The sequence below is a fragment of the Schistocerca gregaria genome, chromosome X (assembly GCF_023897955.1).
Source record: "Schistocerca gregaria isolate iqSchGreg1 chromosome X, iqSchGreg1.2, whole genome shotgun sequence".
Taxonomy (NCBI): Eukaryota; Metazoa; Arthropoda; class Insecta; order Orthoptera; family Acrididae; genus Schistocerca; species Schistocerca gregaria.
This window is the reverse complement of record NC_064931.1, coordinates 66,947,328-68,075,534: the sequence shown is the minus strand read 5'-3', so window position 1 is coordinate 68,075,534 and position 1,128,207 is coordinate 66,947,328. Positions and strand designations below refer to the sequence as shown.

General features: G+C 43.0%; 3 protein-coding genes and 1 non-coding gene across 5 annotated transcripts; 1 reads left to right on the top strand and 3 right to left on the bottom strand.

Moving 5' to 3' along the window:
- Nucleotides 1–175,451: 175,451 nt before the first annotated feature.
- Trnas-cga (transfer RNA serine (anticodon CGA)) lies at nucleotides 175,452–175,526 on the top strand. The gene has a single exon. It is a non-coding gene; the product is annotated as a tRNA-Ser (tRNA).
- A 1,820-nt stretch (nucleotides 175,527–177,346) lies between these two features.
- LOC126298684 (potassium channel subfamily K member 1-like) lies at nucleotides 177,347–682,669 on the bottom strand. Of its 2 annotated transcripts, none has more exons than XM_049990121.1 (4): nucleotides 682,464–682,669; nucleotides 232,449–232,589; nucleotides 194,853–195,251; nucleotides 177,347–179,719 (listed from the first exon to the last, which is right to left on the bottom strand). In XM_049990121.1, the coding sequence occupies exons 1-4, from the start codon at nucleotides 682,663–682,665 to the stop codon at nucleotides 179,442–179,444; spliced, it is 1,020 nt and encodes a 339-aa protein (XP_049846078.1). In that variant the 5' UTR covers nucleotides 682,666–682,669; the 3' UTR covers nucleotides 177,347–179,441. The 2 variants fall into 2 exon arrangements, with proteins under 2 accessions (XP_049846078.1, XP_049846077.1); XM_049990120.1 differs by lacking the exon at nucleotides 682,464–682,669 and adding an exon at nucleotides 403,932–404,288.
- Nucleotides 682,670–881,490: 198,821 nt separating this feature from the next.
- Nucleotides 881,491–886,311, bottom strand: LOC126297905 (mucin-19-like; the record flags this gene model as incomplete). The annotated part of the gene is made up of 12 exons (XM_049989214.1): nucleotides 881,491–881,984; nucleotides 882,031–882,234; nucleotides 882,306–882,343; nucleotides 882,473–882,784; nucleotides 882,889–883,111; nucleotides 883,153–883,765; nucleotides 883,872–883,991; nucleotides 884,633–884,889; nucleotides 884,949–885,386; nucleotides 885,553–885,775; nucleotides 885,910–886,146; nucleotides 886,246–886,311. Coding segments are annotated over 12 exons (3,225 nt in total), but the record flags the coding sequence as incomplete, so codon positions are not given.
- A 296-nt stretch (nucleotides 886,312–886,607) lies between these two features.
- On the bottom strand, nucleotides 886,608–892,934 carry LOC126297904 (transcription factor GAGA-like). The gene is made up of 4 exons (XM_049989213.1): nucleotides 892,778–892,934; nucleotides 887,134–887,213; nucleotides 886,886–887,035; nucleotides 886,608–886,784 (listed from the first exon to the last, which is right to left on the bottom strand). Exons 1-4 carry the CDS (start codon nucleotides 892,932–892,934, stop codon nucleotides 886,608–886,610), a joined length of 564 nt encoding a protein of 187 aa, XP_049845170.1.
- Nucleotides 892,935–1,128,207: the final 235,273 nt, after the last annotated feature.

Genomic DNA, 1,128,207 nt, shown 5'->3' with positions numbered 1-1,128,207 from the left:
ACAAGACCATTACCTGCAAGTTAACAGATATAGTTGTGTTTCATAAAGCCAGTAAAACAGGTATGCTTAATGATATTGCAGTTCCACAAGCACACAATATCAAGAAACAGAAAAAGACTGAGGAATTAGACAGCCCAATGAAACACACAGGGATGAAAAAAAGAAAACACCCCAAGAAATGCCTGCTCAAACATAAATCCAGATGCTGCCAAAACCGCAGATTGTGCTGTTGTGTTTGAACGCTGTATGTGCTATGTTCTCAATACAAGTGGCCAAATTGTTGGTGTTCGTATGGTTGATGTTTCTGTATCCAAGGTAGATTAAGTGCTTATTGTTTCAAGAGGTGCTGTATCAAAGATTTATACTACATACAGGGAAAGCTGCAAAACATCATCTACTAAGTCACAACATGGAAGGAAGTGTGTGTCGAGTGTTCATGATGACAGCTGCAAAAGTCAGTGTAGAACTGAGTGTCACACTCGTGGAGCCTGTCAGCACCAAAATATCAGGAAGGAAGCTTCATAAGCAGATAATTGCAGGGTGAGCTGGAATTCCAAAATCATATGCCCATAGCAGGAAAATGTACTAGGGATTGTGTAATATTCCATGGGCTCCTTGGTTACTCCGCAAGGTTGCATTATTGTCAAGGATAAAGTAACCGTTTGGGCTGATCGAGTCCATCCCATGGTAGAATTTTTGTTTTCTGTTGGTGATGCTGTGTTACAAAGTGTTCGCACAGTTTGCATTGTCTAGTTCTAGTCCTAGTCTTGTGAGCACGAGGATGAATTTTTGCATCTGCCCTGGCCACAACAGTCACCAGATCTCAATATTATTGAGCCTTTGCGGTCTTACAAAAGAAGAGTCATGATCACTGTCTACCGACATCATAATCACTTGAACTTGCCACTATTTTGCATGAAGAATGTTATAAGATTCCCTTAAAAACCACACAGGACCTATAAGCTGTTTCCAATGTCAACAGGATTCCTATACTGTATTAGACCTGGTGATGTGTGTTGTTTTTGGCATTTCCCTATTTTTTTTTCAGCCTCTTGCATCTGCAGGGTGGTGGTATAGAAGAATCGTATGCTATGGTAGTTCAAAAGAATTTCCAGAGAAAACATGAAGGCCCGAGGATTATCTGAAAGTGCCTTTAATAAAACATAAATTTTTTAAGTATATATATTTTGAAGAAAGAAGTGGATGCTGGTGAGACATTACCAATACCCCTTCGTGTGATCCTTATCTGATCCTACAATAGCTGTCAACAGATATATCAAACTGGGAATACGTTATGTGTGAAATTTTATGCTTGCAGCTGAAATAATAATTGGTGGCGGTGGCGGCGGCAGCGGTGGTGGCAGTAGTGATGATAGTGATTATTATTATTGTTGTTGTTGTTGTTGTTGTTGTTGTTGTTGTTGTTATTATTTATTATAGTGATGATACAACAGCCAGTGGTTGCTTGCACATTATGAATTTCGTATTACACTCTTATCATTCACAAAACACCAGTAACGCAGAACATTAATCACGAGGTTAAAATAAACAGTATGCAAAGGTATATAAGAAGAGTGACAGGAGAGATGTCATAATTATTTGTGTGTGTCATTACTGACATGCTTCTGTGTTAATTTTGTTGCTTATTTTATTAAGAAACTTCCAAATTGGCCTCACGTAGCTGATTGAACCTATCTCAAGATCTATTGAGTATAGAAAAATTTTAGGTGTTCACTGGAAATTGATTCAAGGACGTCTATGTTAAAGCCAGTAGTGCTCACCACTAACTCGCAGAGGTGGCAGTTGGGAAGGTACTGTACTGTATAAGTGTTGGGCAGTGGTGGCAACGGTGGAGGAGGAGAAGATAATATGCAGTTGACTCTTGATAATGTACTGTTGAATGGATCTCGAAAGTGTTAGTGTGTTACTGAGAGTTTTGAGTTTGATTTTACGACTGTTTAAATGGTCAAGATGGAAATGACAAGAGTTCCCATAATCTGCAGTAACAAGTTATATTGTCACCAGGACAAATTTATGTAACTAGTATAATTTTATAGAGCTCAAAGCCAGTTTATCACTATTCTCATGCAGAAACATATTTAAAAAATTCAGTTTCATATGCATACATATTTTCTTGCAGAGGCTGTATGTTGATTCTTTTTTATTTTTAATTGCTGTTTATTTTGACCTTTTAAAAGAGTAACACATTTGCGTACGTAGGTTACAGAATTTTAAAAGCACATAATAAAACTTTCAGTAATAGTTAAAAAAAAAAAAACACCAGTGACTTTCAGCGTGCTTAATCGAGCCAATTTTCTATTGTGACTGAAGCTGAAAATCATTGCCTACTCGCAGTGTAAAGACGTATGTGAACATCATTTATGATGGTGGCCTTACCTCTTCCAGGGTCATCGATTTAATCAGTGCTCCTCCTCCTCTCCTCCTTCTTGTATCTCTTCTGTTGTCAGATACAGTCAAAATTCCATCATCAATCAGAGCATCCCACATTTCCATGCAGTGATCAAAGTGCACACAATCATTTAATCTCACATTTCCTCCCAAATCAGAAAAAGTCATACAAATCTGAATCCATTTTTTGACTCTTCTGTTGTTGCAGTTAATTCTGTGGCTCCTTGATGAACCTGCATTTCGTTCATGTAGGTCCTCTGACCATCTTCAGTGCTCTCCAGCAGCACTCTCTCAGCTTCTTTGCAGTACACTGTTTTAAAGTTCTGAATCACTTCCTGGTCAAGCAGTTGCGATTTTGAGGTGATGGTAGCAGGCAGAAGATCAAAAAGTGAATATGAATGCACTGAAATAAAATGAATTATTTGATGGGTATGGAATCCATTAAGATGCAATGTTGTGAAATGATATGAGCGCAAACTGTTCAGATGTGCTGAAAATATACTAAGAATTGGGGTATAAAGAAATTAAAGTTCCAGATCTTGTCTGCTGCAAATTTTAAGTTATTACTGTGTGTGTGTTCAAATAAAGTCGCAATGCTTGGAGGTGTTGTGTTGTTGTTATGATGTGTGCTATTGTCCAGAGAAAACCAGAATTTTTTACTTGCTTTTTCGTGTCTTTGGTTATGTGGAACACCTACTTGTTCGACAGTTCTTTCGTCATTCACACATTATTCTTAAAGCGGCAAGACACAAGAAATATACCTTTCAAACATCTATGATAGTAGGTCTTACTGTCAGAAGGGGTACATTGTGATCCATATAAACTTGAACTGCTTTAATGAATCATAACATTTGAACAAATAATGGGGACATTTGCAATTTTGGGAGATAATACACAATTGGCAAATTACATGCAAATTTTGGAAATGTCCTCTATCATCATCATTGCGCAACCATACTCATTTCACCATATTCCGTGATGTTTTGTGAAGTGAATCCTCGCCAGTGTTGCTTATTTTGTGTGTAATTGTCTCGCAGAGTTCTGTAGTTGTCCGTGGTCTATTCTTGTACACACAGGTTTTAAGATAACCCCACAAGCAAAAATCCAGGCGTTTGGTCAGGTGATCGGAGGAGGGGGCAGAGCACAATTTTTTTGAAATTATTTGATCACCAAAGGAACTGGTTACAAGTTACATGTAAGTGTTAGATGTGTGACACATTGCTCCATCTTGTTGGAAGTAAATAAGTTCAGTGTCATCCAGCTGCTCCATAAATGCATGGAATATGCCTGTATAAACTGTAGTTTCTACAGTCATATCAAAGAAAATGGGCCAATGATTCTGCAAGCTGACATTGTTGACTGCACTCCAAGCTTTTCATAATTTGGTGGTATTTTGTGCATGATTGAGGGGGGGGGGGTCTACACCAGCCCAGTATCTGCTGTTTTTTTTTTTTGTGTTTGTGTAACCTCACATGTGGAATAATGCCTCATCTGTAAACAAAGTTATGGAGAGAATGCCTGTACATTGTACATCAAACAAGAAACACCTGAAACCATTGACAATAACACAGTCTTTTCTCATGATCTGTTTCTTGCAATGCTTGAAATAGTCACATAAAGCTTTTGCCATACACCCCTGCCCACTCCATGTCCCCAGGACTCAAATATCTAGATTCTTTTGTAAAAGTGTCAAAAACTTATATTTCTTTGAACTCATTTCTGCAATTGATCAACACGACTGGTAGACAGAGCACGATGTTATTCCATGGAAGCATTAACAACTTGAACACAGTGTTTAAATATCATTCAGCAGGAACCAATTATGTACACACAGAGCTGTAGCAATACGCAGCGAGAAGGGAAGCTGAGCATAGCTCGACTAGCCTTAAATAGACTGGAGGCCAGGGCGAGCTCTGACATATTCTCTCTCTCTCTCTCTCTCTCTCTCTCTCTCTCTCTCTCTCTCTCTCTCTCTCTCTCTCTCTCTCTCTCTCTCTCACACACACACACACACACACACACACACACACACACACACACACACACACACACACACACAGTCTGAGGCTCCCTCTGCAGATGACACAGCACTGCTTCATGCATGGCCTTTTGAAAGCACGCACATGTGTAACTGCATTCCTCCTCTCTTAGGGAGATCACAGATTCTCGAGAAGTCCATGCTAGTCTTCTCATCCGCTGGCCTCTGACTAAGGTGGCATGCTGCAGTGGTAGTGTACGGTCTGAACCGCATGGACATATTCTGTGTCCGTCTTCCTGTGTCAAACCACACGGCAACACCAGCGATGCTGAGACATGTTTTCATGTTGACCTCAGCCATCAGCTCTGGTGGCAGTGGTCACGGTGCTGCTGATACTGGTATCAGCAGTTGCTCAGGAACAGGTGACAGAATCCCTGACCATGGTGTTGTAAGCAATAGAGAAACTGCAGGTTTGGCTACCTCGGACAGATGCCCTTGCCTATGCAGGAATGGCAAATGGGCAGCGGCAGGTGACATGACACCAGGTGTGGACGGGCTCAGAGATGATATGACATCAGCGGATGCCTGGCCATCCACAGGTAGGTGAAGCTGATTCTGGTACCTCGAGCAGAGGACCTTCTCTTTGCAGATGTTGCAGAGAGGCTGCCCTCCATATCTGGCAATGACAGCTGGAATCCATTTGGGGCAACGCCTGAAACCGTGTGCCCAGACAACCAAACCCAGCTGGAAGAGGCACGTCAGCTGTGTGGGTTGAGGTGCAGGTGGAGCAGCGAAGGAAGTGTCGCATTGCTCTTGGCTGGGACACGTGGAGTAGCTACACCAGGCTCTTCTTGCCAAATCGTGTGAAACACTGCAAGAAGAGAAACCAATCTAAGGCAATGTCAGACGAAGAGTTAGCAGTGTACTTTTTCATCTAAGTTTTCCACATTTGTACTGTACTCCATATGACGAGAGAAGGGCTCTGACAGTTGTGGCCATGGAGCATGTGCTTCACGTGTCCACGATGGCCAATCATATCGTGAGCTTTTGTGTACGTTAACGTGGAAATGCCCCAGTGTTGCCGTAGTGCTGGGCGACCGCTGCTTTCAGTCAGTTGTGCCATGTGCTACATTCAAGTTTGTGTATATACATGTGCATTCTGCTACTTCTGTGAGTTTCTTGCTGTGTCCATAAGTGCAAAAGTACGTATAAGTGGAAAATTGCTGTCTGTAGTGCAGAGGAGGGCTTTTTGGAAAGGAGCTACACTGAAATCCCAAGCATGTGAATTTATATACAGATTGTGTGTTTACTTTGAAAAGGGAAAGGGACAATGGTGGGCCTTTGATATCAGAGAGGAAAGTGGTTTACAGAGTGCCAGAAGCATCGAACATCTCTAAAGCAACAGCGAAGAGTGTCACAAATGATAAAGACGTTTCCAATTCAGCTGCGAGCCCTGTTATTGTGACGCCTGGAAAGCAGAGGAAGAGATCGTGTTGTGTGACTGAAACAGACAACTTTGACAAAAGTGCTATCAGGCCACACACACACACACACACACACACACACACACACACACACACACACACACACACACACACACACACACGTACCACAGCAGGAAGGAGTACCCTACACGTAAAAAGTTCATAGCATCACTGTCGGACAGTGGTTTGTTCACAGGCAGAATGAGAAGTCTCTCCATTGTTGTGAACAAAATTGGCTTCCATTGGAAAAAGTTCTCAGGACGAAAGGTATTAATGGAATGCAGAGACATTGCAGCATTGAGATGTCATTTCCTACCCGAGTTGCTAGCAGTGAATCAGGAAAATGTAATATGGATTGACGAAACATGGGTCGACGTGAGTCATGCACGTTCAGTTGCATGGACAGACGACATGCACCACGGAACTGTGAGTGTGCTAACTGGTAAAGGACGACGACTAATTATAGTTCATGCTGGCTCCATGAACGGTTTTGTGCCCGGTGCTATGGTGATGTTTCAGTCAAAAAAACTGTTCAATACCATGAGGAGATGAATGCAGATACTTTCAAAGACTGGTTCGTTACTCATTTGCTACCAAATGTGAGCTCTGGTAATGTTTTTATGACAGACAATGTGCCGTACTATTCTGTACAATTAAATAAGACTGCAAGGAGAGTCAAAATAGCCAGCTCGTTAAAGAAATTAAAATAGGCTTTGAACAGAATATGCAGAAAGCTGAACTTCTGGAATTAGTGAAACGATACAAGCCACAGAAGATTCATTATGTGATCGATACACTAGCAGAGAACCACGGTCACAAAGTTATTCATCTTCCACTGTACTACTGCCTTTACAATGCAATCGAACCCAATTAGGCTTGAATAAAAGCAGATGTTGCGAAGCGAAATAAAACCTTTATGTTGCGAGACACAGAGAGGCTGCTAAAGGAGGCTGTCACACGGAAAACGCCAGAAAATTGGAAGAACATCATGAATTACATGTGGAAAGAGATTACAAGGCCAAACATAGAAGAAGGTGTAATAGATAAATCCATTTATAATATTCTAATTTCTTTATCAGAAATTGAGGACAGCAGCAGCAAAGATACCAAAGAAGATGTGGTTGTGATGAGAGATGACCAACTAGATGATGATGATCTTGGGGTTTCTGTGCTCCCGCATGAAAAATTGAGGTAATATCCTTACTAAATATTTTACACGTAACATTTGTGCAATTTGCTTTACCTTGTTAATGTTGAAAATCTGATTGTGTGTGATTTTTATTTTGTCTGGGACCTTAGTCATGTTAATTTTTTTTTTAATGATGTTAGTGCCATTTGACAGTAATAATTTTTATTTTATTGTTATACAATCCAGAGTTCGGTCATAGGCCATTTTCAAGCACAGTAACATATTGATATGTCATCGTTAAAGAAAATATTTGTGTGTGTGTGTGTGTGTGTGTGTGTGTGTGTGTGTGTGTGTGTGTGTGTGTGTGTGTGTGTTTGTGTGTGTGAATGCTGCTCCTAATGACACAGCATTGTTAGGTTCTGAAGGAGCCTAGTGTTGCCGCGAGCTGTAGGGTGGGACGGGAAGGTCTGTCACCCCGCTCCTCCCACCGCTGGCTTGCTGCCCGTTCGTGTTGAATACTGGAACTGCACTGCCAGCAGTCGGAGCTCTTCTCTCGATCTATGGAGTATAGATGTTCCCCCTCACTGGTAGATTGTGAGTGGAACTGGGGACAAGGATGTGATGGATACCACAGGAATTGCAAAGTGCTGCAAACTCTTGCAATAAAAAATGTGGACCATTATTGGACACTAATGTCGTGGACAAATCTTAGAGTGAAACAATTTTGGACAAGGCTGCAATGGTAGCACTTGTGGCTGGGGAACACAATGAAAAACATACGGAAAATGAGAATGTGTCAATGACTGACAGCCAATAAGTGTTGAGAAATAGGCCAGTGAAATCCAAATGTACATGGTTCCATGCATGTGACAGCATCGGCCAAAGGAGACAGGGCATTGCACACTGCGAACAGAGGGCAACCAGGAGGGTAACATCACTGCCAAAGCCAGGCCAAGGCCTGTCAACCGGCCAACGCTTTTCTGCATGATACACCCCAAAGATCTCTGTGTAATAAATGGAGAACCTCTGAATGAAGTTTGGAGGGGATCACTACCCGAGGGGCCACATGATCTGTGTTTGAAAGCAGAACACTGTCCACAACAGAGAACTGATGTCAACACATGTAATAATTATGGAAGGGGCTGGATGTTCGAGGAAGTGGCGAACCCAGCCAACAATGTTGTACAAGTGTTACGACCTTCCATAAAACGAGATCTGAAGCCACAGCCTTAATGATCCATGTCCAAATTACAAGAAAACCATCAACTGACTGTCTGCTGTGCCACAACATCAATGTGGAAACAAAGGAGTACCTCCTGATCAAACCCTTGGTCCAGACTGGCTGGCAGGTGGGACAAAATGTCGGCATTTGCATGTTGATTGGTAGTGCAGAAATCAATCTCATAGTTGTAATGCAAAAGGAAAAGAACCCTACGTTGAATGCAATGTGCTGTTTTATCTGGTAATGTCGCAGGAGGTCTGAATAGGGAAACTGATTGTTTGTGGGGGGAAACAAAACTTGGAATTTCTTCACTGCATATCGAATGGCTAAAGTTTCATCTTCTATCTGAGAGTACCTAGTTTGAGCAGGAGTAACTGTTTTCAAGGCATAAGCAATAGGCCTCCCGGAGCCATCTGCATATCTATGAGCCAGCACTGCCCCCAACCCGTACCGTCAAGTGTCTGTCGCAAGGAGCAAGTGAAGGTCTGGTTGGTTCGTCACTAAGGAGGCCACAGAGTGCAACATGGTCTTACGGGTGAAAACACAATTTCACAAGCCAGCAACCAGAAACACAGTGTGCTCCCTGCCGCCGTTGGATAAGCAGGTGCCAGCAGAAGCCTTATACTCTTGGCTCACTCATTTGTTACATAGTTTAATTCTCAATTGCTTTGTGTGTTTTTGGGTACTTGCATTGTTTAATTCATAAATTTTGGGCGCACTATAGTATTTGAGAATTGTAGCATCGCATTTTAGTACCTGAATAGTGTAAAATCACGTAGTCTCCTTCTGCCTGCTGAGCAATGTGTCAGTAGTGCCCAAGTAGCAGCATTACTGCATTTACTAGGCAATCTTGTATTTTAATAACTGTTCAATTTTTGTGTTGAATTGTTTGTGCTCTCTGTAGATTAGTTCAGACGTTCTTTGCACAACAGTATTTAGCATAGATAGGGACTGCGACTGCTGTGTTCGGATGCGGGCTGAGTCGGCATTCCTTTGCTTCCGGCTTCAGGCAGTGTTGGCTTCGGTCACACAGCTTGAGGCTGTTGCCAATGGGCATCACTGTGGTGTCCGGATGGGGGTTTGTCGGGGACGGCTAGCTCATCCCACGCATCCCCCTACCGGACTACGGGTGTGGCTGCCCGGGATACTGCCCACACTGAGGCTGACCCCTCACCCGTGGTAGAGTGGGAGGTCGTCTCGAGGTGTGGCAGGGGGGCGAAAGACATTTCGGAGGGCTGAACGGAAGGCCTCTCCAGTTTGCCTGATGAACCAGTTTCAGGCTCTGTCTCTGGCTGGTACTGATCTTTGTCCTATTCCAGAGGTTGCCCCTCAGTCTGCAAGATCCGGGCAGTCGCAGAGGGTGGGCTTACTGGTAGTTGGGAGCTCCAATGTCAGGCACGTAATGGGGCCCCTTAGGGATATGGCAGCAAGAGAGGGAAAGGAAACCAATGTGCACTCTGTGTGCATACCGGGGGGAGTCATTCCAGATGTGGAAAGGGTCCTTCCGGATGCCTTGAAGGGTACAGGGTGCACCCTTCTGCAGGTGGTCGCTCATGTTGGCACCAAAGATGTGTGTCGCTATGGAATGGAGGAAATCCTCTCTGGCTTCCAGCGACTATCTGATTTTGTGAAGACTGCCAGTCTCGCTAGCGAGATGAAAGCACAGCTCACCATCTGCAGCATTGTCAACAGGACTGACTGCGGACCTTTGGTACAGAGCCGAGTGGAAGGTCTGAATCAGAGGCTGATACGGTTCTGCAACTGTGTGGACTGCAGATTCTCGACTTGTGCCATAGGGGTGGTGGGGTTTTGGGTTCAGCTGAATGGATCAGGAGTCCACTACACACAGCAAGCGGCTACACGGGTAGCAGGGGTTGTGTGGTGTGGACTGGGTGGTTGTTTATGTTACATGGCCTTGGGCAAGTGCAGAAAGGGCAACAGCCTCAAAGGGTGCGAGCAAAGTCAGGACATTTGGGGACCAAGCAGCAATCGGTATTGTAATTGTAAACTGTCGCAGCTGCACCGGTAAAGTACCAGAACTTCAAGCGCTGATAAAAAGCACCGAAGCTGAAATTGTTATACATACGGAAAGCTGGCTGAAGCCAGAGATAAATTTTGCTGAAATTTTTACAAAGGCACAGATGGTGTTTAGATAGGATATATTGCATACAACCGGTGGTGGCGTGTTTGTCGCTGTGAAGTAGAAGTGGATAGTTCCTGTGAATTATTATGGGTGGAGGTTGCACTCAACAACTGAGCTAGGTTAATAATTGGCTCCCGTTACCGGCCTCCCGACTCAGCAGCATTAGTGGCAGAACAACTGAGAGAAAATCTGGAATACATTTCACATAAATTTTCTCAGCATGTTATAGTCTTAGGTGGAGATTTCAATTTACCAGATATACACTGGGACACTCAGATGTTTAGGAAGGGTGGTAGGGACAGAGCATCGAGTGACATTAGACTGAGTGCACTATCCTAAAATTACCTCGAGCAATTAAACAGAGAACCGACTCATGGAGATAACATCTTGGACCTACTGATAACAAACAGACCCAAACTTTTCGACTCTGTAGGTGCAGAACAGAGAATCGGTGATCATAAGGCTGTTGCAGCATCCCTGAATATGGAAGTTAATAGGAATATAAAAAAAAAGGGAGGAAGGTTTATCTGTTTAGAAAGAGTAATAGAAGGCAGATTTCAGACTACCTAACAGATCAAAACGAAAATTTCTGTTCAGACACTGACAATGTTGAGTGTTTATTTAAAAAGTTTAAGGCAATTCTAAAATGCGTTTTAGACAGGTACGTGCCGAGTAAAACTGTGAGGGATGGGGAAAACCCACTGTGGTTCAACAACAAAGTTAAGAAACTACTGCGAAAGCAAAGAGAGCTTCACTCCAAGTTTGAACGCAGCCAAAATCTCTCAGACAAACAGAAGCTAAACGATGTCAAAGTTACCGTAAGGAGGGGTATGCGTGAACCGTTCAGTGAATTCGATAGTAAAATTGTATGTACCGACTTGACAGAAAATCCTAGGAAGTTCTGGTCTTACATTAAATCAGTAAGTGGATCGAAACAGCATATCCAGACACTCTGGGATGATGATGGCATTGAAACAGAGAATGACACGTGTAAAGCTGAAACACTAAACACCTTTTTCCAAAGCTGTTTCAGAGAGGAAGACCGCACTGCAGTTCCTTATCTAAATCCTCGCACAAACAAAAAAATGGCTGACATCGAAGTAAGTGTCCAAGGAATAGAAAATAAACTGAAATCACTCAACAGAGGAAAGTCCACTGGACGTGATCCGATACCAATTCGATTCTACACAGAGTACACGAAAGAACTTGCCCCCCTTTTAACAGCCGTGTACTGCAAGTCTCTAGAGGAATGGAAGGTTCCATATGATTGGAAAAGAGCACAGGTAGTCCTATTCTTCAAGAAGGGTCATCGAGCAGATGCGCAAAACTATAGACCTATATCTCTGACATCGATCTGGTGTAGAATTTTAGAACATGTTTTTAGCTTGTGTATCATGTCATTTCTGGAAACCCAGAATCTACTCTGTAGGAATCAACATGGATTCCAGAAACAGCGATCATGAGAGACCCATCTCGCTTTATTTGTTCATGAGACCCAGAAAATATTAGATACAGGCTCTCAGGCAGATGCTGGTTTCCTTGACTTCTGGAAGGCGTTCAATACAGTTCCACACTGTCACCTGATAAAGAAAGTAAGAGCCTACAGAATATCAGATCAGCTGTGTGGCTGGATTGAAGAGTTTTTAACAAACAGAAGGGAGCATGTTGTTATCAATGGAGAGACGTCTACATACGTTAAAGTAACCTCTGGCGTACCGCAGAGGAGTGTTATGGGACCATTGCTTTTCACAATATATATAAATGACCTAGTAGATAGTGTCAGAAGCTCCATGCGGCTTTTCGCGGACGAAGCTGTAGTATACAGACAAGTTGCAGGATTAGAAAATTGCAGCAAAATGCAGGAAGATCTGCAGCAGATACGCATTTGGTGCAGGGAGTGGCAACTGACCCTTAACATAGACAAATGTAATGCATTGCGAATACATAGAAAGAAGGATCCTTTATTGTATGATTATATGATAGCGGAACAAACAATGGTGGCAGTTACTTCTGTAAAATATCTGGGAGAATGCATGCGGAATGATTTGAAGTGGAATTATCATATAAAATTAATTGTTGGTAAGGCGGGTGCCAGGTTGAGATTCACTGGGAGAGTCCTTAGAAAATGTATTCCATCGACAAAGGAGGTGGCTTACAAAACACTCGTTCGACCTATACTTGAGTATTGCTCATTAGTGTGGGATCTGTACCAATTCGGGTTGACAGAGGAGATAGAGAAGATCCAAAGAAGAGCGGCATGTTTCGTCACAGGGTTATTTGGTATGCGTGATAGCGTTATGGAGATGTTAAGCAAATTCAAATGGCAGACTCTGCAAGAGAGGCACTCTGCATCACAGTGTAGCTTGCTGTCCAGGTTTTGAGAGGGTGCGTATCTGGATGAGGTAACGAATATATTGCTTCCCCCTACTTATACTTCCCAAGGAGATCACGAATGTAAAATTAGAGAGATTCGAGGGCGCACGGAGGCTTTCTGGCAGTCATTCTTCCCGTGAACCATACGCGAATGGAACAGGAAAGGGAGGTAATGACAGTGGCATGTAAAGTGCCCTCTGCCACACACTGTTGGGTGGCTTGCGGAGTATAAATGTAGATGTAGATGTAATGTCTGCACTATTGTCACTGCCCCAGGCAAAAATTTATGCTACTAGGCAACTTTGTGTGGAAAAACCTGAAGTTCTTTGACTGACGTAGACCATGTCATTGACACAATAGCAAAAACATATTGATGTGGGGGTTTGAGACCATAGCAAGAAACTCCAACCCAAAGATAAATGATAGAAGTTGGAAAAAATTGACATCTTTTCTAAATTACGCTTTATTCTGACCATTTGGAGGGCAGAAAAAAGAGTATGGAAATTTTGTAAATGTTCTTCAGTCAAGACACTGGAAACTACAATGTCACTCGGATAGTTTTCACAATCTGGCAAAGACCCTGTAAGTTCTTCCAAAAAGAAATGTTGGAAAATAGTGGGAGTGCTGGTTACTCCAAAAGGCAACCACAGGTATTGGTAGAGTCCAAAAGGGCTGTTGACAACTAACGTACTTTGTGACTCTGCTTCTAAAGGGAGTCATAAATATGAATCTGACAAGTCAATTTTTGAGAAATATTGACCACCTGATAACTTTGCAAAGATTTCGTCTGGGTGCGATATCAGGTATGTATCCACTATAGATTGTGTGTTTGTAGAAACTTTGCAATCGTCGCAGAGGTGTAACCAACATGACGTTTTGTTTACTATAATTAAAGGGATAGGGCATTCACTTGATGCAGTAGGCTGAACAATGCCTGATTCCATGATGCAATCTAATTCATCTTTGATGTGTTCCCCCAAGTGCCACTGAACTGGACGAACAAGTAATAAAAGGGGGGGGGGGGGGGGGGACGGCGGCGGCCGCAAGCTGAAGAGGTGTCACGGTAATGTGGGCTTGAAAATTTTTGGCACACCCCAATCCAGGACAAGACAATGAGGAAAACTCAGAACACAATGTATCTAACTCTGTGTACAGAACTTGTTCAGACACTAAATTCACTTAATCTGAAATGGTAAAACCAAAAAACTTAATCATCTAATCCGAAAAGATTCTCCATATGTGTATTACGTACAACAAAAAAATGTAAATGACTAGACTACTGACTTACAGGTCACTGGGGCAGGGAATTGGCTGAGAATAGAAATACTCTGTTTATTGTAATTTACTTTCTTTCGTGACAAAGGGAGAAGCAGAGGGAAGCCCAAGTCCATTTAAGTATGTGGTCTGACAGGGTTACAGCAGCTCCTGTATCCACTTGGATGTGCAGAACTTTACAAAAAACCATAACACCATTGAAAAGCTTGTTTGGAGCAACAGAAATAGCTAGTACAATGTTTATGTCCAATTATGCATCTGGATCATTGTGCTGAATTTTTGCATTACAAACAGAAGCAATATGACCTTCTTTGTTGCAATTATGACAGGTAGCCCAGTGTTTCGTGCTGTCTGGGCACTCATTGTTAATGAAACAATAAAGGCAGGATGGGAGTATGGAATGTGTGTGTGTTGCTGTTTACTGGTCTCTACTCGGATGGTGTGGTTGCTACTGGGAATGAGGCCAGTCGCCTTGACACTGTGATCATGTGCAGACAGACACAACCATGTCTTCCCCTTGCAACCTAGATGAAGCTTGATGTGGAGGAGAGGGTTGGATTGCGGATATCTCACACTGTGACTCAATTTGGTTACCCACAGCTCATGACACCTCAAATGAGTGTGCAATAGCTGCAACCTTGGAGAGAGGCGGATTTGCACACTGGAGGGTGCATTTTCTCATGTCAGGAACCATAGCTATATGAATGATAGTATCTCTCGCCATCTGAATAGCATGTGGCTCTTCAGGCACATCAGACACACAATGCTGACAATGAGTTAATCCATGGAGTTCAGCAGCCCATGCTTGATAGGATTGATGTGGTTGCTTCCTACGGGGGTAAAACTCAGCCTGGAATGCAATAACATGGGTGCACTTTCATCTCCGTGTATTTTGAAAGAAGTTCACACATTTGGTCAAATGTTAAAGAAGACACATCCTGCAAAGGGTCAAGTTCACGTAGGACTCGATATGTTCGTGGTGTTATCTGTGAAAGGAACAAGACATGACATAAAATGGCGTCAGTAATCCCAACAACTTGAAAGTGTTGTTGCAGACATTCCATGTATGTGTCCCATTCCTCAATGGACTCATAATATGTGGAAAAGGGAGCCAGATAAACCATGAGGACTGTGGAAGGTAAAGCAGCAGGTGACACAGACTGATGAGAAGGCCAACTAGCAAAACAGAAGCCAATGATTGAAATAACTGACTCTGATTGTCCAGCACCTGTTATTGGTGGTGCAACACCATGGTGAATGATTTCTGCTGTTTGACCAACCAACCTAAAATGTCCTTCATAACATGAACAGCCATTGTGAAAATAAACGGAGGACCAACCGGAGTAGAAGTTTGCGCAGAGAACAGGACCACACTTGATGCCAGCTGTGTTGTAATTAGGTATGACCAGTAGACTGAACACAGCTTTGTTGCATACAAACATTAACAACTTGAAGAAAGTAAGTAGCATTGAGCAAGAACCAATTATGTGCACAAAGAGCTGTAGCAATATACACAGAGATCTGAGGTTGAGCATAGCTTGGCTAGCCTTAAATAGACGGCGGCCTGTGGAGGGCTCTGAGTGTGCGGACGACATAGCACTGCCACACGCGTGGTCTTTTGAAAGTACACACACACACACACACACACACACACACACACACACACACACACACACACAAATCACTGCAAGTACTTCATGCTTTACTTAATAAAGAAACAAAGTGTCACAAAGAGTTGAATGACGAAACAGTTATCAAAATGACTAATGAAACATTTCAAATAACAGCTATTGACTATGAATTATAATGTGTTTGTGTGCCTTCTGTTATGATGATTATTTTATTGTGCTGAGTGTCCCACAACACGCAGGATTTCTTTTAATTATTGAAGTTTTGTCAAGGAATGGGAAAACTAGTTCAATTAATCGAAAATCAGATTTATTTGAGATCTGAATCAGCAGAAGTTGACTAGTGAATCACAGTTTCAATTTCAGAAAGATTACTGAAATTGAAAATGCTGCTGATAAGTTTCTCAAATATTACAATAATTAAGTAGCAAACAGCTGCAATTGGTTGTTCAATTCCATCGTTTGACAGAAAATCATGAAATTTAGCAAGAAAAACTGAAGTGTAATATCAGTGGCAAACATTGTATTAACCAAAACATAAAAGTGTTAAATTTTTCCTACTGATTGAAGTATAGAAAGTGTAAAGTTTTTGCTACTGATTGCAGTGTAAAAAAGAACAAATTTCTTCTGATAGGTGAAGAGAATTATTATGGCGACTTATAAAGTAAAATTTTAAGCCTGCTGCTGTTTCTCTTACCTCTGAAGTGTTTTTCAATTAATCTACAATGAGAAGAACTAGTTTTTGTTTCCAACATAAACACATTGCCTGAAGGAAAAAAAAGAAAAAAAAAAAGAAAAAAAAGTGGAACACACGGAAGACATTGTCGGATGTCCGTAACGTCTACACCACCAACAACAGGTGTGTAAATGATCAGAGTTGCAATCCTCTGCAACAAGTAGAAAGGTCACCTGAATGTGTTTAGTGTTGTTCATGGTTAGTGTGGTTATCAGGCCCAGTAGGTTATATAAGTGGTCGTGAAGAGAATCAGACAGTTACTGCTCGGTGGACACTGGGATGCTGCATGCTCGTGTGAGACACCGTTATTAGCACCGACAATGTTTGAAAGGGGCATTATTGTGGTCTCCATTTGCCTGGTTGGTTAAATTGCCCAGTATATAGATTTATGGGGCATTTAGATTGACACTGACTCAGTGTTGAACTACATGAGAACGTGAGGGGTCATAATCATTATCAAGGTTCTGGTCTGTTATGTCTGACTCATCATGGGAGGATAGCCGTATTGTGTACCGAGCACATTGTAGCCAATTCACATATGTGCCTGCCATCAGAGAACAAGTAATGGAATCCCTACAAACTTCTGTGTCATCCTACTTCCAAATCTGTCTGATGGAAGACATGTGGGATGAGCTCAGACATCAACCTCGTTCCAGTGCCAGCATGCAGGATATTGAGGAACAGTTGCAACAGTTCTGAGCCTGCTTGCTTCAGGAAATGGCTGTATGATATCCTTTGCAAATGAATCAGTGCAGTCGTCCAGGCTAGATGGGTGTAACATCATACTGGTAAGTGGGCTCATACTACAAAGTTCTTTGTAAGTTTGACTCGATATTGTGATGGTTGAAATAACATCACATACCCTCTCATCTACTGAAGTTTCATATCATTTTCTTTTTCCCTTATGGGTGCTTCACTTTTTTACCAAGTAGTGTTATCATCATAATTTAAGACATACAGCAACAGAAGAAATGGTAAGTAATGTTTGACAGGAATTGTTGATTGGCTTTCAGTGCATATCTTGAGAGAGGTTAAAAATAATTATGAAGTGTGATCAAAAAGTAAATGGAATTTTTTAGTTTCATGGGCTTTATACACATGATTTTCAGAATGTTTTTATCTTGTCCATATGCATGTTCCTGATGTGTGTTTGAATTTTCAGCTATTTTGAATATTTAGTTTATTGCTGCAGTCAACAAGGTTATGTGTGTTTCTGAGTTCTCGGTGAATTTTTACTTACGAAGAAGACTGATCAAAGCATTTACATTAAATTTTGTTTGGAAAATGGAATTAGGTGCAGCACTGTGTTCAAAATGTTGACTGTTTCTTTTGGCATATCTACTATGAACAAGACAAGAGCTTATGAGTAGTATAATTGTTTCAGAGAGCGTTATGATGATGATGATGATGATGATGATGATGAAGACAACGATTACCCTGAATCCCCTAGTACATCAATTACTGATGACAATGTGAAACAAATAAAGAAAATTGTCTTGGAAAATTGCTGAACCACCATCAGAGAGGTTGCTGATGATATCGGCATATCCTTTCACTCATGCCAAGCAATTGGTTTGGATGTTTTGGGCATGAAAAATGTAGCAGCGAACATTGTTCCAAACTTGTTGAATTTGAACCAAAATCAATGTCACATAGACATCGCTCAGGAATTGCTGAATGAAGTTGGCAATGATGCAGAACTTCCAAAGAATGTGACAGGTGACAGGTGAAAGTACAGGTGACGAAACACAAATGTACAGGTATGGTGCTGAAACCAAGGCCCAATGGAAGCTGCCTGAAGAGCCAAGACCAAAAAAATTCAACAAGTTTGATTAATGTGAATGTTCTTATCACTGTTTTCTTCAGTTACAATGGGATAGCACAGGGTCATAATGCCAGTAGGGAATACCTGCTAGAAGTTATGCGCCACATGTAAGAAGCAGAGTTGTGGCGTAACCACATGTGGAAATTGCATCATGATGATGCTCCTGCTCACACCCTAATGCTTGTTTGTGATTTTTTGGCAAAAAACAAAACCATTATGTTGCCTTACCCACCGTCTTTACCAGATGTGGGCCACTGCGACTTCTTTCTACTGTATTCCCAAGGCCGAAGAGAACCACGAAAGGACATGATTTTGCCACCAATGATGAGATAAGAACAGAATTGCTGAAGGAGCTGAATGCACATAAAAGTTGTAGAGTGATTTCCTTCTAAGTTTTACACGACACCTTAATGAACATTCAGACCGACATAGGTTAAATTATAGTATGCAGGTTTTTTCTTAAAACCAGCTGCAGAAAGAAAATGCTACGCTGTGCTATGAAAATACGTGGTCCCATTTTCTTTTTCTGTTTCGGCTGCAACACGATGGCATGTACAATACACCATTAGATAAATTTTTTCTCCAATATTCTTATTTCTCCTCGTGTAGATTTTGAAACAAAAATTGTGTACACAACAATGTGCTGTTATTGATTCCTTCCTCACTGTAGGTTTTCCAGAGAAGAGGGAAGTTTTGTTTACGGCTTATTGGCTTATGTTTAGAATACTACTATGCAACATGAGCCATCTGAAAATTTGTAATCCTATCCATTAATAGATTAAAACAATGCGAAATACTGTCATTGAAGCTACTCTCCTCAAAGAGGCACCAGCTTGGGTGGTTTCTCTCATACCTCATATACTAATCATTCCATCCGAGTTATCCATTCATTTAAAGAGTCTTCAGTACCCAATGAAGGTTCTGTTTCTAACAATAATAATCAAGGCTTCAGGTAAGACACAGAGGAGCACAGAGGTGTGGGGAATGAGGAAGAGGTGATGCACAGAGACAGATGGGGAGGAGGAGAACATGACAAAGAGAGGGGGGATGAGGAGATTGGCCGAGATAATGGAGGAAGGGGTTTTAGGATGTATATTCAATTCTTATATGTATTTAGCAGTTGCAAAGCATAGCTGGGTTTGTTGGTAACAGTAACAAAGATAACAACGAAGGAAATTCCTAGATGAAGCAATATGTAAAATAAGGGAATGGCACTCACTCACCTACAGTGGATCAATGCATGAAGCACAGAAACATGTAGCAGTAACAGCTTTCACATTAGCTTTTGAGAACTAGCTCTTTTTCTAGTAAAAGTACACACATTCACACACAAGTACATAGTAGAAACCCAAATGTACACTCCCATGGCCATAGTGGCGGTTGCCACAATGGTGACAGAAAAACAATCAGAAATGTCAGTCAGGAGGTAATGGGTAATGAGGCAATGGTAACAAAGGCAAAAAGGGGAGAGGCGAGATAACATTTAAAAAAACTGAATTAGTTAAGTTCACAAGTTCCTTTCAGACTATGACACAGACGCAGCACTCTTGAAAGATGTCACTCACTCTCTCTCTCTCTCTCTCTCTCTCTCTCTTTCTCTCTCTCTCTCTCCACACACTAACACACACACAGTTTAGTCAGTCAGTTGCATAATCCATAGATTATTTGCACACACAATTATTTGACACTATATGCAATATGTTTCTAGATAAAATTTCGTCTTGTCAAGGGGAACATAATACAATGGAGGTGTTGTGTGGGGAATAAGAAAGTAAATAAGAACTGGAATACATGCTTAAAATACACACAAGAGATACAAATAGAAATAGAGATTCCACTCGAATAGCAAAAAGGCAACCCCCCCCCCCCCCCCCCTTTTGCCCCTGTTCCTTCTCATCTAGTCTTAACAGACAACTTACTCCTTTAGAAGAATGGTGAATTATTTACAGACAATTTTATTGGAGAAATTTTCAAGGCTAGCTCCGTATGAGCACACTGAAAAATTTAGATAACTTTGACCTACTTATTAACGCCTGACCACATACAGTACTTAAGATTGGTATTATACCCACCAAATTGTTGAACTGAATAAGAGGTGCAATCAAAAAGTAATTGGAATTATTGTTTTTATTAAAGCGTCTTCATTTATTCATCATCATCATCATCATCATCATCATCTTCTTTGTTCCCTTCAAAGTTACAATAAGCTTGTGCCAGTGCTTTTTTTTCCAATCTTGGAAGCACTTTGGAAATCCACTTATGTTGTTTTGTGGCTCTTCCGAAGAGCCACACTTTGCAATAAGTGTTTTTGTTTGGTTGTCTTGTGCATGCAGGTAAATGAAAACCTTAAACAACATATGGCATTGTGGTTGAAGTTCACATGGATTCATCTGTTTTCCTTTCCAAAGTATGATGGTATCTGTAATTTTTACTGTTTTATGTAAATCATTGTGGTGTAAACTGAACGTCTTGCAGGTGTCTACTAATATTGAGTCATTTGTGTTAGCTCTTTTGTGAGCTGGATACTTTCCGATAACTTTTCAGGATGATTTCTCCTTAACCAGCTGTGCACTGAAATCACCTACTATGGTTGTTATGTTGTTCTTGTCATTTTTCAAATACCTGTTTTCCACATCTTCCCAGAAGTTTCCTATTAAGCCTTGAAATCATCTTGTTCTCTGCATTTGCTGGAGCATGCCAGTTGAATATCGAGTAATATTTATTCTTCCATTTAATTGTTACTTTATTGTTCCTATTTATAAAGAGTTGAGTAAAAAATTAATTTGTTTTACATGATTGATTAAGTTTGGTAAACTCGTAACTGATATACAAATACAAGTGAACCTCTACATGCATACGATTAAACCTATAAACATGTCTTCTTAAGTTCAGTTCCCTCCTCAAATAGCACAGAAGGAAACATTCACTGTAGAAATCTAGAATTAAATTTTTGAACAGGCTAGAACTTCATTCTGCTCAAATATTCAGATCTGGATCTCCACTTTTGACAGCAAATGCTCTGTCACTAACTGAGCAGTATGAAAATTTCACAAAGCTCAACTCCAAGCTAAAATGTTACAGTGCTTCTGGATGTAGTTTCATTCTGTTGTGGTTGGCAGGAGAGCCAACACTGTGTTACTAAAGGAGGCCGAAAGGCACATGTTTTAGCTCACGCAGGCTGGCGTGAGGTCTGGAACAGGACAAGGAAATTAGAATTTAGAAAAACGGACGTAGCTGGTGGAATACTTAACTTTAATCCATTAAATGGTGAACGTCGATCTTGATAGTACATGATTCAATATCAATAATAACTGATAATGCACCTTGCTAGGCCGTAGCAAATGACGTAGCTGAAGGCTATGCTAACTATAGTCTCGTCAAATGAGAGCGTAGAAGTCAGTGAACCATCGCTAGCAAAGTCGGCTGTACAACTGGGGCGAGTGCTAGGACGTCTCTCTAGACCTGCCGTGTGGCGGCGCTCGGTCTGCAATCACTGATAGTGGTGAGATGCGGGTCCGACGTATACTGCCGGACGGCAGCCTATTTAAAGGCTACCCTCATGTTGACGTAAGCGACGAGGTGGGGAGCCTAACAACAGGCGAGGCTGTGCCACCCGCATCCTGCCATTCGAACTGCGGGGAGCTAGGAAATGCCTGAAAACCTGCTCCAGGGTGCATGCCAACATGCAGTGTATGTGCCCGTGGAGAGACAGGAGGGGCCGAAGGGTTGACCTCCATCGGGCCAGGGCACCCGATGGGCGAAGACAACACATGGTCCAGAGCGGGCAATGGGTCCATGTCGGAGGACAACTGGTCACGGGAAGCGATTGGCGGTGCGTGACCCAGGTAGGCGCCCAGTGGTTGCAGCGTCGCGTCCACTGCGGGCGTCGCTGGCGGGAGAACAGGCGGAGGCGGCGGCAACGCGTTGCCATGGGGCAAAATGGAAGTCAGTGTCGGTAACACCTGGGGCTGAGGCGAGCCAGCAGATGCGTCCTCGGGGTGCTGACCGGACGGCACCGTCGCTGAAGGCAGACGGCGAGCGGCAGATCCCGTGCGACGACAGAGGCACAGCTAATTGAGATGCCGTCACACGTCGCCAGAGGCCCCCAAAACCAGATACATTGCACGTCCGAGGGTGAACCTTGATAGCGGCAATAGTAGACAACGTCGCCTGGAGTAAAAGCAGGTGTCTGCCGCTGCACAGGAACCTGATGCTGTGGATGTAGCAAAGACATCAAGGTGCGATGAGGGCGACCGTGGAGCAACTCAGCCGGCGAACGACCATCTCGGGCTGAGAGCGATACGAGCACAAAAAGAGCAGTAACACGTCCTCCCGAGAATGCGACTCTTTCAACTTCAACATCTGTGACTTGAAAGTCCTGACCAATCGTTCAGCGGCACCGTTGCACTGCGGCGAAATCGGCATGGACGTCAGATGTGGAATACCATAGGCCTTGCAGAATGACTGAAATTCTGCGGACATGAATTGTGGGCCATTGTTGGAAACAATAGTCTGTGGAAGACCTTCAATGCAAAAGATAGCGGATAACGCTTGAATGGTGCCAGATGACGTTGTGGAAGACATCCGGACAACAAAAGGAAAATTACTGAATGAATCTACCACTACCAACCATCGAGCATTCCAGAATGGACCAGCGAAATCGATGTGTAAGCGTTGCCAAGGGGAAATGGCTTTTGGCCATGCAATGAATTTCCGCAGTGGTGCTGATTGTTGTTTGGCACACACCATGCAAGGAGAGCACATATTCGTAATCGCGGCATCGATTCCGAACCAAGTACAGTGCTGACGAGCAAGTTGTTTCGTTCTCACTATACCCCAATGTCCTTGGTGGAGAAGCTGTAAGACAGAGGACTGTAATGAACGTGGTACCACGACCCTGGACTGATCATTATCACAACGCAACAGCAAAACACCACGTCGTACAAAAAGTCTCTCCTTGTGAGCAAAAAATCGGCGAACCAACGGGTCCCCGATCCGTGACTTTGACAAGGGCCGTTGCGTAGCAACAAAACGCAGATCGGGAGCAAGGACAGGGTCGGCAGCTGTGGCTGTAGCTACATGATGAAAATCAATCTGAAACGATTAGACCACGTCATGGGTTTGCGCATCAATGAACATGCAAGCAAGTTCGGAGGAATCGAATGCCCTATCCTCAGCAACATGCAAGCGGGACAATGCATCAGGGTTTCCATGCTTATCAGTGGACCGATACAAGATATCGTAGCGGTACTGCGAGAGGAAAATAGACCAGCGAATGAATTTCTGCGCTGTATGTGGAGGTACAGGCTTGCTCGGGTGAAAAAGCGATGTCAGAGGTTTGTGGTCTGTGATTATGGTAAAGTGACGACCATACAAGAAATCATGAAACTTTGTAACACCAAATATGAGAGCCAATGCTTCTATCTCGATCTGTGAGTAATTTCTTTGAGCAGACGAGAGCAATTTGGTCGCAAAGGGCGATCGTACGATCCCTTTTTGTGCGCAAACACAGCACCGATCCCGAAATCCGATGCATCCACCATCAACAAGAGGGGCTTGTGGGGATCGAATGGTGTAAGGCAAGTATTGGAAAGCAATGCCGATTTCAACTGACGAAAGGCGCGGTCACATTCCGTCGTCCAGACGAACGGAACACCCTTACGGCGTAAGCGTTAAAGCAGAGCTGAAATGGAAGAGACTTGTGGTATATAACAGTGATAATAATTAATTTTTCCCAGCACACTGTGTAGCTGCTTCAAATTCTGCGGCGATGGCAAGTCTTGTATGGCACGAAGGTGCCTCGGACAGGGACGTATGCTTTGAGCATTGAATACATGCTCCAAGTATGGCAAGTCCCGAGCAAAAAACACACGTTTGTCCTTCTGCAAGCGATGACCATTTTGTCGCAAGACCTGAAATAATGTTCTGAGATTGGCCAAATGTTCTTCTTCTGTCTTTCTGGAGATCACAATATCCTCCCGATAATTTGCTGCGGTAGGGACCAACGCACAAACAGTTTGGAGATATTGCTGAAACAATGCAGGGGCAGATGCACACCCGAATGGCAGTCGTTTGAATCGATACAAACCAAGATGCGTGTTAACCACCAAAACGCGCTGGGATTCTTCGTCCACCGATATTTGCAAGTACGCATCTGCTAGGTCCAACTTCGAAAAATATTTATCCGGGCACAGTTTGTGAAAAAGACTTCCGGGCAGGGTAAAGGAAAAGTTGCAATCACTAGTTGTGGATTCACTGTTGCCTTGAAGTCCACACAAAGTCTCAACTTTCCAGAAGGTTTTGGCAAAATTACTAAGGGTGATGCCCAGAGAGAAGCCTGCACACGTTCAATTACACCTTGTGATTCCAAATCGTGTAATGTTTTTGCGACCTCTTCACGCAATGTGTGGGGAACATTGCGCGCTCTGAAAAATTTCGGTTGTGCGTTTACTTTCAATTCCAAATGTGCTTTATAGTTCTTAGGGCAACCGAGGCCCGGTGCAAAAATGTCTGCAAATTCTTCACATAGACGAGAAACACTGTCTGAAGGCACAGTCTAGTTCAGTGATAGGACCTGATTTACTATAGACAAGCTAAACAACTGAAATAAATCTAAACCAAACAAGTTCACTGCAGAAGAAGAACGAAGGACGTAAAATGAAACAAGTTTTGTTTGTCCTTTGTATGTTGCAAGAAGGCTGCACTGTCCTAACACAGGGATGTTTTGACCTGAATAGCTAGTTAACATTTGCGGCACGCAATGGAGGTGTGCCCAGCAGTTTGTAAGTGTCTTGATTGATCAATGAAACTGCAGCTCCGGTATCGAGCTGGAATGGTATCACTTTGCCGTTAATGTCCAAGTCTACAAAAAGTTTATTGTCCCGCTGACGACAAGAGCGACTGTCTCGTGCAACGTGAACTGACAATGGTACATAATCACTTGCGACTTGACGGGAGTTCCTGAGATGTCGACGGACACTATTTTTGGGACGAACACAGTCACTGTTAGAGAGAGTGGCACTGGACGGAGTGGAATGAACTACATGAATTTCCATGGGCGAAGTTTCGCGAGCCTGAGTATCCTTGGTTCGATTCCGATTCCGGCTCGAAGCAAAGGGCCTGGAACGGTTTTGAGCTTCCGATCTGAGCTTTTTCTGGCAAACACTCTGAACATGTCCTTTTTTATTACAATAAAAGCAAATAGCTTGGCGTGATGGGCAATACTCACACGAATGTTTAGTAGCACACTGCGGGCATGATTTGATCACTGCATTTGCTTGCCGGCGCGGCACACGTGGCTGAGAGCCTGGTTGCAGTGACGCGGCCATGTGCGAGGGCTGTTTACTGCTCCGTGCAGCTTACTGCTCCGTGCAGCTCGCTTGGCGGGCTGGTTAACCTGACACACTGCTGGCGGAGTTTCTAATGATTCCTGAGCATAGTCAAGTGTGTCTTGCCGATCCAAGATGTCCATCACTTGTTGAAGGGAGGGATTTACTAGTTTCAAAATGTGTTCCCTTATACGAACATCAGAAACGTTCTGTGCAATTGCATCACGTACCATAGTATCTGAATAAGGGAGTCCACATTGACACTCAAAAGCACAATCCCTAGTAAGGCCTTGCAAAGTTGCAACCCACTCCCGATTAGTTTGACCTGCCGTATGTTTTGTACGAAAGAAGGTATACCGTTTGGCAACTACATTGACTGATTGTTTGAAATATGCATCTAATGCAGACAAAATTTCTTCGTAGGGCAGAGTCGCTAAGTCGCGTCGGGGAAATAATTTGACTATCACATGGTACGTAGTCACGCCGACCGATGATAACAAAAAATGCTGCCGCTCGTTACCTTGAATTCTGTAGGCGGTGAGATGGAATCCAAATTGGCGTGACGACTCCGTCCAGCGTTCCAGTCCAGCATCAAAAGGTCGAAAAGTGGGTGCAACAGCGTGTTGTGGCTGCGTTAGCGGTGGAGCGGCTGCTGCCGCATTGTTTTGCATCACACGTTGACCCTGGACGAGCTGTCCAAGGGCATCCAGTAAGGCCTGCATCTGCTGATTCTGTAAGCGATAAAATTCGGACAGTACATATGGAGATTGTGGTGAAGCCATTACACAAGTAAATCAGGGCAATTTAGATAAGAACACTTTTACTCTCGTCGCCAATGTTGTGGTTGGCAGGAGAGCCAACACCGTGTTACCCGAGTTGGCCGAAAGGCACGCGTTTTAGCTCACGCAGGCTGGTGTGAGGTCTGGAACAGGACAAGGAAATTAGAATTTAGAAAAACGGACGTAGCTGGTGGAATACTTAACTTTAATCCATTAAATGGTGAACGTCGCTCTTGATATGTACATGATTCAATATCGATAATAACTGATAATGCGCCTTGCTAGGTCGTAGCAAATGACGTAGCTGAAGGCTATACTAACTATTGTCTCGGCAAATGAGAGCGTAGAAGTCAGTGAACCATTGCTAGCAAAGTCGGCTGTACAACTGGGGCGAGTACTAGGAAGTCTCTCTAGACCTGCCGTGTGGTGGCACTCTGTCTGCAGTCATTGATAGTGGCGACATGCGGGTCCGATGTATGCTACCAGACCGCGGCCGATTTAAAGGCTACCACCTAGCAAATGTGGTGTCTGGCGGTGACACCACACATTCTGAAGTTACACTCCGGGAAATTGAAATAAGAACACCGTGAATTCATTGTCCCAGGAAGGGGAAACTTTATTGACACGTTCCTGGGGTCAGATACATCACATGATCACACTGACAGAACCACAGGCACATAGACACAGGCAACAGAGCATGCACAATGTCGGCACTAGTACAGTGTATATCCACCTTTCGCAGCAATGCAGGCTGCTATTCTCGTAGAGATGCTGGATGTAGTCCTGTGGAACGGCTTGCCATGCCATTTCCACCTGGCGCCTCAGTTGGACCAGCGTTCGTGCTGGACGTGCAGACCGCGTGAGACGACGCTTCATCCAGTCCCAAACATGCTCAATGGGGGACAGATCCGGAGATCTTGCTGGCCAGGGTAGTTGACTTACACCTTCTAGAGCACGTTGGGTGGCACGGGATACATGCGGACGTGCATTGTCCTGTTGGAACAGCAAGTTCCCTTGCCGGTCTAGGAATGGTAGAACGATGGGTTCGATGACGGTTTGGATGTACCGTGCACTATTCAGTGTCCCCTCGACGATCACCAGAGGTGTACGGCCAGTATAGGAGATCGCTCCCCACACTATGATGCCGGGTGTTGGCCCTGTGTGCCTCGCTCGTATGCAGTCCTGATTGTGGCGCTCACCTGTACGGCGCCAAACACGCATACGACCATCATTGGCACCAAGGCAGAAGCGACTCTCATCGCTGAAGACGACACGTCTCCATTCGTCCCTCCATTCACGCCTGTCGCGACACCACTGCAGGCGGGCTGCACGATGTTGGGGCGTGAGCGGAAGACGGCCTTACGGTGTGCGGGACCGTAGCCCAGCTTCATGGAGACGGCTGCGAATGGTCCTCGCCGATATCCCAGGAGCAACAGTGTCCCTAATTTGGTGGGAAGTGGCGGTGCGGTCCCCTACGGCACTGCGTAGGATCCTACGGTCTTGGCGTGCATCCGTGCGTCGCTGTGGTCCGGTCCCAGGTCGACGGGCACGTGCACCTTCCGCTGACCACTGGCGACAACATCGATGTACTGTGGAGACCTCACGCCCCACGTGTTGAGCAATTCGGCGGTACGTCCACCCGGCCTCCCGCATGCCCACTATACGCCCTCGCTCAAAGTCCGTCAACTGCACATACGGTTCACGTCCACGCTGTCGCGGCATGCTACCAGTGTTAAAGACTGCGATGGAGCTCCGTATGCCACGGCAAACTGGCTGACACTGACGGCGGCGGTGCACAAATGCTGCGCAGCTAGCGCCATTCGACGGCCAACACCGCGGTTCCTGGTGTGTCCGCTGTGCCGTGCGTGTGATCATTGCTTGTACAGCCCTCTCGCAGTGTCCGGAACAAGTATGGTGGGTCTGACACACCGGTGTCAATGTGTTCTTTTTTCCATTTCCAGGAGTGTATATTTTTATTCAACTCGTTCGTTCTGTCAGAACTGGGACTAATGGCCCACACCACTACATTAATTACAAACCCCAACTGCTCTACCTACATGTTTTTCAAAATAATGGTGAGCTAAAATATTCTATTGCTTCATGATGTGAAGTTTCTTTTCATTACTCCACAAAATACACGTGGTCATCACATTACTGTGACCACCACTGATGTTCAACTTCCGCATGAAATAACCCCTCACATGCCAGGTTGCAGCACTAGCAGTGGAGGGTATATGAAGCATATTGGGAAAAAGGCATGACATTGGCTTTCAGGCCAAATGCAGCAGCTTTTCCAAAACAACTAAGTCTGTAAACTATCCACACTTCACAGTGGTAAAATTAAACTCTTGTGCATTGAGAACTGGTAGTATCCAAATCCGGTGTTGAGACAACTGTGGTGCACCATGGATGATGGGTGAACGATGGTTGTGGCGATGTGTATAGGTGAATAGACATGCAACTGTTGAGCAACTGATTGCCCAGATGAACCAATGGGGCCACCGACAGTGTCTCCTTAACAGCCATGCAGAGAATGTCACTGTGTATGGGTTCCATCGGACGGATGGCCATTTGTGAGTACAGCGTGAAAAGTCTGAAGGCAAACACCCTGCAACAGTTATGGTCTGGGGAATGGTTTTCTGGCATTCCCTTGGTGATCTTTTTATTTTGGAAGGCTCAGTTAGTGGATCATCGCATGCATGCTTCCTTCCCTGGGGATTATGTCTACCCATACATGCAGTTTGTTTTTCCTCAGCATGATGGCATCTACCAGCAGGACATTACAATAAGTCACACAGCTCACAGCGTATATGGTTTGAAGAGCACTAGGATTAGTTTACCGTACTCCCCAGGCCACCAAACTCCCCAAATTTAAATCCAAGCCAGAATCTTGGACACCACCTTAATCTCTCTATTCATGCCGTGGATAATTAATCGACAAACCTAGCACAGATGGCCACGGCACTGAAGTCGACATGGCTCCATATGCTTGTTCATACCTTTCAGGAGCTCACTGACGTTCATCCTGCATGTCTCACTGTGGTCTAAATTGCAAAATGTGGTTACTCAGGTTTTTGACAAGAAGTCACATTAATGTGATCGGTCAGTGTAAATAAAAGGCAAGTCATTTCATATATAGATAACAGATTAAATAGAACTTACCATCCCAAATTTATGGTTATGACAGGAAGAAACCCTTGGCTTGCTATTTTTGTAAGAAAATGCTGTTCTAGTTGCAGGGTTGTTGATCTAACCAGTCTCCTCCTACAAGAGTTAAGCAATTTTTTCCACTAATATGATATTACGTTACTATAGTACAAACTGTTTTCACATGGTCCCAATATAGAAGATTTTCATAATATGTTTGACTCTGACATTAAATTCATGTTACAAATCTTCTGACTGTGTAAAAACATTGCAACAACAAAAGCAAACACATGGAAAAAGATACAGTAATAAAGACACCTACAACTTGCTCTGCCAGAAAAGTCACCCTTCATGCTGCAGGTCTCTCTCCATGAAACCTACCAAGGGAACAAATATGAGTGCAAGGCGTAAATGTCTATCTGTGTCTCAGGCTAACACTGTTAAATCTAGAGAAAAGTAGTTGCTTTCAGGATGAATGGCAAAGCCTTCTTCAAAAGCTGTGGATAACAGTGATGTAATTTCATCAGAAACACTAACCACAGAGACGGTAGTGCTATTGTATGATGTTTCATTCAAAGGACCTCAAGAGTTTCAAAGTATTTCTACCACACCATGGACAAGTAAAAAAAAAAAAAAAAAGAAAAACAACTCCACCACAAGTTTCAGCAATAGAAAAATGAGTTCCAAAGAGAAGCGGTGAGTGTTAATGGCTGGAACCTTCGTGAACACAGCAACCACATCAAGTTGACAAACTTTCAGCTGAAACGTAGGCCATAATATGAACAACCCAGCTCTAGCTAAAACAGTGAAATATGGAGTGAATATACAAAAGGACCAATGTTATGACATTGTAGGTAGCTGAAACAATTTTATTATTTTCCACCAATATATCAGAGGTCACAAAAATAAATTAGCTTTTTTATCTGTAAATGTGGGGATCATGTTAATCATGCATGTGTTTTACATCTTACTGAGCACTATATAACAGTCGGAACTAGGGAGGCTGCAGATTGGTGGGTATGGTTTAGTTACTCACTATTGCAGAACAAGTAAAGAGAAAGTCGGGGCTGTAATTGATATTGATCACACAATTATTTATAACCCTTTAGATTTAAACAGTTGTTGTACTGATCAACATTTTGAAGTCTGTGGTACTGGAATTACTACAAAAGACATGTCTATTGCAGTGCTTACAATTTAGAGAGCAATGGCAGGAAGTTTTGGCTAAACTGTTTAAAAAAAAAGAAATTTAATAGTTACGAAGAAGTTTAATGTTAATTTCACAAGTGATATGAACTGTATAACTCACCTTGAACATCTAATGTATTCTTAGAAACTGGCTGCTAAGGTTAACTTCCCCACTAGAGTTACACAACATTGCAATATTCTTATAGACAAAAATAGAATGAAGAATGCATGTAGTATACGATGTGAAAGTCATACTCTTCTCCCTATAAACTTCAAGATGTCACAGATAGCTGCGAGGCATGCTGCAGCACAGGCCGCTAGTGACTTCTTGGCCATCAATGTGCTAGTTTGTATTTACTTTTATAGTCATAAAAATATTGTAAATCTTAATGTAAAAGGTCATTTTGTGTTCATTCATAGCTTTGCGATAGTGGAAATAAATTCATTGAGCATCAGTTTGCAGTTGCTTTAACACACATGCTGTTCATAATGTTCTTTAGTTTCATCCTATTTCATAAAGTAGTGACTAGTAAAGGTTTTCATTTACTTTACTTATTTAGTTTGAATTCCGTAGATACAGATCATGATGAATCACAAGGTTGTGGAATGAGTCAGGTTGACATTTTTATAAAGATATAGTGAACAAATGTAGATCGTCAAAATTAGCAAATTGGTGAGTAAGCTTAAAAGTTGAAGTAAAATTAATGAGGTACAGTTAAAGTAAACTCCATCCAAACATACCTTGAAAAGCCCAGTGGTACCAATGGACTTATGTGTCATCCTCAGATGATAGGTGTCACTGGATGCGGATATGGAGGTGCATGTAGTCAGCACACTGTTCTCCTTGCCATTGTTAGTCTTCATGGCTGGAGCTGCTACCTTTCTGTCAAGTAGCTCCTGAACTGGTCTCACAAGGTCTGAGTGGATCCCACTTGCCAACAGCACTTGGTAGACTTGGATGGCCACCCATCCAAGTGCTACACACACCCGAAAGCACTTAGCTTCAGTGATTTGATGGGAACTAGTGTTTGCGGGAAGGAAGTTGGCTTAGTTAAAGTGAACATGACATAAGTTAATGAGTACAACTTAATTTACAGAAAAAAAGCAATATTTGTACATTGACCGTCATAAAACAGAAAGACAAATAATGGCTAGCACATAAGAAACTGAAAGTCTTGAAACATAAATAAAAATGACAATACAAATTTACAGAGACTATCATCGATTAAACTTCATGTACTAACCAAGAGAGGTGAATGATGTATACATTAGGTATTTTCTTAATTTCTATTTAAATGTGGGTGGGATATTAATGTAGACTTCAATATCCGTTTGAAGAGAAATGGAAAGTTTTGTGGCAGAATAGTGAACAATACATAGGTATATTTGTATCCTTCTGTAAATAATTTTTAGACCTTTTATTGTATTCATGGTATGTACAATTTGATGTAAAATGATAATGGTTATTGGAAACAAAACTCGTCAAAGAAAATAAGTATTGAGATGTGGTGGTTAATATTTGGAGCTTACAGGATAGGTTTCTGCAAGAATATCTTGGATAATAACATTCTAACTGCTGTTTTTATGTATTTACTTCTTTACACATCAGTTCTGTAGGACCAAATTAAGGAGCAAATCTCAAAGGTCGTGGAACGTGTCAGTACATGAAATTATGACATAAAAGTAATAACAGATAAAAATAAAATGTTTATGAAACCAAAAAAAGTAAAGTCACAAGTTTAAGTACACACAATCCACAATACAACAAGAATCAGCTTAATTTTTCAAGGAACTTCTTGATAGAATAGAAGTAGTGACCCATGAGGAAACTCTTCAGTTTTGATCTGAAAGTGTGTGGATGACTGCCAAGATTTTTTAATTCTTGTGGTAGCTTATAGAAAATGGATGCAGCTGTATACTGCACACCTTTCTGTAAAAGAGTTAAGGAAGTCTGATCCAAATGAAGGTTTAATTTCTGCCAAGTATTATCTGAGTGAAAGCTGCTTATTCTTGGGAATAAGCTAATATTGTTAACAAGAAATAACAGTAAGGAATATATATATTGAGAGGCCAATGTCAGAATACCTAGACTCGTGAACAGGGGTCGACAAGAGGTTCGTAAACTTATACCACTTATTGCCACTTATTGCCTGAATTGCCCATTTTTGAGCCAAAAATATCCTTTTAGAATGCCAAGAGTTACCCCAAAATATAATACCATACAACATAAGCAAATGAAAATAAGCAAAGCAGACTAATTTTCGTGTTGAACTTCAGATATCCTTCGAAAAGTAAAAATGGCAGCACTAAGTCTTCGAACAAGATCCTGAACGTGAGCTTTCCACGACGGTTTACTATCTATCTGAACACCTAGAAATTAGAACTGTTCAATTTCACTAATCATATGCCCATCCTTTGAGGTTAAAACATCAGGTTTTCTTGAATTGTGTGTTAGAAACTGTAAAAATTGAGTCTTACTGTGATTTAGCGTTAGTTTATTTTCTACAAGCCATGAACTTATGTCGAGAACTGCGCTATGTAAAACCGAGTCAATGTTGCGCACCTGTAATACTAGATGGCATTCATTTCTATAAATAAGGAACAGAAGGGGCACCAAACACTGATCTCTGGGGCACCCCAGCCCCTCCAACTTCGGGAGCAATATTTTGTGATCAACACAAATGCCTTAGTTAAATCAAAAAATGTGCCTAGCATTCGAAACCTTTTGTTTAACGCATCCAGTACCTCGTAGAGAAAAAAAGAATGTAGCATTTTCAATTGTTAGACGACTTCTAAAGCCGAACTGTACATTTGATAGCAAATCATGTGATATAAAATGATCAATTATCCTTACATACACAGCCTTTTCGATAACTTTAGCAAACACTGATGGCATGGAAATAGGTCTAAAATCATCTACTTTATCCCTTTCTCCCTTTTTATAAAGTAGCTTCCCCTACTGAGTACTTTAATCATTCAGGAAACTGACCCTTTCAAAAAGAAAAATTACAAATATGGCTAAATACAGGGCTAACATGTGCAGCACAGTACTTTAATATTCTGCTAGGCACTCCATCATATCCATGAGAGTCCTTAGTCTTCAGTGGTTTAAGTATTGACTCAGTCTCCCCCTCGTCTGTATCACAGAGGAGTATTTCAGACATCAATCTCAAAAATACTTTGCCAAGAGAGTTATATGTTTCCATGTAGAATTTAAATTTTTATTTAATTCACCACCAATGCTCAGAAAATGATTGTTAAATACTGTACATATATCTGATTTATCAGTAACAGAAATATTTTTACTACAAACCGACTTGATATTGTCGACCTTGTGCTGCTGACAAGGCACTTCCTTCACAACTGGCCATATAGTTTCAATTTTGTCCTGTGAATTAGCTATTCTATTTGCATACCACATACTCATTGCCTTCGTAATAATCACCTTACAGTACTGTTTGTAATGGGCTACTGTAGCTTCATTGTGAGTACTTCTAACATTTTGATATAATTCCCGCTTTGTTCTACATGATATCCTTATCCCACTAGTCAGCCACCCTGGCTTCCTTTTACTGCTACTACCCTGTTTAGAACATTCTAATGGAAAGCAACTCTCAAAGAGCATGAGAAATGTGTTACGGAAAGCATTATATTTGTCATCTATGTTATCGGCACCCTTGTTCCGTGACGAGGTTTGCAAAACTCTGTATTGCTGTTGGATTAACTTTCCTACATAGTTTGTAATTATATGTGACTTTTGTTTTAGTACAAAAGCCTTTTAGTGTTAAAATTTGTGCATCATGATTTGAAAGGCCATTCACCCTTTTACTAACAGAATGCCCAACTAGTAATGAAGAATGAATAAAAGTACTGTCTATGACTGTGCTACTGTTCCCTTGCACCCTAGTTGGAAAAAAACACAGTCTGCGTTAGATCATATGAATTTAGATCTACCAACATCCATTTTCTTGCACCATCTTATACAAAGTTAATATTGAAGCCACCACATATAACTAATTTCTGGTACTTCCTATAAAGTGAATCAAGAACCCTCTCTAGCTTGAGCAGAAATTCTCTGAAGTCACAGTTAGGGGACATATAAAAAACAGTTAAAAGTTTAGTTTCACTAAATTCAACTGCCCCTGCACAACATTCAATTATCTGTTCAGTGCAGTGCCTCGATACATCTATGGACTCAAATGGAATACTGTTATTTATTATTATTATTATTATAATTATTTTTACATATATAGGCACTCCCCACCCCACTAGGGACTCCTTGAAAAACAGCCAGGTAATCTGTATCCTGGTAAAGGAAGCCTCTGAATTATCAAATTATTTAAGTGATACTCCGATATACTAATAATTTCAGATTCAACATCTATAAGCAGTTCACTAACTTTATCTCTAATTCCTCTTATATTTTGATGAAATATGCTAATTCCTTCTCTGCTTGGAAACATTACATCCTCCGAAGGTGAACCCTTAGCTAGAGGGACTTCCTTTCAGAAGGTATACTTATCAGCTGACTTCAATCTAAAAAAAGTGCAGCTCTAACACCAACTACTGCAGGAATTTTCCCATGAATGATCCCACCACCACCACCACCACCACCACCACCACCACCACCACCTACACTGTTACCTGTAAGCTTTGCCAGCCTCCCATTCCCATACCTTTTGAGGTGTAGGCCATGCCAAGTGAGACCTGATCTACTGATAGACTCAACTGGCACCACTGCAATGTGACCCATGCCCTCGACAGCCCCATGTTAACATGCCTAACAGCCGCATTAAGATGAGGCCGATCATGACGCTGAAACAGTTGCACGAAATGCACACTAGTGCCACCAGTTTGATTAGCTATCTTCACCAGGTCACCACCTACGTCATATTCTCTGTGCATATCAAGCCTACTCCCTGCTCCACCCACTATCGCTACCTGATCCTCCTCAGTAAATATCCTACACAACTCCCGTATGCTGTCAGTCACCTGAGCCAACCCTGCACTAGTCTTCACAATTCTGGTGACCTGGTACTCACTCCCCAACACTTCCTGCAACTGCTGGATTTCACCTCTACCATGCAAACTACCTATCAGCAGAACCTTCTTCTTACTGTTAGACTTTGCAACTGACCTAGGCCACCTAACTGCTGAGGACTGCTGCATTTTCCCTTCACCTACATACACAAGAGGCTCCTCTCCTCTCAACTCCCGACAGTTGGTCAAATCTATTGCATATACACAAAGTATAATGGTTTGAATACCACCTCCTCCTAGCTGCCTTCTTGCCAACTGCTCCCAAGCACCCTTCACCTTCCTCAACCTATCTAGTTGCTCCTTTTTGTGTTGTAATTCTGCTTGAAGGGCACAGATCGTAAACTCTTGTTCCTCTATCAACTTATTTCTATTACAGATTCTGGATTCCCAGGATAGGATATCACTAGAATCCCCACTGGCTTTCCCATTGCATTCTCCCCAATGAAATTGCTTTGAACAAATCCCACACTGTAACCCACTACTCACAAATCAGAGAGATTAGAGCCCACACAGAAGCATACCGACAATCCTTCTTTCCACGAACAATAAGAGACTGGAATAGAAGGGAGAACCGATAGAGGTACTCAGGGTACTCTCCGCCACACACCGTCAGGTGGCTTGCAGAGTATGGATGTAGATGTAGATGTAGAAACCTATGACAGAGCCCACACTTCTCACTCATGATAAAATTTTACACTTACTGAAAAAAACTATACATCTACGTTACCTAAGTTCAGTTACATTAGTAGAACTATTTATAGAACTAACAACAGTGGTCTCAAAATTCTCTCTCTACTAAGAAAGCAACTACTTTTATTAATGCTACTAAACCACAACTAATACCAATACCAACAAAACTTCACAAAATTATTTGCTAGAACCAAAATTCAATAGGCTACTGGAACACTTAGTGAAGTTAAAACAATGAGTGAAAATTTTACTGAAATATTTCACTAGAAATAATAAGAAACGTCTGCTGAAAACTAAAGCATGAAATTTACTAAATACCTTCAACGCAGAGAAACTCTAAAAAACACAGCGAGCAAATGTTTCCAAAACCTAATTAAATTGTTATTTTGCCACAAACAGCACAAAACACTGCTGAAAACAACTGAATTTAATAATTGTATAACAGTGCATGAATAACTTTGTCAGTACTTAACTTTATAACACCTACAGCTGCAATTGCACACCACAAAACAAGTAAACACACAATTGAGGCATAAGGCTTGGACGAATGACGTAAGCACACTCACAAATAACAGACCACTCAAGTCAATAACTTAGGAAGAAATAAATAAAGATAGTTTTGGCTGAAGGTTGATTATCCCAATAAATTATACTATATGACATGATGGAGTGAAAATAGCCAAAATAAGCGGCTTTGGTAGCATTCATGTCACCAACAGGGGTATTTACATGTAGAGCATAAACTACCAAAGTGTCTTTTTGTGAAGATCTAGGATATGCCGAGACCAATTTAACTTGCCATCGATTTGAATGCCCAGGAACTTATAGATCCACAATATAGTATATTTTGTTTATCACAGTCCCAGTGTATTACTTCATTTTCTTGTCCAGATGTATGAAATTCAATATATGCAAAGTTTTCAGTATTTAGTGTTAACGAGTGTAAGATGTCTGCAAGTACATAATTACATTTATTTTCTATTTCACTGATTGTTTGGATTTCAAGCAGAAGTGTAATGTCATCAGAAATAGGAGTAAATTTGCTCTCTGTGTTTGTACAAACTAGGAGAGCATTGATGAAGATAAGAAACAGTAAAGGTCCCAAAATGGATAAGTATGCCACTTCACATTTTAATGCGCCCCAGTCAAATGAAACAGGACAGCCATCAGTACCATCAAGTATCACCTGTTTTATACTATGTAGATATGAATCAGTCCACCTACTAGTGCTATCACTCAAACCATAAAAATCAGCCTTTATTAACATAATGCTGTGGTCTACACAGTCAAAGGTCTTTAACAAGTCACAGAAAGTTAAAGTAGGTGACATTTTGTTATTTACTGATTCAAGACTTTCATCTGTAACAGAAAATAGGTTACCTCCATTGATCTGGTTTTTTGGAAACCAAACTGGTTTTTGTTGAGAATATTAAGGTTGTCTATAATTCTTTTATACATCTGTTTGTCTAATATTTTTGAGAAACAAAATAGCAGAGATATTGAATGGTGGTTGCATAGATTAGTTCTTCCACTCTTCTTAAAAAGTGGTTTTGCAACAGTCAACATTAATCTCTCTGGCACAGTGCCTTGCTGCAAAGATTCATTGAAAATGTGACACAAGACTTTATATATATTATCAGTAAAGTGATTTATAACTTTAGATGAAATGTTGTCAATACCTGTGGTATTTTTAATGCCTTGATTATATTTCTAACTTCACTAATTGTGACTGGAGCTGCACAAATCATGTTATAGAAGTTATGGTCAGCTTGTTGTAATAAATTCGTGGCTGTATGTAATGAGTCCTTACAATAAACATGTTCTGCTGAAGCTATGAAGTGATTGTTAAATATGTTAGAAATTGTAAGAGGATTATGCACCTCCTTTTCATTATAACTTATCTTTTTTGTATTATCATTCTGATAGCTCTTGCCGCACTTTCTCTTTATGATATTCCAAACTGATTTTATTTTGTCCTGAGAGCTATCAATTTCAGAGTTAACATATAAGCTTCTGGGCTTGTTTATCACCCCCTTTAAAACTTTACAGTGCAATTTATAATGATATCTATCAAGGGGATCATCTGATACTCTTGGACATGTAATTCCCACTTACTCTTGCAAGAAATTTTAATTCCTTCAGTAATCCACGGTTAATGTTCTTCCTCGCAGTTCTTTTTGGAATAGTAATTTCAAACAGGAGGATGAATTCATTTGAAGAAATATTAAATTTCTGATTTATATTAGTTATCCAATACATTGTATCCCAATCAACCTGTGACAAATGGCAATTAAAGGCAGAGTGAGTTCCAGTGTTTATATATCTAAAGGATTGATGTGTGGGGAAACTTAATTATCCAAATCGACTTTGACCTTAAGCAGTTGGCCATCATGTACTGGAAGACAGTTTATGGTTTAACTTACACTTGCACTCTTCCATGTATTTTTGTCAAGAACAATATTGCATTTAAGAATTTTGCCGTTTTGTGTAACTCTAGTGGAGAAGTTAACTATAGCAGCCAGGTCATAAGAATTCATTAAATGATTGAGGTCAGCCATACAGTTCATCTAAACTAAGAAGTTAAGAAATGAAGTGCCCTGTAACTATTACATTTATGGTTTTGGAAACAGTTTAGCCATGAGAGGTTCTAACTTATTCATAAAAGTACAAAACTTCCTGCCATAGCTCTCTAAATTGTAAGTACTGTAACAGACGTGTCCTGTGCAGTAATTACAGTAGCACAGACTTCAAAATATTGATCTGTTCAATATTTGTTTAAATCTAAAGGGTTATATATTGTATGACCAATATAAATTACAGCCCCAACTTTCTACTTGTTCTGCAATAGTGAGTAGGTAAACTACAAGCTGCAGACCATCAGTTCTGACCATCATATGGTGCTCGGTATGAATAAAACATATGCGTGATTAACAAGATCCACATCTCCTACATTTATATATAAAAAAAGCTAATTTATTTTTGTGACCTCTGATATATTGGTGAAAAATAATAAAATTGTTTCAGCTACCTACAATGTCGTGACATTGCAGCGGTAAAAATACTTCAACTCCTGAGGTCCTTTGAATGAAACATCATACAACAGCACTGATGTCTCTGTGGTTGGTGTTTCCAATGAAATTATATCACTATTATCCACAGGCTTTTGAAGAAGGTTTTGCCATTCATCCTGAAAGCAACCAATTTTCTCTAGATTTCACAGTGTTAGCCTGAGACACAGATATACATGTACCCTTTGCACTCATATTTGTTCCCGTGGTAGGTTTGATGGAGAGGCACCTGCAGCACAAAGAGTGACTTTTCTGGCATAATAAGTTGTAGGTGTTTTTCTTACTGTATCCTATGTGTTTGCTTTTATTGTTGCAGTTTTTTTACATAGTCAGAAAATTTGTAACATTAAATTAAATGTCAGAGCCAAACTTATGGAAATCTATATTAGGACCCTATGAAAACAGTGTGTACTATAGGAGGCTGGTTAGATCAATAACTCTGCAAATAGAACAGCATTTTCTTACATAAATAGCAAGCCAAATGTTTTTCCTGTCATGACCATAAATTTGCGATGATAAGTTCTTTTTAATATGTTATCTATATATGAAATGACTTGCCTTGTATTTACACTGTCCAGTCACATGAATGTGACTTCTTGTCAAAAACCTGAGTAACCATACTTTGCAACGCAGTCCGCTGTGAGACGTGCAGTATGAGAGAGTCAGTGAGCTCCTGAAAGGTACCAACAGAGATTTGGAGCCATGTTGACTCCAGTGCTGTGGCCAGCTGTGTTAGGTTTCTTAGTTGATGATGCATGACATGAACAGAGAGATTAAGGTGGTGCCACAGATACATGACTGGGTTTAAATTTGGGGCGTTCGGTGACCTTGGGAGTACAGTAAATGTGTTGTCGTGTTTTTCAAACCACATCTACTGCGAGCTGTGTGGCTCATTGTGTTGTCCTGCTGGTAGGTACCATCATGCCGAGGAAAAACAAACTTTATATAGGGGCGGACATTGTTCCCAAGGATAGATGCAAACTTTTGTTGTTCCACTGTGCTTTCCAGAAGATGAGAGCACCCAGGAAATGCCACAATAACATTCCCCAGCTCATAACTGTTGCAGGGTGTTTGCTTTCAGACGTTTCAAGCTTTACACACAAATGGCCATCTGTATGATGGAGCATAAACTGTGATTCATCTCAAAAGACCACTTGTCACCACTCAGTGGACATCCAGTTGTGGTTTGGCATGCAGATTCCAGCCTTTGTAACTCATGATCAGCAACATAGCATGGGTGCATGGAACATGCGCATTCTGTGGAGGTGCATACACAGTAACATTTGCTGAATGGTTGTTGAGGATGCAGTGTTGGTAGCCCTTTGTTTCATCTGGGCAGTCAGTTGTTCAGCAGAGGCATGTGTATTCACCTGTACACATCTCCACAACCATTGTTAATCCAACATCTACTGTCCATAGTGCAGCACCAGTTTTCAATACCACAATTTCGCCATGCACGGTATAGTTTTACCACTGTGACATGTGATTAGTTTACAGACTTAGTTGTTTTTGGAAAAGCTGCTGCATTTGGCCTGAAAGCCAATGTTATGCCCTTTTGGACATTAGATAAATCACTCCATTTCCACATTATGACGCCGACAGCATTGTTTCCCACATTTCCCCAATATGCATTATATACCATCCAGTGCTAGTGCTGCCACCTGCCATGTGAGTGGTTATTTCATGTTGAAGTTGAACATTGGTGGTGGTCACACTAATGTGACTCGACCATGTGTTTTTTGTGAAGTAATGAAAAGAAATTTCACATTATGACGCAATAGAATATTTTAGCTCACAGTTACACTCCTGGAAATGGAAAAAAGAACACATTGACACCAGTGTGTCAGACCACCATACTTGCTCCGGACACTGCGAGAGGGCTGTACAAGCAATGATCACACGCACGGCACAGCGGACACAGCAGGAACCGCGGTGTTGGCCGTCGAATGGCGCTAGCTGCACAGCATTTGTGCACCGCCGCCGTCAGTGTCAGCCAGTTTGCCGTGGCATACGGAGCTCCATCGCAGTCTTTAACACTGGTAGCATGCCGCGACAGCGTGGACGTGAACCGTATGTGCAGTTAACGGACTTTGAGCGAGGGCATATAGTGGGCATGCGGGAGGCCGGGTGGACGTACCGCTGAATTGCTCAACACGTGGGGCGTGAGGTCTCCACAGTACATAGATGTTGTCGCCAGTGGTCGGCGGAAGGTGCACGTGCCCGTCGACCTGGGACCGGACCGCAGCGACGCACGGATGCACGCCAAGACCGTAGGATCCTACGCAGTGCCGTAGGGGACCGCACCGCCACTTCCCAGCAAATTAGGGACACTGTTGCTCCTGGGGTATCGGCGAGGACCATTCGCAACCGTCTCCATGAAGCTGGGCTACGGTCCCGCACACTGTTAAGGCCGTCTTCCGCTCACGCCCCAACACCGTGCAGCCCGCCTCCAGTGTTGTCGCAACAGGCGTGAATGGAGGGACGAATGGAGACGTGTCGTCTTCAGTGATGAGAGTCGCTTCTGCCTTGGTGCCAATGATGGTTGTATGTGTGTTTGGCGCCGTGCAGGTGAGCGCCACAATCAGGACTGCATACGACCGAGGCACACAGGGCCAACACCCGGCATCATGGCGTGGGGAGCGATCTCCTACACTGGCCGTACACCTCTGGTGATCGTCGAGGGGACACTGAATAGTGCACGGTACATCCAAACCGTCATCGAACCCATCGTTCTACCATTCCTAGACCGGCAAGGGAACTTGCTGTTCCAACAGGACAATGCACGTCCGCATGTATCCCGTGCTACCCATTGTGCTCTAGAAGGTTAAGTCAACTACCCTGGCCAGCAAGATCTGCGGATCTGTCCCCCATTGAGCATGTTCGGGACTGGATGAAGCGTCGTCTCACGCGGTCTGCACGTCCAGCACGAACGCTGGTCCAACTGAGGTGCCAGGTGGAAATGGCATGGGAAGCCGTTCCACAGGACTACATCCAGCATCTCTACGATCGTCTCCATGGGAGAATAGCAGCCTGCATTGCTGCGAAAGGTGGATATACACTGTACTAGTGCCGACATTGTGCATGCTCTGTTGCCTGTGTCTATGTGCCTGTGGTTCTGTCAGTGTGATCATGTGATGTATCTGACCCCAGGAATGTGTCAATAAAGTTTCCCCTTCCTGGTACAATGAATTCACGGTGTTCTTATTTCAATTTCCAGGAGTGTATTTTGATGTAGGTAGAGCAGTTGGGTTTTGTACTTAATGTATTAGTCTATACCATTAATCCCAATTCTGATAGAACAAATGAGTTGAATAAAAATATAACTTCAGAATGAAACTACATCCAGAAGCACTGGAACATTGTAGCTTGGAGTTGAGCTGTGTGACATTTTCATACTGCCCAGTTGGTGACAGAGCATTTGCTGTTAAAAGTGGAGATCCAGATCTGAATATTTGTGCAGAATGCAGTTCTAACCTATTAAAAAATTTCATTCTAGATTTCTACAGTGAAGTTTCCTTCTGTGCTATTTGAGGAGGGAACTGAACTTAATAGGGCATGTTTATAGGTTTAATCATATGCATGTACAGGTTCACTTGTATTAGTATATCAGTTAGAGTATAACAAACTTAATCAGTCACGTAAAACAATTTAATTTTTTAATTATCTCTGTATCAATAAAAAGTGATTTAACAAATAAATGTAAGAATAAAGCATTGCAGTATTCATCTGCAATGCTCCAACAAATACGAAGACCATGAAGAATAGAAACAAAGTAGAAAACTTCTGGGGAGAATTGGAAAACAGAAATTAGAACGGTCACGAGGACAACGTAATAATCATGTAAGAGGATTTCAGTGCACAACTGGTTAAGGAGGCATCATTCCAAAAAGATATTGGAAACTATCCAGCTCACAAGACAACTAACACAAATGGCTCAAGATTAGTAGATACATGCAAGTCATTCAATGTTAAAATTATGACAGCACACTTAAAAAAACTACCGAGAAAGTAAAAAATATGAATAACACCAATCATCAATTTATGAGTGTGTCAAATTTGTCATGTGGCAATCTGCAGATACAATTTCAAGCAATCATGAATCTTAGAAGTCAAAAGAGCAATGGAAGTATTCAAATCACTTTCCAACTGATATCCACATGAGATTTATACCAAAACATAATCATGAAACAAACCATTATTACTAAGAGAACTGATAATGAATCTTTGAAGGAAACTGAATGTGCTTCTCAAAAGATTACAAAGGAAGTGACTGTTTATGTGAGCACGTTTCCAGAAAGAATTAAACATATTATGTTTGTTGTAGCATCAGAGGACTAGCAAAGAAAACACTGATTGTGATATAACGTGTGTAAAGTCGTGATAGAGAGATAGAGATAGAGATAGAGATAGAGATAGAGAGATAGAGATAGAGATAGAGAGAGAGAGAGAGAGATAGAGAGAGAGATATAGAGATAGAGAGAGAGATAGAGAGAGAGATAGAGAGAGAGATAGAGAGAGAGATAGAGAGAGAGATAGAGATAGAGAGAGAGAGAGGAACCTGAAACAACTGGTATAGCAGGAAAGCATGCAGTAATTAGATAATGTCAGTTTGAGAACATAAAAAAAAATTAGGGAACAAAAGGAAGTGCTTTTAAATGAAGCAACTTAAAACTATAGAAGAATGCTTTAAAAAATTCTTATCCAGTTTTTCTGAAATTGTAATGATTTGTTTGTCTGTATGTGTACATCACATCTACGTATTTCCATCCCATTCAGAAAATTCTTTCATGGTGCACCATTTTATTTATTTATTTATTTATTTTTCATAGTGTGCATAATACAAGACAGTTATGAAAAATTGCAGAAGTGTATGACTGGGGATATTCCATAATCACTATGCTTCAAGAAAGAATATCGAAAACTCACACTTAACAATGACAAAAACTGTAAGCTACTGCAGAATATTTTGAAAAGCTATTGAACTGTGAAAAACTGACAAAACAACTGGAGTTCCATGATGAATAATCCAAATGAAAACTCAAAACTGTCCAGCATCTATATGCTTAAAAGCTTAATCAAACAATTAAAACACAACAAGGCTCCAGGTAAAGACTACCTCTTAGAAGAAATTCTAAAATGTAATGGAGATACAGGTGTAACCATTGTAAAAGAAATACTGGATAAGATTTGGGACATTGATAAAAAAATTTCAGGACACTGGATGGTTGCAGTAATTTACCCACTTCATAAAAAAGGGAACAAAACAGATATCTCTAATTACAGAAAAATTTCATCACTACCCTTAGAACAAAAAATCATATTGAAAGCTCTTCTGGATTTACTAAACCATAAAGGAATTTGCAGCACGTGGGAGAACTCTGGAAGTAACTGAACAAACTGTTACAAATTCAGTATCTGAAGCTAAAATTCGTGGAAGAACTTCTAGTCGTTTCCAAGTTATATCAGGAGTCAGACAAGGAGACAGTTTGGCACCACTATTATTCAATTATGTGATGGAAAAAGTTATAAGAAAATGGAAAATAGAGGTAGAAAAACAAAAAGTGGCTACTTAAAGCTGCATAAATCAAAAGAAGCAATAACTTGTTGGCCTTTGCAGGTGGTGGTGGTGGTGATGTAATAATAAGTGAAGTGTTGGAGAATACAAAGAAGAATCTAGAACTTCTGAAGGAAATAGCTGAAAAGACAGTTTTACAAATATCATTTGAAAAGACATAATACATGACAAATGAAAGTAACTTGCCAAGAATTTTGAAAACAAAGTATGGCAACATGAAGAGAGAGAGAGAGAGAGAGAGAGAGAGAGATTTAAATATCAGATTAGACATGTAAACATTAAAAGTGAGAAAGACGCAATTAAAATCAGAACTGAAAAGGACAACGAAAGCACATATGAAAGTGAGTGATCTGTACAGTGAAATGTTTATCAAAACATCTCAAATTAAGGAATTATAATACAGTTGTAAAACCAGAAGCCCTCCATGGCTCGGAAGCACTATTTTCATCTGGATGCAAAGTGGCGTTAGGTGATTTGGAAAAGACAGAAAGAATAATCTTGGAAAAAAATGGGTCCAATCAAGAATCAACGTGGCAATTTGTTTTGAGACCAAAGACAGAAATGTACCCATTCTGCCTTAAAGTAAAAGATGAGATCAAGAAAAGACATGTCATACTCCGTGGCCATCCAGTGAGAATTAAAGAAGACAGATTAACAAAGAAGATCTATACATTCTTCCAAATCACAAAAAGAAAAGAAAGAAAAAAAAATGGATTGGGGGGGGGGGGGGGGGGGGGGGGAAGATAGGAAAGTGCTTAGAAGAAATGCAGATGGCCTTATTTAAAAAAATTTAGGCTACCAGTGAAGACATTCAAAGGTTTTCAGGAAGATAAAACAAACAGGAAAACAACTGGAGTCAGAAGGCCGGAAGAGAGGAAGAGAATTCATTAATTCATTTTAAAGAAATGATAGTTTTTGAGAAGGGTGCAGGAAAATGGAGGTAGTTGTCTCGACATACTCCCCACTTGCTCTAAAATGGAAAAAAAAAGAAAAATGTTGATAAGAAAAACAATGGGTAAATATAAGCATTTTATTGCTTGCAAAAGGAGTTCCTGCTTGCTGTAACTGGGAAAATTTGCAGAAGCAGTAAAAATTGGGCAAAAAATTGACTGTGACAATGAATACTGATAATTTTACCAATTGAACTGACTGACTAACTGACCAATTGAACTGACTGACTAACTGTTGGAAAATTACATTTCCTGTCTGGTCAGTAGTGTGAATGCTTGCTCTTTTTCTAGTAAAAGTGCATGTGCATGCCCACACACCCACTCACCGAGATGCATGTACACGCACGCACGTGCAAATAGGCACCCCCCCCCCCCCCCCCCAAACACACACACACACACACACACACACACACACACACACACACACACACACACACACGTATCTGTAGCTCTGGTCACCCCTAAATTGAGCTCGGTACTCTCCAGTTTCTTTATCCAATTGAGGATTTAATATGTCCAGAAGAGCTTTCAATTAGCTTTTGTGTTCTAAGAGAAGTAATGAAATTCCTTTGTAATTGTTGATCCCTGTTTCACTCTCCTTTTATGAAGTGAGTGAATTAATGCAATCTTCCATTTTCCTGGAATTGTTTCAGTATCCCAGGCCTTATCTAGTTTTTCTTTTGTAATTGTGACACCTAGATCTCCATTAGCATTTAGAATTTCTGCTGTCAGATCATCTTCAATTGGGACTTTGATGTGTTTGTTTGCTGGAACTATCGATGGTTGGGTGTTTGGAATTTTTGTTCGGAATATTACCACAGAATTCCCAAGTGTTTGACATTGGTAATCTCAGATTTTTGTCTGAGCCCAGTTCGCTTTAGTTTGAATCAGTTAAATTATTGAGCTACTTTGTGGTATTTGCAATCATGTCCCACTGTTCACAATGACGTTGTTCACAGTTCTTGTGAAATTTGTCCTTAATTTCTCATACAGATTTGTGTATGAGGTTTTTCCTGTCTGGTTTCTCTGATGGATTTATCTATGAGGTTTTTCTTCTTTAGTTTCTCTGGCAGATTTAGCTATGGTATTTTGAATTTTCTTCATGGTGATTGAACCACTGTCTTCAATTGCCAGAGTCCCACCTCAACCACAGATGAACCTCTGAGGTTCTGCTCACGCCACAAATTGTTAGTGAGCCACACTAACCAGCACTTGGTATGTGAAGTATGTTGTTATACCTATTCTTTTGCCATTCTTGCAGCAGGAAGGTGATTTGTTATTCCAACAGGATAATGGTCACCCACCTATTGCACAAAAGACTCGATGTCCTCTGGAAAATTTGCAGCAACTTCTGAGACCAGCATGATCTCCTGACTTGTCTCAAATCAAGCACTTGTGGGATATTGTGGGATGAGAAGTGACCTGTGTGACTCTTCAACAGGCATGGGTTGGTATGTGGAACCTCAGAATTGCTTGTGCTATTGATCTGTAAATGTAATCATTTCATATACTCCATATACACTGTTGCAACAATACATCTTCAGTATATTGGGAACCTCTAAAAGGCTGTACCAATGTTTTCCAGCAGTATACTTAAAACACCAACTCGTGTGTAAAGTAATCAGAAGTTTAAAGGTGTGTTACACAGGGGAGCTGGATTCTTTAAAGAATCATGGGCTTACTGTTTACTTACTATGTGGAAAAAAAGCACTTTGGTGTTAAGAAGCACTTACATAGGGGTGGAAATTAAAAGGAGGTGACATTGAAGCATAATACAGGAAAAACTGGAGCAATTTGAACCAAATTTGCTATGTGCATAACATATTATTTGTATAAATGTGGTGTGGAGGTAAGATTCCCCACTAGCTCTAAGATTGGGATGCAGATTAGAAGGGTGACATAAAAATGTGCAAAACTGGTTTATTGGTATTTATTTCCTGTATTTAGTTAGCTTGGAATACTTTTACAAGTACACAGTGCAATTTATCTCTTATTTGTGGCCGGCCGCGGTGGTTTCGCGGTTCTAGGCGCGCAGTCCGGAATTGTGCGACTGCTACGTCCGCAGGTTCGAATCCTGCCTCGGGCATGGATGTGTGTGATGTCCTTAGGTTAGTTAGGTTTAAGTAGTTCTAAGTTCTAGGGGACTAATGACCACAGCAGTTGAGTCCCATAGTGCTCAGAGCCATTTGAACCATTTTCTTATTTGTGCTGTTTCACTGTGTCAACTAGGTCAGAATAATGAGCCCTGCAGCAACCCAATAATTTTTGTCAACTTGTTCATGTACCTAAGACCAAGCCATACAGTTAAAAACACAGATAAATTCAGCAACCTGTAAGTGATTGTATGATGTAAAACAACAGAGAATCACACACACATGTGAGCAATGTGTGTCACATATGCATATGTTTATCTCCTCCTGGATCAGTTTCAATCAGTCTTTGTACACATATTACTTACAATATGGAAAAAAATACTGTGAGAGTAGAAAGCACCACCCTCCAGTTGTGGTGGAGGTGGAGGAGATAACAGGGTGATGGACGGGGTGGTGGGGAGATGGGCAAAGAGAGGGAGGAGGTGATGGTATTTGGTAATGTTGATGGCAGTGGACAGAGAGATGAGAGAGGAGGAGTTGGACAGATAGAATGAGGATATAGACAGAGAATTTGGAAAGAGGAGATGGACAGGAATGGGGAGGAGTAGGAGTTGTAGGTGGTCTGTGGAAAATGGAGAGAGGGGGAGGAGTGGTGGAAAAAGAAGAAAGTATGAAGAGACTTGTGGAAGATGGAGAGGTTGTGAGGTGGAAGCGGGAGAAGGTGTCTGGAGGCAGGTGGAAAGGGGATAGCGGCGTGGAGAGGCAGGTGAAAGAGGGACATATTGTGAGGAGGCAGATGGAAGAGGGATAGGTTGTGGTGAAGCAAATTGAAAAGGGAACATAGAGATTGGAGGGGGAAGATATATTCTTCTTCTTCTTTTTTCTTGTGCCTGTCCTGCATCAATGTAGAGTTGGTATGGTTATTAATGGATTTGGCACAGTTAATTTAAGGGGTGGTGGGATACCTTTCCTGTTGCCACTTTGTTATCTCCTGGGGTGGAATATTTGTGCCCAAATTGTTTGTGTGAATGTGAAAGTGAGAAAATATTTTCTAAATATTTGTGAATTGTGTAACTTAGGCAGGACATGGGCACTCGCCCAGTATTCACATAGCAGGATGTTGGAAACCACCTAAAAACCCTCGTTGTTAATCTACTGGATGGATTTAATCCAGGGCTGGTGCTGTGGATGGGTACAAAGAGGGGCGGGAAGAAAGAGATACATTAAGGGAAAGATTTAAATTTTTCCTGATTATTGTGTCGAAACAGCGGACATTCAGACGTGTGTGCAACTTGTGTGCAAATGTGTATGTTGACGAAGCTGTAGGTAAAAACCTAGTTCTTAGTAATATGTATAGAGATATATTTGGAAGTGATCTGTGTGTTGATCCATAATTTTTGACCATTGAACTCCTGTTTCATTGGTAATTATATGCATTTGATTGTCAGGTTTCTCGACTTTAATTATGTTCTCAAAAATGGGAACATTTGTGTCATGGATAGCTACTGAAGTGCTTGTGAGAGAATTTTGGTAGGGACTTTTTGATTTGAGAGCAGGGTGGGGGGCAGAATGCACACAATGTCCATGATATTTTGATAAAGCTATTTTGTTAAGCCAATGGTTCATGACTTGCAGGCTTCAGAGTTTCATAATTCTAATATATAATCGTTAACTCTGGGCATGCTTGAGCAACCACTGTGTGGCATGACAAGGAAATATTGTTGCCATCTTTATCAATAGTTTCACCGAACTGCTAATATGGAGCAGGCAGACAATGACAAAACTTTTACAAACCTTACAATAGTTAACTACCTGCAGTCTTTACAGAAAGATAGGTGTAAAACAGGAAGCATAATTGCTAAGATGCACTGACAAAAGCAGTCAAACCAGTTGGCCATTATTTTATATAGTTGTGCCATTTTGTGCAGTTGTCAGCCGATTCAATGGATGGTCTAGGTTGCATGTATTGCTGTTGTTCATTTAGCACTATCTAGGAGGCATGTGTAGCTTAAAAATGGTATGGATAATGAAGTTTGTCTGAACTGCCACCACTCCCAGCCACCATCCCAGCCACATCACCCACCTGCCCCCCCCCCCCCCCCCCCAAAATCCCCTCCCCTCCCCTCCCATCCCACCTCATTGAATCTTACACCCATCATAAGTTCTCCAGTTCTAAATTTTTTAACTGGCACCTTCTCCATGTAGGAGCTGGATTTACCACTGTCTGAAATTTGTGATAGAGGGTGAAGTCACAACAAAATTATACACTCCTGGAAATTGAAATAAGAACACCGTGAATTCATTGTCCCAGGAAGGGGAAACTTTATTGACACATTTCTGGGGTCAGATACATCACATGATCACACTGACAGAACCACAGGCACATAGACACAGGCAACAGAGCATGCACAATGTCGGCACTAGTACAGTGTATATCCACCTTTCGCAGCAATGCAGGCTGCTATTCTCCCATGGAGACGATCGTAGAGATGCTGGATGCAGTCCTGTGGAACGGCTTGCCATGCCATTTCCACCTGGCGCCTCAGTTGGACCAGCGTTCGTGCTGGACGTGCAGACGGCGTGATACGACGCTTCATCCAGTCCCTAAAATGCTCAACGGGGGACAGATCCACAGATCTTGCTGGCCAGGGTAGTTGACTTACACCTTCTAGAGCACGTTGGGTAGCACGGGATACATGCGAACGTGCATTGTCCTGTTGGAACAGCAAGTTCCCTTGCCGGTCTAGGAATGGTAGAACGATGGGTTCGATGATGGTTTGGATGTACCGTGCACTACTCAGTGTCCCCTCGACGATCACCAGAGGTGTACGGCCAGTGTAGGAGATCGCTCCCCACACCATGATGCCGGGTGTTGGCCCTGTGTGCCTCGGTCGTATGCAGTCCTGATTGTGGCGCTCACCTGCACGGCGCCAAACACACATACGACCATCATTGGCACCAAGGCAGAAGCGACTCTCATCGCTGAAGAAGACACGTCTCCATTCGTCCCTCCATTCACGCTTGTCGCGACACCACTGCAGGCGGGCTGCACGATGTAGGGGCGTGAGCGGAAGACGGCCTTAACGGTGTGCGGGACCGTAGCCCAGCTTCATGGAGACGGTTGCGAATGGTCCTCGCCGATACCCCAGGAGCAACAGTGTCCCTAATTTGCTGGGAAGTGGCGGTGCGGTCCCCTACGGCACTGCGTAGGATCCTACGGTCTTGCCGTGCATCCGTGCATCCGTGCGTCGCTGCGGTCCGGTCCCAGGTCGACAGGCATGTGCACCTTCCGCCGATCACTGGCGACAACATCGATGTACTGTGGAGACCTCACGCCCCACGTGTTGAGCAATTCGGCGGTACGTCCACCGGGCCTCCCGCATGCCCACTATACGCCCTCGCTCTAAGTCCGTCAACTGCACATATGGTTCACGTCCACGCTGTCGCGGCATGCTACCAGTGTTAAAGACTGCGATGGAGCTCCATATGCCACGGCAAACTGGCTGACACTGACGGCGGCGGTGCACAAATGCTGCGCAGCTAGCGCCATTTGACGGCCAACACCGTGGTTCCTGGTGTGTCCGCTGTGCCGTGCGTGTGATCATTGCTTGTACAGCCCTCTCGCAGTGTCCGGAGCAAGTGGGTCTGACACACCGGTGTCAATGTGTTCTTGTTTCCATTTCCAGGAGTGTAGATAACATACTGCTACAACTGTGAACCAAATCAAAGCAAACCCTTTTAGAGCTTTTTTAATATAAACTAGCAGGTATGAAAATTTCCGAACTTGGTAGAGAAAGGCAATTATTGTAAGGGTACCATTGTTCATACCCTTACTAAGTAATCATTTATAAACACCTACTTCTGGTGGATATCATATTGCTGACCTCCTGGAAGGATCCAGTATGTAATGGTTCGCAGCAATAGGCAGGGAGTCCCCCTGCACCCCCATTAGATCATACACACCTGGGCAGATGTTGGAGAAGTTTGGTTGGGGCAAGTGCCTAGTGGTGAGATTCGGGGTGTGGCCCCAGTGTCAGAACAGTTATACTGATATGAAGAAATAGCCACATGATTAAGATTTTGAGGAGATTGTGAATGGAGGAAGTAACTCCATAATTGTCGAAGAAGTTTTGCCAGTATATCTGTAAGCAACACAAGTCCGAAGGACTTCTGAACAACATAGGAACTGCAGTATTGTGTTTATCTACTGACACCAGGCAAGCAACTTTCAATAAAGTGTCCCCCTGTATGGGAGTATACATAATGGATGAATGAGTGCAGGTTATAAATACATCCTTGACCATATATGGAAGTTTTAGTCTGGCTATGGAGCATGCTTGGATAGCCGAATGATAAGGTGACTGCTTGCAGGAAGTGGGGAAATCCAGGTTCATGTCTCGGTCCAGCACCAATTTTCATTACCTTAATTCCATTACAGAGCTGATGGTTGTCTATATTCACAACTGCAAATACATTTCATGTATAAATATTGTATGTGTTGCCACCATTAGTGCCATGTGGGTGTCTCAACCTTAACAGCGTTACTGTTAGTATAATCATATCTTGAGAGAAGTTATATTGTGTATCAATAAGTCACTTTAACTCTTCAGAACGTACTTTTCATGGTAAATCTGATGTTGTGGCAAGACAGATTAAGTGCTGTGAACTTGTGTATGAAACTGATTAGAAAACATTTTCTTGTCTAAGGAATTAATAAACTTTGTTCCCATAGAGTGACCCTTACCACTTCAAAAATATCATTAACTGTTGTTGTTGTTATGGTCTTCAGTCCTGAGAATGGTTTGTTGCAGCTCTCCATGCTACTCTATCCTGTGCAAGCTTCTTCATCTCCCAGTACCTACTGCAGCCTACATCCTTCTGAATCTGCTTAGAGTATTCATCTCTTGGTCTCCCTCTATGATTTTTACCCTCCATGCTGCCCTCCAGTACTAAATTGGTGATTCCCTGATGGTTCAGAATATGTACTACCAACCGATCCCTTCTTCTAGTCAATTTGTGCCACAAATTTCTCTTCTACCCAATTTTATTCAATACCTCCTCATTAGTTATGTGATCTACCTATCTAACCTTCAGCATTGTTCTGTAGCACCACATTTCAAAAGCTCCTATTCTCTTCTTGTCCAAACTAGTTATTGTCCATGTTTCACTTCCATACATGGCTACACTCCAAACAAATAGTTTCAGAAACGACTTCCTGATACATAAATCTATATTCGATGTTAACAAATTTCTCTTCTTCAGAAACGCTTTCCTTGCCATTGCCAGTCTACATTTTATATCCTCTCTACTTCGACCATCATCAGTTATTTTACTTCCTAAATAGCAAAACTCCTTTACTACTTTAAGTGTCTCATTTCCTAATCTAATTCCCTCAGCATCACCTGATTTAATTTGACTACATTCCATTATCCTCGTTTTGCTTTTGTTAATGTTCATCTTATATCCTCCTTTCAAGACACTGTCCATTCCGTTCAAGTGCTCTTCCAAGTCCTTTGCCGTCTGACAGAATTACAATGTCATCGGCGAACCTCAAAGTTTTTACTTCGTCTCCATGAATTTTAATACCTACTCCAAATTTTTCTTTTGTTTCCTTTACTGCTTGCTCAATATACAGATTGAATAACATCGGGGAGAGGCTACAACCCTGTCTCACTCCATTCCCAACCACTGCTTCCCTTTCATGTCCCTCGACTCTAATAACTGCCATCTGCTTTCTGCACAAATTGTAAATAGCCTTTCACTCCCAGTATTTGACCCCTGCCACCTTTAGAATTTGAAAGAGAGTATTACAGTCAACATCATCAAAACCTTTCTCTAAGTCTATAAATTCTAGAAATGTAGGTTTGCCTTTCCTTAATCTTTCTTCTAAGATAAGTAATAGGATCAGTATTGCTTCACATGCTCAAACATTTCTACGGAATCCAAACTGATGTTCCCTCAGGTCAGCTTCTATTAGTTTTTCCATTTGTTTGTAAAGAATTCGCATTAGTATTTTGCAGCTCCAGCTTATTAAACTGATAGTTCGGTAATTTTCACATCTGTCAACACCTGCTTTCTTTGGGATTGGAATTATTATATTCTTCTTGAAGTCTGAGGGAATTTCACCTGTCTCATACATCTTGCGCACCAGATGGTAGAGTTTTGTCAGGACTGGCTCTCGCAAGGCCATCAGCAGTTCTAATGGAATGTTGTCTATTCCTGGGGCCTTGTTTTGACTTGGGTCTTTCAGTGCTCTGTCAAACTCTTCATGCAGTATCGTATCTCCCATTTTATCTTCGTCTACATCCTCTTCCATTTCCATAATATTGTCCTCCAGAACATCGCCCCTGTACAGACCTTCTATATACTCCTTCCACCTTTCTGCTTTCACTTCTTTGCTGCGAACTGGGTTTCCATTTGAGCTCTTCGTATTCATGCAAGTGGTTCTCTTTTCTCAAAAGGTCTTTTTAATTTTCCTGTAGACAGTATCTATCTTACCCCTCATGAGATAAGCCTCTACATCCTTACATTTGTCCTCTAGCCATCCCTGCTTAGCCATTTTACACTTCCTGTCAATCTCATTTTTGAGACGTTTGTATTCCTTTTCGCCTGCTTCATTTACTGCATTTTTGTATTTTCTCCTTTCATCAATTACATTAAGTCTCTCTCCTGTTACCCAAGGATTTCTACTAGCCCTCGTCTTTTTACCTACTTGATCCTCTGCTGCCTGCACTATTTCATCCCTCAAAACTCCCCATTCTTCTTCTACTGTATTTCTTTCCCCCATTCCTGTCAATCTTTCACTTACGCTCTCCCTGAAACTCTCTACAACCTCTGGTTTACTCAGTTTATCCAGGTCCCATCTCTTTAAATTCCCACCTTGTTGCAGTTTCTTCAGTTATAATCTACAGTTCATAACCAGTAGATTGTGGTTAGAGTCCACATCTGCTCCTGGAAATGTCTTACAGTTTAAAACCTGGTTCCTAAATCTCTGTCTTACCATTATATAATCTATCTGAAACCTTCTAGTATCTCAAGGGTTCTTCCATGTATACAACCTTCTTTCATGATTCTTAAACCAAGTGTTAGCTATGAGTAAGTTATGCTCTGTGAAAAATTCTACCAGGGGGCTTCCTCTTTCATTTCTTAGCCCTAATACATATTCACCTACTATGTTTCCTTCTCTTCCTTTTCCTACTGTTCAATTCCAGTCACCCATGGCTATTAAATTTTCATCTCCCTTCACTACCTGAATAATTTATTTTATTTGATCATACATTTCTTCAATTTCTTCGTCATCTGCAGAGCTATTGGCATATAAACTTGTATTACTGTAGTAGGTATGGGCTTCGTATCTATCTTGGCCACAATAATGTGTTCACTATGCTGTTTGTAGTAGCTTACCCCCACCCCTATTTTTTTTATTCATTATTAAACCTACTCCTGCATTACCCATATTTGATTTTGTATTTATAACCCTGTATTGACCTGACCAAAAGCCTTGGTCCTCCTGCCACCAAACTTCACTAATTCCCACTATATCTACCTTTAACCTATCCATTTCCCTTTTTAAATTTTCTAACCCACCTGCCCAATTCAGGGATCTGACATTCCGCTCTCAGATCCGTAGAATGCGAGTTTTCGCACTCCTCATAACGAGATCCGAATGGGGGACTGTTTTACCTCCGGAATATTTTACACAAGAGGATGCCATCATCATTTAATCATACCGTAAAGCTGCATGCCATTGGGAAAAATTACATCTGTAGTTTCCACTTGCTTTCAGCAGTTCCCAGTACCAGCACAGCAAGGCCGTTTTGGTTAGTGTTAAAAGGCCAGATCAGTCAATCATCCAGACTGTTACCCCTGAAATTACTGTTAAGGCTGCTGCCCCTCTTCAGGAAGCACACGTTTGTCTGGCCTCTCAACAGATACCCCTCCATTGTGGCTATCTGCCTCGTTGAGGGACGCAAGCCTCCCCACCAACAGCAAGGTCCATGGTTCATAGGGGGGGATCGTTAACTGTGGATTCCTATAATCTTAGGAAGCAGTGTATAGCTTGTTTTCAGGCTACACAGTAAAATTCTGCAACAGCCTACATATCTGGGTATAGCTGCCAACTGTCTTCTCTCATTTGTCCAATTAGCCTAGAGCACTATTAAATAAGAAAAGCGGCTGGTTACATATGGCACTGAGTCACAGGACAGAATTATGCAGTTTTTAAATAAAGTAGTGGAAAAGTAAACACTGTTTTCGATGGGGAAACTGAACAAAGGAACTCAATTCTTCAGTAAAGAAACTGTGGATAAAAGCAGAATTAGAGGAGATTAATCAAAATGCTGTTATGGTAAATCAAAATGGTGCCAAATTTTACGAAAGAAGTTCAGCGGATTAGACTGTGCCATATTGAACTGTGATAACTGTAGCTAGCAAGAATGGTACATGTGTAGGCTGAAAATATAGGACATTTTGGTACAGAAGTGAACTTGAACACTGAATAGAGATGATACGCCACAAAAGAGAGGAACATAAGGCATGAACAATAACTGTGCCAATGTGGGGAGTGTTTTCCATCATTGTTTGGATTATGCAAGAAAGAAGAGCGCAGAATCATCGATGCATCACATCTGGAGTACAGTAGCAGCAATATCATTGCAATGGGCAGACAAAAGTAAGTGTCACAATTAACTGTGCAAAGGGCATAGTATTGCCTGGGACTGCATTGCCGATTGACTATAAATAGTGTGCTGTAAATATTAAAAACATTATTTTGTAGGATAATTTTCTGTACTATTTAGGATCCTATTATGCTGCATAGTATAAAATCTATGTTGGATGACCAATACAAGATGGCTGATACCTAGAATGCAGGCTCATATCAGTTGCGGATATCAGGATAGAAGTGTTGGTAGATTTTAGTTCTGGGAAATATAGTAGGATTGAAGATAGTAATGAAACAAGTAGTACTCCATCGACTGAGATCAAAATTCATCCAGACCACTGTCAAAGACATAGTCAACAAGAAATATGTAAATGTAGACAGTCTAGAGGGTTGAAGATCTACCGAATGTGATGTGATTAATCTTGGAAAGTCAGACTAATCTCGCTTAGAACATGAACAGCTTACGGTAAGAAAGTCTAGACAACCTTAAGAAAACATAATAATCTAGTTAAGGATTTGCTGTTAAAATCAGATTAAGTGAAGCTAACCTTGCTAAGGATTTTGCTGTTAAAATTGGAGAAAATTGAAAATATACCAATAGACAGCTGAAAGAAGTGCAGAGTAATATAGCAGAAGAGTTTAAAGAAGACACACCAGCCTTTGTCCATTATCAGAAAGTGGTAGTAAATAAACTGCAACATGACGTTTCAAAAAGAAAATAACATGCTGTTGAAGAAGTCGGACAAGAACTCATGGATTTTCAAGAACAAGAAGATGACAAATGCTTAGATTTGTCTCTGGAAATAGATAAAACAAGACATGACCTTGAACAACTTATTGAAAATTCTGAAAGTATTGGGGAAGAACAAGGCACTGAGATCATGAATCTTCATTTGATGGTGCAAGAAGTGGCTCCGAAAAAAGGACAACTAATGGCACAATAACTCAGATTACAGAACTCGTAAATCAAGGCAGTTATCATGTGACCTTGGAAAAAAGATACATGCAGGTCCCAAGTACTCAGACTCAAATGCAATCCAAAATGGCCACAAGCATCACTCCGGAACCATCCAAAGTTTTCAGCATGCCGTGCATGCGCAGGGGTAACATAGGGACGCTGAGCAAAGAAGTGTGCATTTTCTACAGAGCATGCAGTTAAATAGATTCAAATACAAAGGAGATGTACATCCTCATGCTTTTATTAGATGTTTTGGAAGTATACTGCCATCAGTATGGGCAGATACTGAAACGATCTCCTTTTGTTGCTAATCGTTTGTATGGAGACAACAATGACTGAGGAATGCAACAACCTAAAGGAAGAATGAGCATTTTGGTCAAAGTACTGGTCAAATTGCATGCAGGATCGCATTTTAGATGGGTTGTATAGTAGAGAACATGGAAGAGAGGCTGATGGAACATTAACTGAATTTTTGGAAAAGAAATTTGGTAATTAAAACACGAGTAAGTGAATGTTGTAAAATGGGCTGTAAGGTGACTTTTTTCTGAAATATGAAGACAGTTGGTGTGAACCATTATCAGTACAACTGATCAGGAGAGGCAGCAAACAAACAAAGAAGAGATAACCACAGGACTTTCAGAGATCTGCTACGAAAAAATAATAATAGTAATGGACCAGAACTTAATCAGCACAGAGATGATAACAGACCCATGTGTTAGCAGAACCAAGACTGTATTAGAATAATCAACCATGATTTCACAAAAGAAGAAGTGATGACTGCAGAGATGATGAGAAAATCAGATTGGAGAAAAAATGACTGAAAATCTATAACATTGTGAGCATGCCTAATTTGATGACAGAAGACCAACCTAATGGGCTGAGACGAGATGAAGGATGTGCTAGAAAATGAGCAATAGTTCTGAATAGGACCTGATACAGAAATTTGTTCATAGGGTTATCATTTTCGAGTAAATGTCACAATGGAAGGCATGTAAACAGAGAAGTAGAACAAGGACAGAGACAAATAACCATGATCGAAGCAGAAGGCCTGAGTAAAGAACAGAAAGAATTAATCCATGAAGAAGAAAAACTAGTTAAGATGGCAGCTATTACTCCTATTACTAAAGCAAAAGTGTGTGGAGAAGGAACTTGTGTTCTCTTGCATTGTGGAAGTGAAGACACAAAGATTTCAAAGCATTTCTACAATAAACATTTGAAGAAAAATGCAGATATTTCTGAATTACCAATTATCAGATTTAAAATTGAAGAACAAATAGGAGAACAAAGACTGCCTCTGAAGAAGCATATTTTATTGGATGCTGAATTGGGAGAGTTGAAGTAAATGTTGATGCGATAGTAAATCGACGTCAGCCTTGTGAGACAATGCTTATTGGTGCTGTTGTATGTCTGAGCATGGAGTGAATTTGAATTTGCTAATGAAACGTGGAAATAAATAATGATGAGACTACAGACATTTTGTTTTATGGGAAGATGAAAGTAGATAAGCTGGATTGGTTCAGGCACCAAATCCATTGATGCTAGATTTCCCCTCCCGCAGCCCCCTCCCACTCCCCACTTGTTTATCATCAGGCATTTGCTGCTCTATGTGCACAAATGAAGGAAGCCACATTTATTTACACTGATGGCTCAAAAAAATCGTTTGGTGTCGGGAGTGCCTATATTGTTGGCGATACCCTAAATCGATTTTGGCTTCCCAACCAGTGTTCGGTTTATACTGCGGAGCTTTACACTGTTCTCCAGGCTGTCCAATACACCTGTCGCCATCAGCGGATACAGTATGTTATCTGTTCAGATTCTCTCACCTCTCTCCTCGGTATCCAAGCTCCCTACCCTGTCCACCCTCTGGTCCACTGGATTCAGGAGTGCCTACACTTGCTCCTCTTGGGGGGGCGTCTCTGTGGCATTACTCTGGATCCCAGGACACATTGGTATGTGTAGGAATGAGGCGGCCGCTACAGCGGCCAAGGCTGCAGTCTCTCTTCTTCGGCCAGCTATTCATACGATTCCCTTCGCCGATCTACGGAGTGTTTTATGTCGTCGTGTTGTTCTTTTATGGCATGCTCATTGGTCGACACTTCCCAATAATAAATTGCGGGACGTGAAAGCTCTTCCCTGTGCTTTGACCTCTTCCTCCCGAACGCGTCGTCGGGAGGAGGTAATTTTAACTAGACTCCGGATAGGGCACTGTCTTTTTAGCCATAGACATATTTTAAGTGGCGATCCTCCCCCACTCTGTCCCCACTGTTCTCAGCTGTGGATGGTAAGACACCTTTTACTTGAGTGCCCCTATTTTACTCCGTTACGCACCCGTCTACAGCTGTTGCCTGATATATCTTCCATTTTAGCAGATGACACGCCCTCAGCCAATTGCGTTCTCGAGTTTATTAGTGCCAGTGAGATGACGTCAGTTATTTGAAGCTCTTTTTGGGGACAACCAACCCCCTTCTATAGTGGTTTTTTAAGCTTTCCTTCTGTTTTTAAGCTTTCCTTCTGTTTTTAGTTTCTCCAATTTTTTGAGTTTTGTTCCCATTGCTGCTGGTTTCCAGTTTTGGTTTTTTACTTTTTCCTTAGTCACAGACCGGGTGCTAATGACCATAGCAGTTTTGCGCCCTAAAACCATTAAAAAAAAAAAAAAAATCAATGTCCAGCGTTATCAAGCAACTTTACAGACCCTTAGACGAGGTATCAAGTCAAAATGCCGAGGCATGTTGTCCAGTGGCATTATCCTCCTGTGTTGTAATGCCCGCCCACTCATGGCCAATGTGGTGAAGACAATATTGCAACAATTTTGGTGACAAATTGTGGAACATCCACTGGGCAGTCCCAACCTTTCACTGTGTGACTTTCATCAGCTTGGACCTCTAAAACAATTTATTTGCAGACATCGATTTGCAACGGGTGATGAAATGTGTGAGTGAGTCCAGGCCTGGATCCAACAGCAGTCTACTAGCTTCAAGGATGGAATCTACTGGCTAGTGCCGCAATGAGATAAATGTGGCACCAGTTTTGGCGACTATTCCGAAGTATGGATACTGTATATAACTACATTTTTGAGTTAATAAAATTGTTACTGTTACTTTACACTAATGACCGGGTTTTATTTGAATGCCCCTTACATTCTCCAATACATCCAATATATTTACTAATCATGTAGCCACCAGTATTACATTGTACACCTGATACATTGGAACAGACATTAATTCAGTATGCAGAATTGTTTCCAGACTAAGAGATTCCACTATCACCAACATCTGCACCACACACTGAGCCACCACTATGGTTCAATGCTGCTATGAAAGTGGTGTTATTCAAAGCAATGTACAAGTTGAATGTGTGTGTAGGAAATATGTTGTTGTAGGCATCTCCTTAAATCTTGAGTTATTAGTAATGGTAATTTTTGACAGTGCACGATTTAGTGGTGTGACTGTAGTGCTTTCAGGCTATGAATGGTATCAGTTATATCAGACTTCAACATAAATAACTGCAATATTCAATGCTCAAATGCCTGCAGTGTTACTAGACTGTCATGTGATATATGTAAGGAGTTATCCAAGGACAGTAAAAATATACAGCAATGAAAATACCACACACCATACTCACTTTCAGGAATCGACATTCAGAAAGTTTATTTGTACTAGTTCAGCCATACACAGTCCACTGCTGAGCATGTTGAATGATGCCACACAGATACAGATTTTTTATAAATTTTGACATGCACTTACAAAATGCGCATGTCAGAACTCTTTAGAAGCATACTTAAGTACAAATTTCTGTGGGTGATGCATCTGAATCATCGCTGTTTGGGATTGGTAGAAAATTACATGCTTATTTAGATTTATGTATGTATGCTACTGTATTAAACCCATTTTTAAAAAAAGTGAAAATAACTATGTCTCTAAACGGTGTTTCCTTTCATTAAAAGCCTAAAACATGTTGAATAAAATATACATTTAATATTAATCAAGTGCAAATAATAGGTAAAGTTCTTTACATATTTCGTAAGCTAGATAATGAGGCACTCGCGACACATCTGTCACCGATGGACTCGAAACATTTGTGTTTGGGCAGGAACATGTAGAACTGTCGCTCAAGTTTAGGCGAATAGTTGTCCATGTACAGGATACATACATGTCTGGTGGAACAGTTCTTGATATTAGAGGACACGAGATCACTGTCAAGTCGTTGCCATATCAAAGAGACTTAGCACATTTTTAAATGAGCCGGTACTTAATGTTTTAGCTGTTGAGTGTGTGATACAGAGATTTAATAGTCAGTGCAAAAAATATTCTGTGTTACACTAAAGCTATAGCAAAATGCCCCATGTCCCACCACTATATGGACTGTGATTGATTAAGAGCAGATGCAAACTGCTGGAGAACCATTTTCAAAGTAAAATTCCTTGTTTCTGATGTAAAATCGAAAATTCGAGTTGCTACTATCTAGACATTGAGAGTCCATAAGATTGAGATGCATGTGGGATAATGTGAAATACACAATTTTCCTGTCGCATCTTGGATGTAAATTGAGTTATTCAGTTTAACAGCGGCACCAATTATAACAGAGTGAGTACAGGTAGATGGCGAGGTGCTGTCAGCTCTATGCATGACTTTCTCTAGCCATTTGACTGACAGTTAGTGTGTGTGTGTGTGTGTGTGTGTGTGTGTGTGTGTGTGTGTGTTAAGGAGGGAGAGGGAGGGAGGGAGGGGGGGAGAGAGAGAGAGAGTGAGAGAGAGAGAGAGAGAGAGAGAGAGAGAGAGAGAGAGAGAGAGAGTTGTAATCTAGCATACAGTTCAGCTGTTGTTAACAACGCTACTGCACCATACTGATTAAATTCAGATATGAAACGATGATACCTTGCATTTGTGTATTTCCACAAAGTATCTTGCTTTCATTGCATTGTCTAGTGATGTGTATTGAAAATTCAGTTTTTTGAAAGTATAAATGATAGGGAATTGTGAAAATCTGGCAATTTACCACAGGCAATGGGTAAAAACCAAAGTATTTTGCAAAATGTGTAGTTGAGATGAAGTACCATCCTTGAGGTTTACATAGATCTGAGAGATGCATCATCAACAAATCTTGTGCTATATGCAGTGTTTTTGGGAAACCACAGCACAAGTTGTTTCGTAGTTCTGTTCGAAAGCGAAATGTATCTCTGAGCGGAGTCAGGCAGGAGACAGTACCACAGATCTACTCTCGTGACATCTATCTGTAAACTATATATGTTCATCATCCTTATTATAGCACTGAGATCAGTGGCTTACAGGTCCAGATGATATTAAACCACAGAAGACAGTTCCAGAAGAAATCCGCTGGGGATGTTGGATATCCTATGTACAACAGAAAACACTTACTATTTATGTGAGGAATCACTTAAAATAACCTTAATAGATCACTTTATCTTTACAGGAGGGATGACTGCAGTTTAGGGTTAAAACATGTAAAATTATCGTATTTTTTCACGCGAAAGTCTTTCACACTTTTTCCGCTTAGTTACAAACATTAGAGAAGCAATTATGTATACCCTGCCAGACTTCATACAACAAATTGTTGTGGTTATCTTATATCACTGTTAGGAATTCCCTTTCCTATCCACTCATAAATGGAGGAATGGGAGACTGATGATGTGCCTTCAAGCATCAGATGTTCTTTGTCAATTAACTTTTAGCATCCAAGTATCATGAAGCTACTCACCTTGCACGTCACATTGTGGATTGCTATGGAGAGACTCAGTCTTAGTGTTGATATGTCTTACACTGCCCTTTGATGATGCTGTCAACGTGTGTTAGAATATAAAGTTGGTGTTCTTGACTTCTGTTTGGTGTTTAGAGCAGTTCCAAGATGTCATTATATGAGCAAAATACTGAATATCATGTCGCAATTATGAATGGGTTGAGGAGTTCCTGGCAAATAGGCTGTTGTCCTTGATGGTTGATACTGATTTAATTAATTTTGGTACTATATATGCTGTTTTCAATGCAAAATTCATTGTTGGTGGTACAGTATTCATTTTGAAAGCATGAGACTTTACCTGGAGAGGGACTTGACACTTCTCAATGTACTAATTTAACTGATTTCAATACTAAAGTCACTGTTTTTGACGCAAAATTCAGTGTTGGTACAATATTCATAATGTTTGTTGATTTCAGAATCAACTAGTCCTGAAAATTCAATAAGTATTGTGTTACCTGATTGTTTTTTTTTTTTTTTTTTTTTTTTTTTTTTTTTTTTTTTTTTTAAGAAAGTGTTACATTGTGCTAGATGAAGAAACTGTTATCTGGATCATCCCATTTTTTGTCATTTTGCAAGATCTTTCATTGCAATAAACAGTAACAAGCTATTATATCACTGCACGTCTTTCAAATTTTACAAGCGCCATAGATACCATACAGTCTCAGTTAACTATAAAGAGGTGCAAGATGTATGAGCATCTTAAGGTTGGACATAGATGATCATGTACTCGTCCAAATATGCACTCGGTTTGGTTGCATGGCATCTTCACTTTCCATGTCTGCATGGAGTACAGCTCTAATGTGTCTGTGAGGCACAACATAGATATGTGACTTCCTGTTAGACCTCTGGCTGCACACTCAAGGTGTAGCATTCATATTCCTTCCACCAGATGGACGTAATGCCCCATAGTGACACCATCAGCCACTGGCGATCAGCAGGCGGCACTGCACGATAGTTCCTGCATATATTTGGTGTATCTGTCATGTTTACCTAGTGACCATGCCTACCTTGTCTCAGTGGGCACCTCTGGCCTTTGCACCTCTCTAGCTACAGGAGGCGTCTGGGTCTTGCACCGAGAACTGTTGACTGTTTTTCGTGTTGAAATGCTGCATATAGTTATGTTTTAGAGCATTCCTCTCATAAAAATGCCATTCTTTTAGACACCTTTATTCTTCACATTTTTAGGTTTTCAAGATTCAGCCTGTCACTTCGTATAAAGGTATTTTGTTCTTAACACCCTTGGTGCACATTTGGTGTATATAACCTTCACATGATGGGTGCAACTGTGGGGCTGCTTATTGACGTATCTGCTGCAAATACCATACACACACCAAATTTCGTGATGAATTTAACAAGCATAATACTTGAAACTATGGAAATCATTTCATTTCATAGTTTCAAGTATTATGCTTATTAAATTCATCACAAAATTTTGTGTGTGTATGGTATTTGCAGCAGATATGTTACTTGAAACTATTTCTTTTGGCTTCAGAGCCATTGCCCAAAATTCCAACTCAGGAGGATATTCAGTTTCCCTGCAGAACAAAAGTGTGGTTATACAGTATGTTATCTTCAGCTTGGGTGAATTTTGAGTTCGTCACTTTCTGATATGGGATAAAGTACAATTGTGCTTCTTGCATGTTTCCCGCTATTTTGATTCAGGTATTCTGAACCCAGTCAGGGTCTTGCCAGTAGGTAGGTGAGCAGTGGTAGCCATTGCGGTCTCACATGTAGCTGGGGCTGCACCACAGTCAGTCTGGCGGGTGATGCTACATTGACCCCTTTAACACAGGGCATGCAGATGTGGACATGGTCAATTAGAAATAACCACATACCTCTGAGTGAATTACAGCGTGGGGAAAACAAGTGAAGTAGGTCAGCAGACTGGCTAAATCCTGTAAAATGAAAACCATCTTCACACTCAGACTTGCATCCTTTGTCCTACTACTGTTACAGGAGGAAGGAGCATGACCTTGGCCTTTGTTCTGAATGGCTGTTTTGGACATGTAGGGGAAACAAACATCCTTTGTCTCAGGGAGAAAACCGAGAAATCTGCCAACAATGCAAGCTGTTATCCTATTACAGGTCATCTATCTTGAATTCTGATGCCATAGAGCTGCACCAGTGTTTCAGGTCAAGCTATCTTGAATTCTGTACTAGCATAGGTGACACACTTCCAGCAGCATAGCCATATGTTATCTTATGTTTCTGAATTTTCCACCAAAATACACTTAGGGAAACAGCCCTACTTCCACAGCAGGTCATAGGAGCAGGGAGCGATCTTGTTGTAGGACTGGGCTGTTTTTTAATTTCTCATCTGTTTTCGGATTAACTGCTAAAATTTGAATTCCACATCATTTTATACATAGGGAACTTGATCTTAGTCAGAAATCTGGCAACAATACATGATATCACTAATGATGTGTTAGAGGGAGGGTTATATCTAGCAACACTGCATTTGGTGTCTGAACCTGCCAAGCCTACCTGCTGACTACCATTATGACAGACTAATTTTTGCAGAAAATGTGATGTAGGAGTAGAAGAGCTGCAAATTACTGAAGATGATGTTTGTGTGGATGTTACTGAAGATTTTGCAGTAGCAGCCAGTCCAGAAGAAGTTGTGATGAATAAGAAAGAACAAATTGTTGACAAACCCCATGGAATCAAAGGAGTGGGAACTGATGTGTAGGACAAAGTATGAATATCTGTTTTCTAAGTTACCATGCAAGATAAAGGACCACAGTATGAGTTTAAGATGACACCACATAAGCCATTCTACACTGCCAGCAAAAATAATTTATACACTCTGTTAGAGGTATCCAATTTCGCCAAGATTTTTGTTGGATCAGATCATATGGAGTACATAATATGATTACATTTACAGATCAGTAGCCCAAGTGGTTCTGAGGTACCAGGAATCGATCATTGCTGAAATACATATACACTCCTGGACATGGAAAAAAGAACACATTGACACTGGTGTGTCAGACCCACCATACTTGCTCCAGACACTGCGAGAGGGCTGTACAAGCAATGATCACACGCACAGCACAGCGGACACACCAGGAACCGCGGTGTTGGCCGTCGAATGGCGCTAGCTGCGCAGCATTTGTGCACTGCCGCCGTCAGTGTCAGCCAGTTTGCCGTGGCATACGGAGCTCCATCGCAGTCTTTAACACTGGTAGCATGCCGCGACAGCGTGGACGTGAATCGTATGTGCAGTTGGCGGACTTTGAGCGAGGGCGTATAGTGGGCATGCGGGAGGCCGGGTGGACGTACCGCCGAATTGCTCAACACGTGGGGCGTGAGGTCTCCACAGTACATCGATGTTGTCGGCAGAAGGTGCATGTGCCCGTCGACCTGGGACCAGACCGCAGCGACGCACGGATGCACGCCAAGACCGTAGGATCCTACGCAGTGCCGTAGGGGACCACACCGCCACTTCCCAGCAAATTAGGGACACTGTTGCTCCTGGGGTATCGGCGAGGACCATTCGCAACCGTCTCCATGAAGCTGGGCTACGGTCCCGCACACCGTTAGGCCGTCTTCCGCTCACGCCCCAACATCGTGCAGCCCGCCTCCAGTGGTGTCGCGACAGGCGTGAATGGAGGGATGAATGGAGACGTGTCGTCTTCAGCGATGAGAGTCGCTTCTGCCTTGGTGCCAATGATGGTCGTATGCGTGTTTGGCGCCGTGCAGGTGAGCGCCACAATCAGGACTGCATACGACCGAGGCACACAGGGCCAACACCCGGCATCATGGTGTGGGGAGCGATCTCCTACACTGGCCGTACACCTCTGGTGATCGTCGAGGGGACACTGAATAGAGGCACGGTACATCCAATCCGTTATCAAACCCATCGTTCTACCATTCCTAGACCGGAAAGGGAACTTGCTGTTCCAACAGGACAATGCATGTCCGCATGTATCCCGTGCCACCCGATGTGCTCTAGAAGGTGTAAGTCAACTACCCTGGCCAGCAAGATCTCCGGATCTGTCCCCCATTGAGCATGTTTGGGACTGGATGAAGCGTCGTATCACGCGGTCTGCACATCCAGCACGAACGCTGGTTCAACTGAGGCGCCAGGTGAAAATGGCATGGCAAGCCATTCCACAGGACTACATCCAGCATCTCTATGATCGTCTCCATGGGAGAATAGCAGCCTGCATTGCTGCGAAAGGTGGATATACACTGTACTAGTGCCGACATTGTGCATGCTCTGTTGCCTGTGTCTATGTGCCTGTGGTTCTGTCAGTGTGATCATGTGATGTATCTGACCCCAGGAATGTGTCAATAAAGTTTCCCCTTCCTGGTACAATGAATTCACGGTGTTCTTATTTCAATTTCCAGGAGTGTATTAATATGTGGTGTGGCTTGCACAGGTGGCAATTCACGACAAGGTTCTGGCATCCACTCGATGCATATACTGTCCTGGGATACGTCATTCCATACCTGCACGACGTGGTTGGATTGTTCTGTACAAGTTATTGGTTGACAAGTCACGAATTACTTTTTACGCCATCGTTCCCACATCTGCTCGATTCCACACAAGTCCGGAGATTGTGCTGACCAGGGAAGTTGCTGTAAATTTTCCAAAGCACACTGAGTTTCTAACACTGTGTGTAACCCCCCTCCCCCCATCCTTGCTGGTCTGGGTGTTAGAATAGGCCCGAGGTATTCCTGCCTGTCGTACAAGGCGACTAAAAGGTGTTTCACATGTTTCGGCCTTTATCTGATGGTCCCCTGTAGGGCTTGAACCCCATTCTTCAAAATGTTCCTGAAGAGCGAGCCAATTGGGGAAGGGCACCTTACAAGGTGCATCATGTCCATTGTGCATTGAGATCTTTAGCCCACTTTTCCATCGTTACATTGCAGTCTTCCCCATTCTCCATCTCTTGGGCAAGGACACCTTCCTGGGTGCATTTTCCACGATGCACTATGCAGTGTCGATTTCTGTATCGATGATGACCATGTACCTGTTTGCACTTGATATCCAACATGGTAGCCAGACCGTTGTGGTGGGGCCACCATGTGCCAAGGGGTAGATGCCCATCCCCCTGGGGCATCGAGAATCCTGGCAATGGCCATCCTGCCAGGTGGCCTTTGCTGCAAGTTGATGGCACCTGTGGGGAGAGACCCTGGTCAGAGTGGGTGGCATCAGGGCAGATGACATGCGATGAATCATAGTCCATCATCTCTTGCTGGTGGTGAAACACCAGCAGTCTGTATGCGATCACAAGCTCATTTCAACGCACAGAAGTATGACCCCAAATCGTTCCCCTCCCTGGCCACACCATGGGAGGAGCATTAGGCTAAGGATGGCAGTGGATCTTATTCGCCTTGTTACCTTGTATGCTTGAGAGCTGATGGGGAATCTTTCATGATAATGAAGCCTCAGTTTTCTGTTGAGCATTTAGAGGACAAGTTTGGGGAGGTGGAGGGCTTGTCCAAAATGAGATCTGGGGCAGTCTTGATCAAAACAGCATCCTCTGCCCAGTCACAGGAGTTATTCGTCTGTGACAATCTGGGGGATGTTTCTGTAGCCATCACGCCCCATAAGAGCTTAAATATGGTCTGGGGTACCATATTTCACAGAGACCTTCTTTTGCAGTCCGACGATGAGCTGTGCACCAATTTAGAGCGGCAAGGTGGACATTTCATCCAGCGTGCCCATTGGGGTCTGAAGAATAATTAGGTTGCCACCGGTGCCTTCATCTTGGCCTTTCAGGGTGATACATTGCCCGAGAAGGTCAAGGTGATGGTCTACCGGTGTGACGTAAAGCCCTATATTCCTCTCCCAATGTGGTGCTTTAAGTGTTGGAAGTTCGGCATATGTCTTCCCTCTGTACTTCCAGCATCACATGCTGAGACTGCAGATGCTCATCACATCCCAATACTCCATGTGCCCCGCCTCCCATCTGTTTCAACTGTGGAGAGCACCAGTCACCTTGCTCTCCTGACTGCAGGCTTCTCCAGAAAGAAAGGAAAATCATGGAGTACAAGACCCTGGACAGACTGACCTACACTGAGGCTAAGAGAAAATTCGAACGCCTGCATCCTGTGGGTATGAAATCATCTTACGCCGCCGCTACAACAGTTCTGGCACCATCAGCTCTGCCAACCCAGGTCACCTCTCAGAGCCGGAAGATTACACCTGCCCACTTTATGGTGGGGGCATTTCCCTCCCTGTTGCTCCTGCACCACCTACTTCGGTAGCAACACCCCACCCCTGCCAACCATCGGGGACATCCGTCCCCACTTCTAAGCTGGAAAAGCACAAGTCTTCTTCGACTTTTCCCGCTAGGAAGGGGTCCCTTGGGTCACTCCCTTCCCAGGTTTCTTCTAGTGGGAAAGACGACACCTGCAGTGGCTCAATAGCCCAAAAGCAGCTGGTTTTAGGGCTTCACGCTCATCCTCAGTCACTGATTGATCAACTCCCTATACCTTTCATACTTCTGGGAGATTTTAATGCCCATAACATGCTTACTAGCTGACGCAGAGATGTCGAAACTTTACTGTCGCAATTCGACCTCTGCCTCTTAAATACTGAGGCCGCCACACATTTCAGTGTAGCTCATAGTAGTTACTCGGCCATTGATTTATCAATTTGCAGCCCAGGACTTCTCCCACTGGGGATCTTTCACCTCTGCTGTCACCGCTGAATCCCTCCCCAGGCGGTAACATCGTTGTGCTGGTTGAGCAGGTGACTAGCACAATTGTTTCTGCGGCATAAAACGGGATCCCTCGCTCTTTAGGGTGCCTGAGGCATAAGGCAGTGCCTTGGTGGTCGCGGGAAGTCGCTGAAACAATTAAGGAGCGTCGGCGAGCTCTACGGCAGCATAAGCGGCACCCTTCCCTGGAGCACCTCACAGCCTTTAAACAGGTCCTTGCCCGTGTTCACTACCTTATCAAACAACGGGAGGAGGAGGGTTGGGAGAGATACGTATCCACCATTGGGTGCCACATGGCACCTTCCCAAGTCTGGGGAAAGATCAAACGTTTTTTCAGGTACCAGGCCCCAACAGCTGTCCCCGTTGTTACCATAAATGGCTCGATTGCCGAGCACTTGGCTGGATCCTCCGCAATGAAGAATTATCCCCCAGCCTTTCGCACTCTCAAATGGCGGCTGGAAGGGAACGTCCTTTCTTTCACTACACGCTGCAGTGAATCCTATAACGCCTCATTTATAGAGTGGGAGCTCCTCTGTGTCCTTGCACATTGCACCGACACATCTCCTGGGCCTGATCGCATCCACAGCCAGATGATTAAACATCTCTCATCTGACTACAAGCGACATCTTCTCATCATCTTCAACCGGGTCTGGTGCGATGGCATCTTTCCATCGCAATGGCGGGAGAGCACCATCGTTCCGGTGCTCAAACCTGGTAAAAACCCGCTTGATGTGGATTGCTATCGGCCCATCAGCTTCACCAACGTTCTTTGTAAGCTGGTGGAACATATGGTATGTCGGTGGTTGGGTTGGGTCCTGGAGTCACGTGGCTTGCTGGCTCCATGTCAGGACGGCTTCCTCCAGGGCCGTTCTACCACTGATAATCTTGTGTCCATCGAGTCTGCCATCTGAACAGCCTTTTCGAGAAGGCAAACCTGATTGCCGTCTTTTTTGACTTATGTACAGCATACGACACGACTTGGCGGCATCATATCCTCGCTACATTGTACGAGTGGGGTCTCTGGGGACCAGTCCTGATTTTTATCCAAAACTTCCTGTCGCTACATACTTTCCGTGTCCAAGTTGGTGACTCATAGTTCCATCCATATCTAGGAGAATGGGACCCTGCAGGACTCTGTATTGAGTGTTTCTCTGTTTTTAGTGGCCATTAACGGTCTAGCAGCAGCCGTCGGCCCATCTGTCTCACCTTCTCTGTATGCAGAAGACATCTGCATTTCGCACTTCTGCTCCAGTACTATTGTTGCTGAGCAGCGCCTCCAGGAAGCCATCCACAAGGCACAGTCATGGGCTCTAGTCCATGGCTTCCAGTTTTCAGCTGCAAAGTCATGTGTGATGCACTTCTGTCGGCGTCGTACCATTCATCCAGAATCTGCGCTGTACCTTAATGATGACCCACTCACTCTAGTGGAGACATATCAACTTCTGGGATTGGTTTTCGACACTCGATTGACTTGGCTCCCTCATCTTCGTCAGCTTAAGCAGAAGTGTTGGCTGCACCTCAATGCCCTACGTTGCCTGAGCAACACCAATTGGTGTGCAGATCGCTTTATGCTGCTGCAGCTCTACAGAGCCCTTGACCAATCCCGAATTGACTATGAGAGTGAGGTTTATGGTTCAGCAGAACCTTCAGCATTGCATTTACTCGGCCCTTTGCACCACTGTGGGGTTCGGTTAGCGACAGGAGCTTTTAGGACGAGTCCTGTGACCAGCGTACTGGTGGGAGCTGGTATCCCTCTACTGCAGATCAGAAGTGCGCAACTGCTCGCCAGTTACGCAGCACACATTCATAGTTCTGCTGAGCATCCGATTTACCATCTCCTTTTCCTGTCCATGGCAGTCCATCTCTCGCATCGACGGCCCAGATCAGAGCTAACGATTGCGCTTCGCTTGTGGTCCCTTCTCTCCAAATTGGAGTCCTTCCCTTCACCACCTCTACTTGCAGTGGTCCGTTCATGTACGTCTCTACATCTACATTTACATTTATACTCCGCAAGTCACCCAACGGTGTGTGGCGGAGGGCACTTTACATGCCACTGTCATTACCTCCCTTTTCTGTTCCAGTCGCGTATGGTTCGCAGGAAGAACGACTGCCGGAACGGCTCCGTGCGCGCTCGAATCTCTCTAATTTTACATACGTGACCTCCTCGGGAGGTATAAGTAGGGGGAAGCAATATATTCGTTACCTCATCCAGAAACGCACCCTCTCGAAACCTGGCGAGCAAGCTACACCGCGATGCAGAGCGCCTCTCTTGCAGAGTCTGCCACTTGAGTTTGCTAAACATCTCCGTAACGCTATCACGGTCACCAAATAACCCTGTGACGGAACGCGCCGCTCTTCTTTGGATCTCCTCTATCTCCTCCGTCAACCCGACCTGGTACGGATCCCACACTGATGAGCAATACTCAAGTATAGGTCGAACGAGTGTTTTGTAAGCCGCCACCTTTGTTGGTGGACTAAATTTTCTAAGGACTCTCCCAATGAATCTCAACCTGGTACCCGCCTTACCAACAATTAATTTTATATGATCATTCCACTTCAAATCGTTCCGCACGCATACTCTCAGATATTTTACAGAAGTAACTGCTACCAGTGTTTGTTGCGCTATCATATAATCATACAATAAAGGATCCTTCTTTCTATGTATTCGCAATACATTACATTTGTCTGTGTCAAGGGTCAGTTGCCACTCCCTGCACCAAGTGCCTATCTGCTGTAGATCTTCCTGCATTTCGCTACAATTTTCTAATGCTGCAACGTCTCTGTATACTACAGCATCATCCGCGAAAAGCCGCATGGAACTTCCGACACTATCTACTAGGTCATTTATATATATATTGTGAAAAGCAATGGTCCCATAACACTCCCCTGTGGCACGCCAGAGGTTACTTTAACGTCTGTAGACGTCTCTCCATTGTTAACAACATGCTGTGTTCTGTTTGCTAAAAACTCTTCAATCCAGCCACACAGCTGGTCTGATATTCTGTAGGCTCTTACTTTGTTTATCAGGTGACAGTGCGGAACTGTATCGAACGCCTTCCGGAAGTCAAGGAAAATGGCATATACCTGGGAGCCTGTATCTAATATTTTCTGGGTCTCATGAACAAATAAATCGAGATGGGTCTCACACGGTCGCTGTTTTCTGAATCCATGTTGATTCCTACAGAGTAGATTCTGGGTTTCCAAAGACGACATGATACTCAAGCAAAAAACATGTTCTAAAATTCTACAACAGATCGGCGTCAGAGACATAGGTCTATAGTTTTGCGCATCTGCTCGACGACCCTTCTTGAAGAATGGGACTACCTGTGCTCTTTTCCAATCATTTGGAACCTTCCGTTCCTCTAGAGACTTGCGGTACACGGCTGTTAGAAGGGGACAAGGTCTTTCGCGTACTCTGTGCAGAAACGAATTGGTATTTCGTCAAGTCCAGTGGACTTTACTCTGTTGAGTGATTACAGTTGCTTTTCTATTCTTTGGACACTTATTTCGATGTCAGCCATTTTTTCGTTTGAGCGAGGATTTAGAGAGGGAACTGCAGTGTGGCCTTCCTCTGTGAAACAGCTTTGGAAAAAGGTGTTTAGTATTTCAGCTTTACGCATGTCATCATCTGTTTCAATGCCATCATCATCCCGGAGTGTCTGGATATGCTGTTTCGAGCCACTTACTGATTTAACGTAAGACCAGAACTTCCTAGCATTTTCTGTCAAGTCAGTATATAGAATTTTACTTTCGAATTCACTGAACACTTCAGGCATAGCCCTCCTTATTCTAACTTTGACATCGTTTAGCTTCTGTTTGTCTGAGAGATTTTGGCTGCGTTCAAACTTGGAGTGAAGCTCTCTCTGCTTTCGCAGTAGTTTCCTAACTTTGTTGTTGAACCACGGTGGGTTTTCCCCATCCCTCACAGTTTTACTCGGCACGTACCTGTCTAAAACGCATTTTAGAATTGCCTTAAACTTTTTCCATAAACACTCAACATTGTCAGTGTCTGAACAGAAATTTTCGTTTTGATCTGTTAGGTAGTCTGAAATCTGCCTTCTATTACTCTTGCTAAACAGATAAACCTTCCTCCTTTTTTTTTATATTCCTATTAACTTTCATATTCAGGGATGCTGCAACAGCCTTATGGACACTGATTCCCTGTTCTGCACTTACAGAGTCGAAAAGTTCGGGTCTGTTTGTTATCAGTAGGTCCAAGATGTTATCTCCACGAGTCGGTTCTCTGTTCAATTGCTCGAGGTAGTTTTCGGATAGTGCACTCTGTCTAATGTCACTCGATGCTCTGTCCCTACCACCCGTCCTAAACATCTGAGTGTCCCAGTGTATATCTGGTAAATTGAAATCTCCACCTAAGACTATAATATGCTGAGAAAATTGATGTGAAATGTATTCCAAATTTTCTCTCAGTTGTCTTGCCACTAATGCTGCTTAGTCGGGAGGTCGGTAAAAGGAGCCAATTATTAACCTAGCTCGGTTGATGAGTGCAACCTCCACCCATAATATTTCACAGGAACTATCCACTTCTACTTCACTAAAGGATAAACTACTACTAACAGCGACAAACACGCCACCACTGGTTGCATGCAATCTATCCTTTCTAAACACCGTCTGTGTCTTTGTAAAAATTTCGGCAGAATTTATCTCTGGCTTCAGCCAGCTTTCTGTACCTATCAGTGCTTGAAGTTCCGATACTTTACCAATGCAGCTGCGACAGTTTACAATTACAATACCGATTGCTGCTTGGTCCCTGCATGTCCTGACTTTGCCCCTCACCCTTTCTGTACTTGTCCGAGGCCATCTAACCTAAAAAACCGCCCAGTCCACGCCACACAACCCCTGCTACCTGTGTAGCCGCTTGCTGCGTGTAGTGGACTCCTGACCTATCCAGCGGAACCCGAAACCCCACCACTCTATGGCGCAAGTCGAGGAATCTGCAGCCCACACGGTCGCAGAACCGTCTCAGCCTCTGATTCAGACCCTCCACTCAGACCTGTACCAAAGGTCCGCAGTCAGTCCTGTCGACGATGCTGCAGATAGTGAGCTCTGCTTTCATCCCGCTAGCGAGACTGGCAGTCTTCACCAAATCAGATAGCCGCTGGAAGCCAGAGAGGATTTCCTCCAATCCATAGCGACACACATCATTGGTGCCGACATGAGCGACCACCTGCAGATGGGTGCACCCTGTACCCTTCAAGGCATCCGGAAGGACCATTTCCTCATCTGGAATGACTCCCCCGGTATGCACACGGAGTGCAAATTGGTTTTCTTCCCCTTTCTTGCTGCCATATCTCTAAGGGGCCCCATTACGTGCCTGACGTTGGAGCTCCCAACTACCAGTAAGCCCAGCCTCTGCGACTGCCCAGATCTTGCAGACTAAGGGGCAACCTCTGGAACGGGACAAGCAGCCACGTGCGGATAAAGATCAGTATCAGCCGGAGACAGAGCCTGAAACCGGTTCGTCAGACAAACTGGAGAGGCCTTCCGTTCAGCCCTCCGGAATGTCTTTCGCCCCCTGCCACACCTCAAGACGACCTCCCACTCTACCACAGGTGAGGGATCAGCCTCAATGTGGGCAGTAACCTGGGCAGCCACAGTCATAGTCCGATTGGGGGATGCGTGGGATGAGCTGGCCGTCCCCGACAAACCCCCATCCGGACCCCACAGTGATACCCATTGGCAACAGCCTCAAGCTGTGTGACCGAAGCCAACACTGCCTGAAGCTGGGAGCGACGGGATGCCAACTCAGCCTGCATCCGAACACAGCAGTTGCATTCCCTATCCATGCTAAAAACTGCCTAGTAAATGCAGTAATGCTGCTACTTGCGCACTGCTGACACACTGCTTGGCGGCGGAAGGAGACTACGCGATTTTACTCTATTCAGGTACTAAAGTATGATGCTACAACTCTCAAATACTATAATACGCCCGAAATTTATGAATTAAATTATGTAACAAATGAGTGGGCTAGGAGTATACGACTTTCTGCTGGCAGTTGCTTATGCAACGGCGGCAGGGAGGACACTCCATTGTGTATGCCTCGGCCACAGCTTCGTGTGGAACTTTTGCATGGCCCTAAGGACTCCATTAACCCGCCGCTCTTCGCTGTCACTTCTTCTCGATTCTTGACGTGTTCCAGGGCTCTGAAGTGTTTTACACCGACAGCTCAATGGCTGATGGTCACGTAGCATTCGCCTATGTTCATGGAGGACATATGGAGTAGCACTCCTTGCCAGTTAGCTGCAGTGTTTTCAATGCAGAGCTGGCGGCCGTATCTCGTGCTCTTAAGTACATCCGCTCATGCCTCGGCGAGTCATTTCTCCACTGTACTGACTCATTGAGCAGCCTACAAGCTATCAATCAGTGCTATCCTCGCCACCCTTGGGTAGCGTCCATTCAGGAGTCCATCTAAGCCCTGGAACAGTCCCGCCATTCCGTGACGTTTGTGTGGGCCTCATGAGACGTCGGAATCCCCGGAAACGAACTTGCCGACAGGCTGGCCAAACGGCGACGCGGAAACCACTTCTGGAGATAGGCATATCCGAAGCTGACCTGTGTTCTGTCTTTGGGAGACGGAATGGCATAACAGCACACACAACAATCTGCGTGTCATTAAGGAGACTATTAATGTGTGGAAGTCTTCCATGCAGGCCTGTCACAGGGAATCAGTTGTCGTCCGCCGACTCTGCTTGGCCATACTTGGCTAACGCATGGTTACCTACACCGTTGCGAGGACCCACCTCAGTGTCACTGTGGCTCTCAAATGAAAGCCGTCCACCTCTTTTTGGACTGCTCACTTTTAGCCGCTATGCACCAGACTTTTAGCTTTCCCAGCACCCTGCCTTAGGTGTTGGGTGACAATGCCTCCACAGCAGCTTTAGTTTTACGTTTTATCTGTGAGAGTGGGTTTTATATTTCTATCTAGGTTTTAGCGCATGTCTTTTGTCCCTCTGTGTCCTCCACCCTAGTGCTTTTAGGGTGGAGGTTTTAATGTATTGCAGAGTGTCTGACTTTCCCTTTTTATTCTCGTGGTTGGCCAGCCAAAGTAATCTGCTTTCATGTTTTACTCTCTTCTGTTCCTAGCGTCTCTGTTGTTTTCTTGTCCTCTTTTCTTCCTTTTAGTGTTCATTTCCTTCCCTTCATTCTTGTGGCTTTTCCTTTCTTTCCATTTGGTGTTATATGTTTTGTCTATTTTATTCTCACACTTGTGGCATTGTGTTATTAGGACCAAGGATCCGATGACCTTGTAGTTTTGTCCCTGCTCCCGCCTCTAAACCAACCAACAAGCATTATCCTGTTGGAACAACACATCACCTTCCTGCTGCTGACAACATACTGCATATACCGAGTGCTGGTTGGTTTCCCCTGCAGAAACGTCAAAGGTAGACAAGGGTTGTAGCTTATTGCACCCCATGCCCCAGGGCCTGGGGTGGGACCAGTATATCTATGACGAACGCAGTCTACGAGACAGGGCTCACCATGTCTATGTCATACATGCAAATGACCATCAGTTGCATTTAAACAAAATCTAATTTCATTGCTGAAGACAATGCCGGACTATTCCATCTTCCAAGCGATCCTCTGATGACACCAGTCGAGCTGTGCTTTTCAGTGCCGACACATGGGTGGAAGACAGGCTAGAGATAGTGTGCCTGTAGTCCCACTGCAAATAACTAGTTCACAACAGTTTGTGTCGACACATCTGGGCTCACAAGCCCTCTTGTGTGTGCTAGGGTAGATGTATGATCTGCCCTACCTACACTTAAAATATGATGATTCTGAGTGTCTGTGCTGAATGGACGTTCAGAAGCGTACCTATGGGCATGAGAACGTTCACATGATCAGTGATGCGAGCATCATTGCACAACTAATGCACCAAGTCCAACTTGTGTGGAAATTCTCTGAATGGACCATCGTGCAACCCAGAGGGCCACAAAGTGCCCCCTTTGAAACTCGCTCTGTTGGCTGTAGGAGGCACGAGTGCATTTCCATGGCATGGTAGACTGCTAGCTTCACACATTTACACCACAGTGAGCCTTCTGGCTGTGCGCAGTCCCTAGTAATGGGTAGTCATAGATGGCGCTCTGGTAACTATGCTGTTGGTAGGCAGATATCTCTGAAACCATTACAAGTACATCTACTATCCCCCAGGTGGTATATGCTATCATTGGATAAAAATCGAAATCGCCTTTCCAGATGTTCTAATATTTTTTTGGCAGTGTTTATTTGCCCATACCAAATACCACAAACCAAGAAGAAAACAGCAGAAAATTAACTACAGAAAATGTTGCTGCCTGGAAGAATACAACACAGTCGTAGGCAACACTGTAATCCCGTATGTATAGTAAATAAAAAGGGATTAAAGGTTAGATTTATGTTGCATGCTAGACAAGCGAATAATATACTGTATTTGAAACAGAAAGAGATCAGCCCCAATATATATATGCTGATACAAAAATTCAAGGGAGCAAAGATATTTAGCTGGGTGCTGTTAAATAGAATTAGGCAAAGAAAGAAATTCATCATTCCAGTTTCGTGTATGAAGGGAAGTGTTACAGGTACTGTAAGCTTCCCTTAAGACTGAGTGTGTCTACATCAGCATTTATACAAACTCCGGACATAGTGTTAGGAGAATGACTACATCTACATCTACATAGATACTCCTCAAGCCACTGTAACGTGCGTGGCGGAGGGTACCCTGTACCAAAAAAAATGGTTCAAATGGCTCTGAGCACTATAGGACTTAACTTCAGAGGTCATCAGTCCCCTAGAACCTAGAACTACTTAAACCTCACTAACCTAAGGACATCACACAAATTCATGCCCTAGGCAGGATTCGAACGTGCGATCGTTGAGGTCGCGCGGCTCCAGACTGTAGCGTCTAGAACCGCTCGGCCACCCCGGCTGGCTACGCTGTACCACTACTAGTCATTTCCTTTCCTGTACCACTCGCAAATGGAGCGAGGAAAAAACGACCGTCCATATGCCTCTATATGAGCCCTAATTCCGCGTATGTTACCTTTGTGGCCCTTACTCGCGATGTTTGTTGTCTGCAGTAGAATCGTTTGGCAGTCAGCTTCAAATGACATTTCTCTATATTTTCTCAACAGTGTTTTCTAAACGAGTGTCGCCCCCCCCCCCCCACTCCAGGGATTTCCATTTGAGTTCCCAAAGTATCTCCGTAACACGTGCCGTTCAGACGTACCGGTAACAAATCTAGCAGCCTGTCTCTGAATTGCTTTGATGTCTTCCTTCAACCTGACCTGGTATGAATGCAAAAGACTCCAACAGTACTCAAGAACAGATCGCACCAACATCCTATATGCGGTCTCCTTTACAGGTTAACCACTGTTTCCTAAAATTCTCCCAATAAACTGAAGTCGACCATTTACCTTCCTACCACAGGTCTCACGTTTTGGTTCCATCTCATATTAGCAACACCTTTTGCGTCTTGCCCACTCATCTCGAATATGGTGCCTAAGGAATGCTGCATTCTCAGAATGCTATATAACAATTCAAACAAATAACATTAGTAGTTTTACTTCTACAAAGCAGAGTGACAATACTTTAATGCACAAAGTTGTCGCAAGCGATGGGCGACATGCAACATAAATCCGAGTCGTTGCTATTCACGATGTTCCTGCAAGTTGACACATGTCACTGATAAATGTTCTCTTAGCACTCTCTGTTAGGCCGAGCTAATACTCTGCGAATGCTGTCCACTGATGTCCGGTCGAGGCTGGCAGGAGCCGTGCTTATATTCACTTCCTGCGGCGGCCGCTCCTGGCGCGGCGTGGTCCTGTTCAGTGGGCTAATGGTTGACGTCGCCTCACCACCTTCTCTGTCTTGCGTTCTTCCTCATCGTACCGACGCTGGTGGTAACACCAGAACGGTCCTCCCCCTAAAGCGACGGACCATCGTCGTGTAGGGAGTGCGACCACGGCAGGAGTGTGGGAGCAATGACTGGCCAGAAGCTGTGACTGCAGGGGACCTCAAGCTTCCTGCCGTACCCAGGCATCTGGCTTGTGCGCTGGTGGAAAAGTCCCTCAGAAAACGACCAGAAGGGTACGCGTCCACGTCCTGCTGCCATGAACTAAATGTAGGGGGCAGTGACTGTTGCAGTGTGGGCAGGTCCAGCTCTATCAGTAGGACGAGAGGAGGCGGGCGACACCCTCTGGTGGCTGCTGTGGCCGTGCTGTCCTCTGGACCCGAGAATCTCGGGGAAGAGAGACTGAAATATCATTGTGTACATGACAGAGGCGATGTTGATTTCGGTGGCGGCCCTGCAAGCCATCTGGACCTGAAATAAGATACATACAAGCGCCAAGTCGACAGATTATTTCGCTATATATTCGAAGACAGTAACTTGTCCTCGAAGGAACAGTTACTGTTGATGACCGTGCAGATTCTCCCTGAAATAAATGATGACTAACTGACAACCTCAGCTGCTGACAGGTGTTGATATACCTCGATGTGGACAGTTGAAAATGTGTGCTCCGACCGGGACTCGAACCCGGGATCTCCTGCTCTCATGGCAGACGCTCTATCCATCTGAGCCACCGAGGACACAGATGAATAGTGCGACTGCAGGGACTTATCCCTTGCACGCTTCTCGTGAGACTCACATTCCCAACTGTCCACAATTCTACATATGTATTGTACCTTACAGACATTTGCCCACCTACACATTACTCGCTATTCATCTGTGTCCTCGGTGGCTCAGATGGATATAGCGTCTGCCATGTAAGCAGGAGATCCCGGGTTCGAGTTCCGGTCGGGGCACACATTTTCAGCTGTCCACATCGAGGTATATCAACAACACCTGTCGGCAGCTGAGGTTGTCAGTTAGTCATGAAAGATTATTTCGCCTCACGCCCACCGTCTGCTGCCTCTAAAAACCCTGTAAAAAACAATATCGTGCGCCGCGAAGCGATACTTGCGGCCTTCCTTCGGCGCTGGATGCCGAGGAAGGTGGAACAGGTAGAGCAGTGTCCGATGGCGGTGGCCGTGAAGCAGTTCCGCTGGCGATGGTCCTTGTGCGCGCGAACGATACGAGACGATAAATAGTTGCAATGCTTGATCCCTGGTGTGTGCGGAGCAGTGTGGTCACCTGCTGCTTGAAGGTGACTGTGGGTGGAATGGTGCACTAGTTATATATTGTACGCCATTGTGTTCACAGAATGTTTCAGATTAATTTGACTGAGGGCCGTTGTCTGACACTATTATTTCAGGTAAACCTTCGAGGCAAAAAATAGAGGACACCACCTGCATTGTGCTATGTGACATTATCGAGTTTATTGTCACAGCGAAAGGAAACTTGGTATACGCTTCAACCACAATCAACCAACGAGTGTTCCAAAAAGGTCGCACGAAGTCTATGTGCACACGTTGCCATGGCGACTGCGACTTAGGCCATGCAAAGAATTTTTGTGGTGGAGTGGACTGATTTTCCGCACATGCGTGACACTGTGACGTCACCTGTTCTATTTGTGTGTCCATATCCTGCCAAGCACAGCGTCAACGCGCTAACTCTTTCGTACGAACAATCCCACATTGTCCTCTGCAACACTCCCTTTTTGCAAAGCGTTAGGGATCAAGACACGTGACTGTCCACTGTCATTTTGAACAAGAATCACACCATTTTGTACAGTGTTGATATGCCAACATGCAAAGTATTGGTGCACTACAGTGTTCGCTAGGCTATTCAATGAGTGAGGCTAAGATGTGCGAATGTACTTGAGCAACATGTTCAAATCTGGATCAGCTTCCGTGGCCTGTGCAATTTTCTTATAGTTCAGCGGAAAAGACTGAAGCAGTTCAGAATCCTGAGCATCGATGTGACAACAAGATGCAGCAGAATCATCAAATTCTGTGTCCGGGCCAAACTGAAGACGTGGAAGTCCATGTTGGGCTGCCGGGCGATGCACAATCTCGTACTTGTATTGAGACAACAACAAAGCCCATCTTTGCCATTTCTGGGCAGTCCGTACGGGAACCAGTTTCGTCAGATGAAACAAGGACTGCAAAGGCTTGTGATCCGTAGCTAAGTAGAGTTTCTGCCGTACAAATAGTAGTGAAATTTGGTGGTGACATAGCCAAAGCCTCTTCTACAATTTGTGAATAGTTACACTGAGCTTTGGACAAGACTTTTGACGCGAAAGCAATAGGTCTGTCTTCATCGCCAATTCTGTGCGGAAGCACTGCACCTATTCCGTAAGTGGAAGCGTCAACGTGTAATACAACGGGTTTGTCAGTATCAAATTGAACTAAGCATTGATCACTGAGCAGTGCATCTTTAAGTTTTTGAAAAGCTACTTGGCACTCATGTGTCAAAACAAAGGGTACATTCTTGCTGTGCAAGCGATGCAATGGAGCTGTAATTTGTGCAGCATTCAGTATAAACAGAATATAATAGTTCATTTTCCCTAAAACTGACTGCAGTTCGAGATATTGCGAGGAACTGGCAAATCTCGTATGGTTAACAAATGTGACTGAAGATTATGTACACCTTGACTGTTTATGACATGACCAAGAAACTGCAACTCAGGTTTAAAAAAGTCACACTTGTCCAGTCTACACTTGAGCCCTGCATCAGATAACACACGAAACAAAGCACATAAATTTGCAGTATATTCTTCAGGTGTACGACCTGCTACGACAATATCATCCAAATAGTTCGAACAGTTTGGCACTTTTGCACTCAGTTGTTCCAAATACCGTAGGAAAATATAGGGTGCAGAAGCACTGCCAAAAGGCAAACTCAAATGTTTGAAAAAACCAAACTGAGTACTTACTATACACACTTTTTGAAATTCTTCATAGAGCGGTATGTGAAGATCTGCGTCGCGCAAATCAATTTTTGAAAAGTAGCGCCCAGGGCCTAATTTGTCCATGAGATCTTCTGGGCATGGCAATGGATAAGTGTCAATGACAGTTTGTGGGTTGACTGCAGACTTGGAGTCAACACAGAGGCGAATGTGACCTGAATGTTTGGGGAGTAAAACGAGTGGACTTGCTCATTCACTAGCTGATACGGGCGCAATAACTCCGTTATCTTGAAATTCTTTAACTTCAGCAATGACATAGTCCCGTAATGCAATGGGAACAGTTATGGCCCAGCAAAATTTCGGCTGAGCATTGTATTTCCGAGTAATGTGTGCAACAAGATTGTTAGCTTTGCCTAAACCTTCAGGAAAGAGTTCTGTGAATTCATTTAGGAACCTAGTTACACTGTCTTTTGCATTGAATGCAGACTCTGACAACACATTGTCCTGAATGTTAAAGCCAAACAAATCAAAAGAATCAAGTCCAAATATGTTCTCACAATCACATGATTGTAGCACTGTGTAAGTCACTGTTCGCGTATGGGAGCGATACATGGCTGGCAAAGTACAAGTCCGAGAACGGGAATGTCTTGTCCATTATAAAAAAAACAAATGTGTGTGAAATCTTATGGGACTTAACTGCTAAGGTCATCAGTCCCTATGCTTAACCTAAATTATCCTAAGGACACACACACACACACACACACACACACACACACACACACACACACACACACACACACACACACACATACATATGCCCGAGGGAGGACTCGAGCCTCCGTCGGGACCAGCCGTGTCCATTATAAGCCATCAGTTGTGTGCTAGTTTTAGACAGGCGTGGGGAACCTGAAAGTTCATATGTGTGACGTTTAGCAATGTGACAGAGGCACCTGTGTTCAACTGAAATTTCACTTTGTGCCTGCACTAGTCAGGGATGTTCTCGTGAGATAGGTCATATATTGGTGAGCAGTATTGTCCTCCATCTTGCTGTTGTTTAGGACTACCAGCAACACTCTATGTGTTGGGAGCAGACTGTGTGTCCTCATGTCCTCATCATACAAATCGATGAGTGGGACAGGCAACATCAGCTTCATGTCCTGCTCTAGCAATGGGCTATGTGTGCTTCAGGAACCCACGTGGTCGCTACAGGTTCAGACGTGCTGGAGGTTATTGCTGTCACAGGTCCAGAGGTTGGTGCAGGTCTCAACAAGATGGCATATGATGTTGCTGCAGTTCCAGACGTGGCACTCGACCCTTCAGGCTTGGATGCATCGAGGGCTACTTCTGAAAAAAAGATGAGGAAGCATTACATATGGACCAAGATGTGAAAACAGCCAGTAATAATAATAGTGCTAACCACAGACAAAGATGTGATAGGGGGTACTTACTTCGCGATTTCTTCCTGTTCTGCAGTTCTGTGTTGGATTGCAACTGCTGTTGATGCTTCATGGTTCTTCTTCTTCTGGTACTGCTGCTGTTCCCTGTTGCTGCTGGCTGACTGAGCAGGACAGAGGTCATGGAGCTGCTGAGCCTGCCCTATACCCCCTCCAATGATGTTACCAGATACTACAATCCTACTAGCTTAAGTCTAACACATGACCATATTAAGGGTTCCTAATTGGTTCCTGCCATTTTTCCCCAGGGGGGGGGGGGGGGGGATGACAGTGCCCTCTGGTGGCGGTACTGTGTACTAGGTCAGTTGGACTCCAGACCTCATGGTGAATACACTTGATGGCCAACTGAAATTGTTTAAATAAACATTGCATGCCAAATAAAGGCTTACGTCTATCCTGTGCAGTAGCCCAGCACAGAGTGAGTCTTTATCCCACCAATTCCAAGGAAGAGGTGGTGGTTGGATGACTTTGGTTAGTGGAGGTAGCCAAATTGACCTAGTTTTCCCCAAAATTTGAACTTCCCCCATGACGTCATTGCGATGTTGCCACATCTATCGCCACTGTATTGGATCCGCCATCTTAAATTAATTTGGCAATAATGAAACGTGGGGCCGCACTGGCCTTGCACTACTATTCCTGTCAACATTGATATTGGACTGTTGATGACTGGAAACATGTTGCCTGGTCAGACGAGTCTCGTTTCAAATTGTATCGAGGGAATGGACGTGTACGGGTAAGGAGACAACCTCATGAATCCATGGACCCGGGCCAAGCGGTTCTAGGCGCTTCAGTCTGGAACCGCGCGACCGATACGGTCGCAGGTTCGAATCCTGCCCCAGGCATGGATGTGTGTGATGTCCTTAGGTTAGTTAGGTTTAAGTAGTTATAAGTTGTAGGGGACTGATGACCTCAGATGTTAAGTCATAGTGGTCAGAGCCATTTGAACTATGAACCCTGCATGTCATCAGGGAACTGTTTAAGCTGGTGGAGGCTGTGTAATGGTGTGGGACATATGCGGCTGGAGTGGTATGGGAGCTGTGATACGTCTAGATACGACTCTGACACTTGACATGCATGTAAGCATCCTGTCTAATCGCCTGCATCCATTCATGTCCATTGTGCATTCCGATGGACTTGGTCAATTCCAGCAGGACAATGCGGCACCTCACATGTCCAGAATTGCTACAGAGTGGCTCCAGGAACACTGTTATGAGTTTAAACACTTCCGCTGGCAACCAGACTCCCCAGGTATGAACATTATTGAATATATCTGGGGTGCCTTGCAACGTGCTATTCAGAGGAGATCTCTACCCCTTCGTAATCTTACGGATTTATGGACAGCCCTGTAGGATTTATGGTATCAATTCCCTCCAGCGCTACTTCAGACATTAATCGAGTCCATGCCTCGTCGTGTTGCCGCTCTTCTGCACGCCCGCGGGGGCCCTACACGATATTAGGCAGTTGTACCGGTTTCTTTGGCCCTTCAGTGTATATACAATTATCTGAACTCACTCATTGATCGACCTAATCACAGCTGACACAAATGAAGTCCCGAGAAAAATTAGTCAGTTACTGTGAATATTTGTATCGAATTTGATTATGTGGCAATATTTATGCAAAGATAAATATAAAAATCCATGGTATTCGTGCTCCTAAAGGAAATTTTTTAGGCTGAAGTTTGTATCTTAGTGATACAATGTACATACAAATACAAAGTGAAACAACAAAATTAATGTTTAAATATTGATGATACAGTTCGCTGAAAGATAAAAGGAAATATGCAGGGTAAGAAAAATTCTCGCACTCGAACGTCGCAGCACGACTCATACTGGCAATAGAAAAATGTCTGTCACGATATTTCGTCCTACGCATATTTCTGGCAGTAAATGGACGTTACAGATTGGCAATCTGGCAACACTGTAATCACGTGTACGGTAACTACCTCTGTCAGGATATAGCAGTAGTGCTGTGCAGTTGGTGCAGTGGGTATGGTTTTGTGTTAGAATGCAGCAGATCGAGTGTTTGATTCTGGGTCGTGTATTATTTGTGTTTGTTTGCTACAAGTAGTCCTCGTGGTGCGGTATCTGGCGTCTTAATCGTCATACAACGACTACAGTGGGTCTTCTACAAAACATTTGCAGTTATGTATTACGAACACAGAAATGGACATACAGTTGTTTTCAATTTGTCAGCTTTTAAAGACATTTTTATGTGTTGTGGACGTGAAGTGTTTCGCACCGCAGCATCTACTTGATTCCAAACTTTGTTTTGTGTGTACCCTTCCCCAATAGTCCCGTAGATTAATACCAACTGTTGTTCTTGCTACGTTCAGGTCCATTACAGTGCGATAGGGCCTTGTATTACCGGTAGCGCTAGGAACGGCTTCGCAAATAATTTCGATGGGACAATTGGGGGAGTGTACATACAAAACAGGTTTGTAAGCTGGTACTTGCAGTGGAACGAAACAATTCGTGTCCACGACGTGCAAAGGGCTTCTTTAAAAGCTGACTAATGAAAACGATTGTACTTCCATTTCCGTCTTCTTAGTACGTAACTGCAAATGTTTTGTAGAAGACCCCTATAATCGCTAGATGGTGATTAAGACGCCAGATACCGTACCACGTCGACTACTGTTAACAAATAAAAATAAATATGCCTCGACCCAGAATCGAGTCCTCGACCTCCTGCATGCTAACCCAAAACACTATCCATTGCTCCAGCAGCATATGAGTGCTCTATTTGTTGACTGAGGTAGTTACCGTACACGCGATTACAGTGTTGCCACCGAGCGAGGTGGCACAGTGGTTAGCCACTGGACTCGCATTCGGGAGAACGACGGTTCAATCCCGCGTCCGGCCATCCTGATTTAGGTTTTTCGTGATTTCCCTAAATCGCTCCAGGCAAATGCCGGGATGGTTCCTTTGAAAGGGCACGGCCGACTTCCTTCCCCGTCCTTCGCTAATCCGATGAGACCGATGACCTCGCTGTCTGGTCTCTTTCCCCTTACAACCCAACCCAGTGTTGCCAGACTGCCAATATTTAACGTCCATTTACTGCCCGAAATACATGCAGGACGAAATTTTGTGACAGACATTTTTGTATTGCCAGTATGTGAGGAACTGGACTGCTAAGTCCGAGTGCGCGAATTTTTCTTCACCCTTTACACCCAACTGATTTCTTCACTGTGAGGTCTTTATTCACTGTATCTGCGCGATTGCGTACTGCACACGATACTCGTCGAGTTTCATAGTCCGATTGTGCGGGTGCTTTTTGCGATGGCGCCTCGACTTACAAGGCGACTCTTCTTCGTTGGCTTACACTGGCATGGCAACTGTGGCATAGGATCGGGTTATGCTGGCAGGACTTATGTTGCGTAGCGTCAGAAACAGGATTTTGACAAAGGTTAACAACGAGTTACATTATGAGGGTGATTGTGCGCCACAACACATGAAACTGGATAATTATCTCACCAGGGGACAACAGTACTGATAGTCCATCGAGAAGTTTCGTGACAAGCTCGGGAAGAAAGAGTTTCTCTTACAATAAAGCGGGTTTAGTGGATCGTGCATTGCCACTACGTGTGACAACGGCACATATTTATTTTTCTCACAAGGAGGCCTTGCACGGTCTGCAACTCGCCGTCGACACACTGGCTGTGTATATAGAAACGGAGACAGGTGTAGGTCATTGTTGCGAACGCTGCACGGTTGGAAGTTATTGTCCATTCGATGACTCTCGCACGTCAAAATGGTTCAAATGGCTCTGAGCACTATGGGACTGAACATCTGAGGTCATCAGTCCCCTAGAACTTAGAACTACTTAAACCTAGCTAACCTAAGGACATCTCTCACATCCATGCCCGAGGCAGGATTCGAACCTACGACCGTAGCGGTCGCGCGGTTCCAGACTGTAGCGCCTAGAACCGCTCTGCGACCTCGGCCGGCTATCGAATTTCCAAAAAGATTTCCGACTGGCATGGTGTCTTGACTGATCTCTCAGTCTCCTCACCTACTCGAGATATGGCTTAGACCTATTCGAGATATGGCTTATCATTAACCACGTGGTGTTGGCCATGGGGTTAGCCAGTCTTGACACACTCTAACACGACTACTCTAACACGACCACGTTCTGGTTCTTGACTTCCCTCAGTCACAATGCTCCAACCTACAGGGAATGGAACTTCTGGCATTGTCTTAGACGATGAGCTCGCCCTAGCACCCTCCCCTTCTACATCTACGCATATATCATCTGAATACAAACATCTTATTACTTGAAAAATACACTTATACTACCTGCTAAACACACAAGACATAGTGACGAAGTTCGACTAACCAGTTAAACAAATATTTAAACTGTAACTCTAAATACTTTATGCAAAGTACAGGACCCTCTGTACACTTCCTGGTACTGAAACCTGTATTGGATCCAGCAGAAACCTAACACTTGAATTTCATTCTTCTCCAAATTTACTCCAAATCTCTTGACTGTGGTACGATGTGATTAGAAGACAGCGGAGTATGCGCTGTAAACTTACCCCACTAAATTCGATAATTTCTAAACGTTCACGAGCTGCACTTAATCCAGTCCTATCATTATAAACCAAATCACCAACTAATCTGTTCTCAACTGGCATCATAAGTAGAAACATTCTAATCTTCGAAAATGCCTGACATATTCAGAAACGTAAATTCATGGTGCCCCAACATACACAGAACAGTGCACTTTCTCAATATACGGAGCCTCTGCAATTGTGAGCACACTCCTCACTGAAATTTGTTTTACTACCTCCTCGTGAACAGCGGTTACCTCCTCCAAATCATAATGATTGGTTGGTACTGTGCCATCTAAACTCTGTTCAAGCATACTAAGCAGGTTTCCTGCAGTAGCAACTGGCACAGCTTTTACTTCTACCACCACTTGCACCTCAACCTGACTTACAGCTTCTTGTTGTGGCACGTCAACTAACCTATTCTCTGTTTCAGACAGTTCCTCCTCGCCACCCCGACCCCGCATTTCCTTGTTTCCTGTAGCTTCCTTTACTTTCCCTGTGCTCTCTTCCCTCCACCTGAGTATCATATCTACTCTAGTTCTCATGTTCCCACAGTCACGGTGCAGTGACTCCACTGCGCCTCGGTTTCCGACAATTATGGAATCAAACTAGGCACCATCATCATCAAATTCCTTTTTAGGTTTCTCGAGCCTTTCCTCAGTTTTTTTGGTACCTTATATCTAACTCCTTGGCTGCTTCGTGGAGCATTCTTCCAGCCTTTTCTCCCATTCGTCATCTTTCTTATCCTTTTCCTCATCTTTCTTATCCTATTTCTGATCCCTTTCCGTATTTTGTTTAATAAGTGCTAACGCTATATCCTTAATTCCGTTAAGCTCCTTTTCTTGTGTTGCCACCGGTGCCACCGTTACTACAGGCTTTCTCATTTGAGCATTCACATATAAAGTATTAGCAATATTCTCGTCTTCCCCTGAAATTTACGACCCCAAAAACATATCATTAAATTCCTTCATTCCTATATCGTCACCTTCTTTGCTATCACCTCCTACGACATCCTTCTGACTTTTCTCAACACCTTCTTTGTCAGAGTCTATCTGTTCTGACCCTTCACACATGACTAAAACCTCCATGCTATCGCCTGCCTCTGCATGCGCGAGCACTGTTACACGCTTCATTTCTGCCTTACCTAGACTCTGGCCTTCTAGTCAACATTCGTACTGAATCTATTAATTTGTCGCCAGAACTTGCCTGTCTCTTCGACGTCTCGAGTATGAAAATTCTCATGTCCTTGTGCACACGACGCAGAAAGCAACAACAAAGTAGACCATGCCCACAGGTTGAAAATAAAAAAACCGAGATAGCACATTAGCACAAGTGCCGCAACTTAGTGTTTAACAATAAAACATTCCTAACAGTACTCAGAAATGATCTTTAAGTTTGTTCCTGCATTACTCAGTTGATTATCTATCTAAAAATTACACCAATATCACATGATGAAAGGTTTTCCGACTGCATCTACAAAAGAACGTAAAATTCTAATGTCACGAAACATCCAGGCAGGGTCACTATTTATGCAAGAAGCCAGGGTTCTGCAACTATCCATTGGCTATTCGAGCGCTTCCTGAACCGACAAGGTAACTTGCTCTTTTCCATAGCACTCGAGATTAAGTTCCACAGGGAGTCTCCATGAAACTAGCAGTCATCTCGGTGAACCAACTGTGCGGATGAAGGAAGTGCCTGTTATCCGACTAGATTTAGTTGTGGCTGTAATTACTAGCTTATGGTGGAAGAATCCGTCGCAATCAAAGTAAGGGTTCCCCTTACAACTACTAAATGAAATTCAGAGACCTGTCAAGACAATTTATTCAATAAGACGACAATGGTTTGACAGTGAGACAAAAATGAATTATTACAAAACAACACAGGATCGTCTTCAGCGGAAATCACTGGACAGTTAATATCCAAATGTTGATTACTAAACAAATGGCGTTAAATTAAACTTTATAAATTGTCAATTGACAGTTACAACAATACAAAACCCACAATCGGGATGCTATGATAAAGGAGGAAATCTACGTTTAGCATCATTAATTTCGCGGCTATCTGCACCATTAATTAATAACATGAGATATTATTCGATCTGTTCCCTCCAAGAAGAGAAATAGAGTAAGAATGCTCGTGCTGCAACTCAGAAGATACGCACTGGAAATCACCGTGAATTTAATTGTTCTAAGAAAAAGATCATCTCCAAACTATTCCACGTTTCTGCGCCAGTCTCTCACACTGCAGTGCCGTCTTGCCACCACTGCATTGCGTTCGTGGTGGCCGACGACACGCCCCTGAGCTACTCCGGAGTGTTGCATTACGCGTGGGCAGGATTGCCCGTACAGCGATGGTACCTGCAGACTTCGCCCTCCATCGTAGCAGATACCGTTCCCAAGGAAAACTTTAAGACTCAAAATACGAAAGTCAAAAAAAAAAGAAGGTTAATATGTGTCTGAATTCCTAAAGGACCAAACTGCTGAAGTCGTCGGTCCCTAGACTTGCACACTACTTAAACTAACTTGTGCCAAGAACAACACACACACACACACACATGTCCGAGGGAGGACTCGAACGTCCGGCGGGAGAGGCCGCGCAATCCGTAACATGGCGCCTCAAACGGCGCGGCTACTCCGCGCGGCACTAGAGGCCAACACACTTAACGTCCCGGAATGAGACTCCCAGTCCTCGCCTCTCTGGCTTCCCATTTAAACTTGGAGCAGCACTCACGTCTCTCTCTCTCACGGTCAGACTCGAAATGCTCTTCCAGTTGTGGGAGATTATCGTGAAATTTTGCCTCCCGCCAAAGTGTTAAATGTGGACTTACTAATCGGCACATTCTGCATGAAGCTGCGGCCAGCTACCCCGAATCCCACTGTATGGCGGTCGTTCACCCTTCTCAAAAGATTTCGGGAAACAGGAATGGAAAATTTTAAGGGTCTACGTTCACGCAGAAGATTCTACCCCTTTGTACCACGGAGTATTCTCGAGACGATATTGTGTATGGTGTCCCGCTGCCTTCCAGCAGAACGTTTGTTTGCTCATTAGGTGAGCTCTCACACACTCCACTTTTGCTTTGGCTAACGGGGATGGCTCGCCTCGCCCTGCCCCCGTGTTTGGTTACACTATTGTGCGATCCGCGTTTTGCTGAAACTGTGACCACAGGTCCAGTTTTGTTTCTGCTGTAAGCGACTTAGCCATGGTCCGGTGAGTGCCAGACTCTTCGTGTCTTGCAAGGGGGTCGTCTGCAGAAAGGATGTTGTGAAGCTTCATCTGTACCAGGCCTATGTCAACCACAAGTTCAAAGACACCCACACCTAGTTCCAGAAACTGTCTCCACATGCAGAAATTTTTGATAGAAAAAACATGTAGCTATGAAAACAGGTTAAAGAAGGTTGTAATCAAGTTAAAATTAAGTGGAGCATCCTTCAAATCTTATAACCACTCTTGTTTCATATCCCCATTAAAACTGGAATGCAAGACTGTATTATTACACGAGATGTGGTTTTACATTGATTAAAAAATAAGAGGAGGCCGATGCCCTACAATGCATAATATATCATCGACCTACAGGAGGACGTTGTTATTAGGAGACAATATATTTTCTAGGTCAGTTGCATACTACATATTCAAAATAAGGCTCAGACTGTCCCCTTGAGATTGTCCTTTAATTACGATACAAGGGCTAAGAAGCGAGTTATAGTGCTGTCGTGTATAAAGTATTCGTTTGGACTGATGGCATAGATATCATGAATGTATATATGTAGTAGCCCTAGATTTCGGAGTTTTTGCGTCAGGATTGGTATCTCCACGTTGTCATATGCTCCATTTACATCAAGAAATGCTACCGTTAGATACCCTTCTTGTACTAGAAATGTGTGCTCGATGTCCAGTGCAGTAACAAGGCGTTCAAAAATTGTTCAAATGGCTCTGAGCACTATGGGACTTAACTTCTGAGGTCATCAGTCCCCTAGAACCTAGAAGTACTTAAACCTACGTAACCTAAGGACATCACAAACATCCATACCCGAGGCAGGATTCGAACCTGCGACCGTAGCGGTCGCGCGGCTCCAGACTGAAGCGTCTAGAACCGCTCGGCCACTCCGACCGGCTAACAAGCCGTGTTTATCTCAACATCACTCCAGTTACACCGTTCAAATGTCTTACAGACACATAACGACAGTGAAGTGGGTCGATAAAGACGCCAAGGATGGATCCTTCCTCTGTTTTAGGATAGGGACGACTATATGCGTGCTCACTCAGCTAGAAATGTACTGGTACTCCACAGTGAATTAAAAATTTCGTTGAGCAATTTTTTTTGCATATCTTGGCAGACTGAGGATCATTGAGTACATTATCTTATAGACTCCTGGTGCGGTATTAGCCCTTGATTCCCATACTTTTCACAACTCTGCTACAGTAAATGGTTTTTCCAAAATCTGCGTTGGCTATCCACGGCTCAAGCGTACGCATTCTACGAGCAGTCATTGCGGGTGCGAGTCTATCTGCCTTTGCCCGAGCGTCAGACAGAGGAGTGTCCTTATTGATTGTCTGACAATACTCACACAACTTTCTCTCTTCAGCTGGACTCCTCGGCAAAGTGGCGGCTGAAGTGTAACGTGTTAAGTTCGACTCGCAAATTTTAGTCGCAATCGAAGGTATTTTAGCAAGTGGTGTTGATCAATACAAGTAGAACTTGTGTAAACAGCAGCGTTCTTTGTAACAGTGCTATTTTTTGCTATGCTCCATCAATACCCACACAGGAAAATGGCAAACAAGAAGCGGGTGAACAGTGCATCCAGACTCGGGTCAGCGGCTGCTCACCTGATGGAAGGTGAGGGCTCAATTCCCGGTACAGCCGTGCTGGTCCCCTCCAAGGTACGTGCAGCGCTTCACGATAAAGGTAATCATCTCATTACTGGCACTATATCACTGTAGTAGTCATAGAAAATATTTGTGTCACTGTTCAGACAAATACAGCTGAAATAGCAGCTTTTAAAAAACTCTGTGTCGCAGTATGAGAAAAAGGCTCAACATTTGGAAGAAAACCTTTTTGCTACGATGGTCAAGTTAGAACGGTACGAAAGGAGAAAAGGAGAAGTAGCCTACGGCTGTTTAGCGTAGCAGAAGATGAGACAGAAGACCCAGACCACCTATTTATACAGGTCGCATGTGAGAAATTAGGCATTAGGCAAATAATGACAGGAGCCATCAGGCGGAACGAATATTATGAGGTGTACAAGACCTCGTCCAATAATTGTGAAGTTAGTCTCATACCGGAAAAGGGCGGAGATCTTTAGCCACAAGAAAAAAATAGCAAGGACAGGACTTACAATAAGAGAAAATCTTACACCAGAACGTCTAAGGATTTTGAAAAATGCGGCATCCGATAGTAGCCTTCAGAATATGTGGACTCAGGATAGTAGAGTAATTATAAAAACTACAACTGGAAAGAAGGCAGTTACAAGCATGGCAATAGTGAATAGCATTAAGTGAAACTGCATGAGCCAAAATGAAAACTTTACATGTCCCACCTTGGTTTAATACTAATTTAGTGTAACATACCTTCTGCTCTAAATACTATCGTGAAACTGAATCAACTCTGTAACTGTCTTTGTATCTGTGCCTTCACTTGCTGTTCTTATAACTGTAACTCTGTAATTATCTGTGTGCTAGTGCCTTCACTTATTGCCCTCACTACCCTTAACTGTAGTGTTCCTTAATTTTTTTCTTTTTTTTTTTACTTTGATCACTATTTGCCTGAGAATTTTCTACTTTGCTTGTAATAGTAGCATTGCAATTACTACTCTTTTTCTGGTTACATTACTCACTCATCTTCCTGGTTTAAACTGCCAAGAACAAAATCGCAGTCAGTGTTATTTTAGTAATTTCTAATTTAATTGTTAACTTTCTGCATTAATCTTTTAGTAATTAACCCTATTTTTCACTGCTTGCAGCATCGGCTTTGTAAATCGCCTGCTTCTCTGTTCCCACCCTGAACTTTACAGTGCACTAACTGCTGTTCATCTTTTAATACAGGAGTAAACTGCTGCTGGAGACGTGGCTGAAGCAAAGTGTCCTTACAGCTCTGTAAGCTTCTGTGGCTACGTCCTTCTGAGACATGACAGGTATAACAGAAGATGTGACGACGTGGCTGCATAAATACCTATAAGCACGCTCTTCAACGTCATGCTCACGTCCAAAAACGAGGACAAACAACCCCAACAGAAGATTGAAATTAAACCTCCCAACAGAAAGCGTCTTATCTATGTACTATACAACAGCCGAAAGCTGGGCAGCTCTCTAATTTTGAATCCGCTCTCTCAGGTCTTGAATATTTATGTGAACACGTAATTATAGTCTGAGATGTGAACGTAAATTATATAAACAACAGTGCTTCAGTTTCAAAATTCAAGTGTATACTTTTTTACGCAAATCCTACACTGCTTCCACTTGGGCCAATTCATCATACAGTAGAGATAAATACATACCTCTAACGGTATTTTTGCAAGCAAGTTTCCAAACACAGTAATTCGAGCTGATCAAATTCCTGCGCCTTGCTTATCTGCTCGTGATATAATCTTCATGACTTACTCGTTGCAGTTTCCAAAGAACAGGCCGCCAGTGGCCATTTTTAGAGATTTTAAGCGCTTGAATATATCTGAGCTTACAATTGAGGCCTACGATATCTCTTGGCAGGGAGTGATAGGAATTAACTTTGACGTAAATTATGAAGTATCTAATTTCATTGAGAGACTTAATTCCTTATGCACGACATACAGAAAATACACTCATGCTCATAAATTAAGGATAATGCTGATACATAGTGAAACAACGCTCTTGTGGGCGGTTAGCGGGTTTAAATCACCTCGGGGTATGACCATGCGGTGCATTTGACCTGTTGTCGCACGGTGGCGCTGGCAGCAGTCCACATACGCAGAGGTGTGTTGGTGCATGTCAGAGTACGGTGCAGCGAGTAAGTGTGCAGACGTTTTCAGACGTGCTAATGGTGACTGTGTGTTGAAAATGGCTCAAAGAACACATATTGATGACGTTATGAGGGGTAGAATACTAGGGCGACTGGAGTATGGTCAAACACAGCAGGTCGTAGCACGGGCCCTCCGTGTGCCACAAAGTGTGATCTGATTATGGCAACGATTCCAGCAGACAGGAAACGTGTCCAGGCGCTACAGTACTGGACGTCCGCAGTGTACAACACCACAAGAAGACCGATATCTCACCATCAGTGCCCGCAGACGGCCACGGGTACTGCAGGTAGCCTTGCTCTGGACCTTACCACAGCCACTGGAACAGTTATCTCCAGACACACAGTCAGCAGACGACTGAACAGGCATGGTTTATTCCCCCGGAGACCTGCAAGGTGCATTCCACTGACCCCTGGTCACAGGAAAGCCCGTAAAGCCTGATGTCAAGAACACAGTACATGGTAACTGGAACAGTGGTCCCAGGTTATGTTCACGGACGAGTCCAGGTATAGTCTGAACAGTGATTCTCGCCGGGTTTTCATCTGGCGTGAACCAGGAACCAAATACCAACCCCTTAATGTCCTTGAAAGGGACCTGTATGGAGGTCGTGGTTTGATGGTGTGGGGTGAGATTATGATTGGTGCATGTGCACCACTGCATGTCTTTGGCACAGGAAGTGTAACAGGTCAGTTGCGACTACGCAACCGAGTTCGTCAGTTGGTGAGATATGCAAAAATGAGGTAAGCCGATTCGTTAACTAAGGACTTTCACAGGGCCTCTGTCTTATGGAAAATTCTACGAGGTCTAGGAACAGGCAAATCTCAATCTTCAGTTGAACCTCTAGTTCCTATTGAGGATTTAAAGGAGTATTTCGCCACACCCACATCTCTACTTGACCACCGCACGAGGACGCAAACCATCGATGTCCTTGAGTATCTGTGGTCGGGACAAATGAATTTTTTTTTTCTACAGCCAGTAAGCCTTAACACAGTCAGGAAGTCAATTGCACGAATTCGTTCTGCAGCTGCAGAATACGACAACAGTATAATAAAAATTACCAGTTTCCTCATCGATCTATTACTGCCCGTAATAACAGATATTTTTAACCGTTTTCTGACCTCCAGCATCTTCCCAATGGCCTGGATAAAGGGGCTCATAAAACCTTTGCCAAAAAAGGGATTTGCCAAAGAAGCTTCTGACTACAGGCCCACTTGCATTCTACCAGCATTAGCTGTGGCTTTAGAATACATAGTTTACGATCAGCTTACCACTCACTTAACATCAGATAACCTTCTGGATGAATACCAGTCTGGTTTTTGGAAAAATTGCAGCATGACAACTACGTTTATAAAAGTGACTCATGAACTGAAACAAGCTATGATATTCTGCTTGCTAAGTTCAAAAGTAAAATCTTTTCTGCAGATGCTGTGCAGTGGATCCACTCATACGTTACATACCATCAGTAGTGTTTAATGATCGGAAGAAAGAGGGCACAGTGGAAGAATGTTGTATCAGGAGTCCCACAAGGATCAGCACTGGGCTCATTACTTTTCTGTGTTAATAATGTGGCAACTACACACATCAAAACAAGTTTTACATCACCTTGGTTCCTGTCCAGAGCTTGTGGTCAAGTGGCTAGCATTGCTACCTCTGGATCACGGGTCCCAGGTTCGATTCCCAGCCGGATTGGGGATTTCCTCTGCCTGGGGCTGGGTGTCTGTGTTGTTCTCATCAAGTCATCATCATTATCATCATCATCACTCGTGCTAGTGGCTAGATTTGATTATGTCAAAAATTGTACTGTGTAAAAATTGATTCTTTGTATGGGCGCTGATGACCGTGCAGTTGAGCGCCCCACAAACCAAAGATCATCATTACCACCATCAACTCGATTCCGAGAGTTGCAGAACCTGTAAAGAAAACTGGAATAGACATCAACATAATCATCATTTCCGCTCTTTTTTATTCCTCATGAAAACCACACATTGCATGTTGTACCACCATTCAGCGAGACCTTCAGAGGTGGTGTCCAGATTGCTGTACACACCGATACCTCTAATATCCAGTAGCACGCCCTCTTTCATTGATGCATGCCTGTATTCGTCGTGGCATACTATCCACAAGTTCATTAAGGCACTGTTGCTCCACATTGTCCTACTACTCAACGGCGATTCGGCGTAGATCTCTCAGAGTAGTTGGTGGGTCACGTCACCCATAAACAGCCCTTTTCAATCTATTCCAGGCATGTTAGATAGGGTTCATCTCTGGAGGACATGTTGGCCACTCTAGTCGAGTGATGTCGTTATCCTGAAGGAAGTCATTCACAAGATGTGCGCGATGGGGGGCGCGAATAGTCTTTCATGAAGACGAATGCCGCGCCAATTTGCTGTTGATATGATTGCACTATCGGTCGGAGGATGTCATTCACGTATTGTACAGCCGTTACGGCGCCTACCATGGCCACCAGTGACGTATGTCGGCCCCACATAATGCCACCCCAAAACAGCAGGGAACCTCCATCTTGCTGCACTCGCTGGATAGTGTGCCTAAGGCGTTCAGACTGACTGGGTTGCCTCCGACGATTGTCTGGTTGAAGGCATATGCTACACTCATCGGCGAAGAGAACGTGATGCCAATCTTGAGCGGTCCGTTCGGCATGTTGGTGGACCCATCTGCATGGTGTCGTGTTTGCAAAGACAGACCTCGCTATGGACGTCGGGAGTGAAGTTGCGCATCATGCAGCCAATTGCGCACAATTTGAGTCGTAACACGACGTTCTGTGGTTGCACGAAAAGCATTATTCAAAATGGTGGCGTTGCTGTCTGGGTTCCCCCGACCCATAATTCATACGTAGCGGTCATCCACTGCAGTAGGAGCCCTTTGGCGGCTTGGGCGAGGCATGTCATCGACAGTTCCTGTCTCTCTGTATCTCCTCCAAGTCAGAACAACATCGCTTTGATTCACTCTGAGACGCCTGGACACTTCCCTTGTTGAGAGCTCTTCCTGGCACAAAGTAACAATGCGGACGCGACCGAACCGCGGTATTGACCGTCTAGGCATCGTTGAACAACAGATAACCAGAGCCGTGTACCTCCTTCCTGGTGCAATGACTAGAACTGATCGGCTGTCGGACCCCCTCCGTCTAATAGGCGCTGCTCATGCATGGTTGTTTACATCTTTGGGCGGGTTTAGTGACATCTCTGAACAGTCAAACGGACTGTGTCTGTGATACAATATCCACAGTCAACATATGTCTTCAGGAGTTCTGGGAACCGGGGTGATGCAAAACTTTTTTTGATGTGTGTATTTTCTCCCATTGCAAATATCATTTAAACGTTGACGACCTTCAGTTATACGTAAGTGCAAGCCCAACAGATTTGCGTATTGCAATCCACAACGCAAATGCTGACTTACTTGCTTTATCATAGTGAATGCAGAACATAGGTTTGAATCATTTAACCCATATAAAACTGAAGCTATCTTAGTCACTCACAAAAGCTTTACCCCTCAGTTCAGAGAATTTCTTCCACCCTTAATCCTAAACACCACAGAAAGGCCTCATCTTCTTCTGCAAAGAATTTGATGATAATTGTGGACCGTATCCTTGACTGGGCTGAACACGCTACGGCAGTCTGTAAGAGAGTGTCAGAATCACTTCATTCACTAAAGAAATATAAAAAAGTATTGCCTCTCTAATTAGAAAGTAAACTTGTAGAGTTTCAATACTCCCCATCCTTGATTATGGTGATCCTGTTCTCCAAGGACTTTCGTATGAGATCTCGTGTTGGCTGGAAAAGGTGATGAATGCTTGTGTGTGATACGTTTGTCATGTACGCTATTTCCACCATATCACTCCTGCCAGGGAACAGTTATCATGGCTGTGTGCTGATTAGCATAGAGATTATCATACCCTGTGTTTGCTGTATCGTCTGCTCAAACATTGAATTACTTCCTATTTATCTTCAACGCTTACACTACTCTCTGAACAACACAGCAGAAATACTCGAACTCAACAAAGTAAAATCGTCTCTTTACCACTACACAACTCTGTCATGTTCTCTAAATGATTTTCTGTACCAGCAACTCGACATTGGAACAGTCTTCCTCAAAATATTACGGAAATTAAAATCCTTTCCAGCTTCAAAAGGCAACTAATGGCCCACATTCTATCACTAATCTCTTCTTGCAGCGCACTCTCATCAACCCTCCCTCCACCTCTACATTTCTGTCTCTCTTGTCTATAGAGTTCTCTTTTGAATTTCCTTTCTTTCCTAGCAGCCATTGACACTTTCGTTTCAATCCTCCTCTCTGTTTCTTCTAATACTAAACAAGGCTTCAAAAGCGCTAAACTAATCAATATCATTCTTAATACTTCCAATACTGTATGCTTCCAATACTGTATTGTTGTTATTAGTGTTACTAATATTATTATTATTTCAAATTATTACTTTTTATTAATAATGAAAATTATAATTATTGAGTTTATTATGTAATAACTAATTAATATTATTCTTAATTCCTCCATTATTTTATCATCTTTTTATTAGTGTTACTATCATTATTATTATTATTGCCAATTATTATTATTGTTAATAATGCAAATTATTGCTATTGCGATGGTTATGTAATATTTTTTGTGTTATTCCTGGTCAGATGTAAGAGAGCGCCTTAAGGCCCAACCAAATATGGTTGGACTTAATTAGCAATAAATAAATAAGTAAATGTGCATTTCACTTTAGCATTTGCTTTTTTATATTTAATTAACTTTTTCTAAGTCTAAGATTGTTTGAATATTTCAACGGATTCTTCTCATTTTGTAATAACGAAGTCACAGTCTTTATTCCACCAGAGTGCGAACGTTCCTCTCGGTATGAGGGCTGGATTAATCGCAGGAATGTGTCATCGCTGCATCACTGATAATACTAAACAATTTATAGCAATCTTCCGTCAGTGAGGATTACGTAGTTAGCATCTCAATCTGGTGGTCTATTAGTCCTTGATATTTCACCCAGTCTGCTTTGTTAACTTTCCACTTTCGATATCTATATCTTTTTATGACCACTGATCTTACGCCGTGCTACGTAACTGCGAGTGGTACACCGTTGTAAACACGTTGGGCATCCGTCTTCATACCCCAGAAAATCGCGCAACTTCATTCACAGTGTGGTCATGGGCATGTACAAACACGTTAGCTCTTTCTGCCATTGTGGCATGTCTTCATATCGAACCACCTTACGTCGCTGATTCCGTGAAATAGTTGGGACATACCCACAACTTTATTTCCAAGACGGACGTCACTGGTATAGGCTCACGAAACCGCCTGGTGCGAGTTCTTCAACATTCTTGCTTCAAATCCTTGAACGATCACCTGCTGACATGCAGGGTCCATGGATTTATCAGGTTGTCTCCATACCCACACACGTCCATCCGCTCGATAATCTCAAACGTAACTAAAAATCACGACCGTTACAACACTGTAATGAGATTGGGCGTAGTGAGTAGATGTTAGTCAAGAATGCCTTTGAGACGAAAAAGACTCCATTACCAACATCTGCCGGCAGGAGTGGCCGAGCGGTTCTAGCCGCTACAGTCTGGAACCTCGCGACCGCTACGGTCGCAGGTTCGAATCCTGCCTCGGGCATGGATTTGTGTGATGTCCTTAGGTTAGTTAGGTTTAAGTAGTTCTAAGTGCTAGGGGACTAATGAACTCAGCAGTTAAGTTCCATAGTGCTCAGAGCCATTTGATCCATTTTCCTCAGACCCATTTGAACCATTATCAACATCTCACTGAGTTTGAACGAGATCGTGTAATAGGGCTACGAGAAGCTCGATGTCCCTTCTGCGATACTGCAGAAAGACTTGTAAGGAATGTAACCACAGTATACGATTGCTACGTCACAAGAAGACTCTGGACGGCCACATGGCACTACCGACAGGGAAGACCACTGTGTTTAGCGTGTGGCTCTGGATAATAATGCTTCTGCAGCAGTAATTTGAGCACCAGCAGGCACCACGGCGACACAACGAACTACTTCAAATCGATTACTTCAAAGACAGCCCCGAGGCAGACGCCTTGTAGCGTGCATTCCTCTGACACAAACCACCGCATTTTGCAGCTTCAGCGGTGTCAAGCGAGAGCTCATTGGAGGGCGGGATAGAGGTATGTTGTGTTTCCTGATGAAATCTGGTTCTGCCTCGATGTCAGTGACGGCCGCGTGTTGGTTAGGAGAGGCCAGCTGAGGGCCTGCAGCTAATCTGTCTTCGGCCGATTTCCTTCTCAATCCTTCCCTAACCCGAGCTTGTGCTCCGCCTCTAATGACCTCGTTGTCGACGGGACGTTAAAACACTAACCACCACCACCACCACCACCACCACCACTAAGTTTCTCGTTGAATGATGGCTCAACTGCTTATTTGCCTAGTTTACTGACCATATAAATCTTTCTGCTTGTTTTATTTTCCCGTTATATTTTGGTAATCATTGTTGCTACATCTGTCTTAAGGTCTGTGATAACTTCTCCGTTCAGCGCCTGTAAGCTCCCCCTTTCTTTCCTTATAGTTACTGATACCAGTTGCGATGTGGATTTCCTCAATGATGTGAGTTCTGTTTTTTTTCCATTACTTCTAATACATTTTCATTATGAGTGGGTTTATGAACTGTCTGTTCTAGGCAGTTTTTGGATAAGACATTTAGAATGTTTCAAAGAATGTCTTGTCACGTCCACAACAAACCTGTTATTATAACAGTTGCTTGTTGGATGATTAAAGTCTCCTCCAATGATTACAGTATAATTGGAGAACTTAGGGTAAGGTGGGGTAAATGCAACCTAGTAATTTCTTGTGGCTATAAAACGCTTATCTGGGGTCGGATCTTAACTTTATATACATTATATTATAGGTAATATACTGGAGCAACTTCTTGCAAAATATGTTTATTATACCATCAATAGTTTTTGAGATATCCGTATTTTAATAAACGTCCACTTTCGCCATTTGCAAAAATGGTGGGGTAAATCCAACCCTCTATTTGTTTGGCTGATTTTGCACAGAAATAGTTCTAAATGAACGGTTTTTCGGGAAATAATTATAAGCAATTATGTTTTTACATAAATGAACAAAATTTAATCAGAAAAATAACAATGTTTAGAGTACTAAATATACTGCAAGTTAAAAGAAGGTAAATTTAATTGAAAACAAGATGATTTCATTGAAGGAGAAGACTTAATTAATTAATACGAGTATGACTGGCTATCTAAATAGCTTATTTGCGAACATTTGGCTCGATTTGAACGTCTGATTGGCTGTAACGTTGATGGTTGTTCGATATTTGTTCGATTATTAGACTTTTTCGGTAACCTTTTTTGTCTTCTTGGCTTTATTGGTGGCCTTCTGTGTTTGCTTCTCTAACCGGTTTCACTCAGCTTCTGCCACTTCAGAAATTGTTTTATCTGAGGTAAGGATGGGTGTTCGGCCAGGCTTACGGCCGCGTTTTGTTCCTTGGCGAGGCGGCCAGCGCAGGAACGGACGAATCGATTGCAATGTCTCGTTCAAACGTTGATGTTGTTGGTGTTGAAGCGGCGAGTTCTGGATTCAATGGAATGGCATCCTCTTGTTCATTACCATTGCCATCATCGACATCTATAGCGACTTTTTCCAGCGGCCGATCAATTGTTTTGCTCGGCATAACATTAATGGCCTGGAACATTTGTGGGTCGATCGGCCAAATGCCACTTGCACGGAATCCAGCTTCAATGTTAGTTTCCGTGACACCGATTTCCAGCTCTCGGTTCACCATTGCCGGTAACACGAAAATTTGGATCGACCGGCCGAGATGCATCTGAAGAAAGTTGAGGCACTGCTGGTTCATCGCTGTTTTGAATGGACCAAATACTGCAACACCGAGCGGTTGGAATCGATGCGAGCAATGGGGCGGAAACGACTTCGCATGAATCCCATTTGTTCGCCAGTATTGCAACGCTGCTAATGACCGGTGGCTTTCATGGTTATCCATGAATAGCAACACAGGCTGATCTGGCGAGCAACGCGTGAAGTCGTGGAAATGCCTTAGCAAGTCCAGAAATAGTTCGTTCGTGATCCATCCTGATGGATGAGCCCCGCCAACGCAACCTGTGGGGCCGCCATTCAAAAAATGAGGTTGGAAACAGGCTCGGAAAAACACGAAATACAGTGGCATCCGCATTCCGATGGCTGAGACAGGCAAAAGCACTGTTAAAAATTTCCCCTTCTCGTCTGGAGCGGTTTGCCCAACATGTCGGTTGCTACAACGAGCAATCACTCAGACAGACCGCTGCTCCTTCGTGACGCCCGTTTTATCGACATTCCGAATATTGTGTGGACCAAATGAATGTATGTTCATCACACATCTGTAGTTTAAAAAAAATTGGCAACATTATGTGGATTGAACGCACTTGCTCTTGCCAAACTGGTTGCTTCTGACTTTCGCAGCGAAAGTGTCGGATGCCGTTACATAAATGTGCAGAACCAGTCTTGTCCCGCTTTCGATTCCCTTTTCCATGAATCGCGGACATTAGCTTTCACTTGTGTGGCGAACTCGAATGTTTATGATCTTGACTGGTTTCTCGTCAAGTCAAGGAAAACATCAGAAGCATACTTCAAATAGTCTTCTAAAGCATTTTCTTATTGTGCGGTGAGCACCTATGAAAAAAGAAGTCGAAAAAGTAAAGAAAAATGCAATAAAAAAGGTAAACAATTTGCTTCGTATAATAAAACCAATAAGACGAAAGTAAAAAACTTTTCCAATCTTACTGTGCTACGGCCTGCGGAAGCTACAACAATATCATTCAAATTGACTTCAGTACGTTGCGTATTCACTTCATTAGCACGGCGGTGCAACAGCAATGTCGATCTCGGAATGTTAAAATCACGAGCGAGAGCTCGTAAAGACATTCCCATTTGCATTGCAGCAACTGCTCGGCGAATATCGTTTTGATTGCGTTTTGTCATTTTTCGTTCGTAATTTCGTACCATTTTCGTAAAAATAAACAAAAATTCACTTTGTTTACATAAATAAATAATTTCATACACATAAAAGATAAAAAATACGCGGTCAGATTTACCCCACCATTTAGCGCTCGGATTTACCCCACCATGCCATTTTTCATGTAACACACATAGAAACAATTTACACGTAGAAGTCAGAGAAAGCTATTTCTACCACATTCTGCAGTCCGTGTAGGGGCTAAGCTGAGTTAGTGTAACAGGAATTTTTTTTAGATCATTCAATGCAAATGGGAACATGTTGTCATAGCTCTGCCAACTTTGTACAGTGTGTAAGGTTGGCGCCAAACGAAGCCCACTCCTGCAGCATGAGGTAGTACAAAGACAGTATGATCAGTTTCTTATCGGGAAAATGTCATACAGAAACTGCACAGATCCGTATCCCTCAGGGTCCATTCACTTCCATCACCCCAACATTCTATCATCGTTATTCTGTACCGTCTAACAAAGAAAAATTACGAACTATAAAAGCTCTACTAACTTCATCCGATAGAGAACTCGCGAAGATTTTTACCACATCTCCCTCTTTCCAAATACCGAAAACAAGTACCGTCTTCACGCCGACATCGAGCGCAGGTTGCGATCCTATTAAATATACAGGTATTGATCCACTGGAGCAGGCGGCCATTGTAAAATGTTAACGCCCGTACAGTAGGAGGATGACCATGTCCTTCAGACTATTGTGTCACAAGAGAGGCTCTCTGTGTCGTTGCTTGAAACATTGTCTTTTTTTCTGCTGTGACACGCTTTGTACACTGCTATACATTTTGTTTTTACCGCCTTAAGATCGAGGTCTGTGTCAGGTTCTAAACTGACATTAACACGATCTGATGCATTGCCTCTCACAGAAAACTAGACGTCGCACAGCGCAAATCATGGTGTTGCTGGGGCTACCACAACACACACACACACACACACACACACACACACACACACACACACACACACACACACATATATATATATATATATATATATATATATATATATACATACTGGATGATTTTAAATAAAAGACAGTCACAACACAAGGAAACTGGAACAGTTTTGCGGTGTTGTGGAGCGTTTCCAAGCTACTGGCCGAAGGTGATTGATGACATCTACATTTAAACTCGTCTGTCACAGTGACGGGATAGCTTATGACTCTGTATTCCATTTCGATTGATTCCTCATATTGCATTCCTCATATTGCAACATGCAATCATTAACATAATCGTTTTTGCATAGTAAGTGGATATTGTATTATAGAGAAACGTGATTGTGATAATTCGTATAACATTTCATTAACGTAAAATACCTCGTATTTACGGGAACGTTTCGATGAGTTAGACATCAGTTCTGTATTACTTGTCTCTTTTGTTTATTGTCGTACATCTTCAAATACTGTGTCATCACCACCCAGAAAGGGAGATCGTTTCAAGGAATGGAGAAACAACAGATCATCCGCAGCAGATGAAGTACGTCTCTACATTTTAATGCGCCCCGGAGATGATGATGACATCTTAAAGTGGTGGAGCAGACATGAAACAGATCTGCCAGGCCTGCCTGCAGTTGCAAGACGCATTTTATGCATCCCAGCAACAATAGCACCTAGTGAAAGATGCTTTAGTAAAGCCAGCATGTTACTAGCAAATCGCAGCAGCCAATTAAATCCGAACCGCGTTAGTAATTTCCTGCTGATCAACAACAACTATAATTTTGTTTCTGTTGCAAACAAGTGAAAAGTATGAGAAGTTACGTCCGTAAATGTTTAATGTCCTTTGTATGCTGTCTTTATGATCTATTGCCTATTAATGAAAGGAAAAATATATCTTCTGTTTGGAAATGAGACTCGTCTTCTATTCGCGATTGTATTGAAATATCATTTTACTTTCCAAGTGCTTTATGAATTTAGCTGCGTCACGTACCCGTTCTTGGAAACGTCACTTTTGTATTAAAAGCGAAAGAGACAGAGATAAATACATTGTGTGTGTGTGTGTGTGTGTGTGTGAGAGAGAGAGAGAGAGAGATAGAGAGAGAGAGAGAGAGAGAGAGAGAGGCGTTGGATTTGTACAGTACAGTGCAGCGAGCCGGGGCGTCTAGGCGCGCAGTCCGGAACCGTGCGACTGCTACGGTCGCAGGTTCGAATCCTGCCTCGGGCATGGATGTGTGTGATGTCCTTAGGTTAGTTAGGTTTAAGTAGTTCTAAGTTCTAGGGGACTAATGACCACAGCAGTTGAGTCCCATAGTGCTCAGAGCCATTTGAACCATTTGAGCCGGGGTGAGGCGAGGTGAGACGTCAGCGGTGACCGGTCATGCTCGGTTATCCGCGTGTCTGGAATCCGGACAACAGACATAGGCTAGTGCGTGACCGAGCCGAGTCGTATGGGGCCGGACACGAGAGGCTCGGTCCCCCCGTCAACAGGTGAACCGTGACCGGTCAAACATTGAGCGTTGCAGCACTCTACTACTTGTAGCTTTGTCACAGAAATGCAAAAAATATAGCCTCCAGCGAGATTGGAGCCACGAGACAGAGCAAACTTGACTTGACAGTAGATCACGTTACCTCAGGGCTAAGGCAAAGTTGCAGTATTCGCCTTTCTCCCATTCTCCCAGTAGTGGCTAGAACAGATAAATCGCATTGTAAAAGACATGATTAGTAGCAGTTTCAATGTGGAACGACTTTCCTGGAGTAAAAATCATAAACTGATAACCTTATATCACACCTTAAGTAAAAATCTTACTGTTTATGCATTGGTAATGTCACGTAAAATCAAGTGAATTTAGCAGGATAATTCTTTATTAAATAGAAAGCAAATGTCACAGAGTTGCCAAACATATTCTGTGTTGTTGCCAAAATTCAGTTACACTACTGGCAGGAACGATACCAGCTGATGAGTTCCTTGAGCTGGTTAGGAAGTGACTACAACTTACATCTCAGCCATGGCTATCGAGGGGCGAAATAGCCGGAGTATATATTAATGAGTCTTACCCTAATTTCTGTCACTTGGTATAGGGGCTACAGCGTTGTTACTAATAATACTCTCAGGCAGCGACTACAGAATCAATAACAGTCACAATTATTTGTTTTCCTGTCTTAAGCGTATTGAAAACTAAAAAGCTTTCAGCAGAACGGTTCACATTTTTAGCGTTCCAGAAGTTATATTGTAATATTATGAGTAGGCCACACTTCTTTTGATCATTATAAACTTTGAAAACATTTTTTCTAAGAAAGCTATTATTGGCACTATCCCCAAAACACAGGAACACAAATGAATAGGCAGCAACTGAGCAAAATGTGAACATCCATAGAGACACTTCATAAGCTTCGAATAACATACTGTTCCATATCAAGAAAGTTTATTGTACATGGATACTATGCTCCATGACTGAAAAAGTGGGCTCAGTATGGAGTGTAGAAGGTTAAACCATCTAACATGAAGAAGAAACAATTGTCACCAGAACGAGGAACCTGGAACACAGAAATATGACAATATTGAATAGAATATGTCATCATGAAACATTGAGAAGACGACAAAGATCATGTACTCGTAGTGATTAAAATATTACTACTTCTGATTCTTAGCCAAAAATGCTAAAATCGTCTACGTTAAAGAGCTTTTGGACTTGTAGTGAGCTTAAGACAGAGAGAACCAAGCTGAGTATGGTGCCAATTTTTTATGCAGAATTTCACAGTCTGTGCGGTATTGTTAATTTATTACTTGATGGCTCCATACGAACGACGCCTCTAGGCTACAACAGTATTCATATGAAAATTATCGAGGTGCAAAGCGACGGTTGTGGTTGTAGGTGGTTCCTTCTGCGACTGCATATTCTGAGGGGAAACATGCTCTACACTTATCCATCCAAATTTCTATTAATTCCTATACAACACTCCACGTCTTCCCAACCCACATTGGGCCAGCATGAGGAGACATGGCCGAAAACTTCCCTGAACGAAAGTGTCGAAGTTTAAAAGAAGTACACTCCAGGCAAGTAGAGCTGGAGGCGTGGAATCTCTCACTAAAACATCAGTCTGTCACCTAGTTTCTGAAGGATGCGGGGAGGGGGGGGGGGAGGAGCGTGCAAAAACTCTACTAATCAAATTAGAAAACAAAATAAACACAGAGGAAATAGTATCGGCTTGAAAAAAACTTCATATGTTGTCCATGTATTATTTCCAGGATGAAACTTGCAGACTATCTCTGCTGTTTGGAATATTAATTGCAGAATATCGAATCGGACATGCTCGGAGTCAGTGATACGAGCTTCAATAACGAAGCTACTACTAGCCTCAAGTTTGGGAACCTCCTATTTGAGAATAACTCAGACGTAAATTCACATATTGGCGGTGTACTTCTGCTAATTCACAACAGGAAAAAAATATTATGTGACCAAGGCCACATCGATTTCAGACAGACAGATTTACGTGATCCTTAAGTTGAGTACTATGACTAGCTTTCAGATCAATTGTGTCTGCACATCTACTTCCACATCAACCGGGGAAGCACTAGAATACTTCTACAAAGACTTGACAACAGCAAAAAGATACAAATCCCACCAAATTTTCCTTAATACTTGGTGATTTTAACACCAAAATAGAAGTTAGCTTCACAGAAAACGATACCTTCATTGGCCATTTGGGGTTTTCAGCTCGTAACCAGAAAGGACAGATGATGATGAATTTTTTTAACAACCAACAGAAAAGTTAAGAGGAATTGAGCTGAACGAGCTCTCGACAGAAATGACGGTCAGTATTGTAACAGAAGAACGTTTATGCTATATCAACATATATTAATGGGAAATCCGAAACTGGGACTGGAGAAGCCACGATGGAATACTTACGACTGAAGTGGATTACATCCTAACATCGGCCAAGCAAATTTTCTCAGACGTCTCAGTTTTAAATCTCTTCCACGCGGGCAGCAACCCTAGGATACTTTGAGCCACAAACCATATTAATACTCAACTAGAGAGAAAACATATGATGGAAAGCGAGATCCGACCAACAATAAATTAGTTGAAAGAGAAAAGAACTCAGTTCAACCAGTGCATAAGCAAGAAAATACCAATAGGAAAGTTAAGGGGAATGCAACTTAATGAACCCTCCACAGACATTATCAACAATATTCGAACAGAAGTAAAGAAAACCGGTGCACTCCTCAAACAGAAAAATCCAAGATTCAACTCTGAAACAGAACTGCTCTGAAACAACTCAAGAATTTGAAGACGCCAGCTGAAGATCAGATCTTGATTGAGGTGCTTAAATTTGGAGAAGAGACGAAGAAGCACTCTAAATGATATTGAATGAATGTCTTGAGGAAGGGAAGATTCCAGAGTCATAGAAAAAACGTAGAGGTCATTCTCCTCTTTAAACAAAGTGACAACACGAACATTGAGAATTACAGGCGTATTAGTCGTTTATGTATATTTTAGAAGCTGTTAACAGCAATCATCACGAACCGCCTGAGTCAGAAATCTGACTCTTACAACCCAATCGAACAGGAGGAATTCAGAAAAGGATCAATAATGTTTACCATATCCAAGCAGTACCCACACCGTGAAAGGTAGGGGTTATAACGTCCCACATCGTATGGCCTTCATAGACACCAAAGGACGTTCAACAGGTTCGAAAACTGGGCAGTACTAAGGTCGATAAACAGAGCCTGCATTGACTACAGGCATACCAAATTAATCCGCTACATTTACGAGAATGCCACTCTACATATGAAACTAAGAAAGTTGTATCACTGAAAAGGATCCCATGTGAAGCGGCGTCAGACAAGAAGACACGATCTCACCTACTTTATTCATCTTCTCTTTGGAGGATATGTTTAAGTGTCTGTCCTCTGGACATAAAAATATCGACATGGAAAACGTCTCAGCCATCTTTGCTTGGCAATTGATAACATCCTATGCTTACATTACGTCATTGGCGGGAGACTAATCTCTTATTATGAAAAATATAATCCTTTGGTTGGAGAAGTTAAATGTCCAGATCGAATGAGTTACATATATGGACGAGTAGTCTCGGCAAACTTTAATTGCTATCCTGTGGTAACAATGACACAAAAGAACTGTCAAAAAAGACGTGAGAACTGAAAGATGCTCCCCATGCTGTAGATCTCAAAATTAACTTTCCAAAGACTGAGGTCACAAGCCCTGTCAATATTACAACCTTCATCTAAAACAATGCTCTGAATGCATTTATCTGGGGCATAGAATTCAACTTGGAAAAGATAACCGGACAGCAGAGATCACCCGGCGAATTGGTCTCACCTGGTTGGCATTCAGGAAACTTGGTTACGTTCTCTGTAAACCGAGTATCCCTATAAATTTAAAACGGAATGATTCAGACACGTGTATTCTGCCAGCAACAGCATTAATGCTCGAAACTATGACACTTACAACAAACAACACAAATCAAATCCGGATCTATCAAAAGACATTAGAGACAGCAATGCTTGGAGAGAGTTAGAGCATCCAACGACATGCAAGAGAAACCTGGATCCAAACGACCCAGAAAAGATCGATATGGAAATCTTTAGAAGCGGTCTATGTCCAGGAGTGGGTATATAGTGGCCGAAGAAGTAGTTGACGAATGCCACGGCACACATGCGCAGACGGTTCTAGAATTTGAAAAGACTATCTACGCACTGCTCTACTTTAACAGTACTATTCTTAGACGTTTTATAACCTAGACTTATGTCTGTGAAAAAAATGCTCAACAGAGTGTGAATAGCATCAATACCCCTGCAACCCACATGCAGCACAGACCCATTATATGCGGGCTCTGTTCGTCGTCCTCAATACTGCTTGGGATTCAATGGTGTCGAACGCCTGTGGGTAGGCCATGTAACGTGGGACGTTACAGCCAGTACATTTCTCTATCAGTGTACTTCTCGGATATAAAGTCCTTTTCTGAATCCCGCCTGTTCGGCTTGCAGGTAAAAGTCAAACTTCAGACTCAGGCGGTTCTTAATGATATTTTAGCAACTAATATCACATAATTTGCTACCAAATTTGCTTCGGCTTTAGAAGTCGTTTAACAACTGAAAATGCTATATTCTCTTTTCTCTGTGAAGTACTGGATGTATTAAGCAAAAGGTATCGAACAATAGGCATATTTTTTATTTTATTTTATTGTGTTGATCACAAAATATTGCTCCAGAAGCTGGACCATTATGGAATACGGGGAGTTGCTCACAATTGGTTCACCTCTTACTTTAACAACAGACAGCAAAAGGTCGTTATTCAGAGTGTTGAGAATGGCTGTGATGTTGGGTCTGACTGGGGTACAGTCAAATGAAGGGCGGTGGTGGGGGTTCCCCTCCTTATTTATATAAATGATATGCCCTGTAGCCCTCTAGTATTACGGGTAATTCTAGCTTGGTAGTAAAGGATGTTGTGTGCAACATTGGTTCTGTTTCTAATAGTGCAGTTCATGACAAAGTTCATGGCTTGTAGAAAATAAACTAACGCTAAATCATAGTAAGACTCAGTTTTTACAGTTTCTAACACACAATTCAACAAAACCCGATGTTTTAACCTCACAGAATGGGCATATGATTAGTGAAACTGAACAGTTCAAATTTCTAGGTGTTCAGGATAGATAATAAACTGTCGTGAAAAGCCCACGTTCGGGATCTTGTTCAAACGCTTAATGCTGCCATGTTTAATATTCGAACGGTATCTGAAGTGAGTGATGGTTCGACACAAAAATTAGTCTACTTCGCTTATTTTCATTCACTTACGTGGTATGGTATTATACACTCCTGGAAATGGAAAAAAGAACACATTGACACCGGTGTGTCAGACCCACCATACTTGCTCCAGACACTGCGAGAGGGCTGTACAAGCAATGATCACACGCACGGCACAGCGGACACACCAGGAACCGCGGTGTTGGCCGTCGAATGGCGCTAGCTGCGCAGCATTTGTGCACCGCCGCCGTCAGTGTCAGCCAGTTTGCCGTGGTATACGGAGCTCCCTCGCAGTCTTTAACACTGGTAGCACGCCGCGACAGCGTGGACATGAACCGTATGTGCAGTTGACGGACTTTGAGCAAGGGCGTATAGTGGGCATGCGGGAGGCCGGGTGGACGTACCGCCGAATTGCTCAACACGTGGGGCGTGAGGTCTCCACAGTACATCGATGTTGTCGCCAGTGATCGGCGGAAGGTGCACGTGCCCGTCGACCTGGGACCGGACCGCAGCGACGCACGGATGCACGCCAAGACCGTAGGATCCTACGCAGTGCCGTAGGGGACCGCACCGCCACTTCCCAGCAAATTAGGGACACTGTTGCTCCTGGGGTATCGGCGAGGACCATTCGCAACCGTCTCCATGAAGCTGGGCTACGGTCCCGCACACCGTTAGGCCGTCTTCCGCTCACGCCCCAACATCGTGAAGCTCGCCTCCAGTGGTGTCGCGACAGGCGTGAATGGAGGGACGAATGGAGATGTGACGTCTTCAGCGATGAGAGTCGCTTCTGCCTTGGTGCCAATGATGGTCGTATGCGTGTTTGGCGCCGTGCAGGTGAGCGCCACAATCAGGACTGCATACGACCGAAGCACACAGGGCCAACACCCGGCATCATGGTGTGGGGAGCGATCTCCTACACTGGCCGTACACCTCTAGTGATCGTCGAGGGAATATTGCACGGTACATCCAAACCGTCATCGAACCCATCGTTCTACCATTCCTAGACCGGCAAGGGAACTTGCTGTTCCAACAGGACAATGCACGTCCGCATGTATCCCGTGCCACCCAACGTGCTCTAGAAGGTGTAAGTCAACTACCCTGGCCAGCAAGATCTCCGGATCTGTCCCCCATTGAGCATGTTTGGGACTGGATGAAGCGTCGTCTCACGCGGTCTGCACGTCCAGCACGAACGCTGGTCCAACTGAGGCGCCAGGTTGAAATGGCATGGGAAACCGTTCCACAGGACTACATCCAGCATCTCTACGATCGTCTCCATGGGAGAATAGCAGCCTGCATTGCTGCGAAAGGTGGATATACACTGTACTAGTGCCGACATTGTGCATGCTCTGTTGCCTGTGTCTATGTGCCTGTGGTTCTGTCAGTGTGATCATGTGATGTATTTGACCCCAGGAATGTGTCAATAAAGTTTCCCCTTCCTGGGACAATGAATTCACAGTGTTCTTATTTCAATTTCCAGGAGTGTATTTTGGAGTAACCCTTGCCATTCTAAAAGGATATATTTGGCTCAGAAACGGGGAGTTCGAGTAATAATTGGTGTAAGTTCGCGAACCACTTGTCGACCCCTGTTCACTTGTCTGGGTATTTTGACTTTGCCCTCTAAATATAAATATTCTTCACTGTCTTTTCTTGTTAACGATATTAGGTTATTCACAAGAATTAGCAGCTTTCCCTCAGTTAATACTATGCAGAAATCCAATCTGCATTTGGATCGGACTTCCTTAACTCTTGTGCAGAAAGGTGTGCAGTATATTGCTGCATCCATTTTCGATAAGCTAACACAAGAATTTAAAAATCTTAGCAGTAATCCACACGCTTTCAAATCGAAACTCAGGAGTTTCGTTAAGGGGCACTTCTTTTATTCTGTTGCGGAGTTCCTTAAAAAATTAAGCTGATTCTTATGTTAATTGCATTTACTTAAACTTATGGCCTGACTTTTTTGAGTTCGTAAACGTTTCATTTTATCTGTTATTACTTTTATGTTGTCATTTCATGTACTGACATGTTTCATGACCTTTGAGATTTGCTCCTCAATTTGGTCCTACGGAACTAGACGTGCAAATAAAAATAAAAATTATAAAATAAAGATGTTGTTATTGTGGTCTTCAGTCCTGAGACTGGTTTGATGGAGCTCTCCTTGCTACTCTATCCTGTGCAAACTTCTTCATCTCCCAGTACCTACTGCAACCTACATACTTCTGAGTCTGTTTAGTGTATTCCTCTCTTGGTCTCCCTCTACGATTTTTACCCTCCACGCTACCCTCCAATACTAAATTGGTGATCCCTCGATGTCTCAGAACATGTCCTACCAACCGATCCCTTTTTCTAGTCAAGTTGTGCCACAAGCTCCTCTTCTCCCCAATTCTACTCAATACCTCCTCATTAGTTATGTGATCAACTCATCTAATCTTCAGCATTCTTCTGTAGCACCACATTTCGAAAACTCCTATTCTCTTCTTGTCTAAGCTATTTATCGTTCACGTTTCACTTCCATACATGGCTACACTCCATACAAATACTTTCAGAAACGACTTTCTGACACTTAAATCAATACTCGATGTTAAAAAATTTCTCTTCTTAAGAAACGCTTCCCTTGCCATTGCCAGTCTACATTTTATATCCTCTCTACTTCGACCGTCATCAGTTATTTTGCTCCCCAAATAGCAAACCTCTTTTACTAGTTTACGTGTCTCATTTCCTAATCTAATTCCCTCAGCATCACCCGACTTAATTCGACTACTTTCCATTATCCTCGTTTTGCTTTTGTTGATGTTCATCTTATACCCTTCTTTCAAGACACTGTCGATTCCGATCAACTGCTCTTCCAAGTCCTTTGCTGTCTCTGACAGAATTACAATGTCATCGGCGAACCTCAAAGTTTTTATTTCTTCTCCATGGTTTTTAATACCTACTCCGAACTTTTATTTTGTTTCCTTTATTGCTTGCTCAATATACAGATTGAATAACATCGGGGACAGGCTACAACTCTGTCGCACTCCCTTCCCAACCACTGCTTCCCTTTCATACCCATCGACTCTTATAACTTTCCGTACAAATTGTAAATAGCCTTTCGCTCTCTGTATTTTACCCCTGCCACCTTCAGAACTTGAAAAAGAGTATTCCAATCAACATTGTCAAAAGTTTTTTCTAAGTCTACAAATGCTAGAAACGTAGGTTTGCCTTTCCTTAATCTAGTTTCTAAGATAAGTCGTAGGGTCAGTATTGCCTCACGTGTTCCAACATTTCTACGGAAGCCAAACTGATCTTCCCCGAGGTCGGCTTCTATCAGTTTTTCGATTCGTCTGTAAAGAATTCGCGATAGTATTTTGCAGCTGTGACTTATTAAACTGATAGTTCGGTAATTTTCACATCTGTCAACACCTGCTTTCTTTGGGATTGGGATTATTATATTCTTCTTGAAGTCTGAGGGTATTTCGCCTGTCTCATGCATCTGGCTCACCAGATGGTAGAGTTTTGTCAGGACTGGCTCTCCCAAGGTTGTCAGTAGTTCTATTGGAATGTTGTCTACTCCAGTGGCCTTGTTTGGACTCAGGGCCTTCAGTGCTCTGTCAAACTCTTCACTCAATATCATATCTCCCATTTCATCTTCATCTACATCCTCTTCCATTTCCATAATATTGTCCTCAAGTACATCGCCCTTGTATAGGCCCTCTATATACGCCTTCCGCCTTTCTGCTTTCCCTTCTTTGCTTAGAACTGAGTTTCCATCTGAGCTCTTGATATTCATACAAGTGGTTCTCTTTTCTCCAAAGGTCTCTTTAATTTTCCTGTAGGCATTATCTATCTTACCGCTAGTGAGATAAGTCTCTACAGCCTTACATTTGTCCTCTAGCCATGCCTGCTTAGCCATTTTGCACTTCCTGTCGATATCATTTTTGAGACGTTTGTATTCCTTTTTCTGCTTCATTTACTGAATTTTTATATTTTCTCCTTTCATCAATTAAATTCAATATTTCTTGTGTTACCAAAGGGTTTCTACTAGCCCTCGTCTTTTTACCTATTTGATCCTCCGCTGCCTTCACTATTTCATCCCTCAAAGCTACCCATTCTTCTTCTACTGTATTTCTTTCCCTCATTCCTGTCAATTGTTCCCTTATGCTCTCCCTGAAACTCTGTACAATCTCTGGTTCTTTCAGTTTATCCACGTTCCATTTCCTTAAATTCCCACCTTTTTTAATAAATATAAAAGACTAATTCTCGATGTTCGTGTTGTCACTTTTTTTGAAGTGAAGAATGGCTTCTGGATTTTTCCATGGCTCTGGAGTCTTCCCTTCCTCGAGATATTTATTTAATAAAATCAGGAGGGATTCGTCTCTCCCCCAGCATCTCACAAGCAAGCTGGTCTCCTAGCACCTTACCATTCTTGAGTTGTTTCAGAGATGTTTCTATTTCATTTTTTTTGACAGGTTGCAGTTCTTCCGATCCTGCATTCATAACAAATTTTCGTAATTCGTCATGCAGACTTTACCTTGAGTGTGATTGACTATAGGACTTCCGACAAAAGTCCTCGACTGCTTTTATAATGATGTCCCTTTAGGTAAGAACTTCTCCTCGGCTATTCCAAATGTTATTGATGATAAGATTGCTTTTTGATTGACTAGAACTAAGACTCTAACGTTCACATTGACGTTGATGGTTTCCTAGATAAGTCCCGTGTTTTGCATTAACTGATTTCTTGTGATTGCCTTCTTTATGTTTTAGCTGAGGTCTCTGCATGTTTGCCTTTCTTCTACAATCTGTTCTTTATGTTTTAAACATTTTGTGGCTGTGAGCTCAGCAACCGTATATGCAATTATATAAAATGTAATATTCAGACAACTGGTTGCATACAATTATAAAAAAAAGAAACACATTAACAAGGTTTCGATAGTTCTAAGACTGTCTTCGTCAGAATGGCAAAAGTTACATGAAATCACATAACAACTTTAAAATTTCAACAACAGTGCTCTCGTCAAAGGACTCGTCGTCTTGACTGATGGAATGCAAACATGTCATTTGACGAGAACACTGTTGCTGAAATTTTAAAGTTGTTATGTGATTTCATGAAACTTTTGCCATTCTTAAGAAGATGTTAGATCTATCGAAAACTGGTTAATGTTCTTTTTAAAAAGATTGTGTGCAACCAGTTGGCTGAATATTACATTTTATATAATAATCTGTTCTGTTTAGAGGCTGCATCTCGGTTTTTTGTCTTTGTGGAGTGCACCGATTTTCTTCAAGTTTCTCGAATACTACTGAAAATTTCTGTCGAGGGTACGTTGAGTTCCATTCCCCTTAACTTTCGTGTCTGTTGTTAAGAATATTGATTATCATTTGTTCTCTCTGGATTCACGTTGCTAGTCCAAAGTTTGCAATGAAGGGACGGTTTTTTGTGGACTTCACCAGTGTCTTTGTACTAATGTCGTCAAGTATTAAGAAGAATCTCGCAGTTTCTGAGTTTTTTGGTGTTGTGAGGTCTTCATAGAACTGTCGTAGTTTTTCACAAGTTGAAGTGCAATAGCTGCATAGGCACGAATGATTTGGAGACTAATCTTACAGTTCAACTCAAGGATTACGTGGATCACTCTGTATGACATGGTCATGGTCTTGGTGATAAAGTGTTTCTTCCTGTTATGAGTTGGCAGAGCTATGCTGACAGTTTACGAATGTAAGTCTGAGTTATTCTGTAACAGGAGCTGGTGCTATATCCTTTGTGTTTATTTTGTTATTTAGTTTGATTATTCAACATTTTGCTCACCTCTTTCGCCTCCTCTAGAATCCATGTGGTAGGCTGACATTTTAGTACGAGATTCCGAGTCTCCAACTCTACTTGTATGGGGTATGCTTGTTTTAAATCTCGACATTTCCGATCAGGGCAAGTTTGGTTCATGTTTTCTCATGCTGGCTCAATGTGGGTTGAGAAGAGATGGAGGATTGTTCAGGAATTAATAGAAATTTAAATGGATAATGGATTTACAGCACATCCCCCTCGGGGTATGCAGATGAGGAAGAAAAAGGACTCATATAGGGCAGGGTCGCCACTCCCTGAGATGACCCTATACCCACCAGTTCGTGAGAGGTAACCACCCACTGTCACACCCGTGGCATTACATCTTGATAATTTTCACTTGAATATTTCTGTAGCCTAGAGGCGTCGTTGATATGAAACAATCATGGAGTAAATAAATAACGCTGCACTGAGTGTAGAGCACTGTACAGAAAATTTGCACCACGCTAATCTTGGTTCTCTCTGTCTCAAACTTAGTGCAAATTGAAAAGCTTTTCAGCACAGACGGTTTTCGCTTTTCTTTGATATGGATGGGAAGTGGTAATGTTGTACTCGTTATGAGTAGAGGATTTTGGTCATTTTTTCAACATTTATATACCAAATGATACTTTTGCTTAACGTGGACTTATTCTACATAATATTGTTCCACGTTCTGGTGACAATTGCTTCTCCTTCATGTTAGCCGTTTGACCTTCTGCACTCCTTTCTGAGTCCACTTTTTCAGTCATAGCGCATAGTTTCCATGTATAATAAACTTTCTTGGTATGGAACATTATGTTATTCGTAGCTTACGAAGTCTCTCTGTGGATGTTCACATTTTGCAATCAATGTTGTGTTGCCGTCCATTCATTTGTGTGCCTACGTTTGGTGGATAGTGCTAATGATAGCTTTCTACTGCTTCCATGCGTATGGAAACGCACTGGTTCTTAGATAAGGAGATCAGCAAACCTGGTTGGACCTGAATTTTCATTCTAAAACGAATTTTCTTGACGGTTGTTCGATAAGGAACGGGGAAGATAAAAATTTGGGGGTGGAAGATTAGAAGAATAATTGCACGACGGATGACTTCCCAAACACAATCCTGTATGATTTTGTTTGAGGCTTCAGCAGAGTGCGTTATGACGTAGTAGGAACATATGATGCGTTATTAAAAAACCTAAGGACATCACATAAATCCATGCCCGAGGCAGGATTCGAACCTGCGACCGTAGCGGTCGCGCGGTTCCAGACTGAAGCGCCTAGAACCGCTTGGCCACACTGGCCGGTGAAAACTAACAGATATAGCTTATTGGTATTACATATTTCATGTTTTTACATGAAACTGAAGACATACGAATTTTCAGCTTTCTGAGTCTAACATTAAGCGGCATGAATTTTTCGTAAAGACACCGATTTTAACCAGAATATTGCTGTGATGGAGTCGAGACTAGCAACATTTAAATGTGACGTACATTTCATATTCTCACCAATTTTTAGCTTTCTAGTTTTATTATTAGCCAACGGCCTTACCGCAGTGGTGACACCGGTCCCCGTCAGATCACCGAAGTTAAGAGCTGTCGGGCTGGGCTAGCACTTGGATGGCTGACCATCTGGTCTGCCGAATGCTGTTGGCAAGCGGGGTGCACTGAGCCCCTGTGAGATAAACTGAGGAGCTACTTGATTTAGAAGCAGCGGCTCCGGTCTCCGAAACTGACATACGTCCGGGAGAGCGGTGTGCTGACCACATGCCCCTCCATGCATCCAGTGACGCCTGTAGGCGCCGCGCTGGATTAGCCGAGCGGTCTAAGGGGCTGCAGCCATGGACTATGCGGCTGGTCCCGGCAGAGGTTCGAGTCCTTCCTCGGGCATGGATGTGTGTGTCTGTCCTTAGGATAATGTAGGTAAAGTAGTGTGTAAGCTTAGGGACTGGTGACATTAGCAGTTAAGTCCCATAAGATTTCACACACATTTGAACATTTTGAACGCCTGTAGGCTCAGGATGACACGGCGGCCGGTCAGTACCGTTGGGCCTTCTAAGGCCTGTTCGGACGGAGAGAGAGAGATTTATTATTCAGCACGACTTACCTTTTTCTTGAGATCGTATATTTTGTCTAACAAATTCATTTGATCATTCTGAGACTTTGCAGTGTTAACATTAACGAACTTGCGAAACACTGAAGAAGCTTGGGAAACTAATTTTAATTTTTAGTTTCACTTTTTTTGTATTATGCATGGGCGCTTTGCGGTGATGTGGCACTGGTAGTGGTGAACTGAGGTAAGACCCTGCACCCTCACTCGCCTCTGTACCCCTTATAAACAGCGCTTGTTTCGCCTCACCTTCACCCCTCTGTTAAATCCAAAGCGAACAATATGTCACAAATATTAAACTTTTTTCCACTTACGACTCTATATTACAACGCTTGCGTAACGTTCATATGTTTGAAGGATGCAAAATTCAATAGGTAACTGCAAGATAAGTGCTATAACTTCAAACAATAAAATGACAGTTGATAAATACAGTCGTAGCGCGACGCCGCGGTCACCTGGTCGGATGGCGGTTGATGTGATGCGGCGGGTGCCGGGTGGCCAGTGGCCAATGACTGCGGTAGGGCGAGGAAACCCTGGAACGTCACTGTTCTGATGTCGGAAACCGTTCTGACTCCGACGCAGCCTCGAGCTGTTGCGTGTTTGAATTGTTTCCGGAAGTTTTTGCTTTTACTTTTATACTTTTGGGTTAGAAAGTGATGCGAATTATCTCCGAAGGACCACCAGGCTGATAACTTCAGCATACAGCCGAGATGCGTTTTAAAAAATATGAGTGTATGTGGACTCGGCCTCTCGACTTTGAGCCTACATTCCGCAACGTTTATCACTAGACCACGCACTCATCCGGCACTGAACCGCTCCAGGAGGAAACTAATTTCCTCCACACATTGCGGAATTCCGTGTTGCCAGATCGAGCATATGGCCGCCCTTCAGATTCTGAGGAGCGGCCGGCTGTATTGGCCGCCTTAAGTGAAGCACTCGGACCTGCTCTCTGCAGTTACCAGCTGGCAGACTGTACATGATTGCCTTAATCAACTTTTTGCTGAGTGATTTATACTTACGTGCTTAGAAGCTCTCTTTGTTTCTCTCTCTCTCTCTCTTTCTCTTTCTCTCTCTCTCTCTTAAGAAAACCATGCGCGCGCAAGAAAACCATGCGCACACACACACACACACACACACACACACACACACACACACACACACACACACACACTCACACACACGCACACATCATGTTAGGGGTATGTATTTTGGTATAATTCATGACTGTATGACTAATGTTAGATTCTCTTGGAGCAATGGTCTAACCTTTAAAATTTGGTTAGTGCACATGTCCATTCACAGAATAACACGCCTCACTGTCAAGGCTCATCTCTTATCTCTGAGCAGTCCTACCACATATGAACATGAATTTGCAAACAAAACTGTCTGTGTCTATCTGGTAGATGAGTAATGTAGCTAATTCTTATCTATGTACTCTTTTCATTGCCTCTGAGACCGTATCTCTCTTAGTCATCTTCATTCTAAGAGAGTGTCCTGTTATTTTGTAGTGTACTTTAGACTAGATATCAAATTTGTTTTACATATATGTGCCACTGATAAGGGTAGTGTCAGGTAATTGACATCACGACATGATTTTCTGAAATATTCCTGTCTGAATTTCTTAGTGCCTGAGAAGTAGATGTAACCATATTGGTGTAGTTCTTGTACAACTTCCATATTAATACTCTGGCTTTGCAGTGAAATTGCAGGTTTATTTACTCATTAAGTTATATTGTCTATTCATAATGGTATATTGTTATTGTTTGTGCTAATAATGTGCTAGCCCTGAGGCAATGAGTTCACATGTCAAGTTACGGCTGCTTTGGCTCGTGGTTACAGTCTCTTTGCAGGTAGATTTTTAGCATGTCTGTAACGAAGCAAATGTAATAGTTAAAGGTAGCAATTTGTCTTCTGTAACTTAATATTAAGAGTAAAAAATCCCAGTTAATTTGAAATAAACTGAAAAGAAATCAATAACGAAACAAAATAAAAATGAAACTGATAACCTGCTTTAGAAACTTCACAGTATGGAGACGAATATCACCTTATTGATGTCGCTCAGTTTGTCACTACCTCTCTACGTCTCGAGTGAGAAAATCTTCGAGGGGTACTTCTATATTTTCTACAGATATTATAGCTGAATTACGATATTTATTATGTTCTAGTATTAATAGATCTTTAGTTAGTGGATGTCTCAGTATATATTGAGCTAATGTAAGTCAGTGCATGTTTTACACATAATCCAATTCTCCTTACCTATGTTACCTATAATATTACACTACTCGCCATTAAAATTGCTACACCAAGAAGAAATGCAGATGATAAACGGGTATTCATTGCACAAATATATTTTACTAGAACTAACATGTGATTACATTTTCACGCAATTTGGGTGCATAGATCCTGAGAAATCAGTACCCAGAACAACCACCTCTGGCCGTAATAACGGCCTTGATACGCCTGGGCATTGAGTCAAACAGAGCTTGGATGGCGTGTACAGGCACAGCTGCCCATGCAGTTTTAGCACGATATCACAGTTCATCAAGAGTAGTGACTGGCGTGTTGTGACGAGCCAATTGCTCGGCCACCATTGACCAGACGTTTTCAATTGGTGAGAGATCTGGAGAATGTGCTGGCTAGGGCAGCAGTCGAACATTTTCTGTATCCAGAAATGCCTGTACAGGACCTGCATTATTCTGCTGAAATGTAGGGTTTCGCAGGGATCGAATGAAGGTTAGAGCCACGGGTCGTAATTCATCTGAAATGTAACGTCCACTGTTCAAAGCGCCGTCAGTGTGAACAAGAGGTGACCGAGACGTGTAACCAATGGCACCCCATACCATCACACCGGGTGATACGCCAGTATTGCGATGACGAATAGACGCTTCCAATGTGCGTTCACCGCGATGTCGCCAGACACGGATGCGACCATCATGATGCTGTAAACAGAACCTGGATTCATCTGAAAAAATGACGTTTTGCCATTCGTGCACCAAGGTTCGTCGTTGAGTACACCATCGCAGGCGCTCCGTCTGCGACGCAACGTCAAGGGTAATCGCAGCCATGGCCACTGAACAGATAATCAATGCTACTGCAAACGTCGTCGAACTGTTCCTACAGATGGTTGTTGTCTTGCAAACGTCCCCATCTGTTGACTTAGGGATCGAGACGTAGCTGCACGATCCGTTACAGCCATGCGGATAAGATGCCTGTCAGCTCGACTGCTAGTGATACGAGGCCGTTGGGATCCAGCACGGCGTTCCGTATTACCCCCCTGAACCCACCGATTCCATATTCTGCTAACAGTCATTGGATCTCGACCAACGCTACGATAAACCGGAATCGCGATAGGCTACAATCCGACCTTTATCAAAGTCGGAAACGTGACGCTACGCATTTCTCCTCCTTACACGAGGCATCACAACAACGATTCACCAGGCAACGCCGGTCAACTGCTGTTTGTGTATGAGAAATGGGTTGGAAACTTTCCTTAAGTCAGCACGTTGTTGTAAGTGTCGCCACCGGCGCCAACCTTGTGTGAATGCTCTGGAAAACTAATCATTTGCATATCACAGCATCTTCTTCCTGTTGGTTTAATTTCGCGTCTGTAGCATGTCATCTTCGTGGTGCAGCAATTTTAATGGCCAGTAGTGTAGTAGCTGAGTACCTAGTGTTGACCGGGTATATATTTATTCTAGGCTTTTATTAGTCCATCTCCTCCTTCCCTCTCTGCCCACCTCACCATCCTCCTCTAATTCCATTTCTTCCTCCCCTCTCCTTGTACATCTCTTCCTCCCCTCTTGCTGTTTTGGAAATTTTTGGAAATTTGTGGTAAGGTGCTATGGGACCAAACTTTTGAGGTAATCGTTCCCTAAGCTTACGCACTACTTAACCTAACTTAAACTAACTTATGCTAAGGACAGCACAGCACACACACCCATGCCTGAGGGAGGACTCGAATTTCCGACGGGGGAAGCGGCGCTGACCGTGACAATGCGCCTCAGACCGCGCAACTTTGCTATTTATTTCCTCCTCCCTCCTCTGCCTCTCCATCTCCTCCTCTTTCCATTCTCTGCCCATCTCCTCATCTTCCCCTTCTCCTCCTCGTTCCTTTCTCTATCCATTCCCTCTTCCACTGTTCATCTCCTTCTCCCTCCCTCTCTCTGTCCATCTCTTCCTCACCCCTGTCTCTTTCCATCTCCTCCCCTGCCCTCTCTCTTTCTGTTATGCCCCCTCTGTCCATCTCCTCCTCCTCCTATATGGGTCCATTTCCTCCTTGCCCCCTCTATTTGTTCATCCCCTCCTCCCTCTTCTTTCTTCATGTTATCACCCAAACCTCAATAGGAGGCTGGTCGTTCTCACCCTCTCAGTAGTTCTTTCGAGACTTAACTAATACGTCTGCCATATTTGATGGAAATCGTTCCATGGGCTTAGTGTGAGCTTTCCCCCCATCAGATGGTCCCATAGCATCTTACCACAAATTTCTAAAAAATTCTAAAACAGCAAGGGGGAGGAAGAAATGTACGTGCTTGCCTATGTAAGCACATGTCAAATATGTTTCACGTACATTTAAAATATCTTACACGTATTTGTACACATATTTCACCTGCATATTTAGCGACTTTCGTACGGCAGTTTCATTTTCACACAACTCAATATTTATGACGTCGTGTCTCCTGAACTATCCATCGAGCAGTAATATGACTTTGTAGGTACATCCAGTGGTGTATGTGTCTACTGTTTGTGAAATGTGTTGCGTATAGAGTGAGTAGTAAAAAAGTAATAAATTAAACATCATGCACGATGCGGAAGTTTTACTGCAAGAACACCGACAATGTGTTAAGCGATAAATTACTTTCCTGTCGTCATTTTCTGGTGGCTGTTAGTGAGAAGTTTCTTAAGTATTTGAAATTATGTAATATGTTTGTTGCAAATCACTATGTGTGCTCATTCTCAAATGAATAACGTGTGGATATTAGAGCGTTGTGGACTACACTGTTTTTTTATCTCCGTCCCCTCCTCTTTGATAGGTATGTGAACATGATATCTGTTCTTTCGGACATGTCCGTTATCTTGCAGCTCTCGAAGAATGAAATTACAATGAACTCAAAACATTAGCTGCTTACAGGCGTTGATAAAAATCAACGGGAATACTTGAAAATGAGTGCACCGACCAGGACACGAACCCTGGAGTTCCTGCTTACATGCCAGACGCTCTATCCGGCTGAGTTATCGAGGACACAGAAGATAATGCGACTGCAGGGACTTACCTCTGGCACGCTCCCCGTGAGACCCACATTTCTAGCTTACTGTCCACACACTTCATTTGATGTGCCCCTGGCCACTATACTCATTATTCATGGTAGTCATTCTACCGATTCCCGTAAGAGTTTGAGCAATGTGAGTGCATTCGCACTGAAGAAGATCATTGGCTGGTAAGCCTTATCTACATGCAGGTGGCATCTGTTCTCTCGGACATGTCTGAAGACTAGTGTTACTGGTGTCTAGTTGTGACGCCTTTACGTTAACTTCTTAAAAGGAAACTGATCGCTGAACTGCAAGAAAAGACGTCTCCTCAAGCAAAGGGCAGTGTGAACATAATATATTGCAGTTGGTGGCTCAATAAGGATGTTGTGCACCACCAAACGCTCCCCAGGGTAGTGTGTATCTTGAAAGCAAGTAAGAACTGTAATTCAGCTTACAAAGATAACCTTAGGACAAAAGTCTGTTTTAATAAAACAGAAAATACTGTAACACGAGCGACCGATAACAGCACAAATGAATAAAATTACTCATTCTGGACTTTGAAACGGTCTGTGTTCATTTGCTGTCCTATGACAAACTGAAACAGTATGGAAATTTGACATTTCAGAGTTATGGTTTATTTATTGATTTTGGATCTGATTGCTTGTTGCCCTGTCACGAAACGGCTAAAAAATCTCGCCTTCAGCAATACTGGAACCGTGACCCATAACAGCGCTTACTTCAGAAACAAACACGTTACCCCTGCCCCACTTTTTTTTTTCTTCTTCTCCATTTTGTTCGTTGTGGATCGTCGTGTTGGTTCGTTGCGGACGTCACATGACATCCGGTCAAGTTCGTTTCACTCAGTTCTTTTTATTACAGAGGCCAACCCGCGCTCTGACCGAACACGCTGAGCTATCGTGCCGGCGACCCCAATGAAGCGCTGCTGTCAGTCTCTCATCTTTATTGTCCCAGTGGTGGCAAGACCTGATAAACTGCAACATAAAAGACGAGATTTGTTTCAATTTCCGCGTCGAATGACCTCCCTGTGCTCAAAATCGTAATTAGAGACACCGATGTCAAACCATTGAAGGAAATGACTCAAGATTATTTAATCAAACTGACAAGGAAATATCAGGTGAATTTGTCAGCATATTCGTATGTCATATAGGAAGTAACTCGGCGGTTACACCATTGACAAACACATTCTACGCTATTGCCAAGTTTCAGTTATACTGTAAGTAGGAAGAATTCGTTTCATCAGACGATGTGACGCCTGGCGTGGAAGTGAGCACCTCTTGTGATTCAAATGGTTCAAATGGCTCTGAGCACTATGGGACTGAACTGCTGAGGTCATCAGTCCCCTAGAACTTAGAACTACTTAAACCTAACTAAACTAAGGACATCACACACATCCACGCCCGAGGCAGGATTCGAACCTGCGACCGTAACGGTAGTGCGGTTCCAGACTGTAGCGCCTAGAACCGTCGGCCACTGCGGCCGGCCACCTTTTGTGTCTCAAAGACGCGGCGAATGAGGGCCTGAACACAGAAAGTATATGTCAATGGATTTTATTCGTGTTTATGAACAACATCATGGTTCCTAATAATGCTCAGATGCTCCGATTGCAGATTAAAGCAGTAACTATCACAATTATGTTTTTGTGATGCAAGCACATTTAAAACTGGAAAGCTAATTCACGAAACGCGATCCACATGTCTGGAGCGTCTGGAGTGGCTGTACTGCATACATTATGAGAAAGTAACGCGTGTTTTGATTGATGCAGACTTTGAAAATGTTTTCTTAAGAATTCTGTCATTGGAACCGTCCCCGAAAAAGAAGAACACAAATTAAAGAACTGCTCAACTTTCAAAGCAAAACATGACCATCCACGGACAGGCTTCGTAAGCTACGAATAACGTTACGATCAAACCCAAGAATCAGTCGAAAAGCGGGCTCAAAAAAAGGTGTAAACTTGACACCAGCGAATATGCACAGTGTTAGTTCGATTCGAACTGCTGGTAACGTGAAGGGAGAACCAGTTGTCACCAGCATAAGGAATAAGGAACGAAAAAATGCAGACAGTAATGTCTGGAATAAGTCATCCTTAAGCAGAACTGTGATTAAGACTATACATACTAAAAGAACAACAAATATCTACTGATAATGATTGTACCACACACAACAAAAAAAGTTTTACATCACCCCGGTTCCCAGACTCTTGAATACAGCCGTCACAGTCCCTTTGACTGTTCAAAGATGTCACTAAACCCGCCCAAAGATTTGACGGGGGGGGGGGGGGGGGAGGGTCCGGCAGCCGATCGGTTCCAGTCATTCCACCAGGAAGGGGGTACACAGCTCGTGTTATCTGCTGTTCAACCACGCCTAGACGGTGAATACCGCGGTTCGGTCGCATTGTTACTTTGTGCCAGGAAGAGCAGTCAACAACGGAAGTGTCCAGGCGTCTCAGAGTGAATCAAAGCGATGTTGTTCGGACACGGAGGGGATACAGAGAGATAGGAACTGTGGATGAGATGCCTCGCTCAGGCCGCCCAAGGGCTGCTACTGCAGTGGATGACCGCTACCTACGGATTAAGGCTCGGAGGAACCCTGACAGCAACACTACCATGTTGAATAATACTTTTCGTGCAGCCACAGAACGCCGTGTTACGACTCAAATTGTGCGCAATAGGCTTCATGATGCGCAACTTCACTCACGACGTCCATAGCGAAGTCTGTCTTTGCAAACACGACACCATGCAGCGCGTTTCAGATGGGCCCAACAACGTGCAGAAGGGAGCGCTCAGGATTGGCATCACGTTCTCTTTACCGAAGAGTGTCGCATATGCCTGAAACTAGACAATCGTAGGAGACGTGTTTGGAGGCAACCCGGTCAGGCTGAACGCCTTAGACACTTGTCCATCGAGTGCAGCAAGGTGGAGGCTCCCTGCTGTTTTGGAGTGGCATTATGTGGGGCCGACGTACGCCTCCCAAGACGCCTTAACGGCTGTACGATACGTGAATGCCATCCTCCGACCGATAGTGCAACCATATCGGCAGCATGTTGGCGAGGCATTCGCCTTCATGCACGACAATTTCGCGCCCCCATCGTGTACATCTTGTGAATGACTTACTTCAGGATAACGGCATCGCTCTAATAGAGTGACCAACATGTTATCCAGACATGAACCCTATCGAACATGCCTGGAATAGATTGAAAAGGACTGTTTGTCAATGACGTGACCCACCAGCCACTCTGAGGGATCTATGACGAAGTGGGACAATCTGGATCAACATCGCCTTGATGAACCTGTGGGTAGTATGCTACGACGAATACAGGCATGCATCAATGCAAGAGGACTTGCTACTGGGTATTAGAGATACCAGTGTGTACAGCAGTCTGGACCACCACCTCTGAAGGTCTCTCTGTATGGTGGTACAACATTCAATGTGTGGTTTTCATAAGCAGTAAAGAGGGTGGAAATGATGTTTATGTTGATCTCTATTCCAATTTTCTGTACAGGCTCTAGAACTCTCAGAACCGATGTGATGCAAAACTTTTTTTGATGTGCGTAACCACTGTTGATTTTTTGTCAATGAAAGTGAAGAGCATCCAAGGTGAAGAGCTTTTCAACTTGAACTATACTTAAGACAGAGATACCTAAAATGTACACGGAGTTATTAACTGACTCACTTACGGTATCATTTATGAATGACGGCTCTATCCCGCCACAGTATTCAGATGAGAATCATCAGTGTATTGTAATACGACTGTCAGTCAATGGCCTTGCTGCAGTGGTAATACCGGTTCCCGTCAGATCACCGAAGTTCGGCGCTGTCGCGCTTGGCTAGCACTTGCACGGGTGACCATCCAGTCTGCCGAGCACTGAAGCGGGGTGCACTCAGCCCTTGTGAGGCAAACTGAGGAGCTACTTGATTGAGAAGTAGCGGCCCCGGTTTCGGAAACTGACATACGGCTGGGAGAGTCGTATGCTGACCACATACCCATCCACATCCGCATCCAGGGCGCCTGTAGGCTTAGGATGACATTGCGGCTGGTCGGTAACGTTGGGTCTTCATGGCCTGTTCGGGCGGAATTTAGTTTTAGTAAAGACGACGGCACAGATGTGCAGACACTTCTAGTACTTGCAGAGACTATCTATACGCCTGCTGAATCACTAAGCTAAATTACCACTACATCGGAATGTAGCTCAGACTTATTTTCTGCTCGTGAAAAAGTTGCTCAGCAGTGGATGAACAGGATTCACACACTGGTACCAAACACATAACATAGACCCATAATATGGTAGTTAATCGCAGTCACCTCGTTTTGGAAACGATAAACAACTGTTTCAGTCTTCCACATCATTATTCACACCCACTCCCTCCCCTCCAAACCTAACAACAACCGTGGATATTTTTTTAGATATTGACATTGGATGCAGTTTCGTACCTACCTTATCGGATCCTTGTTGTCATCTTTTTGAGAGATTAGTCTGCTGTTACTCTGAAGATAAATACGTAAGGTAAGTACTAATATTTTATTGTGGTGAACATCCAATGTCTCCATTCTTGCAGCTCCACCATTCAAAATGCAATGAAAATGATATCGTAAATGCCCTTATGACTGATAAACAATATTATAGTAGTAACTGGCAACTTATGGCGAACTCCATCAGTCATCTGACGATCACAAACTCATGTGTTTCATAGGATTCTTATAGTCGATTTCGTAGCGTCGTTTTCAGTTTAAATGGAGGAAGAGGTAAAACATCTGTCTTTCAACGTACGTTTGTAGTGGGATCTGAATGTAGGGCCACAGTTGCAGCAGGACACAGCTAGTGAGATATCGTCGAGAACGTGAACATTCTCTCATTGCGAATGGTAGGTCCTCTGATAGTGCCATATTTGACAGCATCACTAAACGAGGCGTTGCGAATACGGAGGATCTCTGTGATACACGTAACTGCTAGAGCAGTAGTGATTAGAAAGGAAAAGGCTAAAGACCCAGCATCGCCGAAAAGTTATAGATCTATTTGCTTATTGAACACCTTGGCCAAAGTTCAGGAGCGTCCGATTTGTGAGCGGTTGCAGGCTCACAGGGAGCTTTTGGGTCTAAACCAATGTCATCATGGATTGAGAAAATGGAAGTCTATAGATGATGCGGTTAATAGAGCTCTTCAGATAGTAGAAAATTCCTCGAAGAAGTATTCAATCGCCGTCATGACTGAAATCGCGGACACATTCGATAATCTTTGGTGGCCTGCGATGTTCGCACGTCTTAGAGATCTCAAGGTCCCCAGATATCTGTGTAAGAGCTTTGTAGATTATTGTAGTGGACGTAGCGCACAGTGGCTTAGGGTGGATTGAGGTAATCGAAAAGATTTCCAAGGGTTGTCCTCAGGGCTCCATAAGTGGTCCATTCTTCTGGGATCTTAGAATAGAATCCCTATTACACCCACCAGACAGGCCAGATGCTTCTGAAGTTGTTGAATACGCAGATGGCACACTAGTAGTTGTGTCTGCAGACTCCAGGGAGAGACTTGAGGAAAAGTCGAATTACGTGCTTACGCAGTGGCAGTATTGGTGCAACGGCAGCAAACTGCCTACAGCTGTTCGTAAAACCACATACATACTTTTGAATGGGAGACTTTCTCTTGCTCGTATTAAGGCATTGTGTTAGGTGACGAAAGAAACTCTCTAGAATATGTAACGTCTGTTACTCTGAAAGCGGCTAAAGTTATGCATAAGATTGCCAAAAATGGCTCTGAGCAATATGGGACTTAACCTCTGAGGTCATCAGTCCCCGAGAACTTAGAACTGCTTAAACCTAACTAACCTAAGGACATCTCACACATCCATGCTCGAGGCAGGATTCGAACCTGCGACCGTAGCGGTCACTCTGTTCCAGACTGTAGCTTCTAGAACCGCTCGACCACTCCGGCTGACCATAAGATTGCCCGTTCTGGCACTGCTGACTATAAATTAGCGTTGCATGTGGTACGATCATATCACGTAGCTATCTTCAGCGCCATTGTCGGCTCCGATGCCGGCGACTGGACGCATCGCCTTCGACTAGGCAGCTACAAAACAATGCAGCGACGAATTCAGCGCAGCCTACGTCTGAGGATCACCGGTGCCTTTCGCACTACGCCTGTCGAGGGATCGCTGGTGATTCTCGGGATAAGTCCAATGGATATAGTGGTGCGTTACAGGGCAACGCTGTACTGTTTGGGGCGTGAATAATATGATCGTGTGTGCGAGATCACATGAACTCATATTACTGATAAAAACTTTTACGAACCTGGAAATTAGATGAACGGCAGTCTGACTGGGATACTAGAAGCACCGCAAGGCGGGTACACAGCATATTCCGAAGTATTAGGAACAGGCTCAAACTGTGCGAAATAGCCACTACTCGACGTATGGTGCACCTGTTAACAGGTCACGGTCCATATCTCGAACATCTGCATCGAGTGGGGTGTAGTAACACACCAGTCTGTGAATGTGGAGAGGAAGGTTGCACACATCACGTCGTTTCCAGTTAGCCCCTTTTCCGGATAGGGAGGGACTGCAGAGAATTAGACTGCGATCTGCAAACAGTTGTAAGTGACCAAAACTTGTAGACTACAGTCAATATAGTTAGTATGATTGCAAGTCGAAAATCTAAAAGGCAACTGCTTAACTTTCAGTCTATAAGGTTAAGTGGATGATCTGAATATTAAAACACCTCAACAGATCACAGGACACGTTTCTTCCATTACAGATAAAAAGATAACGATGGGTACATACAACTAAGAGATTTTAAAATACACCTCCGAAATAATGCTATTACCACCCACGTGGTTACGTGTACACTCGAGGATTGTAGGTTTAGAAGTAGGTATAGCTGCAATTAGTTGACTAACCTCAAGTTATTGTGGTGGTGCCAGAACATATCTAGTAACGTTATCTGGAAGGTTTTCACTTCAAACTTGAGTTAATTCTTTTTATTTTATGTTACTTTTAAATTATTTATTTTCAGTATTCTGTTTTATTTCTACACTAACATTATTAATGGTTGTTATTAACATAACTTATTGCTATATACAGTGTAGCCCACATAAATGTTTTAGCGCAAATATCGCTGGAACAACAATAGATATTCAAAAACGACTTTGATGGGTACGAGAGTAAGGCAGGGGCTCATAAGACTAAATTGTATGAGACGCTGTAAAACGTAAGCAAATATAAGTTTCAACATAAACCTATGTTTTTTTTAAATGGACACCCTGCATTATTGCTTTTTCAGTCAATAACATGAAAAACTACCAAAAGAATGGCGTTGGTTGCATCGCAATACGTCAATTACATCCCGAGAAATTGCAAAGCGAAACTTATTCTTGAAACAAGCGAAACGCGCCGCTAATGCACATCCCGAGATGCAAGCGTGATACCCACAGATCAGTGTTTGTGGCAGGAAACCCTATTATTACTTTCGGCCTTCGTGAAAGCAGTAAAAGTATTCATCAGGTTGCCCTCCATGGGGTGGGTACACGCAACGACTGGGGTTGTATTGGGTTAGATAGAGCAGCAATCAGTCGTAGAATTAAGTTGCTTTAATATGACATTTATAGTCACAACGCAGATCAGATGTCGACCTGTGTCAGGTCATTATCAATGCAGTGCGGAATTGTAGCAGCACAACTGCTACAATTCCGCACTGCATTGATAATGACCTGACACAGGTCGAAATCTGATCTGCGTTGTGACTATAAATGTCATATTAAAGCAACTTAATTCTACGACTGATTGCTGCTCTATCTAACCCAGTAAAAGTATTGTCACATACGTCAATCACATCGCGATTATGAGGAACTTGAAGTTCACGCTTGCATTTCAAGATGTGCAATAGCGGCACGTTTCGTTTATTTGAAGCGTCAGCTTCGTTTTACCATTTCTAGGGATGTAACCGACGTATTGCGATGAAACCAACGCCATTCTTTTTTGATTTTTCATATTGCTGATTGCGTAGGAAATAAAATGAGAAGTCCATTAAAAAAAGATTGCGTTGAAACTAACATTTGCTTGCGATTTAGAATGTCTCATAGTATTTATTTTCGTGAGCGACTGTTGTACATACCAGTGAAATTCGTGTTTCAGTGTCTATTTTTGATCCAGATATATTTGAGCTGAAATGCTTAAATGGGCCGCTCAGTATACATAATGTAAAACATTGTATGTCACCATGATTATTGAATTCGTCCGACCTGTTTAGAGTTTCAGGATAACAGGTCTAAAATTCGTGGCAATAAACTACTGAATTGGTACACCAGTGAAATGACGGCCACTGCACGTGTTCTATGTGTTACAATTTGATAAATAATCAGTTCACTGCCACTTACATTTAAATGTTCAGAATTTTACTTATAGTTAACACGTCCTTCACGAAAGTTCTGAAGAACATAATACACATTTGTAGACTCATTCCCGTCTACACCTCACTTTCGATGCACTACCTCGACTTCACAAGTTATCGTCTCTTTACGAAAGCTCGAAACAACTGCCGAAAGCCGAGATACTGGCTGCTCCTCGGTGTTTTATCATACTAGAGAAATGCCTACTGTATTCCAAATATCGGAATGGCTAATTCTAAAACTTTTACACACGGACATTCACCTTTGTGAACTTTTGGACACAATTATATTTTCATTTGAAAACCGAAAAAGAAGAGAGTTGATTCGTTTGAGGTGTAGTTTTACAGAAGAATGATTAGAATTAAGTGTCTGCCGGCCGCGGTGGTTTCGCGGTTCTAGGCGCTCAGTCCGGAACTGCGCGACTGCTACGGTCGCAGGTTCGAATCCTGCCTTGGGCATGGATGTGTGTGATGTCCTTAGGTTAGTTAGGTTTAAGTAGTTCTAAGTTCTAGGGGACTGATGACCACAGATGTTAAGTCCTATAGTGCTCAGAGCCATTTGAACCATTTTAGAATTAAGTGTCTGATAAGATAAGAAATGATCTTCGTTGTAGTAACACCGACGAAAGGAATACGCGGAGAACATTAATTAAAACGCGTTGATATAACACATGTTAAGATAGTAGGGGAAAATAGCCATGGCTCTAGAGATAGCGGTAGAGGGCGATAGCTGATGGGAAGAAAGATATTGAAATACATGCATTGTATCACTGAAAACGCGTAGTTAAAATGGTGTGGTTGCCTCAGGTCGTGACGAGCTGCATCAAACTGTTCAGAAGACCGGAGGGAAAGGATCAATTCACTGCCTATATTGTTGCCGTTGGGGTTTTCAGTCCGAAGATTGATTTGATGCACTACTAAATGCTAATCCAACAAGTGCAATATCTCCACATAACTACCGCAACCTGCTGCCAATTGGGCATTCTTACCACATTCCGTCCGCGGTATTTCTCAACTGTTCTTATTATCTCTCCCCCCTCCCCCCCCCCCCCCCCCCGCACATACACCTCAATCCATTATCAAATGAATGATTACCTGCTGCCTCAGGACGTGGTCTATCAAATGATCCGTACTTCAAGTCAACTTGTAAAATTAATATCTTCCATTCCCAAATCATATCCTTCTAATCTTCAGCATTCTTTCGAAGCACCACATTTCAGAAGCTTCTATTTTCCTCTTGTCTGAACTGTTTATAGCTCACATTTCAATTCCGTTCAAGGTTACGCTCCAGACAAATACCTTCCGAAAAGACTTTCCAAAATTTAAATTTGTACTGGAAATAAACTAGTTTCTCATTTTGAGAAATGTTTTCCTTGCGCCCTGCTTTTTCTGTCCTCTCCACTTCGGCCGTCTTCACTTATTTTGCTGCTTAAATAACAAAACTCATCTACTACATGTAGTGTCCTACTTCCTACTCTAATAAGTGGTTTAATTCGACTACATTTCCTTATCCTTTTTCTACCTTTGTTGATATTTATCATATCACCTCATTTCATGACACTATCCATTCCGTTCAACTGCTCCTCAAAGTCTTTTCCGTTACTGACAGAATTAAGATGTCATCTTAAAACTCAAAAGTTTTAATTTCTTCTCTGAATTTCAATTTCCTTTACAAATGTCTCCTTAGTTCCTTGACTGGTTACTCAATGCACAGACTGAATGATATCGGGAGTAGACTATAACACTCTCCCATTGCCTTCTCCTGCTACCCTTCATGTCCTTCAACCACAAACTGCTTTTTATGCACGTTGTAAATATCCTTTCGATTCCCGTATTTTGTTCCTGTTACCTTCAGAATTTCACTGTGTCTTCCTGTTAACTTTATCAAATATTTTCTCAAAATTGATGAGTGCTGGAAGCGTAAGTTCGTCATTCTTCAGTCTGCTTTCTAAGATAGGCTCAGCATTGCCTCATGTGTTCCTACATTTCTCCGGAATCCAAACTGATGTTCCCTGAGTCCTGCTTCTACTAGCCTTTTTTTCTTCCATACTTATGTATTTTTAAGCATGACTTATTAGATCTATTGTTTGGCAACAGTCTGATCTGTTGGCAACTACCACCTTTGGCACTGGAATCATCAAGTTTTTCTTGAAGTCTGGGGGTATTTTTCCTATATCATATATGTTGCATACCCGCTGGAATAGTTTTGTCATGGTATTTCCTCCGAAGGAACTCAATACTTTTGAGGGAATGTCGTCCTCTTCTCCAAATGCCTCGTTTCAACTTCGTGGGGCAGTGCTCTGTCTATTCAGTTCAGTATCTCGTGTGTTATCCAAGGACTTTATCTGTCACTAAAGCTACTGTCAGTGTTGAGCGTTGCAGCAACAATTCTTAACCGAAGGGATTTAGTTCGAGCAGGAATTTACATTCAGGTAAACGAACAATAGACAGTGTTAATAGTTTGTTTACCAGCTATGGAGGGGTGTCTGTGTCGTATGTGGGGTTGTGCGGTAACATTTAGCTCAGCAACTTTTTCCCTGCCAAAGATTATGTATGAGTTATACTAACGCAACCAAGATCTGCCGTTGAAATGTGTCCAGTACATGTGCTTTTTAGTTTTCAATACACTTAATAAAGAAAAAATAATTACAACAATTTATAACAGCAACTGAATAGATGAGCCAATAATTCCCCATAATCCTAATTTATGGTGTTTAGGCTGCAGTCTGAAAACTATTCGTAACTTCAATCCGTATTCAAAGAAATGCAAATAAAATTCCTTAGCCTATTTATCTGGCTAAATAGGCGGTTGCTTGTTCCATGTGTTTCAAAAGCAAATAGGAGATACACAAGATACAGGTTAGCTGTGGACACATTTTTCCTGCCACTAGCAAGAGACATGACAAAATCCCAGAATATATTTGGCAACACTGTGACATTCGACTTGCTTCCTGAAGTGGCAGAGAATTATTCTGCTTTATTTACTTTATATTTTCTTGACTAAGCAGTCACTTGAGGGATGCTGTAGAGTTAGAAGAGTTATGTTATTTAGTTCAGGAAACTCATTCAGAGCTGGAACTACAATCACTCACGTATTTTACATTGCAAACTATCAGTCTTGGCTACACTGGGGCAAAGAGAGAGTTCTATGTGACAGCTGTCTGCTAGCTCCGTAGTAAAAGTGTTCACCCTTTAAAGGGAATACTGTGAAAGCTGTAGGTTGAAGTGTCGTTGGGGACAAGATTTTAACTTCTTTTGCGATAAAGTTACACTCCGGCAGATCGACACTCAGTAAAGAAATGTTTAGAAAACACTTCCTTCACAAGTTTTTTTGTTGCTGTTTTGATTAAAAAGCTGTAAATCCAAAAATGAAGAACTTATATTTGCACACTCGTTATTTTTGCTCGTTCTGCTTCTGGAGAGATAAGCTTTTATTTGTATGAGTCTACCCACACTGCATAATTTCCATACTTTCGTGATAGTCATGTAAACTGCTTCAGTATGAACATGGACTGCACATTGTCACAGACGGCTTTTATGCCAACAGAGCGTAATATCTTATTAATTCGTGACGATTTGGGGACGCCTGTGTTATGTGTACTTTGTTTTGTTACAGAAGATTTTTGTTGTAAGGTCACCACAGTAGGTTGCAATTTTTTTGTTTTAGTACAGTGTATACATTATAGCGTTTTCTTGTTCTTTTATTGAGTATACTAGATAAACGTAATAAATAAATACATCATCAACAGTATAGGCTCAAATGGCTCTGAGCACTATGGAACTTAACTGCTGAGGTCATCAGTCCCTTAGAACTTAGAACTACTTAAACCTAACTAACCTAAGGACATCACACACATCCATGCCCGAGGCAGGATTCGAACCTGCGACCGTAGCGGTCTCGCGGTTGCAGACTGTACCGCCTAGAACCGCTCGGCCACCACGGCCGGCATCAACAGTATAGTCTCCGACAATATCTAACATTATCGAATTTGTACTATCCTCATTCATTGTTTTTTGAATCCTCTTTTTTAGTCATTGTGAAGGATTTCCTTGCACTGTTTGCTTTTATGATTTGAAACTGTGTGTTATTCGCAGCTTATGAAATACCTTTGCAGATGTTCATGTTTTATAATCAGTGTTACGTTGTTTTCTCATTTGTGTTATTACACGTTAGTGGTGGCTCCAATGAAAGTGCTGTTAAGGAAAACTGATTTAAATGAATAATATTAATTAGAATGTTATTTACACATAATGTTAATAGAGTCAAATGTTCAAATGTGTGTGCTTCCCTAAGGGACCTGAGGACCAACCATGCCCGAGGAAGGACTCAAACCTCCGGCGGGAGGGGCCACCCAAGCCACGCAATCCTTAAAAAAAAAACGGGGGAGGTTGTGAGAAAAAAAAGCAAGGGAGGTTGTGAGTTTCAGGTTATTATTTGTAACGTATTATTCGTGTCACTAGTTTAATAGAGAATCGGCAACATTGTGGAATATATTTGGCAACATGACCGTTGATTTAATTTCTGATGTGGTTCAGAATGATCCTGCTACGAGGGTCGGTCAAAAAGTAATGCCTCCCATTTTTTTTCTACTTAAAAAAATTAAGTTAAGTGAAAAATTTGAATTTGGCGCCATTCCTCAAACCTTCTTCTGCAATCCACTGCAGTAGTAACTTTCTGTGTCAACAGGTGGCAGCACAGCAGAAGTTTGTAAGATGGCCGACATCGATGTTCGTTTGAGACAGCGTTGTGTGATTGAATTCTTGAATGCAGAAGGTGAAACGCCCATACGCATTCATGAAAGACTGAAGAAGGTGTATGGTGTTGTGACAGTGGATGTCAGCACTGTTAGAGGATGGGTTCGTCGTTGTAAGGAAGCTGAAGGGCAAACACCGTTGACTGACGAAAAGCGGAGCGCCAGGCAGTGCAGTGACTCCACACAACATTCAGCAAGTTGATGACATCATTCGTGGTGACCGTCGGGTGACTGCAGATGAAGTGTGTCGCATTATTTCTCTTAGTAAAGGCAGTGTGATCACGATTATTAAACAAATGGGGTGCTCAAAAGTTTGTGCACGGTGGGTTCCAAGAATGTTAACCGATCAGAATAAAGAGGCAAGGAAGACAATAGCCTCCCAACACTTGCAGCGCTTGCGTTTGGAGGGAGATGAGTTTCTGAAAAAAATTGTGACCGGGGACGAAACATGGGTGCATTTTTTTGAACCCGAATCAAAGAGGCAGTCAATGGAGTGGCGTCACACAAGCTCGCCGAGGAAGAAAAAATTCAAAACTGTGCGATCGGCAGGGAAAGTTATGGCAACAGTTTTCTGGGATACAGAGGGTGTGATTCTGGTTGATTTTTTGGAGCAGGGATGCACAATAAATTCTGTTCAATACATCACAACCCTCAAAAAACTTAAAGCACGTCTTCAGCGAGTTCGCCCAACAAAATCAATGGCAGATGTTCTTCTTTTGCATGACAATGCAAGACCACACACCAGTCGTCACACCTCTGACGAGATTGTCAAAATTGGATGGGAAGTTTTGCCTCATCCCCCATACAGCCCTGACCTGGCACCATCAGACTTCCATCTGTTCGGGCCACTAAAAGAAGCTCATCGTGGGATTCATTTTGAAGATGAGGAGGCCGTCAAAACATCCGTGCGTCAATGGCTTAGGAAGCAGAGCTGTGATTTTTACCGTGCTGGGATACATGCCCTTGTTCAAAGATGGTCCAAAACTGTAGAGATGGGCGGAGATTACATTGAAAAATGACAAAATGATCCTCAATGTTGTGGTTTTCAACCTATGTAATTGCATTTAAATTTCCTGACAATTAAACGTAGAAAAAAAAAATAGGAGGCATTACTTTTTGACTGACCCTCGTAAATTCGCTTTATATTTGGTTGTCATTTCCGATAAATAATGTGAATGATTCTTACTTCAGGTGTAACACTAGGATGTCAAATTTATTATTTGATTCTACACAGAATATATAACTAATCTAATACTGAACATCACTAATTATCTCTGTTAATCAACAATATAACAGTGGCAGTGTACTGCTAGCAGCATCAACTCGCTAGCTAAGAGCTGACATTACCGCTTGGTGGAAGGAACACTGGATCAGCTCAAGGCTCTAATCTCACTAGAGGCCTCAACATTTTATCTGATTTTTATTTCCTCTCTTACCAAGCTGTAAGCTTCCAGATCGAAAAGCATTAAGGAAATCTTAACTTTACCATCTTAAGTCTCATTGCAGTTTCGCTTTGGTATCCCTTAGATCTAAAGTTATGATCTTATATTTTGAACTTATATTTTTTTGCTTATATCGCCGGACATCTTAGATTTTTGTGAATACACGAGTCAGTTGATTATGTATGGCACTGAATAATTTGTTAACCGGATTTGATTTTGGATCAACTCTCATTGCAAGGTTTATATGTTTCCTTGGTAATCCTGAAATGCTTCGTGTGCAGGAGAAGGGACTTCATGTAGGCACATGCCACATCGGGTTCAAAAATGTATAATATTGCTAATACGTGATGTTTTGGGCAGGATCGTATACTGATAGCGTTTGTTTTATTAAATTAGACTTTTGTCGCAAGAATCGCCTGGTAAACTGTAATTCTCTCGTATCAGTACAGACAATATTTTCTGTAGCGTCTCTCGTTTTTCTTATTGATGTAACAGGAAGACATTGAAATTAATCATCAACAGTACATCCACCCTCCTTCCCCACCACCAATAACTAAAACAGTCTGATGGTGTCCAGATAGTTTCAGGATTCCATGCGTGTGGAAAGAGGTGAAGACGTCCTCAATCCATGTTTAAAGTGCATTTTCGTCCACAAAGAAATTTTATTGATAGTGTTTTGATAAGGAGCGAGGGCTCTAGGACTTCGGAGCAGGTACAGACAGCGTATTTTGACACCGAATTTTATGTTTCCTTTGTTAAATTTGTGAATCACTTACAAGTAGAAAAACTACTGCTTAAACATGGTTTCCAGGTTCCTTCACGTCACAGAGTTAACTTATAGCCCTCTTTGCGATCGCTGACGTTGAATACCATAATGTTTGTGTGTTCAGCCTGCTTCCCGAGGTAGAAGAGAAAGAGAAGTTGCTGTCCATGCATCAGCACGACTTCAGAAAGCATCGCTCCTGCGAAACGCAACTCGCCCTTTTTCACATGATATCTTGCGAACCATGGGTGAAGGGTATCAGACGGATGCCATATTCCTCGACTTTCGGAAAGCGTTTGTCTCGGTACCCCACTGCAGACTCCTAACTAAGGTACGAGCATATCGGATTGGTTCCCAAGTATGTGAGTGGCTCGAAGACTTCTTAAGTAATACAACCCAGTACGTTGTTCTCGATGGTGAGTGTTCATCGGAGGTGAGGGTATCATCTGGAGTGCCCCAGTGAAATGTGGTAGGTCCGCTGTTGTTCTCTATCTACATAAATGATCTTTTGGATAGGGTGGATAGCAATGTGCGGCTGTTTGCTGATGATGCTGTGGTGTACGGGAACGTGTCGTCGTTGAGTGACTGTAGGAGGTTACAGGATGACTTGGACAGGATTTGTGATTGGTGTAAAGAATGGCAGCTAACTCTAAATATAAATAAATGTAAATTAATGCAGATGAATAGGAAAAAGAATCCTGTAATGTTTGAATACTCCATTAGTAGTGTAGCGCTTGACACAGTCACGTCGATTAAATATTTGGGCTTAACATTGCAGAACGATATGAAGTGGGACAAGCATGTAATGGCAGTTGTGGGAAAGGCGGATAGTCGTCTTCGGTTCATTGCTAGAATTTTGGGAAGATGTGGTTCATCTGTAAAGGAGACCGCTTATAAAACACTAATACGACCTATTCTCGAGTACTGCTCGAGCGTTTGGGATCCCTATCAGGTCGGATTGAGGGAGGACATAGAAGCAATTCAGAGGCGGGCTGCTAGATTTGTTACTGGTAGGTTTGATCAATACGCGAGTGTTACGGAAATGCTTCAGGAACTCGGGTGGGGGTCTCTAGAGGAAAGGAGCCGTTCTTTTCGTGAATCGCTACTGAGGAAATTCAGAGAACCAACATTTGAGGCTGACTGCAGTACAATTTTACTGCCGCCAACTTACATTTCGCGGAAAGACCACAAAGATAAGATAAGAGAGATTAGGGCTCGTACAGAGGCATATGCGCAGTCATTTTTCACTCGTTCTGTCTGGGAGTGGAACAGGGAGAGAAGATGCTAGTTGTGGTACGAGGTACCCTCCGCCACACATCGTATGGTGGATTGCGGAGTATGTATGTAGTTGTAGATGGAAGATGAAACTTCCTGGCAGATTAAACCTGTGTGCCTGACCGAGACTCGAACTCGGGACCTTTGCCTTTCGCGGGCAAGTGCTCTACCATCTGAGCTACCAAAGCACGACTCACGCCCGCTACTCACAGCTTTACTTCTGCCAGTATCTCTTCTCCTACCTTCCAAACGTAGGAGACGAGATACTGCCAGAAGTAAAGCTGTGAGTGCCGGGCCTGAGTCGTGCTTCGGTAGCTCAGATGGTAGAGCACTTGCCCGCGAAAGGCAAAGGTCCCGAGTTCGAGTCTCGGTAGGGCACACAGTTTTAATTTGCCAGGAAGTTTCATATCACCGCACACTCCGCTGCAGAGTGAAAATCTCATTCTAGATAGATGTTTCTCTGAAAGCTATTTTGATTAAGTATAGTGAGCTCAAAAACACTCGCCTTGAACGATGGTCCATCCAGCACTGACTTCATTGTTATAGCGGAGTTCGTTCCGTAGAAATGAAAGGAAACAGAATATTCTGTCTCATTTGCAGTTATTGGTTACCGTACACACGTTACATACAGTGGCCAGGTGGGGAAGTGCTTCTTGTGTAAAGCGAGTGGTGATCATCGTAGCAATTTTCCGAGACGGGTTTTGTTTTACGATCTTCTCTTGAACAGCAACGTAAGTTAACACTGGCGGACCTCGTCCCCTATGGAACTGAATCAGGGGTTGGGCAATATTCTGCTAATGACACCCACATCACGGATTTGAATTTCGCTGCTGGTGATTTTCCTCCTTTACGAACGAAGACTGGTTCTGATGTGACTGCCCATTGCACTGATGGTCAAGTGATCGAAAATAAGAGACGCCGTACACAGGATAGGAATACAGCTAATGTCTTCCCCCTCCCCGCCCCACCCGCCTGAGCCTCGTCCATCTGCTGAGTCTCTGGACGGTAAGGACGGAGTCAGGATTATCGTACCGAAAGTTGAGATAGAGGGTTCGGGTGCCTCTTCGATTTCCGCGGATGTTTCCTGTGAACCTCTGGAGCACTTGGTGTCGATTCTCTTGTCGCCTGATCCGTTGCCCCCCACCTGTTGAGTCACAGCACGACACCGTTCCCTTGTCTAGTACTCCTACGGCGGTTCTATTTCCTTGCTCTTAGAGAAGCCGCACTCGGAGGTAGCTTCACTTGATTTGTCTCCCATGACGCCCTGTCTATCGTCTGATTGTCTTGTTGACGTGGGTCGGTCGCTTTCGCGAGGGGTTCTTCGTGTGCAGACAGCTTCCTATTCAGGGCCGACAGTGACTGACTTGAATGTGGTGAACAATCTTTCCAGCTCGCCAGCGGCGGAGGATAACTTGCAATGCAGCCGACGTAAACAACGAATCCAGCCGGTTCGTGCTGTTGCTCAGATTCGTTGACGGATGAGGCGATGGAATGTGGCGGTCGAGTGGTGGAAAAAGTTACATTTTTTGTTGCTCTTTGTAGTCTGATTGATAACACAAGCGTACACCTTTATTACCCTAAATGTTCATAGAACTGAATCAGATTTACTTCTGATTTCGTTATATCAGTTTATTTTGACTCCTATGCTGATGTACTTTTACAAGAAGTTTTATTCACCAGTTTTGCTCTCCCTGGTTTCCAGGCTGTTTCTAGTGTGGCTCCTGAATCTGCGACGGGTACCGCCGTTTTCCATTGTGAGGGTATTCCCACTGCCGAAATTCATTCTGGTAGGGGGATAGGGTATCGTCTTTTTGACCTCACCTTGGTTGTTTTATATGCATCGTTTGGTTCGGGTCGTACAATGACGCGTTCGCGATTTTACAAAGAGAAAGTTGTCTCTATTTTTCAGAAGAGTCTTCGGCTTCTCACGCTAGGTTGCAATTTTAATTTTGTTTTACGTGCCAGCGATTTGTCCCCACACTATATTTTTTGCCTCGAGAAGTGAATTGGGTCGTTGGACGTGTTTGTGTGACACGTGGGAGCAAGGATATCCCACCTTGGTTAGATACACATATCTTACCGCCACCTCTAGTAACTATGTCGACAGATTTTATTTATCTGATTGTTCATGTAATAAGAGTCTTGTTGTTGACGTTACCCCCGTTTCCTGTTCTGACCACTGTGCTGTGGCGACTAATGTAAACCTTCAACGGGAATCAGCGAAACTGTTTCTGGCACAATTGATTGTCTCTCACCTCACGGACAGCGCGCTGCATGATGTTGCCTCCGGTTCGCTGTGCGTTATACTTCGTTGTTGTATTGGGTGACACATTTAGCTTAGCCGAAGCTCCGTCAGTCCTTAATATCATGCTATGCTGCTCGAGCACAGAACATTAGGAAAACTTACGAATTTTATTACTCCCTTTTGGGTGAACTCTGTGAACGAACAGGAAATGCCACTCTACGGATCCAAGACGTTCGCCGAATTAAAGCAAAGGTGCTGCGGCTCAAGCAGCAACAGATGTAGGGTTAACAGCTCATATCTAAACCTCGGCTCGCTTATTGAAGGGGAGCTGACGTTCTTGTATTACCTACTTTGCCATCAATTGCGACGTTGTCGCTCCTTCATTCTGTCTCTCACACTTGCGGCAGGCCGTCAACTGACTGAGCAAGGTGATATTGTTGGCACTCTCCACCAATACTACGCGGAACTACACTGAAGCCCCAGACAAACTGGTACACCTGCCTAATATGGTGTAGGGGCCCCGCGAGCGAGGAGAAATGCAGCAACACGACGTGGCATGGACTCGACTAATGTCTGAAGTCATGCTGGAGGAGACTGACACCACGAATCCTGCAGGGCTGTCCATAAATCCGTAAGGGCACGATTGGTGGAGATCTCTTCTGAACGGAATGTTGCAAGGCATCCCGGACATGCTCAATAATCTTAATGTCTGGGGAGTTTGGTGTCCAGTGGAAGTGTTTAAACTAAGAAGAGTATTCCTGGAGCCACTCTGTAGCAATTCTGGATGTGTGGGATGTCGCATTGTCCTACTAGAATTGGCCAAGTCCGTCAAAATGCATAATGGACAGTAATCGATGCACGTGATCTGACTGGATGCTTACGTTCGTGTCACCTGTCAGAGTCGTATCTAGACCTATCAGGGCCCCCATATCACTAAAACTGCACACGCCCCACACCATTACAGAGCCCCCACCAGCTTGAACAGTCCCCTGCTGACATGCAGGGTCCATGGATTCATGAGGTTGTCTCCCTACCTGTACACGTCTACTCGCTCGATACAATTTGAAACGAGACTCGTCCAACCAGGCAAATTGTTTCCAGTCATCAAGAGTCCAATGTCGGTGGTGACGGGTCCAGGCGAGGTGTAAAGCTTTGTGTTGTACAGTAATCCAGGTACACCAGTGGGCCTTCGGCTACGAAAGCCAATACCGATGATGTTTGGTTGAATGGTTCTCACGCATTGAAGTTTGCAACAATTTTCGGAAAGGCTGCACTTCTGTCACGTTGGACGATTCTCTTCAGTCGTCGTTGGTCCCGTTCTTGTAAGATCTTTTTCCGGCCTCAGCGATGTCAGAGATTTGATCTTTTACTGGATTCCTGATATTCACGGTACACTCATGATATGGTCGTACGGAAAGATCCCCACTTCATCACAACCTCGGAGATGGTGTGTCGCATCGCTCGTGCACCGAGTATAACACCACGTTCAAACTCACTTAAGACTTCTGATAACCTGCCATTTTAGCTGCAGTAACCGATCTAACAACTGCACCGGCCACTTGTTATCTTGTGTAGGTGTTGCCGACCGCAACACCGTATTCTACCTGTTTACATATCTCTGTATTTGAATACGCATGACTATACCAGTTTCTTTGGTTCTTCAGTGTACATGCAGCAGATAACAATATGAGACCCTTTCCTGATGATACTCATGATGTCTTAGGTGAGAGAATCACACCTATGCAAAACATTGAATTTTTGGGCGCCTTTCACGCAGATGAGGTGCTTACTGTTATTGCTGGTTCCCCCTCCGTAAACCGTCTGATCCGGATGGTCTCCCAAAGCAGTGTTATGTCCGCTTTTACCCCCTCTTGGTGCGACGTTTATGGCAATATTAAACGAGCTTTTGCAAGGGAGAACTATGCCTACTCTCTGACCGTGTCACTGCGGATTCCTTTCGTCCTCTCACTCTGCTTAGTTCTGGTTATAAAACTGTTGTGATGGCAATCAATAGCAGGTTATCTTCTCCGTTGGCGAACGTGATTAGGGAGCATCAGAGTTGCCCTCCTGGTCGCTCGATTTTGACTCCTATAGCGGAGTACCGCTTTGTGATTTCAGTTGCTGCAGTCACTTCTTTTCACTGTACCTTTGCTTTTCTAGATTTTGAGGAGACGTTTGACCGTTCTTCATAGACATTTGGCCCGTATACCGGAGATAATCCGTTTTACCCCCGAAGCTCATGTAGGTCTCTCTCACATGTTTAGGGCATCGAGGGGTAGAAACCTGTTAATAGTCAGCTGACGCCGCCGATCGCTATCTGTCAGGGTGTGCTGCTACAGGGCAGCCCAATTTAGGTATCCTTTTCTGTTCTCTCTCTGTAACCGCTGCTTCGCCGTCTCTCACTTCAGTTACGAATGGTTTACCCTTTCGGTTCGGGCGTATGCCGATGCTGTAGTTGTTTTTCTCCTTCGTCGTGAGGTCCCTTGTTAAAGCCGGAGTTAGAAGATTATTGTCTAGCCTCTAGTGCACGGTGAATGAGGACAAAAGCAAAATTCTTATACTTCCGGGCTTAGATGATGTTGCTGTTCTGTGGATTACTGCAGTAGACTGGCATACGTCATCAGGGGTCATCCTCGATCGTTGCCCTCTTAAAATGGCGACACTTCATTGGAAAACTGTAAATCATGAAATCCATGGGGCCATTCTAGAACACGAGAAGCGCCAAGTTAAAATTATCCAAAAGGTGGCATTTTGGATATGTATGTTCTGTGTAAGGCATTTTACATTGCCCAGTTGTTCACGCCGCCTGCGACGAATGCAAAAAAGTTGCGCTAAATGTCTGGGCGTTTTTTACGGAGACGTTACATATTTAGGTTCTCCTATGCGATCACGACCAAATCACGTACCTTAGGGGGTTCGAGCCCCTCTGACATCAAAACCAAAGTTTCTGCTTTATACATTCACATCACGGTTTTAAGTACTACGTAGGGGTTACATACTTTCATAGATCGGTGTATCATACTTGCTCTGGCTGTTTATGTTGGTCGCCTTAATTTCAAACTACGGCACGTTAGGTAATTTTACCTGCGACAAGCTATTTGGGTGCTGACGTGCTGCGGCGGCCGGTACCTACGACTAGGTCTTGGCTTGCTCGCTGGGAGGGGTGGTCTGTTCCAATCCCATAGTGCTACTATCGCCGTGGATCCCCTGCAAGTCAGTATGGAATAATGTTAGTTTCATTCGATGCCAGTGGCCTCTTCTTAGTATAGTCTTGTAAATAGTTTGATTCCCACTAATGACCATTCACGTAGGATTGGGATCTGTGACATGGACAAACGTAGTAAATGTGCTCCTACAGATACCATCCAGCATCGATTTACCTGCTGTTGACGTTTGGCGAAATAGTATTTGCTCCAGATATAGTTCACTTTCCTTACCCGATCTGTTGACACTGCGTACACCACTGACATTGTTCTGCAGCCCGCAGCTCTGTTCTTTGCAGAAACGAAAAACAAAACAATAACTTGGCTGCTTGGCCATCTTGTACACTTTGTGATTGATCGTGATGGGGGAGACGATCACTTGGCATATCGCCAGTATGTGCAGCCTGCATAGTGGTACAGCCGGCAACTGCCCCGCTATCAAGACTCCTTTACCATGCTCACCATCACATTGTACCGGCAGGGCGTTGGTTGAGGTCAGATGCGGGTACGGAAGGCTCGTGATAACATGTTCTGTGCACAACTGGGTGAAAACATTTATGCGAAAGACGACTCGATTTACGGTAGTGGTTGGTTGTCAGTGGACACGTAACAGTACAGATGTACATTGTGAAAAAATAAATTTAAAAAGTGCAGTAGGTACAGTTTTACGTTGGAGGACTCGAGTTGGAGAGTTGACTGGGTGTAATGTTTCTTATCTTCTGATTTCACACTGTACGAAAAATATGTTTTTAACAATCGAGATCAGTGGTCGTTGGACCACTGGACCGAGCTCAAAATGGTTCAAATGGCTCTGAGCACTATGGGACTTAACTTCTGAGGTCAGCAGTCCCCTAGAACTTAGAACTACTTAAATCTAACTAACCTAAGGACATCACACACATCTATGCTCGATGGATGGATTCGAACCTGCGACCGTAGCAGTCACGCGGTTCCAGAACTGTAGCGCCTAGAACCGCTTGGCCACTCTGGCCGGCACTGGACAGAATGTCGCCCATTTTGTTTTTGTTTTTAAATGTGTATTGTTTCTTCCATGCCGGTCATGTTATTTTGCATATGCGTCATTTCAGAGGTAGTATAGTGGCAGAACGTGTATGTTTGCATGAACTTTTATTGGATTTCTAACTGTGTTTGGCAAGAAAGGAAAAAATAAAAAAGATAAGTAAGCGATTGGTTTCATAGGTTGGACTGGATCGAGTCTCACTCTTGGTTACTTTCTTTTCTTGTTCTTGTTTTTTGTTTGCTATCATGTAGTTCTAATATCGGATTAGTTATGACTGTGAAAATTATGAGTGTCTAAGGAGCTGTTTATTATTTTCATGATCCTTGTACTGAATATTAGGGATTTCTCTAAAAAATAAAAAATAAAAAACGGTAAACTGCATGCCTGGAATACGAGAGGTCGCGGGATCGAGTCTCGGTCGGATCCCCAATTCTTCAGTGTCCGTTTTAACGTAGCCTTCATCTTTCAGCGATGTGACGAGTCAACAGAAACAACAAACTGTTCGGATTCCGCGTTAAATTGTAGTCCCTTTTCCCCGGCCATCTCGATAACTAGGGTAGGTTAGGGACGCGAAAGTCGCCCAAGTGATTTCCAATAGGAAGACTTACACCAATGTACTGAGATACACGAAATTATTATTATTATTATTATTACCTATAAACATAATCAAGTTTGTACGGAAGCCTCAGAGTGCAAGTGTTACTCGAACTTGTCCGGTTTTTTTAGGTGAACTTGGTCCTGCTGGATTACATACAGCAGGTTCTAGGCGCTTCAGTCTGGAACTGCGCGAGAGCTACGGTCGCAGGTTCGAATCCTGCTTCGGCCATGGATGTATGTGGTGTCCTTAGGTTAGTGAGGTTTAAGTAGTTCTAAGTTCTAGGGGACTGATGACCTCAGATGTTAAGTCCCATAGTGTTCAGAGCCATTTGAACCATTTTTCATTACTTGCAATCAGTAAAAGATTTTCACATTAAGAGCAGAAAGTTGGTATTTGAAATTTCGTGAAAAGATCTCGCAACAACGAGAAACGACTTTGCCATCCCAAATATTTTACCATATCCGTGACACTCTCTCCTCGATTTCGCCATAATACAAAACGAGCTGCCCTTCTTTGAACTTTTTGGATGTCCTCCGTAAATCGCATCTGGTAAGGATCCCATACAGCACAGCAGTATTTCAGCAGAGGATGAACAAGCGTAGTTTAGGAAGTCTCTTTAGTGTACTTGTTGTGTCTTCTAAGCGTTCTGCAAATAAAACGTAGTCTTTGGTTTGGCTTCTCCCCAACATTATCTATGTGGTCGTTCCAACTTAAGTTGTTTATCATTGTAGATTCCTAGGTATTTAGTCGAATACTGATTGCCTTCACATTCGCGTGATTTATCGTATAATCGAAATTTAACGGATTTTTATTGTACTCATGTGGATGGCCTCACACTTTTCCTCACTGAAAGACAACTGCCGCTTTCGCATCATTCGAATATCGCGTCTAAGTCATTTTGCAATTGTTTTTGATCTTCTGATACTTTACTAGACTCATTATGTAGTAACTATTTGTTTATTTCTAACAGTTTGATTCCTATTAGTTGTGTTTTGTCAACAGTTGGAAATAGCTGCAGCTTGAAATGTTCACTTACGTCTATTTTCTATACTTGTAAAGTATTATTCTGAAATTTAACACATGTCAATCTCATGTCAATGGTCACGATGTGGCAAAGTTTGGTATCTTGCATCTTCATACGCTTTGTACATACATTTAGTGTTTATTTACTGTGAAACCAAGTGCACTTGAATTGTGTGTGGATGGGAGGGTGAGTGGGAGTGTGTGTGTGTGTGTGTGTGTGTGTGTGTGTGCGTGTGTGTGCACTGGTTGGTAAAATCGGAATGGATTTGTCGTAGATATCATAGGACAGTGTAATGTAAGTATTCTAAAATGTAAGGAACTTCTTGTTTTATAAACAGACGGTTGACTAAATTTCCGCTGTTTCCACCAGTGGGCCTACCATTATCCTAGCGTCTAGCTGCTTTTTGTCCAGATATAATGGTCCTGTATTACTTACATCTGATGATGAGCTTATAGCGGCTCAGAAACTAGTTAATGGTACAATAAATTGTATAAAAAAGGACATAAAATGCCAACATAGAGTATGTTTTGTGTACTTCATGTCAGATTTAGTTGTGGGTTACGACATGTTCTCAGACTCACTGAACCAGATACACGAAAACTGGCAGTTGCAGACTGTTGCCTGCTGGCGGGTAAATCTCTGCGGTCGCCCATGTGCCCTCGAGAGTAATGTGAGCTGCGACTCGGGCGCCGACTCATCTCTGCCAACTGAGGTGCGGCTCGAGTTTCCGTGTTAATTAAACCGAACGGCGACTGGCGGCAGTGAGATACGGTTAGCAGTTTCTTGAGCGACTCAGCACAGGCCGACGTGGCAACTCTCGTCCTTCTCAAGAAGAAGGAAGTTTTGTAAAGTACGCAGGAACTGTGGTAATTAGAATCAGCAAGACATTTTCACGTTCGTGACACAAAACGCTAAGTTGCCTAGTGACTACTTTCTTGTTGAATCAGCAGAAACAAGTGTACGAGTTACTGCCAGTTGTTTGATTCAAATGAGCACACAATAGGCAAAAGTTGGAAATTTTTTTGAGACAGCGAAAAGACATACATAGAATCTGTTTGGGGATTATGATTGATCATACTCTGAACTTTATCTTAGATTTTCAGTATAAAGACAATGGCGCCCGTAATTATGGTTTAATCGAGGGCCTGTGAGTTTGAAGTACGCACACTGCGTGCAGTGCAGCACCTCAGCAGTTATCTGAAATCAAAAATGGATAACAGCAGTCGATACTACATTAAATTTATGGGAGCTTATACCTAACTACAATGAAATAACCTTAAATTTAACGATACGGTACTAACTCGAACTTTGAGTCCGAGGTTTGGGGTTTTTTCACTCTTTATTGCTTAAAAAAAACAGTATACATTAACAGATTTAATGTATTATGGGTATAAGTTCCCAAGAAAAGTGTTTACTTTTCGGGGGTCACAGGTAGAAGTTAATAGGCTGAACATTTTTGACCTTACGCTACACGCAGTTCTGAAAAATTGTTTATCCTGAAAAACTTATTTAAAGTTTAGGGAAAGCTTTTACCTGTATTATTAGTTCAGTTTAGATAAAAACTACGTGTTATTACGTATTGTTGATGTCTCTGAACGTAAATCTGAAGTTAGATTTTCAAAATTCAAAATGACTGTTTTCGGTACTTAGGTTTTGTGGAGAGCAATTCCCTCATTGTTCTTGGGGAGAAAGCCCGATCTGGCGGAGCTGGATATGATGCGTTTGGCAGCCTGCACACGATATTCGTCGGCTTTTTCGGTGAGTATGTTTGCATGCATACTGCAATATAAATAATTTTTTGAACATGCGTCGCGCTACGCCAAGTTCCTATCTGATACGGACGACTCCGTCGGAGAACGTCCCACCGCGGCCTTGACACGACCTCAAACAATGGGATGTATAAACTTTTGTACCCCACGGATTAGAAAACCTTTTTGTGCCAGTTCAATGATAACCTGGCATTAAGCGTGGAACAGTAGGTGGAGATCTTTTATGAGAAGTAGAAAAATCCCAACTTTCAATGTTCTGTCACAAAAAAAATCACCGTTTCTCATAACACTATATAAGACATCTATTGCGAAGTAATATACTATTTCGAACAATGTTCTTCAATCCTCGAACGAAAAATGTAATTTTCCCCAGGGAGAATGTTTTATGTTATTTTATCATGTATCGATCGTATCTATGAATACTTACATAATCCTAAATTGGAGGAAGGCGGGTGGGAGATGAAGCAGGACTAGATGAGAACCAGGGAGAAGATAGCGGTACAGAGGGGGTGTAACGTAACAATGACACACACTTGTTTGTGTTCCTATTCACTATAAACTTACACCGTTTAATGTTTGTAATGTGATCGTATAATGTGTAGCTACCAGTATGACTTGTATTAGATACAGTCGAATTTATTGTTCTGTAGTATAAAAGAAATACTGTGACAACTGTTATGAAATTGTGTCTTAACTGTGTCTTTCCGACGAGATTACTCACCTTCAAAAATTAGCAGTGATACGAATGTTAAATTGCCTCGGATGCAAGAATATGGAAACAAACGGGCCATATTGAAGTTTGCTCCACGATCAGATGATGAAAGACCAAATTTTGAACAGTGGTAACTCTGTGATTTGAAAACGACGGTATAATCGTGTTGAGCTGGAGCGTAGCCGGCACTGGACGATCTGAAAATACTACAAGCTGCTAGGTGAAAACTGCTTTCTATTTTTCAGCTGTAATAAGTAAAGATTATTCACCGTTTCTTTTTAGTTTTGTAAAGGGAGATCAGCTTTCTTCCTTTTCGATTCTAGTATTTGAAAATAACAAGACATTTATTTACCATAAACTTGTCAGTGTATTTGTAGTAATTGAGCTCTATAAATAACGCACAATACTTCTTTTTGTCCCGTTTAATGATTACGAGTGTACTGTTTAACAAAAGCTGTATTTGCGAGATAGATTTGCAGTATCTCGGCTTGGTTTTCATGCTACGTTAATGCTTTAACTTAAGCAATTTTAATGTGTCAACAACAGTAAAGATTATTTTCACCTAGTTCACTTGTAATTATTATATAAACGCGAGACCCATAAAATAAAGTAACAGTTGCTTGAAAGCTGCAATAAAAGATATGTTTATATTCGTTGTTACTCACAAATTTTTTTTACAGGAACTTTCATATATCTTTATCATTCTGTCAACACATTAAGGTTTAACTGATTGTTTTTAATGAGCAAAGATATACTGTTACAGAGTTAGAAAGTTACTGTCTCTTTTATCATATTGGTCGTTATTAAAGTAGAAAAGTTGCGCTAAACAAAAGTACCAGCAACCAGTTGGTTCAAGCATAAAATAAGTCATTGCCCTGTTGGGATTGGGGATCGATCATCATAATCATCATCATCATCATCATCATCATCATCATTTAAGACTGATTATGTTTTTCAGCGTTCAGTCTGGAGCATAGCCCCTCTTATAAAATTCCTCCATGATCCCCTATTCAGTGCTAACTTTGTTGCCTCTTCTGATGTTAAATCTATTACTTCATAATCATTCTTAACCGAATCCAGGTACCTTCTCCTTGGTGTGCCCTGACTCCTCCTGCCCTCTACTGCTGAACCCATGAGTCTCTTGGGTAACCTTGCTTCTCCCATGCGTGTAACATGACCCTGCCATCTAAGCCTCTTCGCCCTGACCGCTACATCTACAGAGTACATTCCCAGTTTTTCTTTGATTTCCTCATTGTGGGCACCCTCCTGCCATTGTTCCCATCTACTTGTACCTGCACTCATCCTAGCTACTTTCGTATCCGTAACCTCAACCTTGAATCCACCCAGCTTTCGCTCCCATACAACAAAGTTGGTCGAAAGATTGAACGGTGCACAGATAACTTAGTCTTGGTACTGACTTCATTCTTGAAGAAGAGAGTAGATCGTAGCTGAGCGCTCACTGCATTAGCTTTGCTACACCTCGCTTCCAGTTCTTTCACTATGTTGCCATCCTGTGAGAATATGCATCCTAACTACTTGAAACCGTCCACCTCTTCTAACTTTGTTCCCCCTATTTGGCACTCAATCCGTTTATATTTCTTTCCCACTGACATTACTTTCGTTTTGGAGATGCTAATCTTCATACCATAGTCCTTACATTTCTGATCTAGCTCTGAAATATTACTCTGCAAACTTTCAATTGAATCTGCCATCACAACTAAGTCATCCGCATATGCAAGACTGCTTCTTTTGTGTTCACATATCTTAATCTCACCCAGCCTGTCTATTGTTTTCAACATATGATCCATAAATAATATGAACAACAGTGGAGACAGGTTGCAGCCTTGTCTTACTCCTGAAACTACTCTGAACCATGAACTCAATTTACCGTCAACTCTAACTGCCGCCTGACTATCCATGTAAAGACCTTTAATTGCTTGCAAAAGTTTGCCTCCTATCCCATAATCTCGTAGAACAGACAATAACTTCCTCCTACGAAGCCGGTCATATGCCTTTTCTAGATCTATAAAGCATAGATACAATTTCCTGTTCCACTCATAACACTTCTCCATTATTTGCCGTAAGCTAAAGATCTGGTCCTGACAACCTCTAAGAGGCCTAAACCCACACTGATTTTCATCCAATTGGTCCTCAACTAATACTCGCACTTTCCTTTCAACAACACCTGAGAAGATTTTACCCACAACACTGATTAAAGAGATACCTCTGTAGTTGTTACAATCTTTTCTGTTTCCATGTTTAAAGATTGGTGTGATTACTGCTTTTGTCCAGTCTGATGGAACCTGTCCCGACTCCCAGGCCATTTCAATTATCCTGTGTAGCCATTTAAGACCTGACATTCCACTGTATTTGATGAGTTCCGACTTAATTTCATCCACCCCAGCTGCTTTATTGCACTGCAATCTATTGACCATTTTCTCCACTTCTTCAAATGTGATTCTATTTCCATCATCATTCCTATCCCATTCTACCTCGAAATCTGAAACATTGCTGATCGTATTTTCACCTACATTGAGCAACTCTTCAAAATATTCCCTCCATCTGCCCAAGGAATCCACAGGATTCACCAGCAGTTTTCCTGACCTGTCCAAAATACTTGTCATTTCCTTCTTACCTCCTTTTCGAAGACTGCTAATTACACTCCAGAATGGTTTTCCAGCAGCTTGACCCAATGTCTCCAACCTGTTTCCAAAGTCTTCCCAAGATTTCTTCTTGGATGCTGCAATTATCTGTTTGGCTTTGTTTCTTTCTTCAACATAACTTTCTCTGTCTACCTGAGTTCTAGTATGTAGCCATTTTTGATACGCCTTCTTTTTCCTTTTACAGGCTGCCTTGACTGTGTCATTCCACCAAGCTGTTTGCTTCATCCTACTTTTACACACTACTGTTCCAAGACATTCTTTAGCCAGTTTTAGTACTGTGTCCCTGTACCTTGTCCATTCCTTTTCCGATGACTGTAATTGACTACATTCAACTAACTGGTACCTTTCTGAGATAGCTGTTATGTACTTGTGCCTGTTTTCCTTATTCTGAAGTTTCTCCACTCTTATCCTCCTACATATGGACTTGACCTCCTGCACTTTCGGCCTCACAATCCCAATTTCACTGCAGATTAAATAATGATCAGTGTCATCAAAGAATCCCCTGAATACACGTGTGTCCCTCACAGCCATCGTGAATTCCTGATCTGTTATTATATAGTCAATGACAGATCTGGTTCCCCTTCCTTCCCAAGTATACCGGTGAATGTTCTTATGTTTAAAAAAGGAGTTTGTGATTACTAAGCCCATACTGGCACAGAAATCCAAGAGTTGTTTCCCATTCCTGTTGGCCTCCATATCCTCTCTAAATTTACCCGTAACCTTCTCATACCCTTCTGTTCGATTTCCAATCCTGGCGTTGTGTGTTTCATGTGTGCCGGAGAAACTATTACCTCACCCCTCATAAATTCCAAGTAAAAACATGGTACACATTTTAAAGAAAGGGATCTCATCTGCTGCGATTGGAAGATGCCAGCCTCCTGGGTGGATTCAAGGAAATCTATTTACAGACTGGCTCAACCACATTATTAAGAATACTAATCCCATGGCAGAAGATCATGTCTTCCTAATTCTTGATGGGTATAACACGGAACGAAAACAAACTGAGTTTGTTAATCTTACCTAGGATAATCATATTACTATCATAAGCCTTCTTTCTCATACAGATCATGCTACGCACCCCTTGGACAAGAAACTTATGAGCTTGTTAAAACATTAATACAGTGAAAATATCCAACAGTAGATGGGCCACAAGGAAAGGCCACTTGGGCCATACGACATTTCAGAACCCTCTGAGAAAGCTTACTCAATGTGTTTAACTGGTATGACATGCTTTTCCCAAAGTTCCCGACAAAACAACGGTATACTTTCCCGAAACGATACAATTGTCATTGAATCTTCTTATGAGGTAGTATCCACTAGTTCTCCTGTCGCCACCGACCGGAGTGGCCGATCGGTTCTAGGCGCTTCAGTCTGGAATCGCGCGACCGCTACGGTCGCAGGTTCGAATCCTGCCTCGGGCATAGATGTGTGTGATGTCTTTAGGTTAGTTAGGTTTAAGTAGTTCTAAGTTCTACGGGACTGATGACGTCAGAAGTTAAGTCCCATAGTGCTCAGAGGCAATTGAACCATTTTTTTCTCCTGTCGCCAAGTCAGATAACTCGAACCGCTGTATTTCACCCAATGCTAAGGCTACAGAAGGAGCTGGTCCCTCCAGACTTTCGTAACCAAAGGAAGAAATATAAAACAGCTGTTTCATTAAGAGATATTTGGCTTATTCCAAAACGCAAGTAAAAGAGAATAAAAAGTCAGCAAAATCTCCCTTAATAGCATCGTCTGCTTATATACTGTAATTAATAGATGCAGAATAGAAGAAAAGAGATAAAGAATGTAGAAATAAGTTCCAAAAAGAAAGACAGAAGAAGAAAACAATTTGACGTGAAAGTATGTAGGAAGAAGTGCGTAGGAGAATGTGTCAACCGTAATAACTGAAGAAAAAAGAATAAAAATAAAATTATTTCCAAGAAGTCATACAACACAAAATTACTTCTCTCACCCAAAGATTTGATACTGAGTCATATCATTCAAATATAGAGTCAGGGAAGTCCGTTCCCGAATCTGCATTCCGTGATAGCATCCCTGTTAAAAACGACACTGCATGCCTTTTTTGTGGAGATACATGCAGAGGGCTCTAGTGGCGAACAGGGACTTACAATGAATGTAAGTCTGACACCTCTTAATAGTGAAACTACATAAATATCGATTTTTTAAATATAAATTTAAGTCTTGGGACAGTGTTCACAATCTCTACATTATACAATATTATAATGTATTTCATTTAATAAAAGTGTCTTCCCTATAAATTGTTTAAATTTTTAATGTATCCCATGAGGTTCAAATTACAAGCACAACTTTTTTTTTGTAAACTGTGTACGGTCCTGTAAAACAAATTATATGTTTTGCTTCGTGCATAATACTTCAAAAATTGTGTAATAAAAAAGCAAAAGGTACGTCGCAGTATCTGCTCAGCAAGTATCAAGTAGACAGAAAAGAAAATGTGGCCGTAAAGATACAAAATGTGACCATTTACACGAGCTCCTTCTCTGTCTGTGTGTAAAAGAACTGCTGTAGGAATTCTGATGCAGTTTTCAGTAACAGATAGATTGATGCACGAGGAAGGTTTGTGCTTATAATTTGTTACCGGTATGCGAGACAAAGTCGGCCCGCGGTATATACTTAGTGCTATCCTTGCACAACCGCGGCAAGTCGAAAATATTACCTAAATATAAAATTACTTTGAATTTGTGTTTTGAAAGTAATTGCACTGAAATTGAGTGTGTTACGCGACTGTCGAGGGGACTGCGCCTACTCGTCATCACCGTTTCGTTCAAATTTCTTATACGCAGCGCATGACCAGAAATGAGTTCAAATGGTTCAAATGGCTCTGAGCACTATGTAACTTAACATCTGTGGTCATCAGTCCCCTAGAACTTAGAACTACTTAAACCTAACTAACCTAAGGACATCACACACATCCATGCCCGAGGCAGGATTCGAACCTGCGACCGTAGCAGTCGCGTGGTTCCGGACTGATGCGCCTAGAACCGCTCGGCCACAGCGGCCGGCTTTCCAGGAAGAATTGAACTGTTTAGGTCACAGGGTATACATCCCACTACATCGCACTTGGCTGGGATCAGAGATCTACTGGCGTCCCGTAACTTTAAGGATCTCCAATCAGTCATGGGGAAACTTACCTATTATATCAAATTTATTCCAAGCACTGCGCAAATTGCTGCTTCGCTTAACTGACTGCGCTGGAAAATATGTTCCTTTCGTGGTGGTGGTGATTAGTGTTTAACGTCCCGTCGACAACGAGGTCATTAGAGACTCCTTTCGTGCCGTCCAGGGAATGCCAGAACGCATTTCAGCGATTGAAAGAGGCATTGTTATGTCGTAGACGTTTGATTCACTTTGACCCGGCTAAGCCTGCAGTGTTAACTGTAAATGAATATTCTTACGAAATCGGAGCTTTGCTCTCCCATAAAATTGGTTCTTCAGACGGTCCTGTTGCTTTTGTCTCGAAAACTCATAACAAAGCGCAGTGTAAGTACAGTGAACTTGAGAAAGAAGTTCTCACCGTTATCTATATTGTTACGAAATTCCACCAATGTTTGTGCTGTCGGAAGTTCTATTTGCTGATAGATCAACGGCATTTGCCGACCTTGTTGAATCCTGCCAAGCCTGTCCCATTTCGGACAGCGCAGAAATTGCGACGTTGGGCTATGATATTGTCTAGTTATCATTATGAATTATTGTACAGACCCATTGCTCAACATTCAAACAGTGAAATGTTGTGTCGGTCACTGATCGGTACAGACACACCATTTGATTGGTCTCAGACATCATGTTCTCACATCGACGATCAGCCGGCTGTGATTCCTCCATCCCTACAGCGGGAAATTTGTTTGTATTGCTCCAACGTCACTCGGACGTAGTTCGCACAAACAGCTCGTCCGCCGCCATTGTATGTGGCAGAGCACGGACGCTGAGATTCAGCAAATGACCATTCACTGCCAAGTTTGTGCTGAAAATCAGTAACACTTTTGAGTGTCAACGTCCGCCCGGACTGTAGCAGCTCATTCGTATTGATTTCGCAAGTCTATTCTGGAATGGTTATTGGTGGTAAATGCTTACAATAAGTTTACTTTTGTTGTCCACATGACATCCACCACTCCTGCAAAGAATGTTGCCAGCTGTGTCTTCTGTTTCTCTCTTGCAGGTTTTACTGAGACCATTGCCTCGGACAATGGTCCACAATTCACGTCTACCGGTTTCAATTCAGTCACACCATGTGACCACCGCATCGTTTCACCCACAGTCTAACGGTGAAGCTGAAGGGTTCGTTCGAAAGGTCAAATGTCACATGGAGAAACGTCTTCCCTCCCAAACACGGGACCAAGTACCGAAATTTTTTCTATTTTTCCACCGCTGCTTGCCATGTGACGGAAAGTCGCCGGCAGAATTGCCTCGTCACTGTACCGAATATTACGTGGCCACATGTCACCAACTTCGAACCGTGCCAAGAACAGAAGAGCTAATTCAGAACGTTGCTCTGGACCATGAGCTTCCAGTTGCTGCACCGTCTGGATCTTGTTTGGGTGCGATTGTAAAACAGACTACAAAATTTTCCACGCTGTTGACCAAGGGATGGACAGTTCTTGTGAGACTGCACGAACACTAGCATTACCTGGAGCACGCGCTGCACAGTCAGTTTCAGCAACAGAAACCTCGTCAATCAGTTCCACTCGGATAGCACGCCTTCCTCTTCCAGATACCACACCGAGCTCACCCGTGTATTCGAATTTCATTATCATCTCCATTATGTCATTTAATAAGATTGGGCCACTTCTCAGACCTTTCAGTCGGCGATACTGTCTCGACGCAGCACTGTATATGCTGTCTTTCATATAAAACAGTTTTACTAATAGCACACGGTCTCTCTTCTCGACAGCTATACTGATCACTCATGTTATGAATTGTCTAATGATAGCATGGATGTCATACCCTCATACAAACACTGTACAGCGCCAAATTTACACCTGGTGGCCACAAGTGGAACTAATTTGTTTTCCAGGTAAGTCGATACCGCCTTAACGTGTTAGCGTATCGATCAATTTGTGCTGCCATACCATACTTACAGCCCACCCTGGACTGAGCAGCTGCACTTTAATTATAACCACCCAGTGTTACATATTCTAAAATCGAAATGTGTATAAATTTATAAATATGACAGCTTAATGTTAAATATCTGTATGTAAAGTTTTTTGTAGTTCTGCTCACTGTATTAGCACTGTCGAATGTACTAATTTGTGAACAGTGTCCAAGAGAGCCACGGAAATGGAAACACCTCAACGCATCACAACGAGACTGCCACGACAGAAGAACAAAGATGCCCACAGCATTTACGAAAAGGCTATGTAACATCAGTATGACCTTATTGTAAAGTTGTTTTTGTAATGACATTTAGCCTGAAGATGCGGTATAACCCACGAAACACGTCGCTAAATAAACTAAATAAATCAGTAATACAATAGTTGAAAAAGTTTGTGGCTGGTAGCGGTAATTTAAAAAAAAAAATTTACAAAATTACAGCAGTTCAGGTACATTGTGACAGTTATTGAATTACATGAAAAAACGTAAATTAATTACAAACTACGGTGTGCATACACTTTATTCAATATGGAAACGTCAATACAGAAATTTGGATTTAGGCTATGACGTGTTCGATATGCCTGCCATCATTGGCGATGACACGTGTGGTGTTTCAAAAGTCTAAGCAGGAAACATCGTGTTTCTTTACCGCTTGAGCAACGCCAGGTAAGAAATTTTAATATATATATATTTGTAGTATGTTAAGTGGAGATTTGTTATTTGAAAAAGGTTTTGTTTCTTTTCTTTAATGTCGAGCGTGGCAGCAAGATGATCCAGTGGTTACTCCAGACGCGGCGGACGACGAGAGCTAACCAGTATTGCATCGCAGTCGACGGCCGGCGGCTGGAAGAACCGTTGAAACATCATACTGACCATTATTAAAATATGTTTTATATTTTTTTATAAAATGAAAAGGAGTCCAATGTTGAATGTGGAAGGATAAAGTTTGTAATTGGATGTCAATTGGTTATCAACTGTTAAATAAACTTCGAGTTGGAAGTTGGAACAGTCATTTGACTCTGTTGTTAAGACATGTATCGTAAATATTACTTATGTGTCAGATTTGCAAGTTTTATTAAAATTCAGACTTCTTGAAGAGTTTCTGGCAGGGTTTTCTCGAGAGTGTGGACGATCTTCAATGGTTGACTGGTTTGAAGTGTTATTGGTGAGAGGTCGACACGTATTGATATTTTGACAACAATCGATACTGTGAAGTGTGTTAGGATTCTGTTTTGAAACTTTATCGGCGATTGTGGTCGGGAGGATCGGTTTTAAATTGGAATATTTCGTTGTATGAGAATTGGATTGATTCTTTTCTGACATTAATTAATTATTTAAGGAAAAATCAAGAGAATTTCAATTTATTCTGGCAAATATATCAAGGAGTGTCAGACCGCACAACGAATATATAGAAACTCTGTGGCTTTGTTGAACTGTCAAAAAATTTTTTTACGATTAAACTTTTCTACAACAGGGACTGGTGAATTTTGCTGCGTCCATCCTTATCTTGTAGGTAGAATCTGCTACAGCTTAATATTTTTCTTTATGGGTTTTTCAAGTAACTGGGAAAAAAACTTATTATTTGATCTGCGCCGGCCGGAGTGGCCGTGCGCTTCTAGGCGCTACAGTCTGGAACCGCGAGACCGCTACGGTCGCAGGTTCGAATCCTGCCTCGGGCAGGGATGTGTGTGATGTCCATAGGTTAGTTAGGTTTAAGTATTCTAAGTTCTAGGGGACTGATGACCTCAGATGTTAAGTCCCATTGTGCTCAGAGCCATTTGAACCATTTTTGATCTGCAGCGGACCATCGATATTGGGTACAAGGTTAGGCTGTTGTGAAGCCTGTTGGTTTGCAGATTGCCTTTCTTTCCCCTCCTGCAGATATCGTTGCTGAGTTGCTGCGACAGGATCGGCGGTTCAGCGCACGGGGCACAGACGAATAGCGAAATTCAGCATGACCCACTGAAGTGTCGGAATATTGATGCTGTCGATGGCTTGGTGTACACCATGCCTTTAATTAAGCCCCTCAAAAAGGAGTCGCATGAGTTCAGATACGGAGAATATGGCACCCAATCGAGGTCCGTGCCAGTGGCCTCTGGGTACTCCAGAGCCACGATGAGGTGCTCAAAGTGCTCTTCCAGGACATCCCTCTCCTGCTTCTATGGGGTCGAGCATCGTCTTGCATGAACCACATCTTGTCGAAATCAGGGTCACTTTAGATAATGGGGATGAAATCATCTTTCAAGTAGCAGTCAGTAGTTATGAATTTCGCACCGATTATTCCGTGACTGGACATTACACACCACATAGTCACCAATGGAGGGTGAAGAGACTTCTAGACTACGAAATGCGGATTCTCAGTTTTGCTTATTACAAACCCACCCAAATGAAAGTGGGCCGACAACAAGAAGACGCATGCGCATACGCATACTAATTCGCATCGCGCCCCGCGGCCAACCGTGCAGTTGGAACGTCCTAACGCAAACCGTTTTCCTGTTCACGGGTCTGATGACTTATTTTAGTGCTTAGAAAAGTATTGCTCATATGGAGCCTCCTTGCCTGACTCGTCTTAGAGTAAGGAAATTCTACTTGTTTTGATGTAAACTAATGAAAGCTGCGTCACAGATGCATATGGCCTACAGTAAGTTGAATCAGTGCCTTGTATTTCAAGTACAGATCCTTTCAACAACTAAGATGAAGCTTTATAAAAATGTACACTCGACAGCAAAAAAATTGGGTCACGCCTGAATTACAACGTGTACGCTGCACCTGAATGTATGCAACCAACATAGAACATCTTTATTCCACAGCGTCGCAACCCTTCACAGTACAATCGTTGTAAGATACACAATGGGTACCGCTAGAGACTACTAGAGAACACACTCCGTCCAGATGCAAAGTAGCACCACGATAGTACAGAATAGATCAGAGAGTCCTTAACGTTTGTAAACTAAACTTAATTACAATAAGTGACATTTCAAACGTTATGAGACAACTGATTTTGTCACATAAATCGTTCAGTAATCCTTAGGCACAATTAAATATTTGAGACAGAATATTGATTTATAAAGTTGTATGGCAATTGGAAACAAGTTCTTTGCTGTCTAAAAGGTTTACCCAACGCATGCTGATCGTTGTTCAACGTTCAACGGGGAGTGGTTTCGCATCAACTTTATTTAATACTAATCAGTTAAAAGAAAGCGGAATTAACGGCGGCAAGCACTCTACGGAAATCCCAACATTAACAGTGAAACACAAGTAATATCATTGGTCACATTACTCATCAACAGTTACTTGTACAGAAAGTTATACTTTAAATGACATGACCAACGTCTTCGTTCTGGATTCGGATGCAAACCCAGAACGTAAAGCCATTGTTAACCAAGTAAAGCTTTGTGCCTTATCGAGACTCGATCACTAGGCAGAAAGAGACGTCAAATATTGACGTTTCCACCAGTATCAGTTATCAATTCTCAACTTGAACGTAAATGACGATAATGTTTGTAGGAAATCAGGAACCCTAACATGACAATTACCTTCTTGGTAATTAACCTCGAAAGACGTTGTATATTGTTGCATTGTCAAGGAACAAAGGATGCACGTGTTTAAAACTGAAATGCCATCATGTATTGCTGGTGACAAGGATTCGAACCCAGACCCTAATCGCATTGTTGAGTAAGTACGTAAAATCAGAATGTAGATATCACAGTTTGTCACCAGTAGTGAGGTTGGAACCTCAAATGACAACTGAAGTTGTATTGCCTGACCGGGATTCAAGCCCGACGCCTACTGCCGCCGTTGTCTGAGCAAGAACAGACGAGAAATGTCCAATGCTGGTCCACCATTAGCGATATGTGCGCATGTGTGACTAGAAATAAGGCGACGAAAACGTCTATACTGACTGAGAGTCGAACGTCGCACACATGGTTATGAAGACACGTTAATAATCAAATTCTTATTCAGTAGTAGTTAGGAGTAGCACTTATAGTTGCAAACTTTAAGCCCTTTCTCATGCCTAGCAACGTGTTGTCTAATATCTGCGATATCATGGTGTTAATGTATTGTTTTAGAGACACTGAGTACATGTTATAAGTGCACAAAACGTGTATTATATACTACATATACACTATTATTTGGAGAAGCTGCCGTGAAACCTGGTTACTTTTACATTCCGCTTAGTTGTCATGGTTGAATACACGTTTTCTTAAGGCAATATCTAATGCTGAGCGCTTACGAGAAATAATAGTTTCCTGCGTCATGCTATTGCTAGCTAGGTGAAATATTTTGTGGTAGCTATGTTTAAAATGAATGTATTGTTCGTCAAATATTTGAATGAATCGTCAACTGTAGGCGTGCCTGCACATGTTATAGCATAATAGCTGTAGCTGCGTTAGTTTATACTACAGACTTGGGTAGGTTAGGTGTAAGTGATCGTGGCCTTGGGGCCCGGGTCTGTAATAGCCGCGGCTCGTGAGCTACGGGCCAGCCAGGCTGGCCGAGGCGAGACGGGTATGAGCGAGCTGGCGGTGGCGTTGGTGGGCCAATAGCCCGGCACGAGCCAGCACGGCTGCACCGCATACCTCTGCCTCCACCTCTGCCGCTCCGTTTGACGTAAATATGTTTACCTCCTCTCCTGGCATCAGAATAAGAGCGGCAAGCAGAAATAAACATCAGGCTCTCTGCCGTAATGGCTCACTAGGAGAGGTCTATTCGAGATAGAGTCGTCGCTCTCATTGAAGGAGGAGGGTGTTCCATCAGAGAAGCTGGCAGAAGGTATGGCGTACCACATACCGCTGCAACGAAATGGTAGAGGATCTGCCTTGAAAGAGGCACCACCAACAGGGCTCCTGGCTCAGGCAGGAAGAGAGTGAGCTCACAGCAGGAAGACAGGGACCTAGTGTCTAGGAGCAGAGAAAATCCCTTTCTGAACGCGAAGCAGTTGCGGCGGGAGAGCAACTTCCCCGGCTCCAGTGACACGATTCGCCGCAGGCTGAGGGACGCTGAAGGGGACTGATGACCTCAGAAGTTAAGGCCCATAGTGCTCAGAACCATTTGAACCATTTGAGGGACGCTGAACTGCATGCACGACGATCCGCCGTGAAACAAGAGCTCAGCGAAGACGACGTTTTATACCGGCTAGCATTTGCGGAGACCCATCTGAGGAGGTCGTGGGACAACGTCATTTTTACTGATGAGAAGGTGTTTTCCACAGGTAACGACGATGCACGAATCGTTTATAGGCGAAAGGGACTCGCCATCGACGCGAATATGTAACCACGACGAGAAGTGGCCGGCTATCTGTTACCTGCTGGGGTTGGATTTCTGCGAGAGGGGCGGGAATTCTGCACAGGACAGAAGGAACTCTGGACAGCGTGCAGTATGCCCACATATTGGAAAATGTGACGCTTCCGTCAGTGCGAATGCTGTACGCAGAAGGGGACGTCACATTGCAAGGGGACCATTCTCCCATTCAGAAGTCTGCATTTGTTCAGCAGTTGCTCTCCATTTTTGGCGTTAGCGTCATGGACTGGCCGCCACGGGCGCCCATGGAAAACATGTGGGCTGAGGTCGCCAGAACATTAACAGAGAACTGGCCACGAAACCAACCAACTACTGCGGACGCTCTTTGGGACTGCGTCCTGGAAGCCTGGGAGGAAGTTGCTTCTCCAGGCTGTTACGTCCGACGGCTTATACATTCTATGCCAAGACGCATGACAGAAGTACGAAATAATGAAGCATTCTGGATAAAAGATTAGAGAACTTAAAATGTTTTGTTATGTCTTCTTTTTCGTCATTTTTCCTCATTGGGAGCTAGTGGAAGATGCAATATGGGTTAGTTTTCCTTTGAGTTGCCTTTTTAATTCAAGTGGGTATCTTTTGAATATACAGTTTGTTAAATATTATATTTTGATTTCGTTTATACCCTGTCTAGATACTTACAAACTAATCAGCGTAGATGGACACTGTCACAGTAGTTTTTGTTATTTCAAATACATCTCTCTCTTCCCCTCCACCCATGAATACACCCTCCGTCCTCCACACAATACGCAAACGATTTCATATTATGTTTACTCGTTGTTAATGTCTCCTCTATTCTCTCTCACACACTCTCTCTCTCTCTCTGACACTATCGCTGCAAATGCCCTTCTGTTCCATTCCCCCAAACCTTTATAAACAAATCTAGCGGTTTCCTTTGACGCTACATTTTCTGTTTTAATTGCTGCTGTCTTTACTCTCTATCATTCCTTTCAACACCTATGAAACCGTATTCTTTGATCTACCCTTCCCTATAACACATTCTTCGTTCTGAAAACAGTCCTTCCTTATATCTCGGTCCTACGATAAAACGAACTGTGGCACACATCTAAGTAAGCAATATTTTGCAAGCATTTCACGCTTATATTTTGCACTTCTGCACTTCTATCCATTCCCAGATCCCGCCCTCCTTCCTGTTACGCGTCCCTTGACATCTGCATCTACATCTAAATGAATACTCTGCCATTCGTAATTATGTGCTTGGCAGGGGTTCTGTGATCTGGTGGATTAATCTTGTATTGATGTGTAAAACATGTAGGTTCACATCTCACGTCAGGCGTAGATTTTTAACACACACAAGTAACTCTCCTTCACCACTAGTAACGCCAAGTGCAGAACGCCAGTAAGCTCCGTAGTTCAATATCCGCAGTAAAGATAACATCCCTTCGCTGCCGACTGGGGCAGAGCGGCATTCGTTTGAGCTATGACAGATGGAGAAACCCTGGAAGGCAGAGACTCTGTCACCAGCAAGCCGTCGTAAACTAGAAAACGTATTTCATTTAATGAACCAATGGCATGTTTGTTCACAAGGCTCTTACTTTATTTGAAACTGAGACGTTGAAAATGGTGGTGCTGGACTGGGATTCGAATTCGATTTCACTGTGTTCTCCAAGACTGCAAACACTTCTAGGCCTCCTCGAAAGGCACCTATCTGGTTTCGAATCCTGATCAGCACAAAATATTCATTATTTCATTTCAAGCCCTAGCATGTTCTCTCCGAACTACTAGTGAAAAATAGTTGCATTTTCAACGTCTCTTCGTGCGTTGTCAACTGTAACGTGTTCGTTGCAACTCACAGCCACATGGTGAGCTTTTTATCACATTACAAGATCAAACGTTTCCTTACATCTTTTCAAGTTAAAACATTGCTCTCCATCCTACTGGCGAAAACGGATTTGGGTTTGACGTTGTGTTCGTTGTGATCACCAACGACGATATGTAGTGGATTCAACTTCTAGCCAGCAGAATATTTTGGATCATATCATTGAAAGTACAAACATGCCACTTCTAGCTATTATTGAAAAAGAAATAGATAGTTAAAGTGTCTTCATGACCACGTGTGCGGGGTTTGAATTCCATTCAGCACAGAACTTTTCGTCGCCTGATGTCTAGCTAAACATGCGAACATCTCGCTACTGGTGAACCAGCGATAGCTATTTATCGTCTGTTGCTGGCTAGAAAACGACGGCACTAGATGCTGGGTTCGAATCACAGTCAGGCAAAAACAATTCTATCGTCATTTAAGTTTCCAACACATTGCTATTGGTGAAAACATTTGATATTTAACTTCTGATTTTACGTACTTCGTTAACAATCCGATTAGGTACTGGGTTTGCATCCCTGTCACAAGCTTTACATGATGGCATTTCAATTTTAAACATGAGCATACCTTGTTCCTTGTGAATGACACCATATTAAACGTCGTTTGGGGTAGTTCCCAGGAAGATAACTGTTATGACAGGATTCCCAGTTCAGTACAAACATTTTCGTCATTTACTTTCAGGATCTGAATTGATAACTGATACTAGTGCAAACGTCTATACTTCATGTCTCTTTATGCCTAGTGATCGAGTCTCAATAGCTTAGTTAGCAATGGCTATAGGTGCTGGGTTTGAATCCAGGCCCAGAACGACATCTACATCTACATGACTACTCTGCAATTCACATTTAAGTGCTTGGCAGAGGGTTCATCGAACCACAATCATACTATCTCTCTACTATTCCACTACCGAACAGCGAGCGGGAAAAACGAACACCTAAACCTTTCTGTTCGAGCTCTGATTTCTCTTATTTTATTTTGATGATCATTCCTACCTATGTAGGTTGGGCTCAACAAAATATTTTCGCATTCGGAAGAGAAAGTTGGTGACTGAAATTTCGTAAAAAGGTCTCGCCGCGACGAAAAACGTCTATGCTGTAATGACTTCCATCCCAAGTCGTGTATCATATCTGCCACACTCTCTCCCCTATAACGTGATAATACAAAACGAGCTGCCCTTTTTTGCACCCTTTCGATGTCCTCCGTCAATCCCACCTGGTAAGGATCCCACACCGCACAGCAATATTCTAACAGAGGACGAACGAGTGTAGTGTAAGCTGTCTCTTTAGTGGACTTGTTGCATCTTCTAAGTGTCCTGCCAATGAAACGCAACCTTTGGCTCGCCCTCCCAACAATATTATCTATGTGGTCGTTCCAACTGAAGTTGTTCGTAATTTTAACACCCAGGTACTTAGTTGAATTGACAGCCTTGAGAATTGTACTATTTATCTAGTAATCGAATTCCAACGGATTTCTTTTGGAACTCATGTGGATCATCTCACACTTTTCGTTATTTAGCGTCAACTGCCACCTGACACACCATACAGCAATCTTTTCTAAATCGCTTCGCAAATGATACTGGTCTTCGGATGACCTTACTAGATGGTAAATTACAGCATCATCTGCGAACAGTCTAAGAGAACTGCTCAGATTGTCACCCAGGTCATTTATATAGATCAGGAACAGTAGAGGTCCCAGGACGCTTCCCTGGGGAACACCTGATATCACTTCAGTTTTACTCGATGATTTGCCGTCTATTACTACGAACTGCGACCTTCCTGACAGGAAATCACGAATCCAGTCGCACAACTGAGACGATACCCCATAGCTCCGCAGCTTGATTAGAAGTCGCTTATGAGGAACGGTGTCAAAAGCTTTCCGGAAATCTAGAAATACGGAATCAACTTGAGATCCCCTGTCGATAGCGGCCATTACTTCGTGCGAATAAAGAGCTAGCTGCGTTGTACAAGAGCGATGTTTTCTGAAGCCATGCTGATTACGTGTCAATAGATCGTTCCCTTCGAGGTGATTCATAATGTTTGAATACAGTATATGCTCCAAAACCCTACTGCAAACCGACGTCAATGATATAGGTCTGTAGTTAAATGGATTACTCCTACTACCCTTCTTGAACACTGGTGCGACCTGCGCAATTTTCCAATCAGTAGGTACAGATCTATCGGTGAGCGAGCGGTTGTATATGAGTGCTAAGTAGGGAGCTATAGTATCAGCCTAATCTGAAAGGAACCTAATCGGTATACAATCTGGACCTGAAGACTTGCCCGTATCAAGCGATTTGAGTTGCTTCGCAACCCCTAAGGTATCTACTTCTAAGAAACTCATGCTAGCAGCTATTCGTGTTTCAAATTCTGGAATATTCCATTCGTCTTCCCTGGTGAAGGAATTTCGGAAAACTGCGTTCAATAACTCCGCTTTAGCGGCACAGTCGTCGATAACAGTATCATTGGCACTGCGCAGCGAAGGTATTGACTGCGTCTTGCCGCTTGTGTACTTTACATACGACCAGAATTTCTTCGGATTTTCTACCAAATTTCGAGACAATGTTTCGTTGTGGAACCTATTAAAGGCATCTCGCATCGAAGTACGTGCCAAATTTCGCGCGTCTGTAAATTTTAGCCCATCTTCGGGATTTCGCGTTCTTCTGAACTTCGCATGCTTTTTCCGTTGCCTCTGCAACAGCGTTCGGACCTTTTTTGTGTACCACGGGGGATCCGTTCCATCTCTTACCAATTTATGAGGTATGAATATCTCAATTGCTGTTGCTACAATATCTTTGAATTTGAGCCACATCTCGTCTACATTCGCATAGTCAGTTCGGAAGGAATGGAAATTGTCTTTTAGGAAGGCTTCTAGTGGCATTTTATCCGCTTTTTTAAATAAAATTATTTTGCGTTTGTTTCTGATGGATTTGGAAGAAATGGTATTGAGCCTAGCTACAATGACCTTGTGATCACTAATCCCTGTATCAGTCATGATGCTCTCTATCAGCTCTGGATTGTTTGTGGCTGAGAGGTCAAGTGTGTTTTCGCAACCATTTACAATTCGCGTGGGTTCGTGGACTAACTGCTCGAAATAATTTTCGGAGAAAGCATTTAGGACAATCTCGGAAGACGTTTTCTGCCTACCACCGGTTTTGAACAAGTATTTTTGCCAACATACCGAGGGTAGGTTGAAGTCCCCACCAACTATAACCGTATGAGTGGGGTATTTATTTGTTACGAGACTCAAATTTTCTCTGAACTGTTCCGCAACTGTATCATCGGAGTCTGGGGGTCGGTAGAAGGAGCCAATTATTAACTTAATTCGGCTGTTAAGTATAACCTCCACCCATACCAATTCGCACGGAGTATCTACTTCGACGTCACTACAAGATAAACCACTACTGACAGACACAAACACTCCACCACCAATTCTGCCTAATCTATCTTTCCTGAACACCGTCTGAGACTTCGTAAAAATTTCTGCAGAACTTATTTCAGGCTTAGCCAGCTTTCTGTACCTATAACGATATCAGCTTCTGTGCTTTCTATTAGCGCTTGAAGCTCAGGGGCTTTTCCAGCGCAACTACAACAATTTACAACTATAATTCCGACTGTTCCTTGATCCAAGCACGTCCTGTAATTGCCAAGCACCCTTTGACATTGCAGCCCATCCCGCACTTTCCCGAGGCCTTCTAACCTAAAAAACCGCCCATTCCACGCCACACAGCCTCCGCTACCCGTGTAGCCACCAGCTGAGTGTAGTGAACTCCTGACCTATTCAGCGGAACCCGAAACCCCACCACCCTATGGCGCAAGTCAAGGAATCTGCAGCCAATACGGTCGCAAAACCGTCTGAGCCTCTGATTCAGACCCTCCAGCCGGCTCTGCACCAAAGGTCCGCAGTCGGTTCTGTCAACGATGCTGCAGATGGTGAGCTCTGCCTTCATCTCGTAAGCAAGACCGGCAGCCTTCACCAAATCAGATAGCCGCTGGAATCCAGAGAGAATTTCCTCAGATCCAAAGCGACACACGTCATTAGTGCCGACATGTGCCACCACCTGCAGTTGGCTGCACCCTGTGCTCTTCATGGCATCCGGAAGGACCCTTTCCACATCAGGAATGACTCCTCCCGGAATGCACACGGAGTGCACACTGGATTTCTTCCCCTCCTTAGCCGCCGTATCCCTAAGGGGCCCCATTACGCGCCTAACATTGGAGCTCCCAACTACCAGTAAGCCCAACCTCTGCGATTGCCCGGACCTTGAAGGTAGAGAATGATCCTCTGAAACAGGGCAGGCAGCTGCATCTGGCTCAGCCAGAGACAGTGCCTGAAACCGGTTTGTCAGATGCACCGGGGAGGCTTTCTGATCAGCCTCCGGGGACGCCTTTCGCTGCCTGCCACACCTTGGAACGACCTCCCAATCAACCACAGGCGAGGGCTCAGCCCCACTGCGGGCAGCAACCGGGGCAACCACAGCGGCAGACCGATCTGGGGACAGACGGGACGAGGTTGACATCCCCGTGATACCCAAGTCCGGCTCCCCATAGTGGTGCCCATTGGCAACAGCCTCAAGCTGCGCGACCGAAGTCAGCGCCAATTGCAGCTGTGAGCGACGACGTTGGCCATGTCATTTAAAGTTCAAATTTGTGTACACGTAGCTGTTGACGTGTTACGAGAACAATGATATTACTGGTGATCCGCTGTTAATGTTGAGATTTCCGTAGAGTGCTTGTTGCCATTAATCGCGTTTTTTTACTGTTTCGTCTAAAATCCAGTTTCTAGAGCCACTCGCCGTTGAGCGACGTTCAGCACGTGGATGGAAAACCTTTTCGAGAGCGAAAAACTTTTTCCCAATTTCCGTACAGCTTTGTAACTCCATATATTGTCTCTAGTATTCAATTTTGACTAAGGATTACTGTACGATATATGTAAAATAATCCATTGTCTCAGAATTTTTGGAATGTCACTTGGTGTAATTAGAGTTAGTTTATGAGTGTTATGGGGTGTCTCATGGCTAAGAACGTGTTTGCTAATGTGTTTTGTATGATGATATTAGTTGACGCTTAGACTGAGTCTAAGAAAGACCTTTGGTCTCTAGCAGTCTCTTGCGGTACCCATTGTGTGTAGTCACCATGGGGTTTTGGTGTTTAGAGGACCTGCAACACAGCTACGTTATGTTGGTTGTATTTGGCAGTGACCCACTTTTTTTGCTGTCAAGTGTACATATCTGTCGCAGCTTGACATTTAATACTCGTTTGCTCCTTTCTATAACATAGTTCACGAGGTGCAGATATAAACCGTACTACTTCCTTTGCCTGATTGAGCTATAATGATTTTTCTACTCAGTTGGTGATAATTTTAAAGAATATTTTGACATTATGCAGTAGAGGCAGATAGGTCTACAATTTTTTATATCTAATCTGTCTTCTTTCTTGCAGAACAGGAATAATTACAGTGCTATTTCAATTTTCGTTTATTGTTGTGTAAAACTATCCTGTATATATTATTTTAAGTGTCGTTTTTATATATTTTGGCCCAACTTTAATCATTTTTACTGAAACACCATCTCCTGACTTCTTCCCTTTGTTCGTATTTTAAATGGCTTCGTACGTCTCACTTGAGATTACATTTGGAATATCATTATTTTCATAGTTACCTCTCTGTATTTCTTATTCATCTCTTTAATTATGCATAACTTTACATAAATTTTGAAATGCTTGTAAAGTTTTCCTCTGTTTTTAGTTACTAAGTCACCCGTCATTTGCCTGATGAAGTGTAATGTCTACCTAACATATGTCTGCATTTGATTTTCTTTATACTTTTATAGTTTTTAATTTTCCCAGTGATTTTTTAAACTTTCTCTGCGAAGGTTTCCAGAATTGACTGAAATGAAGGCGACTGGTCACAGTCAATTCTCAAAACCTTTATTCGTCTTGTCGTAGTGCTTCACATTTGCAGTGGATAAAAGTTAGATTTGTTTGTTATGTTGACAATTTCCAAGTTTCTAATTATGCAGTCAAATTAGTGTTGTCATTTTCCTTTCACGATATTTTGACAACTTTCCGAGTTCTCTTCGTAAGGTATCGAGCACAGATTTCCTTGCTCGCTACTTGGACTCTAAACTGTGAACAGGACATGTTGTGTGTTACCCTAGCGATTACATCCGGCAATTGTAAAAGAATAAAATACTCTCACACAAATTTAACAAAAAACAAAACTGTGCAGCAGACCAGTGTCATATTTTTACAGTCTTCAGCAGACTGTAAAAATATGACACTATTATAATTTTAGTTGCCAGTAAATAATCTCTAGGGCAATGCGTGACATGTCTTGTACACATTTTGGATGTAGTCCGAACAATATGCAATGAAATCTGTTCTCGATTTCTAATGAAGATAACAGAGTCGTCGCAAATTTGTGAAAGCAATTTGACAACAGTGATTAGGCCGAAAATCCATTAACTTGGAAATCAGTTACCATTCATATCATCTTCTCGACATTTATGAAACGTTTTCGTTTAATTAAACATGTTCTATCATAGAATGAGATTTACACTCTGCAGCGGAGTGTGCGCTGATATGAAACTTCCTGGCAGATTAAAACTGTGTGCCCGACCGAGACTCGAACTCGGGACCTTTGCCTTTCGCGGGCAAGTGCTCTACCAACTGAGCTACCGAAGCACGACTCACGCCCGGTACTCACAGCTTTACTTCTGCCAGTATCCGTCTCCTACCTTCCAAACTTTACAGAAGCTCTTCTGCGAAACTTGCAGAACTAGCACTCCTGAAAGAAAGGATATTGCGGAGACATGGCTTAGCCACAGCCTGGGGTATGTTTCCAGAATGAGATTTTCACTCTGCAGCGGAGTGTGCGCTGATATGAAACTTCCTGGCAGATTAAAACTGTGTGCCCGACCGAGACTCGAACTCGGGACCTTTGCCTTTCGCGGGCAAGTGCTCTACCAACTGAGCTACCGAAGCACGACTCACGCCCGGTACTCACAGCTTTACTTCTGCCAGTATCCGTCTCCTACCTTCCAAACTTTACAGAAGCTCTTCTGCGAAACTTGCAGAACTAGCACTCCTGAAAGAAAGGATATTGCGGAGACATGGCTTAGCCACAGCCTGGGGTATGTTTCCAGAATGAGATTTTCACTCTGCAGCGGAGTGTGCGCTGATATGAAACTTCCTGGCAGATTGAAACTGTGTGCCCGACCGAGACTCGAACTCGGGACCTTTGCCTTTCGCGGGCAAGTGCTCTACCAACTGAGCTACCGAAGCACGACTCACGCCCGGTACTCACAGCTTTACTTCTGCCAGTATCCGTCTCCTATCTTCCAAACTTTACAGAAGCTCTTCTGCGAAACTTGCAGAACTAGCACTCCTGAAAGAAAGGATATTGCGGAGACATGGCTTAGCCACAGCCTGGGGTATGTTTCCAGAATGAGATTTTCACTCTGCAGCGGAGTGTGCGCTGATATGAAACTTCCTGGCAGATTAAAACTGTGTGCCCGACCGAGACTCGAACTCGGGACCTTTGCCTTTCGCGGGCAAGTGCTCTACCAACTGAGCTACCGAAGCACGATACTGGCAGAAGTAAAGCTGTGAGTACCGGGCGTGAGTCGTGCTTCGGTAGCTCAGTTGGTAGAGCACTTGCCCGCGAAAGGCAAAGGTCCCGAGTTCGAGTCTCGGTCGGGCACACAGTTTTAATCTGCCAGGAAGTTTCATGTTCTATCATGTTCCTTATATCGCTTGTTTGAAACTCTCACTCTCTCTTTAATTTATGCCTCGTTCTACTTGACGTTTTCTTTTAAGATTTATACAGAAAATATAAAATGACAGTCTGAACACGTAAATGCGTTATCGCAAAAAAAGAAAGTCATGCTTGTAGTTTTAGTAGATCACAGTAGAAACAAGGAAATACACTCCTGGAAATGGAAAAAAGAACACATTGACACCGGTGTGTCAGACCCACCATACTTGCTCCGGACACTGCGAGAGGGCTGTACAAGCAATGATCACACTCACGGCACAGCGGACACACCAGGAACCGCGGTGTTGGCCGTCGAATGGCGCTAGCTGCGCAGCATTTGTGCACCGCCACCGTCAGTGTGAGCCAGTTTGCCGTGGCATACGGAGCTCCATCGCAGTCTTTAACACTGGTAGCATGCCGCGACAGCGTGGACGTGAACCGTACTTGCAGTTGACGGATTTTGAGCGAGGGTGTATAGTGGGCATGCAGGAGGCCGGGTGGACGTACCGCCGAATTGCTCAACACGTGGGGCGTGAGGTCTCCACAGTACATCGATGTTGTCGCCAGTGGTCGGCGGAAGGTGCACGTGCCCGTCGACCTGGGACCGGACCGCAGCGACGCACGGATGCACGCCAAGACCGTAAGATCCTACGCAGTGCCGTAGGGGACCGCACCACCACTTCCCAGCAAATTAGGGACACTGTTGCTCCTGGAGTATCGGCGAGGACCATTCGCAACCGTCTCCATGAAGCTGGGCTACGGTCCCGCGCACCGTTAGGCCGTCTTCCGCTCACGCCCCAACATCGTGCAGCCCGCCTCCAGTGGTGTCGCGACAGGCGTGAATGGAGGGACGGATGGAGACGTGTCGTCTTCAGCGATGAGAGTCGCTTCTGCCTTGGTGCCAATGATGGTCGTAGGCGTGTTTGGCGCCGTGCAGGTGAGCGCCACAATCAGGACTGCATACGACAGAGGCACACAGGGCCAACACCCGGCATCATGGTGTGGGGAGCGATCTCCTAAACTGGCCGTACACCTCTGGTGATCGTCGAGGGGACACTGAATAGTGCACGGTACATCCAAACCGTCATCGAACCCATCGTTCTACCATTCCTAGACCGGCAAGGGAACTTGCTGTTCCAACAGGACAATGCACGTCCGCATGTATCCCGTGCCACCCAACGTGCTCTAGAAGGTGTAAGTCAACTACCCTCGCCAGCAAGATCTCCGGATCTGTCCCCCATTGAGCATGTTTGGGACTGGATGAAGCGTCGTCTCACGCGGTCTGCACGTCCAGCACGAACGCTGGTCCAACTGAGGCGCCAGGTGGAAATGGCATGGGAAGCCGTTCCACAGGACTACATCCAGCATCTCTACGATCGTCTCCATGAGAGAGTAGCAGCCTGCATTGCTGCGAAAGGTGGATATACACTGCACTAGTGCCGACATTGTGCGTGCTCTGTTGCCTGTGTCTATGTGCCTGTGGTTCTGTCAGTGTGATCATGTGATGTATCTGACCCCAGGAATGTGTCAATAAAGTTTCCCCTTCCTGGGACAATGAATTCACGGTGTTCTTATTTCAATTTCCAGGAGTGTATATACTAGTGGACAAATTTTTGTGTAACTTTTCTTGTGATACGCAAAAATAGTAACAATGTGCCTTAAAATAATGGCTTATTCAAACAAAAATGTCTAATGTCTGCGATAGGTATTTTGTATTTGATTTTGAGAAGTGGTCCACTGTCAAACAAGTGGTAAATAATTTCAACATTATTTACACAGACATACTTTATTTGTTCTTATATATCTTCTGTTAAGAGGAGCTACATTATTTATTCTGCTATCACTAATTTCTGTGCAGTAGATGTGGACAGATCTTATTTCACAAGTTCCTGTTACAAATAACCTTCTGTTGATTTGAGAACAATGAATAATATTACCATTTTATTGTCCTGCTAGTGAGTTTTTAAACTAAGGAGACATTCACAGATTTTTTTAAATAGTACATGATTCAATTCCTCTTTCCTCCATGTGGGAACTAATTTATCACAGGTTAGTTACAATGAAAGGCAAGAGATGATGACAGTTGCAGGTATACTTCTAAGTGTGATTAACCAGTGATAAATATATTCTGGCATGACTACTGCTATTCACATAAAGTTCTTTTGAAGGTAATTTATTTTCATTACATGTCTAGAGATATAATATATAATTCAAATTTGACAGTTATGTGAAACACATATGCCTACTGTATATATATATATATATATATATATATATATATATATATATATATATATATATATATATATATATATATATATCTTTTGAATCGCTGCTATGGCTAAAAGCAATAATTAGTGTCTTTAATATATAACATGAACTGCACAGCATTGCAAAATTTTACATTTTTTGGTTAGATTGAAATGGTTTCTTAAAATCCAACATAAAATATTCACAAACTTTATTTACTCATTTCACATCAATCTCATGCAAAAGTTCCACAAGCTCTGATCATTTTCAGTTACCAAAATTCTTTATTTGTATACAGAGCTTCATAAAACAATTTTGAATAATTTTGTGATTGATGAGCAGAAAACAAGTATATAAAGTCTGGCGTCTGAAATACTTCATTTTCAGGTTAAGGGCTGCCTTAAAAATAAAAATATCAGAGATTTTCGTTGGTTCTAAGTCTTGTGTTTTAAGTCTGCTAAACTTTGATTGCAGACAAAAATTCATAGACATTTTTGTAAGCCCTTATTCAAGATACTGAGATACATTTTAGAGTTCAGTGTTGCTTTAGAGACTTCAAACAACATCTTCATTCAAATAAATTAATTTGACACTTAATCATATGCATAGGAACCTAAATGTTCAGATGCAACAAATTTTATTGATGAATTCTATGAATAATCAATTGGTTAGCAGTTGAAAGACATAAGCTTAAATTTTGTAGCAAAAATAAATAAGTTAAATAATTGATAACATGAGCTCATGGATTTGTGTTGAAGGGAATGTCCACTAGATTATTTATAATAAATAAACTCAGGAACATAAGCAGTGAACTTTGTGCAATGAAAGGTTATCATTTATGAGATGGTACACCAAGGAGCTGGACCATTTAAATGTGTTTAACCATAAATTTTTGTCCTTCAGGAAGTACTGTGATTTAAAGAAAATCGGTTGATTGATTCTAAATTCAGGTAAACTATGTACCTACAAATAACCTCAAATTGAAGGATTATTTAAATTTTACACACAATGGTAATTGACCCTAACTCATTTAAAAGTCACAGAAAGACAAGGAATAATTATTTAAATTGAGGCTTTATTCATGTCTACAGTGAGGAACTTCTGCAAGTACTAGCTGACACTCAGGAGTGTAGTGGGGATAAATTACTTAACAAACATCTCAATATTTGCTAGTAACTGTTAATTTTTTAGGTTTTCAGGTAAGGTCTACCTTTTCTTCTGACAATATCAACAGATTAATGGTACTGTGCTTAAAATTTGCTCCATATTTTGATTATTCATCATCCTGATAGTTTACATAATGCTCCAGACACTGCCACAGATTATCTGAGTTGTATGTTTTTAGATAGTCACATGACGGTCTTAAACTTACACATAGGTACTATTCATGTTTAATGGCAAAGTTATAAATAAATATAACATATTTGTAATAAACCACTGCAAAACAATGCCAGTTGCTTATTAACTGAAGGAATTAAGTGCTAATTAAAAATGATCAGACATATTTGCAGTTTCAATGAAACTAAAAATATTCCAAGGAAAGTCACAAGTGGCTTTTTGCTACAAAATTTTCCTTGCTTTCTTTGAAAGGTCAGTAAGGCAGTATGCCAATTTACGGGCGAGCGTGTACAGGTGTTGTGTCTTCAGGGCTAGGAGAATCGTCATGGCGTGACTTGACACGCACCACTGCATGACGTCCTGATCCTCCATCATCCAGCTGCTGCGTATATTTCGGACCAATGGTTCCTGGCGTCTGCAAGCGGACTTTCTCTGGATCTCCAGTTGTTTCATCAGAACGCATCAAGAAGAATAGACCAAAATTCAGTTGGGGGATGTCGTAGAATACAGTCAGTGTCAGCATCATAAATGTCAAGCCCGCAAGAAGATAACCTGAGGAAAAAGAACAGAACTCTTAGCTTAAACCGTTTTTACTTTGGCTATTGGTTGCTCTAAATAAAGATCTCTTTCTTTCACTATCGTTTTGAACAGTATATCAGCTATCTAAATTTACACATGGTAGTAGTGTATTTTCTTGTTCTGTGAAACTAAGTTGGAACATAAGAATTAAAGTTAGTGAGTAAAACACTTGTGATAAGTATGAATGGTGTTTCAGAAATTTTGAAAACTTTAGGCCACACACATAAGATCACGCTTTGTTGAAGGGCACATCCATTTTAACCAGTCATTTAAGATATGTTTACATGCGTGATACAAATCGGTCATTATACGCAATACATCTTAGGAAACTTGTTGTTAGTTGTTATTTTCCTTTAAGCTTTCAGTGTGCCTTACTAATTATTATGGCTTACATATGAAATTCAGGATCCAACGTGGACGGGTGATAATTTGAGTTCATTGGCATGATTATGAGTTACGTTGAGACGGCTGGATATGGGCAGAAACGTTCGCTATAATTACCATTAGCGGTTGCCTAACGGGAGGCATCCGCATGACGGTAACTTTGTAGCAGTTTATCGAAACTAGGAGTCTTCGTCCTGAGTATGTTGGTCGTGGAAGGAGTGATAGAAGTACGCAAGAGTCTGTGGATGTCATTGTACATAGGTGTAGTAATACACCTTGAAGTTGTACATCTGCTGAGTTACGTGCTACGGTGCAGGCCACGTAACCGTTCGGAGAGTATTCTAGGAGTACAGTCTACACGTGGAGCACCTTCAACAGATACAGGTATTAGTACCAACCTATCCTGAAATGCACATGGGACTTGTGCAATGGTATCAATATAAAAATGCCCATTTATATTCGTGGATTGAGGCACCTTGTGTGGCTTATTTTAAAGCTACCCCCATATCTACCTCACTGTTGAGAAACAGGATCATGCATCTGTGTGAGGACGAGAGATTAGGGTGAGGAAACAACAAGCTATGGTAGGTGAAACAAACGATACACTCGTGGCGTTCCTCTTTCTGAACGCTGAGATCGGAGGAAGTGATTTCACGTGATCCAGACACAGTGCTCTGCTCGCCCGGTGAGAGTAAGCCACCGGTGTGCGACGACTGTAGTCGACTGAAATGGAAATGTGTTCATCAAATTTCTATAGTACGTGTTTTATGTCAAAATATGATGGCTGTCTCTATGAAAAGCGTGTGGTTCCTGTTTCAGAATGCTGTGTAGCATCTGAGCTTCTACAAAGGTAATTAGGTAGAGTATTTTTATGTGTTTTAATGGTTGCTGGCTCACCCTGTTTTTACCCAGTGATCAGCGATCACCTTTCCCTGTTGTATTAATTTAGCGAAATGAGTCCCCAACTTGGGAAGTGCCACCACCGAGCTGCAAGTCTTTTCAGTTGCGTGTCGATCATGATGAAATGATGACGAAGAAAACACAACACCCAGTCCAAGAGGAAGGAAACCTCCAACCCCGCTGCTGCATGACAGTCAGATGCGCTGACCTCTCAGCTCAGAAGGCGGATTTATTTTAGCTATTGCATAGTTATCTTACGTGTATTTTAATAATGAATTTTACGAAATGGTTGTAGACTGAGGCTTGTGTACAGGGTGTATCAAAAAGAATAATCCGATTTGGAACATCTATATTTCTGAAAATAATAATCATATACAACGAATTTTGTTTTTTGGTTAAAGAGAAATTAAAAACTTTTTTTATATCTTTTAATAGGTGTTCAATATGCCTCCCTTGACATGCACGGCAATATGTCAATGCGGTATTCAAATTGTTCCCACACTGCAGCGAGCGTGTCTTGAGTTAGAGCTTCCACAGCTGCTGTTATGCGATGTCTCAGTTTATGCATTGCTGCTGGCAACGGACATATATAAACAGAATCTTTTATAAACCACCACAAGAAATAATCACATACAGTCAGGTCCTGTGACCTAGGAGACCAGTAATGTAAGGCGGAATCACATGGTCCAGTGTGACTGATCCATCGTTCAGTGATCGTTTTATTTAAAAGTTCCTGCACTTCCAGAAGCCAGTATGGCGGTGCCCCATCCTGTTGGTAAATGAAGACGTTCGAATCAGTCTCCAACTGTGTGAAAAGAAAGTTCTCAAGTATATCGAGATATGTGCTTCCTGTTGCAGAGTTATCGGCGAAGAAATATGGACCATAGACATTTTCCCGTGAAACTGTACAAAACACATTAAATTTTGGAGAGTCCCTCTCATGTTGTACATCTTCATGTGGTTGTTCCATATTCCATATTCTCACATTATGACGGTTCTCCTTTCTATTTAAATGGAATGTTGCCTCGTCACTATACAGTAAGCATGGAAGAAAACTGTCACCTCTATCTTGCCAAGAATGAAATTACAGAACTCGAAACGTTGTTGTTTGTCACCTTCACGAAAAGCTTGCAGTAGCTGAATTTTGTATGGTTTCATGTGTATTCGTCGACGCAGTACACGCCAGACGGACATCGAGGGCATGTTGAGCTGCACGGTGAAGGGATTTCTGCGGAAGCGTTCTACATCTATGTTAGACACTCGGGGACGGCCCGGCAATTTGCCTTTACACAAACAACCCGTTTCTCGGAATTGTTCATACCATCGTCTAATGCACTGTGCTACAGGAGGATTCACACCATATCTAGTACGAAGATCACGCTGAACAGTTATTATTGACCAGCACTCGCAAAACGTAGAACACAAAACGCTTTCTGTTGTCCCGACACCATTTTTACTAGAACTGAAGTGGGCGCACACTGCTGCTACCTAGCGGGAACCATGTAAAAACTCGAGAGTTTGCTCTTTTCAACAGGACGTTTTTCACGCACATATCTCAAATAACATAATATATATGATTTCCTTAAATTGTATGATTCTTTTTGATACACCCTGTATTTTGTACTTGTGTGTGAAAGTGTGAATGTACGTGAGTGAGAATGGAGCTTTAGTATGCGATCAGATGACCTCGATATTGAGCGCCCTAAACATATAGTACAAGGATATAACCAGTACCAGATTGAATATTCACTCTTTACCGAAGAGTGCGTTGATTTGATATTTCCTGGTATACTCAGCTTTTGTGCTTGTCTCGGACTCGAACATAGACTCTTAGCTTTTCGCGGGTAAATGATCTACCGACTGAGCTATCCAGTCTCCACTGAGACTCGCTCTCATCGCTTTACTTCCACTCAATCAGTAGAGCATTTGCTCACAATGGGCAAAGGTTCTGGGTTTGAATCTCATTCTGGGTGCTGACGCTTCTGCTGGTTAAGCGTCTGAAGAGACTAAATATCTAAGGACAGCAGTCTCTTATTCGCCTTCCACGACGGAGTCTGTACACCCCATCTGTCTATGTCTGCCGTGAATCCTGTGTACAACTGCGAGAATGTCTTCTAAATGCTTGTGTAATGTATATCTGAAGTGTGACGTGGGTATGAGCCCAGTTTTCACCTAGAGGGGTGTGGAGAACCGCCTAAAAACCACACCCAGGCTGACCGGCTCACCAGTCCTCATCATTCATCCATCGGGCAGAGTCGATCCGGGTCAGACTCGCCTTCCCTAGCCCTGGAGGGGGTGCTTTAATACGCTGGCAGTTCTCAGTATGGCACACTGATTTAATCTCACAGGAAGTTGCAGACAAGCACTTATTTTACAGTCGTGGCGACCATAAATGGGACTCCGGGAAATCACATACAACTGCTGTAGAGTCTCACCAACGATTGGTTTCTGTGAAAATTGGGGCTGAAAGGGTTGGTATTCGTCTTCTAGAATCTATTCTTCTGCTATCATGCTTAAATTAAATAGTAAAATAGCTTACTATCGGTTTCAGCACGTCGCATTTACGAAATTACCACACACTATTGTTCGCAATCTCTGTTTCCAGAGTTACGAAGCTCCCGTACACTTCAGTGTTGAGATGCGAGCACAGCTATCAATTTTAAGGTACAGTGGACAGATTGGACAGGACGTACTGTGTGCACGCTCGTTTGTTTGTTTTAACACGCGAATACTTATTCCGTGAGAGATATTGAAAGTTTGGTTTCCATTTCTTCAGTTCCCACCAGTCGTGAGCTGATTGAATAAAACAGTAATGAAATACAATCCTGGCATGCTCCATAGAGTTGGACGACCACTGCTGCCTGTGTGTTAAGCTTGTAACGAGGCTAAGGCCAGACTGTTTGAACACTTGTAAGTTTATTAGAAAATACCTCGAATAAATATAATTTGTGTAAAGTTGTTGTCTTTTATTTATTTATAATCTTATGGATGTCTGCAATAACAGATGCGTTAGAAAGAAGATGTTCCTTGGCAAGAAATAATTCATTGCTATATATATTGTCAGACAATAAGTATTAAGTGCATTTTCAAAATAACGCCAGAGAAATAGAGGAGAGGCAAAAATAATTATATCTTTCAGTACTTTTAAAAATTTGTACCTCAACAATTGTTCCTAGAGATAATCACGGACGTGGGGCAACGTAATTATGTTAAATACTAAGATCATATTGCAGTGGAAAGTTTATATACAGCTAATATAATATAGTTGCGGAAAATTTGTCAAGCTGACTATCCCAATTTCTGCTATATGCCAAATGCCATAAGCTATGAAATAACAGCACATAGACATCCTCAAAATAGTTATTCCACTTGAATTTTGTTGATAATATAAATGAAGAAAAGACCACAGAAATAATTAAAAGGTAATTCTCAGCAGCAACAGACTAAATATGTAAATGAAGAGATGCAGAAGTAATAAAATAGTTCGATTGTGAGCTTGAGTGTATTGTTAAATTATAATCTTCCACATATTACTATCAAATAAGAAGTAGGAACTACAAACATGGATCGATAATCAAAGCAAATTTCAGCTAGGTATCAGCATATTTCATTAAATGGCACGATCGATAGTAAGCATCATTCTTGTTATGCTCTCGAACTTTCAAAAAGATGCAACGTGCAGTTTTTTTTTATTACCAACTAATCAATTGTCACACTTTTCGTAGAATGTATAATGATACGTTACGTGCAATGATAAAATTTTTTATCTAAAAAGGTAAATTCGGATCCAGATACAAACTAATTTGTTGGATGGTGTCTCCCCTAGCACTACGGAAATAAAATTAAATGTTCTCTTAAGGGCACTGCAGTTTTAACACGATCTGGACGCTTCCTTGAGGTTTTTATAAATAAAGGCCAATAAAATTCGTAGTATGGTTATAAAAGATCATCGCGTTGAGATCCGTGAATTTATTGACTTGTCATGCATGTAATGCAAAGGGTCAATACACTGCATGACAAAAAAAGTGAAGCACCCAGAAGACGTGGTCAGATGTTAATCTAACTTCGTACATGTACACACCATTGACGGGTATGTAAATGATTAGAGTTACAGTTCTGTTTAACAGGTAGAACGGTAACCAGGTTATATTAGTGTTGTTCGTGTTTAGTGTTGTTAGCAAGTCTGGTTACTGTATAAAAGGGGGAATGGACAGATATTGAGTCGTCATTGTGAAGGATACGGAGACGCTGCGTACTCCTGTGAAACAGCGTTACCAGCACCTGACAGAGTTTGAAAGAAGCCTCATTTGTGATCTTCATTTCACCGGCTGGTCGAATAGTGCAGTATGAAGATTTGTGAATTCGGATGTGGCAGTGGCCCGATGCTGGACTGCACGGAAATGTGAGGGCAAGCACACTCGTCTTCCAGGTTCCAGTGAACCATGTGTGACCACCACAAGGGCGGATCGCCTTACTGTGCACCAACCCTCTCACATCTGAGCCTGCCACCATCCCGCACCATTGGTCAGACACTAGCGGGAGCCGGACTACGGAGTTAATATCCCACGCGTAGCTTGCTGTTACCGTCACAACACAAACGGCTGTTTCTGAACCGCTGCCGTGACCGGAAAGCAACGACTGCTGATTAATGGCGTTGTATTGCCTTCAGGTATGAATCACGGTTCTGCACTACCAACCATTATCGGCTGGTACTGATTGAGGAAACTCTGAAGGCACAAAAAAAAAAAGGTTCCTTACATCCTGCTTCCTCATGTGTTAACTCTCAAACGGGAGTACCGTGGTGACATTTTTGAACAGGGCAATGCTCGACCACATATGGTTCGTCGCTCTGTGAGCTATCTGAGTGGTGTTAAGGCACTGCCGTGGCCAGTTCGATCCCTAGATCCGCCCCAAAAGGATATGTGTGAGACCAGCTCGAAAGTTAACACTGTCCAAGTGCCCGTACCTGGGATATCAAGGACCGATTACGACAGTTGTGGGAGAACTTACCTTAGGAGAGGATACAACGGATTTCTGACACCCTTTCCAACCGAATCAGTGGTTGCATCCAGCCCATAGGGGATGGGACGTGCTTGTGATAAACTGACTCATACTGCCAAGTTCTTTATAAATTGACTCGGTATTTTAATCACTGAAATTATATCATATGCCATTTCAAACGGGGAAGCTTAATTTTGTTTGCTCCCCCATTCTGCGTGCTTTACCCCTTTTGTCAGACAGTGTAATATCCTGAATGAACTTAAGGCGTATGAAGGAGCTAATAGTAAAATGGGTGCTTTATATGTTGACTCCAGATCAAAACCGCTTGAAAAAAAGGCATTTCAAACTCGTGTTTTCGGCGTTATGAAGCTATAGGTGAAACGACATATGCTATTCCAGCACATTGATAAAACTGCCGTAAAATGCTAGGTTGCCGAATGTAAACGCACAGGAAAAACACATAACGAAATAGTTACAGTGGTGGATTCACAGGGTATCATCACAATTGACTTTTCGGAAGAGACTGTAGCAAAAATTTATATTACACTACTGTTCTTTATTTCCTAAACTCAACATACATTTTGGAGTGAATATATTTAATGAAACGAATTTCTATGCTGTATGTCAGAACTAAGCGAGGTAGCAAACAATTTTTTGAGGGAATGAAGAAATGAAATGTCGCAGCACCAAAGTCGTTAAGGCCTATAGCAAGTATGTTCAGAAATAATCTTTTGTTTTCTTAGAATTTTTTTTCTACCGTATTTATCAATGCATTCTTAAAAATAAAATAACTTTATAATGCAAAATTGAGTTTTTGAAGATAATCGTCTACTAGTAGTATAGTCACCTAGGTATGTAACATATTTATGGGCTTTTCAACTGGCATTCGATACATATAATTTCTTACAAAGCTACAAGTAAAGCTGCTCCAAGCAAGTCAAAAACATTTAAATCGAGGATACTGATATTATCGGTATGCATGCGCTACCTAATACACTGATGGAAGAGAGGACCGCAACGCCAGGAAGGAGTTGAGCGACATAAGCGAAAGTTGCTACCCGTGTTTCTTCGTCTGGAATATTACGCCTATTCATATTTCGCGCCAGCTGCATCAGAGTGGCGCTAGCAGTACCACTATGAGGAGGCAAATCACGTTCCTTTAAGTACGAGCTGTAGCGGTCGTGAGCGTTAGTTACGTCTGAGGCTGGAGGTGGTGAGCTGATGTTAGACAAGAATGCCTTTAAGACGACAAACATCTTACTTTCAACAGCTCACTGTGTTTGAAAGAGGTCTTGTAACAGGGCTACGATACACGGGAATGTACGGTCGCAACGAGACAGGGCTCCTGCCTGATGGCCACTTGGCACTACCGAGAGAGACGACCGTCGTGTTTGACGTGGGGCTCTGGCGCATCGTACTGCATCTACTGCAGCAATTTAAGCAGCCGTTGGCACCGCAGTGACACAAAGAACTGTTACAAGTCGGTTACTGCAAGGACAGCACCGAGCCAGACGCCCTGTAGCGTCCATTCCACTGACCACAAACCACCGCCATTTTTGACTTCAGTGGCGTTAAGCGAGAGCTCATTGGAGGGCACGGTGTAGGTCTGTTGTGTTTTCTAATGGAAGCTGACTCTGTCTCGGTACCAGCGAGGGCCGCTTGTTGATTAGAAGGGCCTGCAACTAACCTATCTGAGTGCTCGACACACTGGACCTACACCTGGAGTTACGGTCTGGGTTTCAGTTTCGTATGAGGCGAGGAGCACTCTCGTGATTATCCTATGTTCCTTGACTCCAAATTTGTGCGTCAGTTTGGTGATGCGACCTGTTACGCTGCAATTCACAAACAGCATTCCAGAAGCATCCGACAGGATAATGGTAGCCCACATACGGCCGTTGTAACCCAGTATTTTCTATAGAGTGTCGACATGTTGCCCTGGCCTGCTCGATCACCACTTATGTCTCCAGTCGAGCACATACGGGTCATCATCGGACGACAACTCCAACTCATACACGAACAGTCCCGATATTGACCACATACGGCCGTTGTCACCCAGTATTTTCTATAGAGTGTCGACATGTTGCCCTGGCCTGCACGATCACCACTTATGTCTCCAGTCGAGCACATACGGGTCATCATCGGACGACAACTCCAACTCATACACGAACAGTCCCGATATTGACCACATACGGCCGTTGTAACCCAGTATTTTCTATAGAGTGTCGACATGTTGCCCTGGCCTGCACGATCACCACTTATGTCTCCAGTCGAGCACATACGGGTCATCATCGGACGACAACTCCAACTCATACACGAACAGTCCCGATATTGACCACATACGGCCGTTGTAACCCAGTATTTTCTATAGAGTGTCGACATGTTGCCCTGGCCAGCTCGATCACCACTTATGTCTCCAGTCGAGCACATACGGGTCATCATCGGACGACAACTCCAACTCATATACGAACAGTCCCGATATTGACCACATACGGCCGTTGTACCCAGTATTTTCTATAGAGTGTCGACATGTTGCCCTGGCCAGCTCGATCACCACTTATGTCTCCAGTCGAGCATATACGTGTCATCATCGGACGACAACTCCAACTCATACACGAACAGTCCCGATATTGACCACATACGGCCGTTGTAACCCAGTATTTTCTATAGAGTGTCGACATGTTGCCCTGGCCAGCTCGATCACCACTTATGTCTCCAGTCGAGCACATACGGGTCATCATCGGACGACAACTCCAACTCATACACGAACAGTCCTGATATTGACCACATACGGCCGTTGTAACCCAGTATTTTCTATAGAGTGTCGACATGTTGCCCTGGCCAGCTCGATCACCACTTATGTCTCCAGTCGAGCACATACGGGTCATCATCGGACGACAACTCCAACTCATACACGAACAGTCCCGATATTGACCACATACGGCCGTTGTAACCCAGTATTTTCTATAGAGTGTCGACATGTTGCCCTGGCCAGCTCGATCACCACTTATATCTCCAGTCGAGCACATACGGGTCATCATCGGACGACAACTCCAACTCATACACGAACAGTCCCGATATTGACCACATACGGCCGTTGTAACCCAGTATTTTCTATAGAGTGTCGACATGTTGCCCTGGCCAGCTCGATCACCACTTATGTCTCCAGTCGAGCACATACGGGTCATCATCGGACGACATCTCCAACTCATACACGAACAGTCCCGATATTGACCACATACGGCCGTTGTAACCCAGTATTTTCTATAGAGTGTCGACATGTTGCCCTGGCCAGCTCGATCACCACTTATATCTCCAGTCGAGCACATACGGGTCATCATCGGACAACAAAACCAACTCATACACGAACAGTCCCGATATTGACCACATACGGCCGTTGTAACCCAGTATTTTCTATAGAGTATCGACATGTCGCCCTGGCCAGCTCGATCACCACTTATGTCTCCAGTCGAGCACATACGGGTCATCATCGGACGACAACTCCAACTCATACACGAACAGTCCCGATATTGACCACATACGGCTGTTGTCACCCAGTATTTTCTATAGAGTGTCGACATGTTGCCCTGGCCAGCTCGATCACCACTTATATCTCCAGTCGAGCACATACGGGTCATCATCGGACGACAACTCCAACTCATACACGAACAGTCCCGATATTGACCACATACGGCCGTTGTAACCCAGTATTTTCTATAGAGTGTCGACATGTTGCCCTGGCCAGCTCGATCACCACTTATGTCTCCAGTCGAGCACATACGGGTCATCATCGGACGACATCTCCAACTCATACACGAACAGTCCCGATATTGACCACATACGGCCGTTGTAACCCAGTATTTTCTATAGAGTGTCGACATGTTGCCCTGGCCAGCTCGATCACCACTTATATCTCCAGTCGAGCACATACGGGTCATCATCGGACAACAAAACCAACTCATACACGAACAGTCCCGATATTGACCACATACGGCCGTTGTAACCCAGTATTTTCTATAGAGTGTCGACATGTTGCCCTGGCCAGCTCGATCACCACTTATGTCTCCAGTCGAGCACATACGGGTCATCATCGGACGACAACTCCAACTCATACACGAACAGTCCCGATATTGACCACATACGGCCGTTGTAACCCAGTATTTTCTATAGAGTGTCGACATGTTGCCCTGGCCAGCTCGATCACCACTTATATCTCCAGTCGAGCACATACGGGTCATCATCGGACGACAACTCCAACTCATACACGAACAGTCCTGATATTGACCACATACGGCCGTTGTAACCCAGTATTTTCTATAGAGTGTCGACATGTTGCCCTGGCCAGCTCGATCACCACTTATGTCTCCAGTCGAGCACATACGGGTCATCATCGGACGACAGCTCCAACTCATACACGAACAGTCCCGATATTGACCACATACGGCCGTTGTAACCCAGTATTTTCTATAGAGTGTCGACATGTTGCCCTGGCCAGCTCGATCACCACTTATGTCTCCAGTCGAGCACATACGGGTCATCATCGGACGACAACTCCAACTCATATACGAACAGTCCCGATATTGACCACATACGGCCGTTGTAACCCAGTATTTTCTATAGAGTGTCGACATGTTGCCCTGGCCAGCTCGATCACCACTTATGTCTCCAGTCGAGCACATACGTGTCATCATCGGACGACAACTCCAACTCATACACGAACAGTCCCGATATTGACCACATACGGCCGTTGTAACCCAGTATTTTCTATAGAGTGTCGACATGTTGCCCTGGCCAGCTCGATCACCACTTATATCTCCAGTCGAGCACATACGGGTCATCATCGGACAACAAAACCAACTCATACACGAACAGTCCCGATATTGACCACATACGGCCGTTGTAACCCAGTATTTTCTATAGAGTGTCGACATGTTGCCCTGGCCAGTTCGATCACCACTTATGTCTCCAGTCGAGCACATACGGGTCATCATCGGACGACAACTCCAACTCATACACGAACAGTCCCGATATTGACCACATACGGCCGTTGTAACCCAGTATTTTCTATAGAGTGTCGACATGTTGCCCTGGCCAGCTCGATCACCACTTATATCTCCAGTCGAGCACATACGGGTCATCATCGGACGACAACTCCAACTCATACACGAACAGTCCCGATATTGACCACATACGGCCGTTGTAACCCAGTATTTTCTATAGAGTGTCGACATGTTGCCCTGGCCAGCTCGATCACCACTTATGTCTCCAGTCGAGCACATACGGGTCATCATCGGACGACAACTCCAACTCATACACGAACAGTCCTGATATTGAGCACATACGGCCGTTGTAACCCAGTATTTTCTATAGAGTGTCGACATGTTGCCCTGGCCAGCTCGATCACCACTTATGTCTCCAGTCGAGCACATACGGGTCATCATCGGACGACAACTCCAACTCATACACGAACAGTCCCGATATTGACCACATACGGCCGTTGTAACCCAATATTTTCTATAGAGTGTCGACATGTTGCCCTGGCCAGCTCGATCACCACTTATATCTCCAGTCGAGCACATACGGGTCATCATCGGACGACAACTCCAACTCATACACGAACAGTCCCGATATTGACCACATACGGCCGTTGTAACCCAGTATTTTCTATAGAGTGTCGACATGTTGCCCTGGCCAGCTCGATCACCACTTATGTCTCCAGTCGAGCACATACGGGTCATCATCGGACGACAACTCCAACTCATACACGAACAGTCCCGATATTGACCACATACGGCCGTTGTAACCCAGTATTTTCTATAGAGTGTCGACATGTTGCCCTGGCCAGCTCGATCACCACTTATGTCTCCAGTCGAGCACATACGGGTCATCATCGGACGACAACTCCAACTCATACACGAACAGTCCCGATATTGACCACATACGGCCGTTGTAACCCAGTATTTTCTATAGAGTGTCGACATGTTGCCCTGGCCAGCTCGATCACCACTTATGTCTCCAGTCGAGCACATACGGGTCATCATCGGACGACAACTCCAACTCATACACGAACAGTCCCGATATTGACCACATACGGCCGTTGTAACCCAGTATTTTCTATAGAGTGTCGACATGTTGCCCTGGCCAGCTCGATCACCACTTATGTCTCCAGTCGAGCACATACGGGTCATCATCGGACGACAACTCCAACTCATACACGAACAGTCCCGATATTGACCACATACGGCCGTTGTAACCCAGTATTTTCTATAGAGTGTCGACATGTTGCCCTGGCCAGCTCGATCACCACTTATGTCTCCAGTCGAGCACATACGGGTCATCATCGGACGACAACTCCAACTCATACACGAACAGTCCCGATATTGACCACATACGGCCGTTGTAACCCAGTATTTTCTATAGAGTGTCGACATGTTGCCCTGGCCAGCTCGATCACCACTTATGTCTCCAGTCGAGCACATACGGGTCATCATCGGACGACAACTCCAACTCATACACGAACAGTCCCGATATTGACCACATACGGCCGTTGTAACCCAGTATTTTCTATCGAGTGTCGACATGTTGACATCCGGCAACAGTACGACACAATGCATGCAGGTTTGCATACTTGCATTCAATATTGTGGCGGCTTCACTTGTTATTATTGTACCAGCGTTTCACATTTGCAGTGGCTTACCTTACATAAACGTGTGATCTTGGTATGTTCAACGATTAAATATGTTATTTAGGCAAATGTAGTCCAGAAATTTCGTTACTCTAGATTAATTATTTTTCGGCGTTGCGATATTTCGCCGTTAGAGGATGTTCCATAGCGGCATGCATGAAAACAGGATTTTTCCAGGGCTCATACCTCGTCCTCTATTGGTGATATAAAGATATGGTCAACTGGTTTGAATATACCTTTGGCTATGGAATATTTGTGTACCCAACAGAAGGATCGTCTTACTGTAGCTATCCTACAGTGCAGGGTCAAAGGCTGAATGTTACACACTTCGTCAGCTTAGACAAATGGAACGAATCAGTTGGTTCTTTTTCCATTAGATGTGGTCTACGGTACGCCTTAAGAGCCTTATGGAAGCACCATTTAGATCATGGGTGGTTTCTGAGAAAACCCGATAATAATGGCTTTCGGGCACCAAAATCGAGCTTTGGATTTTAAGACGGCTATGCACAGAAAATGGCTGAAATTTTGGATATATTCTTGAGATCCCGATCTCGAACAACCCTGAAATTTTCTAGATGCTTCTAACCATTTTCAACAACAGAGGTTCAAAGTTACCATACCTGAAGACGGAAAATACTCACGTAAAATCAGGTGTGAGGCGAAAACGTAGCTTATAAAGTGACGTAGCTTGGAATAATATTCTGTGAACTGTATTCGTTATCACCCAAAGGGTTCTGGAAACTCCATATTGTAGTACTGAAGCACATGCAAAATATTTATGCACGTAAAATTCGGCCTGAGGTGTAAAACTATATAGCCTTTGGGTTATTTCAATTTCACCTAAGTAAACTACCAAAATTTTACTAACCCATAAATTGCTTTTGACATGAGTGACGTGCCCTGCTTTACCAACAAAAGACGGAAACCAGCGGAAAAATGCTCCTATCGGAGCACAAAAAGGACGAATATGCTGCCGTTTATTGGAAGATTCTGACTGAAAAGTGGCGTACCAGCTGCCCCGTTCTACCTTCCTCAGCGCCTTTAAAAATTTTCCGAAAAATTTTGGCATGCGAATGTATTCGCGATTTTTTAGGCTGGAGAGAAGGAAACAGTAGCAGCGGGAAAAAGACAGAAAAATAAGAAATACTGGAAGGCAGCAGACAGTTGCTGTGGTATAGAAAGAGCGAAGGAGACAATGGCAGTGAGACAGAAAGAGAGGGACACAGTGACAGTGGAACATAGTTGACAGTGACAGAACAGTGTTAGGAAATGAGTGAAGGAAACAGTACTAATGGGAGATGAATAAAGAGAAGGGGAAAGTAGGTGAGAGCCACTGATAATGAGAGACAGAGTATTGATAATGACAACGAGGAAGACAGAGATACTGATTGCGAGAAGGGACGGCATCAGTGGGATGATATGAATGGCATAGTTGCAATAAGAGATAGGAAGAGGGAGAGAGTGACAGTGAGAGGAGACAATATTAGTAGGACAGTACGAAGGAGACTATGGCTGTGAGACAGGGGACAGTGTCAGTTACCGAAGCACAAAGAGACAATGATAATGACTTGGGCTGAATAAGTGAGTGAGAATGAACAAGTGGGAGTGGATGGGTATGAGCGACTTACAGTGCTGGGCTCGTGGGTGTGAGCGAATTATAGTTCAGGGAGATTGTATGAATGAGACGTGAGTTGAATGTTAAAAGGAGAGCGAGTATGTTTGCATGCCAAAACTTTTGAGAAAAGTTTAAAGGCGCTGGGGAAGGTAGAATGAAGCAGCTGGAACCCCACTTTTCAGTTAAAGTCTTTTAATAAACAGGAGCACATTCACTTCTTTTGAGCTACGATAGGAGCATTTCTCCGCTGGTGACTATATGTTCGACTATGTGCATCTGGTTAATGTTTGCATTGAGCAAATATTTTTACATGATTGTGACTAGATACACATAAAAACTGTTCTTATCTTAACGTCTTTCTCTTATAGTAACTAATGTGTTCACATAAAATTAGAGTAGCTTCGTCCTGGTAGACGAGTGAATCAGTGAGGCTAACAGCATTAATTCTAATACAGCGACAATCAGAAGTACAGAAGCAGAGTTTGTCTACTGTGACTATTAGAATGTTTCATTCAGTTTCTTACCTGTGGTTGCAACCTTATACAGTGGTCTGTATGCCTGATTTGGAGAATCTCCTGGAATGTAGTCACCAAGGCCCACAGTTGTGAGTGATATAAAGCAGTAATACAGAGAATCCAGGAAGTCCCACTCTGGCTCAAGTGCTGCAAAAACTGAAGCAGGCAGCATCATGAAAAATGCTACGAGCACCGTGACAACAATAGCAAGGTGCAGCAGACGGATGTTGAAGGGCTGATACAGATGGCCAAGGCGTGAGTTCAGGGTCTGCAGCAGCACTGTTGTTGGAACCATCAATCTTTCCACCAAGGCTGTCAGCAGCACCAGAGTCAGGGGGATTCCCAGCATTGCGTATATCATGCAGAATACCTTTCCACCTTTGGAAAGCGGTGTCACATGTCCATAACCTGCAACAAATGACACCATTTTAACGAAGAATAATTTATATATGTAAAATAATAATGGAAAAGCCGATATTTGCTTCAAAATTTGTATGAAACTCATTATTACAAACTTAAGAACATAAACCCTCCCCACAAAAACAGCAGTTAAGAAATAGTTGGTATATTCAGCTCAACAACACTTTGCTACATGTGCAATAATTTCTGCTGTTTAAACCGTCTAGTCTTACGTTAACTTTTCTTTAACGATTCCCTAAATACTTATAAATTTCACTTCATAGATTCACTAGCTTCATGTACAAGAAGTCCACAAGCTTTCTTTCAGAGTTTCCCTCATCGTTTTCTTAGCTTTGGCTTCATGCTTTCCCAAACTTAATATTGTTGATAAATGAGTGATAATTGCTGCTACTACGTTAAATATATGTCCTGCGCCATTCTGTAATGTAGTTGGCGATGGTTTAATTTTTACACACGTTACATAAATGTAGATTTACAAATTCGGATATTGATAACTTAATTGAATCATTGAACTGGTACTTTACAGTGATATTCCAAAATTTGCTAGCAGGAGTTGTCTCCACAGCAAGAACATCGAAACGCGTTGTTTATATCGGCAACTTATTGGTTTATCAACATTCATTATTCCTGGAAGCAACATACTTTCTACACAAAAGAAAAGCACCATGTAGCGCAAAAGCTGGTTAATACAGACATCAAACTATTAAAAGTGTGGAATAAATCTCGACACGTGCTCTGATTCTATGAATCACTTCAAAGAAGTCGTCTGAAATTGAGAAATAAAACATTTATTTTTTGTCATATAACCCAAATTGTTTAAAGTATTATTCCATTTATATGTAACGGTATTCAATTATTCATTGTTGGGGACTACAATTTCTCACATAGAGGGAAGTTAAGTGTGGTAAATTGCCTACTTAACAGAGTAATTACCATCTCAGATCAGTAGAAGTATGAATAAAGAATTAGAACAGTAAAAGAAATTGAAAACGCATAACAACGATAGATAGTTCAACTATGAACTAATCTTTATCTCTGAAAAAGCAAAAAATCTCTATTTCCTCTAAAATAAAAATTATTTAAAAAGTTGACGTTAATATAATACTCTCTTGATGAATTGTTTAAAAACTGTGATATAAAGGTGGACAGACACCAAAGTTAAAAAGATCTGAGAAACACTTGAAGAACACTAAATGCTTGATAAAACACTTGAAAAACACTGAACACAGTAGAAGATACACTGACCTTTAAAAACAGAGCTTTGTAGCTTTCACTAAAATAGGAAAAGGACTTGCCATGGGACAGTAGATTATAGATGAAATGAAGGGTGGGTACGCACGGAGATAGGAGAGTGGTGGTGACAAGAACGGAGGACTGGCCAAGAGGTGGTGACGAGACTAGGGTTGCTGTGGGGGACCAGGAGAGAGGGGAAGCAGGTATTGGGATCCATACATTTGAGAAGAAAGTGGGTGGGAGGCAACAGGGATGGGGAAAAGCAAAAGGTGTAGTAGAGGGAGAAAAGGAGAATGGAGACTTTGGGTGGGGGTGGATAGGGTGGGGTGGATTCCTATTCGGTAGGATGGGTATTTTTTAGGGCTGAGTTCATAGTCCAGGAGAGGGAAAAGTGTTGTAATTTTTTAGTGAGTATATAGTTCGTGTGCAAGTGGAGGATTGGTGGGATATGTAAGGAGAGGCGTGGCAGCGCACTTGAACTGAGAAGTAGAGCGGACACAAGATAATTGTTGGAGTTGAGTTTGCACATGGTGTAGGTTTTTCAGAGGTGTTCTATGTGAGTGGGGAGAGGTGGGAATTTAATGAGTTGGTGAAAGATCCTCGTGGGGGGAAGTAAACGGATACAGAAAGTGTGGCGGAAAGCATGGCGTTAGATGATGTGGAGGGACTTATAGAACTTGTAAGGGCCCGATATCGGTGCAACATTTGTATAGAAAAGAACGCGGTGGCTCAGGGAGTTGTACATGTGAAGACAGTGGAGTGCTATAGTCCCTATGTTCGGCCAGTTAGTAGCTTTAGTCTATCGTGGGTTTTCTGTTGGATGTTTAGTAGGTGAGGTGTCCACGTTAGTTGCTGGTCGAAGGTTAGCGCAAAGTTTTTTGGCACCATTGTTTCCTTGTTATTTCATCCCCCTCGCCCCATATGGTTGGGGGTGGGCTGATAGAGGTACAGTTCCCTGCTCTTCAGCCAAGTCAATTTAAAAAATTACGATTAGAAATATAGTCAAATTTTTTTTCTATTTTAAAATAAGAATCGAAGATAGGCAGTTAAAATATGGAAGTATATACATTTTAAAAACAGGTCACAGAGAGGTGAAATTTATCTGATAAAAACACCGAAGCACTGCACTTTCACTTAAAAACTGAAGGACCTGCACTAGGATGAGAGGTATTGTTTTAGCACCATATAATGGTATGCTTAATAAAGGTTACTTATGAATGTGGTTGTAATGGGAACAACTTTCACAGATGTGAATCTGCAGCGGCTGTCGGCCCATACATGCAAAAGACTATTCAGCACATTAAAAGACTTAAAGTGATGGACTTTGTTATGTAAAGGAGCCGTGGGGACACGTTTACAAACACTTAGGTGACGAAAGTCAAGGGATAGCGATATGCACATATACAGATGGTGGGTAGCACCATTGGTGGAGCTGTCTGGCACCAGACATACACCAAACTCAACGCTACACATACCTTTAGCTCTATCAAGTACTGGAAAGTATATTGTCCACTAATTAGCTACATCCCCACACCTTCCTACCCATTTCTCCACGATAACAATCCCTTACAGACAACCTGAGCGAAGCTAACCAATTTGCATCATATCTATCTAACATCTTCTCCCATCCCTGATGATCCACATTTTGAGGATTCTTTTATCGCTACAGTCCATGAATGCATTAATACCGTCATCCCACCTCTGGCTTCCAGCTTCCTGTACTTGGAGATCATACCACATACAAAATTAAATACACCAATTACAGCAAATGACATAAAACAAGCACTCGACAAAAAAACGCAACACTTCCCTCGGTCATGGCTGCAATACTTATCGACACCTCAAAGAATGACCCCTCTCCTTTCTCATCATTCTTTCAACCCTTCACATCACTATCCTCAACAATGGAAAACCTCCAAAATCCTACTTTTCCTCAAACCCCAAAACCCTCCTACTGATACCTCCTACTACCATACTACCACCCCATCTGCCTCACCTCAGTGTTTAGCAAGGTCTTCGATTCCATCCTCTCCTAATGCATCGATCAACACTTGAACCAACACCACCTTCTTCCCATTAACCAGTGTTGCTTCCATCCCAGTTTCTCCTCTCGTGACCGGCTCCTGCACCTGCATCTCCTATCACACCAACTCAACTTCCGTAAAACCGCTATTTTTGTCTTCCTCGACCTAGAAAAAGCCTATGATCACGTATGGAATTCGCGTCCCCTTTTCAAACTCCAGACATATGCACTTCTAGTTACCTATGTCCGCCTTATTACATCCTTCCTATGTAATCGCCCATCCTTTGTCACTATTAGCAGCATCAATTCCTGTACCCTTCATCCCACTGCAGGAGTGCCCAAAGGTTCTGTCCTGTACGCTCTCCTTTATCTCCTCTACACCGCTGATATGCTTAAATCACCTCTACCAGTCCACCTCCTTCAATGTGTTGATGACACTGCTTTCCTCTCCCTCTACCCTACACTCCAGAAATCCCAATGATCCCTCAAAATTCACCTCAATCAGTTTACCTCCTGGTGTGACCAATGGCACCTCCATGACTTCTACCTTACCATTTACTATCGTCCTATCCAGCTAACTAACACTCTATAATGTCTCGGACTAACCCTCAACCGGCAACTAACGTGGTACACCCACCTACCAACCATTCAAAAAAGGCCCACAATAGACTAAAACTAATAATAGGCAGAACATGAAGATTACACCCCTCCACATTTATCCACACCTACAAAATCCTGATCTGCCCCATCCTTTGTTATGCAGATGTTGCATGGATCTCCACCCCTCCAAAGTTCTATAAATCCTATGAAATCCTCGAATGCCATGTACTCTGTCCCTCTTTCTGAATCCTTTTACCTTCCTCTCTGGATCATCTGCTATCTCATCAAATTCCCACCCCTCCTCGTCCACATCGGAATTCAGCCAGGTAACACTTTCAGCGACCACCGATATTTCGGCGGGAGAACACCCCGCCATTTTCAAGGCAAACTACAACGGACAGGTGATGTGCATGCAAATTTATGACGTCGGTTCTCGAACTGGTACAGCAAAGATGACACACACACACTGAACACTAGTGCCACCAAAGATGACCAAAGCCAGAGATATCGATAGTGAGACTACGAACTCGCAGGTGAGGTAGCATTGACTCTGTCCCTCTGTTTTTTTTTTTTTTTTTTTTTTTTTTTACAGGGGAAAGAGCCGGATTCTAAACAGAGTTTAAACAAAAACCTCCATCCCTGTTAACGAGGTTGCTCTCTAATTTAATCTCAACTGCCTCCTTAATAACACTGTCTCAATAGATGGACGTGCATGCCAATATCTCGATATTATTATATAACATGGGGTGACCAGTATCCAAGCAATGTTTGGCAATAGCAGATCTACTTGGCTGCTGCAATCTCATTACTCCTCCCCCCCCCCCCTCTCATCCTCTCAGCAACAAATTCTCTCCGCCCAGAATACTTTTTCACTCAGTGCAGGTCCTTCAGATGTTAAGTGAAAGTGCAGTGATGCAGTCTTGTTTCATAGAAGAATTTCATCTCATCGCAACTGTGTTTTTAAACTTTATATATTCTTCGTCCTTTTAGCTGTCGGGTATTAATCTTTTTAACTTAGAATGTAACAGTCCTCACATTTTATTTTTCTATCGCCTTTGTTATCTTTTTATGAGCGCTGTTGGCTGAAGAACGGAGTATTTTACCGCTGACAGCCCATGCCCCGCCCCTATGTGGCGTCGGGGGATGAAATAAAAATAAAGGAAAAAAGTGGAACTTTCATCTGTACTCACTTGATTCGTGTGAAAAGGTTCCCAACATGATTCTAAACAGAATTTGAACGCGGGATGGTAGCTGAAGCTAGAAGCACGGGGCATTCTGTTTCGGAAATCGTTAGGGAATTCACCGGGTCACAATGGATCACGATTGGTTTGGAGAACATTCTGGGCAGTTCGAGCGGATGATTTGGCAACGCAGATCGCCCGCCATGAATGCCATCGAACATTTATGGGACGTAACCGAGAGGTCAGATCCTGTTCAAAGTTCTGCACTGGCAAAACTATCGGAGCTATTGACGGCTACAGAGGCAGCATGGCTCAATATTTCTGCAGGGGACGTCTTAACGACTTGTTGAGTCAATGCCACGTCGAGCTGCTGCACTGCCGCCGGGCAAAATGAGGTCTACACGATATTAGGAAGTATCCCTTGACTTTCGTCTCTTCAGTGTAAAAAGTTTAGTTACTAATACAGTATAGTTTAAGATCAGGCCAAAGGATTTAATTATAGCCAACTCTCTACTCCATTGATGAATTTCTTAGTAGAACGGATTGTTGTGTGAATGTAGTATACTAGGAAGAATATGCAATTAAATTTGTAGACGAATTGGAAATATAAAGAGTGTGAAGTTTAGTAGAAAGAGCTTGCACTTTGGCACGAAGAACGGCTTTAACCCGTCTCGGCATCGAGTTTAACTGAGCTTGAATGATAGATACGGACCCGTCACTCCATGCTGTTTCAAATCAGTGCCAGACTTCATCATTTATAGTGGTTGGCGAGCGGTCCTACCCTCCTAAGATCAGACGTTTTCCGTGGGTGAGCGATGTGGAGAAAAAGCTACCTTGCGCAGTGTGGCGGAGGGTACTTCGTGTACCACTGATACTTCCTCTCTTTACTGCTCCAGACCGGAATGGTTCTCGAGGAGAACGGTTGTTGGAAAGTATTCTTGTGAGCTCATTTCTCTCTAATTTTACATTCATGGACTTTGTTTTTCGAGATGTACGTAGGAGGAAGCAATATACTAGTTGGCTCTTCTAGGAACGTACGCTCTCGTAAATTTAACAGCAAAACTCACCGTTATGCAGAGCACTCCTCTTGTAGCGTTCGCCACTCTAGTCGGCTGAGCAGTCGCGTGACGCTTTGGCGCTTATGAAATGATCTTGTAACAAAGCGCACTGCTCTTCTTTGGATTTTCTCTATTTCCTCTATCAGTACTCCATATTGACGAGCTGTACTCAAGTATTGGTCGAACGAGTGTCCTGTAAGCTAGTAAGCTACCTACTTTGTGGATGGACAACAATTCCAGAGGATTCTTGGAATGAATCTCGGTCTGACATCTGAACCGTATACATACTCCTACATATTTTGTGGGAGTGACTGCTTCTAGTGGATGTTGTGCAATCGTGTAATCATACAATGATGAGTTTTTCTGACTGTTTATGTGCAACATGTTACATTTGCTTGTACTGAGTGTAAACTACCACTTCTTGCACAAAGCACCGATCCTCTTGAGGTCTTCCCCCATTTCTCTAAAATTTGCTAGAGTTGCGACTTCTCAGTGTACAACAGCATCGTCCTCTAAGAGCCTCATGGAACTTCAGACCTTATCCACAACTTTATTTACATGTATTGTGAAAAGTATGACGTTATAACACTCCTTGGGACACGCCTGAAGCTACTTTTACGTCTGAAAATGTATCTGCGTTGAGAACGGCATGCTGTGTTCTGTTTGCTAGAAACTCTTCCTTACAGTCACAAAGCTGGTCTGATGTTACGTACACGCGTATTTTGTTCGTTAGGCCTGAATGCGGAACTGTATCGAACACTTTAGGAAGTAAAGAAAGACGGCATCAATCTGGGCCCTGGTAGCTACTGCTTTCTGGATCTTGCGGGTAAACAGAACAGCTGGGTTTCACACTGTCGTTGTGTTTTGAACCATGTTGTTTCCTACAGAGAAAATTTCGGTCTCGAGAACTGCTGTAGCAAGTGAGCATAGAACATGTTCCAAAATTCTACAAAAGACCGACGTAAGAGATATACGTCTAGAATTTTTAACGCCTACGTCTATTCGTCGACCCTTTTTGAAAACGGAAATCACCTGCCCTTTTTTCCGATAATTGGGAACGCTTTGCGCCTACAGTGACCTATGGAACACAGCTACTAGAAGAAGAGCTAATTTTTTCGCGTTTTCTATGTACTATTGTATGCGTATCCCGTCAGGCCCAGTGGCCTTTCCTCTGTTTAGCGATTTCAGTTGTCTTTCTATCCAACGGTCACTTATTTCTGAATCTGTCATTTTGACTTTCGTGTCACTGTTTAAAGAAGGACTACAGAGCGGTCTTCCTCAGTGAAACAGTTTTAGAAAAAGATGATTAGGATTTGGGCTTTCTCTGTGTCACCTTCCGTTTTCGATGCCATTATGGTCACAGAGTGTTTGGACAAAAGGCTTCGATACTTTGCTTATTTAACATGAGGCGAAAACTTCTTTGAATTTTCCGTCAAGTCTGTAGCTAGAATTTTACTTTCAAATTCATTGAACGCTTCACACATGGCTCTCCTTAAGCTACTTTTGGCTTCGTTCAACTTTTACTTGTCTGTAAAGCTTTGATTACGTTTAAATATGCAGTGACGCTGTAATTGCTTTCGTAGCAACTTTCTAACACGTCTTCCCCAACCCTCACAGTTTTGCTCGTCACATACTTGTCTAAGGCGTAATGTACAGCACTCTTTAAGTTTGTTCATCGGTGCTCAATATTATCAATGCTGTAGATGAAATTTTCATGTTGACCGCTCAATAATCTGAAACCAGTTTCTTGTCGCCTTTGCTAAGCAGGAATGTCTACCTACCTTTCTTTATAGTTTTATTTACAGGCGTACTCAGTGATGCTGTAACGGCGTTAAGAGCAGTGATTCCCTGTTCTACGCTGAGTCGAAAAGCGAGCGCCTGTCGGTGAACAGGAGATCTAATACGTTCTTTTCACGAATCGGTTCTCTGATTAGCTGCCCAAGGTAACAGAACACCTGACGTAATGATATAATATTATCATGCAAAATGCTCGCTGTTCCGAATAAAGGATGCTATCAGTAATAGGGGTGTTGCAGAGCCCAGCGGGATACTATGCCTTCACTGCATTATACTGGGACAGGAAAATGTTTTTCTACGTGTTGCGAGCAATAATTACGGCTTCCCCTCTTCTTATGCCCTTCTGACCTATAAATTAAGCCACCATGTCAGCGGTAGAACATATATGAGATTGTATCGGTCGGCACTTTGTTCGTGGCATCGTGGCAGTTGCCAGAACCAGTAAAGTTGGATTTAAGGAGTTTGAAAGTGGTGTTATTGTCGGCGCACGAGGGATGGGACACAGCATCTCCGAGGTAGCGACGAAGTGGGGATTTTCCCGTACGACTATTTAACGAGTATACCGTACATACCAGGAATCCAGTAAAAGATAAAATCGCTGCGGCAAGAGTAAGATCCTACAAGAACAGAACCAACGACGACTGAGGAGAATCATTCAGCGTGACAGAAGTGCAACCTTTCCGCAAATTGCCGCAGATTTCAATGCTGGGCCATCAACAAGTATCAGCGTGTGAACCGTTCAACGAAACATCATCGACATGGGCTTTCGAAGCCTGGGTCCGTCAACAGCGACATTGTACTGTTGATCACTAGAAACGTGTTGCCTAGTCGGACGAGTCTCATTTCAAATTCTATCGAGCGGATTGGCGTGTACGGGTACGAAGACAACCTCATGAGTCCATGGACCATGCATGTCAGCAGAGGACTCTTCAAGCTGGTGGAGGCTCTGTAATGGTGTGGGGTGTGAGCTGTTGGAGTGATATGGGATCCTGGATACGTCTAGATATGACTCTGACAGATGACAAGTACGTAAGAATCCTGCCTGATCACCTGCATCCATTCATGTTCATTGTGCATTCCGACGGACTTGGGCAATTCCAGAAGGACAATGCGACACCCCACACGTCCAGAAGTGCTACAGAGTTACTCCAGGAACACTCTTCTGAGTTTAAACACTTCCGCTGGCCACCAAACTCCCCAGACATGAGCATTATTGAGTTTATCTCGGATGTCTTGCAACGTGCTGTTCAGAAGAGATTTCCACTCCATGGTGTCAGTTTCCTCCAGCACTACTTCAGACGGTAGTCGAGTCCATGCCACGTCGTATTGCGGCGCTTTTGGATGCTCACGAGGGTCCTACATGATCTACATCTACATATATACTCCGCTAGCCACCAAGCGGTGTGTGGCGGAGGGCACAATTCGGACCAAAGTCATATTCCCCCACCCTGTTCAACTCGCGGATCGCGCGAGGGGAAAACGAGTGTCTGAACGCCTCAGTACGAGCTCTAATTTCCCTTATCTTTGAATGGTGATTATTGCGAGATTTGAAAGTTGATGGTAATAACATATACTCTACATTCACGGTGAAGATCGGATTTCGGAATTTAGTGAGCAGCCCCTTCCGTTTAGCGCGCCGTCTGTCTGCAAGTGTGTCCCACTTCAAACTTTCTATGAGATTTGTAACGCTCTCGCGACGGCTAAATGTACCAGTCACGAATCTTGCCGCTCTTCTTTGGGCCTTCTCAATCTCTTGAATCAGACCCAACTGGTAAGGGTCCCATATAGACGAACAATACTGTAAGACTGGACGAAGTAAGTATTGTAAGCTATTTCCTTTGTTGAAGGACTGCATCGCTTCAGGATTCTACCAATAAACCGCAATCTAGAGTTTGCCGTACCCGTTACATGTGTAGTCTGATCATTCCATTTGAGATCATTTCGAATAGTCACACGCAGATACTTGACGGATGCTACCGCTTCCAAGGACTGGGCATTTATTTTGTACCCGTACATTAATGGGGACTTCCCCCTTGTTGTGCGCAGTACGTTATACTTACTAATTTTGCGTGATAACTGCCAGTAATTACACCACGCATTAATTTTCTGAAAATCCTCAATGATTTGTTCACAAATTGTATTCTGTTAGACTCACTACATCAATTGCAATCAGTTTTTGGAAAATATTTTCAGTGAACACACGATGGTTTTACAGTTATGTTATTAGTACAGATACAGATTAAAGCCCCCTCTCGCGTGTCTGTATGATCAGGCTAGTCCTAGGAACTACTGTAGGGATTTTGACATAGTTTTTCATTGAGAGAATGATTCACAAATTTATCACAGCTAAGTAATGATAAGTGTGTAATATACGTATCCTCATTTGTTCTATATTTGAATTGCGTTCGGAGTGACATCCCGTGAGAATGATGGGATCTACGAGGAGGCGGTATTGGCGGGAAAACAGTAAACAGCCGCAACTCCACAGCGTAGCGAAGGATTAGCTGAATCTATTTCGGGGCTGTTGCGCAATCCATATTTGGACAATCAATTATTCAAAAATAGTCTTAATCGTATTTATTATTATTATACCGCCAACCGTTATAATAATAAATGCGATTAAGCCTGTTTTTGAATAATTGATTAATCATACTAATCGCTGCTTCATCTCCACAACCATGTTGTCAAAAAATCCATATTTGGATGCCCTGGCGTGCGCAGCAAGTTGCGTCTGTGTGTGGTGGACCGTTTGTTTACTGCCGAGTGTCGTTTGTGCTGCACGGAAGTATCACCTGAACTGTAAGTAACATGTCTTCCTTGAAGAGAGAAACCCTGAAATGTAGTTTTAAACGGAACACCGGAAGGCCTACACTTCTCGCTATTCGATAATTGGTGGTTAACGATGTAAAGTTGCTCGTTGAGTAAGTGATAGGTATTGACTATGCTGTGAACAGTGTATATGAAAAATGTGTAAATAACAAAGTTTGTGACTGAATAGTCACGTGAACCAACTGTAGCTTAAAATTTAAGCATGGGATGGTTCTGTTAGCACAGTAGCAATAATATACACAGGTCTTAGCTTTTGATCTGTGTGAAGATCAAACAAGTTCTGAGTTTATACGGGAGAGCTTGCAATATCAGAGAAGAAGTGTGGTTAGAAAACATTTGGCATGGCAAGCTAAATGGCAATCAGATAGATGAAGTAGACTTACAAGAGCACATACACTCTTATATGAAAATGAACCCCACACATGCTCCGTATGGAATGCAACTGAACGCTTGAGGCAAAACTGTGACTTTAGACGCCCTGTGAAATTGCCTATTGCAAAAAGTCAACCCGGAGCAATGACATGTGCAACTGCTCTGTCAGGCGCTGCTACAGAGTGAAGTGCCGCACTTTTTATTACACAGAAGTTGCATTCGGAAGGACGACGGCTCAAATCCGCATCTGACCATCCAGATTTAAGTTTTCCGTCATTTCCTTAAATCGCTCCAGGCAAATGGCGGGATGGTTCCCTTGAAAGGGCACAGCCGATTTCGTTTCCCTCTTAGAATGAACTCGAACTTGTGTTCCGTTTCTAATGACGTCGTTGTCGACGGGACGTTAAAGCTTGATATCTCTTCTTTCCTTCTGACGCCACTATGGGTACAGCAGGGCCTGGACGTTGAAGAAATATGAATGACGAAGTTATGGAATACGTCTCGAATCAGAAAAAGAAACGAATGGAGAGCAATAGAACCGATAACAAAGCAAACAAACGTCACTGGTGACGTACATGATGCGTAACATCAGAATGTGCTGTAAGTAGGCTGTTTAGGTTTTCTTATTGGTAACGCCGCTTAGCGCTCGGTATGAAAAATCACTGGCTGTGCTGTGCGCAGTGTGTGTTTAATTTGCATTGTTGTCTGCCATTGTAGTGTTGGGCAGCGGCAGCTGGATGCTAACAGCGCGTAGCGTTGCGCAGTTGGAGGTGAGCCGCCAGCAGTGGTTGACGTGGGGAGAGAGATGGCGGAGTTTTGAAATTTGTAAGAATTGGTGTCATGAACTGCTATATATATTAGGACTAGTGAGGTAAATACATTGTTTGTTCTCTATTAAAATCTTTCATTTGCTAACTATGCCTATCAGTAGTTAGTGCCTTCAGTAGTTTGAATCTTTTATTTAGCTGGCAGTAGTGGCGCTCGCTGTATTGCAGTAGCTTCAGTAACGAAGATTTTTGTGAGGTAAGTGATTTGTGAAACGTATAGGTTAATGTTAGTCAGGGCCATTCTTTCGTATGGATTTTTGAAAGTCAGATTGCGTTGCGCTAAAAATATTGTGTGTCAGTTTAAGCACAGTCATGTAATAATTTTTCAAAGAGGACGTTTCACATAGACCAGTCTTGTACAATTTTTCTAAGGGGACGTTTCAGTGCCAATCGAAGTGGAAGAGCGTGTGGAGAGATAGCAGTAAGCGCTTGTGGAACTATCGCCGAAAGACAGGGAATGGAATGGCGAGTGTTAGCAGATAATACACTCCTGGAAAAGGAAAAAAGAACACATTGACACCGGTGTGTCAGACCCACCATACTTGCTCCGGACACTGCGAGAGGGCTGTACAAGCAATGATCACACGCACGGCACAGGGACACACCAGGAACCGCGGTGTTGGCCGTCAAATGGCGCTAGCTGCGCAGCATTTGATCACCGCCGCCGTCAGTGTCAGCCAGTTTGCCGTGGCATACGGAGCTCCATCGCAGTCTTTAACACTGGTAGCATGCCGCGACAGCGTGGACGTGAACCGTATGTGCAGTTGACGGACTTTGAGCGAGGGCGTATAGTGGGCATGCGGGAGGCCGGGTGGACGTACCGCCGAATTGCTCAAGACGTGGGGCGTGAGGTCTCCACAGTACATCGATGTTGTCGCCAGTGATCGGCGGAAGGTGCACGTGCCCGTCGACCTGGGACCGGACCGCAGCGACGCACGGATGCACGCCAAGACCGTAGGATCCTACGCAGTGCCGTAGGGGACCGCACCACCACTTCCCAGCAAATTAGGGACACTGTTGCTCCTGGGGTATCGGCGAGGACCATTCGCAGCCGTCTCCATAAAGTTGGGCTACGGTCCCACACACCGTTAGGCCGTCTTCCGCTCACGCCCCAACATCGTGCAGCCCGCCTGCAGTGGTGTCGCGACAGGCGTGAATGGAGGAACTAATTGAGGCGTGTCGTCTTCAGCGATGAGAGTCGCTTCTGCCTTGGTGCCGATGATGGTCGTATGCGTGTTTGGCGCCGTGCAGGTGAGCGCCACAATCAGGACTGCATACGACAGAGGCACACAGGGCCAACACCCGGCATCATGGTCTGGGGAGCGATCTCCTACACTGGCCGTACACCTCTGGTGATCGTCGAGGGGACACTGAATAGTGCACGGTACATCCAAACCGTCATCGAACCCATCGTTCTACCATTCCTAGACCGGCAAGGGAACTTGCTGTTCCAACAGGACAATGCACGTCCGCATGTATCCCGTGCCACCCAACGTGCTCTAGAAGGTGTAAGTCAACTACCCTGGCCAGCAAGATTTCCGGATCTGTCCCCCATTGAGCATGTTTGGGACTGGATGAAGCGTCGTCTCACGCGGTCTGCACGTCCAGCACGAACGCTGGTCCAACTGAGGCGCCAGGTGCAAATGGCATGGCAAGCCGTTCCACAGGACTACATCCAGCATCTCTACGATCGTCTCCATGGGAGAATAGCAGCCTGCATTGCTGCGAAAAGTGGATATACACTGTACTAGTGCCGACATTGTGCATGCTCTGTTGCCTGTGTCTATGTGCCTGTGGTTCTGTCAGTGTGATCATGTGATGTATCTGACCGCAGGAATGTGTCAATAAAGTTTCCCCTTCCTGGGACAATGAATTCACGGTGTTCTTATTTCAATTTCCAGGAGTGTAGAAGGAAATCAATTGACGAGGACCTAGCAGTGTTACAGACAACGTACATAATGGTGAACTTCAGAATAGGACATGGAAGTGGAAGAGAAAGTGCCAGTTAAAACAAAGAACAACTGAAAACATTTAAAACAGCTAGCCTTGAAATGATTGAACGAAATGTGCGGTGAACTTTGGACTGACGAAAAGCAACGTTGGAAAAACTCGTGCGAAATAGACGCAATAACAAATTCTCTCCTACACTGTTGCAGGCCTCATACACACGCACGTACACATGGACGCACACACACACACACACACACACACACACACACACACACACACACACACACACTCACACACAACAGAGAGAAACGGTATCTTGTTCAGAAAGGACGAAACTAATGGTGAAGAAGCTGAGAAATGAAATACGAAATGCAAAGTCCTGTCATGAATATTAAAAAACATAAGCGGCAAAAGAAAGACGATGAAATCGTACCAATCTCTGTATTGCATCTCACACAATTCCACGAGCTGTAAATAACGGCTGGGGAGCCAAACATATCTTGGGCAGATGACCCGCCAGAAGCACTGGATGAAGCCTAATTTCGTCTGTGCAGTGGGAAGTAATAATAATCTCAATTACACAGACCAAGTAGAAACCCGTGTAGCAAAAGGGAGCGCTGAACTGCTCTTGATACATGCTGCAGACTGGAACTGGAGTTTTGTAACCTGATTGACACATCACTTCATATTGAACGTCGATAGAGGTATTAGGATCATAACACTCGATGTGATTCTTTAGTTTCTCCCGGCGTATTTGTTGCTCGAACAGTCCACGGGTATACTTCCGGTTCATAGTATCCAACGGGCACAATATTTCGGCGATCAGATATGTCACTGCCAATCCTCAGAAGCTCAGTTCGTCAGCGCACCTGACGATGGCGACATGTCTGATCGCCGAAATATTGTGCCCGTTGGACACTTTGAACCGGCAGTATACCGGTGGATTGTTCGAGTAATAACACTCAATGTTTTGTATTATCATGTCGCTCAAATGGGAGGTGTTAGGTAAATTCTTAAAAACTAATGATGTCCTGCAAGAAGTAGCATTTAAAGACGTTTTGCCTCACACCTGAATATGACATCTACAGTAATGTGAGCTAAAACGCTCGCGGTCGGGCAGTATTAACAAAGAGAGATCTGAAAATAAGTCTACTTGAATTTCATCCATTTCCAGGTGATAAAAGGAGTCATCAATAACATTACTCTTGTACATGTGTATGCCCCGTTCGGATCGAACAGGAATGGGGCTAGACAGGCGTTTTCCTGGGAATATCTCGCCTATTATTTAAGGAACTTCCGTAATGGACTGATTCTTCGAGATGATTTTAATTGTGTAGTGAGACCCATGAATACCAAGGGTATCTCCAACCTGTGAAATCCTTCGAGATGTTACCACTGTTTTTAGTGGAAAAGGTGAAGTCAAAAAGCTTAACAGCAAGACGACTCATTATACCTACATAAGGTCTAACGCACTATCCTGACTGGACAAACTTTATGTTTCGGAAAAAATTTACGTAGACGGATACCAAGCCACATCCTTGAGCATAACTGATCAGCATGTTTTCTTAATTAAAGTCGAAATATTCCCGAGACCAATCCCGTATGATAAGAGCTACTGGAAACATAACAGTTGATGACAAATGTGTTTAAGAAAACTTCAGCGTTGAATTGTCCAAACTGAACAGAAGGAAACAATATTAGAGAAAACGCAATGAATGGTGGAAAACGATAGCCAAACCAGGTACTACAATTTTTTTTAAAAATAAAGTGCTTCTTTCCAGATATCTAGAGAAAGGCAAAATACCAAAGAATTTTAGTGAAGCACTTTACGGAATATACATGGTGGCATGATAAGGCAGAGGAATGAGGACTCTCAAAAAGAAAAGATTCGAAATACAGATAAATAGAATGAAAAGGAATATTGTTAGGCGCAAAGACCAGACAGGTGACCATAATGAAAAGTGGAGTCTCTTCTGTTTAGCGGAAGAACGGTAGGAAACATAACAGCCGGAAATGGCGCAACAACACATAATTCGCCAGTCATTCCGGCAACAGGAATATATTTAAAGGCGCTCTGCAGTTACCGCCCAGTTGAAGACACGAAAATCACTATATTCTTAAATAATTCAGAATGAAGGTTAAGCGACAAAAGCAGAAATTCCTTGATGAAACCTGACAGAATACCAGATGAAATCTGGGATAAAATACTTGTCAAGAATTGATGAGATCCCATACGAGTTTTATACAAAATGTTGGCGTATCATAGGTGATGAATATTTCGACGTCACAATAGAAAAGATCCAAAACAGTACGATATAAACGGCTACAGATTAAGGAATAATGGTACTTCTGGCAAACAAAAGTGGTTCAAATAGCTCTGAGCACTATGGGACTTAACTTCTGAGCTCATCAGTCCCCTAGAACTTAGAACTACTTAAACCTAACTAACCTATGGACATCACACACATCCATGCCCGAGGCATGATTCGAACCTGCGACCGTAGCAGTCACGCGGTGCCGGACTGAAGCGCGTAGAACCGCTCGGCCAACGCGGCCGGCTCTAACGAACAGTCCAACAACGAGCACAATATCCGATTACCATCCAATTATACTACTTTTCACGGATTACAATATAATACCAAAATAAGAGGGTACTGCATGACATCGTTAGTCCAGGCCAGACTCGTAGCATTCCAGGCAGAAACATCATCAGTGGATTCGGGATACTCCGTGATTGCGTTTTACACGACCACGTAAATCAATAACAAAGTACTGGTTTCCTCAGTAATGATTTAGATAATGCGTCAGACAAAATGACCCAGGAATTCTTAAGAGAAATGATGCTTCACTATAGTTATGCGAAATCAATAAATCATGAGAAAGTGCTGGCAGATGCAGAAATTATTGTAAGAATCCAAGTGATCGGTTTAGTAACAGAAGAGCTACCAGTGCAATGATTTATCAGACTTTGGTCTCCGTTGTCCACGGTTTTGTTTATAACATTCTTGGAGTCATTATTACGTACACTACATTGCCATATTGAAAGAAAACAAGTTAGAAACACCAGCTTTACAGGCAGTGCTTGTGCAAATGACTTAAGCATGCTGGTGGAAAATAATGCTGAAGTGATACGAACCAATCACACTTTGGAACTTTATGGGCTGGCATTTGGAACATCTATTAACATCAAGAAAAGCTAACTCCTCTGGTTAACGAATCACACCCACCTCGGCGCTCATCTCTCTGACGAAATAAAGATACAAGGCATTTGCTTTCGAAAAAGAACATATGAGTTCCTGAACGAGAAAGTAAAAGAAATTGTGCAGAAGATAAGAGGAGGCGTGATATGTTTTCAGCCAAAACAACTAAACATAAAATAATGTGTCGAATGCATTAACACCTACGTGCTGTCCAAGGCATGGTACATATCACAGATACAACCACTAAAAATTGGTTCATTGCCAGAATAAAGACACGGATAGGACGGTTCATACGCAGAGCGCTGCTTTTCTGCTAAGCGAGAGAATATTTAACTCTGAGAAAGAAGGTATGGGGGTCTGACTTGGTAGACTTCGAATACAAATCAAGAGCACACCTTGTGAAACACAAGCCGCGTATACTGACAGGTCCTGTGGATAGAGCAAAACTCTTCAAAGAAGCATCGGATATGTCTGCAGAAACTGAGCCACATATACCAATATCTGTGGATATTTCGACATGTTCAGCAGTCTGTAGACAAAATCGAAACAGGATTCAAACATAGTTCAAAGAGTGTTATTGACATTTTATTATCAGATGAACGAGTGACACTGTTCATTCAGTACATATCTCCTTTAAGCCGTCACCCTGCTGGACAGCAGTCACGGCTAAGTTGTCAATGTATGCGGACGCGCTATGTGGCGCTCCGTTGTGTAGCTGACGGGTTGTGTAAACAAGCGTTACTGTACGCGTACATCGCGTTCCTTGTGAAGCCATCGAAATTGTAATTAGTTAATTCTTCTTTTTTCATCACCTTTTGTTCATCGTTCGTGACTCGGAGTTCCTGTAAATCATGTCCACGGATTGGATCAGGAAAAATACCTTGAGGTTCGCCTTTGACGAGAATACGAAACATGTACAATCTACAGCGTGGAAATTGATGACTGGCTGCATGGAAATTTCGGCATTTCCGGTGGTAATACTGTGTTCATTCAAATGGAGAATGAGAAATACTGTGTTTTTGCTGAATTGCAGGGTTCTGTTACGTGGGCCAGAATATTACTCGAAATCTAGGACAAATTTCAATTCTATCATTATGATGATTCTGTCAGTATAGTTGACGTAAGTAACGCTAAAAGCGAACTTAAAACTATCAGGGTACAAAATCTTGCCCAAGAGCTAGACAACAAGAACTTGAAACGAATTCGAAAAGTGTTCTAATAGATATAAGATTCAGTGTTACAACGGGATTAGGTCTATACAAATGTTTGTTACGTCAGATATCCTGTCCCACATTCTTGTAGGTGGGTACAAGGCACACGTAGTATATTTCGGTCAATTCCCACATGTCTGGTGTGCAATGAGACAACACGTCTTCGACAAAACTGCCCACGACGGCTGTTTATTCTGCAGAATAACCCACAACAGCGCACAAGATTATAGGCATAAGAACTGATCCCCTCAAGTAACGCAGCGGGCGACACCGAGAACACTCCGCCGGCCGTTGTGGCCGAACGGTTCTAGGCGCTACAGTTAGGAACCGCGTGACCGCTACTGTCGCAGGTTCGAATCCTGCCTCGAGCATGGATGTGTGTGATGTCCTTAGGTTAGTTAGGTTTAAGTAGTTCTAAGTTCTAGGGGACTGATGACCATTTGAACCATTTTTTTTTTTTAGAGAGCCCATAGAAAACACACTGACATGCAACTGCTTTCCAGGAAAACAGCTGCAGAGTCCATGAAATTTCAGTTCCACAACAAGATAACAAAATAGACTAGAAAGATTTAAGTGCTTCCAGTAAGAAACATGGAACAAGAAATGGCCACTCGAAAAGGGCTAAACGAGTTCCGAAGAGATATCTGAACAGAACTCGGAACAGAAGCCAAGGAAACACAAGTCTTAGTACTTTGCTGCAATACAGGATGGATTCGATATGGAGACCGAACCTCACGCAAACAATCTCGACAACCAGACGTGGCGAGCTCCTTAACCCGTCCACAGCAGAAAGGTAAGCATCACTGGCTACAGGAAGAAACACGTCAGGCAACAACAGGGGAACAGCTGAGTCAAACCACAACAGATGTGGCTGGAGCAAGTAATTGAGGACGTAAAGTGGAACATCGTACAGAATTAGCTTTCACTATCACCACACGATCTGCGAAGCACACAGTAAATGCAGCAGAGAGAAGATTTAGCCACCAGAAGGCTATAAAACCTGAAAGTGTTGAAAAGGCACCAAGAGTGAAAGCCAGAGTAGATCTAAATTTGGCACATAAGAGAGACACGGATAGGGAATACCAAGACGACGAGAAGGTAGAAAAGGAAAGTGGATCTAGTGAACACTAATCCGGATAAGGTAATTAAATAGGGGAATATAAACAGACATGGAAACTGGCAAACAGCTTGCAATCGAGAGTGCTGACTCTACTCACGTTAAATATCTGCAGAGTAACAAGTGAAAAGAAAATGAGGATTGTTGGGAATTTCTTAGAAACGAATGGCGTCGACATAGCTTTCCTTCAGTAAGTAACTTGCGAAGGGATGAACCTGCAATATCAATACCATGTTTACCAACATGTCGGCTCTAGCGGTACGAATTGCTGCAACTTAACCACAATGGGACTGAAATGAGAGAAATTAGAAAAGCAACCGGATGGACGCGTTACCAAAGCGAAACTAAACAAGATAATTATTTTAAACCTATATGCCCTATGAGGATAAAGTAACAGAGCTAGCAGAGAAAAGCTTTTCGGTGCACACGCAAATAATGCCACAATAATGGGGAGAGATTTTAACTGATTTGTAAGATTGGCAGACACAACAGGATCAACCCTCAATTGCGGTCGCTTACATAACATGACAGGAGGACTAAAACTACCAAATGTAATAGATCGCTTAGCCATCACGTTATCCTGCACTACTACAGGAGTAGATGTACGAGACTGTAAAGTAATGCTCGTCAGTTGTCACCACGCAGTTGTCATTAAAATCAGAAATTTACCCCGGGCCGCGCGGAGTGGCTGCTCGGTTTGAGGCGTCCTGTCACGGACTCCGCGGCGTCTCCAAATGGTTCAAATGGCTCTAAAGACTATGGGACTTAACATCTGAGGTCATCAGTCCCCTAGATTTAGAGCTACTTAAACCTAACTAACCTAAGGACATCATACACATCCATGCCCGAGGCAGGATCCGAACCTGCGACCGTAGCAGGCGCGCAGTTCTTGCCTGAAGCACCTAGAACCGTTCGGCCACAACGGCCGGCACGGCCCCTCCCGCCGGAGTTTCGGGTCTTCCCTCGGGCATGGGCGTGTGTGTTGTTTTAAGCGTAACTTAGTTTAAGTTAGTTTAAGTAGTGTGTAAGTCTAGGGACCGATGACCAAAGCAGTTTGGTGCCTTAGGAACTCACACACATTTGAACATTTGCTTACCCCAATAAAATAGGGCCGGGTACTGGAAGTTAAACTGCAACCTCCTCCAAATTGAGTGGGCTAAAACATTTTCTTCGACCGATACCGCACATGGGTTCACCGGAAGCGGTTCTATAGTAGCGTTCTTGAATTGTGGGATAAACTGATGAAAGCAGGAATCTATAAACTCATAAAAAACGTAGCGTGTGGAATTAGTGACGCTAGAAGGAAAAACATGGAATGCTATTATGTGATTGTTTGAGAACTTCAAGAAAATGTGGGTAATGGACCGATATCACGAATTGAAGAAATTCAAAAAGAAGATACTAGAACTACAGTAAAAAGAAGTGGAAGACAAAACACTCACTTGCAAAGCTAACAGATATATTCCTGACGAAAAATAGAGCATTTCCTACCTCAGTAGAGAACGGGTAACGGCGCAGACAGATTTGTCGGAAGTCTAACGCCTTCCGACGGGAATAATACCGTTAACATGGAAGATATTAAGAATCATTTCCGGAAGCTGTTCAGAGAACAAATATAAGATCCTACAAAGACAGCAGTTAGTGCAACAAAACAACAAGACCTTACCTTACCAACTAAAATGTCACTATGTTGACAGAGCCCATTTCTGAAGAAGAAATTAAAGATATGATAACGCACTTAGCACGAAATACGAGTCCGGACATTGACGGCATACCGTATGAATGTTGCAAAGTCTTCTGGTCTGTTATCAGACCAGAATTCCAGGAGGTCACGAAAGAGAAACAAAGTGTGGGTCAAATTTATTCAGCAAGTGAACCGGCAGTTATAATCCTTGTGCCAAAAACTTCTAAACCAAAAAGAATAACTGATTACAGGCCAATAACTTTGTAATGTGCAGTGCTTCGAGTAGTAGCCGCCAAACTAAAAGAGAATCGGGCCTGCCCAAACGTGCAGTACTACCCACAGGAAGATTGTAGATGAACTTTTCTCTCTGAGGGACATGACCTTCCTCTCCTGGATGTACCTAAACGGAACGAGAGGATTATTGAACATCGACATAGAAAATGCCTTTGACAATGTCAGTCACCAATAGCTAAGGATTTTGTTGGAACACTATAAATTCCCACAGGTCATAGTAGCTCTACAACAACCAGACCGGAATATAATGAACTGAAAAATACAAATAAACAGCCACTTCACGGGAGAATTCTCAATTCAGCTTTCATCCGGCACTAACCCGTTGTCCATGATATTATTTATAATTTCCTTGGAACCAGTGACCCGCTCCATTAGCAACCAAACCTCTGGACTGCGTGTGGATATAAAAAGGATAGCTGTTAATGCTTACGCCGACGATATATCATTTCTAATCACGCAACATCAAGACACTGGGAAGATATTAGAAATAAGTACTTACAGGGAGCAGCAAGAGGTGCACTAAACAACAACAAAACCGGACTCTTATGGTTGAACAAAGATTCACGCCTGACGGCACATATCTTCACAGAATGCGGCGAAATTGTAGTACTCGGCGTTAAACCGAAGAGGAACGTGAACGAAGTGGTAGATGATAATTCAAATCAGTGATGGAGAAAATAAGAGGCTTCTTAATAGCAAACAGCACTAGGCACTTAAATCTTGTTCAAAGACAACACTATGTCATTATACCGGCACATTCAGAAATGTAATAGGGCATATATAGCTCAAATATTACCAATGGAGTGAAAATATATTGCTAAACAAGAAGTATATAGGATGGTTTAACTGGAAGGGGATGCTACACTGTGTAGCCAGCGACCAAGTAACGGAACCTTCAAAAGAAGGTGGATTTTACTTAATAGGTAATGAAAAGGAATGCACAGCACTCATAGGTAAAAATATTATGAAATGCTTCGAACAGCCATCAAGTCACTCGGATGAGTTGAAGCCCTAATGGTGAACCACCACAAGAAGCAGAGCTCAGCGACGGACCCACATACATTACTTACACTCTTGACACATTCAGACAATGTGGTTCCATTTGAAGCCACCTTGGATTTTATCATTTCGTGGCGTATGCATAGTAGCTACGTCTGTAGCCACCCTTTACGTCCCTAGTAGGTGCTGCCCTCTAGTGGCTGCAGCTGGAACTACTTCATATGTCTCGAATCTTGGCAGTTCGACAGCAAAAGTAGCAGCCAGTTTTGTATGCCGTGCACGACTCTTTTTGTTTTCAAATTGTGATTGAATTTGTCTCTATAATCATGTTCTGCGCATGGATTAGGTATAGAAAACTGCCCTGTTCAAATTTATATTCTATATATTGCGATAATAATTAAATTTATGTATTTATTTTTGTAATTATTGTGATCATTCTTTCTGAAACGACTGAGGATCTAAGGACAATATGAGTAGCTATGACACACTGTTGTATTTCCAGTTTCATACAATGTACTCTCACAACATAAAGAAAGATGAATTTCTGACTTGCATTTGCCAACTCAGAGATTGACAGGAAGAGTGAAACTGCAGACGATGTGTAAGCTGAGGAAAGTGATCTTGACATCAGTGTTGTCTAGGATTATTTCAGAGGGTGAACGCGGAAATCCTTTTTAAGATGAATGTGATGATAGTTTCAGTGCTGATGACAACATGCCACTATCTTTTATCGTGAATACTTCATGTATGCGGGATAACAGAGCAATTAACTTTGTCGATTTATCGGAGAAAGTGGATGTGAAAGAAAAACTGAAAAATGTCAGTGAAGGTATGAACCCATAAGATTTTTTTTACTATCAGTTTGGGGCTAGTATGCTAGAACAAATAGTTTTTCAGCCTTTTCAGAAAGTCTTGGATGTCCAAGTGTAGCATCAGAACCATTAGCAAAAACATAATCTGTTGCCCCAGTGAAATAACATACTACACAATCAAAGATCTACCAATAAATGGCACCTCAAAGCACTGTGTACACTGTAGCATAAAGAAGGAACTTCACAAAGCAGATGGAAGTGTGACCTCTGTCAAATATCCCTGTGGCTACCTGCAGAAAGGAACTGCATTTTACCTTGCCACCAAAGTAACGACATTTCATACGCAGTGGCTCCTTTTGAAACCACCTCATATGTGTTCAGTTAATGTATGTAACAGTTCTTGTACTATCTCATTGTACGTCTAATAATCTAATACAAGCGAGACAACTCAAAAAAAAAAATAAGTGTTATATTTCGAGTCCGAAAATCACAAAACGAATTATAGAGAAACTCCCAAATGAAAAGTCTTTCTCTATGAAAAATATTATGGGAGCTCTACAGAAGGAAACAGTAAACACACTAGTTATTCAAATGGTACACAAAAATATTAATTGGAAGTTAATGTGGTCTCTCTTTTTGGATACGACTATTAAGTTCAACGCTGTGTCTGGGCGCTTACATATTCTTAAACTATGTTTCCCACAGCATCACTGCGACACCAGCTGAGACACACCGGAAGCCCATACTGTGAACACTGCTGCTTGACTGACACAGTGCTGCACTGAACTGCAGGCTGTTTCAAAAATTCCAGGCTTATGTAAAGGATTAAATTTAAATGTGCAATGCTATTAACAACAAAAATGGTTAACATTAACTTCAAGAACATCATGCACATGGATTTCAAAACGTCTCCGGCATTAAAGACGAGAACAGTCATACGGATTATATACTCATATATGAACTACGTCATCAACGGCCGAGATGAATCGGTAACTGAATTCAAACTGTACTTGAACCAAGAAAAGAACGAAATTGCCAACGGCAACTGGAAAAGGAAAAATTTGTCTCATGCGTACACTTTTTATAAAAACAAGACTATTTTGAAAAAGAGAATACCAAAAAATTACGTTTTGGTGCAATTTTAGACTTTCTGTAGAAGTACAGTTACGCTCCATCTTGAAGTAAGAACATATTTTTAATTCATCTAAGATGCTACAAATAATAACGAAAGCTTATGAAGAAGAAAGCTTTGGTTTTGAGAGGAAACAGAAGTTCTGAAATAATTTTAAAGAGGAAGAATTGAGTTACTGAATATAGCTGACAGAAGCTATCTGATGGTGGAGGTGCGCCGGCTCTGGATCGAATCCGCCCGGCGAGTTGACGACGAGGGTCTGTGAGCCGACCAGCTTGGATGTGGCTTTCACGCGGTTTTCCACATCCAACTGAGTGATTACCAGTCACACGATACGCAGACGCTTAGAAAACTTCCACCCGCTTTCATGTGGGAACACTACACGAAAGTAGTTGGGATACACATATTCCGCACCAGAAGGTAACTGGGTGGTGTCAGAAACTGAATTTTGCCACCCCTTAAATTAAGCACGCCAAATCCAATCCTAACTATGGCGACCCTGCGCCAGTACAAGACAAAGGCACAAGAATAATAATAATAATAATAATAATGAGGTTTTACTCACTGCAGAGCAATGGCACAAGATGTAACGGTACCACCGACTACCTTAAACGGCAATCGATGCGAACCTTATACATCTGAGAGCAATTTTTGAAAAGTTGGCTGTGAGGTAACCTAATGGAAACGGAACAATCGAACTGGGATTCGTTTCCGAAGCACTCCAGCGGAGTATATCTAACAATAAACAGGTGGGTTAGAAACAGTGGTTCTCCCAGCATAAATTCAAGTTGTAACATTACATATTAAAACCGGTCGCCAGCCTGTTTATGCATTCTTGTGTCAAACAAAATGATAAAGTAGAAGATAGTCTTAAGGCTAACCTAAACTTGCAGATAAATGCCTTGCTAACAAACAAAAGGCCAATGAAATAGTGAACAGTAACATACGCCTCTCAACAACACCTACCTTGAATGAACTAGGAGTAACAATTTATAAAACAAATTACCGACACACATGAAACTAGCAGCAATACTGAACTGGGAAAGCCGGCCGCGGTGGTCTCGCGGTTCTAGGCGCGCAGTCCGGAACCGTGCGAGTCCTGCGGTCGCCGGTTCGAATCCTGCCTCGGGCATGGATGTGTGTGACGTCCTTAGGTTAGTTAGGTTTAAGTAGTTGTAAGTTCTAGGGGATTGATGACCTCAGATGTTAAGTCCCATAGTGCTCAGAGCCATTTTTGAACTGGGAAAAGCCTGAAATGATTCTGAATTTAAATCAGGGAGTTTGCTAATGATCATAATCTATAATTTCATTGCTTAGCACAGGGTCTCTATATCTGCGCATTAACCAACTTGCATTAGGATAGATAACACAGTAAACAGTTCTTTCTTAAACTCGGTTTGAAGCAACTAAACAGAAAGCAAATCTGACTACACTGGCTCTGAAGAAGCTTTTGCACTGCTTCATTAACTAACTAGCCTAGTACATGAGGGCCCTTAAACTTTCATGGTTAGAATAACCATGCTCATTGAAAAAACTACGCCAGTTTGTATGAGGAATGGTAGGTATTCTTATCATTATTGATTGATTAAGTAAAGCACAACAAACTGTAACCATTTAAGTAACAAATGTGTTTTCATAAGCAGTCTTTTGACCTATTAAAAAGTATAATTGGCTGTGAAAGTGACAACACAACATTAAATTCAAGTTCAACCACTTACTTGTAATAAATTAGGACACTCGGAATTAAATTTACTAGGATACGATACTTGTCCAGGTTTGTGATTGCGGATAATCACGTGTATAAGAGTTTTCAACAACACCATGATTATTATTAAAATCAACCAAATTTCACAAATACCTGGTCCATTTACAGAGTGCCAAATATAAACAATTTAGTGGAAAGCCTATGGCACTGGTGGCGCAATTCGCAGTGGCTATAACCTTGTGGCGATGCAATCATAGCAATACTGTTGGACTCGCTCCGTTACATATCTTCAAGGTGTCGGAATTATATTTTTATAGGGCCAAAAACCATGGCATGATAATGGTATCACAAATGCAACATCCGAGGCCCATAAATACAGCCCTTAAGCTCTTCTGGACTCAAAACCCCAGGGAGATGAGCCACAATGATCCGCTACTGCTAGCGAGTTGTTAAACACAGGACTGCTCAGCTCAGACTCACTACCCGACACAAAGTACGAGTTGCCACTTGCGCGCCAACCAACCCTTTACCACTCTGCCAGGCTACTTCCGTAGCTGCGGGGCTTTCCAACATCTTTTACATTCAACCCTATGTTCCCTAACTATGGACGAAGTTATATGCAGTACTTTATATAACAATTATTCCGGTACTTATTTAAATTCACAAGCGCAGTTTAAACAACGTCGTTCAAAAGTTCACGTAACTGAAATATGTATACATAGTCAAAGAATTTCCATGATAGATACAACATTCTATATAAAGAACACTACAAATTGACATAGAAATATCGCTGCAGATACAAATAGGTTGAAAATAGGTGTTACGAAGATCCACCTAACAGAATGCACACTTACAATACTGTCGTATGAGAAACAACGACATACAAAAAATGACTGGACAGTTGGAAATGGACAAAGCGGTGATGTACGCTTACGCTACATGAACAGCCACAAAAGCTGTCGAAGAGAACACTTATTCACTTAGACATTCGAGCCTTTTTCTGTGTGCTGGAGTGAGGATATTAACATGGTTGATTCGTATTTATGTATCTTAAATAATAAGAAATAATGAAACAACACACTAAGGACTCCGGGACCAACGAAAGAAAGAAAGAAAGAATGATGAAAATTACTAACAAATCCAAAACTAGGATTAAAATACAAGCCATATCTATATGCAATCATATAGTACTAAGAACGAAGACCAATATCAGTGAACAGGCTGGGGAATGATGACTGAGACATTAAGGTCGTGTTCACTGGGCAGCCAGATCACCGATGCGCACTTGGTTCCTAAGATTTTGCTCCCGCTGAAGTTTGCGGCTAATCTCATGGAAAGCCGGAGCTACTATGAACATAATGCATCCCAGCACGATCCGCCATCGTCATCGCTGTCAGCTATTTGAACAAACGGTTATGTACCAAAGAGAATAACATTTTCTGCAACAAGAAATCAAATGTTGCTCAAAAAAGTATATATTCTTGTGGATACCTATATAAACGGGCATTGTCTCCTTTTTCCTAGTTCGTTTTCATTTTTAACTGTTCTTGTTTAGTGTAATAATATGAAGAAAGTGTTAATAGTGCTTGAGTTTCGCATTAACATTGTTTTTCAGCGCAGTTAACAGTTTAACAAAAAAAAAGAAATTAAGAAAAATTAAAATATTGCCTGGAAACCGAAAGATCAGGGGATCGAATCCCGATCGGCCCAGGGACTTTTTTACTCTGCCTTTTAACTTATTCTTCACCTCTCAAGGATGGGAGAGTCCCCTTTTTCCTTGTTCGTTTTCATTTTTAACTGTCCTTATTTAGTGTAATAATATAAATAAAGTGTTAGTAGTGCTTGAGTTTCGCATTAACATTGTTTTTCAGCGCAGTTAACAGTATAACAAAAAAAAAAAAATTAAGAAAAATTTCCGAAGATTCGCCGGAAAACAGACGTGGTTTACATTTAAAATATTTCATTTTCGAGAAGTTATTTGTATGCCTACCGCGTATACGATAACATTGCCTGAAAAATCGGTGCAGAAAGTTGATCTTGAGCTATGCTGTGAATCGTTATTGCAACCGCGCGGTTGTACAATTCACGCTGGGTTTCCGGGGTGAGATTGCAATTTTGAAGCCTTGCAAGAAAGTTTCTAACTTGTTAATAAAAGTAAACATTAGTTGGCCGGCACAGAGGTGTGCAGTTTCTGTAGACATGCGACCTGCCAAATATGTGCCGAATCGGTGGTCTTTTCTGAGTCCTTTATATAGTTAGTGCGCCCGTGCGAAGCTAGGCTGGGTCGTTAGTTTACATTATACTCCGAAAGCCACCTTATTATTTATGACAAAGGATACACTGTAGGCCGGCCGCGGTGGGCGAGCGGTTCTAGGCGCTTCCGTCCGGAACCGCTACGGTCGCAGGTTCGAATCCTGCCTCGGGCATGGATGTGTGTGGTGTCCTTAGGTTAGTTAGGTTTAAGCAGTTCTAAGTTCTCGGGGACTGATGACCTCAGATGTTAAGTCCCATAGTGCCCAGAGCCATTTGAACCATTTGATACACTGTATACACCTGTGATACCCCTCCCCCCCTTTATTTCCGCGGTCATTCAGAAATTAAGGACACGAACTTTATTAACGGGAAAACTGCTGAATGTTATTACATGAACCTCCCTGATGGTAAAGTTGGGAACCTCGTTGACAAGTCCTGTCAGATTTTTGAAAGAAATAAAAACAGGCAGAACTAATTTTATTCATTTCAAAATGTCAGTGCCTCTCAATAATTATACGTTGGAAGAGCAGCGTTCAAGGAACGTATTTTTATTATTCGAACGCGTGAAATGCGCAGCAGTTTGATTGTGCATTCGCGGGAAATAGCCGTTGAATGTTATTAGATGAAACTTTCTGATGGCAACCTTGATGACCAGGACTGCCAAATTTTCGAAAGAAATAAAAGCAAACAGAATCAGTTTTGTTCATTTCAAAATGCCATTGCCTGTCTACACTTATTGTTCCGACGTAGCCACAAACAGCGGAACGAAGAGGCGGCACGCAAGAGCAGAGAAGGCAGTGAAGAAAGGGCAGCCAATGGTGCTCGGAATTGGACCGCGTACCACCGGGCGCGCCCCCTGCAGCAAGTCAATATATACGCAGCTCCTGCTAGTCTCGGCCGCTTAGACCGGCCCGAGTCCGCATCATGTTTAGTGCTTCGCTATCAGACTGTATTGTTTTCATGTCACCTCTCGCTAGCGTCATTTGCTATAGTCAAGTTAAGTACTGTCAATTTCTAAAATGGTTCAAATGGCTCTGAGCACTATGGGACTTCTGAGGTCATCAGTCCCCTAGAACTTAGAACTAGTTAAACCTAGCCAACCTAAGGACATCACACACATCCATGCCCGAGGCAGGATTCGAACCTACGACCGTAGCGGTCGCGCAGTTCCAGACTGCAGCGCCTAGAGCCGCTAGGCCAATCCGGCCGGCACTGTCAATTTGCTTTCTGGAAGTAAAACTACTGATGTTATTTGATTGAATTATTGTATAGCTTTCCGAGAACGCTGTATCTCGTAGGCACCCTATTAGTGACGTGTGGGCAAGACACCACACTTATGGTTCTAAGAGCAGGGTTCAATGAAAGCATTTTTATCATTCGAACGCATGAAATGCACAGAAATTTGATTGTACATTCGCGAATGGTGTGAGAGAGGAACGACTTTCGGTAACCATTTACAGCATTCTCTGATTTTAACTGTAACGATTATTTAAAGTGATACTAATGGGAAGAAGTTATATGTGACTTGACACTTCCTGGGCGGGCGCTCATCAAATTTTCGTAGTACGCTTCTCTGTGATGTAAACGTCCCTCTTGTAGCGTCTGCTATTGGACTTCAATGAGCAACTGGGTGACGCTCTCAATATGAGTAAATAATGGACTTGTGACGAAAGGCTGAGAAAAAATGAAATTCTTTGTACAAAGAAATTTGGACAATGCTATCACCGGATGACGTTAACGATCTCTGCAAAAGTTTCAGGCACAATTCGTCCCTGTTTGAGCATCATTGTGACAGCAACTGTGACAGCTCCATAAAATTCGGGTGTGCAGACGCGTAAATGCAGCTTCTCCTTCTAATATTTCGCCTGTATATTGTTCAGCCATTTTCAGAGTGAGCCGAAAGACTGACGCCACAGCATTCACCCCATACAAATATTAGAAGCTAAATTTATGGGGCTGCACACCCGAAATTTAACGAAGTAACATCTACGGCAGTCTATGTACGTCACCGATGCTCATATTTACAGTCTGCATCTGCATTTTCATTTAGAAACTACACACGATGGTCTCATCTCCCTGTATATTTTAAATTAGTTTACTCGTTTCTTTCGCCAGTTTTCGTTATTTACTTAAGAGAGTTAGGATCTATGTGATAACCAACATAGTTCTATCCATTACTAGTCAAGAAGAAATGAAGAATTAAAGATTCGTACACATAAAAATTGATTTATTTTAAATACGAAGGCGAAAATATACCCTATATATTTAAGACATGTGGTAGCTCATTTCCAGAGACATGGTTACTTGAACTGTTGAGCGAGTTATAAGTATTTGTGTTTCTCTGATATCTTATTTCGTTGATGTCCAGTAAATAACTATGCAAATTTGTCTGAGATCAGATTAACAGAGTACGAAGCATTTCTTTTTTCACTTGTTACCGACAAGAACACAGGTTTGCAACCAGACGCGTTAGGAATTGCTTGATAGTTTCCCGGGAATTACGCCAGATAATACTGTAGAAACCGCACAATATTTCAGCGAGACAATTACCTGCCATCTTCATGTGCTACTGTCTCATCGCCGAGAAGCTCGCCAATTTATATGTTGGCTTTCTAGAACAGCGCAGGCGCCAGGGGGGCATAACGTCATCGAAGACCAATCTTGGACGACGCCGAATACGAGAGCCCTCTGCTGGAGAAACGGGTCGTGGTCTGCGGAAGCGCGCCGAGACGCTGGAAATGCGGCCGGGAGCGTCCACGATTGGTCTTCGATGACGTTATGCCCCCCTGGCGCCTGCACTGTTCTAGAAAGCCAACATATAAAATTCTCAGCGAGTAGCACCTGAAGATGGCGGGCAGTTGTCTCGCTGAAATTTTGTGAGGTTTCTACAATATTATCCGGAAAATTTCACGGGAACCTATCAAGCAGATGCATCACCGGGAAAGCCTCAAACAGCGAGTTAGGAAATGATAAAAATTGGCAAATCTTTACAAATTTTATCTTCTTTCTTGTATACGTGGACGAATTTGTTTCCTCTTATGATAAGAGTAAAATTTTTCACTAGAACGTATAGAAAGGTTTGCAGTGTTAGTATATGACGAATATAACTTTATTTTTGGTGTACACATCGGTTTGTATTGGAAGAGTCAGATTGATTTATGTGTCTTCTGTAATTTGAGTGACTTCAAGCGAATGCTTAAATAATGCCTTCAATAAATTAACGGCCGTTTCTTTTCGCCGTTTCAGTCCACATGTTCTTGTTCTCTGCCGCAGTAACCACGATGTTTATGGGACTTTTTACATCTATATCTACATGGACGCTGTGTAAATCACACATAAGGGCCTGGAAGAGGGTTCATCGGAACACCTTTACAATACTACCCTATTATTCAACTCTCGAACAGCGTGCGGAAAAAACGAATATCTGTATCTTTCCGTGGGTGCTTTGATTTCCCTTAGTTTATTGTGATGATCGTTTCTCCCTATGTAGGTAAGCGTCAACAAACTATTTTTGCATTTTGAGGAGAAAGCTGGTGATTGAAATATCGTGAGAAGAATCCCGCTTCAACGAGAAACGCCTTTGTTTAATGATGTCCACTCTAAATGTCCGTGACTCTGTCTCCCCTATTTCACGATAACACAAAAAGTGCTGCTCTTCTTTGAACTTTCTCGATATACTCCATTAATCATATCTGTTAAGGATACCACAAAGCGCAGCAGTACTCCAAAAGAGAACGGACAAACGGAGTGGAGGCAATTTCTTTAGTACGTATGTTGCATCTTCAAAGTGTTCTGCAGACAAATAGCAGTCTTTGGTTCGCCTACGGCACTATAATTTTTATGTTTTCTTTCCAGTTTAAATTATTCGTAATTGTAATTCTTAGGTATTTAGCTGAATTTACGGCTTGACTGATTTGACTGATTTATCGTGTAGCCGAAGTTAAATAGATTTCTTTCAGCACTCATACGAATGACCTCATACTTTTCGTTATTTAAGGTCAGTTTTCAATTCTCGCACCATTCAGGTATCTTTTCGGAATCATTTTGCAATTTGTTCTGATCTTCTGAGGACTTTACTAGGCGGTAAACGACAGCACCAACTGCAAACAGCCTACGACGGCTGCTCACATTGTCTCCTAAATCGTTTATATACTGTAGGTAAAGGGAAAGCAGACGGGCTATAGCACTATCTTGGGGATCGCCAGAAATCATTTCTGTTTTACTCGATGACTTTCGGTCAGTTACGACGAACTGTAACCTCTCTCACAGGAAATCAACTGAGACTACCGCCCCCCCCCCCCTTCCACCACCCCTGAAGCATGGTCCTTGCCGTCGGTGGGGAGCCGTGCGTGCCTCAGCGATACAGATGGCCGTACCGTAGGTGCAACCACAACGGAGGGGTATCTGTTGAGAGGCCAGACAAACGTGTGGTTCCTGAAGAGAGGCAGCAGCCTTTTCAGTAGTTGCAGGGGCAACAGTCTGGATGATTGACTGATCTGGCCTTGCAACATTAACCAAAACGGCCTTGCTGTGCTGGTACTGCGAACGGCTGAAAGCAAGGGGAAACTACTGCTGTGCTGGTACTGCGAACGGCTGAAAGCAAGGGGAAACTACAGCCGTAATTTTTCCCGAGGACATGCAGCTTTACTGTATGGTTAAATGATGATGGCGTCCTATTGGGTAAAACATTCCGGAGGTAAAAGAGTCTCCCATTCGGATCTCCGGACGGGGACTACTCAGGAGGACGTCGTTATCAGGAGAAAGAAAACTGGCGTTCTACGGATCGGAGCGTGGAATGTCAGATCCCTTAACCTAGCAGGTAGGTGAGAAAATTTAAAAAGGGAAATGGATAGGTTAAAATTAGATATGGTGGGAATTAGTGAAGTTCGGTGGCAGGAGGAACAAGACTTCTGGTTAGGGGAATACAGTGTTATAAATACAAAATCACATAAGGGTAATGCAGGAGTAGGTTTAATAAGGGATAAAAAATAGGAACATGGATAAATTACAACGTACAGCATAGTGAACGCATTATTGTAGGCAAGATAGACACGAAGCCCACGCCTACCACAGCAGTGCAAGTTTATATACCAACTAGCTCTGCAGATGATGAAGATATTGAAGAATGTATGATGCGATAAAAGAAATTATTCAGATAGTTAAGGGAGACGAAAATTTAAAGGTCACGGGGGACTGGAATTGTAGGTAAAGGAAGAGAAGGAAAAGGACTGGGGGTAAAGAATGAAAGAGGAAGCCGCCTGGTATAATTCTGCATAGGGCACAACTCAATCATAGCTAACACATGGCTTAAGAATCATGAAAGAAGGTTGTATACGTGGAAGAGGCCTGGAGACATTGGAAGGTTTCAGATAGATTATATAATGGTAAGACAGAGATTTAGGAACCAGGTATTAAATTGTAAGACATTTCGAGGGGCAGTTATTGGTTATGAACAGTAGGTTAAAACTGAAGAAACTGCAAAAAGGTAGGAATTTAAGGAGATGGGACCAGGATAAACTGAAAGAACCAGAGGCCGTAGAGAGATTCAGAGAGAGAGCATTAGGGGGCGATTGACAAGAAAAGGGGAAAGAGGTACAGTAGAAGAAGAATGGGTAGGTTTGAGAGAGGTAATAGTGAAGGCAGCAGAGGATCAAGTAGGCAAAAAGACAAGGGCTAATAGATGGTTCAAATGGCTCTGAGCACTATGGGACTTAACATCTGAGGTCATCAGTCCCCTAGAACTTAGAACTACTTAAACCTAACTAACCTAATGACATCACACACATCCATGCCCGAGGCAGGATTCGAACTTGTGACCGTTGCGGTCGCGCGGTTCCAGACGGAAGCGCCTAAAACCGCTCGGCCGCTCTGGCCGGCCAAAGGCTAATAGAAATCTGTGAGTAACAGAAGAGATATTGAATTTAGTTGATGAAACGAGAAAATGAGATTAACAGGGAGTGCAAAATGGCTATGCAGGGATGGCTCGAGGACAAATGTAAGGATGTAGAAGCATGTATCACTAGGGGTAAGATAGATACTGTTCGTAGGAAAATTAAAGAGATCTTTGGATAAAAGAGAACCCCCTGTGTGAATATCAAGAGCTCAGATGCAAAACCAGTCCTAAGCAACGAAGGGAAAGCAAAAAAGGTCTATTCACTGGCAATGCACTTGTGGGCAATATTATAGAAATGGAATAGGACGTAGATGAAGATGAAATGGGAGATATGATACTGCTTGAAGAATCTGATAGAGCACTGAAAGACCTAAGTCGAAACAAGGCCTCGAAAGTAGACAACATTCCATTAGAACTACCAATAGAATTGGGAGAGCCAGCCATGACAAAACTCTTCCATCTGGTGAGCAAGATGTATGATACGGGTGAAATAGCATCAGACTTAAAGATGAATATAAAAATTCCAGTCCCAAATAAAGCAGGTGCTGACAGGTGTGAAAATTACCGAACTATTAGTTTAATAAGTCACGGTTGAAAAAAACATAGACGAATTCTTTATAGACGAACGGCAAAACTTGTACAAGCCCACCTCGGGGAAGATCAGTTTGGATTCCGTAGAAATGTAGGAAAACGTGAGTCAATACTGACCATATGACATCTTAGAAGATAGGTTAAGGAAAGGCAAACCTAAGTTTCTAGCGTCTGTAGACTTAGAGAAAGCTTTTGACAATGGTGACTGAAATGCTCTGTTTCAAATTCTGACGGTGGCAGGGGTAAAATACAGGGAGTGAAAGGCTATTTACAATTTATACAGAAACCAGATGGCAGCTATAAGACTCGAGGGACACAAAAGTGAAGAAGTGGTTGAGAAGGGAGTGAGACAGGTTTGTAGCCTATGTCCGATGTTATTCAATCCGTATATTGAGCAAGCAGTAAAGGAAGCAATAGAAAAATTTGGAGTAGGAATTAAAATCCATGGAGAAGAAATAAAAGCTTTGAGGTTCGACGATGACATTGTAATTCTGTCAGAGACAGCAAAGGACTTGGAAGAGCAGCTGAACGGAATGGACAGTGTCTTGAAAGGAGGGTACAAGATGAACATCAAGAAAAGCAAAACGAGGATAATGGAATGTAGTCGAATTATATCAGGTGATGCTGAGGGAATTAGATTAGGAAATGAGACACTTAAAGTAGTAAATGAGTTTTGCTATTTAGGAAGAAAAAAAATTGATGACTGTCGCACGGAAAGCGTTTCTAAAGAAGAGAAATTTGCAGCATCGATTCTGCCTTCTTAGCTGGATGATAACGTGCTTGCCTCCCATGCAGCGGGCCCGGGTTCGATTCCCGGCCGGGTTGGAGGTTTTCTCCGCTCGTGGGGGTTGGAGGTTTTCTCCGCTCGTGGACTGGGTGTTGTGCTGCCCTCATCATCATTTCATCCTCATCACCGGCACGGAAGTCGCCCAATGTTGCGTCGACTGAAATAAGACTTGTATTTGGCGGCCAAACTTCTCCGGTTGGGGCCTCCCGGCCAACAGTGCCATACTCATTTTTTTGTGTAACATCGAGTATATATTTAAGGGTCAGGAAGTCTTTTCTGAAAGTATTTGTATTGAAATGAAACATGGATGATATCTAGTTTAGACAAGAAGAGAATAGAATCTTTCGAAATGTGATGCTACAGAAGAATGCTGAAGATTAGATGGGTAGATAACGTAACTAATGAGGAGTTACTGAATAGAATTGGGGAGAAGAGGAATTTGTGTCACAACTTGACTAGATGAAGGGATCGGTTGCTAGGACACGTTATGAGGCATCAAATGATCACCAGTTTAGTGTTGGAGGGAAACGTGGAGAGTAAAAATCGTAGTGTGAGACCAAGAGATGAATACTCTAAGCAGATTCAGAAGGATGTAGGTTTCTGTAGTTATTCGGAGATGAAGAGTCTTTGCACAGGACAGAGTAGCATAGAGAGCTGCATCAAACCAGTCTCTGGACTGAAGACAACAACAACAACAACAACAACTGAGACGATATTCCATAAGCAAGCAATTTGATGATAAGCCGCTTTTGAGGCACAGTGTCAAACACCTTCTGGAAATCCAGAAATACGGAATCAATTTGAAATTCCTTGTCAATAGTAGTCAACACTTCATGTGAGTAAAGGGCTAGTTGCGTCTCACAAGAACAATGTTTTCTAAATCATTGCTGATTGTGTGGAAGTAGACCGTTCTCTTCGAGGTTATTCATAATGTTGGAACACAATATATGTTCCAAAATCCTGCTGCATATTGACGTTAATGATATGGGCACGTAATATATTAGATTATTGCCTTTCTTGAATATTGGTGTGACCTGTGCAACTTCCCAATCTTTCGGTGCGGTCTTTCGTCGAGCGAGCTGTTGTATATGATTGTTAAGTATGGAGCTATTGCATCAACATACTGTGAAAGGAACCTAATTGGTATACAGTCCGGACCGGAAGACTTATTTTACTATGTGATTTAAATTACTGCACTACTCCGAGTATATCTATTTCTAAGTTACTCATGTTGGCAGGTGTTCTTGATTTGAGTTCTGGAATATTTAGTTCGTCTTCTTTGGTGAAGGAATTTCCGAAGGCAGTGTTTAGTAAATCTGCACTATCATTGATAGTATGTTCATTGACACTGATTGTGTCTTGCCACTAGCAGACGTTACATACGGCCAGAATCTCTTTGGATTTTCTGCCAGGTTTCGAGACAAAGTTTCGTCGTGGAAACCATTATAAGCATCTCACACTGAAGTCCGCGCTGAATTTCGACCTTCTGTAGGATAACCAGTCTTGTTGATTTTGCATTGGTTTAAATTTGTTATGCTTTTTTCGTTGTTTCTGCAACAGTGTTCTGACCCGTTTAGTGTACTAAGCATTTTAAACTACAGCACGCCATGTGTGGCCAAATAACTACGTATACACACCGATGGTGGTGACGACAGTGCTGGAGAAGAAAAGCGACTGTCCGAAGCTCCAGTTGGGTTCTCCAGAAGCATTCTTGGCTGCGGAAACGCCTCTGTTGCTCGCACGCACCACTTCCTCGATCAGCTCCTCCAGGGCCTCATCTGTGAACAGCAATAACATTGTTATTAACATATTTGTTTTATAAAATGCAACTACAATGAATCGCCAGAGAGACTGGTATATTCAAATACAAAGATATGTAAACAGGCAGAACGCAGCGCTGTGGTAGGCAACGCCTATACAGGGTGGTCCATTGATCGTCACCGGGCCAAATATATCACGAAATAAGCGTCAAACGAAAAACCTACAAAGAACGAAGCTTGTATAGCTTGAAGGGGGAAACCAGATGGCGCTATGGTTGGCCCGCTGGATGGCGCTGCCATAAGTCAAACGGATATCAACTGCGTTTTTTAAAATAGGAACCCCACTTTTTAATTACATATTCGTGTAGCACGTAAAGAAATATGAATGTTTTAGTTGGACCACTTTTTTCGCTTTGTGATAGATGGCGCTGTAATAGTCACAAACATATGGCTCACAATTTTAGACGAACAGTTACTAACAGGTAGGTTTTTTAAATTAAAATACAGAACGTAGGAACGTTTTAACATTTTATTTCTGTTGTTACAATGTGATACACGTACCTTTGTGAACTTATTTCTGAGAACGCATGCTGTTACAGCGTCATTACCTGTAAATACCACATTAATGCAATAAATGCTCAAAATGATGTCCGTCAACATCAATGCAATTGGTAATACGTGTAACTACATTCCTCTCAACAGCGAGTAGTTCGCCTTCCGTAATGTTCGTACATGCATTGACAATGCGCTGACGCATGTTGTGAGGCGTTGTCGGTGGATCACGATAGCAAATATCCTTCAACTTTCCCCACAGAAAGAAATCCGGGGACTTCAGATCCGGTGTACGTGCGGGCTATGGTATGGTGCTTCGATGACTAATCCACCTGTTATGAAATATGCTATTCAATACCGCTTCAACCGCACGCGAGCTATGTGCCGGACATCCATCGTGTTGGAAGTACATCGCCATTCTGCTATGCAGTGAAACATCTTGTAGTAACATCGGTAGAACATTACGTAGGAAATCAGCATACACTGCACCATTTAGATTGCCATCGATAAAATGGAGGCCAATTATCCTTCCTCCCATATTGCCGCAACATACATTATCCCACCAAGGTCGCTGACGTTCCGCTTGTCGCAGCCATCGTGGATTTTCCGTTGTCCAATAGTGCATATTATGACGGTTTACGTTACCGCTGTTGGTGAATGACGCTTCGTCGCAAAATGGAACGCGTGCAGAAATCTGTCATCGTCCCGTAATTTCTCTTGTGCCCAATGGCAGAACTGTACACGACGTTCAAAGTCGTCGCGATGCAATTCCTGGTGCATAGAAAAATGGTACGGGTGCAATCGATGTTGATGTAGCATTCTCAACACCGACATTTTTGAGATTCCCGATTCTGGCGCAATTTGTCTGCTACTGATTTGCGGATTAGCCGCGACAACAGCTAAAACACCTACTTGGGCATCATCATTTGTTGCAGGTCGTGGTTGACGTTTCATATGTGGCTGAACACTTCCTGTTTCCTTAAGTAACGTAACTATCCGGCGAACGGTCCGGACACTTGGATGATGTCGTCCAGGATACCGAGCAGCATACATAGCACACGTCCGTTGGGCATTTTGATCGCAATAGCCATAGATCAACACGATATCGACCTTTTCCGCAATTGGTAAACGGTCCATTTTAACATGGGTAATGTATCACGAAGCAAATACCGTCCGCACTGGCGGAATGTTACGTGATACCACGTACTTATACGTTTGTGACTAATAAAGCACCATCTGCCACAAAGCGAAAAAAGTGGTCCAACTAAAACATTCATATTTCTTTACGTACTACATGAATATGTAATAAAAATGGGGGTTCCTATTAAAAAAAAAAAACGCAGTTGATTTCCGTTTGACCTATGGCAGCGCCATCAAGCGGGCCAATCATAGCTCTATCTGCTTTCCCCCTTCAAGCTAGACGAGTTTCGTACTTTGTAGTTTTTTCGTTTGATGCATATTTCGTGAGATATTTGTCCCGGTCACTATCAATGGACCACCCTGTATAATACAAGTGTCTAGCGCAGTTGTTAGATCGGTTACTGCTGCTAAATGGCAGGTTCTCAAGATTTACGGTGTTTGAACGTTGTGTTATTTTCAGCGCACGAGCGGTGGGACACTCCATCTCCGAGGTAGCGACGAAGTGGAGATTTTCTCGTACGACTATTTCACGAGTGTACCGTGAATATCAGGAATCCGGTAAAACACCAAATCTCCGAAATCGCTGTGACCGGAAAAAGACCCTGCCAGAACGGGACCAACGACGATTGAAGAGTGTCAGATGGATGGTCAGAGGCAGAGCACCTCGTGTTCCTGGTGCTAATAAGGCGAGTACACCGTTCGTTTCTTACATTTTTTTATGAGCTTCCAACAGGAGTGACTTATTTACAAATACCTGTGTAGTTACTTGATTATTTTTTAAATTTCTTGCGTGTTTGAGTGCTTACTAGGCACAACCTTTTATTTTAGTAACAGTGTCGCGCACAGTACCGCCTTTTTTATCGACCCTCGTATCGTATAGACTTTTGTTTCTTTTGGTTAGTATAGTTCAGTGACGGTCAGGCCATCAGTGAGAGAGCACTTCGATATTCCTGTTGCTAATATGCCCAGTACACCGTTCGTTTGTTACATATTTTTACGAGCTTCAAACAGGAGCGACTGCGGTAATGGATAGGAACTGTGATTGCTGTGTACAGATGTGATCTGAGTTTGCGACCTGTCGTTCACAGCTCCAGGCTGCGTTGGCTTCTGTCACACAGCTTGAAGCAGCTGGAAACGGACATCACTGTGGGAGGTCGGATGCGGGGATGCGAGGGGCGTCGACCACGTCTCACATGTCCCCCGATCCGTCCACTGCTGTGGGAGATCGTAATAAAGTCTGGCAGGCAGCTGAAAACTTTCCGAGAGGCCTATCGTAGGGCCTTCTCGGTTCGTTTGACGAACAGGTTTCGGGCGTTATCTGTGACTGACGATGTCTCTAAGCCAGATTCTGTCGTCCACCCTGTTCCACAGGTAGGTTCTCGGCCCGCAAGGTCTGTGCATTGACAGAGGGTGGGTTTACTGGTAGTTGGTAACTTAGTGTGAGGGCGCCACAGTGGAACACGTGGCCCCAGCGGCCAATAGCGGCGCCTCCGATAGCGTAGTTAAACGCCAGCCACTCGCTCAGCCAGTTAGTGCTGTTTCTCCTGTGCGTCAAGAGGTGTGATTTTAATTGTGTACTGCCTTGAGGTTCGCCGTCAGTGTTTGTTATGTGCTACGCCATCCGTCGATACCTTTTATGCTCCAGTCATACTGTGCCTTGTGTTCTTTTAATTGTCGCAGCGTGTGGTTTTTTGTGTGTGCTACTTTTAAACAGTTTTTTATCTCCATTTTACAGTCACCCTGTTTTTTGTCTATTGCCTTCCATGATGTTCCCCCTTTTTTATCTCTATGATCACCATATTCTCTCCTTTGTTATTTTTAAATGTCTTCTATTGTTTGTTCTATGTCTTTCGGCTGAAGGGCAGCGCATATTCTGCTGCCAGCCCGCCCCGATGGTGAATTGAAATACAATAAAGAAGAAGAAAAAAAAAGGAAGCTCAGCCAGTTAGTCTAATCTCGCTTACGTCGGGTTACACCTCGCTTTGCGCTAGACTGCTTTCCTGGTTCGTGTACGAGTTTGTTTCCTTGTGACTCTGTTGTTCGGTCTTGTTGTATTCGTTCTGTCCTACGTTGGTCGTGTCCGTCCTCTTCCGTTGTGTTGTTGCTCACGGGCCTCTCCGCGGGTCGGCCGTGCCTTCCGTCAGTGCTACCCCGCGACCGGCCTGGTCGCAGTTACAACAGAAAGGGTGCTTCCGGATGCCATGAAGAGTAGAGGGTGCAGCCAACTCCAGGTGGTGGCTCATGTCGGTACCAATGACGTGTCTCGCTTTGGATCGGAGCAGATTCTGTCTGGTTTCGGGCGGCTAGCGGAAATGGTAAAGACTGCCAGTCTTGCTTGCGAGATTAAGGCGGAGCTCACCATCTGCAGCATCGTCGTTAGAACTGACTGTGGTCCTTTGGTGCAGAGCCGAGTGGAGGGTCTGAATCACAGGTTCAGGCGGTTCTATGACCGTGTAGGCTGCAGATTCCTTGACTTGCGCCATCGGGTGGTGGGTTTCCGGGTTCCGCTTAATAGGTGAGGAGTCCACTACACACAGGAGGCGGTTACACGGCTAGCGGGGGCTGTGTGGAAGGGACTGGGCGGTTTTTTAAGTTAGAGGGTCTCAGGGAACCACAGAAGGGACGTCCGTCAGAAAGTGGGCAGGTAAAACACTGTAAGGTAGGTGCAGAAACGATTGGTATTGTAGTTGTAAATTGTCGTAGCTGTGTTGGGAAAGAACCAGAGCTCCAAGCCATAATATAAAACACTGGAGCTAAAATAGTCATATGTACAGAAAGCTGGCTAAATCCGGAAATACGTTCAGCCGAATTTTTTTCAAACGATCTAACAGTGTTCAGAAAGGATAGATTAAATACATTTATTGCTGTCAGAAGTAGCTTGCCTTGTAGCAAAATTGAAGTAGATAGTTTCTGCTAAATAGTATCGGCAAAGGTTATACCTGACAGTCGGACTAAACTATTAATTGGATCGTTTCAACGACCCACCGGCTCAGAAGATATAGTTGCTGAACATTGTAAAGGAAACTTGAGACTCATTTCAAATAGGTACCCCGCTCAAACAATTATAGTCGATGGATCTATCCTCGATATGCTGGAAAAATTATCCGTTTAAAGCAGGCGGCAGGCATAAAACATCATCCGAAATTGTACTGAATGCTTTCTCAAAAAATTATTTTGAACAATTAATTCATGAGCCCACTCGAAGCGTAAATGTTTGTGAAAGCATACTTGACCTCTTAGCAACAAATAATCCTGGACAAATAGTGAATATCTTGATGAATCAGGGCTTAGCGACCACAAGGCAGTTGCTGCTAGGCTTAATACCATAACACCTACAACCATCAAAAAGAAACGCAAAGTATATGTATTTAAAAAAAGCTGATAAAAATGCTCTTAACGCTTTTTTAAGAGACAGTCTTCAATCCTTCCGATCTGATCATGTAGAAAACTTGTGGAATGATTTCAAAGAGATAGTATCGGCAGCAGTTGAGAGATATATATCATATAAATTAATATGTGATGGTACTGATCCCCCATAGTACACAAAACGAGTCAGATCACTGTTGCAGAAGCAGCGAAAAAAGCATGCCAAATTTAAAAGAACGTAAAATCCTCAAGACAGGGAAACTTTATCGGAAGTTCGAAATATAGCGCATTCTTTTAATAATTTCCACAACGAAATTCTGTCTCGACATCTGGCAGAAAACTCAAAGAGATTCTGGTCATACATAAAGCACACCAGTGGCAAGACGCAATCAATACCTTCACTGCGCGATAACAACGGTGAAGTCACTGATGACAGTGTCACTATAGCAAAGTTATTGAACACGGTTTTCTGAAACTCCTTCACCAGAGAAGACGAAGTAAATATTCCTGAATTCCAATCAAGAACAACTGTCAAGATGAGAAACATAGAAGTATATATTGTCGGTTTAACAATGCAGCTTAAATCACTTAATAAAGGCAAGGACTCCGGTCCAGATTGTATACCAGTCAGGTTCCTCTCAGAATATGCTGATGCAAGAGCTCCATATTTAGCAATTATATACAACCGCTCTCTCACAGAAATAAGACTGGAAAATTGATCAAGTCACACCAATACCCAAAATGAGAAGTAGGAGTAATCCGCTGAATTACAGCCCATATCACTAACGTGGATTTGCAGTAGGGTTTTGGAACATATTCTGTATTCAAACATTATGAAGAACCTCGAAGAAAACGATTTATTGACACATAGTCAGCACGGATTCAGAAAATATCGTTCTTGCAAAACACAACTAGCTGTTTATACTCATGAAGTAGTGAGTGCTATTGACAGTGGATGTCAAACTGAGTCCATATTTTTAGATTTCAAGAAGGCTTTCGACACGGTTCCTCACAAGCATCTTCTAACCAAACTGCGTGTCTATGGAATATCGCCACAGTTGTGCGACTGGATTCGTGATTTCCTGTCAGAAAGGTCACAGTTCGTAGTAATAGACGGAAAGTCATCGAGTAAAACAAGTAATATCCGGCGTTCCCCAAGGGAGTGTTATAGACCCTCTATTGTTCCTGATCTATATTAACGACATTGGAGACAATCTAAGTAGCGATCTTAGATTGTTTGCTGATGATGTTGTCATTTACCGTCTTGTAAAGTCATCAGTTGACCAAAATGAATTGCAAAATGATATAGATACGATATGTGTATGGTGCGAAAAGTGGCAACTGACCCTGAATAGCAGGCCTGTGTGCCCGAGCGGTTCTAGGCGCTTCAGTATGGAACCGCGCGACCGCTACGGTCGCAGGTTCGAATCCTGCCTCGGGCATGGATGTGTGCGATGTCCTTAGGTTAGTTAGATTTATATAGTTCTAAGTTCTAGGGACTGATGACCACATATGTTAAGTCCCATAGTGCTCAGAGCCATTTTTTTGACCCTGAATAAGGAAAAATGTGAAGTTATTCACATGAGTACTAAAAGAAATACGCTAAAATTCGATTAGGCGATAAGTCACAAAAACTGGAGGCTGTAAATTCAACTAAATACTTAGGGATTACAGTTACAAATAACCTAAATTGGAACTATCACATAGATAATGTTGTGGGTAGAGCAAACCAAAGTCTGCGATTTATTGGCAGAACACTTAGAAGGTGCAACAGGTTTACTAAAGAGACTGCTTATACCATGGTTGTCCGCCCTATTCTGGAGTATTGCTGTGCGGTGTGGGATCCGCATCAAGTGGGACTGACGGATGACATCGAAGAAGTACAAAGAAGGGCAGCTCGTTTTGTATTATCGCGAAATAGAGGAGATAGTGCCACAGACATGATACGTGAACTGGAGTAGCAATGATTAAAACAAAGGCGTTTTTCGTTGCGACGAGATCTTCTCAAGAAATTTCAATCACCAGTTTTCTCCTCTTAATTGCGAAAGCATTCTGTTGGCACCCAGGTACATAGGGAGAAGTGATCATCATGATAAAGTAAGGAAATAAGGGCTCGCACAGAAAAATTTAAGTGGTTGTTTTTCTCGCACGCCGTTCGAGAGTGGAACGTTAGAGAGAGAGCTTGAAGGTGGTTCATTGAACCCTCTGCAGGCACTTTATGTGAATAGCAGAGTAGTCACGTAGATGTAGATGTGAAGAGGATCGTTCAATGTGGCAAATGTACAACCCTTCCGCAAACTGCTGCGGGGTTTCAATGCAGGGACATCGACAAGTGTCAGCGAGCGAACCACTCAACGAAACATCATCGATATGGGCTTTCGGATCCGAAGCCCCCTGGTGTACCCTTGATGAGTGCACGACCCTAAGCTTTACGCCTCGCCTGGAACCGTCAACACCGACATTGGTCTGTTTGGGACAGGAAACGTGTTGCCTGGTGGGACGAGCCTCGGTTCAAATTCTATCGTGCTGATAAATGTGTACGGGTGTGGAGACACTTCGTGTGAGTAAAGGGCGAGTTGCGTTTCACAATAACGATGTTTTCTAAGCCTGTGCTAACTGTGTGGGAGTAGACTGTTCTCTTGGAGATAATGCATGTCAACAGGGGACTGTTCAAGCTAGTGGAGTCTCTGTAATGATGTGGGGCTTGTGCAGTTGGAGTGATATGGGACCCCTGACACGTCTATATACGACTCTGACAGGTGACACGTACGTAAGCATCCTGTATGATCACCTGCATCCATTCGTGTCCACTGTGCATTCCAACGTCCTTGGGTAATTGTAGCAGCTTAATGCAACACCCCACACATCCAGAATTGCTACAGAGTTGCTCCAGGAACACTCTTCTGAGTTTAAACACTTCCGTGGCCAACAAACTCCCCAGATATTGACATTATTGAGCACGTCTGGATTACTTTGTAACGTCCTGTTCACAAGAGATCTCCACCCCCTCACACCCTTACGAATTTATGAACAGCGCTGCAAGATTTGTGGTGTCAATTCCCTGGAGCACTACTTCAGACATTAGTCGGGTCCATGCCACGCCATGTTGCGGAACTTCTATGCATTCGCGGGGTCCGTACACGATATTAGACAGGTGTACCAGTTTCTGTGGCTCTTTAGTATAACACGGATTTTCTGGCAATGAAAAGGATAGTTTTCGAAAAATTAGAACGTTGCCTTAGACATCTAAGATTGCTCGTCAAAAATCAATGAAAACAAGGCAATAAAAATATACACACAAAAAAGAAAAATTACAGAATACGATACTCAAAACTTATGTAAACTTACCTAGTTATCAAACCGAGTGAGGTGGTTACAGGAGAGAAGGTTCAACTAAGTCTAAGTACAGGGCTGTTCATAAGTACTTCCAAAGTTTCAGAAGACGACTGCTTGGAACCGACAAGATATACAGAAAGTGACACATATCAATGCACAGAGCATTTCTCCAAGTTTAGATTCGTAATACGCGCCGTGATGTAGCTGCAGAGCACGCCAGTAGAGGGTAGGGGTGCCAGGACACGTGAACAAATCGTGCTCCGTATTTTCCCATCGAATTCGTTCGCGTTTGCAGACAGACAACACAGTGATCTGATTTTCAAAATGTGTTGCTATCGCGCCTTCCTGGGCAACTCCTGCCAGAGACTTCAACAAATTGCACATACGTATTGATATTTGCCACGTCACAAACGTTGGCCATATTGAAAACCTGCAAGGGATCCTCTATCGACTGTTACGTATCTAATTGCTGTATGTCTTGTAGTCCCCTCCCCTCTCTCCTCCAGTCGTCTTCTGAAATCCCAGAGATACTTATCAAGAATCATGCACTTAGGGATAGAATTAGGCGAGGCAGCGCAGCGGTTAGCATTGGAGTACATTTTGAGAGGAGCAGTAATAAGATCCACAAAAGACATTCTCGAATTGAGTTGTTTATTGAAACTTCCTGGCAGATTAAAGCTGTGTGCCCGACCGAGTTCGAATCTCGGCCGGGCACACAGTTTTAATCGGCCAGGAAGTTTCATATCAGCGCACACTCCGCTGCAGAGTGAAAATCTCATTCTGAAGTGGTTTATTGTTTCCATAAAACACCTGAGATGCAGGATGTGATATGTTCTCGAAAACATGCACTCGTTGTTTTTGACCGTCATCCTTATGCAGTCCGAGTTTAGATTCTGTCTTAATGACCTCTTTAACTTTATTTCTTCCTGGTTTCCTTCCTCCTTTCTTTTGAGAGAGGAAACTGCCATTCAAAAACGTGTAGATCAAATGCAGCGTTAGAGCGATTGTGCAGCAATGTGTAAGAACGAACAGAAGCACTGTTTTATCTTTCGACACAAACACATGCAGCTGGCACTCAGCCTTCCTCTATAGTTTTTATCCTCTATACCCCCCCCCCCCCCCCCCCCCTCTAGTACCATGCAAGTTATTCCCTTATATGTTAATATATGTCCTACCATCCTGTCCCTTTTTCTTGTTAGTGTTTTCCGTATGTTCCGCCGATTCTGTGGAGAACCTCCCCATTCCTTATCAGCCCACCTAATTTTCTACATTCTTCTCTAGCACCACATCTCAAAGGTTTCGGTTCTCTTCCGTTCCGGTTTTCTGGTAGTCGACGTCTCACTACCATACAAAGCTGTGCTCCAAACGTCCATTCTCAGAAATGTCTTCATCAGATTAGGACCAATGTTTGATACTAGTAGAGTTCTCTTGGCCAGGAATGCCCTTTCTGCCAGTGCTAGTCTGCTTTTTATGTCCTCTTTGTTCTGTCCGTCATTGGTTATTTCGCTGCTTAGGGAGTAGAATTCCTTAACTTCAACGACTTCGTGATCTGCAATTCTGATGTTAAGTTTCTAGCTGTTCTCTATGCTTCTACTTCTCATTACTTTCGTTTTTCTTCAATTTACTCTCAGTCCTTATTCTGTATTGATTAGACTGTTCATTCCATTCAACACATCCTGTAATTCTTCTTGACTTTCACTGAGGATCGCAATGTCATTGGCGAATCGTATCATTGACATCCTTTTACCCTGAACTGTAATGTCACACTTGAACCTTTATTTCATTTCGATCCTTTCTTCTTCGAAGTATTGATTGTACAGTAGGGGTCAAAGACTACACCCTTGCCTTGCACCTGCCTCGCGGGAAAAACGAGCGGTCTGGGCGCCTTGTCACGGTTCGCGCAGCTCCTCCCCGTCGGAGGTTCGGGTCCTCTCTAGGGCCTGGGTGTGTGTGTTGTCCTTAGTGTAAGTTAGTTAAAGCTAGGTTACGTAGTGTGTAAACTTAGGGACCGATGACCTCTGCAGTTTGGTACCATAAGACCTTACCACAAATTTCTCAAATTTTTGCCTTAAACTTTTCTGATTTGAGCACTTCGTCCTTGGTCCAGTCTTACTGTTCCCTCTTGGTTCTTGTACACACAGTATGTTGCCTGTCTTTCCCTATACTTGAAACCCGCTTTTCTTAGAATTTAGAACATCTTGAACCATTTTACATTTCGAACACTTTTTCCAGGTCGACAAAGCCAACGAACTTTTCTTTACTCTTGCTCCCATTATCAACGAGGTAACTGTACGAGTACACAGGCAGAGTTGGCACCGTGGAGAGTTATTATCTAATGGTCGAACATGCAGCTAGCAGACAAACGTTTCATTTATGTTGTTACAGGAAGTAGAGCCATAAACGACGAACTGATGTACCACCATAAGTTCCAAGCAGATATCATCCTAATTGAATCACGTTTCTTGCTGCTGATCGGATCTTGTACCAGAGTGGGACAGTGAAGCTGACAAGAGATGGATAATATGTTAGATGGTGTGCTGTTTGCCCACTAGTGATAGAGGACATCAGTAACCGCTCCTTCACGTTCTTTAAAGAATCGAACTGCAATTTATAAAACTGCTTGAGAGCCCTGATTAATGTGTTAAATGTTTGATGTTAAACATATAAAACCTTTATTGTTGAAGACGCACAACCCTATAACTATGTTTAGAGTTTCTTACAAGTCATTAAGTGCTCTCATTATGAAACAACGGATATTAATAGACGTCTCGAACTGTAGGAGATTTGACATGCGATTTTATGTATAGTGGAGATCATTAACAGTGAAACTTAGTACATCTCATATTATTGCAACATATATTCCAATGTGGACACTGCTCTTATGAGTGGTTTCGAACTGAAACAACTGGGCATTGTGGAGTTTTGATACAGAACTTATTAATTTAGGCCGATTTTTATTCGTTATTTAGAACTACAATTTGTTCTAGAAAATATGCGTTCATGTAAGATTCGATATGTGGGATTGTGTCGAGAAATAAAGCGAATTTGCTTTCAAATGTAATGCATGAAATTATGAGTGACTGAAACCAATATGTCCTAGTGGTTCCAAAGTGAAACCACCTCTTCAAAAGAACTTATTGTTTACTTATTGCAAAGGTATTCTTGTATTCGTTGTTTACTGTGATAATAAGGATTAATTTTGTGAAAAATTTTAAAATTATATTTTTTTCGCATTGTTAGAACACCAAGGGTTAAGAAAAGCTAGTTTTTCACGCATCTCAATGTTTTTGGCGTCATATCTCCTGAAGTGTGCGTCGTACAATGCCATAATTTTACAGGCACACTCAGTGGCGTATGTCGATACTGTCTGCAAATTGTGTGGCGAAAAGAGTTAGTAGTAAACAAGCAATAAATGAAAATGTCATGCCTAACGCTGCAGTTTTAATGCATTGACAGTGAAAATATAGTAAGCGATAAGCTTTCTCTCTTTCATTATTTTGTGAGGGGACACGAACAGCCAAAATGATCACATAACCCTTGGCAGTAATACGACGTGGCTGTCCAAATCATCACCGAACCCCCTCTGTGATTCACTCTCGGGGCGTATACTCGACCAGACTGCGAAACAAGACTCATCCGAACAAATGATATTCTTCCATTGCTCCATAATCCAGGTATTATGGTTCTGGCACCCCGTTTTCCTGTCACTGATGAGTGGTTTTGGAAATCCAGCTCGCCCTTCGTGCTATTTTGGTGGGGACAGTATTTGGGTGCTCGCAGTTCAGTTCTGCAGTGACTTTTGCAGCTTCGATACGGTGACTCTCCGCTACCAAACACTTCGGTTCCCTTGATTTCGATACACCCATCATATAAGCACAGGCAATTTGCCCACGTTCGAATTCACTTAGCTCCGACATAATCCGCTCACGACTACATAGAACACAGTTATGACCTCGGCTGACACTCGCAACGTATTGGGAACTGTCTGCTCCTGTCTAACCGTACCAAAGGGACCTCTGAGCTTAAAGTCACGGATCACCATCAACAGTGTAGTGCCATCAGTATATGGGACATTTTGGAGTATTGTAGATTACAATCCACTACAATCGTGCTATCCCTGATCATCATAAACTTTACACAAAGCCCTTCCCTCCCTTTTTCACCCAAATATTGATGGTGAAAACTCGTTGCACCACCAGGATTCGAATCGCTGTACCTCCAAGTCAAGCGCCACTGCACAGTCCTTCGTTAAGGATCCCGGCTACGCAGGACGGTTGTCCACAAGTATATCATGTTTTTACGGCAAATTATCAGCAACGACTATAGTTGAATATATATATATATATGTATATATAGTGAGTCCCCGATACACTTGTACGTTGTCTGAGCAAATCTTCCCTGGAATTGGGGTTACATTGGATGGCAGCTGTGAACTCCAAATCTCAATGAGCTTTTTTCCTGTGGGAACGCATCAACTCATTTCGATAGAAATCACAGAGGACTTGCTGGTTAGAATACTAGACGCCTATCTTTTCGTTTTTTAGTCCAGTACTTACCGGAAAGTAGCAGTTCAGAAGGTGGTGTGATGCATTAATCAAGGCCGTTGATTTTCAGACTGAACAGCGACTCTGAACTGAACCTTTTTATTTTTTTCATTGTTTAATTTTGGATATGAACATGCAGCGTGTTGCTTTCGTTGTAGGGAAAGAGGTATGCGCCGTATGCACTGCAGTGATGTCTTATGCTTCTGCTGATGATGACGTGTTTTGTCCAAATACAGTAAGGTCTTTAGCGTCAGTACTAAAATTTTATGAGACGAATGTGGTTAAAATAGATTTCACAGAATTATAAAACTTCAGCTAGAATTAAAAATTTCAAAACGCCCTAAAACACAACAACAACAATAACAACAACAACATCACACACACACACACACACACACACACACACACAAATACGAAAGAAATGTAGTGCTTCAAGTCTAAAACTTCAACTAAAAAGGAAAAGGCAGCGGAAAGAATTAAAATAGTAGGTAGCTGTGACTTTCAGATCATTAAGAAAGAAAACACACTCTGCAACATTCCAAAATCTTCACCCTAAAATCGTAGCCTGGAGTGCAGTGAATACACAACATTTTGGAAGCTGTGCCACTCTCGTCTCGTCGTCAGCTAAAACAGTGGCAGGTCTGAACCTGAATTTGCTTCTGCCCTCTCATCACAAAATATAAAATACACTTGTCAAGCATGTCGTGTACACTGATTTGGACACCACAGGGATCCTCCTGTCGGAGTATGAAGCCCTATTCACAGGCGGGTCAGGATTAATTAGTCCTGTTTTAATGATTGGTATGAGGTACCCCACGACAGAATAATACGTATTCTTCTGTATTAATGGAAATGTATTAATGGTTTTGTTAATTTTACAAGGCTTCTGTTTCTTTTGGAAACCAAAATAGGGCAAATCATCGTGATCGGACCAATTGTTCTGTCAGATTGGTTTCTACTGCTGGTTAAGTCGTGACCAAACCAGATGTCATCGACTGCTGGGTTCCTGCCTGAAAGTATCAGCTTGATAGTTGTCAGCTCACCTGCTCTCTTTCCCAGAGCTGATAAAGGGCGTACTGTGTAACTGAATTAACGCTACGAACGTCAAGTGTACTAACGGAAACCACATGCCTTCCCGATATTGTTTTCTGGATAGCTTGGGGCAGCCTTGACGTAAAAGGTAATATAATAAGACCAAAACCCAATACAAATATAACAGCGATGGTACACCTTCTCGATGAGAGAAGGAACCAGATTTGTCGGTTTAACGAGGCTAATGAATCGAGCACCTAACCGCAAGCTCTCACCCCACCACGCCCCACAACCATCGCCAACTGTGCCCCTCCTTTCGTAGTTCTAATTAAAGTTTACTTTACTAATAAAAGTTACGTACTAATTTTTGTATCTTGACTTGGCGTCGGCGCTATACCCGTTCGTTGCCGTGCACTCCTGATTGCCGGCTTCATACAAGTTGCGTAAATAGGTCCGCTTTGGACTCGCCCGTCTTGCACGCAGCGAAATCGATAGCTTCCTGCAAGTGGGTCGCAGCGGCAATTCCTGCAACTGAGGAACCAGCAAATGCTACGAACTCTCTGCTGATTAGTTTGTACTGACAGTTCGTAGAACTGCGGAACCAGCGAATACACTCCAAGTGACAGACTCGCCACTGATTAGTCCGTAATGGCTGGTTGCCTGGGATTGTCCCCATTCCGTTGCTATCAGCGTCCGCAATATAAAGAGGGCCTTGTTGTCTCTTAATTACAACGCATTACGTAATCGTACTCTTTCACTTCTCACGTTTTTCACATAATATCCTTAATGTGTTTAGCGATAAATGAAATCTACATCATGAGTTGCGAAGAATGCAATAGTAGGTCGATGGAAATGCACATTACCTTTTACAGTGCCTTTATAAGGCACACGAGGATGTTCATTAGATGGTGGGAATAAGAAAATTTATACAAACACTACAGACTAGTCATTTGATCCAAAACGGTTTCCATCAAACAGGAACACACATTTTTCAGTACTTTACCAGCAATCATAAAGAAGTGTAGCTATTAATAATGCATTATTTTAGTAGTGCCAGAAAGACTAACTAATCGGAAATATTTTCTACTCCATCACCGAATTTTTTGGAAGAACCAACTGGTGTGTACAAAACGAGCCAGAAATTTACCGTCAAAATTTCGTGGGTTGTTCAGGAACATTTTGTAAGTATTTTGTAAATGTCACTTGTGGCCTTCGGTGGCTCGTTATACAGTAATTGCATTTCGTTTGACTTCTACAACCCATTTAACTTCGCTGCTGTATTGCGTTCAAAATTTCTGGACAACCTTACAAATGTATGCGCTGTATAGTTCGAAACACACTTATTCCGTACACTGACGGTACTTGCTGTTGGCATGAGTATTCGCCCTCATGTACGCATTCATTACTGCTCGGCTCTGTCGCTAGTTTGTTTTTCCACCTGCGTTAGGTGTAAGTTATCAGCGTTACACAGGAACAGGGATAGGTTTAGTGAGCGATATGCACCTCGAGCAGAGGTTCACTGAGTGCAGTGGAAGAGCGGCACCGCGACGCTGTACGAAGCAGTTCCCCCGGCGACGGCAAGCACGTCACACACCTTTTGGTTCGCTGGGTATTGTTGCATTACTCTTGTGTTTCGTGTTGCACGTTTTGGTAGTTCCATGTTACAAACTTCTCCATTGTTGTAAAGGTGTTTTCACAAAAATATAAGTAACTTTAGCAATACAACGAATATTACTCTGTAACCAGCCACTTGAGACCACGGGTCCGTTATACCAAAATACTCGCAAAATGCCCCTAACAAATTCCTAAATTTTTCTAGAGGAGTTCGGGATCACTCTGCATATTATTAATATCAAATAACACCAGTGCTACGTAATAATCAACTTTTGCGCATCTTAAGTACAGTAATATGACAAAAATGAGCAAACATTGTAAACTCTTGTCTATTTCATAGCGTGTAGGGAGAAGTATTTCTACCATTGGACCACGGCCTCTTAGCCCGGAAGTTTAAATTACTCTTGTCTATTTGTTGATAAGTGGCTAGGAATTATTTTATGTTCCTTAATATGCCTGTATCTGGACACAGATGGCAACTGCTATATTAATCTGAAAATAAAAATGAATTTTAACGTGTTTGACTTGTTCCAGACCATATCACTGTTGATCTGTGAATTGAAATCAAATCTAAGAAAAAATATGCTCCAAATCTAGGTGTGTCTCCTCATTGTACCTCTATGGAATGAACAACACAGCTGATCTAATGTAATCTGAACTCTAGAGGATTGGAAATCCATAGTTTTCGCCAGTGACCTAGATTTCACTTGGTACGAAGTAATGATTACTTTAGCGTGTGGTGTCGGCCACAGGCAGTTGTGAGCTCTAAATATCATCAAGTCATTGTGAATAATTGTGAGGCGTTTATTAATATTTTGGGCACTAAGATAATTGACCGTGAACACAATCTCGCGCTTTCTGGATATGATATAGAACTCCTTAAATTCTCTAACTGCAACAAACACGCTGTTAGGACATGGATGAAAATAATTTCCAGGCACTTGGCTGGATGAGTCCCTCTCATATCAAGTTGCTGTATTTTGAGAACTTACAGGAGCTCATGAATTATAACTGGTGGGCGTACTATATCGTTTATACTGCAGTGTAAATGGCTCGAAATATTATGTAAGGATGTGCCTTTATACATTTTGTTCCACTAATACAATTCGTTAACTTACCAGTCAGATACTGAATTTATATTTAGTCATAAAGGTACACGAGAGATGTAGACAAATTGTACAAAAGAGTCTAAACAGTTTTCGCTTCAGCTAATTAGTCAACAAACGGATAGACCATTTATGCACAATCTACACTACACTAGATATTGATAGTTTAGTATGAGACAGTTTAAACATGTTTGTTCGATGGTGGTTCTCCTAAAGCGAAAATGAGTGAACCAGGATTCATTTTCGAGCTAGGTTTTGTCGCAGAATATATTATTTAAATCTGTTCGTGGTTTGTCAAGAGTAAAACTCTCATAATCTACTTCCGTACACTCATATTAACGGATTATCGGAATGACAATGGTCTCATGGGGAACCTAGAGTCAATGTACTGCATCTAATGTCACTAATACAGATGCCGGTATGTAACATTTGGTTGATGATTAATTTACACAGTATCCGTACCTCACTCTACTAATTCCACTCCACTACCACTGGAAGGCTGTAATAGGAGCTTTGAACACCCTGTAGGTGGGCGGTGGCTCCCCGACATTTAACTGCCGGAGATTCATGTTACGAAGTTAATTTGCACCTCCTGAAGTGTAACGTTACGATCTGTTCCAGAGGCTCTTACACTCTGCTTGGAGCGAGAGAGCTATCAACACTAGGCTTCAGCCTTTATGACGTCCAAACACGAGGTCCAATGTGGCGGACACTAATTGCACGAATGGGACTTTATGTGGTGAATGCTTCAGGAAATCGTCAAAAGCGTGACCGAGTGCTCCTGCTGGGTGGTATTTTAAGACTAATTTCCAAGAAGAGCATAGCATATCGTATTATTTGGCACTATTTTCTGTTGTCACCCTAAACTGACATTCCTACAAACAACTAGGACACTTTAACAAGCTAGGTCTTAGAAATCTTCAGACCTATTATATTGACATTATGTGGCTGATTTCTGCGGCCAAATACCTCCCAGTTTTGGTATCGTATCGATGATAGCGTCCTCCTCGACACAAACGAACGAATTTAACTGTCACTGCTATTTTTATGAAAATTAATAATTATAAATTAAGAAGACTATGTTGTTGTTTTTGTTGTTGTAGTTGTTGTGGTCTTTAGTCCTGAGACTGGTTTGATGCAGCTCTCCATGCTACTCTATCCTATGCAAGCTTCTTCATCTCCCAGTACCTACAGCAACCTACATCCTTCTGAATCTGCTTAGTGTATTCATCTCTTGGTCTCCCTCTACGATTTTTACCCTCCACGCTGCCCTCCAATACTAAATTGGTGATCCCTTGATGCCTCAGAACATGTCCTACCAACCTATCCCTTCTTCTACTCAAGTTGTGCCACAAACTTCTCTTCTTCCCAATCCTATTCAATACCTCCTCATTAGTTATGTGATCTACCCATCTAATCTTCAGCATTCTTCTGTAGCACCACATTTCGAAAGCTTCTATTCTCTTCTTGTCCAAACTATTTGTCGTCCATATTTCACTTCCATACATGGCTATACTCCATACAAATACTTTCAGAAACGACTTCCTGACACTTAAATCTATACTCGATGTTAACAAATTTCTCTTCTTCATAAACGCTTTCCTTGACATTGCCAGTCTACATTTTATATCCTCTATACTTCGACCATCATCAGTTATTTTGCTCCCCAAGTAGCAAAACTCCTTTACTACTTTAAGTGTCTCATTTCCTAGTGTAATTCCCTCAGCATCACCCGACTTAATTCGACTACATGCCATTATCCTAGTTTTGCTTTAGTTTATGTTCATCTTATATCCTCCTTTAAAGACACAAATTAAAATTAAAATAACACACAAACAATTCCGTGCCTACCGATTAATATCTAACTACCTTCTATCTATCTCTCTCTCTCTAATGTGAGGAATATATAGGAAATTATTTTTATAAGTGTGCACTAATTAATTAATAATATTAAAAGTGGCTCACTCTCCTGATAAAAGTGGTTCGCTTCGCATTATAACAAGAACTTAGGATAACTGAGCGCTACCTGTGCACCAACACTGTAATTAATATTATTTATTCGACCTTGAATACCAAGTCGCCTGAAGTTCCATCAAATTTTAACTGAAAACTAGCCTTCTCTCTATGCTAAGAAGAAAACTGCGGCACGGAATTTTAATTAGGGAACTCCAGAAAGACTGGCCAGGGACCACACTTTGCTAACATGTTAAGTCACAGTGTACGGGCAGCTGAACATCACGGGCCATGTGGACATGGGATGGCGTGCACTTTGAGTAGTTTGACGAACTAACTGGCTGAATTATTAACATTTATTTCTCAGCAAAGAAAGTAATACAAAATGTGAAACAATATACACTCCTGGAAATTGAAATAAGAACACCGTGAATTCATTGTCCCAGGAAGGGGAAACTTTATTGACACATTCCTTGGGTCAGATACATCACATGATCACACTGACAGAACCACAGGCACATAGACACAGGCAACAGAGCATGCACAATGTCGGCACTAGTACAGCGTATATCCACCTTTCGCAGCAATGCAGGCTGCTATTCTCCCATGGAGACGATCGTAGAGATGCTGGATGTAGTCCTGTGGAACGGCATGCCATGCCATTTCCACCTGGCGCCTCAGTTGGACCAGCGTTCGTGCTGGACGTGCACACCGCGTGAGACGACGCTTCATCCAGTCCCAAACATGCTCAATGGGGGACAGATCCGGAGATCTTGCTGGCCAGGGTAGTTGACTTACACCTTCTAGAGCACGTTGGGTGGCACGGGATACATGCAGATGTGCATTGTCCTGTTGGAACAGCAAGTTCCCTTGCCGTCTAGGAATGGTAGAACGATGGGTTCGATGACGGTTTGGATGTACCGTGCACCATTCAGTGTCCCCTCGACGATCACCAGAGGTGTACGGCCAGTGTAGGAGATCGCTCCCCACACCATGATGCCGGGTGTTGGCCCTGTGTGCTTTGGTCGTATGCAGTCCTGATTGTGGCGCTCACCTGCACGGTGCCAAACACGCATACGACCATCATTGGCACCAAGGGAGAAGCGACTCTCATCGCTGAAGACGACACGTCTCCATTCGTCCCTCCATTCACGCCTGTCGCGACACCACTGGAGGCGGGCTGCACGATGTTGGGGCGTGAGCGGAAGACGGCCTAACGGTGTGCGGGACCGTAGCCCAGCTTCATGGAGACTGTTGCGAATGGTCCTCGCCGATACCCCAGGAGCAACAGCGTCCCTAATTTGCTGGTAAGTGGCGGTGCGGTCCCCTACGGCACTGCGTAGAATCCTACGGTCTTGACGTGCATCCGTGCGTCGCTGCGGTCCGGTCCCAGGTCGACGGGCACGTGCACCTTCCGCCGACCACTGGCGACAACATCGATGTACTGTGGAGACCTCACGCCCCACGTGTAGAGCAATTCGGCGGTACGTCCACCCGGCCTCCCGCATGCCCACTATACACCCTCGCTCAAAGTCCGTCAACTGCACATACGGTTCACGTCCACGCTGTCGCGGCATGCTACCAGTGTTAAAGACTGCGATGGAGCTCCGTATGCCACGGCAAACTGGCTGACACTGACGGCGGCGGTGCACAAATGCTGCGCAGCTAGCGCCATTCGACGGCCAACATCGCGGTTCCTGGTGTGTCCGCTGTGCCGTGCATGTGATCATTGCTTGTACAGCCCTCTCGCAGTGTCCGGAGCAAGTATGGTGGGTCTGACACACCGGTGTCAATGTGTTCTTTTTTCCATTTCCAGGAGTGTATTTATACAAAACAGCTTGCTTCGTTCACCAGCAATTAACAGTACCAGGAATTATATTCGACTCTTTTATAGCGTAGTTCAGTATATAACGAAACGATACCAGAAAGAACTAAAATGAAAATATACTCCAAAGTATGCTTTTTTCATTGTTTTCCGCCGGCCGGGGTGACCGAGCGGTTCTAGGCGCTACAGTCTGGAACCGCGCGACCGCTACGGTCGCAGGTTCGAATCCTGCCTTGGGCATGAATGTGTGTGATGTCCTTAGGTTAGTTAGGTTTAAGTAGTTCTAAGTTCTAGGGGACTGATGACCTCAGCTGTTAAATCCCATAGTGCTCAGAGCCTTTTGAAACATTTATGGAAGTGCTGGTTAGTTTTACACATTTCTTGGCCTTCTTCGGTTTCTGTGACCTTTGTTTTCAGTTCGAGCCATTTAAACCATTGTTTTCCTACTTCGGCGCAAAATGATTTAACGATTTTATTGGATTAGTTATAATGGAAAAAGTGTTCTGTTCATGAGACGTGCAGAGATAAAGAAACGTTAACAGATAAATAGCTGAGGCTGCTATAACCGAGCTGTTAATTATCAATGGCCTTTACAGCAAAACTTAAATCTATTACCTAGAGTTTTGCACAATATGTGAATAACACATCCGTGGGCGAAGCTCTCGCCTTTACCGGAAACCAATTACAACGAAAAATTGTTGCTATTGTTGTATGACCGCGTGGATGTCAGCAGCAGGAAGGAATTTCATATGTTGCGTATGTAATCGTGGAACATTATCCAGTCGATCCTGATGGTCTAGCGGTAAAGAGCATGCCTGGAAACCGATGGGTAGCGGGAGTGAATTCCGGTCGGACCACGGAAAGTCCAGTGTACCGTTAATCTAGCCTTGAAGTTATAAGGTGGCTTTAATTTCGCACCTTACAAGCAATCATCTACATACTTTGCCGTGGTTTACAACCTAAATTAGGTATCATCTGATAAGTTGTACATCGTATATATGAATATTTAAAGAAGACTGACATTGTCACGTAGATCTTGTAAACAATTGTTAACGCTTATTGCATGAAAGGTGACGGAGTGTCTTTATTATCAAAACGGCGTAATGAATGATTGCCTATGCTAGTAGAGGTTGGAACGCCAGTGGAAATGAAACGGCAGGCGTAACTCAAGCTCTGGGTGGAAAAGCCCGCACAGATGTGTTGGTCCTGCTTCACACAGCAAGTGCCAAGACGGACGGTCTGGGCACTTGAGCGCGGAAGCACAATACAGCAGCGGCCGGCCGACCTGTAGCGGGGGCCGGAAAGATAACCAGATAATATTTCGGAAAAACTGAAAATATTGGACGCAGTAGAGAGGAACGAGGAAGCGTTACCTCGGAAATCGCAGGCTGGGTTATTTCCAAGTATTTTTCTCTGAGAAGCGTATCATTGTATGAGTATAGGTATTTCCTCGCAAACTTTCCGCGCTGGACGACAAAAGACTAAAATATGGTTGGTCGGTGTTCGGAAGAATCTGTAGAGAGGGAGAATATTCCGTGGTTTCGAGAATATGATTCGCCTTTTGGGTTACTAGGGAGGGGAGCCGTGCTTTGCTGGGAAGAGGTCTTCCGTTTTGAGCGCTCGGGTTTGATGTTCGCTCAGTCTCAGCTTTTGTTTGTACAGACGGACTTGCTGTCTTTACTCTCAGGAGATTTTATAGTTAGAACGGTTAGGCACTGTATTGTTGTGACCTTATACGATTCTGGACATCGCCTCCGGGTAGGGAGTTGTCGTTGAGTACACAGCGTTCAGTGATTGAGAACACTTCTTCTGTCTATACTCATGTAGAGACGTTATCTGAATTCCGTCCTTGTGGCTGGGAGTTCACGTTTCTCCTCTGTAGAACACAGAGAGGAGAAGACAGTATCAGATTATAACAGTCAGAGGACCACCTATTGCCGTCTTAGTGTTTGAAAGAGTTTTATTTTGTGAGTGGGGTCCTTTCATCGTCGCAGACGTGTACGAGAACCATCAGTCCGATTCACCGGATGCAGTACATACTGTGATACTGCCAATTGCTTCGGCTTACTAGGGCTATAAAGCTAAACAGCTGTGATCACGTAAATTTTATTTCCACTGAGGTTGCACACCGCTGTAGATCATCTTTGAAAGTAGTGTGTTCTAGTGTTTGGTACGTAGCTGATGTCAGTTGTATCGCGTGATTTATATTAGATTGCTTGGCCATAAAAGGGACACATTTGGGCAATTGATCAATAGTATTAGTTAGGAAATTCATTTGTATCTCTTTATGTCTATTGGACATTGATATATAAACATTGTAATACAAAGAGGTTTTAATCTACAGTAAGTGTATAAGCGGAAAGAGCATTTATCATTTGGTAGTTATTAGTTCCCTTAATCATTCATTATGTTTATGTTGTAATTTATGTGTTAAAGAGCCAGAAGTAGGTAATCCCCATTAACAGGTCCTAAAATATGCTTCAGGGGGTAGTCAATCATCTACATACTTTGCCGTTCATTTTACACCCGCCTCGAGTAGCATAATGGGAAGTCCCAACGGTGCGAGGAGTCGCCAGGAAAGACACGTGGTTCGGATTCTACATTATATTGTACACTGCGGTGACAGAAGTCGTGTTATAACGATATGCACATATACAAATGGCGTAGTATCGCGTACACAAGGTATAAAGGGGCAATGTATTGGCGGAACTGTCATTTGTACTCAAATGATTTATATGAAAAGGTTTTCGACACGATTATGGTCGCACGAAGGGCAATAACAGCCTCTGAATGCGGAGTGGTAGTTGGAGATAGATGCATGCGACATTTCACTTCGAAAATGGTTACGGAATTCAATATTCCGAGATCCTCAGTGTCAAAAGTGCGCCGAGAATACCAAATTTTAGGCATTAGCTCTCACCACGGACAACATAGTGCCGACGGCCTTCACTTAACGACCGGGAGCAGCGGCATTTGCGTAGAGTTTTCAGTGCTAAGAGGAAAGCCGCACAGAAGAAAAGAACAACAGAAATCATTGTGAGACAAACGACGAACGTATCCGTTAGGACAGTGCGGCGAAATGTGGCGTTAATGGAGTATGGGAGCAGACGACAGACGCGAGAGCCTTTGCTAACAGCAGGACATCGCTTGCAGTACCTCCTCTGGGTGCTTGCCGATATTGCTTGGAGGCGATGGTAGGGTTGGAATGTGGCGCAGACCTATCGAAGTCATGGACCCAAAATGTCAATAAGGCACTGTGCAAGCTTGTGGTGGCTCCAGAATGGTACAGGCTGTGTTTTCATAGAATGGACAGGGTCCTCTGGTCCCACTGAACCTATCATTAACTGGAAAAGGTTATGTTCGGCTACTTGGAGACCATTTGAAGTCATTCATAGAATTGATGTTCCCAAACAACGATGTAATTTTTACGGATGACAATGCCCCCTGTAAACGGACCAGAGTTGTCCGCGAATGGTTCGAAGAACATTTTATAGTGAATGATTTGACCACCCAGATCGCCCGACATAAGTCCCGTGGAATATTTACGGGACATAATCGGGAGGCCAGTTCGCATTTATGTACGGCTATAGATGCTGCATGGCTCAGTATTTCTGCAGGGGACTTTTAAACTTCTTGTTGACTCCACGTCACTTCGAGTTGCTGCACTACGCCGAGATAGAAGGAGGTCCGACGCGGTATTCGGAGGTATCTCACGACTTTTGTAACCTCAGTGTAGTTCTTCTTTTCCCGAGCGGATAAATAGGTGGGTTAGGGACACACATGTTGCCGAAGTAGTCTCCACTTGAAAGACTTGCATCTGCCACAAGTAATGCAATATCGAAATTTGCAAGAATGGCGTGAGCTGTTTTGTATACGCAGAAAGGCAGGAAAGAGGATTAGGGCTTAACTTCTTGACGGTGAGGCCATTAGAGATGGAACGAGCTCAGATTTAGGAAGCATGGGAAATGATTTTAGCCGTGTTCTTTTCAATGGTACCAAGCCCAGTATCTGACCTAAGCTGTTTAAGAAAATCACAGAAAACCTAAATGTGGGGAATGGACTGGGATTTGAGGCGCTATTCTCCAGTATCTAACCAATCCCTACAGCTCACTCGGTTTGTATACACATTGAAAATGTGAGAACCATTGTGTGAAAACGTTTGTCGGTGCATGCGATTAGGGAAGTTTGCGAGCCGCTATTTTGTTGAGTATTACTACAGGAGCTGGATCTGTAAGCTGTATGCTCTGAAAGCAGTGCTAGTTAAAAGTGTACCGCTCTCATCTAGTAAAATTAAATCGATAATAATGAAGTATACAGTAATTTGAGGGTAACGTGATCCGACAGCATATATCTGTTTCCATTTCGATGCGTGCCAATTACCGTGTGTACGCTTTCTGTTATCTGCACCGCTCGGAACGTTAATTACGCTATTGGCCGAGTTGATGTGACAATTTGGATTGTATTGATATTCTTGTCTGTAGGCTGGTTACTAAATTCAGTAGTCTCGACGAGTTTGCGACAAACGCACGGGTAGTGCGTGCTTCTTCTACACGGAGCATAATCGTTATTTCACATAGCTGTTAAAGAATAGCATTGTGGACTGCAGTTCGCTCTGCGTCATTTACATCATATAAATAAAACTAACACTTCCGTAATTATATACACTGACCGAAAACAGTCGCAACACCAAAAAATAATTAATCCAGAGTAATGAAATTTCGGAAATACATTTGTCTACGTAATACATTTAAATGGTTTCAATTGCAAGATCATAGGTTAATGTAAGAGCGAGATAAGCCATTGCAAATGTGAAGTGCTGCTGCATTAATAACCGGGGTAACCGCTACAATGTTGACTGCAAGAAGGCAAACGCGCGTGCATTGTGTTGTACAGATGCCGGATGTCAGCTTGTGAGATGGAGTGCCAAGCCTCTTGCACGTGGTTAGTCAATACAGCGACAGTTAATGCTGATTGTGGATGACGCTGGAGTTGTTGTCCAATGATGACCCATATATGTTTGATTGAAGATACAGGGTGCGTTCCGAAAGTAATGCAATTATTTTTTTTAAAGTAATTTATTGAACAGATTTGCACAAACACTTAAAATTCTTCAAAGTACTGTCCTTGGGCCTCTACACATTTTTTCCAGCGACTCTGCCATGACCGGTACGCGCCCTGGAAGGCGTCTTCTGGGACCTCTCGCAAGGTCTTCGTCACGGCGGATTGGATCTCGTCTATGGACGAAAAACGGGTTCCTTTCAGGGCTGACTTAATCCTAGGAAACAAAAAGAAGTCAGCTGGGGCGAGGTCAGGACTATAGGGGGGGGGGGGGGGGGGGCAGCGTTGGCACCTGGTGTTTGGCCAGGAACTCGCGGACTCGTAGCGCGTTGTGGCAAGGCGCGTTGTCGTGATGGAGTTGCCAGGTAGCGGAGATGTCCTTTCTCGTCCTGACAACCCATTTGCGGAGTCTTTCCAGCACATCCACGTAGTAGGCAGCGTTAACTGTCTGTCCTTGAGGAACAAACTCCTTATGGACCCCTCCTTTGCTGTCGAAAAAGACAATGAGCATTGTTTTCACTTTTGATTTGCTCATTCTTGCCTTTTTGGGCTTGAGGGACTGATCAGTGTGCCACTCAGAGCTTTGCGTTTTGTTTCTGGGTCGTATTCAAAAACCCAGGTTTCATCACCAGTGATGACGTTGTCCAAATAATCAGGTTCAATTTCAACACGCTGCTAAAGTTCACTTGAAATTTCCGCTCGGTTGGTCTTTTCGTCGTCTGACAACACCTTGGGCACGAGCTTGGCGCACACTTTCCTCATCGCTAAATCTTCAGTAACAATGCGAAAAACAACAGTAGACGACAAGTTCAGTTCATTGGTAACCATCCTGATACTCAATCGACGGTCAGAGTCCAACAGTTGTCGCACACGAGCCACATTGTTGTCGGTTTTGCTGGTTGACGGCCGCCCAGAGCGTTGTTCGTCGTGAACCTCTTCCCGGCCTTCCTTAAAGGCCTTTAACCACCTCGAAACTTGTGAGTAGGACAGAGCAGAGTCCCCGTAAGCCTCACGAATTATTCTGTTAGTCTCCTCAAAAGATTTGTTCAGTTTAGCACAAAACTTAATCGCGTAACGTTGCTCGATCGTCGATTCCATTTTTTCCGTGACACGGTCGGCGCGCAGAGGTTTACAATAACAGACGTCCTGCCGCTTCCACAGCTCGGAGAGCACTGAAACCGGTTTCGCGGCAAAGCTTAGCGCCCCCCCCCCCCCCACCTACTCCATGTGGCCCGCTCCCACTCCGACTACTAGGAGCGGCGCGGGAAATTCAATTGCATTACTTTCGGAACGTACCCTGTAGATCTGGTGACCGAGAAGACCAAGACAACATGTCAAGACCCTGCAGAGCATATTGTTACAACAGTGCTATGTTGACGTGCGTTATCCTGTTGGAAAACTCCCTTTGGAAGGCTGTTCATGAATGGCAGCACTACGTGTCAAATTACCAGATTGACGTACAAATTTGCAATCAGAGTGGATGGGATAACCATGGGAGTGCTCCTGCTGTCATAAGAAATCGCATACCGGATCATAACTCCAAGTGTATCTCCAGTGTGTCTAGTATACAGATAGGTTGGTTGCTGGCACCAACTGGCCTCCTTCTAACCAACATGTGGTCATCCTGGGATCGAGGCAGACCGAGTCCTTCAGTGAGCTCTCGTTTGATGCCACTGAAGTGACAACTGGCGGTCGGTTGGGGCCAGTGGAATGCACGCTACAGGGCATCTGGCACGGAGCTCTCCTTGAAGTAACCGATTTGAACAGTTCGTGTGTCACTGAAGGGCCAACTGCTGCTCACATTGCTGCTGCAGATGCAATACGATGCGCCAGACCCGTACGCTGAACACGATGGTTTTCCCTCTCGGTAGTTCCACGAGGACGTCGGTAGCCCGGTTTTCTTGTGACCTTACATTCACTTGACCACCTCTGCCACCAATCTTGTACAGTGGCTACATTCCTGCCAGGTCTGTATGAAATATCACAGAAGGAACGTCCAACTTCTGATAGCGCTATTACACGACTGTGTTCAAACGCAGCGAGGTGTTGATAAATCGTCCTTTTCACCTCAAAGGTATTCCTGATAAACATCAACTCATCACATCCAATTTAGAAGGTAACTAACGCTCACTACCATGACAGCCTCTATTTGCGTCCTGATAGTGTCGCTACTAGCGTGACTCTTATGCGGCTGGCACGAAATCTTTCAGGTGTAGAAAGACGTCTATCAAGTTTCGTTTATGTTGTAGGGTGCATAATAATTATGTGTTATTTGTGGTTGTTTATAATAATCATATGTTATTTATGGTTGTTCAAAGCAGAGATCCGACAGAAAAATACGTAAAGACTTATTATAGGTTAAGTAAACATTTTAGAGACTTTGACACGTTAAGCCACAATATTCGGAAGTGGCAGCAGTCTAACAAGGAGGCCGATGACCGACGGAGTTTTCGCAGCAGCAGTCAGCACTTCGACAGATCGACGACCGAGCAGATGGGCAATGCTTCCAACGACCAGAGCAGTTCGCACATCAGCGGTCAACGCTCCAGCAACTGTCATCAAACTGAACTCACGTGTGTGACTTATCTGTCGATGCGAAGGAAACCGACAGGGCAATAAGCGACCACGCCAGAACAGAGGTAAAACAAGGAAAGCCGGCACGTGTGTCGACATTGGTCAGGTCTTACTTTGTCGGTATAACATAATTAATTCGTAGCCTTGTGGTTAGCGTTGCTGACTCTCGATCACGGGGCATCGGGTTCGACTCCTGACCGGGTGGGAATTTTCTCCACTCGCGACTGGGTGTGTGTTGTCTTCATCATCATCATCATCCATGCGCACGTAGCAGATGTGGCGTCAAATAAAAAACTTGCACCACGTGGCCACTTGCACCACGTATTGGGACTTCCTGCCAAAAATGTCATATGCACATTTCATTTCGTATGAAATATTATTTATATTGTTTACAATTACTGATCGTCACTAATAGAAAGTAAATGTTATGGAAACTTGGACTACGAGGGGCAGGTTCAGCCGCCTAATAAGAAAAGTTTATGTGTCCTTTGCTGACAATAGCACCTTTCCTTTTCGATGTGTTAAGGTTTTTGCATTAAGTGTAGGTGACTGTAAGGGATGTGTGGCGAGGTGGCGTGTTTGTGTTGTATGATAATGAGGGAAGGTAGAGACTGAAACCCGGTGCCGGCATATAGCCTACTCCTCTACAAAAGCCTCGAGGGGCCTTTTAACGTGGACTTTTGTGGACATTGGTATTGGGCCGTCACCGTATTGTGCCCGTAAACTTCCAACTGTGTAGAGGACAGTGACTTTAACTTTTGCCATTCAGACTTTGAACTTACGCCAATTGAAAGCCCACTGTCATGTTTTTGGAATAAAAAGAACAAACAGTGAACTTATTCTAATTGTGCTTTTAACATTAAAACATTCTTAGTGAATCTAGATCTTGAATTTTTGGCTATTGCACTTTTGGCCAGTTAACCATTGCCTCTCTTGCTGGGACTTGAACTACCATGCTAACTTTCATCTGTGTGTAAATCAAAACCCCGGAAGGGAATTTCAGTTTTGGCCCAATTCATATTATTGCGTCCGAATTGAGAAGTGTACTTTTTATGTGTTGATTGATAGTCCAATAAACTTTTTATGCATTGTTTACCTATGCTTTGATCTCTGTGCACGGCCACCGCACTAGACATATTATTTGGCGACAAGGATAAACATTTTTGTTTGGCTTTACCTTCCAAATTATGTCCTACATATCAAGTGACGACGGAATAACAATTTCTCATTGGCTCCAGCGTGTCTACTCTCTCTAGTCCAGTAGTCCATGTACTTTTCATATAAATTAGCGATGAAGTGTTTGTTTTTTGTGGACTCCGTTCCCATGTGCGTACTCCATCCCAGATAGACAGTGTGTTTAAGTGTGTATTAAGTGTTCGTGGTGTGCTAACATACGACTCTCATTGCTGTGTGTTCATCCTCGATGTAGAATTGACACCTCCAGTCCCATCTTTATTGCACAACATGCAGCTGATGTAAAGACACACTTTGCAGAATCTGGCCGGTGTCACCACAGTACGGGAGAAATCCAGCTCCGTCCCCAGTACGCTCCCTGGATCTACCGCTTCCGGTCAGCACCGCCCCGGCTTCCCACGTTTGGCGCAGCACCAGGTCTGTGGAACAACGATTTGCTCCACCGGGAGTTGCAGTTACTCATGTACGGATCTTCCGTAGACTCCAACCGACGGACCCCAGAGTCTCTTCAATTTCTCACTTGCATATTCTTTTCCTGCACTTTTTCGTGCTCTACCTCACGCTCGGGCGCTGGAGACGTCTATACCGATGTGCTAGGACTCCAGACCAGTCCTCCATCTTTGTCCAATTTCCTGCAAGTCCCCAGTATTAGCACACATTTCTCGACTGTACTCTCAGTGCACCTTCACACACTCCTTTTTTCCAGTTTTTTCCTGTGCCTACTCCACGTACGAATTTTTCGACCCTGTTTTCTGTGTCTCTTCCATACACGCGGGGTTCAGATATCGCTCCAGTGCCTAATGAATACTACAACAATTTAGATTTTAGATAATTGAGGAACGAAACGACACGTTCTATTCCCCCTTTTTCTAACGTCTTGCATCACAGGCAGGCAGTTTCTCCTGCTTTCTGCAATTTTGCTACAATAATAAGGTTAATTAAGCTGAGATATGGTTTATTTCTTAGAATCGGTGACTATATGTAACGCCTTTTCTATGTTTCAGCATTTCAATAACGATGAGAAACGACTGGTTTGGAGACGTGTCGATTACGCGCCATCCGCCCACCATTACATGCATATTTGCATACTTTATAAGTCGAACCTAACAATCCAACTTTCTTGTCACGATGTCTGATTACTGCTTTTATGCGATGCAAAACATTCTAGTGCAGTATACACCATATTATCACCGTCTGTTGTCACCAAGCTTTTTCGCTCTCCACTCTGCACCTGACTACAAGAGAAAATTCATTGCACTCCTGCTGTGGTCACAATTAGCTTTCGGAGCATTGAATTTCAATTATTTTCTTTCACAATAGCGATTCATTACGAAAGATACATTACAACATACCTGTGCCTAAAAAACGCTCTTGTTTTTCTCTGTTCTGCGTCCTTTAGCGCTCATATCCGCTCTCCAGACGCAACATTTCGATGTCTCAAGTGCTCCCGTACTCACCGATGCCTTCCAGATCTATCTGTTTTGCATTCCAAGTGCTGCCATACTCACCTACACCTTTCAGGCGCACAGTTTTAGTTTTCATGTGCTGTGCCCATATCGACGCCTTGCGGGCGCAACTTTATACTTTTCAGGAGCTTTCACATTCATCTTCACATTCCGACGTCAATGTTACCGTGTTCTTGCGACTGCCCTCTTGCACCACTCATTTCTCGGGTGCTTTTGCACCACTGTCAGCCCTCCTGGCGCAATGCGTCTGTTATTGCTTTTGTTATTCTTGCAAATTCGCCCCAGACGTTTCGCCCCCCAAGCCTCCGAGTCCGCGTATGTTAGCTTCAGGATGGGTCCAGGATCTAAGGGAGGACGCCGTCTCTGCCACCCAGGGCCACGTTTCTCGAAGGCGCTACCATAGTTTTCTGGGAGGAGGAAGGACGCTGGGTCGTCACTCTCCACCGAGATAGCTTCGCGATCTGTTCCCTGCGGGGTAGGGCAGGGATGCTGTGTCTCGGCTACTCGTCAGCCAGTCAGACACTAGCGCCCAGCGGGTGGCCTTCACAGGGAGCTGCAGGGCTAACTGCGATGTTGGTATTACGATCTCACCTACAATTTCGTAAAAATATTATATTACTCGTTAGGCGACGTCTAGGAGGCACACTGAAAAGAAACCAATTATAAAGTTAGGATTGGATTGTTTTGGGGGAAGAGACCAAACAGCGAGGTCATCGGTCTCATCGGATTAGGGAAGGACAGGGAAGGAAGTCGGCCGTGCCCTTTCAAAGGAACCATCCCGGCATTGCCTGGAGCGATTTAGGGAAATCACGGAAAACCTAAATCAGGACGCGGAATTGAACCGTCGTCCTCCCGAATGCTAGTCCAGTGTGATAACCACTGCGCCACCTCGTTCTGTTTATAAAGTTAATCATATATACAAAAAGGAAAGCTATGACAAGATACCTTGGCATTTATATAGACCGACATATACACTTTAACGAACAGTGCCAGACTGACAATTAACAAAGCGACGAAACTCATGCATACTCTTACAATACTGAACACTATACGATACAGACTACCCCTACAGACAATGAGGATATATTACACAGCACTCATTGAGTCAATAACTTGTTTTGTGGCTAGTGCTTGGGCACATCGATTATGCTTAGTTACGCATAAAACCATTGTGAGGCGCGGCCAGAGGAGTGTTCTATTCAGAATCTCGGGATCTTTCGACACAACGTCGACTGAGGCACTGTGCGTGGTACTGGGAATTTTCCTTATAGATATTACAATTCGCCACAGAGCAGCTGCCCACTGGCTGAAGAGGGGAAGACCTGATAAAACAAGAGAAATAACTGGACAAGACATAACCGACAAACAGAAATTAAACAAGTGGAGACAGAATGTGACACAACTGATAAGGGAAGAGGAGTCTACTCTTTCTTACCCAGTACACGAGAGCAGATGAATTTGAAGTAAATAAATCCAACACGCGGCATGACGCACTTTCTCACGGGCCATGGCCCGTATCCCACGCATCTCTACAGGTTTGGTCTAAAGCAGACTCACACTTGTGCCTGTGGTGAGATGGCACACCTAAACATATAATGCTCATCTGCGATGTCCTAGGACGCATAAAACCTAGTTTAGGAAACCAAGACATAAGATAGTTAATACGCAGACAAGATGTCTGGAGCTCTAAAACAACGTCGCAGACGAAGCATCGCAGGCAATTCATGCGGCATACAAACAAGAGAGATCGTACGCTAGAGTAAGACAGGCTCCACACCGGACAGATCAGCAGTACATAGCAAACGACACAGACACAAGCACTGACACGGAATCGGATGACGTATCACACACGGGAAGTGAAGACGAGAATAACATACAAACATAGCAAAAGTAAGTGAAGGTCCAACAACACTAAATCGAATCAATCTGAAAATGTAACTAACTATGTAGCTGTTTGTTACGCCATTTCATAGCATGTAACGCTATCTGAAGATGTGACAGTTCTTCTTCTTTCGTTGCATCAGGTGTGACTGGCTTTTACCGAACCCTCGCCCTGATGAAGAACAGAAAAGGAGAAATTAACTTATGTAACACTAAAATAAAACGAAATAATTATATAACGGAACTTCACGTTTATACAATTGTTTTCTACCGAGAGATTATTACTAACAAATCTTTTTTCTGTCCTACGTTGGTTGTCTATATATTTTTTCCATACGCCATTTGCATACGAAAATTTAAAAACAACGTTTTGATTATTTGGTGAGATCCAGAGACACAGTTTTGTTCCCTTATAAATTTATATTTATTCCAAGTAGGGAAACCTAACAGTTTCAAATGTTGTGTAGCTTCATGTCAGCAAAAGCGCGGTGAATGTAAGCTCGTCAGTTCATTGCTTTTGACAGGTACGTTCCAGGCAGCCCAGTCGGAGATAAGCTCCAAGCCACAAACCGAGGACACTTTATTGCTTTTCGCGGTCGTTCAGTAACTGCGCCACAGATATGATATCCGTAATGGACCATCAAACGGGTACAAAACACACGTAATTGAAGTCCTGCGTTTGAAGCGCGTGACGCTGATTGAGGGCCTGCAGATGACAGAGCAGAATAATTGCAATCACTTCGGTCGATCTGGGCAATTATACTCGTACTTCACGTCAGAGGCAAACCGAAGATATTCAGGTGGATGCAGGTGGTTCAGAACAGTTTCATTTCGTTTGACATAATCTCCATTTTCCGACAACAGCTCCTCTTAAAGCTTAGATACGCCCTCTTAAACTGTCGTACATTTCAAATCATTCATGACAAAACTCTATCATTGCTGTATTGAAAATCAAAAGGGATCCGTGTTATATCTTATGAACACTATAATAATGCTTCCGGATGCGTTACGGCTTTCGTTCTTTCATCCTAGTTTACAAAATGGTTAATTCTAAGAACTTAAAGCATTTGTAGAGCATTTTTGAAGTTTGAAGGGAAAAAGGTTGTAAGTAGGCTGTTTACGTTTTTTTATTGGTAACGCCACGTAGCGCTCTGAAAATCACTGGCTGTGCCGTGTGCAGTCTGTGGCTGGTTGGCATTGTTGTCTGCCATTGTAGTGTTGAGCAGCTGCAGCTGGATTAATCCCAATAACGGCGCGCGCCAACAAAGAGACAGACAATGACTCGCACCGCAGGCAGCCGCGTGCGCCGGCCGGCTCTGAGAAAAATAACATAGACGCTAACCTTGAGAAAAATTCCAGTATTCTTTACCGACGTATACCGCATGATAATTGCGTTCAAGTTAACTCTGAGCACTAGGAAGAGTAAAAGATTGCACCACATTTCACATGTAAAACCGTTTATTGAAATATAATCTGCTTTTCAACTTTGTCTTTGCCTTAAAGCATTTTACTTCACATTTCTAGTATGCTTTGTCACACTGAGAAACTGTTAACATGCAACAATGTTTTAAAGTTAACTATCCAGTCAAGAAACTGGGCAACTTATTTAGACAAGTATTAAAAATGCATTGTTATAGTGAACAGACGACACAGTGTTATTGTGCATGTACATTCTTACTTGTTAGTTGCACGATTACGTAACGACTATAAGGCTGACATATTTAGAACAGTTACCAGTACTGCTAATGAGATTTTAATGCAACATTTTGGTTTACTTGAAAATAAATTCTGGATTTAAAGTACTTTCTGTGAGATACCAGATGACTCAGTGGTTAGTTTATTTGACAGCTACACGATTTTATCACGACGCTACTAATGAGTGACAATTTACAATGTTGCTTTTGCACTGTATGTGTTTTATATCTGCACAGTTTTTCTGAATTCTTCTGGAAAGTAAAACATGTTTTAGTAGTAACTTTGTGGTATAGCTACAATGAGACTGCCTTTTCTGTAGCACAACAATACTTTACAGTACAGTACTTACTTCATCACGGCAATAAGCGTAGTAACTACGATATCTATACGCAAAGCATTTCACTTTTGTTTACCATGAGGTAAGTACATTGACTTCTGTAGAACTTAGCTTTCGGAGGACGGTAACTACGACACTTCCACAGGGATTATCTTACAACAAGGCGCACAGTTTAGCGCTACAGTACACGTATTGGAGTGATTAATTTTGTACTTAAACATTTATTATTAAAGATATTTAAAGTACAATGATACAAAGGTTTTCCATGATACATTTCATCCCATTGCTGTAATCTGTAACACCTGAGGATATAAGTACATTAATCCTCAGAGGGGTACATGCTTACTTTGTGTACCATGTGTTTGGCAAGCACAAGGAGCCCTAGCTAATATGGTATTTGCTTATACAACTTTACACATCGGTACCATATTTCTCTAACACATAAATTACACAGCTATCTGATAATTTAGCTGAGAGACAAACTTTTTTTTTACTACATCAGTGACAGATGTTTACGCAATCACACAGTTGGATAACTTCACACTTATGAAATTGTATTTTGTCTGCACTGTGTGAACCCTTCTGAACCCTTCATACTTTTTTTCGGAACCATTGTGATGCTATGAGAGCTTTGAATGGTGTATTTGGTATGGGATCATGATTTTTAAAGTACGTTTGAGGCGGGTGACACTTTTGACATTAGCAGAGAATTTTTTTAGGTTTTGAAATTATTGGAGGAAGCTACGTCGATTTTGAGATTTTACTGAGGTGTTATGATGTTATTATTACGATAACTATGTGTATTATGCTGTTGTGGTATGTTTATGGTCAATAAGCTGATGCTATATGAGTTATTTGATTATGCTACTTATCTGTTATGATGGAATATTGAAAAAGTGTCGACGAATATTGTAAGGAATAATGAGTAGTGGTTAGGGACTCTGGTTTGTGAAAAAGGATGTCGGAAACCGAGAATCGTACTTTAAGAGTTATGAAATGCGTGAATGTATTACAATGCCGCCGGAACTTTTTTGGACACTGTTATATCAATAGGATTTTGTTTCTACAGACTTGTAACGCAAGTTCTTGACCTGTGAAATTTTTTTATATGAGACTGCCACTGTAGCGGAAACTGGTGTCGTAAATATTTCGGTAAGACAGTTAAGTGACCACCTGCACTTAATGCGTCGTGGGCACCCAGCTGGGCGACAGCCACCGGGAAACAAGCCATTAGTGTGTGCCTTTCAGAGGCACAGGTGAAAAAAAAAGGAGGCCATTATCCTCGCTATTGACAGTCCTTTGTAGAAAACACCGCAAATACGATACGCTTATTTCTTGGAAACATTCTTACATCTGCAAACCTGATTATGACAAGTGCCTTTCTACAAGAATTGAAAGAATTTGTACTAACTTATGAAATGTCGCATGACTATTGAATGATATTTTTATGCTTTGTACATAGTTGCTTATTTCATTTGATATCTGTTTTCCAGCTGTGTTGCAGCATTGGTTTTATAAAATAAAATTAAATGCATTTGCTAATGTGAACACTTTCTGTCAACAGATCTATTAAATAATTATTTTATTATCCACATTCTTCGAAAAAGGAGCTCTTGGAATGGAAAGAGCAATAATAAGCGACTAATAACAGTAACTGTATATATAACTTTCTTTTCAAGTACTTGGTAATTTGTTGTAGCATTAGTTTTTGTGGTGCACCACTTTAATTACATAGACATTAAGATGTGATTATAACTTTCCCTTATCTGCATTGTTGTCTTTAGTATACTATTTTTTCTGCTTGCGGGTTTGTCATGTTTAGATATAAGTTATTACATTTACTGCTGCTTGCTTTGCAAATCTGCATTTTTTTTGGGTCATTGCTGTTTGTGTTAATTTGTTTTGTGCTGCTGCATTGCCTCGTCCCTTAGTTAAGCATCTGAGCTCAGTAGATTTAAGTTAGCTTAAGAGGGGGTAGCCTATATAAGAGAATGAGTTGCGATGGATTTGAAGAAATGCACTGAGAGGTTATATGAGAAAAGTACAGAAAGCAGGTATAGATAGGACTTTTTGGAAATAATGAAGAACGAAGGGAGACCTCCGAGAAGTAAAGAAAGTTTTGTTTGCAAAATACTGCAGTAAAACAAACCCTGTCCTTTCCTTCTGTTATCCCACTATGAGTTTGTGTACCCTTGTGTATTTATGTTCTACTGGTCTTTATATGTTTATCTGATAAGACTTATGTTGCAGAATTTTTGTAATACTAAGCTACATTCACTATGATGAGGAATACTGTTATCCTCAAATATAATTTGCATTAATAACATGTTATTTACTTGGTAAAGATGTTTACACATTATTTATCCTGTTTTGTTCTAATGATCATGTGTGAAGTTGATGTTTCAAAAGTTATTCTGATCTTTTATGTATGTACCTATGTCGTAATTTTTGTAACACTGATGTATTTGCTATTTCGATTCTTTTGCAAATCCTGTACTACTACAAATGTTATCTGTATTGTTATGTTCTTTAAAGATGTATTTTGTACCTTTGTTACTGTATTCTTATGTTATAAAATTGTAATTGACACCAGTTCATCAAATTAAGTAACTTGTAAATTACATTTCACTGCACACGTTTCTGTTGATCATAGTATATGGACAATATGTGAGAAGTACGGACTGATAGTGTTTGCACGTGTGTTAATAATGCAGTAAGGGACTGGATAACAGCATTGCTGGTTCTAAGGACATTTCAAAAACAATTTTTGTGAGTGCACAAGTGGTGGTGATGGACTTGCTATATTATCCGCAAGACTCTTCAGTGGTGATTGTGCGCCTGCACAGTCAAACAGATGGCTGCTGGCTATCTCTACAAGGACTGAAGTGGGTCTACACCTTTGATGATTCCCCAATACCATTATTTCTACAAGGACTGCAGTGGGTCTGCATCTCTGGTGGTCCACCAATACCGTAATCTCTACCAGGACTGCAAGGGGTCTACTCTGTGTTGACCTACCTACCAATATTCTTCAAAACTTAGACTGACTCTGCTGTGGGTTTGCTCTGTTGTGGCCCATTACCTGTCTGCATGTCAAGAGTCAGCACTGTCTTTCCGTTGGAAGGACAACACTACTTCTTCAAGACTGAATGGAAATCCACTACTTCCGTGTGCATTTTCTTTTACTACTCAGACTTTGAGAAAAACACTGCAATTTTACTTTGATGAACGATCAGGACTGTCTTTATGGACTGTGAGAAAATTTTAGCTTTTGACAAACATTGTATCAATAAGTGTGTGCATTTGATATCTTTGTTATTGTAATGATGAAAAATTTTATCAAATCATTATTGGCCAGTGCCCAAAACAATTTGTAAAACTTTTTGTGGGGAGCATGGGGGCTATGTAAGTAGGCTGTTTACGTTTTTTTATTGGTAACGCCACGTAGCGCTCTGAAAATCACTGGCTGTGCCGTGTGCAGTCTGTGGCTGGTTGGCATTGTTGTCTGCCATTGTAGTGTTGAGCAGCGGCAGCTGGATGCTAACAGCGCGTAGCGTTGCGCAGTTGGAGGTGAGCCACCAGCGGTGGTGGACGTGGGGAGAGAGATGAAATTTGTAAGAATTGGTGTCACGAACTGATATATATATATATTATGACTATTAAGGTAAATACATTGTTTGTTCTGTATTAAAATCTTTCATTTGCTAACTATGCCTATCAGTAGTTAGTGCCTTCAGTAGTTTGAATCTTTTATTTAGCTGGCAGTAGTGGCGCTCGCTGTATTGCAGTAGCTTGAGTAACGAAGATTTTTGTGAGGTAAGTGATTTGTGAAACGTATAGGTTAATGTTAGTCAGGGCCATTCTTTCTTAGGGATTTTTGGAAGTCAGACTGCGTTGCGCCAAAAATATTGTGTGTCAGTTTAAGCACAGTCTTGTATAATTTTTCTAAGGGGACGTTTCAAAGTGCATTGTGTTTTGCACTGAAAGAATATATTTAAAATGCAGATAGAATACATATAGCACACATCGTGAATCGATCCTAGAGACTTGTAGTTAAGTTGAAATGTTTAATTTTATATGTATGCCCAGCACAGTTATGTTTCAAACAGTGGTTCAAATGGCTCTGGGCACTATGGGACTTAACTTCTAAGGTCATCAGTAACCTAGAACTTAGAACTAATTAAACCTAATTAACCTAAGGGCCGGCCGGTGTGGCCGAGCGGTTCTAGGGGCTTTAGTCCGTAACCGCGAGACTGCTACGGTCGCAGGTTCAATTCCTGCCTCGGGCATGGATGTATGTGGTGTCCTTAGCTTAGTTAGGTTTAAGTAGTTCTAAGTTCTAGGGGACTGATGACCTCCGATGTTAAGCCCCATAGTGCTCAGAGCCATTTGAACCATAACCTAAGGACATCACACACACCCATGCCCGAGGCAGGATTCGAACCTGCGACCGTAGCGGTCGCGCGGTTGCTGACTGTAGCGCCTAGAACCGCTCGTCCACAGCGGCCGGCACAGTTATGTTTATCGTCAAGAAAGATCGCATATCTCCCACTGGAAACATCTGGAATTATCATAGCGTTTTCATGTTTCTGTGACATCTACATGTGACTTAACACATTCTAGCTACCCGACAGAAACATCGCTACCATTCCCCTTTATTTTTCAACACGTGTGCTTTTTGCTTCACGGGTGGCATATTTTTCTCTTTTTTCCGCAATATTGGCCTGTGAAAACCACTTATTCAACAAGAATAAAGAATCAACTTTATTCTCCTCGTCACATTGGGAGCTCATTTTAGCGTACCCGTACATGTTCGTTCTTTCGCTTAACAAGTCAGAATTACTGCTCGGAAGTCCACTAGATTATGACCTGGTTGTTTTGTATTTCCATAAACCATTGTCAATCCCATAGATGTAATGGAAGGAATATTATTAAACAATAAAAAATCTGCTGCAATGCATATTCCGTGTAAAAAACAAAAAAAGCATTGTACTTCATAGCATACCACTTTCGCGACTGACGGAGCCAGCTAGTCTAATAGTTGGTTATTCGATCCAGATTTTAATATGGGGTCTGTTTCTGTGTAGTGTAAGACACAATCACAGTAAAAGGTCAAAGAAGCTCTCCTGCGAAGGCTTCTGTAAAGTTTGGAAGGTAGGAGACGAGATACTGGCAGTAGTAAAGCTGTGAGGACGGGGCGTGAGTTGTGCTTGGGTAGCTCAGTTGGTAGAGCACTTGCCCGCGATAGGCAAAGGTCTCGAGTTCGAGTCTCGGTCCCGCACACAGTTTTAATCTACCAAGAAGTTTCAATACTGCAGCACCTCACAATTCGAAAACAGTACGAGTAAATGGCATATTACATGAAAAACATATTTGACATTGTAAATGTTTATGATAAGCGTCGTGCCATATAAACTAAAGAGAATAACGTGACTGGTAGAAGAAAAAGTTATCTCATAAAGAAACCCATTATTCCATTTTCCAATGTCTAGGTCTTATGAGAGTAGTTTTGAAGATGTAGAATAACTGACTTGGACTTTCCTTCGAATTTCTCACTTCTCTGACAAATTCTACTGTAGCAATGGTAAACATATTTCTCAGTAAATTAACATTCGTAGAATGTTTCTCGAGAGTTGTAAGTACACACTTTATTGAAATTATCTGAAAAATAGTATTAAACTTTATGAATAGGTATATGCTTTATTTTGATAAAGAATGTAATCGTAAGTTTAAAAGTTTATGCTGAAGTCAGGATAGCTCTAGCAACCGGTTTTCCAATCTCCAAGCAACACCGCAGAATCCAACCACGGATATAGAAATAACTTAGGAAGATGTGTTACTGATAAATACGCTGGTGTCCAAAATTAAAGCGACAGACGGAAACCACATCAGTTTGCGATTGTCGTGTTTCCATTCTTCCTGTGGCTTTCCACTGCAGAGAGACTGGTAGGTGTCTTCTCTGTGCTATACTGCACCGTTCGTGACTGTGTAAACAGCGATTGTGAATGTGGGACTTCCCGACCAATACTACCCCATTTCATGGGTGCCCTGACGTCATCGTTGGTGTCGTTGTCCGTTCACCGGAGTGCCATCTTCCGTGCAGAACACGCTCCTACGGACATCTTTTGACACTTGATATGATTATATAGCGACTTAGACACAAGACGGGGAAACAGCGATTTGTTGCTTTAATTTTGGATACCAATGTGTATGACCGTGGTACTGCTCAGTACGAATCATTGTAACGATGGTGCATGTGATAGCTGATGTTAGCTGGTGACGTGTGCATGCGAACGGTTTTCGCAATCGGATTGCTAACAGCGAGGTCGGGAACAGGAGCGTCGTAATCCTAATGAGCAGCCTGTGTGCCGGATGTCTGTGGTAATCCCAGACCAGTCCGCAAGCGCCTGCAAAGTGAGGCTCGGCGGTCATTCGACATACAGCGATCTGCCAGTGGGTCACTGTTACGTCAACTGACACGTGGAGACGTGTATGGCGCCAGTCCGGGCGCCATTTATCCGGCCAATTCTAGGAAGTTGTGCTGGGATCCAATTTATGAAGTTCCATGTGACCCATGTGACGTAACCTGTGGTCTGGGAAATGACATGTCGTCCGAGGCGGGTAATTTACTAAAGTAAATGGAATAGTAGTAACAGTTCAAACGCAAATATATCACCTCTAACTGTGTTGTGCTAAGTGTAAGTAATTAAAATGAATTGAAAAGTAGCAAAGCTGTTCTTATAAAGAGGATTCATGCTTTTTTTGTTTATTCGATGTATCACGACTTCGGTTTTTCATTGCTTTCCCAAATCATTTCAGGCGTATGCCCCGATCATTGCTACAAATAAGCCACGAATGACACCTTACCGTTCTTATGAAGTACGACATTTCTATCGGTGAGAGTCGATCGCAACTGATATATTTATTAAAATGATTTTTAGTTTTCGACACAATTACTCTCTCCTTCCTTGTCCGTTATTAGGGATTGTAAAACAAAATATATTCTCACGCTGTTACTACTACTACTACTACTACTACTACTACTACTACTATTACTATTACTATTATTATTATTATTATTGTTATTATTATTATTATTTTGATGCTGAAACTACGCAGTTAAAAGGTTAGTTATCCAGATATCTTTCTTTTAACAGGACTGGAGTTGTTATAACGTGTTTGTTGACATTCTGTCCGTGAATATTAATTGAAAACTCTAATAGAAGAATAAACGTAGTACACAGAGGTAACGAACTATTAAATATTTCCTATAATCGGAGTCAGAGTCACCATATATTCAACAGTGGTGTAGTTCAACAATGATATATATATATATATATATATATATATATATATATTGCTTAACTGGACACGGCCCATATCCAATTTACTTGTACAACTTCAATAGGAACGATAGTGATATTTGTAATCATACGAGACCAACCGACAACATCATTTTAACTGTCAAGCCCATAATGTAATTAGGAAAGCAATCGATACTAATCAATTTCTATTTATTTATTTATTTATTTAATCGTATGGCTAGGCCCCCCCCCCCCCCCCCCCCCCCGTCGTGCAGGCCGTTTGCCGGCTGCCGGTCTTCCAATCTGAAGGCACTTCGGCGACCTGCAGTCGATGAGGATGATAGGATAATGATGTGGACAGCACAACACCCAGTCCCTGGGCGGAGAATATGCCGCGACCCAGCCGGGAATCGAACCCGGGCCCAGAGGATTTACAATCCGTCACGTTGACCATTCAGCTACCGGGGGATGACATCAATTTCTATAAGAGCTTTTAAGAGATCAAGAATAGTGGACGACAATAGGTAATGTAGCTATTATCATAACCTCTATCTCTCCCAACATGAAAAACACAGGTACGGCAGGGTATGAGAATTACAAAATCCCTTCTGTCCCGGACGACATCATTATAGTACCATGAATGTGAATGGTGACATGCTAGCGATTGCATCTAGTGTTGTGGAAGATGTGAATGCGAGTGTTCTGTTACAAAATGTGGCTGTACAAACAAGATTTCATCATCTAGCAGAAAGGAAATGGCACCCCTGACCATCGCTCCTGGCTGTCGGACGGTATGGCGGGAGACAGTCAGATTACTATCCCACCGCACGTCTTCGCTGATCGTCGGGGTTCAGTTCGAAGCAGGAGTTATCAATGAAGGCAGTTCTACTCCATTTTTAAGTGCATTATCTAAAAACTACCTTGAACAGTTAAACAGAGAACCGACTCGTGGCGATAACATATTAGACCTTCTGGTGACAAACAGACCCGAACTATTTGAAACAGTTACAGCAAATCAGGGAATAAGCGATCATAAAGCGGTTAGTGAATCGATGATTTCAGCCGTAAATAAAAATATTGAAAAAGATAGGAAGATTTTTCTGTCTAGCAAAAGTGACAAAAAGCAGATTTCAGAGTACTTGACGGCTCAACACAAAAGTTTTGTCTCAAGTACAGATAGTGTTGAGGATCAGTTCAAAACCATCGTACAAAATGCATTACATGAGTATGTGCCAAGCAAGATTGTAAGAGATGGAAAGGAGCCATCGTGCCGGCCAGAGTGGCAGAGCGGTTCTAGGCGCTACAGTTTGGAACCGCGCGACCGCTACGGTCGCAGGTTCGAATCCTGCCTCGGGCATGGATGTGTGTGATGTCCTTAGGTTAGTTAGGTTTAAGTAATTATAAGTTCTAGGGGACTGATGACCTCAGAAGTTAAGTCCCATAGTGCTCAGAGCCATTTGAACCGTTTTAACCAGAGCCACCGTGGTACAACAACCAAATTAGAAAACTGCTGCGGAAGCAAAGGGAACTTCACAGCAAACATAAACATAGCTAAAACCCTGCAGACAAACAAAAATTACGTGAAGCGAAATGTAGTGTGAGGACGGCTATGTGAGAGGCGTTCAATGAATTCGAAAGTAAAGTTCTATGTACTGACTTGGCAGAAAATCCTAAGAAATTTTGGTCTTATGTCAAAGCGGTAGGTGGATCAAAACAAAATGTCCAGACACTCTGTGGCCAAAATGGTACTGAAACAGAGGATGACAGACTAAAGGCCGAAATACTAAATGTCTTTTTTCAAAGCTGTTTCACAGAGGAAGACTGCACTGTAGTTCCTTCTTTAGATTGTCGCACAGATGACAAAATGGTAGATATCGAAATAGATGACAGAGGGATAGAAAACAATTAAAATCGCTCAAAAGAGGAAAGGCCGCTGGACCTGATTGGATACCAGTTCGATTTTACACAGAGTACGCCAAGGAACTTGCCCCCCTTCTTGCAGCAGTGTACCGTAGGTCTCTAGAAGAGCGCAGCGTTCCAAAGGACATGGTGCACAGGTCATCCCCGATTTCGAGAAGGGACGTCGAACAGCTGTGCAGAACTATAGACCTATATCTCCAACGTCGATTAGTTGTAGAATTTTGGAACACGTATTATGTTCGAGTATAATGACTTTTCTGGAGACTAGAAATCTACTCTGTAGGAATCAGCATGGGTTTCGAAAAAGACGATCGTGTGGAACCCAGCTCGCCGTATTCGTCCACGAGACTCAGAGAGCCATAGACGCGGGTTCCCAGGTAGATGACGTGTTTCTTGACTTCCGCAAGGCGTTCGATACAGTTCCCTACAGTCGTTTAATGAACAAAGTAAGAGCATATGGACTATCAGACCAATTGTACGATTGGATTGAAGAGTTCCTAGATAACAAAACGTAGCACGTCATTCTCAATGGAGAGAAGTCTTTCAAAGAAAGTGTGATTTCAGGTGTGCCGCAGGAGAGTGTCGTAGGACCGTTGCTATTCACAATATACATAAATGACCTTGTGGATAACATCGGAAGTTCACTGAGGCTTTTTGCGGATGATGCTGTGGTATATCGAGAGGTTGTACAAATGGAAAATTGTACTGAAATGCAGGAGGATCTGAAACGAATTGACGCATGTTGTACGGAATGGCAATTGAATCTCAATGTAGACAAGTGTAATGCGCTGCGAATACATAGAAAGAAAGAGCCTTTATCATTTAGCTACAATATAGCAGGTCAGCAACTGGAAGCAGTTACTTCCATAAATTATCTGGGAGTAGGAATTAGGAGCAATTTAAAATGGAATGATCATATAAAGTTGATCGTCGGTAAAGCAGACGCCAGACTGATTCATTGGAAGAATCCTAAGGAAATGCAATCCGAAAACAAAGGAAGTAGGTTACAGTACACTTGTTCGCCCACTGATTGAGTATTGCTCATCAGTGTGGGATCCGTACCAGATAGGGTTGATAAAAGAGATCGAGAAGATCCAACGGAGAGCAGCGCGCTTCGTTACAGGATCATTTAGTAATCGCGGAAGCGTTATGGAGACGATAGATAAACTCCAGTGGAAGACTCTACAGGAGAGACGCTCAGTAGCTCGGTACGGTCTTTTGTTGAAATTTCGAGAACATACCTTCACCGAGGAATCTAGCAGCGTGTTGCTCCCTCCTACGTATATCTCGCGAAGAGACCATGAGGATAAAATCAAAGAGATTAGAGCCCACACAGAGGCATACCGACAATCTTTCTTTCCACGAACAATACGGCAGTGGAGTAGAAAGGAGAACCGATAGAGGTACTCAAAGTACCCTCCGCCACACACCGTCGGGTGTCGGGTGGCTTGCGGAGTAAGGATGTAGATGTAGATGTAGAAATGAGACTGCAGGTCGAATACGTGACTGAAGACGCCCCTGAGACTGGTGGGCTATGTCGCCCGCCACAGAGCCCGGCAACCGCTAGTGATGGTTGGGAGCGCCATTTCTTTTCACAGCAGAGCCTTTTCATTGTCATCCCCAGTACCCTAACAGCACAACGGTATGTCGATCATATTCTACACCCGTCTGTACACGGCAAGTGTTTCTACTGCTTGTCTTCGTACCTGCCAAACCCTGCCTTGGTGAACAACGTTACCGGATCTCTTCCCAACTGAGAACTTTTGAAGCATTATGGGCAAAGTCTTCCAACTGGCGACGGTACTTCTCCGAAGTGACTGAATATGATGCTCCAGAGTCCACAAGAGCTTGGGCTGGTCTGCCATCCATGAGGATATCGACGTAGTTTCCTATCATTGTAGTGAACGACGGCGGAGGATTTTTCTCTTTGGCGGCCTCACCTCCAAGGGAGGACGCACTTTTTAGTTTTCCAGGTTGCGGCGGCTAGGTGATAAGCTGGAGCTTCTAAACGGCGATGGATATCTTGATTGGCGTGTTGGGGAGCGTTCTCTCCAGCGGCTAGCTTGCGGCGATGGTGACCTACATCGTCCTTTACCCACTTCTTCTTGTTCGTCTTCGTCGTCCCGGAGTTGGCTTCGGCTATGATCGGTCTGCTGTCTTCTGGCTCGGGCGTCATCAAATATCGGCCGCCTTTCTCGACAATAGCGCACCACATGTCCCAGTCGTCCGCATTGGAAACATACTGGTTGGTTATCCTGGGTCCTCCAGACGTCAGTCTTCCTTGGTGCCCAAAGAGGTTCGTCGTGCGGCATTGTAGGAACGTAACTCCGCCTGGGTCTCGACTTTTTCACTGTTTTAAAGGGAAATGAAAGACAAAAGATTGGGTTCAATGTCTGTTCCACTTCCTCCCTTATGACATCTTGAAGCCTCTCGGCTTTTTTGCTCGCCGTGCAATCCAAGTGTCTTCTGAACTTCCTCGCTCACTATCTGCCGAAGAACACTTGTGAAACCAGTTGCTTCCTCCATCACAGACATTGATACGACGTTTGGAAACCTTTCAAATTTCTTGGCGTAATTATTTTTAATGCATTGTCTCGATATACTGGCACCATTTTATGAAGTCATCTGCTGTCGAAACCTCTTTCAGGAGTAGGGATTCATACATGTCCTCAGCAACAACATTCATGAGATGTGCTACCTTATCTTCCTCCTTCAGTCTAGGATCCACTTTTTTACACAGCTCCAAGACGTCGTGGATGTAGGATGCTGTAGTTTCTCCTGGACGCTGTGTCCTGCACTTTAATTTATCTTCAGCCTTGCACTTCTGTCGTGTGTCGCCGAAATACTTGCGCAGTTCCCCTTGAATACTTCCCAGCTTGTGAACTTCTTCTCGTTGTTCTCATACCATTGCTTGGCAGTGCCCTCCAACTAGAAAAATACATTAGCCAAACGTACGGTATCATCCAATTTGTTAAATTTGGCTATACGCTCATATACCTTCAGCCACTTGTTTGGATGTTGGCCATCGTTACTAGAGAACCCGGAAGGATGTCTCATGTGGTGGCACACAGTTGCTGTCATCGTAACGTCCTCTTCTTCTTCTGTCTGCGATAGATTGCGATGCCTTGAATACGGCTCGAACTCGGGATTCTCGCCACGTAAACGGCGGCTCTGTCGTGGCCTGATGGTACCCACTGTGTCGTCGGTACTGTGCGCTATCACAAGTTCCAATACCCAGCGCCTCCACCAGAATAATGTCACGTAGAGGAAAGTGTAAGTAGATGAATGACGAACACTAAATTCACTTAACGAAGGTTTATTCAGCACTTGCACATACAAGAGCGTGGAGCTACAGAACGTTCCAGTACAATGATTTTTACCATTTGTGGATACATCTGGAATGTACTCGAACCGAATACAGAAATTAAAATGTTTCAGTTTAGGCGAGTTTCGAACTTACGATCCTCCATGTATCAATCTAGCATCATCACCACTACACTACGACGACTACTGCATTACTGCCACCTTTAGGCACAAGTCTATTTTCACATAATATGTGATATTTAAATCATTTTTAACTTTTCACGCTTTTTAATTGATAAGAAACTCATTTTTACACACAGCACTAATTTTAATAAAATAAAAATATTGAATAAGTAACTGTATTTGTATTATACATCAGACTTAATATTAATGGAGACAATATGCGTATTCGCTTTGGCTACGAAAAAGAAAATGAGAACTTAAAAAAAAAATACCACAGAGATAAAATTTAACAATAAGAGGGATTACCAAAACAGTTAAAAATAGGAGAGCTAAGGACAGAGAACATTTAGAGAGAGCTTCAATATATTTATATAGATGTATCTGAAATGAATATAGAAAATGAGAGGCCTGGTAGAGAGGGACATAACAAGCCTACTTCACAAGAAAGCAACCCGTGTCTGCATCACTTAGCGGGCGGCACGAGGTGTGCTTGTCCGTCCCCGGTAGCTGAGTGGTCAGCGCGACATACTGTCAATCCAAAGGACTCGGGTTCGATTCCCGGCTGAGTCGGAGGTTTTCTCCGCTCAGGGACTGGGTGTTGTGTTGTCCTAATCATCATCATTTTATCCCCATCGACGCGCAAGTCGCCGAAGTGGCGTCAAATCGAAAGACTTGCACCAGGCGAACGGTCTACCCGACGGGAGGCCCTCGTCAGACGACATTTCATTACTAGGTGTCCTTGAACAGCTTCGCGCCTACCGAGAGGGTAGGCACACAACATGCCGTGCGAGCCGTCATGGTGCAGGTCTGCAGGGAAACGTTTCCAATGTGTTTGTGGCATCAAGGTAAGAGAGATGTCACGTTGAAGTATTATAACTTTTATTTGGTAACGCTGTAGTCGATATAAGTAGAGATATTCCAGGCGGGATAACACTAAGTGTTTTCCGCTTCTAACTGGAACGTTAACGCGTTGCTTTTGGCTACGCTACGTGTTGCACGGGAAATGGGTGTAGGCCATTCCACAATTTGGCGTGTGTGGCATGAAGATGATTTGCACCCCTTTTGCCATCAGAAGGTTTACACCCTTAACCCAGACGATTTTCCTCGTCGAACTGCATTCTACAGCTGTTTTTGCAAAAGTGTGCCATTTAACTGAACTTTCCGAACCTTGTACTTTTTAGGGATGAGGCATCATTTAGATGAGATGGTACGTTCAACAGCCACAATCATCAAGTGTGGGCGCGGGAAAATCCGCAAGCCGCCGTTGTTCGTGGTCACCGAAATCGCTTCGCTGTCAACATTTGTGTCGGCTTGATAGGCGATAACCTGGTCGGCCCATACATGTTCCCCCGGTGATTGAAGGCGAATAGAGGAAACACTGCCAGAGTTGTTGAAACATGTTCCACTCAACGTGCAATAACTAATTTGGTACCAACACTATGGTGCACCTGCATAATGCATTTGGGTGAAACCTTTGGTGAGAACTGAATAGGGAGCGGTGGGCAGTCTGGCACGTTCCCTTGATTCGCGTCCATTGAGTTTTTTCTTTTGGAGCCATATAAAATCTGTTGTCTGTGGAACACACATTGAGACTGATGAGGATCTGATGGCGCACGTTATGGCAGCCTCCGACACACTGTCCACTTTTCCAGGGGCGTTTGAGAAAGTGCGACAGTCACTCCAGCGTCGTTGCACAGCGTGCATTCAAGCAGAAGGGTGAAATTTCGAGCACTTTTTGTGATTGCTTTCAAATAAACTTCATCTCGACCTCTCATTTACCTCGATTCGACAAATATATTGAAAATGTTGTCTTGCAGACATGCTATTACCATGACGGCTCGGATGGCATGTTGTGTGGCTGCCATCGTGGTGGCGTGCGACGTTGTTCGACGGCACGTAGCGCAGTGCGCTAAGGGAGGCGGGCGTGGGTTGCTATGTGTAATATACTTGTTATGACCTACTCTACCAGCCCTATCATTTTCTACATTCATTTGAAATACACCCTGTACGCATATGTACATGTAGTCGTCAGGCGCATTTTCTTTGTTGTTTCGGCAGATATTTGCTACCGCCAAGCATGCAGCGCTACTGAGTAGCTGCTGGGTTGCTGTTTATATTTCGTGTCTTACTGTCCATGTTAAAACATTTCGATAAAACGAATATCGTACTTCACAAATTTGGGAGCGGCCTGTCCAATGGACATGTCAGATTCCTATTTAAATATAGTAGTGATTGTAATGGAAAACAAACCGACGCTTTCTGTTGACATTGTAAGTCGCACGAAAGACGTGATGGGCAATAATTGTATGGGCTGACTCCAGCTTCACAATGCAAAACGAAAAAAGCAGAAATCTGCCGAGAAATAGCGCCTGACGACGCTTAGCAGAGACACCAGGTATATACACTTATACACTCTTTTTATTTTATATAAAAAAACACGCACCATGAAGAAATTATCCGTGTGAGACGGAAATCTGTAGCTCTGATGTTCATATACAGACAAATAAATGATTACAATTTCTGAAAAATTCGATGGATTGTCTAGAAAAGTACTTCACAAATTGAGCAAGTGAATAACGCGTTGCTCCAGCTCTGGCCCTTATGCAAAGAGTTATTCAGCTTGGCATTGATATCGAGGGATATCGTGCCAAATTATGTCCAATTGACACTTTAGATCGCCAAAAAAGTCTTCCAAATTCGAAGCTCCAGCGACAGGCAACAAGCGGAAAGGTACCGAAGAACGTAGCGGCAAGGGAAGTTCTAGGCGAACATCAGTCATCGGGAGTCGGAGTATGCAGGACCGATGACTCGTTCCCAGACTAGGACGACGTAACACCGAGACGCTGTTCTTTTAAGGAGGGAGCAATGTCGCAGAATGAGCTGAGTAGCGGAGTGGCAATAGTGTAGTGGTTATGATACTGGATTGTTGCATGGAGGATCGTGAGTTCGAAACTCACCTAAACTGAAACATTCTAGTTTCTATATTCGGTTCGAGTACATTCTAGAAGTATCACAAATGGCAAGAATCATTGTACTAGAATGTTCTGTAGCTGTATATATACCGTATGTGTTCTGGCCGGAGGCAGTTCGCTCCGCGCTCTTGTATGTGCAAGTGCTGAATAAACCTTCGTTAAGTGAATTTAGTGTTCGTCATTCATCTACTTACACCTTCCTCTACGTGACATAAATAAATGTCACCATTGTTAATTCCACGGCGATTCCAATGTGGGAACCAGTTTAAGAGGAGTAAAGCAGGGGAGCCCATAGAAGAGAATACCTGGAAATTCATCCAGATGACGGAAGTTAAAGATTTTTTAACAGTAATCGACCTGAAAATTAAAAAAAAAGAAAATGGGAACAAATCTGAGAGACGTAGTAACTTTCCCAGAAAGACTGGTTCTGACACTTCGATTCCTTGTGACAAGTGAGGCATACACAAGTTTACAGTACTGTCTGAAATATCCAACACTGCGACACCTGGAATTACCCAGCAGCTTGTAGTGCTCTGAGAGACTGGTGATGGCGGGGACCACCTTCTTCGCGTCCGATTGTATTGCGCTGTTTATTTGGAGTTCCACAAAAGCTGTTGGTTGTTGCACAGTTCGATAGGGTTGATTCTTACTTCTGGTTCATTGTCTCGTGCGCAACAAATTTAGATATTTAGACTATGCGAAGTGAGAGAAGCGGAGACAATTCGATGCGCGCCGAGAAACGGACTCTTAGTCTGCCTCGCCGCCAAACAGCTTCGTGCAACACGTTTCGTTGTGCGGAGCGCGTTTACTCAAACCGAGGTTTGCCTCGTGAAACTGTTGCGAGAAACTGTTTCGCGTACTGTAAACGAACCTTTGTACGCTACCATCTTGTTGAGCAGTATTACCATTAGTTGCCAGGTATGGCGATTTTCAGCACTATTGGACACAAAATGCGATCTGAGGCTAATCAGAGTAGTAACTGCTAAACAAGGGAGATTCCACAGCCCAATCTACTGCCCCTCTGACAGGCAACTCCAGATGTCCTATTTTAGGAGGACAATGCCCAGTTTTATGAGGAAATGAATATGCAAGTCCTCACGGAAAAACGACAGATACCACTGGGTGCCTGCACTGAGATGTCACCCACTCAGCAGCCTTGTTTCTAGCGCACGTCACACTTCTCCAGCAACCACGTTCGAAGCGTAGCAACTGCCTTGGAGGAGGTTCCTTAGGAACATAACACACAAGATCTTTTTAATTGATTACAATGGGTACTAGAATCTAACTGCTTCATGTGGGACTCAATATCAAACTAAATTTACATACACAGTTCATGTATAGTTGTGTGACGTTAATAATTTGTGTTCTGTCATGCTGTCATGTACCTCATGTGTGGATGACGTTCATTTCGGTCACATGCATCGTTCTCAGTGTTGAAGTATTAACAAACGTTAGGGCATGCATCGATTTGTCGTTAGTCATGTGGAACTCTGTCTCTCAGAATCCATTAGATAAGGAAAAGGAAGAGCTGTACTATTTCTTGGCTTACCAAGATGCCATATCTCTTGCTGGCACATGGAAAATTTGGACTTCGCAACATTGTTGTTCGTTTCCGTGGAAACGTAATCAATTCTTAAGGAGGCAGCTTTGCACAGTTCATGGAAATGCTGTAGACGCGCCGTCGCCACAGAAACCACAACCGGCACCCATTCCTTGACGGTCTTCTTGCAGAAGTTAGTGACTTGAGCGTTCGGTGAGCCTCACAAGAACGGCATTACGACGTTGATGTTTCCTCTGCTGCGCAGCGCGGACTAACGTCAGTAAAATGTATTGTGAACGTCTATATGCCATTTATTTGCTTGAACAATGTTAAACCGTTTGTAACACAAAGAAATGATGTGTAAAAGATACTCGTTCTCTATAAGAAAAAAATAGCGACAGTAAATAAAATAAAAAAGTCTATCAAATGTTTTGTGAAATAATATGTTTAAAAGTAAAAAAAAATGATTTGAACAATATTTGACGCATCGTTGAATGATGCACGAAATCATGTACAGTGAATGAGACTGCACGGTCTCCCTAATCCATCAGACAGACATGTATCCTCTATTACTCTTTAAAATTCTAAGATTCTATTGTTAAACACTGAATTTTCAATTCTCACTCGATACCTCATTTTCTGTACATGGTTTACAGCATCATTCAAAGACGCGTCAAATGCTTCCCAAATCTGTTTTGTTTTTTACTTTTAGACAAATCATTTAAAAAAATTGACCTTTATCCCAGTTTCTTATTATCAAAATTTTTAGGCCTTGAAGAGATGAACTTATTCATCCTTCATTGACAGCAGCTGTTCGTGAAATATTTAAATTTTCCCTAAAACTACTTATTAAGTCTTTCAAAATTGTCCTTGATTTATTCAAGCAGTTATATTTGTTTTGCGAATCTAGATGTACCATGGTCAATCTAATACCTTATTTTTTATTCAGATCACTAATAAAGTTTTTAATAATGGCCTTGATTACCCTGAGGCCACGCTGGTCAGTTTGGTACCCCATTGGTCCACTTCTCACTGATCGTTTGACAACGAAAATTCGGAGAAAAATTCTTTGTGTAATTTCTAGGGAGTCTTTGTTTTGTTCCACTCACACATTTGACTAATAAGGAAATAAATTCAATTTCAATTTCAGAATGTAATTTCCACATATTGACAAATCTAGATCTCCTGTGTTGTATTACGCAGGCAGAACTTTTACGTATCAGCAAATGTGATGCTTAAGAAAAAATCTAGGAGTGGCAGTGAAAGACTGTCGTTTCTAGGTCCAAAGTTCATTTATTCTTAGAATGAGCCCCCTCTTGGTTCAGTACACTTTATCCATAATTTTTCAGGTCTACAAGTCTCATCCCCGAAAGGAAATTCTGAAAGGCCTGCAGACTATCCGTCTCCGCCTGTTGTGACCTCTCCACTGGACACAAAACATTTTCCAGTCTCAAATTTCCTTGCACTTGAGGATAGGGTGAAGTCAGAGGCTGAGAATTTGCTGGATATGGCAAGTGTTCCAAACAATTCTTACATAAAATCTCTTGAATTTTTCCTTTACCATAGCGCTTGAAATTGCTTTAATTATGAAACTTCCTGGCAGATTAAAACTGTGTGCCGGACCGAGACTCGAACTCGAGACCTTTGCCTTAAGCGGGCGAGGTCTCTACCAGCTTGCCCGCTAAAGGTAAAGGTCCCGAGTTCGAGTCTCGGTCCGGCACACAGTTTTAATCTGGCAGGAAGTTTCATTTCAGCGTACACTTCGCTGCAGAGTGAAAATCTCATTCTTGCTTTAATTATGTTACTCATTGGAACCCATGTCGGTAACATATTTTTTCCGATACTTGGCTCCGAACAGTTTTGTAGCGTCCGCGTATTATTTTTCACACTTTTCAAGTAATTAATAAGAAGAATCACTTAAGCGCTCAAGAAAATGTTGGTCGATTAATTTCCGGCAGGTGAAATCTATTTAGGCTTTTGTGGTGTAGGATCACAGCCAATAGCTGATCGTTCAGTATCATACTGTGCATTCACACGGTGTTTCGATTTGTTGTTGCAGTCTTGGGACGCTCTTCAATTGGATCATCTTAAAGGTATCGGTATTGGATGTGTTTCCATTGCGGATTAACGATACTTTCCTTTGACGAAAGATTATTCTTGTTGATTCATTTGAGCGAGACACACGCAACATCGCAGCTATTAGGCAGGTGTAATCAAGACCGTTATACAGAAAAGTTGACATTTGCCTCTGGTTATAGTGCAGTAGGAATCAACATAGCAAAAACAAATTTTGGTTGATACCGACGCCATCTTTGTCACACATCGAGCACTTTTTGCAGTGATCAATACTATTTAAAATACATGTAAAACAATAGCTGAAGTGCTAAAAGTATAAGGAGCGACCAAGAAGTTCCTGTATAAGGGCGTTGGTGCAGCGTACATGCAACGTAGCGCGACTCCGATACAGGTGAATAAGTACAGACATGTAGGCAAGGCATTGATGTGGTATTCGCGTGTTTCCGATGTGCACTCGAGCACCCGACCTGTAGTCTTGATCCCTCCCAATGCGATCATCACGCCTTCGGTCCCTTAAGACCTTGAAGGGTCGACGGTTCCTGTCGGGTGGGGATGTGTAGCAGGCAGTGTAGCAGGACCCAGTGTTTTGCCAAACTGATATCTTCAGCCGGGTATGTCGGCGCATGGCGATTTTGTCTGATTGGCATAGCGATTCTGGACTGTACGGCTTTTGAAAGGAAACTTTTTGATCATGCCTTACAGTTCAGTTCCACTTTCCTGACACCATCAAATCATTCTTAGACTCCATATTGACCGTTGGCACATATGTTATGGGTCATTTATGTTTCTTAGCTTGAAATGAATCTTCATTTCCCATCTCCAAAACATCGTGGTTCAGGCAAATCTGCTTCAATTTTAAGCTAAAACTCAACAACTATACTTATATTTTGAAAGCATATAATTAGTAAACAGCTCAGTAACGTTGTATAAACAGAAATATGTCTCCTGCATTTGGTATCAGTGCGGTCCTCATACCACGTGATTTGGGCGTATTTAGTTTTATGGGAACTCGTACAGGAAATGCGACCTGGCTAGGAAAACAAATCCGAACTAGTGTCATGTGGTAACATTTCTAAGAATTAATTTTGCAAAATTACAGTACTGCATATTCCACGTAGTTTTCAGATGAGTGTAAGTGGTATACTGTAGACCTACAACGAAATGAAACAAAGGTTGAAAATATGAATTAGAAAATTAAATTAGTAATTATTTTAAACTGGAGCACTTTGTGCAGCGTTTGGTCTGAAACCCGCGTTTTTAGAGCCCGATATTTAATTTAGCTAGTGAGGTTTCGCTTTTCAGCGCGGCGCACGGTGCCTTTGTCCTGCTTTTACGATAAAGTAAGATATTTCAAACAGATAACTTCTGTTGCTGCGTTTACATTTTACGGCCGGTCAGAAGGTTTCGTGCTGGCGTAACAAAATAAATACTCTTTTGTATAGTAAGAAACATGCTGCTTTGTGTGTGTCAAGTACGAGACATTTTACTGAAATCTGTGGCTATAAAGAGTAAACTGTGGAAAACCCGTGTGGAACAACGCCAAAAATGACTGGAACGTGAACATACCTAGTGTCTAAACACGATGAATGGTTAGAAACTTAACATTGTCACTGTAACAAAATTAGTGAACATAATAAATATGTCTGAGAATTCTTTATTTTTGAGTTATTAACGAGAGAGCATTTTACGAAGTAATTGAAGATCCTACACACGTATACTTTTCAGGATCATGGACTGTCATAACTTTTTAAATATCCCAATACGGTGTGAAATTTTTGTGCAGATTTCCACACCTTGATGAAACGTCTTTGTCTCAGGAACGTCTGCTCCATAAACCAAATAATAACCTGAATAGCGATAGGAGGAACCGACTTATTCATCTATCACGGTAGATATCATCCAATGCACCTCAGAGATGTGACTGAAATGTGCTATAATCTTATAATGTATAAACTATGTAATTAAATATGTGAGAGTGTTTTGAATAAAGGCTTCGTAGACAGCATCTGTAAGATGTACTGGGAAAACGTATGGACCTCCCGGACTTTCTTTCACCATTCCAGTCATATTTTCGTCTTAGATAACTGCCAGCGTCAATGATAAGATCCTCTGTGACGTTACTATCGCAGCGACAGTGAAGAAGAGTCGCAGAACTTATTAAATGAAATCCTCTAATGAGGGCACCATATGGATCTAGTGTAAACCGAAGAAAAACGAAAGTAATGTGGAGGAGTGAAAATGAGATTAACGGCAAATCTAACATCAAAATTTGGAACCACGAAGTAAAGTAGTTCTTCTACCTTTGGATTAAAATAGAACATGACGGACGAATCGAGGAGAACATAAAAATCGGAGTGCTTAGGTAAAGAGGGCATTCATGGCCAAACAAAATTTACTAGAATCAAACAGCGGACTTAATTTGAGGAAGCAATTTCTGAGAAGTACGTTTAGAGAAAAACATTCTATGGAAGCGAATCATGGACTTTGGCAAAACTGGAAATGAGGATAATCAAAGCGTTTGAGATGTGATGCTATAGAATGATTTGAATATTAGGTACAATGATACGAAATGAAGAGGTTCTCCGCAGAATTGGCAAAAAGAATAACGTGAGGAAAAGGCTGATAAGAAGAAGGAACAGGATGACAGGACATGTGTTAAAACATCACGGAACAAGCTCCTCGGTATTTCATTGAGCTCTAGAACGTATTGCCTGCAGGGGAAGGCGGATGTTGGAATACGTCCAACGAAGTTGTTTGGTGCAGGTGCTACTCTGAGATAAAGAGGTTGGCACAAGAGGGGAATTCGTAGCAGACCGCATAAAAGCACTCTGAAGACTGACGACCCAAAAAAAAGGAGCTAGCCGTAACTGTACCATTAGGATTTGCATGGTCCAACAAATACTGGGGCATGCGTATGTATATAGAAACAAACAAAAATATTTTGAATATTTGTTTGGGGATTTATGACTTCAGAAGTTTGTAAAGTGGTCTTTCATTAATAATTCACGAACACATAATTTTTCAGGCTTCTTTTTGCAACAACTTTGTTTCTAATTTAGGTATCTAGAATCGTCTAAACCGTTTGTAAAAGTACTGGTATGCGGAACTTATGAACGAAAGTAACTTCCGCACGATGTGTAACTGCCAAATAACATAGGATGATGAAACTTGGACCACACATATAAAGAACTGCTATAGCACAGCATAGCGCAGCACAGAAGGTGACTGAAAGAAATACGCAATGAGATGAACAGAAATGACACTTTTATTCAAAAACAATAATTAAACTGAAGTCACCGCCATTTGTGATGTCCCCTGGAAATTACAAAAGGTGGGAAATGGTTCTTAATATGGTGCGTGCTCAGTACGGGACAGCACTGCATGCGCTGCAACGTGCTTCCGTGCCGGCCACAAGATGGGTAAAGATGTGACAAGTGCTGGATGAACATGTTGCAATAGTCTCACTAGTTCCAAGAACTCCTACATTTGTGGAGTTCAGCGCGGTCGCCCATTGTCACCTATAAAAATGAAGTCACGACCGAATGCAGCCCTGAAAATACGCACACTGCGAAACAGTACAGTTTCACAATAACGTTGACGGCGCGTGTACTGTGTTCAAAGATTTTCAGGTCGGTACACACATGTCACATTACGCTTCCCTACATCATAACACCTGGATTACCAAAACGATCATGTTAGAAAATGTCCCCGGGTGTACCTCTCGCCATATGAGGGTACATCCAGAGTCTCTGACTCTGCTCTCAATCCTGCCTCGTTGGTCAAGTCCCTATGCTGTTGACATCACTGCAAACGATGCCGCCGGTGTGCTGAACACAACGTACTGATCGTCGGGCAAAGATACCACCGACATGCAGTCGCCGTGCCACTGTGGAGCATCGATTGCGTACCTTGCGGTTCATTTAAATGTGGCTGTACTTGCCCCCGCAGTTTGACATCGGTCCCTTCTTGATCGTAGCGGTTATCTGCTGCTGTAGTTCCCTGTGGTCGACCACCTACTGTTGTGCTTACGGTTCTGAGCGCTCCCGATTCACGTGAAACAGTGCTGTGAGAAAACCGAACTCCTGGACTGCACTCGGCACACATCGTCCTTCTTTCAGTTTCCCGGTGATTTTTTCTCTTGTGAAGTGACCCATTTTGAAATGAAGAACACCGCCACAGTGCACCGTAACTGCTCACTGTTTGACTCTCTCTCTCTCTCTCTCTCTCTCTCTCTCTCTCTCTCTCTCTCTCACACACACACACACACACACACACACACACACATTTCGACGGAGTAGGCAATATATCATGTACCTCGTCCTTAAGTTTTGCAGAGAAGTGTATTTCTGATGCATTCTGTATAAACACAAATAACGAAATAACGTTATTTCGTAATGATAATAAAATTTACAATCATTTGTTTGGGAAACTGTTCAGAGTAGAGCAGATGTCTGTCGTAGAGTTTTGCTTCTGATGACAATTTCTTATCTCGTCCCGGATATGTAACTTTACTCCTGGAACAAGTCATAGAGACACACGACACCGCCGTTCATGGGCTGGTACTTAGGGTACGGAACATCTTCCCTCTGCGACTGTAGCTATTTACCTCTCGTATTCTCGTATGAAGTCCTGTGCGTTTAGCAAGATATGCATAATTCCTTCACAGTGTTGCACTTGTCACTGACAGTCGTGTATATAATACGTGAAAGAAGCTGTTCCTTTGGTTTCGTGATTTTCATGATAAAATTAACGAGGAAGTATTTTACGCCGATTTCTGAACACGTTGTGATCTTGCAGATTGGAACATTGGTCTAACGCGATTCGAAGTCTGATGTGGCCATTGACGGGAAGGTTTCTCCTGCATGCTGTGGCCGAAGCCAACATCGGAGAAGATATTTCTAGATTTTGAGGTAACGTAGGAACACACGGGATAAAACTGATCATCTGAGGCTGAAAAAAAGATATAATTATAGACTTGTAAATTTATTGTGGTGTCGTCCGGAGAGTGAGACCTCTGGTTATGGTTGGTATCTCACGACGGAAGCAGAAGCTGAGGACTGTCGCTGTCAAACGCAGACACGATTAAGATACGTCGACGAAGAGACGCCCTCGAGAGGTACCGTACGCCGCCGCTGCTGGAAGTCTGCTTACGTCAGAGAGCAGCGCCAGTCGATTGTAATAGCAGCATCATTATATCTCACATCCGGTAATGACGTTCTATCAGTAGTCAGAACTGTAGGCTGAGATGACGAAAGTCATGGCATACCTCCTAATATCGTCTCCGACCTCCTTTTGCCCGACCCAGTGCAGCAGCTGGACGTGGCATGGACACAACAAGCCGTTGGAAGTCCCCTGTGGAAGTATTAAGCCATGCTGCCTCCACAGCTGTCCATAATTATGAAAGAGTTTCCGGTGCAGGATTGTGTACACAAACGACTTCTTCATTATATCCCATAAATGTTCAATGTGATTCGTCGAAAATTCCATCGTTGTTTGGGAACACGAAGTCCATGAAAGGCTGCAAATGGTTTCCAAGTGGCCGAACATAACCATTTCCAGTCAATGGTCGTTTCAGTCTGATCAGAGGACCCAGTCCATTCCATGTAAATACGGCCCACGCCATTGTGGAGTATGGAGGCACCACCAGCTAGCACAGTGTCTTGTTGACAACTTGGATCCACGGCTTCGAGGGATCTGCGCCACACTCGAGTCCTGAATCCGCTCTTACAAACTGAAATCGGAACTAATCTGACCAGGCCACAGTTCTTCAGGCGTTTAGGATCAAGCAATATGGTCACGTGCCTAGGAGAGGCGCTGCAGGCGATGTCCTGCTGTTAGCAAAGGCACTCGCGTCGGTCGTCTGCTGCCGTAGCTCATTAATGACAAATTTCGCCACACTGTCCTAAAGGACCTCTTCCCCGAACGTCCCACATTGATCTCCGCAGCTATTTAACTGAGCGTTGCTTGCTTGTAAACACTGACAACTCCTCGCAAACGCCGCGGTTCTCGATCGGAAAGTGAAGGCCGTAGCGCTGCGTCGCGCGTGGTGAGAGTTAATGCCTGTAATTAGGTATTCTCGGCACACTCTTGACACTATGAATCGCAGAATACGGAATTCCCTACCAATTTCCGAAACGGAATGTTCGATGCGTCTACCTCCATCCACCATCCCGCGTTCAAAGTCTGTTAATTTCCGTCGTGCAGTTATAATTGTTGTGTACATAGTTCTGTGTAGTCAGCGCGTACACAACTTACCCAATAGAGCGCGACCCGCTAAGCACAACAGCGCAGGGTCAGCGCTCGACCGTCTCCGCACTACGAGATGGCGCTGCCTTAGAGACGGACCAAATTCTGCTTCCGCCGATCCGCGTATTTATATGTAACGCAACCAATGAGATTGCTGTTAACATAGAACCTTTTCCCCTCGCGGATCACACTCGCACAGTGATACATTATAACGAGTGTACAGACCTCCGATTAGCCAGTCTGCATTTGTCTGCACCAGTCTGCATTTGTCTGCACCAGTCTGTACCAGTCTGCATTAGTCTGTACCAGTCTACATTAGTCTGTACCAGTCTATAGTCAAGTTTCAGTCTGCACCTAATAAGATTATCATATTCCTGTACATAGCCATGAAGATACACTCCTGGAAACGGAAATAAGAACACCGTGAATTCATTGTCCCAGGAAGGGGAAACTTTATTGACACATTCCTGGGGTCAGATACATCACATGATCACACTGACAGAACCACAGGCACATAGACACAGGCAACAGAGCATGCACAATGTCGGCACTAGTACAGTGTATATCCACCTTTCGCAGCAATGCAGGCTGCTATTCTCCCATGGAGACGATCGTAGAGGTGCTGGATGTAGTCCTGTGGAACGGCTTGCCATGCCATTTCCACCTGGCGCCTCAGTTGGACCAGCGTCCGTGCTGGACGTGCAGACCGCGTGAGACGATGCTTCATCCAGTCCCAAACATGCTCAATGGGGGACAGATCCGGAAATCTTGCTGGCCAGGGTAGTTGACTTACACCTTCTAGAGCACGTTGGGTGGCACAGGATACATGCGGACGTGCATTGTCCTGTTGGAACAGCAAGTTCCCTTGCCGGTCTAGGAATGGTAGAACGATGGGTTCGATGACGGTTTGGATGTACCTTGCTCTATTCATTGTCCCCTCGACGATCACCAGAGGTGTACGGCCAGTGTAGGAGATCGCTCCCCACACCATGATGCCGGGTGTTGGCCCTGTGTGCCTCGGTCGTATGCAGTCCTGATTGTGGCGCTCACCTGCACGGCGCCAAACACGCATACGACCATCATTGGCACCAAGGCAGAAGCGACTCTCATCGCTGAAGACGACACGTCTCCATTCGTCCCTCCATTCACGCCTGTCGCGACACCACTGGAGGCGGGCTGCAAGATGTTGGGGCGTGAGCGGATGACGGCCTAACGGTGTGTGGGACCGTAGCCCAGCTTCATGGAGACGGTTGCGAATGGTCCTCGCCGATACCCCAGGAGCAACAGTGTCCCTAATTTGCTGGGAAGTGGCGGTGCCGTCCCCTACGGCACTGCGTAGGATCCTACGGTCTTGGCGTGCATCCGTGCGTCGCTGCGGTCCGGTCCCAGGTCGACGGGCACGTGCACCTTCCGCCGACCACTGGTGACAACATCGATGTACTGTGGAGACCAGACGGCCCACGTGTTGAGCAATTCGGCGGTACGTCCACCCGGCCTCCCGCATGCCCACTATATGCCCTCGCTCAAAGTCCGTCAACTGCACAATCGGTTCACGTCCACGCTGTCGCGGCATGCTACCAGTGTTAAAGACTGCGATCGAGCTCCGTATGCCACGGCAAACTGGCTGACACTGACAGCGGCGGTGCACAAATGCTGCGCAGCTAGCGCCATTCGACGGCCAACACCGCGGTTCCTGGTGTGTCCGCTGTGCCGTGAGTGTGATCATTGCTTATACAGCCCTCTCGCAGTGTCCGGAGCAAGTATGGTGGGTCTGACACACCGGTGTCAATGTGTTCTTTTTTCCATTTCCAGGAGTGTAAATGAATAGACACTTTGTCAAGTATCAGAGATATGTGAGAATAAGATTAGCGTACCAAGACCAAAGGAACTTCAGATTGTCAATTGTAAACAGCATCCAGAATCAATTTACGTAATGACTATGCTTTTTATTATTTTCATAAATGTGTGGGAAAATTAATCAAGTTCTGTTTAAAGTTGGTCACCGTCAATCTGATACTCTAAGCGTGCAAGTGGCATTTCGATCGTCTGACCTAATGGCACAAGATAAACACGCCACGATAAGACCACTAGACATATTGCTGACACTCGCCTACTTCGTTAGAGCGACAAGTCAAATAATCTGATGGTGTGTGTACCGAAGGTCTTACAGTACGCACACCACAATAATCATATCGTAAAACCTTTTCGCATGAATCACCTGAGTACAAATGACAGCTGTGCCAATGCACTATCCTTTTATAACTTGTGTACGCGATACAACCGCCATCTGTATATGTGCATATCGCTATATCGTGACATCTGTCACCTCAATGTACTGTGGCCAGTCATCTGTTCTGGCCAATCTTAAATGTCTTTCACATTTTACTTGAAGTTAGGTTAGGCCGTTCCTATTGAACTAACCTGTACACGAATATGAAACACGCGGCCAGATAAATGCAATTGGGAAAACGGCCGCCGTACGCTAAGTAGATGTCACATCCGACAGAAACATTCTTGTAAGCGCGTAAAGAGAGTTTCCTGTGGCGACAACGTCTGCGTCGGCGGCGTGCGGGTGCTGGAGAAGACGAGGAGAGCGACGTCATTAGTGCCAAGTCCTGCGCTGGGCCTCGACAGGCCGCCGGGCCGTTCATGTTTAGTCGCCTCGGCCACCGTGTTGCTGCAGTGTTCAGTCCGTATGACGGTTTGATGCATCTCTCCGTGCTAATCTATCCTGTGGAAGACTCTTCGTCTCCGATTAACTACCGCAGTCTACATCCACTTGAACATGCTTACTACATTCCTTAGCTACCTATACGAATGGTAGAGTACGTGTTTCAGATGTTGCAAGAAATTTCTCAAAATTACATTCCGACGCTGTTTGCTCTCAAGTCACAACGAAAATAACAGTGTATCGTGCCCGTGGATCTCACAGCTCATACTCATGCTGATTAGAGACTTAAGTTCCGGATGGAAATTAAGGTGAATCGTCCGCTGTGTGACGTTTACCTCCACGAAGAGCAAGTGTACAACTTTTACTATCCATCAGTGTAATTTCTGAGCCATCAGTTGGCGTAATCGTTAGCTTAACCCTATCTAAGCATGTAACTCCTATCGTAATATGTGCGAGAGTCTTAACATTCTTAACTAATTCTAAACTTTCAATAAGATTTCGGGCTTGCAGCCGGTCGTCGTTAGTTTCCATCCACGATATTTCGACTGGACAACTGCCAGCTATCCTCAGTTAAGCCATCGAAGACTGACGAAGACGCCCTCCGTTCCGCAGTATACAGCATGCAGCGAGTATTCCGCCCATGCGTCAACATCATTTACAGACGAACCACACCGCCCGCCAGCAGCGCCCTCGCTGGTAGAACTGCAGAACTCAGCTATCTTCGGCGTTGTAAATTGCCGCGGCCATCGGAGTACTATGACGTCTGCTGGCGGGCGGTGTGGTTCGTCTGTCAATATGATTTTGGCGCATGCGCGGAATAGTCGCTGCACGCTATATATTGCGGAACGGAGGGCGTCTTCGTCAGTCTTCGATGGCTCACCTGAGGATGGCTGGCAGTTGTCCAGTCGAAATACCGTGGATGGAAGCTAACGACGAGCGGCTGCAAGCCCCAAATCTTTTTGAATATTTAGTTCGCCGAGAAAATTTTAAATTTCACATCATTCTAAACTGTTCATGTAATATAAACTCTCATCTGTATTTGTAGAAAAATTCTCGTTGGTGATGCAAGGCATTCGCATGTTGCAAATACAAGCCACCTTCCGAGCAGACGGCAGCAGGGGGGGTGGGGAGGGGAGGGAATCACAAGACGGGGTTGTGCGACAGGATGGAAGTTGGCAGGCGTATTTCTACAACTGAAAGATGATGTCTATTCAGATTTCGCGTTAGGAGCATAAGAGTGGCGCTAGAAGCAGCACCACGAGAATGCCAAACAGGTTTGCCTTAAATACACGTTGCAACGGTCGTGGGTGTCAGTTACCTTTGAGATTGGACGTGGTGAGCTGATGTTAGTCAGGAATGCCTTTAAGGCTGCAAAGACGGCGTTATCAAGACCTCACTGAGATTGAACGAGTTCGTGTAGTTGGGCTACGAGAAACTGGATGTTTCTTCTGTGACACTGCAGAAAGACTTGGCAGGAATGTAGTCACTGTACATGATCGGTTGCTGCCATGGTGACGAGAATGAACGATCGCAAGAAGCCCTGGCTCCGGACAGTCACATAGCACTACCGAGAGGGAAGACCATCGTTTTCAATGTATGGCTGTCGCGCATCGTAAAGCACCTGCAGCAGCAATTTGAGCAGCAGTTGGCACTACAGTGACACAACGAACTGTTACTTCAGGGACACCTATGAGCCGGACGCCCTGTAGCGCGCGTTCCACTGACCTCAACCCACCGCCATTTGCAGCTTCAGTGGTGTCAAGTGAGAGCTCACTGGAGGGCAGGGTGCTTCGGTGCCACTGGTCGGTGTGTGAGAGACCAATTGAGGGCCTGCAACCAACCAGTCTGCGTGCTGGGCACAGCGGACATTCACGTGGAGTTATAGTCTGGGTTGCCATTTCGGATGACAGCAGAAGCACTCTAGTGGTAGTTCCACGCATCCTGATTGCAAATTTGTATGTCAATCTGCTGATTCGATCTGTTGTACTGCCATTCATAAACAGCATTCTAGGGAGTGTTTTCCAACAAGATAAAGCTCGCCCACAAACGACTGCTGTAATAGAGCGTCAACACGTTGCTTGGGCCTGCTCGATCATCAGAGCTGTGTCCAACCGAACACATATGGGACATTAGCGGATAACAACTCCAGTGTCGTCCACAAACAGCTCTAACTGTTCCTATACAGGCTGATCAGATGCAATAGGCCTGGAACTCCATCCCATACATTGACATCCGATACCTGTAAAACACAATGCATGCACGATTGCATGCTTGCATTCAGTATTCAGACCGTTATACCGGTTGTTAATGTACAAGCATTTCACATTTGCAGTGGCGTATCTCGAGCTTACATTTACCTGCGATCTTGCAATGTTAATCACTTAAATATGTCACCTAGACAAATGTATTCCCAAAATTTCATTATTCTGCATTACTTATTTCTCGGTACTGCCATATTTACTCGCCAGTGTATACTGACCTGAGCCGGCCGGTGTGGCCGAGCGGTTCTAGGCGCTTCAGTCTGGAACCGCGAGACCGCTACGGTCGCAGGTTCGAATCCTGCCTCGGGCATGGATGTGTGTGATGTCCTTAGGTTAGTTAGGTTTAAGTAGTTCTAAGTTCTAGGGGACTGATGACCTCAGATGTTAAGTTCCATAGCGCTCAGAGCCATTTGAACCATATACTGACCTGATACATTGACTTGAGCGCACTGTTTGAGAATCCGCTGGCTGCGTGGAATTGATTTGTGCTGAGAGATATCAACTGACTCACTATGGAGACGAGATGTTTCGGTAGATAGTATTGCCGAGGACGTACTGACAAACGCTTTGGACCCACATAGCCTTGGTGGAGTCGCTTTACGCGGGAGGTACGTACCAGGCCGGTAGCCCCTGCAACTCAGGAGTCCAGGAAAAGGTGCATCAATCGCTAGGATTGCAAATTACTTTTTGAGAGGAGTCTTTGGTGTGAAAATTATTTTTCAATGGTCAGAAATGATAAGTTTCGCATTTTGAGGGTAGAAACTGCTATGATGAGGAATAATACTAGTTGCAACAATAATAATGGCGGAGGTAGATATCAGTAACTGCCGTAGGCATAGTAGCTCTAGTACTGCTGGTGGTGGCAACAGTAATATTTGGTGTATTTGTTATTGCAGCAATGATTATGAAATTAATTTCGAGTGCGGGATACAATCGTACTGATAGCATACAGCCTCGTTGTAGAACACTACAGCTAATAGGCCGTAATGCAGAATACATAAGTAATGCTCTGTGTCTCATTCTCGATTTTATATCAGAATCATAGGTAACATAGGAATTACTCGACTGGCGAGAAAAATGGTAAGGGGTAGCTGATACAAGAAGAGCAGTGAGAGGTCAGGTCCCTCGTAATCCTTGTTTTGCTGTTCCCAACATGCAACCTTTCCATTGGATAGTGGTAAAATAAATGACATCAATGTGAAATGTACAAGGTGCATAAAAACATGTGTGAGAAAGTTTTGGGATTTATTCTTGACATCGAAACATAACAAAAAATTCATATGCATATGCGTCCGAAAATTCTTCGTTTTAAAGGAATTAAGGGGTCCCATTTTGTTACTCATGGTTGAGTAATTTACTAGGGCGTGCTGAAAAATAACGCCTCCAATTTATTTGTATGAAAACTCTTCAAGCATTTTAAATGATACAAACATGATTTACATCCTACATCTTTATTCTTGAGGTTTACATATTTGCAGCCCTCTGCCAGTAGAGGGCGCTGGACTGTGGCGCGTAACATGGCGGTGTGTAACTCATCTATGTCGGTGCGTGAGAAACAGCGTGCTGCCATCGAGTTCCGGATTCCAAGAGACTGTCCTCAAGTGGAGTAGGCTCTCCTTTAGCATGACAATACCGGACCTCACACGAGCGCTTCGACCTTTGCATCATGTATTTAGTGTCAGAAATGACGGATATGCACTAGATGCACGGCTACCAGGTTTGAACGTGGACGCAACACGCGAACATTTTGCTAGAACATTTGTACGACTCCACCAACGCTTGCGAGATACGGGCTCAGAGAAGAGTGTTGCAAATGGCGGGAGACCACGCGATGTACAAACGCTTTAGTTTGAAGAACGGGTTCCTACGTCTGCGGATGAAACTTCAACTAGCGTAAGCAGAACTGCGAGAAGGAACGGTGTTAATCACGTGACGATTCTGCATAAAATCCTTCTATACCTGCATCATCTTCAACGGGCGCGGGGATTAAATGGGGCAGACTTTCAGCCAAGAATAACTTTCTGTCAACGCATATTAGGGCAATGTGCTGTTTCTGCAGTTCTTAGTATGTACCTTATTCATTGATGAGGCTGTCTCCTCCCGTGATGGGATCTCCAACTATCATAAAAATTACTCCTGGGCAACTAGACGGACATCAACAGATTCAGCCTCAACGAGAGGGTCGGAGTCATTCATCACCATCCCATTGGCTCCAACTCTTTTCTTCGTCGTTTGCGGGACAAACGTAACTATAGTTTCTCAGACATGAAGTGCTTCATTTACTTGACTATGTTCCTCTAGACTATGATTTACGTGCAAAGGTGCTCCATTTCACTTTATACGGACAGTATCTCGATATTCTGTTTCCAATCAGGTGGGTTCATAGAGGGGGATCCATTGCGTGACCTCCCCAATTGCCAGATTTGAATCCAATATTTTTTTGCCCTTTGGGGATATTTAAAATCATTGGCCCATTCAACTCCCGTACCCACTATCGATGTTCTGAGTGAGCGTATACAAAACGGGTTGTTCCAAATACGGAATACACCAGGAGTTTTCCACAAGGTTCGGCAAAGTATGGAATGCATGCTTAGATATGCACGTAATCAGTAGGTAGTCACTTCGAGCAATTTCTGTAAATGTATCTTTTTTGTGCGATGAATAATAAATTTAAGTTAAAACAATCAGAGCCTCGATCACAAAATTTAAGTCTTTTGACTTAATTTGTAAACGCTCACTGAACTACGCAGCCATGTTTAAAACTTTCATAATAAATTGTTTCACACATATAACCGTATGTGGTAATTATATCATTTTTGTGCCACGAATAAGAAATTCCTTCAGACCCGGGTTCATACGAACTTTTTGTTATATTTTTCTGTCAAGAATAAATCCCAAAGTTTCTGAAACATATCTTTTTCTCTTTTTAGCCCTGTAGTTCGTGAACGGATCATCAAAGCTTTTACCATTTATTAATTTTTATGTCTAGCAATATTAACTAAACCCGATATGTGCATCTATATAGTAAAAAAAAAAATCTAGAATGCTTCCACATCACTATAGGAATAATCAGATCAAGTCATTTCAAATTGTGTTAAGGTTTGACCAAAGCACCGTCCTTCCACTGACTGTAGGTTCCAGAGTGCATCTCCCTTCCCGCCCTGTAAAGCAGCAAAAACGCTCACCGGTGACCGGGAGTAATTTTAGAGAACCCGCAGTATTGGCGTGATAATCTGCCGCTCCGCTTACCGCAGCGGTTGGCTGTCGAGCTGTGATCGATCCGCTCCCAATTTGCACCCAAAGCGACTGATGCACCTCTTTTAATGGCCCCCGTATCGCCTGATTCGAAAACGAACGACGCTATTTCCAATTCAGCTTTGCTGGCGGGTATTGAAGTTTGATACGCTCTGGGAGCTGCAATCGTAGAGGACTGCACGACTTGCAGAAGGCTCCGTTACTCACAGTCACTGTTATAGCGGCAATCCTGTAGACGGAGTAACGGCGGAGGTTCTCGAGTCTTGTCTGGCCAGAACAGGGAGGCTTTAGGACAGAAAGCAGCTTCCTCTCCACAGTCATACAAAAATACACTGTCGTAGACCATTCGCAAAATATGCTATAGGGGTCTAAATCTTTCTTCTAGTGAGGATAATAATAATAATAATAATAATAATAATAATAATAATAACGGTTCATGCATTTTGAAAGTAGTACGCTGTGATTTTGCTGCGTACAAGATTTCCCATCAGGAAGTGTCAGTATTCCAGATGATTACAGAAGCGGTCATTCGTAGTATTGGTAGTGCTACAGTAGTGGAAATCAGTAAAAAGGCATGGATATTTGTAGGAAAATTAAGGTTGTCCGTTGGAACAGTTGTGCACAATGTATATGCAATAGTAAGAGTTCCAGTATACCGATAAATGAAGTCAGTAGTACGGTTTGTAAAAAGACATTAACAATTGAGGTGCAAGGGGATGGAAATCAGTTAAAGGCTGTCGGCTCTGAGCGGTGATAGTGTGCGTGTACGTTCAAATGGGTCTGAGCACTATGAGACTTAACATCTATGGTCATCAGTCCCCTAGAAATTAGAACTACTTAAACCGAACTAACCTAAGGACATCACACAACACCCAGCCATCACGAGGCAGAGAAAATCCCTGACCCCGCCGGGAATCGAACCCGGGAACCCTGGCGTGGGAAACGAGAACGCTACCGCACGACCACGAGATGCGGGCTGCGTGTACGTGCCTTTACTGCAGGTAGGAAACATGCCATTAGTCGCAGAGTGTTCTGTATACATAAACCACAATTGTGACAATTTCATGCGGAAAACAATTATCATGCGATGAAAAAGGAAAAATCGGTGCATACGAGGAAATGGGACTCTCTAATCGTCAAATCGCTAAGAAGTTGAATTGTTCAAGTACAGCGATTGATAATTTCTTTAGATTCGAGGCACAACGAAAAATATGGGCAAAGTAGTAAATTATCTGAGGCATTAAAACGGCTACGTTTGCACAAAGCAAGGTCCACAAACCGTTATTCTCCTCCACTTGTTGCTGATTTACAGTTGTCAGTAACTGCTAGATGCGTACAACAAATTTTGTCGCACGACGGACGCCTTGCTTTCAAGAAACGACGGCAGAAACCTGCAATAACCCCCTAAGAGAAACAAGCTAGATTTGAGTTTTCTGGAAAACATATGTCATGGACTTCAGAATGGGATAAAGTTATCTTCAGTAACGAGAAGAAATTTAATTTAGATAGTACGGATGGATTTCAATGTGGCTGGCATGATCTGAGAACAGAGAAGCAGGTAAGAACAAACAGAAATTTTTGTGGCGGAAGCATTTTGCGCTAAAGGTAAATCACGCATTTCTTGGCTAAACACTAGAATGAACTCTGACATGCACGCTGAGGTGCTGGAAACAGATTTGATTAGAATGCATGAGGATCTAGAGAACGAAATTTTAATGATTCGACAAGATAAAGCATCTTTGCAAGTTTCTGCTACAATCGAAAAGTGGTTTGAAGGTAAAGATATCGATGGAATGATCTGGCTCGCACGTAGCCCAGATTTGAACCCCGTGGTAATGTTGCAAGATGTCTTTACGCACTGGAAGGCAATATGAGGTCATATGTGTGCTGAAGAGAGCGATACGAGAAGAGTGGGCGACAATGTCACTGCAGTAACTGCAAACCCTAATAAAAGCAATATCGAAGAGAACTTTTAAGATAATTAGGAAGAACGGACGTTGGAAAAACCACCATCAAACAGTGCAATGACAAAACAGAACAGGAAGTACCTTTACACAAATTTCCATCCACGAAATTCAAACGTCTTACTTTCTTAATCCTGTTATGAAAGAAACTGTGCAAATCCGTCATGATTTTCTGTGTCTTACATGTGTCTATTACTTTCATAATAAATTCGATACATATATGCTTCACGCACTGCACTATTACTTTCGTAGGAATCGTGCTTTTATAATGATTTCCATTACTGTGATTCTATCAATCCATGTACCACTTTTACAAGGATGTTGTTGTTGTTGTTGTTGTCTTCAGTTCTGAGACTGGTTTGATGCAGCTCTCCATGCTACTCTATCCTGTGCAAGCTGCTTCTTCTCCCAGTACCTACTGCAACCTACATCCTTCTGAATCTGCTTAGTGTACTCATCTCTCGGTCTCCCTCTACGATTTTTACCCTCCACGCTGCCCTCCAATGCTAAATTTGTGATCCCTTGATGCCTCAAAACATGTCCTACCAACCGATTCCTTCTTCTAGTCAAGTTGTGCCACAAACTTCTCTTTTCCCCAATCCTATTCAATACCTCCTCATTAGTTACGTGCTCTATCCACCTTATCTTCAGTATTCTTCTGTAGCACCACATTTCGAAAGCTTCTATTCTCTTCTTGTCCGAACTAGTTATCGTCCATGTTTCACTTCCATACATGGCTACACTCCAAACAAGGATAACAAGGATAACGGACATGTAATTACAACACACTAAGAACGAAAACGTAAGTAAAAAATACAGGAATTTACATTATGAAAAGCCTAATTTGTCAAGGGCGGGACATGTAGACTACCGTGGTCTTATAATAGGAATCACACTAGCATTTTACTGAAGTAATTTACGAAAATGGCTGAAAATATAGAAGAAGATGACCGGATTTGTATGGCCCAAGGAACTTTTTTTCAGTATACATAACATATCAGATAGTATTAGCAGTTTTATGAGACTGTTTGCTGACGATGCTGTTGTGTACAGGAAAATAACGTAGTTAGAGATCGTAAGGGATTGCAGGCAGACTTGGGCAACATTTCGGTTTGGTACAGCGAACTGTAGCCGTCATTAAAATTGGATGATTGTAAGATATGCCAACACAAACAGAAACAGCCGTTTTACAAGGTTTCTGGCCAACATCGTGAGGAGGTCACGTTGACATATTAAGAATCAGTTGAAATGGGTCGATTACGTAAAATCAATATCGGGGAAGGGGAATGGAAGACTTATATTTGTTAGAAGGGTCAGGACAACGCACTACATCCCTGAAATAAATCGCATACAAGACGATTATGCTACCAGTTCCAGAGCATTCTTCCCATTCTTCCACTTGATTGGAATCCTTGTCAAATACGCAAGACAAAAGACATCGAAAGAATTTAGAAACGCGCTGACAGGATCGTGAAAAGTAGGTATAGTCCATATGAAAGTGTACCATAAGTGTTCGGGGAATTGAAAAATGGAAAAACTGAAAAAAAATGCGACGTAGTTCTCGAGAATCCCTGTTGGACAAATTTAGAGACTGTGTATGCTAAGGAGACAGCGAGATCATTCTGCTGCCACCAACGTATATCTCGCATAGGGATGATCAGAATAAGATAAGAAAGATTCGTGGGCGCACAGAGGCATATAAATAGTCACTTTTTACTCCCTCAGTACCCAAATGAAATAGGAAAAGAAAACAATAATGCATGCACGATGTATCCTCCGCCATGTACTGTGGACTGTGTACAGGCGTCGCACAAAAATATGGAAACGCCGCCAGAAATTCATGCTTAACCGTAGATGCAGATGTACGGTTGTGTTTGACCACGAAGAGCACCCGTGCAAAGTCCTCAATACGCTGCAAGTGTCAGTCGCGGTTAGAACGGTACAATGGTGTTCTGTGTATTTATGAGTGCGTAATGCCAGAGCTCAGTGGATTCGAATGTGAGAAAATTATTGGTGCTCATATGGGAGGCGCTTCTGTAACGAAGGTAGCCAAAGTGTTTGATGTTTCAGGAGATTTATAACGTATACAGGGAAAGTGGGAAACATGATCTGCTAGGTCACAACTCGGACGGAAGTGTATGTAGAGTTAACGCACCGGACGGCGACTGCAGAGGACTGTCGCAAAAAATAACAGGACAATTGCAAAACTCACTGTTAGCACCAAAACGACGCGAAGGGAGCTCCAGAAGCGTGGAATTGCAGGGTGAGCTGGGAATCCAAAACCACTGGCCAGCTATGCAAATGTCCGTAACAGGAAAACGTGGTACCGAAGCTACAATACATGGGATATGGAGCAGTGCAAGCAGGTCATTTGGTCGGATGAGTCGTGTTTCACACTGTTTCCAACTTCTGACAGAGTTTACGTCCCAGTAGTAATGGTGATGGTTTGGGCAGCCATATCATGCCATTTGATGGTATGGAAGCACCAACCATCAAGGTTACTCTGCAAGGTCACTTTACTGCCAAGGATAATGTGACCAGTTCAGCTGATCACGTCCATGTTTACAATGTTTATTGCCCAACGGTGATTCTGTGCCCCAAAACAACAGGGGTCCGTGTTCACCTAGGACAGGTTCTGTGAGCACGAGGATGAGTTTTCCCATCTCCCATGGCCGCCACAGTTACCAAATCTCAATATTATTGAGCTTCTGTAGTCTGCCTTTGTATAGAAGGGTGCGTGATCGCTAACTACCTCCATCGTCGATATCTAAACTTGCCACCATTTTGCCTGAAGAATAGTATAAAATTGCCTTGAAAACCACAAACCACACAAGACCTGTATTTATCCTTTTCGAGACGATTGGAAATTGTTTTGAATGACGACGGGTTTCCTGGATCGTATTGGGCATCGTAATGTGTTGTGCTTTTTGGTGTCCCCATAGTTTTTGTATACCACTCTATAGGATGTAGGTGGGTGTGTAAAATCTTTCTCAAGACAATGCCAATCTGTGAACAAGGGGGACAACTTGTTCAGTTTATCTATAGTGTACAACGTTGTTTTCTTTACGTGTTTTATAATCTAAAAGGTTAGTGCTACACAGTTCATTCATTTGTCCACACCAATCCCTGCATCCATTAATGAAGCACACACGTTCATCTATATACCGGGTGTCCCATTTATCTTGACCAACCTAAATAACTGTTTGTCCAGATGCAAATTAGAAAATGTTTGAATCAAATGTTCTTTAGCAGTCAGGGGGACATCAATCAGCATGATTGCCTTCGTTGTAGCTTTGTTTTTTACAAAGATGTGAACAGCGATATGACTTTTTTAAATGGCACCCTATATTTTTTTATTCGGTGATTCATTTCCTCTCCTAAACACTTATTCAAAAATGTTTCACGGAGTACCATTAACTAAACACAACGTTATTATTACCTAACATAAACTGACTTTGAGCCCGGGATCACAAACTCGTCCACTTGCTGGAGTTGTCAGAAAACAAATGAAAACCAAGTAAAAACATAACACTAAATTGACTTTGGCTCTCCTGTACCATTGCTCAGGAGCAGAACATTCAAAGGTGACTCTGGGCATCGATACACTGGTGCACTCGTTGATTGAAAGAATTATTTACTGCTTCCAGTGTTGCCTGCTGGACAGAATTACAAGCAAGCACTGTACGTTCGTGCATGTCCTCGGGAGTTGTTGGAATATCGCGATAGACAACGTCTTTATATGCAGCCCATATAATGTAACTTTCTTGCAAGTCCTCTACAGTGTTTTAGGTACAGTTGTGTGACTATATGAAACGGTTATCACAAGAGACGTATAGAGAACACTGTTCTGTACGGGAGTCAATCCATATTTGAATTAATACCAAATTTCAGGAAACACGCTATTCGAAACGAGACAGCCCTTAACTCTTGTAAATTAAAATTTATCACAATAAGTGACGCTTCAAAAATGTTACCGCTCTCATTAGCACCTGATATAACAAATATTCGTAACTCTGTCACATAAATTACTCAGTACTCTAAAGTCACAACTCTCTTTTTTGTGATTAAGAAATTTGGTAAGGCTGTCATGACTTCAGCAGAAGTTGTAAAACAATTCGAAGTCGAACTGTGAAACTGCTGTTGCCAAACCTCTTGCAAATTAATTATGTTTGTTATGTAGAAAAGAATAACTTCGTCCTTTGCGATTGAATGTTTATTTTGTTTTTAACTAATCATCTTTCGCCAATTCATACTAGGCATCATCAGTAGTTTTCATTCTTCTATTCTGTTCACAATTTATTCTGTAGTTCATCTGCAGGCACACAGGCTCAAGAAAAGAATAGAAAAATAAAAAAATGATGATGTCTAGTACGAATAGATGAAATATATTTGGTTAAAAACAAAATAAATATTTATCTGCAAAAAAACAGAATTTTCCTTATCCACGTGATAGACGTGACTGAAGTAGCACCTGAGGAAGAATGCCCGGAAAACATTAAGACTCGCACACTATTTTATTGTAATGCTAAATAAAACCGATCAATGAGTGGTGTAATATGGTTCGACGTTTCTACTTTTTCACTTTTCCTTGCCTTAGGATGTGCTCACATTCGGAGAACACCAAGGGACGCTTACAGTATGAAATGTCTATTTACAGTTGAGACTGGGAGATGGTTTGGTGATCGTATTGTCATTTTTGATACATCTTGGGGTCGGAGTGAAAAGAAATGTAATTGATGAACTGTGTCAGTACCTGTCACAACCTTATTTAGTAATTATTGTTGATTCTGCATTCTGTGCGATTTGATGTGCTGTCCTATGGGACGTAATTTATAAGGCCTAGTTGGTGCAGAGCGGGTAGAGCATGGCTAACTATGAGTTTCCCGCGCATGGCGGGCTCGTGTTACGGTAGCTTTTCGGCTCGAATCACAGGCAGTTTTTGTGGATGTGTCGTGGGAAAGGGAGTAACCGATACTTGGCGGTCGGCGGTGCGGAGGCGCAGTGAATCCGCTTCTAGGGGACATACCGATTGCATACTGAAAATAACCCAGAGTGGAAACACTTCCACACATACTATTACCGAAATACCACATTGTTAAATACCGTTTTCTAATAAGTAGTCTTTTCGATGGTAGGAGAATCTTGCACTCTTTGTACGTCAGTCCATCTTAGATTACTATGGGAGTCAGAGAGTAACGGATACGCTGACCTTACTGTTACATATCTGAATTCAAAACAGATATATAACTTAATTTAATTTGTTTTCTTCGTCATTCTCAATTATCAACATCTCGGACCCCACTGTTTTGTTTGTTTGCCGTAGAATGACCGCAGTAGGATCCGCTATTGGGCTTTTCCTGAGAATATTGCGGAATATTAGGTATACTGATTGTAGTTGGTCGATCTTGAAAGAATTTTCCAAGAGAAGGATTCAGTCGGAACACTACAAGAGGGTGCAGTGACACCTTTTGTGGACAACGTTTATGAAATCAGTTCAAGTGATCGTGTCATTTCAGTGTTGCAGCATGTTACTAGCAGAAGACTGCATCTTCGAAGATGATACTGTCTCACTTAGAAGGGTGAAAATGAGTAATACTGTCCGATGAGCATTAATGTGAAGTAATAAATCTCACATAGCCTTCAAAATCGTCGGAGCTGAAATTTTCGAGCCATTGCGGCCTGTATTCTATGGCTCCATTATCTTTTAAAAATGATTGTTTTGTGAAGAAACTTTTCACCGTTTAGGACGTATCTGCCTCTGTCGCCTAGGTGATACAGACTATTCCGGGCACTAGTACGGGTCTACACCATATTTAGTTGGTATTCAAATGATGTTGTGTAGCCCCTGTTATTTCACGCTCTTGTAGAAATATATTATTTTCTTGTGTGACAAGGAATTGAAATGCGCGTCTTCTTACAACGAAATTTCGATAGTTGATGTACAGAAACGTGCTGCACATGGGTAAAATCTACCAAGACTGATCATATCCTTCTAATCTTCCTCATAATTTTAACTTTTACTCATGTTATTTGATGCATATTAAAGAATATAGCTATCAATTACTGAATGTAAAAGATGAAGCATTGTTAAAAAGTAGGAGGTCAAATGAAATCAGTGAGTCCACATTCTGTTTAACATGAACATTTGCTAGAAGGGTTGTAAGGTGGCAGCTTCAATGAATGTTAATTTCACACCTTACATGAGATTTTATACGGCGTAACAAGTAGAAGGATATGTCACCTGACGTACTTCGGCGATAGTGAGCAGATTTGCCTATCAAAATGTACAGCTTCTAATGCAAAGGGATGACACTCGATTCGATGGTATTAACACACCGAACCCAAATCCTGCATGTCAATGAGCAAAAGGTGAAAAAAGCTGCTGGAAGAAACGTTTTAGTTTGGGGGCAGACGCGAGTTGCGCTGTTGCGGCCCGCATACAACGGAAGGATTCTAACAGGGGTTGGTGAACCACAGCGAGAGAGACAACGAACGCGCCGGGCGATACAGCAAGGGGAGCAGGTAGCGGCCCAGCGCTGCTTGCGATGGAGGAATCATTTAGAAAAGTGCAATGGGGAATTCCCAGACGGGTACAAACAGACTAGCGACGCAGTTGTCGCGTGCTTGTGGTACGCTCGTGATGTACGCGTGTAACTCTTAGGCGTTAGGAGCGGGTTCAAGATGTCCGATTGGCTGAAATAAACTCGGAAAGAGAAAAAGGGGTGATGTTGCAACGCAGTTTAAAGATAGGTCCTTTGCGATTGGCATGGGTAGTTTCCACAATACGAAAGGAACGCTCCCGTTAGTCTGAAAAAGCTGTGACGTGAAGCACGAAAGGACACAGGTAGGGGACAGTTTGCTACGAAAGACACAATACCGAAAACTTCGGGGACTCTCCTGTGAACCATCATCAGGTATAGAATAGGGCGCATCACTCTCTATACGACTCCAAAAGAGGAATTTGTGTGTGAACACTGTGTTCACGTTGTCTGACATTCAGCTAGAAATTAGCTGAAGAGACGCTGAGCTCCGAAAGCGAAGAAACGAAACAGCCACGTAGTTAATTGTTCTTGCGATAACTCAGAGGGCATTGAAGTATACATGCTGCTCATCTATGCACGTGTATATCGCCATATTTTCCAGACAAGGGATGAGTGCATGTTTTCTCGCCTAACGAGAAACATAGGACCGTTTCAGCTGATAAAATCAGTAAAGATTTTGATTAGCTTTTTACAGGATTTTCAGGGAGCGAGAGCAGCCATGCAGCCGTCAGCTCGTCGCAGATAAAGGTAAATGCCCCTCGCAGAGGCGTAAAACTGCTGGATCACCAATCACCAGCTTGCGTTCATTGTGAAAATGAGCCATCTTTAGTAATCTTGTCACAAAAACTAACCATCCTCAGTAGACTTGATTGTCATCCTAAACAGTACCGAACTTAGAACCGGAATCGGATAATTAGTCGTAATATTTGCCAAATTCACTGTCTAGAAGTAAGAAAAATCTTGTAGAGAACTTTATATTTAAATTTGATATTGTTGTGTTCAGTGTTATTTGTGCTAAACAGAACGTAACGCATTATCTTGACAACTGTCCTGGAATTGTATGTCACAATCTATGTAAACCCGTGTGCTTCTTTAACAACAAAATAGGAATAAAACAAATTTAGTACAGCTAATCATCGTTGTGCTCTGTCATAGAATAAGGGTCCACTCCTAACCCCAAAAAGTTATTCTAGTGACGCTAACGCACTCACGGGGTATTTTGCTGATGTCTGACGAACGTCAAAGGGAGTGGAGTGTCAGAGAGGCTAGCAATAGTGTTGTGAGGATGCTAAAATTCTTGACAAGAATTTTCAGGCGTTTTCTGGTAAGAGCAAATATATAAATAATTCTGCCGTGTTTTTAGTGTTACTGTAATCAACTGGGTGAGGAGGTCCTCACAATTAGTACTGAAAATATGTTCACTGTTGAGCTTTACTCCCATCGATTTGTATCTGCCACACACGAACAGCAAATGTTCCCCTTGTTGTTGTTGTGGTCTTCAGTCCTGAGACTGGTATGATGCAGCTCTCCATGCTACTCTATCCTGTGCAAGCTTCTTCATCTCCCAGTACCTACTGCAACCTACATCCTTCTGAATCTGCTTAGTGTATTCATCTCTTGTTCTCCCTCTACGATTTTTACCCTCCACGCTGCCCTCCAATGCTAAATTTGTGATCCCTTGATGCCTCAAAACATTCCTACTAACCGATCCCTTCTTCTAGTCAAATTGTGCCACAAACTTCTCTTCTCCCCAATCCTATTCAATACCTCCTCATTAGTTACGTGATCTATCCACCTTATCTTCAGCATATTTCTATAGCACCCCATTTCGAAAGCTTCTATTCTCTTCTTGTTCAAACTATTTGTCGTCCATATTTCACTTCCATACATGCCTACACTCCATACAAATACATTCAGAAACAACTTCCTGACACTTAAACCTATACTCGATGTTAACAAATTTCTCTTCTTAAGAAATGCTTTCCTTGCCATTGCCAGTCTACATTTTATATCCTCTCTACTTCGACCATCATCAGTTATTATTCTCCCCATATAGCAGAACTCCTTTACTACTTTAAGTGTCTCATTTCCTAATGTAATTCCCTCAGCATCACCCGACTTAATTCGACTACATTCCACTATCCTTGTTTTGCTTTTGTTGATGTTCATCTTATATCCTCCATTCAAGACACTATCCATTCCGTTCAACTGATCTTCCAAGTCCTTTGCTGTCTCTGACAGAATTACAATTTCATCGGCGATCCTTAAAGTTTTTATTTCTTCTCCATGGATTTTAATACCTACTCCGAATTTTTCTTTTGTTTCCTTTACTGCTTGCTCAATATGCAGATTGAACAACATCGAGGAGAGGCTACAACCCTGTGTCACTCCCTTCCCAATCATTGCTTCCCTTTGCTGCCCCTCGACTCTTATAACTGCCATCTGGTTTCTGTACAAATTGTAAATACCTTCTCGCTCCCTGTATTTTACCCCTGCCACCTTCAGAATTTGAAAGAGAGTATTCCAGTCAACATTGTCAAAAGCTTTCTCTAAGTCTACAAATGCTAGGAACGTAGGTTTGTCTTTCCTTAATCTAGTTTCTAAGATAAGTCGTAGGGGCAGTATTGCCTCACGTGTTACAATATTTCTACGGAATCCAAAGTTTTTCCATTCGTCTGTAAAGAATTTTGCAGCCGTGAGTTATTAAACTAATATTTCGGTAATTTTCACATCTGTCAACACCTGCTTTCTTTGGGATTTGAATTATTATATTCTTCTTGAAGTCTGAGGGTATTTCGCCTGTCTCATACATCTTGCTCACCAGATGGTAGAGTTTTGTCAGGACTGGCTCTCCCAAGGCTGTCAGTAGTTCTAATGGAATGTTGTCTACTCCCGGAGCTTTGTTGCGACTCAGGTCTTTCAGTGCTCTGTCAAACTCTTCACGCAGTATCATATCTCTCATTTCATCTTCATCTACATTCTCTTCCATTTCCATAATATTGTCCTCAAGTACATCGCACTTGTATAGACCCTCTATATACTCCTTTCTGCTTTCCCTTCTTTGCTTAGAACTGGGTTTCCATCTGAGCTCTTGATATTCATACAAGTGGTTTACGCCTAGTGAGATAAGCCTCTACATCCTTACATTTGTCCTCTAGCCATACCTGCTTAGCCATTTTGGACTTCCAGTCGATCTTATTTTTGGGACGTTTGTATTCCTTTTTGCCTGCTTCATTTACTGCATTTTTATATTTTCTCCTTTCATCAATTAAATTCAATATTTCTTCTGTTACCCAAGGATTTCTACTAGCCCTCGTCTTTTTACCTACTTGATCCTCTACTGCCTGCACTACTTCATCCCTCAGAGCTGCCCATTCTTCTTCTACTGTATTTCTTTCCCCCATTCTTGTCAATTGTTCCCTTATGCTCTCCCTGAAACTCTGTACAACCTCTGGTTTAGTCAGTTTATCCAGTTCCCATGTCCTTAGATTCCCACCTTTTTGCAGTTTCTTCAGTTTTACTCTACAGTTCATAACCAATAGATTGTGGTCAGAGTCCACATCTGCCCCTGGAAATGTCTTACAATTTAAAACCTGGTTCCTAAATCTCTGTCTTACCATTATGTAATCCATCTGAAACCTGTCAGTATCTCCAGGCTTCTTCCATGTACACAATCTTCTTTTATGATTCTTGAACAAAGTGTTAGCTATGATTAGGTTGTGCTCTGTGCAAAATTCTACCAGGCGGCTTCCTCTTTCGTTTCTTACCCCCAATCCATATTCACCTACTACGTTTCCTTCTCTCCCTTTTCCTACTGACGAATTCCAGTCACCTATGACTATTAAATTTTCATCTCCCTTCACTATCTAAATAATTTCTTTTATTTCATCATCTGCAGAGCTAGTTGGCATATAAACTTGTACTACTGTAGTAGGCGTGGGCTTTGTGTCTATCGTAGCCACAATAATGCGTTCACTATGCTGTTTGTAGTAGCTTACCCGCATTCCTATTGTTTTATTCATTGTTAAACCTACTCCTGCATTACCCCTATTTGATTTTGTGTTTATAACCCTGTAGTCACCTGACCAGATGTCTTGTTCCTCCTGCCACCGAACTTCACTAATTCCTACTATATCTAACTTTAACCTATCCATTTCCCGTTTTAAATTTTCTAACCTATCTGACATTCCACGTTCCGATCCGTAGAACGCGTTTTCTTTCGCCTGATAAGAACGTCCTCTCGAGTAGTCCCCGCCTGGAGATCCGAATGGGGGACTATTTTACCTCCGGAATATTTTACCCAAGAGGACGTCATCATCATTTAATCATACAGTAAAGCTGCATGCCCTCGGGAAAAATTACGACCGTAGTTTCCCCTTGCTTTCAGCCGTTCGCAGTACCAGCACAGCAAGGCCGTTTTCGTTAGTGTTAAAGGGTCAGATCAGTCAATCATCCAGACTGTTGCCCCTGCAACTACTGAAAAGGCTGCTGCCCCTCTTCACGAACCACACGTTTGTCTGGCCTCTCAAAAGATACCCCTCCGTTGTGGTTGCACCTACGGTACGGCGATCTGTATTGCTGAGGCACGCAAGCCTCCCCACCAACTGCAAGGTCCATGATTCATGTGGGTTCATGAACCCCTTATGGTTATTTTTAACCTTCTATTTACTTTTCTGTTGCTCAAGTGGAACGTACAGATCTGTGTTTTGCCAGGGTTGGAACTGAAGCGATTCGCTTCATAAAAATATGCCAACGCTGTTGACAGTTTCATGTCTACGTCCATTAAATTTTAGTCTTTGATTAGCCTTCATTTGACGAAGGTATGGACAAGATACTGACCGTGTCTATGCCCTTGTTGAAGGAACCATCCTACCGCACGATTGCAGCGATGTAAGGAAAACATGGTAAATATTAATCAGGATGGTCGGACGGTAATTTCAATCCGAACATCCAAAAATACGAGTCAATTGCCTTACCATTTCGTCTTCTCTGCCTTCGTTCTCAGTTCTCTTTGTGCGACATCTTCGCGTCCGCTATTGGTGAGTGGTTGTTCCGACGGAATTAATCTCGCCTTGGCGAAACGACAACGGACTATACGCTCAGGATATCCATCTTCTCCCGTAGCGAGTTGATTATTGCTGTCACAGCAGTCTCCGGGAGAGCCCATTATGTTGTTATTAATGGTGTGAGACGAGTGGTCCACTATAATCGATGTGCTCCTCGTCATCCGTACATTAGCACCGCTGTAACGCGAGGAACACAAAACAACCGGACACTTAATATCAATACGGAACCACGTTCGTAGTCAGAAATAAAGTCTTCGTTAATGTCATAAGAATCATTCTGATTGTACACACATTCCACTATGCTTAACGGGGATGTGACTCCAAGCAGTAGACTATTAAGAAATACCTCCTGTTCGTGTCAGTCATTGCTGTTTATGCATTACCTTTGTGTGCCACGAATTCTGAAAATTTAGGCTTACCAGCCGTGAAATTACGCGTTACGCTTGCTGTTTACTTTCTCGTCGAGTCTGACTTTCGTTTTGTCCACGTGGTGTCTAGAACACCTTCGTGAACTGTTAACTCATATTATGATCAAACGGCAGCTAGTAATAACGATCGTGGCCTCTTGGTTCTGTGACATGTAAGCAGTACGACACGTGCGAGCTTTGAATATGTAGCAGTCAACGTAAGGATTAAACTTAGAGCAATTTAAATTTGCTTGTGCATTGACAGATGCGGTCCTGGAGTATTTATATTATGTACTTGTTATTCTTGTATACATTGTGAGAGGCAGATAGCACACAGCCAGCTACTAAAGTCTGAGTGTGACTGAAAGGTAATACGTAGAATATTGAACTAAGATTCAGAACTAGAAATATTGCAAGCTAATGACGTCACATTTTTTCAAGAGAAGTTCTGTAGTCCTGGGCTTGAACAGGAACCAGATTAAACTCATGATACGAGTGATGACTAGCCATGGGAACTTGAAGAAACACAGAAAGAAGTCACTAAGTGCAAATTATGCAGTGAGGGGGTGAAAACGCACTACATTGCGATGCGTTGGAGGCCAAAAGACACAGAATATTCCGATCATTAATTCCTGAAGAAACTGTGTCAAATAAAGAACCAGTATAAGGCCCCTACTACTCTGCAGAGGTACTGGCTGGCTTTTCTAGAAGTGCAGGGCGGGAAACAGTCAGTCAACGCAAGTCTGAAGGTATTTCATTGGTATCTAAACCTGCATTCAGCTGTATTCCACGGCGCGTTTTGAAATGCTAGTTTAAAATCACACAGTTCCAATTTAGTGCCAGTAAATGATTTATATACCTCTCTATTACTGCGATTTTTAGACCTTGCAGTAGAAAGCGCAGCCTGATTGTAAATGACGTAAATGATCATATGTTGCTGTCGTTGTCTTTTTTTGTTGACGTTTGAGTCTTGTCCTCCACCCCCCCCCCAACCCCTCCTCCCCCCCACCCCCCCCCGTCATTTTATGTGAGTTCAAATGCGCAAAGGAAATAAAATTCTTGTTCGAATTAACGTATAAAATTCCGACTAAATATTACTCTTTACAATATTGTTGCCCACAATATTAATACAAAAGCCCAAATATCATTAAGTTACTTTTTGTCTACTTTATGTTCTTTTCAAAATACGACAATGTATACCTGAAGTTATTAATACCGTTCTTATCGTCTACGGATATTTTGCTAACCACATTACTCTATTCTCAAAGCCGTGCTAATCTGCTCGACAACGAAGTTATTCGATGTGAGGTGATGTTAAACCCTAGTCACCTGTGGTCAGTGTTCGACTACCTTTAGTATTCATCTGAAACACAGTTTCCAAATTTTATTTTCAATAACATATTTTCGGGAGGAGCTAGAACTTTCCTAAGTTATTAGTTGACAACTAAGAATGAAGTCTCAATAACATTCTGGTGAATAATATGCTGTTATGAAAAGCAGCAGTTTCATGCTTTCATGAGTTACGAGCAACACTTCTCCCAGTGACAAAGTTACGTTGTCTTGATTTAAAAGATTCTGTACAAGGCTGCGTTTGTGTTTTCGCACCTCAGCTGACTTGATACTGTTGGTTAAATATCGCCTAAAATATCTAAAGCTTCTTTCTGAGAGTAAATGACATCGTACTTGAAAGATCAGCGAGGAATAAGAAGACAGGCTCTATTCATTTCAGACTGTACCAGTTTACAAGTAAGAGGGGAAAAACGCTTTCACCGAAAATAAAATACGTGTAAATGCTGGATCACCGACACGTCTAATGATTATCTGACGTACGATATCGATGCGCGAAAAATACGCGAAAGTTTTGTAAATAGCACGTAGGCATAAGTATGTTGGTAATGTTTTTGGTAAGGACATAATATAATTATGTTGACAAGCGTGGTACACTGTAAATTTCTCCCAATTTCTCTCAATTATTTTCCGTTGTTGGCGATTTTTTCTGTCACTGTATTCCAAGTAGCTAAAATATATCATACAACACTTAAATGTATAAAACACGAACTATTTACAAATGCTGTACAAGACACAACCTCATCTCCAACACAGAAAAACCTGTAGAATACGGCGGATACTGCTTACGGTGGATTCTAGTGCGCACTCCCTTTTGTGATTCTAAAATCAATCATTAGACTGAGTTCTATGTGGTATAATGAGTGGAGATCAGTATTCACGTAGGAGGAGGTCCCTCTAAAAATTCCTAAGGTACACTACCAGGTGAAGTGGCTCATCAGTATTGGGTAGGAAAGAAACTTATGTGACCCAATCCCGCGAACGATGTTTGTACTGAAAACCGCCGCTCTGGCATCTGTGGTTCTAGTTGCTTCAGTCCGGAACCACGCTGCTGCTACGGTCGCAGGTTCGAATTCTGCCTCGGCCACGGATGTGTGTGATGTTACGTAAGTTAGGCTTAAGTTGTTCTACGTCTAGGGGACTGATGACCTCAAATGTTAAGTCCCATAGTGCTTAGAGCCATTTGGGCCATTTTATAAAACCGCTGCTGTTCAGAGCCAGTCTCTAGTCCTGCGTTGGCCAAATGCTTCAATAGTACTGGCACCGACAGTTTATTATCGGCTACGGACATTCTTACGGCTGTCATTCTTCAACTGATTGTTCTACTTTAGATTACTGTATTCAGTATGGCGACAATGTGCTGGTTCCAAGATTCTGCAACGTACATGTTTTTCAATGGCGATGAACTGCCTCTGTCAGGGTGTTAACGTTCTTAACTGCAATAGTAAAAAAATCCACTCAGTATCCCAACCGAAATTACGTATGATTACTGGTTTATGAGCTTTTAAATTATGCGCCTGAGTATCATTGTAATCTGGTATGGACTTGGGAAGCTTTGCAGTGAAGTTCTTTATGCTGAAATTTTGTCAGAGAATAGTTGGCGCTGCTAGCACACTTGGAGGAATGCGGGAGACTAGAGTGTGGAAATCGAAATTATGCTTTGGCATTGCACGTTTCAACATTATTTGCAGCGCGATGGAATGACATACAGTGAAAACATGGTGTTCGTAAATTACCAATGAGGAACTGCGAGTTTTTTTTTTTTTTTTACCTGCTAGAAGATTCTTGACATAACGTAATGTTTGATAATCCGATAATCTCGGTAAGAGCAAAGATACTGACTCACAGAGGAAACTGTCTCTCTCGCAGTAGTGTTAAATGGCATGATTGGAGAATATTATGACTTTTATACATTGCTACCATTTGTAGGTAGAATATGTTTGATAACTATGTTCGTTCTACTAATCATTATGGTATGAGTTGCAGTTTATTCTTACTGAGAAATATGTACAAGACGTTTTGAAACAATAATATCGACAATAATAAAACAGGGGATAAGTGCATTCGCATTTGGTAACCATTCTGGTAGTAATCAACTGTATGAGGGAGCAATAAAAGCGGAAAAAAGTGAGCACCGTTATCAATTTCCGCTACCCTACAACCTCACCCCTTTCTCTGCTCTTCCCTGCCACAAATAAATGCGACGTATAGCCTGGTGCGTAAATTTGGAAACTGGATACTCGAAAAAGTCCAAAATGGGCACACAGGAAATCATTATTTTTCTCCTCCGCACGCGAATAAAACGAGGTACAAATTAGAGGTGGTTGCACTGTATCTATGGAGAGGGAACTAAAACTAGAGTTTTCGAATACGTGTTTTATGTGTGTGTTTGTGAATAAGAGACAATGGCTTCCCTTTAATGTGCCATGTCACCATATTTTTGTCTTTCTGCCGCTATGGTGTGGCTTGCTCACTATGAACGACGTTGCTCCCATATTTTTGTAAAATCTTTGATGTTGGTCATATTACCACTGTTGAAATTTGCAATGACAAAATTTCCTGTCTGAGATGTCTTCAGTTGTGATCAATGTCAATTTTTGTTTATTTTTCATTTTAATAATTCAAATCGTTGTCTTCCTCTGTCTTTCATAATAATGAATATTTTTGGTGGGTCTGTCTGGTTTGTTCTTTTGATATAACTGAAAAAAATTTAATCCGCGTTTCTAATTTCACTGTATGACTTTTTATCTCCTCGTTGTTTTTTAGTGTTTGTTGATCTCTTGTAAGAATTGATCCTGGCACTTGCGATATACACTTTCGTTCCAATATTTTTGTGTTCTAAAATTTGTGTTTTTGATACATAGAAAAATTCTGATTTTGTTATGAGCAAGTGAGTCTCCACTTTTTCTAGAGTTTTGTGTGTGTCGGCATGCTGTTTCAGTTTTTTCATCCATCTTAATCAGTATTGTTTTAGATTCCATTTTTTAAAACTGTTTCACCTATGTGCTGAAGTTACTGCACTCACTCTATTATGTGTATGCATGTACGTATAGTTTTGTGATGGAAAAAATGCTTTCTGTCTTTGTCGAATGAAATGTATGGGACAGCATCCTATGATGTTTCAGTCTGGTTTAGGACTGTTTTGTTGCCAGGAGTCAAGACTGCTAGATGCCTGCAAATGAAAAAAAAGTCTATCTCTAATTTTCCTCTGCCTCTGCCTAATGCGAATGGGTGAAAAATTTCAAGTACAAATTATATTTGCATCAAATTTTGTTACTTTCTCCAAAATACAGCTGGAAGGAGTCCGCTTCCTTATTAATAAACCATTTGTGATAACCGTTAGAAGGACCGTTTTGTTTGTTATTTTAAGGCAAAGATGACGAATACAGACATCTGAACAGCAGCGTACGGTTTTGAAGTCCATAGTTCTCAGATAAGGGCGCGAGCAGTCGGCAGAGATAAGAATGTTAGAGATGCTTAAATACGCTCTGTCTGACCAACTTTCAGATTTCTGTCCGTCGTTTTCGTAGTCTGCTCACGCGCAACATACACTGGATGCGTGTAAGACACATGTTGTTTTAAACTTGTTGCTACGACGTGGTGACAGTTTCAGGTATATTTTTGTTATTTGACCACCTGTGGATAGGGGCCGACAACTGATGAGAATGCATGATTTCCCTTTTGGCATAGGAAAAGAGATATTTGTATTGCTGGGACCCAATTTTTTCAGTATGTAAGTCGGGACATGAGTTTTAACCTGATAATCTGTTTGTATTCGCCTTTTGTTTCTCTTCTGCTTAGCAGCAGGGCTGCCATATAAGGTGATTCCTCAGTTTACTTTCGCGATACATACTGATAGCGTTATGGTTTTGCTAAAGAAAGATAATGTGATTTGTAAGTTAAAGAAAAGTTTATGTCGTACAGATGAAAATAACAGTTCCCTCTTCGTCTTCTATTTAAGTACTGACTCGAGGTCATTATGTTCCGCTGGATACACCAGTCTTGGAGACAGTTGCTTTACTCGTTCCATTCAGCCACAAGCTGCCATCATCCTTCAAAATGCGGTAGCGCATTACGTACGTTAATTCATAGAGCGCATGTGGTATCTGATCCTGAAAGTCTGTCGTGTGAAATACAACATTTGAAGACAGTTTTCCGACAAAAAGGTTATTCTGAGAGACAGATAAGTAATGCATTCAGGCCCAAGCAAGTTCAATCTATGGAGCAGAATGAAGATGCGAAGACAACCAACACTTCGGCATTTTTGCGTATTTTGGTGCCATGTCGTCAATATCGGACGAGTCCTCGGAAAATTGACATTAAGTGTGTTTTTCGACCATCTGCAAAACTGAGGAACCTGTTGTGTTCGATTAAGGACGATTTTGGCCTGATTCCTGTGTACAAGGTTTCTTGTTTATGTGGGGCAGCATGTATAGGCAAGACATGTCGCACAGTACAGTAAAGTTACGATGAACATCAGCGTCATACACGCCTACGTCAACCTGAAAAGTCGGCAATTGCGGAACACTGTCTAAATACAGGACATCGCATGATTTACGAAAAGATGGAAGTCTTATTCCCAGCATCATCTTTCTGGGACTGCGTCATTAAGGAAGCAATACATATCCGTACAGCCGATAACCTCGTCAACAGCGATGCGGGATTTCAATTGAGCACAGCCTGGAACCTTGCATTGGGTGCTATTAAGGAGGTAGGACGTCAAACGGGCCGACTTGGAGCAGGAGAAGTACCACAGGACATTTTAATTTCCACTGTATATACTTTTACGAATAAATTCATACAACCTTATCAGCATGACCGGGAAGAATTCAGGATTCACACACATAGGAGTGGAAGTTCAAAAACATTAGAAAATAAATTTTTTAGATGTGAAATTTCATCATTTTTTTCACTTTCTATTGGTTGCAATTGTTGCTATAGGTACACATTTCTTCATAAGTAAGAGAGATTTTTCGATAAATTTTGTACAGCATACAAATCATACTTACAGGTGTATGAAACTCTAGAATTTAGCTAATTTATGAAAAAATGAATGCACTGTTACATTTTAAACTTCATGTTTTGAAAAAACCCAAATTTTTATAGTTAATTATCTCAATTTTTACCATAGTTTTTAATAAATATGGAAAATTCTAGAGTTTCATACACCTGTAAGTATTGTTTATATGCTTTGCAAAATTCATCCAATAATCTCTCTTACTTATGAAGAAAAGTATACCTAAAGCGACAAATGCTGCCAATATTAAGTGAAAAAATGATGAAATTTCACATGTAAAAAAATTTATTTTGTTATGTTTTTGAACTTCCACTGCTTTGAATGTGTATCCTGAATCCTTCCTGGTCATGCTGACAAAGTTTTATGGATTTTTTTTTGTAGAAGTATGGACAGTGGACATTAAAATGCCCTGTAATGCCTCTCCTCTTCCAAGCGGGCCGTTTGAAGTTCTATCTCCATATTTTAAATCACGACGGGAAAATTGAGATGTTTCGATAACAGACCGGTCAGAACATTGGTCTAGTATAGTTTTTTAGTGAGTGACGTCTGGCCGTACTGTTAGTAAACACAGCGTACAGCGCACGCGCGGGGAGGTCGCTCGGCAGAGGGCATTTTAGTATGGCACCATCTATCCGCAAATCATTGCGCATGCTTGATTTCCGCGCCTGCGCATCCTTCGCGCGCGTCTTCTCTGTACAGGGCGTCGACATACGGATACTGTCAGTGGTACCTAGCCACCACCTGAAGTTGTCGGGCAGCTGCTCGGAGGAAATATTGTGCAATTTGCACAACGTGATCCGGCGCAAACCAGTGAAGACTATTTACAAGAAATATATATTGAGAACTTAAGAACACAATACTATTTGATGTGTGTCTGCGAACACGACGTCAACAGAGCTTCTAAATTACTTCACAATATATTTTCAACTTTGATCTTCTTTGGTATTCGAAAAATGTTACAATGATACATTTTTTTTGTTTGCCGTTTCTTTATCATACTTGTCATCTAGTGACGATTTATACACCTGTTGGCAGTTCTGTAAAAAAATAGACATCTAAACAAAAGAACAGTAAACACGGAAATAGGGAAAATAAACAACGAAAGTCCTTAAAAAGTCAAAAACCTTACGCGCTAGAACATGTTGAAAGCTAGATCCGGACTGTACACGCAGAAATACATGCTAATTGATATATCACATCCCAGATGCAAAATGGCTGTTGAGTAGTGATAATTGGCCTCGTACTTTTCATTCCAGTGTTTAGCTAGGGACACCATGGGAAACCACATCTAGTTCGCCGGGTGGGGTTATGTTATTAACAGTACTGTCCACGAATTCGAGCTCACTCGTAACGTCTGTGGCATCTCGTATGGCAAATCAGCGCAGATAATGACAAATGGGAGCAGTATAACAAACTGCAATACGAGCAGTATGGGAAAAAAATATTTTATTTGTAAACTACTTCTAGCCGGAAAGTAGAAAACAAGCACGGTATTTTGTAGTTTTGTTTTTCCATAATCAGCTTGCTGAAGAAAGGGACTGACTAAACGTATCCCAAAATTTTACTGGCGACGAGTAATGATATTTTTCTGTCAACGTCAATGAAAAAGAGGAGTTGATTGAACGTTCCCAAAATGTAGCTGGCGACGAGGAGTGATGACTGACATCAACAGAAAATAGAATCTATTGTCACTAATAACTATGCGTCCTCAGTTGTAACTGTTGCTTATTACCGACGTAAATTATTCGTATTAATTGTCACAATCGAGTCTGATAGCTACAGCCAGAAACGAGAGTTAGAAACGGGAATAGATGAAACGAGAAGGTGAACAAGCTATGTAACATGACCACAGCTCTTATAAGGGACCATAACCACGGCCACCACCCTCTGCCCTTCCTTGTATGGACTTTCATCTCCATAGGTTTTCTACCAATTTTTGAGAAATCCCCTTAATTTACAAAATTTTAATTTTAAAACTACATTAGTTAAAGACAGTTTCAATTAAATATCAATAAATTGGCGAAGGCAGATGCCCATAGGTATTGTGCAAAATATGTGTTCCTGATTAATATATCTTTTCATTTTTATTTTGGAAGCATATAAAAAATATTTCTTTCTGAGATAAATAACTCCACTTTAAGACTGAAATTAAATATCCGCACGGAGTGGCCGCACGGTTTAAGGCGCCATGTCACGGATTGCGCGGTCCCTCCCACCGGAGGTTCGAGCCCTCCCTCGGGCATGGGTGTGTGTGTTTTGTTCTTAGCGTAAGTTAGTTTAAGTAGTGTGTAAAGTCTAGGGACCGATGACCTCAGCAGTTTGGTCCCTAAGGAATTCACACATTTGAAAATTTGTTGCTAAACATTATGGATTTCTACTACAGTTCAGTTACGCAACGTTCTGATTGAACATTGTTCACAAAGATGGTCAGCTAGAGGCAAGCAGCACGCACATAACCTCGTTACAATGAAAATTTTCACCGTTATGTTTGTCATATCCAGATTTTATTTTCAGCGTTTAGCTGTGTGCTGTCGGTGACTTGTTACTGCTACAGATGGGGGTGGAGTTGACTTTGCAAACGGAAAAAGATCCATAACGTAAACATCCAAATTCTCCTCCGTTGCATCTGTGACAGAGGGTACTGCTTGGCGACTAAGGTGTTGCCACGGGTCGAATATAATCTCAGTGGTAGAAAAGAAAATTAACTGCGGGGCACATTTGTTGATCGCTAGAGTGTGTGCCAATGTCTTGAATTAAATCTGAAATTATCTGATGTATATTTTAGTTCAGTATGCAAGGTACTATAGTTGATGACCTCTTCATCACAAGAATACGTTAGAACCAATGGCCACTTACGTAATATTACACTGGGTATTTTTGATTCTATGTGGCACAGTGAGCGGAGATCAGTATCCACGTAGGAGGAGGTGCCTTTAAGAATTCCTAAGGTACACTACCATGTGAAGTGGTTCACCAGTATCGGGTGGGAGGGGAGGCGGAGGTGTCGATGAGCGTTCTGCTTACATAGCTCCATAACTGTGTGTTGCCTGACTCAAATTGCCAACAGCCTTGTTGCCTTCTAGTCGTATGACTAGTTAACTTCTGAAGTTCTGCCGTTACGCTTTGATGTATCCTGTGTAGAGACGTTTGATCAGACAGTGTCTGTCATATTCACATCATTCACAAGTGACTCTCTTCCCTTTAGCAAACCTTAATGGATGAGAAACTACGAAAGAATCTGGTACCGTTTAGAAACGTTTCCTCGAGATGAATCGAATGTCAGCTCATATGAACTGTGGATAAATCCACGATAATGCGAAAAACTCGAGAAAGCCACAGAAGTAGTTGATTACGGCTTCAGTGATAGACTTCCAGACTAAGCGACAGCGTTCAACTATGCAGAACTAAGGACAAACTTCGGACGTGATTGAAGTGCAATAAGAAGAGACGTCTTTCGTGTACCGAGAGCATCTGAAATGCACAGTTGTGCACTGTGTGACTGAGCACTGTTCAGGTATTTAGGATTCCCACGAAGTCGATCTGAATGGACAGATCGAAACTGACGTATTTGTGTAGCTGTGATGCTGAAAATATCTTTTTCTTCAGCATGGGTGTCTTATTGAGATATTGTCATAAAATACGTGTATGGAATTTGATGAGATGTACCAAAGCAAGGGTTGAGTGAGAATATATGTCGAGCTATAATGATCGAGGAAATATAATTTCACGAGATATAACCCGGTTTGGACGCGCGGGGTAGCCGCGCGGTCTGAAGCGCTTTGCACGGTTGGTGCGGCTTCCCAGTCTCCCCTCGGACTTGGGTGTGTGTGTTGTCCTTACCGTATGTTTGTAAGGAACTTACCACAAATTTTCAAACAATTTTCGATTTTGTTTCTTTTTTATGTAATTCACTGTATAAACAAATATTATCAAAGGACTGTAATGACACTGATGGGGGAAATGTAGACTACCTTACATAGTACGACCGATACCACTTGGAAAGAGCAAAGCCTTGCTACGTGATACGTAGGCAATCCGGACGGATAATCAGAATCTATGGAGACAAACGCCCCGCAGACGGCGCCTGTCCGCACCCACGAAAGAAACTTATGTGACCCAAACCCGCGAACAGTGTTTGTGCTTAAAACCTCCGATGTTCACAGCCAGTCTCTTGTCCTGCGTTGGCCAAATGCTTCAGTAGCTCTGCTGCTAGTACTGGCACCGACAGTTTAATTATCGGATACGGACATTCTTACGGCTGTCATTCTTCAACTGATTGTTCTACTTTAAATCACTGTATTCTGTATGGCGACAATGTGCTGGTCCCGAGATTTCTGCAACTTCCATGTTTTTCAATGGCGATGACCTGCCTCTATCAGGATGTTAACGTTCTTAATTGCAATAGTAAAAAAATCCACTCAGTATCCCAACCGAAATTATGCATTATTACCGGTTTATGAGCTTTTGAATTATGTGCCTGAGTATTATTGTAATCTGGTATGTACTTGGGAAGCTTTGCATTGAAGTTCATTATGCTGAAATTTTGTCAGAGAATGGTTGGTGCAGCTAGCACACTTGGAGGAATGCGGGAAACTAGATTGTGGAAATCGAAATTATGCTTTGGCATTGCACGTTTCCACATGACTTGCAGTGCGATGGAATGATGTACAGTGTAAACATGTTGTTCGTATATTACCAATGAGGAACTACGAGTTTTTTGTTTTGTTTTTGTGTTTTTGTTAAGAGCTAGAAGATCCTTGACATCACATATAAGACGCAAGGTTTGATCATCAGATAATCTCGGTAAGAGCAAAGATACTGACTCACCGAGGAAACGGTCTCTCTCAGTAGTGTTAAATGGCATGCAGGGGGAATATTTTGACTTTTATACATTGCCACCATTGGTAGGAAGAACATGTGTGATAATTTTGTTCGGGCTACAAATCATTATGGTATAACTGGCAGTTTATTCTTACTGAGAAGGATGCACAATACGTTTTGAAACAATAATATCGACAATAATAAAACAGGGGATAAGTGCATTCGCATTTGGTAACCATTCTGGTAGTAATCAACTTTATGAGGGAAGCAATAAAAGCGAAACCCAGCGAGCTCCGTTATCAATTTCCGCTACCCTACAACCTCACTCCTTTCTCTGCCTTCCCTACGACAGTTAAATGCGATGCATAGCCTAATGCGTAAATTGGGAAACTGGATACTCGAAAAATTTCAAAATGGGCACACAGGAAATCATTGTTTTTCCCCTCCGCACGCGAATAAAACGAGGTACAACTTAGACATGGTTGCACTGTATGTACAGGGTGTTTCAAAAATGACCGGTATATTTGAAATGGCAATACAAACTAAACGAGCAGCGATAGAAATACACCGTTTGTTGCAATATGCTTGGGACAACAGTACATTATCAGGCAGACAAACTTTAGAAATTACAGTAGTTACAATTGTCAACAACATATGGCGCTGCAGTCTGGGAAACTCTATAGTGCGATATTTTCCACATATCCACCATGCGTAGCAATAATACGGCGTAGTCTCTGAATGAAATTACCCGAAACATTTGACAACGTGTCTGGCGGAATGGCTTCACATGCAGATGAGATCTACTGCTTCAGCTCTTCAATTGTTTCTGGATTCTGGCGGTACACCTGGTCTTTCAAGTGTCCCCACAGAAAGAAGTCACAGGGGTTCATGTCTGGCGAATAGGGAGGCCAATCCACGCCGCCTCCTGTATGTTTCGGATAGCCCAAAGCAATCACACGATCATGGAAATATTCATTCAGGAAATTAAAGACGTCGGCCGTGCGATGTGGCCGGGCACCATCTTGCATAAAGCACGAGGTGTTCGCAGTGTCGTCTAAGGCAGTTTGTACTGCCGCAAATTCACGAAGAATGTCCAGATAGCGTGATGCAGTAATCGTTTCGGATCTGAAAAATGGGCCAATGATTCCTTTGGAAGAAATGGCGGCCCAGACCAGTACTTTTTGAGGATGCAGGGACGATGGGACTGCAACATGGGGCTTTTCGGTTCCCCATATGCGCCAGTTCAGTTTATTGACGAAGCCGTCCAGGTAAAAATAAGCTTCGTCAGAAAACCAAATGCTGCCCACATGCATATCGCCGTCATCGATCCTGTGCACTATATCGTTAGCGAATGTCTCTTGTGCAGCAATGATAGCGGCCCTGAGGGGTTGCCGCGTTTGACTTTTGTATGCATAGAGGTGTAAACTCTGACGCATGAGACGATACGTGGACGTTGGCGTCATTTGGACCGCAGCTGCAACACGTCGAACGGAAACCCGAGGGCGCTGTTGGATCACCTGCTGCACTAGCTGCGCGTTGCCCTCTGTGGTTGCCGTACGCGGTTGCCCTACCTTTCCAGCACGTTCATCCGTCACGTTCCCAGTCCGTTGAAATTTTTCAAACAGATCCTTTATTGTATCGCTTTTCGGTCCTTTGGTTACATTAAACCTCCGTTGAAAACTTCGTCTTGTTGCAACAACACTGTGTTCTAGGCGGTGGAATTCCAACATCAGAAAAATCCTCTGTTCTAAGGAATAAACCATGTTGTCCACAGCACACTTGCACGTTGTGAACAGCACGCGCTTACAACAGAAAGTCGACGTACAGAATGGCGTACCCACAGACTGCGTTGTCTTCTATATCTTTCACATCACTTGCAGCGCCATCTGTTGTTGAAAATTGTAACTACTGTAATTTCGAAAGTTTGTCCGCCTGAAAATGTACTGTTGTCCCAAGCATATTGCAACAAACGGTGTATTTCTATCGCTGCTCGTTTAGTTTTTATTGCCGTTTCAAATACCGGTCATTTTTGAAACACCCTGTATGTAGACGGAACTAAAACTAGAGTTTTCGAGTACGTATTGTATGTGTGTGTTTGTGAATAAGTCCGGTTAGAACTAGGCAAATTACTTAGAGACAATGGTTTCCCTTTAATGTGCCATGTCACCATATTGTTGTCATTGTGCCACTATGATGTGGTTTGCTCGCTATGAACGATGTTGCTCCCATATGTTTGTAAAATCTTTCATCTTGGCCATTTTACCGCTGCAGAAATATGCAACGACAAAATTTCCTGTCTTAAATGTCTTCATTTGTGATCAATGTCAATTTTTGTTTATTTTTCATTTTCATAGTCCAATTCGTTGTCTTCCTCTGTCCTTCATAATAGTGAATATTTTTGTTGAGTCTGTCTGGTTTGTTTCTTTTGATGTAGCTGAGGAATTTTAATCTGAGTTTCTAATTTCGCTGTGAAAGTCTGTGTGACTTTTCATCTCCTTGTTGTTTCTTAGTGTTTATTGATCTCTTGTGAAAATTGATCCTGACACTTCCGATATACATTTTCGTACAATTTTTGTTGTTTTCTAAAATTTGGTTTTTGACACATAGAAAAATTCCGATTTAGTGATAGAGTTGTAATGTCATACTTTTGAGCAAGTGAGTCTGTACTTTTTCTATAGTTTTAGGTGAGTCGACATGCTGTTTCAGTTTTTTTATCTATCTTAATCAGCATTGTTTTAGATTCCATTTTTCTAAAAAAAAATGGTTCAAATGGTTCTGAGCACTATGGGACTTAACTTCTGGGGTCGTCAGTCCCCTAGAACTAAGAACTACTTAAACCTAACTAACCTTAGGACATCACACACATCCATGCCCAAGACAGGATTCGAGCCTGTGACCGTAGCGCTCGCGCGGTTCCAGACTGTAGCGCCTAGGACCACTCGGCCACTTCGGCCGGTGCATTTTCCTAAACTCTGGGGTGATAATCACCCATCACACAAGGTTGGTGTGATGGACGACTACCTAATACCCTCGTGCGTCACACGTCTCGAGTGACCAGCTTCACACCGAGACCTGAAATGAATACCATGTGCGTGGGACGCTGTAACTACGCCACTGCAGACCATTACTGGTCTTCTCAGAGCGTTTTTTCAGCAGTAGGAGCCCTTACCGTTAAACGAGTTCGACAGAATTCATCAATATTCGCGCTGAATCCATACCAAGCAGATCCAAACCATGTCGACCTTTCGTGGAGATTGCATAGTAGACGGTAATTACCGTGGCTTTGCCTGTCCTGAGGTCTTAGTTGCATTTGAAAACTGTGGTAACTGAATGCACTCATTATATATCACTACTGTCTTGAGAAAAGAGTACAAGAAGGCACCACATTCGGCTGCGAAATCTATGAACTTATTGGGAGGTAAGTCATTAGAAGAAATAAAAAAAATCTGAGTTTTGCCGCTGCCGCTGTAATTCTGTCAAAGACGGCAAAAAACTCGGAGGAACAGTTGCACGGATGGATAGTATCTTGATACGAGATTACAAGACAAACACTAACAAAAGTAAAACAAGGGTTATGGACTGGATTAAAATTAAAACAGACAATGATGATAGAATTAGAGAGTACGAACAGAGAGACTAAAAGTAGTAGACCAGTTTTGCTGTTTGACAAAACTACGATCGCCGTAGTAGAGAGCCTATAAAATGCAGACTGCCAATAGCAACCAAAGCATTTCTGAAACAGAAGACGATAGAAAGTTCCGACAAGAAGAGCACAGAAGCTTCTGATATGTAATGCTACAAATTAATGCCGAAGATCAGATTGACAAATCGAGGAATTAATAAAGAGGTATTGAACTGAATTGGCTAAAGAAGAAATTTATGGCTCACTGTGACTAACAGAAGTGTTCGGGTGATAAGACTTGTCTTGAAGCAAGAAAGAATCGTCACGTTGATTATGGAGGAACGGGAGAAAAATTGTACAGACATATCAAAGCTCGAATATACTGTAGTAAGCAACTATATATAGTTGTAGATATCTGTAGATATGTAGAGATGAAGGCTTGCACAGCATAGACTAACGTAGAGAGCTACGTCAAACCAGTCTTCGAACTGAAGACCATAAAAACACCCAGAAGTTGTGTCGATGTCCTTATGAACTATCCACTTTGGGGTGACTTTTTAAAACTATTGTAGAATTATGTCGATAAATGACAAAATCACATTATAGACCACACTAAGATTGAACTCACTTACGTATCTTTATTCTCAGGACTATCAAGTTCAACAAAGCATGTTTTTCATTTCTGAGAAGCACGACGCAAGATACGCGGTCACGAAGCACGCGTGGATACGTAACTTATCGTTTTCTCTGATGCACTAAGCTTATCGACTAAATGCTGGGGCCCAGAGGCGAAATTAATCTGCGGGGAGAGCTGCTTTTGTTAGCGGAGCCACTATCAGGCGGTATTAGGTTTCCATCATCAATCAATTCCCTAACGCTATAGCCGACCCAGTTCGCAGCCAGCGGGGCTTGCTTTCACTACACGCTGTAGTCCCCAGGACAAGCCTGCACTTCAGCTTTGTGGGCAGTGTTTACGTCGACGTCGTCGGACGTCCAGACGCACGGATATGACTTCAAATCTAGGTTACTTTTAAACCGTGCTGGAAACTTAACGTGGAATCTGCGTGTAACTCCTGAGTCCCAAGTTACAGGGAAGTCGAGAAGCCCCTCGGTATATCAAATATTTCCCGTCTTATCATAAATGTAATTCGAGATCTAGTACCGGACTATATCCATCCATAAAAAATCTCAAGTCCTTGTCCACTACTCCAAGTTACTGACTAGTCTTTGCAAAGCTCAACACCTCATTATATTCTTTTAAAAAGTTGAGGTATTTCCTTTTGTTGCCCTAGAAATTTGAGCGCTTCTCTTGTCCAACTTTAAGAAAAAGATGCTCATCTCGTGTAACACACTACTTAACCTAAATTATCCTGAGGACAAACACACACACCCATTCCCGGGGAAGAACCTCCGCCGCGACCAGCCGGAAGTGATGTCTAAGTATATTGTAAGTATTACATTTTATATTAAATGTAAGAATAGTTTAATTAAAAAATATTAATACGAGTAGATTCTGAAGAAGGCCTGGTTAGGTGTAAGAGAGGGTCTCATGGTCCTAATCTTTCCGGGATAAATAAATCCGCAATGAATAAAAATGAATAAAATATTGACTTGCTGCTCACAAATGTTTGATCGTCTTTCAAAACGATATTAACAGTCTGTCATCCATATACTGTTGTAAGATGTCAATCTACATTCTCGTCCACAACGCAGATACTTCCATCTTACTTTTATTTAACTATCGCCTACACCTAGGCCTAACTGTTATCGATGTCAAAATCAGATCGGCCAAATTTCATATTTCTACAAGTGAAGAAGTTAATGTGATGTTAGCCTTTAAATGTATGAGGGAAATCGCTAATGATCTTTTAGAAAGAGCATAGCTTTTGTAGACTTTACTCTAAAGCAAGGAAAAATAAATTCCGAGCCGTCAAACTTGAACCTTTCTGAAATAAAAATCCGTTTCCCATTACGTCATCTGAATGTACGAAGAGCCATCCTGTCCTGTAAAGGGATAATGCTCATCAGAAAGCTTGTCTCCGTTGTATGTCAACTCGGTACGTCTCTTCTTACAAAGCAACTAACTGTTGCAAAATGGAACGTTGTACAATTCTTTTCCAACCTGACAAGCGGGAAATTAACAAATGGAAGATATATATTCGCGAAAACATTTTGACTATTTAATATTACGCGACGAAGAACTTCTGAAATAGCGATAAAAAGTGGCATCAATGGAGAATTTGGGTGAAGGAAACGAATCACAGAGAACTGTCTTTATAGAAAACCTACTGCACGTCATTATCGATCTAAGCTTTTGAGATCAGCTTATATACCACGAAGAGTGCTGATATTGATTCGAGTTGTAATTCAGTTGCGTGAACTCTATGTTAAAGTTGAAGGAGATTATGACCCAAATCACCATCCGGGCGCCTTGATTTTCCGACGTTTCCCTAAAGAATTTGAAGAAAACCCAGGGCGGCCTCTTAAATAGGTCACGTCTGATGCCTCAGGCCATCCTTCTACAATCGAGGTTCTTCCGAAGTTCCAAAATATCGATGTCGACAGTGCATGAAACTCTATTGTGAACTTCTCCTTTCTGGAAGCAGTGACTAACTGCCTGAGGAAAACTATCAAAGGTTATCACAGAGATACGATGGGACTTGAGAAAGTACGCTGAGATCATGGGATACCTCCTAACACCGTGTCCAACCTCCTTTTGCCCCGCGTAATGCACCAACTCGACGTGGTATGGACTTCACAAGTCGTCGGAAGTCCAATGCAAAAATATTGAGCCTGCTGTCTCTGTAGCCGTCCATGACTGCGAAAGTGTTTGTACACGAACTGACCTCTCGATTATATCCCATAAATGTTCGATGGGATTCATGAAGGGCGGTCTGGGTGGCCAAACCATTCGTTCGAACTGTCCAGAATATTAATCAAACCAATTACGAACTATTGTGGCCCGGTGATGTGACGCACTGTCATCCATCAAAATTCCATCACTGTTTGTGAACATGACATCCACGAGTGGCTGCAAATGGTCTCCAAGTAGCCGAACATCCAGAGGACCCAGCCCCTTACATTTAAAAACAGCCCAATGCAAACGTCTCTGCTTTCGCTCGTTAAGTAAAGGCCGTCGGCTACTAAGTTGTCCGTGGTGAGAGGTGATGTCTAAAATTTTGTATTCTTGGTCCACTCTTGACACTGTGGATCGCGGAATATTGAGTTCTGCTGCGGTACGGGTAATAGGTGTGAGTGAAATGGTGCGGCAACTGAACACGTACTTCAAAATTGAAATACGTGGGACAGTACGAGTCTCGAGAGAAAAGTGTCTAAACTGCACACAGATTCAGGTTGTAAATGGTCCAAATGAAATGTCGCGGCCAGGGCTAATGACAACAATTTTAAAAATGTCACATGGGCTTGGATCATACTGATCCGGTAGGAAAGCCATCGACAATGATTACAAACAACAAAGTCTATACAGTAGAGGAAGTGATGAACAGAAATTTGAGTTTTTAGAACGATGAAAAACGTTCACACATCAGTTCTCTAATTGTTTTGCGACGAAGCAGCAGATTGCTATCGTCGCCAGCTGACCCGTATCGAATCCCTCTTGCGGATTAACGAAGATAGCTGGTGAGCCGGCCAGCCTGCATGTGGCTGCCCTCATCAGACTAGGTAAACAGCGGGCTGGAACACACGTCCGGCCGCCGATACATACCACGCAAACGTTTAGAACACGTTCTCATATTTAAACTTGAGATTTATTCTAGATGCAGACAGATGGGGTACAAAATTCCATTCTGGAGAGTGAATAACAGACGGTGACCGTAGATGTTTAGTGTTTTTAGACCCACAATCACCGTCTGTGGTCCCGGAATTGAATGATTGGTAGACCGGTCCGATCGTTGTTTACAGAGGTTTTGTGAATACGTTGAAAATAGTGCCAAGTATCTGTGTCACTTTAAAATGCAGTGCAGCATTCAATAAAAGTTACTTGGCCTGCCACAACAATCTGAAACTTACATTTTGAAGTCCCCTCTTAGGTTAAGGACACAAATAGCTCTTATCACAGTTTGCTTGTTTCCAAATAGCAAGCAGGAGGGGGGAAAGACTACTGTTGGAATAATTTGCGATAACGAATAATGTAAATCAGTAGAGAATTAAGAAGTTTATAATACTGGATAAACAGTGTCGTTGAAATGCAACGTTTCATAAATCTTCGGTAACAAAAATAATATGAAAGTTGGAATAAGTTACAAAAAAAGAAAAAGTAAAGTTATAGTATAAGCAAATTATTCTTCCATATGTGATCAGTAATTATAATTTTGTGTTTATGAGAAGCAAGCGTTTTAATATCAGAAGCACAAATGGAAAACCCGCAAACAATTTGAAAGCTTAACCCCGGCGGGAGACGGAGATAGCAAAAGTTACATTACCATAGATTTTGGAGAAAGCACTACAGTTTGCTTCGATACAGCTTCTAAGCACATAAACGCAAACATAATGGTGCTAACAGTACTACGAAGCCGTATTGAGAACATAAATGTAATAGTCATCAAAAAATGGAAACAATGGGCAAAGAAGAGGTCTTGGAAAGCAATAGTACCACGAAATTTAAACAATAACGTAGTAAAAGGGAAAGTGGCAGAAGTGAAGTAAATAGATGTTGGTTAGTAAATATCTGTTAATATTAGACACTGTGTTATGTTCAACAAAAATGCACCATAGAGTAAAATATATAAACGAAAATCAGATAGTGCGAAACAATGAAAAGATTGTGTCCAATTAATTTGTGGTGCTGTGCGTAAATAAAGAAATAAATATAACAGAAGAACTAAAATTTTAAACGCCGAATAAATTGACCCCTTTTCTTTGTTTAGGTGGACTTAAAGTATGTCTTTAATGAAACTTTTCTTGAAAAACGTGCCACCAGTTATGAGTAATTCATGTACAGATCGTTATGTCTCCCATAAAAGCACTAAACTACATTTATTCTTTAGTAATGTCAGCAACTATGTGACTGTTTCTGAAAACCACATAAAAATTAAGAACTTTTATGTAGATGTATGAGGAAAATAAATTATAAGAGAGAAATATTGTAAGCTGCAAGATTTGGACTCGCACATTTGCCACGTTTATATGAGACACAACTGCCGGAAGACAAAACCGGATTTTGGGAACCAATTTTCGCTGTACTAATTACATGTTAAGGGATTAAGCAGTTCTGCTAAGCCCTGTCAAATATCGGTTTTCAGATCGTCCGTTGTTTTACAAAAAAGCATCTGGAAATCAGCTTTTCCAGTTTACGATGTAGTCAGCATAATGGCTGTTTCGCTTGAATTAAATATCAGAGGTAGACAACTTCGTCTTCGGTCTAATATTTCTGCTTCTCTCTCGCTGCAAGAAATGTCACTCCGTCCAGATTAGCCGTAAAGTTTTCAAAACAAAAAGTAACCTGACAACACAAGCACGTTTTAAAACTGAGAGTGAAAATCAATTGTGGGAGAAGAAAATAAGCTAGAAACATATTCCTGGAATCGATATCGGAGTGTTTACACGAACAATCAGAAAGAAATCACGGAAAACTTAAATCTGTATCGGTGAGCTGAGAGTTGAATCTTTCTCCTTCCTAACACTAGTCCATTGCCTTACCACTGGACCGCCGCTTTCGATGTCAAATTCTAATTTTTAAAAATAAACCAACATTTAGTATTTCGTTCCATACCACCTTACAGAATATTTCAGATTTTCATGTTATAATTTATTTATTACCTATCATTCTCAAATGCCACTTATATTTCAAAGTGCAAAAAATATTTCCCGTTTAAATACAAGTTAGTACTACGGCGCAATGCGGTCATTGCAGCGTTTTTATCTATGTGGTGTGAGTCCAGGGGCACATTCTCTCCTCTACAATTCTGTGGGTAGAGGAAAAGAATTGTTATGTATATTCCTGCTGAAAATTACTGTGATCATGGAGCATTTATTCACTAAGTCGTATTTACAGAAGCGAACGAAACTATTTACTTAGTTTTTAGCTGTTTATACGCGCATTATCTTGGGTATGCTACTGAGGAATGAAGGGAATGTTTCCTTTCTGTAACTGCATTTCACTAGGGAACTCTTGCAGTACGGTAATTCAATATGGTTTTTCAGCTCTCTTTCCTCTCTTAAGTGCGTGAACGCCCAGTGTTTCCACACATCTGTTTCACAAACATAGACCTCCCGAGCGACCTATTTCAGAAAGCAAAATATGTCTGAAACTTACGTCGGCTGTCTCATTTAAATAATGTTCAAGTCAGAAAAATGGTTCAGTTATTAACTTTTACACTTAACGCATAAAAACAAAAAAAGGTGGACTGAGGGGAATTCACATGTCAATTGTGTGGTGTGTGTGTGTGTGTGTGTGTGTGTGTGTGTGTGTGTGTGTGAGAGAGAGAGAGAGAGAGAGAGAGAGAGACAGAGTGTGTGTAAGTGTGTGTGTGTGTGCGAGAGTGCGAGAATCACTGCATGTCTCACTAAAGTTAAGAAAGGAAGAGAATAATCTAATACTACACCACATTACCACATGTAAATATTCATTAATTCGCTCGAAGAATGATTGCTTTCCTCTTCACTGTGAAATATCTCAACCGTGTTATGCCCTCATGCCTAACTCAAATCGTTACTGATTGGTAACACAATCAAAGAAGGCGAGCATGAAAGAAGGAAATGAGAAAAACAAGAAAAATGAAAGAAACAGTAATGTTGCGAAGAATAAACATCAAGGGCCTGTGCCAACTCGCATAAAATGACTCCAAAATTTATTGGTACGGGGATATTTTTGTTTCGTGTTATAAAGAAATACTAGAAAATTAGGCGAGAAAAACATCTTCGACACCTATAATCGTTTTAAACTTTTATCTATTTATTCACTGTCATATAAAAGTAAACACAGTGGCGTGCAAAACTTAAGGACGCAGTAACTTTCGCTTGATGTGTTTCTGCCAAGTAACAGTGTTCGATGAAACTTGGACCACACATAGAAATAACTGCTACAGTGTAGTTCAGAAGGATACTGAAACAGATGCGTTATGAGACGAACAGAAATAACACTTTTATTCACGCAATAATTATGTTGCAGTAACGGCAATTCATGATCGTCCCCTGGCCATTACAAAAGGTGAGAGATGGTTCTTAATAGGATGTGTGACCAACACGGACAGCAGTGTATGCTCTGCAACGTGATCCCATACTGTCCAAAAGGTTGTTACGGAGCTACTGTGTTAGGGCGTTCCATTCCCCACTAACGCGGTTAACACGTCGGTGCAGTACTTCTCCTCAATGCATTCCACGCGCGCTCAGTAGGATTTAAGTCGGGGCAACGAGAAGGCCAGTCCATTCGCCAAAGATGCTCTACTTCCAAGACCTTCTCCAACCGAGGCATTCGATGCGGAAGCGCATTGTCATTCAGATTATTAGTAGGTATAATGAGCATTCAAATCGTGGAGAGCAACCATTATCACTTAGAAAGTTCGTGGCATGCGTCATTTTGGGGCAATTTCTATTTTTATTTTAGAAGTTATATTTGAAAGCTTAGTTTAATGGAGGAGCGAAGCATTCTGTTTTCTTTGTCGGAGAGCGAGGAGTGGTATTCAGTTGTATTCGGTTCGGTACTTCATGTTCAATAAAAAAAATCTCTCATTCGGACGCGTCACTTCTGAATTTAGAAGATAGTATGTTTTAGGTTACTGACTCACTGTAAGTGAAATCTAGTTTGAGTACACCAAAGCACACATATATTTGACATGACAGATTTTACAGTGGATTATCGTTACACCGGTTTGAGAGTTGATAGAAAACATTTTTTTTTAAACCTTGGTTTGGTTCACACTTTCTTGTTTCTGTCAGATTGAGACAAATTTAATTTAAATATGGTATGATATTGTTCCAAGTCAAGCATACGATATCTTACTCATCTGTTGACATATACATAGTGTTCCTCCGGAGAGTGGTCAGGTGTGTTTTCTCAGGTCTTTCGGCAGATATTTGCAATTTAGTTTTTGGAGTATGTAGCTGGAGTACTCTAACAACGACAGTACCGCCCTGGATCGCACTGACCACTACCGCCATACATCGTCGCTGCTCAGTCGCTGTTGGAGTACTGGTTATTCTCCATGTTTTACTGTCGATAAAACGAATGTCGCCTCTCTATCAAATGAGCACGTAAAAATCCGCTTTAAAATTATTTTCCTTGTAGCGGAAACTACTCAACGCTTTCCGTCGACACTCGGCGTCGCATGCAACATGTGATAAGCAGTATTTGTTTGGGTTGAGTTCAGCTACACATTGAAAAAATGCAATTGCAAATATCTGCGCAAAAACCAGAGAAAATGTGCCTGATGACTCTTAGGAGAGACATCCGGTATATACGGGTTTTACCCTGGGAAATCGTGTCGAGAATGTTAAAACCATTCAGGAAGTGTAGGTTAACTGTTTTGTTCGAAGTTAACTGCATATCTGACTCATTTTTTCCTCCATTTCTGAAATATTCCTTTAGAGCACTGATTATTCTTCTACTCTCAAGAGTTGTGAGTTCTGTTTTAGGTCGCATTTATATGGGTACAGCTTTCATCAGAGGCTGGTATGGAAAAGATAGCCCCAGTTCGTCGTCTAGTGGCTAGCGTCGCTGCTTCTAGATCGCGGTGTCCGAGACTGGATTCCCGTTCGTGTCTGAGATTTTCTTCGCTCGGGGACTCGGTGATTGTGTTGTCCCCACGATTTCGTGTTATATTCATCGAAGCGCAATCCCCCAAAGTGGCACGAAACAGAAAGTTTTGCACTATGCGGCCAGACAAACCTAGACTGGGTCTCCTGGGCAGTAATACCATAGATCATTTCATTTCATTTTACGAAGATGATTGTTGCCATACGAAATGTACTGCGTACAGTTGCGCAACTTCCAATTTCACACCGCTCGTAACAACTGTCGCCAGCCAGGAGGTCTTATGGCTGTGGCTAAAATAGGTGGACTGCAACAGTTGTTTTCTAGCGGTTAAACAAAGCATATGAAGTCGTGGCAATAGATCTTGTATGCATCGTAGAAATGCACGTGAGGAAATGTTTCGTGTTCTTCTTATTGAATACTGGACCGAGAATCGACTTTGTTTTCAAATGCCCTCAGCTCTTAATGTAATGAATTTATTCGGTGAGGCAACTAAACTGCACGGCAGGGCCGTCTGAGAATTCACCTCGCAAGCTGTGCCCTGGCACGAGTGCCACAGCGTTCAGCCACGTTGCACATTTCCCCCACCACCACTACACGCGGTCTGAGCACGAGGACGGGGAAAAGGAGGGAACTGCGAAAGTGCTGCACTTCGTACGGCTAGGTTTTGTATTTCACATTTTGCAACAACATAGATCACAAGCAAAACAAATTTTCAATAATATTTAATAATTTTGAAGCGCTGAAGAAATAATATAATTTTTGTCTGGTACAAAATGTCGGTGTACAGACAGACACAGAGTTTTTCACAGGTTTTTCACACTTAGGTTGCCAGGTAATCGTGACTTTTTTGGTTTCATACTAAAAAAAGTCTTTTACACAAATATTTCGATCGAAATTGCAACCTCATTATGTAGAAGTGGAAACTCTACCTGAGAAAGGAATAGAGACGTACTGGACAGTTTTAAAGTAAAGCGATTTGTCATTAAAATCTGAGTTACCTTGCAGGTCAATCAGTTGCATCTTCTGATGCACAGAGGTGCTTCCATATAAAATGGCAAACGGTCTCGAAAACAGAGTAAGGTTGACAGTGTTCTCAAACCGTTTAGGGAACTATTCTCGTAATTTTTTCGAGGCCACAATGTATTCTTCAAACCTGACGTTTTCCTTAACGGCATTGAGCTTAGGCAACTGGAGTATGTGTGTCAGAAAGTGTTCCTTCTATAACGCGAATTTCTTTTTCAGTGCATCCTCATCAAATCAGAAAGAAGTTGTTTCTCACCTTCCAGTCGCTTACTACGGCCAGTGTGCAGTCGAGTCGACTTAAAATACGAGGTCTGCAATCCATTTTGGATGTTTTAATTTTCGTTCCTGCACTCCTTTCGCCGTCATAAATTCGACATTAGCGGATTTTAAGTCGAAAAACCGTTCCAGGGGTGCCCCTCGACTTAACCAATGAACTTTGTAGTAATTGCTCCAATTTGGCACCATATCCCTCAGGGGCGGACAACTCTACCAGTGAATGCCTGGGCCAATAACTGATTGCACATGGGCCAGAAGTGGACCAAAGTACTACTGACTTGCTCAGTTTGTGAAGCTTTTCCTCCAGAATAAATCACTCAATTTTTCTGAAATTGTAATCATTCGATTTTCTGTAGATGTACATCACATCCACCCTATTGAGATAAATCCTTCGCGGTGCGTCGTTTTTATTTTTATTTTTTATTGGCTCTGAGCACTATGGGACTTAACATCTGAGGTCATCAGTTACCTAGAACTTAGAACTACTTAAACCTAACTAACCTAAGGACGTCACACACATCCATACCCAAGGCAGGACTCGAACCTGCGACCGTAGTGGTCGCGCGGCTCCAAACTGTGACGGCCGGAGTGGCCGAGATGTTCTAGGCGCTCCAGTCTGGAACCGCGCGACCACTACAGTCGCAGGTTCGAATGCTGCCTCGGGCATGGATGTGTGTGATGTTCTTGGGTTAGTTATGTTTAAGTAGTTCTAAGTTCTAGGGGACCTCAGATGTTAAGTCGCATAATGCTCAGAGCCATTTGAACCTTTTTTTTCCAGATTGTAATGCCTAGAACCGCTCGGCTACTCCGGCCGGCCTATTTTTTATTATTTTATTTTTTGCCTTACAGCGTGAAAGTGGTCCATTCACTCGGTGGTAGCTGATTCCTTAATAACGTTCAGCGTGTTCCGTTAATGTGGTACTGATTTTTCCATTGAAATGGAACAAACCTCTCCAGTTACTTCTAGACACTTAGTATTCAATCAGGTTAGCACCCACATGGCACACCACTGAATCAGAAGAGTACCTGGTGGAAGCGCTTTAGTGACCACTCGCATTGGCATAGTGAATAACAAATTCGATAAATTTTTTTTTCAAATTACAAATGCAGTATTTTTTGAAAATTCTCCGTTGTAGCTACACTATTTGATAAAAAGGATGGTGATACATATTAGGGACATTAATAAGGGGTTTGTCCACCCTTAGACTTTTGTTGGCTGGGAACATTTTTAATGAAATGTCTGATGTCTATGGAGGAACGGAAGGCTGGTCTTCTTCAAGAGCCGGAATCGGAGATGTTATTGGTGTTGGACACTGGGAACTGGAACGAAATCGACGCTCTGACTCATTCCGAAGTGTTCTGTTATATTCAGGTCGGGACTCCAGGTAGACCAGTCCATTTCAGGAATATTACTGTTCATAAACCGTTGCTTTACAGATGCTGCTCTACGACAAGGTGCTTTGTTATGCTGAAACTAACAACCATCGTGTCCGAACTGTTTCTTTATGTACGTAATACTAAGTGCTGTAAACTGTGTTCTTATCTTTCCGCATTGAGCGTTTTTTAATCGCAATAAGGGACTTACGTCTCAGCCACGAAAAACTCCCCCATACCGTAACACCACCTCCTCTGTACTTCACTGTCGGCACTACACATGGTGGCAAGAAACGTGCTCCAGACATTCACCAAACTCAAAACCTTCGATCGGATTGCCATAGGGTATAGCGTGATTCGTCACTCTAAATCACTCCTCTTCGTCGTCCACTGTCCAATGGGGTAACCGTTTACACCACCTCGAGCCTCGCTTAGGGATGACTACAGCAATGTTGACTTATGAGGAGCTGCTCGACCGTTGTGCTCCATTGTTTTCAACTCCCTACACACACTTATTGTGTTGCACTTTGTAACTCACAAGGAATTTTTTCCGCTGATTTTGTGAGATGTTTTACAACTACCTGCGGCATGCTGGACGGTCCCTGTCCGTCAGAACATGATGTTTGCCTTGTCTCGGTTGAGCTGTGCTCGTTCCCTCGCGTTTTCATTTCTCAGTTACATCCTCAGCAGGCGACTGGGATGACAGGAACGTGTCAGTGAGCAAGGTTTTAGAGACTGAATGTTTGCAGTCGTTTCTGAAGATGGTGTTAATGTGTGGCACACACTGGGTTCTCCTGGCACTGTCTTAGACTATGACGAACACTTGTGCAGTGTAGCCTAAGTTTCTGTTTGTGCTGCTATTGATCAGTATGGAAGTTAAAGGCAGAGGGAGTGATAAACCTGTTATCGACGAGTATCTCGTTCTACTTGAATCGTACAAAGGGGTTTTTCGTCTTACGAAGAGATCACTGACAGTATTCCACTGCTCGGGATACCGCTGAAGAAATGGGATTTAACGTGGGTCAGCATCGCACACTACGGTGATCGTGAAAGCGTGACCCTCCAGCTCTCTCGTGGGTCACTTACTGAGAGCAACTTTTTGTTCCACTGCCGAGATGTGGAATGGCTAGTGCCGTCACACTTCCGTCTCGTTGCTGCCTTGTCTGCTAGGGCAACCTGACAAACAGCACTGACGATCGAATGTTTGCAATTAAGCTTTATCTTGTTCTCTTTTTCCTGCGCAATATGCTTCGTTGAGAGCTGGGTTCAGCTGTTACCAGGTTATTAATTTGTACGAATAGTATTTAGCTGCATACTATTCACGAAATTTTATCGTTATCAAAAACGAGTAAGAAAACAATAACTGTCGCAGCATTTATGAATCCCAAACTAAAAAACAGTTTGTACAATTGCTGAATTACGTCCATACAAACGAATACGGTTCAGTGGATTTGCATCTGGCTGCAAGTGAAAAAGGGTATTCTGTTGGACCCAGAAGACATCAGTCAGCCTGTCGCTACAGAACTTTCTCGTGTGCTCACTTGGAAGCACTGTCAACCCTGGCCGGCAAGGCTGGAGGCTTCCGCTCTCAGTGCCCCCTACAAGCGTGCTTGAACTGTCTAGTGACTGCTATGACGCGCGTTCACACATTCTCTTCTTATCAGTTCCGCCAGTGGCTCGTCCAAACCGGCGATACAGCGGTATTTAGTAGCCATCACATTTGCCACAAGACGCTGCAAAAAGGCCTTTTTGTGATAACGAAGCAGCGACATCGTGCAATTTCAAACTAAAGCAGTCTTTTAGAGAGTCTCACACAGTAACTTTAGGTTTTCTGTAAAAATGATTGAATAATTAGAAAATATCACGAACAATGAATGTCTAAGTCATGAAAGTATTATAGTAGGAAAAATAACCAAATAGCCAACAACTTCAAAAATGGTTCAAATGGCTCTATGGGACTTAACATCTGAGGTCATCAGTCCCCTAGAACTTAGAACTACTTAAATCTAACGACATCACACACATCCATGCCCGAGGCAGGATTCGAACCTGCGACCGTAGCGGTAGCGTGGTTCCCGACTGAAGCGCCTAGAACAGCTCGGCCACAGCGGCCGGCAGGCAACAAGTTCAGCGACATATTATTATATAAACTGTTTTACGGACCTTACTGAGGTATCTACATCTGCTTGATCTAAATCTACACGTACATCTACATCTGCGTGATTACTCTGCAATTCGCAATCAAGTACCTGGCAGAGGGTTTTTCAACCATTCCATCCTCGAATGGCAAAGGAAAAAAAGAGCACTTGAATCTTTCCGTGCGAGCCCTGACTTGTCTTATTTTATTATGATAATCATTCCTCCCTATATAGATGGGCTCCAACCAGATATTTTCACACTCTGAGGACAAAGTTGGTGACTGAAATTTCACGACAAGATCCTGCCGCAACGAAAATTGCCTTTGCTTTATTGATTGCCACCCAATTCGCGTATCATATCCGTGGTTCTCGCTCCCCTATTTAACGATAATACAAAATGCGCTGCCCTTCTTTGCGCTTTATCGATGTCATGCGTCAATCTTAATTCATGCGGATCCCACACCGCACAGCAGTACTCCAGAAGAGTGCGGACAAGCTTAGTCTAAGCAGCCTCTTTAGTAGTCCTATGTAGTCCTATAGGATTTTCTAAGTGTTAACCAATAAATCCTACTCTTTAGTTGCTTTCCCCACAAGATTATCTACGCGATCGTTCCAATTTAATTTATTCGTAGCACAACTGAGACGATTCTTCACAGGTACGCAATTTGATTAGAAACCGCTCGAGAGGTACTGTCTCAAAAGCCTCCTGGAAATCTAAAAATATGGAATGAATTTGACGTCTCCTGTCGATAACATAGCACAGTTGCAAGAATAAAGAGCTAGCTGTGTTTCAGAGAAACGATATTTTCTGAATCCATGTTGGCTGTTTGTCAATAAATCGTTTTCGTTGAGGTAACTCATAATGGTCGAACATGGCACAAGTACATAAATCCTACTCTAAATCGACGTCATCGATCTGGGTTTTGAATTCATTAGATTACTCCTGTTACCTTTCTTGGGTATTTGTGTGACTTGTGCAACTTTGCAGTCTTTAGGTACGGATCTTTCGATGAGCGAGCGGTTGTATATGACTGTTACGTATGGAGCTATTGCATCGGAATACTCTGAAAGGAAGCTGACTGATATACAGTCCGGACAGGAGGTCTTTATTAAGTGATTTATGCTGCTTCGCTACCTCGAGGGTATCTGCCTTTAAGTTACTCATGTTTGCATTTGTTTTTGATGCGAATTCCAGAATAGTTACTTCGCCTTCTTCGGTGAAGGAACTTCGGAAGGTTGTATTTAGTAAATAGTGGAACTGTCATCAGCAACATCACCGTTGTTGCCGCGCAGTGAAATTAGCGATTGTGTGTTGCCGCTGGCGTAATTTACATACGACCAGATCAAGTTGGGTTTTCTGTCAGATTTCGAGACAGAGTTTCGTTGTGGGAACTATTAAAAGTGTCTCGCACTGAAGTTCGCGCTGAATTTCGAACTTCCGTAAAACTTCACCAATCTTGAGGGTTTTGCGTTCTTTAAAATTTGAGAAGTTTTTTTCGTTGTCTCTGCAACAGTGTTCTGAGCTGTTTGGTGTACCGTGAGAGATCAGTATTTCCAATGAGGGAAAGAAATCCAGTGTGCAATCTAAGGGTGGAGTCATTGCAGACGTGAAACGGGTCCTCCCGGTTGACATGGAGCGCACGGGGTGCAGCCAACTGCAGCTGGTGGCTCGCGCCGGAGTCGCTTATTTCCAGTAAACAGAAGAGTGTTACTTCCTTTGCAAGTGCTTGAATCTATTGAATGATGCCATTTCGTAAGCAGACTGGACATGCCTAATAGAGATCACACTGATACCGCGTCACACCGTCTCTACTCTTGATAATGGGCTCAATCCGGCAAGGAAGAGAGTCCACGATTTCATTCACGAATACCTTATCCAGATGAAGCCGCGAATTGAGTCGCCCGTTGATCTGTCTAGTGTGGCTGTTTGAGATAGCACAACGAAAGACGCAGCTTTAAATTTAACATTCAAGAAACCGTTCACGCAGGAGAATCGTTCAAACACACCAGCATTTGACCATCTCACAGGCTCCCATATGGACTACATAGTAATAAGTATCCCTGGCGTAGAGAGAAAACTAAAAGATTTGAGAGAAAATAAATGACCACGTACGGATGGAGTCCCAGTTCGATTTTACAAAGAGTACTCTGCAGCTCTGGCCCCTTACCTAGGTTGCATTTATCGTGAATCTCTCTCCCACAAAGTCCTAAGCGACTGGAAAAAAGCGCGGACGACTCCAGTATATAAGAAGGGTAAAAGAACGGACCCGCAAAATTACATTCTAGTGTCCGTAACTTCTCTCTGCTGCTGAATCCTTGAACATATTCTCAGTTTGAATATAATAAACTTTCTTGTGACTGAGAAGCTTATGTCCACGATCCAGCATGGTTTTAGGAAGCATCGCTCTTGCGAAACTCAGCTTGCCCTTTTCTCACAGGATATACTGCGACCTACGAATGAAGGGAAAAACGTAGATGACATTTTTCTAGATTTTCGGAAAGCATTTGACACGGTGCCCCATTGCAGGCTGTCAACGAAGGTACGAGCATATGGAATAAGTTCACAGATATGTTAGTGGCTCGAAGACTTCTTAAATAATAGAAACCAGTATGTTGTCCTCAACGACGAGTGTTCATCAGAGACAAGGGTATCGTCAGGAGTGCCCCAGGGAAGTATGATGGGACCGCTGTTGTTCTCTATGTACATGAATAATCTGGCGGACAGCGTGGGCAGCAACCTGCGGTTTTTTGCTGATGATGCCGTGGTGTACGGTAAGGTGTCGAAGTTGAGTGAGTGTGGGAAGATACATGACGATTTGGACAAAATTTCCAGTTGATGTGATGAATGGCAGCTAGCCCTAAATGTGGAAAAATGTAAGCTGAAGCGCGTTAGTAAGAAGATCAAAACTTTAACGTTCGGAAACAGTACTACTAGTATCCCGCTTGACACAGTCACGTCGTTTAAATATCTGGGAGTAACGTTGCAAAGGCATATGAGATAGAACGAGCATGTTAGAACTGTGGTGGGGAAGGCGAATGGTCGACTTCGGTTTATGGGAGAAGTTTAGGAAAGAGTGGTACTCCTGGTGACACCTGTTCTTAAGCAGTGGTTGAGTGTTTGGGAGCTCTGCCAGGTCGGATTGAAGGAAGACATCGGAGTGGTGCCGAGGCAGGCTGCTGGATCTGTTACCGGCAGGTTAGAATAACACGTAAGTGTTAGGGAGAAACTTCGGGAACTCAAATGGGAATCCTTGGAGGGAAGGCGACTTTCTTTTGGAGAAACGCTACTGAGAAAATTTAGAGCACCGGCATTTGAAGCTGATTGCCCAACGAATCTGTTGCCTCGAACATGCATTGCGCGTAAGGACCACGAAAATAAGATGCGAGAAATTAGAGCTCTTACGGAGGCATATAGACAGCCGTCATTCCCTCGCTCTATTTCCGAGTGGAACAGGAAAGGAAATGACTACTGGTGGTACAGGGTACCCGCCGAAACGCAGCGTACGGTGGCTTGCGGAGTATCTACGTAGATGTAGAATTAATGATTAGATCTCAGGTTCCAATTTGCGAGAATGTTTACTGCTACATTTCACCCGCTGTTTCATAGACTCAGGGACTATGTGCACTTTTCTTTCATTTCTTTAATTGACTTTCGGGTTGTGCTCATGCAACAAACTCAGTAATAGAAAGACGATACGACAGCGTATTGGAGACGATTTTCTTGTTAGTAACGACGATACAAACGTAAGGACAACAGAACAACCAGTCCCCAAGCGGAGAAAATCTCCGACCCGGGGCGCGCGCGAGGTAGCCGTGCGGTCTCAGACGTCTTGTCACGGGTCGCGCGGCTGCCCCCGTTGGAGGTTCGAGTCTTCCGTCGGGCATGGGTGTGTGTGTTGTCCTTAGCTTAATTTAGTTTAAGTTAGATTAAGTAGTGTGTAATCCTAGGGACAGATGACCTCAGCAGTTTAGTCCCATAGTCCTTACCACAAATTTCCAATTTTTTTCACCGACCCGGGCGCGAATCGAACCCGTGTCCGTGGGCAGCCTTATATGCTGCTGTGAGCAACGCCTTTCGTGCGGTACCCGACTCCAGTATGTCCATTGATGCAACTGCCTTCCCAGCGTTCATTCGCAAACTGATTGAGATGTACTTGCATTCACCGACAGCAGCAAATTGTATCGGGATTGAGAAATATTTTCACTGACAAGGCGCAAGACTCGGCAGCGCTCCCTGTCGGTTAGTACCCTCTTACGACCACAGTTCTTACGTCATGTTATTGGGAATGGTACGACAATTGTTGTGGACACGTAGCACGGTCTGCGTTGATACACCCACAAATCGTATAACTACAATCGCTGTGTGATCATGCGTACATCCACACACTATAGTTCCTTTCTGCCATTTTGCCCCGTCACTATGTCGACCCATCTTACTGCACTGTTTCCAAACAACCGACATACTACTTCACTGCCAGGCCTTATATCAGATCACGTTACTGCCGCATTTTCGACTAATGTTCCGTCAGCATACATTTTTATAATATCTACTAAGGTCCACATTTTTTAGTTTTGGGAAGTAAGGTCTTCTGACATCTGTCTTCATCTCGTACCGTCAACATTTTGTATACTTTTTTCCTCGGTTATTGAATTACCGGTACATCGTTTTTGTTACTTGCTTGCAATCCATCGGTTATGCTAGTAAAACCGAAAATATCGATTTATGTTGCTTACAATCGATGTTTCGATTTGGATGTGTGGATGCAACCATTTAATGAATTGTCTTGCTTTAAGTGGCTTGGTTTTTCAGATGTATCATCGACTTATGTGGAAGAAACTATAAAAATTTTTTGTTGGATAAAAATACTGAAATTGGCGATGAAAAGTGTTCTGATCAATTTTCAAACTGCAAAAAAAAAAAAAAAAAAAAAAAAAAAATCGTAACTGCATGTGTTGGAATTCTGAACCAAGCTAGAAGAAATACACTCCTGGAAATTGAAATAAGAACACCGTGAATTCATTGTCTCAGGAAGGGGAAACTTTATTGACACATTCCTGGGGTCAGATACATCACATGATCACACTGACAGAACCACAGGCACATAGACACAAGCAACAGAGCATGCACAATGTCGGCACTAGTACAGTGTATATCCACCTTTCGCAGCAATGCAGGCTGCTATTCTCCCATGGAAACGATCGTAGAGATGCTGGATGTAGTCCTGTTGAACGGCTTGCCATGCCATTTCCACCTGGCTTCTCAGTTGGACCAGCGTTCGTGCTGGACGTGCAGACCGCGTGAGACGACGCTTCATCCAGTCCCAAACATGCTCAATGGGGGACAGATCCGGAGATCTTGCTGGCCAGGGTAGTTGACTTACGCCTTCTAGAGCACGTTGGGTGGCACGGGATACATGCGGACGTGCATTGTCCTGTTGGAACAGCAAGTTCCCTTGCCGGTCTAGGAATGGTAGAACGATGGGTTCGATGACGGTTTGGATGTACCGTGCACTATTCAGTGTCCCCTCGACGATCACCAGAGGTGTACGGCCAGTGTAGGAGATCGCTCCCCACACCATGACGCCGGGTGTTGGCCCTGTGTGCCTCTGTCGTATGCAGTCCTGATTGTGGCGCTCACCTGCATGGCGCCAAACACGCATACGACCATCATTGGCACCAAGGCAGAAGCGACTCTCATCGCTGAAGACGATACGTCTCCATTCGTCCCTCCATTCACGCCTGTCGCGACACCACTGGAGGCGGGCTGCAAGATGTTGGGGCGTGAGCGGAAGACGGCCTAACGGTGTGCGGGACCGTAGCCCAGCGTCATGGAGACGGTTGCGAATGGTCCTCGCCGATACCCCAGGAGCAACAGTGTCCCTAATTTGCTGGGAAGTGGCGGTGCGGTCCCCTACGGCACTGCGTAGGATCCTACGGTCTTGACGTGCATCCGTGCGTCGCTGCGGTCCGGTCCCACGTCGACGGGCACGTGCACCTTCCGCCGACCACTGGCGACAACATCGATGTACTGTGGAGACCTCACGCCCCACGTGTTGAGCAATTCGGCGGTACGTCCACCCGGCCTCCCGCATGCCCACTATACGCCCTCGCTCAAAGTCCGTCAACTGCACATACGGTTCACGACCACGCTGTCGCGGCATGCTACCAGTGTTAAAGACTGCGATGGAGCTCCGTATGCCACGGCAAACTGGCTGACACTGAGGGCGGCGGTGCACAAATGCTGCGCAGCTAGCGCCATTCGACGGCCAACACCGCGGTTCCTGGTGTGTCCGCTGTGCCGTGCGTGTGATCATTGCTTGTACAGCCCTCTCGCAGTGTCCGGAGCAAGTATGGTGGGTCTGACACACCGGTGTCAATGTGTTCTTTTTTCTATTTCCAGGAGTATATTTCAAGTAAATTGAGTCATGAGGAACAGTTTCGTGAATGAATGAAAATCATGCAGTTCTTCTTCGCACCGAGCGAGGTAGCACAGTAGGTAGCACACTGGACTCCCATTCGGGAGACCGACGTTTCAAACCCGCGTCCGGCCATCCAGATTTAGTTTTCCGTGATCCCTCTAAATCGCTCTAGGCAAATGCCGGGATGGTTCCTCTGAAAGGCCACAGCCGATTTCCTTCCCCGTCCGTGACGCATTCCGAGCTTGTGCTCCGTCTGTAATGAACTCGATGTCGACGAGACGCTAACCCCAATCTTCCTTTCTTCCTTCCTCTTTGCAGTACCAGCCTATAACGTTTGAGTACAGGGGTTGTTCTCCTTAATACAGTCACAGTGGACAAAGGAGAGAAATAGACTGATAGTTGAATCTGTAAAAGGGATTGCAATGGTAAAACTTGATTTTAGGCTTCTGAATTGCAAAAACGTTTTTAAATATTTGTGTCAACAAAAGGAGCCGGCCGCGGTGGTCTAGCGGTTCTAGGCGCTCAGTCCGGAACCGCGGGACTGCTACGGTCGCAGGTTCGAATCCTGCTTCGGGCATGGATGTGTGTGATGTCCTTAGGTTAGTTAGGTTTAATTAGTTCTAAGTTCTAGGGGACTGATGACCAGAGATGTTAAGTCCCATATTACTCAGAGCCATTTGAACCAATCAACAAAAGGAACTCTTAGGAAAGATTTGGTCCAATGAAAAATCTACATAGGACAAGGGCTCTAAAAGTACTTTAGGAATGTGTAATGCGTGTAATATTTTTATCTTTTTATTTATCATCTAATGAATGTAAAATATGGGAAGTGTCCTCTTTATGCATTCCAAAATATGGTAACGCTAAGTTCCACACCATCTGCAGCACTCCACTTAGAAATTATCAGTGCGCTCTATTAAGAGGGGGAGGGGGGTACTAATATTTTATCCGATGATAGTATTTCCGCTGGTTATTGCCTAGAGGCTGTTGCATTTCGTGACTAACTCGAATTGTTACATACTAATAGTCGTAATATTATGCTCTAAATCATTAATATTGCTCAATGGTAAGTAGCGGTGTTGAGATACATTTGGAAGTCAGTGAAGAGCGTGCTGGATTTAGTGTTGGTGGTGCGTTGCTTGCTGTGAGGAAGTCTCCACTGTGCTCTGGTCCTTGCACGAGAGAGATAAGGGGAATCGTGTTTGCAGTTCATCTGCTCCGTTAGCCACCGATTGGTCCCGGTTCCCGGTAGCAGATTGGCAGAATCGTGCTGCTCTAGACTCCTGCGAAGTATTTTCCGGTGTAGGACGTTCACTACTGTTTTCACCTTCCAGTGAGATGACAGCCTGTAAGGAGGGACACCCGAGAAAAGTATTTTCCGGTGTAGTAAGTTCATTGCCAATCACTCACCTTCGAATGAGGAAGAAACCTGTAAAAGGGCGCCTGAGCTCCACATACTACGATAAGGTGCGAGAGACGACAGCGGGGCGTTCGTTTTACGCCGCGTAAGGAAGCAGGATTTATCATACTACTTTGAAATCGCTCGATTCAGTTAACTCCCAAGTACTAGTGAAAAATTACGGTGCAGTGACTGAACGTCGGTTTACAATAGCAAAGCAGTGCTACTCTGTCACGGTAAGTTCTGTTTACCTCTTGGCCAAAACTTTTATGGAAAACTTTGCATATTTTGGTGCGGTCACATAGAGAAATACTAGGAAAGATATATAATTTACTGAAATACAAGTTCCGTAACAGGGAAAAAAACTGTTTTTGACGAAGCTTCCCCTTGCATCGGCTCTAGAAGGAGATTCATTCTAGTAGACCCGTAAACCATAGATTTGATGTGAACTGCGCTACGGTCATTGGAAAATCTACCTAGAATACGTAGAAAAGCCACTGTAGATGATGACTGCTGAAAATACAGGGTGGTCCAATGATCGTGACCGGGCCAAATATCTCATGAAATAAGCGTCAAACGAAAAAACTACAAAGAACTAGCTTGAAGGGGTAACCCAGATGGCGCTATGGTTTGCCCGCTAGATGGCGCTGCCATAGGTCAAGCCGATATCAACTGCGTTTTCTTTAAATAGGAACCTCCATTTTTAATTACATATTCGTGTAGTACGTAAATAAATATGAATGTTTTAGTTGGACCACTTTTTTCGCTTTGTGATAGATGGCGCTGTAACAGTCACAAACGTACAAGTACGTGGTATCACGTAACATTCCTCCAGTGTGGACGGTATTTGCTTCGTGATACATTACCCGTATTAAAATGAACCGTTTACCAATTGCGGAAAAGGTCGATATCGTGTTGATGTATGGATATTGTGATCAAAATGCCCAACGGGTGTGTGCTATGTACGCTGCTCGGTATCCTGGACGACATCATCCAAGTGTTCGGACCGTTCGCTGGATAGTTACGTTATTTAAGGAAACAGGAAGTGTTGAGCCATATGTGAAACGTCAACCACGACGTGTAACAAATGATGATGCCCAAGTAGGTGTTTTAGCTGCTGTCGCGGCTAATCCGCACATCAGTAGCAGACAAATTGCGCGATAATAGGGAATCTTAAAAACGTCGTTGTTGAGAATGCTACATCAACATCGATTGCACCCGTACCATATTTCTATGCACCAGGAATGGTATGGCGACGACTTTGAACGTCGTGTACAGTTCTGCCACTGGGCACAAGATAAATTACGGACGGTGACAGATTTTTTGCACGCGTTCTATTTAGCGACGAAGCGTCATTCACCAACAGCGGGAACGTAAACCGGCATAATATGCACTATTGGGCAACGGAAAATCCACGATGGCTGCAACAAGTGGAACATCAGCGACCTTGGCGGGCCAATGTATGGTGCGGCATTATGGGAGGAAGGATAATTGGCCCCCATTTAATCGATGTTAATCTAAATGGTGCAATGTATGCTGATTTCCTACGTAATGTTCTACCGATGTTACTACAAGATGTTTCACTGCATGACAGGGTGGCGATGTACTTCCAACATGATGTATGTCCGGCACATAGCTCGCGTGCCGTTGAAGCGGTATTCAATAGCATATTTCATGACAGGTGGATTGGTCGTCGAAGCACCATACCATGGCCCGGATTTCTTGCTGTGGGGAAAGTTGAAGGATATTTGCTATCGTGATCCACCGACAACGCCTGACAACATGAGTCAGCGAATATGTAATTCGTTTGACGCTTATTTCGTGAGATTTTGGCCCGGTCACTATCAATGGACCACCCTGTATAATTTTTACCAGAATGTAACAAATGGCCCTCCCAGATTGCAGAGAGCTCTCTAATAGTTAATGTTAGGTGAAAAGTGCTCGGTAGTTGTTTCTGGTACTCCTACGGCACCGACTATTTCATTTCACATTGCACACTTGCTCAACGTTATTTTTGTTGTTTCGATCGGTTACAATAGCTGGGAATCTTTCACGAGGATCATCTTGAAGTGCTTTATGGGACATTGGAATTCAGTCACCCATTTCTTAATGAATGCTGTGACTATACTCTTAAAAAAAAAGACCGTACTGAGATGTTTCGTTCATTTTAATGACAAACCAACACAACTAGAGTACTTAATTGATAATATTTAAAAAAAAATTGAAATCAAACTCGTGTTCCTGCTCAACAGTCACCAACTGAACAAAAACAGAACTGACATTATTATCAATTCCATCTTTATGATAGACCGAGAATTTTTCTCTTTGCCTTCGTACTGTTCATTTGTACTGAGTTGGGTTGGGTTGTTTTGGGGAAGACCAGACAGCGAGGTCATCGGTCTCATCGGACTAGGGAAGGAAGGCGGTCGTGCCCTTTGAAAGGAACCATCCCGGCATTTGCTTGGAGCGATTTAGGGAAATCACGGAAAACCTAAATCAGGATAGCCGGACGCGGGACTGAACCGTCGTCCTCCCGAATGCGAGTCCAGTGTATTAGTACTGAAATATGCCGTTTGTTTAATGCAAGCTTCTATCTACATCTACATGCGTACTTTGCAGTTAACACTTAAGCGTTTTTTAGAGGATCGGAGAACACCTTTCAGCCTATTACTCGACTGCACCATTCTCAAATAACGTATGGGGAAAATGATCTCCTAAATCTTGCCGTTCGATTTCTAACTTGTCTTATTTTATAACGATAATCACTTCTCCCTATCAAGGTAGCAGTCAGCGAGATATTTTCGCATTCGGAGGAGGAAGTTGGCGACTGTAATTTCATGAAAATCTCTCGCCACAACGAAAAGCGCCTTTGTTTTAATCATTGCGAGCCCAACTCACATATCATATTCGTTTCACTCCCTCCACTATTTCACGATAATACAAAACGAGTTGCCCTTCGTTGACTTTTTCCGATGTCCTTCGTCAGTCCTATTTGGTAAGGATTCCACATCATGTGGCAATACTCCAGAAGAGGACGGACAAGGCTTGTGTAGGAAGTCTCCTCAATAGATTTGTTACATCTTCAGGGTGCAGTCTTTGATTCGCTTTTAACACATCATTTGTTATGTCACGGCTCTAATTTAAGCTTTTCGCAGTTGTAATCCCTATATATTTCATTGAATCGACAACCTTTAAATTGATCGTGTAACCAAAATCTAATAAGTTTTTTAGTACTCATGTAAATGACTCCGCCGTCCGGAGTGGACGAGCGGTTCCAGGCGCTACAGTCTGGAATCGCGCGACCGCTACGGTTGCAGGTTCGAATCCTGCCTCGGGTATGGATGTGTGAGGTCCTTAGGTTAGTTAGGTTTAAGTAGTTCTAAGTTCTAGGGGATGATGATCTCAGAAGTTAAGTCCCATAGTGCTCAGAGCCATTTGAACCATTTTTGTAAATGACTTCGCACATTTTATTTATTTATGAAATAAATATTACTACTTGAGTCACTGTTTACTTATATTTGTTAGACCACGCGTTTCGACAGTATTTTGCCATGATCAGATGTATTACAGTTACATGCACATTAATATCATGTGTGATTAGGAGTATTTGTTGGGTGTGTCAGTGAAGCTATGTGCCGAAATTTAATCCTGTACAGAAAAATTTATTTGTATGTTTAACTCATTTCACGAATGTCTTTACTAACATTTTTGCTGGAAAATGGTTTGTGTAGCTCACAGAGTACAGTAGTAAATACGGCATTATCACTTGACGCTGCCACATTCAGATGTTTACATTCTAAAGGCCTTTTAACAGCTAAAATACACTTATTTCAATGCATGAGGTAGTACAAGCAATGGAAATACATTATTTTTTATAAGCTTATTTATACTATGCCTTATAGTAAAAAATATGATTATTTGTTATTTCTTGTTTACTCGGCAATGTTAAGACAATTTCGTTATATTTTCCCTTCAATTAAAACTTTCTTCTGGTAGAATAACTATTCCACACTCAAGAAAATTTTTGAAGAAATTTACAGTGTTACTTTCTAACTTGTCGAGTGTTACTTTCTAACTTGTCGTTTAGCTGCCTGTTAGCATGTACTGTGCCATTAATGAAAATTTCTAGTTATTCATACAATTCTGTTAGGTGGTTGTTGTCCTTTTTATCCAATAAATGTAGGTCATTCGCGATTCCTTGGAATGGGTCGTCAATGTCTTTAATTTGGGTAGTTGTTGCTGATTTTGCATAATTGTTTGTGTGATAGGCACGTACGTGTTCATTGTACCTTTTTAGGAAGGTGAAAGTTGCTTTCACAATGTCGATTTTCAAAAATATTTTTTTCCTCCACATACTCTGGATTACAAGTATACCAAGTGATCGATTACTGACTGCATCACAGTTTTTGACTAGCTGAGAAGGAATGTCTGAAGTGATATACTTTGGCACGTTGAAGCAGGAGCGAATGGGTAGGTGAGCGTGGCCGGACGCTCTCTGTGGACACACAAAGCAGTCTAGTCGAATCTGGTCGTTTCTGTCGGCGTTTCCGAGTGGTCACCTATTGCAGCTCTGCTATGGACACGTGATGTACTAACTTGCTTTGAAGTTGCTAGCTGATGTTCGTTCTCAAAAATTGTATTTTCATTGTTTATGCTATATCGGCAATTGAAACAAATTAATCTTAAAAGTTAAGAGTCTTTGGAATGTAAACATCCGAATGTGAAAGTGTTAAGCGACGATGTGTTTATGACTGTCCTCTGTGAGCCAGACAAATAAATTTCCATAAGTATAGACATTAATGAAACGATTCAAACACACAACTTACTGAAGTTATAGACTAAAATAAATGAATTTTTCTGTATAGAGTTAAATTTCGGTACATAGCGTGACTAGCACACCCAGAAAATGATCCTGATCCTCATTAAGATTGAAGTACATGTAACAGCAATGCACTTGATGATAACAGCACGTGAGCTATAGGCGTCGTGATAATAAATGCTAGTAAAAACTGATTGAAACAGTAAAAATTATTTCATAAATTTATAATACAGTCGGTGACCTCAATGAATTCTACACAACATGGATAAATTTAAGAAGAAACACTTTTTCTTCTTTAGGGTCAACTGCCACTTTTCGCACCATTCAGATGTATATATTCTAAATCAGGGCTTAAAAACTGGCTGATTTTGAGCCTAAGCACTCGCGCCTGCTCACACTCTTGCTCGCGAGCTGAACAGCTGCGGTGTAGTGGGGAGGGACAACACAGGGGAAGCGCCAACTACGAAAAAGGTGTTTCGTGTATCATAAGACACTTAACATTTTCTGGGAGTTTAATTTACAAAGGCGCTACATGTCTTAGCACGTCAAAGAATACGGAAATGGAGCCGGCCGGTGTGGCCGAGCGGTTCTAGACGCTTCAGTCTGGAACCGCGCGACCACTACGGTCACAGGTTCGAATCCTGCCTCGGGCACAGATGTGTGTGATGTCCTTAGGTTAGTTAGGTTTAAGTAGTTTTAAGTTCTAGGGGACTGGTGACCTCAGATGTTAAGTCCCACAGTGGTCAGAGCCATTTGAACCAATACGGAAATGGAAAGTGTGAGGTCCTGTCTACTCGTCTGTTATAGGGTGCCTGAATGCTGCTTTTTCGGATAGCTATATAACAATTCAAGCAAATCACATTAACGGTTTTTATTACAATAAAGTAGATTGACAATACTTGACTTTGGTTTAAAAGAACGTGTCAGAAGCGATTGGCGACATGCAAACTATCAGTGTCTTTAGCTATTTACAGTGTCCATGCATGTAATGGATATGGATCACAAGTCCGGCTATGGATGACAACTCTTCTCCTGCCAGGGTCTGCTCGTGCCGGTCTACTACTGTCTGACCGAACTGACAGGAGCGGCGCTTATATTCTCTTCGGATAGAGGCCGCTTCTGTCGTGGTGCGGTTCTAGTTAGCGAATTATTAGCTAACGTCGTCTCATAGCCTTCCCTGTTCTTACGTTCTTCACCATCGTGCCGGCGCTTCGTTACGCGGGAACAGAAAGTATGAAGGACCTGGGCTTATAAAAGAGATTTGAAGACTTAAGAGGAAGCTCTCTGATGAAGAGGAATGCAAATCAATGTGCCATTCAGATGAGCTACAAAATTCCACTAGTTTTAGCATAGTCGTTGCATCCTTTAGTGAATGGCGATTTCATAAAATAATACTTGGTAGTTGCAGCTGAACATTCATGTCTGTTTTAGGTAGAGCAGTTTCTCGTGCTGGTGGTATCGAACACAACAACTTTGGGTCACATACAAGTTACAGCGGACGACATTCGTTGCTGAAAGTTTGTTAAGATTTTGTTGCATATTCTTTAGCGCTTATGGAACTGCAGATATCAGTGACATGGCATTTTTAACGGAGTAGAAGAAAGTGTTGGAAAAGTAGATTTTTCATGAAATTTAAGAGTTTATGTGATGGAGCGCCAGTCATGTTCGGAAATAAATCATGAGTTGAAGCCCAGCTGCAAGGGAAAATGAAAAAAGCTTCCAGTACTCAGTTCCTGATGGCGTAAAGATTGAAGTACCTGATCTGCGGTGCAACAGGAAATAAAAAAAGAAGAGTCCAGATTAATGCAAGCATCTCCCACACGGTCGGGGGTGGGGGTACAGTACTCACTGCTGGCAGCCCTGCTGAGCTCAGCGCCTGCTCACTGAGGACGTTTGCTAATAAGCCCTGGTCTAAATCATTTTGCAATTCGGTCTGATCTTCAGGTTACTTTAATAGACGGTAAACGACAGCATCAGCTGCAATCGATCTGTCCTCAGCTCGTGGTCGTGCGGTACAGTTCTCGCTTCCCACGCCCGGGTTCCGGGGTTAGATTCCCGGCGGGGTCAGGGATTTTCTCTGCCTCGTGATGACTGGGTGTGGTGTGATGTCCTTAGGTTAGTTAGGTTGAAGTAGTTCTAAGTTCTAGGGGACTGATGATCATAGATGTTAAGTCCCATAGTGCTCAGAGCCATTTGAACCATTTTTTTTTGCAATCGATCTAAGTGGACTGCTCAAAGCGTCTTTTAAATCGTTTATTTAGATTAGGAACGGCAGAGAGCCTATAACACTTCCTCGGTGAACCCTAGACGCCACTTCTGGTTCACTAGATGACTTACCGTCAGCCAGTATGAACTGTGACCGTTCTGACAGGAAATCACAATTTCGGTCGCGTAAATAAAACGATACTCGTATAAACACGCTATCTGATTAGAGGTCGCTTGTGAAGAACTACGTCGAAAGCCTTCAGGAAACCTATAGATGTGGAACTTCAGAACCCCTCGTCATACCACTCATTACTTCCTCTGAATAAAGAGTCATTTGTGTTTCACAAGAACGACATTTTCTCAATCCGTGCTGGTTGTGTGTCAGTAGATAGTATTCTTCGCGGTATTTCATAATGCTCGAACACAGCGTATTTTTCAAAAATCCTACTCTCACGAATACAGGGACGATATTTTGAACACCTGACTTTTCTCAGTCGATATGCTCGGATTAACTCGTTGTTTACCATGAAAAGGATCCTGCCGCACCGACGGGGGCGCGAAATTAATTTTCTGTTGGCTGCATCGTTAATTTTGTTTGCCGGGTGGGCGCTCCGCAGCTCCCAGCTGCCGCCGCCTCGCTTCATTAGAGGCTAGGATGCTACAGTGCTGAGGCGAAAGCACACAATACCAATAAACATACGCACATTGCTACCAGGCACAATGTAGCTTATTTCAGTAAATACGTTCGTACACGCTCTTCCACAATACAGATGAAGCTAAATAAGTGAAATTATTATAAGAACTGTAACCCTTGATGGACATTTCATTATGGTTTTCTCCTCATTCTGTAGCGTCAGAGTAGTGACGTCCCCTTCAGTCACTCTTACTTGAAATCGGCACTTGATCTACAATCAGGGTTATGGATCAGGGTTATGGGAGTCAGTTATCTGATGCTTTATAATATAACGCCACTCCTATTATTCCATTAATTGAACCTGTGTTGTCACCGCCAGACACCACACTTGCTAGGTGGTAGCCTTTAAATCGGCCGCGGTTCGTTAGTATACGTCGGACCCGCGTGTCGCCACTATCAGTGATTGCAGACCGAGCACCGCCACACGGCAGGTCTAGAGAGACTCCCTAGCACTCGCCCCAGTTGGACAGCCGACTTTGCTAGCGATGGTTCACTGTCTACATACGCTCTCATTTGCCGAGACGACAGTTTAGCATAGCCTTCAGCTACGTTATTTGCTACGACCTAACAAGGCGCCATATTCAGTTACTATGTATCCTGAAAAGGTAATATTGTGAATCATGTACCGTCAAGAGCGACGTTCATCATTAATGGATTAAAGTTAAGTATGAAACTAATTACGTCCGCTTTCTGAATTCTCATTCCTTGTCATGTTCCAAACCTCACGTCAGTATAATTCTTCCCTACTCACGCCAGCCTGCGTGAGCTAAAACGCGTGCATTTCGGCTTCCTCTTGTAACACGATGTTGGCTCTTCTGCCAACAAAACAGAACCTACCAAAGAATTCACGGCAGGAAAAAGAAAAAAGTAAAAACTGAATGATGTTTCAGAAAAAAAGCCTAGAGAAATGGCGCATTGATTATAACAATAACTTTCCATTCGCTCAAATCCCAGTCCGGCCGGACTGACTGAGTGATGAATATGTTCTTTCTACATCTCTGCTGGTTTCAATTTATTTCCCTCTGGTTCAAAAGCAACTAAATTTTCTGAAAGCTATGTGGTAGTTTTCGCTATTCCTTACTTAGCAATTTTGGGAGCTTCTTCACTCTGTTTCTCGGAGATATTTGCGTCATGAAAAAGACTGCAATGAACTGGAACTTTCACCGTTTCGAAGGAAGAAAAGAAATGTTTAAGGTTCCGTTGTTAGAGACAGAGCACAAATTCGGACAGTACAAGGATGTGGTAGGAAATCCGCCGCGTCCTTCTCAAAGGATCCATCTCGGCATTTGTCTTAAGCATTTCAGAGAAACTATGGAAAACCTATATCCAAATGGCCGGACGTGGATGCCCGCTTCGAGGATTACTCATAGCCATTTAGGTTTTTTGTACTGTCACTGAATTCTACACTGAAAAGCAAAACCAACTGGTACACCTGCCTAATATCGTGTAGGGCCTCCGCGAGGAAGCAGAAGTGCCGCAACACGACGTGGCATGGACTCGACTAATGTCTGAGTAGTGCTGGAGGGAGCTGACACCATGAATCATGCAGGGCTGTCCGTAAATCCGAAAGAGTACGAGTGGGTGGAGATCTAGAGATGCTCAATAATGTTCACGTCTCGGGAGTTTGGTGGCCAGCGGAAGTGTTTAAACTCAGAAGAGTGTGCCTGGAGCCACTCTGTAGCAATTCTGGACGTCTGGGGTGTCGCATTGTCCTGTTGGAATTGCCCAAGTCCGTCGGAATGCACAATGGACATGAATGGATGGAGGTGATCAGGCAGAATTTTTACGTACGTGTCACCTGTCTGAGTCGTGTCTAGACGTCTCAGGGGTCCCATATCACTCCAGATGCACACGCTCCAAATCGTTACAGAACCTCCACCAGCTTGAACAATCCCCTGCTGACACGCAGGGTCCATGGATTCCTGAGGTTGTCTCCATACCGGTACACGTCCATCCACTCGATACAATTTCAAACGAGACACGTTTCCAGCCGTCAACAGTCCAATGTCAGTGTTGACGGACCAAGGCAAGGCGTAAAGCTTTGTGTCGCGCAGTCATCAAGGGTACACCAGTGGCCTTCGGTTCCGAAAGCCCATATCGATGATATTTCGTTGAATGTTTCGCAAGCTGACACCTGTTGATAGCCCAGCACTGAAATCAGCCACAATTTGCGGAAAGGTTGCACTTCTGTCTCTTTGAACGATTCTCTTCAGTCTTGCAGGATCTTTTTCCGGCCGCACCGATGTCGGAGATTTGATGTTTTACCGGATTCCTGATATTCACGGTACACTACAGAAATGGTCGTACGGGAAAATCGCTACCTCGGAGATGCTCGTGCGCCGGCTGTTGCAGCACGTTCGAACTCACTTAAATCTTGATAACCTGCCACTGTAGCAGCAGTAACCGATCTAACAACTGTGCCAGACACTTCTTGTCTTATATAGGCTTTGCCGATCACAGCACTGTATTCTGCCTGTTTAAATATCTCATTATTTGAATACGGATGTCTATACAAGTTTCTTTGGCACTTCAGTGTATAAGAAGAATAGATTTTGCGTCTCAGGAAACACCGGTTATATTCAGTCTGGTAGATGAAATAAAATTTGCTTTTTGAGTTGCTTGTAGGCCTGCTACCACCCTCTCTTTTGATTTCGTTTTCTGACGAGAAGTGACGAATCGATAACTAATTGACAATAACAAATACGTTTATAATATCGGATACAAACTTTTTAAACCGAAACGTTTGTTGTTAAAACGTTTGTTTTTGCATCTGCTTTTGATCAGCGCTCAACGAATGTGTCAGCCGTCTCGCATAAATCTTCCTCATGGTTTATAATCGATGAAAAAGGAACCACACTATTTCCTCTTATACGGCTATGGCGTTTATGACACATATCCCAAACTATCCACTTAAAAGTAATAACACAAAGCTCTCATTTAAAATACTTAAAAACAAAATTATTCCTCAGTGCAGGTTGACACTTGGCTTAGGTTATCATGATACATGTACAGACATAACAAATTAAAATTTTGTAGATACCGACTCTGTCTCTTGACTAGACGGAGAACTTTTCGTTATGTCCTCGTATTTTGTTTCACATTAGTATTTTAGATACGGCTGATCTGTGTAATTCAAACGAGTCATTTCGAGAAATTATACCCACATGAACAACAAATCGTCTTTTAAATGAGGCTAGTATTTTAGCTCCCTCAGAATGTTGAAGCATTGATCCCTTGTAAATACTTGCAGAAGTCAAGGTTCATTCGACAGATTCGAGAGTGAACAGCTCCTGCTGACCAACGTGCGGTGACATAAAGGGATTTCTCGGACAGTGACCCCTGCGCTACATAAAAGTGTTGTAGGTTGTAACAACGTGAAAATTCTAACTCACTGTATCAGCTCAAGCTTTCGTTTCATTTTATGTTGCGACAGTACCACGTGACAAACTAAAATACCAAAATACAATGACTAGGTATCAACAGGGTATAGAAGTGAAGTGACCTTTGGGTATACCGATAGGAATTTTTAGTCACCTGTAGGTAATGATCTGAGAGGAATTATTCAAACCTGGAAGGTTGTAGGTACTTTAAATACCATGCTGCTATGTATGACAAGACCTGCGAAAACAAGGACATGGTTGACAGTGACACTTTGAACGCTGCCCTCTTTACACTCGGCACTTGGCTGTGGACTGGCATATTTAATGAATGTTTGAAATTAGGTTGCAAAGAACAGGAAAATGATAGGAATATGGTTCTTGCATCATTTAAAAGGAAAAAGTAAGAGCTTTACACGATAGTGAGTTTATTTTACAATACAAAATACAAATGGGTGTTGTAATTAAAAAAAACACAAAAATATCGTGGATAAAAAAGTTTTACATGATATCTCTCTTGAGTAATGCCATTATTACTGTATCTAAATTTACAAAAAAATATCACTTGACTGTCTAACTGCCGTTACCTGTAAACTAGAGTATTTTAATAGTTCAGATGTAGTTAGCCTTCGTGTGAAAATCCTGGAAACACTGTGGGACGCAAAGGCCAACGCCACAGTCCTTGCACCACCTTCTACTTCCTTCCTGATGCACTTACCCGTCTCTTTCTTCCCTCTGTCTGAACATACTTTGCAGTACCTAGTAATATTCACCTTGTTTGCAGTGGGTGGGACCTTCTCTGCAAAGTGCCTTGCAAATGTCTTCTCAATTTGTGAGGATAAAGCGGCTTGTTGCTGAAAAATATTTCCGCCCTTCTCAGCCAATTTCTTCCCCACTCTATGAATAAAGTCTACTAGTAATACATTCTACCTAGTGTTCTCTTTACATAAAATAAAACTGTTGACAGTTGACACTATAAACAAGTGGAAAAACAGCTTTTACCACCACTCAAAGATTTTCGGGCAAACGAGCTCTTCACTTTATGAACAATTGAAACATATACATACCTGAATCGTCACTTGTACTTTCGTCTGGAGAGTACGAATCCTCTTTGTCAGAATCATCAACTTCAGATCCTTCATCTCCATAAAGAATATCTAAGATCTCTGCCTCCGTCAACTCGCTGCGCAATATTTTCACTATCATAAACACCTGTGAATGAACTGCAGACAACTTCGACTTTGCAGTGCTCACAACCGCTCCCAGGATGAGACAGCCAATAAGTGCTTGCCTCTTGCGGAAGAAGAATGAAATAGTCCACATTAGTTGACGAAACTGCTTCGGAGACCCGCTAAACGCGCTTACGGATCCAAATAAAGGCTCGCCCGTACGCTATATGGGCGCCGTTGTCAACGTCAGGGCGGCCGCGCCCGTGTGGCGTACGGGCACCGTGCAGTAAGTGTTAAGAATTATATTCAGACATTGGTGATGGCCTCAAAACCAAAAATCTAGGACATTCAGGTGAAATAGAACGTCAACAAACTTTGTAATCACAAGTTGATCATCATATCGAGAACAGTGCGTCAATCATTGATATAACACAGAATAAGAAACTGTTGGAGCAATAAATAGCTCATAATTGGCAGAGTTTTTGAGTAGAAGTAAAAAAATAAAAAAGATGGAGGTTAAACAACCAAAACAAGGAAAATATGAAACGGGACATCAGAAATCACGTGCGAGGAAGGTGTATGCTGGTAGGCTTCAGTTTTATCGCAGTTTGAGCAAATATATATAAGAGAGTCTTAAAAATGCCGTAAGAAAAGGAAAATACTGTAATATTTAGAATTTAGCGATGTGCGGCTGGGGAGGGGAGGTGCTCCGGCCGCGAATAGAATCTGCCGGCGGTTTACCGAAGAGGATCGGTGTGCAGGCAACTCTGAGTGCGGTTTCCAGACGGTTTCCCACATCCCATTAAGTGAATATTGGGATGGTTCCCAAGTCCCGCCTCAAGGCATATCTGAGATGCCTTGCAACGTGCTGTTCAGAAGAGATCTCCATCCCCGCGTACTCTAACGGATTTATGGACAGCTCTGCAGCATTCATGGTGCCATTCCCTCCAGCACCACTTCAGACATTGGTCGAGTTCATGCCACGTCGTGTTGCGGCACTTCTGCGTGCTCGCGGGGAGCTTACACGATATTCGATAGGTGTACCACTTTCTTTGGCTCTTCAATGTAGAATACTTGAGAGTCGTCTGGACCAAGGAGATGAAAAATATATGTGTGGAGCCTTGGATTGTATAAGAATATATCCTTCATCATGACAATACACTTGCTCGCAAAGATACTTTCAATACTGGAAAACTGACGATTTGAGTATGAGTTATTGAGTATTCCGTTACAGAACGGAAATCGAAGGCTTATGGCGACCGGAAAAATGTGACAGTTATCGTACATTTCGTTTTCTGCAGTCTGAAGCTGCTTCCGTAATTTATAAAATAGGGCAGGCGGTAGGTATCCAGAGTATCGCCGAATGCATTGGTATTCGTGAAAACTCAGTAGCGTGTGGTATGATGCCAAACCTCATGACAAAATAATGAGTACCAATGCCAGAAGTCTCGAGCAGTACTCGAAAAAGAAAGGAGAAAAAGTAGGAGCAACCGAAGCTCAGTCACATAATTTAACCTTAAAGTAAAGTGTCCTTCATTGTCACAAAACACTAATAGAAGAGAAACACACGTGAGTACGCACTTGGAAAGATTTGTTTTTATGAAAATGTAGTCCTACAAATATGAAATTTATGCATTTTCTCACCTCCTGAATCGATTACAAGCAAACATATGCGGGAGGAACCAAATAGTATTTTAACATCCGGTCATTATCAACACGTAACAGCCACTAAACAAAGTGTAAGTGGCCGATGATTTTTTTCCTTTTCTTACAATTCGTAAGCTTTTTTGTCAGGATTGTGAAATGAACGTTAGATCAAAATCGTCTGTGATGATCGGTGTAAATGCAGATTGGCCTGCTGTAATTGCAAATACAGACTAAGGCAGTCACAAAAAAGGACTCATAAACTTGTGGCATTGTGACATATGTGCAAACAGCATAGCAGAGGGAGTCTATTTGGGAAGGAGATAGGTCCAACTCGTTTCAAACGTTCAACGCCTAGCTAAAACTGTGAACGTAGCAGTACGGTCTGTTACGATGCTTGTTGTGGTTACGTTGCGTGGCTCTGTACTCGTCGCTGAGTACAATTCTTCGTGTTCACTACTTCCTCATGCGTGTACTCTACCTTTGTAATTCAAACCACTTACTGAAATTATAACACGCTTCTGCATTCTGAAAACGTTATTTCTGTAAGAAGGCCTTCCCCACACACAAACTGTAATTTATTAGGTAAGGCTATCCATAATGTGAAGATCGATTTGAACAGTCCAGCGCTTTATTAGGCACATTTCTGTTGGAGAGAGCATCCTCTTGCTTTCCTTCGATCTTGGAACTGAGTTACTCGCCCAGTTATCGGAGGACCTAGAGTTTAACGTGGATTTCAAACGCGATGCTTCTCGGCATTTTTCACATGCTCAAACTAATTGCTAGAGGGAATCGGAGTCGTAAGTGACAGAAAAATCATCGGATCGACAGGAAACTCAACCGTGGAAGTTTGAATATGTAGTCTGACACATACTAGTATAAACAGTTTATTCAGTTTTAAATCGCCTATAGCTGTAACTATGCACACTACAAATGCAGCTTAACTACGAAGCTTCATTATTTTAAGGAATGGGTCTTGAATAGACTGAATGTATTTATGTTGTCAAACTTTAATGGCATTAGATTTGCCTCAAAACTTGTGTTTAAATTCTCATATACTTCATTAGATTCTTTATCAGTACTTCTATATCTTTGTCATATAACAAACAACAAAATTTACATCGTATGACATCTCAGATGTGATATTACTGTGTATTAGGGACTGCAGAAGACAAAATATAAACTCGGGAGATAGCATGTGTGATGGCCATAGAGCTAATACTACTGCTTTGTACCTCGCAGACGGGATAACAAGCATGAAACTGTTGTGTTAGCTATTCCATAATAATTTATCACTTATATGAATATAACGTGGTTCACAGAATCTGGTGCCTAAGACACAAAATATTACCAACGGTATAAAATGTTTTATTTATTGATGGTAACATTTCATCTGTTATCGTGGATATAGCCTGTTGAGTTTCGTTAAGGAATCAGGTGATGACCGAATGGCGCGAGACGCGTTGGGCGCAGCACACACACACACACACACACACACACACACACACACACACGTGCTGCGATTGCTTGGGGGCAGACTGTCGCAGCGGCGACATCTTCCATTTCGACCCGGCGGGTCCCATCGGAATCCTCATACATATATTTATAAGCCAAGGGAACTGTTTGTTTGGAAAACATATTACCGTGCTGTAAGGCCGGCGCTCCGCCGCAGGTACAGTAAAGAAGAAGGAAATGACGCGTCGCTATAGCACATTTACCCTTTTCGTCTCGCCCGCCAGCGGCTCACGCTACGAACGAATGCGTCAACGAAATCCTAGGTTCTCTCGCTTTATTTAAACTAAGAATGCCGTTACCTTTCCCAGTACGCCACCAAATATATTTCTGATATAGAAGGGTTGCTATTTTATACACATTCTTTTCAACAAACAAAAAAACAACAAAAAATATATGCCGCCCGGAGTGGCCGTGCTATTCTAGGCGCTACAGTCTGGAACCGCGTGACCGCTACGGTCGCAAGTTCGAATCCTGCCTCGGGCATGGATGTGTGTGTTGTCCTTGGGTTTGTTACGTTTAAGTAGTTCTAAGTTCTAGGGGACTTATGACCTCAGCAGTTGAGTCCCATAGTGCTCAGAGCAATTTGAACCATTTGAACCATTCAAAATAAGGACAACAAAAAATTATGTCGAATGATAAGAATTGTTCAACACATACAACTAGCATCACGGCAGTGAATGATAGATGAAAATAGAATTTCAAGGAAATAATTTATGTTTTAACTTTCATACTATATATTTTCAAACATATTGCAATTTTCAGTTTTCGTCCAGCATAAGTTACGACATTACGAAATGTGCTTACCCACAAATCATAGAATGATGTGCGACGCAGTTATTGGTTGTATCTGAGAGTTGCCAAGGAAAGGGATATCATTATTCCAGCAGGTCTTCTTTTATGTATGAATCCACAGTCGCTACAATTTCGTAAAAGAACAAATTTTCGTATGTAGGCTGTTTTTGTATTTGAAATTAACATTTTAATTAATTATTTAGAAATAAGCTAATCTCACTCCCTTGGGAGTTATCAAGCTACATGTTTGTCTGTTTTTCAACAGTTACGTTAATGTACTTTAATGTGTTATGTGCGCTTGCAGAGTAAGAAAACCGCTTAAGGCTTAACTTTTTATATTTGAAATGTGATCTTCACATCTGTGACGGTCGTGTCCGCACTTGCTGGAGTTGGGCCAAACTTGTATTAAGTTAAAGGAACTGCCAAGCAAGATGTTCTACATGGTCCGATTACTTTTGTGGGGGCCAGATTTGATATTAGTATCAAGACTACCGAAGTTTTTGGTGGTTCTGGTTGGCTGACAGTTGCTTTTGTTCGTACTGGCGATGCCTCGTTGGGTGGCCTTGAAGCCTTTCCCGAGAGAGACATTATTGCATACAGGACATGGAGTATTGATGAGGTACCTAATAGAGATTATGGTACTTCTTATCTGGTCAGTGACAAGGCGTTATCTCTTCGTACTAGAAACAGAAGACGTGTTGCATCTAGTGAGGGTGTTTATATTTGGGTCAAAGTTGAAGGCCCATTTCAAAATAAATTTGATTTGCAGGGTGATATATGTATTTATTATCATAGTTGAATAAAGTTTTTCCTTTCCTTTTTCCTTATAAAAAAAAGTCCACACTGAACTGTCGAATATAACATTCTGTAACCATAAAAATTGTTGTTGTGATGTATCTTGGTAATGCCCAAGGGGACTAAATTACCTAATTAAAAGATAATGAAAGACAGTATTTATTTCAACATAAAAGGACAGCCTACTCAGGGGACAATGGCTTCTTTTGAAAAATTACTGCAGGTGTTGTCTGCATGGGATGAGTCTCTTGGACAGGAAAGCGAGCAGCAGGACATCCCTTGAGAGCATCTCAAATAGGAGTGTTGGAACTTTAATAGTGGCAACTATTTATTTACAGCTCGTACAAAATAGATACGTGTTTTAAAGTTTTACTCCCCTTCCAAGTATTCACCAGCATTATGAATAAGCCGTTGCACAGCGAAGAGGAAGTCGTAGGATACTCTTAGCAGTGCCAGTTGTGTTGACAGTTCGAGGGGCGCAGTCTATTGTTTGACGAATTTGTAGCAGTTCCGAAGCGAATACCGTGAAGTGTTTCCTTCAGTTCAGAAATCGAGTTGAACTCACGAGGACTTAAGTCAGGGGTGTGCAGTAGGTGGTGTAGCACTTAGCATCCCCATCAGTCAAACAAATCAGTAACAGCTTGCACTGTACGTGCTTGAGCATTGTCCTGCAAAACGATGGTCAGGTCTTGCAGAAAGTGTCATCACTTCTGTCTCTACGCTGGTCGTAGGTTTAGTGGCAAACATGGAGAAAGAAGTGGTGACACTTTCTACAGGATCTGACCATCATTTTGCAGGAGAATGCTCAAGCAAGTACATTGCAAGCGGTTACTGATTTGTTTGACTGATGGGGCTGCTAAGTGCTGTACTACCTACTGCACTTCCCTGACTTAAGCCCTCGTGATTTCAACTCTATTTCTAAAGTGAAGTAAACTCTTTATGGCATTCGCTTTGGAACTGCTACAAATTCGTCGGGCAATAGACCGCCCTCCACGAACTGTTAACACAACTGGCACTGCTATGAGTATTGGACAAAAATACGGAAACATTGTGAGAAATGCATGCTTGAACATAAATACTGATGTTGGCAAAGCCAGCCTACAGTGCTGTTGTATTTGACCGTGAACGGCACCTGTGCAGCGTTCTTAATAGTGAGTGTGAGCCGTGGTTGTAACACTGTTCCGTGTAGTGGGTGCATTATTTCGGAGCTAACTGAATTCGAACGTGGGAAAGTTGTTCGTGCTCGTATGGTGAATTCTTCTATAACGAAGGTAGCTGAAGTGTTTGACGCTTCAAAATGCAACGTACGAACATTTATACCACGTACAAGGAAAGGGGGAAAACATCGTCCGCTAAGTCACAACGTGGACGAAGGAGTATGTTGAGTGATCGTGACGTACGCTCATCGAAGAGGAATAAGAGGATGACAGCTGCAGAAGCGAATGTCTCAGTGCGGTTCTAGGCGCTTCAGTCTGGAACCGCGTGACCGCTACGGTAGCAGGTTCGAATCCTGCCTCGGGCATGGATGTGTGATGTCCTTAGGTTAGTTAGGTTTAAGCAGTTCTAAGTTCTAGGGGACTGATGCCCTCAGATATAAAGTCCCATAGTGCTCAGAGCCATTTGAACCATTTTTCGAATGTCTCACTCGCGAACTCTGTCATCATCCGAACAATAGGAGGCCAGATCCAGAAGTAGGGGATTGGAGGGCGGACTGGAATTTCAAAGCCACTCATCAGTGATGCAAACTCTCGTAACAGGAAAACGTGGTTCAGAGGCCATAATACCTTGACTGTAGAACAACGGAAGACATTAATTTGATTAGATGAGTGTCGTTTCACACTTGTTTCCAGCTTCTGGCTGAGTTTAGGTCCCAACAGTGAAACATGGCATGAGTTCTGCGACGACTTGAGCAGTAATATTGTTGTTTCCCATCGTCCACATGGTTACTCTACGAGCTCGCATTATTGCCAAGGATTTTTGTGACCACTTTGGCTGAGGTCCATCCTATAGCGTAAGAGGTGATCAAGAAGAGCGTTGCTGCAGCTCATATGCAATCCAGAGCGACTCCGATGCGGGTCCATGAGCACTGATATGTAGGGAAGGGGTTAGTGTGCTCTTCCAAAGGAAGCTTTCTGGACGCCTCTTATTCAACGTTTGTTCTTGAGTGGTAATGCTGCGTTCCAAGACGACTAGGCCCCTATTCACATAGCTGGCGGCGTACAGGTTTGGTTTTATGAGCACGAGGATGAGGTGTGCCCCAGTGCCGCAGGGAAGTGTGGTAGGTCCGCTGTTGTTTTCTATCTACATAAATGATCTTTTGGATAGGGTGGATGGCAATGTGCGGCTGTTTGCTGATGATGCTGTGGTGTACTGGAAGGTGTCGTCGTTGGGTGACTGTAGGAGGATACAAGATGACTTGGACAGCATTTGTGATTGGTGTAAAGAATGGCAGCTAACTCTAAATATAGATAAATGTAAATTAATGCAGACGAATAGGAAAAAGAATCCTGTAATGTTTGAATACTCCATTAGTAGTGTAGCGCTCGACACAGTCACGTCGATTAAATATTTGGGCGTAACATTGCAGAGCGATATGAAGTGGGACAAGCATGTAATGGCAGTTGTGGGGAAGGCGAAGAGTCGTCTTCGGTTCAATGGTAGAATTTTGGGAAGATGTGGATCATCTGTGAAGGAGACCGCTTATAAAACACTAATACGACCTAGTCTTGAGTACTGCTCGAGCGTTTGGGATCCATATCTGCTAGTATTGAGGGAGGACATAGAGGCAATGCAGTGACGGGCTGCTAGATTTCTTACTGGTATGTTTGATAATCACGCGAGTGTTACGGAAATGCTTCAGGAAATCGAGTGGGAGTCTCTAGAGGAAAGGAGGCGTTCTTTTCGTGAATCGCTACTGAGGAAATTTAGAGAACCAGCATTTGAGGCAGACTGCAGTACAATTTTACTGCCGCCAACTTACATTTCGCGGAAAGACCACAAAGATAAGATAAGAGAGATTAGGGCTCGTACAGAGGCATATAGGCAGTCATTTTTCCCTCGTTCTGTTTGGGAGCGGAACAGGGAGAGAAGGTGCTAGTTGTGGTACGAGGTACCCTCCGCCACGCGTTGTATGTATGTAAATGTAGGGAGATGTAGATGTCGCATCTGCCCTGGTCACCACTATCGCCAGATCTCAATATTATCGAGCCTTTGCAGTCTTCTTTGCAGAGAAGGGTGCGTGGTCGTTGTCCACCTCCGTCGTCGTTACTGGTAGCTGTTTTGAATGCCAACGGTTTACCAGCATCGTATTAGGCACGGTAGCGTGTTTGTGGCAGTTCCACATTTCTGCCTACACCCTGTACGTAAAACGATAACCTTGTCACTACTAGGCACCCAACATATACGTATTCTGATACAAGAAGATAGTTTAGAATTGTTTTTATGTCGTGAACAGCGACAGCCTTGATAACAACACGATAAACAATTCTGAACCAACATCTTGTATAAAAATACTAATGCCCTTGCTACCGTATGACGACGATGTTGGCATTTTGCTTATACAAATTTTACTGCTTTTAAATGGGGTTCCCAAAGCCAGTTTTCATAAGCCGATATCCCAATATCATCTGCTTACTCGTGTAAACACTCCAATACTGTTTTGGAAATATAGTTCTAGCTGCCGAATTTCCTCTTCAGAATACAGTCTCCCTCCAACACAAATCTTCAATCGTTTTTTAAACGTGTTTGGTTTGTCAGGTTCGGTCTGTGGGACAGCCTGCAACCAAGGAGTGACTTTTTTCGCAGCGAAGGAGGAGAATAAATACAGGGCTGACCAGGAAGTCGTGCAGTTATTTAATAGTAGAGAAACAGGCATCATCCTGACTAAATCGGAACCAGAACAGCTGCCATCTGTCTACTGACGTACGGCTGGGATGGATTAGAGTCTCACCACGAATAGTGAGGTGACTTTAGTCATGGGATAGCGATATCGATATCGATATATACAGATGGCGGTAGTACTGCATACACACGTATAAATGACCAGTGCGCTGGCAGTGCTGTCAATTGTACTCAGGGGATTCATGTGGAACGGTGTGCTACGTGATTATGGACGGACGATGGGAATTAAAAGGCTTTCAACGCGGATTGGTAGTTGGAGCTGGGCGCATGGGACATTCCATTTCCGAAATCGTTAGGGAATTCAATATTCCGAGATCCACAGTATCAAGAGTGTCCTGGGAGCACCAAAATTTCAGACATTACCTCTCACCATAGACAACATAGTGACCGACGGCTTTCACTTAACGACCGAGAGCAGCGGCGTTTGCGTAGTGTTGTCAGTGCTAATAGATAATGAACACTTCGTTAAATAACCGCACAAATCAATGTGGGCCGGGTCTAGCGGTTCTAGGCGCTCAGTCACAGGGACTGCTACGGTCGCAGGTTCGAATCCTGCCTCGGGCATGGATGTGTGTGATGTCCTTAGGTTAGTTAGGTTTAAGTAGTTCTAAGTTCTAGGGGACTGATGACCACAGATGTTAAGTCCCATAGTGCTCAGAGCCATTTGAACCAATCAATGTGGGACGTAACGTAAGACGAACGTATCCGTTAGGACAGTGGGGCGGAATTTGGCGTTAATGTGCTATGGCAGCAGACAACCGACGCGACTGCCTTTACTAACAGCACGACATCGCCTGCAGAGCCTCACCTCGGCTAGTGACAATGTCGGTTGGACCCTAGCCTGATCAGATGAGTTCCGTCTTCAGTTGGTAAGAGCTGATGGTAGGGTTCGAGTATGGCACAGACCCCACGAAACCATGGATCCAGGTCATGCATGTGGCACTGTCCAATCTGGTGGAGGCTCAGTAATGGTTTGGGCTGTGCCTACATGGGATGAGCTGGGTTCTCTGGTCCAACTGAATCGATCATTGACTGAAAATCTTTATTTTTGGTTGCTTGGAGACCAGTTGTAGTCATTCATCGACTTCCTGTTCCCAACCAACGATGGAAATTTAATGGATGAGACTGTGCCATGTCATCAGGTCGCAATTGTTCGCGATTGCTTTGGAGAACTTTCTGGACAATTCGAGCGAATGATTTGGCCATCCAGATCGCTCGACATGGGATATAGTCGAGAGGTCAGTTGGAGCACTAAATGCTGCACAGGCGACAATTTGGTAATTATGAACGGCTATTGAGGCAGCATGGCTTACTATTTCTGCAGAGGATTTCCAGCGACTTGTGGAGTCCATGCTACATTGAGTTGCTGAACTGCGCCGGGTAGGAGGAGGTCCGACAGGGTATTATGTGGTATCACATGACGTTCGTCACCTCAGTGAAAATATGTCAGTGAAAAACAGTTTTCGAATTTCGTTTTTCGCCTCCCGGAACTTGTGTCGCATTTAAATCTAGCAATTCGGTTAACATAGACAATTCAGTTTTCAGCCTTGTAGTGTTGCTATTTACAACAGGATATTGTGAGAAATGTGGATCCTATACAGATAGCATGATTTTGTTATACGTTCACTACATGACACCGAACTTACCTCGAAAATAACTACGGGAAAATAAAACAGATTGTGGCTGTTGTGGCGTAAAAATATGACTCCATCGAATGCTACAAAATACACTCCTGGAAATGGAAAAAAGAACACATTGACACCGGTGTGTCAGACCCACCATACTTGCTCCGGACACTGCGAGAGGGCTGTACAAGCAATGATCACACGCACGGCACAGCGGACACACCAGGAACCGCGGTGTTGGCCGTCGAATGGCGCTAGCTGCGCAGCATTTGTGCACCGCCGCCGTCAGTGTCAGCCAGTTTGCCGTGGCATACGGAGCTCCATCGCAGCCTTTAACACTGGTAGCATGCCGCGACAGCGTGGACGTGAACCGTATGTGCAGTTGACGGACTTTGAGCGAGGGCGTATAGTGGGCATGCGGGAGGCCGGGTGGACGTACCGCCGAATTGCTCAACACGTGGGGCATGAGGTCTCCACAGTACATCGATGTTGTATCCAGTGGTCGGCGGAAGGTGCACGTGCCCGTCGACCTGGGACCGGACCGCAGCGACGCACGGATGCACGCCAAGACCGTAGGATCCTACGCAGTGCCGTAGGGGACCGCACCGCCACTTCCCAGCAAATTAGGGACACTGTTGCTCCTGGGGTATCGGCGAGGACCATTCGCAACCGTCTCCATGAAGCTGGGCTACGGTCCCGCACACCGTTAGGCCGTCTTCCGCTCACGCCCCATCATCGTGCAGCCCGCCTCCAGTGGTGTCGCGACAGGCGTGAATGGAGGGACGAATGGAGACGTGTCGTCTTCAGCGATGAGAGTCGCTTCTGCCTTGGTGCCAATGATGGTCGTATGCGTGTTTGGCGCCGTGCAGGTGAGCGCCACAATCAGGACTGCATACGACCGAGGCACACAAGGCCAACATCCTGCATCATGGTGTGGGAAGCGATCTCCTACACTGGCCGTACACCTCTGGTGATCGTCGAGGGGACACTGAAAGGTGCACGGTACATCCAAACCGTCATCGATCCCATCGTTCTACCATTCCTAGACCGGCAAGGGTACTTGCTGTTCCAACAGGACAATGCACGTCTGCATGTATCCCGTGCCAGCCAACGTGCTCTAGAAGGTGTAAGTCAACTACCCTGGCCAGCAAGATCTCCGGATCTGTCCCCCATTGAGCATGTTTGGGACTGGATGAAGCGTCGTCTCACGCGGTCTGCACGTCCAGCACGAACGCTGGTCCAACTGAGGCGCCAGGTGGAAATGGCATGGCAAGCCGTTCCACAGGACTACATCCAGCATCTCTACGATCGTCTGCATGGGAGAATAGCAGCCTGCATTGCTGCGAAAGGTGGATATACACTGTACTAGTGCCGACATTGTGCATGCTCTGTTGCCTGTGTCTATGTGCCTGTGGTTCTGTCAGTGTGATCATGTGATGTATCTGACCCCAGGAATGTGTCAATAAAGTTTCCCCTTCCTGGGACAATGATTTCACGGTGTTCTTATTTCAATTTCCAGGAGTGTATGTTAAATAACTATGGCTTCGCTGATTCTTCGTTTCCCCTTTCAAAATTTCGCTAGGGAATTCCTGCCCCGTTTTATTCGAAATTACAAAAGTTACATGAACAATCCTACGTGAATTGCGTGAATTGGGGGCGCGTCGAATCCTACGCGCAGATGCGCGTGGGATTCGACCTTGGGACAGGCTGAGATCAAGAAGAGCCTTGAACCAGGCAATAGAGCGCTGCGCGCCGCTCACGTTACGTAAACCAGCACACTGCCCGACACGGCCGGACATTGTTCCGGAGTGGACTTCATTTGCTGGTTTAGCGCGTTTATTCACTTCATTACTCTGCTGCTGCCGGGTAGTTTGCGGGGTAATTTACGATAGAGCACAGCGGAAGCCATAAACGTGCTGGATGGCGACAGCATCCACCGCACTCTGCCAATTTTACGGACACGTGTAAGGAAATTGTAGAGACTGAAGTGAAGATTCATAAATGACTCGCATGTTGACACAATAACACAGAGATCCCTAGAAACACTGAATAAACTCATTGGCATAGGACACAAGCGGTTTCACTTACCACCAGACCTAATCAAACTCTATCATAACAGCATACTGACCTCCATTGTGGGATACGCGTCAGGAGTCTGGGCTCACAGGCTCACGAGGGTCATGCGTGCCATGTCCGTGAGGAGAGTGCAGCGGAATATGCTCCTGCGCTCTGTAGGAGCATATAGAACAACACCAGGGGGGGCGCTATTAGTACTCATGGGGCTGTGTCCTCTGGACATTAAAATAAGAGAACAGGCGGCATGGTACTGGGCCAAGAAAGGCAACAGGGATAAAATGATAGAAATAATGGGGATCTACACGGGCTCTAAATCGGAAATTAGAAATAGGGGGGAAGAACTTTGGCAAGAGCAATGGGATGCGGACGAAACAGGTCGGAGAACGCATGAGCTGCTGCCAAATATCAAGGAGCGCTTACAGCTCAGATACTTCAAGCCATCTAGAGGACTTCTGCACTTCCTCACTGGACATGGACCCTATCCAGCATACTTATGCAGATTCGGGAAACGGGCTACACCAGCGTGTGACTGTGGGGCCCCACAGGGCACCCCAGACCATGTGGTGTATGAGTGCCATCTCTTCGACGAAGTAGCATCACAACTCAGACTGCAACTACCAAATCAAGACACGTACCACTTACTCAGGCGCGAGGATCACTTTCAAATTCTAAATAATCTTGCGAATGAGATCTCGGGCAAAATATTAAAGGACTTTCTCAGGAACAACCAAAATTAACCCGAAATTGACAAACACCTGACCAGACCTAAGTGCACCCGTCCCTTTCCGCCGGACGTGGAATTGGCCAGCCGTTTCACGGCTGGGATCCGCCACGCTCCTGGACCAGGAGGAGGGTGCACATTTCTACCGGATTTGACCAACACACTGAAATTGACAGTAGCGTAGGAATAGGTTAAGAAGTAGGATAAGTTAGGATAATACCTTAGTATAAACTGCAGCGGTTCAAACGTCTTGGGCCAGCCCGGTGCCAGGGGCATGCCCACTGGACTCAGCCCAGTGGGCCCGGCCACAAACAGAAGGTTTATACTCACGCTGGCACGTGTGTAACGTTGCAGTTAGGTTAAGTAGGTTAACATTAGAAGTAGAAATGCCCATAGCGAAAATAAAAACTAACACTAAAAAGTAGGTAATAATATTAAGTAATGAATGCTGTAGTAACTGTATTATTGTATGTAAGCAAAGACCCACTAATGCTTCAGGTGGTGGGTTATTTTGTATCATAATATTGGTTTGAAATAAAGAATTTTTTTTTTTAAAAAAAAAAAAGCTCATGTAACTCACGATCAGTAGGCACTGGGGCAGGCATCGCCTTCCCTAAGCGACGGACGCTATACAGTATGGATCGTAATTTATAGCGAAAAATTGACACAGATGAAAATCTATCTTAATAGCAGCAAACATACTTCCTCAAATGAACAGTTTGTGAGAGAATTTGTAATGTGTGGCTACCACTCGCCGAATTCATTCTGAAATATTGTCCTAGATAATACAAATGTGTCTCATCTAATGGGGTCAAATTACAGCCTTGGCTTATCTTAACAAGAAAGACAATACTGCTTTAGCATGTTATAGGCTACAATTTGCTTTACATTCGAACCAAATTAAGGAGGTGTTCCAAGTGTCGTCCTCGCATGTAAATACAATACGAGCTCTTTTTTTTTGGGGGGGGGGGGACCTAACAGCGAGGTCATCGGTCTCATCGGATTAGGGAAGGATCGGGAAGGAAGTTGGCCGTGCCCTGTCAAAGGAATCATCCCGGCATTTGCCTGAAGCGATTTAGGGAAATCACAGAAAACCTAAATCAGGATGGTCGGACGCGGGATATGAGCTCATTCAAAGATCTTCGGCTCATCTCGTCTTGACAAATCTGTACAATTAGCCGCTGCAGCTCTTCAACTTTCTTCAGGAAAATGTTGTAAATTTTCCATTTGGGATGATCCCAGATACAAAAATCCAGATGAATGAGGTCAGATGATCTTGGAGGGGTTAGCGCACATCTCAAAATGCAATATCCACAACCGATGCGGCAGCCGTTATATTCATTCTGCCATATATAGATAATCTGTTTTATAGCTTTCAGTATGCCGTTTCAGAGCAATGGCGCAATGGAAATTTATCACAGACACTTCATCCTTTTCATTAGTCAGTTAATAGCCCATCAACGATTTAAGTCTTTAGGAGACACTATGATGACCAGGACAGGAGACTAAAATCAGATGACGAAGCATTAGTGTAATGTATAATGTTGTGGTTTACGGAGCCGAAGAATGTAGATTCGTAGCCCGCTATATGTTGATATTTATTTTAGTCTTAGCGTTGTTAACACATTCTGGAACTTTCTTATGAATGCAATACAAATATTTTCTGCAATATTCGACGTTATTTACGTTTCCGACTGATTAGAGAACGAAGGACGAAACAAATTTGTGGGGATTTCCGTGTGTGTGGTTAGGGAGGAACCTAAGACACAGCTTAAATTGCTGCGAGTGAAATGAGGAGCAATAACATTTAGATTCTTCTTTGTCACAAAGTTGATAGCAAGTAGGCTGAGATACTAAGTAATTATGTACGACGAGTTTTCAACTAACAAAGGCAACATGGGAGTTAACTAATATTTATCAGTCTAGAAGTATAGTTTCTATTTATTTTGTTTGCGACGTTTCAGTTTACAACACATTATCAGTACAAATGAATCTAACGTGTGTGGAATATCCACAAAACCAGGAAGTTATTATCAAAAACATGTTACAAAGAATGTCATATTGGTTCTATTGAAAAGAACACGACCATTTTGTTTCCACTTAAATTGTGTTATCCGTATCTGACGTTCTCGTTCTCGAACTGAAGTTAAACCCAAACCCTCGTATCTGCTTCCTACAAAAAAAAAAAAAAAAAAAAAAAAAAAAAAAAAAAAAAAAAAAAAAACTGTGCTCCATTATTGGACGTAGCAACATGTGTTGCTCTGGCCACGTCTAAACGCGAACACCAGATGAAGTTCAGCTCTACGAGCTAATTCCATTAACACGGCACGAAGAACATTTTATGTGCCGTGTGCCCTATATAAAAATTTTTACTGGCCTGGCGTAAAGCTGAAGGACCATTCGTGCTGTGCATATGTCACGTCATGCGGGGCGTAGAGACTTTTCCGTCTTGTGCTTTTCAAGTCATATAAAGGAATTGATAAACATGTTAAAACGGAAATGAGATTACAGGATTACGAATGATGTTTTAAAATAATTACGAAGCTCATTTTGTTTTAAGGTAATCCACTAACGTTTTTCTCTCTACTGCAGATCAATGCTGCTTTTAACGCCCGCTATAAATAAATTCTTCCATTACAACAAAACAGATTAGTGACACCTAAGGCCCTGGCTTTTGCTGAAAAATGTAATAATTTAATGCAATGCAATGTAGAAAATGTAAAAGAAGAAGTTTATAGAGGATACAGCTTCCTTTGTATCAATTTATTACCAATGTTATTACCAATTCTATGTTATCCGATCTGAGGTATTCGTATATTTCAAGAGAAATAGGGGGTATTCGCAACATCTATGGACATTTAGAATATGAGCTGTCATAAATAAACTATATTCGACACATAATTATACTGATACACCATAGTGCTACCTTCGTACTCATTACTTTTTGTAAGCATGTTATCCAAGTAGTTTTTCCACAGGTATATCATGGCACTGATGTCTGCATGAAGCCCCCGTAATCACATGCTGCCAATATGTTGAAATGGTTGGGAATCGATTACCACGCAAGTGTTTCTCTTTTTCTCTAATTCTATGTTATCCGATCTGAGGTATTCGTATATTTCAAGAGAAATAGGGGGTATTCGCAACATCTATGGACATTTAGAATATGAGCTGTCATAAATGAACTATATTCGACACGTAATTATACTGATACACCATAGTACTACCTCCGTACTCATTACTTTTTGTAAGCGTGTTATCCAAGTAGTTTTTCCACAGGTATATCATGGCACTGATGTCTGCTCGAAGCAGATTGAAGTGTTAAAGGAAATATGATGCCGTACCCTCCGCACCTTTTGTGTTTTAATGGCTACAGGTTCAATCTAATATTCAACGATTTCAGTAACATTTCAAAGCTCAAAATGTACTTAACGTCGTCATCTGAATGAATCCATAACGATTGGAGTTCCTCGATATACAAAGGCGATTTCGATATACAAGACGTAAGGCATGACAGCTGGTGCTGTTTGAGGCACCAATACAAGGCGATCAACGCGCCTGAACAAATATCAAAGCAAAATGCGAAAAAGCTCTAAACGGGTTTTGTAAGGAGTTGCTGCAGTATGTGTTGTCCGAGTTATTTACTGAAGAATAGTTACACATTGAGATAAGCGCACTCAGAAGGCAAGTTTGTACTTACAAGGGGACACCACGACATTGGGATCACGGATTTATTTCAAACTTTGTATACATTTAGTAGGCCATTAAAACAACATAACGTGCAAGTAGTAAGGTTCACTACTATGGTAATTCTGAGATAGTTGCAAGAGAAGTTTTACACATCTATTATGTGACTGATCTATCTGTGCTTAGGTTCTGTACATTAGAGTCGATGGTGGTCAAGTGGCGCCGGCACAGTAGCTCAGCGTTTCCGGTTAGAAGGTTAGCTGCCCGCTGTAATAAAAAAAACTGAGTGAACGGATTAACGATGAACTTGAATAGGTGTCATGGGAATTCCGCCCAGAACAAATGCAGCGAACAAAATGAGATCAGAAAAAAATGGTTAGTGTTCGAGCTTCGCAAAATGGACGTGAATTAGGCCACGGCGACGGTTCGGCTCCCACTGGAACTTTCATTTTCGTACTACCAGAGTAAATTCCGTGATATTAAAAAAATTTGCACCTAAACCATCCGTTCTTCCTCCATTAGCAACTCCTTACCGCTACGCAGTTAACTGCTAAATTGGGCCTGTCTCCGTGTCTACAGCTTGAAGCGTCGGGGTGCAAAAGTAATTCCAGGTATCTTAGCAGATTGTATGTATAAGGGATTGCTGGAATCCGACAGGCATACATTTTCAGGAAACTCTGTGCATTTCTCGATTTACTTGACGATAGTTATAAATATGTTTGTTCTAATAATTAAATTTAGTTAAAATAGTACTTAGTCGAATAATATGAAATTTACTAAAACTTCATGCAAATACATATTTTTTAAAAATTATGTTACCTCTCACATGTCATACAAATTGAATAATATGACCAGTGATGAAAAAAAAATTAGATTTAAAATTAAGTCCGTTCGTCTTACGCAGCTCGTACGCTAACCACTTCACCACTATGAACTCTAATGCACAGAACCTAAGCACAGATACATCCGTTACATAATAGAAGCGCAAAACTTTTTTTGTGACTTCCTAGGAAGTGCCAGATTAGTGCACCTTACTGCTTGCACATTATGTTGTTTTAATGGCCTACTAAATGTGTACGAAGTTTGAAGTAAATTTGTGATCCCAACGTCGTGGCCTGCCTTGCCTGTTAGCTACAGGCGTAGTATGGGATGCATGCTCCGGACCTTAGACGAAGATCGCGTATTTACTTGCGAAAAGTATGCAAGCTGTTAATGCACTGTAAGTAGCCTTGCTTTGTGTCAATTTAGTACCAGTGTTGTTACCAGTTCTTCGTCGCTCACCAGCCATGTCTCGACAGACTGCGTCGAAATAATATAATATTACCACAATAAAATGAAAACAGTACTGCAGTTTAAACCCTTATATAAAATGGATCATTTATATCATATTGAAGTTAACAACTAGTTTACAATATAATTGAAAATAATAACACGACTATAAAATCAATACTAGAACACAGTGTAGTTAAATAGTAGAGTTGCTGGTTGTTGCCGTGGCACTGACCTGCAGGTCAGGTAAAGACAGTTCTGTGACAAAAGAAGTATTTTTCCATACTGTAAAAAGGTTTTTCTTTTCATTTATACATAATTTTAATTCTACGAGTAAATATCTCCAGTGGCAATGAATGCATATCGTTAGGTAGTGCATTAAAAAAATTTAGGGCCACCATGGGGTAACTGTTTTGTGTCTTCGTTAATTGATCTTTTGACCTGTATATACTACGTTTGTTGGGAGTGCTGTATTGACGAATTTCATTTCACTTTCAGTAAGTCTCGTGGTTTATCTTTGAGTGAAAGTGGCAGTTTATTTTTTATTTTTATTAATTTATTTTTTGAGTCATCAATCGGTTTGATGCGCCCCGCCGCTTCTTCATCTCACGGTAGCACTTGAAACCTACGTCCTAAATTATTTGCTGGATGTATTCCAGTCTGTGCCTTGCTCTAAAGTTTTGACCCTCTACAGCTCTATCTAGTACCACGGAAGTTATTCCGTGATGTCTTAAGAGATGTCCCAGCATCCTATCCCTTCTCCCTGTCGGTGCTTTCCATATATTCCTTTCCTCGCCGATTCTTCGGAGAACCTCCTTATTCCTTTTTATCAGCCCACCTAATTTTCAAGTCTTTTGTAGCACCACATCTCGAATGTTTGCATTCTCTTTTATTCGGTTTTCTCAAAGTCCATGTTTCATTACAATACAATGCTGTGCTCCCAACGTATATTTTCAGATATTTATTCCTCATATTAAGGCCTACGTTTGATACTAGCAGACTTCTCTTGTCCTTTTGGCCAATTATAGTCTGCTTTTTATGTTCATCTTGATCTGTCCGCTATGGATTATTTTGCTTCCTAGGAAGCAGAATTCCTAAACCTAATCTACTTCGTGATCACAAATCCTGATGTTAAGCTTCTCGTTGCCCTCTACTTCTCATTAATTTCGTCTTTCTTCGATTTACTCTCTAACAATATTCTCTACTGATTAGATTGTTAATTCCACTCAGCACATCCTGTAATTCTTCTTTACTTTTACTGAGGATAGCAATGTCGTCAGCGAATTTTATCACTGATATCCTTTCACCTTGAATTTTAATTCGACTTTGAGCCTTAAATATGCACTGGCTGAAAACAATTAGATTTTCTAATCTGGAAAAACTTGGTATACAATGGTGAGCTTTTGCTTGTGGTAATGATATTCATTGTTTTCTCTGCAATAACAGCGCTTTTGGCTATGGAGCATTGCACTATACACTGTTAGTAGGTACCGTTCTGATATCTATTGTACGCCATATAGACGGGTGCCTATTACGTCGACGGGCAATGACAGCATCTGAGACTGGAAACAGGACCATGCTTGCAAAAAAAGAAAATAGACTGAGATCTAACTAGTTAATTTGGGGAAGGATGGCAGAGGAAATCAGCTGTATCTTTTCGAAGGAACCATTCAGGTATTTTCCTTAAGCTATTTAGGAAAATGACGGAGAACCCAAATATACGGACGGGGATGTGAACCACCGTCCTTCGAGATGCGAGTGCAGGCTTCTAGCCACTGCACTACATTGGAGTTGCAGTACTTGCTATGGTGAGATGAGCCGAAAGTATTACTGCTGACACTGATTACTGCGGACCAGTCTTCATCCCGGATTTATAACTGCAACCGGAAGTCCATTACAGTGAGCGGAGACAAAGCTTCCATAAGATAGAAATGCTTCCGAAGGGCTGACCTGTACTTTGAAGGAATTTTGCAAATTTTGCGGTGTAAATATGAATTCATCAACGTGACAAACAAGTAGCGAGTGGTACGAAGTTTGCTGTAGCCTGCTTACCCCGTTATCGTGAAAAACCGAGATGACTCCATGAAAAAAGACGCGCCATGATATATGCTCTGTCTTCACACAGTGTGTGAAGTGGTACTGTTGTTGAGAAATTGTACTCGCGTTCGTGAGAAATGTGTTTCAAATTATTGTTCGATCTTCCCAATTTAGGCCTTCGTGGTGAAACCAAATCTTTATAGGCGGATCTCGGGGCGGTTTCGTCATATAATGACACTTCCGTCTCTTCTCGTCCTCTCTTCGCTGCTAGTAACGTTCTTAATGTTGATGAGAGATTTTCTCTGCCTCGTGATGACTGGGTGTTATGTGATGTCCTTAGGTTAGTTAGGTTGAAGTAGTTCTAAGTTCTAGGGGACAGATGACCATAGCTGTTAAGTCCCATAGTGCTCAGAGCCATTTGATGAGAGATTAACCAGTTAAATTCCTTATTTACTTAATAAGCTGTAAGATATAACTATGGCGAGCAACTGTACGGGAGAGTGAGCACTAAAATGCATGCTCTCATGTGTGTGTGTGTGTGTGTGTGTGTGTGTGTGTGTGTGTGTGTGACCGTAACTCGAAATAGGAGCTCAGTTTTTCACCCGCAGCTTCTTACCATCAGTGTTAAACGGACACTCATCATAGAATGTCTATTCCTCTTTTTCATTAGCGGTTTTCCTGAAAGCTGTACCTGCACACTTACGAGAAAGGGTATGGCAGAAAGCGGGTTCGCTCAACTACAGTGTGGAGTTCAGTTCTGAATCCAACATTTGGGTGGCGGTAAGTTAAAGACTGAACTTCTGAATAGGCTTGCATAGCCTCTTCCTACGCATCTGATTGTCCAAGAAATTTGGAGTCAATTTCTTATATGGGCTACTATTTTAGACTGTAAGAGAGTTTATTGCTACAGGAAAATGATTCCTCACAGAGGTGGCTTACAAAGCACTTGTTCGACCGATTTTCGAATGTGTGTGTGTGTGTGTGTGTGTGTGTGTGTGTGTGTGTGTGTGTGTCAGGCCGTAACTCGAAATAGGAGCTCAGTTTTTCACCCGCAGCTTCTTACCATCTACACTCCTGGAAATTGAAATAAGAACACCGTGAATTCATTGTCCCAGGAAGGGGAAACTTTATTGACACATTCCTGGGGTCAGATACATCACATGATCACACTGACAGAACCACAGGCACATAGACACAGGCAACAGAGCATGCACAATGTCGGCACTAGTACAGTGTATATCCACCTTTCACAGCAATGCAGGCTGCTATTTTCCCATGGAGACGATCGTAGAGATGCTGGATGTAGTCCTGTGGAACGGCTTGCCATGCCATTTCCACCTGGCGCCTCAGTTGGACCAGCGTTCGTGCTGGACGTGCAGACCGCGTGAGACGACGCTTCATCCAGTCCCAAACATGCTCAATGGGGGACAGATCCGGAGATCTTGCTGGCCAGGGTAGTTGACTTGCACCTTCTAGAGCACGTTGGCTGGCACGGGATACATGCGGACGTGCATTATCCTGTTGGAACAGCAAGTTCCCTTGCCGGTCTAGGAATGGTAGAACGATGGGTTCGATGACGGTTTGGATGTACCGTGCACTATTCAGTGTCCCCTCGACGATCACCAGAGGTGTACGGCCAGTGTAGGAGATCGCTCCCCACACCATGATGCCAGGTGTTGGCCCTGTGTGCCTCGGTCGTATGCAGTCCTGATTGTGGCGCTCACGTGCACGGCGCCAAACACGCATACGACCATCATTGGCACCAAGGCAGAAGCGACTCTCATCGCTGAAGACGACACGTCTCCATTCACACCTGTCGCGACACCACTGGAGGCGGGCTGCACGATGTTGGGGCGTGAGCGGAAGACGGCCTAACGGTGTGCGGGACCGTAGCCCAGCGTCATGGAGACGGTTGCGAATGGTCCTCGCCGATACCCCAGGAGCAACAGTGTCCCTAATTTGTTGGGAAGTGGCGGTGCGGTCCCCTACGGCACTGCGTAGGATCCTACGGTCTTGGCGTGCATCCGTGCGTCGCTGCGGTCCGGTCCCAGGTCGACGGGCACGTGCACCTTCCGCCGACCACTGGCGACAACATCGATGTACTGTGGAGACCTCACGCCCCACGTGTTGAGCAATTCGGCGGTACGTCCATCCGGCCTCCCGCATGCCCACTATACGCCGTCGCTCAAAGTCCGTCAACTGCACATACGGTTCACGTCCACGCTGTCGCGGCATGCTACCAGTGTTAAAGACTGCGATGGAGTTCCGTATGCCACGGCAAACTGGCTGACACTGAAGGTGGCGGTGCACAAATGCTGCGCAGCTAGCGCCATTCGACGGCCAACCACGCGGTTCCTGGTGTGTCCGCTGTGCCGTGCGTGTGATCATTGCTTGTATAGCCCTCTCGCAGTGTCCGGAGCAAGTATGGTGGGTCTGACACACCGGTGTCAATGTGTTCTTTTTTCCATTTCCAGGAGTGTATGTTAAACGGACACTCATCATAGAATAACTCGAAGTTTCAATATGTCTATTCCTCTTTTTCTGGGACTCTTATCAGGCTGGATTAATGGAAGATATGATGAAGGTCCAAGGAAGAGCTACACGTTTCGTCACGGGACTGTGCATCCCGGAGAGACGTACTGGCGAAAGTCTGAGAGCGTACGTTCTGATAAAAGACGTGCCACATATTACTTTTTCCTACATACCTCCCGCGAAATTAAGACGTCGAGAAAGATAGAGAAATTAGAGCTCATACGGACTACTACATATTGACTGTCTTCCCATACATTATTCGCGAATGGAACAAGGCAGATGGGGAACCATAGTGATACCGCCAAGTACCCTCCTCCACACACTGTGTCTTGCGGAGTAATAATGTAGAGGTGTAATCTGTCTGTTTCAGGGCAGAGTCTTATGGCACCAGTCCATGGTACTATTGTTATCTGGCACAGTTGTGATCTCTCTGTTCTAGAATTCTGGCTATGTCATGGGCCTGCAAAAATATTTCTAGAATTCTGGTGTATGTCATGGGCCTCCAAAAATAGTTGAATATAGAGATTTGAAGAATATTGCATCCAGTATTTACTTTTGGAAATAAATACTGTAAAGAATGAAAAAATATTATTGAATGATATAATATCTGAAGTAGAAGTACTTACGCATGTATACATTCGTTTATGATTTGCAAACCGCACTTCAGTGAATCGTGAAAGATATTCAGCCTAATTATAAGTTGCTGCCCTTAGTTATATACTTAACGGTGGAAAGATTAGTACCTATATGTTTCCATACGCTCATAGTTACTTACAACTTGTGTTTACAGTCATTATCTGAAACATATGAAGTAGCCAGAAGAATTATTATAAGATTTCTTTCTAACATTTTTCTCTGTAAAATTACCTAATATTGCGTATTTCTTTCGACAATTGTTTACGTTCTCCATTCATGTGCAGAACACTTCCGCATCGATGAAACCGACCAGTCGCTATCCTAACAGTACGTTTCCGACTTCTTCCGAGCATTTAAGACCGATTTGATGAGGATACGAAACACTGAATATCTCAAATGAGGGTCTCGCGTATGGACTTCTTTACAACTATCCACCATTTTATAGAGATGCATCCAACATGACGAATTGCGTCTGTGGACACCATATAAACTGTGGAATCAGCCGCTAACTTTACTTACGATTGTACACAATAACTGTCACTGACGTGCGAGCCATGTATCGAATAGAAGTTCAAAAATGGCTCTGAGCACTATGGGACTCAACAGCTGAGGTCATCAGTCCCCTAGAACTTAGAACTACTTAAACCTAACTAACCTAAGGACATCACACACATCCATGCCCGAGGCAGGATTCGAACCTGCGACCGTAGCGGTCGCTCGGTTCCAGATTGTTGCGCCTAGAACCGCTTGGCCACACCGGCCGGCTCGAATAGAAGTCACGACACATCTATCGGTGACAAGAATGAATATAACACATAGTACCGTAACAGATGCAAACAAGAATTGCTAGAAAATGAAAATTACGAAAAATATTTCAATGGAGGTATTGTAAAAAGTAAATTAAGAAAGGGCCAGATGCGTGAGCAGGTTTCGTAATTGGTAGACTAAAGTGTGTTGCTACGAGGAGTGGCAGATATGTTATCATCAGTGCCATTTACTGAACCGAAACTGGAAAGTTTCGGAGACTGAAGCTATCTCTCTATATAAGGACGAAACACAGTTCACCAAGAGTTTGGCGTCTCAGCAGTAATCCCTATAACGTATCACTGGGAACATGCGAACTGCCAAAAGATGTGCCTTCTATACAGCTTTGTAAGACATACACACACTATATCCACCTATGTTATGATCAACGATTGAAAATACACTACCGAAGAAAATCACAATTCCAAAGAGTATGTTATTGGATATAGGTTACGCCTTTTACGAAAAAACACTGTTTTTTATTGTTACTCACACATGTTCCGGCACATGTGTGTCATCATCATTGGGCTTTCTTTATCGAACAATGTGAAAAGTGAACATATTTTAGGTTGTAATTGACCTTACAGAGTGAGGACTCACTTTGTTAGATCATTTACAACCTAATTATGTTCACTTTGTACAGTTTTCAATAAACAAAATCCACTGATGATGGCGTGTTTGGATAACAAGAAAAAACTGTGGTTTTGCATAATAGGCGGATCCTATATCCGATAGTTTAATTGCAAACACGGAAAGAAAGACAAGAGCTGCAGATACAAAAGACAAATACCAAGAAGGAGTTGTACGACATAAACGAACGTTGGTAGGCGTGTTTCTATATCTTAAAAATGATGCCCATTCAATTTTCGCGATAGTCGCTCGTGCTGGCCCACAGCTGTTGTAATTGATCCCTAATATCGTAGCTACTGGTACTGCGACGGAGTTGACGTACGAGCTGATCCCACATAATTTCTGCTGGGAAGAGATCTGGGGATCTTCCAGTCAAGTGAGTAGCTCGGCATTACATAGACAGTTCATAGGCACGTACCATCTATGGACGAGCAATTGCTCGTTGAAAAACGGCACCACGAAACTATCGCACGATCGGTAACATATGAGGGTTGGAACTTAAATAGTGGCAACTATTTATTTACAGCTCGTACAAAATAGATACGTGTTTCAAAGTTTTACTGACCTTCAAAGTAGGTACCAGAATTGTGTATAACCCGTTGCCAACGACGTGGAAGTTGTGTTGACAGTTCGAGCAGCACGGTCTATTGCCTGACGAATTTGTAGCAGTTCCGAAGCGAATGCCGTGAAGTGTTTCCTTCAGTTTAGAAATCGGGATGAACTCACGAGAACTTAAGTCAGGGGAGTGCAGTGGGTGGTATAGCACTTAGTAACCCCATCAGTCAAACAAAGCAGTAACAGCTTGCACTGTACGTGCTTGAGCATTGTCCTGCAAAATGAAGGTCAGGTCCTGCAGAAAGTGTCATCACTTCTGTCTCTAAGCTGGTCGTAGGTTGTGTTCCAGAAATGAACAGATTATGAAGTATCTGGCGCACAATATGGCGATGCTCGCTGTGGTCAGACCTGGTTGACTGGAACCTTGACGACACGTATGCCTGCCTTCGCGTTCCCATGCAGTGAAACATCGAACCACTATCACATCCGCATTCCCCACAAATCTGGATATCGAATAATTCGACCAGCTGCCCAGATGGGAACCTACAATGAGGGCTCTTTCAAACTCTGTCAGGCACTGATAACGCTGACTTGCACGTATACGTTATATACTAGCGTCCTTCATAGTGATCACTCAAAATCTGACATTGTTCAAGCCCCTTATGTACTCGTATGACTTCAATTGGAACGATCACATTGATAATGTTGTGAGTAAAGCAAACCAGAGACTGTGATTTATTGGCAGAACACTCAAAAAATGTAACACGTCTGTTAAAGATAGTGCTTAAACTACACCTATCCGCCCTCTACTAGAATATTACTGTGCAGTGTGGGACACGGATCGGGTAGAACTGTCCGAGGACATAGAAAAAGTTCGAAGATGGGCATCTCATGTTGTATTATCACGAAACAGAGAAGCTATGATACGTGAATTGGGATGTCAATCATTAAAGCAAAGGCGATTTTCCTTGTGGCAGGATCTTCTCGTGAAATCTCAATCACTAACTTTGTCCTCGAGTTGTGAAAATATTTTGTTGGCACCCGCCTATATACGGAGGAATGATCATCGTAATAAAATAAGAGAGATCAGAGCACACACCGAAAAACTGAACTGTTCGTTTTTCCTGCGCACTGTTCGAGCGCAGAACGGTAGAGAAATAGCTTGAAGGTGATTCGATGAATCCTCTATCAGGCACTTAATTGTGAATCACGAAATAATCTGTAGATGTATCGCATCTGGTAAGAACACTAAGCATGAGCAGTGCAATTTAAATACGTTGCAGGAGGTATTTCAGTGATGTGAAAACGACTAAAAATGTGTCAGTGAAATGTCAGTGAGCGAAAAAAGTGTCAGCGAAATGTCGTTGAGATGTTGGAACAAACCATATTAGTACTCTACAGAAAGCTTACAGATCAGTCGTTCATGGTATTACAAACAGTTTGCAAGACTCAACGAAAATAACACTAATATATATCCCATATCAATACTTATTACATATTCGTGCAATCAATTACATCGTGCTACTGTTGCTACCTTCGATTCTTTCGGACTATTAATTACAAGTTTGAGTTTACCTCACAGAACTTGAGTGACGTTTCACAGTTATGGGTCCTTGTGATCACCTGTGGCAACATCGATAGGAGAAGACAGCAGATGGGAACACAAACACCTATGGATAGAATAAAAAATATCTACAAACAAAGGGTCCGAGTATAAATCTGTGTAAGAACTTTGAACAGATTAATTTCAGCTCAAGTTTCAAAACCGTAATTTGTTACGACTGACAGTGGCGTCGACGGTGAAAGTAAAATAATACGATGCATTGCATGACAACTGCGAAGAAGAATTGTCATCATGAGCCGTTCAGAATTCTCTCGAATTTTCCACGCATTGCAGTCTTCAGCTCTGCGTGTCCAGGCTGACGCTGCACAATTTCTATGCGATTTCTCTGCGTTCTTCGGTTGATCGTATTGACCTTTTCTTACTTTTTGGAAAAATAAAACATCAACTTGAGTCTGTTCTCCGAGCCATTCGTCTGGTCCCCTGTCTCTAGTAATAATCACAACATCCATACTACCAACTTCTCTCTTGAGCAGTCTTCTGTTTTTGAACGATTTTGCAATTACAGGCTAATGTCTTACTGCCATACACCTAAATTGATAGTATAGACTAAATATAAACCTTCCATTTCAATCTCATAATTGACATCATTCATCAATGCATATCGCTCCACTCAAAAACCATCAAGAATGATTCAAGCAACAAAGCACTACACTTAAAAAAAGTCACTAGCAACAATTTTACAACGTTATGCTGTTCGTGATTTTCTAGCCGTCAACAGTTATTCTTAATACCACAAGGTTCGTTGTTAACGTCGCCAAGTGCCAGAACACTTTAGTGAAAATTTCAGAATGTTTACCTGCATACACAATTCAGCCCTTTAATTGCGTTCGAAATTTCTCAGTTGTCGATGAACAAGAGTACCCATCACAGACCAAAACGCAAAAGAATTTTTCCACGCGGCCAGCCTACGATGATTTTCAGTTGCAGACCAACCTATAACACAGAACGCACGAAATGGAAAGTTCTAGCCTTACTTAGTTTGTGGCATGAAAGTACTCAAGTAATAAATTCACTGAACTGCATTTTCCCCTACGAATCCGCCTAAAACTCTGTGTAAGCAAAGAAATGATTAAAGAAAACGTTGCTGAAACTGTGTTGTCCATCATGTGGGACCTCGAAAACGAACCCGAGATGAAATAACTGTCCCTAACCTTTCTTTATATTCAGTCTTCTGGATCATCGTTGTTAAGTTCTCTGTGAGAAATGGGTTCGCGACATTCTTGTCTTGAACACTCTCATGAATTTTAGCACAAGTTACTACACATTTGTACGAGGACGAAAAGTCGCTAAGACACAAATGCGGGCTGGGTACAGTGCTCCCATCAGCTGCGTCCGAATCGAAGCATCCTCTGGTATCCTCTCTGAGGAATGAAGGATTTTATTGTACTAAATCAGACGTGATTTGATTGCTAACACATGGTAGCTCGCCTCAACGATGGAGCCGCGCCTACCGCCCTGGCAGCCACAGAACAGGCTGGCAGCCGCAGCACGTGATTCGAAGCACATACGCCTTGCTGTCCTTACGTAAGTCGGAAAGTTACTCCCTAATTAAAACCGCAGCTTCGTATTAGCCGTAATGTACGCCGGACTGGATCTCAATAGAGCCAACGGTAACAAGAAGCTCCCTAATCTCTAATCCCACCCTCTGACAGAACAGCTAAAACATAGACAACCACCTGTGATGTTTTTTCGATAGTATGTATTGTACAGAATAATCTAATAAGCAGTGTTTAACACCAATATGTAGCTAAATGTTGGGATCCTTCATTGTTTCGGGCAAAAGTGCGTTCAGAAGCGTATTCAGAAGCACACAGAGTACTTATTCTAGGTAGTGAACAGTGTATGAGTTTTAGAGGAAACACCAATGTACTACTATCGTACTTCGACACCTTACCGTACACCGCAGCATCTTCAGCAAAAGTGCAGATTGCTGCCCACCCTGTCCGCCAAATCATTTATTCATACAGAGAGCAACATGCGTTCTATCGCACTTCCCTGGGGCACTGCTGACGATACCCTTGTCTCTGATGAACATTCGCCGTCGAGGACAACATACTGGTTTCTATTATTTAAGAAGCCTTCGAGCCCCTTACATATCTGTGAACTTATTCCCTATGTTCGTACTTTCGTTAACAGCCTGCAATGGGGCACCGTGTCAAATGCTTTCCGGAAATCCAGAAAAATGGAATCTGCCTGTTACCTGTCATCAATATCTCACAGTATATCACGTGAGAAAAGGGCAAGCTGAGTTTCACACGACCGATGGTTTATAAAACCATGCTGATTCGTGGACATAAGCTTCTCAGACTGAAGAAAGTTATTTTATTCGAACTGAGAATATGTTCAAGGATTCTGCAGTAAGCAGAAGTTAGGGATACTGGTCTGTAATTTTGCTAGTCCGTTCTCTTGCCCTTCTGATATACTGGAGTCACCTGCACTGTTTTCCAGTCACTTGGGAGTTTGCCTAAAGTGCATGATAGGTAAGGGTCCAATGATGTAGAATACTCTTTGTAAAATCGAATTGGTATTCCATCTGGACCTGGTGATTTATTTAGTTTCAAATCTGTCATTTGTTTATCTACACCAAGGACGCTTATTACTATCTCATCCATAGGGAGTCAGTCCGATGGTCAAATGGCGGTATGTTTGTACGAATCTCCTAAGTGAACGATTTCTTGAACGTGAAATTTAAAACTTCGAATTTCGTTTTGCTGTCTTCAACTACCACACCAGACTGGTCAACGAGGGACTGAATAGATGCCTTAGACCCGCCTAGCGATTTTACGTAGTATCAGAATTTTCGCGGGTTCTCTGCCAGACCTTTTGCTAAGGTGTGACAGTGGTAGTTGTATGCTTCGCGGACAGATCTTTTCACAGACGCACGAATCTCTGCAAAACTTTGCGTGTCGTCACTTGTGCGTTCTCTTTTGAATGGAGAGAGCTATAGACTCTGCTTTCTCAGCATCTTCCGACATTAATGAGTAAGCAAAGAGACTCTGTTCGTTCACCCTTGTAAGAACACCTATATAACGTTACTACCGAGGATCACCGAGTATTAAATGGCAGACTAATGTAATTCCTGAGTATCAGGAAACTTCTTGTTTAGCTTCCAGAGATTTCATTGACGCTGACTTACAGTAGGATTTTGGAAAATATACTATCTTCGAACATTATGAATTCCCTCGAAGAATACATACATGATACATAGTCAGCACGGATTCAGAAAATATCGTCCTTGTCAACCACAACCAGCTCTTTATTCACACTTTGATTCCATATTTGTAGATTTACAGAAAGCTTTTGACACCGTACCTCACAAGCGACTTCTAGTTAAATTGTTTGCCTGTGGAGTATCGCCTGAGTTGTGCAACTGGATTCGTGAGTTCCTGTCAGAAAGATCGCATTTCGTACTAACTGATGGAAAGTCATCGAGTGAAACATAAGTAATTACATCAGCCGTTCCCCAAGGAAGTGGTGCAGTCCCTCTGCTTTTCGTAATCTGTGTAAATTATTTAGAACACAATCTTAGCAGACGTCTTAAATCGCCTGCAGAAGATGTTATCCTTTACCGTCTGCTAAAGTGATCAGAAGATCAAAACTAATTGCAAAATGATTTCGATAAGATATTTGTATTGTGTGGAGTGTGGCAGTTGACTCTAAATTATGAACAATGTGTGAAGTCATCCACATGAGTACTAAAAGGAATATGCAGGGTGAACGTGAACTCCACCAACCAACTTTCGGAGGTGGTAGTATGGACCAAAACAAGGAAAAAATATCTAATAAACATGGCGTCTAAAATGCGCAACTTACGAGTTATGAGCAATTGTTCATTTTAGATACTGTTAAACACATCTCTTCTAGCGCAAGCTCTTTGTTTACCATATTTTGGGAGGAGGTAGTAATGAGCAAAACAAGAAAACGTGTCCAGTAAAAATGGGTTCCAAAATGCACACCTTAAGAGCTATGAACATTTGTTCAGTAGAAGTGATGTATTCCATAGTAACGGAGATGAACAAGTGCTCATAGCTCTTAAGGTATACATTTTAGAGCCTGTGTTTACTAAACATTTTTTTACCACCTCCGAAAGTTTGTCGATGGAGTTCTCGTTCCCTCCGTGTAGACTATCACTTCAACTAAATACCTAGGCATTACAATTATGAACAACTTAAACTGGAACGATCAAATTGAAAATAAAATGTTAAGACAAACAAAAGGCTGTGTTTTAGTGACAGAATACGTAGAAGGTGCAAGAAGTTTGCTAAAGAGACTGACTACAATACGCTTGCCCGTTCTTTTATGGTGTACTGCTGCGTGATATTGAATCGTTACCAGATAGGATTGACGGAGGAAATCGAAAAAGTTCAAAGAAGGACAGTTCGTTTTGTATTATTGTGAATTAAGGGAGAGAGTGTCACAGACATAATACGTGAATTGGGCTGGCAATCATTAAAACAAAGGCGTTTTCCGTTACGGCGAAATCTTTCTACGAAATTTCAATCACCAGATTCCTCCACTGAACGCGAAAATGCTTTGTTGACGGCAGCCTACATAGGGAGAAATTATAATCATAATGAACTTAGAGAAATTCAAGTCTGCGGGGAGAGATTTAAGTATTCGTTTTTCCCGCGCGCTATTCGAGAGTGAAACGGTAGAGACGTAGTCTGGAAGTAGTTCGATGAAACCTCTGCCAGGCACTTGTGTAGACATGTAGATGTAGTTGAACTGCAGCTGCTCTTACAAATGCGGATGGCATACATCTGCACAAGGATAATATAGTGAAGGGCTCCCATTGTGTTGTTACATATCTCGGCGAACAGTATTGTCAAGAATGCACAGTATATAGCATAAAAGACATGATTGCGGCTTCCAACATGTCAGAACAAATCCACAATCAGTTTATAAGAGAAATTTCCCTTTCAAGTTACGTGGGACCGACGTATCCTGGTTGAGAAATAAATTGCAGATATTCCCCAGACGTGCTCGATGCTTTTGTATACGTCTTAGGAGGGGCACGCTCTGGGACATTGCAACAAACCTGGGTTGCTATTTGAATTGATTTGTTTGACGATACGTCGTAAGTCGTATAAATATGTACAAAAGCCTCACGCACCAGTATCTCACCGATTTCAATATTAACAGAGATATCAGTTTATAACTAGTTAATATTTATAGGTATGCGTGATGTCCGTTCCTTCGGACATGTCCGAAAGAACAGACACCACGCGGAATCCACAGCTGTGATACATATTATGATGCAGCCGACGTCAATAGTTCTTTCCTTTCTCCTCCTCCATCCTCAGTTTACAAAATATCTAGTATTTGATGATAAATTATCTGAGACGGCAAATATAAAACGAAATGAATGTAGGCACAAAATTCCAACACTAATTTGTCCAATAAAATCGAAATCACAAGACTTTTATACCAACTACGTGTCTTCCTGTATTGCGACATGAAAGTATAACCTGAAAATTACGACGTATTATTTTCTAGTGTTTAATAAGCAGACATAATTCGATTACTATGTTTTTACATTTAATTGGTTTATATAGTTCCACGAAAATGCAAACCACTCGCTGCTGGCACATGGCATTTGGGGAATCACATGGCATGTTCACTGAAGAAACGTCACTGTAAGTTATTAGACGCATAATTTATTATAAACTAATGAAATCATTTCGTATGTCTGATGAGGGTTCAACGTCATCTACATACATACTTCCCACTCCTGTTCTACTTACAAACGGAGCGATCGCTAAGATCTGTTATCTTGTCTTCATGATCCTTAAACGAGATGTATGTTGGTGGCTGTAGGATCGTCTTGTAGTCTGTCGCAAATGCCCGCTCTACGTACTTCGTCAGTAGTGTTCCTCGAAAAGAACGTCTTCTTACCTCGACGGATTCTTATTTGAGTTCAATGAGCATTTCTGTAACAATCGCGTGCTGATTGAACATGCCTGGAACAAACCTAGTAGCACATGTCTGAATTGCTTCGATGTCTTCCCAGATGGCAGCTATCACAAACAGTCAAGCTATACTCAAGAATGGGGCATACAAGTGGTACGCATACCGCGTCGTTCATAGATGAGCTACACTTTCCTATAATTCTCCCAAAAATTGAAGTCGACATTCGCCTTCCCTACGACCGATCTTTCGTTCTCGTTCCATTTCATATCACTTAGCAGTGTCACTCAAGAGTCACTCAAAGACGACACTTTTCCCATACACTACATTGTCATCAGCAAACACTCGCAGATTGGTTAGTATCCTATTCGTCAGATCGTTTATATATGTAAAAAATGGATTTTTGCCACTTTTTATTGGTTATACAGCTTTGATTTTTCCCGGGTAGGCTGCATGCAATTCACGAATTGTTTCTCGAAAGTTATTTAGCATTCGTTGTACACTGAAACGCTTCCTTCCTTTGGCGATGTCCATGAAGAATCATACTATGGGCTCTACATTTCTAAAGCCGAAGACAGAAACCATTCGAGGTGTAGCAGTGGTTAAGGCAATGCCCCGTATTCGGAAGAAGGAGTTTAACGTCCTATAGCCTGTGCGGTCATTAGAGATGGAACACAAGCTCAGATTAGGAAAAGATGGGGAATGAAATCGGCCGTGCCCTTGTCGGAGGAACCATTCAGACATATGCCTTCAGTGATTTGAAGAAACCACCAGAAACCTAAATCTGGATGGCCGGACGGGCCTCTGAACCATCTTCGGCTCGGATGCGAGTCCAGTGTGCTAACCATTACCCCACCTCGCTCGGTCCCTCGCATTCGGGATTAAGGTAATTAAAATCCCCGACTGACCATCCACATTTAGGTTTTGCATGGCTTCCCTAAATCTCTTAACGCAAATATCGGGTTGGATCCTCTGAAAAGGACAAGGACTATTTCTTTACCCAAACCGAAAGTGTGCCTCCGTCTCAAATTATGTCGTTATGGGCCATTAAATCTGAATCTTTTTTCCATTTTTACGACCACAGAATTTCGATATTTTTCGAGATACTGAATATGAGCTGATAGTCCGTTAAAAACCAAGAAGGTTAGTGCACAAAGGAAAACAGAAGACCAAATGTTTTAATTTGGTGTACAGAGTGAAGTGGCTCAGTTGTAAATATTCTCGAAAACCAGGGTACAGTTCACATCTGGTCAACCAGATTTAGAGTTTACCTGAATAACTTGTGGTGAATGCTGAGATTCATCCATTGAAGAGACTCCTTATTATACGAACTTGTGCTCCGTCTTCAGTGACTTCGTTATGAATGTGGCGTTAAGTCCAAATCTCCTTTTTCTCTTTCTACCTGTGGTAGGGAATAGCAGACTGCCGCTTTTTTCCGCCCTTTCTTTTGTACGAGGTAAAGTTTAGGATAAGTTATCATACCACATTACTTCTTTCAATTCTCGTCTGTGAATAATCAATGACATAGCCATCATACACGTGGTGCTAAAACGTTGTTTACGTAATCAGATAATTGGATGTTGTGTTCTGAGCACGAGTTGGTCCCGTTCAACTTGGACTGCGAAGCCGGTTTCGCGAGAAGCGGACTGAATTCTGAGGTCTCTGGTGTCGCATTTGAATTACAGTGCGTGTTGTGAATCCCGATCGGCGGTACAGATCACTGGATAGTGACTTTCTTCTCTTACCACGAGCTGTATTTACTGTCATGTTCTTAGCCTACGGTTCTTCTCGATGCACAAAAGTCGCTGTCAGTCTTCGATAAACAAACAGCTTTTCAACCATCTCTAAAAAAAATGGTTCAAATGGCTCTGAGCACTATGGGACTTAACAGCTATGGTCATCAGTCCCCTAGAAATTAGAACTACTTAAACCTAACTAACCTAAGGACATCACACACATCCATGCCCGAGGCAGGATTCGAACCTGCGACCGTAGCAGTCGCGCGGTTCAACCATCTCTCTACTTAGAAACATAGATATAACGTTTTCATCTAAGCTGCAACACACAAACTGAGTAGAATAGTTTGTTTAAACAGCCTGAGAATGGGCACCGTGAGAAGCAGAGAAACCTGGTACCCCAGGTAGTTTAACAGAAGACTGAAACTTCGTAGGACATCCGTCAAGTCGGTAATTAGTATTTTACATTCGAATTTGTTGAAGCGCTATGCATGGACCTCCTTTCCCTAATTTTGGCTTCGGTCAGATTTGGGTTGTCTGTGAGCCTTCGGCTACTTCAAATTTGCAGTGAAAATCTCTTTGCTTTCGCAGCAGCACCCTAAAGCTCTCAAAACATTGCTCGGTACATACCTGTCTAATTCGTACTGCACAGTACGCCTGAACTTTGTTCTTTGTTGCTCAATATTGTCAGTATTGGAGATGGAATTTTCATGTTTACCTCTCACTTAACCTAAAGTGTGTTTCTTGTTGCTGTTACTAAGTAGAAATATTTTCCCTCCTTTCTTTATATTCCTGTTTACTGCTGTTTTCAGTGACAATGTCACGGCCTTATGATCACTGAGTACCTGTTTAGCAGCATGTTGATCGACCTTTGGAGCACAATTTTGCGTTGTTGATAAACAGTGTGAAACGAAGAATTGTGTGATGGCACGGTGTTCCAGTTTATCTATTTGGGCTAAACAAACACAACACGTCTACTTTAAAAACCGTATAAATAAAATTACTCCGCACATCAAGTGGGTACTTAGTTTACTTTATTACGCAAATGTACCAACAAAAGATGAACACCATAGCTGAACAAGGCAGAGCAGATAGAGTCGTAGATCGGTACGTAAAAGAACATTTGGAGAAGCTGTGTGACAAGATTAGAAACGTAGACAAAGGCAGTACAAAAATGCGAGTGTCGAGGTGGTGGTGTCCTTTTTATGTAGAATTTCCACCAGAGTATACCTTATCTTTTATTTTAATGTTACTGGGTTTCCAACTTACAGTCGTCACAGCTCGTTCACTCAAGCGCTGGTTGAGTTGCGAAGAAACTGCGCGTGAGCGAGGTCAACAGGCTTGGAGAAGTGCCAGGACTGGCCAGGTGTAACGGTGGACCTGAGAAAGCTTCGTTACGTGAATATGTAGCCTACACAGCAGTTACGTTCTTTCAGCAAAGCAACGGACTCATATTCGGTAGGCTATCATCGTATAAGTTTTTCTCGTAAATGGCGAGAGGGTTAATCCAGTTTCGCTACGAGCTAGTTCGTTCTCTTGTTCGAGTGTTGTAATGACCTGTATCTAGTGACCTGTATTTTTCAGAAACGTCGTACCTGTAACGTACGTTCCCTATAGATGCTGTGTAGCCGCCCATAGCGCTGTTCGCTACTCTATGTTTTCACTTCATGGCAGATCGGAAGAACAGCCTTTTTGCTTTTCCTTTCTCTGTTCGTGAAACCCAACTAAGTTTTCTGCAGCTTATGAGTGCGTCTGTAAACTTCGACGTAGAATATAGAACAATAATAGTATTGTTGTATGTTAATTAACGACGTATAAGAGCTGCTGTGAATCTTCGTCTCTGCTGACAACTTACAAGTAGCACTTCGATGTAAAACAAAGGTAAAAACAGTCAACAAATTTCAGTTTCTAAGGTAATGGTAACAGGAATAAAATAGTTAAAGTCTGTGTTTTTCGTTGTTGTGCCTTTATACTTCTTATTTTAGAAGATCAATATAGATCCTTTGGCATAACCGGTGTGTCAGTTTCCATCATTTTAGCCACAGGAAATAAATTCTATTCGGATTTGAGTTGGATCATGTAGTTTGCTTTGGATATTAACTGTCAAGTAGATGGAATACCGTACCAGTAGCAAATAATATTTCTAATCAAAAGACGATGCAGCAAGAGAGAGTAATATTTGTTCTCCTATGAGCTAAATAATGGAATATAAATAACCGTTATTTCACGTACCTTATAAACTTTTGCGGCGTATTAAAACCCAGATGATTGAGTGAAGTTTTGTGATCACAAGCGAAACATATTTTGCGAACTGTGAGAAAACAATACGCATTTGGGAAGCTACGTATCCCCGCTTATATCTAAAAGATGTTGTCTTTTTCCGAGGTCACAAAATTTTGCACATCCTTCTCGATTTCAGGACACCGTCATAACTTCGGCGCATGTGATTATCGTGAGAGCTCCAGCTGAAGTTAAAATCGTCGGTTGTAAACCAGAAAACAGACTGTTACAATTGCAAGAAAATTTGTGGTCACTGCTGCCAGGGATTTAATAGGGATTCTTGTTATCAGTTTTCTCGTATACTGCTAAAAGTAGTTTGCGAACATCGCGCAAGTCTTCTGTATCAAGTGTATAAACGACATGTGGGGCGAGTACTGGACTGATGAAGTAAAAGTCGTCGATATTATAGTGTCCCACAAAGGTGATTTGTCAGTGTGAATAACGACCAATTTAGAGAACGAATTTTTGATGTATCCTCTCTCTTTACTTGTTTTGGCATCTGTTTCCACACGTAAACCAATTTGTGCTTGGAAGACCCTTTGATACCAATAAAGGGGTAGTAACAGTCCGAGGTTAATATTTTTCACATCTTTCAGAATTACATTTCACAATTGGTATGTACATCCTGGAAGTAAAATACGACAAAGTGCACGGACGTAAAGGAGAGTAAGCAAAAAAATTGGAGAGTTTTGACTTTTAGAAACAGAAACTAATATCGAAACAGTCTAAGTTGCTTTTTACTCAATCTTAGTAATTGGTTTCAGTTCAATGATGTTCAATCTAAAATGTCTATGGTGAGGTGGCATGAATGAAACTATTGATGAAACAGGTGGCAGGCAGCCGTGTAAAATAAACAATTTGAAAAAAAACTCTTGCGTAGTACAAGGCACTACTTCATCAGTGCTTACAAGGCTCTCACTTCAACGTGGGTATTCTAATCTCAACTTGCTTTAACTGAAACCGGTCATCAACACCAAAAGTAATTAACGTAGACTAATGAAATTTCTGGAACAGATTTGTCTAGGTAATATACTTAAGTGATTAACATCCTCAAGATCACAGGTTAATGAAAGTGCGAGATAAGCCATTGTAATGTGAAATGCTGATACAATAATAACCGGTGTAACCGCCAGACCGTCGAATGCAAGAATGCAAACGTGCATGCACTGTCTTGTAAAGGTGCCGGATGTCAGTTCGTGGTATGGCGTTCCATGCCTGTTGCACTTGCTCGGTCAATATAGGGCGGTTAATGCTGTTTCTAGATGACGCTGGAATTGTCGTCCGATGATGTCCCGTAAGTGCTCGACTGGAGACAGATATCTGGTGATCGAGCAGGCCAAGGTAACATATCGACACTCTGCAGAGCATGTTGAATTACAACAGCGGTATGTGGGGATGCGTTATGCTGTCGGAAAATACCCCCTGGAATGCTGTTCGTGAATGGCAGCATAACGGGCCGAATCACCGGATTTATGTGCTCCTGCAGTCGTAAGAGCCGGCCGCGGTGGTCTAGCGGTTCTAGGCGCGCAGTCCGGAACCGCGCGTCTGCTACGGTCGCAGGTTCTAATCCTGCTCTCGGGCATGGATGTGTGTGATGTACTTAGGTTAGTTAGGTTTAAGTAGTTCTAAGTTCTAGGGGACTGATGACCACAGATGTTAAGTCCCATAGTGCTCAGAGCCATTTTTTTGCAGTCGTAAGAAATCGCATCCCAGACCGTAGCTCCAGGTTGTAATGGTACTTGAATTATGCAACCATTACGGCACCTCACCTGAGCCTCTCAATACCAGCAATATTCTAATGTGTTTCTGTAAAGTAGTTAACATATTTCTGAGACAACATTCAGATTTGATTTCATTAATGTAGAGGTACTTTGATACATCGATGTGTTTATATTGCAATGATATTATTCGTATGTATATTCTTTGTTGTGTCACTATTATCTTTTATGAACTTGTAACTCAGATTTTTCGGTACGTAAGCGATTATTAGTTAGTTAGAGTTAGAGAGTCGGACCTCGAAAGAGTCAAGTCTTGGATGTCATGTTGGAAAGACGCATATTGTAGCTAGTTTATAAAATGTGAACTTTAACAGTGAGGAAGATGTTTTCAAGTATGTTTTGTATTGTGAAGTGATGTTTTGTGTGTTACGTGATATGCAGCGAAAGTAATAAAAAAAGAAGTGTAACTTAAATTCGGAGTGCTGATTACTTTCTTACATCACCATTATCCTGCAAAAGTGTAATCTTCAAGAATTGTTTGTGAAGCACATCTACAAAACTTTTGAATATAGCAGAATAAAACCTAGTCCTCTTTGCATTCGAGCTTGGAATCATAACTACCTAGAATTTAGACGATTAAGCCACGATTATACAACGAGACACAGCGTGGGAAACACGAAAAGATGAGTGCCTAGTTTTTTCATTATTACATGAAATGACTTTATTAACTGTGCTCTAATGACACCTGCCACTTAATAACTTTGTGTTGCCCGAAAATGCAGTATTTAGCAGCGTGAGCAACACCATAATCATTATTAAATTTTGACCTTTGTCATGGTAGGGTTGCTAGAAGGTGTAGGTCCAGTGTGTCTACCACGCAAACAGGTTGGCTGCAGGCCCTCAAGTGACCTCCTTGTAATCAACACCCGGCCATCGCTGGCAAGAGGGAGAACCAGCTTTCATCAGAAAACACAAGAGACCTTCATGCTGCCCTCCAACGTGTTCTCGCTTGACACCACTGAAGTGGCAAATGCCGGTGGTTTGGGGTAAGTGGAATGCACACTACAGCAATCTCGCTCGGAGCTGTCCTCGATTTGTCACTGCAGCACGATGCGCCAAAGCCCCACGCCGAACACGACACTCCTCCCTCTCGTTAGTGCCACGTGGCCGTCCGGAGCCCGATCTTCTTTTGACCGCACATTCTCGCGACCACTGCTATCGGTTGTCACATACAGCGTCTTCATTCTTGTCAAATCTTTCTGCAATATCGCAGCTTTTCTTCACCCGATTACACGACGTCGTCGAAACTGAGTGAGATCTGATAACGGCTTCTTTGTCGCCATAAGGGCATTCTCGACTAACGTCAACTCACCACGTCCAATCTCGACGATAGCTAACGCTCAAAACTGTTACAGCGTGATTTGCATCACCATAGTGGGGTTACTAACGCCACTGTTATGCGACTGGCGCGAAATCCGAATAGACGTAATCCTTCAGATATATAAACATGCGCACCAACTTTCGTTTATGTCACACAACTCCTCGGTGTCGCGTTTTTTTTCCATCAGTGTATAAGAAGCAACGAGCACTGTTTATAGCCGGCCGTTGTGGCCGAGCGGTTCTAGGCGCTTCAGTCCGGAACCGCGCTGCTGCTACGGTCGCAGGTTCGAATCTTGCCTCGGGCATGGATGTACGTGATGTCCTTAGGTTAGTTAGGTTTAAGTAGTTTCTAAGTCTAGGGGACTGATGACCTCAGATGTTAAGTGCTTAGAGCCATTTCAACCAGCACTGTTTATAGATTAATTTTTGGTAGTCAGTTACTGTAGATCGTCGACGATACGTCAGGAAAGGTACTAAAAAATCGAAGTTTCTCATTGGGCAGCTCGTACTTTTAAACGCGATCGTACATTGCAATCGATCGTACGAAGATACGCACAGACACCGAAACACATCGGATATGTCGACGAACAACGCTCACAGGTTCTACTCGTCAAGATAATCCAGTAATTCTTCGTCGTATATCTCGCGAGCGCAAAGTGAGCGGACGGTGTTATCGGCCTCGCCGCCGACCGGAAGCGTACCTGTGACGCAGGGGTGGTCGTCGAGGAAGCGGCGCCGGGAGATGGCGAGAAGCTCCTTGAGCTCGTCTTCGGCGGGGGCCTCGAGGGCGGCGAAGGCGAAGCCGCCGGCGGCCAGGTAGACGCAGTAGAAGGCGGCGTACAGCAGCAGCAGCAGCGAGCTGCGCCGCACGCCCAGCACGGTCCGCGGCCGAGCGCTCGGCCACTCGTGGCGCATGGCGCGCGCGCGCACGGCACCCACTGGCCGCCGCAGCTGCCGCAGCCGCCGCCGCCGGCTCGCCCGCTGCACACGTCACGCCGCCGCTTATCGCCCGCTCCCTGCCTCAGCTCCGCGCTCCCGTTCGCGTCCTCGGGATCTATCACTCGCACCGGTAACACGACTCCTGTGCGACCGCACCACTGTCTCGCTGACCTTCGGCGAGGAGCGTATGCCAATTACCGCGCGAGAATGCGCACGCGGGACCGACTGGGAAACGTTGCTGACTGGAGATCACATTTGACATTAGATCAGAAATCGAACTGTGTGACCGAAAAGTCTTTCCCCGATTACATAAATTGATAAGTCAGGCTAGAAATAAGATACAAATATCAAAATGGTGTCTAATTGTTTACAAACTATCAAAGTTTTTTTCACACAGCATTAAACTTCCCCATGAGCACCCTCGATAGCACGTAGCGCGTCTAGGCTATATTCAATTTCCGTCCACACATTAGCCAACATCACTGGAGGGATCGATTCAACGACTGTGGTTATCTGTTGCCGCAAGGTTTCAAGATCTGGTACACGTAGACCTCGTCCTTGACATAACCCCACAAAAAGAAGTCAAATGGGGTTATGTCAGGAGAGCGTGGAGGCCAATCAATCGTCCAGGAAAGGTCATATCGAGATAGGCACGGACGTCCAAACCCCAATGAGGCGGTGCACCGTCTTGCTGAAACAAGACATCGGGGTGATACTAAGGCAGCTGCGGAACAGCTTACAGTTGCATCACGTCCAGATACACTGCAGATGTGACGGTAGCCTCAGCGAAGAAGAATGGCCCGATAATTCGATCGTGCAATAGCGCGCACCAAACATTCACCTTTGGACTGCCTCTGGTGCACTCCGTGACCTCGCCAGGGGGTTGTGAACTCCAAATGCGCACATTATGGCGATTCACTACTCCACTGACAAAAAAGGTCGCTTTGTCGGAAAAGGCAATTCGTCTGAGATAACCATCATCGTCCTCAATACGTGATAGCATTTCGACCGCAAAGACATATCGACGTGTACTTTGATTGAGCAACAAGGCCTGAACGATTTGCACTTTGTCTGCACGAAACTATAAACGTTTGTGTAAAATGTCATGGAGAGAACTTTTTGGCATCTGTAATTCACGTGAGGCCCTGCACACCGATTTCTTCGGACTTCGCAGAAAAGACTGCCTTACAACTTCCACCCTGTCTGCTGAGGTTCTTGGTCGACCAGACCTCGGAAGATCAGAAACCGATCCTGTGTTATTGAACTTCTCATACCAGGCTTTAATGCTCTTGACATAAGGTGGACTCATTCCAAATGTTGTCTGGAAGTGTCCCTGCACTGTGGTTGGTGATCGTGTCTCATGGTACCACAGGACACACTGTGCCTTCTCCTGATTGGTTAAATGGCTTCACGGGCACTGCACCTCATCCACTACTTACGTACTACGAACCTAAAACAGAAACAAAACTTTCATAGTTGTAAACAATTCGATACAAGTTTCATATTTGTATCTTACTTCTAGCTTGAGTTATCAATTTACGTAATCAGGGAATGACTTTTCCGACACCCTGTATGTTCGTGACCCAGCTCTATTGTAAAACACTAAACTTGGATCCACCGAAGTAGGTTCACAGTTGATCTTAAGTAGCACGTAACATGCTTGGCAGCACGGTCAAAATTGGCTGTCGACAATATTATTGCTCTTCGACCGCAATTCGTGGTAGATACGCAGTATTTGCTATCGAAAATGTCGTGCTGTAACCCTAGGAACAAATAAACAGAAAAAGGGGACATCGCCAAACTTTTCTTACAACCGAAAAAAAGGTCACTGCTATAAGACAGATACCTTATGGACAGCTGTGCAAGCTGTTGCTGTGTCTGCTTTAAGCAGATCACCAACCGCTATTTGAAAGGTTCGTGTTACGTAAAATCTCAAGGTTAACAGTAACATATGCATTGCAGTCAGTGGTTGGTTTCTTTTGGTCCGTTTCATAAGTTAGTCTCTGAGCCTTAATTCCAACTGCTCTACAGTACTTTTCTCCAAACGAAACCTCAGCTGAAATAACTTGTTATTTGACTCCAAGAGCGGGTTCACCCTTCCACGGACGTACGGGAAGCTCGTTGGTTCTCGTCATCGTCGTCCTCTGTGGGCACATCTGATTGCTCAGATATTTGTAAAGCAAACGAAAGGAAACAATATAATCCACGCACAGGGTTATTGCACACAGAATTTTGCCCAACAGTGGTCCAGAACTTTCGGAAAACGGAGAGTATGTTTTGGTTTCAGTGGTCTGGAATGGCATCGTAACGTTGTTATAATTATCTTTACGACCAATAAAGTAGTGACAAATGGAAAAAAGAGTTTCAAAAATCGACGTGGGCTTCGAACATGCGATCTTCTGCACTGCAGCTCACGACACAATCTCTGGGCCACCGAAATAAATAACATAGCAGTATGTGGTTAGCATATTTCGAGATACTCGCTTGTGTTCTATTTATCGACGCATGTGGAATAGTCGTAGCAGTTTGAGGACGTGTTCAGTAGTTCAAAATTTAACACGAATTTCATAGTTACTGCTACTCTAGCCGGAAGAGAACATATTCCTATACTTAACTGTTCACTGCAAATATTTCCAATTTTTCTTTCTTTCTCTGCTGCTAAGTGTCGATAAAATACCTTTGAACTAATCACATAAATTACGAGTCGTCTCCCAAGAGCTGTTATAAGACTGATCAAGTACAGACTGTACCCGAGAATTTCCTTAACCTAACCTTCCACATCGTAAAAAAAGTATTTTCTGCATCAGCGGCGTGGGAGTAGCTTAGTGAGATATTTACTTGCCACTTTTTGTGTTAATAACAATTATTTTTATTGTTTCAATTGGTATCTGCTAAAAAGAAAAGCGATGAATCGTAGCGCTGCTACACTATAAGTTGACGATTAGAGCTGAATCTGACTTTAAACCGCCAATTTTCGGCAGTCAGATTTGATCTGACTTCGTGGCAGTATGTGCTAAGATTAACGTTTATACAACACGGATGCCCAGGTTAAGCTTGATCTAAGGTCTTTTCTGTCTTAACCTAAGGTTAAATGCCTTATAAAATCGGCCCCAAGTGTTTCTCTTGCTACTCAACCCCATAGCCTCATCACATCCTCCTGTAACGAATCGCTGATACTTGCCGTTCAAATGGTTCTGAGCACTATGGGACTCAACTGCTTAGGTCATCAGTCCCCTAGAATTTAGAACTAATTAAACCTAACTAACCTAAGGACATCACACACATCCATGCCCGAGGCAGGATTCGAACATGCGACCGTAGCAGTCGCACGGTTCCTCGAGACCACCGCGGCCGACTATACTTGCCGTTAGAAACAGCTATATGAAAGGTACTGACCACCTGATAAAGATGGGTACACAGGCAACAGCATGCCCTACCTAATATGTTACAAAACACCGCAAGTAAGAACGCGATTTTTCCTGGGCTTATACCTCCAGTTTTATTGGAGATAGAAAGGTAGATTCAAGTGTTTCGGATAGCCTTTGGGCTAGCGATTGTTTAAATACCGATCAGAAGGATAGTCTTACTGTAACTATCCTACAGCACAGGGTCCAAGTTGGAACATTACGCACTTCCTCCAGCTTAGGCAAATGAAACACTTCGTTTGCTTCTTTTTACATTATATGTGGTCTACCATGCGCCTCAAGGAACTTATGGAGGCACCATTTAGTTCATGGGCGATTCCTGAGAAAACCCGACAAACATTGGTTTTGGGTACCAAAACCCAGCCGCGGATTCCGAGACGCCTGTGCATAGCAAATGGTTGAAATTTTTACGATATCTTACTAAGATCCTGGTCTCGAACAAGGAACTTTCTTGGTATCTTTATCCTTTTCCGAAATACAGAGGTTCAAAGTTACCCTACTTGTACGCACGTAAAATTCGCTTTGAGGACGAAACATAGTTTACAAAGTGACGTAGCCCGGAGAAATATTCTATGAAGTGTCACCATCATCATCAGAAGAGTTTGTAGTCTTGAAGCACATGCAAAATTTTTGTACACGTAAAATCTGGTTTGAGGTATAAAAATAGTTTTGCGTTGCTTCAGTTCCACATAAGTAAACTATCAAAATGTTACTGACCCATAAAGTTGTTTACATACGAGTGACATGCCCTGCTGCAGCAGGGAATAGAAGGGGATCGGCGAAAAAATGCTCCTATCGGAGCACGACGAAGGCTAATATATTCCTGTGTCAAAAGACTCTGAAAAATGGGCTACCAGTTGCGTAATTCTACCTTGCTCAGCAACTTTAAAAATCTCTCCAAAACTTTTAGCATGCGAACATATTCGCCGTTTTTGTATTGAGGGAGAATGAGACAGTGGCAGTGGGAAAAAGATGGAAAAGTAAAAGATTCTGGAAGACAGTAGACAGTGGCTGTGTATAGAAAGAGCGAAGGAGACAATGGCAGTGTGAAAGAGAGAGAGGGACACAGTGATACTGGAACGTAGTTGACAGTGACAGAACAGTGCTAGGAAAAGAGTGAAAGAGATAGTGCCAGTGGGAGAGGAATAAAGAGAAGGAGAAAGTGGAAGTGGATGAGAGCCAGTTCCAACGAGAGACAGAGTCTGTGACAGTGACAACAAGGAAGGGAGGGGTAGTGTCAGTGAGAAGATACAGCAGGAGTGGGAAGGGATGAATGAAATAGTAGCAGTGAGAGAGAACAATAGGGAAACTGACAGGAGAGGGGGACGGAACGAAGGAGACTGTCTGTGAGACAGGAGAAAGTGCCAGTTACAGAAAAGACAAAGGGATAACGACAATGAGTTGTGCTGAATGAGTGAGTGACAATGAACAAGTGTGCACAGATGGGTACGAGGAACTTACAGCGGTGGACTGGTGCGGTTGAGTGAGCTGCAGTTAAGAAACTTTGTGAAAATGAGATGTGCATTGCGTGTGAAAATGAGCAAGAATATGTTTGCTCGCCAAATTTTTGGGGGAAATTTTTGAAGGTGCTGAGGTGGGTAGAATGGGACAGCTGGTACCCCACTTTTCAGTCAGAGTCTCTTGGAACAGGAGCATATTGGCCCACTTTGTGCTCCGATAGGAGTATTTTCCGGTGGTAGTTTAATACTCAGAAAGCGTAGTTGTTGAGGTAAAAACTTTGTGACTGATGCAGAATCATATAAAGTGAATTTCAGGAATAGTATGTTATGAAATGGTGATACAGATTAATTCGAACAAGACACGTTCCATATAAATAGTGTCCAAATTTTATTGGTTACTAAGATACAGCTGCTTACAGAGGCCTGTTTTCCTTCGGAGTGTTTCTACTCCAGTTACTACGGGTTTATTTATCGATTGTAATTTTTGTTTCGAACTTCAACCTGTGAAATTGTGCTGCACTTGACAATATTTAATTTTTCAATTGTGATTTTGATTCGCTGGTCAATTCTACTGTACGTTAAGCATATCACGCGTATTTACAAATTCGGAGTATCGTCTACAGGTGTTAAAACGAAAATGCTGCTGAGTTTTGTACTGACGGTAGCATATTGCAGAGTACCCGATTAGAGAGTGTTTGCTCGTGGTTTCACGAAACCATGTAAGATTGATTTAGTGCCCAGCAGTCATCTCTCATCTGACCTCGCAAATAAGCCGATTGTGTATGAAGAAGGCATCAACACGATTTTAGTAAGCATCGATCGTAAACTCAGCAGTGCCCTTTTCTTACATGATATACTGCAAACTATGGGTGAAGGGCAACAGGCAGATACCATATTTCTAGATTTCCGGAAAGCGTTTGCCATGGAGCCCCATTGCAGGCTGCTAAAGAAGGTAGGAGCGTATGGAATAGCTTTCAAAGATATGTGAGTGGCTCGAAGACTTCTGAAGTTATACACCCTAGTATGTTGTCCTCCACGACGAATGTATCGTCAGGAGTACCCCAGGAAAGTGTGATAGGACCAGTATCATTCTCTATCTGCAGAAATGATTTGGCACACAGGATGGGCAGCAGTCTGCAGTTGTCTGCTGATGATGCTGTGGTGTACGGTAAGGTGTCGAAGCTGAATGGCTGTAGTAGGATAAAAGATGACTTAGGCAAAATTTGTAGTTGGTGTTATGAATGGTAGCTAGCTCTAAATGCAGAAAAAATGTGGGTCAATGCGGATGAGTGGGGAAAACGAACCCGCAATACAGCATTAGTAGTGCCCTGCTTAACACAGTCACGTCGTTTAAATATCTACATCTACATCTACATGACTACTCTGCAATTCACATTTAAGTGCTTGGCAGAGGGTTCATCGAACCACAATCATACTATCTCTCTACTATTCCACTCCCGAACAGCGAGCGGGAAAAACGAACACATAAACCTTTCTGTTCGAGCTCTGATTTCTCTTATTTTATTTTGATGATCATTCCTACCTATGTAGGTTGGGCTCAACAAAATATTTTCGCATTCGGAAGAGAAAGTTGGTGACTGAAATTTCGTAAAAAGGTCTCGCCGCGACGAAAAACGTCTATGCTGTAATGACTTCCATCCCAACTCGTGTATCATATCTGCCACACTCTCTCCCCTATAACGCGATAATACAAAACGAGCTGCCCTTTTTTGCACCCTTTCGATGTTCTCCGTCAATCCCACCTGGTAAGGATCCCACACCGCGCAGCAATATTCTAACAGAGGACGAACGAGTGTAGTGTAAGCTGTCTCTTTAGTGGACTTGTTGCATCTGCTAAGTGTCCTGCCAATGAAACGCAACCTTTGGCTCGCCTTCCCGACAATATTATCTATGTGGTCCTTCCAACTGAAGTTGTTCGTAATTTTAACACCCAGGTACTTAGTTGAATTGACAGCCTTGAGAATTGTAATTGAGTAATCGAATTCCAACGGATTTCTTTTGGAACTCATGTGGATCATCTCACACTTTTCGTTATTTAGCGTCAACTGCCACCTGACACACCATACAGCAATCTTTTCTAAATCGCTTTGCAGCTGATACTGGTCTTCGGATGACCTTACTAGACGGTAAATTACAGCATCATCTGCGAACAGTCTAAGAGAACTGCTCAGATTGTCACCCAGGTCATTTATATAGATCACGAACAGTAGAGGTCCCAGGACGCTTCCCTGGGGAACACCTGATATCACTTCAGTTTCACTCGATGATTTGCCGTCTATTACTACGAACTGCGACCTTCCTGACAGGAAATCACGAATCCAGTCGCACAACTGAGACGATACCCCATAGCTCCGCAGCTTGATTAGAAGTCGCTTGTGAGGAACGGTGTCAAAAGCTTTCCGGAAATCTAGAAATACGGAATCAACTTGAGATCCCCTGTCGATAGCGGCCATTACTTCGTGCGAATAAAGAGCTAGCTGCGTTGCACAAGAGCGACGTTTTCTGAAGCCATGCTGATTACGTGTCAATAGATCGTTCCCTTCGAGGTGATTCATAATGTTTGAATACAGTATATGCTCCAAAACCCTACTGCAAACCGACGTCAATGATATAGGTCTGTAGTTAAATGGATTACTCCTACTACCCTTCTTGAACACTGGTGCGACCTGCGCAATTTTCCAATCTGTAGGTACAGATCTATCGGTGAGCGAGCGGTTGTATATGAGTGCTAAGTAGGGAGCTATAGTATCAGCGTAATCTGAAAGGAACCTAATCGGTATACAATCTGGACCTGAAGACTTGCCCATATCAAGCGATTTGAGTTGCTTCGCAACCCCTAAGGTATCTACTTCTAAGAAACTCATGGTAGCAGATGTTCGTGTTTCAAATTCTGGAATATTCCATTCGTCTTCCCTGGTGAAGGAATTTCGGAAAACTGCGTTCAATAACTCCGCTTTAGCGGCACAGTCGTCGATAACAGTACCATCGGCACTGCGCAGCGAAGGTATTGACTGCGTCTTTCCGCTTGTGTACTTTACATACGACCAGAATTTCTTCGGATTTTCTACCAAATATCTGGGCGCAACGTTATAAAGCTCTATGAAATGGAACGAGCATGTGCGGAGGGTGGTAGGAGAATCCTTGGAAACTGTGTTTCATCTGTAAAGGAGATCGCATATAAAACGACCTATTCTCGATTACTTAAATATCTCAGGGAAAATTTAATTTAAATAAAGTGTGTTTTTCCAAATTTTGGGAGACTTCATTTTCTGAGGACCACATAACAATTCTTTGTGTTCTTTCCCTCTAATGGGATCTATTATAACACTAGTATAGTCTGCAAGAAGTTACAGTCCTGCAGAACGCAGGATGGCAACCAACATCTCTGAAACAGAAGCTACGACATTTTGCAGCTCCGGCAGGGCTTCTGAAGGAGTTGAGTAGACTGGAAAACTGTGGCAAGTGAAGTGATCGCTGCTCAGCGGTAACAGCCGTCTGTCCCAGCCTGCTATGTGTTCTAGAGTGGGAGTGCTGCCGTTGGAGAAAAACTAGCCAGCCAGGTCGCACATATACCACCCAAATCACACCCCATTTTTCAGATTCTCACATTGTGCTTAGTAGTATCTGGCTGTTTCTTTATCTATTGCCAAAGTATACACCTGTTACCTGATGTTTTGAAACAGATCGTATATCTTACAGTTTTCGTTTTTCATCTTTTTTGTAGTTTTCTTTTCTTTTGTTTTTATCTACAGCATTTGACAAAGAATAACAGTTTTTTTAAAATAACGATAATTTATGGATGAAACATAAATAAAATTTTGTTGTTTTAAGAAGAATATAAAAAGATGATAGGATAGAGGAGAGACTAGTTAATGCCATCATCGATTATGATTGGCGGTGAATACTTGGGAATGGATTCTTCGATCTGTTGAGCGCCAGTCACAACAAAAAGTTTTGTTAGTAGTACAAAAATAATATTGTTGATCCTATGTATTGGTAATCCTGTGTACTAACTTTAAGGGCTCACCCATATACAGCATTTGGTACATTCTTCGTTAGATCGCCAGCGCCTTATGCTTATTTACCGTTACATCTCGTCTTCCTCCTCCTGTGTCCCTCAAGTGCCACTGTTTTTGCTGTCACTGTGAGTGTCGCTGTCTATCCTCTGAAGGTTGTTGTTATGTTGCATATACGCATATCTGCTATGTCGTGTCCGCAGCCACTCTTCATGTGTTGTTTTAGAAACACTATTTGTCAGTGCGTTTAGTTGTGCCCGTTGTTCTTCGTCTCTCATTGCTGTGTATACATGTATGTCTGTTTCTGTGTAGTCTAAGTGTAGTGTATGTGTATTGTCCGCATATTTCCCGCAGAAAAAGACACTGTGACTTCCCCCCACGGGAATGTCGGCGTCTGTCTCAGATCCACGCGGTTTACGTGCGTGGGATAAGGTCCGTGTCCGGTTAAGAAATGTAATATACCGCGGCTGGGATTTTCTCAGCCACTCCCTTATGTCAGGAAGGAGGTCGTGCAGTCCATGTCCGTGATCACTAACATCCCACTCACCTTGCCATGTAATGCCAACCTTTAAGGTAACGAGTCGTCTGTATCGGTACGCCAAGTATCTAGGTGTGCACAATACGGTGAGTGGCTCCGTCAACGCCAGCCGATAACTGTACAAAGAAGAGCGCTTACAGTCCACGTTGAAAAGGACAGTCACCATAATCAAAATTTATTGCCATTAGCTGCAGGCCTGTGCCTGAGCCGAAGTCTATACAGTCAACTTGGCACCATCGCATCATCGATACACCCGTTGGGTGACTACCTTCCATTGTCGGCCACCTTCGTGGTGGGTCGTGGGTTCGAGCCTGTGCCTATGCCAGCTGCTTCGCTACCCTCGCGGATCTACGTTGTTGCTATCCAACGCCCGTTACAGGCAAATGTCATGGTCTTCCGCAATGTCTGAAGCTGCCGGTTAGCACGGCCTGTTCTGGTGTGTTATACACCTCCGCCGTGTCGCTGACAATTCATCACCTTTCGACGGCTGAGCTGACACTGCTGCCTTCTCGGTGGTCTACTGCTGACGCTGGCATGCACCAGCGACCGAGGCCGCCGATGTCACAGAGGGCACCGACTTCCTCTCTAGCTTCCATTCTGTATCTGAATAAAGAACACTGTTGACCACACATGTTTTACTGGTGATATACTGTTCCATTCTAGCTCACCACCACCACCGCCATCAAAACGACCACTGCACCCACGTCCTGGTGAGGGAACGGCACTCCATTCTCACATACCAGTAGAAAATCCACGCGCCCCCCTAAGAGTTACGTTTCTACCCCTACAGTTTATTGAAGCTTCTGTGTCTGAATACAGTAAATGCACTAAGAAAAGCATCCCTTCTGTAATATCACTCTTTGGTGACTGGTTAACTGTTTCGTTATGTCTTATTCCGGAATGTCCTTTGACTCATAAAAGTTGCACTTCTTGTGTTGCTTGAGGCAATGATAAATTTCTTCCTGTGTGGTGTTACCGCCAGACACCACACTTGCTACGTGGTAGCCTTTAAATCGGCCGCGGTCCGTTAGTATACGTCGGACCCGCGTATCGCCACTATCAGTGATTGCAGACCGAGCGCCGCCACACGGCAGGTCTAGTCTAGAGAGACTTCCTAACACTCGCCCCAGTTGCACAGCCGACTTTGCTAGCGATGGTTCACTGTCTACATCCTCTCTCATTTGCAGAGACGACAGTTTAGCATAGCCTTCAGCTACGTCATTTTCTACGACCTAGAAAGGCGCCTTATTCAATTACTATGTCTTCTGAACAGATAATATTGTGACTCATGTACCGTCAAGAGCGACGTTCATCATTAATGGATTAAAGTCAAGTATCAAACTAATTACGTCCACTTTCTGAATTCTAATTCCTTGTCATGTTCCAGACCTCACGTCAGTATAGTTCTTCCCTCCTCACGCCAGCCTGCGTGAGCTAAAACGCGTGCATTTCGGCCTCCACTAGTAACACGGTGTTGGCTCTTCTGCCAACACAACATCCTGTACTTAAAAGAGGTAATAATTCGCTTCCAAATTCCAGTTCTGATGTTATACGTTTTCAGGGACGCTCCGGTAATCTTCAATGATTGTTTTGTTATTCAAGAGGCCTTTGTTAGTCTACTGTATCAGAGACGAAGTCCTATTTCCACAATCGCTCGCCACGTACCCGATTCCGGTATACCACGTCAGTGTATGTCGGGCAACCTTCACTCGTCAAACGGACTCTGGCGCAGCTAACCGCCAACCCTTTGAACTATGTACCCTCGTATCACTCTCATGTCTACATGACGAGTAGAGGTTAGCTGATAAGCGTTTCTGTTCTTCTTGTTATAACAATAAACGGTTATGTTCCAAGCCGTTGCAGACACAGAAATCTTTCCATAATATATCAGGATATCGTTTACAGTGGGTATACGCTGTCAGAAATTAAATGTTTAGCTGGATCCTCCTTCCAGGCCAAACCTGACACAGATTTTTAGCCTGTAAGAGATTTCATTACACCTTACCCTCCGCCGCTGAGTGAAGGACTCACTCCTACATTTCATACGTTTGTTTAAAAAAAAATAACCGTACGTTACTTCGACTAAAACGAAATATTGTTTAAAGCACATACAATCCTTGCTTCCAATAGTTTACATGAAAATATCCTGCAAAAGAAAAGGTGTGGTCAATGGCGAAGCCACGTACAGAAGTATCTCGGTAGTTCAGATGATTTTCAGGTCTCAGCGGCTTCCAGACTACGTCCCCCTGTACGACTGAGATGAGAGGTTCGAGCGCACAGACCGCCAGTTAGACTACGTTATAAGTAACACAGCTTTTATCACATGTCGGAGTAAGATACGCTGCGCCGGGCGTGGTGCACTCGATCTAAGACGGTGCATATCAACGCCTGCTCGTATGTGCCTGTACTGCTCTGATAATCACCTCTCTACGGACTAGAACTACCAGTTATGTCCTAAACTACAACCACGAGTACGACCACCGCCAATTTTTGACACTCAATCTTCACAAACCTATGGATCCATTGTACTTAGAGGTGACAGCTGCTGCCAAATTACCGCCATCCGACACATTTACGTGGACAGCTCACAACAGATCTACTATCACACTCAGCTGAACGGGAAGCTCAAATGAAATCTTCGTCTCCTAAAGATGCTGCGGTTTTTGCGCCGAGACCACGACCCTTCCCAGATAAACCGGTACGTAGACAATACAATGCCCCGCATGAGGCGGATATGCTGGACCATCACACCGATCAGCAAAAATCCCTACCCGCCCAGGACTTCTACAGGAACTGCTATGGATCAATAGAATTGGAATGATGCTGACAAAATATGCAATATTGTATTATATGTGATTCACAGATTACAAGCCGGCCGCTGTGGCAGAGCGGTTCTAGGCGCTTCAGTTCGGAACCGCGCTGCTGCTGCGGTCGCAGGTTCGAATCCTGCCTAGGGTGTGGATGTGTGTGATGTCCATAGATTAGTTAGGTTTAAGTAGTTTTAAGTCTAGGGGGCTGATGACCTCAAATGTCAAGTCCCTTAGTGCTTGGAGCCAAAGATTACATCAACAACCTGCCGCCCCCAGATCACAGATTGACGTTAGAGCTGTTGTTATAGGCATCTATGGAACAGAACATAGCTCATTAAAACTTATATGCAGCACGAAGCATTTCTAATTACAACACTGTCAGATCAAGCTACAGGCTGCAGTACAGTGGGAAAGAAGGTCCTTTTAGTATTCTACAGGGGAATGCGAGAAACCTTACTCACAGATGGAACGACTTGATTGCTACTATGAGCGACCTGCATACCAGTGTAGCAATCATTTCTGACACTTTGTCAAATGACAATGGACATCTGAAGGGCAACCGTTTTAAAACTGGTTGAAAGGACACGAAATTATTTATACCGGAAAGATGCCGTTGCAGTTGAAAAAAATCTTAATCTGCATTCCTCGCAATACGCAGGTGAATAATATTTCCATAGATCTATTCTCGCTCGACTCAGTGAATTTGCAAGATATTTCGAATGTTACGGCTATGTTCTGTTTTCCTTATACTCGCGTTTCCACAGCTACATGGTCCCATTTTTTAACCAGCTACCGAAGAAGTGCGTTCTTGGAGGAGATTTCAACATTCACAATCGCATGAGGGACGACCAGTTAAATGATTTCAGCGGTAATTAACTCCCAAACTCTGTTGTACAGTCATATGTAGTTATAGTAAATACTAAACAACCAACCAGAGTAGACAGTCCACAACGCGCGTACTCGCCAGATATTACATTAGTACTTTCAGTATTATCGTCAAGATGACGATGGGAACGGCACACTGACAGTCTAGGCAGTGGCAATTTTTTTATTAACTTCTCTGTGATAGCATGTACATCCTGTCGACACGGGAATATGGAATCAACTATGAGAGGATTATCTGGCAGGGATATCATACAACATTATATGAAACTTTTAATACCCATTCACCGAATTATGAGCAGCAAAGTAGATACACGTATTCTGAGAATGCCTTCTTGACAGCTGCCCTTGAAAACTCACCCCAGGAACACGGCTGCTAACCACAGTATTACAACCGGAAGCCATATTTGAGTGCAGAATGTTCTCATGCGATCGCCAAAAGACCGCTTGCAATCACAATATTTAAAATAAATTCCACACATAATTATTTTATAGGCATGAGGTAGAAAACGGCTCCGACATAAAAATATCAAACAAGGATGGACGGATTAAATTTTGTTCCAAATTATCATCGAATAATTCAGCACAAACACTCTCAAAAACAGAAAATTTTTTGAAGCAACAACTCTCAATAATAGTATTGTCCAGGCAAATAAGGACTACGCAGAATCATTCGTGAACATGTTAGCCCAAGCCTATAGTATGTGCAACGAAGTACCATTGAGAAGTCGAGTCTTAGGCAGGGATATGTACCTGACTATGCATCACAACTGTATGCACGTCCAGTCACATCAATGTGACCAACGCCGGTTTCGAAGTCAGCATGGAATAACCACTCGCAGACGGCCCGTGGCAGAATTGCCAGTGGAAAATCAAATGGCTCTGAGCACTGTGGGACTTAACATTTAAGGTCTTCAGTACCCTAGAACTTAGAACTACTTAAACCTAACTAACCCAAGCACATCACACACATCCATGCCCGAGGCAGGATTTGAATCTGCGACCGTAGCAGTCACGCGGTTCCGGACTGAAGCGCCTAGAACCGCTCGGCCAGCGCGGCCGGCTGCCAGTGGAGGTAATACGAGTATAAAGCGTGTTAGCGGAAAACAGTGCAGTCGTTGTCGTAATGCGGAAACGGAGCGATTTACCTGACGTCAAAAAGGACAGTATGATTGGCATTCGGGCGAAGGGTGCAATCATTTCCGAAACGCAAAGTCTGTAAACAGTTCGCATGCAACTGTGGTTAAAGTATACCGTGCCTAGCAAACCATGCGCTATCCAAAACTGGCGCCCGGGAACTGCGGTACACCACGGGGCATAGATAACAGCCGGCCGGAGTGGCCGTGCGGTTCTTGGCGCTACAGTCTGGAACTGCGTGGCCGCTACGGTCGCAGGTTCGAATCCTGCATCGGGCACGGATGTGTGTGATGTCCTTAGGTTAGTTAGGTGGTCATAATGTGCTTGTTGATCAGTTGTACATCGATTATGTGTTGCACTGACTGGGGAGCCGATCTTATGATTCTCCTACAGCAGTACAAGCAATTAATTAGGGCAAAATGCAGTATGGTAGAATATTATGTGACTCCGTTCCCACGTAGCAATTGAAAACTCCAGAACATATACAACTCGTAGCTCTGCGCATTTGTGGAGGCTATATCAAAACCCTCACCTATATCGGTCATGTAAGCGGAACTGGAAGTTCCCCCACTTGAGACGAAAGCTCTTATGTGGTCGATACACTTTAAGGTCAGATCCTCCATCTCATCCATTACACTGCAAATTACCTCGATTACTACTTATGATACAGACTAATTCATACTAGTGGAAGACACCCAAACCGCTACTACCAATATTACGTAGTATGGGGAAACCATGCAACATCCGACAGCACAACGTTACAGTCAGTTTCGGAGAGGACAAGTGGTGTAAAGCAAACGATAACTCTCGACATATTTCACTAACTACAAGATTCACACTCCCGAGTGTACTAGAGCCTTTACACTGTCAAGCTTGGATAGTAACTTGCATGACTGGTAAAAATTGTATGGTTCCAAAATGTATGTCTCTGCAGCAGCCGCATTTTTTACGACAAAACAGTGTGCGGACAATCTTTCCTGTGTCGAACAGGAGCCCCGATATTAACCGTGCAGTTATATGCCATTCATGAAGCTATTATTTATGTAATCGATTTACAAGTCGACAAATATTAATAAATACTGACTCGACGAGTGCCCTACAAGCTCTTACGAGGGCAGCCGAAGGAAAAAGAGTAAATCCTTTGGCACACGGTGTTCTGAGGAAGTCTCAGTCGAGCAAAGGAGCTGAGTTCACTTCATTCATCTACAGTGGATACCGGGATGTGTTGGAATTACCAGCAACGAACGTGGAGACCAACTGACGAAAATAGTGCACCATCTACTTCCCACTGTCATACCTCTACCATACAGGGATTTTAGTTGTAGACTTGCTAGCCAAGTTAAGCGGAATGAACAAAGTTAATGTACATGTACCGTAACATCCAAGGCTCATGTTTTTGGGCGATTCAATAATAGATTCAACGCTAGGCTTGGTATCACAACTTGGCGCTCACGAGAAGGAAAACTGTTACCCCTAACAGACTAAGAGCAGGTCACATGAATACTAATTAAAGGAGACATTTGTTAAATTAATTCCCTCTTCAAGCTGTGATTCTTATCTCATTGACAAGATCATTGTACAAATACTAACAGAACGTGACAAAGGTAACATTCCAGAAACAATTACATTCTACGAAGTGTCAAAGATCAGAATTTTTTTCTCTTGGAGTAGCACTTAATTGCCTGGGCAAGTCCGCTGCTTTTTCTTATGCTTTATTACATATATATGTAATTCAATTTTAAGATAAAATTTCGTGGCTTTTATTGTAATGGTGTAGACATACTGATATGTGGTGTCTGTACTGTCGAACTTCTAATAGACATTTCTGACTACTTGTACGTAGCAGAGCAGGATGGGAACTTCACTTGGACGGGAACACTGTTCGCATGAGCGAGGCGGTTAACTGTTCTAGAGAAGCAGAGTATCCAGTTTCGAGTTCCGGACTGGCACAAAATTTCAGCATTCACCATTTATTTATATCAATGCTTGTAGGCGGCTGAGCCGGCCGTTGTGACCGAGCGGTTCTAGGCGCTTCAGTCCGGAACCACGCTGCTGCTACGGTCGCAGGTTCGAATCCTGCCTCGGGCATGGATGTGTGTGATGCCCTTAGGTTAGTTAGGTTTAAGTAGTTCTAAGTTCTAGGGGACTGATGACCTCAGATGTTTAGTCCCATAGTGCTCCGAGCCATTTGAACCATTTTTTTTGTAGGCGGCTGAAGTCCCGACTTCTCGTGATGTAATGTATTGTTGTCTCTTTATCTCGTTGAGTTATGTTTCATTTTTTGTAATCAAGTCAGAGCAGTGTCTTGTTTGTATCATTATGCGGACTAATTGTATCTGGTGAAAGGCACTCTGCCTGTAACCAAATAAAATAAAATGAAATAAAAATAAAGTTTAATTATTAAGTCTTAATGGCGCTTCCTACGAGGTGTGTCGATTTCACTGGCCACAGTGATGTACAGATCATTCTTCCACGTACCTGCCTGGATTTCGTTTTTTCTCTAGTTTATCGAGGGTCGCCTGTATACATCACTTTACTAAGGACTACATCTGTAGTTCGTAAACTACCGTCTCGAATGAAGTGAGTCATCGTGTCTCTCTCTCTCTTACTCATTTTGTTGCTTCCGCGTACATAATTGACACAGTTTGTGGGAAATTGTTTGTTCAATTGAGACGACATGTATTTTCTGGTCGATCACGGCATCGGTATGTTAACGGGAACTGATGTGTGCCCGGCGGCGTAGCAATTTTGTTCCGATACGTGCTTGTATGTATAAGTCTATTTGTGTGTGTACTCCAGTTTAAACAAGCTCTTTCCATAAATTAAATTTACCTTATGAAACTAAAGCTATGTCATTATTTTGTGTAATTATTTCCGCATATAATAGGACACAATAATGTTATTGCTCACTGAACATTTTTCGCCTCAGTCAAAATATTCAAACAGTGCAATGCAACATTGACGTAGATGAAGTGAGTGAACAGTGTCGTGGTGTATCCAAATATAATTATTTTTTATGACCGTAGGACACAGAGGGGAAATAACGTAAAAACATCGTGTGATTCATTCGATCTCAGGAATGATGAGAAAAGGAGATACATTAATTGTGTGATCGTAATTTTTGCCTCTATTATTTTGCTGTACATCCATCATTATTTGAAGAATAATTACTTCGTAAAAAAAAACGGAGTAAGAATAAGAGTTGTGAATTAATGAGTGTGATGCGCAGTTCTGCAACGTGACCAACTGGCTGACCCCCGGTTCTACTGCAGTGTGAGAAGTCACTCGGTGTACTGATTGCCGCATCCTGCCTTCGAATGGAGCAGCACTTGACCATGACCTTCATCTGGATGACAAGGGTTAGTAGACACTAACGATGCTGACTGACATTTTATGGGAGTTAGTTGTACAATACCACTTGTGGCAAAAATGGGAGCATCTCATTCATGACATCTGGAGCAAGGAAATAAAAAAGGTGATTTCACGGGCTGACCAGTAGAATTCAGTCATCTTATTTCATCAGATGTAGAAACTGGGTATTAATACCGATTTGACATACCGTAAGTGAACTTTATGTTGATGAAATTTCGAGAAAGAGAGAGAAAGAGGGAGGAGGAGGGAGAGGGAGAGGGAGAGAGAGAGAGGGATTTCCGTATTATGGTGATGGTGGTTGTAGGTGAAATATGTGTCCGAGCTTCTGTTATCGCAAAGTCAATCATGTTATGAGAACTGCGAATATATTATGGGTTACGTGTACCTAGTATTCCACTATCATTGATGATTAAAAGTTTATAGAGTGTTTGAAATGCCAAATCCTTACAATTACATATGTACGGACTTTTCTTGAAAGTAACAACCATGTCTATTAAATGTCTATTGGACGAGGCTAACAGAAAGTTCAAGACCTAATTTTCTCAAACTGAAAGGAAAGTTTTCACAGATGCCAAGAGTATTTATATATAAGAAAATATGAAATATGTCTTACTGTATTTAGCTTTCTCGTGGAATGATTTATGGTTGTATTACCAATTCCGAAAAGGACAGGAAATTAATGACTGCTCACTGACTGGACGCGAGGAAAAAGAAGTCACCTGTTGTTGGTCAAGGTAGCACTCGTCCTGTGGCAGGTGGGTTTTTCAGTAAAGACCAGCACTTACAGTTTAATGGCCGTTTTCAATTTATAAAAGTTTTACTGCAATCCTGAGTTCTGTTAGTGATGTCTGACATTTTACTCCTCAAAAGTGTATAGGAAAGGTACCTGAAATTAAGTCTTGTTGAAAACTGATCTGGGAATATTGCATTTAATAAACATTTCAATACTTTGATTCATGCACTCTGCAGATAAGGAGAAATTAAATTTCCCTTTAAGATAAAATTTGGTCTTCGGTAGCTGTTTACTAAGTAACTAGAGATTTGACTATGATTCACCGCTCTATAAACCAAGCACATATTCAGTAACGTGTAATTTATTTGTTTGCTGTTCTATTTGTGGCCGTTACTATACGATTCAAATGTTACTGCACTGTTTTAAACGTGATCGAATTGTTCGCTTTTGGCAGGTTAACTTACGTAATTGCCTAAAGAGGTTGCTCGATGTTATTACTTAAAAACTGATTATTGTATTAAGCACAAGAAAAACGTTCTGAGTAATTGGTGGAAATACTTTTAAATATTTTACTATTAGTCATTAGATAAAATGGCCAATGGAATTAGGCAAAATATAACTGATGTGAAATGTCGGTTCGTTAATAAGAGGTGTAACTGCCAGAAAATTGAATGCAAGCATAGAAACGTGCATGCTTGTTGCAGTGTTACACTTGACGCGGATTGTACTGACCGGGAGTATATCCACTGACTGGTCGGATCTGTAGAATTTGTAAGGATCCTTCTTCAAAACATGTCCTTTTGTGGAACCCAGTAACCGTTCTACTGATCCGTTCTGGTTAAACTCAATCGTTGCAATCGTCTTTATTTCAGATTTAAGTGTGTTGATGTTTGCACGTAGCGCAGTCCCTTTTTCCAGACCGTTTTAAAACTTCGTTTCAATCGTCAGTGTCGTATGCGCCAGGTTCTGTTTCCACAATTTCTTTTCCACGGTTAATTTCCATATGAAGATTATTGTTAACCTCAGTGATATTCGGAATGCTGTTGTAAGTCTCCAGTCCAATCAGTGCAATACTCCCCTCTGCTTAAATCAATCGGTGGAAAGTAAGTCCCGCGTAATACGGACGATCGTTCTATTAAAGTCAGAGTATAAACCTCGACTGACGGGTGGATGCTTAATGCATCTCAAACGTTAGGAGGAACATGACACACAGATGCCTGCATACATAGGTATTAAAATTTTGGTAGCGATAAAAACTGTAGAACACATGTTTCCTGTCGGTGAAGTATCGCTGTCACTCTTCTGGCGGCTGCAAGTCTGCAAATGAGTCGAAATAGTAGACGTTATCTGTATTTTTCTTAACATACGCCACCCATTCGGTTTCTGGTCCCCCAACAACATCTGAATTCACAACTCCACATTTCCACATAGTCTTCGGTAATATATCCCTCACAAACACACAACAGAATCATGGAATGCTGAATTTTTTCCTGACAAACGTGAGCAGATCTGTATTTGTAAGAGGTCTGTCCGGTAGCACAGGTAATTTTTTTTTATTCATTTGTTTATGAAGAGATCTAGTCCTTTACCGTATGGTTTTAGGTATAGTCCTTATCCGGTGACTTTTGCTTCCATCATTCGGTTATGTCCTCTTGCTTCCACCAGCTGCTCCTGGGAGTTCTGTGCGTTCTTCGCTGTTCTGGCAACAGCCGCAGCACCACGAGGCAGTGAACCCAACGCTGAGAGACCTGCGAGGGCAGGAATGAGGAAGGGAATAATCCCACCTGATGCCTTCGGTATAGCTAGAATCCTGGCTACTTTCACGGGTCCTTAATGCTTCAGGGCACTTTTAGCTGCATCCATCGCTGTCACGATACAGTTTTTTAAACACCCCTTCTTCCTCATAACTGTCTTCTTCTCATTGAGTGCACGACATGCAGCATTCAGAACTTGCTTGAAATTCATCACTACTAAGCCCAACTTAATTTTACCAAACATGGTTTTATCAACTAAAAATGACACAATGCGCTGTCCTATACCGAAATCCTTTCTCGCACGTATTGCCTTGGCTCTATCAGCTAAAATTCGATCTGCAGCGTGACGTTCTGGCAGAGATTTATGTTTTGTGTATGCAACGTCGTGTTCTAAGCACCCCTCGTCTAGCAGGTTAATCTCTTATACCCACGAGTCAAATGTTTTGTAACCTTTGTACCAGGTCCACAGTAATTATATCCCGGAACGTGCGATTCAACGGGAAGTTTGTCGAGAATACCACGGCCTCCTATAATGCGTCTCCTATCATGCATCTTGTGCTACTCTTCTGGTTGTGATCTGTGCACCCCATTATATAGCAAATCGTCAGCGTCAATCCATCTGTTTTGTGTTGGAGGAATACGAAGCCATTTAACTAGTGCTCTATTGCCTCGAGACAAGCTGGCGGCGGTTCCATTATGCTCTGGGGAACACTCATGTGGGCATCCATGAGTCCAGTGGAGCTCGTGCAAGCACCATGACGGCCAAGAGTATCGTACGTGGTTGCAGACCACGTACATGACTTCATGATGATTATGTTTCCCGACGGTAATGGCAACCCGATCGAAAACGTGTGGGAGGTGATTCAACGTGGCGTCAGCGTCATCGCACCCCTTCTCCGAATTTACGGGAATTAGGTGACTACCCCCATGAACCATGGACCTTGCCGTTGGTGGGGAGGCTTGCGTGCCTCAGCGATACAGATAGCCGTACCGTAGGTGCAACCACAACGGACGGGTATCTATTGAGAGGCCAGACAAACGTGTGGTTCCTGAAGAGGGGCAGCAGCCTCTTCAGTAGTTGCAGGGGCAACAGTCTGGATGATTGACTGATCTGGCCTTGCAACACTAACAAAAACGGCCTTTTTGTGCTGGTATTGCGAACGGCTGAAATCAAGGGGAAACTACAGCCGTAATTTTTCCCGAGGACATGCAGCTTTACTGTATGGTTAAATGATGATGGTATCCTCTTGGGTAAAATATTCCGGAGCTAAAATAGTCACCCATTCGGATCTCCGGGCTGACTCTACTCAGGAGGACGTCGTTATCAGGAGAAAGAAAACTGGCGTTCTACGGATCGGAGCGTGGAATGTCCGATCCCTTAATCGGGCAGGTAGGTTAGAAAATTTAAAAAGGGAAATGGATAGATTGAAGTTAGATATAGTGGGAATTAGTGAAGTTCGGTGGCAGGAGGAACAAGACTTTTTGTCAGAGCACTGAAAGACCTGAGTCGAAACAAAGCCCCGGGAGTAGACAACATTCCATTGCAACTACTGACGGACTTGGGAGAGACAGTCCTGACAAAACTCTACCATCTGGTGAGCAAGATGTATGAGACGGGCGAAATACCCTCAGACTTCAAGAAGAATGTAATAATTCCTATCCCAAAGAAAGCAGGTGTTGACACATGTTAAAATTACCGAACTACCAGTTTAATAAGCCACGGCTGCAAAATACTAATGCGTATTCTTTGCAGACGAATGGAAAAACTGGTAGAAGCCGACCTCGGCGAAGATCAGTTTGGATTCCGCAGAAATGTTGGAACACGTGAGGCAATACTGACCCTACGACTTATCTTAGAAAACAGATTAAGTAAAGGCAAACCTACATTTCTAGCATTTGTAGACTTAGAGAAAGCTTTTGACAATGTTGACTGGAATACTCTCTTTCAAATTCTGAAGGTGGCAGGGGAGCAAAATAACTGATGATCGTCGAAGTAGAGAGGATATAAAATGTAGACTTGCAATGGCAAGGAAAGCGTTTCTGAAGAAAAGAAATTTGTTAACATCGAGTATAGATTTAAGTGTGAGGAAGTCGTTTCCTTAAGTATTTGTTTGGAGTGTAGCCATGTATGGAAGTGAAACATGGACGATAAATAATTTGGACAAGAAGAGAATAGAAGCTTTCGAAATGTGGTGCTACAGAAGAATGCTGATGATTAGATGGGTAGATCACATAATTAATGAGGCGGTATTGAATAGAATTGGAGGCAGTTTGTGGCAAAAGTTGACTAGAAGAAGGGACCGGTTGGTAGGACATGTTCTAAGGCATCAAGGGATCACAAATTTAGCAGTGGAGGGCAGCGTGGAGGGTAAAAATCGTAGAGGGAGACCAAGAGATGAATACACTAAGCAGATTCAGAGGGATGTAGGCTGCAGTACGTACTGGGAGATGAAGAAGCTTGCAGAGGATAGAGTAGCATGGAGAGCTGCATCAAACCAGTCTCAGGACTGAAGACAACAACAACAACAACAACAGGTGACTTGTGTGTGCAGATGTGGTGCCAGCTCCCTCCAGCGATGCAGCAAGGCCTCGTTGCTTCCATGGCCGACGCGTCGCCACTGTTACCCGTGTCATACGTGGACACACCAGCTATTAGGTAGGTGGTCATGTTTTGGGTGATCAGTGTACAACGACTGAAGAACCCGTGTCTGTCCTCCGTGCTCATGCTAGAATGTCTGTAATGATTCCTCAAATAACTCACGTCCACTTCCCGTGCCTAGCTTTCGCCAGTGAACTAGTACTTCAATTCCGGTGGAACCGAGCGAGGTACCCCAGTGGTTAGCAAAGTGAACTAGTATTCGGCAGGACGACGGTACAAATCACCGTCCGGTCATCCAGCTTTAGGTTTTCTGTGACTTCCCAAAATCATAAGGCAAATGTCGGGATGAATGCTCTTGAAATGGCTCGACTGATTTTCTTCCTCCCCCCCCCCCCCCCCTCCCAGCCTTTCCATAATCCAAGCATGTGCTCTGTCTCAAATAACCTCGTTGTCGACGGGCTCTTAAACACTAATCTTTCTTGCTTCCTTTTTAGTTCCAATGAAACACATGTCGACGAGTGGTTAAACTCAACCCTTGGTTTTTTACATATCTTTTCGAGAGGATCTGAAATACCTGTGGGGCCATCCTGATATGGGTTTCTCGAGGATTTCCTAAAAATCACTGGCGAATTTCAGGATGAATCCTCGTGTATACTTGGCCAAATGAATATTAACTGTCTGTCTCTGTTGGCATTGACGCGTGCAAGAAGTTAAATCCGAATCTACATTCTTCCGTCGGTACAGAAGTACAGAACTTTCCGTGGGAACTTTCACCCCACGCCACAAAACTTTTTGTTCACTGTAGCGTACAGTACCAGCTGCGATACTCTCCCTGACAAGTAGTAGCGACCATTCATTTGTGTTGATACACCCAAATCGACTCGAAAAGTGCTTTGGTCGAGAAAGACATAGACCAAACTAGTAGTCACGCCTCTACAGTACTCAAGTCTACTAATCTCCGTCGACCGTAAGACATTCCTAGTAATTTTGTTTCGGAGCAAGAAAATTGTTTTTAAGAGAAGTCATACACACAGCAACTACGAAGATTTATATTTTAAACCTGGAACCAACTGCTCCAAACGTATTGACGACATCCCAGTAAATGGTAAGGTAGAGCAGTGACGGTTCACAGGTGGCTACGTGGCTGCTGCAACAGAAAGGCGTACATGACGTAGCCGCGTGGGATGTTACTCACTGGAAAATTCCCAGCTGGTCTGGTGATCCTAAGCCAGTTACCTGTACCAGATGGCCCGTTTCGGATCTGTGGAATACGTTATGAGGCCAACGAACCAGCATACAGAGGGCTATGGGTCGGCTCATGATGCGACAGCTGTTTATGATTATTTAATTCTCGGAATTACTGTCCCCTGTGGCGTTGGCACTTCTTTGTCTCAATCAGTTATTTTATAGGCAAAAAATTGCTCCGAGGCCGCATTTTAGCTTCCCAGTAATAAAACAGTTCACTTTACAAATCCACAGCTACGAGAACTGCAAATTATAAAGACCATCAAATGTCACGAATATAAAAATGATGAGATGTGTCCTAGACGTGCCAGGTTTACCTTGCAGTATGGAATGATAAATACGGTGCTCAGTATTTGGATAACAGAATTTCTTTGTTTATCTCTCGTGGTAAATATTTTGTTCGAAATAACAGAGAAATATTTATTTTCAGTGAACATGGCTTTCTACCTTTTCAGTCAGGAATGCGTGTCACTGTCTCATGTCAGAGACTTTCAATTTCGGTCCCTCGACGTGTTTAATATTTTAAAATGCATTGCGCATAGGACATAGGTAGCAAACCGAGGTTCTTTGTTCCAGTTTTGTTGATGCTCCGGCTTGGTTACGGACGCTTGGTGTACGGATCTGCCAGACTATTGTGTCTGGAGATATTGAATGCAGTCCAGGATGAGAAATTAGGCTGGTCGAAGTGGCACCTACAAGCAGCCGCACTACCCAGCCAGACTGAAGATCTGCCACTTCCTCACGAGGCATAAGCGGCCTAAGCCTGGGTGTCGCCCACACCCTCGCGGTCCGAGGGGCCTCGCACCTTCGTTTATACAGCTCTCTTAAACTCGCGAACAATATTCAGCTGAACCATTAAAAGCCGTGACCGCGAGTAAAGATTTTAACTACCGTAAGCTGATAAATCGCAATGGCTAGAATGGCACTTGATAATATTTATCTACAACACTCGCTTTTTAAAAATTTAATCTACACTACGATTACGGAGAGAAGGAGGCTGCCTGGGCCCATAGTATTCCTCGCATAAACTCGAAATTTTTTGTGTCGTTGTCCTTTGATTACAGTTGCTGGCAACTTCAGCGGATTAACAGTAGTGGCGTGTTACTAGCTGTGTTAAGTGTATTTATTCTTTGTTATGTGTCACTGACAATGTACAGAATAAATAATGAGTGACAAAGTAATTGCTAGCACTCGATGTCCTCCCCTACGACACCCAGAAAAGTTAGAAGCCATGGAGAGGGCTTAACAACCCGCTGATTTTGAGCCTGAGCAGTTGCGCCTGCTGACGTTCGTGCTCGCGGGCCCAGCAGTCGCGGCTTGGTGGAGAGTGAGGGAAATGTACGCGCATCATGTGGTCGCGACCATGGAAGAAGCGCCAACTGTAAAAATATGTGTGGTAGGTTTCGACAGCGGTCCCATCTAGTAGAAGCGATAAGGAGTCGGCGATGTGTAACACCCACAATGTCTTCGCACTTCAATGGGCAGTGCGAGGGATCTTAACAATTTATACAAAAAGATGTGTTCGAATAATGTTTAGTGTGTTGTAATGTGCTTACTACTTCCAGGAACTTCAATTTACAAAGGCACTAGATTTCATAACACATCAAGGAATACAGAAACGGAAAAACGCAAAAGAAGCTCTCTGAAACTCAAGAAGAAAAAGGAGAAGAAAAAGCAAGTAAGTGTGCTGTTCGGGTGAGCTACAAAATTGCACTATTCTTAGCAAATTTCTTACGCTCATTCAGGGATGATGATTTAGAATAAGAATACCTGCTACTTGCAGTTGAACATTTGTGTTCATTTCAGGTAAGTGCGTTGTGCCGTTATCAAACATGACAATCATGCGTCCCACACAGGTAATTACAGACAATGTTCAGAGCCAGCTTGCAAAATCCTTGTAAAGAGTTTGTCGCATATTTTTGGCGTTCTGTGGAAGTATAGATATGGTCGACACACAGCTGCATACGGCGTTTTTGGCAGCGTTAAAGAAAGCGTAGTTTTGTAGGAGTCTATGTGTCTACAGACGGAGCACCGGTCATGTTGGGAAAAAGGCAAGATTCGTAACTCAACTGAATGGAAAATTAAAACCCGTTCAGCACCTAATTCGTGATAACCTTCAGCTTGAAGTACTTTATATGTAACGTAACAGGGAATACAAAGATATCCTCATTATGGATTTCTCCGTTTACACGTGACAACGCAGCTGGCCCGATATTCCCTGTGTCTACTTGCTGGGAGGCGGTTGTCACAATGCTCGCTGCTCTCAGCTCTGGGCGCAGCACCATTGTATGAAGCCTTGCTGTAGAGGAAGTGTCATTCGTGGTAATGCTGCCCCGCATTTGAAGCTAACCGTCTCTAAAATCCGCTTACACAAATCCTTGTTATATCCGTACATAATTTATACACTGACGAGCCAAAGAATCTGGTACACATGCTTAATATCGAATAGAGCCGCCGCGAGCACGCAGAAGTGCCGCAACACGACTCGGACTCGATTCATGTCTGAAGTAGTGCTGGAGAGAATTGACACCACGAATCCTACAGGGTTCAAATGGCTCTGAGCACTATGGGACTTCACTTCTGAGGTCATCAGTCCTCTAGAACGTAGAACTACTTAAACCTAACTAACCTAAGGACATCACACACATCCATGCCCGAGGCAGGATTCGAACCTGCGACCAATCCTACTGGCCGCCCATAAATCCGTAAGAGTATGAGGGGGTGGAGATCTCTTCAGAACAGCACGTTGCAGGGCATCTCAGATATGCTCGATAATGTTTATGTATGAGGAGTTTGGTGGCCAGCGGAAGTGTATAAACTCAGAAGAGTGTTCCTGTAGCCACTCCGTAGCAATTATGGACGTGTGAGGTGTCACATTGTCCCGCAAGAATTGCCCATCGGAATGCACAACGGACGTGAATGGATGCAGGTGATCAGACAGGATGATTACGTACTTGTCACATGTCAGTGTCGTATCTAAACGTGTCAGGGCTCCCATATCACTCCAGCTGCACACTCCCCACACTATTACAGAGCCTCCACCAGCTTGAACAGTCCGCTACTGACATGCAGGGTCCATAGATATATGAGCTTGTCTCCATACCCGTACACGACAATCCGTTCGATACAGTTTGAAACGAGACTCGTCCGGCCAGGCAACATGTTCTTAGTCATTAAGATTCAAACGTCGGTGTTGACTGGCCCAGGCGAGGCGTAAAGCTTTGTGTCGTGCAGTCATCATGGGTACACGAGTGTGTCTTCGGATCCGAAAGGCCATATCGATGATGTTTCGTTGCGTGGTTCGCACGCTGATACTTGTTGGTGGCCCAACATTGAAATCTGCAGGGTTTCACTACTGTCACGTTGAACGATTCTCTTCAGTAGTTGTTGGTCCCGTTCATGCAGGACCTTTTTCCTCCCGCAGCGATTCCTAATGTTCACGGTACACTCGTGATATGATCGTACGGGAAAATGCCCCCGTCATCGCTACCTTGGAGATGCTGTGTCCCATCGCTCGTGTGCCGACTATAACACCACGTGAAAACTCACTTAAATCTTGATAACCTGACACTGTACCAGCAGTAAGCGTTCTAACAAGTGCACCGTACACTTGTTGCTTATACAGGCGTTCCCAACCACAGCCCTTCTTCTGCCTGTTTACATATCTCTGTATGTGAATACGCATGCCTATACCAGTTTCTTTGGCGCTTCAGTGCACCATAGCTGCAGATCGGCATGAGGAGCACGCGTCAGGAAGTTGCCATTCCTGACCGACAGTAGAGGCCAAGTCTTTGCCTGTCCTCTACCCGCTTGCGCCTGAGCCAAGGCGCCTTCTTTCCGTGTTCGTACTATACCTGTCTATTATACACTCCTGGAAATTGAAATAAGAACACCGTGAATTCATTGTCCCAGGAAGGGGAAACTTTATTGAGACATTCCGGGGGTCAGATACATCACATGATCACACTGACAGAACCACAGGCACATAGACACAGGCAACAGAACATGCACAATGTCGGCACTAGTACAGTGTATATCCACCTTTCGCAGCAATGCAGGCTGCTATTCTCGCATGGAGACGATCGTAGAGATGCTGGATGTAGTCCTGTGGAACGGCTCGCCATGCCATTTCCACCTGACGCCTCAGTTGGACCAGCGTTCGTGCTGGACGTGCAAACCGCGTGAGACGACGCTTTATCCACTCCCAAACATGCTCAATGGGGGACAGATCCGGAATCTTGCTGGCCAGGGTAGTTGACTTACACCTTCTAGAGCACGTTGGGTGGCACGGGATACATGCGGACGTGCATTGTCCTGTTGGAACAGCAAGTTCTCTTGCCGGTCTAGGAATGGTAGAACGATGGGTTCGATGACGGTTTGGATGTACCGTGCACTATTCAGTGTCCCCTCGACGATCACCAGAGGTGTACGGCCAGTGTAGGAGATCGCTCCCCACACCATGATGCCGGGTGTTGGCCCTGTGTGCCTCGGTCGTATGCAGTCCTGATTGTGGCGCTCACCTGCACGGCGCCAAACACGCATACGACCATCATTGGCACCAAGGCAGAAGCGACTCTCATCGCTGAAGACGACACGTCTCCATTCGTCCCTCCATTCACGCCTGTCGTGACACCACTGGAGGCGGGCTGCACGATGTTGGGGCGTGAGCAGAAGACGGCCTAACGGTGTGCGGGACCGTAGCCCAGCTTCATGGAGACGGTTGCGAATGGTCCTCACCGATACTCCAGGAGCAACAGTGTCCCTAATTTACTGGGAAGTGGCGGTGCGGTCCCCTACGGCACTGTGTAGGATCCTACGGTCTTGGCGTGCATCCGTGCGTCGCTGCGGTCCGGTCCCAGGTCGACGGGCACGTGCACCTTCCGCCGACCACTGGCGACAACATCGATGTACTGTGGAGATCTCACGCCCCACGTGTTGAGCAATTCGGCGGTACGTGCACCCGGTTTCCCGCATGCCCACTATACGCCCTCGCTCAAAGTCCGTCAACTGCACATACGGTTCACGTCCACGCTGTCGTGGCATGTTACCAGTGTTAAAGACTGCGATGGAGCTCCGTATGCCACGGCAAACTGGCTGACACTGACGGCGGCGGTGCACAAATGCTGCGCAGCTAGCGCCATTCGACGGCCAACACCGCGGTTCTGGTGTGTCCGCTGTGCCGTGCGTGTGATCATTGCTTGTACAGCCCTCTCGCAGTGTCCGGAGCAAGTATGGTGGGTCTGACACACCGGTGTCAATGTGTTCTTTTTTCCATTTCCAGGAGTGTACATCGTCCGGTGGCAGAATGCGGAACTAAACTTTGTTTGCATGCAGACGGCACCACAGGCGTCCGACGAAACGTGAATGACGCACGCTGCTCGACAGCTCAGGTTAATATTCACAGTATGTTATTACTTCTGCGTAGACTGCTGAAATGGGTTGTCAAACGTTCAAATGGCTGTGAGCACTATGGGACTCAACTTCTGAGGTCATCAGTCCCCTAGAACTTAGAAATACTTAAACCTAACTAACCTAAGGACATCACACTCATCCATGGCCGAGGCAGGATTCGAACTTGCGACCGTAGCGGTCTCGCGGTTCTAGACTGTATCTCCTAGAACCGCACAGCCACTCCGGCCGGCAGTGGGTTGTCAACGCACAAACAAACGTGATGGAAGAATACGACCAGATAGCAAATCTTTTACAAATAACGGAGATCAACTCTGTTGTGAAGAGAAACGAAAATGTTTACTAATACCGTTAGTCACAATTATAGAGCAGTAGCAACGGTACGAAATGGTGTAAGATTAGTTCGTAATGTGAACAATGACAATGAAGATCCAGACATTAACTTCACAAAGAAAAACAAGAATTTTATTTCTTATTTTAGTTTCTTTCGCTTTTCTGTAGAAGAATGTATTAGTCATGAAAGTAGTTAAATATCTGATGCATTCCTGCCGCAATTATTAGATTCGGTAACTAGTTTTATTTCCTCACACTTTTCTACAGAAGAACATACTAATAGATGATGTAGTTTATTTTTGTTTCATATGCTGCACGCAGAGCAAGAGTTCAATTTGGATCGAGTGCGATTGTACTGCTCCTGTGTCCCTCGGAGTAACCAGTAGTCGAGCACGTCAGCAGTCCACAGCGCGCCCAGCTGAAGCGGCAATTGTGAAAAGCACACGTTTTATTACCAACCTCCAATCGTTAGACAGCGAATCAGAGTGCCGCACGCAGCCATGCCACCGTTTAATTTTATGTTATTTTGTAATTCTGACATAATTGTGAGTGAGACTGAATGTGGTTCATTGTTAAATATTGAATAAAAGGGCAGAGATTTTTGATCGGTGTCATATACTGAACTAAAATGAGTAAAGAACTGTTTTATGTTAGAGCTTGTCTTTTTAATGAAGAAAAACAACGATGTATATGCTTAGTTAGTGAGAATAAGTTGTGGCCGGATATGGGTAATCCCAGAGCAGGGAGAATTTGGACGGCAGTTGCTCACACGGTCAGAGTGCAGAAGATGTAGCACTAAGGGCGACGTTTAGGGCAAGTATGTAATGTTGCTACTCATATAAATTCAATAATATTTCACAGTTCTACAGTAAAGCAAATTTAAGTACATCTTCAATCTCAGAAAATTGGGGTGCATCCAACGAAACAACAATATTTTCAGGATTTTATAAACTACAAAAATTAATGATTTACAGTGACTAAATATTTTCACACTAAACCACAGAATAACAACGTTTAAACACATTGTGCGATTTCAATTGCGTTATGGCTACCATTCCTGAAAGCTACACATCTATGCCTATTTCCATAAACAATATCTCAGATGGTAGATGGCGTTATGGCTCTCATCCCTGAAAGCTACAAATCTATAACTATTTTAATTATTGATTTATTACATTTTATATCGTTTTCGTTGTGGAGTTAAACTTCGAATGTTAAATATAAATTCCAGGGCATTTTTTACACCTTGTAGGTGTCATAGATGGAATCTGCTATTGGTAGAAGCAGTTAATTGTTCAGTCGCAGCAAAAATATTTTTTGCCTTTATTTAGAAATTTTGTTTGCTATTGTCAAATCCAGCCAACGTTGGAAATTAATATGAAATGAATTAAAGCTTACTATGAAACCTTTATTAGACTTAATGTGCGAAAGCAGAATCGATGCTGAGTAGGCCTTACCACTGAAATTTGACGATATTGTTGAATGCATTGAAAGTTTAAAAAATTACACAGAAGAATCAGATACACTCAGTGATTGTGATTCAGTTCTGAACGAAATGCTCCGCTTAGAATTTTCATATAGCTGCATTTGTGGTATGAGATATTATTGTGTGTTAATGCTATAAGCAAACTATGGCAATCTGTACAAGTCCATTTGAGTATTGCATTTCAACATTTGCATATGTTTTCTGATTTTGGGAGGCTTGGGGCTCGTGCTTTTACCCAGCTTCAAGTTTTTCCTGAGGTATCCGACACGACTGAGGTGATGATTTTCTTTGCAACACAACTTCCATATTGCTTTCAACCTGTCTCGAACTGACCAAACGTTATGGCTTGATCGATACCTCTATTAACCGGACTGTAAGACTCTTATCTTCCTTTCCCTCTACTTCTCACAGACATTATAACCTGTACTTCAGAGGCGCTCAGTCAACAGATTATAAAGAGGCCGTGGCACACCTTAACGAGTGTAGGTCAGCTAGCGTGCGGGAAAAAGCTGCCGTCATCGATTCAGCTGTAATTGCCCACAGCTCGTGGTCTGCAGTAACACGTCCAGATTATCGCAAAAACGCTGTCTGAGAAAGTAACGCTCAACAAGAAAATTCTGACTTTCCCTCTTAGGTAACGATTAAGAAAGAGGTTTACTCCCGCTCGTACTACTTGCTGCTGCAGATGTTAGCGATAAGAAAAAGAAAAAGCAAAGCAAATGCAAACGCAAAAGACTTTCTACCTAAAGTATTATTGAGCAACGTAACTGTAATCTTTACTATGCGGAAAGGACTTGCACCAACTAGTGACTGTCAGTGTTCTGAACTTTGTGCTTATTTCTCATGAAAAACTTTAATACAAATCTTCCAGTATCCTTCACACTTTAAATACTTAGTCAACATTCATTTCAAGATTTAAAGCAGTTTGTTTGTATGAAGCAGTGAAAAATATTTCATCCACTTAAACAGCGCATAATTCATGTAATAAGACCAAATCATATCATGTGCACGGCCACGCACGCAGACACAGACACATACACATACACACACATACACACACACACACACACACACACACACACACACACACACACACACAACAAACAAAATTTCACACCATCACAGTATCCTTCAAAAAAATAACTGCGTTTCGCTATGTTTTTTGTAGGTTTAAAATAGATCCTGTTTTTCAATATATTGTCTTCTTCGACAGGGAAAATGTTAAATATTACTCAAAATACATTTCCGTTCGTAATCGAAGGTACGTATCTTTCAGTAATTCCACAATATATATGGTGCATTTATACTTCCCTGGTCTGTTTAAAATACACTGTATTTTTCTACATACACATATTGAAGTGAAATACACACCATATTAAAATAGCTTCATTGAATTTCATATGGAATAATAATGCACTGAATTGAAGATGCGAGCCAATAATTTTAATATCTATTGTAATATCAGTCTCCATTTCGCAGTAACTGTTTGCTTCGCTACAGCTTATACGTGTGTCAGACTCGTAAAGAGTGTATTGCATGCCATATGAAACGAACCGTACAGCCAAATCAAGAGGAAGAAAGAAGAGCGTCTGTTGAAAGAACTCGGAATAACATAAAGGCTTTAATTTACTCTCTACAGAGTGTCACTGAATGAAGGCGAACGGTGAGATATCTAAAGTAGGACATGGTATATAAAGTGAATTTTAAAATCTAAATCATCCCAGAAATATCCTAAGCAGCAACTTTTCAACGATATTCCCGTTGGTAAAAGACAGTGACTTAGCGTGTGCCGAGTTCTCGTCAATAACATCGTGGATTCGCTTGCGTTCTGACGGAGATCACGTTTTTGATGGAAAAGTAGATCACCTTGCATCTCGTGTTGGAACAAAGTGGTGTAAGAGCATTTATGGAATATAAAACGTGAAAAACCCATTCTTGGCCATATGGCAGTTGCCGTACACTGCGCAGGCTGCCGTTAACCCCACAACACTATCAGCTGCGTGTTGAGTGGTGCCGTCACTGGGATGCATGGACTTCGGATGAATAGCGTGGAACTGTGTTCAGAGATAAGCATCGTCAGCGAGTATGCTGGTGACCTGTGGAGAAGTCCCATTCTTCCAGTGTTTTAGAGATGCTCAGCGGTCATGGTGTATGGATCCATCACGCATGACTTCAGGCCACGGCCGGTAGTGATCAAAGAGACTGTGACGATACCTCGCCTCCTCATGTCTTGCCTCTCATGTGACAATCGTGGTGCCATTTGTCAAAAGGACACTGCCAGTCCACACACGGTGCGTTTGTCTACGAACTGCCTTCGTGGTGCTGATGTCTCCCATGACCAGCAAGTCTTCCAGGTCTGTCCGAGTCTACTGCTGGTTTGATCAAGTGATTTGCGCTAGTATTTCTCGTACAAGCCGCTTAATTTCTACATCAGTATCGCAACCTACTTCCAGTTCAGTCTGCACACTATAATTAGCCTAGGTTCCCTGCACATTTTTTACCCTCTACACTTCCCTCAGTCACGAAATTGAAAATTTCTTTTATCTTATAGTCTTCTCTGTGTATGGTCCAAATTTCACATCCGAACAAAATTACAAACCATATGAACCCCTTAGTAAGAGATGCCTTGACACTTAAATTTGCATTCGGTATTAACAATTACTTCTTTTCAGAGGCGGTTTTCTTGCTACATCCAGTCTGTCGTTTACATCCTCTCCTCCTCGGCCTCGTCGGTTTCCTGTACAAACAGTTAAACTAATCAACTACTTTTAGTAAATAATTTCCTAAGCTATTTCTCCCAGCACCGCTCGATTTACTTCGAATGCATTCTATTGCTCTTGTTTTACTTTTTTATTTTCAGATTATGGCATGTTCTGAAGACACTAGCTATTCCGTTCCAAATACTTTTCCGTCTCTGACAGAAATACTGAATCATCGTCAAATCTCGAACCTAAAATTTCTCCTTCGTGAATTTTAGTTCCCTTTACAAAGCTATCCCTTGTTTCCTTTACTGCTTTCTCAATGAACAGATTGAATTAGGTTGGGGTAGAATAAACCCCTGTCTTACACCATTCTCAACTACTACTATCCTCTTGTGCCCTTCAACTCTTATAACTACAAAAATGGTTCAAATGGCTCTGAGCACTATGGGACTTAACATCTGAGGTCATCAGTCCCCCTAGAACTACTTAAACCTAACTAACCTAAGGACATCACACACATCCATGCCCGAGGCAGGATTCGAAGCTGCGACCGTAGCGGTCGCGCGGTTCCAGACTGTAGCGACTAGAACGTCTCGGCCACACCGGCCGACCTTATAACTACAGTCTAGCTTCTGTACAATTAGTTGAAAAATTTCGCACCCTGTATTTTATTCCACCTTCACACTGAGGTTACAAAATTCATGGTATAGCGATATGCACATGGCTGTAATATCGCGTACACGAGGTATAAAAGGACAATGCATTGCCGTAGCTGTTATTTGTACTCAGATAATTCACGTGAAAAAGTTTCAGACCTGATTATGGCCGCACGAAGAGAATTAACAGACTCTGAACACGAAATGGTACTTAGAGCTAGACGCATTGGACATTGAATTTCGGAAACAGTTAGGGACTACAGTGTTCCGAGATCCATAGTCTAAAGAGTGTGACGAAAGTACCAACTTTCAGGCATTACCTCTCTCCACTGACAACGTAGTGGCCGATGACCTTAACGACCGAGTGTAGCAATGTTTGCGTAGAGCTGTCAGTACTAACAGACAACCGATACTGCGTGAAATAACCACAGAAATCAATGTGGGACGTACGACGAACGTATCCGTTAGGACAGCGTGGCGAACTTTGGCGTTAGGCGGCTGTGGTAACAGACGACAGACGCGAGTGGCTTTGCTAATAGCACAACATCACCTGAAGCCCTTCTTCTGGGCGCGCGATCATATCGATTGGAACCTAGACTACTGGAAAATAATGCCTGGTTAGATGAGTCCTGATACCAATTGGCAAGAGCTGATGGTAGGCGTGTGGCACAGACCCCACTAAGCCAAGGACCCAAGTTGCCAACAAGTCACTGTGCAAGATGGTGGTAGCTACAAAATAATGTGGTCTGTGTTTACATGGGATGGACTGGATCCTTTGGCAAAATTGAACCGATCATTGACTGAAATGGTTATGTTCGGCTACTTGGAGATCATCTGCAGCCATTCATGAACGTCATGTCCCCATACAACGCTGGCATGTTTATGGATGACAATGTGATACGTCAACGGGCCACAACTGTTCGCGACTGGTTTGAAGGACATGCTGGATAGTTCGAGCAAATGATTTGGCTTCCCATCGAACGTTTATGGAACATAATCGAGAGGTCAGTTCGTGCACAAGATCCTCCACCGGCAACAATTTCGCAGTTATGGAGGCCTGTGGAGGCAGCATGGCCCAATATTTCTGCACAGGACCTCCAATGATTTATTGAGTTCATACCATGTCCATTTTCTGCACTACACCGGACAAAAGGATGTCCGACACGATATTAGGTGGTATCTCGTGACTTCTGTCACCTCAGTGTATTCAGAAGTTCTAAGAGTCTATAGTCAAAATCTGTGTATAAATCAACAAATGCTATAAACTATGTTTGCCTTTACACTGTATCTCCTAATATAAGTCGTACGGTCGGTATTGCTTCCCGCCTTGCTACATTCTGCAGACCCCAAACTCATCTTCCCCGAGGTCGGTTTCTACCACTCGTTCCATTCATCGTTTAGCAGTTCGTGTCTGTATTTTGCAACCATGACTTGTTAAACGGATGGTTCTGTAATACGCACACCTGTCAGCACCCGCCTTCTATGAAACTGCAGTTACTCCATTCCTCTTGAAGCCTGGGCGTTAATTCGCCTACTTCATGTATCTTACCTACTAAGTGGAATTGTTTTGTTGTGATTTTTCGTGGAGCGTCATCTACTCCAGGCGTCTTGTTAAGACTCAGGTCTTCCAGTGCTATGTCAAATTATTCTCACAGTGTCATATCTGTCGCCTTATCTTCAATTACTTTGTCTTACCAGTTGCCGCGCGGTTAGAGGCACCATGTCACGGACTGCACGGCCCCTCCTGCCGGAGGTTCGCGTCCTCCCTCGCGCATGGGTGTATGTGTTGTTCTTAGCATCAGCTAGTTTAAGTAGTGTGTAAGTCTAGGGACTGATGACCTCATCAGTTTGGTACGTTAGAAATTCACACACATTTTTTGTTCTCTTTTGAAAAATATTCTTGCCAAATTAGCTTCCTTTGTAGAGCGCCTCTGTAGATTCCTGTCATCTTTCAGCTTTCTTTTCTTCACTTAGTGCTGGCTTGTCATCTGAACTCTTGATATTTATACAGTTTCTTGTCTTTTCTCCTTGGGATTTCATATCCACCATCTATTTTTCTCATAATCCAGTACTTTTCTACACCCTTGCGTTTCTCCTCTTCTGTCAGTTTCGTATTTTAGACAGCTGTACTATTTTTGCATACTGCACTTGCTATGTTTTTACATTTTTTCTTTTCGTCACTTAAATACACCACCTCTTGCGTTAGCCAAGGATTTCTTCTGAACCTTGTCTCTTTGCCTAACTGTTCCCCAGCAGCCTTCACCATTACTTCTCTCAAAGCTACCCATTCATCTACTCTTGCCTTCTCTGCCCCTGTTTCAGTCAATCGTTGCTTAATAACTCCCCTCGAAACTCTACTGATATAGAAGGCCAATATTCTGTTGCCTAACTGTTCCCCAGCAGCCTTCACCATTACTTCTCTCAAAGCTACCCATTCATCCAGTCTTGCCTTCTCTGCCCCTGTTTCAGTCAATCGTTGCTTAATAACTCCCCTCGAAACTCTACTGATATAGAAGGCCAATATTCTGTTACAGTAAGCTAACTTATAAAAATGAAACAGAATGAAATAAAATAAAATAAACTGGCAATACTGCCCGAAACTACGTAATTTTCGTGTTTCATTTTTAGCTGTAGAGGGGCAGCACAAAACAGAAAGCACTTAGCCTAACTCATCGTGTCAATTACGTGGTTAGTAATTAAGAAAGCGACGATACTGAGGGTAATATCGGGGCGCGAATATTAGCGAACGGTCTTTCCCTCATGTCCGACAACTGTAATTCCTCGCTCCTCACTTGTGGCCGAAGAGGCTCGTTGCACTTCGGCCAAGTTACAGCCACGGCTCTACCGGTCTGCCACTGTGTTCGAGAGCCCTAGCCTTCTGAAGGGCCTCCCTAGCGAGCCTCCTAAGCCTCACGTCCAGGGAGGCTTATGGCGCTGGCCTTAAATAAACCCGCGAATAGACGAACTGTTGCGGAACTCGAGGGCCGGCTGCAAGCGCGAGGGGAGCCGTATAAACGCCTGGGGGCTGGCGATAAACGGCCACCGTCACACGCTGGACCTGGCTACAGCGCATCTCCGCACTTGCAGGAATAGCTACACACTTAACACGGCAGTGTTCACAGCCGGGATGATGGCTGCCGGGGCTTGAAACTGCGGTAAAGACTATTACGGCGCAATCTCCTGGCGGGCTTTGTTGTCTCCGGCAGCTAATTAACTGACAGAGAATGCGAGCACTGTTTACCTCGCACACTCCGCCTGCCACCGACACGTCTCACACAGGCAGCTCATATCTTCTACAACGGCAGACACCGTCTTCATTAACTTCCTCGATGAACAGTCTCTGTTAGAGAGGAGTAGCGCAGTTTTTCTCATGTTCTCGGTATCACTAAAGTGTTGCAGTAATGAGAAGCATATAGCATAATGCTTTCGAAAAACTGCTGCAAATAATATCTAAAAAAACATCTAACGACTATAAACTGAACAAGGGTTCACTTCCTACTTTATTTTCTATTTTATTACCGTTACCCGACTACTAACAGCCACATACTAAAAGTCAGCGGCATCTGCGTTCCATAAATATCTTCTCAATGTGTTTGCCTCTTCCCTAAAGTGTTCTGTGCAAACTAATGTGACTACCGTTTCTCGGATATCTAATTTTTAATTGCTTTATATATACTGGTTATTTTAGCAGATGGCATGTGCTGATAACAAACATGTGATTATAACCTCGTCGTTTGACTTAAAACTCGGTGAATGAATAATTCGTGATTCATCCCCCCCCCCCCCCCCCCCCATCGCACCCCAAGTTCTTCCATTAACAAAGCACTATGTGAAAAAGTGGGAGGTCTGTTATTTCTACGTATAAAATTCAGGCTTTTCGTGACTTTTTTTTTTCATCCAGTTGATTCTACTTGAACAATGCCTGACCATAAGTATGTGGACAGCTGTAAGTGGACATTAATATATGGGCTATGTGCACCCTTCGCCATTATGGTGGCTTGAACTCTACTGGAAACACTTTCAGTAAGATGTCTAAATATCTGGCGATGAATGACAGCCCATTCTCCCTCAACAGCCGAATCCGGAGGGATAGTGATGTTGGAAACCGGGGTCAGAACCAAAGTCGACGTTCTGTCTCATCGTAAGGATGTTCCACTGGGTTGATGTCGGGACTCTGGGCAGACGAGACGTTATTGTCTACAAATGACTGCCTTGCAGATGTTGCTTTATGACAGGATACATTGTCGTGCTGGTACACGCAGTCATCGTCTCCAAACAGTTCCTCTACTGCACGCATTACACAGTGCTATAAAATATGATAGTGTCCCACCGCATTATAAGCGCAACAAGGAGACCACGCCGTCACTAGGAAAAACATTCTCATACCGCAACACCACCTTCTCCGTTCTTCACTGTTGGCATTACAGATGATGAGAGCTAACTTTCTCCAGGCATTCGCCAAATCCAAATCCTTCTATCGGTTTGCGACAGAGTATAGCATGATTCATTCTCCAGTTGACTCGTTCCAGTCATCCACCGTTCAGTGGTGGCGCTCTGTACTCCAACTAGAGCGTTGCTTAAGATTGACTGTAGAAATGTGTAGTTTTGTACGAGCTGCTGGAGCATACTTTTGAACTCACTATGTTCTGTCATTGAGCTACCTCGACAGCTATTAGGACCTTGGAACTCACGAGTGATTCCTTCCGCTGAGTTCATGCGTTTTTTATGGCCATACTCCGCAATACTGGAAGGTTCCTGACTGTATATGAGGTCAGCCTTGTATTGGTTTAGCTTTGTCGTTTCCTGTTCACAATCGCACCATCCACAATCGGCTTCAGCAGCTTTAGAAGGGCTGAAATGTCGCTGATGAATTTGTTACTCAGTTGACATCCAGTGTCTAGTCCACAGTGGAAGTCACTCACCTGTCCTGAGCGGCACATTTTCTGTTACTGCTTCTATGCTGACAACACAACAAATGCTCCCTGGCTCCTTTTATTGTGGCTGGTCCACCTCCCTTAATATCTAGTGGTTGATTCCGGATTACATAGAAGCGTCTGGATAGTTTTGAACAGATAGTGTAGATTTATATCTATTGTGTGTATTGTGTGTAGTGAACCGGGGACCTAGAAACGATGCAGACGCTTCGTCCCGCCGTAGCCCTCAGTGGTTCAGAACAGGCCACAGCAGTTCACCGACCCCCCTGCCGCCCCACATCTGAAGTCATAAATGTTTATTTATCACCTCGAAAAAATCAGTGTATGATTATGAAACCTGGTTAGGGGGCTAATCATCCTCTACATGTACACCCTTCAATGAGATACATTTTCCACAAAAATGGGTGACTTGAAACTTACTGGCAGATTAAAACTGAGTGCCGGACCGACTAGAACACGGGACATTTGCCTTTCGTAGGCAAGTGCTCTACCAACTGAGCTACCCAAGCAGGACGCAGCACCTCTCCTCACAGCTTTACTTTCGCCAGTACTTCGTGTCCTACCTTCTAAACTCCACAGAAGCTCTCTTGCGAACCTGAAAGAAAAGATATTGCGGAGACATGGCTTAGCCGGCCGGTGTGGCCGTGCGGTTCTAGGCGCTTCAGTCTGGAACCGCTTCACCACTACGGTCGCAGGTTCGAATCCTGCCTCGGGCATGGATGTGTGTGATGTACTTAGGTTAGTTAGGTTTAAGTAGTTCTAACTTCTAGGGGACTGATGGCCACAGATGTTAAGTCCCATAGTGCTCAGAGCCATTTGAACCATTTTTTGACATGGCTTAGCCACAGCCTGGGGGATGTTTCGAGAACAAAATTTTTGCTCTGCAGCGGAGAGGCAGTTTTAATATGCGAGGAAGTTTCATATCAGCGCACGCTCTCCTGCAGAGTGAAAATTTCGTTCTGGAAACATACCCCAGGCTGTGGCTAAGTCATGTCTCCGCAATATCTTTTCTTTCAAATGTGCTAGTCTTGCAACTTTCGCAGGAGAACTCCGCAATATTCTTTTTTCCAGAGCTGCTGGTCTTGAAAGGTCCTCAGGAGAACTTCTGTGAAATTTGGAAGCTAGGAGACCAGGTAATAGTGGAAGTAAAGCTGCGAGGACGGCTCGTAAGTCGTGCTTGGTTAGCTCAGATGGCAGCTGGAACGGTAGCTCAGCGTGTCCGGTAACAAAAGAAAGTGTAAATGGATAAAAAAAAAGGCTGGTAGAGCACTTGCCTGCGAAAGGGTAAGGTCCCAAGTTCGAGTCTTGGTCCGGCACATAGTTTTAATCTGCCAGGAAGTTTCATATTAGCGCACACCCCGTGTAGAGTAAAAATTTTATTCTGATATGGATGACTTGGCGGAGACCTTGGTTGTAGAAGTTTGCAGTTTGTTTGTCCAGAATGACTTCGAAAATTACCTTGTCATTATGGTGTAAATGCCTGCCACGCAATCAGAGGAAAGAGAAAGAAGTCACTGGGTGTTGTGCTAGGAGGAGGGGGAAAGGGAGATGGGGAGAGGGCGAAGGGGGAGGGAAAAGTTTGGCAGACCTTTGCGGAATGAGCCTAGGCACTGTTGTGGAGCACTCCCTTGTACAGCTTCCCGCAATGCTACGTCTTGCCAGACTCCCGCAAACTTATCAGGAGATTTCCGTAATATTTTTCTGTGACGGTTTGTCCTTACGAGCGCAATCTATTAGCAGCACATCTTGTCAGGCCCAAAATAGCTTCAGCATCCGCTTTCCAGACGATGGATGAGTCCTAGCTTTTTGCGGCGTTGTTGAATCCACATGTTTCGACTGATTTCTTTGCTTCATTGCCTCGGGATAGCAATGATACATCGAGCATCTCAGTGCTGACAAGGAGGCTGCAGAACTCATCTCGGCTGGCCTGACATACGTGTAACGTTCCCGCTACTGCATCGCATCGGCAGCCTTTTCGAATAGGTGTTGAACAGTCGTGCAACCTTTTACATATTCAAAATATCAGAGACTTTTAAAACTATCGCGTCGATTGTAATACGCCGGTGTTCGAGCACGAGGGTCTCCGCTTCTCTTGTGATTCCATGTGTTGACGGAGAGATAGTCAGCCACTTCGTTTTTCGTCATTCAGACTTGTTTGACCACATAGCAAATGTTTGACCACATAGCCGTACGGCTCCATCAACTCAGCACGGATTATTACAATATTGCAGTGCCTATATTGTTAAGAAGAACGAGGCAGCTGTTCCTTCGTTACATCGTTCTTCTGAACAACACAGGCTCTGCAATATCATACTTATCCGACGATACCGGGCAACGACATTCAATTAAAATGTCCTGTACGGGAATTACATAATGTGTGTACGAGTACACATTGTGACGCAGGAACGACGACATGTGGAAGTTTGGGTCAGTAAACTCATATCCTTGGAGCCTTCCTCGAAGAGTTCTGATAGATCTGAGAGCGATAGTATCGTGCACTGTCTCGCTGAAGATAGAGGTCGCTTGCGTGATGCACCTAATCGGACAGTAGCTTCCCGTATCGTTCGCCTTTGAGAGACGGTGACATCCATATTAGGCTCTCGGTTTCATATCGCGCAAACATCTCTCAAAAGAGACTACCACCATCGTCGGCACCCTTGTCTCTTTTTTCAAATGATACAAGGTATCTACATGTGTAGAGGGCGTAGTCCAGGCGGGATGTGGTGCTGTGATGCTTTGGGTTTTTTTTCCGTAGGGCCCAGTGAATCAGATAATCGTGAACATGAACTAAGATATTTATTTCAACATTCTCGGTGAACAAGCGTTGCCTTGTCTTCGGCATCTTCGGATAAACATGCTATCGGCACACCCGTCTTCTAAGGTGACAACACAAGTGTCTGCTTTCACGAATGCTCAGGTACACTATCGCTCCTCGACTGGCATGATAAATCAGTCGATCATAGCCCGATAGAAAATATCTGTGGGACTATTTGGAATGGCTGGTGCAACTTACCGTCATTCTAAACGCTACAGTTAGGTAGTTCTAGAGTATATAATGATCAGTGAGTAGCTTCAGCAGGTTCAACAGGAAGAAACTAACTTGTGGGGTCTCTTTCTCGCCGAATATATCGTAAACCTTCCCAAACTGGACCTCAAGGATGGAAATTCGTCATTAAAAATTACATTCATGTATGGGAGGACAACGCCAGGAAAATAAATGTAAATGTAAATAAAAACACAGTCTTTCTGCGTCAGGACGAGAAATTTTCACGTTGTCCTAGCATAAAAATCAGATTTTTTCCTCTCTCTCCCATCCCGCTATCCCGTCTCCGCCTGCGACCCTCCCTACCTCTCTCGCTGCCTCTCTCCGTCTCTCACTCCCTTCCTCCATCCCTCATTCCTAAACATTATAATCCTCTACGTCGATAGACGCTCGGCGCTCAGTATCAAAGATATGGAACTGGAGATTTCTATCTCATGTTTCCTGGTGTCTGGCGGATCAGTCTATTTTTGACAAAATCGTTCGGCAGCAGACCCGAGAAGAATATACTCTATTCCCAAGTAGCGAAGACCTACAGAACTACAGGTGTGTAAGTCTACGTGAACGTTCTTCACTATAGAAAAGAAATATTGCTGTTGCAGGCTTATATCTGCCATTTATTGTAACTACAGCTGAAATTTTCTGTACCAAATACTGTACGAGTCACATTTCTTTTGGAAAGTGCTTCGAAAACGATTGTTTTTTGGAATGGAAACCTCCGAGGTCCACGATTAGTATGAGAAATAACTCCGAAAATTGTTTAATTCACATACGTATCGATGTTATTTCCGCTCTGTTTATTGCTGCTCGCTGCTAGACTTGAGTCAGGAGAGTGAAGAGGGAATGCTGTTGTCCGTTTATGGTTAGAATCTAAATTCACCATGCCTTTTAGACAATATATGTTTTATGTTTGTAACCTTCTGTATATTAAAATTTGTAGTCTGCACGTGCTTGCATTGTGTGCATCTATAATTACTAGGAGAGCCTATTTCTCAAGTCGAAAGAGTTGCATAAGAATACATGCTAAGATCACGTCTAGCCTATTCTTTCCCCTGCAGCCTTTTCCTTGAGGGACATGCATTAGATTTGTCGACGATTAATTAAGTCCTTTCTTTAACAACTAATCAATGTGGTACATGAAGTTATACACCTTCCAAGATGCGTACCATCTGTTGAGAGTTATTAGAAATCCCCTTCTTCAGCAGCTTTTATGATCTTGTGCAAAAATCCTCAGGCCTGTAAACAGGAGAAACATGTTGCACAGGCTTAGGCTCAATGTCAGTTTAAACGGCACTTTGAATTTCTTGTTAAGAGGATAGATGTAGCTGACACGCCACTCACAGTTCGAGAGGCCGAGTAGCTTGCAAGCCAGCCGCTCATTCTGGAGACTTGAGTTTCCGCCGGCGACGACAGGACTGTACGTACTTAATGCGTCTGGAGCAAGTTTTTCAGAGTCGGCCGCTCGACACTCCCGACTGCGACAGCTTCCAGTCGCTCGCCACAAATGGAAGCGATCTACAGCTGCTTCCGAATCGCTGCTGACATATTTCGTCCCTGGAAACACCGATGAAAATGAGGTCGCGTTTTAATTACGGTTTACGTACATTTGTCTCGTGAACATAATAAAAAGACAAATTCGCACAAAAATAACTAGCGATAAATTAAAAAAATCTACAACGAAAATAATCAAAAGAATCCAAAGAATTATGGCATTAGATGCAGCAACATCTTTTGGATAAAGAGATTGACACGACGTGCGATCACTAAAAGAGATTCGGTCGTTTCGGATCCCTGGAATACTGATGGAAGACTGAAAAATCTAATTCAGCTGTGATTTTCGGACGAACAAAGACCGATAACAAAGTGAAAAAGGTGACACTGGTCAGAGACGACACTCTGCAATTGGACTGTTAAAATTTCTATTGAACACAGCTATATATTTTGTAAATTACGTCAGTCACCCGTAACCGTTCTAAAATTCACAAAATAGACAGTATACCGCAACACATCTAAATGTACATTTAGTCGCGGAACTGTAGCAATGACTGGGGTGAATAGTAGGTTTATTTGTACGAATAGTTTTAAATCATCGCAGTATGATTAAATTTTCAGTGGACACATGTCATTTCATCAGTCCACAGTGGGAAATTTTGAAGTCTACTAAATCACTAAAAAAAAAAAAAAGAGGAAGGGACAAACTCGGGAATCAACTGCAGATTCGACGCTTAGTTTGACATATTCTGCCCTGTTTCATACTGCACCTGTTGACGAGTGGTATTAATTCCACGTGAGAAAAAAAATCGTGAGTCTTAGGCAGCTCTGTGACAAACACTTTTGTGCTGCAGAAATTATAACAATCTAACTGCAGTATGTCATCTGTGAACATAAAAAAATATCAGGGATTGTCCACTACAGAATCACAGCTGAATTACATTCCTGAGGCATCCATCAATATCCCCGAGACCCGAAACAGCTGAATCACTTTTAGTGATCGTACCTCCCATCATACTCTTTATCCAAAGCATGTTGCTACATCTGGTGTCACAGATCTTTGGAGTCTTTTCATTGTTCTCGTTGTAGGTTTTTGAATTAATCTCTACTTATTTTTGTGCGAATTTCTCTTTAGTTAAGACCTTTTCCACAGCCGATTGTAGTTTTAAGACAATGCCGATGATAAGCATTTGAATGAAGTGAATGACGCCTGTAGCGGTAGCAGCAATAACGGTTATCTAATACACAGAAATTTAGTTTAGATTCTGTTTTTTTCCCCATGTGCTTCTGCGTGTAAGTGAACTGTGCCAGTGTATTTTACTGTGTAGATTAGTGTGTACCAGATTACTCTTAGTTTTTGTTTTTGCGTAAACCATTGTGTATTCCTTGTGTGAGGCGGCTTCCTCGTCTAATTTTTCCGCCGCCAGCAGCGCCGCATAACGTGACTACGTTGGTTCAAATGGCTCTGAGCACTATGGGACTCAACTACTGTGGTCATCAGTCCCCTAGAACTTAGAACTACTTAAACCTAACTAACCTAAGGACATCACACACATCCATGCCCGAGGCAGGATTCGAACCTGCGACCGTAGCAGTCGCACAGTTCCGGACTGCGGGCCTAGAACCGCGAGACCACCGCGGCCGGCGACTACGTTTAAATCTTATGTTAGTATACAGCGTATAGTTCAGATCAGTGCATTAGAGTTTTCATATTTATTTCCAGCAGTAGCTTATGTGTAAGCAGAGTTTCTAGTAAAAAGTAACTGTTGATACATCCATTTTCAATAGAGACTTCTATTTCTGTTTTAAGAGCTTGCAGTCTTAGGGTATAGTGAGAACCCTGCAGAGCGATTCAAAAATGGTTCAAATGGCTCTGAGCACTGTGGGACTTAACAGCTGTGGTCATCAGTCCCCTAGAACTTAGAACTACGTAAACCAAACTAACCTAAGGACATCACACACATCCATGCCCGAGGCAGGATTCGAACCTGCGACCGTAGCAGTCGCGCGGTTCGAGACTGTAGCGCCTAGAACCGCTCGGCCACCTCGGCAGGCCCTGCAAAGCGGATTTTAGTGTTATTTTCATTCTTCTCGTTATAGTTTCCGTACATTCCAGCCTCAGTAGCATCGCAGTCAGGTAATTTTCTCTTTTGCGGGCGTCTGTTAATTTTTCTAGGTTCTCCTGACTGCTTTATCTGTATGTTTTTAGATATTACATCAATTTTTTTTTACACAGTGCGGTATGGCTAGGAACTGTGCTCGTTCTGATCGGACACAGCGAAAATAGGCTGCTAAGCAGCTAGATGCTGCACTGGCCACTGTTAACAGCCTTCTGGCTACTGCTCAAAGCTGCAGACCCATCGCGGCGCCGGTGACGAGACCTGAGACACCTTTGGTGCCGTTGGATTTCCATGATGACCCGGTTGTCGCTGCGTCTTCAGACACGCATAATCTGACCGGTCCGTCCTCACTCGAGAGTGAATGGCGGACAGTGGTGGGTTCGCGTCTCACTGGGCCGAAGGCGAAAGAACTCGCTCCTTGCGTCTTAGCAACAGATACGAGGTGCTGCCCAGTGTTAACAGTTCTGAGCCAGCACGAGGTGCCTCTCCAATTGGGCCAGAGGCCGTTTTCCCTGCCCAGTCCGGACAGGGCTGGTAGGGGGGGGGGGGGGGTTTGGAGTGGTATGCTAGTCACTGGGGGCCACCGTTAGGTCGATAATGGAGCCTATCAGGGAAATAGCATTCAGGGCGGGAGAGAATGCCAATGTAGACTCGGTATGCTTGCGCGGGCGGGCGGAGGGAGTGTCGTCCGTGACGTGTAGGCGATGCAGTGGGCGGGCGACATTGGTTTGGAGCAGAGTGGAAGGTCTAAAGCAGGGACTCAGACGACTCTGCAACATTGTTGGATTAGAATATATCCACCTGCGCTATCAGATGCAGAATTGTAAGGTACCCCTTAATAGGTCAGGCGTGCACCACACGCAGGAAGCGGTTACTAGCGTAGCAGAAGTGTCGTGTGCACGTGGGCTAGGGGAACTATCCGCTCTCCCTCCCCCACGCCACCATGATCTCAGAGAATTCTCGTCATCGCAGATCGGATGTAGAAAAGGTTAATATGATGTCAGTAAACTGCAGGAGCATCCAACGAAAGGTCCCAGAATTAGTATCGATTATTGAAGGTTATAATGCCTAGACTAAATCAGGAACAGAAAGTTGGTTGAAACCAGAAGTGAATAGCATCGATATCCTTAGTTCAGATTAGAATGTTTATCATAAGGATAGGTTAGTCGGCACTCGGCTGGCGCATATATTACAGCAAAGAACTCAATGAAAATCCAGCGAGGTTGTCATGGATAGAGAATGTGAATTGATCTGGGTGAAGGTCAGTCAAAAACGGTAATTTGTTGCTTCTGTTGACCACCTGGGTCAGTAGCTGTAGTGGTAAAGTGCTTCAGGGTGAACTTGCAGAAAATCGTTAGTAATTTTCCTGATCGCGCTGTTGCATCAGGGGTGACTTCAACTTGTCAGGTATAGATTGGGACAATAATGCTATCAAAACTGGTGCCAGAGATAGGGATTCGTGTAACATTATTCAGAATTTCTTGTCCGAAAATTACTTCGAGCAGATTCAGCTTATCGAATCACGTAACGTAGAGGAAGGTATCAGTGATCATAAGGCTGTGATAGCAACTATTACTAAGGGTTTTACAATGAATGTTACGAAAGGTAGTAACATATTTTTGCTTAACAGGAGTGACAGGATACAAAACGCAAAACATGTGAATAGTCAACATCAAACTATTCAGTGATGAGGACGAAGACATAGAGCACAAATGGAAAAAATTCAGAAACATCGTGCAATATGCCATAGATATGTTCCAAGCAAAGTCTTAAGGGATGGGAAAGACCCGCCGTGGTTTGATAACATTGTTAGAAAACTGGTACGTAAACAAAGAGGGCTTCATCACAGATTCAAAAGTCAGAACTTAGTTGACGAACAAAAGCCGAACGAAGCGAAAATGAGCATAAGGAGAGTAATGAGAGAAGCGTTCGATTACTTTGAAAGAAAAACTTTGTCAAGCGAGCTGAGAAAAAACACCCTAACAGGTTGTGGACTTATATGAAATCAGTCAGTATTTCTAAATCATCTGTCCATTCACTCAGTGGTCATACTGACACAGAAACTGAAGATAACATAAAGGAGGCCGAAATACTGAATTCAATTTTCCGAAAGTGTTTCGCCGCGGAAGTTCGTAACACGGTCCCTCCTTTCAATCATCATACGAACATCGAAATGGCAGATATTGAGAAAGAGATCGCGGAATAGAAAAGCAACTACAATCGCTTAGTAGTGAAAGGTCGTGTGTGTGTGTGTGTGTGTGTGTGTTTAGTGTTTCCGGATGCTCAACGTCGAGGTTATCAGCGCCCTTACACACATTAAAAGAAACGAATGTGGAAAGTCGTCCTGACCAAATGAGATACCTATAAGATTCTGCGAAGATTGTGTGAAAGAACTTGCTCTCCTTCTAGCAGCAGTTTATCGTAAATCGCTGTAGCAACGAAGAGTACCTAGCGACTGGAAAACAGCGCAGCTCTTTCACGTTTACAAGAAGGACCCTAGGACTAATGCATATAATTATAGGCCGATATTGTTGATGCCAGTCCGTTGTAGAATTATGCAAATTGTTTTATGCACATGAATTATGACGTTCTAGAAGAAGGAAAATCTCCTCTATAAAATCAAAATGGATTCCGCAAACGGAAATCTTGCGTAACTCAACTCGCTTTGTTCGCCCGTGAGATCCTGAGCCCTGTATACAAGGGTGCTCAGGTCGATGCTGTGTTCCTTGACCTCAGGAAGTCATTTGTCACCGTCCCGCACTGCCAGTTAGTGGAAAAATACGATCTTATCAAGTATCGGACCAGATTTGCAAATGTATTCAAGACCTCGTTGCGCATAGAACACATCACGTCGCCCTTAACGGAGTAAAATCGACAAATGTAAAGGTAATTTCCGGAGTACCGCAAGGAAGTGTGGTAGGGCCGTTACTGTTTACAATGTATACAAATGATTTAGTAGAAAACTTCGGAAGTTTTGGAAGGCTGTTCCAGGTGATGCGATTGTCTATAAGAAAGTGGCAGTTGCGAGACACAGTATCGAATTTGAGAATGACCTAGAGAAGCTTGATGAGTGCTGCAGGCTCAGGCAGTTGACCCTGACCGTGAATAAATGTAACATATTGCTCATGCATAGGAAAAGAAATCCGCTACTATATAACTACATTATTGATGACAGGCTGCTGGAAACAGTATCTACCGTAAAATATCTAGGAGTAACTATTCAGAATGACCTTAAGTCGAATGACCAGCTGAAACAAATAGTAGGAAAAGCAGATGCCAGACTGAGGTTCATAGAGAGAATCTTAAGAAACTGTAAATCATACACGAAGAGGTGGCTTATAAGGCGCTTGTTCGACCGATTCCTGAATATTGTTAATCAGTATGGGATCCTGTCAGATTTAAAATCCTCCCGGGAAATTAAATGTTTGAAGAAATTCCTGGGTTGCAGCCAGTCGTCGTAAACTTCACTCCACGATATCTTGACAGCGCGCAAAGCAGGATGGATACCGTATCGTTCTGATTAATTTGACCCTGTCTTCCGGAGTCATAGGTAAGGTTTTGTTGTATAACGTTTTTCGCCAAATAGTCTAGTCCACCCACTTCATTTTTGCAGTTGTGTTGTTTCCCTGGTGATGTGAAAATGGCTGAACCGCAGGCTTACATAGACATATTAGCTTCGCTGGATATTCTCCGAACGGTCCTCAAATTAACACCACAGGCTTCAGCTGTCTGCTCCTGACATTAGGCACCCACACTGATCGAATACATTTAAAGCATTTTCAAGTTTTAATAATTTGTGACCATAAGGATATCAAAAACAGATAGTTTAATGTATTACCGAAGGCAAGTATCCAAAAGCAATGCAAAAATTCGTTTGATTAACTACTAAAGGTAACTAGTAAAGGTAACAACAGAGAAACTAGTTTCGCGTATGAAAGAAACTGAAAATTTTAACGGAAGTATATGGGACATGTTGAGGATGCTGAAAGACATGGGGTTCAGGTATCAGAAAACGAACGATGGTAAGAAATTAGTAGTAGAACGAAGCGATATTGCAGCTGCAAGGACTGTGTTTTAGAGAACAATGCAGGAGATCAGAAAAGCTTGCACATCTCGAATTTATTATTTAGATGAAACTTTCGTTAATCAGAACCACGCAAGGGCTATGTGCTGGAAAATGAGCGATGGATATGGTGGATTAAAACTTCCCATTGGTTAGGGTAACAGAATTATAGTGCTTCATGTCGGATCAGCAGGTACTGGCTTTATTCCCCAGGGAAAGCTGATTTTGAAGGCGTCTAAAGCTAAGAAATCTGAAGATAACCACTCTGAAGTGACGTACAACCTCTTCAAAAGGTGGGTCACACAACAATTATTGCCACATATGCCTATGTCTTCAGTTACAGTCATGGACAATGCGAGCATCCACTCAGTGCAAGTGAACAAAGCTCCAAACAAGAACTCCGAAAAGGCAGACAATATTGGATGGCTGTCATCTAACGGAATACCTCACAACTCGTCGCATACCAGAGCAGAATTGCTCGTTCTTGTCAATCAACACAAGCCTGCCTACAGAGTTTATGAGATAGACGAAGTTGCAAAGCAGCCAACTGTCCAACGTAGATCAATCAGACTCAGCAAGATTTATTACGAATGGTTCCATAACTGTGTCCCTGCCAATTTCCCTATTGTAATCTTAATCTTGCAGTTTTTCTGCGTGTCTGCTCATACACAAGTAAGATTAAGGTTGTGCCTCCTTCTTGCCCTAGTGCAACGATGTTCTAACAAACTATTTGTCTCCTTACGAAATGCTGGTCTGGCAGTTAGATTACCCCGATACCATTGCCATTACAACCCAATCAAGCTGGTATGGGCTCAGGTGAAAGCATATATTGCGGAAAAGAACAATACAGTCAAAATTGCAGATGTTGAGAGATTTATACAGGAGGCAATATACAGCATCTCAACATCTGCATGGGCCGTCGTGTGAACTTTCAATTAGACACAGGTGCCTCAGTAACTTTGCTTAATCATGCCACGTATGAACAATGAGGCTCACCACGCCTTTCTAAATCTAGCAAGCACCTCACTGCTTACAATGGACAGGAAATTCCAGTGCTTGGACAGTATAGTTCGCCTGACGCTTACACATCTCACACTAGGACAGTGAATTTTACTGTGTTGAAATGAACAGAAAGTGAGAACATTTTCGGTTTAGATGCCTTTGATTTGTTTGGCCATAGCGTCCACGTCAATGTACTTTCCATATCCGCTTGTGATCGAAAAGACAGTGTCGCTAGCTTGCTTAAAGAATTTCCTGAACTATTTTCAGAAAGAATGGGACAAGTTAATAACTTTGTAGCGCATGCCACATTGAAAGACAATGCACAACCTAAGTTTTTTTCGGTGCTGCCCCGTTCCGATTGCCTTAAGAGGCAAAGTAGCCAATGAATTGAACGAATTGCATGACAATGGTGTAATTGCTCCCATTCACGCGAGTCAGTGGGCAAGTACTCTCGTTTTGTTGTCTAAGCCATCTGGTCGCCTTCGCATTTGTGTTGACTTCAAGTCTACAGTCAACCCACAGACAGGACGTTACTTTTCTAAGATAGATTTGCGTGATGCCTACTTCCAGATTTTATTGGATGAACAATCACAGAAAGTGTTAGTTGTAAATAAATACTTAGGACTGTTTAATTATTTGCATTTGCCCTTCGGCAATCCTTCCGCAACCGACATTTTTTATCGTTACTTGGAACAGCTGACTGCAAAAGTACGTCTGTTCACACTATTTTGGAGGAGCACATTGCCAATTTGCACATTCTTTTTCGAGTGTTGTCAGAAGCAGGATTCAAATGTCTCGAAAATTTTGACTTTTTTCAATCTGAACGTAGGTCATGTGATAAACAGTCAGGGAGAGCACCCCCTCATTTGCTTGCAATAAGTGCCCTAAGTGCCCTTCCTGTTCTTCGCAATGTGTCTGAACTACAGTCAGTGCTGGGCAAGATGACATACTACATTAGGTTCATACCACATGCATCTCACATCGCGCTCCATTGTATCACTTGCATCGCAAAAATATACCTTCTGTGTGGACTACAAGACGCATTTCAGAAACTCAAAAATGCCTTGCTTAAGCCAACGGCCTTGCCGCAGTGGTAACATGGTTCCCGTCAGATCACCGGACTTACAGCAGTCGGGCTGGGCTAGCACTTGGATAGGTGACCAACCGGTCTGCCGGGCGCTATTGGCAAGTGGGGTGTACTCAGCCCTTGTGGGGCCACATGAGGAGCTACTTGATTGAGAAGTAGCGGCTCCTGTCTCGGTAACTGACATACGGCAGGGAGTGCGGTGTGCTGATCACATGGCCCTCCATATCCACATCCAGTGACGCCTATGAGATGAGGGTGACACGGCGGCCGGTCAGTACAGTTGGGCCTTGATGGCCTGTTCGGTAGGAGTTTAGTTTAGTTTTTAAAATGCCTTGCTTAGTGACAGGGGTTTAGTGCATTTTGATCCTCCCGTGCCAGTAGTTTTGTAAGTCGACGCTTATTTCTACGGAATTGGCGCTGTGCTTTCGCACAGAATAGGTGCCGATGACAGATCCATTGATTTTGCCTCAAAGCTGTTAACTCAAACTCAGAGCAATTACTCTCAAACTGAAAAAAATTTGTTGCATTACATCCGCAGGTCTTGGCCTCATTCATTGAACAATATCCAGAACTCAGTTGTGCTTCGATATTTTGCATGCCGGTATAACCTTTCAGTTCAACAGGGTGTGATTCCAGTTCAAAATGACAGTGGATAATTGCGTGTGTTTATTCCCAAAGAGTTGCAAATTGATGTATTGCGATTTCTCCACCAAGGACATTGGGGAAGTGTTCTCACTAAGCAGTTAGTGCGTCGGCACTGTACTTGGCAGGACAAGGAAGCCCAACTGATGACGGCACAGTGTCGCGCATGCGAGGAGAATCAATCTGCTCCAGCACAAACATTCTCAGCTTGGCTTAACACTCAATAGCCATAGCAACGAGTGCAGATAGACTTTGCAGGGCCATTTTGGAAAACTCGTTGGCTCATAGTGGTAGACTCTTTTAGCAAGTTTCCATTTACATTGCCTATGAACTCTACCACATCACGTAGCACCATTCAAGCGTTGTCCTCCATATTTTGCATACAAGGTTTGCCAGAAGTACTTGCATTGGACAACAGACCACAGTTCATTTCACGTGATTTTGAAAAGTTTTGTGAATGAAATGGCATTCATCATCTCACAAGTGCTCCGTTTCACCTGCAGTCCAACGGAGAAGCAGAACGCTTTGTACGCACTTTCGGGCAACAGATGGCGAAGCTCCCCACCACCCACACGTGGGAACAGGCGTTGCCACTCTTTCTTGCCTCCTATTGTTGCCACCCACGAGACGGACATTCACCGGTTGAACTTCTGCATGGCCGCCGCCATCAGACGCTGCTACACCTGCACTGCAGCATCCATAGCCGCCAACGGTCCTCAAGTATCACTTTGCGCTGTGCGACGTTGTTCTTTTCAGGGTTTACGGCAACCGTGGGCGCTGGGAAAGAGGCGTGGTACAGGAACACATTAGCTCTTCTGTGTTTTTGATTGCAAGTCCCGATATTTTGCAGTGCTGCCACTAGAACCAAATTCGAGCATGTCACTTGCCCCACGATTCTGCTGCTTTTCTTTCCCCAGATTCACGGCTTCACGGGACCGCGCGTCCTTCGCAGTCGCATACCGATGCCACCAAGGTACTCCAGGAGGTGCTGATGGACGATGCACCCTCGCCTCCGCCATCGCCGTTCGCCGACCTGATGGACCTCGACCCGCCATCGCCGTCGCCGTTGTCGTCGATTCAAATAGTTCAAATGGCTCTGAGCACTGTGGGACACGCCTTCAGGCCTGGATGTGCCTGGGCGTGTGCCCTGGTAGCAGTCTTTAGGAGGATGTTCCTGTTGCCTCGCAAGGCAGATGGCGGGGTACGGTCGGCACTACACCGTCCTCCAAAGCCACAGCTCCCGTCTCATCTCTGCTTCCAGCGTCCTGCCTCATTCCCTGTTGTCGTTCGCAGCCTAACTACACGACAGCAGTGCGACATTTCGCGAGGGGGGAGTGGTGGGGGGTGGGAGAGAAATGTGCTAGTGTAAGCTGCCGCCAACACACCAGGCGGCAAGCAGGTTGCGACAAGGTCGATAGCAGGTGTAAGCAAGGAGTCTATCAGGAGAGAGGCCAAAGACAGACTCGCAAGCAGTGCGCAGCCAACGCCCTCACTCCCGCCAGTATTTAGATCGCTGCCGCGGACCGGAGGGATCGGTGAGTCAGTCAATCATCCAGCGAGTCACAAAGTCGCGCCTGCAGTCGCAGCCCAGTCACTTCCAGTCGCAGAGTCTTAGTCTCAGGCAATGCATAGCGACCAGAGTAGTATACACAGCGGACTTGTACTTCACCAGCAGTGAGGCTAACGTGGACTATTGCGGTAGAGCTTGTACCACAGCACATGGAAGCTGAAGTTAAGTAGCTCTTTGTTTATGTTAATAAAGAACCCTGTTAATACATGCACGCAGTCCCATGGTACAAGCCCACAGTGACAACGAGACGACACAGAAACTGTGACACCTGCCCGCCGGTAGTCTCAGCGAGCTATACAGAGCGGAGCGGAGAACGACTTCATCAGTCTTAGATGATTCACCTGAGGATGACTGGCAGTTGTCCAGTCGAAGTATCGTGGAGTGAAGTTTATGACGATCGGCTGCAATCCAAAAATCTTTTCGAACATTTAATTCGGCGGAAAAATTTTAAATTTCATATCAGACGCCTTTACAGTGAGGAGATGGCCTCACATGTAAGACGTTTAGACAAGCTATGCGGTAAGACAGCAGAACTTTTAAGTTCTTTAAGTTTTTTAATGAGATATCGGGACCATGGCTTAATACCAAAATTTGCCAGAGTGACACATTTTATTAAGACTGTCGCTACATGCGAGATAATGAAGAATACCAATCATGCTATTGTTAAAGAGAGATCCTGTTATTCGCGACGAACGCCGGATGCAATTTCACAAGATTGTAGCACTTCTCTCTCCTGTATCATGGGACTGGGTTGATGGAGTAATTTCAGCCAAGTTTGACTGGATATATAAGGATGAACATTCTCGGCAGATGTCAAAAACTGATCGTGGGTAAAGGACTCAATTTTGCATCTCCACCTATTGCACTATGACATAAGTTTTGTGAGTGGTGTTGAAGAAGCTAAACGACGCGTTCCTGGGAATGCTGCCGAAGAAATAAGAAGAGGAGCTTGCTGTACTGTTTTGAGAGCTCCTCCTCAACGCAGTAATATAACCTCCAAAGAAATGGTTGCACTACAAAATGTCCGAGATGACCCAGACATAGTGGTGCTGAAGGCTAATGAAGATAACTCAACTGTTTTGTTACCTCGTAGTTTGTATATGGAGAAGGTGTATGGCCTACTTGGTGATAATATGTACAGGAAGATTGATCGTGACCCTACAGCATGTGTGCAATGGAAGCCGTGTACACTCCTGAATTCTCCCTCGTTACCTCCAGAGACTATCAAGTTCTGGAAAAATAATATATGTGTACAGTGGTGAGACAAAAACAGTATTACCGCATGCATAATAGCATCGGCAAGCAATACAGCAGCAATTATACTCGATGTGGCATCGACAAGTCCTTCGTAGGTTTTCAAAGGCACGTAGCACTATATGTGTACGCACAGATGACACAGTTTCCGTAAATTACGGGCCAGTGGTTTGTGGCCACAGGGCTGGCGCCCTATAGCATCCAATATGTGTTCCAATGGTTTCAGGTGAGGCAAATTTGGTGGCCAAGTTATCACCGAGGGTACTCTATCATGCTCCTCATACCACTGTAACACGATTTTGACATTGGAATACGGACAGTTACGCTGGGATATGACGTCTCCATCGGAGGAGATCAAGCATGAAGGGTTGCAAGTGATCCGCTATAATGTTCATGTAGTCGACAGATGTTATGATTCCTTGGATAACTACGGCGGGTCCCCTGCCGTAACACAGTATGTTCTCCCGCCACCACTCTGCGCCCGTTAAGGACCGTGAATCCAAGGGAGGTGGAGGACCTGGTGCTAAATGAGCGGCGTATCCCAATGGCAGCGACAGTGTAAAAAGTGAAAATCAGTCACTCATCACTTTCCAACACATTTTTTACACCACCCGCTAAGTTCCGCGACGGCTCACAAACATTCTAAAAGCCCACCGAACCGAGGAAGCAGCGAAAACGTTGGACGTGTTTCACGTCAATCAAGATGACATCTTTAGCCATACAAACACCATTGGTGGGTGCTGGTTATATCATGCATGTGGATTCACCACGGCCGAAAAGCGCGAAGACCCAACCATCATCGGGGAACGTGATGCTGAGTGCTTTTTTGGATTGCCACGGTGTCGTGCTAACAGATTATGCTTGTAAGGGTGGAACTGGCACAGGAGCATACTAACAAAACCTCCTGACGACGTTCCAGGGGTCTTTGGAGTGAAGCGTCTAGGGAAGAAGTCATGGTGGCAGGGCAGGTTTTGTTCCACGACGTAGCTGAACTCGATCTGCACAGGGCACAGTTACATATGAACTTCTTGGGGTAACAAATTTTGGATCAAGCCCTCGTATTCTCCTGACCTCGCACCCAGTGTCGTTTTCCTCTTTCCTTGGACGAAGAAACCTTTGCGTGGCACGCATTTTCAAAACGATGACAAAATGCTCCTACAAGTGCAACGTTTCCTAAACAGCCAAACTGTAGACTTGTACAACCAAAGTCTCCATCAAGTCATCCATCGTTATGATAAATTTGTCCCAGCTTGATTTTTTCGAGATGATTGCCAAACTTTATGACTACCTCTTGTACCATGCATACAGCAAAAAAATTACGTTGCACAGACATTCTTTTATCTTACTGCCGTTTCCTGAAACACGAATGTGTAAGAGAATAGCTGGGTCACGCTTGTGGTGTTAAAACCGCCTGAGTGCTCAACCACTGCGCTGGAGCGTTGCAGGTAAATCTCTGTCCACTGTCGCCTGTTGTACGGTGTGCAGTGGTGTGGCAACCAGATAATGGCGTCCTGTATTGCGTGCGCCTTTGTTCGTTCGTGGCTAAGCGCAGGCGACTCTCGGCGCTATGGCCAGAATATAGCCGTTCTGTCGCACACCAGATTAGTACTTGACGGTGTCATTCTCTCCGCGAGTGTCGCGGTGGCCAGAATAAACATTTTTGCTCCCATACACGGTGGCTATCTTTGCCTGACGATTCGATTGGTGTTGCTTGTATGGGGGCTAGGGATGGCAAAAGGGAGGGTGGTGGGAGGGACAGATGTGGAGTGAGTATAGGAGAACTACACGTGAGCAGACATACACGTGGAAAATTTTTTGCTGAAGATGTATACTACATTTTCATTCATCGCTCTTTTGGCAATCGGTAGATAATAGAAACATAAGGCCACTTCTAATTTAACAAAAAAGTGCCTATCAGAAGTCAGTAAAAATGCATTTGGAACATGTCTACGAGGGCAAATCTTCGAAGGGTGCTAGGTTACATCGAAACTAACATCTACAAATACGAAAGTATGTCTATGGACCTAGATCTCAGAATGGTTCCAGAGAATTATGGCCGGCCGCGGTGGTCTCGCGGTTCTAGGCGCGCAGTCCGGAGCCGTGCGACTGCTACGGTCGCAGATTCGAATCCTGCCTCGGGCATGGATGTGTGTGATGTCCTTAGGTTAGCTAGGTTTAAGTAGTTCTAAGTTCTAGGGGACTGATGACCACAGCAGTTGAGTCCCATAGTGCTCATAGCCATTTGAACCATTTAGAGAATTATGTAAAACGCTAGATGTCGCAAATCTGATACCGTTTTTGTAACTGATTCGTTATTACAACAAAAGTGGGGCACTAGTTCCAGCTTCAGTATTCAAAGAGAAGGGACTGTCACACTTGTCCAAACATTCCTGACTGATAAATTCGAAAGTTACTGCAATTCGTGTCGTGAGCTCCTCCACTGTAATGATGTCGTTTGCCAGTTAATAGGTTCTCATCTTCTGATCAGCCTCCCAACATGTACTGCAGCCAGTTTGTCTGAGATACTACTGAAGGAGTGGAATAGCCTCTTCGTGCTGGAACCCCACCTCTGCATGAATATAAAGCAGAACATTTTCTAGAAATTTTCATAGCAGATGCTGTTAAATTTCAAGAACTGCAGCCTCTAGAGAAATAACCAAGTGTACGTTATGGGTACTCGCCTATCTAAAGAAGACTGGCCCGCTGCACTTTATTACACCCACACACGGTGATCAGGAAGGATAGACTAAATTAAGAACGCGGTTGTGTCTTTGTTGCTGTTAAAAGTAGTAGGTGGATAGTTCCTGTGAGTTAGTGTGCATAGAGGCTATACTCGACAACCGCGATTAAATTAATAATTAATTCCTTTTAGTTACCACCAAATTCAGATGATTTACACTGGTGTCCAGAATTAAAGCAACAAACGGAAATTTTGCAAGGTTGCGTTTATTTTGCCACAAAACAGTATAAACAGGTGATACTAAAGTAGAAACAATGTAGAGAATACAGAATGTAATCAACTGCAACATGCATAACGGCAGACAAAAATGTTCTTCGTTTCCTTTCCAACTTGACGAATTTGCACACACATTCTGACAACTGGTTATTGTGCTCAGTATGGGGTGGGACCACCGCTGGTGCCAATACAAGCCTGACAAGGATGAGACATGCTGTGAATGATGTCATCAATCTTATATTGAGGCAATAACGCCTGTTCTTCCTGCAGAGCTGCTCACAAGTCTTGGAGAGTGGTTGGAGGATGCCGACGTGATGCAACCCGTCTCCCTAGTGCATTCCAGACATCCTCTATGGGATTCAAATCTGAAGCGAGCACGCCACCACATGCTTTCAATATCGTCCGTTTCCAAGAGACCATCAACCACTTGTGCTCTATGAGGTCGAACATTATCGTCCATCAGTACGGAGTTTGCGCCCACAGCACCTCGCAACAACCGCGCGCGAGATATGCTCACGGTACCTGACAGCAGTTAAATCCTGCTGATTGATCTGTACAATTTCATGAAGGAGTGTTCGAGTGGTCAACGCAATCCCTGCCCACACAATTAGGGACCCTCTTCGATATCTGTCTCTTTCCACAATGTTTGGTCTCAAAAACGTGTTCCACCTTCCCTTCATATGCGAATCCGTCAAGATCCAGTTTACAGACCAGATTGGGACTCATGTGTGAGAGGAATATTAGCCCATCATACGATCGTTCAGGTGGCATGTTGAAGGCTCCAATCTAGACGTTTCCTTCAGTGAAGACACGCCAGAGGTAAACAGACACAGGTCTCCAACAATAAAGGCCACTCTGCTGAAGCTTTCTGTACACCGTTTGCCTCGATACAACATGTCCAGTGGATTGCCAGTTGCAGTGCAGTAGTCAGGCGGTACCGTCTTGCCCTTTCAGCCAAAATTACGGTCCCCTCTTTCTGATGCCACACGTGGCCGGCCCTTTTATGGTCTCCGGGATACAGTTTCGGTCTCTATAAACTGTCGCCTCATCTAGAAACAACAGAACGATTCACATTAAGCCATCGGGCCACATCCGTTTGCGACTCTCCTGCGTCCATTCTTCCTATGGCCATCCACAGCACAGAATCTGTAGGCGTCTTCTCTGTGACATACTGCCCCGTCTGTGACTATGTACACAGCCATTGTGGATGTGGGACTACCTTGCAGAAAATGATCGTAACGACATTTGTTGACAGTTTGTACGATTATATCATGAATTGCACATAGGACGGGGAAATAGCAGTTTGTTGCTTTAATTTTGGACACCAGTGTAGTTGCTGAAAAGTTCAAGGAAAATTTAACTCTGATTTCGAATAGATACCATACTCATACAATTAAAGTTGGTGGTGAATTCAAAATACGTCTTTATTTCTTAGCAACAGATAATCCTGAGCAAATAGGGAGCATCATGATGGTTGCAGCAATTGGTGACCACCAGATCATTGTAGTGTGACTGAATACCGTAACAATGAAATACACCAGAAATAAACACAAAATATATCTATTAAAAAAAAAAACATAAAATTAGGTGGCAGTTGAGAGATTTGTACAAAGTGAATTTATAAGAGGCAGAACAGCCCTCACATGGTGCATAAAAATGCCAGGTCAACGTTCCAGAAGCAAGGAAAAAGCTTGTCAGCTATAAAAGAACGCAAAATTTTCAAGACTGGTGATGTTTTATAGATGCTCAAAATTTAGCGCAGACATCAGCGAGGGATTAATTTTGTCTAGAAATCTGCAAGAGACTGCTGTCATTTGTAAAGTACTGCTGCCGCAAGGGCCGCCCGGAGTGGCCGTGCGGTTCTAGGCGCTACAGTCTGGAGCCGAGTGATCGCTACGGTCGCAGGATCGAATCCTACCTTGGGCATGAATGTGTGTGATGTCCTTAGGTTAATTAGGTTTAACTAGTTCTAAGTTCTAGGCGACTGATGACCTCAGAAGTTAAGTCGTATAGTGCTCAGAGCCATTTGAACCATTTTGCTGCCGCAAGATACAATCAATACGTTCACTGCGCAACATCAATGGTAATGTTATCAATGACAGTACCACTCAAGAGGAGTTTCTAAACATGGTTTTCCGATGCTTCTTCACCAAAGAAGACGTAGTAAATATTTCAGAATTCTAATCGAGAACAGCTGCAAACACGAACAGATTAGAAGGAGATATCGTCGGTGTAGCAAAGCAGCTTGAATCACTTACTAAATGCCAGACCTCCGGTCCAGACTGTACACCAGTCAGTTTAGTTTCATAGTATGCTGACACAATACCTCCTTACTTAGCAATAATTACAGCCTGTCACTCGACACAAGATACGTACGTGAAGAACGGAAAGTTGCACAGGTCACACGAATATGCAAGAAAGGAAATAGGAGTAATTCACTGAATTACAACCCCATATCACTGAAGTGTATTTGCAGTAGGATTTTGGAACATATACTGTATTCGAATATATTAAATTATCGCGAAGAAAACGATAGCACATAGCATGGATTAAGAAAATATCATTCTTGAGAAACACAACTAGATCTTTAGTCACACGGAGTGATTGGTGCTATCGACAGGGGTTCTCAGTTTGACTCCTGTGGATTACAGTTATGAGTAACTTAAACTGTAACCATAACAGAGAACATTTTGTGGGAAGACGAACCAGTGACTGTGTTTTATTGGCAGAATACTTAGAAGATGTAACAAATCTACTAAGGAAACTGCTTAAATTACACTTGTCCGTCCTGTTCCTGAGCACCGGTGCGTTGTATGGATGCCTTATTGGTTAGAATTGACGGGGGACATCGAAAAAGTTCAAAGAAGGACAGCTAGTTCTGTCGCGAATTTGATATGCGAGTTGGGGTGGTAGTTATTAAAACAAAGGCTTTTGTCGTTGCGACAGATCTTTTCACGAAATATAATCACTAACTTTCCTATACGAATGTGAAAATATTTCGTTGACTCCCACCTACATAGGGAGAAATGATCATCGTAAAACCGTAAGTCATATTGAAGCCCGCATGGAAAAATTTGAGAGTTCCTCCACATGGTATTCGAGAGTGCAAAGGTAGAGAAATACACTGAGGTGTCAAAAATCATGGGATAACGATATTCACATATACAGATGACGGAAGTATCGCGAACACAAGGTATAAAGGGGTGGTGCCTCGGGGGAGCTGTCATTTGTACTCAGGTGATACATGTGGAAAGATTTCCGACGTGATTATCACCGCACAGACTTTGAACGAGGAATTACCGCATGGGCATTCCATTTAGGGAATCGTTAGGTAACTCAATATCCCGAGATGCATAGTGTCAAAAGTGTGCCGAGCATACCAAATTTCAGGCACCACCTGTCACCACGGACAACGTAGTGGCCGACCGTCTTTATTTAACGGCCAAGAGCAGCTGCGATTGCGTAAAGTTGTCAGTGCTAACAGACAAGCAACACTGCTTGAAATAACCAGAGCAATCAGTGTGGGATGTGCGACGAACGTATCCGTTTCGACAGCGCGGCGAAATGTGGCGTTAATGGGCTATGGCAGCAGACGACCGACTCGAGTGCCTTTGCGAACAACTCATCACCTGCAGCGCCTCTCCAGAGCACGTGACGGTGTCCGATGGATTCTAGCCCACTGGAGAACCGTGACCTGCTCAGATGAGTCCCAATTTCGGTTGGTAAGAGCTGATGGCAGGGTTAGAGTGTGGTGCAGGCCTCACGAAACCATGGACTCAAGTTGTCAACAAGGTACTGTGCAAGCTGATGGTGGCTCCATAATGGTGTGCCCGTGTACACCTGGGATGTACCGGATTCCACGGTCCAAATGAACCAATCATTGACCCGAAATGAATATGTTCGGCTACTTACAGACCATTTGCAGACATTCCACAATTGCTCGTGATTGGATTGAAGAAAACTGTGGACAATTCGAGCGAATGAGTTGGCCACTAATATCGTCCGAGATGAGTCCCATCGAATATTTGTGGAAAATAATCGAGAGGTTAGTTCGTGCGCAGAATCCTGCGTTGGCAACACTTTCGTGATCATGGATGGCTATAGAGGCAGTATGGCTCATATTTCTGCAGGGGACTTCCAACGACTTCTGAGTCCATACCACGTCGAGTTGCTGCTCTACGCAGGGCAAAAGGAGGTCCGAAACGATATTAGGAAATATCTCATGACTTTTGTCACCTCAATGTAGTCTGGAAGTGGTTCTATGAACCCTCTGTCAAGCATTTAGGTGTAAACTACGGATAATAATGTAGCTGTAAAAATCGTGTACCACCGACTCTCGCATTGATAATAGCCTCATTTCAGCGAGGACGAGACTCCAAATTTCTTCAGGAATGGCATATACAGCTGAGACATTCACTGATGACTAGATCCCGTAGAGTAACTAAACTCCGGGTTTCACCCGCTGTTCTAAACAGCCCCAGACACTTCCTATGGGATTGTCATCGGATGATTTAGCGATCCAGCCGAAGTGCGACAGAATGCCTGCAACGTAAGCGAGCAGCCCTGTGAACGTGGCTGTTGTCATCTTGGGAGACGGTAGTGTGCACAACGTGCTCATTGTGAAAATGTGGAAGGAAGAGCAACACTTCCTAACCGAGAATGTTGGAATAAACATGCGAGGTTCAAATGGTTCAAATGGCTCTGAGCACTATGGGACTTAACTTATAAGGTCATCAGTCCCCTAGAACTTAGAACTACTTATACCTAACTAACCTAAGGACACCACACACATCCATGCCCGAGGCAGGATTCGAACGTGAAACCGTAGTGGTCGCGCGGTCCCAGACTGTAGCTCCTAGAACCGCTCGGCCACCCCGGCCGGCAAACACGCGAGGGTATCTATTGTTATGTCCAGTGAGCTTATAACTTGGTAATCAGCGGATACAATAGAATTCCTCTTCCTAATCTATCGAAAGACGATTCACACACTACTATATCGTCGACTAACAACAAAGATGCGATCATACGGAGTATCTTCGAAAGTATGATGAATAAGTGACTAATAGGAGTCAGTGTGTTACACTGGATGACGAATGTTTTATAGAAACGTAAGTAACGTCTGATGGGACCAAGAACGCGCAATGGGATCTCGTTTCTTTCTTAATGTATGTAAATGATTCAGCAGCACTATAATATCATTCACTGACTTTCGTGTAGTGTACGGGAAAGGTCTGTAGTTGAGCGATAGTAATGTAAATCAGAAAGAAAGCATTTCCACTTGCTGTACTGAATGGCAGCTCTCTTAGTGCGTGCGTAAATTCAAGATCATTCGAACAAAAACAGCCAGATACTATCTGACTATAAGCACAGTGGCGGACATTGGGAACATGTGACATCGTTTAAATGTTTAGGTACATTGACAGCAAAAAATTTCAACACCAAGAAGGAGTTGTGCGATATAAACAAAAGTTGGTAGGCATGCTTCTACATCTGAAAGATGATATGTGTTCAGATTTGGAAACTGTCGCATAAGAGTGGCGCTAGTAGCGCCGCTATGACGATGCAAGTCAGGTTTTCTTTAAAGACACACTGTAACGGTCGTGAGCGTTAGTTACCTTTGAGATTGGACGCGCTGAGTAGATGTTAGACGAGAATATCTTTAATGGCGACAAAGACGGCACTACCAACACCTCGCTGAGTTTGAACAAGGTCCTTTAATAGGGCTACGAGAAGCTAGATGTTCCTTCTGTGATATTGCAGGTAGATTTTGCTGAAATGTATCCACTGTACGTGACTGTTGGCAGAATTGGTCACGAGAATGTACGATCTCAAGAAGACCGGGCCCCGTATGGTTGCGTGGCACTTCCGGGAGGGAAGACCGTGTGTCCGGCGTATGGTTCTAGCGTATCGTACCGCATCCACAGCAGCATTTGGCACCACAGTGACGCAATGGGCTGTTACAAATCGCTTACTTCAAGCAGGGCTCCGAGCCAGACGCCCTGTAGAGTGCATCATACTGATCAAAAGCCACCACCATTTGCGGCTTCATTGGAGGACAGAGGGAAGGTCTTTAGTGTTTTCTGATGAAAGCTGGTTCTGTCTCGGTATCAGTGATGGGATGGCTGTGTGTTAGTTAGCAGGAGCCTTCAACCACCTCGTCGGCAGGCTAGACACACCGGAGCTACACTTGGAGTTGGTTTGGGGTGCGATATATTATTATAGGAAGAGCACTGTCGTTGTTATCCCACGCATCCTGAGTGCAAATTTTTACGTTAGTCTGGTGATTAGACCTGTTGTGCTGCTAATTATGAAGGGCATTCCAGGGGGTGTTTTCCAGCAAGATAACACTCGCCCACATACCGCTGTTGTAACCCAACATCTTCTAAAGAACGTCAACATGTTGCCTTGGCTTGTTCTATCACCAGATCTGTCTGCAATCGAACACATATGGGACATCATCGGACGACAACTCCAGTGTCATCCACGAACAGCATTAACCGCCCCTATATTGACCGACCAAGTACAGACGACATGGAACTCTATCCCACAAACAGATATCCGGCAACTGTACAACACGATGCAGGTATCTTTGCGTGCTTACATTCAACATTGTGGTGGTTACACCTGTTATTAATATAACAGTATTTCATATTTGTAATGGCTCATCTTGAGCTGACATTAAACTGTGATCTTGCAACGTATGTTACCTAGACACACGTATTCTCGAATTTTCATTACACTACATTAATTATTTTTTGGTGTTGCGATTTTTTCTATCAGTATATAACACTCAGAAAGGACATGAAATGAGCCGAACACGTACAATCGCTATTAGGGAAGACGAATGAAAGACTTAAATTTGTTGGACTGGTTTATCGAAAGTGCAATGCATCTGTAAAGAAAACGCATACAAGATTCTAGTGCGGCCAGTTGAAAAGTATTCCTATAGATGTTGCAGCCCTTATCAAGTAGGCATCACCACAGACGTCGAACATATCCAGAGATCCTCTGCCACGGTCGTAACAGCTCAGTATAACCCATACAGAGGCCCGAAAGAGTAGCACTACGAGGACGTAAACGAGAAGCCTTGGAAGAATGGACACGTTGTTCTCGGACGAGTTTAGAGCGCTGTTACTGGAGGAAGACTGTGCAATATTTCTGTTGCCAGTGTCGTATATACCTAGTAGGGATAAGGGAGCTGAGGCGTGTACAGAAGTATGGAGTCATGTCGCACTCGCTCGGTTCCCTAGTAGGAAAGGACAGAAAATTAATTATGTAAATAAATAACATCGTTATAAAGCATATGTAGCGTTCACGAGACGAAATGTGTATAACCTGGCTTTATCAACCATCTAATGAAACCAAAGTTTATATGAACCATGAAATAGAGGCAAATATCGTTGTGAGATATCACAGTACCCGTACGAAAGACACAATAATGATCGAAAGTGTCAGGACACTTATTGATGGACATTAATTTAGATTGTGTCCACCGTTCGCCTTTATGAGAGCTTGAACGCTGCTGGGCACTTTCAGTGCGGTGTTTAAATGGCTGTGGAGGAATGGCAGTCCATTCTTCGTCAAGAAGCGTAAACAGGAAAGGTAATGATGTTGGTCGCTAGGTTCTGGAGTGTATTCGACGTTCTAGCTCCTCTGAATAATGTTGCATTGGGTTCAGCTCCGGACCATGGGTGGTCGAGTATATTTCACGAATATTATTGTCCAGAAAGCATTTCCTCACAGATGCTACTTTATGACAGGTGCAATGCCATGCTGATACAAAAACATCATAGTCTCTGAACTATTCTTCTACTGTCCATAGTACACAATGCTGTAAAACAATGCATTTCCGGAGATAAGTTCATTAGACCTTTTTTGTTCCTCATCCTCTCATCGATTAATCCCTAGAGTTTGTACGCGATGGAAAAAATCACCATGTACTTTACTATTTGCACTGTACAGGATGGCAGTTAACTTTCTCTAGGCATTTGCCAGACCCAAATCTATCCATCGGTTGCCACAGGGTGCAACATCTTTCGTCATTCCGTGTCACTTGTTTCCAGTCATCCGTTGTCCAGTGGCGTCACTGTTAACGGCACCTCAAGTATCGAATATTGTACTTTTTAACTCCCTACGCCCAGTTATTGTACTAGCCGGACAGTTGATAGGAGTTTGGAACTCACGAGCGTTTCCTTCTGCTTATTTCATGCTATTGTTTATAACCACCCTCCACAATGCTCGAATGTCCTTAAGGGTTAAGATGTCGTCGTGTGTGCTTTCTGTTCTGTGTCCTTGGTCAGTTCTCTCAGAGCAGTATAGAGTGTGTTGTTGCAAAGTGTTGTGTTTTCGTTTGTTACATTTTTCCCTTCCACTATAGCCTTTTGTAAGTAGCAAATAGTCTCACGAAAGAGCCTTAGTCTGAAAACGTCACGGAGTACTTCGACCACCATAGTCACTAGTTACATCACATTCACATTCTCTTCAGGATTTTTGATGCAGTTGCAACATTTTTGGTCTAATAATATGACAACAAGTTTTAAATTTTTATCTTCTCAAGTTTCTACGACATTCACTTAATGAGTACGACAAATCAGTGTTAGCAATTTCTGTACGGTGAGTGTTTTTTAAAAGTGTCCTGCCAACATGTACAAATTTGAGAATTGTACGAGCGTGTGCTAGAAATTAATCCCTTCGAATTTTTTGTGTGAAAATTCTTAAAGCTTTTAAAGTAAACTAACGTTATTTACAGCTCGGTGTCTACATGTTTAAAGCCCTCTGCTGCTAGAGGTCTCCGAAATGTAGCGTGTAACATGGCGGTGCGTAACGCAACTAAGTGGGTGGGTGAGAAACAGCGCGCTGTAATCGAGTTTCGAATTTGAAGAGTTCGCTCACTCATAGAGCACGATCTCCATCAGCATGACAATGCCGGACCACACACAAGAGCTCCCACATCTGGTGTCTTCGGTGTACAGTCCCAACTTGATCACATCCGATTTTCATCTGTTCCCAAAACTTAAAGAACACGTTCGAGGACTTCGCTTTGATAGTGACGAAGCGGTGCAAGCAAAGGTGACATTCTACAGTGGCGGTATCAACAAACTGTCTCTCGATGGGAGTAATGTGGTCGTCGCCAGGGTGACTTTGCTGGTAAGTGATTATGTGAACACGAAGAACAAAAATGCCCAATGTTAGTATTGTTTGTTTTATATAAATTGATTTAAGAGTTTCCACATAAAAATTCGGAGGCATTACTTTTCAGCACTCCCTCGTACGCCAGTCACGTGATGTACTTCGTGTGTGGTGTCGACGACGGGACTTCAATCCTAACTTCGCTTTTCTTAGGGTGCGTGTACTGCTCAACGGTCCCTAACAGCAGAGCTCTGAATGTGCCATTCTCCTTTTCAGCTCGGAAAGCAAGCAGGCGCAATCTGAGCCAAACATATAACGCACCAATCACTGACAATAGGGTCCATTCTGAAGCAGTCTACAAACTGCTCTCATAAAAAATAAACGACCTGAAATATTCAGAGTGGATAAAACTTGGTCACGTGGAGGGCTATTGTCGCCTTTTGCCTTTTCGTTTATTTCATTCCGCTCTACAAAGCGGCGAGCTGGGATCGGTCACAGTTGCTGCACTTCAGCCAAATATTAACACCGATAGCACATAAAACTTTTTTCTTTAATTTGACAGTTTTTTTTTAAACGAACGGACGGTTTGCCGTGCTTTGTGCCTGTATAAAGGAGCATACGAGCTGCTACTGTGGATGGGAACTCTAGGAATATAAAAACACAATGGACACAGGACTCCCAGTTATACGGAATAGGGGTTTTATACCTGACCGTCTACCCTATTGAATAAAACATGTTTTTCGTATAGAACCAGTCAAGGGCTAACTGGTTGTGGTCGTTATTTATAGCGTGTATTCGTGTCTGTTTGCATTATACTTTAGGTATAAGCGCAAATGTTTGCTTTTCATAAAGGGCAAACCACAGTGTGCCTCAAATCTATAGGAACAAACCGACGAAGAGTAAACGACGCGCATTTCTAAACTGTTTATGTTTAATAAGAAGCAGTTCACTGTTTTATGGCGCTTTCTCGCAAGTACGATAAATCTGGGAGAGTCGCCGCATGCGGTATAGACTGGGACCCCTCGTGGTTTCGGCTAATACCGACACACTGTGCGCTCATCGGCCGCGCGGTTTGAGGTGACATGTAAAGAACTGCGCGGCCCCCCACGCCGGAAGTTCAAGTCCTCCCTCGAGCATGGGTGTGTGTGTTGTTCTTAGAATAAGTAGTGTGTGAGTCAAGGGATCGATGACCTCAGCAGTTTGGTCCCTTAGGAATTCACACATTTGAACATTTTTTCTTATCGGCAGTGCAGTGGCTCAGTGGACGCCAGGCCATAATAAAAGTGTTTACGTTTCGATCGAGTACATTTCACATAAGCTCTGGGAGAATAACTGAGGTAAGTCTGTGAACATCCCTTCAAAACCTTTTCAGCGTCACGATTAGTTCTTGGTATATGCTGAGTAGTCAAATATTCCCAAATTGTCGAGTAGTTGTATTAACAGTAAGTTTCACTGGGAGTCTTTTGATTCTAGTACGGCCATCTTAGCTATCAAAGTCATGATTTTATAAGGCGTGGCACCTCTCCCCTGCAGTTCGAGATACATGCCGCAATAAAATTTTGTACATATGCCGCACATTTCTTCCTGAGTGGTACTTGCTGCATATATCAAATAACTGTTTTAAACAAGTGGAAACATTTATGTTTTCTTTACATTTTCGTTCAAATGACTTGGCCTGCATTTTTAAGATGTTCACACAGTACCATGAAAATCAAGGCGCAATATTATTCAATATTTCCGAAGATATATATATCAGCCAATTACTTAAAATTTGTTTGCTGGATACTGACAAAATAAACATACCCAATTTGTAAATAAATTTATATGTTTAATTTTTAGAATAAAACACCTGGCCAACGTTTGTAAATATTACTTCTGTTTTTGATTTAATGTTTCACTAGGAATTTTTTAGTGTGTTTACGAAAGATAAGTGGTTTATATGACTTAGTTTTAATGTTTTCAACTATTAATAAGAAAACTGGTTATCTAAACCAGGGAACTACTTAGATATATAAATAAGATGCCATTAAAAGAACTGTTGTTAACACTTCATCGTTTTCTCTTCATCTCACAACATATTGATAAATCAGGCTAGTTTTGAAGTTTTGTATAATGCGGCGTATCACCTGTAGCATAATAGATGGACCACACAATGTTTTCATGGCCAAATATTATGTTTAAATGTAACATTGATAAAAAATTTAAAAATTTTTTTGTCATACACAACTGGTGTGTTTAGTTGTACAAAAAGATACTAAAAGTGCATCATGGGATTTTGAAAATGTGTGCCATCTCTCCTGGATTCACCATAATACTCAAACGTCTGCAGTGAGCACAAGGTGTAGTTCAGGTCTGCGCTCCTGCTGAGATCCCCGGCTTGCACTATTCCAAGCAGCTGTGGGAGGGCTATATGCTGAATACTACACTGGGGAGAAAAATAGGAAGACGTATTCGCAACCCAGTAACTATATAACACGTTACGTTCTGTACAAACTGAAATTCGTTCAATTTGAGTATGCCTGATTAGGTGTAAGAGAGGGCCTGAAGGCCCTAATCTTGCCAGGTAAAATAAATGCATAAATAAATATACAGATAGATGTAGTTCCTGTGTTATTGACAATTACGATGCAATGTTCCTTTGGACACACAAACGTGTCCAAAGGAACAGGCAGTGCGATGACTACAGCCATTACGAAATATATGAGATGTAATCGCAACTGCAAATATGGACAACCATCAGCTCTGTAATGGAATGGCGACAATCAAAATTGGTCCTGGACAGGGATTTGAACCCTGGTTTCCCGCTTATCGCAAGCGGCCGCCTTACCATTTTTTTTTTCATTTTGTTCGGTGTTGTTCGTTGTGTTTGGTCTGGGCAGACTTCACAAGACATCCGTTCAAGTTGATCGTTATAACCTTTACTCATTTTTTTTTTTTATTACAGAGGGCGTGGAGCCCTGTGACCGAACACGCTGAGCTACCGTGCCGGCACTAATAGTGTAATTATGTAATAGGCGTATTTAAACTGTTTTAGCATGTAATTATCTGAACTGTTTCTTATTTAAATTGTTTTGTTAATTAAATTGCATTGTGTATTATTGAGAAAGAGCGGGAAACCGCGCATAGATACATTTTGAGAAAGAGCGGGAAACAGCGCGCAGTAATACATCTGTAATGGTAGCAGGGATTGTCTGCACCAAAAACCATTGTTGGCGGCGAGACCGCACTTTTGTAGCATTGAGCGTTGGAAGCGAGCAGTTGCGAGTAAGATGTGAGACGAGGCAGTCGTAGCTAGCGAGACATGAGAGGAGGTCGCTGTAAGCGAGGTATGAATTAACACTTTGAAAGAAGCGGTGTGCTCGCCAGCCACTCGCTATATGTAGCGCAATGCTAGTTTTTAAGAATTTTTGTAAAGAACTATGCCCCTTGTAATTGTTTGTCAAGATCGTTCTCAGAATATAGTTATGTAATTTTGATGGAAAATTAGGTATGTAGCGCAACGCTACTTTTTAAGAATTTTTGTAAAGAACTATACCCCTTGTAATTGTTTGTCAAGATCGTTCTCAGAATATAGTTAACTTCTACCAGATTAAATGCATTAAGAATTTTCTATCCCAAAATCATTCACGTAAATGCTTTACGGAATTTATTGTTATCTTAAAAGAAAAGTCTAAACTGAGCTTCAGCTTTTATCAAATCTAAATTAACTTCAACTTAAAGAATTCCAGTCACAAAGTATTATGAAACTCCACCAGCAGCTTATAATTATGTTAAAGAGAAGTAAGTATATTCATTCCACAGTTTGCTGTAGCAGTCAGATGGCGATCCAGTATAAATAATTAAAGGTAAGAATCAGTCTTAATAATTTCAGGTAACGACTGAGGGCCACGGCGACAACACATTTTATGTTTCGTCGTAATAATCAGCAGGTAGTCTTGACAGAGCAGCAGTTAAAAGATTTTAAGAGACGCAGCGTTCAGTCAGCAAGCAAACGTTCATCCAATATTAGACGGGAAGGTTTCACTTGGCGATATCCATTCAGTACGACATTTTAGTGAATCTACTGTGGATATGAATATACTGACTTTGATAATAGTGTGAATAAGTTACTGTTAAGTGGCGCAACGCATATACTAAAGTGTATAACTTTTATTCACAGGTCATCGGCAATTCTGTTTGCTTTATTGATTCGGCGTTGAAAAGTGTTTGTTCAGTGTTGAATCCGCTTTGAACAGTGATATATTTTGTTGCGTGTGATGATTATAGACAATGTCCCGCAGAATAATTACTCGTTCTCAAACTGATAAAACTTTTTGTTGCGTGTGATGATTATAGACAATGTCCCGCAGAATAATTACTCGTTCTCAAACTGATAAAACTGTACAAAATACTGACGAGAGATTCTTTTCTGGAATAGGCAGTAATAATACGTGTGAAAACCCTGATTCTGAAACGTTAGGTGAACAGACATTTAATAACTGTAACAATATGGAAGCGTTTAACGAACAAGTAACTTCAGAAATGCCCACAGACAATGAAACGGTAGTGCAAAATAATTTGGCATTAAATGCAACAGACGATACACAGTCACAAATTCCGCATAGTAGACATAACAGTTTCAGTAACGAAACCACTACAATGCAGTCAGACAGAGAGACTCCATTAAGCACTGATTTAGATTCAAACGGTACACAGCTACACAACCTGCGTAGCAGATCCAACAGTTCTCATGACCAAAATTCCGAAATTACGGAAAACGTGACGCAGTCACAATCATCTGAGGATGTTCAAATGAACACAGATCTACAGCCTTTAACAACGAATACAAATACACACAGAAGTCAATCCGAAACGGATCCAATAATGGCATTTTTGCTACAAATGAGACAAGACATGAATCAAAACTTTAACAGAGGGTCACAAGAATTAGAAAAAAGGTCACAAGATCTAAAAAACGAAATTAAGGCAGAACACGCACACACAGATCAGAAATTAGACAACATGTACCAAAATCTAAAACACGAAATCAAAGTAGAAATTCAAACAGTCGCTGAAAAATGTTCACAATCAACACAAGAATTACGCGACAAAATTCAAGAAATATCCGATAACCAAGCAACATTTGCATTTAGTATACGGGAAACAATGACAGAAAACTTTGCTAAACAAAACTCTCAGATTGATGAACGTTTTAACAATCACACAGAAAACTGTTTGATACGTCACCGTAAACTGGTGCGATCGCAGGATAAAGAACGAAAAGAATTACTACAAACAATCACTAAACAGCGTCAGGACGACAAAAAGAAAGTGTTTGCCCAGGGCAAAACATATGTAGACAATCACATACAGTCGATCTCGGAAGAAATCGAAACGGTCAAAGAAACAAATAATCAAATACAAGACAGGCTTACAGAAATCCAAACACAGACAATCGATGTGAAAACTTCTACAGACACTGAAATCCAGAATGTTAAAGATAAATTAACAGAGGACGTTCAGACACTAACTGACAAAATAGAACACATAGAAATTAACCATGACACAGAAAATTTAAAGGCAGATTTTAAGAAAGTCACCAAAAGCAACCGTAAATTACGAAACGAACTGACAGAAAAGATCAATGAACTCACTACAAGAATAGATCTTTTAGATACTAACAATGACGAGAGATCAGACGACACTGCACCAGTCCCAGTGCAACAGAACTCTAATAGTAATAACACGCCATTGACAAATATACAACAAACTATCACAGATCTAAAATCGCGTAATGATTCATTGCATCAGCAAATAAATTCTCTACAGCAAGAGATAGCGGACGCACAAGAAACCGCCGCACATAATCATTTTCAACAGAACACACACCGTTACGAAATGCCTCAGATCCATAATACATATAATGTTGGTAGACTTCAGAGAGTAAGAGATTTTACCCAGGAAGAAAGACACCCGAATCCATATTCAAGACAATACGACAACACTTACACACACAGACATGACAGTTTTGATCACAAACATTTTCTTTCAGTTAGAAAGTTTAAAACATTTAAAAACGACAGGGCGCAAATACATCCGTTGGATTTTATCCAACAGTTCAGGGGAGCACTTCCACCATCATGGCCAGTACAACGTAAGTTAGAATTTATTGTCAGTTTTCTTGAAGGAGAACCAGCACGACGAATGCGACCAATTGCTAGACAATGTTTTTCCGTAGAAGCATTTGAGGAAGCATTTTTATCAGCATATTGGTCTGACACTACACAAAACAGCACCAAAGATCGGCTACTTAGTTTGCCAAACTTTGAAAATTCTACCTTTCCAACAATCACACAATTTTTCGAGTACATGGTGGAACAGAACCAGTACCTCAACGAGCCATACAGTCAATCGGCATTAATACAGCTTTGCATTTCAAAACTGCCCAGAGCTTTGAAAGTGTCATTACTGACAGGGCAACAAAAGCACACCAGGCAGACTACGCATTTGTTAACAAAAATTTTTCACGACAGAACGGAAAACAAACAAACTCAGCTACTTTTGAACAAACACGATTTGGTAATAACAATCCGAGTAAACGCTTTCGCAGCGAAAATGACAACGGAAACAGGAGTAATGAAAAACATTATACTGACACGGTAAATTTATATTCAGGACAGTAACAGAATCCGAGACTTAACACGCAACCGAATAGGTCAAATTTCCATATGAATCATCGCTCAGATAATGCGACTGGGGAAGGCCATTACGCGGGTCGACCGCAAAATGAACAAAAACAAACGTTTCTACGGGGTGCAGGTGGGCTGCCGTACAGTCACAGTTATAACGACAGGAGAAAAGAAAACGAACACAGACCGCCGAGGACGTTCCACAATGACAATTGTAACGGAAACTACAACAGGGCCAACAGCTGCGTTACCGTATGAATGTACCAGACACCAGATTTCATCCACCAGACACTGCTAATAATCAAAACGGCAGAACTGTACAGTTGATAGAACACATACCAAACTCCCAAGCTGAAAATCACATATCGGAAGAATTATGACTAGAGAAAACCTGCAATGAATCTCTTAATGTCGATACTATGAAATCACACAGAGAAAACATAACGACCGAAAATGCCATTACATTTGACGACGTGAGAGACACATTGTTACAGGAAAAACCAATCCTACAGAAAACAATATATCACCCAATAATAGAGATAAATTTACAGTCGCACAATATTTTAGCGATAATTGATTCAGGTTCACCTATGTGCGTAATTAACGAAGACACATTTAACAGATGCAATAGCAATAATGATTACCCAGTATTTCCTTTAAACAGAACGAAGGTCAAGGGAGCTTTTGCAGGAAAAGGCATTGAAGTTAAAAGACAGACACAATTAACATTTGTTTTTACAGGGGAAACGTTCCACAGTGATTGTTGGATAGTTCCGAATTTAACAACAGACATGATATTAGGAATAAATTTTCTTGTTCAGTACGATGCGAAGATTGACTTCAAATCGTCATACCTCACACTACAAAAGGAAAACAGGGAAGTGATCGTAAGATTTCAAAACACAGTATCCTCCGAAGAACAAAATATGCACAGGATCGAGAATATTACTGATTCTCAAGATAACGATGGTTATATCGCACTATACACGAACACACTTAATAATGACTTGGTAGAGGAACAGGAGTACAATATGTTCGAGACAATTACACGCAAGGTAGACAATAGTGTAGCAAAATGCGACGCAGAACGCACAGAACTTGAAAATATTCTGGTACAACACAAAGCAGTTTTTGCCAATGTTCCAGGAACAATGACAGGATTTATGTACGAATTTCAGGTGAAACCACACGAGACTTTCAAAGCAAAGCATTATCCAATCCCACACATACACACAGAAGCAGTTAAGAAAGAATTACGAGCAATGATCGATCAAGGAATAATAGAACCAGCAGCCAGCCAATATATAAATCCACTACACATTGTTGAAAAGAAGGATGGATCACTACGTTTAGTTTTAGATTCACGTCAAGTTAATAAAATAATCATTACAGAAACCGACCGACCACAGACGTTAGAAGAGTTACTGCAAAAATTTCATGGCACCTCCATTTATACTACACTCGACCTCAAATCAGGGTTTTGGCAAATCCAACTAAACCCAAATTGCCGAAAATATACGGCATTCCTTTGCTTTGGGGAATGCTATCAATTCTGTAAACTTCCGTTTGGACTAACGATTTCGTCTGCCGCCTTTATACGAGGCATGAATACTATTCTACCACAAGATCTGAAAAACAAAATTACTACATATGTCGATGACATTTTAATTGCAGCAGAAAACTGGGAACAACACAATCATACTCTTCAACAATTACTGAATACATTCGAGCAGAATGGTATAACTATAAACTTGCGTAAATCTGAATTTGGTAAAGCGTCAATAAAATTTCTAGGGCACATTATCTCACAAACAGGTATCGCACCAGACCCTGACAAATTGCAAGCACTGAAAGACATCTACGTGCCAACAAACAAAAAGGAACTTCGGAGCTTTTTAGGTCTTATCAATTATTTTAGAAAATTTATCCACTACAAAGCATTAGACACGCCCTTGCTATACCAGCTTACAAGTAAAAACACACTTTGGTCATGGAATGAAGACGTTGAAGCTGAATTCGAGAACTTGAAAGAAGCATTATTAAAAGCACCTTTGTTATCACACCCTGACCCAACACAAAACTTTTCCGTTGCAACAGATAGTTCAACCACAGCACTAGGAGTACATATTTTCCAAGAAATAAAGGAAGAAGATAAGACAGTCGTGAAACACATTGCTTTTGCAAGCAGGATACTGTCTCCAGCAGAGCGCAATTATTCTGTAACAGAATTAGAGACACTATGTGTAATTTACGCTTTTAAGCGATTCCGTCATTTTCTATATGGCCGACATACAACAATATATACCGATCACCGAGCAATCCAGTTTTTATTGTCAGCAAAACTTACGCACGATAGATTAAGCCGCTGGAAATTATACTTACAAGAGTTTGATTTTACCATTATACACATTCCAGGCACGCAGAATACTGTTGCCGACGCATTGTCGAGGTCCATTCACAATAAACGCATGGAGAAAGAAAATACCTTTTGCTACAACAACCATAGTATTATGTATATTAAACAAGTAGCTTTCGAAAACTTTATATCAGCAGCATTACAGGATATAGAGAGAGAACAGCAGAAAGATGAAACACTGAAAGAGATTGTAACGCTTTTGAAAGACAGAAGTAACACTAAAGTCAGACTTCATTACACTGTACATCAAAATATACTCTTTATTCGATCATACCGAGACGGTAATAATTGGCTTTTATGCATTCCGGAAGGGATCGTAAATAAACTTGTGGACACTACGGAGCGAGGAAATGCTTTCTGATTCTGCGACAAAATTGCCACTTTAATAACATGGAAAAACACATAAGAAAAGTAATAGCATCATGCAAGATATGTCAAAAAGCTAAATCATCAACAGTGTCACACATTCCACCATTGTATCCCATCATACCGGTTACGTTAAGACACATGGCAGCAGTGGATCTTTTCGGTCCAATCCCCAGAACAAATAATGGTTATAGTTATATTTTTGTAGCTGTAGAACTAACATCCAAATTTGTAACATTTTCTCCACTAAGGAAAGCAACAGCAAGAACAGTATCAAGAGCGTTTGTAAGAGATTTTCTATCAGTAGTAGGACGTGTACAGAAGGTTATTTCGGATAACGGTCCGCAGTTTAGGTCAGACGTATGGAAGAAAATGTTAGAAAGTAAGAACATAACACCTATTTACATATCAAGATATCACAGTTCTTCCAACCCATCAGAAAGAATAATGAAAGAGATCGGGAAGTTATGCAGAATTTATTGTCATAAAAGACATACAACATGGGATAAATATATTTTACAGTTTCAAGAAGTGATAAATGCAATACCCAATGAATCTACGATGCTATCACCAACCGTAATACTGACAAATAAAGACCCACCGAACAAAATTACCGAACTAATTACTTTTCCTAAGACGCGTAGGCTTCGACATTGTGAAATAATAGACACAGCATTAGCAAACACTAAAAGAGCTGCAGATCGGCGGAAGAAACAACAGAAGCAGGTAAGTCGACTACAGAAGTACGAGATTGGCGACAAAGTACTGATTCGCACTCATTTTCTTTCCAACAAAGGTAAGCACAGATGCCGTAAATTCGAACTTCTGTATGCAGGCCCTTACAGAGTTCGTAATATTCCACACGCTAATGTAGTGCATGTGGAAACGCTACGTAAGAAGAAATCATTAGGGAATCATCATGTATCCAACGTGAAACATTTCTTGACTTAAATTTTTGCATTTCAGCTGACGAAAGGACGGCGTGACACGTAAGTATGCAACAATGGTAGTTTCAGCGCGCTTCAGTAACAAACAAAGCCGCGACACGCAGCGGGCCGCTAATATTTCACCGTACCTTAAAGAACACAGCAGTACTTAATGATGCTACGCCAGCCAAGACAAATAAAAACACGAGAAACATTTCCTAACTTAAAGAGAACATGCAGACAACGACACGACGTATGAATTTGTGCACTGAGAGCTCATAAATGAAAGAAATTTTTTTTATAACATGACATAATTACTTAAGAAAATGTCGATAAACTGATAATATAGATCGTTCATTAATCAATTATTTTAGTGGTAACATTAACATGTACTCTTTATTCCAGAATGCAGCATTGTTGTCACACGTCATCAAAATGAAACGTAGTTTTAGTTAGAATAAGGATGTGAATCTTTAGGTCACGCAGATAGCTGACGCTAATTGTCATTACAGAAATTTTATAGGTCATGCCGGGAGCTGACGTGATTTTGCAGCAGTTAATATTATGATAAAGTGTTTTATAGGTCATGCCAGGAGCGGACGAGAAGTACCAGAAGATGTTTATTGAAGTCATGCCGTGCACTGACGATAATTAATACTGAATGTTTTATAATAAGTCATGCCGTGCGCTGACGTTAATTAATGCTGAATGTTTATAACAGGTTATGCAGAGAGTTGACACAGATGCAGAAGAAGAATGTGTATGTTATGTTAGTATATAAGAAATGTATAATGTTAAGAAATAATTTTGCTAGCATGTGACACATTGCAACACTATGGATGGGGACCACACATTACAATGTCTAACCAGAATAATGTTTACCTTAATTTTCAGGTGCAAAAGAATACTTTAAATAATTTTATGACAGTAATTTTATTGTATATTATGACCTGACATTTGACGACTCATAACTGACGACTACACCCCTGAATGGAAGATAAAATTTTAGGACAGTAAGTCAAGAAATGCATTGTCAACAAAATTTATAATTAATGATGTAAGAAACTAAGATATGTAAATACAGAATAAGTAATAATGTACTTGTCTATAACAAATCTGTATACTATCAAATACTGAATAAGTAGGAACTTTTATGTCGTTTATATATGGGAATAATTTTCTGGAAGAATTCTTAAATTAAAACTACATATTGTTACAAATTACGACACAACATATTTTGTCATAGGGAAAATTATTTGGTAGTCAAATTATGGTACCAACAATGTCCGTGAACCCATTGCCAAAACAATTTTACCCGTACCTTAATTCCTGTGCATCCCCATGGTTATTGAGCACAGAATCAGTGAATTGTGAAACACGTGACTTCAACCAATGATGTTCTCGACGAGGTGTTTGCATACCTAGATGCACACCACAGCCCGATGTATGTCAATTGGTGCCTGCATACCTAGATACACACCACAGTATGATGTACGACAATAGGTGTTTGCATACCAAGATGCACACCACCAACCTTAATGGACCATTGGAGATGGAACTTAATCCTGATGTGGCTGCGGCAACTCAGGCTATTCGACGACGTACTTAGTGTTTGGGTACACTAAAACTATGGAGCAAGGCGATGATGGAACCACATGGCGAAACCTGGTGTTGTGCTATGTGAGGGAAAGGAACAGACTTTTGAGTGCATTCACAGACAGTTGCCAGTGCTTTGACCATGCTATCCAATTCCTTTTGTACCTTCCTTAATTGTGGTACTAAGAGATGCCAATTTGAATTAAATGTTTCATAATGTAAACTTTCAATTGCTTCATATGATCTGTATATTGATTTTCACATTTACTCTTATTCTTGTTGTTAAATTTAAGGGAACCAAATTTTTCTTGATGTACAATTCCTACTAAAACCCTTTCTATTTACATATTCTCTTTATTAGAGATAGACAAATCATTTCGTATGACAGCATTTGTGTATACACTTTGTTCAAACTATTTTCTATAATCAAATTTTATACTTATGTTGAGTCCATATGACTCAACAACGTAGTAAAATTTTAAGAAAGCCGAGTAGCGGCATATGTAATTATGTAATAGGCGTATTTAAACTGTTTTAGCATGTAATTATCTGAACTGTTTCTTATTTAAATTGTTTTGTTAATTAAATTGCATTGTGTATTATTGAGAAAGAGCGGGAAACCGCGCATAGATACATTTTGAGAAAGAGCGGGAAACAGCGCGCAGTAATACATCTGTAATGGTAGCAGGGATTGTCTGCACCAAAAACCATTGTTGGCGGCGAGACCGCACTTTTGTAGCATTGAGCGTTGGAAGCGAGCAGTTGCGAGTAAGATGTGAGACGAGGCAGTCGTAGCTAGCGAGACATGAGAGGAGGTCGCTGTAAGCGAGGTATGAATTAACACTTTGAAAGAAGCGGTGTGCTCGCCAGCCACTCGCTATATGTAGCGCAATGCTAGTTTTTAAGAATTTTTGTAAAGAACTATGCCCCTTGTAATTGTTTGTCAAGATCGTTCTCAGAATATAGTTATGTAATTTTGATGGAAAATTAGGTATGTAGCGCAACGCTACTTTTTAAGAATTTTTGTAAAGAACTATACCCCTTGTAATTGTTTGTCAAGATCGTTCTCAGAATATAGTTAACTTCTACCAGATTAAATGCATTAAGAATTTTCTATCCCAAAATCATTCACGTAAATGCTTTACGGAATTTATTGTTATCTTAAAAGAAAAGTCTAAACTGAGCTTCAGCTTTTATCAAATCTAAATTAACTTCAACTTAAAGAATTCCAGTCACAAAGTATTATGAAACTCCACCAGCAGCTTATAATTATGTTAAAGAGAAGTAAGTATATTCATTCCACAGTTTGCTGTAGCAGTCAGATGGCGATCCAGTATAAATAATTAAAGGTAAGAATCAGTCTTAATAATTTCAGGTAACGACTGAGGGCCACGGCGACAACACATTTTATGTTTCGTCGTAATAATCAGCAGGTAGTCTTGACAGAGCAGCAGTTAAAAGATTTTAAGAGACGCAGCGTTCAGTCAGCAAGCAAACGTTCATCCAATATTAGACGGGAAGGTTTCAATAGGCTATACAAGTGCGACTCAGAGCCAGGCCAGAAGTTCCATATCTCGTCAAGCATGTGCCCACAACCTGTACATCCATAACGTAATTCCTGCGCAAGTGAGGCATTTTACTTGAAAAGCGTTTGTCCTGTGTCGGCGGGTAAATACGATATTACAGTGCCTGTGTTATTCCGTATAATTATGCAATGTTCTTTTGGACATCCACGCATATAATATATATGTTACATAGTGCTATAAAGTGAGCAGAACTACAAAAAGTATTACATATAGGCATTTAACATTAACTTGTGATGTTTATCAACTTATACAAGTTTTAATTTTAGAATACGTAATAATTCTAGAACTATGGTACGTGATAAAGTCGAATACATGGAGTTAAACCTGAACGTTGGCGGTACTTCGTCAGTTTCGTAAGAGAAGAAGAAAGTTCACACACATTGTTGAACCAAGCACTGAAATAATGTCAACGGCTTGTCTGTGCATTCGAGGGTATTGCTCTTGGAGGATATTGCTCTTGGGGGGTATTGCTCTTGGGGTAACATTTTATGAAAGTCCGGTAAATTACTGGATTGGACAAAAAGGTAGTTGAGCTGGGTGCCCCAGTGTACGTCTGTCACCTCAAGTCGGAAGCAATTGTGTACATTAGTTGCGAAAAGCGAAAATGGTCTGACGAATAAATCGAAATTCATATTCACTCTTTCAATTTCTGTGAGAAGCCATAACGAAATGTTCAATTACTGAAACGTATTCAGCCATGTCTGTCCACAAATGACTGCCTTGAGTTATGGGAAATGTCCTTTGTCACGAAACGGAAGCTGATTTTTCTGCAAAAAAAAACTACTGTCTCCATACTGGTTCAAATGGCTCCGAACACTATGGGACTTACCATCTGAGGTCATCAGTCCCCTATAACTTAGAGCTACTTAAACCTTACTAACCTACGGACGTCACACACATCCATACCCGAGGCAGGGTTCGAACCTGCGACCGTAGCATTCGCGCGTTTCCGGACTGAAGCGGCCACCGCGACCGGCATTTTTTTCTGCAGGATTAATTTTTGTTTTACAGCATCAGTCTTGTCTGACACATCTGTTACCAAATGATCCTCCCCTTGCATCAAGACACTTAAAGAATTCAAAAAATTTGTGATGTCAGCAATAAAAGATTTCGTCACCACTCTACCTACGCTTGACTCAGCTTTATTCTTCAATGATCACCTTCAGTTCAGCCAGCACGCACCGTCGTTCGTCAGAAAACAAGTGCACGGTATCGTCTTTGTGGCTGACGTTGTAATAATGTTTCAATAAATGTATTACAGTGCATAATAGTGCGACGGCATATTAAGCAGTTTTGTTGGCCTTTAAACGATACGAAAAGTAACACAGTTCCCATTCGGCATTGAACGAGTGGCTTCTCCATTTTTTTTCTTTTTTGGAGAAGTGCATAGACAGCATAGTACTCCTAATGCAGAGCGTAAATGTAATTGACGGAACTAGTACTGTTAGAAAACTGCTCGGCTTCTGTCCGTCTCGTTGCAGCCTTCATTGCCCTCTTCCTCCTCGCCCTGCAGCCCTACTCGCCGCTGCACTCGGAGCGCTGGGCAAGAACGCGGGTGGAGCACTGTCTGGCCAGGCCTGCTGTAGTTTATCATTATTTAGGTTGGTTGGTTTATGGAATTAAAGGGACCAGACTGCTACGGTCATCGGTCCCTTTTTCTAAAACTTAAAAACATCCACATAAAATAAAAACGAAAAACCGGAAAGACGACAGATGACACAGGACAAGAAAGACGCAGACACAGATCAGGCAAAACGATTTGAGATCACACAGAGTGCGACAGTGGTTGGCCGACCATAGAGATAAAAAAGGAAAAGCCAACCACCTAGAACAAATTAAAAACGCAGTCTAAAATCGTATTCCAAAGGCCAGAATCAAAACAAAAAGGACATAACAAACACTCAGATTAAATGATAAAAATACCCTGCCCGTATAAAACGCAAAACTAAGTCCACCATGGCAGAGTCATCTGTTAAAAATGGCAGGGAGCGTGTCAGGCAGTGCGAAAGTCTGCCTGAGCACAGCTAAAAGTGGACAGTCCAAAGAAATGTGGACCACCGTCAAAACGGAGCCGCAGCGACATAAAGGTGGGTCCTCACGTCGCAATAGGTGGCAGTGCGTCAGCCATGTGTGCCCAATGCGTAGCCGGCAGAGGACAACAGACTCCTTGCGAGACACCCGCAAGGAGGAGCGCCACACACCGGTCGCCTCGTTGATGGCAGGGCGCTCCATTCAGTGTCCCAAAGTTCGAAAATTTTGCGGCGTAACATCGCTCGTATCATTATTTACTCTTCATGACTAACTGCTGTAGACAGAGCATTACTGTTAGTGGGAAATTGCACACTTGCCTTATTTATTGTTATTATTCACGTTTGGGTCGTTTCGGACCATGCGATGTACAACGAAGGGAGTTTTCAGCGTTTTATTTCCGTTTTTCCTCGTATCCATATTACTTTCATGACGACGCTACTCCGGTACTCTTTCTCTACTCTTCCGCCATGAATTCCTTTCGAGGTAAATCTTAACGACACTGTAGGATGTGCAAGTGAATAAGAACAATGTATGGCCTATAACTCTTTAGGCTCACTGTTGTCATAGGAGGTGAGCGTGCACCGACGCTCTAAAGCCCAAATAATTAACAGACTAATGTAAATGCAAGCCTTATACAGATGAGACAAGTTAGCGAAATACAATAGTTGAATTATGGTTGGATTTGTTAATAAAATCCCGAAGGACAATAATATAGCCTAAACGAGATTGCTTTCGTATCTCGAATTAAACATTGATTTCAAAGTTACACAATATACACTCCTGGAAATGGAAAAAAGAACACATTGACACCGGTGTGTCAGACCCACCATACTTGCTCCGGACGCTGCGAGAGGGCTGTACAAGCAATGATCACACGCACGGCACAGCGGACACACCAGAAACCGCGGTGTTGGCCGTCGAATGGCGCTAGCTGCGCAGCATTTGTGCACCGCCGCCGTCAGTGTCAGCCAGTTTGCCGTGGCATACGGAGCTCCATCGCAGTCTTTAACACTGGTAGCATGCCGCGACAGCGTGGACGTGAACCGTATGTGCAGTTGACGGACTTTGAGCGAGGGCGTATAGTGGGCATGCGGGAGGCCGGGTGGACGTACCGCCGAATTGCTCAACACGTGGGCGTGAGTTCTCCACAGTACATCGATGTTGTCGCCAGTGGTCGGCGGAAGGTGCACGTGCCCGTCGACCTGGGACCGGACGGCAGTGACGCACGGATGCACGCCAAGACCGTAGGATCCTACGCAGTGCCGTAGGGGACCGCACCGCCACTTCCCAGCAAATTAGGGACACTGTTGCTCCTGGGGTATCGGCGAGGACCATTCGCAACCGTCTCCATGAAGCTGGGCTACGGTCCCGCACACCGTTAGGCCGTCTTCCGCTCACGCCCCAACATCGTGCAGCCCGCCTCCAGTGGTGTCGCGACAGGCGTGAATGGAGGGACGAATGGAGACGTGTCGTCTTCAGCGATGAGAGTCGCTTCTGCCTTGGTACCAATGATGGTCGTATGCGTGTTTGGCGCCGTGCAGGTGAGCGCCACAATCAGGACTGCATACGACCGAGGCACACAGGGCCAACACCTGGCATCATGGTGTGGGGAGCGATCTCCTACACTGGCCGTACACTTCTGGTGATCGTCGAGGGGACACTGAATAGTGCACGGTACATCCAAACCGTCATCGAACCCATCGTTCTACCATTCCTAGACCGGCAAGAGAACTTGCTGTTCCAACAGGACAATGCACGTCCGCATGTATCCCGTGCCACCCAACGTGCTCTAGAAGGTGTAAGTCAACTACCCTGTCCAGCAAGATCTCCGGATCTGTCCCCCACTGAGCATGTTTGGGACTGGATGAAGCGTCGTCTCACGCGGTCTGCACGTCCAGCACGAACGCTAGTCCAACTGAGGCGCCAGGTGGAAATGGCATGGCAAGCCGTTTCACGGGACTACATCCAGCATCTCTACGATCGTCTCCATGGGAGAATAGCAGCCTGCATTGCTGCGAAAGGTGGATATACACTGTACTAGTGCCAACATTGTGCATGTTCTGTTGCCTGTGTCTATGTGCCTGTGGTTCTGTCAGTGTGATCATGTGATGTATCTGACCCCAGGAATGTGTCAATAAAGTTTCCCCTTCCTGGGACAATGAATTCACGGTGTTCTTATTTCAATTTCCAGGAGTGTATATGGGTGGTGGTCACATACAAAATAACGAATACCCGGTCAATGTTTTAACCAGCAATACAGACACATAATCACTTTATGAAGTCAGAGCATTCACAGAAAAACGGCAAGTGTTACTACAATACATACAGCTGTATAGTAAACTCCCGCATGAGAGATAGCATAACCATTAAACTGACTACTGAGTGAAACCAGAGTTGAGAAATTCACTGAAGTTTGAGCACGGCCAAAATTATTCTGTAAGTACCGCAACCAACTTGCGGAATATTCACGGCACACGTGCCGCCCAGGACGACCGAAGACATCAGCTCCATTACCAGACCTCGTGTTCTGCTGTGGCCGCTCATTTAAAATTTCGGTCATATGACCACTACCTGGCTCAGTGTCGATACTTTCATCCTAACTACCATGTACAATTTAAACATCTATATAACATTTAGTAATCCTTTGCGGTCAATTTGTGACCTCTTAATTAAACATTTATGCATTATTTCATGAATTTAAGACAAATCTTATACGCATACTTCGCTACACCAGGTGCTCTAGTCACAAAATTAATTTTACATATTTCTGTACCTCACACATATAAATAAATAAACATTGAACGTTGTTAGATTATTCAAAGAGATACTCATGCTGATAATATACAAGTGTACCTGTGGAGAATTTAGTAGTTATGACACCATTTGCATTCAATCAGCTAAATTGTTTGTAACATTTCATGTTTTGGTTTAACTGGAAAAGTAACCACTGGCATGATCCTCTTTCATCTTGGGCATCATAACTGTGATTTTCGTAATGGATTCCATTATAAACAATAATAGTAATAATGTTAATAACTTTTTAACCAGAATCCTGCTATAGTCGTTGTTTGCTACAAGACGTTTTACATTGGCAATAGGCGTACTCCAGCATTATCGCCATCTGCAGGCTATCTGCAACCAAATACTCTTTGTTAAAAGCTGTAACATTATAACTAATAACAATTTTGTTTCACTGTGCGCTAGTACTTACTTAAAATCTTATTGTTGCATAGGTCGTTTCCAACTACAGCCAAGTTTTTAAATATTTATGTTAATCCCTATTAATTGCTGTTGTTCTCAGATGTAGGCTAGGTCTTTCATCGCTTGTATATACTGTTGGGGCTCTGAGAGCTACGATTGACAGCGAATCCAGCGATGCTGTATGGTTAGAATTTGTTTATTCATTTGTCTGTGTTTCGTAATTAGCTTTGGTGTGGTATTGTATTCTTTTTCATATTTTTGTAGTGTGTATCTATCTTTGATTTTATTTTATTACGACCAACCCGAATCGAGCTGTACGATATAACGCAGCTCGGCCATCACAGTCCGATTGACAGCTGGCAGACCCAACGAACATTTCTGCCCGCAGGCAACCTGTCACATTCAGTCCACCCTGCAGAAGTTGAGCCAACAACTTTTAATGTTACATCATTCTCTCAAAAACGGTTCTTTTCCGATATTTAGACTATGTTGTTCCGGTCTTGTTTGGTGTATCTGCCAGGTCATCTACCTAGTTACAGTTTTCTGCGTAAAAAGTTTTATGTCTGGTATATCAGGTTGTTCCTGCATTCTGATGCCCTTCTTCTAATGCATCTATCCATTTTTTTGTTTCAATTTTAACTTCGCCATGACTTCCATTGAATTCCAGTCTGCCTAGTTAATCAGAGTGGTTCCATCCTTTTAATACGCTCATCAAATTTTAGCCTGTTTTTTCATGTCTGAATAAACCTTTCAATTTCTTTATTTGGCCTTAGCCTTTTTGTTCCTTCTTCAGTCTGTTTTGGTCATAAAATATTCCATGTTACTTTAAGTTCGGTCTTTTGGATTTCTGCAATGCGTCTATTTCTATTTAAATTGAGTGAATCAGCCTTACATGTGATTAATGAATAGTGCAGCGGGATGTAGATCCAAAAGGATCGGAAAAAAAATTCGGTTACAGGTGGCATAGTTATTGAAAGAAATTTATTTCTGTGGCTAGAAAATGACGAGAAACTGCATCGTTCAATCCGCGACGAACTGATCGAGGTTCCCGACATAGAACTGTGTCTTATCAATGACATCATCAAGTTACGTTCAATTTCCTTCTCCTCTCCACCCAATCAAAAAATTCAAGATGGTGCAAATAATCCAATTATACTGCTGGCAAATATGAAACCCCCTCACACCTAACCAGCCAATAACAGTGAAGAATTAAAAGTGAGGCGACCAGTCAGAATGTGGTTTCAATAAATAAATAAAATAAATTTAAAAAATCCAAATGACTCAGTTGTGCTTTTTACCTCACGCCCCCTTCCCCACCCTCCCCTCCAGTCAGTCATAGAATAGTACTAAAATGAGGCATAAAATGCCACCAAGTTGCATTATTTCTGTGATATTTACATAAAACTGCGTAAACACACACACACAGCATAATGTATCACCTCTCTTATCCTCCTATTCCAGAAATTAGGATTTTAGCCGCCATTAAAATGAAAGAGCCAATTACAATGTAGCTCCATCTTTGCTTTACTGAAAAATATTCGAATGATTTGACCAAAAATTAAATTCGCAGTATTTCCACATCTAAAATACGTTATCCCATGTGAACTGTGTGAAAGTACGCAAAAAATATTGTCAACTATGTTTTCGTTACTGACTACAAAAATAGTTTATGAACTGATTCACCAGTCGCATCTGCCATTTTCATTGGAGGAATACATTCAGTATGACAGAATGGAACGAGTATAAAACTCTCCAGACACAATTAAAAACAAATGATACGTTGGACAAAGTAATTAACAAATTAGTAATACACAGTTGTGGGACATCAGTTTTGCTTTAAACAAAATTCTACAAAACATCGAAAAAGTGTGATAATATCAGCTGCCGATTAGTGTCATCCTGTTGGCTGTCTTTACCAACAGATGGCTGAACTCATAAAAAGTCCAAAGTCCAACGGCTGTACCGCAGCATAAGACAGAACAGAGACATAAGAAGAGTACACAGAGTAATACCGTGATCATGCTACAAAGTTACAGCAATGATCAAGAAAGCTACACGTATCAGTTGGGGTAAGGGACCACGGTCCCGAAACGACCGGGTCACGACTGCACACCGACCGGCGCAGCGCCGCGAAACCTCATAAAGAAGGCGCTGACCCACGCACCAGTGAAAAGAACGACCAGCGCCAAACCTCCAGGAAGACAGAGTTCAGCGCCCCCTCTCAACGCTAACGTAACCAGCCGCCCATCGCTGGTCGGATCCAGTTCTGTCGCAGACTTTGAGAGCATCAGTACTGAGTAATACGAAGACGATACATAGCCTGCGTTCTGAGAGTAGCAATAGCTTGTCAATGCGATTGCATGTAGGAGGCACAGGAAGCACAGAAAGTTAAGTATTGTTTCTTCCCTTAATATAAATAAACTTTTCTATTAATTTGAAAGTGTTTTGTTCAAATAATTTGGATTCCTGCCACCGGCCATCGCAACTTCCCTCCTTCCTTGTTGGTGTATGTGCTGACGCCCACAGTAGCCGACACAACAGGTTGTAAAAAACATACCTTAAGAACTAGGAGCACTTGTTTGGTAGAAGTGGTGTGTTTCACAGTAACAAAGATGAAGAAGTTCTCACAGCGCTAAAGCCTATGTTTACTGGACATTTTTTTCGTAGTTTGATCCATACAACCTCCTTCAAAAATTTGGAAAGTAAAGAGCTTGCAGTAGGAGAGTTCTACTCTCACAGATATCAGAACTATTTTCGCTTGTAACTTTCGAGTCGGTAGTTCCCGATCAGGTTCCTTGATCTCAAATTGATAGCTTTACCCATCTCCATCATCCCTAAAAGTTTGTAACATAATCACGATATCGTCCTGTATAAGCGGAGCCGAGAGGAATGGGGAATCACGGAATTCCGAGCTGAGATGCAAACGTGTGCGGATCGATGTGACGAAGCAGGGGGTATGGCAGATAGCTGTCCTGCCGCACATGCGCCGTTCATCTTCGGTAATTTGGAACACAACTCTTCTAATGAACAAATGCTCATAAATTTTAAGGTATACATTATAGAGCACTTGTTTACTGGACATTTTTTTCTTGTTTTGGTCCATACTAACACTTCCCAAAATATGGAAAGGAAAGAGCTTGCAGTGGAAGAGATTTGTTTCACAATATTGAATATCGAGAATGTCTAATAACTCTTAAGGTATGCGTTTTAGAACACATGTTTACTTGACGTTTGTGCTTCTATTATCTTGTACTTTCAGCCGTGTAAGTTTGCGTCATCCTGTTTGATACACCCTGTATATGTATGGAAAGCTGAAATCATAGCATAAATTCTGTTATACGTAGTCTATAAGTTGATTAATTATAACTTAGCTGTTCAGTAAGGAGTTTTCAATTTCTAACACCTCAGAAAAGTTGTGAGTTAGGAAGTTTCCCTGGTGTAAGGAACTTTTATCTATTTGTTTGACTGAGGCTGAAAAGGAAATGTAAAAAAATTTACAATGAAATTTCCACAAAAAATCATCACAAAGCAGGTCCATCCAATCGCAGGAAAGCTAAACGTCGGTGACGTACATGCAATAACTTTTTGTCTTTTGAACACATTGTTCCAACTTTTTATAATGTCTCAGTAATGAAGAAAACACGGCATGAATCTTATTTCCTCCAAAAATTACGTGTAAGCTAACTATAGATTACTACTAAAATTAGGATAACATAAGTGTACTAATTATTTTTCTTACTTTTGTCAATGTGAGAATTATGATACACAGTTGCAGAAGATTTTAGAATTTTTAGAAAATAACGCTATTATGGAAAGTCAAAACGTTTTATAATTGTGGCATATTGTCAAAGTTCATTAATAACATTTTCACCAATATGTGGAACAAAACATGTTTTTGTTATTTTCAAATAAAACTAATTTGGGGCTACACAAACCCCACCTTACTAATAACGTTGAATTAGTTGACAACAGTAACGATTTGTTAAGAAGCGGTGCGGATAGTTTCTGCAGAAGATAAACAGCCCAGAAAATTTCTTATACATTTAACGATCTCTTCTCATGCGACTTCTGTATGATTGAAGCCATGAAGAAAGACACTCGTGGCAGTGGATTTGCTTCGAATGCAAATCTGCACGCCTGGGTACAATCTTGGTTCCGTAGCCAACCGCAAAAAATTTTCCATGAAGGTACTGACCGCCTTGTCTCACTGTAGAATAAATGTATTAACCGTGACACCGATTACTTTTGAAATAATAAACAGTTTACCTACTTTTGCCATGTGTCCCGTTTTCATTTGACTGCCCTCTATATCATGATTTACTGTTCTCTAGACCGCGTGCTAGAAGCTTTGATGTGATTCGGCTCAAAAGGTTGATATATCCTCAGATTACTGGAATATCTTTTCTCAGATTTTCCATCGTGCCTCGTTGTGTGATGCAGTCCTTTCACCCCTTTTTATGCCTAATTGTCAGCTGTGTGACGTCGGTAACTGACGACTGCGTACAGAGAATACTGTCATGACGTCGGTAACTGACGACTGCGTATAGAGAGTACTGTCATGTTTGTTGGTTAGCTAGTTTCTAACTCAGATAGAGGAAATAGGTGAGTCAGCTGCTCTAGTAAACGGGAAAACGTTCAAAGATTAATTATTTTGCGGTGTAGGATACCTCGGAAAATTATTTTTCAGTCATTTAAATGAATGACATTGTGGTTCTATAGCAACTCCTCAGAAACATTACACAAAATACGAAGAACGCATTGAACACAGGCTTCAGACATATAGCATGCACGATGTTCTTTTGATTGACGGCGAGATAGGTGGCCCATTGCCTTAAGACGCTGCACTCGGTTACGGAAAAAAGCAGCATTCAAAACTCTTTCCTCATTAAATTTCCTGTCTTTGACTAAAAAGTTAGTCCTCTGCGTTTAATTATCTGGGTCCTCGATGAAACGTCAATGCCAGACAGACACATCATTCCTGGCCGCGATTTCTGCTGGCCAGAGAGATTCACAAAGATGAACGTGAAATGGAAGAGTAAAAGAACAAACCTAAGTCTTTGCCATGTAGAAAGAGAAGAACGCATTTCAGTTTCCGGCTTTATCAACTTAAGACCAAAGGAATGATGCTGTAGAAAATCAGTTCAGTGAGCGAGTTGTAACCAGAGTTGGCAGCCTGGGCACATATGGGGAAGATCGAAGTTAAAATTTACGCTCAGTCATCTCGATTTAACTCTTCTGAAACTTCTCAAAACCATTTCAGGCGATAGCTTAAAAGAGGAACACGGCAGATTTCTTCTCTCATTCACTTACAGGGTTGTATCGTTAATGATATCGATCTTGAGCGGCTGTAAAATCAAAGGAAATATAAAATAAAGACCCCAACTAATTAATGTTTTATATAATTGGATTTAAATTGACATTCTAACTGATTCAATTTATTCTTAGTTTTCTTAAAACAGTGTTCCGATGGAGATCAGAGAAGTTGCTTCAACAATGTTTCCTCAGAGCCCATCACTACTATTACCAATCTTTATCTTCCTGTTCTATTATTTCGTCTTACATTTTGACATACTGTATTTCATCGGTATTGAAACGAAAAAACCTTAATTTAACAAAAATTGATTTGGTGTATAGTATTATACCAAACCCTGTTGCGTGAAGACACAGAGGCGTGTGGAAATGTGAAAAGAAAAATTTTGCGTCCCATAATACGTTTGTTATAAGATAAGAACACGAATGAATTATAAAAATTACAGAAATTGGATGACGATGTGAGAAGAATTATGCTTCTGCTTTAAAAATCAAGTGTATGTACCAAGATAAACTAAAATCGTCACTCACATTCTTATCCCGTATATATCCGTTTTCTATAAATATGTACCCCAAATAATTTGTCGCACGTTTCCACACTATATTTTAATGTTCTGTGTGTCGAAAGTGCCCAACGATTCGATATAGTCGTCGGTTGTTACTATTCACTTCTCTGACGGGAACCCAAATCGTTCAACTGAAATGTATTGGACGTTTTTCGGGTCATATCTGGCTGCAGCGCTCGCTGTCCACACATTGCCTCACCCTATTCGTAGACGCAGCTTTCAGCTCTCTCAGCAGCCCGATGTCTCAGCTTTGCGTCACTCCTGTCACATACCCATTCGTTCGTTCTGCAATCATGTTCTTAAGCTTGTTCAAATATTTAAACACTAGTTAATTCGCTCCAGAATATTTCCGTCACTTTTGGGCTCACGTTGCTTTTTTATTTATTTATTTATTGTTTTTGACAGTTTTTAGTATCTTATGTTTATAACTTGGAAATTACAATTCTTTTATCTTTCCTTAAGTCACTTTCTTGAGTACAAAAATCTCTGTATGTACGTGTTATTAATCACACATGTGCTCCCGTTTCGTTGCTGATTCTCTGGTCGGCCACAGCGCATATCTAAACCCAACTAGACCTACATCCCACCCACGCTAGTTTCCTTAACCACGCAAAACCCAGGATCCAAGTGGTGACAAGGGGCCACGTGGCTTTATGTACATCACTTAAAGCTAAAACAAATGTTGCATGATTTTATCATATTTATACCCTTACAGAGCCCTGTACCGGAACAGTTTAAAAGAACTGTCAGAACAAAATAAAGTACATACATTCCGATTGTGGTTGTTTCTGGTATCTTGAAAAGGTTATCGAGAGGTGTTTTACGGAAAAGGGATGTAATGAAAACAGAAATTACGTTGCAATATACACTGACGGAAAAAAATTGCTACACCAAGAAGGAATTCTGCGAGTATACGAAAGTTTGTAGACGTTTTTCTACTTTTGAAAGATGCCGCCTGTTGAAATTTGGTGCCAGTCGGAGAACAGTGGCGCTAGTGGCGTAACTATGAGGATGCAAATCTGGTTTGTTTTAAATACACGCTGTAAGGGTTATTCTGAGGTTGGACGTGCTGAGTTGATGTTAATCAAGAATGCCATTGTAGCGACAACACCTCATTCATTTTGAACGAGATCGTGCAATAGGGGAACGAGATGCTGGTGTTCCTTCTGTGACACTGCTGAAAGACTTGGCAAGAATGTGGCCACTGTACATGATTGCTGGCAGAGGAGGTCACAGGAAGGTAGGGTAGCAAGAAACACGGGCTCCGGGCGGCCACGTGGCACTACCGCGAGAGAAGATCATCGTGTCCGGCGTACGGCTCTGGCGATTCGTACTGCATCTGCAGCAGCAATTCTGGCAGCATTTGGTACCACAGTGACACAATCAAATGTCACAAATCGGTTACTTCAATGACAGCTCAGAGCTAGACGCCCTGTAGTGTGCTTTCCACTGACCCCACACCATCGCCATTTGCGACTTCAGTGGTGTCAACGAAAGCTCATTGGAGGTCAGGGTGGAGGGCTGTCATTTTTTCTGATGAAAACCGGTTCTGTCTCGGTGCAGGTGATGGCCGGGTATCGGCTGGAAGGAGACCAGCTGAGGGCCTGCAACCAATCTCTCTGTGTGCTAGACACACTCGAACTACAGATCGAGTTATGGTCTGTTGTGCGACTACAAATCTGTGCGTCAATCTGGTGATTCGAACTGTTGTAATGCCATTCATGAACAGTATTTTCCAACAGGATAACGCTCACCCACATACCGCTGTTGAAATCCAACATGCCATGCAGAGTCTCATCATGCTGCCTTGGCCTGCTCGATCACCCAATATGTCTCCAATCGAGCACGTATAGGACTTCATCGGACGACAACTCCAGCATCATCCACAACCAGTTTGAACCGTCCCTGTTCTGAGCGACCAAGTGCAACAGGCACGGACGTCCATCCCAGAAACTGATATCCGGCTCCTGTAAAGCACTTTACGTTTGCAATGGCTTTTCTCGAACTTGCATTTACCTGTGGCCATGCAACGTTAATCACTAAAATATGTTACCTAGACAAACCTATTCCCGAAATTTCATTACTCTACTTTGTTTCTTGCTGTAGCACCGCGCGGGATTAGCCGAGCGGTCTAAAGCGCTGCAGTCATGGACTGTGCTGCTTTCCAGAGGAGGTTCGAGTCCTCCCTCGGGCATGGGTGTTTGTGTTTGTCCTTAGGATAATTTTAGGTTAAGTAGTGTGTAAGCTTAGGGACTGATGACCTTAGCAGTTACGTACCATGAGATTTCACACACATTTGAACATTTCTTTCAGGTGTAGCAATTTTATCCGTCAGCGTACTTTAGCTCTAAACAGCTGAAAATAACTTTTCGATCGTACGCGGACCTTATGACCGAGCGGTTCTAGGCGCTTCAGTACGGAACCGCGCTGCTGCCACGATCGCAGGTTCGAATCCTGCCTCGGGCTTGGATATGTGTGATGGCCTTAGGTTAGTTAGATTTTAGTTGTTCTAAGTCTAGGGAACTGATGACCTCGGATGTTAAGTCCCATAGTGCTTAGAGCCATTTGAACAATTTTTGATCGTACGCGTTAAGAACTAGAATTCTAGGGTCTCCGTCCAGTTCGTATCATAGTTCCCCCACGATATTTCAGAAGAAAGACTCGTTGTCATCTTCCGATGGTCTTGATGGTAGCGACTCTGTTTGCCAAAATATCGTGGGGAACTTACAACGTAACCCGGGTGGTTTCCCGATAATTCTACAAGTTAAAACTACGACGGGAAAACGTCAGATCGCACGCTAGATCGTCTGTTAGGCAACACTTTTTCGTCTTTCAGATCTGTGATAACTAGAAGAGCGGTGATGGCAGCTGCACCAGTAGTGTGATATGTAACGCAAGTAATCTGCGCTCCAAGTCCACCCAAAGAGGCGCCTTTCCAGCTGGCCGCCTGCCAACGCAGCACGCCCCTCTCACGCGGAAGCCAGCGATAGAGTAAAGCGTTCGTTGCTCTCCTGAGAGTGGGCCGTGTCGTTTATCTGCGCCCTGTACAAAGCACGGCAAAAAGTACACAGAGCAGGGGGCCGGCGATTGTGCCTCCGGAAGAAGCTCGGACCAGTCTCTCCGTCCAGCCCGTATCTAAACGTCGTCAAACATAACCCGTCACTTTCTGGAAACGGTGAGTCACTCATAAGTGGGATAGACTTCAAACATTTCATCTCCAGAGTGCATTTTCTACCTTCTGCTTATTGTGCTTCCTTCTCAGCTTACCGTTTGAGCCGGAGTGGCCGTGCGGTTCTAGGCGCTACAGTCTGGAGCCTATCGACCGCAACGGTCGCAGGTACTAATCCTGCCTCGAGCATGGATGTGTGTGATTCCTTAGATCTTAAGTACCATAGTGCTCAGAGCCATTTGAACCATTTTTTTTACCGTTTGAAAATTAATTTCGAGGAAAATCGTAGGTCCTCTATCTACCTACGTATCTACAGTTACTCTAAATGTTTACTACTTCCACGTTGATTTACAGTACCGTGAGAGAGCTATCGTTTATTCTTCTTATTTTTCATATCAATTTTTAAGTTCTATATCTTCTCAGTATTAGTGCTATGAGAGATAAACCAATAGCTCTGTTTGGTAAGTATGGGGTAAGAGATCTGCATAGCTCTCTCACCCATGCACTGCCCCGTAGTTATTTGAGAAAAATACGCTAGAGATAAATCAGGATAGTCGCTTGGAGACTCAACGCTGCTCCATCCTGATGGGTGTACTGTGTTTTAACCAACGCTTCATCCCGTTACGCGGCAGATATTATCTCTCTAGTTTCACAGCAGCAACAATTCCCGTCGAGGTTCGAAAACTTCACCTGTAAACACTAGTTGATTGGCTGACCTTCTTTATTCACTTTAAAGTAGATTGTCAGAACCAAGTTATTTCCTACCGTTTTGGCAATCTCATGCAGGCAAATATTTAATGTGAAATGAAGGGTATAACTGCCGTCAGCTGTAGCGGGACATTACTCAGAATTAGCGGTGGCGAGCGGGCTTCGGACGCGGAATCTCCTGCTACGTTAGCCACTGCGCTATCCGGGACACAGTGTTAGCGCTACTGCGCAAACTATCTCCGCACGACTCGCGGCCATCCACATTCCCACCGAGCACCACCTATCCGCACTCCCTGTCCACTTTTCTCACTGTTTGCTACTCTGAGATTCCCTCAGGAGGTCTGACGTATTTGTGAACCCGCAATGAAGAAGGTGGATCCACTGCCCAGCTACCCGTATTAATTGTATGAGTGCGTGGTGTCTCTTCTTTTGGACATGACCGAAAGAACAGACGCCACACATTCACATAAATGTTTAATGACCTTGATTCCGATGGTACGTCGTATTTTAAACTTCTTTCCTTCCAAGGAGGCTGTTCTGATTCTGACTAAAATATGTAGTCATCGGACAATAAAGGCTATGCTTACTTCAACTGACTTTTTTTTTCAAATTCTTCTGTAACAAAAACCTCTATCGTAGATTTAATTTAACCATAATGTCTACCTCAGCTCTGGTTTCTGTGAACCTCGGTGCATAATCACCAGGTGTGAAAGTTTCTACCAACCGCAACGCAAAGCATTTTAAAAACATAAGATCGTATAGCACATTGAGAAAAAACTTGCACGGAATATCAAAAATTCGTTGGGAACCCATTTGATTTGTCGAGAATAGTAGACCATAGAAGTGTTGAACCGGAGGACGTGTCTGGAAACGTAGCGTGCAACAAGTGAAACAAAATCAGTTAACAGAATGAGATTTTCACTCTGCACCGGAGTGTGCGCTGATATGAAACTTCCTGGCAGATTAAAACTGTGTGCCCGACCGAGACTCGAACTCGGGACAGGCAAAGGTCCCGAGTTCGAGTCTCGGTCGGGCACACAGTTTTAATCTGCCAGGAAGTTTCATATCAGCGCACACTCCGCTGCAGAGTGAAAATCTCATTCTGGAAACATCCCCCAGGCTGTGGCTAAGCCATGTCTCCGCAATATCCTTTCTTTCAGGAGTGCTAGTTCTGCAAGTTTCGCAGGAGAGCTTCTGTAAAGTTTGGAAGGTAGGAGACGGATACTGGCAGAAGTAAAGCTGTGAGTACCGGGCGTGAGTCGTGCTTCGGTAGCTCAGATGGTAGAGCACTTGCCCGCGATAGGCAAAGGTCCCGAGTTCGAGTCTCGGTCGGGCACACAGTTTTAATCTGCCAGGAAGTTTCAAAATCAGTTAACATGTTTATAAACAATGGGTATAAAAAATCTTGTATATATTGTGTCAGCAATTGTATTCGTGTTCATACATGAGGCCCAACACAATTCCCTGTGCAACAGACAACCCACGTTACGAGAAGCGAGTGATTACGAAGCAGAACGTTGATTCCTCTTGTCACGTGTCCAACAATGCCTGCTTTGAGCTCTGATTCACGTACTATTGTGAAGTGACTCTCGCGAAAAGTCCATTTCACTTGCCTTGGTAGCAAATGTCACACTCTAGTGCACGTGGTCCTCTATACAGAGACAGAACTGGTTTTGAAGCCTCGTGTTGGAGGTAGTACTCGCCTTTGACCAGTGAAGAACAACTGGTGCCTAAATGCCTTGAATTATCCGACACTGCTAATAACTCCCTATAGAAAGGTGAAGTACACGCACTACGCATAGGAAAGAAGAGGGTTTCGATCTCACTATTGGACTATCTCGAAAGAATATCAGTGAAAATGATTCCTAGTGTTCGGTTTCATCCCAATGACGAGTAGTTAACATGTTTTGAGGATGTTTTCGCATAATTTTGATTCACTGTCATGCTTGATACAAAAAAAAAGCTCGTTTCATGAGCAAGGAGAGCAGTGTTTCACACAAGCCTAGGCAAGCGGTGGCAGTGGTTACGTTCTTACCATTGATGTGATGAGTACAGAGTGCCTCAATCTGATTTTGTTGCTCCACATGTTTAGTTCCATATGTATTTCACACGCCTTTGTAAAAAAAAAAAAAAAGGCCGACATAGTGGCAAGTTCTCCGCCAGTCATACTTAGTTTATTTGTGGAGATCTTCCCATTGTTACAAAAACTAAGTTTAATCTGAAACATAATAGCTAATTGTACGTACGACTCTATCGTAGAAAATTTAGCGTTAGATGTTCCATAATCATAAATGGTCTTTTTATTGGGAAAGATACGGGAATAGATGAAACGTTCGACCAGTTGGCCTATCAAATCCTGAGAGTTAAATTCAGGTAAGTGTACCTCTGAAGATTATTGTGCAACAACGTATGTGTGAGATCTCTGAGAGGTCAAACAACCAGTTATGCCAGTTGTCGCTCCACTTACAGCGGCGTATCGTTTGCACGCGCAATATTTATTCTGAACCCGACACTCGCTACTTTGAGCAACTTTTCTAATGGATCAGTTTGCGATATCGAAAACAGGTGGAGTAAAGTCACGTCTGTTTCATAACCACTCTGCTGCAATGAATAAACGCCTTACTTTCCTTGGCATAGTGACAATGTGGGACACTCCACGGTAAGCTTATGGCGCACTCTAATGGGCGTGTTCCGTCAGTGCTGTCCTGCGACATGTGGGTGAATTATCCCACGCGCAGTATCGCTAGAGTGACTGTGATGAGTACCTGACAGTGTAATAATGTGTTCATTTTCTGTGATGTTTATAGAAATGCCAGTAAGGAAGAGTGTATGCAGCCTGACCTGTCGAAAGACATCAGGCAGCCGACAAATTAACGCCCCAGCCGACAGACAGCCCGTCACTAATATCACCGTGTATTCCATAATACAATAGGAAGAAGTGCACCGCCTGGAGAGCCCGACACGCTTTCCCTCGTTCACTTCGTAGATCTGGTGAACAATTCTCTCGCGAACGCAATTCGAAGAACTCACCTCTGGGGTGGTCACTAGCGCGTAACGTGGTTTACCGGCCACCACTATAGCGACGACTTCAGCGACGCAGAAAATTGGATAACACATTTTATTACAAATGGAGTAACCGTAATAAACGACCTTACTTCTAGCCCAGCCAGAAGATTCAGTGGGTTTGTCTTGCAGCATGATTCGATTTCAAACGTACGTTCTTCTTCAAAATGAACTACAAAGTGAGGTGATGCCGACTAAAGAAATGTACTCGTACCTATGATGTGCAAAGCTGAAATCCTCTTTTTTATGTTTTTCGTGGTTTCTTTAAATAAATCAACTCAATGCATGGACGGTTCCTCGAGTTACCGACGAATGATCCCTTATATCACGGCCCTGCAACTTAGCTTCAGTTCCATCTGTGATGATACTAGCCTCGGATATATATAAAAAATTTATCGTACATGGTGACAATTATTGAGCTATAAAGGAAAAAAAACGAAAATTAGTTGCTAACTACAGCGTGCATACACTTTATTCAACATGTAAATGTCACTAGAGATATTCGGATTTAGTTTATGACATGTTCAATATGTCTGTCACCATTGGCGATGACGTGGCGCAGACGAATATAAAAACTCTGCATGACCCGCTGAAGTGTCGGAATGTCGATGACCTCAATCACTGTTTTCAGCTCATAAATGGTTTTGTGGTTATTGCTGTATACCTTGTCTTTAACATAGCCCCACAAAAAGGAATCACATGTGTTCAGATCCGGAGAATATGGTGTCAATCGAGGCCCATGCCAGTGGCCTCTGGGTACCCCACAACCAGAATGCGGCCCACAAAGTGCTCCTCCAGAACATCAAACACTCTCCTGCTTCGATGGGGTAGAGCTCCGTCTTGCATGAACCACATCTTGTCGAAATTAGGACCACTTTGGATGACGGAAATGAAATCATCTTCCAAAACCTTCACGTACCGTTCGGTAGTCACCGTGCCATCAAGCAGTATCGCACCGATTATTCTGTGACAGGACACTGCACACCACACAGTCACCCGATGAGGGTGAAGAGACTTCTAGATCGCGAAATGCAGATTCTCAGTTCCCCAAATGCGCCAATTTTGCTTATTACCGAACCCATTCAAACGAAGGTGGGCTTCGTCCGTAAACCATAAGTGCTTGCGCATACTAATTCCCATCATGCCCCACGTTCAGAAGTTATGACGATTTTGTTTCATATAGTTCAATAATTTTCACTCTATACGTCCATTCGTTTAGAATTTTAGTATTGTTTTACTGAGATTTTTAAACATTCTTTATTGTCAAGTATTAATGGGAAACGTGTAAGCGCTTTATTGAAAGATTGAATCGTTGAGTAACACAAAAATACGATACAGGTTTTCTCTCCTACCTGAAATTACACTCCTGGAAATGGAAAAAAGAACACATTGACACCGGTGTGTCAGACCCCCCATACTTGCTCCGGACACTGCGAGAGGGCTGTACAAGCAATGATCACACGCACGGCCGTCGAATGGCGCTAGCTGCGCAGCATTTGTGCACCGCCGCCGTCAGTGTCAGCCAGTTTGCCGTGGAATACGGAGCTCCATCGCAGTCTTTAACACTGGTAGCATGCCGCGACAGCGTGGACGTGAACCGTATGTGCAGTTGACGGACTTTGAGCGAGGGCGTATAGTGGGCATGCGGGAGGCCGGGTGGACGTACCGCCGAATTGCTCAACACGTGGGGCGTGAGGTCTCCACAGTACATCGATGTTGTCGCCAGTGGTCGGCGGAAGGTGCACGTGCCCGTCGACCTGGGACCGGACCGCAGCGACGCACGGATGCACGCCAAGACCGTAGGATCCTACGCAGTGCCGTAGGGGACCGCACCGCCACTTCCCAGCAAATTAGGGACACTGTTGCTCCTGGGGTATCGGCGAGGACCATTCGCAACCGTCTCCATGAAGCTGGGCTACGGTCCCGCACACCGTTAGGCCGTCTTCCGCTCACGCCCCAACATCGTGCAGCCCGCCTCCAGTGGTGTCGCGACAGGCGTGAATGGAGGGACGAATGGAGACGTGTCGTCTTCAGCGATGAGAGTCGCTTCTGCCTTGGTGCCAATGATGGTCGTATGCGTGTTTGGCGCCGTGCAGGTGAGCGCCACAATCAGGACTGCATACAACCGAGCCACACAGGGCCAACACCTTGCATCATGGTGTGGGGAGCGATCTCCTACACTGGCCGTACACCTCTGGTGATCGTCGAGGGGACACTGAATAGTGCACGGTACATCCAAACCGTCATCGAACCCATCGTTCTACCATTCCTAGACCGGCAAGGGAACTTGCTGTTCCAACAGGACAATGCACGTCCGCATGTATCCCGTGCCACCCAACGTGCTCTAGAAGGTGTAAGTCAACTACCCTGGCCAGCAAGATCTCCGGATCTGTCCCCCATTGAGCATGTTTGGGACTGGATGAAGCGTCGTTTCACGCGGTCTGCACGTCCAGCACGTACGCTGGTCCAACTGAGGCGCTACGTGGAAATGGCATGGCAAGCCGTTCCACAGGACTACATCCAGCATCTCTACGATCGTCTCCATGGGAGAACAGCAGCCTGCATTGCTGCGAAAGGTGGATATACACTGTACTAGTGCCGACATTGTGCATGCTCTGTTGCCTGTGTCTATGTGCCTGTGGTTCTGTCAGTGTGATCATGTGATGTATCTGACCCCAGGAATGTGTCAATAAAGTTTCCCCTTCCTGGGACAATGAATTCACGGTGTTCTTATTTCAATTTCCAGGAGTGTATTTGCATGCCCGTCAAGATACCTGCAGAGGGACACTACAGAAGGCAATGTGTAATTTGCAGTCTCTCTAATAGTTCTAACAAATTTATGGACAGATATATTGAATAAATGTTGATCATTTTGGCCAAGATTGCATAAAGGAAATATGACTACTAGTTTCGACCGTTACCAGTCGTCTTCAGATCAAAAAATACACAGTAGTGTGTAAGATAAGAGGACACTTCTTCAGTTTGGCTGTTAACGATACAAGGGAATGTCAGCTTCGAACTCATAATTGTAGCATGAGTTAATCGTAAGAACAGACAAGTACCGGTGCCGTGCGTTCACGGTGACATATACAATAGCCACGTTGTCTGGTGTCGGTGACAGAGTTTCTATGAGGTGGTCGTACACAAACTGATGATTGTGTACCAAACCACTGGCAACTTTGTCGCTGTCACCATACAACATGGCTATTGTATATGTTGCTTTGAATGCAAGACTGCGCCACTTGTCTGTGTTTATGATTTTTCATTATTCAGTTATGAGTTCAAAGCTAACACTGCTTTGCATCGTCAACAGCCAAGTTGACAAAGTGTCCTCGCTGTGTATACTTTGATATTTTGAAATCACTGGCGGAGAGTATTTCCTTATCGTAAATATATATTTCTCTGTTTAAAAGTAGAACAATTGTCATTCGACTGCTTTCACAATTGTTAAAAAAAGGCTTACCGAGACAGTAATGTGTTCATACTAAGTATATTTTATGTCAATATACTGCCGAATCTTTTCAGAATGGGTTTTTCCTTACATCGTGCTAAGCTGTCTAATGTTAGTGTCGCAGACATGAACATTTATCACAAATAAAACGTTGTGTTCTGGGCAGGAGTCTAAATCCGAGGCACATTCTTGCAAAAAGTTTTCATGGGGTGTAAAATAATAGCCAAGTATTTTCGAAAGTTCCCGAATGTTTTCAAAAAAGAAGAATTGTTTTTCTACATTGTTGAATGTAGAAAATTGTCAGCACAAAGAAAATTTAAGATGTATCTCTGAAAAGCAGGAGAAATCACTGCAATATGGCGCACACGGCGCGAAACTGATTACAACGACCTGGTATATAATGTACGATGAGTTGGACGAAATACTGAATGAACATTTAACAACTGTCCAAAATGATTGTGATCACACAAGCTTAAACGTGAAACGAAAGGGGACAGAACAATTACTCCATAGTGGATAAATATTAATACGACCATCAAAAAGATGTAGAATTAACAGATATTGACCAGCACTGCGCGTTTTTGATGAAATACGAGTATCTCTCACACGGACGGTAGTGCATGAAATAAGAGATGACGCCCATTTGAAACTACTGAGATTCACTGATAAGGTAAGATTTCTACCGACCCTGGTAGCCGTGAGTGTTAAAGTGCCGCTTCCTCGTCATTCGCAGATCGAATCCACTCTGTGTGTGGATTACCAGCGAGGGTCGATGTGCCGGGCACACTGGATGAGGTTTTTAGGCGTTTTCCCACATCCCACTAATAAATACTGAGCTGGAGAAAACTTTCGCTCTCTTCTTTATAAATAACACTACTTGCAAAAAAATGGCTCTGAGAACTATGCGACTTAACTTCTGAGGTCATCAGTCGCCTAGAACTTAGAACCACTTAAACCTAACTAGCCTAAGGACATCACACACATCCATGCCCGAGGCAGGATTCGAATCTTGGTTTCAGACTGTAGCGCCTAGAACCGCTCGGCCACTCCGGCCGGCCCACTACTTGCAGACGGTTGAGGTACACACATTCCGTCCTAAAGGGTAACGGGATGTGCACTCGGCCACATCTCAAATTAATCATGCCAGATCGATTAATAATCGTGCTGACCCTGAGCGGACACGGGACAAAGGCGCAAGTAAAAGATGAAAATATCGCATTAATGGTCAGCAGACTTTAATGACTTTACAATATTGCAGTGGCTGTGTTCTTCACAAGTACGACGCAAAGTTCGTTTGGAGGTGCATGCATGTGCGAAGGAACGTTACACTGTAGTTTTGAACAACACAGCCACTGCAATATCTTATTTATCCGCCGACACGGGGAAAAAGACTTTCAATTAATATGTCTCACCTGTATGCGAATATACATAATGGATGTAAGAGGGTAGGTTGTAGACGCATGGTTGACAAATGGAAGTTAGGGTCAGGCAGCGAAGGGAGGACAGCATAGCTTCATGGAAAGTCGACCGCTCACAATATGAGGGAATAAAAGGGTTCGAGTACAAATTTCCATTGTTCTCATTCCATTGCGGAGCCGATGATTGTCCACATTCGCAACTGCGAATACATTTCATGTATTTAATAACATTTTACCGAACTGAAACTGCTCTTTATCTGTTTCTTAACGAGAGGCAGCAATAAGGTGCGAGAAAAGTTCAGAAGTCCTTTCCTGGCAGAATGAAACTGTACGTCACAATGAAACACGAACCCGTAACATTGTCCTTTACAAGCAGCACTCCTACCAACTGAGCCATCCGAGCATACCTTACAGACGGTTACAGCCTTACCTCTCCCCTGCTTTCCAACCGTGTGCTGTATCCCCAAAAAACTTTGTAGTCAGAGAAGCATTCTATACATCAACCGGTCGTTTTTGAGAATGGATGATAAAAATTGGGGAATGGAACATCGTCAGGAACTCACAAGCTAATTTATGTTGTTGGAAACAGTGAACTTTGTCTGCAAACAGTCGACAAAGTGCACACGACAGGATGTGTGAGTCCTTAGGTATGGTTTCTCACGCTACCTTACGCAAATTTAGATTCATACTCCTAAACTCTACCGACAGAGACGCTGTACGCAGCCCTAATAATACATCGTCAGGGCTTGAGAGTTCTGTGTGTGGAAGAGGAAATGGCTCTTGGCTATTAAGTAACGTAGTTCGACACAGCATTAGACCACGAGGGAGCTGTTATCTTTGTGGAACCATTAGGCATGGGGGAGGATGGAGGCGGGGGTAAGTTGTGCGCTGCGCTCCGAGCTGAGAACAGCAGATACAAACGGCCTGACAATGACGATATTTTCGATGATACGGATGGCGACCTTTGCGTCAGTGCAGCGGCAAGTACCTCAAGCAACACACCTCCTGAAAACTCCCCTGTTACGGAGGAACGACAAAGGGAAAGCAAAGAAAAACCTCACCGCTAAGGTGGCTCCCGTCCTACAGCTCAGGACACATGTATTGGAACGATGACTTCTAGCTTAGGAAAGACCAGTATGTGTATGTCTTCAGGGAACACAGTTTAAAATGTTTGACGCTCCTGAGCTAATGGCTGCATCCTCCCCAACAAGGATTCTCTCAGTGACGAGAAAGAGCTAAAAGAGGTCTGTTTTCGTAAACAACGCCTACCACTCCTTATCTTCACCCCTCACCACCAAACTGCAAGTACTCGCTACATGCATGCACGTGCGTCGCGGATTGACTATATGTTCCCTCTACCTGTCGCCATATGAGGTTCTAGAGAAAGACGCTCTCACTCATTACTCAGCTCCCACAATCCATCCTCCTGTGCGGAGATTTTAACACACGCAATTTACTTTGGAAGTATGTAAGCAACTGACCCGCTGGAAGAGCAATTGAGAACCTCCTGATGTCGACATATGCATGTTGAGCACCAGCAGAACAAGCACTTCAGCATTTCTACGGAGTCGTTCACGGTTACCAGTCTCTCGGTAGACTCTCGAGCCTTCGGATAGTCGACGAACTGCACTCAGGTGACCCCTTCTCCATCTAGATTTAAAAAAAAATGGCTCTGAGCACTATGGGACTTAACTTCTGACGTCATCAGTCCCCTAGAACTTAGAACTACTTAAACCTAACTAACCTAAGGACATCACACACACCCATGCCCGAGGCAGGATTCGAACCTGCGACCGTAGCGGTCGCTTGGTTTCAGACTGTAGCGCCTAGAACCGCTCGGCCACTCGGCCGGCCCGCTACTTGCAGACGGTTGAGGTACACACATTCCGTCCTAAAGGGTAACGGGATGTGCACTCGGCCACATCTCAAATTAATCATGCCAGATCGATTAATAATCGTGCTGGCCCTGAGCGGACACGGGACAAAGGCGCAAGTAAAAGTCTTCAGGCCACTTGAAAATGCAGTCTGTCCGACACCTCCGAGAAATGGGGTGTCGGGCTGTCCCTCGACAGAGCGACGAATGGTTCAAATGGCTCTGAGCACTATGGGACTCAACTGCTGTGGTCATTAGTCCCCAAGAACTTAGAACTACTTAAACCTAACTAACCTAAGGACATCACACACATCCATGCCCGAGGCAGGATTCGAACCTGCGACCGTAGCAGTCGCACGGTTCCGGACTGCGCGCCTAGAACCGCGAGACCACCGCGGCCGGCAGAGCGACGAATGACGCTCCGCAGTGGGGGGCAGACAGATGTTTCTGCTTACATTCAAGTGTCGGGAAATTACAATTGCGAGGGCGAACTGTCGCCGAATTATTACACAGAACAATTACTTAACATCACTTGGTGTTACATTAACAGTAAAGTTGTATGGGAGACCATCAGGAGGATTTCCGGGTTGGGTGGGGCGGAATATTTCGCCAGGGTTACCGCCACGGCTAGTCACGATCTAACTTCCGGATGCAACAGAGTGACTACTACTAGGGGCAATTGTCGCTCACGTTCCACCAATGATGCAAAATACAACTGTACCTTTTCTTTGTTTGAGCTTGACTTATCACAAGAGAGGAAAGATTACATAGCAACACCGTGCGGTAAAACGAGTCCGTTGCTGAAACGTAAATGCTGCTATTTGATTTACGTTAGGAGATGCAGAGTTTGACTACCACTACATTACCATACTCGACCAAGTTGGCTAATGAGCTCCTTGTTTCAATGAAACTGAGGAACGGCACCGTAGCTTACGTCGAAGAGACTAGTGTCATTAATGCTATATATCTTAATCATTTCATCTTCCGACCACGCGGACTAGATCACGATTTAACTAATGAAAGTAATAACAAAATGAACTCGTGTGTGGGAGGATTTTAGTCCTAATAAAATTACAATCATTCTGTTCCAAGTTTCCCATGGTTTTGTGATGGCAGTTCTTTTCAAACGACGTCTCCGAAATAAGTAGTTCTGGAGACATTTTCAGTTATGTTATGTACTGTTAAATAGTATATGTAATTCTAATATACCCCACGGTAGCACTGTTAACCATTTCGCAGTTTAAGTAATGTAGGTGTGATATTACACATATAAAAGTAGGAGTGATATACGTTGTTTTATGGACTGTCCAAAATGGTTACTTCAGTATAGGAAAACATAATCTTTGATGGGCTGTATCGCTTCTAGACGTTTTTTCTCGGTATTTAATTACACGAATTCTTTGTAAAAATATAAAGAAGTGCAATGACTCAATCGCAAAAGCAATGCAGATGAAAGTAACGTTTTGAGAAGCAGTATGGCAGAACAGTATTTCCATGTTTCAGATTAAATTAGAGGCGGAGCAGCAACTTAGACCAATATATGAAAAAAAGGCTAGTTCGGAATCTTGTTGAAGTAACCACCGTAATCTTCTGCATAAGTGACTGAGAAAACACAGCAAATCCACAGCATTGCAGCTGGACTGGGATTTGAACTCACTTCTTCCCGAAAGCGATTCCAGTGTAGCACCTGTCTCGGCAACTGTACGTTTAAGGGGCTTCAAATGAGTGTCACCTTGGTAGGTTAATAGTCATAGCGCAGTCTATTGTCAGCGTAGAACGCAATCTCTTTGTGCAGCAAACACGTGAGTGCCTTGAGCTGTAAGCCTTTTAGTCTATTGTCACGCTCCCTTTATGCAGTTAAGATAATGGTCGAGGTAACAAGCGGCTGACCGATTTCTTTCCTTTATAGCGCGGTAACAAAGGAGTAATGCAGTGAGTTCTGATGTTGTTGTTTGTTCGCGTGAGAGCCGAGATTGACAATTGCAGCTGGCGATAAGGCAATACAAAGAACAGGAGTTTGGCTCTAAGAGTTGTGTTCCATAAAAAGCTACGCAGAATCGACAAATTAGGATTCATTCGTCACAAAAAGTTAGATAGTTCACTTGCAGCATTTGGTGAGAGGCAGAAATATGACATCACATGATTTCATAATGCGCAGTATTAACGGTTTAAAAGATGTATTTGAGTCAGAGACTATACGGCTGATGCTATCCGTACATGCTGGTAAGAAAATGGCCCTTAGACTCAACGACTTTTGTAAGACCCAGAACGTTTGTATGAAGGAGTTCCATCTTCAAACAGCTGTATCAATTTATGGATCTAAATATTATTGGAAAACGGCGATAATAGTAGTCCTATATAAACTATTTTACGTGTTGTAACACCTTAAAAGTAATTGGAAACGATTTGTTTTTAGCAATAAGATAAAAGAAGAGAACAGATGTTGCAATAATAATATTATGATTCTTTTTAAAGAAACAGCGACATCTTCTGAATATATAACTTTCGAGGGAGAAGGCAAGCGACTATCACTGGACATTTTGCTACTTACTTGATTTTAGAAAACATCTATGCAGGACAAAACATTGTTACGAACAGAATCAACTCCTACGCAGAAAGGAACCGAATGTTGACACACTTGTCCTTCATAAGAAACCTGCAGAACCTGTTGTAACGCAGTTGTCGTGTTGTTCTTTCAGTAATTCTTCGCCGTGTGACTCTCAAGGTGAGCAGTGTCGTCATCGACGTATTTCAGTTCAGTTTTGAGTAATATTTATATTCCTGACTTACAAACAAGATGGAACTTTGCCGTGGGTCATTACTTAACTTGGCGCATGTTTATCTACAAAACCGTTTACAATGACTTTCATACTGAATCAGTTTTCCTGCGATTGTCGCATTTTAGCTAAATGATCTGAGTTCATCTTATAAATAGGCCCTATGTGATTTTCTCTCAGTTTGTCCAAACAAAAATTTTTTCAGAGCTTTCTTGATGACTCTTTTGTTTTTGGTGATCATTATTCCCGTAAGAAAATCGCGATCACTGATCTCTATTTCATTGGAAACATTCTTACAAAATCGGATGTGTTTATAGCTAGAAGGTGCACAAATGTATTTATGGAGTGGTTTTCGGACTATTTGTTCGAGGTAGCTGTCTGCTAGCAGTCTCCAGCGTTTACTCCTCGAAGTCCTCCATAAAAAGTTTCATTGACAAAGTGAAATAATGATAGTTTCGATGTAGTGTCGTTGTTCACAAAGGTTCCTCTTTCGGAATTATTGTCTCTCATTGGAAAGACTTTCGATAAAAATATTTCAGCTTTATTTGAACATGTTTTGGCCTCAACATATTTTTTATTCAATAACGAATTTTATGAACAGACTGGCGGTGTTGCCATGGGTAGTCCTTTGTCACCCTTGGTGGCCAACTTTTTTATGGAGCACTTCGAAGAGAAAGCGTTGGAATCTGCTAGCTTGAAACCCACAGCGTTTTGGAGGTATGTTGGTGACACGTTTGTAGTATGGCCCCTGGGTAAAGACAAGCTAAAGGAATTTTTAAATCATCTGAATTCTATACACAGACAAATTAAGTTCACGATGGAAATCGAAAAAGATGGTAGCATTCCATTTTTGGATGCGTTGGTACGCTCAAAGATGGTAGCACTTTGGGACATGTAGTGTATCGGAAACCGACCCATATGGACTTATATTTACGTACAAATAGCTGACACCATCCTTCGAAGACAATGAGTGTACTCAGAACTGTAGTGAACAGCGCACACGTCCTTCCTGATGAGTGGACTTCCTGATGGAGGACGAGCTTCTACACCTGAGATGAGTGTTTGAACCCAACGGATACTCTCCACAGCAGATACGTAAGGCACTACAAATGAAATCAATAGTGGGCACAAGAAACGCGGAAGAAGACACGGAACGTTTGAAATCCATGGCTTTCCTACGATACGTTGGAAGCCTTTCGTCAAAAATAGTACGGATCCTCAATAAACACAATGTGAAAGTGATTTTTCTCCCTCCACCAAAGACTGATTTGGTGCTTCGGAAGCATTGGTTTTATAAGAGTCCCTGTGAGTGCGGCCGTTCATACATCGGACAGACGACACGCACAATCCAGGAGAGATGCACAGAGCACCGCAGGTACAGCCGTCTCTTACAACCTAATAAATCTGCTGTATCGGAGCACGGTATTGACACTGGGCACTCTATGGTGTACGATAATGTCGAAATTTTAGCCACTACTTCATCTTGCTGGCTCTCAGTAGTGAGAGAAGCTTTTGAACTTCGGCTGGCGACGAATTTAATTAATAGAGATAGCGGCTTTAGGTTGGACAAGTCATGGAATCCGGCAATTTCTGTAATTAAATCACAAAGACGTCACGACGGTGCAGTTCTATGTGACACATCGATATCACCGTGTGGATCGGCTGCGCAGCCACAGCTTTAATTTCCAAGCATATGTTACACCTCTTTGTCTCCCATCAACGTCTCTCGCCTTGTGTTTCTTTGGCCGCATACACAGTGGTTCGGTCCTCGAGTTTAAAAGGACGGAGCAAGTGATGGAGCGTTAGTCACCTCGACTCCCTCGGAAGATGGCTGGACGGTACTCTGCCGAAATATTAAAGGAAGAAGCCGAATTTATGCGGCTGCATGTCCGAAGTTTTATAGAAAATGGATATGATATTAACACATTGATGCATGGACATTTCAAGAAGTTGGTCTAATTCTGGAGTTACAAATATCCTAGCATCTTGCAGTGCTACCCACAACTTTTCTTTTGTAGTTCGTGATAAATTCATTGTGTATACACGGATATCGATGGCGTACCATAAATTCTCGACAGGGTTATGATCGAGTCATCTGGCGGGGTAAGCCACGGTTGGGAATTTACTCCACTGTTCATCACACTACCTGCGTGCACTGTTCAGTTGAAACATGGAATTTCCATCAGGAGAATCTAATCTCGTAAAGAGATTCAGATGGTTTGTAGGAATGTCCACATAACATGTGTGTCACTGGTCCCTGCAGCTGGACAATGGGGCCTAGCTGCTACAAGTAGTCCCAGCCCAGGCCATAACTCAGGCTGGATGCCACATTGCTCAGACACAGGCTTCGTGTGGCATACGCTACACTCTGATGCTGCCGACAGCTCGATACAACTGAAACCGTACGCTACTACACGCCGCTACGGTCCCACGGTTCAGTGACAGTGCCAGTCCACCTTTGTGCCGAGACGTGAGGAAAGGAACACGAGATGGTGGTCGCCTGCTAAAGTCCACTCAGCGCGTTTATCTTTGTGCAGTCCTAGTAGATATTGTGCCACATTCAAAGAGGTGGCCATCTGACTCGCAAAGACCATCGATCGTCCAGTATGATTCTGCAAAAGCGACGTGCCGTCCGTTCGACAATCACTTGTGGTCGTCTGGCGCGGTGGTTTACACGTGTCGAAACAGTACCTCTGTGATATTATAAACCAACCCCAGACACTGTTTACCTAGGAAAACCGAATTTAACATAAACAGAAATGCTACAGTATAGTACAGAAGGTAGGGTGTTCCATTCATCCACCAGTACGATCAACAACTGCTGAACGGTCGTCGGTGCATATGGACGTGCTGGAATACGTCTCCCGAACGCACCCCACACGTGCTCGATAGGATTTGAGTCGAAGAAACGGATAGGACAGTCCATTCGCCGAATATTCTGGCGTTCCGAGAGCTCCTCCGTCTACGCTGTCCGTTACCGTGACGCATTGGCATCATAAAAGTGCTGAAAAGACCCACTTGGGGAAGCAGTACACTGTCTCAATAACACTGACCGGCGAGTGTGCCGTGTTTAAAAATTTAAGAGGTCAGTACGCCCCATACCATAAAACCGGCACCAGCAAAACAATTTTTAAACACGACACACGCACCAGTCGACGTTATCCTGACTCTGAATTTCTACCCCACGTGCGTCTTTTTCAGGGGTGCACTCAGCCCTGACTTCATTTTTATGGATGACACATCGAACAGAGCAGTTGTAGCAGCTCTCGTAACAGGACGAAGGGACTGAAATGCCATCGAACACGCGTTTGATGCGCTGAGTAGACGTAAGGCAGCAGGTCCACCGCGCTGGTCGAGAATGGAACGCTCTACCGCAACAACTCCGACCTTGTGGAATAACAACTTTTGTCTACACAGTTTCGTACGCAGTCGGATTAATTTTTGACCTCGATAGTGTTTCTGCTTGTCACTATAAACACTCAAACTACTAGGAGTTTAATCTATATTTCCGATATTTCTCTAAGATATTGTCGACTCTACTTCGGGTTTCTACCAACTCTCAGCTACTAGTAGACGTGGGGGCGATTACTTTATAGAAACGTGGGGGCGATTACTTTCTAGGAAAGGCGTGAGTTTTGAGACTTAACTGCGAACACTGTAACAGTTAACAATACCTATCTTAAGAGTTCCTCTCTCTGTATTTGTTCCCGGTCTGTTGTAATAACTACTTCATCTGATAGTAGTTTTTCTACTGGGTGTTGTCGGAGTTTCACCTGATGTGAAAATACACCATACGAAGTCTTCACGTATTCAGCCACTCTTGTGTCAGTTACCGGTGTATAGTTCACTCCTGATCTGCCCAGGGCAACTTGATCCTTGTAGCATATGTCGAGAACTCTTCAGTGGAGCTCGACACGCAATCTCCGATGTCGCTGGTTTACACTCTTCACTCGCCTCCAGATCAGACGGCCGCGGAATTATGACGCAGATCGACAGTTTTGTCGAGCCTAGCTGTTTTTACTACATCCGTCCGTGCCCAAAAAGGAGTGATAATGGTCTCCGAACACAGGCGGCAGACGTCGTTGGTGTCGACGTCACGGACAATCTACAGCTGACTGCAACATGTGTCCTTATTTGCTCCAGAGATGGTGTCTTTTACGCGAAGGAAGAGACCGTTGTTCGGACAAATGTGCTTAGACCCGTTATCACCGGGAGGCAGTCTCTTAAAATTGTTAGGCCACTAGCCACGTACAGCCTTCCCCACGAAACAACTCTAGATCTGGGTGCACACCGTTAGCTACGATAGGGTGAGGAGAAATGATCGTATGGCATTGAGTGCCGTGAATCACTACCTGGGAAGTTCGGCTGCAGAGGTGCAAGTCTTTACAGTTGACGCCACATTGGGCGACTTGCGTGTCGATGATGATGAAATGATCTACATTTACATCTACATCTACATGACTACTCTGCAATTCACATTTAAGTGCTTGGCAGAGGGTTCATCGAACCACAATCATACTATCTCTATACTATTCCACTCTCGAACAGCGAGCGGGAAAAACGAACACATAAACCTTTCTGTTCGAGCTCTGATTTCTCTTATTTTATTTTGATGATCATTCCTACCTATGTAGGTTGGGCTCAACAAAATATTTTCGCATTCGGAAGAGAAAGTTGGTGACTGAAATTTCGTAAAAAGGTCTCGCCGCGACGAAAAACGTCTATGCTGTAATGACTTCCATCCCAACTCGTGTATCATATCTGCCACACTCTCTCCCCTATAACGTGATAATACAAAACGAGCTGCCCTTTTTTGCACCCTTTCAATGTCCTCCGTCAATCCCACCTGGTAAGGATCCCACAGCGCGCAGCAATATTCTAACAGAGGACGAACGAGTGTAGTGTAAGCTGTCTCTTTAGTGGACTTGTTGCATCTTCTAAGTCTCCTACCAATGAAACGCAACCTTTGGCTCGCCTTCCCGACAATATTATCTATGTGGTCCTTCCAACTGAAGTTGTTCGTAATTTTAACACCCAGGTACTTAGTTGAATTGACAGCCTTGAGAATTGTACTATTTATCGAGTAATCGAATTCCAACGGATTTCTTTTGGAACTCATGTGGATCATCTCACAATTTTCGTAATTTAGCGTCAACTGCCACCTGACACACCATACAGCAATCTTTTCTAAATCGCTTTGCAACTGATACTGGTCTTCGGATGACCTTAATAGACGGTAAATTACAGCATCATCTGCGAACAGTCTAAGAGAACTGCTCAGATTGTCACCCAGGTCATTTATATAGATCAGGAACAGTAGAGGTCCCAGGACGCTTCCCTGGGGAACACCTGATATCACTTCAGTTTTACTCGATGATTTGCCGTCTATTACTACGAACTGCGACCTTCCTGACAGGAAATCACGAATCCAGTCGCACAGGAGGACAACACAACACCCAGTCCCCAGGTGGAGAAAATCTCTGACCCGGGCGGGAATCGAACGCAGGCCCACTGCATGACAGTTAGATGCGCTGACCACTCAGCTAATGGGGCGGACTTCGATCCTGTGACTACATGGTGTCAGAGTGGGCTTCTCTACGGACCCCTTCGGCAACAAGAGTAGCTTAAAAGCTGCACACCGCTTTTACAACAAAAAACCACCCTGCTACTCCAATTATAAGCTGTCATATGAAGTCCGTCGTCAATTGCGAATGTAGCTTCTATTTTTTCCCGAACAGCAACCAACTCCTTCAATATGATCCCTCAACGGCCACGCTTCGTAGTCATACCTAGCTCTTTCACTATAAAAAGAAGTGGAGGGATTACGTGCACGACTAGGTTGTGATTTCGTAAAAAACTAAGCCAAAATCAAGCACTTTAAGCCCCTGCTGCTGCAGATGTCGGACCCACCTGGTATTGATATTTCGGGATCTAAAGCGCTTCCGATATTATTTAAAGGTTGCTGGTTCGAACTTAAAATTACGAACAAAGGTATTCTTAAATATTCCAGCGATACCTCACCACCAGAAACGTGGAAACATTGTGCAAATTTACTAACAATATTTCGCTGAAGCTCCGAAAAGACTAAAAATAGTTATATTACCAGAGAAACATTAAAGTTCACGAGAGACAAGACAAAACTCTGAGGAGTGAAACAATATAACAAAAATAAGATTCTATACCACACTACTGGTTTTACTCGGGGTCTGTTACGCAGCCTAAAACAAATCCTCTTCACGGCTGCTGTAAGACTTGGTGCATCAGTTTCCCAGCAAAGTTGTTCCTTGGATCCCGGAATGAACCGTGCACGTTACGGCTGCAGACGTTTGATGGGGCTTTTCATCTTCGGCTGGTGCGTTGGAGAGCATTCCTCTCATCAGAATGAGGTTCTGTGTGTCTGCGCCCTCCCTGCTGTAATATTGACGCCAAGGGACTGTTTTGGTAGCGACTTCTGTGGCCAATTCTGACATCTGTGCCACAGCCAGCGCACCCTGAGGGGAAGTGAACGCTCCTTACGCACATCTCACAGCTAACGAAAGAGGGCCCTGAGAATTTCCCGATTTGCTTCGTTTTTGGCGATACCATTAGATTGACCTCAAATATTCTAGCGGTAGTGATTAACTCATCACTGATAAAAATATAATTTTTGCGCCTTATATTACCGTTATAATGGAGAGACGTTTTATTTTTTATTTTTGAGGTTCCATAATATCTACCGGCGAATCCACGACAGTAAATTACTCTTCTTACTGCAAGTTTAGTGGCACTCTCGTGAAAATACCCGACATTTTTCCACAATTGAAACACATTTCTTACTAGTGAGTCCTCGACTTCTCAGACTTCTCACACACCATGCGACTCAATACCACAGGCTATAACGCTATGCAGACTAGTTTCAAAAGAACTGGAAGACACAATTATTTTGCAAAATTGATTTACCATCTTAACGTTGACGGTATGATGTTAGCGCAGCTAGTGATGAGACGAAACAGTATACTGGGTTATTCACCCTGAATTATTGACAAGTATGATGTAAAAAGTTAAATATTATCGGGTTTCTTGGGTATTTCTGTTTCTCGCAGTGGTAACATCATTACATATAAAACCTTTGTTCTGGACTCCCCCTGCTGTTTACTGAGTATCTCTGCGATGATCTCGCGCTGTGCAACGAAACATTTGTGCCAAATTACCTCTACGATTGTACTTGTCAATTCTCTTTAAAGCTTTACGATCCCGAAAGCTAATGGGCGATGTTCATCCGCTGTTGATTTTTGCTGAGGATGTCTTGTTACGAGTTCTTTGCATCATCAGCGTCGAGGACGCTGTTGCTTACTACACAGGTAACGTCGTGCAAGCCGTTGATACACTGGTTTCTACTAACGGCAATCCAATAACCCACCGTCGTTGAAAATCGGACGTAGATGTTCTATGTGTGGTTAAACACATTAAACAGAGCGTGGAGTACGGCTTTTCATATTATAGACACACTACTTCCCTTGCGAAACAATAAAAAACGCAGTAGCGGCATGTGACTCGTCATTTTTACCATCGAACAAGAATGCAGTGTTGCTGCTTTTTGATAATTATTCACATGGAAAGCCATGCAACCTGCTGACGTCTGATGCATATTGTTTGCTCTGAAAAATGGCATTCGGACTTGAATGGAGACGCAGTTCTATTTATTGGTTACTGTTAGAAATACAGATTTTTCGTGCAGCGTAACGGTTTTAAGGACGACTCTCAGTTTGAAGGAAACCGCTTGCACGTTGCTAGAGTTCGCGAGAGGCTTTAAGTGGAGTTTCCTCTCCCTGTTGGTTGTTATGCTGACAGAAAGCTCCCCACGGGGCTACAGTTCTCAGTTAAACGATTCTCCACTGGGGAAGCGCTCTCTTTCGTTCCTGCGTCTCCATCAGCTACAGTTTCAGTAGTAGCTGTTACAAATTATTCTCTTGGGTTCGAACATTCGAGTTCTATGTGAAAGAACGCACGAAGGTATGGTAACAAAATAACATGATACTCCAGCGAATTATCGTAGTTACCTGTTTAAAAGTAACTTCCCGTAAGGAAAAATGGTTTGGTACCTTATTTATTGTTTGCAAAAACCAGCTGTGCGAGAAAGAACTACAAATGTCTCACTTTTACAGTGGATTTCGAACTTGGTTCTCAAGTAGATAAAAATTCTACAATATGTTGCGATTATTCATCTGCATTTGACAGATTTCACAGTTTGATTGCGATCCAATATGAGACACGGTACTCGCATTCGGCACATTACCTTCTCTGTCCTTTTCTTTCCCTTTATTGTAGCCTTTGGTCACTATCCACTCAGCCACCTTCCAATATATGACATGTTATAATTTAAAAGGTACATCCAACCGAAATCATCACACATACACCCATGACTCACACAGAATATTTACTTTGGTTTACACAGAACAATTAAAACATGATGCTTTCAGCTGTCAGAAAGTGATATATGTGTCGATACAATGATACATCGTGAGCTGCGAGTAGTAACTTCATACTGGTAGGAAGCTATTGTCCAATAAGCACCAAGCACCGCAGCAATGCGGTTACAGCGTGGTATCGCAGTGGGCAGCCGATAATGATGTGGTCCATGTCCTCCTCCGCGCCGCAGTCAGACTGGGGCGAATCAATCAGTTGCAGCCGATAGAGGTGTAAGCAGAACCGTCTGTGATTAAAGCGGAGGCGGAATATAGTAACCAGAAGCTTTCTATACTACGTACAAAAGGATTTTCGTGTTATAATGCTGTTGTGCTGCAATATAGTTTATGATCTGGTAAATTGTTTGTGTTACTGACGACATGATTCCGTATGAGCAGCAATGCTGATCGCGGGTCTGTCAGAATAATGATCATATCTTTACCTAAGCCGTCAGCATAGTTGAGGCTCTCTTGTACTGCGGTGAGCTCCACTGTAAATATCGAGGCTTCCGGAGGGAGCTGGGACTGTATATTTTGGAGTGTCTGCTCGCCATAATATGCGCTTACAACACAATCTACAGTAAGTGATCCATCCGTATAGAGACGGTGGCCATGTTCCCAACCGCTTAGAAAGTTCTTTAACAATTGCGGGCTCTTTTACATTCCGTGTGTGGTGTATCGGTTCGAATGGCTGAATCTGTTATCGCATTCCCGTAATCAGTCATGACACATAGATGGTGCGAGACTGTTGCGGTTCGGTGACACAGAGGTGAAATACCATAAAATGTGTGTACTAGTGGTGGAAGTTTCTATATAAATCAGTACCTATTGTAAGAAATTCTAGTAAAGAATTTCTCTGCCAACATCCGAATCCTCGAAAATTAGGTATCTTACCCAGATTGTGTGCGTGTGAGTAGATATTTAGAGCCAAAGTACTGTCTCTGAGTTCGAGTGGAGGATCATAAGCTTCGACAACCTCAATCAGAGCAGTTCCGCCGCTAATAACTTGTTCATCGCCTGGATGCTTAGCCGTAATTTTCCTTCCTTTATTGGTGATTGCAGGATCTTACCAAAACAAGTGTAAATGTGGACAATTTATAAGTGTGAGTGCGCTGGCCACGGTACCCGAGTGGTTCTAGGCGCTTCAGTCTGGAACCGCGCGACTGCTACGGTCGCAGGTTCGAATCCTGCCTCGGGCATGGATGTGTGTGATGTCCTTAGGTTAGTTAGGTTTAATTAGTTCTAAGTCTAGTGGACTGATGACATCAGATGTTAAGTCCCATAGTGCTCAGAGCCATTTGAACCGATTTTTTGAGTGTGAGGGGAAATGCTCACAGGACATGTTCGCAAGGGGTAGCGTCACAAATTATTAAATTTTTACGCTCTAGGCATGGGGTGTTGTTGATGGCAGGCCGTGTAGCAATAGCAATGTTGCGAGGCACTCCCTTGATGTCCGTGTTGCCAAGGGCAGTGTGATTTCCTGCCGGGAAATGTCTGTGGAAGCTCTGCCATAAGGAGCATCACATACGTTCCAGTGTTTGATAGCTCTACTAGCAATGAAAGCGTGTCTTCTAACGGCAGAGAAACTCAGCACGAAGCCTACAGACAAGACCAAAGCCACCATCAATGTTCAAATGTAACTTATATTCATCGCTAAAGAACCGTCAAGTTACAGCCCTTGACAGTCGAATGGATACATTGGCAGGAAATGCATGGGTTACCGAGGGACTCAGGATCCTCCGCCAAGCACCTTACAATAACGCTGGTATACACTAGAGGAGGTAGTGAAATAGAAGCTTGTGTTTCGACAACAGAGCGAATGTGTCCAATTAAACTTGTCGACTGCTCGTGCTAATGCCACTTTGTAAGGCCTGTTGGGGGCATTTGGTGCTCGATCGACGTGGACGCGTGCTTTGCTGCATGCACTAATACAAACGCGCCTGAAATATCTGGCCTAAGCAGTATAGGAAGTGGAAGATGTGGCAACAGAAACAGCCAGCCTGGTGCTGTGTCTCGTCTCACACTCTGTTAAATTGGCAAACCGGTGGCGCCACAAGCAGCAACATGGCTTCAGTTGACGTTAGCTGCGATTGGGTCCCTTCACACCCACCACTGGTAACACCAAACCACTGCCTCTAAGTGAAACAGTAAATCTTTAACGGCAGTGTGTTAGTTGGTACATTATACACTCCTGGAAATTGAAATAAGAACACCGTGAATTCATTGTCCCAGGAAGGGGAAACTTTATTGAGACATTCCTGGGGTCAGATACATCACATGATCACATTGACAGAACCACAGGCACATAGACACAGGCAACAGAGCATGCACAATGTCGGCACCAGTACAGTGTATATCCACCTTTCGCAGCAATGTAGGCTGCTATTGTCCCATGGAGACGATCGTAGAGATGCTGGATGTAGTCCTGTGGAACGGCTTACCATGCCGTTTCCACCTGGCGCCTCAGTTGGACCAGCGTTCGTGCTGGACGTGCAGACCGCGTGAGACGACGCTTCATCCAGGCCCAAACATGATCAATGGGGGACAGATCCGGAGATCTTGCTGGACAGGGTAGTTGACTTACACCTTCTAGAGCACGTTGGGTGGCACGGGATACATGCGGACGTGCATTGTCCTGCTGGAACAGCAAGTTCCCTTGCCAGTCTAGGAATGGTAGAACGATGGGTTCGATGACGGTTTGGATGTACCGTGCACTATTCAGTGTCCCCTCGGCGATCACCAGAGGTGTACGGCCAGTGTAGGACACGTCTCCATTCGTCCCTCCATTCACGCCTGTCGCGACACCACTGGAGGCGGGCTGCACGATTTTGGGGCGTGAGCGGAAGACGGCCTAACGGTGTGCGGGACCGTAGCCCAGCTTCATGGAGACGGTTGCGAATGGTCCTCGCCGATACCCCAGGAGCAACAGTGTCCCTAATTTGCTGGGAAGTGGCGGTGCGGTCCCCTACGGCACTGCGTAGGATCCTACGTTCTTAGCGTGCATCCGTGCGTCGCTACGGTCCGGTCCCAGGTCGACGGGCACGTGCACCTTCCGCCGACCACTGGCGACAACATCGATGTACTGTGGAGACCTCACGCCCCACGTGTTGAGCAATTCGGCGGTACGTCCACCCGGCCTCCCGCATGCCCACTATACGCCCTCGCTCAAAGTCCGTCAACTGCACATACGGTTCACGTCCACGCTGTCGCGGCATGCTACCAGTGTTAAAGACTGCGATGGAGCTCCGTATGCCACGGCAAACTGGCTGACACTGACGGCGGCGGTGCACAAATGCTGCGCAGCTAGCGCCATTCGACGGCCAACACCGCGGTTCCTGGTGTGTCCGCTGTGCCGTGCGTGTGATCATTGTGTCCGGAGCAAGTATGGTGGGTCTGACACACCGGTGTCAATGTGTTCTTTTTTCCATTTCCAGGAGTGTATGTCCTGAAGAGTCTGGTAGCAAAGCAGTGTCAGGTTCTTTTTTGTCATACGGTGTAACGGACGGTGTGGAAAGTATTCAGTTAAGTAAAGTGAACACATTTTATGCGACTGTAGAAATTATTTCTTTCAACATAAAATACATGAAACAAAACTTTAACAATTTTTATCATCACTGTTAGGTAAAAATATTTCTTTAGTTTGCTGCAATTGTAGAAACGCAAAGTTTTTGTAGCAGCAAGAGAAAATTAAATCCACTGGTTTACGGCTACATAACTGAATGGTAAGACGAACTTTGAAAGAATAAGGATGGTAAGAGAGAGCTATGATATTCACTCCTGGAATGATGGAATAAGGGTAAATATTCTAGGTCGGCCTTTACAACATATTAAATATCACTCACCACCTGACGTTCATCGGAAAACAACAGCCAGTAGAGAAAGGAGAAATTGACTTACACCGTCACCCCTGCATATGTCTGGGTATCAACCAGCACGGAAACAGGAACAGTTTTTGAGATCACAGGAGAAACTTGCAGAAGCAGCAAGCTACAGTAGAGAAGTTACTGGAAGCAGTTAATTCCATAAATTATCTGGGAGTACGCATTAGGAGTGATTTAAAATGGAATGATCATATAAAGTTGCTCGTCGGTATAGCAGATACCAGACTGAGATTCATTGGAAGAATCCTAAGGAAATGCAATCCGAAAACAAAGGAAGTAGGTTAGAGTACACTTGTTCGCCCACTGCTTGAATACTGCTCAACAGTGTGGGATCCGTACCAGATAGGATTGATAGAAGAGATAGAGAAGATCCAACGGAGAGCAGCGCGCTTCGTTACAGGATCATTTAGTAATCGAGAAAGCGTTACGGAGATGATAGATAAACTCCAGTGGAAGACTCTGCAGGAGAGACGCTCAGTAGCTCGGTACGGGCTTTTGTTAAAGTTTCGAGAACATACCTTCACCGAAGAGTCAAGCAGTATATTGCTCCCTCCTACGTATATCTCGCGAAGAGACCATGACGATAAAATCAGAGAGATTAGAGCCCACACAGAAGCATACCGACAATCCTTCCTTCCACGAACAATACGAGACTGGAATAGAAGGGATAGAGGTACTCAGGGTACCCTCCGCCACACACCGTCAGGTGGCTTGCGGAGTATGGATATAGATGTAGATGTAGATGTAGAAGTGGCGAGCTACGGCTGGGAGCCTCACTGAGGGGTCGATACGAGAAACTTCCTCCTGGGCACACAAACGATGGAGCGACTTGGAAGACCCTAAACAGACAGCATGCGCTACACTGTCACAAGAGGCGATGTCAGTCTCTAAAAGTGGGTTTACAACTTGGCTGGCGTAAACGAGTATGAACACTAGAAAATGGGCCTTTGAACCTGAAACTCGTAGTGCCTAAAAATAAAAAGCGTAACTGTGGAAAACTTATTTCCAAAAAAAAGAAAATCGTTTCCGTACCCACATGACTGTTGGTGATGATTCTGTTCCTTGCAAACTAAACTTACTTGTGATATAATAATCTGTCAGTACAGAATTATTCATGGGAAGTTTCAAATGTGTATCTTATTTCGGGAAACGTCGAGACACCTGAGTAATCAGTATTTTGTAAGTGTAACAGGACATCAAAATATGTCTGTAACGAACAAGACCAGCACCAAGTACTGTAGCAAAACTCTGAAGTACTGGACCGCGTTACGGAAAGATATGCCTTCAGACCGTCTTTATGAAGTAAAATTATGCTTATCCATTACGGATATTTTAGAACCATGACTGTATATTGAATGTAAATAAGTTATACACAACTGCAACCAGTCACTTTTTTTCCTCAATAATAATGCTCTATTACATGAGCCGGTTTTCGAATCTTTTCAGGTTCATCTTCAGATGGTTTCGGGAGGATCTGGGAAGTTACATCATTACTGGTAGTAGCTTATTGCTGGGTGCTGGTTCTATGGCGATACATTAAAGTGTGACCCATCTTTCTGCCATAGAACCGGCACCCAGCATTATGCTACTACTAGTAATGATGTAACTTCCCGGATCCTCCCGAAACCATCTGAAGATGAACCTGGAAAGGTTCGAAAACCGGTTCATGTAATAAAGCATTATTATTGAGGAAAAAAAGTGACTCGTTGCAGTTGTGTATAACTTATTTACATGAAGTAAAATTGTCTTGCTGGATTCTGGTGAACATAGAAATAATTTCTGACTTCTTTGACGTTATAACTGCCTCTATGAGAGCATGCTGAAAAATAATGCCTCCAAATTTTTATTTGAAAACTCTTAAAGCTTTTTAAATAAAGAAAAGATATTAACATTCTATGTCTTTATTCTTCGTGTCTACGTATTTATTTCTCAACATAGTCGCCCTAGCGGAGAACACATTCCTCCCAACAGGAGACCAGTTTGTTGATACCGTCACTATAGGATGTTTGTGTTGTTGACGGAGCCACAACCTCACCTCTGCTTGCACCATTTCATCACTATCGAAGTGAAGTCATTGAAGGTTTTTTGAAGTTCTGGAAACAGTTGAAAATAGGGTGCTGCCAAGTTGGCACTGCGTGGAGGATGACGGATGACAGCGAACCCAAGGCGTCGGATTCCTGCAGATGCAGCGCTCGTGTGCGGTCTGGCACTACCTTGCTGAAGCGTTCGAATTCTTCTAATCCGTGCTTGAGTTCTCTGAGGGCTTACAGCACACTGTTCCTCACTCACCGACATAGTTACCGTGTTACGCGCTTCCATTCGGAGCCCTCCAGCAGCAGAGAGTTGCAAACTTGCGTCAGCGGAGCGGGAAAGTCGACTGAGTAATATTCGCGACATGTAATATCTCAACCCATATTGATAACAGGGTGAAAAATTCAGAAGCATTACTTTTCAGCACGCCCTCGCAAATGGCTTAAACTACAAAATAACTAAACTAACAGAAAAGAACAAATAACTAAATATCTAAAACTCAGTGGAAATTCTGCTAATCAGCCAGTCACAAGAAATTATATTCCACTCCTGTTAACTGAAAATTGTTTCCTTCGATACTAACACGAGGAAAAAACGTTTCCAGTGTTACCGATGTTACACAATGAAAGTTTGTTGATGTTGACTCATACAGGATAGAATTGCTTCAAAATGTTTTTACTCCATTCAGTTGTACCTGGTACGCTGAATTACAACAAATAGAGCAGTGTTTACTCACGTCCACATGTGCTTTAACATCGTCATTTGTTTTACAGCTTCGAGTTTAGTTGCAGTTTCGAAATGATAATCTCGCAATCAAGTTCCCTGACGATCTCTTTTCTCCTCTACGTTTATTTACCAACGTTTACCAGTGGCAAATGCAAAAGCCATTATTTCAAAAATGGTTCAAATGGCTCTGAGCACTATGGGACTTAACATCTATGATCATCAGTCCCCTAGAACCACTTAAACCTAACTAACCTAAGGACAGCACACAACACCCAGTCATAACGAGGCAGAGAAAATCCCTCACCCCGCCGGGAATCGAACCCGGGAACCCGGGCGTGGGAAGCGAGAACGCTACCGCACGACCACGAAACGGTAGTTACGCACATAACTATGTCTTCAGTTCTAAAGTGCGCATATAATGTATATTTTACAAACCTATTGTTACGATGACTCATTTCATCAGTACACATTCAACCTTCACCGATCAGTCCTCAGAACGGACTGCAGACTAACAGTTACCATTCATTATTTGCGCCTCAGTCTTCAGTGATCTCTTCAGACTTCTTATAATTACGCCAGACATTGTCTGTTTGATATTAATTTTGCTAATATGTATTTCTCCTCTGTAAGATATGAAACATGTAATAGCTCATACCCGAGAGAATTAAAGTTAGAGTAATAAAGTAAACCTCTTACAAATTTCCTCCAATAAATGGGGAAAGTGTTATTCAACAAAATTATTTGACATAGCTACGTCAAATTATTCGTCCTCTTCTTGAAGGACGTAAGGAAGTACTGTAACTTTGATGATCTTGCAGTCCTTAAGATGTTGAATTACATGAAAAAAAAGTCTTCATGTAGAGATTTCGTTTCTGTGTGGACTATGTCTTGCTGTGGATAAACAAAAAGGGGTAGATGTTGAATGATTACCTTTCAAAAGAATTGAGGAAGTATAACGTTGAACAGGAATATCACAGGAAAACATCACATTGGCCCAGAATGCGTACTTGCCACGGACGAAACACATAAAGCCCATTAAGTAATTAATGACAGAGTTGTCCTCATTCTCGGGTCATTTATGAGCCGCTAGGGAATTCATATTGCAGCACTAAGCAGAGCTGTAATGGCGGAGGGATTGCGACTGCCGCCTCTTAATCCACTAGCCCTATTAAGTCTATTCTTAACATAATGCCGCAGTTTTACGGACGAGCAACAGCACAGTACTTGTTTTTGCATCCAGTCTCACACACACACACACACACACACAAACACACACACACATACAGAGAGACAGAGAGAGAGAGAGAGAGAGAGAGAAAGTGATGGGAGGACGAAGAACCAGCAACTCTTCAAACAGGGGTGACAGATGCATTGTTGTTATGGTGTCTAACCTTTAACGTCCCGTAAATGAGAACAACTCTCTGCCAGAACCTATACTCTGTCCTCTTTCTTTTTGAATCACATTCAACTTTTCCCATTCTACAGACATGGGAACAGCTAAACCCCTTGTATCTCGCTTTTACTGCTGAGACTTCAGGACATAAATTAAATTTTTCATCCCTTTCACACATTACATGTTCTCCGACATTTCGGATCACTTGAGTCAAAGTCACAATCAACATACACTGGTCAGCCAAAACGTAACGGCCGCTGCCCAACGTCATGTTAGATGCCAGTTGGCAGCTTTACGGGCATGTGACGCAGTAAGAGTATACTGAGGTGACAAAAACCATGGCATAGCGACATCCACATATGCAGATGGTGGTAGCATCGGGCACACAAGGTATAAGAGGGCAGTGCATTGGCAGAGCTGTCATTTGTACTCAGGTGATTCATGTGAAATGGTGTCCGTTTTGATTATGGCCGTACGATGGGAACTGACAGACTTTGAATGCGGAATGGTAGTTGGAGCTAGACGCATGGTACATTCCGGAAATCGTTAGGGAATTCAATATTCTGAGATTCATAGTATCAAGAGTGTGCCGAGAATACCAAATTTCAGGCATTACCTCTCGCCACGGACAACATTTTGGCCACTGGTCTTCAGTTAACAACTGAGAGCAGCGGCATTTGCGTAGAGTTGTCAGTGCTAACAGACAAGCAACACTGCTTCAAATAACCGCAGAAATCAATATGGGATGTACGACGAAAGTATCCGTTAGGACAGTCATGCAAAATTTGGCGTTAATGTGGTATGGCAGCCGACGACCGTCGCGAGTGCCTTTGTTAACAGCTGGAAATTGCCTGCAGCGCATCTTCCGGGCTCGGAAGATGCGCTGCAGGCACCTTAGACCACTGGAAAATCGTGGCCTGGTCAGATACGTCCCGAGTTGCGTCGGTAAGAGATGATGGTAGGGTTCGAGTGTGGCACAGAGCTCACGAAGTTGTGGATAAAAGTTGGAAACAAAGCACTGTGCAAGCTGGTGGTGGCTCTATAATGGTATGGGCTTTGCTTACGTGGAATGGACAGGGTATTCTGGTTCAACTGAACGAATCATTGACTGGAAATGGCTATGTTCGGCTACTTAGAGATCATTTGCAGCCATTCCTGGGCTTCATGTTCCCAAAATTTTTGTGGATACCAGTGCGCCATGTCACCGGGCCACACTTGTTCGCGACAGGGTTGAAGAGCAATTTGGACAATTCGAGCGAATGATTTGGTCACCCACATCGCACGATATGGATCCCATCAAACATTTATGGGACATAATCGAGAGGTCAATTCGTGCACAAAATCTTCCACTGGCAACACTTTCGCAACTACGAGCGGCTATAGAGGCAGCATGGTCGATATTTCTGCAGGGGACTTCCAACGACTTGTTGAGTTCATGCCATGTCGAGTTGCTGCACAACACCAGGCAAAAGGATGCCCGACGCGATACTAAGGGGTTTCCCGTGACTTTTGTCATCTCAGTGTATGTAAGTGGAGCAGAGACGAATGGGGAATCGCTTCAGCGACGATACGGACCGCAGTTGTGGGAGTCTACTGAAATAAGCGTACTTGACAAACGACGGGTTCCTATGACCCGGCACATCGGGAACGATCTTATCGGAAACGACGGAGCTGGTCTACTGTTGGCGTGTTACTGTCCTGAGCATCTATAGAAAGTGGTTGAAGGAGGGTGAAACCACGAGTAGGCGACAAGTTGTTGGACGTCCACACCTCTTCACAAAACGTGTTGGTCTGAGGCTTGCCCAGTCTGTAAAGAAGAGTAGGCACCGATCTGCGGCAGTTCTGACGACATAATACAATGCTGGTGTAAACACAAGTGTTACAGATAACACCGTACGCCGCACGTTGTTGAACATAGAGCTCCGCAACACACGATTTCTACGTTTTTCCATCATGAAGCAACGACATCGTCAGCTACAACCACAGTGGGACGGGGTCATCTAAATTTAACCGTGGATCTATCGAAACGTGTCGCTGGGATGGACAAGTCACGTTTCGTGCTACACCAGATCAATGGTTGCGTCAAGGTACGGCGTCATTCAGGCGAACGGCTGCTCGCAAATCGCACCGCGCTGTCGGCGCAGGCCGTTGACGGCAGTGTTATTCTGTGGGAGACGTTCACTTGGGCTTCCATGACTACATAAACAATATGACTGACCGACAGCATCCCTTCATGCTCGATGTCTTTCCCGATGGCGCTGATAACTTCGTACAGGATAACTGTTCGTGTATCAAGGTCAAAATCTGATTATCGTGGTTTGAGGGTCATGATGGTGAACTCACGTTGATGTCTTGGCCAGTTCGCCTATCTGAACCCAGCGGAATACATCTTGGATGGTATGTGGTGCCGGCTCTGTTCCCACAAACCACCGGTCCTTAATTAGTAGAAACTGCTGGTTGGTTGGTTGATCTGGGGGAGGGGACCAAATGGAGAGGTCATCGGTCCCAGCGGATTAAGGGAGGGTGGCGAAGAAAGTCGTCCGTGCCCTTCCAACGGAACCATCCCGATATTGGCCTAAAGCGAGTTAGGAAAATCACGGAAAACCTAAATCAGGGTAGCAGGACGCGGGTTTGAGCCGTCGTCCTTCCAAAGGCGAACCAGTGTGCTATTCACTGCGCCACCTTGTTAGGTGGCGGGAATTGGCTGACCTGTGCGCTGACATCTAGGAATCTATCAAGGGCTTGTGGAATTGAAGACGTGCCACGCACAGTTGCTCCAGTACTGGGATATGAAGGTGGACCAACAGGCTGTTAATCAGCTGATTATAATTTTATAGCTTATGAGTGTCTAAGGGGTCAGCCAGATGGTGTGAGCAGTAATCTGACACTGTTTCCTGATGGTTGTGTTGTGCCGGGAGAGTGTCGTCGTTAAGTGTCTGTATAGGGATTAATGGCAGCTTGCTTTAAATCGACATCAGCGTAATTTAATGCAGATATCTAGAAAAAAAATCGTCTAACGATCAAATGGTCACGCGAATTGAATGTTTGGTCGTGGCGTTGTGAAAAGATAAAAAATGGAACGAGTACATAAAGACAGTTGTAGTAAAGGTGTAGCGCAAATTTAAAGGAAATTGCTTTCAGAACGCGTATGCGTCCCATGATAGAGTACTGCTCGAATGTTTGAAGCCCTCACGAGATCGGATTAATGGCTGACAGTGAGGCAATTCAGAAACGTGTTGTTAGATTCGTTAGCGATCGTTTCGAATAGCGCATAAATGGTACGGAAATCTATTTCTTCTTATTCACAAATTGCTGTGTGCTTTATGATCAGACGTTACAAATCAAGCCACTGCAGAATCACTGAACTACGGTCCCATAGCAGCCGCCATGAAATCATCGAAGTCGAAAGCACTTTCTCCGAAGAATGCACATGTGTAAAATCCAGGATATTAGATACGCTGAAGGTGAGCACGATGATGTCGCGCTTTCCACAATACATGTGAAGTTGCATATTTAAGTCGTAGATGAGAAACTACTACTCAGATAATGGATTTCATGTATATTGTAGAGTACGTGATATCGCCGTGGTGACTGCCAGCGTGTCCTATATACTAGATGCTATTTTAGATCATGATTGTGAGCAAGTGCTTGTGACATCGACAATTTCATGCCGTTTGTTATTAAAGAGCTGATGATTGAAGTTTAGTAACTTTAAAGGTGACCATATTTGAATACACGATCTTCAGGAACACAACTGTTAATGGGAAATGAATTTAGTGATTCAAGAGAAATGAATAAGTGAAAACGAAGCAGTTCTATTCCATCTCCCTTTGAAGACCCATATTCAGTAATGCAGATATTCCGTTAACTGAAACGTTAATTCTTTGAGGGAGGGAGAAAGACATTTTTCCCGAAGTGGTGTTGAGGAAGTTCAAAGAACCAGATCGGAAATTGATTCTACTGCCTCCAACCTATTTCTCGGGTGATGACAAGATAAGAGGGATTAGGGTCTGTACCGAGGGAATAGGTGGCAATGGTCCAAAGTACAGCCCGCCACATGTTGTGAAGTGTGTTGCTGAAGACGGTGCATTCATTGATACCATAAGGGAACTGATTCTTACAAAATGCGGCTATCCTCTGTGAAACAACTGTAGCTGCCTACGACTCAGGTGCCACATAGACTCCAGTGAAGGCATCACACAAGTAGTTCCCAGGTACCTATCCATCCACCAAACGTGAATATAAGCAGACATACAGCTCCACTCAGCAGGTAGTACCTCAAGACAATCTACGAAAAACTGTCAGACGGTGACAGAACTGTGGCTCAGCGAGTGTCTCAGAGCTCTTCTACAGTCACCACGTGCAAGAACCAAGTCAGACTTTATACAAGAGATGCTGACCGTGGTCCTCTGGTTTTGGGACTATACCAGCGGGAAAGACTGTTCAGCGCATGTGAGCACTTAATTATATTGCACCCACTACCTTCATACTCTAGTTAAGTATCGTAAAACATCTGTCAATAAATCACTGTACATTGTTGCTAATCTGTGTTGCCATCATAGCAGTCGCCTAGCCTTATTCGGTGCTGTGACGAATCTGTGTAGTTGCTGCGTGAAAGCAAGCTACCTCTAACAGTAATTGTTTCGGTAGTAGACGGTCCTCCTGATTTCACATCTACACTCCTGGAAATTGAAATAAGAACACCGTGAATTCATTGTCCCAGGAAGGGGAAACTTTATTGACACATTCCTGGGGTCAGATACATCACATGATCACACTGACAGAACCACAGGCACATAGACACAGGCAACAGAGCATGCACAATGTCGGCACTAGTACAGTGGATATCCACCTTTCGCAGCAATGCAGGCTGCTATTCTCCCATGGAGACGATCGTACAGATGCTGGATGTAGTCCTGTGGAACGGCTTGCCATGCCATTTCCACCTGGCGCCTCAGTTGGACCAGCGTTCGTGCAGGACGTGCGGACCGCGTGAGACGACGCTTCATCCAGTCCCAAACATGCTCAATGGGGGACAGATCCGCAGATCTTGCTGGCCAGGGTAGTTGACTTACACCTTCTAGAGCACGTTGGGTGGCACGGGATACATGCGGACGTGCATTGTCCTGTTGGAACAGCAAGTTCCCTTGCCGGTCTAGGAATGGTAGAACGATGGGTTCGATGACGGTTTGGATGTACCGTGCACTATTCAGTGTCCCCTCGACGATCACCAGAGGTGTACGGCCAGTGTAGGAGATCGCTCCCCACACCATGATGCCGGGTGTTGGCCCTGTGTGCCTCGGTCGTATGCAGTCCTGATTGTGGCGCTCACCTGCACGGCGCCAAACACGCATACGACCATCATTGGCACCAAGGCAGAAGCGACTCTCACCGCTGAAGACGACACGTCTCCATTCGTCCCTCCATTCACGCCTGTCGCGACACCACTGGAGGCGGGCTGCACGATGTTGGGGCGTGAGCGGAAGACGGCCTAACGGTGTGCGGGACCGTAGCCCAGCTTCATGGAGACGGTTGCGAATGGTCCTCGCCGATACCCCAGGAGCAACAGTGTCCCTAATTTGCTGGGAAGTGGCGGTGCGGTCCCCTACGGCACTGCGTAGGATCCTACGGTCTTGGCGTGCATCCGTGCGTCGCTGCGGTCCGGTCCCAGGTCGACGGGCACGTGCACCTTCCGCCGACCACTGGCGACAACATCGATGTACTGTGGAGACCTCACGCCCCACGTGTTGAGCAATTCGGCGGTACGTCCACCCGGCCTCCCGCATGCCCACTATACGCCCTCGCTCAAAGTCCGTCAACTGCACATACGGTTCACGTCCACGCTGTCGCGGCATGCTACCAGTGTTAAAGACTGCGATGGAGCTCCGTATGCCACGGCAAACTGGCTGACACTGACGGCGGCGGTGCACAAATGCTGCGCAGCTAGCGCCATTCGACGGCCAACACCGCGGTTCGTGGTGTGTCCGCTGTGCCGTGCGTGTGATCATTGCTTGTACAGCCCTCTCGCAGTGTCCGGAGCAAGTATGGTGGGTCTGACACACCGGTGTCAATGTGTTCTTTTTTCCATTTCCAGGAGTGTATATGTTTTACGCCAAGTGCATTTGGTGAATACAATAGGATCCACGACCTTCCTCTAGCATCATGCAAGTAACTCTAACTGTTTCGATGCCATACTGATGGATAATCCCAATGAATACTGCTCAAGACTTGGATGCGTCTATCTGCAGAAGGATTACGGCTGTTCTGAGTGGCAAAGACGATCCTGTACCCTGCCAAATTTCCACTCGTGTTATTTACCCTGATACCATTTTACATTACGATCTGCGGTTTAGATGTTAGACTGTGAAAACATGTATAGATTCTGTTTTGAAGCCTTGGTCCGACGTCTGCGGACGGATTCTACATCCGCTAACGTACATAATCTCGTTCCGATGTCTGCAGAGCTATACTACTACCACCAACGTAAATCTCGCATAAGGGCCACGAAGACGAGAAAAGGGAAATTGGGACTCGTATGGAAGCACATATAGAATCGTTAGTCTATTGCTTCATTGACCAGAGGAACAGGAGAGGGAATAAGTAGCAGTGTTAAAAGGTACCCTGCGCCAAGCACCGTATGGTGTCTGACGGAGTACTTATACAGATGTAGATTTATGAGGCCTAAGTTCTTTTAACCTCTGGTCGGTCACGAAGCGGAAACCACAGTGAAAATCGAAAATGTTTTATTTCCAACATTCAGCTACATCTTCCAGCTCTCCCTCTGAATTTTCTCACCACCGGCTTCGACGTTTGTCGCAGTGTGCTACCAGATTTCCAATACCCCGTCATAGCAGGCAGCAGCCGGCGATTTCCTCCAATTCTTCACGCTGGCCTGCAGCTTGTGTCTGCGAAAAGGCTGTCCACATATCCAGCGGTTCATGCGAGCAAAAAGATGAGAATCAGTGGGATTGAGTATCGTGAGTGATCAAACACTTCCCATCCGTAACTCTGTCGGAGCGTCTTCGTTACACCTGCAGTGTGAGGCCTAGAATTGCCACGAAGAGGGAAAAGCATGCAATTACAGTGTGTAATGAAATCAGGCGAAACCGCTCTGCACCCACATCACTCTTGGCTTTACTAGGCATCTTTACGAACTCACTGTGCACTCAGAACCAGAAAGTGTGATGTGACGCGATAGACTGGCACAGTAGGCACTCTGCGCAACACGTCTGCGCAAAGCTTCACCGGATTCTCCGTGTAATTTTAATTGCGCTAACGATTGCAGATCGAAAGAAATATGATTTGTATTAAGGTTAAGGTCGTTCATATCATTATTTAGCTCGTAATTACGACACACTGTTCTCTGTGATATCGTGCTGCGCCAGGATACATACAGAAAACTTATGAAGTTTTCTAACGTGGAAATCATTTCATGGCTGTTCTACAACAACGTCTAACTGAATAAATGAGAGAACAACGCCCACTTGACTCGTGCTATCCGTTTGGACGATCGATATTAGCTGCCACGGCAAGGGACGTAAGGTAGGAGTGCATTTCTGCGCGCTGCTGCATCCGCCGCAGGTGAGGGCTGCTGATTTATTCAGGAGCAACGCTCCGCGGGGGAGTTGCTGGTGCTGCTACCGGCCAGCTGCAGCGTCCATACAAATGTTACACGTATTCTGTGCTAACAAAGACACTGCGAATTTTACTACTGTATTTTCAGCCGGTCAACTGCTCTCTTCTCGAAACTAGCATTAGTTGCTTTCTACGAATATTGGAAACATTTGAAGAAATATTCTCAAGGTCTGAGTGCGTATCCCAGTACCTACGACACATATAGCAGAGCAAGACATAGACATTCATATTTATTGTAAGACCTGAGACACAGACAAAAGGAGAAAATTAAAATTCTAGTTTCCCTTGTTCCTTTTACAGTTTATATTGTAAGAAGCCTGTTTATATGTTTGTATGTTGGCAGCGCTTTAGACTGCATTAGTATCACAGACAGCGCTGTGCGCGCTTCGTAAGAGACTCTGTGGCTGGAAGGACTCGCAGTTAGAAGTTAATAATTAACAGTGATGGAGGTTAGAAACAGTGTTAGCGCGAGCGGACGGTCTGGACGTGTGTCCGTCATGGTGGCTTAAAATTTATTGGACATGGATGGTAAAATGTAGGTATTGGAATTATTGACGATTATATAATTTTTAGAACTTGATATCACGGACTATTATATAATTTTTCGAACTGGATGTCACATGATTGAGGTAAAATGTGCTCAATACGTTGTTTGCTCTGCAACAAAATCTTCCCTTCTCTAATCACATGCCTATTAGTAGTTAGAACCTACAATAGTTAGAATATTTTAATTTAGCTGGTTGTCTACTTGCTGTATTTGCTGTAGCTCGTGTCATGAAGATTTTCTGTGAGGTAAGTGACTTACGAAATTATGTGTTACTGTTAGGATTTCTTCTAATTCAGGGCCATTCTTTTGTCTTAATTAATAGTCAGATTGCATTATCCTTGTATACTGGGGGTCATTAATGAATAGAATTAGTTTGAGTTGAATTTGTCAGGGAAAATTCTGTAGGTCAGTGTTGAAACGACAAAGAGAAGCAAAGTGACTGTACTTCAGTTTCACTCAGTAGTTTTCGAAGGTTCAGTTGCGTTAGGCAATTTAAGTAAAAACGTAGAAGTTTCGCCTTCTCAGTTGTTTCAATTTAAGTAAAAAATTTATCTACAAGTTTCAATATGTAACCTATTGCCGTATTTTAAGGATGAAAATCAATGGAGAATTGCAGATAAAGCTGCTGATCATCACATTTTCATTCTGGAAGAGTTACTTTATGAAAAAACTATCATGTGATGCGTCATGTTTTCGCCTTTGCTGATGTCTCTACCGGTGACTTTTTAGTTTTTCCCAACACTGAAGGACAATACGTATGAGTACTGATTTCCAGCTCTAACATCTCTTGCCTCAGTGATTTTCCAGTGTACGCAATAGACACACATTACAGGGTTTGAGACACACAAAGTCTTGATGTTGCAAAAAATGCCATTGTGTACATTGAGATTATAGTGGGATTGAATAGAAGTTTATAGAATACATAGTTTTTCAAGGAAAAAGTTGGAAGCGACGAACTTCGAAGGGTTGTAAAGGTGGTCCTCAGGAACAAATTAAGGCTAGGAACCCGTGTCCAGAAACGTAATCCAACGACGCTACAGAGCGTCGAAACTATAGGCATCAGCGCTTGCCACTAGGCCATCCCTTTGGCAGCGAATATGACTTTGCACTCTGATGAGCTGCAGGCAGAACGTCTCGCAACGTTGTTTATTATTCAGTGATTGCGACTGATAGCCATGATCGGCAGTAGAGTAGATGAAGCTTTCTGATGTCTTGGCGAATTATGGTTTCAGACACAGATGTCCTGCAGTTTAATTCTCTCTTGGAAGCCTCTAAAATCTCCGTGTCAGAAAACATCACACGCCAAGGCAGCAGAGTATCACATTCATATGAGACTAGGCCTGTCTACGCAGCAGCCAGCGCCATCTTCTCCACTGGCGATCGTGGCAATCAGTCGCGGGCCTTGAATAACAGACAACATTGCTAGACGTTCCGTCTATGGTCCATCAGCGTAGCAAGTCACGTTTGCTGCCGAACAAGTGGCCCAGTCGTAGGCGCCAGCTTCTGAAACTTCGACGCTCCGTAGCGTCGTTGGATGACGTTACCTGACGTGAGTTCTACCTCAGTTTGTTACTCAAGATTCCCTCCACAGCCCCTAGAAGTATGTGGCAACATTTATGGGACACTCTGTATACGAACCACTAGATTATTTAGAGAACCAACGCAGTCGGAAACGACGATAGACTTGTCAGGGAAACCATTCGGACTTATTCCTGACGTGATGTTGGAAAACCACATAAAACCTAAACAAGAACGATCAATGGTGATTTCAGATCCTCTTCCCTGGAATACATCAAATGATAATACCATACTGAAAATTCTACTAGTTCAAATAAATTTTTGTGGGATGCCGAAATGCTCCTGAATACCTGCAGTAACAAATAAGAGAAAATGTCACCAGCAGTCTGTATTGTGGTTGAAACTTGGGGTAGTAGGGGACTGTTGAAGTTTCACTATAAAGCCCAACTCCTTGCAGATATCGCACAACCGGACGCTACTCTCTCAAACGGCGATTGCTACAAAATATTCTGTGGCTAAAGATTTATTGTACGCCAGCGGAGGAGCGGCGTATGAGCAGCAAACCGAACTTCGGTGAGTCAACGAATGGTATGCGATACTTTTCCTCCGAGTAACGTCTCAAATGTCCTCAAGAAGCAGAGTTCACTCTACTCGAGTCTTCCCAACAAGAAAAATTATTGGTGGTACCGCAGGTCGAACTCGGGTTCTTGTGTGTTAGTCAGACACGCATCAAATTATAGCGGGAAGATACTACTAGACCAAAGCGAGATTTTCCTACATACAAAGCTGATAAGTATATTCATCAGTGCGTCCAGTTTATGACATAGCGGGATATGGTTGCAAGATGGGGAAGTTTTGAATGACTGTGAAAGTAGTTATTAACCATAAACTGTCTGTATTCACGAAATAATTATTTTACTATATTCGACATGTTTTGCATTAGTAGTTGATTTATAGGGCGTACATTAAAGTGAATCTTCCTGCCCGATAACAACCATGTGTCCTATCGAGACCAGAACTAGGAACAAACCTTTCGAAAACAATGCTTTTATCGACTAAGCTATCTATATGTGATTCACTACCCGCCTACACATCTTCGGCACTTCCAGTACTTCTGACTTACTTTACAAACGTCACTTCTTACTTTATTGGGATACCGCTCCTGGTGGAAAGAAAACTGCGGAGAAATGGCTTAGTCTTGTTTCCAGATTTCTAACAGTACAAACTCTTCAACTGTTTTACCTTCTATAAGCCACTGAATATTTACCTTTTGCATCACTAGAACCTTCCAAATAGCCGCGCGGGGAAGCCGCGTGGTCTGAGGCGCCTTGTCACGGTCCGCGTGGCTCCCCTCCGTCGGAGGTTCGAGTCCTCCCTCGAGCATGGGTGTGGTGTCGTGCTTAGTGTAAGTTAGTTTACGTTAGACGAAGTAGTGTGTAAGCTTAGGGACCGATCACCTCAGCAGTCTGGTCCCATAAGACCTTACCACACCTTTTTTTTACCTTCCAAATTGGTGCCTTTATCTTACTTATGTTTACGCTTCTGTCAAGTACTTAGACTGGCCACGGACTGAGCATCGTTTTTATATTAACCATTCGGATTAAGACAATGTTCAGACACTGGCCACAGCACCATTATGTTGGCATTTTTTGGTCAACAATTTTTTGGAAATACAGTTGACGGACAATCTGATCAACCGAGAGGAGTGCCGAGACAGTTAATGGAATACTCTCATTTCACGTCTTCAGTGACAAAGGATTTTCTGTTCTCAGTTTTCACTGCTTGGTATTATGTCACCTGCCACCAATTATAATGAAGCGCCATGTGACTCATGATTATGGGTCTGTGGTGACTCCAGTAGCGCTGTGTTAGTTTATACCGGACACGCGCAGCATTTTATGCTTTCACATTTAAGTTTTGCCTGTGACTGGCGATGTGATGCAAACAGTCACATCTGAGACGCACTGAACTCCACAGTAGTGAACAGAATCACATTGTATCACAGGAATCATACCTCATGTCTCCAGCTGATTTCTAACATTAATTCCAGATCGGAATACTAGTGCTGCAAAAGCAGAAGAGCCCTAAAGCCGAAAAAAGGTTTGTTGCGAATAACGTCCCCATGGAAGCATTAAAAGCAAGTGCAGTGCAGGAAAGCGAAGCAGAATGAGAACGTCTCTTAGAACAGCAGACTTCTTGCGGCTACAGCTGACAAGAAACCAAGTGAGGTATGTTTAAGCGATTATAAGTACTGGAGCGCGTTACGTGCAGGCACAATGCTCCGGTGTGACCCACTTCTAAACGAGTTATCTGCTCCTTCTGCTTTATAAAGGGCGCGCACTGCGCCGACCAGTCACGCAATAAGCGTTTCCTCACTTTCTAGAATTTAAGAAGCGCAATTTCATGTCTGCGGTGCTGGGTCGTTTCGCTGACAACAAAAGCGCTGGCGAAAGGTGTTCGGGCTGTCGTTTAGCGAGTTCGCTGAGTGATTAATGCCTCTTGGCTTTTGTTGCGAAATAGGCTAGCAGATGCGCGAAAGAGACTGATCGCAACGTGCTCTCACCATTGTACTAAATTCGTACAATAACCAAGTGACGGGTTACATGTGCACGATACGCAGATATATTAAACTACGCAGGTGATCATTATTCTTATCGCATGGACACTGTGTTTAGATTGTGAAACCCATATTTGAATCGTATGTTTTTGAAAGCACATCAGCCCATAATTTGGTGATTGCGAGTTTGCTATTGTTTCAGATACTACATTAGTAACTGCATGAACTGATATAAAAGGGTTATCAGTTCGTCAGTTAGTGCATATTCTACAGTATTCTGAAAAAAGAGGTTATTTGTATAGGGGCATTAGTCAATGATTGAAACTAATGGGGCATCAGTCATGAGTTATGTCCCTTTGAAAATAAAACTTATATAGCAGTACGGACGATGTCGCATCTCATTTAATATTTCCGCTCTGCTCCGAAAAAGAAGCACACTTTCAACAAATTTCTTTCACACTTAAACGATTCTGAGAAATTCAACAAAACTGAACACTAATTTCCATTGAGAAGACACAGTTGCTTATCCTGTAATAGGAATATCGGCATTATGAAAATGAAATTAAGGAACAGGACAAATTGTCTACTGTGCGTGAAGTCACACAGGTGATTTTTGTATATGCGAAACCAAGCATATTCCTCTGTACAGAGATTGCTCGTAATGAAATACTAGACAAGTCATAGTGTCAGCCGTACTATTGCAACATCCAAATTTCTGAAGCACTCAAGATAAGGTGACAATCTCTATCAGCACTTTTCCACAAAAGAAGAATATATATACATCTCCTGGGTCTCCTACATGCTCCATTGACTGTGCCAGAAAAGCTAATTATCCATCAACAAAAATTCCAATTAAATTTAATATCATCAAGAACTTGGGAAAAGTCCAAAGTTGTTTGCCTGGTGAACGCCTAATTTCCTATTAAGAAATTCTGAGACGGCCTGTAAAATAAGAATGACAGAATGTTAGAATGCCAAGACGATAAAGTGAATGGATTGTCAAACACTGATTATTATTGTACAACTACGCATTAGTACTGAGAAATGTCGAAATCTACGTGTAATACAGTACACAATCAAGATAATCTTAATGTGAATAAAATAAAGCTTTGATATCGGCATATTTTACACGCAGTTTTTAATAAGACATCAATTTCCAGCTTTTAATGATTAAATACGTTACAATTACAGCATTAGAAATTCAATGAATTGTTTGACAATCACGTTTGCGTCATATGATATAACAATAACAATAAAGTTGCCTCTACAAAGCTATTATAGAAATTAAACAGTTTTTCTCAACTTCCCACAAATATGCGTCGGTTCACGTAAGCCTCTTTAAAAACAAATGATTCGTTTATCTTCCACACCTAAAATAAAATTTTTGTTTTTTCTTTAAGTTTGTTGTGTTCGTTATTGAATCATTCGAATTTCGCGAGATTCGATGCAGAGATGCGGTGCTATTTAGTATGTTTCATTGTTAGAAAGTTTACTGTTCACTCTCGCTGTTCATGTCCGCCTCGGACTGAGCTGGTACTTTTCGTATTCCATTTCGTTAGTCTCAGATGCGTCTCGTTACACTTGTAACGTCCAGTATCACAGTGCGCGTACCTGACATGAATGGCGTAATATAGTTTAGTATATGTGTTTGTTGGGTGTACATTTTATCAGGGCTTAAGCATCCGTTTTTATCATCATAATACAAATAGTAGTTGTATTGACACAGTAACAATAGTACAGGGTTGGGATTACGTACTTCTGGGGTCCCAAAAAGTGACTACAGGAAAACTACAAGGCATACAAAAAAATGACACATATCAGTGGATAGAACGCCTCTGCAAATTTCGATTCGTAATATGTGCCGTGACGTAATATGTGCCGTGACGTAATATGTGCCGTGACGTAATATGGGCCGTGACGTAATTGCAGTGCATATGACTGGGGGACAGGCGTGTCATGACATAAAGGCAAATTATGCGCTCCATATTGTCACATGGAATTAGTTCGCGCCTGCAGATAGAAAATTCAATGAACAAAGTTTCAAAGCGTGTTGCTACCATTGCTCACGCACGCACGTCTGACCTATGCATTGGCGTTTGTCGCGTCACAAGCGGGAGCACCTGAAATGTGAGTTTAAAACTTGCTCTTTCCAATGAGATGTGTGTATCATCTGTACATCTTGTAGCTGTCGTACAGCCGTCTTCCGAAATTCCTGTTATACGCACGGAAACCCTGTATAATGTTATTTAATTAGAAGACTTCGTCTATACGACTACTGTGCAATTGACACTCAAGTACCTGACAGAGATAGGGCTTGATTATCTGTTTTATTTTTTACTTGATAATACACGTGGGACATGTAAACACTGACAGACGTCTTGCATGAATATATTCATTTGGCGAATATTTAGATGGTAGAACTAACCGCGGCAGTTGCCGAGCGAGGAAAGCCACCTGCTGAGGGCAGAAGAGAGAGCCTTCACAGTTTGAGAAATACTTCCCTGGCTTAAGTGTACTTGTGTGCGTTTCCCTTCCTCTTCCAGATCTTGTCACCACGGCACGATGAAACATATCTGGTGCAACATCACATGATCCGTGTACAATTTGGGTACAACTCTGAACAGTCACCAGGTGTTGTTGGCGGTGGTTATGCAGTTTTCGATCTTGATGGGTCCCCAAAACTTTCAGCATCTCGCTGCAAACGTCACAACAGAAAATACGGCTATCCGCGAATAGACACTCTATGGTGAATGCTGTTAGCCGGTGCTTGTAATGCCCGCATACATGGCAGATTAAAACTGTGTGCCAGACCGGGACTCGAACCGGGGACCATTTGCGGTCAATGTCTTCTCCAGTGGGGTAACGAGGCACGAGTCACGACGCGCCCTCACAGCTTTACTTTCACCATCACCTCTCGTCTGTTTTACAGACTCCTGTATGCCTTGCGGGATAAGCAATCCTGGTAGGAAGGATATTTCACGGAAATGGCTTACTTAACCACAGCCTAAGGGACTGTTTCCAGAATGAATCTGCCACTCTTAAGCGGAATGTGAGCTGTTTTGCTACTTCCTGGCAGACTAGCAGTCTGTGCCGAACGGGACTCGAACGCAGCAGCTTCAAAACGGGGCGCGAGTCGTGCGTAGATGGCTCAGTCAGGAAAAGCATTTCCCGCCAAAGTCAAGTTGCCGAGTTTCAATACCGGTCCGACACACAGCTTTAATCTCTCAGGAAGTTTTAAAAGACTGTAGTTGCAGACTGGAAGATTCGTTGTAGATCCACATACCTGTTCTGCCACGACGTTCAGACACGCACCTTCATTCCACCGAGATCACCCAGCCCTGTAATTAACTAACGTCTGCAGTGCCGGAGAAAAGTCATACTTTAAAATCATTCACAGAAAGCTGTAGTAAAATTGATCGTCTACTGAAACCAGAAAAAAATACGTAATTTGTGCGCTCCACTGTCAAAATCTGTAAGTTAACGTTAAGTGATAAAGTGTTCTATGTACAATTTTCATCCGCTAATCACATGCCTCGTAGGCACAGTGTAGCAATATTGACAGCCTGACATAAAATATGAAGCACCCACAATGGATGCTCTCTCGACGAAAGATCCGTACCCAAGGACTGGAAAGTTGCAGAAGTCACACCAATGTTCAAGAAAGATAGTAGGAGTAATCTACTAAATTACAGACTATATCATTAACGTCGACATGCAGCAGGATTTTGGAGCATATATTGTGTTCGAACATTATGAACTACCTCGAAGAGGACGGTCTATTGACATGTAGTTAACACGGATTTACAAAACATCGTTCTTGTAAAACACAACTAGCTCTTTGCACACACAAAGTGTTGAATGATATTGACAAGGCATATCATATTGTTTCCATATTTCTAGATTTCCAGAAGGCTGTTGACACTGTACTGAACAAATGACTTGTAGTGAAATTGCGTGCTTATGGAATATCGTCTCAGTTATGTGGATGGATTCGTGATTTACTGTCAGAGAGGTTACAGTTCGTAGTAATTGAGGGAAAGTCATCGAGTAAAGCAGAAGTGACTTCTGGCGTTCCCCAAGGTAGTGTTATAGGCCCTTTGCTGTTCCTTATTTATATAAATTGTTTAGGAGATAATGTGAGCAGCCTCTTAGGCTGTTTGCAGATGATGCTGCCGTTTATAGTCTAGTAAAGTCAACAGAAAATCAAAACAAATTGCAAAACGATTTAGATATCTATATGGCGCGACAATTGGCAGCTGACCCTAAATAATGAAAAGTATGAGATCATCCACATGAGTACTAAAAGGAATCCTTTTGACTTCGGGTACACGATGAATTAATCAAACCCAAAGGCCGTAAATTCAACTAAATACATAGGAATTACAATTACGATCAAATTAAATTGAAAAGAATACACGGAAAATATTGTGTGGGAGGCGAACCAAAGACTGCGGTTTATTGGTAAAAAATTTAGAAGATGCAACAGATGTACTAAATAATCTGCCTACACTACGCTTGTCCGTCTTGTTTTGGAGTAGTCGTGGGCGGAAAATGGAAATGAGCGTTTGGCGTCATTGGCCGTGAGGCCGCCTGCAGGGCAAGTCCGGCCGCCTTGGTGCAGGCGTTATTACATTCGACACTACAGTGGGCTACCTGCGCGCAGAATGGGGATCAAATGATGATGAAGACAGCACAACATCCAGTCCTGAGGGGAGAAATCCTCGAGCAAGCCGGGAATCGAACCCGGACCCTTAGGACGGCAATCCGTCACGCTTAACAGTCAGCTATCTTTTTTTTATTACAGAGGGCAGCAAACCCTCTTTTTTCATCTTTTTTTTAAAAAAATTGACATTTTTTGAGCTTTTTGAAACCCCTTTATGAAAATGAAACTTTAAAAAAACCAAGTGCCACCGCCACTTTTCATCCTATAACAAAAAAAAAAAAAATCTGGTCCACTTCAGGCGTTGGCTCCTGACTAAACCTACCCCAGAGAGCTGCCTATATACCAGGGCAAATATAGGAAATCAAGGTTAGGGCTATCCTTACAAACAAAAAAAATCTTCCTTTTTCTGAATTTTATTTTTATTTTTATTGTTGTTACGTTATTATTATTTTTTTGTTTTTGTTTAGTTTTGTTGTGTAATTGATCAGCGCCCCGCTGGTAATATGTTGAGTCACGTCTTCTCGAAATTGATGTGTTCTGTTCAACTGTTCAAAAATGTTCATTGGTTCAAACAGGAAACGTTCTTCTCTCTTGGCTTAACACATTCCAGCTGCGAGGCGGGTCGTGGAAAGCACTCCCAAGGAAGTTCGAGAAAAATTGTCTGTATTTTGGGTGACGGACAACGACATAATGACGGTCATTGAGGTATGTCCAAAAATCGAGTACAGAGTCTACAGTTTGTCCAAATAGGTAGTGAATGGCATGTCCGCGAATCCAATTCACAGCATTGGTCTTTGTCCGAGGAAAATATTCACGATCCGGAAATAATAATGAAAGGGGAGTAATCCGATCCGGAAAGTCCCGCGTTAGAAAAGCGACAATAAGACGAATCAAGTGCCAAACCTCAGCCGCCGGTCCGCAAACAAACCGATGTTCATCATTGTCTGGCACTCCACACGTGGAACAGAGAGGTGATTGGCCGAGGTGGATACGATGAAGGCGAGATTGATTGATTTGCTTACCATTGACAGTTAGGTACCAGACAGATTGAACATTCGTGTCAAGGTAACGGGCGAAAGAGTAAGGGTTGCATAGTTAACTTTGAACAACAGCCCAGAGCTGACGAAAGATGCCATCGCTGCCAACATGCGACGTGCCACAGTAAGCGGGAAAGGTAGAACTTGTGCTACATGGGGAACTCGGGATGCGATTATATACTGACATATCGAGCTCGTTGGAGAATATCTAGGGATCGAAGGTGAAGGTCCATAAGACCTGCTCTGATCATTAAAAGGAGGCGTCGGCAGTTGATGGCGGCTGAACGCCGGAGATCAGATGAAAAGTCTATTCCCAAACAGCGAATGGTATCAACTGTGGTGAGAGGTGTAACACACTCCACAGGGAGTCCCGTGCCAATGAACATAACTTGTGACTTACGTACGTTTAAAGAGCTACCCGACGCCTCACCATAAGTCGCTACCCACGTCAAAACAGCTCGAACCTCGTCGGCATTACGGAAACAGACGACTACATCGTCAGCATAGGCCGTGCAACAGAATCGGTATCGATCTATGGACAACCCTACCAAACGTTGTCTGAGTCCACATAGCAAGGATTCCAAGGAAAAGGCGTACAAAATCGCTGACAGAGGGAAACCTTGACGTACGGATCGACCTATTTTTATCGGAGGAGTGAGTCTGCCATTGTACATAATCCTGGAAGAGGCACCCCGCAGAAGGCGCATCACTACCGTGATAACTGCAACTGGGAAACCCATATGGTGGAGAACGGCCGTAAGGAATGAATGGTCAACCCTATCAAAAGCTTGACTAAAGTCCCTGTAGCGGCATAAAGCCGTGCGGATATTATTGTCCCCTCCCAAAGATGCTTGGTCTGGCGACACAACATATCGGGCAACGTTTTTAAGTCGTGCCGCCAAAAGGCGAGTGAAGATTTTCATATCACTGTTAAGGAGGGTGAGGGGCCGATAATCACTGATATTGTTGCCACCATGCGGTTTATGTACAGGAATAATAATTCCTTCCATGAAAGCGTCCGGCACAGGTTCTTCCGGAGACATCAGTTCCCGACAGATGGAGATGAAGGTGGACTCTAACAAATCACGGAAGGAGCGATAAAATTCGAGGGGATGACCGTCGGGTCTTGGGGAGCGATTGATGGTTCCTGCTCGGATCGCATCGCGGACTTCATAATCAGTCACCTCTGACACCAAGTCAATCGCCGCATCTCTGGGAGCCCACCGAAGTTGAGCTGTGAGACTTCCTCGATCAACTCTGGGGAATGTGGAATTGTGGCGTAGAGCTGCTGGTAGTGGGCGTGAAGCACATTCCCTATTGCAGATTGGGTTGCGTAGCGACGCCCGTCTTGGTCTGTTAGGATGGGAATAAATTTTCGGCGACGATGTTGGCGTTCTTGGATGATATGGTACATAGATGGATGTTCATGAAGCATGCGATCAGCAGTACGAGATCGTACTATCGCTCCTTCCAAATGCCTTCGCATGAGATTGGAGATTTGGGCCTTAGCATGGTTTATCCTTGTATGGCGCTCAGGGGAGGCTGGCATCGTGGAGCATTCTCGTAGGATCCTGTAGTAAAAGTCCATAGTGCTCTTCCTCCAGGCGACAACATCTTTGCCATATCGGATCAAAGTTTTTCGAAGAGCAGGTTTTGCACACTGGATCCACCAGGATATGGTAGACGGATACGTGGGACGGCGTCTATTACATGTGATCCTAGTGTCTTCTATTAGTGTCCGTGCCATACTGCCTGTCTTGTGAGAACAACGTCACAGAAGTAAGCCTCATGATCTGAGAAAGCAACAGGCCAGATTTCATCCTGTCGTGTGTGTTGAATTAGGAATCGCGAGATGTAGATGCGATCCAGTCGGCTAGAGGAGTGCGCAGTGTAGTACGTAAAGCCCAAACGATCACCGTGAACATGTCTCCACGTGTCGACAAATTGTAGCCGCGTCACGACTGTTTCCAGAGCTGCGCATGGTGAGTGACGCGGCACTTGATCCTGAGGTCGCTGGGTGCAGTTGAAGTCTCCACCCATGACCCAGTCATCGTGTGGTCCCATAAAAAGGGGTGTAACTTCATCTGCGAAGAAGGCATTGCGTTCACGACGTAGCTGGAGCCCGACGGCGCATAAATGTTGACGATGCGTACACCAAAGAGAGTAAGGGCCATACCTCTGCCGTTGGGGAGGTATAGGACATCTTCGGCAGGAAGACCTTCTCGTAAGATGATGGCAACACCACTACCGGTGTCCGAAGCGGGAGAAAGATGCGCCGTGAAGCCATGTGGTGGCGAAAAATCGGCGACATGCACTTCCTGAAAAAGCGCAATATCAATGTCCGCATCATAAATCATATCGCGGAGCAGCGCTAGTTTGTGGGGCGCACGAATGGTCGCGAGGTTAATCGTTGCGACACGATAATGCTGGTATTGGAGTCCCACAGGCACAGGTGGGGCTGCTTCTTGAGGAGCGAGAGGTCGTCGATCTTGCCGGTCCGCGGAAGAGGTTGCTGTTGTGGAGAGCTTGCCGGCGCGGGCGCAACCGATGGGGGCGCCCCATCATCAGCACCGTCCACCCCAGTCCCTTCGATCTCCACGTCGTCTGCCCAGGAGACTGATACTGCGGCGGGGTACCGACTGTGTACATCATCCATGTGGAGAGGAGACGTATTTTTCGGCTCAGCATATAGACTTTCTTCAACGTCGACTTGTGGGGGCGACAGCGCCAGTAAGGAGGGGTGGTCGTTGCCAGTGGTCGCCTGTGGCGGGTCGTTCGCATCAGACGTTTGGACATCATAGAGCGGTTTATCGTCCATCTTCGGTTCTGCATCTCTGGCATCCATCCGTAGAATGGATTCATCAGGGGGTGTACGGCTACGTTTCTTTCTCTTTCGTGTCGACCCTTGTTTTCGAACAGGTCGTTCCGAGTCTGATTGCGGGTGGCCTTCGTCTGACTCCGGACCAGTCTGAAGGAAAGCAGAAGTAGGTACCACTCCCGGATCAACGTCCATCTCAGCAGCATTTTCAGTCACAGTGCTGCGATGATGTGGAAGGTCAGGATCTGGCGTCTGTGGCACCTCAGAAGGAATCTCAGTAGCAGTTGCATCTGCCTGATCAGACGACGTCAACAGAGCAGGAAGACCCTGTGTAGAGGTGCTACCTTCCTGTGGAGCCTTGGCATATGTGACAGGGATCTGAGTGATCACCGCTGGGGACGCTTCCTCGCCGACCGGCGTTTGGATCAGGCGGCGTCGCATGCAGGCGGATCTGACGTGGCCTTCTTGTCCACAACCCGCACATGTTCGGGGTTGGCCGTCGTACATGACAATGGCTCGCACACCGCCAATTGTCAGGTATGATGGTATATGTTTTTTCAGTTCAATTTTTACTTGACGTACACCATTAAGGACATGGTAGGTCGTGAAGGTTTGCAGTTTTTCCTCTCCGTAACCGATGACGTTACCGTATGGTTGTAACGCAGAGACAACTAGGTCCTTCGGCACTTCAAATGGTAGTTCAAACACCCTAATCGTGCGTTGACCGTACTCTGCGAGTTCGAGTGTTACTGCTCCGACGTGACCATCAGAGTACTTGAACTTAAGTCCATTGGTATGGCGGCGAATAACATCTTCACACACCTCGGTGTTTGTCATTTTAATATGAACGACACTACTCATGATCGAAAAATGGATTCCGATAACGTGGTTAGGATCTAAACGAACTTCTTCACGTAGGAACGTTTCAACTTCATGTGCAGGAGGTCGCGCATGTTCAGCTGGGAAGGAAACTTTCAGGGTCGCACGGCGGTAAGCGCCCGACATGTTGCTCGCGGTGGACGGACACAAGCCTTAAAGCTACGACGCGGAAGTAAACAAACCTGCAGCGGAGCACGGGGCCGGCGCGCGGGCCGCCCGCACGCTGCCACGGCTCAGAGCCGACTGACTATCGGGGCGGACAGTCCTGGGCGGTATGGCAACCTTACCAGACAGAATAAACGGAGTACATCGAGAAAGTTCAGAACAGCACATTTCGTATTATCGCGAAATAGGGACAGAGTGTCACGGACATGATACCAGATTTGGGATGGACATAATTAAAACAAAGGCGTTTATCGTTGCGCCGGGATCTTCCCTCGAAATTTCAATGACCAACTTTCTCCACCGAAAGCGAAAATGGTTTGTTGACGTCGACCTACATAGGGAGCAACGATCATCATAATAAGATAACGAAAATCTGAGCTCGCACGGAAAGACACAGATGTTCGCTTTCTTCGCGCGCTGTTCGAGAGTGGAATAACAGAGTATTATTGTGAAGGTGGTTCGATGAACCCTCTGCCAGGCACTTAAGTGTGATTTGCAGAGTATTCATGTAGATGCAGATTGAGATGTAGATGTTGTGGTTTGACGCCCGCCGACGATGAGGTCATGAAACAAGATTCACAACCTGGCGTAGGATAAGGTGGGAAGAAATTCGACTGCGTCGTTTCTTTAAGTGAACGATCCCAGTATGTGTTCTAAACACTTTACCTAAACCACAGGAAATCTAAATTTGAAGAGGCGGTTGGGATCTCATAAATTCGAGTCTAGCGCTATCTCGTTTGGAGAAAAATAAGAAAAAGAATTGCAGATGAAAAATTTGGCAGCATGGAAAATAAGAAATAAGGATTGCTAATAAGAAACTGAACAACAAACATACGCAGAAGCATTTAAATTAAAATGTAGTACTTAAATATTCAGACACGTAGGAAATGTAAATGATGAAACTGGAAAAAAACAGCATTAACATTTTTACACCAATAAACAAAGAATGAGTGTTAGGGAGCTGATAAGGATAATTCTGTAGCATTTTGAAAAATTAAAGCTTACACACTACTTAACCTAAATTATCCTAAGGACAAACACACACACCCATGCCCGAGGGAGGGCTCGAACCTCCGCCGGGACCAGCCGCACAGTCCATGACTGCAGCGCCTGAGACCGCTCGGCTAATCCCGCGCGGCCATAAACATCATTTGCGCCCTTTTTATTGTTCATGAAAACCACACATTCAATGTTGTACCACCATAAAGCGAGACCATCGTCCAGATTTCTGAAGACACTGCTACCTCTAATACCCAATAGCACGTCCTCTTGCACTGATGCGTGCCTACATTCGTCGTGGCATACTATCCAGTTCATCAAGGCACTGTTGGTCCAGAGTGTCCCATTTCTAAACGACGATTCGGCGTAGACCCGTAAGAGTGGTTCGTAGGTCACGTCACCCATAAACAGCCCTTTTCAATTTTTCCCACGCATGTTCATGTCTAGAGAACATGATGGCCACTCTAGTCGACCGATATCGTTATCCTGAAGGAAGTCATTCAAAAGATATGCACGATGGAGCCACGAATTTTCGTCCATGAAGACGAACGCCTCGCCAATATTCTGCCGATAAGGTTGCGCTGTCGGTCGGAGGATGGCATTCACGTTTCGTACAGCCGTTACGACGCCTTCCATTACTACCAGCGGCGTACGTCGGCCCCACATAATGCCACCCCAAAATAGCAGGGAACCTCCACCTTGCTGGACAGTGTGTCTAAGGTGTTCAGCCTGACCGTGTTGCCTCCAAACACGTCCCCAACGATTGTCTGGCTGAAGGCATATGCGACACTCATTGGTGAAGAGAACGTGTTGCAAATCCTAAGCGGTCAATTCGGCATGTTGTTGGGCCCGTCTACACCGCACTGCATGGTGTCGAATTTGCAAAATGGACCTCGCCATGAACGTCAAGAGTGAAGTTGCGCATCATGCAGCCTACTGCGCACAGTTTGAGTAGTAACACGACGTCCTGTGCCTGCACGAAAAGCGTTATTCAACATGGTGGCGTTGCCGTCAGGATTCCTCCGAGTCATAATCCATAGGCTGCGGTCATCCAGTGCAGTAGTAGCCCTTGGGCGACCTGAGCGAGGCATGTCATCGACAGTTCCTATCTATCTGTGTCTCCTCCATGTACGAACAACATCGCTTTCGTCCACTCCGAGACGCCTGGACATTTCTCTTGTTGAGAGCCCTTCCTGGCACAAAGTAACAATGCGGACGCGATCAAACCGCGGTATTGATCGTCTAGGCATGGTTGAACTTTAGACAACACGAGCTATGTAATGTACCTCCTTCCTGGTGGAATGACTGGAATTGATCGGCTGTCGGATCCCTTCCGTCTAATAGGCGCTGATTATGCATAGTTGTTTACATCTTTGGGCGGGTTTAGTGACATCTCAGAACAGTCAAAGGAACTGTTTCTGTGATAGAATATATCCACAGTCAACGTCTATCTTCAGGAGTTCTGGGAACTGGGGTGATGCAAAACTTTTTTGATGTGTCTATAGAGACCTAGAAAACATCGTTCTGTGAAACACAACTAGCTCTTTACTCACACGAAGTGTTGAGTGCTGTTGACAAAGAATTTCAAATTGATTACGTTTTTCTAGATTTCCAGAAGGCTTTCGACACTGCACCTCACTAGCACCTTGTAATCAAATTGCGTGTTTATGGAATATGGTCTCAGTCACACGACTGGATTTGTGGTTTCCTGTAAGAGAGGTCACAGATCTTAATAACTGACGGAAAGTCATCGAGTAAAACAGAAGTGATTTCTGCAGTTCCGTAAGGTAGTGTTATAGGCCCTCTGCTGTTTCTTATCTGTATAAACGATTTAGGAGATAATGTAAGCGGCCGTGTTAGGCCGTTTGCAGATGACGCTGTCGTTCACCGTCTTGTAAAGTAATCATAAAATCAAATAAAAACTGCAAAACAATTTTGATAAGATATCTATATGGCGCTAAAATTGGCAATTGACCCTAAATAATGAAAAGTGTCAGGTCATCCACAAGAGTGATAAAAGGAATCCGTTAAACTTGGTTACACAACTAATTGATCAAATCTAAAGGCCGTAAATTCAACTAAATACCTTGGAATCACAATTACCAACAACTTAAATCGGAAAGAACAGATAGAAAATGTTATCAGGAAGTCAAAGCAACGACTGCATTTTACTGGCAGAACACTTAGAAAATGCAACACATCTACTAAAGAGACTGTCTACATTAGGTTTGTCCATTATCTTTTGGAGTACTGCTGCGCGGTCTGGGGTCCTTACCAGATAGGATTAACGGAGTACATCGAGAAAGTTCGAAGAAGAGAAGCACGTTTTGTACTATCGCGAAATGGGGGAGAGAGTGGCATCACTGACATGGTACAGGACTTGAGGTGGACATGTTTAAAACAAAGGCGTTTATCGTTACGGCAGAGTCTTCCCACGAGGTTTCAATCACCAACCTTACTTCCGAATGCGAAAATAGTTTCTTGGCGTCGACCTACATAGGGAAAAAGATCGCTATAATAAGGGAAATCAGAACTCGCTCGGAAAGATATAGATATTCTTTTTTCCCGCGCGCTGTTAAAGATTGGACTAATAGAGAATTATCGTGAAGGTGGTTCGATGAGCCCTCTGCAAGGCACTTAAGTGTGATTTGCAGAGTATCCATGTAGATGTAGTTGTAAATGTAGATGGAGGAAACAAAGTGAAATTTCAAGGGTTGGGAGGTTGTACGGTGTTACTTCAGTGATTACACAATCGAGTCAAACTTACAATGAACATGGCAGTATTAGTCCATTCATTAGTACGATTGGCGTTGCACCCTCTTTGGCCTGGATTCGTCACTGATTTGTTCGGGATTCGTGGCATAATGTGGTTGTATCCTCACCTGAGGCCAGCTGTCACGGAACTATTGTAACTGGTCGCTGATGTCTTTAATGCTGGTACTGAGACGGCTGGCACGAGCTGGTCCCACATATGTTCTATCGGGGACAAACCTGTAAATCTCGCTGGCTATGGGAATACCCCGAAGCCCATACAGACAGTTCGTAGAGACGAAGTGCCATGTATGGGCGGCCAGCGTCCAGTTGAAAACTGACAGTCGCGCGGCGTGGCCGTGTGGTTTTAGGCGCCATGTCACGGATTGTGCAGCCCCATCCGCTGGAGATTCGAGTTCTCCCTCGGGCGTGGGTGTGTGTCTTGTTCTTAGCATAAGTTAGAGTAAGTAGTGTGTAAGTCTAGGGACCGATGACCTCAGCAGTTTGGTCCCGTAAGAAATCACACACATTTCATTGTTTGAAAAATGACATCACGATACTGTCGCAAGACATGAGGACGTAGTATGTCCGTGACGTAATCGTCTACCGTCAGGATCTCTCAATCACTACCAGGTGTGATCCGAAGTCATACCCGATAGCTCCCGACATCGTGACGCTGGAAGTAACAGCGTGTGCCATTCCAAAACATTGCAAGTGTGCGACCTCTCCGACGATGGTCATCCGGAATAATGAAGATCTGCAATTCAACGCTGAAAACAAACCATTCATCAGAAGTCAGTGCTTTCCCACCACTCTCCAAGTCGAAACGCAGCCGCTTCCGTTGTGGTGTTGAAGGCATCCTTGGTGTGGGACCATAATACCCTTGTCTGCTTGCTGTTGACCTCAGACCAATGGCACGGAAAGGCTCAGAATATTGTAAGGAGCCCAGTACTTGTCCTTGAATGGCAGGCGCAGATGTGGAAGGGTTACGATATACTTGGTGCACAATATTGCGATACTTTCTTTGGGTGAGAAAGAGTACACTTGGCCTCGTGTTTTCTTGTAGTCCAACATCGGACCAGAATCACATCCGTTTGTCCCAGAAATCGGAATATGGCGCGATTCTACCAGCTGGCGAAACGGAGACCCACTACGAAACTCATTTCAAAGTATTTCATATGCTGATAGCACTGACTCAAACCTGTACACGTATCGCCGTGTCCTTCATCATGATCACTCAGCATCTGGCGGTGTTTATGTCTGTTATATACCCTACCCGTCTTGGTAACAACGCCGAACACGGACAACACCAACTTATTCTGATGTCCGTTCTGTCATAGAAAATTGCAAGTCTGTAATCATTTACACACCCACCGATGGCGTGTACGTATTCGAAACTATACTGACATCCGATCTCGACTAACGAGTGCTTCACTATTTTCTCTGATAGTGTATAGGTATATTTTGTCCTGATACCCAAATTTCACCATAACTGTGTGGAATTCAATTCCTGTTGACGAGGACGTTTAGATCGTCGCGAAAAGGATGAATGTGTTCCCGGTCAAACCCGATTTTAGGATGATCTAATTTCGCCTAGGTCAAACTCGTTCATCCTGTTGCCGATAGGATAAAACTGTTTAGCCTAGGTCGAATATGTTTATCCTAGTTAGAATTTACATGCTTTAGGATAAACTGGTACGTCCTAGCCTGAATTAATTTCACCTAGTTTATATCTTCCATAAGCTTTTCAAAGTAAACTGAATAAAGGAATAGAAATAAAATATTCAATATGATTCATTAAAGTTATTTATCAATTAATCAGTAATTTCACATCTATAACTATATCAACTTACATATATCCATCCACAGAAATCACCTTATCTGCGTTTTGCTTATTTACTTATTTTTGCAAGGTACTTTGTTTTTCTTACAGTTGCATTTGTGTGTTGTACAGTTTTTCATGCAGCTGCATTTCAGGAAGCCTTGCCCTGATCCAACAGAATGTTTTGTGGCTGCAGCCCTTAAAGATATTTCGATTTCCTGGTTAATATCTCCCACATCTAAAAACTTCTGAATGCAGACGTCGAAATCAAAAAAATAAAAAAGAAGTAAAAACAAATAGCTTTTAATAGTTTATTACAAAAAATTATGGAAGACTTTAATAAAATAATATCTGCAATAATGTTTTTGAAGTACGGCATGTTTGGTGCCAGCTTTGTAGAGGCTCTCATCAGTCTTTTGAAGTATTACTCCAATTATGTTTCGAAGGCCACCTCTGCCTTTATCTACAACTGGAATAGTTGTCTACAATGTCAGCTGGTGGAAGGGATTTGTCAGAGGAGGCTTTCATTCTTTTAGCTTGTTTTTTTAAATTTTATGTCGCAATTTTTCTAGCATTTTGAATGTCGTTTGTTTCAACTTTCACAATGTTTTCATCATCACTCTCTTCGTACTGTTCAGTATTTAATGTCATTTTTGATTGCCTTCTTTAGCTCATCTTCATTCTGAATATCATTTATGATTTCTTGAGGCAACGAGAAAGTGGAAAGTCCTACTCTAAGTTCGATTCTGAATAATGCTTTGTAAGCTGATTGTTTTATGCCACAGTGGTAAGCTCGATTTTTCACGAATTGGACACACCTTAATTCTTCCGACCGCTTACTCGAATTGTTGTCCTTTAACCAAGAACTTATCATATTTTCAATGTCTTGGCTGGCACGTTCAACAGAACCCTGGCTTCGGCTGTGCCTTTGTTTTCCATGCTCAATTTTCAGTTCTGACGAAAGATTTGCGAGTTCACTTGTAACCTTATTGACAAATTCTCTGTCATTATCAGACTGAAGAATGCACGGCGCCCCTACAGTTAGGAATATGTCATTCAAATGATATGACACTTCTTCAGCCCTTAGCATGAATTTTAAATTCCCATCTGGTTGTGTTTGGAAATCAATCAAATCGACTTGGCATCTGCTATTCATTTCTGAATGGAGAATTGGCTTTGAAACTAGCCTTCTTTTCTTTTTTGTCTTCTTTTGTTGACACATACCACACATTGATAAATAGGGGCATATCATTTCCTTTGTAATATTGGAATATTTTTTTGAGGTCTCGGCTACCATCCTATCGCGACCATCATGACCCACAGCTACATGAACTGCGTCAATCACATCATAAAGTTTATCAGCTGGAGCAAAGTGTTTTATATTTACTTCACACCGTTCAATGAGTTTTTTCACATCACCAGTTTTCAAAACAGGAAATCGTTTCAGTCTTCTTTTTTGTAATGGTGTTCTTTTTCCCAACTTTTCCGCGTCTTCTGCTTGTTTAACCAAATCCGCATATTTGTCTACTTATAACACATTATAATGAGAGAACTTTTTGTTTTCAATCTGCAAAATTTCCTCCAGAAACTGTTCTCTCCACAGCTTTTGATTGGCTTGTCTACTACAAGAAGGCTCATCCATGATGAAACGCCTCACAATAATTATGCTAGGATTATAATAAAATCTTTTAAACGCAACCAGAAACTTAACATGCTCACTCGTTGATGCAAAACACCGTTCAAAACAATGAACAATGCGAGCGAAGAGCTGTTGAGAGGCGCGAGGGGCGAACCACAGATGGTTCGGGGATTCCCCGTTCGTACAGGTAGCGACATGCGTTCCGACTAGGCAAAATTAGTTCAGACTAGGACATACCTGTTTATGCTAAAGCATGTAAATTCTAACTAGGATAAACCGATTCGACCTAGGCTACACTGTTTTACCCTATCGGTAACAGGATGAAGGAGTTTGATCTAGGCGAAACTAGTTCTTCCTAAAATCGAGGTTTACCGGTAAGAAATGCGTCCTACGCGACATAATAACGAAGCGAATGTTCAGTCACTAGTGAAATACTTTCATTTAGGATTTCTCATACAACCATAATTCACACGAAAGCATAAGTCTCACGTCTCTAGAATACCTCACTGTCGCACATGCTCGAAAGTAAATAGTTATATTCAGCCACTTACTCCACACGCAGCAAAAGTATCCACCATCTTGATGTAATATCCTACATCGCGACCTCGACCTTTAGAAGTGAGTTCAACTTTCATGAAACATAATCCATAAACACGTCCTGTAAGGAGTACGCCCAGTATTCATTACTCTTCAATTGTAACTCACACTTGCAGCAGCTTCATTTACTCTCTGAAACAGAATACCGCATAGATGTGAGCATTAGGTAGTGATATGACTATATGCTTACATCGTGTAAAAATTATGGAGCACTTTTAATGTATATAACAGTCCGAGGGAAAACCGGCCACCCCAATTTGCGAAAATGAAATGTTCCATTACAACACAAATTACTTTGGATGTTTCTAGGGCTTCAGGTATCGACGTCATCGCTCTAGCAATCGTCCCCGGTCTCCATACTCGAAGCCAGTGAGCTTTTTTTCCCGCTCAATTGCGTTGCCAGATTCCTAGGTTGTATAGAATATCTTAAATGAAACCGACACCAGTGGCACAGGGTAACTAATCTCTGTTCACTACAGCGAGATATTCTATACACTGGTTTCTGAGCAGAGTACAACAAACTGAAAGTTAACATAGAACGATCATTATTTAACACTCCGTCACCGTTGGAGACATAAACGACAAGCTCGTCTTTCATGAGAATAGCGCGACCCTACTTTTGTTAAGGGATTATTATAGTTTTTTCACGAAATAATTCTGAGGTTATTTATATGTTTAATGTTTTTGTTGTTTATATTTACACAAAACGTGCTTGATTGGTCATAGATATTTATATTAGTCATTTTTTTCAGAAAAAATTTTTCCAATACGTACGGTATAATTCCTTGATTATATAACAAACTTTCAGGGTTCAAAATGGTTCAAATGGCTCTAAGCACTATGGAACTTAACATCTGAGGTCATCAGTCTCCTAGACTTAGAACTACTTAAAACTAACTAACCTAAGGACATCACACACTGTCATGCCCGAGGCGGGATTCGAATCTGCGACCGTAGCAGCAGCGCGATTCCGAACTGAAGCGCCTAGAAGCACTCGGCCACAGCGGCCGGCAACTTTCAGGGATTATGGACAAGGGTAAATGTATGAAATTATGGTAAACGGCTCCCGTCTGAAAGGATCAAGTCGTAAGTTATAAGCAAAAATCGTTCTCATACCTCTGACAGGGGAATGCATATACCGATACTGTTGTCGCTAAGCGTAGGTATTTCTGACGAGCACTTAGGTTTAGAAGTTGGTATAATAACTCGCGTATAATAAGACGCGTAACGTGTATCCGCAGGACATGTGGCCTGTAGTTGAAGAAGTGTCATGATGATCTCTCCATTGGCAAAAGATTCCGGAATAGTCCCCCATTCGGATCTCCGGGAGAGGACTGCCAAGGGGGAGGTTACCATGAAAAAAAGATTGAATAATCAACGAAAGGATAATGTTCTACGAATCGGGGCGTGGAATGTCAGAAGCTTGAACGTGGTAGGGAAACTAGAAAATCTGAAAAGGGAAATGCAAAGGCTCAATCTAGATATAGTAGGGGTCAGTGAAGTGAAGTGGAAGGAAGACAAGGATTTCAGGTCAGATGAGTATCGGGTAATATCAACAACAGCAGAAAATGGTATAATAGGTGTAGGATTCGTTATGAATAGGAAGGTAGGGCAGAGGGTGTGTTACTGTGAACAGTTCAGTGACCGAGTTGTTCTAATCAGGATCGACAGCAGACCAACACCGACAACGATAGTTCAGGTATACATGCCGACATCGCAAGCTGAAGATGAACAGATAGAGAAAGTGTATGAGGATATTGAAAGGGCAATGCAGTATGTAAGGGGGGACGAAAATCTAATAGTCATGGGCGACTGGAATGCAGTTGTAGTGGAAGGAGTAGAAGAAAAGGTTACAGGGGAGTATGGGCTTGGGACAAGGAATGAAAGAGGAGAAAGACTAATTGAGTTCTGTAACAAGTTTCAGCTAGTAATAGCGAATACCCTGTTCAAGAATCACAAGAGGAAGAGGTATACTTTGAAAAGGCCGGGAGATACGGGAAGATTTCAATTAGATTACATCATGGTCAGACAGAGATTTCGAAATCAGATACTCGATTGTAAGGCGTACCCAGGAGGAGATATAGACTCAGATCACAATATAGTACTGATGAAGAGTAGGCTGAAGTTCAAGACATTAGTCAGGAAGAATCAATACGCAAAGAAGTGGGATACGGAAGTACTAAGGAATGACGAGATACGTTTGAAGTTCTCTAACGCTATAGATACAGCAATAAGGAATAGCGCAGTAGGCAGCACAGTTGAAGAGGAATGGACGTCTCTAAAAAGGGCCATCACAGAAGTTGGGAAGGAAAACATAGGTACAAAGAAGGTAGCTGCGAATTAACCATGGGTAACAGAAGAAATACTTCAGTTGATTGATGAAAGGAGGAAGTACAAACATATTCCGGGAAAATCAGGAATACAGAAATAAAAGTCGATGAGGAATGAAGTAAATAGGAAGTGCAGGGAAGCTAAGACGAAATGGCTGCAGGAAAAATGTGAAGACATCGAAAAAGATATGATTGTCGGAAGGACAGACTCAGCATACAGGAAAGTCAAAACAACCTTTGATGACATTAAATCAACGGTGGTAACATTAAGAGTGCAACGGGAATTCCACTGTTAATGCAGAGGAGAGAGCAGATAGGTGGAAAGAATACATTGAAAGGAGGAAGGGTGAAGATTTGTCTGATGTGATAGAAGAAGAAACAGGAGTCGATTTAGAAGAGATAGGGGATCCCGTATTAGAATCGGAATTTAAAAGAGCTTTGGAGGACTTACGGTCAAAGAAGGCAGAAGGGACAGATAACATTCCATCAGAATTTCTAAAATCATTAGGGGAAGTAGCAACAAAACGACTATTCACGTTGGTGTGTAGAATATCTGATTTTCGGAAAAGCATCATCCACACAATTCCGAAGACGGCAAGAGCTGACAAGTGCGAGAATTATCGCACAATGAGCTTAACAGCTCATGCATCGAAGCTGCTTACAAGAATAATATACAGAAGAATGGAAAAGAAAATTGAGAATGCGCTAGGTGACGATCAGTTTGGCTTTAGGAAAAGTAAAGGCACGAGAGAGGCAATTTTGACGTTACGGCTAATAATGGAAGCAAGGCTGAAGAAAAATCAAGACACGTTCATAGGATTTGTCGATCTGGAAAAAGCGTTCGACAATATAAAATGGTGCAAGCTGTTCGAGATTCTGAAAAAAGTAGGGGTAAGCTATAGGGAGAGACGGGTCATACACAATATGTACAACAACCAATAGGGAATAATAAGAGTGGACGATAAAGAACGAAGTGCTCGTATTAAGAAGGGTGTAAGACAAGGCCGTAGCCTTTCGCCCCTACTCTTCAATCTGTACATCGAGGAAGGAATGATGGAAATAAAAGAAAGGTTCAGGAGTGGAATTAAAATACAAGGTGAAAGGATATCAATGATACGATTCGCTGATGACATTGCTATCCTGAGTGAAAGTGAAGAAGAATTAAATGATCTGCTGAACGGAATGAACAGTCAAATGAGTACACAGTATGGTTTGAGAGTAAATCGGAGAAAGACTAAGGTAATGAGAAGTAGTAGAAATGAGAACAGCGACAAACTTAACATCAGGATTGATAGTTACAAAGTCAATAAAGTAAAGGAATTCTGCTACCTAGGCAGTAAAATAACCAATGACGGACGGAGCAAGGAGGACATAAAAAGCAGACTCGCTATGGCAAAAAAGGCATTTCTGGCCAAGAGAAGTCTACTAATATCAAATACCGGCCTTAGTTTGAGGAAGAAATTTCTGAGGATGTACGTCTGGAGTACAGCATTCTATGGTAGTGAAACATGGACTGTGGGAAAACCAGAACAGAAGAGAATCGAAGCATTTGAGATGTGGTGCTATAGACGAATGTTGAAAATTAGGTGGACTGATAAGGTAAGGAATGAGGAGGTTCTACGCAGAATCGGAGAGGAAAGGAATATTTGGAAAACACTGATAAGGAGAAGGGACAGGGTGATAGGACATCTGCTAAGACATGAGGGAATGACTTCCATGGTACTAGAGGGAACTGTAGAGGGCAAAAACTGTAGAGGAAGACAGAGATTGGAATTCGTCAAGCAAATAATTGAGGACGTAGGTTGCAAGTGCTACTCTGAGATGAAGAGGTTAGTACAGGGAAGGAATTCGTGGTGGGCCCCATCAAACCAGTCAGTAGACTCATGACCCAAAAAAAAAATAATAATAACTCAACTAATCCAATGAAGATGGCGTATTCTGTACTGACATGAGCTGTCCTGTTGTATAATGTCTGTACTGTAGCAGGCTGTAGCTGTGTTTACAAACTGTAGTGTTAACACTGATCAGCCCTAACCCGGTGACAGAACTCCCAGACATGTCGTACGTTCAGCTTGTGTGTTTTACAGCGGCACTTAACTGTCCTTACATTTACATCTCGCGAATGTCGTATTCTGTTCTTCAAAATGATTTACACAAGCTACCTGCAGTTAAATTTCGGTTGCACGATAAATCATACAAATTTAAAGATTGTCGATTTAATTAAATACCTACGGATTGCAGTTCGAACTACCTGAATTGGAACCTTCACATAGAAAATGATGTGCGTCAGGCAAACCAAAGACCGATATTTATTGGCAGAACACTTACAAAATGCGGCGAGATCTTTTCGCGAAATGTCCATTCTGACTTTCTTCTTCAAAATCCAAAATATTTTGTTGACCCAAACTTACAAGGGGTGAAAAGACCATCATAATTAAATAAGTGAAACCAGAGTTCGCACGAAAAGACTGAGATGTTCACTTTTCCAACATGCTATTCGAGAGTGGACCTGTCGTGAAATTGTCTTAAAGTGGTCCTGCGAAGTCTCTGCCAAACACTTCAGCGCGCATTGCAAAGTAATCATGTAGAAGAAGATATGAAGAAAGCGCGAGACACTCTTGAGACACGTTTTGTACAGATAATGCATAACTTCTACCCTGAAGGATCCGTAAATCGCAGTGGATGAGGAATGGCTCGACATATTTTCAGAATTTCTGTGCAATTTCGTTCAGGTCACGGTCCGCCGTGCACACAATCGTCATCAATCTGTTGGCATGACAGTTCTTTTCATCGGACGATACTGTTCCATGTGTGACACCGACCAAGATGGCACAGTGGTTTAGACACTAGACTAACATTCGAAGAAGCAGGGCTCAGATCGTTGCCCAACGATCCTGATATAGGTTCCCTTTCGTTTTCTTAAATCGATTAAGGTGAACTGCACGATGGTTCTTTTCTAAAGTGTCATGCCGTGGAACTACCGGTATGTGATCTGAATATACATGTGGACACCTGATGACTAAGTAACTAGGAGACAACAAAATTATAGGGCCTTCAACCTAACCTTGGCATCTATAAACTCTGCGTTGATTCTCATGTAACAAAATGGTTCAGACGAAAGTTGTTTGATTTACAAAGCCGTATCTACTTAAGCTACCGAAAGCAGTTCAGTGTGTTCTAAAAGAATACAGTGGTCATTAATATTTTATAAATAGGAATATGGCATTTTTTGCAAGTGACTGGGAGATATATATGTGAATAATTCAGTGATTTCACTCTTTTGTAGATATGAAAAGAAATCACGGAGAAAAAAATGGTGTTTTTATTGTGGCCGTGTGAATGGCATACTGCCCGGAAGTATATTTCACTTTCCTCTATCCGTCGAGAGTGTTGTAATCATCACAAAAATGTTGAAATGTGTGTGAATTCCTAAGGGACCAAACTGCTGAAGTCATCGGTCCCTAGACTTACACACTACTTAAACTAACAACAACACACACAGACACACACCCATGCCTACGCCCATGCCCGAGGGAGGACTCAAACCTCCGATGGGGGGGGGGGGGGGGCGCAGCGAGGAAGAAAAATGATATTTAGTTTTTGTATGTGTTTTATAAAACCACGAACTAACGAGTCGATGAGACAATTGGTAGTGCCTGTGTTTAAAATCCTTTTTTATAGAATGATGGAGCAATTTCTCAGTGTATCGTGAGTGCTACCTACAATTTCTTCTCAGAAGAGAAAGCTAAAATCAACACTGAAGGTAGACACTTGTTGCAAAACATGCTTCCTCTGCACCACTCTCTGCCTGCGAAACTTGCTTCACTCACACCCTGCTCCCCCGTTTAAAATGTCTGCACTATGCTTCATGTTCGTAAAGCATTTGATTACTGGACTCCTTACTTCTGAAGTACGATTGCCATTGCTTTGTGTATTACTACTGCCACTAATAATAATAATAATAATAATAATAACTTGTAATAAAGCTTATATATACAACTACAGAAATCCGTAATTATTGATACATGTTCAATTACCCGAAAGTTCCTAAATGCAATATAACATATACCGTACAGTTAAAAGGAAGTCACGCTTGATCAAGGTCCGCGTCACTTTCTACTTCTGACGAGACATAATGTCTGAGATAAGAAAGAAATAATAATATTAATAATAATACTCTGTAGGTCGTGCAGAAATGTGATGGCCACTGCGTAGTTACAGTTGCGTTGAGCTGTGAATTAGTTAGTTGACATGTTGTGAAGTGAATGATGACGCAATTTATAGTACACTGCAGGAAATACTTACAGCTTTCAAAAGGCATTTTAATTAGCTACTTATGCGCAAGCGATGTATATGTTTCCATTTTACTGTTATAGATGCTTAGTACAATGTGCAGGCTATATTTGTAGTGGTGGACTATGTGTGGAAGAAGATGTCCGTACATTCGTTTCACGAGCTGTAGCTTGACGTTATGTCAAGCGTTAATCGTAGAATTTCAAGAAAAAATGTAATTATTGATAACTTATGAAACCAGTATTGTAGTCTTATGAAATAGTAATAATAATAATAATAATAATAATAGTGTTTTTTTTAATAATTTAGTTTCGCAATCGACACACACTCGAACCCTTTTGTTTTTACCCGTCAGAGAATTTCATTTTACCCCTCACGGAATAGTCACTCCCTGGTCGGCAACTACTGAGATAAAGTGATCGGAACCAAACAACTTTTAACCATGTTGTGCCCATGATACTAACTAATAGGGAATTCAGCTGCAAATTATTTTACTTTGAAGCACAAAGGCTATTTTCTTTCTGATTTTTCATTCAGCTCTGTTTGTTGTTTACTTTATTTGCAATCGACCCATCCTCAGGCACATGACACAGTTATGGAAATTAACTAAATCCGCAAATAAGCCTTATTGCTGTACCACAGCATCCACTAATGTAGTAGACGCAAATAAATATTTATGTCTCATATGTACTACATCAGATGTTGCTGCAGGACAACAATAATAGGTGACAAAAGTCAAGGGATACGGGTATGCACACTTACAGATGTCGGCAGTATGGCGGAGTACGTTTCTACTCAGGTGATTCATTTAAAAAAGTTTTCCATTTGATTACGGTCGCACTAACGGAATTAACAGACTTCGAACGCAGAATTGTAGTTGCAGCTAGACGCATAGGACACTACATTTCGGAAATAAAAAAAAATGGTTCAAATGGCTCTGAGCACCATGGGACTCAACTTCTGAGGCCATCAGTCCTCTAGAACTTAGAACCACTTAAACCTAACTAACCTAAGGACATCACACACATCCATGCCCGAGGCAGGATTCAAACCTGCGACTGTAGCGGTCGCGCGGTTCCAGACTGTGGCGCCTAGAACTGCTCGGCCAACCCGGCCGGCCTTTCGGAAATTGTTGTGGAATTTAATATTCCGAGATCCTCAGTGTTAAGAGTGTGCCGAGAATACCAAATTTCAGGCATTACTTCCCAGCACGGACAACGCACACACCGACGGACATCACTTAGCGACCGAGAGCAGCGGCGTTTGCGTAGAGTTGTCAGTGCTAACAGACATCAAACACTGCGTGAAATAACCACAGAAATCAATGTGGGAGTTGCGACGAACGTATCCGTTAGGACAGTTGTCCAGAGTTTGGTGTTAATGGGTTATGGAAGCAGGCGGCCGACGCGAGTGCCCTTGCTAACAGCAAGACGTCGACTGCAGCGCCTCTCCCGGGCTCGTGACCGTATCGCTCGGATCCTAGACGACTGGGAAACCGTGGGCTGCTCACATGTGTCCTGCTTTCAGGCTGATGGTAGGGCTCGAGTGAGCGGCAGATTCCAGAAGCCGTGGACACGAGTTGTCAACTAGCCACTGAGCAAGGTGTTGCTGGATGCATAATCCTGTGTGTTTACGTGCAATGGACTGGGTCCTCTGGTCAAACTGAGCCGATCGTTGACTGGAAATGGTTATATTCGGCTACTTGGAGACCATTTTCAGCCATTTATAGACTTCATGTTCCCAAACAACGATGGCATTTGCTGGGATGGCAATGTGCCATTTCACTGGGACACAATTGTTCGCAGTTAGTTTGAAGAACGTTCTGGACAATTCGAGTGAATAATTTACGCACCCGAATCCCACGAAATGAATCCCATCGAACATTTATCGGAGATAATCGAGAGGTCAGTTCGTACACAAAATCCTGCACTGGTAACACTTTCGTAGCTATGGGTGGCTATAGAGGCAGCATGGCTCAGTATTTCGTTTGGGAACATTCAAAGATGTTTCCGTGCCGCGTCCGAGTTGCTGCACTAGTACGGGCAAAAAGCAGGTCCGGAACAATACTAGGAGGTATCCCATGACTTTTCTCATCTGAGTATGCACTTACAGGAGTATTTTAGATCGATAACTATGCACGAATGCCTCACGATGAAGCAAGACTTCGAAATAACTACAAAGTCGGTAGAACACAGAAACAGCTGAATGCAGAATTAATACAAAAATACTCTAACACAAAACTACCTTTGTCTGAGGCATTCTCATGTTACATCAGAATTAACTTCGTTCTTGCAGAGGCCAGTGCTCAATGAGACTCCCTGTATTTATATTCTTTGGAAGAGTGTGCTCTACTTTAATTCGTAGCTAAAATGTTTAAGAAAGCCGATTTATTACTTTTCAGAGGCATCTTAAGCGACGCAAGCTGTGACAGGAGCGAAGAGTGTCAGAGACTGACGGAAGGCGAGGCAGAGTAGGAGGATTGCGTGAGGCAGCCGAGAAGCTGACGGCAACGACAACAAAGGAGCGGAGAGGTCTGAAAGGCTTTCTGTGTGAAGTGGGCCGTGGCGGGCACTTTGCGTGCCCGTGTAATGGGAGGCGGGCTCCAGCCGGCGGAGGCGTATCGACTGCCGGTTGGCGCCAAAGGTCAGAGTTCGGTCTACGTTTGAATGTTGGTCAACCGCCGCCGCCGCATTCCACGCCGCTGCTTGTCGCGTCTAAGCCGGCAGGCTGTCGCGTCAGCGAAAATATCACGCTCTCTCTGTGCGCTGCCTATAAACATACGCCAGCCGCGGTGGGCGAGCGGTTCTAGGCGATACAGTCCGAAACCACGCAGCTGCTGCGGTCGCAGGTTCGAATCCTGCCTCGGGCATGGATCTGTGTGATGTCCTTAGGTTGGTTAGGCTTAAGTAGTTCTAAGTCTAGGGAACTGATGGAATCAGATGTTAAGTCCCATAGTGCTTAGAGCCATTTGAACCATTTTTTTATAAACATACGAGGCCTCGCCGAAAACGAATGCCTCCGATATTTTATTCTGATTTCAAAACCGGTTGAGGTATTACATGTCACGCATGTTAGTTGGTCGACTTCCCCGCTTCGCTGACGCCAGTTGCAACCCACTGCCGCTAGAGGGCTCCGAATTGTAGCGTGTAAGATGGCGGTGTGTAACATAACTATGTCGGTGCGTGACAAACACTTTGCTGTTTGTCGACACACGGAATGTTGTGGTTGGCAAGAGAGCCAACACCGTTGTACTAAAGGAGGCCTAAATGCACGCGTTTAAGCTCACGCAGGCTGGCGTGAGGTCTGGAACACGATAAGCAAATTAGAATTTAGAAAAACGAACGTAGCTGGTGGAATACTTAACTTTAATCCATTAATGATGAACGTCGGATTTGACGGTACATGATTAAATATATCAATAGTAACTGATAATAGCGCCTTGCTAGGTCGTAGCAAATGACGTAGCTGAAGGCTATGCTAAACTATCGTCTTGGCAAATGAGAACGTAAGTAGGCAGTGAACCATCCCTAGCAAAGTCGCCTGTACAACTGGGGCTAGTGCTAGGAAGTCTCTGTAGACCTGCCGTGTGGCGGCGCTCGGTCTGCAATCACTGATAGTGGCGACACGCAGGTCCGACGTATACTACAGGACCGCGGCCCATTTAAAGGCTACCACGTAGCAAGTGTGGTGTCTGGCGGTGACACCAAACGGAGCATCCTCTCCTGTAGCAAGACAGTGCCGGACAACATAAGAGCACTGCGAGATCTGCAACAATCCGACACCTCGAGCTCACTGTCATCCATCGATCATCCTCCATACAGTCCTGACTTGGCCCCATCCGATTTTCATCTGTTTCCACAGCTCAGAGAAGGCCTTCGAGGACTTCACTTTGATAGTGGTGAAGTGGTACCAACAGAGGTGAAGCTGTGGCTCCGACAACAAACTCAAACATTATACAGTGTAACTGTGTTCGGTACTAGCGTGACTATGTTGAGAAATACACTCCTGGAAATGGAAAAAAGAACACATTGACACCGGTGTGTCAGACCCACCATACTTGCTCCGGACACTGCGAGAGGGCTGTACAAGCAATGATCACACGCACGGCACAGCGGACGCACCAGGAACCGCGGTGTTGGCCGTCGAATGGCGCTAGCTGCGCAGCATTTGTGCACCGCCGTCGTCAGTGTCAGCCAGTTTGCCGTGGCATACGGAGCTCCATCGCAGTCTTTAACACTGGTAGCATGTCGCGACAGCGTGGACGTGAACCGTATGTGCAGTTGACGGACTTTGAGCGAGGGCGTATAGTGGGCATGCGAGAGGCCGGGTGGACGTACCGCCGAATTGCTCAACACGTGGGGCGTGAGGTCTCCACAGTACATCGATGTTGTCGCCAATGGTCGGCGGAAGGTGCACGTGCCCGTCGACCTGGGACCGGACCGCAGCGACGCACGGATGCTCGCCAAGACCGTAGGATCCTACGCAGTGCCGTAGGGGACCGCACCGCCACTTCCCAGCAAATTAGGGACACTGTTGCTCCTGAGGTATCGGCGAAGACCTTTCGCAACCGTCTCCATGAAGCTGGGCTACGGTCCCGCACACCGTTAGGCCGTCTTCCGCTCACGCCCCAACATCGTGCAGCCCGCCTCCAGTGGTGTCGCGATAGGTGTGAATGGAGGGTCGAATGGAGACGTGTCGTCTTCAGCGATGAGAGTCGCTTCTGCCTTGGTGCCAATGATGGTCGTATGTGTGTTTGGCGCCGTGCAGGTGAGCGCCACAATCAGGACTGCATACGACCGAGGCACACAGGGCCAACACCCGGCATCATGGTGTGGGGAGCGATCTCCTACACTGGCCGTACACCTCTGGTGATCGTCGAGGGGACACTGAATAGTGCACGGTACATCCAAACCGTCATCGAACCCGTCGTTCTACCATTCCTAGACCGGCAAGGGAACTTGTTGTTCCAACAGGACAATGCACGTCCGCATGTATCCCGTGCCACCCAACGTGCTCTAGAAGGTGTAAGTCAACTACCCTGGCCAGCAAGATCTCCGGATCTGTCCCCCATTGAGCATGTTTGGGACTGGATGAAGCGTCGTCTCACGCGGTCTGCACGTCCAGCACGAACGCTGGTCCAACTTAGGCGCCAGGTGGAAATGGCATGGCAAGCCGTTCCACAGGACTACATCCAGCATCTCTACGATCGTCTCCATGGGAGAATAGCAGCCTGCATTGCTGCGAAAGGTGGATATACACTGTACTAGTGCCGACATTGTGCATGCTCTGTTGCCTGTGTCTATGTGCCTGTGGTTCTGTCAGTGTGATCATGTGATGTATCTGACCCCAGGAATGTGTCAATGAAGTTTCCCCTTCCTGGGACAATGAATTCACGGTGTTCTCATTTCAATTTCCAGGAGTGTAAATATGTAGACGTGAAGAATAAAAATGAAGAATATTAATAATGTTTGTTTTATTTAAAAAGCATTAAGAGCTTTCACATAAAACATTCTGAGGCATTACTTTTCAGCACATCTCCGTAGGATTAGGACTAAATATACCGTAGCCAGAGCGTAAAAAAGTAAGTATTCATTAGGCAGTAATATTAAACTTTTGAGCACAGGTGGACAACCGGCAGCCCGCAGGACGGATACGGCCCTCGAATAGTTCCAATCCGTTCAGCGAAAAAATTCCGGGAGAAAACAAAATGAATGTACTCTCAAAACCGCGTGTTTCAGGCATAATTTGTTGGCGTGGCTTCTCAAGAAATGGGCACCACTCACGTTGATGTGTTATCCCATAAAGATTGTCACAGACACTATAATTTTCACTCTTGGCGCTAGGAGCGCTGTTTCGCTTCAAGTGACTAGACGACCCGCGAGCTTCAGTAAGTATATGAACCAAGCCGGCGGGAGCATCTGAGGGAGAAGGGCTCAACACATTGTTGAGGTCCTCGCTCTCGGATGGCGAGTAGTTGCACTAATAGTAGATCGGGTGGTTGCTTCACAGGAGCGAGGCTCTGCGGACAACTAACGTACAACGAAACCTCACCTACTAACTATTCAACATAATGCCCACAATAGACTACAACTACTAATACGCCTAACTTTGAGATTACACCATTCCACTATTCTCCACACCTACAAAACCCTGCATCCGGTTTATTTTTCTCCACGTCGATCCTCTACCACCTCATCTAGTTCCCACCCCCCTCACCCACATAGAACACCTACGCATTTCCCAAACTATCCGCAAATTACATTCCAGTAAGTTCATTGTCTCCGCTGTGATCACCAACCCTGGTTCGCTGCCGCACGTCTCCAAACGCTTCCCACCGTTCATATACCTACACGCACTCCACATCCTATCTCAACACAAATTAAACCGGCACCCTCTCCCAGCATATGACATCCATCCTGATATTTATCCCTCCTACCAACATGAATGCTGCCGCACCTATCCCACACCACATCAGGGCTCCTCTCTCCCTTTCCTGTTCGTCCATCCCCATCCCTTCCCTTTTGTTACCAGCACCCTACCAACACACCAAATTACTCCTCATCCTCGGCCTTTCAGACTCTCTGTCTACTCACTATCCACCCCAACATCCATATGAGTTCCAAATGAAATCCGATGGAAATCGATTACTCGATAAATAGCACAATTCTCATGACTGTCAATTCAACTAAGTACCTGGGTGTTAAAATTACGAACAGCTTCAGTTGGAAAGACCACATAGATAATATTGTGGGGAAGGCGAGCCAAAGGTTGCGTTTCATTGGCAAGACACTTAGAAGATGCAGCAAGTCCACTAAAGAGACAGCTTACACTACACTCGTCCTCTGTTAGAATATTGCTGCGCGGTATTGGATCCTTACCAGGTGGGATTGAGGGAGGACATCGAAAGGGTGCAAGAAAGGGCAGCTCGTTTTGTATTATCACGTAATAGGGGAGAGAGTGTGGCAGATATGATACGCGAGTTGGGATGGAAGTCATTAAAGCAAAGACGTTTTTCGTCGCGGCGAGATCTATTTACGAAATTTCAGTCACCAACTTTCTCTTCCGAATGCGAAAATATTTTGTTGAGCCCAACCTACATAGATAGGAATGATCATCAAAATAAAATAAGAGAAATCAGAGCTCGAACAGAAAGGTTTATGTGTTCGTTTTTCCCGCACGCTTTCCGGGAGTGGAATGGTAGAGAGATAGTATGATTGTGGTTCGATGAACCCTCTGCCAAGCACTTAAATGTGAATTGCAGAGTAATCATGTAGATGTAGATGTAGATTTACCTTCATCTCCATGGTTTTCGTACCACACAGACGCCTATCTTTTCTACCCACACCCCTCAACCGTATGGAACGTATTCTCGCCTCACGAAATACTTCTCTCCGAGTGCAGGGCTTTCAGAGTTTCAGTGAAAGTGCTGTGCTTCAGTGCTTTTTCTTAGAAGCGATATGTTTTTAAACGTTTTACGCCGTAGATGTCAACGGCCATCTCTCCGATGGAGAGATCTAAAAAGCGATCTGTCACCACTCAGTGGACGTCCAGTTGCGGTATTGGCGGGCAAAATTCAGTTTCATCGCGCAGTGAACAGCAGTTACCTTTGGTGCATGAATAAGGCGCCTCCTCCGGAGGCCCACACGTAGCAACGATCGCTGAAAAGTCGTTTAGGATATACTGCTGGTAGCCCCTTGGTTCATCTGTGCAAATACACTGAAGAGCCAAAGAAATTGATACACCTGCCGAATATCGCGTTGGGCCCCTACGAGCACGCAGAAGTGCCACAACACGACGTGACAAGGAATCGACTAATGTCTGAAGTAGTGTTGGAGGAAAATTACAACATGAATCCTGCAGGGATCATCATGTCTGGGGAGTTCGGTGGCCAGCGGAAGTGTTTAAACTCAGAAGAGCGTTCCTAGAGCCACTCTCTAGCAATTCTGGACGTGTGAGGTGTCACATTGTCCTGCTGGAAAGCATAACGGACATGAATGGATGCACGTGATCAGACAGCATGTTTACGTACGTGTCACCTGTCAGTGTCGTACCTAGATGTGTCAGGGGTCTCATATCACTCCAAATGCACACGCCCCACACCAGTACAGAGCCTCCTGCGGCTGGAACATTCCCCTACTGACATGCAGGGTCCACGGATTCATGAGGTTGTCTCCATACCCGTGCACGCCCATCCACTCGATACAATCTGAAACGAGACTCGTCGGATCAGGCAACATGTTTCCAGACATCAACAGTCCATGTCGGTGTTGACGGGCCCAGGCGTTGGACCCGTTCTTGCACGATCTTTTTCCGGCCGCATCGATGTCGGAGATTTGATGTTCTACCGGATTAGTGATATTCACTTCATCGCTACGTCGGAGCTGCTGTGTCCTACCGCTCGTGCGCCGACTATAACACCACTTTCAAACTCACTTAAATCTTGATAACCTGCCATTGTAGCAGCATTAACCGATCTAACGCGCGCGTGTGTGTGTGTGTGTGTGTGTGTGTATGTAGTGAGTGAAGTGTTATGAAACAATGTGTGTATAGTGTGTGCAGTGACTGATAGTGAAATATGAGTGAATAGTGTGGCATTACATTATTTAATGAGTTATTTGTAAATAAATTATTGTATACCAGGAGTAAAATCTAATGATTGTCTCTAACTAGAAGTCTGTAAATATATGTGTATACGAATTAGCTTATTGTAAATTGATCTAAGCTTGTAAATACTTTGACATGTCCTATATCCTTGTAAAAAGAGATCTACGGATGAATAAAACTACTACTACTACTACTAACAATTGCGCCAGAACCTTGTTGTCTTATATAGGCGTTGCCGACCGCAGCGTCGTATTCTGCCTGTTTACATATCTCTGTATCTAAATACGCGTACTTATACGAGTTTCTTTGGCGCTCCAGTGTAGTAGCTCAGCAGCTGCACGGCTTTTCGCCCACACACATCTCCTCAGCTGTCGTTCTCCCCCGTCATCTATGCCCGTGGTACACCACAGTTGTCGCGGTCCCTGTTTTGAATAGCGCCATTTAGCCACGCACGATATAATTTCGCCATGGCAGCATGCGAGCAATTTACAAACTAAGCAGTTTTGTACATACTTGCACCATTGGCCCAAAAGTTAACGATAATACTCTTTTGGACATCAGACAAATCGCTCCGTTTCTGCATTACGAAAACGGCTGTACGGTTTCCTACGTCCCCGCCACACGCTTCACATACTCTCCACTGCTGCCGCTGCCACCTGCCGCCTGATTGCATGTCTACGCCGAACGTAGGCGGTGGTCACATTAATGTGACTGGATCCCGAAATAAAGAGAACAATGGTGATGAAGAATGGAGAATTGAACGCTCTACTGTAGCTGGCAGTAGAGAATGAGACTCGATAGCAGTATATGTGTAGTGCTTCGCGACTTACTCATAGTTGTACGTTTAGAAGTATGTACCTATAATGCACGTCATCGATATCAATCTTCTTTCTGAAGAAACCAAGAAGGGTGAAATTTTACGCTGGTAAATGCTTTTACAAAACAACAGTATTCACAAAAACGTCTACAGTTTTTTTCAATGGAAATTAAAAGTCTTCTGTATATATCAGACAACATGTAACGGCATTAAAAATATTATCATCTCTGACATCGCCTTGTGAGTAAAAATAACTTTCCCGAGACATATGCGACTTCAGAATTGGGCCTAAACAATAAAAGACCACAAGCAGTAATTTTCTCGGAAGTCGTAGTACACCATAGCGAACAACAGTCCATTACAGACGCACATCAGGAAACTATATCTGTCGCTGGTAGGATCCCGAAAAAACCAGTTACTTTGGTTCTCACATTCTCCCCAACAGTCACTGACGAGTACGAGAGTCATCTGGCTACGACGAATAGAATTTTTACAATTTTTATGACTGATACCAATGATATACCAACTAACCCTTTTCGGGTAGATGAAAATAATTATAGATCTGTGTCGGTTACTCTAATCTATTGTATAATTTTGGAACGTATTTGATGCATTATTACCTTTTTGGAAAACGAATATCTTCTCTACAAAACTCGACGTGGATTCCGTAAACAAATAATTTGTGAAACACAAAATGGCTCTGAGCACTATGGGACTTATGTGAAACACAGTTCCCTATGTTCGTCCATGGAATACAGAACTCTGTAGACAGCTGGTTGATACCGTGTTGTTGACAGAAAACATTCAATACACTTCCGCAGTGCCGTTTAGTGTACAAAATACGGCTTACCAGCTATCGGGACAGACTGGTGGCCGGATTCAGGACATTTTAAGAGACAGAACTCAACAGCTTGCTCTGAACGGAACGAAATCGACAGAGGTAGAGTTCATTTCAGGAGTACCCTAAGGAAGTGTGATAGGATCATTGTGTGGAATACGTCCATCCTTGAAGGAAGATGATGTAACATATTTGTTTCAGATTCTGCAACGCGTGCTGTGGCTGAAAAGTCCCATTCGAGAGTGGCAGTCCCTACCGCAGTTTGGGCACGTGAAACGTGAAGGACTTCGAACAGAAGCCGCTCTCCCTTTCCATCTTTTCCTCTTCCTGATTAGCTCTTGTGTGCGTCTTCTGCAAGCTTGACACCACATCGCATAGCTAGTAGCCACCTGACACTGTCATCAGCAGTACTTTCCCAGCGACGTGGACTAATACCATCCCTATTGCAGACATTGCGGTCTTCCCACTGACTTCAGGTCCCCCTGAAGTACTCGATACAGCATTTTTTCGGTACTGAATGCTGGTAGTTATCGCGAGCTGTAAGACTTCGGTGTTAGGTACTCAGTTTTTCCCAGAGATCTGAAGGATCCTCCGGAGACAGCGGAGATGAAAGATGTCCAATAGTGACTTGTGCTTAGCAAGAACTGTTCATCTCTCACAGCTATTCAGAAGGGTGTTGATGACACATGCGTTGTGTAATTGTAGCTTAGGTTTTATTGTGAGCAGTCTATTGTTCCGTACTCTGTTTTCCAATCGAGCCATGACGGTTGATGCTTGTGCGATTCTGTTAGTAAGCTCAGTGTCCACAGACAATTTGCTGTATACAGCAGGTACCAAGTAGGTAAAGTCATCAACTACCTAGAGAGAATTGCCTTCAATACTGTTGTGTACATAGTTCCGCGTAGTCAGCGCGTACACAACTTTCCCACTAGCGAGCGTCCCACTAAGCACAACAGCGCAAGCTCAGCGCTCGTGCGTCTCCGCACTACGAGATGGCGCTGCCTTAGAGACAGACCAAATTCTGCTTCCGCCGATCCGCGTATTAATATGTAACGCAGCCAATGTGATCGCTGCTAACGTAGAACCTTTTCTCCTCGTGGATCACACTCGCGCAGTGATACATGGATGCAAGAGGTATTATAACGAGTGTACAGACCTCCGATTAGGCAGTCTGCATTAATCTGTACGAGTCTGCATTTGTCTGTACCACTCTGCATTGGTCTGTAGTCAAGTTTCAGTCTGCGCCTAATAAGATTATCATATTCCTGTACATAGCCATGAAGATAAATGTATAGACACTTTGTCAAGTATCAGAGATATGTGAGACAAAGACTAACGTACCAAGACCAAAGGAACTTCAGATTGTCAATTGTAAACAGCAAGCCGCCCGCGGTGGTCTCGCGGTTCTAGGCGCTCAGTCTGGAACTGCGTGATTGCTACAGTCGCAGGTTCGAATCCTGCCTCGGGCATGGATGTGTGTGATGTCCTTAGGTTAGTTAGGTTAAAGTAGTTCTAAGTTCTAGGGGTCTGATGACCTCAGATGTTAAGTACCATAGTGCTCAGAGCCATTTGAACCATTTGTAAACAGCATCCAGAATCAAGTTACGTAATGTCTATGCTTTTTATTATTTTAATAAATGTGTGTGAAAATTAATCAAGTTCTGTTTAAAGTTGGTCACCGTCAATATGCTACTCTAAACGTGCAAGTGGCATTTCTATCGTTTGACCTAAAGGCAGAAGATAAAAACGCCACTATAATACCACGAGACATATTGCTGACACTCGCCTACTTCGTTAGAGCGACAAGTCAAATAATCTGATGGGGTGTGTACCGAAGGTCTTACAGTACGAAAACCACAAAACTGATGGATGGAAGGTTGGTGGTGCCCACTGCCCATGATCTTCGTTTTTGGAGGCTGATAGTAAGACCAAATTTTTCACATGCATGTGATGACTTGTTAATTAGATACTTCAGCTCATCTTTTGCGTTTGCTGCCAGACTTTCACCGTCTGCATATAACAACTCACGAGTAACAACAGTATTTACTTTGGTCTTGGCCTTGACGTGGGCAGTGTTGAAAAGATTACCATTAGACCTAGTATGTAGATACACCTCTCTCCCGACAGTCTTCAAAGGCAAATCTCAGAGGAGGGAAAACAAGATGCCGAATAGCGCGATAGCTAACACTCACCCTGCTGTACACCGCTATTAACAGACAATGCATCCGATGTTTTACCGTTCAAGAGATTGATGCTTCTGTTTTCTCATGTTGAGAGACAGTTATTTATAACCGTTTAGGTGAATATCCCATCTTCTGCAACAGCTTGAAGAGACCCATTTCTGCTCACTAAATCAAATGCCTTAAAAAGGTCAACAAAAGCAATATAAAGTGTCCTGATGATGTTTGGTTTGTGGGGCGCTCAACTGCGCGGTTATCAGCACCCGTACAAATTTCCAACCTTTGCTCAGTCCAGTCTCGTCACGCGCGTGAATGATAATGAAATGATGAGGACAACAGAAACACCCAGTCATCTCGAGGCAGGTGAAAATCCTTGACCCGGGACCCCGTGCTCGGGAAGCGAGATATAAAGTGTCCTCTGCTGCTCACGGCGCTTCTCTTGAAGCTGTCCTAGAGAGGCCTGATCTGAATCCGTATTGAGATTCTGGGTAGATTCTGGAAGCGAGGATCTTTAATGTTGGTAGCACTAAGTACTGGATAACGACGGAAGTTCCGGTTTGTTGATGCATCCACAGGGACTATACAACATATCTACACGTAATGGTGTATCATTCGCAGGCATGTAACACAGCTTATGAGCACTGATTGTAAAAAGAGATCGGAGTCGAGTGTCACGTCTTGTTAATCACATTGAGTTTTAAGCCGTCAAGAATCGCTATTGTACCGAAAGCAGGTCCATCTCAAAAAGTGTGCGAACGCACATTGAGAAGCGAACTGCAGGCAATAAACATTTGATCTCCGGCTTCTCACAGAAGGCCATTGCTCACAGCGGCACGTAGGGCTGCACGTCTTCAGTGGGCCAAATAAAACAGAAACTGGACTGTGGGTGACTGGAGACGTAAAGTGAGGTCTACCATGTAGCCGTGTACATGGACTAGAAAGTTTGCTACAACATTCTCTGTGACAAAATGTCCTTTCTTTTACTTCTTCATGACAACGATGCTATTGACACGTTTTCCAGTATGAGAACTCGCACACACGCATATGCTCCTGGTTTGAAGAACACTCGAGCACCCAAGCATACCTCGACAGGCCCTCTAAATCATCCGATCTAAATCGTATAGAGTATGTCTGGGACTGTGCGAAGCAGTGGGTGAAACGTGGTTAGCCACAACACAATTTCTCTTCCTCGCCGAACTGAAGCCATTATAAAGGCTAGAGACGGTGTTATAACGTATTACCGTGATGCCTCACAGGAGTTACTAATTTTTGTCTGATACGCTAATTACCCCCCCCCCCCCCGCCCCCCCCCCCCCCCCATGAACCATGGACCTTGCCGTTGATGGGGTGGCTGGCGTGCCTCAACGATACAGATAGCCGTACCGTAGGTGCAACCACGACGGAGGGGTACCTGTTGAGAGGCCAGACAAACGTGTGGTTCCTGAAGAGGACCAGCAGCCTTTTCAGCAGTTGCAGGGGCAACAGTCTGGATGATTGACTGATCTGGCCTTGTAACACTAACCAAAACGGCCTTGCTGTTGTGGTACTGCGAACGGCTGAAAGCAAGGGGAAACTACAGCCGTAATTTTTCCCGAGGACATGCAGGTTTACTGTATGGTTAAATGATTATGGCGTCTTCTTGGGCAAAATATTCCGGAGGTAAAATAGTCCCCCATTCGGATCTCCGGGCGGGGACTACTCAAGAGGACGTCGTTATCAGGAGAAAGAAAACTGGCATTCTAAAAATCGGAGCGTGGAATGTCAGATCCCTTAATCGGGCAGGTAGGTTAGAAAATTTAAAAAGGGAAATGGCTAGGTTAAAGTTAGATATAGTGGGAATTAGTGAAATTCGGTGGCAGGAGAAACAGGACTTTTGGTCAGGTGAATACAGGGTTATAAATACAAAATCAAATTGGGGTAATGCAGGAGTAGGTTTAATAATGAATAAAAAAATAGGAGTGCGGGTAAGCTACTACAAACAGCATGTGAACGTACCCTTCTCCAAAAATCATAATGAAGCTTGCAGAATTAGATGTAAATACCAAATTACTAAGGATATTTTATTTTACTTCATTTGTAGAAAGGACCTGCCACTTCGTTACTAACACAGGTCATACTTTCACAATACTAAATTGTACATACACATAATATGAAGTTATTTGATTTCTTAGTATTTTAACAAAGTTTCAGCTTTAAACTCTTGGAAACTTAAAAGTATTTAGGAAACGGAAATGTTTAAAATTAACAATTTTGTGCTGAGAAGAGAGGAAAAGAGGAATATGGGAAAGAGTTTGTATTTGTAGAAGGTCACCACCGACGCCCTACAGGAGTAAGTACTTCGGAAAGACGTTGATCCTCTGGTTTCTGCTATTTTTTTCCTTTATTGTTGTTTCATCTCCCATACCCCATATTGGCGGGCGTTAGCTGTCTGCGGTACGATATTCCGCTCTTCAGCCAAGAGCATTTTTAAAAATATAACAAAAATGCCAATAAGAAGACATTAGCAATATTTTTATATTAAAAACGCATCACTGAAAGATGTCTTTTTAAATTAAAAATCAAACCTTGCAACAATCGTCGGAACGGTCCATGTGATCTTGGCGTTCTGGAAAGCACAATGGATCAACACAAGTATGAATCTATCCTTGGGGACAGTGTCCACCCTTACATGCGGTTTGTTTTCCCTCGGCACCATAGTATCTACCAGCAGTACAGTGCAACGTACAACACAGCTCTCAGTGTACGTGCGTGGTTCAGACAGCACCAGGATGAGTTTACCAGTCTCACCTGGCCGCCAAATTTCCCGACTTTAAACCCAGTCGAGAATCTGTGGGACCTCCTCGGACGGGCTCAGCTGGCCGCGGCAGGGCTGCGCACCCCTGTTTTTACATTCCAGAACACCGCCGAGTCTCTCCTTGCACGCCTTGCAGCGGATAGAGCTGAAAAGAATGGTTATTGAGGCTTTTGACTGGTGGTCACATTTATATGGCAGGGCAATGTATTCCGCATGCATCACCGTAGTGCAATAATAAACCATTCTTCACCGATCCGTGAAGCTTTGCAGTCTTAGATGGTAGACGAAAACCCACTTTAACTTAAAAGTTCAGGAGGATCGTGGCTATCTTGAATGAGACATTACCAACAAACCAAAAAAAACGGTCTGTATTTTACTGACGTACTATCCTGCCTGTCTGATTGCCTGTGTTTTACCTTTAACTATCTGGGGCGTTCAATAAGTAATGCAAAACATTTATAGCGAATTTTCGCTTGAAAAATTGCAGAATTTGTAGTGGGGCATTCCCGCTTAATCCTCTATATTTTCATGAAGTTCGGTAGGTGAAGGCCGTCTGTAACGAAGGTGTGTTCCAACCAGGCAGCTGTCACTGAATTTCTTCTTTGGAGAAGAAACAGAGCATCGGAGATATTCGTAGGCGCTTGCAAAATGTCTGCGGATACTTGGCAGTAAACAAACGCACGGTGATTCGTTGGACGAGGCGTCTGTCATCAAAACTTCATTGGACTGTTCTTCCTTATACATCCCACAGGCACCTCCCGACTTCCATCTGTTTGGCCCAATACTCAGGAAGCAGTACGTGGATGATGGGGAGGTTATTGATGCAGCGAGACGTTGACTCTGACATGGACCAGTAGAGTGGTACCATGCGGACATACTGGCCCTCCCAGTAGAGTTGCGTAAGGCCGTTGCATTGGCTGGAGATTATGTTGAAAAACAGTGTTTTGTAGCCATCAGAGTGGGTAATAACATGGTGTATCAGAATCCTGAATAAAACCAAACTGATTTCAGAAAAGAAATGTTTTACAGTACTTACTGAACGCCCCTCCTATAAACCCCTGTTGGTCCATTGGGTGGAGAATCCATTTTACCTGAACGCTACTCTTAGATAGGAGAGCCCCTTAGACAAACTGTCAGAATAGGAAACTGCGTGGGCCGAGTGTTCAAGTGTCGTAAGCACACTCATGATCTTCGTCAGGTAATGACAACTGGAAGATTGTAAATATAAATCCATGTGCGTGGGCTTACGGTAAACTGAACGACCTAGAGCGTCATCGCTCTTCTGTCTAAACACAACATCCAAGTGTAAGTAGGCTGTTTATGAAACGTCCCCTTCGAAAAACTATACACGACTGTGCTTAAACTGACACACAGTAATTTTAGCGCAACGCAATCTGACTTTCAAAAATCCCTACGAAAGAATGGCCCTGACTAACAATAACCTATACGTTTCACAAATCACTTACCTCACAAAAAATCTTCGTTACTCGAACTACTGCAATACAGCGAGCACCACTACTGCCAGCTAAATAAAAGATTCAAACTACTGAAGGCACTAACTACTGATAGGCATAGTTAGCAAATGAAAGATTTTAGTACAGAACAAACAATGTATTTACCTTAACAGTCATAATATATATGATAGTTCATGACATCCAGTCTTACAAATTACAAAACTCCGCCATCTCTCTCCCCACGTCCACCACTGCTGGCGGCTCACCTCCAACTGCGCAACGCTACGCGCTGTTAGCATCCAGCTGCCGCTGCCCGACACTACAATGGCAGACAACAATGCAAACTAGCCACAGACTGCGCACAGCACAGCCAGTGATTTTTCATACAGAGCGCTACGTGGCGTTCCCAATAAGAAAACCTAAACAGCCTACTTACATAGCCCCCATGCTCCCCACAAAAAATTTACAAATTGTTTTGGGCAGTGGCCAATACAGATTTAATATTGTGTGTCAGTTTAAGTAGAGTCGTGTATAATTTTTCTAAGGGGACGTTTCACAAGAACGACAGACAACCATCTTTTTATGTTTCCATTATACAGGGTGATGTTTTCCACCGTGTATAAACTCTAGGGATTGCTCGATGAGAAATACGGAACAAGAAAGATCTAATGAACTTATGTTCGGAAATGCATGGTTTCCATGCTGCCACAGTTATAGTATGTTTGGTTTCCACCTAGATGGTGCTACTGTTCCTCATACGTCATGTTCTGGCGCCATCTCCTGCCGTAGTAATTGGTAATGTTGTGTCCGATTCACTGTTCTAGCTGACTCACCGTGTAGTGGGTGTGATACAGCGTTGTACACAATGGTTCCGTATCCGAATCGAGAGCTTGCCGAAATGGTGTTTAGTTACGGGAAGGCAAACGGCAACGGGCGGCGGCCAGCAAGGTTGTATCAGGAGACCTATCCCCGCCGACAACAACCACAGCCTTCAGTGTTTGCAACAGTGTTTCGCCGTTTGTTTGAGACAGGGTCGTTTGAGAAAGCAGGAAACGAAGGACGTACCCGAGATGTTCAAACACCAGACTTGGAGAAAAATGTGATTAACATTGTGGAAGGAGAGCACTTTGTCAGTAACAGGCAGTTGTCTCGCCAGTACAGGGTAAGCCAGACGCCGTGTGGAACATTCTCCATGACAATTGTTACCATCGTTACCTTTTGCAGCTTGTGCAGTGCTTACTTTCGACAGGCTTTCCAAATCGCCAGCAGTTTTGTGCCTGGATCCTTCACCAGGCGACCACGATTCCAAGGCAACGCATGCGTTGAGCCACATGGAAGCCATTTTCAACACGTACTGCATCTATGGCTGCATGGTGCAGCGCGTATTAGACGGCAGTCAGTGTAACAAAGTATGATTAAATAAATGGTCTCTAGCATGGGAACGATTCATTTCCGGTCATAAGTTCATTAGACCTTTCTTGTTCCATATCCCCTCAGCTACCAATCCCTAAGAGTTTGTACTCGGTGGAAAAAATCACCCTGTATACCTGGTGTTCTCACGAATGGGGCTGAGATGGTGCAAAATCTTCATTATTTTGTCTTCTTCTTGGGGCCGTACAATGAAAATGTCATCATCATACTTTCAAAAACCATTTTTTTCCAAAATTCCACATAATAATGTTTAACACAAGGGAAAGAGTTTCCTATGGCCAACCGATCAGTTTGTTCAGAAAATATGGTACTATGATTCACACACACGCAACAATACTTTGCTGCTGATATCCTATTGATGACCTACAGTCCGTGCAGAAATCGCTCTAGATATCCTTGATCTGCTCACACTCATTGCCATTTGCAGAGCCATGCATCAATAGCACGCAGTTTTGTTTTTGACTGAATAATGCACTACGTTTTCCACGCCTTCAACTATTTGCTCTGTTGCTCTTTTCATTGCTCGCTGCCTTTGGGAAAATGCGTGTTCATGCACTACGAATATTGTTGGTGTGAATTATCATGAGAGTCAGTTATGTATTAGGTGCTGTGTGTGTGGACTGGTACAGAAGACTCCACAAGAAATGCATCACCATGGTACGTTTTGTTAGTGTTATGTGCTACAGCATCTTGTGTAATATCTTTACCTCTCTAGGACATGTGTTCGCTGGAAAAGATTTTCTTGTTTTGATCCTGGAAACAACGCCCTGACATCTGTTACAAGCATATTTTAAAATAAGCCTGACAGTAGGGGCTAGAGTACGCTCTCTGTACTTCAAAATAAACGGTCGAAGTCCACAAGCCATTGGTATATTGTCGGTTTCATGCTGCGATCTCCAAACAGTTCGTCTTCGTATAGCAAATCAGAGAGTTACGAGGTGCATTCAAGTTCTAAGGCCTCCGATTTTGTTTCTCCGGACTGGAAAGAGATAGACACATGCGCATTGTTTTAAAATGAGGCCGCGTTCATTGTCAATACGTCCCAGAGATGGCAGCACCGTACGGCAGATGGAATTTTACCGCCAGCGGCGAGAATGAGAACTGTTTTAAATACTTAAAATGGCGACGTTTTCCTTACTTGAACAGCGTGAATCATTCGTTTTCTGAATTTGCGTGGTGTGAAACCAATTGAAATTCATCGACAGTTGAAGGAGACATGTGGTGATGGAGTTATGGATGTGTCGAAAGTGCGCTCGTGGGTGCGACAGTTTAATGAAGGCAGAACATCGTGTGACAACAAACAGAAACAACCTCGGGCTCGCACAAGCCAGTCTGACGACATGATCAAGAAAGTAGAGAGAATTGTTTTGGGGGATCGCCGAATGACTGTTGAACAGATCGCCTCCAGAGTTGGGATTTCTGTGGGTTCTGTGCACACAATCCTGCACGACGACCTGAAAATGCGAAAAGTGTCATCCAGGTGGGTGCCACGAATGCTGACGGACGACCACATGGCTGCCCATGTGGCATGTTGCCAAGCAATGTTGACGCGCAACGACAGCATGAATGGGACTTTCTTTTCGTCGGTTGTGACAATGTATGAGACGTGAATGCCATTTTTCAATCCAGAAACAAAGCGCCAGTCAGCTCAATGGAATAACACATTTTCACCGCCACCAAAAAAACTTCGAGTAACCGCCAGTGCTGAAAAAATGATGGTGTCCATGTTCTGGGACAGCGAGGGCGTAATCCTTACCCATTGCGTTCCAAAGGGCACTATGGTAAGGTGCATCCTACGAAAATATTTTGAAGAACAAATTCCTTCCTGCACTGCAACAAAAACGTCCGGGAAGGGCTGTGCATGTGCTGTTTCACCAAGACAACGCACCCGCACATCGAGCTAACGTTACGCAACAGTTTCTTCGTGATAACAACTTTGAAGTGATTCCTCATGCTCCCTACTCACCTGACCTGGCTCCTAGAGACTTTTGGCTTTTTCCAACAATGAAAAACACTCTCCGTGGCCGCACATTCACCAGCCGTGCTGCTATTGCCTCAGCGATTTTCCAGTGGTCACAACAGACTCCTAAAGAAGACTTCGCGGCTGCCATGGAATCATTACGTCAGCGTTTTGAAAAATGTGTACGTCTGCAGGGCGATTACGTCGAGAAGTAACGCTAGTTTCATCGATTTTGGGTGAGTAGTTAATTAGGAAAAAAAATCGGAGGCCTTAGAACTTGAATGCACCTCGTAGAAATACTTCAGGACACCTTTGTAGCATTTTGGCTTTATTCCTGACATTATTGGACCTGATGAACATTTATTTAGTATAGTATAGTGTTGTGACGAAGATGTTGGTTAGCCACCACTTTGCGAAGAAATACTTGTGCTGGCAGTTTCTGTTGATCCTGCTACTAGCCGGTCGACTGGCGAGCATTAACGACCTGAGCTACGGAGCCCGGTCTTCAGTTTACATAGCCACGAAGCTATATTTGTAATTTGTGTCTGTTACAGAGTTTTGCCCTTTACGAAACAGCAAAAGTGACTGTTCCTGCAGTTTCATTGCAAGAAGTAAGAGTAGTACGCCATCGAGAGTGATTTCAGGTACAGTGAGATTACTCTGATGACACAACGGTACACCACGGACATACTGCGTCCTCAAGTGCTAGCTCTCACGCAACAGAATCGTGGTGCCATTCTTCAACAGGACAATGCTGGTCCACACGCAGCATGTGTCTCTGTCTACTTTCTGCACGACATTGAGGTATCGACGTGCCCAGTAGATCCCCAGGTCATACGACACGTGTGGAACCAGCTCGAACATGAAATGCGTTCTAATGCCAGTATCCAGAGACCAAGGGCCAGTTACAAGAAATGTGAGGCGGCTTGCGTCAGGAGGAGACACAACGGCTTTCTGACACGCTTACCAATAGAATCAATGCTTGCCTCAAGGCCAGAGGGCATTTATTTATTTATTGTCAAATTATAGACCTGTTACCTGGCGTTTTAAAAGAGGTCGTACATCTTACAGTGTTTGTTTTTCATATTTTTCGTAGTTTTCTTTTGTTTTGTTTTTATCTAGAACATTTTAGAAAGAATAATACGTTTTAAAAAGCAATAATTTAAGGTTGTTGCTTTAAGAAGAATATAAAAAGATTGTAGTTTAGAGGAGAGATTTGTTAGTGCCGTCACCAGTTGTGAGTGGCGGTGAGTATCTAGGAATGGTTTCTTCGAGCTGTTGACCGCCAGTCACAACTAAATAGTTTGGCTAGTGGTAGAGGAATAGTATTGTTAATCCTATGTATTGCTAATCCTATGTATTATCTTTAGGTGCTCATCCATGTACAGCACTTGGTGCTTTCTTAGCTGGATCGCCATCACCTTTACTTATTTACTGTTACATCTGGTCTTCCTGCTCCTGTTGCTCTTCAGTGTGACTGTATTCGCTGTCACTGTAAGTGTCATTCTCCACCCTCTGGAGATGGTTGTTACGTGTCCGCAGGTAGTCTTCATGTGTTGTTTTTGAAACACTGTTTCTCAGTGCGTTTAGTTGTACCCATTGTTCTTCGTCTCTTCTTACTTTGTATATACACTAATGGCCATTAAAATTGATACACCAACAAGAAATGCACATGATAAACAGGTATTCATTGGACAAATATATTATACTAGAACTAACATGTAATTACATTTTCACGCAATTTGGGTGCGCTACGGTCGCAGGTTCGAATCCTGCTTCAGGCATGGATGTGTGTGATCTCCTTAGGTTAGATAGGTTTCAGTAGTTCTACGTTCTAGGGGACTGATGACCTCAGAAGTTGCGTCCCATAGTGCTCAGAGCCAAATGAACCAATTTGGGTGAATAGATCCTGAGAAATCAGTACCCAGAACAACCACCTATGGCCGTAATAACGGGCTTGATAAGCCTGGGCATTGAGTCAAACAGAGCTTGGATGGCGTGTACAGGTACAACTGCCCATGCAGCGTCAACACGATACCACAGTTCATCAAGAGTAGTGACTGGCGTATTGTGCCGAGCCAGTTGCTCGGCCACCATTGACCAGATGTTTTCAATTGCTGAGAGATCTAGAGAATGTGCTGGCCAGGGCAGCAGTCGAACATTTTCTGTATCCAGAAAGGCCCGTACATGACATGGAACATGCGGTCCTGCATTATCCTGCTGAAATGGAGGGTTTCGCAGGGATCGAATGAAAGGTAGAGCCACGGGTCGTAACACATCTGAAATGTAACGTCCACTTTTCAAGTGCCATCAATGCGAACGAGAGGGGACAGAGACATGTAACCATACCATCACGCCAAGTGATACGCTAGTATGGCGATGACGAATACACCCTTCCAATGTGCGTTCACCGCGATATCGCCAAACACGGATGCGACCATCATGATGTTGTAAACGGAACCTTGATTCATCCAAAAAAATGGGGTTTTGCCATTCGTGCACCCAGTTTCGTCGTTGAGTACACCATCGCAGGCGCTCCTGTATGTGATGCAGCGTCAAGGGTAACCGCAGCCTTGGTCTCCGAGCTGATAGTCTGCAAACGTCGTCTAACTGTTCGTGCAGATGGTTGTTGTCTTGCTAACGTCCCCATCTGTTGACTCAAGGATCGAGACGTGGCTGTACGATCCGTTACAGCCATGCGGATAAGATGCCTGTCATCTCGACTGCTAGTGATACGAGGCCGTTGGGATCCAGCACGGCATTCCGTATTACCCTCCTGAAACCACTGATTCCATATTCTGCTAACAGTCATTGGATCTCGACCGACGCGAACAGCAATGTCGCGGTACGATAAATCGCAATCGCGATAGGCTACAATCCGACCTTTATCAAAGTCGGAAAGGTGATGGTACGCATTTCTCCTGCTTACACGAGACATCACGACAACGTTTCACGAGGCAACGCCGGTCGACTGCTGTTTGTGTATGAGAAATCGGTTGGAAACTTTCCTCACGTCAGCACGTTGTCGGTGTTGCCACCGCCACCAACCTTGTGTGAATTCTCTGAAAAGCTAATCATTTGCATATCACAGCATCTTCTTCCTGTCGGTTAAATTTCACGTCTGTAGCACGTCATCTTCGTGGTGTAGCAATTCTAATGGCCAGTAGTGTATCTATGTCTGTTTCTGGCTAGCCTAAGTGTAGTGTATGTCTATTGTTCGCGTATTGCCCGCAGAAAAAGACAGGGCGTTCTGGGAAACCGTCTTCCCCGTTTGTGCATGTCATCATCTGTCTCAGATCCACGCGGTTTTAGTGCATGGGATAAGGTCCGTGTGCGTTTAAGAAATGTACAATACCGCGGCTGGGATCGATATGTTTCATTCTTAACCGCTCCCATATGTCAGGGAGGAAGTCTTGCATTCTACGTCTTACATCACTTACATCCCACTCACCTCACCATGTATCCAAACGAGAACTTATGAGGTGACGTATCGTCTGTATCGGTACACCAGGTATAGTGTGTGCCTTATTTAGTCTCCCCATTTTTACCAGTACCTTTCAGCTTGGTGTTTCATCGTGATATCTATAAGGCATATTCCGAGCACCATACACATTTCATCCACTTACGTGGTGCAGAAGGCTCCAGATAGCCTAAGTAGGAACTTTGCACTTATGTCCCTAACATCCTGTATAGTTTTATTGAAAGGTATAGTCAGTGTCATAATTTGGCACGTAAAAATAAAAACTATTAGCTTACGTCAGAAAATGCTCCTCATTGCTCGCTATAACTCAGAAAAAGTGGCATCACAAAATATTTACAAGTTTTGGATGTGTTTGGAATGGCCTGTCTAAGCTGTCTCCCCCTATTTCGCACACGATATTGAGAAACAGTATAGGATGAGTTCTCTATGTGTATGTGGTACCTGTTGTTCTGTGGTTTCCTTCCATATATACGAAACAGCTTCTCTCCTGCGCAGTACTCCTTCTGATTCATGTTGGTATTTTGTGCTCTGTAGTCTCTTCTCATGGGTGTGTTTTTTCTTTTTTCCCTCCCGGACTATTGTCGTGTCCGTTTACACGAACTTACTGTCCTCTTAACTCTTTGGATGCAGGACGGGACTGGACCATGTTTCGGCAGAAAATGTATCAAGTCTCACGTATGCCACGATTTACACTACGCGCACGATTTAATGTACTTGCTTCCCTCGTCTGGGTTGTAGCGCGTTTGTTGAGAGTCCAGGATCACGTGTTAGTGAATTTCTGGTTCAGTTGATGCAGAATTTTCAGTAACGTCCTTCACTTCCTATAACCACCAAGCCGCTGCCTTCATAGTATATCTGGTTCAAAAGCCGTAGGTGATTACTACCACTCGTCCGCATCTGTCAAATATATTTTATAAATTCCACACGTATTTGTACACATAGTTCACCTGCATCTCTAGCGAATTTCGCCCGGCAGTTTCATTTTCACGCACTTTAGTGTTTATGTCGTCGTACCTCCTGAAATTTATGTAGTGCAATGACAATTTTATAGCTACATCTAGTGGTGTAAATAGCTTCTGTCGGCGAAGTGTTGCAAATAGAGTTAGTAGTAAGGAAGTAATAAATTGTCGTGCTTCATGCAGCAGTTGTAGTGCACGAATAGCAAAAATGTAGTAAACTATAAACTTTTCTCCTTTCATCCTTTTGTTGGGATTGTCAGCAAGAAATGGTTTCTCAGAGGTTTGAAATTATGTGTAAAGCTTGTTTCAAGTAACTAAGTGCTCTCATGCGCAAATACTGGGTGACTAAACTCTGGCTACACTGCTTTTTCACTCCTACCCCTACCTCTTTGATAGAGGGTGATTCTTATCCCAATAGCGATCCTTTCCAGATTGTAGGTGATATGTGTACCAAGTTTGGATGAAATCCGTCCGGTGGTTTACGAGGAGATGTGGAACATATACGTACATACAGAAGTACATTCATCCATTTTATAATACGTATGAATTCTTAATTCCTCGTGGCAAGATCATCGTACGCACGTAGCCGTGGCTGTATTCTGTTGCGTGAAGTGCCTTATGGTGAGAGGAGGCAGTTATTGTCCGGTAAGGTAAGCTGGAGCGACGTTATCGTTGTCGCCAAGTTCGCGCCTACGGCGTCGCCGAGCTTTCAGCAGGCCTAATGCAGTTACCAGGCGTTGATGAGGTGGAACTCTCCATCCTGCTTCATCACGTCCTCGGCGATGCGAGTTTGCTTAGCCTTTCCCCCGGACGCTGGAAGGCTGTCACTTCGTCACATCCTCAAAATGTTCTATGGAAATGCATTGGCCCACAACCAAAAGATTCCTACGTTGCAAAGTTTTGTGAGTGCTATTTGCGTTGATTGCAGCATTCTGCTATAGCACGTTTCCTTATTCCGACATTCGTGATCAGAAATTGCCGACGAAACTGTAAAATGGGTAATTTAAAAATGATATTAGTACACGCTTGTTTCACGAAATCGAGAATGAGCTATCAGAAAATGACATAATACTTATAATATTTTATTGCTTTTTCCTCTGCTCTATGTCTTATGATACTTAGGAAAACCAAGGAAAGCTTAAATCTGCATGTAGAATGGGGAATTTAACCCTGGTCCTCCTGAACACGAGCCCAGTGTAGGAACCACTTTTGCAGCCCACTTGTTCAAATGAGAACGTATTTCAGGAAATTGGACTAAGTAGTAAAAACGAACAGTTACAGATTCATTACTGTAATAAAGTGAGTAGGTAGTCAATAAGATTTATACAAAAATTTGTTTAAGAATACGTTTCTAAGAAAATAGTTCAATGAAATACTACAGACATAACAAAAAAAAGGCATCACCCCGGTTCCCAGAATTCCTGAAGACAGACGTTGACTGTCGATATTGTATAACAGACACAGTCCCTTTGACTGTTCAGATATGTCACTAAACCCGCCCAAAGATGTAAACACCCATGCATGAGCAGCGCCTATTAGACGGAGGGGGTCCGACAGCCGATCAGTTCCAGTCATTCCACAAGGAAGGAGGTACACGGCTTGCATTGCCTAAAGTTCAACCATGCCTAGACGATCAATACCGCGGTCGATCGTGTCCGCATTGTTACTTTGTGCTAGAAAGGGCCCTCAACAAGGGAAGTGCCCACGCGTCTCTCAGTGAACCAAAGCGATGTTGTTCGGACATGGAGGAGATACAGAGAGATAGGAACTGTAAATGACATGCCTCGCTGAGGCCGCCCAAGGCTACTACTGCATTGGATGACCGCTACCTACGGGTTGTGGCTCGGAGGAATCCTGACGGCAACGCCACCATGTTGAATAACGCTTTTCGTGCAGGCCCAGGACGTCATGTTAGACTCAAACTGTGCGCAATAGGCTTGTGATACATCTTTTGCAATCAGGTATAGCTGCTCTAGACACGATGACGCAAATTCGGCCGGCCCAGTACCTGTCGATGCACAGGAAAATCTCAATTTCGTCGTGTTCGTACAGTATACTGGTCAAACATGTGTAGCTCAGGGCCACACCTAGTAATTATACATATCACCTTGATGAAGCGTTCTGCAGGTGGTAATATCATTCTTCTGGTGACTGCAGAGCTGATCGTGATTGTGATGGTCCCGCAAAACGACGCTATCGAATTCATGACACGAAGAACGATTACTAGCGCGTATTTAAACACTTGGCTTTCTTTCAACGAACTTTTTGGATGGAGAATACGCAGTAGGAATAATTTCCTCAGTGTGTGCACGAAGTCGAATCTTTCGACTCCTGGATACCTTTTCCGAGTTTTACGTACCTCCTGTCTGCCTCTGAACTTCTATAACAGTTCGTTCTGTAAATAATACCTCAACGTGAATCGGTCAGGTGTGTGCATTCTCACTGTTTACACTGGTCTTCTGTTCACAAACGTTGAGGTGTATTCTGTAACAGCTTACACCAGCACCGAGCGAGGTGGCGTAGTGGTTCGCACACTGGACTCGCATTCGGGAGGACGACGGTTCAATCTCGCGTCCGGCCATTCTGATTTAGGTTTTCCGTGATTTCCCTAAATCGCTTCAGGCCAGCGCTGGGATGGTTCCTTTGAAAGAGCACGGCCGATTTCCTTCCCCATCCTTCCCTAATCCGATGGGACCAATGACCTCATTGTTTGGTCCTTTTCCCCGAATTAATCGACCAACCTTACAGAAGAGGAATGCAGCGTTGATGGTTTCCACAGTAGTGCTCTAGGAACAACACAATCCAGTTTCGTGAGAACTGGATTGTGAAATACGACGAGAGGCGCAACTTTTTTTATCAAAATTGTCTTGCAAGTGATTAATAATAGTATTTCCTAGAGAAGTAGGATTACTGAAGACATTAACAAAATGACAATAAACATGCTTATTGTTAGTAAGAGCGCCTGTGTCAAATGCATCACCTTCATGCTGCGCAGGGAAGGTATCTTCGAACATTCTTTCTTGTTCCGTTTGTGACGAATTACAGTACTTCCACGTATCAACATCAACAACTCCATTTTTTTCTTCGTTATATATTGTTAAGTTTTACACATAACGAAGTAAAACTTTTTCCAAATGCATACAGTAAAGAACGATGCCGTTCCTGACATATACGTATTTATTTCATTCCCATTAGCCAAGATTCAGCTTATACAAAGAAATTGATCTGAATAATGCTACTTTCGAGAGGCTTTCATTTCTTTAAATCTTTACATTCAGTTAAATCTGATGAATATCTCACACGCACTCTACTACTTGTGTTCCTGCCACAGTTTTAAACTCACACTGCGACAAAATTTCGTATTGCCTGTAACCTTCGTATTCCTTGCAATGGCTACACGCCAGGATGTACGTCCAGCTAGCGATAAATTCATAAGTTGATGATTCCTTTCATAAATTCAGAATGAGCGCGCCATTACAACTGGTAACGTTTACGGCTTGTCTTTCGTCAGCACAGAAGCAGTTAGTTTAGTATTAGTATTTAAACATCTTGGGTGATCCTCGCAGACTATTGTCACTATACTGAAAAAACCGCATGACTAATGTGTACAACTTTTGGTTATTGCCCATATAGCTCACAGGTATTCCGCTACATTCGACGATATTCGTGCAAAGTGTTCAAGCGGCTTAATTGCTCTTCAGATGCCTTCGACAAGACAAGAACGCCATTCTGGTAGCAGAGACAAATTATCCATATTTTATGTCGCATCGGGTTGTCCATCGTGCATTCCAAAGAGGTATTGGACAGACCAAATAGCAAAACTGTGCTTTCGTAACACATGACGCGCTCCGCGAGCTCTGTCTTTTAATGGTCCGTCTCGTCAATCTCGATCTACCCACAGGAAAATTTTCATATACATAGTGGAGAAATGATTCGCTCCCTTCAGTTAGTGCAAAGTGTTATCAATTCGTGTTAATGGGTGCTCATCCTGTTTGGTGATTTTTCATCCGCAGTTAGTTAACTCAGAAACTTCATGTGCATCTTCCTTCTTCAACTGGACCAAAAGGGAATACCAGGGTTTATTAATGGCTAAATTATGCCATCTCGCATCTTGTCCTCTTCCTTCTAAATTATCCATCATTCAGGTTAAGTCACCCAATATGATAGGGGAATAATCCACACTATTAATACTGTAATCCAGATTGGGTCATCTGGTCTGCCTTCTCTCCACTCCAGCCTTTAATGCACCCACACATTGATAGAGAACGGCCAGCAGTTGACGGTGGTGTTCTTCTTCGGACAAGCTGGAGCCCAGTGGAAGCTGGACAGTAGATTCCTCTGTTGGGTAACTGATAATGGTAGCGTATCATGATTCTCAGTCTATGGCATTGAGCAAACCTGTTTGTCTGTCCCTATACAAACGCACAGAGCAATCGTTGTCGTGTAAGGTTGTTGGAGTAACTTTATCTGGACCCCCCAGCCATCCACACACTTTGAATGCTTATGATGCCTGCAAGAATCCCATCCAAAAGCTGGCCCTGATTTAGGGTGGGGGGTGGCGGGGGGGGGGGGGGGGGGGGGAAGCAAACCGGGGTATCTGTCCCAGGCGGCAATTTCAGGGGGTGCCAAATTCAGATTCTTGAAGAAAAAATTCTTGTTTCACAAAGCACCTAGCATCCAGCGCACTTTGGTCTATCGATTTTTCATATGATTTTGAAACGCGTCCCTGATGGTTTTTGAACATTTTTGAACACATTCTAAGTTGGTATGTGAACGAATCATAAGTCGATTTTTGAATGCGTGAATAGTTCACGCGATGCCAAGGCAATCCTCGTCGTAGCTACAAATAAATAAACTTTTCCGCAGCCAAATGTGGAATGGGACCATACGAGTTGTGCTGAATAAACACCAACGGGTGAATGCCAATCGCTGTTTGTTTATATGGTTGATTGGGTGTGTGAATGATAAACTTTGTAATAATTATTAGCGAAATTCACAGATTCAGGCTACCAGAGTGGAAATAAATGACTAACAGGAGTAACAGGTAAGTAAGATTACATATAATCTTCTCGGTGTATTCAAGAAAATGAAATTTTGACAGAAAATTTTTGCCAGATCGCTACACGTTACACTACTAAGTCCCAGATTAGCAGCCGCTTAAGTCCTATTCTCGGAACAGCGAGGAAAGCGCGTTGTACGGGCACATAATAACGCCTAACCGGAGATTAAACGCGGGATAACTAAACCGGCGATTCTGGCAGGGATAAAGAAACTAACCGAAAAATACGTTTTGACAATGGCAAGATTAGTTACAGAATTACTGATGACAACATTGTTTGTTAGAATGAGAAAGGACAAGAAACGGGGACATCATACAAATTATATGGAAGAATATGTCGATTCCAAATTTATATAAAAATTTCGTACTACTACTATCTTCCCATCTCATGCTTGAGAAACTGGAGCATATGACTGAAATGTGAAACTATTTCTTAACATAAAACCTTTTGCTTGTAGTAAGCCTAATAGGCTTTGATGTTGGTGCTTCGTGAATTATATTCTGTCATGTTATTTATGTAAATGAGGTACATAAAAATGACCGTCTGTGCCAAAACAGTCCCGCTTATTTGGCGTGTGCTACAACTGCAGCAATATTAGAAAGGCCTATTTCGTTTTATCTAGCAGACAGTGACGAAATAGACGTTATCAAAATTGATAAGCCACACAAGTCTTGGGCACTATGCGTATTAACAGTCTTTTCAGTATTAGACAACGACATTTTGATTTTTCACGTAGCAAAATATTTGACGAACTTTGATGAGACAATAGATTCTTTCGCAGAAAGGAAAGCACGCTGTGTAAAGCTGTAGCAAGATTAGAGAGCAAAAAAGGATTGAATAAATGTGTACTGTCTTGCTTGTCTCTTTCATTTATTGCTTTTATATTTCCCATATTTAATTTTATGTCACACAGAAGGGAAAGTTATTAGCTAATAGGCAATAAAGAGTGCAAATTTTCTGAAAAGTTGTTATTCTTCTGGTCACAAATAATCCCACCCAGTATTAACTGTGAGTTTCTTTTCAAAGGAGAGTAGGATGTCAAACCAGCCGATTGGGAGCAGGAGAGACAACATAGGACATTTTAATTCCATTGTCCTGAATATAGGTTTGACAGCTTCCATTACAAAATATATACGTTTGAATTTCACAGAGCGAAATACAGTGAAGTGCGATAGAAGAATGCTGTGTGAACAAACACGACACTTCATATTTCCTCGAATACACATGTTTTACATATCAAACTCTTCAGAAAGATGTACACTACACAAGGAACAGATTTTTGAATCAATCACTATCAGGTTGTTGCTGCTGTTCGGAAATATCGTAGATTCGGGTCTGACATTAGGTACAATGGTTTCTGAATACATGATATTATTCAGCTGGCGATGATAAGCATGTAATATCTAAAAAAAATTAGCCCTTTAATCAATAAGCGCATATCGTGGTTGGTCAAAATGGTTCAAATGGCTTTGAGCGCTATAAGACTTAACATCTGAGGTCATCAGTCCCCTAGAACTTAGAAATACTTAAACCTAACTAACCTAAGGACATCACACACATCCATGCCCGAGGCAGGATTCGAACCTGCGACCGTAGCGATCGCACGGTTCCAGACAGAAGCGCCTAGAACCCCTCGGCCACACGGGCCGGCCTTGTTTGGTCATTGACGGATATATTAATCTGATTTCGTGACATCTTGGGAAATGTAGTATGCGGTGGCTTCACTTCCAAATACAGTCGTTTCGTTTACTTCTTCTGAATTCGCCATTTGGAATGTATGTATGCTGATGGAGAACTGCAGCGAGCGATCTTGATCAGGGTACGTAACTGGCTTCGCCAGCGGGATGACTGTACTCATCTGCAATTGCCAGGCGTGCATATACACACTCCAGTCACATTAATGTCACCACCACCTACGTTCAACGTCGACGTGCAATAACTACTCCGGCAGACGGTAGCACTACCAGGAGAGGGTATATTGTAAGTAGGCTGTTTAGGTTTTTTTATTGGTAACGCCGCCACCACGTAGCGCTCTGTATAAAAATCACTGGCTGTGCCGTGTGCAGTCTGTGGCTGGTTTGCATTGTTGTCTGCCATTGTAGTGCTGGGCAGCGGCAGCTGGATGCTAACAGCGCGTAGCGTTGCGCAGTTGGAGGTGAGCTGCCAGCAGTGGTGAATGTGGGGAGAGAGATGGCAGAGTTTTGAAATTTGTAAGATTGGATGTCATGAACTGCTATATATATTATGACTATTAAGGTAAATACATCGTTTGTTCTCTATCAAAATCTTTCATTTGCTAACAATGCCTGTAAGTAGTTAGTGCCTTCAGTAGTTTTTAATCTTTTATTTAGCTGGCAGTAGTGGCGCTTGCTGTATTGCAGTAGTTCGAGAAACCAAGATTTTTGTGAGGTAAGCGATTTGTGAAACGTATAGGTTAATGTTAGTCAGGGCCAGTCTTTCGTAGGGATTTTTGGAAGTCAGATTGCGTTGCGCCAAAAATATTGTGTTTCAGTTTAAGCACAGTCTTGTATAATTTTTCTAAGGGGACGTTTCAATATATAGCGTGTCGGGAGACGCGGAAAAAAGTGCAGTCATTGTCGTAATGCAGAAATGCAGCGATTTATCTGATGTACAGAAGGGCATGATCATTGGCTTTCGGAGTAAGGATGGAAGCATTTCCGAAATGACCAAGTTTGCAAATTGTTTGTGTGCCACCATGGTTAAAGTATACCGTGCACATGAAAATTGCGCTATCAAAAACCGATGCCCCTCGGCATCAAATGGTTCAAATGGCTCTGAGCGCTATGGAACTTAACATCCTAGGTCATCAGCCCCCTAGAACTTAGAACTACTTAAACTTTATTAACCTAAGGACATAACACACATCCAAAATTCGAACCTGCGACCGTAGCAGTCCCGCGGTTCCGGACTGAAGCGCCTAGAGCCGCACGGCCACCGCGACCGGCCTTCGCATCACGGGCCGTAGATGATAGGAGCGAACAACGGCTGTGGAGATGTGTACAGGAGAAGAGACGTGCAACTGACCTACTAGATGAACCAAGGGGCTATGAACAGTCTCCTCGACATCCGTTCAGCGAATATTGCTGCGTACGGACCTTGCAACAGGCGCCTGTTTCATTCACCCACGCTAATTGTTGTTCATCGGCGACAAAGGCAGTACCGCGACTGGACGTCCACTGAGCGGTGACAGGTGACCTTTTCAAATGAATCGCATTTTGTGCTCCATCACACAGATGGCCATTGTCGTGTATCGCATGAAACGTCTGAATGCAAAGGGTACAGGCCAGATGAGGGAGCGTTACGGTCTTGGGAATGTTTTGTGGCATTTTGACGTTTGGAAGGCACACCGGATGAACACAAGTATCCGTCTATACTTGGGGACCATGTCCCCACCCCTACATGCAGTGTTTTCCTCCTCAGCACGGTGGCATCTACCAGCAGCACAGTGCGACGTGTCGCACAACTCCCACTGGACGTGCGACCACCAAATTCCCCGCATTCAAACCCCGTCGACAATCTGTGGGACCGCCTCCTAGGGGCTATTCGCGCCACGGAGGTTCTGCCGAGGAACCTAGCACAGCTGGCCGAGGCCCTGCAGTCGGCATGTCTCCACGTCCCCGTCGGTACCTTCCAGAACCTCACTGACTTTATTCCTACACACCCGCTCTGTAGGCGCTTGATAGGCGGTCACATTAATGTGACTGGGCAGTTTATATTACAGGTCTGAACGGAATCTCTTTATCAAGTCGGAAGACGAACACCAGTCACAGTAGCGTATGATTACTACTGATAGTGATCGCCATGTTAACGAATAAATTTATTTTTATTTTCACACACCACAAACGTTCAAGATTTATATGTACAGGCCGGTTATAATTACGCTTTCGTTACGTGAGAGGGCCCTCATATAATTGAGTAATGGTAGGACAATGAAACTTTGTGGAAACATTTGTAAGGATATTGGGACGATAAATAACGTATAAATATTTGTTAACTGGGCACCAAGTTTACATTCCAGTTTACAAACATTGCTCAGTGTGACGACCATCTACATCCACGACAATCTGGAACCGCAATAGAGATATCATCTCACAAATGTTCGCAGCACGTTTCAAACATTGGACCATGGGATGTCCAAGCCCGCCTGGCTAGCCGCGCGGTCTACCGCGCTGCTTCCCGAGTGGGAAGGCATGCCGGTCCCCGTCACGAATCCGCCCAGCTGATTAGTGTCGAGGGGCGGTGTACCGGCCAGCCTGTGGATGGTTTTTAAGGCAGTTTTCCATCTGCCCTGGTGAATGTCGGCTGGTTCTCCCTATTTCGCCTCAGTTACACTATGTCGGCGATTGCTGCGCAAACACTGTCTCCACGTACCCGTACACCATAATTACTCTATCATGCAAACATTTGGGGTTACACGCATCTGGTATCAGACGTTCCTGGGAGGAGGGGTGGGGTGCACTGGAGGCCGAACCGCACAATAACCCTGGGTTCGGTGTAGGGCGGCGGTGGGATGGGTGGACTGCTGTGGCCTGTTGTGGGGTTGTGAACCACTATGGCGGGACGAAGCCCCTGCGTCGTTTCTAGGTCACCGGTTCTATACACGATACACATACAATGGGAAGTTCAGCTGTCGCGATCATATCGTGCACTGCTTGAAGATCGCACATTTCGTCCAGCATTCTCAGTCAGGGCAACAGTATTTTCTTTAGTAATTTGGGGGGCAGTTCGTCGACGGCCTCCCCAGGAGCAATTCCCCAATTGTTAATTCCAACTTCCGATTAACGTTCTTCAACTACGGCACGGAAAGAGGACCTCTCCGTATTCCCTTGATGCTCTGATCCAGCGAACAGCAGCAACACTGTTACTATTGCTTTGATAAAACAAATTTACGTGTAACGGACTGCTCACTTTGTCCAGACCCATGTTAACTGCCTACCACTGTAATGTTCACTGACGCATGTGTTTCAACCTTACGTAGTCCTACCGGTGGCGGAGGCTAGCGGCAAGTCATGACACTAAGATTAATAACGCAAATCCTGCAGCGTACAATCTGACCATCATTTCTATAATGTTGCGTACCCATACGGCGAATAGTTTTTTTTCCTACTATGACTCAGGTAGTGAAAGTATAATAGTAACCACCTTATAAAACATAACATACATCATATGCAGTCAATGAGTATTACTGCCGAAGCATATGCCATTTCTTATTAACATCACTTATACACTTCACGAGGGCACAGGCTTGCATACGTTTTCTGACGCGGAAGGCGCAAGCAAGCTAGTGTGTGTCTGCTCTGAGCAGCTTCATGCAGCCCTACAGCGCGGCGCATTGTTATGTAACAAACTTCACAGACTCCATTTCTCAATGTTGACTTTTCTTACACTGAGGATGACCGACGGATCTCTTCCTGAATCAACTATGTTACCTCCTTCTGCCTGGTTTGGATAGACTACTCTGCTACGTCCCGCAGTCCGAGTTCGGCATTAATAGCAACCGTAGTATATTTTATGTTACTATTTCCATATTAGTGACGCGAGGCCATGATAGTCTTCCATTCATCGGTTAGAGATTCGTGAATATGTCGTACGTCTTTGAGCTTACTCTTTGTTGAGTCTTAGCCCCACTGAAGTCCTGTGTTGTAGTGGCGTTCTTCAAAAGAAACATTCTATACACGTCCTGTGTCATGGCTTCTATAGATGTGAAACTTTGATCGCTTCCGTCATACTCAGTTTCAGTGTGTGACACAATGCCAAAAAATTCTGTATTTACTTACGACTGCGTCGTCTCTCCCTGGTGGCCCGCATCTCGTGGTCGTGCGGTACCGTTCTCGCTTCCCACGCCCGGGTTCCCGGCTTCGATTCCCGGCGGGGTCGGGGATTTTCTCTACCTTGTGATGGCTTGGTGTTGTGTGATGTAGTTAGGTTTAAGTAGATCTAAGTTCTAGAGGACTGATGACCATAGACGTTAAGTCCCATAGTGCTCAGAGCCATTTGAACCATTTTTTTCTCCCTGGCGTTGGAGTTCGTTCTACAGTTTTTCTTTGTCATTTGATGTTTTCTCAACAATCTTCTGAAATTATTCCCAGATCTTGAGCTTTTTCTAGCTGTTATCAAAGCAGTGTTGGGCTACACAGTCTACGTAAAAGTAGACATAGACAGGACATACGGGGTTTGGCCAGAAAGTAATGCACCGCATTTTTTTTTCTCTTCAACAATTCTTTATTGAACATAATGAGATCTACACACACGAAAGAATGGTGTTTTACCTACACAACCTATTTTTCCATGTAATCTCCATTTCGTTCTATGGCCTTCCTCCAGTGCGAAACAAGGGCGTGTATGCCCTGTCGGTAGCATACTTGTCCTGGTGGCTGAGTGAGTGTGTGAATCACCTCCTCATCGTCCTCATAATGTCTTCCACGCATGGCGAAAACAAGTGGCTGTCCGAGGGGGCTAGGTCAGGGGTGTCAGGTGTGAGCCGTGGATGAACTCCCCGACCGCTGCAGATCGTGGAGCTCCGTCGAACCGCCTTCTGTAGGTCTCACCCTCCGTGCTCAGCGTCTAACTGTACTTCTGTCGACAGCAGATGCTCCATAGACTTTGCTCAAGCGTTTGTCAATATTCCCCACAGTTTCTTTCTCTGCAGTGAGATATTCAATGACTGCACGTTGCTTGTAACGTAAATCACCTACAGACGTCATTTTGAAACTGTCTTGCAGCTACGCTATATGTCGGAAGTGACGGAAACTTGGAGCACTCACTCAGGAGACTTAAAATCATACATACACAACGTTTCGCATTCGTAGAATAGTTTTCAACTAAGAAAAAAAAAGCGGTGCATTACTTTCTGGGCAACCGCAGATTATGTCATGCCATACGTCGTGTTTTACAACACGGCTGGATCAATTTAGCCATTCTTCGGATCCCTATAAGCGTATCCCTTCGAAAATTGCTGGATGTCTGATGTGTATCTGACTCACCGATGCTTTTGCACCCATTGGTAGCTTGAAAATTCGGACCACAAGACAAATGTAATATCTGTATTAGATTTCGTGGTCTTGACGCCGACGGCTTTTCAGTACCCTTATTGGCTCCACAGCGATGTCGATGTCCCAGATGTCTGACACTAGCACCAAAACATGTCATGCCGAGTTCGGAATCAACTACTAGTTACGAAGGCAGAGTCATTAACAAGAATTAAACCTTCACACTGAAAGTCGTTTATTGAGCGCATATGAAAGTACAAATAGAGCTGAACTACCTGCACCAGAAAAAAGTGCTCCTATGTATACGTACTTAGAATGTTCTAGCAAACTGAAACTTTCCATAAATAAATAAGACCAAAAATGTTCTATAAATCACTAAAAATAAATAGTCGCATGAGACGGGGATTGAACTTGTGAGCCGCACGTCTTCATCCAGCATAAGTAAGAATAGCTACAACATGGTGAACTACGCACAGGATGCGGCAATGTCTATATATGTATAGGACCTGAAAGGAAGTTTTCGTGATTAAAAATGGAAGCTGTCGTTTAGTCTTGGCAGTACAGCTGTAATTTCGCTGCACTGTTGGTGAAAGTTGAACAGAGTGGAGCCTACTGGCAAGTGGACCGCATAACCTGTCAAAGTTCTTTGCGTTTAACTTCCTCTTTGCCAACGGCGTAAAATGACTACCTTAGAGGTAGTAAATCTTAAAGTTTTTAAAGTGTTATGAGCTTGATACGCTCCAGTTCTTGCCTGTGTTAAGGCTTACTGAATTAAAAGCGAAGTCACGTCCGAACGTGCAATCGCGGGCAAAAAATTGGGCTGCAAACTTGTTCGCACTAGGATAGACTTTAAGACACACTATAACGAACATTCTGACCTAGAAATTATATGATTGGTAATTTCAAGACATCAGGCGTTCTCCAAACAGCCAAACAAACAAAAGAAAAGGTTACTGCTATCATAGACTCAGTGAACAGATCGTAAACCGATGATCTTTGGATATGACAACCAGATTTTAAAATAGTATCACGAATGAATTTTTTCAATTATTATGATATAATTTCGTGTTTTGTCTGTTGCGTAAATATATAATATGGAATACTGAAAGCCCTTTGCGCTAAGCAATATAATAGACGCTTCATACATGAATTAGTATGATATAATTTTGTTCAAAAATGGTTCAAATGGCTCTGAGCACTATGGGACTCAACTGCTGTGGTCATTAGTCCCCTAGAACTTAGAAATACTTAAGCCTAACTAACCTAAGGACATCACACACATCCATGCCCGAGGCAGGATTCGAACCTGCGACCGTAGCAGTCGCACGGTTCCGGACTGCGCGCCTAGAACCGCGAGATATAACTTTGTGTTTTGTTTAGTGCGTAAATAAAAAAAATGGAATATTGACAGCTCTTTGCTTCGTGCAATATAAAAATTATTGATTATTTACAAATCGATTACATTTTGGCATTTACGTGGACGTAAATGTCTGATTTTGAACATAAGGAAACCTTTCTCAAGGAAAGAGGCAAAATCTGTTGAAATTTGTAATTTTGTAGCTCTTAACGAACGTATATAGCGTAAACTTTGGAACTTAATAATCCACAGTGTGATGTGTTCACTTCCCGAAGGTCAAAAATTTCCTCTGTCTTTCATCTGACCGCAAATAACGGGATACAGAAATACCACTAAGATAATGGTTCAAATGGCTCTGAGCACTATGGGACTTAACATCTTAGGTCATCAGTCCGCTAGAACTTAGAACTAGTTAAACCTAACTAACCTAAGGACATCACACACATCCATGCCCGAGGCAGGATTCGAACCTGTGACCGTAGCAAACCCGCGGTTCCGGACTGCAGCGCCTAGAACCGCACGGCCACAGCGGCCGGCCCACTAAGATACAGGCACACTGAAATAATAATTTATAGAAGGCTAACCAGGAGTTTTATGTATTCCCACTCGCTAAATCTGTACAGGTAACCAAAAATAGTATCCTTCTCCAGCAGTATGGCTATCTAGTACCTTAGTTCAGATCTCGACAGCAGTGTAGTTGAGAGACGTCCAAAAATTAAAGAGGTTCTGTTTGGAAACGTAAAAATTGGCAGAAATTTACGAAATCGAAAATGGCAGAACTAGCTAAGAAGTGATTTATACTCCACTCCCCTAACCACCCCCACCACCCTCCGCCTTTCCCTTCCCTCTTCTTCCCACGCCCACACCCCACTCTCCTATCACAGCATAGCGTAAATATCAGGTAACCAGTTAGAATGGAGCTTCAATAAATAAATAAATAAATAAAATAAATTTGAAAACATAAGCTTATTGAACCCAGTTGTACTTTGTTCCTCTACTTCTCCCATCGCCATCCCCTTACGCACCCCCCCCCCACCCCTCCCACTCAGGACAGTCACTATGTAGTATTAAAATGATACCTAAAACTTCCAAGTTCATGTAAAATGGCAAAGATATTTGTGCCTAAAAACTTGAGCACACACACACACACACACACACACACACACACACACACACAGCATAATGTACCACTCCCCTCTGCTCCCCTCCAATCAGAACCTAGAATTTTAGCTACCATTAAAATGCGAGTGCCAATTGTAATGTAGTCCCATATAGGTGTGCTCGGAAGTTTCTGAACGACCTGAATAAAATCAAAAATACATCACACACGAAAAGTATATGAAATGCATAAAATGACAAAAATATTGTCAACTATGTTTTCATTACTGACTTCAAAAAATATTTTATGGACTGACTTTAAATAGTTTCGACGCGCACGTCGCCGAAGTGGCGTCAAATTGAAAGACTTGCACCAGGCGAGGGATGTATCCGACGGGAGGCCCTCATCACACGCCATTACTATTATTATAATTATAAATAGTTTACAACCAACATTTGCTTATCCAATGTAATTACTAAGTTAGTAATATGTAGTCGCCACAAATGAGTTTTAATATGAATACTATTCTGTAAATTTCAAAAACGCGAAATAAAATCAATTGCTGCTTTTATGCTCTTGCTGCTTGTCTTCATCAACAGACGACTGCATCGGTAAACATTCGAGGTTCGCCAGTGTACCATAATGTAAGACACAACACAACCTCAAGTTAATTATTCACTATATCTATAATGCTTGTCAAGCGTCACAGTGCTCTGTCCAAGTCTAAAATGTCTTCAAATATACGTCAGCAATGCAAAAACTACAATGTTTATGTCGAGTTTTACCATTTTATTTTCCATATACGCTCATTTCCGTTAAACTGGTATGTGAATCATGAACGTGAAGTACTGCAATACTATTTCCAAGCCTAGATAGTTACAAATATCACCATAAACTCACATTTGACATTACAAGTTGGGTCTACGAGATCGATGTTGTAAAACTAACCTACACTAAGCAGGTAGGCACACTAACAAATAGGAAGTTTGATTATAGGTAAGTCTGATTTGCTTTCATTACAAATAACGCAACTCTACTAGAGGCTATGTACAATAGGAACTCTGAATGAAAGTTGTATTTATCAGTCGGAACTATGACGCCAAAGCTGTCTAAACGTTTGTAGACTGTATTTCCCTTAATGAACTATGACATAAAACCAACATCTAACAAAAATGTGTGATGTGAAAACACACATTCAGACGCACAACATAGCCAAACGACAATCGAACTGAGCAAACACCTTATTAGGAATGCAGGAAGGAAGGAATTGATTTGACGATTTTGCAGCAATGTAGCAAGGTACACTGCATATATCTTTTTCCCTAAATCACAAAGAGAACTTTTCTTTAGGTTATGGGTAATGTGTTACAGGTATTGGGTTATGGGTCATAGTTTACAGATAATGGCCTATGGCTTACAGGTTACATGTTATAGGTTATATGTTACTTCCCGCCAATTTTTAAATTTCTCACCAGAACCTCTTTAATTTTTTGACGTCTCTCGACTATAGTGTTGCCGAGATCTGAACTGAGGCCTAGGTACTTGATAGCCGTACTACTGGAGAAGGATATTATTTTTGGGTAATTGTGCAGATTTAGCGAGTGGGAATATATAAAACTGTTGGTTAGCCTTCTATAAATTTTTATGGTGGGCTTGAGAGAAGGAGGGAAAGGGGTAGGCAGGGCAAAAAGAACAACTGGTCTACGCCAGCTTATATTTTTACCTTTATTTATTTCATTTATTTACTTATCTGCTGTAACTACATTCAATTGGCTGCCACAATGTAACAAAACACTGAGATTGGCTGGAGAGTGGGAAGGGAGGAGGTACAAAGCACAACTAGGGTAGTACGATTCTGTAAATGCATTTTATTTATTTAATTATTGAAACTCTATTCTGATTGGTTGCCTCATTTTAATACCACGCTATGACTTTTGAGTGAGGAGTGAGTTTTGTGGACGTGTGGTGTACAAAGCACCACTGGGATATTTCCCCCTTGTTGGATATTTAAATTTCCTGCCAAGTTTTAAATTTCCCACCAGCACCATATTTAATTTTTGAATATGTCACGACTGCATCGCCTGCTAGCGGTGGAAACTTAAACTGTTTTTAGAAGATTAAGCCAGAGTTTCGTCTCGTTCTGATAACACTGGGGTGTGGAAAATATGCATCACTTGTGACGAAGAATCCTTCAATAAATATATTTAGTTGCTCCCATCTATTGCGGACAGTTTTGTACGCTCTCAACAGATCTCATTCTACAGCATAAAATAAATAAACGACGATACACACGAATGAAAGACCGAGGCCTTTCTAATCCTGACGGGGATAATCGGTGATGAAGTATTCTTCAGAATCTCTTATTTTTTGTTTCTTTACTCGAACGTAATGATATGGAGGAGTGGTCAATATGCTAGACCGATATTCGGGTATACAGGGATTCAAATCTTCGTTGACACCCCAGGTTCAGGTTTATATCACACAAGGCGTACCCACTGAAACTTTCCTCAAAGTCTACCGACTGTTCGTAACCACACCCTTCGAATAATGAGACAGAGAAAGAGCCGTTAAACGCCAACCCCTTCACCTTGTTCGTCTTCAGGAAGTTCATTGTTCTTCGTCTTTTATTGAACGATTAAGTATGTTTTCGAAATACCATCACACGAAAAACAAAATTATTGTTTTTCACTGGAGTAAATAATATACAAGAAGTGATGGTAATATGATAAAGGCAGATTCTTCGAAATATACATAGCTAACCGTTACGAACACCGTGACAATGGCCTGCAGCAAAGGTCACATAAGCATGCAGCTCACTACATACTTGGATATGCAAAGGAATGACATTTAATTGCAACCTCAAAAAACAAGTGGGCGTAATGATTTCAATGCTCTGTATATTGACAGTCTGGCACATTAATGTGAACATGTAGCAAAGCCTAAATAACCACCTTCTGCAGTGCGGACTGTTGTCAGACATGCAGGAAGAGAGTCGACGAGGATGTGGGGCCGTGCCGGCTCTACTGCTCTGGCCGGCCGCACTAGGTTCCTCCGAGAAGGATCCACGGCGCGAACAGCCCGATCTAGGTGGTCCCGTGGATCCCTTGTTTAAATCCGGTGAATCTGGTGGCGAGGGGACTACAGTAGAGTCATCCCGGTGCTTTCCAACTACGCACGTATCCTGCGAGATGTGTGGCACGTTACATTGTCCTTCCATCGTGCCAGGGAAAACAAGTGCTATGTAGGGATTGACACGGTGCACAAGGATAGATCATACTTGTGTTGAGCCATTGTGCCTTTCGGAATGACGATATCACACGGGGAAGGGCACGAAACATTCCCCAGACCATCACACTCCACTTACGTTTGCTTTCAGACGTTTCACGCTGTCCAGAGGAGCATAAAACGTGGTTCTTTCGGAAAGGCCACCTGTCACCTCCCAGTGGGCGACCAGTTGCGGTACTGGCATGAAAACTGCAGCCTTCGTCATCGATGAACAGCAGTTAGCATGGGTACATGAAGAAGGCGCCTGTTGCGGAGGTAAACGCGCAGGAACGTTCGCTCAACGGTCGTTGGGGCGACACTGTTGATTCATCTGGTTCACCTGGGCGGTCAGCTGGGCATCTATTCGATCGTATACATCCCCGCAACTGTCGTTCATCCCTGTTATTTATGACCTGTCGTGCACCACATTTGCATCGTCGCCAGTTTTGGAGAGCGCCATTTTGCCATACACGTTATACTTGAACCACAGTGGCACGCAAACAGTTTACAAACCAGCCGTTTCGGAAGTGTCTCCACCCTTGGCTCGAAAGCCAATGATCATGGCCTTTTCGAAACTTCCGCACTGCGACAACTGCTCATTGTTCTTTGTGTCTCCCTCACACGATTTACATATCCTTCACGGCTAGAGTTGCCATTAGCCGTTTGTGACTGGTTATTGCACGTTGACGTCGAATATAAGCGGTGCTCACACTAATAAGATTGGACGATGTAAGAAAAGATTATGCTATCGGTTTCTAATTCAAAAACACCATTAGTAGAAATGTCTATCAGCGTGTGTCAGTATTTGAATACGGGACGATCGTTGCCTATGGAGGCTATAGTTTATCGTTCTGTGATATTACTGCTAGCAATGAACGAGATCCGACGACTATCATGTGAATATATGGAACCCGTGGGTTAAGGAGGTCGACGCGCAACGCCAGTAAGTATGAAGCCCCGAAACCCGCGATTAGTGCCCGAGAGGACAGACATATTCGGCCGGTCGCTGTGGCCGAACGGTTCTAGGTGTTTCAGTCTGGAACCGCGCCACCGCTACGGTCGCAGGTTCGAATGCTGCTTCGGGCATGGATGTGTGTGATGTGCTTAGACTAGTTAGGTTTAAGTAGTTTTAAGTTCTAGGGGACTGATGACCTGAGATGTTAATAACAATCGAAGTGGAAACGTTTCCTTTTGGTGCACAGCTTCTATTCTGTAGAGGAATTCCTCGCGGTAGTTGTCAACTTTTCTCTGTAATTTGTTGTTTATTCGCATCCTATCTCACAATTTTATGTTATTTAGATAATTATTTAACCCTTTTGGTTATAAATTTTCTGATCATCATCCTGTAAATTACGTATGACTCGTCCCACAACCAATCAGCTTTCAAGAAGTAACGCAAGACCGCATGTTGCCCGTGTTGCCTGACCTATCTCGCTACGGAGGGAATTAGACTGTTACATAGAACCGGACAAATAAATAAATTATACGAAAATGACACGCACTGGGAGTCATGGACATGATGGAAAAAGCTATGGATACTCTTCTGTAGCGAAACAATTCTTTTCAGTCTTAAAGTCTGTCCTGTTCTTCTGCTCGGTCTCAAGATTTAAATAAACTTCAGTTCGTGCGAGAGATTGGCGCATTATTTCGTTTGTGGGGATATGTGGTCAGTTCTGCGTATAGAATATTCAGAAGGGCCTCAGGCTATTGATGCAGACATATACAAGTTGACCTTTATTCACATCTGCACATAAGGTGAAGAAGGAGGACACGATACATATGCGACACCTTTAAAGGAACTACCTCAGAATGCTTGTAAGCTGAGATAGGTTGAATGGGGAAAATAAGGCAAAGTTCTCGGACGAGAATCTGTACCGCGCGTTTTCCGAATTCGAAACCAGTATCTGCACCACTGAAGAGCCTTATACACATTCTCCTTTCTAAGCCATTTTCGATCATTTTACCAACAATAACGCTACTGTTTTCTCTCATAATCAGTTTAAAAATATCTTTTACCACATTGTTATTTCTGATCCGCGTCTTCTGCATCACAACTGAATTCTCTTTCTAATGTTAACTGTTATGTTACGATGATTGCCTGCGTCAAGACATATACTTTAATGACGTGACCTTTTGTACGAGATCAATTATAATTAGAAGAACATACACGAGTTTCTCTAAAGTTCTTTTTACTTCTTTTTGTGCCAACTGTTTACTGTCAAATACATGTATCAGTCAGGCACACTCAATTAAAAAATACGTCGGATCGTAAAACTACGTTATATTCCGTAATCCACAATTTTTATGACGTCTCGAGTAATGAAAAATAGTACCCTGACCGTACCTGTTATACTGATACTTAATGGCACGTGGAGAAGCTATAAAACCGAATAATCGACAACAACGTCAATTTGCATTTAGAGCTCTAATAATTTATTGTGGTAGACACCTGCGCTTACATTGAGCTTAATCCCTAGTTTCAGAAACATGCCGAGCGAGGTGGTGCAGTGGTAAGACACAAGACTCGCATTTGAGAAGAAGACGGTCAGATCTCCTCCCGACCATTCAGATTTAGGTTAACCGGAATTACTTAAGGCAAAGTCCCGCATGGTTCGTCCCACATCCTTACCCAAACCAACCTTATGCTCCTATATCTCTTCATCGACGTGACTTTGAACCCTAATCTTCCTTCAACAGCGTTCGGTTGTTCATTACTAGTAGCCACTTCATAATTTAAATGTATTATTTGAGGTAAGACTGAAAACATCTGTGCAACACTGATTTCACATTTTTAGGGATCCGTACGTCATTCGGTAAAAATTGAAACCTTATAGGATTACTTTGTTTTCCGTCTATTTGTCGATTTCCGTGTGTCTGTCTGGCTATTAAGAAGCGCTTTTCTCTAGAACAGGTTGACGTACCAAGTTAAAATTTATGTCAAGCACTAAGGTCTATGGTCCCTTGGCACTGTGAAACATTTAAGCTTGTAAGTCAATGCAATCAAAAATATGATGATACTCACAAACGCAGCTATCAAAATCTATAGGGCATTCCTCGTTGACCTACAAGTATGAAATTTAGCAAAAAACCAGGATTTCACAATAAATGTAAGGGAAAAATATGAAAATTGTTAATTTGTAATTACATCATACAAATTAATATTTTTTGTCATTCTTATCCGACTGTGTGTCATCTCACGAACTGATAGTTATCAGTTTGAGATTTGTGTCATACACTAAGATCTGTGATTCCTCTGCGGTATAAACAACTAAAGCTTCTAAGTCAGTGCAGTCAAATAATGCGGTCATTTATGTCACACATTTTGATAGTCGGAAACCTTCTCATCCAAGCCATAGAGTACTTCGCGTCGACATAGAATCATCAAATTTGGCAAGAAGCTAGACTTCACAGTACAAATAAGGAAAAAGTCTAAGACTTGTTAATTTGTAATTATATTGCACGAAAAAATACTTTTTGTTATTTGTTATCCGAATGTCAATCTGTCCATCTGTTAAGATCTCTTTTTCTCACGAGTAACAATAGCAAATCCGATACTATACAAAAAATTTAAACTTGAAACTTAAAAAAATTCTCGAAAGTATCGGAGTTCCAGGGGCCGATATCTTGTCAGTATCGTTTTTGATAGCAGGCAAAAATCCTCGAGATTCTCGAGTCCCGGGATGGATATAGTAAGGAATCCTCGGAGTGCGAGTCCTATTCGCAGTTAGCCAATATTTATTCTTCATTCACATATTTTCATTACGAATGACAGAAAAGTTAGTCTACTGAAATACTGTTTCCATTTTCTTTAATGATGTAATGATTTTATAAAATAAGTTTTTCTCAGCAGGTTTTAATAACTTAGTCCTGTAGATTTCTGCTGAGTTAAGAGTGCATTTTTTTGCTAAAACTCATTTAGGAACATTCTACTCTTTTCAAGTTTCCGACTAACATTGACTAAAGGATCGACTCGAGGTAGGCCATATGCATGATGAGTAGGTCCACGATTATTTGACCTACAGAACAGTAATCTGCAAATCTCCTGCATTAAGGTATTCAGTTATACAGAATATAGGCTATTTTGGAATTAGTTTCCCGGTTCTTTAGGTGACTATAGCTCTGAAATTACAAGCTGTACGCCGGCCGCGGTGGTCTAGTGGTTCTAGGAGCGCAGTCCGTAACCGCGGGACTGCTACGGTCGCAGGTTCGAATCCTGCCTCGGGCATGGATGTGTGTGATGTCCTTAGGTTATTTCGGTTTAAGTAGTTCTAAGTTCTAGGGGACTGATGACCACAGATGTTAAGTCCCATAGTGCTCAGAGCCATTTTTACAAGCAGTACTCTGTTTCAATCTGCCAGTATGAATGAAAGCAGCGCGAGGTTTTGGTTACACACTGCTGCTCTGGCTGCCCCTGATAGTCGGCTATTCATTACGCTCCTACTCAGTTGGAAGCCTCATGTCGGATGGCTGGCGCTCCGGCTTGCCTCTGCAGTTCTGAGTCCATACCTGCACAACGAGAAAATTTCTCGGCTTCGCACTGACGTGGCGTTGATATCATTCCAAGTTCTATTTTTGTTTTGTTGGTGTATGGGGCGCATACAAGTGATACAACGATAGCCTGACCCGCCACTTAGTTTTTTTTGCACAGTTTTTAAGATAATCGTGCTGTGAGTGTTCCATTCAATTACATAAATTGTAATACCATGCCTCATAAAATTCTTTACTCTTTATTGACAAAATGGGTCAAGTTTAATGAGAACGCCAGTATATCGAAAATTTAGGAACTGATGACTAAATTCAACTTTGCGGTATTTCTTTAGAAAGTGATCGACCTGTAAGACGTCCAAATCTGCAACCGTAGAGAAGGAACGACAAAATTTACGATATTTTATGTAGCGATTGGCAACGAGGGGTGTTGGAAATGTACGAATAATTAACCGTGAGAAACCTGTATAGGTGCTGCGTTTGTAAGGTGGTGACCATTTCGGAATACAAACTTCTCTGTAATTTTTGCATAATTTTCTTTTAAGCAAAATGATGTGATGCTTGATTTGTTGTAGTGGATAAGGCGTACGTAAATAATTTCAGAAATGAAACAGCAATAACATAGTGGGCGGATGAAGATAGACCCAGCGTGAATAGTGCGCTCTCAGTTTAATCTGCCGGGAAGGTTACGACAAGTGCTTTGTGGGATAGAAAAGAGGTGCTTCTAATCCATTCCTTGACAATAATAAAAAGATGAACAGCGAACACTACATAAGACCTCTGGACATACTGTATAAAAAATACTTTGAGACAGTAATTGCAAAAGGAATAGGAAATAACCCTCTGTTGGGAGGATGTACTTATGTTTTGCCAATGAGAAAATTGAGTGGCTTTGAAGTACAGAGTGATGGAGCGCCCATTCTATTCACCAAATTTGGCACCCTTTGACTTACACCTCTTCGTTCGTACAAAGAAATTTCTGGCTGGGAAAAGCTCATTCCGATGAAAAGTTCATTAGAACCTACGATAGGTTATTTCAGACCTTTCACAGCCCCATTTTATGGAAGCAGTATACTTAGTAGGAATACACTGTTCAGTCATATTCAAGTCACCATCTTTAAAAAGCCAGAATAACCACCTTTTCCAGTGCGGACCTCTGAGAGATGTGTAGGAAGAGTTAGTGAGGTTCTGGAAGATGCTGTGGCCAGCTGCGCTAGGTTACTCGGTTGAGGATCCGTGGCGCGAACAGGCAGATTGAAGTGGTCCCACAGATCTCGAGTGGCTTTAAATCCGAGGAATGTGGCTGCCAGGGGGGGGGGGGGGGTGTCCGGTAAGCTCACCCTGATGCCCATCGAACCACACACGTACACTTCGACCTGTGTGACAAGTTGCATTGTCTGATGGTAGGTGCCATCGTGCCGAAGAAAATAAACTGTTCGTAGGGGTGGATGTGGCTGCACTATGGGACTTAACGTCTGTGATCATCAGTTCCCTAGAACTTAGAACTACTTAAACCTAACTAACCTAAGGCCGGCGGTGGATATGGCCCACAAGGATGTATGCGTACTTGAGTTGATCCATTGTTCCATCCGGAATGATAAGAGCACCCAGAGAATTCAGCGAAACATTCCTCAGACCATAACGCACCCTCCTCCGGGCTGGTCTCTTCGGATTATTGCTGCAGGGTGTTTGCTTTCAGACGTTTCATTCCCTATCTGCCAACGGCCAACTGTCCAATAGAGCATCAAACGTGATCTGTCTGAAAGCCCACCGGTCGCCACTCAGTGTACGTCCAATTGCGATACTCGTGTATAAATCGCAGCCTTCGTCGCCCACGAACAGCAGTCTGCATGAGTGTACGAACCACGCGCCTGCCGCGATCGCCCACAAGCTGCAACGTCCGCTCAACGTCCCGCCCCTCGGTTCATCTAGATGGTCAGTTGCTCAATAGTTGCGCGTCCATTAGCTCGTACACATCTCCACGGCTGCCTTTCACCCCCGGTCTACCACAGTTGCCTCGGCACCGGTTTGGATACCGCCATTTAGCCATTTACGGTATACTTTAACGATGGCGACATACAAAAAGTTTACAAACTTAGCCGTTTTGGAAATGCTTCCACCCTTGGCCTGAAAGCCAATGACAATGCTGTTTTGGACGTCAGATAAATCGCTCCGCTTCCGCATCATGGCAATCAATGCTCTGTTTGCCGCGCCTTTACGTATCATCCATTGCTAATGCTGTCACCTGACGTCTGTGACTGGTTATTACACGCTGACGTCTAACATTAACGTGATAGGACTGTGTACTTTGGAAAAAGTAGCTTGATCTAAATGAGAATTAAATCTTGAAATACTTATGTTATCAGCCTAGGAATACCGTATTTCAATGACAGGATTTTCCCTTTTCCATCGTCATTTCATTTCACAGAAATGCGAAAAACCGAGTTGAAAATTTGATTTACTAATGCGTAACGTTCACTACGGGAAAGAATCTAGCAGTTTAATAGTTAAATTTCTTTTCTTTCAATAATAAACCCAGTTACTTCTTCTTTTTACTGCAGTCTGTAAAGTTTTATGTTCTTTTCATTAATAATTCTGGGAACAGTAAGTAAAAAGATTCTCATTGTCTACCAACATATAACTGAAGAATGCGAAGTGAATTCCAGTGAGTGCCTAGTTGCTACGAAAATGAAGAGAGTTGCCTTTCACGAGAACTAATCGTTGTATTTCCTAGTTGTATTGTATATTGCGTACCATGACGAGGATCAAAAAGGCTGATTAGAGTTAAATTTTGTTTTTTTCTTTGTAGTTTTGAGGCTGCTCCCGATATTAAATATCCAACGTACTATGTCTCTTATGGGTTTCGATATAGATATCATCTATTAGCAGAACAAGTGTAATTATTCAGCTCGCACATGAAATGCAATGCAATATGCTGATGCGCGGTACTGCCCACTGACATTGCAACGCAATAGAGATGTAAATAACAAATTTGAATTTTTTGTACGTATATAGTCTACTAGGAAAAGTACTTGATTAAAATTGTGGTTGATTGGAGTACCTAGTGAGAAATTAGTTGATTGAGCTGCGACCTCTGGCAGCAACAACGGCTCTACCCCGTGTGGGTATCGAGCCGAACTGAGCTCGGACGACAGATACGAGTATATCATTCCTCGTTGCTCCAGTTCTGCGCTATTGTTCATCAATTGTAATTTGATTTCACTTTCTGATTATCGGTATGTGGTAGAGTAATACTGTAACATAAAAATTATGAAATGCAGTACTGACCAAATCTTCTCGATTAAATGGTTCAAATGGTTCTGAGCACTATGGTACTCAACTGCCGAGGTCATTAGTCCCCTAGAACTTAGAAGTACTTAACGTTAACTAACCCAAGGACATCACACACATCCATGCCCGAGGCAGGATTCGAACCTACGACCGTAGCGGTCGCGCGGTTCCAGACGGTAGCGCCTAGAACCGCTCGGCCACTCTGGCCGGCTCTTCCCGATTACAACATTTTAAAATATAAGTAGAGTTTTCGCTCCCTCGCACATGGCCGTGCTGTACTTCGGAAGTGTTTTTTTAAAGTTAGAAAAATTTTACTTATCCGCAGTAATTTTTGTTATTTCAGGAAAACTTCGGCAGACAAAAAACAAACGCTGTCATTTAAAAATGGAGTAAGAAAATGCATTCTAAGACAAAAAAAAGACGCTCCACGAAGGAATTATACGAATGGGAAGGAAATCGAGAGGGTGGTGTACATGTACAGTTAAAACATATATAAAATTTCAGAAAAATTGAACGGTTTATTTAAGAGAAAGAGCTTCGCAAATTAAGCTAATCGATAGCGCATTGGTCCACCTCTGGTCCTTATCCAGGCAATAATTCAACTTAATATTGATTCACTGAGTTGATGGATGGCCGCCTGAGGGATATCGTGTCAAATTCTTTCCAACTGACGCGTTAGGTCTTCAAAATCCCTAGCTGGTTGCAGGGCCCCGTCCACAATGTTCCAACAGTTCTCACTTAGCAAGGGGTCCGGCGCCTTTGCTGGCCAAGGAAGGGTTTGGAAAGCACGAAGACAGGCACTAGAAACTTTTCTATGTGTGCAGGCGTGCATTATCTTGTTGAAATGTAAGACCGGGATGGGTTACCATGAAGGGCAATGGAATGGGGTGCAGAATATTGACGGCGTACCAGTGTGCTGTAAGGATGCTGCAGATGACAACCAAGTGGTCCTGCCATGAAAATAAATGGCACTCTTGGTTGTCGGGCCGTACGGCGGGCGACAGTCAGGTCGGTATCCAGCAGCAGCACGGGCCATCTGTATATACGTCATCGACATGGAATCTCATGGGGTGAAGTAGAATTGTATTCAGCATGCGTCTCGCTTCGAAACGACCTGTGATGACGGGCAAAGACGTGTCTGGAGACGCCCCAGACAGCAGTGGGATATCAACCAGACTGTCGCCCATCATACGGTCTGACAACCGGCAGTGACGGTCTGGAGTGCCACTTCTTTTCACATCGGGACCCCACTGGTTGTCATCCACGGCACCCTTACAGCACAGCTGTACCTCGATGAGATTCTACGCCCCGTTTTGCTGCCTCCACGACAAGCCATTTTGGGATCACATTTGAGCAAGATAATGCCAGCCCGCATACGGAGAGAGTTTCCACTGCTTATCTTCGTGCTCGCCGAACCCTGCCATGGCCAGAAAGGTCGCTGGAACTCTCCCAAATTAAGAACGTTTGGGGAATTCTGGACAGGGCCCTCCAACCAGCTCGGGATTTTGACGATCCAAAGCGCTGATAGGACAGAATTTGGTACAACATCCCTCAGGAGGACTTGTAACAACTCCATCAATCAATGTCAAGTCGGATAACTGCTTGCATAACGGCCAGAGGTGGTCCGACGCTTTATTAATTTGTCCAGTTTTTGAAGATCTTTCTGTTGAATAAACCATCCAATTTTTCTGTAATTGTAATCATTTGTTTGTCTACAAATATACTTCACATCTACCAATTTCCGTCCAATTTGTATAATTCCTTCGTGTTGCGTCGCTGTTTCTTTCTTAGAGTAAACTTCTTTTACCGGGCTGGCTAGAGGTGGAAGTCTGAAAAGTCTCTCCCCTTCTATTACGAGACAGTAAATATCTGTAATTATCGGTTATGTTCCTCAGCTCGTACAATTACGACTCCAAGCAACAACGTGATTGTGGACAGCGTTATTTAGGTCTATCCTCAGGCGGAACACCACTTCGATCCATAAGAGGACCTTTTTTCCAGGTCGACGATATGGTGAGGAACATAACTGATAACTTTCCAATAAATGTATGGATTGGTGTCCAACCTAGGCAGCAAAATGCAACGGTAGGCATAGTGCTAAATGGCAGCAGCGTAGATGTGAGGACATTCTTCTCACTTCGTGACATCGTTTCTTGTAACAGATGTTTCACAGTATCTCGTCGTCATTCTCTCAGATCTGCAGGGCGAAATACCACATAACCTACATGCAAATAATTTGCGAATCGTGTGTACGAAGCATCTGACGCATTATGTACATTGCCTAGAACTAGACTGCCAAAGTGAGAGAGTAGATTCACACGTGCGAGTGTTGACATAAGTAACAGGTCTTCAATCATTCATACCGTCAGCCATACCAAATGCATTATGGGAAATACTGCTCATAGTTTCAGCGGACTTTCCTCTATTTTAATTTTGACGATGCCAATGGGACACCCTGTCCAACAAACGATACGCAGCAAACATCAATCCACAACCACCTAACACAATTCTGGGCTTTTCCCAAACAGTCCTAGCCGTTTCATTTCAATTCATCATATTCATCGACGCGGAAGTCGTCAATCTGGGGTCAAATAGAAATACTTGCACCAGGAGGTCGACTATCCCTAGTGAAGTTCTCCCAGCGAATAATTTCATACCACCATTTTATTTTATTTTTGGACAGATGAACGACTACTGGCCTCTATTATCGTAATGGACAATTGTTCTCAGTTTGCGTCCCAGTTATTCAGAATTTTTGCACCAAAATGGGATTACACATCAGACATTGGCACCATTTCACCCTTAATCTGACGGCCATTCAGGACAGCTAGTGCAGACTTTAAAATACTACCTGCTGACGTTTGGGCACTGTTCCAGGGAGAAACAAGAGAGAAACGATGGCGTCACAGCAGCGGGCAACCGAAGGTGGCATCGAAACCAGATGCGCCAGTAACATCTGGCGGGGCGTCCTTATCGCTGAGTTATCTGTAGCCGCCAACACTGGGGATGTCTGCAAGAGATCAACTATAAGTGAGCATCACTTACTCCATCTGGTAATGGCATCACCACCACTGGAGGATGACTACGACTTCTTAAGGACTCTGGCTGAAAGTGAGCCCCTCAACCTGGCCATCGCTGGCGCCCTGGTTCCCCAGCGTGGCGAGAGTACAGCGGATAGCCAGCGCCCCACAGGTTGTGGTGATCCGGTGCAGCTACTCGACACAAAAAATGGCTCTGACCACTATGGGATCTAACTTCTGAGGTCATCAGTCCCCTATAACTTAGAACTACTTGACCCTAACTAACCTAAGGACATCACACACAACCATGCCCGAGGCAGAATTCGAACCTACTACCGTAGCGGTCTTGTGGTTCCAGACTGTAGCGCCTAGAGCCGCTCGGCCACTCCGGCCGGCCTTGACACAAATGATTGGAGCGGCCTGCCTGTAGAGTCCTTGCATGAAGGTCAGCACGGATATACGCAGTAACAGTTGATTTTTGGATAAAAGCGCTCATTAGTGCCCAAATCCACGGTTAAATCCGCGAACATCCTTAATAATATTTACTTTTTTGCTAAAAGTTAAAGGACAGTATGAATATTATTATACGATATTCCTATAATAGTGTTAGTTGAGGCACTTCTGTTGAAACGTCAGTAGTGATTCCTGTTTCTTTCGCAGTAGCAGAGCTCAGGTATGCAATTACAGAAGCTGCCACATAGTTACGTAAGCTGTTGTAAGACAGTAGTCTGTTCTTCGCAATCTGACTCCTGTTTGCGTACCACATGTCACATACTCAAAATTCGGTTAAATATCGACGAATTTATCAATGATTGTGTTAAGTGTATTTAAAAGTACACAATGCAATGCTTGTTATAGTGACGAGTGCTGTACGTTGAAATGGTTTAAAATTATGGTGAATTAACGTAATATAACCAACGTGTTGCGAGACTAACATTTAACAATGTGAAACGTGTCACAACTTGTACCACTACTTAATTTGCCTTCACAATGTGGCGGAAATGTTCCACAGATAATTTTGTAGAATATTAAGGCGGCATGTTATAATTTGTGTAGCGTATGTAAAATATGGCAGGTTATGTTGTATTGAAATGTGGTCACGATTGGCCTATGCTTTCTTGTTCTACGAGATGTCAATTACGACGCCCACCCGAAAATATTAAAAATTCGAATTTTCTTTTCAGAAAAACGTCTTGAACGTAAATAACGAATCAAAATGTTGTGTGTCACTTTTAGACGTAGCAAGAAATGTGTTTAAATTTCATTTGGCTGAGACTAAAATACGTTTCGATATTTCGTAGAAAAGCTCCAAAGCTGAGTGTGGACTTCAGCTGATGCAGATTCACGTCAGGCACAAGCCTATCGTCAGATCTGCGGCATACCTAAACGGTTAAAGTGATTTGCAAACCTTTGATATCTGCGGATGTAGTGAAAGTGTTTGAGATGCGGGTGCGGATAGCATTTCTCTTGTCTGCGCGGGCCTATACCCGTGGGCAGGGCTGCCTCTCTGTCGCTAGGTGGATGCTAGGGCGCAGCTTGCTTCAGAGCCAGAACACTGCCTGGAGCAGTAGGGTGTTTACATTTAAGGTGTTCGTGTTGACTGCAACCTTTTAGTGTTCTTACACGGAATTTCAGTTGTTACTTGGACTCCCTGTGTGCGTTGGTTTAGGGTGTCAGAACTTTTGTGTACTCGATCTGCGAAACGTTTCTCAGCTCCGTTGTATTCGAGACTCATATTCTGTTTACCATATAGAGTGTTCTGGCTACGCATTGTATATTTATGTCATGTAATTTATCTTTCCACTGGCGTACTAACATAAGGGGCGATCAAAAAGTTTCCGGCTGAGTGCGGAAACGTGAACTATGGCGACGTTGTTATCAAATGCGTCCAAACAGGACCAACTTTTCTTGGCTGCCGAAGGACAAACACCGGTATGTATCCTTCGGAGAATGAAGAAATTACGGGTTGCAATTAAGGAGATACGTCTGGGAAAACTGCGGCAAGAGGTCCTGCTGCTTCATGATAACGCACGTCCCCGTATAGAAAATGTAAAGCAGAAGTTACGTCAACTCAAGTGGGAGAACTCAAGCACCGATCCTATAGTCTTGATATCTCCCCACACGACTATCAGGCCCTCGGTCACTTAAAAACGGCCTTGAAGGGTCGACGGTTCCTGTCGAATGAGGATTAGCAGTGGTCCGATACGGACTTCTTCACACAACAGGATAGGGTGTTTTACCAAAAGGATATTGCTGTATTGCGTATCATCACTGTGATTTTGTCTGGTTGGCACACCGCTTCTGTACTGTCCAACTAAGAACTCAAACTTTTTGAACTCCCCTTATATTTGCTGCTACGGTTGAGACGTAAAACAGTTGCGCACGAAGAACACAAACGTAAAAAGCACAAAAAACGCTTTACTTCATACACACAAACCTGAAGGTGGAATATATATAATTTGAAGTTTCTGTGTCACTTAGTTTTCGCCAATCATGCTCATTGAATTTATTGGGATACACGTATAACCAGATACGGAGCTCCGCAGTCTACATCAACTTCTGCATGTGCAACATTCAGGTCGGTTTTTAGATTATTTTTGTACTACGACCAGCAACGGTACCACTGTGAAATACGGCGGCAACAACCTCCTTACGATAAAAAAGCGTGGGCTATGGAACTGATGCAGCCTTAGTGAAGCGAAGTTAATAGGCGCTGTTTATGCATCCACCATACACCAGAGGTAAATGGGTTGCATAACCAGCCAGTAATCCAAACAAAATCAGCAGCAACTGTGACACCACCGTTTACAAATTCCTCACAAGACGCGAAACGTATAATTAAATAAATAGATTCTATCTTGAATAAAGACAAGTCTACTGTGCTTCACAACGTACTAAGCTTTTTCAATTTTTTCTTGATCTAGTCTGATTGTGCACTGAACGGCACATGAATTCTCGCACCTTCTACAGTTGTTTAGGAACATCAAGCGATGAAAGATTGCAGAAAAAAGTAACTGATCACTTCTGAACAGCTCTTCTGGACAGTTCATCACCGTAGACAGCACTATGTGGATCCCAGTTAATTTTTGGTCTTAAACATCGGTATCTAGCAATAACTACTCGAAACAAACTCCAGGCGTGTTGAGAGACTTGACAACTGGATTTAATAACAATCTACCATGTGGACCTGTCTAACTAGTTGAAGTTACTAGCACAATCTAGAGTGTTTGTGATCAGCTCTTAGGTATCCTGTTAGAATACCGTTACTGGAAAGAGTTCCCAACACCAGCACTTGGGTGACACCTGGAGGAGCGAAGGTTCTGTTCATACAATTGTGCCTCAATGTTCTACATTCAATATCATATCTGTCGGCACTGTCTCATGGTGCGATAGTAGAAGAGGCTGTTAACCTTGCTCTGTCTACTGGAGGGAGAAGGTATTCAACAAGGGTAAAGGCTGTACCACCATAGCTTTTCTCCCTCCCGCTTTCATTGCCTAGTGGACCATAACACACCAAACAGGACAATAGACTGCATAACCACTCATAATAGTGATTTACACATCTCATACTTCAGAACTGGTAGGAGAAAGGTGACGGAAAATATTGCAGTGAACAACAGTGTGAATACTCTCACAATGTCCCTAACGCACACTCACATGCGTTGTACTGTTCACGTGCTCTCAAAAGTTTGAAATACACTGACGGAAAATAATCGCATCACGAAAAAATAGTTAATGTAGGACAACGAAATTTGTGGAATAAATTTGTGTAGGTAACATATTTAACTGATTAACATTGCAAGACCACAGTTTAATCTGAGCGCAAGGTAAGCCACTGAAAATATGGAATGCTGGTACATTAATAACCAGTGTAACCGCCAGAATGATGACTGCAAGCATGGAAATGTGTTTGCATTGTGTGGTTCAGGCGCTGGATGTCATTTATGGGATGAAGTTCCATGCCTATCGCATTTGCTCGGTCACTACAGAGACAGCAGATGTTACTTGTGGATGAGTTGTCGTCAGATTATGTGCTCGACTGGAGACAGATCTGGTGATCGAGCAGGCCAAGGCAACATGTCGAAACTCGGTAGAGCATGTTTGGTTACAACAGTGCTATGCGGGCGAGCGTTATCCTGTTGGAGAGCACTCCCTGTAATGCTGTTCATGTCGAATCATCAGACGAGGACAATTTTGCAGTCTGGGTGCGGGGATAACCACGAGAGTGCTCCTGCTGTCATACTAAATCGCATCCCAGACTGTGCAACTCCAGGTCTACCACGTAGACAGATCGGTTAAAGGTCCTCAACTGCCCTCTTACTAACCCACACACGGCCATTGCTGGCACCGAGGCAGAACAAGACTTTATCAGAAAATACAACAGACCTCCACCCTGCCACCCAGCGAGCTCTAGTTTGACACCACTGAAGTCGCAAATGGTGGTTGTTTGGAGTCAGTGGGATGCACGCTACAGGGCATCAGGGCGAGTTATCCTTGAAGTAACTGATTTGTAACAGCTCGTTGTGTGAGTGTGGTGTCAACTGCTGCTCAAATTGCTACTGCAGATGCCGTACGATGGGCCAGAGCTGTACACCGTATACGATGGTCTTCCCTCTGGGTAGCCCCACGTGGCCGTCCAGAGCCCGGTCTTTTGCGACTGTACATACTCGTGACCACGGCTGCCAGCAATCACGTACTGTGGCTACATTTCTGCTACGTCTTTCTGAGGTATAGCAGAGGGGATATCCAGCTTCTCGTAGTCCTATTACACTACCTCGTTCAAACTCAGTGAGGTGTTGATAATGGAGTGTTTGTCTCCTTAAAGGCATTCTTGACTAACATTAACTCCCCACGTCAAAGGTAAGTAACACTCAAAACCGTTGCAGCGTGTATTTAAACAAATCTGATTTGCATCCTCATAGCGGCCCCACTGGAACCACACTTATGCGACTAGACATAGTCTTTCAGCTGTGGGAAACACTTATCAGCTTTAGTTTATGTCGTACAACTCCTTGTTGTTGCGATTTTTTCCCGTCAGTATAGTTTAGTAATGTATTGCTTACACTGAGAGAGAATGGTTCATGTATTTGTGCCTAAGTGAAACAAAGGCGTTCTTCCTCGGTAAGCGTAATTGCTGAAAAGCAAAGGATTACTGGAAAGTGAAGGACTGACTTTTTGTGTCACATACCCCTACTCCTTCTTCACAAGAAACACTGACCGCTCATCTGGCCTGTCATATTCTACCTTATCCCACCGTATTCTTCTGACACGGCATCTAGTTACTTCCTTTTCGCTCGCCGGTCGTTGCGGCCGAGGGGTTCTAGGCGCTTCAGTCTGGAACCGCGCCGCTGCTACGGTCGCAGGCTCGAATCCTGCCTCGGGCATTAATGTGTGTGAGGTCCTTAGGTTAGTTAGGTTTACTTAGTTCTAAGTTTAGGGGACTGATGACCTCAGATGTTAAGTCCCATAGTGCTTAGAGCCATTTTAACCATTTGTACTACCAAGTACTTTGCTGCCTCTGACGGAATTTGTCATCGCAAACCTCAAAGCTTTTATTTCTTGTCCTTGAAATGTAATTGTTTGCTAGAATTTTGTTTGGCCTTCCTGACTACTTGCTCAATGGACAGGTCGAATAACTTCGACAATAGACTACAATCCTGTCTCACTCCCTTCTCAGCCATTGCTTCCCGTTCACACCCTTCCATTCTTATAACTGGTTTCTCTACCTTTTGTATATAACCCTTTGCTCCCTGCATTTTACTCCTGCTACCTTCAAAGTTTCGTGTAGTTGAGTCAACATTGAAAAAAGTTTTCTCTAACTTTAGAAACAATATAAACATAGCTTTACCTTTCTTTAACCTATCTTCTAAGATGAGTTGTAAGGTCAGTGTTGCCTCCCGTGTTCCATCGTATCTCTGGAACCCAAAATCATCTTCCCCGAGGTCGGCTTCTACCAGTCTTGCCATTCTTGTAACAATAAATCGTGTCAATAATATTTTACAACCATGACTTATTAAACTGATAGTCCGGTAATATTCACACCTGCCAGCACCTGCTCTGAGACACTGTGAGTATTTACCTAGACACATAATCTTTTACACTAGGTGCAATAATTTTGTCATGACTTGGTTTCCCAAGGCTATCAGCAGTTCTGAGGTAATCTCGTCTATTTGGGGGAGGTTCTTTCGGCTTAAGTATTTCAGTGGTCTCTCACATTTTTCTCACAGTATCATATCTCCATTTCATCTTCATCTACTTACTCATCCATTCCTATAATATTGCCTTCAAGTTCATTTTCCTTGTATAGTCCCTCTGTATATTTTCCACCTTTCCATTCCGTACCTACTTCTGGTTTTCCATCTAAGCTCTTGATATTAATACAGCTGTTTTTCTCCAAAGGCTCCTTTAATTTTTCTATAGATGGAATCTATCTTCATCCGATGCATACATGCCTCTAGAGACTTACATTTGTCCTATAGCCATTCCTGAGTAGCCATTTTGAGCTTTCTGTCAGTCTCTTTTTTTAGACGCTTCTATTTCCTTTCTCCTGCTTCATTTCCTGCACTGTTATAATTTTTCCTTTCATCGGTTACGTTCAATATCTTCTCAAAGATCTCTGGTTCTTTCAGTTTCTCCAAGTTTCATCTCATTAATTTCCTTCCGTTCTACAATTTCTTCGTTTTTAATATACAGTTCATATGGTAAAAGTCCACGTCTGTGTTAGGAAATGCCTTACATTTTAAAAGCTGATTCCGAAATCTCTGTCTTACCGTTATACACTGATCAGTCAGAACATTATGACCATCTACCTAATAGCCGGTATGTACACTTGCGGTACGGATAACAGAGGTGACGTGTCGTGGCCTGAAAGCAATGAGGCCTTGGTACGTCACTTGAGGGAGTTGGCCGCATATGCACGTACAAGTCACCTAATTCCCGTAAATTCCGGGGAGGGTGCACGATGAGCTCCCGCGCGACGTTCGATCACATCTCAGATGTGTTCAGTTGGGTTCAGATGTGGCGAGCTGGGAGTGCTTCACATCAGCTGGAACTCGCCACTGTGTTCGTCGAACCATTCCAACACACTACTGGCACTGTGACATGGCACATTACATTGATCAAAATGACACTGCCGTGGGGAAAAATGATCGTCATGAAAGGGTGCACGTGGTCTGCAACAACTGTACGATACTCCTTGGCTGCCATGGTGCCTTGCACGAGATCCACTGGACCCATGGATGTCTATGCGAATGTTCCCCAGAGCATAATGGAGCTCGCTCTACAGGTGCCAAGGAACTGTTGCCCTGGAAGGCGATGGATTCGCTCCCTCCCTTCGGCATGATGAAGAAGGTGTCGGAACTCATCAGACCTTGAAACCCTCTGTCACTGCGCCAACGTTCAGTGCCCATGGTCACGTGCCAATTTCAGTCGTAGTTGCCGATGTCGTGGCCTTAAAATTCACACATACATGGGTCGTCGGCTGTGGAGGCCCATCGTTAGGAGTGTTCGCTGCACTGTGTGTTCAGACACGCTTGTACTCTGACTAGCACTAAAGTCTGATGTTAGTTCCGGTACAGTTCGCTGCCTGTCCTGTCTGCCCAACCTACGACGTCCGACACCTGTAATGACAAGTGGCTGCCCAACCTCACGACATGTGGACGTGGTTTCACCTTCGTTTCGCCAGGTGTTGAAGACATTCAGCAGCGTACTCCTCGAACACTCGACAAATCGTGCAGTTTCAGGTACACTCGTGCCGAACCTCCGGGCCATCGCATTCTGCCCTAGGTCAGACTCAGATAGATCGCACGACTTCTCCATTTTACACACGGACAGCACGTTCGCTGATATTACATGCACCGTGCGTGTGTCTGAGTAGCAGTTGGTCCCCGCCAGATGACGCTGCTATCGCCTGGACAGATTTATATCGATACTAGGTCGATGGTCATATGGTTCTATCTAATCGATGTATAATTAATCTTAAACCTTCCGGTGTCTCCAGGCTTCTTCCATGCAAACATTGTTATTTCATTATTCTTGCAAGAAGTCTTAGCGATGATTAAATTGTGCTTTGTGGAAAATTGTACCCGGCGGCTTTCTCTTTCTTTTCTTTCAGTCCATATTCATCTTATATTTTCCTTCTTTCCTTTTCCAACTCTCGAATTCCAGTTTCCGATCACCTTTATATTTTCGTCTCCCTTGACGATGTGAATAACTTCTTTTATCTCATCATGCATTTCTTCAATCTCTTCTCCATCTGTGGAACCAGTTGGCATATAAACTTGTGCTGGTGTGGTGTGTGTGGGTCAAGTACCTATCTTGTCTCTGATAATGTGTTCTCTATGATGTTCATAGCAGCTTACCCGCATTCCTACTTTCTTATTCACTATAAAACCTGCTCCTGTATTACCTCTATTTGATTTTGTATTTAGAACTCTGTATTCACGTGACCAGAGGTCCTGTTGCTAGTGCTACCGAAGGTCACTATTTCCTAGTATATGTAACTTCGATCTATCAATTTGCCTTTATAAACTTTCTAACCCATCTGTACGATTAAGGTATCTAACATTCCATGCCTCCACCAGTAACACGCTGGTTTTACGAGGGCTGTCCAGAAAGTAAGTTACGATTGATCGCGAAATGAAAATCACAGCGAAAATCAGAAATGTTTCATTTGTAACAGTTAGCTACACCTTTCAGCTACTTCTCTACGTAGTCGCCGTTCTGACTCAGAAATTCGTCGTAGCGTTGTACCAACTTTCCAATACCCTCAACATAGAAGGCAGCCGCCAGTGCTTTCCGCCAATCCTCTACGCTGGCCTAAAGCTCGTTGTCTGTGCCAAAATGTTGTCTTCATAGCCAGCGGTTCGTTTGAGCAGAGATGAAACTCAGTGGGAGACAATTACGGGCTGTATTGTGGGTAACCAAACATTTCCAATTGAAATGATGCAGGAACATCTTCGTTGCCCCTGCAGAATGAGGCTGAGAATTGTCTTGAAGAAGAAACCGCACGACAGTTATGTAATGTTGGTTGCATAGCTTCAGGGGAAAATTCTCACCAGGGACCTCGTACTTTGCGGGAGACACTATTTTCTATAACATCTTTACGCCCTCACTAAGAGCTCAGGAATGAAAAGAGTGACATAATTCTACTAGAGTCATACTAGAGACACTGCCCAACACATCTTTGCAAAGCTTTATTAGATTTTCATAGTCGTTTCCATTTCGCGACCGATCGTAACATACCTTCTGGGCAGCCCTCGTATTTCCCCTCATGATGACATCCTCCTGAGTGGTCCCCGCCCCGAGATCCGAATGGGAGACTATTCCATCTCCGGAATATTTCACCCAAGAGGATGCCATCATCATTTAACCAAACAGATGAACTGCATGCCATCTAGAAAAATAACAGCTGTAGTTTCCTCTTGCTTTCAGTCGTTCACAGTGCAAGCGCAACAAGGCCATGTTGGCTGACGTTACAAGGTCAGATCAATCAGTCATACAGACCGTTGCCCTGCAACTAGTCAAAATGCTGTTGCCCCTCTTTAGGAGCCACAGGTATGTCTGAACCCTCCTTTGATACTCCACCACTGTAGATGCACCTACGGTACGGCTCTCTGTACCGCTGAAGCACGCAAGCCACCCCACCTCGGCAATGTATGTGGTTCATGGAGCACGTTGGTATCTATACGGGCTTATTATTCTAGTGAGAGAACTTTTGGTACGTCTTTAGGGTCCACAAATTTAGAGTCCAAAATGTAGTATTCTATCATAGTCAAAGACTAAAATTTAACTCCTCGGTAACAACGCTAATAAATTTCTGTAGATTTTGTAGGCTTCAGTTTCGATTTATCTCTTAAAAGAAGTGGGCTTATAAAGTTTTAATTATCAACTCGAAGGATCAAGGTGCAACCATGAAAGTTGGTGATGGTGATAGTTCTTCTCTAGATCTTCTGTCTCTAATGTGTAATGTTTATCTTAACGATTATTAACTTTACAAGCCTGCATTTGGATAGGTGAGAAAAGTTCCACCTCGAAAAATTATCTTCTGATTCTGGAGATACCTGCCACACTATGGTTTCTTCACCCGAGCGAAAAGGTTCAAGTTGCTCTGAGCGCTATGGGACTTAACATATGAGGTCATCAGTCCCCTAAACGTAGAACTACTTAAACCTAACTAACCTAAGAAAATCACACACATCCATGCCCGCGGCAGGATTCGAACCTGCGACCGTAGCAGCAGCGCGGTTTCAGACTGAAGCGCCTAGAACCGCTCGGCCGCAACGGTCGTCGAGCGAAAAGGAAGTAGCTAGATGCCGTGTCAGAAGAATACGGTGGGATAAGTTAAAATATGACAGTCCAGATGAGCGGTATGTGTGGCTGTGTCCTGGGCAGAATAATCTGGTATGTTGGCTCGGCATGATATCAGCAATGTCACTGGTGTGATCCTGTGATGGTGTGACCCTTATGACCCCCGTCTATTACCACTACTCCACGACAGTCCCGAGAAACACTCGTGATCGTCTTGTCCAATGACGTTTGGGTCTACACCTTTTTCGGCAGTGTTGAATGCACATGTTTCCACTGCTTGCTTTGCTCCTTTTTCTCGGTATCATTGGGTACAGCCAGCACTCACTTGTCCATGCTAATTAGGAGACATCTGTATTGACTTGATACAGCTGTAAAATTTCCTCTGGTGCATGGGCTCGGCGACCGTTATAGTGGGTGTGAGCCGCTACGGTACCCAGGGAGCAGCGACCTTTATCGTTTTCAAAATGACGTGCAAGATATTGAAAACTGATTCGTGACTGATTATCACTTTCTCCACTATCGTTTCGATTGTGATAGCAGGACCACCACTCTTCTTGTAGTTCCCAGTTAATCACAGTGAGATGGTCTTCCGCTTCTTCCTCATTCAGACTTGTTTGGTCAGAGGGGGAGGGTGGCGGGGTGAGGACTAAGCTACATAACCACAGTGCCATATGACATTGAATTGTTGCCTACACTTGTACCAAATCAATATGGATTGTTGGAGCGTTGCTTTCCCTTGAAATGCAGAAAACGAATGGCCACACCACACTCCACTTCATCAACGGGATCCGCCCTTCTGCGAAAATTAACACATTTCGACTTCTTCTGTTATTTTCTTTCTTTTCTCAGCTATAACGATACTCAATAACGAAGTGCTTTAGTTAATTTCTAAATGAGAAAATGCCGTCAGCACGTTATTATAGTTAGTAAGAGAGTTCCATGGAACTTTAATCACCTGTAAGCTTCGGGTTTCCGTTACTCAATGTGCTAATTAGTGGGAATTAAATTTTCAGCTCGATAGCGTCGGATTTCGTAAAGCGTGCATTAATGAGGCTCACTGTAAACGGCCACGGACAAGGCAAATTTACCGCATACGCATTGCGTGATGTCGTACTTTCGGCATACAATGAGATTTCATGTAATAAGGTAGGATTTGGCTTATTTTTAGATTTAAGATGTGTCTTAAAGGAAATTGTCAGTTTAAAGTGTTGCCTCGTCCAGGGACAAATTTAAAACTTACATCGGGCTCTTTTTGTTTAGGTGTAGAGTTTCCCTTTATGTTTCAACATTTCGCACCTCATAATGTGAGGCATTTTTCACGACCACAAGTAAACAAAAAAAAAGTGTACATATGTCCAGTAAGTGAACAGAAGTTTTATGGTGAGATATAACAACGGTCACTACATTAATACTCGTCAGCAAATTGTTTCAAATTCCGCACTGGCCGTCCTAGTTTAAATACTCTATGGCGTCCATAGGCATCTATATCTACATCTACGTCGGTACTCCTCAGTCCACCTTACGGCAAGTGGCGGAGGGTGCCCCGTACCAATACTAGTTTTTTTTCCTGTTTCATTCGGAAATAGAATGAAAGAAAAAAGACTGTCTATATACCTCCGTATGAGCCTCAATTTCTCGTATATTATCCTCGTGGTCCTAACGCACAATGTATGTTGGAGACAATAGAATCGTTCTGCAGACAGCTTCAACTGCCGGTTTTCTAAATTTCCTTAATAGTGTTCCCCGAAAAGAATGTCGCCTTCACTCCAGAGATTCCCATATGAGTTCCCGAAGCATACCCGTAACACTTGTGTACTGTTCTAACCAACCAGTAAATCTGGTAGCCCGTCACTGAATTGTTTTGATGTCTTCCTTTAATCTGACCTGGGATGGATTCCAAACACTAGAGCAATACTCCAGAATAGGTCACACCAGTGTCCTATAAGCGGTCTCCTTTACAGATGAACCTCGCTTTCTTAGAATTATCCCAATATACCGAAGTCGACCATTCGCTTTTCCTACCACAATTCTCACATGCTCGCTCCATTTCATATCGCCTTTATGTTAAACTCAGATATTCAAACGACGTGACTGTGTGAAGCAGGACATTGCTAATGTTGTATCCGAACATTACGGGCTTGTCTTTCCTACCCATCCACGTCACCTAATATTTGCTACATCTTGTATCCTCCTACAACCACTCAACTTCGACACCTTACCGCACACTACAGTGTAGGCAGTAAACAACGACTGTTGCCCACACCGTCCACTAAGTCATTTATGTATACAGGAATAATAGTGGGGCACCCCTGACGTTACCCTTGTCTGTGATGAACATTCACCATCGAGGACATCATACTAGGTTCTATAACTTAGGGAGCCTTCTAGGCACCCGCATATCTGTGAATATATTCCAAGTGCTTGTACCTTCTTTAACTCTCTGCAATGGGGCACCGTGTCAAACGCTTTCCGGAAATCTAGAAATATTGAATCTGCCTGTTGCTCTTCATTCACAGTTCGCAACATATCATGTGAGAAAAGGGCAAGGTGAGTTTTACGTGAGCGATGCTTTCTAAAATCATACTGATTAGTGGATATGAAGTTCTCGGTCTCAATAAAATATATTCAAGGATTCTGTGGCAAACTGGCGCCAGGGATATTGGTCTTTAATTTTGCCGGTCCGTTCTTTTGCCCTACTTTGCGCTTTTTTCCAGTCACATGGAAATTTGCACAGGTAGTTTGAGACAACAGTATGCAAACTGTATAATCGATCGAAAATACAGCAGTGTAACTGAAGTGTTTACCCAACGCTATGCGAAATCAGACCGTATCTACGTAGCAATGATAAAGCATGGCGCCTGACGTTTTTCCGGTATAGCCACGGACGGAAAAATACTATGAATTTAGAATAGGAGCAGCAGTAATATAAATACCTAATAATGTTATCATTTTAATACCTATCACAACAAAAATGAGAGATTAAATCCATCAGGAACTTTAACACGTAAGAATTCCAATGTATCATAAGAAAAATTCAATGCAGGAATCATTTATAAGGCAGCTAATAGTGTCTATTAAATTTTCTTCCGTTAACATTTCATCTACAGCACATACTTCGAATGTATAAGGTAACAATACGTCACACTTGTAACAAGTGATTTTATAGAGGGGGAAAAATTACGGTAGATGATCCTGAAAGGATTAGGAGTGAACAAGAACCTACAGTGTGTGTGGCAGTGTCTCGTGCGAACATAGACATCCAATTGTCAGCTCTAAAAGTTTTGGATCTTTAGTATAATAAGCAAAATAACATCATAATGGAATACGAGACCTACCACACTTGTAGTATATCACGTGTGCTATTGTTTTTTTTTTACAAATCACATTATCTGATATATGATAGCGAAAAAACTCCAAAATGTGTCAAGGTGATAACTGTACGTCAATGCATTTCAATTTAGACTTTCATACACTAAAAGATATGAGAAACATTCCATCATGAACAAGTCGATAGATTACTACCAAACTGATGCCCTATTAATTACATGCCTCTGGAATGTGCTGAATAGCACCTCATCCTTGTGAGAGCTTATTTCCACTGTTTGCAAAATAGGAAACGCCATTATTACAAATGAAGCAAGTAAATAAATGATGGCTGTTGAATGAATATAACGTTCATGGAACTGGAAACACAGCATACACAGAGGACTCTCACTTGCAGCTGATCACCACCTTTCGGATTTGAGAAAGGTTGAATTATTGCATTAAGGGTGTAGGAGCAACACACCAACAGATCACCAAGATAGATGGCTGTACTGCTGTGAGTGCAGAGCGAATGGCGACCTGATGGACTCAGGACAATAGTTTGGCGAGAAGAGAGGCACAGCTTCTGCCTGAAGAGCGGCTTTCGAAACGATAGTAGGATTGTTCGACTGGCTCTGAAAAATAGATATATGACCACATCTACTCTCTGGTCAGATTTTACGGGAAGAAAGTCACCATGAATCATCAGGAAGAAAATTAAAGGGAGTCGTTTTGCGATCTCACTTTGCCATTCTGGCGCTATACCACAATCAACAGAGACCTGCACGGCGATGAGCCTGAGACGATAGGGAGTGCTCGTGCTCTGTCGTGGGCTTACGCCTACTCTGCCAGCAACCCACATTACATCCAAGTTACCACCTCTCAGACGACATTCGAGGGCTTCAATGCTACATACAGCCGCCAGATGGCGACCGAAGCGCCAGCCCACTAGAGAGCCTGTATAGGGCTCTCTACAGCCCACATACCTCTTTCCTATGATGGCCGCGTGACAGGAAGCAAAACCGACTGTAACTGGGCGCTGAAGGCCCTACTTCGGCCACCGCATGGGCCCTGAGACGCTTCTTCACTCCGAGTGAGCTTCCTATACCAGGATCTGAATGATTATGGATGTCATCAATCAGGAACTCGCTTTGGAGCCGCCGCAAGTACAACGCAAATCTCCATGCCAATGTTTCTGAACATGGACTGTATGAATTTTGGGCTTTGTTTTTCATATGCGATACATTGGACTTGACTATGGTTCAAATGGTTCAAATGGCTCTGAGCACTATGGGACTCAACTGCTGTGGTCATTAGTCCCCTAAAACTTAGAACTACTTAAACCTAACTGACCTAAGGACATCACACACATCCATGCCCGAGGCAGGATTCGAACCTGCGACCGTAGCAGTCGCACGGTTCCGGACTGCGCGCCTAGAACCGCGACACCACCGCGGCCGGCACTTGACTATGTTTTCGACATACTGGAGCCTTAGTGTTGTACTGTAATTTGAAACAAGTCACAGCTCTCAACGTTTTAACTTGGGACTGTCGTGGGGCGACTTGAACTTTTAACTAGCACAGAGCTTTGTGTCGTTACTAGTTAGTAACATTTTCCAACATTGTTTGCTTTCATTCTACAGGCCTTCTGTCTTCGGATAATATTTATATTAATTCTTTCTTCTCACCAGCTTTGCTGAATTTACTTGTGAACTAAGACTTTTCTAGTCCCCTCTGGACTCTAATTTGGACACCTTGTGTGTGTGGAGGCTTCAGCTCTGAAACGTTTTTTAGTTACTTGAGATATCACTAGCCTTCTGTCGCAGCAATTGTTTACAGGTAACGTCAGTTTAGAACTCTTTGTTTATTGTAATTAATAGGCATTCTGTCTCAAGTACTATTTATGTTCAAACCAGGAGAGTTTATTTCGTTTATGTCTATTTCAAGAATGGTTTCCTAGAAGGAAAACTGTGTTCTCTTAATTCAAATAAACCTGATATTCCTTGTACACTTGGACAATTACTTTGGACTGCATGTGGAAGATACTTTAGCGACATGAGTAATATTTTATGGGGTTCAGTAATGAGTCTTGCTTCAGGTTGTGGTGGTCAGTTCGATGCCCAAGTGCTCGTAGACGTCCTGGTGAAAGTGTAACACTTATATTAACTTGATATAGAGTAAATCTTAATGTAGTTCAGTGTGTCACAAGACCTACTGCGTGGGTAGAGGATGGCGGTGACATCTTGGTGACGAGTTATAGCGTCACAACTGAACTGGAAACAGCATCCTCATTTGCCATTGGATGAGCAATGCATAACCATAATAAGAAGCGCAGATTTTCTTGGCTTTGACTGATTGAAACGCTCAAGACAGAAGCTCTCTTGTTGTAGCAGGCAGAGTAAGGCGACGTCCATAGCGGAGTGGGGTCGCGAGTACTAAGTCACTGTACAAGTATATTGTGAAACTGTATTAAACTTTCTGAGACATTTTGTCAAAAGTTAGCTTAAACAATGGTACTGAATCTCTTATTATAAACTGTCTTCGACATTATTATTATTCACCAGTGTCCAGTGCTGATATATAAGAGTGACATATTGTGTAATATCTCTTGCGTAACGTTAACAGTGCTGCTTCAGGTTCTAAAGAACTCAATAAAAAGGCATCCCTTGGAACAAAATTTGTGTGCTCTTTACTGAAAGGTGGTTCCGTATTTTTCTATGATCATTGGAGTTCCACCACATCAGAAACGAAGATATGACGGAACATTCTCGTCTGCGACGAATAGACGCGAGCTTTGCGCGAGGTTTACCTGACGCAGTGCATCTTGAACTGAAGCCGTCACGTGTACTGTTAGGCTGTTATGCCTAGCCACTGGAGCACGGTTCTCACAGAAAGGAGGCGTCGTGAAAGTTTATAAGAAGCAGCGATTCTCGAGACCCAGACTCTACAACTTCTTGAGATCTACTGAATATGATAACAGGACTGATTTGGTGACTGTCGAAGGGAAGCTGAATGCTCGCGAAAATTTGGAGCGAATGGTAAATGCTGTTGTGATACCCTTCAAAACCAGGGCACGAAACGCGCGTTCCGGCAGGATATGCGAGACTCCAAACTGCAGTTCATACGACAAACGTCTTGAGCAATGTACGGCTCCTTGACTGAGCTGGTCATTCCTCTGGTTTGCTACCCATAGAACATACCAGTTTACAGCCAGCAGTCTTCATGGAGTGACAAAGCATGTGCTTCACACGAGGCTAGAAATTCCTCGAGATCGCATTCGGAAGGTGTTTACTTCCATGGGGCAACGAATACAAGAGAGAGAGAGAGAGAGAGAGAGAGAGAGAGAGAGAGAGAGAGAGAGAGAGAGAGAGAGAGAAAGAGAGAGAGAGAGAGAGAGAGAGTGTGTGTTTGGATCGTATGTGACAAGAGCGTAATAGTGCTCGTGGATGTTACACTTCATGATGAAGATGACGATGGACATCAGTTGCGGCTGGAATGAAAATTTAGTCATGAGTTGAACATCCTTATGGAGTTTGATAAATATCGGACTGGTACTTCCTGGTGTAGGGCTTTCCATTGCCGTGAGTGTAGTTTTACATCACTGAAGCTGAACCGTTTCCGCTAGCAGTTCGTTAAATAAGACATAATCATCAATGTTCTTTTAGACGTTCCAATAGGAAGTCTTTTACACAGTATATGCATACTGTATAGTACCCAAAACATCAGATTTTCTCACATTATTGATACTAACTGTAACAGTTATGTGGATTAATTAAATTTCAGTTATTCATTATTAAGACTCTGCAGCATGAAAGTAATTTTTTGCTTAAGAACTGTAACAAAGAGACACGTATGTAAATAAATTAGTACTAATACATTTTGTGCGAGTTGTACTGTATGACATAGGTACGAGGTTTGATAGAATGTTACGTCGGATGCAACATGCGCTCGCCAACAGTGTAGGCTTGACATTAGGAACGGTCCGACAGCGTGCGTTTCTGACGCAAGTGGCTGCGGGGCTGGAGGTGGTCCACCTGCGGGCGTGGGTGGCGTGCGCGGGTGGAAGAGCGCCCGGATCGACCCACAGCTACCTGCCTCCTTTGTCCCAGGCGGTGACAATGCGCTACCCGCTGCAGTCGCCCGTCAACACGCTACAATTTGCCGCTTTTTATGCTTTTCGTTTTGACGTGGAAACTCGAGGAGGAAGACAGCAGGCGTGCAATCTCTTGTGCACACCGAGACCGTTAGAGTAATAGCGTATTTGGAGGTAAATGGAGATGACGAGGGCTCGGCTTTATAAAGGAAACCATTCGAGCTTTCGCATGAAATCGTCTAAGGAAACTGAGCGAGAGTTAAAGGTTCTGGGAAACGGCCGTGAAATACCAAGAACTTCGTATGTGACAAACAAACGAAATGTTCTTCGTACGATGTGAACGCTGCATCCGGCATTGTGTGGGAACCAATACCGGGGAAGTAGGATCCAGTCGACACATATGCTTCTGCCCGTTCCTTGGATATTGGTGGGTGGAGTAAGGTTTTAGCTCAACTAGAAGGGCTATGATCGATCTTGTTAAAAAGACCGACAAAATCGTTGAGCCATTTAGCTCTTTAACCTGGCGTGTCAAGAGCATCTCCTAAAAGTCCTTACTAAGTGAAGACAGTTTATTGGCTGTGCAACTCTGATAGAGCTTTTAATTGCTTTTAATACCTCTCACAGCTAAGCTCCGTCTCAAAATCTGACAGAAGATGCAGAGAGATTTTGGTCATATTCTGAGAACACCAGACACAAGGCAAAATCAATACCTTCACTGCGCGGTACTAATGCTCATATTACCGATGACAGCGTCACTAAAGCGGAGTTATTAAACTTAGTATTCCGAAATTCCTTCACCAGAGATGACGAATTAAATGTTCTAGAATTTGACTTAAGAACAGCTGCCAACATGAGTAAATTAGAAGTAGTTCTTCTCGATGAAGCAAAGCAGCGTAAATCACTTAATAAGGACAAATCTTCCTGTCCATATAGTATACCATTTAGGTTCCTCTCAGATCATATAATATGCTTGGCGAAAGGTCTTTTCCAAAATTGGACAGTACGATTGGTTACACCAATACTCAAATACGGAAGTAGGAGTAATCCGATGAACTGCAGACCCGTATCACTGATGGCGATTTGCAGTAGAATTATGGAACATATCCTGTGTTAGAACATTATGAGTTACCTTGAAGAAAACTGTCTACTGACACATAGTCACGACGGATTCAGAAAACAACTTTCTTCTGAAACACAACTATATCTTTATTTGCACTACGCAATGAGTGCTATCGACAGGGGATCTCATATTGATTCTATACTTCTAGATTTCCAGAAGGCTTTTCACACTGTCGTCATAAGACGCTTTTGATCAAATTTTTTGCCTATGGAGTATCGCTTCAGTTGTGCGGCTATATTAGTTATTTCCTGACAGTCACAGTGCGTAATAATCGACGGAAAATCATCGAGTAAAGAAGAAGTGATATCCGGCGTCCCCCAAGGAAGTATTGTAGGCCCTCTGCTTTTCCTAATCTATAAAAACGACTCAAGAGATAATATGAGCAGCCCTATTAGACTTTTTTCAGATGATGCTGTCATTTGCAGTAAAGCAAAGTCAACAGAAGAGCAAAAATTATTAAAAAATGATTTAGACAAAATGCCTGTATGGTGCAAAAAGTGGCAATTATCTCTGAAAAGTGTGACGTTATCCACAAGGGCACGAAAAGAAATCCATTGAATTTCGATTACACCAATTTAAAAGCTGTCAATTCACCTGAATGCTTACTAATTAAAATTATGAAGAACTTAAACTGGAACGATTACAGAGATAATGTTGTGGGGAAGGCAAACCATACAATGCGTTGTATTGGTAGAACACGTAGATGATGCGACAGGTCTACTAAAAGGACTGCCAAACTACGCGTGTCCGACCTCTGTTAGATTGCTGCTGTGCTGTATGGGATCTTACCAGATAGTACTGATGGAGGATATCGAAGAAGGGCAGCTCGTTATGTTCAGATATGGTACGCGAGTTGGGGTACCATTTATTAAAACAACGGCTTTTTTTCTTTGCGGCGAGATATTTTCACTAAATTTCAGTTTTATCCTCTCAATGTGAAAATATTTTCCTGTAGCCAGCCTAAGTAGGAAGAAACGATCATCGCAATAAAATAAGAGAAATTAGAGCTCCTACAGAAAGATTTTTTCCACGTGTTGTTAGAGACTGGAATGATGTGGAAGTAGTCCAAAGGTGCTTCGAAGAACCGTCTGCCATGCACTTAAGTGTGAATTGCAGAATCATCATATAGATGTAGATGTGGACGCAGTGAGCTATATCCTCATTTCAAGCAAACAATGCTTGTTCCCACTTGGTCCCACAAGGGAAATCATCTGAGCACTGCATCGCAGCACTGCAAAAGATTATTCTGCTTGTTCAGCAAAATGTTTTGTGGACCTCTCTTAATCATTATAAATAGAAAGCAAGGTGTAGGCTAAAACATTAGTGTTGTTCTAGTTGATGAAGTTTTATAAATTACATGTTGAGAACTCAACAGCTGTGTGTATATGCGTGTGTGTGTGGGGAGGAAGCGGGGGCGGGGAGGTTGGCGGCTGGGGCCTGAGGGGGGGGGGGGGGTGGAGGTTGTTCCACGTGGCTGGATACTCTCAATATTTCTAACAAAAAAACGACACACAATAGTGCGCGAAGAGCCAGAGCCGAGTATTTACCTAATATTGTTAATGTAGTAATGCTTTTACCTACCATTGTACGGAAACAGAATTGGTTTGTTTTAATGGAACTACCCACTTTGTCTTTGTGGTATTCTAAAGTCGTTGAAAAAAAGTACTTTAGAACTATAATGTGTATTAAAGTTTGTAGAGACACTATTCGCAAAAAAATAGCAGAGATTGTGGTTAATAGGAAGGCAGAGACTGCGGGACGAGCAGTCCACAAGCACGTACACGTCAAGTAACAGGCCGAAAATGACTGTATTCCAACAATTTTAAGCTTATGCCAAGAGTTTCCCGGAAACTCTGACATATGTATTCTTCTTATCAAGGGCTGCTAAATGACTCAAACAAAAGCATCCTGTTGCATTTACCTCAGTATCTCAACAGATTAAAAAATGCGATGATTGAATTGGTAAGAAAATATTCACACCTTGGCGCACTATAACTTATTGAATATTTAGTTTCTGTAACTCCTTTTTTCATGTAGTTGGGATATCCTGTAAGTATGAAACGACCGTTTCCACACGCAGTGAAAATTTTCATCAAGTTACATGGTTACATGCAATGCTGCGTGAGCGTGTATATTCACTATCTGCTCAAGCGATTCGGAACTCCTCACTGATGTTGGTCAGCAGTATGTCGGGATATACAACCGAGGCCTTATTAAGTGCAGACAAGGGTCTGAATAAAAAGAGAGAACTGGATGAGTACGAACCGGTCATAGTAGTTGAGGCACAGAGATTAGAATATTTCGTAAGAGTTACGTATACCTGGGGAGGCTATTAGTGATATAAAAGTAGTGTATATGTCAGACCATCAGTAGACATAATCATCATTATGGTATGGCTCAGAAATTATCTGAGGGAAATCGCAGAACGTGAAAGTGTGCTGTATCAACCAACGTGCGGATTTCCTTGTCTACTCTTGCAGAAAAATTCCGTCGTAGATCAGGTACAGAACTCAGTTTCAGAACGATTCCTAGGGAGATGGGAGCACGCATTGTTCATAGCCATACTGTTGCTCACTTAAGAAGCTACTTTCCATAAGAGTTAACGTAGAAGTCGCTTAGTGCCTTTCGAACAGCGCCGTCATTGTTTTGTGGAACAGTGGCAGGTGTTATGAGGAGAAGGGTCGCGATGCGTGTTGCGGCACTCAGACGGGGGTGTGTGGGTGCAGAAGATGATTGCTGAGCAGCTTTTACGTCGCTAGTGATTTACTCTGGTTTGGGCTCCGCCTATTTTCGATAGAAGCCAAAATAAATATATGTGTTTTCAAAACCATATTAGACTGTAGCAATTGTCTCACTCGGTGTCAACAGTTCATAAATATACCTTTTCTACGCGGGTATCATAGTTCTCCTACAGGTAAAAAAGATTATTGCATCATGGTACCAAGAAAATTACGGTTTTGTATATTGGTCTGCACAAAGTATTGAGATCTATCCCATCAAACTTCTACGATATAAGCTAGAGCGTCGGTTACGTGGCAGATAAGTAAGCCACTAAACTTACAACTACCACTGCTTATCATAGTGCAGGTAGAATTGACGCCAAGACTAAACATGGAAGTAGAGAAAAATATTATTTGTACTGTTAGGGTCTGAACATTTTATGGTAATGGGAGTCTGTACTCTTTGGTCACACAATGCTTAGAGCTATTTGAACCATTTCTTTAAGTTCATCAGAAAGTGTCTAAATTAACTGCTTCCATATTCACTTCAGGGAATGCTTGTATTATTCTTCCCACATTTCTCTCCATGTTTTTGAGCTTCTATTTCACAGTTCTCAATCCAATATCAGAAAGTAATCACAAGAAAATAAATAAACAATACCAATTCTAGTTTGAATATCTAAAAAACTCGAACATTAAATACCCATTGGACTTCAGCTACTGCGTACACATCGTCCCAAGACAAAATTTAAATTCCGTGTACATTGTGTTTCGTCCTATCACACAAGTAGTTACTCAAATTAAGTTCTTTAGTAATCATCATAATCAGTTTAGTTTGCAATAAATGCATTAGTTCACTAAAGGCATATATCTGTACATTCTCTATTCATCTCAAACACTCCTGGTTTCTGATATTATCAGTAGTTTATGCAGTGGAATAAAATATCTTATAACGCTTATAACTCTATACAAAGAAGCAACAAAATATATCTTAATGCTACAAAAGAAGTCATCAAATGACATGAAATCCCCATAGTCACTGTATACATCTTTTTAGGTCATAGTGAGCATATAATCCTTGTATACTATTTGAATCAGGATACGCAAGCAACTTCATCTACATTTACATCTACATCTACATGATTACTCTGCAATTCACATTTAAGTGCGTGGCAGAGGGCTCATCGAACCACAATCATACTATCTCTCTACCATTCCACTCCCGAACTGCGCGCGGAAAAAACGAACACCTAAACGTTTCTGTTCGAGCTCTTATTACTCTTATTTTATTTTGATGATCATTCCTACCTATGTAGGTTGGGCTCAACAAAATATTTTCGCATTCGGAAGAGAAAGTTGGTGACTGAAATTTCGTAAATAGATCTCGCCGCGACGAAAAACGTCTTTGCTTTAATGACTTCCATCCCAACTCGCGTATCATATCTGCCAAACTTTCTCCCCTATTACGTGATACTACAAACCGAGCTGCCCTTTTTTGCTCCGTTTCGATGTCCTCCGTCAATCCCATCTGGTAAGGATCCCACACCGCGCTTCAATATTCTAACAGCGGACGAACGAGTGTAGTTTAAGCTGTCTCTTTAGTGGACTTGTTGCATCTTCTAAGTGTCCTGCCAATGAAACGCAACCTTTGGCTCGCCTTCCCCACAATATTACCTATGTGGTCTTTCCAACTTTAGTTGTTCGTAATTTTAACACCCAGGTACTTAGTTGAACTTACAACCTTGAGAATTGTACTATTCATCGAGTAATCGAATTCCAACGTTTTTCTTTTGGAACTCATGTGGACCACCTCACACTTTTCGTTATTTAGCCTCAACTGCCACCTGCCATACCATAGAGCAATCTTTTCTAAATCGCTGTGCAACTGATGCTGGTCTACAGCATCATCTGCGAACACCCTAAGAGAACTGCTCAGATTATCACCCAGGTCATTTATCAAGATCAGGAACAGCAGAGGTCCCAGGACGCTTCCCTCGGGAACACCTGATATCACTTCAATTTTACTCGATGACTTGCCGTCTATTGCTACGAACTGCGACCTTCCTGACAGGAAATCACGAATCCAGTCGCACAACTGAGACGATACGCCATAGGCCCACAGCTTGATTAGAAGTCGCTTGTGAGGAACGGTGTCAAAAGCTTTCCGGAAATCTAGAAATACGGAATCAACTTGAGATCCCCTGTCGATAGAGGCCATTACTTCGTGCGAATAAAGAGCTATCTAGCTGCGTTGCACAAGAACGATGTTTTCTGAAACCATGCTGATTACGTATGATTAGATCGTTCCCTTCGAGGTGGTTCATAATGTGTAAATACAATGTATGCTCCGAAACCCTACTGCAAACCGACGTGAATGATACACGTCTGTAGTTCGATGGATTACTCCTACTACCCTTCTTAAACACTGGTGCGACCTGCGCAATTTTCCTATCTGTAGGTGCAGATCTATTGGTGAGCGAGCGGTTGTATATGATTGATAAGTAGGGAGCTATTGTATCAGCTTAATCTGAAAGTAACCTAATCAGTATACAATCTGGACCTGAAAACTTGCCCGTATCAAGCGATTTGAGTTGCTTCACAACCCCTAAGGTATCTACTTCTAAGAAACACATGCTAGCAGCTGTTCGTGTTTCAAATTTTGCAATATACCATTCATCTTCCCTGATGAAGGAATTTCGGAAAACTGCGTTCAATAACTCCGCTTTAGCGGTACAGTCGTCGGTAACAGTACCATCGGCACTTCGCAGCGAAGGTATTGACTGCGTCTTGCCACTTGCGTAATTCCCTAATCTAACTCCGTTCATGAGTGTATTGATAATTCTATATGGTCCAGTGTACCTCAACTGCCATTTCTTGTTCTTTCGTTGAGACAAACGAGGTTTAATGTATGACTTTAATAAAAGTTTGTTTCCAAGCTGATACCTTCGTACTACATCTAGGTTTGTGCCATACTTGGTTTTTCTCAATTGCACCTGGTGTGCTAATGAGGCAACCTTTTGTTTTCTTTTTTCTTCCTATGACACTTCCATGGCATGCAGGGAAGGGGTCTGATCCATTTATTGTTGTCTAACATCTCACACATAAGTTCAACCAGTGTATATTTAGTGGAGCTATGGGGCAAGTTGTTTAATATTTTCCTCAAAAGCTTCTAGGTACTGAACCTGCTCTTTCTGCTGATTCGTATATAAGTCCTTGTAAAGTGGTTAAATTCACGGACTATGCTTCCAACGGGGTTTCCTCCAAGGATGTAACTGGGAAATTAATATGTGTTTAATGCCCTGTTCATTCAGAAAAGGCTTTCATTCGCGACTGGTAAAACTGGCAGCACTGTCAGATAGCATCATTTTCGGTTTCCCTACCCTGGGTATGTAATGATTTAGAATTCTCTCTATAATGGGAGTAGAGGTGGTGGTCTTTATCGCATATAGTTTTGTATGTCTATTGAATATGTCCAATAAGGCCACTATATACATCACGCTTCCACGTGACCTGGGAAGGGGTACAACAACGTCGACAGCTACGGCTAATGGTGGTTTAGAATTTAGAATTGCTTGTAATTAGGCATGACAACATATGAAGGGCTTATTTCAATAGTGGTACAAGTCCATTTTTGTTCATTGTGAGATAAAGAGTTCTGAAGTTAAATGAGCGCTGAAAAATCTGCAGGTGAGATACTAGAAATATCCAAGCATATAGCTTCTTGCTAGAGATGAACCTTTCTTTCTGTTTGTTTGTATCATTAATTATAGAAGCATTATAGGCAGAAAGTGGAGGTAATGGACTTGTACCACTATTGAAATAAATCCTTCATATGTTTATGTGTTTAGTTTCCAATATGTACATTTTGTCAACAATTGGTGGATATATCGCTTCTAATTAGGAAGTAGCAATATCGTTTTAGTTCCCTTATACACTTGTTTATCCCGTACTGCCCCCATACATAATGTGTGCACGAAACTAATGCTTGTTGACAAGTTGTAAGGAATCAAACACACCACTCATCAGACTGTATGTTGTGACAGTAAAACAAGATGTCCTTATAGAGAGAATAACGTTGATTTGTTTTACTTGCAGGTTCGTGTCCTAAAGATTCTTTAACGTGTGCCCACTTAGGATTTCCTTCCTGTAGCTCTTGTATGCTGCAGCACGTTTAGATAAGATTTTCTATAAGAGGACTCTTTTATTAACAACACCTCCAATTATGTTATCTAATTCTGAAAACTCATGTAATCCCTGCAGAAGGTGAAATAGCGCATCAGCTACCGCACTACCCTTCCCACTTAAATGTACTATCTGAAGACCATACTCCTGTAATAGTAACGACCAGCCACTAGGCACTGACGAAAAACTCTACAGTTCATGATAAAACTCTAATCTTCATGGTCACACAAAACGTTTACATGTTTGCCATGAACAAGGTAATTGAACTTTTTCAGTGACCGAACAACTGCTAATGCTTCTGGTTCTGTTGCTGAGTACCACCTTTTGCATCATTATGACAGTGTTGTACTAGTAAATTCTATAACTCGAATACCAGTGATTTGTTTCTATAACCTGGGTTAAATGTGTTACCATACTTCCCTTTCTTGTTCAACAGTGGCCTATTGTTACAGTCATTCGCACTGCTGTACCTGAAGTTTTGTTGTGTTGATGACCTACCGTTACCACTGTTATTGTGGTTATAGTTATGATTATTGTTGTGATTACTGTACTGTTGTTCACTAAAAATTCAAATGGCTCTAAGCGCTATGGGACTTAACAGCTGAGGTCATCAGTCTCCTAGAATTATATTTACTTAAACCTAACTAACCTAAGGACAACACATACACATCCATGTCCGAGGCAGGATTCTAACCTGCAATCGTAGCAGCAGCGCGGTTGCGGACTGAAGCGCCTAGAGCCGCTCGGTCACAGGGCCGGCTTGCTATTCACTACCCTTGCTCATATTGTTACCATTTCGAGATTATACGTCTCTCATTGCGAGTGGTTTGCATACGGGCTTATATTATTAGTAATCATTGTTGACAGCGGCTACCGCAGTCGAAGTCTCTCGGCCCTCGTTCCGCACAGCAGATAATCCTGCTGCAGCTTGCTCATGTGAGTTCATGTGTGAGCGCAGACTTAACTCCTTCGCTATCGTCCTTAGGATTACCTACAACATCTTCACTTACGTTCCGTACTACCGATCGTAGTTCGTTCTACTTGAGCATCGTTGTCGGGTAACAAGTTAACGAATTTTTTATTGATCTTGTTACTTTGAGCGGTTAAGCACTCGGTAACCTGTTCGTCTTTTCGTGCACCCAGTTAAGTACTTCATTATTCATATAGCTACTCTGAAAAGTTAGCTGCTGCACGGTATTCTGTAATTCAGAATGTCTTATAATTCCTTCACATCTGATTTTAATTGCGTTACCGCTTCCTGTAAACCTTCGCACGCGATTTTTAAATCAGCTAATTCCGTCGTTACTGTTTCTAATTTTGCGTGTACCTAGTGAACTGAGAACATTGTTTGTTTGACAAACGCTAGAAGTCCTCACTCATCCGCTTTTGGATGCTAGTAGTAATTTGCTTTGATTTTTCATTTGTAAAACGACAAAATTCTCATTCATATGGGCTGTCTGTTCCTTTGTGCTGTGGACAAAGCTTGCTTTAATAATAAGGCTAAATCTTTATACAGTTAAGGAAGTAATTGGACTTTTTATTCGAATTCCAACTTACTCGCAGCAGAACTCGTGATTTCTATCACTTGATCCAGGATTTGCTGATCTTCGGCATTTAAGTCCCGGTTGCCTGTATCTGTTTTCTCCATATTTTTGAGCTGTTTTCCCACTTTCCCAGTTTCCATTAATTACGGTTAAATAATTGAATTTAATATCTTTGACTGTTCTCACTACTAAATTTACTGCAAAGGGAATAATTTTTTACTTGGTTAATACTAAAAGACAGAAAAAATCTAATAACGACTAGACACGGTGCTTTAGCTTGAAGAAAACTTCCCCATTTTGTTGCACTTAACACTAACTGACAATTCCTGATACTTAAACTTTCACACGCTTTCTTAAAATACACAAAAAAGAATCGGGCAACGACTGATCCGGTACAATTTTTTTTATTGTCTCTGAAACCATGTTACTTGGGCTGGGGGTCGTTAGTCTGGCTCCACTACGGTTTCCTGCATGGTGTGGCTGAACTAGTCCAGTAGGAGAGTTTCTGTAAAGTTTGGAAGGTAGGAGACGAGATACTGGCAGAAGTAACGCTGTGAGGACCGGGTGTGAGTCGTGCTTCGGTAGCTCAGATGGTAGAGCACTTGCCCGCGAAAGGCAAAGGTCCCGAGTTCGAGTCTCGGTGGGGCACACAGTTTCAATCTGCCAGGAAGTTTCATATCAGCGCACACTCCGCTGCAGAGTGAAAATCTCATTCTAGTCCAGTATAGCCTACTGTGTCCTCAGAACACACAAGCCTCACCACCATGTCAGACTAACATGCCAGACGGAGGTTTTTAGTTTTATTTCTTATTTGTTTTATATTTTCGTATTTTTAAATTTTTATTATTTTGTTATTTTCTTTTGAATGACCTGCGTTCATTCCTCTTGTAACACTGTTGTCGTCACCATTCGTTCTGCAGCCGTTCACTATTGGGCGATCTGTTGATATGATGCTCCTATGTTTCTCATGCCAATGATTTAATCTTTCTCAATATCAAGTAGGTGACGATGAGCCACACGTGCAGGTCTCCTGTGCATTTTCTGTTGTGATTTTCACCGGAGACGTTTCAGTGGTGCTACGTACACGCTATACGCATCATATACTCGGAATATTGTCATCTGTAGAAAAGTTTTTTCCCTATTAAAAATAACTAAATTAAGCTCGCCTAAGGTTTAGAAGTCGTCGAACAGGTATGGAACTATTGGAGTATCAGTCTGGTAGTGCCAGTTCAGTGCGTCCATTTACGTCTCTCTGTTCATTCTTTTATTTTCTCTCTAACTTTACATATCTGTACATAAGCAAACGAGTGCATATGATATGCCAGAACCTCTCTGTTATTGCTATTTTAGGGACGATGGCAGTATATTGTGGCGATTAAGGAGACACTGTAGCATTTTCTCATTTGGACAGTGATAATACAATGCGCTCAGGTCAACTAACAAAAGTCACGCTATGTATAATCTTTCACCGTTCGCATATAGTATTCAGTATAGTAAAAAGAAAGTGAATCTATACGCTCTGTGTGTACCGTATTCCAAGCATTCCGCTTGATCGGGCTACACCAGGAGTTGCAGTTCACGGCGTTTAAATGTGTTCACCAAGAGTATACACCTACTCGCTTCGTGACTAATTATCCCAACTCTTAGACACTTTCGACATCTACCAACACAAACAGCGACCCGTCAGTTCATGCCAGCTTAATATACACTGAAGCGCCAAAGAAACTGGTATAGGCATGCATATTCAAATACAGATATACACTCCTGGAAATGGAAAAAAGAACACATTGACACCGGTGTGTCAAACCCACCATACTTGCTCCGGACACTGCGAGAGGGCTGTACAAGCAATGATCACACGCACGGCACAGCGGACACACCAGGAACCGCGGTGTTAGCCGTCGAATGGCGCTAGCTGCGCAGCATTTGTGCACCACCGCCGTCAGTGTCAGCCAGTTTGCCGTGGCATACGGAGCTCCATCGCAGTCTTTAACACTGGTAGCATGCCGCGACAGCGTGGACGTGAACCGTATGTGCAGTTGACGGACTTTGAGTGAGGGCGTATAGTGGGCATGCGGGAGGCCGGGTGGACGTACCGCCGAATTGCTCAACACGTGGGGCGTGAGGTGTCCACAGTACATCGATGTTGTCGCCAGTGGTCGGCGGAAGGTGCACGTGCCCGTTGACCTGGGACCGGACCGCAGCGACGCACGGATGCACGCCAAGACCGTAGGATCCTACGCAGTGCCGTAGGGGACCGCACCGCCACTTCCCAGCAAATTAGGGACACTGTTGCTCCTGGGGTATCGGCGAGGACCATTCGCAACCGTCTCCATGAAGCTGGGCTACGGTCCCGCACACCGTTAGGCCGTCTTCCGCTCACGCCCCAACATTGTGCAGCCCGCGTCCAGTGGTGTCGCGACAGGCGTGAATGGAGGGACGAATGGAGACGTGTCGTCTTCAGCGGTGAGAGTCGCTTCTGCCTTGGTGCCAATGATGGTCGTATGCGTGTTTGGCGTCGTGCAGGTGAGCGCCACAATCAGGACTGCATACGACCGAGGCACACAGGGCGAACACCCGGCATCATGGTGTGGGGAGCGATCTCCTACACTGGCCGTACACCTCTGGTGATCGTCGAGGGGACACTGAATAGTGCACGGTACATCCAAACCGTCATCGAACCCATCGTTCTACCATTCCTAGACCGGCAAGGGAACTTGCTGTTCCAACAGGACAATGCACGTCCGCATGTATCCCGTGCCACCCAACGTGCTCTAGAAGGTGTAAGTCAACTACCCTGGCCAGCAAGATCTCCGGATCTGTCCCCCATTGAGCATGTTTGGGACTGGATGAAGCGTCGTCTCACGCGGTCTGCACGTCCAGCACGAACGCTGGTCCAACTGAGGCGCCAGGTGGAAATGGCATGGCAAGCCGTTCCACAGGACTACATCCAGCATCTCTACGATGGTCTTCGTGGGAGAATAGCAGCCTGCATTGCTGCGAAAGGTGGATATACACTGTACTAGTGCCGACATTGTGCATGCTCTGTTGCCTGTGTCTATGTGCCTGTGGTTCTGTCAGTGTGATCATGTGATGTATCTGACCCCAGGAATGTGTCAATAAAGTTTCCCCTTCCTGGGACAATGAATTCACGGTGTTCTTATTTCAATTTCCAGGAGTGAATTTAAACAGGCAGAATATAAGAAGTGTCTACACAGTTGTTAGATCGGTTATTGCTGCTACAATGGCGGGTTATCAAGATTTAAGCGAGCTTGAACGTGCTGTTGTAGTCGGCGCACGACTGATGGGACACAGCATTCCGAGGCAGCGATGAAGTGGGGATTTTCCCTTACGAACATTCCACGAGTGTACCGTGAATATCAGGAATTCGCTAAAAACATCAAATCTCCGATATCACTGCGGACGGAAAAAGATCCAGCAAAAACGGGACCAACGACGACTGAGGAGAATCTTTCAGCGTGACAGAAGTGCAACCCTTCCGCAAATTTCTACAGATTAAAAAAAAAGTTCATATGTGTGAAATCGTATGGGACTTAATTGCTAAGGTCATCAGTCCCTAAGTTTACACCCTACTTAACCTAAATTATCCTAAGGACAAACACACATCTCATGCCCGAGTGAGGACTCAGACCTCCGCCGGGACCAGCCGCACAGCCCATGACTGCAACCATTGAGACTGCTCGACTAATCCCGCACGGCTGCAGATTTCACTGTTTCAGAGTGCACGACCTTTCCATATTCCTGCTACATTGCGGCAGCTGATTTAGGTGCCGACAACTTTCAGTTTGTTTTAATTTTTCTTATTACTCCGGTTTCCACTCTTCTATTCAGCTTCTTTGGTCTCACTGTTTTTGGTTTGTTTTCAGTTCTATCTTCTCTGTTGAATCTTCGTATAACGTCACGTACAGTACTTTTATTCATTTGTAATAATGCGGCTATCTGTCTTTCGGAATGGCTTTTAGCATGATGGAAAATAACAAGTTGTTTCTTCTCAAATGACGTATTGCTTTCTTTCCGCCCCATCGTAATGTGCACCATGCGTGTTCACAATACGAGAAAGCAGCGCAGCATGAGCCTGCTCGGTCTACTGCTAGCACCACCGCCGCCTATACCACATGTGCCCGAATAATAAAGAGACTGCGTGTTGTGGTGTCTTATAATGCAAATATACATTGCACGTAGATAATTGTATTACACAGCGACCTGCATGTGTTACATTGTCGGACAATATTCACACTACAGAATGGACAGGGAATTGCTTCTAGCCAGCCATTGTAGTCGAGTTGTTCTAGGCGCTTCAGTCCGGAACCACGCTGCTGCTACGGTCGCAGGTTCGAATCCTGCCTCGGGCATGTATGTGTGATGTCATTAGGTTAGTTAGGTTTAAGTAGTTCTAAGTCTAGGGGACTTATGACCTCAGATGTTAGGTCCCATAGTGCTTAGAGCCATTTGAACCATTTGAATTGCTTCTCATGGGCCTCAAATGTTCGAAGAGAACTTCACATTTCAAGAAAAATGAGGGTGGTCGAATACTTTTGTGATGCACTGTATATTATACTACTGGCCATTAAAATTGCTACACCAAAAAAGATGACATGCTACAGACGTGACATTTTACCGACAGGAAGAAGGTGCTGTGATATGCAAATGGTTAGCTTTTTAGAGCATTACACAAGGTTGGCGCCGGTGGCGACACCTACAACGTGCTGACATGAGGAAAGTTTCCAACCAATTTCTCATATACAAACAGCAGTTGACCGGCGTTGCCTGGTGAAACGTTGTTGTGATGCCTCGTGTAAGGAGGAGATATGCGTACCACCACGTTTACGACTTTGATAAAGGTCGGATTGTAGCCTATCGCGATTGCGGTTTATCGTATCGCAACATTGCTGCTCGCGTTGGTCGAGATCTAGTTCGGATGACAGGCATCTTATCCGCATGGCTGTAACGGATCGTGCAGCCACGTCTCGATCCCAATGTCAACAGATGGGGACGTTGGCAAGACAACAACCATCTGCACGAACAGTTCGACGACGTTTGCAGCGGCATGGACTATCAGCTCGCAGACCATGGCTGTAGTTACCCTTGACGCTGCATCACAGACAGGAGGGCCTGCGATGGTGTACTCAACGACGAACCTGGGTGCACGAATGGCAAAAACGGATGAATCCAGGTTCTGTTTAGAGCATCGTGATGGTCTCATCCGTGTTTGGCGACATCGCGGTGAACGCACATTTGAAGCGTGTATTTGTCATCGCCATACTGGCGTATCGCCCGGCGTGATGGTATGGAGTACCATTGGTTACACGTCTCGGTCACCTCTTGTTCGCATTGACGGCGCTTTGAACAGTGGATGTTACATTTCAGATGTGTTACGGCCTGTGGCTCTACCCTTCATTCTATCCCTGCGAAACCCTACATTTCAGCACGTCCGATACGGGCCTTTCTGGATACAGAAAATGTTCGACTGCTGCCCTGGCCAGCACATTCTCCAGATCTCTCACCAATTGAAAACGTATGGTCAATGGTTGCCGAGCAACTGTCTAGTCACAATACGCCAGTCACTACTCTTAATGAACTGTGGTATTGTGTTGAAGCTGCATGGCCAGCTGTACCTGTACACGCCATCCAAGCTCTGACTCCATGCCCAGGCGTATCAAGGCTGTTATTACGGCCAGAGGTGGTTGGTCTGGGTACTGATTTCTTAGGATCTATGCACCCAAATTGCATGAAAATGTAATCACATGTCAGTTGTCGTATGATATATTTGTCCAATGAATACCCGTTTATCATCTGCATTTCTTCTTGGTGTAGCAATTTTAATGGCCAGTAGTGTATATCTACATCTACATACAAACTTTGCAGGTGACCATATTGTGGGTGGTGAAGGGTATCCGGGACTATTATTAATCATTTCATTTTCTCATTTCCTGTTCCATTGGGAAAAAGAGCGAGGGTAAAACAACTGTTTGCATGCCTTTATATGAGCCCTAATTTTTTGTATGTTATCTTCCTGGTCCTTACGCGAAATGGATGTTGGCTGCAGTAGAATCGCTCTACAATCAACTTCAAATTACGGTGCCCTAAATTTTCTCAGTTGCGTTGCTGGGAAAGAATGTCATCTTCCCTCCTTGGATTTACATTTCAGTTTCCAAAGCTCTTCCGCAATACTTGCATGTTGTTTGAAACTAGCGGTAACAAATTTAACCTTGTAGGATACAATAGCGCAGGAACCTTCATGTATCTAAACAGACACCGCGTGTGAAGATCGCTACACCTTCACGCCCGACGCCTCAAAGCCCACTATCATAACCGAAGTATTTTCTTCACGTGGGTGTGACAGCTTGGAGTGACAGAGGTGCAGGGTGAGCCTCCTCCTCTGGTGCACGAAACAAAGGCAGATGTCAGATACTTGCACACCATTCAGCGTACGAAGCACGTACCGTACTCACATTCCAGAGCCGTCGCTATCATTCCGCAAAAGCTGTAGGTGAATTGCTTGTCAGAAATAGTCGTGTGCGGGACAGAAGCGTTTGGCATCCGAACATGCAGTACCCTTCAGTAACGTCCAGAACAAGAACAAAATGGAACACTAGATAACCACAAAATCTATCTCACAAACAATAACTTCCAAGCACATCACTTTAGAATCGCATGTGTAGTGCTAGTAGAACCTGATAAAAACTATAATTATTTTACATTGTACATAGGACGTTCAGCATACAGAGAATACTCCTTCTGGTACTGTCTTCTGAGTGTGAACGTGTTGACAATGATTTAACGTCATCCAGCAATCGTTAGGTTCACATTTTAAGGTGTCATAAATAATACTGCATTGGTCTCAAGGTCACACACAACTCCAGCCACTCCTGGTATACAGTTGTTTGATACAGCTTTTCACAGTTGGATATTTCCTGCAAGCACGCCACGGTCGCACCGTGATAGATCCCAGCACTGTAATGGTGATCGCACAAATACGGTGTTACTCGTAATCGCAGGTCACGACAGTGCAGACAGCTCCATTAGGCAACTGTGCTAAAAAGTACCACTCTGCGGATCGGAAAGTCTCGGTATTCGATCCATCGTGACTCGTAGTATTTGCATCAATTACTTACCATTTCTTACCATTCTCCTAATGTTTCTTTGTGTACAGGCAAACACTGTAGTTATAAATAGTACACTAATGTCAGGCACTTTATAAATTTGATGAGTAGGCTAAAGAGTCATAAATGGTATCAGACTCAGAGTAGTCGGGTTCCACATAGTCTAGATGCAAGTTAACCACTATTGTAAAGAAATTACTGTTAAATGAGGTTACTCCACCAGTTTTAAAATTCGTAAGAAGCAGTTCGTTTTCTATAGTGGTTAACTTGCGTCTACACTAAAGGGAAGTCGGCTACACTTATTCTGACACCATTTATGACTCCTTAGCCTGCTTACCAGATTCATAAAGTGCCTGACTAAAGAAGGAAATGAGTTTAGTGTACAATTTATAATTACGTTGTCTATCTTTACAAATCAAACTTGAACAGAAGCGTATGAAATGGTAAATGATAGATACAAATGCTACGAGTCACTATGGATCAAATACTGAGTCTACCCGATCCACAGAGTGGTACTTGCTAGCACAGTTGCCTGATGGAGATGTCTGCAATGGCGTGAATTGGGATTACTAGTAGCACCGAAGTAGTTAAGCAGACTATGTATGGCGAGACTCTCCATTGTTGCCAAATTTATTCAAGATGGCGGATCCAAGATGGTGACGATAGATATCGCAACGTTGCAATGATGTCATGGTGGGAAGTTCAGATTTTGGCCTGAAGATAGGTCAATTGGGCTGCCTCCACTAACCTAACCCCCCCCCTCCCCTCTCCCGTCCCTCCCCCCCCCCCCCCCCGAAAATTCCAGGAATGTCAAATTCCATCAGTACACCATGGCTACGTCTACCAACCTAAGAAAATAGCAGCCACCTCTTCCTAAGAATTGGTAGGAAAAGGACTCAGCTTATGCTGGATAGGACGGACATAAGTCTTTATTTTCAGTCTTTATTTTAACAATTAGAGGCAGCACCGCCACAGAGTGTGTTCACCCTGAGGTCCAGAGTCAAAGTGACCTTGTACATAGTACCATTGTCATCACTCCCATGACGTAATCCAAGATGGCGGTCTGGAGGAGGAAAATGGCGGGAAAAGGGCTCAGCCTGTTCTGGGCTGTTGGATAGGATGGACGTCAGTCTTTATTTTGCAGGCAGTCTTTATTTAAACAAGAGGCAGTACCTCCAGTCATTGTGTCAACCATGAGGTCTGGAGTCCAACTGACCTAGTACACAGTACAGCCACCAGAGGGCACTGTTGTCCTTCCATGACATAATCCAAGATGGGGGTCCGGGGGGGGGGGGGGGAGGGAGTGAAATGGTGAGAAAAAGACTCAGCATGTGCTGGGTTGATGGAAAGACTAAGGAGTGCACTTTATTTATTTTGGAACAATTTCTTTAGGGATGAATTTGAATAGTATATTTATTACACTGATGGAAAATACTCGCTCTGACCTGCTTGGGGTCACACTACACAGCACACAGAGCTTCAAACTAGTTGTGAATCACCAAATTATAATGCAGTACACTGATGTACAGACACACAAACAACTCGTAAATTACCGAAATAATGCATTGCACACCCTACAGAGCTGCACACTACTCGTAGATCACCGAAATACTGCACGTATAATGGTCTGCAGACACGCTCACTAATTTTAAACTGTCAAAGTAATGCATAGCACACCCTAAAGACCAGCAAACTACTCGTAGATCACCAAAATAATGATTGTAAAACGTTCTGCAGACATGCTTGCTAATTGTAAACTGTTGAAATAATGCCTTGCTAATTGTAAACTGTCGAAATAATGCATAGCACAACCTACAGACCTGCAAACTACTCGTAGATCACCGAAATAATGCAGTACATTGATTTGCAGAGAGGCAAACAACTAGTAAATTGTCAAAACAATGCATCAAAAAGACTCTGAAAACGACCTTGCTAACCGTCAACTGTCAAAATCACCGACTTCACACCTGTTCCCAAAATAATGCAACAAACACCAAAAAAACACGTAAATTGTCAATAGACAATGAATATGTAACGCTCACAATGCTTAAATGGCGAAAATAATCCAGCACACTAACACTCAGTGCACGTAAAAAACGCTTGCACGTAAATAAGCGCCAAATCATCCTCTGGACCTTGCGCACATGTTCATTGCTGTTGGCGTGATCCCTCTCACTACCTGTGGTCCAGCGATGACCCAATTGCCGAGCGACTCACCCTTGCAGACGCTGCAGAAATCAGTCCCATCGCTTCCCAGAACAGCACAGGCTGCTTTCTTCCTAGGGATCCTAATGGGACACACCACCTGTGTCTAGCTGTGCACGTGTGCATACGTGCCCAGCATGGATGAAGCACTGGTGCCAAGTGCGCGTGTGGCATCTCATCATCTAAAAGGTTCTCAACGTTATACTGATGTCACATGGCAATTTAAAATAAGAGCCAGGTCGACCTCTCGGAAAATGTTAACGCTCGGTTTTGTGGGAGCTTTCGTGATGTCTCTGCTTGTCGGAAACAAATACTGTCTGCGTGCTGGCATCGAGCACATGTGACGATCCTATTAAATATGCAGATATTAAACCACTGCACAGACCAGTTTAAAGTTTCATCACATGTACTGCACCTGTTTACGAAAAACTAGCGCAAAATAACGCTGAATGCATTCTTAATCACGGTCCTAATGTGGCACCCCGTCTATCACATGTTACCCTTCTTGCTTTCAACATACACAAACGTTCACATCGCTATGTAGGGACTCCTATATCCCAGCACAAAGGATTATAAGTGAATGGAGCATTATGATTGGCCCTTATTGAATTTACCCGCCGAATTACTGGTGCCGCCGATGTAGGAGCACTATTCGCCATTCTTTCTTTCTGCAGACGAGACTTTCAGTGGCAAAAAAAAAAAAAACTATTGTGTACAGAACACCATACTGCACCGACAGTTAAACCATGCAAAGTGGTCTACAGGTCGTCAAACACTGGAAGACTCTTCTAAATTACACGGCTCTGCCACTGAGGACGAAAGCTTGAATATTATTAGAGCATGAAACCGACCTCTAAACCGGAAATATATCACCACATATCATGTCGATGTGGTAAACATACAATTCGTATCCTATGTCATACAAAAATCGTCACTTTTATATCATTCGTATAGCTATCGTCCACCAGAAACTCATACATATACCACAGAGACAGGTAGCATAAGCACATGGAATTTTGCTGTAGCAACCAGTGTGACCGAGTGAGGTGGCGCAGTGGTTAGCACACTGGACTCGCATTCGGGAGGACGACGGTTCAATCCCGTTTCCAGCCATCCTGATTTAGGTTTTCCGTGATTTCCCTAAATAGTTTCAGGCAAATGCCGGGATGGTTCCTTTGAAAGGGCACGGCCGATTTCCTTCCCCATCCTTCCCTAACCCGAGCTTGTGCTCCGTCTCTAATGACCTCGTTGTCGACGGGACGTTAAACAACACTAACCTAACCTAACCCAACCAGTTTGAGAAAGGTGACTCATTTCGAGATACGAGAATGCCAGAAATATGATTCACTAGTGGCTGTAATCATTAAAGGACTTCTCCATGGGATACAATGCAGGTATGTGGTTGAATGGAAAGACTTCATTCTAAATCATAGACATCAATTCTAGCGGATAGCGTAACTCTAGAGATCTGTGAAGCCTATGTACATTTCTTACGACCTCAATCAACACACCATCTACTGTTTGTGATCCTTCTCAATCAACCATCGCCCATAACCCACTGGATATATCGCAGAACCTCTGACATGGCATCGAGACAGAATGCGTTACAGATGGTGGAGAAATATCTACCTGTGAAATGAGAGGGTTGCAAATAGCGGTTTCATACCACGTTCGTTAGCTGAATTACTTTCTGAATTCCGTGATTTTATTATGAGGTTGAACCATAAGCGATCTGTAGCCGTGCTGCTGGTCTGATAATATGCACTCCTACAGTCACTGTCTATATTCAGTGTCGCGGTCTTTGTCTGGAAAAACCAATTCGTTCAGAGGTAATGCCAAACCTCGATATATAAAACCGGTATAGCTTTTAACAGGGGTACTTGTCTGCACCTGTAGAACCAAGGCTGCTTGTGACAGTAATATGCTCGCGTTTTTTAACATTTCGCGGTTTGTAAGACAATTATGACTCTCTTTCTAAATCACAGTGCTATCACTCGCAAGAAATGCTTATGAGATGTCCACACATCGTCGATTTTCGGTCAGTATTATTTCGTATTGCGAGCAATCAGTTATTGGTGAAGTATTATACTTAGTGGTACAGGTTGGGTGCCTTGAGCATCAGGCTCATAAAGCATGTGTTTGTGTTCCGACATGTGCAAAGGAAATGACTATGTCCAGTCGTAAGGAAAGTGTGGACGTGGAATACTGCGATAGCAAAGGGAAGAGTATGGTAGAGATATTTCTATTTCCAGAGCCACACCTGTCAGCAGGGTGTATTTCTGATACTTCGCTCATAGTCGAATGTCGTTCAACTGAGACCGTTATCGTAACCTTTAATTGTATGTACAGGGATGAAATATATATGTGTCCGGTTTTCCTAGGACGATTCTGTCTATGCGTGCTTGACGTGCAGCGCCGGTGGCCTTTGGCTGGAACGATTCACGTTTCCCATTAACGGCAGAGCCGTCTGAATGGAAACGCCTGTTGGAGTGTAGGAATGTAGCTGACTTAACCGTGTCGTCCTCTAGACAGCTAAATAGCGAACTAATATTTAGTATGTGTTGGGCAGCTTTGGTGATTGCGTGGAAATTTGAGAAGATTCAATATGGATGTGTGTTTGCACTGGGCTGTTATTCCCTCCCATGTAAATTGTCCGGTTGACTGCTTCTTTGCATTTCGCACCTTTATTTGGTTGAGAGAACATCGATTGTGATGTGTGCATCTAGCAGGGGAAAGTCACGTGGACGGCATGTTTAATGGTTCTCTAGACATGAGAAACACATTAACTGACTTTGTAAATTACGGGGATGATTTGGAATCTGTTATATCACCGGCACCGCTATTTGCGAGTGGAAAAATCTGTTTCCTTTATTTTTTTCGAGTTTTCACATAAAGGTCTTCTCAGATGGGATAAGTTTCTAGTCACTCTGTGGTTTATAGCATGCTCCACCTCGCTAAAGTTTTGGGTTTCTAGAGAAACAATTTCCAGTCTATATCTTCAGAATTATATTGCATGAGCGATACTGCTATGCAAACAATATTGCTACGTGCTTGATATAAAGAAGTACAGTGATAATGGTATGATATTCATATTTCTTGTAATTCCAGAGTCTGGAAATGTGTGTAGAAAACAGGCAAGCAAGCAGGTCCGTACCAGACACAGTAATGTGCTTAGGCCACGGGGAAACGAGCACATCTTTGCACAACAGTTCTGAGAGTGACTTCAGTCCACTGACGACACTCTGGTCATGCATTGGGAGTGGATGACTGCTCAACCTTGTGGGGAAATATCTAGTGCAGTGAGGAGTATTCCTATGGTGCATGTGCTTATGCTGTCCTCTCTGTGGTATATGTATGAGTGTCTGGTGGCTGATAGCTATATGAATGATGTAAAAGGGACGGTTTTTGTACGGCACAGGATACAAATTGTATGTTTACTACATCGACATGGTATGCAGTGATATATTGCTAGACTGGAGATCGGTTACAAGCTCTAATAGTCAAGCTTTCGTCCTCAGTGGCAGCAATGATGTGTCAGCCATGCTTGGTGGGTAAGCACATGTGCACACCTAGACACAGGTCGTGTGCCCCTTAGGATTGCTAGGAAGAAAGCAGCCTGTGCTATTCTGGGAAGCAATGGAATGGATTTCTGCATTGTCTGGGAGGGTTAGTCGCTCAGCAATTAAGTCTTCGCGGGACTGCAGGTGATGAGAGCGATCACGCCAGCAGCAGTGAAAATGTGCATGTGGTCCAGAGGGTGATTTGTCGCTTATTTACATAGAGATATGACGTCAGTATAACACTAGTAGAACTCTAACTGTAGACACGACTTTCACATGCTGTCAGCAGTGGCACGAAAGCAAATGGCTAGCGCTCTGACTTTGGCTTGCATCCGTCTGTCCCTGCAAAGCACGTGCACGTGTTGGGGCCTCTGATAGTTGCGGTTGATGGTAGTTCGAAAGCGTTTTTTTTATGTGCACTGAGTATTTGTGTACGAGATTATTTTCGCCATTTAAGCGTTGTGAGCGTTACACATGCAATATCTTTTAACCATTTATGAGCTTTTTCGGGGTCGGTTGCATTATTTTGTGAACAGGTGTGAAGTGCGTGATTTTGAAAGTTGACCTTAGCAAGGGTGTTTGCAGAGTCTTTTAGATACATTATCTTGACAGTTTACGAGTTGTTTGCCTCTCTTCACATCAATGTACTGCAGTATTTCGGCGATTTACGAGTAGTTTGCAGGTTTATAGGCTGTGCTATGCATTATTTCGACAATTTACAATGCCTCTGTACGGGTCGTCATGTCTCCTGTATTCGAGGTTCTTACGTGAGAGGTGATGCCTTCTGATGCATAATCTAAAATATAATCTGGAACTTGCCTGCTGTATGTCCGTATATCAGGCGCTGGAAATAGATGTCCCACTTTGGAATGTAAAATACGATGCATTCTACATGACTAGGACGTTTGGGAATCTTGGAACAGGGCCCCTTCAGGAGAAGCGGATGGAAGACTTAGATTTCTTGGAAACATTAACAAGCTGTTATATCACTAGCACCCGTATTCGCCAAAGGTGTGAGTGAAACTCTCGGTTTTCTAGTTTTTGTTTTGGTACTGGATCTGTAGCAGAAATGAGAATGGCGGACAATCTTATACTGCCCTTCGAATATGCTAGAACTTCCGGTTGGTGTTAAATACAGTTCTGAGATGTCACCTGGAAAGGAGGTTAACGCATGTTTAGGTGGAAATTTCATTGATTCAGATAGGTATTCGCTGGTTTCACCAAAAAATTGACATGCAAAATCAGTGATTTGTTATACGAGTTTTTGGCTGTCGTCATTTTGAATTATGTCCCTGGTTTGGGATTCTGACGTGATAGAGCTGCACCGATACGTGCTGGTCAGCCATCTAAAACGCGTCGATTGTGACGGGGCACACAGTGTGTATCGGGCGAAAGGCGGGAATGTCCGCTTGCATTCCTCACTGTATGACGTCAGGGCGCGCCATTATTGGCCTCCCACGCAGAGTGCTGGTGAAGCGGCGTGACGTCATTAGGAATACGGGAAGTGAGAAGGCTGCACATGCATTGTTAATGTAAGTAATTCCGAGCTCTCCCTATTGAAATACATACTGTAGAGTGCAACCGCTTGTTAGCTGTTCTTGTTGCTACCGTTCTGTAGTACTGTCAGCAAAAAAAAAAAAAAAAAAAAAGCATTGTGCATTGCTGAACGCAAAAATGCTTAATATAAAACTAAGGGCGTCGTTTATCATCGATTTCCGAAAGACAGAGAACTACAGCTGAAACTGGTGTCACGCTGCGAAAGATCTCATCCTGTTAATGTGAAAAATGCAAGGGTGTGTTCAGATCATTTCTTCCACGACGTTTAGGAACGGGACTTGAAAAATGAGCTTCTGGGGTTGCCTTTCAGAAGAAAATTAAAGAATTAAAGGGTGACATTGTGCTGCCACAAAAAATTCTAAATTGGCATGGAGATGCATTCGAGGTTGTCGCAAGCACCAGCAAGGATAACTCACAGGTAACTGCCAGATATTTATTCTCTTTGGAAACACATTTCTATGTATTATCGGAGTTGGATTTATTCGAGCACTAACTTTTTGTAACGACTACGAAGGTTTCACTCTTACAACGACAACAACAACAACAACAATAGTAATAATAATAACTATAATAATATTAATAATAATGCTATTCTCAAACAGATCTCTTTTTATTAGTGGGTAACAGCAGTAAAAGATCTGCGACGCAAAAAGAGATGAGCACAAAAGAGAGCGCTGATTACTTTAGGATCTTTATCTCCAAAAGAATTAAATTTGATCATTCGACCAGTACAGAGGTAGTTTTTGACCTAGACGTCACTGATAAAGAGGAAATACACAGATTAAAAACTGAAGTACAACTGCAGGTAAAGAAAACTGTGCTTTTAAAAGAAGTAGCAAGGTCCTGAAAGCCAAAGGTATGTACAGGGTGTTACAAAAAGGTACGGCCAAACTTTCAGGGAACATTCCTCACACACAAAGAAAGAAAATATGTTATGTGGACATGTGTCCGGAAACGCTTACTTTCCATGTTAGATCTCATATTATTACTTCTCTTCAAATCACAGCCGGCCGAGGTGGTCTAGCGGTTAAGGCGCTCAGTCCGGAACCGCGTGACTGCTACGCTCGCAGGTTCGAATCCTGCCTCGGGCATGGATGTGTGTGATGTCCTTAGGTTAGTTAGGTTTAAGTAGTTCGAAGTTCTAGGGGACTGATGACCACAGCAGTTAAGTCCCATAGTGCTCAGAGCCATTTGAACAGTTTTTTTCAAATCACATTAATCATGGAATGGAAACACACAGCAACAGAACGTACCAGCGTGACTTCAAACACTTTGTTACAGGAAATGTTCAAAATGTCCTCCGTTAGCGAGGATACATGCATCTACCCTCCGTCGCATGGAATCCCTGATGTGCTGATACAGCCCTGGAGAATAGCGTATTATATCACAGCCGTCCACAATACGAGCACGAAGAGTCTCTACATTGGGTACCGGGGTGGTGTAGACAAGAGCTTTCAAATGCCCCCATAAATGAAAGTCAAGAGGGTTTAGGTCAGGAGAGCGTGGAGGCCATGGAATTGGTCAGCCTCTACCAATCCATCGGTCACCGAATCTGTTGTTGAGAAGCGTACGAACACTTCGACTGAAATGTGCAGGGGCTCCATCGTGCATGAACCACATGTTGTGTCGCACTTGTAAAGGCACATGTTCTAGCAGCAGAGGTAGAGTATCCCGTACGAAATCATGATAACGTGCTCCATTGAGCGTAGGTGGAAGAACATAGAACCCAATCAAGAGATCACCAACAATGCTGCCCAAACGTTCACAGAAAATCTGTGTTGATGACGTGATTGCACAATTGTATGCGGATTCTCGTCTGCACACACATGCTGACTGTGAAAATTTACAATTTGATCACATTGGAATGAAGCCTCATCCGTAAAGAGAACATTTGCACTGAAATGAGGATTGACACATTGTTGGATGAACCAATCGCAGAAGTGTACCCGTGGAGGCCAATCAGCTGCTGATAGTGCCTGCACACGCTGTACATGGTACGGAAACAACTGGTTCTCCCGTAGCACTCTCCATACAGTGACGTGGTCAACGTTACCTTGTACAGCAGCAACTGCTCTGACGCTGATATTAGTGTTATCGTCAACTGCACGAAGTATTGCCTCATCCATTGCAGGTGTCCTCGTGGTTCTAGATCTTCCCCAGTCGCGAGTCATAGGCTGGAATGTTCCGTGCTCCCTAAGACGCCGGTCAATTGCTTCGAACGTCTCCCTGTCGGGACACCTTCGTTCTGGAAATCTGTCTCGATAGAAACGTACCGCGCCACGGTTATTGCCCCGTGCTAATCCATACATCAAATGGGCATCTGCCAACTCCGCATTTGTAAACCTTGCACTGACTGAAAAACCACGTTCGTGATGAACACTAACCTGTTGATGCTACGTATTGATGTGCTTGATGCTAGTACTGTGGAGCAATGAGTCGCATGTCAACACAAGCACCGAAGTATTACCTCCGTTCAATTGGGCCAACTGGCGGTGAACCGAGGAAGTATAGTACATACTGACGAAACTACAATGAGCTCTAACATGGAAATTAAGCGTTTCCAGACACATGTCCACATAACATCTTTTCTTTATTTGTGTGTGAGGAATGTTTCCTGAAAGTTTGGCCGTACCTTTTTGTAACACCCTGTAGACGTTCTTCTTCCGCAATAAAATAACATAGAAATAATGTAAATAGCCTTTTGCCTCCGTCTTTCACCTCAGGCTACATTAGGTCTTTGCTTAGTAATAAAAAGAGACCGAAGTGAGGCCCGAAAGATGTTGCTAATGCTCACATCTTAAGAGATTTCCCACCCAAAGCTTACACTTAGTTGCGGAAAAAGAAGCGCCCTTGTCCTTGCTGGTCAACACTTCAGAAATGGGCCAAACAGTTCAAGGGCAGACCTGAAATTCTAAAAGGACTATGAGATCTTATGAAAAGTAAGACAGAAACATTCAAACCTCTAGAGAAAATGGGAGTCCTATCTCTTGACGAGATAAATATAGATGATCACTTGCGCTATGACTCATCAGATGATTTTAGAACCAAATAAAAACGTTATGGTGGTCATGATTCGGGGTTTGTTGTCATCATGGAAATAGCCTGTATGTTTTGACTTCGATAGTACCATGACTCGTGAGTTACCCCTGAACATTATAAATCAATTGGAAGCAGCTGGAACGCAAATTGCAGTAGTAATTTGTGATACCTGAGGCCAGAACTCAGAGGTCTGGATGGAGCTTGGAGTTCGCACAACAAAACCTACTTTCCAAGCCCTATGGATGCAGCGAGAAGAGCGTGGATTTTTTATGATATCTCACATTTGCTCAAATTCCTTAGAAACCGTATTTTAGATGATGGAGTAACTCTGACCTAGGTCACAGTCTTGAACAAGAAGCTTTTTGAAAATCTGTTCGCACCACAGAACAGGGATTTTAAGCATCATGCATCACGTTACGATGGCTTACGTAGAAGTCTCTTGGGTTGATAGTTGTGCTCGGATCGTGCACGCAATACGGTAGGCATTCAGCTATGGCACGTGCTACCCCGAGCTGCTCCAGCCTCCAGCACGCGTCCGACGAGTATTCGTGTAGGGCGACGGTTTGGTGCTGCGTGGGGGCGGGGGGTAGGCAGAAAGCTTTCAGCTTCCCTCCTCGGAATTCGTTTAATTAAACATGCAAGTGGAGAGATCCAAACTTACAGTTAGGAGAAGCAGTGACACTTCTAACTAAATAGTAGCTGGGAAAACATGTCACGTCGGTCAGCAGACAGGTTTGGACCTGCACGCCTGCACGAACATCCCTCGTCTCAGATGTCGTAGTGCCAGTATTCCAGGACTTCGATTCTGGGGTCATAGAACCTGTCCCAGCATCTGAAGTCTGGGCCAGTATTCCGCAATTCTACACCGTTATAAATAGCCAAACTGGTCTGAGCAGAGTTTTGACGTCATAGTGCCAGTGCCAATATTGCAACTCATGGATTCTGACGTCATAGAACTGTCCCAGTATGCTCTGGGCGCCATATCGCGGTTTTGAATTTCCCGCCAACTGATGCTCAGGACAACAATTCTCATTCCTTCTGTACGAAACACACTAGCACTATTGGCCTATTTTTTGAATTTCCTGCCTAAATTTAGTATTGCCAGACAAAATTTGAATTTCCCACCATGTTATACAAAGGGCTGTTGCCTCTGTCGGATGGGTATGGGTGGTGGTAGGAGAAACCATGACTCCTCGATTACATCACCGATAACGTTGTCGGTGACACACTTTGTACTTGAACTGTCTTTATGTATCTTCTATCGGCTGGTCGGCCCTGATTCACCCGTCTGGGCCAGAACATGGCGCTCTGTTCCGCTTCCTTTGTTGCCTAACTTTATTCGGCCGTGTGACAACTCTGTATAGCGCAAGCAAGTCACCTCACAACACCGTCTAAACTACTGAGTTTCCTTCCTGCCACGTTACTATGTTTGAAGCCCAGTGCACTTGGTGAATACGACAAACAAAATATTTTATTTTTCTGTTTTAGTCTTACAGCTCCATTCTAATAGACTACATTGATGTTCTTTTTGAACATTACATCTGCTTCATTTTAGCATATAGATGTAAATGAACTACAAAGCTGTTAGTTTTTCGCTAGAAAAACGTCTCGGACGAGGTGAAATAAACACGTACTTTCGTGTAAAACTATGTCGTTCACTTACTGCTAGGAGGTATGCTGAAGCAGATGTAACGTTTAAAACAACATGAATTTAGTCCTTGAGAATATAGTTATATCTCATTAAGGCGAGTTAGGCTAGAAGAAGAAAATAATATAACTGAAGACGGCATATAAACAACAAAAATATTCCTAACCTATAAGTTACAGGTATGGACAGCCCCTGACGAAATGTCTATTAATGACGTATATAATTTTTACGTATTGTAATTTGGATGATGTCTCAAAACCCCCTCTTCTGCCAGTCCTATTGTTCCATTAATCCGAAACTTCAGTTGTTTTTATTTCTCTCAGAACATCAGTCACGTAAACCATGTACTTAAATTTTTCTGATATTTTCTTCACGGTGCTGCAACTTTTCTCCATCAGTGTTTGGCTGCCTTTCCGCTATAAAAACTTGCAATTGTTATACTTAGCGAATGTCAACAGGAGCTTCAACTCAACGTTAAAAAAGAAAGGAAAGTCATGTGCTCTTAATAAAACAGATCGCCAGATAAAAAACTGGTAGGTATATCGCTGCTGCAGACAAATATTGCTGAAAGGTCTTGCTTATTTTCTGCCGGAAAAAATACACCGATCACACAGGGCACAGTGCTGCATGCTTCATGTATTGTATTTTCGTGCCAGAAGCAAACATGCGAGAAATAAACAAAAATCAACACAACACGGAAAGCACTATTCTGAAAGAATATAGCGAGTTCTTATAACAGAGACAACATACACAGGTCATCGTTTACAACCGTGATCTCGCTACTGCTCCAAATACAAGTGCATACTATTTGTATGAAATTGTGTAGTGTAAACTTCTGCAACCTTTGAATCAAACTTTTGAACACGCACAGTATCTCTTTTTGGTGAAAAATAAAACGCAGAAAAATGCGGCCCCAGGAAAAAAATTTCCATCATTTCAAGACTTCATTTTATAGAACAGCATCGATTCAGTACCGGATCAGTGTTTAGTTTGGAACACTTTTACGACTGTCTGATGTGCGGTACAAAAATAAGTGAACTATAGTTGAACACTACTCCGATGTCGAGTTTATTAGATGTAGAACATCAGCTCAGTTGGAAAATCATTTCTGAAGCAAATGGTGTTTGGAAAGCCATTCTGACAACCGCTTCAAAATGTTCAAACAAACTTCAGAAAACCGAAAGCAATGTGGCCAGACGTGTATAGAATCTCCAGCGGTCCCGAACAGGAGAGGCGATTCGAAATTCCTGTGCTACCTCTCTCTGTGGTACATATGCAGTCGCCGACCGATTTGGTGCAGTAAGTTCCACATCGCACTCGTATCCTGAAATAGCGGACTCTGTACCTGTAAGTCATCTTGATTTAGGTTTCCTGTAGCTTTCCGCAATCATTTGAGGCATCTGAAAGGACTGTTATTAAAGCAAGAGATGGCCATTTCCTTTCGCCATGTTCTTCCAGCCGAACCAGGGCTCCGTCTCTGCCGGCCTCGACGTTAATCTAAAATAGAGCCTCCATCTCCATCTCGCCTGTTGCACGCGCGGTGAAGATGGATAGGGAAACAGGAATTGTGATGACATTATAATTTAATTACAATTGAAAATCTACGCTCATGACACTTTCCCAGAAACGACAGGTCTCATCATTTACGTACACACTACACTGTGTAAAAATTTATGGACCAACTACTATTTTTCTTATAATAAATGTCACTGGAGAGTAAAATTCCGTTGGAGTCTGAAAATAAAGTCAGATTACTTTCTACGTTTGTCACATCTCAACCTCAAACAAGTAAATTGAAAGAGTAATTTTTTACGATAAAACCGCTTCACCTGTAAGTACTTTATTTGTAAGCATAAGCATGTTAGCTGCATCATGAAGTGCAAGAAAATCAAGTCGTGTTCTGATCAGAAAAGAGAATGGGACAATCCAGTGTTCACAGCCAGCAAGGTGTCGCTAAGTAGCGGACGTCAGTTATAGAATAGCATAAAACAACGTAGATCCCTTGATACCACGAGTAGCGGTATTTGGTGTCCTAACGGGTCTCTATATACTATCTTGAACTATTTTACAACCGTTAACGTGCTGCTTTTCTATGGATAACATTGGCACTAATAATAGTTTTTAAGAATATACGTCGGTTTTAACACATTGTAAGGGATCACCCAGCTTTCCCACCATCCCAGTCGTCGCTCTACACATATAGTTACTAACGAATGCACATGCGCGTTCCACATGAATCTCTTGATATCACTCTATTGCGCTTCCGCTGTTCTTCGTGACACTCCGCCCGTTAGTACACAACCATGCGCGGATTTGATATGGCAAATGAGGGACGGCGCTACTTGGCTTTACATAATCCCACAGAAGATCATACACTGTCAGTTTTTGATCACTTTTTTGTATATGGGAACCCTTTAGCTCACCAAATACTGGTACTCAATGTATCACGGGAGCGTTCTATATTGTTTTCTGCTGTTTTATAATTGACGTCTGCTACTTAGAGAAAAATTGCTTACTGTAAACGCTGGGTCATCCCATTGCTTGATATTATTGCACCTGATAATGCTGCTGAAATGCTACGAAAGTGGCCGTGCTTACAAATAAAGTACTTACAGATGAATCGGCTTTATCTTCAAAATGATATATCCAGGTTGTGGCTGCCCAGACTACAAAGCCTTCTGAAAGAGTAATGTTACAATAACTTATCTAACTGCAAGTGCGATGGACTCTTAAGCTCTCATTAGAACTCATCTAAGATTTTATATGTAACACTGTGCGCCCGAAGTGGAACATAATACTAGCTGACTTCTGAACTTCGAGTTAAGCGCAAGGACACTTTGTTGGAATATCTCAATGTACTTTGCTTCACTGAGAAAGGACTTCCTAGATGTAATGTCCAATACAGACTTTATTGTCATGGTCTTCAGTTCTAAGATTAATGCAGCTCTTCATGCTAGTCAATCCTATGTAAGCCCCTTCATCTCTGAAAATCTATTGTAAGCTACACCCATTTTGACCTGCTTAATGTAGTCAAATTTTGATCTCCCGCTACAATTTTTACCTTTTACAGTTTCCTCCGTTTCAGAATGATGACTCCTTGTTGCATCAGAATGCATCCTCTCAATTGAACCCTTGCGATAGGCAAGATATACCACACATTTCTTTTCTTTCCAATTCGATTCAGCATACCCTCATTTGTTATTCAATTTACCCTTGTAATGTGCAGCATTCTTCTGTGCTACTACATTTCAAAAATTTTTGTTCTGTTATTGTCTGAACTATTTATCGTTCATATTTTACTTACTATTTCTAGTATGAATTTCATACCACCTCTATTTTGGCGATCGTTATCTATTTTGTGGCCAAATACAAAATTCGTCTACAACTTTGAGTATGTCATGTCCCTAATAAAGATTGCTGTACATGTAGAGCAAAAATAGACTGTAATGAAAACAACTGCTTACACATCGAAAATGAAGAAACTTTCCCATCAGTGAGTTACACTATATTGCAGAAATATTTGGCCACACCAGCTTTCATTACGTATGTCCTGTTGAATTCTCGTTAACTCTTATACCGGGACGCTAAATGAGCAATATTTTGTACTGCAGCTGAAAGCAATAATGTTACCAATGAGATAATCATTCATTTCAGTTATCTGTTCACACTAAAATACTTGCTGCTATCCACTACTGGAGGAAGATCGACCCAGTTTGATAACGATACTGTGAGAATCAGTGTTGTTGTTCGGTACTATTGTACCCTGCGTTTCCACAGCACATATTTTGACTGAGCTCACTTCGGTCTGTTGTTAGGGTAATAACATACGTGACACGTAATTTGAAGACAATCAAGATTAACTTACAATACTAGCAAATGGCGTATGCTCGTATGTCACAACAGTCTGTGAGTAGAAGAGAGAACTTCTAATGCAAACTCTCAGCATTCAGAATATACGGATGGAATTTCATGTCTACACTTACATTTGTACTCTTGTGGACAATTAGTAAGAGATCATCACGTAATTAACGGTCTTATTCTAACCCGGTGAGGTTTCGAAAGAAAGAAAATTGCATACAGAGTGTAACCGAGGTAACTATGTGGCGAGTGGATAGGGCCCAGTACATTCATTTCCTATCTCACTCCCGTTCACAACCGTTTATTTTTTAGAAGATCAGAAGACAGTTATATGCAAGATATTAGATCAAACGCAATCTGTTACAGTCAAAGAAGCATAGTTTATATGACTGTTTCCGTTCCTATTTACATAACGCTGTGGTCACGATATTCCGTAAAGAAACAGTAAATTATTTTTGCAAGGTCAGAGTATCATTTACTTACTATGGTCCACTTTCGCAATTGATATCGTAGAAATTTCTACACCACATTCTCTGGCGCTTCTTATGTTAAAGATGTTCCAATAGAAGCCGAAGTCTTAGGGCCTCCGTGCAATTATAATACTATGAAAAGAAATACTACAAAATTATGTTGTCTTCTCAATAGGCATGATTGCTCGAGTAACATGTTTCGAAATTTCCCCCACTGATATGAAAACGTAATAGTACATTTACAAAACGCACTCTGCCTCCCTAAGGCGGTTGCTGTATTATAAATGTGTTGCGACGTGAATTGCTTCCAATAAATGATAGAGAAGGCAGAGGTAGCAGACGTGAGAAGAGACGTATTACCTGTGTAAGAGAGAACATATATGTAAATGGACTAGGGTTGCCCCGCACATGTGGGTTTCTCAACTGAAGTCGACGTGGGAATGGAAATCTTTCGTCACTTCTTTGTTGCCAGATCGCTTCGCCCGTACCCAAGAGGAATAGTTTAGAAATTTTTCTGCTCCGCATCTGTATGCAAGTAATTATGTTTCACTTTCAGAGATAGGATACAACAGCATTTTGATCTTATAACATATTTTCAAAACGTTTAAAGTTGACACATGGGAAATAATATTAATGCTTCCTGCACACACGTACGCACACACGTACGCACACACTTAAAAACTGCACACACAGTTGCAACGCAACAGCATTCGTCCTTCGTTCGAATTACATGTTGGCCAGAAACTGCAAATGAAGTCAAATTATACATCGTTCATAGTCTTAAATTACTGCGCTTCGAAAATTACTGTTGATATTTTATAAGAATGTCTGGTGTACCGCGTGTCCCGAATTCGTTAGAATTTGTCCATAAAAAATACAAGATGTGAAATAAATATCAAATTTCAGTTTACAATCCTAAATTTTGACAGTCACATTAGAATGCTTTTTAAATCTTTGCTATTCACAATAAACGTTGACGACTCAAGCAAGAAACTAAAACTTTCCTGTTACGAATGATTTCCTTTGTCGATCCCTCCTTGGCCTTACCTGAAACGGTTCAAATGTGAAGTTGTATGCCATACAAAAATTTAATCGAAGTTAATATTCGCTTATACGTCGTCAACGTCGCATTCATATACCGGGCAGTGAAATGAATACGAGGCAGACGGAAAAAAGTGAGTGAACTGTTTATTACCTCAAAAGTAATCCCCATAAGTAGATAATATATTTATCCCTCTCGGAGATAAGACGGTGAATGCCCTCATGGAATAATGTTTGCGGTTGCCTACGGAACCGTGACTGTATCCAGGCGTGTACTTCTTTGTCCGAGGCAAATCAACGGCCACGGATGTCTTTCTTCAGGGCCTTCACTGGGAAGCCCTTACACATCTTCCATCGAGTCCCGATCTCTCCTCATATTATTTCTATATTTATGGAATTTGGAGTCCTGAAGAAAAACATTGACGGCCGTAGATTTGCTTCGGACGAAAAGGTGCACGCCTGGGTACAATCATGGTTCCGCAGGCAACCGAAAACATTTTTCCATGAAGGCACTAACCGACTTCTCTCACAGTGGGATAAATATATGAACAGTTGTGGCAGCTGCTTCTGAAATAATAAACAGTTCACTTATTTTTTTCCATCCGTCTCGTGTGCATTTGATAGCCCTTTATATTACATTGTCTAACGAATTCGGGACACGCGGTGCCCCAGACAGTAATTTTCGAAGCGCAGGAATTTAAGCCTATGACCGATGTATAATTTGACTTCATTTGCAGTTTCTGACCAACATGTAATTCGAACGAAGGACGAATGCTGTTGCGTTGCAACGGTGTGTGCAGTTTTAAGCTGTTTGAGTACGTGTGTGCCGAACATGTGAACGGAAAATCTGCTAACTGCAGCACTCAAGTAAGGACACCTGAAATGAAATCGTAACTTTAACGCTAGATTCAAACAACAACATAGCTAAAAACGTTAATTCGCAAAAGCCAGCTGCAGTATTACATATACAACTGCTAAAGATAACTGTAGCCTCTACTGAACTAGCTAAAGATGGATGAAGCCCAACATGCATCGTGCTAACACTGCATAAAGACGCTGACTGGCGTATTTCTTGAACTTACTGGTTACGTATATTTTTATGGCACCTCTGCAGAATTGGATCCGGGTGCCATTATATAAATGGTTTATTTCTCTCGGAGGTAAAAAAATGCCTTTGAAGGGTGTTTGCTGTTTCAGCGTGGCAGGCTGTCCACGCAGACTTGCCCCTTTCCTTTTTATGTTTCAGCATCGCGCCAATGCGCAACCGACTGTGCGCCGCGAACATACACGGCGCGATTAAAGAGCAGGCTGCACTTTATGACGCAAGCCCGCGTTTTATCGCCACATCGTCAGCCCAGCAGAAATAGGGTGACGCCTCGCAGGCGGACAACGTGCGACGGAAATGCAAGTCCAAGTGGTGTTCCATGACCGCTTTGTGATTCAGTCACAGAGGCTGTTCCGATCGCTCTAAAATGAAGAACAGTGGGTAGGGAGATTCTGTAAAACAATACGCATCTAGAGCTGACGTTACGCATTTTACGTTTGGGTGATGGGTATTACATACATTGTCTTTTTATGTTTTTGATGTGAGAGATTTTATATCTAGTAGTTCCTTCATGACCAAGAGTAAGATGAAAATTTCTCGTCTTGGCATTCATATCAACGAAATAAACTTTCTGAGATGCTGTCCCATGTTATTGCGTCCTGTAACTCATTTCTCAACTTGATCTTAAGAACCATTTTGTTTTACGTTAGTCTTGTTGCGAGTTATTCGTTCTACTCAAGAAAGAGAAATATGACACCATCAAAATTTTTGTTGCTGTGAGCAGCTGACAGCAAAAGGATGTTTATCCTATATTGGTGAAGATATATGAGGTGTTTTCGGCTTTCAGTAGGTAAGAAATGAACACTAACATGATCGTAGTTGTCTTAAAGATGTTCCACGTGAAAGACGTCCGAAGACAGGATTCACAGATGAAAACAACTAAGTCGTGCAAAATGGTTCAATTGGCTCTGAGCACTATGGGACTTAACATCTGAGGTCATCAGACCCCTAGAACTTAGAACTACTTAAACCTAACTAACCTAAGGACATCACACACATCTATGCCCGAGGCAGGATTCGAACCTGCCACCGTAGCGGTCGCGCAGCCTAGAACCGTTCGGCCACTCCGGCCGGCGTAGCCGTACACCATATGGCGATGGGCGATAGTAGATTGGAGTTGTATGAAATATTTGGTGTCACAGGCATACCAGAATAAAAGGTACGGTGCATTTTACCTGAAGAATTAACTAGAGAATAGTGATTTGTTATTATTAATAAGCTGTACACCCACTACTTCCCGCCAGAAAAGATACAGCAGTCAAAGAAGATGTTAGAATCTGTGACACTGCATCAAAAGCGTCGAAATGATTTCATATGTCTAAAAGCTTACTGCACGTGCTTTCTTGGGATGCAGAAAGTCAGCTTTCACCGATTTCCTAGGAAACAGTAAAACTGTTACTGGTAAATATTATGAAAATGTTGTGGGTAAACTACCAATTCAGTGCCCAAAAATATTGCGTCGAAGGCTCCCATCGCCAAGGCGAGAACAGGTTTGTCTTTCCCTCGTTCACTATACGATGGAATTGATTCTGTACTACAAAGGTCGAAAATTTCTTTCGTAGCTCGCTTATTTTTATAGGTACACTTATTTTCCGACCTACTTTTCTCTTGGTCAGTGCACTTTGTCCAACATCTTTCCAGTGGCTAATTTCCTTTAAGTTCGACTCTAGACTTTCTGTAAAATAAGATTCATGGCTGCCATAATTTGTTCATTGTAATCTAACCGTTTTATCCAGAAAATTCGACAGAAGTGGCAACACATAAAAATCAGAGAATACTGGGTAAATTTGAATGACTAGAGCGGATGTTCCAAGAATTCGATCTTAAAATTTTTGTTAACGTTTTGACAAAGCACCTCCGCTTCTACCGACTAAAGTTCCTTTCTTTCTCTTGCAGTCGAGTTTTTTTGTCACACACCCTATGTGATCAAAACTATCCGGACATCCCGAAAAACATACGTTTTTCATATTAGGTGCATTGAGCTGCCGCCTGCTGCCAGGTACTCCATATCAGCGGCCTCAGTAGTCATTAGACATCGTGAGAGCAGATCGAGGCGCTCCGCGGAACTCACGGACTTCCAACGTGGTCAGGTGATTGGGTGTCACACGTGTTGTACGTCTGCATGCGAGATTTTCCCACTCCTAAACATCCCTAGGTTCACTGTTTCTGATGTGCTAGCGAATTGGAAACGTTAAAGGACACGTACAGCACAAAAGCGTACAGGCCGACCTCGTCTGTTGACTGACAGAGACCGCCGACAGTTGAAGAGGGTCGTAATGTGTAACAGGCAGCCATCTATCCAGACCATCACACAGGAATTCCGAACTGCTAAAGGATCCACTGCGAGTACTATGACAGTTAGGTGGGAAGTGAGAAAATTTGGATTTCATGGTCGAGTGGCTGCTCATGAGCCACACATCACGCCGGTAAACGCCAAACGACGCCTCACTTGGTGTAAGGAGCGTAAACATTGGACAATTGAACAGTAGAAAAACTTTGTGTGGAGTGACGAATCACAGTACACAGCAAACACGTTGTGTGTAGTGACGAATCACGGTACACAATGTGGCGATCCGATGGCAGGGTGTGGGTATGGCGAATACTCAGTGAACGTCATCTGCCAGCGTGTGTATGTGCCAACAGTAAAATTCGGAGGCGGTGGCTTTCGGTGTGGTCGTGTTTTTCATGGAGGGGCGTGCACCCCTTGTTTTTTAGCGTGGAACTATCACAACACAGGCCTACACTGATGTTCTAAGCCTCTTCTTGCTTCCCACTGTTGAAGAGCAGTTCGGGGATGGGGATTGCATCTTTCAACACGATCGAGCACCTGTTCATAATGCACAGCCTGTCGCCGAGTGGTTACACGACAACAACATCCCTGTAATGGACTGGCCTGCACAGAGTCCTGACCGGAATCCTGTAGGACACCTTTGGGATGTTTTGGAACGCCGACTTCGTATCAGGGCTCACCGACCGACATCGATACCTCTCCTCAGTGCAGCTCTCCCTCAAGAATTGGCTGCCGTTCCCCGAGTAACATTCCAGCACCTGATTGAAAGTATGACTGCGGGAGTGGAAGTTGTCATCAAGGCTAAGGGCGAGCCAGCACCCTATTGAATTTCAGCATTACAGATGGAGGGCGCCACGAACTTGTTAGTCATTTTTAGCCAGGTGTCTGGATACTTTTGATCACGTAGCGTATTATTTCAGTTACATAGTCCAGGAGAGTTCAGTATTAAACGAAGGAGTCATTTAGTACTGTTGGATTGAAGATATAGACGGGTATGTTCAGCAGCCTAACCGGGAAGAGTTTTCTTCTCCCCCCGCACAATGGCCGCTTTCCTCACTGTATTTGACAGTTGCGTTTGAAGTAAATCTGTTGATTGTAGGTGACTATAACGGATGTGTGTGTAGTGTGGCGCTGTCAGTAATGTGTTATGATGAGAGAAATGTGCGGATGAAACATGGTGGGAGCACAAGGCATACTTCTCTCGAATAGCACCAGGAAGGACGCCGAGTTTAACGTCTCCATTCTAAAGACGGATAACCATCAACAGTGTCACACACCCTCACTCCATGAGACACTGCGTAGAAGTTTGAAATTTATTCCAGGACACTGGTGCAAAGTCTGGCAGTCAGAAACTTTCCACCATCACCTCTCCTCACTTTACCCACCAAATACTTGTAGTGAAAATTTTTCCCAAAACATAGGATTCGAACCTCCAATCTCCAAACCGAGCGCCACTGCACATGCGTGCCTTAGCGACCTGGGTTACCGAAGCGTGTAATCCATAGTATTCAGAATATATATTCTTCGCTCTTGCAAGGCAATCCATTAAAAAAAAAAATTTTTCGTACGGGAAAATATCTTTCCCGGATATAAAATATTTCTAGACTGAATTAATAGACTGAAGTTTTAAGCACTGGAAGAAAAAGTGAGTTCGGTTGTTTTCAAAACGCTATAATAAAATTCGTGTTCCCATTTGTTTTTAGTCAACATTCAGTAAGCGCTGCACTAATTTTGCACAAAGCTTGTTCTTAGGCTATTCTTGACGTCAAACCTAGTCTACAATAATATATTCTATCTAGGACCCCTCTGACGATAGAAATTTCATACACTGGTAATGGTTAATAATCCAACACCCTATTCTTCGCTTCCTCTCTGTTTAGATCTGTGGTTGCAATTCTACAACGTCCTTAATATGGTTTCAACTACTGAAGCTACTGCTGCCTGTCCTTTGGAATGGAACAAACCCAATACGACTACTTCAAAGAGACGGATAACAAAACAAGTTCGGAAATCAAGTTGGCCGGTCCCTTACGATTTTTTTAATAAGCTTTTATTCATATTAAATTTGTATCTGTGACATTTCAATTATTTTTTCTTTACGTTCGTAATGTTTCTTCTGAGTGAGCTATATATTGTTTTATGAAACAAGTGACGAATCGGTAACAGCTTCTGGAATTTTCTCATGAAATCTTTGATTAATAATGTACCAAAAATACTGCAGATTCCTTACAGCTAAATGCTCAGTAACATATCTGAACAAGCCTTCTACGTTTGTCGGTGGAGATCGAGCACACTGCAGTGCTAGCTGATCGGAAAGTCATCTCGGGTAAGTAATAAAATTCTCGGTGGTCGAACCGTGTCAGCGACAGGAACAGCAAGAAAACTGCTAGCGGCTTAACCTCCTCACTGAAACGACGAGCAAGTCGCCTGTCATCCTGACTGCACAGCTCAGCAATTCCTGTCTCCCGCCGCCTCTTTTACCCCGTCTTTAGTTGTACTGCCATTACTACATTTTTGTAACACGAATCTGTCATTAAGAGTGGAAAACGTGCGGATCAGAACACTAAAAAGGACTTTTTCCTTTCATCAAATAGACGTGAGTTGTTCATAGAGCTTCCTGTCTTTATTTCGGAATAGATATAGGACTGGACTGAAAATTTTCTGCCAAAACTCAGTGTTTCGTTCTTAACTTGGAGTGATTTACAGAAGCAAAGACAGCGTCTGACGTACTACAAGGATATATAAACTATCTGATCAAAAGTATCAGGACACCCGTATGAAACGTGGATTTTTTACTAGATGTCACGAGAAGCTGGTCGCGCAGTATATAAAGTAGGTGGGAAGTATTGTGTTGTCAGTACAGAAGCAGGAGCTGTCGGCCAGGAGAGCTCACTTTCTAGTTATTGGATGTCACACGATTAAAAAAAATCACAGATATTTGTACCCTTCTAAAGCTGCTTAGTTCTGCTATTGGTGAGATGGAAACGCGCGGGAACGACCGTAGCTAAATCGACAACAGGCAGACGTCAGGCACTGAGGGTAGGGACGGAGAGTGGCTGTAAAAAATCGCGTGCAATTAAAGGAATGAATCATTCGTAAGTTCCAAAGTGCTACCACCAGTAAAGATACCACAATGACTGTGGGTAGGGAGTTAAACAGAATGGGGTAGAATGGTGCAGTAGCTCTTCATGAAACACACTCCCCTGTAGTCAGTGATAAGGTGGTGTATAGAGCACTGTGGACTAGAAACGAGTGATTTGTCGTGTTCAACCACGATGTACCCTGGCGCAATCCTATGGAAGGGCTGGGGTTTGGCAGATGCCTGGAGGGTGTTATCTGCAATGGCGTGTAGTACCCACAGTGAAGTACAGAAAGCGTGATGGTTTCGTGATTAGGATACGGCCCCCTCACGCTTAAAGAAACGGTTAATGTGGAAGGATAAGAACGTATTTTGTAGCATTGTGAACTGCGTATACTAGAGGAGCAGCTCGGAGATAATGACTGTTCGTGTAAGCGTGACAGACACCTTGTCATAAAGCAGAATGTGTGAAGCAATGATTTATGGACAATAACATTCCTGAAATGGACTGTCCTTCCCACAGTCCCAATGGACCAGTTCTGAAATGAGTTAGAACATGGACTTCGCTCTGGACTCTAGCGTCCAACATCACTACCTTCCCTGGTGTCAGCTCTCGAGGAAGAAGGAGCTGCCATTCCTCCACAGTCAACAGAGGCCAAGCCGTCATAAACACCAAGGCTGAATACATCTCATATTACTCTCCACTACTAGGTGCCCTTTTACTTTTGGACAGATAGTGAAATAGGACACTTGTTACTCACGGTAATCGTGTATGGCCAGACAGGCAACGTTTCTAGGTCTCTGAAGCTGTTCGAAGACGATGCCTTTGCAGGTATTCAGCGCTCGATGGAAAGGATGGAAGCTGTTCCTCAACGTAAGTAAATGTATCGTAATGTGAGTGACCACACGGAAATGCGCGCTGTCGTTTGGCTATAGGATAAGTGATCAATCACTGGAAGCATACTCAACCCTCAAGCATCTAGGAGTATCTGAGCCGACTGATGTAAGAAAGAGTGGCTACACGAATGTAGTAATGGGATTAAATTAGATTAGATTAGTTTTTCGTTCCATAGATCCGTGTCAATTTTATTTAAGCTGAAATAACAATACTAATAGTATGAATATATACATCATTTGTTTCTGTTAAAAAGTTCGTCAATGGAATAGAAGGAGTTGGCCACTAGCAAGTCTTTCAGGCTCCTTTTAAACTGATCTTTATTTGTAACTAAATGATTTATTGAGCTTTCCTGGAAGAACCTTAAGGGTGGGTAGCCGACCCACGAAGCAAACAGCTTATAAAACCTTTATTCGGTCTCTTTTCTCATAATTTTGGTCGGTCTAGGGGCTTACCAATTGAAATAACCAGTTATAAATGCAGATTATTCGGAACATCGTTCACTTTAATCGAAATAATGCACGAAAGAGATTGGGAATTTTAAGCTCACAATCGACAGTCTTATTTTGAGTCTCTTTTTTAGTCTCTAAATACACCTACAAAAATTTATTTTGACCTTCTCTTTATCACGGAGACCGGCCGTACTAGGCGCTTCAGTCTGGAACCGCGCCACCGCTACGGTCGCAGGTTCGAATCCTGAATGTGTGTGGTGTCCTTAGGTTAGTTAGGTTTAGGTAGTTCTAAGTTCTAGAGGACTGATGACCACAGATGTTAAGTCCCACGGTACTCAGAGCCATTTGAACCATTTTTATCACGGAGGCAATAGATATGAAGTTTGTCTTTCTCGGCGTTATAAATGTTCCTGGAGTTCTCCGGAGTTGTGTCACCTGCACCGTGAGTTGCAGTTCACTAGAACCTCAGATGCAAACACGGTCTCCATCAGCAGAAGCGAGTTGGTGAAAACTCGAATGGCCTTAAATTGTCCTAGTGGTTCCAACCCGTACACGAAACCAAGAGTTGCGGTTGCTCTGCTCTCCTAAGGGGTGCTGCCACGTTCAGCGGAGATGCAGCTCCACAACGTCTTTAGGGAAGGCTGCAACTGTCAGCAGTGTCAAAGGTTGTCAAGAGCCTGTTCCTATTTCTCATCACTCTGCGAAGTATCGTTTTCGATGCAAAATGTGTGGGAGTAAGCCGCCCGGAGAAACTGACGCTCTTTATGCCACACCCTGAGGACTGTTAGTGACGACTCTGAGAGGCGGTGTATCTGAAATATTTTACTCTTCCAGCCATAGTGAAAACCGCGTGATTTCAACGCTAGGTGCAGCGATTCTCACCTGCATCATAGAAGCGTCAAAAGAAGGGGTAAAATGTGAGTAAGTGGGGCTGTCTGACTGTGTGACACGTCGACAGTGGCGTCTGTGAGAATTGCGGTGAACTCTTGTGCCAGTGGAACACCATTACCTCACAGCTGTGGCCTTGTTCTCGCACATGTGGATGCCTTGCTGTTTTAAGCGTCGTCGAGCCCCAGGATGGCGCTAGAGGGCGCCATGCTTTCCCACCTTTACAGAGGAAGGTTGTCCACATCTTTGAGCCAAATTTCACACTTATGAGGCGAAATGGAGGGGAATTATGGAGTTTCGAAAAGTGATCCTTTAATTCTGTTGTGCAGCGTAGTTGTGTAGTACAATTGGCAGCATACCGTACTGTCATTAACATTACGATTACTTTTGGCGCCATGACGTCGAATTATACTTCCTTACAGGTCGCGTTTGTGAGGCAATGAGGGACGCCGAACCTTCGTAGCATTTTGGCTAAAATTTAAACCACTCGCATTTTTCCTCTTCTAACAAACGTTGAGTGGCGTAGTTTGGCGAGTACGTATTTCTCGAATCTGGCGAGACTACCGTAATTACACTGATTTTTTCTGTAATTTTCTGTTTCTGGAGCAATCATTTGAAAATCTTTGATTGTAAGAAAAAAACTGATTGGGATTTTCAGAATAAACATACCATACCATTAATTTTTACATTACTTGCTTACAAATACGTTGCGATGTACTACGCTTTCGCCTTTTATGTCAACTGGTAATCCAAATTTGTTTCTCTGTGTGAACTTAATTATTTTTGGGATTCCCATTGCTGCATGCAAACGATGCAAAATGTTTATGGGTGATTTATGAAAGCTAGGAATGGATATGTCTGTGACAGTGATATAACTTGTGTTTGCCGTGAATGTAGTACCAAAATATTGAACCACACACACACACACACACACACAACAGTTCGTTTTCAGTGTTTTTTGTAATAAGCGTGTATTTTATGTTAAAATCGCGGAAACAAATCAAAGTCCCATACACAACTCTCTGTCTGGCCAGAGATCTTAGACTTACAGAGATGTTAGACTTCTGTGTATGATTACAAGACGCTTGCTTTTATTTTGATCAGTCTGGAAACATGTGGACCACTTCCGTCAGCTTGTGGACATCTGTTTAAGAAAGTACGCACGAAGAGACAAACGTGATGGAACCTTGAGACGAGCTTAACATCCATGTATAAACTGTGTAGACTACGTACTTTATGTACGACTTGATTTCTGCGATTTTGATGTGCAGTGCGAGTCTGCTAGAACAAAGTATAGAAACAAGTACTGTCTATGACAGCGATGAATATTATTTCTGGAATACAACAGTGAAAAAAACAAGTAAATTTTATTTTCTAGGTACCCTATTATGCCGAATTCTCTGAAGCACACAGTCAGTTGAGTTTAATCTCCTCACTGTAAATCGTTCCCCAACACAAAGAAACGCCGTATTCTAAATAACCGAAGCGACAGACAATCGCCACTGATGACGAAAATATAATGTATTAACCTGAACTTCGCCGACAAAATTTCGGCTGTTGTTCAGGAATATTTTCGGAGGATTTTGGTATCCGGTGGGTCGTTAGAGAATATTAATATAATTAAGATTTTCTTACACCAGTCACGTTTATTTCAGTGAATTTATCTTCAGGAAAGTGAAAAAGCCCGTATGTCATAACCACAGCACGGAAGGGTTCGGATTCCGTGCTGCCTGCGTACAGATGCAAAAGTACTATGATGTTGTTGACGTCGTTGTACCGCTATTCTATTTGCATTCAGTGAAACCGTACGCGTGGTGCATATCGGCAAGCACTTCATCCCTAAACCTGTTAACGTACGACTAACACAGATGGCAAAAGAAGCAGAGAGAGAGCGAAACACATGCGAGCGTACTGAATGCAAGCTTGGGGACAAGTAGTAAAGTGGACATTACTGTTGTCAACAGTAGGAATGTAACAAGTTTGTTTCAAACACAGACAGCGCATACTATCGACATTTGGGCTGTTCTTCATATGTTTAGAGTGGAATAGAGCTCCAAAGGTAAATTTAGAAGAAGAGTAACGAAATGCAATTACTCTGTCACAGGCCATCGGGGACTACGGCTCACTAATACGAAAATAATCAGAAAACATTCCCGACCAAACTCCAAAATTTTGTCGGAAGAGTTCGGTTTCTCACTGTAGATCTTCGAAATGACCAGTGATATAATTTACTCAATGAATTTCGTCTCTGCAGCCGAGTGTGCGTTGTTTTGAAGCTTCTCGAGAGACTACGACTGTATGATCGACTGGGATTAGAAACCGGAAACTTGCCTATAGCTGGCAATTGTTTTACCAACTGGCACGCTTCGCGAACAGCCCTCAAAGACTAACTTCTAGCAGTATCTCCCTCCTACTTCCCAACTTTCCCAGAAATTGTATCGCAGGAGTACCGCATGTGGAATAAACTGCGGAGAAATGGCTTAGCCGTAGACTGGGGGATTGTTTCCGGAATGACTCAGTCTGCAGAGGACTGTGATCTGTTTCAAAACTTCCTGGCCGATCGAGACTATCTTCTGCACGGCAATGCTCTAGCCGATTAAATTACCCTGCCGAGACTCGCATCTGGCCCTCACGGATTTTCTCCTCGCAGTACCTGCCTCCTCCTGCGAGGGCGACTCGTGAGCCTCGATCGGATAGCTCAGTTGGTAAGAGCAAACCCGTGAGAGAAAAGGCACTGGGATTCAGTCTTAATCTGTCAGAAAGTTTCAGTTACAAAAGTTACCGGTGGGGTGTTCCGCTTCCGACGCGGACTCGACAGTACGTATCTTTTGGCATCTCTGGCCGAGAACGGTACTGTAACGCCAGGTGGTGAGTAGATGTGAGGGTGTCGAAACATTTAATAAAGGACGTGTCAGCGTGAGGAAGGAGGAAGAGCGGAAGCGGGCCAGAAGCTGAGGCACATGCGGGACGGGGAGCCAGCTGAGGAGACGCACCGGGCACGCAGGAGTGGTGGCGCAGGAAGGCGGCGCGCAGCTGTCGCAGCTGGCGCACGCGCTGCGCCTCCTCGGGCGCCTCGATGGCAGAGAAGATGGCGGCGCCCAGCACGAGGAAGAGCGCGTAGCAGGCGGCGAGCGCCAGCAGGCGCACGGCGCTGGCCCCCAGCCCCAGCCGCAGGCGCGGCAGCTGCAGCTGCATGGCGGCCACTGGCGCCGCGCCAGCCGGGCTCGGCCGCCGCCGCCGCCGCCGCCGCCTCCGCCGCGCGCATGCGCCCGCCTGCCGCTCCACGCGGGCCACTCCGCCGGCTTGGCGGGCGCGCCGCTGCTTCCTATTCGTTCGCACCTTCCCAATCTATCGACGGATGCTGCGCGGAAAGTCCGTAATAGACCGCACAGATGACGATGTATTTTACTCTATAAATTTGGAGCTTTCGGCTCTTTTCTTACAACTAACTAAGTATTCTTTCAGAGTTCTCTTTACACAGGAAACATTGTAGTTAAAATACACTGACGGGAAAAAATTCGTAACCTAGAAACAAGTAAAGTAGAGCGTCGATTATTCGAAGTAATTGGGGGACATGGGTGTTCGGAAAACTGGTTTGTTCGGATAATCGAACTGTACATGTTTATTTGCCAAAAAGAAGTACTGTACAGTAAATTTATTCGTAAAAACATCTCTTTTAGTATTACAATGTAACATACAAAGGCAACTTCAGAATGAATATATAGTATGTGGCACAGTTTATTAAACAAAAATATTTACATATTACATACTCATTTTGCATGAATAGTACACACAGTATACGAAATTAACGTTAAAAAATACTGTATTTTTGTCTGTCTAAGCAAGCCTACACGCTTACGAACAGCTAAGTCACGTACTTTTTTCATTACAGATATCTGCAACTGGTCACCTTCATCTTGGGCTTCAAGCCGTCGCAAGGAAGTATCTAAACAAGTGAACACCTCAGAAGCTGTTGGTATACTTTCATCTTCATTTTCTGGAGCACTGATTGATGAGATGCTGGCGGCGTCATCTTTATCAGTCACGACGTTTACAATCTCGCTGTCCTACATGATTTGGTGTCCTGGATCTGCATCATCGATATTCATCCATTCGTGAACGCCTTCTTCATCACATTCGTGGCAATCTATTTCCTTTAGCATACCGAGAATTTCGGACATATTCTGTTCGTCATTTTCAATCGTACCTTGTGAATTTTCTTGTGTGTCCAAAATTTTATTCCAGGCTTTCTTCAAATTCTCTTCCTTTACACTATTCCATGCTGCGCTGATCATGTAGGACGCGACTTTCAAGTCAATATTCTTATGATTTCTTAAGAGACGTTCTTCTCTTTCTAACAATAACTTACGCAACAATTCTTTCCTATAATATCGTTTGAAAGTCTCAATAACGTCTTGATCTATGGGGGAAACTTGGTTTGGGAGTGAGGGGGATGATGGAGAGTAACAGGTGCGAGCGAGTACACAGTTCGGTTAAGCGGTCGTTCGGTTGACCGACGTCCGGATAATCGACGCTCTACTGTAATGCAGAGTAATGAAATTTCGAAAGTACATTTGTCAACGTAACATATTTAACTGATTGACATAGCAAGATCACAGGTTAAGTGCGAGGTAGCCATTGCAGACGTGAAATGATGTTACGTTAATAAATAGTGTCACTGTCAAAATGTTGAATGCAAGCACGCAAACATGCACGTATCGTTTCACACAGGTACTGCATGTCAGTTGTGGGATGGAGTACCACGCCTGTTCCGGGTACAGTCAGTACAGGGACGGTTAATGTCGGTTGTGGATTACACAGGAGTTGTCATCCAATAGTATCCTGTATGTGCTCAATCGGAGATGGATACAGTGATCGAGTAGGCCAAGGCTGTGGTGTCACCGCCAGACACGACACTTGCTAGGTGGTAGCCTTTAAATCGTCGGACCCGCGTGTCGCCACTATAAGTGATTGCTGACCGAGCGCTGCCACACGGCAGGTCTAGTCTAGAGAGACTCCTTAGCAATCGACCCAGTTGTACAGCTGACTTTGCTAGCGATGGTTCACTGCCTACATGCGCTCTATTTGCAGAGACGTTAGCTTAGCATAGCCTTCAGCTACGTCATTTGCTACGACCTAGCAAGGCGCCATATTCAGTAATTAGAACGGATTCTGAACAGACAATATTGTGAATCATGTACCGTCAAGAGCGACGTTCATCATTAATGGATTAAAGTTAAGTATCAAACTAATTATGTCCGCTTTCTGAATTCTAATTCCTTGTCATGTCCCAGACCTTACGTCAGTATAGTCCTTCCCTCCTCAAGCCAGCCTGCGTGAGCTAAAACGCTTGCATTTCGGCCTCCTCTAGTAACACGGTGTTGGCTCTTCTGCCGACACACCAAAGGCAACATGGCGACACACTGCAGCGCTTTTGGGTTACAACAGCTGTATGTGGGCGAGCGTTATCATGTTGGAAAAAAAATGGTTCAAATGGCTCTGAGCAATATGAGACTTAACATCTGTGGTCATCAGTCCCCTAGAACTTAGAACTACTTAAACCTAACTAACCTAAGGGTATCGCACACATCCGTGACCGAGGCCGGATTCGAACCTGCGACCGTAGCGGTCGCGCGGTTCCAGACTGAAGCGCCTAGATGGGCTCGACCACATCGGCCGGCCATGTTGCAAAAAACTTCTCGGAATGCTGAATAATGAATACCAGCGCAAAATATCGAACACCAGACTGACGTACAAATTTGCAATCAGCATGCGTGGGATAACAAGAGTGCTCCTTCTGTCGTACAAAATTGCACCCCAGACCGTAACCACAGGTGTAAGTCCACAGTGTCACTGCCACAAAAAGGTTGGTTGCAAGTGCTCACCTAGCCTCCTCCTAACGACACACAGCCATCAACGGTATCGATGCAGAACCAGCTTTCATCAGAAAACGCAATAGACCTCCACTCCCCAATGAGCTCTCGCTTGACACCACTGAAGTCGCGAACTATGGTGTTGTGGGACCAGTTCAGAGCTGTCCTCGAAGTAACCAATATTTCCAAACGCGACCGTCTTAACTCTCAGTAGTGCGATGTGACCATCCGTTGCTCGGTGTTCTTGCGACCACCACTGCCAGCAATCATATACAGTGGCTACATTCATGGTAAGTGTTTCTGCGGTACTGCGAAAGGAACACGCAGCTTCTCGTAGCAATATTACATGACCTCAGTCGAGCTGAGTGAGATGTTGCTAATAGTGTCGTCATCGTCTTATTGACGTTCTTCAGTATGATCAGCTCACTGCACCCAATCTACAAGGTAACAAATGCTCATGGCTGTTACAGTGCTTATTTAAAGCCAACCTGGTTTGCATCCTGAAAGTCGCGCCGCTACCGTTACTCTTAGCTGACTTGCGCCAAATTGCAATACGTCATCTTACAGATGTAGAAATACTCAACTACACAACTCCTTCTAGATACTGCGATTTTTCTCCATCAGTGTATATTAATCCAATATGTAGAAGACACAAACAATAGAGGAAAGTGCACAAACTGAACTGACACCCTCAGATGGATCCACAGGTGTCTGGGTTCTGTGTTCTTCTGAACTCTAGTGGGATCTAGCCTAGGCAGTATTTTATGATCCCAGCACTCTGTAGCAGGGTGCACCAATCACCCTCATCACTTTTTGCTTATTAATTCGCAATTAAATTTTATATTCTGCTACATTTTTCGTTCTTCCTCTTAGATATTGGCAGGTAAGCCATTCAGAATCCATGTTTCTTGATAAGCAAAGGGAATTTCCAAGAATGATTGCCTATCGAAGATGCGGAGTCCAAACGATACATATCGAACGTACTACTGTAAATAGATCATGCAACTCTGGTGGCGGGCGTTATGAGTCTGTTTACGGTGGACACTAGAGCAACGAAAAAAGAAGAGCGTTACGACAATACTTGTAATTACAAGGGAGACGACTTACTCGTCGTCGGTGTTGTCGCCATGTGAAAGTCCATGTGATGTGTACGCGACGGGGAGAATTGCCTTTTTGCCGTAGCCTGGATAAACTCTGCCAATATCAGGCAAGAATATGGGTAGAGTGTCACATGTGTTAACTATTCCCAGCAAACGCAAGTTGTGGAAATACAGGTACTTAAACAAGTACACTTCGTCTCCTGGACACCCTTCTCTTTTAATGGAAGATTGCCATAGCCGCTAGATGTTCCTGCGTGTGCGCACTGGGGTGATCCGAAGACACGAACCCAGCAGAGCGGTTGACGAGCTCGTGGTCCAATCCTTCTGCTCTCAGTGTCTTGTAGGACTGAAACCCGTCTGTAATGGCTTTTGTACCAGGCAGTATGAAGTGCTTTATCAGACCCACTAAAGTGACCTAGTCTCTGGACAATACTCTCACAATGGAACACTTCCGGAACTCTCTTTCTACTCCACCGAATACCCAAATATGATCGATTTCACTTTGAAGGTCGTCCTCTCTGGTTCTTCCTTCTAGATATATGAGATTCGTCCACTCGAACAACTTTACTCGGTCCACCAATTGGTAAACTGTCGTTCGTCACTACCACATACACTCCTGGAAATGGAAAAAAGAACACATTGACACCGGTGTGTCAGACCCACCATACTTGCTCCGGACACTGCGAGAGGGCTGTACAAGCAATGATCACACGCACGGCACAGCGGACACACCAGGAACCGCGGTGTTGGCCGTCGAATGGCGCTAGCTGCGCAGCATTTGTGCACCGCCGCCGTCAGTGTCAGCCAGTTTGCCGTGGCATACGGAGCTCCATCGCAGTCTTTAACACTGGTAGCATGCCGCGACAGCGTGGACGTGAACCGTATGTGCAGTTGACGGACTTTGAGCGAGGGCGTATAGTGGGCATGCGGGAGGCCGGGTGGACGTACCGCCGAATTGCTCAACACGTGGGGCGTGAGGTCTCCACAGTACATCGATGTTGTCGCCAGTGGTAGGCGGAAGGTGCACGTGCCCGTCGACGTGGGACCGGACCGCAGCGACGCACGGATGCACGCCAAGACCGTAGGATCCTACGCAGTGCCGTAGGGGACCGCACCGCCACTTCCCAGCAAATTAGGGACACTGTTGCTCCTGGGGTATTGGCGAGGACCATTCGCAACCGTCTTCATGAAGCTGGGCTACGGTTCCGCACACCCTTAGGCCGTCTTCCGCTCACGCCCCAACATCGTGCAGCCCGCCTCCAGTGGTGTCGCGACAGGCGTGAATGGAGGGACGAATGGAGACGTGTCGTCTTCAGCGATGAGAGTCGCTTCTGCCTTGGTGCCAATGATGGTCGTATGCGTGTTTGGCGCCTTGCAGGTGAGCGCCACGCCACAATCAGGACTGCATACGACCGAGGCACACAGGGCCAACACCCGGCATCATGGTGTGCGGAGAAATCTCCTACACTGGCCGTACACCTCTGGTAATCGTCGAGGGGACACTGAATAGTGCACGGTACATCCAAACCGTCATCTAACCCATCGTTCTACCATTCCTAGACCGGCAAGGGAACTTGCTATTCCAACAGGACAATGCACGTCCGCATGTATCCCGTGCCACCCAACGTGCTCTAGAAGGTGTAAGTCAACTACCCTGGCCAGCAAGATCTCCGGATCTGTCCCCCATTGAGCATGTTTGGGACTGGATGAAGCGTCGTCTCACGCGGTCTGCACGTCCAGCACGAACGCTGGTCCAACTGAGGCGCCAGGTGGAAATCGCATGGCAAGCCGTTCCACAGGACTACATCCAGCATCTCTACGATCGTCTCCATGGGAGAATAGCAGCCTGCATTGCTGCGAAAGGTGGATATACACTGTACTAGTGCCGACATTGTGCATGCTCTGTTGCCTGTGTCTATGTGCCTGTGGTTCTGTCAGTGTGATCATGTGATGTATCTGACCCCAGGAATGTGTCAATAAAGTTTCCCCTTCCTGGGACAATGAATTCACGGTGTTCTTATTTCAATTTCCAGGAGTGTAACACACTTCTCTGCAAAACACGAAATATTCACACACGGTATTGACAGATAACTCAGTTTCCGATGCTGTTGCTTGCAAGGTGTAGTCTCGAATCCAGCTAGATAGAAGAATTATCCTGGTCTGGATGGATAATTTGGAAGAGTCGAACCACGTATTCTTTCTGATGCTCGTTAGTTTTCCTTACTGTCCGCAATGAAACTGTAACGGTATTTCAGCATCGAAACTCTTCTTACAAACTTTTACACACTTCGCACCACCACAGTCTACACAGTCCCTCCTTTCCTCGTACGGTAGTACTCCATATTTGCGACAAAAGTCAAACAACTTTCTTCGCTGGATAAGCATGCAATTAGATTTTTCCATGTGAGAGAATCCGCCGAAAGACGTCAGGAACACCAGACATCCCACTCATTATCGGCAGAAATCGTCTGGGATTCCCTAGCAACTCGCAAATTTTTCGCGGAGGTATGTAATTTAGAGCTTACTACAGGAACGACGGAAAACAGATAAAAATGACGGTCACAAATAATTGATCATAGCGCCCGCCACCAGAGTCGCATGATCGATTTCCAATCGCACGTTCGACATGTATCATTTGGACCCCGTGACTTCGATACGCAATCATTCTTGGAAATTACCCTAATTTTGATGTTAATGGTTATAAATAAACCGCGTCATCTGGATGTTTGGTGAAGATCTTCCCTGCATGAACAGTTCGAAGTCTGTCAATACACCGACTCATTTTTGGGTCGGCCATAAATCGCGTAAAACAAGTATTATGTTACACCTGTGTGGAACTGTTTTGCACGCATGTTTCTTGGACTCATAAACAACTATGTCCATAATCACTCTATGATACTTCCTTTCGAAGTTCTGAAATGATTTATATAATTTCACTCGTGTGAGCTGTATTCCTCGTGGCAGCTGATTCTGTGAGTAATCACAGGTATTCTATGATTTCGTTTGGGTCATCGAATATTACTTTTAAGGAAAAATCTGAAATAGAATTTCTTTTGTCTGGGCAACGTGTAACATATAGCCATATCAAAGGGTGGAAAGAAGGAAGGAAGATTAAGGTTTAATGTCCTGTTGACAATGAGGACATTGGATGCAGAGGAAAGGATGGGGAAGGAAATCATCCATGCCAGGAACTATACTGGCATGTGCCTTAAGAGATTTAGGGAAATCATGGAAAACTTAAATCTGGATGGCCAGATAGCGCATTTAGCCTCGTCCCCCCTGAAAGCGAGTCCAGTGTATTAACCACTGCGCCACCTCACTTCCTATCCTTGTATTGGATGAGTGATTATCATGAGCCATTCTGCAGTGTACTGATTTTATGGCTTATTATGGAACTGAAACGGAGGGACAGAGTGAAACCCTTTGCAAACACTCAGCAGTCTCCACTCGAAAGGTACAATGTTGTTGATCTAGACACCTCTATCCATCAGATGGAGCGCTATTAACAATATTCCCCATCCTCACTTCATACACAACTGTAAACAGAGATAAGGAACCTGCACAAAGGCTAGTGATTCAGAAATCTACACCACGAGCTACTGGTCATTAAAACCTCCTCCACCGCCAGATTCTGAAATGGATAGTTCTGGAATGCAAGACGCCATCTGACGTGCGTTTCAAAGACCTCAGCTACAGAACGGAAGAAATTCTTACAAATAATAAAAATAATAACTATAACAAATCGGTCACCCATAATACACTCCTGGAAATGGAAAAAAGAACACATTGACACCGGTGTGTCAGACCCACCATACTTGCTCCGGACACTGCGAGAGGGCTGTACAAGCAATGATCACACGCACGGCACAGCGGACACACCAGGAACCGCGATGTTGGCCGTCGAATGGCGATAGCTGCGCAGCATTTGTGCACCGCCGCCGTCAGTGTCAGCCAGTTTGCCGTGGCATACGGAGCTCCATCGCAGTCTTTAACACTGGTAGCATGCCGCGACAGCGTGGACGTGAACCGTATGTGCAGTTGACGGACTTTGAGCGAGGGCGTATAGTGGGCATGCGGGAGGCCGGGTGGACGTACCGCCGAATTGCTCAACACGTGGGGCGTGAGGTCTCCACAGTACATCGATGTTGTCGCCAGTGGTCGGCGGAAGGTGCACGTGCCCGTCGACCTGGGACCGGACCGCAGCGACGCACGGATGCACGCCAAGACCGTAGGATCCTACACAGTGCCGTAGGGGACCGCACCGCCACTTCCCAGCAAATTAGGGACACTCTTGCTCCTGGGGTATCGGCGAGGACCATTCGCAACCGTCTCCATGAAGCTGGGCTACGGTTCCGCACACCCTTAGGCCGTCTTCCGCTCACGCCCCAACATCGTGCAGCCCGCCTCCAGTGGTGTCGCGACAGGCGTGAATGGAGGGACGAATAGAGACGTGTCGTCTTCAGCGATGAGAGTCGCTTCTGCCTTGGTGCCAATGATGGTCGTATTCGTGTTTGGCGCCTTGCAGGTGAGCGCCACGCCACAGTCAGGACTGCATACGACCGAGGCACACAGGGCTAACACCCGGCATCATGGTGTGGGGAGCGATCTCCTACACTGGCCGTACACCTCTGGTAATCGTCGAGGGGACACTGAATAGTGCACGGTACATCCAAACCGTCATCGAACCCATCGTTCTACCATTCCTAGACCGGCAAAGGAACTTGCTGTTCCAACAGGACAATGCACGTCCGAAAGTATCCCGTGACACCCAACGTGCTCTAGAAGGTGTAAGTCAACTACCCTGGCCAGCAAGATCTCCGGATCTGTCCCCCATTGAGCATGTTTGGGACTGGATGAAGCGTCGTCTCACGCGGTCTGCACGTCCAGCACGAACGCTGGTCCAACTGAGGCGCCAGGTGGAAATCGCATGGCAAGCCGTTCCACAGGACTACATCCAGCATCTCTACGATCGTCTCCATGGGAGAATAGCAGCCTGCATTGCTGCGAAAGGTGGATATACACTGTACTAGTGCCGACATTGTGCATGCTCTGTTGCCTGTGTCTATGTGCCTGTGGTTCTGTCAGTGTGATCATGTGATGTATCTGACCCCAGGAATGTGTCAATAAAGTTTCCCCTTCCTTGGACAATGAATTCACGGTGTTCTTATTTCAATTTCCAGGAGTGTACTATGTAAACAGGCAGAATCAGTATTCGACAAATTACATCGGTATATCAAGGAGAATGCACTGCATAGATGACTTAAAACACCATATTTTGAATACGAACAACCCTCTTTAAGATCCGGAGTTCGCAGAAATAGTTCGATTGTATAGTTCTGACACACATTCCTGTAGAACATTATAAACCAAATATCATAGTTGTACACGAAAACAAAACAAATAACTGAAAAATAAATTTTCACTGATGTAGACGTTCATCTTAACAGAAACATGATATAGATACATTGTGAAAAGATATGCAAAAAATATGCAAAACGTACATTCTAAAATAATATCCCCTCAATAAAATTTGAAACGATACTCCACCGACCACGCATCATGTTTCTAGTCATCAACAGTCCAACGTGGTGTTGATGGGCCCATGCGAGGCATAAACATTTTTATCGTGCACTCATCAAGAGTACAAGAGTGGGTCTTCGGCTTCAAAAGCCCACATCAATGATGTTTTGTTGAATGGTACGTACGCTGACACTTGTTGATGGCCCAGCATTGAAATTTGCAGCAATTTTGCGTAAGGCTTGCACTTCTGACACACTGAACGATTCCCTTCAGTTGTCGTTGGTCCCGATCTTGCAGGATCGTTTTCCGGCCGCAGTGATGTCGGACACTTGATGTTTTACTGGATTCCTGATATTCACAGTACACTCGTGAAATGGACGTACAGGAAAATCCCCACTTCATCTCTACGTCGGAGATGCTGTGTCCCATCAGTCGTGCACCGTCTATAACACCACGTTCAAACTCACTTAAATCTTGATAACCTGCCGTTGTAGCAGCAGTGACCGATCTAACAATTGCACCAGACACTCGTTGTCTTATATAGGCGTTGCAGACCGCAGCGCTGTATTCTACCTGTTTACTTATATATGTATCTTAATACGCATGCTACACTTAATACGTTGTTACACAATGCCACAATAATATTGTTTTCTATACTGACTTACAATGCCACAGTAATATTGTTTTCTATACCGGCTCACTCTTGAAAATACTATTGGTCATAGCGTTACTAATGAGCTAATTTTTCCTTTACTGAACCTGAAATATTGTTTTTATGTCTTTTTCGTTAGTAATTCCTCTTTGCGTTTTGTCCATCATGCAAATTTTGTATGTCGAATTTCGTGGATGTATTCATCCCGGATATAAAATTATTTTCACTATAGTGTTGTGAAAATGCGGTTAAAGAATAACACTTATGCTAATAACAGCGAACTACTTAACATGGTAAGACCTGAGTTTGCTTGATCCCTGGGTAGCGACCTGAGCGTCGTCGAGGACGTAAATCTGTCGCCAGTGCGAGGTGATAAATAGAGGCTCGCATCTTGGAGCTCTGCGTAAGCCGCCGCGGAAGCCCCCTTCAGCTAATCCCACTCCCTGGCTTTTTCCGTGCATTAAGCCTCTGGCAGCGTAGCGCTATCTGATATTCGAGGCACGCAGTAACGATTCTTCTATATTTCCACATAATATTTTTCCCCGGAGTCGTGAAATGTACCTTTGCAACTTACGTCGAGTCTTGTATGCAGCAAACAAAGAGAGAGTGCGGCGAGTCTCACAAAGATCAGACATGAAGCCTATCATTGGCGAAACACCTGGCAGGTATTAGGCAATTATTGAAGTATATGAAATAAAATCTTCATCACTTCTGAACGATTTGCGTTAGGACGATCAAACTGCAGGGTTGGCTGCCGGGCATGATAGAAATTAGTATGGTTTGGTTTAGCCACGAAGCCCACCTTCATTTGGATGGGTTCGTCAATACGCAAAATTGGTACATTTTGGGGACAGAGGATCCGCATTTCGCGATCGAGAAGTCTCTTCATCGTCAACGGGTGGTGTCCAATGTCCAGTAACGGAATAATAGGCGCGATATTTCTTGATGGCACGGTGACTACCGTACTGGATGTGAAGGTTTGGGAAGATGATTTCATCCCAGTTATCCAAAGTGACCCTGATTTTGACAAGATGTGATTCTTTCAAATCGGAGCTCTACCCCATCAACGCAGGAGAGTGTTTGATGTCCTGGAGGAGAAGTTTGGGGATCGCGTTTTGGCTCTGGGGTACCCAGAGGCCACTGGCATGGGCCTCGATTGGCCGCCATATTGTCCGGATCAGAACAAATGCGACTCCTTTTTGTGGGGGTACATTAAAGGCAATAGCACCGAAACCATCGCTAAGCCATCAGGATCATCGACAGCATCGATGTTCTGACACTTTAGCGGATCATGCAGACGTTATTCGTCTGTGCCACATCATCGCCAATGATGGCAGGCATACGAACATGTCATTACCTGAAACCAAATATCTGTAGTGATGTTTACATGTCGAATAAAGTGTGTGCACGCCGTAATTTCTAAGTAATTTACGTTTTCTTCATATGGTTCAATGATTGTCACCCCGTAAATTCAAATAAACGATATACACTGTTATACATTGACGGGGAAAAATGCATAACCCTTTGGGACAAGATCATTTTACTGACAAGTAAGGTGGGACGGTTCATCATGGCCGGCCGGAGTGGCGCTACAGTGTGGAACCTGCCGGCCGCGGTGGTCTCGCGGTTCTAGGCGCACAGTCCGGAACCGTGGGACTGCTACGGTCGCAGGTTCGAATCCTGCCTCGGGCATGGATGTGTGTGATGTCCTTAGGTTAGTTAGGTTTAAGTAGTTCTAAGTTCTATGGGACTAATGACCACAGCAGTTGAGTCCCATAGTGCTCAGAGCCATTTGAACCATTTGAACAGTGTGGAACCGAGCGACCGCTACGGTCGCAGGTTCGAATCCTGTCTCGGGCATGGATGTGTGTGATGTCCTTAGGTTAGTTAGGTTTAATTAGTTCTAAGTTCTAGGCGACTGATGGCCTCAGAAGTTAAGTCGTGTAGTGCTCAGAGCCATTTGAACCATTTGGTTCATCATGGTAGGAGTAAACAATAACAAATACCAAGATCATTTTATTGACAGGTAAGGTGGGACACTTCATCATTGTAGGAGTATACGATAACAAAATTCAGACAAATAACTGAAACAGGTATATCACAGTAAAGGGTGCTCACACCGTTGCATCAATACACAGTACACAGTATATACATACATCCCCCCCCCCCCCCGCCACCCTCCCCCTTACCCCTCTGGCCGCAACACTGGCATGCATGTATTCCCGCACGCAAACGATCATAAATGTACCGAATGGCATCCTGCCATCCTGTGAAAGATTGTCCCAATCATCTTGACCCTTTTGTTCCGATTCGGCAATAGGTCTTGCAGGCAATGGAGAATGAGTACATTCCCGCTACACCATGTTCTATGTGTGCCATATGTGGTCAAGTGGCGAGAGATCTGATGACCTTACTGACCAGGGCAATTTTTATACACCATGTAGAGGACGTGACGTCGCAGCATCTGTACGTGGACCTGCATTGTCCTGCAGAAAAAGCACATCACTTTTCTGTCGAGGAAATAACATTAGCAAAGAGATACCATCCTGCGCGATGTAGCAGGCACAGCTTACTTTACCCTGCAGGAACACAAAAGTGACTGCGAGTTTTAACTGATGACCCACCATACCGTGAAGTCTAGGATGGGACATGTGTCTCGTGTGCGAATGCACACTGGAATTGGCAGCTCACCAGGTCTGCGCCTTACACGTGTGCGTCCATCGTTCGTGCACAGACAGAACCTACTCTCATCAGTGAAGACAACAGAGCGCCATTTCACTCTCCAGTCAACTCTTTCACGTCACCAGAGTAGTTTTGCTTGGCGGTGTCTTCACTTAAGTGGGAGACTGGCCAGAGGCACTCCTGATCTTAATGCTGCTGCTAGTTAAATGGTTCTCAGTGGTCCCCGAAGACAAAACAGGTGCAACACGTGCCTGGATTTCGTCCCTGAATGATGTTCGTTCGGCCACCGCTGCTCGAACATTACATCGTCCGCGACGTGGATCTCTACAATGCGGAAGTCCAGAAACTGGTAAGTAGATGTGAGAATAATTAACAGACCACTGTCGAAAGCAGCGACACATCACTGATACACTGTGTCCGGCAAGTAAAGCAACCCGTCGATACGTACATCCAGCCTCTCGCGGACCCACAGTGCGACTCCCTTCAAATGACTGAAATTGTTCAGCAGGAGTTCGTGCTCGTCAGCGGTGCATTTGTACCATAGCATGAATATTGCAAACATAGTTCACATCTAAACTCAGCGCAGTTACAGCACCCATAGTTATAACGCTGGACTTACAGACAGGTCCCTGAGCGGCATCTGATCGGTGATTACCGTGACAAATGAATCACAAAAACTACAACCCCTCAGTATGCACATATCAGACCCTGATACCACTGAATGTAGTCCATGAGGGTGTTGCATATTTTTCTTGCAGTATAAAACTCTTATACAGTTATAGGTACTACTAAATAACACTATAATGTTTTATTTTAAACAAAGAGAGTAGCTATTAATTTTTATACTATTCTGAACATGCAAGGATCTAAAGCATTAACATAAACAAGTGGAGAAATGCTCCTATCATAGAGCAAAAACTGCGAATATGTTCCTGTTTATTTGAAAGACTCTGTCTGAGAAGTAGCTTACCAGCAATCTGCTGCCTCATTCTATCTTCTTCAGCAGCTTAAAAAAATTTACCCAAACATTTTGGCATGCGACCATATTCGCACTTTTTTTAACCTGCAATTCACCACAAACTCCCACTAGCTCCCGTAACTCTGACTCACTCGCATTCACTAGCCCATCGCTGTAAGCCGCTCATACCCAACCACTCACAACTGCTCTCTCTCACTCACTCATCCAGCTCAACTCATTGTCTTTATCTCTTTGTATGTTTCTGGCATTGTCTCCTGTGTCACAGTAACAGCCCACTTCGTTCTTTCCTACTACTACAGTCTTCTCTCACTGTCATTTTCTCCCCCTCACTCTCTCTTACTGTTAATCTCATTCCTTCCTTCCTGCTAATGCAGTCTCTTTTCACCGTCACTATCTCTCTCTTCCTCGTTACCATTGTCGTATACTCTATCTCTCATTATCACTGGATCTCAAGAACTTCCATTCTCTTTTTCTCTTTATTCTTTCCCTCAACCACCACGCTGACACTGTCACCTTGACACTTTGCCTAGCATTGTGCACTCACTGTCAGCTACATTCCACTGCCAATATGTATCTCACTTTCTCACCATTGTTTCCTTTGCTCTTTCTACACTGAAGAGCCAAAGAAACTGGTACACCCGCCTAATATCGTGTATGGCGAGCACGCAGAAGTGCCGCAAAGTAGTGCTAGAGGAAATTTGCATCATGAATGCTGCAAATCTGTCCATAAGCCCATAAGAGTACGAGGGGGTGGAAGATCTTTTCTGAACAGTACGTTGCAAGGCGTCACACAGATGCTCAATAGTGTTCATGTCTGGGGTTTCGGTGACCAGCGGAAGTGTTTAAACTCAGAAGAGTGTTCCTGAAGCCGATCTATAGCTATTCAGGTCGCATTCTCCTGCTGAAATTGCCCAAGTCCGTCGGAATGCACTATCGACATGAATGGGGTTGGGTTGGGTTGTTTGGGGGAAGAGACCAAACAGCGAGGTCATCGGTTTCATCGGATTAGGGAAGGACGGAGAAGGAAGTCGGCCGTGCCCTTTCAAAGGAACCATCCCGGCATTGGCCTGGAGCGATTTAGAGAAATCAAGGAAAACCTAAATCAGGATTACCGGACGCGGGATTGAACCGTCGTCCTCCCGAATGCGTATCCATTGTGCTAACCACTGAGCCACCTTGCTCGGTTCGACATGAGTGGATGCAGATGGTCAGACTGGATGCTTACGTACGTGTCACCCGTCAGAGTCGTATCTAGACGTATCAGGGATCCCATATCACTCCAACTGCACACTCCCCGCATCATTACAGAGCCTCCATCTGCTTGAAAAGTCCGCTACTGACATGCAGGGTCCATGGATTTATGTGGTTGTCTCCATACCCGTACAAGACTATTCGCTCGATAAAAGTTGAAACGAAATTCCTTCGGTCAGGTATCATGTTTCTAGTCATCAACAGTCCAATGTCGTTGTCGACGGGCCCATGCGAGGCATAAAGATTTGTGTCGTGCAGTCATCAAGAGTACACGAGTGGGTCTTCGGCTCAGAAAGCCCATATCGATAATGTTTCGTTGAATGGTTCGTACGCCGACACTTGTTGATGGCCCAGCATTGAATTCTGCAGCAATTTGTCGAAGGGTTGCACTTCTGTCACACTGAGCGATTCTCCTCAGTCGTCGTTGGTCCTGTTCTTGCAGGATCTTTTGCCGTACGCGTCGATGTTGGAGATTTGATATTCTAACAGATTCCTGATATTCACGGTATACTTGTGAAAAGAACGTGCGGGAAAATCCCCACTTCGTCGCTACCTCGGAGATGCTGTGTCCCATCACTCGTGCGCCGACTATAACACCACGTTCAAACTCACTTTAATCTTGACAAACTGCCATTGTAGCATCAGTAACAGATCTAACAACTGCGCTAAACACTCGTCTTATAGAGGCGTTTCCGACCGCAGCGCCGTATTTTCCCTGTTTACTTATCTCTGTATTTGAATACTCATGCCTACACCAGTTCTTTTGGCGCTTATTCTAGATAAATTCCTAGAGAATACACCGTTAAAATTTGAGCCAAATGCTGCGGTTATTTATTATTTACATTTCGCCTCATGCCGGATTTCACGTATAGAATATGTTAATTTAAATTATCTTGTAAATGGGTAAAGATACCAAGAAAATTTCCAAGGCTGTTCGAGGTCAAGATCTTAGGAATATATCTTAAATATTTCAGCCCTTTGCTGTGGGTAGCCATCTTGGAATCGGCTGGGTTTTGCTCCTCTGGTGATGGCGAAATAGGGCCTATACAGGGTGGTTCATTGATAGTGACCGGTCCAAATATCTCACGAAAAAACTACAAAGAACGAAACTCGTCGAGCTTGAAGGGGGAAACCAGATGTCGCTATGGTTGGCGCGCTAGATGGCGCTGCCATAGGTCAAACGGATATCAACTGCGTTTTTTTTTTTTTAAATAGGAACCGCCATTCTTATTACATATTCGTGTAGTACGTAAAGAAATATGAATGTTTTAGTTGGATCACTTTTTTCGCTTTGTGATAGATGGCGCTGTAATAGTCACAAACGTGTAAGTACGTGGTATCACGTAACATTCCGCCAGTGCGGACGTGATACATTACCCCTGTTGAAATTGACCGTTTACCATTTGCGGAAAAGGTCGATATCGTGTTGATGTATGGCTATTGTGATCAAAATTCCCAACGAGCGTGTGCTATGTATGCTGCTCGGTATCCTGGACGACATCGTCCAAGTGTCCGGACCGTTTGCCAGATAGTTACGTTATTTGAGGGAACAGGAAGTATTCAGCCACATGTGAAACGTCAGCCACGACCTGCAACAAATGATGGTGCCCAAGAAGGTGTTCTAGCTGCTGTCGCGGCTAATCCGCACATCAGTAGTAGGCAAATTGCCCGAGAAACGGGAATCTCACAAACATCGGTGTTGAGAATGCTACATCAACATAGACTGCACCCGTACCAAATTTATATGCACCAGTAACGTCGTTTACTGTTCTGCCACTGGGCACAAGAGAAATTATGGCCGGCCGCTATTTCTCAATCAAGTGTCTCCGCAGTGTGCTGACGGGAACCGGTGTTACCACTGCGGCAAGGCCGATGTCTGTTTAACAACATAGAAGATAAAAATTCGTTTGAAGCCTTCCTAAGAGAGTCTCCATTCCTTCCAATCAGACTATGTAAGCGTAGACCAGATGTGGTTTAATTAAAAGAAATAGTATCGGCGTCTATTGAGAGACGTATACCAAATAAATTAATAAGAGATGGTACTGATCGCCCATGGTACGCTAAAAAGGTCAGAACACTGTTGCAGGCGCAACGAAAAAGTCATGGCAAATTTAAAAGAACTCAAAACCCTCAACATTGTCGAAATTTTAGAGAAGCTCGAAATGTAGCGTGAACTTTAGTGCGAGATGATTTTAATACTTTCTACAACGAAACAACCTCGAAATCTGGCAAAAAATTCAAAGAGATTCTAGTCGTATGTAAAGTACACCAGTAGAAAGACACAATCAGTACATTCACTGCGCGATAACAATGGTGATATTATTGATGACAGTGCCACCGAAGCAGAGTACTAAATACGGTTTTCCGAAATTCCTTCACCAAAGAAAACGAAGTACATATTTCATAATTCGAACCAAGAACTACCAACATGAGTAACTTAGAAACAGATATCCTCATTGTATTAAAGACGCTTAAAACACTTAAGAAAGGCAAGGCCTCCGGTCTTGATTATATACGAGAAAGGTTCCTCTCAGAGTTTGCTGATACAACAATTCCATATTTAGCAATTATGTACAATCTATCGTTCGTTGAAAGATCCGAACCTAAAGACAGGAAATTTGCGCAAGTCACACCACTGCCCACGAAACGACGTACGAATAATTTGCTAAATTACAGACCCATATCGCTAATTTCAATTTGCTGTGTTCGAACATAATGGGTTGTCTCGTACAGAACGATATGTTGACAAATAGCCAACATGGATTCAGAAATCGTCATTCTTGGGAAACATAACTAACTCTTTATTCTCACGAAGTAATGATTGATATTGACAGGGGATGTCGCATTGATTCAATATTTTTAGATTTCAGGAAGGCTTTTGATACCATACCTTACAAGCGACTTCTAATCAGATTGCATGCCTATGGCTATCGTCTCATTTGTGCCACTGGATTCGTGATTTCCTGTCAGAAAGGTCACAGTTAGTAGTAACTGACGGAAAGTCATCGAGTAAAACTGAAGTAATATCTGGCGTTCTCCAAGGAAGTGTTATAGGCCCTGTGCTATTCCTGAAGAATGTTTGCAGCTGATGCCCTCGTTTACCGTCCTATAACGTCATCGGATGATCAAAAGAAAGTGCATAACGATTTAGACAAGATATCTGTATGGTGCAAAAAGTGGCAATTGACCTTAAATACTGAAAACTCTGAAGTCATCCACATGAGTACCAAAAGAAACTCCCTAAATTTCAATTACACGATAAATCACACAAATCTAAAGGCTGTAAATTTAACTAAATACTGAGGGATTACAATTACGAATAACTTAAGTTGAAACGATCACATAGATAATGTTGGGGGTGAATTAAACCAAAGATTACAATTTATTGGCTGAACACTGAGAAAATCCAACAGACCTACTAAAGAGATTACCTACACCACGCTTTTACATCCTCTTCTGGAGTATTGCTGTGCCGTGTGGGATCCACATCAGATAGGAGGAGGACATCGAAAAAGTTCAATGAAGGCTATGTACTATTGCGAAATAGGGGATAGAGAGCCACGGATATGATACATGAATTGGGGTCGCAATCATTAAATGAAAGGTGTTTTTCGTTGCGGCGGTATCTTCTCATGACTTTTCAATCGCGAACTTTCTCCTCAGAGAGTTAAAATTTATTTGTTCGCACCCACTTACATAGGAAAGAATTATCACCTTAATAAATTAAGAAAAATCAGAGCTCGCACAGAGAGATTTAAATGTTCGTTAGTCCCCGCATACTGTTCGAGAGTGGAACGGTAGAAATAGCTTGAAGGTAGTTCGATGAACCCTCTGACAGGCACTTAACTGTGGATTGCGGACTAGACATATAGATGTATAAACACATCAAAAAAAAGTTTTGTATAACCCTGGTTCCCAGAACTCTTCAAGACAGACGTTGACTGTGGTTATCGTATCACAGAGACAGTCCGTTTGACTCTTCAGAGATGTCACTAAACCCGCCCAAAGGTGTAATCAACCATGCACGAGCAGCGCCTATGAGACGGGGAGGGGGGGTGGGGTCCGACAGCCGATCAGTTCTATTCATTCCACCAGGAAGGAGGCACACGGCTCGTGTTATCTGTAGTTCAACTATGCCTAGACCGTCAATACGGCGGTTCGATCACGTCCGCATTGTTACTTTGTGCCTGGAAAGGCTCTCAACAAGGGAAGTGTCCAGGCGTCGCGCAGTGAACCAAAGCGATGTTCTTTGGACGTGGAGGAGATACAAAGAGACAGGAACTGTCGATGACATGCCTCGCTCAGGCCGCCCAAGGGCTACTACTGCAGTGGCTGACCGCTGCTTACGGATTATGGCTTGGAGGAACGCTGACAGCAACGCCACCATGTTGAATAATGCTTTTTGTGCAGCTACAGGACATCACGTTACGACTCAAACTGTGCGCAATAGGCTGCATGTTGCGCAACTACACTCCCGACGTCCATCTTTGCAACTACGACACCAAGCAGCACTGTATAAATGGGCCCAACAACATGCCAAGTGGACCGCTCAGGATTGACGTCACGTCGTCTTCACCGATAAGTGTCGCATATGCCTTCAACCAGACAATCGTCGGAGACGTGTTTGGAGGCAACCCAGTCAGACTGAACGCCTTAGACACAATGTCCAGCGAGTGCAGCAAGGTGGAGGTTCTCAGCCGTTTTGGGTTGGCGTTATGTGGGGCCGAAGTACGCAGTTGCTGGTCGTAACGGCTGTACGAATACGTGCGTGAATGCTATCCTCCGAACGATAGTACAATCATATCGGCAGCATATTGGCGAGGCATTCGTCTTTATGGACGACAATTCGCACCCCCATCGAGCACATCTTGTGAATGGCTTCCTTCAGGATAACCACATCACACGACTAGAGCGGCCAGCACGTTCTCGAGACATGAACCCTATCGAGCATGTCTAGGATAGATTGAAAAGGGCTGTTTATGGACGACGTGACCCACCAGTCACTCTCAGAGATCTAGGCCGAATCGCCGTTGAGGGGTGGGACTATCTGGACCAACAGTGCCTTGAAGAACTTGTGGATAGCATGCCACGATAAATACATGCACACATCAATGCAAGAGGACTTGCTACTGGGTATTAGAGGTACCGATGTGTACAGCAATCTGGACCAACACCTCTGAATGTCTTACTGTGTGGTGGTGCAACATGCAATGTGTGGTTTTCATGAGGAATGAAAAGGTCGGAAATTACGTTTATGTTGATCTCTAGTCCAATTTTCTTACAGGTTCCAGAACTCTTGGAACCGAGGTGATGCAAAACGTTTTTTGATATGAGTATATACACTTTTGGAAATGGAAAAAAGAACACATTGACACCGGTGTGTCAGACCCCACCATACTTGCTCCGGACACTGCGAGAGGGCTGTACAAGCAATGATCACACGCACGGCACAGCGGACACACCAGGAACCGCGGTGTTGGCCGTCGAATGGCGCTAGCTGCGCAGCATTTGTGCACCGCCGCCGTCAGTGTCAGCCAGTTTGCCGTGGCATACGGAGCTCCATCGCAGTCTTTAACACTGGTAGCATGCCGCGACAGCGTGGACGTGAACCGTATGTGCAGTTGACGGACTTTGAGCGAGGGCGTATAGTGGGCATGCGGGAGGCCGGGTGGACGTACCGCCGAATTGCTCAACACGTGGGGCGTGAGGTCTCCACAGTACATCGATGTTGTCGCCAGTGGTCGACGGAAGGTGCACGTGCCCGTCGACCTGGGACCGGACCGCAGCGACGCACGGATGCGCGCCAAGACCGTAGGATCCTACGCAGTGCCGTAGGGGACCGCACCGCCACTTCCCAGCAAATTAGGGACACTGTTGCTTCTGGGGTATCGGCGAGGACCATTCGCCACCGTCTCCATGAAGCTGGGCTACGGTCCCACACACCGTTAGGCCGTCTTCCGCTCACGCCCCAACATCGTGCAGCCCGCCTCCAGTGGTGTCGCGACAGGCGTGAATGGAGGGACGAATGGAGACGTGTCGTCTTCAGCGATGAGAGTCGCTTCTGCCTTGGTGCCAATGATGGTCGTATTCGTGTTTGGCGCCGTGCAGGTGAGCGCCACAATCAGGACTGCATACGACCGAGGCACACACGGCCAACAGCCGGCATCATGGTGTGGGGAGCGATCTCCTACACTGGCCGTACACCTCTGGTGATCGTCGAGGGGACACTGAATAGTGCACGGTACATCCAAACCGTCATCGAACCCATCGTTCTACCATTCCTAGACCGGCAAGGGAACTTGCTGTTCCAACAGGACAATGCACATCCGCATGTATCCCGTGCCACCCAACGTGCTCTAGAAGGTGTAAGTCAACTACCCTGGCTAGCAAGATCTCCGGATCTCTCCCCCATTGAGCATGTTTGGGACTGGATGAAGCGTCGTCTCACGCGGTCTGCACGTCCAGCACGAACGCTGGTCCAACTAAGGCGCCAGGTGGAAATGGCATGGCAAGCCGTTCCACAGGACTACATCCAGCATCTCTACGATCGTCTCCATGGGAGAATAGCAGCCTGCATTGCTGCGAAAGGTGGATATACACTGTACTAGTGCCGACATTGTGCATGCTCTGTTGCCTGTGTCTATGTGCCTGTGGTTCTGTCAGTGTGATCATGTGATGTATCTGACCCCAGGAATATGTCAATAAAGTTTCCCCTTCCTGGGACAATGAATTCACGGTGTTCTTATTTCAATTTCCAGGAGTGTACATCGCATTATCCAGAGAGAAGACAGAGTAGTTATAACATGATTTGACTATATTACTGAGAAATGACATAACTTCTAATAACAACAACACAGTAATAAGCTAATTTTGTGAACACCATTATATGGGAAGTTTGATAGTACTGACAAGAAGAAAAATGGTGTGGTTGTGTGGCAATGTACTAACTAAATTACTTTTGGGCCATGTAATCAGAGTAGTAATAACAGAGATTTTTGAGTATCTTGTTGCTGTGTAAAAAGGAAGATTAAAGACAAGAAAGAACTAATACTGCATAATAGGTATGTGGAGGAGAGCAACTGGGAAGTGAGATTGTTTCGCGAATGTGTATGTTTGAGAGTGAGAAGTGATTGCTGGATGAAGTACCGAATTTTGATGGACGGTGATTAGAAAAAGTGTTAGGTAATTAGTAATGATGAAGGAATAGGTCAGAATAATAGTTAATATTTAAATACATAAAGCACAGTGAGAAATGATGATGTGCGGATCATGAGGTAAAGCGTGTGGTGTCACCGCCAGACATCACACTTGCTAGGTGGTAGCCTTTAAATCGGCCGCGGTCCGGTTGTATACGTCGGACCCGCGTGTCGCTACTATCAGTGATTGCAGACCGAGCGCCGCCACACGGCAGGTCTAGAGAGACTCGCCCCAGTTGTACAGCCGACTTTCCTAGCGATGGTTCACTAACTTCTACGCTCTCATTTGCCGAGACGATAGTTAGCATAGCCTTCAGCTACGTTATTTGCTACGACCTAGCAAGGCGCCATAGTCAGTTACTATTGATATTGTCAATCATGTATTGTCAAGAGCGACGTTCATCCTTAATGGATTAAAGTTAAGTATTCCACCAGCTACGTCCATTTTTTCTAAATTCTAATTTCCTTGTCCTGTTCCAGACCTCACGCCAGCCTGCGTGAGCTAAAACGCGTGCATTTCGGCCTCCTCTAGTAACACGGTGTTGGCTCTCCTGCCAACCACAACAAAGAGAAATAGAGAAAAGGGAAGATAAAATGTGAGGAAAAGTAGAGAATATTGTAGGTAGATTTCATTATGCACCTTGCCATTAGTAGAGTGACATTATGTTGTTAGGGATAAGCAAACAATGTGAAAAGTAATGGTTATGGTAATGATGTGCATCACATAAAATTAAAGGAGGATGGTTACATGAAACGTGGAAAACATACACATCAGTAATAGATCTCAGTAGGAAGACAACTGGTGAATCCAAATTTGACAGGATTTTGTGAATCAGCCCATAAAGAGATCTGTTTGCCTACTAGAAACTTTGTACATACACAAGAGTACAGAACTGTACCATGTCACACATGTAAAACAATTTATTGAGTAAAACATAACATGATTTGCTGAACAGTTGATGAATATTTTTCATTTCTGTGCATTTATACATAGCTACATTCTTGCATCCAACTGTCTATATTTTTGGTTATGTAAGATGCATTGCTATAATTCTGCTGTTGTATTTTGTCACATGTCTAGCACAGTAAGGTAGGGAATATGTTATCCTCTAGATAGTACTTGCTAAATATTGAAATGCCTTTTTTATATTTAAGGTAATTATAACTACAAAGAGAGTTATAATACAGAAGTTCATTGCAAGGAATGCTACAAAAGAGGACATGACTACACTACTTACATGATGAAATGAAACTAGCTAATGAGAAATTTTCTGAAACATGCATGAACAAGGGACACTGTAAAGAAAACAAGGAAGTCATTTACTTTTTTCTTACAGTGTAAGCAATGCTTTTTCAGTTTTAAATTTAATGGTTTCTGACATGGTATAGTTAAACTTTTAATGTTATAAGATGACCTTATGTAGTGGTATTTGCTTGTGGTAACTTTCTTTCAGCTTTTAGAAACAAAAATATTTACTGAAAGTGAAATTTAGGAATATAATCGATTTAGGTAAGATACAGTATGTGCCAACACATATCTAAGCAACAGTATGTGCCAACATGTATCTCTAACCCTGGACAAAATCAGACTGGAGTAAAAAGTTTTTTGTTGACTCTGCTGGAGAAATGTAATGTTTCATGAATGACATGTATTTAGGTTTTTGTTGTGTTATGATGTTAGTGGTTATGAAGAAGTAAGAGGAAATCTGTAGAGATTGATGCTATGTATCTAGATTTATGATGTATTATGATATTAAATGTTATGAAGAAGTAAGGGAAAATCTATAGTCGTTAACAGTACATATGTAGGTTTTTGCTATGTTATGGTATTAATGGTAAGAAAGAAGAAAGATGAAATGTATAGAGATTGATAGCATGTATTTAGTGTTAACAGCTGTTTGTGATGTTGATGGTTTTGAAAAAGAAAGATGAATAGTATAGCAGCATGCTAATGAATTAAAGATACTACTGGAAGAAATGAGATGCTGTCAGACAAAACAATAGAAGGAAAAAACTAAACTAAAGGTATGTGACGTTGTGATAATAAGGGATCTTTGTGACTGACTAGTGACTAATGAGTTATTAACATGTGTTTCCTTGCAATGCATTTAATAATCTTTTCTTTAACCAGTCCAACTACAGTTGTTCCCTGTTCTTATGTATCTGTAGTTAAATTGTTCCCTGTCCTTACATTTATTTTAGTTGACTTTTCCCCTGTTATTACATGTATGTAGTGGTTTAGTAGTTATTTGTGTTCTGTGTGTATTGGGTAAATTAAAAAAATATGTATGTTAGGGTGTGCACACAAACAGTATTTCTTGTTCATTCCTTCTTACCATGAATTATTAATAGGTAATGTTACGATGTTCATTGTTATGCACACATCTGCTTTGTAACATTTGAAATGTTTTACTTTTGCAGTTGTTATGAATAACATTTTTGCTTTTTTCTACTGTTATGATTAAAACACACTGCATGAACAGTTTTATACTGATTTTTGATCCAAGTTTTTTTTATAATGAAATTTACTTAATCAGCTTAGGCATATTTTGACATACATTTCACTCTTTGTGTTTCAAACATTTTTTGTGTGCCTTGTATGGCTTGTTCAATCCAAGATTGTAAAATGTGTTCACTAATGTTTCATGTTGGCTTTATGATCTTCCAGGGTGATTTCTATCATTACCAAAGAATGCACAACCCTATTCTCAGAAAAATGGAGATTCACAAGGTTAACCCTATACTGTTGCCACCACTAAAATGCAATACATACCTGGTGGTACAAATGAGCCATCAGAAGATGTATCACTATGAATAATGGAGTTGTGGAGTGTCACTAATGAACACATTCCACTTGTCTTTCTGAGTCTGCAGCTATTGGAAATACTCTTTCATGCATCATTGTCACTAGTGATGTGCCTATCATTGATTCAAAGATGATGGCAGCTGGATTGGCGGTGGAGGACATATCATATAACTGCCTTCCTGAGTCTGCCCTCTAGTTCCTACATGTGCACTGTTTCAACACTTTCTACTGATTACATTCTTGTCTCTCTTGGAGAATCTTGATGTGTTTTGTTGCGTGATGTGTGTAAAACCATGCACATTTACATTACTCCCTGAGCAGGACAGTGTTAAGTCGATTTCACGTTATTCTATGTCTTTTGTTCATTAAATTATTTTTGGTTAGGTCAGATCCTATGTACACATAACTCCTGTAATATTACCACTGTATTATGTATTAGGAGTTTAAAAGCTTTTTCTTATTTGCCAAAAATCATTCTACTCATACCCTTGTTCAAGATTTCATAGTATTTTTTTGCTTCATCTCGTTTTTATGATTTCCTATGTTAAAATTTGTATGTTCATTCCTGTTTGAAAGTGACATCCTGTGAATTATAATTGGTAAAGGGGGGCGATAATGTAAGTTTCTCAGTTCATTTTTGGTATTCAAGAAATATTATGTAAGCTCTACTTTCATCCAATGTGTCATGTCCCATATGTGTATACCAGATATTTTTCAAACAGTAGTTTTCGATAGGTGACATGTCATACCACAGAAGTACTCAGTGCAAATATTGTGATCTTTGGCTGCTAGGAGAATTGTTGTTGCAGTAAGTGTTCTAAAGGCATGCGATGAGAGAGTTGGCTGTTGGCTATGCTACTGAACGGATGGTAATGGCTTGCAGAGAAGAGACATAAAGATATAGAGAAAAATGAATTGTGAATTATGATTATGTAAAAATTAATTATACAAGTGGAGATTTTTTTTAGGTAAGGTATTGCTGCCTTGCAGTCAATTATGCTGTATGTGGATAACGGGAGGTTTCAATGGAATATTTCTTTATTGGTTTGGGTTAGTTTGTTTCATTGTTAAGAAGAGGATTAGTGAGGATTTCTATTCACGTATCTTGCACTCAGATATGTTAGATTTTACTAATCCTTTATTATTTTTCATAATTAATCTTGGCAGAGAAATATTTGTTATGAAAGATAATTATTTTGTAAAGCTGATTGTTAAAGTCAGATAATGAGTTTCAGTTTTTGCGATGTAGTTCTTTAAAGGTAAGTTTTCATTCACTAATTTAGGTAGTACAAATTCTAACACCATCTCCTCACGAACAAATACATATTGTATCATGTGTACACCGCATTGCACTCTGCGGAACATAGTGGCTACAAGTGAGACACAATCTCTTTAGAATAGGTACATGTCCTTGCGCTGCACTTGTGCAAGGCTTTTTTTTCTTAACTTACTAGCTGCTGCTGTCCATTTCACGTTCATCGCTTCAAGCAGCACCAAGTTTTCTTCCCCACAGGAAAGCTTTACGAAATTTGTTAAGGCCAGTTTTACAGTACAGGTAGGTTACGGTTAGATCATTCAGTTAGTTTGTTTTCAAAATGTACTAACAGGCCAATATCAGCAAAGTTCAGTTTACATTTAATTTATTATACAGACAGTTTTATTTCCACAGTGCAATGTTACTTTTGCGTGAGCATTATTCTGTGTTTAGAAGTTTTCCAGGCATATTGCGTGATTAATTCTGCAGAGCGCTTTTAGAGAAACATTTTAGTGATCCATTGTTTTCAAACTGAATTAGTAACTTTACGTAGCTCTTTCAGTGTGTTAATTTTATGTGTTGGAGTTGCAAGTCATGTAATGTGACGTCACGGATTGTAGCACTGCTCACTGTACAGAAAAATAGAGTTTCACAGGATAGCTCATTTAGTTTTCAGCTTGTGTTTTATAATTACTTTGTTAATTGATAATACAGTTTTCTGTTCAGTCATTTTTATGAGATAGCGTTTCTGTAGTTACATCACTTGTATTGTTCAAGATTACAACACAGACACATCCGAGTGTAAAGAATAGCAACTCAGTTTACTTCAGCTTTCAGTTCACGAGAAAAAAACATAGTAGAGAAGTTACAACTGCAATTGAAAAAAAATGGATGACAAACGATATTTTCAGCCCGTTTTATGATGTGTAAGTGAAAGTTTGACTCCTTTAAGTTTGATTTCTGTAATTCACCTAAGGAATAAATAACTGTTTCTTTATATAAATTGTTTCATATTTATAGGATCCAAAATATCATAGTGGATAAATAAATATTTTTTGAAGTATATTCACTTACAACTAGATTTACAAATATTAATTTCCCATGTCATGTGGATACTCGTTCTGTTCCTTACACAAATTTAAACAGGTCAGTGTAGTGTCGAATAGGTGGAAAAGAAATTCGTACACTGGGTCGACCACACCACGCAGTGAAAGTACTCGATATGCACAACGGCATGATACAAACGCTTTTAAGTATTTTGTTACAAGAGCGAATAATTTATTGTAGATAATTTTACAGAATACAGCTTCTCCATAAAGAGCCTAGGCCAATGCAACTTACTTGTGGTCTACAACCAGTGTAAGTCTTTCCTGATAACTGAAAACGAATTCAGTTCAAAGGAAGTCATTTGAGCAACATGATGCACGCACTTTGTGGTGCATTTTTCTGTTCTCCAAACTGTCACTCAAGTTCAGTTTAATGATGGCGAAATACTTAGGTTTCTTCGTAAGTTTGTTTACAAAGCTCAAATTCTGCGGTCTTCCCGTGGAGGATTAAAATATGTGGAACTAATCTGCAGCCTCTTACTTATTAGTAGAGGGAAGGTCCATTATTCTTCGAACAACCGTAAAATATGTAGGAATTTTCTCCCGAAGTGAGTTAACCCTCCTAGTACCACTGGGGTCAATATGACCCCATAAGCACATTTTAAATATACATCTCCCTTGTTTTTGAAACGATTATTTTCAAAATTTATGACTTTGTCTCTGTAAGTTGCTTGTATGCAATGTCATATTTTTCAGTTTTACATATACAACGTATTAAAATTTACTCATGGGATACGAATTAAGTACCATTGGGGTCAGCATGACTCCAATCTAAATTTTTGTTTTGTTTCTAGAATGTAACATCATGAAAACAGAATGACGAACGTTACGTTGAACAGATGTTACACGAAACACCTGCAACAATGAAACTAACATTTCCCACTTATTATTTATACCCAACTTTGCCGTATCTTGCCTCAGCCGTTGTTGTGTATTGCCTCAGTTGTTGCTAGTGTTTTGCCTCAGCGTGTGCAAGAATTACATTACAACTAGAAATCGTGTGAGTAGTGCTGAAATACAACCAATTTTGAATGAAGAAGAGGAATTAGGAGATATACCGTCTGACGACGATGAAGAGATTGATGCTATTATTTCTGGAGGTAACGAATCAACTGAAAATTCTGATGAAGATGTTGGATATTTGGAAACTCTACTTCAGGAAGTTGCTGACATCTCAAATCAGAGCGTTCTCCAGTAAGTATATATAATCTACCATATGTTTGCAAAAACTTTAATGATAGTACCAATAATAATAATAAAATGTAAGTACATACGTAAAATAGTAATCCCATTTTTTCAGGTCGAGAAATGGATATGAAACATGGGGAAAAATCCTGTTAGTTTACATAGGACAAAGCCAGCACGAAATGTACTGAAGACGGCTCCAGGTCCCACGAGGCATACTGTAAGGAACGTAAATACTGTGCAGTCAGCATTTGAATTATTTATGAAGCATGAATTTTTCAGTTTATTTTGAAGTGCACCAACAAAAAAGGTATCATTACTTTCGGTAACAAATGGACAGATATTGATAGAGAAGAATTTGAATGCTTTCTTGGCCTGCTTATTCTTGCGGGAGTGTACAAAGGTCACAATGAGGGCACAGTGTATTTATGGGACGAAGAGGATGACCGACCTATTTTCAATAGTTCTATGGCTAGGAACTGCTTTACAGAAATATCACATTGTATTCGGTTTGAAGACGCTCAGCACCGGCGTAAGAAACGTAGCCCTGATAAATTGGCTCCTATAAGGGATTTATTTGAACAATGGGTAAGCAAATTACATGATGTATACGAACCGGACAAGAATATTACAGTTGCTGAACAACTGGTAACTTTTAGGGTTAAGTGTCCACTTCGCCAGTACATCCCCTCAAAACCTGGGAAGTATGGTATAAAAATATGGGCTGCATGTGACAGCATATGTCACACACCTGCGGGTGTACATAGGAAAGGACGAAGGTCAGCCTAGAGAAAGAAATCAGGGAAAAAGAGTTGTGTTAGAATTGATGGAACATTTATCTGGGAATGGTAGAAATATCACAACAGATAACATCTTTACAAGTTTGAAGTTGGCAAAGTAACTAGATCGAAAACAAATGACTCTGCTAGGAACACTAAGAAAACGTCGTCGTGAACTACCTGCAGAATTTATCGAAGCAGGGGGAAGAACTGCAGCTTCATGTCTCTTCGGATTCCAGGAATCAACTACGAAAGTCCCTACTGCCCAAAAAATGGTAACATAGTGACATTGCTGAGTACTACGCATTTCAGAGAGAAAATGGGTGACGGCGAAACAGTAAAACCTATTATAACCCTAGACTATAATGCTACTAAATTAGGTGCAGACACAATGGAAAAGTTAGTCAGGACCTACACCACAAAACGTATGACAAGAAGATGGCGTGCGGTTGCTTTTTATAATACATAGGTTGGAACTTAAATAGTCGCAACACTACTGTGGAGACACTATGTAATGGAATCTACTACTGTTGCTGACAGCATACGTTGTTGACATACCTACCTTCCTACCTTAGGTCTGAGCAAATGGACTCGCCCGTCTCACGTCACCGACGTGCGCACAATCGAGGGAAACGCAGTCACTTGTGAGCGAGCGGTTTACAGTAACGGTGTCACTATGTTTCCGAAACAGGAACAACGGAGTTGGATCAAGATTGAATGTGCCAGACGTCGTACAGCACGACAGTGTCATCAAGTTCTTCAAGAGGCATGCGGGGAATCGGCATTGTCGTACAGTACAGTGGCACGTTGGGTAAAAGCCTTCAACGAAGGTCGGCAAACTGTGGCAGACATGCATCGGGCCGGTCGTCCTAGCGTCTCTGAAGAAGAAGTGCATGCTATTGCCGCGTTAGTGGACAGTGATAGACGCCATACGATTCGTGAGCTCGCCCACGAAACCGGATTAGGGCATGATACTGTGCTTCGCATTCTGAAGGAATGCCTGGGCATGCGAAAAATTGCATCGCGATGGGTTCCGCATGATTTGACGGAAATGCAGAAATGGATGAGTTACGACGCTGCTGAGACGCACATGGAGCGCTATGAGCGTGAAGGAGAGGCTTTCTTATGCCGTATCGTAGCACTGCATGAGACATAGGCCACATCGTACGAGCCAAAACTAAAACGCCAATTCAACGAATGGCGTCATTATGGGTCGCCGCGAAAATCGAAAGTGCGTCAGAGCCCAGTATGATGAAAGTTTTATTCTCGTGTACGACTGTGATGGCGTTATCCTAACACATTACGTTTCTCCACGGCAGACCGTCAGTGCACAATATTACTGTTCGTTTTTGGAGCGAAAGAAGCGGTGACACTTTCTGCGCAACCCACTCATCATTTTGCACTATACTGCTCGGGCGCATACAGCGCAAGCTGTGGCTGCTCTGTTCGGTCGATGGGACTGGGAAGTATTGTACTATCCACCATACTCCCCAGACTTAAGTCCTTGTAACTTTGATTTGATTCCGAAGATGAAGGAACCACTTCATGTCATTCGCTTCAGAACTGTTACAGGAGATTCGACAGGCAGTAGACCGATCCATTCGCACCATCAACGGAACAGGCTCTGCTAATGGTATACTACCCTTCCACATCGCTGGAAACAGGTTCTACACAACGCTGGTGACTACTTTGAAGGACATTAACAGGTGCAAACATGTAACTCTTTGGTCTCTAGGTCATCAGTCCCAAAGATTACACACTAATTAACCTAAATTATCCTAAGGGCAAACACACACACCCATGCCCGAGGGAGGACTCGAACCTCTGCTGGGATCAGCCGCACAGTCCATGACTGCAGTTCCTTAGACCACTCGGCTAATCCAGAGCGGCCTTTCATTGATGCGCCCCTGTATTTGTCGTGGCATACTATCCACAAGTTCATCAAGGTTATCCAGATTGTCCCACTCCTCAACGGAGATTCGGTGTAGATCGCTCGGAGTGGGCCGCGGTGGTCTCGCGGTTCTAGGCGCGCAGTCCGGAACCGTGCGACTGCTACGGTCGCAGGTTCGAATCCTGCATCAGGCATGGATGTGTGTGATGTCCTTAGGTTAGTTAGGTTTAAGTAGTTCTAAGTTCTAGGGGACTAATGACCACAGCAGTTGAGTCCCATAGTGCTCAGAGCCATTTGAACCAACCCTCGTAGTGGTTGGTGGATCACATCGTTCATAAACAGTCCTTTTCAATCTAACCTAGGCATGTTCGATAGGGTTCATGTCTCGAGAACATGCTGGCCACTCTAGTCGAGCGATGTTGTTATCCTGAAGGAAGTCATTCACAAATTGTGCACGATAGGGGTGTGAATTGCAGTCCATGAAGAAGAATGAGTCGCCAATATGCTGCCAATATGATTGCACTATCGGTCGGAGGATGGAATTCACGTGTCGTACAGCCGTTACGACCAGCAGCGTACGTCCGCCCCACATAACGCCAATCAAAAACATCAAGGAACCTCCACCTTGCTACAAAAAATGGCTCTGAGCACTATGGGACTCAACATCTATGGTCATCAGTCCCCTAGAACATAGAACTACTTAAACCTAACTAACCTAAAGACAGCACACAACACCCAGTCTTCACGAGGCAGAACCTTGCTGCACTCGCTGGACAGTGTGTCTAAGGCGTTCAGCCTGGCTGAGTTGCCTCCAAACACGTCTCCGACAATTGTCTGGTTGAAGGCATATGCGACACTCATCGGCGACAAAACGTGATGCCAATCCTGAACGGTCGATTCGGCATGTTGTTGGGTCCACCTGTACCGCGCTACTTGTTGTCGTGGTTGCAAAGATGGACGTCGGCATGGACGTCGGGAGTGAAGTTGCGCATCATGCAGTCTATTGAGCACAGTTTGAGTCGTAATACGACGACCTGTGGTTGCACGGAAAGCATTATTCACTATGGTGGTGTTACTTTCATCGTTCCTCCGAGCCATAAAACGTAAGTAGCGGTAATCCACTGCAGTAGTGGCCCTTGGGCGGCCTGAGTGAAGCATGTCATCGACAGTTCCTGTCTCTCTGTATCTCCTCCATGTCCAAACAACATCACTTTGGTTCGCTCCGAGACGCCTGGACACTTCCCTTGTTGAGAGCCCTTCCTAGGCTTTGTTGAACTACAGATAACACGAGCCGTGTACCTCCCTCCTGGTGGAATGAATGGAACTGATCGGCTGCCTGACCCCCTCCGTCTAATATGCACTGCTCATGCATTGTTGCTTACATCTTTGGGCTGGTTTAGTGACATCTCTGAACAGTCAAAGGGACTGTCTCTGTGATACGATTTCCACACTCAACGTATATCTTTAGAAGTTGTGTGAACTAGGGTGATGCAAACCTTTTTTTGATTTGTGTAGAACACCTTTGGGATGTTTTTGGTACCCCGACTTCGTGCCAGGCCTCACCGACCGACATCGATATCTCTCCTCAGCACAGCACTCTGTGGAGAATGGGTTGCCTTTCCCCAAGAAACCTACCAGCATCTGATTGAACATATGCCTGCGAGAGTGGAAGCTGTCATCAAGGCTAAGAGTGGACCAACACCATATTGAATTCCAGCATTACCGATGGAGGGCGCCACGAACTTTTGCTTCATTTTCAGCCATGTGTTCGGATACTTTTGATCACGCAGTGTATGAAATCTTATGAAATGTTCTGTTTTGTAATACACTTAGATGCAATGACCAAGTAGACACATTAGTTGCGAGAGATGCGAAAAGATGGTTAGCAATTTGGGTATTTTTTGCTGGAGGGGTGATATTTAAATTCCCCTATACTGAGGGAAGTGGCGCAGTGATTAAGACATACACTCTGTGATCAAAAGCATCCGCACATGTAGCTGAAAATGACTTAAAAGTTCGTGTCGCTCTCCAACGGTAAGACTGGAAATCAATATGGTGTTGGCTCCCACTCAGCCTTGATGACAGCTTCCACTCTCGTAGGAATGCGTTTAATCAGGTGCCGGAAGGTTTCTTGGGGAATAGCAGCCCATTCTTCACGGAGTGCTGCACTGAGGAGACGTATCGATGTCGGCTGGTGAGGCCTGGCACGAAGTCGACGTTCCAAAAAATCCTAAAGGTGTTCTATAGGATTCAGGTCAGGACTCTGTGCAGGCCAGTCCATTACAGGGAAGTTATTGTCTTTTAACCTCTGCGCCACAGGCTGTGCATTACGAACAGGTGCTCTATCGTATTGAAAGATGCAACCGCCATCCCCTAATTGCTCTTCAGCAGTGGGAAGCAAGAAGGTGCCAAAAACATCAGTGTACGCCTGTGCTGTGATAGTGTCACGCAAATCAACAAGGGGTGCAAGCCTCCACCATGAAAAAACACGACCACACCAAACACCACCCCCTCTGAATTTTACTGTTGGCACTACATACGCTGACAGATGACGTTCACTGGGCATTCGCCATACCCACACCCTGCCATCGGATCGCCACTGTTCAATCGCGCAATGGTTACGCTCCCTACACCAAGCGAGGCGTCGTTTGGCATTTACCAGCATGATGTGTGGCTAATGAGCAGCCGGTCGACTATGAAATCCAAGTTTCTCACCTACCGCCTAACAGTCATAGTACTTGCAACGGATCCTGATGCAGTTTGGAATTCCTGTGTGATGGTTTAGGTAGATGTCTGCATATTACACATTAGGACCCTCTTCAACTGTCGGCGGTGTTTTTCAGTAAACAAACGAGGTCGGCCAGTACGCATTTGTGCTGCACGTGTCCCTACACGTTTCTACATCACTATCACATCGGAAACCGTAGACCTAGGGATGTTTAGGAGTGTGGAAATCTCGCGTACAGACGTATGACACAAGTGACACCCAATCACTTGACGACGTTCGAAATCCGTGAGTTCCGCGGAGCGTCCTATTCTGTTCTCACGATGTCTAATGACTACTGAGGTCGCTGATATTGAGTACCTGGCAGAAGGTGGCAGCAAAATGCACCTAATATGAAAAACATATGTTTTTGGGAGTGTCCGGACAGTTTTGAAGACATAGTGTGGGACTAGCATTTGGATGGAAAGAGATTTAGATCCTCTTCCGCCTTTGACAATCCTGATTAAAGCGTTACATGATATTCTGAAGTCACTTGAGTGATTTATCAAAGATTTCCTAATCAAATCTACCGCTGATTACTCTGTCCATCCGTATATATTTGAAGCTTGCACTGCGTCTCTTATGATCTCGACGGGATGTTGATCACGAATTTTCCTTTTTCCGCTTAGCGACTTTTTTCGGTGGTTTACATCTACTTTTCCGCTCTTTTTTCGGCACTATTAAACGTAGTTCACTCATTATCACGTTTCTTTGTATAAAAGCGGATCGGTCATGTAGGGTGTAAATTCCATGGAAAGTTACCAGACGGACTGCAAACAAAATATTTGAATCCATACTCTAAAATCTTTTTACTCTTGGTCAGTTTTTTAACATTTGAGTTTAGAACCTAAATCACAATGGCAGAAACGTTTGTGTTTTCTTTTCTTTATTTGCGTCATACAGCAGAAGAACTGTGACATTCACCCTGTGTTACAAAATTTAAATGTGAGGAACTTAGATGTAAATGAATTCCAATTAGTAACATGCAGAGTATTAAGTATTTTTGGATTCGGAACTGTGAGTGTTGCAGTCTGCTATTGATTTTCATGTTTAATCCAGATATGCATGTTCCCCCAGTTTAGCGCATCTCATTTGATTTTTATCGTGTTACCTTTAATTAACGCAGACAGATTAAAAGAATGACTAATTAATGAGGTTAGCGGTCGAGATTCTTGTGTTCCGCAAAAAAATTGTTCAATATTAGTTCATTTCAGTTCGATTACTTGCGTAAGTTCGGGGGAAAAGGACCTCAGCGTCTTCTATAAATGTCTCGATTCGTACCACTAGAAATATAATTAGAAACTGGTGATAGGAATTATTTAGTATATGTATGGGAGACAGGGGCAAGTTGATGAACTGACATTATTAGTCACTTAATTCAAATCCATACTTCCTCGTAGCACCATCATGTGGACGCTTTCAACGTTTCACTAAAATTGACGCAGTGAAGCCGTTGCCTTCATTTATGTGCGTTACATAATAGTTGCGAACATTAACAAGTTTGCTTGCGTGGCCATCATCCGCAGCAAGAACACAAATATTGGTTTTGTAAATAAAAACCGCCTTTTCTTTGTTGCAGTGTATTTTACTTCTTCCTGACGCGTTTCGCCTTTTACGTTAAGGTATTTTCAGTGTGATCCAGAATGACACAAGAAAAAAAAATTCAAAACATGAAAACGTGCTTATGTTTCGTAAGTGAAGTTATAGTGCGACCTCCAGCATGTCATCAGATGAGAGGAAACGTAGATGCCAACCACAAATACGAAGAGCTGTAAGTAATGACTTATTTACGTAAAAAGCGATACTTGAACTGCCTTAAAATCTACAAATATCACGTGTCAAAACAAAACTATCACTCTAGATCCCACTGAAGATGTCTTAAAGCAAAGGCAAAATTTGTCAGGAAGAAATAAAATACTTTGCAGCAAGAACAGGCGATTCTTATTTACAAAACGAATATAGTCGTGGACATTGTCTCACGTGTATATTCGGAGTAATTCTTGTAGAATAATGGGTAAGGTATTCGGTTATTCTTTGGTATGCAGGATTACAAAATATATGTTTCATAATCGGTATTGATCAAAAAAGACTTTAGCATACCCATCTGCATCAATATGACTGTGGTTAGCTGACCTAGGCCAATTGACGTCCTCCTCATATACTGAGTCTCTATTGAGCACCGCTTACTGTAAACCAGCAGCGACTGGTAATGCAGTTAATGAATTCAACGAACGTGACATCGAACTTCACGATCCACTTTAGATACTTCCCTGCGGCGTAGGCATTTGAATGCTAACCTACAGAAACTCCTAGTGAATCTACCGCTAAAAAACCAGGACCTTCAACAAACTGTGCTCTCCTTAAGCCAATACAGTGCAAAAGTTTTGATTTCAACTATTGCCTAAAGAAAAGACATGGTCGAAAGAAAGAGGATTGCAGGTATTTTTACAGAATCACCTATGAAACAGATGTTCGTTTATGAAGAAGCAAACAATGTGGAACAAAACAGATTTGAAGAAAGTATATTGAAGTGCCCTACATGTGATGATATCCTCGTCGACTCTCCACCAGAAATCCGGATAGAGTGTGTCAAATACCATACATGTTGGCACAAGGATTGTCCAGATTTTAATGCGTATATTTGTATGTGATTTTTATTAATGGAATACACTGATTTTGCCTTATATTAATATAATATATCAGTATACACAGTTTGATAAGAAGTGTAGAGCAATGGTAAATTAATTAAAGTACTGTTCTATACTTCTTGCGAATAAAAATGTATTCAACTTTTATCGGTATTGACGTCTTGCTCATGGTCAGTCGTCTTGCAGCGAGGTGAGATTTTAGTATTAGTTTTTAAAATTGGAATAATAATTGTGATTTTATTGAAATAGAAATTAGAACAAAAAGATACAATACATAAAAGGCCATACTCCCGAAATTAATTTATGAAAAATGGTTAACCGTTAATGTCATCAATTTGCTCCATTCTCCCTTCCATTGTCTACAATTTTATGCGCACCAGCTCATGAATTCCAGTTCGTCTGGAAGGAAAGGGAAGGAGGCACACCTTACTATTCTTATACACTTAAGAGCCAAAGAAACTGGTACACTTGCGTAATATCCTGACGGGCCCCCGCGAACACTCACAAGTGCCGCAACACGACGTGGCATGGACTCTACTAATGTCTGCAGTAGTGCTGGAGGGAGCAGACACCATGAATCCTGCAGGGCTGTCCTTAAATCCGCAAGAGTACGAGGGAGTGAAGATCTCTTCTGAACAGCACGTTGCAAGGCATTCCATATATGCTCAATAATGTTCATGTCTCGAGAGTCTGGTGGCCAGCGGAAGTATTTAAACACAGAAGAGTATTCCTGGAGCTACTCTGTAGCAATTATGGACGTGTGGGCTGTCGCATAGTCGTGCTGGTATTGCTGAAGTCCGTCAGAATGCACAATGGACATGAATGGATGCAGGTGATCAGACAGGATGTGTCACCTACCAGACTCGTATCTAGACGTCACAGGGGTCCCATATCACTCCAGCTGCACACGCCCCACACCATTACAGAGCCTCCACCAGCTTGAACAATCCCCTGCTGACTTACAGAGTCCATGGATTCATGAGATTGCCTCTATGCCTGTATACGTCATCCGCTCGATACAATTTGAAACGAGACTCGTCCTACCAACCAACATGTTTCCAGTCATCAATAGTCCAATGTGTTGACGGCCCCAGACGAGGCGTAAAGTTATGTGTGGTGTAGTCATCAAGGGTACACGAATAGGCCTTCGGCTCCGAAAGCTCATATCGATGGGCTTCAAAAGCCCACACCAATGATGTTTCGTTGAATGGTTCGGAAGCTGACACTTGTTGATGGCGCAGCATTGAAATCAGAAGCAATTTGCGGAAGGATTGCACTTTTGGCTCGTTGAACGATTCTCTTCAGTCGTCGTTGGTCCCGTTCTTGCAAGATCTTTCTCCACCCGCATCGATATCGGAGATCTGATGTTTTACCGTATTCCTGATATTCACGATGCACTCGTGAAATGGTCGTACGGGAAAATCCCCACTTCATCGCTACCTCGGAGACGCTGTGTCCCGTCGCTCTGCGTCGACTATAATACCACGTTCAAACTCACTTAACTCTTGATAACCTGCCATTGTAACAGTAGTAACCGATCTAACAACTGCGCCAGACACGTGTTGTCTTATATAGGCATTGCCGACCTCAGGGCCGTATTCTGCCTGTTTATATATCTCTGTATCTGAATACGCATGCCTGTACCAGTTTCTTTGGCGCTTCAGTGTAGTTTGCGATAAAATTTGTACGTGTCTAAACGCAGGAAATGTTGGTACCAGTGTAAAGATGTCGTAACTGGAACGTTACTAGCGGTGAAGAATGTTGACTCAACCGCGGCATGATAACGAACAGATTATTTTAGTTTTTTGTTGTTAGTAATGTTTTTAATTCGAGATATCCGTAGTCGTTGCTAAGAGTGGTGATTCCATCGTTCGGTGTTGGGTTGCAGTTCATGGTTGGCTATTGTAAGGAGGAACTCAACGGCAAGCGTATTAATATTTTCATTTTGGTACATCTATCCACTTGGTGGCCTTCTATTTAATCTTCGGCCGTAAACTTTGTCTTAACCGATGAAATTTTCCAAATTATCTCGATCCCTCGTTAATATACGACATTAGCTGCAGACAGAAGAATTTAAACGCAAAGCGTGTCTCCGCACATCGGTGAATCCATATATATTAGGAGACTGTACGTATGTATGTATGTATGTATGTATGTATGTACCGGTATGTATATGTGTTTCACATCTCGTCCTAAACCATTGGATAGATTGCAACCAAACTGGGTATGCATATCACTTACTATATGGAAAGAACCATTGTGATTGTAAGAACTATTTACCCCTCAAAGGGGTGGAGGTGGGAGTGAAAAAGGAACTTTGCTGACGACATACAAATACTCAGATTACATTCATCCAGTATCTGAGAATGAGAGCACTTACCGACTTGCAGCCAACTTTACACACAACATCAGACCTATTACTTCTTTACACATTTTGCAGACAGTGTATGTAGAGTCGTGGACAAAACGAGCGAGACCCCTGCCTTTCCGTTATGCTGATCCGCACAGCGTTAAGTCTGGTACACAGCATAACAGGCAAGGCGACGAAGTGCTACCAACATACAATGCACAGTCGTGAAATTGAAAAACTGTCCGAACTTTGTTAGACTGTTTTCAGTCATGTGTAACACTACATTAATGCTGATTAGCGTGTTAAACACAACACGTAAATATAAGATATAAATGAAAGAATAAATGCTAATTAGTATGAACTGTACTAATAAAAATCAGTTTTAGCTTATCGAGATAACATAACTGTTTCAGCAAAATATTTTGCGCAATCGGCCGCGAAACGGTCTGTATCAACGTTCAGACCAGTCATACTGGATTACCGTTGCTGACCTACCATGAAAGTGTGCAAATTTAGCAATGCATGAAGATTCATAACGAAATTCAGTGAAAAATCATTCAGTGCCACACTTAAGTCAATTCAATTATTGACAGTAGCGGAAAAAGTAGGCAGTAACAAGTATGAAATTCTACAAGAGTTTCATATTGACATCCACAGGGCGCCGTAACAGAATAAAGTTAGCAACAAAACGTATTGAGGACGCGAGAATTTCTTAAAATTGCTTTACTGATAGTCTATCAGCCTCCATCGAGATTAGAACGGAAAACAAACCAGACCTCCCTTGCAGTAGCAAAACACCTTTCACTACGCTAGCAGACAACCTAGGGAAGCAGCTCTCTATTATTACCCCTGACATGAAGAAGCCGGCAATTTCACAATGTAAATGACAAAATGATCTGCAGTTTCCGTTGCATAGAGCTGCCTGGACTCAGAAACATGAATTTTCTACCTATATGTCACCGCTTATGTGACAGTCATTCGGCATGTTTATCGAAATAACAAATTACTGTTGTTAACGAGTAAATATATTAGAATAATTCTGCACCACTCATTTTTTGACCTATCGCATAAATTTTATTTATACATATGGCCGTATCTTTCGATTACGTTGACATAAAAGCTCACTTTTTTACACCACCAAGAGACCGTATACCGCAGGAAATGCGATACATTTCCGCTTATTATTTCTACCCGTACTCGAGGTAAAAGTGTGTCAAGGGTTGGCTAGACAGATAGATGGTCAAGAAAGTGCGACTAGTAGGGTTCCATTTTCTGGTGACGAAATTCTAACAACGAAAATAGCTACGACAGTTGCTGAAGATGAGGGCTGCATAAATAATTCCCCCTACTTACTGTTCGAAGTGTTCTAGTTGCAGTCGATACATCAGCATTTTAATCGCAGCTACGCTTTCGATGCATATCATTTTTACAGGAATGCAAATAAAATCCATTTGCCTATGCAAGTGGTAATTCAGATCCCAGTATTAATGCGACCGCGTTTTAGAAGTGCGAGCATTCCCATTGCTAGCTAGCTTGAGAAACACTTCGGCTATTTTTGAACGTTTTATGGCTGTGGCAAGTCTAATGGAGAATTCGAAACATTTTAGAATACGTTTGGCAGCTATTGTCGCCATTTATTTCCTGTGGTGGTGCAGAATTATCCTTCTAAATTTACTCGCTTATAAGAGTATTTTGTAATTTCGATAAACATTCTGAATGATTGTCACATGAGCGGTGACTTAAAGTTAGAAAATTCATGTTTTTGAGTCCAGAAAGCTCTATGCAACAGAAACTGCAGATCATTTTGCAGTTGTCATTGCCGGCTTATTCATGTCTGGGGTAATTACGGAGGGCTGTCTCCCTAGCATGTCTGCTAGCGCAGTGAAAGTCTAACATTCTGCGTGGTGTCTGTTTGTTCTATATCGTGTCTCCCTACCACTTTCGCGTAACGACTCTCTGAGCGTGTTTATTTAGGGAATTGACTACTTTGAACCTGGGACCTGTTGCTGGTAAGGAGACGCCAGACCACACATGACATGTAGAATTCAGAAGAGGTCAGTGAGACTAGCGATGATATAACCATATACTTAATGATTTCAGCGTCAGCTCCACTGCACTCTCTATAAAAGAATCTTAATACTAACTAAATTTAGTGGAAGGGGTTCAAGGCTTTCCTATTTTTAGTTAGCTGGTAAAATAATGTCGAAAAAGCAGTTACGTTTACCATTGGAAAGTTTATTCTACTCACAAAACATCGTTTATAAATTGCACTATCGATAAAAGGAAATGTTTTAATACAGGATGGTAAAAACCAACTGCATTCAACAAAAATGTGAACGAATATTCCCTGAGTGGGTTTCCAAGTTCTACAATGGATCGATGGATGACCTATGCCATATCACATCTATAATCTAGGTTTAAATTAAAACCTATGTCATATCACATCTATAATCTGGGTATAAATTAAGTTTCACAACAGAGAAAACTATCAAAATGGTCTACAGTGACCCTCAATTACCTTTAATTACTTATCTAACTTGTCGTAAATTGCAGTGGCTGATGTGGCTTCTCAATGACTATATAACAGAAAAATCATCGTGTTTCAGATTTTTACATGAAGTGGCAAATGTAAACACCATGAGCTTTAATTGACGATCGACACTAGTATTACGCAAAAAGGGGGTATAACAGATGAGAGTTCTGCAGTTCTGAGTGAAGCTTTATGCGCTGTTATGCGGCATCGCGTGCGTTCATCACCTTGTCGGTGTTCGTCAGGGGGCGCCGGGCAGCACAGCTCCGCTCACCTCGCCGTCTCGCAAGCAGCTCTCTCCTAACTTCTCCTTACTACAATTTACCGAAGTTGGTAAAAAAAACTATCTGGCTGTGTTTTCATCTGACCAGTCAGGGTCTCAATGTTAACCTTAAGCTCCGCCTACAAAAATTCTGTCTATCCAATGAGAAACGTTATACTTTTCGTGGTGGGGCAATGTTTTTAAAGTTTGCAACGTAACAGAGACGCGAAAAATTCTCACGCTAAAACTTGCAGCTGGTGTGGTCCTTTTAGCGTTATCGTAAGATCTATACTGTGCTTCTGGAGGGCTCTATCTTTTAACATGGGCTGGGGGGTGGTCCTGATGTAACAGAGACGCGAAAAAGTCTCACGCTAAAACTTGTGGGTGGTGTGGCCCTTTTTGTGTTATCGTGAGATCTATACTGTTTGTCTAACTTTTAACATGGGCTGGGGGTGGACCTAGCGGTTAGCTGGCGACGTGGGTGTCCGTCCCTTATCGTAGGGCCTTCAGCTTAACACGATTCTGCTCTCTGCTTCTGTTCTCGTTTCTCCCCTCGGGACTGCGTCTGTCTCACAGTGGGAAGGTATGACAGGCATTTAGGCATTCTTGTGTTATTCTGTGGTATTCCATTTGCTCACTCGTTACTCGTATTACTTTGGTCAATTTAATGTCATAATTTATTTGGAGCTATGTGACATACTACTGGAGGGGCCCCATCAAATCTGTTGCAGCTATTTGTTTTAATCTTTTTGGGATTATTGGAAACATAGGTGGTTTGGTTTGGAAAGTGACGTGTTTAGCCCTCATACATTTTTTGCATTTGACTAATACTGTTCTAATTCGTCTTTACATATTAGGAAAATGGCTTGTTTGTTTTATTTAAAAAAAAAAACATTTCTTTGGTCCAAAGTGGCCATTACTTAAATGTGTATACCATATGTACTTCTTAATTAGTTCATCTGGGATATAAATTAACCATTCATTCGTTGCCAACATTTCGTCTAAAAAATAAAACATTGTTTTTTACGAGATAGTGATGTCGAATGTCTGGAAAATCCTTACTTCTCCACTTGTGTTTGATTCCTAGTATTTCGGGATCGTTGTCCTGTTCTTTGCCTATGTTATTCAATGCTGTCGTAATGTAGTTTTCGAAAGGTACTTTTTTCATATAGTACATTGTAAACTGGTCTTCTGCTGCTTCCAAAACTATGTTATTGGATGCACCCTGTGGACATCGTCATAAAGCATCTGCTAATACATTCACTGGTCCTGGTATGTGTGTAATAGTGAAGTCAAATTCTTGTAGTATTAACATCCATCTGTCTAACTTTCCATGAGTTAGTCTGGCGGATAACAGAAATTCTAATGCTTTTTGGTCAGTGTATACTTTCGTTTTTCTTCCGAATAGGAAGTATCGAAAACGTTGGAAGCCCCATACAATGCCCAATGCTTCCATCTCCGTGACTGAATAGTTTTTCTCGCTTTTTGTGAGTACCCGACTGGGAAATGCAATTGTTCTATATGATCTTAGCCCTGACTGTTCGTTTTCTTGGAATAAAACAACTCCTAAACCTGTTTTCGCGATATCAGTGGCCATACAAAAATTTTGTGTTAGATCAGGATGTGCTAAAATCGGTGCTGTTGTTAGAGCGTTTTTCACTTTTAAAAATTCTTCATTGGCTTGTTGATCCCATACCCATGGCATGTTTTTTCCAGTCAATGCACATAGGTGGGGTGTTGCGAGAGGGTCGATTCAAATAAATTTTTTATAGAATCCGGTGAGACCTAGAAATCCTCTGAGAGTTTTCTTATTATATGGAGTACAGAATTCTTTGATTGCCGTTAGTTTTTCTGGGTCGGGCATTACCCTTTTCTCGGAAATTATGTGTCCTAGAAATCTGACCTCTCGCCTTCCAAATTTGAGTTTTGTTATATTTACTGCGACCCCACCCTCTTTCATGATCTGTAAAAACTGATTTAATGTGTCGTTGTGATATTCCCAAGAGGGTTCTGCTATAATCACATTATCAACATAACAAGTAATTTTTTGTAAAATTTCGGGACTGAGCATAGTATTAAATCCCCTAATAAACGCTGCTGATGATATGTTTAAACCAAATGGCAATTGTTTAAACTGGTAACATCTACCGAATACGATAAATGTTGTAAATTTTCTACATTCTGGGGCCAATTCTGTTTGCCAGAAACTACTCCGTAAATCAATTGATGAAAATATCTTAGCACCGTGGAAGTTTTATATCAATTCCTCTCATTTTTCTGGGCGATCTGTCTCAGTGATTATGATTGTGTTGATCTGTCTGGAATCAAGCACTAACCTGATGCTCCCATCTCGTTTTTGTACAATATGGAGCGGGCTGTTATATGTGGAAGTAGCTGGTTCAATAATATCGTCATCTAACATTTTAGATATCTCCTGGAATACTTTATTCCTGTAGCTTAATGGGATTATATAGGGTGGCACTCTAAATGGTTTGTGCTGTTTTACTTCAAACTTGTACTGAAAGTGCTTAATACTACCAGTCTTAGATAAAAAATACCTCTGCTTTTTCTCGTAAAATACCCTCTAATTCTCTTTTACTGTGTTCCGAAATATCTTGAATTTTTTGCAATTTTTCGTCGATTTCTTTATGGACTTCTAACATGAGTTGAGGCGATTCCCCCTTTTGTGCATACCATTCTAATTCTTCATCCCCTTTATTTCGCGTCATTCTTAATTGTTTGTTTATATCCGGTATTTCTTCTCATTTAAGCTTTTGCTCAAAGAGAAGTGTGACATTCCCGAATGTTACGCTACCTTTCCCCATATCTATTATCTCTCTCATTTAAAAAATCTGCACCTATAATCAAATCTACAGTTAGTTTAGGTATAATCACGAAGTTGGCTTCGATCTTTTGACCTTGGAACGAAAGAGTTAACCTTGTTTGTCTCGTGACTTCCGCAGCATTGTTTCTAATAGGACCTCTTACTTTAATCATACGTGTTTTCAGAACTGGCAATTCCTCATTGGCATTACACTGCATGAATAAATTTTCTGAGATCGCAGTCAGTTCACTTCTGCTATCAATTACAATATTGACTGGGATATGCTTTACCATGGCCTTCACAATTGGTTGAATTTTCAAGGGTTGATTCTGTTCTTCTTCTTCTTGCATCAACGAATCCTCCACTGAATCATACATGAGTCTTTTTAGGAATTTCCCTTGTGAATTCGAACTTTCTGTAGGATAAGCTTCGACTGCTACTTCTCTCTCTTTTGTTTCCTCTTCTCTATTTCTTCCTTCATTTACGCTTTCTTTAACACCCTCTACTTTTTCCTCATCCTCGTCTATCTTCTCTTTCTTCGTCGCTACTTCCACATAATCGCATCTAAATGCTCTAATTATCGCTTCATACGTTGGGTTGTGTGCCCACTCGTAATTTATTTACAACTTCTGTCGACTGCGCATTATCCTCATTGAATTCACTTTCCCTGGTTTCCATCGCAAATAGCTCTGCAATACTCATTACTTCGTCCTTTCCTCCTACATTCGTTGTGCATGCCTCTGGTAATTCATCTTCCTCGTCAGTATTCTCCCAGTTAATTTCGTCCCAACACTATATTGCTATTTTCTTGTCTTCGTTCTCATGTGGTCCCTGCGGATTTGTTTCTTCCTTCTTCTCTTCTCGTGATAAGATTTTTACTTCTCTGTTCAAGGTGCTACAATTGTCCTGGGTCGGTGCGTCATTCTCTTTGGCATGGGCGCTTAGCTGTCAATTCGAACGTTTATCGGGGTTTGGTGGTCTTACCTCCACCTCTTCTATCTGTATTCGCTTTTCTTGTTCAGCTTGTTGATAGTGGTTTCTTTGTTGATAATTTGTCGGTCGATTGGTTCTCCAGTACCCATTCCGGTTGTCGTTATTCCCTCTGTAATAGTTGTTGCCGTTCCTGGGTGCATTATAGTTATTGCCACATTCTCTTCTAAATCCATAACCGGTTCTTTGTTGAATTCTGTTGTCGTTTCTTGGTGCGAAGTTATCACGTGGTTCGTAATTATTGTTTCTTCGTACTGTGTCTTGTGGATTCCACTGCTTTTTGCTTTCGTTTTCACGTGCGCTTCGTCTTATTCTTGCGTCATCTTCCGAAAATATGAACTCTAGTTCCCTTAGAATACGTTTAAATGCTTCGAAGTCATTGCCTCCGCGACCTACTAATGATTGCTGGTATTTCAATGGTAGCTTCATCGCGCATAATTTAATCAACTCTCCGTTACTGTATGGTACATCTAAGCATTGATTTTTCTTTGCCATTAATTCAAAAAATTTCACGGCACTCTTTTCTCCTGGATTTTCAAAATATGGGTTCTGCAATAATTCGTACTTCACTCTGTTCTGTGCTTCGCTAGACCAGTATCGTGAGAGAAACTTCTCTCTGAAATCTTCGTACGATCGGCATGTCGCTGCAACATTCTGCATGGTTTCTGCGACTGTTCCTGACATGTGTGCACATATAAAGTCTAATTAGTGTGCTAGCGTCCAGTGTTCTGGTAATCCTACTCGGAATTGATCAATAAACGTTCGTGGATGTAATGAGTTTCCTTCTCGAAAGTGTTGAAATTTTCTGACTGTGAGGAAATGATCGTTGTCGTACTTCGTCATAGTTCCATATGAAATTCGCGATTCTTCGCCACTTTTGTTTCTGATCATTTCTCTCGTCGTTCTTTCCGGTTGAGGTAGATCCATTGTATATTGCCCACTGTAACTTTCGCCTACCCTTGCGTAGTATCGTTGGAGTGGTACGCAATAATTTTCTTCCATCGGTTGTGAACGTGTAGCTGAATGCATTGCACTGTACTCTTCGATACCTGGCTTTCCATTGTCACGTATTGGTTGGGTATCTTGTCTGGCTAATCTTGCTGCTTCATTGCACGATCCTAACTGCCTTGAAACATACATTTGTGGTTCCGCATGTGTTTGTGATGACGTTTGTTCATCAAGAATTTCGAAACGTGTTTGTTGCTGTGGAGGCTGTCTGATTTCACGTATGTTACTTTCCGCCTGTGATTGGAATCGCAAATGCGTAATATCTTCGTTAACTGATTGTTTTTCCGGTGCTGTTACAGATACGGATGTGGTTGTGGACTCTGTGCTTGTCCGATCCTGTTCACTACGCTCTTCAATGGTTAGCAACCACTCTGTTCGCAATGTCTGGAATTGTCGCTTCGTTTGCGCTTCTATTTTGACTATGCGGTTATCATATCTTTTCAGCGCTGCTTATGTGATACGTTTGTGTAACATACTGTTTTCAACAATTTCAAGCGCTGTACCTGCTGCTTGTCTAGTAATTTCGTTTATCTGTTTCTCTAGTTTCTTGACTCCTCCCTAGGTGTTGTTACGTAATGTTTTGATCTCGTCCTGAGTGTCATTACGCAATGTTTGTACGTCCACTTGTACCTTGTCAATGTCTGTTCTCAACTGATTGTAACCTGTTATTAAGTTTCCTATCACTTCTCGAAATTATTTTGCCTCGTCTTCAATATGACTTAGGTGTAACTGAATTTTTTTTTTTTTTGTTTTGTTCTTTAATCGCATGCATTTGTCTCGTGGTTTCTGCATTTTGTTTCGTCATTTCTGCATTCTGAATTTAAATTTGGTTCGCAATTTCTTTATTTTGTCTTGTCATGGTTTCCGTCATTAATTGTAATAATTCTGCCAGATTGGTCCTATTGCAATTTCTTCCGACGTCCTACGCTCTGTGTTTTCGCCCAGGTGTTGGTTCGCAACCGATGGCATTGAACTGTGCTGTGACACGTTTCTGCTCGCATTCCTTGTACTCTGTGGTGAGGGAGCTCTGATTACTTTTACTATGGGTTATACGTATTCAAGACGCAAATTAGAATCCTCATCGACTGTCTCTCTACTTTCCTGCTCCTCTGTCGTATGCTGACTTACGTTTTCTATGCCTTGACGTACATTATCCTCGTTATGGTGCGTTATATGTCGTATTTCTCGCGATACTGCATCGTCTGTTGTACTGTCCTCTATTCTCTGTCCATTTTCATGCTGTGTCTCTACCTCAATTTGGTCAAGGTCTCGATCTGCCATTGCTAATCTTTCCGCATCCCTTATTTTCTGTTTTAAAAGCAATTCACGCGCCCTACTTCGCGTCAACATGCGCTCATACGATCTCAGGCGTTTCATAAACTTTTTATTCACACGACTTGATAATCAATTCACTTACTTGTTGGGTCAGAACCAACTTGTCAGCGATGTACCCGCCACCTGTGTGCTTGCATTGGAGAGAAAACTTAATTCTAACAATATTAAAATTCATAATTTAATTATGCTATTGTCTCTGCCAGACTCATTTCTATTGAATACTTTTACTATCTATCGCTGCAGCTACTGTTTTTGACTATTTATAACGTTCAAAAAATTTTTCATTACGAAAATTTTTCAACAGGCATGTGGTCGACCTTCAATCATGGTATTTTACCATCCTGACAGGGTTGCCATTTTCTAACACACTGCGTGGTGTCTATTTGTTCTGTATAGTGTCTCCCTACCATTTTCACGCAACGACGAGCTGAGCGTGTTTTTTAGGGAATTGACTAGTTTGAACCTGGGACCTGTTGCTGGTAAGGAGACGCCAGACCACACATGACATGTAGAATTCATAAGAGTTCAGTGAGACCAGCGATGATATAACCATACACTTAATGATTTCAGCATCAGCTCCCCTGCACTCCCTGTAAAAGAATCATAATACTAACTAAATTTAGTGGAAGGGGTTCAAGGCTTTCCTATTTTTAGTTAGCTGGTAAAATAACGTCGAAAAAGCAGTTACGTTTACCATTGGAAATTTTATTCTACTCACAAAACATCGTTTATAAATTGCACTATCGATAAAAGGAAATGTTTTAATACAGGATGGTAAAAACCAACTGCATTCAACAAAAATGTGAACGAATATTCCCTGAGTGGGTTTCCAAGTTCTACAATGGATCGATGGATGACATATGGCATATCACATCTATAATCTAGGTTTAAATTAAGTTTCACAAGAGAGAAAACTATCAAAATGGTCTACAGTGACCCTCAATTATCTTTAATTACTTATCTAACTTGTCGTAAATTACAGTGGCTGATGTGGCTTCTCAATGACTATATAACAGAATAATCATAGTGTTTCAGATTTTTACTTCAAGTGGCAAATGCGAACACCATGAGCTTTAATTGACGATCGACACTAGTATTACACAAAAAGGGAGTGTAACAAATGAGACTTCTGCAGCGCTGTTATGGGGCATCGCGTGCGTTCATTACCTTGTCGGTGTTCGTCAGGGGGCGCTGGGAAGCACAGCTCCGCTGACCTCGCCGTCTCGCAAGCATCTCTCTCCTAACTTCTCCTTACTACAATTTACCGAAGTTGGTTTAAAAAAACTATCTGGCTGTGTTTTCATCTGCCCAATCAGGGTCTCAATGTTAACCTTAAGCTTCGCCTACAAAAATTATGTCTATCCAATCAGAAACGTTATACTTTTCGTGGTGGGGCAATGTTTTTAAAGTTTGCAACGTAACTGAGGCGGAAAAAAGTCTCACGCTAGAACTTGCAGCTGGTGTGGTCCTTTAAGCGTTATCGTAAGATCTATACTGTTCTTCTGGAGGGCTCTATCTTTTAACATGGGCTGGATGGGTGGTCCTGATGTAACAGAGATGCGAAAAAGTCTCACGCTAAAACTTGCGGGTGGTGTGGCCATCTTTGTGTTATTGTAAGATCTATACTGTTTTCCTGGCGGGCTCTATCTTTTAACATGGGCTGGGGGGTGGACCTAGCAGTTAGCTGGTGACATGGGTGTCCGTCCCTTATCGTAGGGCCTTCAGCTAAACACGGTTCTGCTCTTGGCTTCTGTTCTCGTTTCTCCCCTCAGGACTGCGTCTGTCTCACGGTGGGAAGGTATGACAGGCATTTAGGCATTCTTGTGTTAGTCTGTGGTATTACATTTGCTCACTCGTTACTCGTATTACTTTGGTTAATTTAATGTCACGATTTATCCGGAGCTATGTGACATACTACTGGATTTGCTTATCATGTCAGGGTTGTCATGGAAGGTGTTGGATTGGCCTGACACCTTACAAAAGGTGTTTGCTCCTGCACGGGATGTCTGGTTTGTTCTCGGTTCTAATCTTGATGGAGGCAGATAGACTATCGGTAAGGCAATTTTAAGAAATTCTCGCGTCTCCAACATATTTTATTGCTACCTTTATTCTGTACCGGCTCCCTGTGGATGTCAATATGAAACTCTTCTAGAATGTCATACTTGTTACTGCCTACCTTTTTCCGCTTCTGTCAGTAATTGAATTGACTTAAGTGTGGCACTGAATGATTTTTCACTGAATTTCGTTATGAATCTTCACGCATTGTTAAATTTGCACACTTTCATGGTAGGTCAGCAACGGTAATCTAGTATGACTGATCTGAACGTTGATACAGACCGTTTCGCGGCCGAATGCACATAATATTTTACTAATTCGTAACGATTTGGAGTACTTTGTCTTATTAAAACAGTTATGTTATCTCGATAAGCTGAAATTCATTTTTATTAATACAGTTCATACTAACTAGCACTTCTTCTTTCATTTAGATCTTATATTTACGTGTTGTGTTTAACACATTAATCGGCGTTAATATAGTCTTAAATATGATTGAAAACAGTCTGACAAAGTTCGGATGGTTTTTCAAATTCACGCCTTTGCATAGTATGTTGGTAGCACTTCGCCACCTTGCTTGTTATGCTGTGTAGCAGCCTTCAAAGTTGTGCAGATCAGCATAGCGAAAAGGCGAGGGGTCTCGCTCGTTTTGTCCACGGCTGTACTTTTAAACATGTCATTTTACTAGTCATAGTTCAGGAGAAATGACGTTATAAACACTGAGGTGCGTGAATTACTGCTGCATCATGTATGACGTTGTAGTTTATTGCTTCTCAACTATTTAATCTATTCACAATAAATTTTGCATACAGTATCCACTGATACCACTGGATATACCTGCAAAATTATATCACTGTATGACACATAATTCAGGAGAGATGACATCATGAACATTGAGCTATGAGAAAACGAAACTCTAGTACGAAATTCGGTAGAGACACAAGTTAATAAGTGAAATATATCTACAAATATGCGTGAGATATATTAAATATATGAGACACGTGCGTATGTGGGCAAAACCACGGACAGGAAGCTCTTCTTAAACCCCTTCATCGGTTTCAATCAAACTTAGCACCTATATCTAGAATGAAATCCTCTGGGGTAATTACGAGGAACGTTTTATTCGAGGGAGTGGCGGGCGGGGGGGGGGGGGGGCTGATGACGTGAAGATGGAATTGGGGAAAAGAAAGAAGGGGGAAACCAGAGAAAGAAAGGAGGAGATGGGCATAGTTATGTGGGAGGAGGAGATGCACAGAGTGTGGGGGAAAAGGCTAAGGACAGAGGAGAGCGAGGAGGATATGGAAAGAGAAATAGGGAGGAGGAAATGAATGGATGAAGGAATGAGGAGGAGATGGACTGAGGGAGGACGAGGACGATATGGACAAAGAGGAGGAGGAAATGAATGGAGGAAGAAGAGGAGATGGGCAGAGAAAGGGAAGGAGGAAGTGAATCGAGGAAGGGAAGAGTAGGAGATGGACAGAGTGAGGAGAAGGCGGATATTGACAGAGAGAGGGGAAGGAGGAAATGCGTGGAGGAAAGAGGGAAGGAGGAGCGTTCAGAGAGGTCCAGAGGAGAATTTGGACAGGGAGAGGGTAGGAGGTAATGAAAGGAGGAAGGGAAGAGGAGGAGATGGACAGAGTGAGGGGGAGGAAAAAATGAATTGAGGAAGGTAAGAGTAGGAGATTGATAAAGAGAGGGGAGGAGAAAATGAATGGAGGAAGGGAAGAGGAGGAGATGGACACAGCGAGGAGAAGGAGGATATGGACAGAGAGATGTTGAGGAGTAAATGAATGGAGGAAGGGAAGAGGAGTAGATGGGCAGGGAGGGTGGGAGGAGGATATGGACAGAGAGAGGTGAAGGAGGATATGGATAGAGAGAGGGGACGGAGGATATGAATGGTGGTAGGGTAGTGGAGGAGATGGACAGAGTGAGGGGAGGAGGAAATGAATGGAGGAAGGGGAGAGGAGGAGATGGACACTATGAGGAGAAGGAGGATATGGACAGAGAGAGGGGAAGGAGGAGACGCCTGGAAGAAAGGGAGAGGAGTAGATGTTCAGAGATGGGGGAGTAGGATATGCACAGGAAGCGGGTAGGAGGTAATAAAATGAGGAAGGGAATAGGAGGAGATGGACTGAGAGAGGGGAGGAGGAAATGAATGGAGGAAGGGAAGAGGAGGAGATGGACAGAGTGAGGAGGAGGAGGAGGATATGTACAGAGAGATGGGGAGGAAGAATTTCATAGTGGAAGCAAAGAGGAGCAGATGGACAGAGTGAGGAGAAAGAGGATATTGACAGAGAGAGGAGGGAGGAATTGCATGGAGGAAGGGGGAATGAGGAGATGTCCAGAGAGGGGCGGATTAAGATATGAACATGGAGAGGGTAATAGGTAATGAAAGGAGGAAGCGAAGTGGAGGAGATGACACAGAGAGAGTGGAGGAGGAAATGAATGGAGAAAGGGAATGTGAGGAGATTGACAGAGTGAGGGGGAGGAGGAAATGAATGGAGGAGGGGAAGAGGATGAGATGGACAGAGTGAGGAGAAGGAGGATATGAACAGAGAGGGGGGAGAGGAGATACATGGAGAAAGGGGTGAGGAGATGTTCAGAGAGAGGGGGAGGAGGATATGGACAGGGAGAGGGTAGGAGGTAATGAAAGGAGGAAGGGATGAGGAGGAGATGGACAAAGAGGGGGTGAGGGGGATATGGACAGGGAGAGGGTAGGAGGAAATGAAAAGAGGAAGGGAAGAGGAGGGGCTGGACAGAGAGAAGGGAGGAGGAAGTGAATGGAGTAAGGGAAGAGGAGGAGATGGACAGAGAGGGGGGGAGGAGAAAGAGAGTGGAGGAAGGCAAGAGAAGGAGATGTACAGAGAGGGAGTGAAGAAGGGGATGGACTAATAAGATCCTGGAATAAATGAATGCCTGGGTAATGCCAGGTTATCAGCAAGTGGTGTCACAAGACGACGAAAGATACAACAAATATATACTTTTAAGGTAATCTACAATTACCGCAATACTTTTTTGGAAACTTATGGAAAGCTGCTGGAATCTCCCACCGAAATATAGCTTTCAAATCTATCGAAGCTTTTGTATCAAAAGTCACCTCCAGTGCATCATCATGTGGGAGCACGATGATTGTCTATCCGATTCTCGATTGCACTGATGATAATGTACAAAAAGTTTGGACCTCGATAATGAAACATTGACATTTCTAGCAGTCAGTGTCTGTTTCCTTCTCCTGTTCGCCAATTACTGCGGTTCGGTTAGGCAACAAATCTTATTTACCCAAATAGTTGTGATTCAGGGCATTGCTAAGCCCCCCACCCCTTTCCCAAAGATCCTTTATTAATATGAGATAGTCACTGATTTTGCGCTGCTGTGTTGGGTTGTTCAGGAGCGAAGCTAACTTTTATCACTGAGGCACCTCAAACAAACGTTCCTCGCCATAGTGGCATTTCATCTCTAATGACTTCGATGTCTAATGGTCATTAAACGCCAATATTTTTATTTGTCTTTTCGTCATATGGCCATCAAGGATCTGTGTAACAGACTGTAGTTGAATTTGGTGTATGTGACTGTCAAGAAATACTGCATAGCAATCAGTAGTTGTTTCCTCCATATGGTGATATACTGCACATCTTCCTTTTGAGGAATTTGGGTCTAATTGAAGATTGTTGTTATGGTCTTCAGTCCAAATACTGGTTTGATGCATCTCTCCACGCTGGACTACCATGTGCAATCCTTTTCACCTCTGCGAATTGCCGCAATACTTATTTGAAAGTACAACTATAGGCAAGACGTGGTCCTTCTTGCTAACTTTTACGCTTCACACTTCCCACCGTTATAGAATACTATTTTTTGTTATCTCAGAATGAATCCTACTTAAGTGTAGTTGTGCCCTAAATTTATTCTCTTTCCACTTACTTCCAGTATTTCTTATTAGTTATCCACACTACCAATTTAATTTCATGCATTCTTTTGTAACACCACGTTTCAAAATCTTCCATTGTGTACTTATCTGTACTGGTTACAGTCCACGTTAACCTTCCGTACAAGACTTCACTCCCTCAGAATACTTTTAGAAAAGATCTACATTTATATAAGATCTTAAAATATGTCCATTTTTCAGAAACAGTTGTGAGTTAACTAGCATTTCGCTCTCATTTAAGTATACGGCCGAAAGAGTCAGCCTTTAGGAATTGTGAAACAAACCCTGTCTTTCAGGACCGGGTCCCACAAAGAGCGCAGATTCGCCACGAGATGGGGAAATTCACAGGAGTCTATTGTGCTGTATTGTGCGAGTGAGACAGACGAGAACCTACGTAAAAGGGAAATCCCGTAGAAGCCATTTGTGGCAGTGTTAAATATGGCGGCCCTGAGATCAGCCATTAAGGGAAACATTTATGCAAACTATTTAATTCTATAGTAACTCAAGGAATGAAGCCACAGTAATTTTAATCTGTCATCCTCCATAATTTTTCATGGTGATTCCAATAAAACTTGAATATTGATCATATCTATAATAGTTTACGATTTACTGTTAAAGTGAAACTAACAAGTTTGTAACAAAGAGCTGAATGCTGAAATCTGAACACTTTGGTCGATCTTAACGATCGACATTTCATATAGAAGCGCATCATTAAAATGACAAAAGTTGTAAATATCAACTCTGCAACTTTATTTGTTTAAAAGATGTAGCACATTTAAATTATCAGTATTTTCAGTTAGGCATCAGATCATCTTTTCCTCCACACAAAACATACTGAACCATGACAGCATGACACCTTATTGAATCATTAGGCAATAAAATATTTGTAGTTAAGTTTAGTGCATAATAGTTACTTTTGTTCTTTATTAATTTATCAGAAAGCACATTGGTAAAACGCTACTGGCCATGGTATTCAAAGCGAAGAAGGAAATTGTGTTGGTTTTATGCAAAAGAGTTTAACAGTTGCTATGTAATGGATATTATTGTTCCTTTATTTAGAACGTGAAAGTGGTCAACCTTTGATTATTTAAATACGTTAAAATGTAAAATAGTGTAGAGTAAGCAGTAGCCAATCAGATGGACGGCTTCAGGAAAGGAAACAGTTGAGCGAGGATATTCGGCGCGAGGGAAACGCGACCGGGGACGGGCAGAGAGACAGTGATGTTGCAGACGCGAAAGCGGACAGTTAGGCTCGAAACACCAAAGGATACAGTTCGGATTGAGACGCGAAAGCAGACAGTCGGTCTTTAGCCAGCTACGAAGTGAAACAACTTAGAAAATTTCGCGTTGTGTGGTATCACGGGACTTGGTCTCTGAGTGGTGAGCAGCCGCGCGCCTGATGAGAACTCTAACTTGTTCGTGTAGATATCGAGGTGGAGTATTGGACTTGTGTTTTGCGATAAGATTGTGAATGATCGAACTGTGTCCAATGGATATGCGATCAATTGTAATAGTAATTCTAAATACGACCACTTTCGATATTAGTGTTCTTTCTCAATAAACATTATTCTAACCAAATCGCAGCTGTGTGGCCTACATCATTTATGGGTCATTAATTTAGTTCCCGATATTATTAACACAGTTATTATATGATATGTTAACTTTATATTACGCAAACTTGCCATCAGCTAGACAATTTAACCAAACAGTCATAAGTGTCTAATTTAGGGCTTGCAATGCGACACATGCGGTTCAACCACTAGACGAGTTTGAGCCAAGACATTTCGACGAAGAGGAACCGCATGTGAGCCCGAACATCTTTGGGATGTTAGCTCGCACAGTGTTCGTTTTGTATCTTCTCAACTACGGCCCACGTCAGTTATTTTGCTTCCCAAACAGTGAAATTCATTAAAAAAACTGAAGAGAGTATTTTTATTTCAACCGGCCGCGACCATAACTCATATTCTCGTGATGAATTACAAAATTTTGAAATACATTTTTCGTGGCTATCTCTTTTCTTAATATCGAGACACCCGGTCATGCAGTTAGAAATCTGATTCTTCATTCAGAGGGATACCTGAAAATTAAGGTTTACTCAGATCGCCCTGGAAATACCGAACAATGAGTGGAAGTAATGGAATATTTTATTTATTATTAATTTATTGTTCTATTTCACTTTAGGAATAGTTATCTGGTGTTTAAGTATGACTTCGAGTTACGAAATAGTTCATGCTGTGATGTTGGTAAGCGTCCTCATGTCTACAAATATTTTATTATTGAAAGAAATCAGATGTACTGCACGTTAATGTTTCCCTATTAACAGATAAAACAACCTCACCTGCCATTCCTGACATATCAGTCCTGTTGTCATATTACAGGTGTTTCAGTTGCCAGAATAAACAATGTAAAGAACGAAGGAGACAGTAACAGGCAGTAATTTTCTAACAAACCAATATATTGACCATTTATACACATTGCATGTGTGCAGTCTCATTACATAATTGGAGCGAAATCAACCCACACTCGAGGATTACTTGGCATGCAGCCGCCTTGCTGCCGTACAAGAAAAGGACATGGAAAACTGTAAGAAACAAATGACAACTTGTCCAGTCCCTGGAGAGTGGTATTTGAAGCACTGAGATGAACTGTCGAGTGAGAAAACCAAAAAATGTGGTTAACCATGGGTAGTTAAGGATACGAACGCCAAGACATAGGAGCTTGACAATGCTTCCCGCGTCAACACTGATAAAATCACGGTGCAAACGGCGTAACCGCGTAATAAAAACGATCAAAGTAGCCATAAGCATACTGTCGCGAGACTTGCTAACTATAACTGCCTGAAAGCCTACAGTGCTTCTTCCAAGGTGATGGAAGCCAAGACACGTACTACAAGATGGCGACACTTTCGCTCTACTCCCAGTAACGATGTGGTTCTGACTAAGAAATGCAGCAGAATGGGGGACAGACTCTGGTCCATAAGGGAATGAGGCTCGGGGAGTGTCCCTTCGTTGTTTTTTAAACTCAGACGCATCACCATAGTGTGCATACTGTGAGTGGGAAAGGTGCTACAACCAACGTTACTGGAAGTATCAACGAATACGGTTCCTGCGGCTCGCGATCCTGGCATTTAAGTTGGGTAACCTGGTCCGCCACAAGGTCAGCGGACACATGAGAAACTAGTGTTCGTACGAAACTATGTGTCTCCTGTACAAATCTGAACGTCATGGCACCAAAATTCTACCGATTTTCGACATATTGTGGCTAATCTAAATTAATTGGTTGGGGAACACGAAAATTAATCCGTACCAAGAATTCGATGGTCCTCCACTTAGGCAAGCTAACGGCGGTTTCCTATGGTTGGGGAAAACTAATTTTATTGAATAAGTTTACTGGTAACTTGTACTTATTTTTTAATTAATTAGGCAATATGTCCATGATTACTGTCATTGAGATCGTGAGTAGATATACAGTATGATTCCGTGATTGGAAATATGATTTTAATTTGATTTAACTCTCTTCCTTTGTATAGGACAGCTGATGAGGCTCCTCCATGTGTTTTACGTCTCAGAAAAGTCTCAGAGTTAGAAAATGAAAGTAAGAACTTGATAGGTTTTGATAGTTAACTAACTAAATATTCAATAAAGAAGAAGGTATATAAGGACAAAACATTGTATACTGTTACGGAACAGAAGACAAAATCTTACTGACAGCACTGATATTGAGAAAACAACTTTATACGGCAGAAGAGCTTAGAAGAAATATGAGAAATAGTATAAGGAATCCAAAACACACAACCCTCCTTGTCCCTAAAATCCAATAATAACATCCACGATTTGAATAATGTGCATTACTCTAGCTCAAAGAACATCATTGGATCATATGTAAAGTGCTTTTTGTGTTCCTTGCCTGGTCTGATTTTTGTTGAGTTAGCTGCAAGAGACTAAACTCACTACTCAACTTAGGATCGATTTCTAACGTCCGTTAGGTTGTAAAAGGCAGCTTAAAATAACAACTCAAATATCAAATATTAATGTTTAATAGGAAACTGTGTTTGCGAAATGTAAGCTCATACATCAGATAGACAATAGTTCCAAGGAATAAAGCGTAAACGTAGAATGTCAGAACAGAAACACTCTGCTGAGGTATGTAAGAAATCTAATATCTGCCAACAATTACGTTAGAGCTTTCGCGTTCTGTTTTTGGATGGAATAAATAAAGCGTCTGAAACCATAAAGCAGGGTGGTGCGCCTCCGATGAAAATCCATGTTAGCTTCTCTCTGTGACGTCACGTAACCCGGTTAGACGTTTGACGCGACACTTGATTGACAGACCCTCATCCGTCTCCTTCCAATCCACAGCCACTTTCAATAGCTAAATTAAGGTCGCCAGCTAAGCTATTATCAGCAAAACACCGTTCTCTCTTCTCCGTTCAGTGCTGTCTCTTTTAATATCACCAACGGCAGATAATTCCAGAACTGTCCCAAACCCGTAAACAGAGCCTACACTTAGATTTTACATAAAGGAATCATTTTCTCATTTCCAAGTTTCGTTACCAGCGCCAAAAATTGATTATTCACAGCACTTACATACTTTAAGATGGCGTTCCACATTGAAAACAGTCTCAGCTTCAGTTGAAACAGACGTTAATTCCACTGGTTTACATTTTTTGCTCAATAATCACTAACACATACCTAGTAAATTACCAAACTTTGCTGTCGCTAATAGACCTCTTAGACCTAGTCTCAATCTAAATTATTCACAATAGTAATCACTAATCATTAACAATTACATATGCGTGGTGGTCACAAAATCTCGGTTCATTTCTAATAAACAGTGGATACATTTACGTAATACATAATTATAATCCATTTCTATGATAATGTAAGCATATTTTTTTCCAGGGTAATCAAGAAAAACGCTTACGGTAGAAGAACGTGTGCTGGCTGTTTGGGAGAGATTGAGTGGTTTATGATATGTGGAGGTGCAACAGGAGTTAACTCGAAAATTTCACGAGCCAACACCAACAAGGGCAAACATCCAGCTACTTGTTAATATTTTCCAAAGAACAGAAAATGTTGCCGATGAATCACGCTCCGGAAAATCTCCTGTACCACAAGAGACTGTTCAGCGAATCAGTTAAACATTCGAAACATCAAACAGTCGTTTAAGCAACCATTTAGATGTGCCAAACTCAAAGCAGTAAAAGTTTTACACGTAGTGGTTTATATGTATTGATGACGCGTTATGTTTATGATCGCGCATCACCAGACAGCTACAAGGATTCCTCAAGCTCCTAAATTCCGAGCGCAACTATATCAAATTCACAATGGGGTCTGGAGTTAGCTCCATAAATTGTTTGGACTTAACCATTGGTAGCAGTGATCATATCCATATTTTCAGGATATACAGGAAGCCTGCAGTCACCGACATTTTTATACCTGCCAATTCTCTACACATACTGACCCACAAACATGCAGTTTTTCACTCCAACATACATCACCTAATATCCAGTCCCAGGGGTGATGACACCTGCCAAACAAAATCAACCGCCGCGCGGGGTAGCCGTGCTGTCTAAGGCGACTTGAAAGGGCTGGCGCGGCTACCCCCGTCGGAGGTTCGAGTCCTCCCTCGGGCATGGATGTGTGTTTTGTCCTTAACCTAAGATAGTGTAAGTTAGATTAAGTAGTGTACAAGCCTAGGGACCGATGACCTAAGCCATTTGGTCCCATACGAACCAACCATAAATGTCTAACAATTTAAATCGACCACAATCAAACAAATAGGATCAAACTATGACTACACCCTTGTCTTTGTCGACTCCATAACGCATAAAAAACGAAACATGGGATCTCCTTTCTTCTTTACCCTGTGCTCAGCCCACCAGTTCAAGACTTTGCTAACCGGTTCACGTTTACATATTTGGTAAAAGGCTGTCTGAATGTGGCCAGGAAGCATATTTCCAGGAACTGTAAATCATTTTATGTGCACAGCACTATTGGTCACTTTTTGCCTAGTGTTAAGGACAGCATTTCAGACTCGAAAAAGTGTGGTAGATACAAAATCTCTTTTAATAGTCGCAAATCCAACTATGTCAGTCTGGCAGGGCAATATCAGTCTGCTTGAAAGAACGCCATAGAACTTGGCGACTTAGAAAAGTAGACTACACTTTTGCAGAGCACCTGCTTAAAGAAGGCCACAGTTATGAAGTACAATATGAAGTCTTTCATAACATCCATAAAAATATATGTGCACTTGTCCAAGCTTCGTACTAAATGATCAGACGCAGATTCTTTAGCTGCTGTGTTCAGCTTCTTGCACACGGAGGTGGCTAGTAATAAGATAGTTAATTAGAATACTCTGAATAAATAATACTTTTTTAATTACAACAAAACTCATCTTTGCTCGTCAGGCTCGGCTGTAGCTATGAAACTACACAAGTGAACTTGCAGTTCAGATCACACTAAATCGGCCACGATTACTGTGTGAGGAACTGACACAGGTGCAGATTGGCCTTACTGTGGCTCCACCACAGTCACTACAAAACACAAGCTCGTCGACACTTGTTGACACAGATCTGACAGCGTTGGCGCGTAGGTACGCTTCACAGGAGACGGAAGTTTCTTCACTCCCTGCCGGTTGACACGGGCTTTGTCTCGGAGAGTAGGCAGCTCGACGACGTTAATCTGACAAGAACGTCCTACAAGCGAGGAGGATACGACCTCGAACAGAACTGCCCGGGCCTCTGACGACACTGTTTCAGGAAAGAGACGTGCCGGTGGTGCCTCGGTATTACGGGAGGCACAGCGTCTTCCTAGCATCTCCTTGGCGCCTGGTGATACCGCTTTGCTGTCCAATATCTCTGCGATGGTCGATACTTCTTGATTCGCTCTCTATACTTGACGACACTGTGTTACGTGTCTTACTTACGCTTACCAGCCAGAATATTATGACCAGCGACCTACTATCGATATAAACCGTCCAGGCGTTAGCAGCGTCACCTGGCGAGGAATGACTCCTTGTCAGACAAACGCACGGTACATGTAGAATAAGTGACCGCGCTGTCCGTGTGTAGAATGGGGAAGGCGGGAGATCTGCCTGAGTCTTACTGAGAGCTGATTGTGATGGTTCCGAGGTTCTGCACGAGCATTTCGGAAGCTGCACGATTTGTCGGGTGAGGGTCTTCAGCACGTGGTGACATCATAGTGAAATCATGTCCAGACGTTGTAGAGTTGGGCGACCCCCCCCCCCCCCACCCCTATTACAGACGTCGAACGTCATAAGCCAGGCAGACTGGTAAAACAGGACAGGCGGCGAACTGTCGTGGAAGTAACATCAGACTTTAATGCTGGTCAGAGTAAAAGTGTGTCTGAGCACACAGTGCACCGATCACTCCTAAAAATGCTCCTCCCCAACCAACGACCTATGAATGTGCTAATGTTGAGCCCAGGACATCGGCAACTACGACTGAAATGGGTACATGAACATCGGCACTGGAGGTTGGCACATTGGCAGAACGTTGCATGATCTGATGAATCCCGATACTTTCTTCATCATACTGATGGGATGTCGCGAATCCATCGCCTTCCAGGATAAGAGATCCTTGACACCTGTACGGCGGAACGGAGACAAGCTGGTGGCGATTCCACTATGCTCTGGTGAACATTCACGTGGGCATCCATGGATCCAGTGGAGCTCTAGCAATGTACCATAACGGCCAATTAGTATCGTACAGAGATTGTAGACCACGTACACCCATTCATGACGATCGTGTTTCCCGACGGCAGTGGCATTTTTCAGCAAGATAATGTGCCATTTCGCAAGGTCAGGAGTGTGATGGAGTGGTTCGAGGAATACAGTGGTGAGTTCCATTCGATGTACTGGCCCACTAACTCGCCATATCTGAAACCGATGGAACACATCTGGGAGCTCAGCACCCCTCTCCCGGGAATTAGGCGACTTGTATAAGGGGATGTGGTGTCAGCTTCCTCCAGCGACCTACCAAAGACTCACTGCTTTCATACCATGGCACGTCGCCGCAGTTATCCGTGCCAAATGTGTACATACCGGCTGCCAGGTAGGTGGCCATAATGTTCTGGCTGTTCAGTGTATAACGTACCTGTTTGCAACATAGGAAATTTTGTTTAGTCACTCCCTTGGAATACGACAGTAAATTTGCTATAGATTTTGCATGTGCCTGAATTTTTAACGTATTACAAACTTTACTTAACCTAAAAATTATACATCGCTTTTTCACTGAATGAATCTTTCCAGCCGGCCGCGGTGGTCTCACGGTTCTAGGCGCGCAGTCCGGAACTGTGCGACTGCTACGGTCGCAGGTTCGAATCCTGCCTCGGGCATGGATGTGTGTGATGTCCTTAGGTTAGTTAGGTTTAAGTAGTTCTAAGTTCTAGGGGACTAATGACCACAGCAGTTGAGTCCCATAGTGCTCCGAGCCATTTGAACCATTTTTTGAATCTTTCCAGTTTTAGTCAAACATCAACAATGTCATCTTTGTAAACCAACTGAGATACACTGTAGTTGCACTGTTTTCAGTTCTTTGATTCCACAAAATTTCACACGCAAACTTATTTATCTTTGTACCTGGTTATGCTACCCCCGTAAACCATGGACCTTGCCTTTGGTGGGGAGGCTCGCGTGCCTCAGCGATACAGATAGCTGTGCCGTAGGTGCAACCACAACGGAAGGGTATCTGTTGAGAGACCAGACAAACGTGTGGTCCCTGAAGAGGGGCAGCAGCCTTTTCAGTAGTTGCAGGGGAACAGTCTGGATGATTGACTGATCTGGCCTTGCAACACTAACCAAAACGGCCTTGCTGCGCTGGTACTGCGAACGGCTGACAGCAAGGGGAAACTACAGCCGTAATTTTTCCCGAGGGCATGCAGCATTATTGTATAGTTAAATGATGATGAAGTCCTCTTGGGTAAAATATTCCGGAGGTAAAATAGTCCCCCATTCGGATCTCCGGGCGGGGACTACTCAAGGGGACGTCGATATCAGGAGAAAGAAAACTGACGTTCTATGGATCGGAGCGTGGAATGTCAGATCCCTTAATCGGGCAGGTAGGTTAGAAAATTTAAAAAGGGAAATGGATAGGTTAAAGTTAGATATAGTGGGAATTAGTGAAGTTCGGTGGCAGGAGGAACAAGACTTTTGGTCAGGTGAATACAGGGTTATAAATACAAAATCAGATAGGGGTAATGCAGGAGTAGGTTTAATAATGAATAAAAAAATAGGAGTGCGGGTAAGCTACTACCAACAGCATAGTGAATGCATTATTGTGGCCAAGATAGACACGAAGCCCACGCCTACTACAGTAGTACAAGTTTATATGCCAACTAGCTCTGCAGATGATGAAGAAATTCATGAAATGTATGATGAGATAAAAGAAATTATTCAGGAAGTGAAGGGAGACCAAAATTTAATAGTCATGGGTGACTGGAATTCGAGAGTAGGAAAAGGGAGAGACGGAAACATAGTGGGTGAATATGAATTGGGGGAGAGAAATGAAAGAGGAAGCCGTCTGGCAGAATTTTGCACAGAGCATAACTTAATCATAGCTAACACTTGGTTCAAGAATCATAAAAGAAGGTTGTATACATAGAAGAATCCTGGAGATACTAAAAGGTATCAGATAGATTATATAATGGTAAGACAGAGATTTAGGAATCAAGTTTTAAATTGTAAGACATTTCCAGGGGCAGATGTGGACTCTGGCCACAATCTATTGGTTATGAACTGTAGATTAAAACTGAAGAAACTGCAAAAAGGTGGGAATTTAAGGAGATGGTACCTGGATAAACTGGTTAAACCAGAGGTTGTACAGAGTTTCAGGGAGAGCATAAGGGAACAATTGACAGGAATGGGGCAAAGAAATACAGTAGAAGAAGAATGGGTAGCTGTGAGGGATGAAGTAGTGAAGGCAGCAGAGGATCAAGTAGGTAAACAGACGAGGGCTAGTAGAAATCCTTGGGTAACAGAAGAAATATTGAATTTAATTGATGAAAGGAGAAAATATAAAACGCAGTAAATGAAGCAGGCAAAAAGGAATACAAACGTTTCAAAAATGAGATCGACAGGAAGTGCAAAATGGCTAAGCAGGGATGGCTAGAGAACAAAAGTAAGGATGGGAAAGAATAAAGGTGGAAGGAGTATATAGAAGGTTCATACAAGGGCGATGTACTTGAGGATAATATTATGGAAATGGAAGAGGATGTAAATGAAGATGAAATGGGAGATACGATACTGCGTGAAGAGTTTGACTGAGCACTGAAAGACCTGAGTCGAAACAAGGCCCCGGGAGTAGACAACTTTCCATTAGAACCACTGACGGCCTTGGGAGAGCCAGTCCTGACAAAACTCTACCATCTGGTGAGCAAGATGTATGAGACAGGCGAAATACCCTTAGACTTCAAGAAGAATATAATAATTCCAATCCCAAAGAAAGCAGGTGTTGACAGATGTGAAATTTACCGAACTACCAGTTTAATAAATCACAGCTGCAAAATACTAACGCGAATTCTTCACAGACGAATGGAAAAACTGGTAGAAGCCGACCTCGGCGAAGATCAGTTTGGATTCCGCAGAAATGTTGGAACACGTGAGTCAATACTGACCCTACGACTTATCTTAGAAAATAGGTTAAGGAAAGGCAAACCTACATTTCTAGCATTTGTAGACTTAGAGAAAGCTTTTGACAATGTTGACTGGAATACTCTCTTTCAAATTCTAAAGGTCGTAGGGGTAAAATACAGGGAACAAAAGGCTATTTACAATTTGTACAGAAACCAGATGGCAGTTATAAGAGTCGAGAAACATGAAAGGGAAGCAGCGGTTGGGAAGGGAGTGAGACAGGATTGTAGCCTGTCTCCGATGTTATTCAATCTGTATATTGAGCAAGCAGTAAAGGAAACAAAAGAAAAATTCGGAGTAGGTATTAAAGTCCATGGAGAAGAAATAAAAACTTTGAGGTTCGCCGATGACATTGTAATTCTGTCAGAGACAGCAAACGACTTGGAAGAGCTGTTGAGCGGAATGGACAGTGTCTTGAAAGGAGGATATAAGATGAACATCAACAAAAGCAAAACGAGGATAATGGAATGTAGTCAAATTAAGTCGGGTGATGCTGAGGGAATTAAATTAGGAAATGAGACAGTTAAAGCAGTAAAGGAGTTCTGCTATTTGGGGGGCAAAATAACTGAGGATGGTCGAAGTAGATAGGATATAAAATGTAGACTGGCAATGGCAAGTAAAGTGTTTCTGAAGAAGAGAAATTTGTAAGCATCTGGAATAGATTTAAGTGTGAAGAAGTCGTTTCTGAAAATATTTGTATGGAGTGTAGCCATGTATGGAAGTGAAACATGGACGATAAATAGTTTGGACAAGAAGAGAATAGAAGCTTTCGAAATGTGGTGCTACAGAAGAATGCTGAAGATTAGATGGGTAGATCACATAACTAATGCGGAGGTATTGAATAGAATTGGGGAGAAGAGGAGTTTGTGGCAAAACTTGACAAGAAGAAGGAACCGGTTGGTAGGACATATTCTGAGGCATCAAGGGATCACAAATTTAGCATTCGACGGCAGCGTGGAGGGTAAAAATCATAGACGGACACCAAGAGATGAAAACACCAAGCAGATTCAGAAGGATGTAGGTTGCAGTAAGTATTGGGAGATGAAGAAGATTGCACAGGACAGAGTAGCCATGGAGAGCTGCATCAAACCAGTCTCAGGACTGAAGACAACAACAACACCTGGTTATGGCATAATACTAGAAAACCAGTTTGTAAAATAGTAAACTTAGTTACAAACTACGGCGTGCACACACTTTATTTAATATGTAAACGTCACTACAGATATTCAGATTCAGATTATAACATGTTTGTTATGCCTGCCATCAATGGCGATGATGTGACGCAGACGAATAGCGAAATTTTGCATGACCCGCTGAGGTGTCGTAACCTCGATGCTGTAGACGACATCCTGAATGGCTGTTTTCAGCTCAGCTATGGTGTTGTGGGTTATTGCTTTACACCTTGTTTTTAATGTAGCCCTACAAAAAGGAGTCACATGTGTTCAGATCCGGAGAATATGGCGGTCAATCGAGGCCCATCCCAGAATGCGGTCCCCAAAGTGCTCCTCCAGGACATCAAACACTCTTCTGCTTCAATGGGGTCGAGCTCCGTCTCGCATGAATCACATCGTGTAGAAATCAGGGTGGCTTTGGATCATGGGGATGAAGTAATCTTCCGAAACCTTACGTATCGATCGGTAGTGACAGTGCCATCAAGGAATATGGCATCGATTACACCGTGACTGGACATTGCGCATCACACTGTCACCCGTTGTGGGTGAAGAGATTTCTCGATCGCGAAATGCAGATTATCGCCCCCCCCCCCAAAATGCTCCAATTTTGGTTACTGATTTTATGACCACTTGCTACTGGACCATGCCAAGTACAACACTGGGTGTCTTCGGAGTTTTGTTTTAACTTTCACATTGCTATCATTCTTTCAGACTAGGCTCTTTTCCGTTTGTCAGACCAAGTTTTTCGGCTCTTATTGGGTTTCTCTACCAGGCCAATCATCCAGTCCTGAATATTCTGCCTAAATTTGCTTTCGTTCTCTATGACAAGTAATGTTATTTCTACTTCTTTCACGTCTCTTGGTATTGCACCGATCAGTTTTATTGTTTCTGTTTTTCCTTTACTGCGAGTTTCGTACATTTCCACAGCCTGTCTAGGTAATCTGGTTGATTTCATTTTTTAACATCCCCGTGAAATTTTAACCTACGGTTTTTCATATCTGAATAACACTGGTATAATTTTCAATTTCTCTACTTGCTGTTAGTGTGAATGTTCCTTCTTCAGTACATTCCAGACCTAATTTTTTTCTGATTACTTTTTGAATTTCTTCAAAGTCTCTCTTTCTGTTAAAAACGAGTGTCTCAGTCTCAGAAAGACATTCTGGTTGGAAGGCTTTGGTGTAGTGTCACAGTTTGCTTTGTTTGAGATGCACTTCTTTTAACAGACGTCTGTTGCAAGCCTGAAAGCTGTTTATCTTTACTGACAATGAATTACTAATGAATCTGTTCCAGACTAGTTTCCTGTATTTTTTCGCCTGAATACCTTAAATGAGACACTTTCGATTTTCCCACATTTTGTTTTTGAATTTTGAGTGCTAGGTTGTTGCTAGACATGGATTTTTATTTTATTAACTATATATGGAGCAGTAATCATTCTGCTATTTCTTTAAGAATTTCTATTTGTTTTGTGCTGTTAGAATGTCCTGACATAGAAACATCAGGTCGTCTGCAAGAACTAAGCAGTCTCCCCTAATATAGGTTCCTCCTAACTTAATTGGTCGTCAATTTTGAGCTCTGATTTTTGGTTTCCGCTACTCTTGTATAACTTTTTCTAAGACAGAGTCGCAAAGTAATGGAGAGGGTCCATCACTTTGTTCCACACATGTTTTAATTTCAAAGTGTTCCGAAATTTCTTCCCTGAATTTTATCTTAAGTTCTATAGAACTTAGTGTTTCGCTAATAATTGTGGTTGTTTTGCGATCCAGACCTTGTTCTCTCAGAATCTGGAAGAGAGACGTGCGGTTCACTGAGCGATAAGTCTTTTTAAAATCTCCGAAGTTTAAACTAGTATCCTACAGTAAATTCTGTAATGTTTGGGGAATTAGTTTCAGAACTAAAATTTGCTCGAGACGAGATCTGTTCGATCTGAAACCTGCTTGATACCCGCCAATTTTACATTCAAGCTGCTATTGTGCTCGGTCCATGAGATATGATTTTGTATGGGACAAAAAGAGGATAAATCCGTCTATAGTTATTAACATTCGTTGTATTTCCCTGTTTATGATGTAGAAATTCATCACTGCAGTTTTCCAGTCATACGGAATTTTCTCAGTTTGTGAAAAGATCTGCATGATCAACGATAATTTCTTTTAAGATGAAACATCACCATATATAGTATGAAAGTGGCTTGCTTGTAACGAGTATTCAGCTAGGAATTTCCCTTGCATTCAGCTTCAGACTCTTGGTGCACGCGGAGTGCTGAGCATAGCAATATGCAATAACCGCACCGTTCCACCAGTCGACCAAAACAAACATGTACAAAATATCCAGCCTGAATGGTACAAAGAATGTACAGGAAATGCTCATAGGCACATTAACGGTGTCCAAGACGATTCAAAATGTTTGAATAACAGACGGATTGCTCCTGGTAATGGGACTGGACGCACGACTGCAGCTACTTCACCATTGTGAAAGTGAACCATTAGATTAGAATCAGTTTTCCTGCATGATACATTTGGCGTTCAATCAAAGCTATAGACTCAAATTTGATACTTTGTCACTGTTTATTAAAATTAGTTCTTTTGTGCTGAGTAATTAAAGTAACTGTTGTTGCTATTAAGAACTTAAATGAGGAAGTTAAATGAGGAAGTTGGCAAATGCTTAACGGTATTTTTATTACATGAAAAACATTTTGATTTAATATTGGTTATCGCTTCAGTGCACTGAGAAGATTATTTAATTTATATTGTACAAAACTGATGGCAGCTATTAGCACTACTGTAGATGAGCTATGATTATACACTCCTGGAAATGGAAAAAAGAACACATTGACACCGGTGTGTCAGACCCACCATACTTGCTCCGGACACTGTGAGAGGGCTGTACAAGCAATGATCACACGCACGGCACAGAGGACACACCAGGAACCGCGGTGTTGGCCGTCGAATGGCGCTAGCTGCGCAGCATTTGTGCACCGCCGCCGTCAGTGTCAGCCAGTTTGCCGTGGCATACGGAGCTCCATCGCAGTCTTTAACACTGGTAGCATGCCGCGACAGCGTGGACGTCAACCGTATGTGCAGTTGACGGACATTGAGCGAGGGCGTATAGTGGGCATGCGGGAGGCCGGGTGGACGTACCGCCGAATTGCTCAACACGTGGGGCGTGAGGTCTCCACAGTACATCGATGTTGTCGCCAGTGGTCGGCGGAAGGTGCACGTGCCCGTCGACGTGGGACCGGACCGCAGCGACGCACGGATGCACGCCAAGACCGTAGGATCCTACGCAGTGCCGTAGGGGACCGCACCGCCACTTCCCAGCAAATTAGGGACACTGTTGCTCCTGGGGTATCGGCGAGGACCATTCGCAACCGTCTCCATGAAGCTGGGCTACGGTCCCGCACACCGTTAGGCCGTCTTCCGCTCACGCCCCAACATCGTGCAGCCCGCCTCCAGTGGTGTCGCGACAGGCGTGAATGGAGGGACGAATGGAGATGTGTCGTCTTCAGCGATGAGAGTCACTTCTGCCTTGGTGCCAATGATGGTCGTATGCGTGTTTGGCGCCGTGCAGGTGAGCGCCACAATCAGGACTGCATACGACCGAAGCACACAGGGCCAACACCCGGCATCATGGTGTGGGGAGCGATCTCCTACACTGGCCGTACACCTCTGGTGATCGTCGAGGGGACACTGAATAGTGCACGGTACATCCAAACCGTCATCGGACCCATCGTTCTACCATTCCTAGACCGGTAAGGGAACTTGCTGTTCCAACAGGACAATGCACGTCCGCATGTATCCCGTGCCACCCAATGTGCTCTAGAAGGTGTAAGTCAACTACCCTGGCCAGCAAGATCTCCGGATCTGTCCCCCATTGAGCATGTTTGGGACTGGATGAAGCGTCGTCTCACGCGGTCTGCACGTCCAGCACGAACGCTGGTCCAACTGAGGCGCCAGGTGGAAATGGCATGGCAAGCCGTTCCACAGGACTACATCCAGCATCTCTACGATCGTCTCCATGGGAGAATAGCAGCCTGCATTGCTGCGAAAGGTGGATATACACTGTACTAGTGACGACATTGTGCATGCTCTGTTGCCTGTGTCTATGTGCGTGTGGTTCTGTCAGTGTGATCATGTGATGTATGTGACCCCAGGAATGTGTCAATAAAGTTTCCCCTTCCTGGGACAATGAATTCACGGTGTTCTTATTTCAATTTCCAGGGGTGTATAATGCCATTAATTACTGTGACTACCTGCTATGAGTGATGGGTATCTCTCTCAACGCAAAATGTTTAACTGTGCTATGCAGGATATCGGTGAATACAGGTGGCACTCCAGCTCAGAGCTTTACGCTGCTGCTATGAGGGACAGTCAAATGCCTCTTATACTTCCCCTCTCTGCCACATTCCGGTTCTGCCATCCTGCATGGGTCAACAATTTGTTTTGCCAGGTAATAACATTGTGAATGCTGTCTGGACCAGTTGTTAGTAATCAGCGTACTAACGTCTGCTGCCGAAAGGGTGGCGCCAAGGCAGGTTATCCCCTACAAGCCTATGACTTCGACACTGTAGTGTCGTTGGATTATGTTTTCGGGTATGGGTTATTGAACTCAATATATTCCTAAAGATATACTTCGGTCAGTGGATACTTTTCTTTTCTTTTCTTTCCATTCGCTGCTTTCGAATTAATGTGCCTTAACTACACAGTGTGATATTGCTGCGTTGCTATTCAGCGTCGTGTTTTGGTCCACAGGTAATTATATTTGTGTCTACAGTATTTCATGTTTTATTTAAAATATTCATAAATAAGTTCGTAGATACTTCGGATGGCAGTTCTCACATGTGTCTTTGTGTAATATTACGTAACACATCTTCAACTTTTGTTGCCCTATACGTAACTTCCTCCCTAAGTTCAGTCAGTTAATTTCAGCTGAAATTAGTTCGATATCTGTTAAAAAAGGAATCATAAGTATTCTAAACGACGAGATAAAGTTCAAAGCCTGTCTGCATCTTAAAAAATATATGATTTAGACATGGTATCAGTGACGATGGTTCGTTGCAGGCCAAACTCAGTGTACTGTAGAATGTGCGTTGTAGTTAAAGATTACGTATTATTGGGTAGATGTCACATATTTTACGAACAAACTATATATAAATTTACAGATCCGTTGTGCTACAAGCTGTCAAAAAATTCTAAAAGATTTTGGTCATACATAAAACAAGTCAATGGCCCAAAATAAACTGTCCAAATGTTCCTTTACTATGATGGCATCGAAGCTGAGGTCATAAAATGATGGCCGAAATACTACATTTTATTTTTCAAAGAAAATTACAGCTCATTTACTATTCTGAATTGTCCAACTGTTGCGACACACAGAAATATAAGCGTAAAACTTTAAAACAGCTTAACTTGTTCTAGGGAAGAAACACTACAGTCTCTTCCAGGTGTTCGTTACATCTTGTATTGTACATATGGTGGAACTGGTTCCTCTTCTAGTGTTAGTATACCGTAGGTCGCTGGATCAATACAGCGTAGCACGAAACTGGAAACAAGGCACAGGTAACTTCTATCTATAACTTTGGCCACAAGACCTACCTCTGTTACCTCAGTTTCTTACAGATTTATAGAAAATCCAATGATAAGATAAAACATGATAACCACTGCCCACCGCTGGATGGAATGTCCCTTGCTGGAGTTGCAGAAACGTGATGCATTAAGAAATTACATTTCAGAGCACGGATGATACTAGCCACAAATGGAGAATTCCACGGATATAAGCGACTTTGACTAAGTACACATTGCTATGGCAGGCACATGGAAACGAGAATCTCATAAACTGTGAAATTCATAGGCTGTTCACGTGCTGCTGTCGTGGGCATCTATGGCAAGTAGTTGTAGGAAACCACTAGTGGTTGGGCGTTCACGCGTCATCACAGAACATGGAAGTTGGAGGACTGCCTACTCTGTAAAATAGGATAGACGATGATCTGCAGCATATCTGATGACGGAGTACAGAGCTGGTGCAAGCACAAGTGTTTTGGAGCACAGCGTTGAACATGGGGCTGTGCAACAGACGAGCCTTACGTGTTCCAGTGTGGACCCAACGGCATCGTCGTTTACGGCCGCTCTGCACACAGGGTCATCGAGACTGGATCTTAAATCAATTAAAACGTGACGCATCGTCAACAGAATCTCGTTTCCTCTTACGTAAGGCCGATGGTAATATCCGGATAAGCTCTAAACATGCACCTTGCCACGGACACAAGGCCTGTGGAGGCAGAGTGGTGCTATTTGGGAGATCCGCTTTTGATTCCATATTGCCTGTGGTAGTAATCGAAGGCACCATGGCAGCAGTGAATTACATGAACATTACTGCTGACTACGTACACCTTATCATGTTTGCATTCTTGACGTCTTCCCTGACGGCAACGGCATCTTACCGCAGCATAACTGTCCGTCTCACAAGGCCAGTACCGTGCCAAAGTCTTTTGAGGAGCATTATAATGAACTCACTTTTATGTCTTGACTACAAAATTCACTTGATCTGAATTCGATCGAATACATCAGGGACGCTAGCGGGGCAAAATGCTCTCCCGCAAACAACCGGCCCAAAATATATGGAATTGCGTGATACACGCATAGACATGTGGTGCCATTTATAACGGAACAACTATACTAAACACATTAAATAACAAAATTATCAGAATAATTTTCGATGCAACTGTCCATCGAGTAATATCGATGTGTGTAAGTTGGAAATTGGGATATCTTTATAACTTACGAAATGAATTGTTTCATATGTGTATTACTATGAAAAGATAAAAAGATACAGTAGCTATTTCTGTCACTGTAAATGACTACACTACTCCAACGGCTTAAATACGAATCAATTAAAGTTAAATATGTGGCTGTGGAAGTCAAGTATTTTGACTGGACGATTTGAGATGGTGTGCTCCGTGCTGACGTGTACAATAGTGTTAGGAAGGAGAACGTTGCGGGGCTTTGAAATATGCGGGTACGTTGTTAACGACCGCAGATGTAGAATTAATGTTGTGGTGAATTGTGCGTCGAAACATTCTTAAGGTGGCGTGGTGTTTATTTGCCCGTTAGTAAATCGCCTTTGAAATTCTCAAGTCGCAGATGCAAGAATTTCCGGACTGGAAAGTGTCACGTTGGTCGGCGTTTAAATGAATCTTCAGAAACTTGAAGAAGCTGTGTAAGAATATGGGCCACTACTTTTTCGACGACGCAGCCACGACAAGGCAAGACTTTAAATTTGAATAGTAGACTTAAAACTGTGAGGAGTAACAGTCATAATAGTGCAAGTATAAAACCGAAATTAGTTTGCATGTTAGAGTTCATTATTAACAGTGAATCGATCTTAATTTAGCATACAGTCTATTCATAATCCTAATTCCTGTGCCATATATGCAAGTAATAACTTGTATTAAAATTATGATCTTAAAAATCGTATCTGCGTCATTTCCAACTATGCTAATTCAAAGCATGATAAAATGCCTATGCAGTTCACTTAAACTCTACTAAACCTAAAACGTATGCACTGGTTGTCTTTGTTTTTCCATTTGCTGACGTAAATTTTTCTGAAAGTTCACAATCAAAATTAATAAATTTCAATAACTACTTAAGTAAAAGTTTTAAAGTTGGCTGCCTAAACGTGGCAGCAGGGACAGCACTGCTTGGTTCCATCTTGAATTTTTAAGTACAGTAAAAGAAGTGTTTATTAATTTCCAATAAATATAAGTATTAATAAAGTAAATCGGTTCCTTCAGAACTTGGCGACCGTAAGAGCAGTTACATCTACATCTACATCTACATGACTACTCTGCAATTCACATTTACGTGCTTGGCAGAGGGTTCATCGAACCACAATCATACTATCTCTCTACTATTCCACTCCCGAACAGCGAGCGGGAAAAACGAACACCTAAACCTTTCTGTTCGAGCTCTGATTTCTCTTATTTTATTTTGATGATCATTCCTACCTATGTAGGTTGGGCTCAACAAAATATTTTCGCATTCGGAAGAGAAAGTTGGTGACTGAAATTTCGTAAAAAGGTCTCGCCGCGACGAAAAACGTCTATGCTGTAATGACTTCCATCCCAACTCGTGTATCATATCTGCCACACTCTCTCCCCTATAACGCGATAATACAAAACGAGCTGCCCTTTTTTGCACCCTTTCGATGTCCTCCGTCAATCCCACCTGGTAAGGATCCCACACCGCGCAGCAATATTCTAACAGAGGACGAACGAGTGTAGTGTAAGCTGTCTCTTTAGTGGACTTGTTGCATCTTCTAAGTGTCCTGCCAATGAAACGCAACCTTTGGCTCGCCTTCCCGACAATATTATCTATGTGGTCCTTCCAACTGAAGTTGTTCGTAATTTTAACATCCAAGTACTTAGTTGAATTGACAGCCTTAAGAATTGTACTATTTATCGAGTAATCGAATTCCAACGGATTTCTTTTGGAACTCATGTGGATCATCTCACACTATTTAGCGTCAACTGCCACCTGACACACCATGCAGCAATCTTTTCTAAATCGCTTTGCAGCTGATACTGGTCTTCGGATGACCTTACTAGACGGTAAATTACAGCATCATCTGCGAACAGTCTAAGAGAACTGCTCAGATTGTCACCCAGGTCATTTATATAGATCAGGAACAGTAGAGGTCCCAGGACGCTTTCCTGGGGAACACCTGATATCACTTCAGTTTTACTCGATGATTTGCCGTCTATTACTACGAACTGCGACCTTCCTGACAGGAAATCACGAATCCAGTCGCACAACTCAGACGATACCCCATAGCCCCGCAGCTTGATTAGAAGTCGCTTATGAGGAACGGTGTCAAAAGCTTTCCGGAAATCTAGAAATACGAAATCAACTTGAGATCCCCTGTCGATAGCGGCCATTACTTCGTGCGAATAAAGAGCTAGCTGCGTTGTACAAGAGCGATGTTTTCTGAAGCCATGCTGATTACGTGTCAATAGATCGTTCCCTTCGAGGTGATTCATAATGTTTGAATACAGCATATGCTCCAAAACCCTACTGCAAACCGACGTCAATGATATAGGTCTGTAGTTAAATGGAGTACTCCTACTACCGTTCTTGAACACTGGTGCGACCTGTGCAATTTTCCAATCAGTAGGTACAGATCTATCGGTGAGCGAGCGGTTGTATATGAGTGCTAAGTAGGGAGCTATAGTATCAGCGCAATCTGAAAGGAACCTAATCGGTATACAATCTGGACCTGAAGACTTGCCCGTATCAAGCGATTTGAGTTGCTTCGCAACCCCTAAGGTATCTACTTCTAAGAAACTAATGGTAGCAGATGTTCGTGTTTCAAATTCTGGAATATTCCATTCGTCTTCCCTGGTGAAGGAATTTCGGAAAACTGCGTTCAATAACTCCGCTTTAGCGGCACAGTCGTCGATAACAGTACCATCGGCACTGCGCAGCGAAGGTATTGACTGCGTCTTGCCGCTTGTGTACTTTACATACAACCAGAATTTCTTCGGATTTTCTACCAAATTTCGAGACAATGTCTCGTTGTGGAACCTATTAAAGGCATGTCGCATCGAAGTACGTGCCAAATTTCGCGCGTCTGTAAATTTTAGCCCATCTTCGGGATTTCGCGTTCTTCTGAACTTTGCATGCTTTTTCCGTTGCCTCTGCAACAGCGTTCGGACCTTTTTTGTGTACCACGGGGGATCCGTTCCATCTCTTACCAATTTATGAGGTATGAATATCTCAATTGCTGTTGCTACTATATCTTTGAATTTGAGCCACATCTCGTCTACATTCGCATAGTCAGCTCGGAAGGAATGGAAATTGTCTTTTAGGAAGGCTTCTAGTGGCACTTTATCCGCTTTTTTAAATAAAATTATTTTGCGTTTGTTTCTGATGGATTTGGAAGAAATGGTATTGAGCCTAGCTACAATGACCTTGTGATCAAGCCTAGCTACAATACTCATTTCAGGGGGTTCAATAAGGTGAGTAACAATCGTTTCTTTTTCCTGTGTCTGCAAAGAACGATTGTTGCACTTGTTGATATAAACACGGTATCCAAGCGACATAGACGGTAGGCAGTGCAAGCTATAGCGCAGTGCTTTTGTAATTGTGGGTGAAAAATACGTAGAGGCTCTATATATGGCAGTTACCTTGGAATCACTAGTCAATGGCCTTTATCGTCTAACCTCTAACAACAACCCAGCTAGAGCACACAATTCAGATTAGATAAACAGTGATACTAATATCATTATTTGGCCAAGTAATAACAGTGCAAGTACTCATTTGACAGACAGGGTAAAGCTTTTATGTATGTTGAAGACTGTAGCGAAGGCAAAAGTTACGATTTGTTTCACAGCCAAGGGCGCATGCCAGAAGCAAGCAGACGCCTGGCGTAGCGCCCGATTTTACGTGGGGCGGCCGAAGTCGCGGAACAGTGCCTTTCGTAGTTCAGAATAAAGGTTTTTGCCGCATTTGACGAATTTAAACAATATTAACAAACGAAAAAAATAAAATTAAAATGAATCGGTCGTATAGTATCAAAACTTTAGTAACGCATACGTAAGAAAGTTGATGTGATCGTATGCAATTTGTCGCCAGATAAAAATACACATTGAAATATCGTAGAACTGTGGTCACACACTTGCTTCCAGAAAACTACCAAGGACTTGATGAATCCATGCAACCCATAATGCGCTCCAAAGGTGGATGAACACTCCATTAAGCAAATGGTGAAAACGTTGTGGTTCATCAGTGTATACTGTCCTCACGTCTAGTGACTTTCCTAGAGAGTGAAAAACTCCTATGTAGGAATGAATATAGTTTCAGAAACCAGACATCATGTGAAATCAAACATTCTCTGCTCATTCATGAAGTCCAGAAAATATTAGGTATCAAAGTTCAGATTTACCAAGTGTTTTTTGGCTTCCAGGAAGCCTTCGACATAATTCCACACCATCATACAAAATATGGGAGTGTGGAGCTAGGAATAAAAGTGCATTTTGACTGAAGACTCGTATGAAAACAGAACTCAGCGGTTCTAGGCACTACAGTCTGGAAGCGCGCGACCGCTACCGTCGCAGGTTCGAATCCTGCCTCGGGCATGGATGTGTGTGATGTCCTTAGGTTAGTTAGGTTTAAGTAGTTCTAAGTTCTAGGGGACTGATGATGTCAGAATTTAAGTCCCATAGTGGTCTGAGCCATTTGAACCATTTCACTGTACTGAAATATAGTTTTTACTTATTTGATTGTTTTGAAGTTGCCTCATTATAGAGGTATGATAACGACAGGAGTCTGCTTTGTACGAGGAACGACTGCTGATGCTAGGAATCTGAAAGTTTTGTGAATCCCTATCTACAAGACTAAATAAATATCTGCACTTTGAATATTTGTAGTTTAAATCTTAGAATATCGGAATAACAAAATCTGATTCTCATTTTTTTATGCCGGAGCAAAGGTAGCCCCTGAGGGCCGACAACCCATATTACACCACTGAGGACGAGGATGTCTATGTCGAAGGCGTACCGAAATCACCATGCTAAACACCGGCTATTTTCATACAAGATAATGTAAACTGACATTCCGAGCACTATTTCCTGCAGGGGGAGCTCGAGCCACGGCTTCAGGAAGTATCACAACGCCAAAACCTGACTGGCTGGAGAGAACTATTTAGGGGCTAGAACAAACCCCGAAGTTCAGTTCACTCTGGTTGCCGACCTCGTGTACTTCGACCACTGAACATTACGTCTTCGTCTCTGAATGTGTGTGTGTGTAACCACGAACCTTTGTGGAGAATAAGAAGTGAACTTTTGTTCGCCTCAATTAGGAAACTTTTACTGGCATCGTTATTGTTACCTTTTCGTTTGTTGTTCACTCATCAAACTTGTGAACTTACCTCATAAAAGTTGTGTTTGTGATAAATTGTGAATTTTCAGTCACAACACATTCCCTTCTATGAATTATCAGTTTTAACTACAATATCTGCTTTCTATCGTATCACACACACGTATACGGCTTGTCTCCATTACTCATAAATGACTGGTTTCACTCAACTGTTCCGTGCACGGCTAGCTGGAACCATACGGATAAATGCTACATTATTTTAACTCTTGTTGGCCTTTCTTTCGCACGCTACGTTATTTACTGAATTTACGTTTTAATTTGGCACTTCAAACCTTTACAGTGAATTATATCTGAAGACATACAGCAGCCGAAACAGGTCATCATTTTTAAATAAATGTTCATTGCGATCTTAACTGTATTGTTAAATGATAATTTATAACAGATCGCTGTCAGATCTCCAAAGCATGTTAGCTAAAATTAAATTGCGTATTAAAAATACTGACTGTATGTTATTTCATCGTAGTGTCATGCAGTTTCCATGATGTGGCAGTACATGTCCGTTCTCACCAAGTACACATTAACCTACAAATTAGATCAATAGTGCCATGTGTGTTTGTAACGGTATGGAAGAAGTCTTTATGTATTTTGATAAAAAATACAGTCAAATTTTTGTTTATTTAAAGTGTGGTACAAAGATCTAAGTATTTTCGTTGACAAGTGAAGCTTAACCTGTAAGTAACATCAGTAGTGCCAATAAGCAACTCACGTGTATTTTGATTCGTAATACAGAAAATTGAGATGTGGAAATATTTCGTTTGGGCGTCCATTGTGCCTCGCAATGACAAGAGCAGATAACTGAACTTTAGTAGTCGAGAAGTGCACTTTCACTGACAAGTTAGATCAGTACTGACTATAAGCAAGCAATGCATATTTTTTCAGTTGTAGAAAACTAAGTTAAAACAGAAGTGCTAAGTGTGTTTTCTACTCTCCTACCTGAAATATTTATGTATTTTAATTAATAATATAATTTCAATACTGACCTGTGTGCGTTGTCGGAATGGGCACAGAATATAGCGTTGAAGCTCAGTCCAACGAAAACCCAAGCTTTGTTAGTGTGTCATACTAGGCTCATTAGCCAGAAATATGACGAATCTCTACCATTCATAATCTTAAATGGTACAAATAACAATTTCTCTTCCTCAGCAAAGAGTCAAGGAATAATAATAGATGAAAAACTAAACTGAGCTGAGCACACAGCTGCAATGTGAACAAAAGGCATGAACACCTCATCATACCCTACGAAAATATAAAAATTCTTCCCGTTCCACAATGAACAGAAACTTGTACAAACCTTTATACTTCGAACTCTTGATTACAACGATTTTATCCTGCAAGCTCTTTCCCAGGAAAATTTACGGTGCATGGAACTGGTGATGAACGCCTCCATTCGATATATCTGTGATTTTCGACTTTTTGATTATGTTCCTCCATCTTATACATAGCCATGCTGGCTACATGCAAACAGACAAAGAGATTTCCATACGCTCTTCCTCCTCTACTCTATTTTCAATGTAAACTTTTTCTCGTATCGCACCTCGAGCTTAACGCTCTTGTCAGAACAGCATAGCAGAAATACTCTATCGCATCAGAACAAAATCCTTTCAGTCACACTTCATCACTTAACCGCTTTCTCGAAGTCCTTTTCGATAGCGGGAAGCAGACTCTGGAAACTCCGCTCATATTATGTTAGAGAACTAAATAAAATCTTCAGTTTCAAAGACTATCAATGAAATACCTACCGAAGCATCAATAATGTCTACTTTTGTCTCCATACGCACTCGTTACCCCATCACAATATTCCTTCCAACGAGATCTTCTCCATTTCCTGTTGCTCTTAGCTAGTGTAGTCTATCGAAATTTCGTTACCTCAGATCTCGCTACGTCAGAAATAGCTTACGTATTCCCACAAGTACGCTTTTTATCTGCCAGGATCACTGCTATTACTACTATAATTGTGTATCCATAGAAACAGCGGTAACAGTACTACTAGTATTAACTTTATTGTTCTTACACAGTACTATTTATTCATGTTGTCTCAACATCATTCAAATAATTCTAATTATATGAATACTATTTTACTACTAACAGTCATATTAAAATTATTGTTATTTCTTAGAGAAAAACGATGCGAAAAAGAAAAGTACTGTATTTGCAAAACCCTGGAAGGATGTAAGAGAAGACCAGCACGCCCTAATCTCATCAGGTTAAAGAAATAAATAAAAGAAATTTTATTGTGGTGCAAAGATCGAATTTTCGTTCGTGATCACAGATATGCATATGCACTTGTGTATTACAACAAGTGACATGTGTGTTTTCTACTGTTATGGAAGAAAACTTCATATAATTGATAAATCATTCAGACAGTTTTAGTATGTTGCGAAGATACAATTTTCGAGAGGTATTACTTTCCTTTCTGTTGAATCTTGTCCATCATTGTCTTTCACCGATCAGCGTTTACATGTCGTATTTGATGCATTTCGATGTTATACTTGCGAACTGCAGTTTAAATGATACAACTCATTAAAGTTCTCGCCAAAATGCAGCAGTTTTTTCCGGTTTGTTGTGCTGAAGTGTCGGAAAAAGTGGTGTCAGTGGAGTGGAACACAGCCACACCTAGATTCTAGATTAAAAGTAATAAAAAACATATTATCAAATCAATAACTTTATTGTGATTGATGCTGAGAGAGGACAAGTTACTCTCACCTATTTTTCATAAAGATTTTGTTACAATGTTATGGAACTTCAGCGAGACTAGAATGTTAACGGCCTGAGTAGGCCAATCCCTAAGTAAATCTTGCCGGACAGGACCACAACCACACAAAGCAGACAGAACACCCCCTAGTCGAGACAGGTCTCCAGGAGGACAATGCCGCTATACCTACATTGGCGCCAGCCAAAGGCTGGGCTGGGGACGACGGACTGAAAGGATGCATCTACGCAGTTGAGTCGTAAACTGGGCATTGTGTGCAGCGCTACGCCTAATAAAAATTCACAAGTTTTCGTGTTCGTCGATACTGCAAATAGGCCTGTGACTCGCTTTCATCGGCCGCCTCAGTCGTATAAGAAACTCTTGTGTCTGAGAAACGTTTAGAGATATAATCTTAATGACACCTCATAGCTAGGACTAACATGCTCCAAGGCACAGGAAATTTAGATAAATATCTGTAAGACTGTATCTGTTTGCTTGTTGCCATGGGAAGCGTAGCGACTTCACAGAAAAACATCTTCTACCACAGCGAAAACTTAAAAAAAGCCAGTAATTGGTGGTTTCTTTTTTTCCCAGAGACGCAGGTTTCTTAACTCCTGCACTTGTTCGACATGAATTTGTGCTGTCGTGTAGGACGGGAGATTTAGCTCCTCTAAAGCCCAGCGATTGGCTCAAGCCGGGGTGGAGGCGGTGTCGTTCGTGCACTTTTGATATGACAGTTAGTAGTAAAATATTAATAATATAATTAGAATTATTTGAATGATGTAGTGACAACATGGGGAACCTGTGGTGAAGTTCTTACTGTACTGACAGTGTGACTTCAAACGTCTCGGACTACTCGTTTGCCGAGGGCACACTTATTCGTTTTTGGTTTACCAGTCTTGATGTTTGGCATCCTTGTGCGCTCTGTCGCACAAATGAGCGAAATTGGTCCTTGGTACAACCAGCGAACGGGTGTGTCACACACTGAAATCTACTGTAATTTCAGGGCCCTGTAGAGAGTAAATTGCGATCCGTCTGCCTGATCGCTAGATCGTGGGATTTTGCATTTCCTTCATGGCCGCGATCGATTCACAGGTGCCGCCTTACACGTCGCCTCCGCCGCCCACACCTCATCAGCTGCAAGTTACATCGGTGCACGAAGTAAACAGGGTAATCTACTGCTGCTCCGGCCTTGTCAGGGCGTGCAAATCCCAATCGCCACTGCTGCACCAATATACACTTCTGTAGATTTGAACAGTCAAAGTCTGCTCAGCGTCAGAGTAATTCTACATCTACATCTACATCTACATGACTACTCTGCAATTCACATTTAAGTGCTTGGCAGAGGGTTCATCGAACCACAATCATACTATCTCTCTACTATTCCACTCCCGAACAGCGAGCGGGAAAAACGAACACCTAAACCTTTCTGTTCGAGCTCTGATTTCTCTTATTTTATTTTGATGATCATTCCTACCTATGTAGGTTGGGCTCAACAAAATATTTTCGCATTCGGAAGAGAAAGTTGGTGACTGAAATTTCGTAAAAAGGTCTCGCCGCGACGAAAAACGTCTATGCTGTAATGACTTCCATCCCAACTCGTGTATCATATCTGCCACACTCTCTCCCCTATAACGCGATAATACAAAACGAGCTGCCCTTCTTTGCACCCTCTCGATGTCCTCCGTCAATCCCACCTGGTAAGGATCCCACACCGCGCAGCAATATTCTAACAGAGGACGAACGAGTGTAGTGTAAGCTGTCTCTTTAGTGGACTTGTTGCATCTTCTAAGTGTCCTGCCAATGAAACGCAACCTTTGGCTCGCCTTCCCGACAATATTATCTATGTGGTCCTTCCAACTGAAGTTGTTTGTAATTTTAACACCCAGGTACTTAGTTGAATTGACAGCCTTGAGAATTGTACTATTTATCGAGTAATCGAATTCCAACGGATTTCTTTTGGAACTCATGTGGATCATCTCACACTTTTCGTTATTTAGCGTCAACTGCCACCTGACACACCATACAGCAATCTTTTCTAAATCGCTTTGCAGCTGATACTGGTCTTCGGATGACCTTACTAGACGGTAAATTACAGCATCATCTGCGAACAACCTAAGAGAACTGCTCAGATTGTCACCCAGGTCATTTATATAGATCAGGAACAGTAGAGGTCCCAGGACGCTTCCCTGGGGAACACCTGATATCACTTCAGTTTTACTCGATGATTTGCCGTCTATTACTACGAACTGCGACCTTCCTGACAGGAAATCACGAATCCAGTCGCACAACTGAGACGATACCCCATAGCTCCGCAGCTTGATTAGAAGTCGCTTGTGAGGAACGGTGTCAAAAGCTTTCCGTAAATCTAGAAATACGGAATCAACTTGAGATCCCCTGTCGATAGCGGCCATTACTTCGTGCGAATAAAGAGCTAGCTGCGTTGCACAAGAGCGATGTTTTCTGAAGCCATGCTGATTACGTGTCAATAGATCGTTCCCTTCGAGGTGATTCATAATGTTTGAATACAGTATATGCTCCAAAACCCTACTGCAAACCGACGTCAATGATATAGGTCTGTAGTTAAATGGATTACTCCTACTACCCTTCTTGAACACTGGTGCGACCTGCGCAATTTTCCAATCTGTAGGTACAGATCTATCGGTGAGCGAGCGGTTGTATATGAGTGCTAAGTAGGGAGCTATAGTATCAGCGTAATCTGAAAGGAACCTAATCGGTATACAATCTGGACCTGAAGACTTGCCCGTATCAAGCGATTTGAGTTGCTTCGCAACCCCTAAGGTATCTACTTCTAAGAAACTCATGCTAGCAGATGTTCGTGTTTCAAATTCTGGAATATTCCATTCGTCTTCCCTGGTGAAGGAATTTCGGAAAACTGCGTTCAATAACTCCGCTTTAGCGGCGCAGTCGTCGATAACAGTACCATCGGCACTGCGCAGCGAAGGTATTGACTGCGTCTTGCCGCTTGTGTATTTTACATACGACCAGAATTTCTTCGGATTTTCTACCAAATTTCGAGACAATGTTTCGTTGTGGAACCTATTAAAGGCATCTCGCATCGATTGCGTTATCCACATTTTTAGGGCCATTGTACTTGACTCATTTCTGCCACCCAGGATCCTTGTCCATTGTGGTTTTAAACCACCTGTTAGTTGTTTACGATATTCTATCATAACGTGTTTAGCATAGATCATATCTGTCTTTGTTTTTGGAAAATAAATGTTGTCAGTAAACTACATTTTGCATACATTCTCAACGATTTTTATACAGCCCCCAAACAGGTTAACTTTTATTGTGGCGTCCCATGCCAGGGTAACTTTCAATGCATTATCTTCTTCTCCCCTAAAATGGTCATTGGTTAGTTTGTTCGTCTAAAATGGTCTCATTAGGCCTAAGATGAAGTGTCAAATATTACCGCATTCCCAACTTAACAAGTTATTTTAACGACATATGTTTTGTAATATTATAGAAGAGTAATACAGTCTATATAGGCATCTAAATAGAATTCTGACACTTAATCTGAAAGTCCGCAGTCGTGTATTGGTTGTAAAGCTTATCATCACCCGTAAGTGACTCAATAATTCCACTCTTCCTGTAGCTCTAAAGGTGCCTGTCAGTCAGTACAGTCATATCCTCAGAGTATATTTTGCCTTTTCGTATAAAGCGACGCTTATATTTACTATAATCTTCACTACCCATTTCTGATATATTGATATAATCTCTTTAGCAACCTCTTTGTGGATCACTCTTGCAGACTGAAATCCTTGCTCTCAACCAACAGTATTGGTTCACAGGTTCGAGCATGTGGTATTTCTCGTTTGAAAGTAGTTTACAATTACTCTCGGTCACTTATTATCTAGACTTCGTATGGTACAGTCGAAGAGGCACTTAGTATAATGTCTCTGATGTTGAGAAGGGAGTTACTTTTATCTTGCTGTGATCCACGCTATTGAGCTTGCACCACTGTGCATAAGGAACTGCATATTAATTAGGTTTCAGGTGCTGATAAAAGATAGGTCATCTGGACTATTGATTGCACTGTGAGACATGGTATTATGTCGCATTACTATTCTAATACAATATTGGTATGAAGTGAACAGGATTGCGACTGATAACTTTGGTAACTCACTAATTATGCATTCTGAATTTATGTGTACACAAAAGGGGGGACAGCTCATTGCACAGCTGCACACTATATTTAGGAAGCCGTCATATGTTTGAAGTAATCTACACTCCTGGAAATTGAAATAAGAACACAGTGAATTCATTGTCCCAGGAAGGGGAAACTTTATTGACACATTCCTAGGGTCAGATACATCACATGATCACACTGACAGAACCACAGGCACATAGACACAGGCAACAGAGCATGCACAATGTCGGCACTAGTACAGTGTATATCCACCTTTCGCAGCAATGCAGGCTGCTATTCTCCCATGGAGACGATCGTAGAGATGCTGGATGTAGTCCTGTGGAACGGCTTGCCATGCCATTTCCACCTGGCGCCTCAGTTGGACCAGCGTTCGTGCTGGACGTGCAGACCGCGTGAGACGACGCTTCATCCAGTCCCAAACATGCTCAATGGGGGACAGATCCGGAGATCTTGCTGGCCAGGGTAGTTGACTTACACCTTCTAGAGCACGTTGGGTGGCACGGGATACATGCGGACGTGCATAGTCCTGTTGGAACAGCAAGTTCCCTTGCCGGTCTAGGAATGGTAGAACGATGGGTTCGATGACGGTTTGGATGTACCGTGCACTATTCAGTGTCCCCTCGACGATCACCAGAGGTGTACGGCCAGTGTAGGAGATCGCTCCCCACACCATGATGCCGGTTTTTGGTCCTGTGTGCCTCGGTCGTATGCAGTCCTGATTGTGGCGCTCACCTGCACGGCGCCAAACACGCATACGACCATCATTGGCACCAAGGCAGAAGCGACTCTCATCGCTGAAGACGACACGTCTCCAGTCGTCCCTCCATTCACCCCTGTCGCGACATCACTGGAGGCGGGCTGCACGATGTTGGGGCGTGAGCGGAAGACGGCCTAACGGTGTGCGGGACCGTAGCCCAGCTTCATGGAGACGGTTGCGAATGGTCCTCGCCGGTACGCCAGGAGCAACAGTGTCCCTAATTTGCTGGGAAGTGGCGGTGCGGTCACCTACGGCACTGCGTAGGATCCTACGGTCTTGGCGTGCATCCGTGCGTCGCTGCGGTCCGGTCCCACGTCGACGGGCACGTGCACCTTCCGCCGACCACTGGCGACAACATCGATGTACTGTGGAAACCTCACGCCCCACGTGTTGAGCAATTCGGCGGTACGTCCACCCGGCCTCCCGCATGCCCACTATACGCCCTCGCTCAAAGTCCGTCAACTGCACATACGGTTCACGTCCACGCTGTCGCGGCATGCTAGCAGTGTTAAAGACTGCGATGGAGCTCCGTATGCCACGGCAAACTGGCTGACACTGACGGCGGCGGTGCACAAATGCTGCGCAGCTAGAGCCATTCGACGGCCAACACCGCGGTTTTTGGTGTGTCCGCTGTGCCGTGCGTGTGATCATTGCTTGTAGAGCCCTCTCGCAGTGTCCGGAGCAAGTATGGTGGGTCTGACACACCGGTGTCAATGTGTTCTTTTTTCCATTTCCAGGAGTGTATTACATTTAGGAACTCATTTATTTATTGGCTACCTACACATATTAAACTCTCAGGCAGTGTGTACTGTGTGAATATGTTCTCCTTATTTTCAGGTCAGATCACATCACTAAGTTTATTCTCTTGGGTATTAGAAATTGAAACTTTGAATACCGTCAAAGTATGAGAACTTATTCGTCAGTACCTATAGGAGTAGACTATGCTTCTTTCAAGGTTACTCATTATTTTACCTGAAATGTATTTTGTAGGCCAATGATAGAAACAATTTAGAGGCGTAAACGTTTAATGTGGGGCTCTATTGTGCCATACACCAAGTGTGGTACAATTATAAAAGGTTGCTTGTCGCCCTTTCAAAAAAAAAAAAAAACCATATATAATGGACAAAATGAGCCCTTTGAAGCCTAACCTGTAAGTTAAATCAGTAATGCTACACATATTTCGACAGAAGTTTTAGTTGTTTAAATAATGTAAGTTACAACAGTATTGTCAATATCTTTACATATTTTTGACATATTTTAGATGCAAAAGTAACACGGACAGAAAAATTATGGTGTTAATGAAGCTTACACATTTTTGACAGATATTTTAGCTGAGGAAAGTTACTGCCACTGTGAATTTTTGACAGAAATTTTAGACAGGGAAATAATATTGACTAAAAAATTATGTTGCTGGTAAAGTTTATGTATTTTTGACACATATTTTAAATGTGTAAACACTGAAAGTTACACCTTTACATATTTTTGAAATACATTTCAGATGTGGAAGCAACGAGACACTTGACAAACATTGTGTTGCTGATGTATTTCTGACAGGCACATTTTAGTCATAGAAATAACGCGAGTTACACCCTTTACATTTAGACATGCAGATAACATTGTGACATAAATACTGTGTTGTTGATGATGTTTAAATACTTTTCGCAGACATTTTAGACATGGAAATAAGCACTGTGTTTGTGCTTAAACATTTTAGGACGTAATATAGACATGGAAATACTGTAAGTTACACTCTTTATGTTCTTTTGATAAATAATTCAGGTGATTGTCTGTTTAGGCCGACCGCTGTGGCCGAGCGGTTCTAGGCGCTTCTGTCGGGAACCGCGCTGCTGCTACTATCGCAGGTTCGAATCCTGCCTCAGGCATGGATGTGTGTGATGCTCTTAGGTTAGTTATGATGAAGTAGTTCTAAGTGTAAGTGACTGATGACCTCAGATTTAAAGTCCCATAGTGCTAAGAGCCATTTGAACCATTTTTTGTCTGTTTAGTTCCGACAGCCGGTAAAATGAAGGGGATTGGTTGGCTTTTTCCTTTTACTGGTTGCTGAAATATTGCGTTCTGATTAATGGAGAAGTAAGGAAGAATGTGAGGGGGGTCGGGGTGGGAGGCAAGGGGGAACTGGTTATGGATTAGGTAGGGGTCGTAGTTCCTCAATGTAAACAAGGTATGCTATAATGCCAGTAACTATGATACTAACACTGTTGCAGATTTTGCAAAGCATCAGCTAACGACATGACAATAGAAGATGTGCACCTCTCAGCCGAACAGTTACAAATAAGCCGATCATCGAGGAGGCTGGAGTGGTAGAGTAGAGTAACCAACAAATAATTCCAAAAAATGGGGAATATAGATGAAACTGGGCTAAAATTAATCGATTTAGAGAGAAAATCCTGAAACAAAGTAAACGCTTACAGGAAAAATCGGAAGAAATGACAGGAAGAATTGCCACTTGAACAGATAAAGATCATGAACGAGGCTCAGAAAGTAAAAATGGAATTAATTGAATGAATCAGTCGTATCAGAAAACCAATAGTAACCTGGTTAATGTGTGTGACAGTAATAAAGGTTACACCAACAAAATAATTAGCAGGGTATAGCAATAAGAATAAACTAGACGTTCATGAGACAGCGCAAATGGACGAGCCAGTATTGTCGAAACAAAAGCTGTTAAAGCTTGTGCAGGCCGTTTCTGGCACCAGCAAAAGGGAAGAAATTGTCAACATCGTACTACTAGTGGTTCCATTAGCCTGACTTGACCAAAATCATTATAAAGTATTTCATGGTGAAAATTCTTGGCAGATTAAAGCTGTGTGTCAGTCCTGGACTCGAACATGCCTTTCACAGACAAGTCTTCTACCAACTGAGCTACCCAAACACAACTGAGGACCTGTCTTCAGAGCCTTACTTCTGCCTCATCTTCTATCAGTTTTATTCTGGAATCATTTGGTGGTATCTAACCAGAATAGTATAAAAGGATAGTGAATGTCATAGTCTCATTGTTGCTCGCAATACTCCTTATACAGGCCTTCACAACCAGCCAAGGTATATGGGAGCCATCCACTGATACACATGGACACTTGCGCAACTCCTTGCAATTCATTGTTCTGCATTGTTCAAGGTCGCTACATGGTGTAGCGTAACGCGACATTTCCACACGCGATTACATAACTGGTAACTACCACACTTGGCCTTAGGGGTATAAATGCTTTCAGCTCAGCTGGTAACAGCATTCCTTCAGTGACAACATTCAATAAGTACAATCTTCGCGCCATTCGTCAGCCGAATGGCACGGCTAAGCTTATCCAACGTCGCCGAGAAGCATCACCAGTTAGCTAAAGCAACGGATCTACGAGCCATCAGCTAGCTCTGAATGTCCTGGGCTTCGAACTGGATCTACTGATGTGAGGTCTCCCAGGAGATGTCGTCGTCTGACACTCCAGACCATGTCCGAGGTCCCGAGTCGGACGTTGGGCCTGCGCACTTTCTGTCATTTGCCATGGTACACGCCATCCCAGAAGCCTTGCCTTGTTACACCGTTGAGCTGACAAACAACTGGATCAGCATGGTCGCTGCCTGCCACCACTGGCTGCTATCTCAGCTTACTAGACATGACTACCCCTGCGTCACTACCGTCGAAGTACTGTATGGAGGGCGTGAAACAATAAAGAATGTACGTGTCACTGCGGTACTGGAGAATTTGTCCCACAGCTTCCCTCATAAGCAACTCTGCAGCCAGAACCAGCCATCCCAAAAAAACTGGACTCAGAAGTGGTTGCACTACAACACACAATAGAAATCTTCGATTATGTTTTCCAAATAAACCGTGCTCCAAATATTGCAGTTTTCTCATTTCTCCCTCGGTGCATCTGCCCCATGAATGAATAAGCGATATTCTTCTTAGTGTATCTGAGACTAACCTCTCCTATTGCAACAACTGACAACTTTTGCAGCATGGGTGATCGGTGTTACCACTCGTAAGATGCGTTCACAGATTTGGCTCTTTCCATTATTTTAAGACTCATCAGTAGGACAACATTTTAGTTTACGAGTATTTGGTATCCATACCACACTTAGTCCATTGTAAGTTTCAATGTGACTGAGATACAGTAACTGTAAAGCTACATGAGAAAATATTGTGAAGCACAACAAGGTAGGAGAATGCGGCACATACGATTTGTCTAATTCGTTGGGAGAAAGGATGACGTGACTTAATTTTAATCCATTGGTATTACAGTTACTTTAATACTGATTAAATACAAAATTATTAGAATCAGTAGGACATGACTGTTAATGGTGGGACTGTTTTAGAATAATTTAAAATTTTATTTTATTGCATACTGCTTTGGAATTCAGTAAGTATAATGTACTTGTTTATTCATACTTACATATAATTATTGAATTTATTATCTTAAAAAGCCAAAGTTGATCCACATGTCACACCATAAAATGATAGTGAACGTCTCCATAAAGGGGTTTCCCTTAACCCTGTACGATACCACAGAAAGTCATGAAATACAGTGAACTATCTAAACGTAATAGTCGTCAGAGGTGGCAAACCACTCTCTCAATTCAACAAAATTTTCAGTCAGAGTAACGTTCATATTTCAGGTCATGATTTCGGTGGTCCCCAGCGTACATTTGGTATGTAAGGTTTATGAGGTTTCTACATGAGGAAATTGTGAGCAGAATGTTCTTATAACTGCACGTGTAGCCTGTAGAGAACTTGTACCTGAGGGGCCATCCTGGAGGCAACGGAGAGCAAGGACAGAGATGAATTGGGGGCCATAAACGCTAAGTGGAGTTATCTGGCTGTGTGAGTGATTCTGGGAAGCAGTATTCAGTCAAATGGACTTCTGGCTAAAATCCTCTCATCCTTCAGCTTAGAGACCGATTCGGAAAAAAAAATTACCTGGGCCACGCGGCAGTCCATTGTGAAGGCGACCAATTGGCGGAAAATGGGCAGAGAGAGCCATTTAAGAGAGAGTGCTGTAAACTGAGCCTTTGTGAAATGGGTAGGAAGGTCACAAAATTCCATGCATTCTCATGGTAGAAGCTGGGAAGACATGGACAGAGTGGCCGGAGTACGTGTTTAGTGGAGGCAAGACTTTAGCGACTCCTGTCGCGAGGAGGTCGCCAGGTTCCTTTAGCAAGCGGCAAATACATATATTTCATGAGCACGACTGTCTGGGAAGCTTAACAGCCTTCTTGCAGAAAATGGAAATGGTTGGCAGAGAAAGACTACATCTATCCATAAATGATGGAGCGTGGTCCCATCTAGGTTGATGTTTTTTCCGAAAACATGGCCATGCTTACGGTGAGAACGACACCTCCCTAGTCTAAAATTTTCTTTTTCCAGACAAGAGAGATTTGGAGTCGCTGATTGGCTCCTCTCAGGATATGCAAAGTGAAGACTTGCTCCTCCAGCACGGGAACCCCAGTGCTATGTCTGTGTTGGTTATAAGGGTAGCAGAACAGTCAAGAAGAGAGACTCGATGAGTAGAAGATACTTGAAGTGGTTTGTGGAATGTGGGGGCGGTTTCGTTTTTGATAATTCGGCTCCAGTACGGAGGCTTGGTGGGAGTGGTTGTGATTCTTTGCCTTCTTCGTCTTCTGGTCCTCCCCTGGTGAAGAAGTTCAGGTCTTTTCCTAGTGGTTGAGACTTGTGTTCAATATGTTGGTGCGGACTAAGCGCAAATGGCACTTTCGAGCTGTACCGACACTGGAACTGTATATCTCCCAGACATATCGTGTGTTATGAGGGTCCTGAGTCGGCCGTCTTACATTTAACAATTCCAGCTCACACCATCACCTCTGTGAGTGGAATTGGTTTCGTCAGATCAGCGAAAGGGTGCACCTCATACTGAAATCTGCCGGACTCCTGGGTTCTGATAGGGTAAGTTTCCCGCTTTATGATCATCAGAACGGCAGACCACGTAGTTTCCAAACTTTCGTGGACGCGTCAGAACATTACAGCAGCCGCAGCACACCACCCTCGCCCACAGCGCGCCGTTATCTGCTGCCGCCTGAATCAAGGCGAAAGGGTAAAATACTGCTGCACCGGCGTAGGGTTGTTAAATGATATTCACAGCTCTCTGTTCTCAGGTGAACCATAGTTTGCGGTACACTTGGTTGTAGCTGATTCCATCTGAATAGAGTTGGGCAACACAATGATTCAAGTATGCGAAGTCAGATTGCGTTGTAAAAGGGATTAATTCAGGGAGAATCTGTATATCTTCCAGATTAATGCATGCTTTTCCAATCAAACACCATTCTTTTTCTAATATGTGTTTGTTATTTTTGTGTAAGATTTATCGGCTACTTGTAGTAACAAAAGGATTACTTAATTTGTCATTATTTTTTAAACCTACAGACGCCACTTTTCTCATTCATACTCCCTCAACTATTCAATGTTTGTATTTTACTGTGGTTGTACACGGGCACAACAGAGATTTCAGGTTCAGTATGATTAAATTATTTAATCTGATAATTAATATGAGTTCTGGAAGTGAACAAAGGCATAGGCAACGAAAGTGTCATGACTAAATTCACTAATTTATGTATAAAAATTAAGGATGTAGCTTACGATTTGAAAGTTATTGAGAAGATAACACTTTTCTTTATGTAAAAATAGTAACATTTAGCATCAATCACACATATCTTTATGATTAAAGCAAGCGACGTCTTTCAGTCATTAGGCATATAAATTTGGTAGCACAGGCCACCATAGTATGAAATAAAGATCTTTCTTGTCCGTAATAATGTGGACTATTCAGAGTAATACTTACACTTAAATTGAAACAAAAATTATTCCAGTTATCAATCTTGTAAACGGGTACTATTTTGACTAGTTCGATACAACACACATAATGTCAACTCCAAACGACTGTTACCTACGTGAATTACGTTTAATTCGGTTTTGTGACCATGTTAGTACTCTAATGCTCAGTGAATGCGACCAAATAACTGACGTGTTTATGATATTTTCGACGCTTTCCTAGTCTATTGACCCCTCAACGCATCTGTTACGTACACTAACCTACCTTCACTCTGTAACTGTAAAACAAGATCTGTTATGACTTTTTAGTACTTATTTATGTCACTACATAAATCTTTTTTTTTCGAAACTTTCTCTGTTTCAGCTATATGTCTGTGGACCAACTTACCCAATATACTGCACCATATAAAAAAAATTATACTACTGTCAGAACGAAACTAAAGACATTCCTTTTATCACTGGCGTATTCCCCCATAAGTCATCTTCTGGAAATTTGAAAATTTTTGGTAAGTTCCTATGGGACCAAACTGCTGTGGTCATCGGTCTCTAGGCTTACACACTACTTAACCCAACTTAAACTAACTTACGCCAAGGACAACACAAACCAATACTGCTGTCAGAACGAAACTAAAGACATTCCTTTTATCACTGGCGTATTCCCCCATAAGTCATCTTCTGGAAATTTGAAAATTTTTGGTAAGTTCCTATGGGACCATACTGCTGTGGTCATCGGTCTCTAGGCTTACACACTACTTAACCCAACTTAAACTAACTTACGCCAAGGACAACACAAACCAATACTGCTCTCAGAACGAAACTAAAGACATTCCTTTTATCACTGGCGTATTCCCCCATAAGTCATCTTCTGGAAATTTGAAAATTTTTGGTAAGTTCCTATGGGACCATACTGCTGTGGTCATAGGTCTCTAGGCTTACACACTACTTAACCCAACTTAAACTAACTTACGCCAAGGACAACACAAACCAATGCCAGAGGGAGGACTCGAACCTCCGAGGGGGGCAGCCGCTCGAACCGTGACAAGACGCCTTAGGCGGCAACCCCGGGTGGCACATCTTCTGTACCAACATCCAATTAGTATCGCTCTCCTATTCTTAAGATTACTCTCAGCTTTCCTCATGTCTTTGCTTTCCTACATGTCTCCATAGCCCTTTCTTTCTTTTTTTTCTTCTGCTGACTTTTTTCTATACTTTCTATTTCAGACCAACCAACTCGTTTTCTAGATTCGGTTCTTCCCCTATGGCTGCCATGATTTTTGTTAGTATATCTATGCACTCAGCCGATAGTGGAGTTGCACTTCTGAATGACGCTTTTATGACTTTGTTAAGTGGACTAACATTATTGTCGTACATAATCATATATTTCAGTGTTATAATAATAATAATAATAATAATAATAATACAATATTTCTTGTATACAATGTTCTGTTGTTTGGAAAGAGAATTTCTAAAAGAATGCCAAGTTATGTCTAAGATAAGATAGAAGGCTCTAAATTTACAAAGTAAAGTAAGTAAGTAACTGGTCATCTAAGCATCCTTATTAGAAAGTGCTACGGACTATCGAATCGAAACTGAAAATAGTTTTGTATTCAAAATACTGGTAGTGTATTCGATCGTTTGTCCTATCACAATGTGTAATCTTGTTACATTGCTCTTGTCTAATAAACTATATTATTCCAGAGGTTTCTATACCTCTCAGCCGACTTATCATTGGCTTCTCACTGAAATTGCAACCTGTTCTCGGTCTCTAATACTGCAAAGAATTCGGTAGGTTTATTTTTAGTTAACAAAATAAAAAATGAATAGTGTAAAATTCAGGAAACTCATGTTTAAAGCACTGAACGTTCTCTCAGGAATTATTGCCTACAGTGAGTACATCACATCATCGTCACATCAGTCGACATAAGTAAGTTACAGATACTGTTTCCTCAATTAGAACATAATTATTGCAAATAAAGACTGTACGTCAAAAAAGTATGAAAATGATCATCAATGAGCGAATCATTTAATTTAAACGTATTCAATAGGGCAACGCCCTTCTCGCTCGAGTGACGTGTAGCAGCTTGTATGCACGTTCTCGTAAGTAATGAAACTATTTCATGTGATTAGTAAGTAAACTGTGGACAACTTTTAAAAAATAAATTCGGAAACTCTGAAAATTGGTTTCCATTTTAGTTTATGACTCATAACTTCAACAGAGACCAATTTTCAAGTTTATCACATTACTCGTTGAACAAATGATGCGGTTGAAATAAACTGGTAACTTTAGTACAAACATTTCTAGCGGGCAGTGGAGGGACAAATCTGTAAAATATCTTTCAGCGTACTTGCCAACTGTTACACTTCCGGTATTAACGAGTGTGTCAGACGGCTAATATTGTTCTTCTGATAAGGCAGTGTTTTGATGAGGAACAGCTGGTGTGATTGACGTAAAGTTACCTCTGTGGTGGGATTTCCTGCTGTATATTTACGCTTGTGGAACTTGTTTTCGACACAGTAGTGTAGCACCCTGATGAAATTGGGTGGTCTTGCTTATACGCTTGTGGTTTAACTGATAGTTGCATACTTTTCAGATTCAACTACTCTGGTCTTATTACTTCTTAAATACCTATCAAAGTGAAATTTCCGCGAGTAAAAGGTACATGACTTGACAAAGGAGAAGAAAAGAGACGGTGGACTACAGCTACAATGTACACCGTTATTTGTTATATTCTGTTAATCTGTTCGCTTCAGTGCACAACGAACCCAGCCAGTCACTGATATTTCCACTTAAAAATCACATATTATAACAGGCCGGGTTTTCTAAACGCACTGTTCTGTTTTTAGGATCGTGATCGATAGCACCATTCGTAAGCCGACCGTAGTAATATAACAGAGCTGTGCAACTACACTTTCAATGAACTTACGATCCTTACAAGTGAAACACTGCTGTTTATTCTAAAATCAGTCTCTAGAAAATTTAATTTAACGCTTATTTATTGTTATTTCAGCACTGTCTTCGAGAAGTTTTTTTAGTTTTCTAATAATTCTACTTATTCTTCCACACGTTTAAAATTACTACGACTTCAAAAGTACCTTCTTGCCTATCAAACGCTGTTCTAGTTAGACTCCACCAGGTATACATCTGAAGCAATAATTAGAATATTATTGTGGGTTTTGCAGCAATGATACTTTTTAGTGTATCATATTTTGAGTTTTCATCGCTATTAATCCACCGAAACGCCATGTACAGGGTGAAAATTATTGAATTATTTGAAATAAAATCGTCATAACTTCTGAACGTTTCCGTTAGGACGTTTAAACTGTACGGTTGCCCTCGGGGCACAATAGGAATTGTATGGTTTGGTTTAGCGAAGGAACTCATAGGTTCGTCAAGACAAGACCTCGACAAGATGTGGTTCATGCAAGACGGAGCTCGACCCCATCGAAGCAGAAGAGTGTTTGATGTCCTGGAGGAGCACTTTGGGGATTGCATTCTGGATCTGGGTAGCCAGAGGGCACTAGCCAGGGCCTCGATTGGCTACCATGTTCTCCGGATCTGAACACATGCCAATCCTCTTGGCGGGGCTATACTAAAGACAAAGTGTACAGTAATAACCCCAAAACCGTGCTCAAGTAGGAACAGCCATTCAGGAGGTCATCGGCAGCATAGATGTTCCGACGCTTCAGTAGGTCAAGCAATATTTCGATATTCGTCTGCGCCACATCATCGCCAATGATGGCTGACATATCAGACTTGTCATAACCTAAACCTGAATATTGGTAGTGACGTTTACATGTTGAATAAAGTAGTTTTTAACTAATTTACCTTTTTTTCGTATTGTTCAATACATATGTTTTTGGATAGGGTCCGCCACCCGCATCTCGTGGTCGTGCGGTAGCGTTCTCGCTTCCCACGCCCGGGTTCCCGGGCTCGAATCCCGGCGCGGTAAGGGATTTTCTCTGCCTCGTGTTGTGTAATGTCCTTAGGTTAGTTAGGTTTAAGTAGTTCTAAGTTCTAGGGGACTGATGACGATAGATGTTAAGTCCCATAGTGCTCAGAGCCATTTCAACCATATTTTTAGGGTCCGCCTTTAGCAAAACACAATTTTGTTTTTTAACCCAAACATGTTTCACTGCAGTTGCAGCATCTTCAGTGGACTTTTATTTTTCATCTGTTAAAGACAAAGAGTGTTCTTTGCTGTTTGTATACATGTAGCTATTAGTTTTTAAATCGTAATTACAGATATTTGAAAAAACATATAAATTACAAATTCTTACCTTTTCACCACTTGATGTGGTTTTTCTGTTGTGTTGTGTTTCTACAGTGCCCGTTTTGTTCCACAGTTTGTCATCTGCAACTACTTATACCTTAAAGTAGATAAATTGTTTAAGCCAAAATTACGATTTGAAAACTTGTTATTTCGATACCTGAAATTATTTAATTCTATGTGCGTGCGTGTGTGTGCGTGCGTGTGTGGTTGTGTGTGTGTATGTGTGTGTGTGTGCGTGTGTGTGTGTGTGTGTGTGTGTGTCTATTTACATAATGTTTCACTTACATTTTCCTATTAATCATCTTCATCACTGTCAAAAACTATATATTGAGTTGCCACTGTCATTGTCACTGTAACTGTTTCACTGGTTTACCAGCTGTAAAAAAAAACATGGTGGGCAGTGGAACAATTGAAGCCGGCCTGAGTGGCCGTGCGGTTCTAGGCGCTATAGTGTGGAACCGAGCGACCGCTACGCTCGCAGTTCGAATCCTGCCTCGGGCATGGATATGTGTGAACGCCTTAGGTTAGTTAGGTTTAATTAGTTCTAAGTTCTAGGCGACTGATAACCTCAGAAGTTGTCGCATAATGCTCAGAGCCATTTGAACCATTTTTTTAAACAACTGAATGTATACAAACAAGATAGCTGACAGTGGAACAGTTGGTGTTCCTGGAGGTTGTTCTGTATCTTTCAGATGTGTCTGTGATTTTTATTCTTTTGTGTGTGAGTGTGTGTGTGTGTGTGTGTGTGTGTGTGTGTGTGTGTGTGTGTTTGTGAAAAGGAAGAGAGAGAGAGCGAGAGAGTGACAGTAGGTTTAAGGATTTGTGTGTGTGTGTGTGTGTGTGTGTGAGTGTGTGTGTGTGTGTGTGTGCGAAAAGGGAGAGAGAGTGAGTGAGTGTGACAGTAGGTTTTAGATATCTTTTTGTGTGTGTGTGTGGGGGGGGGGGGGGGGCTGGTATGGGGCGGGAGGTTAAGAGCTCTATTGTTTGGTCATGTCTAATAATTATTTGAGGGCAGAGAACAGAGTGCAATTGCACAGAGCTGTTTATCTTCCACTATGGCTTTTGTATCTCAAAAATTTTTCAATTGTTAGTTTTTGGGGGTTTGTTTCTGCATTTGAGAATTTTCAAATCCGTGTTGGTGTTTGTTGGGTTATGTTTCGTGTCCATGAAGTGTTCAGGAAATGTGGAATGACAGCTGTTACTTTTTAATGGTCTTCTGTGTATCTGGTATTAAAGTTTCTGCTTCTCTGCCCTATATAAACTGCTTTGCAGTCCTGGCATGTTAGTTGGTAAATACCAGATGTGTTGTGTTTGTCTGTGCTTATGTTGGTTGTCCTCAGTTTCCTCTGTCTTGAGTTGTCTGTCCTGTAGGCTATTTTCAGCCCTTGTTTTTTGAGTATGTTCCCCATTCTGTGGACTGCTTTGTTGTTGTATGTGAGAGTGACCAACTGTTTGTCAGTGTGGGTGTTTCCTGTTCATGTGTGCTCATGAGTGGGATCTGTGTGTTTGTAAGTTGATTAGGAGGCTTTTGTTTTTGTGTGTTGGGTGTCCATTTTAATTTTGTGGTTCAGTTTATCTATATTGTTCGTGTCATATCCATTCTCTACTGCTATTTGTCTGTTTGGCTGCAATTCATTCTTGTAGTTGTTTTCAGTGAGTGGAGTTTTGTTCAGTCTGTGTAGCATACATTGGAAGTTGGCTAGTCTGTGTGTAATTGGATGATTAAAGTCTTTGTGAATGGCTGTGCTGGTGGTGGTCACTTTCCTGAATATAAAGAATTGGTGTTGGTTGTTGTCTCTGTCTATTGTGAGGTCAAAGAAGTTTAACCTTTTGCCTTGTTCTGTTTCTATGGTGAATTTCATTTTTGGGTGTACTTTGTTTATATCACTGTTGAGTTGTTGGATGCGACTTGGTGTTCCATCTATGAGGCATATGACGTCATCTACATAACGGTACCAATATATTATCCAGTACTGTATGGATCTTACTATTGTTTCGAATATTTCATTTTCAATGTGATTGAGGAAAGTGTTGGCTAGGAGTCCACTGACTGGTGACCCCATTGGAAGCCCGTCTTCTTGTTTTTTTCTCTGTGATTGGTTTTAGAATGCTAGCTACTTCTTTTATGTGGGGTTCGGGAATTTTGGCTTGTTCTCCTAATTGTTGTTTGATGATGTTGATGGATTCTATGGTGGGGATATCATTGTACATGGATGTGAAGTCAAATGATGCGAGTGTGGCTGTTGTAGGTATGTTGATGTCTTTGATTTGTTGTATCAGCTCTTGAGTGTTGTGTATGCTTCTGTTATTTCTGTACATGTAATGTTTCTGTAAGTATTTGTGCATTTCTGTGGCTAAGTGCTATGAGGATGCACTTCTGAAATTGAATACAGGGCGTACTGGAATGTCATCCTTGTGGAGCTTTAGTAGGCTGTTCAGTGTGGTTGCTTGGGTGTTCTTTTGTTCAACCATTTTGCTTTCTGATTTGTGAATATGTGTGACATATTTTTAAGGATTGTTAGTGTGTTTTTCTGGTACCTTTGTGTTGGGTCACTGGTTAGCTTTCTTATGTTGTTGTCTTCCAGAAATTTTATGGTTTTTTTCCTTGTATTCATACTGTTTTATTATTACAATGGTGCTGCCCTTGTCTGATCTCGTAATCAGTGCACAAAAAAATAAATCTAAAACCTACTCTCGCTCTCTCTCTTTCTCTCTCTCCCTTTTCACACACACACACACACACACACACAAAAGAATAAAAATCACAGACATCTCTGAAAATTCAGAACAACCGCCAGGAACACCTTCAACTCTTCCACTGTCAGCGATCTTGTTTTTATACATTCAATTGTTCCACTGCCTACCATGTTTGTTTTTACAGCTGGTAAACCAGTGAAACAGTTACCAAAAAAATGCCTCTGAGCACTATGGGACTTAACTTCGGGGTCATCAGTCCCCTAGAACTTGGAACTACTTAAACCTAACTAACAGACATCACACACATCAATGCCCGAGGCAGGATTCGAACCTGTGACCGTAGCGGTCGCTCGGTTCCAGACTGTAGCGCCTAGAACCGCTCGGCCACCCCGGCCGGCGAAATAGTTACAGTGACAGTGACAACCCAATATATAGTGTTTGACAGTGATGAAGATGATTAATAGGAATATGTAAGTGAAACATTATGTAAATAGACACACACACACACACACACACACACACACACACACACACACACACACACACACACATAGAATTAAATAATTTCAAGCATGGAAATAACAAGTTTTCAAATCGTAATTTTGGCTTAATCAATTTATCTACTTTAAGGTATAAGTAGTTGCAGATGACAAACTGTGGAACAAAACGGGTACTGTAGAAACACAACACATCAGAAAAACCACACCAAGTGGTAAAAAGGTATGAATTCGTAATTTATGTGTTTTTTCAAATATCTGTAATTACGATTTAAAAACTAATAGCTACACGTATACAAACAGCAAAGAACACTTGTGGCGTCGCAACTAGTGCGAGCGCACAGTTTTCTATCAAATATTTACTGTGAAATGTAGACAGACTGTAAAGTAGCCATCAGATTAGCATATGTGCTGTAGCGGGCAGATTACCGGTGTCCGTTCGTCTGACGTCACGACCATATGGCATGTCTGTACCGTGAGAATGTAAGACCTGTGCGCTAACTAGCCGCGTGTATAACGTGGAACTTTCATCTTTAATAACTTCTAACTGAGGAATCTGAGGAAATTAAAAGTTAATATACTAGTTTCTGTTATGAATAAAAATAAGTCATCCAAATTTGAGCTTTGAAACCTGCATATTTTGGAAATTAGAAAAATCTTACAGAAAACGCAAATTTCTACAATTTTCGAGTCTAAATAAATACCATTATGTATAGACCACCTTCAGTGACCATCCAACTATGAAACAAAATCACCTTCCGTGCTTTTGTATTTATTTTGAGAATTTTACTTTTAGAAATTCACCTATAACTTTGTTAAAACCATAAATGTTTTGAATTTTTGTGAACAGTTATTTTATATGAGTAGGTGAGAGTGAATGAGTGTGCCTGAGTGAATGAAAGAGGGACATTCGCCATTCTTTGCAAGTGTATAAAATCTAGGTTGGAACTCGCAAGTGTTCAGACGATGTAACCGTGGGAACAGAGTCGCCAGTGGTTCCCCATCTTAGTGAATGTCGGATGTCCAAGAGTGTATGGTATTGTACAAGCAGCCAGAACGTTCGCGAGTATTTAAATAATTTCTGGAAATAAAGTAAAGTCTAGTTTTCCTTTCGGTTTGTTAAATTGTACAGTAAATTTTGTGTAACAAGAAATCATGACGTAAATGATTCAGAAGTCATGACTGGTGCGTGCTAGATTTTGGCGCGAGGCGCACCCAAAGAGTTAATTCTGATTGGCTGTGTGATGTGTGAGCCAATGAGATGCGAGGACGGTTAGGAGACTAGGAGAGTGAGTCGCGAGTGGATGAGGAGTCGCGAAGGAACTGTGATCGAGAAGAGACATGCTTGATGTGTCCTCGCGAATAATGTGTAAAATGAAGTCATAAAACGGCTTCATCGGTTCGGTACTGTGCGATTTGAGACTGGAAGAGTCCAGTAACGCGTAGTGTGAGTTTGAGCGAGTTGTGACTTTTCGTTCCGCGAAAGACGCGAGTAACTTTAATAATTAAAAGCGTGGCGGTACTTCGTAAACTTTTACTAAGTGCTTATGGCGAGCATTAACGTTAAAAAACGAACTATTATTGAACATCGACTGCAAACGTGTATGTTAGAAAATCGTCTGTGTTGCAGTTAAGTAAATTCCGTAACTTTGAAAGCTAATTCTGGCGGGGTTTGAGTGTGGATAGAATTGTGAACTGAACTTTCTTCAAACGTAGATTAGCGGGCTGATGATCAGGCTTAAAGACAATAAAGAGCTTAAATAGAATTACCAACTTCGCGTTCTCGTTTGAGTAAACAATTACTACCATTCCAATAACTCAATTTATTTAGGAAAATTGCTCATAGATTGTATTTCAGCAAACATGTATCGCGGCCTCCGGTGAGCGGCTATTAAATTGCAGTTTCTTCAACACTGCTTTTCTGCAATTTTTCCAGTAGCTGCTATCAGGAGAGGCGAGTGCAGCAACTACCTAAGAAACGAGGTAGGTGGATTTTTCTTTCAGGGAAAGGAAACTGCGCGATAAGAGCCAGACCCGTCGCAAGTGGTGCATCGGCCGGGAAATAAAAATAGTAAATTCCAGTGAATTTCAAAAAAAAAGCAGTAGTGACAATTACCGGACAATACAGAAGTGCTCGCTATGTGTAGTAACTGTGTAGCGTACAAATTGATATCGCCACGTGAATAGGAAGGACAGTGAAAGTGTCCGTGAACTGTAATGTGTTGTACGGAACGGAAGAATTTTTCGGTGACTACGCGCCGATTGGAATAGCAGTCTACGACGGCGTCTGGCAGACGACGAGCTACGGAGACTACGCAGAGGCGACGACAGCAGTGGCAGTTGGCAGCGCTGATTCGAGCGGGGGCCCGGAAACTGGTACAGCATTGCAGTGTATGGTGAACGGACCCGCAGTTTCATCTAGCAGCAACGCAGCACGCCGAAGCACAAAGTTAAGTACAGTGCTTTTGAAAACTTTGTGTGTTTGTGGAGTCAAACTGAGAAAAATGGCTGAGTTTCAACCAAGTGACAAAAAGGCGGAACTAAGTTGTGATAGTGGGATGGAGACAGGGGAAAATGACCCCATGAATTTTAGTTTAGACGTGTCTCAACCCAATTTCAGTAGTAGTTTGACTGATTCATCCTATGTTAATTATAGTTTGGAGTCAGATCCAAATATGTCAGTGCCCAGTGAGTTACAGTTACCCATGCCGGTAGTTAATGTTAATAGGGACATTGTATCAGCAAATGAGGGGGCGAAGGATAATGTCGCCAGTATGCTGATGAATCTATTAACTAAGATGAACGTGTTGGATTCCAATATGTCAAGTAAGATGGATTCCAGTATGTCAAAATTGGAAACTAATATGTCACAAATGGAAACTAATATGTCAAGTAAAATGGATTCAAAAATGTCTAAATTAGGATCTGATTTAAGTAATGAGATGACTAAAATGGGCGCTGATTTAGATTCCAAAATATCCGATCTCAGAGACTGTTGGAAGCAAGATTTAGCAGTGCTCAGTAGTAAAGTAAATGTTGAAATACAGCAGGTTAAACTAGAATGTACAGAAAATATTGTTCAAGTGCAAAGTGAATTGACGACACGAATCGAACAGGTTACTGAGGATCAACAGCAATTTAAATCCCATGTTGATGCAGAATTAGATAAAGTATGTGAGCACATAAAAGTGGTAGAGAATTCCAATGAAATTAATCATGCCGCCTTAGAATGTAAAGTAAATGATACCAAAATTCGGTGTGAGAAACTTGGAGAGCAAGTTGTAAATAAGGTCAATAATTTAGAGACTCACATAAGCCATTTCAGTGAAAGTGTGAATGAGCAACTTTGTGGGCATGAATGCAGACTAACCAAAGTAGAACAGTGTGTTTCTAACCATAGTGGTAGTATAATTTCCAGTGGAATAATTGAATCTACCGAGGTTGCGTATGTTACCCACAGACAGTTTTTAAAATTTGACCCAAGTAAGAACATGCACCCCAGAGAATTTTGGAACGATTTTGAAGACGTTTTGCCGAAAGTATGGAGCGATAAACAAAAGATAGGCTTTATCACTTCAAATTTGATGGGAGAGGCCAGAGTATGGGGGAATTTAGCCTCTGAAAAATACGCGAAATTGTCAGAATTTAAATTAGCGTTCTTTGAGGAATACTGGGGAAAGAGAAAGCAGATGGATGTTCTTAATCGGTTCTGGTCGGGAGAGAAGTATGACCCCAAGAGAGAGGGCATCAAACGATTTGTTCAAAGGTGGGTAACAACTCTGTCCTACCTTAGTAATAAGTTAGAAACAGAACAGATCATATTAGGGGTAGAAAATAAGCTACCGTGGAACTGGAAAACTAAGATCATATCTGCGCCCCGAGATAACATTGACAAGTTCGTACAGTATTTAGAAAGGGTTGAATCCGTCCAAAAAGAAGAAGTAAACATGAGGAGGGAGCATCGCCCGCCTGCTAGGCAGAATGACAATCGCGCGGATGTAAACATTAATAGGATGGGTGTTCAGAGAGGCGGCGGATACCGTGGCAGTTCACGTGGTAGAGGAAGAACATATGTTAACAGGTTCAATGAACGCGAGCAGTATGACAGCGGCCGACAGATGTCAGGAGGTGAGGCGGTCAGCTGGAGGCATAGTGATGACGCACCGCGCTCGGAAAACCATTAATTGTCTACGAGTGTGCTGGCGATCGTAGGCAACAGCGTTTAAAGTTAAATCCGCTGGCAAAACCATTCATAAGAAAGCAGCCTGAACGACCACCTAACATAAATGTTGTTGCTACAAAATTTAGGGAGGATAACGTAAAACAGACAGAGATAGTAGCTTTAAGTCAAGTGGAGGTTAATGAACCAATTAACTGTAAGAATAATCATAAGAAGCCACTTATTGAAGAACTAAGTACTAGTTATAAGGGTAATAATCAGAAAGACATTATGCACAGTAAAACTAATGAAGAGCTGTCGGATAGGGGTGAGAACAGTAATAATGGCAGGGTTGTGACTGTGCTTGATAAGATAATTGATGTTGTAGATAGTTACGAAGAAGAGGATAGATTAGAGGAGGAGGTAGAGGTTAATGACGACGCCTTGGATAGGGTCGTAGAAAAGGAGGTTAATGAGAAAGAGGGGGAAACATTGGAAAAATGTTTTGACTTAGCAATAGTGGATAGGCTAATAGGAGCTGCCACTAGAATTGAGGGTGATAATAAGCATGAAATAAACCCTGTAAGTGTGAATGTGATTGCCACCCAAAAGACAGGCTTCGAAAGGAGAGAAATTGTGCAAGATTTATTGGAGGAAGCAGAACCCAAAATAAATAAAGAGTACTTAGGGCAACCGATAGTAGAGCTAAGAGTATTAAATGAACCAGTTAAATGTTTGATAGATACTGGATCGGAAGTCTGTGCAGTATCCCAGAACTTGGTAAATGAACTCCCTAACAGTAAACAGATTGTTAAGATGCCAGTAAGTGGCTTGAACATTGTAGTAGCAACCGGTAAGACTAAGAAGACAGTAAAACAGGAAGTGTTTCTACCCATAGCATTTAAGGAAGTAGAAATAAGACAGAACTTCTTAGTTATAAATGGACTGAGTGTAGACATATTGGTGGGGGCTGACTTTTTGAATAAATATGAAGGATGGGTGAATTTTTCTACCAACGATGTTATGATAAAAATTAAGGGTAAACTAATTACTATACCTTTCATCGGTAAGCAGCTATGTGAGGATTCTGAGCAGAATGATTTTCCTATATGTATTTGTAAAACAGAGAAATTCTTGGAGGGCTATAATGAGTACGGTGGCAAAAAAGTAGAGGATCCGTCTGAGCTTGTGAGTGTCAGAAATAGGATCGAGGAGAAATTACTAGAATTAATTGATATTGATGAAGCAAGGAAAAACGATTTAAGACAAATACTAGTCAAACATGCCGAGGTTTTCTCAGATCAACCAGGGCTAGTAAAGGATTATGAGTGTTTTTTGACAGTGCAGAAAGACGCTCATTTCTTCAAAAAACCATTTGCAATCCCAGAAGTACATAAGGAGGCAGTACGTGACTTAATTCAAAATATGTTAGAGTGGGGAATTATTGAAAGGGCTGTTAGTGTGTACAATAACCCGCTAGTCATAGTTCCTAAGAAGGATGGCTCAATTAGACTAGTGTTGGATGCTCGAGCATTAAACAAAATAGTACTACCTCAGAGAGCTTTGCACTCTTTGCAGAGCTAAGTGCGTGACGAGCACTAGGTCTCGAGTCGTTTGACAATATTTCTTCCACTTTCTTTTCCGTATTGTCAACCTACCTCTTCTTTCATTCAGAACTAAAATTCTATCGTCTTTCCTTCTTCTCTATCGTAGTTTTTAAGTGATAAAGTGTTTAAGTAATGAGTAGGAAAGAACCTCAGTGCAGTATAGATTAAGCGTAAGGAATGAGTGTAAGAGAAAATCAAAAAGGATTAAGATACCTCAGATAAGTAATAAGTCTCAGTAAAGTAAATGTTTGGCCTAAGGTGTGAGTAATGCCCTTAGAAAGGTAAAATAACTAAGAAATGTAAGAGCCTCAGAAAATATGGTGACGAACATTGAAGCTGTTTGTTAAATAACAGAACGATATGTTAAGACGTAGCATTAAGCTAATGTTTAGGAAAGGAAATGGAGCAGTACAGCAAAACTGTCTGTTCAATGAAGTCAGAGCCTCAGGAGGTGATTTAGTGGTAAAATGAGTAAAGGTACAGTGCAACAAGGTTGACTGTCAAAGGGGTAAAGGAAGTTAAGTTAAAGGGACAGTGCAGCAGGACTGACTGTCAAATGAAGAGAAATATGTGAGAAAAGGAGAAAGAATGAGCATAGTGTTTGGCTAGCTCGATATTAGGAAAAAGTGAGGCTACGAAGGTGAGTAAATAAAAAGATTAATGTTGGTAACCAGAGGTGGCGTTTGTTGGTAAACAGAGGAGATGTTTGTAAACAAAAGGAAGTGAGGCTACGAATGTAAACAGAGCTGAGGCGACGTTGGTAACTCAGGAGGTGGATGTATGTTAGAAAGTATGGGTAACGAGGTTTCGCAGATTAGTAGGAAACGCTTTAACAAATACTAACCTGAGTGTGTGAAGTATGAGTATGAGAGTTGTAAATTAAACCCGAATGTGACTAGAGAAAACCTGATGTTGACAAGAAATTGAAGTAACTCCAGATATGTGAGATGAGGAAAGTACCCATGACATCGATTCCATTTTTGACCAGAGACACACAAAGCTCCCCAAGTTTGTCGTAGAGATTAGTATAAGGATTGTAGTGTTGATAAATGAATAAGTAAATATGTATTTTTCAGTGTTTAATTTATGATACAGGACTACAGGAGATTGCCTGGAGACAGAATTGTAATATTGATAATTTTGTGTATATTTTATATTGTTGTGTATTGTACAGGAACTGGAGAATCACCAGTGCTGGCGGAGATTTATTATGTATTTGTGAACTATTTGTAGGAATTGTTTTTCTTAGTATTTCTTATGTAACCATAACTTGTTTGATTATGAGATGAAGAAGTAATTAAAGAGTAAATGTGCCACTTCGGTACTGCATTAGGAAAGTCAATTCACTTTTCACTTAAAAAAAAAAAAAAAAAAAAATTGAAAATTGTACATACTGTAAAGTAAATTTTATCAAAAATATGAGACTTTAGAGTCAAGCAGATAGCGCCATTTATCGCTGCTGTAGGTTAAGACGTAGCAGTTAGAAAGGGAACTGAGGCCAGCTGATGTTTCAGGTGCGCCGAAGTAAACAGAGGTGGTAGCACGAGACTTGAAATGGACCTCCCAAGCAGGACCCGGTCGAACTACGAGTGCTATCAAAAATCTTAAGTGTAAATGGTAAAAAAAAAGTGACGCTCACCATAGCGATAGTAGTGTTAGTGTGCGTGTGACGTACATCAAGATAGTATTTAGGTTTGTTTTCTCTTTCAGGAATTTGTAAATAGAATTTTGTAATCTGAAAAATTTTTTTTTTTTGATGATGATAAAAGTGCATGTTTAGATATAAGATGTTTTGTAGGTCGTCAGCCCTAGGTATAAGTGGATGATTGATGTACAGGAACTATAAATGTTAAATAGCTGTTTGAGTAAATCTTTAATAGAAATTTTTTTAGAAAACTAAAAGTTTGTCATGAATGAAAAAATTTAGTTTCCTCAGGAGGTGTGTGGCGTCGCAACTAGTGCGAGCGCACAGTTTTCTATCAAATATTTACTGTGAAATGTAGACAGACTGTAAAGTAGCCATCAGATTACCATATGTGCTGTAGCGGGCAGATTACCGGTGTCCGTTCGTCTGACGTCACGACCATATGGCATGTCTGTACCGTGAGAATGTAAGACCTGTGCGCTAACTAGCCGCGTGTATAACGTGGAACTTTCATCTTTAATAACTTCTAACTGAGGAATCTGAGGAAATTAAAAGTTAATATACTAGTTTCTGTTATGAATAAAAATAAGTCATCCAAATTTGAGCTTTGAAACCTGCATATTTTGGAAATTAGAAAAATCTTACAGAAAACGCAAATTTCTACAATTTTCGAGTCTAAATAAATACCATTATGTATAGACCACCTTCAGTGACCATCCAACTATGAAACAAAATCACCTTCCGTGCTTTTGTATTTATTTTGAGAATTTTACTTTTAGAAATTCACCTATAACTTTGTTAAAACCATAAATGTTTTGAATTTTTGTGAACAGTTATTTTATATGAGTAGGTGAGAGTGAATGAGTGTGCCTGAGTGAATGAAAGAGGGACATTCGCCATTCTTTGCAAGTGTATAAAATCTAGGTTGGAACTCGCAAGTGTTCAGACGATGTAACCGTGGGAACAGAGTCGCCAGTGGTTCCCCATCTTAGTGAATGTCGGATGTCCAAGAGTGTATGGTATTGTACAAGCAGCCAGAACGTTCGCGAGTATTTAAATAATTTCTGGAAATAAAGTAAAGTCTAGTTTTCCTTTCGGTTTGTTAAATTGTACAGTAAATTTTGTGTAACAAGAAATCATGACGTAAATGATTCAGAAGTCATGACTGGTGCGTGCTAGATTTTGGCGCGAGGCGCACCCAAAGAGTTAATTCTGATTGGCTGTGTGATGTGTGAGCCAATGAGATGCGAGGACGGTTAGGAGACTAGGAGAGTGAGTCGCGAGTGGATGAGGAGTCGCGAAGGAACTGTGATCGAGAAGAGACATGCTTGATGTGTCCTCGCGAATAATGTGTAAAATGAAGTCATAAAACGGCTTCATCGGTTCGGTACTGTGCGATTTGAGACTGGAAGAGTCCAGTAACGCGTAGTGTGAGTTTGAGCGAGTTGTGACTTTTCGTTCCGCGAAAGACGCGAGTAACTTTAATAATTAAAAGCGTGGCGGTACTTCGTAAACTTTTACTAAGTGCTTATGGCGAGCATTAACGTTAAAAAACGAACTATTATTGAACATCGACTGCAAACGTGTATGTTAGAAAATCGTCTGTGTTGCAGTTAAGTAAATTCCGTAACTTTGAAAGCTAATTCTGGCGGGGTTTGAGTGTGGATAGAATTGTGAACTGAACTTTCTTCAAACGTAGATTAGCGGGCTGATGATCAGGCTTAAAGACAATAAAGAGCTTAAATAGAATTACCAACTTCGCGTTCTCGTTTGAGTAAACAATTACTACCATTCCAATAACTCAATTTATTTAGGAAAATTGCTCATAGATTGTATTTCAGCAAACATGTATCGCGGCCTCCGGTGAGCGGCTATTAAATTGCAGTTTCTTCAACACTGCTTTTCTGCAATTTTTCCAGTAGCTGCTATCAGGAGAGGCGAGTGCAGCAACTACCTAAGAAACGAGGTAGGTGGATTTTCTTTCAGGGAAAGGAAACTGCGCGATAAGAGCCTGACCCGTCGCACACTCTTTATCTTTGGCAGATGAAAAATAAAAGCCCACTGAAGATGCTGCAACTGCAGTGAAACATGTTTGGATTAAAAAACAAAATTTGTATTTTGCTAAAGGCGGACCCTATCCAAAAACATACGAATTGTTAAGGCAAACACGGAAGAAAAGAGCTTCAACCCCAAGATGATTGTCACCCTGTATATAGCAATATAATGACTGATCTGCTATCAGCAAATATCGTTCTGTTTATTCATACACTGAAGAGCCAAAGAAACTGGTACACCTGCCTAATATCGTGCAGGACCCCAGCGAGCACGCAGAAGTGCTGCAACACAACGTGACATGGAATCCACTAATGTCTGAAGTAGTTCTGGAGGGAGCTTACACCACGAATCCTGCAAGGCTGTCCATAAATCCGCAAGAGTGCGATGGGGTGGAGATCTCTTCTGAACAGCACGTGGCAAGGAATCCCAGATATGTTCAATAATGTTCATGTATGGGGAGTTTGGTGGCCATCGGCAGTGTTTAAACTCAGAAGAGTGTTTCTGGAGCCACACTGTAGCGGTACTGGTCGCATTGTCGTGCTGGAATTCCCAAGTCCGTCGGAATGCACAATGGACATGAAAGGATGCAGACAGGGTGCTTACGTACAATTGTACTCGAAAGTATCCTAACGACCTGAATTGCATTTCGCCTGATTCGCATACAACCCTCATAACGCAGCTGTCTAGCAGGTCCTTTAATCACTCCTCGGTACAGTTATTTGACTATTGTAAATGGTTCCAACAAATTACCACTAGAAAAAACTGCTCTGTATCACAATAACTCAAGATGTAAAGTAGTACCACGACACTACAAATATCAGGGAACACCTTATCACAGATAAGATTGTCCTTAAGGCTTGTAAGCTCACGTTTATTACAATAAATGACATACCTGAAATGTTACCACTCCCATTATTACGGCAGACAGGTAATTTCCTCTTGAAAGTAACATACCGTAATTATTATTTAACACAAAATGACATAAAAAATTAAGTTATTCACGAGCTGCTAGTTGAGAATATGTATGAACTTCAAATGACACGACGAACCGTCTCGTTTCGCATATGGATTCATGGTCATGCAGACTAAGAAAAGATTTCGTGACTAACAGACAATAACAGTCATTCCTGACTAGGCATACAGAGAGTAATATATCTCGATTTTAGACAGTGTTAGTTAGCAAATATCAACTTTAAATTACATAACGTAAACATTTTTATCTGGCGCGAATTCCTACCCAGCATCTATTATCCCTGTTGAAGAACTACGAGAGATGTTAAATATCGCTTCTTCACAAGTAACTTACTTGAAACGCAGTGAGGTAAAGATTTGTGTTGGACAGGGATTCGAACCCAGAACGTAATCGGATTGTTATGGAAGTGCAATCAACTGTGACATATTGGATTTTCTCGGTAGTAGCTAGATGTTTTAACTGAAATGACGAGACGAAACATTAATTTTTCCTTCCCAGCACTCCAACCCGGCACTTATCGCTGTTATATTCTAGAGAAAACGAACTTTAAATATGGGTTTGTTACACCAGCAGCAACATGTCACCGTGTTTGTACAAGAAATAGTATGGCGAAGAGTTCAGTGCTGACTAGGAATCGAACCTCACACATATCGTTGTTGACTAAACACAAAGAGCTCTTAGCTACCGACTTTTCCTCCACCAACAGCTCGGAATAACATCCTTGAACTTACAGTGATCTCGCAAATAGTTCTGTGTCTCGCTGGGAGTCAAAAACGTCAGATATCGTTAGTGTTGACAACGAATGAAAATACATTAAAAATCAAAATTATTATCCACCAGCTTAGGTGTTCTCATGTTAGAGCTTGATAATACATAAAGAAAACTTAAGTGCCTGGCCAGGATACGAACCTATTCACTCGCAATTTGTGGAGATGTTGAGGAATCTTCAGTTTTGAACAAACAACAAATTGTAGTCGAACTGTATTGTCATGAAGGGGTCGAATTCCGCGTCAAAGGCGATCTGAGTTGCATTCCCAGTACAGAACCAATTTTATCGACATACAGAAGTTTAAATAAAAGATGGAATAAGTGTACTGTGACCATACATAGCGTTTGTTTCGTCACTAGAAATAAATAACTAGTATAAGAAAGGTTACTGGTGATAGAGTTTCTACATGTCGCCACTCCTGACATTGTTGTGGTTCAACCTAATGTCTACTTGGTAGGGAAGGAATATCATGTTCAATGTGAATTACAGACCACAATGTCATCATACTTTCTTCACTTTGCGTAGCCAGAAGAGAATATAATCTGTCTCTCCGTATCAAAAGTCATCGGCAGAAGTAGACACAGACCATGAACATATGAATCTATCAGCAGTCCAACAGACCACCAAATCTTCTCCTCTGTGGCGCATTTTTCTATTGTAACGCCGTTGCGCCACACTGCATGAGAATTCTGACACACAGGGTCCCTGTAGTGCTTTTGCAGCATGTTTAGTACATTCATTTACTTGGTTGACCGTATCGCCATTAACTAGCTGCCTCGGCTACCCAGTGCATACATTCGACTCTATTTTGTAATCACCGAAATAAAATCACGTAACTGCCACCTACAGAGAACTGCCAACAGTGTAGGATGCAGACGTTTAAATAGGGAGTGTTCCTTTCCACTTGAGCTACTCTATTACGCTATCTGTTTGTTGAAAACGTAGTGCAGTGCAAAAGAAAAGCTGTAACTGTCTGTCTTTCAGAAGACTACATCCGGCCGTACACATTATCTCACAACACTGTGGAATGCGGAAGTTATGGAGAAGTAGTTCTTGACTTCTAGAGGTGTGGTAGCAACGGTTCAGCTAGTAGTGTAACGGTAAGTGTAGTGCACTGTAGACCAAAGGACGGCAGTTTCCAGAAAATGCCGACGTGAAATACTTAGTTCTTGCATTTTGCTGCCTCGATACTTTTCTTATCCCTAGAACAGCAGAATTGTACGAATAAAGATTGTTTTTTTACCCTGCCTTCTTGTCCCAAAAAACAAAAAGAAAAAAGAAATTAGTGGTCGTGTTGTTGTACCATAAAACGGAGGAACCGCGTTTTTATTTAAAATTTAAAAAAAAGAAAAAAGGATCGCGAGTTCAAATACATTCACTGCTTCATTTTTTAAAACGCAGTTCTGCTGTCTGCTATACTTATCAATCTAATGGAACTTCAAACACAATCCCCTTCACTTCACAACCCAAAATAGTTGCATGTGGAAGAAGGGCCAACTACTGCGACATTTTGTTCTCTTCAGGTTTAATAGACGGCCAGGCAGCAGACGCATCTCGAAACTTTTGTATTATGTATGGGGAGAGCGCATCGTGCCAAAATACGTCAGAAAAGTATTTTCTGCATTAGCTATCGTGTGGTAGTGGAATTTTATTTTTCTTCAAACCTTGTTTAACAGCTTTAACTCAGATCAAGTTTTCTACATGTAATCAATAAACTGCATGTGCATTGTCAGACTGTTATAGATAACATCAGAAAATTCGCATATATCGTTGATGATTAATTTCTCTCTTATGTCTACTATTGTTTAAACAACATTATAAGAAACTCTACGAAAATTGTGCATTGTATTATAAGAAATGAAATAAAACTACCCACGATAACCTTACGGTGAAAGTCTGTTTTAATAAAGCTCGGTATCTGTACACAAGCGTGCCTCTATCGGACCGAATTAGTAAAATACTACTCACTTAGATTTCGATTGGGTCTGTGTTTAATTGGTATGCTGTGTCATACTCAAGAGGTATGCAAATGTAGCATTGCATAAATAAAGTTATGTAAATGCATTTCAGATTCCTATTATTAGGCCAATACTGACTAGAACTCATAAATCGCTATTTAAAGGACAAGATTAGTTGCAATTTCCACGTGCAACGAGTTTCCTGGGCTGAACACCGTAAATTTATAATCATTTGTTTCACGTCAAGCGATATTAACTCAGATTATTCAATGGAAATGACAAGAAAAAGCAAGTGAACTTCGAGGCTTAATTCCGTGCACACCAGGAAGTAACTCGTCGATCACAGAGTTGCCAAACATACATTCCCTTGTTGCAAAATCTGTTACAGTACCAGCAGGAAGAAGACGAACCGATGTGTTCCTACAGACGTCTGGGAAGTGACCACAGCTGGTGTCTCCAAGTCGCGGCTGCTACGGCCTGGAATACGTAATGCGTCTGATTCGCATTTCTGTAATTAGGTTTAGGGACTGGAGCGTAGTTACTAATAATAATCAGAACTTACTGCAAACGAAGCATCATAAATCAGTTACTTTCATAGTTGTTTTTATACTTTCATTCGTAAGTGTACTCAAAACTAAGAAACTCAGTCATGGACGTTTTCGTGGGAGGGCACTTCCGAGCTGAGAGAGAGACTATGACTTCTTTAGCCTCTTCCGTTCATCGTGGAGAATGACGGTGAGAAATCGCTAGTGTATGTGGTATCGATGTGTATTGCCGGTTGTGGAGTGGCTCCACGCAGTAACCGAGTAACAAATGTGGGCACAGTCAGAGACCACCGATGTTCACACTTCTGCTTCTTGGACTGAATTGAGGTTAAAGGTTTATCGCTTACTACATTTTCGCTGTTCATGCTGTAAAAGTGCAGCCTGAAGCATGACGTTCTGATTTATTACTTCTTTACTGCTAACTGTATTTGTAACATATTTTGCAGTCAATATTCGCATGTAACACTGAATGAACCAGAAAAATTACATCATTGTAGAACACTTAGTTTAGCAGATATGACATCGTAAACAATGAGTTGCGGCGAAAACTGCGGTATAAGGCAAGATGTTTAAATTTATCAGTTCGTTGCTATCTTCTTATTGGCAAAACGTTTTGCAGTCTACATCCACATCTGCTGGTGAATGTACATACAGAAATATATATCATTATATGTCACATATTTCTCGAGATATGACGTCAAATATTGAGAAGGGTGAAAAACTGCTATGACTCGGTCTGCAATGAAAGTCTGTGAATTGTTGATAGGCTGGTGTTAAATGGTTAAAATGGCTCTGAGCACTATGGGACTTAACATCTGTGGTCATCAGTCCCCTAGAACTTAGAACTATTTAAACCTAACTAACCTAAGGACATCACACACATCCATGGCCGAGGCAGGATTCGAACCTGCGACTGTAGCGGTCACGCGGTTCCAGACTGAAGCGCCTAGAACCGCACGGCCACACAGGCCGGCAGGCTGGTGTTAACTTAATTTGCCAGTACCCAGATGTCAGATCGAGGGTAATAAGTGTTGCGTACCTCATGAAATCGTTACAACTGTTCACTGATTAATTCTGACTGATCCCTTCCCTCTATCGGAATTTAGTTTAACTTGTGCATCTTGCGTAGAAGCAGCTAACATCTGATTGTTGTAATGGCTTACTGCCAGTTCTGTGATGCCACCATGTAGTAGGCGTTAGATTTCCTTTTCCGTTGCCCCTTTTTCTGCGAGCGGAATCGAATGCAGGTTAGTATAGAAGGGTAAATGATGCATTGATCCAAATTCGTATTCAAATTGGGTAATTTCACACGGATAATGCGAGAACGCATGTCGATAACAGTACAGCAAGAGGTTTAAATGTGCTTTCTCCTGTGGAAGCATGACTCTAGCTCGGTGATTTTTTCATTTATTTTTCAGTCTGTTTCATTGATGGACTGTTAGAAATTACTACTTGTGTGTTACCAATTCTGCCCTTGCCATGTTCGGTTGGTTAGCATTGTCTGATACATGATGAACGCAAATACTGTATAGGCTTTCGGACTCCGTTCCATTGTTGGGCAGTACCCATTCTATAAGTGCTACCGTCAAGAATTTTCCATCAATTCTAGCCTCGAGAAGCTCCTATACCCGCTTGTGCGCTTCTCGGCCAATCCCATCATAGGAGAATTAGAACGCATAAATTCGGAGTGAAAATCACGTTGTACTTGGTAATGGAACTGAGCATCGCAAACTCCAGTCAGACTTGCTTCCCTAAAGGTGGGGTTCTCTTCCCCACAGTATGTATGATTCTGAAGTCTGATAGCGGCAGTTTCGGTAGCGGACCCTAAGTAAGGCGTAAGTACCTTCTCACACGGCAAACAGTCGCTCCCAGAGTCTAGAACAGAAGGAACTTCTGTATCTTTGCTCTCCACTGGCACCACTGGCTGATACTTCTGCTACTTCTGCCTCGTCTCCCGACAACAGTGGTTAGCGCACCTCTTCGTAATAATCGAGCATTTGAATAGGTGCGGTCCTTTCTTCCCTGACATTTTTAAACGGGCTCTTTCAAAAACTAATCCCAGTTTCCCCTATACTCCTGACCCTCTGTTTCGCTCGTTCGGTCCGGTTCTTCCATTTAACTCCAGAAAGCACTTACGCTCGTTATCGGGCTCATTTCAGTCCTTCGCTGACGCCTGGTCATTATGACGTGGAGAATAGCTCACGTGGCCGCACCGGCCTCTACATCTTTCTTCTGCCAGCCTATGCCCTGCCGATCATCGGGGCGGGTTAATCGAGTTCCTACACGAAGAGTATCGAGATTACCTAGGGCGCTCTCTAGACTTCCCGTAACTCCCCTGGGTATTTCCATCAACGGCTCCTGCATGGCTCTTGACGCTCTTGACGCAACTTGATCTGACGTGGCCAAATCCTCGAGTCGATAAGGCTCAGGTAAACACGAATTCTGCTAGATGTATTTGTTGTGAAAGGCACGAAGGCTCATTCCACTACCTCGTTCAAATGAATTGCCTTGGTGATGCCTTTTCTCACTCTACTTTTGCGTAGTGCTACACTAAAATTTTCTCAGGAACGAGGTTTCAAATTCTGTGAACGCCTGTCAACACTCCGTTATTCTTAGCCCCCACGCTGAAGTTCCGTCCTGTAGGCGACTTACAGCATAACTAAGCTTTCGCTACTCGATCAATTTTTTCTGCATTTGCGAATTGCTCTATGAATGCAACAATATGGACCTTCCCGGTTGGGCGGAAAGGATGAGGTGCGCAGAAAGATAAAAACCTCACGCTACCTCGTCATCACCCTTTTGCCTCATTCCTGATTTGCTATCCTTCCATATTACCAGATTTTATTTTCAGGTGGATCAGATAACGCAGAGGTAACATTGGAGGCAATTAGGTTTACCTGATCCATCATCTGTTTCTGCAACTGTGAAGTACTACCAACTATCCCCCTGTTTTATCAAGCCTGCCGTTCACCTCAACTACTCGATCTATTACTCTGGCCTCCGCTAGGTCTGTTCGTTGTATTACTGCAGCTAGTTGCTGTGGTTATTTCTCTAAATACTCCTGCACTGTAGTCGTTTGTGCCAACAATTAAGTCTTAGCAGCTGACACTTCTTGTTACAGTTCCGAAGCTACTTTGTCCTCCACATTTTTCGCGACCTGTTCATACGCTCCTTCTGGCCCTCGTTTTCCTTTACAGTTTCATCAAACCTCTTATTAGTGGTTTGGAGCGACTCTGTAAACGTATGTTCTACTGTGTTTAATTTCGCTGCATGCCTATGCCTCAGAATTCCGATAATTGCTTCAGTAAGAACTTGCAGTTTCGTGTAAATGATCACCTGATTTGTAGTCATTCCTTGGCTCAGTGCCTCGAGTCTTTAGTCTAAAACTTCCTATTTAGCCCCTATTTCTTTAATTCTGGCTGTCTGTTTCTTGCCCATAGTTTTCTGCACGCCCTGATCTTCAGAATCTCCGCTACAGTTTGTTTAATTCGTGCAGCATTCGCAAAATTTAATCTAGCGCCCACGAATCAGCTCGAGGCAGATCGTCACTACTAACGCGTGTTATTGAAGGCGTGCCTGCTGCTCCTGATACACTCTCTTCTGCGTTTTACTAGTAATTACACGGAGACCACAAAAATACAGAAACACCAAAAACGCAACTCACTGACACGCATCTTTTCAAGATGAGCTTATACCATTCTTCCTGCAAAACAGTGGCAAGTTCAGGTAACACTGATGAATGTGAATAGACATCGCACACTCTTCATTCCAAAATAGACTACGAAGGCTCAGTATATTGAGATTTGGTAACTGTGATGACTAGGGAAGATTCATCCTCGTGCTTACGAAACCCGTCCTGGACGATGAAAGCTATGTGAATAGAGGCACTGTCGTTTTGGAATAAGACATCACCAATGGGGAACAAGCATTGTACCATGGCACGGATCTAGTCATCCATAATGGTGACATACTTAATACTTGTCAGAGTAACCGTGGGGTCCATCGAATACCACGACATGGCTGACCTAATCATCAGTCATGTACGTATGTATCTTGAATGTAAACTCTGCGTTGTGACTAGACGAATAATGTTACTCCGCTTTCATGTTTTCGGTATAAATCTTCAATACGGTACTTCACGAAACACTAAAATGATTCGGCTACCTGCCGGAAGCACTTGACCACCCCCTCGCCCCCCCCCCCCCCCTTCGCATATTAGCATCTACAATTTGCGCACGTTCGAATTCGCTTAGCTCCGACATGCACTCACAACTTTCACAACACTGTTCTCACCACGATTGACACTTGCAACGTATTGAGGATGGTGCACAGGTGCTGTTCGTGATCAAATTCAGCAGCAGAACCTGCAGGCTTCGCTGCGCTGGCGCGTGATTTTATGTTGAAACATGAATTTCGCGCGGAGTTCCCTTACTTTTGTTCAATCCCCGTTCTTGAATCCGCTGGTCCGTTGGCAGTGAAGAGATCTCGATAGGGTTTTTCCACAACATAAAGTTTCGGGCATGATACAGTTTTCCGCTTGTTGCGTGCAGCGTCTGTTACCCAGACCCCTACAACGCAGCTGAATGAACATCTTTCTAAAACGGCTAGACTTGTCTGATCGCAATTTCTATCAGTTTATCCAACGTTTCGTAGTATTAAATGGACCATTGTTCCAACATTATATACTTGAAGCGCGTATGGATTTTGTTCCAAAAGGTAAACGGGATTACTGTGCCGTTACGAGACGTGTCTAGGTTGCGTTCAATTACATAAAGCGCAATGTCATACCATAACAAAATTCTTTGTCATGAACGGTTTGTGGGCACCTAATTTAATTAAAAGTTGATAAAGTTTTAGAAGAATCCTACCCTTTCATTTTCAACAAATAATAAGTGGGCACCTGGTTCATGACATGGTCGTTCTCCTCCCGAAGCTGAATCTCGTGCAAAAAGTAACAAAAGTTCTATTGCAGATGAAAACATGGAGAATGTGCACAATATAACAGTGGGATACTGACTATTAAAGGTATATAAATTGGTGAAGCAATAGACATTTAGGAGAACGAGTAAAATGCAGTCAGCATGAAGAATTAACTATGAAAAATCTTTGTGCATGTATGTACCCAATTCGTTGAATACTGACCAGAAGCAACACCTAAAAAGTTTTTTAAAATAGTTTTTGAATCACTTCAATAACATCTAATTGATTTTTTGGTCCGAAAACTTATTGTGGATGATACTTGGTTTCCGGTCTTCTAGCTAAAAAGTGAAACAGCAGTCAAAACGTTGACTGGAAACTGGAAGTCCGGTACTAAAACGCAGAAGTCGATTTAATTTGTCGGAAGGAGTGTGGTCAATGTTTCCTGTGTGATACTAAAGAGAAACAGTGGGTAAAACAATAACAGTCGACTACTACATAAGTCGTGTGTACCATAGGAGTGAAACAGCATATCTTATGAGGAGTGTGATTATGTACACAAAGGTGCTTTGACGAAGGGAGGAGTGAGGAATATGAAAAATTACTTTCTCGAACACTTTTCTTATTCGTATGATTTGGTTCTGTCTGACTTCCACGTAGTCCCAACATTTGTAATGAATTATTTGAAGCTAATAAAGAATTTATGGTGTCCATAGACGAATGTTTTGCGCCCGCGCGTATAGACAAGCTTGTTCACGCGCTGCTTCCACAATTTGGGGCAGCGAGCCTGCCGCTGATCGAATCCGCCTCACAGATTAACGACGACGTCTGGTGAGGTGGCCAGCCTGGATATGGTGTTTAGGCTGTTTCCCGCATCCAGATAGGTAAAAACTGGTTCGGTCGCCACAATCCCCCTCGGATACCACTACGCAAACATTTAGAAAAACGTTCACACACTTGAACAGAAGACTGCTCTAGACACATACAGATGAAGACACAAGTTCCATTCCAGGGCAAGCGGTCTCCTCAGGAAGAGTGTCCGGCCAGCAGCTGCCACTAACATTGCTAAGTGCAATACGTAACTGTAATAAAACAAAAAAAGTAGAATATAGAAGACTATTCTGCAAATCTTTTCGAATCACACATCTGGAATGTAACATACCCGCTAGCAAAAAGTTGGACAGAGTGTATTCACCATGAAGACGAATATGTCAAAATATAGGTGCATTTTAGAGAAAAAATCACTGACTTTGAGTGGAAGTTCAAGACCTATTCCTCTTGCCATAAGAATTCTTCTGTCAATTACCTCTTGCTTGCAAAACTAAGTCCTCTTATTGCAGTCTGTGTTAACTTTGGGAAGAAATTTATGACTTGAGAAGGAATCGTGTGATGAAATATATCAGGAACATACAGACTAACGAAACCCGGCCTATGCTTTAGGTCGGATTGCTTTGAAAAGCGAAGTTGTGTTACACGCGAGGTAAGAGAGCGATTATCAGTTATAAATTCTGTCAAAGTGATATATATTCAGCTGCAACGTGTTAAACATATCTATCATTATCATAGATTTGTATCATGGATAAAGAGGATACTTCATATTAAGCGTATAAAACTATTACGTTAGTTGTAACGTCACGATATCATGTAACAAAAACCGTTGCGACAATTTGATAAGATATCAAAGTATATATAATATACGTGTGTGCGTGTGTGTGTGTGTGTGTGTGTGTGTGTGTGTGTGTGTGTGTGTGAACGAGAAAGGAAGGGAGCACACACACACAGACACACACACACACACACACACACACACACACACACACACACAGAGAGAGAGAGAGAAAGAGAGAGAGAGAGAGAGAGAAAGTGACAGTTACACCATTAACCACAGATGATGACATAACAGTGAAAGATATAATGGCATAGTATTTCACAATTTTTCATCAGCTTTACAGCAAACAACACAATAATGTAGTTTATCCATCTTTTAAATATGCGGTTACAGAGGAGGAGTCTAATGTATTTAAGCTGATATTATACACTGAAGAGCCACAGAAAGTGGTTCACCTGCCTAATACCGTGCAGGGGTCCCGCGAGCACCCAGAAGTGCCGCAAAACTACGTGGCATGGACTCGAATAATATCTGAAGTAGTCCTGGAGGGAATTGACACCATGAATCCTGCAGAGCTCTCCATAAATCAGCAAGATTGCAACGAGGTGGTGATCTCTTCTCAGCAGCACGTTGCAAGGCATACCAGATATGCTCAATAATGTTCATGTCTGGGGAGTTTGGTGGCCAGCGTAGGTGTTTAAACTCAGAAGAGTGTTTCTGGAACCTCTGTGTAGCAATTCTGGACGTGTGGGGTGTCGCATTGTCCTGCTGGAATTGCCCAAGTCCATCGGAATGCACAACTGACATAAATGGATGCAGGTGATCAGATAGGATGCTTACGTACGTGTCACCTGTCAGAGACGTATCTGGACGTATCAGGGGTCCCATATCACTCCAGATGCACACGCCTCACACCATTACAGATCCTCCACCAGCTTGAACAGTCCCCTGCTGACATGCAGGGTGCGTGGATTGCTGAGGTTGTCTCCATACTGGACACGTCCATCTGCTCGACACAGCTTGAAACGAGACTCGTCTGACCAGGCAATATGTTTCTGTCATCAACAGTTCAAAGTCGGTGTTGACAGGCCCAGACGAGAAGTAAAGCATTTTGTCGTGGAGTCTTCAAGGGTATACGAGTGGGCCTTCGGCTCCGAAAGCCCATATCGATGATATTTCGCTGACACTTGTTGATGGCCTAGCACTGAAATCCACAGCAATTTTCGCAAGGGTTGCACTTCTGTCTCGTTGAACGATTCTCTTTAGTCGTCGTTGGTCCCATTCTTGCAAGATCTTTTTCCGGCCGCAGCAGTGTCGGAGATATGATATTATACCGGATTCCTGATATCCACGGTTCACTCGTGAAGTGGTCATACGGGAAAATCCCCACTCCATCGCTACCTCTGAAATGATGTGTCTCATTGCTCATGCGCCGACTATAACGCCACGTTTAAACTCACTTAAATATAGATAATCTGCCATTGTAGCAGCATTGACCGATCTAGCAACTGGGTCAGACACTTGTTATCTTATAGAGGCGTTGCCGACCGCATGGTCGGATTCTGCCAGTATACATATCTCTGTATTTGAATACGCATGCCTGTATCAGTTTCTTTGGCGCTTTAGTGTATTTACTCATCTCATGACTGTAGTGTTATGCGTAAGTGTTGATTTTGGTGGAACTATAAGTAACATTAATGCAGTCACTTACTGTTTTATAGCTTAACAAAACTCAGTGTTCTTGGTGTGCAGATATATTTCCAATTCTTCACGTAAATCATCCGTGAAGTACGTAATTAATTGACATTCGCTTGACTGATTAATCCTTGTAAACAATATCGCGTCCCTGCATACGAAATAGATTGTCATATGTGTGACTGGTGCGATTCCTTTTTGAATGACAGACTCTAATACGCTTTCTTGGACGGCTAGTATTCATCGGATGCAAAGGTAACGTCACGAGGGGCACATAAATGTGTGATAGGACCGCTCCTGTTCTTCATATACATGAACGAGCCTTAGCATTGTTTGAGCAACAGTCTGAGATAACTGATGACACAGTTGAGTGTGGAAGGGTGTCATCGTTGAGTGACTGCAGAGAGATTCAGGATGACTTGGACTGAATTTGTATGTGGTGCGATATGGATACACGTAAGCTAATGTGAATGAGTAACAGAGCCATACCTGTAATCTTCGAATACAACATTTGTGTATGTTACTCGACTCAGAAACTTTGTTTACATATCTAGGCTTAATGCTGAAAAACGACATGAAATGAAACTAGCACATTGTATGATCTGTGGGAAAGATGTATGGCCTACTCTAGATTTCTGGGAAAATGTAGCTCACCAATTAAAGAAAATGCATACAGATCGCCTGTGCGATCCATTCTTAGTTACTGCTCGAGTATTTGGGACCGCATTATATGTGGTTAAAGGAGGACATCGAAGCAATTCTGAGGAATTTTGCTATGTTTGTTACTAGTCGCATCGCTCAGTACGACAGTTTTGCGGGTATGTCCTTCGAGGGAAGATCTTTTTGCGTCACGCAATTGAGGCAGTTTAAAGAAGTAGCTTCAGCGACAGACTGTAGAACGATCCAATGTAAGCCGACTTGTAATATTTTGCGTAAGGGCAGTGTACAACCCTTCACCATGCCCTTTGTAGTCGTTTGCAGAGTTTGTATGTAGATGTAGAGCCATTCATATTTTTGCACTCACCGTGTTCCTTGCTTCAGAGATCATTCTGCATCAATTAACATACATTGCGGTATCTGCTGCAGATGTATTGTTATTTCTGCTGTGCATTGGAAATGCTTAGAGCCATCTGAAAAGAAATCAATTTGGGCATAATTACCATTTTACTTTTCATTTTAGTCAAATACATTCAATTTCACCATAGATGCTCATTTTATGAAGTAGCCGGCACGTTAATAAAACTTCTGCGGGTTATTTCAAGCAGGTAACTGGTTAGCACGATGCAAAAGCTTGGAAAAATAAGTTGCAGTTTACCCTTGCGCAACAAAGGTAACTGTACGAAGGCGTTTCCACAAATTCACCAGTTGTGCTTTAAATGTATACATTTTTTAAGATTGCATTTACTGTTTCAACACTAAAATACGAATTTAAAATATTTGGAGATAATGTGGCACAGAAGGAAACAGGATCGGAACCAGGTAATCGGATTCCAGTCCCAAAACAAAACTGCATCTGATGAGAGACATTAATTGTTCCTTAATGTCATCTGTATGTCAAACTTAAATTTGCAAAATTGTTCGTATCAAACGTTGCTGCTTCAATCCCTAGTTAATCAAGGGATTTGACTTAAATTTCCTCATTTGCTGAAGCTGCCGCATTAACGTCAACGAGTTTACACTCGTAGTGACTGCGTGCAGGCCGAGTGTGTGATCTGACAACGAGGGCAGCCCACGCCCTTCCTGGTAACGATCCGAGTGCTCAGACCTCGCTATGTCCCGCACGTATAACTAGTTATGCGTCTCAATCGAAATGCGATGTTACATGTGTGGACACCGCGTTTTAACCGTTTAAAACCTTTGAATCGGACCAAACTCAGCCAAAAAATAAATGATTTTTCGAATTTCACATCCAGCATTCTTTCTGACCGACGCAAATTCAACCGCTTTCTTAAGTACGCATTCACCAATAAACAACTTACTATAACACCAGCCGAAGCTTGACAGGATGGGGTGAATAGTGGAGAGTTAGTGGATAGGTGTGCTTTTAGAGAAGGCAGTCTATAAACAAGTGACGTGCATTATGTAAAACAAGAGAGCGAGAAACAGTGGGTTACAGATTTACAAATACAATATCTGATCAAAAGTGACTGGACACCCATACGTAATGCAGAATTGACCACTAGATGTGACGAGAGGCAGACTCGTCAGTGTAGAAGAAGATGAGGAGCCTTGTGTTGTCAATAGAGAAGCAGTAACAGCATAATGGTTCAGTCAGGAAAGCGCTGTGACTTCGCATGAGGACTAGTCATTGGATGCCACCTGAATAACAAATACATCAGGGACATTTCGAGCTTTCTAAAGCTGCCCAAGCCAACTGTTAGTGACGTGACTGTGACGTGGAAACTTGAGGGAACAAAAGTAGCTAAACAAAGACCAAGCAGATCTCATGTACTGACGGGCAGTGACCATCGATCACTGCGGAGGGTAGTTCTAAAAAAACCTTATCAAATCACTCGATGAAATCACTCGCGAGTACTAAAGTGTTACCAGCAGTCTATCTAGCAAAATAACTATGCATAGGGAATTAATAACAGTCGGGGGACAACGATGGAGCAGCTTCTCATAAGCCACACATTAATCAGTGCTAAACAACACCCGAGGTAGTGTAAAGAGTGAGGCCATTGCACTGTGGATGAATCGAAACGAGTGCTCTGGAGTGAAGAGTTAAGCAATATCCTGTCGCAATGCGGTGGAAGGGTTTAGGTTTGGCGAATGCTGAGAGAATGTTACCTACCATCATGTGTAATTATAGTACTGAAGTACGAAAGAATTAGTACGGGGATATATTTCATAGTTAAGTTGTGGTCCTGTTAGTACGCTTCAGGAAACGCAAAATGCGGATATGGACACACTTTACATAAATGTGTACTGTGTACGGTAGAAGAACAGCCCGGAGACATCAGCATGACAATGCACTCTGTCGCAAAGCAGAATCTGTGAGGCAATGGTTGTGGACAACGTTACTCCTGAAATAGGCAGACTTGCCCAGTGTCCCGACTTGAAGCCAATGCAACCCCATTGAGATGAGGGAACGTCGACTTCGCTCCAGACATGGGCGTCCAGCATCACGACGTACTCAAGTTTCGGCTCTTCACGAAAAATAGGCTGCCATTCCTTCACGGACATACAGACACACCTCACTGAGAGTCTCCCTAGCAGAGTGACGATCTAAGAAGGGGAAAATATGCTGAAGACATGAATTGAAGTTCGTGTTAGGGAGGGCACTGGAGCAGGGTAGTCGGTGTAGCTACGTTAGCTATAGTGTATTGGCCAGCATACTTGCGTAGTAAGCAAGGAGATCCATGTTCGAGTTCTGGCTATATCACGAATTTTAATTCATTTCTCCAGCTTCCATCATTATCGCAGAGGTGAAACCGTCATAAAGACGATGGGTAGACATTGACCACTGGAAACATCCCACATCAACGTCCTCCGTATTATGCAGATAGTGTCCATCACACCTGCAGTCCTCTAAGGAAACAGCGTGTCACACAAGAGCGTGAAATAAATTGTTGCCCAGTCATAATCAAATGGAAAAGTATGAGATATATACATGCAAATACTAGAGTCGCTGGAGAAATCAGGAACAGTTCTTTTGGACAGCAGTACGTTTAATCGTTTGAAACAGAAAGGAATTTTTTCAACAAGGAGATGGTTTAAGAATTTATATTTAATTCTGTAGGAAAGAGTGTTGCTCCTTGGAACACTTCTCAGACTATCGTCTCTAGCCAGCCCTGTAACAGAAGTTTAACGTATTTTCTTATTCCATTCCAAAATAACAGATTCCGTTTTATGTGTGCGGTAGTCATTTTATGAAATTACAAAAATTCCTACGGAAAAGCGAGGTATTCCTAATGTGAAAAACTGTTCCAAGGTACGGCACGGTCAAGTACCTAGGAAAAAATATTCAGTTCACATTTAAAAGTGTTGCAATCGAGAAAATGTTGTCGATACTGTATTTCAGAGTCCCTGTGTTACATTACTACACATTACTGCATCTACTACACACCAATAATATCAGTGAATGAAGTCAAATTAATGAGTATTGTGAGAAACTAATTACAATTTAAAGACTTTTTGAAACAGAATCTACTGGCAACTAACACAAATTTTCGTTTTCAAGATGGGGAAGGTTGTTAAGACACTTAAGAAACTCAGTTCATTTGCCAATATCACGTTTTCCATTTCAAGGTACAATAATTTGCACAGTTTACGAAGTACGGCTTAACCCTCAACACGAATCTTAACTATTTTTAAAAATATACAGAATTTTACCCACCAGAAAACTCGGTAACTGAAGACTTAACAAAATACACCTGTAATCTTTAGTATAATATTTAGAAGCGGTGGGTGGGGAAGGACCTGCTGTTGTCGCCTGGTAACAGTGTCAAATTAGGGGAAGAATATAACTTCCCCGTACGCTGCTCTCCGAACCCCAAGATCAAACCGAGCACGCGTTCTTTTGGCAGACAATGAGCTGCACAGCTGTGTAACACAAAAATTAAATATTGGTATAATTTTGTATTTTTTTCATAGACTAGTGCACAGTGATGTAGATGTAAGAGTACTAAGTTTGAGCAAAATTTAATAACCAGTTTTCACAAAAATCGCATTCATTCGTAATTTCACACACGCCAGGGAAAAGAGATACGAATCTTAGTTCTTCAGAATATATATGTTTCATAAAATTATTTCAGTACTTCACGAGACTTTTAAGGAAATGTGAATTTTGGACTACCCTGCAGCTAAATGTAAGTCAGAGCATAGAAATAATGACAATGTATCAAATTTCAGGATTTTACAAAGGTACAGCGCAAGCAAAAGAGACAGTTCGGAGGGCCTAGCCCACTTAAATTTCCATTGCAAAAATCGTAGCTGTTGTAATTCAAAATGTTCAAACGTGTGTGAAATTTTATGGGACTTAACTGGCTCTGAGCACTATTGGACTCAACATCTTAGGTCATAAGTCCCCTACAACTTAGAACTACTTAAACCTAACTAACCTAAGGACATCATACACACCCATGCCCGAGGGAGGACTCGAACCTCCGCCGGGACCAACCGCACAGTCCATGACTGCAGCGCCTCAGACCGCTCGGCTAATCCGGCGCGGCCTGTTGTAATTAATAAGGTATGAAAGTAAAAATAAAGTGAAATGTTATTCGAGTAGAGATTTACAGCAGGAAAAATTACAGATGTGATACAATAGAAACTGGAGAAGTTAATGATTTAGTATGCAGAGAGGTAGTTTACTAAGAACAAAGAAAGGGGCCTTGCCGCTTTAGTAGCGACTGTTCCATTTCGCTGTCCGCTCCTGACGGAACCGAGGCTATGCGAGTATAAACAACTCCGAAGCTGTCTCGTGGTTAATTTGCTCGGACAGCGTGTGTCCCCATCAAACGGCAAAATGCCCAAGTCCGCAAAAAGTGACATTGGCGTATTATTCATAGCCGGGAATGCGAGCCTTTGGATGGCTATGTACTAACACCTGCGAGTGATATCGAGAAGGTTTACGATCGTGCGTTTATAGGTCTGGTAGGAGTGAACCTTCGCGTGTCATGCAATGCTTAAAACGCGTCTTTCGTCTCAGTTTAACGTGTTTTGTACGCTACATGTCATTTTCTACATCCGTGTGGAAAATGGAGCGTTCAAATTTGCCACTTATAGGACAGCGACAAAGAGATCTTCGAATTACTAGAACTATTAGTTTCAGGTCAGTAGTTAACATGAAATCGAATTTTAAGTAGCTTTAGGCTCTGAACTGGCCGGCCGGGGTGGCCGAGCGTTTCTAGGCGCTATAGTCTGGAACCACGTGACCGCTACGGTCGCAGGTTCGAATCCTACCTCGGGCATGGATGTGTGTGATGTCCTTAGGTTAGTTAGGTTTATGTAGTTCGAAGTTCTAGGGGACTGATGACTTCAGAAGTTAAGTCCCATAGTGCTCATAGCCATTTGAACCATTTGAGCTCTGAACTGTGCCAACTGGTGGCTAGATGGTTCAAATGGCACTGAGCACTATGGGACTTAACTGCTGTGGTCATCAGTTCCCTAGAACTACTTAAACCTAACTAACCTAAGGACATCACACAACACCCAGCCATCACGAGGCAGAGAAAATCCCTGACCCCGCCGGGAATCGAACCCGGGACCCGGGCGTGGGAAGCGAGAACGCTACCACACGACTGGTGGCTAGAGTAGTAAAATTGAAGTGCTATATAAAAGAATCGGTAAGCATGCGACAGCATGTTGACCAGTATATTCCAAAACACCGGGCATAAAAATGTGATATCCCAGTGCTTATACCTAGAATTCTAGTGATGATAAAAATGTAGGGTCAAGTGTTTTGCATAGACCTTAAGCTAGGGATCATTTGAATACCCAACAGAAGGATCGTCGTAGTGACACTATCCTATAGAATCAAAATATGGATATTATGCACGTTCTCCTGCTTAAGGAAATGGAGACAATCTACTCGTTCTTTTTGCATTTGACGTGGTCTGCGATGGGCTTGATTGGACTTACGGAGGCAAAATTAATACATGCGCGGTTCCTCGGAAAACCTCCTATTTCACCGTCACCAGCGTACTAAAATCTAGCCAAGGAATCCAAGACGTCTATGCACAGCAAATAGTTGAAATTTTACAACATATACCTAAGATACGAAATCGGATCTCAAACAATCTTGTAAAATTTTCTTTATATCTTTATCAGTTTCCGAGATACAGAGGTTCAAAGTTACCCTGTTTCTCCAAGTAAAAACAGGTATGAGGCGAAAACCAAATAACAAATAACCGGAGAAAATTTCTCAAATTTTAACAATATATTTTCTAGGCATTTATCTAGAGGAGTCATCTCTACGTTTTTAAAATCTTTATCGTTGTTGTTGACTTCAGTCCTGAGACTGGTTTGATGCAGCTCTCCATGCTACTCTATCCTGTGCAAGCTGCTTCATCTCCCAGTACCTACTGCAACCTACATCCTTCTGAATCTGCTTAGTGTACTCATCTCTCGGTCTCCCTCTACGATTTTTACCCTCCACGCTGCCCTCCAATGCTAAATTTGTGATCCCTTGATGCCTCAAAACATGTCCTACCAACCGATCCCTTCTTCTAGTCAAGTTGTGCCACAAACTTCTCTTCTCCCCAATCCTATTCAATACCTCCTCATTAGTTACGTGATCTATCCACCTTATCTTCAGTATTCTTCTGTAGCACCACATTTCGAAAGCTTCTATTCTCTTCTTGTCCAAACTAGTTATCGTCCATGTTTCACTTCCATACATGGCTACACTCCAAACAAATACTTTCAGAAACGACTTCCTAATACATAAATCTATATTCGATGTTAACAAATTTCTCTTCTTCAGAAACGCCTTCCTTGCCATTGGCAGTCTACATTTTATATCCTCTCTACTTCGACCATCATCAGTTATTTTACTTCCTAAATAGCAAAACTCCTTTACTACTTTAAGTGTCTCATTTCCTAATCTAATTCCCTCAGCATCACCCGATTTAATTTGACTACATTCCATTATCCTCGTTTTGCTTTTGTTAATGTTCATCTTATATCCTCCTTTCAAGACACTGTCCATTCCGTTCAACTGCTCTTCCAAGTCCTTTGCCGTCTCTGACAGAATTACAATGTCATCGGCGAACCTCAAAGTTTTTACTTCGTCTCCATGAATTTTAATACCTACTCCAAATTTTTCTTTTGTTTCCTTTACTGCTTGCTCAATATACAGATTGAATAACATCGGGGAGAGGCTACAACCCTGTCTCACTCCTTTCCCAACCACTGCTTCCCTTCCATGCCCCTCGACTCTTATTACTGCCATCTGGTTTCTGTACAAATTATAAATAGCCTTTCGCTCCCTGTATTTTACCCCTGCCACCTTTAGAATTTGAAAAAGAGTATTCCAGTCAACATTGTCAAAAGCTTTCTCTAAGTCTACAAATGCTAGAAGCGTAGGTTTGCCTTTTCTTAATCTTTCTTCTAAGATAAGTCGTAAGGTCAGTATTGCCTCACGTGTTCCAACATTTCGACGGAATCCAAACTGATCTTCCCCGAGGTCTGCATCTACCAGTTTCCAGTTTTTCCATTCGTCTGTAAAGAATTCGCGTTAGTATTTTGCAGCCGTGGCTTATTAAACTGATAGTTCGGTAATTTTCACATCTGTCAGCACCTGCTTTCTTTGGGATTGGAATTATTATATTCTTCTTGAAGTCTGAGGGTATTTCACCTGTCTCATACATCTTGCTCACCAGCTGGTAGAGTTTTGTCATGACTGGCTCTCCCAAGGCCGTCAGTAGTTCTAATGGAATGTTGTCTACTCCGGGGGCCTTGTTTCGACTCAGGTCTTTCAGTGCTCTGTCAAACTCTTCACGCAGTATCGTATCTCCCATTTCGTCTTCATCTACATCCTCTTCTATTTCCATAATATTGTCCTCAAGTACATCGCCCTTGTATAAACCTTCTATATACTCCTTCCACCTTTCTGCCTTCCCTTCTTTGCTTAGAACTGGGCTGCCATCTGAGCTCTTGATATTCATACACGTTGTTCTCTTCTCTCCGAAGGTCTCTTTAATTTTCCTGTAGGCAGTATCTATCTTACCCCTAGTGAGATAAGCTTCTACATCCTTACATTTGTCCTCGAGCCATCCCTGTTTAGCCATTTTGCACTTCCTGTCGATCTCATTTTTGAGACGTTTGTATTCCTTTTTGCCTGCTTCATTTACTGCATTTTTATATTTTCTCCTTTCATCAATTAAATTCAATATTTCTTCTGTTACCCAAGGATTTCTAGCAGCCCTCGTCTTTGTACCTACTTTATCCTCTGCTGCCTTCACTACTACATCCCTCAGAGCTACCCATTCTTCTTCTACTGTATTTCTTTCCCCTATTCCTGTCAATTGTTCCCTTATGCTCTCTCTGAAACTCTGTACAACCCCTGGTTCTTTCAGTTTATCCAGGTCCCATCTCCTTAATTTCCCACATTTTTGCAGTTTCTTCAGTTTTAATCTACAGGTCATAACCAATAGATTGTGGTCAGAGTCCACATCTGCCCCTGGAAATGTCTTACAACTTAAAACCTGGTTCCTAAATCTCTGTCTTACCATTATATAATCTATCTGATACCTTTTAGTATCTCCAGGGTTCTTCCACGTATACAACCTTCTTTCATGATTCTTAAACCAAGTGTTAGCTATGATTAAGTTGTGTTCTGTGCAAAATTCTACTAGGCGGCTTCCTCTTTCATTTCTTAGCCCCAATCCATATTCACCTACTATGTTTCCTTCTCTCCCTTTTCCTACACTCGAATTCCAGTCACCCATTACTATTAAATTTTCGTCTCCCTTCACTGTCTGAATAATTTCTTTTATTTCATCGTACATTTCTTCAATTTCTTCATCATCTGCAGAGCTAGTTGGCATATAAACTTGTACTACTGTAGTAGGTGTGGGCTTCGTATCTATCTTGGCCACAATAATGCGTTCACTATGCTGTTTGTAGTAGCTTACCCGCATTCCTATTTTCCTATTCATTATTAAACCTACTCCTGCATTACCCCTATCTGATTTTGTGTTTATAACCCTGTAGTCACCTGACCAGAAGTCTTGTTCCTCCTGCCACCGAACTTCACTAATTCCCACTATATCTAACTTTAACCTATCCATTTCCCTTTTTAAATTTTCTAACCTACCTGCCCGATTAAGGGATCTGACATTCCACGCTCCGATCCGTAGAACGCCAGTTTTCTTTCTCCTGATAACGACATCCTCCTGAGTAGTCCCCGCCCGGAGATCCGAATGGGGGACTATTTTACCTCCGGAATATTTTACCCAAGAGGATGCCATCATCATTTAATCATACAGTAAAGCTGCATGTCCTCGGGAAAAATTACGGCTGTAGTTTCCCCTTGCTTTCAGCCGTTCGCAGTACCAGCACAGCAACGCCGTTTTGGTTAATGTTGCAAGGCCAGATCAGTCAATCATCCAGACTGTTGCCCCTGCAACTACTGAAAAGGCTGCTGCCCCTCTTCAGGAACCACACGTTTGTCTGGCCTCTCAACAGATACCCCTCCGTTGTGGTTGCACCTACGGTACGGCCATCTGTATCGCTGAGGCACGCAAGCCTCCCCACCAACGGCAAGGTCCATGGTTCATGGGGGGAGGATCTTTATCGGTTATCAATAAATGTCCTAAAAAACTTATTTTTGGGTACCAAAATCCAGGTCGCGGATTCCTAGACCGCAATGTACAGCAAATGGCTATAATTTTTACGATGCATTCATAAGGTTCCGATCTCAAACAGTCTTGAAAATTTTCTTCACATCTTTATCCATTTCCGAAATACAGAGGTTCAAAGCTACCTTACTTGCACACTTAAAATACGTGCATAAAATCCGGTGTGAGGCGAACACGCAGTTCATAAAGCGACGTAGTATGGAAAACTATGCTGTAAAGTGTCACCATTATCATCTGAGAACCCACGTTGTAGTACTGAAGCACATGCAAAAATTTTTTGCACATAAAATCATCTCTGAGGTGTAAAATTCGTTTTGCTTTATTTCAATTTCACATAAGTAAACTATCTAAATTTTACTTACAAATACATTTCATTTCATATGAGTTACATGCCCTGCTGAAGCAGTGAAACAAGGGACGAATCGGAAAAATGTTCGTCTCAGAGTTCAAAAAATGCGAATGTGTTCCTCTTTAATCAATAGACTGGCTGAAAAGTGGAGTACCAGCTGCCTCATTCTACCTTCCTCAGCACCTTTAAAAATTTTCCAAAAAATTTTGGCATGTGAATATATTCACGCTTCTTTATGCTGGGAGAGATGAAGACAGTGGTAGTGGCAAAGAGACGGAAAGGGAATGTACACTGGAAGATAGTAGACAATGGTTGTGAAATAGGAAGAGCGAAGGAGGCAATGGCAGTGGGAGAGAAAGACAGAGCCGTAGTGGCAGTGGAACAAAATTGGCAGTGACGGAACAATAGTGTTAAACATCGATAGTTGACTCATCCGATACTATCGAAAGCTTTTTTAAAAACTATTGATGTATCGGCAAACTATCAATCTTTTGGGCAGATGTTTGAAATGAAAAATAGCTTTCTAAGAATTTTTATTCCGTAAAATACAACAATACAAGATATGCAAATTTTGTGTTATAAAAAGTAACATTTTTAAATTCTTGTCCTTTACTCTGTTGTTTAAAATACAACATTAAAAGACACACGTAATGTGTTCAAATTCTTCTCCTTTAGTATGTTGCGTTTTTAACTGATTATTTTTCCTGACTTGGAGAAAACCCTCTCTGCAGGAACTGTAGACGCTGGATACCACAAGTTTAATGGCCATTACACGCAACATTAGATTTAGCACAATATTTTAATACACAAGCATGCTAGTCTATTACGGGTTTTTCAGAATACTGATGTAGGTCAATTATGGAATCATTGACTGGTGTAACGACATCGACGTTACCCTGCTGCTAATTTGGCAAAAAAGTAGATCATCCGATTTCAAACTGTTGGACGTATCAGTAGACGTACTAGTTCTGCTCACGGAGGCTTCTGTTTCAGGTATTATTGTAGCTGATACGATGATAGCAGCACACTCTTTCTGACGTTCTTGTGCAGCGTTCTCTGCCTCTTGAAATGTCCTGAAACAAATTTTTTAAATCTATGATCTAATAATGTCACAAGAATATTAACAATCGATGTGTTAAATGGTTTCACTCTTTCCTTGACTGATTTAATCCCGTTGTTAAGGTGCTTTACAAACTTTGCAGCACTACCTCATATAAGACGTATAATTAAGGAATCAATGGTGTATGACTCCCCTGAGATTGTTGTTGTTGCTACTCCACAAAGTTCTAGAAGACCTACTGTCTCTTGTATAGATAAGTAATTTTCCGCTGTGAGGGTAGACAGTGCTTTTGAACTTCCATAGACCGCAATCTCAAGCTGATTTCGTATTTCCAAAATTATTTTGAGCGTATGGCACGAGCTGTTCCTTCGTGTCGGCACCTCTTGTATCAGTCTCAGTTCTTTTTTGTTTGCATTCTTTTTAACATTGCACAGTTCGTCACTGGCAAGTGTAGAGCTATGAAAGTAAGTCACAATTGCCCTTGTTTTCAATAAAATTTTTGAAAATGTTTCTGCTTTGAAACTGTCTTGTATTGTTAAGCTGATGCAGTGAGAATAATATGGTGAATGTCGAATCGTTAAGATTTAGGCAGCTTTTTCGTAGCTGCATCGTTGTCTGTAATCGCTACTAATGTCTTATCACGGATATTGTATTCTAGTAAGATTTGACTGACGACCTGAAAAAATATAAAGTAACCTGCCAGAATGTCCGAAATTTTGCGTAATATTGTCAAAAAAAATTTTTTTTTCAACGTTTTGTTATCTGAAGCCGCGCGGGATTAGCCGAACGGTCTAATGCGCTGCAGTCGTGGGCTGTGCGGCTGGTCCCGGGGGAGGTTCGAGTCCTCCCTCAGGTTTGGGTGTATGTGTTTGTCCTTAAGATAATTTAAGTTAAGTAGTGTGTAAGCTTAGGGACTGCTGGCCTTAGCAGTTATGTCCCATAAGATTTCACACACATTTGAACATTTTTTTGTTACCTGAAAAATTACTTTCATACGTGAAAAAAAATCTCATAAAAATTGGGCCAATATATCACTTGTCGACGGTACGTGCACTTCAGCGTCTTACAAGCACGGGGATAGCTGGAAGAGGAAGAAGAAGAAGAGGCCGGAGGTCACCATAAGGAACAGGGATGCGAGGGAGGAAGTGTTTACTGGTCCGCCACGCACTACTCCTGCCTTAGATGCGCATGTTTGTTCATGAACCGCAGCAAATACAGTATAAACTTCACATGGGAATAACAAGACTAAAAGTGCATTGAAGAGATCAAGGGTGGCTTCTTCACTCGTCATGTCTTTTCTCAGTTGAGTCGACACTCAGTACAAAACAAAAGGGCCATCACTCTACTGCAGTGCTAATGCTGCCACATCGCTGAGATCGGCAGCACTTGTGAGTTTAGTGCAGTCGACATAAAGTGTGTAGCTTGTAGAAGTTTTGTTGGGTGTTTCGCCTTTCGTCGGGAGAAGCGCACGGAGTGGTGTAGAGAGCACGATACGGTATTTAATGAAGGATAAGGAATGGTGCGACGAGAGACAGCAGTGCTGGCACCTTCACGCACCATACCGATGTATTCCTATAACGTACCCGCGCCGCTCAAACTTTGCACTTGACAGAACCACACAATAATAGTAACGCCATTGCCAGCTGATTTTGCTGTGTTGTATTAATTTTGGTTCAGACAGTGTTGGGATTTGCGTTCGTTTCTCACTTGTTAGCCTGCTATCGCACAAACTCTCATGTAAAAACTATGGGCGCGGTAGAAACAGTGTTTTGAGGAACCGCATTGTAGAGACAACTATGTTGAAATGTGTTGCTTATTTGTAGTAATGAATAACAAAATATATTAAACCTGTTGTAACGCAATTATTCAGTGATTTGTTACGGCTGGCAGTGTATGTAAACAGAACACAAACGAAAAAACGGTTTCAGATTTCTGTAGACAAGAGGGGTGAGGAGCAGTGAGAGAGGGGTGGGGAGGGGTGAAACTGCCAAGAAATACCTTACAAGCTACGCCGACTTGACCGACAGGTACCGACCACAAGAATGAAATGAAACTTAGCATGTCACTGACAAGTTAAAGGAAGAAACAGTTTTAAATATGGTTAGTTACATGTGCATAGATTCTGCGTTGTGATGACCTGCAGTTTTTGTCAGTTTCAATATGGGTGAAACTAATAATAAAGTGGCAAGTCCATGGCAATATGCCTTCATTCGCTTAGGTTTTCCACATTTCCGTTGTAAGACTAAAAAAAATACATTTTGTAAGGGCTTTCTCTAATTTATTTTTTATCTCTTCCTATAGTTTTGAGGTCAGTAAACTTAAGTGTGGTTTTATCTGGCAACCCACATCTGCTGTCTAAGCCATAAACAATTTTTTTCAAATCTTGATGGTTGGAAGCTCTGTACGGCAGCGTATCTATAGCGATAATTTGTGCATAAAGAGAATCAAGTTCTTTTTTTACTTTTGAACTGGCATGGTGCAACTGACTTTTGCTAAAGTAATTTTGTACAGAGTTTCTCGATTCTTTTGGTTGCACCTTTTGCACTTGATCTAGCTCACAAGCTGATCCCTCACCTTTCAATTCTATTACTAATTCGTGATTCCTAGGTTTTCACCACGCTTTCTTTTTAGTGGTCTCTTAAATTAGTCCTATTCCCTGATCATGTTTATAACCTTTACTGCAGATGGTACACTTTACAACACTTTACAAACTGACTATTATCTACCACTTTCTTGGAAAAATTCCACACAGATGATTGATTTTTACGGTTCATTTCCAAAACAATAACAAAAAACTTTATCTACGCGCCTTTTACATAAAAAAAATCTTGGAAACGTGGCATTTCCTCAGCCAATTGAGACTATCAGTGGCGTGCGATCGTTTCACGTCGGCACCATTCGGAACACTTCTTCGCTATTGTGTTCTTTGTCTCACTGCTGCCAACGACAACGATTCAACAGTTGTGGCACTATAGTTGCAAGATGAAGAATAATACTTTCTTTGGGTGGCGTTTAAATAAAGAAATTACTGTCGAAGAAGCCATTGTCGGCACATTGAGGTCACCTGTACAACTAGAAGCTTTAGAGGCAGAATTCTTCCTCGTGACGCTCGAAAAATTATTAATCAGGTTGCAGAATGATGTAAACTCGAAAAAATGAAAAAAAATAATGGTGAGCTTATTCATAAGCTGCAAAAGTTTCAGGCAAAGGGTTTCAGCATTAATGGGCAAGAGCTTAAGAAATATCTAAAAGATTTGGAGTTTTGCAGAAACATTTCTGGGGTTCGCAGTCAACTCTTGGCAAGAAGATATTAATTTTGTCTCACATCCACTGAAATATTCACATTTCGCCCGAATTACTTATGAATATGCACAGCAATGCTGTGAAAGCAGATAACATGTAAATACAGCTATATATTTTAGTGATTATGTCCATCCACCATACAAATAAAAAAACTTGACACTCGACGGGTTGTGCTTTTACTATATTCAGTTGTGCGGGAGCTGGTGTGTCCTTGAAGGAACAAGCTCTGCTAATCGACCACAATATGGGCAACCAACATATGAGTGATATTTGTGCTTCTGCAAAAGCGGAAGTGACGCAAGGGCATTAGGATTGCGTCAGTGTTTTCTGTTTTCTAATCACTTTACACATTAACATGTACAACTGAAAACACTTTTAAGTACAATTAGGACTCAGAAACAGAAGAGGACAGTAGCAAGTGTGTTTAATTAATAAATGTTCAAAAATGTGTGAAATCTTGTGGGAGTTAACTGCTAAGGTCATCAGTCCCTAATCTTACACACTACTTAACCTAAATTATCCTAAGGGCAAACACACACACCCATGCCTGAGAGAGGACTCGAACCTCCGCCGTGACCAGCCGCACAGTCCATGACTGCAGCGCCTTAGACCGCTCGGCTAATCCCGCTCGGCTTTAATTAATAACTACAATAATTGTATTGATTTTAAAATTCATTTTACAGTACAATCAGAAACAATTAACAAATTTTTAAAATGTCTTTTTTTCTCTACTAACTGCGTTGTATTACAAAAACCTTATTTACATTTGTATCCCTTGCTACAAGTAAGTAAGCTCACAGATCTGAAGATGAAAATCAGTATAATGCGCATTCACGAATCCATGTTATTTACGTGTGTAGTTTTTACCATAAGCATCTGAGCGGTACAAGATGCGCACGACCGTGAGTTGTCATCACCGGAAGACAAACAAGAAAATTCCCCCTTTCACTACCCATCCACATAACGACCAGTCTATTAACAACATAGTTTATAAACAACTTAGACTAGCTAAGGCGCCACCATGTTTGTTGCTGATTAAATAACTCCAAACAATCTACTTTCCCGCTGCACTCCAAACGCTATGGAGGTAATACGAACCGACAATTTTTTAGGCGCCAACTCAAAACGAATTACATCATAAACGATAGGACTACCGCTAGTGACGATAGTGAAGGTACTATCGATTAATCGATAGATTATAGATATTTAAGTAACATTACCTAACAGTGCTAGGAAATGGGTGAAGGAGACAGTGCCAGTGGTAGGGGGGTGGGGGAGATACAGAAAATGGGAAAATGGAAGTGGGTGACAACCAGTGATAGTGAGAGAAAACGAAATGACAATGACAACGAGGAAGAGAGAGACAGTGACAGTGAGAAGAGACAGAAGCAGTAGGAAGGAACGATTGAGATGGGGGAGAAGTGACAGGAAACTGTAGCTGGACAGAACGAAAGGGACTGTGGTTGTGACGCAGGAGACAGGGACAGCGAGACACAGAGAGATAATGACAGTAATCTGGGCTGAACGAGCATGCGAGTAAGGGCAACAGAGGGTCTATCGCTCGATGGACTAGTGGGTATGAGTTAATTACAGCTTGGGGAGCATGTGGGATGTACGAAATAGCGCAAATATGTTCACATGCCAAATTTTCGGGAAGATTTTTTGAAGATACTGAGAAAAGTGGATTGAGGCAGTTGATGCTCCACTTTTCAGTCAGAGTCTTTTAAATAAACAAGAACATATTCTCATTTTTTGTGCTCCGATAGGAGCAATTTTCCGCTGGTATACTTTATAATTGAAAACAATGGTCTCTTAATGTATCGCCGTTATTTTATCACTCCTTTTCAGAGTAGAGTGTATGACTGCAGTTTAGGCGAGCTGAAACTTGGAAAAATTGAACGTACACTGCCTGTCTCACGTTTAAGACTATTTCCTGGATGCCCATAGAAGTAATTTACAAGGCCTTGTGGCGTAGTCGTAGAAACTACATAACGAACCCGCCACCCCAGAGTTATACAAGACACAACTTCATGTCTCACAACAACAAAAACAGCAGAAAATGCTGTGAAATGCTTATGGTGGATCCTAGTGCGCATTCTTTCACGCGATTCTAAACACGCTCACTAGACTAAAACACCAATCAAGAAATATCATGTGATGCTAGGTACACTATCCTCCAAGTTCAACACTGTCCCCTATCAATTACTTATGTTTGAAAGTAATCGAACTGTAGGAGCCATTAACGACGTCCCAGAAACAAAATGAAGACTAATGAAATCTTGAGTTAACAGTCAAAAACAGCGTGTTATTGAAGCTGCGTTTCGACAAATTCAGCACCTTCAGGGTGCTAACTGTTAGGAATACTGTCGCAGTTTTGATCCACGAAGACGCCGTCATTCGGTTGGCAACCGGAAGACTTGTCATGAGTGAAATTAGCCATCCAACTCTATAATCTCATATAGGAGAAAGATTATAGCAAAAATAAAGTTGTCCATAAGAACAGTTAGCCATCTGAACACAAATAAAAGAAAAGGATGTCCTTCACAAGCACTAAGTCATTTATATTTAATACAGCACAAATCGGATGATGGAAATGGAGAGGTGAAAAAAAAAACAGTGTACTTTTGTAATCAGTGTTTACCCTTCCAGATAGCCGAGAACACTAACGTGTCCGCCTCGGGGATGTGAGGAGGAGAGCCAGCCCCCGACTGCATAAGTGCTTCTTTGGGATCCAGTATCCTTAATACCTGACGTCATTACCCGCTGCATCTTCATAGAGCGTGCAGTCACACAATGTGTGTTCTGGTGCCCCCACACTGCCGCAGGCGCATATATCATTCATCTGTCTTCTGATTTTGTACAGGTGCGTGGCATAAGGACCGTGGTCAGTCAGGTAATGTATCAATCTACTCGATGGGTTAAGACATCTCATTTTTAATATCTCCCTGATGTTAAGAGGAAATTCGTATGTTCTGACTGTGTCTGAAGTGTCTGATTCATCTGCCACAGTTTTAATATGCGACTTTTGCTGGTACCCAGAATAAATAAACAAACAGAGAAAAAACTCTGCAGGGCTTGTAGCAGATAGTAGCTGGGTAATTGGTTAAACGTTTAAAGTAGTTATGTAATAGTAGAAATAGTTGTAGTTGTCTTATATATATATATATATATATATATATATATATATATATATATATATATATATATATATACGTCTTTTTTAATTAAGTATCAGAAACAAATTATTAATACATAATACGCCACTGGCCACTAGATGATAAACGGGTATTCATTGGACAAATATGTTATACTAGAACTGACAAGTGATTACATGTTCACGCAATTTGGGTGCATAGATCCTGAGAAATCAGTACCCAAAACAACCACCTCTGGCCGTAATACCGGCCTTGATACGCCTGGGCATTGAGTCAAACACAGCTTGGATGGCGTGTACAGGTACAGCTGCCCATGCAGCTTCAACACGATACCACAGTAGTGACTGGCGAATTGTGACGAGCCAGTTGCTCGGCCACCATTGACCAGACGTTTTCAGTTGGTGAGAGATTTGGAGAATGTGCTGGCCAGGGCAGCAATCGAACATTTTGTGCATCCAGAAATGCCCGTACAGTACCTGCAACATGTGGTCATGCATTATCCTACTGAAATATAGGGTTTCGGAGGGATGGAATGAAGGGTAGAGTCACGAGTCTTAACACATCTGAAATGCAACGTCCACTGTTCAAAGTGCCGTTAATGCGAACAAAAGGTTACCGAGACGGGTAACAAATGGCACCTCATATCATCACGTCGGGTGATACGCCAGTATGGCGATGACGAATACACGCTTCCAATGTGCATTCAGCGCGACGTCACCAAACACGGATGCGACCATCATGATGCTGTAAACAGAACCTGGATTCATCCGAAAAAATGACGTTTTGCCATTCGTGCACCCAGGTTCGTCGTTGAGTACACCATCGCAGGCTCTCCTGTCTGTGATGCAGCGTCAAGGGTAACCACAGCCATGGTCTCCGAGCTGATAGTTCATGCTGCTGCAAACGTCGTCGAACTGTTCGTGCAGATGGTTGTTGTCTTGCAAACGTCCCCATCTGTTGACTCAGGGATAGAGACGTGGCTGCACGATCCGTTACAGCCAAGCGGATAAGATGCCTGTCCTCTCGACTGCTAGTGATACGAGGTCCTTGGGATCCAGCACGGCGTTCCATATTACCCTCCTGAACCCACCGATTCCATATTCTGCTAACAGTCATTGGATATTGACCAACGCGAGCAGAAATGTCGCGATACGATAAACCGCAATCGCGATAGGCTACAATCTGACCTTTATCAAAGTCGGAAACGTGATGGTACGCATTTCTCCTCCTTACACAAGGCATCACAACAACGTTTCACCAGGCAACGCCGGTCAACTGCTGTTTGTGTATGAGAAATCGGTTGGAAACTTTCCACATGTCAGCACGTTGTAGGTGTCGCCACCGGCACCAACCTTGTGTGAATGATCTGAAAAGCTAATCATTTGCATATCACAGCATCTTCTACCTGTCGGTTAAAATTCGCGTCTGTAGCACGTCATATTCGTGGTGTAGCAATTTTAATGGCCAGTAGTGTATATTACTATTCACGCAAATGTGAATTGTATGGACTATTATAGTTTTTCAGGTAATCGGCTGTAATTATGAAGAATAAATAAATAAATAAATAAAATATCAATTCCGATCTCGTAGAGAAACGGGTAAATACAACGGGAAAATAAGAAGAAACAGATTCGCTATCAGTGTATTCTGTCGCATTGATTTTGTTTGCTGTTGTAAAAGTTTTATTGTGTATATGACCATAATCACAGTGTCATACACCCGTCAGTAAATTTTCTTAAACAAAGAATTAAGTTTCTTGTACAGTGACTTCCAGCAACTATACAGCCCACCACTCGCGCCCAGAGATGACCGTGTAGATGCGAATGTGTCCCGGGAGATAATGTTTTCTACTATCCTCACCTGTTCTCTCTGTTCTCAAGAAATTTTGCTGAGAGTGTAGAAGTTTCCAGGTATAGTCCCATCAATAGGGAACACGTCCAGTGACGGGTGTCGTCATGGAAGGATGTCGACAAAACTAGGTCCCGCGAGAGCAGTCTGCACAGATACTGTTTACTGCAAAAGCACGTCTCTCTGACGCACAATTGCGGCAACAGAATTAGCTGCATGATTTTGCACTCTTCTATACTCAAAAAACACATGAAATGATCGGCACTGCACACAGTGGTTCCTCACACGTTGAGACGCAGTATTGGTCATGTATTATCTTTTAATTACTGGCTTTCGGGACGTGCCCTCACAGCCATACCAATAGCAGAATGTCAGTTGTGAAGATACGAACGTAAGGACAACACAACAACCACGCCCTGAGCGGATAAAATCTCCGATCCGGCCGGGAATCGAACCCGGGCCTTTCGGGGAGCATTCCACCTCGCTGACCGCACAGCTATCGAAGTGAGGAGGTTACGTATGTAGACAACTGCGTGAAACAGTCCGTTATTTGCTGCTCTTGCCGTTGGTTGGTTGATTTGGGGGAAGGGGCCAAACAGCGAGGACTTCGGTCCCATCGAGTAAGGGAAGCATGGGGCAGGAAGTCGTCCGTGCCCCTTCAAAGGAACCATCCCGGCATTTGCCGGAAGCGTCGTCCTCCCGAATGCGAGTCCACTTGGCTAACCACTGCGCTACCTCGCTCGGTTACTTTTCTGGCTGATTCCAAATTTCTTAGTGGCCATCACTGACATTAATTAAAAAAAAAAAAAAAAACATTGAGCCATTCATCTTTGCAGCTGCACCTTTAGATACATCAATAGGGGTTACACAGCGACAAGGTGTGAGGGCAGACCTGGGATCAGCACCGTTGTTCAAAGTCTAACTTCCACCAGACGACTCCTCATGTCTCCAACAGATTTTCAGTCTGCAGCATCGCCATACGTTGTGCTGCGGTTTCTGTGCGACCATCAATGACTGTTCGTCTGACGCGGCGGTGGAGGTAGGAAACTGCCTGCTGCAGCCATTCGAAATGAGTACGACGGATATGGACACCTTCTTTGGAACACTAATAATAACACTGACACGCAGCTGTCATCTCCCGTCTAATTCACTGAGCAATTAATCAAAAGGCCTATCCAATTACTCTCGGCGAGCCAACACATCCACACTAAAATCCAGTTAATTACACGAAATATGTCACCGCCCTCTTGATATGTCTATAATGTTTACTAACAGAATTCAACATTAGTGACTATTGAATGTTAGCCAAAAGAAAATGCGAAAATGCTTCTCCTGCCGCCGCCTGTGCCAATCTAAACTGAATCTCACTCATTGTGTGAGGCAGTTTGTTACTTTGGATAATCGTTGAGTCCAGCACTTCCGACGGAAGCTTCTTTGTCCGGAAACGTGATGCTGAGTGTCAGTTTTTTGTCGCTTGAGGCACACTGCCTGGACATGTCCCTTCTTGTTGCAAAAATGGCACACGGCCTTGCACGATAGGCAATTCTGGTGCGAATGCTTTGATTTACACTGCGGGCAAGAGCACAAAGCAGGCGGCTTCTGCCGGCGTATAACAGGTGTCTGTTTCCCGAAGTGAATTGGGCAGGAGCGCACCGAGCCGGTACAGCGGCATGTATGTGTGATGCGCGCACATCTGGCTTTCTTACCTGACAGACACCGGGAGACAATTCGAAAGAATTTGCAGCAAAGTCCAAAGTGTCCTGTCTGTCCAAAATGTCCAACACTTGTTCTAAAGCAGGCTTGGATAATTTAAGAATTTGCTTTATAATGCGTGTGTCTGACACGTTTTGCGCAATAGCGCCCTGTACCATTAGGTCAGAATATGATATTCCACAAGAACATGAAAATTCACAGTCGCGAGTGAGGCCTTGCAAAGTGGCTACCCACTCACGCTAATTATGCTGAGGGGCACGTATTGTGCGGGAAAAGGTGTACCGTTTAGCCACAATATTTATGTTTTACTTGTAATAATTGGTTAATGCCTGAACAAGTTCGTCCAAACTGTGCTCATCTGGAGAACTTCTTGGGAAGAGTTTGAGGAGGATTCTTTACGATGCCACTCCCACACAAGATAAAGTGCATGCAGCTTTGTTGTACCTATATAAGACACAAGTGTCTGGCAGAGTTGTTAGATCGGTAACTGCTGCTACAATGGCAGATTATCAGAATTTAAGTGAGTTTGACGTGGTTTTATGGTCGGCACACGAGCGATGGCACACAGCATCTCCGAGGTAGCGATGAAGTCGGTATTTTGTCGTACGACTATTTCGCGAGTGTCTCGTGAATATCGGGAATCCGGTAAAATATCAAATCTCCGACATTGCTGCGGCCGGAAAAAGATCTTGCATGAACGGGACCAACAACGACTGAAGACAATCATTCAACGTGACAGAAGTGCAACCCTTCCGCACATTGCTGCAGATTTCAATGCTGGGTCATCAACAAGTGTCAGTATCCGAACCATTCAACGAAAGATCATGGATATGGGCTTTTGGAGCTGAAGGCTTACTCATATACCCTTGAAGACTGAACGTCACAATGCTTTACACGTCGCCTGCGTCCGGCGACACCGACATTCGACTGTTGATGAGTGGAAACATGTTGCCTGGTCGGACGAGTCTCGTTTCAATTTGTATCGAGCAGATAGACTTGTACGGGTTTGGAGACAACATCATGAATCCATGGACTCTGCATGTCAGCAGGGGACTGTTCACGCTGGTGGATGCTCTGTAATGGTATGGGGCTTGTGCAGTTGAAGTGAACGGGACCCCTGATACGTCCAGATACGACTCTGACAGATGAGACGTACTTAAGCATCCTGTCTGATCACCTGCATCCATTCATGTCAATTGTACATTCCGATGGACTTGGACAATTCCAGCAGGACAATGCGACACCCCACACGTCCAGAATTGCTACACAGAGGTTCCAGAGGCTAGATGTTATTAGGCAGGTGTACCAGTTTCTTGGGGTCTTCAGTGTACGTTGCTCATCGAACTGGGGGTAGTGTAGCCCGGTCTAGCTTCGCTGGTTGTAAAATAAACTTAATCTCTAAATGCCGAAACTTTTCAGTAGTAGACGAAGCGGAATTAAAAGCAAAATAGCTCAAAAAGATAAAATAATTAACACTGCATATCTGTGCTTGAAGCAATAAAGCATACAGTAAGTAATTTTAGGTGAAGTGTGAGGAGTGTTTATGGAATCGCACTGATGCTATTAGTTCCGAAGAATTTGCTGGCCAAACATAGTGGAAGCTGATAGTTTCGAGGGAGATACGACAGCTTCGCTATGCATACACGAAGCGAATGGTTCGCAGAGGAGAGAACCGCAAATAAACAAACAGCAATAGGGCAGCAGGGTAGGCGGCCGGCGTGTGTTTACCCGTGTAACACTTAACTGCCACTGGCAGCTAATCGCTCTGGCTACACGAATACGATTTCAACTATATAGAACTGAAGGGCATACTACAGCAACACGGGATCACACAAATATGTCTCAGTCTGGTGATGTAATATTGTTTTCTTAGATAAAAATGCACTAATTTATCAACTTAGTCCCGTATTGGGTGAAAGGTTTCCCAGTGGATAGATTCTATTTATGGAGCGTGGGTCAGAAAACTCTTCAAAATAAACAGCTTCCGCTGGATTAATCTCTTCAATCGAAACATAACACGTTGTTTCAACCCAAAATTTCTTGAAACTTGGTTGTAGATTGAAGTCAGAGGCTACTAAATATTTTGAATACGGCGAATATTTCATCAGTCCGTAATTCTAATTCGTAATATCTCAGTTATCACATTACCCAAAGAACGTGCAACGGCAGGAGCGTTCTCCTGATGAATGTTTTTTTATTTAACTTAATTTCATATTCTTTGGAATCCATATACTTTTTCAGTACTTTTCATGCAAATGATGCGAAAAACTTTCTGACTGATTCCCTTATTTCCTTTACTGTCATAATCCTTGCGTTACTCACAGGCAACAATATGCACTATGCAATTGTGTTCTGTTATGATTTCCGTGGCTACCAGTGCGACGTACACGACGTATATTTCCTTGAAAATGGTGAAACACGTGTGAAATCATTAGGGAGCGTGTCATTTCTCGACCTCTAGGTGTCGTTATGTGGTTCCTCTCTTTTTCTAACGCATGATCAAATGTGAGTGACTTGCATTAAGATATTCTTGAATATTTCACCAGGATAGCCGAGCGCATTAACGTGCCGCTTCCGGGATTTGGAGAGACGAGCCTGCACCAGATGATATTCACTTGGCGTTTTAAAGACGAGGCTTGGTGTGTGGTTTGATTTTTAGGTGGTTTCCCAGGTGCAACTAGGTAAATATCCTGCTGGTATCCACGCCCGGTCTCAGATACTCGCTGTACAAACATTTAAAGTACGTTCTCACACTTGAACGTGCTATTTACTTTAGGCGCAAGTAGGTGGGGAACAGAGATTGCGTCCTTTGGTGGAGAAGGAGTCATGAAGAACAGCCGACCATCCACTTGTCATTATGGTTCAAATATCTCTGAGCACTATGGGACTTAACATCTTAAGTCATCAGTCCCCTAGAACTTAGAACTACTTAAACCTAATTAACCTAAGGACATCACACACATCCATGCCCGAGGGAGGATTCGAACCTGCGACCGTAGCAGTCCCGCGGTTCCGGACTGAAGCGCCTAGAACCGCACGGCCGCCGCGGCCGGCACTTGTCATTAACACTACCACAACCCATATAACAAATGTCGACCTTATGGAGAAACGGGTAAAGGCGAAGAAGAAGAAAATACTCCGTAAAATGTGTCGGACGATTTCACAAGTGTCCGTGATTCGCTAATAAAGGTCTGTACATATGTAATACCAACTTCATGAACAGGTACACAGGAAGAGAGATGGAGGGATGGAGGGAGAAGGTAAACAAAAGTCAAATTTGGTGCCCAACTAACTTGAGAACATGTGAACGACAACTTAGACTCGTCACACATCAACAACATTTACAGGATGTATACATTGCAGGACGCTGAAACAGCGTAGGTGTCTTCATTAATCGGTGTGCTTGTGGAATACGCTTAAAATATGATAGTTCCATTTTCTGTCACCATGTAAAAATATGGCGCTGCAAGCAGTCAGAATGTGATGTCAAACACGTGATAAATGTGATTCTGGCACGTTTATTAGGACATGGTTACAAGTGACAACATGGGTTCAATGCTATCTCCCGACTCAGGAACATTCTACATCTGTAACGCATTACTGTCGACAGATGGTCGCAGCATATCGAGTGTAATCAGAGCAATATGTCGTCGTATGGTATACTTCAGATCAGGAAGAGTCCAGCTATATCCCTGATAGAGAAGATCTTTCAGATATCTGTACAAGCGGAGTCACATGGATTTAGATTTGGGGGGGGGGGGGGGGCTGTAATGACAGACATCTTGAAATTGCCAAGAGATAATGCTGTCGTTACCGAAGGTTCCTCGAAGCATATCCGTCACTCGGAAAGCGACATGTGGTGTCGCCCCATCTTGCATGAAAATAGTGGTGTGAAAACAATTGCTTTCTTGCAAAGCCTGAGGAGGAGGAGATTAGTGTTTAACGTCCCGTCGACAACGAGGTCATTAGAGACGGAGCGCAAGCTCGGGTGAGGGAAGGATGGGGAAGGAAATAGGCCGTGCCCTTTCAAAGGAACCATCCCGGCATTTGCCTGAAGCGATTTAGGGAAATCACGGAAAAGCTAAATCAGGATAGCCGGACGACGAGATTGAACCGTCGTCCTCCCGAATGCGAGTCCAGTGTGCTAACCACTGCGCCAACTCGCTCGGTGCAAAGCTGGAATCAGATGCTGCACAAGAAGGTGATGATAACTTGCAGAAGTCACTGTACACCTAACAACTCCCTCGAGGTTTCACCTCCTCCGAGAATGAAGGAGCTTGTGAAACCACACTACTCCGTCAACTAAGCTCAGTGCACTATATGTTCCTGCACAAAATGTTGTGGAGTAGGACCCTGTATGCGACAGTTTCGTGCAATCATGGCACCGTGCAGAGTAACATGTGCCTTGTCCGTCCTAAGAATATTCCCCAGTCACATGTTATCCACTTATACGTGTTCCAAAAAACGAGGGGTAAAGTCGCCGCGTTGTAGCATATCTTGGGACTTCATATGATGCACATTCTGGATATTGCAGAAATAGCAATGTAAAATTCGCGGCAGAATTTTTTGAACTGTTGACCAGGGGAGAGAGAAATCCCGTGACGCAGCTCGAACGCTGGCTGTAGGATTCGAGGCACGTGCTGCACGGTCGGCTAAAGCTACAGCAGCTTCATCAACAACTGCCATGGGAATGGACGGCCTCCCTCTCCCTGGTGCACCACCCAATCCACGTGCTTCTTCAAATTTCTTGATATATTCTTTAACCCGTTTGTTGACATGAGGCCTCTTCGCAACTGTTTCTGTCGGCGATATTCTCGCAATGTAGAGCTGCTATTGCTACCGTTCTAATAAAACAATTTTACCAACAGTACCCCGTCTTTCTTCTCAATAGTCACTGCATTTCGTACAGAAGATTTCTATGTTATTAACGCTTTACACCAACAGTCACTTCACAAAAGAAAGCAAGACGCATCGCCCGGCTCAATAGCATACCGACGTCAAAACAAGAATAATTTCGTATTCCGACTGCTTAGAGCGACATATTTTCACCTAGTTGCAGAAAGTGGAAGTATTACTTTTTCAGAATACTCAGTGGGTGCACCGATTAATGAACATAGCCGTGATGTTTCAGTGTCCTGCGTTGTATACAGCCTGCACTGCAACACTCGGAACACTGTCAATTTAATGGGGAACGACAGGGTGACGGTCGAAAGTACTCTGACTTTTTTTGTTACAGAATTCTAATGTATATACATTGATGAATTGTTCCCCAAAATATTATGCGAGAACTCCAAAAAGTAACGAGTATGTGAGCGTCTGAAGCCGAGTGTGCACGGTACGCCTCGACGATAGAGCACCGGTTCCGCGCTCACGCTCTCTACTATACTGATTTGAGTAAATCTGACTTGCTGGAGCGTTGTTTGGGCGGTTTTAATCAAAATGTGAACGAAAATTTCAATAGTCTCATTTGGAGATACGCTCCAAAAATAACATCCAGCCGAAGCAAAATTGTCAACATTGCTTCAAATTCGTTCGTGTGTCTATTCCGTGTAGGCCGTACTGCATTAATGCACATAGCAAATGCCCTTTAAACTAAAATAGACGTTGAGATGCGCCGATTCTGTGAAGATAGAGACGCCTGCGGCTATACGTTCAGCGACGAAAAAGGTTTTGAGAACGAAAATGAGGGCTTATCAGGTTAGAAAGTAGCAGAAAGCGGCCATACACTAGCTGGGACGATAGTTATTATGGACCAGGCATCGATTATATATCGTAAGTTTCAAGCTTTGTCCCTTTTTTATATGATAAATACTTGTCAAGCTTCACCGGGTTTTTCTCAAAACCGCGGTACTACTTTCATCCAACTTTAATGATTTTTGGTCTCCCTTGAAGCAATTTGAATTTTATTCAGTTCATCGTAGCCGATTTTTTTCATGTTGATATTTAGTATTCTTTTCGGCCAAAAGCGAGGGGCTCTAAACTGGACATTTTTTTTAAATATCCGTAATTTCTCAAAAGGAAATTTGGCTTTAAATCCGCAAGATGAAGTAAAATTACATCTGTAAGAACCAGGGTGATATATTAATTTCATGTTTCAAATAACCACAGCCGGCCGGTGTGGCCGAGCGGTTATAGGCGCTTCAGTCTGGAACCGCGCGACCGCTATGGTAGCAGGTTGAATCCTGCCTCGGGCATGGATGTGTGTGATGTCCTTAGGTTAGCTAGGTTTAAGTAGTTCTAAGTTCTCGGGGACTTATGACCTCAGATGTTGAGTCCCATTGTGCTTAGAGCCATTTGAACCATCAGATAACCACAACCGGAGTTACAGCCACAACCGTCGATCTACCTACCTTCAGAGTTTCTAAACATTCATGGTGGTGTCTGTTTGTTCTATATCGTGTATCCCTACCACTTTCTCGCAACGACGCTCTGAGAGTGTTTCTTAGGGAATTGACTAGTTTGAGCCTGGGACCTGTTGCTGGTAAGGAGACGCCAGACCACACATGACATGTAGAATTCAGAAAAGTTCAGTGAGACTAGCGATGATATAACCAAATACTAAATGATCTCAGCGTCAGCTCCACTGCACTCACTGTAAAAGAATCTTAATACTAACTAAATTTAGTGGAAGGGGTTCAAGGCTTTCCTATTTTTAGTTAGCTAGTAAAATAACGTCAAAGAAGCAGTTAAGTTTATCATTGGAAATTTTATTCCACTCACAAAAACATCGTTTATAAATTGCACTATTGATAAAAGGAAATGTTTTAATACAGGATGGTAAAAACCAACTGCGTTCAACAAATATGTGAACGAATATCCCTGAATGGGTTTCCAAGTTCTACAATGGATCGAAGGATGACCTATGCCATATCACATCTATAATCTAGGTTTAAATTAAGTTCCACAAAAGAGAAAACTGTAAAAATGGTCTACAGGGACCCTCAATTACCTTTAATTACGTATCTAACTTGTCGTAAATTACAGTGGCTGATGTAGCTTCTCAATAATTATATAACAGAGAAATCATCGCGTTTCCGATTTTTACTTCAAGTGGCAAATGTGAACGCCATGAGCTTTAATTTACGATCGACACTAGTATTACACAAAAAAGGGGTGTAACAGATGAGACTTCTGCAGTTCTGAGTGAAGCCTTATGCGCTCAAAAATGCGGCATCGCGTGCGTTCATTACCTTGTCGGTGTTTGTCAGGGGCTCCGCTCACCTCGCCATCTCGGAAGCAACTCCCCTCTAACTTCTCCTTACTACATTTACCGAAGTTGGTTAAAAAAAAAACTATCTGGCTGTGTTTTCATCTGACCAATCAGGGTCTCAATGTTAACCTTAAGCTCCGCCTACAAAAATTCTGTCTATCCAATGAGAAACGTTATACTTTTCGTGGTGGGGCAATGTTTTTAAAGTTTGCAACGTAACAGAGACGCTAAAAAGTCTCACGCTAAAACCTGCAGCTGGTGTGGTCCTTTTAGCGTTATCGTAAGCTCTATACTGTTCTTCTGGAGGGCTCTATCTTTTAACATGGGCTGGAGGTGGTCCTAATGTAACAGACACGCGAAAAAGTCTTACGCTAAAACTTGCGGGTGGTAGTGGCCCTTTTTGTGTTATCGTATGATCTATACTGTTTTTCTGGAGAGCTCTAGCTTTTAACATGGGCTGGGGGGTGGTCCTTGACGTAACAGAGACGCGAAAAAGTCTCACACTAAAACGTGCGGGTGGTAGTCTTAGCGTTAGGCTGCCGTCGTGGGTGTCCAGTCCGTCCCTTATCGTAGGGCTTTCTAGCTTAACACAGCTCTGCTCTCGGCTTCTGTTCTTGTTTCTCCCCTCGGAAATGCGTCGGTCTCACGGTGGGAAGGTACGACATGCATTTAGGCATTCTTGTGTCAGTCTGTTGTATTCCATTTGCTCACTCGTTACTCGTATTACTTTGGTTAATTTAATGTCACGATTTATTCGGAGCTATGTGACATACTACTGGATTTGCTTATCATGTCAGGGTTTTCATGGAAGATGTTGGATTTGCCTGACACCTTACAAGTTGCCCTGGGAAAATCCCAATTAAATAGTTAAGATCTTAATATTTTTCAATAAAAAATACCAATAAAAACCTCAATGTACTCTTTACTCATTGTAGCAAATTTCATTTGTCTAATACGTTTCAGTACAGAGAAAAAAGATCCTGAATTTGAGCAATATTTTCACCCGTCACGCTGTCGTTCCCCCTTAATTATATATAACCACACGGTATGTGTAGTGTTTGTGCGTGCTTGACAACAACTCAAAGAAATGCAAGTTACAGAAAATTTGCGAGAACTAAACGTAGGTAATCACAAAAACAGAAACAAAAATGGCTCTGAGAACTATGGGACTTAACATCTGAGGTCATTAGTCCCCTAGACTTAGAACTACTTAAACCTAACTAACCTAAGAACATCACGCACATCCATGCCCGAGACAGGATTCGAACTTGCGACCGTAGCGGTCACGCGGTTCCAGACTGATGTGCCTAGAACCGCTCGGCCACACCGGCTGTTCGAGTGTGTTTAGATAAACAGTTCCCATTATGATATTCTCTGTGAAAAAAATGGGCCTATCATTCTATCATATATTAGGCCACACCAAACATTAAGTTACGGGCTATCACGGATCTGTTCCCGTGTGTCTTGGATATTTGCGGAGGAAGAAATCCTAATATTATAGTGATTCACATGCCCAGGAATGTGGAATGTTGCTTCATATGAAAACAGATTGTGAATGCTAGAAAGATGTATACAAATGTTTCCATGTGTGATGGATTAGGAAAGGGACGTAGGCGGGAAAAGCCAAACAAGTGAGAAAAGAATAATGTTGATTTTATTATTAACCTCTGCTTGCACATTTTGCTCAGAGACGTCAGTGAGATGCTGCATCCGTAAAACGATGTGAACAAGAGTTACTCGAAGCAGTCCCAGTGAAATATGAGCAACGTGTTCCTGTATACTGGCCTTCAGATGAGGTACAGACAGAAGATGTCTCTGGTAAACACATTCTTTTAGATATCCCCCGAGCCAAAAGCCATATGGATGCAGATCAGGTGATCCTGCGGGCCGTGCATCTGGAAACCCTCTGGAAACAACTCGTTCGTGGAAGGCTGCATTAAGGAGATCTTTCACTGCGCAAGCGACACGAGGAGTGGCCCAATTTTGCATGAAAAAAGTGGTTACGTTCTTCCAGAGCTGAAATCATATGCTGTATAAAAATTGGCGATAATGTGCAGATGTCACGGTACTCCTGACACGCGTTCTGGGTGTTTTCTCTTCAAATGAGAAAGGAGCGAGAGTAAAGCTGTTTGTGAATACATATCACAAGTCATACACGGCGAGTCGATGGCTCTTTGAACACAACACGCCACTCATTAATACCCCACGTTCGGCCGTTCTGTGTATTCCCTGCACCCTAAGTGTAAAATGTGCCTCGTCATTCCCTAGAATATTGCCAGGCCACATGTCATTAACTTCGATTAGTGCAAGAAACTGAAGAGCAAATTCAGAACGATGCTGCGGATCATGAGATTTCAGTTCCTGCACCGTGTGAATCTTGTGCGGGTACCTATGTAAAATACACTCCTGGAAATTGAAATAAGAACACCGTGAATTCATTGTCCCAGGAAGGGGAAACTTTATTGACACATTCCTGGGGTCAGATACATCACATGATCACACTGACAGAACCACAGGCACATAGACACAGGCAACAGAGCATGCACAATGTCGGCACTAGTACAGTGTATATCCACCTTGCACAGCAATGCAGGCTGCTATTCTCCCATGGAGACGATCGTAGAGATGCTGGATGTAGTCCTGTGGAACGGCTTGCCATGCCATTTCCACCTGGCGCCTCAGTTGGACCAGCGTTCGTGCTGGACGTGCAGACCTCGTGAGACGACGCTTCATCCAGTCCCAAACATGCTCAATGGGGGACAGATCCGGAGATCTTGCTGGCCAGGGTAGTTGACTTACACCTTCTAGAGCACGTTGGGTGGCACGGGATACATGCGGACGTGCATTGTCCTGTTGGAACAGCAAGTTACCTTGCCGGTCTAGGAATGGTAGAACGATGGGTTCGATGACGGTTTGGATGTACCGTGCACTATTCAGTGTCCCCTCGACGATCACCAGAGGTGTATGGCCAGTGTAGGAGATCGCTCCCCACACCATGATGCCGGGTGTTGGCCCTGTGTGCCTCGGTTGTATGCAGTCCTGATTGTGGCGCTCACCTGCACGGTGCCAAACACGCATACGACCATCATTGGCACCAAGGCAGAAGCGACTTCCATCGCTGAAGACGACACGTCTCCATTCGTCCCTCCATTCACGCCTGTCGCGACACCACTGGAGGCGGGCTGCACGATGTTGGGGCGTGAGCGGAAGACAGCCTAACGGTGTGCGGGACCGTAGCCCAGCTTCATGGAGACGGTTGCTAATGGTCCTCGCCGATACCCCAGGAGCAACAGTGTCCCTAATTTGCTGGGAAGTGGCGGTGCGGTCCCCTACGGCACTGCGTAGGATCCTACGGTCTTGGCGTGCATCCGTGCGTCGCTGCGGTCCGGTCCCAGGTCGACGGGCACGTGCACCTTCCGCCGACCACTGGCGACAACATCGATGTACTGTGGAGACCTCACGCCCCACGTGTTGAGCAATTCGGCTGTACGTCCACCCGGCCTCCCGCATGCCCACTATACACCCTCGCTCAAAGTCCGTCAACTGCACATATGGTTCACGTCCACGCTGTCGCGGCATGCTACCAGTGTTAAAGACTGCGATGGAGCTCCGTATGCCACGGCAAACTGGCTGACACTGACGGCGGCGGTGCACAAATGCTGCGCAGCTAGCGCCATTCGACGGCCAACACCGCGGTTCCTGGTGTGTCCGCTGTGCCGTGCGTGTGATCATTGCTTGTACAGCCCTCTCGCAGTGTCCGGAGCAAGTATGGTGGGTCTGACACACCGGTGTCAATGTGTTCTTTTTTCCATTTCCAGGAGTGTAGATCACAGAACTTTCCGCACTGTTGACCAGGGGGTGAAAAAATCTCGTGCACGAGCATTAGCACTAGCACTACCCCAGGCAAATGCTGCATAGTCAGTTACAACAACAGCAACCTCGTCAGTAACTTCCACCGGGATAGGACGCCTTCCTGTTCCTGTTGCCATAGCAGGCTCACAGACCTTTCAATCGGCGGTACTCCCTCAATGGAACACTGTAATAGCTGCCGTTCACATTAACAGATTCACTAACAGTGTACGGTCTCTCTTCTAGACAGCCATAATGTTCACTCACGTTATGGCTCGTGAAATGACAACATGGATCTCATACCAACATACAAAAAATCTACAGGGCCAGATCTGCACCTGGTGGTCACAACTGGAACTAACTTTTTTCCAGTGTACATCTGTTTCTCATTAACGCAATAGAATATCTACGAAGGTGTGCTTTCAATGCTAATTACAGGCCATACTGGACCTACTTTAGTTATAATCATTCGGTATAATGTTCATACAGTTCAAGTGAACAATATTCACTAGAGTTATTTTATATTTGTGGAGTGGTGAACTATTTTTAGTTTATGTGAGGAAATGCAGTTGTATGTGTTCCAGAACTGTATTAGTTTCATCATACATCTACATATCTACTTGTACACAGCGAGTCGTGTAATTAGTGCAATCGTTAACGCGTTGGACTCAGTTTCTCGAGGAGCGGGATTCAAAAGCATGCCTAGCTATTCAGTTCCATGTCCTCTGTTGTTTTCGTAATTCTGGGGATGCTTCCTAAAACAAGGACACAGCCTGTTCCTACCCAGTCATTGTCCATTCCAAATTAATGGTGTCTATGAATACCTCGAGGTCTACAGGCCATTAACCTCTGAATATCCTGTACCTTTTTACATTTCATAATATGCCTCAGTCATATCTGCAACTTATGTAGCACCGTTATTGGACGGTAAATAATTAAGTACGCACACACACATACTGAAGAGCCAAGGAAACTGGTACACCTGCCAAACTAACATAGGGTAGGGCTCCCTCGAGCACGCAGAAGCGTCGCACCACGACGTGGCATGGAATCTACTAATGTCTGAAGTAGTGCTGGAGGGAATTGGAGGGGATTGACACCAAGAATCCTGCAGAGCTGTTGATAAATCCGTAAGATTACGAGAAGGTGGAGTTCTCTTCTGAACAGCACGTTGCAAGGCATCCCAGATTTGCTCAATGATGTTCATATCTGGGGAGTTTGATGGCCAGTGCTAATGGTTATGTGGGCAAGCTGTTCTAGGCACTTCAGTTCGGAACCGCGCTGCTGCTACGGTCGCCGGTTCGAATCCTCCCTCGGGCATGAATGTGTGTGTGATGTCCTTAAGTTAGTTAGGTATAAGTAGTTCTAAGTTATAGGCGACTGATGACCTCAGAAGTTAAGTCGCATAGTGCTCAGAGCCATTTGAACCATTTTTTGACTATGCAATTGGACCATCACGACCTCTGCACCTGACTAAAAATGTGTCATTTAGCACGTCCCACATGTTCAGCATCCAATGCTGGAAGATGATGGACAGCCGCAGTAATCAGTGACATAGGGAGAAGGCGGGTGTGCCATACGTCCTGCGCAATGTAAGCGTTTGCGAGATGCACAATGTACAGGGTGACCATCAAGTCTCGCTATCATTCAAAAAATCGTAACTTGGAAATTATTAGAGACAGAGCATTGTAGTTTGCTGTAACACATTTAGCAGCTGTCACAGATTTTTCCTCTTGTTTCTTTTACTTGGTTTTTATTCTAATAGTGAGAGACCAGGAGAAGACGTAACGTATCGTCTGGAACGTCGAATCAGTGACAACGGTGCTGTGGAATTATCGATGCTGTTATGAGAGGACATCACCGACAAAAACAAGCATAATCAGATTACACAAAAACGTTACAGAGGCAGGCTGTGTCAATATTTCCTCGAAGCGGAAGCCTCCCTGTATCTCAACCACGTGTTGACAAAGTGCAAGTTGAATTTCAAGGCAGCGATCAGAAATCAATTCGTCGTGCATCACGGGAATTGTAGCAGCCAAAGTCAACTGTTCATAACGTGTTAACAAGCGATTACGCCTGTTGCATAAAAAGTGCAAATGATCCAAGCACTGTAGTGAAACGATCTTCCTCAGTGGTATGTATTCGCATGTTCCATTCTGGCCTCAATAGATGTTAGTGCCCAAAATTGTAATTCTGCGTTAACGCATTAGAATATCTCCCAAGATTCGCTGACATACGATAATCAGAGCCGACACCAGACCTATGTGAGTAACCGCTCCTTAATTATAACCACCGGGTGCTTGTACAATGTACCCATGAAACTTGATTATTTGGCCATTGCATTTACGGCCCATCTGGATTCATCAGTGCATATAAACTGTGAATCACAATACTATGAACGTATATGAGCACTAATGCCATTACACAGACGCAGTCGTTTGAAGCCATGAATTTTTCTTTTCATGGACGGCAACGTACTCTCCATTACTGGCCTTTTAGCTATCACTGTCAAAAACCACACTAACCATTAACGTTTTTAGTTAACATTACTGTACTACTTAAGAAAGCCTCTGCACCCAGTGCCAGAAGACAATCTCACAGAAGATGATACTCATAGCAAATAAATGAACACAGCATAGTACTTTTTTTTTACCGAAAACTGTTCCCTTATTTAAAATACTCATGTCTTCAGTACATTACTTCACTGTTATGTAACCAGTGTGTCAATGAAGAATTTTGATGTTTCAGTATGGCATGGCAAATCCAGTTTGCTTATCTAGAACACATATAGAAAATTTGCAGTCACCGAAGAGCTTCTAGCCTTTAGTGAGTTTTTCCTACTGGCAAGTGAGTAGTCAGTTTGCTCTGGACTTGGCAGTTGCTCTGTCTTCGCCAGCCATTGCAGGAAAACTTCTGCTTCAGACTCGGAGGTAACTGTATGTCTAAAGAGTTTCCAAGGTAAACCGTGTTTCACCTAACGTTCACGTTTCTTTCGTGTGTGCTCTCCTAAGTGATTCGCATTGGCCCCGTCGCCTCTCATCCGTTAACCATTAGAAACAGAAGTGAAAAAGAATAAAAGATGTTGACCTTTCTTTCTTGTGTTACGCTGTCGTTTGATGTAACCGTATCACTTTTGGAAGAAGTTACAATTTTCCTCGCATCGAATATAGATGAAAGGCGGATGCTACTTCATTTTTATGAACTAATTTCCTCGGCATTTAAACTACTGATAATACCCATGACTTCTCATACGTGTGCTTTTCAAGATCAGTTGAAGACACACAACATAAACAGCATGAAGAACATAAGAGACGAGAGCTCATTACTTCATAAAAATAATTGTAATCGATATTTCAGTAGTCTGTAGCGGTAAAAATAAAGTCTGTAACTGACAACTTCGTAGATATAATGTAATGCAAAGAAGACTGTAACACGTCTGTTCCTGTACAAACTTTTTGTGAAACCATATTGTCGTAATATCTTTGTAGCATAATTTGATTACAAAAACAAACAGTGTAAGTGATGATTTACGTATGTATGACATTCTGCGTAATAGAGGAGGTACAGTACATGTAAGTATACAGGCAAAAATATCATTTCTAATATTAGCACATGAAAACTCTCCAAGATTAATTTCATTCGATTTTCCGATTTCAGTTTAACCTCAAAAAGACATATTCAATGCAAGAGAGGCAGAAAGCTACAAATGCAAACATCGAACAAAATATTCCGGTAAACAAATGCACTTGAAAATGAGAATAAATTCTCAAAAAATGTTGTACAAAGCAAGAAAAAATAGGTAACAGGTGGAGTTTTTCATTTTTTCATTCATGAATGAGACAATTGGAGGCTTTCCTCGAACATTGATTATGAGAACCGAAATTAAAATAACCACTATCACCGAAAGTAGTTGCTGTTATAAGGTGGCTTACTTGCACACGGCAACTATACAGCCCCGTCACGTATCGAAACAGGGTTAAGCAGCAGCTAACAAAAATATGTGGCAACACAAATTAGCAATTATTTATTAAAAGAAATGTTACACAATGTTAAATACTAGCATAAAGCTAGGTTGTGGCATTAGTTCATTGTTCAGTGGCACTGATCTAGCTTTAATTCTGGTCTAGTCCTGAATCTAGTGAACGATAACTACGATCAGTTGTAGAGCGTCTAGTTTGGTCTGTTCTTGGCAGCGACTGTAGACACGACCCAGATACAATTGATACTGCTCGTACTGACTGAGAGACGTCGTGCGTCAGCTTATATCTGCGTGAGAAGTATTTGGCTGACATGTAGCGGAAACACAAAATACTCTGTGTTGTGTGCGGCCTCTGTATGACATAACTGAGCTGCGCCTCCCTGGAGACCGTGTGGTGGCCTCTCTCTGTATGGCCGTGTCTCGTATCTCTAGTAAACACAGCACATTCATATATGCTTATTAACAAAAGCGTAGCAATAAGCATTGTAGTTAACACGTTCGTGAATTTATAAACTTTTTGCATCTGGTGATAGTGATTTCTTATCAGTAAAAATTGACTGAAGCTCATATCGTTACTGCCTAGTACCTATAGTTAATCACAGACTATCGTGTGCATTGTGCTCTGACAATAGAATAAAGAATTTCCATAATTAAAGGTCTCTAAATGAGCCGTTTCGTAGGCTAATGTTTTACTGAAGTTAACTTCATTTTCCAAATCATTAGCACTTCACACTTTCGGTGCGTTTAGCAAATCATGACGTTATAAAGAGCGAGTAGTTGATTGTGTTCTTATGAGCCACCGTTTCATACATTTTCTGCAACTACATCTGTTTTGTAACTGACTTATACTATATGTAGATTCCTTAAGTATCTGTGTTCCCTCTAACTTGTTTACGATGTTTTAAAGTTGTGTAGCTATATTTGCTTCCTATTCCCCTTCTCTTTGAACGACACAATTAGTGAATGAGTCTGTGTATTGCATTATCAAAGCGTTTGACTCTGAGTACAGTTTCCGTTTGGTCCTGTGATAGTTTGGCCAACCCTTGTGTAGAGTTACGCAGAAGCAAAGAGGCTTGGCTCCCCATGTGGTCGAAGGGCTACGTTTTTAAGTTGACACGGTGCGATTAGGGTTTCTCTGGGCACTTCCGCTACCTGTATAGTGCCCCAATCTGTTAACATACTTGGCACTCGTCCCTGGGATCTTGGTGTGTTAGACTGCTCGTGACAGTAGTTATAGTATGATGGTTGAAGATGTGTAAGTTTGAGCCCAGCTGAAGTATTAATCCATTCCTTTTACAGTCTATGGTCCAGGTAATCGTGAGGTATAGTTTATTCAGCACAGTAAGTGCTAAGAGTCTTGATATTATTCAATTTTTATAGGTATTTGCTTTGTTCAACCAGCTAAGGAATGTGCAAGTACGGTGGTCGAACTATGCTTGGTTTCCGTTAGTACTCTTGTTTTCTCAATGTGCGTGTGTTTGCGTTTCTTGCGTTATTATTCTTTGTTTTTCGTCAGTTTCAGTTTCTGTTGCAATTTCTATCTGTCTCACACACTGGTCAGTCAGAACATTATGACTAATACAGATATAAACCTGTGCAGGCGATAGCTGCGTCAACTGGCGAGGAATGACTGCTAGTCAGATATACGCGCGGTGCAAGTAGCATCAGTGTGCGTGCTGTCTGTGTGTAGAATTGGAAATGCACGCAATCTGTCTGACCGAGGACTGACGTGGTGGCCCGGAGCACGACACGAGAATTTCGGAAACTGCACGACTTGTCGGGTGTTCGAGGAGAGCTATGGTGAGAGTCTACAACATGTGACGAAACCAAAATAAAACCACGGCCCTTCTAAGCGCTGCAGTCTGGAACTGCGAGACCGCTACGGTCGCAGGTTCGAATCCTGTCCTCAGGTTAGTTAGGTTTAACTAGTTCTAAGTTCTAGGGGACTAATTCCTCAGAAGTTGGGTGCCATAGTGCTCAGAGCCAGCCAAACCACGTCCCGATGTCGTGGGATTAAGTGGCCATTACAGATGTCGGACGCTGTAGGCTGGCCAGAATAGCAAAACAGGAGAGGCGGAGAACTATGGTGGGACTGACCTCAACTTTAATGCTGGGCAGAGTATAAGTGTGTCTGAACTCACAGTACGCCGAACACTCCTAACGATGAACCTCTGCAGCCAACGACCCACGCATGTGCCTATGTTAACACTGCAATATCGGCAAGGACTACTGAAATGACCGCCTGACCATCGGCACTGGACGTTGGCGCAGTGGCAGAGTGATGCATAGTCTGATGAATCCCGATAACTTCTTAATTCATGCCTACGGGAGGTCGCGAACTCGCCGTTTTCCGGGGGAACAACTCCGTGACACCTGCACTGTGGGACGGAGACAAACTGGCGGCAGCTCCATTATACCCTGGGGAACATTCACGTGGCCATCCATGGCTCCAGCGGAGCTCGTGCTAGGCACCATGACAGCCAAAGAGTATTGCACGCAGGTTGCAGATCACATTACTGCTTCATGTTTCCCTGCAGGGGGGAGGGGGGGGGGGGGCATTTTTCACCAAGATAATCCGCCGTGTCTCAATGCCAGAAGTGTGATGGAGTGGTTTGGGGTACACACTGGAGAGTTCCAGTTGACGTGTTGGTCCCCCAACTCGCCAGATCTGAACCCGATCGAATACATCTAGAATGTGATTGAACATGGCGTCAGAGCCCATATACCACCTACCCGGAATTTACGGGAATTACCTGACAGATGTGATGCCACCTATCTCCTGCGAGCTAACAAGGCCTCATTGATTCCATGCGACGACGCGTCTCCGCTGTTATCCTTGCCAAAGGTGGACATATCGGCTATTAGGTGGGTGATCATAATATTCTAGTTAGCCAGTGTATATGTGCTTCTCGGTTCCATTCGATCTTCATTGGTTTGGAGAGTCGTCAGTTCTCTGACTGAGATTTTTTTTTCATTATTTTGCAGTAATTTTCTGACGTGGATAATTTTTTCTCTGGGATAACCAATTTGTTAGGATTTTCGTTTTCTCGTGGTCTTACTTTGCGTAACTTGTATCAAATGCTTGAAAATTGTATGATCCTTCAGCTCCTTGTTCTTCAGTTCCTTTCTTTACCAGTAAATTAATTTTGTTTCTTTTTTGTGTTATTATTGATTTGTGTTTCTCTCCATTCACAACTTTCCGTGTTATCTATGTTATAACTCCCCTCATTTCCTCTCGTTGCTCCGTGTGGTGCTAGTGTGATTTCGTAAGTGTGTGTGTGATACCAGTCCATCAAAATATCCCTATTTTACAAGTTATCAAATGTTCATGAGCCCATAACGCAAATTATTTTGTTAATTTTTATACTCGCTTGGTTAGTAAATCAGGCGCCAACAACTCGTTATGTTGTATTGCTACTGAATTGCCTCACGCATGCTAATCTGTTTCCTAGGGCACTTTCTACGCAGTTTTCCTTTGCGTAAACGAGTACAGTCCATTCAGTTCCTTTGTTAGGCACGTGTTTGATTTTGCCTCGGAGAAAATAATTTCTCTCAACAATTTTATACATTTCCAAAAATTGTGATATATTTCTGATTTCGTCAGAAGGTCTTTACTTGAGTGCTTTTCCTAATATCTGATTCAAATATGGCTTAACCTCCAATTTATACTCTATGTTCAGTCATATGAGGCTCGCAGAAAAGCAATGGTGTACGTCATTTGGATTTGCACTTTGGATTCATTGACTCTTCTCTCTCTGTCTGTCTCTCTCTCTCTCTCTCTCTCTCTCTCTCTATCTATCTATCTATCTATCTATCTGTCTGTCTATCTATCTATCTATCCCTCTTCATGCGAAGTGTCACTGATTTGTTTTATCTTCTAAGCTGGTAAAAATTCGATTCAAATACATACACACCTAAGTCTTTGGAGAGAAAGAGTCTGTCTCTAGACTTTGAGAATATCATTTATTGATATATGTGTCTGTTAATTAAAAATTTTTTATGTGGACCTATTTCCCGTTTGCAACAGCAAATGTCACGAATGAGTGTGATTGATATGTAGCATTCGTAATTTATACTGCATTTTCTCACAACAGCATTTTGGTGCATACTTCATTGCTATTCTAAAGTCCTCATATTAATGCGGAACGAGAAAAAATGGCGAATCAATTTTTTATCGTGAGATTGTAAAAATTAACTGTACAACTGAGTATATACACTGAGCGTGCACAGAAAGTAACGTCCTTACCTGGTCAGAGATCGAAAGTTTCCGCCATTTTCGAATGCTTCATCTGACAATTTTCCAAAGTCGTTTGTACGACGCAAAACAATTTTCTGCCTTCTGCAGAAAAGAAGAGTTTTACTGATGTAAATAAACCTAGGACAAATTAAATAATAATTAGTGAATATTATTCGTTTATTTAAAATTTGCGGTGCCTACGATATATCTTTAAAAGTAGATCGTAAAATAAATACTGATTCTTCTACCTAAATATTATTTATTGGCAGTAATATACGGTCTGTTAATCCATATTTGAAAAGTCAGTCAAAGTAGAAAAAGAAATATAATAAAAATTATTTTTAACACACCTTTTGCGCCTCCTCAGCGTTGTTTATATGGAGCATTGGGTTTGTTGACAACATTGTGACTTTGGTTCTTGTAGCAGGAAATAAATTTTTGGGCATCAGCATCAACTCTGAAAGTTAAACGTCACTCAAAATTACTCTAAATAACAGTTCAATTGCAAATGAAAATTATAGGCTTGTTAATGAATTCAAATTGTAACTTCATGTCAGTGTAGAGAACGAAGACGGTATTGTTCAAATTATACAAAAATAGTATGTAGAAATAAATTTCATTTGGGTTTAATTGTTAAATTAAATGTAAAGCCACGGAAACGAATCCAATCACGAAAGATGGAAATACTTGCAAGCAGATGACATTTACATTAAGCATTTATAACAAGTCTTCTAATCTCCAAGTGAGTGATTTCTAATGAGATGCAACCGACATAAAACTTATTGACACCCTACCTTTTCTATCCTAATTTAGTTACAGCTGGAAAATTATATTTCTCGCTTGGTTTCCAACAGTTTGTTACGATCTCAAACTTTACACTGTTGAGGATATTTCGTTTCCCAACGAAGAGATCTATGTGAAGACAATGAAATTCGGATAGCTGCTCCTCTTTTTGCATTTGTACTCCTTTACCTGAGTCACTGATGTTCAGGTGTCTCTTTGGTAACTCTGTACAAGTGCTTGAAGATAAGGGCCTTCAGACACATCTGTCACAGAAGAGTCTTTTACTTTCTATTTTTTAGCAATCAGTTTTGCCCTAGACAACTGCTTTTTCTTCCTGTCTTCTCTCCACTCGTATTGAAACTTGCATGTACTTATTTGATTAATGTGTTTATCCCAATGTTTGGCACAGAAAAACTGGGTTATTTGAGATATTTATCATTCATATATCACCCTGTCATTGGGACGCAGAATTAGGACATGTACACAAACCACTTATGACTTAAACAATTCACGCAACCTCCTCGCACAGGCAAACGCTTTGTCTGTAACGTTCTCCGTAGCACTACTCTATTACGATTTAAATGAAGTTCCTAGGCGAAACACGTCGGTTCAATTTTATCAACGGAAATAATGAAAAAAGATGCTATGGCCGTTGTAACGTTAGCTGTATTGTTGGACTATACTTGCTGCGTTGCAGCGATCGTTTTCCACGTGCCGTGCTGCTCTATTAAATTCAGAAATGAATACGAATAACGCAATCGTAATTCACATATCACCAATCACGTTTGAGAATTATAGTTTGATCTTTACTCATCTATTACACGTGGAGTTAGGATTGCAATAGTTCAGCATTTCACAAGGAAGTGGAGCGATAAAAATAACATTATATTAAAATCAGGAGATTCAAATACACTTTCCTATGTAGCCCAAAAAATTGCGTTTATCAACAAAATATCGTCCAGATGGTGACAGCTGCATTTCCTTGAAAAAAGAATCGCAAAATTCTATCGTTAGTAGACCAAAAGCCGATATATCGCCCAATCTGGTCACCCTGCACTGGCGTTTTGCTTCGCTGTAACGAAGTTCATTTTTTATTGGGTTATTAACTGGTTATTGCTGTAGAATACAAATATGGACTCCGCTCTCTAAGTCGATTATTCAACATGAAAACATTTGAAAAACACAAAGCTGCACTTGAAATTTTACAGATATTTTTTTTCTCGGGGTTGGCTGGCTAGTGCACTTGGTGCAGTTTACCAGTTCTGCGACAGGGCACACTTCCTTGTGGTGGTCAAACGTGACCGTCTGCAGCCTTCACGACTGGTATACCTGCCCTCTCTTTCCCGTGCAATCGGTCCACTATCATATCCGACTGCCCCACACAAACGAACACCGCACGACGATGTTTGGTTTGTGGAGCGCTCAACTGCGCGGTCATCAGCGCCCGTACAAATTCCAATTTTTACACAGTCCAGTTTTTCACGCAATGTCATTCCAGCAATATTTTCTATTTTATAACCCATATATTGATGTAAATACCATGTAATATAAAGGTAACAATCAGTTCATGGTTCCTGACATGAAACTTCATTTTTCAAGTGACTTAAGAGATTACGATTTTCGGTTCACTTTTATCTTGGAGTTAAGCTTCCGTTCGGATTTTGAATGAATTAGAATGACAATACCTGATGATATTAAAAATTTGTAAGCATGTGGAGAAATATTAAACAACACATAACAAAGACTCAGCAACTCTATATAAAACTTGTGAGGAGCGTTGGATTAAAGAGGCGACGCAGTTTGAGCCTTCAGGAATAAAACAGCCTTCCTCACACCTTCTTTAGCTGTCAATGTTTCAAGAAGGAAGTTAATAACTCGTATAGGTAAATGACACTATTTGCCGCTAATTATGTCTGTACATACCTTCAGCACACGTTCAACTACACTTACATTACCATCTTCCTTTGAAACTGTGCTAGTATTAATTTAGAAAGAATTGATATAAATTTCAACTGAGGCTTCTACAAACCGTTACATACATATAACGTGGAGTAGGCCTACTTACAGAGTCAAAATACAAGAACAGTACACAATCTTTCTTCATCGCTTTACTCCGCTGCTCATTCACTGTAAGATTTACAAATTTTTACAAAAATTCATCCTGATAGTGAAAGCTGAATTTTTTCCACATGTATATAAGCTGTTTGTATGCTTGGAGATATAGCTGTTCTTGTCAGGTGTAGAAGTATGAAACTGGAATTTCCCTATAGATGGTGCTAGCCGTCAGTGTAGGTCCCGTGAGACAGCGTCTGCAGCACCATCTGCTTCCTCTAACGGCTGACGACGAATGTCAACACACAGTAACCTAATTTCCATACATCGGCATCGGTTTCAAACCCGTAAACATGCCCGCATCTCGTGGTCGTCCGGTAGCGTTCTCGCTTCCCACGCCCGAGTTTCCGGGTTCGATTCCCGGCGGGGTCAGGGATTTTCTCTGCCTCGTGATGGCTGGGTGTTGTGTGCTGTCCTTAGGTTAGTTAGGTTTAAGTAGTTCTAAGTTCTATGGGACTGATGACCATATACGTTAAGTCCCATAGTGCGCAGAGCCATTTGAACCATTTGAACGGTAAACATAACGAGGTTTGTGCCTACGAACTACGATTTGCGGACAGCATTGGTTTTCTGTTATCATTTGAAGAAAACTGCTGCAGAATCGCATCGAATGTTCTTGGGGAAACATAGTGTTTCGAGTGGTTCATAAATTCAAAAGTGGTGATTTTGACGTGAGAAACGACGAGCGCGAGAAACCACTGAAAAAGTTCGAAGACAACGAACTGCAGCCTTATTGGGTGAAGATGATACTCAAATTCAACAGGATCTCGAGGAACAATTGAATGTGACGCACAAAGCAGCTTCTCTTCGGTTGAAATCTATGAGAAAGGTGCAGAAAGTGGGAAAATGTGTTCCGCACGAACTGAATGAAAGGCAGTAGGCAACTCGAAAGACCACTTGGGGAGATACTGCTCTCCAGATACCAAAGAAAGTCGTTTCTCCATCGAATAGTGAAGGTGATGAAAAATGGATTCTAAGCGTCGTAAATCACGGGTGAATCCAGGCAAACCTCGACATCCACTGCAAGACCAAATCGCTTTGAAAAGAAGACAATGCTCTGTGGTGGTGGGGTCAGAAGGGTGTCATCTATTATGAGCTGCTAAAACCTGTTGAAACCGTTAATACTGAGCACTACACACAGCAAATGATCGATTTAAATCGAGCATTACGTGAAAAACGGCAGCAGTATGGGAAAAGGCAAATAAAGTCATATTGCTACATAATAACGTCCCATCACACACAGAATAACGGATGAGGGAAACGCCTGCCGTAACTGTGGGAGAAATGTGTAAGTAGCAATGCAGATTATTTTGAATAACATATTGTTTATCAGTTTCAAACAACAGACGTGTAATTATTGCAACCAAATTCCGGGTCCAAAGTTCTACACCTGGTAAAGCATCTTCTTCCAGCTCTGTCTTCTTTGACTTGGGTGTTACCGTTGGACTTGTTCCTCACTTGAGCTCAATATTAATTGGCACAGTTTGATATTAAACACGGTGTACAATCTTACAATCCGTGTTTCTCCAGAGAAAGTGGTAGTGTTCTCTCTGTTTTGCAGTCAACTGCAATGCTTTCGATAATCATATTGCTCTGAATAACGATATACTGATTAACCTGGAAAGGGAACGAAAAGAAAATTAATGCAGTAGATATTTGAAACAAAATACTTTTACTTGCACATCATCTTACTACTAAGAGTTAATATTACTAAAAGTTTTGCCATGCACCTTTGTTACACAATATAAGCTAAGCGAGAGCGATAATTTTCGTTAATTTAGAATTATTTTATTTTTACATACTACGGAAAACGCCTAATATCAGAAGCTAAACTTTTAGATCGGATTTTTCTGAATGCTGGATTTACATTTGTATTTAATGAATTGAAATCAAATACGCAGTTCACACTATCACATATAGTTTTATGAAATTTATGCACTGTACAGTTAACACGTACAAACAGTCGAAATCCTTACCATAAAAGCCTTTGCACAACACGTTAAATGAAACTACACACTGATGACGAACCCTTTGTGGCTATATACACTGAAATCTATTTTTGTGTCCTTGATGTAACTTGCTAGTACTTACCACCAATGTTCAAATGGCTCTAAGCACTATGGGACTTAACATCTGAGGTCATAAGTCCCCTAGACTTAGAACTACTTAAACCTAACTAACCTAAGGACATCACACACATCCATGCCCGAGGCAGGATTCGAACCTGCAACCGTATCAGCCTCGCGGTTCCGGTCTGAAACACCTAGAATCGCTCAGCCACAGCGGCCGGCACCAACAGTGTTCTGATGGAGTGAGTCGTTTTCTTTCTCAGTTCGGAAGCTTTCGGAAACTTGAACACGGATATCTTTTTCCTACTCCGGTGGTTACCACTACAGCCTGGTACACTTTACTTATTCACCACATTATGACGTAAAGCACACAAACAAATACCTCGGTAAAAGATAAGTACAATAATAACTGCACTTTCAGCAACTGTCAGCTGTCCAACCGAATGCTGCATTTGTAGGGAGTTCCTACCAAAGGGTATGATAAAGATGGTGATAATTATGATTACATCGATGCAGTGCGGTATCCATGTCATCACGCAGGAGCAGCAGACACCCACGCACTGGGATGTATTATCTGAAGAACCTCCCCTACATCCGTGCGAACGGCGCGGGTAGTCGAGTGGCCAGGGCGCCTTGCCACGGTTCGCGCTGCTGCCCCCGTCGGAGGTTCAAGTCCTCCCTTTGGCATGTGTGTGTGTGTGTGTGTTGTGCTTAGCGTAAGTTAGTTTAACTTAGACTAAGTAGTGTATATGCCTAGAGACCGATGACCTCATTAGTTTGGTCCCATAGGACTGTACGGCAAATTACCGAGCGAGGTGGCGCAGTGGTTAGCACATTGGACTCGCATTCGGGAGGACGACGGTTCAATCCCGTCTCCGGCCATCCTGATTTAGGTTTTCCGTGATTTCCCTAAATCGATTCAGGCAAATGCCGGGATGGTTTCTTTGAAAGGGCACCGCCGATTTCCTTCCCTAACCCGAGCTTGCGCTCCGTCTCTAATGACCTCGCTGTCGACGGGACGTTAAACACTAACCACCACCATGTACGGAAAATTTCCATTTTACACAGGATACATGTGGTGACCGTGGTAATAGTGGTGGATATAAGAATCAAAAAACAGTGAAGTCCAGTGAAAATCAGAACTTGTTATCTAATATAAAAACTATTATAGCATTTGGAGCGCTACTGAAAATGATATTCAAATGCACACGGACAAACATTGTAAGAGTTTAGTGCTTGATGTCCACTTAAGTCGATTGGAGGATACCCGTGTACTGCAACTTGCTCTTAGACATATTATCGGAGTTGGGCATCCTAAAGGGAAATCTGTTACGTAACTGACACCTGGGACATCAGACAGGATTACTTAGAGAGTGAATAATTTTCCAACAAAGTTTAAGCCATTATTTGATCTCCTTTGTCAGCTGATCACGAGAAGAAATGGAACATTCGGCACAGAGCAATTAAACGTTAATTCTTTAGAAGCATAAGGACTTGTATACTTCGACCTATCCCTCCCATCTTCGAAGTGTTCATACTCGCTACACATAAAAGAATGAAGATACAGTGGATTAATGCTGCGCGATGTAAACTGATTATGACTGAAATAAAAACTAATCGGGAAGCTGGTTTTTGATATGGTCTGTTTGTAAGAACCATTTTGCAGAAACAACATGCTCTCACATTTTCCTGCGGAAATGTTAACAGTTACTGGCCACTCTGAGGAAAAGTCTGCCATTGTTATTACAAGTACGAAATTCACTGTGACTTAAGGTGGCACAGCTATGTGACAAGCAAATGGTCGCAGTGAAAGTGAAGGGTGCACACATAAAGCGAGGTTTTCTCATCCCATCGGAGGTGTTGTAGCTTTTGTAGATAAGCTCAGGGCTGCATCTCTATATGGACGAATTTCGTGTCTCCTTGCGGCAAGAGACGCGAATGTCAAAATCCTGTCTGCAGCGCAACAGGCAAATTGACGAACGAGGTGAGATACTAGAGGAAGAAATACCAGAAGCAGACCTCATTGTTTTAAATCTAGAAGGTCAACCGCGCAAATTCGAGGGCCGAGCAGGTGTTGGTACCCACTCTTTTAGGAAAAAGCGTGATAGCAATCGAAATTAATAGTTGGCAATTGAGGCCTCTGCTTTGTTTCTGCCATGTAAAGGCTAGTGACGCTTGTCAAAAGTTTATTCTCTCGCATGATGCTACGTGCATGACACAGCGCACCTCCGCACCTCGTATACTGTCTACAAATCCCATTGTCTCCCCAGTGGTCACAAACACTGGTATGCTGCCATACCTTCACAAACACAAATCCATCCCTACAGATACACAAGCTCCGTATCCTATCTCAACGCAACTTCAACCAACTCCCTCCTCCAGACAATGAGATCCCCTCCAGTACTTACCCTCCTACCAACTTTAACTCTTTCCCACCTATCCCACTCCACATCGGTTCCCCTCTCTCCTTTTCCCTCTCTATAGATCCCCATCCCTTTCCTCTTGTAACCACTCCCCCCCCCCCCCCCACACACACACACACCACACTACATCTCACCCTCTGTCTTTCCCACTGTCTGTATTCCTACTATCTGGCATATCCATCGTTTCCACTGCCCAGCCACCCCTGAACCCTACAGAACACATTCTCTCCTCCACAAATACTTGACACATAATGCAGGTCCTTCAGATTTTAATTGAAAGTGCAGTGCTTCAGTGTCTTTTTATCAGAATTTCAGCTTGCTGCGATGTGTTTCCAAAATGTGTTTCTTTTTGACTGCTCTTCTAATATTTTTAATTTAAAATAAAACAGAAACACCTAATTTTGTTTTTCATTCTGTATCTTTCTAATACTCTCGGCTGAAGAGTCGAATATAATTTCGTCGTTGAGCGTCCGTAAGATCCTCAAAAAGAGGGGGATTATACCACTGACAGCCCAGCCCCCTCACCCATATGGACCGAGGAGGATGAAATAACAACAAAGAAAAAGAAAGCCTCCAGGAAGCGAATTCTAGTTCGAGTTCCAGTTCCGTACAGTGAGGTTCAGATGCTCTCTCAGTCCCATGCCATGTGCCTGTTATCTTCGTAGTCCCTCAAACAGAACTGGCCGAGACGTGCCAGGACGCTCCGCTCTGCTCCGCACCTTCGTCGTGCCTGCGCTCTTCCACACGGCGCGGTCTCTCACGAACTCCGCCATGCAACAATACGGGATGACTCATCCCGCAGATCTCGTATCACGGCAGTAAACTCTATTTTGTTATTAAAAGTGATTGCGAAAAATTTTTGAGTTGTTGATTTCTGGACAGCCTTCATTGTGAACTTGTTCGGGTAATATGTCCTGCAATTTGAGACTCGTATTTTAATACAGTAAGCCACAACATATAAAGAGCAGAACACAATACTTTTTATATCTGATATTGTCAGAAAAGGAGAAAGCGATCAAACATAGGTGTCTTAAAAATAAAAGTAATTCATTTTTTAAAATTTTAAGAAATCTGAAATTGGCCTGTTATAACGAAGTCTATTTCCCGACTCAAGGTTCGTCACGTGACTGTATGATTCTCCACGGAAGAGAGAACAATGGTCCCTCGTGCGCTAGGCGCGTAGGTCCATTGAGATTGTTCGTTCTAAACCCACAGATTCCATATTCAGATGACGGTAGTCGGATCCTGACCAATGCGAGGAGTAATATCGCGGAATGATAAACGGCAGTCTCGATAGACCACACTCCTAAAGGTGCCGAATTCCGATCCTTCTCACACGAAGCGTAACGCGATCACCGGCCGCGGTGGCCTCGCGGTTCTAGGCGCGCAGTCCGGAACAGTGCGGCTGCTACGGTCGCAGGTTCGAATCCTCCCTCGGGCATGGATGTGTGTGACGCCCTTAGATTAGTTAGGTTTAAGTAGTTCTAAGTTCTAGGGGACTGATGACGACAGCAGTTGAGTTCCATAGTGCTCAGAGCCATTTTTTGAACGTAACGCGATCTTCTCACAAACAAACTGTTTTGAAGTCCTAAATCTGAATGAAAAAATCCCTGTGTTATCCTACTTACTTACAGAATAACGACGGCGTTACTCCTGCAATTTTTGTTCGGCTGTGACGAGATGCTAAGCATTTTCGTCCCTAAGGATGTGGACTTCATACTTATTTAGAGTTTGTTGAATGTTGTCATTACGATGTTGCAATTTAAATAGCCAGCAGCATATTTTTAATTTTGCCAGGACTGTTACGGCGGAGAAAACGTGATGTATATTATAGGGAAGCAAAGGGCGGGAGAGAAGACAGCGGCTTTCTCATCCTGTCGATTTCGAGGTCATTAGATGAAAGCTGAGATGAGTCATGGATGTTTAGGGAAAGGTTTCTCGAGCGTCTCGTTTAATATAGTGGCTTCACAGTTTGGTTTCATAGTTCTGTGAAATATGGAAAATGAAACAGGACGCGTCAGATCAGTTGCTACAACAAACCGCGGCAGTTAAAGATTACCCATAAAGGTGCGGTGAACTTCTAAACAGGCCATGAACAATGGCCAGTGGATGAACCATTTCTGACAGCTTACATCACATTCTAGCAGTGCTCTATTTTATTTTATTCATTTCAGTCAGCGACTTCTTCTGGTCGTAATGTTTTAACTTTCACCAAGAGTAACCCAGCTAGGTCGCCATGTAAAACTGTCGTGAGATATTTCCTACTCTACATCATGCGGAGACTGTATAGAGCTATTTAAAGCCGCATTGACTGTTAATTAACCGTGACTGACTCAAAGATACAGAAAAAAGGTTTTTTTTTCAGAGACTGCTACCAGTTACCAATCTTTGTTCATTTATTTAAATTATATAATAAAGGAACATGTTTAGAGGCATAGATCTTATCTTGAGGTTACAATAGCAGTACAAAAACATTCAACAAAAGTAAAGAGAAATATCAAATTTTTTTACTAATTTCCAGGATTCTGGAAGGCATGACGTCAGCAACTGTATGGTTTACCAAATCATGCAATAAACTGGAGAGAACCGTACAAATTCCAACACTAATTTCCTTTGTTAGTTGATGACTAGTTTCGAGCCTAAGCTCATGTCAGATAATCCACTAAGCTATGCAATAACAGCAATTACGACGGCCACATCCGTATACAACACAGTTAAGCACACCTTATAAATTAGTTAAGGGCTGAATTCCATTCACCTAACTAATTAGGAGCACTAATTTATAAGAGGTGCTAAACTGGATGTTATTGGCACATGGCTGCCGTAATTGATGTTATAGCATATCTTAGTAGATGAACTGACTATGAGTTTAGACTCAAAATTAGTCATCAGGTAATAAGGAAAATTAATATTGCAACTTGGACGTTTTTCTGCAGCTTATTGGATAATTTTGTAGATAAATATTAAAGTTTTTCTTTACGGTCTTAACATGTACTGTGCCCATACTGCAGAGAAAGATAAGGCTAATCCCAAGGATTATCTACTCACTTTGTTGGTCTGGCGTTCACATAAAAAAGTTTAAGTAATGGCAGTCAAATCGAAACAAGCTTTTGTTTCATTGCCACTCTTGTTTCCACTGAATGGCAGAGTTGATGATATCTTTTAAGTGTCCTTTGCAATTTTATACACAGTGGTTAACAGGATACAAGGAGCTATAGTAGCTGATGTAACTGAACGCATCGCGCGAAGACAGCCAATTAATATGAATAAAGTGAATGGCTATTTAAACAACATTTTATGCAAACAGCATACTGACAAATGGAGTAAATATTCCTTCCTATTAGATTATGCTATTCCTTCTCAGCAGAATAGCCACAGCATATGCAATGACTGTAAAGACCACGGTCGCAGGTTCGAATCCTGCCTCGAGCATGGATGTGTGTGATGTCCTTAGGTTAGTTAGGTTTAGGTAGTTCTAAGTCCTAGGAGATTAGTGAGCTCAGAAGTTAAGTCCCATAGCGCTCAGGGCCATTTGAACCATTTGACTGTAAAGAACATCTTTGATATCTATGATTCCCTTTTAAGCGGTTTTGTATTGTAGCTTATAGGCGAAGCTTGTGCTTCGAAACACCTTACTTTCTTAAATAATTCAATAAATCAATAAAACTTTCTGACTGGTAGCAGTATCTGAAAAACTTTTTCCTACAGAGTGTCTATATGCAGTGGAGCTAGAGCCTCATAATACAGGCACATGTTTCTGTCTTGTAAGATGCGTAATATGGCTGAAGACTCTGTGCACTAAAAATGTTTCCGACATTCATCCATTAGCCTCATAGCGGAAAGATATGAGCATAAGAATTCCCTGAGAATCTCATGAGTTAAATAAGTAACTAAATGTAGTGAAACTATTAATAACTTATTGAAGATAGTAGGTCCGATCTTGTGAAGGATATCAATGTTTAAAAGGCGCTCAAAAAGCCTACAAGTTGAATTTACGCAGCCTCTGTTCATCATGATTGCGTTATACACAGAGCTGACAAAAGTCATGGGATACCTCCTAATATCGTGTCTGACCTCCTTTTGGTCGGCATAGTGCAGCAGCTCGACGTAGTATGGACTCAGAATGTCATTGAAAGTCACCTGCAGAAATATTCAACCATACTGCCTCTAAAGCCGCCCATAAATGCGGAAGTGTTGCCGGTGCAGGGTGCTGTGCACGAACTAACCTCTCTATCATCTCCCATAAATGTTCGATGGGATTCATGGGCTGTCGGGGTGGCCAAATCATTCGCACGAACAGTCCAGAACCTTCTTCAAACCAACTGCGAACAACTGCGACCCGGTAACATGGCGCAATGCCACCCATAAAAAGTCCATCGTTTTTTGGTAACCTGATGTCCACGAAGGGCAGAAAATGGTCTCGAAGTAGCAGAACATAACCATTTACCGTCAATGATCGGTTCCGTTGGACCCACTCTGTTCTATGAAAACACAGCCCACATCATTATGGAGCCACCAGCAGCCTACACAGTGCGCTATTGGCAACTTGAGTCCATGGCTCCTTGGTATCTGCGCTTCACTCGAATCCCACCATCAGCTCTTTCCAACTCATATCGTGACTCATCTGACCAGGCCATTGGTTTTCCAGTCGTCTAGAGTCCAACCGATACGCTCAAGAGCACATGAGAGGCTCTGAAGGCGATGTCGTGTTGGTAACAAAGGCACTCTCGTCGTCTGCTGCCATAGCCCATTACCACCAAATTTCACTGCACTTCCCTAACTTACACGTCTGTTGTACCTCTCATTTTGATATCTGCGATTATTTCACGCAGTGTTGCTTGACTGTTAGCACTGACAACTTGACGCAGACGGTGCTGCTCTGAGTCGTTACGTAATGGCCGTAGGCCACTGCGTTGTCCGTAGTGAGAGGCAATGCCTGAAATGTGATGTTCTCGGTACACTCTTGACAATGTGGATCTCGGAATATTGCATTTGCTACCGATTTCCGAAATGGAATCTCACATGCGTGTAGCTCCAACTACCATTCCGCGTTCAAAGTCTGTTTATTCCCGTCCTGTGACCATAATAAAGTCTGAAACCTTTTCCCATGAATCAAGTCACAGCTCCGGCAATGCATTGCCCCTTTATACATTGTGTAAGCGGTACTACCGCCATTTGTATATGTGCATATCCCCCTTATACCTTGTGTACGCGATACTACCGCCATATGTATATGTGCATGTCGCTGTCGCATTGCTTCTGTTACCTCAGTGTATCCTTAGGTGACTACTCCTGTCACTATAAACTGTTAGACGCCAGAAAATTTCGTTCTTTTGACTCCGCCAGTTCTGCCCTACTAACATGTTGAGTGACGTTCCCATACCTAGAGGCGGTTGGCAGCGGGGAGTATGCGCAGTGTGGAGGGCGTTCACGTTCAGTCATTTTTACTTATGACACGATCCTCAGCAGCTATATCTTCATCATGTTCATGGCGGATCCTTCAGTCTGTCCCACCCAGACAGGAATTCTGAGCTCATCCTCAGAATACGACCACGGGCGTCCAACGTACCTGCTATCAGCTGGTTTGTACGGCAAAGGCTTCTTTGCAGAACTTTTGTCTTCTATTCGCAAGACGTATTTGTGTCACTTGCTTTTATTCCTTTTACCTTTTCATTTGTATTCAATGTCTTTCTTTTGCAGTGATATTTTCGTTTCTTATTTCGTTTCTAAGAGAATATAGAGCCGTTCTTCTCAGGGATTTCTTTTTACGCCGTTTCAATACCTCTCTTTTCCTTTCCCTTGAGAGCCAAATTCTCAGAACCACTCAGTAACGTAGGGCGTGCCGTCACTTTATAAAACTTCATTTGTGTGCCCTTTTAAGCTTTGTTGGTAAACGTACTGTTTATAACACTTCAGTTAGAATTAATTTATTTCTCTGATCTTCATCTTGATCGCAGAAAATCAGACGACCTAAAATACTGTACATAAATTTGCTAACGTATCCTATTATGTTATTCTCACGATTGTTGAACTGACCGAATATTTTTTGTTGAATACCATTTACTTACAGTTTTTGAAGGATCGTCTTCATAGTTGGACCCGTAAATGACATTACCAAAAGTGTCGTCATAATTTCCTGACTGAGTGACAAATCGTATTCTTCATTTATACATATATAGGTTATAATTTGAAACTTATACATCTACATCTGCATGGACACTCTGCAAATTACTTTCAACTGCCTGGCAGAGGATTCATCGAACCACTTTCACAATTCCCTGTTATTTCAATCTCGTATAGCGCGAAGAAAGAGCGAACATCTATTCCTTTCCGTACGAGCTCTGATTTCCCTTATTTTTTCGTGGTGATCATTTCTCCCTATGTATTTCGGTGTCAACAAAATATTTTCGCATTCGGAGAAGAAAGTTTGTGATTGAAATTTCGTGAGAAGATTCCGTCGCCACGGAAAACGCCTTTCTTTTAATGATATCCAGCCCAAATCCTGTATCATTTCAGTGACACTCTCTGCCATATTTCGCGATAGTACAAAAGGTGCTGCCCTTCTTTGAACTTTTTCGGTGTACACCCTAAGTCCTATCTGGTAAGGATCCCACACCGCGCAGCAGTATTCTAAAAGAGGACGGACAAGCGTTGTGTAGGTGGTCTCCTTAGTAGATTTGTTACATTTTCTAAGTGTCCTGCCAATTAAACGCTGTCTTTGGTTACCTTTGAAGAGAAGATACGAGATCAGCTGCAGTTGAGGCTGATTCGCTGTAAATATGCCCTGATTATCAGCAAACAGAAGTGTTTAAACTGTGTTATATGAGGACTCAACAGACACCAATATTTCTGAAGGTTCAGATGGCTGAAATATCCATGCTGTGGGTTGTCATTAATGGGCAAAAGTACTCGTTGTGACAGATTAATGCAGATAAATACGAAAATCAGTCTTCAAGACACAACTCAAGCAATCACTCAGCACAATATCATCAAGAAAAATTTTTCTAATAACTGTGAAATGAGTAAAATGTTACTAACTCAGTCATTTTGCTGTCAGATATTGAACCAACTTCGGTTAAAAAAGAATTGCTATGGAAGAACTCCTCTTCAGTGCTGATTCCTCCTTACTGTCCCATTCAGTTTAAGAATGTACCGACTTCTGGTTAAAATTCGTTACAGAGTTTCATTAGTAACTGGATCGGTAAAAGAAGCTCTGTCATGACGGAAATCCTTATTTACTGCAGCTTAGCATGCTTTCAATTGTGCCATCCACGTTCTCAGCGATTTCCGTTGAAATACTGTATCTGTCATATCCGTTTTTTCATTCCATTTGCAGCGGTGAACGAGAGAAGGAGGGAAGGAAACACATGAAAATTTCCCAGGGGATATCCTTCGCGCTGGAGTACTGAACGTATTCGTGTAGTAATTATATATTATACTATGCTGACACTGCAGGTTATGTCGCTCAAAAGGCAAGCATTGTATACTCATAGAAACAATGCGTGCATAATTTGAGGTATAAAAATGACCCGTCAGTTCAGTTGTCACAGCAACACTCAAAATAATTTCCAGCGCACATTTATATACCATTATTAAATAGAGTGGCATTGAGATATCTAAATTGTATGATATTTTTCTCATCAATTTAACGTTATCACCAATAGTGGTTCCAGTTTCATGTGATACCGGTCGAATCACAGCTGACTAAGGAGAGACCAATGCCTTTGAAGCAACCACTAATTTACATAATTAGTTAATAATTATTGTTCGATACATTTTGTATTATTACTGACCGTCATAGCACCTGTACATTTGAAACATCATTGAATTTATAGGTAACATATCACATTTCAGTGTACTGGTTGCTGAACAAAGTTAACACCTGTACGTTGCTTAAAGCACGAAGGTAAATTGCAAGTGGGTTGTAGAACCTTGACACTACCTTACAAAAACATACTTCCAGTGTAGTAAAGAATTTTAAGAGGAAACCGATGACGTTCCCTTGTCCAATCAAATTATTCTAGCTGTTGCTAACTTGTATATGGAAATTATTAACCCATGGTCATCCCAATCAGTCAACAAGAGACCAAATAAATGGTACCGATATGTGGATGATACTTTCGTAGTATGGGCTCACAACGAAGATGTGTTTTCCTGGTACAACTCGGTAACATCAACCTGAAACTGCAATGTATTGTTGAAAAACAGAGCAAATGGCAGCTTACGTTCCTGGATGTGTCAGTAATCAAACGCGTGGTTGGAACTTAGAGCCTAAGGTGTAAATAAATAAATAGTTAAATACATGCACATTGGTAACACCACAAGAAATCCAACCATCATCCAAAACAGAAGAAAGGTATGATTAAAATATTGGTGGTAAGGACGTTTAAAATACAGCACTACCCTTTAAAATTGCTACACCAAGAAGAAATGCAGATGATAAACGGGTATTCATTGGACAAATATATTATACTAGAACTGACATGTGATTACATTTTCACCCAATTTGGGAGCATGGATCCTGAGAAATCAGTACCCAGACAAACCACCTCTGGCCGTAATAACGGCCTTGAAACGCCTGGGCATTGAGTCAAACAGAGCTTGTACGGCGTGTACAGGTTAAGCAGCCCATGCAGCTTCAACACGATACCATAGTTCATCAAGAGTAATGCGTGGCGTATTGTGACGGGCCAGTTGCTCGGCCACCATTGACCAGACGTTATCAATTGGTGAGAGATCTGGAGAATGTGCTGGCCAGGGCAGCAGTCGAACATTTTCTGTTTCCAGGAAGGCCCGTACAGGGCCTGCAACATGCGGTCGTGCATTATCCTGCTCAAATGTAGGGTTTCGCAGCGATCGAATGAAAGATAGAGCCACGAGTCGTAACACATCTGAAATGTAACGTCCACTGTTCAAAGTGCCATCAATGCGAACAAAAGGTGGCCGAGACGTGTAACCAATGGTACCCCATACCATCACGCCAGGTGATACGCCAGTATGGCGGAGACGAATACACGCTTCCAATACGCGTTCACGGTGATGTCGCTAAACACTGATGTGACCATCATTATGCTGTAAACAGAACCTGGATTCATCCGGAAAAATGACATTTTGCCATTCGTGCACCCAGGTTCGTCGTTGAGCACACCATCGCAGGCGCTCCTGTCTGTGATGCAGCATCAAGGGTAACCGCAGCCATGGTCTCCGAGCTGATAGCCCATGCTGCTGCAAACGTCGTCGAACTATTCGTGCAGATGGCTGTTGTCTTGCAAACCCATCTGTTGACTCATGGATCGAGACGTGGCTGCACGATCCGTTACAGCCATGCGGATAAGATGCCTGTCATCGGGACTGCTAGTGATACGAGGTCGTTGGGATCCAGCATGGCGTTCCGTATTACCCTCCTGAACCCACCGATTCCATATTCTGTTAACAGTCATTAGATCTCGAACAACGCGAGCAGCAATGTCGCGATACGATAAACAGCAATCGCGATAGGCTACAATCTGACCTTTATCAAAGTTGGAAACGTGATGGTGCGCATTTCTCCTCTTTACGCGAGGTAGCACAACAACGTTTCACCAGGCAACGCGGGTCAACTGCTGCTTTGTGTATGAGAAATCGGTTGGAAACTTTCCTCATGTCAGCACGTTGTAGGTGTCGCCAGCGGCGCCAACCTTGTGTGAATGCTCTGAAAAGCTAATCATTTGCATATCACAGCATCTTCTTCCTGTCGGTTAAATTTCGCGTCTGCAGCACGTCATCTTCGTGGTGTAGCAATTTTACTGGCTAGAAGTGTATGAAATCTAGATTATTTAGAAGAAAAGTTCGATTAGTTGCATTCGCCTTTTGAGAAAAATGCTTACTCTAACGTTTTGTTGCTGTGGTTGGTCTTCTGTCCAAAAGAAGAAAGAAAGATTAGGGTCTATCGTCCCGTCGACAACGGAGTAATTAGAGACGGTGTACAAGCTCGGAGTAGGAGAGGGTGCGGAATGAAATCGGCAGCCCCACTTCAAACGAACCAACCCAGCAATTGCCTTGCATGATTGATAGAAATCACGAGAAACCAAAATCTGAATGAGCAGAGGGTGATATGAATGATCGTCCTCCCGATTAGGAGTCCACTATGATAACCACTGAGCCATCTCACTCGGTGTAATGTACCACTCCATGCCAGTCTATCCGGGCAGCTTGCTTCGTATCTGCACAACTATTAAAACCTTCATCCTGTCGAACCTGCTTATTGCAGCCAGTCCTTGGTGTCTCTCTATAATTTTTACGTCACTATATTCTCTCTACTACCAAACTACACTGATAAATCAAAACATTATGAGGACCTGCTTATTCGAGTTGGGTCACCTCTAGAGCACAGTAGTGACTTCACTTTGATAACTCCTCGGTAGCTTTTAGTACGCGTGTGCCACCAGATGTCTGCACAATTCCCGAAAGAACAGTGCTTTGTGGCGCCCGATACCATCCCAGACGTGTTCTATCAGATTTAGATCAGGCGAATTTCATGGCCAAGACATCAACATCAGTTCAGTATCACGTTACTCAAGCCACTATATCACAATAATGGACTTGTGTCATCCTTCTGAAAGATACAGGGTGTCAATTATTGAACTATATGAAAAGAAACGTAAATTAGTTACAAACTACGGCGTGCACACAATTTATTCAACATGTAAATGTCACTACAGATTTTCGAATGTAGGTTATGACATGTTCGATATTCCCACAACATTTTCTATGATATGGTGCAGACGAATAGCAAAATTCTGCATGACCCGCTGAAGTGTCGGAGTATCGATGAAGGCGATGACCTCCTGAATGGCTGTTCTCAGCTCAGCAGTGGTTTTGGGGTTATTGCTATACACCTTGTCTTTAATATAGCCCCACAAAAAGGAGTCGCATGTGTTCAGATCCGGAGAGTATGACGGGTAATCGAGGCCCATGCTAGTGACTTCTGGGTACTTCAGAGCCAGCATACGGTCCCTAAAGTGCTCCTCCAGGACATCAAACACTCTCCTTCTTCGATGGGGTCGAGTTCCGTCTAGCATGAACCAGATTTCTCAAAATCAGGGTCACTTTGGATAATGGGGATGAAACCATGTTCCAAAACCTTCACGTATCGCTCGGTAGTCACCGTGCCATCAACGAATATCGCACCGATTATTCTTTGGTTGGACATTGCACACCACACAGTCACCCTTTAAGGGTGAAGAGACGTCTCGATCGCGAAATGCGAATTCTCAGTCCCCCAAACGTGCCAGTTTTGTTTATTGACGAACCCATCCAAATGAAAGTGGGCTTTGCCGCTAAACCAAAGCGTACTAATTCCCATCATGCATTGCTACCAGCCGTTCAATTTGAACGTCCTAACGCGAACTCTTCAGAAGTTATGAAGATTTTATTTCATATAGTTCAGCAACTGTCACCCTGTACCATCGTCGTGGTGAAAGACATCATGTGTGATTTGATGCAGAAGCTCCCAAATAATGTTCACGTAATTCACACCATTGTCGGAGCATTCGATTGCTACTACAGGTCCCAAGAAAGCCTAGCTGACTCGCATTCGGGAGGACGACGGTTCAATCCCGCGTCCGGCCATCCTGATTTAGGTTTTCCGTGATTTCCCTAAATCACTCCAGGCAAATGCCTGGATGGTTCCTCTGAAAGGGCACGGCCAACTTCCTTCCCCACCCTTCCCTAATCCGATGAGACCGATGACCACGCTGTCTGGTCTCCTTCCCCAAACAAGCAACCAACCAACCTAGCTGACTGTGCGCCATAGGATAAAATTGCCCTCGCCGGTGTGCGTCAGTACCGCTGTGCTTGCTTCGAGCAGCCGTTCACTTGGGTGAGAGAGTATCCAGACGTGACCATCCACCTGGTATAATAAGAAACGGAATTCATCCGACACGACGTTTTATGCAGTGGGCAAATCTCAGATCTCCACGTTCTGTGACGAGCAGTGGAAATCCAACACTTTATCGGCAGCTCGTGGTTTCAACGTCCTTCCACCAGTTTCCATATTTGCTCACGACAGTAGCACGCGAACAGCTGACCATCTTCGCCGTTTCCAGCCGCCGAGCCATTAAAATTTGATCATTGTCAAAGTCGCTTATGTCAGTGGATTTCCCCATTTGTGGCCCGTATCGTCGATAGAATGATTTCCCATTCGTTTCTTCTCCGCTCCTTTAACTCCCTAGCCGCGTCACAAGCCCGTAACGCCATCGGGAGCCATTTAGTCTCTGGGCGGGCAGTGGCATACCGTTTTGTTTTATCAGTGTAACTATATCTTGATAACTCAGCATGTGTCCTATCAAAGGACCCACTCTGTTAGTGAACTTTGGCGTAAAGCTCCTTGTCTCTCTAGTTTGATCCAGTATCTCAGTTACTAGATCTGCAGATGTAATTTTCAGCATTCTTCTGTAGTACCACATTTTAAAGCTTCTATTCTATTTTTGTTTACACTGATTATCATCGACATTTCACTTCCATGTAAGGTTACACTCCAAACCAATACTTTCAGTAAAGACTTCCTAAAACTTAAATTTATGTTAGATCACAAAATCTTCTCTTTTTTACAACCACTTTTCTTGTTACCGCTGGTCTACCGTCAATTACCTTGTTACACACTCTGCAAGACCCGTCACCTCCTTTTAGTGTCCCATTTTGTAATCTAATTCTCTCTACATCGCCTTACTTAATTTTAGTACAATTGATTGCTCTTGCTTTAATTTTGTTGATCTTAATCGTATGACTTCTTTTCAAGACAGTATTGGTTCTGTTATAGTGATCTTGCAAGTACCATGCCGTCTCTGACAGAATTACAATGTGATCTGCAAACTGATAAAGTTTTTATTTGTTCTTCCTGAATTCTAATTTACGTTCCAATTTCTCTTTGGTTCCCTGTACTACTTGCTTGATGTAGAGACCCAGTAACATGGGGCGTAGCACGCGACTCTGTCTCACTACTTTCTCAACGATTTCCCTTTCACATCCATTGATTCTTATAAGTGCAGTCTGGTTTCCGCGCGAGTTGTAGATGACTTTTCGTCTCCTTTACTTTATCCCTGCTCCCTTCATAATTTCAAAGCGTGCATTTTAGTCAACTTTGTCGAAATTATTCTTTAAATTTCCAACTGCTACTACAAATGTAGACTTACCTTTCTTTAACCTGTCCTCCAACATAAGTCGTAGGACATTCGGATTTCTATCAGATCAGTCAGTGCCAGTAGCTCCGAGATAGCTGACAAGAATACCACGGTGTTTCACTTCGACCAGTGAATGCGATTCTCCGCCCGACACAGTGCTTTCTTCCGATTTCGTAGTGATCGGTGCCGAAGACTTGAAGCAGGGCATTTTATTCGTGAGTTGCTAGCTCTGGTGCGTCCTACTTTTTCATCATAGACAAACAATAATAAATTTAAGAGTGTATTTAACTAGAGTGTTAGACAACAATATGTGATTTATGATCATCACCTGCCATAACCAGTTTGTCAGTAACGTTTGTCCATACACAATTTAATTCAAGCGGTATTCCAATGCGACCGTCTAAGGTTAGTCAGGTTCATCTTACTTGGCGTGCTCCGTGGTACGAGTGTTCAGGTGGTAATTCTTGACCATGTGTGAGCTTCAGACATTGGAGGCACCCGTATTGTGTAACGCGCAGCACGCTATCTTGTGATACAGGAGGTGAGCCAGACCCGGATCGAACGGACGCGACAGATCACCCACCGTGGTTTGGTACGCCAGCCTACCTGAAAGTGATTTTGAGGCGGTTTCACCACGTGCGTTTAGGTAAATGCTGGACTGGTGCCAAATTTCGCCTCGGAGAATACAATACACAAACAACTAAAATACGATAAGACACAGAAAGGAGTTTAGACGATTCACAGACATGAATTCCCATCCTCAGGATACCTTGAGGACTGCTGCGTTGGGAAGAACATCTGGCCACATATTTCAATAACAAAATACAGTCTGCCAAATCCTGAAAAATTGGATCTAACTAGATGTAATGAATGCTAGTAAAAAGAAGAAGGAAGGAAGGAAGGAAAAAAACAATGATGATGGCAAAAATTCGCCTGGAGTATTTGGGTGTTACAACAGCAATTTTTTACCCTATTTAGCAGTTTGTACGATTTTAATGCAGTTTTCGTTTGGCTGGATAGCTTGCCAGACGCAGCACCACGGCTATTCTAGAACATTGGTTAAACTGACGCAAATCATATAACACAATGTTTATGTTCATACTATTCATGTAGCTGCACCCGAAGTTCAATCGTTTTTATTCTGTCGCTGGAGCGTTATTTGAATCTCTCTCTCTCTCTCTCACACACACACACACACACAAACACACACACACACAAACACACACACGTATGTATATAGTACCACAGTATCCAGTGTTGGCTGCGTATGTATTTATTACAATATTCTATTGGTCCCCTCTCTATCTCCTCCACCCCATCTCTCTCTCTACCTCCTCCTCATCTCTCCCTGTTCATATCCTTCTCTTTCCTTCCTCTGTCCATATCCCCCTCTTCTGTCTCTTTGCTCATTTCCTCCTCCCCTCTCTCTACTCATTTCCTCCTCCCCATCTCGCTACACATCTGTTCCTCCCCCTTCCTCTGACCATCTGCTCCCTTTTTCCATTGTCTTTCTCCTCTTCTCCTTTCTCTCTGTCCATTTCCCCCTATCCCACTTTCTGTCCATCTCCTCCCCTTCCCCCACCTCTGTCCATCGCTTCCTTCCGCCTCACTGTCCATCCATCTCCTCTTGCCCCCTTCTCTTTCCATGTTATCACGCTCACCCCAATAGGAGGCTGGCGGTCCTAATTCACATATATCTAAAATATTTCACACATATTTCTGCGCGTGGTTCACTCGTATGTTGTCAAAGGCGGAAGAGGATCTAATTCTCTTTCCATACAAATGCTAGTCCTACACTATGTCTTCAAAACTGCACGGACACTCCCAAAAACATGTGTTTTTTCATATTAGGTGCATTTTGCTGCCACCTACTGCCAGGTACTCAATATCAGCGACCTCAGTAGTCATTAGACATCGTGAGAACAGAATAGGGCGCTTCGCGGAACTCACGGATTTCGAACGTCGTCAAGTGATTGGGTGTCACTTGTGTCATACGTCTGTACGCGAGATTTCCACACTCCTAAACATCCCTAGGTCTACGGTTTCCGATGTGATAGTGAAGTAGAAACGTGTAAGGACACGTGCAGCACCAATGCGTACTGGCCGACCTCGTCTGTTGACTGACAAACACCGCCGACAGTTGAAGAGGGTCCTAATGTCTAATAGGCAGACATCTACCTAAACCATCACACAGGAACTCCAAACTGCATCAGGATCCGTTGCAAGTACTATGACGGTTAGGCGGGAGGTGAGAAACTTGGATTTCATGGTCGAGTGGCTGCTCATAAGCCACACATCACGCCGGTAAATGCCAAACGACGCCTCGCTCGGTGTAAGAAGCGTAAACATTGGCCGATTGAACAGTGGAAAACGTTGTGTGGAGAGACGAATCACGGTACACAATGTGGCGATGTGATGGCAGGGTGTGGGTTCGTGTTGTGGTGTAGTCGTGTTTTTCATGGAGGGCGCTTGCACTCCTTGTTGCACTTTCACAGCACAGGTCTACATTTATATCTTAAGCAGCTTCTTGCTTCCCACTGTTGAACAGCAATTCGGGGACGGCGGTTGCATCTTTCAACACGATCGAACACATGTTGGTAATGCACGGCTTCTGGCGGAGTGGTTACACGACAATAACATCCCTGTAATGGACTGGCCTGCACAGAGTCTTGATCTGAATCCTATAGAGCACCTTTGGGATGTTTTGGAGTGCCGAATTCGTGCCAGGCCTCACCGACCGACATCGATACCTCTCATGAGTGTAGCACTCCGTGAAAAATGGGCTGCCATTCCCCAAGAACCCTGATAGCACCTGATTGAATGTATGCCTGCGAGAGTGGAAGCAGTCATCAAGGCCATTGGTTAGCCAATACCATATTGAATTCCGACGTTACTGATGGAGGGCGCCACGAACTTGTAAGTCATTTTCAGCCAGGTGTCCGAATACTTTTGATCACATAGTGTATGGTCACTATGAAGTGTGACCACCTCTGGCAGCAAAACAGGCCTGGAAACGACGGAACGAGTTGTGAATAACGCCATCAATGTTATGTTCAGGCAATTACATTCATTCTTCCTGTGGAGTTGCTCGCAAGTCTAGGAGAGCTGTTGGTGGATGTTGACGTGCATCCGAGGCATGCTCTAAGGGATTCAAATCGGGAGAGCGAGCCGGCCACGCTATGTGTGTAGTATCTTCCGTTTCCAAGAAAACATCAACCACTCGTGCTCCATGAGTTCAAGCATTATCTTCCATCAATACAAAGTCCAGGTGAACAGCACCTCGCAACAACCGTACATGAGATCCTAAAACGTCGTCACGATACCTGACAACAGTTAAACCTTTCCAATTGACCTGCACAATTTCAGGAAGAGGCGTTCCACCGGTCAACATAACCCCTCTCCAACCCATTAGCGATCCTCCTCGATGTCGGTCTCCTTCCAGAATGTTTGGATATCGAAATCGTCTTCCGCATTCTCTTCTGATGCAAATCCGTCGGGAATCACTCTACAGAGGAAATCGGGACTGATCTGCGAAAAGAACATGTCCAAGTGACGTGTCGACGACTCCATTCTAGACGTTCCATTCTGTGTAGACGCGTCTGAGGTAGAGTAGGTCTCCGACAGCAAAAAGCCACTCTATCGAAGCCTTCTCTACACCGCTTGCCTCGATACAATACGTCCAGTGGATGCTGTGAAGTCAGATGCCAGTTGCTGCGCAGTACTAAGGCGGTACCGTCGTGCTCTTACAGCCAAAGAACGGTCCTCCCTTTCTGGTATCACACGTGGTCGACCCTGGCCTGGTTTTCGGGATACAGTTTCGGTCTCTACACGCTGTCGACACACCCGGGAAACAACAAAACGATTCACATTAAGCCATCGGGCCACATGAGTTTGCGCCTGTCCTGCTTCCATTCTTTATATGGTCCCCCACCGCAGAGCGTCTGGTAGAAGTCTTTTCTGTCTTCCATGCAGAACAAGATCGTAGGGACATCTGTAGACAGTTTGTACGATTATTTCGTGAATTAGACAGAGGACGGGGAAACAGTGGTTTGTTACTTTAATTTTGGACACCAGTGTAGTTTTGTCGGTACATTCAGCGGCGCAAGTGGACGATATCTGCGGAATGTGTTGCTAATAGAATTAACAGTAAAGAAGCAGTAAATTTTAACATCTTGCATGATACGGTAGTTTTTCAAAAGTCTCAGTGTTTCTGACGTCATATCTTCTGAAGAATGTGTCGTACAAAGATATAATTTTGCTGGCACATTCAGTGGTATATATGAATACTGTATGCAAAACGTGTCGCTAATACAGTCAGTCGTAAAGAAGTAATAAGTAAAACTTCATGCTTCATGCATCATTTTTACTGCATGAAGAGCGAAAATGTTGCTAACGATAAACTTTTTTTTCATTTTATGGGGGTAGTCAGCGAGAAAATATTCCTTAACGGTTTGAAATAATGTGTAAGGTTTGTTGCAAGTCGCTAAGTGCTCTCATTCTCACATACTGGAGGACTAAAGTATGGGCACTCGCGCGACATGGGCTACACTCTTTTGCCACCTCCACCCCTACCCACCCCCACACCCACTCCATCCCCACCTCCATCCCCATCTCTTAGGCAAGTAGACAGTAAGTGTTATTTGTACCAAGTTTTATTGAAATCGGTCCAGTGATTTAGGAGAAGTGCAGTATTCACAGATACATACACACACACTACACAACACAGTTGAAGTATCATTTCTTTGAAACCCTGTAAATGTCTTCCATTGCGAGAAATAAGTTCCTCTGCGACGCTTAAGTTTGAAATTTGACTCAAGTATGTCTACAACCTTCCTCTGTAATGATGCAAAACTTGGCGCCCTGCGACATCACGCTTATGGTAGACGACAGTTCAAACAGGAGGGTGTCGACACATTAAAAAAAAAAAAAGGGCCAGATCTCAGAAGTCCATGTGAGGTGTACGCTCTGGGTTAACGATATTACATTGGGAGCAAATTTCACCACAATTCTGCCCACTGCCACCGCGGACGTGTCACATGGTAGGAAGGTCGTCATAGACCCTCTCACCCACATTTCACCCCATTTTTTGTCGCCTCTGCAATGTGGGTCAGAACCGCGACGCCCACCGTTGAAATCAAGCCATTTACTTCTAAGAGCCCGCGGTAAAACATTTCACACAAGCCGCCGCTCAGAATCTACACGAAAAGACCTCAGGGGTGGTATAAGGGACATCAATGAAACCACTCATTTACTTGGGGAATTTTATTCCAGCACATTTCAGGGTCCAAAACGACAGTTCTGAGTACGACAAGCAAGAAGACAAGGATTGTGACAACCAGAATAAGATTTCCACTCTGTGGCGGAGTGTGCGCTTCCTGGCAGATTGAAGCTGTGAGCGGGACCGAGACTCGAAGTCGGGGCGTGAGTCGTGCTTGGGTAGCTCAGACGAGAGACTACTTGCCCACGAAAGGCAAAGGTTCCGATTTCGAGTCTCGGTCCGGCACGCAGTTTTAATCTGCCAGGAAGTTTGATGTTGACAACCTCTGTCTCTACTGACACCCCCGGACGCATCAGTCCCTCTCTACGGACAATGTGTAGACACCTTGCAGTTCGAACCGTCGTTGAGCCCGAGGGAGAAGTCGCTCGACGCCACACTTTTCCATCATTACAGAGAAAGTTTGTAGCCAAATTTCAAAGAGCAGAGCGTGAGAACTTTCCTCTATAGGGGGGTCATTCCATAAGTCATGGTAACTATGATACAGTACACCGTGCGAACGTGCGGCATCATCGTAATCGCAGTAAATTCATTCGAAAGCCAGCGGCACATGTTAAGGAAGTCAACCGACAGATTGTGGCTGCGTGCGAGGATGGCTCGGTACCAGCGTCTGAAACATTTCGTGTAAGGTTGGACGAGCTACGAGATGGATCCTCTCTAACCCACCCCCACCCGCCAGACTTCAGTCCAGGCGACTTCGACCTCATTCCACAAATGAGGAAGCCACTGTGTGGGAGGCGCTTTTCAAGTAGGACGAATATCCTCAGGGCATACGTTGATGGCAATGTCAACGGCATTCAACGCTTCCCCGTCGTTGGCAACGTCGTGCGTATGCACTGGGGAACTATTTTGAAGCACAGTAGTTGATTTTGATTCATTTTTGTTCCATTTGTACTAGTGAACAATACATTTACACAGAGTTCCAATATTGTGTTTCATTTCATCATTTACCGTGCTCTCTATACTGGAACCATATCTTATGTTGCCACTCAGATACGCACTGCCGTATCGGTTCAATGCACGTCGTGCGATTCTCATGTTGTCGTATTATCGCAAACTACACCGTAGTTGGCATGACTTATGGAATGACCCAACTGTATCCTTCTTAGGAAAAAGTGAGAACTTCCTTTCCTCTTTTATTTTCTTCCTAAAACTTCTGCATAAATTCACTTCCTTTTTCGCTTTCGCCAGTCCAATTTTTGTCTGTTGCTTCCTTTTTCGAGATAGTTTCAATTCGTTTGCTTCTGGCCTTATTTCTGAATTGTTTCCTGTCCGTAATTTCTTCTTCTGTGATTTTCAATTGTTGCTGATCTTCTAGCATTTCTTTCATCCTGCTGGTTTTTAATTTACTTGCATTATTAATGTTATACATTTTATAAGTGTTTCTGTTTTCATGTCTGTAGAAATGTATACCTGCTAGGGTCAATGTCGCTAGTGACATTTAAAGACGACGTTCAGACTGCTGTGTGATGAATATTGTTGTAGAGACGTCGTTGAAAACGTCGTCCGTCTACATTAATGCACAAGTGACAACTGCATGCTAATGATTGTCTAACACGCTCAAAACATCCAGGTGTTTCACGAATAAGGCCTGCAGCTTCAGCCAAACAGGCATTTAGTTCTTCCGGAATGTCCGTTGGTGTTTCGTACACCAAACACTTCATTTGCCCCCACAAAAAGAAATCCATAGGTGTGAGGAAGCGAGAACGTGGTGGCCACGGTACTGGGCTACCCCTTCCAATACAACAATTGTGGAATTCCTTTTCAAAAGGTTGTCTGACGTCAACGCCAATCTGTGGTGGAGCACCGTCATGCTGGCACCATTAACATTTCCTGACTGCTAGCGGGATATTCTCCACAATTTCCCGTTCTACTTCACGGAGAAAGATAAGGCGATATCTTCCACTGTGCGTGTAAGAGCAGACGCAGTCCAGTCTTTTGGCCATGCAAAAGACCAGCCCAAAATGGTTCAAATGGCTCTGATCACTATGGGACTTAACTTCTGAGGTCATCAGTACCCTAGAACTTAGAACTACTTAAACCTAACTAACCTAAGGACATCACACACATCCATGCCCGAGGCAGGATTCGAACCTGCGACCGTAGCAGTCGCGCGGTTCCAGACTGTAGCGCAGACCAGCCCATTCATTTACAGTAAATCCCTGTTGATGGGGGAACACACAAGTTGCCTTAGGATTTTCCACCTTCTAGAGATGGCTATTGTGCTGATGAAGATTCCTACCCTTGAGAAAGCAACCTCGTCAGTAAACAAAACATATTTTTGGAAACCAAGGATTTTTACAGCTTCTTGCAGGTACCATTCGCAGAATAAAATATGCGCCCAGGAAAGCCTTCAGCTGATAAGTGTTGTACCTTTTGATACGTGAATGGATGGTTGCATCGTCTCGTGCAGGACATTCCACACAACAGCTTTGCAGGTATTCATATGCGTGGCTATGAATCGTTTGTGGGTGCTGGGACTGTCCTCAATCCACTGTAACATAAATTTTTCAAACTGAACGGTTCTTACACTGCTAGGTCTACTAGTTTTCCATCGGTCCGGTCTCAGGGATCCTGCTTCACGAAGATGGTCCTCCCTGGAAATCATTTTGAATACTGCTCGACTGTTGCATCGTGCCTGTCTATATGTGAGATATAGGTCGAATAACCCATTTAGAGTGAAATCATCCATCAATAACCTGTAGAAATCTGTAAAAACTTTCATGTAAACATAAAATAAACAATAAAAAATGTAATTGTTTATACAGGGACATAGGCAATCAGAGAGCAATGAAAATTTACTCTTCCTAGTAATAAAACGTATTTGCATTGCAAATCAGATTCCAATGTCAACGTGTTACATGTGAAGCAGTCAAAACAACTGTGGACCTTGACGTAAGGGAATTCCAGCGTCAGACACTTCAAGGACCCCTAGTGGGGTAATGGTACGTCTATGACACTTTTGCCACATTACTAAATTGTGTTTGAGGTTTCCTACCTGTTAGCACACAGTCAACAACTGAATGCCCCAGGTCGCTTGCAGTTAACATGTATTTTCATTCCACATCAAAGAAGCAATATAACACTAAAATGTCCTTCTTGACTGTGTTACCTAAATACAGAAAAACTTTACATAGAGTTGATGATGATAAACAATTGAAATATTTAGTCTCTGCCTACGTACAAATACTTGAAAAATAATCGGTTCCACAGAAGGAATCACGATGATTGGAGTCACCTCTTTTACGGTCGGTATAATAAAAGCTAAGTACATTTATCACTTGTGCTAATTAGTGATAAGTCAAAGTCTATTCGTCATCTAATGAAGAGATCTGATGAGCACGTCTGATAGTCTAGGTTCCACGCAAGAATTCCTGTCTTAGAGCTCCACTCCCACAGGACGCCACGCTGGAGGAAGCGAAGTTCCCTGGCCGACGGTTGGCTGCCCGTCGTGATTGCAGTGAGGTATCTTCCAGAATGGACGGCTACTGGAACCGCGAGGTGTAGATTATGGTGGTCACTCTGCGTTGGAACTTGCTTTGACGAATCTAACTGAACTGCGAAAGAGTGGCCGGTTACCATCATAATTAATGCCCTGTGGAGTGATATCTCCTCGATGCTTGCATGGTATGTGATTCACGAGGCAAAGTAGTACTTCCGATAGCGGCGCGATTACTTCCACAAAATATCCTGGAGTATGCATACCGAGCGATTTGAATTGCAAGAACCACAAAAATTAATTTCCGGTAAGGCAGATGCCAGACAGATTCATTGGAAGAATCCTCAGAAAATGTAGTCCATAGTAAAGTAAGTACCCTACAAAACATTCCTTCGTCCAAAACTTGAATATTGCTCATCAGTGTGGGATTCATACCAGCAGGACTGGTAGAGGAACTAAAAAAGATCCAAAGAAGAGCAGCACGTTTCTTTACAGGTTCATTTAGAGGGCGTTTTAAACGTCACGGAGATGCTCAGTCAAATCCAATGGCAGACACGGCAAAAGAGGCGTTTGGCATCACGAAATGGTTTGCTGTTAAGGTTCTGAGAGTGCACGTTCTTGGTACAGTAAAGCACTATGTTGCTACCTGCCACGTACATCGGGCATAAAGACTATGAAGATGAAATTACAATGATTCTAGTCCACATGGCGCCTTACCAACTATCGTTCTCATGAAACTCACCCGACTGGAACAGGAAAAGGGGAAAGTGACAGTGGTGCACAAAGCACCATCTGCCACACACCATAAGGTACTTTGAGGAGTATAGATGTAGATGTACCTGTAGATGTCCAAAATAGGTAGACCACTGGTCCTAAGGCTGGCGCCACTCGTTGCTACCGGTCGAAGCTCCACTTCAAAAGACCCCTTTGCGTTTTTGACACACTAACTTGTGACAGATACGGTGTACTTACCAACTGTTGACGGTTGGGTTTGCCCAGGGAGTCTTCCATACGGAGCTGGAGCACAAGCAACTTTCAGACTGGGTCTGTATAGCAGTTAGCTTTGGTCACAAGCTAATGCATGGGAAACAACAATTCCTGTTTATCTCCTCTAATAATTCGAACTCTACAATTTTTTTTCTTTATTGTGATGTTCATACCCGTATAAAAACAGGTAGGCTGGCAGCAGCACAATACGCCGCTCTTCAGCCCAAGATATTACAATGGTAAAACAGAGAAGATACATGAGTTGGAACAAAACGGCATCCACACTACAAACTGTTGACACGACGCACAAGCATTGATGACTTTGACGGTACACAAATCACGATGGAGTTTGGCGATGAACACTAAACACAAAACCCAACGGCACACACGAGTCACTGATGGCGATGATCTCCGGCGCGCGAATGTCCACGTAACGTGTGCGAGTCCGGGGACCTGCCAGGAGGGGAAGAAGGGTGAGGGTGGGGGGTGGGAGAGGGGAGAACAAAGATGCCAATGGCAGAGGAGATGGGAGAAGGAGTAGAGGGACGGGGAGGGGAAGCCCGGGGGAGGAGTGTGGAGAAAGGGATGAGGGAGGGAAGGGGGAGAGAAGGAGAGAAGGGAGGCAGGGTGCCCAAAGGAACAAATACAGGAAAAGGGAGGGAGGATCAAAGTTGGTAGAAGGGGTAGATGGAGGGAAGGAGGGCATTATCAGGGAGGGGGAGCTGGCGGAAGCCACCTTGGGAGAGGGTAAGGGGGGTGGAGAGATGGAGAGCAGGTGGGATGTGGGAATACAGGCACAGCAGTGGGCGGGGTTGGAAGAGGATGGGGGAGACAAGCGGGTAATGAGGATCGAGTTTACGGAAGGTGTAGAGGATCCGTATCCTTTCAAGGAAAAGGAGGAGGTGGGGGTACGGAATGAGGTCGTACAGGATCCGCGTAGGGGAGGGGAGACGGTTGCGATAGGCGAGGCGGAGAGCATGGCGATCAAAGATCTGAAGGGATTTGTAAAAGGTAGGGGGGGGCGGAGATCCAGGTAAGATGGGCGTAACAAAGGATAGGGCGGATGAGGGATTTATAAGTGTGGAGTGTGGTGGAGGGGTCCAAACCCAATGTACGGCCGGAAAGGAGCTTGAGGAGACAGAGTCGGGAGCGTGCCTTGGCTTGGATTGTCCAGAGATGGTGGGTCCAGGAGAGGCGACGGTCGAGGGTGACGCCAAGGTACTTAAGGGTGGGGGTGAGGGCAATAGGACGGCCATAGATGGTTAGATAGAAATCGAGGAGGCGGAAGGAAGGGGTGGTTTTGCCTATAATGATCGCCTGGGTTTTGGAGGGATTGACCTTGAGCAACCACTGGTTGCACCAAGTGGCGAACTGGTTAAAGTGGGATTGAAGAAGGTGTTGGGAACGCTACAGGGTGGGGTCAAGGTCAAGGAAGGCGGTGTCATCGGCAAACTGGAGAAGGTGGACAGGGAGTGACGGCGGCGGCATGTCCGCCGTATACAAAAAGTTCAGAAGAGGGGAGAGGACGGAGCCTTGGGGCACACCGGCGGAGGGAAAAAATGTGTAGGAATCCGTGTTATGGATGGTGATGTAGGAACGATGGTGGGAGAGAAAGGAGCCAATCAGATGGACGTAGTTAATGGGAAGGGCGAAGGTTTGGAGCTTGAAGAGGAGACATTAATACCATATGTGGTCATAGGCACATTCGAGGTCCAGGGAGAGGAAGATTGCGGAGCGACGGGAATTAAGCTGTTTGGAAAGGAGATGAGTGAGGTGAAGGAGAAGGTCATCGGAAGAGAAGGATGGCCGAAAGACACACTGGGTAACAGGAAGGAGGCGGTGCTGGCGGAGATGCTGGTGGATGTGTCAGGTGAGGATGGATTCCAGGACCTTGCTGAAGACCGAGGTAAGGGTGATGGGACGGTAGGAGGAGACGGCGGACGGCGGTTTACGGGGTTTAAGGAACATCAGGATACGGGAGGTTTTCCACAGGTCGGGGTAGTAGGCGGTGGACAGGACTACATTGTAGAACCTGGCCAGGGTGGAGAGCAAAGAGACAAGAGCTTCACGAAGGTGGTGGTAGGTGACACGATCGTGACCAGGAGCGGTGTTGCGTTTTCTGTGGAGTGTAGCAATGAGATTCTGTATAGTGATAGGGGCATTGAGTTCCTTGTGTGTAATGTTGTCCAAGTACTGGAAACCAGGTGCGAGGGGAGGGACAGAGGTGTCTGTTCGATCATGGACATCCGGGAAGAGGGAGTAATCGAACTGGGGATCGTCGGGGATGGAAAAGACATCGGAAAGGTAGGAGGCAAAGTGATTGGCCTTAATAAGGGTGTCAGGGAAGGGGTGATCATCATGGAGAAGAGGATAGTAGGGGAAGACTCTAGTTCTGGTAAGGTGACAGAAGGCTGACCAGAACTTGGACGAGTTTATAGGTAGGGTAGCATTTAAACGGGTGCATATCTGTCGCCAGTCCCGGAGTTTCTTAGCTGCGAGCAAGTTTCGGATGTGTCGCTGGAGTTGCCAGTGGCGTCGTAGTGTGTCCTGGTCACGCGTGTGGAGGAAGGCACGGTAGAGACGGAGGGATTCACGGAGGAGGAGGATGACCTGTGGAGTCAAGGTATGTTGGTGGGGGTGGATGGCGACAGTAGGGACGTGGGCCTCTTGGCCTCAGACAAGGTCTGCTGGAGAAAGGAGGCGGCATGGGTAACATAGTCAGGGTGGTGGTAGGTGAAGGGGTGGCCTTCGACCTGGGTGGAGAGGGTAGGCATTCAAGTCGGCATGGGAATAATCATGGACATACTTCAGGGGAGGGTCATTACGAGGGTCGGGGCGGTGGCGACGACCGTCTGAAACGGTGAGGAGGACAAGGAGATGGTCGCTACCAATGGGGTCCAGGAAATCCACCGCTATGTGGCCAAGGAGGTTGGGGGAAGAGAGGATGACATCGGGAGTGGAGTTAGATTTGGGGCGGGTGTGCTGGGGAATGGGGACGAGGTCGCTTTGGAGGGTGGAGAGGAACCGATGCCACCGCCATAATTGGGTGGCGGAACGACTATGGATGTTGAGGTCGGCGACGATCACGTAGAGGTGAAGGTAGGATCAATGTAGGAGAGGAAGTCGAAAGGAATAGGGGCGTTAGGGCAGACATACACTCCTGGAAATTGAAATAAGAACACCATGAATTCATTGTCCCAGGAAGGGGAAACTTTATTGACACATTCCTGGGGTCAGATACATCACATGATCACACTGACAGAACCACAGGCACTTAGACACAGGCAACAGAGCATGCACAATGTCGGCACTAGTACAGTGTATATCAACCTTTTGCAGCTATGCACGCATACGACCATCATTGGCACCAAGGCAGAAGCGACTCTCATCGCTGAAGACGACATGTCTCCATTCGTCCCTCCATTCACGCCTGTCACGACACCACTGGAGGCGTGAAGACGGCCTAATGGTGTGCGGGACCGTAGCCCAGCTTCATGGAGACGGTTGCGAATGGTCCTCACCGATACCCCAGGAGCAACAGTGTCCCTAATTTGCTGAGAAGTGGCGGTGCGGTCCCCTACGGCACTGCATAGGATCCTACGGTCTTGGCGTGCATCCGTGCGTCGCTGCGGTCCGGTCCCAGGTCGACGGGCACGTGCACCTTCCGCCGACCACTGGCGACAACATCGATGTACTGTGGAGACCTCACGCCCCACGTGTTGAGCAATTCGGCGGTACGACCACCCGGCCTCCCACATGCCCACTATACGCCCTCGCTCAAAGTCCGTCAACTGCACATACGGTTCACATCCACGCTGTCGCGGCAAGCTACCAGTGTTAAAGACTGCGATGGAGCTCCATATGCCACGGCAAACTGGCTGACACTGACGGCGGCGGTGTACAAATGCTGCGCAGCTAGCGCCATTCGACGGCCAACACCGCGGTTCCTGGTGTGTCCGCTGTGCCGTGCGTGTGATCATTGCTTGTACAGCCCTCTCGCAGGGTCCGGAGCGAGTATGGTGGGTCTGACACACCGGTGTCAATGTGTTCTTTTTTCCATTTCCAGGAGTGTAGATGGTGGCGCAGGTGATGGTAAGGCTGGGAAAGAAAAGACTATGGATCAAGTGCTCAGTGGGGTGTGGAAAGAGAGGTTGGAGCTGAACCAGGATCTGGCAGTGGTGATCAATGGCAACTCCGCCATGCGCAATCGGGAGGGGATTATTGGAGCGGTGGAGAAGGTAGAGCGAAGTGTGGATTGTGTGGTGGGGTTGGAGGAAGGTTTCATTGAGGAGGAAGTCATCCACGCGATGGGTTGCAAGGGTTCTTGTTGGCGGGAAGGGAACGGATGTTACTGAACAACATACGGTGCTGTCGCGCCATGACAGGGATTTAGACGAGGGTGTCAAGACGGGAGAAGGTGAAAGGGCCTGGTTGTGGGAGTAGGTGGCATGCATTTTTAGGTGGAAGACAGAACGAGCAGTGAAGGAGACCTGTTGGAGCGTGTGAGGGTGCTGGAAAGGGTGGACATTTTGCAGGACAATGGTGACGAACCTCATGATGTCCTCAGCGGTTGGGGCGGGGGGGGGGGAAGAAGGGAATTGCCAGGAGGGGTGGGGGCGTCCAGAGAGCGGATAGGGATGGTGAGTTCAGGAGTGATCAGAGGGGGTCGGGCTTTACATTTTTGGGAGTAGCTTCGACGGGGGAGATTGCAGGTATTACAGGAGGGAGGGGACTGAAGGTTAGGGCACTGTCAGAGGATGTGCGCTTGCTTACAATGCAGGCAGGTGGGGGAGTCTCGGCACTCAGCTGTTGGGTGTGCGTTGTTGTGCAGACACCTCTGGCAGTGAACGGATTGAGGAGAGGAATGGGAGGGGTCGACCTTATATCGCTGGTTGAAGAGGAGGGCACCCTCCTTCAGGAGACAGTCAATGGAGTGGGCATTCTTGGAGAAAATCCGCATAAGGCGGGTGGGGCTGGCGGAGTTAAAAATGCAGCGGACCGCTCGCACCTCAAGCGAGGGATGCGCCTAGAGCTCTGCCAACACCTCCCCCTCCCTGATCGTTGGACTAAGCCAAGTGATCATGGCGATGAGGGTCGGCAGGCGAAGCGGGGGTTTGGGGTTGGCGGGATGGAGATGGAGAAAGAGCAGGGGTAAGGGAGGTATTGGGGCGGGGTGATGAGGAAGTGGGAGAGGATGTCAGTATGGAGGGTGGGGCTGGAGGAGGAGATGAGAACTGAATCCCGTCTGGGAGTGAGGAGTGAGATGGGAACACCAGGGAAGTGTTGACAGAGGAGGAGGGAGAGGTTCCAGGCCTCGAGAAGGGAAGGATCGGGATGAGAGGAGGTATTTGTATAAAGAGGGGGGAGAAGGAGGAGGAAGCGGAGGGAGCAGGGCCAGTTGGGAGACATCCATGGCATCCTGGCGGGGGGGGGGGGGGAGGAGGATGGGGCGGACATTCTTGGGAGCAGAGAAGGTGGGGGTGCCACTAGGGCGTTTAAGGGCAGCGGAAGGGTGGGAGGTGACATAAGGTACAGGAGATACAGGGAGGTGGCGGGAAGCGGCAGGTCCTGGCGTGGACGCAGTAGTCGGCCCCGGAGATGACGACGGTGAAGGTGACGGCGATGGCGATGATGGTGACGGCGACGGCGATGGGGAGAGTGGGGCATGGACAGTGGCCACCACATTAGCTGGAGCTATAGTGACAGGATGGGGGAGTGGGGGGATGAAATCAGATGTAGAGGAACGGGAGGAAGGAGCCGGGGAGGGGCGATAAGGAGCGAGGGTGAAGGGAGAGGTAGAAGAGGAGGGATGGAGAGAGGGAGGCGGGACGTCTGGGCACACCATGTAATAGTGGTGGTGGCGGCAGAGGACGAAGTGTAAACTATGGCAGTGGTGGTAGTAGTGGCAGTGTTGGTGGGGGCTGACATGACGACAGGTAGAAACTAAGACAGTACAGGACGTCCCACGCTGCTGGCGCTGGCGACTGCTGGCTAGAACGCCGATGCTACTGCTGCCATGGACGGGGTCGCCGCTGCTGCTACCACTGCTGCTGCTGCTGCTGCTGCAGGCTAGACCGCTGCTGGCTGGCGGGACCGCTGCTGGCTGGCGGGACCGCTGCTGTTGCTGATGCTGCTGCTGGCTTGACCACTGCTGGCTTGCCGGACCACAACAGCTGCTGCCACTGCTCCTGCTGCTAGATGGAATGCTTTGGCTGGCGCGACAACTGAAGCTGCTGATGCTGTTGCTGGCTAGACAGCTGCTGGCTGGTCAGACCACAACTGCTGCTGCTTCTGCAGCTGGCTAGACTGCAGCTGACTGGCGGGTCTGCTGCAGGCTAGTGGGACCGCTGCTGCTGCCGATGCTGCTGCTGGCTGGACCTCTGCTGACTGGCGGGACCACTGCTGCTGCTGATGCTGCTGCTGGCTGGACCGTTGCTGGCTGGCTGGGCCACAACTTCTGCTGTTGCTGCTGCTGCTGGCTGGACTGCTGCTGGCTGTCGGGACCACTGCTGGCTGGCGGGACCACTGCTGCTGCTGATGCTGCTGCTGCCTGGACCACTGCTGGCTGGCAGGACTGCTGCTGCTGCTGATGCTGCTGCTAGCTGGACAACTGCTGGCTGTTGGGACCGCTACTAGATGGAGTGACCGCTGCTGCTGCTGCTGCTGCTGGCTGAATTGCTGCTGGCTGGCCGCACCACAACTGCTGCTGCAGCTGCTGCAGGTGCTAGCTTGACCGCCGCTGCCTGGAGGAACCGCTGACATGACGACAGGTAGAAACTAAGACAGTACAGGACGTCCCACGCTGCTGGCGCTGGCGACTGCTGGCTAGAACGCCGATGCTACTGCTGCCATGGACGGGGTCGCCGCTGCTGCTACCACTGCTGCTGCTGATGCTGCTGCTGGCTGGACCACTGCTGGATGGCGGGACTGATGCTGGCTGGTGGGACCCCTGCTGGTTGGCAAGACCGCAGCTGCTGCTGCTGCTGCTGCTGGCTGGACCAATGCTAGCTGGTCAGACGAAAAATGCTGCTGCTGCTAGCTGGACCACTGCTGGTTGGCGGGGCCGCTGCTGCTGCTGATGCTGCTGCTGGCTGGACCGCTGCTGGCTGGCCGGACCACAGCTCCTGCTGCTGCTGCTAGCTGTACCGCTGCAGGCTAGCTGGACCGCTGCTGGCTGACGTGACTGCTGATGTTGCTGATGCTGCTGTTGGCTGAACCGCTGCTGGCTGACCGGACCACAACTGCTGCTGCTGCTGCAAACTGGACCGCTGCTGGCTGGAGGGACCGCTGCTGGCTGGCCGGACAACAACTGCTGCTGCTGCTGCTGCTAGCTGGAACGTTGCTGGCTGGCAGGACCGCTGCTACTGGTGACCCTGCTGCTGGCTGGACCCATGCTGTATAGCGGGACCACTGCTGGCGGTGCCGCTGCTGCTGGCTGGTGGGGCCGCTGCTACTGCTGATGCTGCTGCTGGCTGGACCACTGCTGGCATGCAGGACCCCTGCTGGCTGGCAAGAAGGCAGCTGCTGCTGATGCTGCTGCTGGCTAGACCAATGCTGACTGGCCAGACTACAACTGCTGCTGCTGCTGCTGCTGTTGCTGCTGCTGCTCCTAGCTGGACCGCTGCTAGCTGGTGGGACCGGTGCTACTGCTTCTGCTGCTGCTGCTGGGTGAACCACTGCTGGCTGGAGGGACCACTGCTGCTGCTGATGCTGCTGCTGGCTGGAACGCTGCTAGCTGGCTGGATCACAAAGGCTGCTTCGACTGCTGCTGCAATCTGGACCGCTGTTGGCTGGCGGGATCTCTGCTGCTGCTGATGCTGCTGCTGTTGCTGCCTGCTGGACTGCTGCTGGCTGGTGCGTCCGCTGGTGGCTGGCCGGACCACAACTGCTGCTGCTGCTGCTGCAGCTAACTGGACTGCTGCTGGCTGGTGGGACCGCTGCTACTGCTGATGCTGCTGCTGGCTGGACCAGTACTGTATGGCGGGACCGCTGCTGGCTGGCAGGACCGCTGCTGCTGCTGCTGGCAGGACCCCTGCTGGATGGTGGGACCCTTGCTGCTGCTGATGCTGCTGCTGGCTGGACCGCTGCTGGCTGGCTGGACCACAACAGCTGGTTTTGCTAATGCTGCTGCTGCTGATGCTGCTGCTAGCTGCACCGACCACTGCTGGCTGTTGGAACCACTGCTTGCTGGAGGGACCGCTGCTGCTGCAGCAAGCTTGACCGCTGCTGGCTGGCGGAACCGCTGCTGCTGCTGATACTGCTTATGGCTGGACCACTGCTGGCTGGCGGGACCACCGCTAGCTGGCGGGACCATTGCTGCTGTTGCTGCTGGCTGCACCCCTCCTGGCTGGTGGGACCGCTGCGGGCTGGCGGGACCGCACCTGCTGCTGATGCTGCTGCTGTCTGGACCAATGCTGGCTGGCCGGACCACAACTGCTGCTGCTGCTGCTGCTGCTGCTGGTGCTGCTAGCTGTACCGCTGCTGGCTGGTGGGACCACAACTCCTGCTGCTGCTGCTGCTGCTGCTAGCTGTACCGCTGCTGGCTTGCAGGACAGCTACTGCTGCTGATGCTGCTTCTGCTGCTGGTTGGACCGCTGTTGGCTGGCGGGACCGCTGTTGGCTGGCGGGACCGCTGCTGGCTGGCGGGACCGGTGCTGCTGATTCTGCTGCTGCTGCTGGGTGAACCGCTGTTGGCTGGAGGGATCACTGCTGCCTGCTGGACTGCTGCTGGCTGGTGCATACGCTGCTGCCTGACCGGACCACAATTGCTGCTGCTGTAGCTAGCTGGACCACTGCTGGCTGGTGGGACCGCTGCTATTGCTGATGCTGCTGCTGGCTGGACCGGAGATGTATTTCGGGACCGCTGCTGGTTGGCAGGACCGGTGCTGCTCCTGCTACTGCTGCTGTCTGGACCAATGCTGGCTGGCCGGACCACAACTGCTGCTGCTTTTGCTGCTAGCTGGACTGCTGCTGGCTGGCAGGACCACTGCTACTGCCCATGATGCTACTGCTGCTGCAGGCTGCACCACTACTGGTGGCGGGACCGCTGTGGCCGGGACCGCTGCCACTGCTGATGCTGCTGCTGCTGCTGGCTGGACCGCTGCTTCCTGGGTGGACAACAACTGCTGCAACTGCTGCTGCTGCTGCCGGCTGGACCGCTGCTGGCTAGCTGGACAACAACTGTTGGTTTTGCTGCTGCTGCTGCTAGCTGACCGCTGCTTGCTGACGTGGCCGCTGCTGCTGCTGATGCTGCTGCTAGTTGGACGACTGCTGGCTGTTGGGACCGCTGCTGGCTGGAGGGACCGCTGCTGCTGCAGCTGCTACTGCTGCTATCTTGACCGCTGCTGGCTGAAGGAACCGCTTCTACTGCTGATGCTGCTTATGGCTGGACCACTGCTGTCTGGCAGGACCGCTGCTGGCTGGCGGGACCACTGCTGCTGGCTACACCGCTGCTGGCTGGTGGGACCCCTGCTGGCTGGAGGGAGCGCAGCTGCTGCTGATGCTGCTGCTGGCTGGACCAATGCTGGCTGGCCAGACAACAACTGTTGCTGCTGCTGTTGCTGCTAGCTGAACCACTGCTAGTTGGTGGGGCCGCCGCTGCTGGCTGGACCACAACTGCTGCTGCTTCTGGTGCTAGCTGGACTGGTGCTGGCTGGCAGGACCACTGCTACTGCTGATAATGCTGCTGCTGCTGGCTGCACAGCTACTGGTGGCGGGACCGCAGCTGGCTGACTGGACTACAACTGCTGCTGCTGCTGATGCTGCTGCTGCTGCTGGCTGGACCGCTGCTGGCTGGCGGGACCACTGCTGCTGCTGGCTGGACCGCTGCTGGCCCGGCGGGACCACTGCTGCTGCTGCTGCTGCTGCTGGCTGGACCACTGCTGGCTGGCGGGACCACTGCTGGCTGGCGGGACCACTGCTGCTGCTGCTGTTGGCTGCACCGTTGCTGGCTGGTGGGACCCCTGACGGCTGGCGAGACCGCAGCTGCTGCTGATGGTGCTGCTGGCTGGACCAATGCTGGCTGGCCGGACCACAACTGCTGCTGCTTCTGGTGCTAGCTGGACTGCTGCTGGCTGGCAGGATCACTGCTACTGCTGATGATGCTGCTGCTGCTGGCTGCACAGCTACTGGTGGCGGTACTGCTGCTGGCTGGCAGGACAGCTACCGCTGCTGATGCTGCTGCTGGCTGGACCGCTGCTTGCTGGGTGGACCACAACTGCTGCTGCTGCTGCTGCTGCCGACTGGACCGCTGCTGGCTGGCCGGACCTTAATTGTTGGTTTTGCTGCTGCTGCTGCTGGTTGAACCGCTACTGGTGGCTGGACCGCTGCTGGCTGGCGCGACCGCTGCCGCTCCTGATGCTGCTGCTGGCTGGACCGCTGCTTGCTGGGTGGACCACAACTGCTGCTGCTGCTGTTGGTAGCTGGACCGCTGCATGGCTGGCGGGACCACAACTGCTGCTGCTGATGCTGCTTCTGGCTTTACCGCTGCTGGCTGGCCGGACCGCAACTGCTGCTGCTGCTGCTGCTGCTGCTGCTAGTTGGACCACTGCTGGTTGTTGTGACCGCTGCTGGCTGGAGGGACCGCTGCTGCTGCTGCTATCTTGACCGCTGCTGGCTGGCGGAACCGCTTCTACTGCTGATGCTGCTTATGGCTGGACCACAGCTGACTGGCAGGACCGCTGCTGCTGGTGATGCTGTTCCTGGCTGGACTGCTGCTGGCTGGCCGGACCACAACTCCTGCTGCTGCTGCTGCTGCTGCTGGCTGAACCGCTGCTGACTGGCGGGACTGCTGCTGGCTGGCTGGACCACAACTCCTGCTGCTGCTGCTGCTGGCTGGACCATTGCTGACTGGCGGGACCGCTGCTGGCTGGCTGGACCGCTGCTGGCTGGCGGCACCGCTTCTGGCTGGTGGGACCGCTGTTGCTGCTGATGCTGCTGCTAGGCTGGACTGCTGCTGGCTGGCAGGACCATAACACCTGCTGTTCCTGCTGCTGCTAGCTGTACCGCTGCTGTCTGGCGGGACCCCTGCTGCTGCTGATGCTGCTGCTGATGCTGCTGCTGATGCTGATTGGACCGCTGCTATTTGGCGGGACCGCTGCTGTCTGGCGGGACCGCTTCTGGCTGGCGGGACCACTGCTGCTGCTGATGCTGCTGCTGGCTGGACCACTGCTGGCTGGCGGGATCCCTGCTGGCTGGTGGGATTGCTACTGCTGCTGATGCTGCTGCTGCCTGGACTGCTGCTGGCCTGCCGGATCACAACTGCTGCTGCTGCTGCTTCTGCTGGTGGCTGGACTGCTGCTGGTTGGCGGGAACGCTGCTGGCTGGCGGGACCGCTACTGCTGCTGCTGTTGCTGCTGCTGGCTGGATCATTGCTGGCTGGCCAGACCACAACTGCTGCTGCTGCTGTTGCTGGCTAGACCGCTGCTGGCTGGCGGGATCGCTGCTGTCTGGCGGGATTGCTGCTGCTGCTGGTTGGACTGCTGCTGGCCTGCCAGACCACAACTGCTGCTTCTGCTTCTGCTGGCTGGCGGGACCGCTGATGTCTGGCGGGACCACAACTGCTGCTGCTGCTGCTGCTGGCTAGACCGCTGCTGGCTGGTGGGACAATTGCTGCTGTTGATGCTGTTGCTGCTGATGATGATACTGCTGCTGGCTGGACCGCTGCTGGCTGGCCGGACCACAACTGCTGCTGCTGCTGCTGCTGCTGCTGGCTAGACCGCTGCTGGCTGGTGGGATCGCTGCTGTCTGGCGGGATTGCTGCTCCTGCTGATGCTGGTGGCTGGACTGCTGCTGGCTTTCGGGACCGCTGCTGGTTAAAAGGACCGCTGCTGCTGGTGAGGCTGCTGCTGGCTGGACTGCTGCTGGCTGGCGGGACCGCTGCTGGCTGGCGACACCGCTGCTGCTGCTGATGCTGCTGCTGACTCGACCGCTGCTCGCTGGTGGGACCACAACTGCTGCTGCTGCTGCTGATGCTGCGGCCTGACCGCTGCTGGCTGGCGACACTGCTGCTGCTGCTGATGCTGCTGCTGGATGGAACGCTGCTGGCTGGCCGGACCACAACTGCTGCTGCTGCTGCTGCTGCTGGCTGGATAGCTCTTGACTGGAAGGATCGCTGCTAGCTGGCGGGACCGCTGCTGCTGCTGCTGCTGCTGCTGCTGCTGGCTGGACCGCTGCTGACTGGTGGGACCGCTGCTGCTGCTGATGCTGCTGCTGGCTGAACCGCTGCTGGACGGCTGGCTGGCTGGCTGGTTGGCTGGCTTGCACCTGCAACCCTACCGCTTCGATTAGTGCACGAAATCACAAATCGAAGGACGGTACTCTTAGCGAGGTACAGCCGGAGTTTAACACTACAAATTTGAATCTATAGTTTTGTACACCCTGTATGAATATGTAAAAATTGGAGTCCCAGTCTGTATGTTGAGGCTAATCACAGGAGCTACACTAAGGATTTTGATGCAGTTTCCATTGAGAGGTAGACTGATTTACGAGGAAGATTTGTATACATAGTTTATAAATATTTCGCGTAAATCGGTTGAACTATGAGGAATTAAAGTCCGCTGCCGCTGTGGAATGATGTATCACCATCTAGTGGTGTACGGCAGAGCTCAGTGGAATCATTATATCATGTGTGGCCTGGTATTATAGAGTACTTACGTGACATGATACTTGGTATCAATGTTACGTCGCTAAGGATGCTGTATGCCGACTTTGTATGACAGAGGGCGCTTCGTGCCGATGTTCCATGGCAGATGATACTTCGTCCCAATGTTACGTTGAAGGGGGTGATCCGTTCCGAGTTTACATAGCACAGCGTCTGTGTTACCAGTGTTACAAGACAGTGTCATTGTTGTGTAACCGAGAATGTTCCATACCAATGTTGTGTGGCAGAGGGTGGTTTGTACTGATGTTGAGGGGGTAGAGATTGCTTTTTACTAACGTTTCATGGTAGACGGTGTTTTGTACCATCTTATCGATGTTGCCTGGCGGCGTGTGCTTTGCAGCGACGGGGAACTGTGGGAAGAGGTCACATATAAAATGCAGCTCGTACCAGACTGGCACTGGAGTTGGGTCACTGGCAAGTGGCCATAGCTCACATTGGACTTTTATTTTAATCATAACTCTACACAGTGCCCCATAAACAAAATTACTACCACGCTAGTACGCACACACACTCACACACACACAATTATGATAAGCAGTTCATCCAAATACTCTGTGCACACTTCCACATACATCCAGTATTTGCAAATACACTCCTGGAAATGGAAAAAAAGAACACATTGACACCGGTGTGTCAGACCCACCATACTTGCTCCAGACACTGCGAGAGGGCTGTACAAGCAATGATCACACGCACGGCACAGCGGACACACCAGGAACCACGGTGTTGGCCGTCGAATGGCGCTAGCTGCGCAGCATTTGTGCATCGCCGCCGTCAGTGTCAGCCAGTTTGCCGTGGCATACGGAGCTCCATCGCAGTCTTTAACAATGGTAGCATGCCGCGACAGCGTGGACGTGAACCGTATGTGCAGTTGGCGGACTTTGAGCGAGGGCGTATAGTGGGCATGCGGGAGGCCGGGTGGACGTACCGACGAATTGCTCAACACGTGGGGCGTGAGGTCTCCACAGTACATCGATGTTGTCGCCAGTGGTCGGCAGAAGGTGCACGTGCCCGTCGACCTGGGACCGGGCCGCAGCGACGCACGGATGCACGCCAAGACCGTAGGATCCTACACAGTGCCGTAGGGGACCGCACCGCCACTTCCCAGCAAATTAGGGACACTGTTGCTCCTGGGGTATCGGCGAGGACCATTCGCAACCGTCTCCATGAAGCTGGGCTACGGTCCCGCACACCGTTAGGCCGTCTTCCGCTCACGCCCCAACATCGTGCAGCCCGCCTCCAGTGGTGTCGCGACAGGCGTGAATGGAGGGACGAATGGAGACGTGTCGTCTTCAGCGATGAGAGTCGCTTCTGCCTTGGTGCCAATGATGGTCGTATGCGTGTTTGGCGCCGTGCAGGTGAGCGCCACAATCAGGACTGCATACGACCGACGCACACAGGGCCAACACCCGGCGTCATGGTGTGGGGAGCGATCTCCTACACTGGCCGTACACCTCTGATGATCGTCGCGGGGACACTGAATAGTGCACGGTACATCCAAACCGTCATCGAACCCATCGTTCTACCATTCCTAGACCGGCAAGGGAACTTGCTGTTCCAACAGGACAATGCACGTCCGCATGTCTCCCGTGCCACCCAACGTGCTCTAGAAGGGTTAAGTCAACTACCCTGGCCAGCACGATCTCCGGATCTGTCCCCCATTGAGCATGTTTGGGACTGGATGAAGCGTCGTCTCACGCGGTCTGCACGTCCAGCACGAACGCTGGTCCAACTGAGGCGCCAGGTGGAAATGGCATGGCAAGCCGTTCCACAGGACTACATCCAGCATGTCTACGATCGTCTCCATGGGAGAATAGCAGCCTGCATTGCTGCTAAAGGTGGATATACACTGTACTAGTGCCGACATTGTGCATGCTCTGTTGCCTGTGTGTATGTGCCTGTGGTTCTGTCAGTGTGATCATGTGATGTATCTGACCCCAGGAATGTCTCAATAAAGTTTCCCCTTTCTGGGACAATGAATTCACGATGTTCTTATATCAATTTCCAAGAGTGTAAATAAATACACAGGCACACATTCTATCACTTAATGAATATTGTGAGTACAGGAGGGTTGTCGATCCTATCCCCATAGATGAATCATGACACAACAGCCCTAGTTTCAGCTGCTGTGCAGTATGTACCTCATGGCCTCGCAATCGAAAGGTTACCTGACACATCGTATGTTGAGCATCACCAGTGCCCTCTAGGAGGCACCTCTTCTAATCCTCGATTATGTGATCATCTGAGGCTGCATGTGTACATCCTCAGCCTGTTTCTGGTGGCACCTGCAGCTATCCGGTACACATTGCCTCATATTTCATCAGGCCGATGAACTTTTTGGTGGTGTTATTAAAAAATAATTATTGGCTCCATATCCGGATGTGTCGAATTCTTCATGAATGTAACTAATCACTTCTTATGGATAGCAGCTTGTCAGTTATTAGATGATACTACCTGTATCCATGTAGCGTAACTTGGGATCTGCGATGTTTGGTTTTGCAAGCTTATAGTGAAATCGATAGATGTGGAGTCTGAGGAGGCCCAGAGGGGAACTATGCACTAAACTGTAAAACACTTTTTCAAAGTCACACATCCTGACAGATCTCTGTTCCGTATTAACATCAATGCAAATGTGTGGGATATGCCATTTCTACCGGCAGAACGTATCCCTTACGAGCATATGCAATAACATTATGGATCTCTTCCTTGAATCTGACGATTTCCTTTGCAGGCAACCATTGTAACCCCCCAAATGGTAAACTTTGTTACATGGCGTACTCTTAGAGGTTGTTTACATCCAAGTAATGGATGTAACTTAAATCGTCAGATGGCCTCTGCTGCTTCTCGCTCATTCGCAGGGTCTTCACCTTGGCGTACGCGCGCACACATTGTCAAATTTACCCACAAATCCCATGTCCAAAGAAGAGAATTTTGTCAACATTGATCGAAAGTTTGTTGCTGACACATGTTCTTAACATTGCGTCCCATGAAAACCTGGTGCAATGAACTGGAAGACAGGATCCAGACAGTATGTGCCCAGTAATACACTCCATAGGTTCCCGAAAATGTCCACGAGCAGATTTACATCATGGTTCATGTATAATCTGGCGTATTCTTCTGAATCAGGAATCCAGAACTCCTGCCAAACATTCACTGTATGGTCACACTCTTCATCTGATATGGCAGTGCCTGTCAAATACTAGTGAATGCAGTTGTGTTGAGCAATGTGGTGAATCCAGTTATTCATATGGAAAGACTTCCTTTTTTTGTGAAAAGCTGAAACTTTGCATGATCGGAGCATGAGGCTCTGGAAATATGCATACCCGCCTGATGCATTGTCTCAGCAAGTTTTTGTAGAGACGCGTGCGAGAAGCGAAGCGAATCCTGGGAGCGGAACAGTATTCTTAGAGCGATTCTCTTGGACAAAGAAATGTACTTTTTAACTTAACCGCGAATGGCACCCACCTTATCGCCCTTTAAACCGAAGTTACTCAAGTGCTGAAGAAGAAGCTGGGCATCATAACCACTCAAATTGTCAAAAGAGATGGACAGTGCCATGGCAGTTGTTACTTAAAGTTTCATGTGTTGTGAGCTGCATCACAAACTTCCAAGTTAGATGACAGTTGTCTCTACATAAAGTTTTCGCTTCTCGATCCAATGGCGGCCAACAAATCCTTGCCTGCTCGTCCAAGACATCATTCTCCTCCGAGTCGGTCATGGAAATGTTGGGATAAATCGCGTCAACAGCCGATACAAACTTTTTGAGCTCAGCAAGCAACCATTTCGAATGATTATCGCCAATTCTTAGAATTGGGTGTCATCAGGCCATACAACTTGATGGGCTGCCACATGCGGTACCTGCTGTTGTGAGAACGTTGTGTGGGAGGCACAAGGTCGCCATGGAAATTATAATGTCTGTTGACATCAGATGATTGACGTATTTTCGTATTCCATGAATATTTCGTATTTCTAGTAATTTCTATCGCTAGACAAAAACAACCATGAAAAGCAAAGAGCTCCCCTCTCAGCAGTTTTCCACACTCTAATACAAGCATGTTTAGCGGCAATATCGTTTGGAAGAAGGATCAAGCCCAGTTCACAGTACCTCATCCATATCACCTGCAAATAAAGAAACAAAAAAGTATCACCCATAATGAAATAAAAAGATGTATGTAAGTGTCTCAAGAGGTTCTAAAAATGGTTCTGAGCACTACGGGACTTAACATCTATGGTCATCAGTCCCCTAGAACTTAGAACTACTTAAACCTACTAACCTAAGGACATCACACAAAACCCAGCCATCACGAGGCAGAGAAAATCCCTGACCCCGCCGGGAATCGAACCCGGGAACCGGGGCGTGGGAAGCGAGAACGTTACCGCACGACCACGAGATGCGGGCCAAGAGGTTCTACTCACGTTCAAAATTTTCTGCATCCGAATCAGTCCACGCGACATTATTGACCAGTATCTCTAGCAATATTCAGTTTCACTCTTTCTGTGGATTGACGACACTAGGTTAGCTCGTGTCATTGATTGCAACTAGAAACAAACAAGAACACCACATGTTACTAATGCACGAATGCAATTGTTTGGGGTATTATTATTGTAGAAGAAGGCGAACAAAAATAATTAATACTCACATATTTGCTCCTTGATAACCGCTATTATTCGCCAAAAATTATTGGTGATGACTGGGGATGCGTTCACACTCAAAGGCTGTGGTACTGATTGATTCTCTCGAGCATCATCATTGATCGCATTTACGAACAATCAAGGACACATCATGTTAGCTATCCATGCATGCAACTGTGTTGGATATTATTATTATCGTTATTATCATTATTGTAGAAGGAGAGTAGAGAGAACACCACTCACGTACCTGCACCTCAATGACAGGCATCGTCCCCAGTGAGCTGACAGTGGAGAAAGGTACTGGCTCTAATATGGGAATTTTCCGCTCAGTAAGCTGCACCACATCATCATCATCAACATCATCATCAAGATCAAGTATAATGGGCGACAGTGGCTGCATTCAGTGAATAGTTATCGGATTTGGCTGGGGCACCACATCTGTATGGTCACGATCGCATTGGGGAATTCTACAACAGACAGAAACAAAAAGCATAACGTTAAATAGGTGCATTATTCATACATGCAGAGGGAAGGAGAGAGAGAAAAAAAGGGTACATATGATCATATGGTTTGGGATTTATACAGCCGCCATCCAATGCAACGACAAAATGCCACACCACATCTCAAGAGCAACGTCGCTCCTCAGGGGTGACGGTATGCTTCCATTAGCAACTGAAGAAGAAAGAGAAGAAGATATTAGCCATCAGACTGCAGCAAAATAGAAAAAAAAGAAGTATGCTCACAAAAACAACGTCAACAAAAGTCATCACCGGCCGCGCAGGATTAGCCGAGCGGTCTCAGGCGCTACAGTCATGGACTGTGCGGCTGGTCGCGGCGGAGGTTCGAGTTCTCCCTCGGGCATGGGTATGTGTGTTTGTCTTAGGATACTTTAGGTTAAGTAGTGTTTAAGCTTAAGGACTAATGACGTTAGCAGTTAAGTCCCATAAGATTTCACACACATTTTTAATGATTTAGTTAGGATCATCATAATATATATACTTTAGGGGTAATGGGTTGAGCTTTTTATGCTGAATGTCCAAGCTTTGACCTTCGCTCTATTTACCAGTTAACAATGGTCTAATGAAGTTAATGTATTTTCTACGGTTTCTATTTTTTAACTGTCCTTTTGGAGTGTTATCTCCCCAATGTGTGTTAGTGATATGAAACATTTCAGTATATGATCTATTGTCTTTCAGCAAATACCTCCTGGGGTACAATGTTTTTAGGAATATTAGCTTCACAAAACCAGGTGTCTGCTCAAACTCCCAGTCCCCAACATATAAAATATCCTCAATTAATTTTATAACTACCTTTCCCAGCATATACAGTTGATCTAGAGTGACCCCATATGTCATATATAATTTGCTAGTGCTGTGACAGTTGATGAGACTGCTGATTGCGTCTGCTGCTTAGTCTTCATCATCATCTTCTTCTTCTCTTCTTCTGATCTGGACGATCACAGAGAGACAGTCTCCACTCCTTCCAAATTAATAATGTAAGTGTAGACCAGATGTGGCTTGAATTCAAAGAAATAGTATCGCCAGCAGTTCAGGTTACCTGAGAGCGCTAATGCGTTGCTTCCTGGACTCGGATAGGCGCACCGACACCGAATCGAATCTGCCCAGCGATTACTGACGTCGGTCGGTGTGCCGGCCAGGCTGGATGTGGCTTTTAGGCGGTTTTCCACATCCCACTAGATGAATACCGGGCTGGTCCCCACGTTCCGCTTCAGTTACACGACTCGCAGACATCTGAACACCCTCGCACTGTTCCATTACTTACACTCGACGCAGACAGCAGGGGTACACTAATTCCTTCCCGGGGGGCACGGGGTGACCACAGGAAGGGAATCCGGCCACCCCTTTCCACTAACCTTGCCAAATCCGTTCGTAACAATGCCGACCCTGCGTCAGCGCGGGACATGGGGACAGCGAAAGAACGAAAGAATGAAAGTATCGGCAGCAGTTGAGAGATTTATACCGAATAATTTAACAAACGACGGAGCTCATCCTCCTTAGTACACAAAACGGGTCAGAACACTGTTGCAGAAACGACACAAACTTGCCAAATTTAAACAGACGCAAAATCCCCAAGACTGACGATATTTTATAGAAGCTCGAAATTTAGCGCCGGCTTCAATGCGAGATGCTTATAACAGTTTCCACAACGAAATTTTGTCTCGAATCCTGGCAGAAAACTCAAAGAGATTCTGGTCTTATCTGAAGTATGTTAGCGGCAAGAAACAATCAATGGCTTCTCTGCGCGATAGCAATGAAGACAGTGCTGCCAAACCAGAGTTACTGAACACAGCCTTCCGAAAAGCCTTCACAAAAGAAGACGACGTAAATATTCCAGAATTCGATTCGAGAAAAGCTGCCAACATGAGTAACGTAGAAGCAGATGTCCTCGGAGTAGTGAAGCAACTTAAAGCACTTAATAAAAGCAAGTCTTCTGGTCCAGACTGTATACCAGTTAGGTTACTTTCGGAGTATGCTGATGCATTACCTCCATACTTAACAATTATATACAACCGTTGGCTCGACGAAAGATCTGTACCCAAAGACTGGAAAGTTGGTCATACCAATATTCAAGAAAGGTAGTAGGAGTAATCCACTTAATTATAGGCCCATATCGTTAACGTCGATATGCAGCAGGATTTTGGAACATATATTGTGTTCCAACATTATAACCCCACAGTCAACATAGGTTTAGAAAACATCGTTCTTCTTAAACACAACTAGCTCTTTATTCGCATGAAGTGTTGAGTACTATTGACAAGGGATTTCACATCGATCCCGTATTTCTGGATTTCCAGAAGGCTTTTGACGCTTTACCACACAAGCGGCTTGTAGTGAAATTGCGTGCTTATGGAATATCGTCTCAGTTATGTGATTGGATTTGTGATTTCCTGTCAGAGAGGTTACAGTTCGTAGTAATCGACGGAAAGTCATCGAGCAAAACAGAAATGATTTCTGGCGTTCCCCAAGGTAATGTTATAGGCCGTTTGGTGTTCCTTATCTATATAAACGATTTGGAGACAGTCTGAGCAGCTGTCTTAGGTTGTTTGCAGATGGCGCTATTGTTTATCGACTAATAAAGTCATCAGAAGATCAAAACAAATTGGAAAACTATTTAGAAAAGATTCTGAATGGTGCGAAAATTGGTATTTGACATTAAATAACGAAAAGTGTGAGATCATCCACATGAGTGCTAAAAGAAATCCGTTAAACTTCGGTTACACGATAAATCAGTTATATCTAAAGGCCGCAAATTCAGCGAAATGCCTAGGAATTACAATTACAAAAAAACTTAAGTTGGAAGGAACATATAGAAAATTTTGTGGGGAAGACTAACCAAAGACTTTGTTTTATTGGCAGGACACTTAGAAAATGCAACAGATCTACTAAGGAGACTGCCTACACTAGGCTTGTCCTCATTTAGAATACTGCTGCGTGGTGTGGAATCCTTACCAGACAGGACTGACAGAGTAGAACGAAGAAGTTCAAAGAAGGGAAGCACGTTTTGTATTATCGCGCAATATGGGAGAGTGTGTGCCTGAAATGATACAGGATTTGGGCTGGACATCATTAAAAAAACGGCGTTTGTCGTTGCGACGGAATCTTCTCACGAAAGTCCAATCACCAAATTTCTCCTGTGAATGCGAAAATATTTTGTTGACACTGACCTACATAGGGGAAACGATCACCACGATACAATAAGGTAAATCAGAGCTCGTACCGAAAGTTATAGCTGTTCGTTCTTTCCGCGCTATACGATATTGGAATAATTGAGAATTGAGAAGGTGGTTCGATGAACCCTCCGCCAGGCTCATAAATGTGATTTGCAGAGTATCCATGTAGATGCAGATGTAGATTTAGATGCCACCATCTGCCCCACTGTGTGTGACAACTGTCTAACACTGCTTCGTTTTTCAACGTTTCAGAGAGAGACTATTTGCATTTCAGCTGTCCCAGTTTTAAGGGTCATAGTTTGTAACGAATACCTTTTTGCCCCTCTGTGACTTTATATTTTGTCAACATGCTGCCACAAACTGCCCACACTTCGATATCGTATACACCTTATATAGCCTTATACACTGCTTTCCGAAACTTGTCAACCTTTAGATTTATTACATTAGGAAACCTCAGAAGGATTTCATTGCCTTCTTACCGATCTTCTCTTACCACAATATTGCAAGAGGAAATTTTTTCTCTCTTCTAATTTTTAGGACCTTTACAGTTATAGTAAGAGCCCTATTGATCTTTACGCTTGTCATTTTGATATATGACTGTATTCCATCATTCAACTGTCACATCTGATATTCACTTTTCACAGCTGCTGGCTTTATAATGCTATCTAGTTCCATTAACCTTGTGTTGGCTACTTGCTGACTTCGCTGGATTCTACCATTCTGCTGAGATTTACCTTTCACAGCTGCTGTCTTGACACCATTATCCGATTCTGCTAATCTTTCCTTGGTTGTCTCAATTTTTCTGTCAACATATACAGGTAAGTTGGATTTCGATTGAGCTAACTGCATACGTTCGTATTTATCCATAGGCCATAATAGTGACACAGTTACATTGTAAGTACACTGTCTTTTATGCAGAATCTCAAAGTTGGATCTACATCAGTCTTCATTCCTTTTTCTCATACTGCGAGTTATTCCATCAATCCGCACAAATGGTGATGAACTCATTGAATGAAATGTCGGTTCCTACATGCGCCTGGTAAATATGCTTTAAATTCAGATTGTCCTGTTGAACGCTGTGTATATATGTTTTCTATAAAATGTCATGTATGCGAGTGTGAGCATGAGGTCGTCGTCATGACCGAGAGGATGAAACATCCTCATAACAAGGGTCTTTGCAGTAACCGACTGGTCCTACAATGATGCTGGAAACTGCAAGAAGAAGAAAAAGGTTTGCATTACCCCTTAGCAACTGCTTCAGGATCTTGAGTATGTCTCTATCAAATATAATACATCGATTTTTATATGGTGGCCATAGCAGAAATATCTTCGGATCTCATCTTGCTTTTCCACTGCTACATCATCGAATATCAATAAGTTGATTGCCTTTACTTTTTCAGCCGGTTGATTGTCGCTGCCTTCGCTTTACACCTGGTATATTCCTCAATTCCGTGCTAAATCTCTTGCAATAGCTGATATTTTGACTGAAACAGGGCTCTTGAGAAAATATATAAATGCTCGAAGTGGATTCAGTATGTGTTAACAGTGTTAGAACGAAATTAGTATTCCCGCAATTTGAAGGCCCAATAATTAAAGAACGTATGTTAATGGAAAACAATGATTCATTCTTCTTCTTTCAGTTTCCAGCATCATTGTAGGACCAGGTGGTTATTGCAAGACCCTTGTTATGAGGATGTTTCATCCTCTCTGTCATGACGACGACTTCAGGCTCACACTGGCATACATGACATTTTATAGAGAACACACATACACGTGCAGCTCCTACACTTTCATTTATAAACACTTGCATATTGCTGGATATATGAACAGACTGAAACAAAATCGCAGTTCTGTTTCTTGCAATGAATGCAGAGTCTGGCGATCAGACTCCATCATTTTACTCCACAATGTCTCGCAGAATTGATGAACGTATAATTGATGCCGTAGTCGACAGTCTGAAGCTTACATTATAGTGTAACTTGTATACATTTTGTAGATTTATGCACTCTCTGCTGTTAAATATTTTAATTGTTCCAGAGAAGTCTCCTGGTATGACCATATTCCTAATGACAAGCGAAAATTCCTCTGGAACAAAGCAGAAATATGCACTGACGTACCACACAGTCGAAACCATACATCTGGGGAAAATATCACTTTAATATCACAAAATTATGGATTTTAAAATAAAACCATTGGATAAAACTTCTGGTCTGTAATCATACTGACACTGACATTTATAAACGACGAATACGGCAGCCCGTGCTGTCAGCTGATCGGCAGAATGAACAAGGTTACAATCATTTTTGGAGCGGTGGTGATCGTTGTTAATTTAATGAGGGTAGTGAGTATACACTGCAAGTGATTTCCGTCGATGCGACGACCATTACGTATGTATTAAGGGAGAAAAGTGATTGCACAACCTGAGTGTTTTCGAGAAAACGACTTAACCTATATATTCTGGGTATTTCCGAACATGTTATGAAGATTCACTTGGTGGAATATAGCTTCCAAGATGACAACGGGCTACTACTGGTTATCATGAGTTCAGATGACTGAAATCACGAAATAATTATAAAGTGCTTTTGGACATTTATGGGAAACTTACTGAACGACGTCACAGTTTGAATTCTGTGACTGTTACTTGTTTCCTACAAAGTTTACACCTTTGCTATAAGGTATTTCGCACAGAATTAACCTGTTGCCACCAAGTGTTTAAAAATGTTCTTTCTAGGTATGAGCCCTGCAATAAACATTATGATGTGAATGCACGATGCCAGACTGGAGGACAAATTCCCATGAAACTGCGCTGTGTTGGTTGTAATAAGGGTAATAATAAATTATTGTTTTTCTACTCGATATGCCATTTTAATAATAATAAAATGTGTGTGTAGACAAGGTAGGTTATCAAGCACGTAAGACACTACCGACTAAGCCAAACTGCCTCCACTCTTTCACGAGTTCTTATTTCATACTAATATATCCGCCGTCCGCGGATAGGAAAATCTCAGAGTGTGAATTATAGCGTTTTTATGTAAACTAAAGTCTTTCTTCAAAATTTACAAAACAATATTCGGAAGGTAGGACTGATCCTCCAAGCCTACCAATAACTAAATCAGAGGTTCTTCCAAACATAAACTGTCTGTAGTAACCATACAACTTCACCAAACCAAGACCCGGGCGTCTCGTGAAGAGCGGCGTGAAGTCCACGTTGCCGTCACCTGAGTCCCAGGACGAGTAGAGGCCCTGCGACGATGGCTCCGGTATGCTGGCGGGGGTGGACGATGACGCGGCGGCTACGATGACACCAGTGGGCTCGCTCGGCGTGAACTGCCTCTCCAGCTTAGTACGGTGCTCTACAGCCTACAGACTTTTGTAAAAACGGAAGAAGAAAAGGAACAAGAAAAAAAGGCGATAAAACGGTGACTTAAAGTGTAAAATGGCGGAAAAATGCGGAAGGAATCAGACAAGTAACATAGTGCCTCTCCAGGCTCCTGCGCCAGCCTAAATACTGCTCGGCGCATGAATATGGCTGGCTCTATTTGCAGTCACGTGTCGAGCGGAAGGAAAGAGGTCCGCGGCTGTAGCGACCTCTTGTGGCGCCGTGGACGCCTCCTGGTGGTCTCTGGGAAGAGTCTGTGTTTCTGGGACGACCGGCTAGACTGACCCCTACTCGGTCCGGGGCCCGCTGTACCGGTCTGCTTCGCGGGATGCGAGAGTTGCAGGCGCTTAGTCTGAACACAGTACATACTGCGATCAGGAAGTTAAATCTTGCTGCACCTGTCTGTCATTGAGATACCCCACTCCCCTCCTCCCATGGCCAGGCGGCAGCGGCCGCTTATTGGGCACTCCTCCAACCATCAGATGAGCATTCACAAGTGTTCGACATGGAGGCGATATAGTGGCAGAGGCAGGTGCAAGTTTCGGCATCTTCACTCACTCATGGTGACAAGCTACCGTTTTTATAGGTTGTTGGATATGGACTTGAGAGGTTATGTGAAGTAAATGACAATTTTTTCTGTAGAAAACACTGTGCTTTACTGATTTTCTTATATACAGATTTCATTGCATAGTGGTAGCATAGAATTTTTAAAATATCTGTCATCTGATGCTTTAAATTTGGCATGTATGGCATTAAGGACAATAGCCAGCCTTAACCACACAGGGATTTCTTCAGAGAACTCATCCTCTATAGACTTTACTGCTTCTACACTTACGCAGTAGGGTACAGGGCTGTGTAGGTATTGACACACTGCTCCAGTTGGTACATACGAGGGTCGGTCAAAAAGTAATGCCTCCCATTTTTTTTTTTACTTAAAAAAATTAAGTTAAGTGAAAAATTTGAATTTGGCGCCATTCCTCAAACCTTCTTCTGCAATCCACTGCATTAGTAACTTTCTGTGTCAACAGGTGGCAGCACAGCAGAAGTTTGTAAGATGGCCGACATCGATGTTCGTTTGAGACAGCGTTGTGTGATCGAAATCTTGAATGCAGAAGGTGAAACGCCCATACGCATTCATGAAAGACTGAAGAAGGTGTATGGTGTTGTGACAGTGGATGTCAGCACTGTTAGACGATGGGTTCGTCGTTGTAAGGAAGCTGAAGGGCAAACACCGTTGACTGACGAAAAGCGGAGCGGCAGGCCGGTGAGTGCAGTGACTCCACACAACATTCAGCAAGTTGATGACATCATTCGTGGTGACCGTCGGGTGACTGCAGATGAAGTGTGTCGCATTATTTCTCTTAGTAAAGGCAGTGTGATCACGTTTATTAAACAATTGGGGTACTCAAAAGTTTGTGCACGGCGGGTTCCAAGAATGTTAACCGATCAGAATAAAGAGGCAAGGAAAACAATAGCCTCCCAACACTTGCAGCGCTTCCGTTTGAGGGAGATGAGTTTCTGAAAAAAATTGTGACCGGGGACGAAACATGGGTGCATTTTTTTGAACCCGAATCAAAGAGGCAGTCAATGGAGTGGCGTCACACAAGCTCGCCGAGGAAGAAAAAATTCAAAACTGTGCGATCGGCAGGGAAAGTTATGGCAACAGTTTTCTGGGATACAGAGGGTGTGATTCTGGTTGATTTTTTGGAGCAGGGATGCACAATAAATTCTGTTGAATACGTCACCACCCTCAAAAAACTTAAAGCACGTCTTCAGCGAGTTCGCCCAACAAAATCAATGGCAGATGTCTTTTGCATGACAATGCAAGACCACACACCAGTCGTCACACCTCTGTCGAGATTGTCAAAATTGGATGGGAAGTTTTGCCTCATCCCCCATACAGCCCTGACCTGGCACCATCAGACTTCCATCACTAAAAGAAGCTCATCGTGGGATTCATTTTGAAGATGAGGAGGCCGTCAAAACATCCGTGCGCCAATGGCTTAGGAAGCAGAGCTGTGATTTTTACCGTGCTGGGATACATGCCCTTCTTCAAAGATGGACCAAAACTGTAGAGATGGGCGGAGATTACATTGAAAAATGACAAAATGATCCTCAATGTTGTGGTTTTCAACCTATGTAATTGCATTTAAATTTCCTGACAATTAAACGTAGAAAAAAAATAGGAGGCATTACTTTTTGACTGACCCTCGTAGTAACACAATTTATGCTCAAACAGTCTACATACTCATAGTATGCCACACTTACATATGGCTGCCAGTGGCACAATCTGTCTCTGACGCTCGGTATTGCACTGTACAGATCCATGTGCCCCATTGAGTTTATTCTAACATGGACTCGCCTTATCAGCTATCGTGGTTTTACATCTTAACATTTGAATGTCTATGGACTGGATCATAGTCAGCATCTTCTTCTGTATATAATCCATAATAATGCGCATATATTCCCATTCATACAATGAACCCAGGGTTAATTCGAAGCTCTAGCGACAGGCAACAATCGGAAAGGTGACGAAGAGCGTCGCGGCAAAAGAAGTTCTAAGAAGATCACCACCAGGGCGAGAATCAGTCATCAGGAGCCGGAGTATGCAGGACCGATGACTCGTTCCCGGACTAGGAGGACGTAACACCGAGACGCTGTTCTCTTAAGGAGCGAGCAATGCCGCAGCAGAAGCTGAGTAGCACCGAGGACAGTCCGGCTTTCGCCGCCGTGCAGTGCGGACGTGTTGTTGTTTCCGCCTGCGGAGTGCGCGCGCTCGCTGTTGTTTACATTTCAGCGGCCGTCACTTACGTGTCGCTTATGTGTACCAGAGCAATGGCCAACCGTTTAGAAAACCAACACTACGACTCAACTTCTGCAACGACTACGCACGACCAAAGGCCTTGGAGGTGGAACGCTTTCTACGTGACGTTGCTAAGATCCCAACTTCTGACATCTTGGTCATCCATTTGTCCATATTAAGCAGTACGGTGTACGTCAAAGTCGTCAATGACACGGTGTGTGAAAGAATACTTCGTGCTACCAAACACGGATTACGCTTTTGCCACGCCGATGGAAATTTCGGTGCGGTCACTGTCGATCATGGAGGCTTGGGAAAGCGCACCACACGAGTTTTCGAACTCCCGTTCCAGCTCCCGGCGGAAGACGTTATCGCGGCTTTCCGCCCCTATGGCACTGTACATGGCCACACTGCCGAACGCTGGCCGCAATTCCAAACGTACCCCGTTCTTAACGGTGTACGACAGATCACCATCGATCTCCATCGACACGTACAATCTTACCTGCAAATGCAAATTAGCGGGTTCCATATACGACGGCCAACCCAAGACCTGTTCCGGGTGCGGCAAAGAAGGCCACATCAGATCTGAGTGTCTTCAGCGACGAATCACCCAACTGCCAGCCGCTAACGTAGCGCCTCCGGCTCCGACGACGGTTTTACCGATCACCTACGCATCGGCGTTCTCTTCCCCTCCCACCGGCCGCCACCCGTCCGACCATGTACCGGTGACAATTCCTGCTGCTACGGATACCGCGGGGTCGAAACGTCGCTCTCACAGCCTGACGCTAGCTACTCTGGCGCCACTACCAACAGCGATGAATTTCAGATCCCCACCCGCCCGATCATATGGACGTCCCTTCATTTGACGTTCCCGCGGCGGCCTTCTTCCAAGAACGCCGCGACTCCCTTCCGTCTTCCGACACAGAGGGTCGAACAAGCAAACAACGTTCACCTAAAAGGCGAAAGAGGAAGCGCCGTACGGTCTTGGAACGAGACGGATCACCTCCACCTGATGTGCTCCAGAGGCCGTCCGACCCGACGAGGCCTCGGATAACCTGCACGACGATACGAATGACGACAACATGGCGGCAACTGTGGCTGTGTCGGTGCCTACTCTGCTGGCTCGCCCAGGTGCTCCTGAACCAATGGACTCCACCGTTGCGACTGCCGCCGAGACGTCCTCCGCTCCTACGACCGAAGTGGAACGTACGGCCATCACAACGACAGCGCCTTCAATAGTGTGGAGTGAGGACGTCGATGAAGGCCCGGAACACACGCTGGGGACAGAGTTAAACCTTTACCCCAGACGGAAGCCGCGTTACGCCGTTGATAACGCCGTCAGGTGGCGTACGACACGACTCGCCGTTGCCTCGCCCCTCTCCATTGTTGGCGGAGTTCCCCTCCACAGCGGAGTACGACTCCAAACCTACCGAGTAGCGACGATCAAAACTAACACCATTAGCTCACCCGTGAAACTTCAACTGCTACGAGAGATGATATGGGCATCGGACGTCGATATCGCACCACTACAGGAAGTACACTTGGCCACACTTCCACACGTCTCGGGACATAACACTTATCCTTCTCCTGGTAACCACCTGGGACGCGGCTTAGCCATCTACGCCCGAGAGGGCATTCTAGTGACCGATATTACATACCTTCCACTCGCCAGAGGCATGGCCGTCACCGTCATGGGGACGCGTATTGTCAACATTTACGCTCCGTCAGGCTCCACCCGCAGACGCGACAGGGCACTCTTCTATACAGAAGAATTCACCCCTTTGTTTCTTGGACGCTGCGACCATTACTTTCTTGTGGGTGATTTTAATTGTGTCTTGTACCCGAAGGATCAAGTGCTCCACCACAACACCTGTCAAGAACTGCGTCTTGTCGTCCGAGATCTGTTACTCCGCGACACTGCGACGCGCCTGGACATACGTACATATTTACCAAACGAGTCACTCCGCGAGCCGTCTTGATAGGATTTACGTCTCTTGGGAACTCACACCTGCAGTCCAAGGTGCAGAACTTTGGCCCTTGGCCTTTTCGGACCACTGTGCCTACATCTGCAACTTTCTCCTCTCCCAGCAAGTTGTCTGGCGTAGTCGTGCAGCGTGGAAGCTAAACACCTCCTACCTTCACTTTCCCGAATGTCTTCAATGTGTTACCGATACGTGGGCCGCGAACTTGACCTGGTGGCTGGAATGTGACAAACCTTCCATTCGACGTACCTTGATTCAGTATGGCAAGGAAATAGCTAAGTGGCGCCGGCACACTACCGACTATTTCCACGTCGTTCTCTGCGACCTGGACGCCCAGTCGCTCACTCCCGACACCCAGAGGGAACGCAGCAGAATTAAGGCGCGCAAATTGTAACGTTGTCACGCCGTAGACTGCAGGGGGTGATGGTGCGAACCTGAAGTGAAGATTCGGCGGAACAAGAACATCCCACCATGCATCATATCACCTCCGATAGGAAACATTGCCGACAACGACTCATCGCCGAGATCAAAACCTGTTGCGCAAGCAAGTCACTTGCCAGGCCGAAATCGTCAGTGCCTTTATAGACCACTAGCTCACAATGAACCAGGATGAGACTACCAACAACCACACTGAGTAGTCTGTAACACGCACCCTCGTCAGCGACGAAGCAGACGAGCTGGTGGAGCCAGTTACGCGTGACGAAGTCCACGAAGCAATCAACAAAGGTGCTCTGAATAAGTCACCAGGTATCGACGGATTGCCGATAGAATTTTATCGCGCTTTCCTCACACTAATGGCGTCACAGTGGACGACGATGTTTCATGAACAGATGACGATGGGGAACGCCGCACCGCCGTCCTTTGTCACGGGAATTATTATCCCCATCCACAAACAGACACCGAGTGTGACGACAGCACATTACCGTCCCCTGACTCTGATTAGTGCAGACTATTTTTACACGCCTACTGGCGACGCGATGCCGCAAAATCCTGCCTAGCAGTCTATCCCCGGAACAGACAACTCCAGGTGGCTCAGTTAATATAAAACGGCCAAAGGATAATGTCGCTATTTGATTGCACTGGCAGCAGTGTGCATTTCCGCGCCGCGGTGGTTGCCATTGATTTTGACAGCGCATTCGACAAGGCGAGGCATCGTTTTCTGTTCTCAGTGATGAACCAAATGGGTTTTCCACCAGCCTTTATCGATGTCATCCGGCGCCTGTACGTCACCGCCGAATCGCTGATTCATGTTAATGGCCGTGTGGCGTGACCAGTGACGATCCGGCGTTCCGTAAGGCAAGGTTGCCCACTTTCGACCCTACTCTATGCCATAAGCTTGGAGCCACTCATCGGGAGTCTGACGAGCCACCTTTCTGGTCTCACTTTGCGACAACACAGTTTTCGATGTCGTGCGTATGCTTATGACCTCCTCTTAGTCCGCTCACGGATTGAAACACAAACGGTAATTGATTTGATATCAACGTACAAAATTGCAGCGGGCAGTAACATGAATGTGGATAAATCCAAGGCGAAGTCCATTGGACGCGGCCTGTCACACGACGACTTAGCACTTCTCCAGTGTGCAAAAAATACGATACCTTGGTATCATTTTCACGTCCACCGTGCGCCGCTTCGCCGCCATCAATTTTCGACGTGCACTCCAAATTATCCGTACGACGGTGGGACAAAATCTTCTCCACCGACTCGATTCCTTACAACGTGTCCAATACCTCAATCAACATGTGGCGTCCAGAGTGGTCCACATCGTACAGGTCCTCCCGCTGCCATCAACTATTGGACGCAGCCTCCAGGCTGCTTTCGGATACTTTCTTACGGCCGATATGCTCTTTAAAGTCCGCTACGACACGCTCCCCCCGCGAGCGAGTGGCCTCGGCCTTGTCATTGTGCGACTCCGAGAGCGTCCTTACATGTCCACCAAGCACAAGCAGTGGCAGGGGGGCACCTCCCTTATTCGCAGCTTGCTGGAAATTCTTGTGCCCTCGACCATAACGCCACCAGTACGAGTGTGACATCAAGCACCATCTGACGCACATTTCTGATTTCATCATCGACTTCAGTTATGCTCACACACGTTTACCGACCACGCCTTCTCCTCGACCTAAAGATTTGTACACCCCACTGCTTCGTTCCATATCCAACAGTGATATCGATCGCAAACATCCGTCCAAGCGGTGGCCCACAGTTTGGCGTCATATCCACCAGTCGTTTCTTCCCTCCAACGTCCGGGCAACATGGTACCACGTCACAAGTGGAAAATTCGCCACAAATCAACGTCTTCACGCCATCGGACTAACGGACACTCCATTTTGTTCCATTTGCTACCTCATGGATGACAATGTCCACCAACTGACTTGTGCTGCCACCAGTGACGTCTGTAAACATGGCCGACAGTTCGTTGCCTGTTACCTCCGCGTTCAACCGCACTCGATTGATCCTTGGACTATGATGCATCCTGAGGATACTTCTTTCCCCGCCACCAAAAATCATGCGATTGTATGGGTCAAGGGATGAACGATCACCTTCATGTATAATGATGGCAACAAATCACGCCTTGACTTCTGGCAATACTTACAAACCGCCCACATTGAAGTTGAGCACCGACCGCGCTACCGCGCCTTCTTCACCAATTACCTACACGCGGCCTTTACGTCACCCCCGCTCAGTTGGATGGTGCCACATGCAGACTCATGATATAATAAAGGACAAAGAATGGGGCATTATATTTCCTGATATTTGTGAGACTAGAGTGTATTAAATGTTTCTCTTTAAAAAATCATGATTTTCTGCTTATACCTTAATTGCTTTGTTCAGTTTAACTATATAAAGCCTAGAGTGGTGCAGATCAGAATTCTTGTAATAGACATTCAAAAATCGTCTCAGTTGATCTGTCACATCGTGTTGCATTGAAAAAAGATATCTTGAATTTCAGGATATCTGGAAAAATCTGAAATGTTCTCGAGCAAGATAGGGAAGGAGAAGCCTTAATTATATATTTGTTTAATGAAAGGAAAGAGATGTTAGAAGTTCATCTAATACGATAGAGACAACGAGCCTCCTGAGACTTGCTAGGAAACTTGAGCAGACATTGCTTGGATGGCTGTGAGGTAACAGCGCTACCACGCAGCTATTACGCTGTCGCGAATACCGGGTTCGTATATCACTCGGAGTTCAGACCAATTAACCTAACTTACGTGCCGACTAGTGTCCTAGATCGATACGTGGTTTTGCTAGTTCTGGTGCTGTGCTAATGGTTGGTTTCTGGGGTAATTGCACAGTAACAGGTTCTCATTTGTACAGTCTCCGTGTTATTAACGTTGGTAATGTCAGTTCCTACCGCAATCGGGGGTAAAGACCTGTATTTATAGAACAGCGGCTTCTGCACTACAAGCAATACGCCGAATGTATATCCACAACGCTTCAAAATTTAAGCAAGAGAAACGTATTCAACAACTTGTTTACGTATAATTATTTCTGCATGATGTTTATTTTGCGAGTCGCTTTTCAGTGCCTAGCAGAGTCTACTTCACAGTTCTAGGTTTCTTGATAGAGCGGGAAAAAACCACTGCTATAAATATATTTTATTTAATGCAACTCCTGTTATATTTTATTGAAGAACATTCGTCTGCGACTTAAAATTGATGTATTAGAGTTTATTATAGTCAATATTATTATTATAGTACTTTAATGCTAACTAAACTTAAGTAATTCTGTTGTATTTAACTTAAATATAAAGTTATATCTCTGCTTTCTTTCCAAGTCTTGGTGACCCCTCTCTGGAGTGATCGCACCATATTTGAGTGTTCCCGTATTTTATACCCTGTATATCGTGAAACTTTTCCCATATTTTCAAAAACATACTCCAGTTTAGGTCTCCGTACCCCTATCAGCCTAGTTAGCTGTCTTCACCTACGATGAACTTATTTGTATACCCTCGACATTTCCTGTAAACCCTGTAAGATATCTCACAAACTAACAACATTCCAGTACAGGTTGTACAAGAGAGTTCTAAGGAATTGTCTTCGACAAAAAGCTGCAGTTTCCTAATATCGTAACAAAAATCTGAATCATGTTGCAGGGTCTACTCATGTCCGGACGTATGTGCTCACTGCTTCGATTCATTCTAGGTAGTATACATGAGACAAGATAGATTCCACGTATGACTCATTAAACATGTGGTCAATCTTTTCGAGATATCTGGTTTCACTACATACAAAACGTTAGCTTTTTCAGCTGTAGTCTTGTCAAATTACAATACGATGTTAGTATTGACATTTTGTTTCTAAGTAACTGCTTATCACAAATTGCTTACCTCCTGCGAAAACTATGACATTACAATTGCAAATGCAAAACGAACTTTTGTTGCCCTATTATGTGGATTGCAAACTAACTACTTATGAATATAGGGACGTGCTCCTCCGGACAGATTATCTTGTACGACAATTTCAGTATGTTGTATAGGTTCATCAGAAACAACATAGCTTTGCAGTCGTTCAGTGCGTATAGATAATCACAGAGATGTTGGATTCCCTGCTGCGGGTTTTTGGCTCTCCCACCAGTGTCATTTTGCAAGAATATTTGGTTTATTTGGTCGGTTGAATTCAAATACATGTATGTTTGCATAATTTTATAAATTGCAGTACAACCACTTGTTTATGCTTTTCTTTTATAAATAGGCAAGAACTGTTTACACACACCAATAAAGTCTATGCCACCCGGCCAACTCACGCGTATGCAAACGTCTATGAACAAGAATAGCGTCTTAACAGAAAAATTTACTAGTTCTCAGTTATTATTTCAGTCGGTACACTCTGTGATCGTGAATGAAAACAATAATATCACCTCCGGGGGAACAAAAGTCTTAATAAAATGTGGTTCATCTGTTTTCCATTGTAACTAACTCTATCATACCATTACTTTTCACAGCGTTGCTGTAGAAGGTCGCAAGTATCTTCATAAAGTTCATCCTGTAGCATAGTGAAACCTTCTGTAACTCTTATGGTGCTGCCTTGTATAGATTTCAACTGATGCGACATCTCTATTCATTTACTGTCGATTGAGCTTAGAGGAGGCTATGACTGGTCGTGCTGTCTCACCAACTTCCATTTCACTTTACTGCTGTGTCAGTGATTTTGTTTCATAGGCACTGGACAGGACCACTTTCACTGCGAAATCGAAACGAGTGAGATACAGCTAGTGCTACAATGTGAGTAGCAGTAGATTATTTAATATTTATTTTTAGCTCTCAGTATTCACGCTTCGAGTAAATGAAACCAGCGCACCAAAATTAAACAACTAAAATACTGCTCATATCGGAATAGATATCGAAGGAAGTTGAGTTCAGTAAACAACGCTGTTGTGATGTTTACCATGTCCCAGTACGCTCATCAAACTGACATAACGTGTTACATAAGCCTTCACTTCACACAATGCTCTTCGTTAGTTCTAGGAAGCATTGGCAACGTGTCTTGAATCACTGTCGTACCGTCGTCGTAGTCTATGGCAGCGGTGAACGTTCAGTTTCGTGACCGCCTTAACACGACAACGGAATCCAAGGCTAAAATTAATACATCTCTCCAATGACACTCGCTTCGATGTCCCTTCTCGATGATTTCCAACAATTTTACTCGTTTTGCCCTCATTGCTCGCTGAAACTATTCAATATTTTGAAAAAGCATTTTGGTGCAATAAGCAGTACAATTGTATATTTATTTTTTATCAGGTTCAGTTATAACAACCATGTTCACAAGAGAGAAACAGTATACATCAATGGATCAAAAATACGTTTTCGTTAAATACGATGCAATCAAATGTACAACGTACACAACTGTCTTAAAAGTCTGTGTCAATATAATTCAAATGAATGTGATGTACATCGGCACCATTACAGTAATGTAGACTTTGTGAGAACTTCACACTTAATAAGTTGACTTTCTAATCAAGTATACGTTAGTCTTAAATTTGACTTTTTATCAAGTATGCGTCACTCTAATTGCGCTAATGTACAGCACGCTTATATGGATTATCTTCAGATAGACTCTTATGACAGTTACGTATATTTTGTCATCATAGGGAACCGTGTGCACCAGGACCGTATTATTGTCAATATATTTTGGATAAATAGCAACATCGGTCGTAAAAATTGAGATCCTTTATTCTACAGACAGATTTCTGTCCCTTTGTGACCATCTTCAGTGCAAATTATTCGAGCCTTGTAGGCCTATACCGTAACAGCACAACATTTTCTATGAGGTGCAACATGTACTGTGATTATTACTTCCAACTGATATCTTCACTTTTACAGCATCCAATAATTTTTAAATTTACAGAAGAGCCTATCTTGTAACCTTAGCAATTAACCTTAGTATTTGCATATTCCAAAGGGTACAACACGCAGATGTCAAATACAGCAAATACTATCAATTAGTGAAACCAAAGCTTACACAAAAAGTAATCTTGCATATCACATGGCGATTTTTTTCCGGCAGAAGGCATAGCAAAACTTTAAAAACGCAGTACAGGCGGAGCGAAAAAATTCAATTAAGTTACGCCCTGCGACGTAAAGTACAAGGTAAAATTTTGTAGCAACATTCCATCGTAAAAGCACATGATAGTTTCTTTAAAAAATACAGAAAAGTTAACATCAGGAACAACCTTTTCTACATTTCCAAAACCATCGATGAAATGCTACTAACGCAGTCATCTACTTTGCCGTTATTGAAATTTAACGTCATTTGCTCACATGAAAAATAACAATCTTACTGGTCTGGTACATCTTAGGGGATATAACTGTATGTTTGTTAACGTCTTTTTCTTATTTTTTGTAACTTCCTGCTAAGAATTTACGCTGGTAATGTCAATCATTATGTTCGTCAAGTCTTCGAGTATGATAAGAGAGAGCGTAAGGTCCCATTGTAAAGGGTTATTGTTTTTACATTTACCCGATGTTTTTGGAAATGTAAAAAGGCTGTTTCTGATGTTAAATTTTCTGTATTTGTTTTTAAGAAATTGCAAAGGCTACAACATAGGCTCTTCTGTAAATTTAAAAATTATTGGATGCAGTAAAAGTAAAGATATCTGTTGGAAGTAATAATCATAGTACATGTCACACCTCATAGAAAATGTTGTGCTGTTAGGATATGAGGCTATAAAGTTCGAATAATTTGCGCTGAAGACCGTCACACAGTGACCGAAACCTGTCTGCAGAATAAAGGATTTCAATATTTACGATCAACGCTGCCATTTATCCAAAATATATTGAGTTATGTATGTTCCACATTTGGTAGCGTCGCATTTGACGAATTCGTATTTTTGCCGCATTGACGTTTTTTATTTTCCTTTAGTGAATATGGTGTTGTAACTGAAAGTTACAATAGCACAGCTGATGGCGCAATATGGTTGTTTATAAAAACTTTAAGAATCAACCTTGATCTAGCTAATCCCTATCAGTGTATGGGAATTACACATTATTGGTATAACTCGGCAGGACGCATGTATATGTACTTTGTATCCTACAACAGCTAATATATGGAAACGAGCTCATGTGCTAACTAAACATCAGCATCTTCGTCACCGTGAACACGTGCCTTGCAGTTCCACTGCTACACACACTTTGTTACATGAAAATTGCATTGAAAAACAAAACACTCGTTCTACTGAAGTCAGATCATTCACTTTCTTCGTGGAATACAGTATAATAAGGCTCAATCTAAATCTTTCGTGAATGAGGCTAATAAGGGAGGACATATGAGGATTTAAACGAAGCTCAGACTAGTGGAAATTAATTTCGTAAGAGCCGCGAGTTGTACGGAAGTAGAATAAACATTCGTATATTACGCAGAAAAAGAATACAAAGCCTCACGTTTTATAGACAATTGCTCTTCAACGGACCACATAATGTTACATCATCGTACTTTTACAAGAGGAAACAGAATAACAATTCTATATTCATAGTAACGCTCGTAGCATTGTTTAATCAGTGGAGAACCGGTAGTGTAAACTATTTGCAAACTCGGATGGATGAGTAAAAAGTTGCTATCGATTCCACGTGCTGAAGCGAAATTGTGAAACCGAACAAAGAAGTAACATTGTCACACAAAAAACAATCAAAAAAATCTCGCGTGGCTAAATTTGAAAATAATGTAGCGAATAATTACGCGAAAGCAGCGCAAATTAGCAATCATCTTACCAAAATCCTGGGTGATATCGCTTCAGTGTGCCAACTCAATACGACTAATACAATTGTGTTTGCTGAAGAGTTCGGCACATCCAACCAGCAAGGAAGCAGAGCGTGTTCATTGCCGGAGGCGGAAGTGAGAAGTGCTACCTTTGTCCCACAAGCCAAGCGGGCGCTCTCTAACCGATCTCCGCATTAAGCAGTACTATTGGCCGACTACCGTCAAAGCAGAATGTTTGAGACATGCCTGTTTCGGTTCTCAACCAAAGATGAAGTTGCTCTAGCAGACGGAAGACTGGCTATACTTTGAGGAATGCAAGCGCTTACTGAGCCGCGTATGAATACTGAAGACATGTTTGATGCAGCTCTCCACACCTTCTTCATCTCCGCTTCTACATTTTTTACCTCCCACACTCCCCTCCAATACCAAACTGACTTTGATGTCTCAGAAGGTGTCCTATCAACAGATCCATAATTTTAAGTCAAACTGAGCTACAAATTCCTTTTCTCCTCAAGTTATATTCAGTGCATCTTTAGTTACATGATCTATCCATCTAACGTTCAGCACTTGTAGCACCACATTTCAAATGCTTTCATTCTTTTTTTGTCTTAAATGCTTATCGGCCATGTTTCACTTCCATAAGAGGCTTCAGTCCAGACAAATACCGTCAGAAAATACTCCCTAACACCTAAATTTACATTCACTGTTAACTAATATCGCTTTCTCACAAAGGCTTTTCTTATCATTGCCAGTATACATTTATTTCATCTCCACTTCGGCCATCATCAATTATTTTGCTGTCCTTATAGCAAAAACATGTGCTACTTTTGGTGGCTCATTTCCTCACCCAATACACCGCCTGATCTAGTTCGATTACATTCCATTGTTTTGGTTTTGTTCATGTACATCTTCCTTTCAAGACACTGTGCACTCCGTTCGACTGCCCTTCCACGTCATTTGCTGACTCCGACAGGTTTACAATGTCTCCAGCAAATCTCAAACTTTTTGTTTCTTATCTCTGAACCTTAATTCCTTCTTTAATTTTCTCTGGTTTACTTTACTGCTTATTCAATGCACAGATTGAATAACGTCGAGGAAAGGCTGCAACCACCGCTTCCCTTTCAAGTCTTTCAGCACTTGTATCTGCCGACTCCTTTTTTATACGAGTTGTATATAGCCTTTCGCTCCCTGTATTTCACCTCTGCTATCTTCGAAATTTCAAAGAGTGTATTCTTGTCGACACTCTCAAAAACTTCCTCTCAGTCCACAAATGCTATAAACGTAGGTCCGCCTATGTCTTGCCTGTACTTTACAAATATGACATATTAAACTTATGGTTCGGTAATATTCACTACCGTTAGCAGCAGTTTTTTTTAATTGAGATTATTACATTCTTCTTTTAGTCTGAAGATATTTCGCCTGTCTCATACATCTTGCACACCAGGTGGAATAGTTTTGTCATGTCTGGCTCATCCAAGTATATAAGGAAGTATGTAGAAATATCATCTACTCCAGGTGCGTTGCTTCGACATAGGTCTTCCAGTGCTTTGTCAAATTCTATTCTCAGTATCATATCTTCCATCTCATTTTCATGTACATGCTCTTCCCTTCCTATGCTATTACCAACAACTTCATTTCCCTTGTAGAGCTCCTTTATACAATCCTTCGGATCCTTCAGCTTTCCCGTCTTTGCATAGTAACGGTTTTCCATCTGAGATCTTGACATTCATACGGCTGTCGCTCTTTTCTCCACAAGTCTATAATTTCTCTATGGTCATCTATAACCTCGTATTTGTCCGCTAACCGTTGTTGCTTAGTCGTTTTGAACTTTCTGTCAATCTCTTCACTTAGACGTATGTATTCCCCTACCCTTGCCTCATTTGCTGCATTTTTATATTCTGTCCTTTAATCAACTAAATTCAATGGGTTTTGTCATAGCCAGGGATTTATATGGGCCTTGTCTTTTTATCTATTTGATCATCTGCTACCTTCACTATTTAATCTTTCAAAGTTACCCACTCGTCTTATAATTTATTCCTTTCCCCTGTTTCAGTCAAATGTTGTCTAACACTCCCTCTGTAACTTTCCAATTATCGGTTCCAATCTTCTTAATTTCCCATCTTTTTGCAATTCCTTCAGTTTCAATCTACGGTCCTTAAGCAATAAAGTTTGGTAAGAGTACACAGCTGCCCCTGTAAATGCCTTACAGTTTCGAAACCCCTTTCTTACCATTATATAATCGGGAGGAAACCTTCCAGTGTCTCTAGATCCCTTCCACGTATATAATCTTCTTTCACGATTCTTAAACCAAGAGTTACCGATCATTAAATAACGCTGTGCGCAAAATTCGAGCAGGCGGATTCCTCTTACATTTCTTTCCCCAGTCCATGTTATCCACCTGCTTTTCCTTCTCTTCCTCTTCCTACTGTCGAGTTCCAGTCCTCTAGCACAATTCAATTTTCCTCTCCCTTAATTATCTGCACAATTTCTTTTATCTCATCATACATTGTTTCAATTACTGTATCATCTGCAGTGCTAGTTGGCATACAAACTTGTACTACTCTGGTGGGTGTCTACCTTGGCTACGATCTTGCACTCGTTATTCTGTTTATAGCAGCTTACCTGCATTATTATTTTCTTATTTATTATTACACCCACTCCTGCCTCAGCCGTATTTTATTCTGTATTTACAACGCATTACTGGCTTGACCGGAAATCGTGTTCCTCCTACTACCACACTTTAGTAATTCCCACTATATGCTTGGTGGTCACAAACAGTCCGAAAAATTTGTGTGTTGCAGGGTAGGTTAAGATGAGAGGTAACTGTTAAGAAATAAATTCGATACGTTGCGCCATTTCCGATTTAATTAACCGACTAGGTCGTTGTGCATGCAAATGCAAGTAGCCTGCCAGAGACGGCGTTTCCGAACATGTTCTTCCTCTGGCTTTCTAAAACCGAAGAAGAGAGAGAGATACAAAAATTGGACATGCGATGGCAGCAAGGGTCGAGCCCGAGTGTACGGGTGAGGAGTCTTGTGCGCTATCATCTACTCTATGATATTAACTGATACTAACTGCATCTGGCCGGCTGCTTCAATTTGCGTGCGCAACGACCTGATGTGGCTTATCTCATTGGTAATGAAATCGGAAACAGCGCAACGTATGAATTTTTTTTCTTAAAAATTATTCCTGAGTACAACCTATCCTAGAACACCCTTGCAAGCTTTGCAGACTGTACCTGACCACCCCGTATAACTTCAACCTATCCATTTCCCTTTACAAATTTTCTAATCTGCCTACACAATTAATCGATCTAACATTCCGCCCCATAAATTGCCAGTTTTTTTCTCTTGATGGAGACATCCTATAGAGTAGTCCCCTCCCCGTAATTCAAATGGGGAACTATTTCACGTCCGGAATATTTTACGCCAAAGCATACCATCATAATTTAAATATCTAGTAGAGCTGCAGTGCTCTCGGGAAAATGAATGGCTGTAGTTTGCTGATGTTACATGCCCACATCTGTCAATCATGCAGATTTTAATAGTTATATACAAGGCTGCCCACCTCGATCTGTATACAATCGTGCCTTTCTTCGTGTTCTTTGGATATCCCAAAGTATCTCAGCAGCTGTTGAGGACCGACAGTTTTTACATCGTTCTTCCGATTCATCTATCATGTATTCGACATGCCTCCCTATTTCAAATAAGTAAATAAATAAAATACAGTATAGTTAAGGGTGGTGACTGTGGTGGCCTGTTTCCTTTCTCCCATTTCATTAACTAAGAAAAATGTGATTTTAAATACGCCAGCCCACCTACAGAAGAGGACCATCCACTATCTCATTACAGCAGTGTCAACAGGTTTTGTAAGAACTCATTCAGTGGGTGTTGCAGAAATTCAGTCTACCATCCTCCGATTTATTGTCACTGGAAGTGAAATGAAAGTTTTTCCCTCACTACAGAAATAAGAATGGACACTGAGGTAACAAAAGCATCAGGATAGCGATATTCTCATATACAGATGGTGGTACTATCACGTACACAAGGCATAAAAAGGCAATGTGTAGGTGGAACTGTCATTTGTACTCAGGTGATTCGTGTGAAAAAGCTTCCGACGTGACTTTGGTCACACGGCGGGAATCGACAAATTATGAATGCGGAACGGAAGTTGGAGCTAGACGCATGGCAATTTCCATTTCGGAAATCTTTAGGGAATTCAGTATTCGGAGATACACAGAGTCAAGACCGTACCGAGAATACAAAATTTCAGGCATTACCTCTCACCACGAGCAACGCAGTGGCCGACGGCCTCCACTTAACGACTGAGAGTAGCGGCGTTTGCGTAGATTTGTCAGTGCTAACAGACCAGCTACGCTGCGTGAAATAATCGCAGAAATCAATGTGAGACACAAGACGAACGTATCCGCTAGGAAAGCACGGCGAAATTTGGCGTTAATAGGATATGCCAGTAGACGACCGACGAGAGTGCCTTTGCTAACAGCACGACATCGCCTTTAGTGCCTCTCCCGGGGCTCCTGATCATATCAGCTGGACTCTAGACGACTAGAAAACCGTGATCTCGTCCTATGAGTCCCGATTTCAGTTGTTAAGAGTTAATGGTAGGGTTCTAGTATGGCGCAGACCCCACGAAGCCGTGGGCCCAAGTTTTCAACAAGACGCCGTGGAAGCTGGTGCTGACTCCCTAATGGTGTGGGCTGTGTTTACATGGAATGGACTGGGGCCACTGGTCCAAATGAACCGATCATTGACTTGAAATTGTTATGTTCGGATAACTGGAAAACAACTGCAGCCTTTCATGGACTCTACGTTCCCAAACAAGGATGGAATTTTTATGGATGACAATGCGTCATGTCACTGGACCACAATTGTTCGCGATTGGTTTGAAGAACATCCTGGACAATTCGAGTGAATGATTTGGCCACCCAACTTGAATCCAATCGAACATTCACGGAACATAATCGAGAGGTCAGTTCACGCGCAAAATCCTCTACCGACAACACCTTCGCAATTATGGACGGTTATAAAGGCAGCATGGCTCAATATTTCTGCACGTGACTTCCAACGACTTGTCGAGACTATGCCACGTCGACTTGCTGCACGACGCCGGGCAAAAGGAGGTCCGACACGACATTATTAGGTGTCCCAAGACTTTTGTCACCTCTTTGTATTTTTAAACATATCCTTTGTCACTTTCCTAGAGTTCACTTCGTCACACCAACTTAGTGGACGGATGCCCTTGATTTCGTCACAGTTTTCAGTTAACTTACGGGAGGGAAGCGGGTGCGCTTTCTGTGTGCATATCGTGTGACGGTTGTTCTCTGTGTTACCGTATTTTAACTGTTTGTTTTCTAACAAAGAGATTTTGGATGAGGACAGTATTTGTCTATACGAGCGTGAAAAGTAGCCTAAAACCCACGCTCATACTGGGCGTTGTATTACATTAACGGTTCTTAACACGCAGTTCAGATTTGATTCCGAGTCTCTCACAGACCTGTTTCGCAAGTTACATCGCTGAACCTTAAGCTACAAATCTTTCATACAGATCCAACATACTTGAAATTTCTGCTTCGTTCACTAAGTGACGGTTCGCACCACACGTGCTTTTTAAATAATAGAACTGAACAGCCGCATTATATGAAAGAGTAATGTTAAGATATTATTAATGAATAGCTTACTGTCGATTTTAGCGTACTCAAATTTAAAATTTTGAAACTGAATTAGTTTTTTCCAATTCACTACAGACAACAGGAAATTAGAGTTTCACCATTTCATACGTCCTGCAGAGACTACCTAAAGTTCTAGCATATTACTTTTGAGAAATGGACTGCTAATATGGGGCTAGGACGTTTTTCTCGTGAAGTACTTTCCCGATGTAGCCTGAAGCGTCAAAGAAACTGGTATAGATATGCTTATTCAAATACAGAGATATGTAAACAGGCAAAATACGGCATTGCTGTCGGCAACGCCTATATATGGCAACAATTGTCTGGCCCGGTTGTTAGATCGGTTACTGCTGCTACTATGGTAGATAATTGAGACTTTAAATGAGTTTGAAAGTGATTTTATAGTTGGCGCACGAGTAACGGGACACAGCAACTCCGAGGTAGCGATGAGGTCGGGATTTTCCCGTAAGACTATTTCGCGAGTGTACCGTAAATATCAGGAATCTGATAGAACATCAAATCTCCGACACCGACGCGGCCGGAAAAAGGTCCTGCAAGAACGGGACCAACGACGACAGTGGAGAATCGTTCAACGTGACAGAAGAGCAACCCTTCCGCATATTGCTGCAGGATTCAATGCTGGGCCATCAACAAGTGTCAGCGTGCAAACCATTCAATGAAATATCATCGATATGGGCTTTCGGAGCCGATAGCCCACTCGTGTGCCCTTGATGACTGCACAACAAAAAGATCTAAGCCTCTACTGGGCCCGTCAACATCGTCATTGAACTATTGATGACACGAAACATGTTGCCTGATCAGACGAGACTCGTTTCAAATTGTTTCGAGCGGATTGACGTGTACGGATATGGATACAACCTCATGAATTCATGGACCCTGCATGTCAGCAGCGGACTGTTGAAGGTGGTGGAGGCTTTGTAATGGTATGGAGCGTGTGCAGTTGGACTGATGTGGAACCTCTGATACGTCTAGATATGACTCTGACAGGCGACACGTCCGTGAGCATCCCGTCTGATCACCTGTATCCATTCGTTCAAAAATGGTTCAAATGGCTCTGAGCACTATGGGACTTAACATCTGTGGTCATCAGTCCCCTAGAACTTAGAACTACTTAAACCTAACTAACCTAATGACATCACACACATCCATGCCCCAGGCAGGATTCGAACCTGCAAGCGTAGCAGTCACGCGGTTCCAGACTGAGCGCCTAGAACCGCGAGACCACCGCGGCCCGGCCATCCATTCGTGTCCATTGTGCATTGCGACAGACTTGGGCAATTCCAGCAGGACAATGCGAGACTCTACACATCCAGAATTGCTACAGAGTGGCTCCAGGAACTCTCTTCTGAGTTTAAACGCTTCCGATGGCCACCAAACTCCCCAGACATGAACATTATTGAGCATATTAGCCGAGTGCACGCCACGTCATGTTGCCGCACTTGTGCGTGTTTGCAGGGAGCCCTACACGGTATTAGGCAGGCTCTTCAGAGTGCCAGGTGATCAAAAAGTCAGTATAAATTTGAAAACTGAATAAATCACGGAATAATGTGGACAGAGAGGTAAAAATTGACAGACATGCTTGGAATGTCATGGGGTTTTATTAGAACGAAGAAATGCAAAAGTTCAAAAAATATCCGACAGATGGCGCTTCATCTGATAAGAATAGCAATAATTTGCATAGCAAAGTAAGACAAAGCAAATATGAAGTTCGTTACAGGAAATGCTCAATATGTCCACCATGATTCCTTAACAATACCTGTAGTCGAGGAATAATGTTGTGAACAGCACTGTAAAGCATTTCCGGAGTTATGGTGCCGGATGTTATCTTTCAGCATCCCTAGAGATGTCGGTCAATCACGATACACTTGCAACTTCAGGAACCCCCAAAGCCAATAATCGCACGGACTGAGGTCTGGGGACCTGGGAGGCCAAGCATGACGAAAGTGGCGGCTGAGCACACGATCATCACCAAACGACGCGAGCAAGAGATCTTTCACGCGTCTAGCAATACGGGGTGGAGCGCCATCCTGCATAAACATCGTACGTTTCAGCAGGTGTTTATCAGCCAGGCTGGGGATGATGCGATTCTGTAACATATCGGCGTACCTCTCACCCGTCACGGTAGCAGTTAAAAAACCAGAATCACGCATTTCCTCGAAGAAAAAGGGCCGGATAACGGTAGATGTGGTAAATCCAACCCATACTGTGACTGTCTCGTCGTGCAATGGAGTTTCCACAACAGTTCTAGGATTTTCGGTAGCCCAAATTGTGCAGTTGTGGACGTTGACAGACCCTCGGAGCCTGAAATGAGCTTCGTAGGTCAACAACACGTTACTCAACCAATCGCCATCTTCCGCCATCTTTTGAAACGCCCACACCGCAAATGCCCTCCGTTTCACTAAATCTCCAGGCAACAGTTCACGATGCCGATGGATTTTGCATGGATAGCATCGGAGGGTACGCCTCAGTGCCAACCAAACAGTAGTGTATGGAATGCCGGTGCGACGTTCGACGGCACGAGCGGTGACTTCCCCGTGCATAGACGAACCGTGTACAGTCTCCATTTCTTCCTGAACTGTTTCAGCAGCATTACGCCTTGTGCTCGGTCGGCCACTACGGGGTCTACCGTCTAAACAACCCGTGGCTTCGAACTTCGAAATCATTCTCGCCACAGCTGCATTTGTCAACGGACATTTAGCCGTTCGAATAACCTTCCTATGGCTATAGGATCGTAACGCTGAACTAACACATTTCCCATTCCGGTAATACAGCTTCACTAAAAGCGCCTTTTCAGGTACGTCAACATGCTGCGACTGCTGGCGCATCTGATTCTCTCTCTCTTTTTTTTTCTTTATTGTAATTTTAATCACCTCAGACAAGGCGGGCTGGCAGCAGCACATTACCCTGCTCTTCAGCCTTGAGTGGTACAATAACATGACAAATAGGTGGCACAGACAATACAATAAAAACAGCGGGCAAAAAATGTAGATACAAAAAACAGCAAACATGAAGCCGTTCACGCTGGATGAGAAAAGAACACTAACACTTGTTGACACAGCGCACATAACACGGATGACTGCGACGGCACACGTGAACAGTGGTGGCGTGACGGCGAAAGGACACTGAACACAAAACGAAAGCACACACATGTGACACTGATGGCGATGATCTCCGGGATTCTCTCTCTCATTACAGCTCGTTTTATACACGATTGTCATGCGCAGTCACTGACGTTTAGCTGTCCAGTGCCATCTGTTGGACATTTTGTGAGCTTTGTTTTTTTTTTGTTCTAATAAAACCCCATGTCATTCGAAGTATGTGTATTAATTTTTACCTCTCTATCTACGTTATTCCGTGGTTTATTAAGTTTTCAAAGAATCTCTAGTCATCAATAGGGACATGGCGTATAGGTCAGTATTATTATTCATTAAGTGCTCTCGAAATGGTGATTTCCTCAGTTCCATGTATAAGGTCGCTAATATAACGGTAAACAAATTTACAAGGTTTACGGGACCAAATGGGTCTGGTTTTTGTCAGGCTCGGCAGGCTGGAAAGCAGATTTACCTTAACCGGACAGTCTTTATTCTGAAAGTCATAAACTAAGGTCGTTAGTCTCTGTCTAGATAGTCTCTATCTAGACAGAGACTAAGTCCTTGGTTTGCATTCGCGGCGGTGGCGGTGGCGAAAAAGCCGGCTACTAAGATGTCCGAGCGCTGCAGCCAAGAGCCCCTAGTGGTAGCCTCACTCACTCGTAAGTCTGCCAAAGAATTCATTCGGAAGCGGTGGAAATGAACATGCGTAGCACGACACTCAGCACTTCTGTACTGCCATGGATTGCTATTAACATGTTTAACAGATTGACTATTGATGATTTGCTTCCAGCACATATTGTCGAAGGTGCTATAAACTGCAGTTTTTTATGTTTTTATATCCAGCAGTTCTTTCCAGTTCCCAATATATAAAAACTAATCAGATGATGCTATGAGTGCATTGTTCGTTTGTAGAGGAGGCAGCGGCAAGATGACGATGTCACCAGTGAAACAACTTTGAATAAAGTCATTTAAGGAAATAGTTTCGTTTTCTTTACTTGTTCTGAGATACTCGCCTCTTATTCTATTGTACCTACTTCTATAAATATTTAATTTAATATAATAACACGCATCCTGCCAATTTTAAAGGATAAAGCAAAGCTATCATCTCTTAATTTTACCATGGGGCAAGATGACAAAACCGATAAACGTAATATACATTTTATCCTTATCTATACTACTATTAAGCGTACCCCAGAATCGTTGCGACAAACTTGGAGGGGCTCTACAAGTTGCCCTGAGGAACAAATCGAGGACAGAGCCTGTGTCCATCATCCAGCGATGCTACAGAGCGTCGAAGTTTTAGGCGCCGGCACCTGCCAATAGACCACCTCTTTGGAGCAAAAACATTACTTTGTACGTTGACACACTGTTTGGTGAAACTTATCGCAAGGTTGTTTCTTATTCAGTGATCGCGACTGATTGCCACGATCGCCAGTAGAGAAGGTGAAGCTAGTTGCTGCGTATAAATGCCTGGTCTCCTATAATGCGATGCTATGTTGCCTCGGTGGATGATGGTCTCAGACACGAAATGATGGCCACCACATTGAACATCTATTGGCCTGACATGCCGGGACACACTCTATTCCACTCCGTAATTGAAAAAGGAAACCACGTGTGTATGTGTGCCTCACCCCTCATGGTAATGTACATGCGCGTCAGTGAAAAAGACCAATAAAAAGGTGTTAGCATGTGGACGTAATGTGCTGTTCCAGTCTCTTATGTACCTAAGGTCCATCACCGTTCCCTTTGGATCCCTACGTAATTCGGTGCTCTCCGATACACACGATCGAACAGCGGAGGAGTGGTACTCAAGCGTCAACTTTAGGTTACAATATCTCCGGATGTAATTAACATTTTACAATGCAACAAATGGCACTGATTACGTATTTGTTTATGTGTTCAGATGTGCTAACAAAACTAACGGGGTTCCATTAAAAAAAACGTAGGTTTGTGTTAAAAAACATACTTCCGTGCATTTTTTTATGGTTTGTATTAACCAATTACACTAGCCCCTCTCCTCACGTTCGGTCTGTGGAATCGATTCGTCAGTATTTGATGTGGTTTACGAAATATACTCAGCGGTAACGTTAGGTGACTCACCCTGTATATTAAAGTTTTCCCTCTACTGCCTTGGCATTTACTGTGGTCATCCTACAGAGAAAGAGAAGGATAATCTAATCGAGAGAATACTCACGTCATTTGTTGGTCTACTGTCGACATAAAAATTTTTAAGGCTCACTTGCTTTGTTCTTCTTCTCGTGTGTTGGGTTACCTCAATTGTTATGGCTCCTTGGTCTTGTTAACCACTGTCCATAAACTAGCAAAGGACGCTTTTTATGAACAGTGATTAACAAGAAAAAAATTCCCATAAGAGTGCAGATAAATAAATATTCCACAAGAAGACAACAGTTTCATATGAAAAAAGCAAGTGATCATTCAAAAATTGTGCTCCGTCTTTTTAATTTCGTTCACGACTTTTAAATAGTTGATTATACTGTATCCACCTGTAATGCCAGCTTGTTTCTTACCCTTACTGACATCACATGTTCTTACTTCTGCAGTTAGTGGAAATTTCAGTGAAGATGTTTTGTCTTACCTGTCTATTCCTTGTGTGTGTGTGTGTGTGTGTGTGTGTGTGTGTGTGTGAATGAGAGGGAGAGAGAGAGAGTAATTACAGCATTTTATTCAGTTTGTGATATTTTATAGTGTCGTAAAGTTATTTATCAGCAGGCTATTTCATATGCCTTACTGTTCTTGAAAATTCGACAGTAACGACTTAGGACCAATGGACGTGAAAAATTTCATTTTGGAAGACAGAGCTAGTGGCGTTATAGTATTCATTAAGATTAATGAGTAGCGTAGAATTATGGTTTGTTAGCAGGACTATGTAGTCGTTTCGATGCGTGTTACTTGTCACTCCAACCAAAGTCTCCATTTCAACGTAATAGCAAATCCCCGAGAAGACTCCAGTCATCCTCCTCCTATCACGACCCCTGCCTGTAGTCTCAGATGAGCTCGGCGTTGTACATGATTCACGTAAAGACATAGATGTGATTGGCCTGGCCACATATTACGTTTGCCGGCCGGTGTGGCCGTGCGGTGCTAGGCGCTTCAGTCTGGAACCGCGTGACCGCTACAGTTGCAGGTTCGAATCCTGCCTCGGGCATGGATGTGTGCGATGTCCTTAGGTTAGTTAGGTTTAAGTAGTTCTAAGTTCTAGGGGACTGATGACCTCAGACGGTAAGTCCCATAGTGCTCAGAGCCATTTGAATCATTTTTGAACATATTACGTTTCCTGCTGCCCACGATCCACTTTGCGTCCTCTTATCTCTCTTTACCGGTAGGACTGATGAAAGTCGCTTGCGAGCAACTCTACTCCTAAGATTTATGGGGTAAAAACATCTTCAGAGTTCTGACTGTGAAAAGATTTAATGATTTTCTCGTACCGCGCTACCTAGGAGACTGAGATGGGTTCTTCAGCCGTCTGTTCGGAAAGGGTTTTGTGGATGCTCGCACCATAGCCTCTTTTCTGGCCGTGTATGAGAATTGTCTTAAGCGTACCTGCTGAGTGTAGTGTGTGTATAGCTTTTTCTGTATGAAACCTGGTGTCAACACGCAGACTGCTTGTTTGGCATGGGAACAAGAAGACTGCGAGGCTTAGTATCACTTTCCAGGTGAGCGATCACCATCAATAGTGTCATGTGCTCTCGCTTCATTTGACATTGACGAGAGGTTCGGAATTTATTCGGGACATGGGTGCAAAGTTTGCAGTTAAGAGGCTTTACGCCCCCACTACTTCTCCCTTTCTCGACCAAATACCTGTGCTGAAAACTTCTGGAGGATTCCAACCGACTACCTCCGAGCCGATGCGCCATGTGGCAGGCATCTGTTAGCGACACAATAAATAAATGAACACGACGTTCAATGTATCAGCAGTTATAGTAGCATTAACACAGCTCAAACTTCTAGACGTAATACAGTCCTGAGAAAGAGACAAAACTAGTTTTTTTCTGTTACTATTTTGAAGGTATGCCTAATCGATTAGTTTTCAAGTGTATGGCGGCAAACGTTTCTCATTTATTTGTTAGCAAGTTTTGCATTTAAACTTCGTACTTATGTTTAACTTTCCGGTAAAATAAAAATCGCCTTTACCTTATCCGTTTCCTCCAACGCTCTTCGACGTCTTCCTTTCAGCCCATAAACTGCATTTAAGAAACGTCAGTGATGGTCAGTGGAGAATGATGGTGATGGAGAATGACAGTCAATGAAACGAATGATGACAAGCAAAACTGTTTCGTTCTAATGGCTCTGAGCACTATGGGACTTGACATCGGAGGTCATCAGTCTCCTAGAACTCAGAACTACTTAAACTTAACTAACATAAGGACAGCATACACATCCATGCTGCAGGCAGGATTCGAACTTGTGACTGTAGCGGTCGCGCTGTTCCAGACTGAAACGCCTAGACCGCTCGGCCACGCCGCGCGGCCAAAACTGTTTCGAACTTGCCTCAGAGTGTATGAATTATCCCCAAACGATATAAATTTGCCTTCCAAACTGTATCAAATTGCCCCCAGCTGTACTAACTTTCCCAAAAACTGTATCAAATTACCCCAAACATTAACAATTTTCACAGAAATTGAAATAGTTTTCCCCAAAACCATAATAAATAGTAAAAAATTCACCAAAATTGTAAAAGATTGTCCCCTGTACTGTCTTGTCATTTCATTTAAAACATTTCCTATATGAGGGATCTGGTCCAGGATGAGCGGTGGTGGGCTGTGGGGTCATCAGGGTGAGAAGGTGATCAGTAAACAATGCCATAGTCGAGTTACTTTTATATAAGGTTTTCAGAAATTGCTGCAACCAGTCACCTTTTATGTACATGTATTTTATTTAACCATGACCGGTTTCGAGCTGCCTAGCAACTCATCATCAGATGGTATATACATTCAGTGCTTTTTTGTACCCATTGTGTGGGTGGTTGAGTATCTGTGGAGATAAATCTTTCTGCAGGTATATATATCGCTTTTAGAAGGTATTCTTGAAACCATTGTTGTTCTTGTTTTTCACAATTTCACAAGTTAAAACTTTCTCTAGATGTATATTACTTTTATGAGGCACTGTTGGAAACATATATCTTGTTTTTCGTAATCATCGCTGAACACACTTAGCCACAGATACGAATACAGGATCGTATCTGTGGCTAAGTGTGTTCAGCGATGATTACGAAAAACAAGATATATGTTTCCAACAGTGCCTCATAAAAGTAATATACACTCCTGGAAATGGAAAAAAGAACACATTGACACCGGTGTGTCAGACCCACCATACTTGCTCCGGATACTGCGAGAGGGCTGTACAAGCAATGATCACACGCACGGCACAGCGGACACACCAGGAACCGCGGTGTTGGCCGTCGAATGGCGCTAGCTGCGCAGCATTTGTGCACCGCCGCCGTCAGTGTCAGCCAGTTTTCCGTGGCATACGGAGCTCCATCGCAGTCTTTAACACTGGTAGCATGCCGCGACAGCGTGGACGTGAACCGTATGTGCAGTTGACGGACTTTGAGCGAGGGCGTATAGTGGGCATGCGGGAGGCCGGGTGGACGTACCGCCGATTTGCTCAACACGTGGGGCGTGAGGTCTCCACAGTACATCGATGTTGTCGCCAGTGGTCGGCGGAAGGTGCACGTGCCCGTCGACCTGGGACCGGACCGCAGCGACGCACGGATGCACGCCAAGACCGTAAGATCCTACGCAGTGCCGTAGGGGACTGCACCGCCACTTCCCAGCAAATTAGGGACACTGTTGCTCCTGGGGTATCGGCGAGGACCATTCGCAACCGTCTCCATGAAGCTGGGCTACGGTCCCGCACACTGTTAGGCCGTCTTCCGCTCACGCCCCAACATCGTGCAGCCCGCCTCCAGTGGTGTCGCGACAAGCGTGAATGGAGGGACGAATGGAGATGTGTCGTCTTCAGCGATGAGAGTCGCTTCTGTCTTGGTGCCAATGATGGTCGTATGCGTGTTTGGCGCCGTGCAGGTGAGTGCCACAATCTGGACTGCATACGACCGATGCACACAGGGCCAACACCCGGCATCATGGTGTGGGGAGCGATCTCCTACACTGGCCGTACACCTCTGGTGATCGTCGAGGGGACACTGAATAGTGCACGGTACATCCAAACCGTCATCGAACCCATCGTTCTACCATTCCTAGACCGGCAAGGGAACTTGCTGTTCCAACAGGACAATTCACGTCCGCATGTATCCCGTGCCACCCAACGTGCTCCAGAAGGTGTAAGTCAACTACCCTGGCCAGCAAGATCTCCGGATCTGTCCCCCATTGAGCATGTTTGGGACTGGATGAAGCGTCTTCTCACGCGGTCTGCACGTCCAGCACGAACGCTGGTCCAACTGAGGCGCCAGGTGGAAATGGCATGGCAAGCCGTTCCACAGGGCTACATCCAGCATCTCTACGATCGTCTCCATGGGAGAATAGCAGCCTACATTGCTGCGAAAGGTGGATATACACTGTACTAGTGCCGACATTGTGCATGCTCTGTTGCCTGTGTCTATGTGCCTGTGGTTCTGTCAGTGTGATCATGTGATGTATCTGACCCCAGGAATGTGTCAATAAAGTTTCCCCTTCCTGGGACAATGAATTCACGGTGTTCTTATTTCAATTTCCAGGAGTGTACATCTAGAGAAAGTTTTAACTTGTGAAATTGTGAAAAACAAGAACAACAATGGTTTCAAGAATACCTTCTAAAAGAGATATATATACCTGCAGAAAGATTTATCTCCACAGATACTCAACCACCCACACAATGGGTACAAAAAAGCACTGAATGTATATACCATCTGATGATGAGTTGCTAGGCAGCTCGAAACCGGTCATGGTTAAATAAAATACATCTACATAAAAGGTGACTGGTTGCAGCAATTTCTGAAAACCTTTTCACACCACAGTCGCAGTGTTCCACATCCACAATGGATAAAAGTCTTACTTTTATATAACTTTATTCATAATAGGATACATATTCTCTTGAAGTCAATGCCCCAGTGGCCTACCGATGTGGATGAGCTCCAACTGATGATGACACAACACCCAGCCAACTGAAAAGCCCACTCTTATTCTGCATGGCCAGCTCTATTCACAGCTGACGACCCACGCATGTGGAATCAGCAGACAGCAGAATGTATGTTCAGTGCTCAAGTGCTCAAGTACCCTACTTACTGCACTCTTTCACCATCTTGATCAATAAGATGAGGTACCAGAGAGACTCATTTAAGAACAATTTTCTTCCATGTTAGTTCTAGTATTGTGGTAAAAGGTGGTGCACTTACACACCTGACTTGTTATGCTTCATCTGTAATGGGCGACAAGTCGACCATACTGTTGCCGGCACTAATACATTCTAGCTCGTGAGCCATAGAGGGGGCGTCGATCACTTTGACCTGAGAAAGTCAAAAGTAATCAAACACAACAAAATGAATAGTAAAATTAACTCAATTGAAAGCTCAAAAGTAATAGTACTCTGCATAGCCTGTTGATATTGGTCAGTACTGTTAATAGCTTGAACTAAATCCACCTCATAACCACTAGTGCTTTTCTCTTATACTATTTGTTTCTAGAGTTTGTCTTTTCCACTTAAACTAAAATTGAGTAAACTCACTGGATGAAATACATAGGTATTACTGTGGAATATTACTAGATGATAAGAAGATTTTACACTTTACAGCGTTCTTCTTTTCCTATCTTTTATAACTCGTTACTTACTTCAACCAAGGCCTTATCAGTTAAGGTTCCAAAAACGGTTCTGAGTATATTGTCATCAATATCAGACCGTACCTACTTACATATGAAAAGATTGTTGTTACTTGACCCACATCCCTCCTATCTTCTGCATCTGCTTTTAATACCTGAATTTCTAAACGTAATGGCGCTATAACAGTCTTCAAATCCACGTCCTGCCTTGTGTTCGTCATGACTAATTATCAATTTATTCGAATTATTAAAAACTTGGCATCACTGCTATTCGCATGCATGCCAAGCAAACCCAGTATCTGCAGGAATTCTACCTTCAGTGTCTTCCTCCGCTACATCGCTGAAGAGAAGAATTGTGTCTGCGTCAAACTTGTGCTAGTTGCACATATACAGGGTGATCAAAAAGTCAGTATAAAATTGAAAACTTCATAAACCACGGAATAATGTAGATAGAGAGGTAAAAATTAATACAATTACTTCGAATGACATGGGGTTTTATTAGAACAAAAAAAAAGTTCACAAAATTTCCGACAGATGACGCTGGACAGCAAAACGTCAGTGACTGCGCATGACAATCGTGTATAAAAGGACCTGTAATGAGAGAGAGAATCAGATGCGCCAGCAATTGCAGCATGTTAACGTTAGCTGAAAAGGCGCTTTTAGTGAAGCTGTATTATCAGAATGGGGAATGTGTTAGTTCAACGTTACGATCCTATCGCCACAGGAAGGGGATTCGAACGGCTAAAGGTCCGTTGACAAATGCAGCTGTGGCGGGAATGATTTCGAAGTTCGAAGCCACGGGTTGTTTAGACGATAGACCCCGTAGTGGCCGACCGAGCACAAGGCGTAATGCTGCTGAAACAGTTCAGGAAGAAATGGAGACTGTACCGGGTTCGTCTATGCACGGGGTACTCACCGCTCGTGCAGTCGCACGTCGCGCCGGCATTCCATACACTACTGTTTGGTTGGCACTGAGACGTACTCTCCGATGCTATCCATACAAAATCCACCGGCATCATGAACTGTTACCTGGCAATTTAGTGAAACGGAGGGCATTTGCGGTGTGGGCGTTTCAAAAGATGGCGGAAGATGACGATTGGTTGAGTAACGTGTTGTTGGCCGACGAAGCTCATTTCACGCTCCGAGGGTCTGTCAACGACCACAACTGCAGAATTTGGGCTACCGAAAATCCTAGAACTGTTGTGGTAACTCCATTGCACGACGAGACAGTCACGGTATGGGTTGGATTTACCACATCTACCGTTATCGGGCCCTTTTTCTTCGAGGAAATGTGTGATTCTGGTTTTTTAACTGCTACCGTGACGGGTGAGAGGTACGCCGATATGTTACAGAATCGCATCTTCCCCAGCCTGGCTGATAAACACCTGCTGGAACGTAACATGTTTATGCAGGATGGCGCTCCACCCCATATTGCTAGACGCGTGAAAGATGTCTTGCGCGTGTCGTTTGGTGATGATCGTGTGCTCAGCCGCCACTTTCGTCTTGGCCTCCCGTTTCCCCAGACCTCAGTCCGTGCGATTATTGGCTTTGGGGTTACCTGAAATCGCAAGTGTATCATGATAGACCGACATCTCTAGGGATGCTGAAAGTCAACATCCGACGCCAATGTGTCTCCATACCTCCGGACATACTTTACAGTGCTGTTCACAACATTATTCCTCGACTACAGCTATTGTTGAGGAATCATGGTGGACATAACGAACCTTTCCTGTAAAGAACATTGTCTTTGCTTTGTCTTACTTTGTTATGCTAATTATTGCTATTCTGATCAGATGAAGCGCCATCTGTCGGACATTAACTGTACTTTTGTAATTTTTTGGTTCTAATAAAACCTCATGTCATTCCAAGCATGTGTGTCAATTTGTACCTCTCTATCTATATTATTCAGTGATTTATTCAGTTTTCAAATTTATACTGCCTTTTGATCACCTGGTAAACACCACACCCGAACTTATGCGAATGGTACTGATCACTGCTAAATCCCATGGACGACTGTACGTTTTCTACTCTTCTCAGGAATAGTAATTGGTAAAGGAACACTGAAGATCCAACTGATGACGGCATTTTATAAGGGATTTGGTCCAGAGTAAGAGGTAGCACGACATGGGGTCATCAGCACGAGCCGGCGATCAGTACTCATAGCCGCAGTCCACTTTCTTTTACATAACTTTATTCATAACACAGTACATATGCAGCCTCTAGAAGTCAACCCCCAACAGCCTACCGACACGAACAACCTGCGGCTGTTGACGACACAACAGCCAGACAACAGAAAATCCCACTTTTAGTCTCTGTGGCCAGCTGTCTTCGTAGTGGACGCCGGAATGTTCGTGCAGTACTGTAGGGTGAATGTTCTTGAATCCTACTTCCATGTTCTTACATCTTATTAAATCTCATCACATGTATGTGTGAGCACATCTTTCTGTCTCTGTCTCGTCTTTAAACGTCATCTCACAAATTTTAACGAGGAAGTATAAATACTCCAGGTGTCGAAGTTTGATCGTCAGTAGCACACATGCATGCATACAGTGCACATGTTATGGAGAGTCAGTGTAGTCCCTTACTTGTTGCTGCAAGGCAGAGAAACACTCAATCCAGGGAGTCATCTCCGCACGTTTCAGCTGTCCTGATAAGATGCAGCCTAGCTGATTAAAGATAGAGACTCTCACTAATGTTAGCTTGCCCGAAGCTAAGAAGCTAGAGACGAGCGGGAAAGAAAAAACCACTCAAACACAAAAGTACTCTACATATAAAGTTTATTACAACTATTTTTCATGCAATTTATCCCATGTATTTCAATTGTTTACAATAGGCACAGAACATTTTTACACACTTTTGCAGGTTTATACAGGTATTTACATTTTTTGCAATAAAATCAGTCATATTTTTTCAAGTGTTTACATTATCTATAGGTATTACAATAAATCAATCATAATTTTTGATGCAGTAATGTTCCCAGGCCGGTGTCCTTACTTTATCAGAAATTATATGTCTTGGGCAGATAAAGAAAGTTAATGTTTTTTAATAGCCGAAATCACATGTTGTTATGACTGAATGACAAACTGTACAGTGGTTTTTACTTCTGAATGCAAGTGGAAATGCCTGTATCCACAAGCGGTTAGGACAACTACAGATGATTGTTTTAGGCGTTTTCCTCTGTGCATCATGCACCAAAATTCAATCTTCAGAACATACATTGTTTCATGCAAGCGATAGGCTCAACATTCAGTTCGTTCTCCATTAGTCCAGGCAAGCTTTTATTCACCAGCGGAGTGTCATATGTGTTATTTGCTAGAAATCCTGAAGTATCGAACCTCATATGCACATCGAGCCCGAGCGGGAAGGCGTGCCCATCTCCTGCACGAATCCGCCCGACGGATTACTGCCGAAGTCCGGTGTGCCGGCCAGCCTGTGGATGGTTTTTAAGGCGAATGCGGGCTGGTTCCACATTATTCCGCCTCAGTTACACTATGTCGGCTATTGCTGCGCCAACACTGTCTCCCCGTACGCGTACAGCATCAGTACTCTACCACGTAAACATTTGGGTTACACTCGTCTGAGACGTTCCCGGGGGAGGGGGGTCCACTGGGACCGAACCACACAGTAACCCTGGGTTCGGTGTGGTGCGGCGGTGGGGTGGGTAGTGGTAGACTGCTGTGGCCTGTTGTGGGATTGTGAACCACTGAGGATTACGAAGCCTCTCTTTCGTCTCTAGGTCCGCGTTCAGTACACAATACATATGCACATCACTCCTGGAATCCTCATAGGTATTTGGAGTTTTGTTGTGGTATATGAGGCTATCAGTGTCTATTTGACACAGTTTTACACCATTTGGTGGGATTTTCTTCCAAATATATCCATAATGGAAATCCAAAAGGAGCATCTTGGAAATATCAAAAATCGCCATTCCCAATGTAATAGGTTTATCGACGACTACATTGAGTCCGCTTAGTTGGATGGTGATTAGATTATCATTAAAAATTACACTACCTTGAAAATTCGATTCTGAAATTAATACAGCTGCACTGAATCATCCTTTCCACGCTGTTACCAGTCTTATGTCCCACATATTTCTCACATTTTGTTTGATTTGGCCAAAAACAGCATTATTCGCGAGTTTGGAGAAATTCTTCTCAAACTCACTCTATGCACTCATGTTGTTTTGTGTGGTAAAAATACTATGAAAATTCCAAAGAGTAATACCTTTACGACTCGCAGTTGCCTAAGAAACACGTTCAATAGATTAACAACAAGTGATCTGTGGAATATACACGACAGGCATGAGGATTCGAGGAGATGAGACATTTACTGACTAGGAAGAGTAAACAAAGAGGAACTGTGGACAGTAGCTGGAGGGCTACAGAACAACAGAGATGCATTAGAGAGATTTGTGGACAGCAAGTGGCCGCATATGTGGGCAGATACGTGTACTGGCCATCGCGCGTGCTCACTTTACGTGGGTGTTAGGGAAGAGGAACGAACCTCTTTGTTCCCACAAGCGGAAAATCTCAATTTCCTCTCTAGAAATTGACTGCGTCCGTCATATAGAGGGTGTTTCACAGTTGATATTACACACTTTTAGAGGTTTTAAAAGGACTTAGTAGATCAAGTTATACATAAGAACCCACGCCCGGAAACGTCATCCAACGACGCTACAGAGCGTCAAACTTACAGGCCCTGGCTCCTTTCCGTGATGCTGCCACAAACTTTGTAGAATGATAGAGAAGGATAAATATATGAATTTGGGAGAACTGTTCCTGTACTTGAAACGAACGAGTCGGAAGCTATACGCGAAAACCGTCCTGACACCTCTGACAGTGAAATATAAGTACTGGTACTGTTGTTGCTAAGATTGTACGGTAGGAAACTTCCAGTGGTGGTAGTATGGACCAAAAGAAGAAAAAAATATCTAGTGAGCATGGGCTCTAAAATGGATGCCCTTAAGCTATGGTCGCTTCTTCAATATAGGAGATGTGTTTCACAGAAGCGAAGATGAACAAGTGCTCATAGCTCCTCAGATATGCATTTTCGAGGCCATGTTTACTGTACATTTTTTCCTTTGTTTTCTTCCATATGTTGCCTACCAAACAGTCTTAGCAACAATAGTACCCGTACAAGTATTCCACTATCAGAGGTATCAGAACGGTTTTCGCATATAGCATTCGACTGATTCGTTTCCGGAACCGGGACCTTTATCTCCTTCTCCATCATTCTAGAAAGAGTCTGACATCATCATGGAATTACCCTGTATATATACTTACATTTATAGGCAGCGGCGCCTGTAACTTTGACGCTCTGTAGCGTCGTTGGATGAAGTTTCCGTAAAATTTGGTCTACTAAGTCCCATTCCATCTACAACTTCTAGAAGTGTGGAAAATGAATTGTGAAACACCCTGTATATACAGATTTCAATTAAAAGTAGATTATCACTGTGTGTTTGTTGAGACTGGAAAACAGGAAACCATCATTCTTCATTGCAGGAGCATATATCCCGTTTCTGAAGGAGAAAAACGTATGGCCCGAGCAATACAATGTTTCATAGAGGCGTGTGAAGCTCTGCAGTATCTCGCAGACATTGACTTGCAAAAAGAACTGCAAGCATACATTGCTGTAAGGCACGCAACGTGATACTCTGAGACAACGATGAGCGACGGTGGCAGGAGATTCGAATGCTTGCCATTGAAGAGACGAGACACAGTTAATACTGACAGCGACGAGTGGCTCTCGTGTAACTAGCGCCACAAGAGCTGAAGCTACGTTTGCTCTTCCTGGGCGGTCTCAGGAACCGACAGGGAGGTCTGCCGAAGGAATTCCGGGAATTCTGCCCTCGAAACCTAAGGAGAACGGAGACCTCGCCGCATGAGGAGGTAGCTTGGGGCGAGCCGTCAATCAAGCCGAGCGCTGCGATCAGAGGGGCTGCGGATGGAGATTCTTAGCTCTGTGCCAGACGCAGTCTTCCTCACCCTGTCGCCTCAGTTCAGTGCATTGGAGTGGTTACGTGTACTGGCTCCAAGGATTGATTCCGTCTCACTTGGTTGTGGCCTGAAACTGAGTGAGAAATGTGTAAACATCTGTATACCATTCCGCGCTCCTCGTCTGCAGAATTCGTGGTCACAAAAATATGAAATTTGATATAATAATGCTAGAAAGTAAATGTTCATGATTATTATGATGTCATAAACATGTATAACAGATTAAAAAAATGGCTCTGAGCATTATGGGACTTACCATCTGAGGTCATCAGTCCCCTAGAACTTAGAACTACTTAAACATAACTAACCAAAGGACATCACACACATCCATGCCCCAGGCATGATTCGAACCTGCGACCGTAGCGGTCGCGCGGTTCCGGATTGAAGCGCCTACAGCCGCTCGGCCACCACGGCCGGCTACAACAGATTATCGACAGTTTAATTATATTAACATATTTAGCTTAACCGTAATTCTCACTTACTTATAATTCAGTAACATACTGAAATATAACCATCACACGTGTATCTGCAGCTTATTAACACATTAATGTAACATAGCTGGGTGGTATCCTTACCTTGCTGAACAGAATCCATGTATAGCGAATTAAAATTGTAAAAATTGATGTAATACCACCTGATACAATATCTAGGCAGCACTGTAAAGCTCAATGTCAGCAAATATATAAAAATTGTACACCACGATACGCCTGAGGAATATTCCACTTCGTTCACTGGAGTATGTGTAACTCTGCCGATACCTGTCACTCGCTTTTGCCACTCTGCTTCGCATCCAGGGTTACCCACTGAAAACAATACATGCATTGTGTTGTGCCATCTCCGTGCAGGTACTACATTCCGCAAACTGCTGTCATCGCCATTCAAGTCGTTCCGCGGCACACGAACACACCTGAAGTTAGACTTAGTTTCAACACGCCAGATGACGATCTTTCCGTGAGCTTAGCTACACTCCAAATATATGCACAGTCATTAACCACAGTAGTAAATACAACACCACTGCCGCCAAAGAAGTTGGAAGGTATTTCTGATTCGATCGCGCAACAAATCTTACCCATCTCACGAACAATATAAATGTTTCACGCTCATCTCCAAGATTTTGTCCTTGATACCAATCTGTAAGTCAATCCTGCAATTCCTTTGCATTGTACCTAAATGGCCTACCCAGTGAAAATCTTCGACATCCTGTAGTCAATGCTGTGGAACTCAATCGTGGTGGGTAACTATGGAGAAAGTCATTTCCCAAACTTTAACTAGACACGACTTTCGAGAGGCTGTTATCAAGAAACAGGTGTGAACTGCACCCCGTTTTGTGAAAAACGGCGCACAAAACGTTAAGTTTACGAGAGTTTGTCTCACAGCTAACACTTGTGTGCGGAAGGTATTAAAGAACCACTCCAGTTGTTTCGCGGCTGCAGGAATTCGCAAACACACAGACGTTGTCTGACAGTGACAAGTTAATATACAGGATCTATCGTAATTAAACTGCTGGCCATAGAAACTGTAACGTTGATAGGAATAATATAATAAATAAATTTCTGTTACTGCACACACACAGTGATGAAAGTCGTGGGATACCTCCTAGTATTGTGTCGGACCTCTTTTTGTCCCCAGTGGTATGGACTTAACAACCCGCTGGAAGTCTCCTGCAGAAATACGAGGGTTGGAACTTTAATAGTGGCAACTATTTACGTATTTACAGCTCGTACAAAATAGATACGTGTTTCAGGTCCCGCAGTAAGTGTCATCAGTTCCGTCTCTAAGCTGGTCGTAGGTTGTGTTCCAAAATTGAACAGCATAGAGACAGAAGTGATGTCACTTTCTGCAGGACCTGACCATCATTTTGCAGGACGATGCTCAAGAGCGTACAGTGCAAGCTGTTACTGATTTGTTTGACTGATGGGGATGCTTCACTCCCCTGACTTAAGCCCTCGTGAATTCAACTCGATTTCTAAACTGAAGGAAACACTTCACGTCATTCGCTTCAGAACTGCTACAAATTCGTCGAGCAATAGACCGCGCCGCACTAACTGTCAACACAACTGGCACTGCTAAGAGTATCCTACGACTTCCACATCGCTGGCAACGGGTTATACACAATGCTGGTGACTACTTTGAAGGTCAGTAAGACTTTGAAACACGTATCTATTTTGTACGAGCTGTAAATAAATAGTTGCCACTATTAAAGTTCCAACCCTCGTATTAAACTGTTCTACTTCTATAGAAGTCCATAATTGCGAAGTGTTGCCGGTGCAGGATTTTGTGCATGACCAGACCTCTATATTATGTCCTATAAATGCTCGATGGAATTCATGCACGGCGATCTGGGTGGCCAAGTTATTCACTCTAACTGTCCAGAAAGTTCTTCAAACCAACTGCGAACAACGGTGGCCCAGTAACATGGCGCATTTTCATCTGTAAAAATTCCATCGTTGTTTGGGAACATGAACTCCATGAATGTCTGCAAATAGGTTCCAAGTAGCTAAACATAACAATTTCAAGTCAATGATCTGTTCAGTTGGATCAGAATGCATTCCATGTAACCACAGCCCAGACCATTATGGAGCCTACACCAACTTGCACAGTGTAATCCGGTCGGCCGCGGTCAAAATACGCGAGACGCCACTAAGACCGCAGCGTTTCTGACAGCCGCCACTACGGCATGAGGGCGCTGCCATGAACGCTTATTACACTCCTGGAAATTGAAATAAGAACACCGTGAATTCATTGTCCCAGGAAGGGGAAACTTTATTGACACATTCCTGGGGTCAGATACATCACATGATCACACTGACAGAACCACAGGCACATACACACAGGCAACAGAGCATGCACAATGTCGGCACTAGTACAGTGTATATCCACCTTTCGCAGCAATGCAGGCTGCTATTCTCCCATGGAGACGATTGTAGAGATGCTGGATGTAGTCCTGTGGAATGGCTTGCCATGCCATTTCCACCTGGCGCCTCAGTTGGACCAGCGTTCGTGCTGGACGTGCAGACCGCGTGAGACGACGCTTCATCCAGTCCCAAACATGCTCAATGGGGGACAGATCCGAAGATCTTGCTGGCCAGGGTAGTTGACTTACACCTTCTAGAGCACGTTGGGTGGCACGGGATACATGCGGACGTGCATTGTCCTGTTGGAACAGCAAGTTCCCTTGCCGGTCTAGGAATGGTAGAACGATGGGTTCGATGACGGTTTGGATGTACCGGGCACTATTCAGTGTCCCCTCGACGATCACCAGAGGTGTACGGCCAGTGTAGGAGATCGCTCCCCACACCATGATGCCGGGTGTTGGCCCTGTGTGCCTCGGTCGTATGCAGTCCTGATTGTGGCGCTCACCTGCACGGCGCCAAACACGCATACGACCATCATTGGCACCAAGGCAGAAGCGACTCTCATCGCTGAAGACGACACGTCTCCATTCGTCCCTCCATTCACGCCTGTCGCGACACCACTGGAGGCGGGCTGCACGATGTTGGGGTGTGAGCGGAAGACGGCCTAACGGTGTGCGGGACCGTAGCCCAGCTTCATGGAGACGGCTGCGAATGGTCCTCGCCGATACCCCAGGAGCAACAGTGTCCCTAATTTGCTGGGAAGTGGCTGTGCGGTCCCCTACGGCACTGCGTAGGATCCTACGGTCTCGGCGTGCATCCGTGCGTCGCTGCGGTCCGGTCCCAGGTCGACGGGCACGTGAACCTTCCGCCGACCATTGGCGACAACATCGATGTACTGTGGAGACCTCACGCCCCACGTGTTGAGCAATTCGGCGGTACGTCCACCCGGCCTCCCGCATGCCCACTATACGCCCTCGCTCAAAGTCCGTCAACTGCACATACGGCTCACGTCCACGCTGTCGCGGCATGCTACCAGTGTTAAAGACTGCGATGGAGCTCCGTATGCCACGGCAAACTGGCTGACACTGACGGCGGCGGTGCACAAATGCTGCGCAGCTAGCGCCATTCGACGGCCAACACCGCGGTTCCTGGTGTGTCCGCTGTGCCGTGCGTGTGATCATTGCTTGTACAGCCCTCTCGCAGTGTCCGGAGCAAGTATGGTGGGTCTGACACACCGGTGTCAATGTGTTCTTTTCTACATTTCCAGGAGTGTATATGCAGGCGTACTCTCTCCGGAGCTCCAGCGGGTCTACTTACGTTCAGGCATCTATACACAGAGCCTTTTTGGTGTATTTGTCATTTCGTAACAAAAACAGATTTTCATAGCGGTCAGAGCTCTTCATCTACGTAATAGTTATTGTATTGAAGACTCACTGAATAGTGAACTTTTCTATCTGTATCCATGGTGTTCAAAAAAGTGTCGAATACTTTGAGAGGTGGTAGTAGTCACTGCAAAAGTCCAATAAAAATGGGTTCGGACATGCATAGTTTCTGTGATAAACACGCTTACATGAGGTGTTCAACGTGACAACCATAAGGAATGATGCATCCTTTGAAGTATACCCGGTTATTGTACCTGCTCGCACACACGGTGTAAGTAGGCTGTGTAGGTTTTTATGTTGGTAACGCCACGCTCTATATGAAAATCACTGACTGTGCTGTGTGAAGTCTGTGGCTGGTTTGCATTGTTGGAATATTTGCTATTGTACTGTTGGGCAATTTGATGTGAATAGCGCATAGCGTTGCGCAGTTGGAGGTGAGCCGCCAGCAATGGTGGATGTGGGGAGAGAGATGGCAGAGTTTTGAGAGGGGACAATCTGGACGTGTGTCCATCAGAAAGAGTAAATTTGTAATATTGGATATCATGAACTGATACATATATGATGACTTTTGAACATTATTAAGGTAAAAACATTGTTTGTTCTCTATCAAAATATTTCATTTGCTAACTATGCCTATCAGTAGTTAGTGCCTTCAGTAGTTAGAATCTTTTATTTAGCTGGCAGTATTGGCCCTCGCTGTATTGCACTAGTTCGAGTAACGAAGATTTTTGTGAGGTAAGTGATCCATGAAAGTTATAGGTTATTGTTAGTCAGGGCCATTCTTTCGTAGGGATTGTTGAAAGTCAGACTGCGTTGCGCTAAAAATATTGTGTGTCAGTTTAGTGTTGATCAGAATAAGTAAAGAGAGTAATGTCTGAGTACGTTCAGTTTTGCTCTGCTGGTTGAAAATCAAATAACGTAAGAGGTTTATCAGCACAGTAATTCATTAATTTTTCTAAGGGTACGTTTCAAGTGGCGACGTGATCCTGTAGTGCCCACACATCATCGATTGGCGTGGCCTAGACCAATTCCTTCACGTGTCCCCATAACCTGAAGTCTAGGGAATTGAGGTCTGGTGACCAGGCAGGCCAAGGTGTAGGGGGCTCCTGACCAGTCCAGCTGTCCTGAAATGTCAGGTGTTCATGCACATTGTGACGAAAGTGTGCTGGTGTGCCATCATGCATGAACCACATTTCTATTCGTTACTCCAATGACAATGCCTCCAGCAAAGGTAGGCGATACATTAATGAGAAAGACCAGATAATGTTTCTCAGTTACCCTTGTGGTGGCACATATGAATGGTATGGGCAAAGCTGACATGAGCACAATTCAGTATTGTTGCCAAATGACCTCCCCCAGCCTGGTACAGGGTTGTAGTGTCAGATGTGGCAACATCGCAGTTTAACAATAGAAATTAATAAATTTAATTATGCCAAGTAGCCGACCCCCTCCACACTCCTCCCCCACCTGCCCCATTGGCTGGAATTTCGAATTTTGTCAGGAATTCTGAATTTTTGCAGGAAAATCGAATATTGCAGGACATAATATCGATGGAGATTGTTTATAAAACGAAAATTGTTGATGAAAATTGTTTATAAAACGGGAGTATATGGCATAAAACGAAAAAATGCAGAGGATGGACATTGGGGAATTATGCACTGCAGAGGACAATCTGCATTTCGTAGGACAGGGGTACTCTTGTTTAACTTCCAATCACATAGTATACTGTGATCACACTGCCGTTAAGATGCTCCAGTGTGTGCTCCCTTATGTTAGTGTAGTGAAGGTTAAAGCTGGCACTCGTACTCACATACTTAACCTGGGGTGTGGCACGGCGCACTGTCATCGAGTATCATACGCGCAGTGCGTGACTTGCTCTGTGGCTGCCTGGGGAGGAGTGTCGCTTGCGCAGTGCTCTGTGGCTGACTGAGCACACCACGTGCACCACTTCACTTGGTACCTGGTACCTGCCAGCGGAACCGTACAACCCACCAGCTCCCGCTCCGTGCCACATCTGCCTCACGCGACCTCTGGTGCTCAGTCCACCTACACCAAGCCACACATTGCACGCCAATGGCCCCGCAATGAGCTGTAGCTGTCCCACGCTATCTTGGCCAGTCCAGTCTGACTGTAACACAATGAAACAGCCCATGAGCAACAAACATACTCCCACCAAGCCAGCCAGTGACCAAAGGGAAGCATCAGATGATTGGAATGTGAGCCGAGCCACTGGTCTTCAAGCACTGGGCAGTGGGTGAATGCTGCATCCTCTAGAATGAACGAAATAATTGTTTTTCGAAAGATAGCGTCTTCCTCCTACAGTTGTGCCCTGCCTAACAGAGACATGCATTTCGAAGGGTGCTTCCAACCACCTGCAGCAGGAGCAAACGAATTGCCCTGCTATTTATTTGTCCCGGAATGACCAAAGGGTGTTTTTCGAAAGATAGCTGCTGTGGCCTATTTTACAGCCACATGCAGCAACTTGCCGACAAACAATGGGTATTTTCTGAAGTTCCGTCTACCTGTTTTGTCCCAAAATGAACAGTGAAAGATAGCTCTCTCTTCACAATGGCGTTATGTTTCCTGAGCCACCTGCACCAAGCATGCTCATGCCTGTTTGAAGAAAAAGAAGGCATACTGTAACTCGCCAGTGGGGCATTTTGAATTCCTATTGGTCCTGTGCAAAACAGAGGCTGGAATCTGAAGGTATATAAAGCCCAACCCCTCTACAACCATCATCAGTCTGTCTTTGGTAGTGAGTTTGGTAGTTGAGTTTATGTGCTCGTTGCAAGATGAAACGTTGAGCCGATAGCAGTGCCAGCGGCATTGGTGATCGGAAATGACCAAACTTGGAGCAATTTATTAAAAAAATTATGACTTCAATTTGTGATAGTTGTAAAATTTCATAGCAAAGTGTTCAAATTGTTCGAGATCGCGCCACATTTTAGTAACAAGTGTCTATACAGGTGGTTACAAAAGTTCTCTTTCTTGACGTTGCAGCATTCATTCCTGAAATGCTGGCCAACCTAGAGCTTCAACTGGAAGCTGAGAAGCAGCCATTTAGGTACATCTCCAAATTCTGCGTGTGATAGTTTAAATGTTCAGAAAGCATCTCTTAAACTATTCAAATACACAGACCGCCAGAAAAATGAATACACACTTTGTCGGGCTCTATCGAGATATCGATATTGTCGTTGCATTATGTTACGATTGTGTTGTAGTGTGGTCTTTGGCACAACAGATGTCAGTACTTTCGCCATGATTTTGAGATAACAAGATGGCTGGAGCACGCTTGACATTCGAGGAAAGAAAATGAATTGTGAAGTGGTTTTTCAAGTTTAATAATGCTGTTGAAGCGCAACGTCGGTGGAGGCTGGAGTTTGAAACAGAACCGCCAACCCACCTCACAATTAAACACACCGTTGCCAAGTTTGAATTGCATGGAACTATTTGTGATATTCACAATGGAAGATCAGGAAGACAGCGTACAGCTACAAGTCCTGCTTCGTCGGCACTCGTGTTGGAAACGTTTGTTAATTCTCCACAGAAGACTGTTACGCATTATGCACGTGAAGTGGGGGTTAGCAGTACAAGTGCACAAAGAATTCTGAAAGCTGCAAAGTGGAAAGTTTACATTCCAAGATTACTGCACGCGATTAATTATGCCGATCCTGATCGCCGAATGCAATTTTACGAGTACTATTAGAAAACGGTAACTGATGACGAACAATTTGTGACGAAGGCAGTGTAAAGTGACGAGCTAATGGAACTGTGAATCGGCATAACAGTGTGTACTGGGCACCGGAAAATCTGAGTGATTATATGGATAAAGCGGTGACTCTACCAGGGGCTCATGTGTGGTGTGGACTATCATCTAGTGGCTTAGGAGGACCCTTTTTCTTCGACTGTCACTGGAGAAGTGTGCCTAGAAATTTACGCACATCAATTTTGCCAGGTATACGTGTGCTTTATGGAGCTAATGAGGTCTTCTACCAACAGGACGGGGCACCACGGCAATACCACCTAGCCATGCGAGCTTTCCTGGACGACAATTTTCTGGGCATAGGATTGGACGAAGAGGGCCAATTGAGTTCCCTCCATGGTCACCAGATCTAACTTTTTACTTGTGGGAATATGTGAAAGATAATATCTATCGACGTAAGACACGCATGCTGGAGGAACTTCGCCTGGAGATTACAGTAACATGTGCTGTGATCTCCACTGTAACATTGACTGACGTAATTGCGGCGACTGCTCGTCGTCATCTTATGTGTATATCCGCCAACGGTAAACATTTTAAACATTTAAAGTAGCCATGTGCTAAACTGAAGGTTGTACAATATGTGTGATCAATTATTAAATGTAGAATAACCACATAGGTAATACTTTCCGTTCCTTAAAGTTGTATATATTTTCTGGCGGGATCTGTAGTAACAAGGGCTTATAAAATTCCTGTTATTGTTTTAGAATTGGAGTAGCAGGTGGATTCTGAAACTTGACAGCAGCAGCAAGCAAAGCGGTTGTGATGCCATCATGTAAGTACATCTACACATTCTGTAGGTGTGATAGTTTACGTTTTCAGAAACAGCTCTTGATGTTTTCAAATCGTAACAAGTGCTATTAAAATTTTTTATCTCGTTGTTGCTTCATTAGAGCGGCAGCTGACCGAACTTGAGTATCTGCTGCAGTCCACATCGTCTGGGATGGCCACGGACGCCACGTGTTGACTGTTCCAGAACACCCAGAAGCCGGCCGCGGTGGTCTCGCGGTTCTAGGCGCGCAGTCCGGATCCGTGCGACTGCTACGGTCGCAGGTTCGAATCCTGCCTCGGGCATGGATGTGTGTGATGTCCTTAGGTTAGTTAGGTTTAAGTAGTTCTAAGTTCTAGGGGACTAATAACCACAGCAGTTGAGTCCCATAGTGCTCAGAGCCATTTGAACCATTTGAACACCCAGAAAAGTGAGGCTGAGTGACCCTGTTGGATTCTTTTAAAAACTCGCTCACCGCAGGTAATCAGCTGACTGCCAGGATAGGCGCTATTTTCTATTGCCACACTAATCGGCAGTTCCTACAAAAATCTATATACCTTTCCAGCGAGTTCTGAGACAAATCTACAGATCTTTAAGATTGCCATTACTCGCGTGGTCATAATCGACAGCTACTTCCCAGGAATGCATCCCTGCGCTCCTGGTGTCCTCCTTCAAACCAATGAACTTCTGTAACGGTCACTGCTATCTTGGTCACCACCAATAATTACAATTTGATAGGTGTTGCCTTAAAATGAATCTGGCCCGAAAGTACTCTTGTACAGAGGGAATAATGTTGAGTTCGCAGGAGAGCTTCTGTAAAGTTTGGAAGGTAGGAGAAGAGGTACTGGCTGAAGTAAAGCTGTGAGGACCGGGTGTGAGTCGTGCTTGGGTTGCTTAGTTGGTAGAGCACTGGCCCGCGAAAGGCAAAGGTCCTTAGTTCGAGTGTCGGTCCGCCACACCGTTTTAATCTGCCAGGAAGTTTCAGGGTATAAGATTGTTGAGACTCCTACCAATGCTGTATACTACTATGTCTCCACGCTCGTTGTCAGATATGTTGGGTCTAGGAAGCCTGCCTTATCGGTTCGCTACACAAACGATTCAAGCAAATCGTATTAATGATTTTATTATAAAAAAGAAAAGATTCAATACTTAACTTTGTCAATCACACAGACGGGAAGCAACCAAAAGGCGACATATAAAATTAGCAATCGCCTTCAATAAAAACAATTCCAAGTCAGTGCTACATAGCAAACACAAGCGAGGTAAATGGTGTTGACGCTTCTCTTCAACTCGCTAGCCTTGCAGCCACTACTGAACTGGGTCATCACTAGTCGGTCGCGGCCCTTATGTCCTCTTCACATAGAGACCACTGCTGTCGCATTGTCGTCCTGGCGCGCTGGCGCTTGACTTTACGCCGTAACATTCCTTCCCCCCAAAGCGACGGTCCGTAGTCGTATAGGAAGCAGGGGAGGCAGGAGCGTGGACGCTCTGAGGGACTGGAAGCTGTGACTGCAGGGAGCGTAAGACTTCCAGCCTTGGCTCTGGTGGAGATGTCCCCGGAAAACGCCCAGAAGGGTACGGGTCCACCTCCTGAGGCCCATGACAAGGTGTAGAACGTGTCTGCCGCTGGGGCCTGGAAGAGCCCAGACGAGAAGAGGCGAAGGAGGCGAAGGCTCCGTCTCCACAGGGTCGTCGCGCGGTGTCGTGATGACACCCTCTGGCGGCTGCTATGGCCGCGCAGTCCTCGGGATCCGTGGATCTGTAGGAAGAGATACAGAGAGATCAACGTGCACATGGCAGTGGCGAATTCGATTTTGATGTCGGCGCTGCAGTCCGTCTGGGTCTGAAATGAGATACATGCACGCGCATACGAAGGACCTCGCCTTGCTCCCACCGTCTTCTGCCGCTAAAATCCAGAAAAGCAAAATATCATGCGGCGCGAAGCGGCACTTAGGGCCTTTATTCGGCGCCGAATGCTGAGGAGGGTGGATCAGGTGGAGCGGTGTCCAATAGCAGCGGCCTTGAAGCAATTCCGTCGGCGATGGTCCATCTCGAGGATGCGAACGATAGGAGGCGAGAAACAGTTGCAGTGCTTGATCCCTCGTGTGTGCGGTGCGAAATTTGGCCATCTGCTGCTTGAAGGTTCTGGCAGAACGTTCCGCTTCGCCGTTTGACTGTGGATGTAACGGTGCACTAGTTACATGCTGTGTGCCGTTGCGTTGACAGAATTTTTCAGATTCATTTGATATGAACAGAGGGCCGTTGTCCGACACTACGACTTCAGGCAAATCTTCGAGGCAAAAAATAGAGGACGGCGCCTGAATTGTGCTATGTGCCATTGTCGAGTTCATTGGCACAGCAAAAGGAAACTGGCTATAAGAGTCTACCACAATCAAAAAACGATTATTCCAAAAAGGTCCCTCAAAGTCTATGTGCGCACGTTGCCATGGTGATTGCGACTTAGGACAAGCAGAGAATTTTTACGGCGGAACGGCCTGATTTTCCACACATGCGTGACACTGTGACGTCTTCTGTTCTATTTGGGTATCCATACCCTGCCAAGTACAGTGTCCACGCGTTACCTGTTTGGTACGAACAATGCCCCAATGTCCTTGGTGGCCGGCCGATATGGCCGAGCGGTTCTAGGCGCTACACTCTGGAACCGCGAGACCGCTACGGTCTCAGGTTCGAATCCTGCCTCAGGCATGGATGTGTGTGATGTCCTTAGGTTAGGTAGGTTTAAGTAGTTCTAAGTTCTAGGGGACTGATGACCTCAGAAGTTAAGTTCCATAGTGCTCAGAGCCATTTTTTGTCCTTGGTGAAGTAACTGGAACACTTCTTTTTGTAAAACTTTGGGGATCAACACACGTGATTACCCACTGTCATTTTGAACAAGAATCACACCTTGCTTTATCGCGAGGCTATGCTAACGTGCAAAGTACCGGCGCACTACTAAGTTCTTAATGCTATGCAGTGAGCGAGACCAAGATGTGAGAATGTATTTTAGCAACATGTTCTAATCTAATTCAGCTTCCGTAGCCTGCGCAATGTTCCGATAGTTCAGAGGAAAGGATTGAAGCAAGTGAGAACCTGAGCATCGATGTGACAACAAGATGCAGCAGAAGCGTCAAAGTCTGTTCAGGGCCAATCGGAAGACGTGAAAGTGCATCCGCATTACCATGTTGAGCTGTCGGACGATACAGAATCTCGTACTGGTATCTAGACAACAACAAAGCCCTTCTTTGTAATTTTTGGGCAGTTCGCACAGGAACTGGCTTCATCGGATGATACAAGGATTGAAATGGCTTGTGATCCGTTACTAAGAAGAATTTTCTACCATACAAATAGTAGTGGAATTTGGTTACACCATGCACAGTAGCTAATGCCTCTTTCTCTATTTGTGAATAGTTACACTGAGCTTAGGACAACACTTTTGATGTGAAAGCAAGAGGCCTGTGTTTATCACCAATTCTGTGTGAAAACACTGCACTGATTCCGTAAGAAGAAGCGCCATCTTTTGATGTTGCAGGTTATTACGGAATAACTTTTATTGCAGTAAGATATCTAGACGTGGAGCCCGGTGAACGTACAGGAGGCTGCAAACTTGTGTCTTAGTCATGACTCATAGCACATCTGTCGGTACTAGCCAGCGCGAGAAGGGATTCTGTGTCACTTACATCGACCGTATATTCATACCCCCTACGAATGTAAATAAAACATATTAAATATTAATAGATTATTTTCAAACCTGGTATACTATTATTTGTGATTCAGGACAAGATCTCCTCCAAATTTCAAAGTTGTGCATTTAATAGTTTCAGAGATACAGAAAATTGCCTAAAACCCACCAAACCGACACTCAGGGTGAAAAATTTAGTTAGAAACGATTACAGTTTGCCTTTTGTTACCATTTGAAATCATTCACAGAGTTCACAATACATCAAATCAATTACTTTGGATTCTTATTTTCAAAACTTCAATTATTCATCATTTTGTGGTATAAAAATTCAGAAAAAAATTATTATCTGTTTATTATGTTGTTGTATGAATAAATGAGAATGAGTGAGAGTGTGTATGTGGGACATACGAAAAAATTCAGTATTATATTATGTACATTACGCAACTGGAACGTGGGAAAGATGTAATTTATCCACATTGCTTCTGATGACATATATGTAGGGGTGATTGCTTTTGCAAGAAGGCAGCCAGAATATTAGTTTAAAGTGCAATCGTTATCTAAATAATTTTCAAGATTAATTTTGTGGTGTCACCGCCAGACACAACACTTGCTAGGTGGTAGCCTTTAAATCGCCCGCGGTCCGGTAGTATACGTCGGACCCGCGTGTCGCCACTATCAGTGATTGCAGACCGAGCGCCGCCACAAGGCAGGTCTAGAGAGACTTCCTAGCACTCGCCCCAGTTGTACAGCCGACTTTGCTAGCGATGGTTCACTGACTTCTACGCTCTCATTTGCCGAGACGATAGTTAGCATAGCCTTCAGCTACGTTATTTGCTACGACCTAGCAAGGCGCCATTATCAGTTACTATTGATACTGTGTATCATACCTCACGCCAGCCTGCGTGAGCTAAATCGCGTGGAAATTCATGTAGTTCATTCCACTCCACCCAATGCCACTCTCTCTAACAGTGACTGTGTTCGTCCCAAAAATAGTGTGCTTCGAAATCGCCGGAACTCCCGTCAAGTCGCAAGTGATTATGTACCAGTGTCAGTTCACGTTGCACGAGACAGTCGCTCTTGTCGTCAGCAGGACAATAAACTTTTTGTAGACTTGGACATTAACGGCAAAGTGATACCATTGCAGCTCGATACCGGAGCTGCAGTTTCACTGATCAATCAAGACACTTACCAACTGCTGGGCACACCTCCGTTACGTGCCGCAAAAGGTAAGTTAAATAGCTATTCAGGCCAAAACATCCCTGTGTTAGGACAGTGCAGTCTTCTTGCAACATACAAAGGACAAACGAAACTTGTGTCATTTTACGTCCTTCGTTCTTCTTCTGCAGTGAACTTGTTTCGTTTCGATTTATGTCAGTTGTTTAACTTGTCTATAGTAAATCAGGTCCTATCAGTGAACTAGACGGTATTTCTCGCGTATATGACGAATTTGCAGACGTTTTTGCACCGGGCCTCGGTTGCGCTAAGAACTATAAAGCACATTTGGAACTGAAAGTAAACGCGCAACCGAAATTTTTCAGAGCGCGCAATGTTCCCCACGCATTGCGTGATGAGGTCGCAAAAACATTACACGATTTGAAATCGCAAGGTGTAATTGAACGTGTGCAGACTTCACCTCTGGACATCGCCCTTAGTAATTTTGCCAAAACCTTCCGGAAAGTTGAGACTTTATGTGGACTTCAGGCAGCAGTGAATCCACAACTATTGATTGCAACTTTTCCTTTACCCGCCCGGAAGATCTTTTTGACAAACTGTGCCCGGGTACATGTTATTCGAAGTTGGACCTAGCAGATGCCTACTTGCAAATACCGGTGGACGAAGAATCCCAGCGCGTTTTGGTGGTTAACACGCATCTTGGTTTGTATCGATTCAAACGACTGCCATTCGGGAGTGCATCCGCCCCTGCATTGTTTTAGCAATATCTACAAACTGTTTGTGCGTCGGTCCCTACTGCAACAAATTATCTGGACGATATTGTGATCTCTGGAAAGACGGAATAAAAACATTTAGCCAATCTCAGAACATTATTTCAGGTCTTGCGACAAAATGGTCTTCGCTTGCGGAAGGACAAATGTGTGTTGTTTGATCGGGACTTACCATACTTCGGAGATGTACTCAATGCCCAAGGCATACATCCCAGTCCAACACACCTTTGTGCCATACAAGACTTGCCTTCGCCACAGAATCTGATGGTTCAAATGGTTCAAATGGCTCTGAGCACTATGGGACTCAACTGCTGTGGTCATTAGTCCCCTAGAACTTAGAACTACTTAAACTTAACTAGCCTAAGGACATCACACACATCCATGCCCGAGGCAGGATTCGAACCTGCGACCGTAGCAGTCGCACGGTTCCGGACTGCGCGCCTAGAACCGCGAGACCACCGCGGCCGACTCGCCAGTTGAAATCGGCGTTGCTTTCCAATACTTGCCTTACGCCATCCGATCTCCAGAAGCCCCTCTTGTTGATGGTGGATGCATCGGATTTCGGGATCGGTGCTGTGCTTGCGCACAAAGATGGATCGCACGATCGCCCTATTTCTTTTGCCTTAAAATTGCTCTCGTCTGCTTAAAGAAATTATTCACAGATCGAGAAAGAAGCATTGGCTCTAGTATTTGGTGTTACAAAGTTTCATGATTTCTTGTATGGTCGTCACTTTACCATAATCACAGACCACAAACCTTTGACATCGCTTTTTCATCCGACCAAGCCTGTACCTCCACGTACAGCGCAGAAATTCATTCGCTGGTCTATTTTCCTCTCGCAGTACCGCTACCATATCTTGTATCGGTCCACTGCTAAGCACGGAAACGCCTATGCGTTGTCCCGCTTGCCTGTTGCTGAGGATAGGGCATTCGATCCGTCCGAACTTGCTTGCATGTTCATTGATGCGGAAACCGATGACGTGGTCGAACCGTTTCCGATTGATTTTCGTCGTGTAGCTACAGCCACAGCTGCCGACCCTGTCCTTGCTCCCGTTCTGCCATTTGTTGCTACGCAATGGCTCTTGTCAAAGTCATGGATCGGGGACCCGTTGGTTCGCCGATTTTTTTGCTCACAAGGAGAGACTTTTTGTACGACGTGGTGTTTTGCTGTTGCGTTCTGATAATGATCAGTCCAGGGTCGTGGTACCACGTTCGTTACAGTCCTCTGTCTTACAGCTCCTACACCAAGGACATTCGGGTATAGTGAGAACGAAACAACTTGCTCATCAGCACTGTACTTGGTTCGGAATCAATGCCGCGATAACGAATATGTGCTCATCTTGAATGGTGTGTGCCGAACAACAATCAGCACCACCGCGGAAATTCTTTGTATGGCCAAAAGCCACTTCCCCTTTGCAACGCATCGATTTTGCTGGTCCATTCTGGAATGCTTGATGGTTCGTTGTGGTAGATTCATTCAGTAATTTTCCTTTTGTTGTCCGGATGTCTTCCACCACGTCATCTGTCACCATCCAAGCTTTATCTGGTATCTTTTGCATTGAAGGTCTTCCACAGACTATTGTTTCCGACAATGGCCCACAATTCATGTCCGCAGAATTTCAGTCATTCTGCAAGGCCAATGGTATTCAACATCTGACGTCCGCGCCGTTTTCGCCACAGTCCAACGGTGCCGCTGAACGATTGGTCAGGCCTTTGAGTTCACCGATGTTGAAGCTTAAAGAGTCGCATTCTCGGGAGGAGCGTTATTGCTCTTTTTATCCTCGTATCGCTCTCAGCCCCGAGTTGGTCGCTCGCCGGCTGAGTTGCTCCACAGTCGTCATCATCGAACCTTGATGTCTTTGCTACATCCGCCACATCAGGTTCCTGTGCAGCGGCAGACACCTGCTTTTGCTCCAGGCGACGTTGCCTACTATCGCCACTACCGAGGTTCACGGCGTTGGCTCGAAGGGCGCATTTTTCGCTGCCTCGGACGCGCTATGTATCTGGTTTTGGGGCCCTCTGGTGAGGTGCGTCGGCATCTCAATCAGCTGCGCCTCTGTCGTCGCACGGGATCTGCAGCTCGCCGTCTGCTTTCAGCGACGGTGCCGTCCGGTCAGCGCCCCGGGGACCCATCTACTGGCTCGCCTCAGCCCCAGGTGTTACCGACGCTGCCTTGCATTTTGCCGCCACCGCCGCCGCCGCCGCCGCCGCCTGTTCTCCCGCCGGCGACGCCCGCAGTGGACGCGTCGCTGCAACCCCCGGGCGCCTCCCTGGGTCACGCGCCGCCGATCGCTTCTCGTGACCAGTTGTCCTCCGACATGGAACTCTTGCCCGCTCCGGGCCATGTGTCGTCTTCGCCCGTCGCGTGCCCCGGCCCGATGGAGGTCGACCCTTCGGCCCCTCCTGTCTCTCTACGACCGCAGACACCGCATGCTGCCGTGCACCCTGGAGCGGGTTTCCGGGCGTTTCCTAGCTCCCCGCGGTCCGAAAGGCAGGGTGCGGGTGGTACAGCCTCGCCTGTTGTCAACATGGGGTCCTCCCCACGGCGGGCGGAAGCCTTATGCCACAACCGTACGCCGATTTGCGGGGGAGGAATGTGGTGTTACTGCCAGACACCACACTTGCTAGGTGGTAGCCTTTAAATCGCCCGCGGTCCGGTAGTATACGTCGGACCCTCGTGTCGCGACCATCAGTGATTACAGACCGAGCGCCGCCACACGGCAGGTCTAGAGAGACTTTCTAGCACTCGCCCCAGTTGTACAGCCGACTTTGCTAGCGATGGTTCACTGACTTCTACGCTCTTATTTGCCGAGACGATAGTTAGCATAGCCTTCAGCTACGTTATTTGCTACGACCTAGCAAGGCGCCATTATCAGTTACTATTGATACTGTGAATCATACCTCACGCCAGCCTGCGTGAGCTAAATCGCGTGCCTTTCGGCGTTCTCTAGTAACACGGTGTTGGCTCTCCTGACAACCAGAACAACTTTTATTTCGTTTTGTTTTATTAAACATTGTGTCAGTCTTTGCATTTTGGTATGACGTAAATTACTTTTTGAACAGTGGTTGACTTAGGCGAGTTTTGCCGCGAGAATGATCTCGAAGCATCATTCTGATTGGGTCGTCAGACTGATCAGCCAATCAAAATTAAGTGGTTCCTGCGCATAGCTGGTTAGATAGGCTGTGAGTGAGGCAGTATCGGGAGAGTCGCTCACTCATTATGTGTAAAATGAAGGAATATTGAGTTCCTCGCGCTTAATACGTGTCGTGACTAACGCTGATGTAGTTACGAACAGTTTGATGAAAGTCTGGCGTTTCAGAAGTGTTTTGTTGGAACGTTAGTCGGTTGTGAACGTTCGGCCTTTATGAAAATTCCATGTGGCTTATTCTTTATTCAGTTATGGAGTATTTGGCGAGCAGTTTCTTTTAAAGAAAACCACTGAAAAGGACCGAATGTGGAACTCATTCATAGTAGCAGATATGTAACTGTGAGACTGCGTCATCAATCGGGTTGGACTTGTGTAAATTTCTGGCTACTTTGCATGTGAAATTTGTTGTATGAACTGTGAACAGAGAACATTTACTGTGAGAAAAAATGCCCCATATCACTATCCGAAATCTTGATACGTGTGAGATTGCAGGGACTGAAACACTACCAGATAGTACGTGGACTTTGCAGGACAGGTATTAGGCGGCGTTTTCTTCAACGCTCCTTTTTCACTGTCTAGTAAGTATCTACGCTTACAGAGTGACGGGATGTCGAGCAGAAGCCGTACTGAGGTAGGTGGACATTTATTTTGAACAGTACGATGAACGAGTTTTTTTTAACCCGCCCTGCCGCAATTAGTGCATTAGTGTCCAGGAACTATAATCGGAAAGTTCGGATGTGTAGGAATTTAAAAAACCAGCAGTGTGAAGTGAACCGGGATAAGTGAAAGACACACAAGCAAAGAACTCGAGTGCAATGTTAGTAGTGTGGTGAAATACAGCGAGAACAACTGATGGAATAACGTGGCCGACGACGTTGGCGACATGTGAATATCGAGAGGCGACACGCTACTGCAGCAGCCAGGCGTTCGTACCAGTTGTTAGCCGTGGCTGGAGCGTAGACCCACCAGTGGGACTGATGGGGGCAGAGCCTGGTGAATGGTCACACTGTACCATCTCACCGTGCCGACAACACAAGAAAAAAGATAAGTAGTGTTCTACTTCATTGTGTGAGTGCATGTGCCAAGAAATCTTGCAACATGGCAGAAAATAAAAATCAGGAGGTCGTAGAGGAGTGACTGGAGGTAGATTTGGGGTATATAAAAGATGAAAATGATTGCATGATTGGTAATTTTAGTTTTGATGTATCACAAGCTAATGATAGTGATTTACCTGCTCCATGGTCTGCTAGTTATGGAATAGAAAATTAACTGAGCAGTGTGGAAGCCGTTGCTAAATACACTCCTGGAAACTGAAATAAGAACACCGTGAATTCATTGTCCCAGGAAGGGGAAACTTTATTGACACATTCCTGGGGTCAGATACATCCCATGATCACACTCACAGAACCACAGGCACATAGACACAGGCAACAGAGCATGCACAATGTCGGCACTAGTACAGTGTATATCCACCTTTCGCAGCAATGCAGGCTGCTATTCTCCCATGGAGACGATCGTAGAGATGCTGGATGTAGACCTGTGGAACGGCTTGCCATGCCATTTCCACCTAGCGCCTCAGTTGGACCAGCGTTCGTGCTGGACGTGCAGACCGCGTGAGACGACGCTTCATCCAGTCCCAAACATGCTCAATGGGGGACAGATCCGGAGATCTTGCTGGCCAGGGTAGTTGACTTACACCTTCTAGAGCACGTTGGGTGGCACGGGAGACATGCGGACGTGCATTGTCCTGTTGGAACAGCAAGTTCCCTTGCCGGTGTAGGAATGGTAGAACGATGGGTTCGATGACGGTTTGGATGTACCGTGCACTATTCAGTGTCCCCTCGACGATCACCAGAGGTGTACGGCCAGTGTAGGAGATCGCTCCCCACACCATGATGCCGGGTGTTGGCCCTGTGTGCCTCGGTCGTATGCAGTCCTGATTGTGGCGCTCACCTGCACGGCGCCAAACACGCATACGACCATCATTGGCACCAAGGCAGAAGCGACTCTCATCGCTGAAGACGACACGTCTCCATTCGTCCCTCCATTCACGCCTGTCGCGACACCACTGGAGGCGGGCTGCACGATGTTGGGGCGTGAGCGGAAGACGGCCTAACGGTGTGCGGGACCGTAGCCCAGCTTCATGGAGACGGTTGCGAATGGTCCTCGCCGATACCCCAGGAGCAACAGTGTCCCTAATTTGCTGGGAAGTGGCGGTGCGGTCCCCTACGGCACTCGTAGGATCCTACGGTCTTGGCGTGCATCCGTGCGTCGCTGCGGTCCGGTCCCAGGTCGACGGGCACGTGCACCTTCCGCCGACCACTGGCGACAACATCGATGTACTGTGGAGACCTCACGCCCCACGTGTTGAGCAATTCGGCGGTACGTCCACCCGGCCTCCCGCATGCCCACTATACGCCCTCGCTCAAAGTCCGGCAACTGCACATACGGTTCACGTCCACGCTGTCGCGGCATGCTACCACTGTTAAAGACTGCGATGGAGCTCCGTATGCCACGGCAAACTGGCTGACACTGACGGCGGCGGTGCACAAATGCTGCGCAGCTAGCGCCATTCGACGGCCAACACCGTGGTTCCTGGTGTGTCCTCTGTGCCGTGCGTATGATCATTGCTTGTACAGCCCTCTCGCAGTGTCCGGAGCAAGTATGGTGGGTCTGACACACCGGTGTCAATGTGTTCTTTTTTCCATTTCCAGGAGTGTATATACCTGTTACTGTTACTAGTATGAAACAGGAACCAGTGTCAGTGGCCTGTGAACCAAAAGATAGTGTTTCGGAAATGTTAGTAAATATTTTGAAAAAATGGATGGCTGGGTTATGAAATTATAACATCATTAAGTTCTGATATTGACAATAAAATGAGTAAAATGGGTTTTGATATTGATATTAAAATGAATAAGATGGGTTTAGATATAAAAACTTCCTTAAGATCTGAAATAAATGAGTTACATACTGAAGCTGATCAGGGGTTTGCTAATTTGTCAGTTGAAATGGAATCCAAAATGTAAGATAACATTTCGAATTTGAGGGATGCTTGGAAAATTGCTTTCACTCTGTTTAGTAACAGCATTAAAAGTGAGGTTAGTCAGGCTAAACAAGAATGTAATACTGCTGTTGTAACCGTATAAGATGAATTAACACCGCAAATTGAGCAAGACGCTGAGGACAACCAACAATTAAAACAACTGGTACATTTATAACTACATAAAATTCAGTAACAAGTCATAGATGTAGAAAAACAGTGTGAGGAAAGTCATGTTGTGCTGGAAAATAAAATTAAAGAAGAAAAAGACGTGTGTGCAAAGTTTGGTGTGCAGGTAGCAAATAAAATTACTAACATAGAAACTAACATCCAGCAATTTAGTACCAATGTGTGAGCATCAGGGTAGACTAACCAGAGAAAAATGTTAGTAACCAAAATGGTTGCATAGTATTTAATGGTGTAATAGAATCATCTGAAATTGCCTATGTTACTCATCGTCAATTTTTACGGTTTGATCCTACTAAAAATGTGCATCCAAAGGAATTTTGGATTGAGTTTGAGGATATATTACCCAAATCTTGGGGTGATAGACAAATGATGGGTTTCATTACGTCAAATTTAATGGGAGAATCTAGAATTTGGGTAATTTGGCTTCAGATAAATATGACTGAAAATGGAGTTCAAGCAGGTGTTCTTTGAAGAATACTGGGAAAAGAGGAAACAAATGGAAGTGTTGAATAAATTCTGGTCAGGGGAAAAGTGCCAAAAGATTTATACAGAAATGGGTAACTACTTTGTCCTTTTTGAAATCTAAAGTGGAAACAGCAAATAATTATGGGAATTGAAAACAAGTTGCCATTGTATTGGAGGAACAAAATAATTTAGGCACCAAGGGATGACATTGACAACAGAGTCGAAGTCAATGTAAACGGAATAGGTGTACAGAGAACGAACAATTATAGAGGCAAATACCAAGGGTGAGAAGGTACTGTTGTAAGCTGGTTCAATGACCGAGAGCGATACGGCGACAGCAGGTAGCAGCCATATGACAGGAATGTCAGGGGAAATGACCGCATACAGGGGGGAAACTGAAGGGAGTCTGTAATGGCGCTAGCGTTCACAGACTGAAATCGATTAAGTTAAACCCGATAGCGAAATCATTTGTGAGAAAGGCAACTACTAAATATCTTGGGGGTAGAAACCAGGAGGGCAGAGGAGAGTGACACTAAAAACTGTTTGTTTATTCAGGAAATAAAGTAGCATTTTGTGAGAAGAGAAGTTAAAATAAAGATCATAGGAACCACGTTAATGAGGAACAGGTGATAGAAAGTAAAGATTTAGACCAGGGGGTGGGGTTGAATCAGCGCTGTGAAACAGATGAGGGGCTACACATAGATTGTGGAATTAATACCAGAATAGTGGAAACAGTATCAGAAGTAACAGAGGAAGAGTATGATAGGGCTGAGGAATTTTTGAATAGAGTAAGTGGAGTAATTTCAGAAAGTGACGAAGAAGATGCAGAAAAGGAGAAAGAAAGGGGTAAAATAGATCATTCTGACAACACTGAGGGAACGGTTGCAGAATCAGAGGTTATTTCAGAAGATGAGGTTGGAGAAGAATGTGACTTTTTTCAATGTTGAACAGTTTAGTGAAATCTGCTAATAGTAATGAAGTAAAAGAGGGCGCAGTTAAGGTATGTGTACTTTCCACAGAAGGGGTAGGTTTTGATAGGCGTGAAGTAGTGCAGGATTTACTAGGTGAACCCGAGTCTGTAGTGAAGAAAGACTATATCGGAGAACTTATAATTGAAGTAATGGTGTTAAAAGAAAAGGTTCCTTGTTTGATAAATAGTGGTTCCGAAGTGTGTACAGTGTCACAAAATTTTGTAAATGCCCTACCTGAAAGTAAAGAAGTAGCTATCATGCCAGTGAGGGGATTAAAATTATTGGGGCTACGCGAAAAAGCAAAAAGGTAGTTAAACAAGAAATAATGTTACCAGTCACTCTAGATGAGGTACAAACAGAACAAAACCTTTTGATTATTAATGGACTAAGTGTAGAGATGTTAGTCGGGGCCGATCTCTTAACTAAATACAACGGGTGGGTCAATTTTGAAACTAATGATGCGATGATTAGAATGAATGGAGAACTGGTAACTATTCCTTCCGTTGGCAAAAGACATTACGAAGACAATGAACAAAATGATATTCCAATACAATACTGTAGGACCACAGAGGTGACCAAAGACTATAATGAATATGGAGAAAGAAAGAAAGTAGGTCCTTCTGAAAAAAGGGGGTGGAGTAATGCACAAATTTTGATGAATAACATATTGAAGCAGCTCAGAGACAGCAGCAATCAGGAAGTCTCAGGGGAAACGCATTCTTTGCATCTTCAGGTGTTTGATGAACACCAGGCATCCGAAGTTCTTGGCAATATTACTTCCATTTCATTTCATATTGTCAACCTCCCTCTTCATCATTCAGAAATTTTGCTGTCTTCTTTCCTTCTTCCCTATTATTGTAAATAGCGTAAATCGTAGTTGTTAAGAAATCATGTAAAGAAACTTGGACGTTTTATATTTCATGTCTATGATTCAGCAGAAAGTAATTTGGTAGATACTCAAAGAAAAAGTATGTAGTAGATGTAGGTAAATAAAGAGGTATTAGGTAGATTAGATTGAAAGCAGTAATTGAAAGTAATATGACTAAGAAGAAACTAACCAGAAAGAAAGAGGAATGAAAGTGCAGCAGAAAAGAATAATGTTTGTGTCTTGTTTTCTGAAGTTTTGGAACCTGTAAAAATGTTGTGAAGAGGTGGTTGTGTTAGAGGCAGGAGAGAGTTGCCTGCTAGGTCGGTAAATCAATTCTGTACAAGATGTGTATTTCAGAGCTACCAAAGGTGACGAGAGACATTTCAGTATTTTCTGGAAAGTGTGTATTCTCCTATGTAATGTGTATAAGATGTTTTGCAGAGCTGCAGAAGGTGTCCTGAATGGCTTTTAGTGTATTTAATAATTTTATATGCTCTTTATGTAATGTGTATAGGATGTTTTGCAGAGCTGCAGAAGTTGGCGGAAATGACAATGAACAAATTGATGTGTTTAATAATGTTTTATTCTCCTAATGTATAACAGCTCATTTTACGTAAAGTCATGAAGCTTAAAGAATAACTATAGAGGATTTTTTTCTGAAATAAAGTTTAGAAGGAAATTGTGTATCCATTTTTTGAATAAGCAATGCTTTCAACAGGAACTGGCTCAAGGCCTAAAAAGAGTGAAGTTATAGTGCCAACTTGGGTACTGTTGGTATTTTAAAAAAATGGTTAATTCATTTGTTGCTGAAATAATTATTGCTACATGTAACTAATGTAAAGAAGATGTGGGATTTCAATGACTGTGAATTTGTTTGAGAAAGAGCTTTGAGTAAATTAGAGATAAAATTTAAAAGAACAGTAACGTTTTTGGAAAATTTTTCATAAAGTTTTTTGCTTTTGAATTTAAGAACAACAATTGGTAACTAAAGTATATATATGTGTTATGGTAGGATGTAGATATTAAGAATGGGCACTTAGACGTACTGTATTTTGCAGGTACAAAAAAATTGTAAAAAACCCGATACGAGACGGCGAGTAATCCGATTTCAGAGTTGGACGCTGAATCCCAATGACGAGCCCATAATGCTACCTATATGTAAGTGTTGAACACAACATATTAGAACCCCTTTTGCTTCATCAGAGACAATTATCAGACCCCAAAGTATTGTGAAAATAGTGATAGATAAAAAGACGACATTCATAGCGAGTTATATATTTTGTTAGAGTTCATGGATACTATTCATAGAAATTTGAAAAAAATGTAATATTGTAGGAAATAATTAGGAGAATAGAATCAAAACCCTCCACAGGGCCAAAAGTATAGTGTAGTAAATTTCTCGGACAATGATAAAGCGAATTTTTTAAAAAAAGTAGTTGGTTTTCCTTCCATTCCATGTCAAGGATTGAAAATTTTGTGTGTCTTGAAAAAAATGTAGTTTCAAGAAAAAACTAAAGTGTTGACAAATGTAATTAATTTGTTCACTCAATTTGGAAAAAAATAAATGTTTTTGAAAAAATTTTTTGTGAAGAAGATGGGATTTTGAAGTAAAGAAATTTTTGTAAATTAATTTGATTGTATGCTATCCAGTCCCACCCTTTGACATTCGGTGTAACCATATATAATGTTGGCATGTACTTTTAGAATTTTTATTTGATTGAAAAAAAATCTTTTTTCAGTTAAAGCAAATTTCCATTAGAACTTCCCATAGTTAAAAGTGTCGGTGCAATTAAACAATTCATTAATAATAACTTGACGCGACAATAAATGTATAATATACTCAGGAGCAATTTTAGGTTCTTAGGGGGTATGTGACGTTGCAAGTTATTACGGGACGACATTTATTGCAGTAAGATACCTAGACATGGAACCTGGTGAACATACAGGAAGCTGCAAACTTGTGGCTTAGCCAGGACTCATAGTACATCTGTCGCTACTAGCCAGTGTGAGAAGGGCTCCTGTGTGGCTTAGAACGACCTTATATTCATACACCCTAAGAATCTAAATAAAACATATTATATATTAATGGATTATTTTCAAACATGGTATTCACTTATGGATTATTTGGCGAGCATTTTTTTTAAAGAATCCCACTGAAAAGGACTGAATGTGAAACTCATTTATAGTAGCGGATCTGTGACTGTGAGATTGCGTCATCGATCAGGTCTGACTTGTGTAAATTTCTGTATGAAGTGTGAACAGAGAACTATAGATACGTTATTTAGGTTAATGCCTACTTGATAGCCCATTTTCATGTGTGCTAGAAGCAGTAGAAAGGCTTATCTACAAATTTTTTGAACATTTACTGTGAGAAAAAATGCCCCATATCACTACCCGAAATCTTGATATCTGTGAGATTGCAGGAACTGATATACTACTAGAGAGTACGCGGACTTTGCAGGACAGATATTAGGTGGCGTTTTCTTCAACGCTGCTTTTTCGCTGTCTAGTAAGTATCTACGCTTGCAGAGTGAAGGGATGTCGAGCAGAAGCCGTACTGAGGTAGGTGGACGTTTATTTTGAACAGTACAACGAACGATTTTTTTTAACCTGCCCCGCTGCAATCTTGCATTGACTAGCTCGTATGGGCGCTGCAGCTCCGCTATCTTGCAGTTCTTTAATTCAGCAGCCAATTTGTCCCATAATGCAATGGGAACAGTTCTGGCCTGTCAAAATTTCAGCCGAGCATTCTCTTTCATAGAAATATGTGCAACAAAATTGTTAGCATTGCCGAAACCTTCGGAGAAGACTTTATGGATTTATTTCAGCAAACAAGCTACACTGTCGTTGGCACTGAATGCAGTCACTGATTACACATTGTCCTGAATTTGAAAGCCAAACAAATCAAACCAACCAAGGCCAAATATGTTCTCACAATCACGTGGCTGTATTATAGTGAAAGTCACAGTTCGCATATGCAACCAGTACATGGCAGGCAAAGTACATTTTCTGAGAATGGGAATGCCTTGTTCATTATAAGCCGTCAGGTGGTTGCTAGTTTTAGACAGGTGTGGGGAGCCTAACAGTTCATACGTGTTACGATTCAGGAACGTAACAGATGCATGTCCAACTGGAATTTCACATGTTTTTCACTAAGATACAAACGAACAAAAAGTTTGTTGGACTGGCGTAGCACTGGAGAAACTGTTTTCTGCTTGTTTTGCTAATGCCTTCTGCAATCTTTGGATACACTGCATTGATTACGTGGGCGTTGTTACTGGATTTTTGTGAGCAGGCAGCCATTCCAAATATATGGATTGTATATGACATTTCTTTTTACAAGCGTAGCACTGTCCTTGTCTGGATGGAAAATCCTGGCGTTTGTGTCATGTTTAGCACCAAGGACATGACTTAATTCGATTCAGCTGTTTAGAGAACTGTTTATATGGCTTGGCGTGTGCGAGCTGTTGCTGCTTACTGGGCCAGTTGTGACCAAGCGACGACTCACCCTGACAAATTGGTGGCTGCTTAAATTTATCGATCACTACGGCACCTGAATCATACTGATCCAGCCACATGGGGTAACCACGCGGTCTGAGAGGCCTTGCCACAGTTTGCACAGCTCCCCTCGTCAGTGGTTCAAGTCCTTCCTTAGACATGGGTGTGTGTTGTCCTTAGCGTAAGTTAAGGTAGACTGTAAGCCTAGGGATCGATGACCTCGGCAGTTTGCTCTCATTGGAACTTACCACCATACTGATTTAGAATTTGCGCTACGCGATGGATTGATGGATCTGACTGTTTCAAAATCTGTGTTCTAAGTTTGATGTCACTAACACTGTACACGATCGCATCACAAATCACATCTGAATATAAAGTACCACAATCACATTTGAATTTGCATTTCCTTGTCATACCCTGCAAATCTGTTACCCACTCACGATATGTTTGGTCTGACCTTTTCTTGCAATGAAGGAATTGGTACCTAGCCGCCACCATATTTCCCTGTTGGTCATAATAGTTAGTTAACGAATCTACAACCTGATCGTGGAAAGTTCACTCAGAGTGGCATTAGGGAACCATTCCTGAATGAGGCGAAAAACTACACTTCCTACCATTGACAAAAAGTAATGTAGTTGCACGGTACCTGACATTGTGAGCAGTGATGTGGGTTTCAAACTGTTGCAACCACTCGAGCCATTCCTGCTCTTTTTCGTTAAAGTGGCGAAAAGCCGGTATGGCACTCGGAGCTACCGTTGTTGCTTGTTGCACTGCATTTGTCTGATTCGCCAGTAACTGCTGTACCGTGTTTAGAAGAGTGGCAATCTCTTGTGTCTAAAACTGAAACATCTGTGTTAGCTGCGCTGCATCTATCGCTTGCAGCTGAGGCGCCTGAGTAGAGGGTGGGAGAGGTGAGTTGCTCATTTTGGAATAGGTAAATTCAATAAACAAATAATACAAGAAATAAAAAGAAGCACATAAGCAAAGAAAATTTCTGCAACGCCCACCTGAAAACACTGACTAGAGGAAACACTGTAAGACACTGTTAAAACATGTAAACACATCCCTGCAAATAAAAGACAAGGGACCAGCAAAACACAGCCCATGACAAAACTCGGGGTTCGGGGAAGAGGGCGTCGCTTTGTTGTTCTTACACCTCGTCGCCAAATATGTAGTGTCTAGGAAGCCTGTATACTCGGTGCTCTAGACAAACAATCAAAGAAGTCGTATTAATGAGTTTTATTACAATAAGAAAATTATGGTGTTTAAGTTTCACAATTACACGGTAAAGTATTCGGCAACATACAAAATAACAGTCTTCCTCAGTATAAACAATCCCAAGTCTGTGCTACATAGAGAGTACAAGCGAAGTGACTAGAGTTGACGCTGTTGTTGAATTCCTAACCTTGAAGCTGCTATTGAACTGGGCCATCAGTCAGTCGTGGTGCCTATGTTCTCTTAACATAGCGGCCGCTGCTGTCGCGTCGTCGTCGTGGAGGGAGGTCCTGTCGGTGTGCGATTGGCTGACTTCTTTGATAGCCTTCCCTTCCCTGTCGTTCCCGACTGGCGTGACGGCGCTTGACTTTATGCCATAACTGAGGGATGCGTTGTAGGTTGCCTCCATACATGGATTATTTGCGTTATTGTGTCTATGGACACACTACTGACAAAGTCCTCCACGGATCCCGCTCTCAAAAAATTGAAGCTTATCAGCATCTGTCAGAAGTTTGATGCTGCGCCTCGTTTTCTTGAGCACCCCAGGAAAACCCAGACGCCAGGTAATGAAAAGAGGGGGGGGGGGGGGGGGTCCTGACAGTATGTAGCGATGCGTACACTCCAGAACTTTTCAAAAACATCCACAAGTAAGCACACGTCGGTGTTCGTGTATAGTCTTGCGTATTCACAAAAATTGGGAATATCGAATTCCTGCCAGACATCCACAGCATGCTCATAACATGAACTAGTTATGGCATCGCTGATAAATGCATATATGTCAGGTAGCCTGGTTTCAAAGTTTTGCCTTACCGTCCAGATATTCGTTGGGGTTAACTCCTTTCCTTGTCACAAGCTGCAACTTTTCTCAGTCATGGTATGCAGATCAGGTGATATGCATGTCCTCCTGAGATAGAGTTTCAACGAGTTTCTGGAGTAGCGCGTACGTGAAACGCAGCGTCTCAAGGAAGAGGAGTGTAATTCTTGGTGTCATTTATTTGAAGAATGAAATGTAATTCTCAACACTTTCAGGCAAGATACTGACCTGATAGTGTTGTAAGCTGCACTATGGAACTTCCCCGTAAGATGATAGTGGTCCCTATGGGGAGTTTCGGCTTTTCTAACAGCAGCCCATAAGTATGACACTTAATAGCATCATTATATAATTTTTTATCCTCCTGTGATTCGGTCATGCGGATGTTTGTGCTGTAAAGCCTACGAACATCGTATGGGTCTTTTTCAACCTCAATGAGCAACCAAACCACAGGATTATCCCCTAAATAAGGGTCATAGTTGTTAAGACATGAATCATATGAGCATGCAAGTTGGTACGCTGCTGCATACAGTATGTGTTTTTGTGTGAAGGTGCGAGGCGTGCATGTACACAGACATACAGAAAACAGAGCATGCGCTCTCCGAATGTGGATGTGACTGGATATGCCTGTGTTACATTTACAGGCAATTTTAGAACACAGAACGATGGGCTATGTCGCGGTCGCATGGATGGATCTTACATAAAATCGAAAGAAATGCGAAAACTGATTAGGGCATAGGTATAAACTAGCCTAACATACCCCGAAATGCCGTGAAAATGAGGAATTACTTGCTTATCTTCTGGTTCGCACGGGCAATTTGTACATGGAGTCAAGTATGCGGCAACAAGAGGAATGTGGGAAAACGAGGACATCAAAGCGAGCGGAATCAGGAAGGTAGCCAATTTTTTCCTGTTGAGCTCATATTATGGTGTATGTCTATTGAGGTAGCAGTGAAACACGCGAGTTGACTACTGTATTTGATGCTTTTCAGGAGGACAGAGAATCATTCACGTCCAAACTTACTCGCATGTGTGTTACAGAGAGTGTTCTGGATGATCGATTGAGATAGAGCTTAACTAGGTACGATTTAAACGTTGACTGATTTATTCCAGAGAAGGACAAGTTGGTGAAGGTCAATTTTTTTCCAGTGTTCTGTCTGGATGCATTAACCACGTGATATAGCCTGTGTTCTACTCATATACAGCTCCGTGTTCCGTATGTGGTTTAAAGCACTGTCTCCTTGCGATCGTTAATGGTGAACCCGTCGGTCATCAGAGAACTTCCATCTCATGTGTGATGAAACTTGACACATTCCTTTAAACGCACTTTGATTTACGCGATCCCCACCCTGTCGCATGCTTGGTGTAAAATCGAGACTTCAGGGTCATAACTAAGTTAGCTGTCGGTGCTTGTGAGGCGCTGCAATTCTTGTGTACACATTTACCCGACAGATGGGCTGCCTACAGAGTTGGTGATGGAATGACTTGCAATTTTCACATGTTGGACGCTGCTGTTATACGCATCTGTTTCCTTGTAGGATGTACCGCGCGCTACTATCATTTTTATATAGGCATGATGGAGTAATAGTATAATTTCTGACTCGTGATCGGATGTGATCAGTGGGCACTACACATGTCCGCAGGGCTGTATTGCGTATCATACAAAGCAAATGTTTTACTACTGGGGAAAGCTAGCTCAGCATAGGGGAACCGGGAAGATGGAAAAGTAGGCGATATAAGATTATCGCCCGTGCTGAACGTTCTAGTCTTAGGAGTGTGTGTCTTTATGTTCTCTCTCTCTGTCTCTCTCTCTCTCTCTCTCTCTCTCTCTCTCTCTCTTACCAGAACCTTCGCGGCACTGATCCTAGACTCTAGAACATTACTTTACACATGATAGATTGGATTATTTACGTAAACCTATGTCGAACTACGTTGCGCATAAATATCGCATGTGGGTTTGCACTAAGTATCTCGCTGTCGCTTTTGCGAATAATTAGATATTTATTATTTTCACTGCTATTTTAGTGTTTCTTCTTATTTTTGCTTTTCAAAGTGTTTTTGTGTGTTATTGTGTAAAATAGTGTGATAATCATGGCGAGTGAAAAGCGTAACAGTAGGCTGCAAAGGAAATCGAGAAATGACCGTGACGACGACCGTAGCTTGTTAGCACCACCTAGTAACGAATGGACAAATATTCAAGACAATAATTTGGTAATAGTGCATAGGGACGTGGACCAGACAGGAAATAACAGGGTAGATATTGAAACAGTCAATGAACAGGGAACTAGTATTGTACTTAAAGTTTGTAACACTTCATCTGATTATATAAATGAGTTTAAGCTATTTTAACTTTTCGAAATCGGATTTATATACCACCTGAAGTATTTATTCCAACGAATGTATTCAACACCTCAAACACCTCCAAATCCTTTAAAAAAAAATTCTGTAATAATGTTGCTAGGACGTATATTTTTTGAACATTGACAATGTTTTCTCTTCTGCTATACGATCCATGCACCCAATAAATTCCAAAGCCATATTTGTTTACAAAATATGACAGTATACATGTGATGTGGTACGACTGTGAAAGGAACCTGTGACCACTGGAGGCACTTTATTTTAATTATCTTATATTTACCGTTAGATATATGTTTAATTTGTTTGTCAAAAGAAACCCAAAACCATGTTCTGACGTAACGATGACCGATTTGCGACTCGCCGATACGATGACTTTGACTATAAGCTCTTCATCACAACTCGTAAATTTAAAACATTCAACAATTCTAGTAATGTCATACATCCACAAGCTTGACATCATTAATTTTCTCATTGTTTTCCTCCTAATTGGTCATTAGAGCATAGACTAGAATTTATGTGTGGCTATTTAGAAAATGAACCAGCTGTGAGATGCGATCAGTTATTCGAGACTGTCACATGCCTTCCTTTCTACATAGTGGTCTCAGGCTACACAAGAACCAATAAAACACAGTATTATAATGATGAAGCATATCGAACGTCTGAATTTTCCAGCCCTGCAAAATATTTTGAAGATATGTTACACAGGAATCAGTATTTGTCAAACCCGTCCAGGCGCTCGGAACTTATACGCATTTGTTTGATTAAATTGCCCGTACACTTACGTCATATTATTTTGGCTGGATGTTGTAAAGATGATAGCGAAGCTTTTCAGGGACTTTTGCAAGAACTCGAAATCGGCACGGCCACCGCACGATGCGAAAATAGGAAAACAACAGCAATTACAGTTCACATCCATCACAATTCCGTGACGACAGAAACAATAACTGTACACGACAAGTTTACCGTTATAACGCAAACTGTGACCAAAACAGACACCACCCATATGATAACCATTGGCAGAATAACAATAATTACAGACTATGACAGAGACAACTGTAGAAACAGACAATATGGGAACCAGAATAATTATTATCAAGGGAGACAAAATGACTTCAGACGCAACAGTCCACCTAGTTATTACGATTCTGGAAGAAATTCTCCACCACCTAATCGACCAGAAAGAAATTACAGAAATTACCGACAAGACGACAGACATTATATTCATGGTAACAGAACTGAATTTAATCAGAACTGCTGTGATTCAAATAGGGCAGTGCCCTATCGACAAGTTGAAATTGTAGAAATTAGACCGCCAAATCCCAGTAACGACGCGCAACAACAAAGAGGTAATAGACTCACACCGCTGACAGCTACAAAACGTACTTATGAGGTTGACAACGTAGCTACCATGACTATTGATTACGTGAAATTAGAAAACATTAGGAACATTCAACTCCAGAAACATGACATGAAACAGAACAATACTGCAACTCTATAATTTACATCACAACAAAAGACATTAAATTTAAGCCAGTACGGTAATTAGTGAAACAGCTTTCAGTAAATGCAAGAAATCGAACGATTGCCCCACACTTCCTTTACATAAAACTAAATTGCAAGGTTCAATTTTTGGAGAAAGTGTAGATATCCGCCGACAAACAAACTTAGAAATCTTTTGTCGAAGACACAGATTTATTATGAATTTTCTTATTGTTCCGTTATTGTTGACAGAGATTATATTAGGTGTAGATTTTTTGAATGAGTATAAAGCAATTTTAAACTTTCACGATGCTGAAATTAGTTTAGAGAAAGAAGATAAGTCAATAGCTTTGAAATTTGATGATTGGCTTTCAAACCATGACGTGGAAATCAATCGGATTTACCTTTTGTCAGATCACAGTTTGGAACTTTCGTCAGAATTTGACACCAATAATTACTTTGCAAGTACTGAAAGGGATTATATTAATGACGCATTAGATACTAACGTTTTATTTTAGAAAAAATTCAAATAATTGAAAACTATAATGACACTGACAGGTAGGACCTTTCTGGCATCTTACAATCATATTCCGCGGTTTTTACTCACAAAACAGGAACAATTACAGGATTTCAGTACCAATTTCGTGTTCGAGAGAATACAAAATTTTGCGTCAGACCATGCGTAATTCCGGCACATTACAGGGACCGTGTTAGAACGGAAATACAATCTATGCCTGACGATGGCATTTTTGAAGCAGCGGTAAGCTCATACAATAATCCATTACATCTTGTTGAGAAGAAAAACAGATCGATCAGGCTTGTATTAACAGACGAATAAATACCATAATAATTCCTGAAACAGACAGGCCGCAAACGTTGGAAGAGCTTCTTAGAAATTTCAGTGGCGTAAAACTTGTGTCTTCTATTGATCTCAGATTTGGCTTTTGGCAAAATAAGCTTCATCCAGACTGTATAAAATATACGGCTTTTCTTTGTTTCGCTGTTTGTTACCAATTTTGGAAACTTCCTTTTCGCTTGAATATTTCTTCAGCAGCATTCATTCGTGGGCTAAATTCCATATTATCCGAGTTTTTAAAACGACACATCACCTCGTGCATGGACGATATTTTAATAGGATAAGCCTCTTGGGAACAACATAATCATATCCGTAACTCAGAGCTATTACTGTTCCATCCACAAAAAGACAAGTTCACAGTTTCCTAGGTCTCGTGAAGTTCTACCGTCGTTTCCTTAATATTCAAATTCTAGTAACTCCAAAACTTTGTTCTCTCACTGTCAAAAACACTATTTGGAACTAGGACAAACAGGCACCTTTGGAATTTGATTCTCTGAAAGAAGCGCTACTTAAGCGCCAGATCTGTCACAGGATTTCTGTCTTGGCACGGACTCTTCTAAAGTTTGTCTTTGTGCCCATTTATTTCAGGAAGCTATAGAAAATGACATTAGTGTTCAGAAAACCATCGCTTTTGTTGGCCGCGTGCTAACAGAATCTGAGAAAAATTATTCTGTCAGTGAATTGGAAGTTTTAGCTATCGTTTGGGCATTTGACAAAACTCGTTGCTTTCTTTCTGGCAAACGTGTAAAAGTTTACAGTGATCATCGAGAATTGCAATTTATTTATGTCTTCGAAATCAAATCATGACAAGTTCAAACGTTGGGCGATGTTCAAATGGTTCAAATGGTTCTAAGTACTATGGGACTTAATATTTGAGGTCATTAGTTCCCTAGACTTAGAACTACGTAAACCTAACTATCCTAAGGACATCACACACATTCATGTCCGATGCAGGATTCGAACCTGCGACCGTAGCATCTGCGTGGTTCCGGACTGAAGCGCCTAGAACCTCTCGGCCAAAGGGCCGGCCTGGGCATTATTCCTGCAAGAATTTCGTTTCATAATAGTCTACACACCTGGCAGGGATAATATTGTTGCGGACGGACTTCCATGCGCACCGGCCGGCCTTGAGAAAAGCAACACAGTAGCTAACCTTATGAAAAATTTCAGTATTCTTTACATTCGAAAAGCAAGTTTTCAAATTTTCCGATTTGGAAAGATATTAAAAGTAAATGGCATGAAAAAGCAGGCACGCAGATTCATCATTATTGTCTGGATAGAAATAACATACTCTTAAAACGTTGCATTGTTGATGATAAGCTATGGGTACATTGTATTCCTGACGATTTTGTTAATAAGCTCATCTCGTACATTCATTTCAGGTACGCACATTTTGGTCCACGAAGATGTTATCGTATACTTCGGACAACTTGTTATTCTAACAAGATTGAAAACAGAATAAGAAGAGGTCTGTCTATTTGTAAACTTTGTTAAAAAGATAAACCGTCTACTACGCCACATCGTGCTCCTTCGTTTCCTATTATTCCTACTAGATTAAAAAAATAGCTGCAGTTGATCTTCTGGGACCCCTTGTTTAATGGATTTTCGTACGTTTTCTTCGCTGTTGAACTTACTTCGAAATTTCTTTCTTTTACACCGTTACGCAAAGCCACTGGACGTTCTGTATCCAACGCCTTTGTTAAAAATTCCTACGTAAAGTTGGACACGAACAATGTCATTTCAGATAACGGACTACAATTCAGATCTGCTATTTGGTCACGCATGCTTCGGAATCGTAAATTCGAACCTGTTTTTATTTCATTGCATTTTCCACATTGTAACCAGTCTGAACGCGTTATGAAAGTAATTAATAAGCTTTACAGACTTACTTGTCACAGGAAGCATCAGTATTTGGACAGATACTTACACTTTTTTCAAAATGTACTGAATGAAATGCCTTATAACTCCATTGCTTTACCACCTATTCTTATACTGAAGAATGAGGAACCACCGAACAGAATCAGAAAGCTTGCACCTTTTCCGAGTACACGCAAACTTCGGCATTATGTCTTTACATAATTGATTTGGCTATTAAACATATAAGTTCTGCTGCAGACAAAAGTAGAAAACTACACGCCAAGCCAAATGCAAGGAAACTACACATTGGTCAAAAAGTTCTGATTAAAGCCCTTCATTGTCACATAAGAAGAAACATTTGAGTCACAAATTCTTTCTGATTTAAAATGGACCATGATAACTGCGTTGAAGTTGAACTCTGCATACTAAGAGAAGTAAAGGATTAACCACATTTTTCATGTAAAACCGTTTATTGAGAAATAATTTGCTTTCAGAGTTAGTCTTTGCTATAAAATTTTTCACTTCATGTAACTATTTCGTTTCGTCACATTTAGAAACTGTTAGCATGCAGTGATGTTTGGAAGTTAACTGTCCAGTCGAGAACCTATGGAACATATTAATATAGTAATTTTACGGGTACACTTTTGTTGGAAACAGACGACACAGTTTTATTGTGAGTACATTTTCGCTTGTCAGTTGTACGATTACGTCATAACTATAATGCTCCCATTCTAGTAACATATACTGCTAATAAGGTTTTGGTGCAACATTTTGGTTTACTTGAAAAGACATTTTTAATTAAAGTACTTTCTAAGAGCTCACAGATGACACAGTATTTGGTTTCTTCGATAGCTACATGATTATATTACGACGCTACTAACGAATGACAGAATTTTCATTACTGCTTTAACGCTGTGTCTGTTTTATATCCGCATAGTTTTTCTGCGTTACAGTAGAGTACTTTCAAGATCACACGGCAATGAACGTAACAACTACGACATTTATATGCATAGCACTTTACTTTTGTCTATGACAAGATAATTACATGATGCAGAGAAGGTTTTCGCTGATACATTTCATTCCACAGTTTTAATCTGTACGATCTGAGGTATAATTATATTATCTCTCAAGGGGGTACGCCTCCTTGTGTACCATGCGTGTGGCAAGTTCAAAAATGTCTTGGAGCACTATGGGACTCAACTGCTGTGGTCATCAGTCCCCTAGAACTTAGAACTACTTAAACCTAACTAATCTAAGGACATCACGCACATCCATGTCCGAGGCAGGATTCTAACCTGCGACCGTAGCAGTCGCACGGTTCCGCACTGCGCGTCTAGAACCGCGAGACCACCGCGGCCGGCCGTGTGGCAAGTGCAAGGAGCCCTAGCTAATATGGCATTTGCTTATACAGTTTTATCCATCGGTACCATATTTCTCTAACACAGAATTACACAGCTATCTGGTCATTTAACAGAAAGAAATGGACGTTTTTTACTACTTCCCTGACACATGTCGAGGTAATTACACGGTAGGATTACTTTTCATTTATGAAATTGTACTTTGTCAGCATTTTGTGAACTGTTCACATATATTTTCGGAACCATTGTGATACTGCGAGAGCTTTGAGTGATGTATATTGTATGAGATAATGATTTCTGAATTACGTTTGAGATATATTTTCGGAACCATTGTGATACTGCGAGAGCTTTGAGTGATGTATATTGTATGAGATAATGATTTCTGAATTACGTTTGAGATAGATGACGCTACTGAAACAAGCAGAGAGCATTTTTCTTAGAGGTTTTGAGATTATTGATGGAAGCTACGACGATTTTGAGATTTTATTGATGTGTTATGATGATATTATTACGACGACGATGTGTACTATGACGTCGAGAAACGGTTATGATCAATGTGAAAAGTGAGTATATATGTGAATGTGAGTATCACAATGGCGACGGTAATTTTTGGACAGTTATTGATGAGATAGTGTTCTACACAATTCTGGTGTAATTTTTAATTTGAATGAAACTGTCATTGTAGCTGAAACTGTTGCCGTAAATATTTTGGTAAAGAGTATATGTGACCTTGACGTAATGCTCTGCTGTGCTGGCGTGCGCGCCCTCCTTTGGTTGGGTTATTTTGGGGGAAGAGACCAAACAGCGAGGTCACCGCTCTCATCCAATTAGGGAAGGGCGGCAAAGGAAATCGGCCATGCTCTTTCAAAGGAACCATCCCAGCATTTGCCTGGAGCAATTTAGGGAGATAACGGAAAACCTAAATCAGGATGGCCAGACGCGGGACTGAACCGCCGTCCTCCCGAATGTGAGTCCAGGGTGCTAGCCACTGCGCCACCTCGCTCGGTAACCTCTTTGAAATATACCCACTGTTGTGTTGCCTTTCAACTGGTGCCGCTTCAGCAGCTTCGAAGTTAGGAGCACTCCCACAAATGCTCGCACAGTTGTAGAAAAGAAAGGCCGTTGACCTCGCTATTGACATTTCTTTCCAGAACACACCACAAACACGACGTACACTATTACTTGTAAAAATATAATTACACTTGGGACTTTTGAACTTTGTACTACTCATTGAAATGTTTATGAACTGATGAGAAATATTCTTACGTTTACACACCTGATTATGATAAATGTCTCTCTACGAGAGTTGACAGAATTTCTACTGACTTATAAAATGCCACATAGCTGTTGAATGATGTTTTTATGCTTTGCTTTGTACATATTTGCTTATATCTGGTTCTAGCTTGCCTGCAGCATTGGTTTTATAGAATAAAATTAAATAATATGATAATGTGAATACTTTCCGTCAACAGATATACACTCCTGGATCGTAGAGATGCTGGATGTAGTCCTGTGGAACGGCTTGCCATGCCATTTCCACCTGGCGCCTCAGTTGGACCAGCGTTCGTGCTGGACGTCCAGACCGCGTGAGACGACGCTTCATCCAGTCCCAAACATGCTCAATGGGGGACAGATCCGGAGATCTTGCTGGCCAGGGTAGTTGACTTACACCTTCTAGAGCACGTGGGTGGCACGGGATACATGCGGACGTGCATTGTCCTGTTGAAACAGAAAGTTCCGTTGCCGGTTCAAAAATGGTTCAAATGGCTCTGAGCACTATGGGACTTAACAGCTGTGGTCATCAGTCCCCTAGAACTTAGAACTACTTAAACCTAACTAACCTAAGGACATCACACACATCCATGCCCGAGGCAGGATTCGAACCTGCGACCGTAGCAGTCACACAGTTCCGCACTACGCGCCTAGAACCGCGAGACCACCGCGGCCGGCTCCGTTGCCGGTCTAGGAATGGTAGAACGATGGGTTCGATGACGGTTTGGATGTACCGTGCACTATTCAGTGTCCCCTCGACGATCACTAGAGGTGTACGGTCAGTGTAGGGGATCGCTCCCCACACCATGATGCCGGGTGTTGGCCCTGAGTGCCTCAGTCGTATGCAGTCCTGATTGTGGCGCTCACCTGCACGGCGCCAAACACGCATACGACCATCATTGGCACCAAGGCAGAAGCGACTCTCATCGCTGAAGACGACACGTCTCCATTCGTCCCTCCATTCACGCCTGTCGCGACACCACTGGAGGCGGGCTGCACGATGTTGGGGCGTGAGCGGAAGACGGCCTAACGGTGTGCGGGACCGTAGCCCAGCTTCATGGAGACGGTTGCGAATGGTCCTCGCCGATACCCCAGGAGCAACAGTGTCCCTAATTTGCTGGGAAGTGGCGGTGCGGTCCCCTACGGCACTCGTAGGATCCTACGGTCTTGGCGTGCATCCGTGCGTCGCTGCGGTCCGGTCCCAGGTCGACGGGCACGTGCACCTTCCGCCGACCACTGGCGACAACATCGATGTACTGTGGAGACCTCACGCCCCACGTGTTGAGCAATTCGGCGGTACGTCCACCCGGCCTCCCGCATGCCCACTATACGCCCTCGCTCAAAGTCCGTCAACTGCACATACGGTTCACGTCCACGCTGTCGCGGCATGCTACCAGTGTTAAAGACTGCGATGGAGCTCCGTATGCCACGGCAAACTGGCTGACACTGACGGCGGCGGTCCACAAATGCTGCGCAGCTAGCGCCATTCGACGGTCAACACCGCGGTTCCTGGTGTGTCCGCTGTGCCGTGCGTGTGATCATTGCTTGTACAGCCCTCTCGCAGTGTCCGGAGCAAGTATGGTGGGTCTGACACACCGGTGTCAATGTGTTCCTTTTTCCATTTCCAGAAGTGTATTAAATAATAATTTTATTTCCCACATTCTTAATAAAATGGAGTACTGGGAAAGGAAAGAACAATAAGAAGGAGAAGAGAGTAGTAACATGAACTGCATATATAATTTTCTTTTCAAGAACTTGGTAATTTTTTTGGTAGAATAAGTTGTGGTGCACCACTTTAGTGTTAAGATGTGACATAGAATCATTGCATTCCACAAGGGAGATAGTGTAGATCTTGTTCCTTGTGCTGGTGCTTTGCATAGCTTTTATGATCACAGATGCACACAAGCTATTGTAAGTATAGGAAAAATATTCTTGTAACGTTCGAATACAGCATTAGTAGTCTACTGCTTGACACAGTCACGTCGATTAAATGTATAGAAGTAACTTCACAAAGTGATATGAAATGGTAGAAAAACAAAAGGACGGTGGTAGGGAAGGCGAGTGGTCGACTTTGGTTTATTGGGAGAATTTTAGGAAAGTGCTGTTCATCCGTAATACGGACCGCTTGTAGAGCAAGAGTGTGACCCGTTCTTATGTACTGCTCGAGTGTTTGAAATATTAACCAGCTCGGATTAAAGAAAGACATCCAAGTAATTCAGATACGAAATGCTACATATATCGGTAGAGCCGATCAATACGCGAGTATTGCAGAGATGCTTCGTGAATAAAAGTGGGAATTCCTTGAGGGAAGACATTGTTCCTTCCGCAGAAGTCTATTGTGAAAATTTAGAGAACTTTTTCCTTTACATTAGTTACAGTTATCTGCAAACACCATCACTGACACAGTTAACTTACCATTTGTACTATATCTCATGAAAGCTGCTGAAACTGATGGCCATGAACGTCAATGCAAGCATAACATCTGCGAACGAGATTCTGATACACCCTGACAAATGTCCCTGGTGTGTTTCGAATCACATCACAGGTAGCTACAATTCAGGAAACTAATTCCATCTTCGTATCCACTAGTGTCTCATACACAAGTGACGTTCTATACCCCTACAGAAAATAATCAAGGGGATTCATGTTAGATGACCTCACAGGCCATGGAATAGGACCTCTACTTCCAATCCAGCGACCAGGAGATATAGCACTGAGATGGTTGCGGACATCCACACTGAAGTGAGGCGGTGCACGTCACGTGGAATCCACATCCTCTCACGAACAACCAATAACTGAAGTAGAACTCTTTGCGCGAACCTCAAGAATCGGTGGACATTCAGACGGCCAGGTAGAAGATATGGCACAGTGAGATTGTCGCCTACAGTACCAGCCTAGATATTCACAGCAAAACGTACTTGATCCTATGACTCTACTACAGTGTGAGGGGTTTTCTCATCCGACACATTCCTGCTGTTCGAAATACCATCATGATCAAATGAGGCCTCGTCAGTAAACAGCATGATTTAGGGGACATCTCGTCGATCAGCCCATTGTTGCAGCAAGCACTAATAGAATGCGACCCTTGGTACAAAGTCAGTCACAAGCATTGCCTGGACTCGTTGTGGGTGATTTGGGTATAATTGTTGTGCGTGGAATACTCGCCACACGCTAGTACCGGCAGCACCTATTTCACGTGCAATATGACGAGTACTTGTAGTCGGGTCCGATGCAACACGTTACAGCATCTCCTCATGTTTCCATATCCCTCGGTTCTTCTTTCTATTGAATCAGTCTCCCGTATTCGTCGCTGGAGAGAAATAAACACTCGTTGTGACGGATGATGTCTGCTAGGAAAACGTTTCCTGTACAGCCTTTCTGCAGCGAGAGCATTGCAACATACTCCCCCACACATGAAGTGCATGTCAGTGAGTTTTCGCTACTACTCTATCGTATTGAACCGTACGTATTTGAATAGCACTGAGTAATGAATGAGTCTTTCATTGATTTGTAGCACGTTCTGTTGTGGGACAATGTAAATACGATACAACAGAGCCGCCTAGCAGGAAATAATGAATGTACATGTAAAGAAACAGCACAATATGTGTAAACTTGCAAGCATGTTAGTTGTAAATAAGCTGGAAAACAGTAATAGCAGACAAAGCGATAGTCGAGTTTACTTCCATGTCTCCTTCAGCTGGCTTCTCCGAACCCAGGTTCCCTAGCTCAAACCGCCAGTGGAGCATTCTCTGAGTCCTGTTACACTTTTGCACACTTTGACGGAAACCCCCCGTATGTGCCATTTAGATATTTTGCCCACAAGAATTGTACTATCATCTGTACTTCAAATTTGAAGTACGTTTCTCGTCTCCGCACCATTTTATTCGCACACTGTGATGCATGTGTTATGTGTATGGCAACATACCTGCGCCTGGATGAAGCTAGCAACATGTACCATGGTCTTAGCGAGGGACGATATGTGCAAACGTACTTTCTGAATTCCCTATATACCTTAAACATGATACTGTGGCTGGCCAGAGTGGCCGAGCGTTTCTAGGCGCTACAGCCTGGAACCGCGCGACCGCTACGGTCGCAGGTTGGAATCCTGCCTCGGGCATAGATGTGTGTGACGTCCTTGGGTTAGTTAGGTTTAAGTAGTTCTAAGTTCAAGGGGACTGATGACCTCAGAAGTTAAGACCCATAGTGCTCAGAGGCATTTGAACCATGATACTGTGCTGGCGTAAGCTATGGTCAGCACACCAGTCGGCAAAGATGTAGTAAGAAGATCTCTAGTAGGGGCTGTATCAAGTGCGTGTATCAGGAGAGAGGCCAAAGACAGACTCGCAAGCAACACGCCGCCAGGGCCTGCTCGACCGCAAGTATTTAGGCCGCCGCCGCTGGCCGGAGGGTCAGTCTCAGTCACTCACTAGCTCAGGCACTCTCATTGAATCATTCTAGTTGGGCGTCTGTCATTCATCGCATAGTGGGACTTGTACTTCGCCAGCAGTGAGGCTAATGTGGACTATTACTGAAGAGCTTGTACGACAACACATACACTCTTAAAGTTAAGTAGCAGCTATCTGTTAAAGTAAATGAAGAACCGTGTTACTACATATGTGCAGTTGTGTTGTAGTAGTAGGATACTAGCCACCAAGCAACATCCCCTCCCTCGATTCCTACGGTAAAGAATATACAGTGTTGACGAGGATAAGAACACAACAGTAGTGACCGGGATACAACAGATAATGCCGGCGTATTCACTTTTGTTGGTCCTAAAATATTTCAAAGTAATGAACGAAATTCCGCAAATTCAATTTGAATCAGTCAAATCTAATTAAAAGTTGTGAAATCTAATCATACGCAACAGCTGCACAAAAGTCAGTGCAGCACATGATAGGATGTCTAGTAATTCACATATCACACGATATTCACATTGTCTAATTTACATGTCGAAACGCTCTTTCTCACGTTTTCGCTTAATTCAAAACTGACAAATGACACATTAACTGGTCGAACCAGTGGAAAAGAGGATCATTCACTATATGATAGATGTGCCACTTAAACTGTCAGTATCGCTTTTAAATACACATTAATTCATTTGTGTAACTGTTGAATCCGGATGGTTTTTATTTTAATTGTTATACACAAGTTAACGGAACAACACTAAAGTTATTTAGTACCGTGCATCTTTCTGTGCTCTCACATTTAAGGTAACGATAAAAAGTCAGACAGGTGAAAATTTCTTGAGTGTAGCTCAATTACTAAGTGACATCAGTTATTACAAATAACAGTCGAAGAGAATAAACAGTTACCGCAAAACCTCGTTTGAACACTACAGATTCTGCATTCTCATGGCAGGATTCACGTCGGTCTGGGTGTAGATTTAAGACACACATTTATTAAAGACTATTTTTTTATGAAGCCAGAACGACCCTTACATATTAAATTTTAGGTTTTGAGCTTTTTCGTGCACTGTAACTAGTGTCAAAATAAGAAAAATTAGAGTTTAATATTGGTTTATTTGGGGTGAGGGGGGAGGGCACCAAACAGCGAGGTCATCGGTCCCCTCGAATTAGAGAATGATGGGAAAGGAAGTCGGCTGTGCGCTTTCGGAGGAACCAGCCCGGTATTTGCCTGAAGTGATTTAGGGAAATCAGGGGAAACCTCAATCAGGATGGGCGGAGGTGGGTCTGAACCGTCGTCCTGCCCAATTCGTGTCCAGTGTGCTAACCACTGCATCACCTTGCTCTGCGGTTTAACGTTCCATCGACGACGAATTCATTGGAGAGGGAGCATTTGCCTGGAATGAGGATGAAAAAGAAAGAAAATGGGCCATGTTTTTTTGCAAAGAACCCTCCCAGCATTCACCTTAGGCCATTTAGCTACATCTCGGAAAATCTAAATGTAAGTGGTCGAACAAGGATCTGAAACACCGTCTTTCTGTATAGGTTCCAGTATGATACCACAACTTCAGATACACATTGTGTATTTTTCATCGATAACTGCAGGCACTGCCGAATTTAGTAGCATATTCTGCTCGAAATGCTTTATAAATTAATGAGAGCTCACCAATACGTCTACGAGCTCTCAACATTTTTTATTTCACGTGTTCAGTACAAAGGATTTTTCGGGTACGAGGGCTGAGGCGCAACGGTACTAGCTATGCATTTGCTGGTTCTTTCGATTCGTTAATGGACGAAATGTCCAAAAGTAGCGGTGATATTAATATTCTGTAAATAAATGATTAGCTCGATTCAAACATTGTTTGTTGGTCACAGTGCTTTAGGAGCCCCAGAGACTACCTGGAAATATAAGTGGAAAGCATCTGCAGTGCTCATCTGCAAGTGTGAGACAGGATTGACAGCGACAGATGAGGACCATCCTTCCCACGCAGCACACTACAGTTATGCAACGAAAGAACTCTTGTACTGAAAGTGGACGTAAATGATCAGTTGATCAAGCGCCTTACGAGTGTTGCTGCCCTAATGAAGGAATCCCAAGATGACCTCAGAAGAGGTACATTTACTTCAAAATGGTTCAAATGGCTCTGAGCACTATGCGACTTAACTTCTTAGGTCATCAGTCGCCTAGAACTTAGAAATAATTAAACCTAACTAACCTAAGGACATCACACACATCCATGCCCGAGACAGGAATCGAACCTGCGACCGTAGCGGTCACCCGGCTCCAGACTGCAGCGCCTAGAACCGCACGGCCACTCTGGCCGGCAATATTTACTCGTGTGAAAAATGTTCTCATAGCGTATTGGAAATAGAAGCGATTTTTAAAAATCACTTAAACTAGAGGAAATTATCCCTTTCATTTGATTCGATAAATGTATCTGTAAGCTATCGTACGTTTTGTTGTATTTCACAAGATTCTGAGAGCTGTAACTTCTGTTGCACGCTGGACACATTTATTAGGAATTTCTTCACTCGATGTTGTGACAGCACGTCCTAAATATTAACCGAACCACCTGAAGCTTTGGAAGTCTTAATAGCATGCGTTATCATGTTGACAATGATGTTGGGAATTCAGCGAGAAATTTAATATTCACTCAGAACGCTGATGATAGTCTTCTTAAAGACTTCAAGGTAGTTCCATCCCATATACTTTATTTTGTAAATTCACACAATGAGATTATAGAAGCAAATTTAAAAGACTAATTTGAAGGAATTTTATCTGGCGATGGCTTGAAGCTAAATTTAATCTCAGTAACCAATTAAAAAGCGAATCTCGTACGTTATCGCCAAAGTACGGGGTGATTTCTTTGTACAAGATTTAATTCATAACTCCAGTATCGCACAAGTAATTAGCATTTTAATTGAGTTTGATCAAGTGATTATGTAGATTAGGTATCTAGCAACAGGTCACTCAGAATGATTTGTTTGCTAGCTCACTTAAACAGGGCACTCTATTTAACCGGTAAAGACTAAACGTCTCTTTCCAACATATACTGTATAGACACAGCCAGAGGGGTGTTTGGCCACTGGACATACATAAGCAGGACGTTCCTTTTCTTTCTTGTAATGATGGTTGTATAAACAGATGTCCACAGTACTCCTGTTGTGCAGTACACTATCAATAGTTAATTCAATAGTAAGCCAAGAATCACAGATTAAGATAAAAATCAAAATGTTTTGGCTCTTAGAAATTTTATTTTGTTGGGGGCTTTCTTTTTGTTGGTTATTAGGCCCGAGATTCTAAGATAGTTTTTCATTAAACGTTATTACTACATATTTCAATGTTTTAGTTAGGTGAATGGGACAATTGAGGAGAATATGGTAGAGGTAACGTGGGAGAAAATTTCTAGTCCCTTGTCCTACAGGTATTACCTCAGTTTTAGTTGGGAAAGGTACCACTACGCTGTGAAATTATTCAGATGAAGTTGAAGAAATCATTGTGACGACATCGATGGACGACGATGGACGGCGAGGAATGTTGGAGTAGATATATGGCAGGAGATGGTAGGACGTGTGTATAGGATATTAAGGGAAAATGACATTTCTGACCTAAAGCGAACAATTGGTTGCTTGGGATTTAAACAGCCACAATAGTGCGTGTGTGTCTCTTGTACTGCTATCCTCGCAGCCCATACAACTCATGAGCTGGAGACGTAAGCAACAGAAAATACTTTTGTCCAAATGCCTGAACTTAATCTCGTATTAAATGACAGTGGTGTGGATTAGACAAATGAAACAGACAGTGCTTTATTTATTTTATTTCCGAAGGCAACTATTAACACTACATCACTTGCTCTAATTGTGAGTCATTCAGCACCATACACGCAGAAATACGACGCCGATGAGATCGGTGCTTACGCTGTAGTGCATCGGGATTAACTCAGACGCTACGACAAGCACGCAGAACACTTCGGCAGGATTCGTTGTATCTACATTGTAGACTGTAGACAGGGTGCCTTTAAGTGACGCCACAAGTAAAACGCAGACTAGGTGTGGTGTGGATGTCTATAGAACATTAAGAATTAATATTTTATTATTACTATTGTAAGTTGTTGGAGTTCTGTGAGACTGATATGTGGTACTTTCATTGAGTGTTCAACTGAATATTTTAATATGACCCTGTATATCTGACATAAGCAAACAAACACCCACCAAAACAATGAGAAAAGAATTCATCTGACTAGAAAATTAGAATGGGATCTCATTTGCCTTAGTTCATTACTTCTAAAACAAAAAAGTTTAACCTTAATTGAAAAGAATAAGCTAATGCCTTGGCAAACCAGTAAAAGGAATGTGATCCAAATGAAAGTGTATCTGGATAAAATGTTCACATTGGTGTACGTTGTACCGTGATTGCTGAAGTTTACCGTACAGAGAAAGAAAATACTACAGAAGGATATGTTTATACATCTGCTGCCGGAGTTGAAAGCGTATTGAATCTCTAACTGCAATGAAGTCTTCAGAATTAAGATTAAATTTATTGAACATTGTTGAAAATGATTCGATTTTCCCTACAGTTTGCCTAGCTGTTGCGGCTGGATCTCCCTGTATCCCTCTGTGCAAGTGGCTGCAGAATCATTCATTGGCTTTGTACCTACAAATGCACCCCGTCTGCGTCTAAGTTTATCTCAGCTGTATGAGAGCCTCTTGTCCAAGACTAGTCTGGAGAGGTCGTCTAGAAGTGAATGCTGAGGTACGAAATAACTTTATACAAGGCGCTTCTAACAAGGAAGATTCCGTTCTCTGCAATTTTCCTGCGTCACGTAATTTTCACTGTCTGAATTGTAAACATTGTGAGTGTCGACCAGTAGGAATTTGTTTTACGAGACGCTGGTCTCCCTCTCTTACTCTCATTTCAGGTTGTTAACCAGTTACAAAATTCGTTACAATTGACAATCCAAAACAGTGTGCTGTTCTCTTCCTCTCTGTGTCTATATTCGTGCCCTGGCCAATAAGAGTAGACCTTTGTAAGCACAGTTACATTTCTTTCTCCTACTTCTAAATGATATATGTTAACCAATGGCACCAATATCAAGAGCTCATATGGAAACCCAGTTCTAAGCAAAGAGGGGAAAGCAGAAAGGTGGAAGGAGTATATAGAGGGTCTATACAAGGGCGATGTACTTGAGGACAATATTATGGAAATGGAAGAGGATGTAGATGAAGATGAAATGGGAGATACGATACTGCGTGAAGAGTTTGACAGAGCACTGAAAGACCTGAGTCAAAACAAGTCCCCGGGAGTAGACAACATTCCATTAGAACTATTGACGGCCTTGGGGGAGCCAGTTTTGAGAAAACTCTACCATCTGTTGAGCAAGATGTACGAGACAGGTTAAATACCCTCAGACTTCAAGAAGAATATAATAATTCCAATCCCAAAGAAAGCAGGTGTTGACAGATGTGAAAATTACCGCACTATCAGTTTAATAAGTCACAGCTGCAAAATACTAACACGAATTATTTACATACGAATGGAAAACTGGTAGAAGTCGATCTCGGGGAAGAACAGTTTGGATTCCGTAGAAATGTTGGAACACGTGAGGCAATACTGACCCTACGACTTATCTTAGAAGCTAGATTAAGGAAGGGCAAACCTACGTTTATAGCATTTGTAGACTTAGAGAAAGCTTTTGACAATGTTGACTGGAATACTCTCTTTCAAATTCTGAAGGTGGCAGGGGTAAAATACAGGGAGCGTAAGGCTATTTACAAATTGTACGGAAACTAGATGGCAGTTATAAGAGTCGAGGAGCATGAAAGGGAAGCAGTGGTTGGGAAGGGAGTGAGACAGGGCTGTAGTCTATCCCCGATGTTATTCAATCTGTATATTGAGCAAGCAGTAAAGGAAACAAAAGAAAAATTCGGAGTAGGTATTAAAATCCATGGAGAAGAAATAAAAACTTTGAGGTTCACCGATGACATTGTAATTCTGTCAGAGACAGCAAAGGACTTGGAAGAGCAGTTGAAAGGAATGGACAGTGTCTTGAAAGGAGGATATAAGATGAACATCAACAAAAGCAAAACAAGGATAATGGAATGTAGTCGAATTAATCGGGTGATGCTGAGGGAATTAGATTAGGAAATGAGACACTTAAAGTAGCAAAGGAGTTTTGCTTTTTGGGGAGCAAAATAACTGATGATGGTCGAAGTAGAGAGGATATAAAATGTAGACTGGCAATGGCAAGGAAAGCGTTTCTGAAGAAGAGAAATTAGTTAACATCGAGTGTAGATTTAAGTGTCAAGAAGTCTTTTCTGAAAGTATTTGTATGGAGTGTAGCCATGTATGGAAGTGAAACATGGACAATAAATAGTTTGGACAAGAAGAGAATAGAAGCTTTCGAAATATGGTGCTGTTTGGACAAGAAAATAGAAGCTTTCAAAATATGGTGCTGTAGAAGAATGCTGAAGATTAGATGGGTAGACCATATAACTAAAGTGGAGGTATTGAATAGGATTGGGGAGAAGAGAAGTTTGTGGCACAACTTGACTAGAAGAAGGAATCGGTTGGTAGGACATGTCCTGAGGCAACAAGGGATCACAAATTTAGCATTGGAGGGCAGCGTGGAGGGTAAAACTCGTAGAGGGAGACCAAGAGATGAATACACTAAGCAGATTCAGAAGGATCTAGGTTGCAGTAGGTACTGGGAGATGAAGGAGCTTGCACAGGTTAGATTAGCATGGATAGCTGCATCAAACCAGTCTCAGACCACAACAAACAACATGGTAACAATTTTTATATCTCGTTAAACGTTCGTGTTTGGCGGGATCTGAGCATGGTATTGGTGGCTCACAATTTTTAAAGGAGTCCTAAATTTCCTGCTCCCATTCCAGTCTCTAAGATGTTATCTTAACGGTCCGTGCTTTTAGGCGAATTTTGACTGCCAGCTGTTCTTTCTACAATAGTAGTTCTTCCGGAGCTCTGCCAAAGACGACACGCAACCTCGACTATACACAGCTCGCTAAAAAGTCTCTGCACATCCTGACTTTGGTCGCCTGGCGCCAAGGCGGCTTTACATCAAAGCACTGTCCAGTCCGACTATCTGGCATGGTCCTCCGCACGTGTATCGATGGCAGCTCCGCGAATACCTCTGGTGGCTACTTCTCTGCTTTTTTTTTTTTTTGCCGTACTGCATATCCCCTTTTCCCCCCTTTTTTTGTCATCAGTCTACTGACTGGTTTGATTGGTTTGCTGCGGCCCGCCACGGATTCCTTTCCTGTGCTAACCTCTTCATCTCAGAGTAGCACTTGCAACCTACATCCTCAATTATTTGCTTGACGTATTCCAATCTCTGTCTTCCTCTACAGTTTTTGCCCTCTACAGCTCCCTCTAGTGCCATGGAAGTCATTCCCTCATGTCTTAGCAGATGTCCTATCATCCTGTCCCTTCTCCTTATCAGTGTTTTCCACATATTCCTTTTCTCTCCGATTGTGCGTAGAACCTCCTCATTCCTTATCTTATCAGTCCACCTAATTTTCAACATTCGTCTATAGCACCAGATCTCAAATGCTTCTATTCTTTTCTGTTCCGGTTTTCCCACAGTCCATGTTTCACTACCATACAGTGCTGTACTCCAGACGTACATCCTCAGAAATTTCTTCCTCAAATTAAGGCCGATATTTGATATTAGTAGACTTCTCTTGGCCAGAAATGCTTTTTTGCCGTAGCGAGTCTGCTTTTGATGTCCTCCTTGCTCCGTCCGTCATTGGTTATTTTACTGCCTAGGTAGCAGAATTCCTTAACTTCATTGACTTCGTGACCATCAATCCTGATGTTAAGTTTCTCGCTGTTCTCATTTCTACTACTTCTCATTACCTTCGCCTTTCTCCGATTTATTCTCAAACCATACTGTGTAGTCATTAGACTGTTCATTCCGTTCAGCAGATCATTTAATTCTTCTTCACTTTCACTCAGGATAGCAATGTCATCAGCGAATCGTATCATTGATATCCTTTCACCTTGTATTTTAATTCCACTCCTGAACCTTTCTTTTATTTCCATCATTGCTCCCTCGATGTACAGATTGAAGAGTAGGGGCGAAAGGCTACAGCCTGGTCGTACACCCTTCTTAATACGAGCAGTTCGTTTTTGATCGTCCACTCTTATTATTCCCTCTTGGTTGTTGTACATATTGTATAGGACCCGTCTCTCCCTATAACTTACCCCTACTTTTTTCAGAATCTCGAACAGCTTGCACCAATCTATATTGTCGAACGCTTTTTCCTGGTCGACAAACCCTATGAACGTGTCTTGATTTTTCTTGAGCCTTGCGTCCATTATTAGCCGTAACGTCAGAATTGTCTCTCTCGTCCCTTTACTTTTCCTAAAGCCAAACTGATTGTCACCTAGCGCATTCTCAATTTTCTTTTCCATTCTTCTGTATATTATTCTTGTAAGCAGCTTCGATGCATGAGCTGTTAAGCTGATTGTGCGATAATTTTCGCACTTGTCAGCTCTTGCCGTCTTCGGAATTGGGTGGATGATGCTTTCCGAAAGTCAGATGGTATGTCGCCAGACTCATATATTGTACACACCAACGTGAATAGTCGTTTTGTTGCCACTTCCCTCAATGATTTTAGAAATTCTGATGGAATGTTATCTATCCCTTCTGCCTTATTTGACCGTAAGTCCTCCAAAGCTCTTTTAAATTCCGATTCTAATACTGGATCCCCTATCTCTTCTAAATCGACTCCTGTTTCTTCTTCTATCACATCAGACAAATCTTCACCTTCATAGAGGCTTTCAATGTATTCTTTCCACCTATCTGCTCTCTCCTCTGCATTTAACAGTGGAATCCCCTTTGCACTCTTAATGTCACCAAAGGTTGTTTTGACTTTCCTGTATGCTGAGTCTGTCCTTCCGACAATCATATCTTTTTCGATGTCTTCACATTTTTCCTGCAGCCATTTCGTCTTAGCTTCCCTGCACTTCCTATTTATTTCATTTCTCAGCAACTTGTATTTCTGTATTCCTGATTTTCCCGGAACATGTTTGTACTTCCTCCTTTCATCAATCAACTGAAGTATTTCTTCTGTTACCCATGGTTTCTTCGCAGCTACCTTCTTTGTACCTATGTTTTCCTTCCCAACTTCTGTGATGACCCTTTTTAGAAATGTCCATTCCTCTTTAACTGTAATGCCTACTGCGCTATTCCTTATTGTTGTATCTATAGCATTAGAGAACTTCAAACGTATCTCGTCATTCCTTAGTACTTCCGTATCCCACTTCTTTGCGTATTGATTCTTCCTGACTAATGTCTTGAACTTCAGCCTACTCTTCATCACTACTATATTGTGGTCTGAGTCTATATCTGCTCCTTACAATCCAGTATCTGATTTCGGAATGTCTGTCTGACCATGATGTAATCTAATTGAAATCTTCCCGTATCTCCCGGCCTTTTCCAAGTATACCTCCTCCTCTTGTGATTCTTGAACAGGGTATTCGCTATTACTAGCTGAAACTTGTTACAGAGCTCAATTAGTCTTTCTCCTCTTACGTTCCTTGTCCCAAGCCCATATTCTCCTGTAACCTTTTCTTCTACACCTTCCCCTACAACTGCATTCCAGTCGCCCATGACTATCAGATTTTCGTTCCCCTTTACATACTGCATTACCCTTTCAATATCCTCATACACTTTCTCTATCTGTTCATCTTCGGCTTGCGACGTCGGCATGTATACCTGAACTATCGTTGTCGGTGTTGGTCTGCTGTCGATTCTGATTAGAACAACCCAGTCACTAAACTGTTCACAGTAACACACCCTCTGCCTTACCTTCCTATTCATAACGAATCCTACACCTGTTATACCATTTTCTGCTGCTGTTGCTATTACCCGATACTCATCTGACCAGAAATCCTTGTCTTCCTTCCACTTCACTTCACTGATCCCTACTATATCTAGATTGAGCCTTTGCATTTCCCTTTTCAGATTTTCTAGTTTCCCTACCACATTCAAGCTTCTGACATTCCACGCCCGACTCGTAGAACGTTACCCTTTCGTTGATTATTCAATCTTTTTCTCATGGTAACCTCCCCCTTGGCAGTCCCCTCCCGGAGATCCGAATGCGGGACTATTCCGGAATCTTTTGCCAATGGAGAGATCATCATGACACTTCTTCAATTACAGGCCACATGTCCTGTGGATACACTTTACGTGTCTTTAATGCAGTGGTTTCCAATGCCTTCTGCATTCTCATGTCGTTGATCATTGCTGATTCTTCCGCCTTTAGCCCCTAGGACAAGAGAGTGCCCTGAACCTCTATCCGCTCCTCCGCCCTCTTTGACAAGGCCGTTGGCATAATGAGGCTGACTTCTTATGCCGGAAGTCTTCGGCCACCAATGCTGACTATTTATCAAAATTTAAGCAGTGGTGGGGATCGAACCCGGGCCCGAAGACGTTTTGAACATGAATCAAAGACGCTACCCTTTGTCCAAAGTTAAGTGCAAGCTGTTTTCACAGTGGCGTCGTATTTAAGTGAACATGAAATTCAGCGTAGGAAAGTGTAATCTCAGTAGTTAAGTACTGGCCGTCACTGGTACTGATTTGTATTTCAGTTTCTAGTGGAGATTAATTAATTCTGATTAGATTTGACTTTTTCTACCATGTTTTACAAACGTTGTACGCAAGAAACAGTCGCGTAACATTATCATCACTGTAGGTGCTTTGGTTTTTACGGGAGAGGAACAAGACAATATTTCTCGACTATGCGGCTCATTGGAAGCAAAATACTAAAAATCTTGTACACGTTTCGAGAATATAAAATATTCAAGAAACCAAGTTTGTAAATACTGTAATAAGAGGAATTTAAGAAAGCAATACGACGCGTTTTTTAGTAATGTCTCGACAACTACATTAAGTACCGAGAGATTCATGGAGGTTTGCAGTTCATAGGACTGAGGTTGAGTTACCTCTTCTTTTCTCTATCTCTCCCTCTCCCTCTCCCCCCCCCTCCCCCCTCCTGTCTCTCTCACTCACTCTCTCTCTCTCTCTCTCTCTCTCTCTATTTTATATCCTAATGTAAGTTGTCTCTACTTTCTTTGTGAAAACACATTTCAGTACATCTGTGCCATCATCAGGGTTTCCTCCTTTCTCATCAACATGTACATCCTTCCCACGTGAAGACGGAGACACCCAAGCATAGGAGACGTCGTTTTTATTTACGGTGGACGAAATATGTTAAATACTTCGAAAATCACACTAGTGGTGGAACAGTCACCAAACAAGTCCACTTTCAGAGAATTACGAACCAAATGCGAATTAAAGATTATAGTGCTATTTTCAGAGTCGCTTGGTAAAAATATACAATTATGAGTGATTGCTTTAAGGTCACGACCTTCATTAATCTCCAGCACTAGTATTACACCAGACCTCTTTAACCAGAGCTTTTTGTAATAAGGATGACTAGTTTTGCTGTGTACTTAAAACTCTGTGCAGTCTATCGTGTATCATTTTCCATAGCTATGTTTATATTTTAAGGATCCACTTTTCACGACAGTCAAGTGTCTAGATTAGAAATCGGGAGTATTAATATTTCCAGACTTATCTTGAAGAAAAATCACATCAAAGAGATTCGTCGATGCAGAAGGGATTCCGTTGCCTAAGAACGGGAGTAATGTATCCGTGAAACGATTAGAGAATAATAACACTACATTTGGTTTTCTGCAATTTAAAACTCAATTTTATTAAAATATAGCTAACGATACTTCTGAAAATGCACTGATACGCAAAATATAAGGATGATAGTAAGTTCCGCATGATGTGTCATTGCCAAATAACATAAGTCAATTAAACTTGGACTCTACATAGAAAAATATGCACTGAGACGAACAGATGGTTCAAATGTCTCTAAGCACTATGGGACGTAACAACTGAGGTCATCAGTCCCGTAGACTTAGAACTGCTTAAACCTAACTAACCTAAGGACATCACACACATCCATGCCCGAGGCAGGATTCGAACCTGCGACCGTAGCAGCCGCGCGGTTACGGACTGAAGCGCCTAGAACCGTTCGGCTACAACAGCCGGCAGACGAACAGAAATGACAGTTATTACACTGAAGTCACAACGATTTCTCATGGTCCCCTGGTCAGTACAAAACACGCGATATGGTTCTTAATTAACTGCATTCAGCGCGTGTGGGATGCTTTGTGAAGACGCATTGAAATGGGAGACGCACTGGAATGGGAGGCGCAGTGCAGCAAGTCCACATGGACCAAATATCAGCCTGCAGTTGTCAACCACGCTGATGAAGGAAAAAACTATCAACTTTGTGGCCTGCATGGGGGCACGTTTCAGAGCATGCCCTGCCCTCCACGGTTATCACACACTCTATGAAGAACCATGTCTCACCTTTTATAGTCTCCAGAGAATCGTCATAAATCGCGGTGACTTCAGTGTAATTCATGTCCTTGGGTAGTAGTGTTATTTCTGTTTGTCTCATTGCGTATTTCTCTCAGTTACCTTCTGTAATACACTGTAGGAGTTCCTTCTATGAATGGTCGAAATTTCATCACGCTATGTTACTCAGCCGTGACACAGCATGCGAAAATTGCTCTCGTCTCGTATTTCTAGAGAAGTCTTAACCGTATCAACTGCATCTATTTTAATAGAATTTAATTAAGAGGACGAACAGTGTACTGTGTAAAGAGTATATCTTTTATGCAATTATTAGTCACCTTACGAACAGAGCAGTGAAATAAATACATTCAGGTTTATCGTATATTTCAAAAGCTATAAATTATTATCTGTGAAACATTCTCTCTGCTGCAGGTTAATGACTATAGCATTAACTTCAGAAACTGCTCTTATCGTAGTAACGAGTAATACAACTTGAACTCCAAACTTCGTTATGAACAAAAGTCTCAATCGCGCCCCTGTTCTTTCAGACATCACACATTAACGTCTCTAAATGAACCAGAATGTGAAGATTTGCCGATCCAATGCTAAGCAATACCACATACGTATATTCAGTATCTATTCTACTATACATTTGAATGATACGTTCATTAACACAACTGAAATTTTAGAGCCTTTTTTGGAGTTTAATAACAAATGCCACACTGAGGTACCCACAGTAAACAGTCACACTGGACAAAGAATTAGCAGCCTCCCGGAACCATCACGCTAATGACCTTTAACAAGGCCTGTAGCCTTGATAACGGCCTCATTTCGGCGAAGAAATGCGTTCACTAGTTTCTTCACGTATATCACATGCAGCTCAAGTAATAGAATGGAGATTAAATCCTGTTGAACTGCCAGTTTGTTAGGATACGCATTTCTACGTTCAACGCACTGTTCCAAATAGTTCCAACTTTTACAATGGAATTACCATCGGGTGAAATGATGGGCCAGTCAGGATGCGATACGCTGTCTGAGTGTTCGTCCAACCAGGAACGTATGCATGCAGCTATGTAAACAGAGCTGTTGTTATCTTGGGACAGTTGAGTATGTCCAGCATACCCATCATGAAAATGTAGAGAAAAGAGCAACACCTGCTCAATGAAAATATTGAAATAAGTATCCTGGTCCGTTTTCACAGTAACCTCAAAGGAAGAGCGAAAGTCATAAAACGAAAAACTCTCCCAGTACTTTAAACTATAACCTCCACATACTCTAGGTTAAAACATTCATTGGACCGGTGGTGTACTCGATTCCCTACATTAACGAAAAGAGGCAAAATGGCGATTTGCCAGAATACGCTTCACGATTCCAGGTAGTTGCTGTCCAGTTTCTCTGTTAGTAGTATACCTAAGCAGTTTCTGGCGCACTTTTTGGACGTATATAAGCTATGTATCAAGCTTTTATCACACCCTTGAGATCACACACACAGGTTGCCTACATTGAGAGACACGAGAATGGTGATATACTTTGTCAGCAGGAAACTGACACAGCTTCATGAACCGCCCTTTTCACCACACACACACACACACACACACACACACACACACATACACACACAAACCACGTCTCAATCTCCCAATAACAGACCAGTATTTTACCAGCCATTACAACAATACAGCCAGTCAGTATGGCTTCAAAGCCATGCTCACAGGTATATGAACTACATGAATTGCATAAATTAGCGCTATGTTCAAAATTATCTGAAAACCCTCCATTGCTGATGTTAGCATCATAATCAAAAATTCACAAATGGGCTGATATGCGTAAATTGGAGCCATGTTGAAAAGTATCCAATCGCCCTGAATTGCGTAATTTGGTGCTATGTTCAAATGTATCCGAAGGACCTGAATTCCTTAAACGGTAGTATGTTCAAAAATACACTACTGCCCATTAAAATTGCTACACCAAGAAGAAATGCAGATGATGAACAAGTATTCGTTGGACAAATATATTATACTAGAACTGACATGTCATTACATTTTCACGCAATTTGGGTGCATAGAGAAATCAGTACCCAGAACTACCACCTCTGGCCGTAATAACGGCCTTGATACGCCTGGGCATTGAGTCAAACAGAGCTTGAATGGCGTGTACAGGTACAGCAGCCCATGCAGCTTCAACACGATACCGCAGTTCACCAAGAGTAGTGACTGGTGTATTGTGCGGAGCCAGTTGCTCGGCCACCATTGACCAGACGTTTTCAATCGGTGAGAGATCTGAAGAATGTGCTGGCCAGGGCAGCAGTCGAACATTTTCTGTATCCAGAAAGGCCCGTATAGGACCCGCGACATGCGATCGTGCATTATCCTGCTGAAATATAGGGTTTTGCAGGGATCGAATGAAGGGTAGAACCACGGGTCGTAACACATCTGAAATGTAACGTCCACTGTTCAAAGCGCCGTCAATGCGAACAAGAGGTGACCGAAAGGTGTAGGCAATGGCACCCCATACCATCACGCAGGGGGATACGCCAGTATGGCGATGACAAATACATGCTTCCAATGTTCGTTCACTACGATGTCGCCAAACATGGATGCGACCATCGTGATGCTGTAAACAGACCCTGGATTCATCCGAAAAAATGACGTTTTTCCATTCGTGCGCCCAGGTTCGTCATTGAGTACACCATCGCAGGTGTTCCTGTCTGTGTTGCAGCATCAAGGGTAACCGCAACCATGGTCTCCGAGCTGATAGTCTATACTGCTGCAAACGTCGTCGAACTGTTCGTGCAGATGGTTGTTGTCTTGCAAACGTTCCCATATGTTGACTCAGGGCTCGAGACGTGGCTGCACGATCCGTTACAGCCAAGCGGATAAGATGTCTGTCCTCTCGACTGCTAGTGATACGAGGCCGTTGGGAACCAGCACGGCGTTCCATATTACCCTCCTGACTCCACCGATTCCATATTCTGCTAACAGTCATTGGATATCGACCAACGCGAGCAGCAATGTCGCGATACGATAAACCGCAATCACGATAGGCTGCAATGTGACCTTTATCAAAGTCGGAAACGTGATGGTACGCATTTCTCCTCCTTACACAAGGCATCACAACAACATTTCACCAGGCAACGCTAGTCAACTGCTGTTTGTGTATGAGAAATCGGTTGGAAACTTTCCTCATGTCAGGACGTTGTAGGTGTCGCCACCGGCGCCAACCTTGTGTGAATGCTCTGATGAGCTAATCATTTGCATATCACAGCAACTTCTTTCTGTCGGTTAAATTTCGCATTGTAGCACGTCATCTTCGTGGTGTAGCAATTTTAAGGGCCAGTAATGTATCCAATCAACTTGAATGGAATAATTTGGTGCCATGTCCTGAAGTATATGAGTGATGTGAATTGCGTACATTGGCGCCATGTTCAAAAGTATGTGAATGACCTAAATTGTAATTGTTTAATTCTGGTCTGCCAAATATATTTCAGCACTGAAAACAGTCGGCAAACATAGCATTTGGCAGTGCTCTTGATAGGGCGGAGAAAACTTCATAGTTTTACGCTTTTTAATTGCCAGGTTCCATAACAAAACCCAGTCACCCACATGCCATGGGGGCAGCACTGCTCCTTTATCACCTCTTTAAACTTGCTTTGAAATCGTCTAGAATTACTTTGCTGCACCTTTTATCACATCATTTTAAGTTGGTGGTGTAAACATTTTACTTCACCCATATCAGCACCCAATGCCAATTCATCCAGTTCAAAGGGGGAGTGCATGAGGCACCCACATTCTACCTCGTAGGTTGTGTATCCCTTTGATTCACGAATTCTACTGTTATAGGCACACAGTATATAGGGCAGACATCGATCCCAATCATTATGGTCTCATTTTCGTAACAGGACAACATGCTGTCAATGGCCTTATAAACCCATTCAATATGGCTATTGGCCTTAGACTGGAAGGAGTTGGTTCTCCATTTATTAAGTGTTAACATTTCATACATTTTCACAAATGAAGCTAGAATTAAATTTGTTGCTTGGTACATCAGAATGGCATCATGGCTTCCGAATAGTAATATTAAGTGATTCACAAAGGCCTTTGCAATTATCTCTGCCATCATATTGGCATTTGGTACCAAAACTAACATAAAAGTGATCAATTATTGGCAGGATGTATTTATTCTCCTTGACTGTCTGAGGAAATGGTCCCATGGTATCAAAAACTACAATATCGAATGGCCTAGAAGCTTCCATCAAAGCTGCCAACGGAACCCATCAACATGGACATTTATGTCGTACTCTTTTTGTGTACAGAAGAAAAGTGAATATGTAATTCTGAACATCTCACTGTCAATTTTTCCGCCAGTCTCCCATGGCGATTTGTGCAATATTTATGTGTTTTCTGCTATGACAAGCCAGAATACTGTCATGACATTGGGCATTTATACATTGATAAAGTGCCATAGGTATCAGTAATCGAGTCTTGAAGGCAGTTTAGCAATACAGAATATCATCCTTGGATACAAAATCCAAGAATTCCGATGCAAGTCACCCAGTTTATGATACATGTCACAATCGCATTCACCCAGTTTCAAAGCCAATTGCATCAGGCAGCTACTTGTGTCCTTTAAATTCGATAATTACAGTAGGCCTGCATGCTCAGTAACCACTGTAAACATCTCAATACAAAGGTAACATCTAAAATAATTATCTCCAAACACCAAGGTCAAAAATTACATCTTTGTTGTGCTGTAATTCATTTCAGCCTTATTGAGGTGGTGAGAGGCATAAACAATTGGTTTCTCTTTGTCATCTTCTTCCTGACTTACAGTGCATAATACAGCAAAATCAGATTTGTCACATGACAATATAAATGGTTTCTCAAAGTCAGGATGTTTTAGCAAAAGGTAACTCGTTAACATATCTCTGCTCTTGCGACGGGTCAGGCTCTTATCGCGCAGTTTCCTTTCCCTGAAAGAAAATCCACCTACCTCGTTTCTTAGGTAGTTGCTGCACTCGCCTCTCCTGATAGCAGCTACTGGAAAAATTGCAGAAAAGCAGTGTTGAAGAAACTGCAATTTAATAGCCGCTCACCGGAGGCCGCGATACATGTTTGCTGAAATACAATCTATGAGCAATCTTCCTAAATAACTTGAGTTATTGGAATGGTAGTAATTGTTTACTCAAACGAGAACGCGAAGTTGGTAATTCTATTTTAAGCTCTTTATTGTCTTTAAGCCTGATCATCAGCCCGCTAATCTACGTTTGAAGAAAGTTCAGTTCACAATTCTATCCACACTCAAACCCCGCCAGAATTAGCTTTCAAAGTTACGGAATTTACTTAACTGCAACACAGACGATTTTCTAACATACACGTTTGCAGTCGATGTTCAATAATAGTTCGTTTTTTAACGTTAATGCTCGCCATAAGCACTTAGTAAAAGTTTACGAAGTACCGCCACGCTTTTAATTATTAAAGTTACTCGCGTCTTTCGCGGAACGAAAAGTCACAACTCGCTCAAACTCACACTACGCGTTACTGGACTCTTCCAGTCTCAAATCGCACAGTACCGAACCGATGAAGCCGTTTTATGACTTCATTTTACACATTATTCGCGAGGACACATCAAGCATGTCTCTTCTCGATCACAGTTCCTTCGCGACTCCTCACCCACTCGCGACTCACTCTCCTAGTCTGCTAACCGTCCTCGCATCTCATTGGCTCACACATCACACAGCCAATCAGAATTAACTCTTTGGGTGCGCCTCGCGCCAAAATCTAGCACGCACCAGTCATGACTTCTGAATCATTTACGTCATGATTTCTTGTTACACAAAATTTACTGTATAATTTAACAAACCGAAAGGAAAACTAGACTTTACTTTATTTCCAGAAATTATTTAAATACTCGCGAACGTTCTGGCTGCTTGTACAATACCATACACTCTTGGACATCCGACATTCACTAAGATGGGGAACCACTGGCGACTCTGTTCCCACGGTTACATCGTCTGAACACTTGCGAGTTCCAACCTAGATTTTATACACTTGCAAAGAATGGCGAATGTCCCTCTTTCATTCACTCAGGCACACTCATTCACTCTCACCTACTCATATAAAATAACTGTTCACAAAAATTCAAAACATTTATGGTTTTAACAAAGTTATAGGTGAATTTCTAAAAGTAAAATTCTCAAAATAAATACAAAAGCACGGAAGGTGATTTTGTTTCATAGTTGGATGGTCACTGAAGGTGATCTATACATAATGGTATTTATTTAGACTCGAAAATTGTAGAAATTTGCGTTTTCTGTAAGATTTTTCTAATTTCCAAAATATGCAGGTTTCAAAGCTCAAATTTGGATGACTTATTTTTATTCATAACAGAAACTAGTATATTAACTTTTAATTTCCTCAGGTTCCTCAGTTAGAAGTTATTAAAGATGAAAGTTCCACGTTATACACGCGGCTAGTTAGCGCACAGGTCTTACATTCTCACGGTACAGACATGCCATATGGTCGTGACGTCAGACGAACGGACACCGGTAATCTGCCCGCTACAGCACATATGCTAATCTGATGGCTACTTTACAGTCTGTCTACATTTCACAGTAAATATTTGATAGAAAACTGTGCGCTCGCACTAGTTGCGACGCCACACACCTCCTGAGGAAACTAAATTTTTTCATTCATGACAAACTTTTAGTTTTCTAAAAAAAATTTCTATTAAAGATTTACTCAAACAGCTATTTAACATTTATAGTTCCTGTACATCAATCATCCACTTATACCTAGGGCTGACGACCTACAAAACATCTTATATCTAAACATGCACTTTTATCATCATTCAAAAAAAAATTTTTCAGATTACAAAATTCTATTTACAAATTCCTGAAAGAGAAAACAAACCTAAATACTATCTTGATGTACGTCACACGCACACTAACACTACTATCGCTATGGTGAGCGTCACTTTTTTACCACTTACACTTAAGATTTTGATAGCACTCGTAGTTCGACTGGGTCCTGCTTGGGAGGTCCATTTCAAGTCTCGTGCTACCACCTCTGTTTACTTCGGCGCACCTGAAACATCAGCTGGCCTCAGTTCCCTTTCTAACTGCTACGTCTTAACCTACAGCAGCGATAAATGGCGCTATCTGCTTGACTCTAAAGTCTCATATTTTTGATAAAATTTACTTTACAGTATGTACAATTTTCAAATTTTTTTTTTTTTTTAAGTGAAAAGTGAATTGACTTTCCTAATGCAGTACCGAAGTGGCACATTTACTCTTTAATTACTTCTTCTTCTCATAATCAAACAAGTTATGGTTACATAAGAAATACTAAGAAAAACAATTCCTACAAATAGTTCACAAATACATAATAAATCTCCGCCAGCACTGGTGACTCTCCAGTTCCTGTATAATACACAACAATATAAAATATACACAAAATTATCAATATTACAATTCGGTCTCCAGGCAATCTCCTGTAGTCCTGTATCATAAATTAAACACTGAAAAATACATATTTACTTATTCATTTATCAACACTACAATCCTTATACTAATCTCTACGACAAACTTGGGGAGCTTTGTGTGTCTCTGGTCAAAAATGGAATCGATGTCATGGGTACTTTCCTCATCTCACATATCTGGAGTTACTTCAATTTCTTGTCAACATCAGGTTTTCTCTAGTCACATTCGGGTTTAATTTACAACTCTCATACTCATACTTCACACACTCAGGTTAGTATTTGTTAAAGCGTTTCCTACTAATCTGCGAAACCTCGTTACCCATACTTTCTAACATACATCCACCTCCTGAGTTACCAACGTCGCCTCAGCTCTGTTTACATTCGTAGCCTCACTTCCTTTTGTTTACAAACATCTCCTCTGTTTACCAACAAACGCCACCTCTGGTTACCAAAATTAAGCTTTTTATTTACTCACCTTCGTAGCCTCACTTTTTCCTAATATCGAGCTAGCCAAACACTATGCTCATTCTTTCTCCTTTTCTCACATATTTCTCTTCATTTGACAGTCAGTCCTGCTGCACTGTCCCTTTAACTTAACTTCCTTTACCCCTTTGACAGTCAACCTTGTTGCACTGTACCTTTACTCATTTTACCACTAAATCACCTCCTGAGGCTCTGACTTCATTGAACAGACAGTTTTGCTGTACTGCTCCATTTCCTTTCCTAAACATTAGCTTAATGCTACGTCTTAACATATCGTTCTGTTACTTAACAAACAGCTTCAATGTTCGTCACCATATTTTCTGAGGCTCTTACATTTCTTAGTTATTTTACCTTTCTAAGGGCATTACTCACACCTTAGGCCAAACATTTACTTTACTGAGACTTATTACTTATCTGAGGTATCTTAATCCTTTTTGATTTTCTCTTACACTCATTCCTTACGCTTAACCTATACTGCACTGAGGTTCTTTCCTACTCATTACTTAAACACTTTATCACTTAAAAACTACGATAGAGAAGAAGGAAAGACGATAGAATTTTAGTTCTGAATGAAAGAAGAGGTAGGTTGACAATACGGAAAAGAAAGTGGAAGAAATATTGTCAAACGACTCGAGACCTAGTGCTCGTCACGCACTTAGCTCTGCAAAGAGTGCAAAGCTCTCTGAGGTATCTACTCACTCCTGGCCACGTCTCTCTTTTGAACATATCTTTTCAAATCCACAATGTTCCTAAGCCCTAACACCTTATGTGATTTCACAAACTCCAGTCTATAAGCATTTGGGTGAGGCTTCTCTACGATTCTAAATGGGCCCACGTACTCATCGGTAAACTTCTTTGTTTCTGACGTAAGTTTCTTAGATCTTTCCCTAGTTTTCACTAGCACTAGATCCCCTACCTGAAAACTAGTGGGATCAGCTCTTGCGTCATGCCTTCTCTTTCTTTCCAGGGCCTTCTTTCTTATATTAATACGTGCCAGTCTCTCCTTCTCTTCGATGGCTATGTCTGTGAGATTTGGAAACTCGACCAGGTCGAATAAAATATTATTCGGCCTAATGTCACACATTAGCTCTACTGGTGCATATCCTGTGGCTTCATGCTTCAGATGGTTTATTACTTCTTCGAAGTATTCAATATAATTGGCCCAAGCGGAGTGTTTTTTATGACAATATGTTCTACACAATCTGTTTAACTCCTTCATAATTCGCTCACACATGTTCCCTTGAGGAAAGTACGCGGAGATTTTTATGTGATCGATACCTCTCTGTTGTAAACATTCACTAAATTTCTTAGAGATAAACTGGGGCCCATTGTCTGACAATATTGCCTTTGGCACTCCTATCTTCCCAAAATAGTCCTTCTCCAACTTATTCACTAATACTTTAGAGTTGGCTTTCTTAATTGGGTAAAATTTTACGTACTTAGTAAACCCATCCACCATCACAAACACATATTCACATCCCCCTCTAGACACTGGTAGTGGACCAAATAAATCTACAGCTACTAAATCCAGCCGATTTTGTGGTTCTACTGAATACATCTGTCCTTGGATAGTTCTATTGTTGGCCCTAACTTTCTGGCAACGATCACAGGATCCTAATCGCTGTTGCACCCTTCTCCACATATTATCAAAATTTACCACTTCACTTAACTTAGCTATACATTTACGAGCGCCATAATGCCCATACTTACAATGTACGTAGTCTATAAGTGCATCTACATGTTGCTCCGGAAAACATATTTTCCAATTCTCCTCACTGTCTTTCCTGCGCCTAAATAAGACATCTTTATGCACTTTATAGTAGACCAGTAATTTTGGGTAGTCTGGATGACCTAATCTACTCTTTACTAATTTAATGTTGTCATCCTGGTTCTGTTCCCTCCGTAGGTTCTTACAAATGCGCTTAATTAAGCCATCGTCCTGGAGCTGCATGATGGCCAACATTACTTCATTATTATCGGTATTTCTTAAAGATTTCCCTTCTTGTCCTGTATCTTTCACACTTCTTGATAAGGCGTCCGCCACGATGTTCTCGGAACCCTTAATGTATATCATCTTATAATTAAATTGCTGTAAATACAGGGACCACCTTCTTAATCTAGCATGTTTTAGCTGACATGAGTCTAAATATGTAAGGGCACTATGGTCTGTGTAGATCCAAATTTCATGTCCTAAAAGGTACTTTTCACATTTTTGCAGGCCGAAAATAACAGCTAATGCTTCAAGTTCAGATATACTATAATTTTTCTCGGATTGTTGCAATGACCTGCTCGCAAAGGCTATGGTCTTGTGGACTTCCTCTTCTCCTTCTTTTTCCAACTGAAATAGTTCAACTCCTAACCCGTAACCACAAGCATCAGATCCCAGACAAAATGGTTTCGAAAAATCGGGATGGTTCAAAATCTTACTATTAATAAGAGCTTCTTTCAATTCTTCAAACGCCTTCTGACACTCAGAAGTCCATTTATAAACTACATTTTTCTTTAAGAGTTCTCGCAGGCACGGTGCATTGAATAATTGTCCAGACACAAATTTTCTATAAAACCCAAACAAACCAAACATCCCCTTTAATGCTTTACGTGTTGTAGGTGCAGCATAATCCCTTATTGCTCTAATCTTTTCTGGATCCGGCATGATACCATCGCCACTCACTATGTGCCCCAAGAATTTAATTTCTTTCTTCACAAATTCAGTTTTGTCTAGCTTCAATTTCATACCCCCCAATTTTATGGCCCTCAATACTTCATCCAATAACATACAGTGTTCCTCCCACGTTGGTGTCGATATCAAAACGTCGTCTACATACACTGTAATTCTTCTTAGTAGATGGTCCCCTAATACCTGCGACATAGCTCTTACAAAGGCACATACACTTATATTTAAACCAAACGGCACCACCTTATACTGATAACATCTACCTTCGAATAAGAATGCCGTGTACTTTCTTGATTCCTTTGCTAACGGTAGGTTCCAATATCCACAGGTCACATCCATGGATGTAAAGAACTTAGCACCTTTAAACTTTTGTAGCAGTTCTTCAATATTCTCCGGACGGTCACTCTCAGGTAGTACTATTTTGTTTAATGCTCGAGCATCCAACACTAGTCTAATTGAGCCATCCTTCTTAGGAACTATGACTAGCGGGTTATTGTACACACTAACAGCCCTTTCAATAATTCCCCACTCTAACATATTTTGAATTAAGTCACGTACTGCCTCCTTATGTACTTCTGGGATTGCAAATGGTTTTTTGAAGAAATGAGCGTCTTTCTGCACTGTCAAAAAACACTCATAATCCTTTACTAGCCCTGGTTGATCTGAGAAAACCTCGGCATGTTTGACTAGTATTTGTCTTAAATCGTTTTTCCTTGCTTCATCAATATCAATTAATTCTAGTAATTTCTCCTCGATCCTATTTCTGACACTCACAAGCTCAGACGGATTCTCTACTTTTTTGCCACCGTACTCATTATAGCCCTCCAAGAATTTCTCTGTTTTACAAATACATATAGGAAAATCATTCTGCTCAGGATCCTCACATAGCTGCTTACCGATGAAAGGTATAGTAATTAGTTTACCCTTAATTTTTACCATAACATCATTGGTAGAAAAATTCACCCATCCTTCATATTTATTCAAAAAGTCAGCCCCCACCAATATGTCTACACTCAGTCCATTTATAACTAAGAAGTTCTGTCTTATTTCTACTTCCTTAAATGCTATGGGTAGAAACACTTCCTGTTTTACTGTCTTCTTAGTCTTACCGGTTGCTACTACAATGTTCAAGCCACTTACTGGCATCTTAACAATCTGTTTACTGTTAGGGAGTTCATTTACCAAGTTCTGGGATACTGCACAGACTTCCGATCCAGTATCTATCAAACATTTAACTGGTTCATTTAATACTCTTAGCTCTACTATCGGTTGCCCTAAGTACTCTTTATTTATTTTGGGTTCTGCTTCCTCCAATAAATCTTGCACAATTTCTCTCCTTTCGAAGCCTGTCTTTTGGGTGGCAATCACATTCACACTTACAGGGTTTATTTCATGCTTATTATCACCCTCAATTCTAGTGGCAGCTCCTATTAGCCTATCCACTATTGCTAAGTCAAAACATTTTTCCAATGTTTCCCCCTCTTTCTCATTAACCTCCTTTTCTACGACCCTATCCAAGGCGTCGTCATTAACCTCTACCTCCTCCTCTAATCTATCCTCTTCTTCGTAACTATCTACAACATCAATTATCTTATCAAGCACAGTCACAACCCTGCCATTATTACTGTTCTCACCCCTATCCGACAGCTCTTCATTAGTTTTACTGTGCATAATGTCTTTCTGATTATTACCCTTATAACTAGTACTTAGTTCTTCAATAAGTGGCTTCTTATGATTATTCTTACAGTTAATTGGTTCATTAACCTCCACTTGACTTAAAGCTACTATCTCTGTCTGTTTTACGTTATCCTCCCTAAATTTTGTAGCAACAACATTTATGTTAGGTGGTCGTTCAGGCTGCTTTCTTATGAATGGTTTTGCCAGCGGATTTAACTTTAAACGCTGTTGCCTACGATCGCCAGCACACTCGTAGACAATTAATGGTTTTCCGAGCGCGGTGCGTCATCACTATGCCTCCAGCTGACCGCCTCACCTCCTGACATCTGTCGGCCGCTGTCATACTGCTCGCGTTCATTGAACCTGTTAACATATGTTCTTCCTCTACCACGTGAACTGCCACGGTATCCGCCGCCTCTCTGAACACCCATCCTATTAATGTTTACATCCGCGCGATTGTCATTCTGCCTAGCAGGCGGGCGATGCTCCCTCCTCATGTTTTCTTCTTCTTTTTGGACGGATTCAACCCTTTCTAAATACTGTACGAACTTGTCAATGTTATCTCGGGGCGCAGATATGATCTTAGTTTTCCAGTTCCACGGTAGCTTATTTTCTACCCCTAATATGATCTGTTCTGTTTCTAACTTATTACTAAGGTAGGACAGAGTTGTTACCCACCTTTGAACAAATCGTTTGATGCCCTCTCTCTTGGGGTCATACTTCTCTCCCGACCAGAACCGATTAAGAACATCCATCTGCTTTCTCTTTCCCCAGTATTCCTCAAAGAACGCTAATTTAAATTCTGACAATTTCGCGTATTTTTCAGAGGCTAAATTCCCCCATACTCTGGCCTCTCCCATCAAATTTGAAGTGATAAAGCCTATCTTTTGTTTATCGCTCCATACTTTCGGCAAAACGTCTTCAAAATCGTTCCAAAATTCTCTGGGGTGCATGTTCTTACTTGGATCAAATTTTAAAAACTGTCTGTGGGTAACATACGCAACCTCGGTAGATTCAATTATTCCACTGGAAATTATACTACCACTATGGTTAGAAACACACTGTTCTACTTTGGTTAGTCTGCATTCATGCCCACAAAGTTGCTCATTCACACTTTCACTGAAATGGCTTATGTGAGTCTCTAAATTATTGACCTTATTTACAACTTGCTCTCCAAGTTTCTCACACCGAATTTTGGTATCATTTACTTTACATTCTAAGGCGGCATGATTAATTTCATTGGAATTCTCTACCACTTTTATGTGCTCACATACTTTATCTAATTCTGCATCAACATGGGATTTAAATTGCTGTTGATCCTCAGTAACCTGTTCGATTCGTGTCGTCAATTCACTTTGCACTTGAACAATATTTTCTGTACATTCTAGTTTAACCTGCTGTATTTCAACATTTACTTTACTACTGAGCACTGCTAAATCTTGCTTCCAACAGTCTCTGAGATCGGATATTTTGGAATCTAAATCAGCGCCCATTTTAGTCATCTCATTACTTAAATCAGATCCTAATTTAGACATTTTTGAATCCATTTTACTTGACATATTAGTTTCCATTTGTGACATATTAGTTTCCAATTTTGACATACTGGAATCCATCTTACTTGACATATTGGAATCCAACACGTTCATCTTAGTTAATAGATTCATCAGCATACTGGCGACATTATCCTTCGCCCCCTCATTTGCTGATACAATGTCCCTATTAACATTAACTACCGGCATGGGTAACTGTAACTCACTGGGCACTGACATATTTGGATCTGACTCCAAACTATAATTAACATAGGATGAATCAGTCAAACTACTACTGAAATTGGGTTGAGACACGTCTAAACTAAAATTCATGGGGTCATTTTCCCCTGTCTCCATCCCACTATCACAACTTAGTTCCGCCTTTTTGTCACTTGGTTGAAACTCAGCCATTTTTCTCAGTTTGACTCCACAAACACACAAAGTTTTCAAAAGCACTGTACTTAACTTTGTGCTTCGGCGTGCTGCGTTGCTGCTAGATGAAACTGCGGGTCCGTTCACCATACACTGCAATGCTGTACCAGTTTCCGGGCCCCCGCTCGAATCAGCGCTGCCAACTGCCACTGCTGTCGTCGCCTCTGCGTAGTCTCCGTAGCTCGTCGTCTGCCAGACGCCGTCGTAGACTGCTATTCCAATCGGCGCGTAGTCACCGAAAAATTCTTCCGTTCCGTACAACACATTACAGTTCACGGACACTTTCACTGTCCTTCCTATTCACGTGGCGATATCAATTTGTACGCTACACAGTTCCTACACATAGCGAGCACTTCTGTATTGTCCGGTAATTGTCACTACTGCTTTTTTTGAAATTCACTGGAATTTACTATTTTTATTTCCCGGGCCGATGCACCACTTGCGACGGGTCAGGCTCTTATCGCGCAGTTTCCTTTCCCTGAAAGAAAATCCACCTACCTCGTTTCTTAGGTAGTTGCTGCACTCGCCTCTCCTGATAGCAGCTACTGGAAAAATTGCAGAAAAGCAGTGTTGAAGAAACTGCAATTTAATAGCCGCTCACCGGAGGCCGCGATACATGTTTGCTGAAATACAATCTATGAGCAATCTTCCTAAATAACTTGAGTTATTGGAATGGTAGTAATTGTTTACTCAAACGAGAACGCGAAGTTGGTAATTCTATTTTAAGCTCTTTATTGTCTTTAAGCCTGATCATCAGCCCGCTAATCTACGTTTGAAGAAAGTTCAGTTCACAGTTCTATCCACACTCAAACCCCGCCAGAATTAGCTTTCAAAGTTACGGAATTTACTTAACTGCAACACAGACGATTTTCTAACATACACGTTTGCAGTCGATGTTCAATAATAGTTCGTTTTTTAACGTTAATGCTCGCCATAAGCACTTAGTAAAAGTTTACGAAGTACCGCCACGCTTTTAATTATTAAAGTTACTCGCGTCTTTCGCGGAACGAAAAGTCACAACTCGCTCAAACTCACACTACGCGTTACTGGACTCTTCCAGTCTCAAATCGCACAGTACCGAACCGATGAAGCCGTTTTATGACTTCATTTTACACATTATTCGCGAGGACACATCAAGCATGTCTCTTCTCGATCACAGTTCCTTCGCGACTCCTCACCCACTCGCGACTCACTCTCCTAGTCTGCTAACCGTCCTCGCATCTCATTGGCTCACACATCACACAGCCAATCAGAATTAACTCTTTGGGTGCGCCTCGCGCCAAAATCTAGCACGCACCAGTCATGACTTCTGAATCATTTACGTCATGATTTCTTGTTACACAAAATTTACTGTATAATTTAACAAACCGAAAGGAAAACTAGACTTTACTTTATTTCCAGAAATTATTTAAATACTCGCGAACGTTCTGGCTGCTTGTACAATACCATACACTCTTGGACATCCGACATTCACTAAGATGGGGAACCACTGGCGACTCTGTTCCCACGGTTACATCGTCTGAACACTTGCGAGTTCCAACCTAGATTTTATACACTTGCAAAGAATGGCGAATGTCCCTCTTTCATTCACTCAGGCACACTCATTCACTCTCACCTACTCATATAAAATAACTGTTCACAAAAATTCAAAACATTTATGGTTTTAACAAAGTTATAGGTGAATTTCTAAAAGTAAAATTCTCAAAATAAATACAAAAGCACGGAAGGTGATTTTGTTTCATAGTTGGATGGTCACTGAAGGTGATCTATACATAATGGTATTTATTTAGACTCGAAAATTGTAGAAATTTGCGTTTTCTGTAAGATTTTTCTAATTTCCAAAATATGCAGGTTTCAAAGCTCAAATTTGGATGACTTATTTTTATTCATAACAGAAACTAGTATATTAACTTTTAATTTCCTCAGGTTCCTCAGTTAGAAGTTATTAAAGATGAAAGTTCCACGTTATACACGCGGCTAGTTAGCGCACAGGTCTTACATTCTCACGGTACAGACATGCCATATGGTCGTGACGTCAGACGAACGGACACCGGTAATCTGCCCGCTACAGCACATATGCTAATCTGATGGCTACTTTACAGTCTGTCTACATTTCACAGTAAATATTTGATAGAAAACTGTGCGCTCGCACTAGTTGCGACGCCACACTCTGTTGCATTGCAGTTTTGCACTCCATAGTTCACTCAAAACTTACTCCTTTTTTCAACAGCTATTTTAATGGTTTAGTTACTGTGGCAAAATCGTTGACAAAACGGCAGTAAGAATTCGCAAGGCCCACACACTCTGTAATACACACATGTTAATGGTTGCAGGAAAATTGTCTACTGCTGGTTTCACCCCTTTGTCGAACTCATACAACAGAGGTTGGACAAAAATATAGAAAGACCACCACGTACAACGCTTATTACAGTGTAGGAGAACTGTTGGCGTTGAAAACGGCTTCCAGTAGTCTGAGAATGGATAAATACATGCCCAACGTGTTTTTCAAAGGAATATTGTATCATTCTTCCTGCAACATAGTGGAAAGTTCAGTTAACAGCGTTGGAGGTGGACAGCGGCCACGCAACCTTCTCATCAAAGTAGCCCACAAAGATTCAGTAATATTAACACCTGGCGCCTGTGGTGGTCAGGGAAGACGCCACAATTCGTCTTTGTACTCAAAATACTAGTCCTGGATGATACGAACTGGGTGAACAGGGGAAAAGCATTGTACCGTAGGATAGACCTGATCAGCCAAAACAGTCATATAATCCATGGAAGTAATGTGACCTTGCAGAGTAACCAAGGGGTACATGGCATATCAAGATGTGGCTGGTCAAACCATCACCAAACCCCTGTCATGTTTCTCTCTTGGGACGTAATCTCGACCATAACTTGGAAGTAATGTGAAACAAGACTCATCTGACCGAACGACTCTGCTCCTTTTCTCTATAGTCCACGTTTTGTTGCTTTGGCACCAATTTTTCTTATTATAGGCATTTGAGTCACTGAGGGGCGGTACTGGGATTACAGCTCACCTGAAATTCCCTTCTCAAGGAGCTCCCTTTATGTTATTTTTGCACTGAAAGCGAGAATGCGACATTCAGTTCTGCAGTAACCTTTGCAGCTGTAATCACCTTATTTTTCGTGAAAAATGGTCAAATGTCTCTGAGCACTTCGGGACTTAACATCTGAGGTAATCAGTCCCCTATAACTTCGAACTACTTAAACCTAACTAACCTAACGACATCACACACATCCATGCCCGAGGCAGGATTCGAACCTGCGACCGTAGTAGTCGCGCGGTTCCAGATTGAAGCGCCTAGAACCGCTCGGCCACAGCGGCCGGCTTTTCGTGACAATCCTATTCAATGACTGTCTGTCATGAACACTCAACACACACTTTCGTCCACGTTGTGATTAAGTGGATGATGTTTTGATGCTTTCCCTGTATGCATTATAAATTTTTGGTGTGATGCCTCTTGAAATACAAAATACTTTAGCTATCTTTGTTTCAGGTATACCCCCCCCTCCCCCATGTGGACCAACAGTCTGTCCAAGTTCTAATTCAGTTAGCTCCAACGCAGTGCACTCACAGGTGCACAGTACACTGTAATGGAAATGAGTCACACTTGCAATGTATAGAGGACATTCTCAAGTGCCATTCAAAGTCAGACGATCAAATACATCAGCTCAACCTTCAGGCTTGGCGGACTTGGCTCGTATTTCACTTATGGTCAAGCATCCACAGACATTCTCTTTCTCTCTGCCCATAGCCCTGTTTTTAGAACATGGTTTGATATGATCTTACTATTAATTATCGTCGGGCCAATATTAGTTTTTCTTACTAGACTCTCAATTTTCTATTATTAGCCAATACAAATGCATATCCTATGTGAAATATTATTGGTTCTATTACTATACTGAGACGTAACTTTGTAATCAATCAAACATTTAACAACTGCAAAAGTTGTAAAGAACAGCACCTATTATACGAATGGAGAGAGTAGGTTTAAAATAAGCAATAAAACTAATAAAATTGTCAGTTCAGCAAAAAAGTTTCCATAGTCTTAATTCTGTTAGTTCCCAAACCGCTAGCATGTTCTTTAGATCCTGTTTAACATCAGGGGACAGAAACACTAAACTCACAAGAACACGTGTATCTACCAGAATTTCTCCTTTTTCCCCGTTGCCTTCTTTCAAAAACAATCACGCTTGACACTTCTTTTAACCTTCAGGAATTAAAAGGATCTACTGTTGTTACTGAGGCTCGATGGGTGACAACACCTAACTTTCCGGCGTCTACCTTCTAGGCCCACCTCGTCATCTGGAACAGTTGATGTCTAAATGACCAATTGCCTTACAGTACAGACAGCACGGTGCCTGATGTCTGTCAGTGGTGTGTCCCTGCTGCTGGCATCGCCTACAATAATTTATCTCACCTGTGGATAACTGGTGCCTGGTGCGATCATCTCCGCAGGGGAGGAGGGACTCGCATAAGAGTGCGAGGATGAAAGCGACGCTGCCTTGACCTCTTGTCCGATTTGTGGTCTTATTCCTTTAATAATTGTATCCGAGCCTTGCACTTCGGCCTTTTCTAAGAAAATTTCATTTCGTGTCACATTTCTCCCCAGAATATGTACGTTAGACACGAAATTTTGTCAGAAAATGCCTCCATATCCTCCTTTCATGTTAATAACTAATTTCCCGTTTACCTGCTAACTCCGGCCAGAGTGGCCGAGCTGTTCTAGGCGCTTTAGTTTGGAACCGAGCGACCGCTATGGTCGCAGGTTTGAATCCTGCCTCGGGCATGGATGTGTGTGATGTTCTTAGGTTAGTTAGATTTAAGTAGTTCGAAGTTCTAGGGGACTGATGACCTCAGATGGTAAGTCCCATAGTGCTCAGAGCCATTTGAACCATTTTTTTACTTGCTAACTTCTCTGCTAGGCTTTCAACCAGGACTTCAAAATTGAGATAATTTTTACCTTGTGCACTGAATCAAAATAGTTGCGTGCATTCCCCAATAATTTAAACTTTGTCATGTTTAACTGAACGCCATCTGGCTATTAACACATATGAACAATATCACAAATATTTCGTAGAAACGTGTGCAGTTCTACGATTTTTTCCCAAAAGGGGCAGACGCAGCTGATCACGGGAAAATTAATAATCATGCGAGGTGATCGTACTGTTGCTTGGCCCGACAGCTGCTCTTGCTTTACCTCTGTCATATTTTTGGCCAAAAGGCATTCGATTTGATCTAGAATTGTGTGTAAATGATCGCCGCTGCGTTCTCTAACAAAACTTTTAGATTCAACTCACTCAAATAAAAATTCAGTGAAAGACGATTGGACTGCATATTCGTCAGCGTAAGTGAAGAGATTCCACTGTAGTGATACCTCTTTTTTCGATAATTTTTCAAAATTTACTGTTCATCCCCGTTACATCTTCTCTATGGACAATATGACATCAAAATGAAACTTTCTGGCAGATTATAACTGTGTGCCGGACCGAGACTCGAACTCGGGACCTTTGCCTTTCACGGGCAAGTGCTCTACCAACTTCATTTTTTTTGTTGTTGTTGGTCGTTGTGTTTGGTCGTTGCTGACGTCACATGACGTCATGACATCACAATATTTCTTGATCGCACTGTATGCCGCCGTTATTGCAAAAGATTGTGCAGTCCAGGAGCGTGTGGCGTTTTCAAGATTACACGTCGCACAGCACACCCCCATTGAGCTCATTAGTAGTTCACGTTGCCTTAAAACTCGCCATACTGCTCAATCATCTGTACTAATTTTATTCGAACATATCGGCAAAACTGGCTGAAAGAAACTGTACAATATCACAAAAAATGTCCAACACACGTGCCTGCATGAATTTCCTGACAAATGCGCAATGGATGATAAACAGCCTGCTATAGCCATGTATGATGGTCAAGCTAACGCATTTGATATTATCAGCCTAGAGTTTCTTCCTGAAAAATATGAAAAATTGGAAGTGCTAACTGAAGAACAAAATTTCTTGACATCAGAATCTGCGAAAATTATAGGGAGTTTTAGCATAGCACGTCAGTTACACAAACAATGTACGATATATGATACCCTTTACGACCCTGGTTTTGAATTTGTCGTTTCATATTGTACTTTGATGACGTTTACAGCATATAACTAAGGATAGTTCCCATTTATACGCAGATGACACAAATGTAATGATAACCAGAGGAGGGAAAGCAGATTCTAAGAGGTAGCCAATGAAGGCACTCCTTTTATAAAATCATATCTCGATACAAACAGATTGCTTATACACATTCTGAAAACTGTAAGCATATTTAAATGTTTTACGAGTTACGTTATGTTCTTTTGCACACAGAATGATTATATTACAGACACAAGGAATGAGAATCACGGCATTTGTAATGAAAGCCGAGCTCTGTAAACCAAAACATAAAACATAAAATACTGGCACTGCATTTATGTGATAGACTAAACATGATTTACAGCACAGCACTCAAAATCTTTTCACATAAATCTACATCATCAACCCATCACACTCTAAACAAAATATATGATAACATCCTGGCAGATATCATCTTGGCTAATCTGCAAGAAAATTAAGATACTCACTCTAATAACTTTTAGCAAGCTAAAATTTCTATTCTGTGCTGAAATTCTGGACACAAAATTGAAATTTTCCTAAAGTCTCAAAATGAAAAGCTCCTATAATGGAAATAGTTTGCTCCAGAGATAGCATTCTACGCTAGTTTGCTGGTACTTGCAGTAGCTCCATGGGATTTATAAGGCCACCATAGCAGCAGCAACGACAGTCAGTAGCAGTTGACGAAGACTATGGCAGTAGTCATCGGAAGGTCTAGGCTTTACCCTGAACTGACGCGGTAAGTAGTCCGAGAATATTTTATACATATGAACGATGTATTCAGTCCCTCATGGCCATTTGTGAACCGTCATCGTCTAGATTCTTCTGTTCGTATTTTTCTTCCTGTCCAATTTTTACTTTCGTAGCAAAATCTTTCTAATATTTCTGTGCAACAAATTACGCTACACCAGACTATATGCAAGCTAAATCATACGCAAACTCTATTTCTTTTGATTACTTCCAACTCTAGAGGGGCTGGATAAAAATATGTAACCACTGTCAAAAACGCAGTCTTCAACGTAAATGCAGATGCTAGCCAAACCTACAGGTTGCGCTGTAATATTTGGCCGTGAAATCTCCTCAATACGGTGTAAGGATAAGTCGTGAGCAGGAGAACGTTTTGTGTAGTTGTAATAGCATTATGGGGAGCTACGTGAATTCGAATATTGGAAAATTGCTGGTGTTCATATTGTTGGTGCCAAAGTAATCAATGTAGCTGAAGTGTTTGGTGTTTCAAGAGGGACGGAATCGAATATTTATACCACGGAGAATCATCATCTGTCACGACGGGGACGTAAATGTGGTTCAGTGACCGTCACAGACCATCACTGAAGAGGACTGTGAGGAAAATCAAAAGGTGTGGCAGCTACAAAAGTCACTGCAGAACCGAATGTCGCTCTCACGAACCCTCTCAGCACAAAAACAACTCGAAGATAACTACATACGCAGGGATTGCAGCACTAGCTAGCATTTCAAAACCACTCATCGGTGACGCAACTGCTCGTAATAGGAAAACTTGATGCCATAAAACCGGGACTATTGAACAATGGGAGAGAGTCATTTGATCGGATGAGTCTTCTCTCACACTCTTTCCAACTTATGGCAGAGTTTACGTCCAATAGTGAGATATGGCGGGGAGTTGCTGATGATTTGGACCATTAATATCTGGCTTCAGTTCTCCTTAAACTGATTTACAGTTTGATCTATCAGCATTATCACTCTCTGAACTGCAGCGTAGCTTTGCCAACTTCAAGTCCCATGCTGCACTCGGCAGTCATTCATTCATCTGTAACGTACAAATATACACGGTCCACTCACATTAATGTGACCACCACTCATGCAAGAAATCAACGTACATAGCTACTCACCGAGGCAGATGGCAGCACTAGCCATGGAGGGTACATAAAGTGCGTCGGGGAGGCGCAGAAAACAGTGCTGTCGTTGCCGTAATTTGGAAACGGTGCACTTTATCACATGCCCAAAATGTTCGTAGAGCACCAGGATGATATAACCACACTCACCTTGCACCAAACGTCTCTGATTTAAACCGAATCAAGAATCAGTGGGGCCACTTCCATTGGGCTGTTCTCATCGTTGATCCTCAACGAGAGACCTACCGCAGCCGTCCATGTCACTGTAGTCAACATAGATCCACATCCCTACCGGTATCTACCAAGAACCTAAGAGACTCTCTTCCTCCACGACCTACTGTGGTCCACACTGCAAAGGATGATTATTCAGGCTTTCGTCAGGTAGTCACATAAATGTGACTGGACAGTGTAGGCCTAAATCAGTGTTTCAGTGTCTGCAAACATATTGAGGGACAGCGATACTTACCCTTGATGCATATGCTCATTTTGAAATTAATCTAATTTTAAATTGCGCTATGATATATCCCACTAGCTTTACTCACGAAAACCCTTCACATTCAAATTTGGTGTACACTTTGAGGCTTCTTCCTCCTAAGCATCACCAGCTCAACTGTCCTTTGATGGACCACACATCTTACTCGGTACAGTCCCACATTAACATGAAGAAGGATCTGAAACTGTGAATTCCTTTTACTAGATAATTTATGAGATCACCAACACCTGTTCCCCATAGAGAACGACTTCACTCTACTCTTAAATTTATAATATGCTTTGTGTTTATGAGAAGTCCACTGAATGTTAGCCAAAGAGAATTCCTCTAAGTCACAGTGCCATAATTTTGAAGAAACAGGCGATGGAAAAACTTCACAAATCTTATCTGGCAGATATTCACTTTTTTAGTTCACGACCTGGTGGTAGTGAAGTAAAGTCATCTGGTAATTCATTTGTAAACTGCTTGAAATTGTGAATTTAAGGATCCCAAGACTTCTGACAACGATGATGATAGAGATGATGTAAATTCCCAAGTCCATTCATAATGTAGTCTGATGAGTTTGAAACAGGATGATACGACGAGGAAAAATTGTTTTGATTTTCCTTTGTTGCAGAGCCTGTTTCCAGAGTTGTGACCAAAACCGTGGACTTCTGTCCAAAATTACCTTAGCAGTGTGCACAACTGTTTTATGAAAATGTTTAAAAAAGCGCAAATGACAGATGTATTGCTGGGTTTCCTGTGATTTTTCAGTGACACATATTTTGACGTCAATTCTACAGCTACACAGACACAAGAGAAACTATTAACAGTTCTCAGCAGTAGGACAAATCAGTCGACTGCAAAAAGTTCGTTTAGCTTTGAAGGAATGATAGGATACGGTGTGGTCTGATGGGACATCGTCGATGCCTATGTTTGCAATGAAAATCAACTTATTATCTCCTCTGGTATACACACTTCCCATTGTGCACTATTGATGTCCTTTCTCTTACACAAAATGACATTTTTAATCATATAGTATTGCGTAACTGCGACATTGGAAGGGTGCTTCCATTTCCATTTCACTTGCTTCCAGGTAGAAGCCTTGTCCTTTTCCTTGGCAATATCCGCGAATGACCATGTGGTGAAATTTTCAAAATCAACAAAACTTCAAATACAAAGCATTAACATTATACTCATTATTATCTTCCTAATTTCCATTATTCAGCTCTAGAGGTGACCTCAGCAGCATGTTGGCAATATAACTTATTTTCCAGGAATATAAATGACAGTGAATTGCAAATTTTCGTAAGTATGGTTCCCATCTGGTTAAATATCCATGAGCTAACATAGCACTCGTAAAAATTGTAAAGCTGTGTGGTCTGTGTAGACTTTCACCACTCATCCAAACAAATAACAATAACACTTGACACTTTCCCATACTACAGCCAAATTCTCAACTCAGTAACACAAAGTTATGTCTGCATTTTATGAAAATATGGCTCACAAAAGCAGTAGCTTCAAGGCCAGTTTTAGAACAATCCGAGACAAGACAAACCTCCTTACTCATATGAGGAAGAGGGATTCCATAAGAGCCTGTTTGACATCTCTGAATTCAGTTTGTGCCTGAGCATCCGAGTTTTACTGAGTATTTTTGTATGTTAGTGTTGAATTCCTGATGCAGTCACAAAATGTCCCAGAAATTTCCTTTGTCTCCTACCAAACTCTGATTTTTCTAAATTAATAGTCACTGCAGAATCCTCAGACACACTCAACAGCTTGTCTAACACCTGAGTCTAAGTCTCCCAGCTATTCTCTACAATCAAGGACCCATCAAGATACGTCATTAACTCCTTCCTTAAATCAGTTGGTAAAATACTGTTAAAACCTCTTATGAAAACAGCTCTATTCACATGAAAGGCAATTTTCGGAATTTTTTTATCAACCTCCCAAGTATCTACATAATTTTTAATGCAAGGTACAAAATTAGCTAATCAATGGGTGTTTTTTTACCTTAATCGTTGAGCATCTGTCAGTTTTGAGCAGTTTCAGTGTCTTCACTCTAAATTGGTAATACTTACTGATTGTATACTTTCTGTTTCAGGCACATCAGAATCTTACATTGGAAAACACTACCTAGTTTACCAAACGTGCAACAGGCGATTTTTACTTTCCTTTTTATTTCTGTTTCTGCCCGTTAAGTCTTCATCTTTCGCTACCTTGAATAAGAGTACAAGGACATTTCGCTACATCGCTGTTAATTTGTAGTATTTTCTTCCCAGTGCAATGTGTACATCTAATTTTGGTCATACTATACCTGATTTTCAGGTCTACTTCAAATTTATTGAATTAATTTCATTCATTTTCTTGTAGGAGTTTGTTTCATTTATTTGTTTTTATTAGAAGCAAACAATGGAGTGTTAAGAGAAAAATGCAGGTGGTTCAAATATGTTCCATCACTGTTTATTCATTCTTCTTTTTCCCAGTTTAGACACCTGAAGCCTTCTGGACCCGTTGAGACGGATTTTCATAACACCGAATCTTATAGCATGACTGCTTACGATTTTGATTTTTGGACTATCCAGATGAAGACTAATGGAAGCACTAACATTAATGCATATAGTCATCAGTACACTAAAGTCAATTGAATCAATGTCTTGTTTTGGAAAGCATGTTATTGCAGATTTTGTTGCAACTGAGGCACAAGTTTTCTCAACATACTGAATCTCAGAGGAAGTAATATTTCGTACCCACTGGCGTAGTTTATAATTTCGTTAAAGGCTATAAAGAGGTCTATTTTTCTTTCTAAAATTATTTTGTTCCTTGTTTTGATTAAAATCCAGAGTTTTCCTATGCAGCAGATGATAATTTCAGTGAATATCATGTACACTGTGGAGATGGAGCTGATAATTTTATGGCTGTTTTGTTTTGTCTGTCTCCTTTGTTTTGAAATACACAGAGATTCCTAGTTCCTTGTGGACTGTACCTATCAAAAATAAAAGTCATGGATTATGTTCATAAAATCACTCACTGAATTTATTCAAAATAGTCTCTCCATAAATTAACACACAGCTGAAATCGTTTAAAAAGTGTTTTGAGACAGTCAATACAGTCCTTCCATGGAATGGCGTTTAGTAATGCAGTACAGTTTTCTTGGATGTCTTTAACTGCGTCGTAACGGTATCTCTCATTGCTAGCATCAATCTGAGGAACAACCAGAGGTCATCTGGGGTCAGATCTGGCGAATACGGCGGGTGATTCAGGACGACTGTGATCCTTTTTCTGGCAGAAAACTCGCGCACGGTCTTCGCCTTGTGGGCTGGGGCGTTGTCGTGGAGGAGCGTCCAGCAACCTGCCTCGGGTCGAATTCCACAAGTTCTCAACCACAAACACAGGACTTGACACAAAACATGAAGTTGCCTCACTTCTCCACGAGTGCCAGACGTGATCACTTTGCATGCTGCAGCCATGTTGGCACTTCGACCTTCCACACGGCTGTTGTTGAAACTTCAAGGATCTTAACGCCACAACTCGACACTAGATACCATGGCAGTTTGAAATTTCACACAAGCAGTCCTAACAGAACTGGGACACACTGTGTAGAACGAAGTAACTAATCTGGCATTACTTATAGAATGTCAATATTTTTCGTATTAGCTATCTGTGTTTCTGAAATCCCTCTTGACCTGCCTCTATACAAAAATCTTCGAATGTTGTGCAATTATCTCTCTATTACTGTCCCATCTGCCATGTTCACAGACGAAGTATTTCAGTATTGTTTTCTTTCAATCGTTACTCTAGTCAGATTTTCTCTTCAAGAAATTCCAACATACTTTTGTTCATTGCAGCATATGCTACCATTTTTCTACTATTGTGTGCTTGAAACTCTCGCTTTTTCTTTAATAGTTAACTTTTCAATTTGAGATTTTCCTTCTTTTCGTTCTTCTTACATGCAACGTCTTCTCTGTTTTCATAAGAGTTTTTATTAAATAATTGCCCATTTCATTCTACCATGTATGATCTTCATTTCTGTGCTGTTTGCTTTATTTATTGTGGTAGACCTCTACGTTTCTAAGTAAAACCTCACAACCATAATATCAGATTCCCATGATGAAGAGATTATATCTGTCTGAGTTATAATATATTCTCACTCTGTATCTCACTAATTATTGATCACTTGGTTTATAAAATGCTTAGCACAGTCATATTATGTACAGTTTCTTCACATATTGATAAAATATTTTCATTACTAGTGACTCTTTGTCCTTACCATGACCATTGCCGGCCGGAGTGGCTGAGCGGTTCTGGGCGCTACAGTCTGGAACCGAACGACGGCTACGGTCGCGGGTTCGAATCCTGCCTCGGGCTTGGATGTGTGTGATGTCCTTAGGTTAGTTAGGTTTAAGTAGTTCTAAGTTCTAGGGGACTGATGACCTCAGATGTTAAGTCCCATAGTGCTCAGATCCATCTGAACCATCTGAACCATGACCATTTTGTATCCATTTGTATTAGAAGAAAATGTTAACTACAAAAATGTTGTTTCTCTTGATAATTGTTATGTGTAGCTCTAGTCATTTTAATTATCATACCCAGTCTTTCCAACTAAAATATCTTCTGTTGATCCTATACTTCATTTTCAGTGTAAAATTCTGTATTAGCGTCTCGCAGCGGAGCTTGCTACCATTCCTCTGTGTGTCTAATTCTCCGTAGAGGCCTTCTACCTCCTCATAGTAGTCTGAACACAATGTTACAAGGACTTCAATTACATTGAAGCGCCAGAGAAACTGGCACAGGCATCCGTATTCAAATACAGGCATATCTAAACAGGCAGAAAAAGGCGCTGCGGTCGGAAATGCCTATATAAGGCAACAAGTATCTGGTGCAATTGTTAGATCGGTTACTGCTGCTACAGTGGCAGATTATCAAGATTTAAGTGAGTTTGAACTTGGTGTTATAGTCGGCGCAAGAGCGATGGGACACAGCGTCACCGAGGTAGCGATGAAGTGGGAATTTTTCCACACTACCATTTCAGGAGTGTACCGTGAAAATCAGGAATCCGGTAAAACGTCAAAACTCCGACATTGCTGAGGTAGGAAAAAGATCCTTCAAGAACTGGACCAATGACGCCTGATGAGAATCGTTCAGCATGACAGAAGTGCAACCCTTCCGCAAACTGCTGCAGATTTCAATGCCGGGCCAGCAACAAGTAAGTGTTACTGAGCGAACCATTCGACGAAACATCATCAATATGGGCTTTCGGAGCCGAAGGCCCACTCGTGTACCCTTGATGGCTGCACAACACAAAGCTTTACGCCTCGCCTGGGCCCGTCAACATCGGCATTGGACTGTTTATGACTGGAAACATGTTGCCTGGTCGGACAAGTCTCTTTTCAAATTGTATCTAGCGGATGAACCTGTACTGGTATGGAGACAACCTTAGGAATCCATGGACCCTGCATGTCAGCAGGGGACTATTCACGCAGTTGGAGGCTCTGTAATTATGTGGGGCGTGTGCATTTGGAGTGCTATAGGATCCCAGATACGTCTAGATACGACTCTGAGATGTAACACGTACGTAAGCATTCTGTCTGATCACCTGCATCCAGTCTTGTCCATTGTTCATTGCTGACGGACTTAAGCAATTCCAGCAGGACAATGCGACACCCCACACGTCCAGAATTGCTACAGAGTCGCTCCAGGAACACACTTCTGAGTTTTGAAACGTCCCCTTAGAAAAATTTATACTCGACTGTGCTTAAACTGACACACAATAGTTTTCAGCGCAACGCAATCTGACTTTCAAATATCCCTACGAAAGAAGGGCCCTGACTAACATTAACCTATATGTTTCACATATCACTTACCTCACAAAAAATCTTCGTTACTCGAACTACTGCAATACAGCGAGCACCACTACTGCCAGCTAAATAAAAGATTCAAACTACCGAAGGCACTAACTACTGATAGGTATAGTTAGCAAATGAAAGATTTTAATAGAGAACAAACAGTGTATTTACCTTAATAGTCAAAATATATATGATAGTTCATGACATCCAGTCTTACAAATTACAAAACTCCGCCATCTCTCTCCCCACGTCCACCACTGCTGGCGGCTCACCTCCAACTGCGCAACGCTACGCGCTGTTAGCATCCAGCTGCCGCTGCCCAACACTACAATGGCAGACAACAATGCAAACGAGCCACAGACTGCACACAGCTCAGCCAGTGACAGAGCGCTACGTGGCGTTACCAATAAGAAAACCTAAACAGCCTACTTACATAGCCCCCATGCTCCCCACAAAAAATTTTTACAAATTGTTTTGGGCAGTGGCCAGTACAGATTTGAAATTTTTTTCATAATTACAATGACAAAGAAATGAAATGCACACACTTATCGATACAATGTTGGTCAAAAGCTAAAATTTTCTCACAGTCCATAAAGACAGTCCTGATCATTTATCAAAGTAAAATTGCAGTTTTTTTCTCAAAGTCTGAGTAGTAAAAGAAAATGCACTTGGAAGTAGTGGATTTCTAAGCAGTCTCGAAGAAGTAGTGTTGTCCTTCCAACGGACAGACAGTGCTGACTCTTGACATGCAGACAGTTAATGGGCCACAACAGAGCAAACCCACTGTAGTCCTGGTAGAGATTACGGTATTGGTGGGCCACCAGAGGTGCAGACCCACTGCAGTCCTTGTAGAAATAATGGTATTGGTGGGTCATCAAAGGTGCAGACCCACTTTAGTCCTTGTAGAGACGGCCAGCAGCCACCTGTTGCAGCTGTGCAGGTGCACAATCACCACTGAAGAGTCTTGCAGATAATATAGCAAGTACATAACCACCACTTGTGCACTCACAAAAACTGTTTTTGAAATGTCCTTAGCACCAGCAATGCTGTTATCAAGTTCCTTAGTGAATTATTAACACACGTGCAAACACTATCAGTCCCTACTTCTCACATATTGTCCATATACTATGACCAACAGAAATGTGTGCAGTGAAATGTAATTTACAAGTTACTTAATTTGATGAACTGGTGTCAATTACAATTTTATAACATAAGAATACAATAACAAAGGTACAAAATATATCATTAAAGAACATAATAGTACAGATAACATTTGCAGTAATACAGGCTTTACAAAAGAATCGAAACAACAAATACATCAGTGTTACAAAAATTATGACATAAGTACATACATAAAAGATCAGAATAACTCTTGAAACATCAACTTCACACATGAGCATTAAAACAAAACACAATAAATAATGTCTGAACATATTTACAAAGAAAATAACATAGTATTTGAAAAATTCTACAACATAAATCTTATTAGCTAAACACATAAAGACAGGAAAAAGACAAATACACAAGGGTACATAAACACATAGAGGGATAATACGAAAGTAAAGGACAGGGTTTGTTTTACTGCAGTATTTTGCATAGAGATCTCCCTTAGTTCATCATTATTCCCAAAAAGTCCTATCTAAACCTGCTTTCTGTATTCTGTTCACATCCTCTTTCAAAAATAGTTTTTCTCCACTGTACACTACTTTTTTGGCCAAACCATTTCCTTATAGCTTCTCAATGCTTTTCTTCCAATTCATCATAGTTAGTTTCTTATATAGTCTACCCACTCTTAAGCTAACTTAAATCTACTGAGCTCAGATACTAAACTAAGGGACGAGGCAATGCAGCAGCACAAAACAATTAACACAAACAGCAATGATAAAAAAAATGGAAATTGGCAAAAAAAGGCAGCAACATTACAACTAATATAAGGCAATGCGCAGCAAACAAGAAAAATAAATCAGTAATAACATTGGCTTAACCCAGTAATACAAAGTGACATTCAGTAGCACTATGAATGGCAAACAGCAGCAGCAAATGCTATAACTTATACCTAAACATGACAAAGCTTAAGCAGAAAAAATGTTACACTAAAGACAACAATGCAGATAAGGACAATGTCTATTCACATCTTAATGTCTATGCAATTAAAGTGGTGCACCACAAAAATTTATTGTAAAAAAATATTACCATGTACTTGAAAAGACAATTCTGTATGCAATTTCTGTGAAGGGAAATGTCTTTTTGTGCTACTTCGTTTTTTTTAAGTACATCATAAAGTTATTATTTACTGGATCTGTAGGCATAAAATATTTATATTAGTACATCCATAAAATTTATTTTAACCAATGCTTCAGTGCAGTTAGAAACTAGATATTAAACAAAATGAGTAAATAAATGCATAAAGCAAGCCACATGGCATTTCTCTCAACTAGCACGACAATAGCCATGAAATGTTTCTCGTCGTTTCATTAGGCACTTTAGTAAATATCATAAATTAAGAGCTCCACAGTGTAATCATATGTTTTCAAGTTTGGGCGTGTAGTATTTGCGATGCTTTCTCCAAAGGAATCTCAATAGCGAGGATAATGGCCTCTTTTTTTTCCACCCGTGCCTCTGACAGGCACACACTAATGGCTTTCTTTTGTCAGGTGGTTGTCGCGCAGCTGGGTGCCCACGACGCATTACATGCAGGTGGTCACTTAACTGTCTTATCGAAATATTTACGACACCTGTTTCCGCTACAGTGACAGTCTCATATAAAAAAAATTCACAGGTCAAGAATTTGCGTTACAAATCTCTAGAAATAAAATCATTTAAACATAATTGTGTCCAAAAAATTTTCATCGGCATTGTAATACATTCAGGCATTTACATACATTTCATAACTCTTAAAGTACGATTCTTGGTTTCCAACAACTTTTTTCACAAACCAGAGTCCCTAACCTCCACTCATTATTTCTTACCATATTCGTCGACACTTCTTCAATATTCCATCATAACAGATAAGTAGCATAATCGAATAACTCATATAGCATCAGGTTATTGATCATAAACATACCGCAACAGCGTAATACACATCGTCATCATAACATCATAAAACCTCAGCCAAATCTCAAAATCGTCGTAGCTTCTTCCAATAATTTCAAAACCTAAAAAAAATTCTCTGCTCATGTCAAAAGTGTCATATACCTCAACCGTACTTTAAAAATCATGATCTCATACAAAATACATCATTCAAAGCTCTCATAGTATTACAATGGTTCCGAAAAAATATGAACAGTTCACAAAGTACAGACAAAATACAACTTCGTAAGTGTGAAGTTATCCAATGGTGTAATTACGTAAACATCTGTCACTGATGTAGTAAAGTAAATGTTTGTCCCTCTCAGTTAAATGATCAGATAGCTGTGTAATTTATGTGTTAGAGAAATATGGTACCGATGTGTAAAGTTGTATAAACAAATACCATATTAGCTAGGGCTCCTTGTGCTTGCCAAACACATGGTACACAAAGTAAGCGTGTACCCCCCTGAGGATTAATGTAATTATATCCTCAGGTGTTACAGATTACAGCAATGGAATGAAATGTATCACGGAAAACTTTCTTTGTAATTCAAATATGTTGAAAAATAAATAGTTTAATGCGTGTCCTGTAGCGCTAAATGTGCGTCTTGCTGTAAGACAATCTGTGTGGAAGTGTCGTAGTTATTGTCCTCCGAAAGCTAAGTTCTGCAGAAGTCAATGTACTTACCTCATGATAAAAGAAATTGAAATGCTTTGCGTATAGATATCTTAGTTATTACGCTTATTGCCGTGATGAAGTAAGTACTGTACTGTATGTATTGTTGTGCTACAGAAAAGGCTGTCTCATTGTAGCTATACCACAAACGTTACTACTAAAACATGTTTTACTTTCCAGAAAAATTCAGAAAAACTGTGCAGATATAAAACAGATAAACTGCAAAAGCAACATTGTAAATTGTCACTCATTAGTAGCGTCGTGATAAAATCGTGTAGCTGTCACATAAACTAACCACTGTATCATCTGGTATCTCACAGAAAGTACTTTAAATCCAGAATGTATTTTCAAGTAAACCAAAATGTTGCATTAAAATCTCATTAGCAATACTAGTAAATGTTCTAAGTATGTGAGCCTTATAGTCGTTACGTAATCGTGCAACTAAGAAGCAAGCATGTACACACGCAATGACACTGTGATGTCTGTTCAGTATAACAATGCACTCGTAAATACAGTCTAAACATATTCCGTAGGTTCTAGACTGGATAGTGAACTTCAAAACATTGTTACATGTTAACAGTTTCTAAGTGTGACAAAGCATACTAGAAATGTGAAGTGAAATGTTTTATGGCAAAGACAAAGTTAAAAAGCAGATTATCTTTCAATAAACGGTTTTACATGTGAAATGTGGTGTAAACCTTTACTCTTCCTAGTACGCAGAGTTTCAACTTCAACGCAATTTTATCATGTGGTATACGTCGGTAAAGAATACTGGAATTTCTCCCAAGGTTAGCGTCTATGTTATTTTTCTCTGAGCCAGCCGGCGCACGCGGCTGCCTGCCGTGCGAGTCATTGTCTGTTTCTTTGCTGGCGCGCGTCGTTAATGGGATTAGGAGACCTAACTTCTACAAATTCACCTTGTCGAGAGGGCCCTGCTCTGTTTGATTCCCGCCAGTTCTGCTGCAATTCAGGTCTGTCGTTACGATCATATCGTCTGTCGTCATGTCGGTAGATTCCATAGTTTCTTTCTTGTCCGTCACGTGGTGGAGAATTTCTCTCTGAATCGTAACTGCGCGCTGGACCGTTGCGTCTAAAGTTATTCTGTCTCCCTTTATAGTAATTATTTTGGTTCCCATATTGACTGTTTCTCTGATTGTCTCTGTGATAGTCATTACCGCGGAGAGGTGACCTTTCCCTGTAATTATTACTACTCTGCCAACGGTTGTCATACGGGTGGTGTCTTGTTTTGGTCACGATTTGTATTGTGAGAATAGCCTTGTCGTGTCCAGTTATTATTTCTTTCATCGCGGAATTGCGACGGATGTGACCTGTAATTGTTGTGTTCCTGTTTTCGCGTTCCGCGATTGTCAGTGTCAATTTCTAATTCTTGTAAGAGTCCCTGAAAAGCTTCAATGTCGTCCTTGCAACGGCCTGCCAAAATAATATGCCGTAAATGTTCAGGCAATTTGATTAAGCAAATGCGGATGAGTTCTGACGGGCTGTATGGGTTTGACAGGTACTGATTCTTGTGCAACATGTCTTCAAAATATTTCACAAGACTGGAAAATTCAGATTGTTCGAAATGTTTCATCATCATGATGCCATGTTTTACTCGGTCTTGTGTGGCTTGGGACCAATATGCTGAGAGGAAGGCATGGTAAAATTCTCCTTCACTGTGGCAATCGTGAATGACCGGTCGCATTCTTACAGCTGGTTCATTCTCTAAGTAGCCACACATAAATTCTAATCTGTGCTCTAGTGACCAGTTGGGAGGAAAACAATGAGAGAACTGATGGAGCCACGCTTGTGGATGAATGTCGTTGCCAGAATTCTTAAATGTTTTGAATTTACGTGTAGTAATGAACAGCTTATAGTCAAAATCATCGTGTCGGCGGGTCGCATATCGGTCATTGTTACATCGTTTCGGCGGTTCCATCTCAAAATTCGGTGTACTTTGCCAATTTCTTTCATAATCTCCAATGTGCCCTGTGTTGTTATTTTGTGGCAGTTCCGTATTTTTATGTCCCTCTTCCCGTATTGGAGTGCGAGTGTCCTCTGAAATACGTAATTCTTGTATTACCTGTGTCAACTGATCTTGTACTTCCCGGATTTCTCTTTTGTGTTGCGTATTAATTTGATTCTGATTTTGTTTGAATTTCCTAATTTGTTCGAACTCTTCTGTGTCATTAAAGACTACCGGTTTTGTGTCATTCAGATTATCATCTACCTTCGTAGATAAATTAGTGAACTGATCCGAAAGTTCGGCTACTTTCTCCGATAGTGAACACATTTCCTCAGTGTGTTTTTCTGAACCAAGTTTCAGAGTGTCCATTTCTGTTGAAATCGAATCTACTGTGTCCTTTAAGTTTTCCTGAGTTCTTGTAAGTTGCATAACCGAATCGGTGGATGCAACTGAGTCCATTTTAGCTTGCAAGGTGTCGTGATTTTCACGAACAACAGTTTGCAATTCTTTTATGGCTGCTTCGTGCTTCTGTAATGAGTTTTCATGCCGCGAAAAAATAGGTTGAAAATGCTCACAAATTTGTGTTTTTACGTCAATACAGACTTTTTGACATTTCGATTCGATTTTATGTAATTCAGTAGTTTAATCTTCATGTGTTTGTTCAAGCGCATGTTCCACTGAGTCTAACTTTTGAAGCTTTTGCTCCATTGCGTCTAACTTTTGAAGATTTTGTTCCATTGTGTCTAACTTTTGAAGCTTTTGCTGTGTTTGTCTCTGATTTTGTTCCATTGTGTCTAACTGTTGAAGATTTTGTTCCATTGTGTCTAACTTTTGAAGCTTTTGTCCCATTTGTTTCTGATTTTGTTCCATTTGTTGCATTAATTGCAATAATAATGTATTAGTGTCTGGAATCTGTTTTTCTATGCTTTTTGGCAGTGCATTTTCACCGACAACATTTACATTTTGACAGGCAGAAAATGTGTCTTGACTCATTTGAGAAAACGGTGAGGACACATAACCTAAGTCTACAGTATTTGCAATATTGTGTTCTGTCATTTCGGATACCTGAGGCGAGCTGTTGCCGACTGATCGATAGATAATTGTTCCCTGTTCACTACTTGTTTCATTGTCTACACCATTATTTGCCGCCCGCTCCATTTCCCTATGCACAATTACCAAATTACTACTTCGAATGTCTGTTAATTCACTACACAGTGGTGCTGATAAGCGACGCTCGTCGTCACTGTTATTTCTCAGTTTACTTTGGAGCCTAATGTTACGTATTTCACACGCCATTATTGTCACAATATTTCACACGACAACACAGAAAAACACAATTTGAAGAACAAAAATAAGAGAACACATTAACATAGCACTGAAAATAATATCTATTTAATTGCAAGCGCAGCTGCGAAATACTTGGTGCAACTCTACATGCATGCCACAACTGTTGTACTGTACAACAATGAAAGACTACAACTACAAAGGAAATTCTCTCTATGATTACGCGCTAGCAATAAAAAAATCTACATTAATTACACAAACTACAAGAAAAAAATCAGAAGATTCCAGTGAGGTATCCTCGGCTAAGGGTCGACATATGAAACGTCCCCTTAGAAAAATTATACAAGACTGTGCTTAAACTGACACACAATAGTTTTTAGCGCAACGCAATCTGACTTTCAAATATCCCTACGAAAGAATGGCTCTGACTAACATTAACCTATATGTTTCACAAATCACTTACCTCACAAAAAATCTTCGTTACTCGAACTACTGCAATACAGCGAGCACCACTACTGCCAGCTAAATAAAAGATTCAAACTACCGAAGGCACTAACTACTGATAGGTATAGTTAGCAAATGAAAGATTTTAATAGAGAACAAACAGTGTATTTACCTTAATAGTCAAAATATATATGATAGTTCATGACATCCAGTCTTACAAATTACAAAACTCCGCCATCTCTCTCCCCACGTCCACCACTGCTGGCGGCTCACCTCCAACTGCGCAACGCTACGCGCTGTTAGCATCCAGCTGCCGCTGCCCAACACTACAATGACAGACAACAATGCAAACGAGCCACAGACTGCACACAGCTCAGCCAGTGATTTTCTTACAGAGCGCTACGTGGCGTTACCAATAAGAAAACCTAAACAGCCTACTTACAGTTTAAACACCTCCACTGGCTACCAAACTCCCCAGGCATGAACATTATTGAGCGTATCACGGATGTCTTACAACGTGCTGTTCAGAATAGTTCGCCACCCCCTCGTACTCTTACGGATTTATTGATAGCCTTGTAGGATTCATGGTGTCAGTTCCCTCCATCACTATTTCGGACATTATTCGAGTGCATGTCACGTCATGTTGCGGCGCACGATATTAGGCAGGTGTACCAGTTTCTTCGGCTCTTCGGTGTATCCTCTAAAATAAAATACGTGTGCTGATTTTAATTACATGTACTCTTCCTTCTTTCCCCGCTTCTGATAATCACAATATATCCCGTCTGCTTTTGTTAAACTCTTCATGTCAGTCCAGTAACCTATTGTTAGAGTCTGAAATTCTGCTATTTATTGTATCTGAATGAAAATTAGTTGAATCAGGTGAACCTGTGAGGTTCATGTTATTGTATATTTAGCCAAACTGCCTGTAGCAGTTATATAGTCTATGGCATACAACAAATAAAATAATTACTCCTTCAAACTAGAAAGATGCTCTGTCGTTAAAAGTCATCTTCTTAATATCATTAATATACTGCGTTCATAGAAGACGCAAAGAATACTGTCGTAACGATTCATGATAATGAAACGGCTATCTGCAGTGACGATACGATTGTTCTTTTTTAATTGCAGCATTATGCACACCTGATGAAAGGTTGTGAAGGCGTCTTGCGGCTAGGCCGTATCGCACTTCCCTATAACGCAATTACGCTGCCCGTAGCGTTGTGTCCTCACAATTTCCTGTCGGAAATTGTCTCGGAACTTCGCATATTGAATCAGAAGGAAAATTGCTCACAGATTGCGAAGAGACGTGCGCAATCGCGTTTGGCGTCTCCCCTCCTTCATTAAACGGACCCACGCCAGGCGTCGCTCTGCCTGCTGCAGACAATCGACCCGCACGAGTTGCCATTCCACGCAGTAGCGAATGTAACACCACTGACAATCGGAAGCAACTGCTTCCACAGCTTATTGTTGCCCCCCGTCTCTGTAAGCTTGGGGAGCTTATCTTGCCATTATATTAAAAAAGACGGTCGATGCAGAAACTGCAAATCAAAGGGAAATCACGAACAATGGCCACAAATTTTAATTATTACTAAGTCATCTCCAATACAGTAATGGAACCTTTCATCCAACGACATGGGCACAACTGGAAGTGACTAAAATGATAGTTGTGCAGGCAATATGAACATGTTGTTGTAGACACTTCATTTCCAGAACAGTGAAGCCCTATTACCTTTTGTTTTCCCTTTGTATAATAATAACTCTTTATATTTGTTGAGCAGCCAGTGCGTCTGTATCCTTATAAACATCCACCGTTAGCAATTTATCGGTGTACCCTTCGTTACTGCGTCTGTGGCAGCTGTAAGAAAACGGCTACGGTTGTTTGGAGGGTAATGCTCGGTACGTCCGTAGTACTCGATAGGCTATACATTTTCACTGGGTTGTACGTGATAACGTGTAGATGAGGGAACTTCATTAGTCCAAAATTGATGTACCGTTTCGGAGTGAACATCACCACTTCTGGTAGTATCATCAACTGTGAGCATCTCTCAACGACCAACCTTAGTTGACGGTAAAACGTTGTGTGTCACGCAGAGTGATCTTGAGAAAAAGATAAAAACCTCTACAAAAAAAGTTCATCAACGTCAGTATGTGCTATGAACCGATCGGTGGGATAGCTCTCGATGCGTGAAAGTCGTTAGCAGAAATCTGTAAAGCATCTGCCTCGCCACCTTTCTTGAGGCATGCTGTGCTCTGGCTGAGGCAGTTTCTAACAAGTTAGTTGCTCATGGTTTCCATCTCCTCAAATAAAAAGCTTTTAACGAGAGGGGTACGTTGTCGGGGATAATAACACCCACCTAAGCCTGCCCTTCTACAGCTTCAGGTAAAGAATAAGAGTTGTTAATTCTGAGAATGTACGTTTGGAGCACAGCGGACGGTTGTGAAACGTGAACTATGGGAAAACCGGAACAGGAGAGCATCGAAGTATCTGAGATGTGGAGCTACAGAAGTATATTGAGTATTAGGTGGACTAATAGGAGGAGGATGGCTGAAGAATCGGCAGGAAAAGAATATATGGAAAACACTGACAAGAAGAAGAGACAGGAAAATAGGACGTCTGTTAAGACATCAGGGAATAGCTTCCATGGTACTAGAGGGAGCTGTAAAGCGTAAAAACTGTAGGGGGAGACGGTGATTGGAATCCATCCAGCAAATAATTGAGAACGTAGGTCGCTACACTGTGATAAAGGAATTTGTAGCGGGCCGTATCAAATCAGTCAGAGGACTGATGACTCGTGGAAAAAAAGTTTTGAGGAATCATTTGAAAAGACGCTCTCCTCTGCAGGCCATACTGTGTCCATTGTGTCGTAAACAGTCTGAAACGAGCGAGAGGTCGAAGAAATAGGACACCGTTCAGTCACAGCTGGTGCCGCTCAGGCTATGTAAACTTAGATTGCTAAATCCCTATGTGGGAATCCAGTAATCACTTAACCTGAATTAACTGTTCACTTTTTCAAGGGTGTTTTATCAATCAAAGACCTTACACAAAACGACATCGAAGAATTAAAGGATGTATGTGAAGTACGAGACGACATTCATTTGAGGTTCAAATGGCTCTGAGAACTATGGGACTCAACCGCTGTGGTCATCAGTCCCCTAGAACTTAGAACTACTTAAACCTAACTAACCTAAGGACGTCACACACATCCATGCCCGAGGCACGATTCGAACCTGCGACCGTAGCAGTCGCACGGTTCCGGACTGCCCGCCTAGAACCGCGAGACCACCGCGGCTGGCATTCAGTTGAGTAAAACGGCCAATGAGAATCTCGAGAAAACAATCGTATTCATATTTTGTTAATAGATGGCGTACGATCCACACCACAGCTGATGTGTCAAGCCCAAAGCCTTCACAACGATGGAGGACACTTCCTGGGTGGGATGTTGATCTCTGCAATCAGAGACAGGAGCGTAGCGCTACTGATATTCAAGTGCAGACCATCAGTTTAGAATCTTTGAGTCGTTCTTATGGTTAGGGTATAATTATGTAACGTCTTTAAGTAGAGCAAAAAGAGATCGAGGCAAGAGCTACTGCAGGAGAGGTGAAGTACCGCGTTTTAATGAGGGTAACGTGTATGTTTGCACATTCTGTAGAACAGTTGTCATTTGTTTGTCTGCTTTCGAAGGCAAGTAACTGTTGATTACAGCTGAGTCGTCAACCTTCGTTGGTGAAGCAGCAGGAGACTAGGCAAGTCTCATATTTTCTTTTTTTTTTGTTTTCGTAGTTTAATTCTTAAATTCTTTGCATGTTCTTGTGTGCTTGCAAAGTTTGTTTCTTAGATTCATTGCGTATTTTTGTATTTGAGAGGTGTAGTATCACGTTTTACTAACGCTAACGTGTACGTTCGCTCAGTTGGCCTCCCTCCAGTGGTGAAGCACAAGCAGACCTAGCTAGCGACATATTTAGTTTTTTCTGTTTATTTTCATAGTTTAAATCTTAAGTTAGTAGAGTGGATAAGGTGTGTGAGCGCTGTACTCGGACGCAGGAGAAGATGGCCGCTGTCTGCGACATGCGACCAGCTGAAGACACTTATGGCCACGACCAGCCGCCTGCCTCAGTGTGAGGCGGCGACGCTTGGGACACCTCAGGTGTCGCCTGTTTCGCTTGCGGGCTCTGCTGTCGGGGCGCCTACCAGTGCTCACTGCAGGATGAGTGGCGGCTTCTGGCCGGTCACGTCGCTTGAGGGGAAGATTCAGTGTGGCGGCTGGCCGTCAGGGTACGCCCACTCACTTTCTGAGTCACTCCTTCGACAGGGTACGAGCAGGCACACGGCGTGAGGGGTTTACTAGTTATCGGGAGCTACAAAGGTAGGCGTATTGTGGAGTTTCTTAGGGAAATAACGTCCAATGTGCACTCGGTGTGCCTACCGAGGTCATCATCCGAGTTATTAAAGAAGTCCTTTCTTGGGCTATCGAGGATACCGGATGCATTAGCCCCGAATCTCAATTTCCTCGACTTGACCTCCACTTTCGTTTCCTTCGTTGTTCATTCGCGCACATCTTCCATTATCAATGAAACCCGATCCATGGCTTCGTCATCCGTTGTTTTGTGGTCCGTAGCCTTCATTCCTCCTTCCATTCCAGCTTGTTGCGTAGTACATAACTATTGCGGTTCCCAGTCCAGTCTCTTCGTTGTTCCACTTCACTACTCCCGACAATTCCCGACCGTGAATGGTTTCCGTAAGGCGTTCCATTTCGTACATTTCGCTTCCTATTACTGTAATGGTTATGTTGTGCACGCGACACAGGGCCTGCGACGTATCTGTCAGAGGTTCCTCTGTGTTCTCTGAAATTCTCTGCTCAGAATGCGTACTCTAATTTGTAAAGAGTGTTACTGAAAGTACTGAGCTCCACATCACACCTGCCAGCTAATACTTGCTGATATGCTGACGGAAGTTTGATGTAACAGTGGCGTATGATTTCACCTGTGGAGCATGGTACGTCAAGATACTGGTTCTTGTCAATCATTGCATCAAGGAACTTGACTGGGCTTTTGTAGGCTGAACTCTCGAAATGTTTGCCAACAATCATCTTGTACTTTATGTGGTCTCGTGTCTCCTTGTACCAGTAGATATTTACTAAGCTGTCCTTTAACTCCTGGTAACTTCTACACGTCGCTGATATTCCGCGCATTTTCTCTGCAACTGACCCTTGCAAGGGACCGCAAATAAAGTCTATTTTGTATTTTAAAGGCCAATTTGGAGGTAAAGGGAGGTCAGATTGCGATATCCAAGTGCGTGGGTGAGTAAAGTTACCCTTATCTCGGAAAATTTCGAATTTTCGGGCTTGTAAGAAGTGTTGAAAGTCAAATGGCGTTTCGTCGACAACTTCCATCCTACGGAAAATATCAGTCTTTTGGAAGTTCTCGTTCGACGTCCCTTCAGTTGTGCTCCCTCCACGGCTTCGAGAAAATGCGTCGTTCATCTCACCATTTCCTCTGCTCGCTGCTAACGGTATACAGTTATTCGTCCCGTCCGAATTTTTCTGGTTCTTTTGCGTTCGCGCCTGGCAGCATTTGAAATTGTTTCCTTAGCGCCTCCTCCAATTTCTTATCCATACACGTGTTGACAGCTTCCTGTTGAGATTTGAAAGAAAGGAGAGTCCGGACTCTTCAGTCTCGCTCACTGAAGTTACAGTTGTTACCTCCGAACCAATCCCTAATTTGCGCAGCTCAGTCTCTAATTTGCCTATGGCCGCTGTCGCATGAAGATCCGTGGCTTCACGTATTTTCGTGTCGATGCTCTGCTCCGCGGCATTTTACCGTTTTGCCACGCTTTCGACCTTCATATTCAAGCCTCTCGTCCTTGCAATCCTATGCGTTTAATCGTTTTCGATGCTTCTGCTGCTACTCATCTTGCGAAACTTGCTATTGCCCTGGCTCCCCCTGCCGTCTTATTAGCATCATGTGCAATCTTTAAACTTTCGTTGCTTTGGTGTTTACTTTACATAAGTTTTTCTGGAGTTTATTTGCCCATGACTTGTGTTCCTTTCTCATATGATTTACCTGAGCACAGGTATTTTTTATGTTCGTCCTCGTCTCATTAATTTTCTCCTTCATTTCTCTTAGTCCATTAATCTTTTCCTCCATTCCTTTTAGTCCATCAATTTTCTTATGTATTCCTATTAAAAATTCCAACAGATTGAAGTCCTCTTCCTTTTCCTCAGTATAGTGGTGGACCGAACTCATACTTGATCTCTGTCCTGTTGTATCCGCGTAATTACGTTCTGATACCGTCCTGTCTTCTATGTCCGGATTTCTAATAATCACCTCTGCTTCGATATGTTTGTGGTACGCTTACATCTTGCATCACACGCTATCTGACACTGTCTGTCCCCTCAAGAAAAGCCATATCGCTTTCGTCCCCCTGATTTCCTTGTTGCACGACATCGTTGTTGCTTACACAATTCAACAGCAACGTCTCCCTACGTTCAAACTGTTTCATTGAGCTCTTCCTCCATGAAGTATGCTTTATTTCCCCGCTCCCAGTCTACTTGTCTCCGTACTCTACTTCTCGTTATCATTCAAATTCTCTATCCACAACAAACTTTAATTATCCGTGCAACACGTGCACAACCGTATTATCTAACTCAAAAGGTATACTCAGTACAATACAATGACGTCAAAAAAATTATCAAAGCAAATTCTAGTCGGAGACTACGACGATAGTGCACTAGATCCAGAATAAACAAACAACAAAATAAAAAATACAATAGTAAACACCACAAAAATAATACGACAACGCCGTTAGCAATGATGGGAAAACGATCGACATCTGACAGAGAAGTCGGTGACACAAATACACTGTAAATAAAACAAATAAACACATAAACAACACAATCAGAGAATTAAGTATCTACAACATACTAATGAACCATATCTTTCTTTTTCTATGTGGATCTGTTTGAGAAGGACGCTACATGAAAGCATCACAGAAGTGCAAAGGACCTAGATCCTGGCAGCAGTTCGCCAATTGCAAGCTTCCTACTTTCAATTGCAATGAAGACTTCAATCGAAATAGCAAAGGTAATGTTAATCAGAACACTGGGAGGAGTTGTGGTCTGAACAACAATAGATTTATTCTTAATATCACTAGACAAAAAATGGCTACAGAAATGTCACACAAACAATTTTATTTGACAAACGCTTTCACTAATAAGCGGTCTATGGTGAACAAAGTGATCAGCACGCATCACTCGTTGCGGGTGTGATGCTATAAGCCGTATCTCTGACGGTTCAGAAGTTGACTGGCACAGGCTCTAAGTGGCACACTAGCAAAGGACCCAATGCTCACCGTTTAGGTAAAGAACTGCAGTTCTTTACTAGCGAAGTGCCAGTACAAGAGTGTCCAGTTCTCTTTCTCTCAGCTTCCTTTGCCAGCTTGGTAGCATAGTACATTTACATCTTAGACTACTCCCACTTTAACACAAGCCAATCACGAGCTGGAGCGCCACATTCGAAGCCGGGAGACTGTCCCTTGCAATGCATACACCGATTTGAAAAATCAGCGACTTTAAAAATTAAATGGGAGAAAAGGAAGAAAGATTGAGCTTCGCGGCCTCTTTCCTATGCGTTTACGCCGTGTCATTTGCTAAAAGCATGACCTGGATGGAACCACAGCCCTCCATAAAAAAGATCGTTATCTCCCCTGTTGCGTCCATTTTAAACTTTCCAAAGAACGGCCATAAACTCGTTAAAAGCCTCGTATCTTCACAAATATGCTTTGTGGCAGAGTCTGGACTCCTGGGCGCCAGTGAGCTGTCCCACAGAAATTCGCAGCAACTCACAGTCGTCTCATCAGCTTGGTGCCTAACAAGGACCCATCCTCTGCTTTATTGCCAGTCATCAATGCTCTGGTCATAGCAGTCGCGCTTGTCGCCTATCTGGACGTGGTCGCCGACCGACCGGCGCCATCCAACCTATCTGCAAAATGAGACCAAGGGATTCTGCAATCTGCAACATCTTCATTTAGGTTTCGCAGAAAAAACGCTCCCCTCGTCCCTCAGCTGCCGTACTCTTTTATTGCAGTCGTTTATACTGGGACCCTCTTCCTTTGAACGCAGGTAAAGCTTACCGCTATTCCTTCACTAGAGCGCACAAGAAAGAGCGTTAACTACTGCCAGCCATTTCATCATATGAATGAAGTCAGATCATATCCAGGTATAGGAACCAAGTAATAAATATCATATTCCCTTAGAACATTACGTAGCATAACACCATATCAGAAGTGAGAGTGCCCTGCAACCTCTCAAGTACACGCATCAAAAAAATTTTCGCACCTCCCCGGATTCCAGAACTGAAGATAGTTATTGACTGTGGCTATTGTATCACAGACACAGTCCCTTTGACTGTTCAGTGATGTCACTAAACTCATCCTAAGATGTTAACAACCATGCATGAGCAGTGCCTATTAGACGAAGGGTGTCCGACAGCCGATCAGTTCCAGTCATTCCACCAGGAAGGAGGTACACGGTTCATGTTGTCTGTAGTTCAACCATCCCTAAACGGTAAATACCGCGGTTAGATCGCCTCCTCATTGTTACTTTGTGCCAGGAAAGGCTCTCAACAAGGAAAGTGTCCAGGCGTCTTGGAGTGAACCAAAGCAATGTTGTTTGGACATGGAGGAGATATAGAAAGACCGGAACTCTCGATGACATGCCTGGCTCAGGCCGCTCAACGGCTACTACTGCAGTGGATGACCGCTACCTAAGGATTATGACTTGGAGGAACCCTGACAGCAACGCCACCATGTTGAATAATGCTTTTCGTGCAGCCACAGGACGTCGTGTTACGACTCAAACTGTACGCAATAAGCTGCATGATGCGAAACTTCACTCCCGACGGCCATGACGAGGTCCATTTTTGCAACCACGACACCATGCTACATGGTGCAGGTGGGCCCAACAACATGCCGAATGTACCACTCAGGATTGGGATCACGTTCTCTTCAACGACGAGTGTCACATATGCCTTCAACCAGACAATAGTTGGAGACGTATTTGGAGACAAACCGGTCTGACTGAACGCCTTAAATACACTAAACACAAAGTGAAGCAAGGTGGAGGTTCCCTGCGGATTTGGGGTGGCATTATGTGGGGCTTACGTACGGCGCTGGTGGTCATGGAAGTCTCCGTAACGGCTGTACGATACGTGAATGCCATCCTCCGACGGATAGTGCAACCACATCGGCAGCATATTAGCGAGGCTTTCGTCTTCATCCACGACTATTCGCGCCCCAATCGAACACGTCTTGCGAATGACTTCCTTCAGGATAATAATATTGCTCGAATAGAGTGGTGACCATGTTCTCCAGACATGAACCCTATCGAACATGCCTGGGATAGATTGTAAAGAGCTGTTATGGACGACGTGACCCACCAACCACTCAGGGATCTACACCGAATCGCCGTTGAGGAGTGGGACAATCTGGACGAATAGTGCCTTGATGAAGTTGTGGAGAGCATGCCTACGAATACAGGCATACACCAAAGCAAGAGGACGTGCTACTGGGTATTAGATTTACCGGTGTGTACACCAGTCTGGAGCACCACCTCTGAATGTCTCGCTGTACGACGGTACAGCATGTAATGTGTGTTTTTCATGAGCAGTAAAAAGGGCGGAAATGATGTTTATATTGATCTCTATTCCAATTTGCTGTACAGGTTTCGGAACTTGCGGAACCCAGGTGATGCTAAACTTTTTTTTGATGTCTTTATTAGTTACTTTCTTGTAAGCGCAGGTTCTGTTGATTGAGTTGCCGTCTTTAATGAGATGACGAATGTTGGAAGCGGTGCTGGAATAAAAGTGTCTTGTGAAGAACTACGTCAGGTATTACGCTAGATTAACGGGTGAACTATTTTAATTTATTGTGCTGACCTGAGCAGATAACAGTTTAAGATAGGTCAAATACTAAGGGGACATGTTACTAGGTGTAGAAGAGGATGCGATGTTAGCGGCATCAATCCGATCTGTACAAAACTAAATGAGAATATAAATCAACAAATGGTCATTTAACTTCATGCGATAGATTTCTGTAACAGGGTACGTTCTAGAACTATTCAGGTAATTCGCTTTGGGGAAATTGAGAGCTGAGAGTACAAGGAGTACAAGTGACATTTCGCGTGAAAATGCTCTAAGTGCACATTTGGTAAGCTAAAATGTCGATCTCTTCGGATAAAAGGGGTACAAGTGAATTCTTGTTGAGTGGTGAACTCCGTGATGATTAAGTATAAGCTCAAAGACAATGCCTGGACTGCGTTTAGAGTATAAGTAGTGCAAGTGGGATGGTGAATGAAAGGATAATTGATATCTTCGATGAAGCTTCAGGTATGTTTACTTCTGAAGCTACCGTGATAGCGTAATGTGTGAGTTTTAAAAAGGTTTATTGTAACATATCATGCGCGTTTAAATAAGTCATTTGTAAAACCACTGCCTGTCTTAAATGGGAGCTTGTATTGTCTGTTTGACCCTGGGTTTATACTACAAGAAGTGCGTAAAAACTTTTTTTGTATTAAAGTCAAACAATCCATAGCAAAGGACAAGTTTGCAAAAGATACTGAAGGAAACGTAATACATCGGAGAAGTATTAAGTGGATCCAAATTAGCAAAGAAAAACCTCTAACAACTCATTTCTAGTATTCACTAATCCGTGAGCTTGAGTTTATGGAAGTGGATTTTAGAAGGCGCAATGGTGGCCGCATATCAGTGCCTCTTCTATAACATTTACATGAAGATGAAAGTGAAATAATATTTTGTAAGTGGAAAAATTTTCAGGAGGTAAAGAACTACATCTCTCCCATTTCTCACGACTTCTATAACAATATATTCCATTCTCAGACAGCAGTAATCATGAATGTAAGAAGATGGAGTGGAGAAAAGGAGGAAGTAGTGAGAGAAGTGGAAGAGGAAGACCGAAAAATGCACAACACAGTGGTAGAGCATCATGAGTGTTGCCCCCGAAGTAATTTCTTCAAGAGATACATAACAGAAAGTGACTATGAGTAATCTGTCATACATGTTGCAACCTCATATACTGTCGTTTTGGTGTTTCTGTTTGGTTTGCTATTTATCTACTGTGTGTTTCAGCTTATTATGTCAGTGTTGCATTAACTGGTCATATTTCCTTGCTTTCTAATGAACATGAATTACATTATGTATCTCAAATGAACATGAATTATATGATGTATCTCATATGTGTTGTACCAAAAAATTATTGAAAGTAAAGCACAGTATGAAACCCCTGTTTGCACTTGTACTTGTTTTACTCTAAAAAGTTTTAAGCACAAGGTGTGCAAGAACTTTTTATACATTTTAAAAATAATGCGGGAGTAGTATAATCTCTACCCGTACCAACAACTGTACACAGACTCACTGACAATCATAAAAAATTCAGCTGTTTCAATAATAGCTCACATAATTTATAAACGGCCAGTTAACTTTGGTAACTATTTGCCCAGTTAGCTTAAGAAAGCTCTTGTGCCGCTTGCACTCTCAGCCCCTCAATTAATTGCGCTACCAAGCATATGTTACGTGACCATCCGTTTGTTGTCCTTGATCAGTTACTGAAAAACGCGTGCCACTAAAGCCGAAGCAATTATTGTTACAACCTATTATTTAATTATCAAATACATCTAGCTTTAATTGTGTGGCGGAAATGCATCAGCGAATGACGGCTCTTCCGATGTTCAGGCACGCCCTAGTTGCCGTGTTTTGAAATTGAAAGATATTTTGACTTTCAGTCGTACGACGAAAAAGGAACACGATTATCGATAATCAATTAGCCTATCGATAGATTTAAACTGTCGATAACATTTTGGAGCCTGGGAGAAGGTTGCGGTTGCAATATTTCACAAGGCAGCTAAGTGGTAGACATCATTACAAATAATATTAAATTAAATCAGTGCATAAAAACACACCTACCTTTGCCTGTGTGGCCCAAAAATCACGTTGATCAAAATAAACTCCCAAGCGGTGATGGTTGCATTTCTTTAAAAAACTTCGCTGAAAATTTTTTCATTAGCAGCCCAAAAAGCAATTCACAACCAGATATAGTCACCTGTGAAGGCACTCAGTTCTAAAAACCAGTTCCAATACGGAACGATGGGAAGACGTTTGTGTGGAGCGGGAAGGTTATGTTATGACAGCACATTATATAGTTCGTTTGTTTCTAAGAGATCTCTTCGAACTTGCTGCTTGAATTCGTCCGAGCCCATACTACTCTGCATCCCCCCCCCCCCCTCCCTCCAGAATCTATTTACACTCTTATGATATTACAACAACTGAAGCTTTTTCAGATGTTCTATGTCTTCAAACTGTGATGTTTTTAAGTTATAGAAACAATGATGTGGCAGAGCGGTGCTAGGCGCTTCAGTCTGGAACCGCGCGACCGCTAAGCTCTCAGGTTCTAATCCTGCCTCGGGCATGGATGTGTGTGATGTCCTTAGATAGTTATGTTTAAGTAGTTCTAAGCTGTAGGGGACTGATGACCTGAGAAGTTAAGTCCCATAGTGCTCAGAGCCATTTGAACCATTTTTCGTTACTTGCAACATTACAGGAACTCATCTTGGTTTGGGAAATATTTATTTATTAATCAGGCAGACAGTTTAGTTTCAATTTTGGTTTGCTTAAGATTTCGACAATTCGCGTAGCCCAGTAAATTCAGAGCAGAAGCCAGGATTTTGGGCTGAAGAAGGAGAGGGGCCTGAGCTCATAGAAACAATGACATTTTGTGTCATCGTGCAGTCTCCAAATTCTCAGACGTAAACATAGATTTTTTCTTAATCTGTTATAATATCAACTATGGTAGCGTGAAAATTTTCGAAATAGTCTAGTATGAGAGCCATGTAACAAAGATTTTTTTAAAAATGTTTTAGGGACAGGAGTAGTTCTGGGGCTAGGGGGAGGGCTGTAGCCGCGCTGCCCCATTCCTGGATTCGCCTCTGTCAGCGATATGTTTATTGGAAGGCGGCTAGCGACAGTCATTTTATATTACGTATTCATATATAAAGGTGGTTCAGTTCTGGAACGGCGATATATCATCTCTTCAGGTTTTCCTACAAGAACGGTGTTGTGAAATGCCTTATTCGTAATATCTTTGGAACAGTTAGTCCAACCGTCACAACTCTAACGTATTTGTAAATAAACACCATATAAACGATAACTAAAACTAAACTAAACTCCGTCCGAACAGGCCTTGGAAGGCCCAACGGTACTGACCGGCCGCCGTGTCATCCTCAGTCCACAGGCAGCATTGGATGCGGATATGGAGGGGCATGTTGTCAGCACACCGCTCGCGCGGCCGTATGTCAGTTTACGAGAACGCAGTTTTATTAGCATTAAACAATGTATAAACCTATTGTAATGAGTTCTCATACGTTAGAAGTTTAGTTTAAATCAGTTAAGATCAAAATTGTAGGTCACAGTATTTGTGTATTCCGTAGTGGTTTATAAATAAATTTGGTTGCTGTTGTTTCAAGTTGACTGCTCAAATTATAATTTAAAAAGAAGTTCTTCGTCACTTAAAGAAATTGATGACTTTTAATGAAATGAAAGATACTTTAATAAAATTTGAAATGGAATTGAGAAACTTGAATTGAGGATGGTTTGAAGTACTGAAGGAATTTTAACTTCGTTCCAAATAAGCGTAAATTTAATTCAAGAAAGTAGTAGGAGGAAGGTAGCTATTGTCAAAAAGAGGCCTCAATCCGATTAACTTCATAATTTATTCACCCCACCGTTCTCGTGGTCGTGCGGTAGCGTTCTCGATTCCCGGCGGGGTCAGGGATTTTCTCTGCCTCGTGATGGTTGTGTGTTGTTCTTAGGTTAGTTAGGTTTAAGTAGTTCTAAGTTGTAGGGGCCTGATGACCTTAGAAGTTAAGTCCCATAGTGCTCAGAGCCATTTGAACCATTTTTGAACCAACGTTAAGATACTCCTGCTCTATGGTAGTAAATCTTATATTAAAAGACTGAGCTGCGTTTTGCTAGAAAAGAGGCAATAAATTATATTAGTAATTTAAATCGTTTGGCAATAAACTCAAGTTTTCATATTGTCAAATATGGAAAAATTTAATTCTGCATTTCAGTATTTCATGAGAATGTGCGCTTACTTTTTTAAGAAACGCTTTTCTTGCTTAGTTTTATGGATGAAATACTATTTGTGTGAAGCCCACCCGAAAGCAAATTATGTTCATAAAATTAAAAAATAAATTAATGTGCTTTCAGAATAAACGAAAAACATGAACTTTCTTAGGTATTCTTTAACAAATCGGACTCCACTTTCTATAAAATTCTGGCTACGTTCTTAGTATAGGTTTTCAAAATTCGATGTAGTTAAAAACGTATAGTACAAACGAAAAATATAGAGATTGTAATACTAAAACAGACAGTCACGATGGACCGACTTATATTCCACAACGAACATTGTGACGTCGGTGATATGTGATGTTGGTGCATATGTGCGAGTATGTCAACTAGAGGGTGATCAGCTGCAACTAGACAGGAAGCGTTAGACCATGAGGAGGAACGTGCAACTGTGGCGTAGGTTCAGAGCTAAAGTTGGGGAGTGGAGAATGGAATATGTTAGGATTTATTACAATAGCTGGGGTATACGCGTAGAATCAGAATCTGATGGGGCTGTCGTGGGCCCTGGATGTAGTGGGGTGGGAGATGTATCGCACAGTAGCGTGGGTGTCGGACTAAACATAGGTATGTAGGTGAGAGAATGTGACGTGCGAGTGAGTCTGATAGAATGTCACTATGACAATCAGAAAAAATACGAAACAATGCGCAGTGTGATTCGTTGAAACAAGTGGAGCCACACAGAAATATGTTAGAGGGCTTCCTAACGGAATGAGGACTAGTTACCAAAAAGTCTGTCTGAATCGTGGTAGTAGATGACAACGACAGGAAAGCTGGAGTTTTAAATTTCGCGTTTAAGAAACCATTCACGCAGGAGGATCGTACAGTCATTTCGTCGTACAGGCTACAGTATGGAAGACGTAGTAACAGGCATGCTGGCGCTGAGAAGCGACTGAAAGAGTTGAAAACAATTACGTCGCGATGTCGGGATGGAATCCCAGCTCGGTTTTACAGAGAGTACTCTGCGCAATTGGCCCCTTACTTAGCTTGCGTTTATTAAGAATTTCTCGCCATGCGCAAACCCTTGCGACAGGAAAAAGGCACAGGTGGTCATCCTGTATATAAGAAGATTGAAAGAACGGACCTAAAAAATTACAGATCAATATCAATTACATCGGTCGGCTGCGGAATTTTTGAACGTTTGCGCAGTTCGAATATAATAAATTACCTTGAGACAGAAAAGCATCTGTCCACAAATCAGTACGGATTTAGAAAGCACCGCCAGCGCGAAACTCAGTTTGCCCTTTTCTCGCACGATATCCTGCGTACCATGAATGAAAGGCAACGGACAGATTCCATGTTCCTAGATTTTTGGAAAGCTTTTGACACGGTGCGTTACAGCAGTCCTCGAAGGCGAGTGTTATCAGAAGGCAACGGACAGATTCCATGTTCCTAGATTTCCGGAAAGCGTTTGACACGGTGCGTTACAGCAGTCCTCGAAGGCGAGTGTTATCAGAGTCTAGGGCGTCGTCAGATGTGTCACGTGGATGTGTAATAGAAATGCTCTTGTTCTCTACATAAATAAATCGTCTTACGGATAGTGTGAGCAGCAATCTGAGACTTTATGGTATACGGCAACGTATAGTCGTTGAGTAAGTGTAGGAGGACACAGGATGACTTAGATAGAATTTCTATTCGGTCTGATGAGTCGTAGGTTGTTCTACATGTAGAAAAATGGAAGTTGATGCATATTAGTAGGAAAAACAACCCTATCATGTTCCAACAAAATCTTAGTGGTATGGCTCGTTGATACAGTGATGTCGATTAAATACCTAGGCGTAACGAAATAAAACGATATGTAATTAAAGTAGCGCGTAAGGTTGGTAGCAGGATATGCTAATGGTCGCCTTCGGTTTATTGGGAGAATTTTAGGAAAATGTAGCTCATCTATAGACAGAGGCATATAGATAGTCGTTTTTCCCGTATGGTGGCCTGCAGAGTATGTATGTAGCTGTAGATGTAAATCGATATGCATCTTGGAATATCCTCTTCATTCCTTGATAACTTGTTACCTCCGTGTATTTTGTACTATTCCCTTTCTTGACGTCCCTTTGTTTTCTTCTCACAACATTTTATTTATATTCGCTAAAAACTCTTTGTGTCTAAACAAACGTCCTAAAAGATTCGGTTTGATTGTTTTGAAATATTATCTGCTGACTTTGTTCATTTGTTTCAATGTTTCAATTGAAGCTCATTGCGAATAAATAGTACGTCAACGATTCTTCTAGATCTGACAATTTTATTAACACACAACCCGACTTTCAGCCTATAATGCCGACAGGCAGCCGTAGCTTAACTGAAACGATGGTTTGACAAAACAGCATTGTTCCCTCTAAACGGCCATATATGCTTCAGTGTCCTATCCATATTGATCGGAGATAATGGTTTTGCTTTATTGACGTCAATACCGACGAGGCCTTAAATTCTACCCTTCCTCCATATTTGGTATATAATGAAAACAATTATTGACACGTGTTGATGCACTAGCTAGTAATCCGTGGGTGACAATAAAAGCAAATATGTCGGCATGTGATGAAAACATTTACAACTGTTCTTTAGCTTCACTTGCCATTCAGTTCCAGCACAAACATGGACTCTAGTTTATAGTGTCCTTCGTTTTTGTGACGTATTCAAGGGTTCAGATCCATCAAGAACATAGTCGTAAAGAACTAAAACGTGAAAATGTCAAAGCGGTAGATGAGTGGAAAACATAACTTCATTTATATAGCTGATTGACATAGAGACGTCGCACACTAGGTAACGTGTTAGTAGTTGGCTTTTTTGGGATGTCAGACCAGTGGTGCGGCTACATTTTCATGTGACGGGAAGAAACGCTTTCTGGGAGATATAAAAGTTTGTGTCGGGGAACGGACTGTCCGGTCGTTTCCATGGCTACACCCCTCGCTGATGCGGCAGCGCCCCCTCAGGATTCCCGGCTCGTACAACGCTTCTCCAGCGACGTATATTTGACGTAACAGCCTGTGGATTAAATTAAACGCGTATTTGTCGTACTGCACGGACTTGTTTCAGAATGCAGTCGTCTGCCTTCTCATCCAAATCTTAAATAGCTCGAGCCGTGAAAGCCACTGCTACATAAGCTCGATGTTGCCAATAAATTAGTCAGAAAAATTAGCATTCCAAAGCTGTCGCTTAAAACAAGATAAACATTAAGCTAGCAGCGAATGTCAAAGGTTAAACTTTTCAAACTCAAGACATGTCACGGTCCATCTTCATAATTCAGAAATAAATGTGTGCTCCTGCAGATTTTACAACGCCCCCTCGAGATTAAGCTATTTTATGTTTATAACAATTTGTCCATTTTATTTGGACTGTTGAGCTCCGTGGCCGTGGATAATGATATTTCACTGAAAAAATACGGCAACCAGCCACTTTTTAATGCGTTTTTTTTTATTTACGCCAATATGCATTTCGGGTTTGCACCCATTTTCAGCTGGCAAATTACATGGATCTTCAGTTACTACAGTAGTACAATCTCGACAGCAGTTTGGATGCTGCAGCAGGCCTGTGCAAAAGCAACGACTCCAATCATTCACTTCAATTTCGCGAGTTTAAAGTCACACACTATCAGCTGTTCATTTTACTTACATTCTCCTCTCCTTGTTTTTTCCTGGCAAAAAAGAAGAAAAGCCAGGAAAAAAAACAAGGAGAGGAGAATGTAAGTAAAATGAACAGCTGATAGTGTGTGACTTTAAACTCTACTGTAGTAACTGAAGATCCATGTAATTTGCCAGCTGAAGATGGGTGCAAACCCGAAATGCATATTGGTGTAAATTAAAAAAAAACGCATTAAAAAGTGGCTGGTTGCCGTATTTTTTCAGTGAAATATTTTATGTTTGTACTTTGTTTCTAGTGACACATCGGACATACTTTGCAATCATGTTATACAAATTTTCCATTTATTTTTTATAAATCTGGCTTTACAACCGTGAGATAGCTTATAAAACAAGTGTCGATTAAAGTATTGCCTGTGATTGTACTATGACAAAATAATACACATATAAAAAAGGTTTCCCTTTAGGAAAATACTGAAGCAGTTTAATATCGTACTTTGTGATAAAATACTTTTATCCCTGCTTAGGTAATAAAATTACATTTTTGGTTATTTTTACAATGTGTTCGAGTTCTGAATTAAGTTTAAACAATGTTGGATCTTCGCCCATTGCAAATAATATTTTCTCGAGGTTTACAATGGCTTTTATGGGCTTATGTTCTACGTGCCAATCATTTGGTAAATGTTCTCGTAAACTAAGATTGCTGTTCTGAAGTCATCAGTCCGAAGACTGATTTGACACATCTCAGTACGCTAGTCTATCTTGTTTAAGTCTCATCATATTTGCGAAACAACTGCACCCTACATTCATATGAACCTTCTTACTGTATTCAATTTCTGTCGTCTTCTACAATATTTCGCAACCACGCTGCCCTAAATTATGAAATTAACTATGGCCTGATGTTTCAGTATGCCTGACATCAACCTGTCTCTATGGTCTGTTAAGTTGTGCCTACACACTTTGTTCTCCCCATTTTCATCCAGTATAGCTTCTAGTTCCTCGATATAGCCATATAATGATCTACCTTCTTCTGTAGCACCACATTTAAGAAACTCCTCTCTCCTTGCCTTTTCCATTTATCGTTCACGTTTCACGTCCGTATAACGTTTCATCCGCATTAAATAATGTCAGAAAAGAGTGGCCGAGCGGTTCTAGGCGCTACAGTCTGGAAACGCGCGACCGCTACGGTCACAGGTTCGAATTCTGCTTCGGGCATGATTGTGTGCGATTTCCTTAGGTTAGTTAGGTTTAAGTAGTTCTAAGCTCTAGGGGGCTGACGACCTCAGCAGTTAAGTCCCATAGTGCTTAGTGCCATTTGAACGTCAGAAAAGGCTTCCTAATGTATAAATTTACATTTAGTAGTAATATATTTATCTGTTTCAGAAAATATTTTCTTACTGCTGGTAATCTGTATTCTATACGTTCCTTACTTCTGCCGTCACCGTTTATTTTACCGTCAAATTGCCAAGTATCGTCTTCTGCTTTCAGTGTCTCATTACCTAATTTAATTCCCTCTGCAGCATCTGACTGATTCCGACCATAATCCATTATCCTTGTCTTACAATTATTTATGTATGTCTTACACCTTCTTCTCAAGAGATTGCGCGAGAGGTTATAAATAGATTTTTTTTTTTAAATTCATGTCTGTCAATCAGCAACTGTAAAGCACGTTTATAGTATAGAAAAAAAATCAGTCGTCAGCTGCACCACTGTTTATTAAGTTAACTTCTTCACTAGTTTCAGCAAATGAATTTGCCATCCTCAGAAGATCGTACGAGGGTTGCCCAGGAAGTAATGCACTGCACTTTTTTTCTTCAACAATTCTTTATGGAAGATAATGAGAATTAAACACATGAAAGGATGGTGTTTTATCTACACATCCTAATTTTCCAAATAACCACCATCCCGTTGTATGGCCTTCCTCCAGCACGAAACAAGGGCGTGTATGCCCTGTCAATACAATCCTTGTCCTGGTGGCGGAGCCAGTGCTTCACTGATTGAATCATCTCCTCATCTTCCTCAAAATGTCTTCCACGAATGGGATCCTTTAATGGCACAAACAGATGGAGGTCCGAGGGGGCTAGGTCAAGAGCGTAAGGTGTGACAGCCGTGGACGGTCTCCCCGACCGCTGCAGATCGTGGAGCTCCTCCGAACCGCCTTCTGATGACCTCACCCTCCGTGCCCAACGACTAACTGTGCTTATGTCGACAGCAGATGCTCCATTGACTTTGCACAATCGTTTGTGAATATTCCCCACAGTTTCTTACTCTGCGGTGAGAAATTCAATGACGGCACGTTGCTAGTAACGTACATCACCTACAGACGCCATTTTGAAACTGTTCTGCAGCTACGCTATCTGTCGGAAGTGACGCAAACTTGGCACGCTCACTCACGAGACGTCAAATAATACATATGTAAAGTTTAGCATTCGTAGCATTGTTTTCGACTCAGAAAAAAATGCGGTGCATTTCTTTCTGGGCAACCCTCGTGCAGTTGACCTTACATCGGAAAGCAACCGTCAAGCAAACTCTGGACGATGGAGTCCTTCAAAAATTGGTATAGAATAAGAAATTAGTGATTACTAGGACTGGACCACAATTAACAGCAGATTAAAAGCAATAAGTGTAAAAACAGATTATAAACTAACCTCCGTTTACGTACTACTGTCAAGCATTTAAAAAGCAACGTAATTAATGCGAAGATGTGGTGACCAAAAAAAAAAAAAAAAAATTCGCATCATAAGTGAAATATTAAAACACCGATTAGCATCGATAGGTGATAGTTTGATTATAAAATATTTCACTTATACAAGATACAAAGAGCGCTAATGTGCTTACGAAAACTAAACACAAGGAGGGCGCTCGTGTCTATAACATAACTAAAACGAAACAGAACATCAGTCTCTTCCCGGGTTCGATTCCCGGCGGGGTCAGAGATTTTCTCTGCCTCGTGATGACTGGGTGTTGTGTGCTGTCCTTAGGTTAGTTAAGTTTAAGTAGTTCTAAGTTCTAGGGGACTGATGACCTCAGATGTTAAGTCCCATAGTGCTCAGAGATTTTTTTTGAACCATCAGTCTTAAAGAAATGAAACAACATTAAGACCTTATGTCATGTGCGTATAAATTAGTACACATAAATTAGATAGCTTGTAAAAAGTGCTAAGAATGGGTTCCACGATCAGATTTATTTAATAATCAGCTCATGGTGGCGCCGTCGGCCGATGGAGAAGCGGCGCCACACTGAACTTTTTAGTATCTTGACGTAGAGGCGTGCCGCCGGATACGAGTTTTCAGCGACCCAAGTAAATGGGGCCACCCCGACTGAGACATTCAATCCTATGGCGAGCGCCAGGTCCCAGTGCGTATTTAAAAATTGTCTTTCCGTAAAAACCACTATCTGTAGCTCTTATATGCATTTACTTCAAAGAAATCTATTGAATGTTAACATTTTGAAAACTACTGCAAAATGTCAAATGGTTCAAATGGCTCTGAGCACTATGGGACTTAACATCTGAGGTCATCAGTCCCCTAGAACTTAGAAGTACTTAAACCTAACTAACTTAAGAACATCACACACATCCATGCCCGAGGCAGGATTCGAATCTGCGACCGTAGCGGTCGCGCGGTTCCCGACTGAAGCGTCTAGAACCGCTCGGCCACACGTGCCGGCTGCAAAACGTCACTGGACACTTCTTTTTTAACTGATAAAAGCACTGGTGCCACCCGACTCTGGGTATATGTCGAGATGTAATACATATGGTACCTACTGCTGTCACGATACTAGAGCACTGTATTCCGGGTGTAAATGGTAGCACAGATCTCACCATTGTACTGATGATTTTCAGAAAAGATTGGTCTCGATCACGCGGCGGTAAAACCTATCTGGGTTGCCTTCCTATAGGTGTCTGGTTCTTGGTGCTGCAGATGCTAGCCTTAATTACCTGTACGACTCCTCATCAGATACCTCCTGATCTGCTCCTGTTTCAGGATTTGGGGTACTTCCGACAAACGAAGACGAACTCCGTGAAGTGGATTTGGGGACACGTAACTCACTTCTCTTTTGTTGACGGCGAGAAAAATCCTTGATTTTTGCCACTTCCTTAATGAATAACATTATGCAGTCGTCCGGAGTCCAAAATGCAGACGATTTTTCTCAAAATTTTCTTTGTAGTGTTTTTCTTTACTCACCCCGGAGATTGGGTGTTACTGCAATCAGAAGTTGATCCACGCATTCTCCACTCTTAGTACCAGTTGTTCTCTGTTTAATGAAATTTTCTTCTCCGAGAAACTATGCACTGATAGTCCCACGGGATGACGCTCCCTCATTGCCTAACAGTTAGACCCTAACTTATGTACTTTGTTACGTCTGCTCCTCATTCCCTACGCTTCCTTGGTCACTGTGGTGTTGAATGGGACATCGGGTTGCGACCCCATACCAATTCGTAGCCGCCCCTTCCTATGCACCCCGGGAAGGTTCTTAAAAATAAAAGAGGGAGAGAGTCGGCATATAACGCAGCTAGTTACTACGAGGTGACGTTCATTTGCAGTGAGGCACGCAGCCGTCCAGTACGGTGGCTGCAGGATGGCTATTGGTTTTTTTTCTTTTCTTTTCTTTTCACTTTGCTCACAGCACAATTGGCGCTGCGTAGCGTTACACTTAGTCGACACGAAGATTCATACCCTCTACGAATCTAAATAATCCATATTAGTTATTATACGATTTTGTTCAAATTTGGTACACAGCTTTTTGTTACTAATGGAATGATGCTGTCAAAATTTCAGATTTTTATTTATTATAGCTCTGGACATAAAGAGAACTACCTAAAAGTCCTAAAACCAACACTTGTTTTATAAACCCAAATTATGAACAATAACAGATTGACTTTCATTATCATTTGAATCCATTCCAAAGTACCAGTGCATAAAAATCAATTAATTAGAATGTTCTTTTTAAAACTTTAGTCACTGTGAATTACGTAATACAAAAATCGCTCAAAATTATTATTTGATTATATTTTGCCATGTGAGTGCGTCAGAAGGATTGAGAGAGTTTATGTGGGCATATGTTAAAATTTAACATTTAAACTTTCGTGAAACCTTGTACAAACGAACCGTGGGAAAGTTATGTTGCAGTAATGATTCAGGTGACGTATGTCGGTGTGTGCTTGCTATTGTATAAATGTAGCCAGAATGGAGGTTAGAGGTGGAATAAGTTTATTTATCAATTTGAAGAATATTTCGCACTTCGTTTATTTTGATTAAACAAAATATAAGATTTTGACATTTGATGACATTAATTACTATCAAATTAGTGACTGAATGAGGCAATATTTGCCGCGAGAATGAATTAGTAGGAACGTAATGATTTGTCGTTTAGATCAACAGCCGATCAGAAATAAGCTGTTCCCGAGCGAAAAGAGGAGTGGGCATATAGGAGAGTACTTCGAAAAAAGTCGCTTGCTAGCCGGTCTACGGATAACACGATGTTAGATAGCTCCTTAAAAATACTCTGTAAGATGAGGAAAGTGAGCTAATTTCGGTTCGAACTTATCGTTTCTGAAGCAACTGGAGTTACGAACATTTTAATGGAAGTTTGGTGTTTCTAAATTAAATAGTTTGAGAAATACGAGCATGTGAACTTTCTGGTCGTAGTAACAACTCCGCGTGGCGTGTTTCGTGCTCTGTACAGAATATTGAGGTGAGCACCTATTACGAAGAAGACCACTGAAACGACCGAATGGTTAACTCGCCAATAGTTGTGGGTCTGTGACTGGTAGAACGTGAAAATTAGTCGGGTCGGACTTACTAAAATTCTGGCTGCTTTTTGAGTGAATATTTGTTACACAGGCAGTGAACTTTGAATGATATCGTTTTACAATGTTAAATAGGGACTTGATAACCATTTCATGTGTTTCAATATGAATAAAAAATAGAGTTGATCTAATTTTAAACGCTTTTCTGCAAGTAGACTGCACGTACCGAACTTTCAGGAACGGACTTTCAACTAGAGTTACGCGCCCTCTGTGTGGTAGGTTTCATAAACGCTGCTTTACACTGCCTAGCATGTATCTGCTGCCACAGAGTGACGAGACATCGGCAAGAATCCTATCGAGTTAGGTGGACTGAACGACAGCGTTAACAAACCCGCAGACAACCGACCCCGCCCCGCCGCAGGTAGAGCACTATCCCGCCAAATGTAAAGGCCCCAAGTTCGAGTCTCGGTCCGGCACACAGTCTTGATCTGCCAGAAAATTTCAGCGCACGTTCTGCCGTAGAGTGAAAAATTCATGCCGTAAACATACTCCAGGCTTTAGCTAAGCCATGTCTCCATAATATCCTTGTTTCAGGAATGATAGCACATCTTCTCGACACTTCCGAATGGATTAGCCATCTATCTTAGACCTCAAACCTGTGATACTTGTCAACACTTAGTTTTTAAAAATACTTATTTCCACTGTCCTATGCAAGACAATAGCACAGATCTACTCTTGCAAGTTGTTCGTAAAGTAGCTATGTTCATCTTCCTTACGAAGATATTGTGCTCAACGGCTCACAGATCCACCAGATGTCAAACCCCACAAGACAGAACCATAAGATATCCGCAGACGATGTTTCATGTCCTATGTACAACGTTAAACACTTATAATCTATCTGTGAATTCGCTCACAATCGCCTGAATAATGGATCGCTTCCTGTTTATAGGAGTGATGACTGGAGATCTGTGTGTCCTACAGAGCAATATACTATTGTCCTGTTGATTTAACTGTAACATATGAGCCTAATGACTGTTGGATGAGGTTAAATCATCAACAGCTGGACTGCAATATAACCTCAAAAACACAACTGCAGTGCAAGAGAGCAAGAAAATCACACATGAAAACATCACGAAAGATATTTAAGTAAGCAAGTACGCTTCAGAATGAGAATAAATTCTCGAAACTCTTCATGCTAAGCATGAGAAATACGTAATTGGTACAGTTTAACATTATTGAAATCACGAAAAACCACTGTTTTTACAGTGACCACTGAAGATCCAGAATGTATGTTTCACTCTGCAGCGGAGCGTAAACCGATATAAAACATCCTGGCAGATCAAACCTGTGTGGTAGAGCGAGACTGGAACTCGGAACCTTGGCCTTTCGCTATGAGGAGCTCTCCCGACTGAGCTACCGAAGCACACCTCAAGACGCCTCCACACAGCTTCTCTCCCTCCAGTATATCTCCTAACTTCCAAATTTCACAGAAGCTCACCTGCGAGTCTTCCAGGACTAGCAAGGATATTGCGGAGACATGGCTTAGCCACGGCCTGGGCGATGTCTCCAGAATGAATTTTTCACACCTCAGTGGACCGTGCGCTGATATGAAGCGTCATGGCAGATTAAAAGACGCTACGATTCAGACCATTTTAAAGAGGGTTAATTGTAAAAACAGTAAATAACCGTTATATCACTTCGATACTTTCAAACTTTACCTGAGTTATAGCTGCTATATACTCCACAGGAGCGCCCTTGTTGACCGAAGCACGTCCGCATTCGTCAGAAACTGTTTAGAAGTCCGCTAGAAACACCTGCTGTCAATACCAACACCAGTATTCGTCACAAATATAGGTGGAACTTTCATTTTCCTAGTTGTGGTTTTCAGTCTGTTGCGAAATGAGAGTACTTTGTAACACCCAACGCAAAGAAAGTAATAAGGCCCTGTGACTCCTGATGGAACTACAGTGGCAATGTTGACATTAATTGATTCAGAATTGATCACTTTTAATTAAAAAGGGGTGCACATTGATGTTATATTCAGTTATTGAACATAAAATGTTGAACATAAAATTAATTAAGAAAGTGACTTGGGATTTCAACTACTTGATTGAAAACAGATGAAGTCGATTAGCACAAATTTATTTTAACTCCCGACCTTCAATCATCACATTACGTGACTCTCCTATCAGGCAATGGTAATAAATTGCAATTACGTGGAGTAAAGTGCGATAAATAAAATTAATTCGTATCGACTGACCCAGGCGTAATACGAAGTGCGAGAAGAATTCCCCAATACACGGCCCATGAAACCCTCGTGAAAACTTTGCCGACGTGATCCAACAAATTAATCAGCCGGAGCGGGTGCAATATCACCGAATTCAGCGTGGCGGGGCGTCGTCGTTGTCAGAGGATGTCGACTGGCCTCGTGGTGCTGCAAGGCTGCACTCGTCTATTCACTCCTAGATATCTTGCTCAGTACATAGCTGAACCAAAACTTTCTATCTCCAAGCTCAATCATTCCATTTGCTAAGTGCTAAACGGCAGAGATGCTCACTCTTTCTCAGGCAAGCTGAGTAAAGAACGCCACGTCCGCACTATAGGCAAGCTGGGAACAGAAGACCACTACTGAGACTTCTCCCTGTCCGCTCTTCGCCTCGGTTTCCCCTCCAGCAAAATCACTTACGCCAATTGCAGCGCAAAAAAAATGGTTCAAATGGCTCTGAGCACTATGGGACTTAACATCTATGGTCAGCAGTCCCCTAAAACTTAGAACTACTTAAACCTAACAAACCTAAGGACAACACACAACACCCAGCCATCACAAGGCAGAGAAAATCCCTGACCCCACTGGGAATCGAACCCGGGCGTGGGAATTTCAGCGCAAGTGGCGTTAATTATGCGTCCCTTCCCAGTGCCGACCAATGCCTGCCCTGAGAAGTGAACAAATTCCCACAAAAATTTCCCTTCCTCTCAACTCCTGCTATTTAGCTCCTCCCAGGCCACACATCAAAGTTAGCGTCTGCACAAAACACCAATTTTTCCGAAATTCTAACTCCCAGGAGAGTACTTCAAATTCCTTGGTCCTACGTCCCCATCGGAGGCCAGCGTATTTCATTCTGTCGCTCTTCACCCGATTTACTTCAGACTCTGCGGACTGTGAATTCAGCGTGAAATTGCTATAGTCATATTTTGGCCTCTGTTGACCACTCCACCGTAGCTTTGTGTGGCTTTCTCACATGTTTGACTGAAAACGGGACAACGGACATTTATCAACATGCATGCAAGTTCTCCGTCTGCTTCCCGGTACACCAGCATGGGGTCAACCACCCACTTACTGTCACTCATCTTAGGGCAGCTGGTGGTCAATTCTGAATACTTCCCTGGGATAAACTAGCCTCCAGTAAATCGACTCATTTCCACGAAGTTTTCATGTCATGTGAATTACTTTAAAACCATCACCCGACATTAATTATTCCAATACGTCCATACTATACCCTCTAGAAGATGCTGTGTGCCTTGTCAGTCATTTTTGTACAGCCCTACTGTTCGCTCAACATGAGTTAGGTGATCTTTAATGACTTCATGTAAGGGGCATAGTTCTTGCCATCTTACAACTTTAACACATAGATTCAATGAATAGTACTACCAGCTAAGAAAGCATCTGCTAACGGCCGTTTTCAACTCGTTTTAAAAATCATAAGAATTGAGGGACCTTAGACTTCTATTTTATGCACTATACTGTGCGTATATCCTACATTGCTAACAAATAGATGTGTCACCCCACGCCGACTGGTTACAGTCACCGTACCTTCCGCAAACTTGTATGCTGGTAGCAGGCTGCGTCCGAGGCGGGGCGCAATTCAAGCCGTGAGTGGACATCTACAACTGTTCGTATACATGCAAGTGTTTACGAATGGGATGGCTTCTATTATTCGCCACAGGACCTATTTACTTGTCATTCAGTCAGTAGATGGGGCTGTACTGGTAATGCATTCTGTTGTGATGAGATTTTTCGTCATGGAAAATCTCATGCAAAATGGTTACAGACGGCTATTAAAAATGTCGTTCTTTTCCGTCATATATATTTACTACTCCTCCGAGAATCACATCGCATGTACCACTCCTTATTACCTTCTTCCAGATTGGTGAGCGGGATACACTCACACGCCACTGGCAAAAAAAAAAAAAAAAAAAAAAAAAAAAAACTATCAGGGATTTATTAAACGCAAAAAAAAAGATAAAATGCCCGCACTGGAGCCAGATATGCACCAGACTCAATGCTACACTCCCCATTAGCTCTTCTAAATACTGCAGTGTATTCTGTAGACTCACCGGCAATAACGCCATACCCCAGTACTCGCTTTTCCACTATAACCATCCCTTACCTGACAGCCTGAGCAAAGCTAACCATTTTGCATCTCATCTATCTGATATCTTCTCCATCCCTGATGACCTTTATTACTATCCCATCAACCAACATACAAACACAGCTGTCCCAATCCTGTCTCCCAGCTTCCAGCGCTTGGACACCATACCACACACAGAATTAAATGCTCCAGTTACAGCATGCAACATAAAACAAGTATTCCACAAAAAAAGGCAACACTTCCCCCATTCATGACTGCATTACTTACTAACACCTCAAAGATGCACCCCTCTCCCTTCTCATCATCCTTGCAACCCTTTACAACCACTATCCTCTCAACAGGTTACTATACTCAACAATGGAAATTTATCCAAAATTCTACTTTTCCTCAAACCACTGTGAGCATGGGGTTGATCTGCTATTCTGTTACTCTGCACAACAGATTAATCTGAGATGTACCCTTTACCCTGTAGCTCCTGCAAGATGCAATTTCCACCCCCACACTACTACAGAAAACAGACAGACGCTCCTAACGTTCTAAAGAGAAATGCCTGAAAATCTTTCAGGAATAAATATCGTCTGGAGTTGTCCGCTGTAAGGAAATGACACAAAAATTCACAAAATTTCTTACGTAACTAATGGGATACTTGGGTACTGGAGTAGTGCTAGTTAGCGTAAGAAAAACATGAAACTAACGAAAATTATTATTTATTTTGCAAAAATTCTGAGAAATCACAATGACACTTTCAGTTATGTATTGAACAAGTTATATCCTGGTTCTTTTCGGAATGTGATGTTACCTCTCAAGCATAGGATTCGCTAATGAAATTTCTATACAAAGTTTAAGATTGTAATTGACTTGGCAGAATGGCTGAGAGGCGCGCCTACTCAACTTGAATAATTATCCTTTAGAATGTTGCTACGTACACTTGAGGTGGTTGCGTGTGAAATGCATTAAAGTGTAGTGTTGTGGGGGAAATATGGGGCTCGCAATAGCTGTAGCACACAATACCGTAAGCTGCAATGACTGCTGTCTGCGCTGCTCGCTGTTGACAAATAAGATAACTCTCGTTCTATCTGGATTGACCTTCGCCAATCGAACTCTCCTTACGCCTTGATGATGTCAAGGATTCCTGTTCGCCCCTTGTCTAACTATTGGCGTGGTACACTGGTCAGATAACCAGTCCACCATGATGTCACTCAAAAATTCGCTCGCAGGCGTTTAACTATAACTCTGTCTATTCACACCGCACAATAAGTGTCTTGGCCAACACAGTGAACAAAGCTTAATCGCAAGTACCCAATTTACAGAGTCGCACTTCGACTCACTCTCCACAGAGGTGCTCTCCCAGTGAAGTACTGAGGAGAGACTTGTTCCTCGCTCCAAGAGCGACAACGGAACGGCGCCTCTCCACACCAGACGTGAAGGGGTATATCTTTCGGTCTCTTCCATTACTCTTGCAGCTCAAGGCGTCAGAAATATCGTCTGCCAATCAGCATTGCTCTTCTAAAATGGGAAATGACGTTTCGTTTAAGGTGATCAATCTGGAAATCTCTAGTATCGGCGTTTGGCGTTTGCTGTCTCCCTGTGAAAATCTCTGAAATTGCATGCTATGTGTAATGAATGCATAGGCTGGCCACTCCCACAAAATGTAGCGGAATTTGCTTTTAAGCCAAATACGGGGTCGTTCCTCCTTTCCCTCAGGCGAACGCTGTTTGCTCCACAGGCGGCCACCGACTGACGTAGATGGGTTGGGACTGGCCTCCTCGCATGCGGTTGCCTCTCTCGAACTGAAAGCCCCTGTGACCGTCATGTCTGGAATGTATGTGTGAACGCCAGCCTCAAGTATTTCAACCACGGTGCGCACTTGCGATTTATTAGTTATTTGCATATCGTTTACATTAATTCATACAACATTGACTTTATCTTATCGATTTTGCGTTCGAATGAAGCGTCTTGATGTGCGGAATATGATTGTGAGGGCGGAATATGTAAGCAATGAAGGTCAGGAGACCACGACGTCTTACACTGCCTACTGATACCTCCTCTTACCACCCCATCTGCCGTATCTCAGTGTTTAACAAGGTCTTCAACTCCATCTTCTCCCGATGCATGCATCAATGCTAGAACCAACACCATCTTCTTCCCGTTAACACGTTCTCCTCTGATGACCAGCTCTTGCACTTACCCATACCCTATCCCATCAACTCAACTCCTGTAAATCCATTATTCTTACACCCTCGACCTAGGAACAGCCTACGACCATGAATGGCATTCCAGTCTCTTTTTCTGACTCTGGACATCCACACTTTCAATTAACTATGTCTACCTTATTGCATCTTTTCTATTTAATCGCCCATCCTGTGTCACTACTAACAGTACCTATTCCTTACCTTTCAGCCCACTGTAGGAGTGTTCCAAGGCTCTGTCCTCTGTCCTCTCCTTTATGTCCTGTACACTACTGATATGTCCAAACCGACCTCACAATCCCACTTTCTTCAGTATGCTGATGACACTGCTTTCCTCGAGCACTAACCTTCACTCGAGAAATCCCAACGATCCCTCCAAGTCGTCCTCTTAAAGTAGAAAAACAACTCCAAATTTTGTTTCTAATTGTCATTATATCTTTTTTTCAATAATTTGGTTGAAGAGTGCATAATGTACTGCTGACTGCCCACCCACATCCATATGAGGCGAGGGGAATGAAATAACAATAAAGGGGAAAAAGATGGCTCTGTGGGGTTACTATCCTGAGCTGTGGAAAACCTCCGAAATCCTACTTTTCCTCCAAAATACTACTTTTCCTCAAACCACAAAAGACAAGTACTGATACTTTCTCCTGCCACACCATCTGCCTCACCTCAGTTGAGTTCTTCGAATCCTTCCCATTCCCCCATATCCATCAGCACCTGCAGTTCACAGCTCGTTGTCTATTGGCTAGCGTTGTTGCCTCTGCATCACAGGCACCTGGGTTCGATTCCTGGCAGGGTTGAGGATTTATCTCTGCCTATTGACTGGGCGTTTGTCTTGTCCTCATCATTTCATCATCATCACCATCATCATCATCATCATTCGTGACAGTGGCTAGATTCGACTGTGCCAAAACTGGACTGTGTTAAAATTCGGACTTTGTACAAGTGCTGAAGACCACACACTTGAGCGCACCACAAACCAAACATCATCATCAACACCAAAACCAACACCAGCACCTCTTCCCCATTAACCAATGTGGCTCTTGTCCCACCTTCTCCTCTGATGACCAGCTCCTGCACCTCTCTCATCTCCTATCCCATCAGCTCAACACTCTTAAATCTGCTATCCTCTTCTACCTCAACCTAGAGAAAGCCTACAGCCAAGTATGGCATTCTGGTCTCTTCTTCAAAATCCAGACGTGTGCACTTCCAGTTGATTCTGACCACCTTATTGCATCCTTCTGGACTAAATGCCCATCCTTTGGTACCATTAACAACATCAATTCCCATACCTTCCATTCCATTGCAGACATACCCTAAGGCTCCACCCACTGTTGCCTCCTTTTTCTCCTCTATATTGCCAATATGGCCAAACCACCCCCACCAGTTCACCTCTTTCATTATGCTAAGGACACCACTTTGCTCACCCTTTATCCTACTCTCTACATATCCCAACAGTACCTCCAGACCCACTTCAGTCAGCCAGTTACCTATGGCTTCTCAAGGTCAGTCCGTCCAAAACTCAGCCAATCATTACAGGACGCACCACCTGCACCTTCATTCTCCATGATTCCAACCTTACCATCTACAACCATCCTATCCACTTAACTAACACGTTAAAATATCTTGGACTAACCACCAGCTGCCAACTAATCTGAAAACCTTGAATGCAATGCACTCTGCCTCAAATTCTGCATCCATTTAACAACCACCACATGGATCCTTTACCAGCTCATCAAATTACCAACTCCCATTATTCACACTAAACACGTGCAAACAACTTACACCATCTGCCAACTCGACTCCAATAATCCTACAGTTTCTTCTAATTCCAACCTTAGTGTGCTGACATGCCTCTAGCTACACATCCCACCAAACCTACACCAACACACCATCCACAAACTCTCCCAAAGAAACTTTAAATGTCTCCCCCACCCATATAGTGATCTTTGTCCCAACATTTACTCATCCTACCAACTTTAAATCCACCCCACCCATTCCATTTTATTAGGATTCTCTTTCCCTCCCTTTGCCATATTTTCCTACACACTTTTTCCCCTTCACCTTCCTTACCCTAGCTCCTTTTGTTCATCAAATTATAACGTCTCTGATATCCCCTCTACTCAAGCCCCTCTTTATCCCAACAGCCACTCCTACCCCATCGACAAATCCATACCTATCTGATATCCCCTCTACTCCATTCCCTCTTGTATCCAAACAGCCCCGTTGGCGCTTAGCAGTTATAAGAGTCGAGGAGCATGAAAGGGATGCCGTGGTTGGGAAGGGAGTGAGATAGGGTTTTAGCCTATCCCCAGTGTTATAAAATCTGTATATTGAGCAAGAAGTAAAGGAAACCAAAAAAAGTCAGAGCAGGAATTAAAATCCATGGGGAAGAAATAAAGACATTGAGGTTTGCCGATGACATTGTAATTCTGTCAGAGACAGGAAAGGACCTGGAAGAGCAGTTGCACGGAATGGACACTGTCTTGAAACGAGGATATAAGATGAACATCAACAAAAGTAAAACGAGGATAATGGAATGTAGTCGAATTAAGTCGGGTGATGCTGAGGGAATTAGATTGGGTAATGAGACACTTAAAGTAATAAATGAGGCCGGCTGGAGTGGCCGAGCGGTTCTAGGAGCTACAGTCTGGAACCGCGTGACCACTACGGTCGCAGGTTCGAATCCTGCCTCGGGCATGGATGTGTGTTAAGTCCTTAGGTTACTTAGGTTTAAGAAGTTCTAAGTTCTAGGGGCTGATGACCTCAGAAGTGAAGTCCCATAGTGCTCAGTGCCATTCTTTTAGTAAATGTGTTTTGCTACTTGGGGAGTAAAATAACTGATGAGAGGATATAAAATGTAGAGTGGCAATGGCAAGGGAAGCGTTTCTGAAGAAGAGAAATTTGTTAACATCGAGTATAGATTTTAGTGTCAGGAAGTCGTTTCTGAAAGTATTTATATGGAGTGTAGCCATGTATGGAAGTGAAATATGGACGATAAATAGTTTGAACAAGAAGAGAATAGAAACTTTCGAAGTGTGGTGCTACAGAAGAATGCTGAAGATAGATGAGTAGATCACAAACTAATGAGGAAATACTGAATAGAATTGGTAAGAAGAGAAATTTGTGGCACTACTTGACTAGAAGAAGGGATCGGTTGGTAGGATATGTTCTGTGGCATCAAGGGATCACCAATTTAGTGTTGGAGGGCAGTGTGGAGGGAAAAAATCTTAGAGGGAGACCAAGAGATGAACACACTAAACAGATTCAGAAGTATGTAGGCTGTAGAAGGTACTGGGAGATGAAGAAGCTTGCAAGGGATAGAGCAACATGGAGAGCTGCATCAAAACAATCTCTTGACTGAAGATCACAACAACAACATAGGGTAATAGAGCTGCATACGAGAAAGAAGAAAATAATAAGTTATATTCATTCCAATGTTAGGGAATATGCTCTACACGATAAAACACCTGTTGCTGAGCAATCATGAATGTAACTAAACGTTTTCTGCTAATGATACCTTAAAGAAAATCCTTGTGTGCTCCCAAATTAAGCCATTTGCATAATGATTTGCAGTAACTGTCCCAGTTATTACATAGGACAAACTCGTAGAGCAATCAATGTGAGACATAACGAATATCTATGCGGGAAAGAAAGGTGACCATGTACATGACTTCCGCAGAACATTTAATTGCTACTGATCATAATCCAAGGTATTTAGAGGATACCATATTTCTGCGCAAAGAGGTAAAAGGGGAGAGATTAGATTACGGGAAAAACTTGAAATTTTCAAATACTCAGCGAACAAAGAAGGCAAAATTTTGATTGATAGGGTCCAGCTTGGAAGTAGACATTTCCTTGAAGGCTTTAAGCCGCTAATTCTGCCCGCGTAACCAAGTTTACGGTTCGCTGTTGGCCTCACCGTGAAGTTTCTTTTCCTCAGAATTCAATTTCCATTTATGAAGCCTACTTTCAATTATGTAATTTCATGTAGCCTACTTTGTCATGCATAGCTACTTCCTCTCTTTTAATAATTAATGTTAACGTACCCCCTTGGCTCCCATTCTCCCTTTCCCTCTCCACTCTCTCTTTTTACAGCGTATTTTAATCGGCTTCTGTCTTTTGTTAAGTATGTTATTCTTTCAACTCATGTACGTACTGCTCAGTACGCCTTTATGCATTCCGTATAGTAATAGTTTATGGTGTACTTATTTACTTGTACTTTGATTTCCACAGAATGCCACTTTCGTCCGATGTTAACTTGTTCATATAGTATGCTTTATCATTCACAGCTACTTACCGTAGTTGGCACTACATAAACTCAGACTCCGAACAGGCGTTGAAAGCCCAGCGGTACCGCTCCGCCACCTACAGGCGTCACTGGATGCAGATATGGAGGGGCATGTGATCAGCACACTGCTCTCCCGGCTGTTGTCAATTTTCCTGACCGGAGCCGCTACTTCCCAGTCAAGTAGCTCCTCAATCGGCCTCACAAGGGCTGAGTGCACCATGCTTCCCGACAGCGCTCAGCAGACTGGACGGTGACCCATCCACCTGCTAGCCAAGCCCGCAAGCACTTTACTTCGGTGATCTGACGGGAACCGGGGTTACCACTGCGGCAAGGCCTGTAACGGGACATCCTCATCTAGCATTGCTTTCCCTCGACAGTAGTTGTCGATGTCAGTGTTATTTTGCGAATTTTGTAAAGGTCGATATTATCTCAGCTGCTTTTCTAAAAAACTTTCGTGTAATTTTGTACACAATGTGTTATATTTCAAGCTAAAATTTATGAAAAGGAATTACTTTATTTTCGATGTTACAATCGATAAGTACTTGCTGTGAATGTACAGTTTAAAATTTTTTTAAGAAACATTTGAAATTACGAATTATTTGGCACCCTTAAAATTTCTATTTTTAACTACGTAATCTAGCACCGTTTACTATATTTATTTCTGGATGCAATTATGAAATAATAATCGAAATTAATATATATTCATTTGTCAAGGAAAACTGTAAACCCTTTGGAATATGATTATTACCGCAGAGTGACGTAGCAGTAATCAAGCCTCTGATGTAATTAGACGTAATTTATGTATTTTCGGTGAACAATGTAATTTCGCCTTTGTTAATGTGAAAATGCAAAAGACTGTATGATATACTAAAATGTGACAAAATATATTAACTTAACAACAAAACTTCTGCAACAACAAACTTCAAATTTCTTTAGATCAATTCAATCATGAGGACCTAAAATGTGAGAATTTCAGCTTCAGAAATCAGAAGAACTGGAGCCAACTCTACACGAAAAGCTAAGTAAACTAGAAAGTTTATTGTAATCTTCGCTCCAAGACTTCGCTTGTTGTGGACAATAACTGGAATTAGGAATCGGGGGGGGGGGGGGGGGGGGGGGAGATTACAGGCCGTTAGCAGTTGTCACTTCAAAGGTTATAACTAACCCCACCCCCCTCACTGTGCGTGTTTGCTTGTATTTCAATCCGTTATATTCCTTCTAATAAATATCTTTTCTTTCATGGTTATTTGCTGATTAATACGGTTCTACGTATTTATGGTTTTTTTACATTATGTTAATATGTTTTTCAGAGTGTATTGGCTTCGTATATTATTACTTGGCACGTTCCAGTATTTCTTCACAAGTTCTTCACCTGCTGCTTTGTGCACGAATATGCAAATAATTAGTACTGTTTACCTGAGACTGCTTGCTCTTTACATGCCAAATGACTTTAACGCCTCCATGCACCCCATTTTTCCTATTTTCATTTGTTTTATTCAGTTTTAATAATAACTGTTTACCACATTACTTGCTGAATCACGCCTTGAAAGCTCAGTGCAGCTATGCGCATGCTCTTTTGCACAATAAGCGCCAACTACCAGAGTTTACCCATTGTCAGTGAGCGCACGTCTCAGTCAGTCGGCTCATGTCACAAGCCTTGTATGTGCTATACAAAGTGTTTGCTGGCGGTAATGTCACGCATGTTTCATTTTAAAGTTTAATGAAAAAGCCCTACAGTACTAGGCTACTACCTTCAATTCTATATCCTAACTGCTGATATTTGGATGTGACAGGCACATTGTGTTTCAATATCCGTTTATATCAAATATGAGATTTAAGGAATGAGTACGCTCTTGTAAGAACATTTATAATTATTTTTGTTAAATTTATTTCTTTTTCTGGTTAACACTTGGAACTATTTTGTATTAATTTGTTCAATAGGACTATTTTAGTTACGAATACGAGAAATTTATATTTGTCGAAACCGTGATAAAGTATTGATGAACCTCTAATTCTGTAACTAGTTGCATGTTATTTTCCAGTCCTATCACGTTTCTCAACTTTTTAATTTTTTTTATTTATTTCATTTATTCATTTCTGCTATACGAACAGGCTACATTGACAACGAGTAACGAAGACCTGTTGTGTAATTGTAAACAGTTATGTAATTTGCAAACAAAAGTTTATTTCAATGTACACATACGACCACGAAACATGTGAAGCTAGGATGTTGCAATCCGTAATGGAAATTCGTAGACTCCATTGAGTCAGGACCAATGGTTATCCGTTTTTCCAAAAGAGGAAGACTTGACAGTTTTTACAAGCCAACAGATTTAGTGGCGAAAGGTACAGGGAAACTAACATTTTATGGAAATGTAAAAGGTATGGAACGAAGGTGTTCATACAGTTCGAACAAATAATAAGAATTAATGTGACCAGTGAAGACATTGTACCAGCTTTAAGTACGGACATTGACTGCCGTATTATACATAAGTTATGTTACAGTTAGACAGGCCGTTGAAACATGTAATACAACATTTAGATGGCCTTAAAGGAGTAAATCATAAGATAACAGAAATAGAAGAGGAAATATCTTTTCAAGAGTAGCATGGTTTCTCAGAAATACCTTGGTATCATTGTTAGTTCTGGTCTTACCTAGGAATTTTAGTACTTATCATTATGTTTATATGTTGTTTGTCCAGATACTGTAAATGTTTTAGAGATTGATTTAAGTACATGTGGAAAGGCATGGGCGATGATTGTTGTGGCAGAGTGTGTGTGAGGATGACCATAGTAAACACATGTGAAAGGTCGGAAATGACACGCATTCGTAGTACACGGCCTCTTCGGTTAAGCAGAGGGAAGAGTGAAGAGCGTGACGAAGGCTCCGTTACATCTGAACGCAATGAGGAAACAGCTGCGTTGTCTATGCCATCGCCACACAGACAAAAAATAATGAAAAGCACTGCAAAACTGCCTTAGTAAGTAAGAAATTACTGTTATGACTCAGATAAGCAAAATGTAAACAACAACTTTCTAAGATTGTGTGTTCTCTTTCCAGTTTGTTATTGTAAAGATGATATGTAATGTTCTGTATTGATATGTTTATGTATAATCGATGTGAAGAAAAATAAACAAATAAATATAGACATTTATATGTAAAGTAAAAAAATAGATGAAAACCTTTGATTTTGTTGTGTATTTATATCTGTAAAGTAAAAAACGGAAAAGTGAATTACACAAAGATTTAGATTTATGTTCTATGTAAAAATGAGCCAGGGTCTTATAATTATGCTTCTATGCGTATCTATCTCTGTGTATATAAGTACAATGAAAAATGAAACAGTGTTTTATGTAGATGTTTACATGTGTGCAAAAGTGAAGTGAAATACGAACTTTACAAAGTGCAAATTGTAAAGAGAACTAGAGTAATTAACTAAGAATGTCTATAATGTCATTTATAGAGCTTCGATGTTCTAACTAGAACAGAAGCCAAGTTTGTTGCCAAATAATTATCAACAAATCTTTCTCATGAGGGGGAGAAGTCATCTATTGACAACTTAATGACTTGTAAGTTGTTACCCTTAAGGTTGTTAGGGCCATCGAGGGTACACCAAAACATGGAATCAGAGACACTATGCAGAGCACGCCAAAGTAGTAGCGTTTTGGTTATAGGGGTTAAATACTAACACTAGAGCTCTGCAAATTACAGAAGCTCTGGGCAGCTGTCCCAGGAGAGAAGTTCCCCTTCAGAGAACTAACTGGTAACTTCATCCACCGCCTAGACGCCGTTGTAAGGCGTCACAGTAGAAGATAGCCACCAAAGGCATGTCTTAGCACAGGCAGCAAGCTCGGTACTTACTCCAGAGGTCTGCCACGTCAGTGGGTTTACACAGGCTTGAGTACTACTATAGCAGCCCCCACTCACAATAGGATGGATGCGCGGCTGAGTGATACAAAGCACTGTTGATTTTGGCCATAATAGAAGTGGCAGTGATATTTAGCTCTCAGCTGAACGCTATTGATACCAAACTTTTAGTGTGTTAATGTAAAATCCAGAAGCATTCCTACCTACCGAGTAGCAGGAGGGGAGGAATCTAAATGTAGCTGGCCAAAAGCGCCCTGAAGGTGCAGACCGACTCGCCAGATCGGCCGAAGCTTGTTAAGTGCCTGTGTACTGATGGGTCGACCATAGAAAGGGAGAAATAGCGCGCCACCACCATCCTTTAAACACCCAAGTTGTATTCAGAGGGGGTTCCCAGTCAGATCGTTGAGGCGCCGACTCCATGTCACTCGTGGCCAGTCTCGGTAAGCTCCAAAATGTCTGTTTTTCTCATTTGGAGTGCTGCTACTGTTCGCTACTTCTGTTAACAAGCATCCCGGTAGATTGAGACACTGTCCTATGTTGTGCAACGAATTGCCTTCTCTGCTTTTCTAATGTTTGGAATTAGTCTTTAGTGTCGTAGTTCGTCTGATAGCAAATAAATGGTGTTAATCACATCCCTGAATTCCATCCTGTCGAGTTCCAGAGTCCGCGCCTCGTAGGTACCCTGTAACAGTGTTTGGCGCTGACCCAAGTCATCAACCTGCTTTCACTGAGAAATTGTCTTTCTGTGTTTGCTCCTCACCAGTCGGAAATTACAGACTGACATCAAACTCCCCGATGTGTCTGTATCCTGTGTTAGAACACAACATATCTTGTATCTGAATTCTGAAGCAGTAAGATTTTGTCGAATGTGCTTTGACCTGCAACTCTTTTGTTACACTAATAGCCATTTGAGGTTTATGAAGATGTTCGCAACTAGTGACGTGGAGACTGTGACGGTGGCCTAGGAATGCAACATTTCACGGACAGAACTTCAGCATGGATATCCTTCTTAATGAGAGAAGTATGTGCAGAGCGAGTGGCTAAAGGAAAGATCAGACCCATCGTAGTTTAATTAAAATTGTTGGAAAATGCTGCGGAAAACGAGAGGACTACATTCTTCATTCAAAAAAGAACGCGGCAACGTCCACAAGCAAAGGTTTCTAGAAATTCGTGCGTCTATAGAATATCGGTGTGCTAGACATGCAACTACTTCCACCGTCACTCAGACCTTCTTAGCGAAAGCTCTTGCCGAGAGCTGGACAAAATACTGGTCCTAAGCAAGACCACTAAGCAGGTCGAAAGCTTCTGTCCAGCCACTGTTATACCACTCTGGTCCCTGGCGATGGGCAATTGAAAGAGTTGAAATCAAACACAAGTCAGGTCAGGATTGAACCCCAGTTAGATTTTACAGAGAGTCCTCTTCAGCATTGGCTCCTTTCTTAGCTTGTTTTTATCGTGAATCTCTCGCGCAGAGCACAGTCACAAGCGACTGGAAAAAAGCGCAGGTCACTTCTGTGTGTAAGAAGAGTGTCAGAACACATCCGCGAAATTATAGAGCTATGTTTTTAATATTGGTTTACTGCAGAATTCTTGTGCATGTTTAAATTCGAAAATCATAAATTTTCGTGAGACAGAACAGTTGAACATACTATATTCGAATATGGCAAATTTCCTTGAGACAGAAGAGCTTCTTTCAACAAATCAGCACGGATTGGTGCGAAACTCAGATTTTCCTTTTCCCACACGATATCCTCCGAACCTTGGATGAAGGGCACAGGCGGATACCATATTCCTAGAATTCTGGAAAGTGTTTGACTCAGTGCCCCATTGCGGTCTGTCAACGAAGGTCCGAACATATGGAATATGTTCTCAGATCTGCGAATTTCTCAGGATTTCTTGAATGATATATCCAAATAACTTGTTCTGGGCTGCGAGTGTTCATCAGAGACAAGGATAAAGCAACTAATGCCCCACGGGGGTGTGAGAGAACTGCTCTCATTCTCTATATACCTAAATGATCTAATAGATAGGGCGAGCAGCCATCTGTAACTACTTGCTCATAAAACTACAGTGTATACGACTGCCGTAGGAAGCAACAAGATGACATAGACAAAATAGTGCGATGAATGACACCTAGCTCTAAATGCAGAAAAATGTGAGTTAATGCAGGTGATTAGGAAAAACCATCCTGTAATTTTCAATTGCAGTATTAGTGGCGTGCTGTTTGACACAGTCGCTTCGGTTAAATATCTAGTCGTAACGTTACAAAGCGATGTGAAATGGAACGAGCACGTAAGGTCGATAGTAGGGAAGGCGAATGGCCGGCTTCGGTATATTGGGAGAATCTGTGGAGAGTGCAGCTCATCTACAAGATTGATTCACATTAATGTGACCACTTGTCGGACACCACCTTTTGCTGCACTGACGTGCAGGCAGAGAGAACATCAGGTTCTGGATGGTACCAAGCGGCATATGAACCTATGCCGACTCCAGTGTTGTAGCCAACTACGGTAGGTTTCTCGGCTGAGGATCCATCGCGCCAACAGTACAATCGATGTGGTGCCACTGATTCGAGATTGGATTTAAATCCGAGGAGTCCGGTAGCCAGGGGAGAACGGTAAACTCATGCTGGTGCTCCTCGAAACACGCACGTACACTGTAAGCTGCATGACAAGTAGCATTATCCATCGTGCCCAGTAAAAGCACACACTATGTAGGGGTGGGCACTCCTCAAGGATACACGCATACTTGTGTTGACCCACTGTGCCATCCAGAATGACGAAATAACCCAGGGAAACCCACGAAAACATTCCCCAAACTATAAAACTCCCTCCTCCAGCCTGGACCCTTACGACGCTTGTTGCAGTGCGACGAACGCCAACGGTCATCTGTCTAATGGAACATGAAACGTGATTCATCTCAAAACGCTACCTGTCACCACTCAGTGGACGTCCAGTAGCGCTCGTCCCCGATGAATACTATTCATCATTTGCACGTGAACCAGGCGCCTGCTTCAGAGGCGCATACGCAGCGACGTTCACTCAGCTGTCATTTAAGGAGACACTGTTGGTAGCCCCTTGGATCATCTGGGATATCAGCTGCTCAACAGTACCACCTCTGCTCGTCCGTACACATCTCCACAGCCGTCGTTCACCACAGTTATCTATGGCCCGTGGTGCGCCAATAGTTGCCTCGGCGCCAGTTTTGAGTATCGCTATTTTGCCACGCACGGTATACTTTAAACACTGCGGCACACGAACAGTTTATAGACTTAGCCGTTTCGTATATGCTTTAACCCTTGGCCTGAAATTCAATGGTCTTGCCCATTTGGAAGTGAGGTAAATCCCTCAGTTTCCGCATTACGACAATGACCACACTGTTTTCCGCGTCCTCCCGTCACGCTTTATACACCCTCCGCTGACAGTGCTGCCACCTGCCGTCTGTGAGTAATTATTGCACGTTGACGTCCAACATAGTTGGTGGTCACATTTATGTGAGTGGATCACGCTAGTGTGACCCATTCTTAAGTAACGCTCGAGTGTTTGGAATTACCACCAGATCAGATTAAATGAAGGTATATTTCTTACCGGTAGGTTCGATCAACACGCGAGTATCACAGAAACGCTTCGCGGACCCACATGGGAATTTCTGGAGGGAAGCCGACCTCCTTTTCACGGTACTCTATTGAGAAAATTTAGAGAACCGAAATTGGAAACTGACTACAGAAAGATTCTACTGTCGATATACATTTCGCATAAGAACCACGAAGATAAGATCAGAGAAATTAGGCCTCATACTGAGGCTCCATTTGCGAGTGTAAAAGAAAAGGAAGGTAGTAATAATGGTACAAGGTAACCTCCGCTAGGCACCGTGTGGTGACTTGCAAGTATGCATATGGATGTATATCAAGAGCGTGCGTAAATGAATTAACCTCGTCACTCAGTCGATCGGCAACTTCATTACGTTTTATTGTAGCTTATTACGAGTTTGTTGAGACGGAATCTTTCTTTCCTTACGAACTACGCACTAAAATCCCACATATTTTGGCTACATAAATTTAAATTTAAGTTTTCTCTTTTCGTCATGTAGATACTGTATTTATTTATTTATTTTTGAAAGATGGCGTAAATTTTAAGACTTAGCTTTATTTTTACATGTTTGTGCTTAACGTCCGTTTATGCCGCAACAATTCATTCTTTCAATGCTGATAAGAGAGAACAATGCATATGGCGCTAGGAAAAACAAATGTTTCAAATGGCTCTGAGCACTATGGGACTTAAGTGCTGTGGTCATCAGTCCCCTAGAACTTAGAACTGCTCAAACCTAACTAACCGAAGGACATCACACGCATTCATGCCCGAGGCAGGATTCGAACCTGCGACCGTAGCGGTCGCGCGGTTCTAGACTGTAGCGCGTAGAACCGCTTGGCCACTCTGGCCGCCTCTAGGAAAAACACATTAGTGTTGTTTCGTACATGTCAAAAACATAATGTAGTTCATCGGCCTCAATTGTTGTTAACTTGTACCAGGTGGGTTACCGAAACAAAAATATCCACATTTCGTGTCAATATCTACCAAAAATGATTTCCATTTGTGAAATGTCGATATTCGTTTTTGAATATAAAGGAAACATCAAAAATCATGCTCCAGCTGCTTCAGCAAATGTTGAAAGATTTTACAACTACAAGCACGTGTTGTCTGTCAGCAGACGTTACCTTGCGTTAGAGAACCCCATACACTGCAAGAGGTCTAAGATGGTTGTATAACAATTTGCGTACATTTTAAACAAGGAGTTTCATTAAAGAAAAATATGGCGATTTTAAATTAATTAACTTTTATGTGATTTCACCTTCAAACCCCTATAAAATTTTTCATTACTCTAGTTCATATTACACCTCTCTTATTTTATCGATAGTTCCAATTACTTTAGGTGACAATTTTCCAGGTATGTTACATCGTAAAAATCCGAGTCTTGCGGTTATAGGTCCTTTCTCATATTCGTAAACTAAATGAATTCTCACTAGGAGAAGTTGTCTCACTAGCCTCCCCCACCCCCTGTGGGTGCCAATGGAGGCGAGGACCGTGGATAGACTCGTATATGCCACGGCGCACCACCGCTCCGGATCTAACGGACCCTACACACAGGGCAGAAGGAAATGGCTTGGCGCGGACTGACAGTCAGTCAGTTTATTTGCAACAATGTTTCGAGACGATGGTTAACTTTCATTATCCGTAGGATCGTGCGATGCTGCATTTGCCCCACAAATGAAAAAACAGCAGCGCGCCCTTTGGACGTTTCCGCCATGTGTCGCTTCGTAGTACCATCGAGATCGGCGTGGACGACAAAGGGACGTGCCTTCGCTACGCAGCCACCGCGTGACCTGCTCTGTTTGTGGACGGTGTGCCAAGTCCCCTGCACGTCTCCGCCAGACACGTCCTCTCTACGCTCCGTTACCGAGCACTGCGCCTGATGTGTTTCTAATTCAGTTGCTCATTAGTACACTTAAAATTGCTATTGTGATTCAGTGCAGTGAACGTTACTTACCTCTTAGAATGTTGGTTGACAACGTACGCAGCTGTATGTTCAATCGATTGAAGAAATGTAATGACTAGTCTTCAACTTGCTTAATGCAGTTACCCAATTATCATTATTGTATCGTACTCGTTTTGGATAGATCAGCTCTCCTGCGCATTACATAGGCATGTATAGGCACTTAAAAGCTGTTCGCTGTTACAGCGCACCGTTCGCCGTGTTATCGAATTACATTTCTGGTTTGGTCACAGACTTGGTTATAGTGTGGGTGCCCCGATGTGTAAAACATCTGATTAGTACTGGAAGAAGTAACTTAGTACTCCATCATTAAAGTAAGTGCAATTGAGTTTGCATTAGTAACTCTAACAAATAGCCCACTAATCAAAGAAATGCTAAAACATCTATGTTAACTACACTACCTCACAGGCAGATAGCAAGGCAAAGTGGAAAAAATTAATAAAAGGGGCTTAGTTGTCGTATTAATTCAGTTTAAGTGGAAAAGTTTATTAAGAATTTACATTGTAACATACACAGAGAATGTGTCTTGTTGTACATGGCAGCAACGACAACAGTTCCAGTCAGACGCCACAAACCCAAGCGACTTACTTCTTTTTACCTCTCTCTCCCAGTGTCTCTCATCCTAGGCGAAACACGTATAACTCTTCCCGTCGTCGTCTAATAAGTCTTTTCAGGTGCAGGTAAGCGCCTGTGAGCCGAATATCTTACAAGGCACTCTTTTCTCTGGAATATTCTCTCGATGCTTCTCTGTGAAAGACGGCAGCGTGGCAGATGGTCCTTTGTCAGCACATCTGCTTTCTTGTTTACAAGGCGGGCGTGGTTTGCCTGCACCGCTGATCTCTCTTTATGATGCTGCGACCCGTCAAGTTTCCTCTGTACAAACAACAGCTTCCCTCGGCTTAAGCCTAGATCCCGTATCTGCAGTTAGAAGTTCAGTTGTCTCCTAAATTATAACACACTATGACTACGGCTTTCTCTGCGCTGTCATCTGTTCTGTACTCCAGAAGGGACACTCATATAAAGATTGCAAGAATTCTTTCACGTTCTACTGCTCTCATCTAATTTCTACTATTTGACTATATGACGTATTTAAAAACACAAAAGCCGTACTTTAGTATTTCTTTGTTCTAGCCTACTTCCTTGAGCAATTCTGTTCTAGTTATGTTCTTTTTGTGGCTCACATTTTCTTTATATGACTTTATTACCATGTAGTAATGATAGTGGTAGTAATACTAGTAACTTTTTTTAATCCGATCCGTCGATGTCTTGTATAAGGATGTGGGACACATAATGGTAGTACAGCATAAGAACAAAATTTACGCGTTAACACTGCGCAACACAATTAAAGGACTACTGCTTCGAAACCCTATAATTGTCTCCCATTGTTACGTATAACTTTGAAATCTGTCTCAAAGGTGCTTAACAACCCTCCTCTGTACAAAACGTGGCGCCTAGTGATGTCACCCTTGGGATGGGCAATGCAAGGTGTCGACACAAGCGAAAAACAGGACAGAACTGTGAAGTTCATGTGAGGTGGAAGGTGGGTCAATGATGCCACATTGCCCCCCAATTTGAGCACAATTCTCCCCAACACCACCGTGGACGTGTCACACGACGGGGAGGTCGTCACAGCCCCTCTTACCCACTTTTCAACCTTTTCTTTAGGCTTCTGCTATAAAGCACACAACCGCTACACCTGGCCTTGATATCATGCTATTTTCTTTTGGGTGCACAAAAAAAAATTCAAAATTGACACGAAAAGGCCTTAGAGTGTATATAAAGGGCGTCAATGAAACAACACCTTACCTTGGGGCGTTGATTTCCACACATTTAGGCGTCTAAAACGACAGTTCGCAGTGTGACAAGGGGAAAAAGGTACGAAAGTATGGCATGAGATGTGTTACTGTTTTTATTATTATTTACTTATTTTAATTTTTACCATCACTCTATTCTGTATTGTCTAAGAAATCCTTTACTCAACGGAATCTTTTACTTAATAAGCACTTTTTAATTGCTTTCTTAAGTAAGTTAGTTTTTGTAAGCTTTTTAATCTCTTTAAGCAATTTATTGAACCATTTTATTCCTTGGCAGAAAAAGCTGTTTTGAGTTCTGTGTTATTCTTGATTGGTAAATATAAGTTCAGTCATTCGCTATACTGACAAAGGCTACTCCTCAGCTTCATCTCAAATAACTTCCTGCAGAAATAATCATCATTTGGATACTGTAGATGTTTTTATTTTTCGTACTGACTAAGAAACCTGAAGAAAAATTCCGGCTTATGGAAGGCACTGTTCTATAGTGTTTTTATTACCAAAAATGTTTCAGCACTTAATGTTCTATCCCCAGAGGGATTTTTTTGTTTATTTTCTTTCCCAAAAATTATTGAATGTTGACCTCTTGAGTAGTTTATGTGAATTTTCGGTCCAAAGTTGATTACGTGTACGTGTACGTGTATTTTACATTAGTTTACGCATACGGTTAGACTCATCTCATAGAATTGAACCTTAAGATGTCATACACTTACGCTATGCGGGAAATTTGGGTCTAGGATACTAATTTTGAAATAATGTGGTTATGTATCCGTTTATATGCCTCACATGAAACGGTTAGTGGCCGCGGTGGTCTCGCGGTTCTAGGCGCGCAGTCCGGGACCGTGCGACTGCTACGGTCGCAGGTTCGAATCCTGCCTCGGGCATGGATGTGTGTGTTGTGCTTAGGTTAATTAGGTTTAAGTAGTTCTAAGTTCTAGGGGACAGATGACCACAGCAGTTGAGTCCCATAGTGCTCAGAGCCATTTGAACCATTTTTTGAAACCGTTAGTTGTGCATGCTCGTACTTTTACATCTGCAATGCATTCTACAGTTTGTTATCTTCAAACAACGAAACGTTTTTTATTTTATTTTTCTGTTTTTAGTCCATTTTAGAGATAATAGCTAATTATAGCGTTATTTAGCGCTTTACTTGCTGTTCTCGCTTCCCTTGTTTGCAAACCACCAATGCCGATAAATATAGCCGATCTGCCACGAATACATTTATAATAGCTATCAATCTGAATATGTGGGCATAACATTATCAGATTACAGAACGTCTCAGAGAATTAATACGTAATAGCTCCCACTCAGCATCTGCTGATCAACTAATAGCACAGATTCACCACGCAACGAACACAGAAACAGATTTCAAAATTCCTAAAACTAGCAACAACATGTACCAAAAATTAACAATAGAAGAGAATTATCACATACAAAACTCAACAGACAAAGGAGGGAAGGTAGTAAATTAACAGAAGTCACTGCTAATAAAACACTATTTGCAACAACACAAGAAACTATATAAATGAATTCTCCACAAACAGCACACAGTTATCCTCCATATTAAATTCTCGTCCCCCTCCTTCGTACCAGTCACCCTATGTACAACTCCGTGTTCTCTCTCTTTCACACAAACACACACACACACACACACACACACACACACACACACACACACACACACACACACACACACACACACACAAATGGAATCAGGGAGTATTGTGAGGTTCGTAGGGAAGCTGTAGCAGCAGAATAGGTCCGTCAGGACACCTGAGTTTCTTAGAACGTGGTCTGGTCATTGGATGTTGCCTGAATAAAAAATTTATCAGGCACATGTCATCCCTTCTAAAGCTGTCCAAGTCGATTGTTTGTGATATTGTAAGGTGGCAACGGCCTTGCACCTTACGTGAGTCCATTTAACGTGACATTTTAGGTTTCGTTGGAGTAATACTCTAAATTACGGTGTAGGAAATCTATGTGGAAACGCATCGGCAATCGAGAATTCCGCGATTTTGTACATATAAGATTTTTGCGGTAAAGCAGTACGCGAGACAGAGCTCGGTTAGTCTCCGCCTAGCCACCGAAGGCCGCAGCCTGACGGTATGAATGGTGAACTGGGGGATTTCTGTAATCCGTTTAGAGACCACAGCTGCCGCCAACCTCTGAGGGGCGCGCGGCTGCAGGTGTTCAAGTGTTTACCCAAACAGAGCAGTGGATAGCTGGACGGCTTTCCTGTGCGTGCTCTCGCCTATGTCCCACTAATTTTATGCCTACGAGTAACTCAAGTGGGGCAAACTTTCAATGCAAGAATCTGTGGGCGGCCGAGGTTCTAGGCACTACAGTCTGGAATCGCGCGACCGCTACGGTCGCAGGTTCGAATCCCGCCTCGGGCATGGATGTGTGTGATGTCCTTAGGTTAGTTAGGTTTAAGTAGTTCTAAGTTGTAGGGGACTGATGACCTCAGAAGTTAAGTCCCATAGTGCTCAGAGCCATTTGAAGCATTTTCAATCTGTGTTCGCTACGATGAGGAATCTCGAGTGGTCTCTTGGGAGAAAACTTCCAGTAAACGTGTTATTGCCCATAGCTGTGGTTCTTCCCGCCCGCGAGGGCGGAGTTTGCTTGTGAAATTTGGTAGAAATAAAAGAATTGTGGAACAGAATTCTATTCCCAGTCCGTACATTGGTTGGCACTGACAAAGTGGGTATTTTGAGAGCTTCTAGTGATGTGATTCGCTCGGTAAAAGTTGAGGTGAGAAAACAAAGGTGAAGAGCGATCTTGCTGGACTATCGGACAATGTCTTCCGTTCTGGCCTCTCGTACTGAGAGGACGTTAGTCAAGTCGTCTCCCGTCTTTGTCTTCCGTTCTGAGTGGACGTTAGCCGCGCCAAGATCGTTGCAAATAGAGAAGTTTATGGATAGCGGTCTGTTGTCCGAGTAGTGTAGGAGTGTACTTTCCGAGACGCCACACGCCTACCGCACAGCCGTGCCGTCGCTGTCGGAGACCGCCGCTGCAACAGGAACGTTACGGTGAGATCGCTCCCGCTTCGGCCTGTGTTAAGAGTAACGTTAAATAGTTGGATCACGTGCAATTGCTGTTTCCACAGAGGTTTCACGGTACTTTGTGGTGTAGTGGTTCTTCGTATTTTACGTTTTCTGGCGATGTCAGCCGTTCAGCCAAGTTATAAGAGATCGCGTTTTGGACCAATTTCAACACAGTTCACTGCCAATGCCAGTTAGGAGGATAATTTGTAAATTGTTCATTGTGTTTTATTCAGCATTGATCTGAAGGTTATAATAAAATTGTGATTCAGTAGAGCCTTTACTTTCAGTAGTTGATCCTGAATTCACCCTTTTGCTTTATTTTATTTTTGGAATGTGTTTGATGTAATTGAACACCCTAAGTGTTCGTGATCGTTGATGTTTGGAAGTAAAAACAGGTGTGATTTATCGTCAACACTACCACCGCAGATTAATGGAGGGTGACAGGGCCACATTTAATCAAGCGTTATCCATTTTTGCGTACAGTTACACTTCCAATTTCTCTGTAAGCTAGAATGAGATTTTCACTGTGCAGCGGAGTGTGCTCTGATATGAAACTTCGTGGCAGATTAAAACTGTGTGCCCGACCGAGACTCGAACTCGGGACTTTGCTTTTCGCGGGCAAGTGCTCTACCAACTGAGCTACCGAAGCACGACTCACGCCCGGTACTCACAGCTTTACTTCTGCCAGTACCTCGTCTCCTACCTTCCAAAACTAGAGCACTTGCCCGCGAAAGGCAAAGTCCCGAGTTCGAGTCTCGGTCGGGCACACAGTTTTAATCTGCCAGGAAGTTTCTCTGTAAGCTGTTTGTCAGGGGCGAACACACGCAAAAGGCGGACAAGCAACGGGTGGGGTGTTACAATATGACCAAGGAGTGGAAACAAGAAGGAACAGCAAAAGCTAAACCTAGACAAGGGAGAACTCACGTGCTGGCGGACAGCGACCATCGAGCATTAGAAGGGTAAGTTGAAAAACATCGCATGAAATCAGCGGAAGGAACCACTCGTGAGTTCCAAAGTGCTACCAGCAGTCCAGCTAGCACCGTGACTGTGCGCATGGAGTTAATAATAATACGGTGGATTGTAGAGCAGCTCCTCATATGCCACACCTTTATACAGTCAGTGCTATGCGATGCTTGAGATGGTGTAAGGAGCGACGACACTGGAAAGTTGATGACTGGAAACTAGAGGTCTGGAGTGATAAATTACGGCGTCCTCTGTGTCAACACTATGGAAGGGTTTAGGTCTGGCGAATGCATTCAAAATTTTACACGCCATATGTGTAGTGCCAACAGTGAAGATCGGAAGAGAGGTGTTATTGCATGGGAGTGTTTTTCGTAGTCAAGATGTGATCCCGGAATGCCCTTAAGAAACGCTAAATTTGGAAGAATACGAAACATCTTACAGCATTTTATACTTCCCGCAGTAGAGGAACAGTTCGGAGGTAATGATTGTTTTTATCAGCATGACGACGTACCCTATCATAAAGCAGCATCTGTGAGACAAAGGATCGTGGACAACAACATTCTAGAAGCGGACTGACCTGCCTGGAGTCCCTGCCTGATCCCCCTTGGATGAGTTAGAACGTCGACTTCGCTCCAGCCCCTAGCGTCAAACACCACTACCTTCTCTGATTTCCGCTCTTGAGGAAGAATGGGCTGCCATTCCTCCACAGATAGTCCCACCTCACTGAAAGCGTCTCCCGCAGGATTCAAGCCATCATAAAGTTGGAGCGTGGACACACCTCATATTAGTGTCCACTAATAGATATCCGGACACTTTTAATCTGATTGTGTATAACTGGTCTCTACCGTACACAAGGTGTACTTCTAGGGCGCTCTACACGTTATTCGAAACCTATCACTTCCTTTTTTTACTTGATCATTCCATTTGATATCCCCACGGACTTTTATTCGAAGGTGTTTGGCTTCATTTGCGACCCAGTAAACACGTAGTCAAGTGGTACTACGTTTTTATGTATTGTGAAGTACACAGATTTATTTCCCTCTACTTTTAGAGGAAGTTAAACATTTTTGTTGGAAATAACGTGGTCATCGAGGGAAAGTGGTGTCGTTTTCTTGTCAATAAATCCTTTGTACAGTAGCTAATCTTATAGATTTCCCGTAAGTATTTATTTTCTTTAATGGGGATCGGTGCTGAGAATAACAACCATTTCAAAAGTCGAGAGGCCTTGATTACTTCTGTCAATATAATTTAGGCCGTAATTTCTTAACTCCTTGGGTTTCTCATGATCTACGGTTTCGAATCCATACCACTGGGAGGGTTACTTTGTTTTAAATATCTTACAGTGTTTGAACACAAAATATGTTCTACGTTTCTGTTACTTCAAGGAGGTGTCTCATACGGGAGGTTAATTACGTGGGTCAGTTTTGCTTATCTATTTGTTGTTGGATATTACCGATGCTCTCTTCTAAACACAAGGCAAAGTTCTATGGTCAAGACACATCTAATAAATTAAGGTTAATCACTGAACCGCATCAGCTGCAGATATCGTATTAGATCTGGCAGGGATTGTTTTGGCCATTTGAAATGTTTTCCACATCTATAGCCGTAATAGCTAAACAGGTTAAGCCATTACAGTAGTCGAATCGCACGTGTTGTGATGTAATATGTCTTGGATTTAATCTACAATCTCGGATACTGCAAACAGCAGGTCGACGTTTTGCATCCACGCTCAAGAGAGATTCTGTTAATTTTAACTGTTTCAATTATAAGAAATCTGAATTAATTTCACAATCGCCAAAATATTCCACACGCGCTAAATTCGAGTTGTCACTATTTCAGGCTTCCAAATCCTCTTCTTTTTATGTTCTTACATATGTCATTCATACAACTGTATTATTCTTCAGAACTGCAATGAAGGACAAGAGCAGGTAGCCATCCTGCAGAATGTTAAGTACGCTCCTGGCGAGAAGGCAGTTTCTTCTGTCAGTGACGTCTATAATTCGCTGAATCTGCCCAGCGGTTCAAGGAGGATACTTTTTTCATTCATGTAGCTGCCAGTAGCTCTATTCATTTCGACTGATGATCGTATTTCTCATCAGTCAGTGCCGTGGAGTGCGGACGTTTCCGCTATGTGCTCCGTTCTGTCTTGTTCGTTCTCAGAATTATTTCGCGAAGCTGATTGCGAATCGTTGCGTGACATTACGTGATTCGAGGATTGTCGTTTGCTGGCGGATTCATCGTAAAATTCTTTTCGAGTATCACTTTACAGAACTTTGTGTAAAATTTTGTCCGATCGCACGAAGAAGGAGTTTTACGGAAATTACACTGAGGCGACAGAAGCCGTGGGATAGCGGTATGCATGTACACAAATTGCGGTAGTATCGTGTACACGTGGTTTAAAAGAGCAGTGCATTGCCGGAGCTGTCATTTGTACTCAGGTGATTCATGTGGAAATTTTCTGACGTGATTGTGACCGCACGACGGGAACTAACAGACTTTGAACGGTAGCTCAGTGGTACTTGGAGCAAGAGGCATGGGACATTCCATTTCTGAGATCGTTAGGGAATTCAATATACCGAGTTCTAAGTGTCAAGAGTGCGTCGAATACACCAAATTTCAGGCATTACCTCTCACCGTGGACAGCGCAGTGGCCGACGGCCTTCACTTAACGACCGAGAGTAGCCGCATTTGAATAGAAATGTCAGTACTAATAGACAAGCAACTCTGCCCGGAAAAATCGTAGAAGTCAATTTGGGACGTACAACGAATGTATCCGTTAGGATAGTGAGACGAAATTTGGCGTTAATGGGATATGGCAGCAGACGATCGACGTGAGTACCTATGCTAACAGCACCGCGTGACCATATTGGTTGGATCCTAGGCGACTGGAAAACTGTGGCTTGGTAACATGAGTCCCGGTTTCGGTTGGTAAGATCTGATGGTAGGGTTCGAGTGAGGCGCAGACACCACGAAGAAATGAACCCAAGCTGTCAAGCTGTCAACAAGGTACTGTGCAAGCTGGTACTGGCTCCATAATGGTGTGGATTATATTTACATGGAATGGACTGGGTCCTCTGAGCCAACTGAACCGATCATTGACTACAAATGGTCATGTACGGCTACTTGGAGACCATTTGCAGCCATTCGTGGACTTAATGTTCCCAAACAACGACAGAATTTTTATGAATGAGAGTCCACCATGTCACCAGGCCATTGGTTTGAAGAATTTCCGAAAAATTCGGGTGAACGATTTGGTCAACCAGATGGCCTGACATGAATCCCATCCCACATTTATGGAACACAATCGAGAGGTCAGTTCGTGTACAAAATCCTCCACAGGCAGATCGCAATTGTGAAAGGCTAGAGGCAGCAAGGCTCAATATTTCTGCATCGGACTTCAAACAAGGTGCTGAGTCCATGCCACTTCGAATTGCTGCACTACGCCGGGCAAAATAACGTCCTACAGGATATTAGGAGGTATCTCATGACATTTGTCATCTCAGTGTTTACTGCGGGATATGTGACGACCATGCATTGACATTTCTGGTATTGTATTTCTCTGCCCCAAATCTACAATGGAAACGCCAAAGTAATTAAAGTGAAATACAGCTTGGTGATTCGACATTGTACGTGAATCTGTCTGTGGTCGTCGCCCTGCTTACACAAGCAATGGCGTGTTTTGCTGACGCGGGGCTGTGGTGGTACGCTGCGTTCCTTCGTGGCACATAGCTGAGCGGATGCGAGTTCGGCTGTGCCGACGCAACAGGACACACTCCATGCGTTGACACCGGATCACTAGCGGCCTCAGAAACAGGTAAACACGATAGACTCCTAAAGGTCAAGCACTTTCGGTAAGGAAATAGATCACTTCCAATTAGAAGATTCAGAACTCCCTAGAATCGAAAACGCAATTCATGCACAGCTGTTAACAGAGAAATAGCTAAAGAGACACTAGATGAAATCAAAGACAAGTTAAGATGTGAACGAAAGGGCAGCTTCGTGAGATCTACCCTGAAACTTGGATACAACGTTCAGAGTTGTACAGAAAGTCAATACAAACCCTTGAAGCCAAAATCACACTGCTAGAAGAAGAAGATTATAGGATCAACAAATAAATTAAAAACTTAAAACGCAGTTTTTATGACCAGCTGTCTCATAAGCAGCAGTTCGCTGCCTTACCTGGGTTTCGAGCACCGTGGCAAAGATACAACATCCAAAGAGTATGAACATTATTGGTATCTCGGCAACAGAAAACAAGGATGCCAAGGTTGTGAAAGACTCCTACCAAATCAGTTAACTAAGTGAAGAACAATGCTAAAATTAATGCCATGTGTGACATACTAAAAGAAAAAGCTGATGTAGACCTATTAGAAAACCTCTACGAATTGAATGCAAAAGGCTAAGTAGAGTAATCTGATTTCTTGGAAGAGATGAGACTGCTTCAGAAAGGGACGTAAGCTAAGGGACACATTTCACCAGGCTACTGAACTAGCCCCACCACTGTGGAACATGCTACTGGAAAGAGCGAAGTGTACATAGAATTTCAGGCCCTTAATATTAAACACCACTATTCAGTTCCGAGATGTTTTAAATGCCATGAACTTAACCACACATCCCGGGTTCGATTCCCGGCGGGGTCAGGGATTTTCTCTGCCTCGTGATGACTGGGTGTTGTGTGATGTCCTTAGGTTAGTTAGGTTTAAGTATTTCTGAGTTCTAGGGGACTGATGACCATAGATGTTAAGTCCCATCATGCTCAGAGCCATTTGAACCATTTGAACTTAACCACACAATGAAACACTGTAGCGCTCAACACCAGATATGTGGCAATTGTGCTCTACCGGGTGATCAGTTGAATAAATGCAAAAACGAGTCAGTTCGATGCATACCGTGTCATTATCGTAAATAAGTACAATGAATTTGTCAGTTACTTAATATTTCTGATACGACAATTTGTCAGGACAGACTATGGAGAGTAAGTACGACAACATTAACTTGGAATCAGTGCAACCTCTTCAGCTAAGACAAAAAATCAGACTTCACATCACGCACAACCAAAAACAAAATAAAAACTGCATGTACGGTACTTAAGAATTGGCGATGCTCTATAACATGGCGCCAGTCCCCATGAATATTTTTGACAAATGAAATGGATGCAGTTAAATATCCTTCCTCCCAAAACAATATTTTTCTTAAAATCAGCGAAAATTTCTTAAACCTGTCAGAATACATCGGTAACTCAGTCAAGCAAGGGCATATGCCACTGAAACTAGTGACGGAAATCAGGGTGCAGATATTTCAAAGTGCGATGCTGCGAATCCAGCTGTCAATTATAACTGAAGAACTGGAAGATGAAATATTGAATAGTAACCAGCATACATACTTGACTATGGAGCACGGAGCACAAAATATTACGGAGATATCTGATATGAATACAGATTCGGAAGTATGTCTTCCACAACCCCCTAGAATAACAACGACAAAAAATTAACATAGGGAACATAGTTAACACATTTACCAAAAAATTAACGTAGGAAACATAGTTAACACATTTATCACTGCAAAAATTTATGATACTAGCAAGTGTCACAAATATATTAAAGCAGTGAACTTTGAATCAGGAAGAATAACTTACGTTAACAATGTACAAGCCACACGCACTACAGAGCACACTCAGTAAGTAGACAGTCTTCCGTCTATGACAGTGAATGCGCATCGCAACGAAGTGAACAAGGACGAAGTGAAGTTGGCAAATGTACGAAACGACCTGACCAAACTATCACGTCTAAACGCAAGGCTGTGGCCGAGCGGTTCTAGGCGCTTCAGTCCGGAGCTACCCTGTTGCTGCCTCCGGCATGGATGTGTGTACTGTCCTTAGGTTGGTCAGGTTTAAGTAGTTCTAAGTCTACTGGACTGATGACCTCAGATGTTAAGCCCAATAGTGCTTAGAGCCATTTGGACCCCTTGAAACGCAAGACCGCATTTATGTGCAGTAGATCCCACTCAGATTTATAAATACATCCACACGAAACTGAATAAACTATAGGACGGAAAAATCATTCACATCGCCCTCCGATATATAACTAATACGGCATAGAAAAGGGATATCAGTGACCTTCTCCACAACAGAGGCAATAGATACATTAATTTGCCTACAGATTTTAAAGAATTAAGTGACTTGCTACACAAAAAGATGGAAAGTTTTGGAATTACATAACATGTATAGAGACTCCCATACCCGTTAGTGTCACACGAATACATTTTCCATATTGACCTCAAAAATTCTGCAGATTAATCAGTGAGAAGTTCCTTTGTAGTGACTGAACTTAAAAAATACCAAAAGAAATGAGGGATGGTCTATTGTGTATTCAGCAGCTATATCTGAAAAATCGAAAACTCACACATTTCCCCCACAATATTAGCTACGTCTATGAATCAACAAAGGCAAAGGCAGTTATTGTGATTATAAAAAAAGGCATGACGATCAACAAAATCTCCGAAACGTGTAACGAGCATTTGGCTTCTACTGCATTTCGACAGCAAAACAGTGGATGGATTCTCACAAATGTATATGCACAGTACGCTGATCACATAGAACCGTATACTGAAAAAAATCATGAAAGCGGACAACTACGCTCGTGGCAAAAACTTGTTGATAACATTCGCTATAAATGTGAAAAGTGCCCTGTGGTTTAGCAGGCATACAGATGACACAGGCCAGATGGCTTTAGACATCATTCAAGTACTTGACCTGTTAGTGGTGAATCGTTTGGGACAACCTGAGACATACCACAGCACAGCCTGCGCAGCTACTAACGTAGACATTACACTAATAAAGAGAAGAGCTGTAAATAAAATTTCCGAGTGGACAGTCCATTCTCGATTGACCAGCAGTGGACATAACTTAATTACACTCACGATTAACGATAGAAATAATCTGATCAAAACCTAATTATGACAGGAGTATTTATCTTCAAGAACGAGCTACGTGAAATGATATCTATAACATCAATCAGGCAGTGTAGATATAAGAGCTCAAGCATTACAAACACTAAACAAAACGAGTAACTCGAACGTATCCCTAAAACTGCCATCACGTCATTAAAGGAGCTGCCGTTGACACCGGGCCAGACGGACACTAGATGACGTCGAGCCACAGGAGACTACCAGCAGTCCCCATTGCAGCCATCAAGGCAGCGCGATTGGCACATCACACAAACCTTTAGTTCCAATATCAAGAACTGCTCAACCAAAACAAAGATGTGCAATGGGAAGTCTGCCTGAGAAACCAGAGAAAGGCCGATGTGTGGGATAAAACAAACAAAATATTGAGGGAACATGAATTAATTCAGTCATTTTAGCCATAATGAAAGCCGAAGATGGATTGATGACGCATGGATGGAGACAACAGAATACCTCCTTGGCAAACTCATCCCAGACGGCAATCAAGAGGCTAACCAACTTCACAGGGAACTCAGTTATGCACTAAACAATAGATAGAACACTTCTTTAACAACTACATCATTCACTGAAGATGAAGTAGCCGTAACCTTAAAGAAACTGAAGCACGGGAAAGTTCCAGGAGCAGATAACATTAATGCCAAAGTTCTCAAACAAATAAAAGTACAAATTGTTTCATTCCTTACCAGTCTACTAAATAATTCCTTAACACTGGGTAGGGTGCTGGCAGCTAGCTGTAAATTAGCAAAATCCGTTGTAATAAATAAGTCCAAGGATATAATTCGGCTGATCCAAAAGCTATAGACCAATCTGTTTGATTAACACACTTGCAAAAGTTGAGGAAAGGCTCCTCTGTCACACGTTACACTTTTAGTCAGTGCCAGTTTGGTTTTAGTAAAGGAAATATATTAAATACGCATTTTACAAGGCGATATAACAAAAAATATGCAATCAACTGACATCGCTGGAGCGTTTGATAATTTATGGTGATCCGATTTGTTTGCCCGGATGCGTGATCTACAGGTTCCCCAGTGTCTATATAACAGCTTCATAGATTACTGTAGGGGTAGAGTTGTGGAATAGTCAGCCGGAACACAAAAAGTATTTAAAAAATACCACAGGCTACCCACAACGGCCGATTTTGGTATTTGACAACTGAACCATTCTTGTGCCAATTGAGGAAGATGACCAAATCAATGGATTGGTGGCGTATGCCGTTGACGTCTTGACTGTAGTGTCAGGGAATTCAAGAGCTCAGCTGGACGAGATGGCGAATGTGATCCGCTCCCGGATGCAGCGATGATGCGTAAATAACAAACTTACCATATCCCCACAGAAAACAACTTTAAAGGTCAACTTTCCTTAGGCAGAAATCCTACTGTAAATCCTTTATTTGGCAAAAATAGATAAAGCTTAAAAAATCAAGTTACTTAAGTTAGATGTGGGTTTATATGATCATGTGAACAGTTTTATACACTTTTCTTTCAAATACAGTATGTTACGATTAAGTATCAATGCCTTGAAAAGGCTCATGGATTCTGCTGCGTAAATATTATAATGTTATTCCACTAGCTATAAAAATGATCGAATATTGCAGTATTTTGTGTGAAAGGTCTTAAAAGAATTCCTTTTTTGTACAAAGCACTGCACAATAGCACATTTTCCACATTTTGCAGTCGAATACTCCTATGGAAAATGCCTACATCTTCCCTCTTGCTTCATGCTCTAGCCAGTGACCAAAACTTTGGTATCGTACATAATTAACTGGCACTGTAACTGCTACTTTTTTCCTTCTTCTGGACCTGTTGTCGTCCGTACAATAAACAAAGCCAGACCTCCTCTTCCTAGAAAATACCTGTCCATTTGCAATTTCATAAGTAAGAATTCGCTACTACATTTACACAGCAAGGACTCCTCTTTCGATTTACAAACAGTATATGTGCACAAAAAAAAAAAACAGCGCCCCAGTGATCGGAAGAAACTTTTGCACTGGTGAGTGATGCTCACATAACGTTGCACAGTGCTTGCAAAAGAAGTACACTATTCAGAAACGCTGAAAGGTGGCAAGCCATTCTCTCACTTTAACTACTCTGTTGGCCAGATTTATATTCATATTTTAGGTCATAATCTCTGTGTTACCCAATACTACATTTGGTACGTGTGTCTTGTGACTTTTTTACGTGACGAAATTGTGACCAGAATGTTCTTATAACTGCATGTGTAGCCGGTAGAGAACTTGTACCCGAGGGGCCGTATTGAGGACGACGGAGAACAGGGAGAAAGATGGACTGTGGGCCATAAACATTGCGTCCAGCGACCCGGATGTGCGAGTGATTCGGGAAAGCAGCGTTCTGTGAATTTTACCTGCAGAGGGACCACGGGCTGTGGCACACCGTTCTTCCCACTTAGGGTCGGAGCATGAGGGCGCCGGCTCGCAAAACAGTTTTCCTGAGCCACGCGACAGTCTGTCGCGAAGGCGGCTAGATGGAGGAAAGTGGATGGAGGAAGGCATTGAAGAGAGACTGCACTAATCGGAGGTTTTGTGCAAACGGTGGGACGCTCATAAAACTATAAGCATTCTCATGTTAGAAGCTAGGACGATACGATCAGAGCGGCTGGTGCACATGTTTAATGTAGGCAACACTGAAACCCTCCTGACGCCAAGTTCTTTTAGCGAGTGAAAAAATAACACGTTTATCATAGTCACGACTGTCTGGTAAGCTTAATACTCTTCTTTTAAAAACTGGAAATGGTTGCCCTGGAAAAATTAGATCTTTTCGGAAATGAGGGACTGTGCTCTTGTCTGGGTAGACAAAACATGGCCATATTTACCGTGAGAACGACGCCTCCATAATCTAAAATCTCCTAATAATCACAACGCAAGTCCGCGTTGTTTTCAAGTTTACGTGGACGTGCCACAACATTACAGCTGTCGCCGTCCTCCTTCCCCCCCCCCCCCCCCCCCCCCCCCCTCACCAACGTACCGTTTTCTGCTGCCGCGTGAATCAAGGTGAAAGGGTAAAGTATTGCTGCACCGGCGTGTGGTTGTTAAATGATATTCGCAGCTCCCTGTTCCCCATGAAACATAGTTTGTGATGTACCTGGTCGAAGATGATTCCATTTGAATAGAATTTCGCCTCACGATGAACTCATGTAAACGAATTCTGATCGCACTGTAAAAAGGATTAAATCAGAGGAGAACTTGTATAGTTTCCACCCCATTTAATGCTTTTTTAATAAAGCACCATTCCTTTCCTGATTCACGTTTGCCTTTTTTAATATTATCAACTCGACTGTAGTTATAAAGGGATGAAGAAAAACTTATCACTATTTTTGTAATCTTAAATTCGCCACTGTTCTCATTAATACTCCCACAGCCATTCATCGTTTTTATTTTATTGTGGTTATACATGGGTTCACCAGCAATTCAAAATGCAGTTGTTTTAAATTAGTTAACTTGATTAATTTGAGTTCTGAATCTGACTATGGACTAAGGCAACAGTCGGCCGAGGGGGCCGAGCAGTTCTAGGCACTACAGTCTGGAACCGCGTGACGTCTACGGTCGCAGTTTCGAATCCTGCCTCGGGCATCGATGTGTGTGATGTCCTTAGGTTAGTTAGGTTTAAGTAGTTCTGAGTTCTAGAGGACTGATGACCTCAGAAGCTAAGTCCCATAGTGCTCAGAGCCATTTGAACCATTTTTTTTAAGGCAACAGAAGTGCCATGACTAATTTCACCAATTTCATATATAAAAATGAAGGATATAGCTCACAATTTGAAGAGTGTTGAGAAGATAATACTTTTCTATCCGTAAAGCATCAATTGGATATCATGAAGAACCAAATGACAGCTTTCAGCGTTTCATCAAACACAACAGAGTATTGCTGTATATGAGATATTAAACGTTGCTTGCAAGCAATGCTGCTCCATCCAAGGACGAGACTTGAAACATGTAGCAGAAAACAGCGCAATTTTGATGTTACTTGAGAGCAAAATTGCCAAACATAAGGTTAAATTAGGAAGCATCTCTATCAACTGCACTATACTTTGGAGTCCAACTTGACCAAGTGCTTTTCTTCACGCAGCATATTCTGACAATCGTAAATGAAGTATCCAAAATTATCCGTGTCTCAACAGGAAACCACAAACTACCACTTCATGCAGTCAGACGTATCATGATGTCATTTTCACGTCCACCACATTGCACACAGAGAGTGTTTGGGCGCTCAGATTTTGGTGCGCTTGGAACAGGCAAATCCTATCATGTGCACAGAAGGGTGTTCTCGGAACTGCAGGGCGTTTTGACACTATGGCAACCCATGATTTACTAGGTATCCTCGGAATCTACCCACTGGACATTACGGAGAGATGTCATGCAGCCTCCTACTGGTTATTTAAATGGACCCTGAGGAAAGTCCAAGAAACCTTAGAGCATAGGATAACAACGAAGGCCTAACTCCTTAACTGGAAAGTGGGTACATGGCAGAACAACTGGGACAACAGTGAAACAGGTCTAGGAATCTACCAACTATTATCATGCATTCGAGAACGCCAAGCGCTTGGCGATGTAAACCATAGTCAGTGTATGGTACATTAGCTAATAGGACATGGCCAATATCCAGTTTAAGTGAACAGGTTTACTAAGAAAGACAATAACATCGTCAGTGTGGTCATGTGGGAACACCCACCACATTATCTTCAAATGTAACGCCTATATTAGAGTTAGGGAACCAATAGAAGCTAACCAACCACAATGTGAACTAGTAAGAAATGACGAATGGTGGACAATAATAGACAATGTTGCAAACATCATTTGCTGGCATGTAAAAGACGAATCTGCCAGAGTACGGCAGTTACAAAATCCTTCACACCCTAGACAAAATCACCATAGGCGCATCAGTGTGAATGACGAAGTATCAGCGAATGTAACTAGTGTGGTGGAAGATGCGAATGCCAGTGTTACATTACAGAATGTGCGTGTACACCCAAGGCTGCAGCGACACCCGAGGAACAACCAGCAGTAACACATCAGCCCTATGTCAGCGCAGCTTCCAGTATATATGTATATACATAGCTTGAACACTGAGCTACACTATATATATATACAGGGTGAGTCACCTAACGTTACCGCTGGATATATTTCGTAAACCACATCAAATACTAACGAACCGATTCCACAGATCGAACGTGAGGAGAGGGGCTAGTGTAATTGTTTAATACAAACCATACAAAAATGCGCGGAAATATGTTTTCTAACACAAACCTACGTTTTTTTAAATCGAACCACGTTACTTTTGTTAGCACGTCTGAACATATAAAGAAATACGTAATCAGTGCCGTTTGTTGCATTGTAAAATGTTAATTACATCCGGAGATATTGTAACCTAACAAAACAAACGGGGTTCCATTTAAAAAAACCTAGGTTTGTGTTAATAAACGTACTTCCGTGCTTTTTTTTATGGTTTGTATTAACCATTTACACTAGCCCCTCTCCTCACGTTCGGTCTGTGGAATCGATTCGTCAGTATCGTCAGTATTTGATGTGGTTTACGAAATATATCCAGCGGTAATGTTAGGTGACTCACCCTTGAAAAAGGAGGAGGGGAGGAGTAACACCTCGTTCAAAAACCTTGCCTTGGTTCACCTGGCCCGGGTGAGGGTCCCTTGCCAGGGAAACGGTGAAGATTCTGGAGAGCCTAGAACATCGTGTAAGGAAGAGTCGGAGCTTCCTAGAACTTCTTAAAAGGTACGACCCACGAAAAAACGCCTACTGGGACTCTGAACATCAACACACATATGAAAGTTGGAAGAGTAAAACACCTAACGGGCACTCTCAATCAACCAACATATTTACATTAGCACTTCAAGAAACAAGGTATCTGGATGAAAATGCATTTGAGTCAGGTGGATACAGGATCTACGAAGGAAAACCAGCCATTAAAAATTCCCATAATACGAGTATATTAGGGACAGCAGTTATGGTCAAACAGCAACTTACGGAATCAATAAATAATTTTAGCTCCCCATCAGAACAAATTTCATTTATGACGTTCGCAATCAACGTAACCCCATTATAAATACGCATGCACCCATTAACCAACATAACTGAACAAATGCTGACAATGTGGAAGGTTTTTGGGAAATGCTAGAACATGAAACGTCCAAATTACCAAAAGAACATATCAAAATTTAGTGGGTGACTTTAATGCACAAGTTGGCAAAGAAATAAAATTTAAATCAGTAATTGGAGGTTATCCCCACATGAAGAACGAACAGAAACTGGTAAACAATATAACCTAAAACTACTGTCGACATTTTTCAGGAAACTTACAAGAAAGGAAGAAACGTAGGTATCACCTAATCCAAATAAAGGTGAATATCAACTAGACCATGTGGCAATAACTACTCGTGACTACAAGGAAATCTTGGATCTCAGAGTGAGGAAGGGCCTAAACATAGACTCAGATCGTTATCTGACTGAAATAAACACCATGTTCCAACCAAACAAAGCTAAACCAAGATTTCCAAGAGTAAACACTAAATTTCTCGTGAAAAATCAGGACAAATTCTGTGATATATTAAACACAAGAAAAATGGATGATTGAGAAGAAATTAAAGAAACAATGCTAGACTCAGTTAAAGAAATGGGACAACCACGAAGAATACCAAGACACAGATGGTGGAACGAGCTGTGTGATAAAGCAATTGACAATCGACTAAAGGCATGCAAAAATGGAACAGTAATAAGAAACATGAAAACTGGGAAGAGTTTAAAGAAAAAGGAAAAAGACAGCAAAAATTATCAGATAGTGAAAAGAAAATATGACAAAGACAGATTATAATAAATGGATTCAGACTTTTAAAGAAACAACACTAGAGACTACAATAAGACTTTCAGAGAAGTTTTAACAGGATCCCAGTCTCGAAGTTTACATTTTAAAGATAAAAATGGAGAAACGGTTTTATGCAATAAAGAGAACTGTCAAATTTTAGCTAAATACTCTGAAAATATATTAAATTGTAAAAAGCCGAATTACAGATTACACTTTCAAAAACCACAACATGAAAATCCACAATCGGAACCGCCTACACTAGAAGAAATAGAAAAGATTATCAAAGCATTGAAGAATAACAAAGCACCAGGAGAGGATGGGAATTTAGTAGAAATGTGGAAACTGGAGGGCTTATCGGCATGGCAGAAAATTCACGAAGTTATTAAAGCCATTTGGACAAAAGGAATCATACCCAGTGACTGGAAACAATCATTGAGCCATCCTCTCCATAGAAAAGGAGATGAAACATACACCAACAACTACAGGGGTATATCCGTGTTACCAGTAACGTGCAAAATCTGTCTAAAGCACATTTAAATAGAATAGAGAGATAAGCAGCATTAATATAGTAGATTATGAAGCAGAATTTACAAAAGGTAGATCATGTGCAGAACAGATTCCTAATTTAAAAACAATTTTCAGAGTGGGAGCTGTACAAAATAAAAATACAGTAGTTACTTTCGTAGACTTCAAGAAGGTCTACGACTCAGTTGCCAAACAAACACTATTGCAGATACTTTATGAATCAGGGATAGACGAAAACACCAGAATACTTGTTGAACAAACGCTCACAGATACAACATCAAGGATTAAGTTTCAAGGCGAATTTTCTGAACCATTCAAAATCATAACAGGAGTTCACCAAGCAGATGGATTGCCCCCAATTCTCTTTAACTTGGTTTTAGATAAAATAGTAAAAACATAGGAAAGCACATTAAAAAACACGGGGAAAAAGTGCATAAGCATGGGCCAAGGAAAGAACAAATTTGAAATGAAATATTTAGCCTTTGCGGATGACACGGCATTGATAACTGAAGCCCGAACAGACGCAACAGTTATGCTTGATTTGTTACACGAGATTGCTGAAAGGAGTGGGCTAAAAATATCCTACGAAAAAACCACGTAGATAGAACAGAAACATAATACAGAAAAGTTTATGAAAACAAAGTATGGAAAAATTAAAAGAGTCGATAATTGAAATACCTGGGGGAGTGGATCCAAGCCAATGGAGTGGATAACACAACAAATAAAGGAAGGATAAAAAAGTTAGAATTTGCATACAAAGTAAGACAAAACTACTACAATAAGAAATCAATATCCATACAAGCGAAGATTAGAAATCATAATTCAGTTATTATGGATCAAAGTGCCTAACATTGAATAAGAAAGTCGAATTACGAGAATTAGAACAAAGAGAGAGAAAAATACTAAGAAAAATTCTGGGTTCCGAGATAAACAATGAAAATAGGTGGATTAAAAGAAGAAATGAAGATTTTTAAAAAAATACACAAAAGATCACAGATTTTTTTGGACATTTGAAAAGAATGGAAGAAACATGGATTACGAAGAAAAACTTTAATTACATTAGTAAGCACAAAAAAACTGTAGGATGGATAGAAGCAATAAAGAAAGATGCCAAGGTGCTCAGCGGGGCAACAGTGGAGGACACCAGGGACGACATGCAGATTTACGTCATCTTGTTGAAAACAACACAATGGAGACCTTGAAGATAGGGCACGGCCGCTGGCCGTAACACATCAAAAATACAGCGCAGCCTGCTGTTCTAATTACCGGCTATACGTCCTAGAGGCGATCGTGTTGCTTACACAACGGCACCCCGCGCCATCATGCCAGACGATGCGCTAATGCGACAATGAAGAATTCAATCTGGAAATGCCATTCTCCTCAGAGTCTCCACACAGGGACGCAGTCATAAAGATTCTGTATGGAAAAAGAGGGCACGTCTGAAGGAAAAAGAGCAAAGAAACAAGGTGATGCCACTCCTGTGCCCAGTTCTATCAGTGGGTACACCACTGTCGGCACGCCGTCTCTGCTGTCGTGTTAAGGAAAGCTACAGCAATGGTCACTGTTGCGAAAATCCGCGGTGCTCTTGACGGCGTTGCGCTGTCTTCGTTAATATTTCTCCTGATAAAAACAATTTCAGAACCCAAGGTACTTGGCATTACTGTACGACAGTGCAAGCCGAGTGGACAGTATGTCTGATCTCTCTGGCGCGTGTCGGGCCACTGTGGTTCTGCTGGGCGTTGAGTATGGTTCTCCTGAAACCATCGATCTAGATTCACATGGCAGTTGGGGGATCGCGACCAATGGAAAAGCAATACCGCACAACAATAAATCGCGTCTAGATTGCCCCCATCCTATCACTGTCGAATTCCGCCACGTTCTAGTAGACGTTGCTTCTTCTTATACACTATGTGATCAAAAGTATCCGGACATCTGACTGAAAATGACTTACAAATTCGTGGCGCCCTCAATCAGTAATGCTGGAATTCAGTATGGTGTTGGTTCACCCTTAGCCTTGATGACAGCTTCCACTCCCGCAGGCATACGTTCAATGAGGTCCTGGAAAGTTTCTTGGGGAATGGCAGTCCATCCTTCACGGATTGCTGCATTCAGAAGGGGTGTCGATGGTGGTCGGTGAGGCCTGGCGTTCCAAAACATCCCAAAGATAGTCTATAGGATTCAGATCAGGAATCAGTACAGGCCAGTTCATTACAGAGATGTTATTGTCGTGTAACCATTCCGCCACAGGCCGTGCATTATGAACAGGTGCTCGATCGTGTTGAAAAATGCAATCGCCATCCTCGAATTGCTCTTGAACAGTGAGAAGCAAGAAGGTGTCTGTCCTGTGACAGTTAGACGAAAACAACAACAGATGCAAGACCCCTCCACGAAAAACACGAGCACATCTCCGAATTTTACCGTTGGCACTACACACGTTGGCATATGACGTTCACCGGGCATTCGCCGTACCCACACCCTGCCATCGGATAGGCACATTGTGTACCGTGATTCGTCACTCTACAAAACGTTTTTCCACTCTTCGATCGCCCAATGTTTACTCTCCTTACACCAAACGAGGCGTCTTTGCCATTTACCAGGGTGATGTGTAACTTATGAGCAGTCCCTCGACCATGAAATCCAAGTTTTCTTACGTCCCGTCCAACTGTCATAGTACCTGTAGTGAATTGCTGTGTGATGGTCTGGATATATGTCCGTTTATTACACATTACGATCGTATTCAACTGTCGACGGTCTCCGTCAGTCAATAGACGAGGTCGGCCTGTACGCTTTTGTGCTGTACGTGTCGCTTCACGTTTCCACTTCACTATCACATCGGAAACAGTGGACCTAGGGATGCTTAAGAGTGTGAAAATCTCGCATAGAGACGTGATACGGAATACCTGGCAGTATGTGGCAGCACAAAGCATCTAACATGAAAAAACTATGTTTTTGGGGGTGTCCAGATACTTTTTATCACATAGTGTATGAAGTATAACACGATCTTGTCACAAGAATTTAACACTTAAATGCAGTTCTGAATGAGAAATCAGCTGTGTGATCTTTCCTTATGCACAGAATGCAAATACACTCATGGAAATGGAAAAAAGAACACATTGACACCGGTGTGTCAGACCCGCCATACTTGCTCCGGACACTGCGAGAGGGCTGTACAAGCAATGATCACACGCACGGCACAGCGGACACACCAGGAACCGCAGTGTTGGCCGTCGAATGGCGCTAGCTGCGCAGCATTTGTGCACCGCCGCCGTCAGTGTCAGCCAGTTTGCCGTAGCATACGGAGCTCCATCGCAGTCTTTAACAATAGTAGCATGCCGCGACAGCGTGGACGTGAACCGTATGTGCAGTTGACGGACTTTGAGCGAGGGCGTATAGTGGGCATGCGGGAGGCCGGTGGACGTACCGCCGAATTGCTCAACACGTGAGGCGTGAGGTCTCCACAGTACATCAATGTTGTCGCCAGTGGTCGGCGGAAGGTGCACGTGCCCGTCGACCTGGGACCGGACCGCAGCGACGCACGGATGCACGCCAAGACCGTAGGACCCTACGCAGTGCCGTAGGGGCCCGCTCCGCCACTTCCCAGCAAATTAGAGACACTGTTGCTCCTGGGGTATCGGCGAGGACCATTCGAAACCGTCTCCATGGAGCTGGCTACGGTCCCGCACACCGTTAGGCCGTCTTCCGCTCACGCCCCAACATCGTGCAGCCCGCCTCCAGTGGTGTCGGGACAGGCGTGAATGGAGGGACGAATGGAGACGTGTCGTCTTCAGCGATGAGAGTCGCTTCTGCCTTGGTGCCAATGATGGTCGTATGCGTGTTTGGCGCCGTGCAGGTGAGCGCCACAATCAGGACTGTATACGACCGAGGCACGCAGGGCCAACACCCGGAATCGTGGTGTGGGCAGCGATCTCCTACACTGGCCGTACACCTCTGCTGATCATCGAGGGGACACTGAATAGTGCACGGTACATCCAAACCGTCATCGAACCCATCGTTCTACCATTCCTAGACCAGCAAGGGAACTTGCTGTTCCAACAGGACAATGCACGACCGCATGTATCCCGTGCCACCCAACGTGCTCTAGAAGGTGTAAGTCAACTACCCTGGCCAGCAAGATCTCCGGATCTGTCCCCCATTGAGCATGTTTGGGACTGGATGAAGCGTCGTCTCACGCGGTCTGCACGTCCAGCACGAACGCTGGTCCAAGTGAGGCGCCAGGTGGAAATGGCATAGCAAGCCGTTCCACAGGACTACATCCAGCATCTCTACGATCGTCTCCATGGGAGAATAGCAGCCTGCATTGCTGCGAAAGGTGGATATACACTGTACTAGTGCCGACATTGTGCATGCTCTGTTGCCTGTGTCTATGTGCCTGTGGTTCTGTCAGTGTGATCATGTGATGTATCTGACCCCAGGAATGTGTCAATAAAGTTTCTCCTTCCTGGGACAATGAATTCACGGTGTTCTTATTTCAATTTCCAGGAGTGTAGCTTTACGCTTACCTACTTTGTATTGTTGCATTGAAAAACAAACCATGGTCATTGCACCATATACAGACAGCCTGCCAGGTACAGGCATGAGCCGTCGCCTTAAAGGGAAGTAGTCGTACGCAGACTGATATCTAGTTACAGAAGGCTTCGTTGTGCAGGAAGGAAACATGGCGTTTATTGATTGATCATTCCTTGCGTACATGTTCCGTATCAAAGATGAATGTAGTTCTACAGGCAGCGATCTTATCTGACAAAAGGATTCGTTTGTGGAATGGAGGGTCGCTGTACTAATATTCAAAATGAATTCTTTGAATAATTGCTACTTGTACTCAGTGATGCACGAAACACAAATTTCAGACTTTAAGGACATTGGTCGTCGGTTTCCACCAAGACAAATAGTTACAAGCAATGTGTTTTCAAAACGCTATTTGCCTTCGAAATTTCGAACAAATCAGTTATGTTTTGCTTCTAATGAACATAGGCTATTTTTCTCCGGAATAGCAGTTCTTTATGATATAAATTCAGTGGTGTCGCTTCAACATGGGACTGGATGAAAATTACGCACTTCAAATACTCCTCAAATAGAAATAATCCTTTCCTTTTAGCGCCAGGTTGAATGGCACACCATCTGGAAGTTTATGGCCCACTCAACGATAAAATGTGTCGCAGAGATACGAGTAAGACATAAAAGGACAGCTGTGTAAGAGCCTTCTAGGTGTTTTAAACTTTATCAGAAATACTGACAAAGTTTGTTATAGCTAAGAAGTGCATATCGAGATAGATTTAATCCTTTAATATACATACAATTTAAAATGTGCAAGTAAAATATGTTTTGCATCCACCCACTCATCTGATAAACGGTGACTAGGTAGCTGTTTTCTCGGATCGCTAGATAACAATTCAAGCAAAAGGTACTAATGCAGTTTATTACAGTAAGTTAAATTGACAGTACTTAACTATGGATATTCACAAAAGAGTGTCGCAAGCAATGGTGACATGTAAATAATCAATGTGCTTCGGTATATACAATTTCAATGCAAGCAAAACAACAGAGTTCGTAAGTCACTGCTATAGCGTTTGTACGACGGCTCGTCGTTCATTCTGGCCGCGGCTAGGCGGCACGGCGCTCATATTCTCTTCGTGTAGTTGCCTTGGTACCGTCCTAGTCACCGTACTGTTACCTGTCGTCTCACAGCCCTCTCTGCTCTTCCGTTGTTGGTTGTCGTGCCAGCGCTTGTTGTTATGCCGGAACAATATGACAATAAATTACCCACAAAAATCTCATACCGAAATAAAAAAAAATGAACCTAAATTGTTCTAGCACAACATTAACAGATTTCTGAGTCTTCTTTAAGCAATGTCATTGGACAGAAATATCTAAAAAGTACGTACGGAACAATATTGCTGGATTAACATTTTACAGAACAGTATTGTACCCGCATTTTTATAAGTTTCTAGTTTCCTGTATGGTTGTTCAATCATTTCAGTTGTTGCTATTATGTAGAAATACGTCATTTTAGTGGAAAACCCATTCTATCACTGGAACATAAGGGTGCCTTTACGAAAAACAGCTTCCTGGTCTCATGTTACACATATAATACTAAAAATTTCAGTACTTTACCGTTTCAAATACCTTTACTCTCATTTTTTTTTCTTATTCTGTATACATTTTTCCATTTCTATGCTATCAACTTTCATATGGTACAATTCTGTTTAGAGACTGTTCTTTTGATCACATAATCAAGGTATGGGCACTGGAATATGAGAATAATGAGCAGATTTATAAGAGTTGGAAGGGGATGAGATATTGGAGTCAAATTTTCATTTACAAGAACTTCAAAAGTGCAGGTGGGCTGGAAGCTCAATAGCTGTAGTACCTATGACATCAGATGCCTTGCCTTCTTTCATCATCATATTCATGACGTCATCATCATCACATGCCACGCTAAAACCCCTTTCAGTGACACCACAATTTGACCCCAGAGCAGCGATCTTGATTGTGCTCTGAAGCATCCAAACAATCAGAATTTTTTTTACCACATTCAGAAGTACCTCTGTCTCTTTCTCCTTGTCTCCCTGTTTTCGTATTTCACTAAAAATGTTTATGCAACATACACTATCTCTTATTTAAGTCATCTCACTTATACAAAGTAATCCATAAATTTTGTGTTTTTATGGAAGCTTGATTTCTTTTTCGTTGTATGTACACATGCACATGTTCACCCAGACATGCACATATATTTTCTCTCTCTCTATCTCTCTCTCTCTCTCTCACACACACACACACACACACACACACACACACACACACACACACACACACACACATCTGAAAAACATATCATGGACTTAGTACTTCCCAAAAATTTTTAAAGTTCCACTGAACTGCATAAATTGGCGACATTCAGCACACACAGACACTGAACTGTTTACAAATATGCAAAATGCACTTTTTGTAGATATCTTTCAACTAATGGAATGTTCTCATACGCAACTTCTCATCCTACAATCGAGTCTTTCACTTTATTATTTCGAAAACTGTCATTAACGTCAAGCAGTAATCAATGGTTTCCAAAGCTCTTCATCAGCAGACATTACTTCATTATCATGTGAATTATTACCTGCCGCTTTTGAAGCTAGCAAGAAAACCAATCGCTTCGTCAATTCATTTGGATTATTCCAAAGAACAAAATCAATATGTGCTGGCGATACGGTGGACACTGTCTTCCAAGTGCGATTGTCGAGTGAAATTTTGTTCTCTCCCATACTAATATGTACATCATCAAATATTAGTAATGATAAATGTCTGCTTGTATTTAATGTTATCTTAATACATCCATATGTATATTTATAGCCTCTGTAGAAATTACTTGTCTGTAGAAAAGACATTTCAGTTTATGAGCATGGATAGCACCAAGAATTTTACCAGAATCTTGAAAAAATCATGTTGTTTAACTCGCTTTATGCGATTTAGTTTCAAACAGCAGATTAAACAGTTCCCTCATTCACAGTTATCTTAGGTTTTGAATTATTAAAATATTTTCATCAGTAGTTACCTGTGGGTCACTAGCCACGCACACTTTTGAAATTGGTTCAGTTGCAATGGCATACAGAGTATCAGGCATTTTGTCTATTCGTTTACTAAAACGTTTATCTCTTGCCTCTGCTATAATATTCTATCATGACTCTCCATCATCATCAGCAACACCATCCACGTCATCGCCTTCTTCTTCTTCCACTTCAATGTCTTTTCCTTCTGATTTCATAAATACATGTTTTGTTTGGGTTCATATTTATTTTGGTCTGTCTTCTTTCAGAACAGCTGTCTAATACCTCCGTCCTCTGCTTTCTTAAATACCTTGTTTTACTTGGGTTCATCTCCTTCGCTTTACTCTTCTTCTTTCGGAATAGCTGTTCTAATCTCCGTAACGGTTGTGAAACGGGTCTGTGCATTCTTTCCAGTACAGACAAAACTTCAGCTACCTTTTTTTGCAGTAACGCCAGTTTCCTGCCAATATTTCAACTAGAAAGACTCCAGCTCCTGACTTTTAAGACTAATCTTTCGGTCAATCGAATTAAGAGGTATATTGTCAACCACAATGCTCAATCAACAGTCCCTGTTTATACCAAAACATGGAACTGTTCGCACGTAGCGGATGATGTCAAATACAAATATAATTCTTGAGATTCAAATGGTGGCTTCCACACTTACAATTTAAAAAAAACTAAACTGGACGGAATTTAATTAGCACAGACTGTTTTTAAAAATGGAACAGTTTGGAATGTCATTCGTTCGGACCACTTAAAAAACCAAATGGACCGGAATTTATTTCACATAGACAGTTTAAAAACCGGAACGAGTCGGAATTCAGACAAATCTGGACCGGAAAGCATAACATACAGACAGTTTCTACTTATCCTCGGAAACTAGTCTATAGAAATGTCCTCGGAATCTCAGAAATGTAAAGACACACTAAATTAAGCATTTCAGGTTCCTATAAACGAATCTCGCCACTGGAATACTTACTCCGGCTAACTTTTAGCTAGACAAGATTTCCGTGGAATAATAACATATCATACATCACTTGATAAGGCTGACTTCGAAACAAAAGTAATCACAACCCTCTGCTTTGAAAATTGGAAGCGCAAAGTCGATTTCAAGAAATAGCAAGAGTAGTTCCTGTCTCGTTTAGCTGAATTTAAACAACCATTCCAATGAAGCGATGACAAGATACTTGTCGCGCGCTCACACACACACACACACACACACACACACATACACACACAGACGCAGACGCGAGCACGTTCGTGCATGTTGCAGGAGTCTCTTGTACCACACTTCATGCGCGTAATTTTACTCTCCGAATCACACAACCTTATAGAATTTCCACTGCCTATTTCTCCTTAGAGAGATAAGATGTATTTTACGAAGTTGGTGTATTATCTTTTACAAAGTTTCTGTGTTATCTTTTAATCAAATAACCGGCCTGTGGAGTATTTTCTCAATTGTACAGCTGTATTCGTTGTCTCATGGAAGAAAGGTCAATGTTGACGAGTAGGCCTGCAGTGAAATATGTGTCTTAAAAGGACACTGCTTAAAACATAATTGAAGGTTTACATTTTCAAGAACCTGCGTCATTCTCATAACTTTGTATACGGAGGTACTTGAAACTGTAAATCTTCCGAAAAATGTTTCGTAATAATCAATAAATGTTTTAAGCAGTGATACTGGAACTTTACTTACAAATGATAGTAATCGATGGGAAGCTACCAAGTGCAACCGAAGTTGTCTCTGAGGTCTTCTATAAGGAACCATCATACGCAGTCTTATTTTACCAATCAATATAAGTCATTTATGAAACAATCTGAACAGCCCCTTATATGGATATGATGTCGAGTCACATAGGGGGAAATCACCAGAGAAATCAGAGCTCACGCGGAAAGATTTCTCATATGCTACTTGAGAGTGATAATGATTCTGGGGCATTACGTTGGATAATATTGCCCAAACTGCACAATATTTATATGAGGCAGCTGCTCGTTATCTGTCATTTTGTTATTTCTCAAAATATCTGCTCTTCGCGTGTGTTAGTTTTAAGACACTACAAATGGCTGTATCATCTTGATTAGAAGCTTCATCTGTTATTCACAGATTTAAGTAATCTGGTAACTGATGATAACGTTCCTTACAGACAGTTCAAATTACAAAATAGGAGCAGGATGCATTTTAAGCTGTGTGCTTCCGACACATTCACAATACACGTAACGCTACTGATAAACACGACATACATTTGGCAAACACGCAGACAAAGTTATTTTTATGAGTGCTTAATACCTGTGACAAAATTATAGTTACGCACAGAAAACAATTCGTACTCTAGGAATGTTGATACAGACAGGAAATATTGCGATTATTTGGGAATAAGACAAGCAGGAACGAGTTCTTGCTGTGACAGGGAGAGGAGGCCAGCTAGTGACGGGAAGCAGGATGTGGTAAGAGCCTGTTACCGGAAATCGCCAGACGTGCTTGTTACAGGGCACTAGCGAGGGCTCCAATTTCATTGTGAAATTACAATTATTGCTAAAAATCTAGTCAATGTAACCATGCAGCACAGGGTTCCATCTGCAACTGGGTTCCTAGAATGAACATATCTTTTTCCTGTTGCTTAAAAAGTAGAGGTACAACATTCACCTTTGAGATTGAGTTTCACTGATTATGGATATAATGAAGCAGACACTTACCTTGAAATGTGAGAAATGAAAAATATTTCTTTTGTTCTCAAGACAGAACTTACTGCTTTTTACCTGTTGAAACAGGTTGGACCACATCAGAAACTGGCGAGAATTTGTTGATTAGGTGTTTCACACAAGATAAGAACTTCCGTCAATGTGCACGGCAGACTCTTGCCCCATCAATTACTGATTCAGTAAGAAGGATCAAAACTACTCAGCAGTACCTGCAACTAATCCACCGACGCAGCAGGGAGGTGGGTTAGGAGTAAAAGTAGGGCTTCCATTCGAGGAAGGTATTGACGTCGTGCCATCACAGCAGTCAATGTCGTTCAATGCTTTTCTTTCCAGGACATGTGCACAACAAAAGATGTAAGTCTAACACTATCTTGCTGCCAGGAATCTTACATTTTTTCACTTACTGCTTGCTTGTTGTAACTCAAGCATGCTTCTCATCCAGTTTTGCAGTATCTGCAAGTAGCTGGAGAGAGCAGTAGCTGTAGTCTCACAAAAACCTACCCAGTCGTCACGAAATTCAAAGCATTGTGCACACAAGTGAAATTCCCAAAATAATATAAGGGGGACATATACATCATTATTAACAATCTTACATCTTTCACCTATTGATTCCTCTTCTTGCTGAAACTTGTCTGCATATGCACATCAGTCACAAACCCTCTTCAAATCTCCTATTTTCTTCAACTGACTATCATTCATACATCTGCTGTCCGCCCCGATAGCTGAGTGGTCAACGTGACGGATTGCTGTCCTACGGGCCCGGGTTTGATTCCCGGCTGGGTCGAGGATTTTCTCCGCTCAGGGACTGGGTGTCGTGTCGTGTTCATCATGATTTCATCCCCATCCGGCGCGCAGGTCGCCCAATGTGGCGTCGTTTGTAATAAGATCTGCACCAAGGCTGCCGGACCTGCCCTCTAAGGTGCCTCCCGGCCAATGACGCCAAACCTCATTTCCATTTTTCCATACAGTTGCTATACTGGTTTCTGATCTGACTTCCGGGCTATTCACACCTGTCATATTTATGAATGCAACTGCGGTGTCTTTAACAAACTCACCTACTTGCTGTAACTCAGGGTCGCTTCAAATGGCTCCAAACACTATGGGACTTAACATCTGAGGTCATCAGTCCTCTAGACTTAGAACTACTTAAATTTAACTAACCTAAGGACATCACACACATCCATGCCCGAGCGAGGATTCGAACCTGCTATCGTAGCAGCAGCGCGGTTCCAGACTGAAGCGCCTACAACCGCTCGGCCACAGCGGCCAGCAACTCAGGGGTGATTTGTTGCATTATCTGCAAGAGAGAAAATTGGATAATTTTTAATTTCGTCCATTTCAGTTGCATCGATATAAAATTCAGCTGAACTGGTTACCGGTTTCGGGCTGACATGCTCATTCTCAAACCACACATCCAAAATTACAGTACATGTCTTACAGTAATGTGTACAAACAGTACATACGTCCATATTACAGGTACTCACATGCTTACAGACATACCATGCTATTGACCACAATTCTTCGTACAATGTGGTGCCAAAGGGCACGAACCGCATCTGTACAGCAAATTATACCCTCGTTGATCTTACCCTATGTGTCCATTGCAACTGACTGATACAACCAAACTGAGAAATACCACCTGCAGCACTCTAGAGGACACCTGTCGCCTCACACACACGCGCATGTGCCAATGGTTACTGTTAGTTTTCTCCATTGTCATATATCGATAAGATTTTTGTAAATAAAGAAATATCAAATTTACACTGTAAAAAGTTTGTTTTACAAAATAACGTAACTTCCGAATGAAAATATTATTTTTACATTACAGGAAATATTAATAATTTTTAAAAAAATAACGTAGCGCGCAAATGGGATATACAAAACCAAGAGGCGAAGATATGACACGCCCTCCTGTATAAAACCCTCTATTTTTGTAGCAGGATATAATTCCAAGCATTACTACCTTGCATATTGGCTATACAAATTGCAGTAGCCTTTGGTACCAAATCCAGTAACGCATTAAATAATGATTACACAGCACCATGTTGACTATCATACGACGCAATCATCATTCGTGGAGCAAAGGTCGCAGTAAAGCCACACCTTATTTGTGTATTGATCATCTACACATAATAATCGTTGGTAAAAGAATTATATAAAATATATCATTAAATGAGGCTACATTACAAAAGAGCATATTACAAATAAATTGTGCCATCATGAAGCGTGCAGATATTGGTCATACACATTTGAACACGTGTATAAAATGATTATATATGTGCGCACCCTAAGGGCGTTACTAATATAACAACATATGCTTTTCCCTCACAAAGGGAATAACTATAAGTACCGCTGACACATAGCGCCCAGTATATTTTTGTGTGACGAATTTCATACCGTATCATACAATGCCTGGGTTGCGGAATGGAAGCCCTTATCATCTTCCTTAACATGCGTTAAAAATTTTCTTATTGAAACAAAATCTCTTGTTTTTTACAAAGTGGCGTGAATAAAATGTAAACATATTATAAAAGTGTACGGCATGTACATATTGCATATATGTAATCATGTCAACAATGTTATCATGTGTGATACTTTCCTAAATTTCAATACATAAACAATTATTATTTGCTAATTTCTATGGATAGCTCTTATGACATGGCACCATATACTATAGCACCTTGAACTGCATTAGCCTAGTTATTTATAGTGTAATACAGTCTACTGCATGGTGGTCCTGTTTTGCATTCAAACCCCGTACCCCCTTATACATCTGGTGCTAACCACTATGAATATTACGAATTACTTGTTTATTACATACCAGTGTGAATGAATTTTCAATTATAAGTGGCTGCCTATGGCGATAGTACATGGCATTAAAAATCAAAACTACCTAACAATGAATATCTGGTCCAGACATGAAAGAATATATGCAATGTAGACAGTGATACATATACGTAAGGTCATGCCGACAGTTAAAGTTCTGGTGAAGTGTCAAGGCATGGACCATGTCTACAGGTTAGTCCCAATTCTCATACCACACGAATGTGGTGACTACACAGCCCACCATATTTAATATTCCATTTCCTTTTGGACTGAAGTATGTAGAAATATTTCAGAGAAACAATGTAAATTTACGTTATTGTTTTTACACACAAAAGCTTTTCATACCACCATTACTGATTATAAATATCCAGTTTAAGTATAATTTCGTCAACACTGTTTGTGCTACTTCCATTGTAAACAGAAATTGCCTGGGCATTTAGTTGATTGTTCACAAATCAAAATAGTCAGCAGTACTATGCCCAAAGCAGAGGACAGTTCATAAAATTCGACGAATACAATAAACAATTAAAGGTACCATTTATTATATGTGGAAACATCGAAGTCTTAATGTAAGTCATGCACAGAAACAGTATACTATCGCTTTCTACGTGCACTGCAGTTACAATGACGAATATTCTCAGTTTAAGCACATTGCATGGAATGGTGTAGCAAACTGCTGTACTGGATTGCAAAGAACACAAAAAAATTCTTGTTAAGAAATAAGCAGATGATTGTTAACACAGGCGAGGTAAAGGTCTATCGAGCAGCAGAAATTTGTTACATCTGCGGGGAACGCTCCAAGCACACTGATATCTAAAACAGACATCACTGCCATTTTACAGGCAGGTTTCGTAGTGTTGAGTGCTATTGACAAGGGATTTCAAATTGATTCCGCGTTTCTAGATTTCCAGAAGCCTTGTAACACTGTACCAATCAAGCGGCTTGTAGTGAAATTGCGTGGTTATGGAATTGCACTAGATATTGTCATTCCATAAAGGTCCTAGTATGAAAACGTGTATCGATATAAATGCTCAGAAATAGATGAATGCAAATAACGATCAAAATCATTAATAACAATGTTCTTGCCAAAACTATGCAAAATGCGCAAAGAACGAGTGACGTGAAACTAGTAACGAGTTGGGAAGGTAGATACGGAGAAGCTACTCTGAGTGCAAGACCGAATTTCAGCTGTAGTGTTTATTTAATGACAGTTTCGTTGCAACTAAATTAAGCAGACTTATTGAAACACATATACACTCCTGGAAATGGAAAAAAGAACACATTGACACCGGTGTGTCAGACCCACCATACTTGCTCCGGACACTGCGAGAGGGCTGTACAAGCAATGATCACACGCACGGCACAGCGGACACACCAGGAACCGCGGTGTTGGCCGTCGAATGGCGCTAGCTGCGCAACATTTGTGCACCGCCGCCGTCAGTGTCAGCCAGTTTGCCGTGGCATACGGAGCTCCATCGCAGTCTTTAACACTGGTAGCATGCCTCGACAGCGTGGACGTGAACCGTATGTGCAGTTGACGGACTTTGGACGAGGGCGTATAGTGGGCATGCGGGAGGCCGGGTGGACGTACCGCCGAATTGCTCAACACGTGGCGCGTGAGGTCTCCACAGTACATCAATGTTCTCGCCAGTGGTCGGCGGAAGGTGCACGTGCCCGTCGACCTGGGACCGGACCGCAGCGACGCACGGACGCACGCCAAGACCGTAGGATCCTACGCAGTGCCGTAGGGGACCGCACCGCCACTTCGAGCAAATTAAAGACACTGTTGCTCCTGGGGTATCGGCGAGGACCATTCGCAACCGTCTCCATGAAGCTGGGCTACGGTCCCGCACGCCGTTAGGCCGTCTTCCGCTCATGCCCCAACATCGTGCAGCCCGCCTCCAGTGGTGTCGCGACAGGCGTGAATGGAGGGGCGAATGGAGACGTGTCGTCTTCAGCGATGAGAGTCGCTTCTGCCATGGTGCCAGTGATGGTCGTATGCGTGTTTGGCGCCGTGCAGGTGAGCGCCACAATCAGGACTGCATACGACCGAGGCACACAGGGCCAACACCCGGCATCATGGTGTGGGGAGCGATCTCCTACACTGGCCGTACACCTCTGGTGATCGTCGAGGGGACACTGAATAGTGCACGGTACATCCAAACCGTCATCGAACCCATCGTTCTACCATTCCTAGACCAGCAAGGGAACTTGCTGTTCCAACAGGACAATGCACGTCCACATGTATCCCGTGCCACCCAACGTGCTCTAGAAGGTGTAAGTCAACTACCCTGGCCAGCAAGATCTCCGGATCTGTCCCCCATTGAGCATGTTTGGGACTGGATGAAGCGTCGTCTCACGCGGTTTGCACGTCCAGCACGAACGCTGGTCCAACTGAAGCGCCAGGTGGAAATGGCATGGCAAGCCGTTCCACAGGACTACATCCAGCATCTCTACGATCGTCTCCATGGGAGAATAGCAGCCTGCATTGCTGCGAAAGGTGGATATACACTGTACTAGTGCCGACATTGTGCATGCTCTGTTGCCTGTGTCTATGTGCCTGGGGTTCTGTCAGTGTGATCGTGTGATGTATCTGACCCCAGGAATGTGTCAATAAAGTTTCCCCTTCCCGGGACAATGAATTCACGGTGTTCTTATTTCAATTTCCAGGAGTGTAGCTGCAGGAATAGCTGTGTTAGGTATTTCCAAAACGCTGCTTGCATATTTTCATTGTGGCTATCTGACGAAAATATTTCAGCCGAAAAATGTTAAAATGTGTTACAGACATACAGGTAACCGCTGCAAATATTTATAATGTTGCTCCATTAAGTTTCGGGAATGCAGCCGCATGAATTCTGCTTCTTCTAATATTTCGGCTGTATACCTTTCAGCCATCTTCTGAGAGCGCCGTACGACAGACGCTCCAGCGCTCGCTCCATCCTTTTAAACTCGCGGACCGCGCCACTGCGCATGCGGCCACAGATAAACAAGGCGCCAGTGATGTTGATCGTCGGTAAAGACGTACAATATGCAGGAGTTACGTCTGTGGCTGCGCATTCGATCCATGCTGGGAGGTCGATGTATTACTGGGAGCTGAACTGTAGCGACGTCTTTGTAAGTTCCATATTGAAAGTGCCGGATTCCATGATTTATCTAATGTGAAACCGCTGTCTCTATTAATTAAATTGTTCGTCAAGCGGATTTCAATGGCCTCTTTTACTACGGAGTCCCAGAAAGATGAAACAGAAGTCAGAATTTCGACATTTTCATATACGATAGAGTGACCAGAATCAATACAATGCTCTGCCACAGCCGATTTACTGGGTTGTAAAAGCCGAGTGTACCTGCGATGTTCCGTACACCTCTCTTGGACTGTACGATTCGTTTGTCCGATATATGAAAGGCCACATTCACATGGTATCTTGTAAACTCCAGGCTTGCGGAGTAGTAAGTCATCTTTAACGGAACCCAGGAGTGCAGCCGTCTTCGCCGGTGGACGAAAAATCACTTTTACTTTATGTTTAGTGAGGATCCTTCCTATTTTGGATGAAAGGCTTCCCACATACGGCAGGAAAGCCATGGATTTAAATGTTTCCTCGTCATCTTCTGCATTCCTTACGGACACCTTAGGTTTTATTTGTAGTGCCTTACGTATCTGTTGTGGAGAATACCCGTTGTCCTCAAAAACTCTCTTCAGATGTAAAAGTTCGTCTTTTAAACTACTTTCATCAGAAATGACGTGTGCTCGGTGTACCAAAGTTCTTAGAACACTACTCGTCTGCGAAGGATGGTGACAGCTATTTGCATGTAAATATAAGTCCGTATGGGTCGGTTTCCGATATACTGCATGACCCAAAGTGCCATCTTCTTTGCGGCGTACCAGGACATCCAAAAATGGAAGACATCCCTCCTTTTCCACTTCCATTGTAAAATGAATTTGTCCATGGATGGAGTTCAGATGGTTTAAGAAGTCCTGCAATTTGTCCTCGCCATGGGGCCACACTACGAAGGTGTCATCAACGTACCTCCAAAAAACTGTAGGCTTCAAAATAGCAGACTCCAGGGCCTTCTCCTCGAAGTCCTCCATAAATAAATTGGCCACCAAGGGTGACAAAGGACTACCCATGGCAACACCGTCAGTCTGTTCAAAAAAGTCGTTATTAAATAAAAAGTATGTGGAGGTCATCACATGGTGAAACAAAGCTAAAATCTCCTTATCAAAACTTTTTCCAATGAGATCTAAAGATTCAGAGAGAGGTACCTTAGTAAATAGCGACACTACATCAAAGCTGACTAATAGGTCAGAGGTGTTCAGTTTCAAAGATTTTAATTTGCCAATGAAATCTGCAGAGTTCCTTATATGATGATCACATTTTCCCACAAGCGGCCTCAATAGTGACGCCAGGTGCTTGGCACAATCATAGTTGGGAGAACCAATATTGCTCACGATAGGACGTAGAGGAACGTCTTTCTTATGGATCTTTGGAAGTCCATAAAGCCTTGGAGGCACTGCACCGCTTGGTTTCAGTCTTCGTATGACCTCCGGTGGAAATGGGGAGGCATTCAAAAGCGACACCGTCTTCCTCACCACCTTGTTGGTGGGGTCCTTACTGATCTTCCGGTACATACTATCATTCAGTAAGCTGTATATCTTATCATGATAGTCGTCACGTGACATTAAAACAGTGGCATTACCTTTATCAGCAGGAAGAACCAACGTTTCGGTGTCTTGGCGGAGCTTACGTAGTGCAGTCCTCTCTGCCACAGATATATTGCTTCTTTGTGGGCGAGCCTTCATAACAGCTCGACAAGTTTCGCGTCTTATTTCATCTGCAGAATCCGTAGAGAGTGGTCGGACAGCTTCTTCAACGGCACTGATGAATGCAAGTATAGGCTAAACCTTTGGCGTGGGTGCAAAATTCAGTCCTTTGCTTAAGACCATCATCGTAGCATCGTCCAAATCTCTACCCGTCATATTAATGACGGAGAGTCGAATGATACTTTGTTGCTGTGGAGATGGCTCAAGTCGGCTGAACTTTGCAGTCTGTCTTGATGTCGCTACCTCAAGCAAAGGACTGAATTTTGCACCCACGCCAAAGGTTTTGCCTATACCTGCATTCATCAGTGCCGTTGAAGAAGCTGTCCGACCACTCTCTACGGATTCTGCAGATGAAATAAGACGCGAAACTTGTCGAGCTGTTATGAAGGCTCGCCCACAAAGAAGCAATATATCTGTGGCAGAGAGGACTGCACTACGTAAGCTCCGCCAAGACACCGAAACGTTGGTTCTTCCTGCTGATAAAGGTAATGCCACTGTTTTAATGTCACGTGACGACTATCATGATAAGATATACAGCTTACTGAATGATAGTATGTACCGGAAGATCAGTAAGGACCCCACCAACAAGGTGGTGAGGAAGACGGTGTCGCTTTTGAATGCCTCCCCATTTCCACCGGAGGTCATACGAAGACTGAAACCAAGCGGTGCAGTGCCTCCAAGGCTTTATGGACTTCCAAAGATCCATAAGAAAGACGTTCCTCTACGTCCTATCGTGAGCAATATTGGTTCTCCCAACTATGATTGTGCCAAGCACCTGGCGTCACTATTGAGGCCGCTTGTGGGAAAATGTGATCATCATATAAGGAACTCTGCAGATTTCATTGGCAAATTAAAATCTTTGAAACTGAACACCTCTGACCTATTAGTCAGCTTTGATGTAGTGTCGCTATTTACTAAGGTACCTCTCTCTGAATCTTTAGATCTCATTGGAAAAAGTTTTGATAAGGAGATTTTAGCTTTGTTTCACCATGTGATGACCTCCACATACTTTTTATTTAATAACGACTTTTTTGAACAGACTGACGGTGTTGCCATGGGTAGTCCTTTGTCACCCTTGGTGGCCAATTTATTTATGGAGGACTTCGAGGAGAAGGCCCTGGAGTCTGCTATTTTGAAGCCTACAGTTTTTTGGAGGTACGTTGATGACACCTTCGTAGTGTGGCCCCATGGCGAGGACAAATTGCAGGACTTCTTAAACCATCTGAACTCCATCCATGGACAAATTCATTTTACAATGGAAGTGGAAAAGGAGGGATGTCTTCCATTTTTGGATGTCCTGGTACGCCGCAAAGAAGATGGCACTTTGGGTCATGCAGTATATCGGAAACCGACCCATACGGACTTATATTTACATGCAAATAGCTGTCACCATCCTTCGCAGACGAGTAGTGTTCTAAGAACTTTGGTACACCGAGCACACGTCATTTCTGATGAAAGTAGTTTAAAAGACGAACTTTTACATCTGAAGAGAGTTTTTGAGGACAACGGGTATTCTCCACAACAGATACGTAAGGCACTACAAATAAAACCTAAGGTGTCCGTAAGGAATGCAGAAGATGACGAGGAAACATTTAAATCCATGGCTTTCCTGCCGTATGTGGGAAGCCTTTCATCCAAAATAGGAAGGATCCTCACTAAACATAAAGTAAAAGTGATTTTTCGTCCACCGGCGAAGACGGCTGCACTCCTGGGTTCCGTTAAAGATGACTTACTACTCCGCAAGCCTGGAGTTTACAAGATACCATGTGAATGTGGCCTTTCATATATCGGACAAACGAATCGTACAGTCCAAGAGAGGTGTACGGAACATCGCAGGTACACTCGGCTTTTACAACCCAGTAAATCGGCTGTGGCAGAGCATTGTATTGATTCTGGTCACTCTATCGTATATGAAAATGTCGAAATTCTGACTTCTGTTTCATCTTTCTGGGACTCCGTAGTAAAAGAGGCCATTGAAATCCGCTTGACGAACAATTTAATTAATAGAGACAGCGGTTTCACATTAGATAAATCATGGAATCCGGCACTTTCAATATGGAACTTACAAAGACGTCGCTACAGTTCAGCTCCCAGTAATACATCGACCTCCCAGCATGGATCGAATGCGCAGCCACAGACGTAACTCATGCATATGTTGTACGTCTTTGCCGCCGATTAACTTCACTGGCGCCTTGTTTATCTGTGGCCGCATGCGCAGTGTCGCGGTCCGCGAGTTTAAAAGGATGGAGCGAGCGCTGGAGCGTCAGTCGTACGGCTCTCTCTGAAGATGGCTGAAAGGTATACAGCCGAAATATTAGAAGAAGCAGAATTCATGCGGCTGCATTCCCGAAACTTAATGGAGCAGTCTTTGCGCCGCGAAAACTTGAAGATTCACATTTATAATGTTGTTAAAAGTAATGTGTGTAAGTGTTCTGACACTTTGGCTTACCCTTATAATACCATTAATAACATCTGATGTGTCTGTAAAATGAGAGTGGATTTAATGAAAGATAAATTCTCAGGAGAGAGTGTTGCAGATTACATATTAATGAGAACAAAACTGATCACTCCCAAAATTGAGGCTCAATTTATCAATGTATAATATAGAGAGAGGAAGGTGTATTTCAAATGATATTGAAAAATCGAGTTGACAATATATAATTCGATCAAATCTGCCCACTATTTCGACGATGAAGCACTGCCATTTAAGACTTTTCTCAAACGATGGTAAGCATTTCATAGTACACAGAAAGATGTAAACTAAGAATATAATCCGTATCTTGATAAACGTAAAATGAACTGAAATTTTAATCACTATGTTGTAAACACACTACTGAAATTGTAATCCGTATGTTGTACATAGAAAAAAATGAAACTGAAATTACAAGCTGTGTGTTTAGATACAATGTGTGACAGCATAAAATGACAAACTATTTGTGCTGCACAACAAAGTTTTCTGTGGTTTTAGTGTGTGTGTGTGTGTGAGAGAGAGAGAGAGAAAGATGGACAGAGAGAGAGAGAGAAAAAAATTTGATTTACTGTATGAAAACGTAAGAAAAATAATAAATTTTGTATCTAGAGTGCTTTTTTTTCCTTTCCATTCCGTTCAAAAATGTTTCAAATGGCTCTGAGCACTATGGGACTTAATATCTGAGGTCATCAGTCCCCTAGAAGTTGGAACTACTTAAACCTAACTAACCTAAGGACATCACACACATCCATGTCCGAGGCAGGATTCGAATCTGCGATCCTAGCGATCGCGCGTTTCCAGACTGAAGCGCCTAGAAGCGCTCGGCCACTTCGGCCGGCTTTTCCATTCCATCTGTAATATATTTTGCTACTTCTGGTTCATGTAAGTAACCATTATACAGAGAGAGAAAGAGAGAGAGAGAGAGGCGGAATTTGAAATTATATTAATAAAGCTGATATGCAACCCTTTTAGCAATTGGCTGGGTATGTTATAAGACACCCACACTCATAAACCAAAACGTTATGACCACTGCCCACCGCGACGTTGGATGCCACCTGATGGCGTTGCGGGCACTTGACGCGGTAACAAAAGTATAAAAACGGAGCAGAGAAACGGACGGGGGATCACCCTAGCAAAGATATGGCCTGAAAATGCGGAAATCCATTGAGGTAAGCGACTCTCACAAATGGTAGACTACTATAACGCAGAGCTTGTGAACGAGTATCTCGAAAACGCCGAAGCTGGTCGAATGCTCACGTGCTACTGTCGTGAGCATCTATGGAGAGAGGTAGAAGGACAGTGAAACTACCACTATGCGCTAAATGGTTGGACGTCCACAAGTTTTCACAGAACTTGGGGTTACGAGGTTTGTCTGCTCTGTAAAGTAAGATAGGTGGTGATGTGTGGCATCTCTGCCCAAAGAGCACAATGCTGTGCAAGCACAAATGTTTCAGGGCACATCGTTCATCGTACGTAGTTAAACATGGAGCTCTGTAGCCGACCACCCCTGCATGCTCACATGCTGACGCAGTGACATCGTCAATTACGATAGCAGTTGGCACGGGACCTTCGGAATTCGATTGTCGATCGATATAAACAAGTCGGCTCTTCGGAGATTCGTATCTTTGGTACACTAGATCGACCGTCGTCTCCACAAACGCCGTCGTCGAGATGAACGACAGCTCGAAAAGTGCAGCTCGCCATGGACGCAGGCTGGTGGGAGCAGTATTATACCATGGGAGACATTCTCCTGCGCTGGCATGGACATTTGGTAGTAATTGAAGATACGCTGACAGCTGCGAACGACATTGTTTGATGTCTTTCCCGACGGCGATGTCTTCTTTCAGCAGTATAATTGTCCGTGTCTCGAAGCCAGAAACGTTCTACAGTGGTTTGAGGAGCGTTATAGTGAACTCACCTTGATGTTTCGGCAACAAAATTTATCTGTTGTAAATCCTATGGAAGCGATCTGGCTCGCCATCGGGCGCCATCACTGCGTACGCAAAATCAGCGGCCCGTTATTTATGCGAATTATATGACCTGTGTGTAGACATCTAATACAACATACCTCCACAAAACTACCAACAAACTGTCGGGCAACTGATACGCAGAATCAGTGATGTGTTTCGTTCCAAAAAAATGAAAAACAAACTGTTAAGCAGGCGGCCATAATGTTTTGGCTCATCACCGACGCGAAGAAATGTCTCTCTCTCACACACTCTCTGTCCCTCTCACACCAGCCCAAGATATCTATCTGTCCATTCAGTAGCTGGACTGAGTCTATAATGTGCTTCTGAGATGTTATGAGTGAGTGTGTTTGCCAGTGTGTGTATATGTGCGTATGTGCTCTGAGTGTTAGTAGCGATGAAGCTTATTTATTTGTACTGTTTTGAAGGTGGCTCAAAAATCCTGATTGATACTTCCTCTAAACACAACTGATAATTCAGGTGTGTTTATATACAGGGTAATCCATTGATCGTGACCGGGCCAAATGTCTCACGAAATAAGCGTCAAACGAAAAAACTACAAAGAACGAAACTTGTCTAGCTTGAAGGGGGAAACCAGATGGCGCTATGGTTGGCCCGCTACATGGCGCTGTCATAGGTCAAACGGATATCAACTGCGTTTCTTTAAACAGGAACCCCCATTTTTATTACATATTCGTGTAGTACATAAAAAATATGAATGTTTTAGTTGGACCACTTTATCGCTTTGTGACAGATGGCGCTGTAATAGTCACAAACACATGGCTCACAATTTTAGACGAGCAGTTGGTAACAGGTATGTTTAAAATATAGAACGTTGGTACGTTTGAACATTTTATTTCGGTTGTTCCAATGTGATACATGTACCTCTGTGAACTTATCATTTCTGAGAACGCATGCTGTTACAGCGTGATTACCTGTAAATACCACATTAACGCAATAAATGCTCAAAATGATGTCCGTCAACCTCAATGAATTTGGCAATACGTGTAACGACATTCCTCTCAACAGCGTGTGGTTCGCCTTCCGTAATGTTCGCACACGCAATGACAATGCGCTGACGCATCTTGTCAGGTGTTGCCGGTGGATCACGAGAGCAAATATCCTTCAGGTTTTACCCCCAAAAGGAAATCCGGGAACGTCAGATCCTGTGAACGTGTGCGCCATGGTATGGTGCTTCGACGACCAATCCACCTGTCATGAAACATGCTATTCAATACCGCTTCAACCGCACGCGAGCTATGTGCCGGACATCCACCATGTTGGAAGTACATCGCCATTCTGTCATGCACTGAAACATCTTGTAGTAACATCGGTAAGACATTACGTAGGATATCAGCATACATTGCACCATTTAGACTGCCATCGATAAAATGGGGGCCAATTATCCTTCGTCCCGTAATGCCGCACCATACATTAACCCGACAAGTTCGCTGATGTTGCACTTGTCGCAGCCATCGTGGATTTTCCGTTCCCCAATAGTGCATAGTATGCCGGTTTACGTTACCGCTGTTGCTGAATGACGCTTCGTCGCTAAATAGAACGCGTGCGAAAAATCTGTCCCGTAATTTCTCTTGTGCCCGGTGGCAGAACTGTACACGACGTCCAAAGTCGTCGCCATGCAATTCATAGTGCATAGAAATATGGTACGGGTGTAATCGATGTTGATGTAGCATTCTCAACACCGACGTTTTTGAGATTCCCGATACTCGCGCAATTTGTCTTCTACTGATATGCAGATTAGCCGCGACATCACCTAAAACACCAACTTGGGCATCATCATTTGTTACAGGTCGTGATTGACGTTTCACATGTGGCTGAACACTTCATGATTCCTTAAATAACGTAACTATCCGACGAACGGTCCGGAGACTTTAATAATGTCGTCCAGGATACCAAGCAGTTTACATAGCACACGCCTGTTGGGCATTTTCATCACAACAGCCATTCATCAACACGATATCGACCTTTTCCGCAATTGGTAAACGGTCCATTTTAACACGGGTAATGTATCACGAAGCAAATACCGTCCGCACTGCCGGGATGTTACGTGATACCACGTACTTACACGTTTGTGACTATTACAACGCCGTCTGTCACAAAGCGAAAAAAGTGGTCCAACTAAAACATTCATACTTCTTTACTTACTACACGAATATGTAATAAAAAGTGGGGGTTCCTATTTTTAAAAAACGCACTTGATATCCGTTTGACCTATAGCAGCGCCATCTAGCGGTCCAACCATTGCACCATCTGGTTTCCCCCTTCAAGTTAGACAAGGTTGCGTTCTTTGCAGTTTTTTTCGTTTGACGCTTATTTCGTGTGATATTTGGCCCGGTCACTATCAATGAACCACCCTATATAAATGTATGTATGTGTGTGTGTGTGTGTGTGTGTGTGTGTGTGTGTTTGCGAGCGTGTGTGTGTGTGTGTGTGTGTGTGTGTGTGTGTGTGTGTGTGTGTGTATGTGCGTATGTGTGTGTGTGTGTTTGTGTGTATATGCTGATGTGTGCATGAAGAAAAGCAAATAAAACTTTTGTAAAAACACACAATTTCTGGAGTACTTTGTAAGGGAGAGATAACATGTGTAAGTTGTACAATATTTGACATAAACATTTTTCAGTGGAAAGACATGAAAACGGAGGTCCTTGGCACGAAAAAGTTCAGCTCATTACAGTACTGCTGAGCATGGTCAAGATGACTGCTCTGACTGGCTGTTTGATTTAAATGGCCGCGAAAATATTACGCTGTGATTGCCTGGTCCGTTTTAATTGAGAGTAAAATACTAGGCTTTAATTGAAGGAGAGGGGAGAAGGGGGGAGAAGAGTGGATAGGGAAGGGGGTTTGAATAGGGGGGGAGTAGAGGTGAGCAGATATGATGATGTCACTGAAAGGCGGCATAGCAGGTCAAAAGTAAATACATGCCGTAGATCAAAATATTAATGAATTGCCAACTTATTTGTCACTAATACAGCTCTTCTTCAAGGATCATGACTTATTCTTTTGTAGGAGTGCGAATGAAATCGATTTAATAACCGTGTACAGTTCTTTAGGAAATTTCTCTGGAGAGGATTTGTGAACTCCCATGGCTCTATGTCTGTGCTAATAAGCAAAATGTCAACTGCATGTGCAGAGCTGATCCAGATACACAGATATCAAACTCTGTAATGTATTAGTAAGTAAATGAAAACTGAATTATAAAACTGATAACGTTTTTTTCTCTTTTTATCACACAGTAATTATTATTGTCAGTATTCGCACGTATACCCACAAACATTTGCAAGTCCAAAGACATTAGTCTGCACAATAATTATTATTGCTATTATAGACACCCACTGTTATTCACATCAGTGTAGACCAGTACCCACAGAGACATATCTATTGACAGAAGCTATTCCAAAGAAAAGTGTGAAAATCTGCTGTTCACATGATGATTTTTCATCAAGAGAATTTTCTGTAGATTCTATTCAAATGTTCTGTTCGATTATAGTGATATTTAAATGCTAATGACGAAGGAAAATTGCATGCCATTGACAGTTGTATTACAACCCACGAATGTCGTCATCCTATCAACTAATGAATATTGACATCTGCTTTATCATTTCTTATGGTTTAGATTTTATCCTTTTTTTCACTGTCAGCTTTGTATATAGAGACTACTTATTCTGAAGCTGAATGTGGAAGCTGAAAATGAGGAACTATACTGGGAGATGGCTTCAGAGCTGTATTAATGAAGAGTTTCACACATCAGTAGTGTTGTAATGATAATTAATAGTTTAATAACACGAAACATGTTACTTAAAAATTACAAATCGTTGTAAGTAATATTAAGATATAAAGCTGAAACAGTAAATTGTGAAGAACACCTCCAAGTAAAAGTAGTCGTGTAAAAAGAAATCATTTATGACCCATCTGTAAACAAACCCACCTGTCACATTCAAGATCAAACCTCCCTCTTGCCCTTGTCTCAGTAGGCCAATTGGACTATAATTTTGTGTTTATTTAGAACCTATTGTGTGGCCTTGTGGTGTTATCCTATTGGTTGAAGGACACATTTTGGTGTTTATTTAGGGTTTAATTTATTACACAATTAATTATTCTTATCGCTAAAACTTATTACCCAAGATGACTGACTTTCATCACTATAATTTACGGCCCAATTCATTTGCCACTATATTAATGTCACCCTTATCTTTATCGCTACAATTTACGACACAAAATGGCTGACACACTATGATGTCACTGTCAACCATGGCTGTCTAAGGTAAGTGTGACACTATGGCATTACAGTGAACAAGTGACAAATTTAAAACGCCAAGTAACATAAGATGGTCTATTTCAGTAAGCACCTTAAATGTTGTGCTACGCCTAAAATGTCGTGAGATGCGAGATACTCTGCTCGATGAAGACGATTAATGACATATTTTCGTGCATTATTTAGACATTACAAGAAAGTCGTCCGAAAACTTATGTAGATTATCAAAACTACGAGCCTTGCAACGTTTAAACAATTACAGCTGTGTCCGTTGTAGGTTAAGATATGACTGGCCAAGTGCTGGCAAACACTTCACGCTGGCTAGCCTCAGACTGTATGCTCTCCGCCACTACCTTTGGCCACCTGGGGGTCCAGTGTGGCCTGACTTTAATAGTGTGGCCAGCAGCACTTCATCAGGATGCTGGGGGTACTGGCACCACATCTGAATAATATTTCGAGTGTAAAACACAAGTTACACCATTGTCAAAATTTAATTGTTCTATAACAGTAAAAATATACACACTGATCACTGATTGGCCCTACTGATAAAATCACATTCGGGATTGACTGGTTGTGGGTGACCAACAACGCCGCCACACTAAAATAAATGTTCCAGTTGTAGGGAAGCAGCATAAAATTCACATCAGTCTTTCCATTGTGTGCTAGCCTAGTCCGCTGTAACTAGCTCTGACGTCATAAATATTGTACAATACTTTAAAATGAAGTAAATAACCTGAAACGTTTCTAGCATGTCAGGAGTAATACAAAATCAATATGTATTGGATATCAGTTCAATGACTTTAACCATTTTAGAAATTTGGGTGTTTTTCTGTAAAAATCACTGGCACAATCGAAAAGAGCTAGAAACTTAAAAATTTATATTCCTTTTGCACAATAATGTAGTAGAAACAGTATTCTGGAGCTCACAAATTAAAATTTTAGTTGAAATTCATGATTTTCTGGATTTTGTCTTAGAAATTAAGGAAGCAAGATAGATTAAGTAGGCGAATAAATAAAGCTAGGATGTTTAAATTTAAGTAGAAGGGAGATCCGCTATAATCATAAAAATGTGAGAAGTTTCAACAGAATTACTATAAAACAATAGCTATAGCGTATCTCCAAAGAGCAAGTTCTGAGCTCGTCTACTGCATGTAGTGTAATTAAATTAATTCTCTCTCCCAAAATGTTTGACTTAGCCACGTCAGACTTTTATTATGATTACTTACTTGTGTGCTGATTGCACAATTAAATTGAAAGCTTCATCTGCCCACAGCAAAGGAAGCAGTGATTTATTCGATAACTTAAAGTGGTGCATTACTAGCCCAGCGGCTAGTCGGGAGAGCAGATTTGATCAGGCGTTCCCTTAGCCGTCCGCACCCCGGGTTTATATGTAAGGACGCTGCGCAAGTGAAGGAAGGCCCCGGTTCTCTCCAGACGCTGATTAGCGCACCACCTGTGCCGGGAGTCGCGTCGTGTCGGTATCGTCGATATAAACAGCCTCGGATGCAGTAATAACTTACTCGGGATACACGTAACCATGAAATCGTTTTCGAGTGAAGTGTTAATTTTGGGATGACGTTAATGATCTATCTTTAGTTTGCGTATGTCGTATTTTCACGTGCTGCTGCAGGACAGACATTCTACCTTTATTAGCATGGCGTTTGATGAACATTATCATCAAATTATGGCGAGCATTCACTTAAACATTTAATTTGAACAGTTATAGTTGCATCAGCGCATTAGACTCTGAACTGCTCTGGTAGTTGGATTGTGTGGATTCTTTTTGGTCTGTGACTTTCATAATATAGTGAACATTTTAGAGAGAATGGTTTTTGATTATGAATCCCAGACAATCTCCTAATTCCTCAGAGCTATAAGCTGTAGCTATAAATGTATTTCTCAGATGAAGTGGGCACTAGGAATTCTAATTACAGGCTTCACGTTTTGCTAATCACTTTCTGGTTGCCAATATTGTAGTTAGAGAGCCAGTGTTGAGAACGGCAAATATAGCATTAAATAAATAATTGGAACATTAACAATTATTCCAGCCGCCGCCCCACACAGTGCATAATGCCAGAAGCTCCACGAAGGTAATGTAGATGTCGCAGTTCTCTATAGGAAGAAGATAGCAATGACAAAGAAAGCGAACTGCAGAAAGACCTGTGGAGGATTGGTAACTGACACAGGGACAGAAAGTTGACACTGAAAGTATATACATGTAATGTAGTGTGCATAAGCAGGCCAAGGAATTCAGTATGTGGAATTACACTAAAAACAGTAACAATCGTACAATACGTAGAAATAGCAATCCTAAGCGACCTGAAGTGAAATCGCCAGATAAAACAGAATGTAGGGAAAAGCGGATGACAAGACATGGCTTAGGAAGTAGTTGTTAAAGTTTTTTATATTGTTCGTCATTTTCGGACTCACAATGGAGATGCTAAACAAACTCTTGTGGTAGACGCTACAAGAGAGGCGTTGTGCAGCGGGTAGAGGTTTACTGCTGAAAAATGCGGGAAAGTACACTCCGGAAAATGTTGAGTAATACGTTAATTTCTTCCACGTACGTCTTGTGGAATGGTCACAACAATAAATCCGAGGAATTAGCATAAATGTGAAATTTTGGTGACAATTGTTCTTTCCACGTGCCAGAACAGGTACAGCATTAAGTGATATAGGCAGCAAAAGGTCTGTTTTCAGAACCAAATGTAAGAAGTAGATCTGTTTTTAAAATACCATTTTCTTCTATTGCCAGTCATAATTATTTTTGAAATGTCGACTGCATAGAATGCAGATGGAGTTTATTATTTTATTTACTTTTTTTTGAGGAATACATTAGTGTCAACCTCTTTCCTTGCACAGGGATCAGTGGCACGTTGATAGTGAAAATCCGAGAAAGCACATTCCAGGAAGTACTGTGGAATACATTACTTCCTCTCACGTACATCTTGTGAAATGGCCACAAGAAAACTCGAGAAATTAGAGCTAATACGGCGGTTTATCGACGATAATCCTTTCCATGTGTTATTAACAAATGGAACACGGATATGGGTTAAATGATGGAAGTACTCGTCGCCACAAAGCGTAATGAGTATCATGTGGTATGCATCTGATTTGTACGGATAATAGCGTCATCTAGGATAAGCTTCATAGAACGACGAAATACGTGTTAAGTGTACTGAATGTTGGCTTCATCAGACCTTGGCTGGACCGTAGATGTTCTATCACACAATTTGTTAACCAGTGAGACTTTGTTTCATCTTTGGAAGTAACTGTAAGTAAAATAACTTTTGTTCTACGGACAACGAAGATTTTATTTTCAAATACAGCATGCGTTTCGATGGGTTGACATATCCCACTATATTTTCCACTAGCAGGTGGCCAGATATTCTTGAAAGGATAGTATATTCAGAGTGCAGATCACATAGCACACTGCAAGCAACTAATAGGAGTACAAGTTCTCCATTCAAAACGAGAGGAAGTACATACTATAATCTGGCTGTGTGTCTTGAGAGCTCCAAAACAGTGGAACCAGTCCGGTTCTGCTTTATGCCATATACCCCCTTGTCCTCACCAGTAAATCACACCAAACTGTTAGAAAGAGAGAACCAGTCAGAATGTAGTTTCAATAAACAAATAAATAAATAAAATAACAAATCCAAGGTGGCGTAACTGCCCTGTTTTGCTGTGTACCCCATGCCCCCTCCCTCTCCTATCCCGCCAGTCAGAACATACAATTAAAATGAGGCAATCAATTGCGTAAAAAGCGCACCAAGTTAAAAAAATACGTTGCCTTCACTTGAACAGGTGCAAAGATCAAAGATAAACATCATTTCTGTGAAAGCTAAAGATATTTGTGTATACATATAAACATCTGCATTTCATCACTGTAATACTATAACCATCAACGTCAAAGGTATTTATATAACATGCCAGACTGATTATGGATACACGCACATACACACACGCACGCACACACACACACACACACACACACACACACACACACACACACACATACACACACACACCTAGTGGGTGACGAAAGTTATAGATAATTTACATAGATAAATATCATGTGTTTCCACTTGTGCCTCATCATTAAGTGTCATGTCTCACGTGTGGCCATACAACATAAAAATATCATTCAGTAGCTGACATTAACTGCTCTGTGGACTCAACTTTTTGCGCCATGTCAATAAAGTATAAATATTCGAACTTTAGCATCAATAACACACACACACACACACACAGAGAGAGAGAGAGAGAGAGAGAGAGAGAGAGAGAGAGAGAACACATGACAATTATAAAAAAAATACTTCCGAAATAATTTTAATTTTTTTTCATACAACGCTTTACATTCAGTACTTTTTCATATAATGTATTCCACTATCTGAACAGTTATGATGCATCATTAATTTACTGTCAAGATAATGAGAACATGAGTATGTGGATTCACTTCAGTTACGATAAACATTTCTGAGGAATTTACATCATTTGCAGGTGCTTACATTTTGACAGATATTTACATTTTTACAATAAAATTATTCATCATCGTTTTTCATATAGTAACAGCCCCAAGCCAACGTATTTACGTTATCCTGCAGTATCAAATGTTTGTCATCCCGTGCAGATAAACCGAGTTTGTATTGTTTAATAGTAGAAACAACAAGGTGGTTTGACTGAATTTCAAAGTGAACAGTAGTTTTTACTTCTAAATCCATTACCTATCGCCTGTAATCGGCAATGATTGACCTATTAGCAGGAAATTGATTTACACATTTTGATCTCAGCGCTACACACCCATACTGTCTCATGCGCAAATATGTTTGCTTATAGGCCACCAAATAGTTTAATAGGTCCATAGTTAATTTCGTCTTCCATTAAACAAACCACTTTTTTTATTTACCAGCGTAATTTTGTATCTGTCACTTGCTTGGAATCCTGAAGTATCGAATCTTGTGTCAATATCACTCCTGATATCATCGCAGATATTTGAATTCTTAATATGATAGATTTAGCTATGGGTATCTGTGTAGCACAGTTTTACATGGTTTGGCGAAATTTGTTTAATATGTACCGGCGTCTATATTAAACGTAAATAAGAAGCGATTTCGAAATTTCCAAAATGGCCATTCCTACTGCACTGGGTATATCAAAGACTACATTAAGCCTGCTCAATTGAATGGCAACTGAATTTTGGTTGAACTTTACTCTCTTTTGAAAATTTTGTTTGGCAATTAATGCAGCTGCCCTAGGATGTTGCTATGTCTCGAACCTTTCACAGTTTTTGTATGATTTTTCCAAACACTCAATTGTTTATCAGTTTGAAAAAGGTTCTTCTCGAAATCATTGCTTGCACACATGCATTTTTGTGCGTTGATCTCAATGTATGATTTTATCCAAGAATTTTTTTTGTAAAAGTAATTTATGTTTTAAGCGTTGTTGCAGATTCTTATAGTGAATAACACAGTTTTTCTTAGCGAAAATAATTTCATTGGTTCCTTACTATCATATGGTGGCGATATTTTTTCCGGACATAAGGAGAAATTCGAACGTAAATCGTGAGTATTCTTGTGATATTCGAGATCCAGTTCTAAAATGTACCCTACGTTGGCATCGTTTTCCACCACAAAATTTTCGACTCTCTCTGGAGGAAAGCCATTCAAAATGGGACTTAGAAAATACAGCAACATCACCCAGCCATATAGGCTATTAACATCAAGATATGAGGACCATGGCTGTAATAATGGTAGGAGACTAGTTGGTTGTTGTGAGAAATTGCACAGTAAAGCGTCACTAAAGTCTCATAAATAAACTATTTTAGGTACGTGCACTGAGATTTTTTATTCAGATAACTCATTGTTTTCAAGTATATTTACATTAACAATATATTTTTAGAATGGTGAATTCTACCCAAAAATTTAGTCTTAAAAGTTTGTCGTTGGGTCCGTAACATTGTTTACTTGCAGCCCTTAACATGTTTCAGTCCGGAACCGCGCGGCTGCCATGGTCGCAGGTTCGAATCCTGCCTAGGGCATGGATGTGTGTGACGTCTTTAGTTTAGTTAGGTTTAATTTGTTCAAAGTCTAGGGGACTGATGCTTAGAGCCATCTGAACCATTTGATCCTTAACATGGGTTAGCATTGCCTTACCACTGTTTACTTGCTGCGTGAATTAACGAAGCATTACTGCAAAATCTCTCAAAACTACTAATTTGAAAAGTCTGAATTCTTTCAGTTTTTTTACTAATATTTGCTTAGCAATTTTTGTAATAATAAAGTATCATAACCTCAAAATATAATCTGTAATTCAGAACAATATACAACTACTTTTGGCAAACTCATCACTACAGCATGTAAACAATGTTGAAGATGGCCCTTGACATTTCTACCATCACACTGTCACGTGAATTCACGTGAACTATGGTAAGGGACAGAATATTGTATACTTGCTTAAATAAATATGTACATTTATCTGACGAGCAACAACTTTTCAAAGACATTAGCGCTCAGTACCATATTCAGGGTCTTTACCTGAGGCGTAGTTATCCATATCATATTGAGATTCTTGAAACTCATCGCTGCAAAGCATTTTTATGGCACCAGTACCGCATGCACTTGCCACTGTTTACCTTCACATATCCTGACAAATTTCCAGTATTGGGAGTCTGAAATTTGAGACAGAGGTACCATTTCTCGGTTTCTCATGGAACTATTAACTAGTATGAGTAAATCACAACAGTTACAATGTTTTGAATTCAAAAACTTTACTTCTCCTCGACTTTCCTGTGATATTCGTCAATTTTGCCGTAATAACTGGCAATGAATCCGTTATTGACAACAGCATGTCTGCAGAAACGAAGGTACCATCTCTACTGCCTCTTTCAAAAAACTGGAGTTGTTCAGTATCGGTTATAGGCTGCCATTACGCTTCAGTAATTTTCATCAAAGCATCCTAAAATTTGCCAAGTGAAGTAATGTAATACGCAGAATCCAGTTCATACGTTTTAAGATAAACGCCGCAAAAAGGTTTGAACACGACGGCCAGGAGCAACGCATCAATTTTCAGATATGAATTGAGTGTTCTCCAAGCGTTTTCGCTTTAATACATTCCATACATTACAACCTCTTTGGTACGTGTCTTCTGTTAGTGTTTCGCTGATCCATACACTTTGAAACTTTTTGAGTGATGGTATGCGATCTTCCAGTAAAATCGATTCGTTGCTTACACATTCATATGGAAAAAATACCGTTGTGATTCATTAAATTATGTTCTTGACGGTCGGAAAAATATTCCCTCATTATAATAAGCACATCTGATTTTAAGTATTTTGTGTTCTTTTCGAATGAACATATCGAAAAAATTTGGTGAATGTGTCAACTTGAAATTTATATGGTAGTGTCGCTCTTCGAACAATACAGTAATGCTTTTCGTAAAATATTAATATTTTTTCACATTAGACGGAAGTAGAGAAACGCAACGTAGATTTCATTTAACCTCTTCGTCACTATCTATTGTCTTCTGTTCACAAATGTTCGTGATCACTAAATGCCCGTCGTAGTAGATCAGATTGTGGAATACACTGGAAACTGTGTAGAGAGGCCAGTAGTCCAGATTGCAGATAGGATGTGCTGTCCCTCAGTGCAAACTAGTGAAACGAAAGTGGTATTTGTGTTTCGTATCAACTTCCTCAAAAGGTTCCCCGTAAATATGGCGGATCTTTGCTCAGCAAAATGGTAATTATTATTAGGGGCTTATTTCCATCCTTTTATTTTGTCCCGTAGTCCAGACAGGAGATAGGATGTGCTGTCCCTCAGTGCAAACTAGTGAAATGAAAGTGGTATCTGTGTTTCGTATCAACTTCCTCAAAAGGTTCCCCGTAAATATGACAGATCTTTGCTCAGCAAAATGTTAATTATTATTAGGGGCTTATTTCCATCCTTTTATTTTGTCATAAAAGGCCATTCATACTCCCAGGAATTTCAGACAGCTGTTCAGTGAATCAGTTCATATTATCGCTGTCTCTATGCTATTTAAACGCGCAACTGAATAGTTTATGTAAGTGCAAATGTTCAAAACATGATCCAGAGTCAGTGCTATGACTGCAGCTACCAACTGATTCTAATATGCCTTCCACATGAGCATAAATTACAAAGGGCAGTGTCACTTTGTTGCTGATCGTTGTGAAATTCAGTTCTTATAAGTATACAATATACTGCAGACTGGTCTAAACTGTGCACTGTCAACTAAATGTGCATCTAACTTTTCCTGGGACTAAAACAGCGCAGGCAGCGTTCATATACTAGAGCTGAATGGTGATGAACAGTAATGCCACTTCGTATGAGCCTCGAAAAGTGCAATAAAAATAACATATCTGTATTATCAACCCGCAACGTTAACAGATTTACATATTTATTGTGACAGTGTTTTGTGGTATGTTGTGTTAAAACTCGGAATTATTTCTTTCTCCCACTCACAATCCGAACACTAGATGGCATAGAAGTTTACAGGTACACTTTTGTTCTGTTTTTCGAAAATGTGAACATGTTTCAGATCTGTACGGATCGTTACGTTCGGAAAGTTTAATTTGTTTGCATACAGAATATATTTAGAAACATATTCTGCATGAGGGTTAACGGAATGTAATCCTGATAGAAATGAGTACTTGAAGCGAGCATTATCCTTTGAGTGGATGTTTATTACTGTATTTATCTCCTATCACTTTGGGCAGTTTTGTGTATAGCATCTCATTTTAATTTATATAAACTATCAACTAAACTATTTTCTTCAATGCCCAGTCGGAAACTGTCACTTTAAAAGTCTCAAGCTTCCGTACCAGCTTATCAGTGACATCAGTCAAGTACCAACCATCACTCACCTCCGATGGAATTAAACTCATATTCTTTGTGTTAAGAGATGTTTGATTAACTTCTCACGGCTGGGGTTCACATTCATGTAGAATTTTGTAAAGAACGTCATGTTCGCTGTTTAGTGCAGAAATTATTTGTTTCACAATTGCATTTTCGGCCTTTGGACCATTTTCAAGGATTTTACTTCAGCACATGCCACACACTACAATCCTCCGACATGTATACATATCATCGTGTGCGCTGAAGCAAAATCTTGTGCAGTACCACTTGAAAATGACGGAAAGGCAGATATTGAAGTCGCGAAATACTTAATTTGTACGGTCAACGGCGAACACAAAGGTATTTACCTCTGAACATTTGTTTCTTATCGCCTGACTTGAGTAACTGAAACTTGTAGACCAGCAAAAAATTGATTTTAAAAGGTTGGTCCATCAGACAAACTAATGTTTTGAAAACGTGGAAACAGGTATCTAAGAAACGTCTAGGCTCCTTAAACCAAAGGATTTTATCCGTGACACCAGCACGTACTTAGTATCTATATGGAGACACGACAGCAAGCCATTCGAGATCATCTACACTATGTGACCAAAAGTATCCGGACACCCCCAAAACATACGTTTTTCATATTAGGTGCATCGTGCTGCCATCTACTGCCAGGTACTCCATATCAGTGATCTCAGTAGTTATTAGACATTGTGGGAGAGCAGAATGGGGCGCTCCACGGAACTTACGGCTTCGAACGTGGTCAGGTGATTGGTAGTCACTTGTGTCATAAGTCTGTAGGCTCCTAAACATCCATAGGTCCACTGTTTTCGATGTGATAGTGAAGTGGAAGCGTGAAGGGACACGTACTGCACAAAAGCGTACAAGCCGACCTGGTCTGTTGACTGACAGAGACCGCCGACAGGTGAAGACGGTTGTAATGTGTAATAGGCAGACACTTATCCAGACCATCACAAAGGAGTTCCAAACTGCATCAGGATCCAGTGCAAGTACTATGACAGTTAGGCGGGAGGTAAGAAAACTTGGATTTCATGCTAAAGCGGCTGCTCATAAACCACACATCACGCCGGTAAATGCCAAACGACGCCTCGCATGGTGTAAGGAGCGTAAACATTGAACGATTAAACAGTGAGAAACGCTGTGTGGAGTGACAAATCACGGTACACAATGTGGCGATCTGATGGAAGGGGGGGGTTGGCGAAGGCCTGGTGAACGTCATCTGCCAGCGTGTGTAGTGCCAACATTAAAATTCGGAGGAGATGGTGTTATGATGTGCTCGTGTTTTTCATGGAGGGGGCTTGCACCCATTGTTGTCTTGCGTGTCACTATCACAGCACAGGCCTACATTGATGTTTTAAGCACATGTTTGCTTCCCACTGTTGAAGAGCTGTTCGGGGCTGGCGATTGCATCTTTCAACACGATCGAGCACCTGTTCATAATGCACGTCCCTAGGCGGAGTGGTTACACGACAATAACATCCCTGTAATGGACATGTCTGCTCAGAGTCCTGACCTGAATCCTATAGAACATCTTTGGAATGTTTTGGAACGCCGACTTCATGGCAGGCCTCACTGACCAACATCGCTACCTGCTCTCAATGCAGCACTCCGTGAAGAATGGACTACCATTCCGCAAGAAACCTTCCAGCACCTGATTGAACATATGCCTGCGAGAGTGGAAGCTGTCATCAAGGCTAAGGGTGGGTCAGGACCTTATTGAATTCCAGCATTACCTATGGAGGGCGCCACGAACTTGTAAGTCATTTTCAGCCAGGTGTCCGAATACTTTTGATCGCATAGTGTGTTTTAATATGTTTTACTGCTCGATCAGGAGGAGAATGCTAGTCGGCTGATTCTCCGCTGCTGGGTGTAGATTTTGTAATACTTAAAGAAAAACAAATATGAGCATTCATAGATATGAGACATGTATAAGAAACGCTGTAATAATAGACTGCATAACCAAAAAGAAAGGTTTCGGACATATTTTTTTCCTGAGAGTTGCTCAGTATGAAAAACGTCGACGTATTTTTTCTGGGGAATGACAGCTCTCTGTAGCGCATTTGAAAAGTGCAATACTACAAGAGACACGTATGAGTTACCAGTAAGTTAAAGATGTAATGTTGTTAATAAGAACATATGTATTAAATAAATAAAAATAATAAAATAAAAAATAATATGTAAGAAACTATCAGCCTCGATTGTGGTATTGTACAATCGATACTGATAGTTTCTTGTATATTAGATTGTCGCGATTGCTGACTGAGCTGCAATGTTGAAAGTATAAAATAAAAAGTCTGCATAAGTTATCAGTGGTGTAAAATGGCTAATAGTAAAAAATATATTTTTCAGACTTACGTTTTTTCGGCTGAACAGAAGCTCATGATGTTGACAGGCACACAGTTGTGACATCAATACTTTCCACAAATTAAATCTCTGGTTTTGTGCTTAAGCCTCCCATCTCAATAGTGCTAAATGCTGCCGAGTAGTTCGGAAACGACCCTTTGAGGCAGCAGGTAAAGTGCCGGAGTATGTGCATTCTCAGAATTTTCTTATCTATTGTGAAGCGTCTATTCATCACGTTCCCACGAGCTTCCATTTTCCAGTCCACCTCTTTCTCAAGCAACAGGAAACAGATTACCATACACTGTCATCATCTTTATTTTCCTCTTTTGCAAGAAACATGATCTCAAAAGCATGTGTGCCTTCAAGTTATCTCAGACCAGCGAGAGGCACGCAGGTGTTGTGTATTTTATGTGAATAATAATGGTGGTGAACCTCATCAGACCAGTTTCAAAACATCAACATTTGGTTCTACTTCTTACAAACTGAATGAAATCCACTGTGGCACCTTGACGCTACAGAATTAATTCCAGACACAATGATTACACCAAGATGATGTGCCACTTGTTGTGACATCAGGAGTATCATGAAAGAAAAATATATTACTAGCATGTTTGGAACAATTAATAAATAATGTTTTTCCTTTCTTGCGTAATGTTGCCCACTCTGTCAACTGGCAATCATTGACGAT

Bases quoted from the DNA above. Each gene is read 5' to 3' on its own strand.
- LOC126298684 (XM_049990120.1), bottom strand. From the start codon at position 404,145: ATGCGCCACGAGTGGCCGAGCGCTCGGCCGCGGACCGTGCTGGGCGTG. The intron at 232,590-403,931 runs GTACGCTTCCGG...TGCTGTTCACAG, and splicing joins CGACCACCCCTGCGTCACAG to ATGAGGCCCTGGAGGAGCTG. The intron at 195,252-232,448 runs GTGTGTATACGT...CATTTGTTGCAG, and splicing joins CACTGTCGTCACCACCATCG to GTTATGGACATGTGACACCG.
- LOC126297904 (XM_049989213.1), bottom strand. From the start codon at position 892,934: ATGCAGCCACTGTCGCCCATTATACTTGATCTTGATGATGATGTTGAT. The intron at 887,036-887,133 runs GTCGCCAGCCAG...CGGTCCCGAAAG, and splicing joins GCATCAGCAGCAGCAGCGGT to CCAGCAGCAGTCCAGCCACC. The intron at 886,785-886,885 runs GTATCATCATCA...TGGTCCCGCCAG, and splicing joins CAGCGGTCCAGCCAGCAGCA to ACATCAGCGGTCCCGCCAGC.